This window comes from Carcharhinus amblyrhynchos, chromosome 20, assembly GCF_965287045.1.
Source record: "Carcharhinus amblyrhynchos chromosome 20, sCarAmb.v2.hapA, whole genome shotgun sequence".
In the NCBI taxonomy this organism is placed as follows: Eukaryota; Metazoa; Chordata; class Chondrichthyes; order Carcharhiniformes; family Carcharhinidae; genus Carcharhinus; species Carcharhinus amblyrhynchos.
Window position 1 is genome coordinate 29,587,259 of NC_137343.1, and position 1,153,433 is coordinate 30,740,691.

A 1,153,433-nucleotide genomic window follows, 5' to 3' on the forward strand; every position below is an offset into this window, starting at 1 on the left:
CCCTTGAGCCTGTTCTGCCATTCGATTAGAACATGTCTGTTCTGCGTCTCTTTGGTACCTTTGATCCATATCCCTGATACCCTTAATTTACAAATATCCCTCAATCCCAGGCTTGCAGATTTCAACCCAATTTCCATGTGGGGGGCGGGTGGCCGAGAGGGAGGGGTGGGGGGAGTAGTTCCACCGTCTTTGTGTGAACAAATGTCTCCTAATTTTTCCCCCTAAATAGTTCAATATTGGTTTTACCATAATGCTCCTTAACTCTGGTTTCCTTCAGAGGAAATAGTGATTCATACCTACTAAATATCCCTTTGTCATTTGAAACATCTCAATCTCCTCTCAGACATCTGAACTCAAGGGACCACAAGCCAGGTTTAGTGAATGTGTCCTGATAATTTAACTCTTTAGTCCCTGATTTAATTCCGACATCACTGCTCTGTACTTCCTTGCATGTTTCTTTATTCTTTCAAGGGAGGTAGGTGTCACTGGCAAGGCCAGTGTCTGTTGCCATCCCTGGCCGCCCATGGACTTGTTAGGCCATTTCAGAGGGCAGTTAAGAATCAACCACATTGCTGTGGGTCTGGAGTCACGTGTAGGCCAGACCAGGTAAGGATGGCAGATTCCCTTTCCTAAAGAGCATTGAGGTGGCATGGTGGCACAGCGGTTAGCACTGCTGCCTCACAGCGCCAAGGAACCAGGTTCAATTTGGTCTCGGGTCACTGTTTGTATGGAGGCTGCACATTCTCCCTATGTCTGCATGGGTTTCCTCCAAGTGATGCAGTTTTCTTCCACGGTCCAAAGATATGCACATTAGGTTGATTGGCCATGATAAATTCCCCTTAACGTCAAGGAGATTAGGAGGGTAAATGCATGAGATTACAGTAATAGGGCCTGGGTGGGATTGTTGATGGTGCAGGCTTGATGTGCTGAATTACCTCCTTCTGCACTGTAGAATCCATGATTCCAGTGAACCAGATGGGTTTTAATGACAATTAACAATACACTAGCACCATTAGCCTATTTAATTCCAGACGTTTTTCAATTTGATTCACATTTTGCCATCTGCTGTGGAGTAGGATTCAAACCCAGATGCATAGAACATTACCCTGGGTCTCTAGATTACTGAACTAGTGACAATATCACTTCATCACCATCTCCCCTTATCTAAAGCATAAGTCTAAAGCAAACCAGAATGGTTTGCTCCAAGGCTTTGATTTACTGAAGTGCCACTCTGTCACTTTGTATTGCAAACCCTTGGATACAAAGGCCAACATTTCTTTCAACTTTTAGATCACGTTGTGTACCTCCTGCATGAGCTTGAAATCAGTGACCATGAAGATATATGTTTATTTATTTATTAGTGTCCCAAATAGGCTTACATTAATACTGCAATGAAGTTACTATGAAAATCCCCTAGTCACCACACTCCGGCGCCTGTTCAGGTACAGAGGGACAACTTAGCATGGCCAATGCACCTAACCAGCTCTTTCAGGAGGAAACCCATGCAGACACGGGGAGAACATGTAGTCTCCACATGGACAGTGACCCAAGCCAGAAACTGAACCCGGGTCCCTGGTGCTGTGAAGCAGCAGTGCTAACCATTGTATCGCCATGCCAAATGTCACTATTAACAAAATAATTTGTCTTTCGCATATCCAAATTGGTTGACCTCATATTTTCCTATATTGAGCTCTATGTCCCATAGTTTTGCCTTATTCACTTAGCCTGTCTATGGGTGGGATCTTGTGGCCTCGCTCGAGCCGTAAAATCTTGCCCGAGGTCAACGGTGATTTCCATTCTGGGAACATCGCCCACTCTGGAATCAAGATGGCAGGTTTTTGGCCTACGTGTCCATTGTAACCTCTTGTTCCCAACTTTACAATTTACTGTGCTTCCTAACTCCTTACCACCTGCTAACCTGGAAATACAACCCTCTATTCATATCAGACTACTGCATTTGTTTTTTCTCTTTCACTGTATGTGGGCATCATTGGCTCAATCAGCATTCATTGCCCATCCCTACTTACCTTTGAGAAGGTGATGGGGAGCTGTCTTCTTGAACTGCCACAGTCAATATGGTGCAGGTACACCCACATGCGGTTAGAGAGCGAGTTTCAGAACTTTGATCCAGAGTCAGCGAGGGAAGTGCGATATAGTTCCAAGGCAGGACAATGAGTGGGTTATCGGGGAACTTGCAGGTGGTAGTGTTCCTATGTATTTGCTGCCCATGTCCTTTTAGTAGGTAAAAGCTGCAGGTTTAGAAAGTGCTGTCGAAAAAGTCTTGGTGAGTTGCTGCAGTGCATCTTGTAGGTGGTACACGCTGCTGCCATTGTGCATCAGTGGTGCAGGGAGTGAATGTTGAAGGTGGTGGATGGGGTGGCAATCAAACAGGCTGCTTTGTTCTGGATGGTGTCGAGTTTCTTGAGTGTGTTGTTAAAGCTGTGCTCATCCAGGCAAGTGCAGAGTATTCCATCACACTGCTGACAAGTGCCGTGTGGGTGGTGGACAGGCTTTGCGGAGTCTGGAGATGAGTTACTTGCTACAGAATTCCCAGCCTCTGACTTGCTCTTATAGTCAGAGTATTTATATGGCTCGTCCAGTTCAGTTTCTGATTAATAATAAGTAACTCCCCCAGAGAAGGGATTCAGCGATGATAATGTTATTGAATGTCATGGAGAGATGGCTAGTTGTCCGTAATGGCCATTGCCTGGCACTTGGGTGGCAATGTATGTTACTTGCTACTTTCCAGCCCAAGTCTGAATGATGCCCAGACCTTGTCGGGGATGTGGACCACTTCAGTATCTGAGGAGGCAAGGGTAAATATCCCAATGCCTCCGGATTTTAATTATTCCCTCCTTGGGTACTGTGCCGTCACTTGCATTAACCTGAAGCTCTGGAAGTTTCTCCCAAAATCTCCCCTTCTTCCTTTCAGACACTTGACAAAGCTTTTGGTCACCTGCCCTAAATTCCCCTTGAGTGGTTCGAGATCAAACATTGTTTCAAAAAAATACCCATGGAAGCACCTTGGGGTTGTTTCATTACATCAAAGATGTGTATAAATGCAAGGTGTGGTTTTTAAAGTCAGATGTACTTTATCTTTCATGATGTACCTGGGGAGTTGTTGTAGTGCATCTTGCAGATAGTACATACTGCCCATCAGTGCTCCATCAGAGTGGGTCTATATCCATTCAATATGCAACTCATGCATAGAAATAAATTTCTATAACAGGATAAATTTAAAGAGATTAAAGCAAAATACTGCGGATGCTGGAATTTAAAACTAAAACAGAAAATGCTGGAAAATCTGAGCAGGTCTGATAGCATCTGTGGAGAGATAATAGAGCCAACGTTTCGACTCAGGATGACCCTTTGTCAGAGCTGACGAAGAGTTATCCAGACCTGAAACGTCAGCTTTATTTAAAGAGAAATGTTTTCCTTTGGTTTGTTGCCTCCTGAGACAGAAATTCAAGGTATCCACAGTGATAGGTGAGGCAGGACAATAGGAGACATAAAGAAAGGGAAAGGTTGGGAATCTGTATCAAAATCAAGTCATGAAAGAGCGAGTTTAGATGAAGCGATGACACTGTGGTACCTATCAGCGGGGTCTCTGATTCTCAAATCTCTGGTCTGGAAATTAAAGGAGAAAACAAGAGCAATAGCAGTTGTATTTTTTTGAGGTATTGCTGTAGTTTTCTCAAGCTGCCCTCAGGACTCCAGTTAAAGTTAGTGTCAGATGCAATCCCCTTTACAGTTGCGAATCACAGCTCATCAGGTTTCAGTAGCAGTTATGACAGTTGTTTTATACTGGCCATCCATGTTGAGTCTGGCATTGCCACTGGCTGTGTGAGATCCACACACAAGGGAGAAGAATTTGATGCCACCCCTCATGGTGAGTTTGATCTGAAGACAGCCTTCATGCCAATTGAGACCCTTACATGAGCAATTAATGCCCACTTATCCCACAGCCAATGGTATTAACACAGTGCCAGTGGCGTGGGGAGGGAAGGGGCATCTGGAGCCTCACCATGCATGACAAGCAGACTCGTGTTGAGTTGCTAGTGAGCTCCCAGAGGAGTCCCTCAGTCAAAGCCACTCAGCATCTAATCGAGGGACCTGGAATCATTCAGGATGGTGGGAGGCCTCCTGGGAGTATTGCTGTGTTCAGTTAAGTACCTGAGTGATTCTTAATTTGGCAGATCTTCCCTAAAAGAGGCAACTCTGTCCAGCTGGCAAGACCCCGGTCACTGCCATTAAATTCAGCCCAGTGGTCAGCAGCACTATAGCTCCATAAACCCAAATAAAAGCTTTAAAAGAGGCAGGAACTCAAGAAAATCACAGGGATCCATTTTAGTTTTGAACAACTGGTTCAGTCTGGAGCACAGGGCAGGATAATTTGACTTTAGCACGCAGGCAGAAAAGCTACAACATAAATAGTCAGAGCATAATCAGTGCAGTGGAACAAGCAGTATATACCTAGTTACACCAGATTTGTAACTACGTTATCAGGTATTACCTGCATGTTGTGTATCTTGCTGTACTACGTGTAATTGGCTGGATACGTTAGTGAATACACGCGCGAGTGAATGCATGTATTAGTGTTTGGCTCGAGGTCTCAGTGGCTGACTAGTCCAATCCTGGAGCTGCAGACCCTGTCACAAGTTTTGCAGATGATGTTTGATGAGTTCTGAATTCTGCGCTCTCTTTCCGCTGTTTACATTTGGCCTCCGTGTGATCCGTCCAGTGACGCTTGAGGTGATTGGCACCTTCCTAATGCTTCTTCTCCAGTTTGTGTGTTCTAAGGCAAGTGATTCCCACGTGTCACTGGGGGGTCTTGCATTAATTTAGGGAAACTTTCAGAGTATCCATGTAGAATTTCCTCTGTCCATTGCAGAGCTCAGAATAGAGCACTTGCTTCGGGAGTCTTGTGTCAGGCAAGTGGACAATGTGACCCAAGCATCACAACTGGTCAAGCATGACCAGAATCCCAGTACTGGGAATACTGGCCTGGGAGAAGGTGCTCATGTTGGCATGCCTATCCTGACAATGGATTTGGCAGATTTTGCGGAGGCAATGTTGGTGATATCTCTCCAGAGATTTGAGGTGTCGGTTATACATTGTCTGTGTTTCTGATGCAGATAGGAGGGTAGGGCCAAGGCTACTCTGTAGACCATGAGCTTGGTGCTGGAATTAAGGTCTCGGGTTCCTCAGGCATCTGAAGACTGCACTGGCATATTGGAATTGATGTGAACTCTTGCCAAGAGGAGGCTCCTGAGGTATGGAATACGATCTCCACTGAGTGAGAGTGGATGGTTACAGATGGGCTAAAATCACAAAAAAACCTATGAAAAACTAAAAAAGTCATTTTATGTTAACACAAGATTGGCAATCAGATCTGAGGAAATAGATAGTTGCTTCAGGTGCATTAGATCTTTAGAACAACACCTTCAAGAAAGACCAATTTTATTTGGTTTTATTTTGTTGTTGTTTCTCTTCTTGCACCTTTCGGTACACAAAGCAGACTTTCATCTGTTTCTGTGGCAAGGTTGTTCCTGGAACAGCTCGCTAACCTGTCACCAGAGGCTTATACTTGAGAGGATGCCATCCTGCATCAAGCATGGCTGACCAAGAGTCTCTCTCACTGTTACCACATGCCATTGGTGTGTGTGCTGGAAGGATCTTGCAGGCTGATACCCAACCTGTTGGCCGTGATCTGAATGCACCTTGCTTGGCCATCAAGTCCTGGGATGGGACTCAAGCCCAGTGCTTTTAGCTTAGAGGCAGGAATGCTACCCACTGCACCACAAGACCTTCATTTTGTTTGGTGGGAATTCCTATTTATTGCCCAGCTGATAATGCCATATAGAACCGTTCACAATCTATCAGCAAAAGAGGGTAACGGTAAACAGAAAGCGGCTAGGACTGAAATTGATATGATTATTTTTCCTTTTGATAAAAAATTCTTGATTTTTTTTCCATTTCATGATTTACTTGAATCAATATGTGAGCCATGTAACAAGCAGCGAGAAATGGACCTGCGAGAAATGGTGCCATGGAGAGAGATGACAATAACTGCGCTTGTCATTCTGTGAAAGTGGCTCTGGAGAGGAGCACTGGAATCAGCACTTCCAGATTGACCTTGAAATGCCTATTTTTAAACCTATGAGTAATGCTCTTATTTCTTTGCAATCCAAGATCGAATGTCGAGGAATAACATCATTAAGGCTGGACATTATATACAGCACCTGAACTGTGGCTAATAAATTCTACTTCCAATGCCCTGGCTGAAGTATTCATCTGAAACCGGTTGCCTAAATGGAACATCGTCAGCAAATGTCCTTTAAGTTACATTTTCAAACTAACATAAAACATGGGCGCTCACTGAAGCAATATACCAGTGTCACTGTATCAGTCTAACTTGCCTCCTTCAAGATTAATTTGCATTTATTTGTAACCATATAGTGAGCTGAGAGCGACTGTCCTTGACATCAAGGCAGCACTTGACTGAATACAGCATTAAGGAGCTCCAGTAGAATTGAAATCAAAGGGAATCAGGGTTAAAACTCCATTTTTTTTTAAAAGTTAATTTATTAATGTTAGAAGTAGGCTTACGTTAACACTGCAATGAAGTTAACACACTCCGGCACCTGTTTGGGTACACTGAGGATGAGTTTAACAAGACCAATATACCCAACCAGCAGGTCTTTTGGACGGATGGAAAATTTAGCATGCACCGAACCAGCATGTCTTTCAGACAGTGGGAGGAAAGCGGAGCACCCGACGGAAATGCACACAGACTTAGAAAGAACGTGCAGGCTCCACACAGAGAGTGACCTGAGGCCGGAATTGAACCCGGGTCCCGAGCAGTGCTGACCACTGTGCCATCCTGGTTGGAGTAACACCTAGCTCAAAGGGAGATTGTTGCAGTCTTTGGAAACCAGTCATTTTAGTCAAGACATTACTGCAGCAGTTCCTCAGGATAATGCCCTAGCCGCAACCATCTTCAGCTGCTTCATCAGTCACCTTCCTTCTATTAGATGGTCAGAAATGGGGATTGTCACGGATGATTGCACTGTTCGGTTCCATTTGCACCCCCTATGTTGAATGTAGTCTGTGTTCACATGCAACAAGATCTGGATACATTTCAGGTCTGGCTGATAAGTAGCAAGTAACACTCATGCCACACAAATCCCACATAATGACCACCTCCACAAAGAGAGAGTCTATCCAGCTTCCCATGACATTCAAGGCATTACCATCATTGAATTCCACCCCCATCACGATCGTAGGGCTTAACAATGACCAGAAACTTAATTGGATCAACCAGGTAAATATGTGGTTGTAAGAGCAGTTCAGAGGCTGGGAATTCTGCAGCAGGTAACTCACTTCCTGACTGCAAGGCCTTTCTAAGATCTACAAAGTACAAGTCAGGAGTGTGACCTATCTATTTAAAAACTTGAACTATTTATCATGTTTCTACAGTCCCCAATTTGACTAAAATGGGTTTGATTCATGGCATACTGCGACTCTGGCATACAACAGATAGGCCACATTCAATTTGGACAGGTAATCGGTACATGAATAGTTGTTATTCTAGAGAGTTTGCCCTACTATGTATTTGGCAGGAAGTTTAACATTTGGCAATGTAGCAACTCTTAAAGGGCCAACGCTTACCATGTGAAAAGTAGTAGTGGTGCTGGCAAACGAAAGAGATCTTGATGCAAAATGACAAAATAGAGACACGTTATCCTTATCTTCAATAAGGATAATTCAGCTGACTTGCTTTGGGGGCTGCACTAAGGGAGGACAAAGTGTTTTATTCATTCGTGGGGCATGAGCAAGGCTGGTTGGCCAGTATTTACCGCCCATCTTTAGGTGGCAGTTAAGAGACAACAACATTGCTGTGGCTCTGGATTCACTGGTCAGCCAGACCAGGCAAGGACAGCAGATTTTGTCCCCTAAAGGGACATTGGTGAACTAGATGGGTTTTCTCGACAATCGACAATGGTTTCATGGTCATCAGTAGATCCTTAGTTCCAGATTTTTTTTTATTGACTACAAATTCCACCATCTGCTGTGGTGTGACTCAAATCCGGGTCCCCAGAACATTAGCTGAGCGTCTGGATTAATAATCTAGCAATAATACCACTAGGCCATTGCCTCCCCAAAGTGAAGGCCATCCTTCAGTAACAGCTAATTGGAGGGGAGATGATACTATCCCGTGCCAATCCTGAGACAGGTCCCCTCTAACATGTCCGGATATATGTGGATGTCTCTGTAAAGACGAGGCCTGAGTAATGACAAGTGCAACTAAAACATATCAGATGTCATGGCATCAGCATTTGTCAATCCTTTACAAATGGGGGTGGCAGGTGGCACAGTGGATAGCACTGTTGCCTCACAGCACCAGGGTACCAGATTCCACTCTGGCCTAGGGTCACTGTGTGGAATTTGAATGTTCTCCCCATGTGTGCGTGGGTTTCCTCTGGGTGCCCCAATTTCCTCCCACAGTCCAAAGATGTCTGGGTTAGGTTGATTGGCCATGCTAAATTGTCCCTTAGTGTCAACGTCAGGGTAAATGCATGGGGTTACAGGAATAGGGCCTGGGTGGGATTGTGGTCAGAGCTGTCTTGATGGGCCAAATGGCCTCTTTTTGTACAGTAGGGATTCTATTAAAATAAAATTCCCCTTCCTCATCTAAAATATGCAGGATGGAGTACACCAGCAAGCAATTGCCAATCTCACCATTTAGCATGGCATGATCTAAGCGCTGGCAACATTTAAAAATAATGAAGGCAAAAGCTGTAATGTACACACCAAAACCAAATAATTATAGTTTTCAACCATTCCTTTATAAATGGATGGTCAGTTTTTCTCTGCCACCACTTGCACCTGTTACATGGCACCTATTTCAATCGTCATTTCTGGTGGTTGACTTTTAATGCTACAAGATATCACATCACATATGTATAGAAGAGATGGAGTCATAGAGTCATAGAGATTTACAGAATGGAAACAGGCCTTTTGGCCCAACTTGTCCATGCTGCCTTTTTTTTTAAATGCCTAAGCTAGTCCCAATTGCCCATGTTTGGCCCATATCCCTCTGTACCCATCTTACCCATGTAACTATCTAAACGCTTTTTAAAAGACAAAATTGTACCTTCCTCGACTACTACTTCTGGCAACTTTTTCCAGACACTCACCACCCTCCAGTGCCAGATTTAGACTTGGTGAGGCCCTAAGCTATATAAAGCTTGGAGGCCCCTTGTTAAAAAGATACACTAAAAAGTCTCACAAATGTGCGTACCTTAAGGATGCAATATGAGAGTTCGTCCTCGGACACCCCATTGAGCCACATCATTGGGTTTTGTGAATTTTGTTGTTTCAACTGTGGATGTCGGCTCTGCAACGCTCACATTTGCATCACTTCCAGTGTTTTCCTCAGCTGAGATTCCAGACTCTGTTGTCTAACTAGCAGGGCTTGTTTTGGATTTTGCTGATCACCTTGCGTTTGTGGATCCTTATCTGTTTCTGGAGTAAACTAACTGTCAAATTTTGGTAACTTTCTGAGTTGCTCTTCAAGCTAGTGCTTTCTTTTTCTTTCCTGGTATTCGCTCTTAAATGCTCTCTTCATTGTAAACCTTCTGAAATGTTGTGAGGCCACTGCAGATTGTGAGGCCCTATGCTGTAGCTTGTTTAGCTTATGCCTAAATCCGGCACTGCCACCTTCTGTGAAAAAATTGCCCCTCTGGACCCTTTTGTATCTCTCCCCTCTCACCTTAAACCTATGCCGTCTAGTTTTAGACTTCCCTACCTTTGAGAAAAGCTATTGAGTATCTAGCTGATCTATGCCCTTCATTATTTTACAGATCTCTGTAAGATCACCCACTCAGCCTCCTACGCTCCAGAGAAAAGAGTCCAGACTAGACAGCCTCTCCTCATAACTCAAAACATCAAGTCCCATTAGCTTCCTCGTAAATCTCTTCTGCACTCTTTCTAGTTCAATAACATCCTTTCTATAATAGGGCGTCCAGAACTGTACACAGTATTCCAAGTGTGGCCTTACCAATAGCTTGTACAACTTCAACGAGATGTCCAATGTTCTGAGCAATGAAACCAAGCATGCTGAATGCCTTCTTCACCACTCTGTCCACCTGTGACTCCACTTTCAAGGAGCTGTGAACGTGTACCCCTAGATCCTAAACTCCATTGCCATTTGTCACCCATTGGCCCAATTGATTAAGATCCCGTTTCAATCTGAGACACCCTTATTCACTGTCCACTATGCCACCAATCTTAGTGTCATCTGCAAACTTATTTACCATGCCTCCTATATTCTCATCCAAATCATTAATATAATAACAAACAACAATGGACCCAGCACTAATCCCTGGAGACACACCGCTGGTCACAGTCTCCAGTTTGAAAAACACCCTCTGGCTTCTGTCATCAAGCCAATTTTATATCCATTTAGTTACCTCACCCTGGATACTGAGCTCTATAGAGCAATAGACAGCCAGAGTGTCTGTATATGTACAGAGGAGGCAACTTTCTATTCTTAATAGTCAGCCAGAGGCAGATAAAGCAGTTTTAGTGGAAAGTGCATTGTGGTTGCCAGGTATAAGTGTGAGCTGGAACTGGGAGCTATGGTCCACCTACACTTTGACTGACTAACTTGAAACATGCTGGTAATAGGAAGCAAAGAGTCCTCCTGAGAGGCAATGAGAATCTATGTCAAGGGATGGATGATTGTTTAGAGTGAAAACACTATTTGCTCCCCCCGCAACCACTTGACAGAATCTATGGATGCATAACAAGTCTGTAAGTGTCAAAAATACAATCAATCTCCTTCATCTATTTGCTGATGTTTCTAGCATCGTCTCTCTTTGAGCTGCTCCTCAGAGGGAATTAACACTGAATGAGAAATAACCAATTGAAAAGTCCTTGATTCTTGGCAATCCAGAAAGAAGGTGATGAAGCCTCCTCTCAGGTTACAGCAGAGCCAACATGGGCTGTCTGTAGCCCATCGATAACTGTTTCTCCACCAAGAGGGCACATTGATTATGTAAGTGGAACTGAACCACTATCAGATCAGCCATGACCTTACTGAATGGCGGGACAGGCACGAGGGGCTAGATGGCTTACTCCTGCTCCTATTTCTTATGTTCTTATTACATTTGCAATTTATCATCCGGAATTTCCCCATATCACCAAAATTCTGCATATATTGGAATGTCCACCACCAATCACATTGATAAAACTAATGCTACATTGCAACCCACTACAGCAGCCACAATGTCAGAAATAAAATTCTCTGGGTAGGGTGAACAGATATATCTTGCCTCAGGTTCTGCTAAAATTTACACCATCAAAATCTGACTCTGGCTTCAAAAAATTCTAATTCCACAATCCTTTTGGAAATGAGTCTGAATGTAATGACCGGTTCAGTGTAATTAGCCACTTTGCAAACCAGTAACCTCCACCACTTAGAAGGACAAGGGCTGCCACCTGCAAGATCCCCTCCAAATCACATGCTATCCTGGGATGGAAATATATTCCTGTGGCTGGGTCAAAATCTAGGAACACCCTCCTTACAGCACTGAGGGTACATATGAAGTGCAGCAGTTTAAGAGTATGGTTTAAGTAGAGAAAGATTCTTTCGGCTGTGTTACATTTTAGCATATGCCAGTGCCAGACCCCATACCTGGGAAGCATTGGACCAAATGTGTGTGGGATATAGGGGTTTTCTGGATTTTGGATCCGACAGATGGGGGGATAGGATGAAAATAGGCTGGATTAGGGGATCAGTGGGCCAAGTCCCAATATGCGGCATGCCAGAAATACCCCTCACCACCAATGCTAAAAGAACGAACAATGGTAAAAGGGAGGTACGGTATTTGCAATGATTGATGACCACTAGATTAACAACAACTCATAGAATCCTACAGTGAAGAAGGAGGCCATTCAGCCTGAGTCTGTACTGACAACAATCCCACCCAGGCTTTAGCCCCACATATTTACCCTAGTAATCCCCCTGACACAAAGGAGCAATTTAACATGGCCAATCCACCTAACCCGCAAAGATTTGGAGTGTGGGAGGAAACCGGAGCACCCAGAGGAAACCCACGCAGACAGGGGGAGAACCTGCAGACTCCACACAGAGTGACCCACACCAGGAGTTGAAGCCAGGTCCTTGGTGCTTGTGAAGCAGCAGTGCTAACCACTGTGCTGCCCCTAATTATTAACTAACTCAAACATATGTACAGAGTGCTTCTCCATGCAATCTAGGGTTGAATCTGATGGTAAAAGCCTGTCTCAGTCCTGGAAATCACATGGTCCTACCCCATTGGGCCAGTGGGTCACATGACCTTCCAGACATTGCCCCCCTAAAGGGGGTTGCTACGAAAGGGGAAAAATAATCATGTGTGGGGTCATCAATGGAATCCTGTTAATCTACTCATTGATAACAAAATATGATGGACACCAATGCCTGATCGGTTTCCGGGTGCTCCCCGGATTTGGGATAAATCCAGTTAAGGTTCTAGTACCTGCACCATAATCCGAATAAGTATTATTCTCCTGACTAGTAACTTCAATTACCATACAATGACTTTTGGATCTACGTGCTGTTTTTCCCTGTTCTCAAGACATCCCAATGTGCTTTACAACTAATTGATTCGCATTGATGGAGTTACTATAGTGAGATAGGTAAACAGGAAGCTTCCACAAACAGCACACCAATGATAGGCAAGGTCATCTCTTGCTGTTTTAATTGAAGGATGATTTTCGCCAAAACATCTCCCTACTTTGGATAGTGTGATGGAATCCCATATTTCCACCTTGGTCAAGAGATGTGTGCCGGAATTTTATTGGGGCGGGCAAGGCTTACAGAACGGCATTCTCCTTTAGCGTCGGGTGGAACCTTACGAGCCTCAGGCAGGCAAGGTGACAAAATTCCAGGAGTAGTTTCCATTTAATGCTACATTTGCCAAATGACACCTCTGACAAAGAGCACTTGCTCCCAGGCCAGATGATGCTCTCTAATCCTGAAGGTGCACAAAACGCATTAATTGAAATAAAGCCAAAATTGAAAGAAACTCAGGATTGGAACAGTGTCAGGGACCGGATCAGAAACTGCAAGGTGTATTCTGAAGTCAGCCTAGACCCCAACTTTTTTTGATTTTGGCATTATGATGGGCACAAGATGTTTCATTCCAGGTATAAAATCCCTACAGTGCAGAAGGAGGCTATTAGACCCAAGGTGTCTGCGTCAACCACAATCCCACCCAGGCCCTGTAACCCCATATATTTACCCTGCCATTCCTCCTGATGCTAAAATCAACCTAGCATTGCTAATCAACCTAACCCGCGCATCTTTAGACTGTGAGAGGAAACCAGAGCACCTGGAGGAAACCCACACAGACACAGGGAGAATGTGCAAACTCCACATAGACAGTGATCCAAGGCCAGAATTGAACCCAGATCCCTGGTGCTGTGAAGCAGCAGTGCTAACCACTGTGCTGCCCCGTAGGATTCGATTGACCCACTAGGAAGATTTTATTAAAACAAATTTTAATTAAGAACACTGTTAGAATGTAACAAAAAGAATTAGCATAACTTTTACCAATTAGAATGCTTAAGCATAGCAAGGTATAATTATTAACAGCTAGCTATTTTATAGTTCCAATTTAAACAATATCCCATAAACATACATCCTTTTTCAGAACCAATTAGCGTTAAAAACAGATATGCCTACATGGATGCAAGATTTCCAGCCTTTTAATCCCTCTGGGCAGATATGGAAAGACACCTGCCTTCTGACTCCCACATAACAGCCTTCGGAAAAGACCTCCTCTCAAGCAGCAGAACTTCAGACAAGTAGACCTTGTTTCTGGCACATCCCAGTCTCCAGACTTCAGAGAGAGTGAGCTTCTTCTCTGTGCAGCTCCCAAACAGCAACTGAACTGAGTTTCTCTCTGTAAGCCAAGCCTCGCCTAGTCACACGGCTTTTCCTGTCAAAACCTAATCAAGCCCCACTCTGAAAACCCCCCAAAGGAAAACACTAAAAAACAACCTTGCGGTAGTCCAGATTAAAACAAACATTTTAGCAATTAAGATCAATTATGCTGCTGCAGTAACAGCAGGTGCTTCCAGATGCAAACAAAATGGCATTGATAATAAAATAAACTCCTGAAACAAACCCAGCACAAGAAGCATGACCCAAATATATTTCTTAATGGTATAATATTGGCACAAGAGTTACACACTATGCAAGAAACATGTTGAAAACAGGATACCTAGTTTAGATGCCAGGCATTCTGACAGTAAAGAAGAATGCGATTTTTCTGATAAATTTGATTCTGATGAAATAAAGAATGAAGCAATTTGAAGCTTATCCTCTTGTAATTCTTATAAATATCTCAAAATGGCTACTTTTGACTTTCTACTTGTTAAGCAGGATATGATGAGAACAATAGGACATTTTAGTCAGATTGTGTGCAAACTAGAACTGGTTTATGGACATCAAGTCCAAATGTTCTCTTTTCATTCTCTGCCTTCTGGAAACAGCTTTCAGAGTTTCCTTTTTCAGACTCTCCTTGATAACACCGAATTGAAAAAAGAAGTGAAAATATCAAACATGGATGTTCTCCTGTTCAGAAGGTTGAGGGAGGAGACGGGTGGGATATTCTGGCCTATTTTCTTTAGGATCACTCAAACATGGCTCGGTCTGAAATCTATAAAAACCACATTAATAGTGACTAATTTTTTCAGCTGCCTCAAGTAACCAGCACTTTTAAAAAGAAGAATTGCTACACCTTCTCATCATAAAACTGTGGCCGTGTCACTTGTTATCAGAAGAATCCAACAGTGCTAAAGTGAAAAGAGAGTCAGTAAATTTCCTATCTGTGGAAGCATTGTGCATTCACACGGGGTGATCACTAGAGTAGATTCTTAACCTTCTCTCCAAAATCTCCACTGTTAATTAGATCTTTGGCTAGAAATGATTCATTTCTGTTCATCAAACAGCAGCTTATAATGTCTGCGCTTGCCTAATTCACAAAGCTATTCCGGCTCCTGAAAGGGCTATGTGCATTTCTTTGATTCAGGAAAGGGAGAACGAGGCGGCTTCTGACAGAAGGTTAATTGATGCTCAGTCTGAAGAAGCACATTTTCAAACATGGAAGTGCGATACATCAACAGCTGACAAAGCCCTGACATGAAGCTAACTGTGCTGCTATGCTCAATGAGGTCTCTCTTCAAGCAGATCGATACCCACTAAAAAAAAATGCACAAAACTTCCAACCAGGTTAAAGTAAATGCTAAAAGTTTGAGCTGCAGTGATGCTTATTAAATCTACATATACATTCAAAAACGACCATTCTCCTTTGTCAGGCCTCACTATCACACTCTCTTTAAGTTGTCAATTTGAAAGTGACAAGGGGGGAGGGGGATGGTGGCAGCACAATGGCACAGCGGTTAGCACTGCTGATTCACAGTGCCAAGGACCTGGGTTCAATTCCAGCCTTGGGTGACAGTCTGTGTAGAGTTTGCACTTTCCGCCCCCACCATGTGTCTCTGTGGGCTTCCTCTGGGTGCTCTGGTTTCCTCCCACACTCCAAAGTTGTGTGGGTTAGGTTGATTGGCCATGATAAATTGCCCCATATTGCACCAGGGGGGATTAGTGAGATAAATATGTTGGCTTATGGGGATAGGGCCTGGGTAGGATTGTGATCGGTGTAGACTCAATGGGCCAAATGGCCTCCTTCTACACTGCTGGGATTGTATGATTCTATGAAACTGAAATGAAGGGCATCGCACCAATCAGTGTGAAAAACAGCAGTCACTGGGGGAGATTTTAATTATTGGGCATTTGGCAGAGAGAGGATAAACACTTGATAGCCTGGCGGGGTGCCAGGTCCCAACTTCAGGGCTGGGCTTCATTAGGCTGCCTCAGCTTACCCGCTTTGAGCTGGTATTAACTATATTGAGTGGCTAGTAAACAGGCCTGGTTGGCAGCAAGGCTGATTAGGGCAGTGTTGGGGGTCGGATAGGGTGACATCAGCTATTCTTGAGGAAGCCGGGAGAGCGCACTTGTTCCCCCGGCATCACGACAAACTGTTCTGAACTTACCAGTTTACCTTTGGTGCTCATCTGGCTGGAACTCGCAAGGCACATGTTCCACAGAGTTGTCTCTCAAAACGACAACCAGGATGCTGTATATGTTGCAGGGAGAGGGTCTGCAGCAGGCAGGTGCCTTTCCCTCTTTCACGCTGGACCAGGAGCTGGAATGGGGTAGCTTTTTTTAACACACTGTGATTTTCAGGTTGCTACCATCTTATCTCCACCTGGTACAGCCCATAAGGATATCCCCTGTGAAATCTTAAAAAAAAATCAATGATTGTAAAGGGGAAACCTGCAACAATTAAAAGATTGAAAGGAAACCAATCAAATTGCTTGAACAATATAGGGTAGCACGATGGTACAGTGGTTAACACTGCTGCTCACTGCGCCAGGGACCCAAGTTCAATTCCGGCCTTGAGTGACTGTATGTAATTTGTACATTCTCCCCGTGTCTGTGTGGGTTTTCTCTGTGTGCTCCAGCTTTCTCCCACAGTCCAAAGATGTGCAAGTTCGAGGGATTGGCCATGTTAAATTGCCCCTTAATGTCCCAAGATGTGTAAGTTAGAGGGATTAGTTATGGTAAATGTGTGGGGTTATGGGGACAGGGCAGGGAAGAGGTCCTGGGTACGATGCTCTGTCACAGAGTCAGTGCAGACTGAATGGCCACCTTCTGTACTGTAGGACATCTTTGATTCTATGAATATTGCAAATATACTGGTGGGCATTTCCTGAGAGCAAACATGACTCAACAACACAAAGTATGTGCCATTGTAATGGATGTGTCTCATTATGGTCATCCAAGATCACCTCCTCCAGCGTAAATGATATGGAGGCCAATGGATAGAAATGGGAAATCTCAAACTAGCACGTAGTCACCAGGTACCCAAGGAGAAGGTTCCTATCATAACGGTAAAGACATGAGATCCCAGCCGAGCCTGGGAAGAGATGCCACCAGCCCGGACCTGCTCGGGGCCCCCTTAAATCTTTTACAGGTTTTTCATGGTCTATGGTGCTTGCTCTAATTTGCTGGTTGCCAACCAGCTTTTGCTTACCTCCACAATCCACTTTCATCGAATCTGGCAACTGAAACAGAGTTAACGGGCAGAGTTTTTCCCATCCAGCTCGCCGTGGGAATTGTAGCAGGCAGGACACAGACCATGCAAAGGTCCATTGACCTCGGGCAGGATTTTCCGGACTTGGGGCAAGCGTGGCCGGAAAATCCCAGCCAAAGTTTCAGATTGATGACCTTTAATCAGAAACTGAAGGAGTTACCTTTAGATTTCAGTGTTGGGAATTAGCAGGGTAAATACACGGGACTACAGAAATAGGGCCTGGGTGGGATTGTTGTCGGTGCAGGCTTAATGGGCCAAATGACCTCCTTTTGCATTGTAGGGATTCTATGATTCTATGATTTTAGATTTCAAGCATTGTTAGTTTTTGTCTGTATTTCTATTTTTATACTATGAGCCCTTACACTGTGTGAACTAAATAGAAAAAATATCAAACCTACTGAATACAATACAGAGCACAGAAAACTTCCCCACCAGTATTACTGCCGTGTAAATGGTCCTCTGGATTTCTGGGGCCTCCCCACCCTTGCTGACATAATATACAATTTGTGCATTTGGCTCAACTTCACATTGTTAGCATAAATTCAGAGAAAGGAAGAATTTTCCTTCATTGACAGCTTTATGATGTTACAAGAAACTATTTTTCTCTTATCTCTTTTGTCTATGGTTCAATCTTTACTTGCACAGGTGTCAAGTGCTTACACCTCCTGTTATTGATACTTTAAAGGTGATTGACACTTGGGTTTTAACAGTTTTTAAGAAGAAAATTATGAGTGGGTTTTTTTTAAGCAGTTCCACACATGCCATTGTTGCTTTAGACTTCATTGGCTCTGTACAGAATGGACTCTGGACAAATGGCCATGAAAATGCTGTGAATTCTCATGGAGCACATGGGAGTCAAGGGAGGATAGGCAGGGACATTGAGTTAGTACGGACAGTATAAGGGTTAAAGAAGTGGATTGAGGCATGCATTGGCATGGAGCATACGAAGGGCTAGGAGATGAAGGAGGAAGCACGAGTTGGCATGGAAAGAGGCATATGTAAGCCTTTTTGTCCCTACCTTCCAAAAGAATTCTAAATCCAGACTATGGTCCCGATGCCTCTGAATGGTAGTGAGACCAGAGTCATAGAGAAGCTGTCCCGATTCCATAAAAATTGCAGGGGTGGCTCGCAGATGCCTACCTCCACAATCACAGAACCCTTACAATGCAGAAGGAGGCCATTCGGCCCATTGAGTCTGCATTGACAACAACCCCACGCAGCCCCTATCCCCATAGCCTTACATATTTACCTTGCTAGTCCCCCTAACACTAAGAAGCAATTTAGCATGGCCAGTCAATCTAACCCACACATGTTTCAAGCAGGTCAAATTGGGAGTGCAAGGTGTTGTGTACCGTCCCCTTTCCTTCTCCCGTATGTACTCTATGAACAATAGTTTTCACTTCATACAATACATGTGACAATAATAAATCAAATCAAATCAAATAGGGCAGCACAGTAGCACAGTCGACAATTTATGGAAAGGAATTTGTATTTGAAAAATCTTTGAGTTTTTGAGGTTGTGACTGGTAGGGTGGGTGAGGGGCGAACCAGTCGATGTAGTATATTTGGATTTTCAAAAAGCATTTTGACAAGGATTAGGAACAGTTTGCTCAACAGAAAATTGTGAGTATAATTCTTCACTTCTTCCTGAAATTTGTGATTAGCATGGTACATAATTCAGCCAGTATGAAATATTATTTGTGTATCTGTAGCAGCATGAAGTAACATTAAAAAATAGGAATGGGAATCTGTACATGTTCTGGTGAAAACAAATTTTATCTGGTGAGTACTGAATTCCATAAATGCCAACGGTTTTTCTGAGCACCATAGTGGCATTTTAAGACAAATATGTATGTCATCCTTTGGGAAAGAGCATTATGTGAGAACATTTCCAGAAAGTGGCAAGAATTAGTTTTATGTTGAACAAATTTTTTGACAGGTGCAGACAAGAGAGAAAGGTGACTTTTTCAAATACATCAGTGTGCCTTGTAAATACCTTGAAATATTAAACATTCCATAAATAGCTCATCTTCACTGGAATCCATAAATTTAGCACAGCTGGTTCGAAACATCTGCTGCAGAGTATAGGGTTGAACTGTGGTAGAATGTAAAAGAACAGATTTGATTTAATGAGAGGTGTCTAAAAATTCCTTTTGTTCCATCTGGTTTGCAAGTTTGTTTCTTAATAATTCCTTGGCACCTTACTGCTCTTGGCGTGATTGGTACTCCAGACACAAAGAGCGGCTCTAATATGAGTGATAGTTCTGGTATTTGCATTAATAGCTTCCTCAGGGGACATGAGGTCTGAGGAAAGATAGCAGAAGCAGTCAACATATGTATACGTACAGCTACAGCTGCCTTCAATGCCCCTGGAGGAAGCTCACAAAGCAAAGACTTTCGTAGACTACTTATTCAGGTACTCAACATTCAAAATAGACTTTGACGATTGGAAAGCTTGAGTAATAAGGCACTCATCAGACTTCTACCCAATGGAGGGCTTGCGTTTTATTGGTTTGAACTTACTGAATGTAGTTTGCCTTTCATTTATCTTTGTGATTTGAACAGCACTGAGCAGTGAACATTGGTTTTGAGTGTAAGTATGCAAATAATCCTGGATATAATGCTCTGACTATTGTATATAATCCTGGAAACCAATAAACAAAAATTAAACATAAAAGTTGCTTCATAATAATAACTTATGCAAAAGAGTATTGCCAAACACTTACCATTTGAATTGTTAGCAATTATTACATGCACAAGCCTCAGAGACTTTCCACACACTGATCATGTAGGCTAGAAAGACAAGAGCAGCTGATGCCCGGGGCACTACCAACTGGAGGTTCCCCTCCAAGTCACTCACCATCTGGACTTGGAAATATTGCTGCTTCTTTACTTTCACTGGGTCAAAGTCCTGGACTTGCCTCACTAACAGCACTGTGGATGTACCTATACCTCAGAGACTTCAGTAGTTCAAGGAGGCACTTTACCACCTTCTGAAAGGCAATTATGGATGGGCAATAAATACTGGAGTAGCCAATGACGCCCACATCCTGGAAACCAATAAACAAAAATTAAACATAGAAGTTGCTTCACAATAATAACCTATGCAAAAGAGTTTTGCCAAACACTTACTATTTGAATTGATAGCAATTATCACATGCACAGGCCTCAGAGACTTTCCACACACCGATCAAGTAGGCTAGAGCTGTCCTTGAAGTCTATTTTGTTTTCAATCACACCACTTGACAAAGCAGACAATAAATCAGTCACTTAAACAAACATTTCCTTTACGTCGAACATACAGCTCCCGTATGGCGACAGGATACAAGGCAGCTCATAAAAAGATGGATTTATTGGGTTTAATTTCTGCTCTCTGTTCCAGCGCAGACTGCTGATGCTGCAGGTTGTAATTTGGCTAGCACACACAGCTGTCTGAAATTACACCAGAGATTTTCTTGTACGTTAACACATCGAGTGATTGAGGTGAATCTTTTTTAATAAGTTAATGAAATTTTGAGGAGTAATACATGCTTGTTAATTCAGTAATACTGAGACTATTGCCTTCAATTCTGGTTGCTACATTACAGGAAGGATGTGGAGGCTTTGGCGAGGCTGCGGGAGAGGTTTACCAAGATGCTGCCTTGATTAGATGGTATGAGCTATAAAGAGACATTGGACAAACTAGGGTTGCTTTCTCTGGAGCGGTGGACACTGAGGGGAGACCTGATAGAAATTTATAAAATTATGAGAGTCATAGAAAGTCAGAATCTTTTTTCCCAGAGTTGAAATGTCTAATAACAGGGGGCATGCACTTAAGGTGAGAGGGGGAAAGTTCAAAGGCAATGTGAGGGGCAAGATTTTTTTTACAGAGAGTGAAGATGCTGCCAAGGGTGGTGGTGCAGGCAGATACAGTAGGGGCATTTAAGGGACTTTTAGATAAGCACGTGAATATGCAAGCAATAGAGGGATATGGACTAAGGGCAGGCAGAAGGGATGAGTTTAATTTGGTGTCACGTTCAGCACAATATCGTGGGCTGAAGGGCCTGTTCCTGTGCTGCACTGTTCTATTTCTAAGCAATGCATGGTTGATAGCCTAAAACATGCTGAGACTTGAAGGAGAACATATTTTTTTCCCTTGCACTGACCTTTAGGCAAAGAACGCTGGCACTAGTGGAGACTAATTGGCTGCGTCAGCTAGAGGTTTGAGCTCTGACTCTCTTGCAAAAGGCAAAGTTCAGGAAATATTCTTCTAGAAGGTTGAGAGGAAGATACAAGCTTGTCATATGTTTATGGGTGAATGATAAAATAATTGCAATCCAATCAAGTGGACTGAGTTTCACCTAATGTGGTGAGGGTATAAAGGGAGAGTTTGTTAGGTTCCACAACACACACCCCAAGAGAGGGCAAGAAGACAATAGTCAGAGCAAGAGACACTGCTGCAGTCCGTCAGAATGCTGCAGATTGACATTTGACTGCCTTTCTTAATTATTACCCATTGTACTTGTCATGAAATATCTTATTCAGTTTGTTGAGCTTGTTTCATTTCATCTGTGCCCAGAGTTTTTGACTTGATTTGATTTATTATTGTCACATGTATTAGTATACTGTGAAAAGTATTATTTCTTGTGCACTACACAAAGCTTCCACACATAGAGAAGGACAGAGTGCAGAATGTAGTGTTACTGTCATAGCTAGGGTGCAGATCAACTTAACGTGAGGTAGGTACATTCAAATGTCTGATGGCAGCAAGGAAGGAGCTGTTCTTGAGTCAGCTGGTACGTATCCTCAGACTTTTGCATCTTTTTCCCGACGGGAGAGATGGAAGAGAGAACGTCCAGGGTGTGTGGAGTCCTTGAATATGCTGGCTGCTTTATTGAGGCAGCGGGAAGTGTAGACAGAGTCAATGAATGGATGGGAGACGGGTTTGCGTGAAGGACAGTGATTAGTTACAAACAACTCTCTAATTCAGATTTAGCCAGAAACATAGACATCATGGTTTGTAATTTTTTTGTTCAGCGAATGTGAGCCTTATTAAAAAAAGACACAACAGTTCAAGTAGAATTATACAGAATTATTCCATCAATAGGAAGTGTAATGGGATTTCTTGGCTGAGATCCGACGTGCTTCTTACCCCGAGCACATTTTTCACTGTCTCAGAATCTCCCTCAACAAGAGAGTTGACCTTATGAAAAGTCATGAATCTGACAGTAGATGTCTCTCGTAACACTCCTGCGAGTGCACAATTGCTGTATCAACTTCAGTCACGCTTTGGCCCTCACACACAGCAACAAATCCTAACTGAAGCACCAAGGCAAGAATGGTGGCTTGGAAACTGCCAAGGAGAACTTTTATTTTAATCTTGAATGAGCAGTCAGGAGAATATAACCATTAAAGCTTAAAATAAAAATAGATCTATACTTTTCCTCAATAGCTGAAAATTCTTACATTTGTACGTTCTCCCTGTGTCTGCGTGGGTTTCCTCTGGGTGCTCCAGTTTCCTTCCACAGTCCAAAGATGTGCAGAATAGGTGGATTGGCTAAATAAACCCTAGCGTCAGGGGATTAGCAGGGTAAATGTGTGGGGTTACGGGAACAGGGCCTGGGTGGGATTGGGTCAGTGCAGACTTGATGGGCCGAATGGCCTCCTACTGCACTGTGGGGATTCTGAGATACTCCTTTCTCCTCAAGTTTTAATGAACCTCCTAAAACCTTGCTCATATAATTGATATGCACATCCAGAGCTATGACCCTATTTGTTGGAGGCCGATCCTTAGAGTACTGTCAGATTTATGGCTTTTTCCTTTCCTAAACTGTTGACCAACCTGGGAATCCAGCAGTGAGACAAAACCCGCATTCCCTCTTCCTGCCACCATGATTCTGCAGGACAAATGTGCCCCATCCCAAACCGCCAAACTCTTAGCACTTGCAAGACGCAGGATCATTCGCTCGTTCCTCCTCACCGCATCCCCAGGTCCAAGTCCGGCAAACCCTATGACCAGCAGCTCAGTCTTATCAAATCCAAAGACCATCCTCGCACTACCAAAGGGGCCTCTTCTCAAACGCGGTCGAATCCCCACCCCTCCATCATATTGTCAAATAACAGGCGCCTACTCCAACTGGTACATTTCACATACCATCTTCAGCTTTAATATTAGTGAGGAATAAAAATTATATACAGTAGGTAAAGGGATATATGTATATAAAATTAAGGGCATACAATTGTGGATCTCGAACAGTCACACTTGTGTAAAAAACATTATTCAAATACCACATGATGTAAATGGATTTTGACCCAATCCATTATTATAAATATCAAGGGTCCTGCTGTGAAGATTCACGTGACACCCTTATTGTTATAAAACATTGACAGCGGAGGAAAACTGTTCGTTGAAAATTATAACAGGGTAATCACAGTAACACCTCATTTGATGGTAACAATGAACACGAAAATGACCTTTAACCTGGCTTTGTGACACAAGGGTCAATGTTAGAATGTGGCTCCACTAAAGCAGTGACAGTGATTGAGATTCATAATAAACACCACCACTCACCACCTCCAACCACTCCCCTCCCCCCTGCCCCCCCAACCAACCTTGTTTCCTTCCATTATCAAAAATAAAGTGTGTCTCATCAGAACTTGCCGATAGTTAAATCTTAACTTAGCCACTAATAGCTCACATGTAAATGCACCAAATCTCTGATGCTGTTTAACATTCTAGCTCATACCATTTTGTGCAGAATGATATGAGTTGATTCGCGTTAGCTTTGCAGAAAGTGCTTTGATTTGGGCACGTTATTGACATACATTCTGGTGTGTTCCCTCTGCCAGTATCATGAATATCGTCTCCAGTTTTTCTTTCCCCCAATGAATAGAACCCCAACAGTGCAGAAGGAGGCCATTTGGCCCATCGAGACTGCACTGATTCTCCTCCCCATTCCCTTAACCCCATACGTTTACCCCACTAATCCCCCTAACTTGCACACCTTGGGATACCAAGGGGCAACTTAGCACGGCCAATCCACCTAACCTTTGGAGTGTGGGCGGAAGCTGGAGCACCCGGAGGAACCCCACGCAGACACGGGGAGAATGTGCAAATTCTGTACAGACAATGACCTGAGGCCAGAATTGAACCCGGGGTCCCTGGCGCTGTGGGGCAGCAGTGCTAACCACTGTGTCACCGTGCCGCCCAATGATGTCTGTCCATCTGATTAATACATAAAACTAATACTTGCTGCACTCGCCATCAAAAAAGTTGGGGTGAAAAGTGATGTAAAGTGAGTGGAAATCTGGCTTTGAAAACCAGTTGGTTAAGGAAAGCCGTACGTCACAACTTACGTATGTTCTAAACTTAACTTAAAACCAATATAAGTTGTGACTTATGGCTTTCAGTAACCAACTGTTAGGATACTTTCTTTACAAAATGTGATAAAATATAATATCTGCCTGCTTTGTCTGAGGCACCAGGCCGTTATCTCTTATTATGCTCAGCTAACAACAATCTCTTCTCGGTCCCTCCCTGGACCACAAGTGTACGTAACTCTTCAGAAAACAGACAGAAGCACTGCATGTGACAAAAACTCGAGAGTGGTCGGAAAAGGGCTAGATTTTTCAAGCTATCTTAAGCAACTTTTATTTACAATGTGTATAATATTTATAAATAAATTTTACATTCTAGTAATCTACAATGCATTCTAGGTATACTTTGTTAAAATATTTCACCAAAGTTATAAAGGTGGGTACGGCTCGTTACTACAGCATAAATAATAAAATGAAAAAAAAGAACCGAGAGCCTAAATATAAACAAGACCTTATAAAATAAACTTTACACAGAACATAGGGTCCCAAGAACTCAGAATACAACTGAAGTCCAAGATTAACAAATCATATAAAATGACTACATTTGGAGTTGGCCCTTAAGACACAGGTGATAAGGGCCATCTCCCATGGTCTACTGCCATAGTGTCATCCAATCAGAAGTGCTTCTTCCACAGCCCCACCTATTCGGGAAGGTGTCTCCGATCAGGAGTGCTCGTTCCTAATGTTTATTCAGTTTAGAGTGCACTTTCCCTCTGTTCACTCCCAGTGTGGTTTCCCCTTTCCAAATTAATCTGGCATTTATTCTTTCCATCAGTGCTTGTTGCACCTCTGTACTTGCATTGTCTTTCCATTCGCTGATAACGCAGTCTCGTTTTTCTGTATCATATAAATGTCGGCTCGCATCCTCTCTTTCCCCATTGTCCATCCAGAGGACACCTCCAGTCAACCGAATAGTGCATTCCAATGGCTAGTACTCTTTTACAGGTCGTCATGTGCTGATTTATCCAAGACCTGTGTAGTTCTGTGCTTTGTTGCCAGTACTTAATTCCCGCACACCGGTCCCATTGCTGACTGGATTTCCCTCACAATCACCCAAAACTGAAGGCATAAAGGTGAGCAAAGAATGAAAACAGATAGGATAACATAGTTACACATTGTCATGTATTCTCTCCATGTAGTTTCTCAGTTCGTGCGACTCCCCCAAGCCCATGTCCTGGCAAACCCATTTGATATCTTCCTCGTTACCCAGAAGGATTGAATTTGTGGCGGGGCATCCATCATCCGGCGGGATGGTGGTAAACGTTGTAAACTTTACCCGTTTCCGTTTTGTGGTGGGGGAGTTCAAAGGTTCGTCTTTGCGCTCCTTCCCCTCGCCGCAGTGGGCAGATCTGTGCACCTGCCCTTGGACGTTCTTCTGGCTTCCCCCGTTCAGCAGATGGTTGCTCTCCTCGAACCCTGCTGCCCGGTCTATTACTGTCGTGTGCTCGCAGAGCTGCTGGGGGGAGATGTCAGCAGCATTCTCCAGCAGCTCAGTCTCGTTGCCTAACCAAACCCAGTCGTGGGAATGATTCATGTTCCCTTGTGCTTCCGTGGGAATTCGCTTGTGCCGGTACTTCAAAGCAAACATGACACAATTAATTAAGAAGACAAGAATAGCCAGGCAAAAGACACCCAATAAAGCGTACATTCCAATCTCCAAGTCGGTCAGACCTCTAGGAGCCTGGACCAAGTCATTTTCATCCATACTTTCATCACCCGCAGAGTTCCTGGTTAAGTCATTTGAGGGGAAGTTGGCAGCATCCAATGGGATGTTTTGGAGCTGGCTGCCACCTTCTGAAAATTGATCGATTCCATTCACTTTCCTGTTCAGTGAAGCTTTGGCTGTTGTGCTTTCCTTCCTCATGGAGCTTTCTTCGCGATCCGCAGTGGCGCCGCTGACGTAGCGGCCATTCTGCCCCAGCCGGTCTTGATCCGCATTCTTCTGCCTGCGGTCACTGGCGCGGTTCTCCAGTCCTCCCTCGCCATCACCGCCAGCTTTGGAGCCGGCATCGCTCTGACCAAATTTTACCTGGACCTTGCTACTCCCAACTGCCAGGATACTTTTCCGTTTGGATTTCTGGCAAACCTCGCTGATTACCAATTCGACCTTCAGCAGATTCCCTTGCCCCTCACCCTCAGCAGTGATGACCGGCCAGCGCAACTGCAAGTCCTGAGAAGTCGAGACGATGGCCTCTTCCCGTGAAGTAACAGTAAGTGTAAAATCCTTGGGATCATAAATATCCAGTGGAGTCAGACTGTTGTCACTGAACTGGATCCAACCGCTGATTATTGCTTCCTAGAGAGAAATAAATAAAAGTATGGTTCAGTTTTATGAATATTGCATTAAGATTCTGGCTCCTGCAATACATCTGCTCATGGCCCTGGTGGCTATACTGGGATTACACCAAGTGTTGACGTCCACCATTGGCAGGTTGACTCAGCACCATCTTCTCAATGGCAGTTCAGAAGAGGCCTAGGGGATTTTCACAGTAACTTCATTGCAGTGTTAATGTAAGCTCACTTGTGACTCATAAATAAACTTCAACTTTACAATGCTGGTTCTATTAGTTATGTTACGCCATGAACAAATAACAAAAATACTTCCTGCATCATTATGTGTAGAGTCAAAGAATCCTACATTGCAGAAGAAGGCCATTCATCCCATCGAGTCTGCACTGACCACAATCCCACCAAGGCTCTATCCCCATACATAAGAACGTAAGAACGTAAGAAATAGGAGCAGGAGTAGGCCATCTAGCCCTTAGAGCCTGCCCCGCCATTCAATAAGATTTACCCTAACGTTTACCCTAACTGATCCTTCTGGCACTAAGGAACGATTTAGCATGGCCAATCCACCTAACCCACACATCTTTGGACTGTGGGAGGAAACCGGAACATTTGGAGGAAAGCCATGCAAACATGGGGAGAATGCGCAAACTCCACATAGACAGTGACCCAAGCTAAGAATTGAACCTAGGTCTCTGGGACTGTAAGGCAGCAGTGCTAACCGCTGTGCCACCATCTTGTCTGTATCTCTATACATAAAGTTCAACATTCAATGCAGCAAGAGCTGGCAAGGCAGAATTAATTGATTGAAATGTATGACATCCCCAGTGCTTCCAACATCGCAGACTTGCACTCAGATCAATTCTAGTAGGTTGATCATTCTGAAAGAATCTCACACCATTGGCCCCTGAGGGTGGGCTCCCCGTATCTCAGCGTAAGTGTTGAGGGTTAGAGCAAAATACTGCGGATGCTGGAATCTGAAACAAAAACAGAAAATGCTGGAAAATCTCAGCAGCTCTGACAGCATCTGTGGGGAGAGAATAGAGCCAAGGAAGATACCGAGAGAGCTCAAAACATTGGCTTTATTCTCTCGCCACAGGTGCTGCATTTTCTGTAATTCTTATGCATATCGTAGAATCCCTACAGTGCAGAAGGAGGCCATTCAGCCCACCGAGCCTGCACCAATGATAATCCCAGCCAGGCTCTATCCCCATAACCCCACATATTTACCCTGCAAATCCCCCTGACACTAAGGGTCAGTTTAACATGGCCAATTCGCCAGTAGATCTGCACTAACCCCAGGATTGGTGGCCAGTGCCAGTATTGCAGGAGGCCCAGGAGGAAGAGGAGCCACGGACACCCCAAAGCCCAGGCAAATCTTGATCGAGCTGTTTGGGCTAGACAAGTGAGAGCTTTGGGAAGCCATGTTGGGCAGGATAATGAGAGAAGTAGTGAAAAAACACAAAGTGAGTGACGGAGGGGGGAGGGAGGGCAAGGGATGGTATGGAGGTTGTGCGAAGGAGTAAAGAGAGGTTGCCCACTTTGCATAAATTAACATATGAACAGCTGGCACGTTGTCCACTTCTGCAGCTCCCAAACACACGACTTTCTCCTCAGTGACGGATGCTTTGACTGCCATGGTTTTTAGCAGCTGTTTTGTATGTTGGGGCATTGTCCCTAAGGGCGACACAGTGGCACAATAGTTAGTGCTGCTTCCACTCAGCATCAGGGACCCAGGTTCGATTCCCAGCTTGGGTGACCGTCTGTGCGGAGTCTGCACGTTGTCTGCATGGGTTTCCTCCGAGCGCTCTGCTTTCTTCCCACAGTCTGAAAAATGTGCTGGTTAGACGGATTGGCCATGCTAAATTCTCCCTCCCTCCCGCGACCAGGGGATTTCCACAGTAACTTCATTGCAGTGTTAATGTAAACCTACACTGATAAAATAAAACGTTAGGGGAACGGGTCAGATGACCTCGGATGTGGGGTGAGCCGTTGGGATCCACTCAGAGTGGGCAGTCTATGTTTGGGGTGTGGAGTGAATAAACCGAATAAAGAAGTGTTCCCTGACGCCTGGCTGTGGAGTAGTTAGAAGCCTCAGCACAATGGGATTTAACAGTAGCAAGCCTCACATTTACTTCTGGCAGGAGGGAGGCCATTAGCTGCTGTGATATTGGGGTGATTTCAGTCTGCACTCATGCAATGAGCAGCTGCCACCATAACGCTGCCTATCCTGCTGGATACTTCCAGCATTTTCCCCAGTCTGTAATCTCTTTTTGGTTTGATTCTTGTAGTCGTGGAAAAGTTGCCTGCTGTACTTAAATCTTCTGCAGTGAAACGAAAATGTATATGCGTTGAATAATTAAATAACACTGAGAAACTGCACTGGATTTCTCCAAGTCAGTAAAGTATTCCCGAGGGTGTCACATTTTAGTTCTATTACAGATTTATTCTATTACACTCAAGAAATTAAAGATATGTTTATGGGAAGCTATTGCCTTAAAATTAAAATATTAAATTGCTTTGAACCTGTGCAAACATCTGAATCTGGTGACACTGTGCCTGATACAGGTCTGGCCTATAGCTGTTTGCACTGGATGTGACCTGTGAACTGATAGTCTATTAATGGCTTACGGCGCAATCGTTAACCACATTAAACCACTTTAAAAGCCATTCACTTATCACACACTAAAATATTAGTGCAGTCACATTTATCTTTTATCTCTGGTTTGTCTGGCCTGTCTCGTTGTTGTCTGCATCGGGGACATTGTTACTGTAAATAATTACCTGCTTCGTTAAAAGCATTGTTGAAAAACCCTTTGCATACAGCACTTCGGTATTATAATTTAAATAACGGGTCTGTGATCGCTTTGGAAAGGGGTCCTTCAATCAAAACATCTGATAACCATTGATTGACAGCAGTAGAATTACATACACTCACAGTCTGTAGCCTTAGGCCACACTATGGACCAAGGTAATGTGGCCTAGCCAGCAATGCTCACATCCAGTGAATGATTATAATAATAATAATTCCTCTCTTAATAAAAAGCGGTGAATTCCTAGCTCAATCACTTGTGCAGAATAGTGTGCTGGGATTGCTTTATTTAAGTAGCCAGGCACTGAAGGACAGAACTGCACTCTACCCTTTACACATTTGTAAGTGTTTCTTTACAGAGGCACACATTTGAAACATGCACCTCCAAACTCAATAGCCACAGTTTCAGTCCGCTCCTATTTTGATTGCATTTTGTAAATGCATTATCCGTTCAGAGCCCAATTTGAAAAAGACACCACTGATCCACTGTTCTTGTATTTATGGGAGCATAGGTGAATCCCCAGTTAGTTCCCACTGCCTGAATACAATTAAACACTCAATTAATATACGTCTCGCTAGGAACAGCAAGCGGTGTATCTGAAGTTGAGGTGACAACCTGGTAAAGCGGTGAGCAATGTTGCCTCCCGAGGTTATCTTTGGACCATTTAGTTACTGAACAAGGAACAGCCCCACATTGTTTTACACTCTGTGATGGTTGACACACTAAGGTCAGAAAGGGGCTGTTTTTGTCCAAGAACTAAGAACCTACAGTTTGTGCCCTTGGGGTACTTACTCACAGCTAGCAGTGTGCATGATTTTCCTGCTAAACTGAGTCTTTTAACCCTTTCAGTGAGGATGATCATTAGTGTGACTGTTAGCCCGCTTCAAGGTTGCAAAACTTTGACCTAATCCATCACTTGTAGGATCAATTAGTTTTGTATACAGCTTGCTGCTGCAAGTATTTAATCTGATGTAGTCCTGTATTGTAGCTACATGTAGAATCCCTAAAGCGCAGGAAGAGGTCATTTGGTCCATCCAGTCTGCACCGACCATAATCCCACCCAGGCCCTATCCCCATAACTCCATGCATTTACCCTAGCTAGTCCCCCTGACACTAAGGGGCAACTTAGCATGGCCAATCCACCTAACTCACATATCTTTGGACTGTGAGAGGAAACTGGAGTACCCGGAGGAAACCCATGCAGACATGGGAGAACATGCAAACTCCACACAGAGAGTGACCCAAGCCGGGAATCGAACCCGGGTCCCTGACACTGTGAGGCAGCAGCGCTAACCACTCTGCTACCATGTGGCCATACACCAGGTTAGTTCCTCAATTTCAGACAGATCGCTTGCTTTAAGTTGATCTTTCACTACACCCTTGCTATGACTGTAACACTATATTCTTCACCCTCTCCTTTCCTTTTTCCCCATGTACTCAATGAATGGTCTGCTTTGTCTGTGTAGCGTGCATGTTATTATCACTGTATGATAATGCATGCAACAGCAATAAGTCAAATGTGAAGCAAATATGGGCTGATAACAAAATCATTGTCAAGTTCAACCTAGTACAGGTGTGGTGCAGTGAGCAAGGAGGAGCACTACCTATCATCACTTACTGGCTGAACACAATGGAGCTTTTGTGGATTTGTTCTCCATTTTGTAAATTAAGGAAGGTTCTGGTTGGGGCACTGCCCAGCCATGACCCTCACCACCTGGGGGGCGATACTCAACTCCGCATCGCTGGTGTGATCTTTAGAATAGAATAAAATTCCTACAGGGCAGAAGGCCGCCACTTGGTTCATCGGATTTGCACCAACTCCCTGACAGACTATCTTCGCCGCCCTATCCATGTAACCCCACACATTTACCATGGCTAATCCAACCAAGCTGTACATCGTTGGACTGTGGGAGGAAACCAGAGCACCCGGAGGAAACCCACACAGACACGGGGAGAATGGGCAAACTCCACACAGTCACCAAAGGCCAGAATTGAACCCGGGTCCCTGGCGCTGTGGGGCAGCTGTGCTAACGTGTTGCTAAAAACTAGTAGTGATTCACTCTGGCATGACGTTATGCCCAGTGGGTGGGAGGATAATGAGTGGACATTAAAGCATCATGGCCGTTAAGTATGTGATAATGTATTAAACATTATGCAAATCAGGTTAAAGTTTATTTATTAGTCACAAATAGGCTTATATTAACACTGCAATAAAGTGTTAACATAAATCCTCCAATTGCCATACTCAGGTGCCTCTTCGGGTACACTGAGGGAGAATTTCGCATGGCCAATGTACCTAACCGGCATATCTTTCGGACGTTGGAGGGAACCAGAGCACCGGAGGAAACCTACCCAGACACGGGGAGAATGTGCAGACTCCGCACAGACAGTGACCCAAGCCGGGAATCACACCCGGGTTCCTGACGCTGAGAGGCAGCAATGCTAACCAATGTGCCACCCCATGTTCACACTCCCTCTGGGCATGAATCTGATCACGTCATAGGTGGAGGGCAGGGAAGGTCTCAAACTGAGATCTTGCAGGGGCAAATCCCATTTTGGCTCCCTCATGAAAATCAGTGACCATAGTGGGGTTTGTGCCTGTGGCAAACTGGCCCACTAAATTCTGCATTAGATGAATCATTAAGTGAATGCATCTCATAGCATGGTGCAAGGATATTCAGGAATAATTATTATCAGAGTCCCTTATTTCAACCAGTACAATTTAAACTGGCAAAATGCAACATAAAAGGGTATTCCCTGCTTATCCATATAGATAGGCCATTTTACTTGACTTTAAAAGACTTCTCTGCACCCTGTTCTACAGGCTGATGAGTGATTTCCTTCCTGTTCTCATATCTGGAACACTTTCCTGCCTAATGGTGCCTATGTCTGTCTTTCTTCAGAAGTTCATTCTGTCAAACAGCTTGTCCTTTTCCATTTCCATCTCCACTAGATTGACCAGAATCGAAGAATTTCCCAACAGAACACTGGCAGGAAGCGTTGTGAATGTCCGGGCAAGCTAATGAACCACAGTTATCAGCTCACAAGATGCTGGCAATGAAAATAATGGTCTGAAGGACAGTTTTAGAAGCCTGATTGAAATTTGTGGACTGATGGGCAGAGCTTGCATCATGCAAGTTGTAGACTTCAAATGGCCAGAAACCTTTGTGGAAGTGCTCCTCCTGGCTCCACAGTTTAGGCTGGCATTCCCTCTCAGATTTGCTTTTCCCTACATCATAGAATACCTACAGTGCAGAAGGAGGCCATTTGGCCCATCAAGTCTACACTGACCACAGTTCCACCCTGCCCCTATTCCCAAAACTCCTCATATTTACCCTGGTAATCCTCTGCTACCCATGCTAATTTAGCACGGCCAATCAACCTAACCCGCACATCTTTGGACTCTGGGAGGAAACTGGAGCACCCGGAGGAAACCCACACAGACATGGGGAGAATGTGCAAACTCCACACAGACAGTGACCCGAGGCTGGAACTGAATCCGGGTCCCTGGTGCTGTGAGGCAGCAGTGCTAATCACTGTGCTGCCATCAAAGGGTATGTACCAGCACAGGCCAATCCAGGGGAGTTCCTCTGATGTGTACAGAACAGGTGACAAAGCAAATTATTAAAGGTGTTGAAGAAATAGCATGATAGAACTGTTGGGAGACTAAAGTGGGGCCATGGAACAGAAAACCATGGGAAGTTTTCAAAAAGGAAGAATTAATTGGAGATCAGAGATAGGACACTGATCAAAGTTGGGAAGAGTAAGCTTGATGACCTTTGCTTAAAGCATTACTATTTCATTCCGTATTGCAGAGTTTCTTAGAAGGATAGGTGCTTGGGAAAGAAGTGATTCATTTAGTCAAATCACGTCTGTCAAAATATGTTTGCAGCTGTGGGTATTGAAAGTCAAAGTCAAAATTTAGACAGGTCTGAAATTATTCTGAACTGATGCAGATTGACAACTAAAGATAAATGATTCAATTTTACCAGCTTAAAACTCTGGAGATCACTGGGGTGGGAGCTGGAAATGAGGAGGGCAGGAGCTGCTAGGATGCTGATATTAAGATCTGTTGAGTCAACAGTCCAAGGAATTTATTTTTCATTAACTATTCCACAATAAAATATGACCCAAATTAAACTCAATATTCCCCCAGTGCCGTGCTGGACAGCTATTTGTAGGCATGTGAAAAAATTAGCATTTTTCTGCATCCATTGACAACTTACTGAGTGGTTTCTAAACTTTCTTGTGAATTGATTAGCATTTCTATAGAGTTAATAGAAAACTTTCCATGGAGCTAGGAGGCAGTCAAAAATCTGAGTTTCTATGCCTTGAAGAAGTGTCTCCTTCCCAATATTTTCTTTTGTTAACTTGTATTATTTCTTTCAAAATAAATTGGAGAATTATAATTCTGTACTAATTTTTAAAGTGGAAAATCCACATTCCTTATCCAGTGAAACAAACTTAGTTACAAGACCGATCACAGGACAATTCTAGATCAACAAGAACAGTCGGCAGATTCTAATGGGCCCCATTCTTCCTTTAAAATTCCACATTTATTCCTTTAATCTATTTGGTAAAAGCTTTAATCTATCTTTGTGTGAAAATAGATTTCCCAATATCCATCTTAAAACTTTTTTGAATCTGTTCCTCTTGTTCAACGCATGTAGTTAAATTTCAAGTTAACCTTTTTGATGCTGTTAACTATCTTTATAAAATGACGGGGGTGTGTGCCCAAAAGGTGGATCATGTCCAAAGTGACACCATTGCTGGAATTTTACTCTCTCACCCACCTGAGGCTCATAAGATCCTGCCTGAGGCCAACAGTGAATGCCGTTCTGTGAGCCTTGCCAGCCCCGATTCTGGGGCAGGTGAGGTGGTACTATTTTGGCCTCTGTAAAAATCTCTGGATAAGGGAGGGGAAACAGACCCAATCTTGCCCTCATCCTGATGGCCACCTTTTTACGCAGCTGCATCAAGCTGCGAGTAGATCTTTGGTACAGAAACACCAAGGGCGGCATTTTCCCGTCCCGCCCACCACCATGGAAATCGAATCGGGCGGGACACGGACCGTGCAAAGGTCTGGTGACCTCTGGCGGGCTTTCCCAGTCTTGGCGTTAGCATAGCCAGAAAATTCTGCCTCAAGTGTCACTGCGTACTGAGATTCTACCTGTTCCTGGTGTTACTAAAGTTCGGTCTGGCCATGTTGCTGTGGAAAGTTCCAAGTAGCTGGACCGTATCATATCACCTCTTCCAATGGAAAAGTGGTGGCACAGTGGTTAGGACTGCTGCCTCATAGGGACCCAGGTTCAATTCCTAGCTTGTGTCTCTGTCTGTGTGATGTTTGCACGTTCTCCCTGTGTCTGCGTGGGTTTCCTCCGAGTGCTCCTGTTTCCTCGGGAGTGGGATGGGGGGAAGAGATGGTCACAAATAGACCAATGGAGTAAATATGGAATTATTAAAGAAAAAAATGGGGGCCCATTAAGGTCTCTCTGATCAACTGTTCTTACTGATCTAGAATTGCTCTGTGATCAGTCCTGGAACTAAGCTCTTGTGGAATGTGTTGTTGCAAAGAATGTCTGGAGAGAGATGCAGTGGTGTTTGAGGTTCATCCTAAGCTGGGCTCTTTGCTCTACGGGCTGTTCGCAGGGACACAGACCGAGACAAACATCAACCTCTGCTGGAGGATCATCAACTCGGTGAAAGACATTCTTTGCTCTGCCCGGAACTTGTTTATCTATCAGTGCAAAGAACTGTCCTCACCCGAGTGCTGCAGGCTTGCACAATACAAGGTCCAGGACTGGGTGCTGAGAGGTGCTCTCAAGATGGGAGAGCCACCACCAAGGCGCAATGGGGAAAGGTCATCGAGTAAGAGCTTTCAACCGATGCACAGAGGAGCTAGTAACTGAGTGACACTGTCGGACTCTGTGTTTAATTCTAACTGCATAAAACTTTACTGAGGCACCGCAGAGTGCAGCATGACAAATGTACATAATTTGAACAGAATTACACCCTCTGTTACAAAAATATTGAAATGTTTGCAAAGTTCTCATTTTTGAACTGAAGCATCTCTGAGTGCATTTTGGTCTCTGAAGAAAATCATTGCACTTTCCTGCTTTGATAATTTGAAATGCCTTGTAATGTTCCTTTCAGATATTTTGTGAATAAAGTACACTTTTGCAAGAAGAAATCTATCTTCATACAATCAATTCTCGGGTCTCCCAATATTTTTTGGACGAAGACCCAAGTCTGTCAAGTCTGTCTCCTAATTGTGATCTCTTCACCCTGGGGATGAGCTTTGTGGCTATTTTTTCAGCACTCTCTACAGAAATTTATCACAATCCATTGTCTACTCCACCATGACATGTAAGCCATGATCCTCAACAAGGGAGTTAACACAAACCCTGTCTCAGTTAAAAATGGGGTCAAACCAGGCTGTGTCATTGCACCAACCCTCTTCTTTTTCCTCACTGTATCTCCAGCAAATGACAAAGAGTCATCTAGACTCGAAATGTTGGCTCTATTCTCTTCTGGTTCAGGAAAGCCATACTGTCTCTGAATGATAGAACAGACTCGAGGGGCTGAATGGTCTACACCCATTCTTGTGGATGTCTATCTATTCATAAAGAACCCCTTCCATCTTCTCAGCCTTTTGAAACCAATAATGTTGCATAAAATTAATTGAACTTTGGTCTCAGATGGCTGCCTGCACTAAATATGTTCCAATCCATCAATAACTCTGCTACGCATGTTAGATTTACTAAGAACGGGTGTTAAGAAGATTGTTCTTTAACTTTCAGACAAATGATACTGGAAAGCTAAAAGTTCAAACTTTATAATTTTCGCATTATTGTCAAAGTGTGGTGTAAGTCAAACGTTCTATTCAGATTACTTGAAATACCAGCATCAGTATAATTATTTTACTCAGAATTAAATTTAATTAGCAGTTTTAGTGTGAACACAGTTTGTCTGATTTCACACTGTCTAAGAGTATGTGATTCACACCTTGCGTACTCCTTGGTCCACAGCATTTCAGAAAAGGATAATTGTTCTTTCTGTGGTACGGTGGCACAGTGGTTAGCTTGGCTGCCTCACTGCACCAGAGACTCAGGTTCAATTCCAGCCTCAGGTGATTGTGCAAATTCCACACATTCTCCCCCTGTCTGCATGGGTTTCCTCCAGGTGTTCCAGTTTCCTTCCACAGTTGAAAGACGTGCAGGTTAGATGGATTGGCCATGCTAAGTTGTCGTTTAGTGTCCCAACATGTGTAGGTTGGTGGATTAGCCATGGGGAATGTGTGGGGTTTGGGGGATAGGACATGGGTAAGATTCTCTTTCAGAGTTGGTGCATACTCGATGGGCTGAATGGCCTCCTTCTCCACTGCAGGGGTTCTATGATTCTATGATACTTCTTCCCTCTGCTGTTTCAATAGAGAAGCTAACCTGTTTAAAATAAGCCGCTCCATGTTTCTATTAAAACAAGCAGAGAGAGGAGTTTATTTACAGCATGTAACTTGAGTGCACATGACACCTAACAGCAGTTTTGAGGCTCAAACATTTCAGCTGAGTTCCCAAAAAGCCTGCAGGGTTTCACATCTGGGTTGGATACAAGGGAATCGAATCGATCCTGTTTAATACCATGACAAAAATAATTTCTAAGGAATAATGTATATTCTGAACATTTCTATTCTTTATGATGGTCACAAAATAAAGTTGAGGTAAAGACAGGCCCTCGTCAGCTGTCATCGACAAGTGGGCCTTGGAGTCACCAATAACAACAGTAGCTTGTATTTATACAGCACCTTCAACGTATTAAAATGCTCCAAAGCACACGTCACAGGAACTTTATAGAGAAAGATTGAAGGCTGAGTCACATAGGAAGGTATTGGGGCACATGGCCAAAAACCTGGTTAAGTAAGTAGGGAATTCCAGGGTTCAAGGCCTTGTGAGATGAAGGGACAGGCCAAAATTGGATAAGCACAATGGGAAAAGACTAAAGAGATAGGGAGGGGAGAGGCCACAAAAACAGGATAAGAATTTTAAAATCAAGACTTTTCTTGACTAAGAGTTAATGTGAATCAGCAAGCACAGGGTTGATGGGTGAATTGGACCTGGCATGAGTCAAGATGTGTTCAGCAGATTCAATGGGGCAGATGACCTCCTTCTGTTGATGGTAGAGAAATTTCATTACTCTCAAGGGTATGTACTACTGAGAAAGCAAGCTGTTACAAGAAGGAGGCATCATCTGTGGCTAACAAAGGAAGTTACAAATTCAAAAAAAGATGCACAATGCTGCAAAGATTAGGAGCAGTCCAGAAGATTGGAAACATTTTAGAAACCAGCAGAAGATGACTAAGAAAAAGGGAGAGAAATTGGAGCACGAGAGAAAATTGGGAAAAAAAATTAGACAGTAGAATTATAGAAAACCCAAAAGTGCATAAAGAGGCCATTTGGCCCATCGAGCCGTCAATGATCCCACCCAGGCCTATCTCTATAACCCCATATATTTATCCTACTAATCCCCCTGACACTAATGGACAATTTATCACAGCCAATCCACCCAACTTACACATATTTGGGCTGTAAAAGCTTCTAGAAATGTATGAAAAGGAAGAGAGTAGCCAAAGTACGCACTAGTGACTTAGAGGGTGAGACTGGGGAATTAATACTGAGAAATATGGAAACAACAAAGACGTTGAGTAGATATTTTACATCTATCTTCACAGTGGAAGGCACAGACAGCACCCCAAGAAAAGTTTTTAAAAAATCAAGATAGAGGGTGAGAGAGACTTTAAACAATCACTAGAGAAATAGTATGAGGAAAACTAATAGAACTAAGAGCTGACAATCATCTGTACCTTATGGCCTGCATCCTAGGCTCTTAAAGGATATTGATAAGATAGAGGAGTCATTGGTTGTAACCTTCCAAAATTCCCTGTATTCCGGAAAGGTTCTCGGGGACTAGAAAACCTCAAATGTACAAATCAAGAAAGAAGTGAGAGAGAAAGCAGGAAACTATAGGCCAGTTAGCTTAATATTTGTAATTGGGAAAATGCTAGAATCAATTATTAGGCAGATTGGAGCAAGCCATGGAGAAGGATGATAATATGATCAAGGAGAGACAGGGTTCTGGGAAAGGGAAACTGTGTTTGACAAATGTACTAGAGTTCTTTAGGGGTGTAGCAATATGAGTGGATAAAGGAGAACCAATAGATGTAGTGCATTTGGATTTACAAAATATCCCAACAATGGCTCTTATTCCCACTGTGGCTGCATACTTCCGACTGTGCCATTTATCCATTCAATACATCAGCTAATCTCTGACCTCTTAGCGAGATCGTCAATTTTACACCAATTAGTGACAAACTAGATGCTTTTGTGATCTAAGTGAAAGGTGGCAAATCTGCTCGGGATAAAATCAAATGACACCTGTCAAGAGTCAAGAGCATTGGCTTTTAGCGTGCAGTGGATAGCTGGTAAATAAGCCGGCCAATACACATTCAATGACAATTGAGTTTGAAGATGGTAACAAAATTGCTTCTCCTAGAAACAAAATGCTGCATTTGCAGTGACAGATTTCCCTGCATTAGTTGGTGCAATGAAAAAGCTTTACACTCACATTGAGTTATAGCAAACAGCAACCTAATATTACTCCATTCTTCAGCCTCTCAATGAATCGCCAACAAAATCAATTTTCTGTGTTTTTAAGATTGTGGATTTGACTGAAAAGTAATAGCAAATGGCAGGATTTGTCTCTTTGGGGCAGGTTACTTCGGGACATGACTTCCTCAGTGACCACCCAAGGCCCAGTTTTCTGGGTCGAGGTTCATTCCTTGTGCACGACTGTTAGTGCTTTACCTGGTCACTACACCAGCAGGGAAAATCTGGTGGCGCTAACTGGAGCCTCTGTTGTTCCGTCCTTCAGCCTGGCAGAAAGGAACAAGCTCTTCTGGGATCTGGAGCTGCCATGCTCCACCCTCCCTCCTGCCATTTTAGAAAGTCATGTTGTATTCCAGATCCTGTGCCCATGTCTGGGAGGAACTGGTTCGTACAGAAGCATTGAAGTCAGGAAAACATGCTCCAGCACCAGCCACATCACTTTCTGTAAACCTTCGCAACTTGGCATAACTATGGAAAGCACGAAACACTTGTAAAATTGGAGCAGCAGTCAGAATAAATCAGTTTGAAGGTAACTTATAATGGTTGGTGATTCCCTCAAATAGTGGCAGTGGGAAGGGTGGTATTTATTTATTTGTTTGTTAGTGTCACAAGTAGGCTTATATTAACACTGCAATGAAGTTAAAAACCCATAGTCTCCACGCTCTGGCACCTTGTTCGGGTACACTGAGGCAGTATTCAGCACGGCCAATGCACCTAACCAGCACGTCTTTTGGACTGTGGGAGAAAACTGGAGCACCCGGAGGAAACCAACGCAGACACGGGGAGAACATGCAAACTCCACACAAAAGTGACCCAAGCTGGAAGTTGAACTTGGGTCCCTGGTGCTGTGAGGCATCAGTGCTAACTACTGTGCCACCGTGCCACATTCTGTGTTTCACACATGTTGAATTATGTCAGGTTGTAAAGGTGCGTCGGCGCAAATGCTGAGCTCCAAACTGGCAGCAAATTGTGACCTGCCTGCTCTGCAATACTCAGTGGGCATTAATTCACATGTACTAATGTCTTCAACAGGTTAGTGTCCAGTCTGATTTATAATGGGAGCATTCCGGTGTGGTTTGGGCCTTCATTGGGCAAATGTATTCTTTCACTGCAGTGGTCTGTTCTCACACTCGGCTAGGTTACTGCTGATGCCCTTTGTCCATTTACCCCTTTTAAACCTTTCAGAGCAATAAAACATCAGGCCAGTGAATAATCTCCCACCCTGTCACACCGGTCAACCATCCTTACCTGCAGCATAATCACAACAGGAATAAAAACATGATAAGCGTAACAATCAAATTAAAATTCCAAAAATGAATCCACAGCCGGTCTTAGTGTTTAATTTAGTGCTTACTAATTCGCAAAAATCCAAGGGGTCTCCCAGGATTCTTACACAGAGGGAACCATCTTGGTGCCAGAAGCATACCTGTCGTGTCTGAGCAGTGAGAATCCTGAAGCCCAATTTCTCATCACTTGTCTTTTTTCTTCTTACTCACCATGTCGCTGGGGGCAATTTTCAGAGAAAGCGGTGACATGGGATGAAAATCCAGACAAAATCGGGAAATTCAATTCAAAGATTCACAGAATGCCTACAATGCAGAAGGCCATTCGGTTCATTCAGCCTGCACCAAAAACATTCCCATCCAGACCCTATCCCTGTGAACCTCTATATTTACCCTGCTAATCTCCCCTACACTAAGGGGCAATTTAGCAAGGCCAATCCATCTGACATGCACATCTTTGCACTGTGGGAGGAGACTGCAGCACCCGAAGGAAACTCACACAGACGGAAGGAGAATGTGCAAACTTTACACAGGCAGTGACTGTTAAGGTGGTGGAGAGAGAGAGAGAGACAGAGACAGAGAGAAAGAGAGAGATAGCAATGCCAGCATTGATTGGTGGGGGTGGGGGGAGCCCCGGGACCTCTGTGGTGGGTGGGTGGGGGAGGGAGGAGGAGGTTATTTTTTTTCCTCTGATTGGGGCATCATTTTTCCTGATCTCAGCAGAGTAGCCTTGCTGTGTTTGGGCCCCGTTCCTCAACACGATGGTGTGAAACATAACCCCCGCCCCACACCCCCCACCCCCATTTATTTTGACAAAGTGCCATAAAATCTGGAGGAAAAACAGGCCTGGAGAAAAGCACACTGGTTTTCAGTCAGACCCTAACACTTTGCCATTTTTTGGTAAGACGCTGATTTTGAAATTCTATTTATTATTTATATTTTGTTTATTTTCACTATGGTGACAAATCATTTCTCACTGACCAGCCTGCCTTTTGTCCTCTGTAAATAATTATAGAACTTTAAATCTACACTGAGCATACTGCTCCATGTAATAACAACCATTGATACAATTCAAGTGTTTTCATACAATTGCAATATTGATTTTGCATTATTGTTGAGAAAATCTGCTTTAGTACATAGGGCAGTACAGCGGCACAGGGCTAGCACTGCTGTCTCACAGCGCCAGGGACCTGGGTTCAATGCCCAGCTTGGGTCACTGTCTGTGTGGAGTTTGCACATTCTCCCCGTGTCTGTGTGGGTTTCCACCAGGTGCTCCGGTTTCCTCCCACAGTCTGAAAAACATGCTGGTTAGGTGCGTTGGCCATGCTAAGTTCTCTCTCAATGTACCTGAACAGGCACCGGAGTGTGGCAACTAGGGCATTTTCACAGTAACTTCATTACGGCGTTACTGTAAGCCTACTTGCGACAAACAAATAAATAAATATATTCACAGTATCATAATTCGCGGTGTGGAAATTGAGCTGGCATAAAGGACAACTCAATTTTTCTGGCCACCAAAAATCATATCGTTTGCATATAGTCAGCATACAAGTTGATCCTTCTTTTCAGGCATGACATACGATACTTGCATCGGTTGTTAGAATAAAGAACAACTCAGCATAGGGCCAGGCCCTTTGGCACCACCACCAACCCGCCCAGCCTGCGCAATACACAGTTTCTATTCTCCGATCACCTCCCATTCACATATCTATCAAGATACACCTTGAACATTGCTAATGTGCCTGCTTCCACTGGCAGTGAGTCCCAAGCACCCATCGCCCTCTGTGTGAAAAACTTTCCCCGCAGTCTCCCCTAAAATTAACAGCTCTCACCTTAAACCTGTGCTCTCTTGTAGTTGACCCTTCCATCCTGGGAAAAAGCCTCTGATTATCCACACTATCTGTGCCTCTCATAATTTTGTAGACTTATGTCAGGTTGCCCTCCTAAGACCCTCCAGACCATGTAAGATCCTGGTAAACCTCTGCACCCTCTCCAAAGCATCCACGCCCTTCTGATATTTTTCCCACCATAACTGAATGCAATATTCCAAATTCGAACTCAGATACCCAGAACATTACCAAGGATCTGGGATTATTACGCCACAGCAAAAATACTATGCCATCACCATCTTGCCTGGGTTATATTTGATTTGAATTTGATTTGATTTATTATTGTCACATACAGTATTGTTTCTTGCACTTTACAGACAAGGCATTCTGTCCATTGGGAAGGAAATGAGAGAGTGCAGAACGTAGTGCTACAGTCATAGCTAGGGTGTAGAGAAAGATCAACTTAATGTGAGCTAGGTCTACTCAAAAGTCTGACGGCAGCAGGGAAGAGTTGGTTGGTACGCGACACTGGTTGGAAATTCTGCCTGATCTATACTGCTGTTTCCTCGGTTTATCCCAGAATTTGTCAGTAGCTTTGAAGTGGCTGCGAAGATTCTCTGGATAACGTGGGATCAGAAAGCAATGCTCATTGGACTGACTGCTCTCTCCAAGAACTAGCCCCCCACCCAGCATACATTTTAATCCCAGAGATGTTCAGATGCAGGAAGGGAATAGTTGGGCAAGTCAATAATCTAATAAAAATAACATGGACCCATCCATCAATGAAGAGTGTCATTTGATGAGTAGTGATTCATTGTAAACCTCGAGATAATCAACTTGCTACAGTGGACTTACAAACTGATCCAGGCAGTTTTATAACTTAATTATATTTATTTCATCAAGCTATGGCTCCAAACTCAATTATTATTCCATGCCTCATCCACCAGTGAATTGCTCTCCTCAACTGCTTTAATTTTGAGTCAGTATGGAAATAGAAAGTGGAATACGTTTTCCCCTAAAGCCTGCTTGAATTAAATATTATTCTAATTACATCGTACAAGACCCAGTCATTACTGTGACATTAACCATTTCTCCAAGTCTCACATTGCAGAGGCAGGTTATAGAACAGGCACCTTCTCCATTACAGGGTGAAGCAATTCAGTTTTTTCAAGTTTATTTATTTGTGTCACAAGAAGGCTTACATTAACAGTGCAATGAAGTTACTGTGAAAATCCCCCAGCCGCCACACTCCGGCAACTGTTTGGGGTACACTGAGGGAGAATTTAGCATGGCCAATGCACCTAACCAGCACGTTTTTCAGACCATGGGAGGAAACCGGAGGAAACCCACGCAAACACAGGTAGAACATGCAGAATCTACACAGACAGTGGCCCAAGCCAGGAATCGAACCCGGGTCCCTGGCGCTGTGAGACAGCAGTGCTAACCACTGTGCCACCGTGCTGCCCCAGTTCAAAACCTACTGAGAGAAAAGAATGTGGGCCAAGAAATCTCTAGATGGTTATGGTGGCTGGTGGGGACAGGGGAATGGGGGCAACAGGGCTGTGGCAGTAGCAGATACCATTTGGAGACTGGAAAGATTGGGATGAGGTGGGAATTCCCCCCAGTGTTTTTTTTTAAATCCTCCTATTCCCCAAAGCCTCAGGGTGGATCAGTTGTGTGCACCCACTTGGTAAGCCCCTTACTCACCCAGACCCTGTTTCCAATGGCTCTCTCAGGTATAATATCTCTTCTAAATACTTGTTTAAATATTGCAGCAAAGCTTGGGATGGATGTTAGGGCGAGTACGGTGAACGTAGTGAAGAATTATTCAACCAAAGGGGTATACTCCTGAAGGTTTGCACTCACAGTTCCTTGCACTTATATGTTGCATCAATGAAGGTGTTTAAACCAGTCCTTTTAAACAGAATAGAAGGATGAAGAAAATTGATGTTAATTAGAGGTGAAAAGGGGGTATTGATTATAATATCCCCCTGGATTTAAATATCTGAGTTCACATTTCTTGCTGCATTTTCCCCAATTAAGCAGATACAGGAAAACCACAGGAAAGGATACAAGAGAATTTTTTTTTAAACTTGTGATGTAGCAGCAAAGTGACTCATTGCTTTATTTACAGTGATAGCTTTAAATTAAACTTTAAAAATTAGTACTGGCAGCCGTGATTACCCAGCACAACAATATCAATACATCAGCTAACGCATCACTGCACACTCATGTGTTTACAAAGCTGGTGAAGTGTTTGTTATACCCTTTACAAGGTGACAAGCCTCTTTAACATACTCCTTACAACATCAATTTGGAGACAGCTGCCTGAGAATGTTAAACTAGAATCGTGCATTTGCCTTGTGAGAGGGGATCCCAGTCCAAAACAGGAGTTGGAAATAATCCTGCAGTTTGAAAGTCTTGGCTCCAGCTATAACCGTGTGCTTATTATGGGTTTTCTTAATTGAGACACTCCAGCGCAAGGTACCGAAATTACACCATGTGTCAGTAACAGATGAATACAAAAAACACTGGGGGTGAAATTCCCTCTGCTGTTATTTTAACGCAGGCACTTACTGGATTACTTTAACAAGAGAACAAAGTTGTTGCAGACGTATACAAAATCCATTCAGGGTTATCTGGTCAGGTTATTTCCATGTTGTAATTGTTTTCGTATTTGTTTTATGGGAGGCACGGTGGCACAGTGGTTAGCACTGCTGCCTCACAGCATCACGAACCCATGTTCAATTCCGGCCTCGGGTGGACAGTCTGTGTGGAGTTTGCATGTTGTCCCCATGTTTGTACATTCACCCCATGTCTGCATGGTTTTCTTCTGGGTGCTCCAGTTTCCCCTCACAGTCCAAAGTTGTGCAAGTTAGGTTGATTGGCCGTGCTAAAATTGCCCCTTGGTGTCAGGGGGAATAGCTGGGATAAATACATGCGATTATGGGGATAGGGTCTGAGTGGGATTGTGGTCAGTGCAAACTCGATGGGCTGAATGACCTCTTCTGTACTGTAGGAATTCTATGGTCCTATGGCAACATGAGTTTACCAGAGACTTAAGAGGGGCCTGGAGCCTGCACACACACCCTTTAATATAGTACAACATAATAAGATATTTCACAGGCATCTGAAACTGAGCCACGTAAGGAGTTATTAGGACAGATCAAAGAGGAAGCTTTTAAAGAGCATCTTAAAAAGCTGAGACTGAGATAGCAAGGCTTGGGGAGGGTTTAGGGCTTAGGGCCCAGGCAACTGAAAAAAATGGCTGCGGTTGGTGGAGTGATTAAAATCAAGTATAATCATGAGGAAACTGGAGACGTGCAAAGATCTCAGACGTGAGGAGCTGGAGCAGATTAGAGGTACGGAGAGGTGAGGCCACTGGAAACAAGGATGAGAAGCTTAAAAGTGAGGCATTGACAGAGGAAGAGCCCATTAATTTCTGTGAATGCACTCAGTTAATAAGCTAGAATTTAAACTTCAGAAAGTTGAGCACAGTTTTCTGTCCAGTTCCCTGCCTTCCTCCCCAGTAGGCAGTGCGTTCCGCTGACAGACTTTCACTGCTGTCACCAAGATGATCATTCTTCAGGGGGGGCAATGCAGCATGGGAAGCATATCTGGCTGAGGCAGGGGGGGGGGGTCATCATCACAGCCGTGTCTAATATTGTCCTCACTTGATAGGAATAGTTCTAACTATGATGATACTGTTAAATGGACATTATCAACAATAACGTCATAGAAAACTTACAATGCAGAAGGAGACCATTTGGCTCATCGAGTCTGCACTCAACACAATCCCGGCAGGTCCTAACACCATTTACCCTGCTGTAGTCCCCCTGACACAAAGGGGCAATTTAGCATGGCCAATCCATTTAAACCACACATCCTTGGACTGTGGGATGAAATGTGAGCACCTGGAGCAGACATGGGGAGAATGTGCAAACTCCACACAGACAGTGATCCAAGCCAGGAATTGAACCGTGGTCCCTGGCGCTGTGAGGCAGTAGTGCTAACCACTGTGCCATCCATACTGCCCTTGCTCCAGTAGAGCATCTTTAAAGTTGTAAGATGGGTAATGTCAGATCAGACTCGCCTTATACACCCAGCCCAACTGCCCCTTCTACTGGGCTCAAGGGACACATTTCAAAGCAGTTTAAATGTCAGTTGTATATAAACTCCCAAAGATACAGCAGCTTTATAGTATGTGCTACTGTGTACATGCTTGCTTTGTTTCTGCAAACTTTGGTTGTACTTTAGTGCTGCTGGCTTTAAATGAGCTTCTCCTCTAAATCGCAACCACTGCATCAATAAATCCCCTCCTACAAGCCCTGACAGGCTCTTCCAATTAACATTAACAAATGAAGATGAATTAATGCCTTCTTATCTGCAAAGCTGCTGCTTTTTGGCACTGGGAGCAGGCGATTGGGAGGATGAGTCAACACCTCCTCGTGTTCATTAATTGTTTGCCACTGATGCTTTTCATTGACTTATTTTATCTTGCCTCTGATACGTTAACCACCGCCCCACACCCCCCCAACCCACCCAACTACCCATCTCAGAAAAATAACCGTCTTGCAGCTTTTTCTTTTCTCTCAAGGGGGCACTCCATTCAAAAGGAAGGCTTTTTCAATCTTACTGCGAAATTTCTACCTGAGCCTCGCCTATGAAAGTGTGTCAACTCCTTGCTGGAGTTAGCTGTGCCAGTGCCAGAGAGACTGGTGCAATAAATAGGCAGCACGCATTGTTTATTTCTGGTGAAAGTTTTTTTTTAATGTTTCAGTCACCTTAGTTCCTTGGAATTTATACATTTTTTCCCCCCGCAGTTTCTGCTTCTTGAAGCTTAACTGAGAAGGTCAAGGATACACCGTACCAGATAACTCAACACCAGTAAACTGCCATAAGTAACAACCCAAGATACTGATCTGTCATTACACGCTCCATTAAAATTGCAAACATCACCTTACTGTCAGGGCTGTGTTCACTATAATGTACTTCAGTGGTTCTAAAATGACTGAACAAGATTATCAGAGCCCTCACTTTCTTCACTGGAACGAACACAAGTTATTTGCCGATGATTTCTGTCACAGCTTGAGAAGTTGTATATGATTCAAAACCTTCCCGTTCTCCTCAGTTCTTCTTAGTCCAACAAGGGAGTTCCTATCTAGAGTCGCTAAAACAGGTTGGATGTTGAAATAACTCCTCAGAAGCTGATGTCCCTTCATCAGATTCCTTTTATTTACAAACTCTATTCCACTCCTAAGGGGTGGCACGATGGCACAGTGGTTAGCACTGATGCCTCATGGCGCCAGGGTCCTAGGTTCGATTCCCGGCTTGAGTCACTATTCATATGGACCCTGCACGTTCTCCCCGTGTCTGCGTGGGTTTCTTCTGGGTGCACCGGTTTCCTCCCACACTCCAAAGATGTGCGGGTCAGGTGGTTTGGCCATGCTAAATTGCCCGTCAGGGGGACCAGCTAGAGTAAATGCATGGGATCACGGGGATAGGGCCTGGGTGGGATTGTGGTCGGTGCAGACTCGATGGGCTGAATGGCCTCCTTCTGTACTGTAGGGTTCGATGATTCTGTGAAGTGCTGCAGATACAAAGTCAGAATCTGGCGTGTCAGTAACCCTGACACTCCTCAATATATAACACAGGTCAGACTCCCTGATTGGGCAGGCAAATATTACCTCAATCAGGGACATCTTTTGGTACCCAACCAAATAAACAAAATCAATTTCACTCAGGGACAACTGAAAAAGGGCAGATCCCTAAAAGGAGGGGAACCGCTCAAATCAAAAGACTTAAAATGTCAAATTAAAATGTGATGAAGGGGGTCAATAATAACCCTATTTCCTGCAGTGTCCAACAGGCACAGAAACCATTGACAGTGCCCTTGGACACCACATGCTCCCTCTCCAGGGACACCTGGCCGCAAATATAGCTGCGGTAGAGGGGCAGACAATCCGGTTGGACAACCCCCGTGACCACCCACTGCCTAGACCTGTAGCTGGCACACCTTGCCAGGCCCAGCAGCAGGGAGCTCATACTCCATGGGGCCAATCTCTTGGGTCTCGTTGAGGTCATTACAGATATCTTCCTACAGGCTTGATCACAATGATGTCCAAATACTTGACTCTTGCCTGCACTTTGCTAATGTTAATTTGTTTACCAAATGTAGTTGAGGGAGTGTTTATGGCGCCCACAAGCCTATAACAATAATGGCAGAGATCTGATAGCCCCCACACTTGGTTTCTGATTCCACGCTTGCCACAGAACTATGAGGCTGAACGAGCAAGTGACATAAAAATGGACAGCAACAGCTTCTTTAAAAGTAAAAAGAAAGAGAGAAGCCAAAACAAACATTGGTCCCTTAGAGAACGAGACTCGGAAAATAATAATGAGGAGATGGCAGAGAAGTTAAACAAATACTTTGCATCGGTCTTCACTGTGGAAGACACTAACAATATTCGAAAAATGTTAAATAATGAAGAAGCAAAGAAGGGAGGGGAAGGAAATAAATACAATAACTACCACTACAGAAAAAGCACTCGGGAAACTAATGGGGATAAAGGCCACTAAGTCCTCTGGGCCTGATGGGTTGCAGCTCAGGATATTAAAGGAAGTAGCTCTGGCATTAATCTTCCAAAATATTCCTAAGTTCTGGAAAAGTCTCAGAGGTTTGGAAAACTGCCAATGTAACACCCTAATTCAAAAAGTGGGGAAGACAAAACAAAACAGGTCAGTTAGTTTAACATCTGTCATTGGGAAAATGCTGGAGTCTATCACAAAGGATCGAAGAGCAGAGAATTGAGAAATACATTATTTAATCAAACAGAATCAGCATGGCTTCAGGAAGGGGAAATCATGCCTAAAACAATTATTAAATTCTTTGTAGTAATGAGCAGGATAGGTAAAGGGGAACCAGTAGATGTAATATACTAACTGATAGAAGACAGGGGGTTGGGATGAGGGGCATTTTCAGGGTGGCAACATTTAAATAATGGAGTGCCACAGGGATCAGTTTATGGTGCTGCAATTACTTACATTACATATTAATGACTTGGACAAAGGAAATGCAGACATTATTGGCAAGTTTGCAGATGACACAAAAATAGGTGGGAAGGCAAGTGTTGTAGATTTTATGACCTCGCTTGAGTGAGACCAGAAATTCCTGCCCGAGGTCAACAGAGATTTCTGTTGTTGGACCCTCACCCGCTCCGATTCCATGGCGAGCGAGGTAGAAGAGTTCCGGCCATAGAGTCTACAGAGGGATATAGACAGGTTAGGTGATCAGACAAAAAAATTGGTGGACGGAATATAATGCAGAAAAATGTGAAGTTATGCACTTTGGTAGAAAGAATAAAACAGCTGAATATTATTTAAATGGAGAAAGACTGCAGGAAGTTGTAGCATGGAGGGATTTGGGGATCCTCGTGCATAAATCATAAAAAGCTAGCATGTATGTTTAGCAGGTAATTGAGAAGGCAAATGAAACGTTGGCCTTTATTTTAAAGAACAGAAGGATCGAGTCATTTTTCATAAGGACTCATAAGTTCCTGTCTCTGACATTGAAAGGAATGCTAATGTCCACAAGAGGGTTCTTCACAGCAATTGGCACATGCATATGTATAGCAAACAAATCATTGTGTTTTTTCTTGCGGGTGGGTGACAGGTGAATCAGATTGAGCTTGGAACAAAATCAGTTCATAGATCTGCTGCACGGAAGGAAGGACTCCAAGTCTTAATAGCTGTGGACATGAGTTAAAGCAGCAGCCGCTACTTCAATATGTTTACAAAGCGCACTATGCTTCAGGTTAAATTACAATTTGAACTGTCAACACTGGAAAATTCCAATCTGTGAGATTTCAGTCATGTCTCTCCTCAATGCCAAAATCTGAACATGGCCAGAACACTAAAACTGGAAACATAACGCTGTGCTTGCTGTGCGTGGCAATTGCTTAGAGAACACTCAAATAGATGACATTCCTTTTAATAAATAGGTACAAAAACAGACTTGTGTAAAACCTTGCCACATCTGCGTGATATATCCCATCCTCGATTAAGAAGTGGCCCTAACTACAACAGTACGGGAATGAGATAGAAGAGGGACAGACAAAAATTTCAACACAACCCAGTGTTGTAGGTCTAAATCCTACACTTAATGTGTCAAAATTCTTGTTTGTGAAGGGAAGCAGAGTAGACAGGAAGGGACAAAAATTGTACATTAAGGTTATTGTAGGAAATAGAAATAACAAAACTAAATTAAAGGTTCTTCATCTGATTTCATAAAGCGTCTACAATAGGCAATGGACAAGGCGCCACACAAAAGATCAACAGGCAAGATAAGGTCTCATAGTTTTGGAGGTATAAATCAGAATGGATAGAGGATTGATTAACAGATAGATAACAGACTGGGCAGCACAGTGGCTAGTGCTGCCTCACAGCTCCAGGGGGCCAGGTTCGATCCCCGGCTTGGGTCACTGACTGTGTGGAGTTTTCATATTCTCCTTGTGTCTGCGTGGGTTTCCTCTGGATTCTCTGGTTTCCTCTCACAATTGAAAGATGTGCAGGTTAGGTGGTTTGGCTATGGTAAATTCTCCCTCAGTGTATCCAAACAGGCGCTGGAGTGTGGTGACGAGGGGATTTGAGTTTGCACGTTATCCCCATGTCTGCATGGGTTTCCTCCAGGTGCTCCCACAGTCCAAAGATGTGTGGATTAGGTGGATTGCCCTTGCTAAATTGCCTGTTAGTGTCCCAGGGTGGATTAGCCATGGTAAACATTGAGGGATAGAACGGGATCCTGTCAGCGAGTCAGTACAGACTTGATGGGCCAAATGGCCTCCTTCTGCACAGTAGGGATTCTGTAAGCTGAAAAATACCTCACATTTTACAGTATCACCCAAAGTTTCAAGTACCCTCTTGAATTAGACATTTCTCTCTTTCACTGATTGATCACAATAGCTGGGTAATTTAGATTTTGGGCTATAGTGTAGCAACGATCTATTGTGTATCTCTCTAGATTTTCATATGCTCCTAAAGCAAAAAAATCTATCATAGCACACTCACTCTGCAGTTTGATCTTTAATTGTCAATACACAACATCAGTGAAGACATCACTGCTTTCCCACTCAGGCGGCACGGTAGCACAGTGGTTAGCACTGCTGCTTCACAGTCCAGGGACCTGGGTTTGATTCCCGGCTTGGGTCACTATCTGTATGGAGTTTGCACATTCTCCTCGTGTCTGCATGGGTTGCTCCGGTTTCCTCCCACAGTCCAAAGATATGCGGATTAGGTTGATAGGCCATGCTAAAAAATTGCCCCTCAGTGTCCTAGCTGCATAGGTTAGAGGGATTAGTGGGTAAATGTGTAGGGATATGGGGGTAGGGCGTGGGTGGGATTGTGGTCGGTGCAGACTCAATGGGCCAGATGGCCTCTTTCCACCCTGTAGGGTTTCTATGATCTGAAATCCTTCTTACTTGTGTTGAAAAATATTCTTAATTACTCACAGAAATCCAAAATGCTACTTTAAAGCAACAGTCAAAATTGTACCTGATCATTTTTGTTTATTTCCCTCCCCTATATTTCTCTCTTCCTGAGCTTTTACCAAAAACAAAAGAATTTGGTTCCAACTTTCCTATTTACAGGGCAGTGATATCTCCACTGACAGACAGGTCACAAACTAAAAGCAATTATTTTAAATTCAATTCCGCAAAAATTGTAATCTCTCCCAAACTAAAAGGATCACAATCATGATTTTTTACTTCAAGTTAATTCAATGAGTACTATTGATTTCAGTTTTCTGAGCCTCGCACTCCGCTTTCATAATCTAATTTAATTCGTCCCTTTTCCCCCACGGACCTTTCTCTTGTTTGCATCATCACAAACTGGGAAAACAGTCTGCTGAAAAACTACAAAGGATGGTGCATGTAACCCAGGGCAACCATGTACTCATTTCCCCTGCACACCTCTCCAAACACTGGCCCCTTTGTTGTGAGAATACTCATATTTATTGCTGGTAACTCTGCACAGCAGAGGAGGGAAAGAACAAAGCCATACAGTTTTTCTAAAGTAGTTGATTTGATCAGGAATTGTCCTTATCGGCTGCAATGAATGTACAAAGCAAGAAGCTGAAATTCAGAACAAGTACCTGTTTGGAGGTGCGAAGCTGCTCTTTTGCTGTTGTCGTAGCAATGATGACCCGGTTGCTGGCTGCACTCAGCTGGAAGGACAAGGAAAGTCCAGCCACGATTTGAACTCCAAGGTCCGTAACGGACACCTTCTCCTCAATCACCGTTATTGTTTTTTCAGCCAGGATTGAATCAGAAAGTGGTGACAGCACCTTGGAAACGAAAAAGTTTCAAACTCAAGCACTTATTACTTCCATTTACTGTATTATATCAAAGCTAATTAGCATTGCCCTTTCATTGCCTAATTAATAGTCTAATAACCATTACCTTAAATGTAGAGAATAATATTCACAACAATACCTTTGAAAAGGAGGAGTTTCAAACTCAAACACATTACTTTAATTTACTGTTATATCAAAGCCAATTAGCATTGCCCTTTAATTGTCTAACTAATTGTCTAATAACCATTATCTTAAATGTAGAGAATAATATTCATAACAATATATTTGAAAAGAGGGAGTTTCAAGCTCAAACACTTATTACTTCCATTTACTGTGTTATGTCAAAGTTAATTAGCATTGCCCTTTAATTGTCTCATAACAATTACTTTAAAAGTGGAGAGTAATATTCATAACCACCACTCAGCCATTTAAAGTCTTAAACATTGTTATCCTATGGCTATTTTTATAATGAATGTTTTAACAACTGTAATTCCAAAAACGCTAACACAAAGAAGCCTCTGATCTTCTGTTACATGTTGAAGCCAGACTATGAGAGGCTGAAGGTTATTAACTTGAAAGAACATACAATCTATCGACAAACAGTAATAATTATGGACAGGTATTCCGCAGACCTATAGGTGACATGCCTGACCACAGCTCTCAACCTGATCCAGATAATTAGACAATCTCATATGGCATTGCATATGGGCAATAAGAACATATACTAAAGATATGTCAGTGTGAAAGGAGTGATGCAAGCAAGCAGGAAAGGCTTGCAAGGTTTGCCAATTTATGCACACACTGCGTTGAATTCTTACTCACTCCTAATCAACCAGCCAAACCAACGGAACCAATATGAGTCCAGTATTGCAATCAGTAACTATGCTACATTGCTGTTCATTGTCAGTTGTGAAATGAATTAAATCTACATGGCCTGTTAATTTACTCTCATTTTTGCCTTCCATTGCTTAGGTGCTGAAATCCTATCTGCAGTGAACCTTTGTTGCTGATCTACTGATGGGGACATTCAGTCCTGATTGTCCTGTGACAGATTCGTAAGCACTCGGGATACGTTGAAAATGAAAGAGATACAGCATTACGTAACATAAGGAGTGGGATAGCTTGATCTTGGGTTCGGACATAGCTCGGCACAACATTGAGGGCCGAAGGGCCTGTACTGTTCTATGTTCTATGACTGCAACCCTCAGATGGGACAACGGTCCCTCAAAAAGTGTTACACCTTCAAGAAACAAACACATGTTTTAAAAGCTATCCTAATTAACATTCCAGCCCAGCAGAGTTGGTTGTATTGATACACATTACCAACAGCATTGAAGCTGATAGCGCACTATTTAAAGTTTATTTATTAGTCACAAGTAAGGCTTAAATTAACACTGCAATGAAGTTGTCGTGAAATTTCCGTGGTCGCCACACTCTAGCACCTGTTCGGGTCAATGCACCTAACCAGCACACCTTTCAGAATGTGGGAGGAAACCGGAGCACCCGGAGGAAACCCACGCAGACAACAGGAAGAAATGTGCAAACTCCACACAGACAGTGACCCAAGCTGGGAATTGAACCTGGGTCCCTGGTGCTGTGAAGCAACAGTGCTAACTACTGTGCCACCATGTCATGAACACAAACAACTGTGCACTCACTGAGGAGAACAGGAAACTGATGGGACACATGCAACACTTAAAATATATAAGGCCCACATTTTGTCAAACACGCATATTCACACATATAAGGCAACCATGCTGGGTTTCCCTGTTGCAACTCATGATACTTACCCAGGTGCTCTCCCCAAACTACATCTCTTTTTCCATGGTCCCATTCCTAAAACTGAGCAACAGTCAAAGATGCTGCAGAGCCCAACACTGCTAAATCCCTTCACCATCAACATCATGGGGTCAACATTGATAAGAAAATGAACTGGACTGGTCATATAAATACTGTGGCTGTAAGAGGCTGAGGAATTCTGTGGTGAGTAACTCACCTGACTCCCCAAAAGCTGTCTGTTGTCTATAAGGTACATGTAGGGGTGTGATGGAAGACTCTCCCTTTGCCTGGATGAGTGCAGCTTCAACAACACTCAAACAGCTTGACACCATCCAGGATGAAACGGCATGCATGACTGGCACCCTATCTCTGACATCAATATTCACTCCCTTCACCACTGACAAACACTGGCAGCCATATGTGTACCATCTACAAGGCATACTGCAGGAACTCATCAAAGCTCCTTGACAGCACCTTCCAAACCCACAAACTCCACCATCTATAAGGATAAGAACAACAGATACATGGGAACACCACCACCTGCAAGTTCCTTTCCAAGCCAAACACCATCCTGACTTGGAACTATATCACTGTTCCTTCACTCTCATGGGATAAAGGCCTGGAACTCCCTTCCTGAAAGTGTACCTACATCAAATGGACTGCAGCGGTTCAAGAAGGCAGCTCACCACCACCTTCCCAAGGACATTTAGGGATGGGCAATAAATGTTGACCTAGTCAATGATGTCCACATTCCATGAAAGAATAAAAATAAATCAAGGAATCAGGGATAAGGGGAGTGGGCAGGAAATTGGAGTTGTGGCAGGTGATCATAAAGAATAACGTGAGGGGCAAACTCGTATTTCTTATGTTTTATGGCCTTAAGTTGTGGGAAGCTCTGCACCTGCCTCAGTCTAAATACACATGGACCCCTCTCCAAACAGTTAAAAATGCTTAAACGTTTACAGGACGGAGAAGGAAAAGTTTCATTTTCTGAACACTTAAATCAAGGCAGACTAAAATTTACATCCAACATACAAGTTCTGATAAAGCACGGGGTGCAGATGCCGGGATTAGACTCGGGTGGGCACAGTAAGAAGTCTCACAACATCAGGTTAAAGTCCAATAGGTTTATTTGGAATCATGAGTTTTTGGAGCGCTGTCCCTTTATCAGGTGAAGAAGCAGCACTCTGAAAGCTTGTGATTCCAAATAAACCTGTTGGACTTTAAGCTGGTGTTGTGAGACTTCTTACTGATAAACCAGAGTTGTTATTACACTGGCCCGACAGCCCACAAGTATTTTCCTCACTTCTGTGGGTTTTTAGTTTAGTTTTAGTGTTTAGTGGAAAATAAATGGATAGAGTTCTTTATTATTGACTTTGTAATGGACTGCAAATCTGGACTGCAAATCAGGGCTGCACATACAAAATTTTAGAACATGTGCCCTTTGGAGGTAGATGCGGAGAATTTACCCCTCTATGAGATGTCGGACCCAAGTGGTGTGAGATCCCGCCCTGTCTCTGGGAGTGTTACTCTCCTTCACTGCAGCCCATGTTAATAGATTGATGCTGTTAGTTTGGCATTGGCTGTGCAGCACAATTGCTTTACATTGATGCTAATCTTGCCCCTTCAAAAAATGATTATTCAGGAATCAGGCAATAAATTGCACTGGTGCAGCAGGCATTCTTTGGAGGATTGTGGTTAGGGCATGTTGCTAGTTTAGGAAGTGAGCATTTACTCCACCTCTGTGCCTTTCCTCGTGGTGACAGAGACTGAAACTGCAGACAAAGCATTGGGAAAAGTTACATTAACTTTTGGCTCCGTTCATCATTCACGGATTCCCGGAGCTGGCATGGCGGCACAGTGCTAAGCACTGCTGCCTCACATTCGCCAGAGACCCTGGTTCGATTCCCAGCCTTGTGTCACTGTCTGTGTGGTGTTTGCACATTCTCCCTGTTTCTGCGTGGGTTTCCTCCAGATGCTCCAGTTTCCTCCCACAGTCCAAAGATGTGTGGGTTAGTGGATTGGCCATGCTAAATTGCCCCTTAGTGCAGGGAGACCAGGTAAGGTATATGCATGGGGTTCTGGAGATAGGGCCTGGGTGGGACTGCAGTCAGTGCAGACTCGATGGGTTGAATGGCCTCCTTCTGCACTGTAGGATTCTATGATTCATGTCAGTGGGCACGCAAAACACATACAAAATAAAACATGGCATGTTGAACAATTCTCAGAATACGGGTGGCACTTTCCAGCTGTTCATGCTGGCAGGATACCCTGCTCCCACTGCAGTGAACAGAGATTTAGCTGAGCCCAAGTTGTCTGTCCTCACTCGCTTACGCCAGTGGGGTGTAAGCAGCAGGAAAATTCTGGCCAACATATGTGGCTAACAGCATAATAAGATGTGACAGACGACATTCTCCAACCTCCCAGCCTCGTGTATTCCGCCAGCGAGAGGTGGCGCGTTGCTTGCTAGCGGCAGGATTCTCTGGTCCCGCTGCTGTTAATGGGAATTCCCAATGACGTCGCCCCACATGGGCAGGAAAACCAGGGTGTATCACCGGTAGGACCGGAGAATCCCATCAGCGTGAATGGCCCGAGAAGTCTGGCCGATATTCTTCAGTTCTTCAACAGGGGGCGCATTGGGCAGACATCAATTAATTAATCCTGCATTGCTCTCAATACCTTCCCTTTCCTACGGATGTCCAATCTTTCCCACGAAAATGAAAATTTACAGTTCTATCATAAATGTACGGTGGACAAACTAGTAACAGGGAATCAGGCAACACTGTGGCACAATGGTTAGCACTATTGCCTCATAGTGCCAGGGACCCGGGTTTGATTTCCAGCACTGTCTGTGAGGAGTCTGCACGTTCTGCCAGTGTCTGCGTGGGTTTCCTCTGGGTGCTCCGGGTTCCTCCCACAGTCCGAAAGACGTGTTGGTTCGGTGCATTGGCCGTGCTAAATTTTCCCTCAGTGTACCCGAACAGGCGCTGGAGTGTGGCAAATAGGGCATTTTCACAGCAACTTCATTGCAGTGTTAATATAAGCCTACTTGTGACTAATAAATAAACGTTAATTAATGAATGGAAGATACATGCGATGCACGCATTATTTATCATGAGCTTTTGTTCTCCAACTTTATAAGTTTCAAGCTTCAGCTTGGTGTGACCCCGCCCTATAAATGTTGTATTGGATGCACAGTGGTTGCACTTTGCAACTGTTATTAACAGTTTGTGTGTGATTCCTTAAGGAGTTTAGTTGAGACATTCAATAGGAGATATGCCAATGGCCTCTGTCATTTATACTCAGTCTCTCAGGAGTGCACATGATGCATTTTATGCAATATAGGGACTGATATAAACCCAATTTCCCTGCAGAATGCAGCCATTAATACCAAATAAGTAATTAAAAATTGTACTTTGAAACGCCAGTATTCTCTCTCACGGACTCAGTGATGTGTTGAAGAATCATTGTGTGGTTTTGGCTGACTTGCCTGGCAGATACATGACTATGTAAGCGTGACCCCAAATTCTCTGTTGGCCCAGAGGCAGAGAGAGTAATATTGAGTAGAAATGTCATTCAGTGTTCTTTGTTTTAATCTTTCAGGACAGAAGCGCTCCTGTGACCAGTGATTTCAATGCCGTCAGATACGTGTCATAAATCATCTCTAACACGGCACCACAGGGTAGCTTTCAGATAAATGTACAGGCTTGAAGATTCAGCTCGACATCAATTGGCCCAAATCTTCCGATCAAAGTCAGAACCCCTGAGTCCGACCCCGATCGGACAGAAATAAAATACACACCTACCTTTCTCCTAGTTCTCTGGGCAATCTTCTGATGGAGAATCCTTCCAAACTAACTCAGCAAAGCAAACCTCTGAGACATCAATGAAAGGGATTCATGCAGAAGTCACACCTTTTTTACAGCACTGGCTGCCTTATTCTGGTAAGTAACATGTTCAAATGTCCCAAACCTGCTTCGAAAAGCTATGAAGAGACGGTAAGTGGCTAAGGGGGTGGAGCTAGTGAAGGGGTGGAGCTAGTGAAGGGGCGGAGTGGGTGAGGGGACAGAGTGGGTGAGGGGACAGAGTGGGTGAGGGGGGACGGAGGGGGTGAGGGGACGGAGGGGGTGAGGGGACGGAGGGGGTGAGGGGACGGAGGGGGTGAGGGGACGGAGGGGGTGAGGGGACGGAGGGGGTGAGGGGGCGGAGTGGGTGAGCGGATGGAGGGGGTGAGGGGGCGGAGTGGGTGAGGACGGAGTGGGTGGGGGGGGCGGAGTGGGTGAGGACGGAGTGGGTGGGGGGGCGGAGTGGGTGAGGGGACGGAGGGGGTGAGGGGACGGAGGGGGTGAGGGGACGGAGGGGGTGAGGGGACAGAGGGGGTGAGGGGACAGAGGGGGTGAGGACGGAGTGGGTGGGGGGGGCAGAGTGGGTGAGGACGGAGTGGGTGGGGGGGGCAGAGTGGGTGAGGGGACAGAGGGGGTGAGGGGACAGAGGGGGTGAGGGGACAGAGGGGGTGAGGGGACAGAGGGGGTGAGGGGACAGAGGGGGTGGAGTTGGTCGGGAAGTTCAGAAGAGGTTCATCAGATTGATGCCGGGGATGAAAGGTTTGACATGTGAGGAGAGATTGAACAGTTTGGGCTTGTACCCACTGGAGTTTAGAAGGATGAGAGGGGATCCGATTGAGGGATATAAAATTTTAAAGGGGATTGAGAAAATAAATGCAGGTCAAATATTTCCCACTGTGGGGCTATTTAAAACCAGAGGTCACAGGTACAGGTTGCGAGGTAGTAGATTTAAACCTGAGATGAGGAGGAACTATTCCTCACAGAGGATGGAGGATTTGTGGAACTTGCGGCCCCACAGTGTGGTGGAACCTGAATTGCTGAATATAGCAGATAGATATATTTCTAATAAAAAAGGGAAAGAAGAATATAGGGAACAGGTGGGGAGGTGGATTTGAGACCAGGGAGAGATCAGCCATGATCTTATTGAATGGCGGGGCAGGCTCAAAGGACTGAATTTGCCGACTGCTGCTTCTAATTCCTGTGTTCCTGGGAGATATGTCTGGTTTGCATATAAACTTTACAATTCTACTGAACGGATGCAATGGAAAACATAAAGAGAAGAAAAGGCCTCTGATATTATTAGTCTTTACTCCATTACCAAATAGGAAACAGACCCACCTGCTGTCAAGCTTCTTTGGATTTTGATTTGATTTGATTTATTATTGCCTGCCAATGTTAATCTGCAATTGGCTGCTAGTAGGTGAAAAGGAGCTACCTCTGGTGGTTTGTCATTCAATATTCTCTCCACTGTGTGAAAGTGCCTTCCAGTTAAACTTTTCTGACAAAGACACAAACTGCCCAACAGGGGAAATAAGCCCAGTACAACTGGAAGAGATGAACACTGGTCTGAACCTTAACATGGAAAAAAGCAAATTACAGCAGATGCTGGAATCTGAAACTAAAAGAGAGAACGCTGGAAAATCTCAGCAGGTCTGGCAGCATCTGTAAGGAGAGAAAAGAGCTGATGTTTCGACTCGACATGACCATTTGACACAGCTCTTTTCTCTCCTTCCAGATGTCGCCAGACCTGCTGAGATTTTCCAGCATTTTTTCTTTTGGGACCTTAAATTGGAATGTTAGTTCAGACTACAATTCTTATTTCCCAGTTCTTACCATTTATTTCTTGTTCTCGGTGGTCACTTTGTACAGCCACATGTAAATGTGCAAATATGTTTTTGGATTTTTTTTTAGCAAAACCATAAAGACTGTGTTCGTATTTTAGAAATAATGAACTGAGCAAACCTTACAATAAAAATCGAGGTATGTTAGAAGGAAATCTTATCTCCCAGTGTGGAATTTCAATTGTAAACCAATACTTGTCACTTTGTGAATTGGAAATGGCACAGATCTCCCATTATGTTAGAGATCATATAGTGCATAATCAGGCCATTCGGCCCATTGAGTCTGCACTGACTCTCTGATAGAGCTTATCCCTGTAACTCCATGTATTTACTCCACTCGTTCCCCCATACTACACATTTTTGGGACGCTAAAAGTCAATTTAGAATGACCAATCCACCTAATCTGTACATGTTTGGCCTGTGAGAAGAAACCGGAGCACCCGGAGGAGGCCCACGCAGACATGGGGGGAATGTGCAAGCTTCGCACAGTCACCCAAGGTCGGAATTGAACCCGGGTCCCTGGCTCTGTGAGACAGCAGTGCTAACCACTGTGCCAAGAGGCAAAAGTAAAAGTGTTTAAAATCTAAACTAAATATTTCCAATTGACTGTTTTGAATTCCTTTTTTGACTCTCAGATAACAGTCAGGATGAATGCTCCTGAATGGAGGTGAGGGATATTAAGTTTAACATTTGGCTATGAATGAAAATCTGGAAGGATAAAACCTTGACCAGTCAAGAAGAATATTGGATGATCAATTGGAATCTCAATCCTCGGAATTCCGCCCATTGGAGAAGGTCTCTTGGGATGTGATTACAGATCGGGCTACCAGACACAATACTGTGAGGTAAGGAAATACTCCATTTCAGATACATAGGGTGACAATCTGTCAGGACCCTCTTTCTACCCAATGTACCCACTCAGTGGACAGCACTCTTTCTTGCACACCATTAGAAATTGGGTCCAGCTCCAGCTGCTGAAGACAGAGTCTGGCTACAGCACAGGGACGCGATAAAGAAAAAAAATGTTAAAATGATCAAAAGAAAAATAGCACCTGTTGGATTAATTTGCTGCTAATTCCCCTGTGCCGCTGGATGTTATACAACCTTTTAGTCATTCAGACAACTTGATAATTAATACAAATGAAAAAGAAATTGTACCTTTTTTGAAACGAAACAACACATTTACACAGCGACACTAATCAAACTGACCTTTTTGCTGTTGCTGCTGTATCACTCAGTGTCTAATTATTATTCTCTGGGAGTTGTCAGTATATAAAAAAAACGCTCTCAGGAACCACAAACCCATGCAACAATACAAAGGGCAATGTTTCGAATACATTAATGGCTTGTACAGCAGCAGATTCTGCAGATTACCTTGATCTTTCTGAGAGAGGTTTCTCGCTTGCAAGTGAAGGCTGGGTTAGAAGAAACGAATGGCAGAGGGCAAACAGGAGCATTGTAAGACTAACGCACGCTTTGCAGTAATTACATCCCAGGACTGAGCATACCTGGATGGTGGCCATTCCCAGTTCTTGCCCGCTCAGTATCCTCCCCTTCTCCAACTTTGCGATCTGTGGGTTGTCCATTTTGAGAAAGTCGGTCACCAGGTCTGTGATGTCAGCTTGCCAATCATTGCCTAACATGTAGACGAGCTGCCCACCTGGGTCCAAGGTTTCTGCTACAAACTGTGTGAGGACCCTCACCATAGCACGTTGGTACTGAAGAGTGCACCCTTTCCCTTTCTTTTCATCATCATCCTCATCATCACTCTCCCGTGTTGGCCTACCAAAAAACATTGACAGTTTGTTTTACAATTCACAGCCATGTACATATTGAAAGAGGCAGTACTGAAATCTGTACATATTGAAATAGGGGGAGGCGATGGCCTAGTGGTATTATCGCTAGACTATTTAATGTTCTGGGGACCCAGGTTCAAATTCCACCACGGCAGATGGTGGAATTTGAATTCGATTTTAAAAAATCTGGAATTAGGAATCTGCTGATGACCATGAAACCATTGCCGATTGTCGGAAAAACCCAACTGGATCACTAAGTCTTTCAGGGAAGGAAATCTGCCATCCTTACCTGGTCTGGCCTACATGTGACTCCAGAGCCATGTGGTTAACTCTCAACTGCCCTCGGACAACTAGGGATGGGTAATACATGCTTGCCAGCCAGCAGCGCCCATGTCCCACAAATGAATTGAAAAAAAACATAAAGAATGTGAACTTCACCTTCACTGCTAGCTGAAATGATTCAGCTCACAACCATTGCACACTTTTTTTATTAATGGGTACTTTTAGAATTCTTGGTTAAATATCATTTCATTGACATCTGATGCATTATTATTTTTGTTGTTACTCTTTCCCCGGGACAGGTCATCCAAAGACGTGTGGGTTAGGTGGATTCGCCATCCTAAATTGCCCCTTAGTGTCCCAAGATATGTAGGTTAGATGGATTAGCCATGGGGAATGGGTGGGTTTACAGGAAAAGGGCTGGCGAGGAGGCCTCGGTAAGATGTTCGGTCAGCGAGTCGTTGCAGACTTAATGGGTCGAATGGTCTCTGCTGCACTATAGGGATTCAGTGACAAAGGCCAGAGGCTTACAGCTTGAGGGGTGCCACTGCATATCAAGTTTCCCGCTCTCACAGCCTGCCACTGGCGTGCGTTGGAAGGATTTTGTAGGTTGATACTCAACCTGTTTGGCACCGTTATGAATGCACCTTCCTTGGCTATCAGGTCCTGGGGTGGTACTCGAACCTGGAGCTTCTGCTTTGGAGGCAGGAGAAAATTACCACAAGACCTCCTTTAAGTCAATGTAACAGCTGATAAGTTCCAGGTAAAATATGAGATGCAGCAGTTATGCAGTTAATCCACTGACTCTGATTACACTTCCCTTCACCTCGGAAAAGCAGCCAGCATAATGAAGGACCCCACGCATCGAGACATACACTCTTCCACCTTCTTCCGCCTGAGAAACAGATACAAAAGTCTGCGGACACGTACCAATTGACTCAGCTTCTTTCCTGCTACCATCAGACATTTGAATGGACCTACCATATATTCAGCTGATCTTTCATTAGACCTTAGCTATGACTGTAACACTATATTCTGCACTCTCTCCTTTCCTTCACTATGAACGGTATGCTTTGTCTGTATGACATGTAAGAAATAATACTTTTTACTGTATACTAACATGTGACAATAATAAATCAAATCAAATTAAAAAATAATCAATTACTGACCATCTGACAGCTTTCAAAATTTAAAAAAAATTATTAGTCACATATCCAGATTACATTAACTCTGCAATGAAGTTACTGTGAAAATCCCCTAATCGCCACACTCTGGCTGTTTGGATACACTGAGGGAGAATTTCTTATGATCAATGCACCTAACCAGCACGTCTTTCAGACTGTGGGAGGAAACCGGAGCACCCAGAAGAAACCTATGCAGACACAGGGAGAATGTGCAAACTTCACATCAACAGTGACCCAAGCCAGGAACTGAATCCAGGTCCCTGACGCTGTGAGATAGCAGTGCTAACCACTGTGCCACGTGTGCATTGCACATAAATGCCATGGCATATTTTGAAACAGAACAGAACAAAACTCCTCTTAAGTTGGCTCCAGCTCTATCATCAGTGAAATCCCATTGGAACTGATTTACATTCAGGCTGGGGAAAATAGAAACAATTTATTTTGTAGTTTTAGTGTAAGAGTATTTGGTGTGCTAGAGGGAGACTAGAGGAGAGGTTGTAATAGTAGTGCTGGAAATATAAACGTTATTTCACTACAGTTTCCTCCAGCTAAATTATTGCTTGGTTAAGCAACTGGTAACAGCGTTCCAGAATTAGCCCCCAGACAGGTCGTTGGTCTAATACCTGTTGAGAAAACTGTTTTAGCCATGTACTTTACAGTGGAAAACAGCCCTTTTATTGGATTCTTCTCAGGCTTGTCAAGTTGAGGAGTGTTATTAATGAAAACTGATCCCAAACATTCCCAGTTGGGATGGAGCTGCCTGAAAGATAAGCCTACCCTATATTACAGAATGAGTGAGAGTGTCCTGTTCCCATTCCCAATTGTCCATAGACAGTAAGCTTTTGAGAGGAAGATGTTTGTGTCTTTCTTTAGGCCCTGGAGTGTGTGGTTAATTTAAATAACCAGCAGCAAACTTTTCTGTAGGTCTAAAGTAAGGAAAGATGATTTGTTTATGTACCCCCTCGCCCCGAAATATACTGTTACAACATTCACTCGCAAAGTCTCACACACACAAACGCACTCAAAGAAAATGCAGTTCAGGAGAATAGTGCACTTTTACAGATTACAAGCAAAAAGAATAGTTCATCATTCACGTAATTCTCTTCTTCTGGAAGACACATGTTGCAGGCATGATGAAGAACATATCTTCACTCCTCGGGTAATTTAAATGAATTGACCAGCCCGAGTCTGATGCCACCGTGTGTTTTCAGGATTCTCTTAGAGAGAGTGGTCATCTGCAGCTGCTTGTATCCTTATTGCCAGATGTGCGGTTTGCCATATCGGTGCACTGAATTAAAACAGGCTTGGGAGCCTTACGATGCAACAAACTCTGGTTCGTAAGACATAGGTGTTATTGCCCTTTTCTCTACCACGTTTTCTACAGACAGCACTTCCAATATTACAAAGGCATAAAGATGGCTGCCTCATCATGCAACTCCTCACAATTGTAATTCCTTTGCAATATATGATTCATTGTGTTGGGTTAATTAGCCATATCCTGGTTTATTCTTTAAAGACATTTATCCTGAGGGAGTTAAGACAATTGCCATTTTGATTTAAAATTGAGCCAATCAATTCAGGAATGTCCTTTGATGGACTCAGCATATGTGTAGCTAACACATTTTCACTTGTGCTGCCCTCTTTTATATGTTGGACAGTGAAGCAGCTCGTGAATACATGAGCCAGATCACCTGACCTTTAGCCTTTACAGCGCATTGTCCACTTCTAAAGGAAAGCTCCACTTTAAAGGAGTCCGTATTGAATGAAGATTGTGTCTTAAAACTGGGGAACTTGATGTGCCTTTACTGCTTGTGACACCTACTCTACCTCAGCAACTGGCATTAGCTACAGCTCTATAAAATTACACCCTATTGCATTAGCGTAGATCCATTTCTTACACCAGTCACCATTCTGGTTTTATCATCTGCACAAGTTCGCTATTGTGTCAAGTTAGGAGGGACTTCAGAACCACCCAAGGTCAATGGACCTTTGTGTGATTACCCCACCCCCACCTTCTCCCCCCGCACTACGATTCCCATGGTGGGCGGGACAGGAAAATTCCAGCGTCAATGTCAGTAGAATTTGATGCAAATGACAATAAAGGTTTACCCACTGAATCATCCAGGCTATGCCTCCTGTAAGAGGGAGAATCCTGATAGGTTAGTAAGATTTTTAAACCATTAGACATTAATTTGATTTGATTTATTATTGTCACCTGTATTAACATACAGTGAAAAGTATTGGTTTCTTGCACCCTGTACAGACAAAAACATACTGTTCATAGAGAAGGAAACAAGAGAGTGCAGAATGTAGTGTTACAGTCATAGCTAGGGTGCAGGAAAAGATCAACTTAATGCAAGGTAAATCCATTCAAAAGTCTGACAGCAGCAGGGAAGAAGCTGCTTGAGTTGCTTGGTGCGTAACCTCTTTTTCCCAAATGAAAAAGGTGGAAGAGAGAATGTCTGGGATGCACGGGACCCTTAATTATGCTGGCTGCTTTGCCAAGGCAGCGGGAACTGTAGACAGATTCAATGGATGGGAGGTTGCTTTGCGTGATGGATTGGGTTACATTCATGACCTTTTGTAAATCCTTCCAGTCTTGGGCAGAGCAGGAGGCAGACCAAGCTGTGATACAACCAGAAAGAATGCTTTCTATGCTGTATCTTTAAAAGTTGGTGAGAACCAAAGCTGACATGCCAAATTTCGTTAGTCTTTTGAGAAAGTAGAGGTGTTGGTGAGCTTTCTTAACTATAGTGTAGGCATGGGGGGACCAGGACAGGTTGTTAGTGATCTGGATACCTAAAAACTTGAAGCTCTCGACCCTTTCTACTTCATCTCCATTGATGCAGGCAGGGGTATGTTCTCCTTTATGCTTCCTGAAGTCGATAACAATCTCCTTTGTTTTGCTGATATTGAGGGAGAGATTATTGTTGATGCACCAGTTCACCAGATTCTCTATCCTATTCCTGCACTCTGTCTTGCCATTGTTTGAGATCCGACCCACTACATGGGTGTTGTCAGCAAACTTGAAAATCAAATTGGAGGGGAATTTGGCCACATAGTCATAGGTGTAAAAGTAGTATAGTAAGGGGCTGAGAACACAGCCTCGTGGGGCTGATAATCATGGGAGCACTGATAGAACTACCAGCATTGAGTTTAATGACTTTCAAAACAAGCTTACACATAGGAAATGGAATAAGAGATTTAAACAAATGATTATGATTTAAAACATATATGCTGATATTTTAAATGTATTAATATACTTTTTAAAGTATATTGTTCATCTTAGCCAAGAGCAATATGCTGTGAAGCATCATGGCAAAAGGCATTAGGTTGAAGCCAATTTCAAGAGGATGCTTAGACCTTGAGAATATGAAAGATTTATCAGTAGACTTTCAGACAGAGGGAACATTTAAAACACTAAATCATATTTCATGTACTGGGTTTATTCACTGTCCAGATAAAATGGATATATGGCCAGACATGCAGTCATGTATTAATCTGGTTTGGCAGTGACCTTTAAGGGAACTCATGGGAATGTTCATCTGAACTTTGGGCTAGCTTCTGAGGTTACTGGACAACACGGGAAGAGGAGTCAGCCAAGACAGGAGTTAGTTTCCAAATAATACTGACTAATAAAATGCCATTATACCAGAGGGTAAGATGTGATTGGCTAAGATATATGATAGATATTATTGTTGATTTATGTATATTGAAAATTATTGATTTAAAGCTAATGAAAGGCAGGGGTAATTGATTTGAAAAACCTATAATTGATCTGTTTTGAATTGTATTCATTAGATTTCATTGGAGAAGTCTAGCTGCTCTATCTCAGAGCTACCCTGATCCTTTGATGGTCTCCTAAAGGCCACTGGTCCAAAGAAAGTTATGTCTTTAAACTGAGACACTGGCTTCTTGAGTCTTGTATTGTCTGAAGTTCAGGCAGCACTGGCCACCTTGGAAACCCCAACAACACCTCCTATTTTCAAATCTGACTGTGTTTTCTCACCCTGGGTCTGAGTCATGCATTGTGTTCAAGTCTTCGATGCCATCTGTATTTCTTGCCCCTTCATGTCGATGGGTAGAAAATCCATCACTCGTCATTAACAAAGAAATCACCATTGTGCTGGAAACTTCAGAGATACGGCAATATAAAACTTACTTTCTTTTCTGACGACAATGTTTCGTTATTCTGTCAGGCCCACTTTGTGGAATTTATTTTTAGCACTGCACTATAAGACAGGTCTTCTTCTTGTGTCATTAATTGTGCCTGGCTCCCATATCCCAGTTCATCTGCTGTCAGTTTCCCAATCCGAATATATATTTCTTGGTGTTTCTGATGCTCTGTGGAGATGAGACCACTTCTTCTTTTCCTACTGTCAATTGGAATTTGGAAAGCTGGCTGTTTATCTCAATCCCCAACTCTGGTTTCCCCTTGTGTCTGATTAGAAGTCAAAGACCCAACGTGAGCAACAAGACCAGTTTATTGCTTTAACTGTTTCAAAAACATCTTTCATATATATGCTGGCATCACAGAAAATACTCGGAGCCAATGTCTACTGATATCAACAGGACATGAATGTTTCCCTGTCCCTACGTTTCATGATTCCTGCTGGATTTCTTAAAATTCACAGATTCATTATCTGATAATATCATCAAGTCCCTACAGCGCAGAAGGAGATTATCTAGCCCATCGAGTCTGCACTGACCACAATCCCACCCAGTACCTAAATTAAAAGCAAAATACTGCAGATGCTGGAATCTGAAACAAAAACAGAAAATGCTGGAAAGTTTCAACAGGTCTGACAACATCCGTGGGGAGAGAAAAGATCCAATGTTTTGAGTATAGATGACTTTTCAACAAAGGATCATCCAAACTTGAAACGTTGGCTCTATTCTCTCTCCACAGATGCTGTCAGACCCATCCAGCACCTATTCCCCTGACACTAAGAGACAATTTACCATGACCAATCAACCCAACCTGCACATCTTTGGAGTGTGGGAGAAAACCAGAACACCTGGAGGAAACTCATGCAGACATGAGGAGAATGTGCAAGTTCCACACAGACAGTAACCCAAGGCTGGAATTGAACCCGAGACCCTGCCGCTGTGAGGCAGCAATGCTAACCGTTGTGCCACCGTGCTGCCCCAAGATGTTTAGTATTTGATTGAGTTTTAATTTGCTTTCATAAATGTCATATTGAAATCTCAATTATATCATTGTAGTGTCTTACAACATGGATCAATTTTGCATTCAGACTATTTTGAGAATATTGCTATCAATGAATTCTGTAACAAACCAACTGGGGAAAGCAGAATGTCCTACATGGAATATCTAAGCATGAATATTTTTAAGTATTTGTGCTTCTAACCAGTTAAGTCTTTTAAGCATTAGTCAAACACACCAGTGACTTTTATATGTAAGGATACAGTAACCTTTTTATTAATAGCCCTTTTCCAATATTAGCAACATATGTGCAGACAGCCTGGGCATTGTGTTGTAAAGTTAGCTCTTGCACTGGTGTTACATACACTGCAATGGGTGAGAGGTTCAGGCAGTGTGAGACTTAGTTCTTCCAGGTAGCCTCATCCAGTGTAAGACACATGGGGTGGCACTTGCTTTATTGCAGTTATGCTGTGATCCCTGTGTTGGGGTGAGGCATGAACCATTTCACAATTCTTTAAAGTTACAACTTTAGGGGGAGAGTCAGGATTTAACCTGGCAGAAACTGGTGGCTTAAATAACAAAAGATTGGGCACTGGGAAGGTAAACCCAGGAGTTTCCAAAGCAGCTTCATGCATGAAAAAGAATTTCCACAGGGTTAAAATGACCCTGCCAAATTTTCTAGGACTACAGGACATGACACATTTGATTGTATCTCACCAATTAGCAAGTTTGCACCTCTTGCTGCTCTGTTCAATTCCATTTCTATTGGCACGGTCCCACATTTCTCCCTCACAGAAGTTCTGATTCACAGGATACATTTCTAGCTATCAAATCTGAAAATTTCTAAGTTGGCTGAGATCTACCATTACTGAAATCACACATTCTAATGAGGAAATATAGATGGATTCTGTCAAAACTAATCTTTTCACTTTATTGGTTCACGTCCTGGACCCATCACTTGATAATAATAAGCAGCATGCGCATTGAAGCCAGGAGGTTCACATTCGATGAACTATCGACCTGTTACTTCTGTGGCCTTTGCAAAGCAGCTTGTACACTGCACAGCCAGGGACCCAAGCCAATATTATTGCCTATTGTGTGTTACAACGTGACACAAGTTGACCTCCCAAATGTTACAGTGCTATCTTCTAAAATACTTAAAGCACAAGAAACCGCTCCATATCTTATCAGTTTGACATACGGTACTGTCTGATTATACAGTATAACAAGGATGTACTTGTGCTTTTCTTGGGTGGAAGCACCTGCCTTTTAAATTCTGTTGCTAGCCATTTGCTGAACAATGGCGAAATAGACAAAGACAGTGCTCGATGCTAATGGCCCTCAAACAATCAGTATTGCCATTTCTTGTACGCCACAGAATTGGTCCTGATAAAGCCCTCAGTGGAAAAAATATCATTCCATTGTTAGCAATTCAATTACTAAGGAAATGTAGGAAGAACATTAATGATGGAAGTGATTCTCACTTTCATCGCTAATGTTCTTCTTACATCTCCTTAGTATTTGAATTCAAAGGACGTTTTGGATTTCTTTACTTCAAAATGACAGTTTCATAAGTCATAAAAGGAGATCATTCTGTCCATTGTATCCATACTAGCTCTCTGAAAAAGCTATTCAATTTGCTCCATTTCTTCATTCTCTCATCTTAGCCCAGATATTATATACAATAGAACTAGAGATACATGGGGAGTTCCTTCTGTTTTCAATTCTTTTTATCTTCCCATACAAACTCTTAATGTGAGAGGAGATGATTCACCTACGATTGAAACCACAATGCCTTACCTAGATGGGCTACAATGCATTGGACACCAGCTCCCCTGACCACAGGTAGGCCTTGTCTGTGCTGATGTGATTCAACTAACTTGGGCAATAAAATCATATTTCTCCAATCTGTGATGCGGCTTCGTGGCACTGCTCACCACAATGCCGGAGATGTTGGGAGTTAAATGGGATAATTAAGGGTCTGCTGAACCTTACAAACCACTCACATTAAACTGTAACAGAATATGACAGTGTGAAATCCCTGAGATGAATCAGAGCCTGACAATTTCTCCCATTTTTCTGTATGAAAGCTGAGAACTGGAACATAATTGAACTGTACATTAGCAGATAGACTGAACCAAACAAGCCATCTCACTGGCTGAGTGAGCAGAAAATGTGTTTGGTCAAAGTCTTTATTAATAACCTTCATATATTTAAGGCAATATTAAACGCTCCTTTGTGTTTTATGCCAAAATAGGAACTCAAGCCGATTAAATTGTTGGCTTTGTCCCATCTCTTACTCAACTTCATCCTTTACTGAATGTTCATTACTATCCTTTTTAATGAAGGCTTGGTAAAATCTAACTTTCTGATTGGCTATATTGGCTACATTCCAAGAGCAAGAACAAAAGAATAGGACAATTAAATGATGCAGAAGGAAACTACATTTTAAATAGCCAATTACTGCGGGGAGGCACAAATGTTTATCCCACACCAGTTTACAAGAATCTCCTGACATTTTTCAAATACAAGATGCCAAGTGTTTGAGCCTTTCAGTTGCAGTCCAGTAAAGGAAAAACAAGTTCTGTTTCTTCATCAACTCACTTTATTTTCTGATTTAACTCCACATATACTTCAAACTACAGGGATTCACATATCCCAGTGAATTTCATTAAATGATTAACATCCAATTTAGGACTGAAGTGGAAGGTAACTGTTAACCCATTCCTAATATCAACAGCTTCAATGTTCCTTTACCCAGGAATGCCAATAGTTATGAAAAAGGTCTAAGGTTTCAGGGAGAACTGATGTAGTGCTCAGCACCTTGGTTTGGAGCCAGCCTTATGACCAGCACACCTCATGTTCGGTGTTCTTGATTAAGCAGCAATCGGTAAGCAAGTCTCGTGCATTGAATTGTTTCTGGATGTTCAGAATATGAAGGCAACTGGCGAGCCAGAAATCATCTTTTACACTCTGGGCCTTTTGCTATGTTGAATGCAGATGCCTGTCAATGAACTAACAGGAACACTCAGACACGCAATGACATTTCTTGGAGTGTACTTACATGTCTGTTTATTCGTCTATTCTGGACCCTGTTTAGGTGAGCTTGTTGGTTATAAAATCCCCACGTCTCCAGCAGGTGGAGGAGTTTGTACTCAACAGTGTGCGTGTGTGTGTGTCGGAGCAGTATTTTGGAGGATGATGTATTGTGCTCACAGACATTAAGGTGAGCTTTATTGTAGATTATGGGCTGCCAGTTAATTTCTGGTATCTGCACAAATCCATTCCTGACATTTGTCTCTCAACTAACTGTTGTCTGTTCTTCTTGGTCGGGGAAAGAGGTGCTAGACAATGCGCCTAGAGAGCGACACTTGGCAATGAGAGGTTAGAATCAAATCAATGCTTTGTGGTCGATTTGTGGACCTGCTAATTGGAGGTGCAGCCACTTCACCGCAGCGTGGGGCTTTCCAATCTTCAAATGGCAACACTGCTATAAAGTGCCCTAAGGGATGGGGTATTACTTGCAGACAAACAGCAAGAGCTAATCAGTACTGTGTCGGCAAGTCTTGTGATTTTTGCTTGTTAAACTCCAGCATTATCAGTACACACACTTGGAGCTTTCCAAGGAACACTACCGACATCATCTAAAATTGGCTGGGATTGTAGCAAGCAATGTGCGCCCTTAAAAGCAACCAGCATGCAGTTTATTTCAGGCAACTGGGAACTCGACTGTTGTGGGTTTGTCCGTTACTGAGTTTTTGAAGATTTTTAAGCCTCGAGTCAGAAATGTGACTATGCACAAACTAACATTATCATTGCACCGCCAGCCAAAAGAGCATTTCTGTTTCTCTTTGAATGATTTTTCTCTAGTGACACCCGACACACTTGCCAGCCAGGAAATCCCTGTTTTTTTTCCACTTCAAGGTTTAAACATAAACACGTGTGTCACGGTGGGGAAATGCATCTCACGCTGTGTACTGGGGACACGATAAATAGAAAATGGGTCTGTTTTAACTGCTCCAAGACTGCTGGTACTCTTCAGCACATCAAAGGCACTCCCCTGCAAGAATGAGCAGGAGCGCTCAGATTAAAATGTGACTCTATTTGGAATGGAACTTATGCAGCCAAAGCTGATAATAAATTTGGACACAGCACAACCCAAAGAAGCAGCAACCAGGTGAATGGCCAGTGCTTTTCCTTAAGTGTAGACAGAGGAGCAAATGTTAGATGGAGCAATGGTTGGGGGGGTGGGGGAAGGGAGGGAGGGAGGGAGGGAGCAACTTGCACTTTTTCAGCTCACATCGTGGAATCTTTCATATTCGCCGTGGCACACACTGAGGTCACCGGAAACTAACTGCTAATCAAGATATTCATAGTTTGACAGTTTGTCAATCACTGGCTCCTGACACTGGAGAACCAAGACAGCAATGTTCAAGAAAGAAAAAAACAGCAGGAAAGAACCGGCTTTTTGGCCTCTCTTTTTGTACTTTCATTTGTGATTAAGTAATTCCATTTAATAAAGGAAGTCACAATTATGCAGAGGGTTTGAGGCTAGGGGATAATTACAGAGGGTGCAGGCATGCAAAGGTGAACACAAAGGGCAACATTCTCCGGCCTCCCACCCGTGTCTTTCCCACCGACAGGGGGGTGGCGCGTTGCTTGCTGGCGGTGGAATTCTCTGGTCCTGCCGCTGTCAATGGGAATTCTCATCCCAGGAAACCTACGGGCGAGGGTGCAGCAGAACCGGAGAATCCCACCGGCGTGAACGGCCAGAGAATTCCAGCCATAATTTATAATGCTGAATCGTTGAGAAAAAATGAATGATGACTAGAGATTTAGGGTGGATTTCTCTACTCCCCACCCTGAGGTGTGTTTTCCGGCAAGGGGGGATGGTGGGGGTGGCAGATCGCCACTGCCCTGTAGCGGGATCTTCCAGTCCCACCGATGTCTATGACATTCCTGGTATCTGTGTGGCTCATGATGCGGAGGTGCTGGCGTTGGATTGGGGTAAGCACAGTGATAAGTCTGTCAACACCAGGTTAAAGGACTTTAACTTGGTGTTGTCAGACTTCTATCTGTGTGGCTCACCAATCCTATCACGGGCATCACCTTCAGTGGGACTGGATCATCCTGCTGGAAGGGCTGGAAAAACCAAGACCTGGTTTTGCAAAATTCACACACAGATAAAGGGGGGAGGGGATTTCTCCCATACCGTCCACCATGGGAATCGTAGCAGACGGGGTTGGTGGGGTGGGGGGGGGGGGGTGGGTGTTGGTAGAGGGGGAGATGACAGAAAGGTCCATTGACCTCGGGTACAATTTTCCAGTTTTGGGGTGAGCACGGCTGGAGAATTGTCTCCCAAGATCTTTAAGAACATTCAGAGTGATTGACTGTGCAGCTGAAGTGCTGACACCTGAAGAATCACATCTACAAGCTGAGTGCAAGCCCTGACCAAAGAGAAAACGTAAGTTTGGTAATATCAGAGGGATACAATGTGTTCTCTACCATTGCCCTAAGATATTAGTTACTTGTCTGATTAATAAATCTTGTGGCAACATTACTTTCTGTTCAAAATCCATGCAAAGGATTCAGGAGTTTCCACAAAAACAGACTCTTCAGAAATAATGCCAGCCCCCTGTTTTCTTAGGGAACACTTAGAGTGCAATTTCCTGGCTGTCCAGTTTAAGTTTATTTATTAGTGTCACAAGTAGACTTACTTTAACACGGCAATAAAGTTACTGTGAAAATCCCCTAGGCGCCACACTCCAGCACCTGTTTGGATACACTGAGGGAGAATTCATCATGGCCAATGCACCTAACCAGCACGTTTTTCAGACTGTGGAAGAAACCGGAGCACCCAGAGGAAACCCACACAGACACGGGGAGAAAGGGCAGACTCCATACAGACAGTGACCCAAGCCAGGAATTGAACAACGGTTCCCTGGAGCTGTGTGGCAGCAGTGCGAACCTTTGTTCCACTGTGCCGTCCCTACAGTGAATGTCTAATCAATATATTTTAACCACTTACATTCTACACTGTAACTACTCCAGTCCAGACATCTATTGGCCGGAAATACCAATCAGCCTGAATAATTTTGACCAAACCTAATCGTCATGTTAGCACAGTATTTTGGGAGCAGCAACATGGAAGATTTGGATAAACAAAATGATTTTTTAAAATTATTACATTGTAATGTTTTAACAATGTTTTATGTTTCAGGGAAAAATTTACATGTATGGTATTTTCTGGTTCAGACAAGGCATTCTAATGACGTGTATAATCCAGCAAATTCCAAAATCCAAAAATGACTTTAACCCAAGCAGTCCAGGCAGGGGAGGTTACAATGCATGAACAATTGTAATTTAAATTAACACCTCAACGATTTGATTCTGGGTATTCATTCCCCCCCACCATTGTTGCTGTTTTTTGGGTATTGTTGATGTAAGGAAATACTGAAAAATTATATATGCATATAGTTGTGATAGCTGCGAGGCATCAGAGGACAATGCTGCTTTCATTCCTCCGCCCTCAAATCTTCACTACTATAATCACTGGAGCTTAATTAACAAGCAATAGAAAAATTATAATACTACACTACTGCGTAGTCACCTATTCACTTTGAGGTCTCTAGCCCATGGGTCTAATAAAGCAGAAGATGATTAACTGTACTTAACTCAAGCACGCTTCATAACTCTCATTCCTCCACTCTTATTAAAATGCATTAGTCCCTTCCTTCAAGCCAAGAGTTTTTTTTTAAGTTTTACTTAATGCCAAGAAAAAAATTCCGACAACAGGAATCTAAAAAAAGTACATAAATTAGACGTTCACAAAAACACAGGAATGGATTGCTGAATGGACATCGCTCGACACCAGGCAGGAGTGTTCTCTTCCTGCTGGGGAACACTTCAGCAGTCATGGGCATTCGGCCTCTGATCTTCGGGTAAGTGTTCTCCAAGGCGGCCTTCATGAAACTCGCTAAGCAGAGACTGATAGCCAAGTTCTGCACACATGAGGACGGCCTCAACCAGGATCTTGGGTTCATGTCACACTATCTGTAACCCCCATGACTTGTCTGGACTTACAAAATCTCACTAACTGTCCTGCCTTGAGACAATTCACACCTCTTTAACCTGTGCTTAACCTTCTCTTTTCCTACACCTGTAAAGACTTGATTATCTGTTAAGACTCACATTCCAACCATTATCTTGTAATTGAGTTTGTGTCCATATATGCCCTATTTGTGAACCCAATTCTCCACTCACTTGATGAAGGAGCAGTGCTCTGAAAGCTCGTGCTACCAAATAAATCTGTTGGACTTTAACCTGGTGTTACGAGACTTCTTACTGTGTCTACCCCAGCCAGCCTCTCCACATCATGGGAACAGGTTGGGGGAGGGGATTTCTCCCAATTTCAAAGTATGACTGCTTCACCTTGGCTGTATTAACCAGCTGGCTCAATAGTATTTTAGACAGTATTGCTCAGGGTTTTGCTTCTGTTGTTTTTTTTAAAGAATACATAATGAACTGCCTTAATCATGTGACCAATTCCTTCTTCCAAACAAGATAGTGGAATTTTTTTTATCACATTTGTGACCTAGCCTTTCACACACTTAGAGCTGTTGCGATATGCATGTTTGTAGTAATTGAATGACCCCACTTAATTTAAATTGCCCTTCAGAATGCCATTTAGAAAATACATGGATTTGTGATGACTTTCTGGCCCAGAGTGAAGCAGTAGAGCGAGCCAGTTGACATATGATAGTTTTGTTCTGTTGAGAGTTCATTTTTAACAAAGAGACTTGTGAACTTCCCATGTGACTGTGATTGTCCACATTCTATTTGGGGATTTGCTTGAGGCTCTGGTCTGGTTTTAGCCAAAATTGCCAAAATCACAAGATGTGTTGCCAACCTATCTATCTCCATTTTAAAGAGATGGACTGGGATTCTTCCAGGAAAACTCTAAGTGCCAAATTTGTGCAAAAGCTGGAGTAAATCCCGCTGGTTTCTTTAGCGGGATTTTCAAAATGAATGTCCCACACTCTCTGCATCACAGAGGGCCCTAGCGTGAATCACAATGAAAGTCAGGGAGTGAGGCCTATTCCTACCGAAGAGGCTGGCAGCATAGATCGGTTGGACTAAAACCTGGTGTTGTCAGACTTTTTACTGAGCATAGCACATGTGCAGAGTGGATATCGGCGCATGTGCAGTAGCCCAGCACTGCCGGTCTCCCAATTACTGGCCAGCCTTGAAACCCCCTCATCAGTGGGCTTTCGAACCGTCCCAACCCCCGGATTCTTGGCCTTCCGAACCTCTCGAACCACCGGCAGTCTCGATCTCCTGATCTTACATCCCCCCGCTACCCAACAATTCTGACCTCCTTACCGCAGTCCCAGCCCCCAGCATACATAGACCATGTCACTAGATTATAGCTAGTTTTGTGTTTTAATTTCTGGCAATGCTGTCTTGTCCAACACTGTTGGAAAGTTCATCCAGACAAAAACCATGGACATTCCTCTAATAACTATAATAGTATCCCATAAAAATTTCAACCTTATTAATCAGATATGGCTGATCTTTCACAAATCTACACTAACTTGCTTTGATTTGCTGTTGGTAATACTTTACATAGTCTTACATTCAGCTTATGAGTCAGAAGTGAGCCCATCTCTGCTTGGCTGGGTGGCCATGATATGGAGATGCCAGCGTTGGACTGGGGTAAACACCAGGTTTAAGTCCAACCGATTTATTTGATAGTAAACTCATAAGCTTTCGAGGTTAACTTCTTCATCAGGTGAATGGAGAGTTCTGGCCTCAGACAGAGCATATAAAGCACAGACAGTTTACAGATTACTGATTAGAATGTGAATCTTTACACCTAACCTACCGTTCAAGTCTTAAAGTGGTCGACAACGTGAGTGGAAGGAGCACTGATCACAGGTTAAAGAGATGTGTATTGTCTCCAGACAGTGCAGTGAGGTTTTGCAAACCCAGGCAAGTCACGGGGGTTACAGAATGGGGGTTCATGTCACACTATCTGTAACCCCCGTGACTTGCCTGGGTTTGCAAAACCTCACTCACTGTGCTGTCTGAGACAATACACATCTCTTTAACCTGTGATCAGTGCTCCTTCCACTCACATTGTCGGCCACTTTAAGACTTGAACGGCAGGTTAGGTGTAAAGATTCACATTCTAATCAGTAATCTGTAAACTGTCTGTGCTTTATATGCTCTGTCTGAGGCCAGAACTCTCCATTCACCTGACGAAGAAGTTAACCTCGAAAGCTTGTGAGTTTACTATCAAATAAATCGGTCGGACTTAAACCTGGTGCTGTCAGACTTCTTACTGTGGCTGGGTGGCCACAACTCAATTTTACTGCCTTTGGCTTGTTAATTGGCTCAGGGAAATATTTCTGCCCCCACCAGGGAGAAAATCACGCCTCATTAGCCAACCAAATGACCGGTGTTTCCCAAGTCCCAGCAGCATTACTGGGAGCGGGAGCCAATGCAGAGACAGCAGATACTCTCTGCTGTCCAAGGGGCCATGGATTAGAAGGTGATTTTGGGGTGGGGGGGGTGCTTTGCTGGGGTCAGAGCTTAGGAGAGAGTGAGAGGCTAGATTTGAGAGGTAGAATACAAAGAGGGGTGGTGAGAAATACTTGAGCGTCCCTTTGTTGCATGCAGGGTGCCCAAACAGGAGGCACCCCAGCCGACAAGAAGGTTTTACCTGATGGCATCGCCACATGACCAGGGCTTTCCCTGCCGCTAGCAAAATACCAGGCACAGTATTGGCTGTCTCTGATTTTACACTTCTTGCATTATGGGTGCTGGAGTTCAGCTATAAAAATCCATTCTTTATTTGTTCAAATATCCAGTAAAAGTTTTTTTAAAAATTAAATTGTTTTATCTTTTAAAATCTCTAACAATAACGAAGACCAGAAGAAATGAGACTCCGCACTTGTAAAGGTTATTTTTCCAAAATAAGAGCAGTTCAATGTTGTTTATCACAATGTTAAATACGTACTTAGGTGGGAATGGATAAGGCCTATACTTTTCAGGTATGTTTTGTGAGGAACCATTAGATAAGTGTGGAAATTGCATGTTCTCCCCATGTCTGCGTGGGTTTGCTCCAGGTTCTCCAGTTTCCTCTCATAATCCAAAAATGTGCTGCTTAGGTGGATTGGCTGTGCTAAATTGCCCCTTAGTGTCTGAAGATGTGAATGTAAGGTGAGTTATTAATGATAAATGAGTGGGGGTTACAAAGATAGGGAGGAGGGGAGGGCTCAGGATGATCTTTTGGAGAGTTGGTGCAGACTCAGTGAGCTGAATGGCTTCTTTCTGCACCGTAGGGGTTCTATGGTTAATTACAACAACATCATGCTGTTTCATGTATTTTAACGTCGTGATACAATTCATGGGTGGCACAGTGGTCAGCACTACTGCTTCACAGCGCCAGGGACCTGGGTTCTATTCCCGGCTTGGGTCAGTGTCTGTGTGGAGTTTGTACGTTCTCCCCGCGTCTGCGTAGGTTTGCTCCAGTTTCCTCCCACAATCTGAACGATGTACTGGTTAGGTGCATTGACCCGAACAGGAGTCAATGTACAGAATGTGGCGACGGGGGGATTTTCACAGTAACTTCATTGCAGTATTAATGCAAGCCTTACTTGTGACCAATAAATAAACTTTAACTTTTAATTCAGCTTCTGATGGAGAAAAATATTTCAAACAGGGCTTTCCTAGACTTCGCTTTTGAATGTGCATTTGTCAGAGGTTGCTGTTCCATTTACAGATTAATAATGGTGAGCACTGTACAATTTTTAAAAATTCAGTTTTGGGATGTGGACCTAGCACTGGCAAGGCCAACATTTACTGGCTAAGCCTAACTGCGCTACAGAAAACCACCTTCTTGCTATATAACTGAGTAACTTGCGCAGTCATTCCAGAGGTCAGTTAAGGGTCAATCAAGAACATTAGTGAACCAGATGGGTTTCACAGCAATCTGGCAGTTTGATGGTTACTGGTACTGACACAAACTTTAAAATGAAATCCAGTTGATTTAATTAATGGGATTTAAATTCCCCAGCTGCTGTGGTGAGATATGACCTCCGATCTGTGGATCATTAGTCTAAGCCTCTAAATTATCCATCCAGTTACACAATGATTATGCTATCACCTCACCATGATGGGAACATCATATTTTCCCCGATCCCTTTTCTGCTGGATGTTGGGTTAAAGAGAAGCATTTTCAATCAAGGGTCATTTACGAATAAGGCAAAGCCGAACTGATTTTCCCTCTGCTTAGCGCAACTGCCCCAACTTCCCTCACACCCAACCTCTCCAGCCACACCTCATTGCTAATCTAACTGATTTGAGCTAACATGGACTGCAGCGGTTATAGAATCACTGCACTGCAGAAGGGGGGGCCATTCGGCCCATCGAGTCTGCACCAACAACAATCCCACCCAGGCCCCATGTATTTACCCTACAAATCAAGAATGCAGCAAACCACCATCTTCTCAGCGGCAATTAGGGATGGGCAAAAAATGCCATCCTAGTTACCAAAGCCCTTGTCTCTTGAATGAATAATAAAACACCCAGCATCGTCCCACAATTCTCAAGCGTGTACGATGCAGGACCACAGTAAATTGCAGATTACCTAAGGGAGCGATGGAGGGAGCCAAAGTAGTTTAGTTTAATTAGGCAGAAACTAAACAAACACAACAAGGCAGCTAAGCAGCACATAAGGGCTTGTATTAAATTGAGCACTGCTCCAAAACAGCAGTTTAGAAGGAATACTCAGCAGTGTTAGTCAATTTATACGACAAAGACTGGGGACATTTATAACCAAAATAAAAGCTGATTATAAAGCCAATTGTTTTTTATTGTGCATGGAATTTTTACCACCGTAATTCAGTCCATGAATCTTTGTAAAGGAATGGAAAGTCTCTGGTGTCTCCTGTCGGGTGGGCAGTCTGAACAACTCGTAACAATGGCTGCAATTTTCATTCCAGTGCTAATTCTTTCATTTGTGTGTTGCTGTTTTAACGATGTGTTGTTTTTGTGCTACAGAACACAGTTCTCACCGGAAGTGCTTTTCCCATGAAAACAGAGGAGGAGAAAGTTAAATCATAAATCCCTACAGCGTAGGAGGAGGCCATTTGGCCCATCAAGTCTGCACCGACTCTCTGACAGAGCATCTTACCCAGACACTATCCTTCTAACCCCATGTATTTATCCTGCCCAGCCCCTAAACCTACACATCTTGGGACACTAAGGGGCAATTTACCATGGCCAATCCACTTAACCTGTACATCTTTGGACTGTGGGAGGAAACTGGTACACCCAGAGGAAACCCACACAGACACGGGGAGAATGTGCAGACTCTGCACAGACAGTGACCCAAGATTGGAATTGAACCCGCATCCCTGGTGCTGTGAGGCAGCAGCTCTAACCACTGTGTCTATGCTATTCTATTAATGTGACGACTAAATTTGGATACATCTCCTCTAAGTCGGCGGTACACAGGCAGAGCTCTGCCCCTGTGTGACTGCCATCAGCAAGCCTTCCTCCTCCCATCTTCTTTCCCCCTCCTTAATAATTGCCGCTCCTGTCTCGAGAGGGGAGGAACATTAAATTGAAGAAAAATGGAAACTAAGCAGCAGTTCTCTTGTTCTCTCTTTGCAATGCTTGTGAAAGGTAACAGATGAGGGGGCTGATAGAGGCAGCATTCTGTCCGTTGTGAGCAACAGCCTGCTTCCTCTTTGCTAGCTTGGAGCCAAACCAAGAAGATCGCAGCCAAATAGACTTCCGGACAGATTTCTCTTTTCTCACTTTTGTGTTCTTTCAATATGAATTCATCTCCAGGTGTTGTGGTACTTTCATCTCTCCTTGTGTTGGAAAGACAGGCTACAACGCAACAGCGTTGTAAAACAGTTAGAAGCTCACACCTCTTCATCTTTCATAGAATTCCATCCCACAGTGCAGTAACAACTAATTAACGCCTTATTCGAACTTGGAATGTATAGCAATGTAAGAGCTAATGAGTGTTTAGTCATCTTTGTAATTGCTAATTAGGGGCCTATATAAATAATGTACTTTCAAAAAAATGCTAGCTTCTTTAATTCTTCAGAGATATAAATGTTATGGGTAAACTGTCTAAACTAATGAAACATAAAAAATGCAACTTGATTTACCAGCAGATTGCAACTATTTTTTTGGAATATTGTTAATGGATCGGCAGGAGTAAGTCACAAGGCAGATGAAGCGTTCTGGTAATATTGTATAACCATGAGCAAAGCTCAGAGGAAGAGGTAATTATTTACCTTTATCTGTTACAAACTCTGCATCCTCAACGCTGACTCGATACCTCCCCTCAACCAGTGCTCAGTTTGAATTATTTTTTATTCATTCATGGAACATGGGCGTTGCTGGCTGGCCAGAAGTTATTGCCCATTCCTAGTTGCCCTTGTACTGAATGGCTTGCTTGGCCATCCAAGGGGCAGTTGAGGGTCAACCTCATTGCTGTGGCTCTTATGTAATCCACAGCAGGTAAAGACAGCAGGATGACAGATTTCTTTTCCTAAAGACATTAGCGAGCCATTCTTAATTCCAGATTTTTTTGTTGAATTCAAACTCCAAATGCCATGATAGGATTCGAACCTGGGTCCTCAGAACATTAGCTGAGTTTCTGGATTAATAATCTGGCGATAATACCACCAGGCCATTGCCTCCCTCAGTAGGAGGTAACCCTGGCATTTTGTTCAATTCGAAGCTGAGCCACTGGACAGAGATGTCCCCACAGGCTTCAGGATGCCAACATTAGGGTCAGATCCCTTCACTGTGTGGGTAACAGACACCACACTTGGTGATCAGAGGGTGGGTTCACCGTACAGTTAAGGGCAGCATGTTGACTCTCAAAGCCAAAGGGCTTGGGAAGTACTCCAACACTGAAGAAGGGGAGGCGATGGCCTCATGGTATTATCACTAGACTTAAACTAGAAACTCAGCTAATGTTCTGGAGACCCAGATTCGAATCCTACCGTGGCAGATGGTGGAATTTGAATTCAATAATAAATACCTGGAATTAAGAATATACTCATGGGGATGAAACCATTATGTGGATATGCTGGCGTTGGACTGGGGTAAACAAAGTAAAAAGTCCGACAACACCAGGTTTAAATCCAACCGATTTATTTGATTGTAAACTCACAAGCTTTCGGGGTTTGTCCCTTCATCAGGTGAATGGAGAGTTCTGGCCTCAGACAGAGCATATAAAGCACAGACAGTTTACAGATTACTGATTAGAATGCGAATCTACACCTAACCTGCTGTTCAAGTCCTAAAGTGGCCAACAGTGTGAGTGGAAGGAGCACTGATCACAGATTAAAGAGATGTGTATTGTCTCCAGACAGTACAGTAAGTGAGGTTTTGCAAACCCAGGCAAGTCATGGGGGTAAGTCACAGGTTAGGTGTAAAGATTCGCATTAAGTGCTTAATCCCTTATAAAGCGAACATTTATGTTCAGTCTACATCAAAGACAGCAAATCTACTTATAAACATTTGGAGCTGTATCAAACTATGAACGTACAGACTGACCACAGTGATGGATAATAGGTGACGGAAGCAGTTAAGCAGCACTAATCCCATAACGACATCTTTAAGTCAACAAACATCCTTGAAATCGAAAGCTCCTACTTTTTTCAACTGACAGTCACAGCAGACTTTTTTTCAAAATTTAAAGGGCAGAAGATTTAAATGATGTGACAGCCCGACTGTTCCATAGAGCTTCTCCACTCTGCGCACATTGCTGTCTACTGACAACAATCCAAAAGGTGTATCTCACTTCTCCCAGAGGGATATCTGACATCTCTTGAAGGGATACTTGAACCTCTTCAAAGAAATACGGTTGGTTCAAATCTGTTCTTTAAATGTTTAAGTCATGCTGCTGAAATTTTAACGACCGAGATTGTTTTACTTTGAAGACAGCTGCACTTTCAAACGCGCAGCTGCCTCTGGTAACCGTAGATGTGCAAAGGGTGTCCTGTTCCTACGCCCCTTCCCTCCACCCGGTGAAAATGGGTGCCAGGTTTGGAGATGGAACTTACAATTCTGGGTTCTGGCATCATTTTGGCTAAGGCACAGAGTGCTTCTGACTGGGCAAAGATTCAGGCCCTTCTGTTTGGGCTTGTTTTCTTTCATTGACAGTAGAGTAGAAAGACACATGCCTGGAGTCAAGCACAAAGCTCGCATCCAGTCACAATGCAGTATGCCAAGGGTGGGGTTTTCTTGACCTGTCACCACCCACTGTTGGGATCTTCCAATCCTGCCAAAAGTCAAGGGAGTTTTGGCTGGCTCACCACACCCCCCGCAGAGGGCCAACAAAAAAGATACGTAATATTCATATGCTTCCTTTAGTGGGAATAACGTGCGTTTCCACTTGTGTGTGAGTGCAAAATGAGGGGAGCACAAATATAAGATTGCTAATGAAACTAACAACTAATTCGGCAGAAATTGCTCCACTCCGAGAGTGGACCCAATGTGGGACTTGTTCCCTTATGGAGTAGCCGAGGTGAAGAGCAGAGATAGCTGTAAGGAGATGGAGGGTAAAAGGAACAGAAGGATGGGCTGACAGGCTAAGATAAAGGAAGGAGGGCGAAGGAACAGAAATACCAGTTTGAACCTATTAGGCAGAATGTTTCTGCGATGTACATTCCATGTAATTGTATGTCGGGAATACAATGGCTCAATTTCAGAACTGAACACAGTAAATGGCCCAGGAGAGGCTTTTGGTGGTAGCTAAGTACTCGTTGGTCATTTATGGCTTGAAGTCTCTCAAAACCTGCATTTTGTATCTAAAATGAAAAGAAAAGTAATACAAATATACACAATATATTAAACATTTTCTAATCACTTCTACCTTTTGTCTGAGACGATAGGGACACGCCATCCTTTGATCTGACTGAGTTCAGTGTCAGACACCTCAATCTGAAGGGGAAGACGAGGCACCCAGACAGTGATTTCCAGCGGTGCACTCAGATGCTCATAAGTAAAATTGACAATGGCATTCACTTTGCCCCTCATCTCCTTGCCGTTCACTAAGACATAGTCACATCTGTCAGAAACCTGTGACAAAGGGGAAAAAAACCTAATCAGTACAACAGCATGGAGATGAAAATGTCACTTTACACAAGACAGCGACAGGCACTGAACATAGATATCCTACACCCCAAACTGACCACATTAACCATCTATTAAAACCTTAAAGTTCCTTAACAAATTACTTCAATCATTACACTTAGGACAAAGGTAGTGTGAAATGGCTGCACTAATCTGCTTAAGTAAAAACAAACAGTTTTGAGAAATTCAAGACTTAGTCAAGTTATAACTGCATTTGTGTCATAATGTTAACTGTCCAAGAGGTAATTATAAATAGGAACATGAGAAAATACTGCCATCTTTTGACATACTGCGTCACCAGATACAACTGGAATCTTGACCTCAGCATTTGTTTTATTTGTTCACAGGATATGGGCATTATTGGCAAGACCAGCGTTAATTGCCCATCTCTAGTTGCCCTCAAGAAGGTGGTGGTGAACTGCTTGCAGCCCCTGTTGTGTTGGTTACCTCCAAGTGCGATTAGGGAGGGAATTCCAAGATTTTGACTCGGCAATGGTGAAGGAACAGTGATATATTTCCAAGTCAGGAAGGTGTATAACTTGGAGTTGAACTTGGTATTCCCACAAATCTTCCACCCCTGTCCGTCTTGATGGTTGAGGTTGCAGGGTTTGGAAGATGCTGTTGTAGGATCCTTGGTGAGTTGCTGCAGTGCATCTTGTAGGTGCTACACACTGCTGTTACTGTGTGTGGGCGGTGGGGGGAGTGAAGCTTTAATGTGGTGAATAGGATATAAATCAGGCAGGCTGCTTTGTACTGGATATTGTCAAGGCTCTTCTGTAGTTTTTGAAGCTGCACTCATCCAGACAATTGGAGAGTATTCCATCACACTCCTGACCTGTGCCTTAATGATGGTGGGCAGGCTTTGGGGAGACAGGAGGTGAGTTGTAAGAACTTAAGAAATAGGAGCAGGAGTAGGCCATCTAGCCCTTCGAGCCTGCCCCACCATTCAATAAGACCATGGCTGATCTGAAGTGGATCAGTTCCACTCTCCCACATGTTCCCCATAACCCTTAATTCCCTTATCGATCAGAAATCTATATTCGCCACAGAAATCTCAGTCTCTGACCTGCTCTGGGAAGTCTACAGCAAATAACTAATCCCCTGAATCCCGAAAGTCTGTCCATCAAAATATTTTCATCTCAATCTTTTTCTCAGTAAATTTGAGAACATAAATGCTGTTATCTCAAAAATGATGGCAACGCATTAGGAATGAAGAGTTGAGAGGGCCTGGATGGGATTATGATCGGTGCAGACTCGATGGGCCGAATGGCCTTCTTCTGCACTGTAGGGTTTCTTTGACAACTACTTACACTATTCCTAAATGCTGTTCCACTTCATAAACAAAATTAGAATCAGTTTATTCAATGATATTTGTTGGAATGATATCTGGATCGAAGTAACCACGTTCAGCCATATAAACATGTCATCCGTGTGCACTAAAAGAAACTGCTCCACACGACATCGCATTAAACTTCCTGCCTCAGCTGAAACTGTCATTGCTCCACACGACACAGCATTCTAATAACCACATGCTTGCAACAATTGAAAACTCAACACACAAACCTGGCAAGAAACAAAATAAAAGATTATCAACTCCTGAAAATACCAAAAACATTCAGAGTGGTACAGTGGTTAGCACTGCTGTCTCACAGCACCAGGGACCCGGGTTCAATTCCTGACTTGGGGTCACTGTCTGTGCAGGTGTCTGCATATTCTCCCTGTGTCTGCGTGGGTTTCCTCCAGCGCTCCGGTTTCCTCCCACACTCCAAAGATGTGTGGGTTAGGTGGATTGGCCATGTTAAATTACCCCTTAATGTCAGGGGAGGGCAAGCAGGGTTAATAAATAGGATTATGGGGATGGGGCCTGGGTGGAATTGTGATCGGTGTGGACTCGATGGGCCAAATGGATAGAATCCCAAGGACAGAATACCATTCGGTCCATCGAGTCCGCACCGATCACAATCCCGCTGTAGGGATTCTATCAGTTACAAAACGTAGTCAGAAATTGCAAAAATATTACAGAAATCTGTTAATCTGTGGGCAGCACAGCGGCACGGTGCCAGGGACCCGGGTTCGATTCCCAGCTTGGGTCACTGTCCGTATGAAGTTTGCATGTTCTCCCCGTGTCTATGTGGGTTTCCTCTGGGTGCTCTGGTTTCCCCCCACAGTCTGAAAGACATGTTGGATAGGTGCATTGACCCGAACAGACGCCGGAAGGTTGCAACTAGGGGAATTTCACAGTAACTTCATTGCTGTGTTAATTTAAGCCTACTTGTGGCTCATAAATAAACTTTAAAACTTTAATTTTTGAAATCATCCCTGAAAATCAATTGCACAAAAATACCTTTTCTCTGTTATCATGATATGACTGATGAGCAAAGTTTCAAGAAAGATTTCATCCTTAAGTAACATGCCACAAGCTAGAGAAAAATCAAAAAGCTGCAATGAAGGTGAGACACAAATGGAACAAAATTGTCTGAATGTTAATAACTCATTCACACATTTGTATGAACTTCCTTCATCCTTATTTTAAAGATGATCTTAGCCTAATCTAATAATGTACAATGCAGTTTCAAAAGAGGCAAAGTACAAGAAACAAAGAATGAAGTATAGGGTCAAGACATTATTGTTACCCACTCACAGCATGGAGGAGGTGGAATTCTTTAATTCCCCATTTAGTAAATGCCCGGTATTAACTGCGCCATTGGGATGAGGTGATGAGCCAGGAGGATGCACTTTCAAACCAGTAATCACAGAGCAGCCCACTCACTCACCTTCCAGCACAGAACTTAATGGAACAAGCCACCAAAGTGGATATTTCAGAATACTTAAACTGAACAACACTTATGTTCCTGTTCTAGTGCGCAGGTTACTCAGGAGCACTCTGTAGCTACAGAGCCGACTGGCAGTATAGGTTATTGCAGATATACATTTAGATATGAATCATAGAGTTCCTACACTGCAGAAATTGGCCATTCGGCCCATCAAGTCTGCACCAACTCTTCTCAAGACCCTATCCCGTAACCACACGTATGTTACTCTATTAATCTCCTTAACCTATATACATTATATACATATACTGTATACATCTTGGCACACTAAGGGGAAATTTAGCATGACAATCCACCTAACCTGCATATTTTTGGAGTGTGGGAGAAACTGGAGGAAATCCACGCAGAGGATGTGCAAATTCCACACAAGACCCAAGGCCGGAATTGAACCTGGACCTCTGGCGCTGCGAGGCAGCAGTGCTAACCCAGTTTTGACATCCTTACTGGTCAAATTTTGTCATCCTCACTAATGCATTTCCTCTTTGGTCATGGATGATGTTCCTAAAACATGCCGGAGATACAATGTGAATGGATTTTTGAGAATAGTGGTTGCTCCCGTGTTTGTGCCTGAAGTCAGGAATAAATCTATTTTTAAGGTGCAATACGGTGATTTCATACTTATCCCATAACGATTAAATCTCTTCTCTAAAGGCACTCCAGGTCTGTTCTGTATTAAATCCTTGTTTTCTAAAGTGATGGCTAGCCAGTATTGAATTATAATTTGAAGAACACGAGCAATTATAGACATGAAGAATTCTGTAAGCGGTTTAGCCATTGTTGTTACACAATATTGTGCTTTAGTCAATACTTCATTGTTGTTCTTAGTCAGCCATTTAAAATGTCTGACTGCTATCTCCCCTGAGAATTAGGAAGAGAGACGATACGGATACACACTGACAGATCAGAATCCGGGGCTGTCAATAACATTTTGAGTTTCAGCTTCATACCTGAATAATCACAAGTAAGGAACCCAGTTAAAGACTTTAACAGATGTCGGACTATGTAAAGATTTAGATCAAACACACTTCAGCTGACAGTGCATGGACTGAACGGTATGTTTTTTTTTGACCTCAGCAGCATCAGAACTTGCTCTGTACAAACATGTGTTCTTACTTTTTACTAGCAGCTGATATCTTATGTACAGTCTAGTATGTGAAAGATAGACTGGAGGAAGAATTACTTTGACAATGACAGGACTCAAATATTTTCCTGGAGAAGACAAACCGTCATGCATCATCATTTTGATAATATGTGACTAAGAACAAATTTAGACCGACATGTTTGTGTATGATGTATTTTACAGCTGTGATACACATGTCTTTGAGCTTCTAGTTTTATTTGCCACTCCTTATACCCCTGGGCTTCGACTCAAGTGCGCCTGGTTTTGGGACATTGGATTAAGTACTGTTATCTCTAATTAGCTTGGTTGCCACAAAATGGCTTGTGAATGTATCAGAGTAAGGATCAGTATCAGTAAGGATAGGCAACAGCAGCTCCTGGATGATTATCCAGAACTGTGTCCTCAGCCCCTTACTATACTTCTTACGCACCCATCATTATCTGGCCAAATTCCCCTCCAACTCGATTTTCAAGGTTGCTGATGACACCACTGTTTTGAGATCCAACCCACTACGATGACGAGACGGACTTCAGGAATGAGATAAAGAATTTGGCAAATTGGTGCAGCGACAATAATTTCACCCTCAATGTCAACAAAACGAAGGAGATAATCAACTTATGGAAGCATAGTGGACAACGTGCCTCCGTCTACATCAATGGGGATGAAGAGAAAATGGTTGAGGGCTTCAGATCACCAACAACCTGACCTGGTCCCTCCCTGCCAATATAGTAGTGAAGAAAGTCCACCAATGCCCCTATTTTCTCATGAGGCTAAAGAAATTCAGCATGTCCGGTATCACTTTCACTAACTTTGACAGATGCACCATAGAAAGCATTCTTTCTGGATGTATCGCAGCTTGGTATAGCTCCTGCTCTACCTAAGACTGCAAGAAACTACAAAGGGTCACAAACAAAGCACAGCCCATCATGCAAACTAGTCTCCCATCCATTGACTCTGTCTACATTTCCCGCTGCCTCGGCAAAGCAGCCATCATAACTAAGGACCCCAAATACCCTGGGCGTACTCTCATCCACCTCCTTCTGCAGGAAAAAGATACAAAAGTCTGAGATCATGTATCAACTGACTCAAGAACAGATTCTTTCCAGCTACCATCGGATTTTTGAATGTGTTTACCTCATATTAAGTTGATCTTTCTTTACACCCTAGATATGACTGTAACACTACATTCTGCACTCTCTCCTTTCCTTTTCTAGGTATGGTATTCTTTGTCCATATAGCAAGAAATGATAAGAACATAAGAACCAGGAGCAGGAGTAGGCCATCCGGCCCCTCAAGCCTGCTCCACCATTCAATAAGATCATGGCTGATCTTTTCGTGGACTCAGCTCCACACGCGCCTGCTCACCATAACCCTTAATTCCTTTATTATTCAAAAATGTACCTATCCTTGCCTTAAAAGCATTTGATGAGGTAGCCTCAACTGCTTCACTGGGCAGGGAATTCCACAGATCCACAACCCTATACGTGAAGCTGTTCCTCCTTAGCTCAACCTTAAATCTGCTCCCCTTTATTTTGAGGCCATGCCCCCTAGATCTAGTTTCACCTGCCAATGGAAACAACTCCCCTGCTTCTATCTTATCTATTCCCTTCATAATCTTATATGTTTCTATAAGATCTCCCCTCATCCTTCTGAATTCCACTGAGTATAGTCCCAGTCTACTCAGTCTCTCCTCATAAGCCAACCCTCTCAACTCCAGAATCAACGTGGTGAATCTCCCCTGCACCCCCTCCAGTATCTGTCACTGTATCCGAATACATGTGACAATAATAAATCAAATCAAAATCAGAACAACAGAACAAGTGAAAGTGCGCTCTTAAATGACTGGCACCATTGCCTTGTTGCTCTTTTTACTACTTTTTTCAATAGCCCACAATGTGGAGAATCTTAAAGCCAAAGAGATTTTTACAGTCACAAAGCTTCTTTATTAGTTATCGCTGCTTTTATATTTGTTAAGGTTAACTCTCATAGAGTTGTAGAGGTTTACAGTGAACAGAACAGAAACCATCACGTCTGTGTGTCTCACTGTGGGAGCAATCCAAAACTCATCTTGCAATCCTACTATCTCCCACAGCCTGTTATTTTTCGCTGTTAGAAATACTTTTCCAATTTACCCTTAAAAGATTCAGCAGTCTCTCAGCCACCATATGTGCCAAAGCACTGTGTGCTCCAACAACCATCTGTGTGAAGAAATATCTCCTAACTGTTCCGTTTTTGCAGCTGTAGTCACATTGCAAAGTGAAAAATTTTACTCCGAGTCAGTTCCTGTATTAGCAGGCTCAGCAGATAAGAACATTTCAAAGTATCATCAATGCGGTGACATAAGCACAAGCAACACAGTGGCGCAGTGGTTAGGCATTGCTACCTCACACACCAGGGACCCGGGTTTGATTCCCAGCTTGGGTGACTGTGTGGAGTCTGCATGTCCCCCCGTGTCTGTGTGGGTTTCCTCTGAGTACTCCGGTTTCCTCCCACAGTCCAAAAGACATGCTGGCTAGGTGTATTGGCCATGCTAAATTCTCCCTCAGTGTACCCGAACAGGCACCAGAATGTGGCACTAGGAGATTTTCATATGAGACATATAAGATGCTGTATGGGATGGATAGGATAGAGGTGGAGAGGCTCTTCCCGCTCAGAAAGGACAGTAGGACTAGGGGGCACAGCCTCAAGATAAAGGGGGGGCGGTTTAGAACGGAGTTGAGGAGGAACTTCTTCACTCAAAGGGTGGTGAATCTCTGGAATTCTCTGCCCGTTGAGGTGGGGGAGGCTGCCTCGCTAAATATATTTAATATATATTTGATAGGTTTTTGATAGGCAAGGGGATTAAGGGTTATGGGGAGAAAGCAGGAATGTGGAACTGAGCCACGACAGATCAGCCATGATCTTATTGAATGGCGGGGCAGGCTCGAGGGGCTAGATGGCCTACTCCTGCTCCTATTTCTTATGTTCTTATGTTCATAGTAACTTCATTGCAGTGTTAATGTAAGCCTACTTGTGACACGAATAAATAAACTTTAAAATTCCGTGTCTGCAGTGAAACGATACCATGGCTGAAGACAAGAAAACAGCTGGAGCGCCCAAGAAAGGGTCCAAGAAAATTGTGAAGCAAACAGCCCCAAAGGGCAGCAAGAAGAGGAAGAGGTCCAGGAAAGAGAGTTACTCCATCTACATCTACAAAGTGATGAAGCAGGTTCACCCCGACACCAGCATCTCCTCCAAGGCCATGAGCATCATGAACTCGTTCGTTAATGACATCTTTGAGCGCAATGCGGGTGAGGCTTCCCGCCTGGCTCATTACAACCGGCGACAGCCCAGCAGCTCCTGGGAGATCCAGACTGCCGTGCGCCTGCTGCTGCCTGGGAGACTGGCCAAGCACGCTGTGTCAGAGGGAACAAAGGCGGTGACCAAGTACACCAGCTCCAAGTAAAACTGGACAATGCATTGAAAACATACCCCTACAGTGAAGAAGGTGGCCGTTTGGCCCATCAAGCCTGCACCTACAACAACCCCACCCAGGCCCTAACCCCACATATTTACCCTGTCGTTCCTCTGGCACAAAAGGGCAATTCTCCACACAGTTACCCAAGGCTGGAACTGAACCCAGGTCCCCTTGCTGTGAGGCAGCAGTGCCAACTATTGTGTTACCATCCTGCGCCTAGCTACAATCCTCAGCTACAATGCTGCCCTTTTTGGTTAGCTCTGAAATACTTCAGTTTTTAACAATGGTTTACTGTTCCTTACACTTTTTTTTCAGCCAAGGGTGAAACCTTGGGCCCAAGTTAATTCTCCATTGCCAGAGGTTGACTCACACAACATTTGGATAATTTTTTTTTAGAAAGTTTGGTGAACTGTTAGCAGCGTTAATAAGACATTGACGTAGATGTGCCATCATCGAATGGTGTTCATACACTCATAGTGCACCGTCAGTATTTCCAGCGCCATTATATCCCAATTTTATTGAAATTGGAGTTTAAACCTGTATCTCTGCAAAAGGGAAACGTGTCTCAGACGATCAGATCGACACATCACCTTTCGTATCAGAGGAATGGAATTAACATTGCCGATACAAAATGTTCCAATCATTTCCCATCTGCAGAAAATCTCAAATTCAAATGAAGTGCCTCGAGGCACAAGGCTTATGGTATTTTTTGATTACGTTCCAGATGTTTTGCTTGTATAATCCAGCCGTACAAAACACAGACCAAAAAAAAACTTAATACAGGAATTCTCTAACAATCGGAAGTGCAGATCCACAAAAATGTGACAAAGTGCAGTTCTTTACCTTGAATAGAAATTTCAGTTTAAAAACAACTTCTCTGAATAACATTCGCGAAAAACATCTGTAAGCTCTACACACATCTAGTAAAAACTAAGCCCCTCTGTACTATAAAACAAGCACAACCGATATAATCTGTATCAGTTAAAATAATTCAAGCAGCAAAATGTGAACCTGAGGCAAAGCGATCAACATTGGGAGCCATGTTACTTGCCCCGTTCTCCCCGCTTCCCCCTATTTAAATTGTTAAGTAGGGGGAGCTCACCCAAGACTCTGATGGCTGCCCCACAGTAATTTAATGCTGGGAGCGGTTTTAATTACTTTAAAGTGAGCTTTAGCCCCCAGAAGTCCCACCTGGGATAGCTGCCAGCCAGCCGGATGGCCCACATCACTGTAGTCCCAGCAGTGTGAGCCAGGGGCTGTGGCAGTCCCATCATACAGAGTAACCTAGAGAAGTTTGGAGTCATGGGGCATCGGTGGGGAAACGGATGGTTCGAGAAGTTGCAGGACAGTTAAAGTGGGAGATGACCTTACAGGGTTGGCGGGGGGGGAGCCTTTGGGGACTGGTTGCCTCCGATGGGCATAGGGGACCCATAAAGGTTGCCCCCTCTCTTTCGCGATGTGGGAGCCTGTGCAACTAAAGCTGCCAGATTTCCCACAAGGCATGGGCATCCCCCACTTCACTGTAGGCAAGATACAGGTGGGGGTGGGAGGAGATCCTTAAGTGGCCATTTATTATTTAAAGGCATCAATAATCCCATGGCCCATTAGTCGTTTCCTGTAATATGTTATCTAACTCAGGGAGGGACAGGTGGGCGCTGGAGACCACCTGCTGGGCAGGATTTTCCAGCCGCGCTTGTCCCAAAAGCTGAAAACCCTGCCCGAGGTCAACAGACCTTTGTCATGGTTTGCCCACCGCCCGCTACGATTCCCGTGGTGGGGGTGGGGAGAGGAAAATTCCCTCTTCTGTATTTTACGAGCCCGCTGCCTTCAAGCACATCAGCGAGGAGCGTAACATCCAGCTGGTTACATTTTACATCAGAGGAATAATGTGGGCAGCATGGTGGCACAGTGGTTAGCACTGCTGCCTCATAGGGCTACATAGGACTTGGGTTCGATTCCCAGCTTGGGGTCACTGTCTGCGTGGGTTTCCTCCGGAGGCTCCGGTTTCCTCTTACAGTCCAAAAATGTGTGATTAGATGGATGGGTTAGATTGGTCGTGCTAAACTGCCCCTTAGTGTCAGGGAGATCAGCAGGGTAAATATACAGGGTTACAGGAATAGGGCCTGGGTGAGATTGTGGTCAGTGAAAACTCGATGGCCCAAATGGCCTCCTGTCGGGATTCTATGAAACTTGATCAAACTAATTAAAACAAAAACCACTAAGATATCTTTACATTACAAATTGTTTGCTCTGAGGGTCAGTATAGCAGAAGACTTCAATTTATTATCCTCACAGAGAGCCCCGTTAATCCTAAAATGTCTCATCAAGAGATTATCTTAAGCATGAATTGGAGGTGAAAGTGTCATCTTAGCAACATTAAAATATCACAGGGGAAAGGCAAGATAATTGTACAGCTTGATTTCCCTGAACCTTGTTTCAATCCTCCCTGCAGATTCCCGCATGGATTTATCATAACATCCTGAGGGACTCATGTCCGGCTATGTTAAGTGGTGTATGTTCTGTACCTGTTTTGAGGGAAAGTGGATGAGACCACGTGATTGCTGAACTTCAGGTTTCATTCATTAGGTGGCAGTGCTACTAAACTTTCATCCAGATTGATGACCAAGCTTCAGTAACAGCTTTAGTGAATTGTGCATTTCAGGTGTAATCCAAATGCTTTATCCTTTATATAAGGTCTGTGTGCGTGTGTGTGTGTGTGTGTGTGTGTGTGTCTGTCTGTCTGTGTGGGTGTGGGTGTGTGTCTGTGTGGGTGTGTGTGTGTGTATGTGTGTCTATCTGTGTCTGTGTGTATGGCACACAGTGGTTAGCACTGCTGCCTCACAGTGCCAGGGATCCAGTTTCAATTCCTGGCTTGTGTCATTCTCTGTGCGGAATCTCTGTCTTCTTGTGTCTGCATGGGTTTCCTCCGGGTGCTCCATTTTCCTCCCACAGTCTGAAAGATGTGCTGGTGAGGTGCATTGGCCATGCTAAATTCTCCCTCAGTGTACCCAAACAGGCGCCAGAGTGTGGCGACTAGGGGATTTTCAGAGTAACTTTATTGTAATGTTAATGTAAGCCTAATTGTGACACTGATAAACTTATGGAAAAGGAATGTTTTGTCCAAAATATTAAATGTTCTGGAAATTTCATGTTCCATGGCAGCTGAAGAGATTTTGAATTTCTAAGGACATTGCCACAAATCTTTCACAGAAGTTACTCAGGGAGAACCTCTGCATTGCAAATCAATGGCACATCTTATGTGGTAAAGGGCATTGCTTTTGCAAGCACGTAATGGAGAGACTGAAATAATTGGCATTTTAAAAATTGATCTTCTCAATCTGTTCTTGCATTCCAGTAGCTAATTAACAGAATATATTCCAGAGAAGTGCAGTGGATAATGTGAAGTGATGCATTTTGGTAGATCGAACCAGGACAGGACTTACTCAGTTAACGTAGGGTGTGGGGGAGAGTTTGATTTGATTTGATTTATTATTGTCACATGCATTAGCATACAGTGCACAGTGTTGTTTCTTGTACGCTACACAGACAGAGCATACTATTCATACAGAAGGACAGAGTGCAGAATGTAGTGTTACAGTCATAGCTAGGGCATAGAGAAAGATCAACTTAATGCAAGGTAGGTCTATGCAAAAGTCTGACAGCGGCAGGGAAGAAACTGTTCTTGAGTCATTTGGTACATGACTTCAGACTTTTGTATCTTTTTCTTGATGGAAGAATGTGGAAGAGAGAATGTCAGGGGTGCGTGGGGTCCTTAATTATGCTGGTTGCTTTGTCGAGGCAGCGGGAAGTGTAGACAGAGGGCCTGATTTTACCATTTTCATTCTAAGTACTGAATCTGGGCATAATTCAGATCCAACTTAGAAATCTGCTTTCAGGCGCCTCCATACGCACCCAGCCTGAAAAAAAAATCGCCAGTCCCATTCACACTGTGGGCGGGGTTTAGCACAGCCAAAACGATCGGAGCTCTGTACTGCATACGCGCAGTTGGAACAAAAATTGAAAAAGCGCGCCCATGTCAGATCGCTCCCAGGCCACAGAAAGCAGAGATAGCGGCCTGGGGGCGAAAAGCAAGAGCAATGGTGCACACACATCACTGCCCCTCTTATCAACCCCCTGTCCCTGTTACCCAGACTGATCGCGACCCTTCCCCCTTCCTCCCCCACCGAATGCCCGCAGAATGGCAGCAGACCCCACTGCCCCCCTCCCCCCACCAGAGATCCATCTGCCCCTCCCACCAGAGATACATCTCATCTGCCTCCCTCCTCCTCCCTCTCAGAGAACGATCTGTCCTCACTCCCTCCCCCCTCTTCCCCAGAGAACAATCTGGCCTCACTCCCCTCCCCAACATCCAGAGAATGGTCTGGCCTCACTCACCCTCCCCCTACCCCAGAGGGACGCCTGACCAGCCTCCTCCTCCTTCCCCGCCAGACAGCCATCTGTCGTCCCGTCCCCCACCACCAGACAACAATCAGCCCTCCCCCCTACCACCAGACAATGATTGGCCCTTTCCTGCCGCCCCACCACTAGACAACAATCGCACCCCCCACCACCGCCTTCCCCGTCCATCACCAGACAACAATCGGGCCTCCCTCCCCCTCCTCTCCACTAGAGATACATCTGACCCACCACCTCCTCCCCTCCACCCCAACCAGACAACAATCGGGCCTCCCTCCCCCTCCTCTCCACTAGAGATACATCTGACCCACCTCCTCCTCCACCCCCTCCCCTCCACCCCAACCAGATAACGATCGGGCCTCCCTCCCTTCCCCTGCCACCAGAGAATGATCTGACCGCCTCCTCTCTCCCCCCACCACTGATCTGAGTCAGAGAGCTGTTGGAAAGCTCTAAACTCGCCTCTTCAGCAGCTGGAGCGCCCGATTTAGACTTTTTATTCAACAGGTTCATTCTGGCGCGATTCCCGATCAGCGAACGTGGCAGTAAAGAGGGAAATGCTGATAAAGTTGGGCAGGCAGTTCATTAATTGAATTGAAATACATGCAAATGCATTTAAATCACCCTTGTGCCCATTTCAGGCACGAATCCAATCGCGGCCATTCCCGGGTTTTGGTAAAGTGGCCATCTGCGTGGACGTGGGCATGGATTACGTTAATGGGGGACACAGTGGTAAAATAGAGCCCAGAGTCAATGGATGGAAGACTGGTTTGCGTAATGGATTGGGCTACATTGACAACCTTTTGTAGTTTCTTGTGGTTTTGGGCAGAGCAAGAACCATACCAAGCTGTTAAAGAACCAGAAAGAATGCTTTCGATGGTTCATCTTTACAAGTTATAGAACAAAGAGATCTGGGGTTACAGGTTCATAGCTCCTTGAAAGTGGAGTCCCACGTGGATAGAGTGGTGAAGAAGGCAATCAGCATGCTTGGTTTCATTTGTCAGAACATTGAATGCAGGAGTTGGGATGTCTTGTTGAAGTTGTACAAGTCATTGGTAAGGCCACCCTTGGAATATTGTGCACCGTTTTGGTCACCCTATTATAGAAAGGATAAACTAGAAAGAGTGCAGAAAAGGTTTACTAGGATGCTACCAGGACTTGATGTTTTCAGTTATAATGAGGGGCACAGATCAGCTAGATAGTCAAATCTTTTCCCAGAGGTAGGGGAGTCTAAAACTAGAAGGCATAGGTTTAAGGTGAGAGGGGAGAGATACAAAAGGATCCAGAGGGGCAATTTTTTCATACAGAGTGGTGAGTGTCTGGAACAAGCTGCCCGAGTTAGTCGTAGAGGCAGGTATAATTTTATCTTTTAAAAAGCATTTAGACAGTTACATGGGTAGGATGGGTATAGAGGGATATGGGCCAAATGTGGGCAATTGGAACTAGCTTAATGGTTAATAAAAAGGGCGGCATGGACAAGTTGGATCGAAGGGCCTGTTTTCATGTTGTAAACCTCTATGATTCTATGAGTAATGGAAGAAATTCAATCCTTCTGAAATATGTATTTGCATTGTCTAAAATTTAATTTGCCTGAGTAAAGTGGATTCAGCCAGGAGAACATGACATTAATGTGGAGAGTAACATAGCTGATAATCCCTTATCAGCTACCAAGGAACAGAATGCAGCTGGGTAACACATTAAAAATGACGTTAAATTGTCTTCATTCAAAGAATGGTCATAACATGGAATGCTTTACCACAAATGCAAATGGACAGCCATTATCAAACTGCCCATTATATCTGCTGACTGAGAGAAAGACAGCCATTTGCAACTACAGGCCGAGTGTCCTTTATTTGAAGCCCTTGCGGCCCATTATGTTTGGGTATTCAGGTATTTTTGGATCCACTCTATATATGGTAAACATAGACCTTCTCCCATTACAATAGCCTCAGCTTAGGCTATCCGTAGTTACAACTACTAAGCTGTTTCTCCATTTGCCAACCCTCACATACCCTAATTCTTACCGGTTAACACTTATTGCACCTGCGATATAATATCACATTGCTTTACTAACATAAAATTTAACCACGTAGCCGTTCAAAGAAACATTTGGTTATCAGATGTATGGATAAAGAATATTTGACCTGCATTAGGAGAAAGCATGAGGCAGTCTTCATCTTCCCTCGTCTCCTTCCCTCTGTTGTCTCATATCATTGAGAGGAGAGAAGGAAGGAGATACTCGCCGAAATTCTCCAATCTCGTTTGCGTCACTACCTCTGCCACCAAGAAAGGAGAATTTGGCGCCCAGCCAAAATGCCATTCAGTGCAGCAAGATTGGAGAATCCAAGGTGCGGGTAAGGTTTAGTCACATATACTGCGGTGGGTAGCATTAATGCAGTCTTGGCTGTATCAGACAGTATGTTGGGTTGGAATTGTTTAAACACACTACTTCCATTTCAGCTCTAATCTTTGTCAATATTAATGGGGAACAGAAGATGGTGAACTGCTGACAAATTCTTTCCTTCCTTGCTTCTTTTAAATGCAGTTTAAACTGAGAGCAAGTCAATGCCCTAATTTTATTTCATAAATATTAACATGAACTCACCTTTAAGAACTGGAATTGCAGTCAGAAGGTTATTGATAATATTTACATGAAGACCTTGGTATAAATAAATAACAGTATGAGTGATTTTTCTTCAATGAACCATTAGTTTCATGACCTTGTTATGTGGTTATGTCACATCAATTTTAGACTATAATTCTCCTCACCCAGTCAATCATTTTGAATGCTCTTCAGATCAGTGAACAGACCTTTCCTGAATACATACAATATTACACATATCAAACAGAAATTATTGATTCACACAGTTGCTAATGCAAAATCATAATGTAAAAAAATCTCAGCCATATGCGTGCACTTGCAGCTGGTATTATTGGATGCTAACCAGGCCTAAAAATTGCAAACTATTGTTCTTCACTCACTGGGCTGACAACATCACCAAGGCCAGACTGGCACCGTCCATTACCTCCAGAATGGATTCAAACTGGCTAATTTAATCCTGTCACAAATGGAAGCTGGCACTTCAAATCAGAGAGGTGGGGGTGGGGGGGGGGGGGGAATGCAGAAACGGAGACAGAGACGGGGCCGGGGACAGAGGCAGTGAGAGGGTGTGATTCTTCCACCCCACTGAGTTAATTTTTTTAACGCAGCGAGCCGGGAGAATGGGGGATGCGCAGTATTTGCACATGCGTTCCTGCTGCAATAGCGTCTCCCAGCACCGGATTTCCGGCAGCGTCTGCTCCATTGCTGGAAATTGGCATGGGGGGGGTGGGCGGGGAGTATTTAAATCATAATTTTAATGTAATTTAAATGCTATGAGTGGGCCCGGGACTGACGTGTCCGGGTCTGCTAGAATCTTACCCCAACCCCCCACCAGAGTGTTTTATTCTAGACAGGTTTAGAAAGTACCCCCCACCCGCCTAACCCCACACACTTTCTGGGAACTAGTGACCTGATCCTGCTCGAGTGAAAGCGGGGTAATCAGGACCTTCCAGGAGTTTGGGTGGCAGAGAGGGTGGTGCCCTTGGGCATTGACACCTGGACAGTGTCCCTTGGCATTGCAAAAGGGGAAAATTGTCAATGCCTAGGGGGCAACTAGGCACTGCCAATCAGGTATCAAGCAGTGCCAAGGGGGCATGGCATATGGGGGAGGGCCCAGGGGCCTGATGGGGCAGGGCTCGGTTGCCCCATCCCTGGGCATGGGCGGGGTCCCGCTGCCATTCTGCATTTGGATCAATGGGAGGAGGAGGGAAGCCAGCAATTGGGGTGGGTTGGGAGGGCGGGTAGCCTGCTGTGGGGTTTGACATTGCCACGGGGAGGGGCGGTTGGGGCTGGGGGCATTACTGTTGGAGCAGAAGTGGGGTTAGAATTCGCAGTGGGTCAGGGGTTCGAGGCTGATCCAGAAATGGTTGGGGGGCCAGCAATCGGGTTGGGGCGGGGGGGGGGAGAGCTGGTATGGCAAGGGTTGCGGGATTGGGCAGAGATTGAGCTGGCCCGTGCACTGATCTTGGCACTGACAGATTGGCACATGCGCAATAGCCCGCTTAGCACACTGATTTCAGCCTCTCCAACGGGAATAGGTCTCGCCTCGTGAAATATAATGATATTCATACTGGTGGCCTCTGTAGTGCACAGAGTGTGGGAGAGATTCTTCTCTAAACTCCCACTTAAAAAAACAGCACGAATTACTCCAGTTCTCAAGCAAATTCAACACAGAAATATTTTGGGAGAATTTTGGCCAGGATGGCCATTCATCCACAAGAAGACAAATTCTAAATTAGAAAAATAGAAGAACTCGATGTTTAGCACAGACTGTGACAATCAGAGCAATAAAGACAATGGACATAAAATTATCTCCTGGGTGGGTGGGGACGAGGTGAGTCAAAAACCTTTCGTTGAAATCAGTGCAAAGAACAATGAGATAATATTCTTTATAAAATAAAAACCAGCCATTTTGTACTTAAGTTAAAACTGAAGTTTTCTCACTATGTCCCTGTGAATGGAATTGTTCTATTGTATCCTAATGAATACAGGGATCCTCCAGCATAGATTGGAATAAAGGCAATCCCAATACATCTAGTGCAGGGAAATATAAAGGAGTACGAGGATGCAAATACATTTGAAATAGGATCAGGAGTTGTCCATATGGTCACTCTACCCTGCTCCAATGTTCAATACAACCACGGCTGATCTTCAACATCAATTTCACTTCCTTCCATGATCCTGATATCCTCCAATTTCTTTCAAGACCAAAAATCTATAGATCTCACCAACTCAGCATCTACTGCTTTCAGGCATAAAGAATTCCAAAGATTCACCACCCACTGAGTGAAGAAGTTTCAGTTCTAAATGCCGACCCATTATCCTGTTTCACTGATAGCATCTAATTCTTCAGCTTCCTAAGAGTACAGGGCAATTTTACTTAACCTTTCCTCAGAAGGGATGCTTTCTCATCCTAGGAATCAATCTGGTGAACCATTACTGTGTCCCTTCTAAGGTAATTATATCATCCTTAGGTCCAGAGATCAAAGTTCCACACAGGCCTCCAGCTGTGGTCTCAAAGCATTGTATAATTGCAGCAAGACCTCCTTAATCTTGTACACCGACCTTCTTTCAATAATGGCTAGCATAATGTTTGTCTTCTTAATTGTTTGCTATGTCTGCATGATAACTTTCTGTGTTTCAGGTCAAAGAACACCAAAAACCCTTTGAACACCAACATTTCATAGAATCGTTACAACGCAGAAAGAGGCCATTCAGTCCGTCAAGCTTGCACCCAGGCCCTACATACCCCGGTAACCCCACGTATTTATGCTGATAGTCCCCCCTGGCACTATGGGACAATTTAGCATGGCCAATCAACTTAACCTGCACATCTTTGGAGTGTGGGAGGAAACCAGAGACAGTCACCCGAGGCCAGAATTGAACTCAGATCCCTGGCGTTATGAGGCGGCAGCGCTACCTACTGTGCCACCCATTTCAAACATTCTGTTTTTCTATTCTTACCAGCAAGTGAATAACCTAACATTGCTCGCATCGGCCACTTTCTTGAACACCCACATTACCTATCAATTTTCCTTTGAAGTCCTGCTCCAGCTTATTTCCCCACCTGACTTTGTACTGGAAGCAAACTATTGGGAGCATTGCACTAATCCTTGCCGCACTTCACTGGTAACACCTCCTAACTTAAAAATCATCCATTTATTCCTATTCTTTGTTTTGTGTCCTTTAACCAATTCCATTGCCATGCCATTATATTAACCCACTCAACCCATATACCCCCTGATCTTGAGCAACAACATTTCACGTGGTACCTTATAGGATGCGTTTGAGAATCCAAATACACCACATCCACTTGTTCCCCAAATTGGCTGCCTGCTTCCATGGAGGGAGCAGCCAATCCGCACCCAGCCCACCTCTTGTGCCATCTGGGACACTTCCCCAGCAATGGGACTAGTGGGCGACTATCAGGGAGTCATTCCAGTGTCATTCCCTGCTAATTTACTGCCACTCTTTTTTGTGTCCCTGAGCACTGGAAAATTCAAACTTGACTCTATCTATTTATACCATTAATTTCTCACAATGCTTTGTGAATCCAGATAAAGGGCGGCACAGAGGTTAGCACTGATGCCAGGCACCCAGGTTCAGTTCCATCCTCTCTCTGTGAGGAGTTTGCATGATCTTCCCATGTCTGCGTGGGTTTCCTTCAGATACTCCAATTTCTTCCCACAGTCCAAAGATGTGTGGGTTAGATTGATTGGCCATGCTAAAAATTGCCCCTCAGTGTCAGAGGTAGAAGGAACATTGGGCAGCATGGTGGCACAGTGGTTAGCACTACAGCCTCACAGCGCCAAAGGCCCGGGTTCAATTCCTGGCTCGAGTCACTGTCTGTATGGAGTTTGCATGTGCTCCCTGTGTCTGCGTGGGTTTCCTCTCACACTCCAAAGATGTGCAGTTAGGCGCATTGGTCCATGCTAATTAGATGATCATTGTATTATGTGGCCACCAAAATGGTAGAAAGTGAATCAGATGAAGCCATCCAGCAATTTCGATGCTCCTACAATAACAACAGGATTATGGGTGAGATTCTATGGCCTTCCCGCAACACTTCTCTCAACAGCAGGAGGGGACACACCACTCGCTGGTGGCAGGATGTGTCGGTGTGAACAGTTGGAGAATTTTGGCCCGTGTCTTCAACTTTTCCAGTGCAAACTGTTTTGGCGGCATGGCAGCACAGTGGTTAGCACTGCCTCACAGTGCCAGCATCTGGGTTCAATTCCAGCCTCAGGTCACTGTCGTCTGGAGTTTGCACATTTTCCCCGTGTCTGGGTGGGTTTCCTCTGGGTGCTCCGGTGTCCTCTCATACTCCAAAGATGTGCGGGTTAGGTTGACTGGCCATGTTAAATTTTTCCCTAGTGTCGGGGGATTAGCAAGGTAAATATGAGGGGTTATGGGAATACAGCCTGGGTGGGACCGTGCTCAGTGCAGGCTTGATGGGCCGAATGTCCTCCTTCTACACTGTAGGGATTCTATGAAAAATGGGAGCTTCAAATCAATATCAAAATTAACGTTGGCTGATGATCTAGTTGGCTTTTAGAAAATGAATTTATCAGGATGTGGGTGTCGCTGAGTGGGCCAACATTTATTGCCCATCCCCAATTGTACTTAAGAAGGTGGTGGTGAGCTGCCTTCTTGAAACACTGCAGGCCCACGCTAGGGTTTACACCAGTTTTGATGTCAATCCTGATAATGAACATTTCAATTTAATCTTTGTCGACTCGTGCTGCAGGGGATACTCATGCTTTCGTCAACGCTCTAGCTGCAGACATCATTTCCTCCCGCGAGCATGGTTCCTTGGGCAACAGCAGGCAGGCAGCAAAGTCAAGGCTGAATTCTTTCCAACTAAATGCCCACATGTGCAGACTTTCCAGCAGTGAACATCTGGCCAGTGACCAGGGACGGGAACCATGGCTCATACCTCCACTTTCCTCAAAATATGGGCAACCTCCTCAGCAGAATCCCATTCCTCCCTCTATTTGTGTTATTGTTTCCAACAGGGGTCCCAAAAACTGGATTCTTCCTGACAGAATCTAAGTTCTGTTCCAGCTGTGAGGATATGTCCTCGATCCTTGCGCCAGGCAGCAGCTGCAGAAGTCAGTGTTTATCTTCAGTTTGGAGATATTTCATAAAGGGTAACATACAGGAGTGTGGGGACATCGCAGTACCTACAGGAATATCAGCATATCTCAATGCATATTGGGGTACAGTTGTCACTTTATTGGATGCCTAATCTAGAAGACTTGAGCGTAATAATTTAATTAAAGAAATGCCACATCTTATTTTAATTATGAGCGCTTAACATGCATTCCATGTGTTTGTTCCAATACTGGCACACAGTGGTTAGCACTTCTGGCTCACAGTGCCAGAGCCCCAGGTTCAATTCCGGCCTTGGGTGACTGTGCGAAGTTTGCATATTCTCCCCGTATCCGCGTGGGTTTCTTCCAAGTGCTCCGGTCTCCTCCCACAGTCTGAAAGATGTGCTGGTTCATTACACTGGGTCATACTAAATTCTCCCTCGGTGTACCTTAACAGGCACCAAGTGTGGCGACTGGGGGATTTTCACAGCGACTTCATTACAGTTTTACTGTGAGGCTACTTGCGACACTGACAATAAATACACTTTGAACTTTTCTCTGGGTGCTCCAGTTTCCTCCCGAAGGCCAAAGATGTGCAGGTTAGATGGACTGGCTGTGATCAAATTGCCCTTTATTGTCCCAGGATTTGTGGTTAGGCAGATTAGTGGGGTAAATACATGGGATGACGGGGATTGGGCCTGGGTGGGATGCTCTGTTGAAGAGACGGTGCAGACTCGATGGGCCAAATGGCCCTTCTGCACTGTAGGGGTTCGATGATTCTATATTTTAAATTTCTCTCTCGTGTTGTAATATTGCCTGCATCCTTTTAAAAATGGTGGATTTTCCATTAAACATTAGACTTAAGGAGTGTGCAGCCATGATGAAGTCACACAAGTTATATTAATGGTCCTTGCTTCAGCCAATATGATCATTCACACACTACTGACTTTCTGTCTCACAGTCCTGAATGCTTTTTAAGAGTAGGCAGGAACACACTCAGATTTTTGTAGCTTTCAGAAACAAATGCATTTGCTGTCAGTTATACACTGTAAATACTTTGTCATTTCTGGCCCAAAGAGGTGCCATAACTGTCCCGAGGAATCTTTAGTCACATTAATCAGCCATAGTTACCGCCAACAGAAAATGCAATTATATTGCTACATCACACAGACTGATGTATCTCTAGAACTGCCCTTGAAATTAGCACTATACTCAAGCAGTTATAATTAACAAGTGATGGGAGGAAAGAAATAATAAAGCATGATGACAGGCCTTATTGAATATTATGCACATTTTCAGATTGATTGAGGACTATGTCCCTCACAGCATTTTCTTATTTGAAGCCAAATATGTGTGAATAAATGTCAGTGGTTCAGCCTCAGTGGATTAGCAATCATTGACAGAAGATCTCCCAGGCAACTTATAGTTTGTGGCACTGACCAACACCTCATTCATCAAAGCCCAAACTCAATGTTTTCATTCTTATTTTTAAAGACTTTGTGGACGGAAAATCCAATGCGAAGGTGTTTACCCTCAGGGCCACATTTTCTGTCATTTTCTGCCCATTTCTAATACTGGTCCCACATTGCAACCGGTACAACAAAGCTGTTTGTTTAGTCGTTAGGTTTCGATGGAGGCCCTGTTTCTCGCAGTCAAAACAACTCCGAAGCCATCTAAAAATGGTGGGCGCCACATGTTTCCAGGATTCTTCCCCACCCCCCCATTCCTAGCACCCCCAATTTTCGATGGAACAGGCTAAGGGTATGTGTGGTGAGCCCACACCCTGGCTTCATTGCAGGAGGGGTAGGGCAGGATGGTATCTCCTGGATTCCTTCAATTTCTGTTGAGTTGGACCATCTACTGGTGACTCATCGATCGCTGTTCCTCCAGAGTAATCATGAACCGTTGTGTAGATTTGGGAACCTTTCAAAAGGTAAATGAGAATAAGAAAGGTCTTATTCATTCCAACTCCAAGCCAACTCATGCCCCACACCCGGCCCCAAGTCCCTCATACCCTCCACGCCAACTCATGTCAACACTCAGTTGGGTATTTTGTTGGCAAGCTCCTGGCCAGCCTTTCAGTCGGTTGGGGGGGAGAAGCGGGGGTTGTTATGTCAGTGAGGGGGCATAAGAAACACAAAATACTGAAAAATCTACTTTCTAAATACTGGGTTGCCATCTGGCCTCAGACGCATCTGCTGGGGTGGCCATTAGCTCAGTGATACCGGGTTTGCACAGAGTCGGAGAGAGTGGGAGTTGTGTATGGACTACCAAACAGTAGTAGTGAGGTTGGGGATGGCATCAAGCAGAAAATTAGAGATGCGTGCAGTAAGGATACAGCAGTTATTCTGGGTGACTTCAATTTGCACATCAATTGGGCTCACCAAACCGGTAGCAATGCGAGGGAGGAGAAATTCTTGGAGTGTAGAAGGAATGATTTTCTCAGCCAATATGTCGAGAACCAACTGGAGAGAAGGCCATCCTAGACTGGATATTGTGTATTGAGAGAGGATTAATTAGCAACCTTGCGGTGTGCAATTCTTCGGGGAAGAGTGACCATAGTATGGTAGAATATTTCATTAAGATGGAGAGTGACACAGTTAAGTCTGCGACTTGGGTCCTGAACTTGAGGAAAGCTTACTTTGATGGTATGAGACATGCATTGGCTAGGATAAACTGGCAAAGAATAATTGATAGTGGATAGGCAATGGCAGACATTTAAAGAACTCATGGATGAACTTCAACAACTATATATCCCTGTCAGACATAAGAGTAAAATAGGGAAGGTGGTTCAACCAAGGTTAACAAGGGAAATCAGGGATAGTGTTAAAGCCAAAGAGGAGGCATATAAATTGGCCAGAAAAAGCAGCAAACCTGAGGACTGGGACAAATTTAAAATCCAGCAGAGGAAGACAAAGGGTTTAATTCAGAAGTGGAAAATAGAATGCGAGAATAAGCTTGCAGAAAACAGAAAAACTGACCGCAAAAGCTTCTACAGATATGTGAAGAGAAAAAGACTGGTGAAGACAAATATAGGTCCCTAATAGTTAGAATCAGGTGAATTCATAATGGGCAACAAAGAGATGGCAGACCAGTTGAACAAATAATTTGAATCTATCTTCACTAAGGAAGACACAAATAACTTCCCAGAAATACTAGGGGTTAGAAGGCCTAGCATGAAGGAGGAACTAAAAGAAATCCTTACTAGTCAGGAAATTGTATTGGGGAAATTGCTGGGATTAAAGCCCGATAAGTCCCCAGGGCCTGATGCCTTGCATGCCAGAGTGCTCAAGGAAGTGGCCCTAGAAATAATGGATGCATTGATGATCATTTTCCAGCATTCTGTAGACTCTGGAAGAGTTCCAGTGGATTGGAAGCTGGCTAATATAAACACAACTTTTAAAAAAGGAGGGAGAGAGAAAATTGGGAATTATAGACTAGTTAGCCTGGTGGGGAAAATGCTAGAGTTAATTATTAAGGATGCAATAACCGAGCGTTTGGAAAGCGCTGACAGGATCAGTCCAAGTCAACATGGATTCAATAAAGGAAAATCATGTTTGACAAATCTTCTGGAATTTTTTGAGGATGTGACCAGGCGCGTAGACAAGGATGAACCAGTGGATGTTGTGTATCTGGACTTTTAAAAGGTTTTTGACAAGGTCCCACGCTAGAGATTAGTGAGCAAAATGAAAGCTCATGGTATTGGGGATAATATATTGACGTGGTAGAGAACTGATTGGAAAACAGGAAGCACAGAGTGGGAATAAACGGGTCCTTTTCATAGTGGCAGGCAGTGACTTGTGGGGTACCACAGGGTTCAGTGCTGGGAGGCCAGCTATTCATAATATACATTAATGATTTGAACAAAGGAATTGAATGCAATATCTCCAAATTTGTGGATGACACTAAGCTGGGTGGCAGTGTGTGCTGTGAGGAGGATGCTAAGAGGCTGCAGGGTGACTTGGACAGGCTGGCTGAGTGGGCAAATACTTGGCAAATGCAATGTAATGTGGATAAATGTGAAGCTATCCACTTTGGTGGCAAAAACAGGAAGGAAGATTATTATCTAAATGGTGGCGGTTTAGGAAAAGGGGAAATGTAACAGGACCTGGGTGTTACAGTGGGACAGCTGCTGATGGTTGGCATGCGGGTACAGCAGCTGGTGAAAAAAGCTAATGGCATGCTGGCCTTCATAGCAAGAGGATTTGAGTATAGGAGTAAAGATGTTTTGATGCAGTTATACAGGGCTTTGGTGAGACCACACCTTGAGTACTGTGTGCAATTTTGGTCTCCTAGTCTGAGGAAGGACATTCTTGCTATTGAGGGAGTCCAGTGAAGGTTCACCAGACTGATTCCTGGAATGGCCGGACTGACATATGAAGAGAGACTGGATTGATTGGGCTTGTACTCACTGGAATTTAGAAGAATGAGAGAGGATCTCATAGAAACATCTCAAACCCTGATGGGACTGGACAGGCTAGGTGCAGGACGAATATTCCCAATGTTAGAGAAGTCCAAAACTAGGGATCACAGTCTAAGAATAAGGGGTAAGCCATTCAGGACTGAGATGGGGAAGAGCTTCTTCACTCAGAGTTGTGAACCTGTGGAATTCTCAGCCACAGAAAGCTGTTGGGCAAGTTTGTTAAATATGTTCAAGAGGAAGCTGGACATGGCCCTTTCGGCTAAAGGGATAAAGGGATATGGAGACTGAAAGTGCATGATCAACCAAGATCATATTGAATGGTGATGCAGACTTGAAGGGCTGAATGGCCTACTCCTGCACCAATTCTCCATGATTCTATGAAAAGATCAGAGGGATATGGGCCAAATGCTGGCAACTGGGACTAACTGGGAGAGCACCATGGTTGACACGGAATGGTTGGCTGAAAGGCCTGTTTTCGTGCTGTATTACTCCATGACTCTAAGAAGGCTTTAAACCCAAAGTTCGGAATTTTACTGCCTTGCCCACCCCAGAATTAGGGCAAGTGAGGCTCGCAGAATGGAAATCTCCATTAGCTTTGGGCGGGATTTTACAATCTCGCCCAAGCAAGGTCGTAAAATCCAACCCAAAATGTCATTTTGCTCTGTAGTTTGTTCCGGCATTATTATCTGAGCTCTCCTAAAAGAGTCAAAGATTTATCACCAGTTATCAATCTACAGCACTGGGAGATTATTCCCTTCTATTCCATTTGAGGGAGCGTACTGGGATTGTACTGCACTGTTTTTGAGTATCAGACATCCCTGATCAATGGCAATTAGCCTCGAATTGATCGCACACTGTCCCTATTTATAGCACGTGTGCGCAGGGAAGAGGTCGGTCATATTTTTTGTCTAGGAAGACAAGTGCCAGGCTAAACACAGGCCCGACTTCCAGTAGACAACTTTCTTCAAAGCAATAATGGACTAGCAAAACAACTTCCCTCCTTGCATAACGTGGCATTGCATTGTGTATGGCACAGCACAAACATCCCTGTCATTATAAAACAACAAATCCCTCGTGTACTATGGGCTCTGCCACACGAGAGATCCGCTAGTGGATAAAAGCCCCCACACACAGCTACCATGTAATAAAGGTGAAAATTTTCATTGAGCCCTTGATTCTTTTAAAAACATTGCTGATAACTCGATTGAGGTTTATAGTCACAATACAAAGCCAATTTAAAGTCATGCTGGCCCGCAGAGATTCCTCACAGCACAACAATTACTTCAAGAACAATGGTGTCTGTGTCCCCAGTGACAGCTTCTTCAAATTAATTTCTCAAAGACAAAAACCACTATTTAAGTAAAATCTGAAAGATAATCCAGCTTTTTTTCCCTCCTGAGAAAGAAGGTGGAAATGAACCAAGTCCAGCTCCCCAATGGTGAATACATCTTTTAATATATATATATATTTCATCAGGATAATAACACGAAGTTGCAGGCAACCTTCCAAAGTGATACAGGAATTTGTGCCAGACAAATGTATCTGAAGCCAGAATAAATCACTTTAATATTCAGAGAACCTTGAGGGATATGACATTCACTAGTGCTTTTAATTCAAATGACTCCAGAGTCAAGTGCAGGCAAAAGTTGATGAATTACTAAACGCTAATTTACTAATTTATTCATTACAATGATATATAGTACAAAGAAATGCCAAGAACAATTTTAAATGGTAATATTGAATTTATGCATATTAAAAAGCAATTTTTTTGTTACATTTTGTAACAACTATGAAAATAGCTCAATGTAAAAGTTGCCATTTTTCCAGCTGTTTCCAAATTATTTGGTCACTTATAATTCACAACAACACCAAGGGGTTTCTCTTACATTAAATTATTCTCAGACTCAATCTCCCTGCACTTTGTTCTTCAACTCACTTAAGAACTTCTCTTCAAATGACTTGCTCCTTCTGGAAGGCAAGCGACCTAACCATTTCCAACAGTGTTGTGTAAGTGTCTACTCAGAGACCACGCACAGTCTCCTGGTCAAAGAGTGTCTTGATTGAATGCCTGTGTCACTGTAATGTCAACAGCCTTGGCACCATTTTAGAGTCAACCTCATACTTTCTGCCAGAGTTGAAACAACAGGAGGAAGAAAAAGCATAGATTAATAAGGGAGAACTTGCTTTTCTGTCACAACAAGCCGTCATTCTCTTTAGAAATTGGAGGAAAAAGATGCCTTCCCCATATCATTGGATTTTGTTTTGAACCGTTGGCAAATTAACCAAACTATCACCATTTTCTCACAGCAGCCATAGTCTTTATTTTGTCTTCAGATTTCTTCTGTAAGTTCTGTACGCTTGGGAAATGCAGCACTTTGCCACTTCCGTAAGAATTTAATTGTTTCTAACAGTGTCTGCTCAACTCCTGCCCACAATAACTTGGCTAAGGAGTGACTGAAAGGAACGCTTCAGAGCTGCAAAGAGATGGTGTGACGGTGTGAAATGGGCGGCACGGTAGCGCAGTGGTTAGCACTGCTGTCTCACAATCAAGAATGGCAGCTCATACTAAAGGATTTTACCTCAAGTAACTTAGCAGAATCCTTGGTCCAGTACAAAATCATGTTATTCTCAAGCCAACTTATCACCACTTATTACAACATTATAGAATTATCTCCATCTCCTGACTAATATTTATCCCTTGGTCAACATCACAATGCAGATTATATGAACATTTTCCATTGCTGTCTGGGGTGCTGTGCTGCGTGTAATTTGGCCGCCATATTATCTGCACTACATCAGTGGTTACAATTCAGGAAGAAGTCTCACAACACCAGGTTCAAGTCCAACAGATTTATTCGGTATCACAAGTTTCCAGAGCGCTGCCCCTTCGTCAGGTGAGTAACCTGATAAAAGGCAGCACTATGAAAGCTTGTGATACCAAATAAACCTGTTAGACTTTAACCTGGTGTTTTGAGACTTGTTACTGTGTCCACTCCAGTCCAACGCCGGCGTCTCCACATCATGGCTACAATTCAGGAAGTGCACCAGTGGCTGCAAAGTGCTCCTGATGCGGTGCAAGGTTCCATGTAAATTCAGGGACGGGATTCTCTGTCCTCTTCTCAGCATTTTCTCAGCAGCAGGAAGCGATGAATGGTGGCGTGATCTTCTGGGTCCCGCCACTGTTAATGGGAAGCCCCATTTTGAAAGCCACCTCACGCTTTGGGAAACGCATGGCAAGGGATGGTAAGGATGCCATTGGGCTGGAGAATCCCGCCAACGTGAACGACCAGACAATTCCAGCCCAGGTCTTTTCTCTCTGCGTTAAATTCCCATGCTCCTAAATTCTCAACTTCCCACTCTATTCACGAACCCCTCAGCTCACCCTGTGATCTGCAATGGCATTCTTTCCAGCCCCCCAAACTGAGATGAAATTGCCAATTTTAGTGAGCCGAGTGCTTGGTGTATGAACAGCAATTCTTCCTTGGTTGCAATTGAGCCATATTGTTGAAGTGGACAAGGGGGGATCTTTGCTTCCAACCTAGGCTGGCCAGCCAATGTTTGATGCTGACATTTGAGCTGCTGAGCATTGCTTTAAGATTTGTTTTGTTACACTTTTAAAATCGGCATTGGGCTGGCAGAGATTTTTTACTAAGCATTTTGACTGATAATGTAATGGGTCTTTGTGAAGATCCTTTATAGTAAGCTGCTGTGCGTGATTTTTAAAGTTTATTTACTGTTTATTAGTGTCACAAGTAGGCTTAGATTAACACTGCAATGAAGTTACTGTGAAAATCCCCTATATGCCACACTCCGGCGCCGGTTCAGGTACACTGAGGGAGAATTTAACACGGCCAATGCACCTAACCAGCGCACCTTTTGGACTGTGGGAGGAAACCGGAGCACCCGGAGGGAACCGAAGAATCTGGCGGAAACCCACGTCGACACGGGGAGAATGTGCAGACTCCGCACAGACAGTGATCCAAGCCGGGAATCGAACCTGGGTCCCTGGCACTGTGAGACAGCAGTGCTAACCACTGCGCTACCGTGCCGCCCATCTCACACCGTCACACCATCTCTTTGCAGCTCTGAAGCGTTCCTTTCAGTCACTCCTTAGCCAAGTTATTGTGGGCAGGAGTTGAGCAGACACTGTTAGAAACAATTAAATTCTTACGGAAGTGACAAAGTGCTGCATTTCCCAAACGTACAGAATTTACAGAAGAAATCTGAAGACAAAATAAAGATTATGGCTGCTGTGAGAAAATGGTGATAGTTTGGTTGGCTTGGTTAATTTGCCAACGGTTCAAAGCAAAATCCAACGATATGGGGAAGACATCTTTTTCCTCCAATTTCTAACGAGAGTGACGGCTTGTTGTGACAGAAAAGCAAGTTCTCCCTTTTTAATCTACGCTGTCTTAATATTTAAGAGGAAATCAGTCTTTTCACTCATTATTCTGATAATTTACCGACAGCCCAGGCATACATGATGACTGATATCAGTAACGAGCACCCTGCTGGCCTCCGGGCTGTCATCTGAAAGTGCCTTCAATAAGGGTGACATAGGACTGTTTTGAACATAAAAGTCTGTCACTGTAATGTCAACAGCCTTGGCACCATTTTAGAGTCAACCTCATACTTTCTGCCAGAGTTGAAACAACAGTGGGAAGAAAAGGCAGCAATCCTTAGTCAATGAATGAGACCCTGAGACGGCGCAATTAATGATGCCAGTCAAGGAGACAGGGTTTCATTTTCCGTTCATTGTTACACAAGCCAGGCTACCCACTGGGATTTGCCATTTCTTTACTCAACGGATTCACTTCAACTCAAAACAACCCGCTCCCATTCAAATTTAAAAGGTCCAATTCTTCTCTGCTAAAAGTAGCGGCAACAATAATCGCTCCCTTAAAAGGAGGTAGTCATTGACTTCAGGAAGTGTAGCGGAAGACATGTCCCTGTTCACATCAGTGGTGATGAAAGGGATATTGCCGAGAGCTTCAAGTTTCTAAGTATCCAGGTCATCAACAACCTGTCTTGGTCCTTCCACGCCAACGCCATAGTTAGGAAAGCCCTCCCAATGCCCCTAATTTCTCAGGAGACTAAGGAAATTTGGCATGTCCGCTACAACTTTCACCAACTTTTACAGATGCACCACAGAAAGCATCCTTTCTGATCGTATCACAGTTTGGTATGGCTTCCGGTCTGACCAAGACCGCAAGAAACTACACAAGGTTGTGAACATAACAGTCCATCAAGCAACCACCCTCCCATCTATTGACTCCATCTACACTTCCCACTGCCTCAGAAAAGCAGCCAGCATAATTAAGGACTGCACGCAGCCCGGACATTCTCTCTTCCACCTTCTTCCATTGGGACAAAGGTACAAAAGTCAGAGGTCACGTACCAACCGACTCAAGAACAGCTTCTTCCCTGCTGCCATCAGATATTTGAATGATGCTACCATATATTAAGCTGATCTTTCTTACACCCTAGCTATGAATGTAACATTATATTCTGCACTCTCTTTTTGCCTTCTCCCCTATGTACTCTATGTACGGTATGCTTTGTCTGTAGAGCGCGCAAAAACCAATACTTTTCACTGTATATTAATACCTGTGACAATAATAAATTAAAGCAAAAGGAAGATGAGGGTGTTGATGTGTGATAGGTATGCCCTTATGGATTAATGGTGCATAAAGAATTATGATATAAGCTTACAATCACAGAATCCCCACAGCACAGAAGGAGGCCATTCAGCCCATCGAGCCTGCACTGACAACAATCCAACCTAGCCCCTATCCGCATAATTCTACATATTTACGCTGCTAATCCTCCTAACCTACTCACCTTGCAATATTAAGGGGAAATTTAGCATGGCCAATCAACCAAACCCGCACATCTTTGGACTGGGGGAGGAAACCAGAACACCTGGAGGAAACCCACGCAGACACATGGAGAATGCGCAAACTCCACACAGACGATCACCTCAGGCTGGAATTGGACCCAGATCCCTGGCGTTGTCAGGCAGCAGTGCAAACCACTATGCCACCATGCCACCCCTTGACAAGCTGAACATGGGGAGTGTGCACTGTTTCACAGTCAGATCTTAGACTGCCCAGCTGAGTTCCACGCTGGGCAGAGCTACTTGCTCAGGGGTCACCTGACCTGCACTCTTAAAGGGGCAGTCCACACCCCAAACTCCAACATATGGTATATGCATATATCACAGTGTGGGGTGAGAAGAAGTTAAATACTGTCTAGATTAATTGTTAGAGGTCACACAAAACCAAGTTACGGTCCAACAGATTTATTTGAAATCACAAGCTTTCGGAGCACTGCTCCTTTGTTAGGTGAAGTCTATCATCGATCAATTGTGGCATTTCTTCCAAAAGAGTATATTTGAGGAGAAGTCACACTGTCGCACTTCCTGGGAAATTCTATAACATTTATGTAAAAGCATGTGGTTTGGTAAAAGCAAGAATCCAAGTTTCTCAGACTGCCTGCTTGAAGTTGCTATCTCACCATTGTTTTACAAGTAGAAGTTGTACTCACAAACTACAAACATACTTAATCTATCTATTATTATTTGGCATGAAAAGATTCAGCATCTTTTCAAAAAAAAATTTCTGCAGATGAGTGGTGCTCCCTCATCTTTGAACCAAGTGTCCTGGCCTAAGCCTGGCAATTGGAAAGCATCTTCAACCGGGCAAGGATTGCTGTAAGTCAGAGAGAGGCCTCTAGCACTGTCCGGATGACATTCCCGTGCACGAGACAGTTTCTTCATGGCCTCAGGGTCTCATACCCAGGCTGAATAGAGAATAAGCCTGAAGCTCTGCATTAACTTGGCAAGGTGCTTCATTTAATCTGGAACTGCTTTTCAAAGCAAGCTGCTTTTATTTGTTTTAAGCAGCGTACTTCCACCAGAAGGAAATTATTTTTGGAGTGATTTGCCGGTGGCAGATGATAGACAAGGAGAAGTAAACACAAAAGGGAAGGCTATAAATGGAAGGATATTACTCGAGATTCTGCCAATCCTTGCACAATGATGGAAATTCCTTGAAGCTGCACTTGCTCCATGAGCAGTACTTTGCTCGATGTGCAATGGAATTACATGTATGGGATCCATGAAACAGGCCATGCAGTCACTTGGCTGGTGCTAGCATCTGATTCTGGTGCTAACCTCTGGTGCTGCCTCTAGTGCTGCTAACTGTGTCAATCAGTAATACATCATTAGAAGCAACAACTACTTTTAAAGCTTTAAAGTTTATTTATTAGTGTCACAAGTAGGCTTATTTTAACACTGCAATGAAGTTGCTGTGGAAATCCCCTAGTCGCCACACTCTGGCACCTGTCCGGGTACACTGAGAGAGAATTTAGCATGGCCGATGCACCTAACCAGCACGTCTTTTGGACTCTGGAAGGAAAGTGGAGCATCCGGACGAAACCCATACAGACACAAGGAAAATATGCAGACTCCACTGGGAGTCGAACTCGGGTCCCTGGCGCTGTGAGGCAGCATTGTGCTAACTAACTACTCCATTGTCCTGTCTAATGAACAAGGTGGAAGTGCATTATTTGCAAAGTGTAGGCAAAAAACAAAAATCGGTATCAAAATTGACGAAAGGCAGCTTCCGCCACTCTCATTTCCCCATCTTTTCTTCTGAAGGCACCAACACACAATGGTATACGGTTCTTAACAAACATTTTTGTTCCCACACACGAGGGGGCCATTCCTCGTGTGAGAGTCAAAGTGAGAGTGGGATTCAAAGCCTAAATGCCTTTGGCTTCCAAAGAGAAATGGGATTAATACAAGCATGTGCAGAACAGAACAAGTCAGGCACAATTCCTTCATAATTGCTCAGAGAATGCAGCACTGGCCTTATGATAATCTGTTTACTGAATAAATGGTATCGCAGGCTGTAAGGATAGTCTTGGGACACATTCTGCAGCTACATTATTAGCAACCTTGTCACTTAAGGTTCCAGATACAAAGCACAAAAATGATTATTTGACGGGGTAGCTACACATTTGAATTAAGAAATCCGATAACGTCATTATCAAAAGTCCATTTCCCCAATTCCGGGTGCTTCAGCATTTTCAGCTTCTAGGATTAATATTGTATTCCCAGGAAGAATCTTTTATGCCACAGACTTCATTCTGCCAGGCTACCTCTTAATCATCATATTATTGATGCCTCCAGCTGTATGTACAAGCTTTAAGAAAAATCTGGTGATCATCATGGCTGTTCATTATTAAGAAATTAAAATGAACTCAAAATGTCAACCTGCAGTAATCAGGAAAACCGAAATGAGCAATTCCCACAATAAGCATCATCGGCTTAAAACCACCAGTCACGTGGAAACTCAAAGCTCTGCTCCCCTTTGACAAGACAATAAACTACAAGCAGAATAAATATTTACATCTCGTGCCCCAAGGTCCAAATAAATGAAACAATAAAAATGCTAAACTTGAATGATATATATATATAAAGACGCAACAGGAAGAAACACCATTCGATCTGAAGTGTTCCATAGATTGCTTTTGATTCCTACAGCTTATGAACTCAGGGAACACGTTCAGCTTTTTGGCAGAATTTCTTTCCTCCAGTCGAACAATCAGCTTAAATCAATTTAATTCCAGTTACAGATGCTGGTGGGAGATACCTTCCTGGGAACAAAATGTTGCAATGCGTTTGCTTATGCAGCTCACTAAAATAATAGGCATTTTGAATCATACCCCTCCAGGCTAACAATGAATTTGGAACCGTAACATAGAGCCATAGATTTCCTACATTGCTGAAGGAGGCCATTTGGTCCAGCAAGTGTGCATCCACTCTCCAAATGAGCATCTTACCCACCTCCCCCCCACAACACCCCCTTCCAGCTCTCCCTATCCCCATAACCCAGTGCATTTATCATGACCAATCCACCTAACCTACACATCTTTGGACAGTAGGAGTACCCATAGGAAACCCAAGCAGACACGGGGAGAACGTGCATACTCCACACAGTCACTCAAAGCTGAAATCAAACCCGGGTTCCTAGTGCAGTGAGGCAGCAGTGCTAACCACTGTGCACATAAATGGTGAAACTGGCACAGAACTAAAGCGCATGCTCCACTGGTCTGACTGTGAACCCTGGCACTCCCCAAATCGTCCATTTGTGAGCAACGCTGCTTTACAGACAGGAAAGCCATCTACCTCCTCCATTTGACTGACAAAGAACCAGACATATTTTCTGAGATGAGTGGGGAAGTTGGGCCCATGTCCATCAATGCATTCATGGAATAGCCAGAAAAGCAGCTCACACCTTAATAAACTTAGGAAGGAATGAAGCACCTAACCCACCAAAGCCTAGGCACCATGTACACTAAGGTGAAAGAGAACTTGGGTACAGACTCCCACGAGGGATACACAGAACTCAAGCACTAACCTTACAAATGCCCAAAGAACGCAGGCACAGTTTCCATTGGGCAACTCAAAAATCTATTTGATTTGATTTATTTTGTCACATATATCAGTATACAGTGAAAAGTTTTGTTTCTTGCATGCTTTGCAGACAAAGCATACCATTCATAGAGAAGGAACGGAGAGCATACAGAATGTAGTGTCACACAAGTTAGTGCCATTGAACTAACAATTCAGACTGGGGATGACTCAGCTGACAGCTGAACCCCAATTTCGTGTGACACTAGGCTGACAGCGAGCTCAGGCATGTATAGAGTGGATAGAAAGGACCAATTTCTCCTAGCAGAAAGGACAATAATCAGGCAGCATGGACTTAAAGTAATGGGGAGGAGAATTGGAAGGGAGTGGAGAAAAATTTATTTTCACCCAGAGGATGCTGGGGATCTGGAACTGTTTTTAAAGTTTTTTAAAGTTTCATTTATTAGCGTCACAAGTAGGATTACATTAACACTGCAATGAAGTTACTGTGAAAATCCCATATCGCCACACTCCGGCACCTGTTCGAGTACACTGAGGGAGAATTTAGCATGGCCAATGCACTTAACCAGCACGTCTTTTGGAATGTGGGAGGAAACCAGAGCACCCAGAGGAAACACACGCAGACGTAGGGAGAACCTGCAGGCTCCACATAGACAGTGACCCAAGCCGGGAATCAAACACTGTGAGGCAGCAGTGCTAACCACTGTGTCATCCCTGGAACTGGCTGCTCGAATGGGTGGTAGAGGCAGAAACCTTCATCGTGTTTAAAAATGACTCAGATAGCCACCTGAATTGCAGAAAGCAAGTGGGCTGAAGACTAAGAATGGGAATTGAAATGATGCTGGATTGTTTTATTTCAATCCACAGAGAAATGCAGAAGTAAATGGTGTTTTCCTCTTTCTTTTTACCTCTATATACTGGCCAGCTCCGTTAGGTCCTGCCATGCACTGCCCTATTCGATAGCTGTATCTTAGATTAAAGAGATCAATCATCTGAAAACTACTGGGTGCTTATCCCTACTACCTTTACCAGTATAGTACTTGGGAACAGATTTAACAATATTTTGTGCCAGTTATTTAATAATATATTTTGTTTAGTCAATGTGTGCTTCAACTTTAATCAACTTATCAATTAAAAACTGTGAAATATCATCGATATTACTTTTCAGATTGAGCTTAAGTTATCTTAAAACAGTGCAAGTTGCATGAAATATGTGGTGGCAAAGCAATTCCATGAATATCATCACTTTCACTATTACTAAAGTTGTAAACAGGGATCTTCCAATAGTTCAGTATAATTAGTTTCACAGCTTAGGGTATCCTAGAGTTAATCCTTAGGCAATTATTCAGGCACTACAATTGAGCTTAATGACTCACGGTTGGAGAAGAGAAAATAATAAGGTCTTACTTAATAATCCCCTTCAAAATACATTAGTATGAATGTTACGTAAGGCCATAAGAAAATGAGGAAAAATAAATAAGTGCTTTCCTTTATAAGCCATGTACGATTTGCCCAAACACAGACTCTCTCCCCCATCCACTGACTGTGCAGATACTCATTTCCCAAAAGTAAATCAGGACAACTTCAGCTCCCAGTTGATAGAACATAGAACACCGCAGCACAAACAGGCCCTTCAGCCCACAAGTTGCACCGATTACATCTATAACTACTAAGCCATAGACCTATCTATAACCCCCAATCCCATATAGTCAGCCAGAAGTCTTTTAAAAGACCCCAGCGAGTTTGCCTCCACCACCACCGACGGCAGCCAATTCCATTCACTCACCACCCTCTGAGTGAACAGGAGGAGCCTGAGACCTGCCAGGGTCTTGGCCCTCCAGAAGATGCCCACCAAGTTCATCACAGTCAACAGGATGTGATGGACAGCAGACTGCCTCCACCTCTGCTGTGGATATTGGGGATGCATCAAGACGTAATGGCTAGGTTAGAAATGTTAGGAGTCGTGATTCGCGCCATTCTGTCATCACTCCCATCATGAATGGACCTTTTGACTGGGCTGGGGGCAGTGGGGGTGGGGATGCTGGAACGTGGTATAATTCCAGCGGATGGGCCTAATACTGAGATAGAAATAAAGCACAATAATGTTCTTAGTTCTGTTCAAAAGAATTTACTGCAAAATATTTCCCAGTTCTGCATTGTACATTGAAACTCAAAGCAAAGGCCATTACATTTCTGAAACGTTTTCTTAAGGGTGTTTGTGATCAAGCTACAATGACACTATGTATTATGCCATTGGCAATTTTACCAAGTGAGTTGATATGGGAACAGGAATGTATATTAATTATGGAAAAATGCAACATTTAAACCTAATCATAGTTTAATCCCTTTTGCTTAGCATAAAATGAACCTATCGAAATGACTCAAGGTTTGGGAGAGAAATATTGGTGAAAAAAAGCACAACTTTTTTTCTAAAATGACTGTTCCATGTCATGTTGAGGTTCCTTTACTTTCAATTTGAATGCTTAAACAAAATTAAAATGTGGCTTAAGCAGTGGTGTCAGAGAAATGGATTCTGGTTCTTGATCTCCACTATTTCTGAAGTGTTGGAAAACACAAGTGCTTTAAAAGATGACCAGACAGAAAATGCTGGGATATCCCTATCCTAGAGCCAGACAGTAAATGAGTTTATTTATTAGTCACAAGTAGGCTTACATTCACACTACAATGAAGTTACTGTGAAAATTCCCTAGTTGCCAAACTCCGGCACCTATCTGGGTACACGGAGGATGAATTTATCATGGCCAATTCACCTAACCCACACATCTTTGGAGTGTGGGAGGAAACCGGAGCACCCGGAGGAAACCCATGCAGACATGTGGAGAACGTGCAAACTCCACACAGACAGTGACCCAAGCCAGGAATCGAACCCGGGTCCCCGGCACTGTGAGGCAGCAGTGCCAACCACTGTGCCACCATCCCGCCCCAGGTCAGGAGTACAGAATTTGAGTTACGAGCCCGCACCAGGCTGCACCCTTAACCTGCATTGGTGAAAATTGAGGACGCCAATAGGGTCAGGTTAATTCCTGACCACCATTCTTACACCACCATGGAGTCTCCCCGACTCCATGAAAATCCAGCCCATTCTCTTTCACTCCTGCTTCTCGTGGGAAGAGAGATTGGTGTCGTGGTCAAGTTTGGATACTTCAGATACCCACTCTCCTCAGCCTGTGGAGCAGAAGCTGAAGCAGTCACAGGAAGAGTGGATTCAGATGGTCACTCCGGGAGCCACCTGAGTGGATGACCCTGGGTCACGCAGCAGCTGATTTTTCTCCCTATGAGGACCTGAAGGCCCCTGGCTTCCTCCTTGGGATAGAGAGGCAGCTGGAGAGAGCTCGAAAAACCCCATTGTCCTCTGGCACTGATGGATACTAGTGAGCGCCGGCACCATGGCTCGAGTGCCATGTAGGGCAGAAGTCTTGCACCGAAGTGTCCACAGTGGCTGCCATCCTGGCTGTGTTGGCCTCGTTACATTGGAGTGTCACACAATCACCTCAGTCATAAGGTGGATGGACTCCTCCATGCAGCCTTTCAATCCAAGGAGACATCTCTTCCTGATTTTCCCTTGTGAGATCCAGCAACTGAGGCATGACCGAGTCCAGAGGTACGTCAGCTGACTGGGCCTCAGCAGATTCCCGGCCTCCAGTGTCCCTCCAAGTGTCGACAACCTGGGACATTCTTACCTCCATCCGCTGTGCATCTCACAGTGTGACGCTCTCACCAGATTGCGACCCTGAGGTTGCTCGAAAACGAGATCTCACTGGGTTGTGTGAGAGAGCTGGTGGAGGGTGTGGGTGAGTGCTGTGACCGTTTTTCCTGAATTGGGGACTGTGAATCCATCCTTTGTGCAGCTGCTGAGGCTGGAGTTGAGGACCTGGCTGGTCGACTCCCTGGGCTGCTTTTCAGACGTGCCTACAAAAGGAGAGGTCATTAGTGCATTGCAGGGGTCATTATTTACAGGAGACTCGACTCACAGCATTGCTGTCTGATAGATGATGCAGTGCTGGATCCTCACTTGGTTTATTGCTGCTGACCTCACCATGAGCACCCGAGCATTTAACACCTTCCCCAGTCCAATGGGTGACTTCATTCTCGAGGTCCGTGAGGTCCTCAAGTCCCTCCGCCCATCAGGGGTCACTCCCTCATGTTGTGTGCTAGCTTGTCCTACATGAAGACAGATGGAGAGAGTGTAGGCAGGACGTGTACCAGGGCAGATGATAAGGATGCCTGGTGTGTGTGGATGGTGAGTGGGAGCAGCGAGGTGATAAGGACACGCCCCGCCAGAGGAGATAAAGATGTGTGTGGGAGAGTGAGCGATGGTGTCCCTTGAGCTGGTAGTGAGTGAGCTCCCTGTAGGCATGTGATGGGGTGTGAGAGTTGAGGTTGATGAGAAGAGTGACCTACCCTGGCAGAACGGAGGGGAGCATTCATCCTCTTACAGCACTGGATGCCTGTCCTCTTCTGCAAAACTTTGGCATGATGGCTGCCACCAACTCTCATGCTGTGTTTGTGACCTTGCCTTGAATTCTTTATTCTTCCAGTGTACGTGGACATTGCTGGCCAGGCCAGTGTTTATTGCTCATTCTAACATCCCTCAGAAAGAATTGTGAGTAAATAGAAGATACGAAGGGACATTCAACTGAATATTTCTATCTGTAGTGGAAAATCAGGGCTGGGGAGTGATCAGCAACATTGGACAGAAAGCTGGCTTAGTGGATCATCATACGCGATATGCTGGTATGCAAAGATGTGCAGGTTAGGTTGATTGGCCATGCTAAATTGGCCCTTAGTGTCAGGAGGTGAGTAATGTTAATAGGTAGGGTTATGGGGATAGGGGCTGGGTGATTGTAGGCTGAATGGCTCCTTCTGCACTGTAGGTATTCTATGATTCTATGGTAGCAACTACCCAATTTGCTTTTTTAATTAGTAGATTTTGAGCTCTGTAGTAAAGGCAATTCTGCCTTTACCTGTTTACTGTCTGAATGATGAAGGTGAACTGTGTCCCCTTACCCCATTATGTTTATTCCCAAAAGACATGTGCCAAATATTGGATTAAGATCAAGCATCAGATCAGCTCAATGCCTCACATTGTTAGCTTGGAACTTGTTTGTCTCTCTCTTATGGGGGCCATGAATTGGATTGAATCAGATTTTGAGTTTGGGTTTTGGAGCAAGCACAGAATAGATTTGGGTCCATTCTGAGCATCGGTTTTGTAAATTTACGAATGGAGTAACAAGAATCTATTGGGTTTCGAAAACCCTGAACTTCACCAGATGGGATGCAGTAAAACTGTGATTTCAAAGCACTTAAATTTTCCACACGCTGAAAATGGGAGGATAACACATAAATCAGCTCGAAGCTAAAGTCGTAGCTTTGTTGACGAAACAGTACTATTTATCCTCATTCCATTCCTTCAGTGAATGAATAGCATGTCTACTGTAGCTACAAACAGATGATGAAAAGAAGCTAAGGCTTCTGTGAATGAAAGTGCCTATCAGACGCTTTCTGAATAAACATTTATTTATCAGCCATTGCCTTTATTAGATCTCAGGAGGACTATCTCGAGATAGCAAAGTAAAGTCAATAATCTGAACAGTACAAATATGGAATGCCCCAATACTGGCTTTGTGAATACACCATTTTCCATCAAAGCTGACAATTTGCAAATACATTTCCACCATGTGATAAAGTGGGATTTACTTCAAGGAGTTATTGAAAAGTGAGTAGAATAAGTATGTTTGGTAGATATATTTAAGATGGTATGAAGAGATTTCTGACGGGGGTATAAGATACAATGGCCCCAATTTTCCACAATTTGAACTAAGTACTTTCACCTGGAATTACATTCTTTCTTTGAAGTCTGCTTAAAACAGGTTTATGAGGACTATGGGGTACCTGGAGTATCGTGTACTATTTTGGTCTCCTTACTTGAGAAAGGATATGCTGGCGTTGGAGGGGGGTGCAGAGGAGATTCACTAGGTTGATTCTGGAGTTGAGAGGGTTGGCTTATGAGGAGAGACTGAGTAGACTGGGGCTATACTCATTGGAATTCAGAAGAATGAGGGGAGATCTCATGGAAATGTATAAAATTATGAACGGAATAGATAAAATAGAAGTAGAGAGGTTGTTTCCAATGGCGGGTGAAACCAGAACTAAGGGGCAAAGCCTCAAAATAAGAGGGAGCAGATTTAGGACTGAGTTGAGGAGGAACTTCTTCACCCGAAGAGTTGTGAATCTGTGGAGCAGTTGAGGCTACCTCACTGTATGTTTTTAAGGCAAGGATAGATTTTTGAACAGTAAAGGAATTAAGGGTTACAGTAAGTGGAGTTGAGTCCACAAAAAGATCAGCCATGATCTAATTGAATGGCGGAGCAAACTCGAGGGGCCAAATGGCCTACTTCTGCTCCTAGTTCTTATGGTCTTCTGATTCAACTGCCCTGTTCACCACTGGTGGGAATCCTGATCGCCTGCTGAATGTGATGTCAGGCCTAAAACAAAATTATCGCCAGCTATGAATGCATTTTGGATTCATCCATCCCATAAACTGCTGATTGTAATATAATTAGTTGGCTGGATGGCCTATTCAGTGGCCTCCCGCTATTTAACTGCAACATCCCCCACCCTCCACCCAAGCAGGAACTGCACCAGAGTGTCAGATAGGTAGGTAACGTGCCCATGAGTTCTCTGCTACAGACAGTCCTTAAGAGTCCTGGGGGTTGGGTGGGCTGAGGCTGGGGGGCGGGGGCAAGAGGGTGATCTCACCACTCTCCCTTGGGAAGGCGGTCTTGTGTCTGGACTGCCCTTTCCAGCTCTGGAAAAGGTGTTTTTCAGTTTAAGGATGGTAAATTCAGACACTAGAGTATAAAACCTAAAGTGTGCAGGCCTGCTAAGAGCAGATCTGAATTTTGTGGGTTAGTTTGGATAGCCCTTTTGAGAGGTAAAGCACCCCTTTACTTCTGGTCCTCTGACACTTTTGGAGGAGGTAAGAACTGTTTGGAATCTCTAAAAGTAGGCATGAATGTGCATTATAAAGTCCAGGAACTCAATACTGGCAAACATATTGCAACTGTCAACAGGCCTGTCAAATATATTGTCAAAATTGTCAGAATCAAAGGGACCTGTTAAAAGGACCTGTCAAGAGGAGTGCTTAAAAATGTCAAGTTGCATTGTCAATCGCACTTGTCAAAGGGCACTATCGAGACACTTAAAAGCCCTGCCCTTTAAATTTTTGAATAAATATCAGATTGTTTGCCATTTTACACTGTCTGTTGTTATAAGCCGAGGGCTTTCATCACTTAATTAGTGCCGCATGACTTATTTTACAAACAGCCATTACCAAGGCAGGGTGCCTGCCATTTCAGTTTCATTGATAGCGACGAGTGGTTATGGACTTTTTTTAAGTGAGGCTATAAATTTCAATACTTGTTATAAGGGATTGTACATTTGAATGAGATGTTTGTTGTAATGATGCTTTATGTAGTTGAAGGACTGTAAATGTAATACGTAGATTTTTATGAAAAAGTGTTTTTCAATCTGCAATAGGTACTTAGAATGCTATTCTACACATCATTCCACCTCAGCATGGGTCTGTCCATGGCTGCTCCTGGTTGAGTTGGCATTGTAGGTTTAAGGGCAAAGGGTGATGGCTGGAGTGCATTGGTTGGCATGAATTGGCATAAGGCTATAAAGGGCAATGGGATTGGGTGGAGGGGCATAAGTTGCCAAGGTGGGTATGAGGGACGATGGGTGATAGGCATAGGGATTTGAGTTGGCACAGAGTTATGGGGGCATGAGGGGGTGGGTGAAGGCACAACGATTAGTACGGAGGGCACGGGTTGCCATGGATGCGGGATGGGGTTTGTGTGGACTGGAGCAAAGTTTCATGTTTTAATCATTATTCTCAAACTTTGCGCTGAATCTCCAAGGCAGGCCTTCTGCCCTGCACCCCTACCCCCACCCCCCCGACCCCCTCTCACCCTCAGCCGCCTTAGGACTACTGGGGTCACCCGTCCTGAATTCTAATCTAGACAGCTCTGCCAGACCCAAAATAGATTCTCTCGGTAGCCATTTCGAAAGGTTAGGTTCATGGAGCTGGGAGTTCACCCGACTCTGTGCAGCTGACCCAGGGGCCAAAATACTTGATGTGTTATTTTAGAAAATGCAGTGCTATCAACTTGGACACATCCACTGAGATTCTGACTGTCTAAACACGGAGCCCATTATTATCTTGGATGAACGGCCAATAAAATCTTCAGTGGTTTAACTTGAGTTTGCGCCAAATACGGCCACTGCAAAGATAGCATTGCCACCGATTAGGGCAAACTACATTACAGAATTCAGATAAAACGTCTATTTTTCCCTTGATATATATTCTTAGCATTAAGCACAGCTTGTGTGAGGTGCATACAGACCCTTTGTTTCCTGATAGCCAAGTGCTGGTTTAATCAGAGACTGATTACTGAATATTTCTTTAACAAAGAAGGTTGGGAAGAGATAACAGTAAAGAGGGTCTTAATCTTATCACTCATTATTCTGGTTATTTTTTAAAACAATCTTGAAGGACTGAGGTTCCAAGATAATTTTTCAAATTTTACATGATGCATTGTGCAACCCACGATTAGTTTTTTTGCAAGTATAATACTTGGATAGGGTCATAGAATGAGCAAAAAAATTAATGAATTTATCACATTTTTCTTCCCACAGCTTTGTTAGCAATCGAGTCCGAGACGGGTAAAACATCCACAGAACAGGTATATGTTTTAGTCCTGGATCATTAAAAATACTAATGTTGTATTGTGCTGATTGATCACACCGTGAGTCTCCGCACCTCTCCTGTCAGAATGCTGCATCCAATAAGAAGACTAATCAGTGTAACTATATTGCAGAATAACCTCCAGCCCTCAGCCTCTGTGCTGTGGTAACCACCTTGTTTATAGGTACAAGCAAGAGGATAGAATTGCTGACTAAACAGGAAATTTGGAAAATTGAATCCAGTGTTTTCTGAACGTTTTGTACTGCCCAGGATTGCTGTAACAATGGCCAACCGACCCAATGCTCTTTGAAGGAACATCCAAAGAGTTAAACGTGTAACTACACAAGCTGACTGCATTTAAGATGAAGCATTTGCTGACTTACTAACACGTGGACTGTTATGGGAGTTTTCAGGTGGATTATTTGTTACTGCCACAGCAACTTAGCCCAATGAGTAAGAAACCCCATTGTCAGCAAACATTGCTCTGGAAAGTATTGTAGAATCCCAACTGTACAGAAGGAGGCCATTCAGCCCATCGAGCCTGCACTGGCAACGACTGCATCAGCTAACCCCATGTATTTACCCTGCTCATCACTCTGGCACTAAGGGACAATTCAGCATGGCCAATCCACCTATCCTGCACATCATTGTGACAGGAAACTGGAGCACCTGGAGGAAACTCATGCAGACACTGGGAGAATGTGCAAACTCCACACAGACAGTGACCCAAAGCCAGAATTGAACCTGGGTCCCTGGCGCTGTGAGACAGCAATGCTAACCATTATGTGGTTGGTGGCTTTTTCAGTGTTTCCATAACCAATAGAATTGGTGCAGCTATGCTTTGCAATATTGCAGGGACAATAATGAACTTTTTAAATAATTATTTATCTGTAACAACCTGCGTCGTAACACCTTGCACTGTAACACCCTGTACTTTAACACCCTGCACTGTAACACCCTGTTCCATAACATCTTGCACCGTATTAAACGGAAGAAGTATATGCAAATAGTTGCTCTATCTGGAAGGAGTACTTGGGATCTTGGAACAAAGAGGAGAGAGGAGTTAAAAGGGCAGATATTACAGATACCAGAAGAGGTACGGAGAGGGGTAGTGACTTAAGGGGTGATGTTTGACATGACCTAAATCCAAAACAGGGAGCATGGTAGCTACCTGTTATTTATACCAATGGATAGGTGGTTCCAAGTGCTTCAATGGGTGTGATTCTTGGCCAGGTGTGTAACAGACAGCAGGTGCAATACCACTTGTTTTGTGTCTTCATGTAAGTCTAGTTTCACTCCCAACATGTTCAAGGACAGGATTTGTTTAAAATAATGCGTAAATATATGACTCAATCCATTCATATCACCATATTATCTAATTCAGCATACTCCCCTTCCTCAAAGATTTCACTCACCCAAGCTCAACGCGTCACTGGCATCGGTCCCACATTTCACTGCAATGGCATTGTCAAGCCAATTGCTGAGATGTTGTGTGCTGAAGATTCATATTCACTGGGGAATTCATTAGTCTTTGCTGAACATATCACAGAACTATAAAAGGCCATTAGCCACCACAGTTGGCTGGCTGGCTGGATATGACTAACCTTCTCCCAAACCCTCACCTGCCAGGCCCTCAAATAGTGCTCTACCTTCCTCCAACTTCAAGACATTTTACCCGTTTCCCTGCTATTGTGCAAAAGATCAAAATCCAAAATTAAATAAAGTTGACATATTTATTTAGCGGGCATTTCCACTTAAAATTGAAATGACTTGAAAGTCTAATATTATTCCACTGTCGATGGTATATTTTCCTTAAATCATTGGTTATAATGAGGGGAAGAAGAACACACAGATGTCAGGTGATTCCAACACTTTGTTTCCCATTTATGTCTAAAAAATGTGGACACCTGGCAAATATACAGACACTCTGAAGATGTTTTCTTCTTCTGCAAGTCTGGAAAGCCAATGATGCACATTGTGTTGGCTCTAATTATCCCTCTCCAGCAACAGCAACCTGACAGCTGGTGATTGCAAGAGTTGCATTGATATTAAAATTTTCCAGCAACCTTGCAGCAGGTAGCGCAGAGCCCAGATACTGCTTGTTAAAAGACAACCGATTGTCAGAACCCCTGGAATAAAAGGCTGATCCAACAGAGTTCTGTTTGTCAGCCGTGCGGGGGTGGGGGGAGGGAGGGAGGAGAGAAGAGAAACCATATGTACTGAATGTTGTTGCCAGAGGGTGACGGGCTGTGGCAATCAATACATCAGTGATTTTCTAAGATGATTATCTATCCATTGCTGATGCGCTGATTAATCAAAGCAGCAACACAAGTGTGGGCTTCACAGAATATGTAATGAGTTGTTTTCTGCTTCCAAATACCCATCAGAGGCATTTTTCTATATTATTATGAAATTACAGTTTGCAATTGGAGAGGCGCATCTATGAAATGGCAGACTAACCCGTAAAACCCGCACTTACATAATGGCTTTATGCATTGACTGCTGTAGATCAGCTGTCAGCTTACCAAAAAAAAAGGACATAATCGGAACTCTACCACCTCACCCGCCATGGAATCGGAGTGGGCGAGGGTTCGACAGCAGAAATCTCTGTTGGCCTTGGGCAGAATTTCCAGTCGCGCTCGAGCGAGGCTGTAAAATCCCACCCATAGTTCAGCTAAGGGACACACCAAAAGAGAAAATCAAGGAGCCTCACTATTAAATGTATGTTTCCCCTCACTTGACCACTTGCTTTGTTCTAACCATCCCTGCCAGATTTAAAATTCCTTCAATTTCACACCAAAGAATGTAGATATAATAACTTCCAGAGTCGGCTGTAAAGGTACAATGCTTTATTGCACAAAATGAAGTCAAGCGAAAGCCTGTGGGGAACACAAACAGGTCCCAAACAGGACAAAGGAATAATGGACCCACTCAAGGGCCTGCTTTATACAGGACTCGGCATACGAGCTTCAACTGGTTAGTTAATTACCAATCCCCATGGAGCTCACATTCAATGAGTCCTAGAGGAAGATCAATTAATGATTCCCCATGCAGGTCCTGGGGGTTATCACAATCGAGGGAATTATTTAGCAAGTTGATGTAGATCCCTTCAATTACTAATCCAGGCTGGCTAATGATGGTGAAAGCATCATACTGTGGATGTCAGAAATCTGAAGCAGAAACACAAAAATGCAGGCAAAAGCTCAGCAGGTCTGGCAGCAACCACAGAGAGAGAAGCACAGACAATGGCTGGAATCTCTGGCCCTTCACACCCCGCCACTGTTGCCAACGAGAACAGAGAATTTGGCGCTCAGCCGAGCCTTTATTCACTGCAGCGGCACCGGAGAATCAGCCCCAATTTTTCAAGTGTGTTTTACTCTTCCTCAGAGCTCTGAAGATGAGCCATACCGATTTAAAACATTAAGTCTATTTTCTCTCTCCACAAGTGTTGCCAGACCTGCTGAGTTTTTTCAGTATTTTTCTGATTTTTATTCTAGGCAATGACAGTGCGCATTAAATTAGTCATTCTGAGGAAAATTAAAATAAATGTTACTGATTACTTAAATCGAACTAAATTGTTGTCTTTCCAGCTTGTCATTTGTTTCAGACTTGAAGTTCAGTTTTGGTGTCTTTTTTACAGTTCAATCAGCAGCTCTTGGCTGCCAGATGCCAAAGGGCAAAGGTGCAAGTTCTGAGCTCCTTCGATACCCATTTCTGGGGTTCTTAATCTCAGAGAGGGGATCAGGTCCACAGCTGAAGCTCTGTTCGCAGAGATGGTGAGCCTTGTCAGATTGCCAGGTAATAATCGTGCTGTCCTCCCCACTGTCTCCCTCACAGCATGTTGATCGTGCACTGTGAGAAGCAGGATCGCACCCACTGCAGCACCACTGGGAATTGAAATTAGCTTAAGCTGGTTACTGCTGCAAATATAATCACAGACAGCAGTCTGCATGGGACTGCTATTTTTTTTCTTGTGTATAGGTTTTCTTCTATTGTTTTTCCCTTTGGAAGCATCATTGAATCACAGAATTTTACAGTGCAGAAGGAGGCCATTTAGCCCATTGAATCTGCACTGACCACAGTCCCACCTAGGCCCTATCCCCATAACCTCACGCATTTACCTAGCTAGTCCCCCTAACACTAGGGGCAATTTAGCATGGCTAATGTATCTAACCCACACATCTTTGAAGTGCGGGAGGAAACTGGAACAAACCTCCACAGACACGAGGAGAACGTGTAGACTCTACACAGACAGTGATCTGAGGCAGGAATTGAACCCGGGTCCCCCAGGGGCTGTGAGGCAGCAGTGCTAACCCCAGTGTCACCGTGTTGCCCTCAGACATGTGATATGCAACTAGCCAGACCTCCTCTGGGAAGATTGGCTTCCACCCCTCTTGTAATAAGGCACAAAGCATCAGCACAGGGGGGGTGATTCACTAATTTGCCCTTGCCTGTGGGCCAGTACACGACTTCTTTCTACAGTGACAATGACTCATTGTGTGATTAGAATCTGGAACACTTCACACAGGGGGTCATGGCTCAGAACTCACTCCTTTGGGTCACTGCCGTGCTATCATCTCTAAATGAATCAGGCCAATCTAAAACGGCCTGTAATGTAAATGCGGGCAAGGACTGATTGTTTTAAAAATTACCTCTTCAGATCATTTCAAGTCTGCAGAGAGGGTGGTACTCATCCTGAGTAAGTAACAAACACAGCTGACACCTTAAAATTTGTCAGAGAGTAAAACCCCAGAAATAGTTGTAAGATGGAAGTGCCACGGTGGCACAGTAGTTAGCACTGCTGCCCCACAGCTCCAAGGACTGGGTTAATTCTGGTCTCAGGTCTGTTTGGAATGTGCATGTTCTCCCCATGTCTGCATGGGTTTCCTCTGGGTACTCCAGTTTCCTCCCACAGTCCAATGACGTGTGGGTTAGGTTGATTGGCCTTGCTAAATTGTCCCTAAACGTTAGGGGAACCAACACGGTAAATAGATGAGGGTTATGGGGATAAAACCTGGCTGGGATTGTTTTCGGTGCAGACTCGACAAGCCAAACGCGTTCCTTCTGCACTGCTGGGATTCTATGATTCTACGGACTTTAAAACTATGACTTCTCACTTGTGCGCAGTTAAATAAGTCTGGCAAACTGGGGTCACTTCACATGACTTGTTAGGTCGGTGCATACAGTGGTTAGCACTACTGCCTCACAGTGCCAGGGACCCGGGTTCGATTCCTGGTTTAGGTCACTGTCTGTGAGGAGTTTGCACATTCCCCCCCGTCTGTCTGTCTGTCTGCATGGGTTGCCTCTGTTTGCTCTGATTTCCTCCCATAGTCCGAAAGACATGCTGATTAGGCGTTTTGGCCATGCTAAACTGGCCCTCAGTGTACCTGAGCAGGCGCTGGAGTGTGGAGACTAGGGATTTTCACAGTAACTTCATTGCAGTGTTAATGTAAGCCTATTTGTGACACTAATAAATAAAATAGATGCGAGGGTAAAACCCTCATTACCCCTCTGACAGCAGAATCAGAAGCACAACGTAACTACAGCTCTACATTGGTATCAATGAGAACCTGTTCTATTATCCAAAATTAGTTTTGAAAAAAACACTTTAAAACCCTAAGGAATTTCCCCATTCAAATGAGACTGAGCTCCTTAAATAGATAGCAAATAACAAAAGTTGATCTTTTTGATGTTACATTTTGCAGAATCCACAGAGAATTTCTTTCCTCCCGTTCAGATTTGATTTGATTCACTGAGGACCAGCTTAATAACCTTTCCATGAATACATTTTCCTTCGGAATTTCTGATTTGAACACTGATATGCGATTTGTTTGAATTGCTTTCTTTATAAATGCAACTATTGTTCTTGACCTTTTCTCTTTAATGCAATCACTCTGATGCCGCAGTGTAAATGCTGAAGGCGTCCTCATTTAGAGGCAGAGGACGATTTCGTCTGGCACAATCTTGATAGATTAAAGAAGCCTCACGATAGATTGGAAGATAAAAATAGGTTACAACAGGTTACAATACTGTTAAAGATATTTGACAGATGTGGCTTGTCCTGCAATTATTCCAAAGTCTCAGTTCTGGTGATACACATATATATTTTCGTAAGTGCAGCTCCATTCAGAAAGCACTCACAAGTCAGGAACTTAAGGTTTAAGTACAGGTTGCGCAGTGCCAGCGGCGGAGGGGTAGATATTATCAATCTGACTCTGCGACTTTAAAGCTGTACAGAAGGATATGGAACATTTGCATCAGGGTGCCAGTAGGTAAGCTATAAAATTCCCATCGTTTGACGTGTGCAGCTCTGGCCCCCATCTCAATGGGGTGCAAATTCTAAAGCAGGCAATGCACCTGGAAACAACATCGAGGCATCGAAACCTGATCGCTTTCAACAATCAAATATCATTTTCCTAAATTTCACTGGATTCTTGCCTGAATCTGGTCACATCTGCTGCCGGCTAGCAAGAGGGGCAACAGGAATTTGTACAGCAGGAGTAACTTACTTTCTTTCTTTCTTTCACTCTCTTTCACAATGTTGTAATACATGTTAAAATGGCCACCATGCTTTCATTAAAGTTTATTGATTAGTGTCACAAGTCAGCTTACATTAAAACTGCACAAAGACTCCGCATTGACAGTGACCCAAGCCGGGAATCGAACCTGGGTCCTTGGCGCTGTGAGGCAGCAGTACTAACCACTGTGCCACCTTGCCAGCCATTTCCCTTCAGTCTGCCATGACAGGTTTTGGGGTGACAGGAAATGAGTCATTTACTGCAGAATTCCCAACATGCCAACTGGTCCAGTTGGGTTTCGAATCAAAGGTGATCTCCCTCCCGGATGTTGATAATGGAGGCATTTCAGTGATGGCAATGTCTGTTGCATGTCAAAGGGAAATGGCTAGATTCACCCCATTGGACACAGTCAATGCATGGTGTGAATATTATTTGCCATGCATCATCTCAAGCCGAAATGTCGCCCAGGGATCTTGCTTCACAGCACAGTACATGACAGCACACTGTCATATGCTGCGCTGTTGGAGAACTGCAATAAATACTGGACTTTTCTACCTTAATGTATGCTATTACACTGAAGATTTACTGGGATGCTACCGGGACTTGATGGATTGAATTATAAAAGGAGAGACTGGATAGACTGGGACTTTTGTCTCTGGAGTGTAGGAGGCTGAGGGATGATCTTATAGAGGTATATAAAATAATGAGGGGCACAGATTAGCTAAATAGTCAATATCTTTTCCCAAAGATTGGTGGGGGGGGTGGTGCGGTGATGGTGGTGGTGGTCTCAAACTAGAGGGCATAGGTTTAAGGTGAGAGTGGAGAGATACAGCATTGTCCAGAGGGGCAATTTTTTCACACAGAGTGTGGTGAGTGCCTGAAACAAGCTGCCAGAGGTAGTAGTAGATGCGGGTACAATTTTGTCTTTTAAAAGCATTTAGATAGTTACCTGGGTACGATGGGTCTACAGGGATATGGGGCCAAATGTGGGCAATTGGGATTAGCTTAGGGGTTTGAAAAAAAGGGTGGCATGGACAAGTTGGGCTGAAGGGCCTGTTTCCATGCTGTAAACCTCTATAACTCTATAACACAGGCTGTTCAATCTGCCTAAGTAAGAAGTCTCACAACACCAGGTTAAAGTCCAACCAATTTATTTGATAGTAAACTCACAAGCTTTCGGGGTTTGCCCCTTCGTCAGGTGAATGGAGAGTTCTGGCCTCAGGCAGAGTGTATAACAGCACACACAGTTTACAGATTACGGATTAGAGTGCGAGTCTTTACAACTAACCTGCTATTCAAGTCTTGAAGACTTTTAAAGTCTTCAATCTGCCTAAGTTCAGCACTGCAAGAAAGACGTGGTGGGATTTTGACTGAGCAGTAACAGTAGAGCAGCAAGTGCTCAGGTGATGGAGAATGCTTCCTATTTCCCCCGGCTCTATCAGAAACTGTAAGAAAAAGAGCATAACATGGCCTCAGGAGCAAGATCGTATTAAGTTAACAACCTGTACTTCAACCTGTTCACCAGCTAACATGGGAAATCAGCCTCTACAAAAGAAAAACCTTATTCCCCATGATGTTTAGAATTACCTTCAAGGAAATAACTTTAATATTATGGAAATAAATGTTATATGGTATATAACAATAGACATATTTATTTGTATGTTGAGAGAATATATATTTTTCTTTTCTCAAGAGTCATTGCATACTGTCGTATACTGTGCTCTTGGAGAACTGCAATAAATACTGGACTTTTCTACCTTAATGTACGCTGTTAAATTGAAGGTTACCATTTATTTATATCCCCTACACCTCTTTATACCTGCTAAAAGCCACACACGCATTACTTAAATTTTAGTGGGAATAATTCACACTGAGTAAATAAAATGCCGTGAGTAAATAGTCATTTGTATTCACCTTACGAACATTGCATTATGTGTACACAATGTTAGCCAGATAATTATGCATCGTTCAACATGCTGGACTTGTACTGTTGGCGATGGGTCCTGAGCGTTATCATGTGACATTGTCGGAAGCAAGTGTCAAAGTAGTCATCAGAGGGAAGAGCTCAATGTGCTTGTTGTACAAATTTATTTATTCTGCATGACTAGATTTTTGCAGGATATAATGGTACTTGAGAAAAAATAAGCCAAGCATGTAATGTGCTCTTTCTGTGCTGTGTGCTTTGCTATGTTAACAAGTAGTTCGGTTACTGCTGCAGGTCAGAATCTCTAGAGACACAAAACCAGACGTTCTGCGAGAAAGCAGTCGAAGGGAGCATGTTAGGCAGTGTGCTGAAGTTATGAAACTGCCAAGTTACAATGTGGCACTGCGCCAGCTAAGATTCTTAAAGGGGACAAAGTTTGCCAGTCTAGGCACTGGCTGGTTTAACTAGACAACAACAAAACATCCCATGGCACAGATGTGCAGCAGAGTGAATTTCCAGCCAACACCTCCAAACCTGTCATCATCCTGTCTCAAATCCCAGGAATGGGAACAAATTGGGACCAGATACCCATTAGGACAGCAACAGTAAGACCTACCAGAGCCTGCCCAACAGAAGCTCTGAGTGGCTGCTTGCCATTGGAAGAGGAGCAGCCAGAAGCCTGGACAGACTGAAGACAACGTGTGAATTTTCCTCTTCTCCAATGATCCAATGCTCACAGAGGCCTGAGCCTCATCTATAGGCCCTGAATATGGAATCAGATGGGTGTAGAATTTTGCACTGCTGGCTGGCGTTCCAGTTCCGTTGCATCATCCCACCCTGGCACCATTTTCCAAAAAGTGGGATTGGGATGGGGTGGGGCAGTGGAGCAGTGGCTGGGCTACCCACCCTACAAGCGGCAGGTAGCCAGTTAAGCCTGTTTAAAGAGTTTTTCTCAGCAACAACTGGAATTCCCCAGTCTGCCCCCAGCACCTGGAAGCATTGGGAAACAGAATACCTGTCCGAAGGCAGCGTTCTCGTGACAAGCCAGGATGAGGCCAAAACTCCAGGTAGGCTTTGAGGCCTACTACCTGCCAGGTTTCAGCTGCAGCTCCAGGCCATAAATGATGGTTCCATTACTGGTACTATTTTTATTTAAAACTTTAACATAAAGAAGTGGAGCAGGTGTGGACAACATGAACAGTGGCTAGGGTTTTCTGGCCCCATCCCAACAACAGGATCTTCTGGTCCTACTGAAGGCAACTCCTCTGACGTGAGTTCTCCAACAGCCTGACCAGCGAGCGATGCAAACAGCCACTGACTTCGGCGGAACTGGAAGATCCTACCAGTGACCAACAGCAAGTCACTGCCGGAAAATCTGGCCAATGTGTCCACACCATTGTTCGGCCTGGTCATAGCTGAGGTGCAGAGAATGCACCTCCCCCTCTCTTACATACCCGAAAAGGCAGCCTGCAGTTTCTGGAAAGGTGGATGGCACGATGGCACAGTAGTTAGCACTGCTGTCTCACAGTGCCAGGGACCCGGGTTCAATTCCGACTTTGGATCACTGTGTGTGTGGAGTTTGCACATTCTCCCCGTGACTGGGTGAGTTTCCTCTGGATGCTCCGGTTTCCTTCCACAGTCCAAAGATGTGCAGATTAAGTGGATTGGTCATGCTAAATTGCCCTTTAGCGTCAAAAGATGCATCGATTAGGAGCATTGGCAGGGTGCGGTGTTATGGGGATGGTTCTGAAAAAGATATTCTGTCAGAGAGTTAGTGCAGACTCGATGGGCCAAACGGCCCCCTTCTGCACTGAAGGGATTCTATGATGATTCGATGATGAACCTTCAGCCCATCTAGATAGTGAGTCTATCCTTGGCCATTCATTGACCAATTCTGGGAAACTCACAGCCAGGTGACTGTTTCCTAAGGGAGCGAGCTTCTGACCCCCGTCAGACGGTGACCTTGAGGTCCTGAAGCCCGAAGAGAAAATCCTGCCCCTAGAATTGACCACCATTCATCACCTGAGTGATGAGGCCCACATTCAGCCCAGAATAATCTGAGCAGCTGTTAACGACTGATCAAATCCAAAGAATACCTGGTGGATTTCTTGTGGTGGCCTGGAACACTTCCCGGACACATTCCGAAATTACTTTTAGGCTGAGGTCGGGGCAGCGGAGGTGTCACATTCTTCATCTGAATTTGTTGTCTGTGACCAGAGTTTGAAGTCCTGAAAATTCACAGTTCTTCTCAATTTCGAAAGACTCCACCTTTTCTGCATCAGAACTTCTCCCCACTTTTCAAAAAAGAAAGCAGAATTTCTGGTTTGCAATATTTCTACACGATATTTGAAATCTTGGTAAAAACATATGCTTCTTGTAAGGGCAGCATTCCTATTCCCATAGAAACTAGAATCAAACAGAAGAAAGCCATTTGATCTACTGGGCTTATTCCAACTCTCTAAAGAGGACTTATTACTTAGTCCTATTCCCCTGCCCTTTCCCCAAGGCCTGTTCAATTATTCTTCCTCAAATACCTCTGAATTTTCCCTTTTAAAAGCTATTATGGATTCAGCTTCTGTCAAAAATAAATTCTCCTACCTCTATCTTCATCTTTCTGCGGTGAACCTCAATACAAATCCCTTGATTACCAACTCAGCCATGTTTTCCTTCGTCTTATGAAAAAAAATCTCGTAATTCTGAACAAATTTATTAAACTTACTCCGAACTTTGTGTCCTTACAGTCGCCTCATTCCTTCTCATTTCTCTTCAGAACTACCCCCTCATCCTGGGGATCAATTTTTAATCGTCTTACTCACATAAAGCTGCCAAAAGCGGGCACAATATTGCAGCAATCTAATGATTCTTAAGAACATAACATCACTCAATAAGATCACGGCCGATCAGCACACCAACTGTACATTCCCACCCGATCCCCATGTCACTTGATTACCTTAGTCTACAAACATCCATCAATCTCACTCTTGAATATACTCAGAGTGGGAGCGTCCACAGCTCTCTGAGGATAGAGTGTTCCGAGATTCACAATCCTTTGAAAAAGGAAGATATTTCTTCCCATGTCAGTCCAAAATGGCTGACTGCTTATCCCAATACCATGGCATGAATTTTCACAAGTACAGTGACCATTTTTGCATGGGGAAGAATGAGTTTGGGTTGGATTCACGCCTGTGTTTTTAGCAGAGGTGGCTGCCTACATAAGTCAGTAGCTGCCTCCAGTCAAGTCTGATCTTGGTGAATTAGGATTGTGAAACATGATGTGTGTGGATTTGACCTGGTAGAAGCTGCTCTGAACTTTGTGGATTTGTTTAGATTGCTGGGGTATCCTTTTGGAGAGGTGCCAGGACCCCTTTGGCAATTGCTCAAAACTTGCATTAAGAGCCACATACGTGGCAAATGGGTTCCCAGGTGACTGGCAGAACACTACGCTCAAGAAGGGGGCACTGCATTTTGTGCCAAGGAAAAGACATGATGGCACCCTTGCACATAAGCATGGTGGAAGCAAGTCTATGTGAGGAGATGGAGACCAGAGGGAAGGCATTAGATCAAGAGCTGGAGGCAGAACCATGTGTCCTAGGAATGAGGAGGAGGAGAGGGAGGGCAACCAGGTACTACTGTGTAGAAATGGCGTACTGACCTCAGGTGGTCATGCCTCAATATGATGGAGAGAAGACTGAGGTTAACCTGTGAAGTGCTCATGTACATATGGCACATGGTCCAGCAACATCTCGAGCCACATATATTGACCTATATGCCCCACCAGTGGCTTTAAATGTATCTGCGGAGCTCAATTTTCACATTTCAGGAATTTTTCAAGGCTCAGCAGGAGATCTGTCTGTTATATCCTAGTCAGCAGCACTCAGTAGTATTAAGGCAGTAACAGTTGTCCTGCTTGATGCATGGGGGAGCACGTACATTTCCCTGTGGATTTTGGCATTTAAGACGCAGAAAGCCGTGATGTTTGCTCAATTAGCAGGCCTCTCTCAACTGCAGGATATAATTGGTTGCATCTATGTTGCCATAAAGGCTCCAGTTCAATATTCTGACACCTTCGTCAACCAGAGGACCTGTCACTCACTCAATGTCCAGGCTGCTCCTTCCAGGACCTCACCGTGGACTTCCTAACTCACAAATGGGCCGTTTGGAAGACTTGTTCTATACGCTCAAGTTGCCCAATCTATGCATTTGACACAACTTACAGCATCACTTGTTTCTGACTACAGCCCACCACGCCCCAGGCAAAAACCCAACATTCAGGGCCACTTTTCTGTATGGAGCAGGGAATGTTCCCAACTCTGTGAACCCAACACAAGAATGAGGATTCAGGCTTCAGACTCTTCAGCTGGGGGAGCCATTTCTCATCATCTGTGTCAAGTCCACTAAGAATTTTCTACATTGCTAAGAGATTACCTCTTAGTCTTCTAAACATGAGGACACACATCCATTTATTTTTGTACTTCACGCCTGCATTGGAAATCCATGTCTTGTCTATTTTTGCAGCTTCATCAGCTTGGTTGCTCACTCCCATATATTTGTGCCTTTGAATTCTTTAGATTTCACAATGCCTGGCCTACTGGTGTGACCAGTCCCTTGTTGAGTTCCAGGCTGTGAGATCCTGAAAGAACTCAGTGTTGGTGGTTGTGGGCAGGAAGTTGTGAGTGTGCAATATGTGCTCATGGTGTGGAGGTATTTTTATATCTACAAGCTTAAAACAGCTTCGAATGCAACAAAGACATGACCTTATGATGACATTATTAAACTTACGCATAAAATAGCTTTTCAACCTCTGCAAACATATCACAGAATTGAATCCCTACAGTGCAAAAGGCAGCCATTTGGCTTATCAAGCCTGCACCGGCAACAATCCCACCCAGGCCATAACCTCATGGATTTATCCTGCAAACTCCCCTGATGCGAAAGGGTAATTTAGCATGGCCAATCAACCTAACCCACACATTGGTCAGACTGTGGGAGGAAACCTGAGCACCCGGAGGAAACCCACACAGACACAGGACGAATGTGCAAACTCCAACATAGTCACCCAAGGCTACAACTGAAGCCAGGTCCCCGGTGCTGTGAAGCAGCAGCGCTAACAACTGTGTCACCATTCCACCCGTGTCAGTACCGTGTTAACTTTCGTGATCATTTAACTTGAACTTGCCCTTGGGTCCCATTGGTCCTTACTCTGACCACGTGGGACCATGTCAAAGGCCTTGATAAAAAGCCACATCAACTACATCAAACAGGCTACCCTCATTGACCTTCCAAGTAATCTCCTCAAAAAATTCAATTCGATTGACCGGGCACAACCTTCCCTTAACAAATCTTTGCCAACTGCCCTCGATTAATCTGAGGTTAGATTCAGTAGTTTATAATTACTCGGTCTGTCCCTTCCTCCCTCTCTGGACGACACTGCAGGCTGGGGATCCCAGCTGAAGAATTTAAGTGCGATCGAAAGGTTAGAGGGCTGAGCTTCCTCCACTTTGCCCCTGGGAGCACGAGCAATAATTAAAACATCAACACTTCGATTGCCTGCTTGGCTGTTTAAGAAACCTGGGATACAAGTTTCCTGGCCAGGCGTATCTGAACCGTGTCGGTGATTCGAGGACATTTTCCACAAAGTGGCTGCCTCTGATGTTTCAGGTTCGAAGCCTGCGGGAAAGCAAAATGGTTCGGCATTTGTCAGCGAGCATCTCAGAGCCACTGTTGCTATTGTTTGCCTGTCAGCCTGACACAGCACCCTCTTTTACAGAGTGAGTGCTCACCCACGGAGCACAGTCAGATCTGCAGATGGTCTCATATATTAGGAAGAGTACTATCCACTGCAGCGGCCTTCCCACTGATAAGCATCTGCTTGCTTTGTGGGAGCCTGCCAGCTGTTTCTGCATCAAGTGAGTAGCCACTTCAAATAAAAGTGTTAATAAACAGAGTTTTATTTCATACTCATTTGTGGGATATAGGCATCACTGGATGGCCAGCATTTATTGCGCATCCCCAGTTGCCCCTGGAGGGCAGTTGAGAGTCAACCACATTGCTGTTGATCTGGACTCACACATTGGCCGGATCAGGTAAGGACACAAGTCATTTGAGATTCCGATTTTACTGTCGACAACCGCTTAAAAAAAATCACCAAACATGAACTTGTTCCAGAAGAATTCAAGGTAGCTGCAACATTACACTTACAGAAAAATGCAAGACCACTCATTGATCCACCATGTGACTCCAACATACATTTGCAAGACAAATTGAAAATCACAGCAGACATGATGGAGAAAGACATAGTCACGGTGGCACAGTGCTTATGTTTGCACTGCTTCCCCATAGTGCCAAGGAGCATTGTTCAATTCTGGCCCTGGGTGACTGTCTGTGTGGATTTGCATGTTCCCCCCGTTTCTGTATGGGTTTCCTCTGGGTGCTCCGGTTTCCAAACAGTTCAAAGATATGCAGTTTAGGTGGAATGGTCATGTTAAGTGTGCAGGGTTATGGAGATGGGGTGGGTGGCAGGGGGTAGGGGGTTGGAGAGGTTGGCTAAAGTAACATGCTCTTTTGGAGAGTCAGTGCAGACTCAATAGGCCGAATGGCCTCCTTCTGCACTGTAGGGATTCGATTAGAAAAGTATAAGAACACACAGGCTGGTGCAGCTTTATTGCGTGTCATAAAAGAGACAGGATGATTGAGAGTACACCTCGATCCAAATATTTAAACGCAACTTTGAAACATTGTCCTGACAAAATACCCACAATGGAAGAATTAAATACAAGTTTTGCAGGCGCACAATTCTTCTCAAAGCTTGATGCCAAGCATGGTTATTATTCATACATCTCATAGAGAAGTCCCAAGAGCTTACTACATCTTGTACCCCATTCAGACAATACTGTTTTATTACTTCCTATCGGGCTATCTGCTGGCTGGGATCTCTCTCAAGTTCACATGGGCCTCGCTATGTGCACTGTGTTCGGGTATATCTGCATCACTGATGACACTGCTGTTATTGGTAGAAAAAAGCAGAAAGCCGACCGTAGCTTTAGCAAGGCCTTTGACAAGGTACCACATGGTAGGTTGTTGCATAAGATTAAATCTCATGGGGATCCAGGGAGAGGTAGCCAAATGGATACAAAACTGGCTTGATGACAGAAGACGGAGGGTGGTTGTAGAGGGTTGTTTTTCAAACTGGAGGCCTGTGACCAGCAGTGTGCCTCAGAGATCAGTGCTGGGTCCACTGTTATTAGTCATTTATATTAATGATTTGGATGAGAATATAGGGGGCATGGTTAGTAAGTTAGCAGATGACATCATGATTGGTAGCAGAGTGGACAGTGAAGAAGGTTATCTAGGATTGCAACAGGATCTTGATCAATTGGGGCAATGGGCTGATGAATGGCAGATGGAGCTTAATTTAGACAAATGCGAGGTAATGCATTTTAGTCGATCAAACCAGGGCAGGACTTACTCAGTTAACTGTTGGGAGCTGGGGAGAATTATAGGACAAAGAGATCTAGGGGTACAGGTTCAGAGTCCCTTGAAAGTGGAGTCTTGGGTGGACAGAGTCATGAAGGAGGCATTCAGCATGCTTGGTTTCATTGGTTAGAATATTGAACACAGGAGTTGGGACATCTTGTTGAAGTTTTAAGGTCACACTTGGAATACTTTGTACAGTTCTGGTCACCCTACATAAGAAAGGATATTAATAAACTAGAAAGAGTGCAGAAAAGATTTACTAGAATGCTACCGTGACTTGATGGTTTGACTTATAAGGAGAGGTTGGATAGGCTAGGCCTTTTTCCTCTGGAGCATAGAAGGCTGAGGGTTGATCTTATGGAAGTCTATAAAATAATGAGGGGTACAGATCGGCTAGATAATCAGTATCTTTTCCTAAAGGTAAGGGAGTCTAAAACTAGAGGACATAGGATTAAGGGCAGAGGGGAGAGATACAAAAGGTCCAGATGGGCAATTTTTTTCACAGAGAGGGTGTGTCTGGAACAAGCTGCCAGAGGTAGAGTTAGAGGCACGTATAATTTCGTCTTTTAAAAAGCATTTAGACAATTACATGGGTAAGATGGGTATAGAGGGATTTGGGCCACACGCGGGCAATTGGGACTAGCTTAAGAGTTGAAAAAAGGGACAACATAAACAAGTTGGGCCAAAGGGCCTGTTTCCATGCTGTAGATCTCTATGACTATGGCTCTAATTTGCCACACGTGAGGCAAATGGTATGCAATGAAAAACTGGTGTTTAACAGTTCGAAGTGGGCCATCAACATGTAGCAGCTCAATTTCTTCAGTTCTATTTATTCCACTCATAGTATATGCCCCCATCCAAGTAAAACAGAAGCTATTAAAGCCCTGTCAACATCTCAAGATAAAGACTATTTCAAAGATGACTCACTCTCTTTAATTTCCTGTCTCCATACATTCCCAATTTCATTCAAAAGTCCTCCCCACTGAGGAAATTGTTGAGAAAGGGTTTGCCCTACATGTGGCACGAAGACCAGCAGTACCTCTGTGGAGCACTGAAATAGTCATTATGGGAAATTAGCATTGCAATTTGATCATCCTTGGGAGATGACTATCCTGGAGACAAATCCCTCACAGATAGGTCTGGGAGCACGCATGCTATAACAAGATGAACTGATTGCAATAGTTTCAGACCTTTGCTTGTAATGCAATCTAACAACGTGAACACAAAACGTTAACTTTAATGTTTGGAATTACACATTTTCATCTCTTTGATAAAGGATTTGTGGTAGAGATCAACCACAAACCACTTGACCAGTGCACTACCATGATTCCAACATCACTTGATAAAGATTCAAGCGAATATGTCATTAGGTACAAGCCAGGTAACTTGATAGTCTCATTGGACACAATTAGTAGATTGTCTAACCCAGCAAAAACAGAGGATATATCCTGGCATCTACAAGTTGACCTCATTGACATCAAACTTGAAGATGTTCTCCAAATTGCTCTGGTACATTTTGTGCAATGCGAATTTCAGCAGCGACAAGAAGAAATGGCAAAGGATTCCACACTCCAGAAATTGTGGAAAACCATGATTGAATAATGGCCTGATTCAATTTAATGTGTCCACGAACACATGAGATAGTTTTGATCTTACACAGACGAGCTAGGCCATCATTTTTAAAGGCAGGCAGGTCATCATATAATGGCTTGATATTCTTCAACAACTTCATCATTCACACCTGGGCGCTGATCGAATGAGCAGACTCGCATGAGAGACAGTAATCCTCGACTAGAGAGTCTCCAATGATGCAGTGTCAAATTTGAAGTCTCTGAGGGAGGCTTGCAAAGGATCCTTGGAGAATTTCTTTTGGCTGCTGCAGTAGTGTGCTCCCTTCTGCAGTTCGCTGGAGAAAGCAATGTTTAGGGAGTCAGTTGTCAGGCATCCTGATGACGTGTCCAGGCCATCGGCACACTTTTTGTTGCAACATTGTGAGGATGCTGACCATGCCAGGTCTCCGAGGACGTCTGTGTCTGGGACTCTGTCTTCCCACTTGATGTTGAGGAGCTTGCAGAGACAGCAAAGATGGAAGCGATTGATTTTTTTTCGCACATCGCTGGCAGGCAGTCCAGGTCTCACTTGCGTAGAGTGGAGAGGACAAATGTGCAGTAAACCTTGAGCTTGGTTTTTCGACTCACCCCTCTATGCTCCCATATTGAGTCACAAGGTCTTCTGAACATAGCCCTGCTTCACTCTATTGGTGACAGGGAAGGGGTCATTGTCAGCAAGGACAGGGCCTGTATGCCATCATGAAATTGTCAAACTAACTAATCAAGATCATGAGCAACCCAAACTTGCTCATAACCTTCCAAAGCTCTTCACAGCTGACTGTGTCAAAGGCTTTGGTTAGGTTGATAAAGATGGTATACTGGTCAACATTTTGTTCTTGGCAATTCTCCTGCAGTTGGCAAGCAGCAAGCACCATGTGCATAGTTCCCTACTTTTCTGAAACCACGCTGGATCTCCGGACATAAACTTTGACAAGATGTAATGTGAGTCAGTTTAGAAGGATTCTGACAAGGATCTTCCCAGTAATAGACAGGAGAGATATTTCTCTGTGATTGTAACAGGACTGGTGATTGCCTTTGTATTTAGAGAGGTGAACAATGAAGGCGTCATTAAAATCTTGTGAAAGGACCCCTTGCTCCCAGGTGGATTGGAAAAGCTGAGTGAGCTTTGAGCAGCTGTGATCTACTATATTTATAGACCTCCACTGGAATTCGATTCATAATACTTCATAATAGCTCTACAGTTTTCACTGTCTCCAGGAGGGTGAGTGGAGTGCCTAGAGCAGGGTTGGTGTTGACCTGGGGCAGCCCATTTCCAGCTCCATCACTGATGTGGGATGTCTGTTGAGATATTATTGAGATGTTCAGCCTATCTCCTCAGGATCTGAGATTTCTCAGTGGGTAGTGTGGTCCCAGCAGCACTGAATAGCTGAGAGGAGTTGGCTGGCTGAGGTCCACAGACCACCTTGATAGATTCGTAGAAACGCTTCATGTCATTTTTGTCAGCATCGGCTTGTAGTGGAATATTGAGCACAGTACTTCTCATTATCCTAGACCTAATTGCTGAGCTGAATGAATGATTCATTTCCTGAAACCCTGATTCTCAAAGGTAGACAGACCAAGGAAAGTCAACATATTGCAACTCTATATCTGAAAGCGACACTATCACTGGCACAGCTCATACTTGACTGACCAGCAGATACCGATCTATCCACTCTTCCTCATTCTACTCTCTCAGAAACTGGAGAGTGATTTTTAAAACTAAAAGAGATTACCAACGTGTTCAATTAAGATGCAGGTACAGAATTGCCAAGTTGGGTCAATAAGTTTGTATTCAGGGTCCCACAGAAGATGTGTGGCAATCAGCCCAAGTTGACAAGGATTTATACAGAACCAAGGTCCTACGAAGTTATTGCACACAAATGTACAATGATAGGATGTAACCAAGGACCAATCTGATCTTTAATCACAATGCAGTCCTGTTACATATAGGACGAGATCTCAGTGCAACCAGGAACAACATCCAAGATGACAATCCCACAGATCTCTGTGAGCAATTAAAGAAACCTCCAGACCATATTAACCATTCCAAGATCTGGGCGTAGCATCAGATTACTTCTATGTATTAGAGACTCAGAGATTCACCACTCCTATACACTTCTGTAATGGTAACTAAATATATTGTGAATAGTTATACTTCATTGGAAAGGGGGAAACTTCAGTGAAACCCTGATTTTACACGCCCCAATTCAGGTCAAATTCGAATACAACACGATGAATCATTGGACCCTTTTTTTTGCTCTTGAACTGAAAAGTTTTTGGTTACTACAATCTATTTCTAAAGTGAAAATAATCTGCCTTAGAAAGAAATTGTGGACAGAAAACACTTGCTTCCCCCCCTTGCTGAGTTCAGATAAAAGGGGCTCTCACTTAGAGAAAAAACTACATTAGATTGTTGTTTAGAAGAGGAAGTACTTCACACTTAATGGACCATGGAAGCGTTTGTGTAAATAAACATCGCCACTGCATGTTTTAAACGAGCCTAGACGTGCCAATCAACAGGTCTGTAAAAGTTAATGAAGCGCGTAGTGATTGTATAAACAAACAGAGCTCTGACGGACGCCAAGATCGTCCATAACGTAACTATAGCACCCCGATATAGCGCAAACCTGCTTTTCTCGCAATAACATTTTATACACCCCAACCATCGCGTTCTAACAGGTCTGCACTGTATCTTTAAAAATAGAGGGGGAATATTGTACTGTGCCTTTAAGGGATAGCAGCATGGCATCACTTTAAGGGAGGTGTGTCATGTGATCCAGCCTCTGCTACATTGCAGCAGATGACAGACACATAGCACTGCAGCTCTAACATCCTTAAGCTTTCTATCCATGTGTATTTCTTCACATGTCACCTAGGAGTAATGAATGAACCCATTGAGTATTAGCACAATCCCTTCTGAGCAATTGGAATCTTTATATCATTATAAAAACACAACATTTCTTTGTTATCAAGAGAAAATGATGAACAGGAAAAGAGCCTGTAACCTATCCCATATAGCCATGATTACATAAAGCCGTAATGTGCTGTCAAAATAACAGTGAGGCTAATAGCACTCATCACAAATGGTGCAGCAACCTTCCAGACAGATGGACAGTTAAACTTGGATATCCACAAGCTGCTGTTACTTGTAAAAACAATAAAGATATTCAGAAGACCTTTTAACTCATGGATGCAAAGGACAAATTTCTGCCATGCCTCTATACAGGGACAACCAAGCAGAGAGTATCAGAAACATTGAATGTATTCAAGAGATGGCTTGATATAGCACTTGGGGTGAATGGGAACAAAGCTTCTGGGGAGAAAGCAGAACTATTGAGTTGGATGATCAGCCATGACCATGATGAATGGTGGAGCAGGCTCAAAGGGCCAAATGGCCTCCTTCTGCTCCTATCTTCTATGTTTTTACGTGTTTCTAACCTGAACTGATGCACATTTTCAACTTCAGGTCATTGCCTCTTCTCAATGTTTTTGAGGTCCTGACAACGGGCAGGAAAACGCAGCCTCTGCTTTCGGCAGTATCCGAAAACAACTGCTCACAAGTGCCGAGGATCTGATAAAGGACCTAAAGATGGGCGGCATGGTGGCACACTAAGTAGCAGTGCTGCCTCACAGTACCAGGTGCCTGGATTTGATTCCAACCTTGGGTGACTGTCTGTGGGGAATTACATGTTTTCCCCATGAGTTTCCTCTGGATGCTCCCGTTTCCTCCCACAGTCCAAAGATGTGCAGGTTAGTTGGATTGAACATGCTAAAATTGCCCCTTAGTGTCCCAAGATGTTTAGGCTCAATGAATTAACCATGGGAAATGTGTGGGATTAGAGGATAAGGTGAGGAAGAGGGCCTCTCTGTCGAAGAGTCGGTGCAGATTTGATGGGCCGAACGGTCTCTTCTGCGCTATAGGGATTCTATGATCCTATAGATACCGATACTTTTCCAGTTCCCCCTATGGCCTTGATGTTTGCCCCTCTCAGCTCTCCCAATCTGAGGGAATCATTTGCAAGGCCCTCCACAAACCTAGAGCAATCCTCTGCGGCTCCCGGCTCGAATCCTATCATGGTAGATGGTAAACCGTCCTGTGGCAGGCGTGGGTGAACTAATTATCGTATGACCGCGAAGGGTAAATAAAGAGAAACTGTTTCCCATGGTTGAAGGGTTGGTAAATATGTAGCGTTAAAATCCTTGACAAAAGAACCAGAGGTGACATAGAGAATTTGATAATAATAAAGCAGGTGGTTAGGATTTGGAAATGCGCTGTCTGATAGAATGGTAGAATCATAGAAAAACTACAGCACAAACAGGCCCTTTGGCCCACAAGTTGCGCTGATCTTGTCTCTACCTACTAGTCTTACCTCTTACCCTCAATCCCATTAAGTCCCATGTACTCATCCAGAAGTCTTTTAAAAGACCCTAACAAATTTGCCTCCACCACCACCGATGGCAGCCAATTCCACTCACCCACCACCCTCGGAGTGAAAAACTTACCCCTGACATCTCCTCAGTACCTACTCCCCAGCACCTTAAACCTGTGTCCTCTTGTGGCAGCCATTTCAGCCCTAGGAACAAGGCTCTAGGAGACCGCCTACCTGATCAATACCTCTCATCATCTTACACACCTCTATCAGGTCCCCTCTCATCCTTCGTCTCTCTAAGGAGAAAAGATCGAACTCTCTCAACCTAATAAAGTGGTGGATAGAAATTCTATAGGAATCTTTAAAAGGGAATTGGATGGATAATTGAAGAGGAAAAAAAATCAGGGTTATTATAGAACTGCAGGAATGGGACTAATTGGATTGCTTTTGAAACAGCCAGCACAGACTCAATGGACCAAATGGCCTCCTTCTCTGCTATACTATCCTTTGGTCCTATTATTCCATGAAGATTGGAAAGGAATGTAAATGAACCAGGGTTTTCAGGCTTTAGATTGCTGAGCTGTGAAGGTAGAATGAAAAAGTTGCAGTTATAATCTCAGAGATTATCAAGAGATGGGATTCACATTTTAAAAGCAACGAGGCAAGTCAGTCAGCAGGATAAAGAATGGATTTTGTGCAAAAAGAAATGCAAGGTTATGACTATGAGCTGCAAGAAACCACAATGCTGATGAGGTAGTGTGTGAGGTAATATGACAGGACAATAGTTTGTGAAATTTCTGGTTTGAGACTGCTCTTTCCAGTTGTGGGTTCATAATGCTGCGTTAGAAAAGCTCAAAGCTACCTTCCTGACAACTGAAATGCTTCTTGGTCTCACTCTGATCTGAGAATTTATTTACTACATTTCCAGCTTGCACTTCTTCCCCACCTTTTCACTTCTCTCTTGCATTATCCAGTCAATTACAGAGCAGCACGGTGGCACAGTGGTTAGCACAGCTGCTTGACAGTGCCAGGGACCTGGGTTTGATTCCCAGCTTGTGTCACTGTCTGTGTGGAGTTTGCACATTCTCCCTGTGTCTGTGTGGGTTTCCTCCGGGTGCTCTGGTTTCCTCTCACTTCTGGAAGATGTGTTGGTTAGGTGCATTGACCCAAACAGGTGCTGGAGTGTGGCAATTCAGGGAATTTCACAGTAACTTCATTGCAGTATTAATGTAAGTCTTACTTGTGACTAATAAATAAACTTTAAAAATGTTATTGGCAATGGGAGTTACAATGATATCGATTACAAGCCTTGATGTGTTGCACTGGTTCAGCAGATTTTGGGGTGAATTTCAAAGAAAAGCCAGCACTACCTGTGTGAAGCCCTTTCCAGGATGTTCATTTATCTTCTCCCATACAAGTATTCAGAGTGCAAACATTTGTGTGTGAGACATCAATTTTGGTGCCTTATGTAGTATAATACATTGGCTGCTCAAAGTGTGATCTCCTCTACAATGGACACAGATCAGGTGTACACTCAAAAAACCCCATTCTGTCCGCCCATGCGGCTTTTCACCATCTGGGCTTTTTGCCACCTGACCTCTGTCGTTCTCACCTTCTCAACATGGAATTCAGGGATTGTTCTAAAAAGAAGTTGAAAGCCACCATTCCGGTTAACAAATCTTCCCTGGACCAGTGCACATTTGAGCCACTCCACTCTCCACAACTCCAACGGCCCTGTTTTGATAATGTCACTGAGGGACAACCTTCTACAAATTGCCTTTCATGAATCTCCATGAGTTGTTAATCTACACAGCAATCTTCTTTGCTGCTGAATTTCATATCTTGTGTTATACCAATCTTCACTGATGATTTATATTTATGTCAATGCACAATTCTATTACACACCTACTCCTGTATTCTCAATTTCCTGTATTATTCTTTTTGTGGTTAAGTAATAAAATTTCTTTATAAATCCCAATACCTAATCTGTGGCCTGTCACCTCGCATTTATGATCGCCAACAAAAATGTGCATTAATGCGTATTCTTGTGACAGTTCGAAAAGCTCGCACATTGATTGCATCCAAAACTGCTGTGTCTGTAATCCCCAACCCATCCATACTCAACTTGATTCACTGAGCAGGAACCTAGTTAGGAGATTACAGTCTAAAACCTTCCACCCTAATATTCTTTCTTTGGAGGTGGAGGGGAAGGGATGGGTGCACCAGGCCAATTAGGTCATATCTGGATTGTGCCCACGGAAACAGCTGCCACAGAATGATTCCATACCTGGGGAATATCAGCCCTTTTTGCTTCTGTGAAAACATGATTCTACTTGTTTCAAATGTGTAGACAAGTGAAAAGGGAACAGTTGAACTTAGTGCCTCTCACACTTCTTAAAATTCAATCACAGGATGTGGGGACGCTGGTTCGAATGCCACCATGACAGCTGGTGGAATTTGAATTCAATAAAATATCTGGAATTAAGAATCTATGATGACCGTTGTCAATTGTCGGAGAAACCCATCTGGTTCACTCATATCCTCTAGGGAAGGAAATCTATCGTCCTTACCAGGTCTGGCCTATATGCGACTCCAGAGCCACAGCAATGTGGTTGACTCTCAACTACCCGTGGGCAACTAAGGATGGGCAATAAATGTTGGCCAGTCAGCGACGCCCATGTCCCACATACGAATAATAAAAAAGAATTTAAGAAATGGCATTGTTGACAAGCCTTGCATTTACAGCCCACCCTGGTACAACTGAACTATTTGCAAGACCATTTCAGAGGATAGTTATGAGTGCGTGGGTCTGGAGTCACACCTGGGACTACTGGGCAAGTGTAACACATTTCCTCCCCTGAAGGATAGGAGTACGCTCAATGGATTTTTATGATAATTTGATAGTTTCCTGGTTATTGTTACTAAACCTTGTTGTGTTAACTAGCTAAATTTGAATTTCACAGCCATCATGGTGGGATTGAGCTCATATTTCTCGATCATTAGTCAGGCCTCTGGATTGCTAGCCTAGTAACATAGCTACTGTACTATAGCACTGCCAAGTCGCAAAGGTTCCCATCTCCACAACCTAGCTTGGGTAAAAATGTCTCAGATGTTATTCATCTAAATTCTGAATTTGGGGGTGTTAATGGTGCCACCTCACTCCCACCCCTCCATCAGAAATAGTGCAAAGTTGCTTCATCCGGATTCATAGTAAATCTTTTCAGAGATAAGCTTCTCTGCAGTCTCGAGAGAGATTTGGGTAGAGTGTACCATTAAACACGTCAGCCACCACCTTGGTTGTGGAAGGTCACAAGTGTTCATTGAATACACAGCCCTCAGACCTGTATCGGCTCCTTCAAAATCTACTTGTTCAGCAGCCCAATTATAGATGCAGTTTCATTTATCTCCACTGCACACTCCATCATAATCCCATAACGTCATACATGTCTGTATGTTGTATGTTGGGGTTTGGGGTGCAGATTGCCTCTTTAAGAGTGCGGATCATGGGACCCCTGGGCAATTAGCTCCTCCCAGTATGGATCCTGTTGGGCAGTCTTAGACCTGACTGTGAATGAGTGCACACCTCCAATAAACAGCTCCCAGTGTTGGAGTACTCAAGCCTATCTTGCGATTCTTTATATCCGTAGGGGCATTCATAACACATAACAAGTAGTGACTTGAAACCTTGGAAAAGACAAGCCATGTGACAAAACGTTTTGAGAACCACACTTCACAAACAGTAACTTTGGTGCAGAGAAGTTAGAATCTTGGCAAAGACCCGCCCTATTCCAGTTTTAGCTGATCAGATGTATTTTGTTATGCTTCTGCACGACTGAAGAATTTGAAATGCATAAATGGCATTATTGCTAACTCTAACCAGCCATCCCTATAAATTCCTTCTGTCTCAAACAATCCGTGCGCCAAGGGTAAGGATTGAAAGAACAAAACACAACAGATTTCTGTTTATTCAATCCACTCAGGGTGCTGATGTGTTTAATGGTACACTCTATCCAAATGTTAAAATCTCCCTCGAGACTGCAGAGGGGTTCATCTCTAAAAAGATTCACTATGAATCCAGATGAAGCAACAAATGAATTAACTTTTTATGCTGCACATTACTTCTGCCCTTACTTATTAGTGAGATCCAAACCTGCATCTTCTTTAACTCAGAATTCACTTAATCAAATCACTTACAACTGACTCCTAGTTATTCACCTAATTTTGAAATCATGTTTTAAGCAGACATTTAAAATATACCCTATCAGTTCGGTGATGTTGCTTTAGATTGTGAAGGATAATGGAGAAATGTTTAACTTGTTTCAGCTGGAAAGCCACTCAGTGCTCTGTGAGTGGTTTAATGTGGGGAATTAAATGGGCAGAGATGGCAACATTGCAGAGTCTTCAGAAAGGAGTATAAAACAAATTGCTTGCAAGGAACGTAGAGCATCTTGGCTGGAATTTCCTGCCCCCTTTTTGGGCGGTGAAGGGAGGATGTCAGAGCAAGTGCAGAACCTAGTGGGCATCTCAAAATGGCTTCTACGCCAGTAGGGTTTTCCCACTCGATTGATCCCACTCCCTGCCAATGACGAAATGGGAAGTCTGACTTTATTCAGGATCCCCACTTCCATCAACTTGAATATCCTTAGCAGGTCTTTACGTCTGCTTTTGATCTGATTATTGTCACATGTATTGGGATACACCGAAAAGTATTGTTTCTTGCGCGCTACACAGGCAAAGCATACTGTACGTAGAGAAAGAGACAGTGCAGGATGCAGTGTTACAATCATTACTCGGGTATAGAGAAAGGTCAACTCAATATATGGTAGGTCCATTCAAAAGTCTGATGACAGAGGGAAGAAGCTGTTCTTGAATTAATTGGTATGCGGTCTCAGACTTTTGTATCTTTTTCCCAAAGGAAGAAGGTGGAAGAGAGAATGTCTCTGGTGCGTGAGGTCCTTGATTATGCTAGCTGCTTTTCTGAGATAAAGCAGAGTAGACAGAGACATTGGATGGAAGGCTGGTTTGCATGACGGACTGGAATTTGATCACAACCTTTTGTAGTTTCTTGGACAGAACAGGGGTCAAACAAAGCTGCGATGCACAGTTCCCTTTAATAATGCCTGAGCACTCAAGGCATGCAAAGGCCAGCTCATCAAACCAATAGAAGCCCTGCTGGGATCACACCAGGATTAAGTCAATGTTGTTACTGTAACAGTCCATGTTCAAATGCAACACGATCTGGACAATATCCAAGCTTAGGCTAACAAGTGGCAAATAACAATCGTGCCACACAAATGCCAAACAATGAGCATCACCAATAAGAGACAATCTAACACTGCCCCTTGACATTCAATGGGGTTACCATCACTGAATCTCCCACTGTCAATATGCTTGGGGTTACCATTGACCAGAAACTCAACTGGACTCACCACATAAACACAGTGGCTACAAGAGCAGGTCTGAGGCTGGGAATACTGCAACGAGTAACTTACCTCTTGACTCCCCACGTCTGCCCAACATCTACAAGGCACATGTCAGGATTGTGATGGAATGTACCCCACTTGTTTGGATGAGTGCAGCTCCAAAAATACTCAAGAAACTTGACACCATTCAGGATAAAGCACCTGCTTGATTGGCACCCATCCACATACATCCAGTCCCTCCATCACTGGCCCTCAGTAGCAGCAGTGTGTACTATCTACAAGATGCACTGCAGCAATTCACTAAAGATCCTGAGATAGCACCTTCCAAACCCATGACCACTTCCATGTAGAAGGACAAGGGCAGAAGATACATGGGAACGCCACCACCTATAAGTTCCCCTGAAAGTCACTCAGCAGCCTGACTTGGAAAGTATCACCATTCCTTCACAATTGCTGTGTCAAAATCCTGGAATTCCTTCCCTAACGGCATTGTGGGTCAATCCACAGAACCTGGACTGCAAGAAGGCAGCTCACCACCACCTTCTCAAGGGCAACTAGGGATGAGCAATAAATGTTGGCCAGCTAGCAATGCCCATGTCCCACGAATGTATAAAAAAGACTGTTAGGCTGCATGTTAGGATCAGAATGACCCAAGATTGCATTGGGGGCCTTCAAACAAGTGTTAAGCCTCGATTTGGAAAATTAAAATGGCCTAAAATTTATTTCAACTGTGGGGCATGGGCATCTACTTTTTTTGCCTCCAGTAATATGGAGTGTGGGACATTACCAGCTCACAATGAGCACTGCCCTTCTACCCTTTTGGAGGCTTAGGAGGCCACTCAATGCCTGAGATATGTGTGCAATGAGGTCGAATTTCTAATCCTAAAGCTCCTCCATTTTTATTTTTCTGCTGATCCCATTGGAAAATGGGAGGTGGTGGCGCAGTGGTCTTGTCTCTGGACTGGTAATGCTCTGGAGACCCGAATTCGAATCCCACCATGGCAGATGGTAAAATTTGAATTCAATAAAAAAAAGCTGGAATTAAAAGTCGAATGATGACCATGAAACCATTGTCAATTAAAATCTCAATGTCCTTCAGGGAAGGAAATTCCACATCCTTACCTGGTCTGGCCTACATGTGACTCCAGACTCACTTAATGTTTTTTGATTTGATTTATTATCATCACATGTATTAGTATACAGTGAAAAATATTGGTTCTTGCATGCTATACAGACAAAGCATACCGTTCATAGGGAAAGAAAGGAAAGAGTGAAGAACATAGTGTTACAGTCATAGTTAAGTGTACAGAAAGATCAAATTTGTGCGAGGAAAGTTAATTCAAAAGTCTGACTGCAGCAGGGAAGAAGCTGTTCTTAAGTCAGTTGTGTGCGACCTCAGACATTTGTATCTTTCTCCCGATAGAAGAAGGTGGAAGAGAGAATGTCCAACATGTGGGGGGGTCTACTTTTCTGAGGCAGCAGGAAATGTAGACAGTGTCAATGGATGGGAGGCTGGTTGGTGCGATGAACTGGGCTTCATTCACGACCCTTTGTCATTTTTTGCTGTCTTGGGCAGAGCAGGAGCCCATACCAAGCTGTGATACAACCAGAAAGAATGCTTTCTAATGGTACAGATATGGTTGGTTTTTAAATGCCTTCTGAAAAGCTAAAGATAATTAGGGATGGGCACTAAATGTTGGCTCAGCTAGCGATGCTCACATCCCATAATTAATTTTCAAAATGGTAACTATGTTTGTTTGCAACCATGGAGGGATAATTCCTGGCTGTTATCATTAAAGCTGAAGGAGTGATACATTTAATTAAAAGAATATGGCACGATGCTTCCACTTGCAAATAAACTACAGTAAGCTTTGGAATAGATATCAACTGGTAGTGCAAAGGTACCTGAATGGTCCTTGTCAAGACATACTTACCACCAGAGCATGGGTGTCAGGGCGATGTTAGAAAGGAATCAATCCAGTTATGAAATGTTTACTCTCGTACACAGAAACCTGGGCCTTGTCATTATTTGTGCACCACCATGAGGCAGAGACATTCAGTTTGAAACACCATTTTTCATCATCTCTGTCGTAGCAACTTGCTCTCATTCTGCCCAAGGTTGACTGAACAGCAGATAGGATTTTTCAGTTACAATCGTTCCCGGGGCCATATTAATTATTCAATGCGAATGCAACAACATTTTCAAACACCACGCAATGGATCAAGTAACAGTGCCTGTGAGTCCTCGTGATACAGATAGAAATTATGTGTTAAAAGTTGATTTTCTCCCAATATCCAGCTCCAAGGTGCTGTTCAGAGCTGTAAACAATGGATTCTTACTTGTAACCGAGCCATGAAAATCAATGTAACATTTAAAAGCTGAATTTTCGTTCAATGTCTTTCCCACAAAAAAATTGTGTCAACTGAAGTTTCGAAACGTGAATGCCTTTCAGGAGTCAGAATCCAAGTACCTGAGGTTCCAATCCAATAGAAAGACATAAATTCTTAGGACAAAAGCACCCTGACAAACAGAAAATGGCTGAACTGAAGTTTAGAGTTAGTTATTTAACCCTTTGCTGCACACACAAGTGTGCAGAATACACTGGGATATCAGTGTCACTGGCAAGGCCAGTGTTTATTACCTTATGGCACTTGAGAATGTAGTGGTGAGCCACCTTGTGGAGCAATCCATTTGGTATTAATGTTCTCCTGGTGCTGCTGGGAGCATGTTCCAGGATTTTGACCATTTGTGGCACAGTGGTTAGCACTGCTTCCTCACAGCACCTGGGACCCAGGTTCGATTCCCAGATTGGGTCACTGTCTTTGGGGAGTTCGCACATTTTCCCCATGTCTGTGTGGGTTTCCTCCGGGGTGCTCCGGTTTCCTCCCACTGTCCAAAGATATGCGGGCAAGGTTGATAGGCCATGCTAAATCGCCTCTTAGTATCAGGTGGATTAGCATGGTAAATACATGGGGTATTGGGGATAGGGCATTTGTTGTCAATGCAGACTTGATGGGCCGAATGGCTTCCTTCTGCACTATCGGGATTCTATGGTGAAGGGAGCAAATATTAAAGCTGTGAAAGGGAGAGGAGAGGAAGCCAATCATGTGTATGTTGCTTTATCCTGGATGGCGCTGAGCTGCTCAAGTGACTGCAGTTATCCAGCTAAGCTCCAGACTTTGTTACAGCCTCAATCCAAATATTGGCAAAAGAGCTGAACTCCAGAGGTGAGGTAAAGGCAGTGGAGGGAAATAAACCTCCTAGGATTATGGAAATAGATCAGGGCAGTGGGACTGACTGGATTGCTCTATAGAGAGCTGGCATAGATTCGATAGGCCGAATGTCCTCCTCCTATGCTTTTTGACTATGACCATACAAACATACAGTACAGTACACTACAATACACTGCACACAAACATAGGGCAGCACGATGACACAATGGTTAGCACTGCTGCCTCACACTGCCAGGGACCTGGGTTCGATTCCCAGCTTGGGTCACTGTCTGTGTGGAGTTTGCACATTCTCCTCGTGTCTGCGTGGATTTCCTCCGGGTGCTCCGGTTTCCTCCCACAGTCTGAAAGACTGTTAGGTGTATTGGCCATGCTAAATTCTCCCTCCGTGCCCCCAAATAGAGTGAGACGATTATAGGATTTCCACAGTAACTTCATTGCAGTGTTAATGTAAACCTACTTGTGACACTAATAAATAATCCTTAAACCTTATATAAACCAGGCACAGAGGAATTTCCCAGAATGTCTTTTTTAACTAAGTTGGCCTGAGTTTTTAATCCATTTCATTAGCTTTTCCTGGGAGATCACGTGGTTTTGGATTAAGTAGAGAGTTTATATATGACTGTAACACTACATTTTGCACTCAATCCTTTCCTTCTTTATGAACAGTATGCTTGGTCTGTACAGCGTGAAAGAAGCAATACTTTTCACTGTATACTAATACGTGTGGCAATGATAAATCAAATTAAAAAAAAAGAAAATATTTTGTGACACTAGTATATTTTGAATGTCCTAATTGTGTGGGAAAAGTTTGAGCTGTCCGCATACAAACTATAAGCCATTTTACCTGACTGTCAATGTTCATATATGTACACACACATTCAACATACTTGAGGTATAACTGTGAATCCGGTATGTTGTTAGACATACAACCACTATTAAAAATTCACTTAACGTTTTATCAATATTTTTCTTAATTTTACAAAGTGCTGAGACATGAGATGCAAAAGAAACACAAAAAAATCAGAAACAAAAGAAGTAACTGTTAAAATGTGTTCATGTAAATTTGACTTGCGAGAAACATTTAAAATACACTGCACTGTTGCAACAAATCTGTGCTGACACCAAGCCAAATACATGGAAGGAAGGTGCCTCAAAATACCGTATAGAGTAACTAACACACACAAACCATGTAATACATTTGACATACTTCAACTGCATTGGTGGATGGAATTGTAGCCAGGATATATTGCTCTTAGAAAAGGAACTAAGTTAGCTTGGAGTCAGCCAGAATGATACAAGCATCAAATTCCAATATCCTCTGAATCTAATGCCACCCCAGGCCTGAGTTATTGATGTAACAGCGGCAGAGATACAGGGGAAGGGTTAAGTGTCCACTCTTACACCAGAAATAGTATTTGCTTTAAGGATGCCTTTTGGGAACCCAGTGTCCACTGTGGATGATGGAAATAATTCTGTGATAGGTAATTTTCTAAGTTAAAGGAGAATTGGGGGATGAGACAACCAACACATGGAAAGAAACAATTGCAGAAATAAAGCTTGTACTCGTCGTGAAATAGAACATAGAACATTACAGCGCAGAACAGGCCCTTCGGCCCACGATGTTGCGCCGACATCATTTAGTTATTCTGGTGGTGGAAGCACTTCTCCGCCACAGATCCCTGTATTTGAATCCCAGCCAGAACTGATATTCAAGGTCACTTCTCACATTGGGTGAGTTTGAGCAATTCTCCATAAACGATTAAAGGGACAACTTTGTATAGCACTGGTCCTTGGGGATGGTAACAGGTTGAAGTTGTCAGCAGGGAGTAAGAGATAGGGGAGTTGCTCAAGGGGGGGCTCACTTCCACAGGCTGCTGTCAGTTCAACCTGGGTTTATCTAAATCACAAGCCAGTTAATTCACTCTTTATTATCAGCAGTCTGTGCCAAACAGGAAGTGCTCTAGGTAATGAGATTATTCTTCAGATACTATCGAACTACACAGTCTGCTATCGATCATTTCAAATTACTGTCCTCTTCTTGCATCTATTAAATTGTTGTCAGATTGTTTGCATTAACCTATGCCATTTTCTGGTTGCAGTTATACTCTGGGCATTAAAGCCTCAGGTGTCTCATAGCTTCGGAGTCCCTGACTCGGCAATTGTCCCAGTAATTAGCTTTGCTACAGGAACCAGACAACTGACAGTAACATAACAAGCTAGTAAAAGCGAGCTAATGCCAGAGATAGCCGCTCAGCACTTCTTTCATCCCACAGGGCCGGATACCGTGGTAGGCTAAATACTGACATTTCTTTAAACAGATCAAGGAAGATGAATTCAGGCACCAAATAAAATTAGCCTGAACATAAGGGGGAGAGGCACCTAGGGACATTTTTAAAGAAAGTGGTGTTGACAAGAGCAGTAAAATTGAGAGCTACTCCAACAGTGACTTTATGAAGAAATAAAACTATCAAGCTTCATTTAGGCTTGTAAACATCTATATTTATAGCAAGGCCATTGATGGACCATCTCAGAAGGAGCCATTTTACTGCTTTCAATTTCCTAAGCCCTGTGGACTATTGTACATATTATTTCACAGCCTGTGTGAAGTTGCATCACTAACTTGCTTGCAAATGTGCAGAGTATACAGCTAAGGTTATATTTACTTGTTGAACGATCCATGACTCTAAAAACAGAATTCAGCAATTTTAATCACTGTTCCGACAGATCATCTCAACAGCCTATTCAGCTGAGGTGAATTACTTTAATTACTAAATATGCATTTATCATGCTTTGATTGAAGTTGACTTCTTTTTGATTAGTTCAGATTGTATTGACTATGACAGATTATTCTCCAAACGTTAGTCCCAGGGATGTCAATATATCTTGGCGGCTTGAAGGGCGTGAGGTTGGAGGTGGGGAGATGGAGGGAGTGAGGGCAGAGGCTTGGGAGATGGAGGGAGTGAGGGCGGAGGCTTGGGAGATGGAGGGAGTGAGAGTGGAGGTTTGGGAAATGGAGAGAGTGAGGGTGGAGGTTTGGAGATGGAGGGAGTGAGGGTGGAGTCTTGGGAGATGGAAGAAGTGAGGGTGGAAGCTTGGAAGTTGGAGGGAATGAGGGTGGAGGTTGGGGAGATGGAGGGAGTGAGTGTGGGGGTTTGGAGTTGGAACAGTGAGGGTGGAGGTTGGGGAGATGGAGGGAGTGAGTGAGTGTGGGGGTTTGGAGTTGGAACAGTGAGGGTGGAGGTTGGGGAGATGGAGGGAGTGAGTGAGTGTGGGGGTTTGGAGTTGGAACAGTGAGGGTGGAGGTTGGGAAGATGGAGGGAGTGAGTGTGGGGGTTTGGAGTTGGAACAGTGAGGGTGGAGGTTGGGAAGATGGAGGGAGTGAGTGGGGTGGTCTGGATGATGAATGGAGAAACCACGTGGATTGGTGCATTGTCCACATGGATTGTGAGTGGTCTGGTTTCTGGGTGTGCTTGTCGGGGGGGCAGGAAAAGTTGAGAATGATGGATAGAGAAAACATGCTAGGCAACCTCACTGTTGGGGAGGTGCATGATGAGTGGAGCAACCATGTGATTAATAAGGGGGTCAGGGATTATGGGGAAAAGACAGGAGAATAGGGATGAGAAAAATATCAGCCATGATTGAATGGCAGAGCAAACTTGATGGGCCAAATGGCCTAATTAGAGTAATCGAATCCTACAGTGCACAAGGAGCCATTCAGCTCATCGAGTCTGCACCAACCACAATCCCACCTAGGCTCTATCCCCATAACCCCGAGCATTACCCTAGCTAGCTCCCGTGATAATAGCTTAGCCAAGCCACCTAACCCACACACCTTTGGACTGTGGGAGGAAACCAGAGCACCCAGAGGAAACCCATGCAGACATGGGGAGAATGTGCAAACTCCACACAGTTACCCAAAACGGGAATGGAACCCAGGTCCCTGGTGCTATACTAACCACTGTGCTGCCCATTCTGCTCCTATATCTTATATGAGATTTGAAGAAAGCCACTGGATAAGAAAAGTACCAGTGTCGGTGAGGGGGGGGGGGACAAATTTAGTTCAGAAAAATATTGAGATTGACAATAAACAAGATTAGCATTTGAAGCAACAAGCCATTTGCCTTTTTAGTACTAAATCACTCTTAAATGTTATGTCAAATTCTCAGATTGTCAGAGTGCATTTGATGGACAATTATAGCAAAGTGTGAAATATGACAAGCAAGGGAGAGATTAATTATGACTGGCAACTGTCAAACTTTGCTAGAAGGATTTTGTAAAGTGTTAGCAAATGAGCAGTGAGTTGATTTGGCACTTAATCTCCAATTGCCTACTCAATGATGTTTAGTTTGGGTTTGACCAGGATTACTTGGCCTTGGTCCAAACATAGACAAAAGAGCTGAACGCAAGAGGTGAGCTGAGAGTACATGGGCAGCATTTAGCATGAGGCATTAGTAAAACTAAAGTGAATAGGAGTTGGGGAAGAAGTCTCACTGTTTAGAATGGGGAAAAAGCAGGACTTGGCTATTGAGTTGGATGATCAGCCATGATCGTAATGAATGGTGGTGGAGCAGGCTCGAAGGGCCACATGGCTTCCTCCTGCTCCTATCTTCAATGTTTCTATGATTCGATGAATCATATCTTGTACCCAGGAAGGGGATTGTCTCCACCCCAGGACATCTCTGCAGAAACTTCTCAGCATTGTGTCTTAGGCCCAACCATTTTTATCTGCTTTATCTTTATCTTTCTCCATTAAATGCTAAAAGGTGGGAATGTTCACTGATAATCGCACAGCGTTCGCTTCCATTCATAACTCCTCAAATAATGAAGCACTTTGAATTCAGGCGCAACAAGACCTGACTATTCAGCCTCAGGACAATTGACAGTTGCTTATAAATTGTGTTTAATTACATGTAGGTAGAGACTATTAATTGGGGTTTCACTTCAGCACTTATAAAGAAATGCTTGCTGAAACTGTAGAGAAATTAGGAGGTGCATACTTGTAATGTTTCACTCTGCAAATAAATATAAGATTGAGTAAAGTTCATCCTTCACCAATTGACTTCTCAGAATTGAACAATAATAAGTGGCAAGTAACATTCGTGCCATACAAGTGCTGGGCCACAACCAACTCCAACAAGAGAGAATCTAACCACCTTCCCTTGACATTCACTGAATCCCTCAGCATCAACATCCTGGTGGTCACCAGGAACTTAACTGGAGCAGTTCATAAATATTATGGCTATCAGGGTAGGGCAGAAATTGAGAATTCTGCACTGAGCAACTCAGCTCCTGGATCCATAAAGCCTATCCACCATCTACACGTCAAGATTGTGATGGAATGCTCTCCACTTGCCTTAATGAGTACAGCTCCAACAACACCCAAAAAGCTTGACATCATTTGGGACAAAGCAGCCTGCTTGACTGGCACTGTGCCTTTCAGAAACGTGCCTTAATCATGTTTCTCTGCAGAATGTTTCAAGCAGGCCGGAGCATTTTACTGGCGCTGTGTTGTCTGTAATCAGTGTCCTTTATTGCTGCTGAGGCAATATAATTAATATCATGTTGATTTTAATCTGGTCTAATGCAGTGTCCTGGGGTTTTAATGGTCCTTTGGAGATTGCTGAGTGGAGCTTGGTTGAGGGTGATTGACAGGTCAGGTGACATGCCTAGGGACAGCTTTTTTTTATATAGAACATTCCAAGTTTTTAGTTGCGTTTTCTCAGTTGTTGCCAAAAGCTGTTCAAAGAACTAAGTGTCTCTGCCTCTTTCCAGAGGCTTTTTAGAAAGTTCCAGGACTGGGAAGCCTCAAAGGTTTGATCCAACATTCACAGGACCAATTCACAGCAGTAGTTAAAAAGCTGCAAATCCAGCATCATGTGAGCATATTTGCTTTTTGTGCCAAGACTAGAGAAGGGCGAATGTCTGTGGGATGGAGTTTAACTTGGAACAACAGAGATAGCTAGCTGTTAGGAGTTATACTCTTATGTGTTTAAATCTTGTAATTTGTAAAAATTATGCCAATTTTTTTTGGTAAATTTTAACTGTGTTCTTCAATAAACTTTGTTTGATAAAAGCTTAGTAATGGGTCACTTGAATCATATCTGGTGTGAAACACCTTATGCTCACCCGAATACCAAAAGCAAATGTAAAACTTAGGGTCTAGGCTAACTGCATAAAACACTTTAGAGCTTCTGGCCTGGATCTTAACAGCATTCTGTTCTTTACCTAAACACTTACCCCTCCTCTACTGCTGCACCATGATTACCAGTGTTCACTTCTATACGAATTTGCTAAACACACCACAGACCTTGTAAATTGAATCAATTCAACTGCAGTGAGCCCAGCAAAGTGCTTAGCGACAGCACAAATAATGTTGCCTGTGGTATTCACATTATTAAGGAAAGTGTATGATCTAATTAACATATGCAAATGCAATCAAATTAGTGTACTTCAGCAATATGCTGTCTTTTCACAAAGCAAATGCATCACTCAAATTTCATAGAAAATTTAGATTTAGGTAACAAGGGGAACTGTTAACTAATTAACCTAATTTCCAAATGCAAATTAAGTGTCATTGACATAATTGACTTAATAGGTTGCTTAATTAGAATAAAGATAAGAATTATGAGTCTCGAGTCATTGGAACAAATGCACAACTTCATACTATTTCCACTTTTGTGCTACCTTTATATTTTGTATTGTAAAGCAACAAAATAACTTTGCTAAACAGAACGAAGAACAATACGGCACAGGAACAGGCCCTTCAAGCCAGCACCGATCATGTGTTCCTAACTAGACCATCCATTTGTATCCCTCTATTCCCAGTCTGTTCATGTGGCTATCTAAATAAGTCTTAAATGATCCTAGCGTGTCTACCTCAACCACCTTGTTTGGTAATGCATTCCAGGCCTCCACCACCCTCTGTGTAAAAAAAATCCCCTGCATATTTGTATTGAACATTGTCCCCATAGAAGCAATAGTGAGGTTGAATAGCAACCAGCAAATGCAATTGAATCAGTGACAAGCTTTCTTTATTCAATGGCATAACATTTTGCAAAAGAAGTCACAATTGTACAAAAATTGGAAACTTTATCCAAAAGACATCTTCATTTTGATTATTGTCTCTTGTTGCTTACAGATAACCAGGGAGAAACATGCAGATGATCTGGGCCGGAAGAACTGCAACTGGAAAGTGAGCAGGAGTCAATGAATCAGGTTACGAGGTTTTGTTATAGAATGAGAGTAGACAATTCAGCCCTTTGAGTCATGACTGACTTGCATCTCAACTTCATCTACTCAGAACCATAGAATTGATACATAAAAACATTGAAAGTAGGAGCAGAAGTGGGCCATTCAGCCCTTTGAGCCTGCTCCACCATTCATTATGATCATAGGCAACTCAATAGCCTGATCCTGCCTTCCCCCCATATCCTTTGATGCCCTTTACCTATTCGAAGAAGGAGGCCAAACGGTCTAATGTATCTGTGCTAGTTCTCCAAATGAGCCTTCTTCCCGTGGCCCTACACATTTTTCCTCTTCAGATAACAGCCTAATTCCCTCCTGAATTCTTCAACTGAACCATCCTCACTCAGACTCCCAGGCAATGCATTCCAAACTTAACCACTCGCTGCCTGAAATTTTTTTCCCCATGTGCTCTTTGTTTCTTTACCAATGACTTTATATCTGAGCTCTCTCAATCCCCATCCAATCATGAGCAGGATCAACTTCTCCTGATCTACTCTGTTCTGATGCATCACGATTTTGAATCAGATCTCCTCTCAACCTTCTAGTCTCCAAGAAAAACAGTCTCAACATCTCCAATCTACCTTTATAACTGAGGTTCCTCATCCCTGGAACTGTACTTGTGAATCTTTCCTGCACTGTCTCCAATATAGTCACATTCTTCCTAGTGCCTTTGATGAGTTTGCCAGAACCTTCTTGCTCTTGTACTCTGTGCCTCTATTAATGAAGACTAGGATGCTGTACACTTTATTAACTGCATTCTCAAGCTGTCCTGCCACCCTCAATGATTTATGCACAGATACACATAGATCTTTCCATTCCTGCGCTCTATTTGAAATTGTGCCTTTTTTTATATCGTTTCTCCATGTTCTTCCTACCAAAAGAATCATTTCACATTTCTCCACATTGAACTTCACCGGCCTCCTGTCCACCCATTCCAACAACTTGTCTATGTCCTGTTGAAATTCTACACAGTTCACGTTGCCTCCAAGTTTCTTACTTGGAAATTGTGCTCAGTACATCAAGGTCTTGATAATTAATATATAGCAGGAAAAGCAAAGGTCTCTGGCCTCTGGGGAACTCCACTACGAATCATCCAGTTCAAAAAACATAATTAACCTCTACTCTTTTTTCTGTCACTCAGCCAATTTTGTACGCATGTTGCTAGTGTCTCTTTGATTCCATGAGCTATATAACCTAGCTCACAAGTCTGTTGCAAGACACTGTGTCAAAATATCATTTGGAAGTCCACGTACGCCACATCCAACTACATTGCTCTCATGAACCGAATTCTGTTGACTTTTCAAAAATTCCAGCATGTTGGTAAAACATGAATTTCCTTTAACAAATTAATGCTTGCTTTCTTTAATTAACTTTCATTTGTTCATGTGATTATTAATTTTGTCCCAAATGGCTGTTTCTTGAAGTTTCCCCACCACCAAAGTTATCATAGAGTCATAGAGGTTTTTAGCATGGAAACAGGTCCTTTGGCCTAACTTGTCCACACTGCCCTTTTTTTAAAACTCCTAAGCTAATCCCAATTGTCCGCATTTGGCCCATATCCCTCTATATCCATCATACCCATGTAACTAGCTCAATGCTTTTTAAAAGACAAAATTGTACCAGCCTCTACTACTACCTCTGGCAGCTTGTTCCAGATACTCACCACCCTCTGTGTGAAAAAATTGCCCCTCTGGACACTTCAATATCTCTCCCCTCTCACCTTAAACCTACACCCTCTAGTTTTAGACTCCCCTACATTTGATAAAACATATTGACTATCTAGCTGATCTGTACCCTCATTATTTTATAGACCTCTATAAGATCACCCCTCAGCCTCCAATGCTCCAGAGAAAAAAGTCCCAGTATATCCAGCCTTTCCTTATAACTCAATCCATCAAGTCCCAGTAGTATCCTAGTAAATCTTTTTTGCACTCTTTCTAGTTTAATAATATCCTTTCTGTAATAGGGTGACCAGAATTGCACACAGTATTTTAAGTATGGCCTTATCGATGTCTTGTATAACTTCAACAAGACATTCCAACTCCTGTGTTCAAAGTTCTGACCGAACAGTAAAACGACTGACTTATCTTAACGCCAATTTTTGAATAAGGGAATAACGTCTGAAACTCTCCAATCCTCCAGGACCACTCCAAGTCTAAGAAAGATAGGAAAATTATAGACAGTAACTCTGTGATTTCCACTTTGACTTCCTTCAGCATCCTTTGGTGTATCTCATCTGGTCCTCATCCGTTACCCACTTCAAGTGCAGACATCGATCTAATACTTCCTTTATATCAATTTTAAGCTTTGAGTGTCAGAATTACTTCCGCTTTCACCATGGCCTGGGTGCCATCTTCTTTCTCAGTAAAGGCAAATGAAGAGTATTCATTTAATACCTTAGTAATGCTATCTGCCTCCACAGGTAAATCCCCTTTTTGTCCCTAGGCCTTTTGTCCTTTGGGCTTCTCTCTTTTGTAATTCATTCTTGGGATATGGACATCATTGGCTAGGTTAGCATTTTTTGCCCATCCCCATTTGCCCTTGAAAAGGTGGAAGTGAGCTGCCTTCCTGAACCACTGCAGTCCATTTGGTGTAGGTTCATCCACAGTGCTGTTAGGGAGGGAGATCCAAGATTTTGACCCAACGACAGTGAAGGAAAAGTGATGGATTTCTCAGCCAAACTGGTGGGCTGCTTAGAAGTGAACCTCCAAGTGTTGGTGTTCCCATGTCTCTGAATGTCCTTGAGCTTCTAGATGGTAGTGGTCGTGGGTCTGAAGTGTGTTGCCTAAGGAGCCTTGGTAAGTTCCTGTGGTGCATCTTGCAGATGATACACATTGCTGCCACTGTGCACTGGTGGTGGAGGGAGTGAATATTTGTGGATCGGGTGCCAATCAAGTGGCCTGCTTTGTTCTGGATGGTGTCAAGCTTCTTGAGCGCTGTTGAAATTGCACTCATTCAAACAGGAGAGTATTCCATCATCTGTGCCTTGTTAGTGGTGACAGACTTTGGGTAATCAGGAGCTGAGTTACTCATCTCAGGATTTCTAGCCTCCAACCTGCTCTTGTAGTCATGGTATTTTTATAGCTAGTCCAGTTCAGTTTCAGTTCAATGGTATCGATCAGGATAGCACGATTGATGGCTTTTTCCATTGCTTTGATGATGATCGAGAATGGACTGATGGGGTGGTAATTAGCCAGGTTGGATTTGTCCTGCTTTTTGTGAACATCTCGGGCAATTTTCCATATTGCCAGGTAGATACCAGTGTTGTAGTTGTATTGGAACTACTTGGCTAGGGTTTGACAAAGTGCACAAACTCTTCTGTATAATTGCTGGAATAATATCAATTACCATTCTCTTTCGAGTATTTTGTGTCTTTAGCAGTTTCTTGACATCATGTGTAGTGAATCAAATTGGCTGAAGGCTGTTATCTGTGATGCTGTGGATCTCCAGAGGTGATGGAGATGGATCATCCACTTGGCACTTCTGGCATAAGATGGTTGCAAATATTTCAGCCTGGTCTTTTGCACTGATGTGCTGGGCTCCCCCTTCAATGAGTTGTTTAATTGTCTACCAATATGTGTGAGCTGCCAATCTCTTTCCACACTCTCTCCATGCTCCTCTTCTTACATCTGCTCCTTTTTACATCTGCTCTCTGAACCTTCTAATTTCAGTCTGGTTTGCAATTGTATTTTCAACTTGACATCTGTCATAAGCAGACTTTTTCTTCTTTATCTTAACTTCTGTCTTTTCTCTCATCCAGTGAGCTCTGGCTTTATTTTCCCTACTTATCCCTTTTAAGGGAATATATCTAGAGTGTCCCCAAAATATCTCATTGAGTGTAGCCCGTTGTTCAGCTCCCTTTTTCCCTTCAACCCCAATATAATTTGTCTAGATCCATTCTTACCTATGAACGTTGGTTTTCCCCATGTTAATTATTCTTACTCCAGTCTGTAGTTGGTAATTTTCCACAGCATAACCTAAACCTCATGATATAGTGATCACTGTCCAGTAAATGTTTTTCTGCTGACATTTAGACTCAAAGAATCATAGAATCCTACAGTACAGAAGGAGGCCATTTGGCCCATCAAGTCTGCACCGACTGCAATCCCACCACACCCTATCCCGATAATCCCATGTATTTACCCTAGCTGGGCTCCCTGACACTAAAGGGCAACTTAGCCTGGCCCATCCACCTAACCCGCACATCTTTGGACTGTGGAAAAAAACCGTAGCACCAGGACGAAACCCATGCAGACACACAGATAGTGACTCAAGCTGGGAATTGAACCCGAGTCCCTGCAGCTGTGTTGATAGCCTACAGACAACAACATGCAATGTAATAGCAACTTCATTATTCCTTCGCCGAAATCCTGCTGCCGTTCACACCGACAGGATCTTACAGTCCTGCCAAAGGTGCACCTTCTGGCAGCGAGGGGTACGTTCAATGGGAAGCCCCATTGACAATGGTGGGACTATAAGATTCCCCCATCAACAAGCTGCATGCCACCTCCCGTGACCGTGAACACACTGCAGAGAGGGAGAAAAATCTTACTCATTCTTGTGATGGGAAGGCTACTGGCAAGGCCATTATTTATTGCTCCAGCTCCAATTGCTTTTGAGAATGTTTCTGTTCTGTTTTCATCACTGGTTAAAACAGAAGCCATATGAATATTTATCCATGGCTCCAAAGAAATATATCCGAATATATTAGCAAATGTATTTGGCTGCCGCACAGAAGATGCTCTGAAATTAAATGATCCAATTCTGCACAGAAGACCATGGGACATGTGTAGTCCAACATCTGAACATGTGCGCTTTAGGCAGAGGTAAAGAAATAGGACCAGTTGTGATCATATTCAGATCACACGTTAGCGGATAAAATCAATTTATCTCAACTAGCTCATCTCAACACCCATTATATAAATGAGGATTTGACTATCTTTCATTTCTATTAATAGTCTGGGATTCTGACCTCCTCATTTATTACTGGGAAATAAAAAGATTGGCACTGATTTGTGCAGTAGGCATTTAAAAATTTCACAGTTACAGATAAATAGGATATCTAATTTAAACATGGCTTCATCCCGTTAATGGTTTCATACTATTGTCACAGTGTGACATTATTACTTTTGTTTTATTTTGGCTCAGTGCTGAATCCCATGAGTGAAGTCAGGATTAAATTACTTGCAGGAAAGCAATCTGAGAATTGCACTGGATAGCTGAGAGAAAAGCCTGTGTTTGAGAGGAAAAAAAAAGTCTGGATACCTTTCAAAGTTTATTTAAGTCTTTGAGATTGGCTTGAACAGAGAACACAAGGATTGGCGTTAATTAAAATGTTCCCCGGCAATCAGACTGAACTATTTAAAGAGAGCTTTCGCACAAGGAGCCAGGTAACAGTGAGAGAGCAGAGACACTTTGCAATAGGGTTATTCTATCAGCCCTTTAGAACAATTTCATCATCCATAATGATAAGTGATATGGTACATTGATCTGAAACAAATTTTATCTCTCAATGATGGTCAGTGCATCCATTAACCAGAGACTGTGAGGCGCGGTGAGATAAACCATTATTCTTTCATCACTGACCATGCGGGCAGCATGGTGACACAATAGTTAGCATTGCTGCCTCAGAGCGCCAGGGAACTGGGTTCGATTCCCAGCTCGGGTCACTGTCTGTGCTGAGTCTGCATGTTGTCCCTGTATTGGTTTCCTCCGGGTGCTCTGGTTTCTTCCCACAGTCCGAAAGATGTACTGGTTAGATGCATGGGTCATGCTAAATTCTCCCTCAGTGTACCCGAACAGGAGCCAGAGTGTGGCAACTCGAGGATTTTCAAAGTAACTTCATTGCAGTGTTAATGTAAGCCTACTTGTGGCACTAATACATAAACTTATGAACGCAACATTTATATTGATGCTAGGATGCAAAGGAAGTGATGTTAAAACAGAAACTGAGGTCTGAAAGTTCTGCTCTTTTCCCCATTTTAAGAATTCTCAGGAAGCAGGTGTATGGGTTTCCCTGCCTTTTATGACTGCTTGGGACCCATGGCAAGGCTGGCTCAGATCCTATTTAAAGCTCTTAATGCTTCTCCTCTCTACGATGCAGAACGAGATAAAGTCCTGATCCAACTGGCACAGACTTGCCTAAGTAATAAAGGTCAACATTTTAAGTTGATAGTTTCCGTGATGAGATAAATTAACATTGCACGAGAAATCCCAGGCCTGGATCGGAATGTCTGTTCATTCAGAGACCTCAGGAAGTAAATACACCCCTTTCTTCACTGCCTCTGGATCTTCTCAGTATCAACCGATCTGATTATTTGGAGTCATCAACAGTGCTGTCCCACTCGGCAATAACCAGCTCACTAACACTCAGTTTGGGTCTCGCCAGGGCCACTCAGCTTCTGACCTTATTACAGCCTTGGTTCAAACTTGGACAAAAGAGCTGAATTTCAGAGGTGAGGTGAGGGTGACAGCCCTTGACATCAAGGCAGCATTTGGCAAGCATCAAGGAGACTAACGAAACTGGAATCAGGAGAAAATTCTCCACTGGCTGGAGTCATACCTAGTACAAGGAAAGATGATTGTGATTTTTGGAGGTCAATCATCTCAGCTCCAGGACACCGCTGTAGGAATTCCTTAACATGGTGTCCTAGGCCCAGTCACCTTCAGCTGCTTCATCAATTACCTTCCTTCCTTCATAAGGTCAGGGTTGGGGATGTTCTTGATGACTGTACAATGTTCAGAACCATTTATGACTCCTTAAATGCTGAAGCAGTCCATGTCTAAATGCAACAAGACGAGACCATATCCATGCTTCAGCTGACAAGTGGCAGGTAACATTCATGCCACACAAGTGCTAGGCATCACCAACAAGACAGAATGTAACCATCACCCCTTGACATTCAATGGTATTACCATCGCTGAATTCCCCAGTATTAACATCCTGGGGCAGGGTTACCATTGACCTGAAACTGAACTGGACTTGCCATGTAAATACTATGGCTACAAGAACAGGTCAGAGGCTAGGAACGAGTAACTCATCTCCTGACTCCCCAGCTGGTCTGTTCACCATCTATAAGGCACAAGTCAGGAGCGTGATGGCATACATTCTACTTGCCTGGATGAGTGCAGCTCTAGCAATACTCAAGACTCTTGACACTGTCCAGGACAAAGCAACCCCCTTGATTGGCACACCATCCACCAATATTCAACCCCCAACACCGATATACAGTGGCAGCCAAGTGTACCCATCTACAAGGTGGTTGACCATCTAGCTGTCTACTTGCACTGTCTATAATCTGTAAAGACTTGATTAGCTGTAAAGACTTGCATTCCAACCGTTCTTCACATTTCAATCTGTAATTATCTTGCAATTGTGTCTTTGCCTATATATGCCATGTTTGTGAAATTACCTCCACTCACCTGATGAAGGAACAGTGCTCCAAAAGCTTGTGATTTCAAATAAACCTGTTGGACTTTAACTTGGTGTTGTGAGACTTCTTACTGTGTCCACACCAGTCCAACGCCAGCATCTCCAGATCCACATGATGCACTGCAGGAACTCACCAAGGTTCCTTAGGCAGCATCTTTCAAACCCATAGCCACTACCATCGAGAAGAACAAGGGCAGCAGATACATGCGAACACTTGGAAGTTCACCTCCAAGCCACTCACCATCCTGAATTTATACTACTGTTACTCCAGTGTCACTGTGTCAAAATCCAGGAATGCCCTCCCTGACAACAGTGTAGGTGTACCGACACTACACGGGCCACAGTGGTTGTAGAGTCACAGAGGCTTATAGCATGGAAACAGGCCGTTTGGCCCAACTTGTCCATGCTGCCCTCTTTTTTAAACCCCTAACCTAATCCCAAATGCCCGCATTTGAATTGAATTTAGGAGTCGCAGTGTAATGTTGCAACTGTACACTACTCTGGTGCGGCCGCACTTGGAGTACTGTGTGCAGTTCTGGTCCCCGCATTACAAGAAGGATGTGGAGGCGTTGGAGAGGGTGCAGAGGAGGTTTACTAGGATGTTGCCTGGTATGGTGGGGAGGTCCTATGAGGAGAGACTGAGGGATCTAGGGTTGTTTTCGTTGGAAAGAAGGCGGCTAAGAGGGGATCTTATTGAAACATATAAGATGATTAGAGGTTTAGATAGGGTGGATAGTGATAGCCTTTTTCCTCGGATGGAGAAAGCTAGCACGAGGGGGCATGGCTTTAAATTAAGGGGGGGTAGCTACAGGACGGATGTCAGGGGTAGGTTCTTTACCCAGCGGGTGGTGAGGGATTGGAATGCCCTGCCTGCTGCAGTTGTAAATGCGTCTAGTTTGGGGGCGTTTAAGAGATCTCTGGATAGGTTTATGGACGAAAAGGGATTGGTATAGGCTAGTGGGTCATTGTTTTTGTAACTGGTCGGCGCAACATCGTGGGCCGAAGGGCCTGTTCTGCGCTGTAATGTTCTATGTTCTATGTTCTATGTTCTATCCCTCTATACTCACCTTACCCATGTAACTATCTAAATGCTTTTTAAAAGACAAAATTGTACCTGCCTCTACTACTACCTCTGGCAGCTTGTTCCACACAATCACCACCCTCTGTGTGAGGAAATTGCCCCTCTGGACACTTTTGTATCCCTCCCCTCTCACCTTAAACCTATACCATCTAGTTTTGGACTCTCCTACCTTTGGGGAAATATGTTGACTATCTAGCTGATCCGTGCCCCTCATTATTTTATATATGTCTATAAATCACCCCTCAGCCTCCTACGCTCCAGAGAAAAAAGTCCCAGTCTATCCAGCTTTCCTTTATAACTCAATCCATCAAGTCCCGTTAGCATCCTAGCAAATCTTTTCTGTACTCTTTATAGTTTAATAGTATGCTTTCTATAATAGAGTGACCAGAACATATTATGCTAAGTGTGGCTTTACCAATGTCTTGTACAACTTCAACAAGATGTCCCAACTCCTGTATTCAATGTTCTGACCAGTGAAACCAAGCATGCTGATGCCTTCTTCACCACTCTGTCCACCTGTGACGCCACTTTCAAGGAGCTATGAACATGTATCTCTAGATCTCTTTGTTCTGTAACTCTCCCCAACGTCCTACCATTAAGTAAGTCCAAAATGCATCACCTTGCATTTAAATTAAACTCCATCTGCCATTCGTCAGCCCACTGGCCCAATTGATTAAGATCCCGTTGCAGTTGGAGATAACTTTCTTCACTGACCACTATGCCACCAATCTTGGTGTCATCTGTAAACTTACTAACCATGCCTCCTATATTCTCATCCAAATCATTAATATAAATGACAAATAACAGTGGGCCCAGCACTGATCCCTGAAGCGTACAAGGTCACAAGGCAACTCACGACCACCTTTTTGAGGGCAATTTGGAACGGGCAATAAATGCTGGCCTAGTCATGAATAAATGACCTCACATGAATAAATAAAAAAGACTGTTGCCATGTACTGCTCCAGATGTTTAAACTGGGCACAATGTTAATTAATTTTGCAGAATGATGATGCACGCCTGATTTACACGTGTATTCCAATCACTGCTAAATCTGCCAGGGCCTTTCTTTCTCAGGCGACCTTGCAGCCTGCCTGAGGTAAAAGCAGACCTCATTTTAATATTGAAATGAGGTTACCATGCCCATTTTACAATTAATTAATTTTAATATAAATTAGAATTCGCATTATGCAAGTATGATCAGTTGTAAAAGGTCCACAACAATCCAAATAACAGTCCTCAAAGAAGCTACTGCAAGTCTCCGTCAATATAGGCAGATATGTTCTGTTAACTGCCCTCCCCCACTAATTTTAGCTGCTTTTTCCAAACCATTGAATAAATGACTGGGCAAACCTACTTGAGGACCTGTGCCTAATTCTGGTCAATGAGACATAGGGGGACATTTAAACATTGGAGAGAGTGCCATGTGGAGCCCTGGGAGTGCCAGAGATCTAAGCTGAGAAGAAAAACTTGGGGCTTTACATCTTTGAGAGGTGGTGGCTAAGATGTGATTTTATGCAGTCATACAAGATAGTAAACAGTATGAAAAAAGTAACTCTGCACTTTAGTGCCTTCCTGGATGTTTGAACTGCAGTGGACCATATGGCCTTCCACATCTGCGATCATCATGGTCTGATTGTTATTTTGGATTAGGAGCTGCATAATTTACTGAACTTAATTAGAGGCAAGTATGCTTCAGGAATTAGTCAGAGCTCCGCGCACTCCACACTCTCCCCAAAATGAAATTCAAAAAACAAATCCAGAAGACGCCAGAAATCCACAGAATTGTACGATTTTGAATTTGAGAGCTTAGTTAACATTTCAGGTTCGGGCATTAAACTTCTGATGAAATGTCAGAATGGATGTTTTTCTTTCAATACCTTAGTGTGTGTGTGTCTCTCGGCATCTAAAGGATTTATTTAAGCTGGGTAAAAGGTCAATAGAAACAGGTCGACTGGGAGGTTTAAGGCATGAAAGGATAGAGGTGTTAAGTTTGTGCATTTGTAATAATTTATTATGGTGGATTTGGGGATCTAACATTCGCATTTTTAGACAAGTTGAGAGTTTGTTTGATTAATCTAAGGGAAGCTGGAGCTGAAAAGAAACATTTTGCATCTTACAGGAGTTACATGGGTAAACAGAAGAGGTTATACAACTGAATGGCCTGGATAGAGTGGACATGGAGAAACCGTTTCCATTGGTAGTAGAGAGTAGGATCCGAGGGCAGAGCCTCAGAGTATGGGGATGACCCTTTAGAACCGAGATGAGGAGGAATTTCTTCAGCTAGAGGGTGGTGAATCTGTGGATTCATTGCCACTGAAGGCTGTGGAGATCAGTTTATCGAGTGTATTTAAGACAGAGATAGATAGGTTCTTGATTGATAAAGAGATCAAAGGTTAAATGTTATTGACCTGGAAGCAGAAACAAAATAGGAACATGAAAGAATTTATATTTGGGAGAATTTGAGTTTCGAGAGGAGTGAAAACAAGAACCAGAGACGAAAGTGGAAGAAAAGACATTTGAGGAGTTACTGTACAGAGCTTAGTGGTTGGCTCGGTAAGGAAGACCTGCTGGAAACAGCTCTAGGCTGGGAGGTGTGAAGTTTGAACGTCAAGCCAGAAAAGTCTTCAGCTGCGAAAAGAAGTCTTGTATGAAGGTTTCTTGGATTTCCACAGCAAAGTGGAAGAGAGTTTGATAGGTCATGTGGTACACCTTGTTAAAGTGACAGCAGCTCTGCCTTGGATAACATTACTAGATTTTTATCATTAAACATCTATAAGGGAATGTTACCTGGATGATGTTTCCTTCTGCGTCAAACCAAACAGGGAATCTTTTGGGGAGAAGTTTTGCAAGACTAATTGTAACTGTGTAACTGTAATCTTGTGTGGTTACATTCTACTTTTCCCTTGTTAATAAACCTTTTGCTTTTAAGTGTTCCCAAAAGTGTTACTGAACATATTGCTGGCCAGGTCAGTATGTCTCCTTCTCATTTTTGGACTTTGCCTGTAAGCTAAGTTTCCCTCAAGGATTGGGTCTGCTCAGCAATTAACATCTGCAATGGTCACAATATAAGAGACTCATATGAAATATTAACCTACGTTGTTCATTTTGAATTCATTCTGGACTTTTGTGTATCCCCTCTATTTCCTGCTTTAATTTTAGGCTTGTACGCAGGATCACAAATGGGCCATTCCATTTTTAAATTTGTTCCAACATTCATTTAGACTTATGGTCAATCCACTTCACAACTCCATTTACCTACTTTGTAGCATTCTTGGCTTTCCTTTTCAAATCTCCTGAGAATATTCAGGACGCTGAGAAAGCTGCTGAGAAACCCCAACTTTCAAAAATACAATCCAATTCCTGCTCACTTTCAAATATACGGTTACACAAGAGGAAATTGATGCCTGCACAGCCAGATGCTTTTGCACAAGATGGTCGTTCTTAACAAATGGTATGCACCCACACAGCAATGTAACAGCCCAGCAGATTAACTAGAACAGGTTGGAGAAAAGGCTGCAACAGTATACCTTCAAAAAGCCAGGTTGAGTGCGTTAATGACTACCGCCCGGTGGCTCTGACATCCATCATTATAAAGTTCTTTGAAAGGTTAGTCATGATATACATCAACTCCCGTCTCCCAGATTGCCTGGATCCACTGCAGTTCACTATCGCCACAATAGATACAACAGCAGATACAATCTCTCTGGCCCTACACTCAATCCTGGAACACCTGGATAACAAGGACGCTTACATCAGACTCCTATTTATTGACTGCCGCTCAGTCTGCAACATCATTATGCCAACAAAACTCATTGCCAAACTCCATGGCCTAGGGCTCAGCTCCTCCCTCTGTGACTGGATCCTAGACTTCCTAACCCACAGGCCACAATCAGTAAAGACAGGCAACAACACCTTCTCCACAATTATCCTCAACACCGATGCCTCACAAGTCTGCATCCTCAGCCCCTTACTATACTCCTTTTACATTGATGACTGGGTGGCCAAATTCTGCTCCAACTCTATTTTCAAGCTTGTTGATGACACCGCTGTGGTGGGTCGGATCTCAAACAATGATGAGATAGAGTACAAGAAAAAGAGAATCTGGTGAAATGGTGCGATGACAATAATTTCTCCTTCAATCTCAGTAAAACGAAGACTATTGTCTTAGACTTCAGGAAAGGTATCTACATCAGCAGGGATGAAATGGAAATAGTTGATAGATTCAAGTTTCTAGCTGTTCAAATCACCAACTATCTGTCCTGGTCCCTCCACGCTGATGCTATCATTAAGAAAGCCCATCAACACCTCTGCTTTCTCAGACTAAGAAAATTCAGCACGTCTGCTATGACTCTCACCAATTTCTACAGTTTCACCATTGAAAGCGTCCTTTCCAGTTGTATCACAGCTTGGTATGGCTCCTATTATGACCAAGACAAAAAGAAACTACAAAGAATTGTGAACATAGTCCAGTCCATCACGCAAACTGGTCTCCCATCCATTGACTCCATCTACACTTCCCACTGCCTCGGATAAGCAGCCAGCATAATTAAGGACCCCACGCACACCGGACAGACTCTCTTCCACCTTCTTCCATCGGGAGAAAGATACAAAAGTCTGAAAACACGTACCAACCAACTCAAGAACAGCTCCTTCCCTGCTGCCATCAGACTTTTGATTGGACCTACCATACATTAAGCTGATCTTTCTCCTTCCTCTATCAGTAACAGCAAAACTATATTCTGCACCCTATCCTTTCCTTCTCCGCTATGTACTTTATGAATGGTATGTTTTGATGGTATCGCATGCAAGAAACAATACTTTTCAGCGTATCCCAATACGTGTGACAATAATAAATCAAATCAAACCAATTTAAGAACATAAGAACATAAGAAATAGGAGCAGGAGTAGGCCATCTGGCCCTTCGAGCCTGCCCCGCCATTCAATAAGATCATGGCTGATCTGTCGTGGCTCAGTTCCACTTTCCCGCCCTCTCCCCATAACCCTTAATCCCCTCTCTTATCTATTTGGCTGGTCTGTGCTCTCTTTGAGGTGACTCTCCATGAGGAGTGTGGAATTACGGAATTATCCCGTAGAACCCAATCAGCAGCTTCAGGAAAACATGCTCAAGAAACTTTCTTCTGTCCCGGTCCCTTTCAAGCACAATTAGAGCACTGGATTTTCCACATGACGGAAGGTGTCGGAGCAGATCCTCCAGTCGTAACATGTAGCTGTGATCTCCGAGAAGCTACCTTCCCTAATTGCAAAGGGACAGCCACATTTTCCAGAAATACCATTTGCACAATTTGGGTCATTTTTAATTAATTAAACTGTGCTAACACATGATAATAAGCAGAACAGCATATTAATCATCTGATACCAGCAACTGCAGCTGTTTAATTTATTCATACATACAAATGAAAGTATCGAGTGATTAAATTAATGCTTTTGAACACTGATTGTGCCACAGCCTGCACAGTTGCGGATTAAGGATTGACTCCCATTCTGCAAACCCCCCCACAAAGGAAATGCAGATCATTGGCTCATGCTTTATTAATTCCATGTTGGAACCATGTTCCCATGCTAGCCGTCATGCCAAGAGGCCTATTAGTGATGCAAGCCCAGCCTAACCCCGTGCCACAAAGTGGAGCACTTCTGTAATCACAATTTATCATAACAGGCCATCTACTGGGCATGGTGCTTCTCAAAACCAACAGGGCCCACCATTGATAAGTCTGGAGATGAATGGGTTCCAGTGGCACAGCATTACAAATTAAACTGGGAAAGTGCACACACGACAAGAGGCCAGTGCATGATAGCGTTTACAGCCTTCAATGAATGTGAGAAGCCCCTTTTATCTTTCCAGCTTGTCAGAAGCACTACTTTTAATCCTTCAGTGTAATAGAACGAGCGCCGCAATGAATTTCTCATTTTCTAAAAAGCAAATGAACGATCATTTGCAATTTGGATCATTATCCTCACTCTCACAGCGGGAGAGTATTGGACATACGTACTGCTTCATCTAATTGCATTTAGTGATCTGACAGATCTTCAGCTGTTCTGACAGTCCTAACACCTCTTGGAATATCCTCTGAACGTGGAGGGAGCGGAGCTTTGGGTTTGTGCACGGACCAGGCAGAATGGGGACAGGACTGGCACTGCCAGTGCTCCGAGACTGTCTTAGAGTCTCCCCCTTCCCCCAAATGAAAATTTAATTTCCAGTACAGTGCTGGAAAAAGCCAATGAGGAAAAATGAGTGGCATCAAAAGGATTGTGTGAATTATCACATTGTTTTTCAACTCTTTTTATGAGTTACGAAAACATGGGCAATGGGAAAGAAGGCTGTTTGACTGAACATAGAACATTACAGCGCAGAACAGGCCCTTCGGCCCACGATGTTGCGCCAACCAGTTAAAAAACAATGACCCTCTAACCTAAACCAATCCCTTTTCGTCCATAAACCTATCCACGGATCTCTTAAACGCCCCCAAACTAGGCGCATTTACAACCGCAGCAGGCAGGGCATTCCAATCCCTCACCACCCTCTGGGTAAAGAACCTACCCCTGACATCCGTCCTATAACTACCCCCCCTTAATTTAAAGCCATGCTCCCTCGTGCTAGCTTTCTCCATCCGAGGAAAAAGGCTATCACTGTCCACCCTATCTAAACCTCTAATCATCTTATATGTTTCAATAAGACCCCCTCTTAGCCGCCTTCTTTCCAGCGAAAACAACCCCAAATCCCTCAGTCTCTCCTCATAGGACCTCCCCTCCATACCAGGCAACATCCTGGTAAACCTCCTCTGCACCCTCTCCAAAGCCTCCACATCCTTCCTGTAATGTGGGGACCAGAACTGCACACAATACTCCAAGTGCGGCCGCACCGACTGGGTGAGGGTTAGGCTGGCGGGGGGTGGGGGTGGTTCGTGTGAAAAAAACCTTCAGAGATACATCTAACCAGAGTTTCATACACATGAATTCAGGGTGAACTGATCTTCCGCAGTTTCTGTGGTCAACCTATCAGTTAACTCTGAACAACAATTTTTGGCTTTGGAGAGGGTGCAGAGGAGGTTTACCAGGATGTTGCCTGGTATGGAGGGGAGGTCCTATGAGGAGAGACTGAGGGATTTGGGGTTGTTTTCGCTAGAAAGAAGGCGGCTAAGAGGGGATCTTATTGAAACATATAAGATGATTAGAGGTTTAGATAGGGTGGATAGTGATAGCCTTTTTCCTCGGATGGAGAAAGCTAGCACGAGGGGGCATGGCTTTAAATTAAGGGGTGGTAGTTATAGGACGGATGTCAGGGGTAGGTTCTTTACCCAGAGGGTGGTGAGGGATTGGAATGCCCTGCCTGCTGCAGTTGTAAATGCGCCTAGTTTGGGGGCGTTTAAGAGATCCGTGGATAGGTTTATGGATGAAAAGGGATTGGTTTAGGTTAGAGGGTCATTGTTTTTTTAACTGGTCGGCGCAACATCGTGGGCCGAAGGGCCTGTTCTGCGCTGTAATGTTCTATGTTCTATGTTCTAACAATAGTTCTATCCAACAGGAGTCTGCCGCTGGGAGCCAAGATCTTCATGCTTCTGAAGGGTTTAGTTGAATTGAATTGACTTATTATTGTCATGTATCGGGATACAGTTAAAAGTATTGTTTCTGGCATCCTATAAGAGACAAAGCATATTGATAATAGAGTATATAGGGGAAAGGAAATGGAGAGGGTGCAGAATATAGCGTTACAGTTACCAATAGGGTGAAGAGAAAGATCATCTTAATATGACTCTATAAATGCAAGCAATTGGGATTAGCTTAGGGGTTTAAAAAAAGGATGGCATGGATAAGTTGGGCCGAAGGGCCTGTTTCCATGCTGTAAACCTCTATCACTCTATGTGATAGGACCATTAAAAAATCTGATGGCAGCAGGGAAGAAGCTGCTCTTGAGTTGATTGGTACGTGTTTTCAGACTTCTGTATTTTTTTCCTGAAAGAAGGTGGAAGAGAGAATGCCCAGGGAGTGATTATGCTCGCTGCTTTTCTGAGGCAGCAGGAAGTGTGGATGGAGACAGTGGATGGGAGGCTAGTTTGCATGATGGACTGGGTTACATGTACAACTTTTTGTAGTTTCTTGCAATCTTGGTCAAAGCAGAAGCCATGCCAAGCTGTGACACATCTGGAAAGGATGCTTTCTGTGCTGCATTTGTAGAAATTGGAGAGATTCGTAGTGGACATGTCAAATTTCCTTAGCCTTCTGAGAAAGCAGAGGCGTTGGTAGGCTTTCTTAACTATAGTGTCAGCGTTGTGGGACCAAGACATTGCTGTTTAGAGATCTGCAGTGGTGGCATAAGGAACACCGTGTTATAGATGGCAACGTTTCAGAGAATGATAGCAGCTGGAGGTGTTGCACCATCCCAAGTCCTAAGCTTTTCTGGAACAGTTATGGTATAGGAGGATGGGACAAAATGAGCCATCCCACAGCAGGGAATGTCGCTACACGGTTTTGTACAGTACAGAACCGGCAGCCAGCAAACTAGGGGTTTGTTGACTGTGAGCATCCATCGGCATCTTACAAATATAACAGAAGTCTCATTACACAGTATAAGCTTTTTCTGGATACAGGGAAAAGCTAGGCTTACAATTATTATAATAATTATTTATAATGCTAACATAGGCTTCCTTCTGCAAATGAGTTAACAAAAGCTGATTGGTTATAGGCCAAGCAATAATAGGTTAAAGATCAGACAGCAATTGTATTTTTTCTCCAAGGGTGATAACCAATATTGTGTACTAGTGTTTGCTCAAAACTCAAAGTAAGATCAAAAGGTAATGTCTTAATGTAATGCAAATGATGATTGTTGATTGTTCAGAATATCAGTGAATAGGTAACAATTCTGCAGTTTGTTATTGCATTAAAACATACCAAAGTTAAATTTTGTGCAGAGAAGGTCCCTAGTATGGTCTTAAATAATGGATTACCAGTGCCTGCAATGGCACACTTGGTGGTTTATATACAGACAACACAGGCAATAGTGTCTTGCATGATGGAATGGTGGAGGTGGGCACAGGTCCTTAAAGATAATGGATAAATGGAGGACTGTGGAGAAAACCATGTACATAAGAGTCTGGTGCACAGTTCTATCTGCTTGAACAGCAACCAATGGCGAACTCTCTTTATCTCCTAGCTGCAATTGGTTGTCCTTCTTGAAGAGTTATAAGTGCTTATTGGTTAACAGAGTTGTGCAGCGGACCACATGGGTCCTTGGTATTATGAATCAAGTGACATGTGGATCTTGCTTCACTAGCATCTGTTGGGTTCACTAACAATCCTGGAAGCTTCATGCATCTTGCTGTACCTGTCGTTTACGGATGTCCCTGGCCTTCCTGCAATAGGGCAAGGCAGGTTTTGTCGGAGGCAAGACAGCCATTTTCTTCATGGATCAGATAAGGGAGTGCTTTGAAATAGATGTGTCGTGACTGGGAGGTGAGCATTGTATGTAGCAGAGTCAATTGGCACAGATGAATTGAATGTTGATGGAGTAATAGCTCTGTGTCTCCTGAATGAGTTGTATTCAGGATCCAATAGGACCCACATGCGCTTTCAACGATGCTTTGCACTTCTTGGATTTTTGATTTGGAAAAATTGAAGTCTAATCTATCTTGCTATTGTCGGTCGTCCAAAGGGAAAGTGATGTAATTGCTTTTTCTAGCAAACAAGACACCAGTCACTTTCTCATTACATCTGTATCTGCTTGATTGACTGATGTCCCTGTGGCACTTCCAAATGAGCTCTAGGCATAAATATTGAGTATTGTAGTAACCTTGGCAGTCAATGTTGGAGTTTGGCTGAAGATCAGCACTTAGGGAGATCCATTGTATTTCAAATTATCAGAATGTCTCTGTATTTAAGAAAGAAAATATCCCTTCATGAGACATAGCTGGTCATTTAAACTGGAAGTGAGAGTTGTGCTGAAATGTGAGTGCAATCACTAAGTGATCCGCATGGCTCTTCATGTTCATCCCTGACATAAACAGCAGAAAATAAACAGCACAAACTAGAAACACAGGATTATCGGAACCGGAGGCCGCCATTTAGCCCCTCAAATCTGTTCTGCTACACAAAACTTCATAGCTGATCTTCGCTCCTAGACCCATGATGGGTGAGAATCAGATTTCACTTCATTAAAATGAAAACAAACTTATAGACCATCACTGGATTCCCCCCCTCATAAGACTGTCGTACCTCACCCCACAGCAGCAGGGATCCAGGTTCGATTCCAGCCTTGGGATGACTGCTTGTGTGGAGTTTACACATTCTCCCTGTGTCTGTGTGGGTTTCCTCCAGGTGCTCCGGTTTCCCCCCACCACTCCAAACATGTGCAGGTTAGGTGAGATTGGTCATGCTAAGTTGATGCTTAGTGCCCCAAGATGCGTAGGTTGGATGGATTAGCCATGGTAAATGTGTGGCTTTACGGGAATAACTGGGGAGAGGGTCTGGGTAAGATATTCTGTCAGAGAGTTGGTGTAAACTCAATGGGCCAAATAGAACATAGAACATTACAGCGCAGAACAGGCCCTTCGGCCCACAATGTTGCGCCGACCAGTTAAAAAGCAATGACCCACTAACCTAAACCAATCCCTTTTCGTCCATAAACCTATCCACGGATCTCTTAAACGCCCCCAAACTAGGCGCATTTACAACTGCAGCAGGCAGGGCATTCCAATCCCTCACCACCCTCTGGGTAAAGAACCTACCCCTGACATCCGTCCTATAACTACCACCCCTTAATTTAAAGCCATGCCCCCTCGTGCTAGCTTTCTCCATCCGAGGAAAAAGGCTATCACTATCCACCCTATCTAAACCTCTAATCATCTTATATGTTTCAATAAGATCCCCTCTTAGCCGCCTTCTTTCTAGCGAAAACAACCTCAAATCCCTCAGTCTCTCCTCATAGGACCTCCCCTCCATACCAGGCAACATCCTGGTAAACCTCCTCTGCACCCTCTCCAAAGCCTCCACGTCCTTCCTGTAATGTGGGGACCAGAACTGCACACAGTACTCCAAGTGCGGCCGCACCAGAGTTGTGTACAGTTGCAACATGACGCTGCGACTCCTAAATTCAATCCCCCACCAATAAACGCCAAGACACCGTATGCCTTCTTAACAACCTTATCTACTTGATTCCCAACTTTCAGGGATCTATGTACACATACACCTAGATCCCTCTGTTCATCCACACTATTCAAAGTCCTTCCGTTAGCCCTATACTCGACACATCTGTTATTCCTACCAAAGTGAATTACCTCACACTTCTCCGCATTAAACTCCATCCGCCACCTCTCGGCCCAGCTCTGCAACCTGTCCAAGTCTTCCTGCAAACTATGACACCCTTCCTCACAATCTACCACACCTCCGACTTTGGTGTCATCAGCAAATTTACTAATCCACCCAACTATACCCTCATCCAGATCATTAATAAAAATTACAAACAGCAGTGGCCCCAAAACAGATCCCTGAGGCACACCACTCCTGGTGGCCTCCTTCTGCACAGTAGGAATTCTATGATTCTATACCCTCCTTTTCCTCAGGCTGTACCTAACCTGGCATTCTGGTTAGGTGCATTGACCATGCTAGATTCTCCCTCAGTGTACCCAAACAGGTGCTGGAATATGGCAACTAGGGGATTTTCACAGAAACTTTATTGCAGTGTTAATGTAAGCCTACATGTGACACTAATGAATAAAGTTTTAAAGTTTAAAAAAATCCCTTCATTTCAGTTTTAAAATTAAAACAATCGACTTAGTACCAAAAGCTGTTTGCAGACGAGGATTCCATTTATGTATGGAATTGTTTCCTCATTTCTATCCTTGAAGATGTACACTATGCCTCCTATTCCTAGATATAAATCATTTCTCCCATTTTCTAACATACCGGTTCCCTTTAATATCTTGAAAATACTCAGCTTGGGCATAACATCTGCAGCTGTTGCAATGTGTGTATCGATTTCTGCATCAAGTGACAGATTGCTGGTGATTGTGGGGCTTAGATATGTGGAATCACTGTTACAGTCAGGTGAGGCAGGGGAAATAACTCTCTCCAGTTACCATTCCTTCTTTGGCCACAACAGGTTTTTTCTTTAATTGGTTATACTTTCGAATTCGGTGAGTGTTTAAGTGTTTTTGTGCTGTTACTATAAAAGGCACAGACATAACGGTTTCCTTGTATGTGTTTAAAATATAAAGTGTACTTAATCTGATGCAAGTAAAATTAATAAGAAATCTCTTGGATGAGAATATCATAGGTGCTCTAACTACAATCTTCCAAAATTCTCTCCAACCGGGAATTCTCCCTTTAGATTGGAAAATTGTGCATGTCATTGTCATTTATGTAAATAGTAGTTTCCACAACACTTAAAATCTATTTATATATTGCTACTGAACACTGACCTGTTTATGCTAACATCTGGACCATATTTGCCCGCTGCAGGCTCCAGTGCGATTTCACTGCCTGTTTCCATCCACCAAATCTATGTGCAAACCATCAGAAAATCAAACCGTGCATGCTATTAAAGTAACCCCCTAACCTGACTTCTCTTTTAAGTTTCAGGATGGAAAACAGAAATTATTTTACTGATAGTTGGAGGAGGGGAGTCAGGGGTGGGAGCTTGGTGAGTGCAGCTGATTTGAAGAATTGAGATTGGTTGAGGAGAAGATTTTCCTGTTCCACTTCTAATGCCAATGCCAGGGATCTCAAATCCCAAGGAGCGTACAATAATCCCCGCCACAGGCAAAGAAGACACTTGCAAGCCTGACTGTAACAGTGACTTCACATATCTAAGCTCCACAATCACCAGCAATCTGTCATATGATGCAGAAATCGATACACACATTGCAACAACTGTTATGCCCAAGCTGAGTATTTTCAAGATGTTAAAGGGAACCAGTATGACAGAAAATGGGAGAAATGATTTATACCTAAGGATTGGAGGCATGGTGTACATCTTCAAGGTGATTTTTCTACTCCTTCGGCATCAGCCTTCATTGCCTCCGAGTGAGACTGTCAAATGACAGGTTGTTCTGATACTATCCAAGTTTGTCTCACACCTGAACCTCGCAACCAGTGGACACAATCATCCTGTCACTTTGCATCAGGTTCAAGCCCAAGAACTTGAGATAAAAAGACAGATGCCTGGTCTCTCAGCATAGACAATTACACTGGGCTTTATTCCAGAGGAGTTTCAGAATCAACTACTTCCCTTTAATAATGAGAACAATCCCCTCAGAACCAGCTGCAAAAAAAAAGTTTCATGTGGAGAATAAAAATGAGTTTCAAAGCGAATGTTTTTCCACTTAAGAACACCGTGAGATCGTTAGCAGGCTTTTGGTCACCAGATCACAGTGCCGCATTGTGATTCCTGCCTAATATTGCAGGAAAATCTATTTCTATGTGTTTCTAGACTTTTCTTTCAACAAGGGAAAGGGAGTTTAGCACTGCTGCCTCACAGCGCCAGGGACCCGTGTTCGATTCCCAGCTTGGACCACTCTCTGTGTGGACTTTGCACGTTCTCCCCATGTCTGCATGGGTTTCCTCTGGATGCTCCAGTTTCCTCCCACAGTCTGAAAGACGTGCTGGTTAGGAGCGTTGGCCATGCTAAAAAATGCTCTCTCAGTGTACCCGAACAGGCGCCAGAGGGTGGCAACTTGGGGATTTTCACAATAACTTCATTGCAATGCTAATGTAAGCCTACTTGTGACTAATAAATAAATTTTACTTTTAAAAAGAGTTAATCATTAACATACAAACTTCCTTTTTCTGTTACATCACTGGCAAAAGCTCATTTTCTGAAATTTCCCAACCAAAGGAAATTGATGTTAATTTTCCCATTTTCCTGTACATTGCCAACAAAGGGTTAAAAACTAAATTTCACCAACCCCCCCCCCCCCCAGTGCGAAAGACATTCACTTTGGCTGATTTTTACCAGTCCTTTTGGTAATCTGCTAGGAGATGGCAAGACTTCTAAAATGGTGCAGCAAGGCACCGGGATAAAGAGTGTCCAATATCTTTCAGCCATCGCGCTAATTTGTCAGTCTGGGAATAGCAGATCAGTTGATCACCCACTGAGAGGCCACTCAAACCAATGGCCAATCCCATCCACAAAGCATTTTGTCCACTTTGGGAGAGTTAAAGTTGGGAGATGCCCACTGAAACCTGGCTGCCTCCCAGAGAACTCTGACCTTTAGCAACACCCCATGATCTTTAAAGAGGGAACCTTGAAGCAATGGCTGTCCCTGCAAGAAATGGGTTGCCTGCACTGTGTCCCCCACCTGCCAGGTTCCAGCTGCCCCCAACCCCAGTTACCTCTCTTGTATATTTCAAGATACAATCCTCCTACCATTTGCCTCTGGGATTGGTGGACCCAACTTCACTCTCCAGCTGCCTCCTGGAATGGGATTGCATGTTTCAGGGTAATTTTCATGGAGGCAGGTCTGGGAAGTCAGGAATCCTATAATCCAGACAGTGCAGAAGGAGGCCATGAGCCCATTGAGTCTGCACTGACCACTATCCCACCCAGGCCCTATTCCCATAACCCCAATATTTACCCTGCTAATTCCCCTGACACTATGAGTCAACTTAACATGGCCAATCAACCTAACCCACACATCTTTGGACTGAGGGGTAACTGGGACACCCGGAGGAAACCCACGCAGACATGGGGAGAACATGCAAACTCCACATACAGTTGGGAATCGAATCCGGGACCCTCGTGCTGTGAGGCAACAATGCTACCTACTGTGCCACCATGCTGCCCAAAATCATTCTGACTCTGGCTATCCATCTCAGGAGTCAAAATCTGATCCTTTGTGTTTGGAACCAGAGTTTGGACGGTTACTTTATGCATTAAGGATTAATAGTTTGGGGGAATTAAGTGTGTGTTTAAATATGAATTTTCCAGAAAACCATTTTCAGCCAGTAGCACAAAGCTCATGTTGGTAAGTCATACCGCACTGTAAATAAGTAGTTATGCTGTATGCTAAAGGGCTTTTTATATGGTCTACGATGTATTATTTGATGGTGCGGGGTAAATGGGGAGAGGGGCGGCTTGGTGATCAATTGTCATTTGCAAAACTTTGCACTGAGATACAAACAGTGGTTAAATTAGATACAAGCAAAATACTGTGGATGATGGAATTTGAAACAGAAAATGCTGGAAAAATCACAACAGGTCAGACAGCACCTGGAGACAGAGAACAGAGCCAACGTTTTGAGTCTGGATAACGCTTTATCAGAGCTGATTATGTTAAGTTAGCTGAAGTCCTCTGTTCTTAGAGGAAGCCCTGTGAAATTTCAATCCTTCATGTTTTTACTAAGTTCAGAGGTGGGCCAATAAAGATGAGTTTACTGCTGAATTTAACTGAGTTGTCATTCTATGAACCAAAACCAGTGACCAGCCCTCATGCAGTTAATTTTTCTTAAAGTTGCACTTTCATCCTTCTGGTTTCCAAGTGCCTCTGTGCCAGGGACGTTCCAGGACCGGAGTTATGGGTGAGTGACCAGCTGCCAGGTTTCCTCTAGCTGTCAGAGATGCAGGAGAACAGTTTCGTGGATGCTTCATCCCCTCCTGATAAGCTAGTGTCCTGCCTTTACACAATGCTGACATACGATACCAAGGGTCAGATAAAGGGCTTTCTGCAAAAGGATCTTTTGCAAATCCGTGATCTCCAAATTGTTACAGAGTCATTGAGATTTACAGCATGGAAACAGGCCCTTCGGCCCAATGTCCATGCACCCTTTGTTTTTGAACCACTAAGCTAGTCCCAATTGCCCGCATTTAGCCCATATCTCTCTATACCCATTTTACCCATGTAACTGTCTAAACATTTTAAATTGTACCTGCCTCTACTAAAGTAAAGTAAAAGTAAAATTTATTTATTAGTCACAGGTAGGCTTACATTAACACTGCAATGAAGTTACTGTGAAATTCCCCGAGTCGCCACACTCTAGTGTCTGTTCGGCACCTAACCAGCACGTCTTTCAGACTGTGGGAGGAAAACAGAGCACCTGGAGGAAACCCACGCGGATACGGGGAGAATATGCAAACTCCATACAAACAGTGATCCAAGCCGGAATCGAACCTGTGTCCCTGACACTGTGAGGCAGCAGTGCTAACCACTATGACCTCTGGTAGCTTGTTCCAGACACTCACCGCCCTGTGTGTGGAAAAAATTGCCCCTCTGGACCTGTCTGTATCTCTCCCTCTCACCTTAAACCTACGCCCTCTAGTTTCAGACTCCCCGACCTCTGTCCTAATTCTAATGGGCACCACTTGGCCATCTTCAAACCAGCAGATCTCAGGATGTTCATTAAATAGCTACATGCCAGACTACATAACATGCTGAACAGGAAACCTCGAACACACTGCCAGTAATGGTATTGAGTTTAAAACATGTCAAAATGATTTGCGATATTCAAAAAGAAAAGATTGAAAATGCCTTCAAAGCTATGTAATGCACGCCTGACTGCTGAAATACACACCAAAGATTTCCTGTCACTTGAAATTAGGACACAAGGAAAGACATCTCATTCTGATTCTTCCCCAACTCAATGATTAATTGTATTTACATCAAGAGCACACAGAAGGGGACAGAGGTGCAGACTGCATTCTGCACAGTTATATTATCAGGGCTGAACAGGAGAATCATGGGAGTTCCTTCACCCTACCTTCAATACGTTTTGATCTGATGATTTACATGCCACAAACTCAGACACATCCGTCACCGTGCTGTCCTCTTCCACCACAACGACTTTCACAGGAACTGCCACCGTTTTGCCAGTCAGAATTGCAGTGTTGAGGATTTCAGTGTTCTGCAAATAAGAGTTAATACCGTTAGGGACACGTGGAGCCTTGTGTTATCATTTCAATAACAACTGTTGATATACTGAACTGAGAAGTCAAATATTGACTTATTAGGCAGCATTAGTGTGTGTTTGGAGAACCCTTTTCTACTCTCAACACAGAAAGGGGGATGCTAACAGCACACTCCACACTGCTGTTATTGTAATGGCGTGCACTGCATAAATGGGTCACCCAATTCCACATGTAAGCAGTGCTATAAGGATACACTTCTATAAAGTGGCTGCTGCTCTGAGCACATGCTAAATGTATCTTCTCAAATGTATCTTATCAAGCATGCTGTACTTCCTTTTCTGTTTTCAGGAGAAGGCTGCATGCAACCTTTACCAACACAAAAAGAGAATATTAGGTCCTGGAAGACAATGAGCAAGCTTGCAGGATAGGAAGCTTGGGAAGTAGAGACATGCTCTAAGGTTAAGGTTAGTATCATCCTATGCTTTTCATTCTGTGCCTTCTCTCCACTCAACTGAGGACCCTGTCTACATATTCATCAAAGATCTCACCCAATATTGCTAGATAGATTATCCAGGGGGACGGGGGGATTCTCTGGTCTCCCAGACACGTGTTTCTCAGTGGCAGGAAGTGGCGCACTGTTTGCTGCCAGTGGGATTCTCCGGTCCTCGCTGCTCTCAGTGGGATTGCTCATTATTGTTACTCTATGGCTGGGAACCTGCAGGAGGAGGTGCACTGCCAAGCGAGACCAAAGAATCCCACTGATGTGAATGGCATGAGAGTCTGCCCCCTCTTTGTCTTAATCACTTTGCTGTTTATAGGAGCTTGTTATGCACAAACTGAGCTGTGTTTCCGAGACTACAGCAACGACTGCACCTCAAAAGCACTTGAGTGACTGCAAAGTACTTTGCGACATCTTGAGGCCGTAAAAGGTGGCATGTAAATACAACTCTTTTGATTCCTCTCTTGAACAGCCCTGGCTCGGCGTAAGACACTGCAATATCTTGCCAAGTGAGACTCTATTCCAAGCATGTTATTGCTGACATGTTAAAGAGTGCACCTCCATTCCCTCCAGAAATCCAAGTGCTGAGCTAAGTGACCACTCGCATTCAATCAGTTCACACCTTCAAGCATCGCCCTGTCTCACTGTAAAGAGCAGTAGCAAAAACTTCCTCGACTCTGGGGAAGGGCCACAGTTGCAGCAAGGAACATGGAGCAGCCAACAGCATGCAGAGAAGGAGTGGGTACGGATGGACTCAGAGGTATCCTGCCGATTGACAACTAATTCATGGAGCTGCTGGAATCTCGCATCTTCTAACCCTCTCCAGCAATTAGCAGTTTGCAAGCTGAGTATCAGCAAGTGTGTGCAAACAGCTGCACAGTTTGAGGGGCGGCACGATGGTTACCAGTGCTGCTTCACAGTGCCAGGGACCTGGGTTCGATTCACGGCTTGGGTCACTGTGGGGAGTCTGCGTGTTCTCCCCGTGTCTGCATGGGTTTCCTTCGGGTGCTCCGGTTTCCTCTCAGTTGAAAGATGTGCAGGCTAGATGGACTGACCATGTTAAATTGCCCCTTAGTATCAGGGGAACTAGCAAGGGTAAATGTATGGGGATAGAGCATGGGTGGGATTGTGGTCAGTGCAGATTCGATGGGCATCCTTCTGCCCTGTAGGATTCGATGATTCTATAACTTGTCCAGGAATTTGGAATCCACACCAGTGCAATACTGCTTGTGCAAGGTGCGCATCACCACAGAAAATATGTCAGTGCCAGGTCGCTTTGCAATAGAAGCTTCTTGAACAACGTCCTCAGCCCAGCCATTGCTGCATCAATGAGTGGCGTGACCAGCTTTCAATACGAGGCAAAGGCAAAATACTGTGGGTGCTGGAACCTGAAACACAAACAGAAAATGCTGAAGAACTCAGCAGGTCTGACAGCATCTGTGCAGCGAGTATAGAGCCAGTGTTTCGAGTCAGGACAGCTCTGACAAAGGATCATCCTGACTCAGAACATTGCCTCTATTCTCTCCCCACAGATGCCGTTAGACCTGCTGAGTTTCTCCAACATTTTCTGCTTTAGTTCAATATGAAGCAGACTGCCTAGTCTGGATTCACCACCTTGGGAAATAAGGTTATGCAAGGGTTCAACAACCTTATTATGGCCACCAGTCAACTTCCGGATAGACTGTTCTCCATGGGAATACATTGCAGACACATCTGGGAGGAGCTGTGCCAGATGAAAGGAAGCATCTCTATCACATCTGTATCATCCACATTTTTGCTCAAATAACTATTAAGGTTCCAAACAGCACAGGCAGCTTTGGAAAAGGAAGCGGTGGAATGTGATTGAAAGTGATCCCAGATTCCACAGATTATGTAAAATGGTTATATTCACTTTCTTTCAAAACTGTTCACTGAGTGCGATGAAAATACAGTTACTCACTAAATCACTTGCATCATCCTATAATGAAATGAAAGATCTATTTAAAACAAGGTTAGCTAGTAAGGCAACCCAATAAGTCGCTATCCAAAAGTACATAGCTTTCAAGTTATATTAAGATCCCTTTTCTCTACACACACAGATCATGCTGTGGTTATGGTAACAGGCTGGCAAGGCAGCGGTTAGGGACGAAATGGAGCAGCAGGTGTAGTGCAACTGTGCAAAGCTGGTGGTATGATCATGGCAATACAGCAAAATGGTGAAGTGCAGTAAAATAGGTGAGAAAATGCACAGAAGGCTCAGGCCTCCGGATGATAGAAAAGCAATAGACTATTTCAATAGAAAGAGATTGCTGAACTCAATGATAGAGGGATCTGGGTGCCCTGGTGCATGGATCACATGAAGTTAGTATGCAGGTGTTAGGAATTAAAATCTGGTGAAACTAATATGAGCTTATTGTGTTTATGAAAGGGATTAATGAAACCAATGTGAATTTATCAAAAGGGATTTACACCATTTTACCTTCACTACACAACAAGCTCACATCATTAACTTCTTGAATACCTCCAGTGCAGAAGTGGCCATTCAGCCCATCGAGTCTGCACTGATATTCTGACAGAGTATCTTACTCAGACTCTTTTCCCTGTCCTATCCCTGTAACCCTACACACGTTTAATCCCTCTAACCTACACCCCCAGCCCCCACACCCTCAAGCGCCCCCCCCCCCAAACCCCTTCATCCCCCACCCCCCTGCACCCTCCTCACCCACCAACCCTCAAGCTCCCCCCAAACCTACCCCGCCATTGAGAGACACATTGGGATCCACTTCCATTAGGTACCAGCAACCCTCTGACCCACCTCATCCTATTGTCTGTTTTCCTATGACCTTGGACTAAGGGAGTTCACAGGCTGTTCAAACACAAGTCAGCTGCTCCTATTCTCATCCTGACTTACGGATCGTCATTGGGAGTGGAAAGCCTGCTCTTTCATAGGTAGGCTAAGGTCAACAGTATGCCCTCGGCATTGTTAATTAGAACAGCTGAGACACAAGACTTCCTCAATCTGCACAGTGTATGTTAAATCCATTTAGCATCAAATCATTAAGCTCCTGTGTATAATATACAGGCAGTATCTTATTGTGCTTTCCTCCCTCCGTGGAAATCTCTAGAAGGGAGGTTACGGCAATCCACATTGAAGTGCCTCTACGAATCATTACAACATAATAGTGTGCAATAATACTGCCTGTGTTGGTTTTCAGTGTGAATCAGGAAGGGAGGTCCCACTAAGTGCTTATACGTTGTATGCAAGTGTATTCAAAAGTTAGGGCACATAATAATCATTTTCTTATTCAACGTTACGGTGAATTGTCGCACTGTGCTTTGACCTTTCAGAGCTCATTTGCTCAGCTGCAACCTGCAGCCTCTGCTGTTGTAACCACATCTCGCTAATGAAGGGGAAAAAAATGAGATTCTTTCATTTTCTCACTAATTTGTTTTATTTGGTAGCTCATTAACAGCTCCAGCACTTCACCCTGGAGAGTCAACAACAATATTGTTGCTAGAAATACAATTAAATTAAAAGTGAACATGAAGGCAAGTGTAATCAATGACATTAATGCAAAAAAGCACTCAGAGTCTTGTAAAGATAAGAGCAGTGCTTCCAAAGCTGACACCCTTCCAGGTGGAAATACACATTGGATCATCAGGGTTACAGCACTCTCGCAAGATGTTCAACTTGAACTCCTGTGTAACAAGACATTGGATCATTGAATAAATCCATTCAAGCTATTGATGTTTTTTTTTCCAATCTATTACTATAATTACACCAAAAGAAAGAGCTCGCATTTATATTGTGCCTTTCACGGTGTCGAGACATACCAAAGCCAATAAAATGCCCTTGAAGCACTCTCTCATACAGAGAAATGCAGCAACTAATCTAAGCACAGCAGGATCCCATAAACAAAAATGAGATAAATGACGAATTAATAGATTTCTGGAATGTTGGCTGAGGGATGGATGTTGGCCACACACTGAGTGCTCTACTGCTCTCCTTCAGAGGGATCTTTTACACACACAGGGTGGCTGGGGCTTCAATTTAAACTCTCATTCACAAGAGCACACAGTGCTGCACCTAAGGGTCAGCCGAGATTATTTGGCCTTGAACCCAAAACCTTCTGACTCAGCAGCACGAGTGCTTAAATCAAAGCTGACAGCTTACATCTACGTTGTGCCACAACTTTGTCAGCGCTGAGAAAGGGCCACCCTGACTCAAAAAAGGATAAAAGCTTTGACAAAACGTCAGCTCTTTTCTCTCCTTACAGATGCTGTCAGACCTGCTGAGATTTTCCAGCATTTCCTCTTTTGGATCCTGACTCGAAACATTGGCTCCATTCTCTCTCCACGGATGCTGTCAGGCCTGCTGAGATTTTCCAGCATTTTCTGTTCCTGTTTCTAACTGTTTGGTTATAATAATAGCTTGAAGACTTAGCTGATTAGAATATGCCGTATGTATAAATTTGAATAATGCTCAATAAAGGCACTCAAGGATTAGGGGGAAAAGGCAGGAGAATGGGTATGAGAATCATATCAGTAATGATTGAATGACTCGATGGGCCAAATGGCCTAATTTTTTGCTTGTATATCTTATGGTCTTATGCCACAGAGGGCTGTGGAAGCCACGTCATTGAGTGCTTTAAAACACTCACAACACACGTGGTTCATGTTTTTCAGTGCAAGTTTTGTCCTATTGCTCATTCACCTGGTTCTTCCAGGCCTATGCATTGATGTGGGCAATTTCAAGCCACCATGAAATATAAGAGGAGGGTTAAATAACTCAGTGTGTGAAACCCAACCCAACGTCATTGTGCCTTTCCATTTTAACCATGGCGGGTTTGGTTGCATCTATGTACCACCACTGAAACAGGGAGGACCCGTGATTATCATCGTTCAACGAGGCTCATTCCTCAGATTTCAACAGCCATTTAAATTTAACACTGGTTAGCGGGATTACCCAGGGATTGGGAAACCTAACATTCATGGGAGGAAGGATCTGGCAGTGCAGAGGTATTTGCTGTGGTTTCGGTGGGTTAGGGAGAGCAGAGGTGTTTCTCTCTGCCTCCTCACACCCAGGAGTAGTAAGAATTAAGCAACATAAAAATGAAACTGATGAAAGTTTCGGTGTTAATTGTTGTGAAGCAGTCTCCAAATGGATTTTGGAAGTCGATTGTTCCCAACACAAATGAGGATGAGCAGCAGCAACTGCAGTTCAGCAATTCCATCCTGGCCCTTAGATTAGAAGATTGTGGTGTTCAACACTACTCCAGAAACTTAGATACACAACCCAAACTGACACTTCAGTGAAATACTGAGGGAATTTTGCATCTTTTGGATAGAGCATGAACCAAAGCGCTCAGGTGAGTAGGGGGCATAACTATAAGGTTCATGGTGGGAGATATAGGAGGGATGTCCGAGGTAGGTTCTTTACTCAGAAAGTGGTTGGGGGTGTGGAATGCACTGCCTGCTGTGATAGTGGGGTCGGACACTTTAGGAACTTTCAAGTGGTTATTGGATAGGCACATGGAGCGCTCCAGAAGGATAGGGAGTGGGGTAGCTTGATCTTGGGTTCGGACATAGTTGGGCACAATATCGAAGACTGAAGGGCCCGTACTGAGCTGTACTGTTCTATGTGATTGTCAGTGTGACTTGTCCCAGTATCCTGGCCAATACCTTTAACTAACATCACTACAAATGTTCAGGTCATTTATTTCATCGTTGTCTGCAAATTAGCTGCTGCCTTTCTCTACTTTACATCAGCTTATAAAATGCCTCAATGTGGTAAAGCACGCTGGGATATCTTCAAGTTGTGGAAGTCAATGTAAACGCAAGTCCGTGTTTTGAAAGATCTATTATTGACAAACAAGATTCACATTGCAACTCGAAGTTGTTTTATTTCTGGGCAATGCAGCAGAATTTTTGCTCTACATTTCATCAATGGTGTGTTCCTTATAGAGGACTATGCCATGTAATGAAATCTCCAATTGACACTCCAGTCTCTTCACTACTCCCTATCTGGACCTTGAAGATTGTAGGACAGTGGTTTCAAACTTTTCTTCCAGTGACCCACTTTTACAAAATGGCTGCCCCTCATGGCCCACTGACCAGGCAAGCTGCAGAACTGCTGCTACAGTCACAATCTAGACAGGGTTTACTGTACATTTAAAAATGCACCTTCTCCTCTTTTACTTTCATAAAGTGCATGTAACTACAAGTGTATCAGGCAATAATACTAAGCTTTTCCTCTTCCTGCTGGCTAGGTCATCCTCTGACTCGAGAGATCCTCATCATCATACCACCTTCTACAAAATGCACACTATAAACAGAACATCCTGTGATGTTTTGAACAGGATCACAAAACATCCTGCCACGTAGAATCATAGAATCCCTATAGTACAGAAGGAGGCCATTTGGCCCATCAAGTCTGTACTGACCACAATCCGACCCAGGCCCAACTCTCGTTACACCACACATTTACCCTGCTAATCCCCTTGACACTGAGGGAGAATTTAGCATGGCCAATCAACTTAACCTGCACCCGGAGCACCCCGAGGAAACCCACACAGACACAGGGAGAATGTGCAAATGCCACACAGACAGTGACCCAAGGCTGGAATTGAACCCGGGTCCCTGGCACTGTGAGGTAGCAGTGCTAACCATGCTGCCTATGTAATGAACAGGATCATAGAACATCCCACATTTCTTTTTAAACAGAGTACCCGGTGACCCATTTTCAACATCCCACAACCCACGCACAGTTTGAGACTCTTGCTTTGAAAAGCCTGGTGTCAATATTCTCCCACCTCAATCTTTGGCTGGGATTTTCTGGCCCTCCCCCTGGCAGGTTCTTTCGTGGCAGTGATGGTCCGCCATTGGCTGGCAGCAGGATCTTCCAGTCCAACCACTGTCAATGGTGTCACCTGCTGTTTATACCGCCAACTGCCGGGGGACGCGTAACAGGAAGTCACCGACAGCGGGACCGGAGGACCACCCTCCCATCACCCCCCCACCCCCATCCCCGGGTGGAAATGGCCGGAAAATCCCTCCCTTTCTCACATATGAAATACATACACAGACTGAAGCGTCACAGTGTTGTGTGGCAAAGCAGTGTGTTGTGTTAGAATGTAATCGATGACAACTTTGCATTGAATGTAATGTGACCAATGGGAACAAGGTGTAAGGGTCAGCTGACCAGTAAAACATGGAACCAGTTACAGAGTGATGTAATAGTCAGCTGACTCACTATAAATAAGGAACTATGTAGAATTGTGGAAAGCCTGGAGTGGCCCAAGGCAAAGCCCCAAGTTTGGAGTAATAATGTTTCTTTATTAAACCCTTTCTTTGATTTATAAGTTGGAGTAAGTTTTGTTGTATTTTTACTAGCTGCATTTTGAAGAGTTCTTTCTGAAGAAACATGTAGAAATGCCAAACACGAACGTGCTGATCCTGAGGGCAGAGGCTAAATCTCTAAAGGTGGCAACCTTCAAAGGCACTTAATGCCTTTGTAATAAATTACATGTCTGTTATTTTAACAAAGGCATTAGCCTATATGAAATAAATGGGTTAATGCCTTTATTAAATAGCAGAAAAAGGTATTGTCATGCCAACATAATATGCTTTTGAACATGGATATCACACTGCAATTTCTAGGCTGATAAAGTTTAACAACCCTCCTGGCTTTCATTTAACAGGAATGTTCAAACCACCATTTAAAAATACCAGCTTTTAAAAAAGAAAGTAGTCAAAGGTGTCAAGACAATTTTGCAATGAAAAGCCTGAACCCCTATTGGCTTTTTAATTATTCAAGAAAGAATTACTACAGGTATCGCATTAGGTGCAGTGGATGAGCTAAGATGACTTATTCAGTTACATGCTATTAACATCTTGACTGAATCCCACATTAATTATTTTGCGGCAGAGGTGCTTGAGGTTCTGTAGCAGTGGTTATACCTCAATGATTTTTTTGCAAATCCTTCACTTCAAACATGCGATTAATCGAATCCACAAGATAAAACCAGACAAGTCCATCCTGAGGAGCTAACTTCCTCATGTTAATGTTGATGTACAACAATGAATCAAGTGGAGTTCAGGATTCTTATGATCAATATTCCTAAAAATGTTGATCAGCTCTGAATCATTGATGGCTCTCTTCTGCACGTTAGGGTTCTCAGATTTTACCCTGAGGAATGTGATTGACACATGCAGAAAAGATTTACTCGAATGCTAAAGGGAGTTATAAGGAGATGCTGGACAGACTGGGACATTTCTCCCTAGGTGATGTGGTGATCTTATGGAGGTCTATAAAATCATGAGGGGCATAGATCAGCTAAATAATCAAGATCTTTTCCCAAAGGTAGGGGAGTCTAAAACTAGAGGGCATAGGTTTAAGATGAGAAGGGAGAGGTACAAAAGGGTCCGGGGCAAATTTTTCACCCAAAGGATGTGAGTGTCTGGGACAAGCTGCTGGCGGTAGTAGTAGAGGTGGGTACAATTTTGTCTTTTAGAAAGTGTTTAGACAGTTAAATGTGTAAGATGGGTATAGAGGGATTTGGGCCAAACACGAGCAATTGGGATGAGTTAAGTGGTTTAAAAAAAAGCAACAGCATGGACACCTGTATCCATGCTGTAAACCTCTATGTCTCTATGACATTGCATAAGTATGGCAGAAAATTACATAAATTCTCAATTTCCACAGAACTTCTTTGTTGAATAGGATTTTGGTAAAATGGTGACCAAACTCAGATGTGGACATGACAGTTGTATTAATCTGCCCTTATTTTACAGAAAAGGTTCATTTTAATTATTTCTATTGTTGTTTTATATTAAAAATGAGAGGCTGACATGTCCTCCAAGTCACACTCAGGGGTGCAATTCTCACATGCCCCTCCTGGCTGATGGTAAATGGTGGGCAGGGGGACCAAAAACTGGTTTTACACCGGCATGAATTTACAGCAGGATCTACTGCTGGTGCCCACTATGGCAGATTGAAAACTCATTTGCATCCCACTAATGGCATACAGATGAAGACTGAACCACCCATTCCAGATTGTTGGGCACTAGCGGGCAAACATGCCAGCGCCAAGCCCACTGGGAACAACATGGTGTGCCGAATCTGGGATTCACCTGAGCAATGCCGGGGGCTGCCTCTGGAGTGCAGAATGGAGGCAGACTGCGGCCCCAGGCCCCGGAGCACCTCAGCCATGGGTGAAGGGAGCATCTACAGGTGGACCTTCCAGATTCAGTGACCTGAGGGATTGGTCTACCTTCCAACCTTGGAAAGTTTCTGGAGATCCATCTTCTTTCTACAATTGTGGATTGTGGAAACGTGGGGCGCCTTTTCAGTAATAGCACTTGGATTGGACAGCGGGCTACATGCCATCCGGTCTGCCATGCCATGGAATATACTGGAAAACATCTGGTTGCATAATTCGGGCGGTCAGGGCTAGAAGATTGGGTACGTTTTCCTGTAAGCCTCCACAGCGGAAAACACTCCATGTTGCCTCCCTAATCACAATGTGGAGATGCCGGCGTTGGACAGGGGTAAACATAGTAAGAAGTCTGACAACACGAGTTCAAGTCCAACCGATTTATTTGATAGTAAACTCGCAAGCTTTCGGGGTTTGCCCCTTCGTCAGGCAAATGGAGAGTTCTGGCCTGAGGCCATATGCTCTGTCTGAGGCCAGAACTCTCCATTCGCCTGACGAAGGGGCAAACCCTGAAAGCTTGCGAGTTTACTATCAAATATATCAGTTGGACTTAAACCTGGAGTTGTCAGACTTCTTACTGTGTGTGCCCTCCCTAATCACCAGACGGTCAGGTACCACTTACTACATCAACACTGTCAGGTTGGGGAATACCAAACAACAATGTATTGGAACGGGTAAAAATACCAATGAAGAATAAGGATAAATATGGACTTAAGAACCCAGCCAAATCTGAATGATGAATCAGGAGAAGAAAGCACTGAAAGAAAGGACAAGGCAAATTATTCAATTCACTTATTGAAAATTGTCTCTCCACAGTTTCCTCCAGCAGGCTACAGGCTTAAAATAAGTCTTCCAGCATAATGAAAGCATTTTAAATGATATGATAATGTCTTTGAGTACCTTTCCTGATGTTTCAACATAGAGAGCTCAGTCCCTCTCCAAATGCTCAATATTAATTCAATACGTTTCCCCAAAGACTCATTCTTCCAGCACTGCCTATAACATCCAGAATGAAACAGACCGACGATACACAACTTGCTGGCTTTCTCCAGATGCATCAATGTTATTTTTCCCAGGGACTCTGGAATATTTTCTATTAAAAAGCAGTGTTACCATTTATTGATTTTCACTGTTTTGCAAATTACTTCAAAAGAAGCTGAATCCTGGTCTATAGAAGCGTGGGTGGCACCACAGTGTTTAGCACTGCTGCCTCACAGCGCTATGGATTTGGGTTCAATTCCCGGCTTGGGTGACTGTCTGTGTGGAGTGTGCACGTCTGTACGTTCTCCCTGTGTCTAGGTGCTCCAGTTTCTTCCCACAATTGAACATGCTGGTTATGAGCATCGACCATGCTGAATTCTCCCTCGGTGTAGCCAAATAGGCGCCGGAATGTGGCAACTAGGGGGTTTTCACAGTAACTTCATTGCAGTGTTAACGAAAGCCTACTTGTGACACTACTAAATAAATAAACTAAGCTTTTTGCAAGTGAAGCTTGACTTTAACATCAAAAAGAAAGCCAAGAACTGAGAATAAAAAGAGTAATTACAATCAATCACAATCCCGTGCATTTACATGTAGCATTCCTCAACTGTATGTTATCTCAGAGCACTTTGTAGCAAGGAGGAAACTAATACAACACAGAAGGGAAAAAGGAAACATTAGATAGGGATATCAGTGGTATGGTTGAAGACTGGAGTTTTGAGAAACAGGGAGGGCACAGGGAAGAGTGGAGAATTCCAGAGAGCAGGAGCCAAGTAGCTAAGCAACACCAACAGTAGAGCAGGGGGAATGAGGGGTGAAGAGAAATTTTGGCACAGTTTTGGAAAAGTCAGAGCATATAGCTCGGGATGAAAGGCAAAAGGAGTTAGGCTTGTCTGAGACAACAGGGAGATCATAAAACAACAATTTCAATGACACAAGCATTTGTTCATGTTTGCAACATAACTTTATGGATTCGAGCACCGGAGATGTCAAGATCACACTGATTCCACTAATAAATCCTCTACATTTGTTTCAGGATTTGCAGGGCAAAGGAAATAAAAGGCTGAACAGCCATTTCAGTCCTGCATTCTGAACACGTTAGGATCATGTAACTCAATATTCTTGTGCCCGAGGCAGCCTGAGTTAACTGCAGAAAACGTTGGCTTTTTAAATCAAAGGCATGCCACAAATATAACCGAGTAAAGTTTTCAATGTGCTGCCAGCACTGTTATCACTGAGAAATGGGGTTTCTCTGATGACTTAGTCAGTTCAGGCAGAGTGACACATAGACACACATGCCAGAAGGCCCCAGCTTCAGTTGCTGCTCTGCACTTCATTCAGCTGGAGTAGCAGCTGCACTGATAGAAATGACCACAAAGTTTTGATTTGATTCGATTTATTACCGTCACGTGTATTGGGATACAGTGAAAAGTGTTGTTTCTTGTGCACTTTACAGACAAAGCATACCATTCACAGCGAAGGGAAGGAGAGAGTGCAGAATGTAGTGTTACAGTCATAGCTTGGGTGTAGAGAAAGATCAACTTAATGCAAGGTAAGTCCGTTGAAAAGTCTAACAGCAGCAGGGAAGAAGCTGTTCTTGAGTCAGTTGGTACACGAACTCAGACTTTTGTATCTTCTTCCCGACGGAAGAAGGTGAAAGAGAGAATATGCATGGGATCCTTAATTATGCTGGCTGCTTTGCCAATGTAGTGGGAAGTGTAGACAGAGTCAATGGATGGGAGCTAGTTTGCATGATGGATTGGGTTACATTCACGACTTTCTGTAGTTCCTTGCGGTCAGAGCAGGAGCCATACCAAGCTGTGATACAATCAGAAAAACTGTTTTCCATGGTGCATCTGTAAAAGTTGGTGAGGATCGTAACGGACATGCCAAGGGCTTTCTTAACTATGGGAAATTGAAGAAATCAGTAATGCCTATTCCAGATGATATGTCAGCGTACAGCAAACTGCTAATTTGTGACATTTTTCCCCAATTACAGCTTACCCACAGGCACATGCAGATTTTTATCGACACAAAGAATGGCCACTAACCTCAACACTTCTCTCAATCACTCCACTTGCACTAAAATCATATTGACAATACTTTGCACAGAAATTTCCTCTGACTATATTTTTTATTTATTCATGGGATGTGGGCATTGCTGGGCCAGCATTTGGTGCCCATCCCTGAGGGCATTTAGGAGTCAACCACATTGCTGCGGGTCTGGAGTCACACCAGGTAAAGATGGCAGATTTCCTTCCCTAAAGCACATGAGTGCACCAGATGGGTTTTTCCAACAATGGTTTCATGGTCATCATAAGACTTTGAATTCCATTTTTTTTACTGAATTCAAAATTTCACCATCTACCATGGTGGGACTCGAACCTGCGTCCCTAGAGCATTACCCTGGGTCTCGGGATTACTAACCCAGCAGCAATACCACTACGCCACTGCCTCCCTTTAAAACACTGGGAATACAAAAGGCATTTTCTTCAGTCTCGATCGACCCTATCAATTGAAAGGCTGAACCAACCATGATGTCAGGTTTGACTTCAAGGTAAGCTTCTGACTGCATCGCTGATTCATCACTAAACCTCAACAATATTGCCGAATTCCATTCATCTTCATCAAAGAATCGGAAAATCATAAAATCCCTACAGTGCAGAAGACAACCATTTGATCCTTCGAGTGTGCACCAACTCTCCAAAACAGGATCTTATCCAGGTCCAACCCCTGTCCTATCACCAACATACTTATCCCACTAATCCCCCCTAACCTACACCTTTTGGGACACTCAGGGACAATTTGCCATGGCCCATCCACCTAACCTACACATATTTGGGAAGTGATCGGAGCACGTTGAGGAAATCTACACAGACATGGGGAGAATGTGCAAACTCCACACAGACAGTCAACCAAAGCTCAAATCAAGCCTGGGCCATGGTGCTGTGAGGCATCAGTGCTAATCACTGTGCCACCTTGTCTTCTGTTGAAATCCTTATCCACCGCCTTTGCTACCTCTATACACATGACCCAATTCCAGTCCACTCCTGGCTGACCTCCAATCTTCCAATGCTCCATAAATTTATCATCCAAAACCTTGCTGCCTGTAACCCGGCACACATCAAAACCCATTCACCCATCACCCCTATGCTCCCTGACCTACACTGGCCACTGGTTAAGCAACATTTTGACTTTAAAACTCTCATCCTTCCTAAATACCTCTATGGACTCAGCCCTCTCTATCTTTGTAAACATCTCCAGACACACATTGCTCCCTGATATTTGCACTCCTCCAATTCTGGCCTCTTGAGTATTTGCAATTTTAACTGCTCCACTGCTGGTGGTTGTGCCTTCAGCAGTCAAAGCTCTAAGCTCTCTAACTCTCTGCTTTTCTTCTTTAAGGCACTCCTCGACATCTAATTCGAGGTCATCTTCCCTAATACCAGTGCCAGATCTTATTGTATAACATTACAGTGCAGCACATTTGAGATGGAAGCACCAAGATAAAAACCAAATACTGTGGATACTGGAATTTGAAACAGAAGCAGAAAATGCTGGAAAATCTCCGCAGGTTCGACAGCATCTGTGGAGAGAGAATAGTGCCAACGTTTTGAGTCTGGATGACCCTTCGTTAGTTGGCTCTAACGAAAGTTGGCTATATTCTGTCTTCACAGATGCTGTCAGACCTACTGAGATTTTCCAGCATTTTCTGATTCTGTCATTTTTGAGATGGCTTCTCTACATTAGAGACACTGTGTAAATAAGTTATTTTTGCCATTTAAGGATATTAACAGCCAGCTGTAATTTCTATTCCAACAATCATTATTGCCACAGTCTAATTAATGAATGTTCTCTAACTATTTGTCAGTGAGAGAGACAGCGCATTCTATCCACATGTAATGTGTCGAAGGCTTCTAGCTAATAACAGTGGGTAACTTCAGGCCTCGCTGGATCAATCTTCCTGTGTAATGTAGATTCTTTAATATTATTCTCATTTAATTAGTGACACTTAAAAGGATTTACATTTGATACAAGCATTCAATCATATCATTAACGGAATAATCCTTTCAAATGAGCGTGTCAGCCCTTGTACTTGTATTTTTAATTAAATGTAATTTAAATACACCTCAGCCTGTTTTAGGAATATTAACCACTGAATTTGGGACTTATTAACTTATGGATGAATGCTGGACTGTAATTTTTAGTTACATTACCTTGCCCCCTCCTCATCTCTAATCTCCTTCAGTTCCACAAATCTCTGAGATATCTGTGCTCCTCTAACTCTGGCCTTTTGCACTCCCAGTTTGATTTCCTCCTCCTTGGGAGACTGCGCCATCATTTGCCTGGGCCCCAAGCTCTGTGGCAGCACGGTGGAACAGTGGTTAGCAGTGCTGCCTCACAGCACCAGAGACCCAGGTTCAATTCCGGCCTCGGGTCACTGTCTGTGTGGAGTTTACACATTCTCCCTGTCTATTTCCTCAGGTTACTCTGGTTTCCTCCCACAGTCCAAAGATGTGCAAGTTAGGTTGATTGCCCATGCTCAATTGACACTTAGTGTCAGGGGGATTGGCAGGGTGAATATGTAAGGTTACAGGGATAGAGCTGGGTGGGATTGTGGTTGGTGCAGGCTCGATGGGCCAAATGGCCTCCTTCTGCACTGTAGGGATTCTATGAAACTTGCTCCCCACGCTTCCCTATCTGTGGACCTCACTTTCCTCCTTTAAGACACTCCTCAAAACTTACCATTTTGCCCAAGATTTTTGATCATCTGACCTAATGGTCCGAACCCTATTGCCTCACCTGCTCTGGAATTGGCACAGGCGAAGGTCCCACAATGGAAATCTCTGCTGGCTTCGAGCAGGATCTTACTGTTTTGATTGAGCAAAGCTGTAAAATCCTCCCCTATATGTCTTCTGTGGCTCAGTGCCTTACTTGGTTTGAGGAAGTTCTTGTGAAGCATCTTATTAGGTTAAGGGTGCTATATAAATGTAAGTTCTTGTTGTTGTAGTTAATTTGATCCGGGGCTGCTGTGGCATGCGTTAGGTTGAACAATATCTGCTTTGCCTGTAGATGCTCCATTGCAATTGCTTCAATCAGAAGCCACCCACTGACACTGTGTGGAGGAGTGAAAAGCTTGAGGGAATGTGGCTGCCACAGAATGAATGAATTACTGCAACTCCCTGCGTACCTAGCACCGACATTCCTGATTGCTTTCCGGTGAATATTGAGGGAATGGAAATTCTTGTGATTGGTGAAGAGTCCTTGTTGACCTGAGTGTACCGAGCATGCAGTCAATGACTCCCTGTATGTGCGCAAACCCAGCCACTGCCACAGAAACAACAGTCCCATGCATCTGACTGCCCTCATCCGTGCCAATGTGAACCCTGACAGTGGTCTTGGCCAACCAGGATTCGGTGACCTGGTATGTACACCTGTGGGCAGTGAGTTACCTAGGAGAAAGTGAAGAAACCAGGGGCTGTGGTGACCTTGATGACAATTGGCAATGTGTGCTCACCCGGACTGCCTGGAAAGAGATCTCGTTCCTGGAGCCCGTAGGTGTCAGTAAGACCTGCTGTGAAAGCCAGAGCCTCCTGAGGCATGGCTTCTCCATTATGCCCAGGAAGCTGATCCTCTGCCGAATGCTCTTCACTGGTGCTCCATTTGTGACATAAGCTGCACAGCGGCGAGCACTGCTGCCTCACATCACCGGTTCAATTCCAGCCCTGGGTCACTGTCTGTGCAGAGTCTGCAGGTTCTCCCCATGTCTGCGTGGGTTTCCTCCGGGTGCTCTGGTTTCCTCTCGCAGTACAATGTAAAGTTTACAATTTCTTTGTTAGTCACAAGTAGGCTTACATTAGCACTGCAATGAAGTTACTGTGAAAATCACCTAGTTTCCATACTCTGGTGCCTGCTCAGGTACCCTGAGGGAGAATTTAGCATGGCCAATGCACCTAATCAGCATGTCTTTCAGACTGTGGGAGGAAAGTGGAGCACCCAAAGAAAATCCACGCAGACATGGGCAGAATGTGTAAACACCATACGGACAGTGAACGAAGCCAAGATTCGAACCTGAATCCCTGGCGCTGTGAGGCAGCAGTGCTAACCACTCTGCGCTCTTGTGCAGGTTAGGTTGATTAGCTATGATAAATTGTCCCTTAATATCGATGAATTAGCAGGGTTAATACGTGGGGTTACATGGATAAGGCCTGGGTGGTCGGTGCAGGACAAATGGCCCAATGGCCTCCTTCTGCACTGTAGGGATTCTATGATGCTAAACTGCTCCCATGCTGCAGTGAAATGCAGATCAGGGTGAGTAATGTCAGCAGTAGGCGGGGTTACTTCCAAAATCTTGGAAATCACCTTTAGTGAAATCAGACGTAAGAGAGAAAGTGCCGTGAGCAGTGAAGTAACTTCACCCTTTTAAAGGCTTCCCAGTCCGTCATTTTCAACCAATGATGAGTTCCCCATGCGTTCGCACCTTGTTGACCCTGGCGAGTGTCACACAGTTCAGAAAATCTCTCTGCAGCCTGTTAAAGCCAGAGTGCTGTTTAAGATCAGAGTTAATTGAGAATTTAAATGTTTTAGTTATTTACCCAAGGGCTCCATCAGATTCCCAGTTTGCCTGCAAATCCACCAGGGTTAAACACATAAATGGTTGTGATCGTGTCAGATTCTCGACACACTGTCACCTTTTGAGATTTTTAACTGCACCATCCCACCCTTTGCCCCGCCATTCTCATCCAATCCCCCTTGACTATTAAACTGATACCTCAGCTGATTCTTCAGTGTAATACAGCTGGGATGATGGATTGTTGAAGACACGAACCAGAAATGTGTCAACGAATGGTTAGCACCGCTGCCTCACAGCTCCAGGGATCTGGATTTGAATCCCTGCTTGGGTCACTGTCTGTGTGGAGCTTGCACATTCTCCCCGTGTCTGCATGAGTTTCCTCTGGTACTCCAGTTTCCTCCTACAGTCCAAAGATGTGAGGGTTAGGTGCATTGGCCATGCTAAATTGTCCCATAGTGTCTTGGGATGCACAGGTTAGAGGGATTAGCGGGGTAAACGTGTGGGGTTCCAGGGATAGAGCCTGTGTGGGATTGTTGTCGGTGCAGACTCGATGGGTCGAATGGCCTTCCTTTGCGCTGTTAAGAATTCTATGATTTCTATGATGATCCCATTACACTGGATGAAAAAGCAGCGAAGTTCTGTTGGCCTAGCCAACTATAACTGCTCATCCAAAACATCAAACACAGCTGGTTATTTATTCCACTTGCTGTCCATTGCATTTTGACATGAGGAAACAGAGTGCCTCTAACGATGACAGAGAATGCCCTGAAAAGAATAATTTATCAGACTTAATTTATTGGATGATCTTGGGATGTAATAAGGCACTGCAATGTTTTTCGGTGTGCAATACCATCTTGACACTGCATTTCATTTTTGACGCTGAAACGTGCAATGGCTTTCTCTTACCCTGTTGGAGAAAGAAGAATTGTAGGAAAGGTACGGCAAAGCTGGAGTGAGTAACTGGGAAAACTACACATTGTGAGCCTTGCCTACTCCCGATGTGGTATTTAATATTATGCAGCAAAGGTTCTCAATCTCAACTTGTCATGGGATGATACTTGGCAGGACGCCAGCTTTTTGTTGCTCTGTTTCAGTTCCTTATGGACGACTGTAGTTCGTTATAATGCATGAGTGGGTATGACATAAATTACTTGAAACAAAAGGTTACAAGAACACAAGCTTTGCCAATGACCTTCAGCGGCATAAATATTGCAATTAAAATGCTTGGAGCTTTCTTCCCTCTCTCCTTGCCAAAATTGTCAGATGTCCTACTTTAATGAATCCATTAATGGAATCTGCATTTGATCTTAAGCATGGAAATTAATCTGATTAATTACTGACTAATGCGCTATTTTCAGACCTGGCCTGCGTGTAAACGGCCAGCGCACCTATCTTTCAAACTAAGCAAGTTTGTAACAATCAGAAGCAAAGTTCGTTCTAACCATGCAAACTTAGTAAATGTAACGGGGAGAAAAAATAGATTCTAAAGCCACCCTGTACTATTGGCTGGGGAAGAGTCAGAATCATAGTCGCAACAACACTCAAATAATAGAAATGTGAATGAAAGTATGCATTTTACTGCATGCAAAGATCTATTTACAGTCTAGAAACTTCACTGCAGACACGACAGTGCCCTTGTATAACTGTAATTAGCTGTTCCCCATTGAACAAATGTACTAACTAGTCTACTTTAATGCATCCACTTCAAAGAAGACAAACTTATTTCACACCATACACTAACATCTGCACTACAATCATACAAAACAGTGGACATCCTGGGTTTAGTGTTTAAAAATTTCATCATTTAATTAAGACTTCAATAAAATATTTAATGTGCCACCAAATCCAACCCTCAGCAGATAAGTACTACAGTCTATAATTTTACTTCAACTATAATGTTAAATAAATACATATATATTTTCACGCACACATGAATTTGAACAGCATCAATGCAGGAAAGTGTAACGTGTTTATGTATCACTTGATGTCAGCAGCAAGTACTTTCAGGTCAAAAAACCTTTGCATTGTTGTAAAACAAAGCTCTGACAGTTCAGTCAAACAAACTTTAATGAAACCTCAGAAGAGTATTCCCCCCAGCGCAAGGGTTACAATTTTAATTTCCGCTCTGAGCATCCTCAAGGCAATTGACTTTTGTTTATGAGACACCGGGTAAGAGATGACTCAAACTCATTTGAAGTAGGATCTTGTCTTCCATCAGTCTGGCCTAGATCTATATCCAGGCTCCAGAGAGTTCTCTTCATAAGGTTTGCAATAAATACACTTTAAAACCTGTAAAGTACAACTTTTGTTTTCCTACAAATAGTCCACATTATGTAAAATCAATTGGGACAGCCTCTATCTCCTGTTGTTACTTTTCGGGTAGATGGAGGGAATTTTTGGAGTACTGAATTAAACAGGATCTCGAGATGACAGTGTACCTTGGCAGTGATTAAACAAAACAGTTTAAAGCTACACAAAACATTTTGGGTTCAGCATCATCTCAAATTACAGGTGGCTTCACACCACCTCTGCAGTAAGAAGTACATTATATACCTGAACTAGTGTTCCAATTTTTTTTTACATGATTAACCTCTGAGAAAGAACAGGCTCATATGCCGGAATTTTACTGCCTCACCCACCCGAGGCTCAAAAGATCCCGTCTGAGGCCAATGGAGAATGCCGTTCTGTGAGACTCACCTGCCCCGATTCTTGGGGGGGGGGGTGCCATTAAAATTCCACCCATAGGCTGTGAAACTCTGCTCCTGTGTTTTATAACACAGAGGATACCACTTTGTCAACAAATAGTGCGTATGACATGTATAGTTCTCATGCCTGCCCTGTTGGGTGCCGTTCTGGTGAGGGAGTTGGCACACGGGGAGGGAGCATCTGGCGACACTACACAGAATCAGCAGACTATGAGGTCAATGAACGCAGTCATTTTGGGGCACAGCATATCAGCTAATACTATTTCTTTAAACATGTGAAGCTGGCTAAGTGGTCAACAGTAGGAAACAAATGAACAAAATCATCAACTAATTTTGCACATGCTGTGGGACTTCCTTTTGACTTCAAGGATTTTGCACATGGCATTTGTTCCCAGACGTGGGTGCAGAAGTAGAACGAGTAAAGGTGACACAGAGCAGGACAAGCTCTGTGTCACCTTTACTGCGCTATAATGTTCTATTTGAGACCATTCCAGAGCATTCAAAATATGGCAGCGCGACAACATATTTTGCGGAAAAGATTTGAAGGTGCTTAGTAAGTTCCTTCACACCGAAAGGACTATAAGAGGAATAAATCCATGCAGGATCTTGGCAACAAACGCAAACAATTATTCTGGGTGACGGAGTTTCCCATTGTTCCCATCACAGCTTCCAACATATTTATGGAAAGGCACTCAGCAGCCACCCATGACTAATTTAAAGCCAAATCCAACACTGAACCACAGCTGAATGAGGAAGTGCAGCGACAGCTTGTTTAATTAAACCCTAAATCCGATTAGATTACATTACAAAGGAAAATCCAGTCAAGTTGAAGTTTAACAGCTGGCCTGAGCCAGAAACTGGGATAATCTTCACACTGAATTTCAATAATGATCCTCTCCACCCTAAAAGATAATAGTCTGCTGTCTTGAAACTACGGATAAACTTCAAGAAAGTTTCCTTCTTATAATGGAACTAGAAATGGGAGATTCTGAGCAGTACTGCTCCCCCCCCGTATCAGAAACGTATACTAAGTGTATGTGTATAAATAGTCTGACAGATTAAAGAGCAGCAGTTGGCTCTTTAATGTACTGTGCCAGGGAGGGGTAGGGAGTCAAGGTTGAAACTTTTACCGTAGAAAGTATCCTTTCTGGTTGTATCACAGCTTGGTATGGCTCCTGCCCTGTCCAAGGCCGCAAGAAACCACTAAAGGTCATGAACAAAGCCCAGTCCATCAAGCAAACCAGCCTCCCACCCATTGACTCTGTCTACACTTTCCGCTACCTCAGAAAAGTAGCCAGCATAATCAAGGACTCCACGCACCCCAGACATACCCTCTTCCACCTTCTTTCATCGGGAAAAAGATACAGAAGTCTGAGGTCACGTACCGACTCAAGAACAACTTCTTCTCTGCTACCAACAGAATTTTGACTGTATCTACCTTATATTAAGCTGATCTTTCTCTCCACCCTAGCTATCACTGTAACACTACATTCTGCACCCTCTCCATTCCTTCTCCCTGATGAATGGTATGTTTTCTTTGTATAGCGCACAAGAAACAACACTTTTCACTGTATTCCAGTACATGTGACAGTAATAAATCAAGTCAAAACCTGAAGTTGTTAATATGTCACCTCCCTGAGCTTGGCTGTTCTCTGAGAGGTAAGAGCAGAGCATCAACCTCGGGTGACTCAGAGAAAAAAAAATCACAAAAATAGGTTAAGTTACAAAAAAGAGAGTAAGATAAATTTCCAGGTCATTCTTACTTGTCCTTGAATCATGGAATCATACACTACAGAAGAGGCCCTTTGGCCCATCGAGTCTGTGCCGACACGTGAAACACCCACCTCCCTCTGGAGCAGGTGCAATGCCTTTTCTTGTCAGTTTGAATCTTGAATGTCTCTCTGGTGGGGACCATGAATTGGATTCAGCTTGCATTTGAATTGGTTTTTGGAGCAAGCAAGGAAATGGATTAAGGTAAAGGCACGGTGGCACAGTGGTTAGCACTGCTGCTTAACAGCGCCTCGGGTCACTGTGTGTGTGGAGTTCGGATGTTCTCCCCATGTCTGCTGTTACTAGGGGACATAACTTTAAGGTTCATGGTGGGAGATATAGGAGGGATGTCCGAGGCAGGTTCTTTACTCAGAGAGTGGTTGGGGTGTGGAATAGACTGCCTGCTGTAATAGTGGAGTTGGACACTTGAAGAACTTTCAAGCGGTTATTGGATAGGCACATGGAGCACACCAGAATGACAGTGGATGGGATAGCTTGATCTTGGGTTTGGGCATAGCTCGGCACAACATTGCGGGCCGAAGGGCCTGTACTGTGCTGCGTTCTATGTTCCGTGTCTGCGTGGGTTTCCTCCGGGCGCTCCACTTTCCTCCCACACTTCAAAGACGTGTGGGTTCAGTGGGTTGGTCATGATAAATTGCCCCTTATTGTCAGGGGGACCAGGAGGGTAAATATGTGGGGTAACGGGAATAGGACCTGGACAGGCTTGTTATTGGTGCTGGCTCAGTGGGCCAAATGGCCTCCTTCTGCACTGTAGATTCTATGATCTTCTATAAAAATACTGTGGATGCCAGAACCTGAAACAAAAACAGAAAACGCTGGAGAAACTCAGCAGGTCTGACAGCATCTGTGGAGAGAGAATAGAGCCAACGTTTCGAGTTAGGATGACCCTTCAACAAACAGGTGGATTAAGGGCTTGCCCTTTTCACTCTGCACACTGACTTTGTAACATTCAGAAAGAAATTTAAAGAAAAGTCTGCACATATCATATAATTTCTAAGAAGGGTGTATTCTGGTGTTCTTTAGTCGAGTCATTTTTTTTTAAGCAATAATGCTGGATCCAAAAACATGTTTATGCAAAGATGAATGAAAATCGGAGTCAATTTGAATATTAACGGCAAGCATTTCTTTTAAGATAGCTATCATTGTGAGATTAAAGCTCAAGAACCTTCTCAGATGCCAAACCTTGTTGATACTGCAATTGTGGGGAAATTATCTCACAAAACCGCTCCAAGGGAAAAGCATGTGCACTAAATTACAATGTCTCCATTTGTTCAATTACGTGTTGCTTGACCTGTGCTTTGTATTAACATTCTGCCCTGTAGAAGTGTACAGAAAATCATTTTTACAAATGTCATGTGGCAGGAAACATTTTCAATAAAAATTACAATTGGTGTTCAGTTAATAGAATCTTAATAGAATTATCAGGCACATTGATCATTGTAGAAAAGGAAAAGTTAATGATACAAATCCGTTTTACTAATATCTGAACTATGGGTGAAGTTCTCCCATTTTGTGACAAAGTGCATAATGGCAGGCAGCTCCCACCATACCTGCTTCTCCAACCCGAATACTGGGACCCCACATCAGATTTTGGGTTCTGAACCTCATTAATTACGCACAAGCTTGTTCCCCTCTGAGTCACCCAGCGGGCCAGCAGCTGATTCATCCACCCACCCTTGTTAGGTGGTGGGTTCAAAGGTCCTGGCATCATATTTAAGCACCAGTCCAATACACTCGTATTACTCTCTCCAGCACCAGACTGTGCAGGATGTCAGCAGCCCAGAGGGAGAACACTAGTAACCTCAAAGAGATGTCTGTTCCTTGATTAAACCAGTCCACCCCCATATCCACCAGTCCCCCCTCCCCACACTCCTCGCCCTCCACTCCTCTCTCCCTATCCTCCCCCAGGTCCATCACTTACAATTCGTCCATGTCCCATTTGGATCTCTCCTCACCACATCTGGAGTCTTTGCGTGGAATTCTACTGGCACGTCCGCCCAAGGTTCATACGATCCCGCCCGAGGCCAACAGAGAATGCCATTCTCCAAGCCTCACCCACTCCCGGAATCAGGGCGGGCGTGCCGGTAAAATTCCGGCCTTTACATATCCCTTTCCAGCAAACAATGTGGCATCTCTTCGACTCCCTTGTTTGTGAGCTTACCTTGTTGGCGTACACATTTCCTCCCCTCGATCTTCCCTCTGCCCTCCATCCTCATTCATCCCCTTGCCCATCTACCTGCCATCATGAACCATGGCCCTTTCCCCTCCCCCGACCATAGCCCTCCTTCCATGGTGCCCCCTATGTCTTCATTAGGTCACATCCCCTTTACCCCCTCCCTGCCTCACCTCGCACTCCGACCCCAGCCGCACTTCGGACATTTACTCCGGGGGCTACATGAGTCCCGCGGCTGTCCAGATAAACACCAAGGGACACCAGGGACAATGAGAAGCCCATTACTCCCCAACCCTAGGTGCAGTACTGATCCAAGATGGTGACACAGGAGGGGCAATAGATCCATCATCTGACTACGCCAATCCCATTTTTCAGCGCGTGACCCATAATCCTGGAGGTTATGGCAATGCAAGTCTAAACTTAATTCTTCTAAAATTAATGTTCGGAGCCAGAGACAATTCAGCCGTAATTATAACTTACTACACTACTAAAGGCCCAGTTACTCCTGATTGAACGAGCCTTTAGTAGGTAACTAGCCTGAGTTCATGACAGTGATCTCTGCGCAGTTTCATTGGTAAAGGCTACACAGGGCAGTTTATGGAGGAACAATACATCAGTGACAGTGACTGTCAGATCTCTGAGTTTAATTGCACTTGTGCGAATGTTGGAATTGCTGTCAATGTAACCCAGCAACAACAGCCAGCACTGACAACCTGTGTTATTACAACCAGAAAATATAGGCCATTCATTTTTGCCACTACGAAATATAAATCGAGGATACTTCTTAGTGCTTTTCTCCCTCAGCCTCTGCATTGATCAGCTTCTCATCTTCGCTCATTTCAACCTGAAACTCACCACATCTCTTCTCCGAAACAAAGGACTTCAGGGAGTGTAAAGGAGAACGTGCCCCTGTCAACATCAACTGGGACGAAGTAAAAAGGGTCGAGTGCTTCAGGTTTTTAGGTGTTCCAGATCACCAACAACTTGTCCTGGTCCCCCTATGCCGACATTATAGTTAAAAAAGCCCACCAATGCCTCTACCTGCTCAGAAGACTAAGGAAATTTGGTATGCCAGCTACTACTCTCATCAACTTTTACAGATGCACCATAGAAAACATTCTTTCTGATTGTATCACAGCTTGGTATGGCTCCTGCTCTGCCCAAGATGGCAAGAAACTACAAAAGGTTGTGAATATACCCCAATCCATCACGCAAACCAGCCTCCCATTTACTGACTCTGTCTACACTTCCTGCTGCCTTGGCAAAGCAGCCAGCATAAGTAAGGACCCCACGCATCCTGGACATTCTCTCTTCCGCCTTCTTCCCTCGGGAAGAAGATCCAAAAGTCTGAGGTCACGTACCAACCGACTCAAGAACAACTTCTTCCCTGCTGCTGTCAGACTTTTGAATGGACTTACCTCGCATTAAGTTGATCTTTCTCTACACCCTAGCTATGACTGTAACACAGCACTCTGCACTCTCTGGTTTCCTTCCCTATGAACGGCATGCTTTGTCCATATAGCGCGCAAGAAACAATACTTTTCACTGTATGTTAACACGTGACAATAATAAATCAAATCTTCCGTGTTTATCACACACTTATCCTCCTCCTTTAATCTCTCCCTCTAAATCCACACCACCTCCTTGATCTTGCCATTTTGCACAGCCTTACCACTCCCATTATATTAATTACTAATAAGGACATCTCTGATCAATCTCACTGCATCCTGTTGTTGGTGTTTACACACATTAAATCGACCAATTGATGCCTTGCGTGCAGGGTCATGAACAGAAAAATAAAATGTACCCAAAAGTTCCCGGTTACACTCAGGAATTATAGTCCCAAGCTTAAAGACACAGAATATAGCAATGAGTATCAAATGGGCGGTACAGTGGCACAGTGGTTAGCGCTGCTGTCTCACATTACCAGGGACCCGGGTTCAATTCCAACCTCAGGTCTGTGTGGAGTCTGTACATTCTCCTAGTGTCTGCATGGGTTTCTTCCAGGTGCTCCGGTTTCCTCCCACAATCCAAAGATGTCGGGTTAGGTTGATTGGCTGTGCTAAATTGACCCATAGTGTCAAGGGGACTAGCAGAGTAAGTGTGGGGGGTTACGGGAATAGGGCCTGGGTGAGACTATGTCCGGTGCAGACTTGATGGGCCATATGACCTCAGGTGGGGTTCCCTGTGATCTTGTGTAAAGCCACAACTTTTCTTTCGTACTTTGTACAAGGATAGAATGTAGTCGGTTCCTTTCTGATTGTCCTTTATCGTATCTGTTTTACATAAGCAACCTGAAGAACCAACTTGTGGGTGATTTCAATGAGATTATATTGATTCATCGACAACTCTGAAGTAAGATTGATGGTTGGCATGTGTGATATTACTGTGATTTACAACTTTCGACAGGAGATGTGTCACAGTGATTTACAGTTAACTTTCTGCACTAAAGTCACACGATATACACTGTGATTTATTTTAAGAAAGTGTCACAGTTCATATATATTGGACCTGAATTTGTTTGGAATATAACAGAGTTCATGGCACAGGCTGTTACCAGTGTATAAAAGATGTAGCAATCAGTGGCGAGGACATTACAATGCTGAGGGTTGCACATTGCCATAGATTGCCATCAGTCTCGCAAAAACCACTCTCAAGAAATTGTAGGGTTTGCACGTAAATATGAATTGAAATCAGCGCAGAAAGTTTTGAATGGTGCTTAGATGGCAAAAGACGGTGAAATTATGAGATTTATGTTCCTGTTATACGACACAATCTCTTGAAGAGAACCATTCCTGTAGATAGTAAATTGTTACCAGAGGTTTTATGATGTTCAATTTTAAATGTATTTTGTTCTAATCAGTTTTCTAAAATTTCCTTCCTTTTAGACACATGAGCAGGAGGCAAACGGAGGGATAGAAACCGTGTATCGGCGTAGGCTTGGTGGGCCAAAGCGCCCTGTTCCTGTGCTCTATTGCTCTTTGTTCTTTTATCTCCTTACATCCAATCTTCCTTTCCCTCCGTTCTTCTTTCTGTGGGCGGCATGGTGGCACTGCTGCCTCACCGCACTAGGGACCCAGTCTCGATTCCTGGCTTGGGTCACTGTGCGGAGTCTGCACATTCTCCACATGTCACTGTGGGTTTCCTCTGGGTGCTCTGGTTTCCTCCCACAGTCCAAAAGACATGCTGGTTAGGTGCATTGGCCAATACTCCCTCAGTGTACCCAAACAGGCGCCAGAGTGTGGCGACTAGGAGATTTTCACAGTAACTTCATTGCAGTGTTAATGTGAGCCTACTTGTGACACTAATAAATAAACTTCAAACCGATTTGACTCCTTTTCACCGCTTTCCTCTTCTGTCATTCTCTTCTCAAGAGCAATGAGAGCAATAAATGCTTCTTTAGCTAGCAACACCCACATTCTGTAAATGAATTTTTTTTTAAATTCCCTGCTGTTGTTAAATCTCATTGGCTGGCTGTGAGTCCCATCGTTCATTAATGTCCAAGGTGTCCAACTGCCCAATCACAGCTCAAGCTTCCAGCAATGTGCAGTGCAAAAATTGTTGAACAGACTAGTTGAGAGAAAAAAAGTCTCAATGAACAGCTGTAGCCATAAGGTACCCAGCTCCACCAAGAGCTGGCACAATGTCCTGTCCCATGCTCGGGCAAATTGATAACAGCACAGATTCTAAAGGTTCTCCCTGACAAAACTGAGGAAACATTGATGGCCAGACCAGAACATGGGGTGTGAGCTGACATTGAGAACCTGAGATGGAACAGTCATACATTGTGGTGTTGGACAAAAATGTAATATAGCTTCAGAATGGTCTGTGAGATGACACAAACCTTTGAAAGCAATTTGAGTCTATCTTTTGTAGTGTTCTTTGCCAGGAATTAGGGAATCACAGAGGGCATTGACTTTAAAGTTTTTTGTGTCTGCGTGGGTTTCCTCCACGTGCTTCGGTTTCCTCCCACTGTCCAAAGACGTGCAGGTTAGGTTGAATGGCCGTGCTAAATTGAGTCTAGAGTCAGGGAGATTAGCAGGATGAATACGTGTGGTTGTGGGAATGGGGCTGGGTGTGGTTGTGGCCGGTGCAGACTCAATGGGCCAAATGGCCTCCTGCACCATAGGGATTCTATGAGTCTATGAAAGTGACAGCTGACAAGGCCACCATGAACTCCAATGATCATCCATCACCCCATGTATGTGGGGAACAGAATAAAGAACATGTGCATCACAGAGCAACTATCTTGTGCACCATTTCACAAATTCTATTTTTGCACCAAACTAATCCTGCTCTAGCCAGTTTTACTTTTATGCTTTGAAGGAATTTTGCTGCAGAGATTTCAGTGATGCTGAACATAGGAACGAAAATAGGCCATTCAGCTCCTCAAGCCTGTCCCGCCACTCAGTGACAATATGGCTGATCTGGGGCTTAATATGGACTGTTGCCTATTGCCCTTCGTGCCTCTGGCTCACAAAAACTACCAACCTCAATTTTGAAATTAACGATTGATATAATGTGATCTACCATTTGTAGAAGAGAGTTCCAAACTTCACAGGATTGTAGAATTGCTACAAGAGAAAGAGGCCATTTGGCCCATTGTGCCTGCACCGACACTCCAATTATGACTTAGTTCCATTCCACTGCCTGTTCGCTGTACCCCTGCATGTTGTTTCTACTCGAGTCAGCTTCTATCGCCTTGTTGAATGCCTCCATTGAACTTGCCTCCACCACACTTGCAGCAGTGCCTTCATTTATCGCTCACTGTATGAAAAAGATTATTTGGGTGAGGAATCCTTCATTTCACTTCAGTGAGATCTGGCTCTAACACCTGATTATTGCTTTTGTAGTGGAGTTTCCAATGAAATGTTAACTCTGTTCTTACTTCACGGGTGCTGCCTGATACCACTGAGCATTTCCAGCATTTTCAGCTTTCATGTCAAATTCTTGCATTCGGGCTAACAGTGTTATTTATACGTCAACAATTTGTCTTTATGCAGCACTTTTAATAATAGTAAAGCTGTCCCAAAGCACTTCAGAGCGGCATCATAAAACAAAATGTAACACCGGGCTACATCAGCAGATATGGGCGGCATGGTGATTAGCACTGCTGCCTCACAGTGCCAGGTACCTGGGTTCAATTGCAGCAACCACAGTCCCACCCAGGCCCTATTCCTGTAACCCTACACATTTCCTCTGCTAATCCCCTAACATAAGGGTCAATTTAGCGTGGCCAATGAACCTAACCTGCACATCTTTGGACTGTGGGAGGCAACTGGAACACCCAGAGGAAACCCACATAGACACAGGGAGAAGGTGCAAACTCCACACAGACAGTGGCCCGAGGCTGGAATTGAACCCGGGTCTCTGGTGCTGTGAGGCAGCAGTGCTAACCACTGTGCCACCCAGCTATTCCAACCAATTGATCCAAAATTTATGCTTCACCCAATCCTCCATCCACCTACCTCATTAATTCATATCAGCAAACCCCTCTATTCCTTCCCCTCTCTCATGTGATCATCTTGGGTCACCGTCCGTGTGGTGTTTGCAGGTTCTCCCTGCGTCTGCATGGATTCCCTCTGGGTGCTCCAGCTTTCTTCCACAGTCCAAAGATTGGTAGATTGACCATGATAAATCAGATGGGCTAAATTGGCTGCAAAATAATCCTGATTAAAAAGATCATTGGGCTGTTAATTTGCTCAAGTGTAAAGGGGGAAATACGGGAGAAGGGCGGGAGGATGGGCATGGTGGCACGGGGGTATTTGGGGCCACCTTCAGTTGGCTGCTGATAACAAAGAAACATTCAACTGAAAACAATACTAAGTGGGACAATTATTTTGGAATATTTTGCCACAATTTAAGCAAGCATTTCCAGAAAAGGCCAATAAATGCAGACTTGCGATCTGCATCAAATCCCTGCATCGATAAATGCTTTCCATTCCACATACACAACTCTGGAAAAATTCTTTCACCACATTATTGCAAATATCTGACTTTGGTGAAAGAGTTTTTCTTCAACTTTATACACAAAGCACCTGGCGGAAACCCACGCAGACACGGGGAGATCGTGCAGATTCCACACAGACAGGGACCCAAGCTGGGAATCAAAGCCGGGTCCCACGAGGTGGGGTGCATATTTGCTGCTACCACACCATTTTCCCCTCCCCCTTAATGCTCCTACCAAATTGAATTTTGCCTCCATAGCGTCGCTGCACCACTTGATGTTCTAGCAAGAGGTTTAATCTCGAGTGATTTTGTTTATCTTCTAAAGAAGCTTAATGCTCTAAACAGAACAATTTATCAACAAAAAATGCATTCATCTTGAGAACAGCCAGAGCCAATCATTTTAACTACCAGAAAGTAAATATAGAAACTCAGCTCATTGTTCAATTTAATTCTGCCAAGGTAATCTTTTCCAGCCCAGTATTCAATTTGTTCTATCAGTGGCTGGGTGCTTTGCCTGGTTCTGTCTGTTTTTAGCTGCATCAAATGCATCCAACCCTATTTTTCTGCTCTCCTAGTCATTGAGTGCAACAATTGTAACGTATACAAATTACTGAAAAATCGGCAGAGCACCTCATCGCAAAAATAAACACGCAACCTATTAATTCTAAGTCAATGCCTCCTTCAGCTTTATATCGCTGACACATCACACTTTTTGTTTTATGTTACTAAGATGCTAAAATCAACACCTTCTGCTGAAGGGCTCTATTCGCCCCTAATTCTTGCAGCACTATTAAGTTTTTCCTTTCCTGTCCACCATTTGTTGTGAGGTCTCTCATTCATTCTTCCTTTCCGATAGCCTGGAACTTTCCATCCGCTGCAATGCTACTGGTCGGGATTCTCGGACTTGCCCGCAGCCGGGATTCTCCGGTCTCGCTGCAGTGAGTGGAGCTTTGACAGGGGAACTAAATTCTCCCTTCCCACCACAGCGCTGGCAGGGCGTACGAGATCGGTGAATCCCGTCCATTATCTTGCATTACTTAGATCACACAGCAGGGAATATTGTGATCTAATCATAGAATCCCCACACTGCAGAAGGAGGCCATTCTGCCCATCAAGCCTGCACCAACCACAGTCCCACCCAGGCCCTATTCCTGTAACCCTACACATTTCCTTTGCTAATCCCCTAACACAAGGGTCAATTTAGCGTGGCCAATGAACCTAACCTGCATATCTTTGGACTGTGGGAGGCAACTGGAACACCCAGAGGAAACCCACATAGACACGGGGAGAAGGTGCAAACTCCACACAGACAGTGGCCCGAAGCTTGAATTGAACCTGGGTCTCTGGTGCTGTGAGGCAGCAGTGCTAACCACTGTGCCACCCAGCTATTCCAACCAATTGATCCAAAATTTATGCTTCACCCAATCCTCCATCCACCTACCTCATTAATTCATATCAGCAAACCCCTCTATTCCTTCCCCTCTCTCATGTGATCATCTAGCTATCCCTTAAATGCATCCATGCCATTTACTTTATTTCCTCTGCTAATCCCCTAACACAAGGAGAAATTTAGCATGGCCGATCCACCCAACCTGCACATCTTTGGACTGTGGGAGGAAACCAGAGCACCTGAAGGAAACCCATGTAGACACTGGGAGAACATGCAAACTCCACACAGACATTGACCTGAGGCCAGAATTGAACCCGGGTCCCTGGCGCTGTGAGGCAGCGGTGCTAATCTCTGTGTCATTGGGACACCCCCGCCACCCCCCCTGCACTCCATCCCTGTCTCTCTTTTGGCTCTGCTGTCACTTGATTCATATTTAACTCTGTCTACACCACACCACTCCCACTTACTCCCTAAAAGATCCGGTGATAAGAAGCTTGATGCCTGCTCACCACCAGCCGCCATTCCTCGGGATTCCTCCCCTTTCATGGAATCCTTACCATGCAGAAGAGGCCATTCGGTCCATCAAGTCTGCACCGACCCTCTGACAGAACATCTTACCCAGGCCCTTTTCATCCTGATTTCTTCTTAGAGCCACGGTCTGCTTTCAGATCCCAAACGGCTTGGTTGAAGAATAAATGCAAGACGACCTCTGGCTGTCTTTGCCATTGTCTCTGTCTTTGCCGATGTCTCTCAACCACGCGTGAAAAGGAAATCCCGTTCCCATGTCTGCCTTTTGTATCCGCCCGTTTCCCTTTCCCGCAGGTATTACCAAACACTGTCAACAGTGAGTGCCAGAAATAATCTGTGTCCATACACTTGATGATTCATACTGATTTCAGATCAATACCACAAGCTTATCTGTTTGCACTTACTGCAGAACAATAATATTTGGATAACTCTTCTAAATGTGTTGCAAACTTTTATTCATCACGACAGACATGCAATGCAAACGGCTGTGAAGTGAGCACGTCTTGGGGATAAGTGTGGCGCGCTGTTTTTGCAATTTCTTTTTTATCTTGCCGCTAAAGAAAATCACAAAAGCTTTATCTAAATTCCGAGCGGTAAAGTGGTAAATATTCATAAAGGCAAAAATAATTCACCCACTGAAAAACCGTGCGTTGCCACTTCCCACTCCCCCTCCCTTTCTGGAGTTTCTGAATGATTTTGTCGTTTTGGAAAGCGCGAGGCCTTTCGTGTATCCCTCGCTGATAAACCAGAAGTTTTGCATTTCCATGCTACCCTGACCAGCTGTGCATCGCTCCTGAAGAGATTTTACTTTGAACTTTTAGAAGCAATGTACTGCTACTCTTTGGTGAACTCAATTAACTGTCTTCAGCAGTTAATGTTCCTTCGAGGAGAGCGGAAATTCAAAATAAAACTAGTAAACGACAGCAGACCCCCATTAGGGGGTCAGACCACTTTATTTCCTCGTAGCATCCTCCCCTTTTCCCCTCACAGCACAAGCTTATATCTTGCATCCTCCTTGCAGTGCAAGTTTAAGTGTCTGGGTCCTTCTTTGCCTGAATTTGGAAGGCCGCACTAACCACTCCATAAATGTCTGCAGTGTAGTAAGGACAGTGAAAAGTCTGACAACACCAGGTTTTAGTCCAACCTATTTATTTGATAATATACTTGCAAGCTTGGTGTTGTCAGACAACATGGTGTTCTCAGACTTTTCACTGTGTTTACGCCAGTCCAACGCCGGCATACCCACATCATGTGTAGTAAGGAACCAAGGATCCTGTAGGGATTATATAATGAATTTGGAATACTGCACAATTGGGCGGCATGGTGGCAAAGTGGTTAGTGCTGCTGCCTCACAGCATCAGGGACCCCGGTTCGATTCCTGTCTGTGTGGAGTTTGCATGTTCTCCCCGTGTCTGCGTGGGTTTCCTCCGGGTGCTCCGGTTTCCTCCCACAGTCCAAAGATGTGCAGGTTAGGTCGATTGGCCACGCTAAATTGCCCTTTAGTGTCCTGAGATGTGTCAGTTTGGTGGATTAGCCAGGGTAATGAGCCAAGGCTTATGGGAATAGGGTGGAGGAGAGGGCCTGGATGCGATACTCTTTGGGAGAGGTGGTGCAGGCCTGATGGACCAAATTGCCTCTTTCTGTACTAATTCTATATACTGATTGAGAAAGAGATTCAGAGTGGAGGAGGTGCCACATTGGAAGCAAAAGAACTGTGGGAGGCATGAGTAATTGAGGGGGGAATGGCAAATTAGCAGCTTAAACCACATTTACCTCTTGACCCCACCCTGATCCAGCCTGCATCTATTGCTAGCCCATATCGCCATTGCACACACCACACATACACCTGAAATGAAAGGACAGAACAGCAGTGTAGGAAAATGATAAGTTACACAAGCGCAAGCAGGGACAGAAGGAGAGAGAGTTAACAGACAGTAGAGACAGCTAAGGGGGTGGGGGCAACCCTCCGTCCACAGGAGATGGAATGGTTTCTGAATAAATACCCCACAGTGATTTGGAGACTGTGCTCTAATCTCAGGAATTAATGAATGTTATAATCCACTCAAAATCTTGTATTTTACCCTGTCGTCATCTGACCTTCTGATTACACTGTGAGCCTCTGATGATTCCCATACATTCAATATTATTTTTAACATGGGATTTGGAATGTTCTTTAAAATGCAAATCACCGCCATCTCATCTCAGGACGGTTCACCCCCCCACCCCGAGCACTCTGAATGAATTCATTTACATGAATTAAGTAACTTAACAATGCAGCAAAAACAGACACAGATAGAAATTGAAGGCAAAGCTATTGGCTTAAATATGCATTAAATGACATTATGTTGAATCCATTGCAGTCTGTATATAGCAGCAATTTTGATTATATTGACTGTGCAATGCATTACTGGAAGGAGGTCTTTGATTCCCCATTTAGGAAAATGAATATAAGATGCAAATTACTGAGAGTGCTCAGAGAACAAAATGGTGGCTATTGGTACAAATACCAATAAGGTGCAATTATATAAAAGATAACGACACAAAGCGCTAACTCTGAGTGCATCCAAAATGATGAGACCGAGTCCCCACTGGCTATTGTTAACATGAATGCTGGCAGAGAAAAGAGAAATTGTGCCCTGCACAAAAGAATGCACCAGCCCAGTAAAATGGTAATTTATTTAAAAATACTGAATACGAGAGTTCCAACATGTAATTACCCATCATTTATTCCAGGCAAAACTGTCAGCTGCGGGATGGAAAAGTTTAAACATTTTACACTGGCAAAAACACTTCATCGTGATTGTGGCAGCTTGTGGATCCCACTCTCAACGTCTCATCAACAATCTTCCTCTGATCACGGGAGGCTTGTTCTCATGGAATAGAATCCCTACAGAGTAGAAGAAAGCCACTCAGCGCATCGATCCACAACAATCCCACCTAGGCCCTATCCCCGTAACTCCACTTCTTTACCCTTGCTAATCACCCTGACACAAAGGGGGAATTTAGCATGGCCAATCCACCTAACCTGCACATCTTTGGACCCTGGGAGGAAACCGGAGTGCCCAGAGGAAACCCACGCAGACACAGGGAGAACGTGCAAACCCCACACAGGCAGTGACCGAAAGCTGGAATTGAACCCTGACACTGAGAGGCAGCAGTGTGAACCACTGTGCTGGCATGCCAGCCTCTCTTCTCATTACTGAGGCCATTTCGCTTCTAAAATCATCTTGCTTGCACTGCATAAGCAACATAAGGAAGGTGGATAGGTTGCTTCCGTGCTGTAAATGCCATGTAAATCTGCTCTGTATGCACTCATCCCTGCAACCTCGCTGTGTTGACATCAAAGCGTAGAAATGCTGGTCCGAGGAGTACATGTACTTAAAAGTGCTTGTACTGTATTCCCATGTGTGCTATTTTTACACAGGTTGTTAAACTGTTTTTTCTGCAAAGGTCACGCTGAAAGGAATCAGAGAGCTCTACAAAAAATGAGTATTTAAATGCACCCCTCCCCGGTATCACCCCCTCCACAATATAAACTAGCGCACTGTCTCATACGGGAGAGAGCTTAATAGTGAATCCATACATTTTAATCAGTGAGGACAGCTCAGTGCAGTTTTTCACGATACCAGCAGAAATGCGGTATTATTTGTATTTACTCCAAGGAAGCGGAAGCAATTTTAGATAAGCCACTGAATTAAGTTGCTTCACCTTCTTCTTGACTTCTCCAAACAAATCGGGCCTGACTTTAGCTCTGAAATTTTTGAGTGCGTTAAAATCTCATCCATTACATCGGAGTTAACAGTCACCGCAGGCGTCCAAATTGACAGGTCACCAACTTCAGAATTAATTCACTTGTTTTATCCATATTTATTTCAGCATTTAAAAACATTTTCAATAAACATCTTAACGGAAAGATAATCAAATAATCATTCGGTTTGATTTTGAATTAAAGCTGGGTGGAATTTTCCCGCAAAGGTTCTATGTATTGAACAGGCGAGAAAATGGTAGAGTTTTCTCATCATTTCTTTCAGCAGGGTAAGTAAACCGAGTTTATGACAGAAGCTGTTGTGCGATTCTCACCAGTAGGGGGAGGTGGACCCTTAGCTCGTCTGTGAAGCCGGCTGTTGAGCTCCAGGAGCACAATTGCGCAGGCGTCCTGATTTCCCAGGGTACATAGTATACTGGGAGATCTCCTGTCACCATCACTGCCCTTCCTACCTGACCTTCTCCCAACAGACATGATATTATTGGCATGATGAGCCAGTAGGATCATGCCTGGTGTATCAATTGATCACACTCTTGCCTCTGGAAGGTCATAGGCTTGAATGTCACAAAGACTGGGGACACAACCCAGACAGTAATAACAGTATAGTAATAAAAGGATAAGGCATTAACTGTAGATGCCATCCTTTACATTAGACATTAAAATGGAGACCTTGTCCATATGTTCACATAAACACTAAAGCAAGGTTGTAATGGCAAGAGGCAGAGCTGATATTAATGTATAAATATTAAATTGATAAGAGCATAATGCAAGTTTCTATCGATACGTCTATCAGAGGTTCCTTTGATCAGCCACTGCAAGTCGGGTGAGAAATCGGCACAATTCTCATTTACAGATCCATCCATTATTTCTGGTCATGGTTAAAAATAGAAAATGCTGGAAAAGCTCAGCAGGTTTGGCAGTGTTTGTGAAGACAGAAAGAAGAGTTGATGTCTCAAGTCCCTGTGACTTGTTCTTCAGAGCCATACAGACACAAAATGTTGGTCAGCATTCTCTGACCTCGCCCGCGGCTGGGTTCTCCAGCCCCGCTGTTGCGAATGCGGATTTTGTTGAGTGCTAAATTCTCCATTCTTGTTGGTTGCAGAGGGGGTAGGAAGAGGGTGGGGAAGAGGGTGGGGAGGGGCACCACGGATGCTGCCAGACCCGCTGTGCTTTTCCAGCATTTTTGTTTTTATTTCTAATTTCCAGCAAATACAGTATTTTGTTTCTGATCAAGTTATTCAGCTGATAATAAGAGCTGGAAGAAAGGTAAATGTCTGATAAACTTGCCTGACTTTCCAAAGCCATTACACATTATTGCAATCAAACATAAAAAAGAGAGATTTGGGACTTGGGCTCATCAGCTGCTGCCGTGTGTGCTGATTTAGGACTTCACAATACCAAGATTGGAAATATGGCCAGAACAGTATTTAGACATGATGTAGATTAGAATCGTGGAATCCCTACAGTGCAGAAGGCGGCCATTCGGTCCATCGAATCCACACTGACCACAATCCCACCCAGGCCTCACACCCGCAACCCTACATGTTTACCCTGTCAATCCCCGACATTAAGATCAATTTAGAATGGCCAATCAACCTAACCCACACATCTTTGGACTGTGGGAGGAAACTGGAGCACCTGGAGAAAACCCACGCAGACACGGGAAGAATGTGCAAACTTCACACACATAGTGACCCAAGGCCAGAATTGAACCCGGGTCCCTGGCGCCGTGAGGCAGCAGTGCTAACTACTGTGCCACCGTGCCATCCCAGTTCTCAGTCATGGGGCAGAAATTGCTTTATGTCCAAAGTTAGGTGGCAGCAAACACTGTCACATTGAAACTGATGGGCAAAGGGGCCATGCAAAATTATTCCTTTTCCATGACCAGTCTGTTGAGAACCTAGGAAAATATTTCAGCCAATTGTCTGCATTCTTTATAAGTACTTAGCCACGCAGCCTCTACTGCCTAAAGATCAAAGCAAAAACATTTCAGATGTTATTGATGAAATTAGCAGCAACCTCTTAGCTGCAAAAGTGGGTGCAAACCCAAGGAATTTTTGCGGGGTTATGGAAAACTAATAACTAGTTTGGGTGGGAGAAATCAGACAACCCTAATGTTACTATTGGATTATAATGCTATTGCCACTGGGCTGTAAGAAACAATATAGGATTCCCAGTAACTACTGCAAAAGAAATGTCCTGAATTTCCCATGGCTGTGCTTTCTTTGAAGCCTGCTGGTTATCTATCACTATCCGTCCCACTTGATAGATTCAGGCTGATCCCATCAGCAGAAGGAATGCTGGATAGATCCCATATCCAGAAGAATCTTTCCAGGGTCTAAAATTAGGGCTAAAGATGACAGGAACTAATTCCGTTACAGAACCTTATACTCAGCAGTATGAATAACGCGATCAGCAATTATTAAATTACTTGTAACTAATTTGATCATTTGCAACATTATAAAATATTATGTGTAATGTGGGCTATTTGCATGCAATTTTAACACAATCCCTGCGTTTCATTTTCCTGTGATAAGTGGCAGGTTGCATTTAGTACCCTTCTGAGGACATTTTTTGTTCCCCAATGAGCACCACCTTAAACTGAGCCTCCTGCCTCCAGACACGGTTCGGGAACTTAGCACAATCCTTTTGATGCTGCAAGGTTTCTCAGTGTGTGATCGGTTACTACATTTTAAATAAATATAAATGTATGTTGGATAAATGATTTATACAATTTTGGTAACCCAAATGAGCGTGTCGACCTGTGTGGCAGAACTGAGGGTAAGTTGTTCAACTTGGCAAGGCTGCATACCAAGAGCGGAATGGGTAATGCCTGGGTTTGTTTGCTGATTATGCCTCTCGGGCAGCCCATATCGAAGTTCACTCGCAACAGCCTGTTGATCATTTTGATACTCCGACAGAGCACCCCACCCAAGATCTATCCCTGTAACCCCACATATTTTCCGTGCTAATTCTTCTAACCTACACATTTTGGGACACTGAGGGGCATTTTAGCATTGCCTAACCTGCACATCCTTGGACTATGGGAGGAAACCAGAGCATGTGGGGAAAACCTACGCAGACATGGGGAGAACGTGCAAACTCTGTACGGACAGTGACCCAAGCTGAGAATCAAATACCAGTCCTTGACACTATGAATCAGCAGTGCTAACCACTGTACCACCATGTCGCGCTAGTCTTGTTTGGATCGGGCTTCACACCACCAATTGAGAGTAAATGACCCACCGTGGGGAAGCTGGTTGACTCTGATTGCATTTCACAAGGTTAAGCTTCAACTATATGGTCCTCATTCAGTCAAGCACGAGACGAAGATCTGCATCTCGTTCTTGCATGGTACAACCCCAAACCAGGATGCCATTGACAATGAGTTCGCAGGGTTGGCAATGATCATGCTCCAGGAAGAACGTCTGTGTTCCCGTCACGTGACTCTTTCGGCAGCCGTGTCATCACGTGACCACTCAGTGTGCACATGGGGAATCCGTGCTAGTGAGCTGAATTTGCCTGGAGACATACAGTCAGGAAGAGCATGGAAAAGGATAGGCCAAACAAAATGACCAGATGGAGTGAAAGAGAGCTTGCCAGAAGGAACGTAAGTTTACATCGACCCAGTGGTATTCATCGAGAGTTGTGGAAGAGTCAGCCACTCAGAAATCAGCAGACCATGTTCAATACAGAACTGACACATAGGGATTGAGGCAGCACAGTGGCACAGTGGTTAGCACTGCTGCCTCACAACACCAGGGGCCTCAGTTCAAGTCCTGCTTGGGTCACTGTCTGTGTGAAGTCTGCACATTCTTCATACGAGTTTCCTCCCACACTCTAAAAGATGTGCTGATTAGGTGCATTGGCCATGCTGAATTCTCTCTCAGTATACCCGAATGTGGCATCTAGGGAATTTTCACAGTAACTTCATTGCAGTGTTAATGTAAATTGACTTGTGACACTAATAAATAAACTAAAGCTTAAATTTTCCTGTCCCACCCGCCATGGGAATTGTAACAGGTGAGACACGGACCATGTGAAAGTCTACTGACCTCAGGTGGGATTTTCCGACTACGGGACGAACGTGACTGGGAAAATCTACCCATATTCTGGGCTCAGTCCATCATCTCCCCAGATGGTAAGATATCTATAATGATAAAAATCGATCTTCCTTCATTCCCCAGTTACTGCAATCATCACTGTCTGCCAGGTATTTAGATTGGATTCAAATCAATGGCCACGCTCGATTCCGGATTTTGATCATTTCAGCACCATCAATGATCCTGTTTCAGGTTTTCTCTGATGCATCTTTTTTCCCCGCTGGGTTTCCCTTCAGTTTTATGCGATTTGAAGTGAATTGCTTGCACAAGCACTTGACTGACGGGGGAATACTTAAGAGCTTTTAAGTAATTGTGAAGTGTGTAACGGCAAGACTGTGGTAACAGTGACTGGAGCCAATTGGTTTCTGTGCGTTATTTCAATTGTAACCTGATGCATCAAAATTGCCCTCGGGCAAACCTGACAGTTGCGGATCTCTAATGCTCCTGTAGAGATTACGGCTGAACATATGCAAAACTCATTTGTGGAAATGAATTCAGGAAACTGTTCGGCTGCTGACATTGGGGTTGTTGTGTACGTGGTAATCCGGAGCTCCTGTACCTTTCTGTCATACGATTATTGTACAGCTTTCTGAAGTAACTCTGCAGGTGGTACTTTAACATTCCTCCCAGGCTGGTTCACTGCTGATAAAATGTGAAAAATCTCTCTGCGCTAACATCAGTCAGTGCTGAGAGCTGTTGCTTTCACCCCTGATCCCTGTATAAAGCTACCCCCTTTTCAGCAAATGAGAAGTCAGCAGCTCCCGAGGCAGTTACAAGATCACAGCTTGGCATCGTGTTGGAAACAGAATTTCACACAATAATCAAACCTCTCGCTCACACTGCTTCACTTAAAAAGATACAATAACAGTATTTCCTTTTTACCCGCGTAGACTTCAAATTCTCCTAACTGAAAATGTAACTACATATCACAAAGCCTTTGTACAAATTCCCTCTTCACTTCCTGCACTTTCGTCCAGGCACGTGGGCTATTAGAAAGCCAATAATATACATTTTAAAAGTTTATTTATTAGAGTCATAAGCAGGCTTTTTTAACACAGCAATGACGTTACTATGAAAATCCCCAGTTGCCACACTCCAGTGCCTGTTCGGGTACACTGAGGGAGAATTTAGCATGGTCATTGCACCTAACCAGCACGTCTTTTCGACTGTGGGAGGAAACCGGAGCACCGAGAGGAAATCCACACAGACACGGGGGGAATGTGCAAACTCCACATAGACAGTGACTCAAGCTGGGAATTGAACCCAGGGCCCTGGAGCTGTGAAGCAGCAGTGCTAACCACTGTGCAAGCCTGTAATTCAGCAAAAAGCATATAAATCAAGGTGTTCACTGATTTAAATAGCAACCTGAACATGAAATTTCTACAGGTGGTTTTCTGAGTTATTATAGCTGGGGTGGGGGGGCGGGGGTGATCTGCTGTGCTGGGATTGTAAGATCCTGGCCCTTGTGTTTTTTGGTTAATTGGGAAAGGAAACAACACAAATGAGTGGCTGACCTGCTACCACAGAAAAGCAGTCAGCATAATCAAGGACCCCACGCACCCCGGACATTCTCTCTTCCACTTTCTTCCGTCAGGAAAAAGATATAAAAGTCTAATATCACCTACCAATCATAGAATAGAATCATAGAATCCCCACAGTGCAGAAGGAGGCCATTCGGCCCATCGAGCCTACACCAACGACAATCCCTCCCAACCCCTATCTAACCGACTCAAGAACAGCTTCTTCCCTGCTGCCCAGAGAATGCTGAATGGACCTACCTTGCACTAAGTTGATCTTTCTCTACACCCTAGCTACGACTGTAACACTACATTCTGCACCCTCTCCTTTCCTTCTTCCCTATATACTCTACGAGTGGTATGTTTTGTCTGTACAACACGCAAGAAACAATAATTTTCATAGTATCCCAATGCATGTGACAGTAATAAATCAAATCAAATCGCCTCACCGAAATTTACATGTTTTCCCTCACACCATGTAATTTCAGGCCAAAAGCATTAGTAAGGTCACTACAAGTGTATTAGTGTGTTAGAAACAATGGCAAGAGGAGCGGGAAACATTTCTGGGTCAGTGAGCAACAGTGGAAATAAGTACTCAAGGTATATCATCAATCGAAGCAATGTTGTGACTACACTGACAAAACTGCAGGCAGACTCATGCCCCTGAACAACGCACTCTCTCAGATCTCCGCTCCGAGTGGCATGTGACGTGCCTGAGTATGATTGCCCTTTTTTCAAATGTCATACCTTTGGGAGCCAGTGTTTGAAAACATTTCTATTTGCCTTTTCGGAATACCTCTCAGATTTATGAGAGAACTGATTCCATCAGACAGCAATCAAATCATTTCCCACTTGACTGTTTACAAATCAGCTTAAGTATTGTGAGATTCTGTACCAGCAAACAAGACTTAATCAACAGAAATGTATTTATGAGTTTTTTTTAAAAGGAACAGCAAATTATGTTTCTCCCTCATAAAAAGATGAACATACAACAAGACAGGACATGCACAGAAGCAGCTGTCACTGGATTCTGATGTTGTTCGTTCCTCCTCCAATTCAGCTCTTAAAATATCTGGCACTTTGATTTAATTTTTATTTAATTACAACAGCGACTGAATTTACTAATACATTGCCAAGTGCTGTACTTCATCACAATATCACAACAATTGTGTGCCTTTTTGAAAATGTTGCTCACTTGTAATGTTTCTAGTCTCGAGGAAGGTCTACGGGCTCAAAACATTGATTGTTTTTTATTCAGCTGACACAATTTGCAGTGTAGAACGATTGTTTTTATTTTCAAACTCACTAGAGGATGGTTAATGAGACTTCTCTCTACCTGCTGTTTACCAGATTGTAGCATCTGAACTTGTAGTGCAAATTTGGAATATTGCTGTCTCTGTACCCTTTAGCACGAGTCTCTGCAACATACTAGAACAATGTAGAGTAGATTGAAGGCTCAAGGAAAGGACGAGAATTAGATGGATAAGATTTTCACGATTTGCAATGCTTCTGCCTAAAGGTTAATGAATATCTGAATTTCTTAGAACCCCTTAGAATCCGTACAGTGCAGAAGGAGGCTATTAGGCCCATCGAGCTTGCACCAACAATAATCCCACCAGGTCCTATCCTCGTAACCCCACTTACTAAGTGTTTACATCTGACTAGCCCTCATTCTAGCAAACTTCGCCAGCTTCCAGAAAACTGAAGGAAACATAATAAATGCTATTACTATAACTATGTTATAACCTATAACCTATGCCAATGCTACTACTATGCTCCGCCATTCATTATGGTCATGGCTTAGGTACAAAACTGCCAGAGTTACTTATTTGAAAACGAGTTAATAAGTGAATGGGAACAATGTTCCACTGTGAGTTCACTGTGAATACAAGAGAGTCCAGACTGCCTCTCGAGATGGGAGATTAGAAACAGTTTTATTGGCTGCACAACATTACAATATGAAAACAAACCAGACGCAAGGTCCTCAAAGTGGTTTGTTTTACTGATCCCCCTTGAAGCCACTCTCATATGACTTCGAATCAAATACACCAGTTTAACAATGCAGACTGGAATATACTTTTCAGCAAGTGACCGGGACAAAATCCATCTCTTCAACAAAAAAATTGTTACTAACCAAACATATGTTTCAAACAACATCCTAAAATAAAAGCAAAGTACAGAGGATATGGAGATCATAGAATCCCTACAGCGTGGAAAGAGGCCATTTGGCCCATCGTGTCTGCACTGACACCATTCCCACCCAAGCCCTAGCCCCGTAACCCCATTTATTTAACCTGCTAACCCCCTGATACTAAGGCTCAATTTAGCATAGCCAATCAGCCTAACCCGCACATCTTTGGACTGTGGGAGGAAACCCACGCAGACACGGGGAGAACGTGCAAACTCCACACAGACAGCGACCCAAGCCAGGAATCGAACCCGGGCCCCTGTCATTGTGAGGCAGCAGTGCTAACCAGTGTGCCACTGTGCCACCCTAGAAGTTAAAAAGAGAAAATGCTGGTCCAACTCCAAAATGCAAAGGAAGTACACACACAGCCTAACATCTCAGAGTATATAAAAGCTTCATGCCAAAAACAGCAAAATGTTTAAAAAAATAGTCTCACAATCAAGCTGAACATGCAAAATACCAGCACCGTTCAAGCTTTAATAGATAATTAAAAAGTCATGTTATCGAACAACCAGATACATACTGGGCTAAGGTCTGTATTAATTGGCGTAAATCACATATTTAACTAAAGGTTGGGCCAGTATGAACTCCAGCGATTTCTCCTGTAACACTATTTTCACACAGCCACCAGATACACAAAGCTGAACATTTATCAGGTTAATTGTCAACGTGGGACCACTATTTCCCCGTCCCACCGCCCACCCCCCCTTCCTTTTCTGCTGTTATCTAACGTGGGAAAATGTTTTCACATGGAGCAGCTCTTCAAAGCTAATCATGCAACACAGAACATTTGCCACGGCTTTATTAAGCACACAGTGCTGCAGGCCTACCTTCCAGTTCACCGGCGAATTAAAGCAGAATTTACGACAAGGGTCTGCAGTGAACCGTAATATATGAACTCAGTCTGATACACACAGGAATAGTCTGGTGAAAGGGAAGATGAGGTGTGCCTTACCAAATTTTTGATTGAATGTTTAATGCGATGTTAAGTTAAATGCGAGCTGATGGCTGCCTGGCTCATTATCAGATTTTATTATCCATTAGGCTATCGATAAAGATAAAGTTAATGTGGGCATTAATTCATGCTCATGCCATTTCCACACAATGCTGCTGTCTAACTGAAACCAGAGACACTTATTAGCACTTGATTAAGAGCAGTGGGAACTATTAATGACCCAAGCAATGATTTATAACCTCGGAGTTTGAGAACTGCAAAACGGGAGGCTGTCAGCCAAATAAATTCAAAAATAATCTTGATCTAATGTTGTGAAATATTTTGATTGGATTGATGGCAGAACAAAAAATTGATGAAAATTCTAGTTCAAGATGCCAAGCTTGGTGCCATTTTGTGCAGCGCCTGTTATTATAAATGGACATATACATTCAGCAGCACACACGGTTTGGTTTTGAATTCTGCCTTCTCAAATCTTGATCCCTCTTTACAAATAAAGGAGCCATTTTCATGAACTATCAATGAGCCAGCAGAAAGGTCACTGACGCAGAGAAGTTCTAGCTTGTGAGCACAATACAGGTGGCTAGCTAGGGTAAATGCATGGGGTTATGGGGATAGGGCCTGGGTGGGATTGTGTGACTGCAGGCTCGATGGGCCAAATGGCCTTCTGCACTGTGGGATTCTATGATCTATGATCTAAGACTCTTTAATGCTAAACGGGGACCAGCAATCTTTGCCCACTAATTTTATAATACAGATTGGCTACAGAAGGTTTAATACTTCTTGACACACACATATGGCCAAGATGGCTCAGTATCATCAATGTGTGTTTATTTAAAGACACAGAGCTCAGTTACCAAGTACCAGGTGAAAATTATCAATGTTTACCTCATTAATATCAACTTTTTACTGTACAATTTATTTTTACAACAGGGATCAATTTCAAGAGCTTGTATTTTGTGTCCATGAGGATGACCTCCACTTTGTGAACTCCAGTTACTACCTCACAGAAACCACATACTGTCTGGGGAAGATACTCTCTGATGTAGCATTGGACTGGGGTAAACACAGTAAGAAATCTCACAACACCAGGTTAGAGTCCAACCAGTTTATTTGCTAGTAATCACACAAGCTTTCAGAAACGGTGTTCCTTCGTCGGGTGTGTGCAAGGTTCTGATCAGAAAAAGGCATATAATATCCCCTTTTATATATCTTTCTCTGATCAGAACCTTCCACACACCTGACGAGAGAACACCGTTTCCGAAAGCTTGTGGGATTACTAGCAAATAAACTGGTTGGACTTAACATGGTGTTGTGAGACTTCTTACTAAGGTACTCTCTGTCAGAGAGTCAGCGCAGATTTGATGGGCAGCCACACTGCACTCTTCTCCCTCCCAAGATTACTGCACGATGCTATTGAATACTTTGCCGGACAGAGAGCTCAGGGTGCACACATGGGTGACAAGACTAGCACCTGGATGAATGGGCTACATCAGGGGTCTGTCCTAACCTCGACCCTCTTCAAATTGTACACCAACAACCTATCCCCAACTGGGTCTCAGAGGATTACCAATGCAGATTACATTAGATGTGGCACGCAGACTCAGACTTACCCTGAGCTTGACACACTAAATGAGGATATTGCAATGCTGGCCGACAACCGCAAGACCATGGGGGCGATTCTCCCCAAAACAATTCTAAGCGTCGAATTTGTGTAAAAAGGGAATAAATCATGTTTTTTTTTCCCAGCTGGAGTTTCAAAATGAATCTCCTACACTCTGTACACTGCAAAGCGCCTCAGAGTGAATCACGCTGAAATTCAGAGGACGTGGCCTATTCCTGCTGGAGAGGTTAGCAGCACAGTGGAGGTCTGTCAGCGTCAAGATCAACGCATGCACAGTGGCCCCTATCTGCCTGCCTCCTGATCACTGGCCAGCTCTCCCCCTACATCGCTGGCAGTGTGACTCCTCCATAGCCCAACTGCTGGACCTCCAAACATAGCTGGGCCAGCTTCGAGGTCCCCCCCCTTGCCTCAATGTCCCCTCCCTCCTCCCCCCCAGCCCACCTCATTGTCCCCTCCCGTCTCTCCTCCCCCACAGCCCCAACCTCCTGATCCCGCTCCCCCACAGATCTCCCTCTTCCGGCAGCCCTAGCACCTGTCGTCGCCGTCGCCACCACCCCCCCCCCCCCAACCCCTGCAGACTGGCCCCTTCCCTTCACTCCAACCCTGAAGGCCAGGCCTAATCGCTGGCCTCCATCCCTCTGTGCCACTCAGCCCAAATGCAGAGTGGCAATGGGACCCTCCCACCCCCCACCAATGGCCTGCGCCCCCTTCCACCCCCCACAGTGGGCCACATCCACATTAGGCCCCATCCCCTTCGCACTGCCCTGTGCCCAGTGGGCAGTGCCAGGGTGCCCCCAGGGCAATGGCACATTGCCCCTTGGGCAGTGCCAGGGCCCAGGCTGGCACTGCCAAGATTGCAATGCCCAGGGGCAACTGCCCAGCATCTAAACCTGTGGGGGACCTCTACGGTTCCTCTTCACTTCAGTAGGGTCGGGCTGCCAGCTACCTGCAAGTGGGGAGATACTGTAGACCCCACTGGAGTGAACCATGCCTGCCCCCACCAAACTCGTCAAAGTGCAATTAAACAACGTGCATCATCATGGGAAGGAACAACATTCCCTCCTGTCCCCCACAGGTCTGCCAGATCTGTGGACAAAGTTAACAAAGGAACAGTGCCTTATCTTTCAACAAGGCACTTCATAGCCTTCTGGATTTAATAAGGGGTTCAACTATTTCAGATCGTATCCTTTGTCCCATTTTTCTCTTACAGGTTTGGTTTTTGGTTTTCAGATGTTGGTGATGATTCTGCTTTCCACCATTGATATCCCCACCAGGCACATCATTTGCTTCCACTACCACCAAATCCTTCTGCCTTGCGCAATCGTTCCTTCCCTTATTTACTCTCTCCTGCTTTTCCCCCCTCCCAGAGATCTGTATTTCGCTCTTTCCTCCCCTCCCCCTCTCCCTGCCTTGCTTAAAGAACTGTTCCATCTGTTACTGAACTCCCAGTTCTGACAAAGGGCCATCAACCTAAAACGTTAACTGCTTCTCGCTCTGCAGACCTGCTGAGTATCTCAAGCATTTCTGCTTTTATTTCAAATTCCAGCATCTGTACCAGTTTGTTTTACTGAGGATCTTGCCCTGTTGCCCATGGCAACCGCAAAACAGCACGTTAGGCTCCGGGGTTCACACAGATTGAATGCTTTTCCTAATTGATCACTTTGATTGAACCAATGTCAATCTGCAGGCTTATTCAGCCCAGAGCCTGCAATGACATGAGGAATTCGGGTCCGGTGCCGCAGAGAGGATGGCACGGTGGCACAGTGGTTAATACTGCTGCCTCACAATGCCAGGAACCCGTCAATTCTGGCCTCAGGTCACTGTCTGTGTGGAGTTTGCACATTCTCCTCACGTCTGCATGGGTTTTCTCTAGGTGTTCCTGTTTCCTCCCACAATTGCTACCAACAACCTAACCAATTCAGCACCGTGGAAGATTTCAGCGATTCTCATGTGATTACTAATTTAAATATTTTCTTGACAGTCTCGAACACGTGTGTAACGATGCACTTTCAGGGACTTCTTTAGTGAACAAAAAGATTTATTTTGTGATCTCCAACAGCAACACTATGTTTGCAGCCAATTCTCCTCCGCCTTGGGCAACTCCTCCCATTGGGGTAATCCCCCACTCCCGACTGGTCACTCCAGACCAAGTGACCCTTACTTTGCTGTAATCCCCTTGAAGAGACAATCACCACAGTGTGACGTTTACATCAGGATTTGAGGGATAAAGAAGGTTGCAGTTTGAACAGAGGTCAATGTACTTTAATTCCTGCAAGATATCAGGGATAACAAACATGTATTTATTCATTAATATCACAAGTAGGCTTACATTAACACCGCAATGAGGTTACTGTGAAAATCCCCTCATCGTCACAGTCGAACTAATCAATGTAATCAAGGGAAGGGAAATTTTGAAACATTTTTGATCCATAAGGATGATATCTGCTACTGCATCATGAGGTCTGTCTGAAGCCAAGCTCCATTTATCTTAAAGTTTATAGTTCATTTATTGGTATCACAAATAGACTTACATTGACAGTACAATGAAGTTACTGTGAAAATCCCCTAGTCACCACACTCTGGCACCTGTTCGGGTGCACCGAGAGAGAATTTAGCATGACTAATGCAACTAATTCTGCATGGTCAATGCACTAACCAGCATGCCTTTGGGACTGTGGGAGGAAACCAGAGCACCGGACTAAACCCACACACACACGGGAAAAATGTGCTGACTCCGCACAGACAGTGATCCAAGCCGGGAATCGAACCTGGGTCCCTGGCATTGTGAGACAGCACTGCTAACCACTGCACCACCGTGCTGTCAAGGGAACCAGGTTCAATTCCATCAGGGACCCGGTTCAACTCTGATCCATGAGTTTCCTCCAGGTGGTCCGATTTCCTCCCACAGTCCCAGTACGGGTTAGGTTGATTGGCCATGATATATTGATCCTTAGTGTCAGGGGACCAGTAGGGTAAATATGTGGGGTTACAGGATAGAGCCTGGGTGGGATTGTTGTCACTGTAGACCTATTGAGCGAATACTCTCCTTCTGCACTGAATGGGATTCTAACAGTTGCACAACTCAAATATGACCTCCTCAGATTTTACAGTAAAGAGTTTCTGCAACTTTCTAACATGTTATTAATTTTATAAACATATCAGCAATTATTTAATTGTCAATTCCAATGCCTCCTTTCCTTTCTCATTGCCCACTCGGTAAATGTAATTCAAATTAAGTTAGTTTTAATTCTATGTAAGGTATTTTCTTCCCTTGAGGACATTGACCCTGTTGTACTAATTACACTGATTTATTGATGGTACTAAGTTAATGTGCTGTCAGCCCATTAATAAGTACCCTTCACATTTCAAATTATTGCTCTTTAAGTCACTTGCTGATGTGGGAGGGAATGTAAGCTTTTTTTTCCTCATCGCTCTAACATTTCGCAGTGTAATGTAACATGATTCCACACGGTACTCCAGTGTTGAAAATTATGTCAGTGTGGGAAGTATGCTTGTTAATATCTCTCCGAGGTTAATGTGTGGTAAGTTTAAAGTAATTCCACTCCTCCACATCACTTCATTAGCTATTCATACAGTTCTACAGTATTTGCAGAGATTTAAAATGTCAGTGAAATCTAAGATTTCTTAATCCATCAGTTTAGCTCCTTCTGTGCAGCAGAGTTAGAGCTGCGCACAATCTCTTTGAGCATGCCAGCTCTCTTGCTCAATTACGTGTCAGCAAATAAGGCAGGAAACATTGTTTGATCCAGAGATTTAACTGTTCCTTTTGGTGTCCAAATAACTGCACAGATTGGATCGTTGAGAAGCCCTTCCACGTAATTGCAGCCAACAGACTTAAGTACAAAAGCAGACTGACTGCACACATTGATATCTGAATAAGCAATATACTAAGATTGTCTACAGTGTCCTTCATGTATAAAAAGTGTGGGAGGGAGTGCACTGGTGGGAATACATTAGGAACTTCTCACCTACTCAGGAAATCATGGGAACAAATTGGGCAGGAATCTTAAGTCTCTGCGCCAGTCTATTCTTTTCTCGATGAATTTGTGATGGGCTGTTTCTTGTTATGACCTGATAATTTCTTGTGTTGTCATCAGCTACTATCCAAGGTACCACACATTGGAAGGAGTGAGCCTGTTCCTTGGAGATGCTAAGAACTAATTACAGTCAAGAGGTAGTTCTCCAGCAAGAAACAACTTGTTATTTGTGTCAATATGAATATCCCGTGTGTAAAAAGTCATAACAATATCGTCGAGCCTGTATGAAAAATGCTTGTGTTTTTTAATCAGTGGAATTATACAAAAATAATCTCTCATTTGGCTTTCTAATTGTGTTGTACGGAATATTTGTTTAACTAGAATCACCTCGAAGGTAAGACACAAGCAAGAAGCGACATTGCAGGCAAGGGTATGAGCTAAACACACAGATCAAAATCTTTTGAATCTGAAATACATCTAACTTCTAGTGGAAACAAAAAAGGTATCCTCTTATTACTTAGTTGCATCTCAAAAAGACTGCTTAATACTTATTACAGTAGCAACAAATAAGCTAAAATCCAATTCTCGGTCAATAGAATTTATATTAGTATTGTGTTATTAAGAACACTACTCTGAATTGAAGTTGCATTCTTGAAACACATGCAAATGCATTAGATATATTAAGAACCACTGCTCCTAATAAATATAATCACAATGGATAAACAGCCAGAAGATGATTAAAGGATTACTTTGTTAAATAATACAGAATCAATTGATCCTATTTCTTCGGAACATTCAAACATGTTATGCAACCTCACTTGACAAACACAGGTAAATTAATGAAAACCAGTTTGACACAGTTATTTAAATGCTAATAGAATGCAGAGACAGATGATGTGACAGCAGTCAGCAGTGGTCTAAAACGTGTTATTACAAACCAATTATTGCAGTTTAAGGGGAGATGGAGGAATGTGCGACTCTCTTTATTGAAACCAGACAGGTAAGCAGAGATTACTGTTTTTTTCCCTGAAGTGTAATGAAAATAAAAGCACCCAGCTTCTTATTTAAAGTAATATATTGTTTTATTTAATCAGACTTTCCAGGACCCCAACTTCTAAAACATGTGGCCACAAAAAGACGCATTTAAACACTTCCTTCTAATCTGCTTGGAATCAGTTGCAAGTTATTTCAATGCAACTCAGAATCCCTACAGTGCAGGAAGAGGACATTCAGCCCATCGAGTCTGCACTGACTCTCCAGCGCATCTTATCCACATATTTACCTCACTAATCCCCCTAACTACACACCTTTTGGACACTAAGGAGCAATTTGGCCTATTAACCTGGCCTGCTCATCTTTGAAGTGTGGGAGGAAACCCACACAGACATGGGGAGAACGTGAAAACTCCACACAGTGACCTGAAGCTGGAATTGAACCTGGGTCCCTGGTGTTGTGAGGCAGTAGTGCTAACCACTGGACCACCGTGCCACCCTGGAACAAATTAACTAGTAGCAATGATAGAAAAAGCAGTTTCAGCTTTCCTCCATTTTATCAAGTTCTCAGGCAGCCACACAGAAAGGAAGCAGTTTTTATGTTGGTAACTATGAGCTTTCTAGTCCATAGCCACATGTCTTCTAGCTAATAGGGCAGCAAATTGTACCTATGCTGCAGGAGTTCCATTAATTTCTTCAAGCGGAGGCATTTTGTGAGATATCTCTTTAGAGGAAATTTGTGTTTGGAAGGTGCTGTTGAAGAAGTCTTGGTGGTGGATCCTCTTACTGACCAAAACTCTATCTCAGCCTTAAAAATACACAAGGACTCTGCCCCTATAGTTCTCCACAGCAAGGACTCAAAACCCCTTGAGAGAAGAAATTCCTCCTCTTGGTGCCTCTTTATCCTGAGACTATGCTCTCTGCTCCTAGACTCTCCCATGAGGGGAAACATCCCCACAGCATTTACTCTGTCAGGCTCCTTAAGAATCTTGTATGTTTCAATGAGATCGCCTCCCATTCTTCTAATTTCCAAAGAACAGAGTTCCAACCTGTTTAACCTTTCCTCATAAGACAATCCCTCCATACTGGGAATCATCTGAGTGAAGCTTTTCTGAACAGCTTCCAATTAAATAATATCTTTCCTTAAATAAGGAGACCATAACTGCTCACAGTACTCCAGATGTGGTCTCACTAGTACCTGGTACAGATGTAGCAAGATTTTCCTACTCTTATACTCCAAACCCCTTGAAATAAGGGCCAACATTCCATTAGCCTTCCTGATTACCTGCTGCACTTGTATGTTAGCTTTCTGTGTTTCATGCACAAGTTCCCTCAAGTCCCTTTTGTATTGCAGCTTTCTGCAGTTTTTCTCCATTTAAATAATACTCAGTTCTTTTGTTCTCCCTTCCAAAATGCAAAACTTCACATTTTCCCACATTTTACTCCATTTGCCTATTTTTTGTCCACTTATTGACCTTATCAATATCTCTTTGTAAACTATTTGTGTCCCTCTTGCAACTTGTTATTTCAACTATTTTTGTGTTGCCTCCAAATTTGGCTACAGTACATTTGCTTCCTTCCTCCAAGCCATTCATATATATTGTAAACAGTTGCAGTGCCAGCACTGATCCCTGTGGAACCCCACTGGTTACAGGTTGCCAACCTGAAAAAGAATCCCTTATCCCCATTTGCTCATTAGCCAATTTCTTATCCATGCCAATATAATGCCTTCAACATCATGGGTGCTTATTTTATAACTTAACATTTTGTGAGGAACTTTGTCAAACGCCTTCTGGAAGTCCAATACAACACATCTATTGGTTCCCCTCTATCCACTCTGGTTGGGACTTCCTCTAAAAGCTCTACTCAATAAATTGGCCTGATTCTGCTCCCATGTCTTATGGTCTAATAAGTCAGTCTCAATTTCCCTCTCATGAAGCCATGCTGACTCTGCTTGATTAGATGATTGGTTTTCCAAATGTACTGTTATTACTTCCTTAATAATTGACTCCAACATTTTTCCAACAAGGATGTTATGCTAATTGGCCTATAGTTACCTGTTTTTCGCCTCCCTCCCTTTTTGAATAGGGGTGTCACATTGGCAGTTTTCCAAATCTGCGGTACTTCTCCAGAAGCCACGGGGTTTTGGAAAATTACAACCAATGAGCCACTATCTCTGTAGCAGCTTCTTTTAGGATCCTAGGATGCAAGTCATCAGGGCCAGAGAACTTATCTGCCTTTAGCCCTTTAAAGTTATTTTATAATATTTCCATATTCATGGCAATTCTTCAGTATTAATGAGACGTTCAAAGTATTTCCAATGTAAAAATTGATGCAAAATATCTGGTTAACTCCTCGACCATTTCCTTGTTCCCCATAATTGTTTCCCTAGATTAATTTTCTGAAAGGCCTATGTTCACTTGAAGCTCTTATTTTAATTTTTTGTATTTCTCCTTCATTTGCTCTCTTAGTTTATTTTCTGTCTCTTTATTATCTTTTTAATCCTCCTTTTATCCCTGTCCTCGGGGCTATCAATGACTTTTGCCACCTCATATGCTTTTTTCTTCCAACCTAATTCTCTCCTTAACTTCCTTGGTTCACCATAGTTGGTTTATCCCTCTCCGAGAATCTTTCCTCCATACTGGGATATATTTTTGCTGAGAGTTATGAATTACCTCCTTAAATGTCTGATACTGCTTGCTTACCATCTTTCCCACTAATCTATCCACCCAGTTCACTTTAACCAACTTTATTCAAGTTAAACACAATTTTTTCTGACCCAAGTTTCTCACTCGCAAATTCTATCCTGTTATGATCACTACTTCCTAGAGGATCATTTACTCTGAGGTCATTTATTGAACCTGCCTCATTACCCATTACCAGATCCAAAATGGCCTGTTTCCTGGTTGGCTGCATGACATATTGCTCTAGGAAACATTCTCTAATGCACTCTATGAATTTGTTGTGGTAGCTACCCCTTCCAACTTGATTAACCCTGTCAACATGAAGATTAAAGTCACCCATAATTTTTACTCAATTATTTTACACGCTCCCATTATTTATTGATTTATATCCCTTCCTACAGTGTGGCTACTGTTTGAGGGTTCTATATACTACTCTCATTGTTTTCTTTGCTTTGTTTTTTTACCTCCCCCCAATGGACTCTTCATCATCCAAGTTTAAATCATCTCTCACAACTGACCTTGTTTCTTATTAACAGTGCTACCCCAGCACCTTTTCCTTCTATCCTGTCTTTCAGAAAGGTCAAACATTCCTGAATATTAAGTTCCCAGTTTTGCTCTCCTCTTAACTATGTATCCATATGACTGTGAGATGATATCTACTTACCTCCATTTGCACCATCAGTTCATCTACCTCATTCTGAATGTTTTGTGGGTTAAGATACAAGGCCTTCAGACTTACCTTTTAGCCATTTTCAATCATCCTAACTTTTCTTAGTACTGTGGCCCTATTTGCCTCCCGCCCAATTTAGTATTTTTGAATTTTACTGTTCTTACTTTTATTACTGTCCTTGTTTCTTTTTCCCGTTACCCTGCTTACATTCCCGTTTAAACCCTCCCCAACCACACTAGCAAATACTTGCCCTCAGATATCAGAACTGCCCAAATGCAACCTGTTCAGTTTGCTGTGATCCCGCCTCCACTTCATCATTAGTAAAATGATAAACAAAGCACAAAGAAAAGTACAACAGAAGAACAGGCCCTTCGGCCCACCAAGCCTGTGCTTATCATCATGCCCTAACTAAAGTAAAAAAAACCTTCTGCACTTTCTCGGTCCTTCGACTCCCGCCCTATTCATGTTCACATTCAGAGTGCTCTTAAATGTTGCTAATGTGCCTATTTCCTCTATCTCCTCTGAAATCTATTATTAAAGGTGCTCTCACACAGCCATATCCATGGCTCCTCGGTCTGAGAACTGTCAAGGACACTCAGCTCAGATGATAAAGAGAGAAAGAGTTCTAGCAAAATTGAAGTTGACTTCAATTAGGAGGAAGACTCCCTAATCTTTGGAACCATATCTAACACAAAGGAAGATGATTACACTTGAAGAAGGCCAATCATCTCAACCCAGGACATCACTTTAGGAGCTACTGTCGGAGTCTTAGGACCAACTATCTTTCAGCTGCTTCATCAATGACCTTCTCTCTAACATAAGGTCAAGAAGTGAGATGTTTGCTGATGATTGCACCAAGTTCAATATGCTTTGCAATTCCCCACATATGGAAACACCTGTGCCCACACACAGCAAGGCATAGGCAATGTTCAGGCTTGGGCTGCAATGTGGCAAGTCATATTTGCACTAAATAAGTCCCAGGCAATGACCTCTATCAAGAGATAGCTAACCATCTCCCCCTTTCCTTCAACAGAATCCCCATCATCAACATCCTGAGAGTTACCATTGACTAAGAACTTAACTGAAGCACCGATTAGTCAAAGTTCTGCAGCAAGTCACCTTCTGACTTCCCCAATCCATCAACAAGGTATGAAGGAATACTCTCCACCTGCCTGGATGAGTGCAGCTCCAATCACACTCAAGAAACCTGACACTGTCCAGGACTAAAAAGCCCACTCGATTAGAACCCCATTCACCAGTTTAGACATTCACTCCCCCACCATTTGCATTCAGTGGTAGCTGTACATCATGTAGATGATGCACTGCAGCAATCTGTCAACCCTCCTTCAACAGCACCTTCCAAACCCATGATCTCTACCATCTAGGAGGGTAACAGGCAAGAAGGGTGTGTGAGGAGCTGTAAGTTACCTTCCAAGTCACATGCTGTTTCAGCATGGAACTACGCCGCAACTCCTTCATTGTCACTGGATAAAAATCCTGAAATTTTCCCTCTAACAGTGCAATGGACGTACCTACACTATATGAACTGCACCAATGCAAGAAAATGGCTCACTGTCATTTACTCAACGGCAATTCAGGACGGGCAATACATTCTCTGTATGGGGATCAAGTGGAGGATTGTCACTGACTGCACTACTCCACATGGAGATGACATGGACTCAATGGCCTTCTGTGCTGTCTACAATAAAAATATTTGGCTTTGCCGCTCACATGCTCATCCCATGAATAAAATTTTAGAAAAGGGGAAAAATTAAAGGTACATTACGTCATCGCCTCATCTTCACATCCACTCTAATTTGTCACTGAGAACAAACCATCAACGATGTTATGGGCACTTCATAAATCACTGATTGAGATATATCCAAAAGTCCACTGTTAGGATGACCTGTGAGAGTTCACGTGTGGAAGGAAACATTGAACTATATCTAGCAGTTTGACCCTGGCCTCAAGTTAAATTGAATGTGACGTGCTTTGTTTGAGAGAGAATAATCAATGCACCAATATGCATTACACTTCTCACTGCATGACAATTAACTTCTTTAATGTACATTCACAGCTCAGCAGAAAAAGCTTTTTGAAGTAGATTATTTAGGAATGAAATTTATACGTATAGAATTACAATTTAGCTTAACCACACAATGATCCAGCAAAAAAAATGCAGAAAATCTTCCATTAGACTGTGCTTCCAGGAAATCATGAGGACTGATTATGTCAAAGACCATCATATTCAACCACAACGAAAACAGTGTATCTTTGGAAAATGAAACAAAAATGCTACACAAGCATTTAGGCAATTTGTATTTGACCTCTGCAGAAAGGCAGACCATATAGAACGTTGTCCATGTATTACCTTATTGTTCTGAGCATGACTATCCTTTCCTCTGTTACTTGTGCTCCTTCTTCTTCCATTAAATGAGTATCTTTGCTTTTGTCTGTAGATTGTGCTTTGAGGAGTGTTTCTTTCATGCCCGTCATTCTGCTCTTCAGCAAGTTGCTCTTTGTTATTTCCAACGGCCTTGACTTCTGAGAGCACTATCGTGTAATTCGAATATTATTGTTGTTGGTATATCTTCCCTCCCATATTGGGCAAATTTCCGGTCTCGTAAGCCCCGTCACCGCTGCCAGTGAGAGCATAGAACTTGGCGCTCAGCCCAGTCTCCTGCAGCAAGACCAGAGAATCCTAGCCACAGGAGAGTTCGGAGAATTCTGGCCATTATTTTCCTTACTCTTTGTGGAAGAGTGGAGGAAGTGGTGGAAGAATTTCCGAGCTGATCATCAGCCCACTGAACCACTTTGAACATTTCTTCCATGACCAACAAATCCTGGCATTGGCCTCCATTAGAATGATATAATACCTTCCATTTACTTACTGTACAAGACACAAAACACCAATAGCTCAAAAAGGATTAGGTCAACCCTTTGTGGGTTCATTTATTAAGACTAAGCACATGAGAACACTTATATAAAGCTTGGACACAGCACCGTCTGTCTGCGCTCTGCTCAAAGCAAAAGTGATACTAAGACTGCATCCCTTCTAATTATCCTGAAGGGCATATTGTAACAGGTATGGTGCCCATTTCAAGTTACAGTCTTCCTAGTGCTCAAGTGATATCCGAACAGCCTTCCTAACTGCTCTGATGCCCACAAGATGCCAGGAGGGTGACAACCCCTGAATTAGCAAAATTCCCAAATGCTGACCTATGGTGGCTGGCTGCAAGTTTAATTCCATGGAGGTAAGCCCTTTAAACATTGAAAAGCATTTAAACTTTTTTCACCTTTATGACATGGTTCTCCAATTTACACCTGGTCTGATTCGGAAAGTGGCTGAACAATCTCCAGTTCCCCCTTAATAGCTTTAAGTGACCTGTTTAGGAGCATGGGTGAGTTTGGAGGCCGTTGCTATCCCAAAGCCCCTGGGGTAGTCCGGGATGCAGGAAAATGAGAGCGGGGTATCTGGCCATGAGATGTCACTCTGTTCAGGCCAGGCCCCTCTATTCAGGCTTGAATCAGGCCATGGAAATCTGCCCCCAAGACTGCACGGTACTCACTCTGCGTTGGTGGGCATTCGCAACTCCTAGTTCACACTTCCAACTAGAAATGCAATTGTTCGTTTACACTTGCATAAGGATTTGCCTAAGCATCCCCAAGGATTTAGGAATCACTGAATCCCTATAGTGCAGGAGGAGGCCATTCAGTACACTGAACACAATCCCACCCAGGCCCTCTCCCCATAACCCCACATATTTATCCTGCTAATCCCCTGATACTAATGGGCAATTTAGCATGATTAATCAACCTAACCTGCACATGTGTGGACTGTGGGAAGAAACTGGAGCACCTGGAAGAAACCCACAAAGTCATGGGGAGAATGTACAAACTCCACACAGGCAGTGACCCAAGGCTGGAATTGAACCTGGGTCCCTGGTGCTGTGAAGCAGTAGTGATAGCCACTACGCCACCCACATACTCAGCAGGTCAGCTGGAGCTGCTATACCCGGCCTGTAGAGTAGTTCCAGAGTTGTGTTTTCAGATGTCCATCTGCAGGATTTTGGCTTTTTGGCTCAATGAGTTAGGGGCTGCTGAACTGTGCAAAATCACCACACAGAAACTTACTCACTGGCATAATTGGTGATAAATTTTTTTGATGCTTGTCTGGCACAAAATGGGAACAGTCACCTGTGAAACCAGTGAGGGAAATGGTAGGGGAGAAAACTGTGGATGAAAAATGCCTACAAATCATAAAGGAAATCTTTCATGAAATTATGTTGTTTAGGAGGCTCAACGCTCCCATTTTCAAAAATAAATATGCATTATCATTTTCAGTCTAAGCAAAGTGGACCAGTGGGCCAATGAATGGCAGATGGAATTTAACTTAGATAAATGTGAGGTGAGGCATTTTGGTAGCTCGAATCAGGCAGGACTTACTCAATTAATGAGATGGCACTGGGGACAATTATAGACCAAAGAGATCTCGGAGTACAGCTTCATAGTTCCTTGAAAGTGGAGTCACGCATGGACAGGGTGGTGAAGAAGGCATGCTTGGTTTCATTGGTCAAAACATTGAATGCAGGACGTCTTGTTGAAGTTGTAAAAGTCATTAGTAAGGCCACACTTGAAATGCTGTGTACAGTTCTGGTCACCCTATTATAGAAAGGATATTATTAAACTAGAAAGAGTGCAGAAAAGATTTACTAGGATGATACCAGGACTTGATGGTTTGAGCCATAAGGAGAGGCTGGATCGACTGGGACGTTTGTCCTTGGAGCGTAGGAGGCTTAGGAGTGAACTTAGAGGTTTATAAAATAATGAGGGGCAAAGTTAAGATAGATAGGCAACATCTTTTCCAAAAGATAGGAGAGTCTAAAATTAGGTTTAAGGTGGGAGGGGAGAGATACAAAAGGTCTAGAGGGGCAATTTTTCACTCAGAGGGTGGTGAGTGTCTGGAATAAGCTGCCAGAGGTAATAGTAGAAGCAGATACAATTTTGTCTTGTAAAAAGCATTTAGACATCATATGGGTAAGATGGTGTACAGGGATATGGGCCAACTGTGGGCAATTGGAACTAGCTCAGTTGTGAAAACTGGGCAGCATGGACAAGTTGGGCAGAAGGGCTTGTTTCCATGCTGTAAACCTCTATGACTCTAAAGACATTTTGAAGCTTGGTGTATAAATTGTGCAATTTACTGAAAAATACCTTACAGATCTTGAAAGAGCTCAGATCCTAAACAAAGGCATTTTACTGATGTGAATGGAAAATGTGTATGTTGTTCTAACCTATTAATGATTAGATGGTATCCCCTTGTGGGAGAGATTGGAACTAAGGGACACAGTTTAAAAATAAGGGGTCTTCTATTGAAGACAGAGATGAGGAGAAATGTTTTCTCTCAGAGAGCTAACAGGCTGATGTGATGGTTCTCTAGTAGGTGACATGGTGGCACAGTGGTGGCACTGCTGCCTTGTAATGCCAGAGGCCTGGGTTCAATTCCCAGCTTGGGTCACTGTCTGTGAGGAGTCTGCACGTTCTCCCCATGTCTGTGTGGGTTTCCTCCGGGTACTCCTACTTCCTCCCACAGTCTGAAAGGTGCACTGGTTAGGTGCATTGACCATGCGAAATAGTTTCCCCTCGGTGTGTCTGAACAGGTGCCAGAGTGTGACAATTAGAAGATTTTCACAGTAACTTCATTGCAGTGTTAATTTAAGTCTACTTGTGACACTAATAAACAAACTATAAAACTGTAACATCAAGAGAACCCAAAGAAGCCTTGAAATGAACCAGCTGCTTTTACTGGCCAACTCTTAGGAAACCCAATGGGATAAGGACACAACCAAAGGTTGAAGAGGTTAGAGATGTGGGTTAAAATGTTGGAATTGAATAACATCCATCCCCGTCCACCCTCCCCCCCGCCCAACCAACCATGCCTACACACTTACTTAAATGTTTACAAACACAACTCACCAAATGTGAACTTGTCTACTTGGCAGGAAGAAAGACAACAGATTATTTAAATTGAGACTGGTCGCTGAACTCTGAGTACAGAGGGATCTGGATGTCCTGATACATAACATGAATCACAAGAAGTATTATGCAGGTACAGCAAATTATCAGGAAGGCAAATGGAATGTTTTTGTCTATTACAAGGGGAATGGAAAATTGAAGTATAGAAGTTTTGCCGCAGTTACACAAGGTGTTGGTGAGACCACACTTGGAGGACTGTAAACAATTTTGGTCACCTTGTTTAGGGAAAAAAGATGTCTTTACAATAGAAGCAGTACGGAGAATGATCATGGGTCAATTCCTGAGATGAAACATGGGTGTCACGGTGACACAGTGGCTACCATTGCTGCCTCACAATGCCAGTGATCCGGGTTCAATTCCAGCTTTGGGTGACTGACTGCGTGGAGTTTGCAAATTCTCCCCGCGTCTGCGTGGATTTCCTCCGGGTGCTCCGGTTTCCTCCCATACTCTGAAAATGTGCGGGTTAGGTTGATTGGCCACGCTAAATTAATCCGAGTTTCAGGAGGGTTAGCAGGGTAAAAAGAGAGGTTACACAAATAGGGCCTGAGTCAGGTTGTGGTCGGTACAGACTCGATGGTCGAATGGCCTCTGTCTGCACTGTAGGGGCTCTATGATTCTATGAAAAAATTGTCTCATGAGGAAAGGTTGGATCTGTATCAAATGATGTTTATAACATGGAGAGATGAAACACGTAAGATTATGAGTGGACTTGGCAGGGTGGACGCTGAGATGATGTTTCCACTTGTGGGAGAAGCTAAGGGATACAGTTTAAAAATAAGGGAGTCTCCCATTTAAGACAGAGATGAGGAGAAATGTTTTCTCTTAGAGGGTTGTTACTCTGTGGAATTTTCTTACCCAGAGAGCAGTGGAAGCTGGATTATTGAACATTTTTAATAGATAGATTTGTGATTTTCAAGGAGTCAAAGGGTTGAAAGGAAAGTAGAAGCCATGTGCAGTCAAATCAACCAGGATCTCATCAAATGGTGAAAGAGACTCCAGGGGCCAAATGGCATCCTAATGCTTTTAATTTGTATGTTCGCAGGTCATTGACTAGGCTCCCGCATAAGGGGTATAATTAACATTCAAAAGTCATTGCCCAATAACATTGTCAGTGCCTTTCGGGGTGGCTGGCACTGTGGGTTTCTGGACAACATGTCTGAGACAGTTGGTACCAATGAGCCAAAGCGAGTTCTTGTGTGGACAAGGTGGAGCAGGAAAGTTTCCTTCAATCTTACAATGAGGGCTTTGGCCTCCGCCTGCCCCAGTCTGGAGTCCACAGCGCTCCCATCCTCCACCAAGGCTGGAGCCCATCCTCTACTCACTGTAGGCTATCTTTCCTGTAACTGCGGCCTTTGGCTGATTGTCTGCGCTCCGCCAATGCCCCCCCCCCTCCCAACGCCCCCCCCAACACCCCCCATGGTCAAGCTGTCAAATTCACTTGCTGGGAAGACCACCACCTGCAAATTCCCCTCCAAGCCGCTCAACTATTCTGACTTGGAAATATATCACCATTCCTTCGGAGTCACTGGGTCAAAATCCCAGAATTGTGGCATTGTGGATCAACCCACAGAACATGGACTGCAGTGATTCAAGAAGGCAGCTCATCACCACCTTCTCAAGGACAACTAGGGAGGGGCAATAAATGCTGGCCCATGTCCCACAAGTGAATAAAAAGTAGTTGTTTTCGAAAGCTTCTTTAAATTCATCCCTGCCTTTCTGATCAGTAGAGTCTCCATATCCCTTCCTAAATGACCGGCTACCGTCCCTCTCTCCCCAGCCTCAATGCCCCCCACCTCACCCGTTACTAATGGGGCCAATGTCTCAGTCCCATTACTCTGTGTTATGTACGTACACTTGGCACTATGCTCTGTAATACTGTCAGCCAGCAATAAATTAACCCTTTTCCAAAAATAAAGTGCCATCATTAAAAACAAAACAGCCATCAAAATGTGTTCAGATCATCTCGCTGCCAACATGTATTGTTCTGTGGAGGTCATTTGGGTAATGTTTTTCAGTACTTATCTGAAAAATACAGCTGATATACGTGATATATTTTTAAAAATTATATAATTTTAAAGCCCGTCAACTCTCAGGTGCGATTATCACCGTCTCTGTTACTGAGACAGTTTACTGGAACATGTTGTTTTGCCGGCTAACTTTCTCTCCCAGGCCCTCACGCTAAACCGATAATATAGCTAGGTCTGAACTTCTCAAGGTGCCATCATTATGACCAAGAATAATAGCCTGAGAACACTCTTAGCAGATACAAAAATCCCAATATTCTCTCTTGCTGACCAGGAAAATGCTGAGCCTGAAAGAATCATGTTCGGTGTTTTAGTTAATAGTTAGTTCACAATGTTAGTCAGATGTAATCGATGTACAAAGACGTTTTGTAAAAATATGTTAGCCTACCAGCTTTTCAGAGTGAATTGAAGATGTAGAATGTATAATTCAACAACAATCAATTTTTAATTTTCAGGTTAATATAAAATGAGGAAGGAGAGACAGAGATGGAGTGAACATGTCTGCAATCAGGAGACATTGCCAGACACTAGAAAAATGTAAGCATCAATTAATTAGTTTGATAATATGACAAGCGAAGAGTATTACCGACAGCCTTGAACAAGACTTCAGATATATTACTTGCCATACATCTGGCTGGAAGCAGAAATTAAAGTAGGACATCAGGATTCTGATGTTTCCGCTCCCAGTCCCCACCGCAAAGTGAATTCCTCAAAAGATTAACATTTATTCACCTTTAACATTTCAGTGACAGACGTTCTGAGTTGGATTTGCAAACTTTACACACACACACACACACACACACACACACACAGAGTTCTCAGCTGAAATCAGGATGAAATGCAGCACTGGCTGTGAAGACAAGTGTGTTTAAGAGAAGCCCTAGCTCAAGTCCCATTGATTCCCTGTTCAAGTGCATTCTACAACACAATGGGACTCTCGATGCAACTTGGGTTCCACTGAGGAATTGGAAGAACAGTCTTCGGCTTCACATAAAATCTACCATCCAAGTAAATGCTTCACTTATAACAATACAGCAGCTCCTGATTCACCCTGCCAGGTAAAGTGTGCTCATTTGTTCAGTTTATATCCACATTTTTCCTGTTTTTGGGCCAGATCCTGAGGCGTTTTGGGCCGTGGACCGTTAAGTTACACTTTCCTTGTCACAGCTCAGTTTAAATATACTTACACCATAATCTGCCAGAAATGAGAACTGATAGTAACGTGGCAAGGGCAATGAGCCTGGATGGATGGCAAATCCATCCTAACGAATGTGATTTAATGATTGAAGAAAAAACTGGGAGCTGTTCGTAAAGATGAGTGAATCAGGGTCAGATGATGCAAGAGAAATAAAGACAGTGAAAGAAAGATTGCACTCAGAGAGAGAAAAAGAAAAACAGGGAAAGGAAATAAAAACTTCAACAATTAAAAATTTGGAATACATAAAATCTCCAAGAGGATTTATTGCAAGCAGGACTAAGGCTGAATGGTTTACCTTTCTGGTCTGTGAGATGTATTGACATTACACTACCAATTATTCCAACACTAAGAGGGTACTTACATTGCTAATTATGAACTTTAACTTTCTCCTTAATGTTCTATGGGAAATTAATGTGCACAGCCAGTAAATTCTTAAAAATAATTTGGAGGCTAAGGTCGAGATGACGTTGGTACAGAGCTGCATAAATCAAATAGCAAGTTCTGGAGATTCTCAATTCATGGTGTATCTCTTCTACATTGGTGCACATTATCAACAGGATGAACTTGCTGTTGTCTTGATGTGAGGTGGAGATGCCGGCATTGGACTGGGGTGGGCACATTAAGAAATCTCACAGTGCCAGGTTAAGTCCAACTGGTTTATTTGGAATCATGAACTTTCAGAGTGTTGTTCCTTCACCAGGACTCACCTGATGAAGGGGCAGTGCTCCAAAAGGTTGTGCTACCAAATAAACTTGTTGGACTTTAACTCGTGTTGTGAAACTTCTTATCACAAGATGAGAAAGATTTGATTGATGGGATGATGTACGTAATTTTGGACATTCACTGGCATTAGGCCAGGGAACTGGCTTCACTTTGGTAACTGGTATAACTTTGAAGCAGTGAGGCTGTTATCTGACAGCTCATGCCATTAAGCTGTCTCCAGAAGACAGATTCATTCAGGTGAAATTTCGTACATGCTCTGACATAATACTGAATGAAGGTCTGTTAACAGAAAACCCATCCTGAAAAGCTTTTCATTAAAAATAGTCTAACCTTATGGAATTGGTGTTGGAACATGCACTGGCGGACTGCCGCAATTGGGAAACGTGCAATATAACAGCCAGGTCTGTTGCCTCAAGTATAACTAAATCAGAAAACCAAATAAAAGAAGTGGACATCACCACCTTGTGTCATGAGATTGCTAGTTTATTGCTTTGTTCTTCTGGGTGTGGTCTACGGGAAGTGGAGCAATGATTAAGTAACCCAATTCTTATTCCCTCAAACCTACATACAGATCTTCAAAAGGAAATGTGTCTTTACTTTTATTCATTCGTGGGACATGGGCATCACTGGGTGGCCAGCATCTATTGCCCATCCCTAGTTGCCCTTGTACAACTGAGTGGCTTGCTAGACCATTTCAGAGGGCAGTTGAAAGTCAACCGCATTGCTGTGGCTCTGGAGTCACGTGTAGGCCAGACCAGGTAAGGATGGCAGATTTCCTTCCCTTAAGGATATTAGTGAACTAGATACGTTTTTTTGACAACTGACAATATTTTCATCAGTATATTTTTAATTGCAGATATATTTTATTGAATTCAAATTCCACTATTTGCCATGGTGGGATTCGAACCCGGGTCCCACAGAGCATTAGCCGAGTTTCTGAAATAATAGTTAATGACAATACCCGTGGGCCTTTCCCTCCTAAAACAGTACTGATAGCTTATAGGAAAGTTTATAAAACCTAAAATTCTGCAAACCAGAAAACAAGTGTAGGAATGAAAATGTCATCCTTTCGAAATAATATATAAATTAAAATATGGTATGTGGTGTTGGTCACCTCTCTTACAGCTTAAGTGGGTTACGCAGAAGAAGCATGTGGTGTCCATCAGTGGTTTTGGGCCTTCTGTGCCCAGTGGGCACTAAGTGGCATTGTAGCTTGTATAGGTTATCATTCATGTTCATGACTTGCCTTTGGTTTTGGTTACATTGGCGATTACATGAGTGCCTCTGAAAAGGAGGCACAATTGTTCGTCTCATGTTCCGGTATGCTATGCACATTCAATCAACACTTTATGGATGAGATTTTCGACACAACCTGCTGCAAGTTTTGTGGTGGCAGAGGCAGCCCGCCATTGGCCATTGACAAGATCTTCCGGGCCCGCCATTGTCAACAGGGTTTCCCGCTGAATGCACCTCTCATTGCTCTGAAAGCCACAGCAAGAGAGTGTGCAGTCGGCAGAACTGGGAGATCCACTGGCGTGAATGGTCAGGAAGCTCTGGCCTGTATTTTTAAAAAGTGAACAACAGGTGGCAGTCCAAGGGACACTTGACTTCTTGGGTGAATTGGAAGCATTCCTCTGTCTCACAAAGGAGCTAAAGGTATCTTCCAGAATGATGCTGTCTCAATGCCTTGCCTCGAAACTTATGCAAAAGGATAACTGAATAGGTCATTCAAACACAAATATGGTGGCCGTTTCTTGTACTCAGACAAAACAGGGTGATTGGAATGAAAAATAAGTCACCCTTTCCTTGGAAAAAAGACTTTGAACCTGTTGAAGTCACATGATGAGGAAGCCATATTGGTTACCTGCTTTTTAAAAAGTTGTAGATTCTGAGGCAATGTGAGAGAGAATTCCACCCAGAGCCATTGATCATCCAGACAGCTGAAGGAATAAACAATAATACCTTCAAAGTAGGAGAAGGCTACTCACCTATTCCAACTTTGGGCACGCCGAAGAATAAGCCTTCTGAGAATTTAATCTTGAGAAACTTGGTAGCTTAATGAGAATACTTCACGAACATCAACTTCATCCAAGAAACTACAAACCTACCACAATAATTTTAAGCTTCAATAGTATTGTTTTACCTTCACCTGATCACGATCTTTGTGCTTGTATATGTACATATGTGAGAGAAGCTAGCGAGGCAATGTTTCTTTTAAAAACTGGTGGCTAGTGTGTGATAATAAATAATGTTACTTATATCAAAACTCACACACGCTTACTGCTGGAATTTATTAATTAGGATTCTGACTCTGAAGGAAGGAAAACAAAGATCTTTTACTTAGCATCATACTGATCATGGGCAGAAATAATGAAGCACACACATTCTGTCTGTGACATTAGATGTGTTGTTTGATGCTGGAGCAACAGTGTGCATGGGGAAGTGGAGCTTCTTTTGGGATGAATGAGCTAGGATTAACTGAGTTGACTTCCACATCTCAAGCATAGAAATAGTAGAAGGAGGCCATTCAGCCCATCGACCTTGCACCAACAACCAATGCACCCATGTATTTATCTTGCTAACCCCCCTGATACGAAGGGGCAATTTAGCATGGCTAACACACCTAACTCGCACATCTTTGGAGTGTGGGGTGAAATGGGAGCACCTGGAGAAAACCCACATAGACGTGGGAAGAACATGCAAACTCCACACAGTCACCTGAAGCTGGAATTGAACCCGGGTCCCTAGCGCTGTCAGCCAGCAGTGCTAACCACTGTGCCATCTTGCCACCCACCTTTTGTATACCATCTTGTGATCACTAACCACAAATCCAGAAAACACAATACTGTGGCCCATTTGTGACCTCAGTGACTGTAATAATTACAGATGATATACTTAACACTGCTGCTATTTATCGGTAACTACCAGATTTAAATGCTGTCTCCCCACAACTCCTCCCTCTCTCTCTCTAGCAATAGACCATGCTTCAGACTAGGATTCAGTCATGTCAGCGCGATACAGCCTGTTTAGAAATAAGGATGCCAGCATCACCCATCTGGCCTTATTTTCTCTGACATTTAAAAACTGGTAATCCCTGTAACAGCTTTGATTAAGTAATTCCATCACATTTGAAGAGGTGAGGGGGATAAATGGACCAATAGTAAATGGATTTCAAATTGGCAGTTACATTAATGCCCTACAAAAAAAATGCAATCAATAATCTACTAATTAACAACAGGAATATCCAGACCAAAGTACAGGTAGATAATACCTTCTTTTGATGTTGCCACATTGGAACATTGGGTTATTCCTTGAACGTGTGTAAATTGAGAGAGGTGGATACTCAATGAGATCTTGCATTCCTCATGCATCAGTCACTGAAAGTAAATACATAGATACAGCAGGCAGTAAAGAAGGCAAATGGTATGTTGGCCTACATAGCGAGAGGATTTGAGAATGGGAATAGGGATGTTTTGCTGCAATTGAATAGGGTGTTGGCGAGGCCACCATCTCACCAGTATTGTGTGCAGTTTTGGTGTCCTTATCTGAGGAAGGATGTCCTTGATATAGAGGGAGAACAGCGGAGGTTTACCAGGCTGATTCCTGGGATGGCAGGTCTGTCATATGAGGAATTCTATTCACTGGAGTTTAGAAAAGTAAGAGAGGGGATCTTATAAAAACTTATGAAATTCTAAAAGGGTCAGACAGAATGTTCCCAATGGTGGGGGAGTCCAGAACTAGCGGTCATAGTTTGAGGATAAAGGGTAAACTTTTTAGAACAGAGGTGAGGAGAATGTAGTTGAGGCTAAAACGTTGTCTGATTTCAAGAAGAAATTAGATACAACTCTTGGGGCTAAAGGCGTCAAGGAATATGGGAGGAAGGAGGGATCAGGATATTGAATTCGATGATCAGCCATGATCGAGATGAACGGTGGAGCAGGTTCGAATGGCTTTCTCCTGCTTGGAGTTTCTATGGAACAGAGAGGAGAATTTACCTCTGTGTCACAGGGACCCAGGTTCAATTCTGACCTTGGCAACTGTCTGTGTGGCTGATTGCACATTCTCACTGCGTCAGCGTGGGTTTCCTCCGGGTGCTCCAGTTTCCTTCCACAGTCCAAAGACATCCCCCCCCTTCATCCCATATTCCTTTTCCCCTTTAGCCCCAAGAGCTGTTGGCCATGCTAAATTTCCCCTTAGTATCGGTGAGATTAGCAGGGTAAATACATGGGGGTTATCCCTTAGTGCCCCAAGATGTGTAGGTTAGGGGGATTAGTGGGGTAAATGCATGGGGTTATGGGGATAGGGTGGGTGGGGAAGAGGGCTTGGGTAAAATACTCTGTCAGAGAGACAGTGCAGACCTGATGGGCCGAATGGCCTCTTTCTACACAATTTGTAAAGTGAAAAATTCTCAGCGGACAGTGAGGTTTCGTGAGGACAACTTTGGCTGATTTAGGAAGTTGGTTCTCGGGTGAATTTGAAATTGGAGCAGGATGGGGGGGTCCAGCTCATTGTTGGAATCTCCTGCCTTCTAGGTTTTGCTACTGATTTTTTTTTTAACTGATTACTTTAACTGCTTGCTGACTTGCAACTAGATCAATGATTTTTGGTGGAACCCTGACTGCAAAACATCTTTGAGCTGATTTAAAAAACAATCAACAACTTGGCTATCTCATCGTCTGACTTTCTATCAGTCCAAGTCCTTTTCCAAATGAGAGTGGTGTTCATATTGATTCCAACGTCCTGCATTGTTGTTTAACAGCTTGAGGGTTTGAGACAATTGGTTTTGAATGACACATTCAATTTGATAATACCTTTTGGATTCGTTTCAGGAAAGAACACAGATCTATATCAGTTTGGAATATTTGTTTTCTTCCCCCTGGAGACAGGGGAGCGGTTTCAATCCACAGAAGAAGACAGGTGACACACAGGCAGCCATCTTTTCTTGTCTCTTATGTCCAGTTTTAAAATATAAAGGTTGACCGAAAGTGCATAATATACTGGGAACATGGCATCTGTTTTAGCATGAACTGCATGACTACCATACATATGACACCCCCATATCCCCCATCTGTACCACACATCCCAGATTTGTCACAGAGACGTAAATAAGTGATATTTCTGCTCCTGGCTCTGTTGTTGTTTGAAGACTATTAAGTTTGCTTCACTAAGAGTTTAGCTACGGTATTGAATATTTCACACTAACAGCCAGCCACATGCGCGCAGTGAGGCCTACTCCTGTGTTGAGCCTTATTGTTGCGCAAACTGTCTTCCATCACCTTGGTTACAGGTTTGTCACCTCTTAGTGCCGCAGCTCCACTGCAGCAGCTGGCCTGAAGTTGCAACATTAATTTATTGGGTGGAATGGATCAGCCATTTCTGGAGAAATTGCGTTGCTGCTTTGTTTGGACCTGCATGCTACTCTGTGTTTGGGTTTCTTTAATAAATTACAGTCTGACGATATCCACTTGTACATCAGTTGAGCAGTGCATATATCTGGGACTCTGGTCTACGCCCATATAGGTTTAAGGTGAGAGGGGAAAGATTTAAAAAGGGACCCGAGGGGCAACTTTTTCACACAGAGGGTGGTGTGTGTATGGAATGAGCTGCCAAAGGGGCTGGTAGAGGCGGATACAATTACAATTAAAAGACATTTGGACTGGTACATGGATGGGAAAGGTTTACAGGGATATGGGCCAACGTAGGCAAATGGGACTAGTTCAGTTTAGGAAACCTGGTTGGCATGGACGAGTTGCGCCGAAGGGTCTGTTTCCGCGCTATATATCTTAGTAACTCTATGACGTCTCAAGCCTGCACTGCATGCTGGTTCCAGTTACCATTTTAGCAGAAATATTATGGATCACTAGTTCCAGCTACATGAACATTACGACTAATTGGTTCAGCTTCAGTGAATGTCCTATTATAGCGAAAAGGTGGAGTCACTAATCTAATCAGGTCCATCCAGATGTCACTGTTAGTGTCTGGACAGTCCTGTAGCTGCGGGAAACATTTCGATAAGTGGGTCAGGATTCATTGCAATATTCCCATTCTGGGGACCTTGATATTTCTGGGTCAGAATGGTGGGGGGTGGAATTTCCCTTCCTGCCTGCCATGGGAATTGTAGCCTGGGTGGGGGGAGGGGGGGAACTACGCAAAGGTCTGTTTACCTCGGGTGGGATTTTCCAGTTTGAGGGTGAGTGTGGCCAGAAAATCGGCAGAGTTTGCCTTGCTTATATTGAAGCATGCTATGGCCAGGCTTGACTGCACACTATTATCACAAGGGTGCCTTACAAGGTTAAAGTTAAAGTTTATTTATTCATGTCATATGTAGGCTTACATTAACACTGCAATGCAGTTACTGTGAAAATCCCCTAGTCGCCACACTGCAGCGCCTGTTCGGTAACACTGAGGGAGAGTTTAGCACGGCCAACACACCTAACCAGTACGTCTTTCACACTGTGGGAGGAAACCAGAGCACCCGGAGGAAACCCACGCAGACACGGGGAGAATGTGCAGACTCTGCACAGACAGTCACGCAAGCCAGGAATTGAACCCAAGTCCCTGGCACTGAGGCTGCAGTGCTGCCCAATACTCAGGGCGTAAAATCATTGATGTGTTGCAACAGATCCAGTTCCCCAGGCTAATCTTTACGAAGAGTAAATTATTCTTTAACTCCAGTGTTTTCTTTTGGTGAGAATGGTTGGCAGGATGCTAGCATCTGTAGGTTTGTCGAGCTTCACTGCTTAAGATTCCCAACCACAGAGTCAGCCAGGAGCAACTTCAGCTCAACATTTAGCTTTAGATCAAGGTTTAGCTTACATGATAAGAGGCATTGATCCATTGGCAGATTTATAGGCCCCCAGTTTTGCTATCAGGTCATTTACACTTGAGTGTAACCAATGTTGGGATAGCCACACATTTAGTCTTGGAATTGTACTGCAGCGTTTATTAAATCACTCTCCGGTTATACTCATGGAAAGGCTGCTCAGTTCTGCACAAAACTGCCGCTGTTCAAGAGCTATTTACATGCTGCAGGGGCTTTCAACCAAAGACTGAATTCCCTCAGAGATATCTTCTATTGCTGAGCGCACAATCTGACTCATTTTGTGCTTCAGAAGAGTTCTTCAAAAAGCTCTTTATTTGTTGCTAGAAGGTGGGAGAATTAATTGCAGCAACATTATAAATGTATTCAAAAAGAACAAGTTTAGGTTTTACACTACCTAAGCTGACCGTAAGCAATTGTTACCTCCCGGTTTACAAGTCAATAACATATTCGCAACATATGAATTAGGAGCAGGAGAAGGTCACACAGTCCTTCCAACCCAATCTGTCACTCAGCAAGATCATTACCGATCCGACTGTAACCTCAACTCCACATTCCTTCCTTGAATCTCTGGAATTCTCTGCCTGTTGAAGTGGTGGAGGCTGCCTCGCTAAATATATTCAAGACACGGGTAGATAGGTTTTTGATAGGTAAGGGGATTAGGGGTTATGGGGAGAAGGCGGGAAAGTGGAACTGAGCCACTTCAGATCAGCCATGATCTTACTGAATGGCAGGGCAGGCTCGAAGGGCTAGATGGCCTACTCCTACTCTTATTTCTTATATTCTTATGTTCTTCTGATCTCTGGTAACCTTTGATTCTTGACTAACAAGCAAGGCAATATAACTCAACTTTAAAAATACTCAATGACTGACCTCCATCACTCTCTGGGGAAGAGAGCATCAAAGACTTATGATTCTCTGGGAGAAAAATACCTCCTCATCTTTGCCTTAAGTGGGAAACTCATTTTTAAACTGTGCCCCCCCCCCGTTCGAGTCTCTCCCACAGGAGGACATCCTTTCAGCATCCACCCTCTCGCGTCTCCTCAGCATCTTACATGTTTCAATAAAGTCGCCTCTCATTCTTCTAAACTCCAATGGACGTAGGCCCAGCCTGCCCAATCTTTTCTCATGAGAGAAGCCCCCCCATCCCAGGTATCAGTTGAGTAAAATGAAGATAAACTCTTCAGACCATGATTTCTTCAAAATATGAATTTGCTCCAATTGCTGAGCCTAGGTACTTGATTATGGTGATAATAAGCATGTTATTCTAGATCAAATATAATGTACGTAGGACTGACCTCAACTCTAAAGTGATTACGTGTGGAGTCAGTTAGCTTAGTTGGCTGGTTCATGATGCAGAGTGACACCAACACTATAGGTTCGACTCCCCTTCGACTGAGGTATGGGTGATCCTCAGGTTAAATCGACACCTGACAGCCTATGGTCATCTGGGACTATGTTGACTTTACCAAATGACATGTCACCTACTTATGAAGATCTTCCTTGATGGAAATAACTAAAATTCTACTCCCAGTTCTGAAGAAGAATCTGAAACATTGGCCCCACAATATTGGCAGGAGTGGACTTCAAGTAGGGAGGAGTTTAAGTTGGGCACACAGGCTGTGAGGTTTTGACTCCATGGTTGTGTGTCTTTTGTTTTCAAACAGGATCCCCACCCAGATTGTAACCAGTTTGACAGATTTGTTTTCCAGCTGAGCGGGACGCATAGAGACTGTGCCTGCTAGTCACAATATGAGTGGGTATGGGGGAAAGGGTTAAATTTCAGAGCCCAGGATGAATTGGTGGAAGTGGGAAGGCCGGGAAGCAGGTAGCTTAGTCGGGTCATAGCGGTTCTTCTTCTCCTGGCCTACTGCGTCTTGTGCCTACACCTACCAGGGGATGTACTGCCATGGTATGTCACACTGGTCTGTACGCCATCCTCACACACCCACTCTAGCTCATCTGTAACTACTCTGTGACATCATTATCTAACCACACTCAAGTTAATCCCTGTTTCTGTTGCCCTCCACTTGGCCCTCCAGAAGAGATCCCAGTAGCTTTTTAGCTCTGATCAAATGACCGCAGTACTGACATTTGTTTTCTGGATGTCATTTGTTCAGAGTTCCTTCTCCTCTTACAATTTTAAGTTGTCTTCATTTCTCTCATGGTCTATCCGTGGAATTTGGAGCGTGCGGCCTCCACATCCCATAGGTTACCATTTCCTTCCACAGATATCTAATTACTGCAGCTACACAGCATGAAGTTGTCTTCACCTCCCTTCGGTATGGGCGGCACAGTGGTTAGCACTGCTGCCTCACAGCGCCAGGGACCCGGGTTCGATTCCCGGCTTGAGTCACTGTTTGCCTGCATGTTCTCCCCGTGTCTGTGTGGGTTTCGTCCGGGTGCTCCAGTTTACTCCCACAGTCTGAAAGATGTGCTGGTTAGGTGTGTTGGCCATGCTAAAATCTCCCTCAGTGTACCCGAACTAGCACTGGACTGTGGCAACTAAGGGATTTTCACAGTAACTTCATTGCAGTGTTAATGTAAGCCTGTTTGTCATTAATAAATAAACTTTAAACTTTCCCATTTTTCCTTAAGCACGGGACTGGGTAGGAAGTTAGTGGGATGGGCACACAACATTTTACATGCCTACCTCTCCCCCCCCGCCAGGGAAAAGACGCCCACTGAGAGCACATGAAATTCAGCCCCTCCATGTGAGGGGCTATTTGATTTTAAATAATGTTTCTTCTCAACTTGACACTGATAGGGAAACAGTTTGATCATGTAAACTTACTTGTGAGCTTTCTTCCCAAAAGCTGCCTGTCCCACTCAGAGCTTCCAGCATTTCCTGTTCTTATTTCAGAATGAGCGTGTTGCCGTCTGGAATACGTTGCCAGAGTGTGCAGTGAGCATTCAAAAGGGATGCAAGTGCATCCCTTCCACCAGTCAGGGGTTGTGAACGAAACCCAGACCATCACTCAAACCAGCCTCCCACCCATTGACTCGGTCTACACTTCCTACTGCCTCAGAAAAGCAGCCAGCATAATTAAGGACCCCCACACACCCCAGACATTCTCTCTTCACCTTCTTCCATTGGGAAAAAAGATACAAAAGTCTGAGGGCACGTACCAACCGACTCAAGAACAGCTTCTTCCCTGCTCCCGTCAGACTTTCGAATGGATCTACCTTGCACTAAGCAAGTGGGCGAACGGCTTAGGTCGTTTCATTTTAGGTTGTGTCACCCAGCAGCTGTCATCTTCTCAAACACTTAATTATTCTAACAGGTTGAAGAGAAAATTCTCAGATTTTTTTCGGCAATGGGACCATGTTTGTAATCACATCTCACAGGAGGTTGCATTGCTGATGGAGGTAATCCTATATATACCTTAACAGTAACCGTGCAGGATAGGCCCAACCAGTAGGTCTTCATCTATTCATCCTTTACATACAGGATGTGGACAAATAGCCTTAAGTAATTTAACTGGGACACCCCCCGATTTGATTTATTACTGTCATGTGTATTAGTATACATTGAAAAGTATTGTTTCTTGCGCGCTACACAGACAAAGCACATCATTCATAGAGAAGGAAAGGAGCGAGTGCAGAATGTAATGTTATAGTCACCGCTAGAGTGTAGATCAACTTAATGTCCATTCAAAAGTCTGATGGGAGCAGGGGTGAAACTGTTCTTGAGTCAGTTGGTATGTGGCCTCAGACTTTTGTATCTTTTTCCCAATGGAAGAAGGCAGAAGAGAGAATGTCTGGGGTGTGTGGGGTCCTTAATTTGCTGGCTGCTTTTCTGAGGCAGTGGGAAGTGTAGACAGAGTCAATGGGTGGGAGGCTGGTTTGAGTGATGGTCTGGGCTTCATTCACAACCCCTGGCTGGTGGAGGGGATGCACAGATTAGATGGGAGTATGTTCCTCACTCTTACTCCTCAGTGTCTCTATCACTCTCAATCACAGGATCCCTATAATGCAGAAGAGGCCATTCAGCCTATTGAGCCTGCGTCAATTTTCTGACTATCTCACGCAGGCCCACACCCACCACCCACCCTACACTATTGCATAATCCCATGCATTTACTCCACTAGTTCACCGAACCTACACATCTTTGGACTCTAAGGGGCAATTTAGCTTGGTTAGTCCACCTAAGATACACATCTTTGGACACTAAGGGGAAATTTAGCATGGCCAATCCTCCTAATGTGCACATCTTTGGACTTTGGGTGGAAACTGGAGCATCCAGACATGGGGAGAACATGCAAACTGCACACTGACAGTAACCCATTTCTGACAATATAGATTCTGATGGAAGGATCTCCTTTGAGACATATCAAACATCTCCTCAGTGTCTCCTCCACAACTGAAAGACAAACCTTGCAATGTGGGGGATCCTGGGCATGAAGCCATTCCTTGCCATACAACGTTACAAAGATTTTAAAACGAAACATTCCGCATTCTTGATTTGATCTGATTTAGTCTTGTCACATGTATTAGTATACAGTGAAAAGCATTGTTTCTTGTGTGCTATGCAGAGAAAGCATACAGTAAATAAAGGAGGAAAGCAGAGAGTGGAGGATGTGGCGTTACAGTCGTAAAAGAGTTAGAATCAAGTTTTAGAAGCATAGAATGAGAGTAAAAGATAGAATTTGAAGGCATGCTGTGCACAGCTTGCAATAAGGCGCCACAGTCCAGCACCATCTTGGCTCCATTCCATTCTACATCCTCCGCGTTTTCATTAGTTTTCCTCGAATAATTGTTTTCCTTTCTCCCTAAAACTCTAACTGTTTAGCTTTGCCGCTATTTACAAGCTTTAGAAACAGGAAAATAAAACATTTTGTTCCGATCTCTATTGATTGTGCCGTCCTTCCAAAAGGCAAAAAAAAGCTTAACTTTCCGTAAGCACTCATGGATCATGCAACCTGAAGAGATGAAATGTTTGTGTTGACAGATCACTGTTCACCACACAACACTCACCCTCGTCAATCAAAGCTCTTATCCGCATAACTAATGTAAAGCTGCTTCTTCTTGTGTGTTGCCGGGACAGGCGCAATCAATCAAACCCAGAGCAAAATGCAATTGCATCTCTTATATCTTTGAAGCTAAACTGATTTATCCTCAGAGGGACGAGGCTTCTGTTTTGTCTCGCTGAAATAAAAAAAATACTCGGGGGTCACAAAGCTTAAATATTTAAAGATCGCTTTTGCTCCTGATTGTAACTAATTTCATTTTGGACAAACAAACTCCCCGATAAGCTATTCACATCACAAATCCAGCGGAGAAAAAAAACTGGCAAAAATTCCACCAGTAAAACGCATATGTTCATGACTCAGGATAAATAAACATGATGAAAAATGAGAAATTATTTTTCCAATTTACAGGTCACGCCCTGAAGGGTTCTCCCGTCCTGCTGGCAGCGCATCCCCGCCCGAGGGTTTCCCACCGGCGCGGGGTGACATCTGTGGGAATTCCCATTGACAGCAGCGGGGCCAGAGAATCCCGCCGCTGGCAAACAACGCACCATGTCCCACCGGCGGGAAACACGCGGACAGGAGGCCAAAGAATCTCGCCCAATATCATTTATTCCTGGTCCTGCCATATTATATAATTGCCCAGGTTAAGAAAACACATTTGTTATTTTACTCGCTGCATGATGGAGAAAGGAAAATTAGACTCTCAAACTCTACAGGGTGGGGGGAGATAATTAAAATATACTTCATGCTGGAATGTCTGGAAACTACACCACAAACCATGCCACGTGGGTGGTGAGGGGAGGTGGAAATCCCACCCAATGTCACTCCCATCCTCACTCTGAAAGCAAAACACAGACCTAAGAGTGTCATCACATGGGCAAATATTTCAGGGTTGATGCCCGTGTGGGCATTCCATTCCCTGTGTTGTTCAAGGCAAGCGAAAGTCTAGTCTGTTAGAAGGCAATTGTTTTCCTTCTTAGAATCAGTTCCATTTATCAAAACTAACCTCCATCCAAAAACAACAGCATTTGCTTGCAAGTTGGAAGTGGCATCCTAATTATAATTTTATCATGGACAAACCATGAGGGGATTCAATGCCTTTTATAAATCTAGAGCAAGTTGAAAGTGCAGTGGTTGTGTTTCCACGACTATGCATGGAGGTGTCTATATGATTACTGATTACATAGCTAATATTTAACAGTGCATTGACACAACTGGGCTCCAGTGGCATCATGCAATCTGGACAAAATGTGGTACACTCTGTTTTCTAATAAGTAGTTAAGGTTAAAGTTTATTTATTCGTGTCACAGGTAGGCTTGCATTAACATTGCAGTGAAGTTGCTGTGAAAATCCCGTAGTCACCACACTCCGGCATCTGTTTGGGTACACTGAGGAAGTATTTAGCACGGCCAATCCACCTAACCAGCATGTCTTTCAGATTGTGGGTGAAAACCGGAGCACCCGGACGAAACCCACACAGGCACGAGGAGAATGTCCAAACTCCATACCAGAGGCTGGAATTGAACCCGGGTCCCTGGTGCTGTGAGGCTGCAGTGCTAATCACTGCGCCACCCAAACTAGAAATCTTTCACGCCTTGTTATCATTTTAGGCAAGCTAATACAAGGATTTTGGCAACAACATGGAGATTGTTGTGTGTTGAGTGCAACATAGCCAAAGGCTGATTACTGTCAGGATAACGCTGATGATCAGGATTTGCTCATCCCATCCAACAGAACGGTGCACCAAAGTGCAGCATTATAAGTTGAACCTTTTTTAAAAAGGTCATAAAACCGTATGGTTCACAGAATCTTGGAGCAGTTGAATTCCATTCAATATTAAATAAGATTGAATTTTGCATGAAATTGACAGAAGAGAAATTAAACACCACAGTTCGACAATTTTGCTCTCAATTAAGTTCCTGAGGGGTTCTGTGGTCATCAGTATATCCATCTGATTAATCAGTTAAAACTTCATCACTTTGTTTTGAGTGCAAGGAAAGAACGACAGCACTCGAGGACAGTGGACACTTGGGCAACTAGAGAGGGCAGGACTGAGAGTGATCGATTTTTGTGAGCTAAACCTATCAAACCATATGGAGATAAGTGAGACACTGGGGTCTTGATGTGGCTATGATCTAACTGAGTAGTAAAGTAGGCCCCAAGGGCTGAACTGCTGACTTGTTGCACCTCTGTGTGACAAGTCCTGGGAACAGAGAAATATGCAAAGATATGGGGCTGTGATATAAGGTCAGAAGTAGACCATTCGGCCCCTCGAGCTCGTTCTGCCTTTCAAGAAAATCATGGCTGATCTGTTTGCATTTCAGGTTCCACAGTCCTGTGTCCATCCCTCCGTCCATCACAAATATTGAGTGGCCTGGCTTCCACTGCCTTCTGAGGCCAGGAGAATTCTCCATTTTTGAAGCTAAGTGCTGTGGTGGATGGCTTCACACCCATCTCTCCCAGGCCAAGTTCTGTAATTAGAAGCCCATTAATTACGCACTGCCGTATTTCACTCCAAGTCACCCATGGTTGGGTGCACCATCGACGGAACCAGGAGATCTCACCAGTGTGAACAGTCAGGAAGTTCCGGTTGATATTTGAGATGTGGGCCAGAATTCTCATGCTGTTCACGTTGGTGGGATTCTCCAGTCCCGCTGGCAGCCCACTCTCCACCTGTGGGTTTCATCGTAATATGGGGTGACACCAATGGGAATTCCCATTGATAGCAGCAGGACCAGAGAATCCTGCCACCAGTGAATCTCATATTGCCTTCCGCCGCCCAGGAAACAAGTGACTGGCAGGCCCAAGAATCTCACCTGTGGTCTCCCCAGTGCATCCTTAAACATCCTTACTTTTATGTTCAATTCCTCATGATAAAGGACATCATTCCATTATCCTTCTTTACTACATCCATACATTGTAATAAACACAGCTTTTTGCCCTAAACCCAGTCATATCCAAAGGCCCAGATAGGTGAAAATGACCAGACTTCAACTTCAGTGGCTTCCTTAAGTAAGCCCCAATATTGTGGAAAAATGTCAATTTAAATGCCCCTCAACCCCAATCATGGTACAATGGAATGTAGAAAATATGCACTTATGGAGCAGTTGCCTGGTGGCACATTGGTTAGCACTGCTGCCTCACAGTGCCAGGGATCTGGGTTCAATTCCTGACTTGAGTCACTGTCTGTGAGGAGTCTGCAGCTTTTCCTCCTCTCTCCATAGGTTTCCTCCCACCGTCTGAAAGATGTGCTGGTTAGACGCATTGACCATGCTAAATTCTCCCTCCGTGTACCCAAACAGGAGCCGGAGTGTGGCGACTAGGGGATTTCCACAGTAACTTCACTGCAGTGTTAATGTAAGGCTACTTGTGACACTGATAAATAAACATTAAGTTGGATAAGTACATGAGAGAAAAAGAAACAGTTGGCTATCTCTATACGGTGAGGTAAAATAAGATTCAGGTGAAACACAAATGTTAAATAATAAAAGCAGAACATGCCCGAAGCTCAGGCAGTATCTGTGGAGCAGAACAGTGTTGCTTGACCTGCTGAGTATTTCCAGTGTTTCCTGCTTTTGTTTTGGATTTACAGCACTCGCAGTGTTTTGATTTTGTGTCATGTGGAGCATAAATAGCTGTCGGGCAAAATGGTGTAAAACTGGATGTAATCCTATGTAAAATTAATTTTTATTATGAGGCTTTATTTATGAGGCTGTATTATTAAATACAAAGTATATGTGTGGGATGTAAAATCCGATAGTACTTTGCTTCTAAGATTCACTGGCAAATTCATTTCAATTATACTTTGTAATCAATACTGAGATTGGTGGATATCTGTTTAAGTTAGGATACACACAGTAAGAAGTCTCACAATACCAGGTTAAAGTCCAACAGATTTATTAACCTGGTGTTGTAAGACTTCTTACTGTGTTTACCCCATCCAACGTGGCATCTCCACATCATAAGTCAGGATACGGATAGAGTTGAAGAATTAGGATTCCGATACAAGTTCATTCTTTCTGTTTTCTGATCTGGATGTACCTGTTATTCCAGAGAGACTAAGTGGGTTAGGATTATATTCATTGAAGTTTAGAAGAGCGAGAGGGAATCTCATAGAAACTTATAAAATTCTTAACAGGGTTAGACAGGGTAGATTCAGCAAGAATGTTCCCAATGACAGAATCATAGTTTGAGGATAAAGTGTAAATCTTTTACAACTGAGATGAAGAGAAGTTTCTTCACCCAGAGGGCGGTGAGTATGTGGAATGCATGACCACAGAATGTAGTTGAGGCCAAAATTTTTTTGTCTGATTTCAAGAAGAAATTAGATATAGTGCTTGGGGATAAAGGGACATGGGGGAGGAAGGGGGGAGCAATCAGGATATTGAATTTGATGATCAGCAGTGATCGTAATGAATGGCGGAGCAGGCTCAAAAGGGCTGAATGGCCTACTCCTGCTTCTATTTTCTATGCTTCTCTTTAGTAATATGCTCATGGTGAGAGTATATTAACAAGTGTTCCAAGTCCATAATTACCCAGATGTTTTTGAGAAGTGATGTGCGGTGGGATACTAAAGAAGAAAGAGGATGACAAGTTGTTTCATGAATTTTACTTGATGATAAATCATAGATCACTCTGTGATTGTACAAGTAATAACTAGTTTCAGTTTCCAGGAACATTTGCAGAACTGGCAACCAAATTAATTATTTTTTTTAAAGAAAAGGAATTTCATGTCTTTCAACTTTTTAAAATGATGTCCTTAATTTTGGCTAATTTGATATTTCGTGTTTTTGTAATAATTGATACAGTCAGTTTGATCTGGTGTTAATTGTAATGTGTTACAGTAGAAATAATACAATTCTCTGTAATTAAGATCAATCAATTCATTGCGGCATGGTTCTAATTACATAATAAGCATTTATTTAAAGATGCGATTAACTTGCACTTTGCCTCATTGTTCTCTGCAGGACGCCAGAACATCGCACGAAACTCAAATTCCTCCAGCGATGATTAAACATTTGGGAACGACATCAGATATGAAATCTCTTTCCTCAAGAGTGGAGAATTTGTAGTTTTGTTGTTCACACAACCCACATCTCAAATACCTTCCCACCATCAAACAAAAACCACTGCGGGCCAGATTGTCTGACCTTGCCCCGCAGCTCGGATTCTCCAGCCCCGCTACAGTGAATGGAGATTTGGCTGAGTGTCAAATTCTCCGTTTGTCACTAGTGTTAGCGACAAGGCACCAATGACCGGAGAATTCTGGTCTACAATCATTTTGTTGAAAGATCAGAGGGCCATGAAAGTTGGTTACTTTGCCCAATGCCACTGCAATCTGTCACACAAAGCACTTTTGGGCCCATCTCAACATCACTGAATATCACAGCACACAATCAGGCCTTCTAGGCCACCAGGTCTGCATTAGCATTTATCATAATTAACTACTGCAGGGTACCACATGAACCAAGTCCAATCCAAATCTCCTGCTTGTTCCATCCCCATTAATCCTTTAACTTACTACAATTATCCTTAAAAAGAATTGATGGACTCAGTTTCAAGCTGAAATGTCTCCATTCTCTCCAACCTGAGTGTAAGGGTTTTATTTTTAACCCATCGCTTAACTATTTCTGAGACTCTACAATACATGTACTGCCTCGGGAACCAGTGGTAACAGTCCATCACTCTTAAACTTAAAGCAATTCAGAATCTTGATGGTCTCTATCAGGGTAGTGATGAACATTCTGATCTCTTGTGAAAATGGTCCAAACTTCTCGGCAGGAGGTTTGAGGCCGTTCACACTGGCAGGATCTTCTGGTCCCACTGGCGGCACAACCCCACCAGGGGTTTCACCAACAGGAAACCTCGCCAACAACAATAGGTCCTGCCGACGGCGAATGGCGGCCCACCTCTGCCACCGTTACCATAAAATGCACGGCCATTGGCATGGAAAATTCTGCCCCCTGACACTTCCCGTCACAACCACCACTCTTCCACCCTAGTAGCATTCCAATTAATCCAGTTGCACTTTTTATCCAATTGCATTTTTACCCTTCTCCTCTTTCAAGGTCAAACCAAATAGACAAACTTAAATTAAATTAGGACAAAGTAAAAGGGGCAGCTCCCCAAAAGGAAGGGGAACAGCCCGAACAAAAACAAAAGTACATCGAGAGGGATGCAGGAAACTGCGCACAATGCTCCAGCCTCTGTCTAAGATAGTATACAAGTTTATTGGAGTGCGGGAGCCAAATTCTGTTTTCTTATCCAAATGCTGTGGAAATTTCAAATATTACAGGAGAACCATGATCCCAAATGGCTTTGTTAAATATTGAAAACCACATTACATCTGGAGCTGGCTGAGGAGCTTTTAAAGATTTAAATGCTTCAACAACAATATGCATTTATATAGCGCCTGTAACAGAGTAGAATACAGCAGGTGATACATAGGAACCTTATAAAGGAAACGTTTGATCCCAAGCCCCATAAAGAGGTATCATGGCAGATGACCAAAAGCTTGGTCAAAGGGGCAGGTTTTAAGGAGCATCTTAAATGAAAGATAAGCAGAGTGGTGGAGAGGCTTCGGGTGGGAGTTCCAATGCTCTGAGCTTCGGCAACTGGAGGCCTGGCCCCCTCATGGTGGAACAATTCAAATCATGAATGCTCGAGAGGGCCGAGTTGGGGGATGGCGGCTATCACAAAGTCTTGTGGAGCTGGGGGAGATTACAGAAACAGTGAGGGGCTATCAATGTAGATCAGACAGCACTGGTGTGCTGAGTGAATGGGGCTTATGGTGTGAGTTAAGACACAGGCAGCAGAGTTTTGGATGAGTTCCATATTACAGTGTGCAACATGGGAGGCCAGGAGTATATTGCAATCAAGTCGAGAGCTACTCAAGGCAGATAAGGATTCCAGGAGTAGATGGGCTAAGGCCATAAGCACAAAGTAACATTGGTAGCCGTTGAGTAGGGTCCCATTCGTAGACATGCAGGGTAGAATAGGTGTAGGGTGATGCGGCGGCGCGGGCTCGTTGGGCCGAAGGGCCTGTTTCCCGTGCTGGGTTGTTCTTTGTTCTTTGTTGGACATTGCCATGCTGTGCTCCAGATTTCACCTTTTCCTCCATGCCAAGACAGAATCGTAGAATCCCTACAATGCAGGAGGCCATTCGGCCCATCGTGACTGCACCAATCACAATCCCACCCAGGCCCTATCCACACAACCCCATGTATTCACCCTAGCTAGTCCACCTGACACTAACAGGCAACTTAGCATGGCCAATCCACCTAACCCGCACGTCTTCGGACTGTGGGAGGAAACTGGAGCATCTGGAGGAAACCCACACAGGTGCGGGCAGAACATACAGACTCTGCACAGATAATGACCCAAGCCGGGACTTGAACCTGGTTCCCTGAGCTGTGAGGCAGCAGTGCTAACTACTGTGCCGCCCCAGGATTGTGTACTTTATAAAAATGGGCATAGGATACAATAATGAGGAGGATATGGTAAACCTTTATACATCAATGGTTGGGTCTCAACTGGAGTATTTTGTCCAATTCTTTAGGAAGGATGTGAAGTCATTAGAGAGGGTGTAGAAAAGATTCACAGAATGGTTCCAGGGATAAGCGATTGACAGCTAGGTTGGAGAACCTGGGTGTTGTTCTCCTTGGAGAAGAGAAGATTAAAAGAAGTATTTAACGTCATGAGGGATCTTGACAGAGTACAATTTATTCTTCCACAGGATGTGGGCATCATTGGCAAGACCAACATTCATTGTTCATCCATGAGGTGGTGGTGGTGAGTTGCCTTCTTGAACCACTGCAGTCCATGTGGTGTAGATGCATGTACAGTGCTGTGGGGGGGAGAGTTCATCCAACAGTGCAGAAGGAGACCATTCAGCCCATTGAGTCTGCACCAACCACAATCCCACCTAGGTCCTATCCCCATAATCCCATGCATTTACCCTAGCTAGTCCCCCTGATACTGAAGGGCAATTTAGCATGGCCAATTGACCTAACCTGCACATCTTTGGACTGTGGGAGGAAACCAAAGCACCCGGAGGAAACCCACTCAGACACGGGGAGAATGTGCAAATTCCACACAGTCACCCAAGCCAGGAATTGAACATGAGTCCCTGGTGCTGAGAGGCAGCAGTGCTAACCACTGTGCTACCGTGCTGCCCATTTCAACCCAGCAAAGAAACAGCGATATATTTCTCAGTCAGGGTGGTTGTGGTTTGGAGGGAAACTGCCAGGTGGTGGTGACCCCATGCATTAGCTGTCTTTGACCTCGTAGGTGGTAGAGGTCGTGGATATGGAAGGTGCTGTCAGAGGAGGTTGGACAAATTGCTGCAGATAGGGAAAAACTATTCCCACTGGCAGAAAGACCAAGAACCAGAAGACATCAATGTAAGGTGACTGGCAAAAGAAGCAATGGCAAAAAGATGAGAAACTCTTCTGCGCCCCAAGTAGCTAGGATCTGGAGCGCACTGCCTGGGAATGTGGCGGAAGTCGATTCAATTGTGGCTTCAATCTCTAGTCAAGTAACATGAGGCACACTTGCAACTAAATGAGTTTGCCTTTAAAGGATTACTGCCTAACCATTATGTCACTCCGCTGTTATTGTATAAAGATTATGAAGTTCCATTATGGCAATGGTCAGCATGTAAGATTTTTAACTTTAATTTAGCAAACACCATCTGCTTGTTGAAGGAAGTCGACAGAACAATTGGAATGGCTAATCTGCCAGGTCAGAAATTCTCCTTATTGGAATTAAATTATTGAAGTTGTTAATTAGAGTGAAGAACTGGAAAGTGCTCTCCACTGACGTTAAGCACACTCAAAACAGTGTTATGATCCAGTTAGGGACCAGTGATGTTTTGCTTAAAGTAGACAAAGTTTGAAATTCCATCTACTTGCTCAGAGAATTAAGCGACAAGATGGTTTTAAGCAAACAAAATAAATGCCGCTGTGCAAAGTTAAACAATTTGCAAAGCATATCTTAGAGTCTAACATTCAGAATTAACATGAAATAAATATGAATTAACAGGCAAACTGTGGTCAAACACACCACACTGCACATTAAATGACAAACACAACCCAGACAGATCCCATGGATTTTCCAGCAACCCACCCAGATGTCAGTAACAACTGTCAGTTACAAAATTTTGTTAAAACGCTATCTCTCCCATGAGGGAGTTCAACTCTTTACTTTAAAAGATCTAGCCAGCAGGGTCAAGATGTCAGGAGTCTCTCTCTCTCCAGTTAGCTCCTGCTGCCTCCTCTATACATTATCTTGTCCTGCAAGAGAGGGGGAAGCGTGCTACTGAGTGTCATGCAATGTGTTTGGGTGATGTAACGGTCATGGTTGAATAGCTGGCAGTGTAAGATTTGAAGCTGTGCTGAAAGTGTCTAAGATCTGAAGCTGTGCTGTGTGCGCACTGGAGCACATCAATGTTAGATCTGAATCCGGACTGACGGGGATTGTTAGTATGAGCGCGATGGGAGGGGGGCAGTGAATTGAGGAGGGTCTCAGGCTAGTGGAGCAAGTGGCAGAACTTACCAATTGACTACGAATTGCTTGATCTTGACCACTTGCATGAGATCATTGAGCTTCTTGCGGCACTGCATCCAAATCCTTTGGCCTGGACTCCGATGACTGCGCGTCATAGCTATCGGCTCCCACTGCCTTCTGAGCATGTGTTGGGAAGGTCCCCTGGCCTCCTGTGGATACAGAGCAACTCTCTTACCTCCCACCTCCTTCATCAGGGCTCCAGTTCAGCATTTGAATATATCGTAGCTTGCTCTGGGTTCAACATTCCACAGATGCAATGTTTTTCCTGTATTGTGTCTGCTTCAATCACAAGGTGTTCCCCTTTAAGCAGTGCAGGCTAACTTGAATAGAGCGTGAGCCAAGTTCAGAGTTGGCTTGGTGCCAGCGTTGTAGTTCATGGGCACGGATTACTTGTATATCATGATCTTCAAGGCCAGTTTTGGGGGGGCTGCCAATATTGAACCCTCCATTTCTACTAACTGCTGCGTACAAGAGCTAAATTTGACAAAACAAAATTACTAAACAGTGCTGCTAATTAAATATTGACTTCCAATGGTTAGCTGAAAGAAAAATCCATTCCAGATACTAAAAGACATTGAACCTCTCAACCTGAGATAGTTGCGTCCTCTAAGTTTCATAAGGATGTTCAAAAATACACTAAACCATTCACTGAATCCTTGCTGTGATCCACAGGTGTGGGGGCGAAGATTATTGATGCTTAGACTGAAATAGAATCACTTAGTTTCAGGCTCTGCTATTGGCTCTGCAAGTTGATCCAGTGAGTTGTCATGCCGAAGACAGCAATAAGTTTGTGGATTGTGGTCAGTTAGCTGGTCTCGGCTGGGCCTGCCAACAGGGAATTAGAAATATATGCAAAGAATGAGACAAGACACTTAGCAAGTGAAATTCAATGCCCATGGGGGTAAGGATGGGGGCCAATCAAATGGGGATACAATAGGAGACCAATTAGCCAACACCCGTTTTGCACCACTCTGAAGCTGAATTTGCTGCTCTCAGCATAGGATTGATTGATTCTATACAGAGTATAGTGGGTCAATGGGCACAGGCAGCGCTTGACATAGTGGCATGAGGGGCCATCGGAGTGGGTGGAAGGGCAGGGGGGGCATAATGGGCTTGAAGAGCCATCGGAGTGAGTGTGGGGGCAGAGTTAGGCATGGAGGGTTTGAGGAGGTATGGGGGGGTGGGTGTGGGAGCAAAGATTGGTATTGAGGGGCCACAGAAGTGGGTGGAAGGGCATATCTAGGCATGGAAAGCATGAGGAGTTATGGGGGTGGGTGTGAGGGCAAAGATTGGCATGGGGGAATTGAGAAAACATGGGGGTGGTTGTGGGAGCAAAGCATGGCAAGGGTGGCATGAAGAACCATGGGATGAGTGTGGAGGCAAAGCTTGACTTAAGGAGCTTGAGGAGCCCTGGGGATGTGCATTGGGTGGGGGGGCATGAGCAGCATCTTATCTTTTATAAGGTCTCCTCTTGTAGATTAAGGTTCACGATTCTTTTGAGGGGCAATGAAGCATGACTCCTTCAAATTACAGAGGTGTCAGAACTGCCTGTCTCCGCAATGGAATTGGAGAGCGGATGTGCCACTGTGGGCTTTTGTCAGGAACCAGCCCTCATCCTTTCAAGGCATTTCCAAAAATCAGAATGCCCTGGAATGGGGTCGGGAATCCTGGATTGAGGACTTGCCCATCATTCTTAAAGGGCTCCCACATCATCCCAAAGCATAGAAAATCCAGGCCTACCTCATTGCTTTAGCTGTGTGTTTCTCTCTCAAAATCATACAATACATTCTTTTAAACATGATATTCAATCCGCAAACTAAAAAAGAAAATCACTTGATTGTGGAGGATTTAATTTCTCTAGTTTAAGTTGTATTGGGAGGGTGGCACAGTGGTTAGCAATGCTGTCTCACAGCGCCAGGGACCCGCGTTTGATTCTCGGCTCGGGTGACTGTGTGGAGTTTACATGCTTTCCCCGTTTCTGTGTGGGTTTCCTTCAGGTGCTCCGGTTTCCTCCCAGTCTAAAGATGTGCGGGTTAGGTTGATTGGCTACGGTAAATTGCTCCTTAATGTCAGCGGGGACTAGCAGGGTAAATAAATGGAATGACGGGGAAAGGGCCTGGATAAGATTGTGGTCGTTGCAGACTCAATGGGCCAAATGGCCTCCTCCTCCATGATGCGGCAATGCCAGCGTTGGATTGGGATGGGCACAGTACAAAGTCTCACAACATCAGGTGATGAAGGGGCAGCGCTCCGAAAGCTTGTGATTCCAAATAAACCTGTAGGACTTTAACCTGGTGTTGCGAGACTTCTTACTGTGTTCCTTCTCCACTGTAGGGATTCTGATTTCTTTCCAAATCTGCTCTGCCTGCTGTAACGTAAATTAAGTGTTAAAAATGAGTTTTGCCGTCAGTGATCCACTTCCCAGAAGCTGTGTGCAGGCTATCCATCAAATGCACGGCTGTCCCTTGTTAATGTGAAACTGAGAAGGAAAGGCTAAGAATATCATGCTGGAAATGAGTAAGGGTGAAAAGATAAAGCCAGATAAATGGAGATTCAGTGAACAGTAGATTTGGATTTCAAAAATGGTGAACTTGTGCGGGATGGGAAAGATGGAAGGACAAAATTTTCGAATGCCAGTTTGTCTCAGTTGGTCACACTCTTGCTGGGTAGGCCATCCTCCTAGATGGTGTGAGGGGCCATGGGGGATCCTGCAAAAAACATCCATTCTGAGCACAACCTATTCTGTCGAGAAAGAAACAGCAAAGTGGAGGAGTTGGGTACATATCAATAACTATACAGAATCAGAAGTAGATTTAGCGGCACATTCCCCTAGGTTTTGCTATTTATACCCAGGCCCTCGGGCGCAGCAGAAGTCAGCACAGCTGGAAGCAAATGTGAAGCCTGCTCCCATCTGGGATTGGGTAGTTAACATGATATTACGGGGTGGTGGTGTGCAATGGCAGCCCAGTGTGTAACACGTCTATCAGTCACGCTGCTTGGGAGTGGGGACCGTGTCAGATGCCGGGTTCAATGATGACCTGGTGAGGGGTGGGGGTGTTGGGAGTGGGGGGATGGTTTAATCATGAGAAGGCAACTCCCTGAAGGCTGCCAGGAGATGTAGGGGAGGTCGAGGGCAGCACCGTCAGGCTTAAGACTATTAATTGCTTGTCTGTGTTGGTCGAGGAAGCCAGTGCCTGGCTCAGGGATGCCAAGATAAGGCCACCCACTTGACTAAGATCTCATGGACGTAAATAACTGCCCAGGGCAATGGCTTCACCTCCACAGAAGATTGAACAATATTCTGAAGCCAAGATGGCATGCAGTGGCGTGGAGAGGTGAAGTTGGGTATCCATTCCCCTAGGCACTCAGGGGTCTGAGTGTATGCCAACTGGCTCTGAAGCTTGCCCTGCCAAGGTTGGACAGTCAGCACAATAGACCTCAGTGCTTGGAGTGGGAGGTATGCAACAGTGAAATGGAATGTTAAATGCCAATGTGAGGGGAAGGGAGCACCTGGAATGGACCTCAAGGAAGATGGAACATTAATGAACCTGTGTTGTCTGGTGCCAGGAGAAGACAAGTCACAATGCCACAGACTGCTGCTGAACTAATGGGGGAAATCCCAATATACAGGTCCTGACTAGGAGCGAGAGAGATGCTGCGGAACTGGATTGCCACTGGAGAGCTCGCTCCTCCAGTCTGGGTGAGGTGGGACTCCGGGATGAAGATAAGTGTGTAGATCCTAGGTGCATGTGCTATGGATACGGTAAAGATCACGTGCCTCTCTGATCAGGGACATGTCATGGGTGACATTATTCATGTTTGTTACTTTGACGTTTCTGTTAGGTTTGGATATTTTATGTTCCTTTTATGTTAATATGAAGTCACAAACTTTTTTCTTCAATTTTACTGGGCTGAGTTGGCTGCACGCTTTGTACATTAGCCAGATGATGCACAGGCTTGGAAACCTGGTGCAGGATTTCTGGGTTAGTCTCTGAAGGAAAGTCTTATTGCGACGCAGACATTGTTATTGGATTGACCTCCATGCCTTGGAAGCCTAGCTGAAGATTTGCTGGATCAATGCATCCCCCGTGACCCTGCCGCTCAGAATGTTCATATCGTCCACCTCAGAATCCTCTCCCTGTGTGATCCCAGAATCACCGAGTCTCTACAGAGCAGAAGGGAGCCATTCGGTCCATCCAGCCTGCACTGACAACAATCCCATCCAAGCCTTATCCCTGTATCATCGAATTCCTACCATGCAGAAGGAGGCCATTCAGCCAATCAGGCCTCCACAGACAACAGTCCCACTCAGGCCTTATCCTTGTAACCCCACGTATTTACCCTGCTCATCCCACTGACTGCTAAGGGGCAATTTGGCACAGCCAGTCAACCTAACCTGCACATCTGGAGCACTTGAAGGAAACCCATGCAGACACCTGAGCAATGACATCATGAAGCGCTCCCATCATCATTTAACACGTATCCTGGTCAGGCGTGTGCTTGCCTAGCCAATCGTTCATGGGAGCTGGGCGTCGCTGGCTGGGATAACATTTATTGCCCATCGCTGTGGGCATTTAAAATTCAGGCCCATGTCCCACTGACAGAACAGGCCCTGTTAGCAGCTGAACAACTCCACCATGCTCCCCTATCTATATCAGCTTAGTTAGGATCATTAACACTATGCAGAAGTATACATAGGAAACATCCCCTAGGTTATGTTGCCTTCCTTCACAGCATTTTCAAAAGAGGATATTATTAATGAGCTAAATTACAACTTCCAAAGGTACATACAGTTGTCCACGGAAACATCCACCTCTTCGTTTTGATTTAGTAGCATGTAAAGTTAGACAGGTGCACTGTAATTTTGTTTGAACACCTTTGGGGCAGGGAGGAATCTAGGAGATTAGTTACACTTCACCTTCTCTTAGCCACTAATGATTCATCAACAAAAGTTCAGCCTGTAAATCAGAAACTTCCTCGAAAAGACACTCGAGATCCAACACACAGCTCCAGTCGCACATTTCCGCACAAAACACCGGGTAAACATGTTCCCTCTGCTGGGTCTTCGCACATCAGCACATGGAGTTCATATCCCATGAAAGGAGCCAATCTTAATACGCCATGTTTCTCACTCCTCGTTTTGTCATTGTCCTTTATGATTGTTCTGAACAATTAGCCTGATGAGTGCGGATTTTAATTTCAAATGAAGCTCCGTGGGCTTGTTTGGAAATGTTACTTTAATGAAGATGTCATTTTGTAAATGGGGACGCGGGGAGTGGAGGGAATTGAGTCGATTTCCTGATCCAATTCCTCTGCAGTTAAGTACACCAGGTAAAAAAGATTGTAATTGATGAGAAGTTCGAATTCAATTGGGTAATTATTAAGCCATTAAAGTTTGTGCAATTTTGTTTTGTCTTTGGTGGAAATGGTGTAAAACAAGGGAGCATACTTAATGTTGCATCTCATTTATGTAGGAGGCCCTTACAACCAGACTTAGTGCCGAATGGTTTCCTGGGGGTAAGTTAAACAGAGCACTGGAGTTACACTTGCAATTTAGTAACTGGTGCTGTGGAATTTTCTTTATCGTCCAGCTGATAGAAAAGTGCATCTCATTCTGAACAGATTAGCGGCCGTTAAGACCACACTGCCTTTTCCATGAGTTATCAGGGTTACATTTCAACTTCATCCCTCAACGGGGATCAATTGCCCAACCTCTTAGCCAAGAGGTGAACCATTAACATTGACGCATTTGGAAAGGACTAAAGTGTTTCATGTATACAATGAAAGAGAGTTTTATTAATAGCCTTTGGATATTGTAAGAACCACATTTCACAGAAGAAAGCAGCAGAAAGACTTTTCTGGAAGCAACTGATAACTGCATTTCTGAATGTTTCGTTTGATAGGATCATCATTTTGTACCTTCCTTGATTTTCAATGAAGCACTTGGATACAACCTTCCCAGGATGTCCCGATTCAATTTTGGTTGCTGGCAGCAGCTTTATTTGCTACTATCTGGGGCTGATTATTCAATATCCAGTTTTTTTTTTAACTGGGAGCCTGTGGCTTTACATTGTTATTGGTGATTACAATATCAGTCAACCAGTAACAAGTGCCTGAAGGCATAAAGTACGATTTCCCCTATGACCGTATCCATTAAAGACTGGCATTAAGTAGAGAAAGAGCTCTCCAGGCCATGAATAAACCTTGCTTGGCAATAAACTATCGAGGGAAATTTAACAGCCCTGTTTTTTCTGTAGTCATTCATGGGATCTGGGCATCGCTGGGATAACATTTATTGCCCATTGCTGTGGGTCTGGAGTCACTGTAGGCCAGACCGGGTAAGAGTGGTAGATTTCCTTCCCTAAAGGACACGAGTGAACCAGATGGGTTTTTACGATGGATTCATGGTCATCGTTAGACTTTCAATTCCAGATTTTTATTGAATTCAAATTCCACCATCTGACATGGTGGGATTTGAACCTGCGTCTCCAGAGGATTACCTTGGGTCTCTGGATGATTAGTCCAGCAACAATACCTCCATACCACTGTCTCCCCTTTGCAGTGGGCATAAATCCCATTGTGACCGGAATCTCACACAAAAGGATCCTCCCTCCCCCATTCCGCTACCTGATTATCATTCATTTAAATATTCAGAACCAGCTTAATGTCATACATCCAGGAACGTCACATGTTCCCACTCACCGCTGTGACATAACATCAGCGGGAATCACTACCAGGCTTCAAAAATGGGCACCAAACGTGATGACCGTGCTGGAAGCTTGGAGGCCAGTGTAGCTCCCTAGGTGGTCAGAAATATGGCAGGGCAGTGACCTGGCACTGCCCACTGGAACACTGATGGTTCCATCCTGGAAGTGCCATTGGCCTACAGGGGAGGGATCTACACGGGGCAGGTACTGTAGGTGACTCCATTGCAAGAGTTGGCTTCATGTTGGGGGAGAGGGCCGAGCGCTGATGCCCTGAAAACTCATTGCCAGTGATTGGGTGCAGGGGCAATTCCAGTGATGCAGGGGGAGGTTGGTGTGGGGGGGAGGTTGGTATGGGGGGGGAGGCAATTCCAGTGACGCGGGGGGTTGGAGTAGGGGGAGGGGGGTGCAGCTAACGGAGGTTTGAGATCAGGGTACCGTTCCCTGGTTTAGCTGGTGTCTTTAGGCCCTGCTCCTCACAATAATGCTGCAAAACACATACCCCCCCTTCCCCCACTTTAAAATGGCAAAGTGTGGAAGAATCTGGATGGAAACCTGCTGTATTTCGGGGAGTGGGGTGAGAGGGCGGGGGACTTCGCAGTTTTCAGTCTGAACCTGACACTTTTTTGGGGAAAATTCCACCATTGATTTTGCCTCCAGAGAATTCTATCGGGAAAGTACTGACTTGGAAATAGTGTTGTAAGGATTCGTAGCTCGGGAATAAAGAATGTGGGAAGCAGATTTGATAACAAGTAATTACTGAACGCCCCCCTGCATGGATTGAGTCTGGCAGGATAACACTGAAAGAGGCTGTCTCCTGTAGGGCTCCGATGTTCTCGATTCACCTCAATTATTAGCAACAGCATGAGAGGAAATTAGCCCACAAAGTCAGTCAAAGTCACATTTGCAGCACTACGCCTGTGAGTATAAGATCCTTATCCTTTGGCGGGGGAAAGACGTGTAGAACCTTGCAGCATGAAAAGTGACCTGTACAAGGGAGCTTAGATTGACCAGGAACCAAGTGTTCAGTGCCGGTTTACACCGGCAAAGATAGACACTTAATGCTGGTTGTCAAAAATGTTTTGTCACTGGGGCTACATACGAAAGCACCTTCATACATGACAGGAGGGTTTCTGATGACAAACATGTCACCGTGACAACACGAGGTAAATGCCTGAGAATCAAATAGCTGCTCCTGCTGCCCACCTTCCAGATACATTAGCGGTGCTGCCAGGCAAGTGGAAACTGGATTGCGTGAATAGCGTCAAAACAATGTCAACTGAAGTGCCTCCGTCATGGCGATCTGCATACGTTGCCCACGCATTTCAATTATAGCTGGCAGTAAGGATCTTACTATCTGTAAAAGGGAATGACAATTTAAACAAGCCATGGATAAATGTGATGGACATCATGTACCGAAGCAGAGCAATTACCCCCCAAACCTGCTCAGTTTCTGAGTAAAATGTACTTCTGTGCTTAACAGTGTAATACACCATTTCCATTAACACTGCCAGGCTCCCATGGTTCTGTGTGTATATACACACACACACACACATATCAAAATCAATAAAACTGGTCAGGACAGGAAGAAATTACCGTTTTAAATCCAATCTTTCTCAAGGTGTAACAGCATTTCAAATAGACTGCAATGTGTTTTGTTCAGAGGAAGCAGCACCCTCTGATTCTCTGCATTCTACAAGCTCCCGCTTTGAGAATTCGCAGCAATGAATCATTTTTAATAACACTGGAAGGAAGGAGCTGTACATTTGAAAGAATTCTAAATGTCCTCAAGCGCTCCCTGGGTAAGGAAGAGTCCAGCCCTCTCTCCCATCCCACTGTGTCAGGCATGGCTCGATAGGCAGCACACTCAGATCCGAGTCAGACGTGCATAGAATCAGAGGCAGCGCAGGGGAAGGCCACTGTATCACCTGCTGTCGAAGAGCAATCAGGTTACTCCCACTCAGACATTCTTTCCTCGTATCTCTGCAAACTTTGCTCCTTCAGCTATTTAACCATCAGCCTAGCATACAGTGCATTCCAAACCCTAACCACTTGTTTCACTGCAGTATTCCCTCCTATCCCCTCTACATTTATTTTGCCGATTGCCTTAAATCCGTATCCTCTGGTTATAGACCACTCGCTCATTGGGAACACTTCTTTCCTTTATCTTTGCTTTCTAAACCCTTCATGGGTTTAAACACCTCTCTCAAATCTCCTCTTGGCCTTCTCTGCTCTCAAGAGGACGACTTGCGTTTCTCCATTCCATCCACGTAACATGTAATCTCTCATTCCCGGAGCTATTCAAGTGCATCTGTTACGTCACTCCTCCAAAGTCTTCACATCCTTTCTAAAGTGCGGTGCCCAGATTTGGACAGTCAGAGCTAAAAGTAATGGTTATTATAAATTTAGCGTCGTTTCCTGGTTTTTGTACTCCAGGGCTGTAGTTATAAAGTCCAGAATCCCACACACTTTATTCACTGCTTTGTTAACATGTCCTGCCACTTCTAGGGATTTGTGCACAAGTACTCACAGGCCTCTCTCTTCCTGCAGTCCCTTTAAAACTCATAAAATCCCTACCATCCAGGAGGGCAGATGGCCCCTTGCGTCTGCACAATCCCATCCTGTAACCCCACTTATTTACCCTGCTAGTCCCCCTGACACTAAGGGGCAATTTAGCATGGCCATTCCGCCTAACCTTCACATGTTCTCTGCGGGAGGAAACTCACACAGAGAATGTGCAAGCTCCACGCGGACAGTCACCTAAGGCCAGAACTGAACATGGGTCTCTGTGAGGCAGCGGTGTTAACCACTGTGCCACCGTGCTGCCCTTAATTGCTGCCAGTAATTGTACCAAGTAATATATATAGTTTCCCTTCATTCTTCCTATCAAAAACGCATCACCTTATACTTGTCTATCATCAGCTGTGTGTCCACCCATTCCACAGCCAGGTTAAGTCCTCCTGAAATTTATTACTATCTTCCACTTCAAAAGTGTGCCCTTACCACCAAGAACAAGCCACTGGCATGAATCAAAGACAAGCAGTGGTTCCAGTGCTGGATCTTGAGAAATTCAACTGTCTGCCTCCATCTAGTTTAACAACCAATCATTCACTGTCTACCCTGCACCAGAAATCAGCAGGGAAAGTTAAATCCTCACTTTGATCTAATTTATAAGCTACAAGTGGGCCTGGGATTGAAGTCTCCAGGTCCGTGTGCATCTCCACCCTCTGCCACCATGGTCCACTCCAGCTGAGCTTAGCAAGCTCCCCTCTTTTGGGGAAATAGCAGCCCGACCCCGCTGGAGTTGGGGCGGGGGGGGGCAATCAAGGCCCCCCCAGAGGGTCAGGTACGAGCTGGTGTCCCCAGTGCATTGGTACCTTGGCAGTGCCAGCCTGGGCCACTGGGCACTGCCCAAAGGGCAAGGTGCCAATACCCAGGCACCACCTTGACACTGCCCACCGGGCATGGGGCAGTGCCAAAGGGGTGAGGCCTAATGGGGGTGGGCTGAGCTGGGCCTGATGGGGATGTTGCCTTTGGGGGTGATCAGTGGAGGTGGGGTGTCCTGCTACCACTCTGTTGTCGGGAACAGTGGAGGAAGGAGGGAGGGCAGCGATCAGGGCTGGTCATCTGGGTAAGGGGTGGGGGGTTGAGGGGAGCAGCCTGTTGGGGGATTGGGACTGCAGGGAGAGTGGTTTTGGGATCGCCAGTGGGAGGGGCGAGGGGTTGAAGATCAGGGTAAGCCAGGAGGGGTTTTGAGGGGCGGGGGGGGGGCGGTTGTCTATGCTGGCCTGGAAATGTCCAGGGGTTCTGAGAATGGGAGGCTGGCAGACAGGTGCCACTGCACACGTGCCGATCTTGGCAGTGGCCCATTCAGCACTATGCTGCCCACCCCTCCAGCAGGAATGGGCCCGGCCCCACTGGTTTCTGGATTGAATCATGCTCGGGCACTCTGCAGTGTACAGGGTGTGGGAAATTCTTTTTTAAACTCTCAAAAAAACAGCTCCAGTTTTTACTTGAATTCGATACTTAGAATTGTTTTTGAAGAATTGTCCCCGAAGTTCCTGCTTCTGTTAAAAAAAAAAGCAGCAATGCTAGTAAGGACTCTTAGCTACTGTTCATAGAACCCCTACAGTGTAAGAGGAGGCCATTCAGCCCATCAAGTCTGCACCGACTCTCTGACAGAGAATCTTACCCAAGTCCTATCCCCAGAAGTCTTTTAAAAGACGTCTGGATGAGTACATGGGATTTAATGGGATTGGGAGTTACAGATAGTTCAATGACCTGGTAGGTATGGATATGATCGGCGCAACTTGTGGGCTGAAGGGCCTGTTTGTGCTGTAGTGTTCTATGTTCTACAACCGCACACATTTACCATGGCTAATCCATCAAACTTGCACATCATTGGACGCAAAGGGGTATTTTAGCATGGCCAATCCACCTGATTTGCAGATCTTTCAGACTGTGGGAGGAAACCAGAGCAGCCGGAGGAAACCCACAGACACGGCGAGAACATGCAAACTCCACAGTCACCCACGACTGGAATCGAACCCGAATCTCTGGAGCTGGGAGGTAGCAGTGCTAATCAACATGCCGCCCTTTTAAGAGGCCTCACTATAAATAGTATATGAAGAACAACTTTCCAAAGCACTTCACCCCTTTGTATCATAATACATCACATGCACATGCTCCAAGTGCACATTTATGTATCTATTTGCCATTTAGTTTAGTTGAACATTTCATCCTGGGTTGTGCTGAAGTAACAATTCCAACTGGACAGCCAGGTCATTTGTTTTTGAACAAATGGAATAAATTTGTTCCATTTCAGCGGCTGATCAAATGGAACAAACATTCCTTCCACAGCAGACAATAACCATTCAAATAGTTCCCCCGGCAAGTTTAGAAATGAAAGTCTGTTCCTGACTTGAAATTGGCACACGGACAGGGTGCTTGCTGCATGATCCACGTCCAGAAAATACACCATAATGAAACAGCTGCAATGTTATTTATGACTTCAACTCTGTGAAGTTGACCGGTTGTGGAAAACTCACTAGATTTTTCTCGTCACCTCTTTACAAGTGCTTGAGCAACTTCTTCATGGGTGGCCCCTTTAAATGTCCTTGTGTGGCCTGGCAGCTTAGAGGGAGCATTGCGAGTCACCTGTTGCATCTCTCTCTGTATCTCAGCCCCTCTTAAGCATCTTTGATTTTGAACAGATGGCCAGCTAAAATAACTGCAGGTAGACACACAGAAATTATCTCACAGACAGTGTCGGCACTGACTCTCTCTCAAATCCTCAATTCAGTATAAATTCACTAAACTTTATTACAAAGGAAATGTATTGGAAGAACTCTTTTGAACCAGCCACAGATTTTGAGCCACGGTGGCACAGTGCTGCTGCCTCACAGCGTCAGGGACCCAGGTTCGATTTCTGGCTTGGGTGACTGTCAGTGTGGAGTTTGCACATTCTCCCCGTGCCTGTGTGGTTTTCCTCCAGGTGTTCCAGTTTCCTCCCACGGTCCAAAAGGCATGTTGGTTAGCTGCATTGACCATGCTAACTTCTCCCTCAGTGTTAGTGCCAAACAAGTGCCGGAGTGTGGCAAATAGGTGATTTCACAGTAGGTAAATTGCAGTGTTAATGTAAGTCTACTTGTGACGCTAATAAATAAATTTAAATAAACAAATTTAAATTAGACGTCGTAACAAAATGATAGGCAAATGAGCACTATAGCTTTACAAATGTACCCCCGCTGTAAATGAATGCCATTGCTTGCACCTAATGTAACATTCCTTCAATTAAAATACAGTTGACAGCCTGAGGCTAAGATCACAGTAAGATGAGCAGCGACCTCTGTGCTCTTTTGGAGACCTGCTCATCCTACAGAAGGTACCTCAAAGCACTGGAGAAACACCAACAGCAAGACTGTCGCAAGATCCTCCAAACCTAGTTGCAGAAAAAGGCAAACCAACAGCAGGGTCCATGCAGCCAATCTTTCACATTAGTCAGTACTCCCTAATAACCACATACCTCTTCATTAAATATTTAACGATATTGATAATTACAAACGTTTTATAACATCTTCATTCGGACAGATAAATAGTCCGGGTTGTAATTACACTACCTGGAAATGTTTACCATCCTCATCAACACAGAGTTACTTATTCAATTCTTAATATTTCTTGCCACTTGAGTGTGTGAACTATTAATTGACTGGCACAAGTGAAACCGATACATGCTGAGGAATCTCACCAACAGTGGAACTAATAGAATTAATAGAAAAACAAAATTGTTCTGTAACTAATTTTAAACATCAATGAATGTATTATTTTTCTCTCTCTTTCTGACACTGGCCAGCAGTAAAAAAACATTGAAAACAAATATATATCAAGTGTCTTTATTTTGAACTACGTGATTATATTACATACCCACATGAGAAGTATCTGTAGTGCTCACACACAAACATGAACAGGGTGCATGGCATATGATCAGAGACCAGAAAATACACTATAATGAAACATCAGCAATATATTTAGGATGTCAAATCTATCAAGTTGAGCGATTGTGGAAAACTCATTAGATTTTTGCCACCACCTTCTCATTTTTTTTTAACAAGTGCTTGAGCAACTTTGTGGCCCTTTTAAATGTCCTTGTGTGGCCTCACAACTTAAAAGGGAACAACACGAGTTACCTGTTGCATCTCTCTATTTCTGTCCCTTTTAAGCACGTTTTGATTATAATCCACCTATTCCATACAAAGACATACAGAACATCGCTAACATTCTCATGGGGCACTCCAACGGTAAAAAAAAGCAGCATATCAAAAGGTACTGGCCATGTCCCAAATGCTGGAGGTTGGCTCACTGGACCACAGGTAAACCAGGCCCTTTTTGTCAGTGAGGGCCAGGAGATAGTGCCAGGATGACAGGTGGGGACGGTGAGGGGAATGTGGTTCCAGACCAGTGCTGGGGGAAGTGCCAGGATAATACCCAGGCACCTTCCTCTATCCATGGCAGCTATACTGACCTGTGCATTCCTGGTGGATTGCCTTCACCGGGTTCCCATTTTGAAAGCAGTTGTAGACTCGCTGACATGACATCGCGCTGAAGGGGGGGGTTCCAATCTCATTGCCAAGTTTCCTTCTTCAAGCTCTTATTCTCCTGTTTCAATTCTTCACTGGGCCTGCCCTTATTTTCTGGTTGCTTTTTCATGGAATCCAGCTTATTCTCTGTCACATTAACTTCTCCTCCTCAACTTCATTTTGTGATTTTTTTTGCAACCCTTTCTCCAAGTTTGTCAGTCATTTCATCTTGTTGTTTTAATGTCTTCTCTAGGGCTTTAATCTTGTCACTGATTCTTCTTCTTCATGTCTGATAGTTCCTGGTTTTTTCTGAAATCTTTAATTTCCGTGTTTCTTCCAAGGGGAACCCATCCTGTTCTTACTGGACGTGTTCATTTCACAAATAGACTCTTCATTTCTACTTGTCTTCACTTCAGCTAAACCCTTTTGACTCCACTGTTAGTCAGGTCTGTTTCTGATGAAGTGTTGGCTTGTTTTCATTCTGCAATTCTCTTGTTGTCCTTCATTTGGTCACTTATTGTATTCCAGTGCCTCCCTTCAGGAGTCTTTTGGTGCTCTCATTCTGGGTTCTTTTACGGCCCTCCTTCTGGGATCTTCCAGTACTTACCTTCCAGGGTCTTTCAGTATCCTCCTTCCAAGGTTCTCCAGTACTTACCTTCCAGGGTCTTTCAGTATCCTCCTTCCAAGGTTTTCCAGTGCTCATCTTCCAGGGTCTTTCAGTGTCTTCCTTCCAAAGTTTTCCAGTGCTCATCTTCCAGGGTCTTTCAGTGTCCTCCTCCCAAGGTTTCCCAGTGCCCATCTTCCAGGGTCTTTCAGTGTCCTCCTCCCAAGGTTTTCCAGTGCTCATCTTCCAGGGTCTTTCAGTGTCCTCCTCCCAAGGTTTTCCAGTGCTCATCTTCCAGGGTCTTTCAGTGTCCTCCTCCCAAGGTTTTCCAGTGCTCATCATCCAGGGTCTTTCAGTGTCCTCCTCCCAAGGTTTTCCAGTGCTCATCTTCCAGGGTCTTTCAGTGTCCTCCTCCCAAGGTTTTCCAGTGCTCATCATCCAGCGTCTTTCAGTGTCCTCCTTCCAAGGTTTCCCAAGTGCCCATCTTCCAGGGTCTTTCAGTGTCCTCCTCCCAAGGTTTTCCAGTGCTCATCTTCCAGGGTCTTTCAGTGTCCTCCTCCCAAGGTTTTCCAGTGCTCATCTTCCATGGTCTTTCAGTGTCCTCCTTCCAAGGTTTCCCAGTGCCCATCTTCCAGGGTCTTTCTATGGCCTCATCTTTGAGATCTTTTGTTGCCTCTTCCTTGAGGTCTTCATTGTCTTCCCCGAGGTCTTGGAGGAATATGAAGAAGAGTTCAACAAACTTGAATTGTTTTCAATAGAGTGTCAGAATATGAGGGGGAACCTGATAGAGTTTACTAGATTATGACGGGCTTGGATAGAGTGGATAGTCAGAGTCTTTTCCCCAGGGTTGAAGGGTCAATTATTTGGGGGCATAGGTTGAAAGTGAGAGGGGGAAAGTTTAAAAGAGGTGTAAGGGGCGATTTTTTCACAGAGAAGGTGGTGAATGCCTGGAATGTGTTGCCGGAAGAGGTGGTGGAAGCAGATTCCATAGTAACGTTCAAGAGGCATCTGGACAGATACATGAATAGGCAGGGAATAGGAGGATATGGACACGTAGAGGCAGGAAAAAGCTGGATTATAGAAGCATCTGTGTCAGCACAGACTTGGTGGCCGAAGAGCCTGTCCCTGTGCTGTACAGTTCTTTGTTCTTCCATTGCCTCTTCCTTCATTACCTACAGACCTTTGAGAATTGCCATCTTTCTGGGGTCTACTCCAATTTTCCTGTCCATTGTCCATTCTTTCTTTTTGTGGTTGTGGCTTTAAATGCATTGCCACATTAAATGTATTACTAGCCTCGCTAAATATATTTAAGTCACGGGTAGATAGGTTTTTGATAGACAGGGGAATTATGGGGAGAAAGCTGGAAAGTGGAACTGATCCACTTCAGATCAGCCATGATCTTATTGAATGGCGGGGCAGGCTCGAATGGCTAGATGGCCTACTCCTGCTCCTATTTCTAATGTTATGTTCTTATGCTTCAAATGTATTACTGCTTTAAGGTTGTATAGTAATTTTTTTTCACCCACGCAGGCTGTCATTGCTGGGAGACAGTTGGCTTCCCTTTGTAGGTGTATTTTGCAACAAAAGTGTCAATACAAATATGGAGTGTCTCGCTCGGGCTGTTTCTTTTCGAATCTTTTTAAAACTTCTCTTTCACTGGTAGAAAGCCCTTCTAATAATCTCTGCAGCTTCCTGTACCTTTGGCTGCGTGGAGTGTCCATTCTCCCTCCTCTCCATGTTGTGCCGGTTTCTCTTGTTAATTTCAGTGGGAGATCCAGCATGGTCTGTTTGGGGCCATTTTTAAAAAAAACTTTTTAACTTCTTTTTTCAAATAGGTTGGGTACTTCTCCCCAAAACTTTGGAACCTCACTCCCTCAGTGCAGGGATCGCCACCAGCTCCCCCACCTGGTCAGATCAGGAGCCTAAATACTCAACCTCTTTACTGTGCTGTGCTCCTGCGACAGAAGCTCCTTGGGTCATTTTTCTCTACTCACCCAAAACACAGCTCTGTGCTCTCTTTTCTTTTTTAAAAGAACTTTGCAGCTCCTCTTAATTCTTTTCTTAAAAACTGAAATTCCACTTTTCCTTTAACACAAAATTAGGGTCTTGCTTCTGAGGGTTATTTGCTTTTCATATTGTTTTCATTCTGAACTCTTGACCGAATCAGCCAATTCAGTCCCTCAGGATCTGGCAATATCTCAACATCTCACTGGGTCTGTTCACCCAAAGAAAGACATTCAGGTGAATATCTTTTGCCTTCAGACTTCGATTAAAACAGGATACTGACCTGTATCAGGCCACAGGTAGTATTTTCATAATCCATCCCTTTCTTAAGAACAGCTTCTTCCCAGCTGCCATCAGACTTTTGAGTGGTCCTACCTTACATTAAGTTGATCTTTCTCTACACTCTAGCTATGACTGTAACATTATGTTCTGCACCTTCTCCTTTTCTTTTCCATTATGTGCAAAACAACATAAGAACTAGGAGCAGGGGTAGGTCATCTGGCCTCTTGGCCTTGCTCTGCCATTCAATAAGGTCATGGCTGAACTTTTCGTGGACTCAGCTCCACTTACCCCCCTGCTTACCCTAACCCTTAATTCCTTTACTGTTCAAAAATCTATCCTTGCCTTAAAAGCACTCAACTGCTTCACCGGGCAGGGAATTCCACAGAATCACAACCCTTTGGGTGAAGAAGTTCCTCCTCAACTCAGCACTAAATCTGCCCCCCTTATTTTGAGACCACGCCATCTAGTTCTAGTTTCATCTGCCACTAGAACTGGGTTGGCATGGCCTCAAAATAAAGGGGAGCAGATGTATCTATGAATGGTATGGTTTGTCTTTATAGCGTGCAAGAGACAATGCTTTCCACTGTATACTATTACATGTGACAATAATTAATCAAATCAAATCCTTGTCGCCAATATAATAACGTTCACAGACTTTGTCAGGAACACAAAGAGTATTTATTAATAAGGAAAAACAAGCAGAAGCCAGCAGTCCCTCTAGCTGCCCTGGAGCAGCCCTCCAGCTGCCCTGGTCCCTACATGCCTTTAGACTGTCCTCTGCCTGAACAGAGAGCTCCACCCTTTGGAGGTGATTGCCCACTCAGTCCCAAGTGGTCCCCCTAGCCAGGTGACTCTCTTCTGCTGTGCTGTCTTAAATGGACAAACACCACAGATATTGTATAATGGATAAGTGCTGTGGGACTTCCGGCATTAGCTAGTAAAATAATCTCTAAATCACTTCTAGCTAAATAATGTGCTGCTACATGAGCAGAAGTCAACTGGTCACACCCACTGGCAAACATCAAAGTGAAAACAGGAAACCAGATTGAAAAAAGAAGAAATCATTTGATTTCTACTAATGGAACAATCCAAGCTATGTTCCAAAACAGTGAACATCAAAGGCCCTGATTAAGAAGAATAAATTACTAAAGCTTCTTTGATCTTCTAACACCTCCAACACGTTCGCCTATTATCCCTATGCATTTTTGAGAGGGGGGATTTAGCGCGTTGATGCTTCAAGCAGTCTTTGGCTGCGGGAAGGGTTTCGGACCCCAGGCATTTCTTTTCTTCAGGCAGAGTCTCAAACCACTTTGTTGCTTTCATTTCCATTTACTGCGCTCGTGTCTTGTTCCTCATTAAACCTGTGACTCCAGCGAGGGCAGTCTCAACAGAAAGCGGAGCGACATTTGATTTCAGCTGGCCCACTGTGACTGCAGCTAATACTCTTCCTGCAGGTTAGATCAGCCAGGGAAGCTGGAGGCTGATGCCACTACACTTGTGCAACTGACTTCAAACACCAGGAAGAACATAACCAGGAGGGACCTCGGTTCACAAAGCTGATCTGTCAAGCCGGGAATTTCGGTCCATCACCGGAATGGACACTATGGCCAAAAACCTTCTGCCCTCGTTCACGGCTGGGACTTTCCAGAGCTTTGGCTGGAATGTCAAAATTTCCATTCTCGCTCACTAGTCCCATTACAGGCGTGACCAGAAAATCCCATTTTTGTCTTCACTTCCTCGCAGTGCTGTATGGGGCCTTCTTTCCTTCTCCCAGTTTTCAATCCCCTTGTTTCTGGCAAAACTTAGCGACATAAATGGATTCCCTGCTGTAACAACATTTCACTTTTGGATTGTTTTCTTTCACCATCTCCAACTGGGGTGGGTGTCTGAAGCTTGGAGATGTTGGACCCTGTTGCAGGCAACTGGCAGCTGCCACTATCCCAAGAACTATTTTGTGAGCTCTCACAATCCTCTGGATTGACATTTCCTTCCGAGCACAGCTCCTCCCTTACTGCCTCATCTGGAAACCCACCATAGTCACGTGATCAGTATTACAACCAGATCCTTTAGGACTGGATTGTTGTAGGGTCAGTATGACTGTTGGTCATTTCCCAGGACATAAACATCAATTGCTAAGGGACATAGGTTTAAAGTAAAAGGGGGAAGGTTTAAAGGAGATGTGAGAGGCAAGTTTTTCGCACAGAGGGTGGTAAGTGCCTGGAACCCACTGCCAGAGGAGGTGACAGAAGCAGATACAATGGCAATATTTAAGAAAAACCTTAACAGATACATGAATAGGCATGAATAAAGGGTTATGGACTGTGTGGAGACAAAAGGTCTTTAGTTTAGAAAGGTGTTATATATCAGCGCAGGCTTGGTGGGCCGAAGGGCCTGTACCTGTGCTATATGGAAAGGTGGTAGGACTGGAGGGTCTTAATGACATTACTGTTACTAGAGAGGAGGTGCTCGACAGACTGGAGGGACTGATTGTGGACAAATCGCCAGGACCGGATGGAATGCATCCGAGGGTTCTGAAAGAAATGGCGGAGGTGATAGTGGATGCCTTGGTGGTTATTTTCCAGACGTCGCTGGATTCCGGGGAAGGGCCGGAAGATTGGAAAACGGCTAATGTTACGCCATTGTTTAAGAAAGGTGCCAGGCAAAAGGCAGGGAATTATAGGCCTGTTAGTTTAACATCTGTTGTAGGTAAAATGTTAGAATCTGTCATCAAGGAGGAAATAGCGAGGCATCTTGAGAGGAATAGCTTGATAGAGCAGACGCAGCACGGTTTCGTTAAAGGGAAGTCGTGTCTGACAAATTTACTGGAGTTCTATGAGGATGTGTCTAGGGCGGTGGATAGAGGAGAGCCGGTGGATGTGGTCTTTCTGGATTTTCAGAAGGCGTTTGACAAAGTACCTCACAAGAGGTTATTGCAGAAGGTCAGGGGACAGGGAGTTGGGGGTAGGGCGTTAGCGTTCGTAGAGGATTGGTTGTCAAATAGGAGGCAGAGAGTGGGGGTCAATGGGTGCTATTCGGATTGGCGGATGGTGACTAGTGGAGTGCCTCAGGGGTCGGTGCTGGGGCCTCAGCTATTTACCATTTATATAGATGATCTGGAGGAGGGAACCATAATCTGGATTCAGGAACCTTCCAGAAGGTAAGGTCTAAAGGTCTTACCCATGCCTCCCAGACACATCTCTGTCCTCATTATGCAGGCTTGAGATCCCAGACCTATAAATGCATTAGCTCAACAGGGTTTTGATAAGTGAATTGTTGACTTTGTTTCTTTAAGTGGCTATTAATCATTGTTCTTTCTTTTGCCAATGTTTCGATATCTATATGCAAAAGCTAAGAGGTGTGAACTGCTTGAAGCCTCTGTTACTTGACACTTTTATGTGGTTGTAGAAAGAGCAGGTGGTTTTCCAAAGAACATTCCTGAATGGGTGTAATTTTTCTTTCAGCTAATCACATTCCCATTACTATATGGCTCACTGCTTATGCACATCATACATTGTGGGTGAATGGACATGGAAGGGGCATGAGTTGACATCGAGTTGGCAAGAAGAACTTGAGGGCCATGAGGAATGGCTGGGGAGGGGGGGGTGGTGCTTGAGTTGCATGGAGTGTATGATGGGCTGTGTAGAGTGGGAAAGCGATGAGGTGCTGTGAGGGGTGACGGCAGGACAGGGTGAACTACTTTCCTGAGAACTGGGAGCAGAATCCCAGAAAAGCAAGGCGGGCCTGCTAACCAGCCCATCTCGGTGCCCTGTCCATTCCCGTGGCCAACTATCAACAACGTCTGGAGTCAGCAGACTGGCTCTAACCTGTAACTGCCCACCCCAGAGTGAAAACTGTGTGAGAGCTGACGCTTTAAGCTGAAGAGGTTCACCTTAGTAGGCAAATTTCTGGAGTTGAACCATCCACTTTCACTCTGAAGATCTGGACCTTCACCTATTTGTTGTGCGCCCGCAGATGGCAAACTAAACTGTTCTCTTTTTGACCTCAATTGCAAGAATCAAAGCCTCAAAATAGAAACCATGGGGGGAATTTTACAACCCCTCATCTGGGTGAGATTTTCCAATCCCACTAAAGTCAATGAACTTCTGAACAGCTCACCACATTTTCCATCCCCTGCCATGACTGGGCAGTAAAATCCCACCCCAAGTATTCCTCTATATTCATTCCAGGACAACCCCATAAAATGCTCTGCGCACTTTCCAATCAACATTGACATTATAAAGAAAACTCCAATATTTATTAATTTCAACAATACACTGGTCATTATCCACACGATTACTTCATACTAGCAGGTAACACACACATGACTAAGGATCTTCACATCGACTGGGCATAGATTAATCTCCATCCTCTTGGTCTTCATAAAACAAGTGTCGACATGCCCATGCTCAATCACTTCGATTGGTGGCAACCTTCTTCCTCCATAGAATCCCTACAGTGCAGAACGAGGCCATTCGACCCATCAAGTCTGTATCAGCTGACAAATCATCCCACTAGGCCCTATCCCTGTAACCCCACGTATTTATCCTGCTAATCCCCTCAACCTGCACATCTTGGGGGACTAAGGGACAGTTTACCGCGGCCAATCCACCTTAGCTGTACAACTTTGGACTGTGGGAGGAAACCAGAGCATCCGGAGGAAACCCACGCAGACACGGGGAGAACGTGCAAACACCACACAGATAGTCACCCTCGGCTGGAGTCAAACCTGGGTCTCTGGTGCTGTGAGGCAGTGGGTGCTAACCGCTGTGCCACCCTGCTGCCTATATCGGCAACTAATTTCACACTCCACCCAGGGATCTTGGAACCTTGTGACACCATGTCGAAACAGCTTCCTGTGCATCCTTTGTATAAAATACCAACAGGTCTGTCAGTAACCCAGTGAGCTTCCTGAAAGAAATCTAGTCAGGATGGGCCTAATAGCTCAGGTGGGATTTTTCATCAGATGCTGACAGCTGTGCACTTTCTACTCTTCTTTAGGGTAAATGGGATTCCACGTTAAGCAAATAAATGAAATTATACTTCCCGAATTATCCCAGGGTTGGAAATACCCTTGCATCAATCAAAGCACCAGCTGAAGTTCTAGCCAGGAGCATAGCCCTCGGAATGTGGCAGGACAGACAAATCACACGGTATTTAGGGGAAGTAAATTGGTCAATAAATACTGCCGGTGAAGACATCTGCACCCAGTGTGACAGTGTAAACAAACATCGGCATCTCGTCAGCAATTTTAAACACTTGCTCAGCCTCGCCGAGCTCTGCGAGGGAGCTACTACCGCCAGGTAACAAGCAACTGCTTCATAAAAAATAATTGAATGCTAAATACAACACACAGCAAGCTTCAGCGCCAGGCATGTAAACATCTGTGCAAAACCTGTAATTGCTTGATTTATTCAGCTCCACTTGTATACATATCTGAAGTTGCCTAAAATAATTACACCATTAATTACACAAACTATCTCAATGGGTAAATATTAGCTCTTTGAAACAAGGAGCTATGAATTATGATGACATAAGTCCCTCGAAGTCCCACCTCAGCACTCGCAGAGAGTTGGGACCATAAATTCTCGCACGTGAGACACAGCGAGTTCTCGATATCAGGAATTGCAATCAGTGCCAAGGAACACCTTTTGTTTTACTCATTTGTGCGACATGGGTGCCACTGGCCAGCCAGCATTTATTGCCCATCTCTAGTTCCCAAGGACAGCTGAGAGTCAACCACATTGCTGTGGTTCTGGAGTCACATGTAGGCCAGACCAGGTAAAGACAGCAGATTTCCTTCCTTAAAAAACATTAGTGAACCAGATGGGTTTTCTGACAATCAACAATGGTTTCATGGTGATCAATAGATTCTTAATTCCAGATATCTTTTATTGAATTCAAATTCCACCATCTGCCATGGCAGGATTCGAACCTGGGTCCCCAGAACATTAGCTGAGTTTCTGGGTTAATAGTCTGGTGATAATATCACTACGCCACCATCTACCCCTATGACGACTTTCATGTGGAAATTATGATAAGATTAGTGTGGCGATTGTCCCTTTTAGGGTAACACAGCAGAGTAAAGGTCACGTGATCTGTGTGACCAATCGGGATGGAATCGTATCCATGGTAAGAGGGGCTTTGAGGCAGGAGACATTTTGGCAGCGAACGAGAGCCACGAGGCTGCCGGACAATTCTTCTTCATAAATAACCACCTTTTGCATTCACTAATGAACTCTGTGAGACTGCATCTTTACAATTGGGAATGAAGATTCTTCAGCTTGCACAGGAGCAATCATTCAGCCTACTCTCGCTGACGTAGAATTGTGAAAGGTAAGGTTATAGGAATTCAAATCCTGACCTGAAAGTCCTAAAAAGAAAACTGTTGCATAAAGGCACGCAGTGATGTACAAAACTGAGAAACGCCACTGGAGAGTTTTTCCTCCTGATTCACACTGTAACAATCAAGGAGCCCTGATAAAATTGAAGTCAATCAATCAAGTTTCGCCTGGATGTCTCACCTCACGTCTGAACTCAGCTCCTTTGATGATGAAGACTGCAATGAGGTCTGGAGTCGAGGGCTCCGGACAGAACCCAGACCAAGCACTAGTAAGCAGATTACTGGTGAATAGTTGTCCTTTCATAACACTGTCAACGATACTTTCCAATGCTTTGCCGAATGATTGCGAGTAGACAAAATGGCATGGCCATTTGTTCAATAGCATTTGTCCTGCTTTTTGTGGTAACTTTCCATTTGCCAGAAGTAGTTGCTCTGGAACACCCATTCCACAGGTGTAGCTAGTACGAGAGCACCAATCTTCAGCATCACAGCAGCAACGTTGTCTGGGCTCACAACATTGGGTCCAGTTGTACTTGGCCATATCTTGAATTAAAGTGGATTGAATTGAATTGGCTGAAGACTGACAATAACAGTGGGGATCTCAGGAAGAGGCCGAGATGTATCATTCGCACGGCACTTCCGGCTGAAGATGGTTGCAAACATTTCAGCCTTGCTCCGTGCATTCACCTGTTGACCTCCGTCATCACTTAGGATAGAGATATTTGTGGAACTTTTTCCTCCTGTTAGATGTTTAAGTGTCCACCATCACTCATCACTTGGTGAGGTAGGACTGTAGAGTTTTGATCTGATCCTTTGCTTGCAGGATCACTTAGCTCTGTGGCTGTATTCCTGGGTTGTAGCTTCACAAGGCTGGCACATCACTGATGCCCAGCCTTGAGCTATTAAATCCGTTCTGTTTCTATCTCATTTAGTCCAGTACTCTGTATTCCAGTTATTCCTTCCAAAGTGAATCGCTTCACACTTACCCACATTAAACTCCATTTGCCACCTCTCAGCCCAGCTCTGCAGCTGATCTATGCCCCTCTGCAACCTGCAACATCCTTCTGCACTATCCATAACTTCGCCAACTTTCGTGTATCTGCAAACTTACGAACCCATCCTTCTACATCCTCGTCCAGGTCATTTATAAAAATGACAAAATGCAGTGGCCCCAAAACAGATCCTTGCGGTACACCACTAGTAACTGAACTCCAGGACGAACATTTCCCATCAACCACCACCCTCTGTCCTCTTACAGCGAGCCAATTTCTGATGCAAACCACTAAATCATCCTCAATTCTATGCCTCAGTATCTTCTGCAATGGCTTTCCATGGGGAGCCTTATCAAACACTTTACTGAAATAAGTTTACTGAATACCTCTCGGCATTGAAACATTGAAGAGTGCCATCAATCTCAACAGCAGCCGAACATCTGCCCACATCAGAAAGGCTCTGATTTAATAACCTGGAAATGTTTTTTTTTCTGTAGTGAAGCCACTAATTAAAGGTTACATTTTAAGGACCTGGTGGAATGCAAAACTTCCAACCTTAAAAAAATTCATAAAACCCGCTTTGTACATACAACGATTAACAAGTTATATTAATGAAGAACGACTGCTAAAGGGCAATTTTTTTCATCATAATATTTGGGAGGACTCAGAGAGGAGAGGGGGCCTGGAGACTTACTCATTAGGTCTCGGTCCGGATCACTTTGTCCTGGGATTTCTAAGGCTGTTCTCAATGGGCTGGATGTTGCTGAGAATATCAGGCAGGAATGGTGATTGCCAGGCTGCCCATGCCAATTTCCTCCGTTTGCCCAAAGACAGAGCACCCAGAAGGCTGGCAGTTGACTTCAAGCCTTGACACTACTCGGGAGAGTGGAGGACGAAGTATAAAAGGAGTGCCAGAGATGGTGCGTTATTTTAATCTCTCTCCAAGGAAAATCATCAAGCTTTGCTTGCTTCTGACTGCAAGTGTCTGTCAGAGGAAAGACCTATGCTGTGCGTGCCAAATTCAGGGATCCCACAACTGTCTAGGCAGGAGAAAGGGGAACCACAGAATTGTTACAGCACAGACGGAGGCCATTCAACCTATCACAGATGGGATGCTCCAATCTTGTTTGCCTTCCCCTCCCCCCAGCTGCCACTGAGAATGAACAATTTGGCATTCAGACAAAACTCTACTCACTGTAGTGATGGTGGAAAATCCCAGATATGGGCAAGCTTGGAGGTTTCTGACGCATGTCTACATTGGTCCTGAGTGAGCAACGCACTGAGTGCCACTCCCTTAACTTCTCCCTGTAAATCTGCACCTTCCTCCTTTTCAGATAATATTCCAGTCTCTTTTTGAATGTCTCGATTGACCATGCCTTCACCACACTTCTTAAATGGTGCATTCCAGGATCCTAACCACTCGATGTGTGAAAAGATTTATCCAATGGAAACAGTTTTTCTTCATCTAGTCTGTCCAGGAACCTCATGAATTTGAACACTTCCATCAAATCTCCTCCCAACCTCTTTTCCTAGGGGAACACCCCCAACTTCTCCAAACTATTTACCTAACAGAATTGGTGGCACGGTGGTTAGCACTACTGGCTCACAGCGCCAGGGACCCAGGTTCAATTTTGGCTCATTGTCTGTGTGGAGTTTGCACATTCTACTTGTGTCTGCATGGGTTTCCTCCGGTTGCCTCCCACACTCCAAGGATGTGCAGGTTAGGTTAATCGGTCATGCTAAATTGTCCCTTAGTGCCAAGGGGACTAACAGGGTAAATATTTGGCCTTACAGGGATAGAGCCTGGGGTGGAGTTGTTATCGGTGCAGGCTCGATGGGCTGAATGGCATCAAAGAACAAAGAAAATTATAGCACAGGACCAAGTCCTTCAGCCCTCCAAGCCTGCGCCGACCATGTTCCCCTACCCTTCTGAGGAACATTTCCCTCTATTTCCATCCTATTCATGTGTTTGTCAAGACACCATTTAAAAGTCATTATCGTGTCTGATTCTACCTCCTTCTGCACTGTAAGGATTCTATAATTCCATTAAAAAAAACAGCCCTCTAATTCTTCAATTGTGAAACGGACTGTAGCTGAAAACTAAGCATATCTGTTTTGAGACTCTGATATTTGTCCCAGAAAAGGAATTATTTTGTTTTCCAAGTACAGACATGGTCAGGTTTTAGCATCATTTTGGTGGTTGCTGCCCACTGGTATAACCAAACGCACCTAAGTTAAAATTTCACTTGCTGATTCTTTCAAAGTCATATCCATCACCATTCCATTACATATTTTCTCAGGTTGTTTGTTAAACTTGACTTTTCCTAAAGGATCAGCGTGGGACTGACAGCAGTGACATTTACAACTTTGTTGCTTCCCTCCTATCACACGCTTGGATACAAACAACTTCACACGTTTCAAAAGGTCAGTGGTAAAACTCTATAGATTAGATTTCTGCCACTAATCAGCGCTTGTTCCCAGCAAAGACTCCTCCCAACATCCTCAAAGCTGCTACTTGGTGGCCAGGTTGTGATGTTAAAAAGTATACATGAAGTTTTTTTGTTTGTTTTGAAATATTTTCCCTTAAGGTTTCAACCTCCAAAACCGTAGAGGGTTAGTCCTTGGTGTTTCAGGGTGTACACAACATTCGTGGCAGTAACAGTCTTGCGTTCGGTGTAGGTGACCGAGTCCTGAGTGATGTTCTCCAAGAAAACCTTTCAGGGATAATTTCTCTGATCACTCTGGGTGTCCCTCCATTACCTTTTTGTGTGTTTGTGGCTCATTTATTGTGAAGTGTAACCATTTTAATTTACTCAGCAAAAGTCCAAAAATCTGAAAAACTAAATCTTTACCGTAACTTTCTTTGTTCTTCCACCTTTTTTCAATCGGGAAAAAGATACAAAAGTCTGAGGTCACGTACTAAGCGACTCAAGAACAGCTTCTTCCCTGCTGCTGTCAGACTTTTGAATGGATTTACCTTGCATTAAGTTGATCTTTCTCTGCACCCTAGCTACGACTGTAACACTACATTCTGCACCCTGTCCTTTCCTTCTCTATGAACCTTCATGTCTGCATAGTGCGCAAGAAACAACACTTTTCACTGTATACTAATACATGTGACAATAATAAATCAAATCAAATCAAAATGACTGTTAGTCGTACCAAATTCAGCAAGGACTATTCAGAAAGGAAAATTCAGACAGCCCTTGTTTACCACAACAATGTCTATCTTTTATAAAGTTTTTCTAGCTACAATTATATTAAAGGGGTCTCAAAACCTGTCAGGTGTGCCTAGAATAAGGATGGCAATCAAAGCTACATCAGGAAAGTCACACCATTGCCCCTGCCTCTGAACCATTTTCCCATGAAACCCATCTTGTAAACAACCCCCACCTCCCCACCACCATCTCACCCTCACTCCCCTTTGGCCTGGACCTTCATTAGGTGCAGTACCAGCAGCTGCCATTACTCCTATTGGTGGCGATAATAAGCTGCTGGTGGTGATAATAAGCTGTTGGCCTCCGATTGTCCTACTCTGGGCAGGCAGGACCTCTGCTCCTACAAACCTCAATCATGACGGAGACCTGGCAATGGCCACGTGAGAGCTCCAACGACCCTCAATTCTGTTGGGCTCCCATCCCCATGGAATCTACATGGCTTTCCTGCCATTCTCTAACCAGTAGGTGAGACCCCCATTGGCCTGACAAAATCCAGAACATTGTATCGAGTTATCAGTAAAAGCGTATTTTCACAGACTTCATCAGTAAACACAAAAGGTATTCATTAATAAGAATTGTACAACAGTCTCATGGTTGCAGCCAGCTCCTAAAGTGTCTCTGCCTAGGAGCCTCACTCATTATGGGGTGATTTCACATGTCCTGACTGGTCACCTAGGCAACTCTAACTCTGCTGTGTTTCCCTTGAAGGGTCAATCAACACACAGAGACAGTCTTCAACATAACAGAGCTCCGAATTCTGGTGCACCTCAGAGTTGTAGCAATTGGCAACTGTCAGCTAGGGAAGAATGAACTAAGTAGAGATTAGTCAATTACAAAATCAATGTGCATTTATATACTGCGTTTCGTAAACCCCTCCAAGGTGCGTCACAGAAACATTATCAAATGAACCATGACACCAAATCACAAGAACAAATGGCCAAAAGCTTCATCTTCAAGGAGGAGCGAGAGGGAGAGAGATGAAGAGTCTTAGAAAGGAAATTCCAGAACTTAGGGCCTAGACAGTTGGAAGATTGGCCTTCAAGGATGCAGCAATAGAAATAGTGAATGTGCAGCAGGCCAGGATTGGAGGAATGCAGCGACCTTGAATGATTTAAGAATGAGAGGAGATGATAGAGATAGAGAGGGGCAAGGACATGGAGTGATTTGGAAACAAAGAACACATAAAATGGTGTTAATCATCCAGCTACATCTGAAGCATTTTCTCCCTTCACAGTGTGCAGAGACCTTGCATCACTTGGTGGCACAGTGGTTAGCACAGCTGCCTCACTGAGCCAGGGACCCCGGTTCGATTCCCGGCTTGAGTCACTGTCCGTGTGGAGTCTGCACGTTCTCCCCGTGTCTGTATGGGTTTCCTCCAGGGGCTCGGGTCTCGTACCACAGACTAAAAGATGTGTTGGTTAGGTGAATTGTCCAAACTAGTTTCTCCCTCAGTGTACCTGAACCAGGTGTCAGAGTGTGGCGACGAGGGGATTTTCACAGTGTGATGACTCCAGTCAGGCTAATGGCATTGGCTTACTAGAGTATGAACTACCTGATGAGTTTTGGCACTGGCTTTAACTCAGTGGTTACTTCGCTTATTCGGCCTCTTGACAACCAGTGGTTGCAAGTTTGCCTCCACCTAACACAGGTGCTGTCTGGCTTTTTTTTTTACACAAAAAGAAGTACCTGATGAGTCCTAATTGATGGTTAAATCAGGGAGCCTCATGTTCCCGATTTAAAGCAGGTGTGTCAGACTCCCAGCCTGCATTCAGCAGGGGGCAACTAGAGAGCTGGCTGTGTACAGATGTATGGTGTAAATAAAGTAACTTGGTGATGGGACTTTTGCCTCTGTGGAGTTATTACACAAAGTAACTTCACTGCAGTGTCAATGTGAGCCTACTTTTGACAAATAAATAAGTTTTCAAACTTAGATTTCCCACACAAAGTACCATAGACTTACTGATTAGCACCTCTTGCATGTCAGCATTCAAAATCAGCCTTCCTTTAGCTCTATGTGCCTCTCAATTTCACTGCCCAACACTGAGAAACATGTTGGCTCAAAAGCCCCAGTGAGGTCTCAGATCCCCTTCTCAGTAAAGTAATATCTCTGGGCCTCCATATCCAGTCCCAAGAGTAACAATTTAATCAACATTTACATTCTCATCGTGGCCTAGTTATCCCACCCAACTCCATCTGAGTAACGTCCTTGCTTCTGACTTTCAATGTGCAAAGCAACAGATCCACAACTACATTTTTAATTACACTCCCGGGTGAAATTAATGTCAAATAGGAAAAAAGCCAACCTTTTCAAAAGTGGCCTTTTTTATTACTCACTTCAATATAGTCTTCAGTTTTTATGGGAGGGTGACTCAGAAGAGAGGGAACAACTAACACTGAATAGCTAACACTGAAATAACACACAGACTAAACTCTCAGAGCAGGGGACCAACATATACCTGCACTTGGTCCACACATACCCAGACACTGACTCGCACACAAGCCCAGAAGCTGACCCAAACAGACCCTGTCAGTGACACGCACACAGATCTTGTCACTGACATGCACACAGACCCTGACACTGACACACACACAGACCCTGACACTGACACACACACAGACCCTGACACTGACACAGACCCTGTCACTGACACAGACACACACAAACCCTGACCCTGACAGACACGGAGCCTGTCACTGACACACACACAGACCCTGCCACTAATACACACAAGGACCCTGCCACTAATACACACAGAACTTGACACTGACTCACACACTGATGCGCGCGCACACACACACACAGACACAGACACAGGCACACAGGCACGTCCTTGAAACAGTCAGTCAGAAATTGTAGTTTGCCTTTTTGTTCTCATTAGAGCTTCACCTGATCATGACCAATCATGAAAAGTAAGGGTCATTTTCTCTGCATCCCTATTGATTACAAACAGAATCTGTCTATTTAGTTAATTCAAAAGAATGAGAAGATGGATGAGTCCTTGACCAAACATTCAATTGTTTTTCAAGGACCTGCGGTGGAATTCTGTGCTTGCTTAAAGCCAATTGTTCAACTTCCCCATTGACACCAATAAACCCGAATGAAATGATATTCATAACACCAATGCTTGCTGAGCAAACCCGCAGGAACACACCGCACCCCTCCCCCACAAAATACCCCAATGGCCCCACCATCCCCCCATAAATATACCCCAATGGCCCCCCCACCCCCCTCACCATCCCTACTCCATCTCTGCCCACCGATACAATTTGTTACATTCCTCAGCACATGTACGTTTTTACAGTTGCACACATTGTTTGCATATACTGTCCTTGCTCCAGTTCTCAATGTATTAACTGCCAGAACCTTTAATCTTTTCAGTGAAAACACAGAATCATAGAATCCCTACTGTGCAGAAGGCGGCTATTTGGCCCATCGAGGTGGCACCGTAAGACACAGGAACAGAATTAGGCCACTCAGCCCATCGAATCTGCTCCACCATTCAATCCTGGCTGATATATTTCTCATCCCCATTCCCCTATCACTCCTGATCCCCTTATTGATCAATAATCTATCTCTGTCTTAAAGACACTCAATGGCCTGGCCTCCACAGCTTTCTGCAGCAAAGAGTTCCACAGGTTCACCACTCTCTAGCTGAAGAAATTCCTCCTCATCTCTGTTTTAAAGGATCATCCCTTTAGCCTGAAGGTGTGCCCTCTGGTTTGAGTTTTTCTTACTGGTGGAAACATCCTCACCATGTCCACTCTATCCAGGTCTCACAGAATCTGTAAGTTTCAGTAAGATCCCACCTAATCCTTCTAAACTCCAACGAGTGCAGACACAGAGTCCTCAACCATTCCTCATACGACAAGCTCTTCATTCTAGGGATCTTTTTTTGAACCTCCTCTGGACCCTTCCAAGGCCAGCACATTCTTCCTTAGATGTGAAGCCCAAAACTGCTCACAATACTCCAAATACAGTCTGACCTGAGCCTTTTACAGCCTCAGAAGTACATCCCTGCTCTTGTATTCTAGCCCTCTCGACATGAACACTAACATTGCATTTGCCTTCCCAACTGCGGACTGAACCGGCACATTAACCTTAAAAGAATCTTGGACAATGACTCCCAAGTCTCTTTGTGTTTCTGATTTCCCAAGCATTTTCCCACAACTGACAACAATCCCACCCAAAATCTACCCCTGTACCCCTAAATATTTACCCCGTTAATCTCCCTGACACTAAGGATCAATTTTAGCATGTTCAATCGCCTAACCCGCACATCCTTGGAGTGTGGGAGGAAACCAGAGCACCCGGAGGAAACCCACACAGACATGGGGAGAATGTGCAAACTCCACACAGTCACCCAAGGTCGGAATTGAACCAAAGTCCACGGTGCTGTGGGGCAGCAGTGCTAACCACTGTGCCACCAGTGAAAAGCAGCATTATTCAAGAATTTTCGCTTTCATTAAAAACAATCAAATGCTCCAGCTCCGCACAACAAAATATAATTCAGGAGGCAGGGACAACATTTAGACAAACACTCTTTGCAAAAGTAATTAATTGGTTTGTGATCCCCATGAATCCAATAGTCCACAGAAATGGTACAATTGCCTAATTGACCTTATGGATGTTTATAAAGTCATGAGGGGCATAGATAAGGTGAATAGCCAATACCTTTTCCTCAGGGTAGAGGAATCCAAAACTAGAAGGCATAGGTTTAAGATGAGGGAGGAAGATTTAAGAGAGACTTGAGGGTCAACTTTTTCACACAGAGGGTGGTGTGTATATGGAATGAGCTGCCAGAGGTGGTGATAGAGGTGGGTACAATTACAACACTTAGAAAACATTTGGTCAGGTACATGGATGGGAAAAGTTTAGAGAGATAGGGGCCAAACACAGACAAGTGGGGTTAGTTCAGTTTAGGAAACTTGGTTGGCCTAACTGAAGGGTCTGTCTCTGTGCTGTGTATCTCAATGATTCTATGGTGTATATTTCCAGATATAGGACAGGACTTTACAGTCTTACTTGTCCTGAGACTGTAAGATCCTTCCCGAGATCCACGGACCTTCCCATTATCTGCCCCTCGCCCGCTCCGATTCCAGTGGCTGGGCAGGTGGTAAAATTCCGGCCATAATTTTGTTTTGCCACAAGTAAATCAGAGGCAATAAATCTACCAGCGCAGCACGTACAACTTCCTCATTCAGACGTGAACTCACAGAGATTTACCCAGCTTCTCATTAAAAGGCATCTTCGCCGCTGAAGCTGTGTGCAGTGAGGTGGCACACAAGGTTCAATTGGTATCTGACATTCAGTGAACCTGGAAGCTGGATTCGGATAATCTGCAAGATGAGGCAATGTCATCTTTCCACAAGACTGATGGGCAAAGTCAGCGTGCCGCAATGAGTTTCCTTTCAATCTGTCACACCTTGACTAAGGTCGCACGCTCATCCAATATGACAGCTCTTTCTTAACTTCGCAGGCCAGTGTAGAGTCAACACCTCAATCCCATCTTCCTAGAACGCTGCCACGCTCACAGCGAGCAAGGAATGGAGAATTAGGTCAATTGTGCTGTTGGCCTGCTTTAAACCCATGCTCCCCAATCAGTATGAAATCAATGGATTCACAAGTTACACGTGCACTCCAAATTTCCAGCATTTTGAAGCAGAAGATGCTACATAACGGAGGAGGAAATCTGCATGAGAGAGGATACAGAAAACTTTCTGGCTTTACAAAGGCCATTGTAACAAAAAACTGATGATTGAGAGTGAAAGGTGAGCATGAATGGCTAAATGCCTTTTCCATGAGACCATAAGAGGAGAATTAGGCGACTTGGCCCATCAAGTCTGCTTCGCTATTCAATCATGGCTGGCTGTTTTCTCATCCCCATTCTCCTGCCTTTCCCCCATAACCCTTGATCCCCTTATTAATCAAGAACCTATCTATCTCTGTCTTAAAGACACTCAATGACCTGGCCTCCACAGTCTTCTGCGGCAAAGAGTTCCACAGATTCACCACTCTCTGGCTGAAGAAATTCCTCCTCATCTCGCTTTTAAAAGATCGTTCCTTTAGCCTGAGGTTGTGCCAATCAACTGGTGAAGGAGCCACGCTCCGAAAGCTCGTGATTCCATATAAACCTGCTGGACTTTAACCTGGTGTTGTGAGACTTCCTACTGTGCCCACCCCAGTCCAACACCAGCATCGCCACTTCATGCCTTTTCCAAATGCAGAGCTAGAAACATCTTGTTTCTTCTATACTTTTTCTAATGAGTCACTCACTGACACAGACTCCAGCCTCAATTTTACAGATGCCAGGGTCTTCCTTCCTGCCATCCGAGAGTTCCTCACCAACTCTGAGTGCCCACAGCCGTTTCACGTTCGAGCATTAAGAGGCTGCAGAAGGGAGTTCCATCCCTCGCTTCGGAGAGAATTCTGCCTTCGAGAGCCAATCAGATTGACTGGATTGGCTCACAGCTCTCCCCCTGCACTGGACTGAAGAAGAACTTCCTGAACCCAAGCATTTGGACCAGAAGGCAAGATAAGTTCAAGGGTAGTGAAGGAGAACATCGGGGTATGAGGGGGAAGGATAGGGTGGGGTGGAGAGTCCACTAGTCACTGCAAGTGGGCTTCTGATGGCGACGTCAGTGACATGATTCTCGGTCCCAGTGAAAAAAAAAGCCATCTAGCCCCCACTCTTCATATCAAAGAATCCTACAATGCAGGTGGCCATTTGGCCCACTGAGTCCGCATCAACTTTCCCCCTTCACCCTCCAAACATTTCCCATGTTTCGCATCCATGTCACCCCACTTCCCATCAACCTCACATCCCCTAACGCCTCTATGCCAGGCTTTGCCATTTCACTCACCCCTTCGGGCCCCTTATGTGCCCTGTGGCACTTCCATACCCATCGGTTCCAGGAAGTATAGAGAGGATCAAGATACAATATAATGTATTGTGTTATCTGTGGAAAAAACACTTTGAAAACATGATACATTGATAAATTTCTGCTATGAGAATAAAGTCTGGACTGCAAGCTAATACAAATGCCATCCAGGCCCTTCGAAGTTTCAAAAACTACAAATTACAGATCCTTGGAACCACCTACGTCAATAAACATTGTGAAATTGATTGTAGAGATCAAAGAGTTTGAGTTAATGAAACATGTTTCCTCTGAGGAGTAGACGTTCTCTTAGTTTAATAGCTTGGCATTGGGGGCACGAGGGGATGTTTTGAGCTTACCTTCATGGGCAGCATGGTAGCACAGTGATGAGCACTGCTGTCTCATAGCTCCAGGGACCTGGGTTCGATTCCAGCCTTGGGTGACTGTCTATGTCGAGGTTAGGTGAATTGGGTGTCTGCATGGGTTTTCTCCAGGTGCTTTGGTTTCCTCCCATTGTCCAAAGATGTGGAGGTCAAGTGGATTGGCCATGGTAAATTGCCCCTTAGTGTCTCAAGATATCTAAGTTAGATGAATTAGCCAGGGTAAATGTGTGGGTTACAGGAATAGGGCAGGGGAGAGGGCCTGAGTAAGATCTCTATCGGAGAGTCGGTGGAGACTCAGTCGAATGGCCGCTTCTGCACTGTAGGGATTCGATGAAAAAGTCCGCTAGTGCACACTGGAGTTCACAACTTCTCTAAGGGGCTGTGAACCACAGCTCTTTAAAAGCCTGGCCTGACTCCATGAAAATTAAGTAGGAGTAGGAAAAGCCTACTCCTACAATGGTGCTGGCCAGGTCAAGAGTGCTGGATGCAGGCTTCTGACAGGCAACCACCCACACCCTTCAAAATCACTCACAAAAATCACACAGTCCAGGAATGGGGTCAGGAATCTTGGAGTTGGGACCTGCCCTTTTTAAAGGGCTCCCGAGTCAACACAGGCCTTAAACCGACCAAAATGCTTCATATTGTTGGCATGTTTAGAATATCACAATCGTCCATCAGCGTGGGAATCAGATACCTGTTGGACAAAATTTCTTCAACTGCCTCTGCGCTTTACAGCCAAGTCAGGTTTCAGTCTGGTTAGCTTATTGTTAATCCTGTGAACATTCATACTTATTCATGAGCCTTACATGGAATGATAATAAATGCTTTCTGCAAATCATTTTATTTGAGCTGTACTGACCACAAAGATGTGCATCAAACAAGAAAAGGCATTTTCCTTTGAAGACTTCCATTTTGGAGCAGGTCTCTAAATAGCTGGAGGAAGAAAGCAATTTTCCAGAGAAACATGTTGCAGAGATAATTCACAGCTGCGTACGATATTGTATATTGAGTCAGACTTACTGAAACAGAATCCTTGATTCTTGATGCAAGTGTCTCGTTACTGTTTCCTTGACTAGTTTAATCACAAGTTAAACAATGAGACCCCCTTAACTGGGACCTCCATATTGGCAGAATCTGGACACAAGTTCAAGTCCAGTAAGACATCACCGTCTCATCTCAGGATTTGGAAATGTATGAAACAAATATAAATAGGATGTAATGCTGAAGAATGTCCCAACATAGAATTCTTTGCATCACAAGGTTTAAATGCAAGAAAATAAACTATCAGCATGTATGGATGAACGTGCTGTGTTTCAAGTCACTCACCAATTGTAACATGTAATAATTTCTAGCAAAGGCAAGCAGTTCCAGTGCGAAGTCTCTTACCATGGCGAGGGGTACGATCTTTGTTATATCTCTCTGACTGACGTGCAGCTCCGACACAGCTTTCTCCTGGTCGACCTGCGAGGTCCTCCCAGGATATTCCACCTGCCACATGATTCGACGAGTCACCGACAGACTGCTGAAGTTATCCATCTCAAAGTCCATTTGCAGGATCTCGTAAGTAGCACCGTCAACTCTGTAAAGGAAATCAAACTGTTAACGCATTCTCCGCAGCCACTTTCTGATGAAATGCCCTTGCGTTAACAATTACTAATTGGCTTAGTACCTCAAAGAATTAACTCCCTTTAGTGTTTCCAGGGACATTAGTAAAAGCAAAGAAACGTCACTTTGTCTTTTTAAGATTTATTTTATTCAACTGCGTGGCAATGTATTCAATTAGTGTTTTTCTCTCCCCCTTTTACTATGATGCACACCCAGGAAGCCACAAATACACACATCTGTGTCAAAGATACAATTCTTCACGCTGGAACAAAGCAATTTATTTTTATAGCAAAGGAGCAACACTGCTAACTATATCAAATAAACAATTTACTCTCCCTGTCCCATTAGCCTAATGTAAGAAAATCTATGGTATATTTGAAGAACAAGGGAGTTTTCCCAAGTGCCCTGGTGATATTTACCTCTCAACCAACAGATAATCCAAAACTTTGCTTGGCACAAATTGCCTGTTGTCTTGTCTGCATTGTAACAATCACTGCTTATAGAGGTCTATGAAATAATGAGAGCCATAGATAAGTCAACATCTTTTCCCAAAGGTAGGGGAGTCTAAAACTAGAGGGCATAGGTTTAAGGTGAGAGGGGAGAGATACAAAAGGTTGGGGCGATTTTTTCACTCAGCAGCTGGTGAGTGTCTGGAACAAGCTGCCAGAGGCAGTAATAGAGGCAGGTATAATTTTGTCTTTTACAAAACATTTAGACAGTTATATACGTAAGACAGGTATGGAGGGATATGGGCCAAATGCGGACAATTGGGACTAGTTTCGTGGTAAAAACTGGGCAGCATGGACAAGTTGGGCTCAAGGGCCTGTTTCCATGCTGTAAACCTTTATGACTCTACTTCAGAAGTGCTTTATTAGCTGCTTTAAGGTGTTCTGAGGTAGCAAAAGGCACTATATAAACGCCAGTCTGTAAATGAACAACCTGTATGCTCAAGAACAAAAACACATTCTTTTCTTTTGAATTAAATAGGCAATTCAAACATTACTACAGAAAAGTGAACTTCTTCTGTCCAGGAGGCTCACTGATAATGTCTTTAGTCTTCACTGAAACATAATGGGGCAGATTTTAATCTCTGTCTCTTGGGCCTTCTGTATTGTCTGGGCAGAGTGCAGAACGAACAGCGAGTGAGGAGGATTACTGCTTACAAAACCCACTTCCATTAAATAGGAAGAAAATAAGGCAGGTTTACTTACAGATCTGCGCTGATCCTTTTAAATTATTTTTTAAATGAAAAAAACTTTGCGATTAATGATCTGCAGGGCTTCACCATTTTGATAAATGCTGTGATTTCTCAGTAAGTCATTTTTCATGACAAAAATATTTTCCATTAAAAGAATTGTGGCTTCAAAATATTATTACAGACCTCAATTCAGCCACCACTCCCGGATTGTGGTCATCAAATCATTTGGGACAGGATGCTCAAATCGCCTTTTCTGTGCTGTTGTTTTCTAGTCAACTCTGAGTAAAGTTTCTAAAGTTTATTTATTAATGTCACAAGTAGGTTCTCATTAACAGTGTAATGAAGTTGCTGTAAAAATTCCCTAGTTGCCACATTTCGGCGCCTGTTTGGGTACACTGACGGAGAATTTAGCACATAACTGGCACGTCTTTATGACTGTGGGAGGAAACCAGAGAAAACCCATGCAGACATGGGGAGAACATGCAAACTCCACACAGACAGTGACTCAAGCCAGGAATCAAACCCGGATCCCAGGCACTGTGAGGCAGTGGTTCTAACCACTGTGCCACCACGCCGCCCAAAGAGTATGACTGCTCACAGGGGTTTCTCCCTGTAAAACTCCTAGCTGTATAAAAAAGGTACAGTAATAAAGCACATGGCTGCACTGGTCTCTCGTTGTAACCATCTTAGCTGCTTCTTCAATGTCCTGATTCATCAGGTGTGGCCAACAGTGAAGATATGATACCACTTGGCCACAACAGGATGGGGCAAAGCTCGCAGAATGGACAGACACATTGCAGGTGGAATTAAAGACAGAGAACTGTGAGGTGAAGCATGTTGGCAGAAGGAATAGGAAGAAGCAATCGAGATTAAATGGCAGAGTGCTAAAAAAATGTGCAGGAACCAAAGGAACCTGAGGGTTAATGTATATCGATCTTTAAAGGCGGCAGGAGATATTTAGCGTCATTAGCAAAGCACGTGGGATCGTGGGCTTCACAATAATAGAGATTTCATTTGTAGAGATATTAAATACAAAATTATGCTGAACCTCTATACAGATAGGTCACAACTAGAGCAGCGCAGCCACATTTTAGGAAGGGTGTGAGAGTCCAGTGCAGAATGGTTCCAGAGATGAGGGATTTTAGCCACAAGATTAAGAACATAAGAACATAAGAAATAGGAGCAGGAGTAGGCCATCTAGCCCTTCGAGCCTGCCCCGCCATTCAATAAGATCATGGCTGATCTGTCGCTGCTCAGTTCCACTTTCCCGCCCTCTCCCCATAACCCTTAATCCCCTCTCTTATCAAAAACCCATCAACCCGCGTCTTAAAAATATTTAGCGAGGCAGCCTCCACCACTTCAACGGGCAGAGAATTCCAGAGATTCACCACCCTTTGAGTGAAGAAGTTCCTCCTCAACTCCGTTCTAAACCGCCCCCCTTTTATCTTGAGGCTGTGCCCCCTAGTCCTACTGTCTTTCTTGAGCGGGAAGAGTCTTTCCACCTCTATCCTATCCATCCCATTCATCATCTTATACGTCTCAATGAGATCTCCCCTCATTCTTCTAAACTCTAACAAGTACAAGCCCAGTTTATTCAGCCTCTCCTCATAGCTCAACCCCCTCAACTCCGGTATCAGCCTAGTAAACCTCCTCTGCACTCCCTCCAAAGCCAAAATATCTTTGCGCAGGTGCGGCGCCCAAAACTGCACACAGTACTCCAGCTGCGGCCTCACCAATGCCCTATACAGCTGCAGCAAGACCTCCCTACTTTTATATTCAATCCCCCTCGCTATGAAGGCCAGCATCCCATTCGCCTTCCTGACCACCTGCTGCACCTGCAAGCTGGGTTTTTGCGACTCATGCACAAGGACCCCGAGGTCCCTCTGCACCGTCGCCTGCTGCAGTTTTTCGCCACGTAAGTAATAGTCCTTCCTACCATTCTTCCTACCAAAGTGGACCACCTCACACTTGCCAACATTAAATTCCATTTGCCATTTCCTGGCCCATTCGCCCAGCCTATCTAGATCCTTCTGCAGACTCTCCACACCCTCCGCACAATTTGCCGTTCCCCCAATCTTGGTGTCATCAGCAAATTTCGACACCCTACACTCGGTTCCCTCCTCCAGATCTTGGATTAGGCTGGGATTATTCTCCTTAGAGCAAAGAAGGTTACAGGAGGTCTGATAAGTGTGTACAAGATTATGACACGAATAGATAAGGTAGGCAAAGAAAATGGTTACCATTTGCTGATGGTACAAGGTCTAGGAAATGCAGATTTAAACAGCAAATCTGGAAGGAAGGTGTTCAGATTTATTGACAAGTATTATTAATGCTCAGTCAGGTACTTCCCAATACAGAGTTTATACCCTGGGTGCCAGTACCTCAGTAAAAAGTCTGACAACACCAGGTTTTAGTCCAACCTATTTATTTGATAATATACTCACAAGCTTTCGGGGTTAGTCCCTTCATCAGGTGAATGGAGAGTTCTGGCCTCAGACAGAGCATATAAAGCACAGACAGTTTAGAGATTACTGATTAGAATGCGAATCCTTACACCTAACCTGCTGTTCAAGACCTGAAGTGGCTGATAATGTGAGTGGAAGGAGCACTGATCACAGGTTAAAGAGATGTGTATTGTCTCCAGACAGTACAGTAAGTGAGGTTTTGCAAACCCAGGCAAGTCACGGGGGTTACAGATAGTGCGACATGAACCCAAGATCCCTGTTGAGACCGTCCTCATGTGTGCGGAACTTGGCTATCAGTCTCTGTTCAGCGACTCTGCGCTGTCGTGTGTCGTGAAGGCCGCCTTGGAGAATGCTTACCCGAAGGTCGGAGGCTGAATGCCCGTGACCACTGAAGTGTTCGCCAACAGGAAGGGAACAGTCTTGCCTGGTGACTGTCGAGCGATGTTCGTTCATCCGTTGTCGTAGCGTCTGCATGGTCTCCCCAATGTATCATGCTTCGGGACATCCTTTCTTGCAACGTATCAGGTAGACAATGTTGGCCGAGTTGCAAGAGTATTTACCATGTACCTGGTGGATGGTATTCTCACGTGTGATGATGGCATCCATGTCGATGATCCGGCATGTCTTGCAGAGGTTGCTGTGGCAGGGTTGTGTGGTATTGTGGTCACTGTTCTCCTGAAGGCTGGGTAGTTTGCTGCGAACAATGGTCTGTTTGAGGTTGTGTGGTTGTCTGAAAGCAAGAAGTGGGGGTGTGGGGATAGCCCTGGCGAGATGTTCGTCTTCATCAATGATATGTTGAAGACTCCGGAGAAGATGTCGTAGCTTCTCCGCTCCGGGGAAGTACTGGACGACGAAGGGTACTCTGTCCACTGTGTCCTGTGTTTGCCTTCTGAGGAGATCGGTGCGGTTTTTCGCTGTGGCGCATCGGAACTGCCGATCTATGAGTCGAGCACCATATCCTGTTCTTATGAGGGCATCTTTCAGGGTCTGGAGGTGTCTGTCACGATCCTCCTCATCTGAGCAAATCCTGTGTATACAGAGGGCTTGTCCATAGGGAATGGCTTCTTTAACATGTTTAGGGTGGAAACTGGAGAAGTGGAGCATTGTGAGATTGTCTGTGGGCTTGCGGTACAGTGAGGTGTAACCGCACCGATCTCCTCAGAAAGCAAACACAGGACACAGTGGACAGAGTACCCTTCGTCGTCCAGTACTTCCCCGGAGCGGAGAAGCTACGACATCTTCTCCGGAGTCTTCAACATATCATAGATGAAGACGAACATCTCGCCAGGGCCATCCCCACACCCCCACTTCTTGCCTTCAGACAACCACACAACCTCAAACAGACCATTGTTCGCAGCAAACTACCCAGCCTTCAGGAGAACAGTGACCACACTACCACACAACCCTGCCACAGCAACCTCTGCAAGACATGCCGGATCATCGACATGGATACCATCATCACACGTGAGAATACCATCCACCAGGTACATGGTAAATACTCTTGCAACTCGGCCAACATTGTCTACCTGATACGTTGCAAGAAAGGATGCCCCGAAGCATGGTACATTGGGGAGACCATGCAGACGCTACGACAACGGATGAACGAACATCGCTCGACAGTCACCAGGCAAGACTGTTCCCTTCCTGTTGGCGAACACTTCAGTGGTCACAGGCATTCAGCCTCTGACCTTCGGGTAAGCATTCTCCAAGGCGGCCTTCACGACACACGACAGCGCAGAGTCGCTGAACAGAGACTGATAGCCAAGTTCCGCACACATGAGGACGGTCTCAACAGGGATCTTGGGTTCATGTCGCACTATCTGTAACCCCCGTGACTTGCCTGGGTTTGCAAAACCTCACTTACTGTACTGTCTGGAGACAATACACATCTCTTTAACCTGTGATCAGTGCTCCTTCCACTCACATTATCAGCCACTTCAGGTCTTGAACAGCAGGTTAGGTGTAAGGATTCGCATTCTAATCAGTAATCTCTAAACTGTCTGTGCTTTATATGCTCTGTCTGAGGCCAGAACTCTCCATTCACCTGACGAAGGGACTAACCCCGAAAGCTTGTGAGTATATTATCAAATAAATAGGTTGGACTAAAACCTGGTGTTGTCAGACTTTTTACTGTGTTTACGCCAGTCCAACGCCGGCATACCCACATCATGCCAGTACCTCTGCAGGGCTCCCGGATTGGAAACCTTTAACTGTCTCAATCAGGGAGCTCACATTCTAACAGGTCCATCTCGTACATCTCGTTAACAGAAGGCTTCATTAATAACAATTTTCAAACGTAAGGAACCATTCAAAGCCAATTTGGGATTGGAGAAGAAATCACCTCTCATAATTGCAGTCATTTGCTTTTCAAATCAGGATTTAATATTGGAGTTAACTTTGCATTCTCTACTAATTAACGGGACATCCTCAAACATGGCCTCAAAATTTGATCAGAAAATGTAAGAATTTATACCTTTGTCGCTTTAAATAAGATTCTAAGCAGAACTCCGCAAAGGATTGCTGAAAGGAAAATAATCTTATTTACACCTTTGTTAGTATTTCTTAGAACTATGAAAACACATTGCACAAAAATAAGCTCCGCAGATAAAGATGTCTGGATTGGATTGAATAGCTACACTAAATTGCCCCTTAGTGTTAGGGGGATTAGCAGGGTAAATACGTGAGGTTACAGGGATAGGGCTTGGGTGGGATTGTTGTCGGTGTAGACTCGATGGGCTGAATGGCCTCCTTCTACATTGTAGGGATTCGATGATCTATGAATATTCAGATAATCCTGAAATATTCCAATAACATATGTTGAGACAGTGTGAAGCAGATATCTCAAATTATATCAGAGGATGATTGTTCTGGTCACCATGCCATGGTGCCATGACAGTAGAAGTGTATTAATAAACAAAATGGGCCTACGTTTACATGATGATTTCATCAGTCTCTCACCACTACTCTAAGTAGGACCCACCTGAACAAGGCAGTTGCCTAGTTGTGTAAGGCTCCCACTGACTGTAGGAATCTCCCGTCAATAATTAGAATTTCTGCCCATCCCACAAAAGGCAATGCAGTGGTGATAGGGATCTCTGAAAGGCAGTTCCCAATTCCCCCAGATCCATCCAAAATGGCCTGGAAAGCAGTTGCATGTTGGTATAGTAATCCAGAGATCCAGGTTAATACTTTGGGTTCCCGGGCTTGAATCCCACCACAGCAGATGGTGAAATTTGAATTCAATAACAAATCTGGAATTAAAAATCTAATGGTGACCGTGAAACCATTGTTGATTGACATAAAAACTCATTTGGTTCACTAATCTCTTTTAGGGAAGGAAATCTGTCATCTTTACTTGGTCTGGCCTCCAGGTTACTCCAGACCCACAGTACTGTGGTTGACTCTTAATTGCCCTCTGAAATGGCCAAGCAAGCCACTCAGCTCAAGGGGCAATAAGGATGGGCAACAAAGCCAGGCCCAGGCACTGATGCCTACTTCCCATGAAAGAATCATAGAATCAATGGCATGGAGACAGGTCGTTCGGCCCAAACTGGCATGCTGACCAAGGTGCCTATCTAAGCTAATCCCATTTGCTTGCATTTTGCCCATATCCCTCGAAACCTTTCCTATCCATGTATCTGTCCAAATGCTTTTTAAATGTTGTCAATGTCCCTGCCTCAATCACTTCCTCTGGAAGCTCATTCCAATATGTTCCACCCTCTGTGTAAAAACGTTCCCATTAATTCTTTCCCCTCTTAGAAAGAATAAAGAAAAAAGTACACCAAGGAAGATGAGCTTTAATGGCATCCAGATATGGGTAATGGGATTAAATGAAGGATGCAAATAATAGGAGCAACCTCGCTCTTGCTCTCTTCCCCAGTGCCTGCCCCCAACCCTGCTACGTCCTAAAAAAAAGAGGAAACATTCTTTTATACTGGTGCCCTTGTTGTCTACAGTGTTGTCTGGATTAGGGTTGGGGCAGGGGATGTTCAGGCAAGTGCCAAATTTCCTGACTATAAAGGGCCAACTAACATCGCTGATATGATCATAATGACGTGGGCAAATGCCAGCCTGTACATGTCAGGTGCAAACTCCAGCGGGGTCACAGCTGGAAGGCAGCAAGTAGGCATAGTCCTGATATGCCCACTGGCCTCACAGACTGCATATTTACAAGATCCAGGTTCATGATGTTGCTGCATTAAACTAACATCAAAACATCCCCCAAGAATGCCGTGCAGATATTCAGGGAATGGATTGACTCGGACGTTTCAGTGATGCATTGGGAGGAATTTTGCTGTCCCGCCCACCATGGGAATCGTAGTCGCAAGGGGCCACGCAAAAATCCGTTGACCTCAGATGGGAGTTTCCGGTCTTGGGACGAGCGTGGCTGGAAAATTCTGCCTGAGGTCAACGAACCTACATCAAATTAGAACATCCTGAATAAAATAATTTCAAGATCACTAAATCACATGGTAGAGTGAACATTTCCTCCATATCTACGTAACCCAACAATTGCAAAAAATTCTTCAAAAGCAAACGTTAAGATGAACCTGTTGTCGAACACTTTGATATTCTAATTTTCTAATGGGTATTTTCTATTCCCCATGCAAAACACTTGGATCTGTTATTCTTAGAGTTGGTCTCAGAAGGTAGCAAAGCAACATGCACTTAATAGCTTGATAAAGCTTTCAATACACTATAATCGTCAAATCAGATGTGACAAGCAATCAAAGACACTGCTGTGACTAACTGCCTCTCTGCATGCTCAGGTTAGTATCAGTCTTTTGAATCCCTGTCTTTCTTATCCACTGAATTATTTAGGATTGTGCCAAGAATCAAACTACAATATAGACCAAATACATAATGACGTGAGGATCATAGTAAAGAAACGCATGATTAAGCCCTCCTGTATGGACATGACAAGCTGCTATTAGAACCATTCATAAGAGCCTCTGGTGTACCTACCCTAACTCTCTTTCCCATTCTTCACAGAATAACAAAGAACTCTCAACTGGTTCAGAGTATCAGGCTGACATTGTTCACAGGTCCAAAAGGAAAAGTCATCAGATTGGATGGACATGATTGTATCTTCATAACCTGGTGTCCTTTCCCACTCAAAGTCAGTTTCCCACCATATTTCCATGCCAACGCCAAGACTGTCTATTTCCACCCCCACAATATTGTCCGACTTCATCCCTGCCTCAGATCATGTGAAACCCTCATCCGTGCTTCAATTATATCAGAGCTTGATTATTTCAATCTATACCTGGCTGTGCTCCCATCTTCCAATCTGCATAAACTGGAGATGATCCGAAACTCTCACAGCAAGTCATTTTCACCCATCAACTCTTTACTCACTAACCTTCATTGGCTCCTGGTCCAATATTACATCAATTTTAAAATTCCTATTCTCGTGTTCAAGGATAGCCTCATCCGTCCCCATCACTGTAACCAGTGGTGGGGACTAGAGGGCACAGCCTCAAGATAAAAGGGGGGGGCAGTTTAGAACGGAGTTGAGGAGGAACTTCTTCACTCAAAGGGTGGTGAATCTCTGGAATTCTCTGCCCGTTGAGGTGGTGGAGGCTGCCTCGCTAAATATTTTTAAGACGCAGGTTGATAGGTTTTTGATAGGCAAGGGGATTAAGGGTTATGGGGAGAGGGCGGGAATGTGGAAGTGAGACACGACAGATCAGCCATGATCTTATTGAATGGTGGGGCAGGCTCGAGGGGCTAGATGGCCTACTCCTGCTCCTATTTCTTTTGTTCTTATGTAACCACTTCCAGTTTAAATTTAAAATTTACAACTTGTAAAATTACACTTAGCACATCAGCTGTACAAGGTTCAAGTATCATTTCAAACATTATACAAGTTCAAAGGTATCCCAATACTTTTTTTGTACAGTGTATTTACAAGCACTCGTCACAGTGGATGACTTACTCCACTGTTTCCATTCCCTCTGAGATCTCTGTGCTCCCCCATTACAAGCCTCTTGTGCATCTATTTCAACTGCTTCTATTGTGGTGGTCATAATTTTAGCTAAGTCCTAAACTCTGGGATTCCCTCCCTCGCCATCTCTGCTCCAGTCTCCTTCAAGGCATTCCTTAAAGCCTCTTTGACCAAGGTTTCAGTCATCATCCTTAACATCTTACGTGGTTCATCATCAAATGTTGTCTAACAGCGCTGGTGTGGATAGTTATAAGACATTTTACTCCAATAAGTTGACTACAAAAGCACTCTTTAAGCTTTTGTTATGGTTATTATACTGTATATTTTTTCTCCCTATTATTAATGTTGAGCTGTCATTCTATAGTTTAGCATTAACACAGAGTTGATGACCACAATGCAAACCATCACCGCACGAGACAGAAGGTTGCTGCACTGTTGTATATGATAATCTCGCAGTGATATGCGCATCCATTATGCTTCACTCTGGAGCATGATATAAATCACACTGTTGCACAATACATGTTACTTTAATCCTGATATTTGAAACTCATCCTATTTGTAGATATCCAAATTCCCACTGTTCGAAATAAGGGATGTGCCTCCAGAATTAAGATGATTTTATTCTTGGATCTAACTGACAGCAGAGGGGAACCATTATACCTGGACATGGATAAATCTTAGTAAAAGTAATAGAATTATCACTATCTCCCGTTAACCGGTCTGCACACGCACAGAGTGTCAACGGCGACATTCGCTGCACTCAGTTTGCCAGTACACTTCTGTGCCTGCATGAAAAGCTTGGATTTCTGTATGGGTACACTGGATGGGATTTTCCAGCCCCTCCTGTCCAAAGAACTTCCAGTCCCACTGTCGATTAGCACCCCGCCTCCCCCCCACCCCTACCATTAGTGGCAAGTTCCCCAGCGGTGTGGCCGCTGAACAACATTAATGGCCAATGGCATCAGCAGGTCTGGAAGATCTCATTGACAGCCAACGGTGAACTGCTTCCATCACCAGAAACCTTCCCCCCACCTGCCCCCCAGGTTGGGGGAAAAATATCCTTGCCATGTCTGCAATGAAACCAAAAGAAGAAAATCTCAGCAAGTCTGGCAGCATCTGTAAGGAAAGAAAAGAACTGATGAGGCTTTGACAAAGGATCATCTTTTCTCTCCTTACAGATGCTGTCAGACTCGCTGAGATTTTTCAGCATTTTCTCTTTTGGTTTCAGATTCCAGCATCCACAGTAATTTGCTTTTATCTACCGTCTTCAATGAACCTGTTTGGACATTTAGGCTTAACGTGAAGGACAATAGAGCTGTCAATAATTAATCAGGGTTGAAGGCAGGTATCCTTCCAAATACTGATGCTGAGCCAGCCAAACCTAATAACAATAGAGTACTCTGGTAAAGTGTGCACATCTCTGGCTCACGTGTCAGATTGTTGAGTCTGCTGGCGAGGATCGGCTAAATCCCAATCTCCCATGGTACAACTCATCCTCAAGGGGGCCCGGCTTACACACAAGTTGCATGAGATCACAAGATTCCAAATCAAAACATAATGACACATAAGAGAACTTTGGAGATTTTTTTCAACTGATCAAGAGCCATGAAAATACTTTGTGCGATTTCAAGACCAGACTTAAAGCCCGCTTTTAGATTTTGCGCTTCAATTACACTTCTGTGCAATTATGTGCCCAGTCTAAAAAGAAAATGGTAAAAAACAGAAGCAGCCTGGTTTTCTTTTCTGATTACTTTACTGGTCTGCTGCCAACTCAAACGTGGACATCTGCAAATACTAGGAATCTGAAATAAAGCCAAAATATTGAAAACACAAAGCAAGTCTGTTGGTATCTGAAGACAGAAGACTAAGGACGGAAATTTCCGGCCGAACTTGTCCCAAAACCAAAAAATCCCACCCGTTGTCAACAGGCCTTTGTAATGATCTGTCCCCACCTGCCCCTCAACTGCTATGATCCCCGTGGTGGGTGGGACAGGAAGGCGTCACTTGCACTCACCCATCTTGCACACGCTATCACTCACTCAATGTTTAGATACAGATGAAGAAAAGATTACAATTCCAACCTATAATTGTCTCAGTCGCTCTTTCGTGGAAGGCCTGCACTTTCTTAGATAAACCGGTGCTTTGAGTTGAAGTAAAGGGCTTGCAAATAAAGGTCTCTCAGAAAGCTGTGAGGCTTCAGCTGAATTTCCAGAAGGTTGGTTCTCAGGTAAATTTAAAGTTGGAACAAAATGAGGAGAGTTCTTCGCGCACTTTCAAGGTATTGTTGTTTATTACATTGCCTGTAGCTGGTTCAATGCCTTCCTGAAAGTCTGTTTCTACAGAGCGGACTCTTGCAGTTTTAAAAACAAGCAACAAACATCACTGTCTCACCCTTGAGACTTTTGTTACCAAGTCTAAAGTCCTTTTCCAAGTAAGATGGATGGTTAACATCCTGCGTTGTCAATTAATACTTTGCAATTTACTGGGTTCTGAAGTTGGACTGTCATAACTCAATGGAAGGTTGAAAGCCACACCTTTCAGGGGTCTTTGCACTTGTCAGAAAATAGTACTCATTTCAGGACGTGCAAAGGGGGCTCTTGCTGGGAGAGAAAGTTAAGAGTTAGTGTTAGGAGGCTCGTAATTGCGTCGGACATTGCCAGTCGACAGTAATTGTTGTAGGTTGAGGATTGCTATAAGAATTCCAAAGGGACTAATGTAATTGTCACAGATTGAAGATTGCCACAAGATTCCAGAACAATATTAGAATCCAGTATTAAAGTGATTGCCTGAAGCAGAAGTGAACAATCTTTGTCAGGAAGCTGCTTTCAACTTTACAGAAAAGCAAGTGGAATGTGAGAGAGACAGCGAGGAGATAGACAGAGAGCAGATAGAAAAGGAGAGAGGAAATAGAAGGGGAGAGAAAGAGGGAAGGGAGAGGAGAGGGGGCATAGAGAAGGAATGACAGAAATGAAAGAGAGAGCAAGAGCGAGAGATGGTGAAAGTGAGAGAAACAGAGAGAAGTACTCAGCAAGCAGCTATGAAACATGCAGTTATAATAGGCTGGGAAATTAAAGTTGAAATCTTAAAGCTACAAAGGAGTTTATATGTATGCTAGAGTTAAGCTGACTAAGTTAAAACTTCAACGAACATCATGATTCAAGAGATTAGGTTCAAGGAGCCAAGAAGACCAAAAGTCTCGAGATTCATGGGAAAGACAATGTCTGCTTCGATTACTGGAATGTTAAGTATTAATCTTTGTCGTCCAATAAACCTTGTTAGTTTGCACTCTAGATAAAGTGATTGTCCTTTTTGTCAACTAGTCTATTAACCAATAAGATGTTTCTGACTCTAGCATTTGATATAGATTGTGTGGGATTTGGACTCTAAGGGAGACACTACACCAGAGGTTAAGGGTATTGAGCCAATATGCTGGGGAATGGATGACAGTTGTGTTTAACAATGCAGAGCACACTGCAGGAAGTACACAGAGTTATCGTGAGAGGAGACCAGCATCCTTGTCCAGATACTAGCTTGTCTGCTGTGCAGTTGCAGCATTTTCTGTTTTAATTAGATTATTTTGATATTTAACATAGCATCAACACTAATTTCACTTCTATTTATTTGTCCTCTCTTTGTGAACTGAGCTGAATTATTGTCACAAACAGCTCGCTGATCATCCTAATTGTTAGAGTTGTATATATTACTATGCTCCACTGCAGGTGCTGTGCTTGTTGACTGCATTTAAAATCTATTACATATTTAATAGGCATTATTCATGGCTGGCAGCCCACTAGTTCAGTGCCTGAACCTGGTTTCTTAAATCAAGGGAAGCTGAAGTATTAAATTCATTCATCAACAAATAGAATTGAATAAATCAACACACAGTTGCTCATTGCCTATTTCACTTGACTCAAAAAGCTGCATTAAAACAGGAGATATTTCTACTCATCATTTTGCTATTCCCAGTTAATTATGCAAATACTCTCACACACCTACTCTCACATACGCAGCATGGTGGCACAGTGGTTAGCATTGCTGCCTCGAGCACCAGGAACCAGTTCGATTCCGAGCTTGAGCCAGTGTCTGTGTGGAGTTGGCACGTTCTCCCTGTGTCTGCGTGGGTTTCCTCCCACAGTCTGAAAGACGTGCTGGTTAGGTGCATTAACCATGCTAAATTCTCCCTCAGTGTACCCAAACAGGCACCAGAGTGTGGTGACTAGGGGATTTTCACAGTAAGTTCATTGCAGCATTAATGTAAGCCTACTTCTGACAACAAACATAAATAAATAAAAATAAGCCTTCAAAAGAAATACTGAAAGAAACATAATCGAGTGCATTCAAGGTTTCAGGTACACTTCGAGCAGCATCTGATCCAACCCAAATGGTAACATGACTTCTCATAGCACAATAATCTCCCAATGTTAAAAAAATTCCAATAGATTGGTATTACAAAATGTCAGTTTTCCTGTATCTTCAAATCCACTACTGGTTTTTTTTTCTCTAAATTCATCTTCTGCTATTGCGCCACACTATCATTATAGAGTGACGATGAATAGTCGTGCTAAATTATTCAATATTCTTTTTGAATTCTTTTCCACGCATCTAAGTTTTTCATAGTATTCATTTTTCTCCAAAAGGGGACAGCACTGAGGGAGGCCATTCGGTCCTTCTGCCCCCTGCAAAAGCAATTAAGCCAGCCCTTACACAATGGCCGTGCTTTTCAGATGCTTACACAATTCTCTTTGAAAACCACAATAGAATCTGTTCCCACTAGCCTCTCATGTCCCATATCCTAACCATCTGCAGTGTTCAAAGCATTTCCATAGAATCCTTACAGTGCAGAAGGTGGCCATTCAGCCCAATAACAATCCCACCCAGGCCCTATCCCTGCAACCCCAGATATTTACCCTGTTAATTCCTCTGATACATGTCGCCTTTGGCTCTTTTGCCAACCACCCCAAATCGTTATGCTCAGGTTCCCGATCCTTTGGCAGGAAATTTGCAGTTTGAAAGTAGGTTCATCAACTGTCAGGTTTTTGACTGAGATAGTGTGGAAATTTCTGAAGTGAAAACACAACGCTGAAGGGTTAAATTCTCCTGGAATCCCAGCCCAAGTTTCATCATTAAGTTTCATTACTTCTGATACGTGTGTGTGCATGTGTCGCAGCACATTTTATTGTTTTATCCTTCAGTTTAGTGGCGAATAAACTTGCCCTTTCTTTGGCTCATATTCATATTTACAATGGACCTTGCATGGATGCATCACAATGAAAATAAATGCACATTATAAGTATGAGGCAAAACACTTACCTTTGAGGTGGTCCTGACCGTGACCACTGAAGCCACAGCAATGGCCCATTGCCTCTTACGCTGCTACATAAGGTTCTGTAGTAAATCCAAAGTACAGAAACGAGAATCTGACAAGGGGAAGTACTTGACCCCATCAGACTGGGGCTGCTGAACCGAATTCCAATCGAGGGTACATTCTTTCTGGTTTGTTAAAAACAGGGCTGGCCATTGTTGAGTTAAAGCGAAAATTCTATTTTCTGCTTAAGTTAATTTTGCACATAACAATTAAGAGTAATTTGGACAAAATGGCATCATTGTGAAAGATTATAGCATACTTATTTTCTCCAGGATTTTTTAAAAAATTCTGAGCTATTTTGCTTAATAACCTAACAATTTTATTCAAGTGTTTTGTGCAGCTGGAGTTATTGCCACCAAAATAGGTAAAAACAAATTAAAGCAACTGTTAAAGCAACAAGTTAAAGCTGCCACGCTTTTAATTTGCAGTTATGCTGAAAGGTTTTGGCTTTGTTTAATTTTAAACTTCTTGCATTTTTATTCTTTCCTCTTGCCTCCTGAAGACATTGATTTTTATTCTGGGGATATAGTTCCACGGGCATCAGTTCTCCCACAGTACCTCATTAAAGCAGTCCTGATACAAAGGTGAACTTCAACATTGAGTATCAACGAGGCAACGGGCATCATCTGAACCTCCTCCTGTCTTTATTAAGAGAAGCATATTTCCAGCAGGGTTTGCCGGTCAATGTCTGGGTGCCCTGTATGATTTCCGCCTTCTGTTTTGGGAGCACTCAGGACCAGCTGTATCACCTCTGTTAACACCCCATTGAGGCCAGTTAACTCAACACAATGAACCTGAGACCTTCCAGGTCTGCGCAGTTCAGCGAACCAACTGGATAAACTCACTGAGGGACTGACGGAGCCTACTGTCAATAAACGTGTTGAGGTCAGGCCATGCAAGCCGAAGACCAGACTGACACCAGAAAGAATAGAAATACATTGGGTAGAATTCTCCCATGCCCCCGTTGTCAGGAGCAATGGAAGGCGTGGGTGGAAGAAATCGACAAGAGGCCCAAAAAATCAGTTTCATGCCAGTGTGGACTTACACTGGGATCTTCCGCCGGCACCCATCATGGCAGATAGGGAAACCCGCTGGAGGCCAGCGTGACAGCGACGTGCATTCCACTGATGGGATGCAGATGAAGGCCCAGCCGAAATCTTGTCCCCACGCCCGATTCTCTGTGACACCAGCGAACATGTCGAGAAAATGTCTGGGCTAATATGGGATGCAGAAGTCGGGACTCACCTGAATGTAACCTGGGGCTGCCTTCAGAGTTCAGGATGGAGACTGCCAGCGACTCTGGAACACCACAGCAGTGGGTTGGAGTGGTGGGATGGGGGGGGGTGCATTTATCAGGTGGATATTCCAGCTTCAGTGTTTTCCAGAAGTCCATCTCCCAGCCTCAGTACGTTCGTGAAGATCCATCTTCTTCCTTCTGGTTGCTCATCTTCTTTCTTCTACGGGTCAGTGACCTTTTAAGTACGCCACCCAGACATAGAAAGAGAGACCCTGCAGTGCAGAAAGAGGCCATTCGGCCCATCGAGCCTACACCAACAACATTCCCACCCAGGCCCTATACCTGTAACCCCACGTATTTACCTTGCTAATCTCTCTGACAGTAAGGGGCAATTTAGCACGGCCAATCCACCTAACCCACACATCTCTGGACTGTGGGAGGAAACCCATGCAGTCACAAGGAGAACGTGCAAACTCCACACAGGCAGTAACCCAAGACAGGAATCAAATACGAGTCCCCGACGCTGTGAGTGGTGGGGCAACACCATCAAGAGCACCCAACCATGCAACATGGCGTAAAACCCCTGGGTGCATAATTAATTACACCGGGGGGGGCGGGGGGAGTGCAGGTGAAGGCGCGGCATAGATTCCCATCATCCACTGCAACAGGAAACACTCCCTGTCCCCACGTCCTGCCATGGGACGTAGTCCCAGATGGGAGAATTATGCCTAGTGCATAGGTAAAGTACCTCCACTCCCTCAGAATGTCCTGAATGCTTGACAGAAAGGCTGATTTTTGCGATGTCGATTGATGGATAACTGTTGGCCGGGATGCGCCAGAGATAACTCCCCTGCTCTTTTTTTGAAATAGCATTACAGGAAGCTTTTGCATCCATCTGACAGAACAGGAGGGATCTCGTTTCAAAGTCTTGTCTGAAAGACGGCCGCTCTGACAGTGCAATCATTGGAGTCTCCTCTCCCGATGCAGCCATTTCCAGAGTGTGTGCTGAAGCTGATGAATCATCGGCTAATGGCAGCACAGCAGTTTGCACTGCCACCTTAAACAGATAAAATATCCTTTTCTTCAGCACTGCCAACCATTAATCTACAGAGCAGCGGGAAAAAAATGACATACATAATTGAAAATATCTGGTGCAATTAGACTTCAATCACAGCGCCACAGGATCAATACAAGGGCAGCTGTTTTTTATTCTGGCTGAGTAGAATTGCTTTTCCTCCTACCTCAATTAGTCCACTTTTTATTTATTTATGTTAATTATTTTCCAAAAATAAAGACCATGCAAGGCAAAGACAGCAGCCCTTAATGTCAAAGCGAATGTTACCAACCTCAGAAGAAATCAGGTGGCAATGACTGTATCTCAATGCCCACCAGGCAGCACGGTGGCACAGTGGTTAGCACCGCTGCCTCAGTGCCACAGACCCCACGTTCGATTCCCAGCTTGGGTCTCTGTCCGTGCACGTTCTCCCCATGTCTGCATGGGTTTCCTCTGGGAGCGCCAGTTTCCCCTCTCAGTCCTAAGCGACGTGCTGGTTAGGTGCATTGGCCATGCTAAATTCTCCCTCTCCGAACAGGTGCCCCAGTGTGGCGACCAGGGGATTTTCACAGTAACTTCATTGCAGCGTTAGTGTAAGCCGGAGTGTGACACTAATAAATAAATTTTGCCCCTTTTTCCTACTGGGGACCCCATTTCAGCCTGAAGGCTTTTTTTTTGAATGTGGTCGACTAACCACAGATTAGTGGCAGCTCACTAATGAACTAATTATATGTTCAAATGACAATGCAGGCCAATGATAATTAGCCCAGACTTGTTCTAAAAGAGATAATCTATTTAATAAGGAGTTCTTTTATTACTTAATGAAAATGTCAGCGCAGAACTCCCTCTCTCATTTGTTGGTAAATATGCTGAAAACGTCCAGCACGATTCAAATGTCACTTCAAATGTCACAATCAAGTAATATTGAAATAATTTGGTTGAGTTAGGATACGATTCTATTCCCAACACACCTCCCCCTGACCCATAACAGTTCAATGAATCGGTTCAGTAGGACAACACCTGCCAATAATAATTCACAAGGGAAGAGAGTTTTGGAGACAGAACAGATTGTTTAAAGTTAAAGTTTATTTTTTATTAATGTCACAGGTTTACATTCACACTGCAATGTGAAAATCCCCCAGTTGCCACACTCCAGTGCCTGTTCAGGTACACTGAGGGAGAAATTAGCATGGCCATTGCACATCTTTCAGACTGAGAGGAAACCAGAGCTTCCAGAGGAAACCCACACAGACATGGGGAGAATGTGCAAACAGTGCACAGACAGTGACCCAAGCCGGGAATTGAACTTGGCTCTCTGGTCTGTGAAGCAGTAGTGCTAACCACTGTGCCGCCCAACATTGGAACATTACAAACTGATGGAGAGGAAATGGGTGCATTAATATGGATTTAGGCTTTTCATTACAGCCTCATGGCTCACCACCAAATTACTGTAATCAGGGTCCCAAATCAATGACAGTCAACTTGCTGCCCTTGACAACGATGCTAGACTGACCCTACAGCACAAACTGCCAAGGCCCAACTTCCTGGGCAAAATTAAGATAGAAATGCTGGGATTATTTTGTTATTCCAGTGCTATTGTTTTCGCCTCAACTTCAGATTCGTCTTCTGATCTCAATCAAAAGACCAAAATCACCACGCGAGGAAGTTTTTGCACGGGATTCATTTCCACAATGACCAATAGACTGCTCTTAAAACTCCACCGCACTCATCATCGAGATGGGTTGTTTTGCTAATACTCTTTCTTTCACTGTTGGCAGAAGTTTACTAGGATGCTACTAGAACTTGATGGTTTGTATTATAAGGAGAGGCCGGATAGACTGGGGCTAAGGAGACTTAGAGTCATAGTCACAGAGGTTTACAGCATGGAAACAGGCCCTTCGGTCCAACTTGTCCATGCCGCCCTTTCTTCTTTAAAACCTCTAAGCTAATCCCAATTGCCCACATTTGACCCATATCCCCCTATACCCATCGTACCCATGTAACTATCTAAATGCTTTTCAATAGAGAAAATTAGGGATGATCTTACAGAAATCATAGAAAGTTAGGAATGAAGTATTAAAATTGCATACTCTCCCCTCACCCCTATACTGCCCTTTCACTTCTGTGTTGGAAAATGCTCTTAGCAGACACAATCAATTAAATTTATGAGTCTATCACAGACCAAATCCATGTCCAGTGCAGCACTGAGTTCTAAAATTAGGATTTGTTAATTAAGTCTAGCAAATGTTCCATATAAAATAGTCATGCAGCTCTTGTTTTAAGCTATAATGTTAAATGAAAGCAGCCCAGCAGAGCTTATTTTTAACTCTGACAGCTTCAGCCTGTTTTTCAAGTTTAAAGGACTGGGGATTTAAAAACTTTCAAGACATGACACTTACAAAGAACAAAGAAAATTACAGCACTGGAACAGGCCCTTCGGCCCTCCAAGCCTGCACTAACCATGCTGCCCGACTTAAAGCCCCCTACCCTTCCGGGGACCATATCCCTCTATTCCCATCCTATTCATGTATTTGTCCAGATGTTCCTTCAAACTCACCATTAAATCTGCTTCCACTACCTCCCCCAGCAGCGAGTTGCAGGCACCCACCACCCTCTGTATAAAAAAATCTGCCTCGTACATCTCCGTTAAACCTGTGCACCCTAGTAATTGACTCTTCCACCATGGGAAAAAGCTTCTGACTATCCACTCTGTCCATGCCGCTCAATCTTATCTTTTTTTTTAGGAGACCATTCGGCCCATCAAGTCTGCACTGACCACAATCCCACCCAGGCCCTACCCCCATATCCCTACATATTTACCCACTAATCCCTCTAACCTAAGCATCTCAGGACACTAAGGGCAATTTTTACCATGGCCAATCAACCTAAGCCGCACATCTTTGGACTGTGGAAGGAAACCAGAGCAGCCGGAGGAAACCCATGCAGACACGGGGAGAACGTGCAAACTCCACACAGACAGTGACCCAAGCCGGGAACTGAACCCAGGTCCCTGGAGCTGTGAAACAGCAGTGCTAAGCACTGTGCTACCGTGCCGCTCCATCTTGCAGACTTCTATCAGGTCGCCCCTCAATCTCCATCGCTCCAGTGAGAACAAAGCAACTTTCTCCTCATAGCTAATGCCCTCCATACCAGGCAACATCCTGATGATTCTTTTCTGTACCCTCTCCAAAGCCTCCACATCCTTCTGGTAGTATGGCGACCAGAATTGAACACTATATCCCAAGTGCGGCCTAACTAAGGTTCTATAAAGCTGCGACATGACATGCCAATTTTTAAACTCAGTGCCCTGGCCGATGAAGGCAAGCATGCCGTATGCCTTCTTGATTACCTTTTCCACCTGCATTGCCACTTTCAATGAACTGTGTAACTGTACACCCAGATCCCTTTGCCTATCAATACTCTTAAGGGTTCTGCCATTTACTGCATGTTTCCTATTTGTATTTGTGCATTACCTCACATTTGTCAGGATTAAACTCCATCTGCCATCTCTCTAACTGATCTATATCCTGCTGTATCCTCTGATGGTCCTCACTGCTATCCGCAAATCCACCAACCTTTTTGTGTCATCTGCAAACCTGCTAATCAAACCAGTTACATTTTCCTCCAAATCATTTATATATATCACAAACAGCAAAGATCCCAGCACTGATCCCTGAGGAACGCCACTTGTCACAGCCCTCCATTCAGAAATGCATCCTTCCACTGCTACCCTCTGTCTACTTGTATCCAGCTCACCTCTGATCCTATACGACTTCACCTTCTGCACCAGTCTGCCATGAGGGACCCTGTCAAAGGTCTTACTGAAGTCATGTAGGCAACATCCATTGCCCTACCCTCATCAATCATCTTCATCACTTCCTCGAAAAACTCGATCAAGTTTGTGAGACATGATCTGTCTTTCACAAAACCATGTTGCCTCTCACTAATACATCCATTTATTTCCAAGTGGGAATAAATCCTGTCTCGAAGAATCCTCTCCAAGAATTTCCCTACCACTGACGTAAGGCTCACCAGCCTGTAATTACCTGGATTATTCTTGCTACCCTTCTTAAACAAAGGAACAATGTTGGCTGTTCTCCAATCCTCTGGAACCTCCTCTGCAGCCAACGAGGGTACAAAGATTTCTCTCAAGGCCCCAGCAATTTCCTCTCTTGCCTCGGTCAGTATTCTGGGGTATATCCCATCAAGCCCTGGGGACTTGTTTACCTTGATGCTTCTCAAGAACGCCAATACCTCTTTTTTTGCTCTCAACATGACTCAAACTATCTACACATCCTTTCCCAGACTCATCAACCACCAAGTACATCTCTTTGCTGAATACTGACGCAAAGTATTCATTTAATATTTTGCCTATTTCCTCTGGCTCCATGCATAGATTCCCTCCCTTGTGCTTGAGTGGGCCAACCCTCTCCCTGGCTACCCGCTTGCTCTTTATATATGTATAAAAAGCCTTGGAATTTTCCTTAATCCTGCTGGCCTTTTAGCCCTCCTTACTCCTCACTTCACTTTCTTTTCACTTCCCTTGTATTCCACACTTGCTTCGTGTTTACAGCCTCCCAGCTTTGACAAGCACCCCCTTTTTCTCTTTGACTAGGCTTACAATATCTCTCATTATCCAAGGTTCCCAAAACTTGTCATACTTATCCTTCTTCTTCCAGGAATGTGCCGGTACTGAATCCCTATTAACTTATACTTGAAAGCCTCCCACATGCCAGATGTTGATTTGCCCTCAAACATCTACCCCAATCTACATTCTTCAGTTCCTGCCTAATATTGTTGTAATTAACCTTCCCCCAATTTAGCACTTTCACTTTATCTTTATCCATCAGTACCTTAAAGCTTACTGAATTGTGTTCCCTGTTCCTGAACTGCTCCCCTACTGAAACGTTAACCATCTGGCCGAGTTCATTTTCAATACCAGGTCCAGTATGGTCCCTTCCCTCGTTGGATTATCTACATACTGTTTCAAGAAGCCCTCCTGGATGCTCTGCCCCATTCACGCACCTAGCACTAAGTGAGTCCCAGTCAATAGAAGGGAAGTTAAAATCTCCCACCACAACAACCATATTCCTTTCACACCTTGCCAAAATCTGCCTATATATCTGTTCCTCTATCTCCCGCTGGCAGTTGGGTGGCCTATAGTAAACCCCCAACATTGTGACTACACTCTTCCTATTCCTGAGCTCTACCCATACTGCCTCACTGTACGAGCCCTCTGAGGTTTCCTCCTGCAGGTCAGCTATGATATTCTCCTTAACCAGTAGTGCAACTTCCTCACCCCTTTTACATCCCCCTCTATTCCACCTGAAATATCTGTATCCTAGAATGTTAAGCTGCCAATCCTATCCTTCCCTTAACCAAGTTTCTGTAATGGCAACAACATCATAGTTCCAAGTACTAATCCAAGCTCTAAGTTCAGCTGCCTTACCCGTTACACTTCCTGCACTGAAACAAATGCACTTCAATCCATCAGACCCTCTGTTTAGCAACCTCACCCTGCCTGCTGTTTCTGAGTCTGACTGGCCCTACTCTCTGGTTCCCCTTCAGCTAATTCACCTTTGCTTTGGTTTCCACCCTCCCGCCAACTAGTTTAAATCCCACGTGACACTAGCAACCCTCCTGGTCAGAATATTTGTGCCCCTCCAGATTAGATGCAACCTGTCCTTCTTGTACAGATCCCACCTGCTCTGGAAGAGATCCCAGTGGTCCAGATATCTGAAACACTCCCTCCTACACCAGCTGTTTAGCCACATGTTGAGCTGCATTATCTTCCTATTCCTAGCCTCACTGGCACAGGGAGTAATCCTGAGACTGCAACCCTAGAGGTCCTGCTTTTTAACTTTCTACCTAATTCCCTAAACTGTTGCTGCAGGACCTCATCATTCTCCTTACCTATATCGTTAGGTACCACAACCTCCGGCTGTTCACCCTCTCCCTTCAGAATGCTTTCTGTCCATTCAGAGACATCCTGGACACTGGCACCAGGGAGGCAACATATCATCCTGGAGTCTCTTACATGTCCACAGAAGCGCTTATCTGCGCTCCTAACTATAGAGTCCCCTGTAACCATTGCCCTCGTCGTCTTTGTCCCTCCCTGCTTAACAACAGAGAGCACTGTGGTGCCACTGCTTTGGCTGCTACTGCTGTTATCCCCTACCCAAAACGGTATACTTGTTACAGAGGGGGATGACCACAAGGGGTTCCTGCACTGACTGTCTCCCCCTTCTAGCAGTCACCCATTTATCTGCCTGCACTTTGGGTGTGACCACGTCTCTTAAGCTTTTATCTATGACGCTTTCTGCCATTTTCATGCTCCTAAGTGCATCCAACTGCTGCTCCAACCTATCCACGCGGTCTGGAAAGGTCACAGATCGCCCACATGCAGCACTTAACCCCACAGACTGACATTTCCAGCACCAATTAGATTATTTGAGAACATTTATACAACTCTCAACTTCACTTTTAGCTTTTCACAGTGGCCTTTTTTTTTGGTTAGAGGAGGGAGGGAGGGAGGGAGGGAAACACTAATGTAGTGTTTCAGGGTTACTGCTCCTTGACACCAGATCTTCCATTTCCCCTCCTCTTAGAAGATGTTGCTGGTCCGACTTCTCCCAGAATGTACCAGTGAAGTGCCTCAGCCACTTTTACTGGAAACAGACCTCATCTGCCCTTCACAAGTATTTACACATATTCAATAAATTCATAACACCCACACTGCCCTTCAAACAGTGAAAATGGGGTTGGCTTGAATTCAGCATTAATTTAAAATGGCTCTACTGCGTTTAGGTGTTGATTCATGCCCACTCCTTTCCCTGCTGTTAAAAATGGGATTGATCTTGAACAGGGATGGAGCTTCCATCTCTGGGTCACGCCTGCTGTTTTTGAAGGTCTCCAGAGTGGGTTCAACTCAGCAAAACTCCGGCTCTGTTTATGATGATTCAATGCAAGATCACAGAATGCAGGCGGCACGGTGGCATAGTGGTTAGCACTGCTGCCTCACAGTGCCAGGCTCCCAGGTTCAATTCCAGCCTCAGGTGATTGTGCGAACTCCACACATACGTTCTCCCTGCGTCTGTACGGGTACCCTGCGGGTGCTCTGCTTTCTTAGGTTGACTGTGCTAAATTTCACAGTAACTCCATTGCAGTGTTAATGTAAGTATTATTTGTGACTAATAAATAAACTTTAAATTGCTCCTGAGTGTCAGAGAGACCAGCAGTGTAAATGGGGTTATTGGAGTAGGGCCTGGATGAAATTGTGGTCGGTACAGACCCAATGGGACGAATGGCCTTTTTCTGTACTGTAGGGATTCTATGATTTTAGTAATGTAGACAGTGTGACTTCTTGGGGCAGCTGTAATCTGAACTGAATCTATTGTTTGATAAGACGATGACAAACTTGGCGCCCAGATTAATCCACGGGGCTATCAGGCTCCTTATACTAATAACCAATGAGGTGGTGATTGATATAGCATTCAGTCTATTTGATTCAGTGGTCCCAAAGAGACATTTCTCTGCCAGTCTGAAAGAGACAAGAAATGACAGCATGGCATTTTGAAATCCACGCACTGTGACCTCCATCTGTAAACCCATCACTTCATTGAGCTTTGCACTGCAGCGAGACAGCCAAGAGTCGGGGAGTAAGGTCACTGTCTTAAATAACCAGGTTTGTGTCTTTCAAAAGGTTGCTAAATAGACCAGCTGTATTTCAGCTTCTTGCAGTGCATTGGAAAAGAAATATTTGAGAAATGTCATGTTTTTCACTGCAGGGGGACGCTTGCTGTGGAATGTCCTTGAACTGGATGTTTCAAACACTTTTTAAACAATACATTATGAAAAGGAGACACTCTCAATACTACTTGCAAAACAGACCCAAGTGTACAGTGTAGAACTTCTCAAATATAAAATGTTCTAATCTTTGAATAAACAACACTAATTTGGGATTTTGCATTATAAAGGACCGCCGTTAGTAAGTTAGTCTAATCAGTTGACATGCTTCTTCCAAAACAGGCAATACATAAGTTGGGAGTTACTGTGACCATTTCTACATTTACATGGAATTCAAAAGATACTTAGCACAGAAATAGGCCATTTGTTCCCAGCAATCTCTGTTGGTGTTTATCCTACACTCAAGCCTCCCTGTACCTTTCCTTATCTAATCCTCACCTGATGAAGGAGCTCCAAATAAACCTGCTGGACTTTAACCTGGTGTTGAGACTTCTTACTGTGCCCACCCCAGCCCAACACCGGCATCTCCACATCTTACATGATTCTATCAGTAGAACCTCGCTTCCCTTCTTGGTTAGCTCAATTGGCTGGACAGCTGGTTAGTGACGCAGAGCGACGTCAACTGCCCAGGTTCAATTCCCGTACCGGGTTATTCATGAAGGCCCAGCCTTCTCAAACTTGCCCCTTGCCTGAAGTGTGGTGGATCCTCAGGTTAAAACATCACCAGTCAAGCTCTTCTGCTCAAAAGGGGAACAGCAGCCTGTGGTCATCTGGGATTATGCTGACCTTATTTTTACTATTTCTTTCTCCCTCTTATGCTTATCCAATCTCTACACTACTTGCCTCAAGCCACTTTCTCACCACTCGCTAGGTACTGAAGTTACTTCTGAATTGGATTTCTTGCTGACCATTTTATATTAGTGGCCTCTAGTTTTGCTCTTCCACACAAGTGGTAACAATATCATCATTTAAAGAAAATCAAATGCAAAACAAGATCAACTCCACTTGAAATTTTTCCAAACACTAACTTTTAATAATATTTCCAATATCAATTCAACTAATTTGTTGTTTAATAAATTATTGGTTAAAAACAGAAAATGCTGGGAATGCACAGCAAGTCTGAAAGCATCTGTGGCGAGAGAAAAACAGAGCTAACATCCGTTCATACCCTGCCGCTACTGCCAGCAAGGATGGAGAACTTGGCGCTCAGCCAATCCCCTGTTCACAGCAGCGGGACAGGAAAATCCTGCCAGTGTGAACGGCTGAAGAATTCTGGCCAACACTGCAGTTCAGTGACCTTTCATCAGCTTTGAAGCATTTTCTATTCCTGGGCAGAATTGTGTGTTCTGGAGTAGCAGGAGTGAAGGTTGGTGAGGGGGATGGGGGGGTGATATTGTGGAGAGCAGGAGGTGGTGAGTGGGGATGGACAAGCAACTTGCATATTAAAGGCTCCATTTAGGGGCCATTTATAGTGCTCCCCGTCACTTTGCCAGTGCCAGCGCAGTCCTCCTCCTTCTGCCAGCCTGCTCAGCATCTCTATAAAGTCCCCTTATCTTCACCATCCTGAGGGGACCTGGCATTCTCCTCCTTGCCTCAGCACACTCCTGGTGGGGCTATTGAGGTTCTGGATCTACCAGCCTTGTGGTTGCGTTGGCAATATCAGAGGCTCACCCACCATTCCCCACTTGTTGGGAAGTTTGATGGGGAAATGCTGGCGTTGGACTGGGGTGGGCACAGTAAGAACACCATGTTAAAGTCCAACAGGTTTATTTGGTATCACGAGCTTTCGGAGCGTTGCTCCTTCATCAGGTTAGTGGAGAAATGGATTGACAAACGGGGCTGTTTGTGAACCCAGCTCTTCACTCAACTGATAAAGGAGCAACGCTCTGAAGGTTGGAAAGTTTGGAAGTGGTCAATTAGTCACCTGCCTCCAGGAAAATATCTCTGCCACCTCCGTTCTCAGTAAGTACAGCTCATGACCCCTATTGATCCTGACACTGGGGCCCTGAAGCCTGCGGGGTAAATCCTGACCTTTATTTGAGGTTTCTAGCATCCATGTATTAGTCATTTAGCATTCAGTTCCTTCTGCATTGCATCAATCTGCTGCTTATTGTAAGAAGTCTCACAACACAGATTAAAGTCCAACTTGTTGGGCTTTAACCTGGTGTCGTGAGTCTTCTTACTGTGCCCACCCGAGTCCATCGCCGGCATCTCCACCTCACGCTAAATAGACATTTGATTTCATCAACTGCAGCTGGCCCCTCGAGGCCAAGTTGAGATGGGGACAGAAAAATAATGAAACTGACCAAATGCCAAATGGAGGTGAGTAGGCAAAAGTGGTTCCTTTCTTGCAACCATGCTGGTGCCCTGTATCCATCTGCAAATGGAGGAAGACAGTCTGATCACAATCAGGAGGAAGGTGAAGTTAAAGCATGCTCCTTACAGCTGCACACGTTGCCTGTGGGGTACACCAAGCAAGGCACAAATTTAAGATAGAAATTCCCATAATATTTGCAAGATACCTGCCGGAATTTTACCACCTCGCCTGCTATGGGAATCGGAGCAGGCGAGGGACGGAACATTGGAAGGTCCATTGGCCTCAGGTGGGAATTTACGGTTTTGGGACAAGTGAGGCCGTAAAATCCCACTCACCATATCAAGCACCTTTTGCTGTTTGAATGCACACTTCCATTGTGCTAAATCTAGTGACGTATTTCACTTGCAGTTGGCGCTGCAGGTGTTGGATAACGTTGGAAGATTTTAATAACGTTTTTGTGGCCTTAGTAAGTTAACTGTAGGCATATATTAACTACAAGAACTATTGACAAATATATAGCAAAGGGTTCAAGATAGGAGCTGTCACCATATTTGCTAGTAAGGGCAACACAGTGGTACAGTGGTTAGCACTGCTGCCTCACGGCGCCAGGGACCTGCGTTTGATTCCCAGCTTGGGTCACCGTCTGTGCTGAGTTTTCACATTCTTTGTGTCTGCGTAGGTTTCCCCCCCATAGTCCTAAGATGTGCGGGGGGTTGGGGGGGGTGGAATTTTCTAGTTTTGGGGTGAGCATAGCCAGGAAGTCTCTGCCACTGAGTTGGATAAACAGGTAAGAACTTCTTGCGCTGCAAATCATCATTATTGAGCTCACATCAATGGTGTGAACTTTTTAACCACCGAATCCCACTTAAAAGCTCATGTAAACAAACAGGCCAGATGCAAGCATCTGAAATAAATCAACATGGGTGACATTTCCGTGTGCAGCAAAATTGAATGTTAATGTTCTGCATGTGACAAGGAATATTCATGGGACGTGACTTTTCTGTCTAATTAATTCAGGGCAACTGCACCTCTCACACAGGAAATACTTGTGAACTTTCAGAATTTACTCAACAATGATTAAAGGAAGCTGCTCAGGCAATGCTCTCATCTCCAAATCGTTATTAGAGTCATAGAGGTGACCAACAAGAAACAGGCCCTTCAGCCCAACTTGCCCATGCCAACCTTTTTTGTTCAACCACTAAGCTAGTCTCACAACAGCAGGTTAAAGTCCAACAGGTTTATTCAGTATCACAAGCTTTCAAAGCGCTGTTTCTTCATCATGTGATTTTTTTTATATATATAGATCTCTCTAAGTCACAAGTCTCCTAGGCTCCATGGAAAAAAGTGCAAGTCAATCCAGGCTCTCCTTGTAATTCAAACCACCAAGTCCTGGTAGCATCCTAGTAAGTATTTTCTGCCCTCTTTTTAACTTAATAATAAGCTTTCTATAATAGGGTGACTAGAACTGTACACAGTATTCCAAGCCTTACAAATATCTTGTACAAGGGTACATATTGCTTGATGCTGTGAAGAGCTTTGTATTCTTTGCTGTGACAGAACTGGGTCAAATGATCATAACCAGCAATGGAGGAAATTTGATAAACATTTTTTTGCATGGCCAATGCACCTAACCTGCACATCACAGCCTAGTATTTCATGAAGCACTGCAGAAAATCACCAAGGCCTCTTCAACCCCATCCACCTGCTACCTAGAGGGACAAACATGGTAGGCTCATGGGAACATCACTGTCACTGTCTTATAATGATCTAAGTCCTTGAACACGTTTGCTGTACAGGACACAAGACATCAGACATCCACGAGGGCTTGGGTAAACACATTAAAAAAAACATAAATAAACAAACCCATAAAGTTTATTTATTTGTGTTGCAAGCAGATTTACATTAACACTGCAATGAAGTTACTGTGAAAATCCCCTAGTCGCCACACTCCGGCCCCTGTTCAGGTAAACTGAGGGAGAATTTAGCATGGCCAATGCACCTAGCCAGCACATCTTTGGACTGGAGGACGAAACCCATGCAGACACAGGGAAAACATGCAGACTCCACACAGGCAATGACACAAGCCAGGAATCAAACCCAGATCCATGGTGCTATAAGACAGCAGTGCTAACCACTATGCTGCCCTAAACTTAGGTTAATAAGATCAGGGCACCCTGATGATATATTGTATACAACCTACTAAGATCAGGTACATGAGAACAACTTGCACTGTTGTAAAACGTGCAGCATTAGGAACTGCGTAGTCTGCCCTGCTGCTTAAAACAAAGGCGAAACTAAAATTGAACAAAACATCTTTCCCTTCTAGTGACGTGTAGGCGCGTGTTTGTCCTCTTAAAGAGATACCTCAGCAACCATCGCCTGTAAGATCCTCTCCAAGTCATCTGACTCGGTAATATATTGCCATTCCTTTACCGCTAAGGTCAAAATCCTGGAACTCTGTCCCTAAATGCACTGTTGGAGGACATACACTACATGGGCTTTTTTTATTATTTCTTCGTAGGACATGAATGTCACTGGCTGGCCACCATTTATTGCCATCCCTAGTTACCCTTGGCCAGGCCATTTCAGAGGGCAGTTGAGAGTCAACCATATTGCTGTGGCTCTGGAGTCACATGTAGGCCAGAGCAGGTAAGGATAGCAGATTTCCTTCCCTGAAGGAGATTAATGAACCAGACGGATTTCATGCTCATCAATACATTCTTAATTGCAGATATTTTTATTGAAACCAAATTCCATCAATTGCCATGGCGGGACTTGAACCCCGGTCCCCGGAACATTAGCTGAATTTCTGGATTGATAATCTAGTGATAATACCACCAGGCCATGGCCTTCCCTGTACCATCACCTTCTCAAGGGCATTTAGGAATGAACCATAAATGCCAGCCTTGCCAGTAACATCCGCATCCCATGAACAAATCGATGTTCACCGTTCAGAAACAGGTCACTTACTCCATTGGGTCAATGTTGATGTTCACGTTCCACACAAGCCTTCTTCCATTTTACTTCAACTCACCTTATCAGCATATCCTAATTAGCCGCTGAATTCAAAAAGGTTCTACAGATTAAAATGCTCCTGAGAAAATGCACAACTTTTTTATCACTGCTTTAACTGTAAATTCAATATTACGCCGTACAAATTAGCTATTTGTATGCAACATATTAGATATACTCCATTGCACTGCTATATAACAGTGTAAAAAGCTTAGCGGGCTTAGAGGTTGGGTTTTTGTAGCATTGTATTGAAAGGGTAATGCATTTTTAATCAAAATCTCATTTTGAGTTGATCGTATCCTGCACAATATTTCAACAGATACCTGAGTATAGGTGGCACTATAATTTGTGATAAGAAATTTGATGCAGAGCCAAATGCTCTTTTACAATTTCATATCAAAATCAGGCAGTAAAACTCAAATATTAGTTGAGAAAAAGTTATGCCCCCATTGGAGTTCAAGAATAGAAATTGTACAAGGCGCAGAGCTCTGTGCTAACCAGGGGATGAGCGATGATAGATTGACGTCTGCAGGCCTAGAAAAAACTGAGGCTCATCCTGGGTTTCAATTAGTTCAAAGGCACTATTTGCTCAGCTCTGCTGAGACCTGTCAGAGGCTTCACAGTGGCTTCCTTGCCTGTCCAATGATTCATGTTCCGCTTCCAACTGTCCGACCAGTTTGATAGCCGTAGTTGCACGTTAGCTCCAGGAGGAAACCCAGTTCATGGTTCCCTCTGACAGGCTGGTTCAGAGAAGGCAGGCCTCCAATGTAAGATGAAATAGGCAAGAGCAGTGCGAAACAAGAATAGGTTCAAAATCACACACCCCCCCCTCCCCCTTCAAGCAGACCGCGAAGCGCCAAAATGTGCAAGAGCTTACCACAGAGTTACCTGAAAATAACTGAACAATCAAATTCAACCCCAAGTCCTGTGCCTCAGTCAGGCATCTTACAAACTCAAGCAATTAGATTATATTAACTTGTATTTCACCATGAAGTCATCAGGGCAAAAACTGGCCATTTAGCCCATTGACCACTTTGAGTTTGTTGGCTGGTGTTTCCTGAGGTCATTCACAGACAGGAATGAAACTAATTGACCATAACTTCCTCAAAAGTAGTAATCAGTACAGATTGCCACTCTGTGCCCAATTACTTGAACTTTTTATGAGACCTGGTCTCGCTCAACTTTCTGACAGAGGTTTGGCAGGGTGGTCCGGCGGGGGTGACAGGTGTCAGGTCAGGTTACGTTTGCTGGTGGGGGAAGGTGGGGTCAGGGACAGGTCGGATTCAGCCTGGTCAGGGTGGGGTTGGGTTGGGTCATAGGGCATTGCGGGCTGGTGGGAAGGAATATCTTGCAGTGAGTGGTTCGTCGGGGAGAATCATTCTGGGAATGACATCGGAGGGCTCAGGGGGTCACATGACTATGGCAACCAATCTGCTATTGAGACTAGAAGAATTTCCAATTCATTCTCAAACGTGCCCTCATTTTTTGTTTAAGAGTCAGGACTGGAATAGTCAAAGCTGTACCGACTCACCCAGCAACCACTGTTCGGTACAAAATTGCAGGCTGAAGTTCTAATTATTTTCTGCTGTTACTCACAGCAGCTATGGCTCTCTTCCAGGGATCAAAATCCACTCAGTTTCAGCTGCTCAGCTCTGACACTATGTGGTGGGTGAAGTGGCTTCTGCCTCAAACCTTCATTCACAAAGGAATGCTACCTGATGTCACATGACTCAACATCACACGACTATGGCAAGTCACAGTACACAACAGACAACTACGACCACAGGCATTGCTCCAAACGCTTCAAAATTCATGATAAACACAACATACTGCAGATGCTGGAAAATCTCAGCAGGTCTGACAGCATCTTTGGAGAGAGAATAGAGCCAGCACTGAGTCTGAAAGATCCTTTGTCAGAGCTGAAAACAATGGAAAATGGAATGAGGTTTATATTGTTGTGGTGAGGAGGTGGGGAAGCTGTTAGAATTGGATAGACAGCCAGCGATAGGTGGCGATGGGAGAGATTTGACAAAGATGTTATAGACAAAAAGACAAAGGGAATGTAAATGGTGGTGATTAGGGCTAAGAAGGGTGCTGATAGTGGCCATTAGGAGATCAGAATGTATAAATGGCAGAAAAAGATAAACAGAGTGTCAAAGGACAACCTGAGACAGGTAATAGATGGGCCTATGGGATAGGAAGAGAGGGGGGTGACCTTAGGGGGAGTGGGAACAAGATGGAAAGCAAGATTTTAAAAAAAGGAAGAAATGAAAATAACAAACAATAAATATATAAGATTAAATGAATTAAAACAAGATAAATGGAAATGGGGTGCAGTTCTGGCTCTGAAGTTGTTGAACTAAATGTTAAGTGCGGAAGGCCGTAAAGTGCTGTTTACAGGAGATCAGGTGCTGTTCCTCCAGTTCACATTGGGCTTCAATGGACCATTTCAGCAGGTCAAGGACGGACATGTGGACAGGAGAGCAATGTGGTGTATTGAAATGGCAAGAACAGGAATGTCTGGGTCCTGCTTGTGGTGGGATTGAAGGTGTTCTGCAAAATGGTCACCTTAGTCTGCAGTTGGTCTCTCCAATGTAGAGTAGATCACATTGGGAGCAGTGAAAACAGTAGACTAGACTGAAGGAGGTGCACGTGAAGCACTGCTTCACCTGAAAGGAGTGTTTAGGACCTGAGATGGTGAGCAGGGAAGAGATAAAGGGGCAGGTGTTGCACCTTCGTGATTGAATGGGAAGGTACCATGGGAAAGGAATGAGGTGTTGAATGTGATGGAGGAGTGGACCAGGATATTCTGGATGGGACAGTCCATACAGAATGCTGACGGGGGTGCAGGTGAGAGAAAGATGTGTTTTTGGTGGCTGTACCATTCTGGAATTGGCTGAAATGGTGGAGGATGATCCTCTGCATGCGGAGGCTGGTGGGGTGAAAAGTGAGGACAAGGGGGACCCTGTCCTGGCTTTGGGAGGGAGGGGAAGGGGTGAGAGCAGTGATGCGAGAGATGGGTTGGACATGGTTGGGAGCCCTGTCAACCACAGTGGATGGAAAACTACAATTGAGGAAGAAGGAAGATACGCAGGTGGCACTATTTTGTAAAGTGGTATCATTGGAACAGATGCAATGAATCAGAAAATCAGACTGTTTGTATGAACTGTTGGATCACCAATTCAATGATTCATATCCATCTCCTGGTTAGCGTGTGCATTCCATTCAAAGTATAGTTGGTGATTTGGGGTTGTGAATGTAGAAATTCCAGGAAGTTTTTCTTAGTGTATTCTGCTTCTGAAATCATTCTCTCTCATGACATTTCCTGAAAGGATCTGTGCTGAAGTATTGTAGATACAGATCACGCTGTAATTGAAATCTCTATTTTATTGTGGAACTAAATTTTAAAATTCACTAATTCAATGGAAGATTCGACTGAATTGTACTGATGCTTCATTCAATAAAAATTGAAGTATTCCTGGCTGCACAAAAATAAATGGTATTTGAGCCTAAACAGATCTTAATGGCATTTTGACATTTTGACAAAATCCATACAGATTCCGCTATTTCAAATCAAGTCACTTATGAGCAATTTGTCTTGTGTACTACTGTTTCGATCAACTAATGATGGGATTGAGTGGGTTGTGTTTGATAATGGAATCAGGCAAGGGATAAATGCAGGCAATTGGAGCCAAGGAAACAAATGTTTATGATTTGAAGGGAAAATGAGGGGTATTTACTGTTCAATCTCCAACTTTATAGAGGTCCTTAAATAATGAGGGTGTAGATCAGCTAGATAGTCAACATCTTTTCCCAAAGGTAGGGGAGTCTAAAACCATAGGGCCTAGGTTTAAGGTGAAAAGGCAGAGATACAAATGTGTCCAGAAGAATAATTTTTTTACTCAGAGGGTGGCGAATGTCTGGAACAAGCTGCCAGAGGTATTAGTAGAGGCAGGTATAATTTTGTCTTTTAAAAAGCATTTAGACGGGCAGCACAGTGGTTAGCACTGCTGCTTCACAGCTCCTGGGTTCAAATCCTGGCTCGGGTCATTGTGTGAAGTTTATACATTCTCCATGTCTGCACAGATTTCCTCCGGGTACTCCGGTTTCCTCCCACAGTCCAACGATGTGCGGGCTAGGTTGATTGGCCATTCTAAACTACCCTTAGTGTTAGGATGCATAGGTTAGCGGGATTAGTGGGGATATGGGGATTGGGCCTGGGTGGGATTGTGGTTGGTGCAGACTCGATGGGCTGAATGGCCTCTTTCTGCACTGTAGCATGCTATGATTTCTATGATAGACAGTTACATGGGTAAGATGGGTATAGAGGGATACGGGCCAAACACAGGCAATTGGGACAAAGTTTATGATAAAAACTAGGTGGCACAGACAAGTTGGGCCGAAGGGCCTGCTTCCATGCTGTAAACCTCTATGAATCTACCTACCAGTGCCGACAAAAGATCAATGACCTTTTGACTTTTTCAGTTGGTAACGGAACATGGAGACAGTAGTAGAGCAATCCTCCACACTATTCAACAGGATCACGGTTGATCCGTGATCTAACTCCATGGGTGACATTTTCCACTACTCATGGCATTTCGCACCATTGACCAGCAGCAGAATCTTCTGGTCCCACTGTTGTCAACAGGGTTTCCCATTGTATGGACCCCCACCACTGGCGGGACTGGAAGATCCCTTCAGTGGAAATGGCTGGAAAATTCCGACTCATATCTACTTATGCCCTGTTGGATAACAATAATCCATCAATCTCAAATTTATACATGATTTCTAAAAATTCTTTGTGTGTGGGTGTCACTTTCAAGGCCTACATTTGTTGCCCATATCTAATTGTCTTTGAAGCAAGTGGTTTACCACACTATTTCAGAGAGCCATTAAGAGTCAACCACTTTGCTGTGGCTCTGGAATCACATGTAGGGGAGACCAGGTAAGGCCTGCAGATCTCCTTCTCTAAAAAAAATTAGGAAAATTGTCTTGACAATGATTTCACGGCCAGCATCACTGTGACTAGCTTTTCAATGCCAGATTATTAACTGAATGTAAATTCAACCAGCTAACACAGTGGGACTTGAACCCTTCTCCCCGAAGAATTAGCCTGGACCTCTGGGTTAATAGTCCAATAACATTACCTCTGCACTACTGTCTCCCCCTCTTGATAGCAACTAGCACATTATAGGTAGGCCCCAGCTGGTGTATTATGGACAGTTCTGGGTGCTACACCTCAGGAAAGTGAAAAAGGGATTGGAAAGGGGGCAGAGGAGATTTACAAGGCTGCTGTTACCAGTGGTAGCAAGAAGTTACACAACACCAGATTAAAGTCCAACAGGTTTATTTGAATACACAAGCTTTTGGAGCGCTGTTCCTTTACCAGGTGAGTGAACGTTGATGAACCTGATGAAGAAGCAGCGCTCTGAAAGCTCATGATTCCAAATAAACCCATTGGACTTTAATCTGGTGTTGTTAGACTTCTTACTGTGCCCACCCTAGTCCAACGCCAGCATCTCCACATCATAGTTACTAGGGATGTACAACTTCAGTTTTAAGGAGAGGTGGAAAAAGTTCACTTGGAAAAGCGAGAGTTAAGAGGAGACCCAGTAGAGGTTTCCAAGATGATGAGAGGTTTTGATGGAGAGAATAGAACTATATCTTCTGGTGAGTGAATCAATAACCAGAGATAGATTTAAAAGCATTGGCAAAAGATCCAGGATGAAATGTTCACGCTGTTTTTCACTCAGAGTTGTTGGGATTTGGAACTCTATACCTGAAAAGGTGATGAATGCTAATTGCAGAAAACATTTCCGGAAAGAGATGGACAAGTACTTGAAGATGAGAAACTTCCATTGGTGCAGACATAACACGGCTTGTGGGGCTAGACATGACTGCTCTTTCAAAGAGTGAACACAGGTACAATGGGCCAAATGGCCTCCCTGCAGAGGTGCAGTAAATTTGGCTGATTTTCTGTGATTGGAAATGTTAACTTTGTGTCTCTCATCACAAGTGCAGTCTAACTGGCTGAATATTTCCAGCGTTTTCTGCTTTTACTGCAAGGGGTCCATTCTTCAAATCTTACTTAAGCTTTATGACTCCTAAGAAGAATACAATCAGCGTAAAACTAGACGGAGGAATAACAAGATAGGGATACAGACTATCAGGATCTGTTCCAGTGTCAGAGAATTAGAGATGGGACCTAGAAACTCACATGTTTTGCAAGTGTGGGAAAAGCAGAACTGAGTCTGGGAGCCACCTCGCACACATTGAACATCCAATTGGTAAGGGATTGCTAGGGAATTTTCACAGTAACTTCATTACAGTGTGAATGTAAGATACTTGTAACTAATGAATAAATTTTAATTTCAAGGGTTCAAGCAAGGCAAGTATGACTCATGTCTGAAACAGGACATGAAGAGCTTTACATACGCACACAAAGGAACAGCTTCCCATTTGAGGAACCCTTTATCCCTAAACACTGCATCAGTCAAACATGCAGCTTAACCAGATCGTAAAGAAACTGATAGAGACTACTCTCCAACAGATGAGTTTTGTAAACCGTACTGGCTTAATAATGAGGCTTATTAGCCAGCGGATCTGTTCTGCACATATGTCTATTTCCTGAACTTACTAAATGGGGAGGGCAGTTTCCCTATAAGAGGGAATGGGCTGCACAGTCCCCCTGCTTTATTGCAAGCCCACCCTGGAACACTCCCATTCTGGCAAGCTCCGTTCAATCCCACTCACGGACTTTTTCCTCCATTGCCTCTGGATCAAAGAGAGCTTGCAAGGAATTAAGGGTTCTGGTGAGTGGGCGGGTAAGTGGAGCTGAGTCCACGAGAAGATCAGTCATGATCTTATTGAATGGCAGAGCAGGCTCGAGGGGCCAGATGGCCTACTCCTGCTCCTAGTTCTTATATTCTTATGAATGTGGAGTTAGGAGGAACACTGCTCAGGCTTGCCCTCCTTCTGATCACTGCCTCCCCCTTTTCACTTATGTCTGCTCATAGCCCGTTCCTGACTAATCCCCTCCCCTCCCGATTGCTCCCCATCTCCCAGGGTTGCCACCTATAGACTGAGACTGAAATCCTCTGCCTGGTGATGGGTAGGAGGTATCGGCAGTATCAGTCTCATGTAAATAAGGTCCAAGGATGTGCACAGGGAATGCTCCGTGTCCAGTTTCTTAGCCAAGTGCCACGAAAATCTGGAGAGTGAATCTCTGCAGCAAGATTGAGTTTACACCAGGCTGCTGCTCCTTTTTTTTGATCACTAACAATTCCACCTCAAATGCTGGTGGGCAATCCTTGCAAGCTCTCTTTGATCCAAAGGCCATGGAGGAAAAAACCATGAGTGGGATTGAACGGAGCTTGCCAGAATGGGCTTGTTCCAGGGTGGGCTTGCAATAAAGCAGGGGGACTGTGCAGCCCATTCCCTCTTGTAGGAAAACTGCTCTCTCCATTTATTAAGAGTAGGAAATGGACCTATGAGCAGAACATATCCGCTGCTTAAAACTATGCTTATCTCACCTTAAACCTATGCTCTCTAGTTTTAGACTCCTTTACCTTTGGGAAAAAATATTGACTATCTACCTTGTCTATGCCCCTCATTATTTTATAGACCTCTATAAAGGTCACCCATCTATGCTCCAGAGAAAAAAGTCCCAATCTATTCAGCCTTTCCTTATAACTCAATCCATCAAGTCCCAATAGCATCCTAGTAAATCTTTTCTGCACTCTTTCTTGTTTAATAATATCCTTTCTATAATAGGGTGACCAGAATTGCACATAGTATACCAAGTGTGGCCTTACCAATGACTTGTACAACTTCAATAAGATGTCCCAACTCCTGTATTCAATGTTCTGACCGATGAAACCAAGCATGCCGAATGCCTTCTTCACCACTCTGTCGACCTGTGATTCCACTTTCAAGGAGCTATAAACATGTACCTCTCCATCTCTTTGCTCTGTAACTCTCCCCAGTGCCCTACCATTAACTGAGTAAGTCCTGCCCTGGTTCAATCTACCAAAATGCATCATTTCGCATTTGTCTAAATTAAACTCCATTTGCTATTCGTCAGTCCACTGGCCCAATTGATCAAGATCCTATTGCAATTGGAGATAACTTTTATTCACTGTCCACGATGTTACCAATCTTGGCGTCATCTGCAAACTTACTAACCATGCCTCCTATATTCTCATCCAAATCATTCATATAAATGACAAATAACAGTGACCCAGTACTGATCCCTGAGGCGCATCGCTGGTCACAGGCCTCCACTTTGAAAAACAATTCTTTACAACAACCCTCTGGCTTTTGGAAAGAAATCATGATGTGGAGATGCATGGTACATTGGGGAGACCATGCAGACGCTATGACAATGGATGAATGAACATCGCTCGACAATCACCAGGCAAGACTGTTCCCTTCCTGTTGGTGAACACTTCAGTGGTCACGGGCATTCGGTCTCTGACCTTCGGGTAAGCGTTCTCCAAGGCAGCCTTCATGACACATGACAGCGCAGAGTCGCTGAGCAGAGACTGATAGCCAAGTTCCACACACGAGGATGGTCTCAACCGGGAACTCAACTTGGGTTCATGTCACACTATCTGTAACCCCCGTGACTTGCCTGGGTTTGCAAAACCTCACTTACTGTACTGTATGGAGACAATACACATCTCTTTAACCTATGCCTAATGCTATTTCCAGTCACATTGTCTGCATCTTTAAGAATTGAATAGCAGGTTAGTTGTAAAAGACTCGCATTCTAATCAGTAATCTGGAAACTTTCGGTGCTGTTATATGCTCTGTCTGAGGCCAGAACTCTCCATTCACCTGACGAAGGGGCAAATCCCGAAAGCTTGTGAGTTTACTATCAAATAAATTGGTTGGACTTTAACCTGGTGTTGTGAGACTTCTTATTCTGGAAAGCAGCCAATTTTTTATCCACCCTGGATGCCGTGAGATTTAACTTTATGCAACAACCTACCATGTGGTACCTTGTCAAAGGCCTTGCTAAAGTCCATGTAGCCAACATCAACTGCACTGCCCTCATCTACCTTCTTGGTTACCCCTTCAAAAAACTCAATTAAATTTGAGAGACATGATTTTCCACTCACAAAGCTATGCTGACTGTCCCTAATCAGTCCTTGTATCTCTAAATGCCTGTAGATCCTGTCTCTCAAAATACTTTCCAACAGTTTACCCACCACAGATGTGAGGCTCACTGGCCTGTAGTTCCCAGGCTTTTTCCCTGCAGCCATTTTTAAACAAAGGCACAACATTTGCCACACCACAACCTTCAGGCACCTCACCTGTGACTATTGATGATTCAAATATCTTGGCTAGGGGACCTGCAATTTCTTCCCTAGCCTCCCACAACGTCCTGGGATATACTTAATCAGATCCTGAGGGTTTTATCTACCTTGATGCGTTTTGTGACTTTCAGCACCTCTTTCTCTAAAATATGTACACTCCTCAAGGCATCACTATTTATTTCTCCAAGTTCCCTAACATCCAATGCTTTTCTCAACAGTAAATACTGATGAGAAATATTCATTTAGGATCTCACCCATCTCTTCTGAATCCGCACATAGATGACCTTGTTGATCCTTAAGAGGCCCTACCCTCTCCCTTGTTACTCTTTTGCCCTTTATGTATTTGTAGAAGCTCTTTGGATTCTCCTTTGCCTTATCTGCCAAAACAATTTCGTGTCCCCTTTTTGCCTCCTGATTTTTCTCTTAACTCTACTCCTGCACTCCTCATACTCTTCAAGAGATTCACTTGATTCCAGCTGCCTATGCATGTCATGTGCCTCTTTCTTCTTCCTGACCAGGGCCTCAATATTCCGAATCATCCAGAGTTCCCGACTTCTGCCAGCCTTGCCCTTCACTCTAGGAGGAATGTGTGATTAACACACTTTTGAAAATGTGCCGCTTACCAGACGACCCTTTGCCTTCCCACTGACTCCCCCAATTAACTTTTGAAAGTCCCATGGCAATCTTTGATAATGACCTAAATCTCAGAGAGGGCCCAATGATGGCCGGTAAAGTCTCTGATGGGCACTTAATTATATTGGGGGTGAAGCAACGTGGGTTTCCCACCAGTCCTCCAACCAGGGAGCAATAACTGGGTTGAGAGCATTAAATCTGTCCCCGTTAACTGTAAAACTGATAGCATCAGATGATAAAAAAAGAGAGTGAAAGAGAAAGGCAAGGAACAAGTAGCACTCACCCAGGAACTGAACAATTGCATTGAATCTGACATCCACACAATGATGGAATACATTCATTCAGTTCAGTTCCTGGAGCTGCGGACAGATATTTATAGCATGTCAGCTATCCTCAAATTCAGCACTTACTCAAGAACTTTACTCAGGTGCCAGTGTAGACTGGTGTAAGTCCACTAATGCAGAAGGAAAACGCAGCCCTTATTGTGCAACCGTTTAAGGAGCATGTGACCTCTCTTGTATCAAACTTGAAAGTACTTAACAGATCCCCTGCTTTGTCAATCAGCTCCTTTCGCTAAAAGAACGCGACGACGTTCAATACAAGTTTTAAATCCAGTTGTAGTTTGCTGCCTGTCTCACCATTGCCCTGGTTTTCTGATCTATCTGGGGCAAAAGTTTCTGATGAAAAAGAGGAAAATGCTTCTATTTTAACTAATTAATGGCTCACTAATGAGCCTTCAGAGCGCTGAAATTCTGAAAATGCAATTTCATTAGTGGATCATTAATATCTGTAAAGGGCGGACATTCTCCACATTCATTAACAGAACCGTTGTCCTCCTCGCTTTCCCGCTGCCGTTACCTGACATCACTGGAAAAGACAAATGGGTCATGTGTGACGGCTGATGTACTATCTTCCACTTTGTGCCATTGCCTGAGATAAATTTACCCCAATGTGTCGATCAGCTTAAATTGTTTCAGTATTGGAGAATTCAGGCTCCTATGCACCCTCACAGAATTGTTACGGTGCAGGAGGTGGCTATTCGGTCCATTGTGTCTGCACCAGCTCTCCAAAGGTGCATTATGGCTTAGGGCTATTCCCCTGTCTTTTCCCTGTATCTCTGCACATTATTTTTATTCAAATAATCATCCAATACCATCTTGAATGTTGTGATTGAAGCTGCCTCCAGCACACTACCAGGCAATGTGTTCCAGACCCAAACCTCTCACTGTGTTAAAAAAGATTTTCCACAGCGCGTTTGCTTTCTTTGCAAATCACCTTAGATTTTGCTCTTGATCCTCTAGCTAGTGGGAACAGTTTAGTTGTACCTATTCAGTCATGATTTTGGACATCCAATCCCTTCTTAGCCGTCTTCTCTCCAAGGGGAACAGTCCCAAATGTTCCCGTCTATCGTCATAAACAAAGTTTCTCATTCCTGGAACCATTCTTGTAAATCTCTTCTACACACTCTCCAATTGTATTCACATTCTTCCTCGAATGTGCTGCCAGAATTGTACACACATTACACTCTCAGGGAAATACAGCCGTCTTCTTGTTGTTCATCAGTAAAATTATTGCTCCCCTCTTTCCCCAGTGCCCACTCCCTGATGCCAATGGAGTAACGTGCAGCCAGGTTCTAAAGTTAGGGAAAGCGAGCACATAAAGATGCCATGACGCATACCAAATAATTTTAAATTCATTATACATTTTTATTTTGTATTTAAAATTAAAAGTATAATAAAAACACGTGTGTTATTTAATTTACATTTTAAACATAAAATGAAAACAAAACAAAGCAATATGTAAAAGGTATAAAGCAAATACAACAGCCTCTTTTGTCTAGGCTTCATTCTAGCAAAGTCACCTATTACTTTATTATAAGTTCTTATAACACTTCGTTCTGTTTTTTTTCCATGGCACTCCTTATCAGAAAAAAAAGTCTATGATAGTTTCTCTAGGCAACCTTGACAATAAACATATAACAACCCTCATAATAAAACGAAAAAGTAACTTAAACTTGCCTTTGCAATTTATATGCTGTATATTAAATTGAACAACCCCGTAATCCATATCGCCTTTCTCACTTTGCTCCCGCTGAGCATGCGTGGCAGGGCCTGTGCACTTGTACCCTCCAGAAACTGGCAATCATGGCGCTTCCATAAACTCATTAATTCATTGCTATGCTCGAGACACAGCTAGCTGAAAATAACCAGTGCTTAAAATGGACAAAACAACCAAGTGTTCATGCAAATGGAGAGATACAAGGTGCTAGATTCTAGTTCAGCTTTGGAGTAGTTAATTTTAATGATACACAGTATTGAATGAATGGCGACTAAAACTATAAATTATGCGCTGAATATTTTCACTAACCCATTCCTGCGATGTCATTTTCTTGTTCTTGATCTTTGCTATGTACTTAAATGATTTATGTAATGGTTTATTTGGTTTAAATGGTTTATTTAAATTAAAGCTGCCAATATAGGACTCTGTAGTGGTTTAAATTCTTCAAGTGATAATCGCCAAATCTCTTTACTCGCCCAAACTTGGCTGGTGATGTCCATCAGCGAGGGATGCTTGGTCTCGATTGTCCATTCGTCGTGGTAGCTGCATATTTATATCCTTTGCAGCCTCTGCCATTATCCTTGTGATTGCATCCCCTCTCGGGAGATTGCATGCCTTCTTTGCTCCCTGAAGTCTCCGCATCCGTAGCGCATCCCGCGATTGCAGGACATGGATCGAGGACTTCAGATCTCGGAAGAGATCCGAGGGACGTGTGAGGAACACCCCGTTGAAAAGGTGCCACTTTTGAAGAATGTGCTCGGGGGGAGCAGTCGCTCCCCCTGTTTTCCTTTAGCTACGTCACTGGTAACGTGCCTTTCTCAGCGTTCAGATACCTCAGACTAAATATTACACAGCAACACACTTAAAGTTCTTTTAATCATTACGCTTGCTAATAATATTTTAAAGTCCTCAGAATTTAACAGGTAAGGTTTTGAACGCAATGCTTTATGAACATGAGGTGCTGCACTTCTTATGACTTGTCTCAGTACACAATGATGGCACTCCTATGGGACATTATGCACAAATTAACAGGAAAAAAAAGGTTTGTTTCAATGGGAAGATAAACATATTTCTCATTGATGGTAACCAGTGATACAATGTACAAAGTCCATATAATTCATGCTGTTCTGGAAGATTCTCCATTCTGGGGAAAAAGATTGAAAATAAAAATCAACAGTAGCTGTCTGATTTAAGTGTGAGGTGCAAATTCTTTGGCACATGAAGGATAACAAACATGGAGATCCTATTTGGTCCAAAATTAGGCTTCAGCAGAGTAATCTGAGTGAGCTGTTGGTGTCTGTTGCACCTCTGCGGGAGGTTCTCCCTCTTCAGCAATGGATTTCAGGTGGCTTGCCTTCCCAATGGTAGCCTGGCTGGTGAGGGGGTGCCCATTACTGTGGTTAGCACTGCTGCCTCACGGCGCCAGGGACCCAGGTTCGATTCCCAGCTTGGGTCAGTGTCTGTATGGAGTTTGCACGTTCCCCTTGTGTCTGCGTGGGTTTCTTCCAGGTGCTCTGGTTTCCTCCCACTGTCCAAAAGAAGTGCTGGCTGGGTGCATCAGCCATGCTAAATTCTCCCTCAGTGTACCCAAACGGGCATCAGAGTGCGGCGACTGGGAGATTTTCACAGTAACTTCAGCGCAGTGTTAATGTAAGCCTGGGACTTAATAACATGCCAAATAAATAAACTTTACTTGTTGACTGGCAGCACCTGGGCAGCCTTGCTGTGGCACAAGGAAGAGATCTTTTTATCCGGTCATTGCTTAGGAATGTCACAGTGTTTGGTGAAATTAAACTGGTTTGTTTGTTCGGGCCACTGCCACTTCCTACAGTGACAGAATGGTGCCAACAAAAGGCATAACATAAGTCCTCTCTTTCAGCAAAGCAATAGCAACCAAAAAATTAGGAAGATAGTAAAAGAAGTGGAAAAAAATTATAGAGCAGCATTTTGCTCCTGGGAGTCATGACCCTGATGAAAAGGGGTCAAGTTCTCAGGCTGTCTGGGGAAGTCACCTGGCAATGATATCCCCCAACACTGGACAATTGGTGACACGAGGGCGAGTTCACTGCCCAATTAGGGAGGAAGAAGCTTGGAAGGAGATGGAGCCTGCAGTAGGCCTCCATTTTGAGATGTCAACATTTTCAATTGTTAAATTTAAAAAAAATGGAACGAGCAGTGGGGACACCAAGGACATCTTGCAGCCACAGCCATGACCTCGCAAGGTGCAGGGGGCCTCACATTAAGCCTGCTTAAGAGTTCTCGCCCTACTAGGCCAGCCAGCAAGAGGCTGCCTCTAGGAGGCTGGCTGAGTCCTCAACGCCTCTTGGGGTGATGTGGGGGGCAGGGTGTCGGTGGATTTCGGATGCCTGCAGGCTGACTGGAAAATTCTAGTCAGTCAGCCCCTGTTACTTTGCCTCAGGTGGCCATTTACTCACCTTAACTGGCTCCCCACGTGGTCTGGGGATGGGATGGTGCCAAAAACTGTGCACCAGCCGGCAAAGTGGCTTTTCACACCCACCTGCCTTGGTGCTCATTCCCCTCACATGGACTAAAACTCCTGCCCACTGATGCCACCTGGTTATGACATTGCAACCGTGCCCCACATTTAAAAAAAAATTAACATAAATACAGGTGGCATGGTGGCACAGTGGCTAGCACCAGGGACCCAGGTTCAATTCCTGGTTTGGGTGGCTGTCTGTGTGGAGTTTGCACGTTCTCCCCGTGTCTGCGTGGGTTTCCTTTGGGTGCTCCGGTTTCTTCCCACACTCCAAAGATGTGCAGGTTAGGTTGATTAGCCATGTTAAATTGCGTCTTGGTGTCAGGGGAACTAGCTAGGGTAAATACGTGGTGTTACAGGGAAAGGGTAGGCTCAATGGGCCAAGTGGCCTCTTGCATTGTAGGGATTCTATTCTATTCTATTCTATGAGAAATATAATAAAGTGTAAATTATTGGGGAAATAGAATAACTGTGTAAATTATAAGGAAAGTAAGCCCAGCCCATTGGAGTAAAGGACTTTGATCACAATTCCACAGAAATCTGTTGCAGTTATATAAAAAGGATGAAACAAACTTTTGAAAACGTATGATTTCTTTTCTGTGGCTGGTTCTAGTCAGATGTAACTACTTGAATTCGATTGGCTTCATCTATCAAATCTAAGGCAGGCAGAGGGTGGGATCCCCTAAGGATTGACACAAGCTCCCTTGCTCTTTAAGCTGCGAATTAATGACATCCCCCAGGTTTTACAAAGATGGAGAGTCCTCCTGTACAAAACGTGGATGACATGATTACATTAAGCATCAAAACCTATTTTGGAAATTTCAGTAGTTTCAGCTTCAGAAACAGGGACACTTTCTGACAGTCTTTTTGGGAGCCATCTGTTTCTTCACTCCAAGTACAAAGTTGTGTCCGCTTCATTATGAGAAACAATTATGTACCTTTCACTATTTAAAACTGGCCTCGCTGATTTTACGCGTGGCACAATTTATTTCAATTAATCGTTGGGTAGCATTTTTTAATTCAATAAATAGGAAATGGGAAAGCGAGGGCTCCCTACCCAAGTGAATTAGGCTTCATCTAAACTGCGCCTCACTTGAAACCCTGGAATCAACTCTCAAGAGTCGGACCGGAAACTTTCAGCGGTCAGATGGAATCCTTTGGGAGTCAGTTATGTTTATATTCTTCTGAAATGATTCGCACAGTTCGCCAAAGGATTTACTCTTTAAGAATGTAAGCTCCAAATTTAAGATTGTGGGACATGAGTTCAAATTCGAAATCTCTGCCTGCCTTTAGCTTTCTCGCCTCCTGTTCCTATTCCTGGGAAATTTAAACAGTTCTTATCAAAGTATAACAACAAGATACCGTCACAATAACCTCCATGTTTCAATGACCATGATACCACGAAACTGTTTTAAGCCTGAAAATGACACTGTGGCTGTGTGAATAATGAACATGTTTTTAACAATGGATAGCAGAACTGGATGCTGAAGTTAATCAGAGAATCCCTACATTGCAGAAGGAGGCCATTTGGCCCATCGAGTTTGCACCGGCCACAATCCCACCCAGGCCATATCCCCATAACACCATGCATTTACCCTAGCTAGCCCCCTGACACCAAGGGGCAATTTAGCATGGCCAATCCACCTAACCCACACATCCTTGGGATTGTAGAAGGAAACCGGAGCACCTGGAGGAAATCCATGCAGACACAGGGAGAACATGCAGACTCCATATAGGCAGTCACCCAAGGCTGGAATTGAACCTGGGTCCCTGGCACTGTGAGGCTGCAGTGCTAACCACTGAGCCATCGTTCTGCTGTTTTCTGCAGCAGCTATTGAGTTGTCTACTTCATCCAAAACAATGAAGAGCAGGCTATGGGCCCAGCTTCTGTTAAACAAGGGTGGGTAGGTGGGATGTAGCAGGGGGTTTGGTGTGATTATCCACTGTCCACAGTGTTCACTGGAGTTTGCGGTAACTGGATAACACCCACCTCCATCCACATTGCCACCCTTAAATTTTAACTTCGGCTTCAGGTGATCTGATTTGTAGTCTCTTCTAATCCATTTGTATCTACATGTAGAGTATTCAGGTCCTTAAAACATTCACAGCAAACGCGGGGTGACCTACATAGCTGTTGAAGCTGGGAGAGTCTGCCCATGAAAATTAAATAGCAGCTGTTATTAACAAATGCATTTACAAACAAGAGCGTCTGATGTACTACAAGGTGAGCGTCAGGACTCTCTTTTAAAGATGATTAATATAGAGTAGGTTGAGTAGTTTCTGTTCCAAATGGGGTTTTGTGGTTTTAGTATTGATTGTAATTTAACAGCTTATTGGATGTGAAAGTCAGGCTTCACTAACATCTTATAGAACAGTCATGTGTTCATTTGTACTGTCTATGGTCACCATCCCTGAGCTTTATAACATAGCCTCCTGTGCCTACCCACCCTGTCTCCACATTTCTGCTTTTGCTCATCCACCCTCCTCAGGAGATGTCACTTTCATAGAATCCCCACAGTGCAGAAGGAGACCATTCAGCCCATCGATCCTGCACTGGCAACAATCCCACCCATGCCCTATAACTGTAATACCATATATTTACTCTGCTAGTCTCCCTGACATGAAGGGGCAATTTAACATGGCTAATCAACCTAACCTGCATATCTTTGGACTGTGGAGGAAACCAGAGCATCCGGAGAAAACCTGCGCAGACATGTGCAAACTCCACACAGGCAATCATCCAAGGCCAGAACTGAAATGGGTCCCTGGCACTGTGCAGCAACAGTGGTAAGCACTGTGTCACCGTGTCTCCCTGCATCGATTGGCAAACAAAAAGACACTTCGGTACTTGATTGGTCAAACAGCATTTTGCTCCCATGTGTTCAAAAATTTTTAACAAAGACGGGAGGGTTCTGAAAACAATATCCATTTTGATTCCTGAAAGCTCTAGGGCAATCCTGGAGGGTTGGCAATGCCGATTACGGGGAATAGAACATAACAGCGCAGAACAGGCCCTTCGGCCCACGATGTTGCGCCGACCAGTTAAAAAGCAATGACCCTCTAACCTAAACCAAACTCTTTCCATCCATAAACCTATCCACGGATCTCTTAAACGCCCCCAAACTAGTCGCATTTACAACTGCAGCAGGCAGGGCATTCCAATCCCTCACCACCCTCTGGGTAAAGAACCTACCCCTGACATCCGTCCTAAAACTACCACCCCTTAACTGTGATTCAATTTATTGTCTGCATGGACTGTGGCGTTTCTAGGTTCAGTTAGAAATGTCAAAATAATTGATGGTGATTAAACTATCAAAACTTTATTCCATTCTGGCCATTTCCAAAAACAGCATTAGTAAGGAAGCATGACATAGTCAATCCCTATACTGTGCTGATCTTGCTCATGGCGCAATGAGTGTGGGTGGTGACTGGGGTTGCTGCAGCGGGGTGGAACCAGGGATGGAGGGGCGAGGGGGATACTCTATTTTCCAATCCTTCTCATCTCCTCTTTCTCCCTGCTCCATCATCCTGATCGCCACTCCCGCCACCTGTTCCTATCCTCCACTTTTCTCCCTCTCCTCTCCAGCATCCAATATCCTCTACTCATCCTCTCTCCCTTACTAGCAATCACTATTTCTTTCATGGTCAGCGGGTGTCATGGTGGCACACTGGTTAGCACTGCTCCCTCACAGCGCCAGGGACCCAGGTTCAATTCCAAACTTGTGTCAACATGCAGAGTCTGCATGTTCCCCGTGTCTGCACGGGTTCCCTCCAGGTGCTCCAGTTTCCTCCCACAGTCCAAATGACGTGGTTATGAGTATTGGCCATGTTAAATTCTCCTTCAGTGTACCCGAACAGGTGCAGAAGTGTGGCAACTAGGGGATTTTCACAGTAACTTCATTGCAGTGTTAATGTAAGCCCACTTGTGACAGTAATCAATAAACAAAGTTAATCTCATCCTTCCGTTTTATCCTACTCTCTTCCCTTCGTCCTCTCCCCATGACCTCCGACTCGTCTCCCTCCCCTTTGCTCTATTTTCTTTCCTTTTCAACATCATTGTCTCTGGCACCTTCATCTTCCTCTCCTCTGCTACCCTTTTCTGACTTTTTCCTTCACTTTCTTTCTTCTCCCTCGCCAACTTGGAGGAGTTTCTTGCTCAGTAACGTTTGACTAAGAACTAAAATGAGACATATTAAACTAAAAGGTTAAATAATTCTGGGCCAGATTAGTCTTTATTTTAGCCAAAACATCAGGTTGGCTGAGAAGGAGAGTGTAATGGCAAAACGTTATCAGTGCTGAGGGTGAGCACAAAATGTAAGATATTTAATAAATTATGGATAAATTATATAATTTAAGAAATCAACTTAATCAATCTCAGATCTTTATTATTGTGAATGACAGTTTGCACGGTGCAACTGGTGCACAATATAACTATTTAAGTAAAACCTTATAATTTCTTGATTTGATTTATTATTGTCACATGTATTGGGATACAGTGAAAAGTATTGTTTCTTGCATGTTCTACAGACAAAGCATACCGTTCATAGAGCACATAGGGGAGAAGGAAGGGAGGGGATGCAGAATATAATGTTTAAAAGGAGTTAGAGTTACCTTTTAAGATCATAGAACGAGAGTAAAAGATAAAATTAGAGGGTTTGTCGGGGACAGCTTGCAAGAAGTCACCTCGCTCCGGCACTATCTTTTTCTTGTCTCAAAGTGTGTTGCACAGAATTAAATACTTTTAAAGTACAGAACCTTGTGTTTTATATATAGCATTAAGTCTAGCAGTAATGGTGCATCACAGAATAGCAATTTAGTCAGTACCAGTAGTCCTCACGTAACACCAATTGTAGATTGCAGAGTGAAAATTACAACCCGTGGTGTTATAGGTCTCGGCATGTATTACATCTTCCAAGGTTAACACATTGCACATGTGATGCACTGCCTACCCTAGTACTGAATTGCTGTTGCTGCAGACAATGTAGTGTTCTCTTAAAGGTGCACTGCTGTGTCTTTGCAGAGTTTTGTGCACACTGTGGGAACTACCCTAATATTGGATTGAGCAGACCAAGACCAGCCAGTTTAGGGAAAGGACCGTGTCTGGAATCCAGTGGAATTTTCTGAGGACCTGCCCCTGTGTAACCAAGCAGATCAGCCATGCAGCTAACTAGGTACTGCGGGAAAAGACTGAAATTCAACAAGGAAGCTGTGACAGCCAGGCTATCTCCTTCAGGAATACTTCCAGATCACAGAGAAGAAATTGAATTTATATAGAACCTTTCAAGACCTTAAGGCATCCCGATGTGCTTTAGAACCAATTAAGTACTTTCGAAGCACGGCGCCAGCTGTAATGTAGGACAATGTGGCAGACAATTTGCATGCAGCAAGCAGAGTGATAGTGACAGAAGCAGAGCACAGATACAATAAACTTCAGGCTACAAACCAGCCTTCCTGTCCAACAAACTATTTGGATCTTAAGGTAACAGCTTGGATACTTCAACAACTTGTGGACATCTCACATACACAGCTCAGGAAGTTCACAAATAGCTCTTTCATTCTACATGTTTCATAGCTTCACCCTGCAAAGAAGTCTCACCACGAGCAGGTTAACCTGCCTTCTGGCAGAGCTAAGACATCAGAAAAGCATTGAGGAATTATTTTCAGCAATGCAACAGGGAGTGTGTGTGAGGGGCCAACTAACAGTATCCCTCTCAAGAGCATCACAACTAGACCTTTGCTTAAAGCTTCCAACCACCAAACTATCCAGCATGGCAGCACAGTGGTTAGCACTGCTGCCTCACAGCACCAGGGATCTGGGTTCAATTCCTAGCTTGGGCCACTGACTGTGCGGAGTCTGCACATTCTCCCTCTGTCTGTGTGGGTTTCCTCCCAGAGTCCAAAAGATGTGCTGGTTAGGTGCACTGGCCATGATACGTTCTTCCCCAGTGTACCCAAACAGGTGCCAGAATGTGGTAACAAGGGGATTTTTACAGTAATTTCATTGCAGTGATAATGTAAGCCTACTTATGACACTAATAAATAAACTTTATAATCTAGTTTCCCGGACACAATCATGCTCTACCTTACCAAACTCTCTATTAATGCTTTACTAGATGATGTGTTTTATTTTAAATAGGCAGCACTGCACTCAAATCAATGTTGGTGCATTTACTTATTCCTAGAATTGCTTTTCAGTGATTCTATTGTGCAAGGACTAAATATTGCTTTTAGTGACCACTTTCATTGCTTGCTGCATAAGTGGACTGCAGGTGGGTCCCTTAAAATGTATTCCTTTTCTAATTGCATGGCCTGGACTATGAACCTACCTTTCATAGCAGTCCATTCATTTTCTTTAGCTAACATCTGAATGTGCCTCTTCGATACAACATGCTTCCCAACAACTCACAACTGATCACCATTAGTATTGTTCCTCCCACAACATTGTAGTGGAAAACATGCCCCTGTCTACATCACTGGGGACAAAGTAGAAATGGTCGAGAGTTTAAAGTTTTTAGGTGTCCAGATTACCAACAACAACCTGTCCTCGTCCCCCCCATGTCGACACTATAGTTAAGAAAGCCCACCAATACCTCTACTTTCTCAGAAGACTGAGGAAATTTGGTATGTCCACTATGACTCTCACCAACATTTACAGATGCACCATAGAAAGCATTCTTTCTGATCGTATCATTACTTGGTATGGCTCCTGCTCTGCCCAAGACCGCAAGAAACTACAAAGGGCTATGAATGAAGCCAGTCCATTACTTAAACCAGCCTCCCACCCACTGACTCTGTCTACATTTCTCACTGCCTCAGAAAAGCAGCCAGCATAATTAAGGACACCAGCCACCCTGGACGTACTCTTTTCCACCTTCTTCCATTTGGAAAGAGATACAAAGGTCTGAGGACAGATACAAACCTACCCAAAAACTGCTTCTTCCCTGCTGCCATTAGACTTTTGAATGGGCTTACCTTGCATTAAGTTGATCTTTCTCTACACCCTAGCTATGACTGTAACACTACATTCCGCACTCTCTCATTTCCTTCTCTATAAACGGTACGATTTGTCTGTATAGCACGCAAGAAACAATACTTTTCACTGCATGCTAATATACATGACAATAATAAATTAAGTCAAATAATTGGTTAACCCTCTTTGAGTGCATTTTAATGTGTGCTTTAACCCGTGTACTGAAAACAAAGAGAATCATACATTTCACAGCTTCCTTTGTGAGCAGCAAGTAAACCTCAGAAATATAAAGAACAATCATTTGAGTTAAAAGAATTATTGTTGCAAATTCATCACGACACAATCTACTATTATCAGAGTATAATAATGGTGACATTGTGCTACATGTTATTCTCACTATTGTGAAGTGTTAAATGTTCAGTTAGAATATTTTCATTATCACTTTGCTTTCACCTGCCTTTGGCTGCTATTTGACTAATTTATCATCTTCTCCAACATTCCTGACTCATCCAACAACATCTTCTGCAGCAAAGCAAGTTGGGCTTTCAAACAATAAACCCCAACATCCTTCTTTTTTGGACTAATTTTTCTCCCCTTCCTTTTTGCAACAATTAGTGGAACAGGTTTAGTTTCACACATAGCACCAGTGTGCTGGTAACATCTGAGTGCCATACTTCAACTGCCAGCTTAAGAGTGTGTGGATAATCACGTGACATTGGCAACAGCAACTGAACAAGAAAATTAAACGTTACACTATCCTCATTCAGTATGCAAAAAATCATTGCCCTCAATGGTTACATAAATATAAACTAACCGCATGGTGGTGTAGTGGTTAGCGCTGCTGCCTCACAGCGCCAGGCACTTGGGGTTTTATTCCAGCCTTGGATGACTGTCTGTATGAAGTCTGAACGTTCTCCCCTGTCTGCGTGGATTTCCTTCGGGTGCTCCGGTTTCCTCCCACAGTCCAAAGATGTGCAGGTTAGGTGGATTAACCATGGTAAAATGCATAGGATTATGAGGTTGGTGGGATGGATAAGATGTTCTTTCAGAGAGTTGGGGGAGACTCAATGGGCTGAATGGCTTCCGCACTGCGGGGATTCTAGGGTCCAAGCTACCTTTACCTCTCATCTGTGTGCTCCATAATGTTGCTTCAGCTGAAGCCATCGACCAGGCAGTTAACAAAGCAGCACCTTCATATAACTGTGCTTTTAACCGCTGAGATAGGGGGCATGAGAGGACCACTTAAATTTTTAATCCACCATTAAAGGCTAGTCACAAAGGTTGATCTGTTGAACTCAATGCCATGGAAACAGTTAACACTCAGACAAACGATATGTCCTTATTAAGTTTTCTCTCAAGGTGCTGCTACCCTGAGCTTGATAATTATTAGTCATGAATTAATGATAAAGTTCCAGAGACTTGCATAAAATTTCAGATGCATGACCTCTCTTGTTGCTCCTAATAATCTCAGTCTCAGGACACTAAAGAACGGTTGAGACGCTGGCTACCGGCCTTAATTAATGGAAAGTTTATGTCTCAATTTAAAACAGAACGGGGCTCCTTTTCTCAAAACAGTGAATACACAATGTGACCAATTTTTTTAAAAAAAAGATCCCTTTGGAATTTCAGGCTCTGAGCTATATTGATATGCTCAGCACAGACCAAAGCGCCCACTGAAATTTACTGAGAGACAGAAAGAGGACTGAAAACTGACAGCCTTTTGTCATTTACCATGAATCAATGTCAAGGGATACATTAATGACTGCACATGCGGTATCAATCCTGGCAGTCACGCCACTCAGTGCTACTTAATCTGTGAAATCTGAGACTCGTTTGACAGGAAAGATACATAGAAATTGAAATACCCAAATAAGCAAATGTAAAGCTCATTTGATTGAAAAATATCAGCAATTTCCCGTAATCTTAACACGGACGGTAGTTTATTTTCATTGAAATATCATTAAGGAAAATTGGAGGCTGGAACCTTTTTAAACAGTAATTCACAGGGAAAAAGCAGGTGCAGAAAAAGAAATGAATGCCATCTTAAATTGTCTTTTTCATAAAAGTGTCCCTGTTAAAGAAAAGGCTCAGAAACAATATCAGGATTTATGGTGTATCCAATTGCATTACAGTATGTGCTTACTTTATTCCTAGTCATTTAAAGAGCTCTGAGGAAGTCTGAGAAACCTATGAGAAATCTAATGTTATTGGACAGTTAATATCAGAGTGCATGTATTGGTTATAGTATAAAGAAAATGAACAGTTGGGGTTCTCCCACAATCACCTGAACCATGCCATCTTGGTGGCACAGAGGTTAGCATAGCTGCCTCACAGTGCCTGGGACCTGGGTTCAATTACGACCTTGGGTCACCGTCTGTGTGGAGTTTGCATGTTCTCCCTGTGTCAGTGTGGGTTTCCTATGGGTGCTCTGGTTTCCTCCCATAGTCCAAAGATGTGCAGGTTAGGTGGATTGGCTATGCTAACTGTCAGGAGGACTAGCAGGGTAAATATGTGGGGCTATGGGGATAGGGGCTGCGTGGGATTGTTGTTGGTGTAGGCTCGATGGGCTGAATGGCCTCCTTCTGCATTGTAGGGATTCTATGATTCTATTATTCTAGCAGACCATCCAGAAAAAAATATCAAACATAAAATTGCAACCTACACTGCCAACCCCATTAGAAAGTATCTCATAACCAAACATTTTGGGCTCGATTTTCTCATCCTGATGCAGGGCCAACTTGTCATGGGTGGGCTTTAAAATTTTAGGGTGACACCTCCTCCCACTCACCACAGCTGTCACCCCACCCCCCCCCACCCAACCCCATCCCATCCCTGGTAATTTTGAGCAGCACAGAATAAGGGATTAAGACAGTCCACACTCAGCTGTCCCAATGTTGGCTCCTCCATTGCAGACATGGGCATTTGCTGCAATTTTCATGGCGCTGTACTGGCTTTTTCGTGCTGAGATCCACACCAGCTGGGTGGTGTCTTGAATCAATGGGAAAACCCCTTGTTTGGAGTTGAGAATCATATATGAAAGATCAGCATAAAAGGTGTTGCCAACTTCACATCATAACAAAATGCAGAATGATAGTTATGTATGTTTTGATTAAAGGGCTTTGCTTGAAGTGGTAAAATGACTATTAAAATGAATAGTATTGTGTACATGCGCTAGTCTTCAGATGCATTAGAATGCATTATCCACTGGATAAAGTGCTGTTCTGCATTATACAATGTTGAAATTCAGATTTGACTCTGTATCTTTTCCATCATATTTTTCTTGAAATCTAGCTCAGCCATCAGTTTGGCTGTTTCTGTGTTTTGACAGATGCCTTTGCTGTAACTCTCATAGTAAGAACTATAGAAATACATATTCTCTGTTTGGCTATTTGTGGTTTTATCCCTACCATAGCAACAAAAGCGTGCTAAACAGATTTCTAAGCAATATCATCTGTGATTGCAGTCAGACTGCGTTATCCCTCCTCCCCTCTTTGATCTTTCTGGAGTCTTTGACATGGCTGTCCAAATTGTCTTCCATGGGATTTCTCTTGCTTGGTTTCATTCTGACTCTCTGGTCAGAACCAGAGAACCTAGCAGAAAACTACATTTCTATTGCTGTAATTTTGGCATATTTTCTGGTGCAGAGAAAAATGAAAAATAATAAAGGGCCACAACAGAGGTGAGGGGGAGAGAGAAATGAAGCAAGAAATGACAAAAAAAATTGCACTTTCATAGTACACAACATGCAGAACATTCCTGAGCATTTACGAGAGGTGAAAGATAAATCAGCAATCAGACAAGGGGTAAATTCCTGTGAACGAAAGGCAAATGACTACAGCTGGTGAAAAAGAAAACAGAAATCACGGGAGACAGTCAGAAGGTCAAGCAGCATATGTCGAGGAAATGTGAATCCATTGATGTTTCTGGTATAATATATCCTTCCTAAGATGAAGGCCGTTTAAGAAGGAACTGAACCAGAGGCTGTAAAGTATATCTAATAGTTATGGGAATGTCCATAAAATGAGTTGCTAATACAGCATCAGAAGCAGATGCAGGGGAACACCACCACCTGCAAATTCCCCCCCAAGACATACGCCATCCTGGTTTGGAAATATAAGTCTGTTCCTTCATTCTCACCGAGTCAAAATCCTTCCCTCCCAGCATTGTGGCCGTACTTACACCACACTTACTGCAGCAGGTCAAGATGGTGGCACACCACCACCTTCTACAGTGCAAGTATGAGGATGGCCAATAGATGCTGGCCTAGCCAGTGATGCCTACATCCTGCAACAATCGCTTAAAAATTGTGTTGCTGACTCATACCATCATTTAGCCAGGGAGTAAGCTGGGAAAATTACACTCAGAATCTGTGGACGTCAAGAGGGGGAAAAAGGAGAGTGCAATGGGACTGTTGAAAATTAGCGAACTGGAGCAGCTTCCAGCAGCCCAGGAATCTGGTGAAAGGAAAATGTAGGTTGGTATTAGCTCCATTAGTACTTAACTCATTTCTTTCTGTCATTCCTGGAAAAGTAATACACTCATTGCAAACAAACATCAACTGCCGGAGAGATTTGATGTAATCACGGGACTCTAAGCAATAGGCCATACACCATTCTTCAGCTCTCCATAACTGTAGCAGTACTTTCAATCCCCTCCCTGTAGTCACACTGCTCTTCCCTCTCTCCTCCATTTGGTTACATTACCACTGCCCCATTCTTCCCTGGGCAACTTTGGGCTGGGTTTATAGCCCCTCATCAATTTCTGGTTGAGGGACATATAGACAGATGGCTAAATCATCATTGTTCCACACACCCCTGAACAAACCCTCATAACTGGTGGGGACAGGGATCCACTGCTCCCATTACAATGCACTTGGTGTGGGTAAACGGGCAAGAGTTGGGAGCCTGCTTTACCCAGTGGGGGGAAAGTGGGAAGAGTGGGTGCATTCTTTGGGGGTGCCCTGTATACTTTGTTGGGGAGGAGGGGAGGGGGGCTTCACATCAAAATGATAACCTGCCTCTCCCTCCCCAACCCACCTTGTGTGCCTCCCTGCTTGCCCTCCAAAACCCATCCCACCACCCTCTCACCACCTCAGTGCCAGATCCATTCCCACTATAAAAGCCCAGGGAAAATGGGAGTGGCACAGTAGTTAGCATTGCTGCCTCACAGCGCCAGGTGCAATTCCAGCCTCAGGTCACTGTGTGGAGTTCTCTCTGCGTCTGCGTGGGTTTCCTCCAGGTGCTCCGGTTTCCTCACACAATCCAAAGATGTGCAGATTAGGTTGACTGGCTGTGCTAAATTGACCCTTGTGTCGGGAGATTAGCAGGGTACACGTGTGGGGTTATGGGGATGGGGCCTGGGTGGGATTGTGGTCGGTGCAGACTCAATGGGCCAAGTGGCCTCCATCTGCACTGTAGGGATTCTGTGATAGTACCACGTATATTTGCAAAACGAGGCACTTGTCATTCAACTTCAAATTCCATCTCACAATCCGACTAACAGAAGTATCCTTGATTAGAATATGATTTCCCTTTGGGCGAAACAACTGTAGCTAAGAATCAGATGGCCTGTGCAAACTGACAGAAGCGTACACAAAAAGTAACTTATTTCCTTTTGTTCCAATCGGAAACCTAAATTTCAAACAGACTCGGGTGTGTTTTTATGAAGGGCATTGTTTCTCTTTGACAGTCTCACTCAATCATCCCAATATATCTGATATGATTTAAACTGTTCCAGCTTTCTGCTCTGTTTTCTCAGAGATAACAAATGGGATTGCTCAATCCGGCTACTGATGTAACAGCTATCTAACTTTGTATATTTTGAGACCCTTTTTAATGAATCTTGGCTTTTCCAACATGCCTAAGAAAGGCATCAGACTAAAAATCTGTTTCATTACAACCACTTCAGTCATACTAGTGGATACCCGTTATATGAACAAAGAACTCTAATTTACTTTTATGATGAAAATATGCAAAATCATGGAATCCCTACAGTGCAAAAAGAGGCCATTCGGCCCATTGAACCCGCTTCGACAATCCCACGCTGGCCCTATTCCAATAACCCTAGGTAATGCTGCTAATCCTTTTGACACTAAGGTACAATTGGGACGGCATGGTGGCACAGTGGTTAGCACTGCTGCCTCATCGGACCAGGGACCCAGGTTCGATTCCCAGCTTAGGTCACTGTCTGTGTGGAGTTCGCATGTGCTCCCTGTGTCTGCATGGGTTTCCTCCAGGTATTCCGAGTTTGAAAGACATGCAGGTTAGGTGCATTGACCCGGACAGGTGCGGGAATGTGGCGACTAGGGGAATTTCACAGTAACTTGGAGTCATGGAAGTTTACAGCATGGAAACAGGCCCTTCGGTCCAACTTGTCCATGCCGTTCTTTTTTTTTTAAAACCCCTAAGCTCATCCAAATTGCATGCATTTGGCCTATATCCCTCTACACCCATCTTTATCAATATGCTTTTTTAAAAGATAAGATTATACCTGCCTCTACTACTACCTCTGGCAACTTGCTCCAAACACTCACCACCCTCTGTGTGAAAAAACTGCCTCTCTGGACACTTTTGTATCTCTCCCCTCTCACCTTAAACTTACGCGCTTGAGTTTTAGGTTCCCTACCTTTGGGAAAAGGTATTGACTATCTAGTTGATCTGTGCCCCTCATTTTAAAGGCCTCTATAAGATCACCCCTCAGCCTCCTATGCTCCAGAGAAAAAAGTCCCATCTATTCAGCCTCTCTTTATAACTCAATCCATCAAATCCCGGTAGCATCCTAGTAAATCTTTTTTGCAGTCTTTCTAGTTTAATAATATCCTTTCTATAATAGGCTGACCAGAACAGCAAACAGTATTCCAAGTTCCCAATTCCTGTATTCAATTGCAGTTTCAATGTAAGCCTTACTTGTGACTAATAAATAAACTAAACTAATTGAGAATGGCCAATCCACCTAACCCACACATCTTTGCACAGTGGCATAGAAAATAAAATCTTGAGACACTTTGGTTGCATATTAGTGTTTTGATAATCCACTGCCAGCTGTTTGCGTAAAATTCCTCCAAGCGTTATTGAAATCTGAAGCTGTTTATTTCAAGTGAGCTCACAAGTGCCCTAAATTCAAGACACATGGAATCATTACCCAGACATGAACCGATGCCGGGCCAGACAAGATCAAATTGCTTTGGAGTTCAGTGCAAATCATTTCAACATTTCATGTTGCATGAAGCTACCTGACCAGACTGTACTCTTTGTTCTTATCATCAATATGATGATTAATCAGAACTGAATGAGCACTTACAATGGAAACCCAGCACTCTTAAGCACAATACTTAATGCTTTTGGACTATGTGATTTCAGTTCAGTTGTCAGCTCCTGTGATTTAATTGCAGGAATGTATGGCCATCAGGGTACACATTCTTAATGGGATAGAAAGATCATTGGGAAAAGAAACAGGCCTCACCAATCAAAGTGTCTTTAAACTAAGGATACACGATAATAACCTGCTCTCACGGGTTAACCTATCATTTACCGATTGCAAATGTTATCTTTGTGCAGTCATTTCCCTTTCTTTGTTTGCTACTTAAATGCAGTTAATATCCCATTTACTTTTCAAGAAGTGACACCTCATTCAATTAGCAGAAAATGGATTGCATTGCTGTCTCTTCCCACTCCCGTGTCGTTACTTCAGGTGCCCCTGAAGATTTATCCTTGGACGCCTCTTATTTCACATTGCAGCATTAGATTTCACACATCTTCTGGTAACATCCAGCTCAACCTCATTACCATCTCTCTTGACCCCAGCTCTGATGAAGGGTCATCCAGACTCTAAACATTGGCCAGAAGTTCATTAACCTACCCTCCAGGGGAATCGGATTGGGCGATGGGCAGGCAATGGAAAAGTCTGTAACCTCAGGCGTGATTTCAGAGTTTTGGGACGAGCAAGGCTGTAAAAAGCTGGCTCTGTCCTCTCTCCACAGATGCTGTCAGACCTGCTGAGTTTCTCCAGCATTTTCTGTTTTTGTTTCAGATTCAAGTATCCACACACAGTATTTTGCCTTTATTTCTTCACCCTTTGATTGTTTCCAAGTTGTCAGACTGCTTGTCCAGCATTTATATCAATAGACAGAAATTACCAGCAACCAAACACTAGAAAGATCAAGCCACTGTTTCCATTTCCCTCCACAAAATCCATTCCTTGGTCAGCACCTCTCCACTGGTTTCGGAGTCATACCCTATTACAAAGGAAGAATGCAAAGGAAGAATTACAAAGGTAGAATGCCCTAAATGTGACAGACTTGGAACACTTTGCTGCATTAAAAGTTTGAATTGAAGGTTTACACTGCTACTGAACTAAGCACTGACAACAATCCCTGATTCCAACTCATTCATTCCCAACTCAAAGTTGCATCCTGTGTTTTGAAATCCAAGCTGGGGAGGGAGAGGCACAGGCAGGCGGAGGGCAGGACACAGAATCCAGTCCTTGTTGTGATGGTGGGGTGATAGGATTGCAATTTGGGGCAAGACTTCTGGGTTTCTACATCCACCATTCTAATCCTACAAATTCTAACATTTGGCTGTGGGATAGGCACACTTTCTGCCAGCAGCACTTGGGCAGCATCTCTGGGCTGTTTAAAAGAATCTCCTGCTACCTTTCCACACACTTCTATACCTCAGACCATGTGCTGCTGTTACATGTCTACAGGTGTGGCCTGTCTGATTTTGCTAAGGTCCCCATTAGCTGGATTGAAGTCAGGCTCATGATGGGGCCTAAATGACAATTTTGTTTTTATTCATTTGTGAGACATGGTCGTCACTGGCTGGCAACATTTATTGCCCATCCCTTGTTCAGAGGACAGTTGAGAGTCAACCACATTGCTGTGGCTCTGGAATCACAGGTAGGCCAAACCAGGTAAGGACAGCAGATTTCCTTCCCTAAAGAACATTAGTAAACCAGATGGGTTTTTATGACAATCGACATTGGTTTCATGGTCACCAACAGATTCTTAATTCCAGAATTTTTTTATTGAATTCAAATTCCACCATCTGCTATTGCGGGATTTGAACCCTGGTCCCCAGGACATTAGCTGAGTTTCTGGATTAATAATCCAGCAATAACAACCACGAGGCCATTGCTTCCCCTTGAAAAATTGTAAAACCTGTTCCTTCACATTCCTTTCATTCACATTCCTGTGAAGCACCTTGGGATGTTTTGCTACATTAATGATGATAATGTAAAGCCTTTGCTGTGGAATGCATTTTTATGGTATGAAGGTAATTTGCATTCGGAAATTGAAATGCTTCCCCCTCCCTCCTCAATGCTTCTTCAACATTCCTTGCCTGATGTGCATGAACGGCAGCTGAATGAGTGTAAACTGGTAGGCCTGGTAGGTATGGATATGATTGGTGCAACTTGTGGGCCGAAGGGCCTGTTTCTGCTGTAGTGTTCTATGTTCTAAACTTACATTTCAAAACCGAAAGGAGGACTGTGGTTGGGACTTTACCCCCTTTCCGCAGAGTGTTTGACAGCAGCAGGAGATGACATGCCACTTGCTGGCAGTGGGACCTTATAGTCCTGTAGTTGTCAGTGGGGTTTCCCACTGAACATACCCCCTTGTTGCTGGGAAATCCACAGCAGGGGTGCACTGTTTATACAATTGTACAATCCTGCCGGCACGAATGGCAGCAAGATTTCAGTGAATGCGGTATAGATTGCAATTAAATTGAGCTGGCTTCCACCCATTTTAAACTTGTGTGTATTCTAATTGCAATGTCCTGGCTACGTTAGGGGTTGTGGGTTTTAAACAAGTAGAAAAGTTGCGGTTTGCACACACAGATTCAAACTGACAGTTTTATTGAAAGTGGTGTTCTCTGTACAGAGTACAAGCTGAAATTAAAACAGCAACCTGTGCAACAACCTAATGACATCACTGTCAATCATGTGACCAGCTCTTAAAGCAATCATACTACCATTTAAATATATAACACTAATGGTTTGGGATTATATTTGGATATTTCCCACCATGGATCTATTTTTGGATGTGGCCTAGGGAAGAAATACCCTGATGAACTAGATTTTAAGGGCTGCCTGAAAATAATGACAAGCCAAGATAATTAGTAAGCATATTACATATGTGTTATAACACACAAAAAGTCAATCATTACATAAGAATAATACCTCTGACATTTGTGTTGTCATTGGCTAAGAACTTGACTTCCTTGGGTTTTTAATGGCACAGTGGTTAGCGTTGCTGCCTCACAGCGTCAGGGACCTGGGTTCGATTCCTAGCTTGGGTCACTGTCTATGTGGCGTTTGTACGTTCTCCCCGTGTCTGCCTGGGTTTCCTCCCACAGTCTGAAACATGCGCTGATTAGGTGCATTGACCTGAACAGGCTTCCAGAATCTGTAGCATTTTCTAGTTGCACAATAACAGTTCGCAAACTAACTCTTCACACGTAATAGCTGGTGTAATCATGATAGATAAGAGAGGGTCCCAAGTGATTTTGGTAAACAAATACCTCCAATATGCTGGGCAAACTTCAGGGGCTCTGATCCAGCTCTCATTTAACTGCAGAAACAGTTTGCTGCCTAGCCCATCTGATAAGCCAAGGCAGGATAGGGCTTAAATCTTACAAGAACAGCTTGACTCATTAAAGTTCACAGGAAATTTCATCAATAAAGTTTACTCAAACAAAGTCAGCATTTTCAAACACTGGAAAAGTGACCTTCATCATCCCATTCCAGTCCAGGGAAAGTGAGGGACTTCATTGATTTCATGCAACCAAGTGTCAGTTATGGGAAATGACAACAGGCGTAGGCCAGTCTCAAACTGGAACATAGGGATTATTGAGGCTTTGTTTTGTATTCAGGAGATGAGGAGAGCAACAGGATTGTTTTCAGTTGGATTGATGACTTCTGTATGCAGTATCTGTAATTCTATGTTATTGAACATGATGTATATTATCGAGTGTAATAATGGGACACTTGCAATGCATGTTTTAATATCTAAAAAACCCCAAATCCTCAATCATTTGTACAAGCAGAATTCACAGTCTGAGCTTCAGAATCCCTTTGCAAAGTCTGTGCTTCCATCTTTGCTCATGACTGCTGTATCTGGGCAGTCACTGGCACAATAATGCAGTTACACTAATGCGTGATAGCTAGTAGAATGAATAGGAAGGTCAAAATACAAGTTCATGTTTAAAATCATGTTGTGATCAGGTAATGGGAACAAACTACAAAATGAGTGAAATGAAAATTAACATTCCTTTTGCAGTGCTTTTGAATAATAATTGCAGCTTAAGAGGTCTTTCAGTTCATATCATTAGGGTAAATTATTTTGGTTGATTTTCCAGTTCCTGTGCCTGGGCATATTGCTTTGCTTGAGCGCAGGGAATAAGGGAACATTGTCGCCAGGAAAATCTTCCCACGGGAAACTAATCCACAGCATGGCGGCACAGTGGTTAGCACTGTTGCCTCACAGTGTCAGAGACATGGGTTCAATTCTGGGTTACTGTCTGTGGAGTTGCACATTCTCCCCGTGTCCACATGGGTTTCCTCCGGGTGCTCCTCCCACGCTCCAAAGACGTGCAGGTTAGGTTGATTGGTCATTCTAAATTGACCCTAATCTCAGGGGGATTAGCAGGGCAAATGAGGGTTACACGAATAGGGCCTGGGTGGGATTGAGATCAGTGCCGACATGATGGGCCAAATGGCCTCCTTCTGTACTGTAGAGATTCTATGAACCCAATTTCCTGCAAATTTATGTACAGGAAAATTAAGTGGTCTCCTGCCTCTGGTTCTGTTTTCAATTTTTCCCTCTATTTGTCCTATTTGGGAGCAACATGTGATGCTCCAGAAAGAAAGAATAGAAATGAAGCCCATCTGTCAACACTCCAAGAAACGTTTATTTATAGAGTTACACATTACAAGTGTACAACTCCTGACCCAAGAACCACAGTTCCAGTCTGTTTCAATTGCAGGGACACAAGTGGATCCCTAGATGACGTCCACCCATGCAGACAATTAACAGATACTCTTCTCCCTCTTTTAAAAGAAATTAGTTGGTCCCTACAACCCAAAATTTCAAAACAAATTGAATCCATATCCCCTATATTTTTACAAAGCATTACATATTGTGAGACACTCCTCCACTAGGGTCCCTAACAATTTGTTTGTATATGTTCTTGTAAGAACACTTGATAACTTGCATCCGCCCATTTAACTTTAAAGATTTTCTTGCTCTCCAGCAATTGCTTCAAGCCAGTAAGGTCAACCCATAACCTTTTCTTGTTCACATTTTTCATTGTACTTTACACCACAATGGATGATTATCTATTCCGTGAGTATCCTACCTTCAGGACAACATTTCTCATTGTCACTTGAAAGGGTTAATAATCACACAAGTTTAAAAAAAAATCACGGAAGCCACTATGAGAAAAACCAGAGGGCTTTATAAAAATCTACACAGATAAGCATCAAGGCCTTTAGTCTGAGAGAATTCATTAAATCTGAACATCTGGACATGCGATGAGGAGTGATATACACAAACAACTGGGACATCAATCATAACTTGTAACAATAATGAATCAGGTCGGCTAACATGATTAAGTCTTTGCACTGATTGGATATAATTAAGCAGGCACATAGTGATTGGTTTTAATATCTGTATCTTATGAATGATGTAACCTTAATAACTATGAGTGGAAAGCGATAACTCTTTTACCTTGCTAATTACTTGTAATCAAACTTGAAACTATAACTGCTTGTGTATTCCTGAATTCTGGAATATAGCTAGTTACAGACTGTGACCTGGGACTTTTCAGTGTTCTCGCTATGTAGCTCAAATTAAAAACAACTATTTAACAGAACTCCGTGACTTGGTGGTTACTTAAAGGATACAAACTTGTGATCAATTAAAACGCTGAATAACAAAGCCTACAACATCACGCATAAGAAATATTATGAACCAACTGCACTAGAATTTCTGACAAGATGTGGGACTAAACGAACAGCTTTTTTCCATGAGCCAGCACAGTCACAATGGACTGAGTCACCTCCTTCATTCAATAATTCCATTTGTGTTTCTTAAAAACTTAATTAAGTATTTTTAACAAATCACATAAACCCTACATTTCAACACCCTATTCATTCAGCTTTTGCCAAACAAAACCAAGCAACAGTCTCACTGCCCATGACATAACCAAAAATTACATAATACCCCCCACAAAAATTTTCCCAAAAGCAATTCAAGAAACATTCATCAATAAACCTGATTACCAAGATAGTCACGATGTACCACACTCTGTAATCCCTTGCGGGCAAGTAAACCTTTTTGCTTCCCACCTAGCCAGCTTTCCCTCCATTTTAGGAGATTTGATACTGTTGGGCTAATTTTAACCTCACCCTCTGCACAGCAAGCCCACCAGAAACACCAGCTTTAGACACCCATCCAACATTGACTTCAATGGAGAATGGGGCTGTGAAAATTAGCTATATACCCAATCCAGTTAGTTTCCCGATGATAAAGACATAATACTGCGGGATGCTGGAATTGGAAGCGAAAACAGAAAATCTCAGCAGGTCTGACAGCAATTCTGGAGAGAGAATAGATCCAACGTTTCGACGACCCTTCGTCAGGGTAACCCTGACTCTGAGATTTTTGTTTCAGTTTCCTGACGACTCAGGTTAGGTTAAAATTTCCCCTGCTAGCTCTGATATAAACAGAATTTACAAATGCTCAGTAAATCTAAGAGTGCAGAAAAATACCCAGGAGCTGCCATGACTTCAATGGAAATAAAAATCAAAGGGAGATTTAAAACGGGCTGCTAACTCACTGAGATCTAAATTCCAATGTCTGTTCCCTCCTTGTATGCTAACCCATGCTGTTTCTGGCAATATAGATTAGAAATTGAAAAAATCCAGTGCAGCCAAAAATCCACTTGGCTCCACTCCTATCAAAGCATAATAGATTTTTGAAGTGTCTAATCTTCGTTATAGTCCTAACAAAGAAACAATTCACATTCTCCTTGCACCCTTTTCTCATTCATTACCCCATGCTAACATTACATGATTCATTGTGAATTCAACTACTGATCAAAGTTGAATGAGAGAAACAGCTCACCTTAGGCTATCATTACACAACATGCTTGTTGTACCTTACAAAGCACCATTATGTGTAGACAGAGAAGCACATCTTCTGCCTGCCCTTGCTTCCACCTTCATAACATTACAATAACTCTTTGGTCTGCCTAAAACCTGTTGCTCTTCCAGTACAGAGAGTTGTCCACAGCCGAGTGTTGCAGGCTGGCACATTCCAAAGTTTAGGAATATTTCAGAGGGTCTGGAAACTGAGTAAATCCTGCTGGGTTGTACGTTTGAGGTTAAATGAGCACTGTAAATACCAATAATAGCTGTAAACATTGTGAATATCATACAGTATTGGGAGAAACTGATCTATTTTACACTTTATGTAATGTCAATTTTGACCAGGTAATCTAATGTTATAAATTTTATGAGTAAAGTATACTTTAAAAGTAAACATTTACCCAACCCACAACCCATTGCTATAGTTTTGTCATCTCTGGACTAAGGGCCGGAATTCTCCAGCCGTTCACGCTCTGCTGCCACTGCCAGTGAGAATGGAGAATACGGCACTCAACCAAATCTCCATTCACTGCAGCGGGACTGGAGAATCCCAGCAGGATCTGGTCCAACGACTCCAGTGATATTCTTCTGTCGTTCAGCCATCAAGAAAATCCAAATTGTCCCAAAACACTGTTATTCTGCGCAGTCAACATGGCCACTCTTGCATCGTTTACATTTTAACTATCTGCCTCATAAGACCATAAGGCATAGGAGCAGAATTAGGCCACTTGGCCCATTGAGTCTGTTCCACCATTCAATCATGGCTGATATTTTTCTCATCCCCATTCTCCTGCCTTTTCCCCACAACCCCTGATTCCCTTGCCTCATCTTCAAACTCCTCCGTGACCACTTCTGAAAATTTCTCAAGCCATACGCTCTTTCACATTCTTTGATACCATTGCCTCCTGTGCATCATATCCTCCATTCACAGTGCCATCAATGGAACAACTTTCAATTCACCTCAACCTTACTGTCTCAAACGTCTTGCCGAGCCCCCCGAGCCCCCCAATCCCCACTCCCCCACCTCTTGAATTCTCTTTCAGTCTTTCAAAATGTTCTCTAAACCCATAATATCAACCTAACCGTCGGTTGCCTCTCCCCACTTCACTTGTCTGCCTCAGCAAGGGTTGCTCTTGTTAATATACATCAGGTGGACAGAAAATTGCCAGTGTTTCAATTTGCCACCTGTCCTCCTGGCGGATGAGGGTCTTTTCTGAGAGCGTGAAGTGTTGGAAAATCACTCCCGGGAATATCAGATGATTTTCCTAAACCGCCCGATCTTGAAGCGAAAGTTGCCTATTCTCTTGTGACCACCAGCTGAGAACTGTGCACGCTGTCAGGTTGTGCGACTGGATAATTAATCAGGTCCACACTGTAATCTACACTTTGGTTACCACCGTTATAAATGTCACTGCTCATTAACACAGAACGTCTGCATTCCCTAACACTGTATCATTGTTCCCTCATGTAAGGTTTGCTCTGCAACTGAGAGCTAGCTGGCGGGTCCATTTGAGCGGCAGGGTATGGTTTTGGGCATTGCAAAGAGTTCTATAATTTGGTCTCAGAGTGCAGTTTAAAGTACCACTGAGGAATACGAACCATACTTAATTCTATGAACACTGCTTATTATTAATGGACACAGATTGAACCAGGCAACCTAGGACACATGGTTTGTCAGTATGTTGCTTTTCCACCTACTCTTGGGAATGGAAGGGTACAATAGGAAGCCTGTTCCAATTCCGGTGAGCGTCCCAGTGTTATTAATGCTGGATGTTATTTCATTCACTTTGTTAGTCACATTTTTGTTAATGGGAAAAAATTTCAGCTTGTAATTGAGAGCTCACTTTCAAGTGTTGTGAGAGTGTTTCACACATCACAGCAACTCTGGCGGTGTGTATAGGTATCACAAGCCAACGTAACCGGATGTGTGTTCATCTTCGTGATCCTCCTGCACCATCAGAAACAAAAATGATTGTAATATTGATCATGTACAGTAGGGTAACCCAAACTGATATTTCTTTATGATTTATGATTCTTTATGATTTATGATTCTTTTTCTTTCTCTCTCAACTTTTCTCCACCTCAATGTTTGTTATCTCCATATTAAGCTTTATTTATTACTTTCCCAAGTTGGCTTACATTAACACTGCAAGAAGTTACTATGAAAATCCCCTAGTCGTCACACTCTGGTGCCTGTTTGGGCACACTGAGGGAAAATTTAGCATGGCCAACGCACCTAACTTTTGGGCTGTGGGAGGAAACTGGAGAATCCGGAGAAAAGCCATGCAGACACAGGGAGAGCGTGCAGACTCCGCACAGACAGTGACCCAAGCTGGGAATCGAACCTGGTTCCCTGGTGCTGTGAAGCAGCAGGACTAACCACTGTGCCACCATGCCGAATGTCACCAGATCAGTCTGTGACCAAGGGTAGCAGCATGTGACTACTACTTATTTTCTGTAAGAGATTCATCTCTCTTGTACCAGTAGGAGATGATGCTAAACAAAACCAAGGTGCTTAGACATTGCAAAAGTGGGACCATATGCACTCTAGCATATACGTCCTAGTGAATTACAGAAGTGATGTAGATTGATACAGAACACACATAGAAAAATAGAAAGAGAGGAAGAGAGTAAGATGCAGAAATAAAAGGAATCACAGTGATAGTTATCCCCCTGTACTTAATCAACATTGCAATCATTTCTTTCTGATCATAACTGACTCAAAGTGTTTTGATTTGATTTATTATTGTCACATGTATTAACATACAGTGAAAAGTATTGTTTCTTGCGTGCTATACAGACAAAACATACCGTCCATAGAGCAGGAAAGGGGAGAGAGCAAAATGTAGTGCTACAGTCATAACTAGGGTGTAAAGAAAGATTAACTTAGTGTGAGGTAGGTCCATTCAAAAGTCTGATGGCAGCAGGGAAGAAGCTGTTCTTGAGTCAGTTGATACGTGACCTCAGACTTTTGTATCTTTTTCCTGACAGAGAGAATATCCAGGGTGTGTGGGTCCTTAATTATGCTGGCTGCTTTTCCGAAGCAGTGGGAAGTGTAGACAAAGTCAATGGATAGGAGGCTGATCTGCCTGATGGACTGGGCTATACTTACGACCCTTCGTAGTTCCTTGCGATCTTGGGCAGTGCAGGAGCTATACCAAGCTGTGATACAACCAGAAAGAATGCTTTCTACCTGTGTCTATAGGAGACATCAATATGCCAATAACTGACAAGGTTTCTCTTGCAGAGTTGGTCATCACTGGATGAGGAAGATTTCCAATCTTGGAAAATCATAATGGAAACTGGTTCACCAAACAAGACAATATTGAAACGTTGTCAAGCTGATGGTCAAAGAGCTTGCTTTCTTGTTGTCTAGGCTATCATCACAAATGATTACATAATTGTATTATTATAGGTCTTACTGACAGCTATAATACAAATGTTAGATTCAGGATTGAGTCTGTATTGATGGAATACAACTGTAGTTCAATAATAGACTGCAGTTTTGAAAATCAGACTGAAATAGCCTCTGTCTAGCTGTCAGAACATGAACTCCCATTATATCCACAATACCTCAACAAGACAAATGGAAGAAACATGATTCTTATGTTAAGCGGCCAAAGAGAAATGCAAGGCTTTACTGGACTGACAGGACAGTTAGCAGATAAATCCCAGTTAGACAAGCAAAGTCACCGTGGAGAGGTCTGGGGTAGCCTAAAGCCTCAGAGAGTTGTCTACTCAGTTGCTGTGCTTAACATTTATTGCCGTTGTCTTAAGATGGAATTGACTCTAAAGTTAAAGGCTGTGTGGGAACATGCCATCATTCCCATCATATACATCAAAGGCGTTGAGGGAGGGCATGACAAGACACTAAGGACTGTAGAACTGACAGTCCAGAATCACATCAGTTTATCCATTTACAATTGAAATAATCCTTGAAGTCACATCAATGTCATATCAACTCAGCCACAGTTATCCCAGAAGCGCTATGTTTTGTTTTGTGTGGATAAGGATACAGACGGGGAGAAATAAATATTTTTTGCCCAGAAGCCAAAGATTATTCTCAAAGGCAACATAACAATTTATTATGGGCAACCTTATTTCATTGTTTTATTTCTCATTTTAACTGCACAATCTCCCAAGCACCAAAACAACTTCTGTACGTGAACGACATGCATCTTGTTCTTCCAACTGATTGATAACTTGTTGGGCATGGAAGCCTCCATGGAGGCCAAATATTAAGACCAAGCCATTGAATCATAAAATCATATAGTGCAGAAGAGGCCCTTTAGCCCATCAAGCCTGCATCAATGCACGAGAAACACCTATCCTCCCATGGTGGCACAGTGATTAACACTGCTGCTTCACAGCACCAGGGACCTGGGTTCAATTCCCAGCTTGAGTCACTGTCTGTGCAGAGTTGACATGTTCTCTCTGTCTCTGCATGTGTTTCCTCTGGGTGCCTCTCACAGTCCAAAGATATGCATGTTAGGTGGATTGGCCATGCTAAATTCTCCCTCACTGTGCCCGAACAGGTGCCGGCGTGTGATGACTAGGGGATTTTCATAGTAACTTCATTGCATTGTTAATATAAGCCTATTTGTGACACTAATAAATAAACTTGCATCCCATTTTCTAGCACTTGGTCCATAGCCTTGGATATTATGACATGCCAAGTGCTCGTACAGATATTTTCTAAAGGATGTGAGGCAACTGGCCTCTACCATTTTCCCAGGTAGTCAAAGGGTCAAACTTTGTCTAAGGTGGGCAGTCCCTCACCACCTACACTGAATATGAGGGATAGAGGAACCCTTCCCCAGGGAAGGGCATGTCTTTGAGTTGCTCCAGCAGCTGTGGGCATCTCCAATGTTGCTGTAATGCCAAAGTGAGGTTACATTTATTTGGGATACAGTACAGAGGGGCCAATGGATGTGAAATGTTAACTATGTTTCTCACTCTACAGGTGCTGCCAGACTGAGTTTAGAGTTTTAATTACATTTATTTGCATGTGTGTCCATTCAGTTCTCGTCAGAAATATTCCTGAAGAATTTGGATTTGAAATTGGTCCCAGTTTAAAAAAAAGCAGGATTGCATCTCCCCATTCCACCTGCCAATGGGATGAACATGGAAATGAGGGGCAGGATTTTCCAGTCCCACCATGGTGGGATCTCCAGCGACAAGACACTCAAAGGTCCATTGGCTTTGGCGGGACTGGAAGATCCTGCAGGTGAACGGGACTGGAAAATTCCAGCAGGAATCTAAAGATCTAGCAATACATGTGTTTTAGGCTGGAATTCTCTGGCTGTTTGTGCTGGTGGGTTTCCCAGCAGCACGTAATGGCTTCAATGGGAATTCCCATTGACAGTGGCAGGACCAAAAGATCCTGCCACCGGCACGCCACCTTCTGCCAGCAAGAAAAAAGCGAGGGGAGGCCAGAGAATCTCGCCCTCAGAATCTGATGTTCAAATGCACAATAATAGGCCAAATACTGCATTGCCTGAATAACACTGTCGTTAAGGTGCATAGCAACTGTAAAACCTTATTAAAGTCAATTTGGAAATTTCATATAAATCCAGCTGAAGTCAGCAGTACCTGAGATCTCATCCAATGATTTAACCAACGTCAGGAATTGATATACAAAGTGTACATATATTCCCACAGTGATTAACAAGGTCTTTAAAAGTAGGATACCTCCACCTGGGAAAAGTACTAAATAACATGAAGGTGTCCAGAAGTGCTATATGCAAACAAAATATAGTTATCTTTAAAAATATGGTGCAAGGAGTTAAAGCAATGGACAATGGTAGACTGAAAAAGATGGCCACTGAGGGTCATCTGCAGATTCAAAACTGCCATGCTGTCTCAAAGGGGCAAAACAACACATTCCAGAGTAAGGAGGGGTCACTTCTGACACCATCCAAAAGTTATTTCTTGAAATGAATACCATTAACACTTCACAGGGTCTGAAGATACCATTGTGTTATCACCTCTGGAAAATCTGTCCTGCTTACAATACAGGAGATCCCCAAAGATGGTGATGCAGGTGCCTGAGACAAGTGGTGGCATTTTCCAGCCCATTCGCCTCCAAAACCAGAAAATCCCACTCGAGGTCAACGGACCTGTCCACAAACCGCCCCTCAATCGCTACAATTCCTGTAGCAGGTGGAACAGGAAAATTTGCCCCAGTGTCTGTAAGGTAGGATTCACTGAGTATTCATTAAGGCTGTTGCTTAACTAGTCTGTGAGACAGCTTTCCTAATTTTGGCACAAACATTTTAAGTTTAAAGTTTTAAAGTTTATTTATAGGTGCCACAAGTAGGCTTATATAAACTGCAATGAAGTTACTGTGAAAATCCCCTGTGTTGCCACACTCCGGTGCCTGTTCGGGTACACTGAGGCAGAATCTAGCATGGCCAATGCACTTAACCAGAACATCTTTCAGACTGTGGGAGGAAACCAGAGTGCCCAGAGGAAACCCACGCAGACATGGGAAGAATGTGCAGAGTCCACACAGACAGTGACTCAAGCCGGGAATTAAACCCACTTCCCTGGTACTGTGAGGCAGCAGTATTAACCACTGTGCCGCCCAATGTTGGCAAGGAAAACATTTCTGGGTCGTCCTTTGGATGTGCCTTTGCTGAGAACTAGATGGTCCTTTCTGCAGCAGCTTATGATCATTGAGTGACTTTCTGGGCCTCAGTCCATCCATGTCCCCGGGGGGCATTCTGTGAGTCTGGAGTTTGGTGTAACCTAGACAGAGTAAAGCCAGCCAATTACTAACAGGATATTGGTGAATCAAACGAGTTTCTAATGACACGCCATAGGATTCATGGTCACCATTGCTGAGACACGCTTTTTACTCTAGACTTAATTAAATGATTGAATTTAAATTCGGCAGGGATTTGAACTCATATCTCTGGATCATCAGCCCTGGCCTATGGGTCACAGTAAAATAACCAATTATGAACTTATAAGATGGTTATGGAAACCATTCGCATAAGATATAGGAACAAAATGAGGCCGTTCAGCCCATTGAGTCCACTCCCCCATTCAATCATGGCTGATATGCTCCTCATCCCCATTTCCTGCCTTCTCCCCATAACCTTTTAACCCATTGACAATTAGAAATCTGTCTCCTTAAATTTCATCCTTAAATTTACTCACTATTCCAGCATCCACTGCACTTTGGGGTAGAGAATTCCACAGTTTCACAACCCTTTGGGAGAAGTAGTTCCTCCTCAACTCTGCTTTAAATTTACTACCTCTTATCTTAGGACTATGACCTCTTGTCCTGGAGTGCCCCAGAAGAGGAAGCATCCACTCCATGTCTACTTTATCCATACCTTTTATCATCTTGTATACCTCAATTTGATCTTGTTTCTTCAGAAGGAACTCTTCGAAATGGAGCTAATGAAAATACAACAAAACTTACTCCAACTTATAAATCAAAGAAAGGGTTTAATAAAGAAACATCACTAGTCCAAACTTGGGGCCTTGCCCTGGGCCACTCCAAGCTTCCCACAATTCGACATAGTGAGTCAGCTGACTACTACATTGCTCTGTAATTGGTTCCATGTTTTACTGGGTCAGCTGACCCTTCCATTTTGTTCCCATTGGTCACATTACATCCAATACAAAGTTGTCATCCGTTACATTCTAACAGATCTTCTCTGATTATTCTACATTCTGGAGAGTATAGGCCTAAACTGTTCAATCTCTTTTCATACAACAAACCCCTCATCTCTGAAGTGTTAAGAGGAGAGGAAGCCTTTGGAAATGTTGCTGAGTAACACTGCCCTAGTGTTTGTGACACACTGGAACTGGCACTGACCCTGTACCAAGTTTTTCAGTTGCCCTCAGGTCAAAGATTGATCGCGCCAGAGGAGGATGAAAACAAAATACCACATGCTGCATATGAATAAACGTATTTGAATAAATTCTCACTCCCCTCTCTTATCTAGATTCATAAACCAGCCTGACTGATATGCTTAGCCTTGTGTTCTGAAGCTGGACAATATTCAGAGGAGAAGTTGAATTACGTGTCTATCCTACAAATGTTCGGAGAAATCAATATCTTGATCTACCGCCTGAAACATTTTCATGGATGCGTGTTCACCTTGCTTCCTCCTCTCCCTCGAGGGAGCTCCTTGCTATTTTCTCATCTAACTGTTAGTAAATGTAAACGGTATATAAAGCTGGAGGACGGGCAGGTGAAGGATAATTCGGGCACCAGTCCATGATGACATGATGTACATATTTTTATTGCACTGCCTGGCAATGAAGCAGTTACAACTAAAATGTTGAAGTAAATTGTGTTTAGCATAGCCACCGCAAACCAAGATAATGGCTGGAATTTCACCGCCTCACCTCCCCCAAAAGAGGTTCGCAGAACAGAATTCTCCGTTGGCCTCCGGTGGGATTTTATGAGCCTCGCTCGAACAGGGTCGTAAAATCCCGCTTAATGATTTTAAAAGAATTAAGAAAGACTATCCATGTTGAGCTAAAATACTCATAGTTGGCCAGCATTGAATTTAACAATACAACCCTTACAATGCAGAAGGAGGCTAATTGGCCCATTGAGTCTGCACTGACTCTCTAACAGAGTGTCTTATCCAGGCCCTATTACCATAACCCCACATATTCACCATGGCTAATCCATCTCACCTACACATCTTTGGACACTAAGGGGCAAGTTAGCATGGCCAATCCACCTAACTTGCATGTCTTTGGACTGAGAAGGGGAATCAGACACAGGGAGAATGTGCAAACTCCACACAGACAGTCACACAAGGCTGGAATCAAAGCCGAGTCCCTGGAGCTGTGAGGCAGCAGTGCTAGCCACTGTGCCACCCAGTGTAGCACTGGACAATTAAAAAAATTAGCCAGTTGACAATTAGCTTATGGTGGATTGATCTTGTCCATCTCCAATCTAAACGCACTTAACTGACAACAACAAATCAACTTATTCTTCCCTGACCTTGTTCTATTAGAAACACAGTGACATATTTTGAGGCTCCTAAGGCAAAGGTCTAGTTGCTAAGACTAGTTTAAGTGCAGGCAATTGTAAGAGGTCAGTAGGGGAAGAAGTAGTTACAAAGGAGGAAGAAACACCTGGGCAACTCAAGCATCTCGACACAAACAGTATGGGGTCATTTTGTTCCCTACTTACGGCCTCAGCGTTGTAATTGCTTTGATTTGTGTTTGGTTCAATCACCTCAGTAAAGAAATTCTCACAACCCACAAGGTGTCAGATTTGTTACGTGGTTATCTCAGTCTTCATGCTCGCTGTAGTGGTGATGCTGATAACACAGCGATGCAGGACAAGTACTCTAATGCAAGATAACTCAATCTGTTGACACTGTCCACTGTGCCAAATCACATCGTACCTAGAAGTAACTTGTAAATTTAAATAGTTAAAAAAACTGATGCTCCCTCCAAGGTGTAAGTTACAATAAGTGTAACAGAATCTTTATGCTGTTAAAAAAAAAGTTATTATAGTTACACATAATCTTCAGATAGAAACCACGGGAAGGATCATAACTGATAAGTGAGTTTAGTTGGTTATTTGCTAGTCTCCTTCAGCTGCCTTTTATATCCATTTCCAGCTGATTTTTATACTCATTTCTTTTATCATTCCAGCATCCTGCACCAAATCTCATTAACTTCCAATATAAAGCTTAAAAAAATCATTTTATTGGATTGAAAATCATCTGTTGAGTCCACTGTGTGTGTGTATATAAACACACACGCAGCTGACTGTCTCCTGCATGTGCAGAATAATGTTTTACTATTACAACAGGGCTAAACTGCATTAAGGGTGTAAAAGGTGACATTGCCACACTGCTTGAACTTATCAAACACGGGAAAGCAGCACTCTTACAGCATCTACTTGATTTTCTCTGTTTCTGCTAGACAGTGGGGTGAGGGTGAGGGTTGGGGGAGAAGAAAGGGGCACATGCTCCATGAAGTACATGATGCACACGCATGATCCCTGTGCAAGAATCAAGGCCACCTCCTCAGTGATGGCATCAATTGTCAAGGCACCTCCCTGCTGGGCATTTTCTCATGTTGTCCTGGTAAAACTGCAGATTCTGGCTGAGCGCATCTACCCTGAATCCCAATGTTTAGCCATGGAATGTTTTTCTTCCTTTGATAATTTCTCTTCTCAGGAATATGTTTTAATTGAGAGGTATGTAATATCTCCCTGAATGTCTTCCATGGTTCCTCCACTGTTTTACTCTCAATTATTTATGTCCAGTCTACTTGGACCAACTTTTTGCACAGCCTGTATAATTACTTCTGCCCAACACTAAGACTCTGGTATGGCACTCTATTCCATCTGAATCTGAAATTCTGGGATGCTGTGATCACTCTTTCCAAGAGGATCTTTAACGACAAGACTATTCATCAACCCTTCTTTGTTACACAATATTAAATCTAAAATAGCCTGCTCCCTGATTGGTTCCATAATATATTACTCTAAGAAACAATCCTTCATAACTCTGTGAAATGGTCTATTTAAACTGCTGGAGAAAATGGCTGCCCACTGAAGCAGCTCAATGTGATCTCCTCTTTCCATGGCGACGTGACAGCTAAGGTCAGCTGTGACGTGGTAACATTGGAAAACTTTGAGATTTGCAGTGGGTTGAACAGGATCATCTCCTGACACTAACGCTCTATGGCATATCCTTCTCTCTGCTGCTGTCATATGTCTTCAGGTTATCTACAGGGTATGTCTACTTACATACCAGAACTAACGGAAAGTTGTTCAACTTGACTCGCCTGACCTCCAAGACAAAGTGCACCAAGCATTCATCAGAAATGTGCATTATGCCTACAATGCCACACAAGTATTTTATGTTGTGAAATACCTTCAGCAGCAAATGGACAGACTCTCCCCAAGTTTAGTTTGACCATCAGCATCAGGAAGACAGATGTCATGGTCCAGGATGTTGCCATATTGCCATTTATCAACATTGACAATGTGACACTGGAGGCTGTTGAGAGCTTCACATGTCTAAGCTCTAAAATCAACTGCAATCTATCACTTGATGCTGAAATCTACTCATCCATCACAAAGGTTGCATCCATCATTTTCCAGCTGAGTAAGAGAGTGTGGAGCAATGGTAACCTGACTGAGAACAGAAATCTACCAAGCCTGTGCCCTCAGTGCATCCTCAGCAATGCTGAGACCTGGGCAACATTTGCCACTGAAGGCGTTCCTCTGAATGGAATACTAGTGCGGCCTTGTCAGTGTGCATCAACTCTCAGATGTAAACTGTGTTAGCCCTAAAATCTGTGAAAATTTGTGCAGATAAGGGGGGAAAAAGGGGTTGGCAGTTATAAAAGCAATGGCCTTCTCTTGTTGAAGATGTATGCTGAATACAAGTTCTTAAACACCAACACAGTTTACCATCTGTCTGATCACATCATATACTGGATGTATTTCTGTCCAATACATTGGCATCTGATTGACTGTTCATCACCAGACAGAGGGACAGACATGATGTGTGTGCAACGAAAGCCCTATGTAGCACTGACTGTTGGGCAGAGAACCATTTTATTGTTTTAAAGCTAAACATCAAGATCGATCCCCTAGGCAACCCCAGGATAACAAGGTCCAGAAGCATACCAATGTCTTGAGGCACAAATTGGCAGCCATGAAGGAATTTCTCTCAAACCCAAGGGTTATTTGTCCACAGTGAAAATGGACACACTGCATTGAGGATGACTGGGCAGCTTTCGAGGGTACGGTGTATTTCATTGCTCCAGTAGCCAATGGCCCTCCTTCAGGAAAATATCAAGATTGATTTGATGGAAAGAATAAGGCGATCCAGAAACAATACATCTAGAGGCTATACCTCAATGACAAGTCATCGTTATTGAAGCTCAATCCCTACAGAAATATCCACAGGACTGTCCGAAGCAAGCTCGAGAGATGCAGGCCATTTAGTTGAACCAGAAAACGCATGAACTTGTATCACATGCAGACCACAAAGACTAGAAGGGATTCTGTCATGCACTGAAATCTGTCTACTGGGATTGGTATGCTGGTTAGTATACTGGCTAGTATATTAGTATCCTGGTTTATCACTAATCCACATCACACAAAAGGGGCAAATTCTAGAAAGATGGACAGAGCACTTTAATCACATCCTCGATCAGCCTTCGATGAAGAAGCAACCAACAGGCTGCCATAAGTCAACATCAATGGCTCTCTTGATGACCTTCCCACCCTGTTGGATGACAAACACAATCAAAATCCAGCCCAGAGCAAAGCTTCAGAAGCTGGTGTTATCACAGCTGAGGTCTCTAATGTTTGTCCAGACATTCACTGAAATCTTTCTGTGTATAAGAGAAAGGAACCATCCTTCAAGAATATGAAGATACTTCTATTATCCACCTGGAAAAGTGGAAAGGAACTTTCCAATCTTGGAACAATCAGAGAATTTTGGAAAGTAATGGAGTAATTCAGCTGTCCTGAGAAATTAATCACGATGGTTTGACAGTTCCATGACAGCATGACAAACACATGACACTCCAAAGCAAATCTTCTATGGTGAGATTGAATCACAGGTGCAATCTCATGGTAGTCAAAGTACTGCCAGGGCACTCTGAAACTTCAACTGGAAACTCTGATGTCAACTTCAAGTTCAGGAGAAAGCTTGCTTGGTATCACCGTCTCTGGGATTTAATTTAAAAAATTTTCCAAAACTGAAAAATCCCACCCGAGATCAATGGATCTTTCCATGGTCTGCCTCTCGCCTGCTACGATTCCCATGGTGGACAAAACGGGAACATTCACCCCAAGGAGAGGAAAGCCTGAGGCAGCAATTTGTCCAAACTCAACAGTCTGTGATAACCAGCAAGATCCAACAAATGGCAATGAAATAAATAACCAGTTCATCTATTGTGCTAATTGAGAGATGAATATTGGCCACTACTAATGCCACATGGGCAGACAGATAGAGCTTTAGAACCCAGTGGTGAGATGATTTAGTATCCCAGTACTTACAAAGTCTGGAATAGTCAGAGGGAAGCTTTTGATGCTGCAAAGCCAATCTAATAAAAACTAACGTATATGATTAGAGCAATACTTCAATGATTTTAGCAGCTGTGTTTCAAGACGAAATGCAGAATCTGTGTTGTATCACCATCATGTTGCTTTACATCTCACACAACCATCTCTGAATCATTAGCCCACTGACAGGCACCTTTGGATATTAGAATAGACAGGTGCACCCCACCTATTTCTCCCAAGAACAATGATACAGCAAAAATACAGCAAACTCAAATGGGCTGGAACTATATTACCTCACCCACCCAGGATAGGAGCAGGTGAGGGTCCAACAAGGGAAATTCTGTTGACTTCAGGCGGGAATTTCTGGTCTCACCTGAGCAAGGCCGTAAAATCCCGCCCAAAATGTCTGATCTGGCTATCATTTGCCATCTGCTCCGGAGTCTTCAACATATCATTGATGAAGACGAACATCTCGCCAGGGCCATCCCCACACCCCCACTTCTTGCCTTCAGACAACCACGCAACCTCAAACAGACCATTGTTCGCAGCAAACTACCCAGCCTTCAGGAGAACAGTGACCACAATACCACACAACCCTGCCGCAGCAACCTCTGCAAGACACACCGGATCATCGACATGGATACCATCATCACACATGAGAATACCATCCACCAGGTACATGGTAAATACTCTTGCAACTCGGCCAACATTGTCTACCTGATACGTTGCAAGAAAGGATGTCCCGAAGCATGGTACATTGGGGAGACCATGCAGATGCTACGACAACGGATAAATGAACATCGCTCGGCAATCACCAGGCAAGACTGTTCCCTTCCTGTTGGTGAACACTTCAGTGGTCACAGGCATTCAGCCTCTGACCTTTGGGTAAGCATTCTCCAAGGCGGCCTTCACGACATACGACAGCGCAGAGTCGCTGAGCAGAGACTGATAGCCAAGTTCCGCACACATGAGGATGGTCTCAACAGGGATCCTGGGTTCATGTCGCACTATCTGTAACCCCCGTGACTTGCCTGGGTTTGCAAAACCTCACTTACTGTACTGTATGGAGACAATACACATCTCTTTAACCTGTGAGCAGTGCTCCTTCCACACACATTGTTAGCCACTTTAAGACTTGAACAGCAGGTTAGGTGTAAAGATTCGCATTCTAATCAGTAATCTGTAAACTGTCTGTGCTTTATATGCTCTGTCTGAGGCCAGAACTCTCCATTCACCTGAAGAAGGGGCTAACCCGAAAGCTAGTGAGTTTACTATCAAATAAATCAGTTGGACTGAAACCTGGTGTTGTCAGACTTTTTACCATCATTCACCATGACAGTGGGCTTCGCAATCAAGAATTTGTAACCAAACAGAACAAACTACGTATGCCACCTATCAACTATCACATGTTGTGTCACTTCAACAACAGCAATACAATGGCCAATGGCCAGGATTTCCCAATCCCGCTGTGGGGGACGCAATGATCCAACTAAACTCCAGCATCAAACATTTTAAAAAAAATTCAAAATGTTCAACAAAAATAAATTCCATTAGGAAACAGAAATTTGGCAAGAGTAACGTATTCCTAGCTTACTAGGCCTTCCGAAGCGATGGCCTAGTGCATTATCACTACACTATTAATCCAGGAACTCAGCTAATGCTCTGGGGACCCAGGTTCAAATCCCTGCATGGCAGATACTGGAATTTGAATTCAATAAAACTGATCTGGAATTCAGAATCTACTGATGACCATGAAAATCATTGTCGATTGTCGGAAAAATCCATCGGGTTCACTAATGCCCTTTAGGGAAGGAAATTTGCCAAGCTTACCCGGTCTGGCCTACATGTCATTCCACAGCCACAACAATGTGATTGACTCTCTAACTGAAACAGACGATATTTCAAAGGGGCTTGATCGGGTAGACACAGAGATTGAATATAGAACATGGGGGCTCAGTCTCGGGATAAGGTGTCAATCAGTAGGAATGAAATGAGGAGAAATGTCTTCACTTCTAATTTTTACAATTCACTGCTGCAGAGGGTTGTGCATGCTACACTGTTAAATGAATTTAAGGCTGATTTGGACAGATTTTTGGGGCAGATTTTACAGTCTCACTCAACCTGAAACTGTGAAATGCTGCCTGAGTTCAATGGACCTTCCCATTGTCCGCCCCTCACTCGCTCTGGTTCCTGTGGTGGGCAGGGCAGTAAAATTTCAGCTGTGGTGTCTCAGGGATCAAGGAATGCGGAAAGCAGTCTGGAAAACGGAGTTGAGGACGAAGATCAGCAACAATCATACTGAATGGTGGAACAAGCTCAAGAGGCAAGGTGGCCTACTCTTAGTCCTTGTTCTTAAGTTCTTCTGAGGGGAATGTAGTTCTTTGAAACTACCTTGTCTGTTCTCACCTCTCCTTTTTTCAGTTCCATGCAAGTTGGTTCGTAGTAGTGGAAACAGTAACTTCTTGTGGGTTTTCTTTTGGCCTGTTGAAAAGCTACAGTCTTTCTTTGCTTGAATAAAATTTTATTCACACCACACTGTACCATCTATGACTTATTTAAATTTGGCCTGAACAGCTGTCACTGATCCTCCATCAAGGAAGAAGTCCATTTAGGATGAAGTACTGAATCAAATTATAATCTGAAAATCCATTCCTGTCAAGCTAAAGGCCACATGAAAAGAAGTATTAAGTATTCAGATTCAACTGCCCCAGGCTAAAGTACAAAGTAATCAAACCCAATAAGGGAATACTGAAGCTTCTTTGTACAAAGCTTCAGCTGATCAACTACATAACTTCTTTACATGCAAATTGCCCATGAATGGACTCATCAGTATATCTTTGTCAAGATGTCCGTGTGTGGGGAACACTGTAATTTTGCAAGGGGGGACAAAACAGAGGGAAAAGGAGAGATAAATGACAAGGAGAAAGGAGAGGGGGACTGAGGAAATTGATGAAAGGAGATTGAGGAGGCAGTGGGGGAGTAGGAATGTTTTTGTTCTGGTGAGGTGAATGTCGAAGTTCCCACGGGACTATTCGAAAAACAGTGGGGAGTTCTCCTGGTGTCTTGGCCAACATTCCTCCCTGAATCAATATCACAAAGACAAGTTAACTGGCCATTCATCTCACAGAGTGTGGGGTCTTGTACACATTTGTCCACATGGCAAATTGCAATAATTGCACTTCATGTCAAACATTTTGAGGTTTTTCTCAGCAATATAACTTGGCATTACATCAACATAAGCTTTCTTTTTTTCTTGACCTCATATTATTTCAAAAGATTTATTCAAGCAATGACTTGCATTTCTAAGGGAGTCTGCTGAAGTAAGGTTAATTAACTGGACGCGTGTCCGGAGAGTGCAATGGTAGGTTGAGAAAGCGGTTTTGGTACATTGAATTCTGTCAGGAAGGTTAGATCTTGACAAGCCTAATGATCTCCTTTGGTGCCTGAAAGTCCTTGAGTTCCCAATGAACTGATTGATTCACATCTCAGTGTTCTAAAGCACAGGACACCACATCAGTCAGGCTCTCTCAAACTGAAGATCAAGTTGAGAATAGAAAAAGAATAGCAGCAAAATCATTTTGATCTAATATTCAGACACTGTTCATTTAAATTGATCCTGTGAGACTAATTTGAAGACAATATTGCCTTATGACACAATAGTTAAAGTTATTAATCAATTGACAAGCCCAGTTTGCGGAGTATGCCAATTAGTTATCTGTTGAGTATGATAGTTGAAACAATTCCATTAGTTTTCAAAGCAACAGTGATTTGATTTAATTTGCGTAGATGGGGAAGATTGAGTAGAGTCTTTAGAAGTTATAGTTTGTGAGAATTGTCAAAGGCAGTTCAAATGAAGAGAATAGCAACATGCTAAGTATTTCCAATTAGAATACTGATGTCTTGTGCTATGCTGCAGAACAGGTGGAATTACGTTGACTGCCTCTTACACATAGCGCCTGATATTTCGGTTCCATGGCAGACGAGGGAATTAAATATCAGGGATCGGATTCTCCGGCCGCGCTCGCCCCAAAAACAGAGAATCCCACCCGAGTCAATGAATCTTTGTGTGGCTCCCCTCCCATCCCCCGCCACCCCGCTACGATTCCCATGGCAGACGGGACAGGATAATTCCCCTCCAGGTGCTTCATGTAGATGTGACAAAACACAAGAACACTTCAGTAAACTTGCAGAATGGGTGATTAATTTGCAGATTAATTTCAGACATAAATGCGAGGTGTTATATTTTGTTCATGAGTATGGGAGCTCCACATTGCTTGATCAATAAACGTCTAATGGGGATAGAGAACCGAATGAACCTGAGGTACAAAACAAATAGGAAGATTAATATTTATCTTCTTCAAGGTCTCCTTGTGTACGCTTGGTCAAAAATCTAACTGAGTTTTTGATCTTGGTTATCATGCAAAGGAAATCTTCCCAACAGGGCTCCATTGAAGATTTAACTCTCTAAGGCAAACTTTAAAGCCTATGAAATTCATTGCAAGTTTTAATTTTGCGGATGGCTTGTTGGAATGAGTAAATATGAAAGAATAAACACTTTTCTAATATTCATTTTTGAGGGAATGAATTAAAAAGAGAAGATGTACACAAAATCTGGCATGGTGACACAGTGGTTAGCACTGCTGCCTCACAGCTCCAGGGACCCTGAGTGCGATTCCAGCCTTGGGCGGCTGTCTGTGTGGAATTTGCATGTTCTCTCCATGTCTGCATGGGTTTTTGCCAGGTGCTCTGGTTTCCTCCCACAGTCCAAAGACATGCAAAGACCATGGTAAATTGCCCCTCAGTTTGTGTGCACGCAAGTGTGAGTGCCCTGTGATGGACTGGCGTTTAGTCCTGGGTGTACCCACCCACTGTCCAGTGCTGTTGGGATAGGCATCAACTCCCGCAACCTGGAATTGGAGTAAGTGGTCAAGTGAATGTGGTGAAGAGGTATATACAAGTTAACTTACTTCCAACATTGATGAGACCAAGTTTAGAATACCATGCATTGTTCTGGTTTCCACTTTATAAAAAGGAAAAGAACAGCACTAGAGAAGGTGCAAAAAGGCTTACAAAGAGGACAGCAAAACTGTGAAGTGATATTTATCAACATAGACTGAATAAACTGAGGTTATTTTCTACAGAGTAGCAAATGGATATAGTCTCTGCCTCTGAGCGAGGATATTCAGGTTCATGTCTCACTGCTGGACTTGATGACCAAAGAAGGTGTGTTCATAATGAGGACTGACAGGTTGAGTATCAACTTGTAAATCCTGCCCAGATGTGTCAATGGCAGGCAGTAATAGAAGAGATGCCAGTGAGCCCTGTGATGGGAAGAAAGTTGGAGCTCCTACATTCATTGCTCTAGTCTCCAATATGTTGGACATGTAGGTAAAGTGCACACTCCCTGAGTGAAATATAATGCAGAAGAAACTTCTTTACCCAGACAGTGGTTAAAATGTGCAATTGGTTGCCACATGGGATCAGTTAAGAAAACTAGCATTGAGGCATGTAAGGGAAAGCTAAATAAATGTATTGGGGAGAATAAATAGGCGATAGATTTACGCATACTTTTGTGAGCGCCAGCTGCTGCCTGTTGGGTTGTCTGATCAGTTTCTGTGCTGTACATTCAATGCAACTCTAAAGACATTGGGCAGAATCTTTCCAGAAAGGGGGAGAAGTCCCAAGGTTGGAGAATTTTTAGGTGGTCAGTATGCTAATTTGGGTGGGGGTTGTGTACGGAGGAAGGGCATATGGGTCTTCCATGTTTCTGGTCCAATCAGAGAACTTGTGGCTATGCAGCCTCAGCAGCAACACTGAAAAAGGTGGCAAAAAGGACCTGAAGAGGCACCTTCACAGGACTGACAATGATTTGCTTTTTTCTGCTGGGTCCAAGCAGGTAGATCCTGGTAATTGTGTGCGAGACCCCTTCAGCGGCTGTAGGACCCCTTGCTTCTGGCAGTCCGTTCACATACCGCATCCTCCCCACCCTTCAGTCATAGAGCCTTTTTCAGCCCCTAATAGCCTCCACCATGAAGCCACAAGGAGGTCACTTCCTCAAAGCTCATGATCTTATGCTGGTGGCCTGGGAAATGGCCCTGAATTGGGTCTTCAACTGTCTAAATTTGCCAGCAGCTTCCAGTCATCAGTCAGCCATTCCACTGCCAGGAATCTGGGAGCTGACCCAATGCATTTTGCCAGAATCTTACACATAGAACCATAGAATCTCTACAGGGCAGAAGGAAGCCATTCAGCCCATCGAGTCTGCACCGACTCTCCAACAGAGAATCCCACCCAGGCCCTATCAGTGTAGCCTCACGTATTTACCCCGCTAATCCCCCTAACCTACACATCTTGGGACACCAAGGGGCAGTTCTGCATGGCCAATCCACCTAACCCTCACATCTTTGGACTGTGGGAGGAAACCTGAGCACCCGGAAGAAACCCACGCAGACACGGGGAGAACATGCAAACTCCTCACAGACAGCGACCCGAGGCCGGAATTGAACCCGGGATCCTGGTGCAGTGAGGCAGCAGGACTAACCACCGTGCCGCTACATGACCCCTGTCACCCCAAACACTCACCGCTGGAAAAATCCCGATCAGCGTCTCAATCTTAATCTCCAAATCAATCTCAACTTTTTTTTTAATTAAAGAAATACAATTGAAATATTTTATAAAACCACCCTTTTCGACCAGCGAAATGTATTAGCAGAGAAAGTGAGTGACATTTAATCTTTCTCCATCTGTCTCATTTTCTAGTCAGGATGCAGAAATATGGCAACGGGGTATTGAATATTGTAGGCTCCTTACTCATGGAAACTTACACCCTGAGCAAGTAAAGGATTACTCCAGGGTGCTATTAAGACAGATAGCAGGTAGGATCAGGTAGAAACCTGGGCCTCAAGCACACCTTTATTGGCAGGCAAATCGGTAAGTAGATAAATTAGTCATCAGCCTGGACAAGAGCGCAGCAAAAAAAAACAGCTCCTAGATATATGGCTCACATTAGTAATGCAAGATAAGGGCTAATCAGTTTGAATTCTAATGTAGGTGTTAACATCAATCATGGGACTGCTGCCATTTTAAAGGGATAAAGTGTTACAGAGTGTTTCCATACGGCGACAGAAATCATTAATTTATCGACACATCTCAACTAAGTTCCATAAAATATTTATACTGCAGTCATGCAATAATGACTGCTCAACTTCATAAACAATCGATTCGCAATGTGGCTAATCACAAGTAATAATTCATACATGTTGCTTTGGAAGCAGGTCTAGATTTTTCTACATGGTAACTCTTCAACACACTTCCAGCAAGTAAAATCGGGCAGGATTTTTACAGTTTCACTCCAGCGAGGGGTGAATGTTTAGGGAGGCAGGGACTGAGTAGCAGTGGCACGGTCGTTAGCACTGCTGCCTCATAGCGCCAGAGCCCCAGGTTCAATTCCAGCCTTGGGTCACTGTCTGTGTGAAGTTTGCATGTTCTCCCTGTGTCTGCGTGGGTTTCCTCTGGGTGCTCTGGTTTCCTCCCACTGTCAGAAGATGTGTGGGTTATGTGGATTAGCCGTGATCAATGTATGGGGTTATAGGGTGGAGGGTGGACCTGGATAGGGTGCTCTTTTGGAGAGTTGAGAGGCCTCCTTCAGTACTGTAAGTATTCTTTGGATTCCTTTCATTGAGAATGCATCATTTTGTTTTCTACCACCATCATGAAGCAGACTGGTCTATGGTTCTATCACCCTTCTTAAATATGGGCTATCTACCAATTCACTGGCATTTTGTCTCTGTCTAACAACTTATTAAATACGTCCTCTGCTACTTCTTTCCTTCATTGTTTTAAAATGCTCAGAGGACCAGTTTAGTCCTGTTTGAGTTTGATGAGCTTATTTAATACTTCTCCTTTTATTATAAATCCAGTTGTATCATCTCAAATCTCATCTTCCAATATCTTGCTCGCCTGGTCTGTCTCGCTGGCAAATAGGGAAGCAGAGTAATGATTTAATGACTGCCATCTCACTCTCTCAGCCTGTGGTTTTAAGCTGCCTATACCTCAGTGGCCCTATTTCCACCCCGACCTTCCTTTCCTTTTCATTATTTATGCACCATGTTTGTATATTGTTTGCTTCTATGTCTAGATAACCTAATTTCATGGTTCCTTTTTGCCTTCTTTCCACTTTTCTCCTAATCTGTTCATATTCTCCCCTGCCACCCATGTACCGAGTGCATGCCTTACCCTCAATTTTTTCTTCATTCATCTGAGGTGTCTTATTTGTATTCAGTTTGTTCTTGTTTTCTGGCAGAACATTGGAATCTGTCGAACGCCTATTTTCAACGTTCTCCATTATTTTCCAACCTCATTGTTAGACGATAACATTGCTCATTTATTTTCCCAAGTTCTCCTCTGAGCTGCTCAAACTCAGCTTTACTCCAATCTATTACCTTGGTCTTGATCATACTCACGTCCTTCCCTATTTCTATCTTAAAGCATATGTATCATTGTCAAGGGTGGCACAGTGCTTAGCATTACTGCCTCACAGCGCAAGGGACCTAGGTTCGATTCCCAGCTTGAGTCACTGTCTGTGTGGAGTTTGCACATTCTCCGTGTGTCTGCGTGGGGTTCTTTTGGGTACTCCGGTTTCCTCCCACAGTCCAAAGATGTGCAAAAAGTGAACTGACCATGCTGAATTGCCCCTTAGTGTCAGGGGGACTAACTCGGGTCAATGCATGGGGTTATAGAGATAAGGCTTGGGTGGGATTGTGGTCAGTGCCGACTTGATGGGCCGAACGGGCTCACAGAAATCATAGAAACCATACAGTGTAGAGTGAAGCCATTCAGCCCATCGCATCTGCACTGACAACAATCCCACCCTAGGCGCTATCCCCACAACCCCATATATTTACCCCGCTAATCCCTCCAATCTACATTCGGGACACTAAGGGGCAACGTAGCATGGCCAATGCCGTTAACCAGCATTTGGACTGTGGGAGGAAAGTGAAGCACCCAGAAGAAACCCATGCAGACACGAGGAGAATGTGCAAACTCCACATAGACAGTGACCCAAGCCAGGAATTGAACCTGGGTCCCTGGAGCTGTGAGGCAGCAATGCTAACCACTGTGCCACTGTAGGATTCTATGAATTCTCCCGCCTCCCAGCCATGTGTTTCTCGGTGGCAGCAGGTGGCGCACTGTTCATTGGTAGGGGGATTCCCCGGTCCTGCCGCTGTTGATGGGATTTCCCAATGATGTCACCCCATGCTGCAGGGAATTCCATGGTGGGAGGTGCACTGCCAGCCGGACCTATGAATCCCGCCGACACAAACAGGTGGACAGTTCTCTCTCGACGTGCGCCTATATTTGCCTTCTACCCTGGACTATTCTCTTTTACTAGACCGAGCTGCAAATGCTGCCTTGTTGGGCTTTGTCAGCTAACTATTAGAAATCTCATTTCTGAGACAGAAGAGTGTGGGTTCAAGTCACACCACAGAATTAGAGTACAAAGGTTCGGCACCGCTGGAATGCCATCTTTATACTGGGACAATTAATCTGACTACCCTCTCATATAGACATAAAGGATCCCATGACACTACAGGTATTTTAAAGAAAAGCGGAGTTATCCCTGATGACTTGGCCAATATTCATCCCTCAATCAACACCAGGAAAACAGATCATTACATTGCTGTTTATGTAAAGTTTATTTATTAGTGTCATAAATAGACTCACAGTAACACTGCAATGAAGTTACTGTGAAAATCCCCTAGTTGCCACACTCCGATGCCTGTTCAGGAAACTGAGGAAGAATTTAGCGTGGCCAATTAACCTAAACAGCACACCTTTTGCAGTGTGGGAGGAAACCGGAGCACCTGGAGGAAACCCACTCAGACACAGGGAGAACGTGCAGACTCCGCACAGACAGTGACCTGAGCTGGGAATCGAACCCTGGTCCCTGGAGCTGTGAGGCAGCAGTGCTAACCACTGTGCCACCCATGGGAGCTTGTTGTGTGCGAATTGGCTGCCACATTTACTTACATTATAACTGTAAGTGCATGATTGACTCAAAAGTGCTCTGGGTCATCCTTAGGTTAGGTAACATTTAAATGCAAGTCTTTCTTATATAGTGGGTTAGAAAGAAATTCTCCACATGTCAGGATTTCCATTACCTCAACCTTTTACCTAACTTTCTGGTTAATCATTTCCAATTATTTTTGGGTAGTTGAAATCCCTACTTTTTTTCACTAATTTCTTTAACCTGTCTGCATATTTGTTTAGGCACCTCACCTCCACATTTGAGTAGTGCGTAGACTTAGGTTCTGTCACATTTTTCTACTGACATTGTTGTCTCTAGTAAGTACAGCTGCTCCAGCTCTATTTCCCCCTCTCTAATCTTTTTATAAATATGAAATATCCTGCAATGTTTCATTTCCTATCCTAATTTTACTATAGCCATGTTTCAGTAATGCTCCAATATCTGCCGCCAGTTCTCTATTTTATTACAGAAAGATACTGTAAAATAATAGAATCCTTACAGTGCAACAATAGGCCCTTTGGCCCATCAAGCCTGCACTGATAATGATCCCATCCAGGCCCCTATCTCTGTAACCACATGTATTTACCCTGACACTAAGGAGCAATTTAGCATGGCCAATCCACCTTACCCCCACATCTTTGGACTGTGGGAGGAAACCCACGCAGACACAGGAAGAATGCACAAGCTCTACACAGTCACCCAAAGCCAGAGTGAAACCCTGGTGCTGTGAGGCAGCAGTGCTAACCACTGTACCACCATGCTGCTCATAAAATCACAGAATCCCGACAGAGCAGAGAGGCCATTCAGCCCATTGAATCTTTTACCAACACTTACCCAGGTTTATCCTGTTATCCCACATATTTACGCCGCTAATCCCCCTAATCTATATACCTTGGGACTCTAAGGGGCAATTTAGCATGGCCAATCCACCTAACCTGTACATCTTTGGGGTGTGGGAGGAAACCAGAGCACCCAAAGTGCTAACCACTGTGCCATCCTGCCATCCAGTGTAACTCATTTTCAATCGCACTTTATTTTTAACTATCTTTTTCTCTAACTCCAATTGTTCCCTCACCTTTTAGGCCATTTCTTAGTTTAGTCCATCCTATGTTCTCTTTATACTTAAGCTAATTCCTTTCCTCGTAGATTGCTCCCATTGACTCTCACCAGTTTCATATACGTTTGATGTGGTTGCTGGCTTCTGGCATGCATAACTGTCTTAGGGCAGCACGGTGGCACAGTGGTTAGCACTGCTGCTCTACAGTGCCAGGGACCCGGGTTCAATTCCTGGCTTACATCACTGTCTACATGGAGTCTGTGAGGCCATGCTAAATTCTCCCTCAGTGTCCCCGAACTGGCACTGGAGTGTAGTGACTAGGGGATTTTCACAGGAACTTCATTGCAATGTTAATGTAAGCTTACTTGTGACAATAAAAAAAACTTAAACCCTATCTAACCTGGTACTTGTGTTAAACAGGTTTATTAACATATATCATAGACATGTCTCTCTGACTGCAGGTGTTATTTATACATTACAATCTTTACTGCTCATTTGAATATCTATTTGGTAACGTATTATACTACACCACCTGTCATATTTTGCATTTATGGGTTATTTATGTTGCAGTGGCAGTATCTTACTAATGAGATTTTGAGGCTTTTGTGTTTAAACATTACCCCCTTTATTGGTAGGCTTTAACTATGTGCGGTTCCAAATATGGTCTTGCATTGTGTAGCTTCCAACATGATGTGGAGATGCCGGCATTGGACTGGGCTAAACACATTAAGAAGTCTCACAACACCAGGTTAAAGTCCAACAGATTTATTTGGTCTACCATCGACAGCGCAAACTGCCAGCTCCAAGTGGAGAGGATCTCCAAGAAGATCACGCATATCGACACAGAGATCAAGATTCTACAAAGACGCAAGAAAGCAGACTTTTGTAAATTGAGTTTATGTCTTTATATGCCCTGCTTGTGAATAGAACTCCCACTCACCTGATGAAGGGGCAGCGCTCTGAAAGCTAGTGGCTTTTGCTATCAAATAAACCTGTTGGACTTTAACCTGGTGTTGTGTAGCTTCCAACATCCAGGCTAGCTCCTTACCAAGGGATTCTCAATTGTCCACGTGACTACCTACATCACAGCGTGGATGGTCCAATCTCCAGTCCCATGTTAATCCTTGCCGTGCATCATACATGATGCCGTCTGCAGGTACATATCATCACACCATCCACCTTCTGCTTAAAACAAATGACATCAACTGACAGCTAAAAGGGAAAGTATCACTCACCAACCCATACCTGACTCATTCAGATCTGGATGGGGAAAACACCAAATTGGTTTACAGGCTGATTTCATTGCTGTCATCTGCGCCTTGAGTAATGGTCTCTTCTCAACACCCACTACACAGTCTACACGCAACAAGAGTTGCGCCAACAGTGCTTGCTGACCACAGGATGCCTGGCCTTTTAAATGATGCTTCTATAAGACCTAGTGAACAATGCAATCACTCCCAGAACCTGTATCGTCCATGCTTGATATCCTGATTTGTTACATTAACTGATTGAGCTCTGTGATGCCAGGAGAGCCATCATTCCACATGTTGGAGCACATACTAGGAACACAGCTCCATGTACCACTGACAATGATGAAGGCCCTGTGAGGTTGTGACTGGTGGCTTCTGGACCACTCTCCCCCACACCATCCACTCTGTCCTGCAGGGAACCAGCGCAAGCCAGCATCAGCACTAAACAAATGAATGTCGCAGGCAGAGACTTGAAACAGGTCACTTAACAGCCTTCCTGGTCAGAGAACATCAAACCCATGACCACTTCCATCTGGAAGAACCAGGGCAGCAGATATATGGAAACACCACCAGTTGCAAGTTCCCCTTCAAGCCTCTCACCATCCTGGACTTGGAAATATATCGCTGTTCCTTTGCAGTTGCTGGGTCAAAATCCTGGAATTCCCTTCCTAATGGCACTGTGGGTCAACCCACAACATGTGGACTGCAGCAATTCAAGAAGACCGCTCACCACCAATTTCCCAAGGGTAACTAGGGATGGGCAATGAATGCTGGCCAGGCAGCGACACCCATGTCCCATAAATAAATGAAAATAAGAACACACAATGAGAGGTCAGGAGACCTCAAGAAAAAGCAAATAGGCTAGAGGTTGGATAAAGACCAAAAAAAGTGCCACGGAAAATACTTTGTATATTTAATAGAATCCAGAGTTAACTTAAGTAAATTAATTTACTGCGCCAATAAATATTATCAAACTGCTACTATAAATAATGCTGTTGATCATCCAAATCTACATAATTAATGCAGCATTTGTACCCTGATTATATAGTCCATGTTTGGTTCAGAGATTCCTTCACTGTTTAAACAGCAGCTGCTTCCATATTTGAATCTGAAATCAGCCACATTAGCACACTGAAATGGTACTTGCTGCAACAGATTAGGCCAATTTTAACGGGTAGTGTCGAGATTAATGGTGCAATTATTCCTTTCTGATTTTATTACAGACCCATTTTGATCATCCAGCTTCTCTTAGAAAGAAAAAAACGGCTTAACTCCTCATTTCAATTTCAGCTGCTATCTCACCACGTGCTTTGCATAAGCCTTTTCAATCTTGCCACTCCACTTGACGGAGGCTGCTTTAAAAACGCCTGAGTCTGCGTTTGGTGGCAGCAATGACCACAACCCTGTTAACTTTCACTGCCATTATCCGACTGACACAGCATCTTCAGAAGTCTCAACGTAAAAATGCAATCCAGAAGTTACCGCCAGGAATCCCACGGTCCTCTAGGGCAATGTAGTGCTGGGGCAAATCAACGAGTGATGACAATTTCCGCTTTGACACTGTAAAGTCTTGCTGTGGAAACCCTTGGAAAATTACACCTTGCTGAATGAGATGTAACTTGATTTTTTAATGGTGTAACAATATCATCATTACTTACTCCTGCACCCAATTTTACATTTATTGGGTATCAGGATCAGTGTTGGGGAGTTGTTGGTGTGGGGTGGGGGGGGGGGGGGGTGGTTAGTGGGGGAGGGGATGAGTGGTGATTGGGGGAGAAGTGGGGGGGGATTCCATGGAGGGGAGTGGGAGGAGGGAGGAATTCTGAGGGGGGGGGTGCAGAAGAGGGGAGTCCTGTGGGGGTGGGTGAAGGGTCAGTACTATAAATGCCCAGGAGTAAGAAGCGGTTTTAATTCTACCTCTTCCTGTCCAGCTAGTACTACAAGAGAGTTCAATGTACATTAGAATTTGGATGGTTTCAATTGAAGGGCAACATTGTCTGATGGACAATCAAAGAACAAAGAAAATTACAGCACACAAACAGGCCCTTCGGCCCTCTGAGCCTGCACCAACCATAATCCTGGGCAAATGCTGGGTAATCCTTACCTAGGAACATCTAAGGGGGCAGGGGTATCCCCAGGGCACCTTTGGGGTAACAGCCCCAGGCATGACTTCCAGAAGCTCAGAAGTTACAGGCCAATAGTTGTGTCTGCATGGTGTTGCACCTTTCAGTTTGATCACACTTTCATTGATAAGTCCATGCTGCTATGTCATTGAGTGTACACTGGTCAATGGTTATTTGACAGAGCAGAAGGGAATGGACAACCAACCGCCCGGCAGCCACTGGAAGATGAGAAGCCTTAATTTTGGCTTGAGGAATCAGTGCTAATGCTGTTTTGCCTGGAATTTGCCTGCCCTCCAAGTTACAGCAATGAGAAAAATCCCAATGGAAAATCAGGGGTTAAAGTTTCAGCCAATTCAAGCTCTGAACGATTCTGTCAAGTCCTGTTGTACCCAAGAGCTAAATTTCAGAACGTCCAGGCCTCAATTTCCTGTTGTAAGTCGTCGACGTCTCATGGACTGACAAACTCTTGCACATTACATTTTAATTTACTTGCTGGCTATAAGATCCCCATGTTATGTTGTACGGTGCTGGCACTTGAAGGGCAATTACTGGCCAGTGACAGACAACTGATGTGGTTTATATATTGAAGTATGGCTTTACAACATCTTAAAGAACAAACCTCTTTTTTTTAAGCATCTATTTCAAGTGCAGCGAAACAACATCCATCACAGACTGTCCTAATTTTTCCATTACTGTACGTCAGACAGTGTTGTTGTGGAGGGCAATTGTGGTGGGAGAATTGCCCTGGGGATTTTGTGCTGACTGATAGCAAGCCTGAAGGCGGTTGCACATCTGAGGTCACCTGTTAAACTCAGGGGAAATTCCTCCACTGCTGGCGAAAAAGCAATCATTATTTGTTTGATTAAACTTGTTGTTTAGAATTAGCAATGGTGTTTTTGGCCGTGTATACTCAATTCCACCTGATCAACAGGACTCGCTGCGATGGCAGTCCCTCCTGCATCCATTATTTGCATGTTATTATCCAAACTCCTCCCTTTTTCTGCAGGAGGATGTGAGAATAGCAACAACAACGTGCATTTCTATAGTGCCTTCAGTGCCTAGAAACAGCTGAGCCGCTTTATTGAGGATCAGGGAAATGATCCTCAATAAAGGATATAATCCTCCTAGCCAAGGAGGAAAAGATTAGGAGTGATGAAGGCTTAGTGAGAAAGGAGAGTGTTAAATCATATTACAAAAGAGGAATGGAAGATGGAAAGGGGAAAATGATTAGGATGAGAATTTTTTTATTATTCAATTGTGGGACATGGGCATTGCTGGCTGGCCACTATTTATTGCCCATCCCCAGTTGCCCTTGTCTTCAGAGTGCAGTTGAGAGTCAACCACATTGCTATGGCTCTGGAGTCACATGTAAGCCAGACCAGGTAGGGATAGCAGATTTCCTTCCCTAAAGGACATTAGTGAACCAAATGGGTTTTCCCGATAATCGACAATGGTTTCATAGATTCTTAATTGCAGGTTTTTTTTACTGAATTCAAATTCCACCATTTGCTGTGGCGGGATTTGAACCTAGGTCCCCAGAACATTAGCTGAGTTTCTGGATTAATAGTCTAGCAATAATACCACTAGGCCATTGCCTCCCTGTCAAATGACAGAGAGTAGAGTTTGGTGGGTTGAAGATAGAGTCCCCAGTGGTGGGGCAGATGATCCATAAGGTGGGGGAGTTGGAGGAACAGAGAATATAGGGTCATAACTTGTAGAGCTTGAGGTGAATCATGGGCATGGATGAGGCGATGGAGAAACACAAAGATGAGAAATTTAAATTATGTGTGACAGCAGGACAGATATAATGACGTGAGATTATCTACAGGCAGGAGATTCTAGCATCAGTAATTGGAGTGATTGTGTGTGGAGGTGATGACGGTATGAATGAGGATTTCATTAGCATATAGGATGACTAATGAGATACAATTCCAAAGATTTATGTAAAATTCTTAGTATTGCCTAATCGCTACTTGAATTACCTCATCGTTTATCCCGTCTCGGTGATGTCCTGCACTATGAAGCTTGAACCTTCACCCAAACGTTTCAATTAGAAAAAGGGAAACAGAGAATCGCAAAGCCACTGAAAAATTTATGGTATGAAGGGAGATCTTTTGGTCCATTGTGCATGTGCTGGATGAAAGTGTCTGGCCTTGTGGTAGCATGACCCCTTTAAGGGGATATTCCCCGAGAGCCACATAATTGGTGCGGACCCTACAGAGATCCAGTTTGGGAAACTGAGCCAATCGGGAGCAGGGGCACGTCTGGAGCGGAACCTTAGTTGGGGTCGGGGAGCAGAGAGTGTAGTCGTGCCTGGCCAAAGTTTTAAAGTTTATTTATTAGTCACAAGTAGGCTTCATTCACACGGCAATGAAGTTACCATGAAAATCCCCTATTCACCACCCTCTGGTGCCTGTTCAAGTACACTGAGGAGGAATTTAGCATAGCCAATTCACCTAACCAGCATGTCATAGGGCTGTGGGAGGAAACTGGAGCACCTGGAGGAAATCCACACAGACAGTGACCCAAGCTGGGAATTGAACTCAGGCCCCTGGCACTGTGAGATAGCAGTGCTAACCACCATGCCACCAAGTCACCCATTGCACGTAGGGCCATATTCAGACTGTTGATAATAAACCCTTCTTAACTTAAAGTCACAACGAGTTGCCCCCAAGTTATTGCAAACCTAATGCCACTTTCCAGCTCTTGGTCCATAGTCTTGTAGATTATGGTGTTTAAAGTACATATCCAAGTATTTTCCAGATGTAATAAGGATTTCTGTTGCTATCAACCTTTGAGGTTGTGGGTTCCACACCTCCATTACCCTCTGGGTAAAAATATATCTCCTTAACTCCTGTGCAATTTGTCAGTGCCCCCGCCCCCCCACCCAGATATTACCCATACCCACCCGCTGGCCTCCCCGGTCGATCGTCCCCCCTCCACCCGACCCCACCGGATATCTGACTGTAGCACTACATTCTGCACTCTCGCACTTCCTTCCCTATGTACAGTATGCTCTGTCTGTATTGCACGCAAGAAACAATATTTTTCACTGTATACTACTACATGTGACAATAATAAATCAAATCAAATATCACCCCGATACTCCATCCAACCCCCAGCTGATTGCTGCCCTGATACTGATCCCAGCCCATCACCCTCACCACACCCGCCCTGATCGATCGCTGTCCCACCGAATCTTCAGCTGCAGAGTGTGCATCTCCCCACCCTCCTCCCCTAAGGTCTCGTCCCATCAATCCAGGGTCAGTAAGATTGCGAGAGGTGAGAAACCAGGCACAAACCTAGTGTTTTGCCTCTCTCACAATCTCATCGCCTCACCACGCTGATCAACTGGTGCGATGAGCGGTAATCACAGAAATCCTACAGTGCAAAAGGCAGCCATTTGGCCCATTGAGCCTGCACCAATCACAATCCCACCCAGGCCCTACCCCCTTAACTCCACCTATTTACCCTCCTAATCCCCTGACACAAAGGAGCAATTGAGCATGACCAATCAACTTAACCCTCACATCAAGTGTGGGAGGAAACCGCAGCACCCAGAGGAAACCCACACAGACACGGGCAGAATGTGCAGACTCCGCACAGACAGTAACCCAAGTCCAGAATCGAACTCAGGTCCCTGGTGCTGTGAGGCAGTAATGCTAACCAGTGTGCCACCGTGCTTCCAACAGCTTTCATTCTCATTCTAAACCACACGGGCAATTTCTGTCCAATTTGCAAACACCTTAATTGTGTCCTCTAGATTTAAGACTAAACCATTGATAGTAAATACTGATAACTGAGCCATGCGGAACCCCACTGGAAGCAGCCTTGCAGCCACAAAAACACCTGTCAATCATTATCCTTTGCTTCCTGTCACAGACAATTTGGGATCCAACTTGTCACTTGTTCTTGGTTCCTCTCCATTTCTTTCTAGTTTGCTGACCAACCTGACGTGTGTAACTTTGTCAAAGGCCTCACTAAAATCCAAATAGACAACATAAAAACCGTCATCGATAGCCCTTGTTACTTCCTCAAAAAATTCACCATGGTTAGGCTCAACTAACAGAAAATGCTGGAAAATCTCGCAGATTGGACAGCATCTGTAGACAGAGAACAGAGCCAGCGTCTCAAATCTGGATGATCCTTCGTCAGAGCACTGTGGTTAAGCTGCTGGCCCAGAATTACTCAGTTATCCCCTCCCCCCTTTATAAACAAAGATACATTGCCAGCAGTCCTCCAGCTCTCCAACACTCCACTTGTGGCCAGGCAGCACTGGAAAATGTTGGTCAGAGCCTCCAATATTTCTTCCCCTGCTTCTCTTAGCACTTTGAGATTTTTCTTTTACTAATTTACAGGATGTGGGCATCGCCTGCTAGACTAGCATTTATTGCCCGTCCCTAATTGCCCATGAAAAGGCAGTGGTGAACTGCTTTTCTGGAACCACGGCAGTCCCTGGGTGTAGGTGCTGTTAGGTACAGGGTTCGAGGTTTATGATCCAGCACCAATAAAGGAACAATTATATATTTCCAATTCCGGATGATGAGTGACTTGAAGGGGATCTTCCAGATGGTGGTGTTTCCATGTGTCTGCTGCTCTTCTGTTTCTAGTTTTTTTTAGGTTTATTAGTGTCACAAGCAGGCTTACATTAACATTGCAATGAAGTTACTATGAAAATCCCCTAGTTGTCACACGCTGGCGCCTGTTCGGGGACACTGATGGAGAATTTAGTATGGCCAGTTAACCTAACCAGCACACCATTCGGACTGTGGGAGGAAATTGCAGCACTCAGAGGAAACCCACGCAGACATGGGGAGGCAGCAGTGCTAATCATTGTGCCACCATGCCTCCCATTGTTGGTAGTGATTGTGGCTTTGATGCTGCCTAAGGAGACTTGGCGGCTACCTGCAGCGCATCTTGTAGATAGTACACATTGCTGCCACTGTCCATCAATAGTGGGGAGAGTGTCTCGCTATGGAAGGGGTGCCAGACAATATTTCATCAAGGTTTGACTGTTTATCCAGTTTCAAGGATGCTAATATTTTCTACCTATGATTTTAGCATGCAATACTTACTAGTCGTCTCTTTACTATCACACCGAATATGCATAATTGCATCCAGTACTCCACAGCTGACCACTGCAAAGTTTTATTTTCTTGTATTGAGTAGTATAGAAATATTACATTGGTAATACTGAAGCTTTGCAGTCAATCATCTTTAAATTTAATAGGTGATTGATGGACTGTTCCATGTTATATAGAACATTACAGCATGGTTCAGGCCCTTCGGCCCTCAATATTATGCCGAGCTACGTCCAATCCAAGATCAAGCTATCCCACTCCCTATCATTCTGGAGCGCTCCATGTGCCTATCCAATAACCGCTTGAAAGTTCCTAAAGTGTCCGACTCCACTATCACAGCAGGCAGTGCATTCCACACCCCCAACCACTCTCTGAGTAAAGAATCTACTTTGGACATCCCTCCTATATCTCCCACCATGAACCTTATAGTTACGTTTTTCAAATATAAATGCACTTCAATGGAAATTGATGTGTACGTTTTCAAAGAAAATTACCACCCAGGAACAGGCTTTTCGGCCCTCCAAACCTGAATCGATCATGCTGCCCTTGTCATTTAAAACCTCCTACCCTTCCGGAGACCATCATCCTCTATTCCCATCTTATTCGTGTATTTGTCAAGACACCCCTTAAAAGTCACTGTCGTATCTGCTTCCACTACCTCCCCCGGCAGTGAGTTCCAGGCACCCACCACCCTCTGTTTTAATCATGTTTGGTGATGAAACAGTTCAGGGCCATCCAAGGACTCCAAATTTAGATCTTTTGCTGGCCCAATCACCCTTGAGGTGGTGGTGATGAGCTGCTTTTCTTGAACTGTTGCAATCCCTGTGGTGTAGGTACACCCCCAGTGCTGTTAGTGAGGGAGTTCCTGGATTTTGACCCAGTGACAGTGCAGGGACGATGATATATCTCCAGGTCAGGATGGTGGGTGACTTGGACTTGGAACTTCCACGTGGTGGTATTCCCATGTATCTACTGTCCTCGTTCCAATTATAAAAACGCCAAGTGATATCACTGAGAAATTCCCAGCAGCCTCCAGTGCTGTCAGCTTCCCGAGAACCCAATAGACCGCAAGGGAGCATAATCGAAGACGTCTTTCTCCATATTTTTCCACTCTCAAAGAGTTAATTATTATTGTCACATGTATTAATACGTAGGGAAAAGTATTGTTTCTTGCTAGCAATAGAGACAAAACATACCATTCATATAGTGCAAAGGGGAGAATGAAGGGGTACCATGCAGAATATATGCTTTGACAAAGGGTCATCTGGACTCAAAACATCAGCTCTTTTATCTCCTTACAGATGCTGCCAGACCCGCTGAAATTTTCCAGCATTTTCTCTTTTGGTTGCAGAATATAGTGTTGCAGTTACTGATAGGGTGTAGAAGAAGATCAGCTTAATATATGGTAGGTCCATTCAAAAGTCTGACGGCAGCAGGGAAGAAGCTGTTCTTGAGTCAGTTGGTGAACATTTTCAGACTTTTGTAACTTTTTCCCGAAGGAAGAAGGTGCAAAGTGTTTTTTTATTTATTAGTGTCACAAGTAGGCTTACATTAGCACTGCAATGAAGTTACTGTGAAAATCCCCTAGAAAGAGAGTATGTCCGGGTGCATAGGGTCCTTGATGATGCTGTTATTTTCCTGAGGCAGCAGGAAGGGGAGATGGAATCAGTGATGGGAGGCTGGTTTGTGTGATGGATTGTACTACGTTCACACTCTTTTGTAGTTTGGTGCAGTCTTGCTCACAGCAGGAACCATACCAAGCTGAGATACATCTGGAAAGGATGTTTTCTATGATGGTACAGAAACATAGAAACTATAAGTAGGAGTAGGCTATTCAGCCCTTCTAACCTGCTTCGTCATTCATTTTAATCATGACTGCTCATCAAGTTCAATATTTTGATCCCCCTTCCCTCTATATCTCTTCATCCCTTTAGTCCCAAGAGCTATATCTAATTTCCTCTTGATGCATCAGCAAAAATTGATGAGAGCCATAGTAGATGTGCTAAAATTGAACAAAACAGAGTGGAAGATGATGCTTTCATAAACTGTTCTAAAGCATCCAGAAGTGGACAAATGAAAGAAAAAAACCGTGACATCAAATAGAAACCTATCTGGACTGGAATGCTCCACCCTGCTCAATCTAAAAGCTTAACTCTTTACAGAGTGCAACTCGAAAGCAGGGGGCTGGGACAATAACAATAACGTTAATTGTCATTGATTATAGAACTGTAAATAGCATTTTTTAAAGCTTATTAATCACAGGGAGGCTTACATTAACACTGCAATGAAGTTACTGTGAAAATCCCTGAGTAGCCACACTCCGGTGCCTGTTCAGTTACACTGAGGGAGAGTTTAGCATGGCCAATGCACCTAACCAGCAGGTCTTTGGACTCTGGGAGGGAACCGCAGCACCCGGAGGAAACCCACGCAGACACGGGAAGAACGTGCAAAATCCACCCAGACAGTGACCCAAGCTGGGAATCAAACCTGGATCCCTGGAGCAGTGAGGCAGCAGTGTTAACCACTGTGCAACAGTGATCCAGGAAATTATTACTCAATATTAGCTTTGACATGTGCTTGAATCAGTTCACTGGTTTCTTTTCAATGTACAAACTGGCAATTAGTCTGCATAAAACTAATCAGCTGCAGTGAAATGAATGACTAATGGTTTATTGAAATGTCCCTATTTGCACCTTGAACCTTTTATCAGTTTGTTTTAATTACACTCTTTCAGTGTGACTCTATGTTCTATTTTGGGTCAATTCACCTCTGAATTTCTTTATTTTACAAATTAGTGATATTCTTTTATAAATTTTTCTTGAAAATTCCAACATTTTTATAATTAAGTCCCTATATTATCGAGAAGTGAGTGGCTAGAATTCAAACAGCAGGAAAGAGAAAGAAAAATGAGTGCAAACCAAAATCAAGATTAACGTGTCTGGGATGCAATTTGTTCAGTTCTAAACTCAAGGCCATATTTGATTTTTTTTCCAAGTGCGCTGAAGTCCACCTTCAGATATTAGCTATTTCAGTACATTGTAGCTCAGCTAAACCTATTTATTTAGAGGCAGGAGGTGCCATTTCATGTCACTGCGTAAATAATTATGAATTTTTTTTATTGGAGTGCTAATGCATCATTGCACCAAAGTTCTGTCAAGAGTGGAAATGGGGTCAATTTCTTTGTGCGCTGCACTTTGCAGGAAAATTAAATCCCAGACTGACAGCATCTTATGTGCTTTATATACACAGCATTACTGAAAATTTGAATCCCTGAGGCTTACGGGATGTAGGTCACCACCAAAGCATACATTGCGGCAGGCAAGGTAGGATATCAAGTAAAGTTAGACCAGTCAATCTAACAACACTAACAAGCAAACTTCTGATCCCCGATTTTAACTCAAACCTGCCCAACAGAAATGAAACAGGTTTGCTCAAATATTCTTCTCACACCTAGCCCTGATTTTACTCTCTGCTGAACTCAAATGCAACACAAAGCTGGTTCACAGTAGCTAATCTAGGCAGAGGGTTAGCTAACTTTATTTTTCATTCATGCCAAACAGGATATTCAATTTCTCTGCATAAGAGGCAAGCACCGTGGGTGGCACGGTGGCACAGTGGTTAGCACTGTTGCCTCACAGCATCAGGGACCCAGGTTCAATTCTGGCCTCGGGTGACTGTCAGTGTGGAGTTTGCATATTCTCCCCATGTCTGCGTGGGTTTCCTCCGGGTGCTCCAATTTCCTCCCACACTCCAAAGATGTGCAAGTGAGGCCATGCTAAATTGACCCTTCGGGTAGTATTGTATGGACTCACTTATCCCAAAACCGTAAAATTCCACCCGAAGTCAACAGACCATTACATGGTCCACCCCTCGCCCGCTCCGATTCCTGTGGCAGGCAAGGCAGTAAAATTCCAGCCTTAGTATGAGGGGATCTGACAGGGTAAATAAGTGGGGTTACGGAGATAGGGCGTGGCTGGGATTGTTGTTGGTGCAGGCTCAATGGGCTAAATGGCCTCCGTCTGTGCTGCAGGAATTCTGTGATCTATATTTCTAAGTTCCGCGATCAATCAGTGGGAAATCTGGGCTAAAATATTTTTATATTGTGTATGTAAATCAGCTTGGATTGAGTTGCGAGAAACAAAATTCTCCGAGGTATATACTTTGTTAATGGTAGCTCGATATTCATAAATGCCAAGGGCTGTTATAGTTTTCTGAAAGTCAAGGGCCACTTTAGATTATTAAGGAAACACTCACCATTCATATCTACCATGAATTAAGGAGTAAAGATTTATTTTTAGCATATCTTCGCATCCACCATATTATTTTCTAACCTTTTAGGGAAGAATGAGAGCAAGTGATAGAAGAACTTCTGAGCTGATTATAAGCCGACTGATCCCCGAGTGTTGAACACTCCTTCCATGGCTAACAAGTCCTGGTATGGGACTCAAAGAACAAAGAAATGTACAGCACAGGAACAGTCCCTTTGGCCCTCCAAGCCTGTGCTGATCATGATGCCCTAACTAAATTTTTAAAAATCCTTCTGTCCTTACTCGGTCCACATCCCTCTATTCCCTCCCTATCCATGTACCCATCCAGATGACTCTTAAATGTTGCTGATGTGCTTGATCCCACTGGCAGCACGTTCCAGGCATCCACTACTCTCTGCATAAAAAACTTCCCCTGCACATCTCCCTTAAACTTTCCCCCTCTCACCTTGAACCTGTGCCCTCTCGCACTTGAGATTATCACCTGAGGAAAAAGCCTCTGACTATCTGCCCTGTCTGTGCCTCTCATAATTTTGTATACCTCTATCAGGTCTCTTCCTCAGCCTCCATCTTTCCAGTGAAAACAATCCTAGTTTATTCAACTTCTCCTCATAGTCAACATCCTCGAGACCAGGCAACATCCTGGTAAACCTTCCTTGCACTCTTTCCAAAGCTTCCACGTCCTTCTGATGGTGTGGTGACCAAAACTGCACACAATACTCCAAATGCGGCCTAACCAAGGTTTTACATAGCTGCAACGTGATTTGCCAGCTCTTGCACTCAATGCCCCGGCTGAAGGCAAGCATGTCATTTGCCTTCTTAATCACTTTGGCCACCTCTGTTGCCACTTTTAGGGAACTGCAGACCCGCACGCCCAGATTCCTATGTATGTTAGTATTCCCAAGGGTTCTGCCATTTACAGTATAATTCACACCTAAATTTGATCCTGCAAAACTCATCACCTTGCATTTATCTGGATTAAATTCCATCTGCCATTTCTGTGCCCAAGTCTCCAGTCTATCTATTTCCTGTTGTTTCTCTGACAATCCTCCGCACTATCAGCAACTCTACCAATCTTTGTGTCATCCACAAATTTATGAATCCACAAATTAATTAATTTTCCTCCAGATTATCGATCTATATTACACAGGTCCCAGCACTGATCCCTCGGAATACCACAAGCCACAGATCTCCATTCTAAAAAACACCCTTCCACCGCTACTCTTTATCTTCTATGACCAAACCAGTTCTGTATCCATCCAGCCAGCCCATGCCAAATCACATGTGATTTTAGTTTTTATACAGTCTGCCATGTGGAACCTTGTCAAATGTCTTACTAAAGTCCATATAAACTTCATCCACTACCCTTCCCTTACCAATTATCTTTGTCATCTCTTCAAAAGACTCAATCAAGTTGAACCCAGAAATAGGGATGCTACTACTGCACCACAAGGCCTCCTAGGAATAAAGATAAGTGGACATTTACTAAATCTGATCAAATAAAGAAAAATACGTATAATTAAAACTCTTTTTGACACCTAAAGTAATCAATCAACAGAATTTTATACTTGATGATGAATTTACTGTCTCATGTTGGATGCTCCATCTACAATTTACCTTGACCTGTTCCTTCATTGGGATTCTCTGGCTGGTGGCAGGATCTCTGGTCTCATTTCACACACTAATACACAACATACATACTCATACACTTCACACACTAACACACTTCACACACTAACACACAACATATATACCAATACACTTCACAAACTAGCACACAACATACATACTAATACACTTAACACACTAACTACACACACTAACACACTGCATGCACTACACATACTAATGTACTACACACAGTAACACATTTTACATACTAACACACTATACACACCAACACACTAACGCACTACACACAGTAACACACTTTACACACTAACACACAATATGCATACTGATACACTTCACACACACTAATATACTACATACACACTAACACACTTCACACACTAATATATCACATACACAGTAATGCACTTCACACACTAATACATCACATATACACTACCACATGAATGCACTTCACACACTAATACACCAGATACACACTAATATACTCACACACTAATACACCAGATACACACTAATATACTCACACACTAATACACCACATACACACTAACATACATTTCACACACTAACATACCAACATACTAACACACTTCACATATTCATACACCACAGACACCCTAATACACCATATACACACTATAAACATAAATACACTTCACACATTAATGCACTACACAGATAGTGGAGTCCAGAAAGCCATGCGTAACAGTCCATGTGGGAACAGCTATTGCATCTGCCAGAGTCTGACCTTTCTCAGAAGCCAATATAGTTTTTATCATAAGCTGCACCAACCATTCCATTTCAATACAGAATTAACAACATCTGTCACTAATAAATATAACACTGGCCACAAAAATCATGTGAATCTCACATACACACAAACACACATGTAGACACACACAAAACTTTAAAACAACTTCAGTAAAATAATGCTGAAATATTGAGTGGCAATCCACAGGTGGGCTTGCTGTCTCCTTTTGATTAGACTTTGTGGCCTTTGGACCCTGGTGCTTTTATTTTGCACTTCTTACAGATGAGTTAAGTTGTGTTTTATCCTTTTCCCACTCAATTCAAACCATTTCCGGTTTTGGTGAGGAGCCAAGTTCGGCCTCAGGAGAAGGGGCTATGCTGCCTGCCAGGATCAGCATTATCACAGCAGTGCTTTCATTCTCTCTGGGTCGCACACAAGGAGTACTTGTACAGGAATAAAATCTGTCAAATAGAGATGACATTCTCTTTCAGATTGTGCAGAGTATAGCACGGATCCAATCAAATGAAAGCAGCATCATAGTAACGTCATTGTTGTTTGTACAACTTCTTCTGCAGACATTTCGGATACACTATTCCTATCATATTGAAGGGAGAACGTTTCGGATAAGGTGTATCTTTTCCTGAAAAATATTGGCTCCGGATCGTCAGGGAGCAGACCTGACCCGAAGGATGCTCTACAGAATCCCTCAGAACTCCCAACATACTGACTCCATGGGAATTGTCTTGAGAAGTTTGAATTTCCGATGGACAGTTCTGCTGCTGTGCTCTGAGTTAGAGTCAGAAGGCAAGACTTTACAGCCTCTCTGGGGTGAGATCGTAAAATCCCATCCAAGGCCAATGGAAGTTTCTGTTCTGGGAACCTTGCCCACCCCGGAATTGGGACAGGCGAGGTTGTAGGCTTTCGGCCAGAAGTTAAAGTAAAGTTAAAGTTTACTTATTAGTCACAAGTAGGCTTACATTAACACTGCAATGAAGTTACTGTGAAAATCCCCTAGTCGCCACATTCCAGTGCCTGTTCGGGTACACTGAGGGAGAATTTAGCATGGCCAATGCACTTAACCAGCACCTGGAGGAAACCCACGTAGACACAGGGAGAACGTGCAAACTCTGCACAGTGACCCCCAAGCCGGGAATCAAACCCAGGTCCCTGACGTGAGACAGCAGTGATAACCACTGAGCCGCCAACCTGCCTCGGGTTTGGATGGTTCTGATTGTTTTACCCAAGTGGTTACCCAGGGAATGTTAGACGGGAAACACTGAAGTGGGATTTTCAGGCCGTGCTCGCCCCAAAACCAGCAAATCCGTGGTCAACGGACCTTTGCATGGCCCATCCTCACCGATACAATTCCCGTGGTGAGAGGGAAGGGAAAATTTCCCCCTAACCTAACTCCTGGGTAACTATACAACTAACCCCTACCAGTCACCACACTGAACTGACACTCTACTTCACCTCTGACCCCTGACCTGACCCCAACACCCACTCTCCATCCACCCAACCTGACAACACCTCCGACCCACCTACCATCTCATCCACCTTACACATCAGCCACTTACCACATCACCCATTTGACAACCTCGCATTCTACCCAGCTGTCACCTACCACATCACCCATCTGCTATGTTAGCACCCCATCCAGGTCTCACCCTGCCAGCCTACCCACCTACCAACTCTACAGGGCATCAGTTTGCCATCCTACCCATAAAAAGAGGTGTGGGTGATCTTCTCCTGACAATCCAGCCATAACCATTTCAGGTAGACTCTGCATTTCTGGAGAAGGCAGGGCCAGAGGTTCTGACCAGAAATGTAGGAGCAGGGTGGCAGTCAGACAGCGATCACCAATCCTTGGAAGATTCAGGCTACGAACATACAAATCAGCCTGCAACTTGAGAAAAGATATCTCAAAAACTCTGAATTTGCAGTTCAATTTGCACTGCTCACCATTAACTTTGAGAAAACAGCATTTCACACTCAATCTTCCTGCGATTTTCATTAAATTTGCCTAGAAATTGCCAGTTTAACTTGCTAAATACGTAATGTCTGATAAGTAACAGCTTAAGTACCCCTTTAACAACGTAACTGAGGATTGTTTTTGTCCAGGGGCAGCATGGTGGCACAGTGGTTAGCAGCGCTGCCTCACAGCGCCAGCGACCTGGGTTCACTTCCAGCCTTGGGTGACTGTGTGCGAAGTCTGCACCTTCTCCTTGGGTCTGTGTGCATTTTCTCTGGGTGCTCTGGTTTCCTCCCACAGTCCGATGATTAAGGCGTGTGCTTCATGCCTGGCCCAGAAAATAGGCCTAAAAATACTTCCACCTTCTGGCAAAAAAAAAACCACGCGGGCTGCTCTGGGTTGAATAGACAGCTGCAAGCGGGTCAAGTGGCAAATGATCAAGTGCCATCCTTAACGCCCTCAACACATTTCCTCTGATATTACTTGTTCGTGAAAGCAAATTTAATGATAATCTGTAGCAGTGTAAATTTAAGAAGTAGGGCAGAGCTGTGTGGAAATCAGTGCCTTGCTGCCTGCCATCACTGCCTCAGCAGGTTTACTGGTTTAATTGATGAGTATTTGTTTTATACCCACCAACTGTTCAAACACTGGGGTCTGGCAAGCAATACAGACGAACGCGGCAGGCGGCTGGCTCATGTAGAACTCTGTGCAATTATCAGCTTTTTGTGAGTCATTTTCAGGCTATCCCACAGCAGGCCTGGTACACCGTGTAAGCCTCGCTCGGAAAGTCAAGCGGTCAGACCCACTCTACAAAGCAGTCGCTCTGGAAATAGCACGTGCTCGCAAGAGCTGAGGTCACCCCACCAGGCACACTTTCTATGACATAATTGGCATTCCAGTGTGTACCAATGCCTTATTGATCACACCGCACAATGATCTGAATACATTTCAGACGGAGCCAAATTCCCATGAAAATAAATTGAGTGTTGGGGGCAGCTACAATAAATTAGTTTTAAAGACGTTTTGGCGAATAGAAGCAGCTCATTTTTGAAGAAGGATTCGCAGCACAGTCAATGACCTTTTCCCCGTGCTACCGACATGGTCAGAATTTATAATTAGGAAGCCCTCTTCCACCCCACCACCCACACCCCACTGCCCCGCCCCCAGCAACTCAGCGACCAGTTCAAACCGCAGTTTATCATGCACTGCTTTCAACTTGACTTTGAACTTTTTCGCCCCATTCCTAAAATTATTGCATTCCGGTGAAAAGCTGGAACTGGGCTGTGATAAAGAGAATGCGATCCTTCTGACTGTAGAGTCTTCACACAGTGCAAAATCATCCAAGACTTTCCTGACTGACTTTTATTTTTGTCAGGCAGGCTAAAGTTCCTATAATCCGAAGTAAATTAAAACACCCAGAAGATAAGACAGTTCAGTCCAATATCCTCATTCCCCCGTTTTACTGGTGCTCCATTTTAAAGTAGACAAGACCAATTTGGACCAGTATTCTTATTTCCCCGTTTTACTTTTCTTTTCTGGGCAGTGCCCACATGCAATGGTGTAACTTTTAGCAACTGTTCTTTTTCACTACGGCCCGATAGGAAGCCCTGATGAATTGAATGTCAGGATCACTTCATCATTTTCTTTGCTGCGTTTCCTGCCTGGACTGGAGGCCAGTCAGATTGATAGCTCAACTCATTATTTCAGCTCAAAATACATCTCCTCCCACCCCTCTTCATTTATCCCTATCAGAATATCCCCATGTTTAACTATCTACTTTCCTCCGCTCTGAATCAATGCTATTCACCTCAACAGCACTTTTTCATAGAATCGTAGAATCCTGCAGTGCAGAAGGAGGCCATTCAGCCCATCGAGTTTGCATCAACCACAACCCCACCCTTGCCCTATTCCCGTAATCCCACATATTTACCCCAATCCCCTGACACTGGGAACAATTTAGTGTGGCAAATCAACCTAACCTGCACATTAAAGTTAATTTATTTGTCATAAATAAGGCTTACATTAACAGTGCAATGAAGTTACTGTGAAATTCCTCTAGTCACCAATTCCGGCACCTGTTTGGGTCAATGCACCTAACCAGCACATCTTTCCGACCGTGCGAGGAAACCGGGAGCACCCAGAGGAAACCCATGCAGACACAGGGAGAACATGCAAACTCCACACAGACAGTGACCCAAGACGGGAATCGAACCCGGGTTTCTGGTGCTGTGAGGCAGCAGTGCTAACCACTGTGCCATCGCGTGTTCTACATTCAAACCCCTCTCTTAGTAAAGATATTTCTCCTGTTTTCATTATTGGATTTATGAGTGACTATCTTACATTTAGTGCCTCTGATTTTGAACTGGTCATAAATGGAAACACTTTCCCAGAGAAAGGAGCTTCAGTTTCTACACCCTATTCTGCTACGTTTTTCTTCTCAGTTGCAGCAACATCGTTGTGAATCCTTTCGTTTTGTACTTCTTGTGGTGTCTTTACATCTTTTCTGTAATATAGTGACCAGAACTGTGCACAGTACGCCAATGTGTTTGAACAAAGATTTGGAACACATCGAAAATGACCTTCCTGTTTATCAACTTTATCCCTCTAGAAATGCTTGTTCTTTTCTCAAATGGGCTTATTAAACTGTGTAACGACGGAAAGCGATTTGCGAATGTGCACCCTCTGTTCCCCTACCTCATTTTGACTTTTTATCCAAGAATGGCGTCTTTTTCTCTCCTTACCAAAATACATCACTTTACACTTCTCTATATTGAAACTATATTTTCAATTCCATACCCGTGCTGCAAGTTTTTAATGTATGTATTAATGTAATGATACTCGTTTAGTAAACACCACCTGAACTTTCCCGTCCCTTAACGCTCCTCGCTATGATTCTGTGAAGCACTTTGGAATATTTTTCAGTTCCTCAAATGTTGTATTTGTTTTTCTTTATGATCAATATTTTCTGTTCTTCTTCTATCAAATTTTTCCTTTTTGCTTTTCTCCTGAAGGTGTTGTCTTCTTGTTGGGACAGCTTCATAGGCACAAGAGAGAATCCATAGAATCCCTACAGTGCAGAAGGAGGTCTGTTGGCCCATCAATTCTGCACCTACGCTCCAAAAGAGCATCGTCTGTAGGCCCTCCTCTCCACTCTATCCCCATAACCCCATGCATTTACCATGGCTAATCAATCCACCTAACCTACACAAACCTGTACACTAAGGGACATGTTAGCATGGTCAATTCACCTAACCTACAAATCTCTGGAGTGTGGGAGGAAATCAGAATACCCAGAGAAAACCCACGCAGACACAGGGAGAACGTGCAAACCCCACACAGACAGTCACCCAAGGCCGGCATTGAATCCGGGTCGCTGAAGCTGAGAGACAGCAGTGCTAACCACTATGCCCTCTTAAACTCAAACAGTGAATACAAGTGAATTGCTCAACGCTCCTCCCCTAACTCATGGACACTGAGTCGAACTATACTACCCACATCTTTATCTCAACTCTATCTTCCTATTGCCAACAGAGATCAGTGAACCCAACCCAGCCAGAGGATTAAGCCACCAAACTCCTGCGTCTTTATAAATCGGCCACTCTCTATACAAAGCTGTTCAGCCATCAGAGAATCAGTAGTTCCATATTTTCCAAATACACAGACATTTTCCTGTTCAGGGTTCATAGCTTCCATTACCAAGACTATTCAAATAATCACAACACACTGACACCAGACAGGAAGATAATATTAATGCAATATTAGCCAGCAGTTACATTGGTATTGGCTGCTATTCTGAAGATTAGAGAATGTCACTGCTAGCTCAGTCCTTACAGTGTGCTTTAATAGTCAACATGGATTGTTTGACAATCTGCGGTTAATTCCAGATAATCGGAAATTGCTTTGAACTGGCACATTAATCTGCCCCTGATGGTTTAAATGATAGGGATTTAGCTGTTTAACTAATTTTCTTACCATGTTGTTGGGGGTCAGGTCCTATGGAGAACAGTAGGAATATTCAGCGATGGTGCACTCCTCCACATGCTTCCTCATTTCCACGGGGACACTAAATTGCAGACGTGATGGATGAGATGTCCTCAGCATTAATCTGGCCCAGTTTTACCGTACAGCTTTGAGGAGATATTGAATTTCTGTTCCAAAACAGACACTGCCTAATAGTCACAGTCTTGAAAGGAAAATGGCCCTGATAGACGCTGGAGAGAAAAGGCACTATAATCATGCAGGCAATTTAAAATATGAGCCTAGATCTATAAATTACCCAAATGATTAATGTGCACTGGTGGACCTGATACATTTGTCACTCAGCACGGAGGTCATACCCTTTCAAAAGATCGACAATGCATTTCCCAATTTTACTTTCTCTCAAACATTAAAATAGAAGCACGAATTTCATGGTGAACTCAACCTGGAACTGGCAATTATGTTTGCAGTAATAAAGAACAAAGAACAAAATGCACCACGGGAACAAGCTCTTCGATCTTCCAAGCCTGTGCCGAACATGCTGTCCTAACTAAACTAAACAAATAATCTTCTGCCCTTACTTGGTCCATATCACTGTTTTCCCTCCCAATTCATGTACCCATCCAGATGCCTCTTAAATGTTGCTAATGTGCCTGATTCCACCATCTCCTCTGGCAGCACGTTCCAGGCACCCAAAACTCTCTGCGTGAGAAGCTTCCCCTGCACATCTCCTTTCAACTTCCCCCCTCTCACCCTGGGAGAAAGCTCCTAGCTATCTAAACGTTTCAGTATCTTTAAACTGCAGCAGAGACAACACCCTTGTATGTCTACCTCCACTTTATTATTGGGAATAGTTCTTTCTTGGTTATTACATATTTAGAACACTTTTATGCTGGTATTTTTCCAGTTGAATTCCAGGTAGTTCATATAATCAAGAATCTCAACCTCTGGAAGACACAACTAACTAGTTCAGCCTCAGTCAGTCCTTCAATAAGAATGATGGTAGAGCATTTATACAAATGCTCTTTATACAAATACTCTGTTGCAAAATCATTTGCTGAAAGTTTAAGTTTGTTTATTTGTACTGTAAGTAGGCTGACATTAAAACTGCAATGAAGTTACTGTGAAAAATCCCCTAGTCACCACACTCCGGCTTCTGTCTGGGTATACTGAGGGAGAATTTAACATGGCCTGTGCACCTAACCAGCACGTCTTTTGGGGTGTGGGAGGAAACCGGAGCACCCAGAGGAAGCCCACGCAGATACCGGCAGAACTGGAGACTCCGCGCAGGCAGTGACACAAACCAGGAATAGATGCTGGGAATCGAACACGGGTCACTGGCACTGTGAACGCCAGCGGTACCAACCCCAGTGTAAATGTGCCATCCATCTTCCAATGACCAAGTTAGTAAATTAGAAGATGCAGAATAATTTGACCAAAGCCTTGTTTTGGAAGAGATCTTACAGATCTCTGGAAGATATTTAACAGAGTAAGTGAAGTTATTGTGAAAATCCCCTAGTTGCCACACTCTTGGCGCCTGTTCAGGTACACTGAAGGAGAATCTAGCCTGGCCAATGCGTCCAACCAGCATGTCTTTGGACTGTGGGAGGAAACCCATGTAGACACAGGGAGAACGTGCAAGCTCCATGCAGACAGTGACCCAAGCTGGGAAGCGAACCTGCATCCCTGATGCTGTGAGGTAGCAGTGCTAACCACTGTACCACCATGAAGAGACACAAAGAACCTAAAACAGTAACCTCAAACAGGTGAAACCTGCAGGATGAAAGGTTTAGGGTCAAGCAGAACAAATTTAGGACAGATACCAGGAAGTATTCCTTAATTCAGAGTGACCAAAAACAGAAAGGACTGGCCAGACAGAATACTAGGCTCCTTTATGGAGCCACTAAATGATTCAATGTTAGGATTGACCATCCTGGAGGAAAGAGATCAAATGGGCCAAAGGGACATCTTTTCGCAAACTTAACACTCCTTTGTTTTAATACAGCATAGAATTACATGGATCAGAAAAATCTTTCATTTAAATCAATTGTAGACTCAGACCTATTTAATAAAACTTTGATAAACTGACACCTATTTAAAAATCCAATTGTGTTGAGCATTGCAGAATTCCCAACACATTTTAGTGGATCAAGGCAAACTTTTGACAATGCAATCTTTTGGTTACAAGTTAAGAATAAAGTGTATTCCCTAATAAGTCCAAACTACAATATCTTGCTTTATTGATGATCTCTTCCCATTCCTTTTGTTGCTTCAAGCTTTCATTGTCACGTTTTCTCCCTGAGCTCCTTTTCTATGTTTATTTATTAGTGTCACAAGTAGGCTTACATTAACACTACAACGAAGTTACTGTGAAATTCCCTAGTCGCCACACTCCGGCGCCTGTTCGGGTACACTGAGGGAGAATTTCGCACAGCTAACGCACATAACCAGCACGTCTTTCGGACTGTGGAAGGAAACCAGAGCACTTGGAGGAAACCTATGCAGATACAGGGAGTTCATCAGACACCGCACAGACAATGACCCAAGCTGGGAATCGAACCCAGGTCGCTGGCACTGTGAGGCAGCAGTGCTAATCATTGCGCCACACGTCACCTATAACTGTACGATTGAAGGCACACCTTCCATCTTTCCTTTCGTACTGCCCTGAAAGTAAGACGCAGTAAAGTAGGTGCACCATGGGATATTAGGCTATGAAGAGCAGCAGTTTATTTTTCACTGGGACAAATCCAGGCAAAACAGGATGTGCCAGGTGGCAAGTCAAATCTGAGTACCCAGCATCATAATAAATAGCAGCAATTAGAAAATTCAAAATTATTGAACGTAACAGTGCGGTGCAAAATAATTACTTTTGCCGCAAAAGTGGCGATGTGGATAACAAAATGTTTAAAAATAAAGCCACTGAACCTTTGCACCTCTCACAGTGACAGCCAAGGCGTGAACAGAGGCAAAAATAAATTAATTGCACTGCAGGTGTAAAGTGGAAATGCAGTTCCTTATGTAAATTCATATGGAAAACATGTGCTTGTTAATTAAGGATGTGAAAGTAATGACAGTACTTCGTTGGTACACTGCACATGCTATTAGTCACGGAACATCTTCATCTTAGTTCCAATGTTTGATGCATATATTGTTGCAACTCGAGGGAACAGTTCACAAAGCAACATATATTCTGTCAGTGAAGGGATGCAACTGTTACAAACTCCTGTAATTAACTGATTGCTATAATTAAGTAGTGATTAATGAGTAGGTTGCAACTGTTGCACTACTTTAGCTGGTCTCTGTTGTAAACTTACATGCTTGCTATCGTTGCAAGTCACTGGGTAAGAAAATCCCACAAAGCAGTGTTACACTGGGTATATTGATTCCTTGGGCTGGGCAGCACAGTGGAGCTGCTATCTTCACAAGCTGCGGAGCCTTCTTCAAAGGTACCAGTGACGAACGCTGCACGGACCACACTTGAAATGGCATGTGGCACTGTCTGTCCTCCAAGTCGAGAGACATCTGCATCATTTCCCTCCCACCCTCCACCCATTTACAAGGTTTTGAACATAATGTACAGAAAAGGCTAGGAGCTCACCAAATATCACTGTATAGCAAGTCTAAACTGCAAGACCAATAATCTAGTAATAAGTGCTCTGCCACCAATCAAATACAGAATCATAAAATCCCTACAGTGCAGAAGGAGGCTATTCGGCCCATCAAGTTTGCACTGCAACAATCCCACCCAGACCCTATCCGCACAATCCCACTCAACTACTCAACTAATCCCCCTAACCTACACATTTCGGGACACTAAGGGGCAATTTAACATGGCAAAGCACCTAACCTGCACATCTTTGGACTGTGGGAGGAAACCAGAGCACTCGGAGGAAGCCCACACAGTCACGGGGAGAATGTGCAGACTCCACACAGACAGTGACCCAAGCCGGGAATCGACCTAAGTCCCTGGAACTGTGAGGCAACAGTGCTAACCACTGCTGCCCCGTGTGTATTGTGCCCATGCTTACATGACAAATGCAATTACTTCCAAACTCTCAACTTTACAGTTCAGGCAGAATCTTTTGGAGGTGACGAGGCTGTTTGAGAAAACAACAAACAAGGTGGGTAAGATGTGGTGGACTTGGATTTCCAAAAGGCATTTGATTAGGTGCCAGTTGATTAGGTGCCACATCAAAGGTTAATTCATAATTATGAGCCCATGGCGTAAGAGGTAACATATTAGCATGGGCAGGGTATTGGATCACTAACAGGAAGTAGAAATTAGGGATAAGTGGGTCATACTCATGCTGGCAAGCTGCAATCAGTGGAGTGCCACAAGGATCACAAGGATCAATGCTGCAGCCTCAATCCATATCAATTAGCTGGATGATGGTTGCTAAGTTTGCTGGTGACACAAAGGTAAGTGGGAAAGAGAGTTATCAAGAGGACAAATAGTCTATGAAGGGATTTAGGTAAATGGGAAAACATTTGGCAGGTGGAGTATTACGCAGGAAAATGTGAACGTGTCCACGTTGGCAGGAAGAATAGAAAAGCAATCTATTATTTAAATAGAGAGAGACTGCAGAATCCTACAGTACGGAGGGGTCCGGGTGTCCTGGTACACGAATCACAAAGAGTTAGTATGCAAGTGCAGCACATGATTCGGAAGGCAAATAGTTACTTATTGCAAGAGGACTCGATTATAAAAGTAGGAATGTTTTACTGCAGTTGCACAGCAGTTTTTGACAGTCACATCTAGGGTACTTGTGTACAGTTTTGGTCTCCTTAGTTAACGAAGGATATAACTGCATTAAAAGCAGCTCCGAGAATGTTCACTTGACTGATTCCCAGGGTGAAGGAGTTATTTTATGAGGAAAGATTAATAAATAAATAAGATTAATAAATTGTGCCAGTACCCACTGGAGTTTAGAAAAATGAGATAGGATAGTATTGAAACAAGACCCTGAGGAGACTTGACAGGGTGGATGCTGAGGGGTTGTTTCCCTATGTGGGGGGGAGATGAAAAGCAGGGGACGCACTGGGGAAGTACTGGACAACAAAGGGTACTCTGTCCACCGTGTCCTGTGTTTGTTTACTGAGGAAGTCAGTGTGGTTTTACACTGTGGCACGTCGGAACTCTCGATCAATGAGTCGAGCGCCATATCCTATTCTTACGCGGGTGTCTTTCAGCGCCTATAGGTATCTGTTGCAATCCTCCTCATCTGAGCCAATCCTGTGTATACGGAAGGTTTGTCTATAGGGGATGGCTTCTTTAACGTGTTTGGGGTGGAAGCTAGATAAGTGGAACATTGTGAGATTGTCTGTGGGCTTGCGGTACAGCGAGGTGCTGAGGTGACTGTCCTTGATGGAGGTGCGTGTGTCCAAGAATGCAACCGATTCTGGAGAGTAGTCCATGGTGAGTCTGACAGTGGGATGGAACTTGTTGATGTCATCATATAGTTGTTTCAGTGAAGGAAGAAAATGTCATTGATGTCTCAGTTGAAGGTCCTGTGTGGTGAAGAAATCTTGTTGTGCACGAAGATGTTGGCATATTGAGGTGCAAATTTGGTCCCCATGACTGTTCCATGTGTCTGGATGAAGAACTGGTTGTTGAAGGTGAAGACATTGTGGTCCAGGGTGAAGTGGATGAGTTGTAGAATTGCGGCTGGAGATTGGCAGTTGTCAGCATTGAGTACTGAGGCAGTTGCCGTGATGCCGTCGTCATGGGGGATGCTGGTGTAGAGTGTCCAGACATCCATTGTGACAAGGAGTGTTCCTGGTTCAACTGCTCCATGGGTACTGTTTCTGTAGGAAGTCCGTAGTGTCACAACGGACGCTGGGGGTTCTTTGTACAATAGGTTTCAGGATGCCCTCAATGTAGCCAGGGAGGTTCTCACACAGGGTCCCATTGCTTGATACGATGGGACGGCTGGGTATGTTGGCCTTGTGTATCTTTGGGAGGCAGTAGAGATCTCTAACGCAGGGAATACATGGGATGAGAGTACAGAAGGTGTTCTGAAGATCCAGATCAAAGGTCCTGATCAGTTTTTGAGTTGATGGGTGTATTCTTTGGTTGGATCTGCAGATAATTGTCTGTAGTGTTCCTCATTATTCAGTTGTTGGTACACTTCTTTGCAGTAGTCTATTCTGTTCAGTATAACAGTGGCTCCTCCTTTGTCTGCTGGTTTGATGACAATGCTACGGTTGGTCTTGAGAGCGCGGTGACATTGTGTTGTGCTTGACTGAAGTTCGGGATTGTCTTCTGAGTGCAGCTGATGAATCTGACATTCATGCACCTCCTGACGACTTGGGCATTGGCCTTCCGGAGGAGTCAAATTCAACCCTTTCCTCTTCGGTTGCTGCACCGTGGATCTCTCTGTTGGCTGTTCCGGTTCACTGTCTCATTGTGTTCACTGTTTGCCTCTTGGGGTTTGTGGAAGAACTCCTGCAGCTTCATTCACCTGATGAATTCCTTTGTGTCTGCTGCGAGACTGATGGGGTCCACTTTGGTGACGGGGCAGAAATTGAGCCCTCGGCTGAGAATTCAATTTTGCCTGGTCCAAGTGTGTAGTCCGACAAGTTGACAACGGACTTCCCTTTAGTTTTCTACTATGGTACTGGGGGAGGCTTGGTTGCTGCTGATGGTGATGCCGAGTTTCTCAAGTTTCCTGCTCTTGGTGTGCATGGAGATGGCTTGGTTCCATTGTCTCGTCTGCTTGGCAGTGTTTCACAGCTGGATTAAGATGAAGAGAAACTTCTTCACTCAAAGGGTTTTGAATCTTTGAAATTCTCTAGCCCAGAATTACTTAATGGGTTATGGATGCTCCATCATTGAACACATTTAAGGCTGGGGTAGAGAATTTTGGTATCTCAGGGAATTAAAGGATATGGGGATGGGTGGGAAAGTGGAGTTCAGCTACATTCATATTGAATGATGTTACAAAGTCTTTGGGTGGAATGGATTACTCCTACTCCAATTTCTTGAGACTTTATTCTGCCCATCATGGGATAAGATTTGAATCATGAACAGCCACATCCAAAAACATAAACATGGTTAAAAGTGACACACAGGTCATAAAGGACAGCTGAATGGGACGAATCCACTCCTATACCCTTTCCTTATGCTTCTCTGACTCCTTTACCTCTTCTTCTCTTTGCAGAACCGGCCTGATGTCAGACTTGGCAAAATTGAGAGATATGACTGTTTCAAAGACTTTATTCATAGTCTTAAGGAATTTGGGTTTAAGAACCTACAATGAAATACTTCATGACACAAAGCTTCTTCACTCAATGGAAGAAAACAGATTGTACTTTACTGATCTGCTGGGTACCCAAAGTCGTAAACTGAGCCTATCCGTCAGCTACTATCTTCCTGGGGACAAGCTCACTGAACTCCTCGGAATTTTGCTATGTAAACTCTATACACATAAAACGTATGTGATGACTGATTTCCAAATAATGGTCAATGCAAGACTATGTCAAAAAGCGTAAAACAACTCCACTAATGGCAAATTAAAGAGATAAAGCTAGCAACAGATATTACAATGCCTGTTATAGTTACTTTGGATTCATGGTTAGCTTGTCATAGAATCCCAACAGGAGGAAGCCATGTGGCCCAATGAGCCTGCACTGACAACATTCCTACCCAGGACCTATCACTGTAACCCCAAGTATTTTACCCACTAATCTCCTGACACTGAAGGGCAATTTAGCATGACTAATCCACCTAATCCTCACATCTTTAGAGTGTGGGAGGACACCCACTCAGACAAAAGGAGTGCATGCAAACTCCACACAGTGACCCAAGCCAAGAATTGAACCTGAGTCCCTGGTGCTGTGAGGCAGCAATGCTAACCACTGTGCCACCAAGCCACCCCCTTGGCGTGGTCCTTGGCCTAAACAAGGTCAAGAAGTTATATTCACAACCAGACATTGTGCGCTGACCCGACTGGCTTGTTGCTGCTAAGCTGACGGTGAATTTGCAAAGAATTTTTAACACTCAACCTTCTGCTGTGCGTTGTTGTGGAATTTTGAGAAAGCTTCCAGCTTTCGGGTGAGAGACAGAACACTGTGGAATTATAGAATCATAGTTATAAAGCTTTACAACACAGAAAGAGGCCCTTCAGCCTGTCTGCACCAGCCACCAACTTAGACTGATTTTATGAAGCTCATGCTGGACAGCAAGAAAGATGCCAGAAATGACATTGCATACAGGAATGAGTTGTTGGGCAGGATGTTTCTCCTCTGCGGCATGTTTGGCGATGGGGGAAGGCAGCACAGAAACATGGGATTATAACTGGAGTACTTTTCTCAATGACCAGAGTTCATACATATTTCGGGCTCATTGAGACTTGAACAGTCAGCAAGTTGATTAATGTGAATAGCTATATAAATTCACATGGGGACTACATATTCCTACTTCTTATACAGGTCACAGGTTTGCAGATGATCCAGAAGAACTTTAAAATGCATCAGCCAGAGTGAAACCATTTTGCTAAGGCATGATAAGTTTATCAAAATGATCCTGTGGTCAATTCATAGCGCACAACGCAGAAAGAACTGATCCCCAATCTGTCGCAAGGAAACACATAGACTTAGCCCAGTAGAGCTAAGTTACTGCTCTTGACAACATACTTCATCCTGAGTCACCCTGGCTCATCAGCAATTATTGCCCCATCTGAAATAAAGAATTCTGGAATTTTTATCATTTGGTAGACTATCTGGAGAACTGAGACCACCTGAAATACTGGGAGAGAATTTTCTGCTCTAGATTTTTGGGGGCAGGAGTGGGGTATCCCATGGGAGCCCAAAAATATGGCTTTCATTGGCAGGTTTTCCCGTTCCAAATGTCCCTGACACCACCACGCCCCCCCCCCCCCCCAACTCCCCCACCCAAACTAATGAAGTAGCAGGAATCCTGACATCAAATGGTGAGATCCCCATTTGACTGGGACGTGGGGATGGCTCCTTGGAGTGGAGGGGCTCCATTTGGCTGAGGGTCGGGGGGGGGAGGTGGCAGGGATGCAGATGGTGTGGAAATGAAATGGTAATTCCAGCTGTGGCCAAATATTTAAGTCACTTTGCTCTGCAAGATTAAGAATGCTCACTTTAAATAAAGCATCGTGGGCTCGCTGGAACTTGTGAAATTATAGTTAAAAGCAGTTAAAAACTGCAGATGCTTGTGTGGAAAATTAAGTTACAACCATTGTGGAAATTAAGTTGTGGCAAACAACTCTGTCAAGTAATGTTTATTAGCAAACAAGGTCTTCAGTGAGGCCAGTGCTTGCGTACTCAGGATAAGCGACTAATCTAAACCTTGTGTTAGTTTCATAAACACTGTGTTCCCAGCCTTCACTCCTTGGGGTAGAGGGGCTCTGTTTGGCTGGGGGGAGGTGTTGTTCCATGGTGGGGAGGGGTTCCCTGGGTTGTGTTCTAAATGTGTTCTGTTTTTCCCATCTGTGGCGCCAATCTGTCTAGAAATAAGAAAATTCTGCCCATCATCTTTCCTTTTCATTATTTATTATCAAAGTCCAATACATTAATAATTTCTTTTCATAAGAAATGTTTTTGTTTTGAGTTGATTACAGACAAAAACATTGATACATTGTGCTCCTTGGAAGAGATTAGGATAATTTTCTGAATTCACACACATCGAATATTTTGTATTCATTTACGGGCTGTTGGCATTGCTGGCTGGTCCAGCATTTATTGCCCATCCCTAACTGCCCTCCATTTCACAGGGCATCTGAGATCGGACCTGCAATCACATGTAGACCAGACCAGGTAATGCCGGTGGATTTCCTACCCTAAAGGAAATTAGTGAACCAGAAGGGGTTTTACAACAATCAACAATGGTTTTGTGATCATCGGTAGACTTTTATTTCTAGGTTTACATTGAAGTCAAATTTTACTATCTGCCCTAATGGGATTTCAACCAAGATTCCCAGATTTGCTCCAGGTCTCTGGATTACTGGTCCAGTGACAATATCAGCACACCACTGCCTCCCTCTCTTACTGGAAATGTAAGCACTATAACCAAGACTTTCCTGGCTAGAGGATAGCAGGTTAATACATCCAAATGGGCGGCACGGTAGCACAGTGGTTAGCACTGCTGCTTCACAGCTCAAGGGACCTGGGTTCGATTGCCAGCTCAGGTCATTGTGCAAACTCCACACAGACATTCTCCTCGTGTCTGTGTGGGTTTCCTCCGGGTGCCCTGGTTTCCTCCCACAGTCCAAAGATGTGCGGGTTAGGTTGATTGGCCATGCTAAAATTGCCCCTTAGTGTCCTGAAATGCATAGGTTAGAGGGATTAGTAGGTAAAATATGTAGGGATATGGGGATAGGGCCTGGGTGGGATTGTGGTCGGTGCAGACTCGATGGGCCGAACGGCTTTTTTCTGGACTGTAGGGTTTCTATGAAATATCTCCCTATGTGTTACCACCATAAAGGCAGGAGGATCATTTTATTGAACTATTCCTAATGGGCTGAATCACTGAAAGGTTCGGGCTGTGGATTGGTGTGGGATGGACACTAATTTGGCTTTGCTGGCCTCCATGCCAGTTCTCTGCCAGAATCCCAACTCTGAGCTATTTTGAAAGAGGCTGGCTCGGGCTTGGACTGGCTACCCACAGGAAAGCGGCAGAAAGCCAACAGAGGCCAAGGTTTTTCAGTCAAGGGCCCCATTCGCACGCAGACTGGAACTTTTAGTCAACAATGTGGGCAACAGGCATTGGCCTGGATCGCAGGCTCAGGGTGGAGGGGTGGGATGGGGCTGATGGACCAACGAATCATGCAAGGGGACAATCCCAACCTCAGATCCATAATGACTGCTGTGACCACCGGCTGGAAGGATTGCTCCTCCAGAATTCAGGAAGCTGTGGCTTTTTGAAATGTAAAAATAAACTTCCCTTTATTTGCTCCTTGCTGTCTCCACGGTGACATTGGCAGGTCCCACTTCAGATGCCGCAGCTGCCAATAGCTGACTGTTGGAGGGCCTCCCAGTGGCCCCCCAGGGTCACGACCCTGCCCACCATCTCCGTTTGGACTGTGAGCTCACACCTCGGCCTTTAACTGGCCGAGGATTTGAAAATTCCCGGTGGGCATTCCTAAAGTGTGGTAGGCTGGAAGTAGTTGCTAATTCTGGTTCCTGACCCTCGACTGAACCCATAGCCCTTAAAGGGTGTATCTAAAAGCTTCTAGGGTGTAGTATTTTCACCAGATGAGAAGTAATGGGGTGGTTAGTAGACATGTTGAAGCAACTTGTAAGTGTGATATATTAAAGCTGAAATAGACATCATTTGCGTCTGTTTGGCACTCAGCCTCTATTGATTATAGGAACTGTATTTATAAGTATGATGAGACAACATTTGGGCCGGAATTTTCCAACCTCACCCACGGCTAGGATTCTCCTATCTCTCTGCAGCGAATGGAGATTTGGCTGAGAGCCAAATTCTCCGTTTTGGCTGGCAGCAATAGTGGGGTGTGCAAGACCAGAGAATTCTGGCCTTGACTTCTGTGACACTGAGTGAAGATGATGCCAGAGCAAGTTAGATAGGGGAGCACAGATATACATCGCACAGTGGTTTCCAACTGAGCATCAGGACAATGAGGCTCAGGGTTCAACAGGACTGACACTGAACAGTTTTGTCTGAGATTATAAAGCTTTATGATGTTCAGACAAGATTGAGTTTGTAGAACAGAGATGGAGTAAAATTGATAGGGCAGGATTTTCCAGTTCCATCATGGCAGGAGATTTAGTGGCCCAGCCAAAAGTCAGTTGAATGGATAATCCTGGTGGCAGTTGGGGGGCTGTAAAATCCCACCCATAATCCAGATAGGGCAACTGTTAATGATAATGTTTTTCTAAAATGTATTAGTGTCACAAGTAGGCTTACATTAACACTGCAAGGAAGTTACTGTGAAAATCCCCGAGTCTCCACACATCGGCGCCTGTTTGAGTACACTGAGGGAGAATTTAGCTTGGCCAATGCACCTACCAGCACACCTTTTAGACAGTAGGAGGAAAGCGGAGCACCGGAGGAAACCCACACAGATATGGGAAAAATGTGTGGACTCCCATAGACAGTGACCCAAGCCGGAATTGAACCTAGGTCCCTGGCGCTGCGAGGCAACATTGCTAACCACTGTGTTTCCCCCATTTGGCACAGTTACAATCCATTTGGTAAAACTCAAGAGGCAGATTATCAATAAGGAAATGTTAATAGATTCTTATCCTGAATTAAAAAAGTCTACAAGCTCAACCACATGAGTTAAAGTTGCTAAGAGCATTAGGGTTGCAACAAAGGATGATTTCAATTATACAGTAATTAAGTGGGTAGAACGAAGAGTAACTCAAGGGAAGGAAACATGGAAGCAAATTTATACCTAATCAGGGACTGTTTCTTGTCACAGTATATAAAGCCAAGCACTAGACCTGGCAGATTGGATGGAGAGTTCAGTGATAAATGGGCAATAATAAGTAATCTAAGAGCAGTGGGGACTTTCAGAATTACCAAGTGCTTCAGGTTGGCATTGTTATTAGAGCATAAAGTAAGAACGCTCAGCTTTCGTGCAGCAGGTCTGGTGCCCTGAGGGAAGTTTCTCTGGATATTACACCGAATGCAAAAAACAGCAGAGGAGAGACTTTTTTTTAATGAAAAGCAAACATATATCGCAAAGAGAAATAAAAGATGAGAAACATGATTGAACTGTCAGCTCCAGTAGACAAAGAAGACAGGAATTTTACACGGAACTGAACAGGCACAAGAACAAAGCGTGAATATATACGGGTTATAAAAATGAAAAGTGGGGAGGCTGATTGCAGTGCAGAGAGAAAGAAACAGGATGAAAACCATCGGGGAAATAAAAACAAATTGTTCAGTTACATTGGCAGAAAGGAGAAAATTAAAATGAAAATCAGTCCTCTAAAGGATAAAGGAGGATTTAGAGCCAGGAAATTAATGAATTATTAAATTAATTTTCACATTGCTTTTCACAAAGGAGGAACCTGTGGGAGAATTGTATTTATTCCAGCAATGCAAAGACGGTGTGGGAGTTAGTTAAGTATGAATGGAGGTGTTTTGCCCCTTTCTTTTTGCTGAAGAAGATAATGTTTTCAGCCCTGTCAAAACCTGAAAGAGAAGAGATGCCAACTCCCAGCAACGATCACAAGGAAGAACTAATCCACAGCCAAGGCAATCAGGGAGTTCACTCATCGTCAGAGAGCTCAAAACTTGCTACATTTCAAGTGATAAAACTTTGCAAGTATTCCCAACTCTACAACTCCCTGATTGGAATTTTCCAGCTGCTCTCACTGGGCGGGATCTTCCAGTCCCGCCAACGGTGAACACCAGATGTGGGTTTCTTGGCAATGGTGGTGGGGGGGGGGTCGGGGGGGGGCGGGGAGGGAGGGGGTATCCCGTTGACAGTGCCGGGATACAAGGTCCAGCCGACGGGCAAGGGTGGATAACTTCCATCACCACAATCATACCATGGAGGTACCTGGAATCTCTGACTTCTTTCCCGCAACTCTCCTTAAGCCACTTTCAATCTCTGTCACTCCGAACCAACAATTAGAATTTGTGGAAGAATTACTTTGAGACAAATCTGTTGATTTCCTCCCACCTCCTCCACCCCTGCCCAGCCCCACTGCTCGGATTAGGAGAGTCTAACAGGAATTAGTGCAAGTGAAATCGCAAATGATGGGGGTGGAGAAGGATGGAGAGGGAGAGGGAAGAGTAGGCATGGGTAACGGCTGGCCTAGCTGATGCAGGTCAGAGGTTAGGCAGCCACAGGACAGCCAGGGATGGGCTGCTTAAAAGATCATAGAATCCATAAAACCCCTACAGTGCAGAAGGAGGCCATTCAGCCCATCGAGTCGATACTGGCAACAATCCCACCTAGGATCTATCCCCGTAACCCCAGGTATTTATCCTGCCAATTCCACTGATACTCAGGGGCAATTTAGCATGGCCAATCAACTTATAAGAACATAAGAAATAGGAGCAGGAGTAGGCCATCTAGCCCTTCGAACCTGCCCCGCCATTCAATAAGATCATGGCTGATCTGAAGTGGATCAGATCCACTTTCCCGCTTTCTCCCCATAACCCTTAATTCCCCTGTCTATCAGAAACCTATCTACCCATGACTTAAATATATTTAGCGAGGTAGCCTCCACCACTCAACGGGCAGAGATTCACCACTCTTTGGGCGAAGAAGTTCCTCCTCAACTCTGATCTAAACTGCACCCCCACCACCGCTCCCCCCCCCCCCCCCCCCCCAGCTTATCTTGAGGCTGTGCCCTCTAGTCCTGCTATCTTTTCTAAGCAGGAAGAATTTCTCTACCTCTACCCTATCCATCCCCTTCATTATCTTATACGTCTCTATAAGATCCCCCCTCATCCTTCTAAACCCCAACGAGTTCAAGCCCAGTCTATTTAGTCTCTCTTCATAGGCCACTTAACCCACATATCTTTGGAGCGTGGGAGGAAATCAGAGATCTGAAATCTGAAGGAAACCCACGCAGACATGGACAGAATGTGCAAACTTCACACAGTCACCTGAGGCCGGAATTGAACCCGGGTCCCTAGCACTGTTTAGCAGCAGTACTAACCACTGTGCCACCAGGCCGCCACAAAGGCCCACATCAATGATTTCCAGTCCTCCCCCTTCATACCCTACCACCTCCCACACCCAGCCCCCACCCATCACACAAGCCCCCAGTCTCAAACCATACCACTTCTTTCCCCTACGGTAGACTATGCTAATCATCCATCCCCTCCCTACAAATCTCCACATTACCCCATGCCAAGCTATGGGCACCCGCACCCCCATGACCCTTTATGCTTGCTTTGCTAAGCTCTGGCATTTCACCCATCCCCATTGACCCCTCATGTCCCCTGTGCCAAGCCATGGCATTTCTATACTCAGTGACCCACTAAACACTGTATGGAACCAATTAACCCTATGGTGATAGTAGGATGTGGGGGGAAAAAAAGCTTAAATATTCTTGGCAAAGAGACCAGTGATACATTACACTTTTTGGAACAACTGCCCAGAAAAAGCATTGACAGTTCTGCCTCTCTGATCTCTACGGTCACTTTCACAATGTTTATTTGTACAGGGTTATGTGATATCAAAGGTTTGTTATTTATACTTCTAAAGGGTTTAGATGATTGACACTTCTATTGCTTGTAGTGAAATGACTTTCTTTTACCATATTGTAAAGTAATTAATTAATTACTTTTAAAAATAAGCTATTTCCCCAATGCCTTGACCAATCGAGGCCAAGCTACCTAGTTACAATTTCAAACAATGCTCAAAAGTGATCTATCAGTCACCATCAACTGGTGCATTCTCCATGGCCATGCCTCTAACCAATCTGAATCCACTTGTCAACCAATCCACATTCTCTTATACAATATAAACTGTTGCTTTCCCCTTATACAGGTGTTCTTGTTTAAGTTTATTTATTTGTTTAAGTGGGCTTGTATTAAGACGGCAATGAAGTTACTGCAAAAATCCCCTACTCGCCACACTCCAGTGCCTGTTTGAGGGAGAATTTACTATGGCCAATGCACCTAACCAGCCCAGCTTTTGGAAATGTACTGATGAGTATACGACAAAAAGCTTCAATGTGTCTCTTCCTTTCAGCTACTATAAAATCAGTCGTTTTGAGCCTATGAATTTAAATACACATCTACTTCATTATTTTTCACTAAGGTGTTTTCAGTGAGGTAGCAGAGATAAATAGGGACAGGCAGTGGCGTAAAGGTATTACTGCTGGATTAATAATCCAGAGACCCAGGGTAATGCTCTGGGGATCTACGTTCGAATCCCACCACGGCAGATGGTGAAATTTGAATTCAATAACAATCCGGAATTAGAAATCTAACAATGGCCATGAAACCATTGTCGATTGTTGTAAAAACCTCATCTGGTTCACGCATGTCCTTTAGGGAGGGAAATTTGCCGTCCTAACCTGGTCTGGCCTACATGTGACTCAGAACTAAAGCAATTTGATTGACTCTTAAATGCGCTCTGAAATAGAGGGTAGTTAGGGATGGGCAATAAATTCTGGCCCAGCCAGCAACGCTCACATCCCACACATGAATAAAATATATATATATATATATATATACAGGGAATTTACAAACACCATTAATTTAACTGGAGGGGATGGAGATGTTAGAATCAATCTGGCATGTTTAAAGTTTATTTATTAGTTGCAAATAGGCTTACGTTAACACTGCAATGAAGTTACTGTGAAAATCCCTGCATCGCCACACTCTGGCACCTGTTCAGGTACACTGAGAGAGAATTCAGCATGGCCAATGCAGCTAACCAGCTTATCTTTTGGACTATGGGGGGAAACCGGAACACCCAGAGGAAACCCAGGCATAGACAGTGACCTAAGACAGGAATCAAACCCTGGTCCCTGATGCTGTGAGACAGCTGAGCTAACCACCGTGCCACCGAAGGGCATTGGCGGAGCAGCAAAAAGGTCCCAGGGGTTTATATTGTGATGTGGATAGCACGATGCTCCCTGGGGCTTCTCACAATGTGAAACAAACTCAAGCCTTTGGACACATCATCCCAGTGGTGTGCAAACCCTGGGCCAATAGCTCCACCTCCGTGCCTCTACTTCAAAATGCAAATAGCTGAAAGATTAAACTTCATCAATTCTATTCATTCTGCCACTGTGCCAGGAGACTCACTGAGACTTCTCCCCATGAATATTCAGCTTCAGTGATGGATTAGTCCCATTCAATTCAAATATCGGAAAGAAAACTAAGCCGTTTTTACAAGGATGTATTGTCCTTTGTGTTAAACCACCAGAAATGGCAATCAGGTTCATCAAAGCTCCACAGTCACCACATTTCATTACAAATCCATTAGAGTTTCATAACCCTTTATAAAATTAAATACATTCCATTTTCCAACTAATGAAACAATCACATTTGCCGCCTGTTTAAAATTCATTGTGTTAGCTACCCATTGGCTGAAATTAAATTTAAAATTGAATAAGACATTCTTTTTTTATGGAAATGGTTACGTGTGTTTATTTTGAAAGTGGAGATGCGAACTGTGTATTGAAGCGACTGCCAAATGAACTAGCCCGCAATCTACTGACAAAATTACAGCGCCTGACTTGTTGAGCTCTCGGCATTAAGAGAAGGATATGTCCTGGGAGGTAGCTACGCAGCTGCCTTGCTGCAGTTTGTCAGACTTCAACAAAGAAAACCCCCACTCTGAATTCCAGTCTCGGCTGACATTTTCCCTCTGGTTTTGCGTGGCAAGGTCACCTGTCCCAAGAGTGTTTTACTACTGTGGCAGAAACAAAGGAGAGGGTCCGCCTTTCTTTCTGTGGCAGGAAAGGAAGTTAGTTGGCACGGGATTTCCCTAAAAGGCAGTCAAGTGTGCCTCCCGATGACCACACAAGCAACGGGAAAGATACAACCTGGACTGGACTCACTGCACAGCGTGGACTGGCTGGGTGATGTGAGGGGCAAGTAGAATCACAGAACCCCTACAGCACAGAAGAAAGCCATTCGGCCCATCGAGCCTGCACAAACAACAATTCCACCCAGGTCCTATCCCCTTAACTCCACGTATTTACAGTGCTAATCTCCCTGAGACATAGGGGCAATTTAGCATGGTCAAACAACCTAACCAGCACATTTTTCGGACTGTGGGAGGAAACCGGAGCACCCCGAGGAAACCCACCCAGACACAGGGAGAACGTGCAAACTCCACACAGGCGGTCACCCGATGCTGGAATTGAACCCAGGTCCCTGTGAGGCAGGGGGGAGGGTCATCTGGACTCAAAACATTGGCTCTATTCTCTCCCCACAGGTGCTGTCAGACCCGCTGAGATTTTCCAGCATTTTCTGTCCTTGCAACTGAATGCTTTGTCACGGCGAATTTGGCTAAGAGGCTGAAGTGCTGTGTTGAAAAGACAACAAAATAGCAAATAAAAATAGAATCAACCACGTGTCGGCACTAAAGAGATAGAGTGTGCACAGAACAAAGCTTCGACTTGTTAGCAATGTAGCCGGATTTACAGGTGTATGGCAATTTGTCTGTGCACACATAGTAAAATGAGGGTTGTGGCATAATTGATTTGTCTCTAGGACTCAGGTGGTACTTCAATATTTTACACCATCACCCTGAGATGCAGGCTTTGAAATCACACAGGTTTGGCTCAAGCTTTCCAACGATCCTTAACCCCTGATCTCAGTTACACAGCGAAGGGGAAAGGACAGCTGATCGCTCAAGTTTTACGGCAGACGAGGCAGAGACTGTGACTGCCTGAAGGGCAGGAAAAATGAACTTAGCTTTGAAATCTACCCCCCCCCCCACCCCCCCGCCCCGACTTGCTTCCCACTTCTGCTCCCGTCAGTGAAAAGCCTTTTCAAGTTGCTGCTTTTGGAAGCTGGCAGGCTGTGAGGAAGGGGCAGCTCCCACACGGTGAGCTTAACCTGGCAGCGCTCACCATGGAGTGCTGAGTTATGTGATGTTTACTCCACAATCAATGGCTCATAAACTCCCGTTTCCATGGCTACTTTTCAGCCTCAAATCCGAGTCTCTGCTGCTACCCTCTCCGGCTACGTTATTGGTGTGCCGGTCCAGACATGAATGCACAATGGAATCCATCCTTCATTATCAATGGAGAGTGTGTGCTGCTCTTATTCGTTTTGCTGCTCTTCTCTGCGGAGTGTCAAACAGATTCATTTTAGGGGGGAAAAAAAAACACAACAGTGTATTTGCAAGGTGGGAATCCCTGAGTGAGGGCCAGGGGGAGGCCTCGCATGCACTGATAGCTCGTATCATGCGAGCACAGAGCACAGCATGAGAAAACAAGGCATGTGGTGCAGCCAGTCAACCCTGCACACAGGGCTAAGAACTGAACACGTTAGGATGGGAGGATCCTGAAAAAGGCAAAACTATGTTGTTAAGCATAGGGGCAGGGATTTTACCGGCTCTCCCCACCCTGTGATGAGCAGAGCGAGCCAGTAAAATCGCACAAAAGCCAAGAAAGCAGAATCACCCCTGGTATCTCAGCTCTCGTAACCTTACGAAAGCTGGATTTCCGACGCGGTCAACCTCTCGTCAAAATAATTTATTCAAATTTATTTAAATACTGATTTACCTTTGTTCTTAGTGATCTTAGGGCTTCGTGATCTCGTCGGGAGATGGTCTCTCCGGTGAGGAAAACACCTGATCCCCATAGATGGTGGGTAAACAGTCGTGTTAGCCTCGCCGGTGGAACCAGAGGCCTTTGAACCACACCCCCCCGCCCCCCCCCCCCCCCCCCGGGAGGCTGAGGCAAGGGCGTGCCATCTGGCACCTTGGCACTGTCAGCCTGGAAGCTGGGTAATGCCCACTGGGAACACTGGCAGTAGCTACCAGACAGTGCTGGGTGTGGTGCCTATGGGGGCAGCGCCTATGGGGCCGAGGCCTGAAGGGCTGCCCCCTACCACTCCCCAATGTGATTAGATTGGGTGGGGGGGGGGGGGGCGCTGCCACACTGTAATGTAATCGGATCTTGGGGGGGAGCGGAATCAGCCTGGGTGGCAGGGGAGATGGCAGGGGCTGCATCTCAGGCAGTGTGGGGCTCACGATTGTCCACGGATCCCTGTGGTTGCAGTGGGGAGAGGAAAGAGTTTGTGAGGCTGCCTGCAACAGCAGGGGACTGATAGCTCTCTCTCCATCTGTCAACCCCCTATTGATATTGCACGTGTGGCATCAGAGAGCAGCACATGCGCAAAAGCTCCCTCTACAGTTGCTATTGTGCATGTGCAGATACAGAGGTCTGCGCATGCGCAATAGGTCCCTTTGCGGGCTGTATGGCGAATTAAGCCCAGACCACTGCCAGCAGCAGCTCGGAACAGTTGAGCCCATACTTTCAATGACTAAGCACATAAGATTGGGTGTGAAAACTTGCTCAAAAAACGAATCAGGAACTTTCCAATTTTCATGCTAGTTGGACACTTAGAATCATTTGTGGGACACAGGTGCCAGCATTTATTGCCCATCCTTTATTTCCCAACGGCATTTGAGAGGTGTGGGGCTCTTTGCAACTTCTTTGCAACAGATGTGGAGTCACATGTAGGTCAATCCAGGTAAGGATGGCAGATTTCCTTCCCTCGCAGACATCAGTGAACCAGATGTGTTTTTCCCACAATCGACAATGGTTTCACGGTCAGTAGATTCTTAATTCCAGATTAAGAACATAAGAACATAAGAACATAAGAAATAGGAGCAGGAGTAGGCCATCTGGCCCTTCGAGCCTGCCCCGCCATTCAATAAGATCATGGCTGATCTGTCGTGGCTCAGTTCCACTTTCCCGCCCTCTCCCCATAACCCTTAATCCCCTCTCTTATCAAAAATTCTTTTTTATTAATTTCAAATTCCAACATCTTCCATGGCAGGATTCGAACCCGGGTTTCCAGAACATTACTTGGGTTTCTGGGTTAATAAACTAGTGACAGTACCACTAGGCCGTACATTGAGGTAATGGAGCTTTTGTTCAATTGGTTCAAATTGCTCCATGAGGGAGCCATTCAAGACTCGTCACACCACGAGAGCTTCCCCCATGTCCAATAAATCCTCATGCATTGAAACCGACTCATTTAGCAACCCAAATGTGGAAAGTGATTCAAATACAAAACTGTAATGACTAAAAAAAAAGCATCCACTTCTGAGAATGTGCCACTTGCAGCTTTGGAATTGTAGTTGATGAAGCCATTATTTGAGTGCAAAAATGGAGGAATCAACACAAGTGTGCAAGATTTCGAATAGTTGTTGCTTTGGCTATTGCCTACCACTTAGCTGCCTCACAGCTTTTCACTAGCAATGCATGTGTTAAAATGCCATACTCCATGATTAATGGTGGGAACCATTCTGAACTGTTCATTATTTCCTGTTACCATACATCCAGAAACCTTGGAAGAGATTCCGTTTGATAGCTTTACTAAATCAAACTCCATAAATAAAATATGGAATGATTTCTGCCACTCCACACAGCATTCTGTGCCAGAAACGTCTCCTCATTTTAACTGGAAGAAGGATTACCGGAGCGTTGAAGGTTTTTCCACATAGAATCTGTTACTGTCGGTTATATTTTCCAGGGGCACTTACTGAATAAATGACTCATTGTTTTTTCAAACATAAAACATAACCAAAAAATCACAGCAAGTGAGGCAGCTTTGTACATATCGTTCTTTGAAATGGAAAATACCAATATTAATAAAACTTGGGGGTTATGTTTCAGTTAGTGTGGGAGCTTCAGGCATCTCTGTCAATCTAATCTACTCCAAAGAGCAAATAACGGATAAAGCACCGTACAGTGTGTCCAAACAGCTGTAACATCAGCCAAAAGAAAAGATTTCTAATTATATAGCACCTCTCACAACCTCAGGACATCCCAAAGCACTTTATAGCCAATTAGGCACTTTAGAAGTGTAATCACCATTGCAATGTCAGAAATGTCGAGACTAATTTATGCATTGCAAGCACCCACTAACAGCAATGAAATGAATAGCATTCAACAAGAAAGTTTCACCCACATGAGAGGTGACTCTGTAGAAAGGGTTGAGAATATAGTGATCAGAATGCCAAAAAAATCGCCTGAATCCACATAAGCTTCTTTAACTGCAAGTGTTTTTGACAGAGAAATGTTAACACGAGAGGCATGATTTCCTCCCGTGTGGATTTATAAAGTAACATAGCTGCAGGCAGTTTTTAATATCACAGAGGATACAAAAGTTGGATACACAATTTATTTTGCTTTTGCAATAAGATTATGGAGATTACTATATCCTGCCTCTCCCAATATAAAGGACCGTTATATTCAGGTGCTTTGCAATGATGGTGCCATGATTGCAGAGTGCTGGGAGCAAAATGAAGCACGAACAATAAAGTATTTCTGTTGCGCAGACACAGATGACTGCAACAGCATAAATTCATAGAGGGTGATGACGGTCTGGAATGTGCTACCTGGGAGAATGGCAGAGGCAGGTTACCTCAACATCCTTTAAAAAGTATCTGGATGAACTCTTGGCACTTCGTAACATTCAGGGCAAAGGGCCAAGTGCTGGCAGGTGAGGTTAGATGGGAGTTCAGGTGTTTCTAATATGTCAGTGTGGACTTGATGGGCCAAAAGGCCTCATCTTTGCTGTACAGTTCTATGATTCATACCAACTCCACAATTCACCAGTGCAATGAGAATTAAAGCTCTTGGGATGCGTGCACTTCTGTAAATTTAGTTCTACATTTTTATTAAGTTCAAATATGCACAAAATAAATGTTAAACACAAAAATGTATGAAAAGCCAGAGAGCAGAACATGCAGATTGTAACATCATCTGCTTGCTGTGCCAGTTGCTAATTTCTTCTTCTACCAAGCAAATGGAAGTATCCACAAGTTCAAGTCCATGAGATGAGGACCAGCAGGAGTGTGGGGGAAGAGTTGGAGGCTTGAGACTGAACTCGTGGCTGGAGACTGCCAGAAAGACAGACATGCTTTGAGAGACAAGAGATAAAAGCCTAAATGTTACAGATCACACTCACCAGTCTCTGTCCCCCATTCACTACTTGTATCATTTGGCCACTAAGAGTAATGAGCCACGGTGGCACAGTGGTTAGCATTGCTGCCTCACATTGCCAAAGACTCAGGTTCGATTCCGGCCTTGGGTGACTGTCTTTATGGAGTTTGCATGTTCTCCCCATGCTTGCATGGGTTTCCTCCAGGTGCTCCAGTTTCCTTCCATAGTTCAAAGATGTGCAGGTTAGATGGATTGGCCGTACTAACTTGCCCCTTAGTGTCCTAGGATGTGTAGGTTAGAGGGATTAGCCAAGGTAAATGTGTGGGGTTATGGAGATAGGATGGAGGAAATGGTCTGGATAGTCACTGGGAGAGTCAGTGCAGACTGGCTGGGCCAAATAACCTCCTTCTGCACCATAGGAATTCTATTTTATGAATTCCCAACTGCTGACATCCAGATTTTGAATGCTGATTTAATCAAGAAAGCCCAGCATGAATAGAAACAGAAGAAATATAAAATTAGCAGTCCTGGAGAAAGACCATTTACTTATCACAGTACCAGAAGTCCAAAGTATATATAACTTTGCGGGGGGGTGGGGTAAAGGCTTAATTCTGTTGATTGCAAAACCTTTGAAAGGGTGTGTCACAGGGGTCAGCACTACTGCCTCACAGCACCAAGGATGCGAGTTCAATTCTGGCTCCCAGTCACTGTCTGTGGGGTGTTTGCACGTTCTCCCTATGTCGGTGTGGGTTTCCTCTGGGTGCTCTAGTTTCCTCCCCAGTCCAAAGATGTGAGGTTGACTGCCCCTGCTAAATTGACCCGGGTGTCAGGGGATTAGCAGGGTGAACATGTAGGGTTGCGGGAATAGGGCCTGGGTGGGATTGTGGTCGGTGCAGACTCAATGGGCTGAATGGCTTCCTTTTGCTCTGTAGGGATTCTATGATTATATGATTTTGGACTGAGTTAATTCCAAGATAAGTATAGTACAATTTACTCAGTATAATATTCACATTACGGTCTGAGTTAAGGCCTGGTTTCACACAAGTAGACATATTTGTCCTACTCATGTACGTATATCTGGTACAATGATGTATCTCATTTATGTCACCGTACCTTATTTCATACCCACAGCCAAATGTCACTTAAATATATTTCATTCCTGTGTAAAATCACAATATCTTGACAACACCATTACACTGTTCAGAAATATTCTCCTCACCACTTGATGCCTTTCAGACAATGTTACTGTAGCCTCTGAACAGACCAACAAGATAATTTAAACCACTAAATTACTTATACTGGAAAAAAGATGATGACAATATGATGGAAAATCTCATTTAAAAATTGATTAAAAGTTGTTGAGAAGATTTTTGTGTTAAATAATTTGGCAGCATGCTTTCAAATCCTACCCCCAAAAAAAAGGAATTTAACCAGTGATAGCTGAAAGGATTAATGTGAGCCTGTCACTATCAGGCGCAAGATGAAGTGCTGGGAAAATTCTTCATGCTGAAGGGATTTATTTCCACTGTAGATTGTAATTACCCCCTCAGACTACGCATTGACTGCACAAATGACACCATTTTTCTTCACCCGGGGAGGTTCACTTTGACCTGGTCAACATTATCCCATAAAAAGGGACATTTTACTGACAAAAATGATCTTGGTTTTTTGAATGAGGTCTAATTGGATCACGATCTAATAAAAATCAGATGGGTTTACATCGTACTGTAATTGTGCTTGGTATGGTCTATCTCCTGGACTCAAAAGGGGAGGAGATGGCCTGGTGGGCTATTAATCCACAAATTCAGTAATGTTCTGGGGACTTAAGTTCAAATCTCACCATGGCAGATGGTAGAATTTGAATTCAATAAAAAAATGTGTGGGACATAGAACACCACAGCACAAACAGGCCCTTCAGCCTACAAGTTGTGCTGATCATATCCCTACCTACTAGGCCCATCTATAACCTTCAATCCCATTAAATCCCACGTACTCATCCAAAAGTTTCTTAAAAGACCCCAACGAGTTTGCCTCCACCACCACCGACGGCAGCCGATTTCCCTCACCCACCACCCTCTGAGTGAAAAACGTATCCCTGACATCTCTTCTGTACCTACTCCCCAGCACCTTAAACCCGTGTCCTCTCATAACGACCATTTCAGCCCTGGGAAATAGCCTCTGAGAATCCACCCAATCTATACCTCTCAATATCTTATAAACCCCTATCAGGTCACGTCTCATCCTTCATCTCTCCAAGGAGAAAAGACCTAGCTCCCTCAACCTATCCTCATAAGGCATGCCTCCCAATCCAGGCAACATCTTTGTAAATCTCCTCTGCATCCTTTCAATAGTTTCCACATCTTCCTTGTAGTGAGGCGACCAGAACTGCGCACAGTACCCCAAATGGGGTCTGACTAGGGTCTTATAAAGTTGCAGCATTATCTCCCAACTCCTAAACTCAATCCCTTGATTAATGAAGGCTAGTACACCATACGCCTTCTTGACCAGTGTGCTTGTGTTGTGCTTGGCTGAGGAGCCAATGGTGCGAAGCTACCATCAGTGGGATTACGACTGAATGCCTCTAAGTCAGAATCCCGCCTAGACGTAACGATACCCTAAAGCCGCAATCACTGTATGGAAATAGGAATCTACTGATTGAAACCATTGTCAATTGTCGGAAAAACCCATCTGGTTCACTAATGCCCTTTAGGGAAGGAAATCTGCTGTCCTTACCTGGTCTGGCCCACATGTGACTCCAGAGCCATAGCGATGTGGTTGACTTTCAACTACCCTCCAAGGGCAACTAGGGATGTGCAATAAAGCTGGCCAGCCAGCGATGCCCGTGTCCATAAAAAAAAGCTTCAAAAATTATGTCCGGGTCCATTAAAAAACACCTCAAAGTGGACTGATGCATCACAGAAGAGTCATTTAGTGTTAGTCTTGGTTAAGGAAGGGGAAAGCCACAGAAGAGAAAAAGCACAAGATCACCCAATTGGGAGACCCAATGATAGCTTTAATTTGAGTCACAGCCCGAGACAGATCTGTGATATTAGCATGAGAGCACTTGGCACATTCAGATCATATCTCTTGCACAATCTCTGTTAAACTCAATTTCACAGCTGCAATTCCAGTCTCAGAAAACAAACAATATTACATGTAAATACTCCAAACTAGGGTCATTTGTAGAGGAGTTTGGTTCCACGGTGACAGAACATTCCAGGCTAGGAATACAAGCATACATCAAGATGAAACAACGTATTGCTTGGATACTGCTTATGAGCTAAGAGGAGGGCCGTGGAGGAAAATTGGGCACTCAGTAGTTTTGGGGAAATTGGAACAAGGAAGCAGGAGGTGCTTTCCATAGGCAAGATGAGCTTGAGAGATTGTAATATTTACAGTGCTTGAATCCAGAAGGGGTAATGCTTGGTATCACTGCATACATACAAAAAAAATGCCATTCTTACAGAAAAGGCAATAAAAGGAGAGGATACCAATAAGGAACCGGAGAACATGGATGAAATCTTGGTCCTGAGGTGGCATATTGAAAGAAAAGCCCATGCAGACTTAGGTTGGTGCAATCATAGAATCTCTGAAGGGCAGAAGGAGACCATTCGGCCCATCGAACCTGCACCAACAACAATCCTGCCCGTGACCTATCCCCATGATCCCATGTATTTACCCTGCTGGTCCCCCAGCATTAAGAGACAATTTAGCACGGCCGATCAACCGAATCTGCACATCTTTGGACTGTGGGAGGAAACTGGATCACCCGGAGGAAACCCACGCAGACATGGGTAGAATGTGCAGACTCCACACAGACAGTGACCCGAGGCCGGAATTGATCCCAGGTTCCTGGCTCTGTGAGGCAGCAGCACTAAACACTGTGCACCATGATTGGCATATTAAGGGCTTCATTTAATGGACCATGCGGTGGGCCTGTCCACCAGTTGGAGAGCCAGTGGCAACCCTGCCCTGGTCTGGTCATTTCTGGGAGGCTTGATGCAATTTAATGCCAATCAGCACCTACATGCCTGCCAATTGGTCAGTTTGCATACCCATGATGATAACATCTATCTCCATTTACTGATACTTCTGTGATGTTGAATGACTTGTTGATCTCAGATGTTGATTTGCCCTCATGTTGCAGAATCCTAGTTAGGCCACACTTGGAATATAGTGTTCAATTCTGGTCGCCACACTACCAGAAGGATGTGGAGGCTTTGGAGAGGGTACAGAAAAGATTTACCAGGACGTTGCCTGGAACGGAGGGCATTAGCTATGAGGAGAGGCTAGAGAAACTTGCTTTGTTCTCACTGGAGTGACAGAGGTTGAGGGGAGACCCAATAGAAGTCTATAAGATTATGAGAGGCATGGACAGAGTGGATAGTCAGAAGCTTTTTCCCAGGGTGGAAGAGTCAATTACTAGGGGACACAGGTTTAGGGTGCGAGGGGCAAGGTTTAAAGGAGGTGTACGAGGCAGATGTTTTACACAGAAAGTAGCGTGTCCTGGATCTTGTTGCCAAGGGAGGTAGTGGAAGCGGATATGATAGTGACTTTTAAGGGGTATCTTGACAAATACATGAATAGGATGGGAACAGAGGGATATGGTCCCTGGAAGGGTAGGAGGTTTTAGTTCAGTCAGACAGCATATTCGGTGCAGGCTTGGAGGGCCTGTTCCTGTGCTGTAATTTTCTTTATTCTTTGTTTTTGACTTGTTCAATCTCAGTGCAGATGAGATAGAATTACCTCCAAGTCAACATCGGGAAGACTAAAACAATCATTATGATGCCTTCAAGCAAAAACTTCATGGACGGGAACTCCTGGCCAAAGTCAACAGACCTTTGCATGGTCCGCCCCTACTCGCTATGACTCCCGTGGCGGATGGGATGGGAAAAATCCACCCTTACCTTTGCCATTGTCCAAATCTGCCTCCCTGTCGTCCCAGAACTTCAATATCCTGCTCACTCAGGGTGAACTACCACATCCTGGTATCAACAAGACTGCTTAATCCACTTCCAAATGTTGTTCCATCTTGATCCCTACCATAACTCTTAACATCGCTAAAAGCCCTAACCATTTTTTTGCAGCCTGCGGTCTTGGTTTCAGTGACTCCCAGCTTGCTGATGTTACAAGCTCGAACCTTCACAACTTCCAACACATGTTGAATTCCAACACAGTATATAACATTTCTTGGCCTATATTGGTTCCCCGTTTCCCAGTGCATCAAACTAAAAAGATGCGTGTCCTCATCTACAAATCTCTCCAAAACCTTGGTCCACCCAACCCAATGACGCCTTCCATTTTTGTGTCCTCCATCAAGTTCCTCCATTCTAGTGTGACACAGCTCTCCCTCCATTTCACCACTGGTTTTAGCTAACTCTGCCACACTCACTGCTGGAACTCCCTTCCCCTGCCCCTCGTTGATGCTTCCTTTCTCACTGACTTTAAATACTTTCTCAGAGTTGGCTCATCCGCCTCTTCTGCCTCCAAAACCCATAATCTGTCTACTTTTATTCTTGTGTGACACACTTTAGAATGTTTTCCTATATTAATACTGCTCTACTTATTGTCACCATAAAAATTGCGGAGTTACTTCTGATTGTGATCTCTGGAACTGGATGTTTATCTTCCGCAGTGAAATAAGATTAGCTCTCAGGACATCCAACAATAATTCACAGTGGCATTTCTTTCTCTCACTGCTATTAGATTGCTTTGTCTGGTGCTTGGGGGCGACTGCTTCTCGTGGAGAACCAGCACCAACCAAGAAAAAGAATTGCTGCACTTTAAAATATTAATGAGATGACGCACAAAGGCAAGAAAGGAGGGTGAAAATAGGTGATGAAATGGGTCTTGGACAGTTGCCCAAAGAGGTATAAGACTTGCTGCCCATTTCCTGCTGCTGTCTCAAGATCACTTCCATCCCCATTATTTCTAGCTTTGTGATCCTCTCCGGGAGGGAATCACAGAATCACAAAAGTCTGCACTGATGCATGAAATGCCCTGACCTGTCCATTTAATCCCACTTGCCAGCAGGGAGGCACGATGTGTAGGTTAGGTGGATTTAGCCATGGTAAATGTGTGGGGTTACAGGAATAGAACGGGAAGATGGCCTGAGTGGGGTGCTCTGTTGGATGGTTGGTGCAGATTTGATGGGCTGAATGGCCTCTTCTACACTGTAGGGATTCTATGATAATCACTATCTTGGTCCCACTTTAGAAAATTGGAGCTGTTGCGTGGATGAAACATGCGATCTGATACATTTGGAGAGAGTTTTACACAAGTTCACAGGCATGTACTATACTGACAAAGAGAAAGCACTTAGTCACGGGGGTTATCCCAGAAACCTTCACCAGAAAACAGTTCTGCTCAATTATAAGCAAAGCATTAACCTCTTCTGTATCTGATGACCTGTGGCTTATTTCTATAATTGTCTTTTTATGTTTAATGATCTTTAATTTCTGTCCTTTAAATGCAAAATCTTTAATTCATCGAAACTCATTTATTCACGCTAACACAGGGATGCGAGAACCTTTTGCTCTTCAATCGTATCAACATTTTGATCCAGAAAGCTGCAGCGTTCAACCAGAAAAACTGATAACATTTTCACTGTGTAGTTTATGTACAATACGCTTCTGGCGAACAAAATTTAAAAGCCAAGTTCTTAAGCTGCAAGGTATCAAGTGCTTGTTCACCGAACTTCTCAGCTATTCTAACTGGATCATAGTCTGCCTGGAGGCAGTGAAAAACTGAAAGGAACAGGAGAGTAATTGGGGCGAGAACAAAGACAAAAACATTCCTCTCGACAGCAGACTCTTCAAGGAATCCAACCAAGAGTAATTCCAGCTTGTCTGATATTGTCACTGAGAGCTTTAATCTGTCAACACCTACCGCCAACGATGATAAAACATTTAATAAGGCCCGTTCCTCACAGCATCTTGTCACCAGCAAGTAACTCTTAATGACATTTATTCTCAACTCAAATCCATCTCGATCAGGTCTGCAGCATCATTCTTTTTGTACTGTGACACTAAAAATTGACAAAGATAACTTTTTAAAACTTCAACTGGAAAATATTAAGAGCTGGAAAAGAGCGGTTGATCCCTGTCAGGTCAGATGAGGACCTAACCCACCTGGGAGATACGGCCTAATATGTTAGGCCCCGGTGCATTTTCCGATTGGGCTGAGCTCGAGAATGATGCTTTGTATCTTCCATACTGGCTCATCATAGATCTCTTCCCAATAATGAATTATCTCAGCCTCTGTTCTAATTTTTATTTGTTCATCGGATGTAGGCATTGCTGGCTGGGCCAGCATTTATCGCCCTTCCTTAATTGCCCTTGAGGGGATAGTTTAGAGTCAACCACACTGCTGTGGGTTTGGAGTCACATGTAGGCCAGACTGGGTAAGGACAACAGATTTCCATCCCTAAAGGACATTCGGGAACCAGGTGGGTTTTTACGACAATTGACAACTCCAGGCTTTTACTGAATTCAAATTCCACCATCTGCTGCAGTGGGATTTGAACCCAGTTCCCCAAAGTATTACCCTGGATCTCTGGATTACTAGTCCAGTGACAATACCACTACGCCACTGCCTTCCATCAGGGCAGGATTGGGGATGAGCTGGGCAGCAAACCATTCTGACCTGAGCAGCACGAGGTAGAGATTTTTTGATTTTTACTGTGACATTTTCCAGACGTCGCTGGATTCCGGGGAAGTGCCGGAAGATTGGAAAGCGGCTAATGTTACGCCGTTGTTTAAGAAGGGTGCCAGGCAAAAGGCAGGGAATTATAGGCCGGTTAGTTTAACGTCTGTTGTAGGTAAAATGTTAGAATCCGTCATCAAGGAGGAAATAGCGAGGCATCTTGAGAGGAATTGCTTGATAGAGCAGACGCAGCACGGTTTCGTTAAAGGGAAGTCGTGTCTGACAAATTTACTGGAGTTCTATGAGGATGTGTCTAGGGCGGTGGATAGAGGAGAGCCGGTGGATGTGGTCTTTCTGGATTTTCAGAAGGCGTTTGACAAGGTACCTCACAAGAGGTTATTGCAGAAGGTAAGGGGACAGGGAGTTGGGGGTAGGGTGTTAGCGTGGATAGAGGATTGGTTGTCAAATAGGAGGCAGAGAGTGGGGGTCAGTGGGTGCTATTCGGATTGGCGGATGGTGACTAGTGGAGTGCCTCAGGGGTCGGTGCTGGGGCCTCAGCTTTTTACCATTTATATAGATGATCTGGAGGAGGGAACCGAGTGTAGGGTGTCGAAATTTGCTGATGACACCAAGATTGGAGGAAAGGCAAATTGTGCGGAGGGTGTGGAGAGTCTGCAGAAGGATCTAGATAGGCTGGGCGAATGGGCCAGGAAATGGCAAATGGAATTTAATGTTGGCAAGTGCGAGGTGGCCCACTTTGGTAGGAATAATGGTAGGAAGGATTATTACTTACGCGGCGAAAAACTGCAGCAGGCGACGGTGCAGAGGGACCTTGGGGTCCTTGTGCATGAGTCGCAAAAACCCAGCTTGCAGGTGCAGCAGGTGGTCAGGAAGGCAAATGGGATGCTGGCCTTCATAGTGAGGGGGATTGAATATAAAAGTAGGGAGGTCTTGCTGCGGGTGTATAGGGCACTGGTGAGGCCGCAGCTGGAGTACTGTGTGCAGTTTTGGGCACCGTACTTATGCAAGGATATTTTGGCCTTGGAGGGAGTGCAGAGGAGGTTTACTGGGCTGATGCCGGAGTTGAGGGGGTTGAGCTATGAGGAGAGGCTGAATAAACTAGGCTTGTACTCATTAGAGTTTAGAAGAATGAGGGGAGATCTCATTGAGACGTATAAGATGATGAATGGGATGGATAGGATAGAGGTGGAGAGACTCTTCCCGCTCAGAAAGGATAATAGGACTAGGGGGCACAGCCTCAAGATAAAGGGGGGGCGGTTTAGAACGGAGTTGAGGAGGAACTTCTTCACTCAAAGGGTGGTGAATCTCTGGAATTCTCTGCCCGTTGAAGTGGTGGAGGCTACCTCGCTAAATATTTTTAAGACGCTGGTTGATGGGTTTTTGATAAGAGAGGGGATTAAGGGTTATGGGGAGAGGGCGGGAATGTGGAACTGAGCCACGACAGATCAGCCATGATCTTATTGAATGGCGGGGCAGGCTCGAAGGGCCAGATGGCCTACCCCTGCTCCTATTTCTTATGTTCTTATGACATTCTCATTCTAACTGGTCCCGTAAGAGATGTCCAAAGAATATTTCTTTTAAGCCTCTTCTGGCACCGATCCTTCTTTCAGTGAGCGGGCTTGTTGGAAAGGACACAACCACTTCCCATCTCAGACCCACAGTTAAAGTAACAGTAATGCCCTGATAATGTCATGAGCTTGATTTGCATATTTAAAGGACCCCATTGGCTTCCTATTGTGCTCCCCTTGCTTGCTCAGAAGACCACACCTCCAACGGTTAAATTATGATAAACAACAGTGTCATATTTGACACACGGCATCGTGGCACAGTAGTAAGCGCTGCTGCCTCACAGCGCCAGGGACCCAGGTTTGACTCTCAGCTTGGGTCATTGCCGGTGCTGAGTCTGCACATTCTCCAGTGTCTGCACGTGTTTCCTCTGGGTGTTCCAGTTTCGTCCCACAGTCCGAATGACGTGCTGGTTAGGTGCGTTGGCCGTGCTAAATTCTCCTTCAGTGTGCCCAAACAGGTGCTGAAGTGTGGCGACTAGGGGATTTTCACAGGAATTTCATTGCAGTGTTAATGTAAGCCTACTTGTGACACTAATAAATAAACTAAAAATTAAAACTTACTTCCCTCAGGGTAAGATGCACTTTCAGAGAGTTGGTGCAGACTCAAAGGGCTGAATGGTCTTCTTCTGCTTTGTATGGGCATTTGATGGTTCTAGTTAATGATGAGGTGTGGATCAGGTTTTTAGCTGTACATCTCTAGTTTTCTTCATTCCTTATTGCTTTTGAATATCTGACTTCATTTTCACTGCCTGCTGTGATCTTGTCATACCTTGGTTGCAAGTAAGATAGAAAAGTGATTGAAAAAGGAACAACCGCTCCTATTAGGATCGGATGAAACAACCTCCCATTGAATCACAACGTTCCACCCTCTGCCACTGGATTACACTCAAACTCTAATTGACAGCCCAAATTCTTCTGCCAACTTTCTGTATTTTCCAGCCAGACTCAGAAATTCATAGAACATAGAACAGTACAGCACAATACAGGTCCTCCGGCCCTCAATGTTGTGCCGAGCTATGTCCAAACCCAAATTCAAGCTATCTCACTCCCTATAATTCCGGAGTGCTCCATGAGCCTATCCAATAACTACTTGAGAGTTCCCAAAGTGTCCAACTCCACTATCACAGCAGGCAGTGTATTCCACATCCCAACCACTCCCTGAGTGAAGAATCTACCTCGGACATCCCTCCTATATCTCCCACCATGAACCTTATAGTTATGCCCCTAGTAACAGCTACATCCACCCAAGGAAATAGTCTCTGCACATCCACTCTATCGAGCCCCCTCATCATCTTATAAACCTCTAACAAGTTGCCTCTCATCCTCCTCCGCTCTAAAGAGAAAAGCCCCAGATCCCTCAACCTTTCCTCATAAGACCTACCCTTCAAACCAGGAAGCATCCTGGTAAATTTCCTCTGCACTCTCTCCACTGCTTCCAAATCTTTCTTATAGTGAGGTGACCAGAACTGAACACAATATTCCAAATGTGGTCTCACCAACATCCGATATAGTTGCAGCATAACCTCACGGCTCTTAAACTGAAGCCCCCTGTTAATAAACACTAACACACTATAAGCCTTCTTCATGGCTCTATCCACTTAAGTGGCAACCTTCAGAGATCTGTGAATATGAACCCCAAGATCTCTCTGTTCCTCCACATTCTTCAGGACCCTGCTGTTGACCCTGTAATCCGCATTCAAGTTTGTCCTACCAAATTGAATCACCTCGCATTTATCAGGGTTAAACTCCATCTGCCACTTTTCAGCCCAGCTCTGCATCCTATCAATGTCTCTTTGCAGCCTGCAAGAGCCCTACACCTCATCCACTACTCCACCAATCTTGGTGTCATCAGCAAATTTACTAACCCACTCCTCAGACCCCTCTTCCAAGTCATTGATAAAAATCACAAATAGCAGAGGACTCAGCACTGACCCCTGTGGTACTCTGCTGGTAACTGGCTTCCAATCTAAAAATTTTCCTTCCATCACCACCCTCTGTCTTCTATGAGACAGCCAGTTACTTATCCATCAGCCGGATGGATTGGGAGCAAAATTAGCATGGAATTAGCAAGGGAAGGTTGAGAATGAAGTGAGTGTCAAACCTCGCACTCAGAGCATATATTTACAAAGACAGTAATCTGAGCCCCTCAGTGATGAACACAGCTCAGAACAATACGTACTGCAACTGGAACTAAAGGCTGGCTTGCAATCACAAGATTTCCTCTGTATGAATTTATGAAACATTGTGTAGTACAAGAAAAGTAATTACAATCATGCCAGACTGGGCAGGCTCTAATGAACTGTAGAACACAAACAATTACATACTTCACAGGTTCTCTCTCGACTATAAACACAATCCACATGCACTGCACTGGAAGCAATGGCACAAGTCACTCAGGCTAATTTCTTGCTGCCCAATTGTCTCCTTTGCATTTCACTGCTTTTGACCCAGGGAATGATGTGGGAAAGGTGACACGATGCTGCTGCTGTACATCCCCTCTGTGCAACATTGACTTATTTACCAATTTTCCTCTTCCGCTGGATGTGCAACAGGAGAGTCCAGGTTGAGAATTTGGGCCCTCAAGACACTCCCAGACATGTGGCTTAGCTCAGTGGGCACAGTAAGAAGTCTCACAGCACCAGGTTAAAGTCTAACAGGTTTATCTGGAATCAAGAGCTTTCGGAGCACTGCTCCTTCATCAGGTGAGTGGACAGTAGGTTTCACAAACACAGCATATACAGCCAAAGACGCAATTGCAAGATAATAGTTTGATTATTCTGACGGTGAGCAAGCGCTGTATCATTGGAGGTCCTGTCTGTTGAATGAGATATGAAACCAAGGTTCCAGTCAGGTTTCTCAGGTGCAGGAGCGAATGATAGTTGAAGATGAACAGCAGAGTTCGCCCAGTGCCCTGACCAATATTTATTCCACAAACAACATCACAAAGAAATAGATTATTACCTCACTGCCATTTATGGCAGCTTGCTGTGTACAATTTAGCTGCCACCTTTTCTCCATAAAAATAGCAGTTAGATACCAAAAGCACTTCATGAAGTATGGAGCATTTGGGGGTATCTGCTGAATACAAAAGGCACCAAATAAATGTAAATTACCTCTTAATTCAAATGAAAATCTTTAAACATCTCCGGAAGCAATGGTATTGAGCCGTTTAGTAATGTTAAAATGTATTAAAATATTACTAAGCTACCTTAACAGGATTGGTGTCCGTGATGAACAGATGCTGAGAACTGCAGCTGTAATTTTTAAGAGTGAAAGGTTGGTAAATGCAGCATGAACTTTGGCCCACAGCTGATGGACAGAATTCAAAATTTGTGTCTAGACCTTACTCATTTTCAAATGTTGCCCAAGGGGTAACTGTTCCAATCTCCAATCAAGTAAAGTAGCCTGAAACAGATTCCATATTCCATAGCCATTGCTTAATGTATTACCTTGGGAGCAGAACAAGAAACACTCACCAGTTGAAATAGTTGCCCTGCTTACTATAAACATGGACAGGTACAGGCAACAAACGTAACCAAGCTGGGAAATGATTTTAATCGCAACTGCTACAGTTTGTCGGTTGTGATATCTTCTAAGAAGCAAAAGTTCAACAATTCTCAAGAATTGTGACCAACGGGAGTTCAGACATCTTTACAGCAAATCTCATGGATTTTCTTCAAAAATCCATCAAATCTCCTCTCCACTGTTTATTTTCATTCTTATTTCTTGTCACAAGTCATAGACTTGTGCGAAAGCCTGAAAACTGCCATGTCTTATCAAGGTCAAAAGGCCAGACATTGAAAAATCCATAAGGTATTCCCGCTATTCAATACTCAAGTGTCACATAACAAAATATACATCAAACCTTGAAATGTGCTCAATCTGGGGAAAATAAATGAAAAATATCCAACATATCAAAGCTGTTCATACAAAGATAATTACAGAACGGGAACAGGCCCTTCGGCCCTCCAAGACTGCACCGATCATTGTGCCTGATCTGCAATCAAGTTACTGTGAAAATCCCCTAGTCGCCACACTCCGGTGCCTGTTTGGGCACACTGAGGGAGAATTTAGCATGGTTAATGCACCTAACCGGTCTTTCAGACTGTTGGAGGAAACCGGAGCACCCAGAGGGAACTCAGGGAGAACGTGCAGTCTCTGCACAGACAGTGATCCAAGCCAGGAATTGAATCCAGGTCTCTGGCACTGTGAGGCAGCAGTGCTAACCACTGTGCTACCGTGCCACCTCTAAGTTAGGTTACATTCGAATGTTCTTTCGTACGTGACTTCCAAGGTGTTCAAATTTGATCCCAGGTCTCTACAGCAAGATTTCACTGGTTTAATATACATTCAGTTTTCTAATTTTCTACATTCAATATACTAGATTAGGTTTACTCAGCCATCTCTTCAACTTGTGGCAGATCAGGTCATGTCCACTTTCATTGACCCATTCAATAGGAACCAAATCAAATGGCTTTCTACACTTGTGAGATCAATTCAAATGTGTACATGATGCTGATTCAGAAAAGGGCAACACACCAACCACAGAACATATACCATTACTTACCTTTTATTGCATTTCCCCATCTAATTACGACTTCTTCAAATGAGCAATGTCAGTCAAGGATCGCGTCACAACCAGTACTAATGACCTAATCTTGTTGTTCATCAATTATCTCAAGATTGAAAGATGTACGAGGCAAGTTTTTTTACACAGAGGGTGCTGGGTGCCTGGAACCCACTGCCTGGAGGGGTAATGGAAGCAGATACAATAGTGACTTTCAAGTGGCACCTTGACAAATACATGAATGGGATGGAAATAGAGGGATATGGTCCCTGGAAAGGTAGGGGCTTTTAGTTAAGTTGGGCAGCATGGTCAGTGAAGACTTGGAAGGACAAAGGGCCTGTTCCTGTACTGTAATTTTCTTTCTTCAACAGAAATCCTATTTCTATGTGTTGCGCCATTTCTTATATTTAATCTGTTGTGGATTGACATGCTTCTAAAAGCACAGCATTCACCTATATTATCTGAATATAGATCTGTGTTGAATTATATTATTATGATATATTATATCACCTATATTATCTGAATATCTGAACTGTGTTGAAATAGGACCTTCCACATAAGGACTATCAGTTGGATACAAGCAGCGGTGACCCAGCTATTTAATGCATTGGGAATTCACCACTGGGGAGGGAAGTCTGGAATTCTCCAACAGCAAGGAATTTTAATGGGTTTCTTGACCCACTGGGGCTGCCTGATTGAGACCTTGGCCAGGGTTTGCCACTTTTACACGCCCCACCACTATTGTCAGTGAGAATGGAGAATTTGGCATTCAGCCAAATCACCATTCACCGCAAGAATCCCAGCCGCAGGAAAGGTCAAAGAATTCCGGACACTGGGCCCAGTTCTCCCAAAAGATTTCTGGCCAGAATTCTCCTCAGAGATTGGAGGATCACTTTTAAAGGTGAAGGTAAAACAAAACGGTTGCAACTTCCATGGCGGGCCTGGATTTTCTCAGATGGAAATGATGTTTTGAAAGTTGAACTGAAAGTCTGGCAAAGTGAAGCATTCAAAAACAGACAATCAATGCAGGCAGAATATTCCCTCCTAAAAATTACAGCACAGGAACTAGTCCCTTCAGTTCTCCAAGCCTGCACCGACCATGCTGCCCAACTGAACTAGAGATTCTCCGGCTGCATACACTCCCAGACCGGAAATTCCCACACGAGCTTAACAGACCTTTATATAGTCCGCTGAATTTTCTGTCCAGCCTGCGGCGAGAAGGGAGATTTTCAGCCTAAGTGTCAGAACAGTGTGCAAATGGGAATGGTCCACACCAGCCCTTTGGGCGAGCTTACCACTGCAATCATCCGGCTCTCTCTGTCAGTTTTTCTGACAGCTGAGAGCTTTGTGCCAATGGGGGGAAGGGTGGGGCGGTGCCAAATTACACCAGGGTACCAGCTTCAGAGCACCCCAGTGCCACTGAGCAGGATGTGCTGATCTTCTACTGAACCGACAGACCACCTCCTATCCCTCACCCTCCACAGACATTGGATCATCAGCAGCAACGTCAATCAACCCACGCCAACTCAGTTCGCTGGCATCAGGACCACCCTGAAAAGTCCTCTGGCAGAACCCGACATGCCCCCAACCAGCCCCCCCCTCGCATCATGTCCCCCTCCGCAGCTCACCCTTGCACATGCTCCTCTGCATGCCACCATCCCCCTACCCATACCTACACGGGGGGGGGGGGGGGGCAGTCTTGTGGGGCTATGCCAGGGAGCTCATCAGGAGGGTTCTGATGCCCTGTTGTCAGTGACCTTTATAGGTGTTGGTGGGGAGGGTGACAGTGCCACTGACGATGAGCAGAGGGTTGAGAAGAGGTCTCCTGGTTCAGCAGGAGATTGGGGTACCCTGTGCAATGGTCCCAGAGCGCTCTGAGCCAGCTACCCCTGCGTACTTAGGCTGCGCTCCTCCACCCCAGCAGCGCTAAGCTCCCAGCTGTTTCAGGAATGGGTGCTAACACATCAGTCTGCAAGGCTCATTGTTCCCTCTGAAGATGGGGGAGTGATTTCAATCCACAAAAGAAGTCAGGTTTCCCTTGAACACACCTCCACAACAAGAAGAGGGAATAAAGATGATTGACAGACAGTCACAGGGCAAGTACATGCTGCAATCTGACCAACGGGGACAAAGTAGAAACAGACAAGAGCTTCAAGTTTTTAGGTGTCCAGATCAAACAACCTGTCCTGATACCTCCATGCCGACACTATAGTTAAGAAAGCCCACCAACGCCTCTACTTTCTCAGAAGACTAAGGAAATTGGGCATGACAGCTCCAACTCTCACCAACTTTTACAGATGCACCATAGAAAGCATTCTTTCTGGTTGTATCGCAGCTTGGTATGGCTCCTACTCGGCCCAAGACCACAAGAAACCACAAAAGGTCATGAATGCTGCCCAATCCATTACGCAAACCAGTCTCCCATCCATTGACTCTGTCCACACTTCCCACTGCCTCGGCAAAGCAGCCAGCATAACTAAGGACCCCACACAGCTCGGGCATACCTTCTTCCACCTTCTTCCGTTGGGAAAAAGAGACAAAAGTCTGAGGTCACGTACCAACCAACTCAAGAACAGCTTCTTCCTTGCTGCCATCAGACATTTGAACGGACCTACCTCGCATTATGTTGATCTTTCTCTACATCCTAACTATGACTGTAACACGACATCCTGCACTCTCTCGTTTCCTTCTCTATGAACGGTATGCTTTGTCTGTATAGTGCGCAGGAAACAATACTTTTCATTGTATGTTAATACAGGTGACAATAATAAATTAAATCAAATCAAATATGATCCATATAGAATATGGAGCTTGTTTCAAAAAAAACGGCAACACTTCTGAGACCTCATGAAAACCATGGTGCTTGAAATGGTATAAATATAAAGAAAGTACAGAAAGTGAAGAATATTCAGTAGGATTGAGGAGTTCTTTCAGGTGGACTGCGGCGTTTCGCTGACTTGATCCCCAAAGTCAACAATGAATTTGTAACTTGTTTTGATCCCTTCCAACGATCAAATTAAAATGTCAGAATCTCTCAAGATTACTCCACAGGTGTATAATTTGGAAGACATGCTAATGAAAGGCTTTCAAAAACTCTAATTAAAAAAAAAATCACGATCAACATTTTTTAGACAGGACATACAACTTATGACGAGCGGTATAAGATTTCAGGGACCTGTCACAGTCGCTTTGTTATCTTTATGCACATCAGCAGCAGTCAATGATTGACTAAATAAGAGCCACTGGGCTATACGTTCTTTGTAAAGTTAAAGAAACAGCTGATTGTGACTAGTGTACACTGACCAATTATAACAGGTTTTTTTTAACTATGCACAGAGGGAAATGTATCTAATATTGTCAAAGCTTCATTAATGTTCTTTACTACTTCACTTAGGTCCTTTAGGGAAGGAAATCTGCCATCCTTACCTGGTCTGGCCTACATGTAACTCCAGGCCCACAGTAATGTGGTCGACTCTCAACTGCCCTCGGGCAACTCAGGATGGGCAATAAATGCTGGCCAGGTAGCGACGCCCATATTCCACAAACTAATTTAAAAAAAGTTCTGAAGCTCACTGCACTGGAAAATTATCAAACAAATGTCAGGTACATCCAAATAAGGAACACATCCAACAGGGACAAGATTAGTAATGGAGAACCATTTTACTCCCTGGCCTTAACTGGAGAGTTTGTGTGAATATCTGAGGCACCACTTGTAGCTGATTACATCGGGAAAAACAATCAGACTTTCAAGTGAATTACACAACTCCCTTGCACACTTCATCTAAAGTCCAGGAATAGGAATGGGTGTTCACTGACCAGACTTGCACGTAAGGTACTTACCAAACATGGAGACCATCCAAAGTGTGTCACCACAAACAGCTTCAGGTTGTGGCATGGGGAGAACAAACTAGGTTTGCTGCTCCCTCAGGTCCAAGGGAAGTCCGAGCAAGTCCCAAGATTCTCACACAATATCCAGATCTGACGCTATTGCTGAGGTGTAAAATTCAATGCAAATCAACCCTTATAATGCCAGGCTCGTTATGACACAAAGCTCCACACCCCTTCACCAACTTCACACCCCAACTCACCCCCCACTCCCCCCACCACCAGCCCCGCCTTCAGCACATTTTGTTCTTTCACTCAATCATGTCCTCATTATTAGATAACATTATAGGTTATATGTTATTGGGCGGCACGGTAGCAAAGTGGTTAGCACTGCTGCTTCACAAATCCAGGGACCTGGGTTCGATTCCCGGCTCGGGTCACTGTCTGTGCGGAGTTTGCACATTCTCCTCGTGTCTGTGTGGGTTTCCTCCGGGTGCTCCGGTTTCCTCCCACTGTCCAAAGATGTGCGGGTTAGGTTGATTGGCCATGCTAAATTGCCCCTTGAGATGCATAGGTTAGAGGGATTAGCGGGTAAAATATGTAGGGATATGGAGGTACAGCCTGGGTGGGATTGTGCTCGGTGCAGATTCAATGGGCCGAATGGCCTCCTTCTGCACTGTAGGGTTCCATGATTCTATATGGGCGGCACGGTGGCAGTGGTTCACACTACTGCCTCTCAGCACCAGGGACCCGGGTTCAATTCCAGACTCAGGTGACTGTGTGGAGTTTCCACGTCCTTCCCTCGTCTGCATGGGTTTTCTCCGGGTGCTCCGGTTTCCTCCTACAGTCCAAACATGTGTGGGTTAGGCGGATAAGCCAGGCTAAATTCTAACATTTCATCCTCACTTATCAAAAATCAATCCAGCTCTGCCTTCAAAACATTCAAAGACCCTGGATGGAGTTTTCCCATCCCTCTCGCCATGGGAATCAGAGCAAGTGTGGGCGGACCATTGACCGTGGGTGGGAATTTGCAGCCTGGGGGATGAGCATGGCTGAAAAATCCCGCCCTCTGCTTCCACCGCCTTTTGAGGAAGAGAGTTCCAAAGAGTCACGACTCTAAGAGAAAAAAAAACATTCTCCTCATCTCTGTCCTAAATTGGCGACCCCTTATTTGAAAATAGTTAATATGCCGCAGGAGTATGCAGCATTGTCAACTGATGGCAGCTCTGACCAAGGGAAAGCAGCCCCACTGCTAAATTACAATGTACAATAACCTCCTGGAGAAAGACAAAGGGAGAAAGTGAAGGTGGCACACAGTCCAAGATGCGATGCCAGGAATGGCAAAATCCTGGCCAAATGCTCCCTCCCTTTGCCACACCAATGACAGCTGCATTTTTGGCTGCTGGCCTCATGCATTTCCTGCAGGTCTCAAACCTACTCACCTCCTTTGAAAACCTTTACAAAACCCATCTCTTTGACCAAGCTTTTTGACACTCATCCCAATATTTCCTTCAGCTTGGCATCTTCTTTTTATACTGGAGCAGGGGGCAGCATTTCAAGACCATTTTACCCATGCTAAAGGCATTCTACAAATCCTGTCATGTTTCATGGTGTGTTTTACGAAATGGCATTGTGTCGTTACTGAAGAAGCTGGGTACTTTTGCACAATTAACTGGAGAAAGACTATTTCCTGGGCTGGGAAAGTACAGAGGAATGGATATAATCTTACAGGTTAGAGTTAGGTGTTCCTAGGTGATGTCAGGAAGCACTTCTTCACATGAAGGGGTTGTGGAAATCCAACTCTTGTCACACCCCCTTCCCTCACTCCCTCTCCTACCCCCAACACAACAAATGGTGTTGAGATGCATGGTGGCACAGTGGTTAGCACTGCTGCCTCATAGAGCCAGGGTCCCAGGTTCAATTCCCGGCTTGGGTCACTGTCTGTGTGGAGTCTGCACGTTCTCCCTCTGTCTATGTGGGTTTCCTCCCCCACCCCCAATGCACTAAATGGTGTTGAGATGCATGATGGCGCGGTGGTTAGTACTGCTGCCTCACAGCACAAGGGGCACCAGTTCGATTCCTAGCTCAGGTCACTGTCTGTATGGAGTCTGCACGTTCTCCCTGTGTCTGTGTAGGTTCCCCCCTACAATCCAAAGATGTGCTGGTTAGGTGCATTGGCCATGCTAAATTCTCCCTCAGTGAACCCGAACAGGTGCCAGAGTGCGGCGACTGGGGGATTTTCACTGTAACTTCATTGCAGTGTTAATGTAAGCCTCCTTGTGACATTAATAGATGGACAAACTTCAACTAGATCAGCCATGATTGAATTGATTGGAGGAACAAGGTCAAAGGGCTACATTCAATCTAAAAAAACGTCATTTGAAAATAAATGGAAATCTTAAGATGATCAAAATCTCAATCACCGCACGCTCATTCACAACTAAAAACTGTGATCCTGAATGATATTTTGCAGTGAAGGGGGCTGAATTCTCAAAGAGATTTCCCTTCCTATTTGCAGCAGTCAGTTATGCGTCTGGAAGAAAAGTAAGTCCATTCATTGGTTTTAGTGGAATGCAGGTTTGCACCACATGCTGTTATCTCACTACACGGAAAGCACGCTGACAGCAAGACCCTAAATACAATTCACATTCCTCCTGTACCAGCGGCAAAACTATTAACCTTTTCAGGCCTGTGGTCCAATTGGAAAGGTCAGCAGCTCCCAACTCAACTACTGTTCCACAGCAGCCTGACCTCCCAGGCCACTTTCAATGATGCATTTCCTGAACTAGCTTAACTAGAAGTGTAAAAGAGCATTCCTCAATGTAAGCTGCTTTTGCGGTTCCAGCAGCGCACCATTCACCATTCTGCTCTGCTTAAGGGTATTTTCATAGAATCACCACAGTGCAGAAAGAAGCCATTTGGCCCATTGTACTGTAGCGACAACAATCCCACCCAGGCCGTAACCCCCAGGTATTTACCCTCCTAATTTCCCTGACACTAAGGGGCAATTTAGCATGGCCAATCAGCCTAATCCGCACATCTTTGGACTGAGAGAGGAAACTGGAGCACCTGGAGGAAACCCAGTCAAACATGGGGAGAATGTGTAAGCTGTGCACAGACAGTGACCCAAGGCCGGAATTGAACCCGGGTCCTCGCCACCATGAGACAGCAGTGCTCACCACTGTGCCACCATGCCGACCCAAGTGTGACGCTCCTCTCCTCCTTTACATGAGTAAACACAGGTTGCAGTGAGAGGGGTGACACGTACGTGTAGTGTGATGAGTATAACATTTAGGCTGACACTGCACTACAGAAGAGGGAGTGCTGCACTGTTGACAGCACCATCTGGCAAAAGGCCTCTGTCTGCCCTCTTAGGTGGGCACAAAAGCTATGGCACAATTTTGAACAAGGGGAGCATTCTTCTGAGTAACCTGGCCAACATTTACCCCTCAACCAACATTACTTAAACAGGTTTTCCTGCTCATTGTCACCTTGCTGTTTATTTGAGTTTGCTTTGCTGGAGTGTTCAGCCTTGTGAAATACGCAGCTGCATCAAGAGATAAACTACAAAAAAAATTAGAGAAGTTCAAATGTTAAAGATGATCAAGGCAGGAACCAGACAAAGGTGAAAATATTAACCCATGACTGATAAGCTGAACATGAGAGAGAACCAGCCAGAAAATATAAGTTGAAGTGAACAGGCTTTTTAACACAGGAATGAGGAAGAATGTTGTGACTGAAAGACTGAGAAATGTTTGGACTAGTCATTCATTTGGATGGCAAGGTGGCAGAGTGGTTAGCACTGCTGCCTCACAGCCCTAGGGATCTGGGTTCAATCCTGGCCTGTGTGGAGTTTGCATGTTCTCCACATGTCTGCATGGGTTTCCTCCCACAGTCCAAAGATGCACAGGTTAGGTGGATTGGCCATGCTAAATTGTCCCTTAGGGAGATTAGCAGGATAAATACATGTGGTTACGATGATAAGACCTGGGTAGGATTGTTGTCGATGCAGGTTCAATGGGTCAAAGGCTTCCTTCTGCACTATAGGGATTCTATGATCTTCTATGAAAAGATTGCTAGGAGTAAGAGGACTGAATGGGCATTTCCTTACATGTCTTATAAACATACTTCTAGAAGGCGAAATTGGCGATTCAGTCACTTGGGCCTGTTTCACCATTCAATAACACATGGCTGATTTGATTGTGGCCTCAACTCCACTTTCCTTCCCACTGCCCATACCCTTTGACGCAATCAAGAATCAATCTAGCTCGAGCCTTAAAAACATTCATTGCTCCTGTCCCTGCCTCTCTCTGGGGAAGAAAGTTCCACAGTCACACAGGCCCCAGACAAAGAATTTCTCCCCACTTCCCTCTTAAATGGGAGACCCTTCATTTTTAAATAGTGCCCTCTATAGGGACCTCTCACATCTGCCACAAGGGAAAACATCGTCACAACATCCACCTCATCAAGTCCCCTCAGAATCTTACATGTTTCAGGAAAGTTGCCTCACATTCCCCGAAACTGTAATGGGCACAGGCCCAACCTAGACTCATAGAATCAAAAACAGTGCAGAAGAAGCCATTTGGCCCATCGAGACTGCAGTGACTCTTTGACAGAGCACCTTATCTAGGCCCTCTCCCCTGCCCTATCTCTGTAACCCACGGCTAATCCATCTTGGGATGCTGAGGGGCCAATTCAGCATGGCCAATCCGCCTAGCCTGCACATCTTTGGATGTACAACTTTTCCAACGCTTCCTCATAGGATGTGTTGCATTGAATTGAAATTGCAATTGAAAGGCTTGCTTTAGAACTGCATGAAAAACATAAGAAGTTAAAGATTAATGGCCGTTGTCTCTTATTGAATGAAGGTACGGCAACTCCAGCCCGGATGAGTTATGATTTTCTTGATTATGAGTGAAAGATGAGCCCAGAGGCTTGGGTTTATTTCCGGGTGCACAGCACCTGGGAGAAACTGCCAACACATCCTTTAATTAATGTCATGACAAAGCCCCTTGCCGCTCCTACCTACGCTATTTTATTCATCTGATTGATTGCTTTTGATTTCTGTCCATATGAAATATCAATTTAGTCAGCAATTGATATTGCCCCTATGGATTAAGAGTGCATAAAGAATCACACAGTAGGCTTGATAACTTGAACAGCGGGAGCTCTTTATTTAAGGTGTGCACAGGGCAACATGATGGTGTAATGGTTAGCACTGCAGCCTCACAGTGCCAGGGACCCAGGTTCAATTTCCAGTTTGGGTCACTGTCTGTGCAGAGTCTGCACAGGTGTCTCCTTGTGTCTGTGTGAGTTTCCTCCGGGTGCTCTGGGTTCCTCCCACAGTCCAAAAGACGTGCTGGTTAGGTGCATTGTCCAAGCTAAATTCTCCCTCAATGTACCTGAACAGGCGCCAGAGTGTGGTGACTAGAGGATTTTCGCAGTATCTTAATTGCAGTGTTAACGTAAGCCTACTTGTGACACTAATAAATAAACTTTTAAACTTTCGTTCACAATCTGATCCAAGATTGCCCAACACTGGGAGAAGCTAATTACCCAGGGGTCACCTGACCCACATTCTTAAAGGAGCAGTCCATACCCTAAACCCCAACATACTATACATATATCACAGCTATAAAACTACTCACTCTCTCTAAATAAAGAGAGCATTCAGTCAGAAATGGTGTGTCAGGATGCAGTTCCTATGTTGTCAGTGGACAGACATCACATCACGCTACTTAGCACTCCTGAGGATTGGGAAATCTTCCAGCCTGCAACAGACCAATAATACTTAACAGCCCGTAACCAATCCAGCATAAATATAATAGCTTCAGTGCCTATTACGGATGTGAAGGTGGGCAGAAAAAAATAAATGCTGCAACAAAGCCTGTGAGATATCAAATTCATGTAGACTATTATTTTAATAGAGTATTAAAGTTAACTGGTGACCAGAATTCCTCTGTTGAAAATAAAAGGAGCAGCATATGTTGCTCAGGCAGTTTAATGAAATGCTAATGAAGTTATGGGATCCCATGAGACTCCTCAGCACTGACTGAAAGAAAAGTAAATCCGCAGGCAGGTTGTGAAGAAGTTGCAGTAAGTTGGACTGAACCTCCATTTTAAAAGGGGGTTAATCCATCAATGGACAAATGAATGTCATCCGAACGTGTTGGGTATTATAGCCTGCTAAATTGTTCAATGACACAAGATGCTTCCAAATACCAAAAAAAGTAACCACTTGGGATTTACCTTGTGGGCAACAGATGCTGGCCTAGCCAGGGATGCCCACCTCCTGTAAATTAATTAGAAAGAAAGCTTAGCGAAGTGTTCAAAATTGCTTCATGAGAGAGCTCGTCAAACAATATTTGACACCGAGCCACGTTAAAAAGGTCATCAGGCAGATGACCAAAAGTTTGATGAAAGAGTTGGGCTTTAAGGGGTGCCTCTGAAGAGCAGAGAAAGAGAGACAGGTGGAGGGGCAAAGCCATGGGTGGAGTGAGTTTCAGAGCTTGGGGCCTCAGCAGGTTCAAGCTCACAGCTTAGTGATGCTCAGCAGTTTTGAAGGTAGTCGGATGAGGGGGGTACCTTGAAAAAAGGAAACGGTGGGGGGGCCTAAAAGATGTATATGGGAGGGGGTGGGAGGGTGGAACGGGGACCCTGAAGGAAGTATAGGGTGGGGAACCCCCAAAACTGAAGGAAGTATAGGGTGAGGGGGGAGACATTGAAGAAAGTATAGGGTGAGGGGGAGACACTGAAGGAAGTATAGGGTGAGGGGGGAGACATTGAAGGAAGTATAGGGTGAGGGGGAGACATTGAAGGAAGTATAGGGTGAGGGGGAGACATTGAAGGAAGTATAGGGTGAGGGGGAGACACTGAAGGAAGTATAGGGTGAGGGGGAGACATTGAAGGAAGTATAGGGTGAGGGGGAGACATTGAAGGAAGTATAGGGTGAGGGGGGAGACATTGAAGGAAGTATAGGGTGAGGGGGAGACACTGAAGGAAGTATAGGGTGAGGGGGAGACACTGAAGGAAGTATAGGGTGAGGGGGGAGACATTGAAGGAAGTATAGGGTGAGGGGGGAGACATTGAAGGAAGTATAGGGTGAGGGGGGAGACATTGAAGGAAGTATAGGGTGAGGGGGGAGACATTGAAGGAAGTATAGGGTGAGGGGGAGACACTGAAGGAAGTATAGGGTGAGGGGGGAGACATTGAAGGAAGTATAGGATGAAGGGGGAGACATTGAAGGAAGTATAGGGTGAGGGGGGAGACACTGAATGAAGTATAGGGTGAGGGGGGGAGACACTGAAGGAAGTATAGGGTGAGGGGGGAGACACTGAAGGAAGTATAGGGTGAGGGGGGAGACACTGAAGGAAGTATAGGGTGAGGGGGGAGACATTGAAGGAAGTATAGGGTGAGGGGGGAGACATTGAAGGAAGTATAGGGTGAGGGGGGAGACATTGAAGGAAGTATAGGGTGAGGGGGAGACACTGAAGGAAGTATAGGGTGAGGGGGGAGACATTGAAGGAAGTATAGGGTGAGGGGGGAGACACTGAAGGAAGTATAGGGTGAGGGGGGAGACATTGAAGGAAGTATAGGGTGAGGGGGGAGACATTGAAGGAAGTATAGGGTGAGGGGGAGACATTGAAGGAAGTATAGGGTGAGGGGGGAGACATTGAAGGAAGTATAGGGTGAGGGGGGAGACATTGAAGGAAGTATAGGGTGAGGGGGGAGACACTGAAGGAAGTATAGGGTGAGGGGGGGAGACACTGAAGGAAGTATAGGGTGAGGGGGGAGACATTGAAGGAAGTATAGGGTGAGGGGGAGACACTGAAGGAAGTATAGGGTGAGGGGGAGACATTGAAGGAAGTATAGGGTGAGGGGGGAGACATTGAAGGAAGTATAGGGTGAGGGGGAGACACTGAAGGAAGTATAGGGTGAGGGGGGAGACATTGAAGGAAGTATAGGGTGAGGGGGAGACATTGAAGGAAGTATAGGGTGAGGGGGAGACATTGAAGGAAGTATAGGGTGAGGGGGGAGACACTGAAGGAAGTATAGGGTGAGGGGGGAGACATTGAAGGAAGTATAGGGTGAGGGGGAGACATTGAAGGAAGTATAGGGTGAGGGGGGAGACATTGAAGGAAGTATAGGGTGAGGGGGGAGACATTGAAGGAAGTATAGGGTGAGGGGGGAGACATTGAAGGAAGTATAGGGTGAGGGGGGAGACATTGAAGGAAGTATAGGGTGAGGGGGGAGACATTGAAGGAAGTATAGGGTGAGGGGGAGACACTGAAGGAAGTATAGGGTGAGGGGGGAGACATTGAAGGAAGTATAGGGTGAGGGGGAGACATTGAAGGAAGTATAGGGTGAGGGGGGAGACATTGAAGGAAGTATAGGGTGAGGGGGAGACATTGAAGGAAGTATAGGGTGAGGGGGGAGACATTGAAGGAAGTATAGGGTGAGGGGGGAGACACTGAAGGAAGTATAAGGTAATGTTCATTCTTATCCCAATGACAATTTATAACCGAAGTTCTTGAGAACTTTCAGCAGAATTAGTGGAGTTCATTTCACTAATGACTCTCCTGAGAAGCCGGTCTCCTTGCAAACCATTAATGAAGAAAATACGGGTCCATTTCACAGGTGGCAGTAAAGATATCACCAGTCATTAGTCAGGCCCATTAGCTTCAACAGCAAAGTTACTGAGTTGCAGTGAACTTGAAGATTAAAGCAGCAGTTATTCCCAATGAACTGGCTGATCTCTGCTATATTTTGCATTTACGAGGTGACGGTCAAACAGAAAATTATATTTAAAAGCATTTTTCAAAACAAAAATTTGTCTGCATTTTTCTTCACAAAGAACGTATGTGCCAGCAGGTTCCATTTACTAGCCCAGTAAGACATTATTTGACTCTCGGCTGGCATGTGTATCCCTCATCCCTTTTTGAAATGTTTGACAATGTTATACTATGTGGAACGGGGTCACACGCATCAGTTTTCACAATCAAAGATTCTGGGGATGGGATCATTCCTGATTGTTTTTGAACAAAATGCAACCCCCGGGAACCACGACTTGACTGGGCCTGACAGTTTGTGGATGTTACTTAGAGTTTTCAAACGCACTAGGCTCCATCTCACAATCACAATGGTACCGAAAATTGAGTGTGCTTCTCGGTCACCAATGGTTGATTTGGCGGGCGACTGTTGGAGCAGCATCCCCACTCCTCAACGAGAAGGAAGTTTTCCGCTACAGATGTAACTTTTTCATGGGAGCCGCAGGACTCCAGCTGCACCAGGGAACCAGGAGAATCCGTACGTCCCTGCAATGTCAGCAAGGCGATTGGATTTTGAATTAGAATGTATTTTTCCCCTTTGCCCGCCATTGATCTGGCCCCCAGAAGCAATAAGGCACTAATTTGTGCAGGGGACGGACATCAGAGGCACTGAACACACTTTGATTCCTTAGTGGAACGACTAATGGGTAAGCAGGAGGCAGATTTGCGGTTATTATCAGATCTGATACCATTGTGGCACAATAGCACAGTGGTTAGCACTGCAGCCTCACAGCGTCAGGGACCTGGGTTCAATTCCAGTCTCGGGTGTCTGTCTGTGTAGAGTTTGCACACTCTCCCTGTATCTGTGTGGGTTTCCTTCGGCTGCTCTGGTTTCCTCCCACACTCCAAAGATGCCCGGGTTAGGTTGATTGGCCATGAAAAATTGCCCCTCAGTGTCAGGGGATTAGCAGGGTAAATATGTGGGGTCACAGGGATGGGGCCTGGGTGGGATTGCTGTTGGTGCAAGCTCGATGGGCCAAATAGTCTCCTTCTGCATTTTAGTGATTCTATTCTTATTAAATAGCAGAGCAAGCTCGAGAGGCTGAATGCCTCCTCCTGCTTCTTGTTTGTATTCTTTATACTTGAGCAATGTAGAGGAGAGTTGGCAAACTCATTAACCATAGACAGCAGAGACCAATTTCATCTTCACCCTCTTTCATTCACATTTTTGTCAATGTCTTATTCATCACAATGCAAAGGTCCAACAGCGATCACAATGCTGAACGACAACTACATTGGAAAGTTTGAATGGCAACTTCACTGTTAAGGCAATTGCATCATGAAACAGGTATTCGTCCACCAATGAATTGCAATACAATTTGCTCCTTTGTTTTAGTTGATTTCCTCAAAAGTGTATAAATGGGGACAGCTGGACACTGAGATGAGGGAGAACTAGGAGAGCGTGTTACTTTGGTTTCTTGGAAATAAACTTGTTTTAAGGTACAGGTTCAGTCTTCCTCAACCTACAGTTATTGAAATTAATAATTAGGGTGGCACAGTGTTTCACACTGCTGCCTCTCAGCGCCAGGGACCTGCATTTGATTCCTGGCTTGGGTCACTGTCTATGTGGAATCTGCACGCTCTCCCTGTGTCTGCGTGGATTTACTCCAGGTACTCCAGTTTCCTCGCACGTGCTGGTTAGGTTCATTGGCCATCTTAAATGCTTCATCGGTGTACCTGAACAGGTGCCGGAGTGTGGCGACTAGGGGATTTTTACAGTGACCACTGCAGTGTTGATTTAAGCATACTTGTGACACTAATCAATAAACTTCAAACTACGCTTTCCGACAAGGGACACAGTAGCTCAAACCTGAGCTGATTTCTCAGAGACCTTGAGGCCAATCTTACCAAGACTGTGGCAAGTGACCAGGCAGCTTAGCGCAGAGTAGGGGACAGAATTTAAGTACCTTCGTCTTGTGAAGCAAAATAAATGCCGTCCCTTCCTTTCCAAAGAGGCCCTTACACGCTCTGAGTAGAGTTCAAGAGCTCCTGAGATCACTGAACAGCACAGCACGAGCAGTTTGATCCCATTTACTATTCAAATAATTTCACCAACAAACTAAATCCCATTCCAGGAAACAGCGACTCCCACATTCCTCACCGGACAACATCTACAATTCAAAAATCTGCAACAGTGGAACTAATTAAATGGCCCACAGATGTGACCCAAGCATTTCTATAACAGAAGATCTGCACCACTGACCCCCAAGTACATCAACACTGTAACCAGATGTCATGCATGGAAATTACTTTTCTGCCCAGAATGACAATGTTAGAGTATGACTTGGACTCAGTGCTGTTAAGCGTTACCTCCATGTTAATTAAGGGGACTGTAACTCGCTTTATAATCAGTTTAGAGGTCAATTCTAGTCATCTGGTGTGCTATTTCACGGCTTCATTATAGTTTTTCATTATTAGGTTCCCATAATAGGCAAGCTTAATGCGCAGTCTTTTACAGTTCATTGGCTACCAGTGATACTTCACAGTAAAGTGCAGAATTCGACGCTAAGTAGGCCACCTGTAATTAGATTTCTTTTATTATATTTCCTATTTTGTCCCCTCCTCTCCTGAAGACGCCGATTCATATTATGAGTTGTTTCTATTGGAATTGCCAGCTCTCACTCAACTGCCCATTCTCGATATGTGAAGTGATTAGACCAGAAGACCATAAGACACAGGAGCAGAATTAGGCCACTCAGCCCAATGTGTCTGCTCCGCCAGTCAATCATGGCGGATACTTTTCTCATCCCCATTCTCCTGCCTTTTCCCCATAACCCCTGGTCCCCTTAGTCAAGGACATATCTGATTAAAGACTCCAAAGGACCTGGCCTGGATTCAGCAAGCTATCAGAACATGGGAAAGGGTAGAATTTTATGAATGACCCCAAGACTCACCGCACATTCCCTTCACATCAAGGCCACACTTGGAATACTGCGTGCAGTTCTGGTCACCCTATTATAGAAAGGATATTATTAAACTAGAAAGAGTGCAGAAAAGATTTACTAGGCTGCTACTGGGACTTGATGGTTTGAGTTATAAGGAGAGGCTGGATAGACTGGGACTTTTTTCTCTGGAGCCTAAGAGGCTGAGGGGTGACATTATAGAGGTCTATAAAATAATGAGGGGCATAGATAAGGTAGATAGTCAATATCTTTTCCCAGAGGTAGGGGAGTCTAAAACTAGAGGGCATAGGTTTAAGGTGGGAGGGGACAGATGTAAAATATTCAGAGAGGCAATTTTTTCACACAGACAGTGGTGAGTGTCTGGAACAAGTTGCCAGAGGTAGCAGTAGAGGCTGGTACAATTTTGTCTTTTAAAAAGCATTTAAACAGTTACATGGGTAAAATGGATATAGAGGGATAAGGGCCAAACCTGGGCAATTGGAATTATTTTAGGGGGTTAAAAAAAAGGGTAGCATGGACAAATTGGACCAAAGGGCCTGTTTCCATGCTGTAAACCTCTATGACTCTCTGTTCACTCTAACCTATCCCTGACCTTCCATTCTCTCTCCTCCCCACCATCCACCCAAACTATATAATTCATTGCATTTCTATCCCTCTTTAGTTCTGTAGAAGAGTCATATTGGATTTGGAACATTAACTCTGTTTCCCTCTCCACAGATGCTGCCAGACCTACTGTGTATTTCCAGTGCTTTTATTTCATACTTGCAGTCTCAGCGGTATTTTGCTTTTATACGATGGCGTTAAGTACCGAGGAGTGCATATTTAAAGGTGAACGGGATAATATAACTGAAGAGAAAGAAAACTGAAGAGTAGCAGCCAATATGGGGATAAGAAGGTGGGGGCAGGGCAGGGGATGGAATTTTGTGGTCAACGGTTTAGTGGGAATAGGATCGAGAGAGCATGAGAAAGGTCTCATGGACAAGATGAGCTTGGGGAGGGCACATGGGGAGGAACTATAAAGGTTGAAATTTAAAGGTGAGACAGAAAATTAAGGTGGACCATTTAACGGGCTGCTGAGCGAGGACAGGAACTTGCGGTCTTGCGGCCAGAGAATCACGGGAGATGTTCTAAACTATAGCAAAATTGTCTCTTACAACCTCATTCAGACCTCGAGAAAACTCTTTTCTAATGACGCCTGGGCTCCCTCTGTTGAAATCCAATCCACTGGACACTGTGAAACTCCCCAACACGTACAAACATGCTCATTTCAAAACTTCAAAGTCTTTCTCCGTGATAAAGCACTTTCTTTTTTTCAAATAGCGACACATTATTAGCACATTCGGTCAGTGTTTTGATCATAAGTCAGCTGAAACAGCAGCAAAAATAAAGCCCACTTTACCAAGAGCATCAGTTTCAAATTATTTTGTGACTCGAAATGAAATGACTTCTCCCATCCTTCTTTTAATCATACCACATTGTCCTAAGGCAGGCTGCTTTTTAGCATAAGACTAAAGAGAAATGGAGATGATCTTTAAACTCCATTATTTATCTCTTTGTTTGAAATCTCGGGCCTTCTGTTGGCCGCTGTTAACATTTTTGAGCGTGAAATATATGTCAGAATTTAACCGCCTTGCCTGTCCGCTACTCATACGATTCTGCCCAAGGCTAAAGGAGAACGCTGTTCTGTGAGCCTCGCCTGGCCCTATTCTGGGATGGGCAAGGTGGTAAAATTCCAGCCATAAATCCTGGTTTTCGGAGAAGTCTTTTGCACCACTGGATGCTTGTGGTTAAATTAGTAGTTGGAGAAGATTTCCTCCCCGTGTTATCTACAACTGAATCAGGAGCAGTCAAAAGACGACTAGGGTTTCAATCATAGTCTGAGTAGACACACCATCTGAGGGAAAGAAAGCTACTAAGACTTTGCTTTAATTCTACCCGTAATCCAGCGTGAAGACATTTTCTTTGTGGCCCTCTGATTGCCGCTTGAGAGGAGGCACATAACTTGATGTAAAACAGAAAATACGCTGGAAAATCTTGGCAGGTCTGACAGCATCCGCAGAGAGAGAATAGAGCCAATGTTTTGAGTCAGGGTGACCCTTCGTCTGAGCTGAAGACAAGGAGAATAATGCAAGGCTTAGACTGTGAGGGAGGGGGAACGGGGACTGTAATTGATAGGGATGAGGTAGACAAAAAGACAAATAGAATGTAAATAGTGATGACGAAGGCTCGGAATGATGCTAATAGCGTCCATTAAGAGCTCGTGTTATGCCAGCTGAAGCATTGCCACAGCCTGAGAATGTGTCTAAGTGTCCACGGAGAAGTGCTCAGAAAGAAAGAAAACTCATCCTTTCTGTTTAAATCTTTCACCTGCTGGGAAAAAATACCTTTAAAATGTTGTTTTACAAACCACACAGAAAAATCTGTTCCTATTTCGGGTGCCATTTTCTTGCTTTCCAATACCTTTTTAGTGGGCACTCAGACAAGTCCTGAGTGCTGTTGCCACTCAGGACAGTGTGCCATCCAAGAGAAATGCTCCAGTTCAATATCACATCAAAGTTTGCGTTCCGCTTGCATCGTAATCAGAGGGGACATGAAGTGAGCAGCTTACCGCTACATTACTGGCAGCATTGTGAGTGAACTTCAACATTCAAAAGCATTCTCCCCCCCCACCCCCCCCGAGACAGTTTTGATCCTCGGGTCATGATTGAAGCCTCGCTTTTCTTCCATTGGCCCTGATCACACTTTTTTATTCTCCCGCCGAACCAATTTCTCAATCCATCCGTCTTGGAAACATCAAAGCCTTCCGCGCCAAACTTCAAAACCTCTGAGCAAATTTGCTGCAGACCTAATTACCGACCTGTGACACACTTCCTTCCCGACAAAGGAACCGCCTCTCTCTTGTATTCGGCTGAACAGAAAGTAGATTTCACCCACTGGGTCAGGCTTCAGAACTCACTGTGTTTACAGTTTAGCTCGCGTAGAAAGCAGCAGGCACAAGCACTGTACTCTTCCATCCTTACAATACAAGTCTGTAACACAATGGGCTGAAACAGCAACAGCAGAGAACAGTCCTCAGGAGTGCCATTAGAACCCGAGATCTTTTAACTAAACAGGCCTACTTCAGTCAGCAACATCCATTTTCAGTATTGTTCCACACATTCCTGGCTGTTAGTAATGCCACATTAAGTGAAACCAGGAATGCTGAGGAAGTTTAGTACTTGCTTAACCAAATGGAACTTAAAAATAATCACACTTGCGTATTGTCAACCTTTCTCATTATTATGTCCATATTTATAACAGTAAACTTGGATTGCTGCAATTACACTGCTGTTCCACTAGAGGTGCTGAAGTTCCATTATTCGTACCAGTAGCAAGTTCTAATGAAAATGCATATTTTCATAAAGCACTTAAGACATTAAGATGAGAACCAAATTTTATCAGTACGGTGTGGTCCATGTATTACCAGGGCTTTCGCTCCATTTCAGGTGGCTAGGGTAGATGAGGTAAGTGTGCGGTTGCAGAGGGTGGCAGGTTAGTGTTTGGGACGGGGGGAGGGGGAAGGCGGGGGAGTGTGGTTGGTGGTGGTGGGTGGTGTGAGGCGGTATGTGAACAGGATGTCAGGTGGCTGAGGTAGAAGCTGGGTAGGACGGAAGGGGATGTGACGGTGGATGGGTGAAGTGGCTGATAGATGAGGAGGTGGGTGAGTTGGGTAGTCGGGTCAGGAGGGGGTAGTCAGGTCAAGGGCTAGTCAGATCCGGCCAGGGAGGGGTAGTTGGGCTGGGGTGTTGGTCACGTGGTAGTCAGGGGTCAGGGGAGATACTGGGTGGCAAGGGGGTGGTTGATGCCTGGTGGGTGAGGGGTAGGTGGGTGACGGGGAGGTAGGTGAGTGAGGGGGGAGGTGGGTGAGGGCATTAGTCGGGGAGCTAGGTTGTTGGGCGTTAGTGTAGTCAGGAGAAGTAGTTGGGCTGGTCGGTGGGGTGTCAGTTAGGTAGTTATATGAGGTTTGGTAAGCTCAGTTGTCTAAATGACTATAGTGTGATGCAGAACGATGGCGTAGAATCCCGACAGTGCAAGAGGCGGCCATTTGGCCCATCAAGTCTGTACTGACCACAGTCCCACCCAGGCTTTATCGCCGTAACCCCTGTATTTATCCTCTTAATCCCCTGACACTAAGGGTCAATTTAGCATGGCCAATCAATCTAACCCACACATCTTTGGACTGTGGGAGGAAACCCACACAGACACGGGGAGAATCTGTAAACTCCACACAGACAATGGCCCGAGGCCAGAATTGAACCCAGATCCCTGGGACTGTGAGGCAGCAGTGTTAACCATTATGCCACAGTGCCGCCCAAGTGAATGACTAGTCCAAATAAGCTGCCAAAACTGTCCCTCTCTAATGGAGAGAGATTCCCATCGTCATTTGGGACTATGATTAGATGAATGAAAGTGTTGTTAGCTAGGAGTTAGATTCAGATTTTTTCTGCCTGACGTTTTCTGGACTGCTTTTCCGTTAAGTACATCAGAACTGTCCCAAATTTCTGACTCTGGATCAGAATTGGAGACATTCAGGTATAGCCCTGAGGAGCGGAGAATTAACCATCACAAGTTCAAACATTCCAGCAATTCCCACGTGGGCCCTTGCATCGAGACTACCACAGAATCCCAATGCACATGTTGGGTCATCACTCCCATCTGTGACGATCCAGATACTGGGAGATCTGGGCCATTATATCTCTGCATTCTTCCCGGAAAAATATGCAGACCAATGAATTCAATAGGCTCCTAATTCAAGTCCGAATTTAAACAAATCGCTTTGTGTATTTACCAGGCAGCAGCTCACACCCCATTTTCATTGGCTTCTTGTGTGTATTTGATTTCAGAAATATATTAAATCACCTAAGCATCAGGGAAAAGTAATAATTAGTCTGATATCAAAATGATCAGGAGAGGAGGCCTGTCATCAAGACACAAACACATCAAGAGAGCCTAATAAAAAACAGAAAAAACAAGTGAATATCAGTGCAGCAAATGAGACAATGGCCAATATTTGGTACTCATTTACTTTCGTGGGACATGGATGTTGTGGCTAGTCAGTATTTATTACCCATCCCTAATTGCCCGAGGGCAGTTAGGAGTCATCCATGTTTCTTGTGGCTCTGGAGTAACATGTAGGCCAGACCAGGTAAGGATGGCAGATTTCTTTCCCTAAAGGAGATTAGTGAAGCAGATGGGCTTTTCCGACAATTGACAATGGACGTCAGATTTCCTCCTCTAAAGGGAACCAGACGGGTTTTTATGACAATCGCCAATGGTTTCATGGTCACCAGCAGATCCTTAATTCTAGATACTTTTTACTGAATTCAAATTCCACCATCTGTTCTGGCGGGATTCAAGTGCAGGTTCCCAGTGCATTAGCTGAGTTTCTGAATTAACAGTCTAGCGATAATACCACGAGGCCATCACCTCTCCCATAAATTCAGACTGGAGGAAGGCTTGTACTAGAGTTCCCCAGTGATTGCAGTTGGGACTTGATAGACATTAATCACCTTGGCTTGGTGTACAGGACACAGTTTCAAAGTTTGCAGATGATACAAAACTCAGAAGCATTGTGAACTGTGAGGAAGGGGTGTAGAATTTCAAAAGGACGTGGGATGGGCAGACAAGTGGCAGATGAAATCTAATGTCGAGGAGCGTGAAGTGATTCATTCTGGTACGGGGATGCAGATTGGTAATATGCAGAAGTGTTTCTATGAATAAATCACTGAAGGGGGCAGAACAGGTTGAGGGGGTTAATAAAGCATACAGCACCTGAGGTTTTATTAATAGATGAACAAAGTACAAAAGCGAGAAAGTTGCGTTAAACTTATATGTAACACTGGTTCAGCCTCAACTGGAGCATTGTGGATGTGGAAAAAAATGAGACAACCTTCGAATGCAGGGAAGATTCATGAGAATGGTCCCAATGATGAGGAACTGCAGTTACCCAGATTGATTGGAGAAATTGGGACCGTTACCCTTGGAGAAGCGAAGATTATGAGATTTGATGGCAGTGTCGAAAACTTTGAGGCGTCTGGACAGTGTCGATAGGGAAAAACTGTTCCCCTTGGCAGAAGGATCAAGAGTAAGATGAATAGAAAAGAACATACCCCTGTCTATATCAACGGGAACAAAGTAAAAAGTGTCAAGGGCTTCATGTTTTTAGGTGTCCAGATCACCAACAAACTGTCCTGGCCCTCCCATGCCAACACTATAGTTAAGAAAGCCCACCAATGCCTCTATTTTCTCAGAAGACATGGGAAATTAGATATGTCAACTATGACTCTCACCAACTTTTACAAGTGCACCATAGAAAGCATTCTTTCTGGTTGTATCACAGCTTGGTATGGTTCCACAAGAAACTACAAAAGATCATGAATGTAGCCCAATCCATCATGCAAGCTAACCTCCCATCCACTGACTCTGTCTACACTTCCCGCTGCCTTGGCAAAGCAGCCAGCATAATCAAGGACTCCATACACACTGCACTCTCTCTATTCCATGTTCTTCTGTCAGGAAAAAGGTACAAAAGTCTGAGGTCACATATCAACTGACTCCAGAACAGCTTCTTCCCTGCTGCTGTCAAGACTCTTGAATGGACTTCTTCACATCAAGTTGATCTTTGACTACAGCCTAACAACGTCTGTAATACTACATTCTGCACTCTTTCGTTTCCTTCTCTATGAACAGTATGTTCTGTCTGTATAACACACAAGAAAGAATACTTTTCACTGTACACTAATACATGTAACAATAAAAAAACAAATCAAAATCAAAAACAGTTTCAAGGTTACTCGAAAAAAAGTAATTACAACATAAGGAAAACTTTCTAACTCAGTGCAAGATCAGGATCTGGAATGTACAGGCTGAGAGGGGAGTTTTTCCGTCCTGCCCACCATGGGAACCTGCAAAGTTCCTTTGGCCTTGGGTGGGATTTTCTGGTTTTGTGGTGAGCGTGGCTGGAAAATCCCACCCTGCGAGCTGAGACAAGTTCAATCAAAACATTCAAGAGGGAATTGGGTTGTTATCTGAAAAGGAAGAATGTGCAGTGCCATGGGGAGGAGGCGGGGGGACTGGCACTAGATAAATTGCTCCCTTAGAGGGCCAGCACCGACACGATGGACCAAACGGGCTGTGGTGTCTGCAAGGAAGTTGCAAACTCAGCAAACCTGTGATGAGATGCAGAAACTTTCCAACTTAATGGGAAAAGTTTCAACATGTGCACGTTATTCTTTCTGTTACAGGAATCTGCAGCCAATAAACACAATGCAACTTCAGCTGCTACCAAGAACCAAAGGTATGTTTCTTCTCTCCAAATGAACTTGCCATTTTGTACATTTAATACCTCCAATGTAATTGAGTCCCTTCACATGTACAGCTTAAATAATTTGTCTCCATGTCTAAAACAGGTTCACCTCCACATCATGTCACAAACATCTGCCACCTAAATAAAACCAGTAGTAGTCATGGCAGTAATTGGATGCAATGTGAATCATCCAGAGGGATTTTAGGACAAAAGTAGAACATAAAATACATTGTGAGGACAAGGGAATTGAGAACATAAAAAAGATTGCTGTCTGAACTCAGGAATCACACTCAGTATTTGTGAGGTTCCACCACACAATATATTGCTGCATGAAGCACTATTATCTTTCAGACTATTTTAGATTACTTGCAATATCCTTCATGTACGGACACACTGAAGAACATCTGGGTGGCTTGTCGATGGATCATTGTACAGATAAAAATAAGCAGGAATGAGATGACCTCTTTTGTACAGAAAAGCCATCAATACACTTATAGGCTGAATGCTTTTCAAATATGAATTTGCCTGTTGTATACTGGCAGGATTTTCTTCAGGATTTCTGATAACACAGACATTTTAACAACAAAGGCTGGGATTGTCCCAGCCCGCTGTACTGCTTGAATAGGCGCACCGGCACTGCCCATTGGGCACCTCATCATTGACCACTGGGCACCGCCAAGAGTGTGGGGCCAGAGGGGGTAGGGCATTCTGGAGGGGGGCCTATTGGATGGAGGGATTCACTGCCACCCTGCAATAGGATTGATGGGGAGTGAGTGAGGGGGCAATGAGAGCTGGCCATGGGGGGGGTTGATGTCAGGGCTGAGGGAAGATCAGTACTAGCCAAGGGGGTGGGAGCGAACAGTAGGCCAGTAATCGGAGCAGGGGTGGGTAGGTCAGAAGGCCAGCCACGAGGAGCAGGAATCCAGCAATCAGGGAGAAGGGAGCCTGGGAAAACATTGGAAGGGCAGTGACTGGGAGGCATGCGATGGGGGTGGGGTACATGGACAGATCGGTGCATGCACAGTGGCCTCTCAGCGCACTTATTTGGGCCTCTCCAGCAGGATGAGGTCCCACCTCACCCCCGATTTACAGGTGTGAATCCCTCAGAGACACTCTGTGATGCACAGTGTGTTAGAGATTTGTTCAGGTAAGTTTGCCCAAAAAACGGGTGGGTATTTTTCCCATTTTCCCTTCCATTGTGCACTTAGCGTTTTTTATTTGGAGAATCCCAGCCAAAATTTTGGAGGGAGGCAATAATATTATCTCGCCTTTCCTTCACTGTCACTCAGTCAAAATCTTGAAACTCCCTTCCTAACAGCACCATGGATGGGCCTACGCCTCATGGGCCGCAGCAGTTCAAGGTAGCGGCTCACCACCAATTTGTCAAGGGCAATTAAGGATGGGCAATAAAATGCTGGCCTAGCCAGTGACATGCACATCCCATGGAAGAATAAGGAAAGGCACTGGCCAGAATTCTCCGGTCTTGTGTGCCCCTGCTACCACTGCCAGTGAGACTGCAGAATTTGGCGCAGAGACAGATCTCCATTCACAGCAGCGGGACTGGGGAATCCCAGCCGTGGGTGAGGTCGGAGAATTCCAGTCATTTTTTATTCTCCTATCTGATTTCACTGTGAACAGTTTTTAAAAAAAAATTCTTTCATGGGATTTTGTCACTGGAAAGGGCAGCATTCAGTGCTCCTTCCTGAGGAGCTCGGTGGGCCATTTTCAGAGAAGAGTTCAGAATGAACAGCATTGCTGAGAGTTTGGAATCATGTGCAAGTCAGACAGGGTAAGGATCATACATTAGTAAGCCATGGTCTGGAATTTCCAGCCCTTCCCACTGGTGGGATCTTCCAGTCCCGCCAAAGGCGATCCCCACCCCTCCCGTCCCTATGGTGAGTTCCTCGGAGACACGGCCCATGCAAATGTCAAGCCGCCCCTATCACTTTTAAACTCGCTGTGGGGAGGGCCTAAAAATACTGGCCCTTGGGTCTTTACAACAATTGATGATCTTTTCAGTAAATGAGACTGAGAAACTATCTTCCAAACTACCTTTCAGGTCAACTGAATTTAAATTCTATCAGCTGCTTTGGTGGGATTTGAACCTGCAGCCCCAGAATAATAGCCTGGATCTCTGGATCACTATTAGTTAAGTGATCTTATCATGATTCCACCCTCTCCCCCAAACAGTGAGCTGTTCAAATGGATGTGTCACATTTTGTCTCCAGGCACTCGTGCGACGTGCCTCGGGGGATGTGTTATTTTGTTAACAACAATATGTGAATGCAAGTACTTCATACACGCTGCTAAACAATGAGGCAATGAATCAGAAACGATTCCTGTTCCTGAATACAAAGCAAAACTGCTGGGCTACACTCATCACAGTGTGTATATGGGATCTGTATAGTCACCTAGCTTCCAGAACCCCATTTCGTGGGCACACATCATACAACATTGCCTAGGTATGTCCGTTGCATAAAAAGCAGGATAAATCTATCCCATCAGTCTACTCTTGAGCATCAGTAAAGTGATGAAAGGAGTCACCAACAGCGCTATCAAGCAGCACTTGCTCAGCAATAACCTGCTCAGTGATGCCCAGCTTGGATTTCACCAGCTCCTGACCTCATTACAGCTTTGGTTCAAACATGGACAAAAGAGCTGAATTCTAGAGATGAGATGAGAGTGACAGCCGTTGACATCAAGACCACATTCTACCGAATGTGGCATCAAGGAACCCTAGCCAACCTGAAATCAATGGGTATCAGGGGGCAAACACTCTGCTGGTTGGAGTCGTACCTGGTACATAGGATGATGGTTGTGGCTGTGGGGGAATCAGTCATCTCAGCTCCAGAACGTTTCTGCAGGAGTCCCTCAGGGTGTCCTCAGCCCACTATATTCAGCTGCTTCATCAATGACCTTCCCTCCATCATAAGGTGGAGGATGTGTGGATGTTCACAATGGTGATTTCACAACGATCAGCACATTCGTGACTCCTCAGATACTGAAGCAGCCCATGTTCAAATGCAACAAGATTGGGACCATATCCAGGCTTGGGCTGACAAGTGTCAAGTAACATTCACACCACACAAATGTCAAGCAATGTGCATTACCAATAACAGACACTCTAGCTCATGGCATTCAGTGGTGCTATCATCACTGAAACCCCCACTGTCAACATCCTTGGGGTTACCACTAACCAGAAATTCAACTGGACTTGTCACATAAACACAATGGTTACAACAGCAGGTCAGAGGCTAGGAATACTGTGGTGAGTAACTCACCCTCTGACTACAAGGCCCAAGTCAGGGGTGTGATGGAATACTCCTCACTTGCCTGGGCCCTCTGGGAAGTTTGCCACATGGGAGGTGACACAATAACTGAGAGAGGCCCCAGCAAAATAGCCAGCATTTGCAGGAACTCTCTGACTATGACAGCAAATCAGGTAGAATGTGGGTCCGAGCTGGAAAAAAGATCTGAAATCGCTCTGTCAAATCACAGAACACCTGAACCGAAGAATCAGCTATTCGCCAGCTGAAGTCAACCAATGGAATTAACCTGTATCGACCACAATGTTCATCATCTACTCCTCATAACTCCAGGACTGATCTACAGAACTTACTCACATTTATTAATGACTGGACAGAATTCTGATTTCAAATCGGTATAAATGTAGATGAAGGTGCCTTACCATTTCTCTCCTTACCATTTTAATAGTTAATAATCTTACTCTATCTTAACTCAAGGAAGTCTGGTTAAATTGGCTCATTTTCAAATATAACGATTGGGTCTGGAAAAAGTATCCACGGGAAAGGGAACCTTGTTAGATTGAACCTTGCTGCGAGCAACAGAAGGTGGATTGAATAAAGCCGGGAAGCCAGTCACCCCTCCCCACCTGGATTTGTAACAAGTTGGGGGGTATCTCAGCTGGCAAATCGAGGGATCAACAAATTCTGCGGAATCTCACCTGGGACTGATCGTAACAAATGAAAGCCAATGAAAAATGAAAGTAAAGGGCTGCGGTTGCGTTTGTTTGTGAATAAATCAGTCAAACTCCAGGAAAGCATGTTTCTCATCACTTTCTGTCTCCCAGATCAATAGGCCCTGGTGATGCAAGGTGTAGAAAACTAACATTAGCAAAACATTGATTAAATTCCTTACTGAAGCTCTCTATAACAGAAAGCAGCACTCCATGCTGTCCTTAATTCAATGGATTTTTGCCCAGGCCCTTTACAGTTGTTGAATAGGCACTGCTAGTACATGGGGACAATCACTACTGTAATCTAATCAAAATATGGTAAGCCACTGCATAATTACTGTGTTAATATCCATGTAAACCACATGTTCTCATTGTCCTAAGGCAGCTTCCATTCATTATCATTGAGTATGCCCTTCAGATTGACATACAGAATAATGGATGTATGTCAGAGGGATAAGGTCCCATTTATTAATGAACACAAACCCCTCGGAATAATGGAGAACATTATCTACATACCTATTCATCCCTGTGCAGAATATAACTGCTTTTGTTTCTTTCCAGCAGTTGTGACTTCAAACATTCCTAACAGGAACTGCTCACCCGAAATGTTCACTTTTTTATTAAAAGATTTTCTGAACAGTGGTCAACAATTACTCATGAGGAAGATCTGGCTGAAGCTGGTATGGACTTTGCCAATAGCTCACTTCTAGCCTTCTTTTATTTGGGTGGGATCTCTGGGAGTTGGAGCACTGCAGGTGAGGAATTCTTCCACATCACTTGGGATGGCATAGTGGTTAGCACTGCTGCCTCACAGTGCCAGGGACCCGGGTTCAAATCTCGGCTTGGGTCAATGTATGTGGAGTCTGCATGTTCTCCCCGTGTCTGCATGGGTTTCCTCCGGGTGCTCCAGTTTCCTCCCACATTCTGAAAAATGTGCTGGTTAGATGCATTGATCCAAACAGGTGCCAGAGTGTGGCGACCAGGGGATTTTCACAGGAACTTCATTGCAGTGTTAATGCAAGACTTACTTGTGATGAGTAAATAAACTTTACCCGCTCAAAGAAAAGATGACATAGTTAGGACTGGAGATGGGTAAGCCCACAATTTCCCATCACTGGCTGGTTTGCCAGCACATTCACGCCCATTAGGTGAAGCGATGGTGTCATGGTATTAACGCTAGATTATTAATCCAGAAACTTAGATAATGTTTGAATCCAGCTGCTGCAGATCATGGAATCCTAATTTAGTAAACAATATCTGGAATTAAGGATCTATTAGTGACCATGAAACCATTGCCAATTGGCGAAAAATCCCATCTGGTTCACTAATGTCCTTTAGGGAAGGAAATCTGCTGCCCTTACTTGGTCTGGCCTACGTGACTCCAGATCCACAGCAATATGGTTGACTCTCAACTGCCCTGCGGGAATGAGGGATGGGCAATAGATGCTGGCCAGCCAGCGACACCCATGTCCCAAGAATGAAAAGCACATTTTTGAAAATGCCTTTTTGGAGGTGAAGGGATGGTGGGGGGGTGGTGGTGGTGGTGGGTGGGGGGGCGGTACTGACCACCCATCAACAAACGACAAGCAGCCCATTAGACCACAGGACCATAAGATATAGGAGCAGAATTAGGCCACTCGGCCCGAGTCTGCTCTGTCATTCAATCATGGCTAATTTTGATTCACATCTTCATTCTCCCGCCTTCTCCCCGTAACCCTCGATCCCCTTATTGATGAGGAACCTGTCTATCTCTGTTAATGACCTGGCCTCCATAGCCCTCTGTGGCAATGAGTTCCACAGATTCACCACTCTCTGACTGAAGAAATCCCTCCTCATCTCAATTTTAAAGGAGTGCCCCTTCACTCTGAGGTTGTGTCCTTGAGTTGTCGTCTCTTCCACTCGTGGAAACATCCTCTCCATGTCCACTCTATCTAGGCCTCTCAACATTCTGTAAGCTTCAATTAGATCCCTCCTCTTCCTTCTAAACTCCACTGAGTACACACGCAGACTCCCCAACCACTCCTCATATGACAAACACTTCATTCCTGGGATCATTCTTGTGAACCTCTTCCGGACTCCCTCCTAGGACAGCACATCCTTCCTTAGGTATGGGGCCCAAACTGCTCACAATATTCCAAATGAAACAATTCTTAATGCCATGTTGGGGCCACCCTTCCAATGCGACCAGCCACAGATCTTTCTGCTGACCCTTATTGGCCTTCCGGCTTCGAGACTCTGTCCACGTCCTTTTTTTATTCATTCTTGGGATACAGGCCTCACTGGCTGGTCAGTATTTATTGCTCATCTCAGGGGCAACTAGGGATCGACAATAAGTGCTGGGCAGCCAGCAAAGCCCCACATCCCATGAACGAATAAGAGAAAAACTAAATGTCCATAATTGTCCATTTAATTGGCTTCCTTCTCAAAAATTATTTCCAGGGTCCTGCAGCCAGCAGTTCTGGCTTCCTAACCTGGGATTGAGCTGGTCAGCAGGGTCAGGACCCTGGGATGAAAAGCCACTATGTCGTGCTGCATGCTTTGATGATACAAGAGTATGATTTTTTTGGAGTCTTTATAATCTCAGCAAGCAGGAGTACAAGAACAAAACACAACTGCAGGAATTTAAAGCTTAACAAAACAAATACATTTACTGCTCATGAGTTATCTTCCATAGTTAGTAATTCCAGCAGAATAAGAATCATCTGTCAATGTTGGAAACAGTCAATTAGCCTAAGAAAACATTTGAAGCAAATAAACACATTCATCAACTCCTTTGATACGTTAATCTATCATCAGAAGGTTCAACAATTAGCCACCTACACTGCTCAAATTGAAAATCCTGAAGTATTAACCATGACAAAACCAAGCTTTCCGAGGCTGAAGTTCACTAAATTACTCTTACACATTCTCATGTCAATTAAAAAGAGAACATCTTTGCATCTTGTATTTCAATTTTCGGTATTTCGATTGGAAGGGAAGAGGAAGATAATAGATATACACAGCTCTGATTTTCCACGTTTATTCAATTCTCTTTGTCTAAGATGTAGCTCAATGAACTTCACAGAATCCCTACAGCGCAGAAGGAGGCCATTTAGCCCATCAAGCCTGCACTGTCAACTATCCCATCCAGGCCCAATCCCCCTAATCCCATGTATATAACCTACTAATCTCTCTGGCACTAAGGGGCAATCCCATCCAAGCCCTAACTCCATAACCCCAGATATTTATCCTACTAATCCCCCTAACCTACACATCTTGAGACTCTCAGGGACAATTTAGCATGGTCAATCCACCAAACCCACACACCTTTTACTGTGGGAGAAAACCACAGCACCCAGAGGAAACCCATGCAGACATGGGGAGAATGTGCAAACTTCACACAGACAGTCACCGGAGTTATTATGCAGAGTTGGGGTTGAACTGCCCCAGGTCAGTGCAGTGGCTCCACATCAGCTGAATGCCCCTGTAACTGACTGAGTCGACAGATTAGCAGTTTTTAGTAGATAAGGTTGTCAGTAAGAAAGCCCCACTCGAATGTTACATCTGTAGCACTATACCATGGAGTATAAACGTACGTACATCCAGTGTGAGGCTAGGGTCTCTACTGACTCTCCAGAATGGCATGTGAAGCTGAGGGGCCTTCCCAGAGGGACAAAAGATAAAAAGGAAATCAATTTGTTCCAGTCTCATGAGTTCAGAGGAGCTATGTCGAGAGCAACACGGCTACAGGCAAACAAAATCAATGAGTAACTGCAAAAGGGAAATAAACCTCTAGCAAGAGAGAAACATAACACACAGGTGCAGTCAAAGTGGACCAGTGGTACATCTTTGCAAGTTGTATTTCAATTTTCAGTATTTCGATGGGAAGGGAAGAGGAAGATAATAGGTACACACAGCGCTGACTTCCCACGAGTTTACTCAATTCTCTCTAAGTAGCTATTGTCCTCACAAGCTTTCGAGGGGACAGCCTCTTCGTCAGGTGAATGGAGAGTTCTGGCCTCAGACAGAGCATATAAAGCACAGACAGTTTAGAGATTACTGATTAAAATGCGAATCCTTACACCTAACCTGCTGTTCAAGACCTGAAGTGGCTGACAATGTGAGTGGTAGGAGCACTGATCACAGTTTAAAGAGATGTGTATTGTCTCCAGACAGTACAGTAAGTGAGGTTTTGCAAACCCAGGCAAGTCACGGGGGTTACAGATAGTGCGACATGAACCCAAGATCCCTGTTGAGACCGTCCTCGTGTGTGCGGAACTTGGCTATCAGTCTCTGCTCAGCGACTCTGCGCTGTCGTGTGTTGTGAAGGCCGCCTTGGAGAATGCTTACCCGAAGGTCAGAGGCTGAATGCCCGTGACCACTGAAGTGTTCGCCAACAGGAAGGGAACAGTCTTGCCTGGTGACTGTCGAGCGATGTTCATTCATCCGTTTTCGTAGCATCTGCATGGTCTCCCCAATGTACCATGCTTCGGGACATCCTTTCTTGCAACGTATCAGGTAGACAATGTTGGCCGAGTTGCAAGAGTATTTACCATGTACCTGGTGGATGGTATTCTCACGTGTGATGATGGTATCCATGTCGATGATCCGGCATGTCTTGCAGAGGTTGCTGTGGCAGGGTTGTGTGGTATTGTGGTCACTGTTCTCCTGAAGGCTGGGTAGTTTGCTGCGAACAATGGTCTGTTTGAGGTTGTGTGGTTGTCTGAAAGCAAGAAGTGGGGGTGTGGGGATGGCCCTGGCGAGATGTTCGTCTTCAACATATCATTGATGAAGACGAACATCTCGCCAGGGCCATCCCCACACCCCCACTTCTTGCTTTCAGACAACCACACAACCTCAAACAGACCATTGTTCGCAGCAAACTACCCAGCCTTCAGGAGAACAGTGACCACAATACCACACAACCCTGCCACAGCAACCTCTGCAAGACATGCCGGATCATCGACATGGATACCATCATCACACGTGAGAATACCATCCACCAGGTACATGGTAAATACTCTTGCAACTCGGCCAACATTGTCTACCTGATACGTTGCAAGAAAGGATGTCCCGAAGCATGGTACATTGGGGAGACCATGCAGACGCTACGACAACGGATGAATGAACATCGCTCGACAGTCACCAGGCAAGACTGTTCCCTTCCTGTTGGCGAACACTTCAGTGGTCACGGGCATTCAGCCTCTGACCTTCGGGTAAGCATTCTCCAAGGCGGCCTTCACAACACACGACAGCGCAGAGTCGCTGAGCAGAGACTGATAGCCAAGTTCCGCACACATGAGGACGGTCTCAACAGGGATCTTGGGTTCATGTCGCACTATCTGTAACCCCCGTGACTTGCCTGGGTTTGCAAAACCTCACTTACTGTACTGTCTGGAGACAATACACATCTCTTTAAACTGTGATCAGTGCTCCTACCACTCACATTGTCAGCCACTTCAGGTCTTGAACAGCAGGTTAGGTGTAAGGATTCGCATTTTAATCAGTAATCTCTAAACTGTCTGTGCTTTATATGCTCTGTCTGAGGCCAGAACTCTCCATTCACCTGACGAAGAGGCTGTCCCCTCGAAAGCTTGTGAGTATATTATCAAATAAATAGGTTGGACTAAAACCTGGTGTTGTCAGACTTTTTACTGTGTTTACGCCAGTCCAACGCCGGCATACCCACATCATAAGTAGCTATTAACAGATTATGAGCAAAAATGCTGACCCAAATGCACAAACCTTTTCACACACAAGGACAAGATATCCATACACAGCTATAGTAGAGTGATTATCAGCCCCTGTACACCAACGACAGTCCCTGGTTCACAAATTTCACTCTTCAATACCCTAACTAACTGTCCTTTGAATAATCTCTATTCGTTTGAATTACAGCTTGTATAAAGCTGCCTGCATACTCACGCACTCAAAAGGCCAACCAGGTAACAGGGCCCACTGTTAATTGACAGAATTCCTGTCCACTAACTGACCAATGGAAGGGCAGATCATGGTTTGGTCTTGACTGAATTGATTTGGGCCAATGAAAGGGCAGAGCGTGGATTAATTGGAAGGGAAGCGTGCTGGCCAACAGGGTGGTTGTGTTTGCATGACAGGTGTGATGCAGTGTCAGTGTGTGGACCAGAGCTCAGGATAACACTGAGGGTTCATTTACGTGCCCAAGTGGAAGGTCTTGGTGCCTGTCTCTGTAGCTTGGCAGACAGGGCTCAGCACCTCAGTTTCACTCAATCCTATGGGAATACAGCCAGTCTAACATTAAACATGGCTTTGTTGGTGCATGTGTAGAAAAGCTACACTCCTATGCTGTGTCTCTATGGACTTGATTTGATTTAATATTGCCACTTGTATTGGCATACAGTGAAAAGTATTGTTTCTTGCGCACTATACAATTTATAGAAAAGGAAATGAAGGAGTGCTGAATGCAGTGTCACAGTCACAGCTAGAGTGCAGAAAAACATCAACTTAATGCAAGGTAGGTCCATTCAAAAGTCTGATGGCAGCAGGGAAGAAGCCGTTCTTGAGTTGGTTGGTATATGATCTCAGACTTTTGCATCTTTTTCCCAACAGAAGAAGGTGGAAGAGAGTATGTCCTGGGTGCGCTGGATCTTTAATTATGCTGGTTGCTTTTCCAAGGCAGCAGGAAGGATAGACAGAGTCAATGGATGGGAGGCTGGTTTGAGTGATGGAATGGGGTTCGTTCACGACCCTTTGTAGCTTCTTGCGCTCTTGGGCAAAGCAGGAGCCATACCAAACTGTGATAAAATCAGAAAGAATGCTTTCTATGGTGCATCTGTAAAAGTTGGTGAGAGTCATAGTGGACACGTCAAATTTGGTTGATTTGATTTGATTTATTATTGTCATTTGTATTAACATACAGTGAAAAGTATTGTTTCTTGTGCTCTATACAAACAAAGCATACTGTTCATTGAGAAGGAAAGGAGAGAGTGCAGAATGTACTGTTATAGAATATAGGTTGAGAAAATATGGTCCCCCTTAGCAGTAAATAACATCCATTCACAGGAAAATCTGATTTCCATAAAGTCTCACTTTGCTTGCATCAGCTCTGAATGCCCATACAAACTGGATTCAAAATTCAGGCCCAGGTACACAGCTATTGATGGAATGAGAATTAATAGCGAGAAACTAATCTTTTATTCATTTCAGCAGGTTTGTCTTGACATTTGCTGATTAACTTGCTGAATATTAAGGTTTTGTGTATTATTTGTGTGTATAAATGCTCTGACTAAACACAGCCATAAACAGAGGACAAAAAAACAAAATCATGTGGGTGCTGGAAATCTGGAATAAGTTCTGAGACTCCCCACTCACCTGATGAAGGGGCAGAACCCCGAAAGCTAGTGGCGTTTGCTACCAAATAAACCTGTCGGATTTTAACCTGGTGTCGTGAGACTTCCTTGCTGTGTTTACCCCCAGTCCAACGCCAGCAGCTCCACATCACATGCCGCAACAGCCAGATCCCATGTTTGAATTTGTAGCTTGTCATCTGGAATCACGAGCTGTAACAAAGATTCAACCTACAATCTCTACAAGCGTATAGATCCTCACACCGGTCTGGTGTACAGGCTAACCTTTTGCCACTTGTTTCAGTTTCAAAAATGCAAGAAACTGCGTCCTTGTTTCTACCTGAATGAGAAACAGGTCAAACAAAGATGTTGAAGAGGCACAAGCAAGGCTAAGTGAACAATCGAACGTAGCAACGAGAGCAAATGGTTTCCCTGCTTTTTCCCAAAGGCAGGGTTGAAGACTTTGCATCACTCATTGGTGGTGGGTTGTGCAGAACATTCCCAGTTAGGACTGGATCATTATTTTATTGTGTGGATAAATCAAGACGATATGAGCTTGAATGCTCTTCAACTCTTCTTGGTTACGTTGGACCTCCGTCTCATAAATTACCTGGAATTGTCTTTACAAAATGTCTAATAACATCAACACTAACGAAAGCATCAGCACTCACCTAACAGAGTAAGCACAAGTTGAAACATGGCCCAGCTTTTGATGGTGGATAGATAACTGATATAGCTAATGGAGGGTGATTTTGTGTCTTTGATACAAATTGAGAGATCTAGGGGAATAAGACACAAGGTACCAAGATCTGGCATAATTGTCTAGCAATGCATGGGGATTGACCTTTACTATAGAGTCTCTACAGTGCGGAAGGAGGTCATTCAGCCCATCAAGTCTGCATCGACTCTAGGCCCTATCCCTGTAGCCCTGCGCATTTACCGTGGCTAATCCTCCTGATCTACACATCTTTGGACACTAAGGGAGAATTTCGCATGGCCAACTCACCCAATCTGCACATCTTTGGACTGTGAGAGGAAACCAGAGGAAGCCCATGCAGACACGGGAGAACATGTAAACTCCACACAGTCAGTCACCCAAGGCTGGAATCAAACTCGGGATCCCTGGTGCCATGAGACAGCAGTGCTGACCACTGTGCCACTCTGCCATCTTGCCCTTAAAGCGACAATCACCACACAGTACCTCACAATTTTGGAAAGATAGATAAGGGTGATAATAATATGTCACAGCCCAATCAACAAGAACAGATAATATAATGATTTAAAGGCCTGTGTTAATGCGGTGGCTTCATTCTGTACCGTGGAAAAACTCGTCCACTCACATCATCATAACTGGCAAGTTCTTTTTGTTTTGCAGAGTATCATTGAGTGCCAGGGTTAAATTGTCAACATGTTTTCCTCCTCTTCCAGGAGATCATTGACAGGGAAGCGATGGCAGTCATCAACCGCATCATACCCGCAAGAGACCAGTGGATGAATTAACCGAGCTTTCTTTTTCTGTCCTTTGTTTCATATGGTTAACACCACTAAGTAAGTGACTGCTTTACTTAAATCTTTCATCAAATGCCACAATGTTTCCCTTGAACAGCATCAAGGGTTTAGAACTTTGCACTCTGAGTGAGACTTGATCTCTGTCAATTGCCTCGATTCAAGACATGATCCATCCATTTCTGTGTGGGTACAATGAAAGTGAAAATCGCTGTTGTTGCCCCAGGGGGAGTTTCCTTTATTCTCTGTGGTTTTTTTGTTGCTGCCTGTTTTATATCTTCAGTTTTTCACATAACTGGATACGACGAGAATGACCAGCGTTAACTCTGCCGACAACTGCACGGGGAGCTTTTGGAATTTTAAACCTTGGCCTTGCCCGTATGACAAGCCCATTTATAAGTCCTCCTTTGTGTTATTGGAAGTAAATGGGGTAGTGCATCTCAGAGATAGCAGAGAGGTGTTTGTGTGCCATCATCCTCGAGCGTTACTGTGAAGCACTTGTTTTCATCAGCAGATGGGATTGTCAAGAGGGACAGATGAGAATGAACACAGTGGCATTAGGATAATGAGAACAACATATCCAGGCAGATAACAGATATTGTGTGTTGGCTGGGAGGTGTCTGTGGAAAATTTGTACTACACCAGATATTGGCAGGTTCCCCACTGACACATCTATTCTGGTGTAAGTTTTCTTCCAAAGCCACAGGTGCTTGTTTGGAAGCATGAACATTGTCATTTGCCACTGATCTGTGCGAAAGTCCTGATACTCCATCCAATTCTGCACATGTGCTGGATTATGAATGAGCCAATTTAAATATGCAAATTTTTTTCAACACACTCCTGTCCTCGGTCACAGAATTAATGGGCTCCACATTGCAGAAGTGGGCATTTGGCAGAGTGCCATTATAAGAACATAAGAACATAAGAACATAAGAAATAGGAGCAGGAGTAGGCCATCTGGCCCTTCGAGCCTGCCCCGCCATTCAATAAGATCATGGCTGATCTGTCGTGGCTCAGTTCCACTTTCCCGCCCTCTCCCCATAACCCTTAATCCCCTCTCTTATCAAAAACCCATCAACCCGCTTCTTAAAAATATTTAGCGAGGCAGCCTCCACCACTTCAACGGGCAGAGAATTCCAGAGATTCACCACCCTTTGAGTGAAGAAGTTCCTCCTCAACTCCGTTCTGAACCGCCCCCCCTTTATCTTGAGGCTGTGCCCCCTAGTCCTACTGTCTTTTTTGAGCGGGAAGAGTCTTTCCACCTCTATCCTATCCATCCCATTCATCATCTTATACGTCTCAATGAGATCTCCCCTCATTCTTCTAAACTCTAACGAGTACAAGCCTAGTTTATTCAGCCTCTCCTCATAGCTCAACCCCCTCAACTCCGGTATCAGCCTAGTAAACCTCCTCTGCACTCCCTCCTTATATTTTAACCCTAAGCCTAAACTCAGTGAGACTTTGCAACATAACGGCAGTGTGGGCTGATGGTGGCACAAAAACATTGAGGTTTTTGATACCATAATGAATGGCAGGGCCGACAGGTTCTCTCTTGACTAAGGGTTAAGATTACAGGTTAAGGCATTGAGAAACAAATAGAGGAGAAGAAAAGCGGAGTTAATTAAGTCAAATCAGATAAAGGAAGAAAGAAACAAGAGATGGAAAGAAAGATTGTATCGAGAAAAACGTAAAAGGCAGAGAAAGTAATTGGCTTTTTTCTAAAATCCCTAATAACATGCAGGACTGAGATTAAATGGTTGCCTTTCGAGGCTAGACAGGTTGATTGGTAGTACATTAACAATCATCACATTAAAGGAAGAGGTTTGCTCTTAATTACCAGGCTTAACTTTCCACAAGTTTAATGGGCAATTAATGCGCAAATTCAGCATTTATAATGGGGAGGCAAAGGGCGAGATACCATTAGTGAGAAGCAGACAACAGAGTGGTGTAAATTGATTGACAGGTTCTAGAGGTTCTCAACTCAGAGCTCGTCTCTCAACTTTCTGAACTTGCTGGCCAATTTGGACATCAATGATAGTTTGCACCATGCTGTGGTAACGCGACCCCTTCAAAAGGACAATCCTTTGCGGGCCATGTGATTGGGACAGTACCTATGGAGAGGCCGCACATGAAGCCAAGCCAATCGGGAGCAAGGGAGCGCGTGTCTTGGGATATGGGGAACCTCAGCTGGAGCCAGGGAGGAAAACAGAATGGCCTTGTGTATTAGTTCCGTCAGACCCTTATCTTACATATATATTGTTTTAATTAATAAATCCCTTCTTGTTGCAACCACAATGAGTCTTGTCAAATTTACTACATGTGCCATTATTCCACTAACAAGAACTGTTTTTTTCTTCATTGCAGAAACTTTACAGCTTTACCCTGTGCCATAGTCAACCTCATGGGAATGTCATTTGAAGTTTTCTGTTGCATTTGTCTATTACTTCTATAATAAATTTCTTCAATTCATTTTTAATTAAATGTTAAAATATGATCTTTCCCAAGGGAGATGTGGTATATTTTTCGTGTACAGTTCATGTTGTAAAATTTGTTACTTCATAATACAGTGCAGCCCCATTATAACGTGATGGCTGGGGTCCATAAAATGTTATCACAAAAAAAGCGGGGTCACACTAAATTGTGGTTCAAGAAAATCAGGGTTCAAACCGACTTTCCAACACATATGAAAGGGCAATTAATCCTTTGTGAAAACTAAATGTTCCCTATTACAGTTGACATACAAAAAGACATGCATAACATCTGCCTAGAACCCTACCTCCTGTATAAAATTAGTCAATTAAAGATAATCCATTGATACTAGTTGAAAAGGCCATTAGTTTGCCTCATTACGTGGTGTCCGAAGCAGCCAAACTGGGGAGGAAAGGAGGAAGCATTGTGTAATAATCTTGTATCCTTCTTGATTTTCCATGTTCACCCAAATATTATAACTGCCACACTTTCCTACCGCATCCACTCCAGGTGTGTGTTTATCACAAGCAGTAATGCTAGCCGTGAGGACTGAAGCCTCATTGTATGTTCAGATTTTCAGCATCATTTAGGTGGTTGCTAGGTTAGGTATGACACACAACCATGTGTCGAGTAAAGAAATTCTCCTCTTGGCTCCGACTATATGTCTCCGTAACAGCCTCAGAAGAGCACCCATCATTGTGTACTTCCACTTCCCACGTTAGCACTTCTGTGGTGGTAAGTGATGTTGCCAGTTTGTGTCTTTTGAGGAGCAGTTATTGCTTTGAGACAGTCAAGCACGAGGAACTCTGATCTGGCTGACAAGATTCAGGCTTGACTTTAGCCCAGATCCAAGAGATGATGGAATCACAAATGATCACATTGCAATTTTAGCAAATATAGTTTTATCTTTCTTTGTAATTTTAATGCTGCAAACTGATGAAAATCAATTTGTTTGGCTTCATTTTGCTTTATTTAGAGATCTTAGAACAGACTGCATGCATCTGATACGCTTGTATTATAAATGTCTGCATAAACTGCATAAAGAAGGGTCCAATGATTCATCACATTATATCTGAATTCGCACTAAATCGGGGTTTCACTGTATTGATTAGTATTTAGATAATAAGCATGTAAATCACAGGTTAAATTCTTGCAATTAGAGAATGTCAGACCTGCATAAAATTGTGACTGGATGTTTCCGATTACTACAGCATGTGCAATCGCCAACCTGCCATACAGTGATATCCCCTCGCAGGCCTGTGTATCACGTACCCTTACTAAACACCTCTACTCATCTGATTGTTGTCCTCAACCCTTACTGGAAACTGAGATATAAGTCAATGTTGCAATGAGTTCCTGCAGCCTCCTATAGCCTTGGCCCATTACTGAGAAAACCACTGTAGCATTTATCTGTGATACATCATGATTACACTTAATCGTTATTCTGTTATCTGCAGTGCCATTGACTGACCCCTAAATGTAGCTTAAAAGATGCTGGTGTAAATGCTTAAATGAGTGAGAGCGGCTATCACCAAATAACATCTGTCCATCGTAGTAAACATCCTTGGTGCTGATCTTCAGAGAGATCCCAATGCAAGTCCAACTCAATCATTAATTTATTGTTGGAACTGAATAGTGGTGATTACTAAACTGAATAGCCCCTGATTCAATAGAAATGCAATTGTATTGCAGTCAAACCTCAGTGTAGATCCCAATCCACTGAGCAACACTCTCTATCCACCATATTATCACGTTCTTATCATGAGTTTATTGGAATTGGTTGAGGATCGTTTTCATGCAAACCTATTTAGCTCTGATTATGAAAGTACAAATAATGGAGGCATAGTTTCATATTGTGACATTAGTAACAGTGATTCACAATGTCTCCCAAGTGTCTGCAATCTGTTATCCATTATTACTTACTCTCTCAATAAATAATCACAGGTGTGCGACTAGTTTGAACATTTTGTGGCTTTGTCCAACAACGCAGTTTGTGATTGATTTGGGCTGACACATTTAGGTTGGCAATATGTCAACGATCAAAGTGCTGAATGAAGGTTCCTTGTTCTGACAGAAGTTAAACTGTAGAAGCAAAGTGAAGACTTTTGCAGTCGAGGTTTCCCACTACTTTCCCCCACCACTAGAACTGTACAGCCAGCCGTTAGCACTGCTGCCTCACAGCACCAGGGACCCCGGTTCAATTCTGGCCTCGGGTCACTATCTGCGTGGAGTTTGCACATTCTTGCCATGTCTGCGTGGGTTTCCTCTGGGTGCTCCGATTTTCTCCCACAGTCCAAAGATGTGCGGGTTTGGTTGAATGGCCATGCTAAATTGACCCTAATGTCAGGAGACTAGCAGGAAATATGTGGGGGTTACAGGAATAGAGTCTGGGTGGGATTGTGGTCAGCGCAGATGTTATGGGCCAAATGGCCTCCTTCTGCACAGTAGGGATTCTATAGATGGAAACAAGGAAAATAAAAGGGGAATGCCATTCAGCCCATCAAATCTATTCTTCCATTCATGGCTGATCATCAAATTCAATATCCTGATTCCTTTAGCTCCAAGAGCTATGTCTGGTTTCTGGCGAGTTGGGTATGGAGCTGTCTGATGCCAGGAGAACCTCTGTGGCGTCTGCAGCTTATCCCCAAGTGGATTCTTAATTGACCCGAATTGACTACTGCCAGATGGGTAACTACTGCTGCTTAGAGCCCACCGCCAGCAAGATCGCTCAGAGGCAGGAACACATTGGAGAGGCAACCCAAAGTGCAACTTGCAAACTTTATTCCTGGCTCCGATTCACAAGCCTGCCATCACGGGGTTGAGAATAGTCTGCTTTTGGGTGGTCCTCAGCTTACCTGCCCAGCAAGCTTTGCATCAGCTCCTTCACCTGTCACTAATATAGATTGCAATAGCTGAGGCCCCAGCACTGACCAGCAGTGCCCCAAAGTAACAGCCTGTCAACCTGAAAATAACCTATTCCTGCTTTGTTTCCTATCCTTTAACCAACCCTGTATTCATGCTAATATATTTCCCCTCATCATACGAATCCTTATCTTGTACAAATGTTCATGTGGCGCCTTGTCAAATGCCTTCTGAAAATCCAAATATATCATATCAGCACTTTATATCCTATAAAAACTCCAATAGATTTATCAAACACAAATTTCCTTTCAGGAAACAACATTAAATGTCTTATGTTTTCTAAACGCCATTATGATTAATTATTAATATATTATACTCATAAATGTCAGTTTAGCTTGGTGATAGCACTCTCATCTCTGCGTTATTGGATTTGCAGTGTTTTGGAATGGCTAGAGGATGTGTAAAGGGTGAGATGAAGGGAAGATATTTCTTTATGTTTCAATCCTACAAAAGATGTGCGCTCTTTCAAAATCAGTGCACAAATGATGCTCGTATTCATCATTCAAAGCCAATAAAAATGCCCTTCTACCTAGTTGAGCAATATATTTTACAAGCTTAAGCGTGTCTACATGGATTTAAAATGTGCTGCACCCTAGCTATGACTGTAACACTGCATTCTCTCCTTTCCTTCTCTATGAAGGGTGTGCTTTGCCTGTATAGCGCAAAAGAAACAATACTTTTCACTGTATACATGTAATACAATAATAAATCAAATCAAATTAAATCTCACAAGTGAAAGATGCAGGTTATTTTGTTCCTCAATAAAATATTTTGACACATGTTGTAAAATGGATGGTTTGTCCATCAGTGTCCATGATGACAGCCTATGATCTCTCTCCAATGAATATGGGCACTTGTATGACAGTAGATATCAATTTTAACAAGAAATGTTTGTCACACTCAGGACAACAGATTTACCCGAGAGCCGACCTACCTGAGATTTCCTTCAGGCTCTCCTTTCCATAGCTGACTGAATGCAACTTGCTTCAGGTTTAGTCCTCTCATTGTGAATCACCTTCGGACACTTTTTCCTATCACAAGTTTCACAAGCTCCAATTACAATGGCATGCTTTCTTTCTCCCAATTGACCTTTGGGAACTTTGAAGTGAAATAATGCGGTACAAAATTAACGCATAGGAATTAGATTGTCCTAAGTTATAAAGAACTTTCAATTATCTTTTCTAATTGTTCACTGACATACAAGTATGATCAGGAGTGACTTACGTCCACTTTTAAAAGCCACAGATGGGGTAGCGTGGTGGCACAGTGGTTAGCACTGCTGCCTCACAGCGCCAGGGACCCGGGTTCAATTCCAGCCATGGGCTACTGTGTGGAGTTTGCACATTCTCCCCATACCTGCCTGGGTTTCCTCTGAGTGCTCCGGTTTCCTCCTACAGTCTAAAGATGTGCTGGTTAAATTGATTGGCCATGCTAAATTGCTCCGAGTATAACGAGGTTAGGACTGTAAATATGAGGGGTTACGGAGATGGAACCTGGGTGGGATTGTTGTCAGTACAGGCTCAATGGGCCAAATGGCCTGATTCTGCATGATTCTATGACTTGAAATTACTACGAGCAGTGGCTATGTTTCTTGCTTTAAGTGGCAGAGTGGCCTTTGCTGATATCTGGGATAATCTTGCCCGTGGAATGTCCACCCCACAACAGAAACAAGTTTCATTACTTTATGCTCCACAAGGACAAAACCTCAGGGGGCACCTCATGCAACAACACAACAGTATATTACGGCCAGGCACACTCCTAGAGGTGGTGCATGTGAGATGGTCAGAGATAATCCATTATATTGTCAAAAGCTTAGCAATACACGTCAGCTCATGAAGCAGTCCTTTTACGCCCAGCAACCCCGAAAGACTCCATTTCGCTCCACCCCACACCAATTTCGATCTTGTGGAATACAGAACCATGGCGAGTTTTATTATGCCTTAGCAAGCATACAACTTACTGGAAATCACTACTGATCTATAGGCACAGTTATGTGTGGGTCCCTGCTGCCTCTGGTACAGTGTTTGAATCGATCCTTTCTGGGACACCCTCCACTGCTACAAGGGGGAGAAAAGAACATTTGGGAACAAATCAACATGACCAAAGTCTTTCCAATGAAGTGGCGTATCCCTCATGCCCTGCCAGTACCCTCAATTCCCTAGCACTAGCCCAAGTTGTTCCATTTCACTACTTACTCTACGCAGCATTCCATCGTAGCAGTTCTGAATTTCCTCCACTATTTACACTAATCAGCCTTCCTTGAATTAAAGAAAGAGTGAGCTTATTAGCTACTAAATGTGAGAAAAATGGTAAAATACTTGCATATCCATTCACAAATGTTAGAAATGAGATTTGAATCCACAAGTTAAAAAGATATACCGAATTGGTCTTTGACTTGTCTGTGAAGAGTAGATGTTCGTGATTCCGCTAGCACTGACTTCAGCAGGTGGGTGGCGCAGTGGCATAGTGGTTAGCACTGCTGCCTCATAGTGCCAGGGACCTGGGTTTGATTCCTGGCTTGGGTCACTATCTGTGTGGAGTTTGCGCATTCTCCCCGTGTCTGTGCGGGTTTTCTCCTGGTGCTCTGGTATCCTCCCACAGTCTGAAAGATGTGCTGGTTAGGTGCATTGACCTGAACAGGCGCCGGAATGTGGTGACTAGGGGAATTTCACAGTAACTTCATTGTAATGTTAATGTAAGCCTTACTTGTGACTAACGAATAAAAACTTCAAACTTTGTTCAGTTACAAAGAACGAAGAAAATTACAGCACAGGAACATGCAGACACGAGGAGAACATGCAGACGCCACACAGACGGTGACCCAAGCTGGGAATCAAACCCGGGTCCCTGGTGCTGTGAGGCAACAGTGCTAACCACTGTGCCACCATTTAATGTTATTGTTAATCAGCAATCTATCAATCTTTGCTTCAAACATTCACAATGGTTGAGCTTCTACAGTGTCTGAAAATGTGCCCTCCCTAGTTTCCCTGCCTTTTCCCAATTACGCTCAACTAATGTCTTCGTTCATTCACTCTACACAGCCCTTCACTATTAGTTATTTTTTTCTGACCAGCAGATCCTCCTCCACATCCATATTGTAAGACTATTTAGCAAGTTAAATGTCCTCCTTCCATTCAAACACGTGCTTCATATCCATACAAAATAATGCAATAAATTAAGCTATTTACAAGTCACTTTTTGAGTTGTACATTCAGCTTTCCGCTCGGCAACCATCTCGTCCTCCTGAATGCGGCCTTTATCATTGCTATCCTTGTTCTTATATCTATGCTGCATCTTCCACCTGAAGATCTTATGCTTCCTGAATAATTGAATTTTTGCGCTTGTTCCAGATCCCTTTCTTTTATGAATATTTCTTGGTAATTTTTAGATATGCATCATTTTGGTTTTGTCAATGTTCACATTCCAAAATTGGTGCCAGTTGAGACAAGTCTATCTACTAGTTCTTGTAATCCTTCTTCGGTGCTTACTATGCGTGGTTTGTCATCTGCAAATCTAATTGATGTTGTCATTTGCTGCCCCATCCAACCTTAACACCATATTTTGTGTCTTCAAATCCTTCTTTCTTCTTGCGTAGACATCGAAGGAGACCAATGATAAACAGCACCCAGCTCCCCTTCGAATTACACATGGCCCTGATTCCCCATTGGTTACTCTCAAGACTACTGTTTGTCCTAGATACAGATTTCCGATGAGTTATCTATATCTATCTCTCCAGTCTACTATAATGTTCTTCAGCACTGTCAAGAACTTAATCCAGTCACCCCAATCAAATGTTTTTTCCAAGTCTACAAAACAAGTTTAAAATTCCCACCCAATCTCCAAACCGATGCGCAGTATGTTGAACACTGCTGTCTCACAGATCTGGGGACCCAGGTTCGATTCCTGGTTTGGGTCACTATCTGTGTGGACTGTGCACATTCTCCCGATGTCTGCGTGGGTTTCTTCTTGGTACTCCGGTTTCCTCCCACAGTCCAAAGATATGCAAGCTCCTTTGTGGCTTGAGATGTGTATGTTACAAGGATTAGCAGGGTAAATACATGGGATTAAAGGGGGTATGATCTCGGTAAATTGTTCTTTCAGAGTGGGCCAAGTGGCCTCCCTCTACACAGCAGGGATTCTATGATAAACTACATTGACTCATTTATCTTATAATGCTGATTGCTTGTCTTGTCCCTGTTCCTCCCTTGGATCCACACAACTCATCTCCAATTTGAGTCAATGCTTTCCCAACCACACAATTGGCGGAATTTTCCATTCCTTCCGCAGAGTGTTTTGCAGTGGAGGCAGCCCACCATTGGCGGGCGGCGGGATCTTACGGTCCCGCCGGAGTCGACGGGGGTTCCCACTGTTTATAGCCCCTGCTGCTGGGAAACCCAGGGTTGGGGATGGGGAGGGAGTGGGTCACAATCAGAAGGACCAGGAGATCTGGTCTGTTATAACCTGCAACAAAATCTTCGCTGCACGGGCATTCAGACTAATTATTCATAAGTGATCTGCATGAAGTGCTCCAGCCATGGGAACAGAATTAACATTAAATCTAAAATGGGAACAGAAAATGCTGGAAATACTCAGCAGGTCAGATAGCAGCAGTTGAGAATTACCATTTCAGGTCGATGACCTTCCATCAAAATAAATATTAGCTTACTTCCACAGCGCTCATATTAGAACAAATTCCCAATCCCTGCGAAGAAATAAGTGAAACATTGTTTTCAATGAGAGGACTTGAATTAGGAATGCCATCATATTGTAGCAAGGACTGAACAATCAGCTTTTGTGTTAAGTAGGGACATACTAAATACCCCTGTCTATCAGTGCATCACACTGTCTGTAACAATGATTAACACCAACTGTAATATCTCACCTACGCAAATAAAATTCAATGAAGTGTTAGATTAATAGAAACAAAAGAGTCGATTTGAAATTCAGATCATTGTAATTTCAGAAACTGACAGATTTAAAATGTTATATTGCCGCTGCCATCCACTTTCACTGTTTTATGTTCAATTATATTGTCATCAAAGCAAATGCATAGATCTGGCGACTGTGTCAGTAGTTGCTCAATAAAATGGGATATTCAATGATTTGCTTCTGTAGCGCTGGTTAGGCGCACAGGCCATGCTAAATTCTCCCTCAGTGTACCCAAACAGGTGCCAGAGTATGGCAACTAGGGGATCTTCACAGTAACTTCATTGCACTGTTAATGTAAGCCTATTTGTGACACTAATAAATAAACTTAACTTAAACAGCAGAATTACCTTCCGAGAAATAGGAAGAATTAATTTTGTATACTATGACATTGGTGGCTCATAATATTTAAGGTCTGCTAAAAAATTGGCACCGGATCAGATGATTTCATCTACTGAAAGAACCGATTGAAAGTATTTACGTAGTATCTTGCCACATCCCAAAATGACTTAAAATCAATGTTGTACCTTTTTATTGTATGGCAGAGTACTTAGTAAGCCCCTACTTAACACAAAAGCTGATTGTTCAGTCCTTTATTGTTGTTCTGGAGTCATCACAGAAGTCTATCTGTACACAGTCAAGCGCCACAAACTGCAAATGACCACTGAATACATTGCTTACTCATTCATAGAATGGTAGAATCCTACAGTGCAGAAGGAGACCATTTGGCCCATCAAATCTGCACCAATCACAATCTCACCCAGGCCTTACCCCCATAACCCCAGTGTGAGCTCCTCCCTCTGTGGCAATAAGATGGGTAAGATCAGCACCAACAGGGCAATACTGAAGTCCTTTAAAATCCACAGTGGCATCAAAAAGATGGCATTGACACTTTCTGATATATTCTTCTCTTTGCGGTTGTCTCATGCCTTCAAGTCATGTAAAAAAGTAATGGCCTAGGGATATTTTTGCTAGACTATTAGTCCAGAAACCAACTAATCCTGCAGCTGGTGCAATTTGAATTCAATAAAAATATCTGGAATTAAGAATCCGTTGGTGTGCATGAAACCATTGTCGATTGTCGGAAAAACCATCTGGTTTTACTAATGTCTTTTAGGGAAGGCCTACATGTGACTACAGCGCCACAGCAATGTTACTGACCCTCAACTGCCCTCTGACAAGGGCAACTAGGGATGGGCAATAAATGCTGGCCAGCCAGTGACGCCCATATCCCATGAATGAATAAACTAAAAGAGGGTGCCTACTTACACAGTGAACCTGATGAAAAGCTGTTCTGCCTTGCCTACCTGAGATCTAAGACAAAAGTGTGCCAAGTCTTCATCAAAGAGTTGGTTTCCACTGACAGTGTCAATGAACATTCCATACTGAGGAACACCTTCAGCAATAATTGTACACACACTCTCATACCTGTGGTTTGACCATCAGCATCTGGGCATCAACAATCATGGTCCAGGATGTTGCCACACTGTCTTCTGTCAGCACTGACAATGTACCACTGGAGATCGCTGATAGCTTCACATATCTAAGCTCCACAATCACCAGCAATCAATGCTAAAGTCAACATGTGCCTCACAAAAGCTGTTAACTGTTATGTCTGAGTTGAATAAAAGAGTGTGCTAAACAGCAGCCTGACTGAAAACAGCAAAGTCACCCAAGTCCTGCTGAATGTCCAACAGGTCATGATCCAGGTGCAAGTTCCTTAACTATACAGCCATTAACAACCCAATGAGTATAGCTGAGCCAGAACACACACTACTGGTTTAGTAATGAGTATGCATTGTTAGACAGACACCTAGAAGAGAGATATGAAGATGGTGGCCTCTGACAGAGACAACTGGGTGACCTCTGGAGGCTGACTTTCTCGAGGAGCATTGCAGGCGGGGAGGTGAAACGGAAAGTTCAGTTGGCTGAGGAGCGACATCGAGAAAAATAAAGAGGACAGCACACCCCTCACATTATTAACACTAATTTTGAATGTACATCTAGTGAATGAACAACACTTAGTGAAATTTCCTTCTAAAAGTGTTGTTGATCATGAACAGACAAACATCATGTCAGGTACATCAGAAACACTGGAGATCTTGGGTTTTATTGGAGGTTTTTGTGCATGTGCATGAGTCGCAAAAACCCAGCCTGCAGGTGCAGCAGGTGGTCAGGAAGGCGAATGGGATGCTGGCCTTCATCGCGAGGGGGATTGAATATAAAAGTAGGGAGGTCTTGCTGCAGCTGTATAGGGCATTGGTGAGGCTGCAGCTGGAGTACTGTGTGCAGTTTTGGGCGCCGCACCTGCGCAAAGATATTTTGGCCTTGGAGGGAGTGCAGAGGAGGTTTACTAGGCTGATACCGGAGTTGAGGGGGTTGAGCTATGAGGAGAGGCTGAATAAACTAGGCTTGTACTCGTTGGAGTTTAAAAGAATGAGGGGAGATCTCATTGAGACATATAAGATGATGAATGGGATGGATAGGATAGAGGTGGAGAGACTCTTCCCGCTCAAAAAAGACAGTAGGACTAGGGGGCACAGCCTCAAGATAAAGGGGGGGCGGTTTAGAACGGAGTTGAAGAGGAACTTCTTCACTCAAAGGGTGGTGAATCTCTGGAATTCTCTACCCGTTGAAGTGGTGGAGGCTGCCTTGCTAAATATTTTCAAGAAGCGGGTTGATGGGTTTTTGATAAGAGAGGGGATTAAGGGTTATGGGGAGAGGGCCGGAAAGTGGAACTGAGCCACGACAGATCAGCCATGATCTTATTGAATGGCGGGGCAGGCTCGAAGGGCCAGATGGCCTACTCCTGCTCCTATTTCTTATGTTCTTATGTTCTTATGTTTATTTTATTCTGACATGTGATGTTGGCTTCTCTGGCTGGGCCAGCATTTGTTGCCTATCCCTATTTGTCATTGAGGGGGTATTTAAGTGTCAACCACTTTGCTGTGACTCTGGAGTCATATGTAGGCCAGATCAGGTAAGGATGGCAGATTTCCTTCCCTAAAGGACATAAATGAACTAGATGAGTTTTTATTACAATTGACAAAGGTTTCATGGTTATTATTAGACTTTTAATTCCAGATTTTTATTGAATTTAAATTTCAGTACCTGTCTTGTGGGGATTCGAACCCGGGTCCCCAGAGCATTACCCTGGGTCTCTGGGTTGCTAGTCCAGCGACAATAGTACTATGTCACCACCTCCCCACTATTATTATTATTCCGATAACTAGCATTCTGGGTGGACAAAGAGCTGTTTCAGTTAGCTCAATTGGCTAAGCAGCTCGAATATGGTTGGGAATACCAGAAACAGTGCAGGGTTCAATCCCCAATCTGGCCTGCTTCCTCATCCTGCCCAGTAATCAAATCATGACAGAAGACATAGTTCAGTGACTCTTAAATAATCCAGCAGGATTCTGGTGAATATACAATTAAAGGTACCATACTTCGAGATTAAAACTGATGCGTTGATTCAATTCCTCAGTGTCGAATGAGAAAGAAAAAACAATTCACAAAGAATCATTGAACAGAATCCCTACAGTGCAGGAAGAAGCCATTTGCCCATCATGCCTGCACTAACAACAATCCCACCCAGACTTTATCCCCGCAACCTCCCTGCTAATCACTCTGATACTAAGGGGAAATTGAGCAGAGCCAATTAACCTGACCTGCACATCTTAGAAGTGTGGGAGGAAACTGGAGCACCTGGAGAAGGTGTAAACTCCACACAGAAAGTCACCGGAGACCAGAATGGAACTGTATCCCTGGCGCTGCGAGGCAGCAGTGCTAACCACTGTGCCACCATGCTGCATCAGTTTAAAAAAGAAGAAAACCTCCAGACAACTGCAACCTTAAATGTATAAAACGCAAAAAAATCTGCAAAGCTTGGGCTGCATTCACCTGGAGTTCTTTCATCAAGCACTCTTCGAGTCATTTACCAAACAAATTAAAATCAGTCTCAACATTGATGCAAACATGTTTATTACATTATTTTAGGTTTCTAAACTATGCTCAACCTTTAGGAAATTATACGACAATTGCTTTTAATATTGGGATTTAATACACAGTCACGTCATGCAGAGTAGGCATTTAATGTATCAACAGTGACAGAATGCTGAATTTAATTACCTTCTGGAACCAATCAACCTTTAATCTAAAACAGTCTTTGGTGAATTTAAAGCTAAAGCAAGCTTAACAATATTTTAGTTGCAATTATTAGCAGCGAAACACAGCATTAAAAGAGATGCTATGTAAGAAAGGGACTGTATTGAAATTTACTGTAATGCATTTAACAAAATACAATATTGTAGGAGAGAAGGTAAAGACTGGATACCAGCTGCATGATCTATATTAGACAGAGCAGTCTAAATCTCTCATCTTTAGTTCTTCTCGAGGGTCAGTATAGAAAAAGGAAAGTATGCTTGAAGGGTAATCTAATTTCATTCCTTTGATAATATAAGTGGAAGAACATTTGGGGAATTTCAGATCCCCATATTAAAAGGAAAGCTTCCTTCACAGAAATCAAGATCAAAGACATCTTAAGCGTCTGTACTTCAGCAGCTGAACCCTGAACTGGTTAAGGAGGGCAAGCTGTCATTATGCATCATGTAGTACCCTTCGTTTTTGCTTTCTATAAAATTAGCAAAATTCAGTACAAGGACATGAACGTTCAAAGCAACACGGTTGAAGGGAAATGTCTGCTGTGCAGGGCAGATTGAAGATGCAATAAGATCCTCTGTGGCTCAGCTACAGATGCCCTCCATCTGATGTGGCTCTTTTAATTCCACAAAACAAAAATACTACAAGTTGCTGGAAATCAAGAAAAAAACTGAAAATGTTGAAAGCACACAACAGGTCAGGCATCTCCTGTGGAGGTAGGAACAGTAAGAGTGATTTTAAAGTCATTCATGGGACATGGCTGGCTGGCCAACATTTATTGCCCATCCTTAGTTGCCCTTGACTGATGTAACTGAGTAGCTTACGAGGCCACTTCAAAGGGAAGTTGAGAGTCAACCACATTGCTGTGGCTGTGGAGTCACATGTAGGCCAGACCAGCTAAGGACGGCAGATTTCCTTCCCTAAAGGAAATTAGTGAAACAGATGAGTTTTTCTGACAATCAACAATTAAGTGCAGATATTTTTTATCGAATTCAAATTCTGCCATCTGCTGTGGTGGGATTTAAACCCAGGCCCCCAGAACATTAGCTGGGATTTTGGATCAATGCTCGAGCAATAATACCACTAGGCCATTGCCTCCCCTGCAGACCTTTCAGAAGAATGTGTGGCCTTTTCCAGGTTTGCAGTAGAGTTTGGCAAGCTGCCTCAAACTAAGTACAAGTGATTTGAAAAGAATTTAGGACAGTGATGGGCAACTTAGGCAAGTGATTGGGCTGCTTGAGTGGCCCTCCTTCATCTCAATGGGCCACAGATCAGTCTTGTTCACCAACCATGACCCCATGAATAAGATTAAATACATTAAACACATGCTGAATATTTCATAACAAGTAATAGATAAATCTTAATTGATGCATTTAGCATTTAATCATTTGTCTATAATAGAACTATCAACTTCAAATGGTAACAACAATAGACATATTGATATTTTGGATGCATAGGGGCACGTGGCTCTCTCAGTCAATGTTGTGAGCAATCTGTATACACCTCACTTCACATGCCCTTGCTTCTTAACACTTCAGCCATACTGGTAGGAAAATAACTACACGGATGGAGTGATGTGGAGATGCCAGCGTTGGACTGGGGTAAGCACAGTAAGAAGTCTCACAACACCAGATTAAAGTCCAACAGGTTTATTTGGTAGCACAAGTTTTCAGAGCACTGCCCCTTCATCGGTAACTACACAGATGGAAGTCAGTGGAATGTGGCAACCCCGTGCGTGCGCAACAATCAACAAAATGTCTCTTGGGTCGCACTCAGAAGCCAGATGGTCCCTGGTCTGCCCACCATGGATTTAGACCTTTGGATCTCCCTCCCCTCCTAATACCACGAGCATTTTCTGGCAATTAAGCTGCTCCGCCTGCATTAATCTGAAAAGTAAAATATACGCCATCCCTCCATCATCAGATGTCTGTTATATTTAGAGTTCTCCACACTCGTTAGCTGAGCATTATAACTGGACCCCCCCCCCATCACATGACAAAGATGGACGAGACTCACCCCACTCCCAACTTCACAGCCTTAGAAAATACTGAACATCACCGAACCAACCCACATTCGATGTGTAGTATAATATTATATTATTCATAAAGAGTGAGGAGCTCAGAATGGGCAATGAATGCTGGCCTAGCTGGCGACACCTACATCCCATGAACAAATTAAAAGCTAATTGTAATGTGAATATGTCATAGAATCCACCCAGACCCTATCCCTATAACCCCATGCTATTTTACCCGAGCTGGTCTCCCTGACACTAAGGGGCGATTGAACAAGGCCAATCCACCTAACCCCCACACATCTTTGGGTCCAGAGTTCCACATTCACAACTGCACTTTAATCATGTGCTGGCTGACTGTGTATCAGTCTACCAAGCACATGGAGAGCAGCATGTCTGTGTGGAATTTGCATGTTCTCTCCCTGTCTGAGTGGGTTTCCTCCAGTTCCTTCCCACAATCCAAAGATGTGCAGGTTAGGCGGGTTCCTCATGTTAAATTTCCCCTTAGTGTCCCAAGATGGTAAATGTATGGGATTATGGGGATAGGGCAAAGGAGAGGGCCTAGGCATGGTGCTCTATCAGAGGGTCAGTGCAGACTTGATGGGCCAAGTGGCCTCTTCTGCACTGTAGGAATTTTATGATTCTATGAAATGTACTCAATGAAGCTTCAGCATTTTGAGTACAAAGAGTGATTATTTTTGACTTATGGGAAGCAGAAGACATAACAATTATGTATCACACCTCAACTGAGTACCTCCACTATATACAATTGTCCTCAACACTGAACAGCCCTTTCTAACTGATGACTTTCCTGTATCTTTTGAACTCAACATAGCTGCATTCATATGGGTGAGAGCTTCGACTTAGGTGATTTGTGGATCCCTCCCCCTGCCATCTTTCCAAACACAGCTTTCCCCTAAAACTCCAATACCGGCTCCCCCACAGAACAGTATTATATCTACCATGACAACATCTTACACAGTCTCACCTCTGCCAGCTAAGCAGGATGACCGTCCATCCTCCCTCATTTCACTTTGCATTTCTGTCCCTCTCCTCATCCACACTCTCTTCTTTCTCCCGTCTACATTTCCCTCATTCTTCCCTCAACATTCCTCCCTCTCCCTTTTATTCATTGCTTGTCTCTTTCCCAGTCATCCGAGGCCTGTTTTTCACCTCCCACACCCCTGGCACTTCTCTCTTTCTTCCCATCTGCATCTACCGCTCTCCAGTCCCATCCCATCTGCTTCCTTCCACCTTTTGCCTTCTTGCTTCAATTAAATTATCCTCAGTTGACCTGATGACAGATTTGGTGATGACCTCCTTTGTGAAACGTGATATGAAACTAACCAACTAACTAACTAATAATGGGCTCTCATTCCACTCTATCAGAAATAGCCATGTGATAAATTGGCCTGTATCGAACCTCTTAAGTCATGTTCAAACAATTTCAAACAAATTACTGAAGTTTATGAGTTTAAAAAAACAATGAACATCCACTGATTTCAAATTACTGGCCCAAAAATTCCTTCTTGGGCTTATCTCTGTCTCTTGCTGCAACTCCTCCAGGAGTCCACTGGTTACAGCAGGGAGGGTGAAAATATTCCCACCCAATGCTAAGGCCAGTAATGTAGTCTGTTAAGCTGGGCTGTGTAAGATCATCAGATTTCCCATAGGGGCGGCATGGTGGCACAGTGGTCAGCACTGCTGCCTCATAGCACCAGGGGCCCGGGTTCATTTCCAGCCTTGGCTGACTGTCTGTGCGGAATTTACACGTTCTCTCTGTGTCTAATGGTTTGATAGAGCAGACGCAGCACAGATTCGTTAAGGGGAAGTCATGTTTGACGAATTTATTGGATGTCTATGAGGATGTGACTAGTGCGGTAGACTGAGGGGAACCAGTGGATGTGGTGTTTCTTGATGTTCAAAAGGCGTTTGATGAGGTGCCACACAAAAGGTTGCTTCAGAAGGTTATGGGGCATGGAGTTGGGGGTAAGGTGTTAGCGTGGATAGAGAATTAATTGTCTAATAGGAGGCAGAGAGTTGGTATCAATGGGTGCTATTCTGATTGGCGGTTGGTGACTAGTGGAGTGCTGCAGGGGCCTCAGCTATTTACCATTTACGTAGATGATCTGGAGGAGGGGGCTGAGTGTAGGGTGATGAAATTTGCTGATAACACGAAGATGACTGGAAAAGCAAATCGTGCGGAGGGTGTGGAAAGTCTGCAGAGGGATCTGGATAGGCCGAGCGAGTGGGCGAGGACCTGGCAGATGGAGAACAATGTTAGCAAGTGTGAGGTTATCCACTTTGGCAGAAATAATAGTAGGAGGGATTACTATTTAAAGGGGGAAAAGCTGCAGCATGCTACGGTGCAGAGGGACCTGGGGGTCCTTGTGCATGAGTCACAAAAACCCAGTCTGCAGGTGCAGCAGGTGATCAAGAAGGCGAATGGTATGCTGGCCTTTATAGTGAGGGGGATTGAATATAAAAGCAGGGAGGTCTTGCTGCAACTGTACAGGGCACTGGTGAGGCCGCAGCTGGAATACTGTGTGCAGTTTTGGTGGCCGCACTTGCGCAAGGATATTTTGGTCTTGGAGGGAGTGCAGAGGAGGTTCACTAGGCTGATACTGGAGATGAGGGGGTTAGACTATGAAGAAAGACTAAACAGACTGGGTCTGTACTCGTTGGAGTTTAGAAGGATGAGGGGGGATCTTATAGAGACGTATAAGATAATGAAAGGGATGGATAGGGTAGAGGTAGAGAGATTCTTCCTGCTCAGAAAGGACAGCAGGACTAGAGGGCACAGCCTCAAGATAAGGGGGGGGGGGGGCGGTTTAGAACGGAGTTGAGGAGGAACTTCTTCACTCAAAGGGTGGTGAATCTCTGGAATTCTCTGCCCGTTGAAGTGGTGGAGGCTACCTCGCTAAGTATATTTAAGACACGGGTAGATAGGTTTTTGACAGACAAGGGAATTAAGGGTTATGGGGAAAAAGCAGGTAAGTGGAACTGATCCATTTCAGATCAGCCATGATCTTACTGAATGGCAGGGCAGGCTCGAAGGGCTAGATGGCCTACTCCTGCTCCTATTTCTTATGTTCTTATGTTCTTATGTCTGCGTGGGTTTCCTCCGGGTGCTCTGGTTTCCTCCCACACTCCAAAGATGTGCGCGTTTGGTGGAGCAGCCATGCTAAATTGCCCTTTAGTGTCAGGGGGACTAGCTAGGGTAAATATGTGGGGTTATGGGGATAGAGCCTGGTTGGGATTAAGGTCAGTGCAGACTCGATGGACCAATGGCCTCCTTTTGTACTGTAGGAATTCTATGATTATCATAGGGTCCCTACAGTTCATAAGGACGCTATTCAGCTCATTAAGCCTGCACCAATAACAATCCCACCCAGGTCTGCAACCCCATGTATTTACTCTGCTAATCCCCCTGACACTAAGCAAATTTTTTTTTAAGTGTGGCCAATCAACCTAATCTGCACATCTTTGAACTGTGGGAGGAAACCAGAGCACCCCCCAGATGAAACCCAAGCAGACAAGGGGAGAACGTGCAAACTCTGCACAGTCACCCGAGGCCAGAATCGAACCCTGGTCCCTTGCACTGTGAAGCAGCAGTGCTGACCACCCTGCCACCAAGCCGCCCTTATCTACACTTTGTGTCCTGGTAAGTCCATGAGGGTTCTCCCAGCCTGCCACTGAAACCTCAGCAATGTAGAAGATCCCACAGTATTAGCCACAAATAATACAAGGGCTTTCTCCTTGTTACGGACTTAGCTCATTCTTCAAACAACACCATCAAAACAGAGATGAACTGGTTTGTCTTCTTATTTGATCTGAGAATATTGACTGCTCGATTTACCCACATAATAAGTGACTAAAAATACCTTTCTGCAACTGCTTAGCTTACTACAAGGTTAACTGATGTTACGCAGAGCCTGGAAATGATGTGAATGATGTACTTGTCCAAATATTTATCAGTTTTATATCAAATATCACTCCGTGTTACTTGAATTGGAAGATTAATCAATTTGCAATAAAGCGGGTAATTGGTAATGGCCTCTCAGCTGACTACAGTTGAATCCATTTTCACAGAAGAAGAGGAATATGCTGCTTGTATTCTGGTTCCTACAATCAGTACCGGAAACACGAACTGGAGTAGAGGGATGAGGTTTATGGAAGATATCGCCAGGTTCAGACCTGTTACATTGAGTAGTTCATACACATAGCTCCCTAAATGTTCCATGAAATGGTGTTTTGATTACCTCTTTCACCACACTGCTGTCACCAGACTGAATACTGGTCTTCAAGCAGCTGAATAGAAATCAGCCCCTGTGCCTTTCGCATTTCCATTCTTTCACCGACACGGACTGTGCCCCGCTCTGATTATCAAAAGACGGTGCAGGTTTAAAAGATCACATGACAGTTTTGTAAAGGAAGCCATTGAGGCTCCAAAGTGATTTATGTCCACGCGCTAAATGTGTAAATTGAAAATTTGAAGCTTAAATCGCAGCTGGAATCTCCTTCATTTCGCTTCACGAAGGTTTAAATTGTAACTATTCAAACCTGACAGTTAATCCATGGAGGCACAAATCACTTTTCTGACTATGTTAGGTTTCTCAAGATGATGCTCCGTTTCTAGAAATTTCCACCGCTGTTTAATGGCATGAATTTCACTTTATCGAATTGCATTACATGTCACTTCAATGTTAAAGGGACGCGCAAAGCCATGAACTTAAAAGAATAGAGGAGAGCATCTCCATTTTGCCATCTTCATCTAAATGCCACAGGTAGGAAGCAAACTACTTCTGTTGAGAACTTCGATCATCATTCGGGGCACTGTCAAATGTGACTGGGTGGACTCTTGCAGACTATTCAAAGGCTTTAACTAAGCACTGCCAAGGCACCAGAAAAGACTTCCAATTAATCGAGGGTGCCCATTTCTTTCAATCCTAGGCCGATGTACCTGTTAATATTATGGAACGACACAGTGGTTAGCACTGCTGCCTCACAGCGCCAGGAACCTGGGTTCGATTCCCAGCTTCGCTGGCTGTGCGGAGTCTGCACGTTCTCCCCGTGTCTGTGTGGGTTTCCTCCCACAGTCCCAAAGATGTGCTGGTTAGGTGCATTGGCTGTGCTAAATACCCCATCAGTGTACACAAACTGACACCGGAGTGTGGCAACTCGGGGATTTTCACAGTAACTTCATTGCAGTGTTAATGTCAGCCGACTTGTGACACCGGTAAATAAACTTGAACTTAAAAACTTAAACATTATGTTCTTAAAAGTCAGAGAGATCTCATTCTTTGATGACATCCGTTTGCTATTTTTTAACACAACAATAGGACATTATTTCTAGCTCTGACTAAGTAGAAAATTATCATTTATTAATCTTTGCCCTAAATTTGAATTATAAAGCCCAAGAGAAAAAAAAGGATGTGTGGGAGAATTTAGCTCAAATCAAATCAATCGCTTGATTCAGAAATTGTTATGTGAAAATAAAAGTTAAAAGATAACATGGGCAAAGTAGTTTATATATTTGGATGCTTTCAGTGGCTCTCGCTATGGCTGTAACACTATATTCTGCGCTCTCTTGTTTCCTTCTCTATGAACGGTATGCTTTGTCTGTATAGCGCATAAGAAACAATACTTTTCACTGTATGTTAAATCAAATCAAATCAAATCAAAATCAAATGGCTCAGTTGATGGATTATCTGTCAAAGGTGAAGAAGGTCTCCGGTGTATTTCTAGGTCTATGCTGGATCAATTGCTCTCAGTCAAGATAGCAGGTGGGGCATTTATCATTCCCTCAGTTCCCCTGGCCGAGGGAGAAGGGGAGACAAACAGAAAGGAAACAGCCGTGGCTCACATTCCGGATTGGCATCCAGCTATACTCGCTGGAAGGTGCCACGTGTGGGTGAGATGAGGGTCGCTGTGTTGCTTGCTGCGCTCAAACAGCCTGCCAGTGCTCACCCGAGGAGAGCAGTTTGGGCAAGGATCCAGGTCTGAGCATGAGCAGGCATCTTCAGAGAAGTTGGGCAAAAAAGAACTGCGGAGAGAGAAACAGCCAGGAAGCAACCTTGTGAGACTGGCGCTGAATCTGATGGATTTGCCCAGATTAGAAAAGCAGGACTTCTTATCCCGAACAAGTTTTCCCCTCGTAATATTCAGTCCAACAAAGCACAAGTATAACATTTACAAACCTTCAAACAAGCCTCCTGAGAGAGGAAATCGCAGTGGTACCGAGACTGTGTTGTCAGCTAGTAATTTACAGAGATTGGTGAAAAGCTGCACTTCCCCTGCAGACAAGTGAGCTGAATCTCGATGTACTTTGCTCTCAAGGAATGATGAGAGGACCAGTAATAGTTTGGAGCAGATACAACAGCAATAAAATACCACTTACAGGACTAATTGTGGCATGTTCAGAAGGATTTGCATGTTAGTCCGCTCCGCAGCAGAAAGGTTTGCAAATACTGCACTGCAAGATTGTGAAATGCCCTTTTGTTTGCATGCTATTACATTTCATTCACTCCGCGCATCTTGCCATTAACACTACTTCATGCCAGTGTGAATAATGTTGCGCTCGTTATTCCAGGAGGTCAAAATATAAAGCACATGCCACAATTGTATTTGAATTCGATATATTTGAGGAATCGTTAGCGACAAAAAATCTACGGAGCGAGGTACACAGCCAATGGAATGATTCACTCCAGGGCTGCCTCGGGAGAATTTCCTTCAGCACAAACTAACACAAACATGCGCAATAATTGCTTGGCTCAGAAAATGGTCAACCTAAGCCAGTACACAAGTAATTCTCCCTCCTGGGACATTCATTCTGTTGGTATTGGCCAGGGGCCACGTCCAAGCGATTGGTACAAAGAGCAACAATTTATGATTGGAGTGCAAGGGTTTGAATGGACGAGTGCATTACTTAACGCTTTTTATCAGGATTGTTATGCTGGCGTGTAATTAACTTGAATAGGCGCTCCAGCGTAGCCCAGACGAACAATTTCATTCAAATCATTCAATGCTTTAAGAGTAATTCTGCTTTGTAACCTTTCTTGTTTAAATATGTAGACCAGTCAATAGTCAGAAGTGCGGATTATTACTGACATTTGATCATTTACAGAGTTGAAGTAGATTGTAGCTATTTCTGAAACTTTTTACAAAGACATTTTTGCAAAATCTATGCACAGGTCATCCAATTGAAGAAATGGAAACACTGGGAGAGAAACTGTGGAGAGGTTATGGAGCGTGCGGTGTCTGAACCCATTATAATGTTTGTATGTAATTAATCTTAAATATTACAGGCAACAAGTACCATTTAATTCCCACGGTTCCTCACTTCAGCAATAGCCCCAGATCATATTTTAACTGCTACAGGGATTAGTTAGCATGAATGTGTTTTGAGTTATATTTTATGGTAATTGTTTTTCTAATTACAGTACATTCTTTCAAAGGTCTGCTCTGTTTTGCTTAGCAGCCAAGGGCTTTCTTTTATTCAAAATTCCTGGAAGAATTTTCGTGCAACCTTAATCTGAGCTATCCTTGCCCTAGTTCAGCTATTCCCCCAACTCAGCTCTCACTGCGACTGATATTGTTCTGCAATATCGTAATGTAAAAATGATTAAACACAGGTTCAACTAAAATCCAGATGGTAAATACCAATATCATACACTCTTTATTCCTGGATATATACAATTTTTAAGGGTTATTTTGACTGATGCTCATGCTCCCCAGAAAGCCACAATCTTCTGTCCCCTCCCGTGGTGAGTTTGGTGGTATTTGAACAGGCAGGGGGCACAGTGGGTAAGGATCCCGCTGCATTCCTATCTCAGCCAGTGGATGGACTTCCCAGCTCTACTTGTGGAGGAAGCGGTGATATATTGTCACTGGATGAGTAATCCAGACAAGTAAGATGATGATCTGGGGACCCGTGTTCAAATCCCATCAAGGCAGATGGTGAAATTTGAATTCAAAAATAATCTGGAATTAAGAATCTACTGATGACCATGAAACCATGGTTGATTGTCAGAAAACCCATCTGACTCACTAATGATCTTTAGGGAGGGAAATCTGCCATCCTTACCTGGTCTAGCCTACATGTCACTCCAGACCCCACAGCAATGTGGCTGTCTCTTAAATGCCCTCAGGAATGGGAAACAAGTGCTGGCCCAGCCAGCGACACCCACATTCCATGAACAAATATAAAAAAAACAAGTAAGCCTTGGTAACCCTCTTGAAGTGTGTGTTAGTATTTCAAGTAAAGTATTAGAGTTCAATGCTTATAAATGCAACAAACAGTTAAAGACCAGCACTGACTGAGGAGGAAGAGCAGCACAAGTTACAAAACGGTGTATACGTATATAAATGGCATATATAGGGCGGCATGGTAGCACAATGGTCAGCACTGCTACCTCACAGCACAAGGGACCCAGCTTTGATTCCATCCTTGGGTGTCTGTCTGTCTGTGTGGCCTTTGCGTGTTCTCCCTGTGTCTACGTGGGTTTCCTCTGGGTGTTCAGGTTTCCTCCCACACTCCAAAGATAGAGTCATGGAGTCATAGAGGTTTACAGCATGGAAACAGGCCCTTCAGCCCAACTTGTCCATGCCATCCTTTTTTTAAACCCCTAAGCTGGTCCCAACTGCCCGCATTTGGCCCATATCCCTCTGTACCCATCTTACCCATATAACTGTCTAAATGCTTTTTAAAAGACTAAATTGTACCCACCTCTACCACTACCTCTGGCAGCTTGTTCCAGCCACCACCCTCTGTGTGAAATAATTGCCCCTCTGGACCCTTTTGTATCTCTCCCCTCTCACCTATGCCCTCTAGTTTTAGACTCCCATACCTTTGGGAAAAGATATTGACTATCTAGCTGATCTATGCCCCTCATTATTTTATTAACCTCTATAAGATCACCTTCTACCCTCCAGAGAAAAAAGTCCCTTTCTATCCAACCTCTTCTTATAACTCAAACCATCAAATCCGGTTAGCATTCTAGTAAATCTTTTTTGCACTCTTTCTAGTTTAATAATATCCTTTTTATAGTAGGGTGACCAGAACTGGACACAGTATTCCAAGTACGGCTTTAGCAATGTCTTGTACAATTTCAACAAGATGTCCCAACTCCTGCATTCAATGTTTTGACCAATGAAACCAAGCATGCTGAATGCTTTCTTCACCATTCTATCTGCCAGTGACTACCCTTTCAAGGAGCTATGAACATGTACCCCTCGAACTCCTTATTCTGTAACTCTCCCCAACACCCTATCAACACCCTACCAGTGCAGAGGGACCTTGGGGTCCTTATGCATGAGTCGCAAAAACCCAGCTTGAAGGTACAGCAGGTGGTCAGGAAGGCAAATGGGATGCTGGCCTTCATAGCGAGGGGGATTGAATATAAAAGTAGGGAGGTCTTGCTGCGGCTGTATAGGGCATTGGTGAGACCGCAGCTGGAGTACTGTGTGCAGTTTTGGGCACCGTACTTACGCAAGGATATTTTGGCCTCGGAGGGAGTGCAGAGGAGGTTTACTAGGCTGATGCCAGAGTTGAGGGGGTTGAGCTATGAGGAGAGGCTGAATAAACTAGGCTTGTACTCGTTAGAGTTTAGAAGAATGAGGGGAGATCTCATTGAGACATATAAGATGATGAATGGGATGGATAGGATAGAGGTGGAGAGGTCTTCCCACTCAGAAAGGACAGTAGGACTAGGGGGCACAGCCTCAAGATAAAGGGGGGGCGGTTTAGAATGGAGTTGAGGAGGAACTTCTTCACTCAAAGGATGGTGAATCTCTGGAATTCTCTGCCCGTTGAGGTGGTGGAGGCTGCCTCGCTAAATATTTTTAAGACGCGGGTTGATGGGTTTTTGATAAGAGAGGGGATTAAGGGTTATGGGGAGAGAGCGGGAATGTGGAACTGAGCCACGACAGATCAGCCATGATCTTATTGAATGGCGGGGCAGGCTCGAAGGGCCAGATGGCCTACTCCTGCTCCTATTTCTTATGTGCTTATGTTCTTATTAACTAAGTTGTTCAATCTACCAAAATGCTTCACCTCACATTTATCTAAATTAAAGTCCATCTACCATTCATCAGCCCACTGGCCCACTTGATCAAGATGCCGTTGCAATCTGAGATAACCTTCTTCACTGTCCACTATGCCACCAATCTTGGTGTCATCTGCAAACTTACTAACCATATTCTATATGGTTCCATATTCCTCCTATATTCTATACTGCCTCCCATATTCTCATCCAAATCATTAATATAAGTGACAAATAACAGTGGACCCAGCACTGATCCCTGAGGCATACTGCTAGTCACAGGCCTCCAGTTTGAAAAACAACCCTCTACAACCAGCCTCTGGCTTCTGTGCAGGTTAGGTGGATTGGCCATGCTAAATTGCCCCTTAGTGTCCCAAGATGTGGAGGTTAGGTGGGATTAGTCATGGTAAATGTGTAGGGTTACAGGGATAGGGTCTGGGGTAAGATGTTCTCTCAGACAGCTGGTGCAGGCCCAATGGGCCGAATGGCCTCTTCTGCACTGTAGGGATTCTATGAAGACTAACTACAGTTTCGCTTCAGGAAGTAGTGATATCTGAAAGCTGCAGCTCAATGATCTGCAGTCGATGTTGTTAGAAATTACAAGCATACTAACCCAGTAGCAGCAGGGGGGTGAGGGAATCTGTATGAGAGTCAGGCTTGTATATTGCGTTGACAGTCTTAACTGAGTATCCTTGAGCTGTATCCATCCAGTATCATTTCTGCCTGATCTTTATTAGCAGTGAATTACATCTGGGCACACTTCACATTCTAAAGAAAAGAGATACCTTCTTCCCCCTCCCCCCCAAACCCCCTCTCAGTACCGGGCTCTAATAAAGGTTACTATTTCTTTCTGACTGGATTGCAAAGCAGTTTTATTAAATTACAAGCAATGAGCAGATAACTACTGCTATTGCCATTATATTCTCATTTCTGTCTGGGACATTATAATTGTCTTTCATTTATGCACCGTTTTTATCTCCCAAGTGCTGAATTAGTTTGCACAGCGAATGCAAACTGAATGAAGTCAAACACTGAATCTTATCAGGGAAACACATCCATTTATCAGCATATGTACTGTACTCAATATCAACTTAAAAAGCCTCTTATAAATTTCCAAATGAAAAAGCCTGTCATTTGTAACATGATAAATTATCTAATCCCACTGTAAACGTTGCCAGAGGAAACCTTGTCATTCCCCATTTCTTCAGTTCCTGCAGATGTTTTTTATACATGCAGTAGCAGGCAGAAATCCACAATTGCAAAGTCCTGTACAGATACACCAATTTTGTTTTCAGAACGAGGAGTATTTGTGTCTGTATAAAGAACTCCATTCCACAAGCAAGATCCACTACTTCTTCAAAATGTTACTTTTCTTTTGTTTCCCCCCAATGCTGAATGAGTCCTTTTTCGCAAAATAATCTGCCCCTGTTCAGTTTTGAACACAATCTGAGTTCATCTGCCTCAGGAATTCCAAAGTCAAGCTCCTTCAATAAAAAGAGGCAGAGAGGAGGCAGTGAGTCAACCCCAGTGTGACATTAACAAAAGCGAGCCTTGAAGTTTATTTATTGGCATCACAAGTAGGCTTACATTAACATTGCAATATAGTTACTGTGAGAGTCCCCTAGCCGCCACACCCTGGCGCCTGTTTGGGTACAGAGGGACCTCGGGGTCCTTGTGCATGAGCCGCAAAAACCCAGCTTGCAGGTGCAGCAGGTGGTCAGGAAGGCGAATGGGATGCTGGCCTTCATCGCGAGGGGGATTGAATATAAAAGTAGGGAGGTCTTGCTGCGGCTGTATAGGGCATTGGTGAGGCCGCAGCTGGAGTACTGTGTGCAGTTTTGGGCGCCGTACTTACGCAAGGATATTTTGGCCTTGGAGGGAGTGCAGAGGAGGTTTACTAGGCTGATGCCGGAGCTGAGGGGGTTGAGCTATGAGGAGAGGCTGAATATATTAGGCTTGTACTCGTTAGAGTTTAGAAGAATGAGGGGAGATCTCATTGAGACGTATAAGATGATGAATGGGATGGATAGGATAGAGGTGGAGAGACTCTTCCCGCTCAGAAAGGATAGCAGGACTAGGGGGCACAGCCTCAAGATAAAGGGGGGGCGGTTTAGAACAGAGCTGAGGAGGAACTTCTTCACTCAAAGGGTGGTGAATCTCTGGAATTCTCTGCCCATTGAAGTGGTGGAGGCTACCTCGCTAAATATTTTTAAGACGCGGGTTGATGGGTTTTTGATAAGAGAGGGGATTAAGGGTTATGGGGAGAGGGCGGGAATGTGGAACTGAGCCACGACAGATCAGCCATGATCTTATTGAATGGCGGGGCAGGCTCGAAGGGCTAGTTGGCCTACTCCTGCTCCTATTTCTTATGTTCTTATGTACACTGAGGGAGAATTTAGCATGGACAATGGTCTTGACCAGCACATTTTTCAGACTGAGAGAGGAAACTGGAGCACCTGGAGGGAATCCAAGAGACACAGGGAGAACGTGCAAATGCCACACAGTGACTCAAGCCAGGAATCAAACTCAGGTCCCTGGAGCTGTGAGGCAGCAGTGCTAGCCACTGTGCCACCATGCAGAGATCCACGTGTGAGAGCTGGGATATTGACTATACACCTCAGTTTCACTGATATCGTTTAGTTTTCGATGACTGGGTTTTAACTGCAAAGCCCATCTCCTGTGCACTATATTCACACTGCTGGACTCTAACAGGCAATTGGAATCACACCCTAGTGAGGGAACAAATCAAGAGCACTTTCTAAGCCAAAACTGAAGGCTGAGTTCCAAGTAGCCATGGGTTCTTGCCAATGGTTGGAAAACTGCAGCATTCTTGTGGATACAGATATTCATTCTGGCTAAGAGCAGCACAAGTGGCACAGTGGTTAGCACTGCTGCCTCACAGTGCCAGGGTCCCGGGTTCAATTCCAGCCTTGAGTCACTGTCTGTGTGGAGTTTGCATGTTCTCCCCATATCTGCGTGGGTGGTGCTCTGATTTCCTCCCACAGTCCAAAGATGTGCATTTTAGGTTGACTGACCATGGTAAATTGTCCTTTAGTGCCAGGGATTTAGCAGGATAAATATGTGGGCTTACGGGGATAGGGCGTGGGTGGGATTGTTGTCAGTGCGGGCTAGATTGGCTGAATGGCCTCCTTCTGCACTGCATGGATTCTGTGATTTAGAAAGAGTTGATAGTTACATAGCATCTCACTATCCGGTATAGTATATAGCTATATCTATATAATTATATCAACATAATGCACGGGCCCAATTTTTTAGTTCATAAAATGAAAGCACATTGTGATGTTTTACTAAATCAAAGGTGCTATAAAAATAGAAGTTGTTACTGAAACAGTGAATGAAGTTCAAGACCAGATTACAAGCGATTCAATGCAAACCGGTTATACTGTCCTTTTATACACTAGAGAATCCAAGCCTACATTCAGCCCCATACCAGAGACACATACCGACAAGCTAATGTATTGCTGGGTCAGGTTGGGAGACGTGCACATATGCTGATTCATGGGACTCGCACATGCATTCCTGACAACTGCGCATCTTCTACCACCAGAGAACAGGCGCAATTGGGACCACACTGGAAACCAGCAGGAAGACCAGGTAAGTACTTTAAATCTATTTTTAATGTAATTTAAATGTGATTATCGGGCCCAGGACTGAATTCTCCGGGCCCGATAGCATCTCCCACCCCGCCAGGAGTATTTCACCTCCGTGGGGTTTAGAGTAGTTCCCCACTTTTGGGGAACGAATGGGAGACCCCACTGGAGTGAAGGGAGGGACAATCAGAGCCCCCCAGGGTGGCAGGGGGTGGTGTCCCCTGTGCATGGGCACCTTGACAGAGTCAGCCCTCTGGCATTGCCCAAGGGACAAAGTGGCCATGCCCAGAAGGCACCTTGGCACTGCCCACCAGGCATGGGGGCAGGGCCTATTGTGGGCAGGGCTTAGGGGCAAGTGGTGGGTGTAGGGGGTCCCGCTGCCATTCTGCATGGAGATCGGTTGGGGCAGGAGGGAGGTCAGCGATCAGAGTGGGTAGGGGAGTGTCTGCCCCCCTGGCTATAGTGTGGGGGGGGAATCTATCTCCCATGGCAGTGGGGGGGGGGGGGGGGGGAGGTGGTTCTGTCTCCCGTGGGAGATCTGCTTTCCGTGGGGGGGGGAGAGATCTGCCGGAGTTGGGGGGTGCTAGAGATCAGAGCACTCTGGGATGGGACAGAGTTCAGGGCTGGTCTGGTAATGGGATGGGGGGTTGGGTGCCATAATCGGGCCCTTGGTGGGGTTGAGGGCAGCGGTGCAAGGGTCCCAGCCTGGCCAGCAAACTGCAGGGTAACAGTGCGGGGCCACTGTGCATGCACAGAATTCTGGAACTGTCAGACTCTAGCGTGAATAGACCCCACCCTCCCCCGCCACCCCCCACACCTCCCAACTTTTAATGATATTCGCGACTGGGACCAGTGCATTGCACAGAATGTGGGAGATTTGAGTCTGACCTCCCACTGCAAAAAACAATCATGAAATACACCATTTTTCTCACCAATTCAGCACTTAAGATTTTTTTGGGAGTATCACCTCCATGTTTTCTCTTACACACTGGTATGACAAACTGACTTGAATCAATTTTGTAATGCCTAATCTCATTCAAGAATCAAGTTTCTTAGCACCTGGTACCATGAAGGAGGACATAGTGAAAGCAGGTAGAGACAGGGAATAGCTCATTTCCCAGTAGCACAATTTTGGCCGAGAGCTTGCATTTGAAAACACAGTCAGTGGTCGTAGAATCTTAGAATCCTGACAATGCGAAGGAGGCCATTCAGCCCATTAAGCCTGCATCAACAACAATCTAGCCCTAGCCATGTAACCCCACTGTGTTTACCTTTCTAATCTTCCTGATGCTCAGAGGCAATTTAGCATGGCCAATCAACCAAACACGCACTTCTTTGGATTGTGGGAGGAAACTGGAGTCACATGGTTAAAAAATTCCCATCAAAATATAAGTCTGTTTAATTTTGAAATCCTCATGAGCTGAGATTATGATTTGTAAGACAATAAATGTCCACAACAGAAAAAAGAAGCTCAGCTAAAGAAGGAGATGCATGATGATAGCAGGCTGGCAAACATATCCAGCTTGTTCACCGTCATGCCAACCATTTTGATCAGCAGTATACATTTTTCACAGACATTCAAAGAGATTGGAGTCCAAACCGTTTCCAGACAGCTTTATTTTCCATCAGAATTTACCAATATGAAAAGAAGTTAGGGAGAACTGTAGGTCAACACCAGTCCCATCTCACATCAAATTATCCAGTCCTCACAGAATTGGATGCTATTTTCTTTTCGATTGATGAAATCTCTAATTTTCTGATCGAAGCAGTAAGTTATTATTTCAAGATTGGTCTTGCCTTAGATTTCTTTTCCCGTGTGCACCAGTGCTAGTCAGCTCCATGTAGAGACCGCATGTTGAATTTAGGAATATGCCCTACACGTAAATATTAAATAGCAAAAACATGTAGTGTTACGATAGCACTCCCTCAGGATCGGAGCTGGAATTTCACATCTTTCATATATAACTTATGGTTACCTTCCAATTTTATAAAGATGGATCGTAGGAAGTTTAATGTTTATTTATCAGTGTCACGAGTAGGCTTACATTAACACTGCAATGAAGTTACTGTGAAAATCCCCTAGTTGCCGCATTCCGATGCCTATTCGGGTAACTTGAGGGAGAACTTAGCACTGCCAATGCACCTAACCAGCGCATCTTTGGGCTGTGGGAGGAAACCGGAGCACCCAGAGTAAATTCACACTGACACAGGGAGAACTTGCAGACTCCGCACAGACAATGATCCAAGCCAGGAATCGAACCTGGGTTGCTGGTGCTGTGAGGCAACAATGCTAACCACAATAAGCTGCTTTACTTGAACACAGGGAGCTGTTCAGGCTCCAATTCTTCAATCAGCACAATCCATACTCACAGAAGACAACAAAACAATATTGGCCCAGAACAGCCGGCCTCTGGGGATCCATCCTCTGGCGGTACCCCAGAAGATACGCTGGAAGATCCTATAACCAATGGCATCAGGCAAGAACTGCACGGGAGTTACCCAGGAAGTTTAAACTTCTGATGGGCAATTATTCTACACAGGGAACCATCCAAAACTCCGATTTAAATCAGACACTTGGTTTTGGCTCTCTCAGCAGAATCATTACCAGGAAAAGTTAGAACAATTAAAACCACTTTTAGTGCCTGGGCTCTTGGCTAACTATATTACTGACCCCAACAACCCTCCCACATTGATTCACCCACCCCCAGCTACAATCTTTTCCCTTCTCCTCCCTCTGACCACCTCTCTCAACTACACTCTGCCACCGTCCCCCATCTTGATTACCACCCTCTCTCTCACAACCCTACTTCCCCATTCGCTGACCATCCTCCCTACCCCCCAGACTATAGCCCACCATTCGACTGCCAGCCTCAGCTTCCCCCATCACATTGCACCTTGAATTTGGAAGGACTCAGGAACCAGGTACACTGTATATTTCTCACCAAGCCCAAGTAGGAAATCCAGGCAAGAAATGTGCAGCCCCAGACAAAGAACATAGCACATAGAACATTACAGCACAGTACAGGCCCTTCAGCTCTCAATGTTTAAAAAGGGTAAACTGGCAATCTGACTGCAACTATCACTTTATGCAAGTCCTGGTCCATACTAGTTCCCCACATCAGTATTTAAAATAATTTAACTTGGGCGGTACAGTGGCACAGTGGTTAGCACTGCTGCCTCACAGTGCCAGGAACCTGGGTTCGATTCCCCGCTTTGGTCACTGTCTGTGCAAAGTCTGCACATTCTCTCCGTGTTTGCATGGGTTTCCTCCGGGTGCTCTGGTTTCCTTCCACAATCCAAAAGACGTGTTGGTTAGGTAAATTGGCCACGCTAAATTCTCCCTCAGTCTACCCGAACAAGCGCTGCAGTGTGGAGATTAGGGGATTTTCACAATAAGTTCATTGCAGTATTGACGTAAGCCTGCTTGTGACCCTAATAAATAAACTTCAAATTGGTCTTAATCATAGAAGAATCATAGAACCCCTATAGTGCAGAAGGGAGCCATTCGGCCCATTGAGCCTGCACTGACAACAATCCCACTTAGGCTCTATCCTGCGTGACCCCACAAATTTACCCTATTAGACCCCCTGACGCTAAGGGCATGGACAATCCACCTAACCTGCACATCTTTGGACATGAACCTTCTAAATGAGGCAAAAACAAATGCCATCTTACAAAAGCTCTGATCTCATAAGAACATAAGAAATAGGAGCAGGAGTAGGCCATCCAGCCCTTCGAGCCTGCCCCACCATTCAATAAGATCATGGCTGATCTGTCGCTGCTCCGTTCCACTTTCCCGCCCTCTCCCCATAACCCTTAATCCCCTCTCCTATCAAAAACCCATCAACCCGTGTCCCGAGTGAACAGTTTGGTACATTTCCATAACCTGGGGAAGTATCAATGCAAGACTATACCTGATTACTGGCCAGGACCAGGCAGCTTCAGACACAACAGGGATGAAATGCTTAGCGATTGCAGAGACCAGTTAATGAATTGCTTTCTTGGAGGCAACAATTTCAATGTCAAAGCAATTAACATTTTCATCATCTCTCGTCTCAGTGGTTTCCTTAAAAAAATATTTTCTGAAAACAATTTACTAAAATGAAACTACCATTTAAATGCACTGACTTTCCCAATCCTTCGGTGGAAAAAATGGCTAAAAAGTTCCCCAGATGTGAAACTACATGACATAGAATGACAGAGAACCCAGCTGAGTTTCCTTCCAGTTTTCTTCAGCTAATTCTTACATCATATTCCTACCACACAAACCCTCTATTGCCCCCTCTCTCATCTGCTTATCTAGGCTCCCCTTAAATGTATCTTCACTACTAAACACAAACGCCTTACCACTTGGGTAGATATTTCTTCTGAATTCCTCACTTAATTTCTTGGTGACTATCTTATATTGGTGCCCTCTAGTTCATGTTGCCCTCCACAAGTGGAAACATTTTACCTGGGCCAATGCTATCCAAACATTTCCCAATTTTAAAGGCCTCTATTAGGTTGTATCTCAACCTTCTCTTTTTAAGAGAAAAAGTAACCCAAGCCGTGTGCTCTTTCATGATAGGTATAACCTTATATTGCTGGTATCATCCTTGTATTCCTGTGCCTCTGCATCCTTTTTATAACATGCTAACCAGAAATGAATGTGGCACCCCCAGTATTGTCTAACCAAGGTTCAATACAAGCTTAGCATAACTTCTCAACTTTAAATTTAGAAGTAGTAACGTGATATCGCCAAGAGCTCATTCGTCCACATCTTGTCTTATACTTTCCTCCTTAGTTGCGTGTCGGAATTTCCCATTTACAATTTCAATGAGCAATATTTCTCAGAAAGATATTGCAGGAAGTTGTTTCCCTTTCCTTCGTTGTGCGTTTAAAGAAAACACAAATTCTTTTCCCAATAGAATCCGCCCGCCACCTGCAAATAGCTCTCACCCCTTGAGTTCTAGCTTCTCCACCATCATCACAGCTAGAATACTGCATGCAGTTCTAGTTGCCATACAACAGGAAGGGTGTGACCGCACTGGAAAGGGTGCATAGGAGGAGACTCTATAGGATATTGCCTGGGTTGGAGCGTTTCAGCTATGAAGAGAGGGACTGGCTATGCTGGGGTTGTTCTCCTTAGAGCAGAGAAGGCTGAGGAGGGAAATGATCGAGGTGTGCAAAATGATGAGGGACATAGGAAGGGTAGGGATGCAAAAAAGAGTATGAACAAGCATCTCCTGAGGGTCCCAAGTCATTCTCCTACCCCGCATTAGAAAGTGTCTCAGAAAGAACCTCCGTGCATTGTTTGTTTTTCAAAAGAGCCTGATTAAACTGCATCCCCTTTTTCGTGATGTGTTGATCCCAGTGCTCCTCCACCTCATTACGCTTCAAACAGTGCGTGACCTCTTTATTTCTTGTACCAAATTATAACCTCATAGCTATCTATGTTGAAATTAATTCACTAATTAGATGTCCCTTCTGCAAGTGTATTAATGCCTTCTCGATAAATATGGAATTACACTGCCTCAGAATTCTGATATCACATGAGGAGGGCTGTTACAAACATCACATGGCAACAAAAAATTGAAAATTACTGGAGGCTATTAAAATGCAATTATTTTACTTTGAAATGTAAACCCCTTTCTCAAGCTAAAAAAGCTTATTTATCAGAGCTTGCTTTTTGTTGATATATCACAGTGAGCCTCAATTATAGAATCCCTGCAGTGCTGAAGGCAGCCATTCGGCCCCATTTGGTTTGCACTGACAACAGTCACATCCAGGCTCTAACCCCCTAACTCCATGTATTTACCCTGCCAATCCCCTTAACACTAAGGGGCAATTTAGCATGGCCAACAACCTAACCCGCACATCTTTGGACTGTGGGAGGAAAGCTGAGCACCCGGAGTAAACCCACCCAGACACGGGGAGAATGTACAAATTCCACACAGACAGCGACCCGAGGCTGGAAATTGAACCCGGGTCCTTGGCGTTGTGAGGCAGTAGTGCTAACCACTGTGCCACCATGCCACCTCACTTGTCAGTTGTCAAAGAGGAAAAATAGGAAATTATCATAGTGTTTACAAGTCACAATATAGAATAAATCCTCTTCATGTATCTCTGATGTTGAGTGCACACAATCAGCCAAGTCTCTGGACAACAAAGAGCTTTACCCAGGAGGGGGTTATTGCAGTGACATCTTTGCTGGAAGGAGCGAGATCCACAAAGCGTGGAGATCAATTCATGATTTCACTCGCCATCAATGTGACACTTCAGCAGCATGTATGTGGTTGCAGCCAGCTAGCAATCAATACAACTCTAAATGCTTTCACTTTGTGTTATTTTTCCAAACTGTTGCCAGTGGCTTTTCAGCCGGAATAAGTCCTAATTTTAACCTAACCTGCCCGACTTCAATGGAGTGTAAAAACAGTTTGCAAAATGGTCATCTGGTCAGGAATATAATTCTGTCTGGAGCTTCTATTTCTTTCCAATATAAATAGTTTATACAATAACCAGGTGCCAGAATTTTCGAAAAGAAAGAAACAGAAAATGCTGGATAAACTCAGCAGGTTTGGAGATTCCGACCTTTCTGTTTTTATTTCAGATTTCCAGCATCTGCGGTATTTTGCTATTATCTCAGTTTTTTTTAATGTTCACTAACTGTGTGCACAAGGGACATAATGTTCTTTACATTTTACATCATTTGCACTCAAAAGCGCTCATTCAGCCATCATTTGACATCCCAAGTCCTGATCAACTGACATCATTAGTTCTTAACTGCTATCAAAAACACTCAAGCAACATCATCATTTAACTGCCTTCAAAATGCTCTGAAGCATTTAACTGACATCAAAGTCAATCAGAATTTGTTGGGGAAGAAATATTTGGAGTTCTAGCAATCCTATTGGTTCTATTCAGACTAACATACATGTCTAACATATACGTAAGCTTTATAGGCAGAATGTGGTGTTGAGCAAAAAAATCCCCATTCACTTCAGAGAGGTGGGCAAATCCTGCTGGTAACATTTTGGCCCCCACGTTTTTACACGGTGATTCCAAGTTAACACCATCTTCAGGTTCTGCTCACTGCATTTAAAAACTAATAACTTCCCAGTCACATTCCTTAAGCACAAGCCCAAGCATTTATAGCGAGAACCATGTAAAATTACTGATAATACCACAAGATAGAATTGAAATATATTCCCTATGCAGTGCATCAACAGAATCTCTGTCACTAAAAGCTTCCCACAGCTGCAGCGTGTTCTATTCACAATACAGAAATTTTGCAATTTTCATGATTTAACATAATGCGATGAGATATAAAGACAGTGCGCAAAGTGGTGAAAGTCAGGGAAATGTGGCACTGGATTACATATAAGCTACCCAGAAATTTTGAAAAAAAATAATTAAAAACGTTCCCTGCTGGCTTGACATAATACTCAGAAGGAAATCTTGTTTGCTACTTAAAACTACCACACAAATCTCCTTTGATAACAGGACTGGCATTTTTAAAAGCTGCCTGCAAAATGCTTTGGGTAATATGATTAAAGCCTTCACTTCTGCACATGTCTTGCAAATCAAGGAAATTACACCTGTCACAGTAGCTTAGCGTTATTAACACTATTTTTTTTTGATCTAGGTGGGTTATTAAGACACACAAAGACACTACAAATGAAGCTAATTAACACTGTGGCCTGGAACTCGAGTGACAACAATTTTAAGTTAAAATTTAAGACGGCAAAATTAAAGAGGGAAGGATTTAAATACAAATTATGGGCAGATTTGCACTAGACTGGAAGCACATACCGACACATCAATAAATTACGCTAGACTTCAAAAGAATTTGGTGTAAGTCTGTTAACCAGGTCTAATATCTGAAGTACTTCAGCTGCAGACCATGCATTACCGAGGTGCCACGTCACACAGTCCAGTCACCGAGCCAATACCACTGCAAACTCACAGAAAGTAGGAAATAAAGTCTGTGTCTATTGACGTATGGGCTGTGGAACAGAACTCTGCTTTTGCACTATGCTATAATATCAAGCACTACCTAGTCAGATACATCATAGGTTGGAAACACTGCAACTCTTCATACTCAAACCCTACCACATCCCCCAAACAATACCTTAAAGGGACAACCATTTCTGTTTCAGTCTCCTGCCAAGGAAATTCAGTTATTATCACCAATATCCGTCCTGATTTCTTTCCTGAGTGAGGTCTGACGGGTTGCGTTGTATTTTAGGCAGCTTTGTGCTCTGGATTTATTGCTATTAAGTTCACCCCATTAAGAACGCTGGTTCTGTTTAGAATTATTACAGCAGAGACTGCCAATTGGTCTGTGGTGGACTTAAAGCCCACTGAATGAACAGTGCTCAGACTCATTGGGTCAACCAACTCCTTTAACTCAGGGCACTGAATGAATTGTCAAAACAGAAGTAGAATTATTTAGAAAATGTTAAAGGGCATCAGCCAACAAGATTACCTCCTTTATTTCAGATTTTGAGCTGTCATTTTAATTCTTCACTCCACCACCACTTTGCCGACCTCTCGATCCTTGGTCTGCTATTATTCCAGTGAAGCTCAGCTCAGCGAACAGCACCTCATCTTCCAATTACCAGGAGGTACTTTACAGTTCAACAATTTCAGATCCTAACCTCTGCTTCCATTTGTTTTGTTTCTGCGTAGCAACTATTGGCGATAATTCTGTACTATCCGTTTACACCTCTAGACACAAAGAGTCATAGAACAATACAACACAGAAACAGACCTTTAACCCAACAGGTCCATGTCGACCATGGAGCCCTCCCAGCTAGTCCCAATTGTCTGCATTTGGCTGATATCCCTCTCATCCTTTCTCATCCATGTACTTATCCAAATGCTTTTTAAATGTTGCTATTGAACCTGCCACAACTTGCCTCTGGCAGCTCATTCCATATACACACCACCCTCTGCGTAAAATAGTTCCCTTTTGAATCTTTCCCCTCTCACCTTAAACCTATGCCCTCCAGTTTTCAATTCCCCTTTCCTGGGAAAAAGACTATATCTGTTCGTCCTTATCTATGCGTCCATGATTTTATAGACCTCAGTAAGGTCACTCCTCATTCTCCTATGTCTAAGGAATAAAGTCCTAGCCTGGTCAACCTCTGCCTTTAACTCAGGCCCATTAGTCCTGGCAGCATCCTTGGAAATCTTCTTTGCACCCTTTCCAGTTTATCAATGTCTTTCCTATAACAGGCTAACCAAAACTGTCCACAATACTCCAAATGCGGCCTCACCAACGACTTATACAACTGCAACACATTGTCCCGAATCCTGTACTCAATGCCCTGACGGATGAAGGCCAGTGTGCTAAACACCTTCTTCACCATTCTGTCAAACTGTGATACCACTTTCAGCAAATCATGTACTTATACTCCTCAGTCCCTCTGATCCTCAACACTCCCCAGGGTCCTACCATTCACTCTATAAGTCCTACCCGACATCTTCGTCTCAGTATCTCTGCATTTTTGCCTTGCATTATCGTCCCTCGTCATTCAGTCACTGCCTTCACCTTCTGCCCTTCTCTCCTTCCCCTCCCCATTTTCTTTGCCTCTGTAAATCCATCACATCTCCAACTTTTCCTTGATCAAATAAAAGACCTAAAATCTCTCTCCACACAAAGACCGGCTGCTTTTTCCCAGCATTTTCTGTTCCTATCACTTAAAAATGCAGGCTTATGTCAAAATATTAAGTAATCTATTGAGAATATCCCAAATAAAGTTCTGGTACATAACATTCAGTAGAATAGAATGACCCTGATTCACACAACCGTCACTTGATGCCATGCAGTTATGTGATACGATTCAAGTTACTCGTGGTCTCCTACCTGCCAGTTGAAGCACCAGGTCTTTTCCGACAAACAACCGTAGCGATGGAATGTTTCCCACCATTTCCCATCTCCTGTTTAACTTCCCACAAGCTTGGAATGCTGGGTTTTACAGTGACAATATTCACACCTTTTTTTGCTTTCGCCCTGTTGGTGAAAAACACAAACAAAACCAAGAATTAATAAGCTGGATCCATTATGTAACGAGAATCTGAAACTCTAAAACAGTACATTGGGATGAAATGTTACATATTTCAATATTTTCCCAGTATCACTGTAGTGTACTGTGAAACAGGCTTGTGTGTCACGGAATCACAGAATTGCAATGGCGTAGAAGGTGGTAATTTGGCTCGCTGCATCTGCACCCGGTCTTCGAATGAGCATCATGTAATTCTAGAATCCCTACAGAGTGGAATGAGGCCATTCAGCCCATCGAGTCTGCATCAACCCCAATCCCACCCAGGCCCTATCTCCATAACCCCATGCATGTACCCTAGCTAGTCCCCCTGACTAAGAATCAAATTGCCAATGGCCAATCCACCTAATCCGCACATCCTTGGACAGTGAGAGGAAACCAGAGCACCTGGAGGAAACCCAAGCAGACACAGGGAGAATGTGCAAACTCCACACAGAAAGTGACCCGAGGCTGGAATTGAACCCGAGTCCCTGGCGCTGTGAGGCAGCAGTGCTAACCACTGTGCCACCGTACTGCCCCATGTGTCATGAGTTAGTGCCTTTTCCTTGCCTTTTCCCTTACCTCTGTGTGATTAGAACCATAGAAAATTACAGCTCAGAAACAGGCCTTTTGGCCCTTCTTGTCTGTGCCGAACCATTTTTTGCCTAAACCCACTGACCTGCACTTGGACCATATCCCTCCACACCCCTCTCATCCATGAACCTGTCCAAGTTTTTCCTAAATGTTAAAAGTGATCCCGCATTTATCACTTTATCCGGCAGCTCATTCCACACTCCCTAATATTCCCTTTAAACTTTTCTCCTTTCACCCTTAACCCACGCCCTCTGTTTCTTTTCTCCTCTAGCCTCAGTGGAAAAAACCGGCTTGCATTCACTCTATCTATACCCATCAAAATCTTGTATACCTCTATCAAGTCTCCCCTCATTCTTCTGCGCTCCAATTACTGTGAATAATATTAATAAATTGAAGACACTCGATTGCGGAGTTCAGAACATCAAGGGGAGGGTTAGCCATGAAGGCAAGTTGTTTAAAATGGAAATGAGCAAAGACAAGATGTAGTACGAGTGGACAGCACGAATGGAAATTTACATTAGGAAGGTAAGGGAAGTGACTTGAAGCTTACAATTGTATTTTAAGAGGAGCATAAGCCATTGACGTTGACCGTAAATGGACAGAGCAAAGTGGTAAGTTTACTCTTACAGAAAAAGTATTGGCCATATATAACATGAAAGATCTGTAAATTCTGAGAAAGGTAATGTCTAAGAAAACACAGAACAATTGAGTAAAAGATGAAAGAGAGAAAAAAAATCGTTAAAGAGAGGTTGGTAAACTGTATCAGTAAATGTAGTTATCAGATCCAAAAACAGTGTGTGTTGGAAGCGGACCAGTGAGAAACCAGCTGCTACCACTCTCCAAGAAATATGCTTTTGTCTGCAAAGTTTTTGAGACAAGCTATGGCTTCTTGGTATTGGATAAGAGAAGAAGGAAAGTCTGCGTAAGATTTTCCTTATAGCAATAATGGATTTGTGGGTAACATTACTGGAATTGTTTACATTAAAATCTATGTCGACTGCTGCCTGAAATGGATGGGCAGCTTTATTTAAATTAATTTAGGGTGGCACGGTGGCAGAGTGGTTAGCACAGCTGCCTCACAGTGTTAGGGACCTAGGTTCAATTCTGGCCTTGGGTGACCGTTTGTGCACATTCTCTCCATGTCTGCGTGGGTTTCTTCCGGTGCTCCGATTTCCTGCCACACTCCAAAGATGTGCAGGTTAGGTTTATTAATCATGCTAAATTGACCCTTAGTGTTATGGGAAATTAGCAGGGTAAATACGTGGGGTTACAGGGATAGGGCCTGGGTGGGATTGTTGTTGGTGCAGGCTTGATGGGCTGAATAGCCTCCTTCTGCACTGTAGAGATTCGAAATAGAAATCGTTTTGGGAAATGTTTGTAAAAATAAGCCTAAATGGCTCAGTTAGGAGAGCGTTAGATTAAAGATCGAAAGACCCTGGGTTTCAGCATGAGGCTACATGCTGGATTTCTTCACTATCTGCTAATTTGCACTGCATTTCTAGTCTTGTGTCTGTGTGGAGTTTGAACATTTTCCCCAATGTTTGCCTGCATTTCTTTTGGGTTCACTGGTTTCCTCCCACAGTCCAAACTTGTGCAGGCTAGCTGGATTGGCCATGCTAAATTGTCCCTTAGAGTGCAAAAGTGTGTAAGTTAGGGGGATTAGTGGGATAAATGTATGGGATTGCAGAGAGATAGGGCAGGGAGTGGGCCTGGGTAAGATACTCTGTCGGAGAGTCAGTGCAAACTCAAAAGGCCAAATGGCCTCCCTCTGCATGGTAGAGATTTTCTGTGAACTCTGTAAATGTAATTGTGTGAATTTATTTTCTTTTAATAAAAGTTTAAATGTAGTTTTTAAAATCTTCACAAGTGGTTTGAACTTCTTTCTCCTGACTTCACATACCTTCTCATAAAGTGCAAATCACAAAATGGTTGTGACAGCTTGTTCAAGTTTCCCTTTGGGATTTGGGTAGCCTGGCACTTACCATTCGGGTTTATCATAACAACAAGCAGCATCTCTCCATACATTCTCTGGAGGCTCTTTCCCAAGTGTGGAACAGGGCAAATGATGAAATGGGTAACGCACTATATCAATGAGTGACGAATGTGAGGCAGGGTACCGGTAGGTCTAAACAGATCAGCAAACTGTAGGTGAAATCTGCCAAACTAGCACTGGAGATTGGGAAATTTTCAATGCATGTTATGCCAAATGTAAATCATATTTCTGTGATATTTGATGCTTAAAAAATAGTTTTGCCAGAAGCTGGCCATCCACCCCTGAGGGATCCAACTATGGTTTGCTTCAGTTAAAAGGCGTTGTTTTGAGGTATTTCTGCCTAATGTAAGTAATCGTGCTATGCTTTAAAGCTAACTTAAGCTAACCTGGCCACATTTTAAAATTTAGCTTGGAATTCTGGATTTTTATCTTAGAAATTGGCAACGTTCTTCGCAAGTACAAGGCAAGCAAAGTTTTGCCTAAACAAGCTGTCTCATAAGGTAAACAAGCTTTCATGGTCATGCAGCTGCCAATTGTTAATGCCACTAAGATACCATCTGTACCAGTAATTTCATAACACAAGGTGAGTATTTAGTCATATTGTGGTAACATTTATATGTTTTCAGTTCAGTTGTGTTTGAATCAAGTCCATATTCTCTCTCTCTCTTACCAGTAAATTAATCTCTTTCACTTTCTGTAAATGCTAAATTCGAACGGATGCTTAATAAGGAAGTTCCTGCTTCGAACCAGTTGTGTCTAAGTCTATTCTGAAGCAATGAATAGATCCTACACCCACCGTCCGCCCACTAGCCCCCCCCGCCACCCCCAATGAACATGATGAGTTTCTATCAATTGTACCCATTCATGGACAGCCTTCAAATTAAGCAAGGTTTTGCTTTTAAGAGAGGCGTGCAAAACTTTTTATGAAATAAAAGTAATTGAGAAACTGACACATGCATGCCAATGAAACTTGTAAATAGCTCAGTATAATTTTGTTTTCAAGTTAAGCTCAGTGATCTAAAATTGGGTTGATCACGAGTGCAGTATTGGATATCCTTATTCAAAATGCTTATTTATTGTGATAAACCCATTTTCACTGCACCAGGTTACCTTTTGTAAACACAAGGAGGAATGCAAAGAAAAAATACAGCTACAATCTACTATGTTGCACAATTACACTGGTTTTGCATTTGTTATTAGGTTAATGAATTTGGAAACTGAGCAATAACTTCTCTTTGCAAGAACAATCTAATTTTGAGTGTTTTTTTAAATCATTTATAGGATTTATTGCCCATCCCTAGTGGCCCAAGGGCAGTTGAGAATGAACCACATTGTTGTGGCTCTGGAGACACATGTAGCCAGGCAGATTTCCTTCCCTAAAGGACACTTGACAACCAGGTGGGTTTTCCTGACAATTGACAATGGTTTCATGGTCATCGGTAGATTCTTAATTCCAGATTTTTTAAAATCAAATTCAAATTCGAGCGTCTGCCATGGCGGGATTCGAATCCGGATCCTCAGAACATTAGCTGAGTTTCTGGATTAATAGTCCAGTGATAATACCATTAGGCCACTGCCTCTCCCCCCATAGGTGGAAGATAACGGGAAATCCTAACATCAGCAGTTGGTAAAAGCTGCTCGTACTAATGAACATAGCGGACTTCTTTTACAGCTCAGCTATGGAAAGCTGGCAAGTGAACATATGGGACAGAATGAGCCCTTTTGCTCTTGCTGGGTTGGGAATTCAGCTGAAAGATGAGACATGCAGTAGAAGATGATAACTGTAGGTGGGGCTGTGCAATGGTTCTTCTTGTCACAATAGGCGGTAAAGCTGGCTGGAGATCGATAACAAGACTGGATGTAGCTCTCACACCCATAAATCAGGGCAGATGTGGAAATTTTTCTGGCACAAAGCCATGAAATGACTTCCCAGTGTTTAACACTTGAGATTAATTCAATGCCCATAGTGTCAAAAGCACCATAGAACATAGAACACTACCGCGCAAACAGGCCGTTCAGCCCACAAGTTGCGCCGATCATATCCCTACCCACCAGGCCTATCTATAACCCTCAATCCCAATAAATCCCATGTACTCATCCAGAAGTATAGAAAATTGGAATTTTCCAATGTACTGAACAAGGTGGAATATAAGTCAAGCTTGAAAACACATACCAACAGGTTCAAGACCTGCTTCTTTCCCGCTTTTGCCAGACTTTTGAACAGAAGAGTCTTATACTGAGCTGATCCTCTCTGCACCTTCTCTGTAGCTGCGACACTACATTCTGCACTCTATTCCGCTACCCTGATGAACGTATGTATAGTATGATTACTGCACTCAAAACAATACCTTTCACTGCATTTTGGTACATGTAACAATAATAAATCAAATCAAATCAATAAAGGAAAACTGGCATAAACCTTTTGCAGTCTTAAGCCACCCTAATGTTGAACCTGAGCTCTCACAGATCTATGGGCAGCAGGTTTGACTTTTGGGCAATGGTTTAACACTGATGATATTGAATCCATTGTCTGTAATAAATCTCTCCAGATTTTTGCATTGAGGACAATGCAATTCAGATCAAGAGGGATGGATAATGGCTGATTAATTCCAAATGCTTGCTTCCTATTATTGCCCAAAACAGACCAGTCTTGTCCATCATGCCTCCGACCAAATTTTACAGTTGGCGCTTAAAAATGCTTCTGATGTGATGGATACCTGTTGTATCACTATCAAGACACCAACTACCACACAGCAGACGTAGGTCATTACTGACAACCTGAGAAGATGCCTCAGTGGTTCGATTACATGTCCTGTTCTGTCCCAGCATGCTCCCCTTTTTGTTGTTTCAAAATGGTGTTATGTGGGGCGGACATCTTGTTTTCTTAGCAACCAGTCTTTAAATAATAGCAGTCTGAAACAAACTCTGTGGCTGCTGCCAGTGTGTCATGTGGCTCTTTGGGTGCTTTTCCTCGGCAGAACACGGACAATCTGCTCTGAATCATGCTCATTACAGCGCCAGTGTGATACTTCCACTTCCTGCGTGAGCCACACGGGTGACGGTGTCAAATTGGAGGTAGTTTGATGCTCAGCATGGAACTGGCTTCTAATTTTTTCAAGTTGTTCGTTTTGGCTTCCGTCCAACAATAAACATTGTCAGCCGAGATTTCTGCAGGGATCCTACTAATCTTCCACCATAACTTTGGCAGAAACCCAGAGAAATAGCATCGGCAGACTTCAATGTCATCTCATCAAGCCTTCCGTTAATATAACGGAAATACTAACTGCACTGCACCCCCCCCACCACCCCACTCTCATCCTATAAATTTAGTTGAATCAGAACAAACAAAATGTAGCATTTCAATGTGATTCATTGCACCAAATGAATATAATGTGATGGCCCAGTGGTGTTATCGCTAGATTATTAATCTGGAAACTCAGCTAATGTTCTGGGGACCCATGTTCGAATCCCACCATGGTAGATGGTGGAATTTGGATTCAATAAAACATAGCTAGAATCAAGAATCTATTGAAGACCATAAAACTATTGCTGATTGTCGGAAAAACCCATCTGGTTCACTAATGTCCTTTAGGGAAGGAAATCTGCCGTCCTTACCTCATCTGGCTACATATAATGCTGGCCAGCCAGGGGTGTCCATGCCCCACGAATGGATGAAAGAAAAATTTGGATTCTGGAGAGTGTAACTAATGAGTACTTTCACTGGCCTTGGCTCTCGAGGAAGGTAGGTCCTGACTGGTATACACAAGTTCTTATGGGGGTGATTTTGAGCTCACACTGTCCGTCTGCGGGAAGGATGGCACGTGCTCCAAATCCAGAGAGCGTGATTTGTGCCAGTGGGTTTCTGCGTTCCGATTTTACCAGCCCTTGCCGGGGGAGTGGTTCAAAACATGCCATGGGAGTGCAGAAAGCTCAGTTTTATATCAGCCTATCATTGGCGAACACTTTCCCCAGGACTTTCCCCCTCATCAGATTTTCTGAGGAAACTTTGTTCTAGTTTGGGGGTGGAGCAAGGAGCAGGAGGTTCTGGCGATGGCCATTGGGCCGTGGTGCTGGCTGCAACTCGGGGGGATGGTAGGAAGAGGCCGATGACTGAGAAACATTGGGGGGAGAAGATGTTGATGATTGTGGGGGTGGGGGAAGAGGTAAAGAAATGCCCACTCCTATCAGGGGATGGGGAGGGGCGCCCCGAGACTTCTGTGGTGGGATGGGCAGGAGGGAGGGTTATTCAGGTTCAGATCGGGTACAGCTGGGTTTTGCCAATGTGTTTCAGGCACCACCACCATCACCGTCCCCCCTACCCCTCCCCACCCCCCTACCGTATGCCCACGTGAAATACATCCCTTGATTTTTTGGGGGCAGTATGTCCTAATATCTGGAAAGTAAACTAGCTGATTGGAGAGAAAGACACAGATTTCCTCACTGGAAACAACGCACAACCATTTTTTGATTTGATTCCTCCCCCCACAATTTTAATAGAGGACATTCACTTTTACTCTGCTCACTGGAATAGCCTGCATCCATTACATGTTCTTGCTTTCTCTCAGAGGAAGTATCCTTATCCCTATTTCACTTCAATGGCCAGAGCTCATCCAATTTTACTGCTCTGTGAGGGCTTCTGCCCTTGTGCCAAGATACCACTACTTAAAATTAAGCATTTCAAAACATTTGATAATGAAATGAATGATGAATGGCTGGCACAGTGGTTAGCACTGCTGCCTCACAGTGCCAGGGACCTGGGTTCGATTCCTGGCTTGGGTCATTGTCTGTGTGGAGTTTGCACATTCTCACCATGTCTGCGTGGGCTTCCTCTGGGTGCTCCAGTTTCCTCTCACAGTCCAAAGATGCGTGGGTTGGGTTGACTGGCCATGCTATATTGACCTTTGTGTCAGAAGAATTAACAGGATAAATGCTTGGGGTTGTGGGAATATGGGTGGGTTTATGGTTGGTACAGACTCGATTGAGGTTCCACTCATGGGAACTGTCGCTCCATCAGTCCCAGTAGCTCCAACAGCATATTCGAGGACACTGTCATGATCGCAACCAGGGACAAGTCAAAGGCCCATGGCTTCTAGAGCTGGGTAAGGCCAGGGTATAGGGTGGGCAATTTGTGGGCAGATTAGGGAGGGGGGGGGGCAGGTGAATGGGGCTAGTTTGTTTTCAGAAGCCAGCGCTTGGGAAAAAAGGGAGTGCTCTATCTTGGTGGGGGTTGGGGTGGGTGGGTGCTGCCTCCCGATCCACAAAGTGCAACCCACCCCGAAGATGGTAGCTCTTTCTTTCCCAACTTCTGAGAAAGTTTTTGAAGCAGACAGGCCTACTACCACCTGGTTACCCATGCCAACCATGTTGATGTGTGGGCAGCATGTTATTGGGGTCAGTTAGCTTGTTAACAAGCCCTGTTGACCCTTGATTATTCACTTAAGTACGGTGAGCAGACATTTTTGCACCCACCCGTCCCTTTATGCTATGGGGATAAGTTCAGTGGTGCGAGAAGGTGGTGGGGTGGGCATTCACCTTATTTTATGTGCTCCTCTTAAAAAAAAAACACAGCCAGCGTGGGACACATTCACCAACAACCTGCCCTGGTTCCTCCATGCCGACGCTACAGTCAGGAAAGCCCACCGATCCTCTACTTTCTCAGAAGGTTAAGAAGATTTGGCATGTCCACTAAAACTCTCATCAATTTTTACAGATGCAACGTAGAAAGCCTCCTTTCTGGTTGTATCACAGCTTGGCAAGGCTCCTACTCTGCCCAAGACCGCAAGGAACTACAAAGGGTTGCGAACGTAGTCCAATCCATCACACAAACCAGCCTCCCATCCATTGACTCTGTCTACACTTCCTGCTGGCTCAGAAAAGCAGCCAGCATAGTCAAGGACCCCACGCACTCCGGACATTCTCTCTTGCAGCTTCTTTCATCCGGAAAAAGATACAAAAGTCTGAGGTCACGTACCTATCGACTCAAGAACACCTTCTTCGCTGTTGCCATCAGATTTTTGAATGGACCTATCTTATATGAAGTTGATCTTTCTCTACACCCTAGTTATGACCGTAACATTACATTCTGCACCCTCCTTTATTTCTTCCCTAGGTACCCGATGAACGTTATGCTTTGAATAGCGCACAAGAGACAATACTTTTCACTAACTCAATACATATGACAATAGTAAATCAAATCAAAGTCAAATCAAATCAAACACATAAAATGAAGACCATCCATTTAGTAAATCACGGTGGAAGGCTGTTTTACGAAGTGGAATAGCTATCTGACCGTACAGGGTGGAGCAAGAGCTATTACAGAGCCACTCTTCACAAGCATCCCACATTCACAAACCACGTTCACATACACCATTCGTTTTTTTTAATGGGATTATAATAATACTGAGTCTCTATATTTCAGTATGTGCCCTTATTTTACAGAATGTCAATGTCATCAACACAAGCTCAGGCAGTCCCCTGGAAGGAAGACACGAGTAATAATTAACAGATGGCTAGCTGATTGTGCGTGTCAGTAAATTGAAATAATAATTTGTAAACTCTAGTCTATAAACTGTTCGGCAGTTCCCAATGGTCATATCAACTTGCTAGCACACTGAAGGGTCACTGTGTGATCGGTTTCTAGGTTAGTTGGGCGTGTGTACCTCTGGTCTCCTCACCGGGTGGCCAATGGTAAACATTGTTGTTGGAAAACGTAACCAGATACAAAGGAGCAGCCGCCTCAGACAGTTGAACGTGGGGTGCAACTTCTGTCATTGCACATCCAGTGTGAATTATAGTTTCAGCATGTTGCAGAATGGACACTTGGCCAGGACATTTATCAAGTCACTGAAATACACGTGACATTCTGCAAATCCATTCCGGGGGCCCCATCGGTGGCGGAATGAATCCTGGAAATTGGGTAAACTTCTCCTCATTTTCAGAGTACAATTTACAGGCAACCCGTCAACAATATGTATCTGACAGCAAGTCTGAGGCAGGCTGCTGCAGGTATTGCAAAGGTTTTAAACACCAAAGTAAACTTATTCCTTTCCTACATTCCAATTCTGACTAGACACCCAAAGTACTTAATTGGTTGTAAGCACTTTGGGATGTCCCGAGATCATGAAAAGCACTATACAAATGCAGGCCAGTCATTCAACTTTGGATGATGAAGTACCCTGCAAAACTCAAAGTGGAATTTATTTTTCCAAACTGTGCCTTGTACCCAATAACTGATCTAATAAATGTCACCATGTTTTGACGAAGTTCCCAAAAGTCACAGAATCATAGCATCCATACAGTGCAGAAGGAGGCCATTCGGCCCACCGAGCCTGCACTGACAGCAATCCCACCCTGGCCCTATCCCCATATAGCCCCTCATGCTTATCCTTCTTGCCACGACATTAAGGGAAAATTTAGCATGACTAATCAACCTAACCTGCACATCCTTGGAGTGTGGGAAGAAACCATAACACCTGGAGAAACCCACAAGGAGAATATACAAACTCCACATAGGGACCCAAGGCCGGAATTGAACCCAGGTCTCTGGCATTGTGAATCAGCAGTGCTAACCACTGTGCCACTGTGTTGGCACGATGACACTCTATCCAATACAAATCTCTCTTCCACCTTCTTCCGTCAGGAAGAAGACACCAAAGTCTGAGGTCACACACTAACCGACTCAAGAACAGCTTCTTCCCTGCTGCCATCAGACTTTTGAATGGACCTACCTTGCATTAAGCTGATCTTTCTCCACAGTCTAGCTGTGACTGTAACACTACATTCTGTACTCCCTCATTTCCTTCCCTATGAATGGTATGCTTTGTCTGTATAACGTGCAAGAAACAATACCTTTCACTGTATACTAATACATGTGACATAAATAAATCAAACCAAATTTTAAAAAATCATGTTCAACACTCCCTACTTCCAGTGCTCAGCGAATTGTGCTGAATAAATTGACAAACAGGAACCAAACTGGAGAGTAAATTGTTCTCATTTCAAGCTAACTCGTTGTGGGTGACAAGTCAATGCTCCATTTCTTACTCCATCTTCTTTGCTCCAAAACAAGCCCACTTGTATAATAAGATCACAGTTTGAGGTGAACTGCTATCTGAGCAACCTGGACCTGTACTGCTTAAACTTTCACCACTAAATATTAAGCAACCATTGTCTTTCGAACTTGTAAAATGCCATACACAAAGGATCCAATACATTACTGCAGGAATTTCAGGACCCTCAACTTGTGATAGCCAGGAAGCCCTGAATGACAAACATTTAATAAATATTATGTTATTTATCACATTAACTCCAGGAAATGGTAAATCATTGGAAGTAGCAACATACAGATTTCTCTTGGAATTTTGCCCATTTGTTTCAACTGAAGGATAAGGTTACCTTTATGCTTGTAAGTCAACATGCTTGGCCTTCGGATACTGTGGAGTTCGTGGTGAAAATGAACAATAGATTGATACACTTGATTTAGTTTAGGAGGGACAAATAATCATGTTCATATTTCTACCCTTAATCATTATCATCAGGGCAACTGCTAACTAATAAAAGCATTATTGCTTGTGACTTCTAAGGAAAAATTGAGGAAATGTGGATTGAGGAACACATACATTTTAAAGAAACTTTTTTGGTGAATATTTGCCATATTACCTACAATTCTGTGACTTTTTCCCTTTCTTGTGTGAGTGCCTTATTCATTCTATGGGAAGACTGTAAACCTGCTGGTCCAATCACCCTCTAGATTAGCTGTAATTACATTCATGGCAAAGAACCCATTTGCTCGCAGTTTGCTGTAACCAGCCGATGCACTGCATCCAAGATTTATTAGACTTGCCTTTGCTGTTTAATTTCTGAGCTTTTGTGTGGCATGTTGCAATGAGTGGGAAATTGAAACAACATTGCACCCTCTACAAGACATCTGGGGTCTGCGTGAACTGGGCTAACAACTATGGACCTCCTTAAATAGTCAGATTAAAAAATTGTTATTGAGCCACATGGAGTCTGAACTAATGACAGCAGTGATACAATGTCAATTAAAGTACAGAAAACAAAATAAAAGGCATGATTCTTTGGCTCCACCACACTGTGTTTTGCAACAGCCGGAGGCAGCCCACTGTTAGTCGGCAGTGGGATTTTCCAGTCCCGCTGCTGTCAATGGGATTTCTCACTGAATTCACCACACGCCATTGGGAAACCCGTAACAGAGATGGACCCCCACTGTCAGGAAACCCATGGCAGGGGTGCGCTGCCAGCAGGACTGAAAGATCCTGCCGGTGTGAACAGCTTGAAGGTCTCGCTCAAAGTAAAGATGAAAGAAGTTGAATGAAGAGGGGGAGGAGATAAAGGATCAGAGAGAAAAAGTTAAAATGAATGTAATTGAAAAACATTTTTTAAAAATCTCCAACAACAATTAGCAAGCAAAGAAATGAGATTTGACACTTGTATCAGTTAATTTTTCAGTGCCGGAGAGGTTGTTTGCAAGTAATTACAACTGATCGCACCGTTCAGATGAACACTGGGACTAAAATGGAAAAAGCTAACTTTTAGTGGTGAGTTTAGTCTTTCACTACAGTGTCAGTACAGGATGCTCACATTGTTCAATACACTTAAATGGGGAGCCAGATAGTGAGATGCAGTTTGCGGAGGACAATGACGTGCAGATTTAATTGTGCATCTGTGTTTGGCTGTAGTTGCTGACTGATTTGCTCATAAATAACACCTCACCATTATTTTTACAGTAAATTCTGTCCAAAGCGTTCTGAGACATCAAGAAACAAGGGTCAGACTGTACACAGAAAATCATAACAATTGCCAATCTCCAGAAGAACTGTATGATCCCAGTGATCTCCTTCCAATACTTGGGTTTTGGACTCCTCTAAAGCACTCGCTTCGTCCTCCTCTTCCTCCTCTCAGTCCTCCTCAGAGGAAGAATTCCAAGTCCTCCTCTTCATCCAGCTCCAGTCCTCTTTGTAACACCATGTTTTTTTTTCATTTATGGGATGTGGGTATCACTGGCTGTCACTTGCCACTTGCCAGTCTAAGCCTGGATATTGTCCATGTCTCACTACATATGGACTGCTTCAGTATCTGAGGGGTCATAAATGATACTGAACATCATCCCCCCCTCCAGTGAATTGTTTAATTGTTAACCAAAATTCACAGCAGGATGTGGCAGGACTGTGGAACTTAGATCTGATCCACTGATTGTGAAATGCTTAGCACTTCATATCATTTGCTGCTTATGCCATTTGCTATGCAAATAGTCCTGTTTTGTAGCTTCACCAGGTTGTCATCTCATTTTTAGATATGTCTGGTGCTGCCCTTGGCACTGTTTCCTGCATTCTTCATTGAACCAGGGTTGATCCACTGGCTTGATGGTAATGGTAGAGTGGGGGATATGCCAGATTGTGGTCAAGTACAATTCTGTCATGAACAGATGCATCTATGGCAGGCTGGCTTGTCAGAATGTGGCACACAACAGATCACAATATAAGACCCCCCCATCTGACTGATACTAAAGGGCATCACGTAAGCAATCAAGATAACACTCATGCATCTTCAAGATTTTAATGGTCTGTTTAGTACAGGTAAATGTTAGTAGATGCCTTTGGTTGTTCTGTCCCTCTGCTTCCATGGCTGGATGCCGGATGGGTGCAGGACTGGCCTTTTCAAGGAATAAACCCTTATCCCTCAGAATTTGGATGTTATCCTAAAAAGATTTGACACCTGAATCACTTGCAGGATGAAGAAATCACAAGGGCTTCCCAAGAGCATGGCAGCAACCTGGAAGATGGACTTTCTATGCTCACAGCCAGTGGTAGCCTTTTTTGTTCAGGAATCTGTCAGGTCCGTTAGTGCCTTGATAGCTACATGATGATCCCGAGGATCTAAGGCAAGTATTCAATGACAGCAAAGCCCAATGCTCTCTGTGTCTGCACTGGCCCAACCAATCTCAAAATGGATATATATTCCTGTCACCTGGAAGAGGGCAGCAGTGACCTGCCTGATGTTACGATGAGTCGCTCACTGCGAGATGCCAGCCAGGTCTGCCCTTGGAGGCATGAAAACTGTTGGGCGGCACACCCAATGGCTGGAATTTTACCAACCCGCCCACCACAGGAATCGGAGCGGGCGAGGGTTGGAGAACGGGAAGGTCCATTAACCTCGGGCGGGGCTTTACAGTTTTGGGATGAGTGAGGCTGTGTAATTCCACGCAATGTCTCAGAGAGTACCTGCTTCCCCACGTTACCTCCTTTGATTCCTCCTGACAAGGAGGAAATACGTGCTGAAGCTCCTTCTTACCACTCTGTCCAATGTAGGAGGGTAGCCTGCTCCCATCTCACCCACCTCAGCAGCCACTTTGTTTGCTCACCAGGGCTCACCCTGCCAACCTCTGCTGTCTAAATGATGCTGACAGCCTCGTAGAATCTCTACAGTGGAGAAGGAGACCATTCCGCTCATTAGGTCTGCACCGAATCTCTGGCACAGCATCCCACCCAGGCCCTATCCCTGTAACCCCACATATTTACGCCACCAATCCCCTTAACCTATGCATCTTGGGACACTAAGGGGCAAACTTGCACATCTTTGGAGCGTGTGAGGAAACCGGAGCACCCAGAGGAAACCCACCCAGACACGGGGAGAACGTGCAAACTCCACACAGACACTCACCCGAGGCTGCAATTGAACCCAGGTCTCTGGTGCTGTGAGGCAGCAGTGCTAACCACCGTTCCACCCTAACAGCCTTGTGCTGCTTTCAGGGGGTGTTGGGATCCAGTGAGCTCTCTGTCTCCCAAGTGAAAGTCAGCAGTTGGAGAACAGGCAATCTTCTGACCTGGAGGCCCAGTTCTAACTAATTTACAGCTGGAAACACTAAACAGCAGGGTTTACTCTGCACTGTGAAGTGGTAATGGAGCGAGCTTTAATTCAAAATGTCTTCCTGTAAAAAAAATCAATGGTCTACACATGGAAAACATTTCTGCCTGAAGCAAAACCCATTGCTGCTGTGTTATTGCATTCTCACCGCTCACCCATTGGATGGGCATGTTATAAAATAAGTTAAATGTAAAATGATACACACGCCTCACAGTGAAGGAGTTAATGGCAGCAAGCCCTCGTCTTGGCCAACAGAACCAATATTAGTCCAAATTGTTCAGTACCACATCTTTTTACCATTAATACTTGGAGACAATGCGTGTATTTTCAACTTCTGTTCCCTGGGAAAGATAATGACTGTAGCTGCCACTGAGTGCTTAATGGATCGAACAGAATAGGCCCGAGCAGTTCCTAATTGGTCAAAATGCTTCAAGCTTCAGAAAGTGCTACATTTACTCTGATTTTTAATAGGCTTTCTGCTAGATTATTAGCTTCATGGAGCTATTTGGAGTCCCTATTATTATTATTTTTTGATGTTGTGAATTTCTCTGCTCATCAAGAGGAGGTCTACAGAGGAACAGATAGTGCTTTCAATGCCTCCAGCCAGTGCCAGCTTCAAACATTCACTGGCCAGGAGGTACAACAGAGTCAGATAAAGAATGAACCTCCTTATACTCTTGACAACTTATCCTGAGCCACTCTCAGTAAAGATCTCCTCCTGCGCTAAAGTAACATTTCCATTTCCCTTGAATGCCAGCCCTTTTCATGGATATTCCAAGGCTCAAACTTTTCTGCTGCACACTTTAACTCAGCTAAGAAACTAGCTCAGACTATTCATAAAATTACTTTATACTGGGTTCAAAATGACTCATCAAACAATCTCGATGCAATCAGCTCCTGTCAATTTATTTGAGACATATTTGACTGTCTAGTGTGCGAGCGAAAGAGAGGGCAGTAGAGTGAGCAAGAGACAGAGTGAGCAAGAGACAAAGCGATGGACGGAGTGAATGAAAGAGTGAGGAATAGAGTGAGCGAGAGAGAGAGAGACAGAGTGAGGGACAGAGCGAATGAAAGACAGAGCGAGTGAGAACAAGTGAGAGACAGAGCAAATAAAAGGGAGTGAGAGTGAGTGAGAGATTGAATGACAGACAGAGCGAGTGAGAGTGAGCAAGCATGATCCAAAATGGCACAGGAGTGTGGCGACTTGTTACAAGCTGTGCCCAGCATACCATTTACTTCTATGTTTTATTCTAATTCTATGCTTCTAAAATCTATCCTAACTTTTTAACTCTCTCACAAAGCTTAAATTGATCTTTCTCAACCTAGCTACGACTGTAACACTACATTCTGCACCATCTCCTTTCCTTCTCGATGAAGAGTATGCTTTGTCTGTATAGCACACAAGAAACAATACTTTTCATTGTATACTACTGCATGTAACAATAATAAATCAAATCAGACTGTGAGGGACAGAATGAGTGACAGCAAGTGAGGGGCAGAGCAAGCGAGGGAGGGACATACCGAGCGAGGGGCAGAGCAAGGGAGGGACAGAGTGAGCTAGGGTCAGGACCTGGGAGGGACAGAGCGAGCGAGGGGCAGAGTGAGGTCAGAGCGAGCAAGCGGCAGAGCAAGGGCAGAGCAGGGGCAGCGCAAGGGCGAGTGAGGGGCAGGGCGAGTGAGGGGCAGGGCGAGTGAGGGGCACATTTACTTTCAAGTTCATGACTCATATAGAAGTGAAGCAGGTCCAAAATCAGGTCATCATTGAATCATCCCTTTGTTTTCTGTAAAAGAGGATACCAGTCTACATCTGGCAAAAAGAAAATCCAACTAAGAACCTACTCAGTGCTTTAGCAATATAAACACTGATTCCATCAAAAATCCAAAACTGAACCAAAACATTTTCATGGACAAATGCCAAAGAATGCATTTTCAAGAATGTCATAGTGAATCCTTGAGGTGAAATAGTCACAGTTTTAACTGGCTGTGTTCAGAATATCTCTCATCATCAGCAATAAATTGCCACATCTCAGAAGCTGGTCAGAAGCCCATCAAATAAAAATGCATTGGCTACAAAACAGAGCCTGACATCCCAGATATCACGCAGGTCTGGAAAATACAGCTGAATCCAGCATTGCCATGAAGCCGTCTCGTGTATTCCTGGTTGCCTTGCTCTGATACACAGGATTTTCTGATCTTCTTCACATTACCTAGACAAAGGAGAGTATTTTGGACAATCGCAGGATTTTGCTCCTTTACAGCCTGAGAGCAGCACCACAGAACACCAGTTGCGAGTTGGCATTGATCTTGCTGAGACTTTATGAAAGGGTCTGAAGGATCCAAGACTACAAGAACCAATTTCAGTAAAATGACTGCCCAGATCTTGAAGTCAATGGTTAATTTTTTTCACACTATATTTGTCTGGAAATTCATGAGGTGATGGCAAACTGATTGAGCCCATTCACAGATGTATATTTTAAATAAAGATTCCTTTTTGATACAAAGCGACTTGTTCACGACTCCAACACTTTTCAAAGGTTATAGCCTATCGAGAACCTTTGAAGTGTGGTCACTGTTATAATGAAGGAGTATTGTGTACAGTTTTGGGTGCCACAGTGAAGGAAGGATTTGAATGCATTGGAGAGAATCAAGAGGTTTACAGGAATGGTTCCAGGGATGAGAAAGTTCAGCTATGAGAGTAGATTGGAGATGTTGGGACTGTTCTCCTTGGAGAGAAGAAGGTTAAGAGGAGATTTGATAGAGTTGTTCAAAATCATGAGGGGGCTGGACAGAGTAGACAGGGGGAAACTGTTCCTGCTCATAAAAGGACCAAGAATGAGACGGCACAGGTTTAAAGTGATTTGCAAAATAAGCAAATGTGAGGTGAGACAAAAACTTTATCACACAACGGATGGTTGGGGTCTGGAATGCGCTGCCTGGAAGTGTGGTGGAAGCAGGTTCAATCAAAGCACTGGGTGATTATTTGAATAGAAACAATGGGTAGAGGTATGGGCAAAAGGCAGGGGAACGGCACTAAGTCATGTTGCTCACTTGCTGAGCCGATGCAGATACAATTGGCTGAATGACGAGTTTCCACACTAACAATTCTGCCATTCTGTGAAATGCAGCAGTTAGTTTACTCACAGCAAAGCCCCACAAATGTAACTGTGGGTTATCTATTTTAATGATGTTGCTCAGGGGTAATATTGGCCACGAAATTGGCAATGACTCTACTTTCCTTCAGAATAGTGGCACTGGATTTCTTACACCCTCTGGGGGAGCAGTCGAGGCTTCATTTTAATGTGACATCTGACAGGTGCACCTCTGGCACTGCAACACTCCCTCAGTACATTACTCAACGTCAGCCTAGATTTTGAACTCAAGTCTCTGGAGTGGGACTTGAACTCATGCCCTCTGACCCAGAGGTGAAACAGATGTTGCAAGACAGGCTGCCATTGGGTTTTGCTCAATCAGGGTTCAGCAGAAATCAGAGTATTTGACCCCGGTGCTGTAGATCAAATATGTTATCCAAAGCAGATAACCCAGAACTGTTAATTGAAGTCATTATTGGAGAAAATTGGAAACACGATACAGAGGAGAAGGTAAACAACAAAAAACTAGTTTTAATTGTGTCTGTAAAATGGTACAGTGCAGCAGCAGAGAAGGAGGTCATTCGGCCCAACAAGTTAATGCCAGTTATCTCGAGAACAATCAGTCACATTCCCCCTCTCTGTTCACGTAGCCATTCATGTTGATTTTCCTCAAATGCCAGTCCAATTTTTTTTTTAGCTATATCCAATCCAATCAAAGTCCAATTCAAAAGTCTCAACTAGTGAGACATTTCAGATCCAAGCTGACAAGGCAGGCAAGCCTCTTCCTGGGCTTAATCTAAATGATCCAGGCTATAGGAGCAGGCGTCGCACCTCCTCCAGTGCTCGAGGAATTTCACAGTAACTTCATTGCAGTGTTAATGTAAACATTACTTGTAACTAATAAATAAACTTTATTTTACTCCTACTTTATCTCATTTGCATCCCAGTCAAAAGGCCCAGATGCCTTTTTAAAAATTGCTACAAATAAAGCCTCAGAGTAACCTCACTGACTTCTATCAAGTACAGGACTGCCGAACTATATTTGATCTCGGCCAAAAGGCCGCCCCACTGATATTTCAACCACTTGCTCATTTCCAGACTGTTTCACTGCAACACAGACTGTGAGGACACTGTCCCTGGACCACTTCACCGTGACACAGACTGTGAGGACACTGTCCCTGGACCACTTCACCGTGACACAGACTGTGAGGCCACTGTCCCTGGACCACTTCACCGTGATACAGACTGCGAGGACACTGTCCCTGGACCACTTCACCGTGACACAGACTGTGAGGACACTGTCCCTGGACCACTTCACAGTGACACAGACTGTGAGGACACTGTCCCTGGACCACTTCACCGTGACACAGACTGTGAGGACACTGTCCCTGGACCACTTCACCGTGACACAGACTGTGAGGACACTGTCCGTGGACCACTTCACCGTGACGCAGACTGTGAGGACACTGTCCCTGGACCACTTCACCACGACACAGACTGTGAGGACACTCTCCCTGGACCACTTCACCACGACACAGACTGTGAGGACACTGTCCCTGGACCACTTCACCACGACGCAGACTGTGAGGACACTGTCCCTGGACCACTTCACCACGACGCAGACTGTGAGGACACTGTCCCTGGACCACTTCACCACGACACAGACTGTGAGGACACTGTCCCTGGACCACTTCACCACGACACAGACTGTGAGGACACTGTCCCTGGACCACTTCACCACGACACAGACTGTGAGGACACTGTCCCTGGACCACTTCACCGTGACACAGACTGTGAGGACACTGTCCGTGGACCACTTCACCGTGACGCAGACTGTGAGGACACTGTCCCTGGACCACTTCACCACGACACAGACTGTGAGGACACTGTCCCTGGACCACTTCACCACGACACAGACTGTGAGGACACTGTCCCTGGACCACTTCACCACGACGCAGACTGTGAGGACACTGTCCCTGGACCACTTCACCACGACGCAGACTGTGAGGACACTGTCCCTGGACCACTTCACCACGACACAGACTGTGAGGACACTGTCCCTGGACCACTTCACCACGACACAGACTGTGAGGACACTGTCCCTGGACCACTTCACCGTGATACAGACTGTGAGGACACTGTCCCTGGACCACTTCACCGTGACACAGACTGTGAGGACACTGTCCCTGGACCACTTCACCGTGATACAGACTGTGAGGACACTGTCCCTGGACCACTTCACCGTGACGCAGACTGTGAGGACACTGTCCCTGGACCACTTCACCGTGACACAGACTGTGAGGACACTGTCCCTGGACCACTTCACCGTGACGCAGACTGTGAGGACACTGTCCCTGGACCACTTCACCGTGACACAGACTGTGAGGACACTGTCCCTGGACCACTTCACCGTGACGCAGACTGTGAGGACACTGTCCCTGGACCACTTCACCGTGACACAGACTGTGAGGACACTGTCCCTGGACCATTTCACCGTGACGCAGACTGTGAGGACACTGTCCTTGGACCACTTCACCGTGACACAGACTGTGAGGACACTGTCCCTGGACCATTTCACCGTGACGCAGACTGTGAGGACACTGTCCTTGGACCACTTCACGACACAGACTGTGAGGACACTGTCCCTGGACCACTTCACCGTGACGCAGACTGTGAGGACACTGTCCCTGGACCACTTCACCGTGACACAGACTGTGAGGACACTGTCCCTGGACCATTTCACCGTGACGCAGACTGTGAGGACACTGTCCCTGGACCACTTCACCGTGACGCAGACTGCGAGGACACTGTCCCTGGACCACTTCACCGTGACGCAGACTGTGAGGACACTGTCCCTGGACCATTTCACCGTGACGCAGACTGTGAGGACACTGTCCCTGGACCACTTCACCGTGACACAGACTGTGAGGACACTGTCCCTGGACCATTTCACCGTGACACAGACTGTGAGGACACTGTCCCTGGACCACTTCACCGTGACACAGACTGTGAGGACACTGTCCGTGGACCACTTCACCGTGACACAGACTGTGAGGACACTGTCCCTGGACCACTTCACCGTGACACAGACTGTGAGGACACTGTCCCTGGACCACTTCACCGTGACACAGACTGTGAGGACACTGTCCCTGGACCATTTCACCGTGACGCAGACTGTGAGGACACTGTCCCTGGACCACTTCACCGTGACGCAGACTGTGAGGACACTGTCCCTGGACCACTTCACCGTGATACAGACTGTGAGGACACTGTCCCTGGACCATTTCACCGTGACGCAGACTGTGAGGACACTGTCCCTGGACCACTTCACCACGACACAGACTGTGAGGACACTGTCCCTGGACCACTTCACCGTGACGCAGACTGTGAGGACACTGTCCCTGGACCACTTCACCACGACACAGACTGTGAGGACACTGTCCCTGGACCACTTCACCGTGACGCAGACTGTGAGGACACTGTCCGTGGACCATTTCACCGTGATACAGACTGTGAGGACACTGTCCCTGGACCACTTCACCGTGATACAGACTGTGAGGACACTGTCCCAGGACCACTTCACCGTGACGCAGACTGTGAGGACACTGTCCCTGGACCATTTCACCGTGACGCAGACTGTGAGGACACTGTCCCTGGACCACTTCACCGTGACGCAGACTGTGAGGACACTGTCCCTGGACCACTTCACCACGACACAGACTGTGAGGACACTGTCCGTGGACCACTTCACCACGACACAGACTGTGAGGACACTGTCCGTGGACCACTTCACCGTGACACAGACTGTGAGGACACTGTCCCTGGACCACTTCACCGTGATACAGACTGTGAGGACACTGTCCCTGGACCACTTCACCACGACACAGACTGTGAGGACACTGTCCGTGGACCACTTCACCACGACACAGACTGTGAGGACACTGTCCCTGGACCATTTCACCGTGACGCAGACTGTGAGGACACTGTCCGTGGACCACTTCACCGTGACGCAGACTGTGAGGACACTGTCCGTGGACCACTTCACCGTGACACAGACTGTGAGGACACTGTCCCTGGACCACTTCACCGTGATACAGACTGTGAGGACACTGTCCCTGGACCACTTCACCGTGACGCAGACTGTGAGGACACTGTCCCTGGACCACTTCACCGTGACGCAGACTGTGAGGACACTGTGCCCAGACTGTTTCACTGCAACTCTGACTGCAAAGACACCATGTGGGTGGCATGGTGGCACAGTGGTTTGCCCTGCTGCTTTACAGCTCCAGGGATCCAGGTACAATTCCGGCCTCGGGGCACTGTCTGCATGGAGTTTGCACATTCTCCCTGTGTCTGCGTGGATTTCCTCCAGGTGCTCTGGTTTCCTCCCATAATCCAGAGATAGGTTGATGGGCCAAGATAAATTGCCCCTTATTGTCGGGGGATTTGGAGTGTAAATATGTCGGGTTACGGGGATGGGATCTGGTTGGGATTGTTGTCAGTGCAGGCTTGATGGGCCAAATGGCCTCCTTCTGCATTGTAGATTCTATGATTCCCAGACTGCTTCACTGCATCTCTGACTGTGAAGACACCATTTCCAGATCTTTATGGTTTTGCTCTCGCCCTCTCTGAATTTCACACTGCTTTAGGGGCTCTCTCTCGCTCTCCTTGCAGAACAACACAGTAAGGTAGCACAGTGGTTAGCACTGCTGCTTCACAGCTTCAGGGACCTGGGTTCGATTCCCGGCTTGGGTCACTGTCTGTGTGGAGTTTGCACATTCTCCTCGTGTCTGCGTGGGTTTCCTCCAGGTGCTCCAGTTCCTCCCACAGTCCAAAGATGTGCAGGTTAGCTTGATTGGCCATGCTAAAATTGCCCCTTAGTGTCCTGAGATGCGTAGGTTAGAGGGAATAATGGGTAAGATATGCAAGGATATGGGGTAGGACCTAAGTGGGATTGTGGTCGGTGCAGACTCAATGAGCCAAATAGTCTCCTTCTGCACTGTAGGGTTTCTATGATTTCTATTTCTGTGAACAATCGACAGCAACACGTGGGTCATCTTGCAGCTAATGCTCATTAAACAGTACACCCAGATAGAAGCCACTCATTCAAACAGGCTGGATCCAGCAAATAAAAACCAATTTAAAGTCAAATCAGTCAACCAGCTAAAAAAGACACAGTAACAACAATCAAAAAAACGGAGTTCCTGAAATTCTGTGGTGTTTTACCAATCTCCTGCTACAACTTCAACAGGAGATTTGGCAAGACTCTGCCGAAAAATATCACGAGAGTCATTTGCACTTTTTTTTCTGGGAACTCAGTCAACTTGACACCAGAGTTATGATGGGAGATTGAGTCAAATCTCACAGAAGTTTATAAGAACATAAGAAATAGGAGGAGGAGTAGGCCATCTAGCTCTTCGAGCCTGCCCCGCCATTCAATAAGATCATGGCTGATCTGAAGTGGATCAGTTCCACTTTCCCGCTTTCTCTCCATAACCCTTAATTCCCCTGTCTATCAAAAACCTATCGACCCGTGACTTAAATATATTTAGCGAGGCAGCCTCCACCACTTCAACGGGCAGAGAATTCCAGAGATTCACCACCCTTTGAGTGAAGAAGTTCCTCCTCAACTCTGATCTAAACTGCACCCCCATTATCTTGAGGCTGTGTCCTCTAGTCCGGCTATCCTTTCTAAGCGGGAAGAATCTCTCTACCTCTACCCTATCAATCCCCTTCATTATCTTATACGTCTCTAAAAGATCCCCCCTCATCCTTCTAAACTCCAACGAGTACAGACCCAGTCTATTTAGTCTCTCTTCATAGTCCAACCCCGTCATCTCCGGTATCAGCCTAGGGTACCTCCTCTGCACTCCCTCCAAGGCCAATATATCCTTCCGCAAGTGCGGCGACCAAAACTGCACACAGTACTCCAGCTGCAGCCTCACCAGTACCCTGTACAGTTGCAGCAAGACCTCCCTGCTTTTATATTCTATCCCCCTCGCTATAAAGGCCAACATTCCATTCGCTTTCTTGATCACCTGCTGCACCTGCAGACTGGGTTTTTGTAACTCATGCACAAGGACCCCCAGGTCCCTCTGCACCGTAGCATGCTGCAGCTTTTCGCCTTTTAAATAACAATCCCAGTATGGCCAGTATCTTTTTATCACTTAGCTCATTGGACCAAGCAGAAGGCACTGTACTCTCTAAACAACCAAGAGAAACATGGGGCACTAATTTGATGCTTTAGGAACATAAAACAGGAGACCATTCAGCCCCTCAACATGCTCCATTAGTCAATTAGGTCATGACTGACCTACACCTCTATTTACCTGTCTGAGCTCCATATCCCTCAATACTCTTAATTATCTCAGCATTCACTTGAGGCTGTGTGTACTTCTAGAGTTTCCTGATTTTGCTTCTGAATGACCCAGCTCTCAAAGAACAAAAAATAGTACAGCACAGGAAGAGGCCCTTCGGCCCTCCAAGCTTGTGCCAATCATGAGATGCCCTAACTATGCTAAAAAAAAAACCTTCTGCCCTTACTTGCACCATATCCCTCTATTCCCTCCCTATGCATGCATTGATCCAGATGTCCTTCCATCACCTCCTCTGGCAACACATTCCAGGCACCCACCACTCTGCGTGAAAAATTTCCCTTGCACAACTCCCTTAAACTTTCCCCTCTCAGCTTGAACCTGTGCCCCCTTGTAATTGGCACTTCCACCTTGGGAAAACGCCTTTGATTTTCCACCCTGCCTCTGCCTCTCTTAATTTTGTAGACCCATATAAGATCTCCCCTCAGTCTCTGACTTTTCAGTGAAAGCAATCCCAGTCTTTTCAACCTCTCCTCATAGCCAACACCCTTGAGACCAGGCAACATCCTGGTGAAATTATTTCGTACTCCCTCCAAAGTTTCCACATCCTTCTGGTCGTGTGTTAACCAGAACTGCATGCAGTATTCCAAATACAGCCTAACCAAGGGTTTATGCTTTATCGTTTTAAGATAATGCCCCTTTTTTCTGAAGCTTCCCACAGGAGGAAATATCGTTTCCGTATCTACACTATCAAATCCTTCTGACATGTTAAACACATTGATTATCACTCCTCAGCCTTCTGCATGCAAGGGAAGACAAGCTAAGATTATGGGGTCTGATCTCATCACTTAATCCCTTCACACTTGAACAAAGTCAGGCCGAGACGGGTCAAAGACATGGATGAGAATTTCAGCATTAGATTAGCTGAGTCAAGGTCAGAGACAATGTTACAGAGATGCATCACATGTGGGAAAAGATATGAGGAAACTTAGTTGGAGGTCCATTTGGCCTCCCAAGCATGTGTTGGCTCAAAGGAAGAATGGCCCAGTTAGATAATCCCTGCCCATTATCCATAGCCTTGTTTAATAAGGTGTTGCACATGTAAATAGTCTGGTTTAACCCTGATTCAGCAACCACAAACAGGTTTGAATCTGTGATAAGGGGTCACAGATTGGGGACATGGGCCGAATATAATCGCTTCAGGCTTCAGGGTGGAATGGTGGCACAGTGGTTAGCACCATTGCCTCACAGCATCAGGTTCAATTTTGGCCTTGGATGGAATTTGCACATTCTCCCCGTGTCTGTATGGGTTTTCTCCGGTTGTTCCAGATTCCGCCCACTGTCCAAAGATGTGCAGGTTCGGTGGGTTGGCCATGGTAAATGCATGGGGCTACAGGAATGGGGCAGGGAGGATGCGCCTGGATAAAATGCTCTTCAGAGAGTTAGTGCAGGCTCAATTGACCAAATGTCCTCCTTCTGCATTATAGGGGTTCCATGATTCTATGGTTCTTGTCAATATTTATCTGAAGAAAACTACAGCTTATTCAAGACTAGATTTTAGATGTGCAGTGTGGCAACACAAGGCAATGGAGAAATGGAAACAATTTGGGACGGAGAGATGCATCTGTGTTGCCAATGTGCAACAAATAAACCTGAACAAGGTGGCAAGCTCCAGACCAGATTAATACAGGGATATTCTGCAGGCATCAACCACCTCCATTACCTTAGCATATGCAGGAAGTAAAATAGCTCAAATCCACATATTCTGCATTTAAGTGAGACTTGTAAAAAGTGAGACTTGTAAAAAGAGTTCATTTTGAATACCTTAACTGAGGCTTCTAAAACCTGTCCAAGTTGTGCCAAACACTGTTTACAAAGAAAACCTTTCTCCAGAGCACTCCTACTGAAGCATACTGACTGGTTACCACCAAACAGAAAGGAACGAAGAGACAAAAATCAAATCAAATGGGGTTGTTCACAATGCCAGTAAAAAGCACCTAAACTTTCTGCTTTAGGCAGAATCAATGATTGTGCTCAGGATTGTGTTAATTTCGAGAAATGTTTTTATCCCCCCCTCACATTTGCAGATATATCACTAAATGCAAAATCTTCCATAAACCAGCATTATTAGACAGTGTTTTAGGACATAATTTTGCCAAAACCTTTTCCAATAAAAAATATTTCTTTTCACACATTTCAGAGTGGTAAACCTCCTGCACTTTCATTCTTATAGCTCAAAATGAGGTTTTACCAAAAATAGCATTTAAAATCAGCACCAAATCCAATCAGTAAGACCATAAGACTATAAGATGTAGCAGCAGAATTAGGCCCATCGTGTCTGCCCCACCATTCAATCATGGCTGATATGAATCTCATCCCCATTCTCCTGCCTTCTCCCCATAACCCCTGATCCCCTGATTGATCAAGAACTTAGCTACCTCTGTCTTAAAGACACTCAGTGACCTGGCCTCCACAGCCTTCTGCAGTCTGCAGTAAAGAGTTGCATAGATTCACCACTCTCTGGTTGAAGAAATTCCTCCTCATCTCTGTTTTAAAGGAGCATCCCTTCACTCTGAGATTCTGCTCTCGAGTTCTAGTCTCTCCTACTAGTGGAAACATCCTCTCCATGTCCATTCTATCTAGGCTTTTCAGTATCCTAGAAGTTTCAATTAGATCTCCCCTCATCTTTCTAAACTCCACTGAGTATAGACTCAGACTCCCCAACCGTTCCTCACATGACAAACACTTCATTCCTGGGATCATTCTTGTGAACCTCCTCTAGACCCCCTCCAAGGCCAGCACATCCTTCCTTAGGTATGGGGCCCAAAACTGCTCACAATATTCCAAATGTGTTTCCACCAGTGCCTTATACAGCCTCAGAGGTACATCCCTGCTCTTGTATTCTAGCCCTCTAGAAATGAATGCTAACATTGAATTTGCCTTCCTAGCTGCCAACTGAACTTGCACGTTAACCTTAAGTAACTTGAAATCCAAAAAAAAACTGAAAATGGATTTTAAAAATCTGTACAGAGCAATTTGCCACTTACATTGCTGTTAATTGTCAGTTTCTGAGCAGAAAATAGTAAAGCTTTTAAAATGTGCCTGTTTGTCTTTGCAGCTGGAATAAATAAGAGGCTCCTCCAGGCAAATGAAAAGTTGCAACTGACAGACACTCTCCATGGCGATTACTATTCCCTGGGGGCACGGCCATTGTTGTGCGCCAGGCCCTCTTGGAGTTCAATGTTTTTAATGTGTGCAACAATATGCACTGAGCTTAGTTTGTGCTTGACTGTTTTCAACCATTTGTGCTGGTTTGACTGAACTGACTGGGTGAATTGCAATGGGAACACAACACCAGAATCCAGTGACAAACCCCAGCTCAGGAAATAGATGCAATATTTAAAAAAATTTTTACTCCATTCTTAAAGTTACAAAAGCCAATCTGCATAGTGGGCCCGGCAGACTCTAATCCATTTCCTTGCTTGCTCCCAAAACAAATTCAAATTGGGGTGGTACGGTGGCAGAGTGGTTAGCACTGCTGCCTCTCAGTGTCAGGGACTCGGGTTCAAATCCTGCCTTGGGTGACTGTCTGTGTGGAGTTTGCCATTCTCCCAGTGTCTGCATAGGTTTCCTTTTGGGTGCTCCAGTTTCCTCCCACAGTCCAAAGACGTGCAGGTTAGGTAGATTGGCCATGCTAAATTGCCCCTTAGTGTCTGAGGCACGAGCTAGGGTAATTACATAGGGTTATGGCCGGTGCAGACTCCATGGGCCAAATGGCCCCCTTCTGCACTCTATGATTCTATGAATTCAATTCATGGTCCCCACAAGAGAAACATACAAGCTGACAAGAAAAGGCACTGCACTTGATCTTGGGTTTGATCTGATGCTCGGATGGCATCGTGGCACAGCGGTTAGCACTGCTGCCTCGCAGCGCAGGGATGCGGAATCAGTTCCAGCCTTAGGTCACTGTGTGGAGTTTGCGTATCCTCCCCGTGTTTGCAGGGGTTTCTTCTGGGTGCTCTGGTTTCTTTCCACAGTCCCTAACCCAAAATTAGCATGGATTGGCCAGGCTAAATTGCCCCTTAGTGTCAGGGGGACGAGCTAGAGTAAATGTATGGGATTAGAGGGACAAGGTGGAATTATTGTCAGAGTAGGTTCAATGGACCAAATGGCCTCCTTCTGCACAGTAGGGATTCTATGATTCTTGACTTAGCCAAAAGGCTGAGAAGTGCACCCCTGCCAGATGATCGGGGTTTCACCCCTGCCAGGTAATGTCTGGATAACTGCCCGCTCCAAAATTCTGGAGTCTGAAGTGCGTCTGTGAAAAAACATGAGTTCTTTGGGTCAAATACCAGCCACTTCCCTGTCCCAATCCATTGATCAGAAGATGTGGCCTTTGCTTTGGAGATGAAATGATAGTACAAGTGCTCAGCTATCCTCTGCAGTGCTCTGACCCAGCTGTATTGGCGTTCCCACCTAGCCTTATGACTGGAATGGTGCAGCATGTACAATGATGTAAATGATCAATTAACGAACCCATTCTGAGATCAAGGGGATTCTTCACACAGAGTCCTAATGAGGGAGCTAATCACACTGGATTAACTGCTTTAGGTGGGAGCCCGTTGCACATATTCATTATACTCAGAAAGGCAATGGGGGGGGGGGGGGGGAGTGGGTTTAAAACAAAATTCTATTAATCTCTAGCTTTGCGTTTGTTAATTTTATGCTCATGCCCTCCAGTTCTGCTAATAATTTCTTTATCCCGACAATACTGATGCCCTTCGGCAGACCACGCAGATCATGTTCCATCACCTTTGTTTGTATTATAGAATGAATTTACCAATAGCAAGCCTAAAGCAACAGGTAAAAAGACTCACATTGGTTGCCAGTCTGACTGTCCACAGCTTTTCCATTCTCCTTCCCCTTGGGGTAGCTCAGTTGGCTGGATGGCTTGATAGTGATGCAGAGGAATGCTAATAGCGTGGGTTCAATTCCACATGCTGGCTAAGGTTATTCATGAAGGCTTGCCTTCTCAACCTTGCCCCTCCACCCTGAGCTGTGGTGATCCTCAGGTTTGTAGAATCCTTACAGTGCAAAGGGAAACCATTCGGCTCACTGAGCCTGCACTGACTACAACCCCAGCCAAGCCCTATCCCTGCATTTACCCTACTAATCTCCCTGACAGTAAGGAACAATTTAGCATGGCCGATAAACCTAATTCGCCCATCTCTGGGAGGAAACTGGAACACCCGGACGAAATCCACGCGGACACGGGGAGAACGTGAAAACTCCACGCAGTCAACAGATGGAATTGAACCCAGGTCCCTGATGCTGTGAGATGGCAGTGCTGAAAACTGTGCTGCCCTTAAATCATCATCGGTCAGTACTCTCCTTCAAAGGGGAGAGCTGCCTATGGTCATCTGAGCCTATGGCGACTTGATGTGGAGATGCCAGCTTTGGACTGGGGTAAACACAGTAAGAAGTCTCACAACACCAGGTTAAAGTCCAACAGGTTTATTTGGTAATAGACACCACTAGCTTTCGGAGCACTGCTCCTTTGTCAGGTGATTAGGGAGTTCTGATCACAAACTGGGCATATAAAGGCACACACAGTTTACAGAATACTGATTAGAACGAGAGTCTTTATACCTAATCAGCTGATCAAGTCTTAAAGGTGCAGACAATGTGAGTGGAAATCGCATTAAGCACAGGTTAAAAAGATGTGTATTGTCTCCAAACAGGACATTAAGTGAGGTGTTGCAAGCCCAGGCAAGTCATGGGGGTTACAGATAGTGTGATATGAACCCATGAACCTATGGCGACTTCACATTTACCCCAATTACAGTAAAGAGTTTGTTAAGTTAAACTACACTTATATAAAAGCGATGCCCTCCAGGTGGTCTGTTCTGCTTAGGACGGTGGGGGGGGGGGGGGGGGAGGAAGGCTGCAAGTTTACTTCATTTGGACCAATTGTTCTTGGATTTAATATATCCAAACGTCTAATTAGATACAAACATGATCTAACTATGGAAACACTTTTAGTATGTGGGTGGGGAGGCAGACATAACCTTACTTTGAATTCAGTGCATTAAACAGGAAAAAAAGGAATCCCTTTAAGGCAACCTGAAGGTTCTGCTAAAATTCAGCTCACAGCCTATCTAGGAAATATCACCGACATGCAATGGCCATGAACGCTGTCACTGGGGTGCTATTTACACTGGAACAGCTGGGTAGATCAAAGGAGTCTACTAGAAGCACAATGTCAGCACTGTTGAGAGGTGCTGTACTTTATCACTTGCTTGTTTTGTCTGAAGAAGTGCAGGAATTTAACACTCTAAACCGGCTCGGTGAAAATCAAAGGGGCCATCTCTCTGCCAAGCATCAGAGAAATGTTCAACTCCATCGTGAAGTTAGGCTGGAAGCAACTGTTGACCTCTGTTTGAGCGAGTACTTTCTACACCAGGCTAATGAGCAGGCTCAAGCACACATATGATTATCTCTGGCTCTCTCTCAGCCGGTTGGTTTCAGGTGCGGTTCCCTTTGATACTGCATCAGATTGAAGTTCATGAACCGACTGTGTAATCGCCCCAGCGTAGGTGGCTGAATAAGACGCAGCGACAGAACACTGGCTGCAGAAATTTGAAATCATCGGTCTTTGTTTGCGAGGGCACTTCTCCAAATTGTTGGACATAAATCCTCAAAGTCTGAATGGCTATCTCCGCTGTGTTCTTTGTGGAAAGTACTGGCCGTGGAAACAAAGTCGCCACTGTACCTAATTAGCCTAACATAAAGATGCAATGATCCGCTAACTAGACAGGATCTTCGAAAGATACCTGCTATAAATCTAACCCCGACTGAGGCTGCAGATTGTGAATTCAAAGGGCTGCATGTGAATTAGCTTTTCACTAAAAAGCAACCTCGATCTGCGCCACACATTCAACCCAATGGGGCAGAAATTATTACAATGGTTCAACATCCCAGTATCAATTGGAAATGGCCAGCTAGGTTTGTGCTTTCATAACGCTGAGTTTAATAACAAATCAAACATTTGTAATTATTCGTCACACTGTGGTGCCTTTCCTACATAGTTAGTGCTGCTGCCTCACAGCGCCAGGGACTCGGGTCCAATTCTAGCCTCGGGTCACTATCTGTGTGGAGTTTACACATTCTCCCCGTGTCTGCATGGGTTTCCTCCAGATGTTCTGGTTTCCTGCCACAGTCCAAAATGTGCAGGTTAGGTTGATTGGCCATGCTAAATAACCCTAGTAGCAGGGGATTAGCAGGGTAAATATGTGGGGTTATGGGGATAGGGCCTGGGTGCAATTGGTGTTGGTGCAGACTTGATGGACTGAATGGCCTCCTTCTGCACTGTAAAGATTTATTCTATGATACTTTTGTTAATATCAGATTTTGCACATTTGTGCTATCTGGCCACTGAGCAAATAGAGAGAATTGTATTGCTGCAACTCTGCTAGGTAAACTCATCGGTGTTATTGAATACTTCATTGACGTCCCACAAACTGCAGAGGCTCTGAATCCTGGACTGTCACTTACAAACAGCTACCTGATGCCTGCTGTGCCAGGTGCCTTGTTCACACAAATCATTCTAGACAGACTCGATAAACTCGTGAACTTTTCATTACACCCAGGTGAAGTGCTTATTGTGTTGGTAACACATAACTACAATCCTGGGCAGTTAAATTAGAATCTTTCCCACACACGGTCCAAACATGTGTGGCTAATTCCCCACGGCACCAGTTAATATCGCCATTTATCTCTTCACTACAGCCTTGCCCATGCACGTTGAGACTGCATGGCACCTAACCACCAGCAAAAGCCAAGTCTGTCACCATCACTTCCACCAGCACAAGATGACCAGTCGAGTATGGGTTAGAAGTCTCATGGGTCGAGGATTTCTCGGCTATCAGCAAAGGTCGATTGTGCACAGGAAAAGCAGCATTGAGCCTACTAATGACAATGGCAGCTTTTCCTGCTATCTCGTGCAGTATTTAGTGTCAAAGTGCTTCATTCATGGCTTCCACTCTTCATCAAGGTCTCAGATTCACCCAATGACAGGTTTTTCCATTAGCCTCGCCCTTGTCAACAGCCCACTTGCAGAAGCCCCCACCTCAGATTTGAATGGAACCATCAGTCCAAGATGAGACCCCCCACTTCCATCCTCAGTGCACAGCCTCGGGCTTCCCTCCCCATTATGAAACTCTTCTAAGAAGCACATGGTCTGGCAGCAGAAGACATCCTCAGGAATGGTGCTTTCCACATTTGGCAGTCAAAAACCCAGTACCCACTGAAGTCTTCCAGCCAGGTATCCCCGAATAGGTCCCTGGAGTCTTCTCCCTGATACCCTTCCAGTCTTACCCCCGGCCTTCATCGATTATTATCCTGGTCTTCCTGAGTCAAGCCTGGTGTCCCCTGAGTCAGAGCCGATAGCCCCCAAGACAACCCCCTAAATAGCAGAGCAGCTCCATGACTGCTGCATTCACCTCCAAGCTCTCCTCGAAGATGTGCTTGCCCTGGTGCACACCTTTTGAAGCCAGTCATCACAGCATGCCGCTGTGAATGGGTATTCTGATGCGGGGTGAAGGGGGCGGGTGGGCATGGTATGATTACAGCCATACATCCCGTAGCACCCTGGACATTCTCTCTTCCACCTTCTTCCGTTGGGAAAAAGATACAAAGGGTCTGAAGTCACGTACCAACCGACTCAAGAACAGCTTCTTCCCTGCTACTGTCTGACTTTTGAATGGACTTACCTTGCATTAAGTTGATCTTTCTCTACACCCTAGCTATGACTGTAACACTACATTCTGCACTCTCTCCTTTCCTTCTCTATGAATGGTACGCTTTGCTTTTATAATTCACGAGAAACAATACTTTTCATTGTATACTAACACGTGACAATAATAAATCAAATCAAAATCAAAATGTGGGCCCAATAATGAGATTCAAATATATTATAATAACGTCCCCAATATTGAATGATGGGAACCTTAGACTTATCGCAATATTTTCCACTCCCATCACTGCCAGGCTTGAGCGTGAGCAGAAATTCTCGGCCTAGGTGTTATAACATACTCGGAGTTCCTCACATGCCATAGCAAGCAGCACCAGTGGTCATTAACTGTTGAGGGCTTTGCTAATCACAGCCTGGACGCAAAACATCAACATATCCCACAGAAGCAGAGTTTCAGCAGGAGCTTCTTGCCCCTCTGCAATCCAAGCATGATAGATCTCAAATCAATGATTATATCTTCCCAGAGTCAACGTGCTAGTTATAATTATCATCTGATGAAAACACTCATTGCAAATCAATGAACCACAAAGTATAGAAGGTGAACATTTCTGGAAAGGGAGACATGTTGCTAAAGCTTTGCATCTTGCACTCTCCCCTCACAGCAATAAAATCTTTACCATGAGTTAAACAAAACTCTGACTAGTCGAAATAGAAAACAATTCCTGCATTCACCGAGCACACAAGAACAGTGTAACCAGAGTTTCAGATGTCAACTTGTGTGTGTGAAAGTGCATTGCAAGCGTTCACTCAGAATGCACCTGGATAATTCGAGACCTTCACTGCCACGTTAAACCGTCAGAACAAAATCTGAGGCAGGACCCACCCAGAGCTATCCTGTTTGATTCCTCCGATTAAGCCAGTTCTTCAGAGCTACAGCAGGTGGCAGGCAAGGCCAAGAGTGCAGGAGCTGGATAGTGTTTGGGTGGGGGAGTGGAGACTGTGGGGGTGGGGAAAGAGGGACTCATTGATGAGGCAATTTTAGTTCAGTCTGCCTCTAAGACACTGCAACGTTTTGTTTATTCATTCATGGGATTTGTGGGTGTTGCTAGCTGGGCTAGCATTTATTGCCCTTGAACTAAGCCATTTCAGAGAACATTTAAGAGTCAGCCACATTGCTGTGGCTCTGGGGTCACATGTAGGCCAGGCCAGGTAAGGACGGCAGATTTCCTTCCCTGAAGGGCATTAGTGAACCAGATGGGATTTTACAACAATCGACAATGGTTTCATGGTCATCATCAGATTGTTAATTCCAGATTTTTTAACTGAATTCAAATTTCACCAGCTGCCGTGGTGGGATTCAAACCCAGGTCCCCAGAGCGCTACTCTGGATCTCTGAATTACTAGCCCAGTGTCAATACCACTATGCCACCATCACCCTTAATGTAAAGCACATGCTTGATTCTTATGGAAACATGACATGGACCATACACACAAAGATGGCATATCCTTTATTCACACAGCAGTAAAGGGTCACAGGCTTTCTTTGTATGGGGGTTGGATTTGATCAGTTAGAGCTGTTTGGAGATCTGTATTAAATCAACAGCGATCTAGAATTTTGACAAGGCACATCTGAAAATTCAGGTCACAGAATATCTCAAAACACAGTGCACGCAATGCTTACGAAGCCAGCAGCATGAACGCAGAGACCTATTGTGCTGGAGACCGAAAGGATAGATACACTATAGAGTCATTTCTCAGAACAGCAAATTAGACCATTTTATTAAACCAAGCTGGCGACAGAAAAGAAATTACGTTCTTGCAAAAATTAGATTTTGTGTTGCAATTGAGTTTGTGCATGAGATTTTGTATACATTTTGCAGGATTATAGGTCAGTTCATCAGAAAGTACGCTGGGTGATTTACAATTCAATAACTGTGGCTTTAAAGATAGCAGAAAATCAGTAAGGCATATCAGTTAAAATTTCTTTTCTGCGACAGTTGGTTTTAGCAACAGCTCAAAGGACAGAAATCTGCCAATCCAGCTTTCTTCCTGTTCATTCTCTGATCTTTGCACTGGTACTATTCCGCTATAAAGTGTACTCATTATATCTCATGTCAGCTTTTTGACACCAGAGGCTCAATGGTACAATGACCCAGTTTCCTCCACCCCCGGATCAGACAACACACTGAAGTGGCGAGAAAGGAAACAGTGAAAACAGATCTGACCTGCATTCAGAAGCACTTTTCTCATTTATAGTTAGTACATTAGAAAGGTCATGGTGATGTACAGCATGGTTTCATCACGGATCACGGAGAGTGCACGTATTAAAAATATGTAATCACTTAAACATTTACGTGGGGTGACACAATGGCACACTAGTTAGCACTGCTGCCTCACAACGTCACGGACTCGGGTTCAATTCCTGGCTTGGGTCACTGTCTGTGTGGAGTTTACATGTTTTCCCCATGTTTGCATGGGTTTTCTCCAAGTGCTCCAGTTTCTTCCCACATTCTGAGAGACATGCTGGTTAGGCGCATTGACCCGAACAGGCGCTAAATTCTCCCCTAGTGTGCCTGGACAGGTGCCAGAGTGTGGCGACTAGAAGAGTGCCACAGTAACTTCATTGCAGTGTTAAGTAAGCCTATTTGTGATGAATAAATAAACTTTAAACTCTGGGTGCTCCAGTTTCCTCCCACAGTCCAAAGATGTACTGGTTAGGTGCATTGGCCATGCTAAATTCTCCCTCAGAGTATGCGAACAGGGGCTGGAGTGTGACAACTAGGGGATTTTCACAGCAACTTCACTGCAGTGTTACTGCAAGCCTATTTGTAATTAATAAATATATAAACTTTAAACTTTTAAGATGTGTAGGTTAGGGGGATTAGCAGAGTAAATACATGGGGTTACAGGGATAGGGCGGGGTGATGCTCTGTCCAAGAGTCAGTGCAGACTTGATGGGCCAAATGGCCACCTTTTGCACTATACGGATTCTATTCTGTGATATTGCAATCGCTTTACCAGTCCTGAATTACTTGTTTTTCTTTTGTGTGAGCAGGGAGGATTTGGAAAACTCACGTGGAAACACTATTCCCTGTGCAATGGCCTTCACTCTGATCGCCTTCCAGTCAATAAGGTGAGAGAGAGAGCAACAAGCTTGTCTGATTCTAAGCATCTTTGACCTCAGATAACAATTATTGTCAATAGCTGAGGGTCTAGCATAGGAATTCCAACAAGACTTCAAGCACAGCTTAACATGCATGGCAGGCGGACACACTTCCACACAGGGCGATGCATGAATCTGGATTTTGGTCAATTTTACATTGGTTCAAACTCCCACAATTCAGGGGTGGTTTTGAAGTCTGTTACCTGAGGACAGAATGGTTTGTTTACAAACTGATATTGAATTGGCAGATCTGAATCTGAAACTGTTCCAACTAAATGCCGCATTCCCTGGAGTTTTTGAGTGTTTGAGAGCAGCCAGCTACAAATCGCTTGGTGAATGCAAATCACTGTGGATGCTGGAATCTGAAACCAAAACAGAAAATGCTGGAAGATCTCAGCAGGTCTGACAGCATCTGAGGGGAGAGCAGAGAGCCAACCTTTTGAGTCGAGATGAAGTCATCCAGACTTAAAACGTTAGCTCTATTCTCTCCCCCCACAGATGCTGTCAGGCCTCATAGAATGTGTGGCACAGAGACAGGCCCTCCAGCCCAAACCACTCCACGCTGACCAAAATGCCCATTTAACTCACCCTATTTGCCTGCATTTGGCCCATATCTCTCTAAACATTCTCTATCCATGTATTTGTCCAACTGCCTTTTAAATGGTGTCAATGTCCCTACCTCAAACACTTCCTCCAGCACCTCTTTCCACAAATGTACCATCTTCTGTGTAAAAAAAGCTGCTCCTCAGGTTCCCGCTAATTCTTTCCCCTCTTAACTTAAACCTATGGTCTCTCGTTCTTGATTGCCCACCCTGGGGAAAAGTCTGAATGCATCCACCCTATCCACGCCTCTTCACCCCATCCACACCTCTTCCCCCTATCCACGCCTCTTCGCCCCATCCACGCCTCTTCGCCCCATCCACGCCTCTTCGCCCCATCCACGCCTCTTCGCCCCATCCACGCCTCTTCGCCCCATCCACGCCTCTTCACGTTATTCATGTCTGTTGAGATTTTCCAGAGGTTTTGGTTTCTGTTACAAACCATTTGGTTCTGCTTATGGTTATTTAGTGGACATGGCCCAAACACGTCTTTTCATCCATTGCATTCAAATAAAATTGGTCAATTTGAAACGTTGCGAAAGTCTGGTTCACAATTCATAAGTTTTAGAATACAGCTTTTCAGTTCAGGATTCCAACTTTTAAGGTTCAAGTGTTTCATGTGAAATAAGTGGATTTCTGACTGAGAAATTGGTAAGCATAGAATCATAAAATCCCAACAACAATCCCACCCTATCCCAGTAATCCCACATATTTAGTCTGCTAATCCCCCAACACCAAGTGCAATTTAGCATGGCCAATCAACCTAACCTGCACATCTTTGGACTGTGGGAGGAAACTGGAGCATCCAGAGGAAATGCATGCAGACAGAGGGAGAACTCTATTAATCTCAGTAAGGGGCATGTGAGGAGACAGGAGATTATACCTGAGTTAGACAGGGACAGAGTGAGTGGCGAATTAGGTTAAGCTCTGTTCAGTCTTTTTCAGGTTTAAATATACCTCTGACAACCTTCAAGTAAGTTAGATTAGTTTGTTAAGCAGGGAACTGCCCGATAGCTATCTGCCAGTCAGCTGAAAGTATTTAGTTTGATTGGTGTTAAGTACTGTAGGAGAAAGCTAAACTGGCTAGTGACCCTGTCTGCAGTCTGCAGACCTGTTGGACTTCAACCTGGTGTTGTGAGACTTCTTACTGTGTTTACCCCAATCCTAACGCCGGCATCTCCACATGCAGTCTGCAATGCACCATGCCTGAAGAAAAGGAAGTACAAGCTTCCAAGAAGGGTGCCAAGAAAGCCCAGAAGAAACTATCAAAGAAGAGTGGCAAGAGGAGGAGGTGGTCCAGGAAGGAGAGTTATTCCATTTACATCTATACAGCGATGAAGCAAGTCCACCTCAACTCTCTTCCAAGGTCGTGAGCATCATGAACTCGTTCAACAACGACAGCTTCAAGCACACCGCGGGTGAGGGTTCCCGACTGGCCCATTATAACAGGTGGCAGACCATCAGCACCCGGGAAATCCAGACCGCCATGCACCTGCTGTTGCCCAGGAAACTGACTAAGCACACCATATAAGAGGACAAAGGCGATGATCAGTACACCAGCTCCAAGTAAAACTGTTCAATGCACTGAAAAACACACTCCAAAAACCCATGAGGGTCTTTATAAGAAGCAGTTTTTTCAAACCACATGCTGGTAAGAGTTAGGTTCATGTGGGAATTCGGTGCACACAGGATAGAGGTGCTTGAAGTAAGATTTATTGCAACTGATAAAGTGTGTTAAATATTAATCAGATTTATCCATACGAGTAAAATTTATCAATAGTTGTAAGGTTTATTAATTTAAGGCCAAGTATAATTAATATAAGCAAAAGTGAACATAATTGAAGTAAATTTTAGACATGGTAGGAGCTCAGTTGTGTGGAATGCGTGTCTTGTGGTATGTGGGAAGTCACAGATGCTGCTGACATCCTATGCAACCACATATGCAGGAAGTATTGCCTGCTACAGAAACCTGGCCTCTGGGTTTTGGAGCTCAAGCGCCAGCTGGAATCACTTTTTACACATCAGCGAGGTTGGAAACTATATGGATAGCAGTTTCAGAAATCACACCACAAGCTTGGAGGGAGAAATGGAATGGATCACTGCCAGACAGTCCAGGGGAACCAGGCAGGTATGCAGTGGTCCCCCAGAGGTTCCTGCTCAGTGGTGTAGCTAGATGGGAGCAGGGGGAACGATTGCTCCCCCTGAGCACATTCTTCAAAAGTGGCACCTTTTCAATAGGGTGTTCCTCACGGGCCCCTCAGAAATCTTCCTGAGATCTTAAGTCCTCGATCCATATACTGCAATGGCAGGATGCGATATGGATGCGGAGACTTCAGGCAGCGAGGAAGGCATGCAATCTCCCAAGAGGGGAGGCAATCACAAGGATAATTGCAGAGGCCATGAAGAACATAAATATGCAGCCACCGCGGTGAATGGGCTGTCGAGACCAAGCATCCCTCGCCGATGGACATCACCAGCCGAGACTGGGTGAGTAAATAGATTTGGTGATTATCATTTGAAGAATTTAAACCACTGCAGAGTCCTATATTGGCAGCTTTAATTTTAAGAAACCAGCTCATTTAAGTACATAGCAAAGATCAAGAACAAGAATGTGACATCGCAAGAATGGTTTAGTGAAACTATTCGGTGCATAATTTATAGTTTTAGTCACCATTCATTCAATAGCGTTAGAATCGTGGAACCTTTTTTATGTGGTCACTCCCCCGCTAACTGTAGAACCTGGCTACGCCCCTGTTACCACTCACTAACTCTGTTTTGAATGCTGATGAGGTCATTGGTTCCTCAGAGGAATGCAGTAAAAGAGAAGTTTGTGGCTCAACTGTACACGAGGGGAGAAAGAAAAAGAGAACAGCAGTGATGGAGGATTAATTAGTTACAGGCATATTGGAGCATTTCTGTAGCCATGGCCATGACTCCAGGATGTCTCCCTGGTGCCAGGGTCAAAGGTAAAATGGAACATTATTCTGGGATGGGTGATCAGCCAGAGGTTGTGGTCCATGTGGGTGCCAATGTCTTAAGTAGAAAAGAGGATGAGGGCCTGAAAGCAGCTTTTAGAGAGGAAGGAAGGAGATTGAAAGGCAAAATCTCTAAAGCAGAAATCTCAGGATTACTCCCAGTCCCAAGTGCTGGTGAGCATAGAAACAGGAGAATTGAATGATCGAACACATGACTGGAAAGTTGGTATGAGAGGAGAGGGCATCAGATTTCTGAGGCAATGGGTTCAGTTCTGGGGAAGATGGGACCGGTACAGGCAGAACGATCTACATCTGAGCAGGACTGGGATGAATCATAGCGAGGAGATTTACCAGTACTGTTACGGGGCTTTAAACTAAGTTAGCAGAGGGATGGGAACCTGAGGGCACATTTGGAGCAGGAGATGGAAAATTAGCAAATCGCTCCGAAAAACAGGAAAAAGACGGGTTATATTAGGAGGATATAGTTAATAAAACCAGTGAGCTGAAGGTGCATGAAGACACATGGCAGCATGATATCAGTGATATAATAGAAACTATTTTTTCTTGTATATTTTGCCTTACATTGTGACAGTCACAAAATGCTTCATATTATAGAAAGTTTAGAGGAGTACAGAAAATACAAGGGAGAAGTGAAAAAGGAAATTAGAAAAGCAAAGAAAGGATACAAAAAATATTGGCAAGTAAAAAAAAAATCAAAGAAAATCCTAAAATCTATTACCAGAAAATAACTAAGGAAAGTGTTGGGCCCATCAGAGATGTTTATGGTAACTTATGCATTGTCGCAGAAGATGCAGTATTATCATTATCTTGTAAATTGAGCTCGTGTCTGTATATGACCTGTTTGTGAACACAAGTCCTCACCCACCTGATGAGGGAGCCTGAGTCTCCGAAAACTAGTGCCAAATAAACCTGTTGGACTTTAACCTGGTGTTGTGAGACTTCTTACTGTGCTGTGTTCATCAAGGTGAGTGATGATTCAAACATTCTAGTTAAAATGCAGGAGTGTGAAATATTAGACACAATAAATATTGTGAGAGAGGAAATACTGGAGGCACTGCCATCCTTGAAGGCAGATAAATTACCAGGGCCAGATGAATTGTATCTCGGGGACATCTTTAAAAAGCCACGGAGGAAACAGCGGATGCTCTGAGGATCATTTCTAATCCTCACTCAATCTCGGTGAGGTTCCAGAGGATTGGAGGTCTGGGAATGTTTGTACAATTATTTAAAAAGGGTGTGAGGTATAGGCCAGAAAATTATAGGTTGGTTAGTCTGATTTCAGTGGTGGGCAAATTATTCAATTCCAAGAGACAGGATAAACTGTCACTGACAAAGGCGAGTGTTGATCAGAGATAGTCAGCATGGTTTTGTTAGGAAAAGATTATGTCTACCGACATCATGGAATTTTTTGAGGAAGTAATAGAGAGGATTGATGAGGATAGTGCAGTGAATATTATTTACGTGAATTTTAGTAAGGCGCTTCAACAAAACCCCGTCCGGCAGACTGTCAGAAAAACGAGACCATGTGGGATACAGGTGGTAAGTTGAGAGTAATGGTCAATAGATGTAGTGGTCAATAGATGTTTTTGCAAATGGAAAGCCATTTATAATAATGGTCCACAGGGCCACTGTTGGGGCCCTTGCTGTTTGTTGTATGTATTAATCATTTGGACATAAATATGGAAGGCATCATCAGGAAATTTGCAGATGACACAAAAATTGGCCGTGTAATTGATAATGAAGATGATATGTTTTGACTCAGTGGTTTGGTGGAGTGGGTGGAGAAGTGGCAAATGGAATTCAATCCAGAGAAGTATGCAGGTAATGCATTTTTGGAAGGCAACAAATAGAGGGAATACTCAACAAATGGGAGAATGTTGAGAGAGTTTGAGGATGTGTGAGAGCTTGAAGTATACGTTTAGTCCTTGAAGATGACAGAACAAGTGGACAATTTGGTGAATAAAGCATATAGAATGCTTTCCCTTCATTTAACAAGGTCTTGAAAACAAAAATAGAGATGTAGTGCTGGAACTGTACAAATTGTAGGTTAGGCCACAGCTGGAGTTTGTGTACAGTTCTGGTCATCACATTTTAACATTTAAAAAAGTTTATTATTAGTGTTACAAGTAAACTTACATTAACACTGCAATGAAAGTATTGTGAAAATCCCTGAGTTGCCATACTATGGCACCTGTTCAGGTACACTGAGGGAGGATTTAGCAGGGCCGATGCACCTAACAAGCACATCTTTTGGATTGTGGGAGGAAACCGGAGCACCCGGAGGAAACACACACAGACAGGGGGAGAACATGCAGACTCCACACAGATGGTGACCCAATCCGGCAATCAAGCCCAGGTCCCTGGCGGTGTGAGGCAGCAGTGCTAACCACTGTGCCACCATGCTGCCCATTGCAGGAAGGACATGATTGCGCTGGAAAGGGTACAGAGAAGATTAACACCAGGGCTTGAAAACTGCAGCTATGAGGAGAGATTGGATTGAGGAGAGTTTTCCTTAGAAGAGGAAGCCGAGGGGTGACCTTATTGAGGCATTGCAAAATTATAAATGACCTGAATAGGGTAGACAGGAAAGATCTATTTCCCCTTGGTGATGGGGTTCAATTATGAGGGAGCATATATGTAAGGTGACTAGTAAAAGGATTCAGGGGGATATGCGGAAAAACATTTTAACTGTGATGGTGATGGGCATCTGGAATTCAGTGCCTGACTTAATGGTTGAGGGTGAAACTCTCAACTCAGTGAAAAGATACCTGGACCAGCATCAGAAGTTCGGTAACTTGCAAGGCTATGAACTTGGTACTGAAAAATAGGATTAAAATGAGCAGCAGTTTCAATTTTTTTCTTTTTTTTGGCCAGCATGGACATGAATGGCCGAATGGTCTCTTTCTTAACTGCAATTTTTATGTGGTTCTACATTAAATTATTCATATGGGAATCAAAAAGTGCATTGAAGGTGAAATAATCCATTTGTGTTTGTGAACATCCCACTGTATGCTACTTCTTCATACATCTGGATTATGCAGGTAGAAGATTCTTTAATTTAAGTTATCTGTCTGCACTTGCTAATGGAAGAAAGTTAGTTTTGGGAATAGGCAGAGACAACTGTAGCTTTACTTTGATGTAGACTGCATCTCACTGGCTTGAGAGAGAGAACAAGAGGTGATCACCCATTGGGATTGCACTTCAAGCAGAGAAAATACTCACCTTGCTGTTCACCACATGGAATGTGGGAGGAGCTCTATCTCACATTTGATTTCATGAAGGAAAGGTAGCTGGAAGCTTTGCTGTAGCTTGCAGCTGGTTGGAAAAGTAAACTGCAGTGGTCCTCACAGAGCTTTGTGGCAAAAAAGCAGTCAGCAGAGTTTATTTGGAAAACTGTAGAAAGGTAGTTGGGTATCTGCCAGCAATCTGAACAAGGTGCTGAGTCACCTTCACAGTTGTAAGGCTTTTTGGAATGAAAAGGTGGAGAATCACGTAGCCAAAAAATCAAATGGTAGGATCTCCACAATATCTTAACTTGGAGGATAGCTGAACGCTGAAGAGAAAGGGAGTGAATTTTGAAGGGCCATCGCACAACTTTTGGGTTGGTCCCTAAAAAATCAAATGGACCTTCAAGATTGTTGTAACACATTAGGGGATTCTTGGGGGTAGTAAAAAATAGAACTGAGTTCATCTTATACGTAATTAAAAACTATATTGTTCATTTAATAGTGCTTGTTTAATTATTTTATACAGTTTGTTGCTTATTTTAAAGTATGAAATCTTGTGGTGCAGTTCTGTCGTTTGATCACTAGGTGTTCTTCACATATTAGCCATTCCCAGCAGGGTAGTACACAAGTTACAGTAATATCACAATTAAGATATAATCTGACAAGTAGTTTCTCACTGTTTTATTTTTAGAAATTTGGAATGTGTGACTAAATGCAGCGCTGGGCATCTTGGCCCCTTTACCTCCGTGGAGAATTGGCTTGGCAGGTGCTCATGTTCTGATTTGGAAACAAAATCTCCCATCAGAGAATGGAATCAAAAGGATATTTTTTCTTTCAGAAGTCAAGTCACAGGAGAATTCTCTTGGCTAACACCGCAGTGATGGTGCAAGCAAGGCATCTGACAGGAATAGATGTCTTTTCGCCTCAACACTGATAATCTTCAAGACAGGATGTCTCCACTGGAAATTCATTGTGCCTACAGGCACTTTGAAAATAAGCAAATGAAAACAGTCCAAATTATAGAATCCCTACAGTGCAGAATAAAGAAAATTACAGCACAGGAACAGGCCCTTCGGCCCTCCAAGTCTGCATTGACCATGCTGCCCGACCAAACTAAAACCCCCTACCCTTCTGCAGACCCTATCCCTCCAATCACAACCTATTCATGTATTTGTCCAGACACCCCTTAAAACTCACTATCGTATCCGCTTCCACTCCCTCCCCCGGCAACAAGTTCCAAGCACCCGCCATGCTCTGTGTAAACAAACTTGCCCTGCACATCTCCTTTAAACCTTGTCCCTCGCACCTTAAACCTGTGCCCCCTAGTAATTGACTCTTCCACCCTGGGAAAAAGCTTCTGACTATCCACTCTGTCCATGCCTCTCATAATCTTGTCGACTTCTATCAGGTCACCCCTTAACCTCTGTCATTCTAATGACAACTAACCAAGTTTCTCCAACCTCTCCTCATAGCTAATGCCCTCCATATCAGGCAACATCCTGGCAAATCTTTTCTGTACCCTCTCCAAAGCCTCTACATGGTAGTGTTGCGACCAGAATTGAACACTATATTCCAAGTGCGGCCTAACTAAGGTTCTATAAAGCTGCAACATAAATTGACAATTTTTAAACTCAATGCCCCAGCCAATGAAGGCAAGCATGCCTTGTGCCTTGACTATCTTCTCCACTTGTGTGTCCACTTTCAGTGACTTGTGTACTTGTACACCCAGATCCCTCTGCCTCTCAATCCTGTTAAGGGTTCTGCTATTTACCATATATTTCCTATCTTTATTAGACCTTCCAAAATGCATTACCTCACATTTGTCGGGATTAAACTCCATCTGCCATCTTTCCATCCAAGTCTCCAACCAATCTATATCCTGCTGTATCCTCTGGCAGTCCTCATCATTATCTGCAAATCCATCAACCTTCATATTGTCTGCAAACTTACTAATCACACCAGTTACACGTTTCTCCAAATCGTAAGTGCCATTCAGCCTATCAAGTCGACATTTTCTCTGTGACAGAATATCTTACCCAGGTCCTCTTCCCCACCCTATTCCTGTAACACCTCACTTCTATCATGGATAATCCATTTAACTTACACATCTTGGAACACTAAGGGACAATTTAGCGTGGCCAATCCGCCTAACCTGTACATATTGGGACTAATCTTGGATGAATGAACAGTAAAAAAGCAGTTGAAAATGGGTCTACACCCACTATAATGCCCAACTAGTTATTTATTCTCTATTGTAGATCCAGCCAATGAACGGTCAGTATGCTATTCCAGCATGGTAGAAATCACAATTGAGGCAGAATACTGTCCAGCAGGGGTTACTGCAAGATCCTGACTGATGCTTACCCTTCCCAATCAACCATTAAAGTTAATTGCTGTGCAAAGCTTAGACCATCTAACAGTACAGGCTGGGGTCAAACCTCGGACATTAACACACAACGCAGTCCCCTCTTCTTCTCAAGTTCCCTGCCCAAAGACAGGCCCAATCTACTGCACCACAACTTCCATTTCAAGTAGGGCAAGGAGGCAGGTCTAGAATCACATGCTGCCGTAACGGAGATCGAATGCCATGTTGTTGGCACCGAACTGATCCAAACTGAACCATCCAGCCAAGACTCTTCGCAAAGAGTCCAAATTGCTGTGACTACATGCATTTTTACACGCATGTTGGAATCTGAAGTGAGGATAGAGGCTCCAATTTCTTAACATCGTGTGGCTGACCAGGAAATGTCTCCTGCTCTTATGGTCTGCTTGTTGGAAGGATTTACAAGCTGGTACTCAACCACCAGGATTTTACGACCTCACTCGGGTGAGGCTTGTAAAATCCTGCCCGAGGCAAACGGAGAATACCATTAATGTGAGCCTCGCCCGCCCCAATTCTAGGGTAGGCGAGGCAGTAAAATCCTGGCTAACCTGTCCGGCCGCATTATGAGTGCGCCTTCCTTGGTCACTAAGTCTGGGATGGGACTGGAACCCGGGATTTCTTGCTCAGAGGCAGGGATGCTACCCACTGTGCCACCAGAACTCCTCCTGCAGTGCCTATACCAAGGAAAATGAAAAGTGATGGGCAGGACTAATGTTACAAACCATTATTAGTGCAGTGATAGAGGCAAAAAGAATCATTGGTAGTTGGCAGTTATTTGAAACCTGCCCTGCATTTAAAAATAATGCAAAAATGCTGCTATTACCCCTCAAAGGATTGAGAAGAGGATGATAACACTGCAGATTATAAAAATTCAAAGATTCAAACTTTAATCATCTTCCTACATGGATATAAAGGAGTACTGACTCATGAACTGAAGAAGATTGGCAGTCGGAACAGTAAGATTTAATATTATATCATCTCTAAATCCCCAAGCAACGACTGGTAAGTTAAAAAAAAATCACTTTTAAAATATGACTTTGTTCGCTATATTCAATGACAGAGCAACAATTCTTGAAAAATGGTGAATATTGTGACTGATATCTGAAACTTTGTTGATATCTAGGCATCACGTCTGATGCACAGATCAGATACCAGCACCATCTGGTGTTATTTGGAATACTTGCTCTTTGGCTCCTCATCTGCTTAAGTCATTAATTGCTTCACTAGATTTTGCTTAACAAGTGCACAGCTGAAGCTTTTAGCCCATTGAATGCATTGGTTAGAATGGCGTTTCCAAAATCAATCCCCAAACCAATCGTGGACATTCCAAAGATGTGCGGGTTAGGTTGATTGGACCTGCTAAATTGATCGTTAGTATCAGAGGGGTTAGCAGGGTAAATATGTGGGGTTACGGGGATAGGGTCTGGAATGGGATTGTTGTCGGTGCAGGCTCAATGGGCCAAATGGCCTCCTTCTGCATCACAGTGATTCAATGATTCTGCGATTCTATAAAGGGAACACAAGGTCCACTGATGGGAGTGGTCATTAATGCTGAATCACAAGGGAAATTATCTAACTCTCAAAGTGGAATATGTAACGAAAAGCAGCAGATTCCCCTGGGCCTGAATTTTCTGCTTGTTGGGCTCGTGGACCCAGCGGGTTGGGAAATGGGCGCAAAATGCATTCCTCGCCGCAGTGGGCCCCAGAACACAATTCCACTCTGGCTGGCCAAGTAACAGCCATCCACTCCGTGAAAGGCTGAGCACTGCTACGAGGGCGGGAAGAAGGTAACTGCCAAGAGGAGGAAGGATGCGGGTTGGCGCTTCCAATGTGCTCAAGGGGAACAGCTGCTGTGGAGCTTTCTCAGGGAGCCACCAAACCATGAAATATAAATATCGATGTTACGGCTACGCCACAGGCATCCAGACAGCACAATCAAGCAAAGACCTCAGTCCCCAGACACATTTGTTAATTTTTATTACAGCCCAGGCAGTTCATCCCTCTCTGAATCGAGGTTGCAGCTTAAACATAAAGGCCACCTTGCCAATTGTCCATCTGCCAACTGTAGAGATAGTCGGGCAGTGTAAAATCCCAGTCAACCGATGTTTCATTAACTTATATTGGATTGTGACTGTCGGCAGACAGGCTTCCAACTTGCACACAAGCACACCGACCAAAATATTGCACGTGACGTCGGGACATGCACCTGAAGTGTTCATCCGCAATTTTAAAAGTTAAAGTTTATTTATTGGTTACGAGTAGGCTTACATTAACACTGCAATGAAGCTATTGTGAAAATTCCTTAGTTGCCACACTCCAGTGCCTGTTCAGGTTCAGGTACACTAAGGGGCAATTTAGCATGGCCAATTCACCTAACCAGCACATCCTTAGACTGTGGGAAGAAACCAGAGCACCCGGAGGAAACCCACACAGACACAGGAAGAACATGCAAACTCCACACAGACTGTGACCCAAGTCGGAAATCGAACCCATATCCTTGGTGCTGTGAGGCAACAGTGCTAACCATCGTGCCACCCATCTGTGTGTTACGTGTGTTGTGTGTGTCCGGATTGAGCGTGCACCTGAACTTTATATAAAAAATTCCAGCCCTAGTGTCCTGGCCAACATTCATCCATCAAACAATAACCACCCCAAACAAAAGGCTAATCCATCATTTATCACATTTACATCTTGACGTACTAATGAAAGTGGCCATACTTTAAAAGCAATTGATTGATTATCAAGCGCTTGAAAGAATTTGGGCATGATAAATGAAAATGTTACTTTAATGATTAATAATGCTATTCGAAGATGATTAGGTGAATTGGCCATGCTGAATTGGCCCTTGGTGTCCCACAATGTGTAGGTTGGGGGATTAGCGAAGTAAACATGTGGGGTTATGGGGATAGAGCCTGGATAAGATGCTCTGTTGGAGAGTCGATGTGCCGAATGACCTCCTTCTGTGCTGTAGCGATTCTATGAAGACATCTAAAAAGCGACACGGTGGCACAATGGTTAGCACTGCTGCCTCTCAGCGCTAGGGATGAAGGCTGAATTCTGACCTCGGGTGACTGTCTGTGTGGAATCTGCACATTCTCCCCATGTCGGTGTGGGTTTCCTCCTGGTGCTCTGGTTTCCTCCCACATTCCAAAGATGTGCAGGTTGATTGGCCTTGGTAAAATTGCCCCTTCATGTCCCAAGATGTGTAAGTTAGATGGATTAGCCATGATAATTGTGTGGGGTTATGAGGATAAGTCATGGGAGAAGTAAGACACTCTGTCAGAAAGTCAGTGCAGACTCAATGGGCCGAATGTCTCCTTCTGTACTGTAGGGATTCTATGATAAAGCATCATTATAAGGTGGAAATGGGAAATAGCACTGATTGTGGGTGATAACTCTTACACTGGCCATATTCCCATGGTGCTGCTCTCAGTGTGTCAGACGTTATGATGAGAGTTTGAGGTGGCAGAAGGTAGGGGTGATACTTAGCACAAATGCGTGCATCTCACATGACTTTTAAAATATCTTATTAATACATATTTTTAAATTTATGGAAGATGTTATAAAAGATTAGTTCCGCTAAGTCGATTTGTACCTTTTTTTTCCTGAGATGTGACAATTAAAACAATCCAAAGAGGAATTAAGATTAAATGATTAACATGAAATGAGATCCTCTTATTGCTGCTCATGGAGTCTGTGGAACCATCCATGACTGAACAGATTAGTCATCAAATATTAATGTTAAATCTACATTCCGTAGTGCAACACAGATGCTGCAAATGGTTAGATTACTCTCTGCAATGGGCCCCAGCTGAGATGTATTTAATACGGTTAAAGAGAGAAAAGCGGACACAAAATGGAGTTGGCAATGGTATTAACAGTAGCTCCAGGGAGTTAAAAGCAACATAAGTGTAGAACACTTCAAGTGTAATGTTGAATACATTGGCTAAACAAAAGGCTAGGATTATCATGACTTCATGTTATTGCTACATTAGTGCACACTGGGAGGCAATGGCCTAGTGATAATATTATCGCTAGACTATTAATCCAGAAATTCAGCTAATGGTCTGGGGACCCAGGTTCAAATCCCACCATGGCAGATGGTGGATCTTGAATTCAATTAAAAATATCTGGAATTAAGGATCTACTGATGACCATGAAACCATTGTCGGAAAAACCCATCTGGTTCACTAATGTCCTTTAGGGAAGGAAATCTGCCGTCCTCACCCTGGTCTGGCCTACATGTGACTCCAGAGCTACAGCAATGTGGTGAACTCTCAGGTGCCCTCTCAAATGGCCTAACAAGCCACTCAGTTTGAATGCAATTAGGGATGGGCAATAAGTACCAGCCAGTCAGCAACACCCATGTCCCACAAATGAATAAAGAAAAACAAACACTAAGGTGAACTGCAATGTGAAAGTGAAACAAGAACAGAAAAGTGCTGGAAAATAGAGTCACAGAAGTTTATAGCATGGAAACAGGCCCTTCAGCCCAACTTGTCTATGCTACCCTTTTTTTAAAAAACCGCTAAGCTAGTCCCAATTTGGCCCATATCCCTCTATACCCATCATACCCACGTAACTATCTAAATGCTTTTTAAAAGATAAAATTGTACCCACCTCCACCACTACCCCTGGTAGCTTGTTCCAGACACTCACCACGTTCTGTGTGAAAAAATTGTCCCTCTCATCTTAAACCTATGCCCTCTAGTTTTAGACTCCCCTGCCTTTGGGAAAAGATATTGACTACCAAGCTGATCTGTGCCCCTCATTATTTTATTGACCTCTATAAGGTCACCCCTCAACCTCCCGCACTCCAGAGAAAGAAGTCCCCGTCTATTCAGCCTCTCCTTATAACTCAATCCATCAAGTCCCCTTGGCACCCTAGTATTCAGGTCTGACAGCAAACTTGAAACGTTGGCTCTATTCTCTCTCCACAGATGCTGACAGACATGCTGAGATTTTTCAACGTTTTTATGTTTTTGTTTCAGATTCCAGCATCCGCAGTATTTTTGCATTTATATCAATGTGAAAGTGAACTTTGCCCATGGATAGTAAATGAAATTTTGTTTCTGCATGGTTAATAAAGTAAAAAGTCTGACAACACCAGGTTTAAGTCCAACCGATTTATTTGATAGTAAACTTCATGTTTGCTATCAAATAAATCGGTTGGACTTAAACCTGGTGTTGTCAGACTTTTTACTGTGTTTACCCCAGTCCAATGCCAGCATCTCCACATCATGGTTAATAAAGTCTCTTTATATTGCCACACGGGTATCAGAAGTCTGTTATGTTGATCAATAATTGTTGAGATGAAATATTGGATTGCTCAGAGTACGTTGCAATTATCAGGATTGCGTTGTTCTTTCTGTACCACTTATTTTCACAGGGTTCGTATCAGCAGCTGCTTTATCTTGCTCCACGCAGAGTGGAAAGTACTGTTCAGTCGCCGTTAATTTGATGTTAGATGATACTAAGAAAACAGACTGTTACTGCATTAACAGTTACCCAACATTTCAAGATGAAGTTCCATTACATTGTCTGTCAGGCTGCTTTCTATTAATTAACAAATACTCCTTGAGCACTGGACCACAAGTTATGTTGCTTGTTTCACACTAGCTGGAGCATTTCCCTGTCAAGAGATTTAGAATCTAAAGTGCTTTCAATCCTTAAATAAATGAAAACAATTTTATGGGACGTGTTTTCCCAAATGCAAGAACTCACAGTAATATACTTTCGCTGCTGGAAAACATTGCTCATTATGTTTAGCGGAGGCTGTGGCAGAGTGAGTTGTCGCTGCGCTAATAATGTAGAGACCCAGGTTAATGCTCTGGGGACCCAGATTCAAATCCCACCATGGCAGATGGTGAAATTTGAATTCAATAAAAACTCTGCCTGTAAAAGTCAAATGATGATCATCAAACCATTGTTAATTGGGGCAGCATGATGGCACAGTGGTTAGCACTACGCCTCACAGCACCAGGGACCAGGGTTTCGATTCCCGGCTTGAGTCACTGTCAATGTGGAGTCAGCACGTTCTCCCTGTGTCTGCGTGGGTTTCCTCCGGGTGCTCTGGTTTCGTCCCACAGTCTGAAAGATGGGCTGGTTAGGTGCACTGACCCAAACAGTTGCCGGAATGTGGGGACCAGGGGAATTTCACAGTAACTTCATTACAGTGTTAATGTAAGCCTTACTTGTGACTAATAAATAAACTTTATTAAGTTTCGTTAAAAAACCCATCTGGTTCACTCATGTCCTTTAGGGAAGGAAATCTGTCATCCTTACGTGGTTTGTGACTCCAAATCTATAGCCAAGTGGTTGACTCCAAAATACCCTCAGGGATGGCAATAAATGCTGGCCCAACCAGCGACAAGCACATCCCACGAGCTAATAAAAAAATGACTTTGCAAATGCTATATCTAGAAATAAATATATTTTAAAGGATGAGTATTTTTTAAAAATACAGCAATTATAGACAGATGGAGCATGCATGATGTTTGCATGTCTTTTTGACCATGTGGGACCACTATAGTCTTACCTTCAATGATAAATGAAGTAGTGTATTTTCCTGAGTTTTCAAATCTTTGCAAAACCCTGGATAAATAACTTTGCACGCTACAAATGACCAGGCAACCTGCTGTACTGAATGTTTCTGAAGATATAAATACTGGCAAGACATGATTTAAATCTCACTTGGTAGTTTTGTGAATATGTCACCCTATTTTGTACTTAACAGTTGGTAAGTTAATTTGCTTGCATATATTTATATTGTGCATAGCTTTTTTCCCGGCGTGGAAGAGTCAATTACGAGAGGGCATACGTTTAAGGGGCAACTTTAAAGGCGATGTACATGTTGGCAAGTGTGAGGTGGTCCACTTTGGTAGGAAGAATGGTAGGAAGGACTATTACTTACGTGGCGAAAAACTGCAGCAGGCGATGGTGCAGAGGGACCTCGGGGTCCTTGTGCATGAGTCGCAAAAACCCAGCTTGCAGGTGCAGCAGGTGGTCAGGAAGGCAAATGGGATGCTGGCCTTCATAGCGAGGGGGATTGAATATAAAAGTAGGGAGGTCTTGCTGCAGCTGTATAGGGCATTGGTGAGGCCGCAGCTGGAGTACTGTGTGCAGTTTTGGGCGCCGCACCTGCGCAAGGATATTTTGGCCCTGGAGGGAGTGCAGAGGAGGTTTACTAGGCTGATACCGGAGTTGAGGGGATTGAGCTATGAGGAGAGGCTGAATAAACTAGGCTTGTACTCGTTAGAGTTTAGAAGAATGAGGGGAGATCTCATTGAGACGTATAAGATGATGAATGGGATGGATAGGATAGAGGTGGAGAGACTCTTCCCGCTCAAAAAAGACAGTAGGACTAGGGGGCACAGCCTCAAGATAAAGGGGAGGCGGTTTAGAACGGAGTTAAGGAGGAACTTCTTCACTCAAAGGGTGGTGAATCTCTGGAATTCTCTGCCCGTTGAAGTGGTGGAGGCTGCCTCGCTAAATATTTTTAAGAAGCGGGTTGATGGGTTCTTGATAAGAGAGGGGATTAAGGGTTATGGGGAGAGGGCGGGAAAGTGGAACTGAGCCACAACAGATCAGCCATGATCTTATTGAATGGCGGGGCAGGCTCGAAGGGCTAGATGGCCTACTCCTGCTCCTATTTCTTATGTCCTTATGTTCTTATGTACAAGGCAAGTTTTTTTTTACACAGAGGGCGGTGGGTGCCTGGAACTTGTTGCATGGGAAGATAATGGAAGCAGACGCGATAGTGATTTTAAAGGGGCGTCTTGACAAATACATGAACAGGATGGGAATAGAGGGATTTGTCCCTGGAAGCTTAGTAGATTTTAGTTCAGTCGGGCGGCATGGTCAGAGCAGGCTTGGAGGGCTGAAGGGCCTGTTCCTGTGCTGTAAGTTTCTTTGCTCTTTAACAAAGCATGATTGAGCTTTAAAGTCTTTTACTTGCCCTTTTTTTGAAGAAAGCAGGCTACACTCTTCAAGAATCTTCACCCTCGGGGTTATTCCTTTTGGTTTTCTCTGGCCGTTTTATACCAATCAACGTTATTTTGAAGGTGCTATGCCGTAAGTGAATGGACATGCTATACCTCACCTTACCAAGGAATCATATCAAGTTAAATTAACCAATTTTCACCTGAGATTCTCTGTTTGATTGGCCTGCCTCAGAACAGCTTCACAAGGACTGGACAATTTCAGACTGCTGCACAGGTATCACCAGCAAGATTTTCAATGTTAACTCACCAATATTGTAGCGCTCATTAGAACTACTGACAAGAAACTGGTGGCAGTTTGATAAATCTAGTTTAACTAGTGAAAAGTAAACTCAGCTGCAATCCCACGCCTGCGATATTTGATAACTCATTACACCTCAGTCAAACAACTCCCCATTTCCGCCAATGCTTTCCAAATGTTGGGTCACTTTGAATTCAACTAGCTAAAGTGCTATTGATTCCATAAATCCTGATCAATACGAAAAAGCCCCATTCTTCTCCTTCAGTTCACTGTCTGACCGGCAGCAGGTCGGGCCCGTAGCACTATGATCTTCAACATTGGCAGGGCAAGAAGGCCAGTCTCCAGTCAAAGCCATCGCTGTTGGCACCAATCCAATCCATATTAATCATCTAACTAACTGTCCCTCTTCCCCCAAGGAGTCCCAAACTGGATCTGACAACACACACGTTCACATTCATGTTCTAGCCTGGAACGACAGATAGTAATGGTAGAGGTTGCTGGAGGAGAGAGTGAATAAAGAACTTAAAAATGATCGCAAATTGAAAGAAAGAATGTATAATTTTGCAAAGATGAGAAGGTTTGACAGAATATAAAGAACAGTAGAGAGTGACTAAAGATTAATAAGGAGCAAAAAAACTAGAGAATAAGAGAAAGCTAGTTAGAAATATAAAAAGAGATCAGGAGAGTTTGTACAGGTATTTAATGAGAAAAAGAGTAAGTAAAATGAACCTTGGTCCTGCAGGGAGTGAAACGGGGGCATTGATAATGGAAAATAAGGAAATAATGGATAAATTCAATAGACATGTTGCATTTGTCTTCACTGTAGAGGGTATAAATTACATCCCAGAAATAATTGTGAATCAGGAGGTAAAAGGGATGGAGGAACTTAAAACAACTGCAATCACCAGGGAACGGGCACTGAGAAAATGATGAAAACTGAAAGTTGACAAGTTCCTAGGTCTTGACGGACTTCATCCCAGGTTCTACAAAGAAGTGATTGCTGAGATATTAAGTGCATTGGTTTGAATTTTCCAATACTCCTTAGATTCTGGAAAGGTCCCATTAGATTGGAAAACAACTTATTCAAGAAAGGAGTGAAGGAGACAGAAAGCAGGAAACTACAGTTGAGTTAACTTAACATCAGTCACAGGGAAATTGCTGGAATCTATCGTTGAGGGGGTTATAGCAGGCAGTCAAGCGGACCCAACATAGTTTTGTGGAATGGAAATCATGTTTGACTTATTTTAGGAGTTATTTCAGGAGGTAACACCCAGTGTCGGTAAAGCTGTGAATGTGGTGTACTTAGATTTCCAGGAGGCATTTGACAAGATGCCACATCAAAGATTACTATGCAAAATAAGTGCTCATGGGGCGAGGAGTAACATATTTGTTTGCATAAAGGATTGTCTAGCTAACAGGAAACAGCGAGTATGTGTAAATGGGTCATTTTTGGGTTGGCAAGATGCGACAGGTGAAATGTCACCAGGATCACAATTTCCATCTAAGATTCAAGAACCAAATGTATGCTTGCCAAATTTTATATAGAAACAGAATATAGAAGATAGGAGCGGGGGAGGCCATTTGGTCCTTCGAGCCTGCTCTGCCATTCATCACGATTACGGCTCATCAAAGAACAAAGAAAATAACAACATAGGAATGGGCCCTTTGGTCCTCCAAAACTGCATCGATCATGCTGCCCAACTTAACTAAAACATCCTATCCTTCCGGGAACCAGATCCCTCTATTCCCATCCTATTCATGTATTTGTCAAGACGTCCCTTAAAAGTCACTACTGTATCCACTTCCACTACCCGCCCCCCCCAACGAGTTCCAGGCACCCACTATTCTCTGTGTAAAAAATCTGCCTCGTGTATCTCCTTTAAACCTTGCCCCTCGCACGTTAAGCCTATGCCCCCTAGTAATTGACTCTTCCACCCTGGGAAAAGGTTTTGACTATCCACTCTGTCCATGACTCTCATAATCTTGTAGACTTATATCAGGTCGCCCCTCAACCTCTGTCGCTCCAGTGAGAACAAACCAAGTTTCTCCAACCTCTCCTCATAGCTGATGCCTCCATACCAGGCAACATCCTGGTAAACCTTTTACGTACCCTCTACAAAACCTCCACAGCCTTCTGGTAGTGTGGCGACCAGAATTGAACACTATATTCCTAGTGCAGTCTAACTAAGGTTCTATAAAGCTGCATCATGACTTGCCAACTTTTAAACTCAATGCCCCAGCCAAAGAAGGCAAGCATGCCATATGCCTTTTCGACTACCTTCTCCATCTGCATTGCCACTTTCAGTGACCTGTGTACCTTACAGCCAGATCTCTCTGCCTATCAATACTCTTAAAGGTTCTGCCATTTACTGTATATTTCCTATCTGTATTAGACCTTCCAAAGTGCATTACCTCATATTTGTCCAGATTATATTCCATCTGCCATCTCTCCACCCAAGTCTTCAACTGATCTGTATCCTCTGATGATCCTCATTGCTATTCACAAATCCATCAACCTTTATGCCATCCGCAAACTTACTAATCAAACCAGTTACATTTTCCTCCAAACGACTTATATATTTAACAAACAGCAAAGGTCTCAGCACTGATCCCTGAGGAACACCACTTGTCACTGCCCTCCATTCAGAAATGCATCCTTCCACTGCTACTGTCTGTTTTCTTTGATCGAGCCAATTTTATATCTGCCTTGCCAGCTCACCTCTGATCCCATGCAACTTCATCTTCTGCACCAGTCTGCCATGAGGGACCTTGTCAAAGGCCTTACTGAAGCCCATGTAGACAACATCTACTGCTCTATTCTCATCAATCATCTTTGTCACTTCCTCAAAAAACTCATCCAACTCAATAGCCTAATCCTGCCTTCTCCCCATAACCTTTGATCCCTTTCACTACATCTAGCCACCTCTTGAATACATTCAATGTTTTGGCATCAACTATTTCCTGTGATAATGAATTCCACAGGCTCACCACACTTTCGGTGAAGAAACGTCTCCTCATCTCTGTCCTAAATGATCTACGTTGAATCCTCAGGCTGTGACCTCTGTTCCTGGATTGCCCCACCATCGGGAACATTTGCTGATGACACAATATTCGGCAGCAAAGTAAGCTGCGAAGAGGACAGAAGGGGTCTTCAAAGGGAGGTTAAGTGAATGTGTAAATATTTGGGAGATGGAGTATAATGTGGAAAAATGTGAACTTGTCTGCTCTGGCAGGAAGCATAGAATAGAAGCATAGTATTCTAATGGAGCAAGTTTGCAGAACTCGGAAGCATAGAGGGATCTGGGTACCCTTGTACATCAATCAGCATACAGTTAGAGCAAGTGATTAGGAAAGCCTATGGAATGCTGTTCTCTATTGAAAGGTGAATCGAATATATAAGGCGGGATGTTTTGTTACAATTGTGCAGGGCATTAGTGAGATCACATTTGGAGTGCTGTGAAGTTTTGGTCTCCTAAATTAAGAAAGGGTATAAAGATATTAAAAGCAGTTGAGAAAGTTCATTCAGCTGATACCAGGGATGAGAGGGTTATCTTGTAAAGAAAGGTTTTGTCAGGCTGAATCCATTGGAGTTTGGAAGATTGAGAGGTGGTCTCATTGAAACATATGATCCTTAGGGGACTTGACAGGGTGAATGCTGAGAGAAGGTTTCCCTTTGTGGGAGAGATCAAAACCAGGGGACACAATTTTAAAATAAGAGATCTCCCATTTAAGATGGTGAAGAGAAGAAATGTTTTCTCTCAAAGGGATGTGAGCCTTTCGAACTCTCTTCCCCAGAGGTTGGTGGAGCGTCATTTAATATTTTTAAGGCAGTGGTAGATGGATTGTTGGCTGAGAAGACAGTCAAGGTCATCAGGATAGGCAGAATGTGGAGTTGAGGCCACAGTCAGATTGACCATGATCATACCGAATGACAGAGCAGGCACAAGGGGCTGAATATTCTGTTCCTACTCTGAATCCAATTCGTACACATTTGTACACTCCGATTTCTTTCCACGGTCAACAAGAAATCTCTCCCACTCCTATAACCTGCCATTAGTAAGAAGTCTCACAACACCAGGTTAAAGTTCAACCAGGTTTATTTGGAATCATGATCTTTCAGAGTGCTGCTCCTAAATCAGATGAGTGATGGCAAACCTGCCATTAGTACACATTGGAAGGATTTACAAGTTGATATTCAATCAGTTTTGGCCACACTATGTATTCACCTTCCTTGGCAACAGGTCCTGGAATGGGACTTAAACCCAGAGCCTCTTGTTCAAAGGCAGGGATTTACCAATGTACCACAGGATCCCCAAAAAGCCTCATTAGTGGAACGATATTAAATGCTTTCTGAAAATCTAACCATTTACACAAGCATAACTTGTATTTTAATTACTTACTTAAGACATACATGTGCAGTAGGGAATGAGTTAATGAACTTTGTAACACTTGAGAGAATGAGAAAAATATCCAGTAGCCTAGATGCAGCCTGTTTTCATATATTTCAGATAAATGTAACTTTGTTTTCGTGTGCCCAGACTGCTCAGTGCCTTTGCTGTTGTACACAAGTTTCAGGTGACCCAGACCGGGAGACGGCAGCTGCTCTTGCTATCGTACGCAAGTTTATGATAAGCCGCTCAGAAATGTAGCTGACCCAGCTTGTAGTTATGTTGTGTCTTTAATTTTGTGGACTTTCGCCTAATATAGTGAAGCCTGCATGTCCTAAATATATTTTATATATATATTCATTATGTACTGCTTATGTGTCATGTACTAACATATTATACATATACATATGTTATACAACTTATGAGCATAGATTGTTATTCCGGCCCATTAATTTTAACTTGTCTTGTCAGCCTGTACATTAGCTAAGGGCTAATCACACACGTCATTCACGGCCTTGAGATAACCATGAAGAGATGCCGAGGCAGCCATGTTCCTGTGATGGAGGACGACCCACAGCCTGGGAACCTGCTGAGAATGAGGAGATGCGTACGTGACCGGGGGGGGGATATAAATATATGCTCTTAACTTGTATTCGGAGAGATGCCTGGGGAACCACTGTTAGGTGCCAGGTGTATCTCCCAAAAGCTTTTGAATAAACTGCTGTACTTTGACTCACAATTAGTCTCAGAGGTATCTTTACCTACAACACATGTTACTTTCAAAACCCCATGCTGCATTTCTCCTTCTTATCTCTATCCACTCTGAAGGAACAGTGATGGTGTCCTAAAAATGCTCTCCTGCCTTTTTTATGTTCCCATTGTTAGTTGAACTAGCTCACTGACAATGTTAGTTACTGTATATGTGATGATTCCTAATATATTATTCAGATATGCCTAATTTCCCTTGCAATTCTTCATTGAATCAACATTATCAAAAGAGGCAGGCAAAATCATTAAGATCATAAACCATAAGAAATAGAAGCAGGAGTAGGCCATTCAACCTCTCGAGCCTGCTCTGCCACTCAATGGATCATGGCTGATTTGACATTCGTCATGTCCACTTTCCTGCGCTTTGCCTGTAAGCCTTGATTCCCTTACTGATCAAAAATCTATCTCAGCCTTAAATATACCACAAGGACTCGACCCCCACAGCTCTCCCCATAGCAAGGAGTTGCAAAAACTCTCAACCCTCAGAGAAGAAATTTTTCCTCATCTCAGTCTTAATTTGGCACCCCTTTATTCTGGGACTATGTCCTCTGGTTCTAGACTCTCCCATGAGGTAAACATGCTCTCAGCATTTACCCTGTCAAGCCCCTTAAGAATCCTGTATGTTTCAATGAGATCAACTCTCATTTTTCTTAGATCCAAAGAGTCCCAGGCTGTCAATCCTTTGCCTCATAAGACAATCCCTCCATACCAGGGGTCATCCTATTGAACCTTCTCTGAACTGCCTCCAATGAAGTAGTATTTTTCCTTAAATAAGGGGACCAAAACTGCTCACAGTGTTTCAGATGTGGTCTCACCAGTACCTTGTACAGTCGCAGCAAGGCTTCCCTATTCTAAAACTCCAACAACTTTTAAGTAAGAGCCAACATTCCATTAATCTTCCTGATTACTTGAGATAAAAGCCCACAGAAAATGACATCTGATGTTTTAAGGTCTTAACTATTCAGGCATTCAACCTCCAGGCAAAACAATGAGATATTGACTCTCCGCATTGCCTGGCATTTGGCATTGTTGGTTCCGTATTAGGTTTTATCAGGTTGCAATTGGATGGCTGGATGCTATGCAACTCATAATCATAGTGGCACAGAACTGCCAGCACCATTCATGGCATAGTCCATGACCTAGATCATGTGCTCCATTGACTAATCATGGAGCCATTGATATGAAGAGAGATCGAACAGCTTTGGCCTATACTTTCTGGAATTTAGAAGAATGAGGAGAGATGAAATTGAGATGTATAAGATGATAAAAGGTACGAATAAAGTCGACGTGGAAAAGATGCTTCCTCTTCCAGGACACTCTAGGACGAGAGGTCATGGTCGCACGATAGGTTGTAGCAAATTTAAAATAGAGTTGAGGAGAAACTGCTTCTCCCAAAGGGTTGTGAATTTGCGGAATTTGCTACCCCAAAGAGCAGTGGACGCTGGGACAGTGAGTGAATTTAAGGAGGAGTTAGACAGATTTTTAATTGGTAATGGGTTGAAGGGTTATGGGAAGAAGGCAGGAAAATGGCGAAAAGGAGCATATCAGCCCTGATCGAATGGGGGAACAGACTCAATGGGCCAAATGGCCTAATTCTGCTCCTATATTTATGAACTGCGCCAAGGGATCCTATGATCATATCATTCCTTTCTTCCTGCTGGATTCAGAGAAGATAATAACAGAAACATAAAATGAGCAGAACGTAGGAAGGATTTAAAATCACTCAGTGAATGTTTGGTGCGGAGCCAATAGACGGTGAAAGAGCACAGAAGGCAACATCTGAACACCAGCCAGAATAAATAAATAAAACTGGCTCACTACTCCATTACCTCCACCTCTATCTCTGTGCTCATGGAATAATTAGAAAATAGAGAAAGCAAAACAAAACTTGGGCACACTTAATTGTTGAAAGTTGTCAGGATGACTAGACTGTTGATTTATGGATGACTATTTTTCAATTAAGGATAAGTATGTGTGAAATATCCATTGGCAGAGAAATGTGCTCCACCTAATGGTTGAGGCACTGACAGCAACCCTCTTTATTCTAGTGCTGAGGGTTTCTCCTGATAGCTTAACGTCATTTTTTGAACCAGACAAAAATAGGTCATACAAACTAATAATTCTGTTAAAATGGCAATACTAAACTGTTTGAAGTATTCACATTTTCTTATAATTTGAATTAACAAAATTTGCAATGAAAATCATCAACAACTTTAAGTAGTATTGGTTTTGCCTTTAAGGCAGTAAAAGGCAAGGGAGAATCGTAGGAACAAAAGTCGGCCATTCAGCCTGTTGAACCTGTTCTGCCATTTAACTTGATCATGGCCGATAACGCTGCCAAAAATGGCACTCTCCCACATTCTCTTTATGGCCAGAATTTTACCGCCCTGCCCGCCATGGGAATTGGAGTGGGCGATGGGCAGACCATGAGAGGTCCATTGACCTCAGGTGGGATTTTACAGTTTTGAGACAAGCAAGGCCATTAAATCCCATCCCATGTTTCTTGACATCATTAGTCTTTGCAAATCTGTCTTGGACATGCTCAATGATTAAGCTTCCACAGCCCCCTGAGATAGGGAATTCCAGCCCTGAGTGAAAAAGTTTATTTTCATCTCGGTGTTAAATGGCCCCTTCCTCAAATTAAGACTATTTCCCCTGGTTTTTGACTCAGCAACCAGGCGAAATATTTTATCTAGATCCATCCTGTCATGCCCCGTAGGAATTTTATAAGCTTTAGTAAGGGCACCATGCATTCCTCAATTCTAGAGAATACAGACCCAGTCTTCTCAATCTCTCCTCATAAAGTCCATCAACCCAGGGATTAATCTGGAATCTCCATTGTGCCTGCTTAATGGCAAATATATCCCCTGGTAGACAAGGAGACCAAAATGGAGCACAATACTCCAGGTGAAGTCTCACCAAGGCTCTATACAACTGCGGAAAGACAGCTTAAATCCTGCACTCAAATTCCCTTCTGTTAAAGGCCAGCACATCATTCGTTTTCCTAATTGCTTGTTGCACCTGTATTTTAGTGTCTCATGAACATTGGCTCCCTTTGGACATCAACACATCCCAACCTCTCACCATTTGAGAAATATTCTGTTATTTCTGCCAAATTGAATAGCTTCAGACTTATTTACATTATATTGCATTTGCCATATTCTGGCTCATTCGCTTAACCAGTCAAAATCATCTTGAAGCCTCCTTGCATCCTCTTCACGGCTTACACTCCCACCCAGTTTGATGTTGTCACTTTTTGGAAATATTACAATTGGTCTCCACATCCAAATCATTTTTATAGATTGTGAACAGCTGTGACCTAACACTAATCCTTACAGTACCCCACTGGTAACAGCTTGCCATCTTGAGAACGATCCGTTTATTCCTACTCTCTGCTTCCTGTCGAGTCACTAATCCTAAATCCATGCTACCATATTTTCCCCAGTCCCACATGCTCTGATTTTATCAACTTTGTGTTTTTCTAAAATCCAAATACACCACATCTGCTCATTTACCTTTACCAATAATATCCTCAAAAATTGCAACAAGCTCGTCAAATATGATTTCCCTTTCACAAATCTGTGTTGACTCTGCTCAATTTTTCCATTCTTTTCTAAATGTCCACTTAACACATCCTTTATAATAGATTCTAATATTTTCCTACTGATATTAGACTAACAAGTCCTTGGTTCTCCATTCTCCCTCTGCTTCCCTTCTTAAATAGTGGGGATACATTTACTACTTTGTAGGAACCTTTTCAGAATCTATAGAAATTTGAAAGAAAACCACCAAATGCACCTTAGCCACCTTTTCCAACACTCTGGGAGCTCTGACAAAAACAGTTTGACACTGAACTACGTAAGCTCAAGTGGCTATAAGCGTGATGAAACGATAGAATTTTAAAAAGCATCATAAGGGGGAACAGAAATGGTGAAGCAATGAGGTTTACTCCCAAAATAGAGAGAAAAAACCGTTGATTTGACAGCAGTTACAAAGGCTTTTATTGATGTTTTCAAATGTTGTATGCAACATCTGGTCCAACACAATCTTTTGCTGCTTATTATGTGTGCATGTCATCTAAATTTTGTAATGAAAGTCAATTGAGCATTTTCACCACACTCTTGTAGAGAGCAACTCCTTTGCATATTGCAAGACCTTTGGGTTTCAAAACATGTTATCATCAGCCAAGCTTTACAATGAGGGAAAGAAGAAAATTATAAAATTGAAGAAAGTAGCTGAGAAGAATTTTGAATGCAAGATTGACTAGTACACTGCTGTTCTGAAACAATATGGTGTTCTTGTTTAATATATTCACTCAGGGACATGTAGTTAAAAAAAAAGTTTATTTTAAGGTGTTTGATGGATAATTAACATTTTTCTGTATGTAATAAAACAATGTTAAATGATGCGGACTATTTGTACTCAGGACCCCGGAGAATGCAATTTATAATACTGATCTAGAAATTCAAAAGAGTCACACACCCTTTGTTCTGATGAATTTGCCCAAAGGCAGCAAGTTGCAAAGACTCAAGAGATATTGTAAGATGTAACCTTCAACTCCTGACAGGTAATTCTACTCTTTAGATAAAGGGTGCAAAGCAGATTTCAAGATTATCTCTAATTTAAATATATTCAGTGAGACCTGGACACCATTGGCCAGGATGTAGATCGGGGGTTGGGGGAGCGGGATGGCAATCAGGGTGGTGATCGGGGAGGAGGGTGATCAGCGAGAGTGTGATTGATCAGGGAGCAGTGGGGGTTGATCAATTGAGGGGGGTGTTGATCAGCCAGGGCAACAAATCTGGAGGGGTGACAATGTTTGGGGCAGCGATCGGTGGGAGAGGTGGGGTGGCAATTTCCAGGGCAGCGATGTCCAGGAGAGGGGGGTTGGAGTGAAAAGAGATCTCCCAGTATACTGTGTATACAATATACTGGGAGATTGGAGCACTTGTGCAATGGCGTCCCTCAAGCTCAGCAGCCGGTTTCCCAGTGCGAATAGGCTTCACCCCCTCCTCCTGCCAAGAATCACATCCTGATCATTTTTTAAAATTTTTTAAGTGCCGTACAATTATGACTAAAAGCTTCCCCAAAACAATCACTGTGATTCTCTCCTGTTTCCAAGCTCATTCAGCATTTAGAATTTTTTTGGTCAGATCATCCCCAAACCTTCCTTTCCATATACATTTTACAACCATAGGCCACTTTAATTACTGACTCTTTACAAATCTTTGCTTGGAAAGTTAAAGACAGAGTTGGCCCGATAAAGCATATAAACTAAAGCTGTAGCTTAGATTGTCAAAAGGAGGCAAAAGCTGACATTGACCATCAACATCAGTTTATGTGACTCCCTCACAGCTTTAAGAACATGTAAGTTAGCTAAACAGATACTCTGGCTGGGATTTTCCAGCCCTGCTTTCTGCTGGGATCTTCCATTCCCACCGAAAGACGATGGACTTTTGGCTGGTCTGCCACATCCCCCATAGTGCATCCTGCCACAGCGGTAACAGAAATTCTTGGCCTTTGTCTCCATGTTGAGAGGCATCTGGGTAGATAAATAGGGAGGATATAGCGGGATACAGACCGAGTCAGGGCAGAAGTTTTTTTTAGTTAGGGCATCATGATTGGCAGCCGCTTGGCAGGCTGAAGGGTCTGTGCTTGTGCTGTACCTTTCTTTGTTCCTTGTTTGTTCTTTGCATGTTATCATCTTCATGAAATTTTTCAGAAGTTCCAACTTACATCAAAGCAAAATGTAGCTTTGAAGCATGTTTGCTAGTTGGTTTCCAACAATTTTACGACCTTGTGCTTCTTTTGCTAAACATTCCATTGACTGAAGACATTACAAACAAGCATCTGTTTGTCTGCAATGAACGAAACAGAGCCTGCACTGCTGTATCAGCACACCCCCCCGCTCCGGGTTGAATCAATTCCATGAATCTCGACCAGAAATTTCAATTCCAAGTAGATTTATATCAATTAAAAATAATACAGCTTCTCATAGGGCCCCCACTCAGCAAGTCAACAAAGAGGGATTGAGGATTTGATCGCTGCAACATGAAAATTAGCAACAGCCAAGTGTTTAAAGGGAATCAGGGTGGGAAGGTTGCTACCAATGACAACTGGAGAGACCTGAGGCCAGGATTATTGTGGTTGGTGGGGTAACAGTCAATGTGCTTTGAATATGGACTCCTTTCACCTTGACATTTAGAATCCCTACGGTGCAGGAGGCCGCCATGTGGCCCATCGAGCCTGCACCGACAACACAATCTCATCCAGGCCCTATCCCCGTAACCCCATGTATTTACCCTGCTAATCCCCCTTATACTGATGAAAAGAATATATTAAAACCATACTTTTTAGTCTCTTAATGGACTACTTTGAGGCCAGGCTTAATTTTGACTTTCCTAGATGAGCCAGCACCTTGAATCTCAGCGCAGACCAAGAGTGCAGAAGGGGCTTTAAATAGGCACGAGGCCCCTGATTTGCATTTGCCAAATGTTACAAACAAATACCCGTTTGTCTGCAATGAACAATGCCAAATGGCAATGGATAGTAGTTAATCAATTTCTATGATGAATTCATCTGTCCTGCCAGCAACTTTGGAAGTTTAGGGGGCCAGGAAACAGGAAAGACATGATTGAATTTTTAGGCTGATGTCTCTGAACACTTGGTTACCACCCACTGGGAACCTTACATTTGGACATCATGGCCACTGGGTCAGTGGGAGCCAGTGAGACAAAAGGCATGGTTTCGGCTCCATGACAGACAGCCCCAGTATGTTGATGCCAGAGCACCGGTTATGAACTGGGTCAACATCCATCTGTGTGATTTGCTTCCAATAGGTGCAAGGGGGTTCCCATTCCCCCCATCGTACAGGGAAGGTGGGTCCTTTAGCCTTAGTTATGGCCAGTGTAGGGGAACATATCCATTCTGAAGATGCACACTGTGTGGAAGGCAATAGGAAACCTCATCAGCTACGCATCTCTAACAAGAATCCCACATATCAGACTTGTGTAATGCCCTGCGCAGGTCCTAATGATGGACAAATTTATATTTACAAAAATAATAATCTTGAAAGTTTGAAACATGCAGGTTAGTGAGTTTAAAAACTTAATTCCTCCAGTGCAGTACTGGAGTTGTCTTTTTTTTGGATGAAACTTTCAGTTGGTGCCCCAACTGCCCTCTCTGGTAGACATAAAAGATCCTATGTTATTATTTTGTAGATGAGCAGGGAATTGGCCAATATTTATCCCCAAACCATCAGTAAAACAATTGAACTGGGTGAAACGATGTTGCTGTTTTTGGGATCTTTCTATGTGCATATTAGCTGCCACATTTCTTATGTTACAAAGTGTCAGCACTTCAAAAGTACTTCATTGGCTGTAAACTGCTTTGGGATTTCCTGAGAATGTGCAAGGTGCTAAACAAGCACAGCGGGCATGATCTCACTGGTCGTTCACACCACAGTCCCGCTGCAGCGAGGTCAGAGAATTCTGCACCCATTCAATTCTCCGTTCACTGCAGCAGGACCAGGAAATCCCACCAGCGTGAAGGACTGGCACGTCTATCCTTTCCATGCTTTTTCAAAAAATTTACAAACCTCTTTATAGCATCAACCAACCTTACCTCTGCAATCTTTTCCAGCCTAACACGACAGCCCAATCCTCTGAGTTCCCTGGCTCTGGCCTCCGGCGTATCATCCTTTACCCTCAGATACACCCTTGTTGGCAGAGCCTTCAAGTATGTAGAGCCGTCCTTTAACTTTGCTTCTTTCCTTTGAATCTTCAAAAGCTTTCTCAAAACCCATTTGGTTAACTATGCTGAGTCAAACTCCACCATTGTTTGGCTTTGGTTCAGTTTTGTGCACCTTTCCTACATGCAGGTTGCTACATAAACGCAACTGCTGTTAGATACATTTCCTCATACAAAAGTTATACTTTGTATTATACGAGCAACAGACTGATACCCACACTGTGGTAAATGTTAAATAAAACCAATCAGTCCAGACATTCGTCCAAGTAACAGATGGGCATCCAGGTAAATCTACTCCAACTATAAACCCATTTTAACTACCCCTTCTAAGAATCAGTCCCTTGATGAACAGGGAAGAAGAAAATGATTCTTGTTCACAAAGATTTAATCCAATTCTTTGACTAGAAGCAGTGGCATTCAGCAAGAGTTATAAATTCTGACGGAACAGATTAATGTGCAAACAGAACACACACGTATGAGTAGCTGGGAAAATTAAGTCTTGCTTCATGATTAGTGAGGTGTGCATCTTTTAAAATGTTGGCTGTTTGATGTTTGACTCTGAATGGGCTTTCTACAAATGCATTTGCTCGAATTCATTAATCATATTGAAAACAATATGTTAATCCGAGTAACAGTTACCTCGGTGTGATCAGCTAGTTTTAGAGTGCTACACTGTGGAGGCAGTCCGCTGTGTAACGGCTCGCATTTATTCAAAACTCAGCTTGAAAGTGACCTTGTTAGAATTATCCTTGCATCAAGAGCATGCAAGCAAGAGATTTCAATAAAGAATCAATGTACTGTACAGAGAGATGGAGATTAGACAGAGAAACCAAGATTAGATCCAATTATTGTAGGAAGAAAATATCCTAAGTAACAGTTGCCTTTTTCAGTGAAACAAATGCTCCGAGACACCTTCTGGATGCAGATGTTTTCAGCCACGTTTGCAACCATGTAACTTTTTGAACGGGGGTTGCAGAGCAGAACGCAAAAAAGCGCTACCACAAAGAATCGCATTCCAACTCTGGAGACCGCCTCTCTTTCTCAAAAAGCCTTCCTTTCTATTTTAAAAACACAACATTCAAATTGCTGTAATTTTTATGGCAGCTCTCAGATTTTGTTTTATAACTACTGTCAGCGAGTAGAGAACGCAATCTCCCGCCTGGGGAAGATGTTCTGATATTTCTCCACTTTGCACTAATAGTTTCGCTGATTGAAAATTCATTCTAAACCTAACCAGAAAGAGAATTGGGAGTCCCTCAGATGCTATTGGGTTAGAATAATTTATGATATGAAGTCTAGCGAAGCACAAAGCCATTTAGGGTTGCGTAAATCAGGGGAAATTGTTGTTCTGAATGTGTAGTCTCCACCAGTGTAAACCCATTCTCTGTGGATATCGAGGGTTACAATTATTTTCTCTGCGCTTGTTCTCTTTTGATAGTGAAAGGGCCCTTTCAGAATTTCAAATATATGATATTCCTTGAATCAGAGTGAATGCCGGTGTACTTAGTATGCTGCTACATTCCTGGCTCTGTTATTCTTGCCAGAAGAGGCTGTTTATTTGTGCTAACCATTTCCTAAACCTATTGGCCTTGAATGTGTAAAAGATAAGCATTGTTGAATAGGGCTGAATTGTCACACTGTTCTGATGCTGCCAGTAGTTCACAATAGAATAATAATCAGATGATATGCAGGGCTTTGAAGTTCCATTTGCTGTGATGAGAGCAGTATGAAAACAGATAACTGCACAATATGTTTTGTTAAAAGTATCAGTCTGCCAGTCTGTCCTTTTACCATCAGTCTCCCATCCATTGACTCTGTCTACACTTTCCGCTGCCTTGCAAAGCAGCCAAAATAATTAAGGACCCCACGCACCCCAGCCATTCTCTCTTCCAACTTTCTCCCCTCGAGAAAAAGATACCAAAGTCTGAGAACGCATACCATCCGTCTCAAGAACAGCTTCTTCCCTGCTGCCATCAGACTTTTGAATGGACCTATCTTGCATTAAGCAAATCTTTCTCTACACCCTAACTATGACTGTAACACTACATTCTGCACTCTCTTGTTTCCTTCTCTATGAATGGTATGCTTTGTCTGTATATCACGCAGAAACGTTTACCTTATCCCAATACATGTGATAATAATGAATCAAATTATCTGGAATCAAAACCAGAGCTATACCTAATTACGGGCTAGATTCTAGTTCAAGGGGATTGGTAGCGTGAAGGAAAGTCAGCTTTTGAACCCAGCCACTGTATTGCCAAATTGTTTCTGTGTTCCCTGACCAATTGGCGTTAAGTGGATAACAGCAACCTACATGAATGGCTTCAACTCCAGTATTTAAAAGGTCATCCCAAGCATGAAATTTAATGGTAAAAGCAAAATACTGTGGAATCTGAAACAAACAGAAAATGCTGGAAAATCTCAGCAGGTCTGACAGCATCTGTGGAGAGAGAATAGACCCAAAGTTTCAAGTCTGGATGACCCATCATCAGAGCTCTAGATGTTCCAGGGTTGAGTGCAGGGCCAAGGAGATCGCGTTTGCAGTGGACTTGTTGCAGCGGTAGGTGAACTGCAGTGAATCCAGGCAGTCTGGGTGGCCAGAATTGATTCGTGCCATGACTAGCCTTTCAAAGCTCTTCATAATGGTGGATGTCAGAGCCACGGACAATAGTCATTATGGCACGTTGCCTGACTTTTCTTAGGTACTGGGATGATGGTCGTCTCCTTGAAGCAGACAGGGACCTCAGATTGTTGTAAAGAGAGGCTGGAGATGTCTGTGAATACCCCCGCCAGCTGATCCGCACAGGATCTGAGTGCTTGTCCGGGTACCCCATCTGGGCCAGTCGCTTTCCATGGGTTGACCTTTGAGAAGGCTGCTCTGACATCTGCAATGGTGACCTCAGCTCCATGTTCATCCAAGGCTTCCAGAGAGGAGGGTGTACTCTTGCTGACGTCCTGCTCAAAATGAGCACAGAATGCACTGAGCTCATCAGGGAGGGGTATGTTGGAGCCAGCGATTTTACATATCTTCATCTTGTAGCCTGTTTTGTCTTCAATACCTTGCCGTAGGTGGTTAGAGTCCGTGTGGCTGGCCTGGAACTCTAGCTTGGCCCCAGTATTGTCTTTTGGCGTCTTTGATGGATCTCCTTAGATTATAGCTGGCTTTCTTGTATACATCAGGATCACCTGACTTGAACATCTCAGACCTACGCTACAGCAAGAAGCGGGTATCCCTGTTCATCCATGGTTCCCGAATGGGAATTGGGAGTAGAAGACAGTGGATTGACAGAATGGAATGCACACATTCGCAAAGATTGCAGCTCATTTTATTGACTCACAGGTTACTTCTTACCCTCCTGACAGGCAAAAAGTGAATATGAGAGGTTGGCAGAGACCAGGAGGTGGCCCTCTGATAATTTTGGAATTGACAGCTACAGAGCAGAAAGCACTCAATCAACATCAATGGATTCTCCAGAGGCATAACCATGGGAAAGGGGGTTCTCCCATGTACGTGGCGTCAGAATGAAGTTTCAGACAGTCACATAGCATTCAACACTCACTCATATTGATTTTTCTGTTAGCAATGAAGGAAATATGATCATGTGAATAGTGATTGCTCCAAACTTTGACAGTTCTAACACATGACTTGAATCCCACAGGAGGTGGTACAAAAGGATGATGACGACACACTCATTCAGAGGACACAAGGTTCAGATGCATAAGTCAGATAGTTGGGTTCTCTCCAGTTATTCGCGCAATACAAGTTAGCAAGAGCAGGTGGTGGAAGGTGGTAAAAGGGGACATGGAAATGCTTCCACTTTCATTACTTCCCCCTCCCTGTCCCCAAGCATGTGATGATCCACATGCTGCCTTGTGTCCCACTGGCTGTGTCTATCCGAGTGTACATACAGGAGCAGCGACCACATCTTTCCATTAGCGGCACTTACAGCCTTTCAGACTCAACTTTGAGTTCAACAATTTCAGATCATAACCCCTGCCTCCATTTTGTTTCTTGTTGATTGGCAGCTGTTGGTAATGAGTCTTAAATACTTCCTCCCAATCCATTTTTCTACACTTTTACTCGGCCATTTCCCATCTCCTTCTGTCTTGCCACATTATCCCATTCATCAATTATTTTCTTCAGCTTTCCAGCCCAGCAGAGACCTTTAATTTTCTTCTCCCCTCCATTCTCCTAACCCTGTACTTGATTAAAATCCATTCCAGTTCCAACCTTTTACAGTTCTGAAGAAAAGAAAAATCATCAACCTTACTCTCTCTGCAGAGTCAACCTAAGAAGTGGAGTATTTCTGGCATTTTCTGTGTTTATTCTCAGTCAGTCTACTTAATCTGAAACAAGATCTTCAGGGCCTGGAGACTGAAACGCATTATTACATCTCATAAAACTATCTTCAAAACCATAATGAACGTCCTGCATTTTTCTTACAAGATCTCATTATTCAAATCAGTATAAGGTCATTGTTTCAGCTGCAACTATCCATGTGCAGCTGAACCTATGATCTTATAATGTTTTGGGGGGCGCGGTGGGTGGAGGAGTTGGGTGGTGGGGAAGCCTGGTGGCACTGCTGCTTCACAGCACATGAACCTGGGTTTGATTACCAGCTTGGGTCACTGTCTGTGTGGAGTTTGCATGGTCTCCCCATGTCTGCGTGGGTTTCCTCCGGTTCTCCAGTTTCCTCCTACAGTCTGAAAGACGTGCTGGTTTGATGCATTGGCTGTGCTAAATTTTCCCTCAGTGTCCCCGAACAGGCACCAGAGTGTGGCGGCTACGAGATTTTCATAGTAACTTCATAAGAACATAAGAAATAGGAGCAGGAGTAGGCCAACTAGCCCTTTGAGCCTGCCCCGCCATTCAATAAGATCATGGCTGATCTGTCGTGGCTCAGTTCCACATTCCCGCCCTCTCCCCATAACCCTTAATCCCCTCGCTTATCAAAAACCCATCAACCCGCGTCTTAAAAATATTTAGCGAGGCAGCCTCCACCACTTCAACGGGCAGAGAATTCCAGAGATTCACCACCCTTTGAGTGAAGAAGTTCCTCCTCAACTCCGTTCTAAACCGCCCCCCCTTTATCTTGAGGCTGTGCCCCCTAGTCCTACTATCCTTTCTGAGCGGGAAGAGTCTCTCCACCTCTATCCTATCCATCCCATTCATCATCTAATATGTCTCAATGAGATCTCCCCTCATTCTTCTAAACTCTAACGAGTACAAGCCTAATTTATTCAGCCTCTCCTCATAGCTCAACCCCCTCAACTCCGGCATCAGCCTAGTAAACCTCCTCTGCACTCCCTCCAGGGCCAAAATATCCTTGCGTAAGTACGGCGCCCAAAACTGCACACAGTACTCCAGCTGCGGCCTCACCAATGCCCTATACAGCTGCAGCAAGACCTCCCTACTTTTATATTCAATCCCCCTCGCGATGAAGGCCAGCATCCCATTCGCCTTCCTGACCACCTGCTGCACCTGCAAGCTGGGTTTTTGAGACTCATGCACAAGGACCCCGAGGTCCCTCTGCACCGTCGCCTGCTGCAGTTTTTCTCCACGTAAGTAATAATCCTTCCTACCATTATTCCTACCAAAGTGGACCACCTCGCACTTGCCAACATTAAATTCCATTTGCCATTTCCGGGCCCATTCGCCCAGCCTATCTAGATCCTTCTGCAGACTCTCCACACCCTCCGCACAATTTGCCTTTCCACCAATTTTGGTGTCATCAGCAAATTTCGACACCCTACACTCGGTTCCCTCCTCCAGATCATCTATATAAATGGTAAATAGCTGAGGCCCCAGCACCGACCCCTGGGGCACTCCACTAGTCACCATCCGCCAATCCGAATAGCACCCATTGACCCCCACTCTCTGCCTCCTATTTGATAACCAGTCCTCTATCCACGCTAACACCCTACCCCCAACTCCATGCCCCCTGACCTTCTGCAATAACCTCGTGAGGTACCTTGTCAAACGCCTTCTGAAAATCAAGAAAGACCACATCCACCGGCTCTCCTCTATCCACCGTCCTAGACACATCCTCAGAACTCCAGTAAATTTGTCAGACACGACTTCCCTTTAACGAAACCATGCTGCGTCTGCTCTATCAAGCAGTTCCTCTCAAGATGCCTCGCTATTTCCTCCTTGATGACGGATTCTAACATTTTACCTACAACAGACGTTAAACTAACAGGCCTATAATTCCCCGCCTTTTGCCTGGCACCCTTCTTAAACAACGGCGTAACATTAGCCGTTTTCCAATCTTCCCGCACTTAGCCGGAATCCAGCGACGTCTGGAAAATAACCACCAAGGCATCCACTATCACCTCTGCCATTTCTTTCAGGACCCTCGGATGCATTCCATCCGGTCCTGGGGACTTGTCCACAATCAGCCCCTCCAGTGTTAACGTAAGCCTACTTCTGACACTAAGAAATAAACTTTACTTTTTACTTGATTTTACATGTTTGTTTGCCAGTGTATTTTTCTCAGCAACACAACATAAGTACAGCAATTTATTTTTAATTTGAAGGGAATTACATTCTTGTTCTCATTTATTTTGTTCTAGCATAGGATTCTATGAGAGTTTGAGAGGTTAAAGCAGTGATGGTACTCCCACTTACTGCCCAGCAAGTCACGTTTGTCAGTCTATGCCTTATTTCCCTAGCTATGTGGCCAAATACTTACCCCATAAATGAACCTTCTATGAACTCCTACAGTGCAGCTAGCTATCACTATGGGGGCAATTATTTAACAAAAGAGAGGACACAGTTCAGTTCTTCATACAGAATGGACGGATGAAATTTATCTCAGAAAATAACGCTCGCAGCTGAGGTTCATGTAATAAAAGATGCAAGCATTTGTATATTACTCTCCCTTTGAAGTCTTCTGTATAAAAAGCAAGAGAAAGGAAAAACTGTCATTTGATGTAGCTGATAAGATCAGTATGAAGCTTATTATTGCAGGTAATTCCAGTCCATATTCAACACATTGCACGATTTGCCTCTCATCTTCTATGCAGGAGGGGTGCTATTCCCACACAATGCACTGTGCAGCACAACCAATGTTATTTCAGTTGAACCCACAAGATGCAATGAGATGTCAATTCAGGTCTTCTGATTCAGTCATGAATAAAATTTGAAAGATATGGAAATCTAATCCTTGGAGGCTTCTTGAAGAAACGGATCACCCAAATAGTTACATCTGCCACTCAGATTGGCCTGCTGAGCTTCATTCTAAAACATCACATCACATTTTTGAAATTTCTAATTGAATTCCAGAGATGTAACACTGAAGGTGTTGGGAAAATGACTCATTTTGCGAGCTTTGCTCCTAACAATGAGGACAGGGGCCAGGATTTTCTGGCCCTGTTAGTTGGGGGATGTGGCAGCCCAGCCACAAGTCCATCAACTTCTGACGGGACCGGAGAACCCTGGCAGTGGTTCTGGCTGGAAAATCCCAGCCAGGATCTCTATGTCCCTTGACTCACCTTGTAGTTCCTTGCCGTTCAATGGCATTACCATCGTAGAATTCTCCAGTATCATCATCTTTGGGTTACCACTGAGCAGAAATGGAACTGGACTAGCCATATGGATACAATAGCAGGTCAAAGATTGGGAATCCTGTGGCAAGGAACTCACCTCCTAACTCCCCAAAGCCTGTTCACCAACAATTAGGCATAAGTCAGGAGGGTGATGGAATTCTCTCCACTTGCCTGGATGAGTGCAGCTCCAGCAAAGCTCAACAAGTTTGACAATATCCAGGACAAAGCAACCCACTTAATTGGCACCACAACTCCCTTAACCAAAGACACACAGGGAAGCAGTGTTTACCATCTACAAAATGCACTGCAACAACTCACCACAGCTCCTCTCTTTTTCCTTTGGTTTTTCAGTCTCTGTTCCCCTTTACACTGTCCTCAACCACAAAAACCATACAGGGTCTGCCCCTGGCGCTTTAGCACGTACACCACATCCATGGCAGTCATTGTTTTGCGCTTAGCATGTTCAGTGTAGGTCACCAAGCCCCTGATCACATTCTCCAAAAACACCTTCAACACCCTGCGGACCTCCTCATAGATCAAGCCGGAGATACGCTTGACGTTTCAGCGGCGAGCCAGACACCTGATGGCAGGTTTGGTAATGCCTTGAATATTGTCGCGGAGCACCTTGCGGTGCCGCTCGCCTCCGCCTTTACCACCTTTCCCTCTACCCGACATGATCAATACTAAACGATCAACAAATAGCTTTAGGTACCATCTTCCAAAACCATGGCCACTACCATGTAGAAGAATAAAGGCAGCAGATACATGGGAATACCACCACCTGTAAGTTCCTCTCCAAGCCATTCACCATCCTGACTTGGAAATTTGTCACAATTCCTTCACTGTTGCTGGATCAAAATCCTGGAACTCCCTCCCTAACAGCACTCTGGGTGTACCTACACCTCAGGGTCTGCAGTGGTTCAAGAAGGCAGCCCACCACCACCTTCTCAGGGGCATTTAGGGATGGACAATATATGCTAGCCTAGCCAGTGACACCCACATCTCATTAATACTTTTTTTTAATTAAAATTTTAAAAATGCCTAAGAATCTTATTCAACCTCCCCTTGAGTTTCAATGGCATTACCAAAACTGAATCTCTCATTACCAACATCTCGCTGCAGTTACCAACATTACCCATCCCGCTGCAGTGAACAGAGATTTGGCTGAGCACCAAATTTTCCAACCTAGCTGCAGTGGGAGCGTGGCAGGAATGGCAGGTAGGATTGTGCCTTGTCTTTCTTCCATCTACAAGGGAACAATTCAGGATTGAGTATTCTCTACTTGCCTGAACGAGCACAACTCTAACAACAATAAGGAAGCTTAACAACATTGAGCCCAATGCTGCCCACTAGGTTGGCATCCCATCCATCAGCTTAAACAGTCACTCTTTCCACTACTGATGCACAGTGACAGTGGCGTGTACCATCTGTAAGATGCACTACAGCAACTCACCAAAGCTCCTTCCACAGCACCTTCCTCCGCCATTAGAGGGAGAAGAGTAAGAGGCAAATGGGAATATTACCATCTGCCAGTTCTACATTAAACCTGGAACTGTCGCTGGGTCAAAATCCTGGAATTCCTTCCCTAACAGCACTGTGGGTGTACCTACACCACATGGACTATGGCAAGTTCAAGGCGGCAGCACACCACCACCTTCTCAAGGACAAGTAAGGGAGGGTAAATGCTGGGCTTACCAGTGATGCCCACATCCCATAAGTGATTCTTAAACATAAATACTACAATATGTAATGAATAAGCTTCAGGTTTCAGTAGAGGGTCTCCAGACTTGGTTCTCTCCATCTGAATGGGGCCTCAGTGTGAGTTCTGCCGCTATGCTCAGGTGAATTGCTATCCCTTTTGTAAGATTTTCAGTAGTTCAGTGGCAAAAGGCAGGAAGTTTCCACTGCTTGCTCAGTGACACAGGGCAAGGTAAACTTGAGTGCATCCAACCAGTTTCCCTGCTTGGGTGAGAAAGGGAAATGCAAAGCAGCAGTGGTAAAGAAGCAAATGCGATGATACAAAGCTCCAAGTCCCTGCCTGACTTCAGAATGAGTGGCAGAAGAAAATCAAGTTTCATAATTATCACAAGGAGGAGAATTCCAATTTAAGTTTTTTTAATTAGTGTCACAAGTAGACTTACAATGACACTGCAATGAAGTTACTGTGAAAATTCCCCAGTCGCCACACTCCAGCGCCCGTTCAGGCACACTGAGGGAAAATTTAGCATGGGCAATGCACCCAACCAGCGCATCTTTCAGACAGGGAGGAAACTGGAGCACCGGAGGAAACCCATGCAGACATGGGGAGAATGTGCAGACTCCAAAAAGGGAGTGACCCAAGTCGGGAATCAAACCCAGGTCCCCGGCTCTGGGGCAGCAGTGCTGCCACCGTAACGCACAATTTAAATAGCACTTTCACAATATGTATGTGACTTTTCCCCACTTCACATTTTAAATAAATTGCTTATTGCAATGACGTCTTGGATCAGAAGAAACTCATATCGTGCAATCCCAGTGATCTGATCAGAAGGAAGTTATGACTTTGTTTTTGAATTACATTCTTGAACTATGTAGGATGCCTTTTATCTTTAGTACTGGAGGAGTTCCAGAAAACTTTTAAAATTCCACATAACCAGATTTATAAAAACACATTGTAGCCTTATTAACACGTTGTGCTGTCCAGCTGAAGAGGTGCACAAAAGGAACTTTTCACTATTTGTATCTTAGTCTGGGTCACAAGTAGACCGGGTCACAAGTAGACCAGGTCACCCCTACCCACTCCCTACCCATTGCCTCCCCAATTCTCTTCCCACCAACCTCCAAAGCCTGAGATTAAACATCCACTCCATCACCCCACTCCCCACCAACTGCACCTCCCTCACCCCCATACTAGACCATTCAGATTTACCTTCTTCTTTCTCTACACCCTAGCTATGACTATAACACTACACTCTGCCATTTCCTTCTCAATGAATGGTATGCTTTGTATGTATAGCGTGCAAGAAACAGTGCTTTTCACTATATGTTTATGCATGTGACAATAATAAATCAAATCAAACCTTCCAGCCCCAAATCTAGCAGACCACTGAATTAGAGCCATGCCTTGATTTAACAGGCACTACATATTCTGTAAATCTTTAGAAACAACTGCCTATAATATTGCACAATAGGACTAAACTCCTTAAAGTTATGGAATTACTTCTGAGAAGAAGCATCCTTTCCTCACGCTTCTGCCAAAATAGAAAAATTCTTGGAGTTTAGTTTGGCTTCACAATATACCTTGGGGTTCTGGTCCAGGATCTTATCACCACCTGATCTGTGTTATAATTTTAAAAATTGTTGGGCCTGTTCTAACTAAAAATTGTCAGTCTGGCTTCATAATAAAACTAGGGGCCCTGGCCCAGGATCCTAATGTCACTTTATTTGTTTTAGATACTGGTTGAGTGCTAAGTGTTGGCTAAGGTATTAGAGTCTCCTCTTCTTCGGATAATGCCATGCTAGATAGGATATCAGCTAAACATTGAACCTGAATGACGGCATTGATAACAGTGCAGCACTCCCTCAGCTTGGTCTACTTGAAGCTTGAACTCATAACTTTCTGACTCAATAGGGGAGAACCACAAATGACACCTTTTACAATCCTTGAATTTTTTTAACTGGAAGTGCTAATGTTATCAGATGTAGCACTGTATTAGGGAATATATCTGTACACAATTTATAGAAAAGTCCATGTGAAATGAAGGACGGCACGGTGGCACAGTGGTTACCACTGCTGCCTCACAGCACCAGGGACTCGGGTTCGATTCTCAGCTTGGGTCACTGTCTGTGTGCAGTTTGCATCTTCTCTCCATGTCTGCGTGGGTTTCCTCCCACAGTCCAAAGATGCACAGATTAGATGGATTGGCCATGCCATATTGCCCCCTAGTGTCAGGGAGATTAGTTAGGGTATATGCACGGGGTTATGCGGATAGGACTTGGGTGGGATTATGGTCGGTGCAGGCTCGATGGGCCGAATGGCCTCCTTCTGCACTGCAGGATTCTATGATTCTATGATCTATGATTTTCAATCTCCAGATTTGGGAGTTATTTTTTGGCACTATTATTTGCAGAAGATGACTATAGTCAAGGTTCATGTCAACAACACAAGTTTTAAGGTTCATTTGCACTCCTACTTTCAAGCTGTCCATTTTATTCCCAATGTTGTTAAGTTCAGAGAACCAGACATGTTACACTATGTTTGTAATACCACTGAACAGCACACATTTCCCGCTGTCTCGGAGTAATGATAGATGTACAGTGTCCCTAAATGCTTTTGACTATGCATTGCCAAGAATGAGTACTGAGAGATGCTTTCAACCTGACTTGAATCTAGTATTGGAAATCAATGTACATTTATGTATTATTGCTCCCCTTTGTATTCTCCTTCTGTAACCCTTGGTCTTTCGGAGCGATTCAGTTTGAAACCCTTACAGGTGGAATAGGCTCCAGGCTTCACAGTGTAATATGTCATCTTACTCCGGCTTCAATAAATTTGCCGTGTAAATAATTATTTTTGAGCCATCAATCAAGAGACAATGAGAAGTCCAGGGTTCATTTCTGCTGAACGTTTCAAGAGATCCTGGGAATGAAATTGGCCAATGCCAGTAGTGCCATGCAGGCAGTAGGAAATTGTCAGCCTTTTTTCCAGTGTGCCAATTTTCAATAAAATTCAGTGGAAAACAAAATCAAGCACTTTGTAAAACAGGTTGCCAAACCATGATTGCTCATTCGCACCACTGTCCAACAGCAAACCTATTTTCCAATTTAAAGTCACCACCTTATAAGGAATGTTTACGTTTTAAGCACAAGTTTTTTAAGTTTATTTATTAATGTCACAAGTAGGCTTACATTAACACTGCAATGAAGATATTGTGAAAATCCCCTGTGGCCACACTCCAGCGCCTGTTCCGTTACACTGAGGGGGACTATTGCATGGCCAATGCACTTAACCAGCATGTTTTTTGGATTGTGGGAGAAACCGGAGCACCCAAAAAAAGCCCCAGGCAGACAAGGGGAAAACGTGCACACTCCAGACAGACAGAGACCCAGGCTGGGAGTTAAACCTGGGTCCCTGGTGCTGAGAGGCAGCAGTGCTAACCACTGTGCTGCCCACGTACATACACAAAGGCTCAATCTGCCACACATTTCTTGCTCTAAATAATAACAGTAGGATTAGCAACATCCTGACAATGTAACCCCTAACTTGACCACCAAGAGGTGGTCAGAACCTGAATCCACATATTCGGAATTTAAATGTTCTTTTTGTCACCAGCTTTCCCACGTTGGAATGTTATTTAGCTTCACGCTGACCTAATGTAGCTAGCTGAGCAAGCAAGTAGATTGCAGACTTTACAGTTTGCAACCCAGTGTTTTAATCATGCCTTAATATTCGTCCTTGAGATGAGGCATGCAGAATCTTTAGCTGCTAGACTTTGACCCAGTGGACAGGGATGATTGGTGAGTTAGGCTATTGTCCTTGAGAGAAATGTGAACAATCATCCTGAATGTGTTTAAAAACACAATCTGTAACAATATAACTCAGCAATGAAGAACTTCCCTTTCACATTCAATCTAGAGTCTGAATAATTTGAAAATCCAGTCAATTGAGGAGACATGCAGCCACTTACTGTCAGGTTAAACAGACTTATTGCACACTTACTGCTTTAGTGAAAAGTAGCAAGATACAAATATTATTAAATTTTCCACGAAGCAGTCTAATCAATTGATTTATTTATTTAAAATCTTACATTAAAGAAAAGATTTCTGAGCTGGATAGTTGTGAATTCAAGTCTAGGGACTTGAGTACATAATCCAAGCCAATGCCCCGTGCAGAACTGAGGGAGCGCTCCACTGTTCGAAGGACTATCTTTCAAATGGCGTGCTAAGTTGAAGATCTGTCTCTATGCTTAGGTGGACATGAAAGCTACTGTGGCACTATTTGAAGGGACCAATTTTCTAGCCAACATTTATCGCCCAGATAACACCACTAAGGCACATTTGGGAATGTCTACCTGATAGAAAAGAGTGGCGATATCCAAAAATGGTGGGAGAATGACATATTTACTTCTGTTCTTTCCCCAGGACAAATAACTGCTACAGGTCAAGTGATTGTCCCTTCTTCAATGCAAATCAGGATGGTGGAGTCCTATTTGCTGTTTTAAGTCAGTACAGGTGAGAGAACTCACAGTCTTTGGGTGTGCTATTGTGGGGGTAGAGGCAAGGGAAATGGAGCAACCAGGCAGAGGGGAGCTGGAAAGAAAGTCGGAGGAGGAGCCATGGCCTCAGAGTTGGAGATTGGGAATAGCAGAACTGGAAGCAGCAATGATTCTGTTAAGTTCTCCTTTTTGTGTATGGTGCTTCAAATTGACTTTCCCAGAGACAGCCAGTGTGGGAAAACCAAAGTTGCAGCAGTCACTTGCAACAGACATTACGCATTGTATTTTCATATGTAATTTGGTCAACACCTGTCTCAGGTATGGTGACAGCTTGTGGTGGTGTTTTTCAAAAATGGCAAACGTCATGTGCACATCTCCTGCCCAAAATGTTAATGTTTTAGCAGTGCCTAAAAACATGAGTGCTTCTTGGATCAGTTTAATCCCCTTTGATGGCCTATGGGCAAAATCATGGGAGACAAACAAGTGTTTCAAATGACATGATCAGTCAGCAAACATCATATAGCTGATGCCTACGTTTGCCCAGTGCAAGTTGAACTCAAAGAACAAGGCGCTTCAGCTTCTCGAACTGAATGCAAGTAGGTGAACAATGGAATGTTCAAATCACTGCAAACAAAATTAGATTTGCTGCAAAGTTTACTGATTTGATTCGATTTATTATTGCCACATGTATTAGTATACAGTGAAAGGTATTGCTCTTGCACACTATACAGACAAAGCATATCATTCATAGAGAAGGAAAGGAGAGGGTGCAGAATGCAGTGTTACAGTCATAGCTAGGGTGTAGAGAAAGATTAACTTATTGCGAGGTAGGTCCATTCCAAAGTCAGACAGCAGCAGGGAAGAAGCTGATCTTGAGTCGGTTGGTACGTGACTTTAGACTTTTGTATCTTTTTCCCTATGGAAGAAAGTGGGAGAGAGAATGTGTAGGGCGCATGAAGTCCTTAATTATGCTGGCTGCTTTGCTGAGACAGCAGGAAGTGTAGACAGAGTCAATGGATGGGAGGCTGGTTTGCATGATGGATTGGGCTACATTCACGACGTTCTGTAGCTCCTTGCAATCTTGGGCAGAGCAGGAGCCATGCCACGGTCATGGTTGTGAATATTTTCCCGCAGAAGCTACTAGTAAATAGACAAGTCTGTTCATCCAAGTTGGACATGAAAACCTACCTACAATAATGATTGTTAACCCACTGGAAAAAATTTTAAAAGGCAATGCTGGGGACATGTATTATGCACATCACTTCTGTACTTACAAATTAGTATTTGAGAATGCAATACATCATTTTCCTTGCTTCAAAGCTACTGTGAATGAGGAACACAGGCCACACTTCTGTTTCAAACACCTCAAGAGTGTTGTTCTTTCTGTTTCAGCCATGCGTTCACAGCTCACACCCTCTTTGTGTTCCCTGCATTAATTCACTACTTGAATCCATCTGTCATGAAAGATAGATTGGATGGATATAACGGCACCACAGTTGGTATGCCACTGTTCTAGTCTATATACACACCTGGGAGTTAACATTGACAGTAACGTATGCTGTAGCTCTTAAGCGCATCATTCTTTTCCCCTAGGCATCCCCAAGTCTTTGTCTTTCTGGGCCACATAGGTTTGTGTCATGCAGCTTTGGAGGCCACAGATAACACTGAAATCAATGGTTCCATAAAGCAACACATCTCGGCATTTGATTCAGAATGTATTCAGTACTGAGTCAACAGCATTAAAGGCAGAGAAGTCCAAACTTCGAGTCTGACAAAACTGGAGCATGTCAAATCAGCATATATTGTAAAGATAAACTCAGCAGATCTGGCCATGTCTGTGGGGAGAAAAACAGAGCTAGCGTTTTAAGTCTGTATGACTCTTCTACAGAACTAAAGAGGGACAGAAATCTAATGAATGATATTCTTGGCGAAGGGGTGGGCAGCATGGAAAGTCAGATAGGTCAGAGCTAAGGAGAAATTGGAAAATATGTCATGGACATAAGACAAATGGGCTGTTAACTGTGCCATTCGGGACTGAAGTATGTTAATAATGGCAAAAGGTAAGAGAACAGAGTAGGGAAATGTGGTAATAAGAGAAAAAAGATCTGTGCTCGGTGGGAGCAAAACTGAATAACAAGGGACAGTGGCCAACAGAAAGGAAAAGGGAGGAGTCTAAAGCTATTGAACGCTATGTTGAGTCCAAAAGGCTGTATAGTGTGCCTTATCAGAAGTGGGGTGTTGTTCTTTCAATTTGTGTTGGGCGTCGCTGGAGCATTGTAGCATGCCAAGGTCCGACAAATGGATGTATATATAAATTGGGCTTCCAGAGCCAGATTGGCCAAACACATGTGCATTTAGCTTTATGAATCATTATTCTGACACCCACTGTTTTACATTGGGTGTACTGAAGAAGTCAGATCAGTTGCGATAGCAATACCAGTGAGCTAATTTTCTACCTAACAATAAAGCTTTGTCCTTTCATTTTTTCCTAATGATTAGCTAAGCAAGGGTAGTTGTGACTCGGTGCTTTATGCAGACAATCAGTATGTAGAATCAGCAGCTGTTAAAGCACAGAAGGAGGCCAGCTTCATTGACTCCATGCCAGCTCTCTGCCAAAGCAATTTAGCGAGTCCCTCACCCAGCTCTTTTCCCATAGTGTTCTGTAAACTGTTTCTCTTCAGATGCTTATACTTTCTAAAGGCACAATCTGCCAGTCTCTCTGGGCAGTACGTTTCAGATCCTAACCACGTGCTGTGCCAAGATGATGTTCCTCATGTGACCTTTGGTCCTTTAGCCAATATCTTTAGTCTGTGTCCTTTGGTTCTCAACCCTCCCACCAAAGGCAACAATTTCTCTCTATCCACTCTCGACTCTCTCTCTTTTTGCCAAAACATTGAATGTATTCAAGAGGTGGCTACTTGGGGTGAATGGGATCAAAGGTCATGGGGAAAAAGCAGGATTAGGCTACTGAGTTGGACGATCAGCCATGATCGCAATGAATGGCGAAACAGGCTTGAAGGGCCTATCTTCTATGTTTCTAGACCATGGCTAAGGTCTTCCAAGAAGTGGCAATCATCATCAGAATGCTGCTCCATTCAACTTTCCCACCTCTTGATGCTGTTTAACATTTCTTGCCAGGTTTTCTGAGCCTGTCTTCTTCAGAAATGAGGAGCATAGTGTCCATCGATGAATTCCGTCTGTGGTGTCAGGGTGAAGACAAGACACACCTTCTCTCTACAGCAAGGAATACAGAGCCAGTGTCAACGTTAGTGAATGATCATCAATGGGTAGGTTGGCAGAGAAGGTGGGTGGGTTTGGTAAATAGGTAGAGTGGCAGGTGGATAGAGTGCCAGATGGATCAGGTCAGGAGGGTAGTCAGGTTGGTTTGGGGGAGGTTTTCAGGTGGTGAGGGATGGTCTGGCCAGTTCTGGGTGGTTGTTGAAAAGTCATGGAGGTAGACAGGGTGAGGGGGCAGGGATTAGAGGTGAATGTGAGTGATTGCTGTACAGTGCCAGAGGTTCCCACGAGTTAGAGTAGGATTTTTCTGTCTAATGTTTCCTGGGTAATTATTCAGGTATGTACTGTGGAACTGCCTGAGTTCACTGACTCTAACTCAGTAATCCAGGGACCAAGGGAATTCCTACTGAAAGCTGAATCTTTCTGGGTAATTTTCACAAAGGTAAGTACATCAGGACTTCTGCTGAGTCCCAATACACATCTTGGGTCATAAGTCTGCTCTCTAACAACTCAGAGACCAGAAGATCTGGGTCATTATTTATAATGTAACAAATAGTTACTAGTTTTAGAATCATAGATAACCTGCAATATCGAAGGAGGCCATTTGGCCTATCGAGTCTGCACCGACTCTCTTACCCAGGTTCTCTCCCCCACCCTATCCCCAAAAAGTTGCACATTTTACAATGGATAATCACAACTTGAGACACTAAGGGGCAATTTAGCATGGCTAATTTATCTAACCTGCACATCTTTGGACTGTGGGAGGAAATCGGAGCACCCGGAGGAAACTCACGCAGACACGGGAGAATGTGCAAACTCCACACAGTCACAGTGACCCAAGGCCGGAATTGAATCCAGGTCCCTGGCACTGTGAGGCAGCAGTGCAAAACTACTGTGCCACCGTGCTGCCCATACGTTGTCCTGTGCCACTCAAAAACCAATGCATTTGATAGAGAGAGAACCAATTGTTGGACCAATTCACTTTTCAAATTGTATATTGGGCGCCTTAGCACAGAACGAATGGGAAACACTTTGGCTGGAATTTTCCGGGTGTTCTTGCTGGCAGGATCTTCCAGCCCCACTGACAGCAAACCCCTGCTGCAGGTTTCCCAGGAAAACCCTTTCAACAGTGGCCAGAAAACCCTGCCCTAATGCTATTTTCTTCATCAAAATGTTTATTTCATGATGGATTAATATGTCAATATTAATACTGTAATGCTCAACTAACGTTTTTTTTTAATTTGGAAAAAATGATGTGGTGGCTTCTGCGTAGCCATAACCTGACTGGAATGAAGTCTGCACTCCTTGAGGCACCCCCATTGAACGGACGGCTAGGGTTAATGAGTTAATTGCTGCTACTTTCCTGGACTGAGATACAAAAGCGGGATGTAACCCATGAACCTTGCAAAGCCTCTTACTTCAATGATTCTCATTCTAGCGAATGTTAAAGAGTCACTGTGATGGCTTGTGTTTAGTAAATGAAAATCCAACATATTAAAAGGTGATGGCACCCTCACCTCACAGCGTCATCTGACGAAGGGAACTACAGTTCTATTAAAATCTAAGTGCAATCAAAAGTCCCTCAGATTCAAAAGCAATCTTCAAGAGCATCGCAGTCTAGGTTTCTGAATATCTGACTGCATCAGTTCCATCAGTGTTGTGTTTCTCCAGTGATGCTAAAGTTTATTTATTAGTGTCACAAGTAGGCTGGCATTAACACTGCAATGCAGTTACTGTGAAAATCTCCCAGTCGCCATACTCCGGCACCTGTTCAGGTACACTGAGGGAGAATTTAGCATGACCAATGTACCTAACCAGCACATCTTTCGGACTGTGGGAAGAAACCGGAGCACCCGGAGGAAACCCACGCAGACACAGGGAGAATGTGCAGGTTCCACGCAGACAGTGACCCGAGCCAGGAATTGAACCCCAGATCTCTGGCGCTGAGAGGCCAGGTTAGATTAATTAGGTTACCAAATAAACCTGTTGGACTTAAACCTGGTGTTGAGACTTCTTGCTGTGAGGCAGCAGTGCTAACTGATGGTGGCCGCAGCACATTTCTAACAGGCTGTGCCATTCTATTAAGCACCACCCAACTTTTACCGGACACCATCTCTGGTTTTCCCCGCTACCACAATCTGTTCTCACACGATAATCTCAACTCGCTATCCAAAACAGTTGTTCAAAAAGTTCAATTTTAAAATTACTTCATTAAAATCGGGGGGGGGGGAGGGGGTGTGCGTAGGCAAGGTGAATAGCCAAGGTCTTTTCCCCAGGGTAGGGGCGTCCAAAATTAGTTTTAAGGTGTGAGGGAAAAAATTTAAAAGGAATCTGAGGGTCAACTTTTTCACACAGAGGGTGACGTGTATATGGAATGAGCTGCCAGAGGGGGTGATCGAGGCAGATACAATTACAACATTTAAAAGACCTCTGGACAGGGACATGGATAGGAAAGGTTTAGAGGGATAGGGGCCAAACAAAGGCAAACGGGACAAATTCAGTCTAGGGGACTTGGTCAGTATGGACGAGTTGGGCCGAAAGGCCTGTTTTCATGCTGTATATCTCTATGACTCTACTAATGCCACTGTACTTAATTTTGAATCAAAATATTTCATTATATATGCAGATTAGAAGAGATAGGACTGGAATAATCAAGTTTAAATTAATAACCTGAGTCACCTTGGTGTGAGAGAGTGATGGGTAAGCTTGTGTCTGTAAGGTGGAGGGTTGTTGGTGAGGGTTGCACAGGCGTTGTCAAGGGAGCAACTGAATGCTGCAAGCAGGCTTCAGGTGTAACGCACCTGGATAAGGGCATCGTGGGTTCCTCAGGTAGGCAGGTTTGTGGCTGTAGGCACCAACTTAGAATCAGGATGCTCTGCATCTTCCTCTGAGGGTACCAGCCTCTCTCCACCCTCTCATACCACAAATAAACATGTGAATTAGGAGGACGTGGCCATTCGGTCCCTCGGGCCTGCTGCATTATTTGATAAGATCATGCTGATTGTTGCCTCAGCACTACTTTCCAGCCCATTCCCAATATTCTTTGACTCCCGTTTCCATCAAGAATCTATCTGCCTCTGCCTTAAAAACATTCAACCACCCACCTCCACTCTTCTGAAGTACAGAGTTCCTCAGACTCAAGACCTCTGAAAGAAAAATATTCTCCTCCTTTCCATCTTAAATAGGAGATCCTTTATTTTTAAACTGTGCCTTCTAGCTCTCACCTTTCCCACTAGGGGAAACAGTCTCCCAGCCTCACTCTGTCGCGTCTCCTCAGGAATTTATACGTTTCAGTAAGATCACCTCTCAGTCTTCTAAACTCCAATGGATACAGGCCGAGCCTGAATAACCTGTCCTCATAGGATAACCCCCTCACCCCATCTGTCTGAGAACTTTTCACCTTCATTTACAGCTATGCTAAAGATGCTATACTAATGCAATGTGCTGCTGTTGTTAGAAGAAGGATTCGGGTTAAGATGTGTCATGATGTCTGATCACTGGTGACTCTGTCACACCAGGGTGTCACAATCAGTTCAGTGAAGGTGTGATTGAAAAAGGTAAGTTAGGGAACAGACTAACTAACCCTGCTATGGCAAGTTTAGCTTTACCGGCTCCAATACTAACCACAGAGATCCCCCTTTATATCAATGGCAAACTCTTACATAAGGGCAAATGTTTGTCGCCTAACAGCACCCCTTCCTTCCAATTGATTGCAAAATTCTCCTGCAAGAGTGGAAGTGGGTAATACATGGCCTGGGCTGGGACTTTGTACTCTCAGCAAGCATTAGCCCATGTGAAACAGGCTGTACAATGAAGAAAAGGGACAGCAAATGTGTTGGGAAGGATCAGCAGCTATCAGGGCAACAGCAGCTTACTGAGGGTGAGGAAAAGACAAGAAGGAGCAGTGAAGACTTTGTTACTGACGTGTGGACAACCACAGCTGAAGCAGAGGCGAGCTGAGCTGTGCAGAGAGAAGGAAGGGTGTGAAGAGATCATGCTCTTGGTGAGGTGATTCAGTTGCTTTGGGGCCAATTTCTGGAGAAAATGCCAGTGTGAAGCAAGGTTAATGCTGGTAGTTCGCCTGCCACATATAAATGAAGGATGACCAGCCTCTGGAACAGTTTCCACCCTCTGACTCCTTCAGGGTGGATGTTGCTTTCAGCCTACCCGCTCGCTTCATGCTGAGACACCAAAGTTCACCATAAAACATTTTGGTTTCCAATCTCATGTCATCGATCATAAAAAAGGCTCGTTGCTAATACAAATGGCCAGTCAATTAAACGTGCATTTCTTTGGAGTATGGGAGGAAACTGGAGCACCCGGAGGAAACCCACATAGACACGGGGAGAACGTGACAGTGACCCGAGGCTGGAATTGAACCCGTGTCCCTGGTGCTGTGACACAGCAGTGCTAACCACTGTGCCAGCCTTCTTGTTTTTTTTTCCTCTCAATCTGTAAATCTCACTGCTTAAGGAGATAGAATGTTGGTCCTGCCCCTCACCAAGTGCCCGGATTCCTCACTACCCTCACCCTGCCACAGGCTCACACTTCCAGCAAAAAAACAAGGCAAGGGAATGAGCTGAGTAAGATACCAGACTCCAGCAAAATTTGCACCTCTGCAGGTTGTGCATTTGATTCTTCTGTGTTCAGCATTGCAGCAAAAATAACAAAGCAGTTACATTCAAGAAAAATGATTGTGTGACACCTAATAATGTTGTGCACAAATGTGGCAAGTGAAGGAAAGCATATATCTGTACCTTTGCTTCCATCTGATATATTTTTGTTTAAATGGTGACTACTTACAGAGGAAAGAGCAGGGAGTGGGCAGCGATTCTGTCAATTAATGAATGGAGTTCACATCAATAAAGATGCACTCATTGACCTGTGTGCCTCAAATCCAGCTATGCATTTCAATTCAGCTCCCTCACATGGTTGGACTCAGTAATCATGCCACTTCCCTAATGAGTTGATAAGCTGTAAGCGCTCATTCAAACAAAATGACTAAACTCAGTGAAATGACAGATGCAAGCAGAAGGACTTATTCCTTTATGGCAAAGATTTCTGTTTGAAAGGACACCAACTGGTCATTAATATTATTTTCCCCCACATTAACAGGCGTGCAGCTGTTTTCATGTCCATAAATGCCGCTACATGGCACAGTAATCATATTTCAGCAGGAGAAAGTACTGTCATTAAAGTAATGGATGAGTTCCACGCAATAGATTTTCTTTGAATTTTAATCCTGAGGCCACTTGATCTACAGCGTGTCAGGTTAACATGGATTTCTAAATCCCATCACCAGAAAGTAGACTGAATAATCAATAATTTTGTAAACCGCACAAAGTTATCGTGAAACGCGGGGACGAGAAATTGACAATGGTTGCTTAAAGGAGTGCTCTCTTTGTGAGAATGTTTATCTCCTCAGGACTTCCTGCTGTCTGCAGGGAAAACATCCTCCTCAAAGGACACCATCAACTGACAGTCGACAAAGCATTCACACTGACCTCAAATAAAGACACACACAACCATCTGAAATCCTGTAGATGCCTTTCATCGAAGGGTTAAGGTTTTGCTTACTGATGCTTGTATTTGCTAAGCTGTCAGTTCTCCTTCACTGCTAATTTTCATTTAAAGTTTTATTAGTGTCATAAGGAGGCTTAGGGGAGGCGATGGCCTAGTGCTATTATCGCTAGATGATTAATCCAGAAACTCAGCTAAGTTCTGGGGACTCGGGTTCGAATCCCACTACGGCAGCTGGTGGAATCTGAATTCAATAAAAAAAAAATCTGGAATTAAGCATCTGCAGATGGCCTTGAAATCATTGCCGATTGTCGGAAAAACCCATCTGCTTCACTAATGTCCTTTAGGAAAGAAAATCTACTGTCCTTACCTAGTCTGGCACCAGAGCCACAGCAATGTGGTTGACTTTCAACTGCACTTGGACAACCAGAGATGGACAGTAAGTGTTGGCCAGCCAGTGACCCCCATGTCTCATGAATGAATAAAAAAAAATTAACACTGCAATGAATTTACAATGAAAATCCCCAAGTCGCCACACCCCGGCGCCTGTTCGGGTACACTGAGGGGGAATTTAACATGGCCAATGCATCGAACCAGCATGTCTTTTGGACTGTGGGAGGAAACCTACGCAGACACAGGGAGAGTTTGCACACTCCACACTGACAGTGACCCAAGCCGGGATTCAAACCCAGGTCCCTGGCATTGTGAGGCAGCAGTGCTAACCACTGTGCCACCACGGTGTTTGAACGAACTGTATTGCATGATTTGGTCGGGTTGTTACCGTCAACGAGAATTGGTTCTAAATTCACTCATCTGGCTAAATAAAGATTAAATAAATAAAACAAAACAAACCAGCAACAACCCTTGTTGGTGTAGCTCCTGGCTGACAGAAAACATCGCTGACTGCAATCTGGTAACTGACCCAGATGGTGAAATCCCACTTTTCAACCTTCCCCATTCAATTTGAACTACTGCAGGACGAGCTGGGGAAGGTGTGGCCACCTGCTCCACAAGTGGGCCATGAGGGACAGCTCAGATTATGACTGTGACCATCGAGTTGCCCATGTACTGAACCCCTGCCCTGTGAGATCCATTCCTAGTGGCATCACAACCATTCACACTGCATGAACTGGAGCTGCTGAATGGATTGTTAACTTTGACATTGAACTATAACTGCTTCCCAAGCCATACTGAATGATAACGACTGGGGTTATCCAACCCGCCGCTATTGGCAACATGGGCACAAATCCCACGAGAGTCAGAAAATGAGAGTCTCACCAGCAAGATCTTGGTTTGTGAGTTATCCTTCGCCAAGTTCCCACACAGGAACCCCATACACGGGCGTACAGGTAAGCCAAGCTCCTGAGGGCAGAGGGACATGCCTGGCAAGTACCCTGGCACTGCCCTGTCACCATGGTACTGCCCTCTGGCAATGTCCCTGAGGAGGGGCTGCCTGGGAAACTCCTTTGATGGGGGTTCCCCTTATCTGTATGGGTGAGAGTTTCCATGTACATTGGGAGAGGGGGGGGCGGAGTTATTTGTTTTTCTTAATCAGAGTTCGGCGCACCACGATCTCGGGATTTGCAGTGTTGCCGGCTTTTTCCCACCCCACCCTGCTCACCTGACAGTGTGGGACGTGCCTGCAGATTATTTTTGCACAGAGTACTGCACAGTATGGTGGGAAAAGCCGGCTGTGCAGTTGGCAAGCTGCAATGTTGGCTTTCCTGCCTCAGCCTCTGTGCAAAAGAGGGAGAATTCCAATCTATGATTATTATTCTCAGGAACTGGTCCGCAGTGGAATCTTGAATAGATGCACTTTGAGAACAGAGCTGGTTTTTAAATTGTAGAGACTTGACCCTATTCGTAGAGGAGAAGCTTTTCACTCATCACTTCCAATGTTAAATGGAATGCAACGGTGCAAGATCTTAGCCTGCAAATTGGAAAAGGGGGAACTGCACAAATCACAGATGCCCAAATATCAGAAGATGGGTTTTTTTCCATTCCCCACAGGATGCCCAGTACAATAAAGACTGGCTGCTCCTTTTTTTTTGGTATAACCAAGTGGAGCTTGTACAGAACATACAGTAAAACCCCTGGAAATTGCAGGATTCCTGCCTCTTTTGCACAGCAGGAGATGTCCGAGGCCTATGGTGCCTGCACACAAAAAGGCGCAAGAGCTTTACTTAAATCAATGGCAATGGAGATATAAAAAGAGTCAGTCTTGCTTCAGTGTTGTCCAACCCTTACCGCTCCCATTCCATGGCGAGTGAGGTGGTAGAGCTCCAGCCAATGTATGATTCTTTGAGCTTCTTGTGAAGGAAAGCATCAGCTTTCCTTTGCAAAGCAGCCAGTAACTGCTTAATGGAAGCCACACTGGACTTTTGTCCAGCAGTCACTTGTAAAAGTAAATTTCCAAACGTTCAGTTTTTCACTGTTCTTTTATCAGTATCAGGCACAAGTCTAATTTCTTGTCTTTTCATTTGCCTGGAATTTTGTCAGCAATATTTGTAATTTCTGACTTTATCAGGATGCAGATTTGATCAGTATCCCACTGCAGGATCAGTGTTACGATCCAGGTAGGTAACTCTTCCAAGGTATTTTATGAAGTCAGCTTAGACCACTTTGAATTTGATTAGAGAAAGCATAAGATGTTTCACTTTCTTAAAGATGAAGGAGCACCACATCAGCTAAGCACAGGATGTTACTGGTGACACCCACATGTTTATCTGCATGTTCATAACACAATTCTGTACCCTTCATTGACCACAAGAGGTTCCATTGTGCAAATGCTCAGTGAACATGTGTGTGAAAGAGACTCAGAAGAAGCTGCAAAGTTTTCCAAGGACTGAGAGAATGCATGTTGCAAATTGAGTCAGAACTCCTTGTGGCACACAAACATTGTTTACCTAGTTGATATAGGGAAGGAATGGGCTTCATGATCTACATCCTAGCTGTGTCTGTAATACTATGGCCTGCACTCTCTCCTTACCTTCTACCCTATGCATGCTATGAAAGGTATGCTTTGTCTAAATAGTGAGCGAGAAACAATACTTTTCACTGTATCCCAACATATTTGACAATAATAAATCAAAATCTTTGCACATTAGGGTCCTTGTCCTTTGCCTGCCGGTTGCAACATTAACACTTGGGACCAGCTACCTCCAATTGCATACCCCTCTTGTGCAGAAACATCCAAGAGACCAAAACAGGACAACCCTTCTTTGCTTGAAATGTGAAGGCAAGTATCTCCAATGCAGCATCAGGAAAGAGACATGCTCTGTGACGGTCTCCAGTTTTAGGCAAACAAAATCTCTGGCCAAGAATTTAAATAGAAGCCCTTTATACATTTACCCATCATTCCTTAATTCCCTTGTTGATACTGAGCTCATACATAATGGCTCAATCTGGCTTGGGAGCTTGTTAAGTAACTGGACTAGCACTGGAAAAGCAGGTCAAGTTCCAATGTGTGTTTTTACCTGCTCTCATAAAGGACAGTCACCAAGATTCTGCAGTGAATCACGCTGGCTTGATACATTATCTCGACTTACTATCTACTCTTTTTATTAATTTAAGCTTCTACTCACTATGTTTTATATGCTTAGCATTCAAATCGCTGTAGCCTTGTTCAGGTCCCAAGGTCTTGCCACTTCACTAAACTAATTAATTCCGCACTGCTTCACGCTGTAGAATTGCACTCTTAGCTATGACCTCTCCCTTTTCTACACAAAGCCAGTTTCCAAAAAAAACTCCTGTGATGGTATTTCTGTCTGATTTCGAGTTTATCCCCAAATCCCATTTGAATTTGCTGTCCGTCAATGATTAGCGGTCTGGGCTGGAGCTTGCAGTGTTGCGCCTGGCAGTCAGCCAATTTTTTAATTTCTACCATCAACTAACAACTTACTTTTCAGAGATTAAACGGTGACATCCACAAGGGTGCTTGAAAAAAAAACACCGCCTCAGTCCACACAGGACTTTATCTGTGGATAAGAATCTGAATTGCAGGCAAGTCAGCTCCAACTTCGCTGTTGCAAATCATTGGAAGGATGCTGATAACCTAACCACGCTGTCTCTGTAATAAGTCTGCGGAGGCAGGAGTCTCAAACCAAAATCCCTTTCTTTCTAACAGCAGTACACAAAGTGCTATATAAATGTATGTGTGTGTATGTATATATACGTATAATGTACACAGAGTGCTATGTATATGCATGTGTGCATGTTATATATATATATACACATAAAATGTACACAGAGTGCAATGTATATGCATATGTGTGTGTGTGTGTGTGTGTGTGTGTGTATGTATATAATGTACACAGAGTGCTATGTTTTTGTATGTGTGTATATATAATGTGTATATATTGTTAATAAATGGAAATTTAGCTTAGCTTGGGCAGATGCCGAAGACTCCATTTCCTGGTCAGCTGAGAGTTCTGTGCGTGTGCAGCGTGTGGCAATGTCACAAGCCACACACGTTCCATTCTACGATCTCTCTTGTTAAAGGGCTCAGCCATCAGGGGCATGGAGTATGCGCTTGTGTGGTGCAAAAACAAGAATTCAAAACCCAGGACTTGGTGCCGCAACACGAGAAGTCCGAGGACCAAGAGGAAGGAGTCCAGAGAAAGGGAACCTGGGAAGAGGTACAAGAGAGACAGTGAGAGAGAGTGACAGGATCCAAGGGGGGAGAGGTCACTGGGGAAAGAGCCACCAGAAGAAGAGAGCACTGACAGGAGGAGACTACCAGTAGCAGTCACTGAGGAAAAGAGCAAGGGAAGAGATTTTCCAGCAGCAAAAGTACTACCATTGGCAGGCTTTAAGTAGCAAGAGCTCAGGTAAAGCCCTGGCAGCTGAAAATATAGTGGATGGTCAGTGGCTGTGTTCTGGGGACTGATGGGGCAAAGATAACCCTATACAGCAGTGTTGTTGTGCTTAGTGTGGCTCAAGAGCTGGAGTTATGCCCGTGTGTCAGTGCTGGAGTGCAGACTTGGCAAGCCAGAGGAATGCAGTCTCAAGAGAAGAGATTAAACCATCAGGAGGTGACTATTGTTGAATCAAGTCAGAGAAACATTTGGAGGGAATTCAAAGGCTAGATCTTAAGGAGTAAAGACTTGAAATCCCCCTTGAGGGAGGCAGAGTTTTAACAAAACTGTGCAACTTACAGTGAACTATGGCATCTGGGTTGGTTGCTGAGAAATCCATTGGATATGTTTTGGTCCTGTCTGCCATTTATTGTGCGGTGTGGTATATGACCATACTTCATCTGTTAATTTGCATAGTATCCCACATTGATTCCACATAATATAGATAGTGTTAATTTTACTTTTCTGACTTTGTATAGTAAAATTTATTCATTCAAAAACACTTGGAATCTTGTGGATATGTTCTCTTAGTAAGTATTCTGGATTCCAAACTTGGCCTATTTTAAACAAAACATTATTAGTCCTTAACCGGATCATGGTTAAAGCCCTATATATATAAATTAGGTCAAAGTCCTATATATATATATAAAAAATCTTTCCACAGGTGATATAAAAATCAGTGAAGCTGATAAGGAACATTTAAAAAATAAATCACTATAAAACACCAGAAATGGTGACTTCAGGTGTATTTACAAATTTGGATGTTCGTTCGCTTGTCTGACAAATGTTGGGGAAATGAGGCTTCAGCTCTCTTACTGGAACAAGAGGCTACAAAGAGTTGCCTGTGGAAACTGCGAAAGAAAGACTTACCGTCCTGCAGTCTCCAAACTAATCATTTAAACAGTGGCAGAAGTGGCAACTTTCAAGGAGTATATATCTGGACATTACTTGGTGCAGACATTATTTGAAGGAGGGTATTTCATTAATTTTCAAGTCAGTAGTTAGCATGCCAGTGATGCCAAAGCAGTGCACCAGCTGCACAATTATAAAAAGTCATACGACATCTGCATTTAAATTTGAATTTCTTTTCGAAAGCAGGGAAATCATGACACACTTACAATTTCGACAAACTATTTTGTTCCCCACTGACATAATTTATCTGAACACAGAGGCATACTGATGCCAGTGAGTTTAAAACATTTATTGCCTTTCTAGGTGTCCCCACAGCTTGAACATAATTTGTGCTCTTGAAACGGGGTGGGCGAAGATTATGGCTTTATGGTTTGGGTTAACACTTTCCCTACCCATTACAGGAGCGCTCTCATCCCAATTTGGTGGTGGCTTTGTTGAAACTTATTCGTGCTGGAGATTCAGGAGCAAGTAGGTGTTGTAACAATCGATGGCAAAATAAAAGAGGCACATCTATATTTGAAACTGATTTAATGGTCCCAGGGATGCAGGTCTAAACTTGCAAGACTAGAGTGGAAAAGCTATAGTCGTTTCTCTTGGAGAAGTGGTTAGCATTGTTGCCAGAGATCTGGGTTCGCTTCCAGCCTCAGGTGACTACCTGTGTGGCATCTGCACATTCTTCCCACATCTGCATGGGTTTCCTTTGGGTGCTCTGGTTTCCTCCCACAGTGCAAAGATGTGCACATTAGATATATTCGCCTTGCTAAATTGCCCCTTAGTTTTTTCTCATTCATTCAAAAGACATGAGTGTCGCTGGCTGGCCAGAATTTACTGTCCATTCTCTTGGAGAGCAGTTGAGAGTCAACCACATTGCTGTGGCTCTGAAGTCACATGTAGGCCTGACCAGGTAAGGATGACAGATTTCCTTCATTAAAGGACATTAGTGAACCAGATTTCTTTTCTGACAATCGGTTTCATGGTCATCAGTAGATTCCCCAATGCCAAATTTCTAAAATTGAATTCAATTTCTATGAACTGCCCGTGGCAGGATTCAAACCCGGGCTCCCACAACATTAGCTGAGTTTCTGGATTTATAGTCTAACAATAATAACACTAGGCCATCACCTCCCCATTGTGTTCAAAGATGTGTAGGTTAGGGGGATTAGCAAGGTAAATGTGTGTGATTACGGGGATATGCTTGAGGTGCTCTGTCAGAGAGTCAGTGCAGTATTGATGGATCAAATGGCATCCTTTTGCACTGTAGGGATTCTAAGGAAAGGTTGAAAAGGGATTTGATAAACCTGTTCAAAATCATGGGAGTTCTGGATGGGGCATTTGGAAAGAAACTGTTCCTATTGGCAGAAGGGTCAAGAACCAGAGGATACCAATGTACGGTGATTGGTAAAAGAATAAAGATGGGCTGAGTTTTGCACCTGGGTAAAGGTGGTGGAGGCAGATTCAATCGAGGGGAAAAGACTGGGGGAGGTGGATCCAGCAAAATTTCTCTTGTAGGGAGTCAACATGGATTTGATGGATAGAATTGCCTCCTTCTGTATTGGAACCATCCTATGATTCTCTTAAAAGTTTGAACATGTGGAAAGTGATAATGCTGCTCAGTCATTAAAGTCTGACGGGGTCTGCACAACTCAAAAAATACCTTAGTCCATTTGGCGAAGACAAGGGGAGGGACTAGCAAATAAATTCTCTGCTGCATTGCCTGTTCAAGAAATTGAGTAAGAAGTCTCACAACACCAGGCTAAAGTCCAATAGGTTTCTTTGGAATCACAAGCTTTCAGAGTGCTGCACCCATGATGAAGAAGCAGTGCTCCAAAAGCTTGTGATTCCAAATGAACCTCTTGGACTTTAACTTGGTGCTGTGAGACTTCTTGCTGTGCCCACCCCGGTTCAATGCCAGCATCTCCACATCAAGAAACTGAGGACATCCATGGAAGTGTGCCACACAAACTTTCCAAATTGGAACAATGCAGCTCCCTGTGTCTTCAATTTCCCATCTGATGCTGAGAATGTCTCCGAGACTTGGCTACTGATTCCTAAGAGGCAAACCATGGTGAATATCAATTAACCTATTTAATAATAAAGGATATTATTAAACTAGAAAGAGTGCAGAGAAGATTTACTAGGCTGCTACTGGGACTTGATGGTTTGAGTTATAAGGAGAGGCTGGATAGACTGGGACTTTTTTCTCTGGAGTGTAGAAGGCTGAAGGGCAATCTTAAAGATGTCTATAAAATAACAAGGGGCATAGTTCAACTGATAGTCAATGTCTTTTCTCAAAGGTGGGGGAGTCTAAAACTAGAGGGCATAGGTTTAAGGTGAGAGGGGAGAGATACAAAAGTGCCCAGAGGAGCAATTTTTTCATACACAGAGGGTGGTGAGTGTCTGAAACAAGCTGCCAGAGGTAGTAGTAGAGGCGGATACAATTCAGTCTTTTAAAAAGCATTTGGACAGTTGCATGAGTAAGATGGGTAAAGAGGGATATGGGCCAAATGCGGGCAATTGGGATTAACTGAGGGGTTTACAAAAAAGATTGGCATGGGCAAGTTGGGCCAAAGGGCCTGTTTCCATGCTGTAAACCTCTATGACTCCATAATTTAACTGCTGCAAGGATATGCTTGCCAAGATCTTTGGAGCTATATTAATTTATATATTTATTTACTAGTCAAAAGTAGGCTTACATCAACACTTCAATGAAGTTACTGTGGAAATCCCCTAGTCGCCACACTCCGGCGCCTGAGGGAAAATTTAGCATGACCAATTCACCTAAACCACACATCTTTCAGACTATGGAAGGAAACCGGAGCACCCGGAGGAAACCCACACAGACAGTGACCCAAGCCGAGAATCGAACCCGGGTCCCTGGTGCTGTGAGGCAGCAGTGCTAACCACCGTGCCACAGTTATGGGTTGTTATCTAGTTTACCTGTGAATGGTGTGCCCCCTGTTGGCTCTCTGTGGTCTGGAAATGTTAAAAACTAATTTTATTTGTTCCTTCTTGGTTTCCTGGCTCCCAGTTTCTCACTGATGCTCCCCTGGTTTATGATGCAAGAAAGAAAAGCGGATAAACACAGTTCTACCAAATCTGTGATTAAATAATGAGTTTCCAGAGAGATAGAAAGGGAGGGTGACGGGCAGGTGACAGAAAGCACAGATGGGAGTGAATGCTGGTAACTTGTATTCGGCAATGAGACAGCAGTGCGTGTGCGTATGAGTCTTCATTTCATCGGACAGCTTTAGATTCAAATCCTGCAGGTACAGATCTCCAAGGACAGTCTTTAACCCAATGAGTCATCCGGTCGTCTAGAGATCACCTTACTCCGAGTGTTCTGGGAAGGACCTTGCACACACTGGAAACATATCTTTCGTCTGTCAGCCAAAATAAAAAGCACAAACCTAGACTTGATGCCGCAAGAGCATCTCTGAGTTCAGCGGTGTGTGGAAAAGGGGGAAAGCAAAAATAATCCCACTCAGAGCAGTATCAGTCAAGCAAACCATTAAGGGTTGATTTTGATGTATTTATTCTAAGAGCCTTATTGTTAGGCGTGCTGTGGAATGCTAAAAAGCAGTTCCAGCACCTGTCTTAATCAGTTTACTGATCAACCACACATACTGGCATTGCTCATTACTTGGGTGGTTCAATCCCAGACTTGTTGCCTGGACGACATTGTAAGACCGGACTCCTAATAACAGTTTTCAGTCTGAAAACAAAATGAGGAACAGCTCAAGTTTAATTCAATACATATTTTCTGCCGATCTGTCTCAGAATGTTAACATCTTGTCATCAGCATTGTGACTATTTGGAGTTGTGGTGTATTAGAGGCGGTTCTGAATTGAAGTTGGAGTAGGGGGTGTCTGTAGCCCCCTGCAGGTTTCTTAAAGATTTTAAGTGGTTCACTAGTAGCTCCCTGCCTCTAATAAGCAACAGTGTAAGCTAAATCTAATGCCAACAAAGTACAAGTATTTAGAGAATAATGCTACTGGCGCAAACCAGGGTGTCAGTGCCAGGGTGCATAGCTGGCACTGCCAAGGCACCTAAACGAAGGCTGAATGGGGAGGTCTGAGGGAGTCTGGGGGAAAGGGGGCCTGAGTGGGGCATTGGGTCAGATACACCTCATGTCTGTGTGTCGGGCGGGGAGGGTGCCTCTCATTGCTGAGGGGTTTGTGGTAGCTTCCTCAACACTTGGGGTTCAACGTGCCATGAGGACCTGACCAAACCCGCTTGCTGTAGATCCCTCTGGGGAGGTGGTTGGCTATTTGACTTGGGCTGTGAGCCCGCTAATTATATTTGAGGTAGTTAATTTGAATAGTTATTGGGTTCTCGTCTGCTATGGGACAGGAACCCGACTGGGGCTGGTAGGATGGACCAGGAGCATCGCAACACATTTGGCTCCCAGCACAAAACCCACTTTCTACCCAATATCCAATTCTCCAGACCATCACAGTACTCACAGGGACCGAGCGGACCTGGAGAATCTACCCCAAAGTCATTGTTTGGGAAAATTCTATTCATTATTTTTTATTCCAGAGTTGAAAGGGTTGACTTAAGAGGAGAGATTGACTGGACTGGGGCTATAGTCATTGGAATTCAGAAGAATGAGGGGAGAAGCATATAAGATTATGAAGGGAATAGATAAGATAGAAGCAGGGAAGTTGCTTCCACTGACGGGTGAAACTAGAACTAGGGGGCATGGCCTCAAAATAAGGAGGTGCAGACTTAGGACAGAGTTGAGGAGGAACTTCTTCACACAAAGGCTTGTGAATCTGTGGAATTCCCTGCCCAGTGAAGCAGTTGAGGCTACCTCATTGAATATTTTTAAGGCAAAGACAGATACATTTTTGAACACTAAGGGAATTAAAGATTATGGTGACTAGGCGAGTAAGTGGAGCTGAGTCCACAAAAAGATCAGCCATGATCTTACTGAACGGTGGATCAGGCTCGAGGGGCCAGATGACCTACTCCAGCTCCTAGTTCTTATGTTCTTATTCTGACATCTATACTGAATTGCACCATATTTCCCAAAGGCACCAGAACAAAGGAAACACTGAGGAAATATGTGAGCACAACACCTACGCAGGACAACATCACGTGACTAGTTTTTAAGAAAAAAAATGTATCTCTTTTTTCTAGTAAATACAATTTTCCCTCATGTCTGCTGGGAATATGTAGAATTAGCATGTACTTCTGTGGTTGCTTTCCAGGTCCTTGCAACAGGCATCATGTTAATGGGCTCATTAAAACTGTACAGCAACATCACTAAGTGCAGTAGGAACATTTGAACCTTTTGTCAAAAGTTCTATTACCTTCCCATCTCCTTAAATAAAGCTGAAGAAATAATTGTTCAGAGTCCAAGTTATAATGGAATGATTACTCATTATCAGTAACCATTAACTACACCAAATAGGCAACTTCTCACAAAAGAAAAAAACGTTGAGTATTATCTATTGATTAAATGCAAGAACCACTAACTAGCCTGACTAAAAAGGAGAATATCTCATTTTTCCCAATGGTCTAGATATCGACTGCACTGGCTGAACTAATTATTGGAAGAAAGCATTCTTAGCAACAAATTCAAGTGTCCAACAGGTTCTTAAATAATAGCCTGGCCGACTGAGAAATCATAAGAGGAAGACTTGAACCATATGTGGATCTCTAAAGCCTCAGATTAGATGATTCTTCTTTTCTTCACACCCGGGACATTCTCTCTTTCACCTTCTTCCATCAGGAAAAAGATACAAAAGTCTGAGATGATGTACCAACCAACTCAAGAACAGCTTCTTTCCTGCTGCTGTTACACTTTTGAATGGACCTACCTCGATCTTTCTCTACATCCTAGCTATGACTGTAACACTAAACTCTGCACTCTCTCCTTTCCTTCGAGATGAACGGTATGTTTTGTCTGTATAGTGTGCAAGAAACAATACCATGTATACTAATACATGTACAATAATAACTCAAATCAAATCAATGAGTTTTCAACTTGATCAAGAGTAATGATCGATCAGAGCAGCTGATCATGGTCTAGAATATCTGTAATTAATTGATTGCTTCGAAAGGAGTCAGGTTAATAAATAGTATTAATTGGGGCAGCACGGTAGCTCAGTGCTTAGCACTGCTGCCTCACAGAGCCAGGGACCCGCATTCCGGGTCTGCACATGTGGAGTTTACACATTTTCCCCATGTCTGTAAAGTAAAGTAAAACATATTTATTAGTCATAAGTAAAGCTTGCGTTAACACAACAATGAAGTTAGTGTGAAATTACCCTAGTCGCCACAGTCCAGCACCTATTCGGGTCAATACATCTAACCAGAACATTGTGGGAGGAAGTCCACGCAGATATGGGGAGAACATGCAAACTCCACACAGACAATGACCCAGGCTGGGAATCAAACCCGGGTCCCTGGCGCTGTGAGGCAACCACTGTGCCACTCCCTGTGTCTGCATGGGACACCTCTGAGTGCTCCATTTTCACCCATACTTCAAAGACGTGTGGGTTAGGTGGATTGGCCAGGCTAAGTTGCTGCTTAGTGTCGGGGGTTTAGCAGGGTAAATGCATGGGTTTGTGGGGATAGGGCCTGGATGGGATTGTTCTTGATGTGCATTCGATGGCCTACTCTGCAATGTAGGGATTCTATGAATTAGACTGGGAACTTGACAATTCAGACTCAACAACAATAAAGGAATGGTGATGCATGTCCAAATCAGAATGGTGTGCAACTTGTCGGGAGGGGCAATGCTGCTCCCATAACATGGCTGTGTTTATTCTTCATGATACTGGTGGTCACGGGGAGGAAGATGGTGTTGACATGCCTTCGCTAACGAGTGATATCTGATAGATTTGTATTGTGTTGCCGTGAGGTAACAAGCTGACCAGAATTACCTTTCAATGAGTCAGCAGCAATTAAAAAATTGAGTTGAAGGCTGCAAGTCACTCCACATTAACCAAGCACAGTTGTAACCAAGACAACACCTTCACCACAGCTGCTTTAAACCTTCATCACAAAACAAATTACTCTTGTGCTGGCTACACTACGGATCCATTATAAGAAACACAGAATCAACAATGTCTGAACAACTAATTGAAAGACAATCAACATCTTCACCTTAACCACATTCAAGTAAGCAACATGCCCATACTCCTCCTATCATTGATAGGAAAACACCAAGTAAGCACATCAGAACCACTGCCTCTGCTTTGAAACTGCTTTGCAGACTATTCTACACATTTAAAGAAAAGCAAAGCAGAGCGAATGCTCACTTAGAACACACGGGTATGTTTAAAAAAATTCAACCATACCAAGCAAAGGTTGTAGGTGCTGCTTCTGTAAATAAAACAGTGCAAAGCTGTCAAAAATTAAGGTTTTACTGTTCATTTAGGTGATCTGTTTAATCTGTTTATGATCTTGTTTCTGAATTGCAATGCTTTCCTTCGCTTATGGAATTAACATTGTTTGGGCAGGATTTTCCGCTTGTGCTCCCCCTTAACTGGAAAACCCCACCCAAGATCAACGGACCTTTCCATGATCTGCTCCTCAGCCGCCATGACTTCTGTGGCAGTGGGTTGGGAAAATTCACCTCTGTATGTTAAGTTTTGTTACATGTTTTAGGGCTACAAACATTCCGCATGTGAGTAACAAACATGCTCAGGTATCTGCGGACATCAGTTAGCTCAGTTGGCTAGATGGATAAAGTGGGATGCAGAATGATGCCAATGCCACGGGTTCAATCTTCATACCAGTTGTAATGCATGGAGGCCCAACTCCTTGCTTTGCCCCACACTTGTGGGTTGGGTGCAGTGGGTGCCACGAGTAGCCAGAATTGTCTCAGTTTAATACAGTGAGATGCCTTTGGTTCTTTGCACTATTTCTTGATGATAAAATTCCTGTGTCTGCTATTTTAACCAAGGCATTAAGTAATTTAATAAATAGGTCAACAACCTTTGTTAGACCAACGGACAGAAAAATTTCTTCTGAACCTATTGCCATGTTTGGTACTAGGGCACCCACACGATTATAAGCCTTTTTGTTTATTGTACTTTCATAGGTTTTATGTCAGAAGGCAGGTTAAAGCTAGTTCAGAATATTTGCAAGGGTCTATTACAAATATTAGTGCACCTCCAACCGCAACCACTGTGCTCTCAACACATAACTTTCTCACGATGTTATGCTATAACTTAATTATGTTACTACAAAGTGATTCTGACTTCGCAAACAAAACAATTCTGAGAAATCGCCTTCGAGTTGTTAAGTGATACGTGCTTCAAGGTCACCGAAAATATGGAGCTGCTTAAAATGAGTCAAACGCACCGTGAGGAACAAAGTCTTGATTCATCTGTAATTCTATTCCATTGTACGTAAGTCTAAGTGTTCTCGCCAGAGACATGTTAGCTCAGAGACTTCAGTGAATCATCTTGCCCTCTTGCTTCATCAGAGATGTCAACTATTCTCAAATTATGATTAAAGTGGTGACATTGATGGTTAGTCACTGATGGGAATATGGTTTAACAAGGTAATTTAAAACTTCGAATGCACCACATCTGTTTTCCATTTAGTATTTGCTGGGGACTGATTTTCCTTTCTCTCTCCAGTTACTATATTTTCATTTCAGAATCCAGTTCAGTGCAAGGCGGGGAGAAATATCGTGCACAGAATCCACATGTTGACCCTAGGGGTGTTTACATAAATCAAATAAATTAGTTCTTGAAGCGCTTAGTCTTTAATGCCAGGGTACTATTTATACCTTTTTTTTGCTGGCACATTGAAAAAGAACACATAACATGTCCCTGTACGTCTCATTGCTGAGAATTAAGGGCAAACAGGAGAATGCATCAACATAAGGATGTCGGGACAGGAAGTAGGCCATTAAGCAACTTTGAGCCGGTTCTCAAATTCATTTGCTCACTTTTGTTCCCTGACCCTTTGATCGCTTTGCAGAAATCCATCAATTTCAGTGCCGGAGATTTTAATTGACATTTCACAGCTTTTCAGGAGCAATGAAAACCATATTTCCAGCATCTTTTCAATGAAAAAAACACTGCTTCCAGTCTTTTCACGTCTAAAAGCCCGGCTTCTGTATTTTAAATTGATTAATTCTTGTTCTAGAATCTCATGCAATCACCAACACCGCACCAACCCCCACCCCCCAACAACTACAAGAGCAGTCTCTCTGCATCTAACTTTATCATTTCAATAAATAGCTTGGATCACCCCGCAGCCTTCAAAACTCAAGAGAAACCCAAACCAATTTTACCCAGACTGGCCTCATAATTTAACCCTCAAGGCCCTGGTGTCATTCCACTGAATTTACGTTGGTGATGGCTGATCATGGGGTTACTCGGACAATTCAGTGGGAGAGTTGGCAGGGTGGGGGGGGCCTGTCAGGTGGGCGAATTGGGGGCAGGCCAGAACTAAGCTTGAGGTGCACAGGAGCTGCGCTGCTCCTCCATTCCCATAGGAAAGCCAAGAAAACAAAGACAGCTTTGCTTTTTTGGACCTCCTCTGAGCTGGACTGCTCCTCCCACTAGGCAGACTTGGTGGGAAAGCCACAACTCATACTATTGATCATGCCTAGTTAAAATAGCATCCAGCCCTGATGACAACATTGCAACCCGTGATGACTTCAGCCAGGCTAATGAGATTGGCTTGCTGGAATATAAACTGCCGGCTGAGTCCTGGGCCTGGCGAGACACGCCATCAATAGGTCCAGACGGCAGGCGATCAACAAGGTCGTCCATCCCGACTGTCTGCCCCTCTACCGCGGCTACATTCGCAGCCAGGTGTCCCTGGAGAGGGAGCATGCGGTGTCCACGGGCGCTGTTGACGCCTTCCGCGCCCGCTGGGCACCGCAGGGGCTGGGGTGTATTATAGACCCCGACAATCACATTTTGATTGAATGTTTTAAGTTTCCTTTTGATTTTGTTTTTTGTTCGGGCCGTCCCCTTCCTTTTGGGGAGCTGCCCTTTTAATTTGTCCCTAAGTTAATTTGAGTTTGTTTATTTGGTTGGTGTCAAAAGAGATGCTGGATAATCCTAATTGATGGTTAAATAAGGGAGCCTCATGCTCCCTATTTAAAGCAGGTGTGTCAGACTCCCAGCCTGCATTCAGCAGGGAGCAACTGGAGAGCTGGCTGTGTACAGATGTATGGTGTAAATAAAGTAACTTGGTGACGGGACTTTTGTTTCCGCGCAGTTATTACATATATTTAAAAAACAAAGGCCTTGCCAAATTCTGGCTGATATCTCTCTTCCCCAGCTAGAAGAGCATTTAAAATCATACCCTGTGGGATTGCAATGGCACATCAGTGGCCAAGTTTCATGGGTGATATAAATTGCCCATCTGGTCTCACCAAGGGGCAACATTGCCCCTCAAATGCCCTGCACACATTTTAGGCCCATCCCTTTTCTATTGTCTGCACCTCAAACTTTTTAGACTCATTTCAACTGTTAAACCTACATTTTTATAGACGTAGCATTCTCGAAACAAAATGCAATTTAGATTTCTATATACAAAGCATAGGGAATCTATAAACCAACTGGACACATTAGTCATCTTCTGGCTAAGTTAACATGATTCATCTCTGCATGCAGGAAAATCCCAGGCAGGGACGAAGGATTCATATATCTTAGCATCGCCAATGCTTCGATTAAAAATTGGTGCCATATTGAAGAATAATGTGGACAGATAAGGTAAACAACTCCAAAAGAGCTGTGAAAAACTGCTGAGGTTGACAATCTCTTATCCATGTTTTCCTTTAACCACCAAATTCATCAAAATACAACTGTAGTCTCCAGTATATAGCTGGTTGAATTCCATTGTGGTTTGTGGTTTATTAATTAAATTGATCACCTTCATCAGCAATTTGTTTGTTTTTATTCATTATGGGCTGTGGGCATCACTGGCTGAGTCAGCATTTATTGCCCATTCCAAATTGCCCCGAAACTGAGTGGCATTTCAGAGGGCATTGCTGGAATCACACATAGACCAGACAGGGTAAAAATGGCAGATTCCCCTTCCCGGAAACCAGATGAATTTTTACAAAAAATAAAACCAAAAGTAGTTTCATGGTCACCATTAGACTTTTATAATTGCATTCAAATTTCACCAATTTCATGGTGGGATTTGAATCCAGGGCCAGAATTTTACCAGCACGTCTGCCCGAGGCTGGTAAGATCATGCCCGAGGCCAATGGAGAATGCCGTTCTGCAAGCCTTCTCTGCCTCAGTTTTGGGGTGGGCGTGCCGGTAAGATTAGGGCCCAGGTCTCCAGAGCATTATTCTCTGGATTGCTAGCACAGTGACAGTACAACTATGCTACTATCACCCCATATTTAAGAGCAGTTTTATAAAAAGCCTCTTTAAAAGTTAGGAGGCTAAAGGAAGTTATAATAGAGATTTTTAAGTAAGGCTTCAAAAATTGAAAGAGTGCTGTGATCAGAAGCTACAAGCTGGGAAAAGTTGAACACAACTAAAAGCTAGACAGCACATTGGGAAAAGTATATTCACTGCACAGAGATATCTCACAGGAGAAGATTAGCTATGGCAAAACAAGACGATGACAATCAGAGAAAGGCGTGTCCCTTCCCCTTCCCTCCTGCCCCGCCAACCCCCCTCCCGCCCACCCCCCGTCACCCCTTCTTATTTTTTGGTATTTAATAACATTGCTGAGGTAACGCAGTCAGTGAAAGGAAATATATTATGATATATTGCTAACTGCAGCCACTCCGTATCGAACACAGGTACTGAGAAAGTGAAAACTGGTGAGTAGGAGAGAACAAGAACAAGAAGAAGATAGACTTTGAAGCAGTCTTTGACGCCAATCATGATCTTGCCATTTTCACCAAACTGCCAGAGTTTGTGTGGACATTGTTGGGGCTATATGTTTGCACAGGATAAATGGACGTACCTCCCAAGCAGTATGGAATCCTGCCAAGTCCTATCTCCCCCACGGTCCCCCATTAGTGAACTCGATGGGTTCACTAATTTTAAGACCTCTTGTAAAAAAGACTTGGGCGTGATATTTTTTAAGTGTACCATGGATGTAACAAAGGCCCACCCTGAGACCCCTTCTCTACCCTCTTCAGCCTCCTTCAATAAAGCCAAGAGACAATCTTTTCTTTAGAAATGCCACCTCCAGGGGCTCACACCACCTTCCTTGGTCCGGACTCCTTTACTGTAGCCCAATTTCACCCTCCTGATGGCCAATGCACTGCCCTAACTTTGCTTGCAGCCGGGACCAGTGTGAATATGCAAGTTCCGTGTAAGAGTCCCCACCCATCGACCTATTCCTTCCTATGTGATTGGTCTTGTAAAAGGCAAGGAGGAAATTCTCAAATCAAGTTGAAACACAATATGTATGGGCTCTGGCCTTGTTCCTAGCCTTCCTGCCAGACTCAATATAAATTTGGCAAAACCGTCACAGGATTTCAAATCCCTATGTTATTTTTTTCTTCAAAATGGTGACACCAGATGCACCCCTTTCTCTATGTTTTATTTTCAAACAACAGATTTCACATAAACATTTGCAAGTTCTAGAAGTGCAATATCATTATTCCAGCAAGGAGCAAGATTCTGAATACTAGTCCTGATGAAAGTATGTTCATGTTTTCTTTCTTCACACATCCACCAAACACCTTGGGAATTTTTTTCTCAACATCAAAGGCACTATATCAAATTCAAGTTCTTGTTGCAGTGACACAAAGTAAAGAAACCGATATGTAAATTAGTTGAACCTTCTATTCATTGTTCTCTTTTCCTTACAGTGTTTACACACTCAGCATGAATAGAGAAATGTTAAATGTTTGAAGGCAAAAGGCAGAGCAATGCATTCGAAAGGTTGAACTTCATCTGAAGGGCTGTCCTGGGTGGTGGTGGGACCTCAAAAGTAATGATTAAAAAACCTACTGTCTCTCCGCATTTATTGTGATAAAGCGGAAAAGGGAAATGCAAGTGCGTTCCAGGAACCAAACCCAATTATAAACACTGCATTGCGACCAGCGAGATTACTAACAGAATTATTTCCCTGTTCTTGCATACAGTCATGTGATCATACAACCATATGAAATAAGAGCACAAGTAGGGGTGACACGGTGGTTGCATTGCTGTCTCATAACACCAGGGACCCAGGTTCGATTCCAGGTCATTGTCTGTGTGGAGTTTGCACATCCCCCCCGTGTCTGCAAGTGTTTCCTCCAGGTGCTCCAGTTTCCTCCCACAGTCCAAAGATGTGCAGGTTACGTAGATTGGCTATGCTGAATTGCCCTTTAATGTCAAGAGGACTAGTAGGGTAAATGCATGGAGTTATGGGAATAGGGCCAGGGTGGAATTGTGGTCAGTGCAGAGTTGATGGGCCAAATGGCCTCCTTCTGCACTATCGGGATTCTAGGATAAGCCATTTGGTCCCCTGAGCCTGCTCCGCTATTCTATAAGATCATAGCTGGTCTGTTTATGTTTCAAATTCTACACTCTCATCAATTCCCAGTAACTTTTGACTTCCTTTCCTAACAACAATCTAACTACCTCCACCTTAAAACATTCAGTGATTTCTGCCTCCAACACCTTCTGAGGCAGAGTTTCAAAGTCACAAAACCCTCAGAGAAAAAAAACTTCTCATCCTTGTCCTAAAAGGGTGACCCCTAATTTGAAAACAGTGTCCCCCCAAGTTCTGGACTTATCCACAAGTGGAAATATCCTTTCCATAGCTACCTTGTCAAGACCATTCAGGATCTTTTACACTTCAATCAAGCGATCTCTCACTCTTCTAATCGACAATGAAAGCAAGCCCTGTCTGTCTAACCTTCCCTCATAAGACAACCCCCTCATTCCAGCTAACAATCCAGTAAACCTCCTTGAACTGGCTCCAACACATTCATTCCTTCCCTTAACTGTGGGGACCAAAACTGCACACAGTATTCAAGATGTTGTCTTACCAATTTCAATGGTACAGTGGTTAACACTGCTACCTCACAGTGCCACAGACCCAAGTTTGATTCCAGCCTTAGGTGACTGTGTGGAGTTGGCACATTCTCATCCTGAATGTCTGTGTTTCCTCCTACAGTCCAAAGATGTGCAGGTTAGATAGATTAGCCATGGTATTTGCGTGGGGTTACAAAATAGGGCAAGGAGGGGGGTCTGGGCGAGTCGTTCTTTCGGAAAGTTGGTGCAGACTCGATGGGCCAAATGGCCTTCTTCTGCACTGTAGAGATTCTATAGTTCTGTGTCCAGTGTAACTGAAACATAGCATTCTCACTTTTATGTTCAATTCCTCTCATAATAAAGAATAGCATTCCATTAGCCTTCTTTATTACTTATTGTACCTGCATGCTGACTTTTTAAGATTCATGCACTAGCATATCTAGATCCCTCTGTGCCTCTGAATTATGCAATTGTTTTCCATCTAAGTAGTATTCTGCCTTTTGTTCTTCTTGTCAAAGTGAAATAATTCACATTTTCCCCCACACTATACACCTTCTGCCAGATTTTTGCCCACTCGTTCAAACTATCTACGCTCGTCTGCAACTTTTTATGCCTTCTTCACAATGTATTTTCCTGCCCATCTCTGTGTGCTTCAGAAATTTGCTCCATTCATCTAAATCATTGATATAAATATTAAAAGGTTGAGGCCCCAGCACAGACTCTTGGGACACAATTTGTCACAGCCTGCCATCAGAGAGAAACCCATTTATGCATACTCTCTACTTTCTGCCAGCCAGTTAATCTTCTATCCATGCTAATATGTTAAACCTAGACCATGAGTTTTTATTTATCTGCAATAACCTTTGATGTGGCACCTTATCAAATGCCTTCTGGAAATTCTATCACGGTACGTTTATAGTTCTCTTTTATCGACAACACATGTTACTCTATCAAATAACTTGAATAAATTGGTTAAATATGGTTTCACTTATTTTGCTTTGATTGTGGGTCATTCTGCCAGGTGCAGTAGGTTTTTGGCCTGAGATTAATAAATTTGCTGATATCCTGATTATTTTCAACAAGCAAATCCAGATGTTTCCTGACAGAAAATCCAAGTGTCTCTTTGTGGGCATTGATGATATTGGCCTTGAGGACATCCCAGACATTATGGACACTCTTCTCCCATTTTTAATTGGATTTTGGAAGTTTTTCCCTCTGACGTTACTGGAATTGGTCTCTTTTGATTTGATCTGGTTTGATTTATTATTGTCACATGTATTAGCAAACAAAGGTATTGTTTTTTGCACACTATACAAACAAAGCACGCCATACCTAGAGAAAGAGAGAGTGCAGAATGTAGTGTTACAGTCATAGCTAGGGTGCAGAGAAAGATCAACTTAATGTGAAGTTGGTCCGTTCAAAAGTCCGATGGCAGAAGGGAAGCAGCTGTTCTTGAGTCGATTGATACGTATCCTCAGAATTTTGTATCTTTTCCTGGTGGAACAAGGTGGAAGGGAGTGTATCTGGGGTGTGTGAGATCCTTAATTATGCTGGCTGCTGCAGCAGGAAGTGGGGATGGAATCAATTGGGATTGGATTGGATTGGATCCTTCATGATGGTCTTTTGTGGACATCTGTTCTGTTGTTACCAGTAATTTGGGGGCCATTTTGATGGACACAACTGAATAAGTTGGTGATTGGGATCCAACAATTAGTCCCTGACATGGCCTGGAGGTACAAACATCTTTGTGATTCTGGGCATGGACGATGATGTAATTGATCAGGTGCCAATGCTCGAACCCTAGCTGATGTCATGATGTTTTGTACGCGCTGTTCTGGCGTACCAGGGTATAGGCGACACATGATAATGTTGGGTGCATTTGATCGGGGGAAGAATGCCATTGGAGTTGACTTTTCCAATTATTTCCCTGTCAAAGGTTCCATTGCGGAGATTGGGATCTCTTCCCACTCTGCTCTCAAAGTCTTTAAGAAGAATAAACCTATTCTCCTTCGAAACCTCACAGAGAGCTTGGTCAAGTTTGGCAGTGCCCAGAGCTGGGGCATATACGCCGACTATAGTATCAAATTGGCTCCTTGCCAATTTGAGATGAGGAGTAATGAGATGCTCATTTCTTCCAACAGGAACTCATGGAGCCGGTTCACAAGTTCATTCCTGGTGGGAAATCCAACTCCGTGAACTTAGCTGCCTTCTCTTTCTGATTTTCCCTTCCAGAAAGAAGGATAGCCACCCAGGAGCTCCTTGAGCTGTCTCGCTGGGGCTCATTCAGAGTGGCAATGTCAGTCGCTGGTATTCTCAGGCAACAAGCGCAGTGCAATGCTCTGGGCGTTCATCGCAGGTGTGTCCATGAGGGTGCTGATATTCCAGGTCCCAAACTTTACTGCCTGCATCTTTTGTGTTTTTGTACTGCGGTTATCCAGTCAGAAGAATTGAGGCAGACTATTTTTTTGAGACACCTTTTCTAATCCCCTTTCCAATAAGGGGCGAGCAGAGTGGATCCTAAAGAGAACTGACTGCTCAGTCAGATTTCCGGCTGCCAAAAGGCACCCCTACCTCATCTGAGTGTGAGACCACCGACTTGTAATTGCTGCTTCCATGCCAGATCATGACTAGAAGCTTCCAGATAATGATGTCTCGTTTCGCCATTTGCCAAAGGGTTGGGCAGATGTACACGCAAAGAAAGAGGCTTGTGCGTGACAGCTTTTAGAGTGGGGAAACTGCTGCCCACCAACCTCTGCATGTGTCTTGGACAGAACAAAACCTTGATCCAATGGCAAGGAAACCAAGAGATTCTGTTCATCGGCAGCTTTCGCCTGCCAAAACAGCCATTCAGATATTCCAGATGGCACACGTTCCTCCTCCACCTGTTCCACTGATTTTTTTATTCATTTCTGGGACATTGGCGTCACTGGCTGGCTGGCATTTATTGAGTCAACCATTTAAGAGTTTATCACATTGTTGCGGCTCTGGAGTCACAGGTAGGCCAGACCAGGTAAGGACAGCAGATTTCCTTCCCTAAAGGATATGAGTGAACCAGATGTGTTTTTTTGACAAGCGACAATGGTTTTGTGGCCATCAGTAAATTCTTAATTCCAGATATCTTTTTTTCATCGAATTTAAATTCCACCAACTGCCATAGCAGGATTCGAACCCGGATCCCCAGAGCATTAGCTAAATTTCTGGATTTATAGTCTAGCAATAATACCTCTAGCCAGAACCCCTTCTGCTGCGTATTTCTAGAGTGCCTAACATGCCTTCATGGTAACCAAAGCGGCCCTGGTCACTAGGAGTCCCACAATACTTCATCCTGTTTACAGTATCTACCCACCCCGTGCCCCCTGTGCCTCCCCCACCCCAGACACCACCACCCCTCCCCCCCACCCCCCCATCCAATTCCAGGAACATTTCTACCAGAAAGCAGTGTAATCTCTAATACAACACCAGCACAGGAGATCTGCGGAAGTTATTAAAATGCTGCTATTAATGTGGGAAAACATGTGTGCTAACCTTGCACTATGATCTCTCAGCTATTATACAGCGTGCCATTTATTTCAGATTTTGAAAGCGACACTCCACTTTTTCATTCTGCTTGCATAATCTTCCTGGCTGACACAATCTTTATATTTGCTGTCAATTCATTATAGACAACATAACGCCTGACTGTGACTGGGTTACCAAGTACTGCAAAATTGACTCGCTCAGGCAGTATCATACACACACTATAGCTCCAACAGGTGCCTTTTCCTTTCAGAAAATCTGATAGTCACATTATACATGAAGGTGCACAAGTGGACTGCACTGAAGAAAAAATCCATGCAAAACTCGGAGGTCACACTCCGCATTTAATGACGGAGCATTGTAACACATTGTCTAAATGTTTTACCAGAGTCAGGGAACAGTAATCTATGGTAGAATACCCTGCAATGTTCACCTCTGGCATGCAAATCAGGTGCTTTACACCTTTTATATTACTCCATGCTGCTTTAAAATGCTTGTGTTCTCCCTCGCTCAATCTTCTTGAAGGGAGTGAAGAGTTCCTTACAGCAGCCGCCACACCGTCTGCACATGTTCAGCTATCTGCCAACTGAACCCAAAATAATTCAATACATTGCTGATCAGCTGAGTGATTGGCAATGATACTTCCAGCCGCAATCTTCTGGGAGCTTCCTCCAAAGCAGGGCAGGCGGAGAGGGGGAGAACTAGGAGGCACACTTTTAAAGTTAGGGGTCGCCCTTATCTAGAAACACAGAATCCCTACAGTGCAGAAGGAGGCCATTCGGCCTATCGAGCCTGCACCATGTTCATCCAGCAGAAGGTACTCTTCAGTTATTGACGATGAGATGAAACAAAACTTACTCCAACAGAGAAATCAAAGAAAAAGGTTTAATAAAGAAACTTCATTTCTCCAATACTTGAGGCCTCATCCTAGGCCATTCCAAGCTCTGTAACAATTCCCAACAGGTTCTAACTTATACTGAGTCAGCTGGCCATATGACCACCACATCATTTTGTCATTGGTTACATGGTTTACTGGGTCAGCTGACCCTTACAGCTTATTACCATTAGTCACACTACAACACATCCAATGTTATCATTAGTTATATTTTAACACACCAGCAACAATCCCACTCAGGCTCTATCCCCTTAACCCCACATATTTACCAATCTAGTCTCCTAATACAAAGGGACAATGTAGCATGGCCAATCCACTTAACTTGCACATCTTTGGAGTGTGGGAACACCCGGAGGAAACCCACACAGACATGGGGAGAACGTGCAGACTCCGCACAGGCAGTCATTCAACCTGGACCTCGGCACTGTGAGGCAACAATGTGAACCACTGTGCCGCCCTTATAGGACAAAGATGAGGAGAAATCTTTTCCCTGAGGGCTGTGCAACTTTGGATATTTGTCTCAGAATGCAGTGGAGGTGCAATCATTGAATATTTTTATGACAGAGGTGGAAAGATTCTTCTTAGGCAAGAGAATCAAAAGTTATTGACAGTAGATGGGAATGTGGGACACAATGCAGAAAGATCTTATTGAATGGCAGAGGAGGATGAAGGGGCCAAATAACCTCCTTCTGCTCGAATTCTGTAGGCACATATGTGACAATTTAAACGGTGCTACCAATACAAATTCACGTGTTGTTGACAGAAATAGCCGGAGACAGCAAGAACATTTATCTTAAAGTGTCTGAGCAGGAGAAGGATCCTGGGATTTTGGTGAGCAGATACTAAAATCATCAGGACAATTTGCTTCTTGTTTTGTTAAATAAAAGGAGATGACAAGGTTTTAGGGCACCTTGCAAAGGATATAGTGTAAAAACAGTACGTGGGCCCGCTGTGACCAGCTCTGGAGTATTGTGCCCAGTTTTGGGCACCATTTTAAAAAAAAGATATTCTGTTATTGGAGAGAACTGCACAGTTTATCTCTGAACTTGAGGGAATAATTAATGAGGTAAGAATCCCTAGCAGGGATGAACTAAGAGTCACAAGCAGGAATTTATCTTCTGTCTTGTCCCGAGGGAAGGTATGGGGGAAGTATTCAAAATTAGGAAAAGCTCAGACAATTTTGATCCAAGTAAATACCGCAACGTTCAGGACCATCGAAGAAATGAGGAACCAAACTGAAAGTGATAAGTTTGTGGAACAGATTACTGACATGGTTGGTGAAACAAGAAACCTCAACGTCTTTCAAGATGGAAGGAGTGGGAATGAAGGTGGTGTGATGTTGTTACACAATTCTCAGCTTCTCCTCTTGTGAAAGTCGATCAGGAATAATCTGATTATATATTATAATATTTAAATAGCCAACCCATCTCATCGTAGTGTGGTGGCTGGATCACTGCCCTTCCCTCCACCATTCCCCAAGCCCCCACTTCACCCCCAACTCCCTTAAAACTGGAAGTGGACAGGTTGTGTTCAGGTCCAGGGTTCTTTTAAATTCCCATATCTCACCCAAACTAAACTCAATGTGTGTTTTGTTTTTAGGGGCGAGGGAGGGGTCCAGACCTCCCACCGGCCCCCTCCCTATTAATTCTATTTCGCCATTGATGCTATTTGACTTGCTCAGTGTCTCCGGCATTCTCCACTTATATTCCAAGTTTCCAGCATTGGCAGTTTTTTTGCTTTACTGAGCCACCTTCCTCCATTCACAGTTTGTTAAAAAAAAAATCAGGTTAGTTAATGTGGGCCTTGACCACCTCGCACACCTTGTGTGTGAAAGGAAACTCCTGGAAAAGAGAAAGCTATTTCAAATTGCAGCTTATCTGTACCATTCTGTGAACTTGGATCGTTTTACAGCCAAGATTGACTTTTAGAAAATGAAGCCTTGAAGCTGGAATGTTAATGTGCACGTCTCAATCTCCAAACAGTTAGGAGCTCAGTTTTGATCATGATACCATGATTTAGAGTGGAATAGTTACTATGTATCTCCCACTACACGCTTACAAAAAAATTTACACTGAAATTCCTAACTTTGATATTATAAAGTAAATGTGATAAACCCCCCCCCCCCCCACCCCCGCCGATCTGCATGGGAATTCATTAATTGATCTCCCAGCTGGGCTCAGTGAATACGAGCTCTCTGGGGATTGGGAATTAGCCCAACAGTTGGAGTTGGGACCTGTTGTGTCCGCCACAGTCTTGTGGTTATTATTTATTTTCATTTTGTGCAATAAAAGCACAGTTCCTCCACAGCCGACTCCTGGAGTTATTAGAGTAAGGTTAGATAGCTGTGTGGAACTGAAAAATATTTCAGTGGGTTTACTTATAAAAAATGTTCTACTTGTAACTTTAGTCTACAAACATAAAGAAGCTTCCCAGGCCACTACACTATTGTGTTACATAATGACCTACAAGTTTGAAAAAAAAAAATTACCCTACTTTCTGAGATATTTTTCCTCACTTTTTTTTCTTCTTCACATTAAGGCTTTGACGATACAGTAGCTGAGAAGGGGCAATTCCATGATTCCCCCTCTTTCCCAGCAAAGAGAATTGGATCTACAATGTTGTACTGGTATCTCTGAACTGCATTTCCCACAGGGATCCTTAAGGGATAACAGCAGGGGTTAGTTCACTCGAGCAGGCTGGGGCATGGTGCAGCATAATGCCACTGCAGGGTTCAATCACTGCACTGGCTGAAGTAGTTCTTGGGACCTATCTGCTCACCTTGTCCTGGAGTGATAGCATGACACGAGCTGTGATTTGTGACCCTTGGACAATGAGGATGCGACACGGAGAGAGAGAGAGACAGAGAGAGAGAGACAGAGAGAGTAAAACCAGTAGGACGTCACATTGCTGGAGGGGGGAGTATTCAGCGGGGCCTGATACTGTGGCATAAAGCTGTTTACTTACATTTAAATTAATTTAACTCCATGAAAATTAGGGTCACCTTTTTGGACATGAATCTGACCATGTCACTGGTAGGAAGGATCTCAAACTGAGACCTCGTTGGCGCATGTCTTTTTATGGCCCTCTCGCAAGATTTAGAGGCCATAATAGGATTTGCACCCATGGTGGAGAGACCCATCAAATCCCATCCATTGTCGCTTTCTGTTTGTCTACTGTCTCTCTCCTCTCTATTTAAGACACCTCTCCTCTGTCTAATTGTCTGCATTGGCTCTCTCCAGCAAAGTTTGGGCCAATGTGCTTCTTGTACTTTTAGAGTTTTGCCATACTAACTGCAGTCCACAATTTAGTGTTATCTGCAGGATTTCCAAGTCCAACTTTTTTACATAAATGGTGAACAATAACGATCCTTGTGCAAAACTATTTCCTACCTGTTTCCAGTTGAAGTAACAGTCTACTTTGATTTTTGGGAGGTGTCTGATAAGTGATAAATAACTTGCAAAGCTCATAAAGATGCTTTTTTGAAAAGGTGAAAACGTCAATGGCAGAGAATGGTTTCCATCTATCGACCTCTGGGCCCAGCATGCTTCTGCTGGGCCTTATAAAGGTAATATAGAGTCATGGAATTAATGACAAATTAGCTAATTGGATTTTAAACCAGCTTTGCAACAGATAACAGGTGGTGACGATAAATGACAAAAGCTCTGGTCAGGAAACAGTGATGAGTGGAGTGCTACAGGGATCTGTTCTGAGTCAGTTGCTATTTAAACTGTTCCTAAATGGTATGCATAGGGGATTTCCTGTAATGATATAAAATTGCTGATGGCGGACAGAGAAGATTCAATATTTTGCAGAGTATTCTGACGTCTGTGATGAAAATGATCTTGGTTGACAGTGATAGACTGAAACATAAACATAAGAACATAAGGAATAGGAGCAGGGGTAGGTCATCTAGCCCCTCGAGCCTGCCCCTCCATTCAATAAGATCATGGCTGATCTGATAGTGGTTCAGTTCCACTTACCCGCTTTCTCCCCATAACCCTTAATTCCCTTTTTGGTCAAAAATCTATCTGTGACTTAAACACATTTAACGAGGTAGTCTCCACTGCTTCAATGGGCAGAGAATTCCAAAGATTCACTACCTTCTGGGAGAAGAAATTCCTCCTCAACTCTGTTCTAAATTGACTCCCCATTATTTTGAGGCTGTGCCCTCTAGTTCTTGTTTCCATTCTAAGTGGAAATAATCTCTCTGCTTCCACCTTGCCCAGCCCCTTCATCATCGTATATGTCTCTGTAAGATCTCCAAACATATCTTTTTATCAGGAGGCTCAATGTGTTGGATTGAGTTCAGATTGGAGTTTATTGTGCAGGATCTGTGGGTGGAATTGGCTCAATTAGCCAATGGTCTTTCCACATTATTGCCTTCCTTTGATTTCATGACTTGGAAAAGACTGGAAATCACTTGACTGTGAGTAATAGCTGAGGTAAGCCAGTCAACTCAAGTCTCCCAGTTGAGCATGGAATACGATAGCATTGGATCCAACTAATATGATCTTGTGAAAATGTGTGTGTCAACATTACTGGGAAGTAGAGCCAGTTTATTCCCTTTTGGCATTCAGCAACCTGTGTTTTCATAGAATAGGCACAGTAAGGAGTCTCACAACACCAGCTCAAAGTCCAACAGGTTTATCTGGTAACACAAGCTTTCAGAGCGCTGCTCCTTCGTTAGATGAGTGATTGTTGACAAACCTGTGCCTACCCCAGTCCAATGCTGGCAACTCCACTCCATAGAATAGATCCATAGAGTGTTCAGAACAGTGTAGAAGGCGGCCATTTGACCCACTGAGTACGCATCAACTCTCCAACAGTGCATCTTATCCAGGCCCACCCCCATTCGCCCTTTACCCCCTAAACCCACGCATTTACCCCACTAATCCCCCTAACCTACACATCTTGAGAGACTAAGGGGTGATTTAGCATGGCCAATCCATCTAACCTGCACATCTTTGGAGTGAAGAAGGAAATTAGAACACCCAGAGGAAACCCATGCAGACATGGGGAGGACATGCAGACTCTGCACATCCAAAGTTCCTGGCGCTGTGAGACAGCGGGTCCCTGGCGGTGTGATGCAGCAGTGCTAATCACTGTGCCATTGTGCCGCCCTAGTTATAATTTGATTTATTATAAAGTTCTCTCTGCACTAATTAAATAATAAGCCCATGATCCAAGAGCAGAAGAGCTCGTCTTACGATACTACTGCGTTTTTCTATTTTTTGTCCCATCGATCACAGTTACGACCATCAAGAGGAATACCAAATGACTTTCAAGTGACACTGTATTACAGTCAGTCATATACAGTAAATCAACGTTCACTGGGGCTTTTATTCAGATTTTCCTCATTTCAATTTGAACTCTCAACAGCTGTGACACAATGGAGACTTTGAAATATTTGCACAAGTTGCATTTGAATCAAAAGTGAAAGGACTCTAATCCCAACTGGTCCCACTCAGCCTTCTTTCTACATTGTGTGTGGACATGGTAAAAAGACCATTCAATCTATTGATGCTCATGTGGTTTGCTTCATAACTACTCCAGCCAAGCATCTCTCTCTATTCTGAGTGTTGCAAGTGTTTTGCCTCTTTATTAATAAAGACAATAACAATGAACTACAGATTTAAATACATTATTTATCCATCGCAGAAGACCCGCTGTCAACGTTCTGGGGGTTATTGGACAGGAAGTGGACCAGCCATATAAATACTGTGCAAGAGCAGCTAAGTGGATGGAAATTTAGTGGTGAGTAACTCACCTCTTGACTCCCCAAAGCCTATTTACCATCTGCAAGGCACAAGTCAGGAGTGTGGTGGAATACTCCCCACTTGCCTAGATGGGTGCAGCTCCAACAACACTCAAAAAGCTCAACGCCATCCCGCTTGATGGGCACCTCTTTCATTACATTAAATATTCACTCCCTCCACCACTGGCACACAATTGCAGTAGTGTGTACCATCCACAATGTGCACTATGGAAACTCACCAACCTTCCTTTGATTGCATCCCCCAAACTTACAGGACAGGATTTTCTAGCTGTTCCCACTGCATGATCTTCCAGTCCTGCCGACGGCGACCCTCTTCCTCAGGTTCCCCACTGGCAGATGCTGTGAACAAACAAGAAACCCTGCTGATAGCAGTGAGACCAGAAGATCCTGTCACTGACCTGCGGTGGGCCACCCCTACTGCCACAAAACACACTGCGGGCGGGAGAGTAGGGTGTTTAAAATCCCACTCCAATCTCTACAGCCTAAAAGGACAGAGGCAGCAGATGGATGGGAACACGATCACCTGCAAATTCCCATCCATGTCACAAATCATCCTGACCTATTGCAAATATATAACCATTTCTTCACTGTTGCTGGATCAAAAGCCTGGAGCTCTCTTCTGAACAGCTCTGTAGTTGGAACAGCACCTGATAAATACAGTGGCTCACCACTAATATCTCAAAGGTATTTACATATGGGCTACAAATACTTGCCTTGCCAGTGACACATCCCATTGAAGAATTAAAAAAATCTTGGTTGATTCCATATATGGAGGAATTTATTTCTGAGGAAAGCTTGAGTAGGTTGGGCTTGTAGTTACTGGAGTTTAGAAGAATGGGGGGGGGGTGACCTTATTGAGACATACAGGATTCTCAGAGGCCTTGACAGGGTAAAAGCATTGAGGACGTTCTCCCTTGTGGGGGAATCCAGGACCAGAGGGCATTATCTCAGAGTAAGGGGTCACCTATTCAAATCAGAGATGAGAAGGAGTTTCTTCTCTCAGAGGGTAGTGAACCTCTGGAATTTATTATTGCAGAGGGCTGTAGGGGCAAGGTCATTCAGTACAATCAAGGACGAGATGGACAGATTTTTAATCAGTCAAGGAATTAGGATTAGTGGGGATGAGGCGGGAAAGTGGAAGTGAAGATTATCAGATCAGATCAGTTAAGATCATTGAAGGACAGAGCAGACTCGGTGGGCTAAATGGCCTACTTCTACTCCTACGTCTTGTGGCTTCATGGTCCTATAAGTTATATCATCAACTATTTTAGAATGACTGTCCTTGAATTCTTTTTTCATTCCTATTCTTGTTCACCCATCTAATTAAACACTCATCCAAATCATTGAAAAAAACAGAGCCATATGTTTTACCACTGAAGCAAATAGTATCTGTAATTGAATGACAGAAGAAGCACTTCGAGAGTAAGCCTGGTGACTTTGTTCTTCTCTGATCCCTCGGTGAAAACCCTCTGCACACTGACTCAGGGTCATAAATAAATTCTGCTACACTGACTATGAATATTGAGACAAAGAGTCAAGATCAAAGATTGAATCCTTGGGAGTGAAATCTTGGAAGCTCGCAGCTTCTGACTATACTGAAACTTTTAACTGTGTAGCCCATAACATGATAATCTCTCTTATAGGGACGTGTATGCGAACGACTGACTATGTGGTTAACTGCAGAACTCATTAGACATTGGGCGAAGTGGCACTGTGGTTAGCGCTGCTACCTCACAGCGCTAGGGAGCTGGGTTCAATTCCTGGCTTGGGTCACTGTGTGTGGAGTTTGCATGTTCTCCCTGGGTCTGCTTGAGTTTCCTCTGGGTGCTCTAGTTTCCTCCCACAGTCCAAAAGACGTGCTGGGTTAGGTGCATTGGTCATGCTAAATTCTCCCTCAGGATACCTGAACAGGAGCCGGAGGGTGGCAACAAGGGGATTTTCACAGTAACTTCATTTCAGTGTTAATGTGAGCCTACTTCTGACACTAATAAATAAACTTCACTTTTAGACAGTACCTTTGGAAGAGGAGGATGGTTAGGTAGGTGGGAGGGGATAAAAAGAAAATCAGGGGAATATAAGAGATCTGCAAAAGGAGAAAAAAATGCCAATTGCAAAGATTAGGTGTGAAACATTTAGATAGATCTATGCATTTTATAAATTTGCCATTTTGTGAAGTAGCTATCAAAAAACACTGAAAAGCAATTTCACAGCATCAATTTTAAAGTTTATTCCTGGGACATGGGCATCACTGGCTAGGCCGGCATTTACTGCCCACCCCTAATTGCCGAGGAGAAAGTGGTAGTGAGCTACCTTCTTAAACTACTACAGTCGCACGGTGCAGGTACAACCATGCTGTTAGGGAGGGAGTTCCAGAATATTGACCCAGCAACATTATGAAAGCGGTGATTATATTTCCAAGTCCGGATGGTGAGTGGTTTGGAACGTAACCTCCAGGTGGTGTTCCCATGCATCTGCTTCCCTTGTCCTAGCTGGTAGCAGCTGTGGAGCTGGAGATGCCGTCTAAGGAGCCTCGGTGATATCTTACAATGTATCTTATGGATGGGACACACTGCTACTACTGTGCATTGTTAAAGGAGGGCATAAATGTTTGTGGATGAGATACCAATCAAAAGGGCTACTTTGTCCTGGATGGTGTTGAGCTTCTTCAATATTATTGGAGATGTACTCATGTGGGCAAGTGGAGAGTATTCCCTCTCACTCCTTACTTGTGCCTTGTAGATGGTGGACAGGCTTAGGGAGTCAGGAGGTGAGTTACTCACTGTAGAATTGCCAACCTCTGACCTGCACTTGCAGTTACAGTTTTTGTATGGCTGGTCCAGGGTTCAGTTTATGGTCAATGGCAACACACATGATGTTGATAAAGGAGGATTCAGCGATGGTAATGCCACTGACTGTCAGGACACAATGGGTAGCTTCTCTTTTGTTGGAGATGGTCATTGCCTGGCAATTGTGTGGCGCGAATGTTGCTTGCCTCTTATCAGCTCAAGTCTGAATGTTGTCCAGGTCTAGCTGCATTTGAACATGGACCAGTTCAGTATCTCAGGAGTCATAAATGGTGCTGAATATTGTGTAGTCAACTGCGAACATCCTCACTTCTGACTATATGATGAAGGAAGGTCATTGATGAAGCAGCTGAAGATGCTTGGGACCAGTGCACTATCCTGAGGAATTCCTGCCAGCATGTCCTGGAGCTGAGATGATTGACCTCCAAAAGCCACAAGCATCTTCCTTTGAGCCAGGTGTGACTCCAACCAACGGAGCGTTTCCCCATTGATTCCAGTTTTACTGAGACTCCTTAATGCCACACTCATCAACTGTTACCTTGATGATATTTCAAACATATGAGGTTAAGTATCAATTTTAACTCACAGCAAGCGACTGAAACAAACAGGTGATAACCACTAGGTTTGGCAGCATCAGAGAAACATGAGCTTCCAGTGAGCTGGAGCACAGAATGAGGCAAAAGAATCAGCAATCATTACAAGAATGAAGGACTTCAAAAGAAGGGAGAACAGGCTGTAACCTCGAAAAATCAACTGTTCCCCTACATTTTCTGTAAGATTTGGGCCCTGCACCTTCAAGGCTGATAGGATTTATCTCTGACATCGATTGTATGCTCTCCCGCTAGCAGGGTTGAAGGTGGGAAGGAGTGTGTAAGATCCAGTGAGTGGCTTTCCTGCCTCCTACCTCTGAAATTTGAGGGCGATTTTGGGCTTATGAAAGCCTAAAGTGGCAAATGAATGCTCACATAAGGGCCTCATGCCACACCCCACCAGCAATTTATTTACAACAGGGGAAATTCCACACCACAAAAGCAGCCCAAGTGCTTTAATTGCACAGGCTGGTGTTGGACAAGTAGGGGGGGAACACCCCCTTTGTGAGCCTCTTGGGTCTATTGGAGGAAACCCGCCCGATCATGGCCCTGACCTCTTGAACTGACCCTCACCAGACTACTCACCGAGAGTCCTGACCCTGGACTCAACTGGGCTTTTCTGGCACAGTGGGACTACCTATGGTGCAGTGCTGTGGGCCAACTGGTTGACAGTCCTGGAAGATGGTCTCCTTCTGAGACAGGGGCAAAAGACACGCCTTTGAGCAATTTACGCTTTGCCCATAATTAAATTCCTGCAGGGCAGCCAAGGGGATCGTGGGCCAGTTCACAGAATCACAGAATTATCATAGCGCAGAAAGTCCATTGTGTCGATATTGGGTCTCCTGCTCCCTTCCCCTCCTTTTGGCCACTGGGGCTGGGACCATGACACCCCATAAAATCCAACCCTTTGCATCAGGATCTAAAATACTTTTATTAAACCAAACAGTACTCTTGATCAGGCGTCGCTTGATCATTTTGTTTACTGTAATCTGTGCCAACTTGCACACTTGGGATTGATAACAAAAATATTTCTTTCCCTCTCTGACAAAGTTGACGGTTCTAAAGATTGTTTGCCAAGTAGAAATAACTGATTACTTGGCCCTCCAGCAAACAAACACTCCCCCCACCCTCAACTCTCGCACATTAGATCAAAGAGCATTCCCTGAAAGATCACATTTCATCAGATGCCTGGTTTTCAGAAAATGTGAATATAAGTCAGCTTTTAAATGGACTATCTCAGATTTCAAAGGAAGAAACACATGCCACATTAAGTGGGAGACGCAAGCTCCATTACCTTGAAATGACTGGACAAAGATGCCTCACCTATCACAATTCACTGTCGCAATCCAACCTTCCTACTCTGACCACCCTCCCCGACCTTTACCCCTCCACCACCCACACCTCACTCACGTCCTGCTTTCTGTTTGATCCAGTTTAACGAATGGCATAAAGATCCAGGGAGAGATTTGACATTTCCAGCCATTAGCTGAAAGCGTGATGGATGACGTGAGCAGCACCTGCAAACAAGGCTCTTCAGAACTTGTCAGGCGCACTCTAACCCGCCATCTGTCTTCCCTTTTCATTGCGCAGACTGGCAGCACCTCTTCAAATTGTTTCATTCACTGCTGGTGGAGGTGGGCTGCGGGGAGAGCTCAGAGTATTCGATAAACGAGTCACCAAGGTGGAATGTAAACAACAACAACAAAAAAAAAAGAATGATTGGATGGATGGCCCTTCTTGTCATGTACATTCCAAAATACTTCCTGGCGATCACCAGCCAACTAACTAGAACGCCACAAATAAACCCACAAAAGAAAATTGGATTTTCTGCGGCAAACCATCAAAACTGGCAGATGTTCTCCGCAGGTGGCACTGACTGACTAAAGCTCAGCACTTAAGATACAAGATAGACAGATGTTGTTAAGTGTAAGCACAGCTTAGGCGATTATAACTGTGTGTGAAAGAGAGAGAGAGCATTCCAGAAAGGACAAGGAATTGAATGTTGCAGTTTTAACATCTGGAAAGCCACTGGGGTGTAAAATCAGTGGACAGTAGCATTTTTCACAATCGGTAAGGGCCTTAATGCTGCAATACGCAATCTTCTTTTCAATTTGCTTGTCCACTACCTGCAAGAAAATCCTGCTGGAGAGATAAGTCAGCATTCAGCTCCCATCTATTATTAAGGGTATGGTGAATGAAAGTTCATAAAAGATCGGTTAAGCTGCCTGCAGAAAAGAGCTGGGACCTTAAGCCTGATGTTGAACTAGAGCTGCGTAGCTGACCCGAGGTCTCCACATTATGGCTGCAAGGTACATGCATAAAGGCGGCACGGTGGTTATCCCTGCTGCCTCACAGCGCCAGGGATCCTTGGCTTGGGTGAGTGACTGTGTGGAGTTTGCACATTCCCCCCATGTCTGTGTGGGTTACCTCCGGGTGCTCCGGTTTCCTCCCACATTCTGAAAGACGTGCTGGTTAGGTGCATTGACCCGAACAGGCGCCAGAGTGTGGCGACTAGGGGAAATTTCACAGTAACTTCATTGCAGTGTAAGCCTTACTTGTGAAACGTTTAAGAAGCTGCAGGGACAAAAACACTCAATAGAGATTCACTCTTACAAACTGCAGACACTGTAAATACTTAAGGATTGTGACTTCCTCCTGATGTAAATCATTTCGACCCACTTGTTCTTTGAAGTGAAGCCTAGATTCACAAAGCGATGCACTGAGTGATCCAGCATGAAGTGGAATTTCAACCCAAGCCTGCCCGTGTTCACGTTAGCAATGGAGGGCACTCCAGGACTGCAGTTCTGAAGTACAGCTCGCTGGCAACAACGTAAGACTGGTGTCAGGGATTGTTTCCACCTTAGTGCTCACTGCTAATTATTCCCAATTAAATCCTGAATTAGCAAATTACTTAATTTCTACAGTCGTGGTACATAAATGTTAATTGCCTTCAGGAGATAATTGAGAGGTTCAGCACTTTCCTTGAAAGCTGATACTGGAGCCTGACTTGTTTACTGCACAGGCAAGTCTTTCCCGAAGACGAATAATGCTTGCATTCATAATAGCATCTCATCGCACAGAAATGGTTCAAAGAAGCTCACACCATTTATTATTCCTGGAGTGAGCTGTCTGTTTTTGCAGCAGCTGTTCAGCCAGCAACACCCCACAAATAGTCATGACAAGTTCATCTGTTTTCTTTGTCGCGGAAGAAGAATTGGCCAAGAACTTGCTGGTCTCTTGACTAACTGGCGGGGTATGTTTCTCTAACCGGACAGGTGGGATAGCGTAACATGTTATCTCAATCATCTTGAACACCGCATCATTTAAAACAGAGGACCAGGATACCCATGCACTCGAGTCCTCAGGCAGGATTTTCCATTCCTTCCTGGCCAAAGTTGACCCCCTCTGCTGTGAGTTCTCCCACAATGGGGTGGGGGAGCCATCTAACGCGCCGTTGACTTTTGGGGGAGGCAATGGCTTAGTGGTATTATGGTTGGATTATTAATCCAGAAACTCAGCAAATATTCTGGGCACCTGGATTCAAATCCCATCATGGCAAATGGTGGAATTTGAATTCAATAAAAAATATCTGGAATTAAGAATCTACTGATGACCAGGAAATCACTGTCGATTGTTGGAAAAAGCCATCTGGTTCACTAATGTGACTTTAGGGAAGGAAATCTGCCATCCTTACCCAGTCTGGCCCACATGTGACACCAGAGCCACAGCAATGTGGTTGACTCTGAACAAGGGCAACAAATGCCGGCCAGCTAGCGACACTCATATCCCACAAATTAATTAAAAAAAAGACTCACCAATGGTGAGCTGCCTCTATTGTGGGAAACCCACTGCGGGATGGCGGGGTGGGAGGGGGCCTGAAATATTCTGGGCCCAGTGTGAACTCTTACTCATAATGCTTATCAGTATTATGAAACAACACAGATTACCACAATGCAAAGTCTAATGTCTATCCTAAGCATGAGCTATACAGGATGAGTGAGTGCGCATATCAGAAAAAGATGAACGAGCTGGGTCTCCTTTCTCTTGGAAGAGAAAAGGGCCAAGGGGTGACCAGCTGTGTTTTTATTAAAGCAATGGAGTTTTGATAGGGTGGATATGGACAGAATATTTCCACGTATACCTGAACAAGTACTTGGCACGCCTTAAAATTCAAGGCTATGGGCCAAATGCTGGCAAGTGGGATTAGGTACACAGGTCAGGGCCTTTCATTGGTCGGTACAGACTCAATGGGCCAAAGGGCCTGTTCTGCACTGTAGCATTCTGTGACATGTAGGGAAGGGAATAAGTAGAGACTATTGACAAGAAATCCAGTAGAATTTCAGCAGAAACCTCTTTACCCAAAGAGTGCTGAGGATGTGGAAGTTGCTACCACAGGGAGTGGATGAAGGGAGTAGTCTCAATGCATTTCATGAGAAGCTAGACAAGTTTATTGGGGGTGAAGGGAATTGAGGATTATGGTGGTATTTTGAGATGAGGACAGATAAGAGGAGGCTCAAGTGATGCATCAACACTTAAATGACTAGTTGAGCTGTAAAGCTTGTTTCTATGCTGTTTATTCTATGTAGCCCTACATACATACCTATCAGTCAGCAATCTTAGGAGAAATTTGTCAATTTAGTCTAATTAAAGGAAAACAATGACAAATATTGAATCACAGTTGATGCCAATTCCAATTCTCTTCCTGTACCCTGTGATGCACTGAGGCAGACGTTCATCTGTTTCCAAAGCTAATAATTCTAGGAACAGGTCGCCAGGCTTATTGCTTGAGTGGTGCCACTCCACATCAAGCGTGGGTGACCAGGAGTCTCTCTTACATTTACCACCAGCCATTGGCATGTTTGGAAAGATTTGTAGATTAACACTCAACCTAGTTGGTCGCATTATGACTGCATCTTCCTTGTCCATCAAGTCCTGGGGTGGGACTTGAACCCAGAGCTCGTGGCCCAGAGGCAGGGACACTATCCACTGCACCACAAGACCAAGTTGATGTCAATAGAGCATTTTGGTTCTGTAAATGCTTGCAATATTCCTCTACGCTCCCTATTACGCGTACATGTAAAAAGTGCCAATGGGCAGCATGGTGGCATAATGGCTACGGGCGGCACAGTAGCTAGCACTGCTGCCTCACAGCATCAGGGACCGGGTTTGATTCAGCTTGGGTGTCTGCATGGAATTTACACATCCTCCCCATGCCTGCGTGGGTTTTCTCTGGGTGCTCTGGTTTCCTCCCACAGTCCAAAGATGGACAGGTTAGGTGGACTGGTCATGGTAAATGTGCATGGTTATGGGGATAGGGTGGAGGAGAAGGCCTCTTTCAGAGGGTCAGTGCAGAGTCAGTGAGCCAGATGGCCTCTTTCTGCACTGTAGGGATTCTAATGATTCTAGAAACACAGAAATCACACAGACATCTCACCAAATAATAAAGTAAGAACATTCCAAATCTGATTTAATCATTGATCTTTTGAACTTTTCCCAGACCTTTGCCTTGAGACTGTTTTGGGTCCTGATCAGTCTTGAGATTGCTGATATATGTTGCATTGGATGAACGTTCATCAACACTACATGCCTGCTTCCCCTGATCTGAGTGAGGGAGCAAGATCAAAGCATTGTGAAGTGCCGTTTATCCTATAGCTACCCATAAACAGCATTATCAAAGTTTATTTTGCTTGCTGGCATCATCCACTTTCATTTCCAGGTTTTTATTTTCCGACTCGCTCCTTGACTTTGCTTCTCCCAATTCTTTGTCTGCGTATCCAGTTTCTTTTCCAGCTCCTAGTTCTTGTTCTCTCTTTCTCTATCATGCTTGCCAGAATATTCAGTCCAAAGAGTCACATGAATATACACAGAGCAGAGGACAGCAACAAGACATAGGACAGCAGGGAGTTCAAACTGTTCTCTCTACCTCTCCCAACAGAAATGACAGTAATCAATGCATGGACAAGCTGTTTTAAAACCAAAGTTATGGGGGCGATTTGAAAGAGGCAGATTTCAAAATCTCTTACATTGCAATGTAGCTGTTTATTGTCCAAATTTGGGGCGATGATGGCCCCTTCCATCACTTGTGGGAATCATCTTAGCTCTGGGACTATTATAAAGACTGCTGAATCATCAGTGATCAGATACATACCTATAAACAGCCCTATCGCTGTACAGTCTCCTCTCCCCATACTTCAATAATTGGTGCTCTCGATGTGAAACTCTATATACCAATTACTTTATTAGGCAGTCAGCAGCACACATTCAGATTGTCAGTAATTTTATTGTCCAATTACTGCCAAACAGAAAAATGCACCTCCAAGCACAAAAGGTCCGTTCAGCATTTATGTCACATCTTGCCTTTTTACACTCTGGTTTTAATACAGTATTAAATGTTTACCAGTGAACTCAATACACAACTTTAGCTCATTATGAGGTGCGGATCTAGTTAGTTACCATTGTCAAATATTTGAAAGCCTTTATGACAATGGCATTATACCACAGCTAAAACATGCTGGTATGCCTAATTGCTTATTTTAAGTATGTGGCAACATTCTGAATATAAAAACCGTCTTCCTCCAGCACCATAATGCACCACTAAGCACTCCAATATTGGAACAAACCTATTAGAATTACAGTGTATTTTTACAGGGTTTTGTGGGACTTTTGTGGGGAGGCAGTGGCGTAATGGTTTATCAGTGTCACAAGTAGACTTACATTAACATCGCAATGAAGTTCCAGTGAAAATCCCCAAGCAGTCACACTCCGGCACCTATTTGGGTACACTGAGGGAGAATTTAGCATGGCCAATGCACCTAACCAGCACGTCTTTTGGACTGTGGGTGGAAACCGGAACACACGGAGAAAACCCACGCAGACATGGGGGCAACATGCAGACTCAGCACAGACAGTGACCCAAGCCAGGGAGCGAACCCGGGTCCCTGGCGCTGTGAGGCTGCAGTGCTAACCACCGTGCCATCCTATTGTCACTGGACTTGTAATCCAGAGACCCGGGTAATTCTCCGTGTACCCGGGTTCAAATCTTACCATCACAAATAGTGAAATTTGAATTCAATAAAGTCTGGAATTAAAAGTCAAATGATGATCATGAAACTATTGTTGATTATTGTAAAAACTCATCTAATTCACTAATATCCTTTAGGGAAGGCAATCTGACACCCTTACCTGATCTGGCCCAGCAAACTGCTCAGTTCAAAGGCAGTTAGCAATGAGCAATAAATGCCAGCCTTGCCCACATCCCTGGATGAAAAATAATTCTATTCTGAAGGTGGTGCTCGGTCATCTGGGCAAGAATTCCACAGCTTCAGTGGTCTGCAGGTAACTCAACTAAATTGTCATAGTTCCTGAAAAAGCCTGGATCAAGAGATTAAGCCAAGCCAAATCCCATCCTCTTGCGTCATCCATAGCAACAATCTTCCAGCAACAGATTCTTGGCTGAAATTACTGCTGTAATAGAGGGATGCTCCAGCTGTTTAAAACTAAGGTTGAGAATTTCCTTGGAAACTTGGATGGGATTTTAAGGCCCCATTGCAGTGGGGGAGGGGCCATAAAATGCAGCAAGCCATTCAAACACACATTGGATTCGGTGGGACTGGAAAATCCCAGCGGCGGGTGGGGGGCGGTAAAATTCAGAGCTGTGTGAGTAACTGGTGTGTCTGCTGCACTAATGGACAACTTACAGAAGAGGGGTAGGTGCAGTTCTATCACAGCGCAATGCAAGGATTGACAGGGGCTTTTCTTTAGGGGGAATGCAACAATTTGGACAAGTCCAGTTATCGACTTTATGAAGTTGCAAAGCTTTGTCATGCTTAAATTGATTAATCTATCCTTCCACAGATTGTAAAAACATTTTGTCTTGCAACAGTTACCTGCATAGTACAAACAACAAAGCTGGCTTCAGCCACTTACAGAGCAGAGACCTTTCAGTGAAAGTGGGTCCAACTTATCGATCGGATACTGCTTTGAATTGTTCAGCTTACAGACCAAGAATTCTGAATGCAAAATGCTACGAAGAAAGGGTACAGGTCATCTTATAAATGTACATCACCTTAAAAGCAAGCACTCTCTGTAACTGACAGTTTGCATCATGATCCCCTTTTTAGAGAAACTTGACTGGTAAACCTTTAACTTGTTGGAAAATCCCACCCAGTGCATTTAATATCCCAGGTTTTTGCTGAACCTGATGGGGAGAAACCAACAATGTCAGAGGCAAGGAAATACCAGCTACTGGCATCCGGACATCTCTTTTCTTCAAATATATCGTCACGAGTTAGAAATATTTTGTACCTTTAAGAAATGTATTCCAGTCATGTTTCTGTGCAGAATGCTTCTAGCAATCCCTTCCATTTCATCAGCGCTGTTCTGTCTACAACTGGTATCCTATATTGTTGCTGTTGCAGTATAACTGCTTAATCTGAACTAATGCTGTTCTGCTGGTCTTGGTTTTCCCTTGGGGCAGAGTAGGGTTTGATTGGTATGATTGACAGGTATCATCATTTAACTAGGTACAGCTAGGCTTACATGGAGAGCCCAAGCTCATTCATATCTTTGGAATAAGAAGTACCTCATTTTTCTGTCTCTGCAGTCTGGAGACTGGGAGCTGCCTGAGACTACTTCTCTGAGGTTTTGTGGTTTTAAGGATATATCCTTCTGTGAAAACTGCTGTTTGGATCTCTGTCCAGAAGTGATAAAAAGCTGAAAATCTAATACTCCTGTAAGCATTGTTAGTTTTTATGTTAAGTGGTTCTACAGAAGGAATTTATGGCTATGAGGGATACTGCTGAATTGAAACAATAGAGATAGCTAGCTGATAATAATTATACTTTATCATGTTTAATTCTAATGCTGGCACAATTGTTAGCATTGCTGTCTCACAGCACCATGGTCTCAGGTTCAATTCTGACCTCGGGTCACTGTCTATGTGAAGTTTGCACTTACTCCCTGTGTGTTTCCTCCGGATGCTCTGGTTTCCACCCACAGTGCAAAGATGTGCGGGTTAGGTTGATTGGCCATGCTAAATTGACCCTAGCGTTGGGGGATTAGCAGGGTAAACGTATGGGGATTATGGTCAGTACAGACTCAATGGGCTAAATGACCTCCTTCTGTACTGTGTGGATTCTATGTTTCTATTCCATGTACTGTGTTCTTAAATAAACTTTGTTTGATAAAAGCCTCCTAGTGGGTCACTTGAATCACATCTGGAGTGAAACAGTTTATGCTCAAATACATATGTCTATACTGGTGCCAATTCTGTAAACATTGCTGAAAAAGAAACTTCCTGAACAAGATGCTCAATTTGAAAAGTTTCTTGAGTGAAAGCAAGATATCAAATATCGGATCGAATAAAAAAAAATTAATTAGTCACAAGTAAGGCTTACATTAACACTGCAATGAAGTCACTGTGAAAATCCCAGAGTCGCCATATTCCAGCGCCTGCTTAGCTACACCGAGGGAGAATTTAGCATGGCCAATGCACCTAATCAGCACGTCGTCCCGACTGTGGGAGGAAACCAGAGCACCTGGAGGAAACCCACGCGGACACAGGGAAAACTTGCAAAACAGACAGTGGCCCAAGGTGGGAATCAAACCCAGGTCCCTGTCAGATCACCCAAAAATTAAAACTTGGCTGCAGCAAATGCTTAACTTCCAGAACACAGTGATTTCCATCCAATCATCCCCAATTTTGAATGCTGACATACAACTTGTATAAATACACCAGAATTGTTAAAATGGCAAACAACCTGAATGTTGAAAATGAGCAAGATACACATGAAATCTTTAATTCTTGATAGAGCCACGTCTGCTGTATTCACAATAAAAGGGAATGATGGATTATGTATACAATATAATTGCAAGAAAAGATGCAACAAATGCCTATTGTCATGCCCAAGTAGCTATGCGTGAGAAATTATGAAAACGTGGGCACTTTACTTTTAAAAAATAGAATGAAAAATGGCCAATTTACCTTGAAATAAGATGGTGTCAACAGGGTCAGTTGATCTCCCTCCTTGTCTGCAAATATACATGAAAATATGGAAGACTGGAAGTGACCTGTGTGGCTGGTCAGGACATTAAAACTGCAAACCACCTTTTTTGAGAGATTCCTTTGAAGGAACATTAAAATTGCAAAAAATGCTTCTCATGGTATTAATAACTGCAATTGTCTACATTTCTCCTGAGACTGATGTACAATAGCCACACACATTTAATGGCTGCAGAATGAAATTTCACAGATGAGTGTGAAGGGAAGCTACTCCATCACAAGAAAGTGCAAATGACTGAGATCCACGTGTGTCAAGGCTAATGTCATCAGGAACCATTTGTGTGGACTTTATGAATACTGATACAATGGTCAGAAACCAGCTTATGATAAGGAACATTTATTAATACCCATCTGGGGCAGCAGCGTCAGGTCAGTTGCCCAGCAAAAGAGGAACCCTGCCTGGAAATTCACAAACAGACAGAAAAATGTGGCTATCCTTCTATGTACTGATTTGCAAAACCATGCCAAATCTTCGCCACAGGGACTAATTGGCAATTATGGCTGCTGTGAGGAAACCTACTATTGTAAGGAGTGAGCAAATGTGAATTCAGTACCAGAAACATCTATCCATAGAACCCCGACAGTGCAGAAAGAGTACATTCCACCCATTGAGTCTGCACCAACTCTGACTGATACACTGACAAGACTATCTTACCCAGGCTCTCTCCCTGCCCCATTCCCATAACCCCAAACATTTACTACATCTAATTCATCTAACCTCAACATCCTGGGACACTGAAGGGCAATTCAGCATGGTCAATCCACCAAACCTGCAAGTCTTTTGAGCTGAGAAAACTGTAGCACCTGGAGGAAACCCACACAGACATGGGGAGAACGTGCAGACTCTGCACACACGAGGCCAGAGTTGAATCTGGTCTCTGGTGCTGTGAAACAGTGATGCTACACATTTACACATTTTTTTTTAAAGAAAACTTGTCTTGTGGTTGCTTTTGGGCATCATAGCACTGAAAGTTATTAAAAGACTTCTTATTGTCATTGGTTAATGGGACAAAAAAAGGGAGGAACCATCTTACCATCTCACCTCTGTCAGTAACTAATTGAAAACACGGGATAAAGAATAAATTGAAAGTGGGTGATGAAATTAATCCTTGAAATTGTTTTAAAAAGATAATCAGTAGATTTTCCCATAGTTTCACTGTGAAGTACTTAAGGTGACCTCATTCGTTGCTCAAGCCTTTGCAGACCAGGATGGGGTAACCTGTGCTGCATTAAAAACATCAACTGTTGGAGGTAAGAGCTGAGGTCCAGCAGGTAAAAGTAAATAGAAGACCAAAAGCAAGAAAGCCCCAGACTTCGATATTGAATCAATACCATGAGTGTGCAGCGTGGCACCAAAAACTGACAGAGTAGTGTTAGCTGGAATTCAGATAGGGATAATGTCACATGGAAAATGGAATTAGAATACCAAGCAAAAGAAGCAGAGAGAAGAGAGAGAAAGCAAAACATAAATGCATAAGGAAAGAGAGAGACAGGAGAAATGCAGCAGGAGAGAGATTAGCACTTAGAGTTAGTGGGCAATAGGCTGCAATCAAGACATGCAAGTGTCAACAGCAGTTCAGATATTGATTCAGATTCAGGGCAAAACTTCGACTTTTTGACGGCTAGTGTAAACATTTCATGAGGTGGTGGTCAAATCCTACTTTGTTTAATTGTAAAAAAACTGCTAAGACATTATAAAGGCCAGACAAATCTCAGACCCTTCTTCTGTAGGGCCAGTCAGTTGGGAGAGCTCATGAAGGTTACTCCAAAATGTCAGAGAAAAACTCTGTGGATTATGAACTGACCTGAACAATCATTTTCAATGCATACAAGTTAGTTCCCAAGGCATAGCAAATTCAGGAAAAGTCCTGCTTAGAATTACACCAAGTTTGAGAGAGAGAAACACACTTTTGATTGCAGGTTTACATCTCTAAAAACAGAACCTTCTAATGGGAGCTTATATGAGAGTTTAGGAGGGATAACTTTGTTGGAGTTATTCAAGCATATAATGTCCCCTCAACATCAGGATCCACTTGGAGGAACAAAAGAATTTTGAAAGGAAAGGATGCTGCTGGAATGCCCCATGGTTAGGAATTCATTCATAAGCCTTTGAACCAAAGTCATTTTTTTCTCATTCATTCATTCATTCATGAATGTGGGTGTCACTGACATGGTCAGCATTTATTGCCCATCCCTAATGGCCCTTGAAAAAGTAATGGTGCCCTGCCTTCTTGAACCACTGCAACTCATATACCTACCTGCTCATGCTGACTATGTACAGCCTCTTTTCTAATTCTGCCATTGTTTTTGGCACCTACATGGACCCTGATGATTGGACTCTTCCTCTCCCAATGCAAGCACCTCTCCAGATCTGAGCAGGAATCCTGGCACAAGGCAGGCATCCCAAACCCTGGCATAGGGCAGGCAATGTAACCTTCTGGACTCGTGCTCTTGGCTTTTTGCTCCCTGCACTTTAATGACTTCTTGTACCATGGTGGCATGGTCAATGTGCTCAGGAACCTGCAGATCTCATTTTCGTCCATACAGATCACAAGCACCTCAAACCTGTTTGACAACTACAAAGTCTATGGGTCCTTCACTGCTGTCTGCTTGGGCCCTTTACCCGTCTCATCACGGTCACACCCTTCTGTCCATCGTCGCTGACCATATTCTAAGAGGTGGGACTACCATCTGGTACAAAGAATCGGGATATTCCTCCCCCTTCCTGATGTGGCGCAGTATATGCAGTGTGGTTTCTAGATCAATAACTCTGATCTAGAATTCCTCTACCTGTTTACATGTTCTGCAGATGTGTTTGTTCTGGGTCACATTGGTGTTTAGGAATGCCCACATTCCACAGCCGCAACGCAACACCTCTCTTGCCATTGTTACTTATATGCTTTAGTTAATTTAATTACTTTCTAAGTTCACTTAGAATAATTCCTATGTCAACAACAGTTTCTTGTACTTATTAAATGCTAGTACTGCATTCAACTAAGAGGTTTACATTTCTTAATTCTTAATTGGCTTATCAGTTATCACCCATCAGCTCCTTCTGTTGTACCAAAGTAAGAAAAAAGTGAAAAAAAACAGCAAATCCTCCAAGGATTATCACCTCTGATGTTCTGTTTTTTTTAAATTTAGTGCCCAGCTCCTCATCCTCTCTTTGCAAGACCTCTTTCCTGAATCAAAAACAGAAAATGCTGAAAACTCTCAGCAGATCTGACAGCATCTGCAGAGAGAGAATACAGCCAACATTTCGAGTCTGTGTGACCCTAAATAGTGAGTATCGGTCCGATAGAGAGCACGTCAGGGAAGTGAATAATAGAAAAGAAGGAGAGGGCAGTGAACTGAATCACTTGCTGGAATTTTACCACCTCATTTGCCCGAGACGCTAAGATCCTCCCCCAGACCAACGGAGAACGCTGCTCTGCGAGCCTCGCCCGCCCCAATTCCAATGCGGGTGTGCCATTAAAATTTCGGCAAGTATTTTGCATTGGTCATCATTCTAGGGGATACAAATAACATCCCAGAAAAGGCTGTAAATCAGGGATTGGAACGGAGGGTGGAACTCAAGAAAGTTACAAACACCAGGGAAGTGGCATTGTATGGTATTTGTATTGAAACGTAAGATACTGAGGGATCTTGACAGGGTGGCTGTAGGAAGGATGTTTTCTCTTAGGGAAGAATTTAGAACTAGGGCTCACTGTTTAAAAAATAAATAGCCACCCATTTATGACAGAGTTGAAAAACCATGCCAATTTTCAACACAGGGGCTGGGGCGGTACAGCGGCACAGTGTTTAGCAATGGTTGCCTCACAGCACCAGGGACCCAGGTTTAATTCCAGCCTTGGATCACTCTCCGTCTGGAGTTCGCACATTCTCCGTGCCTGCATGGGTCTTCTCCGGGTGCTCTGGTTTCCTCCCACAATCCAAAGATGTGCAGGTTAGGTTGACTGGCCATGCTAAATTGACCCTAGTGTCAGAAGGATTAGCAGAGTAAATACTGGGGCTACAAGAACAGGGCCTGGGTGAGGTTGAGGTCGGTGCAGACTCGATGGGCCGAATGCCCTCCTTCTGCACTGTAGGGATGCTATGATTCTATAACTCCGACTGAAGGAGAGCCAGAAGCCTACTGTTGCTCAGAGTAAGCTACTGTGAATTAACACAACCTTACAACCTCCATTTTCTTTAGTGAACTAAAATGAAATCATCAAGGCTGCAACATTTCCAGCTTCCGTGTTAAAGGACTATAGTCCAGTGAGTTTTTGGACTCTTTAAAAAAGTCTTAGTGCATGCTATCGCTTTTGAAACTACGTTTTCTTGTGGATGTGTGATTGTTGTGATTGCATTTCAGGTGTTGAGAAATAAACATTCACTCTTTCCTTTAAACTTACACGAAAATCTTTCTGGTATTTGTTCTCGAGAATCACTTCGCTGAAAGGGAGGGGGGGGGTGGGGTGGTGTTACACACTTCTTCTGGAAAACACATTTTGCTGTGGTTATTCAAGAGGCGGAAAAAAGGGAGAATCCATCCTCACCTTCTCTCTCCTGTCTAAAACACCACGTACAGTGCTTGATCATGGGAGCAAACAGCAACATCTTGCAGTATTGTACAAACACCTGGAGCATCGCTAATTAGAGTCCTAAAGGCAGGAACCTCTTGATTTGTTTTCCTGTGATTGAAGGATAGTTTTTCATGTATTTGGAAGCCTCGGGCTTTAGTGAGACCAGTGCACGATAACACACCCATATTGTTTCAGAGGCAGGTTGTTCACCCTTCACTAGGGAGCTGGAATGTTACACGGTGAAGTAAGCACCGAGCAAAGTTTATTGTAAAATTTCAACCTGATTGACAAATAAAATTCAAAATAGCACACTGTCAGTTCCAATGGGCAAGTTGTAAACCGAACATCTTTCCTATTTTTATCAAATAAACGTTATTTTCTAATTGGAGAAGTTAAAAGCTGGTTATGTCGCATCTCCATAGCTGTGTGTACGATGATTTCAGTTCAGTTGGGCAGCATGGACGCTACAGGCTTGGAGGTCCGAAAGGCCTGTTCCTGTGCAGGAATTTTCTTTGCTCTTTGACTGGCTCCCCTTCCAACTATTAATCCACAAGCCCTAGTTCTAGATTCTTCCCCAAGAGAAAACATCCTTCCTACAGCCACCATGTCAAGGTCCCTCAGTGTCTTATATGTTTCAATACAAGTACCGTACAGTGCCATTTCCCTGGTGATTGTAACTTTCTTGAGTTCCACCCTCCCTTCCAATCCCTGATTTACAGCCATTTGACCATTTCCCTGGGGAAACCTTGATGTGTGATTGCTAAGGTGGCCTGTTTTCACGTCGACTTGTTGCTTACACATTTCTATTTATATGTCAAACGTTTAAATCTGCCACAAGAATCTGCATCCAAAGAAACGAGAAGTGAAAAAGAAACTACAGTAACTTCAAGCTTGCCCCCTGAATTGCAAAGGAGGATTTATTATCTCCCAGTTTGCAGAGTTCCCTCACTAACAACAATTAGTCTGCAATGGATCCTCGGACGGCCCCTCTACAGCAATTTGGCATATGTGTCCTAATTAAACACAGCTGCACCTTCCAAACACAATCATAAACTACATGGTAAGTGGTATAATGTTCCTGCTGCTACAAAACAGCGTGTCGTTTAACTCACTATGAAAAACTCCAAGGAATCTGTTGGGGATAAAAGTGAGGTTGGGAGGATATTGCTGCCACTGCTTGTAGCTACTGCTGTCAGGAGATCTGCTGTCATGGTATGCCATTGCTCGTCTGCCTTGTGCCATCGCTTGTCTGCCTTGTGCCATCCTCATTCATCCACTGTGGCTCATCTGTGACTTCTGTCTTCCAACTATACCTCGCTCTTTCTGCTGCCGTCCACTTTGCCCTCTAGAAGGGATCTCGGGAGCTTTTGGATATCATTTTTTTTAAGAGTTCTTTTTAGTTCTTGCAATTTCAAGTACTCCTCCATTTGTCTTATAGTCTGTACATGGAATTTCTAACATACATGTATAGGTAGCTGGGATCAAGTGGATCTCTTAAAGACTACGGAGGGTGCAGGAGTAGAGTTAAGAGACATAGCAAAAAGGGGACACGAGATTGCTTTGGCAGATAAGGCAAAGGGGAATCCAAAGAGATCCTACAAAGACAAAGGGCAGAAGAGTAATTAGGGAGAGAGTAGGGCCTCTTAAGGATCAACAAGGTCAACTATGTGCGGATCCATAAGAGATGGGTGAGATCCTAAATTAATATTACTCATTAGTATTTACTGTTGAGAATGACATGGATGTTAGGGAACTTGGGGAAATAAATAGTGATGTCTTGAGGAATGTACATATAACAGAGGAGGAGGTGCTGGAAGTCTTAAAGCGCATTAAGATAGACAAATCCCCAGGACCTGATGAAGCGTAATCCAAGACATTGTGGGAGGCTAGGGAGGAAATTGCGGATTTCCTAGCAGAGATATTTGAATCATCAATAGTCACAGGTGCCTGAAGATTGGAGGGTGGCAAATATCGTGCCTTTGTTTAAAAAGGGCTGCAGGGAAAAGCCTGGGAACTGCAGGCCAGTGAGCCTCACATCTGTAGTGGGGAAGGTGTTAGAAGGTATTCTGAGAGACAGGATCTGCAGGCATTTAGAGAGGCAAGGACAGATTAAGGACCATCAGCATGGCTTTGTGAATGGAAAATCATGTCTCTCAAATTTGATCGAGTTTTTTTTGAAGGGGTAACCAAGCAGGTAGATGAGGGCAGTGCAGTTGATGTTGTCTACGTGGACTTTAGCAAGGCCTTTGACAAGGTATCGCGTGGTAGGTTGTTGCATAAGGTTAAACCTCAAGGGGCCCATGATGAGGTAGCCAAATGGATAGAAAATTGGCTTGATGACAGATGACAGGTGGTTGTAGAGGGTTGTTTTTCAAACTGAAGGCCTGTGACCAGAGGTGTATCTCAGGGATTGGTGATCAGTCTGCTTTATTTATCATATTCATTAATGATTTGGATGAGAATTTAGGAGAAACGGTTAGTAAATTTGCAGATGACACCAAAATTGGTGGCATAGTGGACAGTGAAGAAGGTTATCTCGGATTGCAACGGGATCTTGATCAATTGGGCCAGTGGGCTGATGAATGGCAGATGGCATTTAATTTAGGTAAATGCGTGGTGATGCATTTTGGTAGATCGAACCAGGGCAGGACTTACTCAATTAATAGTAGGGCATTGGGAAGTGTTATAGAACAAAGAGATCTAGAGGTACAGGTTCATAGCTCCTTGAAAGTGGAGTCACAGGTGGACAGAGTAGTGAAGAAGGCATTCAGCATGCTTGGTTTCATTGGTCAGAACATTGAGTACAGGAGTTGTGACGTCTTGTTGAAGTTGTACAAGACATTGGTAAGGCCACACTTGAAATACTGTGCACAGTTCTAGTCACCTTATTCTGGAAGGATATTATTAAACTAGAAATAGTGCAGAAAAAATTTACTAAGATGCTACTGGGACTTTGAGTTATAAAGAGAGGCTGGATAGATGGGACATTTTTCTTTAGAGCATAGAAGGCTGAGGGGTGATCTTATATCAGTCTGTAAAATAATGAGCGGCACAAATCAGCTAGTCAATACCTTTTCCCAACAGTAGAGGAGTCTAAACCTCGAGGCCATAGGTTTAAGGTGAGAGGGGAGAGATACAAAAGGGTCCAGAGGGGCAATTTTTTCACACAGAGAGTGGTGAGTGTCTGGAACAAGCTGCCAGAGGTAGTAGTAGAGGTGGGGACAATTTTGTCTTTTAAAAAGCGTTTAGATGGGTATGGGTATTTGGCGTTCATACTTACATGGGTAAGATGAGTATATAGGGATATGGGCCAAATTGGGACTAGCTTAGTGGTTAAAAACAAAGGGGCAGCATGGACACGTTGGGCCAAAGGGCCTGTTTCCATGCTGTAAACCTCGATGACTCTATGATTCTATGACATATTAGCATCTACATTTCGAAGCCTGCTATTTTCGTCCACAGATCTTTGCTATTTGTCCAACTTCCTAAGGCATGCAGGAAATTGGATAGGATGTAGCCTCTTATGAGTTTTTTCCTTGCTGCGGTCATGAGTCTTTTATTAACATATCCTTTATCTGCAGAAAATTATTTTTGACTATCTTTATCCTTCTACGACCTTCTCCATTACATTTGCCATCTTCTGTTATAATTCGTCCTAAATAGATAGTTATCTGCCTGTTACAATGTGGCACCATCCACTTCAAGCTTCACTCTAGTTTCTTCATATACATTCCTTTTGGTGTTCATACTAAATCCATATTCTTAGCTTATAGAGTTTACCTGATCTCTGATATTTTGTAGGGCCTCTTCTGATTCTGCCGGTAACGCTGTGTGATCAACATACCATAAATTTGTTGTGTTCTTGTCTCCAATTTTTAACCCTAAAGTACATCTAATTCTCTGAATATTTGTTCTGTGTACAGATTCATAATTTTGGCAATAGGACACAGCCTTGTTGTCCTCCTCTCATCATTTGAAACAAATATTTACTCCTCTTCTAGTCTGGTACTTGCTATTTGGTCCCAATATAGACTGAATAAATCTCACATCCTTACTGTCAATGTCACATTACACATCTATTATATATTGATAATAAACAGAACTAAACACTTTATCATAGTTTCTAAGGCATATGTAAAATTCTTGTTTACTTCTGGATATTCATCAAAAATTGTTCTTTGATTAAACATTTCCTCTTTTCTTCCTGCTCTAGGTCTGAATCCAGACTGCATGTCACTATTTCCTGCTTCAGAAGCGTTATTATTTGTTATGATTTTCAAGGTCATATTAACGATTTGACTCATTAAGCATACATTGTAATATGTCTTTAAGGTGTAGCAGCATGCTATCACTTTAAGGAAAATATATCACGTGACCCATACCTCAATTTCAGTTCGGTCTGGAGCAGAACACAGCAGTTGCACAGCTCTATGGCTGTGATGTCTTCAAACTATCTATCCATGCATATATGTTCTCTTGTCTTTGTTTAGATAACTGGACCTGACACATGTTTACACCATCTCTCATGAGTGATGTGCGTCTTTAGATAACACACAAAACAGCTTACAGTTCTCAAATGATTTTTTTGATTTATGACTGCAACAATGCACGCTACAGACTTCGCCAGAAACACAAAGGGTTCTTGTTAACAAGGAAAAACTGTACAGAGGCCAACAGCCCCCTTGCCCTCCCCCCACCCCCCATCCCTGGCTACCTTCGAGTAGCCCCCCCACCACCTCTCCCCTCCCACCCCCTCCATTTGCCCCAATGCCTCCAGGTCTTCTACATGCCATCAGACTGCCTTTGCTTAAGATGATTACCCACTCTCAGTCCCAATTGGTCCCTCATCCAAGTGACCCTCTTCTGCTGTGTTGCCCTTACAGGGACGGTCACCACAGCAACAAAATTCTCTTACGCTCGCGAGAAAGGTAAACCTCTGAGCCCGTTATGCTAATGGAAGGGGTAGCTTCTTGAAAATAGGAGCACAGAATGTAAAAGACATTATATCATATAGGAAAGCTTGGTCAGTGCATACAGACAATGGACAGACAGTGCATTCACTCTGTAGAATTGCAGAGAAGATTGGTGCGCTTCACATCTTGGCAGTGAGAAACATAGGAAGGGAACAGGGATCTCAGTAAACATAAGATGGCTTCAAGGTTACTGGCCAATCTCAAAAAGAGGGATCATGATTAAGATCAAAGGAAAAGCCTGTAGATCTGGCTGCCATGTAAGATTATGCTCTGATTACAAGATGACAGTGAACGGGAAATAGTGGCATTTTATGGTGACATTTTAAAGTCTGATGATCAAATGATGTGGTAATTATCATGGGCGACTTTCGTCAGTGCAGGAACATCAAGGGCACAAGTCAGTCAATATGGCCTTGGGCTGAGAAATGAAAGAGGAGAGACATTGGCGCAATTTTGTCAGGAAAATTACTTGATGTTGGCAAATAACTTCTTCAAGCAACCCAAAGGATTGCACACTCGGAGAACATGATGTGGAGATGTCGGTGTTATACTGGGGTAAACACAGTAAGAAGTCTCACAACACCAGGTTGAAGTCCAACAGGTTTATTTGGGAGCAAAAGCCACTTCTGCTACTAAATAAACCTGCTGGACTTTAACCTGGTGTTGTGAGACTTCTTACTACACTTGGAGAACTCCAGGTGAAGTATGGAAATCAAGTATATTATGTGATGGTGAAACAACAGAAATGACGTGGAAGAACTTTTCATATTTATCCCAGCGCAAATTTAGATCTTTGTATCCTTGTGACAAAAGTTAAGTCAAAATTGAAAATACCAAAATAAGAAAAAGATGTGCGATCTTTCAGAGCTTGTCAAGAGCTAAGAAACCATTAAATTAGGATTCTGCAGCAGAAAGTCAGATGTTTGACAGGTGGAAAAAGGGGGTTTACAACGTCAAAGACAAAGCTGGTAAAATATTGTTCAAAAAAGATGCAATCATAAAGAGATGGGCAGAATGTGTAAGTGAATTGAATGAAGATCCAAATGGAGGGAGTCCTCAAGATCTATAGAGGTAAATAGGCCAAACATTATTTCAGAGATAAAGACTGCTTTGAAATTATCAAGTAAGAAAAAGCTCCAGGCACTGATGAAGTAACAACAGAACATATAAAAAGCTCTAGGAAGACAGGATTAAAAGTGGTCACAGAAATTTGTGATCGCATACATACCAAAAGACATTCCAAGTGAATTCATAGAAACCCTACAGTGCAAAAAGAGGCCATTTGGCCCTTCAAGCTTGCACCAAATGTCCCATCCAGGCCCTATCCCCATGTAATCCCATGTATTTAACCTGCAAATGCCCCCTTACACTAAAGGACAATTTATCATGGCCAGTCCACCTAACCTGCACATCTTTGGATTGTGGGAGGAAACTGGAGCACTGGGAGGAAACTCACGCAGACATGAGGAGAACGCGCAAACTCCACACAGGCAGTGACCTGAGGCTGGAATCAAACACAGGTCTCTGGCGCTGAGAGGCAGCAGTGCTAACCACTGTGCCACCATGTCATCCTACATTCACCTCTAGTCTTGCCAACTGGCCTTGTACTGACAATTTTTAAAAAAGGGAATGGGAGGTGAGTGATAGTTCCTTGTGCAGTGGTCGCTCTCTTTCCTGAGTTCCCCCCACATCAGTGATCCCCAATTTCTGGGAGCATTCCTGTGAGTGATATTTCGATGATAGCTAAATTACCACATGAACAGAAAACAGCAACTTAGTACCACACATCTCTGTATCACAATTTATTATCAGCCATGGTGTTATGTTGAGATTTGCAGAGAAATACTATGGAAATAAACCCCAATAATTGTTCAAATGTAGCATAAAAGCTCCCCCAGGGTGAGTACGGTGCTTGACTTTTCAACTTATCATAAAACTGTCCGTCAATAAGAATAAAGTGATGAAACCACAGGAGTATTACCGTGGCTGTTTCATAGAATCCCTACAGTGCAGAAAGGGTTATGCAGATAACCACAGCAATGATTTCTGAATCCCAAGCACTGTATTGTTTTGAGGAGATGTCAAGGAAACAATCACCACCATCCAAAGATGTGTGGGTTATTTTGATTGGCCATGCTAAATTGTCCCTATTGTCAAGGGACACTAGGAAGGTAAATGTGTGGGATGGGCCTGGATAGGATTGTTGTCAGTACAGGCTCGATGGGCCAAATGGCCCCCTTCTGCACTGTAGGGCTTCTATAATCCTACAAAACAGCCACAGTAACACCCGTGGTTTTACCACTTCAACCTTATTGACGGACAGTTTTACGATAAGTTGAAAAGGCGAGCGCAGTACTCACCCCGGGGGAGCTTTTATGCTACATCTGAACAATTATTGGGGTTTACTTCCTCAGTGTTTCTCTGCGGATCTCAACACAACGCACAACAGGAAAGATGGAATTCCATTCCATCTGAATTCATTAAGATCAAAGAGGTCAGACTCCGACCTTGATTTCTTGTGAAATGATTGAATACTACATGAAACAGAAATTAGAGTTGACAAAAAAACCTCATAACACAGCCATGTTTCCACATGGATCGGTTCAATTTTGGTTGAATTTAAGTAGGTATCCAATTCAGACTAGCATGTTCACCTTGCTGTGCGCTTCCAATATGAATTTTCTTTATGACATATAGTAATAACTTGTTGCTGGATAAGGTTATTTCAGACACTAGTGAATGAAGGCATCACCTTGCTGTATTCAGCAGTTCCAAAGGAAAAACCAACACTTTCACGCAGGGAGGGCAAGCTTTTCACTGTTCAAACATAAATATAAGTTTTGCTGTTACCTTTCTTTTCTATCACCACTATGACGGTCGCACCGAGCTAATTGAGAAATGGATACTACTTTTTGTTTTAAACAGAAGAGGACAGCAATATTAATAATTGACCCTATGGGGGCGATTCTCCCAGCCCGCTGCATTGCTCTAGTCGTGCAGTGGGCTGGGACACGTCAGCGGCGGCCATTTTGCAGAATTCAAGCTGGGCGTCACAACTTGCATGCGTCTCCCAAGGTAAGCTGTTGGTGCCATAACCCAGTGCAGAGCTGATTATTATATGGAAATGTCATGGAAATTAACATTTCCATATGATTAGCGGGCCTGGGATGGTAGTCTCCCTCCACATCACCCCCACCAAACCCCCCCAACATCCACCCCCCACTGCACCCATGAGGAGTCGTTCCCTCCAGCGGCGCTCAAGACTGACATTAATGGGGTGGCTGATCCCACTTGAGAGAACAGAGGCCATTGAGGCCTTCCCAGGGGATTGGGGGATGTCCCCTGAGCAGTGCCAAAGGGGCATGGCCAGGGTCTACTGCAGGGGTCAGGGTCAATGGGGTAGAGCAAGGAACCCACTGCCACTCCGCAATCGGGATCCATGGGGAGGGAGTGAGGACTATCGGGGTTGTCGGGGGGTGGGTGGGTGGGGAGGATCATAAGGGCTCACCTGGTGAGGCTCGGGAGGCCAGCGATCAGGGGTTGTTGGGGGGGGCGATGGGGGTCAGAAGACCAGCAATCAGGAGTTACCAGGCTGGCCAGTGATGTAAAGGCCAGCAATGGGGAGGTTCACTGCTCTGATCTCTGCATTGACAGATCGACGCGTGTGCAGTGGTCCGCTCAGCACTACGCTGTCGCACCTCAGTGGAAATAAACCCCAGTCCCTGTGTTCCAGAGTGAATTTTGCTGAGGTACTTTGTGATGCACAGAGTGTCAGACATTCACTCTGGTAAATATGTTAAAGAATACAGCAGGAATCACTCTCGCTTTCCAATACATTGGGAACTTGGAATTTTTTGGGAGAATCCTGGCCTATATCTCCACAAAATAGATTTTGGACAGTCAGGTGATTTCTATTGTGATTTTTGGACAGATGGTGACAAAGGTCCATAATCTCCATTGTCCCCAGTGTTGGATTGGGGAGTAACCCAAAGATGCACTGGGGGAAACCCTCTTGGAACATCACAGGTAAGGTTTGCACGGAAATTGCCCAGGACTGCAAATTTCCTCTAGGCAGTTGTCCTGCATTGGGAACTATCCAAAAATGTAACTTAAATGACTTTGGGTGTTACACAAATAGTTAATAAGAAAATGTCAAACCTCTGAGTAACTAGTGTAAACAACACCCAGACTGAGCCCCACAACCCACTTCACACCCCCGCCATGGGAATCCTCCAACACCCCCAACTCCAAAGGATTCCCACCACCCCCTTCCCCCAGTGAGTAAATCAATATTCCATGATATTGCACATAGTCCCTCCATTACTCCCCACATCCCATAGGATTGCCTCCATCAGCACTGGACGTCCTGCGGCCTCACTGATCTGACCTGACCCTTCCTCCTCACCCGTGCCTAACTCAAGTCACCCCACTTGACCACTGCCCACAGGCCTGATTGGATCCGACCCAACCCGAACTCCCTATCAGTCCACAGGCCCAACCCATCCCCACCCTGCAGCCCGACACAGCCCCCGCTCAATCCAACCTGAACCCCAAATCCCACGTCAAGGCCCCACCCCTATCCCAAAGATCTAAGCCCCCCCACCCTTCCCGCGGTCCCACCACCCAAACCCCCTTGCTGAGGTTCAAGCCCGCCACCCCAAGGTCCAATTGCCCCAGGTCCAAATCCCACCCCTCTCAAGGTCCAACTTTCCCTGACCGCCTCAAAGTCTGAATCCACCCCCCCCATAAGCTCTGACTCCTCTCTCAGGTGCTAATGAACTACGCCTCACCATTTCAGTGCAAGAGTTTTAAAATAAGATGTAATGACCCCATGAAGACAGGATTTCAAATGAAGTTAAATGCTGGATAATCCATCCCACGTTAGGGCAGATTTTCAATCATTTCTCCATCATGTGTATAATATGTCCATTCCGTTATGTGGACAACGGAATTCACCAATATCATCATCACCTCACTGAAACTGGTTTGAGATGGAGCCAATCCTATATTCCGTCAGAAGATTGTGTACAGTTTTGGTGCTCTCACTTGAGGAAGGATGTAATTTCCTTGGAGGTGGTTTAGAGGAGGTTCACTAGATTGATTCCAGGGATGAAGGGTTTATCATATGAAGAAGAATTGGGCAGTTTGGGCCGATACTCCCTGGAGTTTAAAAGAACGAGAGGAGATTTAGTTAAGGCATATAAGATGAGAAGGGGCATTGATGAAGTAGAAGTGGAGAGGGTGATTCCTCTTGTAGGGCAATCTATCACAGGTTTTGGATAAGGGGTAGCAGATTTAAAACAGGGAGGAGGAGAATTTACTCTTCCCAAAGGATCGTAAGTCTGTGGAAATCACTATCCCAGAGCACGTGGACACTGGGACATTGAGTAAATTTAAAGAGGTGGGCAAAATTTTTAATTAGTAAGGGTTTGAATGGCTGTGAACAGCAGGAAAGTGGAGTTGTGGCTGAGGTGAGATCAGCCATGATTGTACTGAATAGCAGAGCAGTCTCAAGAGGCTACATTGCCCATTCCTGCTCCTGTTCTTATATTCTATCAAAGGATATGTGGGGAAAGTAGGGACAGGATACTGAGTTCAATGATCAGCCATGATCATAATGAATGGTGGAGCAGGCCTGAAGGTCCAAGTAGGTTACTCCTGCTCTTATTTTCAATGTTTTTTTTAATACCTTATCACTCAAGGAAGCCCACCAGTGCAGTCTGGGACCAACACCTCGGAGGTAGAGGTCATATGCAGGGAAGCCCTATCTGGAAAAGTCAACTCAGGCAGTGGAAAGAGGCTAATCTATCTTATTGCAAGATTATATTTCTTCACTACGGGAGCTCAGCCATAATTTGGTCTGAAACAAACAAACAAACTTCCAACAGCGACTTGTTTTCAAGGAGCCTGAACAGAACCCTTCATGCCTGCAATCATTTCAACAACCATCTTAAGCACTGCAAGCAGGTAACTTGTTTCTTGTTACTCTGCTAGAAATCTAAGTGCATGTTACATCTACTGAAATTGTGTGTGTGTGTGTGTGTGTGTGTGTGTGTGTGTAAAACACTTGTCTCTTAAACCTTGAAGAAACCAGCACTCAGCCACCTTCTCAACAGCCAGCCTATTCATCCTTCCCTGATAGGTATAACCTTGTACTTCTGTTTTCATCCCTGTAAATCTTTTTTTTTGTATTTTCCTCAGCGCCTCTAGTTCATTTCTTCCCCCATATCCTCCAATCCCTTTCCAACCGGGTAATAAATCAGCTACTCTGAAAAGAGTGACAAGATGGAACAAGGTTAATTTGCGAGATGAATCAATGGAAAGGCATTTTTTTTTATCACTTTAAAGGAGAGGAAGAACTTGTACTGCCTTTCGTGCCGTCACAGCCAGTGAAGTGCTTTAGCTGCGTAGACAGACAGCTGAAACAGCTGTCCCTCACTCTGTTTCTAACGTGTTACTCTCTAAGATTAATAGAGTTCAAAAGAATCAGTGCTGAACCAATTCAGTTGCTGCAGTGCAGAACAGAAGAGCTATTTCAATATGGAAAATGGAAGATGGTGCAACAAGGAACCTGAGTGGCTGTCAATTGGCTAAGACGGAAAAGAAGTGTTATTATTGACAACTTGCTCAAAGCATCTAGTCAAACAACAGCTCTTACAAGGAAGAAGAATGAAGTGCAAAGATGAATTTGGATAACAGTTAGCTGCAAGTCATCCAATCACAGAATCTCTACAGTGCAGAAGGCGGCCATTCAGCCCATCAAACCTGTACTGACAACAATCCCACTCAGGCCCCATTCCTGTAACCCCATGTAATTACCCTGCTAGTCCCCCTGACACTAAGCGATAGTATATCACAGCCAATAACCTAACCTGCACATCTTTGGACTGTGGGAGGAAACCAGAGCAGATACAGGGAGAATGTACAAACTCCACACAGAGGCCCGAGGCCAGAATCAAACTTGGTTCCCTGGCACTGTGAGGCAGCAGCGCTAATCACTGTGCCACTCTCTGAGCTCTAACGAAGGGTCATTTGCAAGGGTCAACCTTGGGCTTCCTCCATGTGCTCCGGTTTCACAGAAATCATAGAAACCCTACAGTATAGAAAGAGGACATTCAGCCCATCGAGTCTGCACCAACCATAATCCCACCCAGACCCTACCCCCATATCCCTACATATATTACCCACTAACCCCTCTAACCTATGCATCCCAGGACACTAAGGGGCACAGTTTAGCATGGCCAATCAACCTAACCCACACATCTTTGGACTGTGGGAGGGAACTGGAGCACCTGGAGGAAACCCACGCAGATACGAGGAGAATGTGCAAACTCTACACAGACACAGTGAACCAAGTCAGGAATTGAACCCAGGTCCCTGGAGCTGTGAAGCAGCAGTGCTAATCACTGTGCTACCGTGCCGCCCACAGTCCAAAGATGTGCGAGTGAGGTTGATTGGCAATGTTAAAAAATTGACCCTTAGTGTGTCAGGGGGATTAGCAGGTTAAAAACTCGAAACGTTGGCTTTATTCTCTCTCTACAGATGCTGTCAGACCCACTGAGGTTTTCCAGCATCTTCTGTTTTTGTTGTATAGAAATTGGGGTCCTTGTGAATCTATCAAGTGTTAAAGATAATCATCATCAACCTCTCCACCAGCTTTTCCCTCCAGTCCTTTGGCACAGTATTTGGTAGCACAAGCCACTAGCTTTCAGAGCGCTGCTCCTTCATCAGGTGAGTGGAATTTGTGTTCACAAACAGGGCATATAAAGACACAAACTCAATTTACAAGATAATAGTTGGAATGTGAGTCTTTACAGGTAATCAGGTCTTAAAGTACAGACAATGTGAGTGGAGAGAGGGCCAAGCACAGGTTAAAGAAGTGTATTTTGTCTCCAGCCAGGACAGTTAGTGAGATCTTGCAAGGCCAGGCAAGTTGTAGGGGTTACAGATAGTGTGACATGAACCCAAGATCCCGGTTGAGGCTGTCCTCACGTGTGTGGAACTTGGCCATCAGTTTCTGCTCAGCGATTCTGTGCTTTTGTGTGTCATGAAGGCCACCTTGGAGAACGCTTACCCAAAGATAGAGGCCAAATACCTGTGACCGCTGAAGTGTTCCCCGACAGGGAGAGAACAGTCTTGCCTGGTGATTGTCGAGCGGTGTTCATTCATCCGTTGTCGTAGTGTCTGCATGGTCTCGCCAATGTACCATGCCTCGGGGCATCCTTTCCTGCAGCGTATCAGGTAGACAACGTTGGTCTAGTTGCAAGAGTATGTATCGTGTACCTGGTGGATGGTGTTCTCATGTGAGATGATGGCATCCATGTCTATGATCCGGCATGTCTTGCAGAGGTTGCTGTGGCAGGGTTGTGCCACTCTCTGAAACTCTACTCAAGTATTTGTGTGGATCATCAGCCATTACTTTAGAACATCTCCACGCCTTTGACAGGAACTGGTTTGCTGCACAGTTGAAAAAGTTACCACTCCATGGCTTTTCAACAAAGTTATTGCCACCAATATCCAGTTTCCTCGTCAATCTCCTTTTGTTGATAGAATTGACAGCTTGCCCTCTGACTCATTTCCACTAACATAGGGGTTACCCGGGGCTCTGGTCTCAGTTTCGCTCCTAAACTCAGACTTTTTGTTAAGTCGGTGGACTGGATTTTATGGGCACTATGGTCTCTGCTCTCACTGCTATAAAAACGTGGAGGGTGCCAGCTGCCCCCCAGCTATTTAATACTGGGAGCACCAGTAATTGGTTTAACATGACGTTTCTGCTCCAATCCTGTGAGGAGATCCAGCCTTCGAGAGCTGCCAACCAATCTGACTGGCTGGCAGCTGTGTATTTCCAGCAGTGCTACACTTGTGCAACTGGCATTGATGGGACTACAGGCAGTCCCCAAAGAAGTGAAGCCTATGGACCCCGTGCTAAAGGTAAATCAGGGGTATTGCTGGATACATGGCAGGGAAGGTTAACAAGACAATGTGACCTCGGGTGGGGGATATTGCCTCAACTGGACACAGGGACCTCCCAGTGAAGGTTCCATTCTCCCCTTGCCTGAAACCAACCCATCCATTAAAAACTGCTCGGTTACCTATTTGGAATGGGCCTCTCCCTTCATTAGGTTAGTTAGCGAGGGGAATGCAATAAGAGCTTTATGTAGTCATTAATTGGCTACTTCAGGACCTCAGTATGCCCGAATGTGCCATTCCACGGGGACTGCCCAACATCACATTCTCCCTTAAAATATGAAACAGGTCAGGTGGCTGGAAATGGCATTACAATTTACAAGCTCCCCCCTTCACCTTCAAAATCAGCGGAAGTATAAAATCTCCCCCATTTATCATTTAACTACGTACAAATGGGAAAAAAAACAAGATTGAACATGAAAGGGTGGAGAAAATCAAGGAGCAGTGATTCAGTCACTGCCGTGTGCAAAGACTACAGTTGTGGCACAGAAATGTGGGCACTGAAGCATGCAATTTAAAGAAAGTTGATGAGAATACTGAGTGGGATCAACAAGAGTGAATACAGTTGGATTATGAGTGAGTTAGTCAGGAAGAAAAACATGTGTTTCTCAAGTTTTTAGGGGAAGGAGAGATATTAGGCCTATTAACCCAAAAGAGAAGACAGTTTCAAAACAAGCATCGAATATTCTTTGGACTGATTTCCATTACAATCAGTACAAAAAACCCCAAACTACCAGTTGGGATTGGACCTCCATGGCTATTTCAGAAACCGTTATGACTATTAACCTGCCAAGGAAGGACAATTGGCTACTGGTACACTAGTCTCCTGATCCACTAGCCAGGTCACCTACAACATTGCATCGAGTGCCAATCCAGTTAAACCTCCAGATGTCTGTCCCTCAGCGGATGCACAAGTTCTAAAACCTGCTCCCTTCTTTCAAACAACTGAACCACTATCAATTCATCATTATCTCTCTGCACCTGTGAAGCAGCAAGAGACACGGTCATCGGTTCCAAGCTTGCTTTCTCATCCAGAACAGTTAATAGTTAATATGCGCTGCATGCCATCAATCCACCCCAGCATAAGACAATTGCAGTGACAGACAAGGATAGGCACAAATGAGCAGCTAATAAACTGTGGTAGAAATATCCAATGAAGTGCCGTACAGTAACTACCCTTGCCCAGCTGAGGAAAAAGAGCTCCGTGACATTGATAATTTAATCAAGATTCCCAACTAACTCAAAAGGCTAGATTGCACCAAGCTTGTTTCAAAATTATTGGCAACCAAGTAACAAGAATGTTTTAACATCTATAACACTAACCGTCAGGACACAGAGCTCGAAACAAATAATAAAATTGCTCAAAATGTTCAGCAGGTCAATTAGAATCCACCGAGAGAATAGAGGAGTTTACTTTTAGGGTGTAACCCTAATCCAGGATGAACAGTAAAAAGATACAAATGTCCGAGAACACGTACCAACCAATTCAGCAACAGCTTCTTCCCTGCTGCCATCAAATTTTTTGAATGGTCCTGTCACACATTAAGCTGATCTTTCTTCTCACCATAGAAAGCATCCTTTCTGGATGTATCACAGCTTGGTCTGGCTCTGACCAAGACTGCAAGAAATTACAGAGGGTTGTGAACATGCCTCAGTCTGTCAAACAAACTAGCCTCCTATTCATCAACTTTGCGCTGCCTTGGAAAAGCAGCCAGTATAATCAAGGACCCCACACACCGCAGACTTACTCTCTTCTACCTCCTTCCGTTGGGAAAAAGGATACAAAAGTCTGAAGTCACATACCAACTGACTCAAGAACGCTTTCTTCCCTGCTGCTGTCAAACTTTTGAATGGACCTACCATATCATAAAAGCGTAGAATCTATGGCATGGAGACAGGCCATTCAGCCCAAACTGGATCATGCCAACCAAAAAGCTCATCTCAGCTAACCCCATTTGTCTGTCTTTGGGCTATATCCCTCTAAATCTTTCCTATGCATGTATCTGTCCAAATGCCTTTTAAATGTTGTCAATGTCCCTGCCTCAACCACTTCCTCCGCAGCTCATTCCACACACCTATCAGCCTCTGTGTAAAAAAGTTACTCCTCAGGTTCCCATTAATTCTTTATTAAATTGATCTTTCTCTGTACCCTTGCTATGAATACAACTCTAATTCCGCACTCTCTCCTTTCCTTCTTCCCCATGTATTCTATGAACAATATGCTCTATCTGTATGAGACACAAGAAACAATGCTTTCACTGTACCCAATACATGTGACAATAATAAACCAAATCAAATCAATTCATTTAAACAGAATACCAGATTAAATGAAAGGGATAGACAAAATACAATCACATCCAGGAAGAGGCATGAGTCAAATGAGGAGATGTACTCCAAAGGCATAGTCCGAAAGATGGTTAGGTGCATTGATTTGATTTGATGTATTATTGTCACATGTATTAATATACAGTGAAAAGTATTATTTCTTGCATGCTATACAGGCAAAGCATATTGTTCATAGACAGAGTGCAGAACATAGTGTTACAGTCATAGCTAGGGTGCAGAGAACGATCAACTTAATGCAAGTTAAATCCATTCAAAAATCTGACAGCAGCGGGGAAGAAGCTGTTCTTGAATCGCTTGGTATGTGACCTCTGACTTGGCCATGCTAAGTTCTCCCTCAGTGCACCCAAACAGGCACCAGAACGTGGCAACCAGGGGATTTTCACAGTAACTTCATTGCGGTGTTAATATAAACTGACTAACAAACTTCATTTGAAATGACAGAATGATTTTAATGCAAGACAGGACGAAGCATAATAAAAATAAATAAGATGTGAGAGGCAACAAATGTGTGACTGGTTGAAGTGGTGAGAGTGTGATGGCTGCTTTATTTGTTCTCTCTAAGTCAATGTTATTCCTTGCTGGTTTCTCCTGTCTACCTCACTTACCCTCTCCGTCATCTCTGCTAATCGTGTGTTCTTTGTTATTTTATTGCATTTCTCCCTATGATACCATTTCAAACTGGTAACATCCCTTCTGTTTCTTTAGAGTGTCACTACTCATAATATCTCTCCAACCTGTGTATTTTTAAAAATTCCTTTGATTTAAATGCTGCTGATGTATCTCTTCTCCACTTCAGCGCAAGGATTATAGTTTAAACGTTAACGTTATCCACTCCTTCCACGGGTGTTAGCTCACTTTACGTGCCGTTTCCATCATTTCAGCCTCAGATTCTCAAAATTGCTTTTAATTTTTCATGTGAAGCACCTTGGGATGGTTTATTACATCAGTGGCACTATGTGAATACAAGACTGCTGTTGCTGAAGGGCAACAAAGACTAGATGAACCATCAGGCCGGCTAACATAGTTAACACGAGTACTGGAAAACCAACCACATCAGTACTTTCTGAATTTGCACATTGTTTTGAAATGCTAATTCCACATGTTAGCTATGTTATGCCAAAATGAGGTGGTGAAGAATGCCAACAAGGCCAGTTGCAACAACTGAGGTAGGTTCCCTGCCTCATCACCTTGATCCTACAGTGATATCATGCACGAACCATGAGCAGAAATCCTTGGACAATGAGAATTCTACGTGGAACCACAGAATCATTGAATCCCTACAGTATAGAAAGAGGCCATTCGGTCCATCAATTCTGCACCGACTCGCCAAAGGAACACTGTCCCAAAGGCCTATCCCCATAACCCCACATACTTTCCCAGTAATCCCTTTAACCTACACATTTTGGGATACCAAGGTGCAATTTAGCATGGCCAATCCACCTAACCTGCACATCTTTGGAGTGTGGGAAGAAACCAGAGCACCCGGAGGAAACTCACGTAGACGTGGGGGTAATGTGCAAATTCCACACAGACAGTCATCCAAGGCTGGAATTGAACCCGAGTCCCTGGCGCTGTGAGGCAGTAGTGCTAACCACTGTGCCACCATGCTGCGCTGGAATGTACGAATTCCTAACTATGAAAGGGTTACATCTTTCATAACTAGTATAAGGCACACAGGATAGGAAGAGCTGTTTAGCAGAAATGTTCCTCATTTGGAGATTTGCAAATTGTTTCCAAAACTACAATTCTTATTGATTTTGTTCTGTCACATTGGACTGAGCCTAAACCCAGTGCAAATTATGCATTTTCATATTTTTAATGAATGAACTTCTTGCAAATATTGCACCTCAAAATGCAGATTAATTCTGCTTCCCATTAAACCAATTCCAAGTAAAAGAAAAATCACTGAAACTCTTAAATAGAACAAGATCAGAATATTCGTTTTTAAGAACAGTATTTATGATGCTTTATTATGTGGCTAACATACTGATGAGATAATGTATTTAAAAGGGATGGTAAAATGACAATAACATACAAACCTCATGATGAAAAGACTATTACCTGAAAATGGTTATGATGCTCTAAAGGATCAGGCAGTAGCCAAGTAGTCAATGTCCTTCTGTTCTATTTTGGAACTGGATGAATCAAGTGACTGGGTCTTGTTTGGAAAGGAAATTCCTCGGCTGCTTATATGGCCAGCTTTAGCTGCATCCAGCCTTTGTGACTGAGCTGAGCAGATTAGCCCACCACTGAACCAAACCTAAGAAGGTTTCAAAGCCTCTACAAAACCTTAATACTGCCGCATGAAAGCTCCCAGTTACTTACAGGAGTTTTCTCATGCACTATTCTGGGTGTCTTTTCTTTCGTTTCTGCGGGCTCATTTGCCCACTTTTCAAGGTTAAGCTGTCTGCGAACATGCTCGAGAAATCTTCGAAATACAAGATTAGAGCAGTTATCTGATCAACAGTCCAAATCCTGTGACACTGTCACTTTGTGAATCAGCCACACATTTTTTTTCTCAAAGAGCAGTGTTGTAATTATGAAGGCGCACAGATCGGAATCCTTTACAAAAACCTGTATAAGATTTAGAATTTAACACTTGAGATTAAAAAAATCAAGTGGAAATATTAAATACTTTAACATCACCGCTACTGGAACCTGTAATAAATCAAGGACGACATGATGAGGCTTTAGAGCACAAAGGCTTTATTTATAAAGCAATGAATAATAATAGATTCAAGTAGGGTCTGACTGAATAACTATGCGATTGTACTCTACCGCTCCTTGGCTCCAAATGCTGACCCTTCCCAACACGGGAAACACAGTCCTTGCATGCCGTTGGCTCAACTTCCTGCCGTGACACTCCATAGGGTTCAGCCTGGTCACGTGGGCCCTCAGGGAACACCCCCTTAAAAGGTCCACACTATGACAGAGCCCTCAGCATACAGTAAGAAATAAACATAGGGATTCTCATCAGGGATCCCCTGGTGTCTCAGGAGGTTCGGTGTAACAATTCATAGGTTTTGGCACAATAATATTCACAGCTGTAAATCAGAATTTGTTCCAAATCAAGAGTAATAGCAATAAAACGGAAATCCCACACTATGAGAGGAATGTTAATTTGAATGCAGATTGACTCAGGACAAGTCAATACAAGGCAGTAGTGCTAACCATTGTGCCACCATGCTGCATTGGAATGTAACAAATGTACCGTGCTGGAATGTAATTAAGGAAAATCCAAAGGCGTTTTACTCCTATGTCAGGAACAAAAGGGTGGTCAGAGGAAAAATCAGTCCTCTCAGGTACAGAGGAGGGGAACTGTGCTTAGAGTCCAAGGGAATGGGGGAGATCCTGAATGAATACTTTGCGTCGGTATTCACAAAGGAGACGGGCTTGATGTCTGCTATTGTCATGGAGGGAGCTGTAGACCAACTGAAGGAACTATCCATTACGAGGGAGGAAGTGTGAGGGCTTTTAGGTAGCATTAAAACTGATAAATCTCCGGGGCCTGATGGCATTTATCCTAGGCTGCTTAGGGAGGTGAGAGATGAAATTGCTGGGCCTCTGACGCAAATCTTTGTCTCTTCCTTGGACACAGGTGAGGTCCCAGAGGACTGGAGGATTGCGAACATGGTACCATTGTTTAAAAAGGGTAGGAGGGATAACCCTGGTAACTACAGGCCGGTGAGTTTGACGTCAGTGGTGGGCAAGTTGATGGAGACGATTCTTAGGGATAGGATGTATGAGCATTTAGAGCGTTGTGATCTGATTAGGGATTCGCAGCATGGCTTTGTACAGGGGAAGTCTTGCCTTACGAATCTGGTAGAATTTTTTGAGGAGGTGACAAAAACGGTCGACGAAGGGCGAGCCGTTGATGTCATCTACGTGGATTTCAGTAAGGCGATTGACAAAGTCTCTCATGGTGGGTTGGTTGAAAAGGTTAAGGCTCATGGGATACAAGGACAGGTATCTAGATGGTTTGAGAACTGGCTTGGGAAAAGGAAACAGAGAGTAGTAGTGAAAGGGTCCTTTTCTAGCTGGAGGTCTGTCACTAGCAGGGCTCAGTACTGGGACCTCTTCTATTTGTAATATACATAAATGACTTGGAAGAGGGAGTAAATGGTGTGATCAGCAAATTTGCAGATGACACTTAGATAGCTGGATTGGCGGGCAGTGAGGAGCAGTGTCAGGCAACACAACGGGATATAGATAGGCTGGTATATTGGGCAGATAAATGGCAAATGGAGTTTAATCCTGATAAATGTGAGGTGATGCATTTTGGCAGAAATAATGTAGGGGGGAGTTATATGATAAAGCGTAGACCTATAAAGATTATAGAAACGCAGCAGGACCTGGGGGTGCAAGTGCACAAGTCTTTGAAGGTGGCAGTACAAGTGGAGAAGGCTGTAAAGAAAGCTTATGGTATGTTAGCTTTTATAGGAAGGGGTATAGAGTATAAGAGCTAGAGTCTAATGTTGCAGTTGTATAGAACGTTAGTTAGGCCGCATTTGGAGTACTGCGTCCAGTTCTGGTCGCCTTACTACCGGAAAGACGTGGAGATCCTGGAGAGAGTGCAGAAGAGGTTTACCAGGATGCTGCCTGGTATGGAAGGACTGGGTTATGAGGAAAGATTGAGCAAATTGGGGCTGTTTTCCCTTGAAAGACGGCGACTGAGGGGGGATCTAATAGAGGTATATAAGATTATGAAGGGTATAGATAGGAAAAAGCTTACCACTGTTTACTCTATGTTGGAAATGCACATTACGAGGGGCCATGGGCTTAAGGTGAGGGGGGAGAGGTATAACACAGGTATCTGTGGTTTTTCACACAGAGGGTAGTGGGGGTATGAAATGCTCTGCCAAGCAAGGTGGTGGAGGCAAACACGCTGGAGTTGTTTAAGAGTTACTTAGACAGGCACGAGTGGGTTGGAGATGGGAGGATATAGGAGATTGTTTTAAAGAAGGTTCATTCGCATTGGGACGTCCCTGGGAATGTATAAGGATGTGGACGATACTGATGTTTTTCCTCTTTTAATTCACAGGTGCTTCAGTCCGCCTTGTTGCCCAACGAGGGGCATACACGCGATGGGTCGTACTTGGGCTGCTCTTGGTTGTTTCGAGAATAGCCTAGTGCTTCATGTCGTTAGTGTGTGCTTAAACTGGACCAGATGCTGGGCAAGACGACAGCTCAGTGACTATCACTGTTTGCTGTGCAGACACATGGATTTGGGCCGGTGTCTGTGGGAGTTTGTGCATTCTCCCCGTGCTTGTGTGGGTTTTCTCCGGGTGCTCCGGTTTCCTCCCACACCCCAAAGATGTGCTATTAGGCTGATTGGAAGTAATAAGTTATCCCTAAATTAGTTTCCCTCAATATGGAATGCCATAAGCATAGATAAGGGTCATGGGTGGAGGGAGGACTCGAAATCTTAAAATGGCGGCACGGGTTCGTTGGGCTGAAGGGCCTGTTTCCCGGGCTGTTTTGTTCTTTGAGTTGGCAGTTCCAAATTCAATTCAGTGAGCCAAGTGCACCAAGGCACCTTACAGTGCACACAGCAGACCTCAGCTCTGACTGGAGCTTCACCATGTGATGCGCATCATCCCTGGAGGATCTTCTTAACCTGATACCATCACCTAGAAGCAGGTCTCTCTGTGCTGTAACTATACTCCAGCTCTGACGCCCAAACCCTCCACCACAACACAACAGGCGGCACGGTGGTACAGTGGTCAGCATTGCTGCTTCATAGTGCCAGGGAGCCGGGTTCAATTCCGACCTCGGGTCGCTCTCTGTGTGGAGTCTGCATGTTTTACCCATGTCAGTGTGGGTTTCCTCCAGGTACTCCGGTTTCCTCCTGCAGTCAAATGATGGGCAGGTTAGGTGGATTGGCCGTGCTCAAGTTGTGTTGGTTAGGGGGAAATCAACAGGGCAAATACATGGGGATTGGGCCTGGGTAAGATGCTCTGTCGGAAAGTTATGCAGACATGATGGACCAAGTGGCTTTTTTCTGCACTGTAGGGATTCTACGATTCCCCCTTCCATCCCCATTTCCCAGCAATAGGTCTGATCAGGAGAAACACTTGTACTTTGTGGTCTTCCAGAAGAAGTTCAGAATGGTTAAATTAATTGACTCACATGGGTTGATATCTATGAACTACTAAACAACACTTCAGAAGCATGCTCCAAACATATGCAAACTCAGGTTTTAACAGAACAGACTTTCACTGAATAAACTATCTAAATTCTGCATCGTTCCTATTTTAAACTAAATCACTTTTTGAATCTCTCGTGGGATTTGGGCGTCACTGGCTGGGCCACCATTTGTTGCCCATCCCAGATTGTGATTGAGCTAAGTGGCTTGCTTCACCATTTCAGAGGGCAGTTAAATCACTGTTGGTCTGGAGTCACACGTAGGCCGAGCCAGATAGCAGATTTCCTTCTCTGTAGGACATTAGTGAACCAGATGGATTTTTACAACAATCGACAATATCCCATAGTCACCAGCCGACTTTTAATTCAAGGATTGGATTAAACCCGCATTCCCCAAGCATTACCCTGGACCTTTGACTTCTAGTCCAGTAACAATACCACGATGCCAATGTCCCACCTTCATGAACCTATACCCATTCTCAACTTTCCCATTTTAATTTTTCAGGATCCTAACTATATAAGGCAAACATTTCAAGTTGAAAACAGGCTGGCAATGTCGCAAAATTCACAGTTTAACACAAAATCAGGGAGAACAATCCTGATGACAGAAACATAAACACTTTCAGCTTTATAAGCATATATGATATGAGCTGTTGAGTGACATGAAACTAATAGGAGTAATATCACCCCAACACCCCAAGAGTTTCTCCAATGTGAATGTATCAACTGATAAGATTTGAACTAAGTGGCTTAGTGCACACTTAGTGGTTTTAGTTTGGGCAGGCATCATGATTGGCGTAGGCTTGGAAGGACGAAGGGCCTGTTCCTGTGCTGTACTGTTCTTTGTTTGGTCTTTGCTTGACACGAGCAGTACAATCGTTACACTTGTAATATAGTCGGGGCCAAGAAATGAAATGGAGAGTAGGATTTGACTGTTGACGAGATTTATTTTATTCATGATAGGGATTTGCACAGGGCTGCATTCGAACCAGTCATGAGTTTTGCTAAATTACATAGCGCGGCTATATTAACTTGAAGCCATCTTAGCTTCAAAACCAATATAAACTTGTACAGCAATTGCTTTTGAAGGGAACAAAAAATAAAGCACTGATTTATTTATATATTGTGAGCGACAACTCCTCTAAATTATTTTTGTTTCACCTGTTTACCCCAACATGTCATACTTTGAAATGTTGCTCAACAGGTTGTGAGCAGACTGTGTGGTACTTTACCAGCACAGTATCTTCGGAGGAAACTGGTTGTGTCGTGATCCAGATTTTATTCCACATGGGATGTGGGCATCACTGGCTGGGCCAGCATTTATTGCCCATCCTGTAATGACTTCAAACAGGCCACTGAGTTTCGTGTATTAGAATATGAACTCATTGATTAAGGAGTCAATTGATGGGCCAATCAGGAAGTCTTCTCCTTGTATTTAATCAGGAGTGTCAGTTCCTCTGGGACTCCCGAAGGTAGACCGCTGACTGATAGCACTCTGTACTGCTGTTGGAATTATAAATAAAGGGGTTTTGATGAAGGGACTTCTGCCTCTGAAGACTTATTACACATCCATAACTGCTCCTTGAGCTAATTCACTTAATATTCAGAGGGGACATTTAAGAGTCAACCACATTACCGGGGATCTGGAGTCACATGTAGGCCAGAACAGGTAAGGATGGCAGATTTCCTTCCCTGAAGGACATTAGTGGGTTTTTAAAAATTACAATCGATAATGATTCCATGGTCATCATTACTGAACTCAAATTTCACCATTTTCTGTGGTGGGATTCGAACCCGAGTCCCCAGAGCATTACCCTGGCTCTTCGGGTTACTAGTCCAGCGACAGCACCATTACTCCACTGCCTCCCCTTATGATATGCTCAGTCATTACCCACAGGGCCTGTCTCTGCTCGAGGCACTGCGCTGATGACATTTCCTTTAAACTTGTGTTCTTGCTTTTTAAAATAAAACTGTTCTTTCCACTTGGTTCAGGGCAAGTTATTAACTTTAAACATGTTCAAAATGACAAAGTGTGCTTTCTTTTATACGCTGCAAAATCAACCCATAAAAGCTTTCTTATTGCCCACCAGAGCTGTGTTTCAACAACTACAAGTTCACCTTGGAACATTCCTCCGTCAATCAACACAACAAAAACTAAATCGGTAGTCATTGTGGAACCTTGTATGCAACATAATGGCCGCATAAGTCAAGAATACTGCAAAGTGCTTCACTGCGTCCTCACACCCTAAACACATTCAATCATTTGACTAAAACATCAACTTGATCTTAGATATTCATAGATTCTCCATTGAATATTTCCCATGACCAGAAAGGTAATTTTCCAGTCATTGGAAATAATGTTATTTTTCAAAAATGTCATGACTGCTGCCGTTTTCTCCCACAAATGCAACTGAAATGTTAATTTGAAACACACGATCTTACCGGTGGTTCACACCAGGCCACGCTCCCACTGCAGCGAAGTCGGAGAATTTGGCGCCCAGCCAAATCTACATTCACCACAGTGGGGTGGGAAAATCCCCACCGGTGTGAACGATGACAACATTCCGGCCTTAGGCTGAATATATCCATTTCTTAAATATATCCTTCTCTGTAGGTCAGCATTTATTGTTCATCTCTAATTGCCCTTGTTCAGAGGGCATTTAAGAGTCAACCACATTGCTATGCATCTGGAGTCACATGTAGGCCAGACCAGGCAAGGACAGCAGATTTCCTTCCCTAAAGGATATTGGTGAGTCAGGTGGAGTTTTTACAACAATTGGCAATGATTTCATGGTCATCACTTTAATTTATTTTTAATTCCAGAATGTTATTGAATTCAAATTTCATCATTTGCCGTGATGGGATTCCAACCCAGGTCCCCAGGGCAAGAATTCCTACAGTGCAGAAGGAGGCCATTACAGATGCTCTCTGGAATACTGGTCCAGTGACAATACCATTAGGCCACCACCTTCCCTCAATGTGTCGTCTTTAAGTTAGTGGTTCTCAAATCTCATTGTCTGCAGACCGCTCTGGTAGGGCAAAAGACCCATCCAACCCGTGTCCATTTCCACCAAATTATAGGGAAGAATGATACTGTTTTTGTTGAGGCACCAAATGAGGTACAGTCTGCTTCCAAACCGGAGATCTTCAGCCTTACGGCGGACTCTACGTTCAGCCGGTTCCTCCCTCTTTGTTTCCAGCCCCACAGGATTTGAAAATCTGATCTCACTGTTGTATGTTGCAGCAATAACCTAAGTTTTGCTCATAAAATTCCAACTGTCATTTCTCTCACACCTGACAGCTTGTGTCGCACATATGGGAGTTGGTCTGGCTGCGTGACACCACACATGTGGTGGGAATGAGTGTTTGCCTTGTTCTCTTGTAAGGACTGGGCCATGGCATTGAGCGTCAGTCTTACATTTTGAACCAGCCCATGCACCACATTTTGAGAGCCACCGCTTTAAATGACTGTACAATCTGTGGGCTTGAATTCAAATTTGGGAACCAACTGGCTAGCAATAAAACGTACACTAGCTTCTCCCCCCTCTCAAAAGCGACTGCCCCAGTTTCGAGTGGAAGGCTAGACGAATTTGAGCTGTGGGCCAGCAATGACTCGTGAACAGAAGAAGCAATATTGCACAGTTTGTTGACCCCAGCAATTCTCTTTCCCCCCCCGTGCAAAGATGAAGGCCAGGATTTTCCAGACCCAGCCAAAGTCAATGGATTTTTGGTTAGTCCGTCTCATTTTCCACTGCTGTCATGGGCAGGACTGGAAAATTCCAGGCAAAGTGTTTTGATCTAGCAAGACTAAAAAAGAAAGTTCAAAATTTCCCCAATTAGAATAACTGTATTTCAGAACGAGATGTGGAATTGAATGTGCAAATCTGTGACTCAGATTTCAGTAGTTTCACGCTTAGCACAATAACAGGGCTACATTTACCATTTACGTTCCCACTTTAACACAATTAATGCAACAATTGCTAAGCGATGACTATCCTGCAAACATTAACCAAAGTATGACCTACCGTAATGTGAACTGGTCCACTGTTGAGCTGCTAGCCAGAGACACATAAAAAGTGACAACTTCACCTTGCTTGACAGGCCTTCGTAAAACCGAGATGACAATGTTGCTGTCCAGCCTCATTTCTGTTCGCTGCGGGTCCCCAGATCCTTGGCGAAGCCAGACGCTGCCGATGCGTTGCAGAGACTGGAGCGTTTCGTCAACGTCGTTGCGGCCTGGTCGGATGGCATTGCCCTTCCGTGACTCCTCTACGTCACAGTCGCCATCTTCATCCGTACCCTGCACCATGTAATAGAGTTCCACTGGCGTTCCCTCAGACTGATCGGCTATCTTCTTACGGCCGGGCACCACGGTGGGAGGGTTAAACCAAGATGGCAGGAGTTCCAGCTCCACGATGCACAACCCGAGATCTCCTTTCAGGCGGCAAGTGTTTCTGACTTCCCTCGTCTCCCGGAATGCATACACCCGGATACACGGCAGGTTATCATTAACACTGTAATCATCCCAGTCTCGGCCAGCGATATAAAACAAAATCTGCACAAGTGGCCGATTGGAGTACACTTTATCATCAATAATATTTGCTTTGATTTTCCAATTGAAAGTGAACCTATCGACCATGCTGAAAGCATTAGAAGGCTGCAAGAGAGCCCTGGGGACAACTTGTTCCACCACATAAGGTCCATAACTTGCATTAACTACAGGGGCTGTCTTGGTTTCGTGGATGAAGAAAGGCTCCACACGGAACTGTAAACTGGAATTACGCATGATGTCCTGGTTGGCTTCTTTTAGCAAAAACGAGCTTCCAGCTTTATGTATTCGGTAGTTCACTGGCAGATAGACTGGAAGAGAAGAAAACTTTTGTGCACCCTCCACATTTCCCATGATGGCACGACTTTCGACAGCTGGGAATAAACGAGAAACATAAATAAACGTGAACAATGTTCCTCCATTTCCTTAAAATAGTACACTTCAGATATTTACTTCAATGATTAAGTTATTGTCGTTGCTTTGAATGATTGTTTTTTCCGCGAATAAATGACAGTGCAGATGTCAATCATTTAGCACACAACTCTTTCAATTGACAGCTCTTCTGTCAGATGTTGCTATAGGTGTGAAAATCAGCTTTATTCAGTAAGTATCTTGGAGTAAATAAAACATTATTCCATTAGAGAAGCTTTCAATGTAGCTCTCTCACAGAGAGGGAGGCAGCGACCTGCAATAGTGAGTAAGATCAAACATGCAACTGTGATGGAAAGGATGATTCAATATTAAGCATTTCTAATCGATTGTCTCATCAGACATCTATCCAAAAGTGATTCCACCTTTCTGAGCACAACTTCATTTGGACAATGTGGCAGAGACCCATTTTACATCCCAAATTCTACACATTAAGGTCAGAATTCTCCAGTTTCGCAAGTCCCAACACCACCGCCAGTGAGAACAGAGAATTTGGCGCTCAGCCAAATCTCCATTCACAGCAGCGGGACTGGAGAATCCCAGCTGCAGTCGGTGATCAGGAGCCTCAACCGTGATAGTGTTTGCAGAGAGGCGAACGTAAGGGAGGATTGCCACGTGGTAAAAGTCTTAAAAGGAGGCCCAAAGCCACACCAGTGCCATGCAAGCACCAATTCTGAATAGCTCCCATACCAAATCTATGAAGTAAGGTCCCTCAGTCTGTGAGAAATTACTTAAGAGCCAATGAGAGATTCTAGTTGCCTTGGAGAATTGGTCAATTTGAACAAAACAACCTTTTTAAATGAAAGAGGCTCTGACAAACATTAAAGAATGTGCTATTTGTTTCATATTTGTTCATAAGGTGCGGGTCTCACTGGCTAGACTGGCAGTTAGTTCCCAATACTAGGCCTGAATTCTCCAATCATTCACGCCCTGCTAACACTGCTGAGAGTGCAGACAGAGAATTAGACAGTTAGCCAAATCTTTGTTCACCACAGCGGGACCAGAGAATCCTTCCGGTGTGAACGGCCAGAGAATCCCACTCCTAATTGCCCTTGAGACTGACAAGCTGAGCTGCCTTCTTGAACTGCCTGTTGTAGGAACACCCACAGTGCTGTTAAGGAGGAAGTTCCAGGATTTTGACCCAACGACAGTGGGAACAATATGCGCTAACATAATTTCTTATGATCATCTGTTGACTTTTAAACATGTCGAATTTCCTTAGCCTCCTGAGAAAGTAGAGTCATTGATAGGCTTTCTTAACTATAGCAAGGACAGATCTGGACCAGGTTCCTTCCTGTCTGGCAGCCCTGCCCATTTGTTCTGTTTCTCACTCCACAGATTATGTCTGTGGGAGACCTCCCCCCGACACCTGCCAAGGAGTTATTGCTGCTCCCACTTGTTTCCTCTTACTGCTCACTAGGGCCTGCCTGACTGGCTCCTGTGAAACCATCCCATTTTCCTTGGTGTCTGGCCTCCAGTGATGGTCTTCACGAGGCACCGACTACAACCTCAGGTGGTGGCCAGGAGACCTGCTGGGACTGGAAAGCTGCCAAACCATTGGATTGGCCAACAAATATCAGAGGCGGGGCTTCCAGATGATGACTGAAGCCAAGACCGGAGGCAATTAACCCCCAGCCGGCATTTAAATGAGGTTGGACATTCCTGGCCCTGCACAGGCAGGCATACCGCTGACTGCGAGCTCATTGACTCTGTGAACAATTCCAGCCCAAACACTGAAAATTACACCACTAGATTGTCTTCATTGGTGCACTTCCTGCCATGACTGATTCCAAATGACTATCCCATTCATTAATGCAGCATTATCAAGAACTAAAATACAAACAGAAAGTGCTGGAAAAACTCAGTTGGCCTGACATAATCTGTGGAGAGAGAATCAGAGCTACTGGGCAGCGCTTTCCAGCAATTCCTGCTAGCGGGATCATCCAGTCCTGCCTATGGTGACTCTCTACCATAGGTTCCTTGATGGTAGAGGCTGTGAACAATGAAAGACCTCAATGATAGCAGCAGAGCCAGAGGCTGCCTCCGCCATGGCCAAGCACACCATAGGGGAAGGAAGGTGTGGGGGTGGGGGGGATGGAAAATACTGTCCAATGTTTGAAGTCCAATATGATTTCTTCAGGGATAACTCTTTGCTGAGGTTTCCTGCCTGTAGTCTGCCAGTAAAGAAACTAACCAATCCTGTAGTGACTTCAACGAGGCCCAGAGGTTAGCCTCCTGGCATATGAGCTCCATGATTCAGGTCATAGTTGCCTGCCCAATCAGGGAGTCTCACTTGTATATAAATATGGAAGTGTCAGCTCTACTGGCACTCCAGATTCTGACTTTGTTGTCTGTCTTTTAGTGTGGAGTTAACTTTGTAAATAAAAAGATTCTGGTGAAGGGACACTGGCCTTTGAGGAATTATTTCACATTCGATTCTCAGAAAGAGTGACAATAGGCTTCCACGCCCATGAAAGCAGCTGGTTTAGGCATATTAATTGTCTCCTTCCTCCATTAAGGACTACCATCCGAAACCTTGGTTCCATTACGCATGAAAACAGACAGAACACCTTTGCACCATCTAATTTCTTCTTAAGTGGCAAAATATTGTCAAACAAAGACAAATACATCACAGTCATCCAAGGTGTCTGATTCATATTATCTGTCATCTCAGAATCCCCCGGCACTCCCGGGGATCATTGAGCGTAGATCGAGCAGGGATACCAATGTTGGTAATTCCGTGTGGGTGGGGAGTGGAAGGTCCTGCCTGATAGCTTAATAAAATGGGGCTCTGAGGTCACCCCAATGACCCAGTTAATGTTTATGTCTGACAAGGGGAGAACATAGTAAGAAGTCTCACAACACCAGGTTAAAGTCCAACCAGCTTATTTGATAGTAATCCCACAAGCTTTCTGAAACGCTGTTCCTTCATTAGAAACAGTGTTTCCAAAAGTTTGTGGGATTACTATCAAATAAACTGGTTGGACTTAAACCTGGTGTTGTGAGACTTCTTACTGTGTTTATCCCAGTCCAATGCCGGCATCTCTACAACATGGCAGCTATTGCTGGCCACCTCCATCAAAAGAGAAAAATTACATGGGTCGGTTTTTGGGGCAGAGATTTGGGCTTTGGACCTTATCACCAATTGTTAACCACCCTGGGCAGGTCCAAAAATAGCACCAAAACAGATAGAAATGTCATCCCAAGCTTCCATTCAGTGGTAGCCTGATTGCAATGTAAAAGGAACCAGAATCTGGTTTCTGATCGCTGACAGTATTATACCTCTGGACAAGCTAAAACTGACCATGACAAGTCTGGTCTTTTATCGCACCGAGTGCTGTATTGAGCTGCCTATTAAAAATGCCTGTCACATAAGGTTTAGCGTTCCCATGTGAGCTGATAAATGAAAAGCAATTGGGTTTTTTTATGCTTTACACAGTTTGTTCCTATTACATTCCCATAAAGATCTCTTGGCTGTCACAGCTCAGGGTAGTTTTGCAGCTATTTCACAAATATAAATCCTCAGAGAGTATAAAGCGATATCAGAGAAAAGATCCTGGAGTCTCTATCAAAGATCAGCATCACTCCCAGTGGATTCCTAATCCAAACAACAGACCTCAGGGCAAAGGCAATATTCTGGTCACCTATGATTTTGTCAATCAAGTTAAACAGTAGAAATAGTTGATTTAATCTATTTTGTGGGAAAAAAACTCAGGAGGGTTTTATAGCGATACATCTGTCAAACAAGCACTCAGAAGGACCAATATAATGTGATCATTCCATGATCTAATTAGGCGCAGACATTATGAACTGGTAGGAATTAAGAAATGTAGTTGAAAGCATTATCTCCATTTTCCAACACAGTAATCTGAATCAATCATTACTGGCACAGTGGTTAGCATTACTGCCTCACAGTGCCAGGGACCTGGATTCGATTCCCGGCTTGGGTGACTGTGTGGAGTTTGCACATTCTCCTCGTGTCTGCGTGGGTTTCCTCCGGCTGCTCCAGTTTCCTCCCACAATCCAAAGATTTTTAACGTGAATCTCACTAGGGCATTCTGCAGTGCTCAGAGTATGGGAGACTCATTTTGAAAAACACACTGAAAAAAAAGTGAGATTTGCTCCCAATTTTGTGCAAATCTGGCATTTTTTTGAGAATCCAGGTTGAGTTGTCTGAAGGTTTGTGTTCCTTTTGTGTTGTCTCAATTTTGCCTCTGCTTGTTACCAATAAAGTTGATCAAAGTATTCAGTGCCTTCCCGAAAGAATGCACTTCTTACTACATTATACAGTCTACTTTAGACTTCTCTATTTTATACAGTCACAAACCAAAGACTCCCAAGTCAAAGAGGGTGTCTGACCTCTCCAGCAATGCTTTGAGGAAATCTCTAAAGCGTTTCTGCTGCCCTTTCAGGAGTCTCCTGTTGCAAATAAGTTCTGAGTAGATCAGTTGCTTTGGGAGTCTGGTATCAGGCATGTCCTGCCCAGTGGGACTGGTGTTGAGTGATTATCACCTCAATTAGTGGCTGGACATGTTGACTTGGAAGAGGGCACTGCTGTTGGGCCAGCTTGTGGTGGTCACACACAGACATGTAGGATTAGGAACAGAAACAGGAAATGCTGGTAGATCTCAGCAGAGTCTGACAGCATCTGTGGAGAGAGACTAACCTTTGCTTAACCCTCTCTCCCTTCACATTGTCTGTAATTTTAAGATTTGATTACCTGTAAAGACTCGCATTCCAACTACTATTTTGTAAACTGAGTTTGTGTCTTTATATGCCCTGTTTGTGAACAGAACTCCCACTCACCTGATGAAGGAGCAGCGTTTTGGAAGCTAGTGGCTTTTGCTATCAAATAAACCTGTTGGAGTTTAACCTGGTGTTGTGAGACTTCTTACTGAGCGAGAGTAGAGCCAACATTGAGTCTGGATGACCCTCTATTGGCTCTATTCCCTCTCCACGGATGCTGTCAAACCTGCTGAGATTTCTTGTTTTTATTTCAGATTCCCACATCCGCAGTATCTCTGCTTTCATATTTATGTAGAATTAGGATTCGATTTGGTCTCATCTGGTTAATGCTGTTTTTATTTCTTTCTGTTACATGAAATAATTTAAAAGTTGTTTCTTCCAAGGTTGCTTCAGAATGTAACACATCAGGTTACAATTTAGCTGATGTGGTTTAGCGTTTGCTGAAACAGCAGGATGTATGAGATACTTGTATCCTACTTACATGGCCACGTTGCGAAACAATTAGTCAAAGTAGTTTGCAGATGCGTAGTGGAACAATGGGAGACAAAATGGGAATGAATTTGCATCTGGTGTTTTGAAGGAGATGCATTCTTTTTGATGGTCTTATTCACACGAACATTTGTGATACCAAAACTAATTAGCGCTGACAGTATTCATGAGAAGCACACCATAAAGATCCAAAGCTTTTCTTAAGTTGTAGTTGCTGCTTCAAATGAAAATCAATGAAAGGGAAATGTGGAGGGAAAGCGTATTAGAGTGATTTATTTTTCTGTATATCTACTGCTGTGTGTGTGTCTGGACTTGGTCAATACAATAGGCAAAGATAGATTTGATTTATTATTGTCACACGTATTGGTATACAGTGAAGAGTATTGTTTCTTGCGCGCTATGCAAAGCATACAGCTCATAGAGAAGGAAATGAGAGTGTGCAAGGTAGATCCATTCAAAAGTCTGATAGCAGCAGGGAAGAAGCTGTTCTTGAGTCGGTTGGTACATGACCTCAGACTTTTGTATCTTTTTCCCAGTGGAAGAAGGTGGAAGGGAGAACGTCCAGGGTGCGTGGGGTCCTTAATTATGCTGGCTGTTTTGTTGAGGCAGCGGGAAGTGAAGACAGAGTCAATGGATGGGAGTGTGATGGATTGGGCTACATTCACGACCTTCTGTAGTTTTTTGTAAATGCAAACCACATTCTGCTGTCATGTTATTTGAGCAAAACTAAATATATTGATCCTGATCTCTGAACTAACACTTGTCTGTGAATGCCAATGGTACTTTCAGGTAATGGATTCACATTGCATTCAAAACTGATATTCATTTCAGGTAAATGAGGAGCTACTCATGATGATAAATGTCTGAACCATTATCACCACGCCCACCCCCAAAGAAAATTCCCCCCTTCAGCAGGATGTGTTATCAAAGCTGTCATTCAGGCTTGTTGATCTTTGGCATTTGCTCTAATGTGTTATCCTTGTGCTAAATGATGTGACAAATACACAATTATACCTGATGATAAAATATACTGTACACATACTAATTAAAACAATTCTTTTTGCAAGGCAAGCCCTGACATTTGCACCTGACAGAAGTGTCTGACTTTTAAGCAGAAGTTCGTAAGAGCAAAGCAGATGCTGGATCTGAAATTAAAATGTAGAAAACACTGGAAAATTGCAGCAGGTCTGACAGCATCTGCGGAGAGAGAATAAAGATGTGGAGATGCCGGCGTTGGACTGGGGTAAGCACAGTTAGAAGTTTCACAACACCAGGTTAAAGTCCAACAGGTTTATTTGGAGCAAACACCACTAGCTTTCGGAAGTGGCTGTTCCTTTGTCAGGTGGGTGGGTAGGAGGGTAGGGGTGGGGGTGGGGAGGGGGGCAGTGTGGATAAGGAGGACAGTGACACTTGTGAGGGCCATCGCTCCCGAGCTGCCTTCTCCGGCCTGGGAGCGATCTGACATGGGCGCGCTTTTTCAAATTTTTTTCCAACTGTACGTGCGCAGTTCAGAGCTTCGATTGTTTTGGGTGCGCTAAGCCCCGCCCACAGCACAATTCCGATCTGTGATTTTTTTTTCCCCAAGGTAAGTGTTAATGGGGGCGCCTGAAAGCAAATTTCCAAGTTGGATCTGAATTGTGCCCAGATTCAGCACTTAGAATGAAAATGGTAAAATTGGGCCCCAAGAGGCAATTTAGCATGGCCAATGCACCTAACCAGCAAATCTCTGGATGGTGGGAGGAAACTGGAATGCCCAGAGGAAACCCAGGCAGACACAGGGAGAATGTGCAAACTCCACACAGACAGTCACCAAAGCCGGGAATCGAACCCTGGAGCTGCGAAGCAGCAGTGCTAAGCTTTTTGCTACTATGCCGCCCCTAGAGCACTAGGGATGTGACACACCAGCTTATTCAGCATGGTCAATCGAAACTCAGAAATATCCATGTGGAGAAGAAGTAAGGACCAGGTAGACAATCACCTGAGCAGCAGACAAGTGGTTTGGGAGAGGCAGATCTATCTCCTCCCAACACTGGTGTGCTGCAAAGGGATGGCCAAGTACTGAAAAGGGAGAAAATACTATCAACACAGAAATCTTCATCAATATCTTTGATGTGATTTATTATTGTCACATGTATTAGTATACAGTGAAAAGTATTGTTTCTGGGCGCTGTATAGACAAAACATACCATTCACAGAGAGAGTGCAGAATGTAGTGTTACAGTCAGAGTGTAGAGAAAGATCAACTGAATATAAGGTAGGTTCGTTCAAAAGTCTGATGGCAGCAGTGAAGAAGCTGTCGTTGAGTTGGTTGGTACACGATCTCAAACTTTTGTACCTTTTTACCGACGGAAGAAGGTGGAAGAGAGAACGTCCAGGGTGCGTGGGGTCCTTAATTATGCTGGAGGCACTGAACCATCAAACTATTCAGAATTGTTATGTTGAACTGGGTGTAAATGGAGGTGCTGAATTGAGCCCTGGAATAAATGATGTTGGACCCCAAAGGGTGGTTCCGATGCAAACTGACCTGGTCAAATGAAGCTGGCTGTTAACTGGTCAGATTTATCATGGCACAAAAATCAGGCAAATATTAAGTTTGGAGTATACAATGATAGAATAATAATAAGTGCCACAAAATGGGAGGATGTCATGAAAATGATTTTTTTTACAAGTAAAATTAAACCATGTATTTTGTAAACCATATCTGGGCAACAACTAAGGAAAAGGAAGGAAAAGGAAACAAGAGGAAACAGGTTGTTCCTTTGCAATTAGTGCTCAGAGTGCTGTGAGCCTGAAAGCAGCGTAGACACAGATGAGGTGTTGAAGCAGCAGCAGCAGCAAGAGAGAGGGAGGCATCCATCCCCAGCAACCAGTTCAGCCAGTGATTAGTAGCTGAAGGCAGCAGAGGAGCAGGGGAGAGGGGCAGCCATCCTCAGAAAACTGCTCAGCTCAAGATGAAGTGCTGCAGGCAAAAGTCAGTTTGTGCTAAAGATCGTTTTCTTCGCTGAACACCCAAAAGTATCTGTTTCTCTAAAACAGTAGTCCTGAACTCAGGTGAAACCCCCAAGACCTGATCACTTAAGCTGTGCAGTGCGGTAATCACTGGCTAAATTTGACCAGTAGGTTTAATATTTGGGAAATGGGGGTCTCAACTGAGTTTAGGACTACTGTTTTAGGGAAGCAGATACTTTTCGGTTTTCATTATGTGAAGGACAAAGTGCTCACTATTAATTTGCCGATGAACAAGATTATTCTTTGTAGTGTTTCATTATCTCTCTTCTACTTTAATAAATATTCTTATTTTCATGTTTAACAGAAGAGAGGTCTGAGTTTTCACAGTTACCCAAACATTTCTTACTAATATCCAAAATATATCAGGGGAAACTAGTGTTTCAGGTTGGAACACTCTCACACACAACATCAGCGGGGCTTCATAACAGAAAGCACACGGTAGATTCAACTGAACGTTGTTAAATGTCAATTATTGAACGTAGCTCAAAAAATGTGCCACTTAGTAAAAAAATGAATTGGCACTGGGGGAATACAGAAAGGATCTCAATTTGATTATAGACCAGTCACTTCAATCATCTTCGAATCATAGAAACCCTACTGTGTAGAAGGAGCCATTCAGCCCATCAAATCTGTACCAACAACAATCCTATCCATGCCCTATCCCTGTAACCCCACATATTTACCCCACTAATCCCTCTAACCTATGCATCCCAGTATACTAAGGGGCAATTTAGCATGGCCAATGAGCCTAACCTGCACACCTTTGGACTATGGGAGGAAGCCAGAGGACCCGGAGGAAATCCTTGCAGACATGGGGAGAACGTGCAAAGCCAGGAATCAAAACCAGGTTCCTGGAGCTGTGAGGCAGCAGTGCTAACCACTGTGTCACCCATTCTAACTAAATTTGGTGAAATCAGTTTCAAATAAGGATGAGAGCGGCTTCACAATGACCCAGTAAATTTATGCAGGAGGCAGTGGAGCCAGACAGGAAAGCCCCATGTTCAATCACTGGGATGGGCTGAGGTATTTGATCATGAGCGGACCAACAGCAGGGATGTTAACCTCACCCTTCAATCTCTTGGACTGAAGAGGAAAAGATTGCCAAGGGTTCCTAAAGCTGATCACCATCCAACAATCTATGCTGGAAGTATAGTGTTTGTGGGGGTGTTGGGACTCAATTGTGATAGAATCCAGGTTTCAACAACCCGCTGACACACTATCAAGGCAATTGTGTGAATAAGAACCACTTCAGCCGCAGCACTGCAGTGCTGTTGGCATCTGTGGAATTGTAGCATTGCAGGCAATCAACACCTTCAACAAAGGCTAAGAGGTGAGGAAATTGTTGCTGGAGAGAAAGATACTGTTTTGAACCTCATGCCTCAAACATATACATTGTGATTAGATAGGGTCCAGAAGAGAACACATGATACTGAGTGGATGAGCTATGAATGTAAGTGAGCGTATCTCAACCCTTACAAACTCTAGAATGAAGCTGGTTAAGCAAATGTCGTACTTAAGTGTGTATATGTATGTCAAATGTTAAGTGGTACAGAAATTGGGGATAAAAGGCAAAGAGAAATTGGTGAAAACCAAACTAAAAATCAGGCCAGAGGGTGATGAGAGTCTGGCCCTCTTTGAAGCCAAACTAGAAGAGAAAAAATGCTGGAAAATCTCAGCAGGTCTGGCAGCATCCATAAGGAGAGAAAAGAGCTGACATTTCGAGCCCAGATGACCGTTGGTCAAAGCTAAAAGGCATTGAAAGTGGGAGATATTTATACTGCAGGGTGAGGGAATGAAAGATTAATCATAGCCACAGAAATCAGGGGAAAGGCTGCTAATGGCAGTCCATAGACAGCACAGAGGATGTGAAAGGCCAAATGGCAGAGAAGCTAAAATCAGAGGGTAAACTGTGACAGATGAAGGTGTGTGTGTGGGGAAGGAGGGAGAGGGGTAAAATTGTGAAAAATGGGGAAAGCGGAAGCAAAGGGGGAGAAAGCATAAGGAAAGGGGGATAAAGTAGGGGGAAAGAGTTGGGGAAGAAAAATTTAAAAAGACAATAAATAAATATTTTTTATTGTAAAAAACTAAATAAAATGAAAACAAAGGGGTTGAGGTGGGGTAGAGCGAATCATCTGAAGTTGTTGAATTCGATGTTGAGACGGGAAGGCTGTAAAGTGCTGAGTCGGAAGATGAGATGCTGTTCCTTCAGTTTGCGTTAAGCTTCACTGGAACATTGCAGCAAGCCAAGGACAGACATGTGGGCATGGGAGCAGGATCATGTGTTAAAATGGCAAGCAACCAGAAGGTCAGGGTCCTGACTGCACACAGACTGAAGGTGCTCAGCAAAGCAGTCACCCAGTCTATGTTTGGTTCCACCGATATAGAGGAGTCCACATTGGCAGCAAGGATGCAATACACCAAATTGAAAGAGGTGCAAGTGAGACGCTGCCTAACCTGGAATGAGTGTTTTGGACATTGGACAGTAAGCACAGAAGATGTAAAGAACCAAACGTTGGGGTGATCCAAAGTGGATGTCAGGGTGGGAAATCAAAGCTGGAATTTTACCATCCCACCTGCTGTGGGAATCGGAGTGGGTGAGGGGTGGGCCATGAAAGGTCCATTACCTCGGGTGGTTTTGGGACAAGCGAGGCCATAAAATCCCAGTCCTATGTACAAGAGGGATGAGCCTCAAATGTTTGAAAGTTGGCTCATATCCATAAGACTTTTTTAAAACTATAGTTACTTTCTCTATTATTGGAGCAGAGATCACTTCATACAAGAGGTAAGTCCCCTCCCCTTCCAAGGGAAACATCATCCCTGCATCCATTATAATGTTAATCAGAGCTGGGGTGATCAAAATTAGATCACTTAAAGGGATTGCAGAAGAATATTCCAGACATTTTTCTCCACAGTTTTTAAAAATTTTACAGGATGCAAACGTTGCTGGCTGGGTCAGCATTTATCGCTTGTCCCCAACTGTCCTCCATTTCAGAGGACCTTTGACTGTCAACCACATTGCTGTGGCTCTGGAGTCACATGTAGGCCAGACCAGGTAAGGACATTAGTGAACCAGATGGGTTTTTGCAACAATGGTTACATGATCATCATTATAGACTTTTAATTCCAGATTTTTATTGAGTTCAAATTTCACCATCTGGTGCAGCAGGATTTGAACCCAGGTCCCCAGATCTGGGTCTTTGGATTACTAGTCCAGTGACATCGCCACTACGCCATCACCTCCTCATTGGTCTGGGTTTTTCACCTCTGCCAGGAGGTTACATGGCTCCAAGTGAACTGGGAGGATATTATGATGCATAAGCCATCACATCTGTATAGGGCGAGCTGGATGGATCAGTAATCTTTACCTCTCTGGCATTTTTCATATATTTGTAACTATGCATTATAATCGTGTAATGCAGATATTTCTGTTTCAAGACCAAAATAAACTCAAATAATTTATCTGTCTTAAATAATTTTGTTACTGCGCCACTTTCTTTTTAATAAAAAGAAAGATTTGAAAATATATTTGGCACTTTTCAGGATGTTTCATAGTATTTCACAGCCAATGAAGTGCATCTGAAGTCTAGTCGCTGCTGTAATGTAGTGAACACACCAGTAATTTGGACTCAGCAAGGTTCCACAAACAGCAGTGAGATAAGGAACAGATCATTTTCACTGCTACGGGAGCAGTAACTGTTCCAGAATGACATCTGTACTTTACATAAACACTTCTGGTGTGGACCATGCTGGACATCATTTTGGGTAATTTACCAGTATGGGTCCTGGATGTGCGCACCGGCCATGTGTAGAGTAGGTACATCATGGCACCAATCAGCATGCAGCACGTGTTCAGACCAGCAGTGCCACTTTTAACCCAAAAGCTTCAGCTAATGCCTTCTATAAACCTTACACAATTGAACAAGTATTTATTAAAAGGAAGAACTTCACCCCAATCGCTAATTAATTTCTACTGGCTGACTTAGCAGGCATTTTTGAACGTTTGCATTGCTTCTCAAAGTTAGTGACGTCTACAAGCAACTGTAAGACATGCGGTGAAGACTTTGATTTTCAATTCAAGGCTTCTGCTCAGACCACATGCTTTGCTCCCAGTCATTGGCACTCTGGTTTCTAATGCCCCTGGGCCTTCAGCATGACAGGGAGAATGAACGAGAGATGACACAGAACAGGACAAGCAGCTGGAAGTGGGAGGAGGAAGGGTGGAGGAGAAGGGCGTGGCGGGAGGCTGTATCCAGAGAACCTTGCAGCATACTGTCTACTCTGTGGCACCGTTGGATGGCGTTCTTCCTGCTCAGGCACTTTTTCCCATCCAGTTCAAGCACCTGTCCCAGTCAAAATGCCCTTTCCCTTTTTTTCAGATGTACAAGGCAGATTCTTCTACACAGAAGATGGTGGGTGCCTGGAACTCGCTGTCGGGCGAGGTAGTGGAAGCAGATACAATAGTGACTTTTAAGGGGCGTCTTGACAAATACTGGATGGGAATGGAAAGGTGTGTTCTCCGGAAGGGTAAGGGGTTTTAGTTCAGTCTGGCATGGAGGGTCGAAGGGCCTGTTCCTGTGCTGTAATTTTCTTTGCTCTTTAAGAGGTGCAGGTTAGTTTTAAGTGGTGCTAGCTTTTTATAATTTTGCAACTCCATGCATACAAATTCCTCCACTCTGCCACACTTAGCTCTGCATTACAAACATTGTAATGAGAAGGCACGACAGTGTTTGCATGTTGCCTGTACCAGAGTGAATGGGCGGGTGTTGCACAGAAACTAGAAGCAGGAGTAGGACATTCGGCCCTCCGAGCCTGCTGCACCATACATTTTGATCATGGCTGATCGCCATGGCTGTTAGTTGTGCTTTATGATCCTCACGCCCATTTCATCGAATTTTGCAGCCAGCCTGTTCATAGAATCATTTGAATCCCTACAGTGCAGGAGGCGGCCATTCAGCCCATCAAGTCTGCACTGACAACAATCCCATCCAGGCCCTATCCTCCTAACTCCAAACACATTTGTTTTTTGTTTCTAACACTGATGTTGTTTGGCGATGAATATTATCCAATTCACTGGGGAGGATGCACCTCCTCCTCTTTACATAATGTCATGGGATCTCCACCTCAGATCAGACTTTGGTTTAATGTCTCAGTTGAAAGGCGGGCAGCACCTCTGACAGTGCAGCACTCCATTTGTACTGAACTGGAATGTCCGGACTGATATGCCTGAGTTTCCAGAGTGGGGCTTGAACCCATGAAACCTTTTGACTCAAGAGGATATATAAATATATACCTCACAATTGACTTGTCAGCATAGAATGCTGACACAGCAGACAACAGTTTTCAATTTTCTAATTCAATAGTTAGCCTTTCAATTGGCTTTGAGTTTACAAAACTTAAATCCTCTGTTCATTTCCAAACACACATTGCATCAATTTCCTTTTATGTGGTTTTCATAGAAAAACAGAACATAGAACTAGAAGCAAGAGTAGGCTATTTGGCCCTTCATGTCTGCTCCAGCATTCATTATGATCATAACGGATCATCAAATTCAGTATCTCCCCTTCCCTCATATCCCTTGATCCCTTTAGCCCCAAGAGCTATATATACTTCTTTCTTGAAATCAGACAACGTTTTGGCCTCAACTACTTTCTGTGATTATGAATTCCACACATTCACCACCCTCTGGCTGAAGAAATTTCTCCTTGCCTCTGTTCCAAAAGGTTTACCCCTTATCCTCAAACTATGACTCCTAGTTCTGGATTCCCCCACCATTAGGAACATTTTTTCTGAACCTACGCTGTCTACGCCTCTTAGGATTTTATATGTTTCGATGAGATCCCTTCTCACTCTTCTAAACTCCAATTAGTACAATCCTAAATCATGTTCTTGGCAGTGAGATTACATAGAAACAATGGATTCAGACAGATTGTATCACAGACATGATAAGCCAGACCTTGCATAACACAACAGCACATCCCACACATCACCGGAAAGAAATAGGAGAATTCTTCAGTATGGTTAACTTGTAGCATGAACAAAACTTCAAAACCACTTAAGTCATTAGGCATTGATCATATTCCATCAATTCCATCAAATTTTGGATTTAACATTTTTGCTACAATTTTAGGTGCTTCTTGCCAGAATTGTCTGGCCGTTCACACCGGGGGGATTCTCTGGTCCTGTTCAGTGAACGGATACTTGGCTGAGTGCCAAATTCTCCGTCCCCTCCGGCAGGGCATGAGTGGCTGGAGAATTCCAGCCGTATATGTTTAAAAGGTTAAAGCATCACGCCCATAACACTGCTCAATTTGCTGCAAGTCCCAACAGCAATTCGAATCTTAATGATGGATTCACTTTCAATCCTGATTGTCCATCCTTGTACAAGGATGGACAATGAAATCTCTATTTAAAAAAAACTTGTATCAAATTTAATATAACCATGCATGTTGTTAACCAAGCACAAACTATCCACAAAGGGGATTGGGACTTCAACATTTGCTGATATCTTTCTGAAGCTGGGAGTAGGAAATGCCACAGCACCAGGCCACCTTGATGCCAGGGTGGTCCTCTGCAGATGATTTTATTCTCTCAGACCTAACGATGAGAAATAGGAAAAGCAGATTGCAGCCCATGGCACAAGACAATTGAGTTAAGAGAAAGTAATGGCCTGAATTTCCACAACATTTCAATTCTTAGACATCTATCGAGAGGCAAGTCCCCTACCCTCACTGATAAAGGTGCAACATCTCCAGTTTTCTCAAGGGGCACTCCCACCAGGCGGGTTCTGAGTTGGGGGTGGGGGTATAAGGGAATGTAAAATTGAATGGGATGGGTTTCCCCCTGGGATCTTGCCCACCCCAACCCGGACACAATTTCACACAGGAAATAGCATATGTAGGCCATTCGGCCCTTCGAGCCTGCTCCATCACTCATTTTGATGGTGGATGATCATCAAATTCAATGTCCTGATCCTGCCTTTCCCCGATATCTCTTTATGTTGCAGAGGAGGAGTAGGTAAAGAAGGGGGATCTAAAATGGATCCTTGGAGGTATCGGGACAGGGCAGGAGAGAAACTTTGACTAGATGCTGCCCTTTCACATTATTAATCACCATAATCAAAACAAAAGAAAAATCATCCCAAGAATATAAGGAACGTTCTCTTTGAGCACACAGCTCCCCAGAAGTTCCCATGCGAGCCAGGCATAAGTTAAAAACATAGAAACACAGAAGATTGGAGCAAGAGGGGGCCATTTGGCCCTTCGAGTCTCATCTGCCATTCATTGGCTGATCATCCAACTCAATCCCTAATCCTGCTTCCTCCCCATAACCTTTGATCCCATTCACCTCAAGTGCTATATCCATTTTGCCTTTTGAATGCATTCAATGTTTTGGCATCAACTACTTCCTGTGGTGCTGAATTCCACAGGCTCACCACTCATTGGGTGAAGAAATGTCTCCTCCACCCTGTCCCAAATAGTCTGCCCTGAATCCTCAGACTGTGACCCCTGGTTCTGGGCTCCCCCACCATCGGGAACATCCTCCCTGTATCCATCTATCTAGACCTGTTAGATTTTATAAGTTTCTATGAGATCCCCCCTCATTCGTCTGAACCCCAGCGAAAACAATCCTAACCTAGTCAATCTCTCCTCATACATCAGTCCCGTCATCCCTGGAATCAGTTTGGTAGCCCCTTTAATTTACAGTGTGTGCACATCCAGGCAAACAAATTAAAGGACCCACGCTCTTCAAAAAAATTAAAGGGCTGTTGACTCAAAACAATTTTATTTGTTTATTTCAGTTAATTACTTCAATCACAATTGATCTCGAAGCTCCGCTGTGTCCACTGTTTGTCACTGTATTTAAACTGTACTCCTTTAAATCAAATTACACAGAGACTAATTACCAGGCTGCCCTTCCAGTAATGATGCTTTGTACCCTTCCAGTATCCCCATGCGAATGCTCCATGCCCTTACACATAACACCATGTGTGCTCACACTAACAATTATTCAGGTTTTCAACTTTAACGTACGCCCTTGAACTTAGTGGATGTTTTTACACCAATTATGATATGTGCCTTCATATTAATGTGTACCCTGACATCAATCCTACACGTGTCTGCACCAATGACATATGCTCTCACAATAATGGTGAATGATCTCACATAGAGTAAGCGTGCACCATCAATTATGTATTTAGTCATTTATACTAACAATGATTTGTGCCTTTGCACAGATTGGAAAGATGTTCAGGAACATTCAATGATATTGAGGTGCTAGGTATCAAAGAAGATCCCAATCTTCAAATACACAGCAACTTCCAAACACCAAAGCAATAATTGTAGAACCGTAGAAACCTTACAGTGCAGAAGGAGGCAATTCAGTCCATTGAGTCTGCACCAACAGCAATCCCACCCAGACCCTATTCCCAAAACCCCATTTATTTACCCCTCTAATCCCTCTAACATACACGGGATGCGAAGGGGCAAATTAACATGGCCATTCATACTAACCTACACATCTCTGGAGCGTGGGAGGAAACCAGAGTACCCGGATGAAACGCACGCAGACACGGGGAGAATGTGCAAACTCCATAGAGACAGCCAGGAATCAAACCCAGGTCCCTGGAGCTTTCTATTCCACAACTAAAATATGGCATATGGAAGTTGCAAACAAAATCTTATGGCTGTAATATAGCTAATGAGCAAATGGTGATTTTATTAATTGTTATACTAAACAAACCGGAAGAAATGGAAATGGTGATTGCAGGGAAGACAATACTGTCCCATATTAACGCAATCTAACTAAATAAGGCCAGAGCACAATTCAAATCTGAAAGCATTGCTTTCACTAATGAACTGACCTAAGGGTTACTGCACTGATCCAACATTTGATTCTAACCAAGCTTAGTAGGACTGGTTTAAAAGCAAAATGTTATAGACGTTGGTGATCTGAGACAAAAACTATCCGAAGAGTCATGTTGCACTTAGAAAGTCAACTCTGTTTCTCTCTCCACGGATGCTATCAGGACTGCTGAGTTTTTCCAGCACTTTTGTTTTTATATTAGTTTTACAGATGTTTGCTGAATGGATTCTAATACAACGAGCTGCTGTGGCTCCGTTACAATTCAATGTGCACCAGGAAACCAATAAGTCGATCTTCTTAAAACATGCATGGAAATGTGGGGCAGATTTGTTGGGGACAGAAAAAAAAAAGTACCCTGGGATGGTTTATTACTTTAAAGGTGCCACATAAATCCAAGTTGTTGTTGTGGGTCAGTTACCCATTAACACGGACATAAAAAGAAAATAATATCAGACGCTTTCTACAACAGGTGCAGGAACTGCAATGAGTTTCATGCCAGGGCAGCAGAAATCTTAAATATCAATACCTCAGTGAATAAAATATCTTGAATGCAAGAATAAATCTGTCTTCTATACGTGTACAGTGCCGCATCTGTCATCCACACTTGTTTCACAACATTCACTGTATATCACAAGTAGTTTATTATCTCCATTATAAATGACCTTTCAGAAACTCAGACAAAAATACTAAAAACTCCAAGGAGAAATAACTCAAATCTATTTCCTATCCTCAAACAAAAATGGTATGAAAACCGAGGATGAAATACGAAGGTATTCTCTTATGCACTGGACTTCCATTTTAGTAGGTTGGTTATTAGATCCAGCATAGGGTCAGCACTCATTCTCTACAGTTACAAATCGTGCCTTTATCAGTACTGAGGCAAATTCACAAACCCGCATTCTCCCCGCAGCCCCCCCCACCCCACCCATGGAAATTTCGTATGAGAAAAGTATTGACAGGACATCAGTGCGTAAGATGTGCTGCTATGTCTTCTGGTCATCCTCTTCCATCCCAATATCAGTCAAAAGAATCCAGCCCAGGAGTTACTATCAGTTTCAGACAAATAATAACAGCAAATGCTGACAATTCCATCATTACGGCAAAATACAGAATTTTCAGCGGGCTGATGTGATCAATGCATATTTTTCGGGCTGGAGGAAGATTTGTATATGGAGTTCTCTAGGGGTCAGTATTGGGACCCTTGCTTTACCTCACATATAATAATGTTCTACATCTTAGTTTGCAGGAGATAGTTTCCAAGTTTATGGATTACACAAATCTTGGAAATATTGCAAACTGTGAGGAGGACACTTCAAAAGGATGTAGAAAAATTGGTGGAGTGGGCAGATAGGTGGCAGGTGAAGTTCAATGCAGAGAAGTGAGAGGTGATGTGTTTTGGTAGGAAGAACATGGACAGACAATTCTTAAGGAGGTGCAGAGCAAAGGGACCTGTGTGTCCATGCACATAGATCATTGGAGGCAGCAGGATATAGTATTCTGGGCTTTATTAACAGGGGCATAGCTTACAAGAGCAAGGAATTATGCTGTAGTTATACAAGAAACTAGTTATACTGCAGCTGGATTATTGCATACAGTTCTGGGTGTCATTCTATAGGAAGTATATGAACACAATGGAGAATACGCAAAAGAGGTTTAACAAGAATGGTTCCAGGGATGAGAAACTTCAGTTATGAGAACAGATTGGCAATGTTGAGACTGTTCTAGGAGATAAGAAGGCTAAGGGGAGATTCGATAGAGATGTTCAAAATCATGAGGGGGCTGGACAGAGAAAAAGTTGTTCCCACTAGGATCAAGAACAAGAGAACAGATTTAAAGTAATTTGCAAAAGAAGCAAATATGATTTGAGAAAAGTCTGTTTTCATACAGCAAGTGGTTAGGGTCTAGAATTCATGATGGAGGCAAGTTCAATCGAGGCATTCAAGAGAGCATTTGATGTTTATTCGAATAGAAACAATGCACAGGGGTACAGGGAAAAGGCAAGGGGATGGCACTAGGTCATGAAGCTCATTTGGAGAGCAAGTGCAGACAGGATCGGCTGAATGGCCTCCTTCTGCACCATAATAATTCTGTGAGCCCATGAAATGTTAGCCCTGTTTCTCTCTCCACTAGTACTTCCTGGCCTGTTCAATACTTAATAGCCGAGGTTTTCCATGTCCGCCACAACGTGTTTTCCAGCACCAGCTCGCCACAAGCCACCAGTGGGATTTTCCAGTTCCGTCGAAGTCTATGGTGTTTTACACGACTCTTTGATCACCCCACCATTGGGGTTGGGGGGCGGGTGGGCGCGGGATTACATTCGATAGGACTGGAAGATCCCACTGTTGGGAAGAGCTGGAAAATCCCATACAAAATGTTTTCCAATTTCATTCTCTCAAAAGGCCAACTGGGATTTGGAAATTGCTTCGTGACCAATTAAAAGCGAAGCTGACATTTTCGATCAATAATGCAATGGTTTCAATAACATTTTTCTTTGAAAAATATTGTAGATCAATTTGTGGAAGAGGCCAATGCTGACAAAATGAATATCTGATTTTTAGCACACAATGTCTGGCAAACCAGCAACATTTAAAACAAAATAAAATACTAACTCTGATACCTGGAATGCAAACAAGTTCTGCATGTTCCATAATTGCCCCCATGTCCAATCCCTGTAACCCCTTGCATTTACCATGGATAATCCACCTAACCTGCACATCAGCTGGAATTTTCCAGCCATACTCATCCTAAGGCCGGAAATTCCTGCCAGAGGTCAAGGGTCTTTGCATGGTCCGCCCGTTCCTGCTACGATTCCCGTGGCGGGCGAGGCAGAGGGGAAAATTCATCGTTTGTAAACTAAGGGGCAATTGAGCATGGCCAATGCGTCTAAACTGTGCATCTTTGGACTGTGGGAAGAAACCAGAGCGCCCGGAGGAAACCCACGCAGACACAGAGAGAACATGCAAACTCCACACAGACAGACAGTCACCCAAGGTCGGAATTGAACCCAGGTCCTTGGCATTGTGAGGCAGCAGTGCTAACCGCTGTGCCCCCGTGCCACATCAAGGCTTAAATTGGCAGCACGGTGTCACAGTAGTTAGCACTGCTGCCTCACAGCTCCAGGGACCTCGGTTCGATTCCCAGCTTGGGTCATCGTCTGTGTAGAATTTGCACATTGTCCTTGGGTTTCCTCCAGGTGCTCCGGTTTCCTCCCACAGTCCAAAGATATGCGGGTTAGGTGCGTTGGCTATGCTAAATTGCCCCTTAGTGGCCTGGGAGGTGTAGGTTAGAGAGATTAACGGGGTAAACATGTGGGGTTATGGGATTAGGGCCTGGATGGGATTGTTGTCGGTGCGGACTTGATGGGCCAAATGGCTTCCTTGTCGAGATACTTCTATATTCTAGGATCATGCAAACTACATCAGGAATTGGCAGTTTTGAGAACTTGCAACAAAATAGCTTCATTCCGTAAGTCTGAATGGTAGAGATTTGACAACCGGGGCTTTTTCACCATCTCTGAACACTAACAGTTAATAGAACAGCAAGAAGTCATTTGATTGGAAGCACAGCTGCGTCAGCTAACAAGACCTGACCTGATTGCAGCTAATTTCCCTCCGGGCAGCGTGAAGTGAAAATTAAAAGCAACTGAACTAAAACCAATTTAACATCAAGCTACATGCTAAATGGACTCCAGGAAGAAACTGAAACAAAATGATATGGCCAAATTTATTTGATTAGTTACAGAGAGAGAAAAAAAATCCAAAGTAGGAAAACTGTGGTGCACTTCAAACACTTGGCGTGAGATTTAAGACACTGGAGTCTTTTCAGCATCTTGAGGCATGTATACAGGATCCTATTGTCACTGGAATGGCATGGTGGCACAGTGATTCCCACTGTTACCTCAGGGCAGGGACTCAGGTTCAATTCCTGGCTCGGGTCACTGTCTATGTGGATCTGCATGTTATCTCCGTGTCTGCGTGGGTTTCCTCTAGGTGCTTCGGTTTCCTCCCACAGACCGAAAGACGTGTTGGTTAGATTTATTTATTAATGTCACAAGTAGATTTACATTAACACTGCAATGAAGTTACTGTGAAAATCCCCCCCGTTGCCATATTCTGTTGCCTGTTTGGGTACACTGAGGGAGAATTTAGCATGGGCCATGCAGCTAACCGGTACATCTTTCAGACTGTGGGAGGAAACTGGAGCACCCAGAGGAAACCCACACAGACTCAGGGAGAACATGCAGACTCCACATAGACAGTGACCCAAGCTGGGAATTGAACCAGGTTCCTGGCACTGCGAGGTGCATTGACCATGCTAAATTCTCCCTCAGTGTACCTGAATGGGTGCTGGGTGTGTGGCGACTAGGACATTTTCACAGTAACTTTATTGCAGTGTTAATGGAAATCCACTTGTGACACTAATAAATAAACGTTAAAAACAAAAAGAGACGTTGATGCATGAACAAAAACATTTATCTAATGAGAGTCTGTCCAGAATTTACTTCCACAGGAAGATTTTGTAAGCTGGACTGATAAGTAAGTGCATCTTCCTCTATTCCAGTCCTCATTGTACGAAGAGGACAACTGGTTTATTCACCTCCGTAACTGATTGGATATATGTGCTTCTAAATATCAACCAGAATTGGACAATGTGATATGATGGAACACAGCTACAGTGATATTTATGAAACAATGATAACCTTTGAACTGTCGTCCTGTCTTGGAATAAAATACAGCGATGTGCCTTCCTTGGTATTGTGATGTTGAAGACTGTAGTTCAGGTACTGCAAGATATGAATCTAAGTCAATTATCTCCATCAGCTTCACGCTCATGCCTGCCTATTCATTCCTAACAGTATTAACTGCACTGTAGCCTGCAGGTGCAGCAGGTGGTCAGGAAGGCGAATAGGATGCTGGCCTTCATAGCAAGGGGGATTGAATATAAAAGTAGGGAGGTCTTGCTGCGGCTGTATAGGGCATTGGTGAGGCCACAGCTGGAGTACTGTGCAGTTTTGGTCGCCGCACTTACGCAAGGATATTTTGGCCTTGGAGGGAGTGCAGAGGAGGTTTACTTGGCTGATACCAGAGTTGAGGGGGTTGAGCTATGAGGAGAGGCTGAATAAACTAGGCTTGTACTCGTTAGAGTTTAGAAGAATGAGGGGAGATCTCATTGAGACGTATAAGATGATGAATGGGATGGATAGGATAGAGGTGGAGAGGCTCTTCCCGCTCAGAAAGGACAGTAGGACTAGGGGGCACAGCCTCAAGATAAAGGGGGGGGGCGGTTTAGAGCGGAGTTGAGGAGGAACTTCTTCACTCAAAGGGTGGTGAATCTCTGGAATTCTCTGTCCGTTGAAGTGGTGGAGGCTGCCTCACTAAATATTTTTAAGACGCGGGTTGATAGGTTTTTGATAGGCAAGGGGATTAAGGGTTATGGGGAGAGGGTGGGAACGTGGAACTGAGCCACTTCAGATCAGCCATGATCTTATTGAATGGCGGGGCAGGCTCGAAGGGCCAGATGGCCTACTCCTGCTCCTATTTCTTATGTTCTTATGTAAGAGGCACAAGAGGATTGTTGCTCGATTCTGGTGGCAAAGCACCAGCTGCGAGTATATCTCAGTGCCCTCTGATTTCAGCTGAGTTCTGCTTTATAGGTTCCAGAATCTGCACAATGGCAGAGAGGTAAAACAACACTCAGAACTTCACTTCTTATTCCAATGAATTGTGAGTGGAGCCTTTTATTTGCTGATGAGATCACATTAGCAGGCGAGGATTGTGTTCCTTATTGTTGACGAGTGAGTTAATGTTTTATCAGCACAGACCAGGCGTTAGATGTTACATACAGTTGCACAAGAAGTTTATTGTATTAAAAAGAACTGAATTCTTATCTGCATTCTACTCTGTGCTAAAAAGCTGAAAACACTGCAGCTGCTTACTTCTTATGTGTTGCACTTCATTTAGTGTGTACCATTTTCAGCAAAGTTTACAGGTAGAAACTTGGGCCCAACCCCGTGGCAAATTTGGTTGTGGGCAGGGAACGTTTAATCAGGTGGGAGGGAGGCAGATGGGGAATTCGCCACCTTCCCATCTCCACCCCGGTCAAGTCCAATACAGGAAGTCACATGAACAACATTCCCATTCAACTAATGACCACTTAAGGACCTCATCCTGGCAACACTGGTATCCAGCACAAGCAAAGGATGGGGAGCTTATGTCATGCAAACTCACTGGGATTGCTCACAGGCTCTGGGACTCGGCGCTCAGCATTAAAAAGGTGAGGAGTGGTGGGGGGGTGGGGGGGGGTTGGTATGAGAGTCACCCACCTGCCCTTGCTGCCAACACCCTTCCTGCCCACAACTCCACCTTGTGGTATCCACCCTCCCTACGACCTGTGGCCTGGGGCCCAGTGGCGATCAATCCAAGGCCTTGGGCAGGTGTCATTCCAGCAGCAGCCATTACCTCCCTGGTGGCGCTGCTGTTCTATAGAGTTACTTGCCTCTGATTGGCTGGAACCTGTCAGTGGGCAAGATTTCTGCTCCCAGGATATCTAATGCTGAGGAAGTCCAATCACTGTTGTTAAGTGTCTGAAACAACACTTAATGCATGGAACTTTCCAGAAAGAGTTGATGTAAGGCTCTCCCAGTTCTTCAGATGACAGGCAAGGGGCCAGCACCTCCATTAAACACTGTCCTCAGGGCTCCAACAATAAGCTGATGGCAGCGCTGAAGAGCCATCCACCTGAATCACCTCCACCTTATCCAAACTATTCCAGCAAAATTGGTATTAATGCCGGACTGGAAAATTTCAAACATGCAGTTGAAACTGAGGGTGGAATTTTCCTGCACTGCCCACCATGAGAATCATGGTGTGCAGTGTGGGGTGGGGGAAGTCCACACAGAGGTTCATTGATCTCAGGCAGGATATTCCGGTCTTGGGGTGAGCGTGGCCGGAAAATCCAGCCCAGGATGTTAATTTCATAAATGTCGTAAGTGACGGCACGGTGGCAGAATGGTTAGCACTGCTTCCCCACAGCGCCAGGGACCCAGGTTCGATTCTGGACTCCGGTCACTGTCCGTGCGCAGTCTGCACGTTCTCCCCGTGTCTGCATGGGCTTTCTCCGGTTTCCTCCCACAGTCCGAAAAACATGCTGGTTAGGCGCATTGACCACGCTAAATTCTCCCTTAGTGTACCCGAACAGGCGCCGGAGTATGGCAACTAGAGCATTTTCACGATAACTTCATTGCAGTGTTAATATAAGCCTATCTGTAACTAATAAATAAGCTTGAAGGGCATTCACTGTAACTTGAAAGTTGCAAAGTTAGAGACTGCTTGTATATAGAAAAAGCATTCCTGGGGATCTTGAGGATTTTGTTCAATGAGTTGCCAAATAAGGAAGTGTTGTCATATTTAGAATCAATGAATGGCCTGCCTCTGCCAGAACGATTGAGAGGGACACAAGTGAAATGGCAGAAAAGGATTAAAGAAAAGCAGATAACCGTACTAAAAGACACAGCGGTGGTTAGTGCTGCACTCAATGGCATGAATGACATTGCACATTTGGCAGTTGTTGCACAATATTGTGCTTCTGAGGAAATCCAAAAAGAACTTTGTTGCCTAAAGCCCCTGCAGGGCACAACAAAGGGGGGGAAGGTATCATTCTGTAAACCATCCTGAAGAACAAAGAGTCAATATCAGAAAAATAGTTTGTGTGACGACAAGATGATGCTCCTGCCCTGGTCGAAAAACAAATGGGATTTGTGAAGTTACACGAACAGATCAGTCACCCGACAGCCAAATTCCACTTATCATCCATCAAGACAGCCTCTGTGCAAAATTTCTGATCCAGAGCTTAATAGTGTAATCAATCCAGTCATGCGAATTGTGAGTTTTCTTGTTGCTCAATCTGCTTCGACTCGCAGTTTCGAACACAACCAGGAGAGTTGGACAGTGAATAAATGAAGACTTAGCATGGCATTTGAGAGGTTGCTGACCACCGGTCTACAGGAATATCTTGACATCCCTCCCTCCTCTGTGACCTCCGTCACCTAGAAGAACAATATTGCAGCACCAACACTTCGTCCAGGTTGCACATCGGCCTGTCTTGGATTTATATTGTTGGTCCATCACTGTCACTGGTCACTATCCTGAAAATCCCTAACATTATTGTGAATCATCATGGCACAGTGATTAGCACTGCTGCCTCACAGCACCCAGGGTCACTATCTGAATGGAGTCTATGCATTCTCCCCGTGTCTGCATGGGTTTCCTCCGGGTGCTCTGGTTTCCTCACACAGCCCGGTGCTGGTTAGATTCATCAGCCATGCTAGATTCTTCCTCAGCGTATCCGGACAGGTGCTGGAGTGTGGCGACCAGGGGATTTTCACAGTAACTTCATTGCAGTGTTAATATAAGCCTACTTGTGACTAATAAATTAACTTTGAACTTATATTGATTCAAGGACAAAGCCTAGCATCACCTTTAAAAGGGGAAGGCTGACTATCATCTCCAGGAAACAGGAGAAGACAATAAAAATGGCCTCATTCACATTGCCTACTCGAGGATGATTCCAAAAAAAGACTAGCACAGAGGAAAATTAGTAGCAACTGAGGAAAATCCTGTGATACAGGCTGTTGTAGCCTTCCTGCCTAGATACAACTCTAAGTTATTGGAAGCTTAATGAAAAGGTGAAAATAGAAACAGTATAAAATATTAATTAAAAATACAATATTAATTAAAAATCTTGAGGATTCCTTTAGCTCCAGATTAGTTCAGATCTCAAAGGTCTCACTGAGATATTGCACCTGCAATGTAACATTGAGAATGTGTTTGATACTGAGGTACTTGACAGAAGCTGTCAACATTGCCCTGACACAGTTACACAGTTGTTAACCATTCCTGTATTAAACACCGTGGCCTTTTGTACCCATGTACAAGTCAGACCTCCAATTTCATGGAAGTAATTTTAGTACAGTTGGGATCTGAAAGTTTAATTTACTCCCTGTAATTAGAAGAGTTAAGAATATACGTGAAGATGCGAGTTTGCTCACTGGAGTTTATGGCTGGTGATTTAAATGAAGCATTTCAAGATAAGTTAAGCAAAATCTCTCATCTTTGTCCTATTTTCAGCTAGGTAGAGAATCATTTAAAGTTTTAAAAGTGTATTTATTAATGTCACAACTAACTGTACATGAATACTGCAGTGAAGTTATTGTGAAACTCCCCTAGTTGTCACATGGCGGCGCCTGTTCGGATACTCTAAGGGAGAATTTACATTTAGATATTGAACCCCTGCGTTTCAGAAGGAGGCCATTCGGCCCATTGAGGCTCCACCGACATCAATCCCACTCAGGCCCTATCCCCATAACCCCCTGCCACTAAGGGGCAATTTACCCAATAGAGCCAATGCACCTAACCCACACGTCTTTGGACTATGGGAGGAAACCCACACAGACATGGGGGGAACGTGCAAAAATTTAACATGGCCAATGCACCTAGCCAGCATGTCTTTCCGACTGTGGGAGGAAACCCGGAGAACCCAGAGGAAACCCACACAGACACGGGGAGAACATGCAGACTCGCACAGTTATTGCTCAAACTTAAGGCTTACAAAACAGTTCCCATCAGATATTGAAGTTTCTTTTTATTAAATCTTATTGATAAAGCAAAAATATAGTCCCGAAAGTATGGTATAGAATGGTACTATGTTCTTTTTGTGATGTTTTAGGGTAGATTAGTTTCCTGGGTTGATCAGGTTTTAAATCTCTGCAAATGCCATCACCAGACTCAAAATGATAGCGTATGAACCGCTATAGATCATTGTCCATAAAAACCAATCTTACATTTCCTTTTAAAATGATATTCTTTTTAGCACAAATCATTACAATTAATGATTCAAATACATCACAATCATTTCAGGTCACTTTTTATGGAATCTGCAAAGAAGAATTTCATTTGAGAGAAACAGCAACATCCCTTTGCTGGAGGATAGATAACAAGAAGTGTTTAAGTTATTGGTGTCCATGCTTTGAAACAAGCAACTGTCTTCGAATTCCAACAGTCTGCACCGAATCTGCATCCCACCCAGGCTTGGCCCCATAACTCCACACATTTACCCTGGCTAATCTCCCACACTTACATGTCTTGGGGCAATTTAGCATGGCCAAATCACCTAACCTGCATATATCTGGACAGTGGGAGGAAACCGGAGCACCCAGAGGAAACACAGTCACACACAGGGAGAGTGTGCACACTCCACCCACATAGTCACCCAAGGTAGGAATTGAACCTGGGTCCCCGGTGCTACAGTGCTAAGTGCCTTTGTGAATAACAAAAACAACTCAAATGATCGTTTGAGTTGAGTCAAAGGATCAATTGCACCATCAGATTTATGCACACATTCAGCAATGGAAAATACTCTTATCTAACTCTTAAACACACTCTTTTACAATCCCTTAATGTGTTTAGGTTATTGGAACAAATCCAGTAAGATTGTGGAGTCAAGTGAAAAACTTGCTTGGAGCAGGCTGATGAGGTAATGTGAAGAAGAGTGATGGCCCTGAAGGAAACCTTGATCCAGCAAACATATTTCCTTTCATTCTGGCTTTCGGCACGGTTGAAGTTAAGTGCCGGTATTGTTATTACCCAATTTGGGCAGACAGAAAGTAGATGTACTATTATGATATTATAGTCGAGTTACCGGTCCCTCTGATCACCTTCTAGGTAGTGTTGAAATAAAGGGAGCAATTCAAGGTTATTGGACATTTAGAAAAGCATAAGTGAAGGGCTCATGAAACACATCGGGTGCATTGTTCAATCGTCAGGAAGGTGGAACAAACAGAATTCAGGGACAGTGGAGACGCATCTTGATTTTCACCCAGAGTTTCATGAGGTTAACAAGAGAAAAGCAATGGTTGAAACTGAAGATGTAGCCCACTCCCCTGCACCCGGCCCGACCCTCCACACCAAATGAAGCTGTAAATTTGATTGTTATTTTGTTATTCCTGAGGAATTGTCGTCAACACCAAGGGTTCCCGATGGGAACTGCCTCAGAAGCCAACCCTGTTGTTCAAAACTTAATCTTTCAAAAAAAATATTCTGAGAAGAAAGTGCACGTTAATTTGTCAATGGGGCACACTGGAAGAGAAATCAGAATATTCCAGGGAAATAGGTATTTTCAAAACAAGTCATTTGAGAATCAGTCAACCAGCACTTAACATTCATTAATAGTGATTACTCCATGAAGAATGCTCATTAAATTAATCTCAGTAGGAGACACAATAAGGTCCACAATGGTTCAAACATAAGGTGACAATCCTGCTACACTAACAAGCAACTTATGGTAATCAGTCGAGTTTGTAACGTGGCTCACTTATGTTTGTGGCAAGCAACGTACACTCCTGTATAGGGAGTCATTCTCTGAAAACAAAGGGGAACATGCTCAAGCCTTGTACAGTATTTTTTGAGGAACATGGGGAGCCTCTTTCCCCTGTAGGATGAATTGTTGCAATCGTTCGAAATTTGGCCTGCCTTCAGTAGGTTTCCCTATCCGCCATGGCGAGTACCAACAGAAGGTCTTACGGGAAATTCTCACCAGCATAAACCTGAGTTTTAAAATCTGATTTATTATTGTCACGTATTAGTATACAGTGAAAAGTTTTGTGCGCGCTGTACAGACAAAGCATACCATTCATGGAAAGGACAGAGTGCAGAATGTAGTGTTACAGTCATAGCTAGGTGTAGAGAAAGATCAACTTAGTGCGAGGTAGGTCCATTCAAAAGTCTGATGGAAGAAGCTGTTCTTGTGCCGATTAGTGTGTGACCTCAGACTTTTGTATCTTTTTCCCCCGATGGGAGAAGGTGGAAGAGAGTATGTCCAGGGTGCGTGGGGTCTTTAATTATCGTGGCTGTAGCTGGATTCCTGCACCCACCCCATCCCCTCCAGCTCACCACTGAACCTGTTGGCAGGAGCTTGGTTGGATTCTGTCTGTCTGTCCTTGGAAGACTAACAGTCTACCTCTCCTATCTTCCACCCTATCACTGACCTTCACAAGGGAATCGTTTCAAGATGACACCCTCCAATTCCATCTTTTACTTTCATTCTGTGCTTTTAACACCCCAGCTATGTTTGTAACATGACATTCTGCACCCTTTCCTTTCCTTCTCTATGAACGGTATGCTTTGTCTGTGTGGCAAGCAAGAAACAATACTTTTCACTGTAAAGTTTATTTATTAGTGTCACAAGTAAGGCTTACATTAACACTGCAATGAAGTTACTGTGAAATTCCTCTAGTCGCCACAGTCTGGCACCTGTTCAGGGTCACTGCACCTAACCAGCACGTCTTTCAGAATGTGGGAGGAAACCGAAGCACCTGGAGGAAACCCACGCAGACACAGAGAGAATGTGCAAACTCCACACAGACAGTGACCCAAGCCGGGAATTGAACCCAGGTCTCTGGCGCTGTGAAGCAGCAGTGCTAACCACTGTGCTACTGTGCCACCCAAAGTATACCATTATGTGTGACAATAGTAAATCAAATCAAACTTTCCTTTTGTCTTTTTTCCATCCAGCCTTTGCTAAAAGCCTAACTTTTTCTGATGAAAGGCCATTGATCTGAAGATGAATTTTGTGTCTCTCTCCACAGATGCCATCAGACCTGCTGAGTATTTCCAGCATTTTCTGTTCTCATCACTGCTTTTGGTTAAATGTGACTATTTCTCACTATTTCCCAATCAAGTTCAAAGCAGCCCGCTCAATTGGCGCCATATCTATAAACATTCACTCCCTCCACCACTGACGCTCAGTAGCAGCAGTGTGCACTATCTACAAGATGCGCTACAGCAATTCACCAAAGATCCTTGGACAGAACCTTCCAAATCCATGACCACTTCCATCTAGAAGGACAAGGGCAGCAGGTACACGGTAACACCACCACCTGCAAGTGCCCCTCCAAGTCACTCACTATCCTGGCTTGGAAATATATCACCATTCCTTCACAGTTGCTGGATCAAAATCTTGGAATTCCCTCCCTCATAGCATTGTGGGTCAACCCACAGCACATGGACTGCAGTGATTCAAGAAGGCAGCTCTCAAGGGCAACTAGAGGGATGGACAATAAATGCTGGCCAGCTAATGATGCCTATGTCTCACGACTGAATAAAAAAATTTCTGGTCAAGCTGGAGACTGAAGATTGGGAAGTTAAAATAGCCCAGCGTCGACTGGGAAAATAGTGTTGACCCATCCCCGATTTTTCTCATTTTAATCAAAACACAAGTGAAATTCACTTTGTGCTAAAATTGTCTGAAGACAGCCACAGTTGCGAATTCTGCTTCTTCTTATTCTGGCAACAGGCCTGATGGTAAAAATGCTTTTTCCCTCAAGCCTCAGATTAGCATGTCTGGCTCTGTACTCTATCTAAAGCTAAATTAATTTCCACAATCTTAATGACTGCATTAAATGGAGAGATAATAACTTGAGGGCCTGAGACTGATCACAATTAAGTAAATTAGTTCTAAAAGTGCATACAAGGCCACCCAACTTCGATTACAATTTCTGGTTTCAAAACCAAAAACTTATACAGCAAGGGCAGTAGATGTCTCATTCTAATAACACTGTCTTCCCACCGGACAAGACTTCCCCAGGGACTTCCGGAAGAACTCAGAGTCCAATAATTAATGCGTGTTTCTCACTGGTATTTGGTGCACATTGCATTTGGAATGCAATCCCATTTAAATGTAATAATGCAGTCTACCCATTTAAATAACATTGGGTTAACAACAATTCCTCTGTCAGGAACTCACTGGATGAGACTCTCCAGCCTCCCAGCTGCATGTTTCTTGCTGGTGGGAGGTGGTGCATTGTTTGCTAGTGGCGGGATTCTCTGGTTTCATGGGAATTCCCACTGATGTCACTCCACATCAGCAGGAAGCCCGTGGGCGGGGGTTGCATTGCCGGTGGGACCAGAGAATCCCGCCAGTGTAAATGGCTGGAGAATCCTGGCCACTGTTTCTGAAAGAAACTTTGGAGTTTCAGCTTTGTAGTCGAGACAAAGGATTATTTATTGACAGACTACATGCCCCGCAGTCATGGAAGCACCATGGGGCAGGTTAATGATGGTCGTGTGGGACCTCTGCTCCCTATTGGTCAAGAGGTCACATCCTCGGGTCAATCCGATTGGCCAGCACTGCCAAGAGGGTGTCAGTGGCTGCTCCCGGAACTGGATGAGGAGGGGGATAGAAAAGAGAGGACCAAGCCCCACGCCTGATACAATTTTTCAAAGCCATCTGGGCTAAAATCAAACCCAAGATGGGGTGCAATGCCTCATCTTACCAGCTTGGATCTTGTTTGTCTCTCTCGTGGAGACCATGAATTGGATTCAATTGGAATTTGGTTCTTTGGATGGAATAAAAATTGGAATCCCTGTAACGGGTAAGTCTGGGTTTTTAGGCTGACAGAGCTTGGGTAGTGGAGGGAGAGAGGTGGAAGGGGCTGGATTTAAAAGGAGGCAGTGGGTGGAAGGGTAGTTTGGGGGGGGGGGGGGGGGGCGGTAATTCTATAATCAGGAAAAGGCAGTCCCCAAACAGTGACTCCCTCCTCCCCTTCCTTCATGCCCTCTAAGCTTTGTCAGTGAAAAACTTGAGCTACCCACTCCTGTCCAGTTGCCCTCGTGAAATGTTTTATGGTATGGGCAGCCTCTTATTAGGTTAGCTTCACTGACTCTTGGTTAATTAAACATAGCAACACCCTTCCCCCACCTCCACAAATTATGGAGGGGAGTTTGGGAATGGGCAACCCCTCTATTTTATATGCATTCCCCACCCCGGCATGAGAAACACCCCTACATGACATAAAATTCAGCCCTTCGCGTTTAGACAGCATTTCTAATACAGAAAGCAATTCTTTATCAGTACAGGGTTAGGTTAAAGATCATGCCTGGGCTTCCATTGCTCCACAAGTCATCAATTAATTTATGGAGGGAAGCATTTAACTGGGAAAGATTAAGGAATGGAGGGAGAAGAAAACCTATCTTCATTTGTAGGGGCTGATAGAAGCTTGCTCACAATCCTCAATGCAAATTTGACATTTTGCAAATGTTAACAGCGGAAGATTTGGAATAATGATTCCACATGTGTTCATTCATTAGAAGAGCTTTGAGATGTTTGATATATCATTAAACTTCAAACTGTTCATTGCATCACAGGACTGTAGAATTGCAGAACACACAGTAAGGCCATTTGGCCCATCGGCAGTACTATCCAATCAACTCCATTCCTCGGTTCTTACTTCACAGCCCTGCACATTTTTCCTTCTCAAGTTAAGATTTTAAGTTTATTTGTTAGTGTCAGAAGTAGCCTTACATTAACGCTGCAATGAAGTTACTGTGAAAAATTCCCACACTCCATGGCCACATTCCGGTGCCTGTTTGGGTACACTGAGGGAGAATTTAGCATGGCCAATCCAACTGACCAGCACGTCTTTCGGACTGTGGGAGGAGACTGGAGTGGCTGGAGGAAATACTGCACCTGCACTCCCACCCCCACCACCACATGATCCCCATTGCAATATTTTCATACGCTGTCGCTGTTTATTACAGGTTAACCCAGACATGAACCTGTTATGGGGATCCCTCCCTGTCCCCAGGATGTAGCAGCGAGGACTGTGGCCTGGCAGTGCCTTGACAATGTTCCTGGTGCAATTTGCAGTGACAGGTTGGCAACATGCCAACCTGGAAGTGCCAACAGGTGCCAGGGTGCAGTGCGTGTAATGGGGAGGAGAGAGAGGGATACCGGCAATGACTGTTGGGTGGAGAGGATTTGGGGGAAGGTGGGGTGAAAGCATGAGGGGGAGGTGCCAGCAGTGACTGTTGGTGGCGGGGAGAGGGGAGGGGGAGGGTGTTGCCATCGTTGAACCCAATAGGAAAGAATGCCAGCTTTGATCATGTCTGGAGAAGTGGGGTGTTGTGGGGGGGGGTGGGGGAGGGGTGAGGGAGGCCCTGAGACCTCCACAATGGGCAGGGAGGGGGTATTAATCTGATCAGGGTATCCTTTAAAAACAGTGCCCTGATCTCAATGCAGCTGGCTTCACTGGTGTGTTTCGACTCCATCCCTCAACAGGAAGGCACGACATATGCCTTCCCCCCACCAATTTTCTTTTGATGAGGTTCCATAAGATCTGGAGGGAAAACCTGTCCGTTTCTCTGGAGAGGAACACTCCAGTTTTCAGTACTGACACTTTGCCATTTTTGATAAGATTCCACTTCTCATCGATCCCTCTGGTTCTTTTGTCATTTGTCTTAAATCCATGCCCTCTTGTTTCAACTGTCCAGCCAGTGTAAACAGTTTCTCCCTATAAACTCCATCAAATCAGTTCAGGTTTTTGAAGGCCTTTATTAAATCTTCCCCTCTGCCCTAAGGAGAACAATCTTAGCTTCTCTAGTCTTTCTACATAACCCTCATCCCTGGTACCATTCTAATAAATCTCTGCACCTCCTCCAAAGCCTTGACATCCTCCCTGAAGTGATGTCGAACCAATCAATTATACAAGCTGGCCCTAACTTTCCTGCTTTTGAACTGTATGTTCCTAATTATAAAGCCCAGAATCTGGTGTGCTTATTTTAACCGTCTTACCATCTTTTCATGCCACCTTTAATAATCTGTGTCTGTGACCCCCGAGGTCTCTTTTCCTGCACTCTCTTTAGAGTTGTTTGATTGTTCTTGGGTGAGAGTGGGGCCCCTCCAATACTGAACAGTCTTCTATATATAAATACTGCCATGTTTCTTCAAGTGAGCAAGTCATTTGTTCAATAGCCTCCAAACTAAAAAGATCGAATGGTTAATTACAGCAACCATTTCTATTGTCCTGGCTCCTGTTGGAGCGTAGCTCAACAAGTATAGTCATCTTCTCGGGAAAGGGAATATTCTGCCACTTATTTAAGCATTCAATCGAAATAGCACAGGGACCGTATCTCACTTAAATGTGCCTTTGACATCTGTTAGACAATCATGTTGGCATTGCTCGCAAATGAGTCCCAATTTATTTGGATTATACTTTGCAGCCAACACACATCTCCACTGGTTAGTTCATAAATGTAGCTGTTTCCTTGCATTCTGGAAGCTAGCCCTATTGTGCAAACTCTAAATAGTTGGATCAAACATATTCTAATCTAACTTCACAGTGTTTCAGTGACGAGAAGATTTATTATTTACATCAATTACAACGATCCAATGTTTACCGACCGTGTCTTCCCGTGAATTATGCAAAAATAATGCAATTACAGTGCAGCCAGTTGTCGAACAGTTTACCATGACAATGTCATTGCTCCACCTATGCACATGGAGCGACTTCACTCTGGTGTGCCGAGCCTATTGCTGGCAAACTGCCTTCAGAATCCAACACAAACAGATGGTGGGGACGTTTGTTTACAAGCACTGAAACTTCAATTCAACTCTGAGATCAAAATACTTGGCATTTGAATTCAATTTTGTTACCCAGGCAATGCTAAATGTGGCTATATACAGTTGCGTTTCAGTCATGCAAAGGTTGCTGATTTCAATGCAGGTGGGCCCACGTGTACTCGGAGAGATTTCAGTGTCACAACTAGGGAAAGATTGGCTCCCGAGGACTACCTAATGAGCCCTGTTAAAGGTACAATTTAGTGGATATAAAGGGAGCAATTCAAGATCATGCAGTCTCAATAAAAGCACAAAGTGAAGGTTCATGAATATACTTTGCAAATGTCTCAGTTCAGTTTTAGTTCATTGGGGGCTAGTGGAAGAAGGAGGTTGGGCTTTACTGGCCATGCTCACCCCAGAATTGGAGAATCCCACCAGAGGGCAGTGGACCATCGTTTGGTCTGTCCCTCCCCCCCTTTCGCTATGACTCCCGTGGTGGGCGGGATGGGAGAATTCTCCCCGACATAGCTTGACTTTCAGGGGGAATTTCGTGAGATCCTTAAACGAAGATTTGAGACAGAAATGAAAGACAAAGGGCGCAATCTTACCACCTTTGACACCATGCGCCCACTGCAGTGCAGGCAGAGAATCTGGCGCCCAGACAAATCCCCTGTTCGGTGGCTGGGAAAATCCCGCCAGTGCAAACGGCTGTAACATTCCAGCCAAAGGGGTATAAGAGGAGGTTATAAATTGGTTCATCATTTTTATTGCCCTAAAGAAGAGGCATACAGACTCAAAATGTTTACTGTTTCTCACTCCATTGATGCTGCCAGGCCTGCTAAATTGTTCCAGCATTTTCTTTTTTTTATTTCAGATTTTCAGCATCTGCATTATTTTGCTTTCATTATTTTGTTTGTGCTTAGGAAACGAGGCCAGCGTTCCCGATGGGAGCTGCAGTGCATGAAGACCCTAAGGGACTGAACGAGTCAGGGAGGTGGTGGCACAGTGGTATTGTCACCGGACTAGCATTCCAGACACCCAGGGTAATGCTCAGGGAACGCAGGTTCAAATCCCACCATGGCAGATGGTGAAGTTTGAACCCAGTACAAATCTGGTGGTGGCCACGAAACTGATTGTTCTAAAAATGTACATGGTTCCCAATGTCCTTTCGGGGAGGGAACATGCTGTCCTTGTCCAGTCTGACCAACATGTGATTCCAGACCCATACAACACAGTAGACTCTGAAATGCTCCCTGAAAAAGCCTAGCAATCCACTCAATTCAAGGGCAATTAGGGATAGGTAACAAATGCTGGCCCAGCCAGTAATGCCCACATCTCACAAATGAATTTTAAAAGTGTAATCACTTATTAAAAATCATCATGAAAAGAATGTGTAAATTCACGAACCACGTTGGGACAAACTTGGCTGGGATTTTACATTTCTGTTTTTCTCGCACAGATTTGACAATGGAAGTGGAAAATCTCACGAGATATTAATCATGTTTTATCCCATCACATGATGCACTTGTCCCCTGCCTGTCAGTAACAAAGCACATTTCCTGATATTAAATACCAGGGACATCATTTGAATTCATTAGCATCTAATTATCAGGCCTCTACACCCAGAAGCTCCATTCACATCAGGGATGAAACTGGAGCACAGGGAGGAAACCCACGCAGACACGGGGAGAATGTACAAACTCCACATACTCAGTGACCCAAGCCGGGAATCGAACCCAGGTCCCTGGTGCTGTGAGGCAGCTGTGCCAACCACTGTGCCACCTGAAGATGTGTGGGTTAGGTGAATTGGCCATGCTAAATTGTCCCTTGGTGTCAGAGGGACTAGCTAGGGTAAATGCATGGGGTTGTGGGCATAAGGCCTAAGTGGGATTGCGGTCGGTGTGGACTCAAGTAGGCTCCTTCTGTACTGTAGGACTCTATGATTCATGCCCAGACAATACCTGGGTACTGCCTCCTGGCACTGCTGCCAGCTGGCCTGCAGGGACAGGGGGGTGGGAAGGTGCAAGGAGGGAGGCACAGCAAGCTCCCACAGAGGGCAATGTGACAAAGACCAGATCGTCTGCATTCTCCGCTGGTGACTGAGAGATATATATTGACCAGGAACCACAAGTAACCCACCTTTTGAAAGTGCCACGGGTTCAAATACCGCACTACAATTCCAGTCTGGATTTTGTGCTCATGCCCTGGAGCGGGTCACAAACTTGGAACTTTGTGTCCTAGAGGCAAGATTGCGAAGGCTGACACTCCAAATAAATATGATTTTTAAAAAGTGGGTAATTTAGGAGTTGGATGGCAGATAAACAGTTCTTAACATTAATAAATAGTGAGAACTCAGTGAAAAGCATCTACTAAAATGAGCTCAATTGGAAAAATAATGAATATGAGGGTTGGTTAGCCATTCATAAGTAACAGAATAGTTTAAAAAGGGATGCAAGTTTTTAACCATTGAAGCATCAGCTTAGTTCAGCCTTGCCTTAGAGTCAGAAATGCATTCTAACAGTGCGAGCATCTGTACATTGCATGAGGCTTAGCTCAAAGATGAACAGGCGACCATCAAGTTACAGCCTAACCTTATATGCAAATAACCAGTTACCCCTGGTCAATCTGCACCTCAGGAGGCATCAAATCCTTGGAGATTAGAATGAACAAATGCGCAAGGAACAGTGACCAGAATTCTCCCACCTCATACACAGCTGGGATTCTCTGGCCCTGCTGCTGTGAAAGAAGATTTGGCTAAAGGCCAATTTCTCCAAATCCAGTTGCAAGTTGTATCTCAGTCATAGGGAAAGCTATGTGAAAACCACAGATCTTGATTAAAGCAGACCCAGATAAGAGTCAAGGACCATTCAATTGAATGATATGCAGCTACAGCTCATGTTTGCCCATTAGAACAAGAAACAACGGAAAGAGAGGTTGGTATACCATTGACCAGAGATGTAGCTGTCATTGCTTGATGATGTAAGATACACAAGTTACACGTGGACACAATACCCTTATATATGCATGATGTAACTTCAATCAGTAGCTATGAATGGATAGAGATAACTCCCAAACTTTGATTGGAATAAGCTAATTATTGCAATTGAATTTGAAACTATAATTACTTGTGCATTTTTGAATTCGGCACTCTGGTTGGTCTTAAGAAGATGGTCAGTGTCCTGCAGTAATAAGTCGTCTTAAACCACTGCATGACTTGGTCTGACAACTTGAGGGGAACGATAGTTTTAAATACAACAATAACAACACCCTGCAACAACCAGGCAGACTTAAAACTGCTGTTATGGCTTGACTATCCATTGCAGAAAAGGCCCAACGCCCACTTCCACTTAAATCAATAGAAAACATACTTTCTATCATTGCCACAGCTCTGTATACAGGCAGCAGGCTGAAAATCGACCCACCCCGCCCCCAATTTTGAAGAATGTATTTTTCCCCTCAGTACTTTGCTGAATTCTTTTGGCTTCTTTAATTCTGTGCATAACAGTAAAAAGAAAACAATTTCATTCACAGGAATCACATCCCAACTTAATTTGCCTCGTTGTCACACTGCTCGCTGGAAGATTACTTGAGGATCCAAGCCCCTCAATTCACATACAAGCGCGCCGTGTGATGAATAAGATTATTTATCAGTGCGGCCGACCTTCAATTCTATGACCTCAGTACTAATGGGACGGCAGAATGGGTGTGCAGGATGCTGCAGATGACCTCTGATGTTTTACAAGGAGGAACTGGAAATCCAACATCCAAGACACAGCCATGAACTGCTAAATCCCTGTTCACCACCTCAGCAATTCTAAAGAACAAAGAAAAGTACAGCACAAGAACAGGCCCTTCGGCCCTCCAAGCTTGTACTGATCACGATGCCCTAACCAAGCTAAGATAAACTTCTGATGGGGTGATCCTTTTTGTCCTTTATTCTTACATGAGATGTGGGCGTTGCTGGCTGGGCCAGCATTTGTCGCCCATCCCTAACTGCTCCTTGAACTGAGTGGCTTGCTCGGCCACCTGAGAGGGGTAGTTGAGAATCAACCACGTTGTTGTGGATCCGGAGTCACAGGTAGGCCAGACCAGGTAAGGACGGTGGATTTCCTTCCCTAAAGGACATGAGTGAACCCCAGATGGGTTCACTAAAGGCAACAGCTGTGCACGCCACACAACTGCACGCGAAGACCAGTTTTACTAGCAGTTGGTTCTGACCAGTCGCCTGTCTCTCTCACGTGACTCTAAGCACCACACCGAGGAACTTGCCTGGTGCGGTTTGCTAAACCTAATGAGAATAACCAGGCAGCAAATGGTCAAAAACATGGAAAGTTCCAGATTGGTGGAGGGGGGGGGGGGTGCTTTCTTTCTCTGATCCAGTTGTCAGTGCTTTCTTGCACGTTTCCTGCCTCCTCCAGTGCTGCCGTTTCCCTTTACCCTGCGGCTCCCCCCTCATTACCAACCCCCCCACACCTCCCACCTAGTCTATCTCAGCCTCACCCAAGGGTCAGCAGCACTAAATAAAAGTTTTTAAGCTGTTTTCGCCCAGCAGTGAGGAAGAGGTTAAGTGCTTCGCCCTGTAGGCCAGTGGCCTGCATTCTGTTGCCAAAACCAGTGGGCGTTTAAGCGACAGAAAAAGTGCAGGGAATGGAGGAGGAAAAAGGGACGATTCCATTTTAATTGTTTCCACTCCCTCATTCCTTCCCTACATGTGAAAACAGCACGCTCAATATCAACACAGCACTGTTTACATTGAACAATCATTTGAAGGCAAGCGCCTTTAAAGCTTTTTGCGTGTCACTGACCAGAAATTCTTCCCGGCAGGTTAAGAAGCGTTCCCACAAGTGCGCGCACTCATCCAAAACAGACCCTTCATCTGCCGACACTCTGGCCATCAGCTGTAAGAAATGACTGTTCCTTGACGCTTGGTGACAGACTGCTGAAGATTGTCCATTCCGCTGTCAGTCACACCTCATAGCAGAGTGCCAGGTTAAGTGACTGCTTTGAAATCTGTTCCCTGGTGTCTCTGCTGGAATACCAAAGGTCAGCTGCAAAGACAGGGCCCCCTTTTCTTTTCAAAGTCGGATCCGGCAGGATTTGCAGTCATTTGATTGCGTCTTACGGTGCAATGTTTGCAGGGGGATTTGTTGGGGTGAAAGGGTTGCTGTTCGAGAAGAGTTTTGGGGCTTATACTCCCTGGAGTTCAGAAGGGTGAGTGGGAATCTGATCGAGTTACTTAGAATACTAAAAGGGATTGATAAAGTAAAGTAAAATGATAAAGTAAAAGATATAAAAGTCTGAGGTCATGCACCAACTGACTCAAGAATAGCTTCTTCTTCCCTGCTGCCTTCCGACTTTTGAATGGACCTCTGGCTTTGACAAAGGGTCATCGGACTCGAAATGTCAGCTCTTTTCTCTCCTTACAGATGCTGCCAAACCTGCTGAGATTTTCCAGCATTTTCTCTTTTGGTTTCAGATTCCAACATTTGCAGTAATTTGCTTTTATTTTGAATGGAACTATCTTGCATTAAATTGATCTTTACACCCTAGCTAGAACACTGCATTCTGCACTCTCCCGTTTCCTTCTCTACGGATGGTATGCTTTTTCTGTATAGCGCGCAAGAAACAATACTTTTCACTGTACGTTAATACATGTGACAATAATAAATCAAATCAAATCATTGACCAAGGCTGGAGTTCTCCACATCGGCGGGATTCTCCGGTCCTGCCGGCAGCACATCCCTGCCCGCAGGTTTTCCATCAGCGCAGGGTGACATCAATAGGAATTCCCATTGACAGCAGCAGGACTGGAGAATCCCGCCACTAGCAAACAAAGCGCCATCCCCCACCAGTGGGAAGCACACGGCTGGGAGGCTGGAGAATGTCATCCTGAATGTTTCCCCTTGTGGGGCAATCTGGAACCAGAGGTCACATGTTCAGGTTGAGAGGCGGTAGATTTAAAACTGAAATGAGGAGCAACTACTTTTCACAGAAGACAAATTTGTGGAACTCGATACCCCGTAGCGCAGTGGAGTCTGAATCATTAAATGGTTTCTAGAAGGGAATCAATATATTTCTGATTTAAGAAAATGGGTTAAATGGATATAGGGCACGGGTAAGGAGATGGATTTGAGACTAGCAGGAGTTTAAAGTTTTTTTATTTATTAGTCACAAGTTGGCTTACATTAACACTGCAATGAAGTCACTGTGAAAATCTCCTAGTCACTGCAATCCGGATACATCGAGTAAGAATTTAACACGACCAATGCATGTAACCAGCGCTTCTTTCAGACTGGGAGAAAACTGCAGCATCCGGAGGAAACCACACAAACATGGGGAGAACGTCCAGGCTCCACACAGTTACCCAAGCCAGGAATTGAACTGGCGCGGTGAGGCAGGAGCGTTAACCACTGTGCACCATCCATGATCTGATATAATGGCGGAGCAGGTTCGAGGGGCTGAATTGCCTACTTCTGCTCCTAATTCCTCTGTTTCTATGTTCAATAGATCATTTGGGATTGGATGTCATGTCTGTGCTTTACCCACCATCACACGGACTAACATTGTAAAGAACAGGACACTTGCCATCAGTGGGATCAGTGTGTTAATTGGGCTACGGCTTTCAAAGTTGTTTGGCTGGCAGCCCTCCAACCACAGTCAATGAATGCAAAGCTCCTTTCCCAGATGCCTTTTCTTTTTAAATTGAACAATATTCTGTTCTAACCCGATATGCTCCAACTGTGCAGTTAATGGTCTCAGAAGGTATCGGTGCATCTGAGGGGCAGGACTGAAATCTCCTTGTTCACCACAATCCTGCAAACCGAGATAATTGTGCTGCTATAACATTGTGAGATTCCCCCGCTGCTCTATCTTTGTGTAAGTATATCTTTTTTTTGCGCTGATGACCGACAATATAATTTAGTGAGAGTGTTTCTTCAGAAGTAACAATGAAATGACCTTGGCTAGGTTAAAATGTTCCCTGGCAATTTCAGCTGAAATGTCGATATTCCTGATTTGTGCCAGTGCGTCAGTATTCCTAACCAACTAACTTTAGCTCAAACTTGCGACTTTTCTTTTGCAGAAGCCCTTTGAAAAATTGACAGAAATTCATCTGTTATGAAATCCTGGGAAACTTATAGAACAAGTGATTTTATTGTCCTACCTCCATGATGTGTTGGCACAGTGGTTAGTCCTGCTGGTTCTCAATGCTAGGGGCCCGGGTTCAATTCCCAGCTTGGGTCACTGTCTGTGTGGAGTTTGCATGTTCTCCCCAGGTCTGCGTGGGTTTCCTCCAGCTGCTCTGGTTTCCCCCCACAGCCCAAAGATGTGCAGGCTAGGTAGGTTGGCTACGCTAAATTACTCCTTAGTGTCCCAAGACGTGCAGGCTAGGTAGATTGGCCATGCTAAATTACCCCTTAGTGACCCAAGATATACAGGTGAAGTGGATTGACCATGGTAAATGTATGAGATTACGGTGATACAGCAGGGGGGACAGCTTGGGAGATGCTTTTTTTGGAGATTTGGGCAGGATTGAAATCTCCTCATTCACCACAATCCTGCAAACCTAGATAATTGCGCTGCTATAACATTGTGAGATTCCCCAACCGATCTATCTTTGTGCAAATATATCTTCTGTTTTTGCACTGATGCCAACAATATAATTTAGTGAGAGTGTTTCTTCAGAAGTAACAATGAAATGACCTTGGCTAGGTTAAAATGTTCCCTGGCTATTTCAGAAGAATGTCGATATTCCTGATTTGTGCCAGTGCATCTGTATTCCTAACCAAGTAACTTTAGCTCAAACTTACAACTTTTCTTTTGCAGAAGCCCTTTGAAAAATTGATTGAAATTCATCTGTTATGAAATGCTGGGAAACTTATAGAACAACTAGTGATGTTATAGTCCTACCTCCGTGACGTGTTGGCACACGGTGGTTAGCCCTGCTGGTTCTCAGTGCTAGGGACCCTGGTTCAATTCCCAGCTTGGGTCACTGTCTGTGTGGAGTTTGCACGTTCTCCCCAGGTCTGCGTGGGTTTCCTCCAGGTTCTCCGGTTTCCCCCCACAGCCCAAAGATGCACTGGCAGGGTAGAATGGCCATGCTAAATTACCCCTTAGTGTCCCAAGATGTGCAGGCTAGCTAGATTGGTCATGCTAAATTACCCCTTACTATCCCAAGATGTGCAGGCTAGCTAGATTGGCTATGCTAAATTATCTCTTGGTGTCCCAAGATATGCAGGCTAGATGAATTGGCTACACTAAATTACCCTTTAGTGTCCCAAGATATACAGGTGAGGTGGATTGACCATGGTAAATGTGTGGGATTACGGTGATAGAGCAGGGGGGATAGCCTGGGAGATGCTTTTTTTGGAGAATCGGGCAGGCTTGATAGGCCAGCTGGCCTCTTTCTGCACTGTAGGGACTCTATACATTCATTGACAAATGGTTCCGTGGAGCAGTTGAACAAAATACTGATGCCTCTGTGCCCTTTATGTCCCCATCATTCTACCCAATTCATTCAATGAGAAGGAAGTTTCTTCCAGCAGATCCTGTGATGTTGAACTCTCACTAAAGCTTGGACCAAACCATCAGAACCAGTGGATGCACACAAGGGTAGAACAAATCCAAGTGACACTGCTAGGAGCAGCAATTTAAACAGTTTTGTAAATGGCTTGCTCCACACGTGTGTTCTGCTTTTAAAAATCTGCCTGAAGCTAATTTTCTCAGAAGCTGAGTTGATTGTGCTTCCCCCATTGTTGGCATGTTTCTAATTTCAGGCTGCATGGCAGGAACTTGGCATCACTGGCTGTCTACTGGTGGATTGACAAGGATACGTTCTGCGGAAACCCCGTTGAAAGTTAAACAGCAAAATAAATCATTTTAGCTTGTCTGGGGAACTTTCCCTTTGGAATCACAGAATCCCTACAGTGCAGAAGGAGGCTTTTCAGCCCATCGATTCTGCACTGACCACATTCCCACCCAGACCCTTTCCTCGTAACTCCATGTATTTACCCTGCCAGTCCCCCTGACATTAAAGGGGCAATTAAGCATGGCCAATCAACCCAACCCTGCACATCTTTGGTCTATGGGAGGAAACCAGAGCACCCGGAGGAAACCCACACAGGCACGAGGAGAATGTGCAAACTCCACACAGACAGTGACCCAAGCTGGGAATCGAACCCAGGTCCCTGACACTGTGAGGCACAATGCCACCCTTTGTAAGAACAGCACATGATCAGGGGCCAGGGCAGACTGGAAGTAAATCCTTTAGCCCTGATTTTAACTGCCCCATCTACTGTAAACCAGTCGTATGGGGAGCACAGTTAAATTAGGGTTGGTCACTGACCATCCCACATCCCCCAACCACCAACTTCTCGTCCCATTGCATCCCAATCTTAACCGCACTTTTGAGCAGCTAATTCCAACACTCACAGCAAGGAAGCAGGGTCCTATTTTAACAATGCGAATCAGGGTCAGTTGTGTCAGTAGACCCTGTCAAAAGCCACGGATTGTGAGGTCAGAAGGCAAGCTTTGAGCTCTTATTTCAGATTAATTTACAGCTCAGGACAGCTTCATTGGACCTGACACAGAAAACCTTGCATAACCTCAGCAGGTCGAGCAGCATCTATGGAGAGTGTGATATTAGCGTATCTTCATGAGTTTTTTTTAAATTCATGCTCACAACCTCAGGTGATTTCATTGTTGGGAGGAAGAAAAAGAAACTGGGGGCACATCAGGTGTTCATTTTCAGTTTCAGTTTCAGTTTGAGGGTCAGAGGTTAGAAGCATCAAGCTGAGACAGAAGTCTCTCTCTCTCTGTTTCTTTGAGAAATTCTGTTGCTTTTCTGCAGGGTGAAAATCTACTGTTGTGGGGGGCTGGACCAGAGTGTCTCTGGTATTTTGGGAAGCTGTCTTGTCTTCAAATTGTTCGGAGTGAATTAAGTCTGAGAATTTTCAATTCTCGAACCAAAGGATTTAATTTCCAGTGTCACAAGGGCATTAGTTTATGCTGTGTTAAAACTGTGAAAAAGGTGCGTATGGGATTGGACTGATTAGAACATTGTAAATATCTTTATTAAGGGTTATACATTATCATGCTTGTTTATAATTGATAAAAGTTCTTGCTAATTTCCTTACCATACATGTTAATTGTGTTCTTAAATAAACTTTGTTTGATAAAAGCTCCCTAGCGGATCACTAGAATCACACCCCAAGTGAAACATCTCATGCTTATCCTAGCCAAATTCAAGTTGCAAAGCTTATAATTCAGGCGGGCTTCATCAAACGCTTTGAAGTTTCCAGCCTGAACTATAACAAGACAGAAACAGAGTTAACCGCCAGAAACCTCTGACCTCACCCACGGCTGGGATTCTCCAGTGCTGCTGGAGCGAATAGAGTTTTGGCCAAGTGCCAAATTCTCCATTCTCGCTGGCAGCAGGGCGGGTACAGATGAGATCAGAGAATGCTGCCCAACGTTTTGAATCTAATACAGTTCTTCTTCAGATCTGAGAAGTCGAGAAACCAAAGTCGCCATACAGACTCTGTCTTTCTTTCTGTCGGGAGTCGACAGATCTGCTGCATTTTTCCAGTAATTTCTATTCTTGTTTTAGATTTCCAGCATCTGCAGTACTTCTGATTTTACTATTACAGAATGCTTGGACCTTGTGACACAGGTCACCCACCCCAACAGTTGTAGGCCAAAGACTTACCCCGCTCCATTAGCCTTTCCCCTTCCCGGATCACAGCCTGAGTACCTGCATCTCTGCTCCCCACTCCACATGCTACTCCGATTGTGGTCAGAACCATCACCTCACACCACCACCATCTCCAGGGTCCCTGAGGGTGCCGCCAGGTTCCCACTCACTGGCCCGGTAATCAGTTTTGACAGGACTCTGGAAAGATTTATTTAAATGAGCCCTGTCATTATGCTTAGCCTCCTCATTGCTGACAATGCCTGCTGCATCATCCTCCATCTCAATCCCTTACCTCCTTCCTATTCCCAGCACACCCCCTGCTCCCCCCATAAATACTGAAGCTTTTACCAACCTGACATAAATTTCTTGGATGGTAATAGCTCCAAATCATGGTATCAGTAAAATCAGAGAATCCCTACAGTGCAGAAGAGGCTATTCAGCCCACTGAGTTTGCACCAACTCTCTTCCCCCCGTCCCAGTAACCCCATATATTTTATCATGGTTAATCCATCTAATCTACCAATCTTGAGATATTAAGGGACAACTTCAGCATGCCAAACCATCTAACCTGCATATCTTTTAAATGTTAATTAAAAAGAAGTATTGTCACTTAATTTATTAAACACATATTTCTGCACTTACATTTATATCTCATTGGCCTATACAACAAGTCGCTGTCCTTCAAGACAGTCCAAACAGAGAAAGTTATGCATAATTTCCCTTTCCTTTATTCTCCATAATTCACGTCTCCTTATATTTACCTCCTGAAAATTAAAATAAAAGTGATCTCTCACAAATCTCTCCCCATTTAGTCAGAAATCAAATTTGTGTCAAAACTCTGATCTCTCTGCTTATATCAGCCTGATGGATGCCAAGTAATCACATTCATTCTGATGACATATGGACGTGTCTGTACATTTTAAAATCAATTTAATTCTCTCAATGCAATTGGGACAATCTGTGCTCTTTTTAAGCCCTGGTTGGTATTGCTAGAGAAAATAAATCACTTTTTTTTCTCATTTTAGAAGTGGAAGAAAGGCTCCCAATCAGACTGAATGGCCACTTACAGAAAGCTCCAACGTTCATTGCAATTCTGATTTACGACAAATGGAGAGAAAATGGCTCGAATATTGGCCGTGAACTGATAACGTGCAGAAATACAAAATACACGGGGTGAATTCAAAGGTCACAACACAACTGAATGCTGCAGATGACATTCTAAGCCAAGAGGTGGGCAATTTCACTGCCTCATTGTTGGATCTTGCAGTGCGTAAATTGGTTCTGTCTTTTGGACATGACAACAGTGACTGCATCTTAATAAACTGTTCACGGGAAAGTACTTACAGCTAGCCTGTGAGAGAAGATACGGCATAAATGGAAGTCTTTTCTCCTTACTTACTGTACAAAAGGTTACTTGGACTATAAAATCAAATAAATACTTTCTGGAGGTATTCACTAGATAAATTAAAACTTACTTGCTATTCAATCAGTCTGAGGACATGTACTAACCGTATCAAGAACACCTTCTTCCCTGCTGCAATCAACCTTTTGAATGGACCTGCCTCACATTAAATTGATCTTTCTATACACCTCCTAGCTACGATTACATTCTGCATCCACTCTTTTCCTTCTCTATGAACAGTATGCTTTGTCTATTGTGCGCAAGAAACAATGCTTTTCACTGTATACTAATACAAGTGACAATAATAAATCAAATCAAAATCAATATCTGTTATAGGATCATTTCGGCACATTTTAAAAAGTCACCTTGACAATGTTTCTTGATAGCTTAATATACAAGACTGGGAGATTCCTGAAGTTGGTTAATGCATATTCCTCAATACTGATAGAGACCAGGAAAGAAATTTTTGGGGTTGTAACATATAAACACTACCTGGGTTCCTTAGGGCTAGAAATGGAAAACACGATATAGAAAAAGGATAACAAAGACTAACCACTGCAATTACAAACCTTTCACTCCAACATGAATTTCAGGAAGAACAACAATTTATTCTAAGTGTAGTCGGAAGATTATCCGAACAGCAGGAACTACACAAGAAGCAGCAGTGGATTGTGTCAGGAAAATGAGAGTTTTAATAATTTTTTGCCTGTAATATCGCTGTCAGGTTCTCATATTTCTTCACCCAAAGAATGACGAGATTGTGGAATTTGTTACCACAGGAAGTAGTTGATGCCAAAACATTGAGTGTATTCAAGAGGTGGCTGGATATAGCCCTTGGGTCAAATGGGATCAAAGGTTCTGGGGAGAAAGCAGGATTGGGCTATTGAGTTGGACGATCAGCCATGATTGTGATGAATGGCGGAGCAGGCTTGAAGGGCCAAGTGGCCTCCTCCTATCTTCTATTTTCTATATTTCTATATCGTGGAAAACAAGCTTATTGGGGGTGTAACTGGTTTCATCGGATTCGAGTTGGAAAAACTGCAACAATCTAAGATCACTAAGAAAGGTGTGAAGGTTTGATATGATGAAGAGGAGGTAACTCAGAGAACTTGAATATATGTTCAAGATAAAAAAGAGAGATGTGGTTTGTAGTTGGCTGTTGAACTTCAAAGGAGAAATGTACAAATTGAAAGACTGTAAATAGATGAGGAAAAATAGGGTAAGTGTACTTTAAATATAGTAGTCATTGTCAAATGGAGAGAAAATGGCCTGAATATTTGCTATCCACTGATGACATACAAAATAACCCAGTGATTTTTTTTATTCATTCGAGGGACATAAATGTTGGCCAGCATTTATTTGCCCATCCTTTGTTGCCCACAGGCAGTTAAGAGTCAACCACATTGCTGTGGCTCTGGACTCACATGTAGGCCAGACCAGGCAAGGATGGCAGATTTCCTTCCCTAATAGATATTCGTGAACCAAGTGGGTTTTTTCAACAATCTACAATGGTTTCTTGGTCATCAGTACATTCTTAATTAAAGATTTATTTTTTCATTGAATTCAAATTTCACCATCTGCCTTAGCGGGATTTGAACCCGGGTCCTCAGAACATTCAGCAAGTTTTTGGATTATCAATCCAGCAATAAAACCACCAGGTCATTGCCACCCCTTAATTCAAAGGTCACAACACAACTGCAGATGACATTCTGAGCTCAGAGGACAACTTAACTGGTATCTTGTGGATCTTGCAGTGCGTAAATTGGTTCTGCCTTTTGACATGACAGCAGTGACTGTACTTAAAAAATAAGCTGAAAGTACTCAAAGCTATCCTGTGTGATAATATGCTGCATAAGTGGAAGTCTCTTCTTCCTATACAAAGGTTACTTCGACTGTAAAAATCAAATAAATATATTCTAGAGACTTTCTAGAACAAAATAAATACCTTTTATAACAAAAATAAAATGATCAGTGAGTTCCCTCATGGCAGAATGGGTAATTAAATTCCCTATACCATACTTCATATAGACTTTCACAACAAAGACCTCTAATTAAACTGAAATTTCTGGTAGAAAATGTGGCTAAATAAAAAAATTATTAAAATACGTGGGGTAGAGAATATTCATGAACAAAGCAATGGGATAAACCTTTGGACTTCACACACAGACGCAAACGCTGGTTATTTCTGTTGGCTAAAGCAACCACAGTATTAGAGGTGGTCTTAAGATAAGGGATTGACCATATCAACATCCTGGTAGCTACCACTAACCAGAAACTGAACTGGATTAGCCATATAAAAATTGTGGTTACTAGTTCAGGTCAAGGAACAGGAGCCCTGCAGTGAGTAACTCACCTCCTAACTCTCCAAAGCCTATCTACCATCTATAACGCACAAGTCGGGGTGTAATGGAATACTCTCCACTTGCCTTGGTAAATGCAGCTCCAACAACAATCAAGAAGCTTATCATCCAGGATAAAGCAACCCATTTATTACCCCTTCCACAAACATTCAATCTTTCCACCCGCATGAACAGTGGCACCTGTGCATACCATCTACAAGATGCACTACAGAAACTCAAAACTCCTTAGACAGTGCCTTCCAAACCCACGACAACTACCATCGAGAAGGACAAGAGCAGCAGATGCCTGGGAACACTACAAACAGGAGGTTCCCCTCCAAGTCACTCACCATTCTGACTTGGAAATATAATCACCATTCCTTCACTATTGCCAGTCAACATCCTGGAACTCCCTCCCTAACAGCACTGTGGGTGCACTTAGAGAATATGGACTGCAGCGTTTCAAGAAGGCAACTCACCACCACCTTCTGAACAACCACTAGAGAGGGGCAATAAATGCTGGCCTAGCCAGCGACACCCATATCGCATTTATGAATTTTAAAAATATGGGACTTACGGTTAGGAGAAATATCTCGACTTGGAGGGATGTGAATCTTTAGAATTCTTTATCCCAGAGAGCTGTGGAAGCTCAGTCATTGAGTACACACAAAGCTGAGATCAATAGAATTTTGGGCACCAAATGAGTCAAAGGATAAGGGGATAGGGTAGGAAAATGAAATAGATGTACAAGTATGGATTTTGGGGAGGATCTTCTGGCCGTTTTCACTGGTGGGATTGCTCACTGCCAATCATGGCGAATCCCCTATCATACGGCCCCCAGCAATGGACGGTGTGGACACTGAGAAACCTGTTGACAGTGGCCTGACCAGGAGATCCCACTGCTGGCCAATAGTGGGCTATCTCCACTGCTGCAAAACACTCCATGCAGGAGGGGTGGGGGTGGAAAATCCCTCCCGTTATCTTACAGAATGGCAGGGGAGATTGGAAGGGTGTCGCGGCCTAGGCCGGCTCCTGGTTCTTATACAGAAATTTACGTGGTCAAAAACAAATCCACACAAAGTTATCCAAATTTCTGAGCGAAGGTTTTCAGTGGAAATTGCAATTTTTGATGATCACTGCTGTCTTGTCAGATGCAGAGGATGTTTCGAGTGATGTACTGCATTTCTAATTGAGGTAAAAGTTACCTTGATCTCTTGGTGCAGCCAAGCGTGAACTGGTTAAAACTTGCTGACAACAATAGGAAAAACAATAGAGGTGGAAAATGTGGCCATCGATTTGCAAAAATGTGCATTTGGGAAGACAGAAGGGAAATGGAATTTAACGCTGATAAATGTAAAGTGTAATGCATTGATCAAAAATGTGAGATATAGCCTTATTAAAAGAATGGAATTAGGAGAGATTTAGAAATGGACATGAGAATGAGAGCAGTACATCATCCTCAGCAACCAGACAATTTGGTGAAGCCATTAAAAGACGTAATAACAGAGTGCGAATACAAATTGCCAGAACAGGAACACGGCCAGGGCGATTATACTGAGGCTTTACAATGCGATCATATTTATCATATTCCATTATGACTTTCAATGTATAAATATATACACCCACATTAGGGTGCATACAGAAGGGAGCACAGGAACACATCTTTAATGGGGGGGGGGGGGGGGGGGGCGTAAAAATTGCAAAGAAGGATTACAAAAACCTTCAGCGTCACAGTTTCGAAAAGAAGGGGTTTAAGCAGGTAACTATCAACCTTAGCAAACAAAATGGCAAAGGGTACACTCCATGTTAAAGCAAGCCAATGATTTAAAGGATACGAAACTGAAGATCACCAAAGTTATTTAAAATGTGAGTCAAGAATCACTGCAGTGCAGAAAGAGTCCATTCAGCCCATTGAGCCTGCACCAACACTTTCGGTGAGTGGAAGCTGGCGAGTTAGGTTTTGACTTGAGGGTGGTGACTGGTTGGACTTGCTGACCAGCACCTGTTCCAGTCACAACAAGACAGTGGTAATTTTCAGGCCCAGGTCCTGTTTGAATTTGGTGGGCACTCTGCGGCTGGCTAACTGGAGCCCTGACGAAGCTCACCACTCTTTTGCTTTTGACTTGCTTATTTTACCAGTGGATTGAAGACTGATTAATGTTGCAAACTGCATCAGCTTGGAATGATTCAATTGCATAAAAAACATTCACTGCACGGGCAGCACGCTGGCACTCTGGTTAGCGCTGTTCCCTCACCGCATCAGGGACCCGGATTCAATAAGAACATAACATAAGAAATAGGAGCAGGAGTAGGCCATCTAGCCCTTCGAGCCTGCCCCGCCATTCAATAAGATCATGGCTGATCTGTCGTAGCTCAGTTCCACTTTCCCACCCTCTCCCCATAACCCTTAATCTCCTTGCTTATCAAAAACCCATCAACCCGCGTCTTAAAAATATTTAGCGAGGCAGCCTCCACCACCTCAACAGGCAGAGAATTCCAGAGATTCACCACCCTTTGAGTGAAGAAGTTCCTCCTCAACTCCTTTCTAAACCGCCCCCCCTTTATCTTGAGGCTGTGCCCCCTAGTCCTACTGTTCTTTCTGAGCGGGAAGAGTCTCTCCACCTCTATCCTATCCATCCCATTCATCATCATATATGTCTCAATGAGATCTCCCCTCATTCTTCTAAACTCTAACGAGTACAAGCCTAGTTTATTCAGCCTCTCCTCATAGCTCAATCCCCTCAACTCCGGTATCAGCCTAGTAAACCTCCTCTGCACTCCCTCCAAGGCCAAAATATCCTTGTGTAAGTACGGCAGCCAAAACTGCACACAGTACTCCAGCTGCGGCCTCACCAATGCCCTATACAGCCGCAGCAAGACCTCCCTACTTTTATATTCAATCCCCCTCGCTATGAAGGCCAGCATCCCATTCGCCTTCCTGACCACCTGCTGCACCTGCAGGCTGGGTTTTTGTGACTCATGCACAAGGACCCCGAGGTCCCTCTGCACCGTTGCCTGCTGCAGTTTTTCGCCTCGTAAGTAATAGTCCTTCCTACCATTATTCCTACCAAAGTGGACCACCTCGCACTTGCCAACATTAAATTCCATTTGCCATTTCCTGGCCCATTCGCCCAGCCTATCTAGATCCTTCTGCAGACTCTCCACACCCTCTGCGCAATTTGCCGTTCCACCAATCTTGGTGTCATCAGCAAATTTCGACACCCTACACTCGGTTCCCTCCTCCAGATCATCTATATAAATGGTAAATAGCTGAGGCCCCAGCACCGACCCCTGGGGCACTCCACTAGTCACCATCCGCCAATCCGAATAGCACCCATTGACCCCACTCTCTGCCTCCTATTTGACAACCAGTCCTCTATCCACGCTAACACCCTACTCCCAACTCCATGCCCCCTGACCTTCTGCAATAACCTCTTGTGAGGTACCTTGTCAAACGCCTTCTGAAAATCAAGACCACATCCACCAGCTCTCCTCTATCCACCGCCCTAGACACATCCTCATAGAACTCCACTAAATTTGTCAGACACGACTTCCCCTTAACGAAACCGTGCTGCGTCTGCTCTATCAAGCAATTCCCCTCAAGATGCCTCGCTATTTCCTCCTTGATGACGGATTCTAACATTTTACCTACAACACACGTTAAACTAACCGGCCTATAATTCCCTGCCTTTTGCCTGTCCTGGCCTTGGGGGGGACAGTCTGTGTGAAGTTTGCGTGTTCTCCTTGTGTCTGGGTGAGTTTCCTCCAGGTGCTCCGGTTTCTGCCCACAGTCCAAAGATGTGTGGGTTAGGTGGATTAGCCATGCTTAATTAGAGTCATTAGAGGTTTACAGCATGGAAACAGGCCCTTCCACCCAACGTATCCATGCCATCCCTTTTTTGTTAAGCAACTAAGCTAGTCCCAATTGTGCGCATTTGACTCATATCCCTCTACACCCATCTTACCACGTAATTGTCTAAATTGTACCAGCCTCTACCATTACCTCTGGCAGCTTGTTCCAGACACCCACCAGCTTGTGTGTGAAAAAATTGCCCCTCTACTCACTTCTGTAACTCTCACCTTAAAACTATGCCCTCTAGGCCATTTGGCCCATTCAGCCTGCACAGACAACAATTCCACCCAGGCCATATACCCTTAATCCCATGTATTTACCCTGATAATCCCACTGACACTAAGGGACAATTTAGAACAGAGAGATCTCGGGGTACAGGTTCATTGCTCCTTGAAATGGACTCACAAGTGGACAGTGATGAAGATGGCATTTGGCATACCTTTGGGAAAAGATATTGATTATCTAGCTAACCTATGCCCCTCGTTATTTTATAAACTTCCATAAAGGCCACCCCTCAGCCTCCTAGACTCCAGAGAAAAAAAGTCCCAGTCCATCCAGCCTCTCCTTATAACTCAAACCATCAATCCCGGTAGCATCCTAGTAAATCTTTTCTGCACTCTTTCTAATTTAATAACGTCCCTTCGATAATTGGGTGACCAGAACTGTACGGAGTATTCCAAGTGTGGCCTCACCAATGTCTTGTACAACTTCAACAAGACATGCCAACTCTTGTATTCAATGTTCTGACCTTTGAAACCAAGCGTGCCAAATGCCTTCTTCACCACTCTATCCACTTGTGACTCCATTTCAAGGAGCAATGAACCTGTACCCCTAGATCTCTCTGTTCTAAATTGTCCCTCAGTGTCAGTGGGATTGCCAGGGTAAATACATAGGATTAAAGGTATTTGGCCTGGGAGGAATTGTTGTTGGTGCAGGCTCAATGGGCCGAATGGCCTCTTCTGCAGTGTAGGGATTCTATTGTTCTAATCTGCAGGCCATGCCTGTTGGAAATCTTGTTTGGCAACAGGGTCCAAGAATACTGCAAGGGGGTGGGGAGTGATATTTGCTTGAGTTTCAGGACTGTCTGGAGCTGAATATTGCAAAGTCATATTATATACTACTGCCATCTTCAACAGTTTTTGGTGTTCACTTTTTGTTAAATATAGCTTTAAACCTTGTAACATCTCCATGCTTGTGAGGGCATGACAATATATGTAATAGAGATAGAATATACGCTTTGAAAGTTGGTACTTTGATAAAGCAACTTAGACATAACCGTTCTATGTTTTTAAAGGGCTTCGCAGTTATGGTTCAATTGCTTTCTCAATACAGAAAAATACAGATTTTGCGACTGCCTAAAAATTCAGATGGAGGTACTTTTGCAAATATCTTCAATCTGAATGTCATAATTTGCTTCTTAATGTATTGCATTTTCTGAATTAGTTTATGTTTCTGGTGGGAATTACATGTATATCACTCCATTCGTAATTACCTCCCCAAATATGAAATTCATCATTAATAATTAATCATTTTTCTTACAAAATCAAAAATAAATCCCAATAAAGCGTTTGAAACAGCTACTGAATATGGATGCAGAATAATGGATTACCAAAATATGGATATTTCCAATGCGCTAAATGCTCTCGTATTCATAGCCAAGTCTGACTTTTCTACATTTAAAAAAGATGCAATATCCTATCCATCAATGTTAATCAAATTAAACTACCTTAAACTTGGATTAAAATGGATTGTTAATTGTTACTTCCATTTCAGTTTTACAAAGGGGAAAACGTATACTTTCTACCAAAACCAATGAGCCAAGGTTTAAAACAACATGTTGTACAATGATTAATCCTTCAGTCAGAGTGGCACTTAGTAGTTGCAGGGTTTCATTTGACGTTCAAACATGTGCATTTTAGCAGGAATAGGGCAATACCGATTGTTTTTTTCCCTTCCTAACCCCAGAATACTACAATTAATTGGCACCACATTAACAACACCCTGGCTGTGATAAGTCAACTCAACACAGATTCAGGATCGCAGCTCCCCAACCACACAACAGCAGGTTTACCAATGCTGCTCTGAAATCTTCTCAAATAGAAAGAAGTGCTGCTTCTTTGGCGCTGAAATAACTGGTGCTGTGAGCCTAGCAGGAGGTGGCTGACAACTAGCTTGTAGTCAGCATCACCCAACGGACCTCGATCCAAAACGTGCAAGATGAGAAAAGAAGCTGCCAAGGTAAGGTTTCCATAACAGCATTCAATGCCTGTGCCAGGTAGTGGTCCCACGTATGTACGCCCCAAAGTGCTTCTTCTTAAACCTGCAACTGTTCCACTCCTGTCCCAGCCAAAGTATTCATGTAGTCGAACAGCTCTTTGAATGGCTGCCATTGCAAAGCAATCCTGAACCATAGCAGAGATACAATCTGCAACTGTAATTCACATTTCAAATATTTCTAACAATACCCACCGACTTTGTTATTCTTCATTTCGGAACGTACAGAATGGGCTGAAAATTGATTGAGCATCAAATAGAATCCCTACACTGCAGAAGGAGTCCATTCAGCCCATCAAACCTGCAACGACCACAATCCCACCCAGGCCCTATTCCTGTAACCCCGCATATTTACCCTGCTAATCCTCTGACACTAGGGTCAATTTAGCATTGCTAATCAACCTAACTTGCACATCTTTGGACTGTGGGAGGAAACCAGAGCACCTGGAGGAAACCCATGCAGGCACATGAAGAATGTGTAAACTCCACACAGACAGTGACCCGAGGCCAGAATTGAACCCAGGTCTCTGGCACTGTGAGGCAGCAGTGCTAACTGTCTAATTGATGAATATGCTCTTTTAACCTGCAGCAACTCAAGACTAAATCTCCACTTGCAGGACAAGATGGAACATTCAGAGGGAGAACAAATCCACAATGAAGAGGCATCCAGAGATTACAAGCATTACTTCAATTGAGGAGACCATGCCAGGCAACACTGGCTACAAAACCAATCTAAGGAGCATAGGGAGGAGTGGTTGAGAGGGTTCTTCTAAGCCCTGGTCTTGTCTTGCTCATCCCATCCATAAAGAAGCTAAAAGGATTAAATGATGAGGTCAGGTTAAAGAGTAAGGTTGTATCCCCTTGAGTATTGAAGATTAAGGGGCAACCTAATTGAGGTGTTTAATTGACAAGGTAGATAGGAACAATGATTTCTGGTGGGCAATCAAGAACAAGGAGCAGAAAGTTGAAATAGAGCTAGACCATTCAGAGGTGATGTCAGGGAGCATGTTTACACATTAACAACACTGGAAATCTGGGCTCTCCCCTCCAGTTAAGGATGAGGATAGGTCAATAGCAAATTTCTAAACTGATAGGTTTTGGTTGGGTAAACGTAGAGGGTAGATGGTGTTAAGGTGTAGATCATAGTGTAACCGAATGGCAGAACAGGTTCGATGGGCTGAATGGTCCACTACGTCCTTATATTTCTTTATTCCATGCAAGCAATATTTGAAGCTGTCACGTGGAGTTATCCTTATCCTTGGTAAGCCTGAAAGCACAGCCTGTCAAGCAAGTCTTGTCACTCTCATCAACTTTCACAAGCTTCAACACCGGTCGACAGGCTGCAGAGTTTCCGATAGTGAGCTTAAGAAGCTGTCAGTGAGTTCATGGATGTGAAGGGGGTAAGCAGAGGAGAAATAGGAACCTCCTACCTCGAGAGTTTCTGCCACAGCTGCTGCCTCAGTGGACTTAAACATCGCAGACTGCATACACAAGGAGAGTATTCTGACTGAGCGTGAATCACACGGATCTGTCTAAAGGTCTGGTTAGTACTGCAGAGGAGTCCACTAGCAACAAACAAACATTCAAATTATGAACAGCAGTAGGCCACTTGGCCCCTTCAAGACTGCTCTGCTACTCAATAAAATCATGGCTGATGTGATTGTAACCTCAACTCCACATTGCCACCTTTCACTCTCTTGCTTATAAAGAATCTATCGAGCTCTATCTTAAAAAAATATTCAAAGACTCTGCTCTCATTGCCTTTTGAGGAAGATTTCCAAAAACTCACAGCCCTCCGGGGGCAAGAAATAGCCTCATCTCTTAAACGGACAATTCTTATTTTTAAACAATGACCCTGAGATTTAGATTCTTCCACAAGAGGAAGCATCCTGATTAGATCCTCCCCGTCAAGACCACTTAGGATCTTATATATATTTCAAACAAATCAATTGATATCTTTTAAACTCGAGTGGATATAAGCTTAGCCTGTCCAACCTTTCCTCATTACACAACCCGTCCAATCCTGGAATTTGTCCAGTAAACCTTCTCTGGAATGCCTACAATGCATTTCTACCTTTCCTCAAAAAAGGCCAATATTGTACCCCAGATATAGACTCTCAAATTCCCATTATAACTGAACCATAACCTCTACACTTGTGTTCGATTCCCCTTTCAATAAATTATAACAATCTGTAGCTTTCCTCGTAGCTTGCTGTACCTGCATTATAACTTTTTGCAGTAGCGTACTAAGACACCCAGATCCCTCTGCCTCCTCAGAGCTCTGTAATCTCTCACCTTTATGCTTATTTTTTAATTCTTCCTGCCAAAATGGACAATTTCACATTTTCCCACGTTTTATTCCATTTGGCCACCTTTGTCTATTTACATAGCCTATCCCTTTATAGCCTCCTCATGTCCTCTTTGCAACTTACTTTCCTATCTATCTTTGTACCATCAAGAAAATTTAGCAACCAATTTTTTTGTCCCTTCATTCAAGTCATCTATATAAACCGTAAAATGCTGAAACCTCAAACACTTATCCCTGTGACGCACACACTTGCCAACCATAAAATAACCCATTTATGCCTACTCTGGGTTTCCTGTTAGACAGTGAATCTTCTCTACATGCCAAATACATTATCCCCTGCACCAGAGTTTTTACTTTCTGCAATCATCTTTGATGTGGCATTTTATCAAGTTTCCTTTGGAAATTTAAATACAGTACATCTGCCAATTATCTTTTATTCAGAGCACAGAAGACTTCTTCAAAGAACTCCAATAAATTGGTTTAACATGATTTCCCTTTGACAAAACTATGTTGCCTCTGCTTAATTATCTTGAATTTATCTAAGTGCCCTGCTGTAACACCTTCAATAAAATATTCTAACATTTTCCCTGTGACAGATGTTAAGCTAACTGGTCTATAGTTTCTTGCTTTCTGTCTCCCTCCCTTTTTAAATAAAAGAGCTACACATTATTATCTAATCTAATGAAACCTTCTCTGAGATAGGCTGGGCGAATGGGCCAGGAAATGGCAAATGGAATTTAATGTTGGCAAGTGTGAGGTGGTCCACTTTGGTAGGAAGAATGGTAGGAAGGACTATTACTTACGTGGCGAAAAACTGCAGCAGGCGACGGTGCAGAGGGACCTCGGGGTCCTTGTGCATGAGTCGCAAAAACCCAGCCTGCAGGTGCAGCAGGTGGTCAGGAAGGCGAATGGGATGCTGGCCTTCATAGCGAGGGGGATTGAATATAAAAGTAGGGAGGTCTTGCTGCAGCTGTATAGGGCATTGGTGAGGCCGCAGCTGGAGTACTGTGTGCAGTTTTGGGCGCCGCACCTGCGCAAGGATATTTTGGCCTTGGAGGGAGTGCAGAGGAGGTTTACTAGGCTGATACCGGAGTTGAGGGGGTTGAGCTATGAGGAGAGGCTGAATAAACTAGGCTTGTACTCGTTAGAGTTTAGAAGAATGAGGGGAGATCTCATTGAGACGTATAAGATGATGAATGGGATGGATAGGATAGAGGTGGAAAGACTCTTCCCGCTCAAAAAAGACAGTAGGACTAGGGGGCACAGCCTCAAGATAAAGGGGGGGCGGTTCAGAACGGAGTTGAGGAGGAACTTCTTCACTCAAAGGGTGGTGAATCTCTGGAATTCTCTGCCCGTTGAAGTGGTGGAGGCTGCCTCGCTAAATATTTTTAAGAAGCGGGTTGATGGGTTTTTGATAAGAGAGGGGATTAAGGGTTATGGGGAGAGGGCGGGAAAGTGGAACTGAGCCACGACAGATCAGCCATGATCTTATTGAATGGCGGGGCAGGCTCGAAGGGCCAGATGGCCTACTCCTGCTCCTATTTCTTATGTTCTTATGAATCCAGGGAATTTTGGAAAATTAAAACCAATGCATCAACTATCTCACTAACCACCTCTTTTAAGACCCTAGGATGAAGAACATCATGACGTGGGGATTTGACAACTTGTAGCTCTAATAATTTGCTGTATATCACTTCCCTGGTGATTATAATTTTCTTGAGTTTACCCATTCCTTCCATTTCCTGATTTACAGCTAGTTCTGGGACGTTTCTTGTGTCCTCTGCAGTGTATGCAAAATACCTGTTCAATTTATCTGCCATCACCTTATTTTCCATTATTTATTTCCTAGACTCACTCTTTGTGGGACCAACACTCACTTTGCTAACTCTTTTCTTTTAAAACAAATTCATTAGAAACTCTTACTGACTTTATATTTCTAGCTTGTTTTTTCTCATGATTTTTTTTCCCCCCTTATCAATTTTTTTAGTCATTATTTGCCATTTTTATGTACTGTCCAATTTTCCTACCTACCATTGAACTTTGCACAATTCTATGCTTTTAGATACTTTTTTTTAAGTTAACCGCGGATGACGGGTATCACCCCCACCCTGGAATGTTTATTTCTCATTGGAATATACCTATTCTGTGCATTCTGAAATATCCCTTTAACCTAATTTGCCAGTTCACATCTGTGCAGTCAGTCAGGGGATTTCAGTATAGAAGCTCTGGCTTCAACATGGCTTGAGGCAAATTAATGAACATGTTGAAGGAATACCCCAGAGTACGGTCATGGCTGGATCAAATGTTTGGGCTGCTTTTCCCAAGTGCAACGGCACATTCTGGGCATCCAGCATCCCTATGCAAGTGTCAATTGATATAACTTAAAATGCGCCAGACCATCCAGTCACAGCAGCCGCAGGCGTGGCTGACTCAGATGTAAAGCCATCTTAAGAATCAGCACTAGAAGTCATGAATTCCAGCCATCTGACAGTGAAATACAACATTACTGGAAAGCATAGGCTCAAAGTTAAAAGTCACACACAATACATCAACAGGCTCCATCAAGGACAAAACATCCTGACTGATTGGCACCACATCCACAAACATTCACTCCCTCCTCCGCCAGCGCTTAGCAGCAGCAGTGTGTACTAGCTACAAGATGCACTGCAGCAATTCAACCGAGATCCTTATACAGCACCTGCCAAACCCACGACCACTTCCAGCTTCCCCAGAGAATGAGCCTGTGCCTCTGGATTATTAACCCAGTGACACTGCCACTACACCACCTCCTTCTAAAACGGGTTCCACTGAAGAGTCTTCACTGTATCACGAGGATTAGTGTTGTTGCAATGTCACAAATTAATTTTCACTTGCGTACAGATCCATCTGCCAACCTGTCCCTGCAAGCACCTGTCTCTTGGCAGAAAGAGACTGAACACATTATCCCGAGCTTTCTGTTGTACAGAAGAGAGCTCTTGCTGGTGAGGTAACTTCCAAGATTTGGTCTGCTAAAGGAATTTTCCACTTTGAAGATAAAGGAGTTACTGGTAAATCATTTGAAGGTTTGAAACTTGAACTTAATCATAATAATGCAGACTTCTATTGCTATCTTATTATCTTTTAGTCCATAACAAGAGCATTAGATTTCCAAATCATATATCTCTGAAGATATTTCCACTTTTTTGTAAGATATTTCAACAAAAGTTCTGGTAATCCTCAAATGCTAAGTGTGACAAGGTAAGATCAGAAAGAATAGGATTGGACAATAACAAAAATATAGTTACATAGAACCCCAACAGTACAGAGAAAGAGGCCATTCAGCCCATCGGTCCGCATCGACTCTCTAACAGAGCATCCCATTCAGGTCCTATCCCTGTAGCCCCAGGTTTTTACTCCATTAATCCACTTAATTTGCACATTTTTGGAGTGTGGAAGGAAACCTGAGCACCTGAGGAAACCCACGCAGACACAGGGAGAACGTGCAAACAGACAGTGACCCAAATTGGGAATTGAACTCTGGTTCCTGGCGCTTAGAGGCAGCCATGCTAATCATTGTTTTAGCATACATAAAAGTGACACCCCTCTTAAAATCAAATAAATGCAAACACAAATAACTCAGTTAGTTGTGCCCTGATTGCCAGAGGCGTGTCCTCTCAGAGGCTAGGGTCTATTGATCTAGCTTTGCATTCAGCAATGAATGTACAAGCAACTGTTACAAAGGGCCAGGCCAGCACAGATCTCACTGGAGCCTCCATCACTGTCACTATAAAGTCAGCACATTTATTTGTCAACATGTCACACAGTCTGACTATTTAAGACTGAGGCGAGGAGGAATTTTTTCACTCAGTTGATGGTGAAGCCTTTAAATTCTCTACTCCTGTGGATTGTGGAAGCTTAATCATTGAGCATGCTCGAGACAGAAATCAATAGATTACTGGACACTAATTTCACCAAGGGACAGGGGGAGAGTGGTGTTTAGCATACATTAGCATCCTCTTAGCCGACCCCCTGCTGTATCATTTCCCCCCACATAGGGATTTCTGCCCCCTTCCCCACCAGAGTGACATCACGTCGGCAGGGTTAACAACAGGTCTTGACAAATGAGGACCTGGCAATCAGAATCCACTGGGTCTCAGGTAAATACAGTCATGAGGGGAGAGGGGGTCATGCCTGGGCACTGCCAGGGGTGGGTTCCTGTTAGAGTGGTTTGAGGTTGGGAGGGTTGTCTCCAGAGGGGTTGGTTCCCTAAGTGGGACCTTGCGTCCATTTGGGGGGTGCAGTCCCATATCCAGTGGCAGAGTGACCCCCTCTCGCCTCGGGACTGTATTTACCCGTGCCCCAGTGGATTCTATTTACCAGGTCCTCATTTATCAAGGTCCATTGTTAATCTTACAGGATGGGAGTGGGGGGGGGGGGGGGGGGGGCGGTGGTCTGTGGGATGTCTTACATCATTTTCATTTCAGGGTACTCTTTAAAACACCATCCCAATCTGTCTCTTCATTGTACTGCCTGAGAATGGGATTGTGTAGCACGTATTCTGGCCATTCTTTGATGCAGTACTCTCTGACCCGAGCACCTCCTTCATCAGATTCCTGTTCATCTCTAATTTTATTCAGTTGCTGAATTGTTGCTGGTGGAGTTGTGGTTGTTGTTGGTGCAAAGGTTTCTGCCGCTTTAACAAGAGCTACAAATTTGTTCAGGTTTTGTCACTGGGATATGGGAAAAAGCAATTGCTGCTTTCCTGGAACCTATTCCACCTCTGTGTCAAGTCATTCATTTCAGTGTGAATCGTACTCATGAAGGTATTTTTGCTAACAGCTTTGAAGTTAAAGATTTGTGGAGACCAAGAACATGACATGCAAACTAATCACACGCCCATCCACCAGCCAATATTCTCTCTCTATCATTGCATACCTCCGTTCAGTGTCTGAGAGTGAATGTGATGCATATTAAACTGGTCTACGCTTTTTATCCTTCGACAACTGAAGGAGCATGGCTCCCAATCCTGGAGAATGATAGTTGGTAGCTCTGGGTCACAGTGAGCTAAAATACCAGATGATATCAGCATTGCTTTGATTTTCTCAAAAGATCTTTGTTGTGCTTCCTCCTGGCATCATGTATTGTCCTGTTGTAATAGTAAATGTAATGGCTCATTGACAACACTTAAGTTAGCAGGAACTTTTCAACTTGGACAACCATACCTGTGAATCTATGGAGTTCAGTTATTTTGGGAGAAACTGGAAACTTCTTGATTGCTCTTATCTTCTGTGGATCTACTCTGGTACCAGATACACCCATAATCTGCCCAAGGAAGTTGACAAACAAACAAAGAATAACCCAGCACGGGAAACAGGCCCTTCGGCCCAACAAGCCCGCGCCACCATTTCAACAAAGCATTTTCCTACACCTACCCTGCCCCGTGTGTATGTGAATGGTACCCCTAATGTAGCCAGATTCAGGGGAGAATAGTGTAGGGTCAATTTGGTACACCAATCAGCCTAAGAACACATCTTTGGGGAAACAGTCGGCTGCATGAACTACATTTGTCATTGAGTGTAAGCCTTGTTTCCTGGAGACAATGTCTGCACAGTTCATACTCTAGTTTCATGCTCTGAGTGAATCCATGGATCAGGACATCAGCCATGTGATACATGAGTCTATCCAGTCCTGGGACGCTTCCCAGTGTCCTCTGGAAGATTTCTGGCACTGATGTGTTGTCAAAGGGTAGTCTGTTGAAGCAAAGCCTCCCAAATGATGTAATGAAGTTTGTGAGCAACTTAAGACTCTTCATCAGTATCCATATCTATCTTCGTGAAGGTCAAACTCATTCCCAATTTAGCCAAAAGCTTTCATCCACAGGTGTACTAGGGTGAATTTTCTGTTCAACTGCTTTGTTCAGCTGGGTAAGATCGATCAAATTCTAATCGATCTGTTGAGTTTTGGTACTGCGACCATCATTGAGCACCAGTGGTTCTGTTATAGGTGAACTAACTGCTTGCCACAGCATATTCTGTCTTGCAAAAAGCCTAGCAGTGGTCCTTCTTTTGGAATAATTTGGTCTTTTTGGTAGGACAGTTTTCTCACCTGTGTTTTCCCTGCCTCTCCAATTACAATTAGCTGGAGCAGTTGATGGATGTTCTTCCTGTCTCTCTGCTTTTTTTAATGACAGCTGCTCTGTTTTTAAATTTGACATATTCTACAGGGGTTCCCCTTGTCACCTCAAATCATGTGTCGCTTTTGCTTCCTGACGTCAGCTTTTCTGTTCAGTTGGATTGCCTTTGCTACGGTTAAATCATCTCTCAACTGCAAATAGTCAGACAAGGCATCAGTCAGCACTCTCAGGACAGTTTTGGTTCTGATTAGTTCACCGTTCACATTACTCACCAGTCCTCTGCAAGTCTGTGGAGGTCATTTATGAATGCATCAACGTTTTAAGTTTAAGTTTATTTATTTATTCGTGTCTCAAGTAGATTTACATTAACACCACAATGAGGTTTCTGTGAAAACCCCCGAGTCACCACACTCTGGCGCCTGTTCAGGTACACTGAGGGAGATTTTGGCATGGCCAATGCACCTAATCTGCATGTCTTTCAGACTGTGTGGAGGAAACCCATGCAGACACAGGAAGAATGTCTGCAGAGTCTGCAGACAGTGACCCAAGCCGAGAATCGAACACGGGTCCCTAGAGTTGTGGGGCAACAGTGCTAACCACTGTGCCACCATGCTGCTCATTCCCCTTCCAATTCAGTGCATTTGTTAAATTTATCCTGTTAAACAACGTCATTCTTTTGCAGCATGAAGTATGCTTTGATTATTTAATCAGATGTGGCTTTTTCCTCTGTTGTCCGCATAGCCAGCAATCACATATAACAGCGTACTGACCTGCTCACTTTTGCAGCGAGGTCTAACGCAGTTGATATGAAGCCGGGAACATAGTGTGGAGCTGGCCCAGTGGGAATTCCTTACATTTTTGTCACCACCATCTTGTCTTCACAATATTGAAAATTCAACCCTTTAGTTTTTAAAAAAAAAGGACTCATTTTCCAAATAATTTGATTCAATTGCTAAGAAACAGCTACCTTCGTTTTTTTAGGGCTTCATACTGTACAGGCAGCAAGAAAAAGCAAATGTAAATGCAATTACAGTGGGCTCATTTTGTTCTCCTTGAATCAATTTTTTAAAAATGTCTTGCAAAATAATTATTTTGATACGATCGAATTGTTCTCTTCTGAGGGTTCTTTTCTCTTATCATGGAATAATGAAACCATTCTGTTAAATTCAGTTATGGAATCCATCAGTACATACTGCATGAACATTTATTAATTATAATAGCCAAAGGGATAAATCACAATTTTTACAATCAGAACTTATTTGAAAATATCAGACGTTCAACGAAAGCTAACTTTTCTTATTCATCCGTGGGACGTGGGCTTCGCTGGTTAACCACCATTTATTGCCCATCACTAATCATCCTTGGAGGGCAGTTGAGAGTCAACCACATTGCTGTGGTTCCAGAGTCATATGTAGGCCAGACCAGTTAAGGATGGCAGTTTTCCTTCCCAAAAGGACATTAATGAAGCAGATGGGTTTTTATGACAATCGACCATGGTTTCATTTTTTTTTATTCATTCATGGGATATGGGTGTCGCTGGCTGACCAGCATTTATTGCCCATCCCTAATAAACCCTTGAACTGAGTGGCTTGCTGGGCCATTTAGGAGTACTCCTATTTATTAACTCTTATTTTAATCGACTAGAGCTCCGCCTCCAACATCATTTTTCCCACAAAACTCATCTCCAAACTCCGTGGCCTGGGCCTCGGCACCTCCCTGTGCGACAGGATCCTGGACTTCCTAACCCACAGAATACAATCAGTAAGGATAGGCAACAACACCTCCTCAACGATCATCCTCAACACTTGTGCCCCACAAGACTGTGTTATCAGCCCCCCCCCCCCACTATTATACACCTATGACTCTGGCCAAATTCCCCTCCAATTTGATTTTCAAGTTTGCTAACAACACCACCGTAGTGGGTCAGATCTCCAACAATGAAGAAACAGAGTACAGGAATGCGATAGAGAATCTGGTGAACTGGCACAGCGACAATAATCTCTCTCTCAATGTGAGCAAAACAAAGGAAATTGTCATTGACATCAGGAAGCATAAAGGAGAACATGCCCCTGTCTACATAAATGGGGACGAAGTAGAAATGATCAAGAGCTTCAGGTTTTTAGGTGTCCCCATCACCAACAACCTGTCCTGGTCCCCCCCATGCCAACACTAAAGTTAAGAAAGCCCACCGACATCTCTACTTTCCAAAGACTAAGGAAATTTGGTATGTCAACTACAATTCTCACTAACTTTTACAGATACATCATAGAAAGCATTCTTTATGATTATATCACAGCTTGGTATGGCTCCTGCTCTACCCACGAAACTACAAAAAGTCATGAATGTTGCCCAATCTGTCACACAAACTAGCCTCCCATCCATAGACTCTGTCTACACTTCCCACTGCCTCGGCAAAGCAGCCAGCATAATTAAAGACCCCACACACCCCGGACATTCTCTCTTCCACCTTCTTCCTTTGGGAGAAAGATACAAAAGTCTGACGTCATATACCAACCGACTCAAGAATAGTTTCTTCCCTGCTGCTATCAGACTTTTGAATGAACCGACTTTGCAATAAGCTGATCTTTCTCTACACTCTGGCTATGACTGTAGCTCTACATTCTGCACTCTCTCGTTTCCTTCTCTATGAATAGTATGCTTTGTCTGTATGGCGCGCAAGAAACTATACTTTTCACAGTAAACTAATACATGTGACAGCAATAAATCAAACCAAATCACATCAAAGGCAGTCAACCACATTGCTATGCCTCTGGAGTCACGTGTAGGCCAGATCAGGTAAGGATAGCAGATTTCCAGCCCTGAAGGACATTAGTGAACCAATGGTGTGCCAAATGGACACCAACGAACCCACCAATGATGTGGGTTTTTCCAACAATTGACAATGGTTTCATGGTCATCAGTAGATTCTTAATTCCAGACTTTTAATGAATTCAAATTCCACAATCTGCTGCGGTGAGATCCGAACCCAGGTCCCCAGAACATTAGCTGAGTTTGTGGATTAATAGACTAATGATAATACCATCGCCTCCCCAACAGTGCCTATACATTACTAGAAATCCAGTCTCGTTGCACCTACAAGTGCTTATTGGTTACTGGAAAACAGCTTAAACTTCAATCAACAAGGCCAAAACTGATTAAATGCCATTTGATATTGCACACAACTGACAAGGAGAACAGTCATTTATAAAACATAATAAAAATAAAAACAGAAAACGCATCTGAAAAACTGTCATGCAGATTCAAAATGTTAACTTTATCTCCCTCTGTCTCTCTCTCTCTCCACAGACGTTGCCTGACCTGTTGAGTTTTTCCAGCATTTTTTTATTTTAAATTAAGTAAGTACCATCTGCAGCCTGAGCGAGTTTAAATGACCGATGTGGGAGCCAGCCATCATCCTGAATCTCAAGGCTTGTGTAATCAGCTAGGGTCCAAGAAATTTAAAAACAATTTTAACGAAGCTGACATTGAAACAGAGAAGTCTGACCAGCAAAGTAAGCTTCATTCCAAACCTGTCCAGATGAGACACCACAACTGAGTTTTGTAGCTGAAGAATCTTTCAAACACTTTTGGGTTTTTTTTGGGAATCTGGCCCTTCCGCACATTGTGAACATTTCCACCTTACGCCCACCTGTGAGCTTGGGGTGCTATTCAAATTCAAGTTGTCTTGATACTGTTAATCTTAAAGCATCGACATTAGCAAATGGCACCAAGGTTTTTAAAAAAACGATCCAGCAACGAGTGCCATTTTTCCCAATGCCTGTGTGTAGCTATGGCAATGTGGGTCAAGGGAAGATAACTGAGCTTGTTCCCTTTTTGTTAAAATGACAAAAAAAAGACACATTTATCCTGCAGAGCACTTTTCATGACAACTCAATGTGGCAAAGTGCTTTACAATCAATGAAGTACTTTCAAAAGTGTATTCAGAATTGAAATGTTGAAAACATAACAGCTAATTGGCAAAGTCCCACAAACAGCAATGTAATAATGATCTGATAATCTATTTCCTGATATTGAGGAGTTAAAATTGGTCAGGACACCAGGATCAACTCCCCTGGTCTTTTTTTGAAATAGTGGGACCTTTAACATCCATCCAGACAGGTGGATGGGGCCCTGGTTCAAAGGGCAGCACCTCTGACAGCACACTGCTCCCTTAGTACTGCACTGGAGTGCTGGCTTTTGACTCTTACCCTGGAATGGTGCTGGAACCCGGAACGACACGGTGAAGAAGGAAGTATGCTGTCAATCACAGCTGACACTACAACAAGAGTTTTAGCATGGCGCCAGGAAAGGGAACTAAAATAACTCCCGAGAGGTCAGTGTCCCTTGACCAGCTTCCCTTTATTTACAAACATATTTCCACTGCTAGAGCGCTTCAGGTACAAAGTCAGAATCTGGAGTACCAGTAGACCCGATACTCCCATATTTGTTAGGCTCTCTGGGCAATTATAACCTCAATCAGGGAGCTCGTACTCCAAGTGCCCCACCTCATGGGTCTCGTGAAGTCGTTCCAGGAGCCACTTTAATATGGCACCTACTCAACTTCTTGGCATCTTCGTAACTGAGCAAATAAAATGGCTGCAACGCACCGTCCTTCCCTTTCAATAAAACTCATAAGCAATTTGCAAAATGAGGGCCATTCTCCTGGAGTGCGCTGAGCTGTAGGAGCCGCTACATGTACGGCCCAGGGTAGGTGACATTGTTCTGTTTCATTCACTACTTTGTGGGTGAGCACATTTTACTTACAAGAAATAATCAGGCAGAGCAATGACGTGCCGGGATTTAAAAATTCCCGGTTCACACTCTGACACGCCACACATCCACTTTTCCCAAGTTGTCACGTAAAGGCTTTCCTCAACATTACCACGACAATTTACTTTCATCAGAATTTCAAAAGCAAACCATCTTGTGTGTCAGCGTGACATCATTCTCTCTCTCTATGTGGTTTCCTCAAACTTAAATATGGAGAGCACCAACCATGCAGATAAAAGGAGTCACAAATAAAATTATTTTGTTTGGACGTTTTGCTCATTACTGTCTTGGAGGAGCTCATTATCAGCGCAGGCAAGAGATGATAATGATTGCCCCGGGCCCAGTAATGACCATAACAACCTAACAAAATGTTACTGCTATTATGATGAAACTCGGCGCTGTATTTTAGCTTTTATTCAAAGCTGCAGCTGCTTTGTTGGATGGAGCAGATGTGTGTGACTGTGCCTGCACTGATAAGAAGGCTGGACAATCTGCTTTGTCACACGATTTGATGTACACTTTAGTTTTAGTGAGTGCCCGGGCCTTCTTTATGGCATCAGAATACCAGATAACGACAACTTGTCCAATTAGTTGCCAGATGAATCATCAACGCTGTTGTTCAAAACCTGAGTCAATTCACATCTTGCTCTTCTCTTTCAAAAGATTAATTTTTTTTTTGGTCAGGTACCGAGGGCAATGGTTCCCAACACACTGGTGTGCCACGAAGACCCGTCCCCCCTTCCTCTGCCATCCCAAAGTGTGCCATGAGAAAAGATTCAAAATAATGGGTACATGAATAGGAGGGAATAGAGGGATACGGAACGAGTAAGGGCAAAAGGTTCTTTTCTTTTAGTTTAGTTAGGGCATCGTGACTGAGTAAGAAGTCTCACAACACCAGGTTAAAGTCCAACAAGTTTATTTGTTGTTCAACAAGTTCATCAAATAACCTTGTTGGACTTTAACCTGGTGTTGTGAGACTTCTTACTGTGTTTACCCCAGTCCCAATGCCAGCATCTCCACATCATCACGATTGGCACAGGCCTGGAGTGTCGAAGGGTCTGTTCCTGTGCTGTACTGTTGTTGTTCTGTGATTCAAAATTCATGCAATTAAACTAAAAACTAACCTTCACCTTCAGCACTGCGGTCAGCATCTCCGACAAAGCTTCAGCCTCTTACGCACACGTCAGCTGGGAGAGAGCCGCACATGCCTGGTTTCAAGTTTCTACGTTGGTCAGGCCCATACTCACGGCCAACAGGGACTTAGCGTGGAATACAAAGGTCCCACGTGTCTACACAAAAAGCAAAAATTCAAATAAGGGTACAAAACCCTTGGAGAAGCAAGAGAGACAGGGAGAGGTTAATAAAAAGTAGGTGAGAGGACAAGGAGCATTTTGGAGTGGGAGTTGAACGAAAGCTGAGAAGTGCTAGTTGGATGTCGTTGTTCTTCTTCTTAAAAACAAAGTTAAAAGTTTATTTATTTATTAGTGTCACAAGTAGGCTGACATTCACACTGCAATGAAGTTACTGAGAAAATCCCCGAATCGCCACACTCCAGCGCCTGTTCGGGTACACTGAGGGAGAACTAAGTGAGGCCGATACACTTAACCAGCATGTCTTTTGGAATGTGGGAGAGAACCAGAGCACCCAGGGGAAGCCCATGCAGACACGGGGAGAATGTGCAGACTCCATACAGATGATCACCCAAGCTGGGAATCGAACCCAGGTTTCTATTGCTGTGAGGCAGCAGTGCTAACCACTGTGCCAGGGTGCCACCCCAAAGTTCCCAGTAAGAGAAAAAGATAGGGAAAATAGGACACGTGCCTCAAACTTTTTTTTATATATAGTATAGAGGTTTGCCGTCAGATTGGGAACCACTGACTTAGGGGCTATACTGTAGCCTACGGGGATAGAACAGATTTGAACTTTAAGTACTTTCAATAAAATCTATTCTGGAGGTTAATTCAATCCATTTGGGTTGAATGGATTTCTGACAACAGGTTTTAGAGTTAAAAAAAAGTGTATTAAGTCTGTTTAAAAACTGCTGACCAACCTTTCTCAAATATTGCAATCGTACAGACTGACAGCCACTTGTCTTGTTTCAGTCACTGTCTCTGTGAGTGTGTTTTATGTCCTCGGTGGCCTCCAAGCTCTGGCTTCTCAGCAATGCTGTCGTCATATATTTTCAGCATTCACATTCAGTGTTGTTCACTGGGACAAAGCCGCTCGCTGCTCAAGCGCAACTTGTCACCAGTCACAGAGCTGAAGGCAATTACCTGTCACCCGTGATTCGGAAGGCCCTGGGCTTTTGATGGGCAGGAACAACACAATTCGTTTCCCCCCCACCACACCCCACCCCAGGCAGTGTTCATTTCCAGGACTGTTCTGGTTATCAATCCAAATCTCAGACTCGATTGCCCTTCGAAGAGCTTACAGCCCCAACTGGGCAACGGGAGATTACGTCAAGAGATAAATGTCAAAATATTTGTGTTTTCCGGGAAAGGCATTTCATTAGGAACTCAGAGTGCTTTTATTCTCAAGCCTTTTAAGTGGCTGCTTGTTATGGCGTGCCAAATTGAATGGAACTAACGGGCAAAGTTACAAATGAGTTGGAGGCACCTGATTGCTATTAACATTAAGACAAAAACACAGCCACTTAGACGAAATCTCTAGTTACAACAAATGTCACTTGCGGCTGCTTCTCAGTTGATCCTGATTCAAACACTTTTTTTAAAAAACACTGGTGCGGCCCTCCTGTCGCCTCATTGCTTGGCCAGGGTTCATCTCCACTTCCACCCCCAGCACTGCCACTGTCCACATTCACCTCCGCCCAATGCCTGGTTTTCTAAAACCTGCCAATACTAACCGCTCCTGCCTAGCAAATTGGCTGGAATCCAGAACTATTCATGTCAGCCCTTGACTACAGAGCTGTAAATGAATTCAATACACGCCACCAGATGAAGAGTCATCCAGACTCGAAACATTGGCTCTACTCTCTCTTTCCACAGATGCTGTCAGACAGCTCTGACCAAGGGTCAGGCCTGTTGAGATTTTCCAGAATTTTCCATGTGTGTTTCAGATTCCAGCATCCGCAATATTTTGCATATATACACACCACTTCCACTATAAAGATAATAGTGGACTTTAGGGGACAATTTAGATATTTGGTTTTGGTATACGTATTCTATTCTTTCACCATTTACACTCCTGGTCTTTCTCCTTCATGGCCAGAATTTTACACTCCCCCACCGGCAAGTTTCCAGGTGGGGTAGAGGGGGTGAGGAGTATAACAGATATGGAATTCCCTTTAGATTTTCACCCTTCTCAATGACACAGTGATTTACACTAGGGTGCACAATGCCGCAGATGGGAAGAACTACCTTGTCCCGATTGAGGCCTTTAAGTTTCCAATTATTGGTTGTGTAAAGGCCATTGCCCTCCCAGCCGCAATTTCTAGGCTGGTAGGAGGATTGAACCTCTGTGGGGGAAACTCAAAATCAACAGAGTTACATCTCAGGCAGGAACAAAGGGGTGAGATGGGGGAGGCCTCCGTCAGAGGCCCACCTTTTGGAGGCCCCCAGACCTCCTGCCTGCCACCTCCACCATCCCCCCTTCCTCCCCTCAGCTTCTCCCCTTGAAACCTTGATCACCAACTTTGCAACTCCAGAAGGCCTCCCCACCCTGGGACCTCTTGAACTTACTTGGGCCTCCAGTGCCCAGTAGTAGGCTCTGACACGCTCTTCTATCCATCACAGTGTTTTCACTGCAGGGATGGAGAGCTGCTAGTCAGTCAGGCTGATAGGACGAGTCAGTTTTCTTTTCATTCATTCATGGGACATGGGCGCCGCTGGCTGGGACAGCATTTATTGCCCATCCCTAGTTGCCTGAGGGCAGTTGAGAATCAAATTGCTGTGGCTCTGGAGTTACATGTAGAACAGACCAGGTAAGGAAGGCAGATTTCCTTCCCTAAAGGACATTGGTGAAACGGATGGGTTTTTCCAACCACCGACAGTGGTTTCACGATCATCAGTAGATTCTTAATGCCAGATTTTTTTTATTGAATTCAAATTCCACCATCTGCTGTGGCGGGATTCGAACTCAGGTCCCCAGAACATTAGCTGAGTTTCTGGATTAACAGTCTGGAGATAATACCACAAGGCCATTGCTGCTGAGTTTCTCCAGCATTTTCTGATTTTGTTTCAGTTCCAGCATCTGTTCTGAGCAAGGTGTGGAAGTCCCATTTGCAGCTACTTAATGCTTGTTTCAGCATGAAATGGGTGCCGGGCAGTCGGAGACGGTGAGGGTGTGTGAATCTTTCAGGCGGTGGGGCCTCGCACCCTACCATCTGAAAATATTCATACCTTGGTTCAGAGAACAAAATGGTAATCTCCTCTCAGTTTACTGCCATTAGCAGCCATGGAGAGGGCAGCTCAGTTTAATGACCTCTCTGATCCTCCCCGCTGGAAGGGACCTCATTGAATTTGGCTCCCTTTTCACAGTTGAGTGGCTGAGATCCAAAACCACTCAGGTGAATGCTAATGGATAGCTGTTGCATTCCACCACTCAAAGCAGAGTGGCACTGTGCCAGGACTGAAACTGTACAGCTGTGCCCATTAAATACATGGAATGAAATAGGAATTTGCACACTAGCTCATCATCATAATGTTCCCATTCAAAGTCTGTGTAATATTTTTATAATTATAAAATTGCACACAATTATAGAAATTACACCACGGAATGAGGCCATTTCAGCCCATCGTTGCTATGCTGTTGCTGTCTCTGTCTCATCAAGTGGAATTGATCCATTCAAACACATTTCTCTGTCCTTTCTCTACATCTTTTCAAGTACCTATAATTCCAATGCAAATGTTATTTTTACTGCTTCAATCGTCGTGTGCGATAAGGCGTTTCTTTTCTAAATAACCCTCTGAGCGACAGCAATTCTTCTGACGTTCCACTTTACGTTTTGACTCACAATCCTGATTTTATGTTCTCTCATCAGCTCACCAGCCAACAGAAACCACCTTTCACCTTATACCCTCTTAAAACTCATGAAGTTCAAATTATTCGATTCTTGATTCGTAATCATAATCCCCCCTTTTTGGCAAAGTTCATGTCAACTTTCTTTTTCCAATGGCTCCTATTTTCTACTGCGCCTGACAGGATCTGTGGAGAGAGAATGGAGTCAACGTTTCAAGTTTGGATGACCCTTCCTCTGACGAAAGATCACCCTGACTTGAAGTGTTGGCACTATTCTCTCTCCACAGATGCCATCAGACCTGCTGAGTTTCTCCGGCAATTTCTGATTTTGTTTCAGATTCCAGCACCTGCAGTATTTTGCCTTTATCTCCCATTTACTACCTCAGATAAAAGGTACATAGCGCTACACAGCACACCAGCTGTCACCAAACCAATACCCAATACAAATTCAGCATGGTTCCCTTGCTCGTGTTGTCAATTCCTCTCAATGTAAAATCCAGGAGCAAGTTAACCGTTTTCTCTCAACCTGCATTCTCACCATTAACGATGGACATGCAAAAATAGATCTCTCCACTCGCCCCACTCAACCAGGATCTGACTTTTCGCTCCTGGGGTCAGGAATACAGACTGTATAGAATTCCTAGTTCTGCAAACCCCACTCAGGAGCTACCAGGTGCAGAGGTGGGCTATCCGAAAGGCCTGCCTCTGTGATCCTGGATTTTGTTCCAGCCATAAAATAACAATGAAATAGCCATGAGCCACCTCACTGATCAAAAAGGCCCCACTTTCCATCCATACCAAACAATGACACCTAATGCCCCTCACTCTCCATGGTTCCTCATACACTCCATGCCATTCTCTATCCACCCCCATTTCTCTTTATAGTCCCTATGCTAACTTGTCAACCCATGTCTTCCGCTAACTATCCTTTGCCCTTAGACCCTCCATGTCATCTCACCCAGTATCTATTGTAGGCAGACCTCAGGACTCATGTTGAGATGAAATTTAAAAAACTCTGATGTTCTGTTGCAGACTTCATATTTTATATAAAAAATTCTAATACACAAAAAACCCATTCACTACATTTACACTTCTTCAACTACATCCATCATGAAAACAAAGTTTTTATTTAAGTACTTAATCCCTTATAAAAACAAATATGCCAAAGAATTTATAACCACTTGGAGCTACAGATCAAACTGTGAACTGATGGGTGCCCCACTGGGATATTGTGAAATCAGTCATGCAGCACTAATCCTATAATGGTAACCTCTAGGCTTATGTCAACAGAGTGAAATACCAATCCCTGTTTTTGTTTAACTCCACAATTTTTAAAAAACATGTAATGACAAGCAAATTTAAATGGATTGACAGCTTGACAATTCCAATGTGTTTATCCACTTATTTCACATGTTCATGTCTGCTTCTAACAATTCTCAAGGGTACCTGATCTTTCCCTGGACCTCTCCAATAGGATACCCTACTTCTCCAAAGATCATTGGCAGCTTTAGACCTTCTCCTGAAAGGTCAAAAATCAACAAGTCACGTTTTTGGACATCCAAGTTATGAAAACCAGATCTGTTTGAAGGCAGCTATTCTTCCGCCATGTAGCTGCCTCCGTGAACCATGGATGTGTAAACCACAACCCATACCCATTCTCCAACACTACAAAATTGGCGGTTGTAATATACACCAGTTGTGACATAACCAAAACCTAAGACAAATTCAGCATGGTTCCCTTCATTATGTCTTCAATTCCTCTGGATGTAAAATCCAGGAGCCCGTTAACCATTTTCCCTCGACCTGCATTGTCACCATTAATGATGAACATGCTAAAATAGATCTCTTCATTTCCCCCCACTCAAATAGGGCCTGACGTTTTGCTCCTGGGGTCGGGAGTACAGAGCAGGTAGAATTGCGAGCTCTGCAAACGTCACTCCACAGAATGAAAGGCCTGCCTCCTTGATCGGGGCTATGAATTGTGGAATGGAGTCTCCAACATGGTCTCTGGCTTAGCCAAAATTTTCTCCAGCTTTATGAAAATTCAGGCTGAAGAATCTTTCCAGTTAGGGAATATTTCCATTCATTGTCACTTTTCTCCCAAATATACTTCTCCACATCTCTCTGAATCAAGCCTCTTATCTACCCATTCTAGTTAGCTTCCCATACCCACCTACGAAGTGAAATATTCGGGGGAGTGGGAGGGGTGCGAGTTAGTGATCACGCCAGCAGGCCCGTAGCCTGGCTGGAGCCATTTCCAGTCGCTCCATTGAGATTAAATCCCAATCAGACAGACAGTCTGCTGGTTGCCACTCATGTTCCTGGGTCCAACTAGAGGCCAACGCCTTGCTGGGACTAGTAGTGCCACTGAGAGTGGTGGCCGCTGCGGGTACTGCAGTACACCCCAGGAGAAGGATCATCACTGGAGCCTTGGGACACAGGGGAGGCGATGGCCTTGTGATATTATCGTTAGACTATTAATCCAGAAACTCAGTTAATGTTCTGGGACCTGGGTTCAGATGCCGCCACGCAGGTAGTGCAATTTGAATTCAATTTAAAAAAATCTGGAATTAAGAATGCGCCGAAGATCACAAAACCATTGTCGATTGTCGGAAAAACCCATCCGGTTCACTAACCTCCTTTCGGGAAAGAAATCAGCCGTCCTTACCTGGTCTGGTTATATACGACTCCAGAGCCACAGCAATGTGGCTGACTCTCAACTGCCCTCCAAGGGCAACTAGGGATGGCCAGCCAGTGACACCCATGTCCCACAGATAAATAAAAAAAAGTGGGGCAGGATCATTGGGGCTAGTTATGCAGGTGCTGGCAAGTGAAATTGATATAAGGGGATAGGAGCGGGGGGAATGCCTTCCCCTGGGAGCAAACCTTCTTGCCAAGTGGGCCCCTCCATTACATGTCCGAGAAGGGGGCATCCTCCCATAAGACTGTAGCCTTGCCCAGCAGGTTACACCTAGTGGTTTGCCCACATAGTATGCCTCTTACCTGTTGTTGCTTGCATACCAGCAGCACAAGGAAGAGGCCCCTATGTGGTCCCTAAATGGCCACATATGGCCTCAACAGACCCACTGGGAAGGCTGTTCTTAACCATTCCACACTAGATTTAATTTGGGGTGGGGGGACGGTCAGGGAAGTGACAAAACTCTTCAGCCCAAACCTTGCCCTGCATTATTTAAACCCCACTCCAGTATCCCAGTGGGGCAAATCATTACATTCCAATGTGTGGAAATACACACACTCTATTATCAGGTAAACTGTAAATCCAGTAACCTGAGCCATGAATTCACACTGAAACAGTTTGATTTACTTCCCCAATGAAGAAAGTATCTCTGTGAGGAAGGTATGATTTGACGTAACCACACAAACTGATGGTGCAGTTGCTCTGCTGAATATGAACGAACCCAAGTGTCGTTTACAATTTTTCCATCTGTGTTCCACAAATATGGCCAGCTATTTGGAGACCCATCTGAAAATCGCATCGGGCAGTCAATTTGTTTCCCCAATTTTCGAACTGCTTGCTGCCTTGTTTGCCTGCAGCACTTGACAACTGCCCCCATCATCTTCCATAGTAACAGAGCCCTCACCTTCAATTGTCCCACTGAGGCAAAATCAAACCCGTCAGGAATAAGAGACCTCAAAATACATTGATGTAAATTGACAGAGCATTTTCAGGCGAGGGATTCCTGAATCAGAAACAAAACTTTGATCTCATGGGGACGGGAGATATTCTCTGTTACAGTTTCACTCTTCGGACAAAAGACCACAGCAGCGGCCACCACAGCAATGATATCCCAATCTCACCTGAATGTTTAATTCATGATCAGAGAATTACAATTCAGAACAGACCCTTAACTCTCTCTAAGTGCTATGTAAATCTCAGCATGTAGATATGGCACACTTGAATGTTACTTTATCGGATTCTCAGACAAATGCTTTTGCAACGGGCAGCACAGTGGTTAGCACTGCTGCCTCACAGCACCAGGGACCTGGGTTCAATTCCAGGCTTGCATGACTGTGTGGAGTTTGCACGTTCTCCCCATGTCTGCAAGGGTTTCCTCCAGTTGCTCCAGTTTCCTCGCACAGTCCAAGGTTAGGCGGATTGGCCATGCTAAATTACCCCTTAGTGTCAGAGGGATGAGTGGGGAAAATACGTGAGGTTACAGAGATAGAGGCTGGACAGGATTGTTGTTGGTGCAGGCTCGATGGACCAAATGCCCTTTTTCTGCTTCGTAGGAATTCTGTTCTATTCTATCAGACACCTTAATTGGCACAAGGGAGTTTTACTGTCATGTTCTTCGAATCTCAGTGTTACTGAGTAATGAATCAGAGGCCCTGAACTGGCTGAAACCCATGCATCAAATGTTTTAATTCACACATTGAAAAATGCACTCTTTGTTTGAAGGTGAGAATTGTGTAGACTTTTTCCTGAACTTTTTGTTGATGGAAGCTGGGAAGTGCTGATTTTAATATGCAGTAAGCACAGGCAATATTTCCACATCGTTTAGGCTGACACGGAGGGGATTAGAGAGCTCATGCTGGAGATGAGTAGTGGAAAGGGGAAGCTAATTGAAAGGACAGGGACTGAGCGTCTGGTATTTATTGTCATCGTGATGACATATATCTACCGCACAGAGCTCGAAGTGTCAAGGACAGTCCTTGCAAACCAGCAAGACAGAACATTTCTACACTTGTTGATGCTTCTTAATGACAAATAACACTGTCATCTGTGTGGCTGGTGATTGTACACATGGTACCGGCTGAAGGGGCACAAGTCGAACCAGCACTAGATCACAGTGATAGGCTGAATTGCAAGGCACACAGAAATGTTCCCAATGCACCTTAAATCTGGAATGCTAGCAATTTGCCTTCAGCAATGGCACAAACAAAAGGGTTAGGAAAAATCTACACAATTCTCACATTTAAACAAACAGTGTGTTTTTAAATGTAAAAATCTAAACATTTTGTGCATGGTTTTCACTCAAGCTAGGTCCTCTAATTCTTTCCTCAGTAAAGAATAGGGGCGGCATGGTGGCACAGTGGTTAGCACTACTGCCTCACAGCTCCACAGACCCGAGTTTGATTCCTGGCTTGGGTCACTGTCTGTGAGGAGTTTGCACATTCTCCCCATATCTGCGTGGCTCCCCTCTGGGTGCTTGGGTTTCCTCCCACACTCCAAAGATGGGTGGGTTAGGTTGATTAGCCATGCTAAATTGCCCTTAGTGTCCCACGTCTGTATGTTAAAAGGATTAGCAGGGTAAAAATGTGGATTTCAGGGATAGGGCCTGGATAGGATTGTTGTCAGTGCAGATTTGATGGGTCGAATGGCCTTCTTCTGCACTGTAGGGATTCTATGAAAACTAAGATTTTAAGAACATAACCTATAAAATTCTAACGTGACTAGGCAGGGTAGATGCTAGGAGGATGTTGCTGATGGTGGGGGTGTCTAGAACCAGAGGTCACAGTCTGAGGATACAGGATAAACTGTTTAGGACAGAAATGTTTTCACCTAGAGAGTGGTCAGCCTGTGAAATCTGCTACTACAGAGGGTATTTGAAGCCAAGACATTGAGTGTTTTCAAGAAGCAGTTAGATGTAGCACTTGAGGCAAACAGAACAAAGGATATGGGGGGGCGGGGGCAGGATTAGATTATTGAATTGGATGATCAGCCATGATCATAATGAATGGTGGAGCAGACTCGAAGGGCCAAATGGCTTCCTCCTGCTTCTACTATGTTTAAACACCAGTGTACTAAATAATGCACCTGATATATAAACGTTTGCCTGAGAATCCAATAAAATAACTGTTAAATATTAAAGTCTGCCACATCCACTTGCTGAGATTTACATCACACTTAGAGAGAGTTAAGGGTCTGTTCTGAATTGTAATTCTCCGATCATGAATTAACCATTCAGGTGAAATTGGGATATCATTGTTGTGGTGGCCACTGCTGTGGTCTTTCGTCCGAAGAGTGAAACTGTCTGTGACAGAGAATATCTCCGGTCCCCACGAGATCAAAGTTTTGTTTCTGATTCAGGAATCCCTCGCCTGAAAATGCTCCGTCAATTTGCATCAATGTCTTTTGAGGTCTCTTATTCCTGACGGGTTTGATTTTGCCTCAGTGGGACAATTGAAGGTGAGGGCTCTGTCACTATGGAAGATGATGGGGGCAGTTGTCAAGTGCTGCAGGCAAACAAGGCAGCAAGCAGTTCGAAAATTGGGAAAACAAATTGACTGCCCGATGCGATTTTCAGATGGGTCTCCAAATAGCTGGCCAAATTTGTGGAACACAGATGGAAAAATTGTAAACGACACTTGGGTTCGTTCATATTCAGCAGAGCAACTGCACCATCGGTTTGTGTGGTTACGTCAAATCATACCTTCCTCACAGAAATACTTTCTTCATTGGGGAAGTAAATCAAACTGTTTCAGTGTGAATTCATGGCTCAGGTTACTGGATTTACAGTTTACCTGATGATAAGAAGTGTGTGTATTTCCACACATTGGGTGGAACGTAATGACCTGCTGGTTTCAGGACGAATGTAGTGCTTCATCAGACCAACCACTCATCCTATCTTGATATTTAATTCTAGTTAGCGCAGAGTGACACTGAATATCAGACCTGTATTAAAATGTAGTCAATCTAATGCCTCCCCATCTCTCAATCCACCATCTTGCACGAGCATCCAACACAGAATTACTACCTTGGTGTGCTTTGCCTATCACTATATCTCGCAGTGGTTAGCTCTGCTGCCCCTCAGCGCTAGGGACCCGGGTTCGATTTCTGGCTCGGGTCATTGTCTGTACAGAGGAAGCGTGGGCTTCCTCTCGGTGCTCCGGTTTCCTCTCACAGTTTGAAAGACATGCTGGTTAGGTGTTAAATTCTCCCTTAGTGTGCCTGGACAGGGGCCAGAGAGTGGCGACTAGGGGATTTTCACAGTAACTTCATTGCAGTGTTAATGGAAGCCTACTTGTGACACTCAAATAAAACTTGAAAAAAGCTCTGCTCTATGAAGCTACACAAAAGTGCTGGCTAATGTTTGTTTTATTTGAATGTTTGGTCCAAATATCAAGAGCAATTTCAAATCTGCCATGGTTTAATAATGTCATTTTTGTTTTACCAAGTAGGCAATAATATGACAGCCATTAAAGATTCCAACTACATTCACCTACACATGTTCATCCATAAATACACTTCAAAAACAATAGTGTTACTCTAGGACCTACTGTGTGCCTAGTGAAAATGAGGCAGCACAGTGGCACAATGGTTAGCACTGCTGCCTTACAGCACCAAGGACCCGCATTCAATTCCAGCCTCGGGTTACTGTCTGTCTGGAGTTTGTGCGTTCTCCCTGTATCTGCGTGGGTTTCCTCCGGGTGCTCTGGTTTCCTTCCACACTCCAAAGATGTGCGGGTTAGGCTGATTGCCCCTTAACGTCAGGGCGATTAGCAGGATAAATAGGATTACAGTGATAGGGCCTGGGTGGGATTGTTGTCGATGCAGGCTCAATGGGCTGAATAGCCTCTTTCTGCACTGCAGAGATTCTATGATTCATAACACATATCCTGACTGTGGAGTAGAGAATACAAGCATAAACATCAGTGCTGTTTTATTGTTGTTACTTTTCATAATCCACTACAGCTGTATGCCCTAATAGAAGTCAACTGAATGCTACAGTAATGCTTAAAAGATAAAATGCCTTTCAGCTTAGCTTTGGTCCATTGACTGGTAAAGAATTAACAATCCATGAAGCTCCAGAAACACAAAGCTTTGCTTAATGATGGGCCTTTCTAGTCCATTAACTTTAAAGGCAACTTCCCATGTGGCTTAGGGTCACATCTCCTTAACAAAATACCATAAAGATTAGCTGGAGAAATCAAGAAATTGTGCACTCGCATACTTATCTCACTGAGAATGTCCAGAACCCATGTAGTTCTTAACATCGTTTATCTGTGCACACGTGAGCTAACCCGAGGCCTAAAAGGCATAAACTTGCATCTGTGGCATGAATCTACAAAGTAGATTATGGCATGGGGCATGCATGAGTATCGAGTTATGGAAATAAACTATGTATATCACAGCTAAAAAGGATCAGTCCAAAGGTCAGCTTTAAGTCCCACTTACAAAGTATTCTAATGAGCCACCACATGACTCAAATTGATCACGTGCAAGGAAATTCTAACGGTAAACTCAGTAGGGGTCAACAGACTTCACAGTGAAAGACTTAATGGCATTCTAATCAGCAAAAAAAAGGAACAATTTGCTTAACCCCTGCTTTTCCCCTTCCTGACTCACAGATGCTTTATGTATAATTTTGAATTTGAAAGGCATAGTGGGGTCAGTGCAGACTCAATGGGCCAACTGGCCTCTTCTGCACTATAGGGACTGGGATGAATCTATGAAGATAAGGGGCAAGAACCAATGAATCAACCAGCCTTTTCTCATCCACCATATCCAGGCCTCTAGTCAAGCAATCTGAGACATGGCTGCTTGCAATTGTACAGTGTCCTTCAAGGAAGAGAACATTTCAGGGTGAAGATACACACACACCCCAAGGAGGAGTAATCGGTCATCCCCCTGCCAGCCTAAGCAGAGGATGGCTGAGAATGGGCCATTAAGTAGCCACTTTAGGGCCTTAATTGGGGCAAGGGCAGGCTTCCCATCAGAAGCCCTGTTCACCCCTGCAAACAAAAATATCAACATACTCCCTTCTAATTTCTTCCATTGGGAAAAAGATACAAAAGTCTGAGTTTACATACTAACCGACTCAAGAATGGCTTCTTCGCTGCTGCCATCAGACTTTTGAATAGACCTACCTTACACTATGTTGATCTTTCTCTCCACCCTAGCGATGATTATGACACTACATTCTGCACTCCCTTCTTTCTTTCTCCTCTATGTACTCTATGAAAGGTACGTTTTGTCTGTATAAAGTACAAGAAACAATGCTTTTCACTGTATCCCAATATATGTGACAATAATAAATCAAAATCACATCCGAGTTACAGCGAGCAGGATTCTGGAGAGAATCCCATCGATGCAACTTCACGTTCCCCAACCCCACACACTCCACCCCAACCCCGCCTCAGAACCTACCACAGGAGTGTGAAAGAATGTACATTTTTTACAGCATCATGACTTCAGGACATCCCAAATTGCTTTGCAGCCAATGAATTATTTTTGGAAACGCAGTCACTGTTAAAATTTAGGAGATGCAGCACAGTCAATTTGTGCACAACCTAATCCTCCAGGTGCTCTGGTTTCCTTCCACAGTCCAAAGATGATGCAAAATTGATCCTAGTGTCAGGGGAGATTAGCAAGGTAAATATGTGGGGTTATAGGATAGAGCCTGATTGGGATTGTTTTTGGTGTGGGCTCGATGGGTTGAATGGCCTCCTCTGCACTGTAGGGGTTCTATGATTCTGATGACCAGATAATCGAATTAGTGATGGTTCTCAAGGAGTAAATATTGGCACAAATGCCAGGGAAATCTACCCTATCTTTCTTCAAGATCGTGCGATGGGATCTTATATATCCAGCTGCAGAGGCAGAGGGGGCATCAATTTAATGTTTTAACCAAAAGATGTCAGTTACTTGCTACTTTCGGCAGAATGTTCAAGTGATAGTACCTGCTCAAACAGCAGGACCTGTAGGGGGACAAGAATCCTTTGATAGCTACAGTGGGTTTTGTGAAGTTAACTGAGCCACAGCATTAGCATTCTGCTGCTCAGTGCCCAGGTAAATCAAAGGAGGTCAGGGAATGAAACATCAGGTCTGTCAAAAAGAAGAGTTCAATTCCCCCGTGCCCCTGCTGGCAGGTTCAATGGCAAGCCCGGGGGAACAATGGAATTCAGCAGGAGACCCAAGATTCATTTTTACGCCAGCATGAATTTCCCAGAGGATCACACGGAGATAGAAATGGTCAAGTACTTCAGGTTTCTAGATGTCCGGACCACCGATTTGTACTGGTCCCTCCGTGCCAATGCTACAGTTAAGAAAGCCCACTGATGCCTCTACTTTCTCAGAAGGCTAAGGAAATTTGGCATGTCAGCTATGACTCTCACCAGCCTCCTGGATGTATCACAGCTTGGTATAGCTCTTGCTCTGACCAAGACCAGAAGAAACTACAAAGGGTTGTGAACAAAGACCAGTTCATCACGCAAACCAGCCTCCCATCAACTGACTCTGTCTACACTTCCCACTGACTTGGAAAAGCAGCCAGCATAATTAAGGACCCACACATCCCAGACATTCTCTCTTCCACTTTCTTCTGTCAGGAAAAAGATGCAAAAGTCCGAGATCACATACCTGCCTTATCAAGAACAGCTTCTTCCCTGCTGTCATCAGGCTTTCGAACGGACCTAACGTCTATTAAGCTGATCTCTCTCAACATCCTAGCTATTATTGTAATATTACATGTTGTACCCCATCTTTGCCTTCTGTATGAATGGTAGGCTTTGTCTGCATGGTGTGCAAGAAACAATACTTTTCATTGTATAACCAAAACATGTGACAATTATAAATCAAATCAAAACACTGGTGCCCATCATGGCAAATCGGGAAACCTGCTGCAGGCAACTCAACTGGCATCCTGCTAACTGAAGGCCCTGCCCCCGGAAGCAGGCTCTCTATGGAATCAGTGTGAGCAGCAGCCTCTAACCTGCCATGTCTGTGCTTTCACTCTTTAAATGCTTCCCAGCCAATCAGTTGCATGAGGAAGATTTCCTTGGCCTCGGAGATCCTGGGAATTGCGGGAGTTGATAGCACATGAAGCAGTCGAGGCAAAGAGAGTAGGGGCATTTAAGGGGAAGTTTAAAAAGCATACAAGGGGGGAGGAAATAAAACGATGCCTGGAATTTTATGGCCGTTCATACCCTGCCGCTGCTGCAAGCAAGGATGGAGAATTTGGCACACAGCCAAATCCCCATTCAGTGCAGCGGGACTGGAGAATCCTGCTGGCGCGAACGGCTGGAAAATTCTGGCTGATGTGTCAACGAGGCAGCACATGAAGCATAAAAGCCGGCAGAGCAGTTGGGCCGAAGGGCCAATTTCTATCCATCCTTTCTAAGTCTCTGGCTTGTCTAACAATAATGCAGCACGAAACTCAGGAGTTATGAATCACACAGAGAGTTGTAATGAATATAAGACGAAAATGTCCTTGGATTTACATTAGTTCTATTTCACTGTTGTACAGCGATAACTCAAATGGTTTTCTTTGGTGTAGTCAGCTACTGTGTGAGTACATTTTACAGGATGACAATCATCTAAATTTTTCAGTTTATTTGTTAGTCATAAGTAGCCTTACATTGACATTGTAATGAGGTTGCTGTGAAAATCCCCTAGTTGCCACACTCTGGCACCTGTTCGGGTACACTGAGGGAGAATTTAGCATGGTCAATGCACCCAATCAGCACATCTTTTGGACTGTGAGAGGAAACCAGAGCAGCTGGAGAAAACCCATGTAGATATGGGGAGAATATGCAGTCGCTGCATAGAGCATGACCCAAGCCAGGAATTGAGCACGGGTCCCTGGCACTGTGAGGCAGCAGTGCTAACCACTAACCACCATTCACAAAGTGAAAATCTTGATACAACAAAGACATATTGGGGTAGGACTTGCAAAATGGTGGCCCCCACTCCCGCAATATTAATTGAGTAATCATTAATTTCTACACAGCACAGTTCTGCATAGCACTGCTGTCTCACAGCACTAGGGACCCAGGTTCGAGTCGTGGCTTGGGTGGCTGTCTTTGATTTATTATTGTCACATGTATTAACATACAGTGAAAAATATTGTTCCTTACACAAAGCATACCGTTCATAGAGAAGGAAAGGAGAGAGTGCAGAATGCAGTGTTACAGTCATAGCTAGGGTGGGCGGAAAGATCAACCTAACGCAAGGTAGGTCCATTCAAAAATGTCTGACAGCAGCACGGAAGAAGCTGTTCTTGAGTCGGTTGGTACGTGACCTCAGACTTTTGTATCTTTTTCCCGATGGAACAAGGTGGAAGAGAGAATATCCAGGGTGTTGGGGGTCCTTAATTATGCTGGCTGCTTTTCCAAGGCAGCGGGATGTGTAGCCAGCGTCAATGGGTGGGAAGCTGGTTTGCGTGATGGACTGAGTTCCATTCATGACCTTTTTTGTACATTCTCCCCAAGTCTGCATGGGTTTCCTCCAGATGCTCTGGTTTCCTACCACAGTCTGAAAGATGTGCTGGTTAATTGCACTGGCTGTGCTAAATTCTCCCTCATTACACGCAAACAGGCACTGATGTGGCGACTAGGGGATTTTCACAGTAACTTCACTGCAGTGTTAATGTAAGCCTATTTGTGACACTAATAAATAAATTTTTGAAACTGATCTAGCACTGGAGAATGTTACAAATAAAAGAAACAATACTGTCATCCAACAACTTCTGGAAAATATCAGAGGCTAGAGAATATCATTAGCAACAGATGTTACACTACCACCAATAAAAAGATATTTTTGGTTAATATGAGCTTACTTGACATTCTGTCATGTTGAACCTTGATGTAGAGTTCAATGTGACGAGCAGGGCATCAATCGCTGCAATCTAGATAAGGGCTTCTTTGTAAAATGATCCAAAGCAAGTTGATCACATGTTACAATAATACCAGGCAAAGCAGGCTGAAATTAGGTGGTCACAAGCAATGTTTTAAAAGCAGTTGAGATCATTCCTGTACTTGTATTGCTCCAAAGTACATTATTTCAATTGAACCAAATCAGTTTGTTTTTTTCAGTTATTGCAATTTGTAAAACAAAAAGCAATTTAATTTTGGCTGAATGAATTAATCCCATCAAATTAATTGCTGGAAACTCAAAACAAGTATATTCCTTGTGCAATGGATGGTGCACTTTGGATGTCATCAAGAGACTTCAGACTTTGTTAAGAACAAAAAGTATTGATTGCTAACAAAAAAAATACACAAGCAGTTGCAGCCCATGGCTACCTGGAGCAGAGTTCCAGCCTTCACATAGATGGCTGCCCAAAGTATTCTACCTGAGAGAGAACTCTACCCTCTGGGCTAATCATTCACTCTCAGTTCCCATTGGTCCCTCAAGTCAGGTGATCCTCTTCTGCTGTGCTGTCTTAAAGAGACAGGCACCACAATCACTGCACACTATTAGTTCTAATGAGGAAACAACTGGACTGACAATTTATATGATTGTCTGGTGGTCAGCACTGCTGTCTCACAGCGCCAGAGACCTGCGTTCGATTCCTGGCTTGGGTCATTGTCTGTGCACATTCTCCCCATGTCTGTGTGGATTTCCTCCGGGTGCTCCGTTTTCTTCCCACAGTCCGAAAGATGTGCTGGTTAAGTTCATTGGCTATGCTAAAATTCTCCCTCGGTGTATCCGAACAAGCACCAGGGTGTAGTGACTAGGGGATTTTCACAGTAACTTCATTGCAGTGTTTATGTGGGCCTACTTGTGACATTAATAAATTTTAAATGAGCCCTTGTCATAGGTAGATCTCAGGGTATGGCAACTGAGCATTGGACAAGCCTTACACGAGGGTCAGCATCAATATTCCTTTTGCTCATGCTTTTACTTCAATCAATTTTACAATCTGAGTCACTCAATCTATATATAATAAAAGTGTAAGATACTTGGCTTCAGTGGGTAAGTGTATTTTTATACATCCTGTTGAGGAGTCACAAATAAAGAGTGCCATTGTATTCTCAGATTTAATCAACAGACTAAAAAGTTAATCCTTTTCACTTCTGCAAGTACGGTGACTAAAAGCATCTCCTATTGCACTGGCCAGGTTTGATGGTCACCAACGTAACACTGTCAGTGCATTCAAGTGACACGGTTAACAGGTTTGTGCCTTGTTTCTTTAGTCTATAATTGAAGCGCTAAAAAGGAGCCAGAACCTCAGCAGTTTCATCTGTTACACAATACATCTGTGAATTAGCTGGTTAGCTCTCAGATGGGTTATTGGATTGGCGACATGCCACAAAGGGAAACTGGCGCTTCATCTGTCTTGCCAGTCAGTTCATTGGTAAGCATTACAGCGACATAAATGGTGTTGGCAATAAAAGCATTTTAAAAGCCTGCAACCCACCAATCTCTTCCAGCTGGAGAGACATAACAATGATGAATGCAGATGGTGGGAAAGCATAAAAGAATAAAATTTGGTAAAGACTTTTAAAATAAATTATTTTAAACCATGATAAAATGTATTCTACAGATATAAAAAAGGGAATTCTTTAAATACCGGACATTAAAAATCCAATTGCTCATTTCTTGGGTCTGAAAAGCTGCTTAATCAAGCCCACACAGTACAATTGTCTCATATCTAGAATTGCAATAATTCTCCAATTCCATTTCTATTTTAGAAAGCATTTAACTATTAGTCTGAGGGCACCACTTAGCTACATGTTTTAAAAAGTTGACCTTTTGCCATTTCAGTTTTGGCTTTGCCCTCAAAATCATTCCAGCTTCAACCTCTCTATGTTGCGTTTCACGAGTGCTGCCACCCAAGACAAATTTCTGCCCCCATGATTTTTAGTGAGAAATTTGGTCCCGATTTTCACCTTTCTTCTTGGGGCCAGCCAAGGCTCAGTTGATGGCACTTTTGCCTCTGAGTCATGGGCCAAAATTCTCCCGTCTCACCCCCTCCGGGAATCCTTGTGGGTGGAACAGAAGCTTCAGCAGACCACTCAAAGGACCACTGTGACCATGCAGGAATTTCTGATCTTGGGGCATGTGCGCAGCCGGAGAATCCAGCCAATAAAGTTCCAGGCTCGATCGCTGGGCCTGCACAAAAATCAATGCTGACACTCCAGTGTTGCGCCAAGGGCGTGCTGAATTGCTGGAGGTACCATTTATTAGAGGAGGCTTTAAACCAAGGTCCTCTGAGGTGGATGTAGAAGATTGTATGGCAGGTTTTCAAAGAAGGACAGGGGAATTATCCCTGGTGTTCCGGCCAATATTTATCTCTCAAAAATCACAAGAACAGTTTATCTGGTCACTATTACATTTCTGTTTGTGGGATCTTACTGTGCATGTCACATGGGTTTCCTCCAGATGCTCTGCTTTCCTCCCACAGTCCAAAGATGTGCAGGTGAGGTGGATTAGTCATGCTAAATTGCCCCTTAGTTTCCAGGAATATGCAGATTGGGTGGATTAGTCACGGCAAATGCACGGGGTTACTAGGCCTGGGTAAGATGCTCTATCAGAGAATCGGTGCAGACTCAATGGTCCTCTTTCTGCACTGTGGGGATTCTATATATGGAAATAACTTCAGAATCAGCATCTCAAATGATATTCCTTGGCTGCTGTGTTTCCTCCATTACCACACAGTGACTACACTTCTGAAAAGTGCCTAACTGGTTGTAAAGCACTTTCAGAGATCCAGTTGCTGTGAAAAATGATGTCAGAGCCTTGTTTCTTTACTTTAAAACTTAGAATGGCAACCAGTTGGGGGACAGATCTCATAGAAACCTATAAGATTATGAAGGGAATAGATAAGATAGAAGCAGGGAAATTATTTCCACTGGCGGTTGAAACACAAACTGGGGGCATGGCCTCAAAATAAAGGGGGGGGCTGGTTTAGGACTGAGTTGAGGAGGGGAAGTTTTTATCCAAAGGCTTGTGAATCTGTGGAATTCCCTGCCCAGTGAAGCAATTGAGGCTACCTCATTGAATGTTTTTAAGGCAAGGACAGGTATGTTATTAAATAGTAAAGAAATTAAGGGTTATGGTGAGGGGGTAGTGGAGCTGAGTCCACAAAAAGATCAGCCATGATCTTATTGAATGGTAGAGCAGGCTCAAAGGGCTACTCCTGCTCCTAGTTCTTATGTTCTTATCTCCCAAGGTTGATTAGCCATGCTAAATTGCCCCTGAGTGTCCAGGGCTCTCAGGGTGGATGGATTAGTCATGGTAATACAAGGGGTTACAGAGATATGGCAGAGGGGAGGGCCTGTGTGGGATGATCTTTCAGAGGGTCGGTGCAGACTCAATGGGCTAAATGGTCTCTTTCTACACTGTGGGAATTCTATGGTTCTATATGTGGAAATAATTTCAGAATTGGCATCCTCAAGTGATATTCCTTAGCGGGCAGCAAGACAAGACAATATGCACACAGGGACCCCAACTGATGACTGCATCTGATCCCTTGGTTTAGTTTTTCCCCTGTGACTTCATTATTCTGTCAAGGAGGCATGAGTAAATGTCCAGCAGAAAGCAGTAATGCGCTTCAAGCCTGATGGTGCTGCTTGCTTTTGCCCTCAAATGTAAGCGATGAAACTTGGGGGAAAGTGGCTTATTCAGTACCACAATGTCCAGTGGACGGTACAAGTTCCTGTTACTCTCCACAGCCTTTTTCAGAGCTCAGAGTGACAATTTCAACCTCCAGAGAAAACCAAAACCACCAAAGTTTCACAATGATTCTAAATGCTATAATTCTTCAAAGTGACAGGCCAGCTCCTATAAGCTACAGAACTCCCCTTTTGTACCTAAGACATGAACGTACCATCAGTCAGACAGACTTTTGTCTCTATGCTCATCCCATTGTTTTTTTTGATAGGTTCATCCCCACGTTTACCCTTTCTCCCCATCTTCGTGGGAGAGTCAAAAGGGAGACAGCAGCTAAATAGTCAGAAAATCTTTCTCTAAAGAGGATTTCTTGCTTCTGATAGATTTCTGCTTTATTCTAATTATTGTATTGTTGTAATGAGTGACTATGGCTTGCTGCACTTCAGTCTACCTCTTATGTATTTGTCGGATAGCTCAAAGGCTGGATGGCTGGTTAGTGATGCAGAGCCATGCCGACAGCATAGGTTCGATTCCCAAACCACCTGAGGTTATCCATGAAGGCCCCACCATCTCAACCTTGCCCCTTGCTGGAGGTGTGGTGATCCTCAGGTTAAATCACCACCTGTTAATTCTCCCTCTCAGAGAGAAGAGAGCAGCCTGTGCTCATCTGGGACTGCAGCAACTTTCATTTCATTTAATCATTCGAAACAGATCATGAAAGGGGAACTGTATGTTCAACAGGATTAAAAATGTGACCTTTAATGTTTAGAGAGAGAGAGAACTTTTTTGTGGATTCATTCATGCGACATGATGGCACAGTGGTTAGCACTGCTACCCCACAGCGTCAGGGGTTTGATTCCCAGCTTGGGTGACTGTCTGTGTGGAGTTTGCACATTCTCCCCATATCTACATGGGTTTCCTCCAGATGCTCCCATGGTCCAAAAATGTGTGGGTTAGGTTGATTGGCCATGCTAGTTTCCTTAGTGTCAGGGGGATTTGTAGGGTAAATATGTGGGGTAACGGCGATAGGGCCTGGGTGGGATTGCTGTCGGTGCAGGCTTGATGGGCCAAATGGCCTCCTTCTGCACTGTAGGGATTCCATTCTATGAAAATAACATAATAAGGATTCTGTGCTCTATGAGTGAATTACTCAACATTTCATCATTTCTGCCGCTGAGATTGGTATACTTGAGAAGTATTATATAAACATTATTAGGCACCTGTGGCATCTTCAAAGTTTTATTAAAATTGTCCACAACCAATTCATTTTCACTTGTCATTTTGATTGGTAAGCTACATTTTAAATTTCTTTTCTATTTCATTGAGGGCTGGTGGGGGGGTGAGGGGTGGTATGGCGATCATTACACAATTTGGCAAGGTATCAGGATTAGGCTGAGAAAGGTGCCTTTCTCAACAGGCCGGTTTTCTCTCCAGAGCTTCTGACACTTCTGTCAAAAAAGACCAGAAGGGTGTGTTTCATGGCGTCACGTAGAGGGATGGAGCTTAAACACGCCAGTATAGTCGTCTGCACTGAGGTTAGGGCACCACTTTTAAAGGGTGTCCCAATCAGAGGAAAAAGTAATCTCTACCCCACCATGGAGGTGTCAGGGGCTCAAACCTCCAACACCTCCCCCCCAGCTATCAGAGCTGGCACACCCCTCCCTTGCCACTGAACATCGGATCTTTCCCCCCAAACCCACCACACTGCCGCATCCCCAGCTCCCACATCCCCCTGCAGTCCGCTATGAAGCTCACTACATCCGTCCCTGCCTCAGGTGGACATGAGAGATTAATATCCTGGGGAGTGGTGGGGAGGGCAGTGTTTAATTGCACATGTACTGTGCCCAATCCATCTAACCCGCACATCTTTGGACTGTGGGAGGAAACTGGAGCACCCGGAGGATCCCCACGCAGACACAGGGAGTATGTGCAAACTCCATACAGTCGACCAAGGCCGGAATTGAACCTGGGGTCCCCGGCACTATGAAGCAGCAGTGCTAACCACCGTGGCACCATTCCACCCTTCTAGTCATGTTGGCGTGGGCCAATACAGTGATGAACACTTTTGTTCTAAAAAAGGTTTCTTCGGGTACCGGTTCTAACTTTGCTTGCTCATCTGAAAAATAGCGTGCTGCGCTTGACATCATTTTGGGTCTGTACTGTTCAATAAATGGTTTGACAGCAATTAGCCAGACGGTCAAAATAATAAATGGTTTTCAATTAGTGGAGTAAATAAGGAGAAACAGTTTCTCTAACGGCAGAAGAGTCAGTCACCAGAAAATACAGATTTGAGAGGTGATCGGTAAAAGTAGCTGAGGGGACAGGAGAAAGGGGCTTTTGAAAACTCAGCAAACGATTGTGATCTGCAATTCAGGGCCTGAAAAGCCAGTAGAAGCAGATTGAGTGGCAGCACCCGAAGTAAAACCGGGCAAAGAGCTCAAGGGGAAACATTTACAGGGTTGTGATGGAAGAGCGGGAAATGGAGACACCTGGAAAGCTCCACCAAAGAGCCAGCAAGACACACTGGGCTGAACAGCCTCCTTCTGGGCATCCTACGATAACTCAACTTCCATGGCAATGAAGTAGATTTTTAACTTTCCTCAACGTGCAATCCTGACTTTGTCGTTGACTGGTTATCCCATGTAGAAACTGCCCAGTTTTTGTTTCCACTGAGATGGGGGAAGCACTGCGTAGTGGCATTATCGCTAGACTATGAATCCAGAAACTCGTCTAACGCTCTGGGGATCCAGGTTCAAATCCCGCCACGGCAACTGGTGGAATTCAATTTTAAAAATCTGGAATTAAGAGTCTGCCGATGACCATGAAACCATTGTCAATTGTTGGAAAAACCCATCTGGTTCACTAATGTTCTTTGGGGAAGGAAATCTGCTGTCCTTACCTGGTCTGGCCTACTTGTGACTCCAGAGCCACAGTAATGTGGTTGACTCTCAACTGCCCTCCAAAGGCAACTAGGGATGGGCAATAAATGCTGACCATCCAATGATGTCCTTGTCCCACGAGTGAATAAAAAAGAATTTAAAAGTGAGAAAAGGAAATTGGGACAGCTCTTAGAATAGGTGCCCAATCCATAATGTCAGTTTTACACCCATGTAGCAAGTTGAAAATCTACCTGAATAACCATGATTACTTCTTCTTAAGAACATACATATATATAACTATAGTCGACGTTTACAGAGCTTCCTCCAGTGAAACCATTTTCACCTGTCATCATGATTGGCAGGCTAGGTTTTGGTCCTCTTTTATCCTTACTAATTCCAGATTACTATTCTCCTCAGAGGCTCCAGACAGACAACTTATCTCTGAAGGCTGAATATTTAATTCAGTTGCTTGAATAAGGGAAGTTGGAGTGGTTTCTCTCCAGTCAAAAACCAGGAGGCCAGCCAAGCAGAGTGAATAACTGCTAAATTCAAAAATGCTGCAATCAAATGCTCAATTGGAACAAGTCAGAAAACATGCTTGTATCTAAATTGATTCTCAAGCAGCCTTTCTAGTCACCAACCAAACAATATTCATAACGTTTTATCGGGTTTAGCTGAAATATGATTTTTTTGTGACGGGGCTGTTTTTTTAACTCCTTATGGACCAAGACAGAAGTGAGGGATACCAAGTTAAACCACAGGTAAATTTGACAAAGAAGAAATGGTCGAGAGCTTTAAGGTATCCAGATCACCAATAATCTGTCCTGGTCCCCCCATGCTGACACGATAGTTAAGAAAGCCTGCCAATGCCGCTATTTTCTCAGGAGACAACGGAAATTTGGTATGTCTGCTACAACTCTCACCAACTTCTACAGATGCACCATAGAAAGCATTCTTCTTGGTTGTATTATAGCTTGGCATGGCTCCTGCTCTGTCCAAGACCGCAATAAACTATGATGGGTCGTGAATGAAGTCCAGTCTATCGCTCAAACCAGCCTCCCATCCATTGACCCTGTCTACACTACCCACTGCCTCAGAAAAGCAGCCAGCATAATCAAGGACCCCACGCACCCCAGCCATTCTCTCTTCCATCTTCTTCCGTTGGGAAAAAATACAAAAGTCTGATGTCGCGTAACCAACTAACTCAAGAACAGCTTCTTCCCTGCTACCATCAGGCTTTTGAATGGACCTACCTTGCGTTAAGTTGATTTTTCTCCACATCCTAGCTATGATGGTAACTCTATATTCTGCACTCTCTCCTTTCCTTCTCTATGTACAGTATGTATTGTCTGTATAGCGCTCAAGAAACTATACTTTTCATTGTATACTAACAGTGTGACAATAATAAATCAAATCAAATTTTTAAAAAATGGCAACTCACTAAAACATGTTAAAAGTTGGCTACATATATTTTCATTTCGAAATGGAGGGGGACAATGACATTAGATAAGAGTGCAAGTTTATAAAGCAAATATTACCAGTAGGTTCAGATAATGCACGTTCTTAAACACTGTTGTTTGCTTAGAAGCTCAGTTATGAATTGATGTAAAAAGTCAAGTGTATCCAGTTGAAGATGATAGCCAAGCAATGGAGACTGCATTAACTGAATTCCATTAAGACACCCAAGGGTTTTAATTGTAACTTGTATCTATCAGGAAGAGTTCTGCATATATTTGAATGCTCATGAACATGGCTATTGTCTTACTGCTGTCCTCAGATAAGTTCCATACCTCATATACTAGCTTGAGACATGGTGGAAAGAACAACGGTCCTTTGATAGACAAGCAGCTCTCCCTGCAAACTAATACTTTGCAGGCTCTATAGACTCCTACAGATTGGAGGGTGGCTAATGTAACCCCACTATTTAAAAAGGGAGGTAGAGAGAAAACAGAGAATTATAAACCAGTCAGCCTGACCTCGAGAGTGGGGAAAATTATCCAAGGATTTTATAGCAGAGCACTAGGAAAACAATGGCAGGATCGGACAGAGTCAGAAAGGATTTACAAATCAGAAACCATACTTGACAAGTCCATTGGAATTCTTCAAGGATGTAACGAGTAGAGTTGATGAGGGGAAGCCAAAGGATGTGGCTTATTTGGACTTCCAAAAAACTTTCGATGAAATTCCACAATGACCATTGGGGTGCTGATGTCTCAAGCTAGTATATAAAGGTATGGAACTTATCTGAGGACAGCAGTAAGACAATAGCCATGTTCATGAACATTCAAATATATGCAGAACTCTTCCTGATAGATACAAGTTACAATTAAAACCCTTGGGTGTCTTAATGGAATTCAGTTAATGCAATCTCCATTGCTTGGCTATCATCTTCAACTGGATACACTTGACTTTTTACATCAATTCATAACTGAGCTTCTAAGTAAACAACAATGTTTAAGAACTTGCATTATCTGAACCTACTGGTAATATTTGCTTTATAAACTTGCACTCTTATCTAATGTCATTGTCCCCCTCCATTTCGAAATGAAAATATATGTAGCCAACTTTTAACATTTTTAGTGCAATGAATCCAGCTATGTATATATAGATATATGATTTAAATGAGGGAACAAAACGTGATATCTCCAAATCTACAAATTACCCAAAGTTGGCTGGAGGGTGAGCTGTGAGGAGGATGCAGAGATGCTTCAGTGTGGTTTGGACATGCTGAGTGAGTCAGCGAATGCGCGGCAGACGCAGTATAATGGATAAATGTGAGGTTATCCACTTTGGTAGCAAAAACAGGAAAGCAGATTATTATCTGAATGACTAGAAATTGAGAGACAGGGATAAGCAACAAGACCTGGGTGTTCTCATACACCAGTCACTGAGGGTAGGCATGCAGGTACAGCAGGCAGTAAAAAAGGCAAATGGTATGTTGGTCTTCATAACAAGAGGATTCGAGTACAAGAGCACGGATGCCTTACACCAATTATACAGGATCTTGGTGAGACCACACCTGGAATATTTTGTGCAATTTTCGTCTCCTTATCTAAGGAAGGAGGTTCTCGCTATAAAGTGAGTGCAGAGAATGTTTGCTAGACTGATTCTTGGGATGGCGGGACTGAAGTGTGAGAAGAAATTGAGTCAGTTTGGATTATATTCACTGGAATTCAGAAGAATGAGGTGAGGTCTCTTAGAAATCTATAAAATTATAACAGGAGTAGACAGGATAGGTGCAGGAAGGATGTTCCCCATGGCAAGGGAGTCCAGAATCAGGGCTTACAGGCTGAGGATACAGGGTAGACCATTTAGGACTGAGATGAGAAACATTTCTTCACTCAGGGAGTGGTAGGCCTGTGGAATTCACTACCACAGAAAGTAGTTAAGACCAAAATATTATATGTTTTCACGAATGAGATAGATATAGCTCTAAAGGGGCCAAATGATACAGGGCAGAAGCAGGAGTGAGAGAGGCAAGATCAGGCGACTGAGTTGGATGATCAGCAGGCTCAAAGGTCTAAATGGCCTCCTCTTGCTCTTATTTTCTATGTTTCTGGAATTTTATTTTGTTCTTTTGGGAAATCTCTCTGCAGTCCCCTCTCCTGTGTCCAGCTGCTCCTGGCACAAGCTTGCAATAAACTCAGAAGCTCTTGTTATCTCAGTGTGGCCCCTGGTTGCTAAGCAGTAGCCTAGTTTTTCTTTAAACCCTATTTGCTTTAACATTGTAAACGCTTCTTTGCAATGCAGGCATCTGAACCAAACTGAAATTATTAACCCTTTCTCAACACACAAATAGAGAAGAAATTAAGCTTTCTTAAATCTATACCTTATGTCTAATATCCACAAAACAAATACAAATTCCTTAAAACTACCTCTATTTCCTGACAAGCTGATACTTATTTCTGTTGAAGTTGGGCTGTTTCTATTAGAACTCCAGTTTTATGCATAACCAATCAGGGGAAAAGAAAAGGAAAAATAGGTTTTTTTTTACTTCGCAAACACATTTTAAAGACACATTTTAAGATTCAAAGATTTCAATTTCATTGACTGGAAATTTAACATCAGATTAAATTATCTCAAGGGTTGGGGAACTACAGAGACAGTAATGTATCAATATTCTTCCTCTCTGTCCCTCTTCACTAAATTCATTTCTTCACTTTTCAGAAAACAGCGGTCCTGCAAAAATTGAGGCAATTAACAAAAGAACGACGTGGAAAAATTCTGACGACTTGCGGACCATCATTCTTTGGTCTGTGATGTTCATCTGCTATGAAGGGCAATTAGTGTTGGTACAATGAGTCATCCCAAAGAACTCATCAGAAAGAAACAAAATGCAGATTTCTTTCTCTGATCTGCTTAACAAACACCCGGGATACTTCACAACCAAGAGTTCACTTCATTCACTTCTTTGTAATCTGGGACAGTTGATCACACAATGCAATAACACTGTTTAATTTTTAATTTAACACATCTCCAATTCTTAAACTGAAATAGCTGTTGTGTACTTTCCCACTGGGATTCATTTCACACGAGTATCTCTATGGGGTGTGCGTGTTTGATAGTTTTGCAAGGATGAAATAAGGCAGACATATTTTTCTGCTGAACTTGGGCATAAATATTCACTTGGGAAAACCTTATAGAGAAAAAAATCAGGCAAGGAGAATAATTTTACCTGATAGGAGTCTACAAGATTGAGGGGCATGGACAGAATGGATAGTCAGAAGCTTTTTCCCAGGGTGAAAGGGTCAATTACTAGGGGGCATAGTTTAAGGTGTGAGGGGCAAGGTATGAGGCAAGTTTTCTATAGAGATAGGTGCCTGGAACTCACTGCTGAGGGATGTAGTAGCAGTATATACAGTAGTGACTTTTAAGTGGTATCTTGGCAAGTACATGAATAGGATGGGAATACAGGGATATGGTCCCCAGAAGGGTACGGAGTTTTAGTTCAGATAAGCAGCATGGCCGATGTAGGCTAAGAGGGCTGAAGGGCCTGTTCCTATGTTATAATTTTCTTTGTTCTTTGTTCTTCTGTGTTCTTTATTCATTCATAATGAAGGACCCCCATTTTTCAGCTCTTCCACGTAAATGCAAAGATATTTGGGAGGACTCCATTACTTATATGCTGGGTTCGATTTTCAAAGTGGGGCCCGGAACCCAACAGCAGGATGAATTCCAGGACCCAAGCCCTGTGTCAAAACTGTGTTACCAAACCAACCCTGTTTTTGAATTGCAAATACCCTAATCAGGCAGGAGATGAGGACCGTCTCCAAAACGTTGGAGCTGTCTGCCTGGTGCCAGCCGCAAAGGCAGGCAGTAGCCATTTTGGTACTTGCCACTGTCTTGCCGAAGCAAGTAAGCAGCGTATCAGAAGGCCAGGGGAATGATGGTGACTGGTCCAAACAAAGGTTTTCTTTTTAATTCATTCGTGGGACAAGGGTATTGCTGGCTGGCCAACATTTATTACCCATCCCTAGTTTCCCTTGAGAAGGTGGTGGTGAACTGCCTTTATTAATCGCAACAGTCCATGCGCTGTGGGTTGACCCACAATGTCGTTAGGGAAGGACTTCCAGGATCTCGACCCTGCGACTGCGAAGGAATTGCGATATATTTCCAAATCAAGATGGTGAGTGGCTTTGAGAGGAACTTGCAGGTGGTGGTGTTCTCATTTATCTACTACCCTTGTCCTTCCAGATGGAAATGGTCGTGGGTTTGGAAGGTGCTGTCTCATGATTTTTGGTGAATTGCTGCAATGCTTCTTGTGGTTAGTAAACACTGCTGCTACTGAGCATCGGTGGTGGAGGGAGTGGATGTTTGTGGATTTGGTGATAATCAAGCGGGCTGCTTTGTCCTCTCAAGCTTCTTGAGTGTAGTTGGAGCTACACCATCCAAGCAAGTGGGAAGTATTCCAACACACTCCTGACTTGTGCTTTGCAGATGGTGGATAGGATTTAGGGAGTCAGGAGGTCAGTTCCTCGCAGTATTCCTAGCCTCTGACCTGTCCTTGTAGCCACTGAGTTTATGTGGCAAATCCAGCAGTGTTTCTGGTCAATAGTAACCACAAGTATGTTGACAGTGGGGGTTTCAGTGATGGTTACACCATTGAATGTTAAGGGGTGGTGGTTAGACTGTCTCTTATTGGTGATGGTCATTGCCTGACATTTGTGTGGCATGAATGTTACTTGCCACTTGTCAGCCCAAGCCTAGATATTGTCCAAATCTTTTGCATTTGAACATGGACTGCTTCAGTATCTGAGGAGTTGTGAATGGTGCTGAACATTGTGCAGTCATCAGTGAGCGTCCCACTTCTGACCTTATGACGGACGAGAGGTCATTGATGAAGCAGTTGAAGATTGTTGGGCCGAGGACACTACCCTGAGGGACTCCTGCTGAGATGTCCTGGAACTGAGATGACTGACTCTCCACAACCACAACCCATCTTCCTATGTGCCAGGTATGACTCCAACCAGCGCAGCTCTGACAAAGGATCATCCAGACTCAAAACATTGGTCTATTCTCTCCCCACAAATATTATCAGACCTGCTGAGATTTTCCAGCATTTACTGTTACAGCAGAAATACATTTGCTCCCTGCACTGTTTGTTGTTTCTCTTCCTGCACCTGTTGGTGCACAAGGCAGAATTTCATCTGTTCCCACACTGAGACTCGATCCTACAACAGTTCTCTAGCCTATCACCCAGAGGCTGACAGCTTGAGGGGTGCCACTCCACCTCAAACATGGCTGAAGAGGAGTCTCTCCCACCCTTACTCCTGCCATCGGCATGTTGGAAACATTTTTCAGGTTGATAGTCACCCATTTGCCCACGTTACGAACATATCTTCCTTGGCCATCAAGTTCTGGGTTGGGACTTGAACTTTGAGCTTCTGGCTTGGAGGCAAGGATGCTACCCATTGCGCCACCTATTGTTCCCTCCATATAACAATATATTAATAATGCCAACCTAGCATCACCCTATTTCACTCTATACAGCAGTAAATCACTGTGAACTAGGAGTCTACTGATGACCCAGAAACCATTGGCAGAAAAACTCATCTGGTTCACTAATGTCCTTTAGGGAAGGAAATCTGCCATCCTTACCTGGTCTGGCCTACGTGTGACTCCACAGCAATGTGGTTGACTCCCAACTGCCCTCAGTTAACTAGGGATGGGCAATAAATGCTGGCCAGCCAGCAATGCCTGTGTCCCACAAAAGAATTTTTAAAAAATCGCTCTCACCTATGAAAAATGTGATTGTCAAACCACTGTAATGTAATGCCGGCAGATTGATTTGCCTAGAAGCAACAAAAATTATTTGCATTTACATAGGGCGCGATCTGCCGTCCATCCACACCTTGCTGCCGCTGCAGCAAAGACAGAGAATTTGTCATCAAGCCAAATCACCATTCACTGCAGTGGGATGGGAAAACCACCCTGGCAGGAATGGCCAGAAAATTCCAGCCCTGGTGTTTAATGCAGTGAAACATCACAAGGCGCATTGTCAAACCAACTTTGATACAGAGCCACACGGAGACAGTCAGGAAGGTGGCAAAATGCGTGGTCAAACAAGTAGGTTTTAAGGAATGCCTTAAGTGGGTCAGGAAAGCTCAGAGCCAGAAATTCCAGAGTTTAAGGCCTCGGGAGTTGAAGGCATGGCTGCAATGTGAGCTGGCAGAAAACGGGAACATGCATGAGGCTAGACTTCCAGGGACACTGTGATCTTACAGGATTATAGGGCTGGAAGAGATTACAGAGATAGGGGGAGGTTCGACCATGGAGGAATTGCTAAAGCAGACAAAACATTCCCTCAGAACTAATGGAAAGTCTGCCAAAAGCTATCTTCAGCTCACAGATAAAATGTGCTACTTTTATGAAGCATCACGAATGTATCAAATGCTAAGCTTCACAAACACGTTTTATTGTTGGGTCTGTGGAATATCAAGGTCATGTTATTGTGAAAAAGAGCAGGGCTTAAAAAGCACCAAATGTGGGTGGCAGTAACATTAGACCATCAGTTTCAAAAGCAGATCAAATACTGAACTTCACCTTGACTGAAGTTCATTGTGAAGTGTCGCCTCTCTCAAATGGGGGGAGCACAAGGGAACAAACACTATCCAGGGAGGGAACTATACCAAGACCACACAATTATGGTGGCACAGTGCTTAGCACTGCTGCCTCGGGTCACTGACTGGGTGGAGTTTGCACATTCTCCCCACGACTGCGTGGCTTTCCTCTGGGTACTTGGAGTGTGGGAGGGAAACCCAAAGGTGTGTGAGTTAGATTGATTGGGGCCATGCTAAATTGCCCCTTAATGTCAGGGTGATTAGCAGGGTAAACATGTGGGGTTATGGGAATAGGGCCTGTGGGGCATTGTTGTCAGTGCAGACTCAATGGGCCGAATGGTCTCCTGCACCGTAGGGATTCTATGATTCTATGAAGTACGCTTCATGGCAGATTGACAATTCACTGTCGCTGAAATTATCCAGGAAGGTGCTGTGAACTGAATCATTCGACCTTCCAAGGATTAAGCTTGAAAGTATGTGAATGTCAGGGACTTGGGGGAAAAAAAAACGCAGAAGTTAAAAAATTACAAACCAGGTGCAACGCCGCGCAACCTGCTGCTTTACAGAAACATTTTTTTTAAAAACTATAATAGTGGAAGTGGCAAGAGTTCAATGTGTTGGGGTGGCCCTGCTACAGAAATCCCAGCAAGGTTTAACACTCCCACTCACTTATTAATATGCATGAAAACTTTTCAGTTGAGTCACCAGGCAACATGCCCATTTTGCGCTACATTCAATTCATCCGTCACATCTACTCCAACCCGGGGTGATGGGTGTGAGTCAGCCGTTTGATCATTAAGCTGCCAGAGACGATGCAGTTTGACAATGCCATTTGCTACACTGCATGCCTAACCATTAACCAGACCACAACACAGCCTCAGCAACAGACATTGGTCAGACACAAGTGTCCCAGACAGGCATTCTTGCAGGTTTCCAAAAGCATTTGGGGGAAAAAAAAATCCCACGAAATGTCATATCGATGACTAATTTGGCAGTCAGTTTAAGAAAATGATGTCAGTTTTTTTTGTTTTTATTCCAATTCAATCCAATCAAAACAAATCCAATTCAGAGTCTCAACAAGTTGAAACATTCCTGATCCAAGCTGACAAGACAGGGCTCTCACCTCCTGTGTTGGGCTTGATCTACATGATCCAAGCTGATTGGAGTAGGCATAGCTCCTCCTCCAAGGCTTGATCTCATTTGCACTGTAGCCAAAATGCCGAGGTGCCGCTTTAAAAAATCGGATCAAATGAAGCTAAGATGTAACCAAATGAATTCAACCAAGTACAGCATGTCGATGCTACACTTGATCTTAGCCAAAAGGCCGAGAAGCGAAAATGATGTCAGATATTTCAGCTAGAGACAAACCCGGCTGCCATAATACTATAATGCATTCTGAACCTTCAGTCACCTTAAACGTTAGCTAATAACTAATATTGCCAAAGATTTCAGAAGTTACACCAATAACATATGTGAAGAGTCATTTCCAGCCAGTGTCACTTTAAGAAATGTAAATTGGGATAAAGGGTGCTATTGGACGATATCAAAAATTTAACGATAGATAGTAGGCGTTTTAATTACTCTGCTAGTTTTTAAATCAGCCCCACTATTCACAATGCTGAGGTAAAGTACAGAGACTCTATCAGGTTCGGTTAAGACAATGATGGGATGGATGTGTGAGCAAGGTTGAGTTTATTTACTCATGTCACAATTACACTTACATTAACACTGCAATGCAGTTACTGTGAATACTGGCACAGTGGTTAGCACTGCTGCCTCATGGTGTCAGGGACCCGGGTTCAATTCCAGCCTCAGGTCACTGTCTGTGTGGAGTTTACACATTCTCCCCATGTCTGTGTGGGTTTCTGCCAGGTGTTCCGGTTTCCTCCCATAGTCCAAACACGTGCGGGTTAAGTTGATTGGCCATGCTAAATTGACCCCAGTATCAGGGGATTAGCAGGGTAAATATCTGGGGCATAGGGCCTGAGTGGGATTGTGCTTGGTGCAGACTCGATGGGCCGAATGGCCTCCTTCTGCACTGTAGGGAATTCTATGATTCTATGAAAATTCGCCAGCTGCCACATTTTTGTGCCTGTTTAGGTACACTGAGGGACAATTTAGCACGGCCAATGCACCTAACCAGCATGTCTTTCGGTACTGTGGGAGGAAACAGGAGCACCTGGAAGAAACCCACCCAGACGTGGGGAGAATGTACAAACTCCACACAGACAGTGATGCAAACCAGGAATCAAAACCGGGTCCCTGACATTGTGAGGCAGCAGTGTTAATCACTGTGTCACCATGCCGCCCATTGATGGAGCTTTATTCATAATCCAGTGAAAAATGAACATTTTGACAACCTGTAAACTCACTAGTTTGTTAAAGAGCGCTATTTGTCTCCATTTGTTTTGTTAAAAATGCCGTGCTGCCATTTTGGGAAGAAAAAGAGCCTCGAGAAGCCATGTATCATAACAAAATCAGAGGGATGCGACACGATGATGTCTCATCATGATGCCTTCATGCTGTGAATACAAATGACACAATCACAATTCTTTTTCATCTCAGTGAAGGTAAAATGCTTTCCCAATAATTTTTCTGGAGTGATATGTCCTTTTAAAAATAAACAAGACCTTTTCATGTGTGTGTGTGTGTGTGTGTGTGTGTGTGTGTGTGTGTGTGTGTGTGTGTGTGTGTGTGTGTGTGTGTGTGTGTGTGGAGCAGTGGGCAGTAACCCCAGTGATGATCCAAACAGCTTTCTCCAGGGAAATGTGTTCACATCTCCAGACTTGAAAGTGCTAAGTTGCCCACATCATGACAAACAAATTAGTCGTTTAACAAAACCAAACCCATTAGACATGAGGAGGAAAAGCAACTTTATTTTTAAATTCCCAAACAGATTGCAATATAAACTTCAGTTAGTCAAATAACAGGGGAATGATGGCGTAAGGTGACAATGAGTAATTGTAATAGCTGCAAATTTTGATCTGACTGGAATGAAGCATTGCAAAATGAGTATGCTAATTGCGGACACAAGGGGACTTGGTTGGCTCTCAGCTTTGCCTTTCCAGCGCACAAGAATAATCTGAAGTGATTGATCTGGACAAGATCAGAAGCAGAGGTCAGGAACAATGTTTGCGCAACAGGCTAAAGCGACCATCACTCTTCCTTGTGGCATTCTCCTCTGCCCCAGCCCAGTGCCAAATGTCCATTACTACGTGAATGAAGCTTGCCAATATGTCACCAGTATGCTGCCACAGGCAGGTTGTGGCAATATTTTCCTGAATGTTAAAAATTAGCATTCTGGCAGATACAGCCAACATGTTTCCTATGCCATCTGCACATACGCCTGTGAAGAAAACACCTTCCCTTATTCACTGGTGCCCATTAGCTAACCATTAGCAAGCTGGGTGGCACTGTGGCACAGTGGTTAGCACTGCTGCCTCACAGTGCTAGGGACCTAGGTTCAACTTCCGGCTTGGGTGCCTGTGCGGAGTCCGCACATTCTCCCCATGTCTGCGTAGGTTTCCTCCCACAGTCCGAAAGATGTGCTGGTTAGGTGCATTGGCCTTGCTAAATTCTCCCCTAGTGTACCCAAATAGGTGCCGGAGTGTGGCGACTAGAGGATTTTCACAGTAACTTCATTACAATGTTAATGTAAGCCCACTTGTGACACTAATAAATAAACTTAAAAACCCGAGTGCATGAGCTTCATTTTCTAAACGCTATCAATTTATACTTGGTCCACTTTTGGGGTGGTGACCAGAAACAAGACCAAAGTGGAAAATAAGTGAGGTGTCGATTTGAAGGCACTAATTTCAATCATATTAACAAAAAAATGTCAGGAGTTTGAGCCATTCTGATCCTTGTATGTAATCCATTAGGTAATACTTGCCAACAAAGGAAGGAGGGAACCAATTATCACATCTTTCAAGAGCTCTAACAATGTAAGTTCTCTTGTAAAGAAATATAGACTTGGATAGAATAAAATAAACTAATCTCAATCTAATTATAATCATGAGAGAAAAAAAAACACAAATTGGGTATGACATGTCATGCTTGCTTTCACTGTAATTTTTGATGCTTGATAACACTTCAGTACATTGCAAACCTTCCTATGCAGTTCACTGATTGTGAATGACTTATGCCTTTACCGCCAACCCCTGTGCAGAGAATGCAATGAAAGAATATTTGCTACTTGGCTACTTTTGAACACTTAAATCTTCCACAACTGATCCTAGAAAACTCACGACTTTCATCTTGTTTCAGTAATGTACTTCTCTAGTTTATAAGGCCTTGGGTGATTGCGGTGTGGACTTTGCACATTTTCCCCGTGTCTGTGTGGGGTTCCTCAGAGTGCTCCGGTTTCCTCCCACACTCCAAAGATGTGCAGGTTAGGGGGATTGGCCTTGCCAAATTGCCCCTTGGTGTTCAAAAAGGTGTAGGTTAGGTGGATTGGCCACGTTAAATTATCCTTTAGTATACAAAGATGTGTAGGTTAGGTGGATTGGCCATGCCAAATTGCCCCTTAGTGTCCAAAATGATGTAGGTTAGGCGGTTTGGCATTACAAAATATCCCTTAGTATACAAAGATATTTAGCTTAGGTGGATTGTGTGCGCTAAATTGTCCCTTAATGTCCAAAGATGTGTGGATTAGGCAGATTAACCATAGTAAATGTGTGGGGTTATGGGGGTAGGGGCCTGGGTAAGATGCACTTTCAGAGCATGGGTGCAGGTTCGATAGGCCAAATGGCCTCCTTCTGCACTGTAGGATTCTATGGTTCTATAAAGCACTGGCTTAACATGCACAGGAACTGCACAGATAAATGTTGGTTTCTCGTGTGGACCCACAAGATGACGATGCAAACAATATACAACTTCAATAAAATTTGACCACTCAACAACACCTCAATCATCTCTCAAAATATATCTGCTTCATAGATTAAATAAAAAATTGCGGCTTTCTGTTGTTTTTTATGAAAGGTTCTGACGAATAATTTGAAAGTGGCCTCTCACCTCGACAAACACGCCAATGAAATTTCATATCTGGATGCCCTCTGGCAAGGACGCTTCAATTTTCCTTAGGCTAAATTAAAATCCCACGCCAAAATACTCACACATACATAAACACTGATAAATAGCTCTGCTTCTGTGACTGCTGAACAAAATTGCACTAATTAAATATACTTTATTGACCAAAATCAGTAATTTAGGGGAAAAAAATGACCTGCTAATTATTCCATCATCCAGCCAGCTGTCCATGCTGCCGTGAAGGATACGCGCACTGGATCATGCTGTACTCGGGAGCTTTGTTGATTACGGAATGACAATAACAAACTGACATTGTTTCAGACAAATGGGAATGGAGTTTTAGACTTTCATTTAGAAGCTGACCAGTTGATGCATGTAATCAGTGATATGCATAATGGGAATATTCAAAGGAACATTCAGGATCATGCTGACAATTTCTCTAGAAGACAGTTCTGGTCGCCCTACTATAGGAAGGATGTTATTAAACTGAAAAGGATGCAAAAAAAAGTCTTACAAGGACGTTACCAGGACTGGAAGGTTTGAATTATAAGGAAAGGCTGGGACTTCTTTCTCTGGGGAGTAAAGGGATGAGGGGTGACCTTATGGAGGTTTATCAGGGGCATAAATAAAGTGAATAACAAAGATCTTTTCTCCACAGTAGGAGAGTCCAAAACTAGAGGGCATTGGTTTAAGGTGAGAGGGTAAAGATTTAAAAGGGACCCGAGGGGCAACTTTTTCACACAGAGGGTGGTGCGTATAGGGAATGAGCTGCCAGAGGGGGTGGTAGAGGCCGGTATAATTACAACGTTTAAAAGACATTTGGACAGGTACATGGATGGGAAAGGTTTAGCTGGATACGGGCCAAATGCAGGCAAATGGGACTAGTTTAGTTTAGGAAACTAGTCGGCGTGGACAAGTTGGGCCAAAGGGTCTGGTTCCATGCTGTATACATCTATAACTCTACGACAGTGAGCAAACACTTCAGCAGGACCAAGGGCATCTTTGCTTTGCCTGTCAAGCAGTTGAATGTTTCCAAGCAAAAGGGCGAAGGCAGGGTTGCAATAAATCTTGGAATTTTTCTTCTTGAAACAATAAAGTTGTAAACCCTATTCATATATAACATCCATAATATTAGGCAGGAACAGAGCATAAGAGAGAGCTTAATAGTGAATTATGCCGTGAAGATCCCAAGTTGCATAGGCAGCTTAAACTAATTGGAAAGTAGACTCTCCTCAAGGATTCAAGCACTGTTGTGTGGCAATGCCAAAAAAAAAACTGGAATGCCATACAATTTAAAATTTAATGCGTATAAACAGCAAGTGGCCCAATAATATGTATAAAATATTTAGTGATTTATAGAGTCTATTATATTGAAAAAGGTAAAAATATAATTAATGTTGTTGCCAGAGATTTTCCACATGTAGGAAGAAATTAATTGACTTTCTAAAACTTTTTCGTAGGATGTAGGCATTAACATAACATAAGAACATAAGAAATAGGACCAGGAGTAGGCCATCTGGCCCCTCGAGCCTGACCCGCCATTCAATAAGATCATGGCTGATCTGTCGTGGCTCAGCTCCACATTCCCGCCCTCTCCCCATAACCCTTAATCCCCTCTCTTATCAAAAAACCCATCAACCCGCGTCTTAAAAATATTTAGCGAGGCAGCCTCCACCACTTCAACGGGCAGAGAATTCCAGAGATTCACCACCCTTTGAGTGAAGAAGTTCCTCCTCAACTCTGTTCTAAACCGCCCCCCCTTTATCTTGAGGCTGTGCCCCCTAGTCCTACTGTCCTTTCTGAGCGGGAAGAGTCTCTCCACCTCTATCCTATCCATCCTATTCATCATCTTATACGTCTCAATGAGATCTCCCCTCATTTTTCTAAACTCTAACGAGTACAGGCCTAGTTTATTCAGCCTCTCCTCATAGCTCAACCCCCTCAACTCCGGCATCAGCCTAGTAAACCTCCTCTGCACTCCCTCCAAGGCCAAAATATCCTTGCGTAAGTACGGCGCCCAAAACTGCACACAGTACTCCAGCTGCGGCCTTACCAATGCCCTATACAGCCGCAGCAAGCCCTCCCTACTTTTATATTCAATCCCCCTTGCTATGAAGGCCAGCATCCCATTCGCCTTCCTGACCACCTGCTGCACCTGCAGGCTGGGTTTTTGCGACTCATGCACAAGGACCCCGAGGTCCCTCTGCACCGTCGCCTGCTGCAGTTTTTACGTAAGTAATAGTCCTTCCTACCATTATTCCTACCAAAGTGGACCACCTCACACTTGCCAACATTAAATTCCATTTGCCAGTTCCTGGCCCATTCGCCCAGCCTATCTAGATCCTTCTGCAGACTCTCCACAGCCTCCGCACAATTTGCCATTCCCCCAATCTTGGTGTCATCAGCAAATATTGACACCCTACACTCAGTTCCCTCCTCCAGATCATCTATATAAATGGTAAATAGCTGAGTCCCCAGCACTGACCCCTGAGGCACTCCACTAGTCACCAACCGCCAATCCGAATAGCACCCGTTGACCCCCACTCTCTGCCTCCTATTTGACAACCAATCCTCTATCCACGCTAACACCCTACCCCCAACTCCATGTCCCTCGACCTTCTGCAATAACCTCTTGTGAGGTACTTTGTCAAACGCCTTCTGAAAATCAAGAAAGACCACATCCACCGGCTCTCCTCTATCCACTGCCCTAGACACATCCTCATAGAACTCAAGTAAATTTGTCAGACACGACTTCCCCTTAACGAAACCGTGCTGCGTCTGCTCTATCAAGCAATTCCCCTCAAGATGCATTGCTTTTTTATTGCCCATCCTTAATTGCCCTTGAGAAGATGGTGGTGAGCTGCCTTCTTGAAATGCTGTAGTCTCTGTGGTGTAGGCACACCTACAGTGCCGTTAGGGCGGGAGTTCCAGGATTTTGACCCAGCAACAGTGAAAGAACAGTGAAATATTTCCAAGTCAGAATGGTGTGTAGCTTATAGGGGAATTTAGAAACGGTGTGTTCCAATGCATCTGGCCTTGCCCCTCTAGGTGGTAGAGGTTTAAAAGATGCTGTCTCCAGGAGCCTTGGTGAGTTGCTACAGTGAATCTTGTAGATGGTACACATGGCTGCCACTCTGCTTCAATGGTGGAGAGAAGAATGTGGATTGTTGCTTTGTCCTGGATGGTATCATGCTTCTTGAGTGTTGTTAGAGCTGCACTCAACCAAGCAAGTGGAGAGTATTCCATCACACTCCTGACTCGCGTCTTGCAGCTGGTGGACAGGTTTTGGGCGTCAGGGGATGAGTTACTCATCGCACATTTCCCAGCCTCTGACCTGGTCTTGTAGCCACAGAGTCCAGTTAAGTTTCTGGTTAATTGTAACCCATCAGGATGTTGATATTGGAGGATTCAGCAATGATAATGTCATTGAATGTCAAAAGGGAAATGGTTAGATTCTGTTTTGTTGGAGGTAAACATTGGAGGTAGTCATTGCCTTGTGTGGCGCACTTATTACTTGCCACTGATCAGTCTACCCCTGAATATTGTCCAGGTCTTGCTGCATATGAACATGGACTGTTCACAGGAACAAGTGAGTGAGTTGTTTTGGGAAGGAGCTGTTGGCAATTGGATGATGTAGTAATTTTCACATCAATTTAGTGACACTGCACAATTCCATTTATTCCACCATTTCTGTGGAAAATATTAGTGAGTAGAAACTACTATCACCAAAGTTCCTTAGGAAACTTCTGCCAAGTTCCTCTTCCCAATATTTGAACAAATGCACAAATCCTCTTAAATGAATTAAACCCTCTGTTATAAGAGCAGAAAGGGGGATTTGCAAACAGTGTGCTTGACAAGAAAATCATACCTCAGCATTGACAACACTAGTATCTGTCCTCCCATCTCTTTGTTCCATTTGAATTAAGTAGGGCAAGTCTTGGCTGTTTGTTTATTATAGACCGATTCCTTGCTACTTAAGGGGTCATGTGTTGGGAGCATGTGAGTTCTCCCTGGAGCACAGGCAGAGGGGAGACATGTGAAAGCCGCTCAGAGTACTGACTCAGCTATTGTTGTTATTAGTCCTTGATCACCAATAATTGGAATCCAGTCCTGCATCAATCCAATTCCTACTGGCAACAAAACTGTTGCCAACTGACACTTTCACGAAGAGGCGACAAGATGGCTGACGTGTTAAAAGAAACTCAGGCCCAGATTTCTGCTCCTGGGTCACGTGTGCAGAGGCAGGAGAAACCCTGCAGGCAGTTGCAATTTTCATTGTAGGACAGCAGGCTGGGTTGGAAGTCAAACCTGCCACCACTCCCCCCGAACCCAATGCAAGGCTGCCAGATGTGGGGACAGGTTGGGTGGTAATCGTACCCGCCTCTACCACCTCCTCTGGCAGCTCATTCCATATACGCACCACACGCTACATGAAAAAGTTGCCCCTCGGGACCCTTTTAAATCTTTCCCCTCTTACCTTGAACCAATGCCCTCTAGTTTTGGACTCTCCTACCCTGGAGAAAAAACCTTGGTTATTCACTTTTATCTATGCCCCTCATAAACCTCCATAAGGTCACAATGTCTCTGTACTCTGGCACTTTGTGTACAGAATTTTTAAAAAAGGTTAAAACAAAAAGCAGCCTGCCAGCCCTCAACCCTCACCCTCCCACACATACACTTCCTACGTGCCATCCAATCTAACCTATGCCATCTCATGCTCCTTATCCACCCCCCCATGCCCCTCATACCACATGCTAACCCATGCCCTTTTATCCACCCCCATGGCCCCTCAGATCCAAATACTCCATATGTTCATGACCCTTTGTAGCCCCATGCCAATTTAGTGCCAGCACATGCAAACCTATGCCACCCACCCGTTGCCCTTGCCCCTCCATACTAACTCACTTAGTAGCCTTTAACTGTTCCTTGACAACTTTGAAAGCTTTGACACTTCCAATGACAGCTTGACATTTCCTTGACAGCTTGATAGTTCCAGTCAGTGTATATACGTTTTCTGTACATAAGAACATAAGAGCAGGAGTAGGCCATCTAGCCCTTCGAGCCTGCCCCGCCATTCAATAAGATCATGGCTGATCTGAAGTGGCTCAGTTCCACTTTCCCGCTTTCTCCCCATAACCCTTAATCCCCTTGCCTACCAAAAACCTATCTACCCGCGTCTTAAATATATTTAGCGAGGTAGCCTCCACCATTTCAACGGGCAGAGAATTCCAGAGATTCACCACCCTTTGAGTGAAGAAGTTCCTCCTCAACTCCGTTCTAAACTGCCCCCCCCCTTATCTTGAGGCTGTGCCCTCTAGTCCTGCTGTCCTTTCTGAGCAGGAAGAACTTCTCCACCTCTACCCTATCCATCCCTTTCATCATCTTATACATCTCAATGAGATCCCCCCTCATCCTTCTAAACTCTAACGAGTACAAGCCCAGTCTATTCAGTCTCTCCTCATAGCTCAACCCCCTCAACAATCATGTTTACTTTTGGCAATCCCAAAGGGTGCCTTACCTCTCCCAAAGAGGGCCTAATTTCTCCCAGTTATGTCCCAGGACCACATCCAAATGAATATGTTTCCACTCCAAAGGGATACTTCAGCTATCCAAACAATTCCACCAAGTTCAGGCCTCCTCTTACCTGTTTCAACTGTATAATTCAGGTTTCACACTGTTGATCTACCAAAATCTCAATACACTGAAGGCAGCTGGTGATTTAAATGGCCAGTCGCCTTCATGAACTGTGCATGCTCAAACTCCAGCCTGGCTCCAGCATCACCCCCGTGGAAATAGGGAATACTATGTTCAGAGGTGGGACTTGCCATTCTCAGGATTTGTGCCCTACTCTGTCATTGCAAAAATCTGGATCTATGTGTCACATATGCAGAGGCTGGAGGTGCAGGGAAGGGGGTTGCCTCTGCCTCAGAGTAAAATATTACCTGTCCACTTAAAGTGAAGACAATTCCCTCCTTAACACTAACACTCTTCACTCTGAAGAGTAGAAGACAATGGAAGACCCTGATTGAGTTGTTTCCACTGCTTTAATGGTCATCCTTCTGTGAATAATCCTGTTAGAATTGAGACACAAGCAAAAAGCCTTTCCTGTTCTCAGTGACCACATATTAAAACTTTGGAACATCATGACTTATATAGGGGAAGGTTTAAACAGGGATGGTACAGTGGCACAGTGGTTAACATAGCTGCCTCACAGGGACCCAGGTTCAATTCCAACCTTGGGTAACTGTCTGTATGGAGCTTGCACATTCTCCCTGTGTCTGTGTGGGTTTCCTCCAGGTGCTCCGGTTTGCTCCCACACTCCAAAGTTGTGCAGGTTAGGTGGACTGGTCATTGCCCCTTAGTGTCCAAAAGATTAGGTGGATTGGCAATGGTGAATTGTCAAGAGGATAAGCAGGGTAAATACATGGGATTACAGGGAATAAGGTCTGGATGGAATTATGGGCAATTCAGACCCAATGGGCCGAATGGCCTCCTTCTGCACTATAGGGATTCTATAATTCTAAGACATATTAGATGTAACTATACAGATGGACCAGAAAGGAGCATGAATACCTTATTTCAGTGTGCCATTAAGGGCAAGCTTCTTCCTACCCCGCCTGTTTCATCAAAATTCCCTGCTTACTGATACTTCCTGACTCAACAAAAACTGATGAATTATCATTATCTTCATCGTGTCTCCCTCTTCTGAGCATGTGCAGAATGTAACAATTACATTACCACACCAAAATGTGCCAGAGTACCAACAGACAGCAGTGTCTTAACACATGCATATACTTTCAGTGTAAAGGAAAATTTTTAATCAATGCATATGGTTTGGGGATCATTTTTAAGAAATATTCTTATCAAATTTAGGTTTATTTCACTCCTTTAAAACCATCTATTCTTTGGTTATATTTGTTAATAGGACCAACAGCAACAGGATTCCGAACATTTAATTCCTCCCACTTTTGTAAACTGAACATTTCCTACATTACAGTTGGGAAAGGTTCCAAGAATACCAGCCCTAATTATCATATAAAGTCAGGACAATGTATTGTTAATTGCCAGTAATGGATGAGATTTAAGATCTGGCTAGTATTCATTCTATGTGCCTGACTTTGAGTTTATTTCAAGATGGCCTTGGTCTGCACAGCTCCATTTGTGTTTGGATAGGTATTAGATAACAGCGCTTTCTGTTCATCTGATAAAATGGCCAAGGTACTCAGTTCAAATCAGATCTATTAACCAAAGAAAGATCCACTCTCTACCCACAGTTATGGTGCAAGCTTAAAAATCAAAAAGCAAATAATCTAGTTATAAGCACGCAAAACTCGGATACGCAGCACACTCTTTTTGGTCTAAAATGGTGTCCACAGTGCGCGTACACATTTCTGGTGCCATATTGGTGAGGCCATTAATGTATACACAGTTAGCTTCTGCCAGAAATATACAGAGGAGGCAGCTCTTGACATCATGGCAGTGCTGCCATTTTGGAACTCAGCCCTACTATCTCTTCATCAAAGATGGCTGAAAACATTAAGAAAATGGGAAAATACTGCAGGTGTTGGAATTTGAAACAAAATACAGACAATCCTGTAAAATCTCAGCAGGTCTGACAACATCTGTGGGAAGTGAATAGAACCAATGTTTTGACCTCTGATGAAGGGTCGTTCTGGCTTGAAACATTGGTTCTATTCTCTCTCTCTCTTTCTCCAGATGTTGTCAGGCTTGCTGAGTTTCTCCAGCATTTTCAGTTTTATTACGGCAGAAAACATGTTGATCAACAAGAAGATCACACCCAACTGGGGCCATTTAAACAGATTATCACCTCCTTTAAGGTTAGCTACACCAATTGTTACAGATGCATCATAGAAAGCGTTCTTTCTCGATGTATCAGAGCTTGGTATTGCTCCTGTTCTGATCAAGACCACAAGAAACCACAAAGAATTATGAACATAGCCCAATCCGTCAAACAAACCAGCCTCCCATCCATTGACTCCATCTACCCTTCCCACTACCTTGGCAAAATAGCCAGCATAATCAAGGATCCCACATACCTCAACATACTCTCTTCCACCTTCTTCCAGCAGCAAAAGGATGCAAAAGTCTGAGATAGCACACCAGCTGACTCAAGAACAGCTTCTTCCTTGCTGCCATCACACTTTTGAATGGTCCTATCACACATTAAGCTGATCTTTTTCTACACCCTAGCTATGACATTAACACTACATTCTGCACCCTATCCTTTCCTTCTCCCCTATGTACTCTTATTAATAGCACGCTTTGTATAGCATGCAAGAAACAACACACGTGATAATGTAAATTAAATGAAATCGAAGCTGGATTGGTTTTATGTCCTATATTCTTGACATTTCTTCTCTATTTGCAATTATCAAACCAAACTACAACCACAAATTGTTTGATAAGACATTGTTCTCCTACTTTAAAAGAGAGCATCCAAAAATAAAATGAGGTAAGAATGTTAGTTGCTCACAGACCTATTGCCAATCTAATTTTCCTCAACCTTGGCCCACCAGAAGAACACAAAACTCCAGTAGGTAATGCTTCTGAACAATGCCTTTGAGCATGGATTAACCTACACGGAAGAGCATGGTTAGGGACTAACATTTCGATTTGTGCACTATGTGCTCCTTAGCTGAGAAAGATGGATAATTAACATGGAGCCTGAAGCCTTAAATTAAGGAAACAAAAACAATTAGGCTGCACAGAGAATTACAGCCTTCAGCCAGTGAGATATAATTTCCATTTATGCAGATATGAAGCCTGCAGGATCTCCAACATTGGAGAGGATCCAATGCTTCAGGCAAAGCTCCACTGGATCACAGGTCGCACGCAACAGATTATAGCTCATTAGTCATAATAAGAGGTGCAGGGGAATTTCACATTTCTCCTCTTTACCCATTTTACCACTGTAATCGATTGAGGCCAAATCAATATGGCTCAAATTAACATGAGGCTTTATTGACAAATAAAGGATACTGTACAAACAGCAAGGTCAGACTAAATCACAATGCAACTGATCTACTCGATTCCCTGACTCCAACCACGTGGCCCCTCCTCGACCTATGGTACTTGTCCTTCTGTTGACTGGCTAAGCTTCCCACTGGGACAAGCCAGAGGCTCTTCACCAATTGTGTCCCCCCCCACCCCAACTCCGGCTCTCCTTAAAGCACCACACTACTACAGTCCATCCCCCTAAAATCCAAGAAGAAATAAAGAGCAGGATCAGAAATCATAGAAATTCTACTCTGCAGGAGGGGGCCATTTGGCCCATCAAGTCGGCCTGACAACAATCCCATCCCAGGCCCAAACCACACAACCCCACACATTTACCCCGCTAATCCCTCTAACCCACACATCCCAGCACACTAGGTCAATTTAGCGTGGCCAATCAAGCTGTACATCTTTTGGACTGTGGGAGGAAACTGGAGTGCTCAGAGGAAGCCCTTGCAGACACGGGGGGAACGTGTAGACTCCACGCAGAGTTATTCAAGCCAGCAGCTTGGTTAATAAGACCCAAATTAAGCTCTTATGTAAAAAGGGTATCAGGAAGAATTACTGGAAAACTCATCAAAGGTTTAATCAGTCTGGAGAGTTCTGGGCTGTGGTAGAACACCTCACTTTGGTGCTAGACTCTTCGAAATTTAAGGAGTCAGAGGGGACAGATGAAAAAGGCAGACTCATTAATCCAGTATCTAATGGTCCTTTGGCAGCTTCTGGATCCTCGGATTCCTCAAACATCCGTTGCTCCGGTCCCACATTCTCCACCGAAATCCCAGTAGCCAGCCCTAACTAACAGCAGAGGCCACCTGTGCATCCCTAGTGTCCTTTGCTGCTCTTCTCCTTAGATGGTCTACATGTCTCCTGAGCTGACAGCCTTGTATCGCCACAATGTAGGAGACCGGTCCTCTTCTCTCCACAATTTTACCAGCCACCCATGCTGCAAAATTTCTAACCATCTCAGCATCCTCCACTTCAAACACTCTGTTTTTGCCCTTCCTGAATCATGACTTTCCATCTAAGAGGCTTGCCTAGCCTTCATCTCCCCGCCAAATATTTGATTTGTTTTGATTTGATTTATTATTGTCACCTATATTAACGTACAGTGAAAAACATTGTTTCTTGCGTGCTATACAGATAAAACATACCATTCATAGAGAAGGAAATGAGAGAGTGCAGAATCCAGTGTTACAATCATAGCTAGGGTGCAGAGAAAGATCAACTTAATGCGAGGTAGGTCCATTCAAAAGTCTGACAGCAGCAGGGAAGAAGCTGTTCTTGAGTCAGTTGGTATGTGATCTGAGACTTTTGTATCCTTTTCCTGACGGAAGATGGTGAAAGAGCGAATGTCTGGAGTCTGTGGGGCCTTAATTAATGCTGGCTGCTTTGACGAGACAGCAGAAGTGTAGACAGAGTCAATGGATGGGAGACTGGTTTGCAGGATGGGTTGGGCCTCATTCACGACCTTTTGTAGTTCCTTGCAGTTTTGGCAAAGCAAGAGCCATACTAAACTGTGACACAACCAGAAAGAATGCTTTCTGTGGTGTATCTTTAAAAGTTGGTGAGAGTTGTAGTTGACATGCCAAGTTTTCTTAGTCTTCTGAGAAAGTAAAGGCATTGGTGGGCTTTCTTAACCATAGTGTCAGCATGGGGGTCCAGGACAGGTTGTTGGTGATCTGGACACCTAAAAACTTGAAGCTCGAGACCCTTTCTACTTTGTCCCTGTTGATGTAGACAGGGGCATGTCCTCTTTTATGCTTCCTTAAGTCGATGACAATCTCCTTCGTTTTGTTGACATTGAGGGAGAGATTATTGTTGTTGCACCAGTTCACCAGATTCCCTATCTCCTTCCTGTACCATAAATATGGGACTATCATGTCTAATTGTGTTCTTAAATGACATCCTATCTGTAAATAGGGCGGCATGATCCCTGTGGTCAGTTTGGGTTGGTGTTGAATGTTAAAAGAAAACTGGCAGTGTGGAAAGGAAGACCCAGTTCACCTTTTCTTTTGTTGATGATTTAAATGTGTGTACCGCATGCTCTACCAGCCCACTTGATGCCGGGTGGTAAGGTGCCAGCCTCACATGGTGAATGCCATTGGACTTGACCATTTTCTTGTGGAATTCTTCCACTGTGAATGTTGTGCCATTGTCCAAACCCACCACTTCTGGAATGCTAGGAATGGCAAATACCTTCCTTAAGTTGTCAATGGTGGCCGTGGCGGTGATAGACTTCATCAACTGCACATTCAACCACTTGGAGTGCGCATCTACTAGTTCAATCGTAGAATCATGCACTCAGAAGAGATCCTTCAGCCCTCTGAGTCTGTACAGACACATCAGAAACACCCAAATTCCCATCTAATCCCATTTACTAGCACTCGGCCCATTGTCTTGAATGTTATGACTTGCCAAATAGTCATCCAAATACTTTTTAAACGTGCCTCTACCACCCTCTCAGGCTGCGCATTCCAGACTGTCACCACCTTCTGGATAAAAAGGTTTCTCCTTACATCCCCCCAAATCCTCTTGCCCCTCACCTTGAAGCTCTGTCCCCTTGGTCTGATCCTTCATCTAGGCTGTTCCTTATCCACTCTGTCCATGTCCCTCATAATCTCGTACGCCTCGGTCCTCCAGTCTTCTCCGCTCCAATGAAAACAACCCAAGCCTACTCGCCCTAATAGTGTGTATTTTTGCACATGACAAGGCTTCACGTCACGTAAAAAAAATTGTTGACAGACCTGCCTTCCAATAGTAACCTTGCTGCAATTTCATCTGCAAATGTGATGTGGGCCTGGATTTTCCTCTTTGCCTAGATTAAATGATTGTCCAATGGTGGTACTTTCTGAGGGTAAGCTTCTTTTTTTTAGTGTAACAGGCCGACATAGATATCTGCATCTGACTGGACCCTTGCCACTGAGTGGAGAAAAAGAAAGAAAATGGCTTAAAACAAAAACAGGAAATTTAGGAAGACATAGAATTGGTAGAAGGACTGAGGGCCAAACACAGCCAGATTTCCACAGGCATAAATAACAGAGAGAGACCAACTGATTGGCTGAAGATTAAGGAAAACCCAGAAGAGGGATGTGCAGACCGCAGTGGGGGAGATGGCTCAGATTACCAATGGAACTTCCCGGAAACCTCACATAACCAATGATATTTACCAAGTAAACCAAGGTATCATAGAATCATAGAATTCCTACCGTAAAGAAGGCCATTTGGCCCATTGAGTCTGTACCAACCACAGTCCCACCCAGGCTCTATTCCCGCAACCCCACACATTTACCCTGCTAATCCCCCTGACACTAGGGTCAATTTAACATGACCTATCACTCACATCTTTGGACTATGGGAAGAAACCGGAGCACCCAGAGGAAACACACACAGACACGGGGAGAATATGCAAACTCTGCACGGACAGTGGCCAGAATTGAACCTGGGGCTGTGGCACTATGAGGCAGCAGTGCTGCCCAGTAGACAGAAACACAACTACACATATAGAAAAATGTGCCTCATCCCCACATCTAAGTTCCTTCTCAGAGTAGATAACACTGAAAATGTAGCAAGTGGGCTGGGAAATTTCACAATAGGGGAGGTGGTGTTGTAGTAGTACTGTCACTGAACTAGTAATTCAGAGATTGAGGCTAATGCTCTGGGTTCTAAGTTCAAATCCCACCCTGGCAGATGTTGAAATGTGAATTCAGAAATCTGGAATTGAATGTCTAATGATGGCCATGAAACCATTGTCAATTATCGTAAAAACCCATCTGGTTCACAACGTCCTTTAGGGAAGGAAATCTGCCATCCTTGCTTGGTCTGGCCTACACGTGACGTCAGAGCACAGCAATGTGGTTGACTCTTAACTGGCCCCTATCAAGCCAACAGCAACTAGGGATAGGAATTAAATGCTGACCTTGGCAGCGACACCCACATCCCATGAATGAATAAATAAAAGAAGATGTAAGTCTGGAGACTGTGGCTGGAATTTTACCCGCATGCCAATTCTGGGGGTGGGTGAGAATTGCAGAATGGCATTTTCCGTTGGCCTTGGACGGGATTGTACAAACCTCAGGCGTGCCAGTAAAATTCCGCCATGCAGATGAATGCACTGTGCACAGGTCCTACCATTACGACCTATTCATGGTAGCCTGCCTCCTACTTCCTTGCTCCAACTATGTACCTCCCAAAAAATATTTGAATCATAGAATCCTACAGTGCAGAAAGAGGCCATTCAGCCCATCAGGCCTGCACCAACAACAATCCCACCCAGGCCCTATTCCCCTAACACCATCTATTTACTCTGCTAATCTTCCTGACACTAAGGGCCAATCAACCTAACCCAAACATCTTTGGACTGTGGGGGGAAACCAGAGCACCCGAAGGAAACCCACACAGACACGGGGAGAACATGCAATCTCCACACAGATCCAAGTGGGGAATTGAACCTGGGTCCCTGGTGCCATGAAGCAGCAGTGCTAACTACTGTGGCACCGTGCCTCCCTGAGACTTGCATTTTCCTGGTGCACACTTAAAATCCTCCCACTGCAGTTTGTTTCCTCTGCTTGTGGCTGTACAGGGATTTCTCTCCGAACGCAACAAAGTTTAGAAGGCTGTGGAAATATTGTCCAGAGCACTGGGGAGAACTGCCTTCCAAACATTGCCATGGAAATCTTTAGATTCGCCTGACGAACTAAAGGGGCTTTGGTTTAACATGTCACCGAAAAGGCCGCACCTCTGACCGTGCAGCATCCTCTCAGCGCAGCAGGAGAGCATCAGGGTTGTGCAAGCGTACAGCAGGCCACACTTACTCAAGATCCAAGCTAAACTACATGACAGGGTTGCTCCGGATCTGTCAACACAGGTCAAACAAGATTTCTACACTGCCTGCTCCGAAATAATCCAAATTCTTCTGTGGGCCTCACTCCACCTGCTCTCCCATGTCGGGTGAGTGTGGATATTTCAGAAGTGTCGTTAACCCGGAATGTGAAGGGCAGCGTAGGTCTCCAATCAACATTTTAGTCCAGCAATGCAGGAATGGCTGATGGATGAAGTGTGAACAAATCGTGGCAGCTTCCTGGGTAACAGACATCGGCATGCAGCATATGTGAAGGCCATGATGAGGAGACGCCGGTGTTGGACTGGGATAGACAAGGTGAGAGACCACACAACCTCCTTCGAAGGAGCAGCGCTTCAAAAGCTTGTGGTTTCAAATAAACCTGTTGGACTATAACCTGGTGCCGTGTTACCTCTCAGCTTGTTTACCCCAGTCCAAAACCGGCATCTCCACCTGACAAAAGGAGCAGTGCTCCAAAAGAATCACAGAATCTATACAGTGCCGAAAGAGGCCATTCAGTCCATCAAGCTTGCGCCAACCATAATCCCACCCAGACCCAATCCCCGTAACCCCACATATTTATCCTACCTGACATTTAAGGGGCAATTTAACATGGCCAATCTACCTAACCCACACATCTTCGGAAAGCTTGTGACTGTTGGATTACACCCTGGTGTCGTGTGATCCTGGAGTCAGGCATCACACATCTGCTGTATAGCACAGAATCATAGAATCCCTACAGTGCAGAAAGAGGCCATTTGGCCCATCGAGTTTGCACCAACAACAGTCCCATCGTCCCCATAATCCTGCGTATTAACCCTGCTAATTCCCCTGACACTAAGAGCAATTAAGCATAGCCAGTCCACCTAACCTACACACCTTTGGAGTGTGGGAAGAAACTGGAGCATCGGGAGGAAACCCAGAAAGACGCGGGGAGAACATGCAAACTCCTCAATTGAACACGCAGCCTATGAGATTGAAGGAATTTCAAACTGGTCCCTTGATATCATTAGTACAAATCAATAAAATGGCTGATTCTGGTTCTCCAGTACTTGGAGAATACTGAAAATCTATTCACTAATTCAGTATACACACACTTCACTTTACAAGGGGAGCTCAGCATGATGAACTGGGACACACACCGATCTGGGATTGGATTAGAATACAAATCCCAGGAGCAAAAGGGAAGTGAGCCAAGCCAGAGCATCAAGTTCCCTTCAGCGAGATACAGGCTAATCTCACTTTGACAGGCAAAAAAATCCCTCTTCTCCATCTGATCCCCATGTGGAATAATTGCTACTGATTTAACACAAAATAGCACTGAGCCAAGTGGTGGTGAGGTCGCAGGTTAGGGCTTCCCCGTCATTCGGACGAATAATTGATTATTTTCACATAGAGAAGAAGGAATTGAAAAAATGTAAGGAAACAATTAAACCTGCTGTTGAATAGAAACATCTCACATAAGCCACTGAAGGGAAATAAGCTGCTGCAGAAGCAAAGAAAATGGCAAATATTACATTCATTAAGAGATGATTTTTTAGCCTGGAGTGCAACACCTGCTATCCAAGTATTCTCGTTGGTCTTCTTCCACATCTGTTGTTCTGGTGCTCCCCAGTGCATCTGGAGTCCCCTAGCCATACCAGTTATTTTTGTGAGGGATACGCCACATTAGTCAAACACCAGTACTTGGTGCAATTAAAGGTGAGTGAATCTCGTAACTGATTCAATTGATGGTTAGAGTGTCACCTCTGAAAATTAAGCATGGATTAGCTCAGTAACAAGCCGCTTCCGGGACATGCGGAGTGACTTAATGGGACTCTCTCTCTCCATCTCTCAGAAATCTGCATTGTTACAGGAGCCTAACCTGTTCGCTGCTACAGACCACTGCTTTGGCTTAAATATCCCAATTAGAAATAATTTGTATCCAGGGAGGATGGCATTTTGTTTAGTTTTATAAATGTGGCTGTGAAGAAAAGATAATGGACGGAATTCTCTGGCCATTCACGCTCTGCCGCTGCTGACAGTGAGGATGGCGACTTTGACGCTTAGCCAAGTCTCCGTTCGCTGCAGTGGGCCGGGAGGATCCTGGCTGTGAGCGAGATCGGAGAATCCAGCTCAATGTTTTCTGCGCCTGTCACTGCAGTGCACATGGAATCGTGGATAAAGCAGACCTTCCTCTGACCTGAATTAAATTGATGCACTGGATATTTAAAGCATTTTTTAAAAAAAATAAAGATTAAAAATGCAACAAGGAAAACAAAGCAAAGGAACTAAAACATTTGCATAGTTACATATGGTTATTATTCTGCAGTGACTGGCATAGTTACACAGTGAGATTGAACAGTGTGCAATACAATGCACTACTCCCCGTATAGAAGCACTTTCTCACAATTTTCAAAAATTTGTCAAGAGGCCACACTTTATTTGGGAGTCATTGCTGTGTGCTGTATGTTGGAACACCAGTTTGTAGTTCCATTGGATTGAGAATGCAGATGTCTTTTCCCCCACTCTAAGGGCACAATTTCAAGCTCCCCCCCCCCCTCCCTCCCCACTATCCATCAGGTGGGTTCTGAGGCTAGGGTGGGGAGATACAAAATTGAATGGATGGGATTCACCCCGGGAACCAGTCCAACCAAATCCAGACATAATTTCATGCTTGGGCAGGCAGATACTCAGGCGGGAAACCCACCCATTCATCAATTGAGACTCTTAATGGTCATTTAAGGGCCTTATCCTGCCCAGCCTCAATTTTTAGGCTGGGGGAAAAAGTGCAGGTAGGTGGGAAAGTGACTTTTAAATTATTGCCCATCTCTGGCAGGGAGGGGAGAGAGGGCTGCTTCACTCTGAAGATCCCCGCAGAGTTAGGGAACCCCCATTGGACTTTGGACCTCTAAGGCCCTTCCCTCGTGGCCTAACCTGTAATCACCCCCCACTACCCCTCCATGAACGTCCCCTACCCTCCTACCCCTAGGATCTACCTTTTCAAAGGTCCTGGCTCCAAAGGAACTTAGCTCCAGGCAGAGCACTGCACTTTCTCTGTAGCCCAATAAATATAGGGACCAAATCCCGCATATGTGCTCTAACCTGGCTTCCGGCATAACTTTTCCAGGATCTGTCATCCCAAGCATTCATTTCCTTATGATCTGTGCAGTGGAAGTGCGCCTTCAGCACAGTGCAATGAGCTTTGCAGAACAGTTTGCAACAAGATTTTATTCATCAACATTCATTTAATCCAGGTCTTCATTCAGAGTTTTGTCCATGAGACGCAAAAGCTAATGAAGGGCCATTAACCCAAAATGCTCACCCCCTTTCTCTCTCCACAGATGATGCCAAATGCTCTGAGTACTTCTAACGCTTTCTGTTTCTCTTTCAGATCCACAAGCTGCCCTAGGCAAGAGGAAGGGTAGTCATGGAAATAAATATTAGGAGCTACTAAATTGCCCTTTGCACTATCTTTCTGAGTTTGAGGAGCTGGATTATATTTGAAGCATGGAGTCTCAATGTTCTAATTGTGATTTCATTGTCCAGGAATGGGGATCTCCATGATGCCCTATAACTCCCAGGGAGCCTGATTGATACTGGAGTTGTTTGTGTAGCTCATTCCAACATGCAGGTCTAATTTTTTTGGAGAATCCAGTAATTGGAAAGAAATAACTTGGATTCTGCTTTCTGTTTGCAGAATATGTGGATACTGTGACTTCATAGAGGATTGCAGAATATCGAGGGTTCGGGAAAAAAAATACCCATTGCTATGTCAAGTTTTATGAGGTCTTTGACCCAGTTCTCAGGCGACGCTCACAAAGGAGTTGGAAACTATGGAAATGCACGCCTAAATCGTAAATTTTGTTGATGGGTAGATAGGAAAAAAAACAGCCAACTGCTCTCTAAAAAGAACTGAAGCAAGACTTTTCACTGTCATTCATCCTATTTAATGTTTTCACCAATGGCAAATCAGGAGGCACAATAAAGGACGCTTTCGATGTGCATCATCGACTATTTAGAAAGAGTTATAGTGCTTCTTTTGCAGATTTTGTGTTGCCAGTGGCCTCGCCTCGAGATTTAGTGCCATCTATTCACCTTCTTTAATAGAGTTGGCAACTAACCAGTGGAGATAAAGTTGGAAAGAGACCTTGAAGATATTGATTGAAAGGTACAAGGGGTATCTATTGAAATTGTTGATGTGGAAGAATATCTTGGGATTCTGGTAGATGTTAAGTCTAACTTGCACACAATTCTTATGAGCTGCACTGGGATGGGCCACAGAGTATTTGATCTGTTGTCAGTCTTATATCTGTGGTTTCAAAAAGAAATTAAATATAGCTCTTGGGATTAAAGGGATCAAGGGATGGGGTGGGGGCAGGAGAAGGATATTAAATTTGATGATCAGCCTTGATCAAAATCAATGTGAGAGCAGGCTCGAAGGGCCGAATGGCCCACTCCTGCTTCTATTTTCTGTGTTTCTATGTGGTACTACTTCCTCTTCAATCAGGAGGTCAATAACACAAGCCCCCTTCCAAATCAAGAGTATACAATCTAGCCTGACACTCAAGAGGATACAAAGATATTCAGAGAGCAGTTTTAAAATAATCAATTGGAAAGCAAAGAGATAAAAATGAAATTGAATTATCAAGGTGCATAAAACAAAATAATAAAATATTTTACAGAACAGCAATATAAAAAAGGGAGGCTGTGATATGAATAGGATCATTAAGGAATAGATAGGATACTATCACAGTTAATGATAAAAGATGGTAGAAATATTAAATAATTATTTTGCTACAGTATTTACAAGGGAGATTTTGTGGGAGACATGACAATGAACAACTGAGATCAACGGTGAGAAAAATGCATTTAAAGTAAAAAGGTGGGGTACTGAACAAACTAAGCAGGGCAACACAGTGGCACCGTGCTTAGCACTGCTGTCTCACAGGGCCAGGGATCCGGGTTCGATTCCCGGCTTGTGTCACTGTCTGTGTGGAGTTTGCACATTCTCCCCATGTCTGTGTGGGTTGCCTCTGCATGTTCTGGTTTCCTCCCACAATCCAAAGATGTGCTGGTTAGGTTGACTGGCCATGTTAAATTGTCCCATAATGTCAGAGGGAATAGGAGGGTAAATACGTGAGGTTATGAGGATAAGGCCTGAGTGGGATTGTGGCTGGTGTATACTCGATGGGCCAAATGGCCTCCTTCTGCTCTCTAGGGATTCTATGATAAACAAACTCAAAGAAAATAATTGCCCAGGTTCAGGTAGATTGCATTCATGTATTCTAAAATAGTCTAGGGAAGAGGTAGCAGAGGTATTACCACTCACATTTAATTATTTGTTATAACATTGAATAAGGCAGAGAGTGAGAATAAAGGTTAATTCCTCAGTGTGGCAGAAGGTGGGATGTGGTCTCCCACAAGGACTGATGCTGTTCACAACTTACATTTACGATTTGGGCATTGGGATTTGTGAGTGACACCGAATGGGGGGATAGTCAGCACTGAGAAGGGCAGCAACAAATAACAGAAGGAGCTTAATAAACTTGCAGAGTGCACAACTAATTGGCAAATTGAATTCAACATAAATAAACATAAGGTACACTTTGGTAGAGGGAGATTGCAGATTACTTGGAAGGTGGCAGTCTAGCTCGTGTGGGGATTGTGGAAAACAGGTACGTTAATCACTAAAAGCTGCACCATAGGTTGGTGAGGATGTGCAAAAACAAAACAAGTACTCGGATTTATTTCAAAGAGATTGGAATGAAACGTAGTAAAGCTTTGCTAAACCTGTCCCTTGGTTAGATCATCCTTAAGGGTACTGCATGCAATTCTGCTTGCCATATTATTAAAAGGGCATAGATGTACTAGAGAGAATGCACACAAAGTTTACAAGGGTGGGACCATTAATGGATGTGTGTATATATCAGGACAGAATTGACAGGCTGAGTTACTATTTTCCTGCAAAAAGGCTGAGGTTTAACATAGAAACAAGAAGCAGGAATAGGTCATTCAGCCCTTTAAGCCTGTTCCATCATTCATCTTGATCATGACTGATCATCAAATTCAATATCCTGATCACCCCTTCCCCCATATCCCTTGATCCCTTTAACAACCAGGAGCTACATCTAATTTCTTCTTGAAATCAGACACTTTTTGGCCTCAACTACATTCTGTGGCTGTGAATTTCGTGCTTTCACCATCCTCTGGGTGAATAAATTTCTCTTCATGTTGGTTCGAGAAGGCTTATTCCTTATCCTCAAACTCTGACCCCTAGTTCTGCACTTCCCCCATCACTGGAAACATTCATTCTTATTCTACCCTATCTAACCCTGTTAGAATTTTAAAAGTTCCTAGGAGATCCTCTCTCATGCTTCTAAACTCCAGTGAATATAATCCTAACCGATTTAGTCTCTCCTCATTTAACAGACCTGCCATCCCAGGAAACAGCCTGGTAAACCTTTGCTGTGCCCCCCCCGAGAGTAAGGACATCCTTCCTCAGATACAAAAAAAGCAAAACTGTGCACAATACTCCAGGTGTGGCCTCACCAATGTCCTTTACAATTGCAGCAAAACATCCATATCCCTGTACTCTTCTTGCTATGAAAGCCAACATACCATTTGCATTCTTTACTGCCTTCTGTACTGTGCGCTTACTTCCAGTGACTGAATCCCCAAGTATGGGTATCCACCTCTCTCAATTTACGTCCATTCAAATAATAATCTGTCTTCCGATTATTGCTACCAAAGTGGATAACCTCACATTTATTCACACTATACTGCATCTGCCATGCAGATGCCCATGCACTCCGCTTGTCCAAGTCATGCTAAAGCATCTCTGCATCCTCCTCACAGCTTTGTATCATTTGCAAATTTGGAGATACTACATTCAATTCCCTCTTCCAAAGCAGTAATATGTAACATGAACAGCTGGGGTCCTAGCAAGATCCCTGCGGAACCCCACTTGTCAGTGACTGACAATCAGAAAAAGACCCATTTATGCCAACTCTTTGCTTCCTATCTGCTAACCAGCTTTCCATCCATCTCGAGACATTACCTGCAATGCCATGTGCTTTAACTTTACATCCTAGTTTGTTATGTGAGACCTTGTCAAAAGCCTTCTGAAAGTCTAAATAAACCAGATCCACTCATTCTCCTCAGCCGAATCTACTACATCCTCAAAAATTCCAACAGATTTGTCAAGCATGATTTCCCTTTTGTAAATCCATGCTGACTTTGACTGATTATACCATTGTCTTCCAAATGCCGGGTTATGAAATCCTTGATAGTAGACTCTTAATCAACCTCGTTAAAGTTACATACAGAGAGAATGGGTGGGATTTTCCAGCCCTTCCCACCCCCAGCATCATCAGTTCCCATCAAAAGACTTTATGCTGGGCAGCCAAATCCACTATGGGATGTGAGTCCTGATTTTCCGGTCTCCCCGGGGTGGGTTTTCCCATGGCAGATGCAGTGAGCCGTCGGCTGCCAACGGGATCTTCCAGTCCTGCCAAAATCTATAGGCTTTTGAGTGGCTCACTTGTCCTGTCTCCCTGCAGGGACAGTAAAAAGTCTGACAACACCAGGTTTTAGTCCAACCTATTTATTTGATAATATACTCGCAAGCTTTCGAGGGGTTACCCTCTTCGTCAGGTGAATGGAGAGTTCTGGCCTCAGACAGAGCATATAAAGCACAGACAGTTTAGAGATTACTGATTAAAATGCGAATCCTTACACCTAACCTGCTGTTCAAGACCTGAAGTGGCTGATAATGTGAGTGGTAGGAGCACTGATCACAGTTTAAAGAGATGTGTATTGTCTCCAGACAGTACAGTAAGTGAGGTTTTGCAAACCCAGGCAAGTCACGGGGGTTACAGATAGTGCGACATGAACCCAAGATCCCTGTTGAGACCGTCCTCATGTGTGCGGAACTTGGCTATCAGTCTCTGCTCAGCGACTCTGCGCTGTCGTGTGTTGTGAAGGCCGCCTTGGAGAATGCTTACCCGAAGGTCAGAGGCTGAATGCCCGTGACCACTGAAGTGTTCGCCAACAGGAAGGGAACAGTCTTGCCTGGTGACTGTCGAGCGATGTTCATTCATCCGTTGTCGTAGCGTCTGCATGGTCTCCCCAATGTACCATGCTTCGGGACATCCTTTCTTGCAACGTATCAGGTAGACAATGTTGGCCGAGTTGCAAGAGTATTTACCATGTACCTGGTGGATGGTATTCTCACGTGTGATGATGGTATCCATGTCGATGATACATGTCCTGTATACACAGGATTTGCTCAGATGAGGAGGATCGTGACAGACACCTCCAGACCCTGAAAGATGCCCTCGTAAGAACAGGATATGGTGCTCGACTCATAGATCGGCAGTTTCGATGCGCCACAGCGAAAAACCGCACCGATCTCCTCAGGAGACAAACACGGGACACAGTGGACAGAGTTCCCTTCGTCGTCCAGTACTTCCCCGGAGCGGAGAAGCTACGACATCTTCTCCGGAGTCTTCAACATATCATTGATGAAGACGAACATCTCGCCAGGGCCATCCCCACACCCCCACTTCTTGCTTTCAGACAACCACACAACCTCAAACAGACCATTGTTCGCAGCAAACTACCCAGCCTTCAGGAGAACAGTGACCACAATACCACACAACCCTGTCACAGCAACCTCTGCAAGACATGCCGGATCATCGACATGGATACCATCATCACACGTGAGAATACCATCCACCAGGTACATGGTAAATACTCTTGCAACTCGGCCAACATTGTCTACCTGATACGTTGCAAGAAAGGATGTCCCGAAGCATGGTACATTGGGGAGACCATGCAGACGCTACGACAACGGATGAATGAACATCGCTCGACAGTCACCAGGCAAGACTGTTCCCTTCCTGTTGGCGAACACTTCAGTGGTCACGGGCATTCAGCCTCTGACCTTCGGGTAAGCATTCTCCAAGGCGGCCTTCACAACACACGACAGCGCAGAGTCGCTGAGCAGAGACTGATAGCCAAGTTCCGCACACATGAGGACGGTCTCAACAGGGATCTTGGGTTCATGTCGCACTATCTGTAACCCCCGTGACTTGCCTGGGTTTGCAAAACCTCACTTACTGTACTGTCTGGAGACAATACACATCTCTTTAAACTGTGATCAGTGCTCCTACCACTCACATTATCAGCCACTTCAGGTCTTGAACAGCAGGTTAGGTGTAAGGATTCGCATTTTAATCAGTAATCTCTAAACTGTCTGTGCTTTATATGCTCTGTCTGAGGCCAGAACTCTCCATTCACCTGACGAAGAGGGTAACCCCTCGAAAGCTTGCGAGTATATTATCAAATAAATAGGTTGGACTAAAACCTGGTGTTGTCAGACTTTTTACTGTGTTTACGCCAGTCCAACGCCGGCATACCCACATCATCCCTGCAGGGAACCAGCCACAAGGGGTCAACTAGAAGATTCCACTGGCAAGAGAGGCTGGAAAACCCTGCCCAATGTTCCTGTTGTGAGAAACAGCATAATGAGAGGCCATCATTATAATGGAGTCACAACAAATCCAATATGGAATTCAGAAAAAAACTTTTTTACCCAAAGAGTGGTGTACACGTGAAACCTGTTATTAAAGCAGTTGTTTGAACTCAATAGTATAGATGAATTTAAGGGGAATCTGGGCAAACATTTGAGGGAAAGGGAGCATATGGTAATGATGGTGGATTTTAAGATGGTTCAGGACTCTAAGGTTAACATGCAGGTTCAGTTGGAAGGCAAATTCAATGATAGCATTCATTTCTAGGGGGCGAGATGTGCTGCTGAGGCTGCAGAAGGCTCTGTCAGTCAGACAAGAAGGGTTTTTTTTGCCCTGGTGATCAGGAAAGAAAACAATGCGCAAAACTGTTGTCACGGGATGTCCAAGTTGTGGATAGGCCCATCAAGAATGCACTTCCCACTATAATGCAATGATCTTTATTCATAAGTAAGATGCGTTGAAATGATCTCCTCGTTAGAAATGTTCATATACACGCAGCCTTGAAAAACACGAAAGAAAACAACTTATGAAGGGAAGTTCAACTTTGGCAGAGGCAAAAAATGCGTGATGGCGAATCAGCTGCTTTTTACATATCTGCTGCTTCTTTGTCACCAGTGATAGTTTGAACAACAGGCAGCAAGTGGGTCAGCTACAACATTCCCAAGACTGAATGTGAGCATTGGTGAGACTGAATCTGGAATATTGTGTACAGTACTGGTCTCCTAATTTAAAGAAAGATGCATTGGGAGCAGTTCAGAGAAGGCTTATCAGATTAAGAGCTGGATTGGGCAAGATGTCTAATGACGGACAGGTTAGACTTGTATCATTTGAGGAGACTTGATTGAAGCAGGTAACATCCTGAGGCGACTTGATATGGTGGCTATGGAAAGGATGATTCCTCTTGTAGAAGAATCTAGAACTCCGGGTCACCATTTCCAAAAGGGTCGCCCATTTAGGACAGAGATGAGGGAAAAATAACTCTCTCAGAGGATTGTAAGACTTCAGAATTCTCTTCCTCAAAAGGTGATTGCGACAGAGTCCTTGTATGTCTTTAAAGCAAAGCTAGATAGATTCTTGATAAGCAAGGGGATGGGAGGTTATCAGGAGTAGGCAGGAATGTGAAAATTGAGGTTAAAACAAGATCAGCCCTGATCTTATTGACTAGCGCTGCAAGCTCGAGGGGCCGAGTGGCCTACTGCTGCTTCTAATTCACATGTTCACATGAGCAATGCCATTGGGAATCAGCAAGTCTTGTCAATAAGTCAATGATACCTATTCAAGGTGTTCTAACCTCAAAGTAAAAGTATATATTATTATAAGCATGCTGTTTTTCCCTAGAATATACTTCATTTATAATATTTATCAAAGTGCATTACAGTATCGTTGAAAGAGGCATTACAAAAAATGCAAAAGTAATTCATTTTATCCAATGCTGTAATATTCTTCCTTTTATTATTACGGTCAATAATCTTATTTTTATTCATTTGTGGGACATGGGCATCACTGGCTGGCCAGCATCCCTAGCTGCCCGAGGGCAGTTGAGAATCAACCGCATTGCTGTGGCTCTGGAGTCACAAGTAGGCCAGACCTGGTAAGGATGCAGGTTTCCCTAAAAGACATTTTTTTTGACAATCGACAATGGTTTCATGGTCATCAGTAGATTCTTAAATCCAGATTTTTTTATTGAACTCAAATTCCACCAAATGCCCGGTGGCAGGATTCGAACTCAGTTCCCCAAAACATTAGCTGAGTTTTTGGATTAATAGTTTAGCGATAATACCATTCGGCCCATCACTTCTCCAAATTACAACGTTCATTACATGTCAGACATATAGGCTGGAATTTTATCGCCATGTCTGACCTGGAATCGGGGTGGGTGAGGCTCACAGGACAGAATTCTCCGTTGGCCTCGGGCGGGATTTTACGAGCCCCGCCCAAACAAGGTCATAAAATTTCGGCCATACCCTGAGGGGTTTCACCCAGTTTCAGCTGCTGAAGGACCTTGGGCAGTGGTCTTTCCCCCACTGCATTTTTACAAGAGCTGCCCCAAGCCTTAATGCATCTCTTAGCGCACAGTCCTGGACCATTCACCAAATGTAAACTGCTCTCCTCTTAATTACTGTGCACACCAAAATGTTACCAAGCTGGATGACTGTATGTTAACCAACCTTCTTCATAATAACAGAAGCTGTGAGTGTGGGAGCATATTCTACACAGTGTTTCCAAGCTAATTCTGAGCAGCACTTTAAAATGAATAGTTAACAGGAAAACAAAAAGTTAAAGTTTATTTATTTGTCACAAGTAGATGTTCATTCACACTGAAGTGAAGTTACTGTGAAAATCCCCTCGTCGCCACACTCTAGCACTTGTTTGGGTACACTGAGAGAATTTAGCATGGCCAATGTGCCTGGCCAGCACATGATTTGGACTGTGGGAGGAAACCAGAGCACCCAGAGCAAACCCAATGAGGAAAATGTGCAAACTCCACACAGGCAGTGATGCCAAGCTAGGAATCGAACCCAGGTCCCAGGCAGCAGTGCTAACCACTGTGCCACCTACCAGAAGAGTTAGATAGTAGAGTTCTAAAGGCTCACTGAGAAACAGGAAGAAATATTTTGATAATGTTTCAAATTCTGTGTCGAGTTAATAGTCCAATTTCACTTTCCTTCAACTACTTTATGGAAGCAGGGCCCCTGGGAATGTTGATGTGAATGAAAGATAGCATTTTAAAAAATTATAATCCAAGATCGTATACTGCTCTGTTTTCCACACAATCATCCCATGTGAATCAAAACGTACTACTTCTGTGTGGAGTTTGAGGCATGGGCCAGAATGTTACACACACCCCCCTCTTCTCCACCTCTGACAGCTTCTGAGGTGGGGTGGCGGAGTATGAAGTTACGGGACAGGCTTCCAACCGGCTTCCACCCGCCTCAACCTCACAGCGATTTTGTGCTGTTATGGACAAGGTCTTGGATGGGAATCCCTGCCTTCAGCCCAATTAAGGCCCTTAAATGGCCACTTAAGCGCCATTTCCCTTATAGCCCAATGTTTAGACTGGTGGGCAGATGGGGAGGGGGTTTACTGATGCTTCTTCAGACACTTCATTGAATGACAAAAGGTATTTATTAATAAAACCATACCGGGGAATAGCAACCACACGGCTGCCCTTAGTGCCCTATATGTCTAAGAAGGACTCCATTGCTTAAGGTGATTACCCACTCAGAGTACCAATTAGTCCCCCAAGTCAGGTGACACTTACTCTGCTGTGTTGCTGTTAAATTATCAGAAGGCGGGAGCCTGGATATAAAGAACATTAAATCTCCGATGAGAAGGAGGGGAGGAGAGGGTAGAGGTGAAGAGAGTTCCTCTGAAGGCTGACTGATGTCAAGAACTTCCCCGCAGTCTGGGCCTATCTCCCGAGACGCTGATCAGACCAAGGGTAAACCCCCAGACCTTCCCTACCCTCCCCACCCTTGGATCCCTTTCTCATAGCAAGGTTTCCAGTTCCTGAAACCTCAGCTCAGGCAGCTCCATGCAGTGCCTTTTCCGGCCACTGCAGCGCTGTTGCTGGAGGGACTGAGAGCTGTCAGCCAATCTGACTGGACCTCCGAGACAGGACTTTGTCCTGACTGAGGGACATGAGTCCTACCTTATATATAAATCAATGCTCGTTTGAGTGTAAAATGTCCTCAGAGTCGGTGGAGAATGCCTCCTCCATTATCCTAAAATGTCAGGACCTGTAGTTATGACGACACTAAGGTTTATTCATTGTATCCTGGATTCGAGCACAATGGAGGCACCAGAGATGTCTCCATCGCTGCGCCATTTGCAGCTACTCTCAGCTCCAATTAAATTATTACAGCTGTTACTAATAGCTTGCCACATAAAACCCACACAACTTCAAAGCATTATCTTAATGGCACACTTCAGTCAGTGACCTTCCTCATCACATTAACAATGGGACATTTTCATAAATGCTTGATTTACGTCTCACACTGTAAATCTTCACTTTTTTGGCCACGATGCCTCTGTAGTTGTGGCTTTTATCTTCCATCTTTCAGATCCACAGCCTATATTAAAAAAAAATCTCTTCAAGCTTCCAGTTCTCGTTCTTCAATCCTGTCTCCCTCAATGGGTTTTTGCCAGTATCATTCAGTATAAATCAGAGTTCGCAGCAGCGTACAGTGGAATACTGATTTCACGATATTTGTGAAGAAAATCTTTATAAACCACTTGTGCCACTTTGAGTAATGCAGTAAAGTTCACCTGTTATATATTCCTCGCATAGCCGTATTCATAATGCTTTCATAATCAATGGAATGTCAAATTTGAAACTCCAACTAAAATGGTCCTTTCTTCACAAAGATATGAGGCAATCACTGAAGTACTGCATCTTCAGCAATAATGTCAAATAACCACGTTTATAATGTTCATACTGTGGCATTGATGTAGTAATGCGCTGCTGCAAAGATTAAGAAATGAAGGAGATCTAGTTTAGTAAAATTAACCCATCCACTGATGTTAGCCCTCATCTCTCACAAGAGCAACATCTCTCTCAACAGATTTATAGACAACGTGTGTGGTAGCTTTTGCAGAATGGTGTCTTTTTAACAATAGGACTAAAGCATTGGCTTATCTACTTTATAAATTGAGTTTTTAAAAATATTCATTCGTGGGATGTGGGCATGGAGGTTAGGCCAGTATTTATTGCCCATCCCTAACTGCCCTTGAGAACTGCCTCTTGAACTGCAGCACTCCATTTTATGTAGGTACGCCCACAATACTTCTAGGAAGGGAAGTTTAGGATTTTGACCAGCGACATTGAAGGACTAGCAAAATATTTCCAAGTCAGGGTGGTCAGTGGCTTGGAGGGCACCCTCCAGATGGTGGTGTCCCCAGGTATCTTCTACTCTTTGTCCTCTAGATGGTAAGTGATCATGTGTTTGGTGTGTTCCTGAAGTGCATTGTGTAGAGAGTACACATGGCTGCAAGTGTTTGTCTGTGGTGCAGAGATTGAATGTTTGTGGATGTGGTGTCAATCAAAAGAGTTGCTTTATCCTGGATGGTGTCAAGCTTCTTAAGTGTTTCTGAAGCTGCACTAATCCAGGCAACTGGAGAATATTCCATCACACTCCTGACCTGTGCCCTGTTCATGATCGACAGGCTCTGGGGAGTCAGGAGGTGAGATATATCGATTTTGCGAAAGAAGGAGCGCGGAAGTGAGATTAATTGGATAGTTCTTTCAAGGAGCTGACAGAGGCATGTGGGGCTGAATGGCCTCTGTCTGTACTAAATGATTTTATGAAAGGTATTTTCATGCTGTGAGCTTGACAGCTAATTGACCCACCATTAGTGGGTTTTCCTGCATTTGTAATGGAGTGTGGGAATGTGCCAACGACTAGCTCCGTCTCCCAACTCTTTCATTCTGCTGCACCTGCCCTGTACCCAGAGTCTCGCTCAGCTGTGCAGCACAACACCGCATCGATGCCCAGAACCTGTCAGAAGTATTTTCAACTGGACAGCGGCCAGGCAACAGCATTTAGCAGCAATGAAAGCTTCCTCCAATACAGTGCCTTCCATGTTGCCAATGCCCTTTTGGCCATCACACGATGAGCCAAAGCTTGAGGAAAGAGAAGTAATGTAGAAATTGTCTTTGAACTTTGATCTCTTTTCCATTGATGAGGCTATTAGAAAAAAAAGCAAGATGCAGTTGCTGCCGGTCGCATTACCCTTGAAAAGTACTCTGCTTTTTGAAGCTACGGAATTTATTTTGCAGCCTTCCCCACGGGAATCTGACTGGACTCTAATGAGACTATTTGTACCCTTCTTCCTCTTCTGTTCAAGTTAAAAGCAAAAGAACGCAGATGCTGGAGATGTGAAATATAAACAGAAAGTGATTGAAAAACTCTGAGCCTGGCAATACTCGCAGGGAGAGAAACAGCAGAGTTCCGAAGATGACTCATGTTGAACTCGAACCATTGACTCTGTTTCTCTTCCCACAGATGCTGCCAGGCTTGCTAAATACTTCCATTCTTATACCTCAAATGCCTTTCTAGTTTCCCTTTAATTGTTTTGATTTGATTTATTATTGTCACGTGTAGTGTAGGGGCAGCATGGTGGCACAGTAGTTAGCACTGCTGCTTCACAGCGCCAACGGACCCAGGTTCGATTCCTGGCTTGGGTCACTGTCTGTGCAGAGTCTGCACGTTCTCCCGTATCTATGTGGGTTTCCTCCAGGTGCTCCGGTTTCCTCCCACAGTCTGAAAGACATGCTGGTTAGGTGCATTGACCTGAGCCGGAGTGTGGAGATTTTCACGGTAACTTCATTGTAGTTAATTTAAGCCTTTAATAAATGAACTTTTCTTTAAATTTATTGGGATACAGTGAAAAGTATTGTTTCTTGCGCGCTATACAGACAAAAACATACAGTTCAATGAGTGTATAGGGGAGAAGGAAAGGAGAGAGTGCAGAATGTAGTGTTACAGTCATAGCTACGGTGCAGAGAAAGATGAACTTAATATAAGGTATGTCCTTTCAAAAGTCTGATGGTAGCAGGGAAGAAGTTGTTCTCGAGTCGGTTAGCTCAAAAAAGATCACAGTTGATGCTCCACTACTGCTACTTCCTAACCCAGAATTGAGACTGATCATAGAACCATAGAATCCCAATAATGCAGAAAGAGGCCATTTGGCCCATTGAGCCTACATCAACAACAATCCTATCCAGGCCCAATTCCCTTAACACCTTGCATTTACCGTGCTAATCTGGATGACACTAAGGGCCAGTTTAGTATGGCCAATCAACCTAATCCGCACATCCTTGGACTGTAGAAGGAAGCTGACGCATCTGGAAGAAACCCACACAGAGATGGGGAGAATGTGCAAACTCCACACAGACAGTGAGCCAAGGTCAAAATCAAATCCAAGTCCCTGGCACTGAGAGGCAGTAGTGCTATCGTGTCGCCTTCAATCCCTACAATCACAAAATGAGTAGGATCCAGAAATTTAGAAGTTATAAGTTGCACATCGAAACTCAGTGTTTTTTTTTACATATCTCCTCCCCTTCAAACCCCCATCCCACCACTGCAAAAAGTTACTGCGAAAATCCCCTACTTGCCACATTCTGGCACCTTTTCGGGTACACTGAGGGAGAATTTAGCATGGCCGATTCACCTAACCAGCATATCTTTCAGACTGTGGGAGGAAACTGAGCACCCCGAGGAAACCCACGCAGACACAGGGAAAATGTGCAGACTCCACACTGACAGTGACCCAAGCTGGGAATTAAACCCAGGTTCCTGGCACTGTGAGGCAGTAGTGCTAACCACTGTGCTACCAAAGCACCATTCACGCAATGCAGGAAGGATTGCCACACTCTTGTCAAGATTACTAATGGAGGAGAGCTGCAATCGGGGTCTGAATTCCCCACCTCATTTGCTGGTGAAAATTCACTGAAACATTTAATAACCTGTATAATTAATTTTCTTCCATCCAACTAATAAACAAACTTTAAAAAAGTGTGATGATCTGGTCATTGCCGTGTGACTGGTAACTTCAGGCCCGCCGCAACAGAGAGAGGACAAAACCTCCAACCCAGGGAGGCAAAGTCACGTGAAACCATTCTTAAGCTTCTGACTTGCATTCAAAACACAACCTGGGGGCCAGTCATCCGAACTACAACTACCTCATTAATAATATCCATGTCGTGCTAAATACTTGGGGGGATGAAACCACCTTAGTAGCCATGTGTTACATAGCGCCGTTAAACAGTTTTGTGTTTGTGCGCAAGCTGTGAAATAACAAAGGTTCTGACCTTTTCCCCTGTGCTGTGTAAGGAAGAAAGCATTGCTAATAGCTACTTTGTCACGAAGTACGATGTAGCATTTGTATAGGTAAAATGTCATGGCATTTCAGTCCATAATGAGCTCCCTTGTCTACCACAGCTCAGCTTCTCTGCTTGCCAGTGACTTTTGCCTGCCGCGATTTATTTCCAGACAATGACTAGGTAAGGGGTTGCAGGAAATGCTCCACTTCCCATTGTCTATAATTGATTATCTATTATTTTTAAGAGACTTTTTTACCTGGGGAATAAATTTTACAAAGACACTGTATCTGTCGTGAGGTGGTAGCGAGTCCGCAGTACTTTCTTGCAAGTACAGAATTGGGACTCGAAACAAAGTGGGATTTTAGGACAGCAGAAACTTTGAAGAATGACATTTACACTCGCCTGGCTCCCCGTGGCTGGTGACTAATGAGGTGTTAAACAGACTTGTTCCAAAGAACAATTAACAAATTAGCATACATATTGTGTGTACAGACTGCTAAATTATACACTGAAAATGAAAATTACCCTTATTGTATTTACTTCAAGAGAAAAAGTTGCTATGGAAACGAGGAAGTAGAAAAGAAGAGTTTTTTGGCCTTTCAAAAGATGGATTTAAATAGGTATTTATTTTTGCATTTAAAAGATAGCCACTTAAGTAGCCCTGATTACTTAAAATAAATGAGAATGTAATTAACATTTATACTTTCATAGTAACTTCATTGCAGTTTTCATTGAATCCCTACAGTGCAGGAGGAGGTCATTTGGCTCATTAAATCTGCACCGACCACAATCCCACCCAGACCCTATTCTCATAACCCCAATATTTACGCTGCTAATCCCCCAGACACTAAGGGGCAACTTAGCATGACTATTCCGTCTAATCTGCACATCATTTTACTGTGGGAGGAAACGGGAACAAACCCACAAAGACGCAGGGAGAATGTGCAAACTCTACCCAAGTTCCACACAGAAAGTGACCCACGCCAGGAATCGGATCTGGGTCTCTGGCACTGTGAGGCAGTGGTGCTAATCACCATGCCACCGTGCCGCCCAATGATAATATAAACCTACTTGTAATACTAATAAATAAACTTGAAACTTTAATATGTTCTTGCAGGTGAGTAAAATAGTAATCGAGGTGTTGTCAGTGCATCTCAAACATTCACACTGACACAGTGCATCAAGATGTATTGCTGTTGGGGAGTATGGCTGATTCGTTCTGACATTCATAAGTGTTTGTACCAGCTGAAATAGAATACAAACAGCAGTCAGTGAGTCAATATCTCAAAATGTCGACTCCTTTATTCCCAATCAGCTCCCCCTGAGTGAATTGCAGGGCTACCCATCACTTGACGTTGCTTCAGTTTGTCTTGAGTTTTGTCAGTTCTCAGTATTTCCACTAGATGGAGGGCCATGTTGAAGTAAGGGCTCCCATCGGAGAAAAGGAGGGGATGAGGGAAACTGTTGAAATGTTATGTCTTCCTGGACATCACAAACACACCTTCCAGTGTTCCAGTTCCAGTTCCAAAGAAGATTCATAGATTCCCTAGATCTATAGAGAACCTCTCCGTCTTTACAAAAATTCAGTGCAGAAGGAGGCCATTCAACCCATCGAGTTTGCACCAACTCTCTGACATAGCATCCCACCCACTGCCTTATCCCTGTAGCCTCATGTATTCACCCTGCCAATTCCCCCCAACCTACACACCTTTAGACACAGAGGAAATTTAGCACGGCCAATCCACTTAACCCGCACATCTTTGGACTGAGGGAGGAAACCGGAGCACACGGAGGAAACTCACGCAAACACAGGGAAAACATGCAGACTCCACACACTGTCACCCAAGGCCGGAACTGAACCCGGCTCCCTGGTGCTGAGAGGCAGCAGTGCTAACCACTGTGCCACGGTGCTAGCCATAAAAAAAAATTGCACTTCTCCCCTTCGGAGAATCAAAACCAAGTCTCCCACATGACAGGCAGGGAGACTAACCACTCTATTAATGAGGACTGAGCAAGTCTAACTGTGCTTGACTTGGAATTCTGTCCACAGATGCTGCCAGATCTGCTGAGCATTTCCAGCACTTTCTGTTTTTAATCCAGGCTTGCAAAGTCCACTGTACAGATCGTCCAATAAACACTGGCTGCTGGAGGGTATAAGATAGCTCTCAGCTGGACAAAGTGACTTGCTTTCTGCCTGAAGGTGAAATAATTTCAAGGCTCCAGCAGCTTCAGACCTTCTCCAGGAAAGCGTGAGGTCCAATGGTCATGTTTTGGAAACTGGATCTGTTTGGAAGCAACTGCACTTTAACATTTGCAAACTACAACCTGTCCCCATTTTTCCCTGCAAAAAAATACGAGTGGAACCTCCGGATACGGGATTCGGTGCCATGTCAGAGGCCCTCTCCAGCTTTACGAAAACTCAGGCCCACGAGTTGCTCTAGCAATTAGCTGGTGTGGACACAACTGGCCAAAACAGCTTCTGTGCTGAAATCATTCAATGATTCCATGGCAGTGGATTTCTCTCCTGTCAAATAAACAAAAAGGACAAAACACTTCAAAGCAATTATCCTACACTGCAGACAGCAAGGTATTGATTATCCAATATTCTGTACCACATGGGCTCTACAATTCCTACTTGTTCTGTGTAGAGATCCCAGTGGGTGCAGTGCTATCATTTTCTTATAGGGAAGATTGAAAGGAACTACTCACCAAGACAGCTCCATTCCAGGCACAGTGACAACACAGAATCCCAATAGTGCAGAAAGAGGCCATTCGACCCATCGAGTCTGTACTGACTCTCCCAAACAGCATCCCACCCCTACTAATTCCCTACATCTTGGGACACCAAGGGGCAATTTAACATGACCAGTTCACCTAACCTGCACATCTTTGGACTATGGGAGGAAACCACAGCACCCGGAGGAAACTCACACAGACATGGGGAGAACATGCAAACTCCACACAGTCACTGAAGCCGGGTCTGTGGAGCTGTGAGGCAGCAATGCTAACCACAGCATAAGCAGGAGACTATCGCTTCTTCCTTGTATCATTACATTCCCAGCTGTACACTGGTACTTGGGAATCTCCTGATAAACTTTATTCACAGGTGCATCTTTGAAAGCATTCTTTCCAGTTGTATCACAGCTTGGTATGACTCCTGCTCTGTCCAAGACTGCAAGAAACTACAAAAGATCATGAATGAACCCCAGTCCATCACTCAAATCAGCTTTCGACCCACTGACACTGTCTACACTTCCCACTACCTCGGAAAAGTAGCCAGCATTATCAAGAACCCCATGCACCTCGGATATATTCTCTTCCACCTTTTTCCATTGGGAAAAAGATGCAAAAATCTGAGGGCACGTACCAACTGACTCATGAACAGCTTCCTCCCTGCTGCCCTCACTTCTGAATGGACCTACCTCGCATTAAATTGACCTTTCTCTACACCCTAGCCATGACTGTAACACTACATTCTGCACTCTTTTATTTCCTTCCCTATGAACGGTGCGCTTTGTCTGTATAGCATACAAAAAAAATACTTTTTACTGTATAGCAATGCATGTGAAAATAATAAATCAAACCAAAATCAAATCAAATTCATCACCGGTTAGTGAAGTGTGAGTGACCAGTGTTCCAAAATGACTTCCATTATTCTGCTCACTGCAACACGTTTCTCAGACTTCCTGTTACCTAACAGAATTCAACTGCTACTGCGAGAGCTTGGTGAGCAACTGGTTGTTTTATTCATCCATGGAACTTGGGCATTGCTGACAAGGCCAGCATTTATTGTCCTCTTCTCATTGCTCTCTTGAAGATGGTGGTGAACCGCTGTCATGAATATAACGGAATAGGCCAGTGGACAGGCCAATCGAGAGTACCACAGTGGGACTGGAGCCACATACAGGTCAACTCAGGTCAGGATAGCTAAAGGATAGAAGTGAACCAGTTTAGGCTTTTAGGGCAAGCAGCAGTTTCACAGTCATTTCCAATACGTGGCTTTTAACTGCAGATTTTATTTCAAGTAACTCAGCCACGGGATTTTTTTTTGCCACCATGGAAGGCCTTTCTGTTATGGAGCAAAAACCCAGAAATAGTTTGAGTCGAAACCGGCAATTCCCATCTTCGCAGGGGCAGGACTGGAGTTGTCGAGTCAGGGTTCGCGCATGCACAGTTCATGGAGACAGCCAAACATTTAAATCAGCAGCTCCCTCCACTCAGATGAAACTTTGAAAGAAAGGGAGTGTGGAATCCGGAAAGTGCGGATTAGAACGGGGAGAGGAGGTCTGAACTTAGTGGATTCTAATAGGTAGCCAGGAGAGGTTAAGATATTTCTTCGGATAGGGTTCCAGGGCACTTTTGCAGAGGGAAGGTACCCTTTGGGAGAAGTAAATGGCTCAACATTTGGGAGAGTTATGGAATATTTTGGGAGAGTTAAGGCGCTATTTGTGATGGTTAAAAGTGAACATAATTGTGCACTTTCTATGCACAAACTCACTGGAATTGTCCAGCTACCCAGGAGCTGTCCAGCAGTCCGGTAGATGTCCAGCTCTCCAGGAGATGTCCAGCTTTCAAGGATACCCAGGACAATTGAGCTGTCAAGTAAGTCAAAGCTACCCAGGAAGTGTCAAATCTGTCAAAGATTTCCGGGATGTGTCAGAGCTATCAAGGAACTGTCCAATGATATTAGTTGGCATACAGGAGGGAACGGACAAAGGGTTAGTGGGGGTGTGTGTTGGCATGAATTGGCACTAAGTTAGCATGGGGTATGGGGAAATGGCAGTGGGTAGAGGAGCATTAAGTTGGCATTGGGGTGAGAGAGCAATGGAAATGAGTAGAGGCAAACTAAGTTGGCAAGAAGCAGTGAGAGTGAGTAGTGTGTAACTAAGTTGGTATATTAGTGGGGGAGGGGCATGAGGGGTGGGGGAACAAGTTGGCATCCGTGGGAAAGATGGGACACAAGGAATCTGTGAGAGAGAGTGGGGTGTGCAAGGATTGGAGGGATGCTTTTAGTTTTTCAAGAAGTATTTTGCTCATTTAAAAACAGCGTCAGGGCATAGAGACATCCAGCAGATTCATTCCGAGAGCATTCGCCCCAACTCTTGTTTCAGTCATTCCTCTCCCTGACCGAAATTCCTACCCGAGGGGAGCCATTGCTTAAGGTCGGGTTTGCCAAGCTGGTAAAAGTCTGGACTCGGCAAGCCCGACCCAGGGACCTGAAGAAATTTGGGTCTGAAATCAAATTCGCCAGCCATTGGGTAGGAAGTGAACTCATATTCCTGGAGATGTAGTCCAACTCTCTAGATTAGTAAACCAACAGAATCACCACAATGCTACTGCACCCTTTGGCTTGCCCGAGCTCTGGGAAGAAGTCATTCAATGTGATCGTCTGTCCCTGTTGCTTCCGACTGTCACCTATAAGCAGCAGCAATGGTTGAAACTTCATTCTGTCAGTGTTCACCTTGGGGAAACACATCAGCATTCAATAATGTGGAACTGTGTAAAGGCCATAAAACACACACACACCGCTGATAATAGTTAAAATCAAAAAAATGGCCAGGCTATTTTGTAAACCAATAAATGAATAGCATGCATCACTGTCACACTTTTGAAATACAAGATGAATAACAGTTCAGTACCTATTTGAGTGTTTACCAATCAGGGAAATCAGGCACCTTGGGGAGTCCAGTATACATATATTTATAATGCACTGTGCAAACTACTAAGCCACATAAACTGAAAAGCTTCCAGCTTCAACCCCTGTTTTGTGCTGTATTAACAGATCTCAGCCAGGGCATCAATGACTTTGGCTCTCCCAGATTTTGGGAGGAAAATCTCCCACCCCAATTGTCCTCAATGACATTGGGAAGTACTTCCTTAGCTATATTGTGCTCCGGAATGTCCTGAAGTCATGAAAGGTGCTATGTAAATACAAGCCATTTTTTTTCCCTTTTTAGTGTACATGTGTGGAATAGTCAAAGGCTAGTTTTGATCTACTGTGAGGAATGGCTACTTGGGTGAGTTACTGGATGACTGTCAGCACGCATGTAACTGAGCAAAAAGGTGGAGAGGGAAGCATATCCTCCAGTCCTCACCACCCCCCACATACGCACACCTCCAGTGCCCCATCCTTTCAACTAATGCCAACCCATGCCCTCCACCTCTCATGGCCCCACATCATTATGCCAAATTAATTACACTTTATCCACCCCAATTTTTCCATGCCAACTTAATTGCACTCTGTGCTCCATGCCAACTTTGTTAAACTCTAACCATGTCTATTGCTCTCGAACTGTAATACTAACCCAACTTCACCTGAGCCACATCCCCATTGCCCCACTGGGGAAAGTTCACTTTGTGCCTTTTAAAATGCTAATCAGTTAGTTGTTTATCTTTGTAAATATGTAAGTTCTTCCAAGCAATTTAAACTGTAATTATGAAAGGGATATTTTTGAAGGGAGTAGGTTTGTTTTGGTGCTGCAGCTTCTATTTGTCTTGTGTACAGGGAGTGGGCAACGAGTTGTGAAAATCTTAGACGTGCATCCTGCATTGAAAATACCAATTATTCCTATCTGGACTCTCAGACAGGCTACCGAAAACTGTGTTTACATGGCAAAAGAGACAGCAGCACAATGTTGTGGAATCCAGAAGAAATGAAACTGGACCTTTTTATTATAAAATCTATGCAACTTGGGTCAAACTGCGAGCTTTTTTTATGCACGTAGCCTTTCAACTGATTGCATTCTTTGATTCCATTTCATTCTTTTATTCTTTTTTTCTATATCAATGAGGAGAGAATTTGACCGAGCTTAGGTTTATTGTTGTGTGGTAATAAAACGTATTCATGTCACTGAATTGCTCAACAGGCAGTTATCACCCAAGTTTGCATTACAGACCAAATCTCCCTTCACTACACTGCAGTGCCATCCAGCTTCATTCTTCTGCTAATCCGCAGCATTGTCGGTGGCCATGAAATCCTCTCAACAAGCTTGTGAGTTAATACTCGCATTATTCTCTCTCCCACAGGCCTCCTGAGAACAAGGAAACCACCCCCCTAAATGCTGCAATAAAGGTAGCTTTTATCTCAGGCTATAATTCTGGCTGCAGTGTTGGTCAACTCCAGCTTTTGGATATAGACAAGAGGATTACCTTGTAGCTTTCACAGGCTCTGATTTCTAAGTGGAGGGCTAGGCCCCCTGACCACCACCCCTCCGCCCCAGCTCCCAGCACTGTTACAGCCGTAACCTTTATTATATGGGATCTCCCCAAGTAATGCAGCTGTCTGGACAAGCCACCTGTGGGCTTTTGGTGTATTCTTCACCCACCAAGTATTGAGAGTATCCAGGTTAAAACAATTTCCCCAATGCATGTCTTTTAAATATATATTGTTTGTATCATCCCATCTATGTTAGAATCATAGAATAGAATCTATACATTGCAGAAGGAGGCCATTCAGCCCATCGAGTCTACACTGACAACAACCCCACTCAGGCCCTAACTCCATGCATTTACCATGCTAATCCCCCTGACACTAAGGGGCAATATAGCATGGCCAATCAACCTAATCTGCACAGGTTTGGCTTGTGGGACAAAATTGGAGCACCCGGAGGAGACCCATGCAGACACAGGGAGAACGTGCAGATTCCGCGCATACAGTCACCCAAGGTTGGAATTGAACTAGGGCCCTGATGCTATGAGGCAGCAGTGCTAACCACTGTGCCACAGTGCCATGTCCTCCCCCCATAAGCAATGGTTCCTTGAGAGGGTATGCTTGCAAACACAACTCTCCCTCCAGCACCTCACTCAAGTTACCCTAAGCAGTGAAAATGAGTGTCAGCAAGTTGTTCTAATCGGTGGGCATCACAACCAAGCCGTAACTTCACTCCCATTTCACCTCCACTTCCAGCCGAGATCAGGATTCATTTTCCTTTCCCTAACCTGGGTACATTAAAAGCAATCATACAACCTACAAATCTAATCTCAGCACCGCTGATCTGTATGACTCAACTAATCACTGGATGAACACATCGAGCCATCACAGCAGCGAATATTTATGTATGTTCACTGATCAAGAAATATTTGCAGTAAGACAGAAGATTTTGACCTCTAAGAATATTGTAGAGAGAGAAAGCAGAAATAAAAGGAGTGACAGCACTGATAAGATTCTAGTTTACTCTTATAATACAGTGATGATGAAATCCTTTCACCATTATGACAGACCTCTACACTGTTAATCAGCGTTAAAAAATAAAATTACAGGCCATTGGACAACCAGACCATTAGTTAATCAAAGTCACCAGCCTGTAGTTGTTTAACCAACATAAAAGAACATAAATTCTGAACGAGACGAAAAAGACAGATAAGCAAGCATTTGAAAAATGTTACATCTGAGATAATATCATGAATAATGCTCCCTATCAGAATCATGCAAACCTACAGTGCAGAAGGAGACAGTTCAGCCCACTGAGTTTTCACCGACTCTCCAACAAAGCATCTCACTCAGGCTCTATCCCTGTAAACCCATGTACTTACCCCGCTAATCTTAGGACACTGAGGGGCAATTTAGCATGGCCAATCCACCTAGTCTGCACATCTTTGGAGTGTGGGAGGAAACCAGAGCACCCGGAGGAAGCCCATGCAGCCACGGGGAATCTGTGTAAACTCCAACAGACAGTGACCCAAGGTCAGAATCAAACCTGCATCTCTGGTGCTGTGAGGCAGTAGTGCTAATCACTGTGCTGTCCTGACAGTCATGAAACTGTTTGCATTTGTCCAGCTCTCCAACACAATTAAAATTCATTCCCCACTAGTTCCACGTTTGATCAGTAAATACATGGATATTTTTCTGAACAAGCGGTATTCTCCTTTAAAGCTCAGGAATAGGTTGATGGAGTTGTCTCTCTCGCTCGCAGGAAATCTGCTGTTCAGTGTTTTCGCTACCCCCTCTCCTCCTTGCAGCCTCCTGCTATGATACACTCTTTATAAGGAATTCCACAACTTAGTATTGAACCCAAGGTTGTAAAGTCAGTTTTCCCCTCAACTGTGAGAAGCACAGACCCTTTCTCCATGTGAAAAAAAAACTCATTATAAAGATTTATGTTGTGCTACTTTGGAGCGAAAAAAATAATCGCTGCTTACTAATTGTGGATTGCAATTATAAAAATTTTCAATTTATGACAACAGGTGTGAATAAGATGTGGGATTTCTAACTAGCAGAATGATAATGGACATCAGCCGTGATTACGTTACAATAGTCAGTGAGAAACTGGCAATTGAAGTACATCACTTATGTACAGAAGGGGAAGTCAAATTTTGAATTAATGATCCCATGTTTTCAATAAATGTTTAAGGGCTGTAAAAATCCCCTGAAAAATCTCTACATATTTGAAAGGACTACTGAGTGAATGGCTCTTAGCAACAAATCCAAATGCATTTAACACAAATTGCCCATTTTAATCAAAAGTGTTCCCATGGCGCATTGAGTGGGCTCCCATGAGGTACTACAATCCACTGCACACAAATAGCAAAGATTAGCCATAGTTACCGACAACTCAGCTGGTGGTGCAATATGTTTGGTCCACAGCCCCAAATCCCTTCAACTATGAACCATACTAAAAAGGATGAGGTAAAGCGGAATATCTATACAGGGCTCTGTGTCCAAATAACTCTGAAGTACAAACCTGGGTAGATAAAGGAGCTTTCAGCCAAAAGTCCATCGGTGGGATTTTATGGCCTCACTCAAACGAGACCAGAAAATCCTGCTAGAGCACAATGGACATTCCCACTGTCCGTCTTTAGTTCGCTCCGAATCTGTGTGGTAGATGGAGCGGTAGAATTTTGGCGCATATACTTTGGAGTGGAAAACCTTAATTTGAGATATGTGAGTACTTTTGAAAATTTGCATGTTCTTCCTATAGCTGTATCCATCGTCAATGTAGTATAAGGATCTGGCACATAAAGGGTTAATGTGGGACTCAGCACAGGACCACCCACATTTGTGTAAAAGAACAAACGACCCGCACTTAGGGGTCAATGTCGTGTTGGACAGAGCCATGTGCAGGACCTAGCATGGAGACAGCTTTTAGCTTGGATCTTTATTATGCCGACATATATAGTTTCTAGTGATTAATAAATTTGCATGTTGACTAAGGCTATGACTGGAATTTTATCACCCTCCCACCACAGGAATTGGAAGGTCCATTGACCTCGGGTTGGATTTTATGGTTTCAGGACGAGTGAGGCCATAAAATCCCACCCATTGAGTACCTTAATAAGACTGAACTGCGCCCAACACCTTACAGCAGTCTGGCTGTGTTTATGAAACAGGAAGACCTATGGAAGGGACTGATGTTCAGTTTTGCAGGTCTTAAGAAAATTAAGAACTTAAAATCAAAATTTCATTTCTTATTTGGCTTGTTTGGTCCCAATGCAGATGCATGAATTGCCGTTTATGTGCTCTATGAAGTTACTGCAAAATCCCCTAGTTGCCACACTCTGGCGCCTGTTCGGATACGCTGTCCCCTAGTCGCCCCACTCCGGCGCCTGTTCGGATACGCTGTCCCCTAGTCGCCCCACTCCAGCGCCTGTTCGGATACGCTGTCCCCTAGTCGCCACACTCCGGGGACTGTTCGGATACACTGTCCCCTAGTCGCCACACTCCGGGGACTGTTCGGATACACTGTCCCCTAGTCGCCACACTCTGGTGACTGTTCGGATACACTGTCCCCTAGTCGCCACACTCCAGGGACTGTTCGGATATGCTGTCCCCTAGTCGCCACACTCTGGTGACTGTTCGGATACACTGTCCCCTAGTCGCCACACTCCAGGGACTGTTCGGATATGCTGTCCCCTAGTCGCCACACTCCAGGGACTGTTCGGATACACTGTCCCCTAGTCGCCACACTCCAGTACCTATTCGGGTACACTATCCCTAGTTGCCACACTCCACTGCCTGTTTGGGTACACTGTCCCCTAGTCACCACACTCCGGTGCCTGTTTGGATACACTGTCCCCTAGTCGCCACAGTCCAGTGCTTGTTCAGGTACACTGAAGGAGAATTTAACATAGCCAATGCACCTAACCAGCACATCTTTGATTGTGTACATTGTAATGTAAAGGCATAAACCTTATCTGTATACTTTGGCAAACTCTACGTAAATACACATGTAGTTATGTACAGCGTCCACTTAGGAAGGTTTGGTGCAGGCTTTACCAGGCTTTGTACTTTAATGGCAGTATATAAGATGGCAAATGTAATGATTCTATGATTGATAACGACTTATGTTGACACAAGTATGGATGTTACATCTGTTTTAAAAAATGGAATATGTTGTGTTTAAACCTGTGCCCTGGCAGATTAGCAAGATCAGTCATGACAATTGCAGCTGATTGCTATCCAGTGATGCCTGCTGGGAATGTGGCCATCAGGAAAAGCAAGGATCCAACTCTGCTATGAACCATCCATGGATGAGTAGCTTGCCAATCTCCCCCCCTTTCCTTGAAGTGTCAGTCATGGGTATCACCTTCCTCTCTGAGTCATAAGGCTATGGGATCAAGCCCCACTCTGAAAGTTTGAGAACAGAACGTTGGATGGTATTTCAGTATATGAAGGACTCTTGGAGCTGCTGTCTTTCTGATAAGACACTAAGCAGGGGATTTATCTGCCCTTTTAGGCGCGTGCAAAAGATCCTATGACACTATTCGACAAAGGGTGGAATTCTCCCACATATGAGGATGAGCTCAACCAGGATCTTGAGTTCATGTCACACTACGTCATCTTCAATATTTGGCCTGGACTTGCAAAATCCTACTAACTGTCCTGGCTTGAGACAATTCACACCTCTTTAACCTGTGATAATCCCTCTGTCCACTCACATTGTCTGTACCTATAAAGGCTTGATTACCTGAAAAGACTCACATTCCAACCATTACCTTGCAGTTGTGTCCATGTCTAAATATGCCATGTTTGTGAAACCTACCTCTCCACTCACTTGATAAAGCAGCAGCGCTCCAAAAGCTCGTGATTCTAAATAATCCTGTTAGCCTTTAATCTGGTGTTGAGAGACTTCTTACGGTGCCCGTATCCAGGTGAACATTTATCTGTCAACCAAGAGGTGATCTGCTCATTATTACATTGCTGTTTGTAGCTGACCTTTGTGAGCATACATTGGATGCTGCAATTTTTGATTGCAGTAGTGACTACATGCCAAATGTATTCATTGGCTGTCACGCTCTTGAGGTGACCCATTGTATATAGAATCATAGAATCCTATAGGGCAAAAGGAGGCCATTCGGCCCACCAAGTCTGCACTGACCACAATCTCACCTAGGCCCTATCCCCACAACCCCATACATTTACCCTAGATAGTCCCCCTGACACCAAAAGGCAATTTAGCAAGGCCAATCCACCTAACCACTCTTTGGACTGTGGGAGGAAACTGGAGCAACTGGAGGAAACCCACGCAGACACGGGAAGAAAATGCAAGCTCCACACAAACAATGACCCAAGCCAGAAATCGAAACAAGGTCCCTAGCGCTATGAGGCAGCAGTGCTAACCACTGTGCCACCGTGCTGCCCCCTTTCATTGTTATGAAGGGCACTGTGTGAATACAAGTCTGTCTTTCTCACACGTAGCAGACACTTGACCAAGGTACTGGAAGGCATGCAGAACTCTACTCGACATCTCAAGAGATCTGGGATGAAACTGGCAAAAGGAACAGTACAGAAAATTTAGATTTGAACAGACTCCTTCAGCACAGCTATGTGACTTTTTTGACAACTATGCTTAAAATGTGAAATTGAAATCCAATTTTTAAAATTGAATAATTCAAGTAGTAAATTGTTCCCAAAATGACCCTTGGCTGACTTCACTGACCACTCAAAGACTAAAGGAGCAGCCACTCTGGCAATGCATGCTGCAGTAGACTGCTGCAATAGTAAAGTGACTTGGCAACATGACAGCATCGCCATATCCCTTTTCCCATCTATCACAGCAAAGTTGTTTTGTTAATCAGCCATTACTTTCAATTCAATCAAAGGTAAAGACAATCTTTAGAGAAACAATCAAGTTGCGTCAGGTAGAGGCTTTGTGGCCAGAAGGTTAAAAAGTCCAAGCATTTTCAGCAACTAAGTTCACGTGGAAATCCCTACAGAAAAATATATCTACACAGTACTGGTGCATTTTCACCAGAGGGTCACGTGCGCTGTTGTACTAACAAAAAACATAGCAACTTATCCTGGACACATTGTCAAGACAAAGGTGCAGGCACATTTTATTTAGTCCCTTGCTGAAAGCTTTCTTCCAGTTTTAAGCACATGTGAAGTACCTGTCATCTAGTCAGCTGTAGCACAAAGTGGGCTCATCCAATTAAATTAGCATACGCAGAATCTTTTTTTGAAAAAAACCTCAATTTAAAATTCTATGAAGGAATGAGCTACGCTATAAGTACCATTCCTTTTAACCCAGAGCTGGTAAAATTGATGATTGCTTCCAGTACTTTGCAGTTGTCCAATAAATTAGCCTCTCTTGCAGTGTTTTGGCTGGAGGTTAAATAGTTATTTGTGAAACATCTTTCCTCCCATCCTCGTTCATTCTGGAGATTGCCACACTTTAAGTCTGTCTCCATGATGGGCAGAAATCAAAAATGCTAAAAGCTGACCTCTGATTTAAAAACCTGGATATAGAATCATAGAACCCTTACAGTGCAGAACAAGGCCATTTGGCCCATTAAGCCTACACCGAAAACAATCCCATCCAGGCTCTATCCCTGTAATCTCACATATTTACCTCTCTAATCCCCCTAACCTATAAACCTTGGGACACTAAGGGGCAATTTAGCATGGCCAATCAACCTAATGCCCTCATTTCTGGAGTGTGGGAGGGAATTGGAGAACCCAGAGGAAACTCAGGCAGACATGGGGAGAATGTGCAAACTCCACACAGACCCAAGGCCAGAATCGAACCCCGGTCCCTGGAGTTGTGAGGCAGCAGTGCTAACCACTGTGCCGCTCTGTATATATGTATATATTCAAAGAACAAAGAAAAGTACTGCATGGGGACAGGCCCTTCAGCCCACCAAGCCTGCACCAATCACACTGTCCTATCTAGACTGCTGAGGGCAATGGAGGCCATCGCCCATCCTTCAGAACAGAACGGCATTCAGCGTTCACTATTCCTTTCACTTTTTAAAATTTTCTCTTTCTAATTTTCTCTGTTCAATTACTCTAAAGGAGGAATTGAAATTCTCTTTGAGCTCTGGTCTCATCCAGATTGTTGCAGTAAAACACAACAGAGGCATGGGAACAGGAAGCAACGTCTTAAAGAGTACTCCAGGCCTCTGCAATAGGATATTCACAGAAAAGAATTGGAGAATCTCAAACTCTTCCCTCTAGCCAATCTAGTTGAAATCTTCAAAAATGCCGTCTCTTCAATTTGGGTGTAAGCTTCCACCCTCCTTTTGCCTGGTGACCAACATTTCCTCGACTTAAAGTGCAGGAATAACTGCCTTCACCTTCTTGTCCTCTCTCCAATAGCTGACACCCCAAAAAAGATAATCCAGAACAACAAAGAAGCTACTTTTAGTCAATTGTTTACAAGATTTGCTGGATTGAATCACACAGTTCCATAATAACGCTACAATTAATTGCAGGAACTGTAACCTTGCTGGATATTCTAGCCGTTACAACCTCCTGCAGCTGTTAGTCATTCATGAAGATTCACATGAAACAATGCAGGCAATGCAATAAGCTACGTCAGAACTGAAAAATGAAAGTATGGAAACACACTGCAGAACTATCAGCATTGAAAAGACTACCTTAGATTTGTTTCTAGACAGCATTTTTTCATGGGAGAGCTGTAAGCAGTGGGTGTGATACAACTATTTAGGTATCACAGCAGTCAGATCTCATTCTCATGTGACAGCCAATTTATGCCACTACAATAACTCGAGGGAGGAACCGTGCTTTTATTGCACAAATGAAAATAAACGATAACTACAAGTTTGTGATGAACACAAAAGGTCCCAACTGAAACGAAAAGGACCCTCTCAGGGTCTTGTTTTATATAGGGCTCAGTGTTCGAGCTCCACATGGTGGGCTAATTACAAGTCCTCAGGGAGCTCGTATTGAATGAGCTCAACTGGGAGATCAGTTGGTGATTCCCCATGCAGAGCATGGGGGGAGGGGAGTTATCACAGCCACTTTCTGTAAGCTTCACTGGTCAGCGATCAGGAAGAGATACCCCAGCCTACGTTTTCTCCTCCATAACTCAGGGGAATGAAATCCAGCACAGTCTCTTCCAACAATGGCCTAGGCTGAGGTCAGCATAATTTTGCATGGGGCACATGGTAGCACAGTGGTTAGTACTGCTGCCTCACAGTGACAGGGACCCGGGTTCAATTCCACCCTTGAGACACTGTCTGTGTGGAGTTTGCACTTTTCTCCCCGTGTCTGTGAGGGTTTCCTCTGGGTGCTCCAGTTTCCTCCCACAGTTCAAAGATGTGCGGGTTAGGTTGATTGACCATGCTAAACTGCACCTTAGTGTCAGTGGGAATGGCAGCGTAACTGTGTAGGGTTACGTTGATAGGGTCTGGGTGGAATTGTTGTTGGTGCAGGTTCAATGGGGCAAATGGCCTCCTTCTGCACTGTAGGGATTCTATGAAAATGGGTGTTGTGCGTCTGAGAGCTTTCTGGGGCCAGTGGGGGTCAATATTCATTGAGTAAAGGCAGAGTTACGGGTATCTATATCTACCAGGGATATGAAGAGGAAACATGAGAGTTAATCCACTGTTTGAAGGTCGGTCTCAGAAGCAGTTTTATTTGTATAATAAATGTGTTATTGGAATCACAATTTCTGCCCTTTCCTCAGGCGCAATGAAACAATAAAAGATCAAGAACAAACAAGTCTCAAATCTGCCCGATGGAAATGCAAATTGCTGCCAATACCAAGTGCAATGAATGATTTTTTCACACACCTAAAACAACTGTTACACACAGAAAGGTGTGAAAACACATTGGAAACAAAAAAAATAACACTTGTCTCAAATTAGCCAGCTCAAACAGCAATTGGTATGGGCAGAAATGATCAGTGTATCGAGACCTGGAACAAGCCTGGAATGAAGGAATGGGGGGGGGAATGAAAGAATTTTCTCAGCTCTTGTCATACTCAATTATTGTAATTTCAGTGATTCCAATTCCAGGTCTTTGCTATTTATATAATGAAAGCCTTTCCTCCCTGGGAATGATCATTTCATGAGAAAAGAGATCTGCGGCGGAATTCTATTGCCTCACCCGCCATGAAATTGGAGCGTAAAAAAAAATAAAATCCCGCCTCTGGAGTCTGATGGGAACCATTCCACCCGCCCCCCCCCCCCCCACCCCACACGCTGAACTCCTCCAATGCACCCCCTCCCCCACAACCCCAACCACCTTAACTTACAACATTAAGAGATAAAACTGGCAATGAGGACGGTTTTCCAGTAAAAATAGCCAGAAGAAGCAATTCATTAACAATTGAGTCAATGAGTGATTTTCAGGTGTCCGCTCCACCATCGATTGAAGTTTGTTAAATCAGGCAATTGGAAATGGGTTTACAGCCTTTGCTAAGGATGTACGTTAATTTGAAAATTGATAAAAAGCACCTTGGGCTGTTCTTTAATTTTGTTTATTCGACCGCAACCTTGAGAATGCTCGGAGAGTTGGAGGAAGGAAAAGAAAAGGCAATTTTCAGCCTGCACACCATCGGCAATACTATTTGATTAAACACAATTAGTGGGCTCAATATCTCCTAGAAAATGATCAAAGTGTACAGTAGCACAGTAGTTTCCACTGCTGCTTCACAGTGCCAGGGATCCAGATTTAATTCCTGGTTTGAGTCAATGTCTGTGTGAGTTTGCACATTCTACCCGTGTCTGGGTTTCCTCCCATAATCTGAAAGATGTACTGGTTAGGTGCATTGGCCATGCTAAATTCTCCGTCAGTGTACCCGAACAGGCGCTGGAGTCTGCCGACTAGGGGATTTTCAATATTACCATGTTGCAAACAGAATACCAGATTAAATTATAGTGGCAACTTTCCTGAGGGTAATAGGATGGAAAACCGTCACTCTATTACAAAATCTTGTCCATCCTGCCAAACCTGGTACAAAAACATACGAGGAATTGACTAAGACCCCTGAAGAACACTTCTCATCCAAAACTTTGATCATTGTAGAAAGATTCAGATTTCATCAATGGAGGCAAGAAGAGGATGAAAATATTCCACAATTTATAGCCGCACTACAGAAATTAGTAAAAAGTTGTGAGTTTGGACCAGCCGTTGAGGACACACTGCAAGACAGATTTGTGTGCAGCTTGAGAAATAAGCCAATTCAAAGATGATTGCCAACAGAAAGCTCTTTAACATTAAAACTTGCAGTGTCAATTGAATTGGCCATAAAAGAAGCTTCCCAAATTGAAGCTGATGCCAAAATGTACAAGATGAATACTGAGAAAAGATCTCCCAACATGCAAGCATGCCCAGTTGCGGTATTCTCCACAGGAATGTTGGTATCAAAAAAACAGATGCTATAATTGTGACAAGAAAGGTCACATAGACCAGACAAAATCCTTGGAAATGGTAAGTGCAAGAACGCGCCCAAACCCACAAAAAAGTCTATAGAATGACCGAAGACGTGTTTAGGAAGATCAAAGAACTCAAACTCGGTGCTTATCGATGCAAGGCAATACACAGAGATCCAAACTTGAATGGGAATAAAATTGAAATGAAAGTGGACGTGGGAGTCTCAGTATCTCTCTTATCTCTGAAAATTTATATCAACAGAGGGTCAAGAATATACCATTAAAGTTGTCTAATATATGCCTGAAAAGCTACATAGATGTGGTGATTCCAGTGAAGGGTTACATCATGGTGCAAGTTGAAGCAAGTGGTCAATCGGCAAAATTGCCATTATTCCTTGTTAAAGGAAATTTTCCTGCACTTTTCAGAAGAGCGTGGTTGAACAAAATCAAATTGAATTGGCAAGCTGTTAACCAAATTGGTCGATGGGACGAATACATTACAGAAACTCATAGAAAAGTACATGGGGTGGATTTCTCTAACCACGCTTACCCCAAAACTGGAGAATCCCGTCTGAGGGCAAGGGACCTTTGCATGGTCTGCCCCCCACTGCCCCACCCCACCTGCTACAATTCCCGTGGTGGGTGGGATGGGAGGATCCCCCCATGAAGTATTTAAAAATACTATTTGGGAAATGACTGGTATTGAGACACGGCTTGAGATAAAACCTGATAGCATCCTAAAACACTTAAACGCAAGGACTGTGCCACATGCTATTAAACCAAAGGTTGAGGCGGAACTTCAAAAATTAATTAGAGGGAGTGATCAAATCAGTGATCACGAGCAATTGGGCAACTCCAATCGTCCCTGTCATGAAATCAGATGGTTCTATAAGAATTTGAATTCACTTCAAGATAACGGTAAATCCAGTGCTATCAGTCAACCAGTATCCCTTACCATTAATTGAGGACCCATTCACTGAATGTCTGGGGGTCAACAGCTCAGTAAGTTAGACTTGTCCCAAGCAAATCTCAAAATGAAGGTGGCAACTGCTAACAATTGTTACTCACAAAGGGCTGTTCCAGTATAAATGCCTAACATTTGGAATAACATTGGCAATTGACCTTATCCCAAAAATTAGTCGATCTAATCTTACAGGGCGACGAGGCGGCACAGTGACTAGCACTGCTGCCTTACAGCTCTGTGTTCAATTCCAGCCTTGGATGCCTGTCTGTGTGAGGTTTGCACATTCCTTGCATGTGTTTCCTCTAGGTGCTCCGCTTTCCTCACATAGTCCAAAGATATACAGGTTAGGTAGATTGGCCATGCTGAGTTGCTCCGGTGTCCCAAAACATGTAGGTTAAATGGATTAGCCATGGTAAAAGTGTAGGGTTACAGGGATAGGGCAGAGGAGAAAGCTTGGGTAAGATACTCTGTCAAGAGAGTCAGAGCAGGCGCGATGGGTCAAATGACCCCTTCTGCACTGCAGGGATTCTAGGATTCTATTAGTATATGTGGCTTCAACACTGTCCCGTGTTTTCTAGGTGACATTCTAAATCATGGGCAAAAATGTACAAGGACATTTGCAAACCTTAGAAGTAGCACAATCTTCATGTGAAGAAAGAATAGTGTGATTTTTTTTTCAATTATCAATAAGATACCCAGGCCATGCAACTGGCAAGGATGGGTTCCACAAGAAACCTAAGAAAATGACTATGATTTTAGATGCACCTAGACCACAGAATTTATTGCAACTGAGACCTTTTTAGGATTCGTCAATTACTATGGAAACTTTATTCCAAATCTTGCCAACATATGAAAACCACTCCATACATTATTATGAGCAAATCAACAATGGACTTGGACATATAATGAAGTAAAAAATATGCTAAAGAAATCAGAAGTCTTGGTTCATTTCAACCCCAATTCAAAAATACAACTCATATGTGATGCATCACCCTATGCAGTTATCTCTCATAATGCCAAAAGGAGATGAAAGGCCATCAGTTTTTGCTTCAAGTACATTGACAAGTGCTGGACAAAATTAATCTCAATTGGAAAAGGACACCCTGAGTATAATTCTTGGAATCAAGAAATTTTATTACTACCTGTACAGAAGATATTTTACCTTGTTCACAGACCACAGGCCTTTAACAATGATCTTTAGTCTGTACAAAGGAATACTGTCTCAAGCTGTGAGTTATTTCAGAGATGATCCCTCATCTTACCAGCATAATTACAAAATTAATACAGAAGATCTAAGCAGCATGTGAACGCCAGTGCTCTATCCAATATGGTACAAAGCCGAATCACAGGAGAAGTATATGAACTTCTTGTACTTTCCCCAGTTGATCGTGAACAGCCTCTCAGGTGCAAAGATGCACAAGGTCAGATCCAGTGATGGAAAAGGTCATAGACATGATCTTGAAAGGAACACGATAAACAGAGGAGGAATCTGGAATTCAAGTTATACCAAACAAAGGAACTTGAATTAATGGTACAAAACAGAGTACTTCTATGGAGAATTATAGTAATCATTCCTCCATGCTTGCAGAATTGGATACTGGATCAACTCCACAAAGAACATCCAAGAGTCATTCATCTGAAAGAACTCGCAAGGAGCTACTCCTGGTGGCTAAGGCTAGACTCACAGATTGAAGGAAGAGTAAGACAATCTCAGTCTTGTGAGAGGTTATGAAATACTCCACCTCCTCAACCACCTCACCCATGGGATTGGCCAAGATGGCCTTGGAAAATAGTACATTTGGTTTTGTGGAACCAGATAAAGGGTATATGTTTCTCCCCCTCGTGGACACACATTCCAAATGGCCCAAAATAATGCTGACAAAGTTGATGACTGCTAGAAAGACAATCGAACAACTAGACAAAGTATTTGCATAGTTTGACAAACCAGAATAATTGGTTAGCGATAACGGAACTCAGTACACGTCAAGGGAATTTCTGGATGACCTCAGAAACCATGGCCTACAGCAAATCAGAATTGCCCCTTAAAATCCTTTCACCAATGGATTGACGAGAGGTTGGTACAATCATTGAAACATGCCATTCAAGCATCAAAGGTTAGAGGACCATTAGCCCAAAGAGTACAGAACTTTCTCATATCCTTTCCAAGCAATAATCCAAAACATGCCGGCAAAATTGTTTTCAAAGAGGAAGTTGAGAACCATATTTGATTTGCTCTTACCACCTGACACTTCTACCAACGTTCAGCAACAACAGCAAAGCCAAGTTACTCGCCATGAACAGACATCGAAGCCAAGAGGTTTTGATCGAGGAGAAAGGTTTTAGCGAGAACCTGCTCTTCCAAGTGAGAAGTGGGTACCTGCCACAACACTTGCAAAGATGGGAACTATTTCTTAGACTGATGGCGAGAGAGTTTGGAGGGGGACACACAGATCAAATCCTCACTTCGTAAAGAGAATTTGCAGAGTCGGTATCCAAAATGCCAATATCTGACACTCAAGGTTTGGGAATCCCTGAACCTACGATCACAATCGAGCCAAATTCAGGTCCTACACCACTGAACCAACGGCATCTGTAGGAGTTGAAAAAGAACAATTTCAGCAGATGATGCCCCTGAGCCAAGTGATGAACAGACTAGAGAGCTTGAAAGCAAAGATTCTTGACTGATGGAATCTGCCTAAACAGAACTGACATCCATCTAAAAGATTCTGGTACTGATTTTCTATAAAACGGTCTGTAACAATACTTGCTTGATAAAATAATTATTGCTCATGGTGAGTAAAAGTTAAAGCTAATATTAGTTGTCATACTGCTGGAGTAAAGGGGGAGGGATGTTATGGGTTGTAAACCAATGCATCTCTGTGTAGTGTGTCACATTATAAGGTGGTGATATCACAGACGCGTTTAGGATACTTTCCTTCTCTTCCATCCTGGGCTGAAAGTAAGCAACACCTATTTAATAAAGCTCCATCAACCAGTGAAGAACCCATCATATGGCAACCTTTTCATCCTTGTGTTTTTTCTGTTCAAGTGAACTATCCACATGAATATATAACAGTGAGTCTACAGGCCCTGTTCCTCAAATCTTACACCAAATCCCAGAGAGAGCCAGGGGTGAGGTTTGGAAAACAGGCACCTGCTACTGATGTCAGTGAGAAGGAAAACTGGGCAGGTGAATATAACTGGAGGTTGATTCACTCCCAAAGGTGAATTTCAGGCCCACTATCTCAAACTGGGTCATTATTTCTCCTTCTAAATATTGGGTAATTGGGTATGGTTCATTTAAATTAGAATCATAGAATCCCTCCAGGGGCAGACGGAGAACATTTGGCTGATCAAGCCCATACTGACAACAATCCCAACCAGGCCTTATCCCCGTAACCCCATGTATTTACTCTGCTAATCCCCCGGCACTAAGCGCCAATTTATCATGGCCAATCAACCTAACCCGCACCATCTTTGGACAGTGGTAGAAAACCAGAGCACCCAGAGAAAACCAACGCAGACATGAGGAGAACGTGCATGCAGTCACCCACAGCTGGAATTGAATTTGGATCCCTGGCGCTGTGAAGCAGCAGTGCTAACCACCGTGTGACTGTGCCACCCCCAAATGTCTCAGATCTCACCTCCCCCCAGCTCTCGACCACCCCCCCTCCACTCCCCATATCTCCTCCATCCACAGTTGACACAAGTATTTCAAATTCACCTCAACATGTCCAGGCATGCAATGCGAACATACCCTATCTGTCCATTTGATACAGCTGACAGCTTGGAGTTATAACTCTGGCAGTACATAGAGCCCACAGTGCAGCACAGTGAGAATCAAGATTGACACAGCGCCACTTATTTTTAGCAGTCTGGTAGCTTTTAGCGAGAACATTTTCCTGTCACTCATGATGTTAATTCAAAATCAGCTCAGTGATCGATACTGATGCTATCCCCACACCTTTCAACGCTACATTCAGCTCAGATCAGTAATTCACTGAGCAGAATCTCAGCTACGACAAAGCTGCAGTATAAACAAACGCAGATACACCCGCACAGATTCACACTTAGTCAGATATGAGAAGTGGATTCAACCGGGTGACACACATGTCCTGTTTAGATGACAAGAGTTAAAATATTTCTAAATGAGCTTAAATAGTGTAATTGCACAGAGGTCAGGATGGAAAACCTCTTCACCACTCTAGACAGCACATTTTGAAATAAACAGTGTCCTAAGTTGAAACGTTGCCCTACATAAAGAGCCAGAAAGGGTAAATTCAAAGCACCGCGGGGTTAATAGACTGAATTCTTCATTGCACTTTTACTTGCAGCCATCATACATTAATCACCCAGCTGTCACTTACATGCATACAGCACGCTTTGTTAATTTGCTACTATGCAAGTTCAGATTCCATTAATAACTTGCAAGAGAAAAAAAAGTCTGGTTTCATCGCAGGAGCCATTGCATAATGAAGGGAATGCAATCCCATTTAAGAAAGAGCAGCTCACTCAGCAAGGGCCGAGCTTCAATCGGGGCGGCTTCATTTCATGAAATTCATCATCGCAGCTATTAAGGAAATTAGTAATGATAACTGAAGTACCATGTGGTGTCAATTAGGCTCTGTATGTGGAAAATATACGACTTGGAATGATAAGGGGAGCAAGGAGAAAGACCTTGGACATTATGCAGACACTGGCTCAGAGTCTAGCAGCAGCATTAGAATGTTTTGTATTCAATAGTTCAAAGGCTTGTCACTTACAGATTACATCAACATGGCCCAGCATTCATAGCACAGGAAGCAGTCTCTGCCACTGCTGTCTGGACAGCTGAGCTATTTTCAACTGCTGGTTGCCCATTTCATGCCTGAAGGACAGAGTGACTGGCAGCTTCAAATTGGGGTTAAAGGGCACCTTGGCCACTTCACTAACTTGGTGCAATCAGCCGGGCCTGTAAGTGGGTGAGCAGCACTGTTTCCAATAGACACTGCTTAAACATACAAACCAGTGCCTTACACAGGCTGTAGGATACCAAATGCAACGTGTGACCTGCAGACTCTGACACTCTGTTTCACGGAGACATGGCTCAATCCTGCTTCACCGGACAGTCCCCTACAACCAAAGGGCTTCTCAATCCATCGAACAGACCACATAGTAACCTCAGGCAAGGCTAGGAGAGACACTTCATGGAGCCTAGACATTTCTAGAAATGCTGGCAACTTTCTGCTCCCCAGGCCGAGAATACCTGACGCTAAAATGCCGCCCCTACTATCTTCCATGGGGGTTCACCTCTGTGATCCTGATGGCAATTTACATCCCACCCCATGCGGATGTGAAGATCACGTTGGACAAAAGATACACCACTACGGATAGCCTTGAGACAAAACATTCCAAGGCCTTGTTCACCATGGTCAGGGACTTCAATCAGGCCAAGCTCAAGAGCTTTTACCAAGTACCATCAACACGTCTCCTGTTCCACCAGAGGCCCAAACATCCTAGACCACTGTTACACAAATATCAAACATGCCTACCGCTCTGTCGCCCACCTACACTTTGGCAAATCAGATCACAAGGCTGTGCTCCTGCTCCCAGTTTACAATCAAAAACCGAAGCAGGAGAATCTATCAAAGAGAGTCATGCAATGTTGGTCTGAGAATCAATGATCTCCTACCAGGCTGCTTGGAGTCAGTGGATTGGTCAGTATTTAAAAACTCTGCGACCAGCCTGAATGAGTACACCACTACAGTAACTGACGTCATTAGTAAGTGCGCAGAAGACTGTGTGGACACATTCCCCTCCAACTTGATCTTCAGGTTTGCTGACGACACCATTGCAATGGGTTGGATTTCCAACAATGGCGAGGCAGAGTACAGGAATGGGATAGAGAATCTAGTGAACTGGTGCGATGACAATAATCTCCCTGAATGGAGATAGCCATCGACTTCAGGATACATAGTGGAGAGCAAGCACCTGTCTGCATCAATAGGAATGAAGTAGAAATGGCCGAAAGCTTCAAGTTTTTAGGTGTCCAGATCACCAACAACTGTCCTGTTCCCGCCCCCACCCCACCTCAATACTGACACTATAGTTAAGAAAGCTCATCAATGCCTCCACTTTCTCAGAAGACTTAGGAAATTTGGCATGTCAGCTGCAACTCTCACTAACTTTTACGGATGCACCATAGAAAGCATTCTTTCTGGTTGTATAACAGCTCGGTATGGCTCCTGGTCTGAGGAAGACCACAAGAAACTACAAAAGTTGTGAATGTAACCCAATCCAACACGCAAACCAACTTCCCATCTATTGACTCCATTTACACTTCTCGCAGCCTCAGAAAAGCAGCCAGCATAATCAAACACCCCAGACATACTTTCTTCCATCATCTTCCTTCAGGAAAAAGTCTGAGATCATATACCAACACACTCAAGAACATATTCTTTCCTTCTGCTATTAGACTTTTGAATAGACCTACTATATGTTCAGCTGATCCCATTCTACACCCTAGCTATGACTATAATGCTATATTCTGCATCCTGTCCTTTCCTGCTCCCCATGTACTCTAAGAACGGTTATGTTCTGGCTGTATAGCGCACAAGAAACAATGCTTTTCACTGTATCCAATACATGTGACAATATAAATCAAATCAAATCATGAGGTTCCAACTTCTAGTATCTGATATAGTTTGATGGATGGCATTCATGGCACAGGGCTCTGCACTGGATCACGTGGCAACTTGAGCAATGACTGCAGGATGCTCCAATAACACCTTTCGACTGCATTCTCAGGTGCGATGGTACTAACCTGTGGAGGATAGGTATCTCTGGAGGCATTCACCAGCTTGACCTCCCTCTGTTCCTCTCCTAACGTTGGTGAAGGAAGGTTGGAAAAGAGACAGGCAGCTCCACGTGAAATGGCAGAGGACATGTGGTAATATAGTTGGTGGCAACAAAAATCCAACAACGGTGTGGAGAAACGAGGACTTTGTAATTTAAAATGATCTGTGCTTTGTTCTTTAAGATTTGCCCCTCCAAGGGAGTGGGTGGACAGCAGTCTTCCAGCAACGCTGAGCTTACTTTGAAAATTCAAATCTTTTTTTGTTGTGCTTTCGGGAACAGTTTTGAAAAACGGACCGTATAAATTGGGCAAGTTTTCAGTTCAGCAAATTCACAGTCTGAGGAATAGGAAGTGTATCACTGGTAATTGTTGCTGCCTTAGCACACACCATGTGGAGTAGCTCAGTGATACTTCAATTGTTGGCAGCAGTTTAATATCAACAAATCATTACAAACAAATGAAATTTAATATTTTTTCACCGGGATTTATAAAAGAAAACAAAAGCTGAAGGAATATCAGAAATGGTTTCCCCACCCACGCCTTGCTTTCATTTTTCCTTGATAACCTCAGTTTTATTGCGCACAATAATCTAGTTATCCTTTGTCTTTCTTCCTTATCTTCTGACCTTTGTTGGTCACCATCTGTGTTTGTTTTATTTGATGTTTAGCTAAATTGTTAAGATTTTCTGATACTCGACTGGCAGGGAAGTTATATTTTGCACCAAAGCAAAATACTGTGGACGCTGAGAACACACAGTAAAAATAATTGCCCTTTATTTCGAAGGGAATAGAGTACAAAAACAGAGAAGTCTTGCTATAGATAGGCAAGGCATTAGTTAGATCACACCTGGAATAACATGAACAGTTTTGGTCCCCTTACCTAAGGAAAGATGTACTGGCATTGGAGGCAGTCCAGAAAAGATTCACTAGGTTGACCCCAGGTATGGAGAGATTGAGTAGATTGGGCCTGTATTTATTGGAGTTTAGAAGAATTAGAGATGACCTTATTGAGACATATAGGATTCCCAGGGGGCTTGACAGGGTGGATGCAAGGAGGTTGTTTTCCCTTGGGGGAGATTCTAGGACCAGAAGGCATAACCTCAGAGTAAGGAGTCACCCAGTTAAGACAGAGATGAGGAGGAATTTCTTCTCACAGAGGATAGTGAATCTGTGGAATTCTTTACTGCAGAAGGTTGTAGAGGTTATTATGTTCAAGATTGAGATGGACAGACTTTTGATCAGTAAGGCATTTGTGGGCTATGGGGATAAGGTAGGAAAGTGAAGTTGAGGATTATCACATCAGATCAGTCATGATTTCATTGAATGATGGCACAGACCCGATGGGCCAAATGGCCTACTTCTACTCCTACATCTTATGGTCTTACAACTATAATGTTATGACTGGTTCCCAGGTGAGGTCCCTCAATTTGTCATGATTCTGGATGAGATGCTCCAAAATTGTTACTCTCCCAGCTCCCAGTGATGAGCTGGCTCCCCATCTTCATTCAACCCACTCGCCTGGTTGCAACAAGGCTAATTTAAAAAGAATCCATTTCCTTGTGCACACCTTTTCCCAGTCCAAATGCACTATGTTTTAAAATGAGCCACTTTTACCAGGCTTTGAGTTAAAGACAGAGTGAGTTTATTAGTTACTAAAACACAGGAAGAAAATAATAAAATGCCACATACATACTCACAGGTTGGAAATGAGAGCTGAGTCCAAAAATAGAAGTTTAAAAAAAAATGAATCAGTCTCTGGCTTGACTGTGAGGGGGAGAAGATGGTGAAAAGGATTAAGATGGGTGATTCCGGTAGTGCTGACTTTGGCAGTTGAGCAGTTGATGGAGATTCTTGGTTCTGCAGGTTAGCTGAGAGGAGATGTCCTGCTCACTCTTTTTGGTTGTGGCTTTGCTGACTTAACTTACTTTCAGCAATCAGAGAGAGGGCGAGCGACTTTTCATCTGCAAGCGGCAGGGATGTCTAATCGAAGTTCATCAGCTGTGACCGACATAGCACACACACCCCTCGTGTCTGCCTGGGTTTTCTCTGGGTGCTCCAGTTTCCTCCCAGTCAGCTGGTTAGGTGCACTGGCCATGCCAAATTCTCCCTCAGTGTACCTGAACAGGTGCTCGAGTGTGGTGACCAGTGGATCTTCATAGTAACTTCATTGCAGTGTTAATGTAAACCTACTTATGGCACCAATAAGTAAACTTAAACTGAAGTGGCTGTGTGCCAAAGACTGATAGGAATGCTGATGGCAATGGTCACCTCTTTTCTCTAATGTAGTGAATGCTAATTCACATATATCACATACAGTAATTCTTCTTTCATCTGAGCCTGACCTCTAGTAGTAGTACTTCAAGGACAATAATAAAAGCAATATTTCCTGAGTCCTACAACCATGGTATTGAACATATTCAAATAAATATACTTCCTGGCAGCATACAAAATGAATAAGTTATGTGGTTGAAGTTTCTGCAGAACACTAATTTAACACCAAATTAAGAGCAGTTACTGACAGTGGGGCACATCCACTCAGAACCAGTTTCAGCTGCCCAAGCTCATTCCAGCCATGAATCTTACCATCAGCAAATTTCATTCCATCAAAGTCCTCCCAGAAACGATGGGTCAGTGCATCACAAACTGGTCTGACTGATGTAACTGTTATTTTTTTAATTAAAAGTTTTACATTTATTAATTCGTAACTTCTGCTGCCAGTTCCCAGATGATTTGTCTGTAACCAGGAATAATTTATTTTAAATGTTAAATTAGCCCACAGATTTACGATTTTCATGGAATGATGCAAATTATAACTTCCTCGTGACTTTATCAAATTGCACTGTGTCAAATAATTCCGCAACATTGTGAGGGAATAAAGAAGAATACAGATTTCAATTTAACACATGGTTAAATGTCCACTGGATTGCAAATTGTGACAGTAAGCGAACAAATCTCTTTAAATTTTTGAAACAGCAATTTTATCACGGGCTGCGGGCATCACATCAACGGAAGGTGCTGTTTTGTGATTAATCTGCTCACAAAGTTTTACTTTCCCTGTTACTGTGCTGAATGTAAATCATTTTATAAATTCCATTCCAGTCAGGGATCCCTAAACATGTTCAGTTTGTTTCAGAGCATTTCCGCAATTACCAAGCTGACTGCTTTCATGCCCCTCAGTTGTGTATGGAATCGGAGACAAGTGTTTAAGAAACAAGGTCAATTTTGGTGAACTGCAACGGTAAACACAACTAAATACCTGAATTCTTAGACTTGCTCTCTCTTCCGTTATGTGGCTCAGGTGGAGTTGTATTATGTTCCTGGAAGCTGCCCTCTAGCTGTTTGATTGGGGAATAATGAGTCTTATAATCTTAGCCAAGTTGGTTTCTTTGCCCTAAGAGTGCTGGTTAGCATTCCTTTCAGCATTTTATTACTGCTCCCTTCTGAATTAAGGTAAACTCTCTCAATTCCATGTGCTAAAACTAAGCGTAGTTTATATTGAAGGTCAGTTGTCATGGTCGGATGTCCCTCAGTTTGGGGATGATGTATTCTCAGGGTCATGGGTTTTCATGTGACCGAGCAGCTAATTCTCCACCCTCAGATCCTTGGGCACATGGCAGAGTGCCCTAGAGATAATAGAATTCAGACTGTAGGATTTGCCTCCTTTTCTTTGCTCTTCTTCCACCACTATATCTCATCATTCAGGCACTGGGTTCAAAGCGAGGTGCAACTTGATGGGCAAGTTGTCACCATTCTGAATGATTGGTAGCATCGCCCGCCAGTCATTAAGATCAATGCCGCCATGCTTCAAGGAGAGCTTCAAAGTCTCTTTGAGGTGTTTTCTCTGTCCTCTCCTAGAACATTGGCCATTTGAGAATTGAGAGAACAATCCTGGCATGGGAGGAGGGTTATGGCCTTTCTGACAAAAAGTCCAATCATCAAAATTGAAGAAATGTAGCCTGTCCTTGAATGTTGCGAAGAGAAAACTCAAATCAACCCACATCTGGTCAGCCAAATATTCCACCACCAATTATGCAGAAGGAGAAACTCCAGAATACGTTGGCCATTTCCCATACCTCTAGCTCTCTCAAAAGGCCACCATTGACAAGGAGATCCAACACAATATCAGCTGAGCCAGTTCAACCTTCTACAAACTTTAGCAGTGAGCTTTAGACAATAAAGGCCTCCACAAGTCAACAGAAGTCCTAGTGTACAGAGCGGTTGTCATCACCATGCTCCTAGATTTCAGTGAGTTCTTCACTGTGCATCAGAGACTGGTTAGAGCACTAGAGAAATATTATCAGCAACCCCTTTGCTGCATCCTCCAGGTTCACTGGGAAGACGACTGAACAAATATAAGTGTCCTTCTTGAATCCGGCTCCTCAAACATTACATGCAAACATAAGAATTGGGAGCAGAAGCGGCTGCTCGGCCCCTCGACCCTGCTACACCATTCAGTAAGATCATGGATGATCTGATAGTAACCTCAAATCTGCATCCTGCCTACCCACAATAACCTATCACCCTCTGCTTACCAAGAATTGATCCATTTCTGTCTTAAATATATTCACAGACTCTGCTTCCACTGCCTTTGGAGAAACACCATTCCAGGAATTCACGGGTCTCTGAGAGAAGAAAACCCTCCTAATCGCCATCTTAAAGGAGAGACCCTTTACTTTGAAACAGTGACACCTCGTTCTAGATTATATGACAAGAGGAAACATCCTTTCCACATCCATAAGCATTTTGATCTAATCACTTCTTACTCTTCTAAACTCTAGTGACTACTAGCCTAACCACAACAATCTTTCCAAATAAGACAACACATTGATTCCTGGTACTAGTTCAGTAAGCCTTCTCTGAACAGCTTGTAATGTAATTACAGCCTTCCTTGAATAAAGAGACCAGTACTGTACATGGTACTTCAGATGTGGGCTGGGTTTTCTGACTGTTTACGCAGGCAAGGGGTGCAGTCAATCGGAAATCCCATTGATAACAATGGGTCCTGAAGATCCCACCATCAGTGAACAGCATGCCCACCTCCCACCACAAGGAACATGCCACGGGGAGGCCACGTCCTGCCAACCAGAAAAAGACAACTCTGTTTCCTGTTAGCTAGCCAATCTTCAATCCATGCCAATGTGTTACCCTCATTACCAGGATGTGATGAGGGGTGTACCACAAGATCAATGCTGAGACCTTAACATTTTATACTTTATATAAATTCTTGGATGAAGGGATGGCAGGTATTGTTGCTAAATTTGTTAACAACACAAAGATGGGTAGGAAATAAGTTGTGAAGGGGTCCTAAGGAGACTGCAATAGGATTTGGATAGGTTGAATGAGTAAGAGGCATAACAGGGGATTTAAAAGTAGGTCCAGAAATACTGAATCATGTGGGAGAGAGATATAGAGAGGGAGCACTGAGGGCAATTTACTTCATCATTTAATTGCACTCAATTTCCTTTAAAATAGAGATTGTCCAAAGATGTGTGGGTTAGGTGGACTGGCATGCTAAATTGCATCTTAATGTCAGGGGGACTAGCCAGGGTAAATGCATGGGGTTACGAGAATAGGGCCTGGGTGGGACTGTGGTCAGTGCAGACATGATGGGATGAATGGCTTCCTTCAGCACTGTAGGGATTCTATGTTCTTTAACAGGAGCTCTAACTGAGATTAATTGTCTCTTCCACCTCCTCCTTGGCTTTAGGCATATAGGAAAAGATGCCGCCTCATTAACTTCTGGACGGATTGCTCAAAGCACATCAAAGATTCTCATGTTGCTGTCACATAACAAACATCCAACACCATAAATACTATGAACCCTATCCGACGAACATGCATAGTGGTGCTTAAAAAAAAATTCAAGCGTTAACACTAGAAATTCAACCCAGCTTTGCTGTGCTTATCAAAATCTGGTGGGATCGCCTTTAGCCTGCCAGGCAATGCCAGATACCCAGAGCTGTCTTCAAACTAACTCTCTCTGTTTGCTAACCAGCCCATTGGGAGTCTCTCTTTCTGTTTGCTAACCAGCCCACTGGGAGTTTATCGACTGGCACTGCCCTTGCACGGGAAGAGCTACCAAAGATTGCACAGCTCTAAACAGGAATGTTGGTTTAAATTGGGAGAAGTTTCAGGATCTGATTGTGAAGGATTGCAGAAAATTTATTTGCATGGCAATATCTCTTGTTCAATTGATTTTCAAAGCCTAGGAATTGTAAACAGTAAAGGGCAACTAAACCCCAAATAGGTAACGTGTGAGTAGATCTTTGACGAAATCAGTTTGCTAAAAATGCTTTGCCAGGCAAAATTGCTATGTAGCTTCCCAAGCATAAAATGAATTACAAAAATAGAACAATAAAGGGAGGCATTCATTGCCACATCACAAATAGTCAAAAACATCAAATTCTGCAAAAACATGGGCAATTTATGAATCAACACCTGCAGCAGCTCTGGCAGCGTAGCAATTGCACTGAATAATAAAGGATACAACCCATCTCAACTGCAAAACAAAAAGCTCAAAGCTCTCAATTTCTGATTCACCATGGGTTGCCCCAGCAAATGCAGCGCTGTGTGGGAACACACAGCAGGTCGGTCAGCAGCTGCAGAGGAGTAAACAGACAGCCTAACCTCCTGGTAATGGAGCCTTCTTTAAAGCAGAAACTTGGCCCGGTCCACTCACCTGATCTGCTGAGCATTCTCAGCATTTGCTGTTTTCCATGGGATTTTACGACCTCCCTCATCGCGAAAGCGTAAAATTTCACCCAAGGTCAACAGACCTCTCCACTGTCCGCCCCTCTGATTCCTATGACTGGTGGGGCAGTAGGATTCCGTCCCACGTTTCCATGGACTGCAGTCGCCCCTCCCGGTCATTTTGTTTCAAAAACCCATTTGACTTTATACACCCCAACACACAGAACATTCGATTAAATTGCTGGAATGTTACCACCTCGCCCGTCCGAGGCTGGTCAGATCCTGCCCGAGGTCAGAGAATGCTGTTCTGGGAGCCTCATGTCGGTAAAATTCCAGCATGAAGTCTTATTAAATTTGGCCAAACAATACAACCCCAGTGAATAAATATGAGATATTTAAAAGTGATTGAATCCATGCTTGCCTTTACAATGACCCCCTTTAGAAAGCCCCACGAGAGGATTAACTGGTCCAGCGTGTAACTTCTTGTGCTCCAGTTTCAGATGTTTGTCAGTAAATTTACATTATCTACCACGTTTGCTGCTTAAATATAGGCTGTGTTTTCTCAAGGTCGTTCATCCCCTACATATCCCGTGACAGTGTTTTGCAATAAATTCTATTCTTGCGATTACTTAACTGGCCAAACATTTCCTGCTCATGTGAAATGCATTGGTACAGGTTAGCTGATTTTCACCTCTCCTCTCCTGAAGGCGGATTTACCACGGGACTGGTAATAGGAAACATTGTTTTACAAATCGCTTAGCATTCCTGCTGTAGCAACCATATGTTCTGTGTCAGGCAACGCTGACAAGAGGCAGAGTTGGCTTAAAACACATCAAAAGAGAGCGAGTGTTTGCAAGCTTTGATCCCTGAAAGAAAGTGGTGCAGGAGAATTCCATTTTACATTCAATAGTGACGCCTCGGTCACAAATGCTTTGGCTGCGAGGGCTCTCCCTTGAAGAGAAACTATATTATGAAAGCAAATCTAACATCAAATTATTTGAGCTCCTTCGTGTCTCAGCTGACACGGTTAGATTTTATTGCCTACAACAATCACTAATATTGTTTCAATCGAAAACATATAAAACTATGGTTTGCCTCGCAAAGTTGTTTTTGTGGAACCAACATTTCATATATGTGGAATAACTGGGGGAATAAAGTGAAGGAAAAAATAGATGCAGGTCAAATACTTACATAGACTCTTTCAACTGAAGTATCAGCTTAGAAATTAATGCAGCCCAGACTTGATAACATCAGGCAGTGACTTTCCAACAGTATAACAATTTAGTAGCTCCCAGATTGTCGCAAGTTGCAAAATTTGATATCGAATAAGACTTCAGCTTTTCTTTTTTGCTTCAGTAATTTTCAATTATTGCATGTGTGAAATTTTAACGATATAGGATGGATTACAGGTACAGTCTTGTAAATTCTAATACACTTGCAACACTCGTGCATAATTAATACATTTTACTAGCGTCTATGAAAAGCTAATTATATTCCCACAAGCATCAGAATGAGATAGAAAGAGAGGTGGCAAGTACTAAGAAGTGGTGCATTATTCAATGGTTCAATGTACACACTGGGAACCAGATTATAGAATCATAGAATCCTATAGTGCAGAAGGAGACCATTCAGCCTGTTGAGTCACCACCAACCACAATCCCACTCAGGCCCTATCCCCGTAACCCTACCAGTCTCCCTGACACTAAGGGGCAATTTAGCATGGCCAGTCAACCTAAGCCACACATCTTTTTGGACTGTGGGAGGAAACAGGAGCACCCGGAGGAAACCCATGCAGGTATGGGGAGAATGGGCAAACTCCTCAAAAACAGTGACCCATGACTGGAATTGAACTCAGATCCCTGGTGCTGTGAGGCTCTTGAACCACGTTGGCTCTTGGTTAAAGTAAACAAACACCTCACTTTTCAGATTCATCCTTGTTTGCAAATCCCTCCAAAGCCCAACCCAGCCTTTCTGAAACCCTATAATTCTATGAGTACTCCATATTTCTCCAATGTTGGCTCTTTGAACATTCCCAATTTTAACAGCTCCATTATTACAGACCAGATGCCAATCCCCAAAGTTCTGAAATTCCCACGCTAAACCTCGACGCATGTCTTCCTCTCTTTATTCCTTTTAGATGCTCTTGACATCTATCTCTTTCATAGAATCAGAGAATCCTACAGAGCAGAAGGAAGCCATTCAATCCATCATGTCTGCACCGACCACAATCCCACCCAGACCCTATCCCCAAAACCCCATGCATTTTACTCTAGCTAGTCCGTCCCTAACACTAAGGGGCAATTTAGCATGGCCAATCCACCTAACCCCCACATTCTTGGGCTGTGGGAGCAAATCGGAGCACCCGGAGGAAACCCACACAGACTCAGAGAATGCGCAGACGTCACAGAGACAGTAACCCAAGACCGGGAATCGAACCCGGGTCCCTGCCGCTGTGAGGCAGCAGTGCTAACCATTGTGCCATCAAGCCACCTGACTTTGACCAAGTCAATGCTGAAATGTAATTATGTGCCTCATTCCATGTCATCTTTGGATGTTTGACTATATTCAAGGTGCTACAACAAATACAAGTTGTTACAACTGTGTACAAGTATACCAGAGTTTTTAAAGTTATACTGCATATTAATATTTTGCCTAACATTTTCTATTTTGTTTCAATAAATTTACTAATGGCTGCCCTTAAAATTAGAATCCATACAAATTATCTTTTTTTTATTGTTGGACTAGTAATCCTAAATAAATTAGCTCCAATCCCACCAGGACAGATGAGAATGTAAACTGAATTCTAAAAAAATCTGCATTTGAGAATATGGCATTAGTCTTCAAAAGAAAATGTTTGTGATCACTTGTGATTGCAAATAACTCAAAATACAATAGTAATAAACCAACAAACAGTACTAAAAGACTAATAATTCAATAACAAACAGTTCCTTCACAACAATAGAATCCATTCTAAGTTATCTTGCAACATTCCAGGGGCTTCAACTTCCAGGGCTTTCGCCTTCAGGGTTACACCTTCTGGGGTTGCAAGTAGTTCATCCAAATACTTCCAAAGTTCCAACCTGCAGGCCGATTTTCTGGGGTTACGCATTCTGGGGTTAATCATAATGAATTGTCAGGTGGTCGTCTCATGTCCTTGTAAGGAAGGAAACCGGCCATCCTTGTCTGTAGTTTGGCCTTTAAGGGACACCAGTCCCATACCAATTCAGTTGCACTATTCTATAGTTTCCGGTCAAGCATCTCCCCCTTACGGCAACTAGGAATGAGCAATAGTTGCCAGCAACAATTCAAAGAAATGAATGTTCACCTCTCAATATGCAGAATATGAGAAATCACACAGCAACTTTCCATAAACAGGACTGAACTGTGCAAGCAGCATCTCTGACATGGCAAAACCCCCAGAGTGCTCCCAGAAATTAAACATTCAATAATAGTGGAGGTCAACCAGCAATACAATACGATGGGTGGATTTTTATGGCCTCACTTCAAGCGAGACCGGAAAATCCCGTCCCAGGTCAATGGACATTTCCATTGTCTGCCCCTTACCCACTCTGATTCCGTACGAGTGGGGTGACCGAATTCCAGAGCTACTCTCCACTCCAACGCATATCGTAGAAATCATAACTTAATTATGAAATCAAATACTGTAGTTGAAATAACTCCTCAGAGGCCGGTATCCCGTCACCAGATTCCCTTTTACTTACAAACTCAATTCCACTCCTAAGAGTGCTATAGGTACAAGTCAGAATCCAGAGTGTCAGTAGCCCTGACACCCCATATTTGTACACAGGTGAGGCTCCCTGATTGCGCAGGCAATTCTGACCTCAATCAGGGAGCTCACATTCCAAGAGGCCAACCTTAGGGACCTCATTGAAGTCACTACACATCTCCTCCACCAAGTCCGAGGAACCTCAGTGGCTCATGCATCACATGGGTCTCTTGCAACCTTTCAGTGCTGGGCCTCGTTGAAGTCATTACAATAATATGCATACAATACGACAAATATAAAGTTGAAGGAGCAGTACATTAACAGAGATCAGTTGCTCATTGCCAATATATTGTAATGGTGTCAGTCTCTCACTCCCCCACCTCCACCTTGTGCATGCTCAACCACAAAGATGCAGTCACAAACAAAACACTTGCCCATATAACAAGCCTCGGTTTGGAGTGACTGCGACAACTAGGTGAATAGCTGGTAGCGGCGCGTGAAGTTTGAGAGTCTGTTTGAATGCTGCTCTCCAGGGATGTCAATTGGAATGTAAAAGTACCTTTAGAGACTGCTCAATTACTTTAATTCTCAGCCACTTACACAACACTCTATAACTAATTGAAATCAATACATCTATAGTTAGCAGCCTGTGTCAGACAAAAACATTGAATTAAATAGAACGTTTCCAAATATCCTTAACGTGAAATCCTGATGTTTTCGAACCAAAAAGAACCAAGCTTTATTTTTGCACAAAGCATCTAGAATGAAAGATTTAGACCTCTGACCAAATATCCTGTTTTATCTTTCTTTTTAAATACACTATACAGGGACCATAATGTAGAATTGAGACAATGGGAGGAAATGGGATGTCACTCAAAAGATAATGACCGCGATTCTCCTGAATGAAATCGAAATGTTGCCACCAGCCACGAAAATCGATGCGTTTTCCACCGGCAGCGATACTGGTGTGGGATTCAACAACTATAAAACTGAAAAAAAATGCCCCCAACGCCGGGCCAAAAGGTAGAGGATGTGAGAGGCTCCCAAACTGGCAATTAGATATTCAGCTGACATTCAAGAACATTTCCTGCTTTTCCTTCTCTCAAATTAACTGAAGGAAGAATACCCAGTCTCACATTAATGTAGGATGCATTTCACATTAGATTGCCAATATATTGTAATGGTATAACTTAAAGTTTATTGATGATATTTGACAGGGATTGCTGCCTTAGTGGAACATCTTTTAACATGGTGGCTGACTTTTGGATGTGAGAACTGACTCATTCTTTTGGATACCCTTCCACCTTCTTTCTCATGAGTTCAGTGCATGGTTTTAAGCAAACCTTTAATCCCTCATGCAAAGCATTCTTTTAAGGCACTTTTCTCTTGAGAGTAGCTGCTGTTACAAATAAGCAAGTAGTTGTCCTGCCAACTGCACCAATCACAAAAATACAAAGTAGCAAGGGTTGAGATCTTCAAGTGTTTAGGTGCCCAGATCACCAACAACCTGTCCTGGTCCCTCTGTGTCGACACTATAGTTAAGAAAGCTCACCAATGCCTCTACTTCCTCAGAAGACTAAGGAAATTTGGCATGTTAGCTTTGACTCTCACCAACTTTTACAGGTGCACCATAGAAAGCATTCTTTCTGGTTGTATCACAGCTTGGTATGGCTCCTGCTCTACCCAAGACTGCAAAAAAACTACAAAAGGTCGTGAATGGAGCCCAATCCATCACACAAACCAGCCTCCCAACCATTGACTCTGTCTACACTTCCCGCTGCCTCGGCAAAGCAACCAGCATAATTAAGGACCCCACATACCCTGGACATTCTCTTTTCCACCTTCTTCTGTCAGAAAAAAAGATACAAAAGTCTGAGGTCACCAATCGACAAAATAACAGCTTCTTCCCTGCTGCTGTCAGACTTTTGAATGAACCTACCTTGCATTAAATTGATCTTTCTTTACACCCTAACTATAACAGTAACACTACATTCTGCACTCTCTTGTTTCCTTCCCTAGGGACAGTATGCTTTGTCTGTATAGCATGCAAGAAACAATACTTTTCACTTCATGCTAATACATGTGACAATATATGTGCAGAGCATTAAATAACCTCATGTTTAAGAAGGTTAGAACATGGGATTCCAAATAGCAGTGTGTTGGAAGTGTTGATTCTGGAGGCATCATGAGGTATTCAGCAAATCAAATTAAAAAAATCTAAATTAAATCTACCCATTGGAACCCAATTTCCAGAACCCAGAGAATATTGCAAATGACAGATTTCAATGGATTTTGTGACCTACCACAGGTTTCACAGTGGGAGAAGGTACGTCATTGGCTGGTGGAGGGACCTTCTGGATCCTGCATTTGTCAGTGGGATTTCATGTTGAATACACGCCTTGTCACCATGAAACCCATGGCAAGGGTACACCATCAACAGGACCAGATGATCCCACTGATGTGAATGGTCAGAAAGCTCTCGCCCATTAATCAACTTCTAATTAATGTTTGGGATGATGTACTCATCATCCACCAGTAGGCAACACAAACACAGTGCTCCAATATCAAGTGGTAAGCATTAAATTTCGTCTTTGGAATGATGTGTTTTCATAACTACCAACTGGACAAAGGAATTGTGGTACAGACCAACCATAAGCCATTGGAGGTTGTTTGACCAGTTCACTGCCAGGATTACAAATCTCTGGATTAAGATGCAAGGTTACACCTAGAGATTCAGTCCAAGCCAGGTAACCTGATAATCACATTGGATACACTTTGAAAACACTTTGTAGATAAATTAACCCAGGATAAACAGAAAATTCATGTGATGCATTATGACACCACTTTGTATCATGGCTGAAGCACCCAGGTAGACAACTGCCTTTCTCCCCATTCAAATATCACATGCTGTACTGTTTGATGAAGCTAAAGGCAGCTGCAAGCCTGAGATGATTGTATGGTTCAGGTAGACGCTTTGACTTACTTTTGATTACTGAAATTTCTGTTCCTGCAGGGTCGGCTTTATCAAGGGTCCAATTAATCAACAGGAGGCACAATTACATTTCTTACTTTGAGGGATGCATTTCACATTAGATCTTTTGTGAAACCAATCTTTTGGAGTCATAACTGTAGATTTACCTCTACCAGTCTCTACTACAGCAAGAATGAACACACTGAAATCCAAAACTAAACTGCTCCCCCCCAAAATTTAGTTCATCACAAGGCCAGTTTGATATTCCATGTAATGTCATTTTAAAATGAATATAATATAATGTCCATTTAAAATATGTGATATAAGCGATTGAAATCTGCAGTTTTTCCCATGGTTCTATCTTACACACATATCCATGATAATAGAACAGGGTGTCATTCTGAAATTGTACCTAGTGCAGGAGTATCGGAGTAGCACAGTGCACTGGGGTTTTGAGTTTGTATACAGTAATGCGGAGAGATATGGTTTAGCACATATAAAGCCTCATGAAATTTCAGCTAATCATTGGAAGGCAATCATTCCCCACACAGGGAAGGAGAGTTACCCCAATACCAGCCCTGGCATACCTCCTAGTGACTAGCTGCCCACCATCTTACTCAAATGCTGAATGTAAGAGAAAACCATCATAAAAAGGCTTGTGTTCTCGCATAGCACCTTATTATGTCCTGATAATGTCCCAGAGTGCCAATGATTTACATTCAAATATCATTAAGCTCTTAAGAACATTAATAAGGAAAAAGTTAAATCATGCAGAAAGAGTCTGGGTACTTTAATTAACCGTCTTCACACATTGGATCTGGCATGCTTGTTAAGTGTGGTATCTGAAGGTCAATTTCAAACCCAAGGAAGCCACAACAAATTCAGACTTGTGAAACCTGTGAGACCCAATGGAACACAGTGAGAAGTCTCATAACACCAGGTTAAAATCCAGCAGGTTTATTTGGTAGTACAAGCCACTAGCTTTCGGAGCGCTTCTCCTTCACGAGGTAAGTGGGAATTCTGTTCACAAGCATGGCATATAAAGACACAAACTCAATTTACAAAATAATGGTTGGAATGCGAGTCTTTACAGGTAATCAAGTCTTAAAGGTACAGACAATGTGAGTGGAGAGAGGGTTAAGCACAGGTTAAAGAGATGTGTATTGTGTCCAGCCAGAACAGTTAGTGAGATTTTGCAAGCCCAGGCAAGTCGTGGGGGTTACAGATAGCGTGACATGAACCCAAGATCCCGGTTGAGGCCGTTCTCATGTGTGCAGAACTTAGCTATCAGTCTCTGCTCAGCAAGTCTGCGCTGTCATGGGTTGTGAAGGCCGCCTTGGAGAACCCAATAGAACACCAATGAACTAAATGGACAAGATTCTGCATCTTCACCTCAAATATCAATAGCAGAATTATTTGGATATCTTATGTAACTAATATGAATGGTCCTTCTGAGGTGATCATTGGATGAATTGAGGAGGTCGGCTATAGATTTATAGTAATTAATATCAGAGGAGATGGCCATTCAGCCCATCAGGTGTGTGCTGAAATAGATCTATTTTTCAGCCCTTGGCAGTAGCCCCACAGATCATGATCCCCTGATGGTGACTGTCAGTGCAACCTCCTTTGGCTGGGAAGAAACCAGTCCAAAAGCTGCTGCAAGTGAACTTCAACACCTGCCAGTGCAGCACCATCAGCAAACAGCAACTCACAAACTACAACGCTAAGCACTTTGGTCTTGGCGTTACAAGCTTGCCAAGTTGAACAAGTTGCCATCGGCTCTGGCATGCATCCTCATTTGAGTTCCTGAAAAGTATACAGGGCAGCCTGGAGAAAAATTTGCCAAAGAGAAGTGATGCCAGGACACAGTCCTGTTTTACCCCACTGCTGATCTTGAAAGCCTCTGAAGATTCTCCTTTGTAACTGATGAACTGTGGAAAGAAGTAATGGTTCTCAGATATCCAGCCAGACAGCCTATTTCCTGCAGCAGGTTAATGAATCTGCCTCTGGTGACAATTGAGAAGGCCTTGTTGAGGTTGATGAGAGCAATGTAGAGTGGTCTGCGCTGTTCACAGAACTTCACGGCATCTACAACCACAATAGACAATGTTCAACACAGAAGTGACATTCCCTGGGTGGGATTTTCCGGCCGCACTCGCCCCAAGACCGGAAATTCCTGCCCGAGGTCAAACAGACATCTGCATGGTCCTGTCCCGCCTGCTATAATTCCCATGGTGGGCGGAATGGGGAACATTCCACCCAAGTGCAGTCCATCGTCTCCCCAGACAGACATCAATAAAAACAGACAATGACAAAGAAAAAGACAAATCCTTAGGTCACTAACAGTCCAATGAGAACTGACCCTCCGAGATAAAACAACCTATCTGACCTTAGCAATTTTTTTTTATTTCACTCCTGAATGTAATGATTTAAATAAAGCATGTTTTCCAATTCAGTAAACTAATATTAACTTCACTCGCATTAAACTATTTCACTGAATGGGTGACTAACAAGAGACTGAAATTGTGAAGCTCTAAAGTTTGGTCTTATCTCACACCAGCAATGAGCAAGAATACACAAAGGGAAGGATCTGCACATACAAGTTATGCAATCTGACTTCCCCTCCCGTGTCGCTGGACTTAATTGAAGGATGCCGAGAACGAATTTGTATCTCTGGTGGAAGTAGGCACTCCATTGCCCATGCAAAGTGACCAATTCCAGTAGGATTAAAAGAGATGACATAGAAAGATATGCTTCCAATTGCTCAGGAACACGCAGGAACAGATAGCCCAAAGCCAGCAATTCCTGAAGCCTCACAGTCACAACAGACGGATTATCCAACAATATTTAATGCTTCTGACAACGTCTGCAGTGAGCCAGGCTGGCCTCAGTAAATGCCGAGATGATATCTCTATCCTGTCAAGCAGAGATATATAGCTCAAGTGCTAACTCTCGGCACTTTGAGTTTCTCCGTTGAAGTGACCCTGACAACCAGCTTTAGTGACAAAACCTCAAGGTATTCACTATGGTGAGTTTCCCAGGCCAAGTAACATTGAAATCCCCACTGAATATCATTCTTCATCAGGTATCTCTAAGCAAATTAGTTGTCTGGCTATCAAGACATCCCTAAAGCTGCAGCATATATTCTAAAAATGTGCAGTGGCCCTCACTGAAGTAAAATTTAAAAACACAATCCTCCTACAAGCTACTGAACTGAATACAAAATGATTGCAATAAAATGAATGCTATGACATCTGCTTATAAATACATACAGATCACCAATTAGCAATCTGTGAAATCAGGAATCGGCCAACTCGCATCAAAACAAAATCATCAAGGAAGATAGGCGGAGCCCACAAGATACAAAACATTCTTTAAAGGAAATATTCCTATTTGCAGAAATGGGGTAATGATTTTGAATTTTAAACTAGTATCGCAGATTGCTGCCCAATATAGAAAACTGTTGATATTAGGCACACTTGTCACACTGCTGCCTCACAGCACAAGGGACCTGAGTTCGGTTCCTGGCTTGGATCACTGCCTGTGTGGAGTTTGCACATTCTCCCTATGTCTGCGTGGGTTGTCTCCAGGTGCTCTGGTTTCCTCCCACAGTCCAAAGACGTGCTGGTTAGGTGCATTGGCCACGCTGAATTCTCCCTCAGTGTACCCGAACAGGCACCGGCATGTGGCAACTAGGGGATTTTCACAGTGACTTCATTACATGTAACTAATAGTAATAAACTAATTGACAGTCAGGCTGTTTTCATAATGAGCAGCTGATCTGCAACACCAAAATCAACTTACTTATTGTTTTCAGTGTAACAAAACACCCCATTTTAATTGCATTGAAAAAATCCGAGCAAACTCAAACTCCTGCTCGACATCCTAATACACAACAGCAATTGTGGGAAGCTATCACAACAGGAACCTGATTCAAACTACGACTAATTTCTCTTCTGTTTCTTTAAACCATCCATGCCATCACCCACACTGGGCTGTTTCCCATGTTTGGAAACAATGATTTCATAAGAACATAAGAAATAGGAGCAGGAGTAGGCCATCTAGCCCTTCGAGCCTGCCCCGCTATTCAATAAGATCATGGCTGATCTGTCGTGGCTCAGTTCCACTTTCCTGCCCTCTCTCCATAACCCTTAATCCCCTCTCTTATCAAAAACCCATCAACCCGCGTCTTAAAAATATTTAGTGAGGCAGCCTCCACCACTTCAACGGGCAGAGAATTCCAGAGATTCACCACCCTTTGAGTGAAGAAGTTCCTCCTCAACTCCGTTCTAAACCGCCCCCCCTTTATCTTGAGGCTGTGCCCCCTAGTCCAACTGTCTTTTTTGAGCAGGAAGAGTCTCTCCACCTCTATCCTATCCATCCTATTCATCATCTTATATGTCTCAATGAGATCTCCCCTCATTCTTCTAAACTCTAACAAGTACAAGCCTAGTTTATTCAGCCTCTCCTCATAGCTCAACCCCCTCAACTCCGGTATCAGCCTAGTAAACCTCCTCTGCACTCCCTCCAAGGCCAAAATATCTTTGCGCAGGTGCGGCGCCCAAAACTGCACACAGTACTCCAGCTGCGGCCTCACCAATGCCCTATACAGCTGCAGCAAGACCTCCCTACTTTTATATTCAATCCCCCTCGCTATGAAGGCCAGCATCCCATTTGCCTTCCTGACCACCTGCTGCACCTGCAAGCTGGGTTTTTGCGACTCATGCACAAGGACCCCGAGGTCCCTCTGCACCGTCGCCTGCTGCAGTTTTTCGCCACGTAAGTAATAGTCCTTCCTACCATTATTCCTACCAAAGTGGACCACCTCACACTTGCCAACATTAAATTCCATTTGCCATTTCCTGGCCCATTCGCCCAGCCTGTCTAGATCCTTCTGCAGACTCTCCACACCCTCCGCACAATTTGCCATTCCCCCAATCTTGGTGTCATCAGCAAATTTCGACACCCTACACTCAGTTCCCTCCTCCAGATCATCTATATAAATGGTAAAAAGCTGAGGCCCCAGCACCGACCCCTGGGGCACTCCACTAGTCACCATCCGCCAATCCGAATAGCACCCGTTGACCCCCACTCTCTGCCTCCTATTTGACAACCAATCCTCTATCCACGCTAACACCCTACCCCCAACTCCATGTCCCTCGACCTTCTGCAATAACCTCTTGTGAGGTACTTTGTCAAATGCCTTCTGAAAATCCAGAAAGACCACATCCACCGGCTCTCCTCTATCCACCGCCCTAGGCACATCCTCAGAACTCCAGTAAATTTGTCAGACACGACTTCCCTTTAATGAAACCGTGCAGCATCTGCTCTATCAAGCAATTCCCTTCAAGATGCCTCGCAATTTCTTCCTTAATGATGGATTCTAACATTTTACCTACCACAGACGTTAAACTAACCGGCCTATAATTCCCCGCCTTTTGCCTGGCACCCTTCTTAAACAACAGCGTAACATTAGCCGTTTTCCAATCTTCCAGCACTTCCCCAGAATCCAGCGACGTCTGGAAAATAACCACCAAGGCATCCACTTCACCTCCGCCATTTCTTTCAGAACCCTCGGATGCAATCCATCTGGTCCTGGGGACTTGTCCACAATCAGCCCCTCCAGTCTGTCGAGCACCGCCTCTCTCGTAACAGTAATGTCATTAAGACCCTCCAGTCCTACCACCTTTCCATCGCTAACACCCGGCAAATTATTCACGTCCTCCTCCGTGAAGACAGACACAAAAAAGTTATTCAAGACCTTAGCCATATCCCCATCCCCTACCACTAGGTCCCCTTTCTCATCCTCTAAAGGACCAACGTTCACCCTAGCCAGCCTCTTCCTTTTTATATATTTATAAAAACTCTTGCTATCCTTTTTTATATTAAGCGCTAGCCCAGCTTCATAGTTTCTCCTACCCTTCTTTATCAACTTTCTGAAGTTTTGGTTTGGATTGTTTTGGCAGATGGAGTTTAACATGGATAATTATGAGGTTATCCATTTTGGTCAGTGTGATAACCCCCATGATCTGCATGGAGAATCATTAATTGATGTCCCAGTTGTGCTTGTTGAATGTGAATTCCCTGAGGACTGGTGGTTAGCCCAATAGATGAAGTTTGTACATCAAGACCTATGTAAGCAGCACCCTGAGAGGGCCAATTAACCTTTTCGTCCTAGCTGGGACCTGTTGCATTCACCATAGACTTGTCGTTATTGTTTATTTTCACTTATGCAATAAAAGCACAGTTCCTCACAGCCAACTCCTGGAGTTATTATAGTTAGAAAAATAGAAAGGCAACTTATCGAAAGGGAGAGAAGCTTCAGAGTGCTTCGCTGCTGAGGGATCTAGGTGTACTCATGCATGAATCACAGAAAACTAGTATGAGGTGCAGCAGGTTATAAGAAAGGCAAATGGAATTTTGGCATTTATTCCAAAAGGAATAGAAGATAAAAGTAGGAATGTGTTGTTGCAATGGTACAAAGCATTAGTGAGACTGCACCTGGAGTATTGTGTACAGTTTTGGTCCCATTACTTGGAGGGTTGCAGTTGCATTGGAGGCAGTTCACGGGAGGTTCACTAGATTGATTCCTGAGACGTGGAGTTGATCTAATGAAGAGAGATTGGGCAGTTTCGGCCGATACTCTCTAGAGTTCAGGAGAATGAGTGGAGATCTAATTGAGGTATAAGATGATAAAAGGGTTGACAGGGTAGACTTAGGGAAGATGTTTCCTTCCTCTGAAGGGTAATCTAGAATGAGAAGTCATAGTTTTAGGACAAAGGATTGTATAGCAGGGGATACAGAAATCCCTGATTTTGAGACTATTAAAACCAAATCAATTAGTTTAAAACAGGAACCACAATGTGCCTTATATATGTATATATATTAAAGGTATCGCAATCAGCCTCACTTATATATCATACAAAGATATTGTTTGTTTAAGCACATAATATAATAATTTTTGGACTCGTATTTAGAGAGTTAAACTACATTTTTGTATTTTCTTGTGAGCTTTGGCTGACTGGCAATTTGCCCCTTAGCATAATGGGAAACAAGTTTAATTAGACAGGCCACTTACTTTCGGAACAATGAAGCATAGGGCATATACCCTATTATTAGGGGCAGGCTAGGCAGCTACAGGCAACCAAGGTTATTGAAATGAAGCAAAGGATTTAGCTTCTAGCTGTAAAGAATACCTTCAATGCATCCTTCATTTTCAAAGGGATAGAAAAGATGCCAGAGAAGATGGCTGTCTTGTAGTTCTCAGGGCTACAGGTGCTTGGGGTGACCCTTGAATCTACCAGGTTTATGTAGGTAAGGTTACTAAGACAACGAGGGGCAAGAATTTCTGGATTCAATTGACCAATGAATTTTTAATTCTGCTGGAAGGTAAAATGCTATTGGCCAAAGTAAATAAAGCGTATTAATGTAATTGGGCCTTCCAACTTGGATGACACGGAGTATGAAATCTTCAGAAATGTATATCTGTTGTACCCATGTGATGTAAGGCAGACAGAATTTGGAATCCTCTGACTATCTCTCTCCCAACACGTTGTTCAAATAAAGAACGTCTTTAACTGCATAGTGTCTTTCTTAAGTCTTTGTGTTTGCTGAAATTGGCTGAATACAAGACTCCCCCCCCCCCCACCCCTCCCAGTGGGCCACCCCCAGGAACCTCCCCTTACAGATAGCAAATTTAAAACAAGGAGAAGGAGAAACTACTTCTCTCAAAGGGTCACGAATCAAGATTTACAGTGATTCGGTTTGATTACTTTTAGGAATTCGGACCAGGATCTGTGACAGTCAAGTTCACCGTCCATCAGATATTTGTAATCATCATTCAAAGGTGGGATTGGGTCCTTTTAGAGGCTCGGAGTCTGGTGTACAGCAGTTAACTTTGATTACTTTCAAGCACTCATACCACGATTTACAGCAGCAAGGGTTGATTCCTTCTGGATGATTAAGCTCTGATTTATACAGTCATTGGATGTAATTGCATTCCAGCACGTAGCCTGTGATTGATAGTGGACGGATTTGGTTTCTTTAGGTATTCATGCCACAATTTACCAGCAATGGCAAATATATTACTGTTAGAGCAGAACAGTCTGCAGTAACTCATTAAGATTAAAATATTGAAAGGAAGGAGCTGAGAGTCAGCTTAATGCCTCTGTAGCCAAACCAGTGCTATGTACTCGAGCTTACGAGAACGACTTTTTCAAATACACACAGCCCAAAGATGCAAAGGTTGGACTGCCATAATACCTGCATGAAACGTAAGTTACTTCTCCCCAAAGGAAACCCATAATATTATACAATGCTGAGTGCCTGGATTGCCTTGCCCATGGTGGAATGGTGGTTAGCTCTGCTGCCTCGCAGCAACAGAACCCGGGTTCGATTCCCAGCTTGGGTAACTACGGAGTCTGCATGTTCACCCTGTGTGGGTTTCCTCTGGGTGTTCCAGTTTCCTCCCACAGTCCAAAAGACATGCTGGTTAGCTGTATTGCTACATTCTCCCTCAATGTACTCGAACAGGTGCTGGGCATTTTCACAGTAACTTCATTGCAGCATTAATGTAAACCTACTTGTGACACCAATAAATAAACTTTAAACCAAGCAGGCAGCAGTGTGACATTTCCAACTTCTGAATAGTCTGTAGAGTGTACTGTGCTAAGCTCTTTTGAAAGTCTTGCATTAATATTGTACAAATGACAAAAAATTGACAAACTGTGTGCAGTTCTGGTCGCCTCTCTACAGGAAGGATGTGGAAGCTATTGAAAGGGTGCAGAGGAGATTTACAAGGATGTTGCCTGGATTGGGAGGCATGCCTTATGAAGGTAGGTTGAGGGAGCTAGGTCTCTTCTCCCTGGAGAGATGAAGGCTGAGAGGCGACCTGATAGAGGTTTATAAAACGTTGAGAGGGTGGATTCTCGGAGGCTATTTCCCAGGGCTGAAATGGTCGCTACGAGACGACGTAGGTTTAAGGTGCTGGGAAGCAGGTACAGAGGAGATGTCAGGGGTAAGTTTTTCACTCAGAGGATGGTGAGTGAATGGAATCGGCTGCCGTCAGTGGTGGTAGAAGCGAACTCGCTGGGGTCTTTTACAGGACTTCTGGATGAGTACATGGGATTTAATAGGATTGGGAGTTATAGATTGTTCTATGGCCTGGTGGGTATGGACATGATCGACACAACTTGTGGGCCGAAGGGCCTGTTTGTGCTGCAGTGTTTACGTTCTATGTTAAAATAACTTCTAATTTTCAAAGTAGGATGTAAAATGTTTAAGTTACCCATTGGGTAACTTTTTTCCCCATGTGTGACACAATCCACTGAGTTCAGAAACAGTTAAAGCTTTTAACTTTATGGGCAACTGATTAAAAGTAAAGTTGAATGAAAGACATTTTCCCAAGATAAATTTACAAGGAACATCAGAAGAAGGAATAAATTAGTCTACATGCAAACTGCTCCCTATGGGCATAATGATTGGAAACACAATCCGTTTGTCTTTGGAGTTGAAGCCAACATCAACTGATAATAGGGAAGTCACTATAAATAAAGGACCTCAATTCACAGGAATTTCAGTACTTTAAATCCAGCTTCTAAAAGGTACTAATGCACTGCTCCCAATAACTTCTGTGGGCAGCACAGTGGCATAGTGGTTAGTACTGCTGCATCACAGTTCAGGGTCCCGGGTTCGGATCACTGTGTGGAGTTTGTACTTTCTCCCTGTGTCTGCATGGGTTTCCTCCAGGTGCTCCGGTTTCCTCCCACAGTCCAAAGATGTGCAGGTTAGGTTGACTGGCCATGATAAATTGCCCGTTAATGTCAGGGGGATCCACATGGTAAATTTGTGGGATTATGGGAATAGGGCCTGGGTGGGATTGTGGTCGATGCAGACTCGGTGGGCTGAATGGCCTCCTTCTGCACTGAAGGGATTCTACGATTTATCATCAATCTCCCCAGATACTTATCACATAATGAGCCAACTGGTCTCACTGAACTCTGACTCCCATATGAGTATTTCTCATGCTTATGCATTACTTCTCCCAAGCAACGTTTCCTCTAAAATGGAATCATCAAGGATCCACTTTGAGGATTTAAATGTCTCCTTTCAGTTTTCCTGTCTTGGATTGTCATGTGCATCCAAGATTTACGCAAAATCTCAGGTCGCCAGCCATGCCAATAGAACAATACTGCTTCACAGGCTAAATTAAGGTGGCACCAACCTTGGAATTACTTCTGATGTCTGGCTTCTCATCAGCCAACTTCACCAGGTCTGCTCCCTTCAGCTCTATCGTAAACTGGGAACCTCGCTCTGCCCTTTTCTTTAACTTCAGTGAACAGTACTTCATTCAGATTCTAGTTCATTGTCCCCTTGACTTCAATCCTCCTGGAAATTCTGCTTCATTCCCTGATATCTAGAACTATTTATTCATACAATCATAGGATCCCCACATGGCAGAAGGAGGCCATTCAGCCTCTCGAGTCAGTGCCGACTCTTCGACAGAGCATCTTACCCAGGCCCTTCATGTATTTACCCCACTAACCCCCTAACCTACACACCTTGGAACACTAAGTTGCAATTAACCTAACCTGCACATCTGTAGAGTGAGGGTGGAAACAGGAGCACCCGGAGGAAACCTACACAGACACGGGGTGAACATGCAAACTTTACACAGTCATTTAAAGCTAGAATTGAACCCGGGTCCCTGATGTTTTCAGGCAGCAGTGCTAACCACTGTGTTACCGCGCCTCCTTTTTTCCTACGATCAAAGAGTTCAAGTCCAAGAAAAAAGATGCAAAGGAAAAAACTGTTCTTTAATTAATGGGCCTTGCATTCTGCCCCTTATTCCATAATCCTGTCTCTGTTGACAGTTTTTGTGAGAACTGCTTCCTTCTCAGGTAGTTGGTTCCAATTGATCACAAGTGCTTATGCATTTCAGTGTGGGCCTCTGGTTGCTAAGCAACAACCTAGTCTTTCTTTGAACTCTGTTTGTTTTCACATCATGAATCCTTCAATTACAATGAAAGCACAGTTTCAAAGGGAAACAAAAGCCACAGACATGTAGGTACCTTGCTTAACAGAAGCTAACTGAAGTTTTAACCCTTTCCACTCACTAACACAAAATTAAATCACTTAAAGTTATACCCTATTTCTAATATCCAAAAGTAAAAATGTACATTATTTAACACTGCCTCTGTTTTCTGGCAACCAACTTCACTAAAACCAACAGTATCTGGTCCATTACCTCATTGCAGTTAGTGGGACCTTGTTTCATGGTAACTGGCTGCTGCATTTCTAACTCAACAAAACGGTTATTATTCAAAAGTACGTCATTGTTTGTAAAAAATACTTTGGTGCTCTTTCATTTCTTTCCATAGTAGGTATAAACAGTCTGATCAAAGTGATCTGCTTCCAGTCCTGACATTCTTTACCATGAGCACAGATCTCTATGAATACAAGAAATTGATGCAGGACTAGCCCATACAATTTGTCCAGCCATCTCACCCATTCAATCTGATCATGGCTGCTTTGTTGCCTCAACTTCACTTTCTTACCTTTTTTGTATTCTTTCACAGGGCGTGGGCACCACCAGCATTTATAGCCCACACCTAATTTCCCCTTAGAAGATGGTGGTGAACTGCCTTCTTGTATCACTTGCCACTTGTCAGCCCAAATCTGAAGATTGTCCAGGTCTTGCTGCATATGGATCTGGACTGCTCCAGTATCGGAGAAGTCGTGAACAGTATTGAAAGTCATCACCGAACATCCTCACTCCTATCCTACTGCCTACATTCCTTGACTCTCTGAGAGACCAAAAATCTATCTATTTCAGCCTTAAATATATGCAACAATACACTTTCCACAAATCTCTGGTATAGAGAATTGCAAAGATTCACAACCTGTGATGAAAGTTCTCCTCAGAGCTAAATGGTGTACTCTTTATCCTGAGATCATGGTCCATTTTAGATTCCCCAGCCTGAGAAACAATTTCTCTGGCTGACTTTACCAACACATCTGCTCTAGGCTTGTAAGATCCGCTCCCCCCCCCCTCCCCCCCGACCAAGGCCAACGGAAAATGCTGTTCCCGCCTTAATTCCAGGGCAGGTGTGCCAGTAAAATTCCAGTCTCTATATCTACCCTGTCAAGATCTCTATGTTGTTTGAATTTAATGGAACAGTTGCAATGGCAGTAATTGTTTCATATTGCCCAGAATCACCCCATGCTTTATTCTAACATAAAACATTGGCCTATTGAAGGAGTATTGCATTATAGTCAATCATAGAAAATATGCACAAGGAACAATCTTAAGTAGGAACAGATATGCTAGAAACCCTTCTGATACTGAATTTTGGACATAATGTGGACACCTATGACTGTGTGGCCAAATTCCCCTTCAACTCGATTTTCAGGTTTGCTGACGACACCACCGTTGTGGGTTGGATCTCAAACAATGACGAGACAGAGTACAGGAATGAGATAGAAAATCTGTTGAACTGGCACAACAACAATAATCTCTCTCTCAATGTCAACAAAACAAAGGAGATTGCCATCGACTTCATGAAGCATAAAGGAGAACATGCCCCTATCTGCATCAAAGAGCACAAAGTAGAAATGGTCGGGAGCTTCAAGTTTTTAGGTATCCAGATCATTGATAACCTGAACTGGTACCCCCATGCCAACACTGTACTTAAGAAAGCCCACCAATGCCTCTACTACCTCAGAAGACTAAGGAAATTTGGCATGTCAGTTACGATTCTCACCAACATCTACAGATGCACCATAGAAAGCATTCTTTCTGGTTGTATCACAGCTTGATATGGCTCCTGCTCTGCCCAACACTGCAAGAAACTAAAAGGGGTGTGAATGAAGCCCAATTCATTACGCAAACCAGCCTCCCGTCCATTGACTCTGTCTACACTTCCCGTTACCTCGGCAAAGCAGGCAGCGTAATTAAGGACCGCATGCACCCCGGACATTCTCTCTTCCATCTTCTTCCATCAATAAAAAGATATAAAATTCTGAGGTCACGTACCAATCGACTCAAGAACAGCTTCTTCCCTGCTGCTGTCATGCCTTTGAATGGACTTACCTTGCAATAAGTTGATCTTTCTTTACACCCTACCTATGACTGTAACACTACATTCCGCACTCTCTCGTTTCCTTCTCTATGAATGGTATGCGATCCCATATAGTGCTCAAGAAACAATACTTTTCACTGCACACTAATGCATGTGACAATAATAAATCAAATCAAATCATTTATATAAATTTGAGGAGCTAAATGTAGGCAACTGTGGGGCACCTCCAGGCACTTGCTGGTGAAAAGCATTTCAGCTTCAGGCTGTTGCAACAGCTCTTAGGCTGCTTTTCCTATCTTGAAAGGCACCGAATCGACCACCACTAGTCGCAGACACCAGTCTAGGTGCTTAGGTTCCCCTTCTGAGATTGAAAAATGGGAGTTGTGTCATCGAATCACTTGGCCCTCATTTTAAGGCCTCCCACATGGAGTACTGGAGATTATTTCATTTTGCAAATAGACTCTGTCAGTAAGATGGATGTCAGGCGATGTGAGCCAAGGAGATCCCGTTATTAAATGTGGATAAGTCTGAAGTGATGTATTACTGATACTTGGAACGACATGGAAAGGGAGTATAATCTGAATGGTACTATTTTAAAAAAGGTTCAAGAGCAGAGGGACCTGCGGGGGTTGTAGATTCACTAATCCTTGAAGATGTCAGGGCAAGTTGATAAAGATGTTAAAGTGTATAGAATGCCTGGATTTTTAAATAGGCATGCTGAGTATAAAGACAGGAAAGTCATGTTAAACATTTACAAAACCACGACTTAGGCCTTAGCCAGAATATTGTTCACAATTCCGAGCAGCTCACTTTGGAAAGGATGTCTGGGCCTTGGAGGGGGTAAAGTGGCAATTTACAGGGATGATGCCAAGGATGAGGGACTTCAGTGGAGATGTGGGAAAAGCTGGGATTGTTTTATTTAGACCAGAGGAGGATGCCTGACACAAGAAGCGGAATCTTGCCATAATTTGTCAGTGTCAGTTTCTGCAAGAAAACCAAAGTGTAGCTAACCAGACTCAAAGAACAAAGAACAGCGCAGGAACAGGCCCACTAAGCACGCACTGATCACGTTATCCTAACTAGACCAACCGCCTGTATCCCTCTATTCCCCGCCTGTTCATGTGTCTACCCAGATAAGTTTAAATGTTGCTAACGTGTCTGCCTCAACCACCTCACCTGGCAGTGCATTCCAGGCCCCCACCAACCTCTGGGTAAAAAACTTCCCCCACACATCTCTACTGAACTTTCCTGTCTTTACACTCAGCATGCCTATTTAAAAATCCAAGCATTCTATACACTTTAACAGCCTTATCAACTTGTGTCCCCTTATAACTGTCATTTTGCCATGGCAAAAAGCTTCCAACTGTTCATTCTATCTAAGCCTTTCATAATTTTATAAACTTCTATCACGTCGCCCCCTCAACCTCCGTCTTTCCAGGGAGAACAATCCCAGTTTATTCAATTTTTCCTCATAGCTAATACTCTCCATTCCAGGCAACATCCTGGTAATCCTTTTCCGTCCTCCCTCCAAAGCCTCGACATCCTTCTGGTAGTGTGACAACCAGAATTGGACACACTATTTCAAATGTGCCCTAATTAATGTTTTATATAACTGTAACATAATTTGCCCACTTTTCTACTCAATGAACCGTCCGATGAAGGCAAATATGCCATGTGCTTTCTTCACCACCTTTTCCACCTGTGCTGCCACTTTTAAGGATCTGTGGACTTTATGCCTGGCACTCAGTTCACAGAGAATCTGGGGGCCTGGTTTTCACCATCACTCCAGTGGGCAGGGCCTAATAGAGCCTGCAATGCTGCCTCCATAGATATCTGGATGCCATCTTTAAAGGGTTCCCTGATCTGTGCTATAGAGAAACTCCCCCTCTCCCCTGACCACCCCTACCATGGACGCAGAGGACCCCTCACACAAAAATCAGGATGCCCCCCCAGCAACCACACAGCTATTGTCTCCCTCCTCCACCCCTCACTGTCCCACCATGCATAGGGGGAACCCCTTCAATGGGGCTCCCCAGGGGCTCCGCTCCTGGCACTACCCAGACATGTGTCTATGTGCGCCCCCCCCCCCCCACCACCCACACTTTGCTCACCAGGGCTATACTGATTTTTGCACTACCTCCCACCCCCACGGGTTCCCCTTGACAGCCACGGGTTTTGCAGCATCAAATCGTGAGGTACGAATATCCAGTGGGCAGGGAACACATCACGGGGAAATCCTATAACAAGATTTAAATTGATGAAAATTTACTGAAATAAATTGCGGGAACCTCGTTACATCACAGGCAAGGGGCATGGAAAATCGGGCAATGGGATCTCGCTTTCACTATCCGACTCCCATGGAATTTTCGGCACGGGTCAGTGTGTATGCTGATGGTAGACATGGGTTCAAAATCACCCCCAAGAATTTCAAAGTTGATGAACACAGCATAGAGAAACTGTTTGCTTCCATGTGGATTAGTATCCAGGGATCACAGATTTAAAATAATGGACCAAAGAACTAGAGGGGAAAGTGAGGAGAAATATTTTCATACAGATGATTTGATTTATTATTGTTACATGCATTGGTATACAGTGAAAAATATTGTTTCTTGTGCACTATATAGACAAAGCACGCCATTCCTAGACAAGGAAAGGAGAGAGTGCAGAATGTAATGTCACAGTCATAGCTAGGGTGTAGAGAAAGATCAATTTAGGGTGAGATAGGTCCATTCAAAAGTATGATGATAGCAGGGAAGGAGCTGTTCTTGAGTTGATTAGCATGTGATCTCAGACTTTTATATCTTTATCATAATCTAAAAATGTAGCAAAATCAGGTTTCATGGAAACTTCCAAAAGGGAAGTTTGAAGGGAACTAATTTTGGGGAGGTGCAGGTTAGGAAACAAGAAGGGGTATTGGACTAAGTTGGACGACTCTTCCAAAGAGACAGCACAGGTGTGAGAGGCCAAGTGGCCTACTTCTGTGTGGTATGATTCTAGAATAAGAGTGCATCCATTTCTCACAACAAGTGTAAGCGATAAAAAATTGCTATTTTTTTTCCACCAAGATATATTTCAAAACTGAACAGCAGCTCCTGAATGGCCCTGATACAAATCAATTCCAATTCTGAATTAGTAAAAGTGTTCAGAAAGTGAGTCGGCAGAATCTTGCTTCAACAGTTTGGTACCAATATTGGAGGGAGAGGAAGACAGGGTTTGCACAAGTCACAGGGGTTGTAAATTATAAGGTAATTGGAATTTTTAAATTCTTTTGCGGGATGTGATCGTCGCTGGCTAGGCCAACATTGATTACCCATCCCTAATTGCCCTTGAGAAGGCAGTAGCAAGCTGCCTCTTGAACCACTGCAGTCCATGTTGTGTAGGTACACCCACAGTGCTGTTAGGGAGGGAGTTCCAGGATTTTGACCCAGCGACAATGAAGGAATGGTGACATAGTTCCGAGTATTGGGTATTAAATAATACTTTGCACCTGTCTTTACCAGGCCATGGTGACAGAGCAGGAAACTCTAAGAAGGATTCAAAATTGATATACCGTTGGCACTTAAAGTTGACATGGCATGGGGACCGGGCGAGGATGCATCCAAGGGTACAGAAGGAACTGAAAATGGAGTTTGCAGGGGTGCTGGCCCTAATCTTCCAGTCTTCTCTAGACTGAGGGGAGGTGCCAGAGGACTGGGGAATTGCAAATACGCCACCCTTATTCAAAAAAGGCCATAAGGATAAAGCTAGCAATTACAGACCAATCAGTTTAACTGCAGTGGTGGGGAAGCTTCTAGAAACAATTAATCCGGGCAGAATTATTAGTCACGTGAAAAAATATGGGTTTATTTGGAAGAGCCAGCATGGATTTCTAAAGGGAAAGTTGTGCTGGAGTTTTTGAGGAGGTAGCAGAGAGGGTTGATGACGGTAATGTCATTGACATGAAGTATATGGACTTTCAAATGGCATTCGGTACAGTGCCGCACAAAAGATTTGTGAGAAAAGTTATATCTCATGGAGCAAAAGGGACAGTAGCAATGTGGATACAATATTAGCTGAGTAATAGGAAGCAGAGAGGCTTGACAGACTGGCTGGCCTTTACCTGCCTTTTTCATTCTTTTGCAATATAGGCTTTAATGATGATTCCTATTTTTGGCTTAGCCATCTGAACAAGCTCCATTCATAGACATCCACCAGTTTAAACACAAACTTTATACAATTTACTTTTAAATGCCTGTCACTCCTTGGATTGAGAGTGTGACAGAACAGGGATAAATGACTATTTTACTATTTTCACTTTAAAGATCAACTTTTTGTTCACACAGTGAGATGGGAACAGCAGAATCTTTAAACAAACTCCAGGTGGAATTCCACTTCTGGATACTAGAAAATGAATGTTTGCTAATCTTATCTGTCACTGTCAAAAGCTCGCGAGTTTGGCACAGCAATCACACTACTCAAAAATGTCTTCAAAGTAGCATACCAGAGAATTCAGAATTCAGGGAGGTCGGGCTGCGAGTATAACAATTATTCTCCGTGGAGTGGAGGGTTTGTGTGGGAATTGTTCTACATGGAGTTGGGGGGGGTGGGTGTAAGAATTATTCTTCATGGAGTGGGGGGTGTAAGAATTATTTTACATGGAGTGATGGGGGGGTGTGTAAGAATTATTTTACATGGAGTGATGGGGGGGTGTAAGAATTATTTTACATGGAGTGATGGGGGGGTGCGTAAGAATTATTTTACATGGAGTGATGGGGGGGTGTGTAAGAATTATTTTACATGGAGTGATGGGGGGGTGTGTAAGAATTATTTTACATGGAGTGATGGGGGGGTGTGTAAGAATTATTTTACATGGAGTGGGGGGGTGCGTAAGAATTATTTTACATGGAGTGGGGGGGGTGTGTAAGAATTATTTTACATGGAGTGGGGGGGGTGTGTAAGAATTATTTTACATGGAGTGGGGGGGTGCGTAAGAATTATTTTACATGGAGTGATGGGGGGGTGCGTAAGAATTATTTTACATGGAGTGATGGGGGGGTGTGTAAGAATTATTTTACATGGAGTGATGGGGGGGTGTAAGAATTATTTTACATGGAGTGGGGGGGTGCGTAAGAATTATTTTACATGGAGTGGGGGGGGTGTGTAAGAATTATTTTACATGGAGTGGGGGGGTGTAAGAATTATTTTACATGGAGTGGGGGGGGGGGTGTAAGAATTATTTTACATGGAGTGATGGGGGGGTGCGTAAGAATTATTTTACATGGAGTGGGGGGGGTGTGTAAGAATTATTTTACATGGAGTGGGGGGGTGTGTAAGAATTATTTTACATGGAGTGGGGGGGTGTGTAAGAATTATTTTACATGGAGTGGGGGGGTGTAAGAATTATTTTACATGGAGTGGGGGGGGGGTGTGTAAGAATTATTTTACATGGAGTGGGGGGGTGTGTAAGAATTATTTTACATGGAGTGGGGGGGGTGTGTAAGAATTATTTTACATGGAGTGGGGGGGGGTGTAAGAATTATTTTACATGGAGTGGGGGGGGTGTGTAAGAATTATTTTACATGGAGTGGGGGGGTGTGTAAGAATTATTTTACATGGAGTGGGGGGGGTGTGTAAGAATTATTTTACATGGAGTGGGGGGTGTAAGAATTATTTTACATGGAGTGATGGGGGGGTGTGTAAGAATTATTTTACATGGAGTGATGGGGGGGTGTGTAAGAATTATTTTACATGGAGTGGGGGGGGTGCGTAAGAATTATTTTACATGGAGTGGGGGGGGTGTGTAAGAATTATTTTACATGGAGTGGGGGGGGGTGTAAGAATTATTTTACATGGAGTGGGGGGGTGTGTAAGAATTATTTTACATGGAGTGGGGGGGTGCGTAAGAATTATTTTACATCAAATCAGAGGGAGCAAAGGAGTTATTCTACATGGAATGGGGGAGTATAAGAGTTGTTCTACATGGAGTGGGGGGGTGTAAGAATTATTCTACATGAAGTTGGGGGGAGAGTGTAAGAATTATTCTACATGGAACAGTGGGGGGGTGGTGTGTGAGAATTATTCTCCATGGAGTGGGGGGGTGTAAGAATTATTCTACATGGAGTCAGGGGGAGTATAAGAATTATTCTACATGGAGTCAGGGGGAGTATAAGAATTATTCTACATGGAATGGGGGACTGTAAGAATTGTTCTACAAGGAGTTGGGGGGGGGTGCAAAAATTATTCTCCATGGAGTGAGGGGTGTATAAGAATTATTCTCCATGGAGTGGGGGGGTGTGCAAAAATTATTCTACAAGGAGTGGGGGGCGTGTAAGAATTATTCTACGTGGAGTCAGGGGGAGTATAAGAGTTATTCTACATGGAATGGGGGAGGATAAGAATTGTTTTACATGGAGTGGGGAGAGTATAAGAGTTTTTCTACATGGATTATGGGGGAGTGTTTAAAAGTTGTTCTACATGGAGTAGGGTGAGTATGAGTTATTCTACATGGAGTTGCATAGAGTAAAAGACTTGTTTTACGTGGAGTTACATGGAATCTATGAGTTATTTTACATGGAGTATAGGAGTTGTACATGAAGTAGGGTGGGAGGAGTATTAGTGTCCATCTACATGGAATGTAAAAGTACAAAGGTGCTCATCCCACTATAAAAGAGCATGTTATTTTCCTGAGACTTTAGGTGTGCTACCCTTCCTTCTAGGTGGTTACGGCTCTCTGAAATTTCTCTTCTACAGGCGTATAAAGTGCTCACTGATTACAGATAATTCACTGAAAATGCTGTAATTTGGAAACTACAGCTAGTTCTAGTGTAACACATACGGTGTTTCAGTTTGCTGGGCAGTTAATGTGGATTGCACTAGCATCCTCTAGTGTCAACTTCCTGATCTAGGCCAAGACTTTTCTACAGCACATCAGAGAAAAACTGTGCTGAATTTGAAAACACTTGTTTGTTACTGATAGCACACACAGTGATAGCACACACCTGTGTGATCTTGCATGCAAACGGGAGCAGTCTTCGTCATATTTTAAACTGAGCTTTCAGAATTTGGTTACTTTTTCCAAAATGTACATCGATCACATGATCTACTCCTCAAGCCGTACCTTACTATCAGGTAACCTTTGATTCGAGTTGGGAGTTTTCTACTGTTATCCAGAAACCAGTACTTAAACTACTATCATAGAATGAATATAATCACTTGGGCTTCAACACTGGGCTTACATGCTCTCAGATTTTATTTCTGAGGTGAGAATTATGATTCCTCAAATTGGGGAACCCATGCTAATGGCACGGAAGTCTCAACTTCAGGATGGCTCTAGAGGTTTTCAAGGGAGCTATACCTGGGCAATTTAAACACAGTTTCAAACAAGCATGAACCTACATTCAAAAAATTTCCTCACTTCAAGCTATTTAGGCAATCTCAAACAGACCTTCAGAATAGTTAAAGAGCAAACTCCTGCGGATGCTGGGATCTGAAACCAAAAGAGAAAATCCTGGAAAATCTCAGCAGGTCTGGCAGCATCTGTAAGAAGAGAAAAGAGCTGATGTTTCAAATCCAGATGACCCCTTGTCAAAGCTCTTTTTATTTTCTTTTCCCTGGAGGTACCAGGAGCTTTGACAAAGGGTCGTCTGGACTCAAAACGTCAGCTATTTTCTCTCCTCACAGATGCAGCCAGATCTACTGAGATTTTCCAGCATTTTCTCTTTTGCCTTCAGAATGGTGTGGTGAACATAAATCAATGAGCAGTCAGCATATTCTGCCAATGCGGCACGATAGCACAGTGGTCAGCGCTGCTGTCTCACAGCAGCCAGGAACCTGGGTTCGATTCCCAGCTTGGGTCACTGTCTGTGTGGAATCTGCACATTCTCCCTGTGTCTAAGTGGGTTTCCTCCAGGTGCTTTGGTTCCTCTCAGTCCGAAAGATGTGCTGGTTAGGTGCAGTGGCTATGCTAAATTCTCCCTCAGTGTACTTGAAAAGGCATTGGAGTGTGGCGACTGGGGGATTTTCACAGTAACTTCATTGCAGTGAGAATGTAAGCCTACTTGTGATAATAATAAATAACTTAAAAACTTTACAGGATACTAAGGGAGGTTCAGCCTTGATTACGTGCATTCTCTGATCAGCCTTGGGAGAGCTGATTTCGGAATAAACATAAATAGTCTCCTCTCAACGGCAAGCAGATTCATCAGCCTTGTGAAATGTGACAGAGCTAGCTTATCCACCAACAATAAATACGATTCGTTTAGCTGAGGTTCATTGCCAGCATTCTCTAAGGAAACCTTCTGGTGCCTTTGAGAACCAACCAGTGAATTCAAAGAGAAACAGGTTGTAGGTTCTGCCAATGATTTGTTATTTCTGTCTTCTTTAGCTCTCCCCATGTCACATTCTATTCCCAAGCAACAGGCCAGACAGATGACCTGTTCTGGGGATTCTGCCAATGCGGCTCCTGCCAATTACTAGGAAGTTTGAGCCAGTTGATGCTCTTTGATTATTCCTCCACCCCTTTTCGAAATGTCTTGCCTCTGGTGGGAATTTCTTCAAATCGTCCAAACCTCACAGCTGGAAGTCTCTCCAGGGGAAATAAAAGGTAGAATGTGTGACATGATGATCATTAACAGTGCTGTTAACAGCACGCAAGACCCGCTTCAGTGCTGCCTACTCACAGTTTGAAGATCTGAGGACACAACCCAAAATAAATGTGACAGATTTACCCTGACCAGACCTGGAAGGTAACACACTCGGCACCCTTTCCATTCTTTGCCCTTACACACCATTGTTACAAATACACACTTCACCCAATTAAGTCAACACTTCCATAACGATCCCTTCACACTCCGCTCTAGTTAACATATAAACATATGCATTAGGAGTAGGAGTAGGCCATTCAGCCCCTCAAGCCTGCTCCACTATTCAATAAAATCATGCCTGATCTAATTGTAACCTCCATTCCACATTCCTGCCTACCCCCAATAACCTTTTGCCCTTTGTTAATCAAGCATCTATCCAGCTCTGCCTTAAAAATATTCAAAGATTCTGCTTCCACTGCCTTTTGAGGAAGAAAATTCCAAAGACTCACAACTCTCTGGGAGAAGGTGACCCATTATTTTTAAACCATGATCCCTAGTTCTCGATTCTCCCACAAGAGGAAGCACCTTCTCCACCTCCACACTGTCAATACCCCTCAGGATCCTAAAGGTTTCAAATGAGTTACCTCTTATTCTTCTAAACTGCAGTGGGTACAAATCTAACCTCTCCAACCTTTCCTCATAAGACAACCTACCCATTCCTGGGATCAGTTTAGCAAATCTTCTCTGAACTAAAGATATGCAGGTTAGGTTGATTGGCCATGCTAAAATTGCCCCTTAGTGCCCTGGGATGTGTATTTTAGAGGGATTAGCGGGTAAATGTGTAGGGATGTGGGGATAGAGCCTGGGTGGGATTGTGGTCGGTGCAGACTCGATGGGCCAAAGGGCCTGTTTCTGCACTGTAGGGTTCTATGTTAACTGTTTCTAATGCATTTACATCTGTCTTTGAATAAAGAGACCAATAATATACACAATACTCCAGATGCGGTCTCACCAGTGGCCTTTTGAAGCATAACCTCCCTACTTTTGTCATCAATTCTTTAACCCAACCGCCTGAACTATGCACCACGCAGCTGTCCTGACAGCAATTGCTTCATAATTCCACCTCCTATCTAACCTCCCCCATGTTATTTGGCGCACACTCAGTTGCTAATATGGTCTTCATTCACTTTAACATCCTACAAGACAAATTTTAAAGGGCATCCCCACCTTTAAATCCCTCACCTTCTTCAGGACATGATCATGAATCTCATGGCGCTCACTATCTGAGATGGCAAGCTCAGCAGCATCTTGCTATGTTACTAAGTTGGCACTGGCATCAGCATTGTCACCTAGGCGCCTGTCTAAAGATGGAACTTTTCATCTGTTTTTTCCTGTCTCCTTGTCCCTGGCTGACCAATGCTCAACTCATCTACCCTGGAGATCCACAACAGGATAATGAGAGTGAAGATGGGGAGTTTATTCTCTCTCCTTATGTACAATGCCAATGATGAGAAAGAGAACAATGTGAGCTTAGGTCATTTACCTGCATCATTGCAACTACTGCACTCTTTCTGCCCCATCACCCTCCAACTACAGCACATTTCTTTCCATCCAGCTGTCAGTTCAAAGACTTCCATCCAAGGAAATTAGATGAGTCATAATGAATATATGGCATTGGGTGACTCGCAATGATGGAGGGAACTGGAGGAGTGGGACTAGATGAGGATTGTTAAAGGGGAAGATGAGGAGAAGAGTGCCGATGGCTTTGGAATTATGAGACATAAAACTTGGAAGAAGGGAAATCTGAGGAATATTGCAGCTAGGTGCAGACTCTGAGGACAATCTCCAAGGATGTGCAGCAACTGCGAGGTGTGACTCTTGCCTATTTCACTCTCAATTTCAGCAACAATCAAGGAACCTTTGACTTCCTTGTAGGTACCAATAGAACATGATGTAGCTTTATTATTATCTGCAGTTAAAACTCAACTAAGGAGCAGCCAGTGCCTCCACCTCCCTGAAAACACAGAGGCTGTGATTCATTCTGTGCTTTATTCTGTCTCCACAGGGATTCAGAGGTGGAGGTGCATTAGTTCTGGAGACAGAATAGAGCACAGAATGAATCACAGCCTCTCGGCTGTTGGAAATGTCATATCTCAGGACTTTCAGGAATTATTGCCATTAGACCAGTTCCTGACCAATGGGATCTCAGATGCTTCCAGTGGAATGATGATGGGATAGAGTCCACCTGGCCGATACTGCCAGCTTTCAGGACAGGAATACATGTCTGCCCTCCAGCTATACTCAGAGCATCACCTCATTGAAATGTGAATGGCAGCAGTAACGCTGAGGAACACATTCCAGGGGTGCAGCCAGCAATATTCATTGGACAGAAGGAAGTTGCCGCAAGACAAGGGCCAACTCCATCCCCGACATCTGTGAGCAGCCAATCACTTCCCACGACCTTAGTTCTCAGATTGCAATTAGATGATGTTAAAGAATAAGTTTTTTAAGAAGGTACCTCTCAAGACAAGACAGGATTACTTGCATGCCAAACAGTAGAAGCAGCATGTGATTGAGTTAAGTGATCCCTCAGCCAACTGCTCAAGAACCTGTGCGAGCACAGACATATGAAAGCGAGCTGATTGTCTGCACTCTGGAATTTACAGGACTCAAATACGCATGGACAGAGCAATTAGCTATTGATGGAACTTAGTCATACAGAAAAGGGTGCACTGATGATGGCAGGCACAGTCATTAAACAGGAAAAGAGGCCTAATCTGTTGGCATGCTGTTGATTAGGCTGTGGTAAGTCTCTAGTTCACTATCTTTCTTGTGTGAATGTGACAGGACTGAAAAGTTTAGATTAAGCAGTTAGCTGAGGGATCACTTAACTCAATCATACGCTGCTTCTACATTTGGCATGCAAATAGTCCTGTCTTGTAGATTCACCAGGTTGACACCTCATTTTCAGGTATGCCTGGGTGCTGTTAATGGCATCCCTCCCGCACTTTCCATTGACTGAGGGTTAATCCCCCGGCTTGACGGTAATGGTAGAGTGGGGGATATGACAGCCCATGAAGTTAAAGATTGTGGTTGCATACAATTTGTCTCTGCTGATGGCTCACAGTGCCTCATGGATGCCTAGTTTTGAGTTTCTAAATCTGTTCCAAATCTATCTCTTTGAGCACAACGTCTTTGACGTGAAGGTGAGACTTGGTCTCCACAAGGACTGTGTGGTGGTCACTCCTACAAATGCTCTCATGGATAGATGCATCAATGATAGGAAGATTGGTGAGGATAAGGTCAGGTTGTTCTTTCCATCTTGTTGGTTCCCTTGCCACCTGCCGCATACCCAGTCTAGCAGTTATGTCCTCCAGGACTTGGCCAGAAGTGGTGTTGCTGAGCCATTCTTGGTGATGGACATTGAAGTCCCTCCGCCCAGAATACATTCTGTGTCCTTGCCACCCTCACTCGGTGCCTCATCCAAGTCATGTTCAACATGGAGGAGTTCTGAGTCATCAGCTGAGGGGGCAGGGAGTAGTTTGTGGTAATCAGCAGGAGGTTTCTTTGACCAAGTTTGTCCTGACATCATGAGAATTCATGGGGTCCAGAATCAATGTTGAGGAATCCCAAGGAAACTTCCTCCTGACTGTATACTCCTTGCTGGTCGATCCTGCTGGTAGGACAGGACATATCTAAGGAAAGTAATAGTGGTATCCGGGGGTATGACTATGTCAGGTTGTCGCTTGACTAGTCTGTGAGACATCTCTCCCAGTTTTGGCACAAGCCCTCTCAGATGTTAGTAAGAAGGACTTTGCAGGATCAACATGGCTGGGTTTGCCATTGTCATTAAAGGTGCACAGGATGATACTGGGTGGTCTGTCCAGTTTCATTCCTTTAAGACTGCATAGTGATTTGATACAACTGAGTAGCTTGCTAGTCCATTTCACAAGGCAGTTGAGAATGAACCACATCACTGTGGGTCTGGAGTCACATGTAGGCCAGTCTGGAGAATCAGTGGATCCCTATAGTGCAGAAGGAGGCCATTCGGCCCATCGAGTCTGCACCGACCACAATCTCAGCCAGGCCCTATCCCCATAACCCCACATATTTACCCTGCTAATCTCCCTGACACTAAGGGGCAATTTAGCATGGTCAATCAACCTAACCCGCATTTCTTTGATTATGGGAAAAAAACAGAACTCCTGGAGGAAACCCACACAGACACAGGGAGAATGTGCAAACTCCACAAAGACAGTGACTGAAGGCAGCATCGAACCCCGGTCCCTGGAGCTGTGACGCAGCAGTGCTAAAGCACAGTGCCGACCATCAAGAGGATTTCCTTCCCAAAGGACATAACTGAAACTGGTGGTTTTTTATAACAAACTTCAATAGATTCATGATCACCATTACTGAGATGAGCTTTTATTTTCAGATTTATCAACTTAATTCAATTTCCACCAGCTGTCATGGTGGGATTTGATGCTGTCTCCTCAGAATATTAGCCTGGGCCTCTGGATTACTCATCCATGCCATCACCTCCCTATAATTTGTGTGCGCATTGGTGTAGTCACAAAATAAAATGCTTGAAATGCACTTTCCAGTTACAGAAATATCCATTCCAAGTTGCCAGACTCTTGTGTAGGAATTGCTCACTTGGATCCACTTGTATCAGCTGACCAAGGTTGCTACTGCCCCTCAAATTTCAGTCCAAGTTATCCTGGGTGCACGAGCAGTGTAAATCTACTGTGACTATGCTGCTGATTCTCAATGATGTGTAAATCAGTGCAATGAGGGCTTGGCAGGCGTGATGTCGAGATGCCAGTGTTGGACTGGGATAGGCCCAGTAAGTTGTCTCACAACACCAGACTAAAGGCCAACAGGTTTATTCAGTAGCACGAGCTTTCGGAGCGCTGCCCCTTCATCAGGTGAGTGCAGGATTTGTTTCACAAACAGGACATATATAGACAAACTCAATTACAAGATAATGGTTGGTATGCGAGTCTTAACTAGCAGGCAAAAAGCAGGATGGCTTCAAAAAGCAGCACTTTATGAAGGACAAAAGTGACTCCCTCCTGAATTCCCTAAACTATTTAAGTGCCAAAATGCTGTGGAAATTCAACCTCAATTTGTACAAACAAGCCAATTATCCACAGGTTTAAATAACATGACGGTCGTCGAGGTGAGAGAGAAAATAAAGATAATGACACCACGAGAAGCGCTCACTAACTTTTCCATCCATGATATCGACTTGTACATTCAGATAAAACAACAAATTTCAGCATCTAAGGATAAAACTGAGTTAAACGCATAATAATAGATCAAAAGATTGAGGATTCTATTATATCCAAAATGAAAAGCAGCCCTTGAAAGCTTACTAATGAGATCCCATATCCTCTTATGTGTACAGCCCATCCTCAAATTGAAATTTACCAGCATTAAATAAATGTAAGTTTAAAAGGTGAACACAGAAACAGCAGCTTTGTACTGCGAAGAGAAATAGTGATATGCAGGTCTGAATGCAAGCAGAACACTAAGTGCTCCGATCCTTCAGCACTGTAACAATTCCGTGATTCAGATACTTGTGGATTGAAACATACTTGAAGAAGGACAACCCTGAAGATCTTTTGCTTTTAATTTGCTACCTTCAGTTTAGCCAAAAGTAATCCAGTAGGTAGTTCAATAAGGATAGGATTTTGGCTGCACGAGTGGTTCAAATGGATGTTGTGTCTGTGTGAAAACACAGCACTCCCTGCAATGGTTTTCAAACAGCTTCTGTCTGATGAATGTAAATTGGTACTGGTGCTGTGTAAGTACATATCTGGGTGGACACGAGAGTCAGATTTCAATCTCCTTGGCTTGTCTCCAGGCAACAAGGTTAGCAGCATGACAGTTTAAACCTTTCGCTTTTCTCTATTCGGGCCCAGAACCATGTCCTAAGCTTAACAATTATATCCACGAAAGGTGGCTTAGTGAAGCATCTCCACTTGCGCCAATAGACCATTCTGCTACAAGAACTACTCAAACTTATATGGTCTTTGAGGTGGTAAAACATCCTCAGGCATTTCATGGCAATTTTAAACAAAAAATTGTCATTGGGCCAGGGGAGAATAGGTGACCAAAAACCTGGAGTAGGAAGGTTTAGGTCAGAAATTGCAGAGTTTAGGGCCTAGACAGCTGAATACACAGCCACCAATGGTAGAGCAATGAAAATCAAGAATGCTCACAAATCTAACTGAAGTAGGCCATTTAGCACCTCAAGCCTGTTTGAGCCTCCCAGTTGCAGTTTGGTAAAGAAAACACAAGTTCAGCTTCTTCCTAAACCACCTTTATTTCTTTGATCCACCACCACATACAATTCTCCCCAACACTCAGTGCAACCTGTAGCCCCCTTTATATATCTGTGGCTTCTGTTCAACAATTGACATCAAATTAGAACTTAATTGGTAGGTCTATTAACCAATTCCAATCAAAGCCTGTTCCCCATTCAGTGAAATCTTGAGATATGGCACTGTGACACAGTGACACAGTGGTTAGCATAGTTGCCTCACAGCTAGGGACCCGAGTTCAATTCTGGCCTTGGGGTGACTGTGTGAAGTTTGCACATTCTCCCCATGTCTGTGTGGGTTTCCTCCATCCCACAGTCCAAAGATATGGAAGTTAGGTGGAATGGCCATGATTAATTGCCCCTCAGTGTCCCCAGTTGTGTTAGTTAGATGGGTTAGCCATGGTAAATGTGCAGGGTTATGGGGATTGGGCGGGGGAGAGGGCCAGGGTAAGATACTCTGTCAGAGAACCAGTGCAGACTCTATGGGCCAAATGGCCTCTTCAGCACTGTAGGGATTCTAAGAGAAATGACTGATTTGTGACCCAACTCCATTTATCCACCTTTGCCCCATATCCCTTATACCTGTGGATAACATGTCTCAGATTTAAGATTTAGCATCAGTTTGCAGAAGAACTGATCAAACCCTTTACATGTCGACATGTTTCCTAACTTCACTCCTGAATGGTCTGTGTTTAATATTTTGATTATGCCCCCTAGTCCTATAGGTTTCCTTAGCTAGCAATTGCCCATATAAGCATTTTTCCTTCAAAGTACCTTATTTTTTTCCCCTGAATCAAGTTGTCTCTCTCCCTTTTTCCTTTAACTCAGAGACAGAAAATTGTGGGCTTCCACCCGGCTCCAGGACTTGGACACGTGTGTACATCTGTAACAGCTGTTCCAATTTTGGATGAGCTGTTAAATCATGGTCCATTTGCTAGCTCAAGTAGATGACAATAATCCCACAGTATTGCTTAAAGAAGATCAGTATCTTGGCTAAACATTCTTCCTTAACTGGCACTACCAAATACACAACTGAGTCATTCTGTCTAAGATGTAGCAGTTTGCAAACTGACCATTGCATTTGTCTTCAGAAGATGAGCAAGTCTACTTCTCAAGCCAATAACTGAAGCATTTTGAGATGGCATGGGAATACAAGTCCCTCTCTCCTCCTGAAAGCCTTGACCATTTGCTGGTCACCTATCCACTTGCGTGCATGTCGATTATTCAGGTGTGACTGGGTGTGTTTGCTATGCTATTCAACTACTGGGGGACATCATAATCACAGTGTGGGTGGCATGATTGCACAGTGATTAGCACTGCTGCTTCACAGCACCAGAGACCCGGGTTTGATTGGGTCACGCTCTGCGTGGAGTTTTGCACGCCCACCACGTGCCTACGTGGGTTTCCTCCAGGTGCTCCAGTTTCCTCCCACACTCCAAACATATGCAGGTGAGGTGCACAGGCCAGGCTAAATTCTCCCTCAGTGTAGCCGAACAGGCGCCAGAGTGTGGCGACTAGGAGGTTTTCACAGTAACTTCATTGCAGTGTGAATGTAAGCCTACTTTTAACTAATAAATAAGCTTTACTTCATTTTTACAATCCAATCTGGTCTATGCCCACATCTCTGTCCCATCCAGCTCATCATTCAACCAAGAGCAGGAGCAAATACTCAGGATGAATTTTCCATTCATTGTGGCTGGGGCTCCAAGCCTCTTTGAAGTACTCACCTGAAGCAAGGCTGAGGATCAGACTTGGCACCTTTCTTGTCCAAAAGGTTCAGTTGCTCAGTAAACACGCTGATCCAGCAGGGAAGCCAAGTGCTCAGAATCTTTTACTGTTACCTCCCCATTTCAACAGACCAACTTGTTAAATTTCAGGATTTCTTCAGTCACTGTATAACGACTGAGGCAGTGAGGGATACACCACTGGACAGGATTTTAGACTGCCGGCTTGTTATCACTGCTCTATCGCCAAAGACCAGCTTCATCCCCAAGCTGTTAACGCCTGATGTTAAGACCAGATCCCCAGGATTTGAGAGTAAAGTCCATCCTCTCGTTCAGCTGTCTCTGTGCTCTCACACCCTCTCAAATCCTCCAGTAATTAGATCAATAGCTGATGTGAGTCTCAGCTCAAGTCACAACGATTTAGTTTAGTTTGATTCATTATTTTGAAAGGATATTTGATTTGCCAAATCAGTATTGAATCAAAAATGCCTTTTGAGCATTAAGTGGGCAGGTACTGAAAGTCACTGTGCTGATTGGAAAGGGATCCACTCTAAGACTGATATTGGTGCGGAGCCTTGGCATTGATACATGCGCCCAGGTTTTTGCTCTTGGTGTGGGCACGCAGAGACGGGACAATGTCCTACTCCATTTGTCTAGACCTCTGATTTTTCAGTCTGAGGTTGGGGTTTTGGGTTTTGGGGCGGGTGGTGGAATTCTTGCGGGGGGGGGGGCAGTGTGAACTATAATAGGAGTTGGGATGGGCAATCCCAGAAGAGTGTGGCGGCTAGGGGATTTTCACAGTAACTTCATTGCAGTGTTAATGTCAGCCTACTTGTGACACCAATAAATAAACTTTAAACTTAATCAGCCAGGGGTTTGGAGAGGAAAAAAAAAGATGGAATTTCAGAATGCAATTCCCAAACATTGATAAAAATTCTGGGAAAATTCATGTAATGAAAACCAAAAGATATTTATTCAGTCAGTGTAAACCACAGGTAAATGAAGGGGAATCTTTCACCCTCCCAGTCTCATCTACTCTATTTTCACAATTTTACATGTCACCAAGAAAAGAACGTTGTTTTCTCCATTCAATTCTATTCATAATTTTGAATCCATATACAGGTTCTCCTCTCTTCATACTCACTTGGCGTAATAATAATAGATTGTTTTTCCAGCTTTTCCCTGAGATTACTAGACATTGTTTCGATTCAATAAAGCACACACGACTTGACAGAAATTTATCCACACAAAAGAGAAGGAAAACAGCCTTTAAAGTATACCTTTGTCTGTATTCAGCTATTCACATCACAGATAAAAGATCTTTCTTCGAAAGTCGTACAGCTAGTTCTGTTGGATTGTAACAAACTGTCTTGTTGAAGTGAGATTAATTGTGATTTGATTTGCTTTGTTTCCATTTACTCGGCCCCATTCCACCAAGTCAAGTGAGACTATTGTATCTAATACAGTTATAATGTCAAGTACATATGGATTACAAGCAATAAGCACCCTCTTACTGGTACTTGGTTTCTCCCATCGTTAAATCTTGACCTGCTTAAAACTAATACCACATTCTGTTAACACAGCAGCTGGTAAATTAAATTTTGTACCAAATATGGAATTGCAACTAATTAAAACCTACCTTGTAAAGACAGCCCTGAGGCACACGTGCAATGCCCTACAAGGACAGGATTTGAGTTTGTTTTTCATTCGTTCATGGGATGTGGGCATCGCTTGCTGGGCCAGTGTTTATTGCCCGTCTCTGTGGGTATTTAAGAGCCAACCACATTGCTATGGCTCTGGAGTCACACGTAGGCCAGACCAGGTAAGGAACCAAGTGCGTTTTTATGACAATCCGCAGTGGTTTTGTGTAGACTTTTAAAAGTAGACTTTTAATTCCAGATTTTTACTGAATTCAGAATTCATCATCTACCATGGTGGGATTGGAAACCAAGGCCCCAAAACATTACCCTGAATCCTGTGATTTCTAGGCCAGCAACAATGCCATGATGCCACTGCCTCCCCGTGTAAAATTTGCACTGCGATTGATGTTCTCCTACATTTGGCAAAACAACTTTGACGCTGAGTGGATAGGAGCAGGTTTGCCTCAGGTATCTCTTCAGAACCCTTTGGCATGAACTGTTTTAGGATCCACCAGTCCCCCTCAGTCAGAATCTGAGGAGCCTGACCTGGGAGAACAGGGCAATTGACAACAAAGCAAGTGAAAACTTGCAGGCTTGTGGATCAAAAGCTGGAAGGTGGGATGAGGGCTGGATATCACTGCATCGACTGGCAGAGATTTAATGGGCTGAATGGCCTCATTCTGCGTCGTAAATCTTTCTACGTTTTCCAGACTCATAAAGTGACACATAGATTTTGGCAATGAATTTCAATCATTTGTTAAAATAGAGGGTAATATACCAAATAGAATCCCTTCAGTGCAGAAGGAGGCCATTTGGCCCTTCAAGCCTGCATCAACAACAATCCTAGCCAGGCCTATCCCCATAACGCCACGTATCTACTCTGCTAATCCCCTGACTCGTAGGGGCAATTGAGAATGGCTAATCAACCTAACAGCACACCTTTGGACTGTGGGAGGAAACCAGAACACCCAGAGGGAGCTCACACAGACACGGGGAAAATCCACACAGGCAGCGATCCGAGGCTGGGAACCTGGCGCTGTAAGGCAGCAGTGCTAACCACTGTGCCACCATGCCACCCTACATTGTTGTCCAGTTATTTGGAACAGGCTGTCGTGTAAACTGTCTGTTTCGAAGCACGTGTAAATTTGATTCTGCCCCCCTCCCCCCCCCACCCCCAGCCCCCACCCCACCCACCCAATCCCCTGCCCTGCAGAATGACGTCAGATTAAATTTCATACTGCCTAATGCTCAACCTGTTTCTGCTACAGGAAGGTAACAAGCAAGCGCAGGGATGATCTAATTTAGTTGAAACCAATAGATCAATACATCCAAACTGAATCTGATTTTGTTTTTAACTGGAGCAAGACGGCACGGGTTAGGGAAGGGGAATATAATGGGAATCGTGGAATGTCTCAAAGAAAAACATTTTGAGTCAGAACAAGTCGTGATAGAAACACCTAACAGGAAATCCTGTGATACCCACCTCAAACACTCAGGATTGCAATGAGAATCATTGACCTGTGGATTTGGACAGAATATTCCAACAAGCATCAGCACGGGATCAGCAGGAGAACATTCCATTAACAGCGAAAGTTGCGGAACACTTTAGAGGAGCTCCTTACCATTGCTCAGTGTAATTAATTCTTTGACTGCCACAGTGGGACATTGTGAATGAAACACACTCCTACGAGTAACGATTATGCTAATAGCATGAAGCTGTGCAGTAAATGAATACAACTGTCCCATTAAAAAGACCCTCTTCTAGAATTTTCTATTAATCACGTTCCCCCCCTGCCACCACCGCCACACCCCTCCAGATTCCTGCACCCAATCACTGGCTGAACTATTGAGAGAACACAATTACGTTACAAACTTTATTTAATTGCGGATAGATTGGCTCTGGTTAAAGCCGGGAATAAAGTCCTTCAGTGTAAACTCCTGTATTGGCAGCGTTCCTCAGCTTCGAATATTAATACAAAAATAACCCTCGTTGGCTTAACCACGGGATGCATCCCCAGTTTTTACTCTGGAACCCAGCCAATATAAACAGTCGGCCAGTGTAACAAATATCCTGCCAGCCTTCGCTGTCGCCTAGCAACGTAGTGGCTAGTGGAATAATACCCATACATTGAGACATGATGCACTTGCGCATCAGGCTGCAAAAATTCACCCTCAAGCTAAATGATGATGGTTAGAGCATTCTTGTGTGATTGAGGCAAATGGCAAGAAACAGTCCTCATACTGATTTCACTTGTGCCTTACGTAAAGCATATTTGTGACTCCAGGTATAGCATGAAATGCATTTTTTAAAATTCTTTCCCCTAATCTGGCAATGCCAGCATTTATTTTCCATCGCAAATTGCCCGTGAGGAGGTGGCTATGAGATTTCTTGAACCATTGCAGTCCACGTGGTGTGAGTATATCCACAGTGCTGTTAGGAAGGGAGTCCCAGGATTTTGACCCAGTGAAGGAACAGCAACATAGTTCCAAGTTAGGATGGTGAATGACTTGGAGGGGAACTTTCAGGTGATGGTGTTCCCATGCATCTTCTGCCCTTGTTCTTCTACGGGGTAGAAGTTGCACACTTGGAAGCTTGTATAAGAAGCCTTAGTGAGTTGCAGTAGTGCATCTATGGCTTGGTACATAGTGCTAGCAATGTGTGTCAGTGGTGGAGGGAATGAATGTTAAAAGTGGTGCCAATAAAGCAGGCTGCCTTATCCTGGATAGAGTCGACCTCTTTGAGTTTTGTTGGAGCTGCACTCAAAGAAGTGGAGAGTATTCCATTGCACTCCCAACTTGGACAGACTTTGTAGCATCAGGAAGTGAGATATTCGCTGCAGAATTCCTAGCCACTGATCTACTCTTGTAGCCACAGGATTTATATGGCTGGACCAGTTCAGTTTCAGGTCAAGGGCAATGCCCAGGATGTCGATAGTGGGGGAGATAGCAATGGTCGATAACAGTGAATGTCAAGGAAAGATGATTAGATTTTCTCTTGTTAGAGATAACTATTGCCTGGCACTTGTGAGATGTGAATGTTACTTGCCCCAATCAGCCCAACCCTGAATGCATGTGGACCAGGATTGCTTCATTGTCTAAGAAATTGTGAATGGTACTAATTACTGTACAGTCACCAGTAAAAGTCCCCACTTCCAACCTTGTGATGGAGGGAAGGTTATTGATGAAGACAGTTGGGCCTTCGACACTATCCTGAGGAACTCCTGAAGTGATGACCTGGGGCAGAGATGATTGACCTTTAAAAGTCACAATCATCGTCCTTTGTGCCAGGTATGATTCTAACCAGGGAATAGTTTTCCCATTGACTCCAGTTTTGCCTTGGGTTTCTTGATGCCACACTTGCTTAAATGCTGCCTTATTGTCAAAGGCAGTCAATCTCATTTCACCCTTTAGCTTCAGCTCTTTTGTCTACCATTAGGGTACAGATCAGAAATCCCAAGGTATATTATGAAGTTAGACTAGACACAACTATTTGCTATTTCTGGCATTAATGTGAGGATATGATGCTTTACTCCAGGTGTGATTCTATTGACACACTAGGAAGCTTTTATCAAAACCAACTTTACTTAACAATACACTTTAACTAAAACAAATCAGTCAGCTGAACATTTAACATTTCAACAACTCTTAAACGTAACAAGATATCATTCTTAACTGCGAATCTATCTCTATTCATTCCAATTCAAGCAATATTCCTCTTGTAGACTTAAACTCCTTTTCAAAATCAGTTAGCAAAAACACAGGCTTGTGAGCTTATACCTGGTAACAGTGCCAGAGCTTTATGAACACCTCTGGAGGGACAGGCAGAGACACTTGACTCGTGACAACCCCACATAGTAACCTCCAGAGAGAGAGAGAGAGAGAGACTGAAAGACACCTCTAGATTACTTGAACCAGACAGTAACTGACTGTTTTAAATTAAAAAAGAAACTGTGCATCTTCCCTGTAAGCTTAGCTCCTCCCATTAGCACATGACTCTGCTTCTATCAATCAACTGAATCAAAACTTTACTCTGACCCCAAGGGAAATCTAAGTAACCATAAATGCATTAACTGTGTTCAGATAAACACAGCATTAGCTAAAATCAGTCATTAGCCTGTATTTCAACATTTGACCTGTCTGCTGCCCAGCAAATCAGCACCTTGTAAAACAGAGCTGAATTTTAAACAAATTCCTTACAAGAAACAGGATATAAATATATTTCTTAAAGACACAGCACCATCACATTATGTTTGGACAAAGGCTGCAATGAAGTCAGGAGCTGAATGGCCCTGGTAGAACTCAAACTGAGCATCTGTGAACTTGTTATCATTGTGTAAGTGCTGTTGGATGGCACTGTCAATGACACCTTCCATCATTTTGCTGTTGGTCGAGTGATAATTGGCAGGATTGGATTTGTCCTGCTTTTCGTGGACAGGACACACCTGGGCAATTTTCCACATTGCTGGTTAGATGTTAATGCTGTGGCTGTACTGGAACAGCTTGACTGCTGGGGGTGTAGCCAGTTCTGGAACACAAGTCTACAGTATTGTTGTCAGGGCTGGTAGCCTTTGCAGTATTCTCTGCCTTTAGCTATTTCATGCTATCATGCGGAGTGAATTGAATTGACTGAAGATTGGCTGAGGGAACTCAGGAGGAGACTGAGATGGATCATCCAATACTTTAGTTAGTTTGCTCAGATAACTACTGAACCTGTAAATGAGCAGAGGTTAAATAAAACAGTGGAAAAGATAGCAATTATTCACCAAGTCTCCAGTATATTAGAAACTATGTGCTGTGTTGCCAGAGGTACCAAAGCCTGTCTGTCTGAACTATTGATATCTCATGGAAACAATTTGAAGAGCAAGTTGTTGGTGTCTTGCTCAACACCACTCTTAGCAACCAAAGCAAAAATAAATTAATTAGGTGAGTCAGTCTCTTGCTGTTAGTGGGGACAGGAGAGGTAGGATTGTTGCATTTGCTTATATGTCAACAATAGTTACATTCCAGAATATTTCACTGCCTACGAAGCATTTGAGGTATTTCTGAGACCCATAGCAAATGGCAAAGTAAATTACCATCCTTGGGGAATATTCTCTGGCTGTTCATGCCAGCAGGATTCTCTGGTCCTGCTGCAGTTGTGCAGGGCGCAGGGTGGCACAGTGGTTATCACTGCTGCCTCACAGCACCAGGGACCCGGGTTCGATTGGGTCACTGTCTGTATTTGCACGTTCTCCCCGTGTCTGCATGGGTTTCCTCTAGATGCTCCGGTTTCCTCTCACAGTCCAAAGATGTGGGGGTGAGGTGGATTGGCCATGCTAAAATTTCCCCTGAGTGTCAGGGGGACTAGCTAGGGTCAATGCATGGAGTTGTGCGAATAGGGCCTGGGTGGGATTATGGTCGGTGCAGACTCAATGGGCCGAATAGCCTCCTTCTGCACTGTAGGATTCTATGATTCTATGCAGTTAAATCCTGCTGGCATGAAAGAAGACTTGGTGCCAAATTCTCCATCCTCACTGGCAGCAGGGCGTAGACGGCTGGAGAAATCCGGCCCTTCAGTTTACATAATACTTTTAATGTGGTGACACATCCCAAAGTGCTGAAATACCCAATTATTTTGCATTTTCAGGCACAAGGAAAGTCAATTGTCAGATGTCTGTAGGAGTTAAGAAGTTCCACCATACATATTGTTTATGGTTCTCTGTAACACTATCGGGCTGTCAACCAGTTCACATAAAGCCAGGATGTTCCAGGTTATTCACAACCTGAAAATCAGTGGCTAGCACTGTTGCCTCACAGCGCCAGGGACCCGGGTTCAATTCTAGCCTTGGGTGGCTGTCTATGTGGAGTTCTTCCTGTGTCTGCGTGGGTTTCCTCCAGGAACTCGGGTTTCCTCCCACAGTCCAAAGATGTGCGGGTTAGGTGGATTCACCATGCTAAATTGTCCTTCAGTGTTCCAAGATGTGTAGGTTAGGGGGATTAGTGGGGTTACAGGGTAACCCTGGATAAGAATTGGTGTGGGCGCGTTGGGCCGAATGATCTCTTTCTGCACTGTAGGGATTCTGTTCTACGATTGTGTTCTTCTTGTACAAAATCGCTCCAGGGTACTGGCTTTCAACATTCATTTGGCGTCTCAAGCAATTTCTCATGCAGCCTGAAAGCAAACCAGGGTTCCTGAGGCTGGTGGCCAATAAACATGTCAGCCTGGTCACCAGCTGCAGTGAATCTTGGCAAGTTAACCTTTAGGTTGCAGCCAACTGCTTGAGACGCTTGTGTCAAACTGTGGCTCCACTAGTACGAGTCCTCACTGTACAAGCAACTAAAAATTTCATGAACATGAGGAAACATTGAATCCACTAGCCACTTACAACGTACTTGTAAATGCTTTTTTTACACACTCAGCAGCTTCCTCAGCATTGTAACAATCTTTCCCAATGCCTCCCAACTTCCCTGAGCTTCTAACTGTATTGATTAAAACTACTTAGGAACTATACTTCATACCATAAAGGTATTACTAACCTTCATGCTGATAGTGAGTTCAGTCTGCCATTCATTATCAGTCTATCCACCTCACTAGCGTAGATAATGAGGAATCATCTTTGTCTTTCTTCTACTTGTCACATAGTAACGTATCGGTAAATTTGGTAACAAAGAGAAGTATTCTCCATCTTGCCCTGTTACTGCCTGGTTTCTTTACCATTTCGTCTTGAAGAAGCAGTATGATGAACCCTTTCTAAATGGCGCAAATAATTCATCAACCTCAGGGTTAAAAATGCTGGTTACAAGCTGTTCTCGAAATCTAATGGCCTGGATTTTGTAATGATGTGGAGATGCCGGCGTTGAACTGGGATAAACACAGTACGAAGTCTCACAACACCAGGTTAAAGTCCAATCAATTTATTTGATCGTAAACTCACAAGCTTTCGGGATTTGCCCTGTCGTCAGGTGAGAGTTCTGGCCTCAGACAGAGCATATAACCTCCGTTAGGTCAGAACTCTCCATCCACCTGACGAAGGGGCAAAACCCGAAAGCTTGTGAGTTTACTATCAAATAAATTGGTTGGACTTTAACCTGGTGTTGTGAGACTTCGTACTGGATTTTGTAGTCAGTGGCAAAGTGATGACACCTGACTGTTGACCTCCAAGAAGGGTGACTACAAAGATCTAGCGATCACTGAGGCCTGGATTTCCAATATCTTGACAATCATTTGAATCATTTGTAGGGGTATTGAAGTGCAAGAGGAAAAGTTCTTGTCAATTCAATGGTAGTTAAAAGTCTGCCACCTGTGGCAACTTCAACAGCATGTTCTGTGGAAGGAGCAGAGTATCATTGACAAATTCTGGATTCCCACGTTTCTGCGCATGTGCCAATTCTGGAGGTTGATGTCAGTTTCACAGTTGTTTTCTTTTATTTTTCATGGGAAATGGATGTTGCTGGCCGGGCCTGCATTTATTGCCCATCCCTAATTGCCCTTGAACTACATGGTCTGTTCGGCCATCTCAGGGGGTATTTAAGTGTCAACCATGTTGCTGTGGGCCTGCAATCACATGTAGACCAGACCAGTTAAGGATGGCAGATTTCCTTCTCTAAAGGACATTAGTGAACCAGATGGGGTTTTTTTTTCCGACAATCAATAATGGTTTCATGATCGTCATTAAGCTTTTAATTCCAGATTTTTATTGAGTTCAAATTTCATCATTTGTCCCCAGAGCATTACCCTGGGTCTCTGGATTACTAATCTAGTTACATTTCCACTGCACCATTGAAAACGGGGCTAAGGTTTCATCAGAACCTTTGGGCTCAGTTACAACCTGGAGCACTCTAGTTCTCAAAAACCAGAACAATACAACTCCAAAACAAAGAGCAGAAATGTTGAAATGCACAGTGGGTCAGTCAGTGTAGAGGAGGTCGAACACTGCTGGATCCTGAAGGATTTTGATCACTACTGACTGTATTTTAGATTTTCCAGAAATCATTTCTTTTTATCTCTACTGTTTGAAAGACATAATTTTCAGTGAAATAAAATGTTGTTACTGTTCTTCTCTGTATATTATTTTTCTCCAAAGCAGCCTTTTAGCACCAACTTTGCAAAGACACTATAACATTCCTTTACGAACACGAAAAGCTAGTCATGCAGAATTTTACAGCACAGAAAGAGGCCCTTTGTCTCACAGTGTCCACGCCGGCCATCAAACACCTGTCTAATCTAATCCTATTATCCAGCACTTAGTCCATTGTCTTGTATGCTATGGCATTTCAAGTGCTCATCTAAGTGCTTCTTAAATGTTGTAGAGTTCTTGTCTCTCCAAACCTTTCAGTGAGTTCCAAATTGCCACCAACTGCTGGTGGTAATTTTCTCCAATCCCCTCTAAATCTCCTCCTTGCCTTAAATCGATGGCCCCTGATTATTGATCCCTTCACTAAGTTTCTTCCAATCTACCTCATCTATATCCCTCATAACTCTGCACACCTCGATGAGATCTCCCTCCTCAACCTTCCCTGCTCTCAGGAGAACAATCCCAGCCTATCCAGCCTCTCTTGATAACTGAAATGCTCCATCTCAGGCAATTGTCCTGGTGAATTTCCTCTGAACCCTGTCTAGTGCAACCACATCTTTCCTATAGTGTGGCGACCAGAATTGCAGTACTCCACCAATGGCCTAATGAACATTTGATACAGCCCTATCATAATCTCCTAGCTCGTATAATCAATGCCTTGGCTAATAAAGGCAAGTATCCCAAATGCTTACTTAACCGCCTTATTTACCTACCCTGCTGCCTTCAGGGATTTTTGGACATGCACCCCAGGGGCAGTCTTGTCCTCTGTACTTTCTAGCACAGTATAGTCCCTTGTCTTGTTAGTCCTCCCAAAAGGCATCACCTCAATTTTTCAGGGTTAAATCCTATTTGCCACTGTTTTGCCTATCTAACCAACACATCCATATCATCTTGTAATCTAAGGCTTTCTTATTTGCTACTTATCACACCACCAATTTTCACGTCATCTGCGAACTTGCTGATCATACCCCACATTCACGTCTAGATCATTACTGTTGATCACTCAAGTTCAGTAGGTCACGGAAAATTCATTAGCATCAATTTGCTTTTTGGAATAAAACATTTACTTCGTCAACCCCCCCACCCCCAAGATGCAGTTGATGGAATCCAGTTAAAAGAGGAATAGCTGTGTAAAATAAAAACAAATGCAGTTAATTAGGAGACTTGGCAAAGACATGACACATTAGCAAAGCGAGGGATGGCCGGCAGCACCATAGAGTGTTCACTGGGTCCAAACAAACCAACTCAAGCTGCTCTTATTCATGCAAGGACCCATGACAGATTTCATGCTGCCCAGGAAATGTTAAAGAGAACTGTTTTAAAAAAAGGTCCATATAAGATAGTTGGGCCTGTAATCAGTTTGGCAAGGACGGTGGGGTGGGGGGCAGTTTGGTCAAGCCAGATGTGTTGTGTGCTGTTAGCTTCATCTACAATCACAAGGCAGTGACTGCACAGCATTGATATGAAATCGCTTAATCTGCTTGGACGGGAGGTTTCCTTGTTCTCCAACACAACACACCATTCGGTGACAGAGCCACAATAATAAACTACTGCGCATTGTCAGTCAGGCATTGTATTTCCAAACTCCAAATTCTCTCATCCAACAAAAAAATACTGCAGTAAAAATTACTCCAGGATTTCACGGCTTAATCGTAAAACCAATACCACAGATTAAAGAAATAGCCTTAACTGGAGGAGTGACGGTAATTCAATACATCTCACAGATAAAATTACATATTGCAATGCAAACTATGAAGCCTCTTCTTCTTGCAGCGGAAGACAGAAACAAACCCTGAACACAAGTTCACTTAGAACAGGTGTCACGGACAACACAGTTATTAACCCTTGACATTTTTAGTCATCTATAAAGTGAATATATTACGCGGTAACAGTTGTATTTTCCATTATAGAAATTGCCGCCACCACTGATCATCATGAATAAACTACTTCAAGAGATCAACTTTTATGGCCAGCCAAAAGGCTACTGTTACTCAAGAGCCTCAAAGCCTTTGATAATAAGCCAGAACTGAAAACAGTACTACAAAGAATGCCAGAGGACCGCAAAGGGAGAAAGTATCCAGTGAACAGGCCTGGTTTGAAGATTATTGTCCATTTTTCTTCCTGTCACTTCTGCCCTTTATGTATATAAATCTGAAGAGGCTGACACACTCTGAGCACGCTGTTTACATCCACATCCATTAGTTCTGAGTAAATATTATTCAAGCTTGGGAGGAGCACAGTTGCAAATTTTGCATCAAAGCAGTCATTTGCACAAATAACTTGCACTTTTCTTTATTGTAAAGAGAAGAGCTCGAGGCCTTTTATTGTTAGGGAAGGTCAATAGAGATAACCTACCTCCTGGTTAATTACATACACGTCTATAGTCACTGATAGCCATCATTTCCTGCGTAATAGTAACTCAGTTCAATGGAACAAGTTCCTGAGCATAAACTTTTGACCGCAAGATTAGGCTTTCAGCTTATTTGCATTTTGCACTCTGGGTTTAATTGAAGCTGCTGAAAAGCCCACAAAACCTGGTAAGCTGCATATGGCAGTCTAAACTGTGATGGAAACAGCGCAGAAAAGAATGAATCTGGAGCATATAACTATTAAAGAGACATACAAAGGTAAAGAGCACAGGCTAAAATTGGTAGAAGGCAAATTTAAGGCTGATGTCAGGATGTTTTTTGTCACACAAATAATGATCAACATTTCTAGTTTAAAGTAATGGAGCCCTAAATGTGAAGCATTTATAAGCGACAATTGAAAATTGTCATGATGGTGGGGAATTCTTGGACCTTTGGATGGGCCAGGAGGATCTGAGTGGTCTTTCTCATCTTGAGCTAGCTTGTGGTCTTGCACAGCGAAATCAGTTGAAACCCCAAGACCCCTCTGCCATTTTTTTCCTCATATGATTTTAGAAATAATAGCCCAAAAGGTAGATATGAACTGTGTCTTCTCATGGATTGTCACATGGGAATAAATTCCAATGCAAGTGATGGCTTAGTTATGTAAAAGTTTCCAAGGAAACTAAGAAAACTGTACAGAATATCAAGCATATGTTTCCTTTCCAGCCTTGGGTCACTATTTGTGCGGAGTCTGCACATTTTCCCCGTGTCTGTGTGGGTTTCCTCTGGGTGCTCCGGTTTCCTCCCAAAAGACATGCTGGTTAGATGCATTGGCCGTGCTAAATTCTCCCTCAGTGTAAACTAAACAGGAGTCGGAATGTGGCGCCTGGGGCATTTTCACAGTAACAGTGTTAATGTAAGCCTACAAATAAATAAATAAACTTAAAATTTAAACGATTTGACCAAGTGGAATTGTTCTTTTATCTGAGGTTATAAGGAACTATAGCCAGAGTCAAGAAAAAAGTTTTAAAAAAACAGGGACGGGATTCTCCCGTAAGAATTCTAAATGCTGAATTTGCATGAAAAATGGAGTAAATCACACTGTTTTTCTCAGTGGGAGTTTCAAAATAAATCTCCCACACACTGTGCAGTGCTGAGAGCATTAATGGCATTGGGGCCTATTCCCGCTGGAAAGGCCGGCAGCTTAGTGCTGAGCAGGCCACTGCACGTGCACCAATCTGTCAGCGCCAATATTGGCGCGTGCGCAGTGGCAGCCTCCCAGTTGCTGGCCAACTCGATCTCTCGACCCTCCCACACCCCCCTCCACCCCACAGCTCAGACCAGGCCCCCCCCCCCGACAGTGGCAAGGTGCTTTCTGGGCATTGGCACCTTGCCCCTTGTGAGAAGTTGGGGGGGGGGGGGTGCAAGACTTCAGTCCTGGGCCCACTAATTATATTTAGGTTGAGATTTACATGCTTGTTTGTATGTATGATGCGGCTGGGTGCCTATTTCTAACACAGAGCTGACGCCACTGGAAATCTGGTGCTGGGAGCCACTATCGGGGTAGGACACCCAGCCACGAATCGGGCACCACTTAAACTTCCTGGTCTGCTGCACTGAAAAAAGCCCAGTGCACCGGGATGGGAAAATTGCCCCACTCCCATCCACCCAAGATTACCAAAAAAGGCATATTGGGCAGGATTTTCCAGTCCTTTCCACCGACGTGATCCCTCATGTTTCCCCCCAACCCACCCCCTCCCCCTCCCTCATGGCAGGTTGCCAGGTGAGGGTGGGAGGGTGAGCCATACAACATGCTGTAGGGGCACTAACGGTCAATGGCAAGGTGCCCCCACTGCTGGAATACATACCGGGGAGTAGGGGGGAGGGGAGGAAATCCTGACCGTCGTCTTTGTAACGTGTGAAGTAATAGCTTGTGGATGTAGTTTCTCTTTAGACTTTTCATTAAACGTGAACACTTGCTGATCAGCGCCGACTGGAATCCTACTTCAGCCAAGCTTAAAATCAAACCAGCCCTTAAACAAGCTTTCCCTTCAACTCTGCAGGTGGTGGATCCCAGCCAAGATTCAATTAATTTTCCCTCGAGTGCAGCTTTCCAATCACCTCTGCTGCTTGTTCCTAATCCGATGGTTTAATCGCAGACTATTGCTCAGGAAGCCAGCTCTTTCTGAGTTCACTGTGTACTCGCGCATCTGTTAATATTCTTGTGTAAATTATTTAGGCCTCGCACGGAGTCATGCTTCGAGATTTGGATGGATTTAAGCCCAAGTATTATCCGACCGCCCTCAGCAGTTACTCCTGGGACTGTCTGCCAACTCCCAGGCAACGGATCAATGGAGCACAAACCATTTAAAAATGCTGCACATTTCCCACCATTACGACAGGGGGATAGGGAGAGGGGGGGTTACATTCCACACAGAGCTCTCTGGTGGATCCTGCATTTCAGTTTGATGCTCCAATTCAAAGCAACCAAATTGTACCAACATAAAAGCAAAATACTGCGGATGCTGGAATCTGAAATAAAAAAATGCTGGAAAATCTCTGCAGCTCTCACAGCATCAGCGGGCAGAGAATACAGCCAATGTTTCAAGTCTGGATGACTAGTCAGAGCTGACAAAGGGTCATCTAGGATCATTTAAAGTATATTGTTATTAGTGTCACAAGTAGGCTTATGTTAACACTGCAATAAAGTTACTGTGAAAATCCCCCAGTCGCCACACTCCGGTGCCTGTTTGGGTACACTGAGGAAGAATTTAGCATGGCCAATGCACCTAACCAGCACATCTTTTGGACTGTGGGCAGAGACCAGAGCACCCGGAGGAAACCCACACAGACACGGGGAGAACGTGCAGACAGTGATTCAAGCCGGAATCAAACCTGGTCCCTGACGCTGTGAAACAGCAGTGCTCACCATTGTGCCACCCTGTTCATCTAGACTCAAAACATTGGCTCTGTTCTATACCCAGAAATGCTGTCAGACCTGTTGAGATTTCCCAGCATTTTCTGCAAATTGTACCAATGTTTCACAAGTGCAATCTTTGCCTCCTCTCTCCGGATTTAGTGATAACTGTTCTCAGAAGGCTGGAAAATTCCCCTTCTGCAAGCATTTAGAGGTGCTTTTAAAGCCAGTATCTTTGCTCGCTTGTTCTTCTCATCGAAGCAGTCGGGGCTGTGGACAGAATTGCATCAAGATTTGTCAGAGTGTCAGGCTCTGACTGAACATAAGAACATAAGAAATAGGAGCAGGAGTAGGCCATCTAGCCCTTTGAGCCTGCCCCGCCATTCAATAAGATCATGGCTGATCTGTCGTGGCTCAGTTCCACATTCCCGCCCTCTCCCCATAACCCTTAATCCCCTCTCTTATCAAAAACCCATCAACCCGCGTCTTAAAAATATTTAGTGAGGCAGCCTCCACCACTTCAACGGGCAGAGAATTCCAGAGATTCACCACCCTTTGAGTGAAGAAGTTCCTCCTCAACTCCGTTCTAAACCGCCCCCCTTTATCTTGAGGCTGTGCCCTCTAGTCCAACTGTCTTTTTTGAGCGGGAAGAGTCTCTCCACCTCTATCCTATCCATCCCATTCATCATCTTATACGTCTCAATGAGATCTCCCCTCATTCTTCTAAACTCTAACGAGTACAAGCCTAGTTTATTCAGCCTCTCCACATAGCTCAATCCCCTCAACTCCGGTATCAGCCTAGTAAACCTCCTCTGCACTCCCTGCAAGGCCAAAATATCTTTGCGCAGGTGCGGCACCCAAAACTGCACACAGTACTCCAGCTGCGGCCTCACCAGCATGTATCACCCCAGCTGCACTGCTGCATTTTCAGACCAAATTTTCCGACACTGAGTGCAAGCCTGGGGGGCATAGATTCTGCTGTCACTCTGGCAGGATGGACTAGATAGAACCAGCAAGGCCAGATCCACGGAGATTGGGGCACCATCTATAAGAAGCACCCCAATCTCCACTAAAAATAAACTCCTACCCACTACCCCACAAGTATTGGGGGCTCTTCCTCCCATCCCAATAGCCACACACATAGCAGGACACTCCCCCCTCCCCACAAAGCAGCAGCCTTCCCCCCCATCACACATATCAGAGGAAACCTCTGTTCCCCATTCCCCCCCCCCCCCCCCCCCCCGCCACCGCTCCCACGAGCTCCCCAGAAGACCCACCTCAGCATTGCCAAGCTGGCACAGCTCCGGCACAAGGCGGCAATGCCAGGATGGCATTGCCCTCTGTGCTGGGACAGTATCTGGGCACTGCTTGGGCATATCCCTCTCCCCTCTGGAGCTGGGCTTACATTGGTGCCCCCAGCACATCTGTCTCGACTGATTCCCGTTCTTATGTACCCGGTGTCTGAATGTTCACTGGGGGAATCATGCGACTGGGAAGTCCTTTAATAAGATGTAAATTTATTAAAATATATGGAAATGAAGGGCGGGAACCTCGCTACGTTGCCAACAAGGAGCGGGGAAAATCAGGAAACGAGAATGTGCTTGTGAGAATCTGGTTTCCCCATTCTCGTGGCATTTTGCACTCGTGTCACCATTTGTTCTTGTAGTGAAAGTGGGTGCAATCCCACCATCTCCCCCACCATTCTTCACCAACCAACCCCACCGCCTCCTCCAGTGACTACAAACTCATGGCTGCAAGTCAAATTGTAAATCCCAAAACATCTATCTCTCATTGGCATAATCTTCTTTTGCAAATGAGTCCCTATTATTTTGTTTGGACAGATGCCCTGTATAATGAGACTTTTACTTCACAGCCTCCAAAAATACTTGCAATCCGTCTCAGCAATGATCGCTTTTATTCCAAAGCACACTTGTTCCTACTCCTCATCTATCCGTGCCATTGTCAAGGCAGCCACAAGGAGGTGCAGGAGAGCAGCACTCTCCATTTTGTTTTGTTTTGCTCTGCACAGCACCTCCTGGTGAATCAGCCAAGAACTTCAGCCTGGAAGACAGGACAGTCGGGCTGTGGACCTGAATCCTTCCAAACTATAGAAGTTGTGTCAGGCAGACAACACATTGTCATGTCACTGTAGCAATATATCCTGTGGGAAATGATTTAACTTTCGTTGCTGGTAAGAACAATGAGGGAATAACCCCCTTCAGCCATCAACAACGGAACAAATATACGCATGAATATCTCTATGGTTGAGATTCCTACTAACAACTTAAATTTGTTGAAAAAGAAATAGAATTGGTGTGTCCATTTGAGTGGCCAACTCTTGTCAGATATATTCCTGGAGGTTTTATCACATCACCTCCCATTCAACCAGCCCCCGTCCAGTGAAGCAACCTTTTTCACCCATCTCTAACGTTCAAGTAATTAACAATGGAAGGAAATGGTGTGAAACAAAAACACGTTTAAGAATGACATTTTGGGAATTTTTCTCCTCGGTTGCTTGTAGCAATGTCCAGGAGATTAACCTGTAATTCCAGAAGCCGCCGGGATAATCCCGGATTATTGGCAAGATTCAGGTTCATGGATTGAATGTGTGAGCACTGCTACACAAATGTGAAGCTTGTGAAAGTAATCAGGTAATATAGATGTTCTCATTATAAAAGCAAGTCAGACAATACCACCTTTACTTAATGTCTGATTTACATCCCTACGTTGGGTGGCACGGTAGCACAGTGGTCAGCACTGCTGCTTCACAGCTCCAGGGTCACTGTCTGCACATTCTCCTCGTGTCTGTGCGGGTCCCCTCCGAGTACTCCGATTTCCTCCCACAGTCCAAAGATGTGTGGGTTAGGTTGATTGACCATGCTTAAATTGCCCCTTAGTGTCCTGAGATGTGTGGATTAGTGGGTAAAATATGGAGGGAGGGCCTGGGTGGGATTGTGGTCGGTGCAGATGCGATGGGCCGAATGGCCTCTTTCTGTACTGTGGGTTTTGATTTCTATGATACATTCCTCAAGCCCTATTACATGCCAGACTCTTGAATATAGAATATCGGACTGATCAGAGATTCTGCACCTTCCATAAAGAGCAGGAGTAGACCATTCTGCCCTTGAGATTCTTTTGTCATTTATTAGCCATGATGTGTAAATGTCGGCGTTGGATTGGGGTGGGCACAGTAAGAAGTCTCACAGGTTAAAGTCCAACAAGTTTATTTGGAATCACAAACTTTAGGAGTGCTGCTCCTTCCTCAGGTGAGTGGAGACAACTCTCCATTCACTGAGGAAGGGACAGCACTCTGAAAGCTCCAAATAAACCTGTTGGAGTTTAACCTGGTGTTGTGAGACTTCGTACTGTGCCGTTTATTAGATTGGGAGAGGCAATGGCCTGGTGCTATTATCGCTAGATTATTAATCCAGAAATTCAGCTAATATTCTGTGTAGATAATAGATATATTTATTCATTCATGGAACATGGGCATCACTAGCTAGCCAGCATTTAATGCCCATCTCTAGCTGCCAAGGGTAGATGAGTATCAACCACATTGCTGGGCTCTGGAGTCACTTGCAGTCATGATGTAGAGATGCCGGTGTTGTACTGGGGTAAACACAGTAAGAAGTCTCACAACACCAGGTTAGAGTCCAACCAGTTTATTTGATAGTAATCTCACAAGTTTCAGAAACGGTGTTCCTTCATCAGGTGTGTAGAAGGTGTAGAACGTGTGTAGAACCTTCTACGCATCTGACAAAGGTACACCATTTCCGAAAGCTTGTGAGATTACTACCAAATAAACTGGTTGGACTCTAACCTGATGTTGTGAGACTTCTTACTGTGTCACTTGTAGGCCAGACCTAGTAAGGACTGCAGATTTCCTTCCCTCGAGAACATTAATGAATCCAATGGGTTTTTCCAATAATCGACAATGGTTCCGTGGCCATCAGTAGATTCTTAATTCCAGATATTTTTAGAATTTAGTTCAAATTCCACCATCTGCCATGGCAGAATTTGAACCTGGGTCCCCAGAACATTAGTTGAGTTTCTGGATTAATGGTCTAGCGATAATACCTTGAGGACATCTCCTCCTCTCTAACATCCTGGGGACCTGGGTTCAAATCCTGCCATGACCAATGGTGGAATTTGAAATAAATTTCTAAAAATCTGGAATTAAGAAACTACTGATGGCCATGAAACCATTGTCAAATGTCGGAAAACTCATCTGGTTCATTTAGGTCCTTGAAGGGAAGAAATCTGCTGTCCCTACCTGGTCTGGCCTACATGTGACTCTAGAGTCACAGCAATGTGGCTGACTCTCAACCGCCCTCTGAAATGGCCTAGCCAAGGGCAACTAGGGATGGGCAATAAATGCTGGCCAGCCAATGATGCCCTTGCCCCATGAATGAATAATAAAAAAGATTATAGCTGATGTGTAACTTAACTGCATTTACCCCCGTTGCTTCCATCTCAGTTTTTGAAAATCTTCTATTGAAATCCTGCAGCCAAACTGTTTTTTTATTCATTCATGGGACATGGGTATCGCTGGCTGGGCCAGCATTTATTGTCCATTCCTAGTTGTCCTTGAGAAAGTGGTGGTGAGCTACCTTCTTGAATCGCTGCAGTCCAGGTTCTGTGAGTTGACCCACAATGCCATTAGGGAGAGATTCCAAGATTTTGACCCAGCGACTGTGAAGGAATGTCGGTATATTTCCAAGTCAGAATGGTGAGTGGCTTGGTAGGGAACTTGCAGGTGGTGGTGGTGTTCCCATTTTTCTGCTGCCCTTGTCCTTCTAGATGGAAACGGTTGTGGATTTGGAAAGTGATCCATAAAAGGAAATTGTGAGTCATCTGTTACAGTACTTCAATGTTCATCTGGTTTCCCTGACTTGTTCCTTTATGCATTGTTCTGACAGCAAACAAAATGTGCCAGCTATTTTGTCTTGAGGATATGAAGCCATAATTTACCTGGACATCAACTGAAGGTTTCAAATCCTTCTGAGTTACACTTTGTTATCCGTTGTAAATAATTGTAATCCTGTGTAAATTATGGGTTGACCAGATTGTACAATAAAGGGATTTGGAAAATCAATAGTTAAAGCCCCAGGACTATTTTCTTTTATCTGTGAACAGGTTTTATTTACAATGCTTGGCTGAAAGTTGAAAGAAAGTTTTGCACTGAATATTTAGTGAGGGACTGAATATTAGCAATGCCTTCACACGGAGGAGCTCGCATTCATCAAAAAAAAACACAGGATAGGTCATCGTACAGAAAGATACTTCGAAAATGGAGAGGAAACAAACGTCAACATTTCCAGTCACGTTTTTCGGTTAAAATCAAATCAGAAATTTTTTCACATGGTAAGCTGAAATATCCAATTTGCAGTCAATCACATTAATTCTACTTAATGGCATTAGCTATAAATAATAGCTGGAATTAAACAGGTTTCTGTCGATTTTCCAAAGGTATGGCAGCTGATCAGGAGAAGCCCAAGGAAAGTCAAGGTACTGATGTTGTTGCCTCTATTCTGTGCAGGACAATCTTGGGCAACCTAGGCTAGTGAGCGGCCATCCTTCATCTCAATGGGGCTGCAAGTTTGAAAGCATGACTTTTGAATAAGACTGAATATGTTTAATATGTGCTGAATATTTCACAACGATTTATAGAAAATGTTTAATCATTCGTATATTAATAGAACTGTCACGAACTTCAAGTGACAAAAACAAAGCAATACGTGATTGGACGCAGAGGGAGCAAATGGATCTCACAGTCAATATTGTGCACATTCAGCACTCACCACACTTCATATGCTTTTGCCATGTATCACTTCAGTCATTACGATAGGAAGAAAACTACGCAGGTGGAAACCAGCAGAACGTAGCAGCTTTGTGCATGGCCATTGGTCAACAAAACATCCCATGGGCTGCACTCAAAACCCTGATGGACTGCATGTGGCCCCCGGCAGGATGTAAAGAGAGGAAACAGATACCGATTTAAGGCACATCAGAAAACAGAAGTTTTTATCACTTGCTGTCCTCTTCACAGGCCTCCCTACAGATAGCACAGTTCCTTAAACGAGACCAAAAGATGCATCTCTGACAGCGTTGCACTGAAGACCCTGGGGTGAGGCTCGAATGCTGATCTTTCGACTCAAAGGTCAGAGTACTGGCACGGAGGCAAACAAACACCTGGAAATTCAGGCGAGGTCCTGTGGGGTGGCCTGAAGAAGTGGATCATTTCTGTTACGAGGATATGTTGCAACCCGATTTATATAATGTATTTGTGAACAAACATTTCTGGGAGGAATCTCAGTCTTTAAATAGGGATGTGATACTTTATTTTGACCAAACACTGTCGCACTGCAGATTAAGAGCTCTCCACAACAATCACACCGAAAATTCATTGCTTGGAAAACCTATCAAGGATCAAAGCACATTCCTGGAGAGATTATGTTTTAATAATTTATAAGCTTGTCTTTAAAATTGCTATGAAATGCTTTCAGGGCCACACGCAGACACACGATGATGGGGGATCTACTAACTTTGAACACTTGAGACTGTACAGTGTCCAGTGTATATTCAACGTGGGGGTTGTGTGTGTGTGTGTGTGGGGGGGCGGGGAGGGGTGCAAGGTAAATCAATGTCTTTCTTGAAAATTGGGTTATGAACTATCCATTTATATCCCCAAATGTACACAAGCATATATATTAATTGTGGCGTTATAATTGACTATAAACATCCTGGGATGAATGGCAAGCACAGAGAACGGGAATTATGTCACACAAAACACAAAAAGTGATGCCACTAATTATTAGGGAGCCATTTTAACAATGTAATACTATTAAGAATGGCAACCTGTTGAAATAGACTGATTCAAAGGTCACACTTTATTGAATTGGATTAATCTCTCCACTTTTAAAGGTGCTAGTCACTATTTAAATTAGATTTTTGGTCACATTGTTAACTGGAACATTGCTGCATATGCTGGGATAAAATGGGCATTTTGTGCAATGCGGTCTGTAACAAGGTTAATGTTCTTTGTGAGAGCAGGTAGATTATAGACACAAAAGGCTGAAACTTCTGACTAGCAGAGTTGCTACTGCGACAGAATGTTAGAAAATTAGGCCTCAAGTGCTCGCACCCATTCACGACTCGAGCTGCTCCTTGACAATGGCCTCGATATCATTCTTTTCCTGTACTGACGGCCGTTAAATCATAGGATCATTACAGTGCAGAAAGAGGTCATTGGGCTCATCGAGCCTGCACCGACAATGTCTTACATTTACCTCAGAACCCACTCGGATTTGTAGGTTTAAGTCATCAGCATGTTCATCTTATTCCCTCAATGGACTCTAGCTTTCTGGATATGGTCTGTGCCCAGAATCAAGAGCAGAAGGTTAGCTGTTGCTATGAAGTTGGATGATCCAACTGGTTCCCTTTGGAGAGAGGGAAAGGACTATTTTTCAGGCCTGAACTGTGTAACCTGCTTCTCTTACAATCGATGATCAGTTGGAGCAAAGGCAAACCAGTGATAGCTTCATCAGAAAGTATTCAAAAAAAGGGGGCTCGACAGTATTTGTTTATTCATTCGTGAGGCCTGGGTGCCACTGGCTGGCCAGCATTTATTGCCCATCCCGAGTTGCCTTTGGAGAGCAGTTCAGAGTCAATCGCGTTGCTGTGGTTCTGGAGTCACAGATAGGCCAGACCAGGTGAGGGTGGCAGATTTCCTTTCCTCAAAGACATTAGTGAACCAGATGGGTTTTTCTAACAATTGTTTCACGGTCATGGATAGTTACTTAATTCCAGATTTTTTTATTGAATTCAAATTTCACCATCTGCCGTGGCGAGATTCAAACATTATCTGAGTTTCTGGATTAATTCGTAAAAGGAAATGAAGCAGGAAGCACGGTTACATTGCTTCCCATTTCTATTTAATTGCAATGTATTACACTGTGCCAAGGAGCTGACCAATCCACAGGATTACAGGAAAGGTCTATTAGGACCAATCTTTCCAATTAGCTTTTACATGCATTATATTCAATACAACTCCTTTTGAGAGGAGAGGATCCCTCACTGAGTCTAGTCTGTTAATGAGGCCTTTCCATAATGTTCTCGACATTTTGGCAGCGCTTTGGGTCAGATAGGAATGTTTATCAGCCAAATGGTTGGAACAGTGGTTAGCACTGCTGCCTCACAACGCCAGGGACCCCAGGTTCAATTCCCGGTCTTGGGTGACTGTCTGCGTGGAGCTTGAACGTTCTCTCTGTATTTGTGTGGGTTTCCTCTGGGTGCTCCGGTTCCCTCCTACGGTCAAAAAATGTGCGAGTTAGGTGGATTGGCCATGATAAATTGCCCTTTAGTGTCTAAAGATGTGCAGGTTAGATGGATTAACCATGGCAAATGTGGATAGGGAGGGGATGTGGGTCTAGGTAAGATGCTCTTTCAGAGAGTCATTGCAGACTCGATGGGCTGAATGGCCTCCTTCTGCACTGTTGGGATTCTATGATTCTAAGTGAAGGAGAAACAGTCTGGGTTACAGACACAGAACCTCTTTTAATGAATCCTAACACAGGAGGGATCTAGGAAGAAGATGGAATGGGGTCTGAATCCATCACAGTCAATCATGATTTCTGTGTTCATTCCACTTCAGGTTACACCACATGCAGTGAGCTGCCAGAGAGGCTTGGAAAGAATCACAATCACAGGACTTCATGCTTCAAGTTAGTACGAGGTACTGGAGGAAGATTAGGAAGTGTTACAGACAGATTGGCCACACCTGCATTATACCACTGACTGTATTTGCAGGTCCTACACCCGATAATAGGTATGTGGGGAATTAGCACCACAGGGGGCAGGGTAGTTGTGCCAGCCATTATAAGAATGCCAGCTGCAGCCTTATTAGCTGGCTTAGGAAAAGGCAAAGTTTTGCTTTCTCAGCTGGACGATGACATGAAGTGGATGTGCTGACATTGTCACAGAGGCAATGTTCCGCACATGCAGTATTTTTGGATCTGCCTCCTTCACAGACTATAGCATCTGCATTGCCTGCACTGTCAGCTATCACACTGCCCACAGGGAAACTGAACAACTGAGTGATTCATCAGGCAGCACAGCAGCTATTTCACCTCTCTGATTAGCAACAGGCATATGACATAGCTGCCGAGAGTCACTGCATTTGCCAAAGTACAAAGTGTTGCTGATGGACACCTCTTGACGGTAAGTGTTTTTGTTTGGCTGTGGGTTAGCGAGACTCTGGAACAACCAGCCACGTGAGTTCTAACAGGGCCCTGAGGTTCTCCTGATGGGAGTTTCGTTGGAGCAAATCACCATCAGGAAAAAGATCCTCCCCCACAACCCCCAAACAAATGATCAATGGGCACCAAGATGGTACAAAAGATCAATGTCATTAGCCCAAGACCTGGCCACAGTGCACAAAGAAATTTAATGATCAAATGACAAAGAGAGGAATGGACATTGAATAAAGGATCAAACGAGATAGAAAAGCCTGACATTTCAGGCTGCTTCCAAACAGTCACAACAAACAGATTCTCATTAAAAGAAAAATCAATTTTGCGACATCAAAACGAAAAGTGTTTAAAAACCTTTGACTCCCAAATGAAAATGTCAGTGGATCCAACCTTGTAAAGATATGACCAGCTGCATATTTATGTTCACTAACATAAGAAGCTCCTTTGGTGCTACCCGTGCAATTAGATTAGGGTTGGAATTCTCCAACCTCGCCCGCAGCCGGGATTCTCCAGTCCCGCTGCAGTCAACAGAGATTTGACTAAGCGCCCAAATGTTGTGTTCTCACTGATGGCGGCGGCGGGGTGTGAGTGGCTGGAGGATATGTCAAAAAAAAATCTTTTATCGACAAATTTCTAACATGAGATTTTTGATAACTTCGTACTTAAGCACCAAATTCAACTTTGATGAGCTTGCATATGGATATGCATTTTGGGAAGTTCTTGAACATTCTTGACTTGAGGGATTACATTGCTGAAAGGCTGCACATTGGTATGGAATTATACAGGTTTAAAGGAAAAGGTCAAGAATTGTTTTAAAGAGAATTCCTGCTTTAAAAACCATTAAGTGTGATAGATTGTTCTGTTTCAACGGGCCAGGTGATCACAAAGGTGAGGATTGTTAGGCACCATTAGAGCAGGCAGACTAATGGGGAAAACATTCAACCTCGTTTTACAGAATATGATCAACAATCACTGACACAATATGGAAGGCTTAGAGGCAAAAACAGGCAGCTATTGCCTCTGAGTATAAAGGAATTCTTTGTGAAGATAACTAAATTGGCTGACAAGTGTAATCCGGTGGATATAATCTGCTTGGATTTCTCTGATCACTTGATAAAGTTTCAGGTTCTTAAAGATTAACGTTTGTTCATTTAATGAGAAAGTTGCCATCTGGGCTAACGCTAGAAAGCAGATGATGAACGGAAAGAGCAGAGTCCTGCAGCATTGTGTAACCTGCTCTGAGCTGCCTGATATTCACACCAGCAGTAAGTGCCGTATGTGGGAAGGTACACCTCGTGCAGAATGATAAAAACTTGCTGATGACATGAGGCTGGCTACATGCAGCTATCTGATGAGGCTAATACTACTCAAAGAGAGCTGAATCAGTTAAGTAAAACAAATAAAAGTTTTTAATATAATTACATGGTGGCACAGTGGTTAGCACTGCCCAGTATCCCCAGGTTCGATTCCCAGCTCGGGTCACTGTCTGCACAGAGTCTGTGCATTCTCCCTGTGTCTGCGTGAGTTTCTTTCAAGGGCTCCGGTTTCCTCCCACAGTCCAAAAGACATGCTGGTTAGGCACACTGGCCATGCTAAATTCTACCTCTGTGTACCCGAACAGGCGTTGGAGTGTACCAACTAGAGGATTTTCACAGTAACTTTGTTGCAGTGTTAATGTAACCCTATTTGTGACATGAATAAATAAACTTTAAACTTTACAAAAGATCAAGTTCGACACAGTTGAACAAGAAACATGAAGGGTGGGAATTCTCCGGCCACTCTCTTTGCAAGATCGGAGAATCCATCTTTGCATGGCCCGGCCCCCAGCTGCTACAATTCCCGTGGCGGGCAGGACGGGAGAATCCCCCCCGGAAATTGATGTGCACAATGAAAGGCCCTTATTTCTGATCAGTCTGTTATTGTGAATTGCTTCTCCTGAAAAGATGTGTAAGAGTGCATTTGTTAAGTTTTGGGTTATTTTTTGGACATGCTGCCTACACATTATTAGCTAAGTCCTTGCCAGCCTGAATGCTATGCTCATTTGTCATATGCTCATGCTGTCAACACCCACCCTACAACTGAAGCAATGCTTTAAATGACATTGGAAAGACCGCAGTGTCCTTGTTGAATCATGCTGCCATGCTCCAGCCAAGCTAACTTTCTGCCCACACTTGCCAACACGTCCTGTTGTACACTGGTACAAGATTGCACATATACTGAAGCTTTACTCCCTCTGGCCACCCTCATTAGGTCATTGAGCCTTTACTGGCATTTCCTGCTAACCAGATCAACTCTCTAGACCTCCTCTGTCACCTCCTCGCAGGCTACACTTGCCTGACTTGGCTTCCTCCTCTTACCAGGGCTACTCATCAGCTGCTCATGTTGGTCAGAGACTACACATAGGAGGCCTCTGGTGAATGCATGGGCCCTTCTCCCCTGCCTCTTTCCCCCTGCTCCAATGATGTAGACATCTCTGGAGAGAAACGTGCAACAACTAAACTACTCTTTCATACAATTAAGTGGGTTCACTTGTTCACATTAAAAAAGAATGCCGCCTCTGACCTGCGCTGAGGTTTGGAGACAGCAGAACACATGCACCTTAGAAGCCTACAAGCTGCTCAATGACAAATTACTTTGCAGAGGTTGAAGCCATCCTGGGTCCCCGAACACTGTTGCTCACCAAGGAGGCCCTTTAAGCTACAGTGCATAGGAATGCATCCACTGGGCCAATGGTTACTCATGGCGTAGTTCCCAGCCTCTGTATTTCACAGGCCGCTTGACCTCCAAACCCTTTGTGTTGTTAACACAGTGTACCCATTTATCAAACGACCCTTCAGTGTTGCAAACACAAAGCATTCAGTCGCACAGGACGAGAAGTTAACATCCGTGACTAGGGTCTGCACTGAGGAAGCGATGGAATAATTTCCCTCTCTCCATTTCTCAACTCGGTGAAAGCGATCAAGTGATCCCGTTAGCTTTTCTTTCCATTATCTGTGATGCAAAAAGCACTTGCCAAAATATAAGATGCAAGAAAACAAATATTTATCCCTCAAAGCCAAAATGGACAAAGCCATCAGACCTTCAAAGGTATCAGTAACAATCCCCAGCATTGTATTCCCATTGCCATTTGTTTCTTGTTAACACATCCATTTTTTACTTCAAGGTTTCACTGAAGAGTGAAATAATGTAGCCTGAGGTTGGCTTTACCTCACAACACGCCAGGGATTTTTCGAACAGTCTAGATTGATCTTAATCAGTTCACTACGGAAGGCACCAGTCTGAGTTGCGCTACAATAAAGCCACTCTGGGAGGTGCTTATTCAACAAACAGACTAAATGGATCAAGCACTTCCTGGGGTAATCCCTCCAGAAGGAGGCTTTGAAAAGTGGTTTATTGCCGGCTACATTCCCACGAAAAAGAAACACAGCTCAGGAAAATGGATTTGTATCATATCAGAAGGTACTTGAAGTAAACAGAGGGAAGTCTATCATTGAGACTGCACTTGTCAACATATCACCTCTAAAGGTACACATTAAATAGCCCCTGAAAATCCCTGGAGAATCACAGGATGTAATACTAGGAAAATAGACTGATGCTTAGCAAAACACAGAAACATAGGTGTGAGCAGGAGGCCATTTGGCCTTTCGAGCCTGCTCCACCGTTCATCACGGTCATGGCTGATTGTCCAATTCAATAGCTTAATCCCGCTTTCTCCCCATAATCTTTGATCCCATTCGCCCCAGGTGCTATATCCAGCCACCTCTTGAATACATTCAATGTTTTAAGTCAACTACTTCCTGTGGTAATGACTTTCACAGGCTCACCACTCTTTGGGTGAAGAAATATCTCATCTCCTAAATGGTCTACCCCAAATCCTCAGACTGTGACCCCTGGTTCTGGACACCCCCACCATCGGGAACATTCTTCTGCCGTCTACCTTGTCTAGTCCTGTTGGAAACACAGGGCAGAATTTAAAAGCAGACAGATGAAACATGTACAAATTGCAAGGTGGGTGAGGATTTCCACTGGAAGACCCTGCTGTTAGGGGACAGTTCAGCAGGTTGGGGGGAGTTGGGAGGGTGGGGGGGGGGGCTTTAAAAGAGCTGCCTGCACAAGCAGGGAGGCTCTGCGACAGGGCATCAAATTTCCTGCCCACCTTTCTGTCAAGTGTCTGAACTATTTGTTCAGTGCACTCCTCCAACCGCATTCCACCCCTCCTCAGGCTCAGGACATATCTCTCCCAATCTCTTTCCAGCCTTTATTAATCTTTACTGTCCTGTGACCACCCCTCCCCACCCCCCCAGCTCACCCCCACATCAAATCCAATAGTCAAGCCCCTTCTACATCTCTTTGGAGACACCAGACCAGCCCCATGATTGAGTGAAGCCTCCCTATACATTCTCAGACTGTCAGGGATTGATGGGAGGTGCTCTTCCTGAATGATGACCACAGGAGACTCTCCATGGCCTGGATGGAGATTGTAGAGGAGGTTAGTTATCCAGCAGAGATCCTGGGTCCTGTGCAGGAAAAGGGTCAAAGACCTCATTCGACCCACCCAGCACACTGGCAGGCTGGCATAATGGAATGTCCTAACTGTGTTAGGGTTTTCACCAAAAAGAAAAACAGATTTTTTCACATACAAATTCAAAATAACAACAACAGTTTATTATAGGAGACATTACCAGTACAGAGGAGAAAATGAAACTAAAACACGTGCTTGTGAAACACCCAATGACATCACCAACAAATCATGTGACCTACGCTTAAAGCAATCATGCAACCATTTATAATCATACAATCCCTATAGTGCAGAAGGAGGACATTTGGCCCATCGAGCCTGCACCGACAACAATCCCACCCAGCCCCTATTGATGTAACCCCATGTAGCTACCCTGCTAATCCGTCTAACCTAAACATCTTGGGACATTAACAGGTGATTTAGTATGGCCAATGAATCTAACCCTCACATATTTGGACTGTGGGAGGAAACCGGAGCACCCGGAGGAAACCCATGCAGACACAGGGGGAATGTGCAAACTTCACACAGTCACCCAAGGCCAGAATTGAACCCAGGTCCCTGGCACTGCCAACCATTGTGCCACTGTGCTGCCCACTTAAATCTATAACTCATAGGATTGTCTCTCATGTGGGGATCAGGCTATAGATTAGTGTGAATCTGCAGGTAGGTTTGGCAGGTGAATACATGGTGAGTCTTAGGATCTCATGAAGTCAAAGGGTGTGACCAGTTTGACTCGAGTGAGCGATTGGATTGCAACCTAATATCAAAAGATCAGCGAGTATGATGCGCATGCATGCAGATAAAGGGGTCAGTTGGCATTTGTCAAGTCATTTACTCTGCAAGTTCTCCTGCAGAACAAGCAGATCCATGACCTGAAATGAAGGGCAAAGGTTGGTGGAGAGGTGCCCTATCTCAAGATCCTCACCCCTGCTGAGGAAGAAGCCCTCCAGATTGCAGGAGAATCGAATGCCTGAGCTGTAGTGGATTGGGAGGCTGGAGTGACAAAACATCAGAGTGAGAATGCATCAAACTTGGTGCCGCCATGTTGGGTGCTAAGGAGCAGGTGTGGAATTGTGCCAGGCTCATAGGCTCTGTGGAATGTCAATGTGTTTGTTTTTGTTCTCCTTTACAGATCCCTGCAATCCAGATCCCTGGCCTCAGGCACTGGAGACCAAGGATTCCACCACTGGTCACAATGACACCCCTGACCCAGAGGATGTACCATCGCTCACCTCTCTCTCACCCTCCGCCAACCCAGGTACCCCCATCTAGGTTGCATTTAAAATTGACTCCACATTCATGCAAACACAACAGCTGGAGGAAAAGTTGGCAGCTGAAGACATAGGAATGTTGGAAATAGGAGCAGGAGTGGGCCATTTGGCCCCTTCAGCCTGCTACCGAAACACTTTTTAGTGAAATTGTTTCAGATTGGTAAATTTAACAACCGCGGTGGTTCAGAAGGATTTCTCAAAGGTTTTTTTTTGGTGCTACAAAACTAAACTCAACATCTGAGTAGAATTAAGAACGCAATTCTTTGGGAGTAAATCTACCGGCTCTCTGCTCTTTCCTGCCACTTCCAGGACTTCTGCCAGAGCTGGATAAAGATATACAATATAGGCAGCTATTTTACAGTGTGGGTGTGAAAAACCAGAATATTTGATGTCTATCCCATGATTTATTTCACAGGAACCCTGGAGCACTCTGTTCTCTGACCCCTCTGGTGTTTTTATGAGCAACAAAGGATCAGAAACCTCGTAGCACAGGTTTTAGCTCTTGAAATAAAACTTCCAAAACTATTTCTTCGACCTGCAAAGTTGCTGCTGGTTACTCCTCAGCACTGCAAGAAATTGAGGCCTGCCAAGTCATTATCAAGCCCGCTATCCATCCGGATAGATTCCTGGGAGAAGATTGGAAACTAACTAAGGTTGCAAGAGTCCCATCGGTGATGCAACAGAATTTGGCAATAGTGGTAAACCCAGTATATCCATTGTCATCCACTGAGACCAGATCTGATTCTAAAATGTGGTGACTTGATCGGTGCCAAATAAACTGAGGAGGCAGACGTACCAACTCCATGATTTTATTGCAAGAGAGGTGATTTTGAAGTTAAATTGCAGCCACTCAAGGGGCACAATCCTACCGCCTGTCCAAGCCACACTCCCATTGCAGTGAGAATTGACAAGCCAAATCTCCATTCACTGCAGCGGGATGGGAAAATCCCACAGGCGTGAATGTTTGGAAAATTCCAACCATGGTCTCACATTAGGGCTCAGAAGGATTTTCAACAAGGGTTACTTGCAGGTTGTATTAGTCCTCCTATGTGTATTGGCAGCTGCCCATGGACGAAGTGAGGCCTACCAAAGCAGGTTGCCCCAACCACCCCCTCAACGCACCTCACTGTATTTGCACCCCCTCCTCCAAGCCCACCTCCCCCCACCCCCACCCCCACACACCCAGCAGATGTCTGGACTGTAGCATTGGCTCCATGCTGATGTTTCACATTCTGCCTCCAACTCAACTTGTCCTCCAGCACCTCCCCAACACTGCAATCTGCTGCCTAGAAACCCAGTGCAATGCTCCCATTGAGCGCTGCCCATGCTTAAAGAGGTTTTTTTCTCGTTTCAGCTGGTGGGAAGCACATGGGAATTTGAATCAAGAAAACAGAATTCAAAAAAAAAACAGACATACAGCTGAGCACATTGATAGAGAACAAAACTGCATGGACTGATCAATCACACACAACTACAATCACAAAAAAATGAATCAAATACTTACAAATTAACAGCCAAATATACACAATGCATTCACAGATAATACACTGATAAGTACATTGAAAACTAACAGACAAGTGGTAACAAATGGCATTAAATATTAATAGTTACAGCCCAATTCATTTTATCATAAATAAGACATATTGATCTAACAGGCATGTAAGTACATTAATATGATGACACATCCCCTCGTCTCCTTAGATAAAAGCAAAATACTGTGGGTGCTGGAATCTGAAACAAAAAACAGAAAATGCTGGAAAATCTCAGCAGGTCGGACAACATCCGTGGAGAGAAAATGGAGCCAGTGGCCAGAATTTTACTGCCCCGCCTGCTACGGGAATCAGAGCAGGTGAGGGGTGGAGCATGGAAAGGCCCGTTGGCCTCGAGCAGGATTTTACAGCTCTGGGACGAGCGAGATTGTAAAATCCCACCCAATGTTTCGAGTCTGGTGGGACTGTGATCATAATCAGTGAAGGCGTGCATGTTCTAAAAATTATAAAGCGTTTTCAGATGTATTGTGGTTTATTTGTGGCTCTGACCTGTGGGAGATTAAACAAAACATGCTGGAAAAATAACTTTAATGTCCATTATCTTTATTTTTAAAGAGTTTGCCTCATGGTTTATGAGATGGTGCAATTAGAATTGTTAAAGAAAGAGGAGGTGGTAAATGGATATTTTTATTATATTCATTGACTCATGTGGGGGTGCCCATTTTAAAATTCCTCCTTGAATCTGGAAACATTGGCAAAGCCACGTCTTTTATTGCCAATCCATAGCTGACCCAAGAAGGGTTGGTGGGTCTTCCCCTTGACCTGATCCAGTCTATGCGGTGATAGTACTGCCAAAGTGCATCAGGTAAGCATTTCCGCAGTTGTAAGCCATCAGCACTGAAGGAATGGCATCCTTCCATGTCCGGATGTTGTGTGCTTTGAAGAGAAACTTGATAGCTGTGTTCCCTTGATCTGGGAGCTCTTCTCTTTCTTGGTAGTTGGTAGATGTCATGGGAATAGGAAATGTTGTCAAACTGAGTTTAGTGAGTTGCAGCAGTACACCAACCAAGTAATGCATACTACAGCCACAGTGCACCAGTGGCAAGGGATGAATATTACATCCAGTGGCAGGTGCACTGATAAGGCAGACTGTTTTGTCCTGGATGCTGTTGAACCTGATTCATGTAGTTGCACCCATTCAGTTCAGTATACAAGCATATGAACATGGATACATAGTAAAATGTTATGGCATTGAAAAAGACCATGTAGGTCATAGCACTTGAAGTGTTTATCCAATTATTTTTAAAATATAGTGAAGATTCTGCCTCTGCCAACTTTTCAAACTGGGAGTTCCAGATCCCCAACCACCCGATGGCCATAAGAATTACACCTCAACTCCCCTTTCATCCTACTGCCATCCTAATATCATGTTAGCACAGTGGTTAGCACTGCTGCCTCCTAGTGCCAAGGAGCTGGGTTCGATTCCTGGCTTGGGACATTAACTGTGCGGAGCCTGCATGCTCTCCCCGTGTCTGTGTGGGTTTCCTCCGGGTGCTCCGGTTTCGTCCCACAGTCCGAAAGGTGTGCTGGTTAGGTGCATTGGCCATGCTAAGTTCTCCCAAAACGGGCACCAGAGTGCAGCAGCTAGAGGATTTTCACAGTAACTTCTTTGCAGTGATAATGTAAGCCTACTTGAGATACTAATAAATGAACTGTAAAACTTTCACTCAAGATATTGAACTCATGCAGTTCAGCAAGGATCATATTATTTCAGGCAACAGGATCACATTTACTGCAACGACAAGTAACTTCCAGTTACTGGTTTTGAGGTCTGTCCTTGCTTGCCAAGATATTCTAGTATGGATAGATGCTACATCTCATTTACAATGCAACCAGAACAAAATAAATTGAGACTGTACTGATGGCCAGAAACTAAAGAGGTAGATATACCTAATACAATATTGAAAGCACGACCCTAAAGGCTATTTGCATCACTCCTACTCTCTGCTCAGTGGCGGACAGTCAATTTATTCAGCTAGTCTCACTGACCTTTGATCATTAGCAAGTGTGTCCAACAATGGCTTTTCCTTAAAGAGGCCCCACCATGGTGAAAGAGAGTTCAAGATTTCCCTGACCTTGGTGTGACAAAGAACGTTCTGATCTCGCCCCTAAATGACCTATCTCTAATTTATGCCCTCATGTTCTTCACTTCCCCACTAGAGAAAACAGCGGCAGCGATTCTCCCAAAAAAATTCTAAGTGTTGAATTTGTGTGAAAACTGAAATAAATCATGCTGTGTTTTTCAGTGGGAGTTCAGAGAAGAATCTCCCACTCTTGGTGCATTGCAGAGTGCACCAGCATGAACCCGTTAAAAATCAGTGGGGGAATCTATCCCCACGGAAGAACATAGCACTGTGCGGCCACTGTACATGCGCCAATCTGTCAATGCCGAGATGGCACATGTGCAGTGACCCCCCGTCTGCCAGCTTCCCGATAGCTGGCCAGCCCCACGACCCCCGTATTGCCAGCCTTACGATCCCCCTATGGCCCGATCACTAGTCCCCCAAGCATGCCCAGACTCGACCTCACCCCTCCAACTCTCCCACCCTGTTCTCAGCCCCAATCCCCAATCGCTGGCCTTCGTACTCCCCCACCGATCCAGACTGCAGAGTGGCAGTAGGACCCCCCACTGATCGCCCTGCATAGGTCCTACCCCCTTGGCATTGTCTTATGACTGACTGGCAGTGCCAAGGTACATCTGGCATTGTCATTTTGCTCCTTGGGCAGTGCCAGGGGCCCAAGCTGGCACTGCAAGGTGCCAATGTCCAGAGAGCACCACTCCTGCACCCCCACCCCCCAACCACCCCCTCCCCCCGCCCAACCCTCTTGGGGCACTGTTTGACCCCCACCCCATTCACACCAGTGGGGTCGGACTGCTAGCTCCCTGCAAATGGGGACTTATAATAGTCCCCATTGGAGTGAAATACTTCTGGCAGGGTTGGGGGAGAGGGTAGCCACCCCAGAGGTTCCAGTCCTGGGCCCACTAATACCATCGAAACGATGGACTGCATTTCCCATTTCCGACACGGAGCTGATAGTGCCGGAAATCTGGCACTGGTAGATGTGCTTGGGGTCCGACGCCCAGCGCAGATCACGCTAATCCGCGACCACCTAAATCTTCCGGCCCACTGCGTTAAAAAAATCAGCGTAGCGGGATGAGAGAATCTCCCTCTGCATCGCTATATACAGCCACTCCCATCAACTCCTCTGATCATCACCTCTGTTAGATAACCCTTAATCTCGCAAAACTCTTTGCTACATCGTTATTGATTCCAGCATAATCTCTTCACCCATGATCCTGGACTGTTCCTTTGATATCAGGATTTAAATGCTAAGTACATTTATTATTGATCCATGATCAAATTACAGCAAGAGACCGGCCCAATCAATTGGTGTGAAGAAGTGTTGTAATTAAAGAGGGTTGCCACAAAGAAAGGAGGTGTTTTGAATTACAAGTAATTTCATCATCCTTTTGTTGATTTCCAAGGAGTAAGAAAAATGTCCTCCTCTTTGTTTCCTTTGTGAAGATGTTACTTCCCCTTTAAGGTGCAGGTATCCTCTGGTCACTAGTCCAGGTGGCTATTTGATCCCATTGTCAAGTTGATTGAAGAGATGAGCATCTCAGTGATCCCAGTCCCGTCCTCACTCAGACTCCGCACTTGCACTTGCAACAGGGGTCACTGGTTAATTTCCCTGACACTTGGGCATTGACCCCATTTATAGCAGTCCTACTGCCAGTCCTGCTGAACCCAGCACACTTCAGCACTGCACCAAGCGTTTTGCAATCTGTAAGGTTCAGCTACCCAACCACAGGAATATTCCTTAAAAAAAACCTTAAATGTATAGTTCTCTGGATATCTTTCAGAGAAAGCAAAAGCACGAAAGCACTAAATTTACTTCAGTATATGTATATGGGCACCAACCCAGGGCCTTTTATTGATCAACCAAAGCAAAACACTGCAGATGCTGGAAATCAAAACAGAAAATGCTGGATAAACTCAGTAGGCCAGGCAGCATCGAGGTAAAGTTTATTTATCACTGTCACAAATAGATTTACATTAACACTGCAATGAAGTATACAATGAAAACCCCCTAGTCACCACGCTCCTGTGCTTGTTCGGGCACACTAAGAAAGAATTTAGCTTGGCCAATGCACCTAATCCAGCACGTCTTTCAGAGTGTGGCAGGAAACCGGAGCACCCGGAGGAAACCCATGCAGACACAGGGAGAACATGCAGACTCCACACAGACAGTGACCCGATTCAGGAATCAAACCCAGATCTGTAACGCTGTGAGGAACAGTGCTAACCACTGTGCCACCTTGCTGCCTATCAGAAACAGTCAGAAACATTCCAATTGACAAGGGTCATTTGGATTCAAAACTTAAACTCTGTCTCTCCCCAGACCTGCTGAGTTTATCCAGCATTTTCTGTCTTTTAGTGATCGGTCCATTAATTTAACTCCTTCCCAGTATCAGGATCAGCAGTTGAACCTAATCACTTCCTGATGCTGTTGAAATAAAAATATTCCACAGAATTCTTCTTAATGCTTAAGATAAGAAGACCTCTTTGTAACGTTTTTTGATACAAGTGACAGAGAAATTAGCTTTCAGGGTTTTCTGTTCCCACTCAACACCTGGAAGAAAGACTAGAAAGGCTGGCAACGCAATACGAAAAAGATTTTGTTGCAGTTTAATCGGGCTCATAATCCAAGTGGAACATTCCCTGGAATGAATCTTCAACCATGGCGCTGTAGTCTGTATAGATTACTGACTCAGGTACTATGAAATGAGTTTGCCATCATAGTTAAATTATATTATTTTCTATTCCACAGCCATTAAATACAAGGCCGCATCCAATGACGTGGGAATTAATTACAAGACCAGTAAAAGCAGCAATTAGCTAAATTCAATTACAGAATTCTAGCACAGAACGAAAACGGAGGACAAGAAGATCATTTGGCCCATCAAGCTCATTCCTTCCACAGATTGTGTACTAATCTGCTATAGGCACCAATTTTATCTGACCCAGTGAAAGCTTCAGAGGTGCTTTCCCTCTTGTCTCAACATCCAATTAAGCACTACTCCAGACCACGCGTTTAACTTTCTGTCATACATTATTTATCTTTCTGGAATTGATTTAAATGTAACCCACAGAATAAGTAGAACCTCACACGTTAAGACAACTCCAGACTTTTTTACATGTGAAACTCCCTTGTGATGTCCATACAAACACGTGTTTGCAATTTATGGGTTTGTTGACTAAAATAGAATTCTTGGAATTTTGTTCAGGCAGTAGAATATTGTAGGCAATTTCTTAAAGACCAATTTGATGCGGATGATCCATAACATGCCCTTTACAAATATGATCTTTTTTTTGGCATTCATGTCTTTAAAGATAAAATGAATACCCACACACTGTGCGATGGTATCACCAGTCTGACAGGCACACAGAATAAATCAGATTATATCAGCACGGTATCTATATAAATCTTGGAGTGAATACTTTGGCTCAGTTATTGTATGGCTATGATCATATCCCTTTTTATTACCCTTTACATCCAGCACACTCCACTGCATGTTTGTGTTAATCTTGTAATGTTTGCTCAGATAACCTCATTTACAGCTGAGTTCTGAGACACAGTGAGATCCTTTGTTCTATTCTGTGTGGTTCATTCATTGTGCATTGAGCACTGAAAATTAGAGAAAAATCTAACCACTTTGACCACTGCAGTTTACGAGTTAAGCTTGATACATAGGATGCCATCCTTCTTCTGTCGAAAAGAGTGAAATGAAACAGATGACAGTTTAAATAGAAACACTTCTTACCAAGTACATGATGTTTGCAATACTCACAAGAATAAAATAAATCAAGTACAGATGTATACTTTGGGAGATGCCTCAAGTGCATTTCCAAACAGATTTTATGCTTGAGTCCAGATGACTGAACAGCACATTTGCCATGATAACTATTCACTTGAAAATAATTCACTTTGAAGGACAGGTTACCCCTTTCAGAGGTACTCTTGCATTTTATCCCATGTATCAATTTTGGATGCGGTAACACTGGAGGGGAAATACTTCAGGAGACTAGTTGTTCTTTATTATGAGCCCAAGGATAAGAGGTTTACTTCTTATTCCCAGCAAGAGTTAACTGAAGGCAGCAATATTAAAATATTAGCAATTTGTTGATCAATAAGTGAATACGCAAAACAATCATACAGAACTCTGATAAAAAAAATTAAATGCTGGATAAACTCAGCAGGTCTGGCAGCACCTGTGGGCAGAGAAACAGAGAATGATTTAGATCTAAATGGTCCTTTTGGAGAAGGGTCATTTAGATCCAAAACATTAACTCTGTTTCTCTCCATGGATGCTGTCAGGCTTGCTGATTTCATCCAGCATTTCATAGAATCATAGAATCCATTGCAGAAGGAGGGCATTCGGACCATTGAGCCTGCATCGACAACAATCCCACCCAAACCCTATCCCTGCAATTCTACGTACTTATCCAGTTAGTCCCCCTAATGCTAAGGGATAATTTAACATGGACAATCCACCTGATCCGCATATCTTTGAACTGTGGGAGGAAATTGGAGCACCTGGAGAAAACCCACTCAGACACAGGGAGAATGTGCAAACTCCACACAGACAGACACCCGAGGCCAGAATTGAATCTGGGTCTCTGGCACCGTGAGGCAGCAGTGCTAAACATTGTGCCACCCAATTTAGCTTTTTTTATTTCAGATTTCCAACAGCTGCCATATTTAGCTTTCATACGGAACTCTTCTGTCTGCTATATTAATATTGGTATTAACTGGCTTATTACGAATGGACTAACCCCTTCTCTAAAACTAGCAAATGGAGGAATGTTTTGTAGATGAGTTGTGTTTCCCTGCTGCTACAGTCAATAGCCATTTCCAAACTATGGAACATTGCCTGCATTTAGGGGACATAAAATGGCAAGACTGTCTATTTTAATGATTCACTAATGAAACTGTAGGAACACGTGGACTTGAGATGAATGACTTCTGTGACAGCAACTGAATTAGCAAGAATGAAGAACAGCAGCCAATTATGACACTGCTGTAATTTGGAGTTTTTACCACGTCATGAGCAGCTAACAAGCCTCTTAACAAGTACAGAGTCAAATGTCATTTATTCATTTTTGCAGCACACACAATCTATGGAGAATTGCTCCAGAAGATGCAGGGGAAGCTTAATTTTCAGCTCATACTCTGGGAATGTGGATAAATACAGGTGAAGACTGCAGGGTAACATACATTAGATTATCCACTCCAGAATGGAGCAAAGAATGGACTATTTGAAGGAATTTTAATAATGGACTTGCTTCAACACTCATTGCCGTCTCTCAGTAATATAGATAGGAACTGGGTGGCACAGTGGTTAGCACTGCTGCCTCACAGGGCCAGGGGCCCAGGTTCGATTCCCAGCTTGGGTCACTGTCTGTCTAGAGTTTGCCCATTCTCCCCGTGGGTTTCCTCTGGGTGCTCCAGTTTCCTCCCACAGTCCAAAGATGTGTGGGTTAGGTGGATTGGCCATGCTAAATTGCCCCTTAGTGTCAGGGGGACTAGCTAGGGTAAACGCACAGGGTTACGGGGATAGGATCTGGGTGGAATTGTGGTCAGTGCAGATTTGATGGACCGAATGGCAATTCTTTCTGCACTGTATGATTCTATGACAACTTCGCTCTTTCAATTTCCATGTTTTATGTTGTATACTAGATAAAGGTGATGTACAATTGAAGAATGCAGTGTGGAACAGATGGTGCACCTTCAGATGTGAAACAATTTATTTATTAGCAGGCTACATAGATTCATCTAGGAGGGAGAACTTAAATGGTATTAAAAACAAGGGAGAATGAAGAAGATACTCCATGACGACATATTGCATCAAGTCCATGTACAGTAATGGTGTATAAGACTTCATGACTGTGTGGTAGCCAAATGGATAAGTATGTCTATTTATTCATTTTGTACCATCTGCTCTCTTCACACCGCAATGAGAAACCAGTCACACCGCAATCTGAAGGGCACCACTCACCAGAGCTCTAAATGTCACTATTCCGGTTTGAAACAAGACACTGGCATAGATGCATACACAGCATGAGAAGTAGTTAGTGATGCTGATAAGGAAGTAGAGGGTGAGTCAGGGAACACTCACTGATGAGAAACGAAACCAGTCACACCAATCACCGGTGTTTCATGTTGACATCGGTGTTTTGGGGGAAGAAGTTAATACAACGAGACTTCTTCTGTCATGCTTTCCCAGAGTTTGGTGGCGAGAGTTTGCACTTCTTCTCTCTCCTTGCTTCAGCTCGAATGATCCTCATTGCCATCCCTCGGTGATAATAAGTAGGAAATGTTGCAACAATGGGAATTTCATCTTATAATGTGCTGGGATGGCAACTCAACTAGTTTGAAAATGCACTAGGATATGGATCAGGGCATATCTGGTGCATTTGCCACTGGGTTGGGATGGAAGAGAAAACACTGCATAGTATGGGGATGATAAAGGCATAGAAGATGGGGAATTTTGGGGGATGACAGGAGGAAACTGAATGGCAGTGAAAGATAACGGAGTGGGAAATTGAAGCAATGGAGGGGAAAGTAAATGGTTGGCAATAGAAACATAGAAGATAGGAGCAGAAGAGGTCATTCGGCCCCTCAAGCCTACACAGCTATTCATCGTGATCATGGCTGATCGTCAACTCAATAGCCTAATCCTGCTTTCTCCCCAGGACTTTGATCCCATTCGCCCTAAGTGCCACATCTTGCTGCCTCTTGAATACATTCAATGTTTTGGTATCAACTACTTCCTGTGGTAATGAATTCCACAGGCTCACCACTCTTTGGGTGAGGAAATGTTTCCTCTTCTCCAACCTAAATGGTCTACCCTGGATCCTGAGTCTGTGACCCCTGGTTCTGGACATCCCCACCTTCAGGAACATCCTTTCTGCATCTATCCTGTCTAGTCCTGTTAGAATTTTATAAGTGTCTATGAGATCCCTCCCTTATTTGTTTGAACTCCAGCGAAAACTGTCCTAACCTAGTCAATCTCTCCTCATACATCAGTCCCACCATTCCTGGGTAAACCTTTGCTGAACTCCCTCGGGAATAAGAAGGTCCTTCCTCAGATAAGGAGACCAAAACAACAGAAGGGAAGGGGGAGAAGATGTTAGCATTTTTTTGAAGGGGGTGCAGGAGAGAAGGTGGAACAATCCCATGGCATGGCAAGGAAAGAGAAACCCAGCAATATTTGTGAGTGGGAGGAAAATTGTTAAAATGAACATGTTAAGGGAGACGGGAAAGGATATAAACTCAGAGGATTGGAAAAGTAAGTGCCTCTGTGAGGGAGTAAGGAATGTCTTTACTAACTGGGTCTGGAGCAGATTGAATATCTTTTATGGACTGTTGTTCTGGAAGGGAGCATGGATTTTGGAGGTGGGGTAATCGTTGAGATACCTTTTAGTAACTGACAGTTTGGTATAAAGTTGAAGTCTGGATCATCAAGTGCCCCTTCTGACATGTATGGGGACTTGAGGGTAGAATTTCAGGCAGTGGCACAAAACATAGTAACTCCATTGCAGTGTTAATGTAAGCTTACTTGTGACACTAATACATAAACTTTAGATTTGATTGGCCCTTTGTTAACTTGACTGATATTCAGTTCCATTGCAGGTAATTGAGTTAAATGTCAGGTGCTGCATAATGGGCGTCAGAACCCAAACTGCCCGTATTACACCAGCACTCAAGATAAGTTGCTACACCACAGGCCTTAATGGCACTGCTTCCCTACAGAGAATTGTATAAGACCATTGATATGGTTTCTTGAGTACTACGTCTGAAAGTGGTCTGGCTCCATCTATGTATGTATCGTCAGCTGCTATGTCAAGCAGCGGAACAATGGTTATATTGAATCCGGACTGCTATCAAGTATGTGAAGATCCCAGTGGAGGTCTGTAACACAGATCAGAGGTACAGCAGGAGTATCCCTCACGTATGAACATCTGATGAATGCTTTCAGTGCTGTTATGAAGATTCCAGTGTCCAAGCACAAAGAGATGGTCTATCAGTGCAAAGTACAGAGTAATACATGAATATGTGGATGAGAAGATAGGAGGCATGGTTAGTAAGTTTGCAAATGATACCAAGATTGGTGGCATAGTGAACGGTGAAGAACGTTATCTCTGATTGCAACAGGATCTTGATCAATTGGGCCAATGGGCTGACGAATGGCAGATGGAGTTTAATTTAGATAAATGCGAGGTGATGCATTTTGGTAGATTGAACCAGGGCAGAACTTACTCGATTAATGGTAGGGTGTTGGGGAGAGTTACAGAACAAAGAGATCTAGGGGTACTTGTTCATAGTTCCTAGAAAGTGGAGTCACAGGTGCACAGAATGGTGAAGGAGGCATCCAGCATGCTTGGTTTCATCAGTCAGAACATTAAATACAGGAGTTGGGAATGTCTTGTTGAAGTTGTACAAGACATTGTTAAGGCCTCACTTTGAATATTGTGTACAGTTCTGGTAACCCTATTATAGAAAGAATATTATTAAACTAGAAAGAGTGCAGAAGAGATTCACTAGGATGCTACCCGGACTTGATGGTTTGAGTTATAAAGAAAGGCTGGATTGACTGGGACTTCTTTCTCTGGAGATTAGAAGGCTGAGGGGGTGATCTTATAGAAGTCTATAAAAGAATGAGGGGCAAAGATCAGCCAAATAGTCAATATGTTTTCCCAAAGGTAGGGGAGTCTAAAACTAGAGGACGGAGGTTTAAAGTGAGAGGGGAGAGATACAAAAGTGCCCAGAGGGGCAATTTTTTCACACAGAGGGTGATGAGTGTCTGGAACAAGCTACCAGAGGTAGTAGTAGAGGCGGCTACAATTTTGTCTTTTAAAAGCGTTTAGACAGTTACGTGGGTATGATGGATATAGAGGGATATGGGACAAATGCGGGCAATTGGGATTAGCTTAGGGGTTTAAAAAAAAGGGCGGCATGGACAAATTGGGCCAAAGGGCCTGTTTCCATGCTGTAAACCTCTATGACTAGACGATTTACACTTGGCAATTTGTCACAGAGGAAGCAAGCACATCAGCAAAGCACACTGAAATGTACAGTACATAGGGCATAAAATTGATTCTATGTTTCAATATATTTTATTGTGGTTCTTTCATTGCACAGAAAATGAAGTAGCTGTTGTAGAAGAGGGAAACAGACCTCTGAGATATCCCAGCGGCATTACTTTATTATTCTTCTACGAATGTGAGCATCGTTGACAAGGTCAGCATTTGCTTCCTGTCTCTAATTGGCATTGAATTGAATGACTTGCTAGACCATTTCAAAGGGCAGTTAAGAAGCAACCACATTAATATCAATCTGAACTATAGAAACATAGAATCCAAACACTGCAGCAGAAGCCATTCGGCCCATCCAGTCTGCACTGACTCTCTGACAGAGCATTCCATCCAGGCCCTATCCCCACATATTTATCCTGATAATCCCCCTAACCTACACATCTTGAGACAATAAGGGACAATTTACCATGGCCAATCCATCCAACCTGCACATCTTTGGACTGTGAGAGGAAACTGGAGCACCCGGAGGAAACCCACACAGATGCGGAGAGCATGCAAACATAGACAGTCACCCAAGACCGGAGATGAACCCAGGTCCCTGGCACTGTGAGAAGCAGTGCTAACCACTGTGCTGCTCTATATCTGGAGTCACATGTAGGCCAGTCCAGTGAAAGATGGCAGCTTTCTTTCCCTAAAGGAGTTGGCAACACGGTGGGTTTATCAGACAACCATTGATTATCATTGCTGAGATTAGCTTTCAGTTCCAATTTTTATTACTTGTTGAATTTAAATTCCATCAGCTGCTTTGGTGGGACTTGAACCCTCATCCCCAAGAGATTCGTATGAATGACCAATCTAATGATATTACCACTATATCATCTTTCCCCTAAAATTATAGTTCAGGGCAACTGCATTCAACACTGCCATTGCTAACACAATGTAATTCACTGACAGCCTTCACAAGTCAAACCTCGATCATTGCCTCCCTTGTTAATGTGCATCACCTTGTGCACATTTGTTTAGGTAGAGAATCTATTGGAGCAGACACATTGACCAGGATAGCAACTACTGCGAGTTCTGAACCTCCTTTGCACTTTTGGCCTGCATTTACCTCCTTGCCTACTGATGGGTAGCTTCCAATATAGCAAAAGGAACAAGTGAAATGCACTTAACTGTTATCCATTAAACTGTAATATATGCAGTAGCTTTCAATAATTTAGCAGTTTTCTACACACTAAACAGCATGATTCAACTCTAAAGTTTGTAACAATTTAAGTAAATCCTATCCTAGTGCCTACTGTCCAAATTTTTTTCATATTTAAGTTGGATTAATTCTTCAATGGAGAATCAGAAAGGAATGTCATTTTAAGGTCTTTTTGTATCAGTGAAATCATCACATTGTTATCCATTAAAGCAGTTTTTTCACAAGCTAGGTGATCTGCAGTCCACTCCATATCAATTTATTCCACCACGAGGTCCTTCTAATTCCTACAATTTGTATTACATAAAGAACCATACAGCTGGAAAGTAGTTTCAAAGATCAATTTATCTTTGGCTGCATAAAACTGGCTTTCTGTTTTGCATTTGCAGCCTTCAGCAGAAGAAATGAAGGAGAAATAGGCCACAGGGTGCACAGTCTACAGTATTTCTAGTTATGGAAAGACACTGAAGCTGGGCAGTGAAGTGCATTACAATATAGTACTGTGATGCTTTCATCAGAGCACTTTCATTTATTTCAGGCTGATACAATTTCCCCCACCTCAATACAATTGATATGGACAAACCCAGCCACCCACCTAGTGGAAACTAGCCCACAAAGCAAAAGCCCCAATAATTTGGTACAAATTGACCATCTTATTCAAAGCGAACACAATGATTCAATATGTCACATTAGCGCTGCTCTTTTGAAGTAAGAGTTAGGCTGCATTGCCAAGGTGATTTAGAGGGCTTCTGCGTGCAACCTGTGCTATAACTGCCAAAACGGGAAATTGCTCTGCCCCACAGTACTGGCATCTTTCACTGGATTTAACAGAAAAAGAAGGACCATTATCTTTTAAAAAAACATAAAGTGGCAAAGGTATCAGAACTACTGTTTCTTGTCAACACAAAGCCTACGAAACACGCTACTGGGCAAAATGTATTTGATCCTATTGACCCACAAACAGGACAGCGGAGGGAGAATAAACAGAGGCGCCAAGTGCTGAAGCTCACTTTCTGAAATATACAGATCATATAAACTCAGCAATCAAACCCACCAACACCAAAATTAGTCAATACCATTTCAAATTTTGGTAATAGCATGCATTCTTTTTTTTAGTAATACCAGTCAGTAACAGATTCCGACAATACACATATGATCACACTCGCATGAGGGGTGGAAGAGGGCAGCTGTCTCCTCCCCCCCCCCGCCCCAATACCCAAACAACAACGCTGACCATCTAATATTGTTGAAAGCAAAGTAGGGACACATCGTGGACTTGCTTATTTGTAATGGGGGGGGGGGTACTTCTAGGATCAATGTGTATTTTCAATATTTCGCTGTTCCCAACGTTGTTACCGCTTTTGTATTCATCTTCTTCCATACCAACATTTCAAAGTTAATTTCCCGTCCATTTAATCATAAAATTATGTCATGGGATCATTAGAAATAATCCGGGAAGTCGTTGTGTGTTTGTGAGGGGCGGATAGTGTTAATGCTTGTGCTGGATTTTAAGTTAAAAGCACAAGGACATCCTCTCTCTTATCTGGGAAACGATCAAAAGAAAAAAAATCCACTTTTGAGACATGTTTAAAAATCAAAACATTGTGGAAATCGAAGCATTGTAATGAGGATGTGCTGTGTGATCTCAGCCGGATCCCAGAGCCGGGCACTGATGCATTGCTCCCCACACAAAAGTTGACCCCATTGCTTCCCTTCTAGCACTGACTCGCTGCCCCTCCCAGTACTGAAGCTGCCTTCCCAGCACCGGCCGAGGGTGGACTGGATTGAACTGGGGGGTACATTATCCCGACTGCACCTGTCACCAATCCTGAGAGCAGTAAATACTGCCCACAATAAAACAGCATTTCAGTGAGTGGGATTCACTTTGTTTGTAAACTTGTTAGAAGCTGCGTCAGAAAATGCAGTGTATCTGTTAAATATATATATATTAAAATTGATATTTAATATATAGTTAAGGCTCCAATCTAGCGGCCAGTAGGTTAATGGAGGATGGGATCTCTCTGTCACTTGGTTGTGGCTGTCAGTGGGCTGGAGAGAACGAGCTGTTAAGGCGCAACTGGATGGGGAAGTCGGCGACACTGCTAGGGCATTGCAAACCTCAATAAAACGTTTCCTATTCTTAGCGCGCTGACAGTGGTCCAAACCCCCATCCACGTTCGAAAAAAGATGAACGGGTAATGGCTGATAATTAACCTTGAAATAGGGTGGAAAGTTCAGGTTCTCCAGGCAGGGAGTTGCAGTAAGGTGTGTGTACTCAGAAGCCTGTCTTAGTCTCACTCTGCGGTCACCCTGTGGATTTGTAGCTCCACTGTTCTGATTAGATCCATCCATTGCTGAGTGGACACGCGTTGACTTAAACTGCAGGGATCCCCGATAGATTTGAACCGAAGGATGTAAAGTTAAAGCGGGCGTGCCATGTTGCTAAACTTCTTGAAAAAATTTTTGGAACAGGATGTTCCAAGTCCATTTAACATGCTGGCTTCCCTGTCCCTGACAACATTGTGTACTAGGGGGTAATACCTTTTCCAGTTATTTGAGAACTCATTGAAGTGATGAACTGCCCAGGTGATAAGTACAGTACAATTTCGCTGTAGATCGCCAGTTTCCCCCATAAACAGCAGATGATTTCGGGAAGCGACCGAAGGCACCAGACCAGCATGCTGCCGCTCTCCCAGGCAGGGCACAGAGAGGCAGCCTGCTCATTCGGATGGGAGATACTCTCCCCTGCTCCCTCGACTCGGCAGCCTGCTTCAACTCCAAGGGAACCTGACACAGCAGCCCATCCGCGACTGGAGTCCCCCAGCCTCTGGTGGACAAGGGATTACAATGTGGAGTTCAGCTAACAGGGGGGAACCAGAAATAATGGACTGTCCAACAGAAGAAAATCAAACCTTCCTGACCTGGATAAACTGGGCTCGCATTCTTCACGGGGAAAGATATCATTCAGGTGAATGTTATGGAGCAGAAAAGCTTGTGAAACTGGAGTGGTGCGCTGTATTACATGTCTGTGAAAGTTGGGATATTTCATTCGTGGATTTCCTTCTTCCTGATCAACAGTTTGTTGAATTTCCTCAATTTTTTTTTCACAGACTGGAGATTCACTCCCCATTGCATGAGGACAGAGATTAATGAATTGTACAAGAAAATGCACATTCTCCAGTCGAAAGGGTTTACTTAAAAATAAAGGATAAGCCAAGAATGTAGGTGCTCAGAGCTGGGCATTTCCCAATTCTCAGCAGAGTGAGGGCAGTCGCTCCTAAGCTTGTCCCTGTTGGGGACGAGGATGCAGTGCGTCGCCGGCATCAGGAAGGGGATGGATCTGAGTCTGACTGATACCCCAACCGATAGCGATCAGAGAGAGTGTGGAAACCGCCAGCAAAGTGCTTTTCCATCCCATTGTACACACCGTTACTCCCTAGCAGACGGGACAGTGCTCCAGTTATTAAATCTCCGAATTGGACGGCAGTCAAGATACAATTGCTTTAAAAGTGCGAAAGAGGAAAAAAAAAGCCAAGTTGCTTGTTTTGGTTAAACTTCAAACTTACCATTGCAGAATAATGCGGCAAAAATCACAACCTCAGCCATGCAAGGGCGCAGGGTAGTCAGCTTTGCAAATCCCAGAGTCCGCATGTTGCCTCGGGAATGATTTGTAATCTTTCCCGATGGGACAGCTTGAACTATCTGTGCTCACTTGCTAAAGCTTTGCTTTCTCTGTGCAACTCCAGCAGGCACTGGTTAATCCTGCCCTCTGCCCGGGGCACTGTTGTCAGGCAGCCAGGAGCGAGAGGGAATGAGCCCAGAAGAGAAGAGGCCAGTCTGCCCCCCCTCTCCTCCTCCTCCTCCCCTCCTCCTCCTCCTCCGCCTCCTCCCCTCCGCGCTCCCTCTCTCTGCCTTATCTCTCTGATCATGCTCCACTCACTCACTCAGCCTGCACCCCGCCCCCTCCCCGCCTGACTGGCAGACCGCCCGGCCAATCGGAGGCCGGGACTCGGACTGGCCCCGCCCCGCAGCAGGGCGGGACTCACTGCTGATTGGTCGGAAATAGGGGAGTGGGCGGGGCCGGCCGCTGTCCAAGTCGAAGTTGTCCTGGAGTCTGGCAGAGGGATGGGCAGAGGCAAGAATGCCCCCTGCACTGTGTGGCAGAGGGAGAGGGTGTCTTCTGCACTGTGGGCACAGAGGAGAATGTCCCCACGCATTGTCGACAGAGAGGAGGGTGCCCCTTGCACTGTGGGCAGAGGAGGGTGTCACCTGCACTGTGGGCAGAGAGGGGAGACTGACCCCTGCACTATGGGCAGCGTGGAGGATGCCCCCTGTATGGGCAGAGGGGAGGGTTCCCCCTTGCACTGTGGGTAGAGAGGAGGGTTTCCCCTGAGGACACCCCCACGTTTTATCGGCAGAGGGGAGGGTGCCCCTTTGCATGGACAGAGATGCAGGTCCCTCCCATCTCTACTGTGGACAGAGGGGAGTGTTTGGAGCCCCTCTCACTCCCCAATCTTGCATGGGCAGGGAGGGCTCCCCACAGCATGAGCATCGGGGCAGAGGGGATGGGTGGGTGCCCCTTGCATGGCAGTAGGAAGGGTGTCCCTTGCGCTGTGAAGCTGACCTGTAACTGCTCTTTTCCACTCCTCTCACATCCCCATCAAACTAAAATCACTCTTCATCAGAGCTTTAAGAAACCCTTCAATCCTGCCCCTCCCTCAATCCAGCCCTTCATCCACACTCTATCGCTCACACACACACACACACACCACAAACACAAGTCGCTTAACCTAATTACCCTGACTGACTGATTCCAGCCCCTCTTCCCTCCTGCTTTTTTTTAACCTTTGCTCTTTCAAGTTCAGCATTGTGGTTGTGTTTTTCTTAATTGGGGGGGGGGGGGGGGTGGAAAGAGAGTCTTTTTGAAAAATATTTAAACACTCAAAAAGTCGACTCCCAAACTCCTTTCACTAAAACAGAAAAACAAACGCCGGCACAATTATAGAAAAGTCCCGCGTCTTAAGTTTATTTTTTTTGGAACGCGCCTTAATTTCGTCTTCAATTCGAAATTAACATTTGATGAACTTAATTTTATAACCAATGGGGAAATTAATTATTACATTGAATTTCCATTCATTAATATATTTCTGTTGCTGTGTAGCGCCTAACATCATCCAGACTTACCATCTATTAAAACACCTCTACTTATTAAAAATAACCAGTAAATTGCAACTATTTATTCGCTTGCCCTTCCCCTATTGGAAATTATTTTATGAATTCGGTTCCGAGAGGTTATTCCTGATCATAATGTCGCTAACAGTAATTTTCCCGAAGATCAAGGTGGTTGGAAGGGCGTAGGTTTCTTAGAATCTGAGTACAACACGCACAAAATAAAATCTACTTTTCCATCAAACCTCTTCTTTCTCCTTTCCAGGCAGGCGACACATTAAGACAGAACATGTACTTAATATTACAGAATCTCTTTGATGAACATGCGCTAAATTACACCTCTGTAAAGCATTCTGAAGGACCGCACAATTAGGAGTGAAGTTTGCTGATTGATGTCTCATTTTCAGTGTGATGCAGTTAGTACTGATGTTAAAATATTTAAGGCTCAGCGTTAGATTGGCTCAAATCCCCTCTCGCCGTCCCTGCGCTGCCTCTTTGTCCGCAACTGTGAAGTAATCGCGACATCTAGTGGGGACGTCTCACTGCACTCATCTCTCAGAAATCTTAACACATTCACTCGCTCTCTCTCTCTCTCTCTCATCCCTAATGAACCCTGGGCTGGGCATCATCATCCCATGCCGATAACTGATCACCCCTTCACACCGATCAGCGTCCACCTCTGTCTCTCTCGGCGCAGATACTGTCAGACTTGCTGAGATTCTCCAGCATTTTCTGTTTCAGATTCCAGCATCCGCAGTAACTTGCTTTTTATATTAGCTGATCACCCCTTAGCTGGATTTGGTGTTGGTGCGGGGAGATGGGGCGTGGGGGTGTTTTAAGAATTCACCAATTGCGAATTCAGATAAAGTATCGATAACATCTTTAATCACAGGCAGAGGGCAGAACACTTGCGATTGTTGTTAACTTTTCTTCAAAAAAAGTCATGTAAAACCTTTTAAAGTAATCGTATCATAAAATGTGGACATCATTACAATTGCTGTGTGGACTCAAATGCACTATTGAAGCTCAGAGAAGTCCGCGACTCACAACGGAGGGACAATAATGTCCACAAAACCCAGAGCGCAAGCTCTCGAATTCTACCGCCCACAATAGTTGGAAGTACCACGGATTCCACGCCACCACCCCCGCCCCCCCGCCAACCTGGAAAGGATGGAGATTCAATACCTGGAGCGTTTCTTCTGAAAAAGTGTCTCTCAGCTCCAAACTCTGCCGTTGAACGCATTTTTACCCGTTGATTATCCCCGCAATTATCAAAATGATCAAAGCATCAGTGGGGCACAAACTAGAATGTGGAATTTCTTGCTTCAATTTCCTTTTAAACATAAAGCACATGATAAGTATACATGTTCACACTTCAGTACAAACTTGCGCCAAATCCATGAATGCAGAGACACCAATTTCGTGGAAGGTCAGTGTCTGGATAATTGGGGGGTTGGCGGAGTGGAGGCGGGGGGAGGGGTGCTAGGCAGGGTGTAGTACTAACAGTGCATCATGGCTTGGTAGAATATGGCCTCACATCTGCAGCTACCTGGGCAGTGAGCTTGCATTCACTATCTCAAGCCTTTCAAACTCTTTCCCAGCCAACAAAGTCCCTTTGAAATATATTCACCATGCAACATATTATGGTGCTTCTGGGTGAAAACTGCAACAGTAAGATCCCCAGAATTCCTTTAAAAGATGGTTGTTGTGTGCAAAGTAGCTTCCTTTTGGGATACGTATTCTTTTTCTAGCCCTTCTTGGTCCCTCTGCACCTTACCATCTGTGATTACAAGGATAGTTTAGTGTTCTGTTGTCCATCTTTCACCAGAATGACTCAAACTACATAGAAACATAGAACAGTACAGCACAGTAAGGGCCCTTCGACCCTCAATGTTGTGCCAAGCTATGCCAAACCCAAGATCAAGCTATCCCACTCCCTAGTCACTTTAAAGTGTGCACGTACATTAAACTGATAAGAACAGATACAATACTTGCTCTTAGCAAAAAAGCCAAGAAGTGAACACCAGGCAGATTGCACATTCATTGTGGGAAGCATCATGCTTAGGTAGCTGCAGATGTGAGGCACATTCTGCCAAGCCATGATGCATTGTTAGTACTCCCACCACTATTATGCTGCCACTATTTTATTTGCAGAATAAAGAACAAAGAACATTGCAGCACAGGCCTTTTGGCCCTCCAAAGCCTGTGCCAATCATATTGTCCTATCTAAACCAATCACCTGTATCCCTATATTCCCCATCTGTTCATGTGTCTATCCAGAGAAGTCTTAAATGTCATTAAGATGTGCAGAAGGCAGTAAACTTACATTAGGACGTGTCTGCACCACTGGCAAATTCAAATACATGAAGAGGCAACTTAATTTAAAGAAATGTCTTTTAATGCTCTGTTTGGATCTTCCCATCATGCGATTCCATTGGCCCAGATCTTCTGGTCTGTGGATGGTTGTGCCCAGGGGCCCCTCAGAAGATGCACCGGGGGACCACTCAGACATCCCCCACATGCTAACTGCGTGGTAATTACCTGGAAAACTTCCGTTGAGCAACTGCCCTGCACCCCTCCAAAACTCTGATTTAAAGTCGGAGACTTCAGATAGTTCTGGCTCACTTAGCAGAGTAGCTACTCAGGAAAAGTTAGAAGGATTAAAACAAGTTCTAACTCCTGGGTAACTATATACTGACCACCCCCCCTCCCCCATTTCCTCCCCACTGGACTCCACCCTACCACTTGACTACCCTAACCCTTCTAACTACTATCCCAAACCCTGGATCAAACACCAGCTCCCAACTACCCTCCGGAACACCCAATTACCCCAACTCCTGCACTCAAGAAGAATCATGTTGGGCTTGAAACAGAAACCTGTTTCTTTTTCCAGAGATGCTGCCAGATCTGCTGAGTATTTCCATTCTGTCATTTAATACTGTACACCTTAAATACTATGTGAAATGCTGCTTACCTATTGTCTCACAACAATTCAAATATATAAATGTCATGACGATGTTAATTCAGATAGGAAAGCTTTCCTTTGTTCCCTCTGCTGGTTCTTCCCTTTTGCCACCCAAAATACACACATCAACACCTTCCATTCATTCTCAACAGCCAAATTTACCTACATCAAATTGCAAAATTCCATCTGTTCAGAGTGGGTGGATTCTGTGCCTGTTTGGCCTGTATTCTTAACTTGGGTTAGCTTCCTACTGTTATATATACGAACCTCAGGTGGGGAAATGACTTGCTGCAACCTCTTCCTGGACAGGGAACATCAAAGTCAATTCTTGAAAAAGCCATTGGAATATGTGCTTGTTCTTTGCGGCAAAGGATTAGTTTCCCTGCATTGGCAAAACATGACTTCTAGGGAAAGTCCTGTGTAAAAAAAATGCCAGTGAAAACTGAGAACTGAACATTGAATTGATATAAACCACATTTAGTAGCTTGTTTTTCTTAGTGAGTTGATGGGGGAGGAAGATGTTGATGTGTGTTTTGTAGCAGGATTGAATTGAGGTCCATTGACACCATAAGAGTTGATCTTGGGGAGTTGGTAAGGTTGCTAATTCTCTCTCTGGGCTCCAACATGCAGCATACTGGAAACACAGCTCTCAAATATATATTTTCTATATCTGATAATTTGCCACCATATGCAGTCATCAGCAAAAGTGCACCATTTGAAAACTCCTCCTCCCAACAAATTTGATTTTCTGTAGGTTTATCATCTTACATAGATGGAAAGACATCAATGGTTTGCATTGCAAAAACCCCTTCTGCAAGATTAGTATGGGCTTGGCTACCTTATAGTAATTTTCAGTTATTTAAATGGAGAGGGGTTCCCAATGGATATCAAAATTATTGAAGAATATTTAAGAGCTCCCTCACCCAGAAAAGTTGAGAAACCAACGCTAAATCAATATCTTTGTCCTACTTAATAAGTAATAAATCAACATAGTTGGCACTGCTACTGATGAAGAGACTCTGTGCGTATGAACAAAGGGTCATAAAGTCTGAAATATGAACCAGAACTTCCTCTCTTCACAGATGCTGCCTCACCTGCTGACTGTCTCAAGCATTCTCTGTTTTCATTCCTGATTTTAACCATTCTGCTATGATGCCAGATGGAAACCACACCCTCCCCAATCAGAAAGGAAGTCATAGAGAGAGAGAATGACCTCTGATTGCTTTCCTGCATCTCTTGCTGAAGCTTCAGATTATAATTGGCAGAAGTCTGAGTGGGTCTCCTGGCCATTCATGGTACAAATAAACCACTAGAAAGAGGAAAGGGAGAAGATGTACATGCCTTAAATAGCAAGTTACCCTTCAAATAAAAAGCAGATACTGTGACACAAATTTTACCTTCTGCTTTCCAAGTTTGAAGCTCACTGCACAATCAATATTGGTTACTTTATCCCGGGTCAGAGATCTTTACAGTTTAGGTATTGTACACTGATCTGGACTGATTTTTTCGAAAATTGATCTATTAAAGTACAAGGTGGTCAGTGCCCATCTTTCCCTGAACAGACTTCCGACATGGATGAAGCTACAAATATCAAAAACAAATCAATTGAAGGTCAAGCAAGACCCTGTGAAAATGACTTAGAAGATCTGAGACAGTGTTAAAATCCTCGTCTGTAAACAGAGATGCAATATGTCTAACTGAAGACAGCCTCATTAATGTATTGCTTTGTCTCCAACTTTAATCTGTAAGATTATCTCACAAGAATGAAGGAGATTTTTGTTGTAGCTAAGAAATGGCATTTGCTGCGTTTGGAATGGAAGAATATTTTTACAGTGCGGAGGACGTCTTTATTTGAGCCATGATAAAACATTGATGCCTTTTTCTGGGCTACTAGCCTTTTGTGCTGACTCCTCATTTCAGCCAGACTTTGGTGGCATGGTGACAGATATTATGTATTTTATAACCCTGCAACAGCACCTTCAATACAATAAAAATCATAGAAATCACAAAATGGTAAGGAAAGGGTCTCAAACCTACTTTGTGATAAAATACCAGGATAAACTTTCATCCATGGAGTCACTATTAAATAGAGATAGCACATCACTGTTAACTAGCCGTATAGTTGGCTGGTGGTTTGATTTCCGATTCCAGAATTTCCAAATTGTGCATGCATGAAGATAGCTGTCACAGGAAATATTTCTACTCATGTCTGGCAATGCACTAGCAATAATCTTTGACAGCATTTGTGCCTTAGACCATTGCTGCTTATTACACCTCTCCAGGCCAGCAAATATGCAACAATCTGCCACCAACTTCATGGGAAATATATAAACCTACTTTACCAACCTCTGACCTGTTAAGCTTCATTTGAACTGCAAAGCTGCTTCTCCTCTGAACTCCTGAGGTAGTCAGAATAAATTGAAAGCGCAAGAGAAATGCAGGGCTCTATGAATTCCTTATAATTCAAAAATAACACCTGCTTTGAATAGACAAAACTGAATTTTAGTGTTGCAGCTTTAGCACATGCTTTAACTTACATTGCTGCAGTATGACACTGATTGTCATCCTAATACATGCAAAAGAAAATAAAACTTAGAACATTATTGTGCCTTTGTTGATCTCAGAATGGCCTTTGATTCAATCAGCAGAGAAGGGGCTTCTGGAAACTACTGACCTACATTGACTACTCTGAAAAATTTATCTAGATTATCCATTAGTTTAACAATGGCAAGAGTCATGGAAGCTGGTAAAGTTTATAACCCATTCCCAGTCTCCAAAGGAGCCTGACAGAGTTATGGTCTAAGCTTGCACCTTGTTTAGTATCTTCTTTCTACAAGATTATTTATGATTAGAAGACAAAATATGCCAGGCTTAGAGAGAGAGTAACGATGCAGCTAAATTAAGAACAAATGCCTAATCCTAGAATACTCAAGAAAGTAAGGAAGCTTGATCCCCTCAAAAATATATAAATAATAATTTGCAATCTCATATGGAACCAGGGAGTTTTTTTAAATTCATTTGTGGAACATGGCATCACTGGCTGGCCAGCATTTATTGCCCATCCCTGATTGTCCTTGTTCAGAGTCAACCACATTGCTGTGGCTTTGGAGTCTCCATGTGGGTCAGACTAGGTAAGGATGGCAGATTTCCTTCCCTAAAGGACATTAGTGAACAGATGGGTTTTTCCAACAGTCGACAATTGTTTCATGGTCATCGGTATGTTCTTAATTTCAGATACTTTTTATTAAATTCAACTTCCCCATCTCCCATGCTGGGATTAGAACTCAGGTCCCCAGACAACTAGCTGAGTTTCTAGATTAGTAGTTTAGCGGTAATACCACTCGACCATCGTCTCCCCTCGGTGTAATGGTAGGGAAACATGTGGAAAGTCGATTAGTTAGCACTGCTGCCTCACTGCGCCAGGCACCCAGGTTCAATCCCAGCCTTAGGCAATTGTCTGTGTGGAGTTTACATGTTCTCCCCATGTCTGAGTGGGTTTCCTCCAGGTGCTCTGGTTTCCTCCCACAGTCCAGAGATGAGTGGGGTAAGGTTGATTAGCCATGCTCAATTGCTCCTTAATGTCAGGGGATTAGCAGGGCAAATATGTAAGTTTAGGGCCTGGGTGGGGTTGTTGTCAGTGCAGACTCGATAGGCTGAATGGCCCAGGGATTCTGTGATTCTCTGATTCTCTGATTCCAGATGGCACAACTGGAGGTTATCCAGTTAACCTCAGCAACAAGTGTTCCAAGGAAATCAAGGAAAGGTCAGCCCTGAGGTCAACCTGACATCTGAATTGTGTGGAATTCCCTACCACAGAAAGCTGTTGGGGCCAGTTTGTTGGATATGTTCAAGAGGTAGCTGGATGTGGTCCTTGCAGCTAAAGGGATCAAGGGGCATGGAGAGAGAGCGCAAGAGTAGGATACTGAAGGTGCATGATCAACCATGATCATATTGAATGGTGTACAGGCTCGAAGGGCCAAATGGCCTACCGGTGCACTTATTTCTATGTTTCTATTTGATGTTCTGCATTTATGAAAGCTTTCCTTGCCAACATCGGACTTTGCAGTCATATAAGAGTTTACAGCCTGTATCAAATGGAGATGGATCATAATCTGTCATCACAGGCATCGATGGACACACTATCAACATTAATATAAACAAATATTAAGACAAGTTCACAGAGGGGAATAATCACAACTTACATTGTATGGAGATGTGTTCCCTTCAGATCAGCTTTATTGCAAAAGGCATACTGAAGAAGTTAAAAAAAAATAAACTTACCAAAGTCCCGGATGATCATGGGCTGCTCTCCCCTCTGAGGGGTGAGAGCTGACTAGTGGCGATTTACCTGAGGATCACCATACCTCAGGTGAGAGGCAAGGTTGAGAAGGTGGGAGCTTTATGAATAACAGTACTGAAGGCCGAATGGCTCATTTAGATTGTAATTTTGAATTACCTAAGTTAAAAGAAAAAGACTACATAAATTCCTTTTGGAAATCATTCACTATTTTCACCCTTCTAAGCTGTAATAATTCTGAAATAAATAATTCTGATATATTAACCCAGCTGAGACTTACTAGGTACATGTGTCATACATGATTGGTCCCACTCCTTACCTCGAATTGGCTTTTATCCAACTATTTTATATTGTTTATGAAGAACTGTACAGCTCCTAGAATTTACAAACACAATGGTGTTTTCTAGTGCTTTCATAGAATCTCTACAGTGCAGAAGGCGGCCATTGGGCCTATCGAGTCTGCATCGATAACAATCCCAGCCAGGCCCTATTCGCCAACCCCACATTTTTATCCTGCCAATCCTCTGACACTACGGTCAATTTAGCATGGCCAACCTAACCCACACATTTTTGGACTGTGGGAGGAAACTGGAACACCCAGGGGAAACCCACGCAGACACGGGGAGAATGTGCAAACTCCACTACTGTTTCACAGTGCCAGGGCTCAATTCTGTCTGTGTGGAGATGGCACGTTCTCCCTCTGTCTGTATGGGTTTCCTCCGGGTGCTCCAGTTTCCTCCCAAAGCCCAAAGATGTGCGGGTTAGGTTGATTGGCCATGCTAAGTTGCCCCTTCGTGTCAGGGGGATTTGTAGGGTTGATAAGTGCGGTTACGGGGATAGGGCATGGGAGGGATTGTGGTCAGTGCAGATTTGATGGGCTGAATGGCCTCCTTCTGCACTTTTGGATTCTTTGACTCCACATAGGCAGTCACCCAAGGCCAGCGTTGAACCCAGGTCCCTGATGCTGTGGGGCAGCAGTGCTGCCCAAATGACTGGCAAGTGAACAAGGCAGGCAATCTGTTCCCAGTGACCCAGCAATGCTATTCTGTACTTGGTATTGTTAAAGTAAAATTCAGAATAAAATGAGCTTCTCCAAGCTGAGAGAAAGTACTGCGCCCCATGTTGCTAAGGCTTTCTCTACATTATGTCCGAAGTTTAGAAAAGCACCTTTCCTGTCAAAATCAGAAAATAAATGTGCACTGATATTTCTATTCTGATCGAAAGTACAGTTTTACTGCACTAATAAAAAGGACCAACAAGCTTTCTGCTGCATGCTATGATTCTCCAAAGTTATATTGTTCCTGAGAGGGATAGCATCTGCCAGGGCCTTTAACAAAAATAAAAACAAAATGGATTAGAAAACATCAGTGCTGAGAAGGGTGAACATATTGCTGTGTGCATTCACTTCACATTCACCCCGAAGCAATCTTGCACTGACCTGTATGTATCAAACCTACAGAACAGTCTCTTATGATTCCAGCCAGCAAAGATCCATTCTTGGGCAAAAAAAAAGTCAACATCCTCATCGCCAAAATAATAAAACCTCTTTTGTTAATTTATTTCAATTATTTTCTTTTCCCCCTCCACAGGCTCCCTTCTCTCCTCCCGTGTCACAGACTGGCAAGTGAACAGGCAGGCAATCTGTTCCCAGTGACCTAGCAATGCTATTCTGTACTGTGACGATGACTGCTATGAGTAGGCCCATTCCTGCCCAGTATCAAGGGCAGAAATCCAGCTATTGTTGGTAATGACTGTTGGCGACAGTGTGCAATCCAAATATTCCACCGGATATATTTGGGAATAGACAGTCCTTGGGAATTTTCCCAATGTGCCTGCCACAGGAATCGTAGCAGGCAGTGAGTGGGGGAACCCAAGGTCCGTCGACCTTGCGTGGGATTTTCCAGTTTTAGGGTGAGCTTGGCCAGAAAATCCCGCCCTGCTATTGCCTTGCCGCTGGGTTTAGAGGATAAATAAATATTTGATTTGAGTTATTTTTGCCACATGTATTAACATACAGTGAAAAGTATTGTTTCTTGCGTGTTATACAGACAAAACATACCATTCATAGAGAAGGAAACAATAGTGCGCAGAATGTAGGATTACAGTCATAGCTAGAGTGTAGAGAAAGATTAACTTAATGCAAGGTAAGTCCATTCAGAAGTCTGACAGCAGCAGGGAGGAAGCTGTTCTTGAGTCGGTCAGAATGTGACCTCAGACTTTTGTATCTTTTTCCCGAAGAAAGAAGGTGGAAGAGAGAATGTCCCGGGTGTGCGGGGTCCTTAATTATGCTGACTGCTTTGCCAAGGAAGTGAGAAGTGTAGACAGAGTCAATGGATGGGAGGCTGGTTGGTGTGATGGACTGGGTTATATTCACGACCATTTGTAGTTCCTTGGAGTCTTGGGCAGAGCAGGAGCTACACTAAGCTGTGATACATCCAGAGAGAATGTTTTCTGTGGTGCATCGGTAAAAGTTGGTGAGAGTTGAAGCTGACATCAAATGTTCTTGGTCTTCTGAGAAAGCACAGGCATAGATGTGCTTTCTTATCGTGTTGGCATGGGGATACCAGGTTAGGTTGGTGGCGACCCGCATACCTAAAAACCTGATGCTCTCGACCCTTTTCTAATTTGTCCCTGTTGACGTAGACAGGGGCATGTTCTCCTTTATGCTTCCTGAAGTCGATGACAATCTCCTTCATTTTGTTGACATTGAGAGAGAGATTATTGTTGCCATACCAGTTCACCAGATTCTCTGTCTCATTCCTGTACTCTGTCTCATCATTGTTTGAGATGTGACCCACAATGGTGGTGTCATCAGCAAACTTGAAAATCGGATTGGAGAGGGAACGTTGAGCCAAGGGGTGTGATGTTACTGCCTTGTTCGTCCAAAAACTGTAAAATCCCATCAGAGGTCAATGAATCTTTCCATTGTCTGCCCCTTGCCCGCTCAGAATTCTGTGGTGGGCAGAACAGTAAAAATCCAGCCAATAACTTTGTTTTCTCTAGTTTGTTTTAGCCTCTGCATTCATGAAGATACATTCTAAGTCGGATTCCCCTGTTTGGACAAATTTTCCTTTTTATTTCCCTTCTCTCCTGTCCTGACTTCTTTAACTTGTCTTGCTTAATCCTTTTCAATCTTTCTACTTCTGTATTACTCATTCACCTAAAATTGATTTTCATCCATCCCCTCTCCAAGCTCTAAACTCAAATTACTTTTTGTCTCCTCTTCTGTGGGAGTTAACGTCCTGTGCCATGGCCGCAGTTAATCTCTTCATAGGAACGCTGATCCCATTGCTGTTCGGTTGCAGTCTGGCACTATCAGTACACTCCAGCGAGAGCAGTGACCATACGATGCAATCCCATACCTTTTAGCCAGGATCACCAATTATTCATCATATTACATGAGTAGCAAAAAGGTAATTATCCTCGCACATCATCTAATTCAACTAATCAACTACCTACAAATTCAAAGCATCTCTGGCTGTTTTTGATAGATGGAAACTCAGTTAGCAATGCCATCCCTCTCACTGATTGTCTTCAGAAAAACCAGAAAGATGAAAACCGTTTGTTTTCTTGGGTCCTGCTGTGCTAAGCAGATGGCTATAATGAGGATTCCTTCTAATTTTTCTATTGGCAGATAAATCTACAATACAAAAAGGTTCAGCTGGTGCAAGTCCTGTGAATTATTTATCACTTTTCATTCCAACTTCTCACAGCTAAGTCTACTGTTGGTATCAGTCAAAAAGTTGCCACAGCTCATTTCAGTGCAGCAAACCCGCAGCAAGGTCGTGCAACTGAATCCCAGAGTTGCCCATCTATCAGTTCCCTCCACTTAGTGTGGGTGAGCTTCTCCGTCTTTTTTAGCTGGGCTGCTAAATAGGGAATGGTACAAGGGTCAAGGCGTTCCATTCTGCAAGGGAGAGAAGGTCTATATGACTCAATGATCCCACCTGAAGCATACTTCTCATTGGCTTTGAATGGAGCGACATTCATAAAGGTTAGAAGTAGTTGTAATTTTCAGATGCTCAAACATTCCCAAACATTCATAGAGAAACTAGAAGCAAAAGTAGGCCATTCAGTCCTTCGAGCCTGCTCCACCATTCATTTCGATCATGGAGTTCAATACCATGATCCCTCCCTCCCCCCATGATCCCTAGAGCTACATCTAATTTCTTCTTGATATCACCAATTGTGAGTTCAGTCGAATTTTTGGGTTGAACACATGATTCATCAAGAAAATTGAATCACACAAGATGCATGTTTTCAAAACACTAACACAAGCTCAGTACTCACCCATGTGGAGATCACTTCCTCCAACTGTGGCAGCTTGTATGCGCCTGAATCATCATTCTTTTCTCCCAAGTTTGTATTTTGTAACCAAGACTTTTTAATCTTTGTAACATCTTTACTCAGACTCCGACATAGTTGATTTTGCAGAAATCACTTCCATCCACACTTAGAGGGAAGCGATGGCTTAGTAGTATTACTGTTAGATTATTAATCAAGAAACTTAACTAATATTCTGGGGATCTGGGTTCAAATCCTGCCACAGCAGATGGTGGAATTTGAAGTCAATAAAAAATCTGAAATTAAGAATCTAATGATGACTATAAAACTATTATCGATTGTCAGAAAAATCCATCTGGTTCACTAATGTTCTTTAGGGAAGGAAATCTGCCGTCCTTGCCTGGTCTGGCCTACATGTGACTCCAGAGCCACAGTAATGTGGTTGACTCTCAACGCCCTGGGACAACTAGAGATGGGTAATAAATGCTGGCCCAGCCAGTGATGCCCATGTCCCATGAATAAATAAAAAGAAAACTCCATTTAAATAACAAAAGGAAAAGGTCACCGAGGATCAACAATGTTGATCATTTTCTCCGGTGAAGTTAACATTGTCCGGTGCTCGAGCTAAAAGGAACAAATGTTTGGACGCTTCCCTAACTATATGGAATCTGATGACCTGGGCAGTCTTAAGAACATAGAATCATAGAAAAACTACAGCACAAACAGGCCCTTCGGCCCACAAGTTGAGCCGATCTTATCTTTACCTACTAGGCTTGCATATAACCCTCAGTCCCATTAAGTCCCATGTACTCATCCAGAAGTCTCCTAAAAGACCCTAACGAATTTGCCTCCACCACCACCAACGGCAGCCGATTCCACTCACCCACCACCCTCTGAGTGAAAAACTTGCCTCTGACATCTCCATATAACAAACAGAAATACAGGTAGGCCATTCAGTCCTTGCGCCTGCTCTGCCATTCAGTAAGGTTCAGTCTGATGTCCTACATTAACTCCATTTTCCCGTCTTATTCCACATTGAACAAAGAACAAAGAAAATGACAGCACAGGAACAGGCCCTTTGGCCCACCAAGCCTGCACCAACAACGCTGCCCGACTTAACTAAAACCCCCAACCCTTCCAGGGTCCATATCCCTCTGTTCCCATCCTATTCATGCACTTGTCAAGACGCCCCTAAAAAGTCACTACTGTATCCGCTTCCACTACCTCCCCTGGCAACGAGTTCCAGGCACCCACTAATCTGTAAAAAAATCTGCCTCCTACATTGCCTTTAAAACTTCGCCCTTCACACCTTAAACCTATGCTCCCTAGTAATTGACTCTTCCACCCTGGTGCTGGAATTGCTTAATTCCAGCACCAAAAATCTATCAATTTCAGCTACTGACTGAGCATCCACAGTTCCCCAGACTAAGCACTCTAAAAGTTTCACCATGCTCTGAGACATTTCTTCTCAGGCCAGATTTCAGTGGTTCCGCCCTCAAGTCAGATCCGGTTGAGTTCGCATTGGCGGACTCACCCCACAGCCCTTTAATAGCTGCCTGATTGGAGGTGGGACTTCACCCTTTAACAAAAGGAAGGTCCATCTCGGTGAGCTGCCAGCTAATCAGAGGCCAGCAGCTCTTCACTATTGGCAGCACCACCAGAAGTTGTGGCCACTGCTAGTACTGCAGCAAGGGAAGGTGTGCTACACTGGAGACAGGGCCTGAATTCCACCTCTCAGTGGGCCCCCGACGAGAGTAGGCAACTGGGGGTCAGGACTGGATTAGACAGGTTGGGTCAGGGGAGGGAAACCTGGGAGGGGAGACCTGGGGAAGGGCTCTCCAATAGGTTCAGGAGCCCATTAAAAGGAGACAACCTATTTTGCCTGCCAATAGCTTACAGAGTGAAAGCCACCAGGATGGTTGGAACAGGCTTCTCCCACTGCTGATTAAATCCCAGAGGCGGTGCAATGAGGCCCTTAAGTGACTGGCCTCAACTGGTCCATGGACGGGCAGGCCGCCTTATTGGTGCCCTGCTGCTGGTAAAACTGTGAAAGGCTAGGGGTGGATGGTTAGCCAGCAGACACAGGCCTATGATATTTTAGCCATGCTCCCTCCATCCGTCCACCCCCTACATAAATCATGTCCACTAGTTCTCTTTTATCTAACTTCCTCATTACCTCCTCAAAGAACTCTAATAGATTTGTCAGACATGACCTCCCCTTAACAAAGCCATGCTGACTCAGTCCTATTTTATCATGCACTTCTAAGTACTCTGCGATCTCATCTTTAATAATGGGCTCTAAAATCTTGCCAGTGACTTAAGTCAGACTAACCAACCCATAATTTCCCACCTGCTGCCTCCCTCCTCTCTTAAACAGCAGCGTTACCTTAGTTACTTACCAGTCCTCTGGGACCCTCCCTGCCTCCAGTGATTGCTGAAAGATCACCACCAATCCCTCCACAATTTCCTCAGCTAAGTCTTAGAACTCTGGGGTGTATCTCATCCACCTTCAGACTTTTCAGTTTTCCCAGATCCTTTTCCTTAGTGACGGTCACTACACTCACCTATGCCCCCTGATTCTCCTGAAGCTCTGGCATCCCACTGGTGTCTTCCACTGTGAAAACAGATGCAAAATAACTATTCAGTTCCTCTGCCATTTCTTTGTTTCCTATTATCACTTCTCCAGCCTTATTTTCCTGTGGCACGGGGAGAACGTGCAGACTCCACACGGACAGTGACCCAAGCCAGGAATCAAATCCGGTCCCTGGTGCTGTGAGGCAGCAGTGCTAACCACCATGCCACTCTTTTAACTCATTTGGTGGGATTTTCTGGTGGCATTCTACCCAAAAATGGAAAATCCTGCCCGAGGTCAACAGACCATTGCACGGTCTGCCCGCACCCACTCCATGCAGATGTCACAGGAAAATTTCCCCCATTGTGTGGTTTATCTCCTTCAGGTCTTGTCTCTCTTTAACCTACTGTAAAATCCCCGGCCTCTCCATGTTCCTTCCACAGTAGGAATTTGAGAGCTACGTCCCGCACCGTGTCACCAAGCCCGTTACTGCAACAGATGTTTGTGTGGGTATTAAATGGATGCCAATAATGGTCTCCATCAAAATTCTCATCATTTAAAGGAAAGGTGGATAAAATGGCAAAGTTTGAACTTTATTCAAACAAAGCTCACAAAAAAAAAAGTGCTTGCCTTCCGCTTGACACTTTCCTTTCTGCTTATCTACATATGTCATTATGACGATAGTCAGAAACTTGGCAGGCGTCTGGTACTCAGGGACTTCAGTGGATAATTTGATGAATGTTACTTGTCAGCAAAGCGTAATTTTGACATCTGTTGCTCGCCATTTGATGTTGCACATACCTTTGTGACAACGTGTCCGCAGGTATGATTATTCTGTTCAGATAATGGAGAATGTTTTGGGTGGTGAATTGTGTTTTGTAAGGTGGTCAGAAACAATACCACTCTGACGACATGTACAGCTTTATTTATTGTAAATACATCGGCGCTGTGAAAGAACTCAAACAGAGATGCATTGTACGTAGAAATAAAGAGAATCAAGGTTTACAAATGGAACATTACTGCGGTGTTACAGTTATACCAGTAACATAAAGACTTTGCACGTTGATGCATGCAAGCCTAATTTCTTTGTTACATCATAACTCATGCACTGCGAATTACTGTTATTTTCTCTTTCACTTTGCTAGCTGCAAAATAACAATGACAATGTTTCACACCAGCACAATGCCACTTACCTCAGGAAAACATTTACAATGAATCAGTCACAGCAAAAAATCGTTTTGAAACAAGTCAGTCACTATCTTCAGTGGTTACTGTTGCTGCAATCTTGTAGAGAATTTCATCACAGTGTCCATTTAGTGAGAGCTACCTGTCCTTCCATTGTGACTGCTATGTCAGGGTAATAACAACATTAAAGAGTACATGTGCCTGAAACATTGATGTAAAAAGTAAAGCTAAGAGTTGCCAGTAAATGACAAAGCGTGACATTACCATGGGAGGATAAAGGAGAAAGAAATCTATTGGAAAGAAACTGTACTTTTAGAAAATGAAACATGAGTTGCCTCTCCCTTCCATTGAGAATAGCACAGAGATTGCAGAAAATAAATGAGTATAAATCCTGCTGGTGTACATTTACCTATACAGCATAATCCTGGATTTATAAAACAAAGAACAAAAAAAGTACAGCACAGATACAGGCCCTTCAGCCCTCCAAGTCCATGCTGATTATGATGCCCTAACTAAACTACAAAAAATATCTTCTGCCCTTACTCAGTCAATATCCCTCTATTCCCTTCCTATTCATGTACCCATCTGAGTCTCTCGGTTGCAGTTCAGTAAAGGAGACACAAATTCTGCTTCTTCATAAACTACCTTTATTTCTTTGATTCAACTTCATGTACAATTCTCCATCAACACCCAGTGCCACTTGTAGCCCCTTTATATACACCAGTGACTTCAACTGAACAATTGACATCAAATTAGGACTTAATTGGAAGGTCTGTTAACCCATTCTGAACACCCATGTAGCCATTAAGATAAAACCAGAAGCACATTTTTTTTTATTATTCACGAGACATAGGCGTTGCTGGCTGACCAGCATTTATTGCCCATCCCTAGCTACTCTTGGAGCGCAGTTGAGAGTCAACCACATTGCTGTGCCATTGGAGTCACATTTAGGCCTGACAGGGTAAAGATGGCAAATTTCCTTCCCTAAAGAACATTAGTGAACCAGCTGGGTTTTTCCCAACAATCAACAATGGTTTCACGGTCAATAGATTCTTAATTCCAGATATTTTTTATTGAATTCAATCCCACCATGGGCCATTGTGGGATTCGAACCCAGGTCCCTAGAACATTATCTGATTTTCTGGATTAATAATCTAGCGATAATACCACGAGGTCATCACCTGATTTGCTAGCTGTTTGTTGGATGATCTGCTGTGCTATGTCAGAAAGATTACAATTTATGCTAAGTTGCTTATTACAAATTCTGAAGTAATAAGCAAGGAAATTTTGCAGAATACCAAGAAGGGCAGTTAAGCCAGATGAGGGAATAATGCTAGTAGTTATTTCCTTTCCTGTGCTACTCTCTACCACACCTTCCCCCTTCCCCACAACGAGGAAATAAATTAATAACAATATTTTGTTGATTGTTAGATTCCTATTAAAGGACTGATGTAGGAAGCAGAAGTCAGCATTTCAGGCAGTCAAAAGGAGATGCAGCATTTGGGGTAACATTACCAGCATTTCCATACCTTACTATCGGAAAATAGTTTCTCAGTTTGCTTTGGATTCGGAGAATGCTACGAAGACTCAGCAAGTCAGGCAGCATCTGTGGAGAGGACAACAGAGATAACATAGCATGTTAATGCTGTATAATGGGAGGAATGGCAAACAGCGAGGCAATACAAATCATCCGCAACATAGAAAGGCTAGCAGAATGGGGAGACAAGTGGCAGATGGAATTTGACACAGAGGTTCGAGGTAATGCATTTTGCGGGAGGAGAGGAGTAAATCTTACTTAGTCATACAATGTCAGAATGCGTGCAGGAACAGAAGAACCTGTGGGTTCATGTGCATCACTCTTTGAAGATGGCAGGACATACTGAGAGAGTGGTTAGCAATGCATATGTGATTCATAAATAGAGGCATTAAGCACAAAAACGGGGAAATTATGCTGAGCCTATATACAAGCATACGAATTAGGAACAGGAGCAGCCACTCAGCCCGTCGACCCTCCTCCACCATTCAATAAGATTGCGCATAATCTGCTTGTAACTTCAACCCCACATCCTTGCCTATAACTTTTCATCGACCATTGTTAATCAAGAATCTACCTAGCTCTGCCTAAAAATATAAGTTCATAAGATATAGGAGCAGAATTAGGCCATTCAGCCTACCAGTGGTGGGGCCTGGAATGCACTGCCAAATAGGGTGGTGGAGGCTGACACGCTGGCATCTTTTAAGAATTACCTGGATAGTCACATGAACAGACTGGGAATGGAGGGATACAAACGAATGGTCTAGGTGGACCAATGAACGGCACAGGCTTAGAGGGCCGAAGGGCCTTTTTCCTGTGCTGTACTGTTCTTTGTTAGGATGAGACAGGGTAGATGCAGGTATGTTCCTGATGGTGGAGGCATCCAGAATCAGGGGTCACAGTCTAAGGATATGGAGTAACCCTTCTAGATTTTAAATAAGGAAAAATTTCTTCACCCAGGGAGAGGTAAGCCTGTGGAATTCTCTACTACAAAAGGTAATTGAGACCAAAACACTTTGTTTTTAAGATGGAATTAGATATAAATGGATCAAAGGATATGGCGGGGGGCGAAGTGAGATCAGGCTATTGAGCTGGATAACCAACCACAATCGTAATGAATGGCTCGAAGGGCCTAATGGCTTACTCCCATTCCTACTTTCTATGTTTCAATATTTCACTGGTTGCAGAGGAAATTTAGCAGAATGGTTTCAGGGATGGTAGAGTTTAGCTACAAGGTTAATTTGAGAAGCTGCTCCTCTTGGAGCAAAGGAGGCTGAGGGGAGATCTGATAGAAGTATGCAAGATTGTGACAGGACTGGATAAGGTAGACAAAGGAAAATGCCCATTGGCTGACTGGACAAGGCTGGATAAACACAGATTGAAGAGCTTGGGCAAGAGTTGCCAGGGGGATTATGAAGAAAATTCCTTCTATGCAGTAATGGCAATGAATGGAAAATATCTGTTACCGAGCAGTGAGGAAGCAAAGGCGATCAATGATTTCAAAAGAAAATTAGTAGAAATGTGAAGGGAATAAACTTGCAGTGTTATGGGAATTGAGTGGGACCGACTGGATCATTCCACAGGGAGTCAGCATTGACTCGATAGGCTGAATGTCCTCCTTCTGTGTTGTAAATGACTCTAAGGACGGGATTTTGCGGCCATGCTCGTCCCAAAACTGGAAAATCCTGCCCGAGTTCAATGGATCTTTGCATTTTCCGACCTCGATGGGAAAATTCCAGTCTAAGACTTTACAACCCGCTGAACATTTCCAGCATTTTCTGTTTTATTTCGGGGACCCAGTACAATATTTTGCTTCCGACCTTCTGGGAATTAAATAGAATTTATAGCACAGAAGCTAACTATTCTGCCCAATCGATCTGTGATGGTTTATGCTGCACACAAAGCTCCTCACACCTTAATTCACCTAACTCTGTCAACATATCTTTCTAATGCTTTCTACATCCCATAACTATTCAGCTTAAGGATATACAATCTCATGGCTGTATTCAAATCGATGCCAATGGCTTTGTTTGTGGAGGGAAAGGATTCCATGTTACATAATATCTCATGGAAATTTTCAAGGAAGTCTGGGACCAGTGGCCTTAACTCCGGCATTCTCTATTCCAGTCTGTTAGCTCTCCTCCTTGTTGTGGGTGATCCTTTTCTGCATAAAGACAGATGGATAGACTATGAGCTGCGCGGATGCAAGATCAGATTCTTAGTATGCATGCCTGCTGAGCTTCCCAGTAAGGGCTGAAGACTTGTGTGACGTCACAGGAGATGATGGTGTTACAGTGTGTGTGAGAGAATTGGTGGTGATGTCTCCTCTATGAGAGATCCCTGTGTGTTGTAACCCTGCCGATGCCTGATGGCCTGACGAGCAGCATTAACTTGCGATCATGCTTATGACTAAATATTAAATAATTCCCACTTTCCCCTGCATCAGAGCAATTGGGCTAGTTAGCACTGGGTGAGTCTTCAAATGTCTGCTCTATGGCCACGACAGTGCAAAGTATTGGCCTAGCTTCATGGGGCTGGCGTATTACCCATGAGGATACAGTTTTGCATCTGAAGGTCTGTCTAGCAGTTTGACAGCTCTCAGGAGGGCAATCAGCATGGTTATCTGATACCAACAGTGTCCTTGACTTCCTCGTATATATCTCAAGCTGCTAGAATGAAAATGTGGAGGCCTGTAATGGGATGAGAGTGAAGCTCCTGTATATCTGCTGTGCGCTGTGTATTATCAGTGAGGTTACTAAGAAATGCAGCGTCGCGGTTGCCTGGGGGTCATGTCACTCTCAGATGCCATGACAATGCTGTACATGGGCTTGGGAAGCTCCAGATGAAGGCTGGGTCATTGGGTGCTTCTCAATGATCAGACAATGGTGCAACTGGTGCTCTCTCTGAGCGCACAATAGTGACCTGACTCGCGCGCTCGCATCCATGACTGAGTGTGACAGAGTCCTAAAGCACAATCTCTTCCTGGGGATTCAATATCAGGAATATTATTCATAGAGTACATAGGGGAGAAGGAAAGGAGAGAGTGCAGTATGTAGTGTTACAGTCATATCTAGGGGATAGAGAAAGATCAACTTAAGATGAGGAAAAAAAGAGCATCATTATTAGGGAGTTTATAAGAGTCAGAGTAAGTTTTAAAATCATAGGACGAGAATAAAAGGTAGAATTAGAGGGCATGCTGGGGACAGCTTGTATGAAATTGCCACGCTCCAACACAATGCAGGCACCAATCCCAGTCCCCAATATATATTGTGGAGATGCCACCATTGGATTAAGGTGGGCACAGTAAGAGGTCTCACAACACCAGATTAAAGCCCAACAGGTCTATTTGGAATCGTAAGCTTTCAGACTCACCTGATGAAGGAGCAGCGCTCTGAAAGTTCGTGATTCCAAACAAACCTGTTGGACTCTAACCTGGTGTTGTGAGACTTCGTACTGTGTCTAATATATACTGCCTCAGTAATTACCCATGGACCACATATTAGTGTAGCTCCTATTCCTCAGTAGCACATTGGGAGATGCGTTTACCCAGTGAGATATCAGGAGAGAATCCCAACTCAGTTTCATAAAGGTTCTGCATTACAAATGCTGGGATTGAATTCTGGAAACTCAGCTTAATCAGGCAGTGACGCAGCCTTTGTTTTTAATGAATTTCCTCTCAGCCTAGCAATGTTATCTAATGCAACAGCACTTGATTTCGCAATAATGAAAAGTTTTATAGTTCAATTTTGCACATTATAGGTGACATTAAATTTCAATGCAGTGCACAAAATTATCTCGACTGCTGTTATGACTGGGACAAATGCAATTGAATGATTTGATTACATACAATTGCTCATAATACACACAATCATGAACTTTATGGAGAAATATTTAGCTTGGAAACATTTGTGAAGCACTGGCTCATACAAATGTAATAATCTTGTCTGTTTTGCTACTTAAATCTATTTAAAACAGCCTATATTGCTTTGCAACATAACCCACGCATTGTCATCCCCCAGTGATTAATTAAACTCACTGTGTACTTTGATCAATATATTTTGTGTCTCTTGGCTCATGTAACCTTTCTGTTGACTTGCTATAACACCCGAACTAATATTCTGTTGTACGCTTAATTGACGAAGTGAACTGGGAACGGAAAAAAAAAAATCAAATTCACCTTGACCCTTCTGCGCTGGAAGAGAAAGAAAATCATCAGCACTATACTCGAGAAACGTATTGAAATAGAAACAGATACTTGAGAGCACAGAAGGAAAGGAAGGTGATATATTATCATCTGCTTTCAATTTATCTGCTACAAGGCTGACTCACTTCCAACATTTTAAACTCTCACGGTCAAAGGCACTGTCCAAAAGGAGACTTTGCATCTCCTGTGAAAGAAAAGAAGAAATAAAAGTGAAAAGAAAGATTCCCTTGCTTTTTTAACAATGCCATAATGCCTTTCACACTTACCAGAAAAGACAGTAGATGTAATGAATTTAGATGCCCATGATGTGGACCTCTTAGTGGACGAGCTCCTAGCTTAAGGCTTGTCCAATTAGGGAGCCCTGCAAGTGAATGTAATGGGGAGCGTCAGGCTTACTGGTGCTCCGGGTTTATGCTCTGTATGAGGAAGTATCTATCTGAATGTTGCTTACTGTGTAAATAAATGTAAATTTGGTGAAGGGACACCAGTTTCAGGGGAGCTATTCCAGTGGGAATGTTGGTTTCTGAATGGCGGAACCTGTGACAATGCGGAACTTCCTCAGCTTTGATTAGAAGTGCTAGTCTTTCGGGTGGGACATGAACCTTCTGACTCAGACTATCAGTGAGCATCAACTGTCAACGTGAAGTAAAACTTGATCACTGATCTGAGTGGGACTAGTAAAGCCTTAGAGCTAACAATTACCCATTTTCATCAGTACCCCACTACAGATTGTGCAGGTTGTTAATCATGCTTTTCCACTCACTCAGAAGGATGACATTCAGGTTAAGAGTTATGAGTCGCATTTATTTAAAAGTGATATAATTATACAGAGGTGAAATAATACAGGCCAAGATCTTCCATCTTCGTTTGTGGCTGGGATTTTCCAGGGCCACTGAAAGTGAATGGAATTTTGGCTGGAACAGCAAAATCCATTCTTGCTCACAATGGGTCCCGCCACGGATGGAGAATCTCACCCACAGAAGTAATCAGCAGTATGGTAACATACTTACAGAACTCTAACTGGTCCAAACTAAAAATAATAACAAAGCTGAATTCCAGTCATTTAAAATAAAACAGCTTAATTTTAAACATATGGGGATGAGAACAGAAGCAGGTGGATGTGGACATTAGCACCACCAGTTTGGCAGCCCCATCCTGGACCATTTTTCTAGAGCAAGGATAGAAATGGGGCAGAGGACCCTTAAAGACCAAGTGTTGGATGGTGACTGGGATTCCCCAGTCAGTTCCCAGACCTCCCCGAGACACTGGGCACCAGACCATCTATCCGAAGCTGCCTGGAGATGGCAGATGGTAAGGGCTGCACTCCAAGGAGGCTTTGAGGCCCACTCCACCTCCCTGGTCTCAGCTGCAGCCTGAGGAGAAACACTTGCTCCACAATAGTGGACTGGCACTGAGGGCATTTTTATTCTAAAGTTGAGGAAGTTGGAGGGAGGGTTCCTCCATCTGGGGGCATCATGTCTCTGATGGAATGAGTAGAAGTGTGTTGCTTCATCATTACTTGGTGGCCTCCTATTGTCCCTTAGCCTTTAAGAGCTCGCCCGCCAATCTTAATTGGATGGCAAGTCTGCTCTCTGGCGACTAAATGATAATTTACACCAATTTCCTAGGGAAAATCAGTGACTGTTATCACCACAGTGTTGGTTTTTTTTAACTCCCTTTGGGTTATGATGTTGAGGATCTTGATGCCCAAGAGGGAAATCCTGCTCAGAATCTCTGAAGAATTAATATTAGTTCATTGTTTCCATGATACGGTTATGGCTCAAAAAATACAAAACAGGCAGACATGATACTAGATACACAACATAGAAAAATAACATAGAAAATAAGAACAGGACTAGGCCATTCTGCCCTTTGATCCTGCTCTCCAGCCACTATGATCATGGTCAATCATCCAACTCAATATCTTGTTCCCACTCCCCCCCCCCCCCCCATTTCCTTTGAACCCTTTAGCCGCAAGAACTATATCTAACTCTTACTTGAAAACAGGCAATGTTTTGGCATCAATTGCTTTTTGTGGTAGCAAATTCCATAGGCTCACCATTTTCTGGGTGAAGGAATTTCTCCTCACCCCTGTCTCAAATAATTTACCTTGCACCTTCAGACTGGGACCCACGGTTCTGGAATCTCCCACTATCAGGAACATCTTTCCTACATCTACCTTGTCTAGTGCTGTTAGAATTTTATAAGTTTGTGAGATCACCCATCAATCTTCAGGGACTCTAGCGAATGTGATCCTAACCGACTCAACCTCTCCTCTTGCATCAGTCCCGCCATCCAAGGAATCAGTCTGATAAACCATTGTTGGACTCCCTCTACCGCAAGAACATCCTTCCTCAGATAAGGAGACCAAAATTGCACACAATATTCCAGGTGTGGCCTCACCAAGACCCTGTATAATACATTTCTTCAATTTTAGAAGCTGCTTTTAACACACTACATCAAAGATTTCTTATCTCAACAGGCAGGCTATCAGATTAATAATCAATAGAGGGGGTGTGAATAGTAGATGACTATCCATTTGACAGGATTTGTGTCTTTTTGATCATCTAACTTGCCCATCTAAAAATAAGCAACTGTCAAATAAGTAAGTTGACTCCAGGAACAGTTGCAGTGAGTGTCCAAATGGACTCTACCACATTATCATGCATTTAACATTTCCAAATCATGGAGGTTGATAGGTGACTCCATTATACCTGAGGATGTAATAAAATGCAAGATGGACAAGATTTCAGTCTATTTTGGTCGCAATTCTGATTTTCAGTTGGGCTGACGGAGGCAGCAGGATTTCCTTTCTGAATTAGTTGAAACTTTAGTAGTAGGGAGTCTCTTGCTCAGGTTTGTGCCGATGGAGCCTATTGTCAGGCTCATAAGGTGCAGGTGGGAAGTCACTTGAAAGGTAGAAAGGCTCGAGTGCTTCTCATCCTGGGATCAGCAACCTTTTTCACCCAAAGAGCCTATTGTTAAAAAGAAATGCCCAGGATAAAAGCTATTGGGCAGCAGATACATGGGAGCATCGCCACCTGCAAATTCCCCTCCAAGCCACTCACCATCCTGACTTGGAAATATAATCGCCATTCCTTTGCAGTCGCTGGGTCAAAATCCTGGGATTTCCTCCTTAACAGCATTACAGGTCAACCCACAGAACGTGGACTGCAGCGATTCAAGATGGCGGTTCACCACCACCTTCTCAAGGGTAACTAGGGACGGACAGTAAGTGCCGGCCAGCTAGCAACGCCCACGTCCCACAAATGAATAAAAAAATTCAGCATCTCTAAACCAAATATTTGGCAAATTGCCGTGTGTCTTTTATAGAATAATTAAGTTGTGGATATAGTTAGTAGAATACATGTATTGAATTTATGTATATGTAGAAAAAAAAATCAAGGGGCGGAATTCTCCGGCTGTTCACGTCAGCACGATTCTCCTGTCCTGCTGCGGTGAAGAGAGATTTGGCTGAGTGCCAAATTCTCAGACCTCTCTAGTAGCACCGAAGGGGTTTGAACAGTCAAGAGAATTCTGGCCAAGGTAAAGATAGACTTGACTCTGGATTATCCCATTTTTACATTTTCTTTGTTATAATTTTGTCAGTAAAATTATCTTTAAAGCAAGTTTTAACTTAAGATCCAAAGAATTAAGACCCTTTCCTCAGCTATTGATTCTCAAGATTAAAACAAAGCTTCTAATTGTACATTTGGAATAATGTGTCATCCCAGTTATATTGGGAAGAATAACGGCCACAACCATACAACCTGTTCCTCAAACTAAAGGCATCATCCGTAACCATGGTGCTGTCCCACTCAGGTTTACTTAGAGCACAGTGACGTTCTTTGTTAAAATAATAATTTAGAACTGTAAAGTGCAGTGTGTTCATTAGCAGTGTATGCCCACAGTTAAAATATGGCTTGTAATTTTCTTGATCCATTCTTTGTTTAGACTCTCCTCATGTTAATGCCACGCGACTGGAAAAGATTGGGAGCTGCAAATGAGATATTAGAGCTGCATGCGATTCCAAGGGCCGTAAGTTAAAGACCCCAGTTCTAGGCCATTTCTGAGATATTTGTTTTCTGTTTTGTCCCTGTTTCTCGTGTAAGTCACAGGGGAAAATTTTATCAGGCCTTTTGTGGCAGGTTGGGAGCAGCTGCCATGTGGGGAGAGCACCCAGTGAAACATGGTCACCTCCGAACGGGAAGGTGGAACTTCCTTTAAAGGACAGTCCATGGCCAATCCCACCCCGCCACACTCCTCCAACCCGATTCAAGGGAAATGATCGCCCCCGCAGCAATGATGTGACCTGTGCAACATAACTCCACCCCTGCCTGGAGGCCCCAATCCCAATTAGCCTTTTTCCTTGGACACTTTGCCCATTGAGACACTCTTGTAAAGCAGCCTCAGTAATGGCCACTGCTAGCTCAGCGCCAGCACTTATAGAATCCCCACAATGCAGAAGAAGGCCATTTGGCTCTTTGAGCCTGCATCAAAAACAATCTCACCCAGGCCCTATCCTCCTAACCCCACATATTTACACTGCTACTCCCCGACACTAATGGGCAATTTACTGTGACCAATCAACCTAATCCGCACAACTTTTGGAGGAAACACGAGCACTCGGAGGAAACCCATGGAGATACAGGGGGAATGTGCAAACTTAAGGCCAGGATTGAACCCAGGTTCCTGGCGCTGTGAGGCAGCAGTGCGAACCACTGTGCCACCGTGGCACCCTCAAACGACTTGCACTGTTATAGGAAAATTCCTACTATAATCTTTGCATGATATCCTTGCATGTGGAGATATCAATAACTTAGCCCAGCAGGACAACCTATTGTCCTATACACTGAAACGTACCCTCTCCCTGCTCCAGATCCAGCAGACAGAAATGGATGCTCAAAGGAAGAGTCAAGTGCACTCTGTGCAATGCCAGTGCCTTTTACAAAAACCTGCAGATTAGGAGAGATGGGACAACTTTAAGAAATAAAGACGTGTATTTAAATACCAAATCACATGACCTCAAGATGTTCCAAAGCAGCCAGTGAGGTATTTCTTACAGTGTAGTCAATGTTGAAATATGGGAAATGTTCCAGCCAAGATGCACACAAAACCCCACAAATAATGAGACAATGACCAGATAATCTGGGTTAGAAATATCTAAACATTGGATCATTAGAAGAAGTGCAAAGTTTTATTAATTAAAGGAGAAAACAAAAAATGCAGAGAAACGACGGGCTAAAATGCAGTTGCTTGACACGAACAGGCAGGCTGCCTTTAAGGAGCTGACTTTAGGATCTGCCTGTTGTCCAGTCAAGTGGATGCTGAACAACTACGGCACTACTCATTGTATTTAGAGTACATTATTGGCCAAGGTGTCATTACCAATTTTCAGGATCTTAATGGACTTAGCACAGAATGGATATCCACTGTTAATTAGTAAGAAAAAGCTTTTGGAAAACACAAGGGCTCAAACAGAGCAAAGAAAATTACAGCACAGGAACATGGTCCTTCGTCCCTCCAAGCCTGTACTGACCTCGCTGCCCAACAAAACTAAAACCCCCTACTCTTCCGCGGATTGTATCCCTCTATTCCCATCCTATTCATGTATTTGTCCAGATGCCTCTTAAAAGTCACTATCGTATCCGCTTCCACTACCTTCTCTGGCAAGTTCCAGGCACCCACTACCCTCCGTGTCAAAAACTCGTCTCTTACATCTCCTTTAAACCTTGCCTCTCGCACCTTAAACTTATGCCCCCGAGTAATTGACTCTTCCACCCTGGGAAAAAGCTTTGACTATGCACTCTGTCCATGCTTTAGACTTCTATCAGGTCGCCCCTTAACCTCCATCATTCCAATGAGAACAAACCAAGTTTCTCCAAATTCTCCTCATAGCTAATGCCCTCCATACCAGGCAACATCCTGGTAAATCTTTTCTGTATCCTCTCCAAAGCCTCCGCATCGTTCTGGTAATGTGGCAACCAGAATTGAACACTATTATTCCAAGTGCGACCTAACCAAGGTTCTATAAAGCTGCAACATGACATGCCAATTTTTACACTCAATGCCCAGCCGAAGAAGGCAAGCATGTCGTATGCCTTCTTGACTATCTTCTCCACCTGCATTGCCATTTTCAGTGACCTGTGTACCTGTTCAATTATATCTTGGTTGACTCGTAATCTGTTACTAATCAGTAATCTCTCATTAACTACTGATTGATAACTTCCCTATGTGTTTGTATCCTTCACACTCAAGACAGTTTTTTGATGGACTTCAGAAGTTTTATAGCTAAAGAGAGCTAGACTGGGAAGAGCAGAGTTACCACCAATTTACTGTGGATGTTTATAATGCTGTTGGTATGGATGGGAGAAAGTTGGTTAAATTGTGAACGATATCCATGAGATTTCTCCCAATCTCTGACTATGGTCACGGGCAGGACGGAAAATTTGGCAAACCAGCAAAAAAGTTCATTGACTTGCGATGGGACCAGAAAATTCCAGCCAATATGCCAGACAAGCTGCCATTCCAGCTGTTTCTCTACAGCTTCCATCAATCTACTGTTGAAGTTACTGCAGGGAAGTCAAGAGAAATGCTACAGAAATCACTGGCACAGATTTTGTAGGATGTAGGAACATAGAACAGCTGTATACCATTCAATTATATCATGATTGACCTGTAACTCAACTCCATTTATTCACCTTTGGTCCATATCCTCATACCCTTACTTTCTCAAATTACTGAACTGCTACACCACTGAAAATCACAAAAGATTTAAGCACTTTGCTTAAATGATGAACAAAGAGGTTAAACTGGGGTAATGTCAGCCTTCACTCAATAGTAGCTCTACTGCATTGTTTTAGATCAAACGTACAGCTCAAAAAGGTCTGTGCCACTGTTTTCATGATTTACACAAGCCTCCACTCCTACTTCACGTAATCCTATTAGCTTAGCTTTCTATTATTTCCTCCATCGTATAATTATCTAACATTTTCCAAAATGCACTGATGAAATTCAACTCAGTTAACTCCAAGAGTTAGCAAAATTTCATTCGGACTGTGGGAGGAAAGAGATGGTTAGGCACACAGGCCATACTAAATTCTCCCTCAGTGTACCCAAACAGGTGCTGGAGTTTGGCGGCTCAAGGACTTTCATGGTAACTTCATTGCAGTATTAATGTAAGCCTACTTGTGGTGCTAATAAATAAACTTTAAACTAGCCACTCTATGGCTAAAAAGAATTCTCTTGAATTCTTCAATAACTTATCAGTGACTAGCCTGTTTTTATCAGTCCTGGTTTTGTACAACCTCACAATTAGAGACATTTTCTGTATATCTATCCAATTTATTTCATAATTTTGAAGACCACTATTAGATCATCCCTCACTTTTCTGGAGAAAACAGCCTAGGACACTGCCCTGAGGCTTTCCTCCTCGCTATTTAACACCGCCAATTTTTGTGTCATCTTTAAACTTACTGATAATAACCCCGCACATTCACATCTAGCTCATTTATGTACACATTACAAGCAGCAAGGGTCCCAGTACCGATCCCTGCAGTACACTGCTGGACACAGGCTTTCAGTCACAAAAACAGCCTTTGACTATTACCCTCTGATTCCTGCCACTAGGCCAATTCTGGATCCAATTTGCCAAATCACTCTGGCTTCCATTGGCTCTTAACTTTTTAATCAGTCTCCCATGCGAGACCGTGTCGAAAGCCTCCTTAAAGCTCAGGTAGACTACATTGGCTGTGTAGATGAAGGCAGTGCAGTCAGTCACACCCCCCAAAAAATTCAAGCAAATTTGTCAGACACGATTCTCTGCCTTTCCAGCCACGTGCTCTCAGCGGTGAAAGGTGGTGTGCCATTCACTGGTGGCGGAGTTCTCTAGTCCTGCCGCTGTCAACGCGATTTCCCATTGAAGGCACTCCACCAGGAAATCCACACAAACAGAGGTGTGCTGCCGTTCAGACCAGAGAATCTTGCTGGAGTGAACGGCCAGAGAATTCCAGCCCTGATTTCCCCTTGACAAAGCCATGCTGACTGGATTGCATGAAGCAATTCCACATTAGTAGCTCCTTTAATAATACAACTACTGGCCAAAGACTTTGTTCTAACTTTGACTCAGATCAATAAATACTAATTTTTAAAGCCAAGAGTTTACCTGTTCATGATCATGGCAATGGGATAGTCATAGAAAACTACAGTGGAGAAGGAGGCCATTCGGCCCATTGAGTCTGCACCAACCACAATCCCACACAGGCACATAACCCCATGCATTTATCCTTGGCTAGTCCTTCTGACACTAAGCGGCAATTTATCACGGCCAATCCACCTAACCTTTGGACTGTGGGAGGAAATTGGCATATCCAGAGGAAACCCATGCAGACACAGCAAGAATGTGCAAACTTCACATAGACAACAATCCAAGCTGGGAATCGAACCTGGGTTCCCAGTGATGCCCACTAGTGATGTAGTTAAGGTACATACTTTTATAACAAGATGTTGAAGGGTTACATCCTTTGCTTCCGGATGACCTACATCTGCTCTTGGCACAAGAACGACATGTAAAATCGTACAATGAATTTCTCCACCTCAGGTAAAGAAAATGTCTCCCACTGGTCTCATTCACAGTCAATAGACTCGTAAGCTAATCATAGACAAACATTGGCAGTAGGCCACGTAAGGATGTGTCAGACGAACAGCATGAGGGAATGGAGAAAGAGAAACAAATCTTCCATAGTTAAAGAATATTTCAAGCCCAATGACAATATAGATAGGATTCCAAATAAGAGTATGACAGGGCAAGGCCCAACTCCGTGGGAAGATGGTGGCTGACTCAGTGTCCCTGGAATAGTAATCCAGAGGCAGAAGCTAATTCTCTGGCAGACACAGGTCTGAATCCTACCATGACAGCTGCTGAAATTCAAATTCAATAAATAAATCTGGAATTGGAAGCATGTTCACAATAATTTGCTTGCCATAAAATCATCACCAGTTGCCATAAAAACCCATCTGGTTCACTAATGTCCTTTTGGGGAGGAAATCTGCCCTCCTTACCTGGTCTGGCCTACACGTAACTCCAAAGACACAGCAATGTGGTTGACTCTCAACTGCCCTCTGAAAAGGCCTTGCAAGCCACTCAGTTCAAGGGCAATTAGGGATGGGCAGCAAATGCCCATGAAAGAATAAAGAAAAACTCTGCCTCAGCATGGCAGCCTGGGGCTCAGACAGTTTATTTTTCAGTCTCATCTGCATGCCGCTGGTCAGTGGTCTGGATGGAATGGCAAGTGGCCAGCAGGCAGGAATCATGGAATCCTACAGTGCGGAAGGAAGCCATTCATAAGAAGCAGGAGTAGGCCATCTGGCCCCGTGAGCCTGCTCCACCGTTCAATAAGATCATGACTGATCTTTCTGTGGACTCAGCTCCACTAACCCACTTGCTCACCATAATCCTTAATTCCTTCACTGTTCAAAAATGTATCTATCCTTGCCTTAAAAACATTCAATGAGGTAGCCTCAACTGCTTCACTGGGCAGGGAATTCCACAGATTCACAACCCTTTGTGTGAAGAAGTTCCTCCTCAACTCAGTCCTAAATCAGTTCCCCCTTACTTTGAGGCTATGCTCCCGAGTTCTAGTTTCACGCGCCAGATGAAACTTCTCTGCTTCTATCTATCTGAATTCCAATGAGTATAGCCCGAGTCTACTCAGTCTTTCCTCATTAGCCAACCCTCTCAACTCCGGAATCAACCTAGTGAATTTCCTCTGCACCCCCTCCAGAGCCAATATATCAAGTAAGGAGACCTAAACTGAACACAGTACTCCAGGTGTGGCCTTACCAGCACCTTATATAGTTGCAACATAAACTCGCTATTTTTAAACTCCATCCTTCTTTCAATAAACAACAAAATTTCATTTGTCTTCTTAATTATCTGCTGAACCTGCACACCAACTCCTTGAGATTCCTGCACAAGGACACCCAGGTCCCTCTGCACAGCAGCATGCTGCAATTTTTAATCATTTAAATAATAGTCCATTTTGCTGTTATTCCTACCAAAATAGATGACCTCACAGTCACCAACATTGTACTTCATCTGCCAGACCCTCTCCCACTCACTTAGATTATCTATATCCCTTTGCGGACTTTCAGCACCCTCTGCACACTTTGCTCTTCCACCCATCTTAGTGTCATCTGGTAATTTTGACACACTACATTTGGTCCCCAAATCATCTATATAAATCATAAACAATTGCGGTCCCTGCAATTGATCCCTGAGGCACACCACTAGTTACTGATTGTCAACCAGAAAAACATCCACTTACCCCCACTCTTTGCTTTCTGTTAGTTAACCAATCCTCTATCCATGCTAATACATCACCTGCAACACTGTGCATCTTTATCTTACGTAGCAGTCGTCGCTTGTTAAATGCCGTCTGGAAAACCAAATACACCACATCCACAGGTTCCCCATTGTCCACTGCACATGTAATGTTCTCAAAGAATTCCACCAAATTAGTCAAACATGACCTGCCCTTCATGAACCCATGCTGTGTCTTGCCAATGAGACAATTTATAACCGGATGTCTTGCTATTTCTACATTGATGATAGATTTAAGCATTTCCCAACTACAAAAGTTAAGCTAACCAGCCTATAGTTACCTGCCTTTTGTCTTCTTCTTTTTACCTTCTTTTTTAAACAGTGTCGTCACATTTGCTGTTTTCTAATCTGTGGGAACTACCCCAGAGTCCAGTGAATTTTGGTAAATTATCACGAGTGCATTTGCTATTTCTCCCGCCATCTCTTTTAGTATCCTGGGAAGCATTCCATCAGGACCAGGAGACTTGTCTACCTTTAGCCCCATTAACTTGCCGAACACTATCTCTTTAGTGATAATGATAGTTTCTACATTCTCATCTGCGTTAGCCTTCCTGTCATCAGTTTTTGGCATGTTATTTGTGTCTTCCACTGTGAAGACAGACACAAAATAACTGTTCAACGCCTCAGCCATTTTCTCATTTCTAGTTATTACATCCCCTTTCTCATCCTCCAAAGGATCAATGTTTACTTTCGCCACTCTTTTTCGTTTTATATATTTGTAGGAACTTTTGCTATCTGTTTTTATATTCTGAGCTAGTTTACTCTCATAATCCATCTTACCTTTCTTTATAGCTATTTTCGTGGCTTTCTGCTGACCTTTAAAGATTTCCCAATCTCTAGGTTCCCACTACTCTTTGCCACTTTGTATGCACTTTCTTTCAATTTGATACCCTCCAGCATGGGTTCATGAAGGGCAGGTCACGTTTGACTAATTTAGTGGAATTCTTTGAGAACATTATGTGTGCAGTGGACAATGGGGAACCTGTGGATGTGGTATATCTGGATTTCCAGAAGGCATTTGACAAGGTGCCACACCAAAAACTGCTATATGAGATAAAGGTGCACAGTATTACAGGTAATGTATTAGCATGGATAGCGGATTGGTTAATTAACAAAGTCCATTCAGCCCATCATGTCTGCACTGACCACAATCCCACACAGGCCTGATCCTGATAACCCTATGCATTTACCCTAGCTAGACCCCTGACACTAAGGGGCAGTTTAGCATGGCGAATCCATCTAACTTGCATATCTTTGGACTGTGGGAGGGAAATGGAGTACCCGAAGGAAACCCACACAGAAACAGGGAGAATGAGCAAACTCCACACAGACAGTGACCCAAGCTGGGAACTGAACGTGGGTCAGTGCTAACCACTGTGCCACCGCAGGCAGTCAAGAAGCAGAAGGGTGCTAGCCAATGGTACAAGATGCCTTGCTGTCAAGAAGGTTAGCTACGTGAAGAGGTTTTCTGATGGGACATGTGTGTGTGACAGAGAGGGGGAGAGGGGCAAGGGAGAGAAAGAGAAGCCTGAAATTTCCTTCTGAGTCTCAGTGAGTACACCAGCTCCTCCTCAACCCACAAGGGAAGTCAAAAAAGAGTGGCCTTTTTCTACTTAGTCCATGGCATGTAGTCATTGCCCAAAAGGCCAGCATTATTGTTCATCCCCTTGAGAAGGTGATGGTGAGACACCCATCTTGAACTGCTGCAGCCCACGTGGTGCACTGCATCTTGTAGATGGCATGCATTGTTGCCTCTACGCAATGATGGTAGAAGGGGTGTCTATCAAGTGGGCTGCTTTGTCCTCGTGCTGCCTGGGGTGGCACAGTGGTTAGCGTTGCTGCCTCACAGCACTAGGGACCTAGGTTCGATTTCAGGTCACTGACTGTGCAGAATTTTCACACTCTCCCTGTGCCTGCGTGGGTTTGCTCCGAGTGTTCCTGTTTCCTCCCACAGTCTGAAAGATGTGCTGGTTAGGTGCCCGAACAGGCGCCGGAATGTGATGACAAGGGAATTTTCACAATAACTTAATTGTAGTGTTAATGTAAGCCTACTAATAAATAAACAAACATTTTTGTACGACAAAAAGATGGTGGTAAACCTCGAGTGTTGTTGGAGCTGCATCCGTCCAGCGAAGTACAGATTATTGAATCACACTCCTGACCTGCGCCTTGTAGATGGTGGACGGAGTCTTTGGGGAACCAGGAGGTGAGTAACTCACCACAGGATTCCCAGCCTCTGGCCTGTTCTTATAGCCATGACATTTATATGGCTGGCCCAGCTAACTTCCTGGATGTTGATGTTGGGGGATTCAGCAATGGTATTCCATAGTATGTCAAAGGGAGATGGTTAGCTTCTCTCTGATGGAGATAAGTCATTGCCTGGCAACCATATAGTGCACTTTCCACTTACCAGCCCAAGCTGAACGTTGTACAAATCTTGCTGCAAATGGGCGCGGATAACTTCCGTTTCTGGGGAGTTGCGAATGGTACTAAACAGTGTGCAGTCATCAGTGGCCTCTTCTGGTTCTGGATCCATTCCACATTATTTTCATCCAGCAGGAAAACAGCAGCAGATTTCCTGTTCAAACCAGAGTTAAAATTGCATTGTTAAAGAAGAATCTTTATCAGGTTTGTCACCTCCTCAGGAAGCTGGTAAAACAGAAGATGGCAGAATGCCAGCTGGATATTGGCAAGCTTAAGTCACCTGATCGATTTTAATTGCTTGGTTAAATAACCTTCCAATGTTTCCACTTGAAAACTGAGAATGTGCTTTGCTTACAAAAATATACTTAAGGTAAAACTGCACGTCTAGCTGACCTTTAAAGGATCAAAGTTTAACACACTAGGATCCTTCCACATTGAAAGCAACATAAAGCACAAACCCATTACAAAATGAAACTCATTTGATAAGAGCTGCTGTTTGTACCAGAACTACAAAGGGAATTCTACAGTTCTGAGGTGCAGTGAGGATCAGAATATCTTCAGCTGCTGTTTGAATCATGAGAAAATTGGAAGGCACAAAATACCCTGGAGGTTCCATTCCGGTGTACATGCCAGGTAAGTGCCCAATTGGAACTGGGATTAGCAATTAATTACCATTCAATGATTAGCAGAGCAAGGGGCCTCTTTTCATGGTTGGCATGGTGGCACAGTGGTTAGCATTGCTGCCTCACAGCTCCAGGGTTCCGGGTTCAATTCCAGTCTTCGGTGACTGTCTGTGTGGAGTTTGCTCGTTCTCCACATGTCTGCATGGCTTTCCTCTGGATACTCCAGTTTCCTCCCACAGTCCAAAGATGTGCAGATTAGTTGGATTGGCCATGCTGAATTGCCACTTAGTGTCCCAAGAAGTGTAGGTGGATTAATCATGGTAAGTGTGTGGGGTTACAGGGATAGGACGAGGGAGAGGGCATGGATAAGATAGTCTGTCAGAGGGTGGGTGTAGACTCAATGGGCCAGATACCCTCTTCTGCACTGAAGGGATTCTATGATTCTGTATGCTTGATGTTAGTGGGTACTTTCGCCACTGGAGCAGCATCACAGGCAGCTGTCCACCATCAGAGGCTTCAACTGAGATGCAGACTATCAAACTTCCTCCACCACCAAGAAAGAAAGGAGTAAACATTCCCTCTTGGCCCTTGTTCCAGGGATTGCAGATGATACTCCACAAGTTTTTGCACAGGCCAAGGATGGAGGAATGGATGGATTAGATGTCCTCACTAACCCACACGCCAATCTGCAACCCATAAACCAATCTGGCTTAGAGCAGGTGAGGCTCTGCCCTCGACTGGGTCCCACAGAAGTCAACTGAAAAGGTTACAGGTTTTCAATCCCAGCATCTTGCGTTGCTAGCATCATGAAGATGGATCAAAACACCGAATTATGTATGGACAAACTGAACTTTTAAATGAGACAAGGGGTGAGGTTTTCTCCGTAGCAACAAAGGCCAATTTGGGCAGGGAAAGGGGTGTTGAGGATGCTGATGGCAATGGTGGCTGTTATCACTACGTTGTCCAGAAAAGAAACTTGCAGTCATGGGTTCCTCAATGTATCCCTGACTGGCGTCCTTTGAGCCGTCAAGTCCGTCATCAAATCAGACACTCAATGATTTGGGTGCAATTTTTAAAGGCCTCCCCAGCACACAGCTAGCAAACCAAGAAACAATCTGCACCCACGTTCATCCCACTGGGAATGGCTTGCATCAAACTAGCGCTATTCTGGCATTACACAGCTACAAGCCCTTGCCTGCTCCAAATGTTGCACTCACCTCCGAGCTCCTTTGAAAATACTGCTCGCCAGGTGCATGCCTTCTGAGGCCAGCACGCCATCGTGGATGGATTTTTTGATGTGGGGGAGATGATTCCAGTGTGTGATCCTGATTATCATGAGTTTCTCAATGTTGAATGTCAGGAAATGCAGTCTGCCCTGCCGGGAGGAAGGGGACAATGGCTTCCTGCTTTGACATCATTGTGAAACACAGCTTTGGATTTTGTGATATTTTCCGCTCCCATGGCTGAACCTGCCCAATGTGAACAGAAACAGAAAATCCTGGTCATGGGTTTTTAAAAATTAATATACCATCCAAAGACAGCTGAGAATCTGAGTTGCTCTTCCTTGGATTTACCAAGTCCTGAGAGACAATGGTATGTCACACCATTTTTCAGACAGGGACACATGGAAGGAAGAAGCAAATCAGAAACTGATTGTAATAGCCTATGGAGATAATGGCAGCCGATTATCATCCCAGTGGGGGATCATACATTGTAAATTATAGCCCAGGCCTGTTTATGGGTTTTCTCCTTCCAGGGATACACAGGGGACAGGGATAAAATGCCAACTGCAAACAAAGTGTGTAGGGTGGACGCTGGTGGTGTCAGAGTGTGTGACACAATCAAGGAAAGACAGGGACACTCTTGCTGCCCTGGCAGGTTAAAAAAAGCCTCATCTTTTCTCTGATTGCTGGAAGCGGGTCATGTCAGCAAAGCCACAGTGGAAAAGGAACCAGGACAACGCCTTTCAGCTGAACTATAGAAACAAGGATCTCAGAACCAATCACTCAAGTGCTGAAGACAGACGACTGGAATTACAAACGGCCACAACATTTCACCACCTACTTCTCATGGACATGTCAAAGATTGATTTGTAGCTTCTCTTTTTCACCTTATTTTTGAACTCAATGCTAATCTGTTTCTATTTTCTCGTGTTTTAGTAGCTAAGAAACTCAATGTTCCATTAACCCAAGAGAAGGCTGGTTAAATTGGTTCCTCTAGAACACAAATACATTGGGATTGGGAAAAGGCAGGGGAAGGGATCCGTTTTAAATTTATTTTGTTTCAATTAACCAAGAGGAGGTTGAATAAAGAGAGCTAGTGCATCCCTGCTTCCCGAGGGGACATAATGACTTGGTGGTACTTCTAAACGTACTTTCAACAGGCTCAAAAACATTGTAATTTAGATTGTAACTAATAATTTAAGAATGGGATGTAACATTACAAAATTACAATGGGAACATGGTACTTGCTCTTGCTGAAGTGGAAATGATACACATTACATTCAGATTTATTCAGATCTACATTTTGATCATCAGCATTGATTAAAACCAGGAATTGACCTAATTGGGACACATGCCAAGATAGTTCCCACAGAGAGGACAGAGGGTAACAAATCTGGGGACCTCACCCAGGGACCAGACGTAACACCAGAAGACTTGCTACCGCAAACAGGGCTGTTCAGGTGATCGGCAAACAGGTGCTGAATTATTTATGCGCTTGTAAAAATGTTAATATGATAAAAAACATGCAATCTATCTCGGCGAGAAAGAAGGCTGAGCTTTTTAATCAGATTGTGGTGTTCAGTTAGTGTGTAGTAATGTGAATAATATCTCTACTGGTGGCTATGACAGGTAGTGGTAATTGACAATTTGAAATGTGTTCCAAACTGATCTAAAGGAACTGACATGTGGAAGAAGAAAAGCATTAAAAAGGTAGCTTTACATTATTTATACTCAAATGCCTTCATTTTTTTAATGATCACGTTCTGTGAATTCCTATCTGAAAGTTCTATGACACGCTTGAGAAAGAGGAGATCAGAATCCGAGATTAATTTGAAAGTTTTAGCAGTTGTTATTTTACCAAGCTGGGTAAACCTCAGCTATAATTTGCTGTCAAAACAACGGTCAGGCTAAACGTGTTCACCGTTATTGAAGTGCAAAAGCTACAATCAATTTCAGACAAGGGCACATTCAAAGGTCTAAAAGTCCAAATTGCATTGCTCTGCCATAAACTTCACCAAAACACAAATACACTGGGACTGGGAAGAGGTATCCGCAGGGGGGAGGGGATCTGTTTTAAATTCATTCTGTTTGTGACAATCCAAGAGGGTTGAATAAAGGAAGGGAGCCAGTTTATCCCTCCTCCCCCAGGAGGCATAACACTTTAGTGGCATCCTGTCTGGAATGGGCAACATGGTGGCACAGTGGTTAGCACTGCTGCCTCAGCGGTTAGCACTGCTGCCTCAGCACCAGGGACCCAGGTTCAATTCCTGCCTTGGGTCACTGTCTGTGTGGAGTCTGCACGTTCTCCCCGCGTCTACATTGGTTACCTCCAGGAGCTCTGGTTTCCTCCCACAGTCCAAAAAAGGTGCAGGTTATGTGGATTGATCATGTTAAGTTGCTTCCTAGTGTCCAGAAATGTGAAGTGAGGTGGGTTGGCTGTGGGAAATGCATGGGGTGATTTGATGGGGAGGGGGGGGGGAATCTGGATGGGATGCTCTTCAGAGAGCCGATGCAGACCCGATGGGCTGAACGGCCTCCTTCTGCACTAGGGACTTGATGTAAAACAGCATCATGCTGTCTGCTTCATCATCAAATGGTGTGAAATTGCTGTACATTTATGCTTAATGCAGGATGGGGAACCCAGTCCATTTCAGCCTACGTATCCGTTTAATAATGTGGTAAGCAGTACATACTGTGTGTCAGCCTCTCTGGCACTGTCAATAACTATTACAAGTATGCAAGTCCCAATCCTTCGGGTTTTAGTGAGACTTAAAAAATGCAAACTTTGCTAGGAACTAGAGCAGTTTATTTAGCTCTGTAAGAGATGAGCCTGTTTCGCCATTGAATGAGATTCTCACTGGTCTATGACCTGACTTTATGTGCCATATCCCTTTTCCCCCTACATCTCTCAACACCTTTGACAAAGAGAAACCTAATAATCCCATAGTTAAAATTAACAATTGACCTAGCATCAACTGCCATTTTCAGAAGAGAGCTCCTAATCTCTACCCACTTCTGCACATAGAAATCTTTCCTTATGTCACCCCTGAAAGGCATGGTTCTATGTTTTAGGCTACATCCCCTATGTCATAGTCATTGAGTCATGGAGGTTTACAGCATGGAAACAAGTCCCAACTTGTCCATGTTGCCCATTTTTTTTTTAAACCCCTAAACCCCATTTGCTCACATTTGGCTCATATCCCTCTTTACCCATTTTAACCATGTAACAGTCTAAACACTTTTTAAAAGTCAAAATTGTACCAGCCTCTACTACCACCTCTGGCAGCTTGTTCCAGACACTCACCAACCTGTGTGAAAAAATTGCCCCTCTGGACACTTTTGCATCTATCCCCTCTCATCTTAAACCTATGTCCTCTAGTTTTAGGCTCCCCTACCAGTGGGAAAAGATATTGACTATCAAGCTGATCTGTGCCTCTCACTACTTTATAGACCTCTATAAGATCACCCCTCAGCCTTCTACGTTCCAGAGAAAAAAGTCCCAGTCTATCCAGCATTGCCTTATAACTCAAACCATCAAGTTTGGCTGACATCCTAGTAAATCTTTCCTGCATTCTTTCTAGTTTAATAATATCCTTTCTATTATAGAGTGACAGAGCTGTATGCAGTATTCCAAGAGTGGCCTTACTAATGTCTTGTACAACTACAAGACATTCCAACTCCTGTATTCAATGTTCTGACCGATGAAACCAAGCACGTTGAAAGCCTTCTTCTCCACTCCGACAACGTCTGACTCCACTTTCAAGGATCTATGAATATGTACCCCTAGATCTCTTTGCTCTGCAACTCTCTCCAATGTCCTACCATTAACTAAGTCCGTCCTGCTCTGGTTCAATCTACCAAAATGCATCACCTCGCATTTATCTAAATTAAACGCCATCTGCCATTCGTCAGCCCACTAGCCCAATTGATCAAGACCCCAGTACAATTCGAGATAACATTCTTCACTGTCCATTATGCCACCAATCTTGGTGTCATCTGCAAACTTACTAACCATGCCTCCTATATTCTCACCCAAATCATTAATATAAATGAAAATAACAGTGGGCCCAGCACTGATCCCTGAGGCACACCACTGGTCACAGGCCTCCAGTTTGAAAAACAACCCTCTACAACCACCCTCTGGCTTCTGGCAAGAAGCTAATTTTGTATCCATTTAGATACCTCATCCTGATCCCCTGAGGTTTAACCTGATGCAACAACCTACCATGTGGTACCTTGTCAAAGGCCTTGCTAAAGTCCATGTAGACAACATCAACTGCACTGCCCTCACCTACCTTCTTGGTTACCCCTTCAAAAAACACAATCAAATTTGAGAGACATGATTTACCACTCACAAACCAAGCTGACTGTTCCTAATCAGTCCTTGTGACTCTAAATGCCAGTAGATACTGTCTCTCAAAATACCTTTCAACAACTTACCCACCACAGATGAGAGGCTCACTGGCCTGTAGTTCCCAGGCTTTTCCGTAGACACAACATTTGCCACTCTCCAATCTTCAGGCACTATCAATGATTCAAATATCTCAGCTACGGGACCTGCATTTCCTCCCTAGCCTCCTACAACAGCAGAGGAATTAAGGGTTACGGTAAGCATGGGTAGACGAGCTAAGTCCACAAAAAGATCAGCCACAATCTTATTGATTGGTGGAGCAGGCTTGATGGGCCAGATGGCCTACTCCTGGATCTTATGTTCAATGTATATGCAATGACACATTCTCAGCGAACAAAAGGAATATGTTCGAGTCGTGTGTCTTTTTTTTGAATTACCTGGGAGCTTGAAGTCCCTTTAGTTCCCCATTGCCTTCTCCATGGTAACACTTCAGCCAATGAGACTTGACTTGCCAAATATTCGGCACCCTTATCTCCTGTGGCACAAGTTGTTTCAAATTTGGCATTCCTGTGCTCTGCAAAACCTCAGCAATATGTATCTCTTTTCAACAATATTCAAGTCCAGGTATCATCCTGTCTCTTTCTCTCTCTCAATTCAATCTTTTTTCATCTTGTTACGTATCTTTCTGTGCCACATCTGACATTGTATACAACATCTCTAATTTACACTTCCTTCTCAGTCCTTGCACTATCTCCTGATTAATCTGACCAGTTTGGATGATATGCTATTACTTGCCTTGGTCTCCGTGTGTCGCCAAGCCCTGTTTCCCTTGCTGTGATGTTATCAATTCACACGTTCAGGAACTTTGTCGCACAAAAATTTAAAAACCTAAACATGCAAAGGCATGTCTAACTCACAGTAGATACCATTAAATTCACTCCTAGAGCAAATTATGACCCATTGATCTGTTAGTGTGTGGTCTAAAGGAAAATGGGTTTTGTTTTGATATTTAGGAATAAATGACTTGCTCCAGGCAGTTTCAAATCAAATGAAAACGTGATGCCCATATATTAAATGCAAAGTTTAGTTGGCAAACTAAAATTGTTTCATAATCAGCACCTAAGTGGACTCTTATCCAAATGCACCCAAAGGACATTATTTTTCTACTTTAGCAAGGGTCACATTCCCAGGAATAGACCTTAAGGGAACGCAAGAGCTTAACATTAGTAAAAATGTGTTAAAATGATCATGATGGGCAATTATGATGGCATTGTGGTTAGCACTGCTACCTCACAGTGCCAGGGGCTCAGATTCAATTCTAGCCTCGGATCACTGTCTGCCTGGAGTTGGCACATTCTCCCCATGTTTGTGTGGGTTTCCTTTGGGTGCTCCGGTTTCCTCCCACAATCCAAAGATGTGCCGAGTAAGTGGATTGACCATGGTAAATTGCCCCTTGGTGTCAGGGGGCTAACAGGGTAAATATTTGGGATTATGGGGATAGGATCTGAGTGGAATTATTGTTGGTGCAGGCGTGATATGCCAAATGGCCACCTTCTGCACTGTAGTGATTCCATGAATTAAATAACTTTGCTAGATTTGTCAGTCAACAGAAGAAAAACGTTCTTGTAAAAAAAAAATTAGATTGCACAACTGTTTTATATCAAAAAGCAAATTTCAGCTCTCTGGAAATGCCACTCTAAACCTTTTCCCATCACCATCCAGCCCTCCTTTAAGACACTCACATCTTGTCCGACTGTGTCCTAATATCCTCTGGTGTGGCTTGGTGTCAGTTTTTTCTATAATTCTCCTCCAGTGGCTTGGGACCTTAAAAATACTTTAGAAGTGCAAGTTGTTCATCAATATCTTCAACGTGAAGGGCTCAATTTCATCTCCCGATTGGAGCACTGCAAAGTCACACTGCTGTGAGATCACCCGGCTGTGCCAGCCTCTGGGTTTGACTGATGTTGTAAGCTGGGCCTCATTAGCATGCCACTTGCCAGCTTCCCCAGCCGTGTTCACCGCCAGTCCGGCTGAACTGATTGCTGCCTAATTTTATGGTTTGCTACCAGAAGCAGGCATAGTGAAAGATAGCTAAATCAGCCGCGCTAGCTTTCTAAGTACCTCATTTCTTTTTTTTGCCTGGAAAGTGAGCGAAAGGATGAAGAAGAAAGCAGAATAAATTACAAAGAGATCAAATTAAAGAGAATAAAAGATAATGACGGTGACTGGGGTTTCACAGCGTGTGCTAAAATCAATGTGTGGCCTCCTCCAGTGCAGAAAATTTCCCAGTCATTCTGATTTGTAATAATAATAAACGAGGTGAATTATCTGACTGTCTCCAGCTTTTCAAATCTGTTAAATGGGTAAGGAAGAAATTATACAGCACAAGTCAGGTTGCCCTGAATTAAATCTAAACATGAGGCATCAGTTTGGTCTTGACCTGTACTTTAAACAGCACTGGCTGTGTGCTACATTATGGAATGATCCCAGCCAGGGGCTTGAGACAGGGGAGGGAGTTTACAGCTTGCTGCTGATAAAGCTTCAATTGACACACTTCACAATGCACACTGCTCCTGCGTTGTGGTTCAACCTTGGCTGTGGTTACATGTTTTCAGCAGGACATGTAGCTGTTCGATGTACTGATCTGCCCCCTATTACTTCAGCCAGTTCACATCACTTACACTGAAAGAATGGTCACACAGCTACAGGAATCTTCAGAGCCAGGATGCTGCCTGGATTAGAGGGTATGAAGCAGCTGGACAAACTCCAGTCGTTTTTCTCTAGAGTGGCAAAGATTGAGGGTGTTCAACTGGAACTGGTGATAACTTTGTATTGGATGTCTGTGACCAGGATCACATTAGGATCAGCTGACCCAGTAACCCATGGAACCAATTACAGAATGATGTGATGGTCAGCTGACTGGCTGACTCAGCTGGGACTCGTGGGGGGTATTTTCCAGACAAACCAAGTAAACAAACTCAAATTACATTCGGACAAGAAAAAAAGGGGGTGGCCTGAGCAGAAACAAAAAGTATAAACGAAACTTAAGACACGTCAAATCAAAATGTGATTGTCAGGGTCTATAAGGCACCTCAGCCCCTGTGGTGCCCAACAGGCTGGGACTTGTGGGGAGCTTGGGTTGGCTCTTAATTGAGTTTGAGTTTGTCTACTTGGTTTGACCTAAAAGACACCTAATTTAGTTTGAGTTTATCTACTTGGTTTGACCTAAAAGACACTTGGGTTGGCTCAGGATGAGGCCCTAAGTCTGGAGTTATGAAGTTTCTTTATTAAACACTTTCTTTGAGTTATAAGTTACAGTAAGTTTAGTTATATATTTATTGTCTGCATTTGAAGAGTGCCTTCTGAAGGAAACAGTGGGAGACCTGGTAGAAGTCTATAAAATTATGAGAGGATTAGATAGGATTGACATTCAGAATCTTTTTCCCAGAGTTGAAATGCCTAATACTAAGGGGCATATACATAAGGTGAGAGGTGGAAAGTTCAAAGGAGATGAGATGTTTTTAAGTCTCCCAAACACTGATGCAGTTAATTAACATTGCTGCACTGGGCTGACCTCCTCTAGAAATTGTTTAACAAAAGCTATTTGTAAATGACTAATTTATCTCCCTCCTCTTCCACTTCCAATAAAGGAGCACATGGACTTCTTTATCATAAAGACTGAGACCATCAGTTCAAATGCCCCTGCTATTTTCCTCTTTCTCCCTAGCTCATTGAGCCAAACATCCTTTAAGACATCTCGATGTGTTAGCCCTGAATTTGTATCTTGGAATTAAGAGGTGGGATTTTACGGCCTCTCTTGTCCTGAAACTGTAAAATCCCACCCGAAGCCAATGGACCTTCCTGTGCTGCGCCCCTTGCCTGTTCCGATTTAAGTGGCGAGTGGGACAGTAAAATTCCGGCTGTAGAATCCTCCGGTGCAGAAGAGGCCATTCAGCTCATCAAGCCTTAAGTGACAACAATTCCACCAAGTCCTGTTAATCCACATATTTTCCCTGCTAGTCCCCTTGACACTAAGAAGCAATTTAGCGTGGCCAATCAACGTAACCCGCACATCTTTGGAGTGTGGGAGGAAACTGGAGCACCCAGAGGAAACCCACTCAGACATGGGGAGAATGTGCAAACTCCACACAGATACACTGACCTGAGGTCGGGATTGAATCTGGGTCCCTTCATCTGGTTTCTGCAGTCAAATCAAAATTCTGCTGCCTGAACTTTAACTCACACCAGTTCCTGATTACACACAACCCTATGCTCACTGACCTACACGCTCCACGGGTCTGGCAATGCCCACATTTTAAAATTCTCATCCATGTTTTCCAATCCCTGCATGGCCTCACTCACCCCAAATCTCTAACCTCCTTCAGACCTGAAAACTAGTAAGATATCTGTGCTTCACCAGTTCTGGCCTCTGTTTCTTCTGCATCCCCATTTTAATCACTCCATCACTTGCAGCCTTTCCTTTAGTTGACTCAATCGTAAGCTCTGGAATTCTCACCCTCCACCATAACACTGCTCTGTCTTAAGTGACGAATAAAAAGTGTGGTCTGCCTTAAACCCCTCCACTTTGACCACACTTTGCCTATTTATCTTCACAGCTCCCAAGCTAGCCTTCAAGCGCCTATCTATTCTGATCCCATTTTCCAGCACTTAATCATTGGACCTTTGCATGTCCGTCATAATTACCGTCCCACCGGCAACAATTCCCATGGTCAGCAGGACCAGAAAGTTTAGGCCTATATTTGCAGAGTTATATTAAACAAGCAGCAGTGTTGTTCCATCCAGTGTCCCCCATTTGTTCTATCTGAGATTGTATGACTTCTGCATAATAAGACTTGATGACTTAATTGTAATTTTCAAAAGTGCTTGATCATTTTTAATTTAAAAAATTGCCTCCCCTCCCCAGACTAACAACAGCACAAGCATTTATGGTCATGTAGTATTTTCACATTCTTCAGACTATTCCCGTCTCTTTGAAATGCAGCTGAATAGGAATAATTTCACAATTAAGGATCATTAACAAATACATTCTGACTCAGGATTACAAAGGGCATTCTTTCATGTCTTTGGTGTCGACATTTCATGTTCCTGGGTTTATCAAGAATGATGATAAAAAGAATAGAAATTAGCTGAGTAATTGCACAACGCTCCTAGGGTAGGTATTGCACAGTTGGATGCAATATAGACCTCTCCTACATCAAAGACACTCCTTACTTACCTCTGTAAAGGAACATCCATATTCTGGGAAGCGTCTGACTGGAATAGGCTTGGAGGGCTGAAGGGCCTGTTTCCTGTGCTGTACTTCTCATTGTTCTTTGTAATATCGGACATGGAGACAGTTACCCTCTGCTCCAAATCCCTGCCAGCCATCAAATGAAAATCGGGGTGAGCTTAGCTCAGCTTGGCCAGGTTGCTATGCAGCAGTGTACAGAACATTAAATGGCCTGGTGAGAGCTACCTGGGAGGATGCCCCCCCCCCCACCCCATCAGAGAGCTGCCACACAATCAAATGGACCCACAGTGCTTGTGTGTGTGTGTGTGTGTGTGTGTGTGTATGGGGGAGGGTGGTGGTGGTGGCGGCGTGGGGTGGGCAGAGTTCAGAATGGCAAATGGTGGAATATTCAATTGAAGGAGAGTACTACAAGGTGCGTGGCTTCCACCGAATGCAAACTCGGGGACCACCCTCTGTTTCTAAAGTAATATTTTCCTGCAATATCTCTGGGTGACTGATTTGCATTGACTCTCTGTCAAGTGAAAGAAAGAAGCCTTCTCTTGAGTTAAGGCCGTTAACTCCTGAGTCAAACTGGAGTGCATGATATTGATCTGTATCTTCAATGTATTAGACACACACACACACACACACACACACACACACACACACACACACACACACACACACACACACACACACACACACACACACACACACACACACTATCCTCCCAAAAGCATACCGGAGGAAAACTAATACATATTTAACAACCTAAAGCAATGTCATGTTTTTAAATCATAGACGGGGTAAATGGAGGTGGCCAGTACTGTCTTTTACTACAGACAATACAAAACTCATGAGGCAGATATCTCTGTATAAAGACATAACATTTATTAAAAACAAAAACACAACAAGCAGCTGTTTGGAGATCACAAAAATGGTTAAGTAACTCTAGAATAGAGCGGCAGAATCTCTCTGATGAATCTGATGTGTACAATCAAAAACAAATCAATTATAGATTTTCTTATTGATTATTCCTGCCTTATATTAGTTTAAAATCCATTACATTCAGTAAACATACATTGATAACAATCTCTGACATTCACCTCAGCCAATTGCATTCCATCATCCCAAATGGTACCTCATTCATTCGTTTAATACGGACACTAATTCCCATCTTGGGTGAATTCATTTCCCTGTTACTATGTAACTATTGACACTCATGAGAGAGGTCAAAGTGAATATTCCCACTGGCTCATAGCCAAACTGAATAGACAGGTGATCCTGCATCCAAGTACATATCTATTCTATGTCTAAACAATGACTATCCATATTCATAATGTTGCAAGATGTGTTCCTTCACCAGAAACTTTCTGATATGAATTCTGCTAACTACCTTTGGGTTTGAATTCTTCACCTTTACCATCATACCTTGCAGTAACCTACTTTTGACTGAAATGGACAAGGATTCATTCAATACTTAAAATACATTTAAAATATCAGCATAAATGTTTTAGAATCATAATTATTGATTTAATTCTCTTACTGCATCCAAATACGTGTGAACTATTTGTTTTGTTAGCTTATTAAATTTGTTTTAAAAACCATTTGACTCTGCTGATAGTGCTTTCAGTACCTTATTATATTCTGTCTAAAATCTTATTAACTGGTTGATAATTTCAGTCTTCAAATCCCTACAGAAGAGACCAATTAGCCCATTGAGTCTGCACTGACCGTCCAATAGATTATCTTACTCAGGCCCAAACATTTCCCATGGCTAATCCAGATAACCTACACATCTTTGGACTGTAGGCGGAAATGGGAGTACTCAGAGGAAATCCAGGCAGACACCGGGAGAATGTGCAAACTCAACACAGTCACCCAAGGCCAGAATTGAACCTGGTCCTGACATTGTGAGGCAGCTCCTTCACCTAACATGTTTTTTCTGGGGTGATCTCTCATATCTGAGCAAGTGTGTATCATTGTTCATAACACTTTGAGCTCACAACTATGAAAGCAGCAAGATAGTTCAATGTTAATGTGAACATAGAACATAGAACATTACAGCGCAGTACAGGCCCTTTGGCCCTCGATGTTGCTCCGACCTTGAAGCCAATCTAAAGCCCATCTAACCTACACTATTCCAATATCATCCATATGTTTATCCAACGACCATTTAAATGCCCTTAATGTTGACATTCACTGCTGTTGCTGGCACAAAATGTGGGTTTCCTCCGGATGTTCTGGTTACCTCCCACAGTCCAAAGATGTGCAGGTTAGGTTGATTGGTCATGGTGAATTGACCCTAGCGTCAGGGGGAATAGCAGGGTAAATATGTGGGGTTAGGGGAATAGGGCTTGGGTGGGATTGTGGTCGGTGTAGACTCGATGGCCAACTGGTCTCCTCCTGCACTGTGGGGATTCTATTAATGGTGAGCCTTGCGTACTTGTTCATGAAAACCCCTGGAAAATACAGTTGGCATCACAGCTAGAAGATTGTGATTTCCCTAGGATCTGAGCATAGCAACCTATGGCAATATACTCTAGTGCAATAATGAGAGATTGTGTCATTATCGGACATATCGTCATTATTGTGTCATCAGATGAGGCATTTATTGAAGTTCCCACCTGCTTGGCTCAGGGCAGTGCTAAAGATCCTGCAGCAGGTGGTAAATATAAAGGTTTCAAAGTTATTAGTATCTACAGGGACAACTAAAATAACCAAGCGTTATTCTCAATATTAGAAGCATTTGTTGCTGAATGTTTAATATCTATCTTCTACTGCCCTACTTTTACATGATACCAATACAGCCTGGTAAACTTTAGTTTCCATTAGATTGTGTTGCTTCCTTCAAATACAATTCGCCTGTACTTGTTTGAACCACTGCAGAATATTGAGGAATTTCAAGTGCAAATTTCTCCAGTGTGAGTTTCCACATTTTTTTTGCACTACTTTAAAAATGTTGCACTAGAATTTGGTTTCCCCCAGTAACCTGCCACACCCTCAGTTGAATTAATCACACTGCAAGTTTCCACTCATTAAGAGCCTTTCGGAAATCTCTTGAGTTCTTCCTTTTGAATGCAAAGCCCTTATAGGCTGAGTTTAAAAGGATTTGAATATAATTCCTTCTGATTTATGAAGAAACTACCATGTACGCCAATATAAGAAAATAGTTCGGTATGGATTTTTCAGGTTGTTTTCAGTTAAATTTGGGTCACTCATGAGACACTGAATAAAATGTTTTTTTCATGATAAACCTATTAATCAAGCAACACCAGACTGCCACTCTTAAATATACCAAGGATCTTTTTTAAAAAAGCCTACAATTTAAAACTCTTCCCATCATACGAGGTGAGGGCAGATTTTACATTCTGTGTAAATAAAATTGAGCAGAAACTTTGATTTGATTTATTATTGTCACATGTATTGGGGTACACTGAAAATATTGTTTCCTGCACGCTATGCAGAAAAAACATACCTTTCATAGAGTTTTTGAGAAACAAACCACTTCTCAAACTAGTGCAATTTTGACGGGTCACCAATTGCGGACTAGGTGGAAGGTCCAGGCTGTATTTACACTGTTGCAACAGTTCAAACTCACGTCAGCTGAGTTGCTGACTTCAGTCAACCAAAATGAGGGTATCCATCAGGTCTATCCCACAATGAAGGATCAAGGGATAGATTTGCCCTTTTGGCAACAATGCAAAACAGCTGACCACAAATCACAAAACCCACACAGGTTTTCTCTTACACTGAAGTTAACAGTAAACATACTTGGATACGGTGAAAATTATAGGCTGCTGATTTCTTATTGGCCAAATTATGCAACAACCCAAGTTGAATACCTAAAATCCTCTCACACACTTTCAGGTAGCTGTGACCTGGATGGTGCAGCACTGAACGAACAAGATACCTAATCAGGTTGGAGGTAATATGAACTTCTGGTATTAGTGTAAATTGGGCAATGTTGGATTAGACACTTGCTGTTCACCACTCCAAAGCTTCCTTTCTATTGTCTTAAATAGGAAAAAATTGGAGAGGTGTCTAATAGGCAGTCGATCTGATTTAACGCTCTCGATATAAACTGTTGGCCCCATGGAATCATTACATTTATATCCAGCTTTGTATCGTGTACTTGCATCAACTCAGGGCTTGACTGATTCAGTTAAACCTGTTTCTTGAGTGTATCACAGTGATGAGAAAGAGAAGACTTTTTTCATTTGTCTGGTTTGGATTTGAAACCAGGTTACAGGGTGAAGTAATAATGTTTCAGTCAAGTTCCACGTGACTCAGTCTCCCTGAATTGCTTTTGTCCAATAATGAAAAAGAGAGCAGCCTAACTATAGTACTTTCACCTTGCTGACCTCCTTCACAATGCACAACCAATTACAGATTCTTTTTGTTTTGTATTCTTGCATTAGAAAGTAAGGAAACTATTATTTCATGATCAAAGTTTCTTGGGGCTGATGCAGTCTAAATAATTGATAATCTTTGATAATTGGAGTACAATTACATCGGAAAGTAGCTTAAAACCTGACTCCAGTGAATAAAGCATACTGCTCATTGTGTACTAATTCACCCTAATTCAGTTAATTTTAATCACATGTATTCTATACAATATTAGTCAGGATTCAGGAAATGGCTCAGGCTCTGTGCTGGACAATTTCAAGCAGGGTACATTTACAGCTGAAAGTCCTACTGTGGGGTGAGTTCTATCAGCAAGGCAATGCAAAAATCAACATCTTGATAATACATGGCCAAAGGCTCACTCCCTACTGGGTGTTGGGTCTTAACCCCTCACTCCCTCTAAAATTGGAACACCGTGTAAGATAGGCAATGGGCTTATGGTATGATCGCTAGACGAGAAACTCAGCTAATGTTCTGGGGACCTGGATTTAAATTCCGCCAAGGCAGCTGGTGGAATTTGGATTCAATAAAAAAAATCTGGAATTAAGAATCTACTGATGACTGATTGTTGGAAAAATCCATCTGGTTCACTAAGATGCTTTCAGGGAAGGAAATCTGCCGTCCTGGTCTGGCCTACACATAACTCCAGAACCATAGCAATGTGGTTGACTCTCAACTGCCCTCCAAGGGAAATTAGGGATGGGCAATAAGTGCTGGTCAGCCAGCGAGGCCCAATGACCCCTGAATGAATAAAGATAAAGAAAAATTGTCCTAACATTGCAAACACAAAACTTCTTTTTGGTTTATTATTGTCACATGTATGAGTGTACAGTGAAAAATATTGTTTCTTACGCACAGATTGTTTCTATCTGTGAGTCAGCGCACAGAGAAAGAGATACGATCGCCTCCAGATAGATCTTGGTTTCCAGGAATCATCGTTTAACATCCAACGCTTTGATCCCATTGACAACAAACCCGTGATGTTTACGTGCACCAAACAGGAAATAATCAGCCTCCTGGACCAGCTTCATTAAGCACTTCACACTATCAATACCTCAGAATATTTTAAGCAATGGTTGTATTCATCACTATTCCAAGGCACTTTATTTTCATTTACCTTTTGCGTCAAAATGACCATTGTATTGATTGAAGACCAATGCACTGCGATTGTTGGAAATCTGAAATAAAAACAGAAGACGTTGGAAATATTCAGCAGTTCAGACAAAAGCTCATTGACCTGAAATGTTAACTCTATTGCTCCCTGCAAAGACACTGCCAGATCTGCTGATTCCTGCAGATTTCCTGGTCTTATTCAACTAGGCTAAGCTCTTCTCTATTAATGGGCACTTGAGCCGAGACAGTATAAGTATTTCTTCCTCTCTTCCCATTTCACCAGACAGGTAATGATCAAACCTTTCCTTGAAAATGGGCAGACCATAATATATCTGAACAGAATGAGGCCATTTGGCCCATCCACCATTTAATTCTGGCTGGTAAGTTTCTCAACCTCATTCTCCCGCCGTTTCCCCACAACCTTTGATCCCCTTACCAATCAAGAATCCATCTATCTCTGTCTTAAATATACTCAATGACCAGGTCTCCACAGCCTTCTGTGGCAACGAATTCTACAGATTGAGCATACTCTGGCTGAAGGAATTCCTCCTCATCTCGATTCTAAAGGGTTGTCCCTTTATTCTGAGGCTGAGCCTTTGGATCCTGGTCTCTCCTATTAATGGAAACATCTTTCTCATGTCCCCTCTACCCGGGGCCTTTCAATATTGTGTAAGTTTCAATAAGATCCCCCTCATCCTTCTAAACTCCATCGAGTACAGACCAGAGTCCTCAAATGCTTTTCATATGTTAAGCTTTTCATTCCTGGGACCACTCTCATGAACCTCATCATATCAGATGCCAATTTGCTATCGCCCATTAAGTGCTGTGATCAAAATCAATTTCACCCCCCTGTGGGCATCACTTAGGAACATGACTTTCTTCGCATTTCAAAAATAATAAAATAAGTTTGGAAAACCAAAGCAGCAATAGACTCCTCGAGCCTGCTCTGCCATTCAATGTGGCCATGACTGGTCCTCTATCTCAATGCCATACTCCTGCTCTGTCCCAGTAGACTAGAAGTCTTTAGTGTCGAGAAAATGTTGCGTTTTTCCTCATTGGGGTATTGAACCCTGGTTTCCCACCTGAGAGGCAGGAACGTTAACCACTATATTATTAAGGACTGAGCACAATAGCATTATTACACTATTACACCGTTACAAGCTTGGAATAAACACTGTGATGACCCCCACATGCGGAATCATTAATTGACCTCCCAGTTGCGCTTGTTGAATATGAGCTCTCTGAGGACTGGTGATTAGTCCATCACATGGAGCTCAAATACTGAGCCCTGTATCAAGCAAGACTCTGAGAGGGTCCATTAGTCTTTTAGTCCCTGTTGGGACCAGTTGCATTCACCGCAGGCGTGTGGCTATTGTTTATTTTCATTTGTGCAAGAAAAGCACAGTTCCTTCACAGCCAATTCCTGGAGTTATTATAAACACAAAACCTGGCACTTTTACAACATATTTGATGTTGACATAGCAATTACACTATAGTTTTTGAATTAAGTTTTCAGTCATTGTTAAAGGAACAGAAGTCTCACTGGGATTGTTTGCAATGACTGTACATAGCCTGATTCAGAAGGTTCATTTTTTAAACCACTCGGACATCAATAAACTGTAGTGAGATAAATGTAGTTCTTTTATCAACAAATCATGAGCAAACATCAGATGATCAGATCTGGAAATGACATTGTAATCATCCCTCCTGCAGCAACATTTCAAATCTTATCTGAAAAGTGACAGTACAAAAGAAAACATGTTGACATTGTATAACATAAATGTGGTTACGGATTTATCTTTTAAACTTCTAACGTATAATAAGTCCATAAATAAAAGATTTGATAGCATTTGATGTGGTCAGCTGGCATATCACCTAGGCTTCATTTTCAAACATACATTTCATGCCATCTTGTACTAAAAGTAAATGTATTGACCCAAGTCAGGCCTGTCACATCATATCAACACCTCTTTTTAAGTAACGTTGAAAAAGTACCTTGTCATAATCAATTCATTTCATTTTATTGGCACTGGGAAGAAAAGGCATACAACTAACTGGGGAGGATGGTTTTAAACTGTCACTGAATGAAGGTTACCTGGATTTTTAATGACATGTAGAAATAAATTGGCTAGTTTTGTCTAAAATTATAAACAGGCAAGTCTTTTTCCACATAAGGAACTTGATTCTCTTCCTGATTCAGGTCAAATTTTACTCCTGACCAGCGGCAAGTATTTATATCCATCCTAACACAGCCATCTTTTCAGAAACAAGTCGATAGGTGTAGAGAGGCATTTTAGATTTATGGCTAAGTAGCCCTACAGCCTGGATTTTCCTAACAATGGTGTTTCAGTGATTGCGATTCATAGAGAATCATAGAATCCTACAATGCAGAAGGAGGCCATTCGGCCCATTGAGTCTGCACCAACACAATCCCACCCAAGGCCCTATCCCTATAACACCGTGCATTTACCCTAGCTAGTCCCCTGACACTAAGGGGAAATTTAGCATGGCCAATCCACCTAACCCCTACGTTTTTGGACTGTGGGACAAAACCAGAGCACACAGAGGAAACACACATAGACATGGGGAGAACATGCAAACTCCACACAGGCAATGACCCAAGCCAGGAATCGAATCCAGGACCCTGGTGCTGTGAGACAATAGTGCTAACCACTGTGCCACCGTACACCCGTGAAAATGACAGAAGGTGCCCAAATCCAAGGCCCATCCCCAAACATGGTACCTCTCATTTTCACAGGGCCGGGACTATGCTGAATTGAAATTTAGGTATGCCCATTTGGCAGAAGCAGCTACCCTTAGAGACCAGCAGCTGCATCCACCCATCTATGATTTTGGTGTGAAAAGTGTCTGAAACTTAATGTGTGCAGATGAGACCTGGTAGAAGCAGATCTAAAGTTTGTAGATTTGTTTGGGCAGCCAGGGTACCTTCTTGGAGAGGTAAGGTGCTCCTTTTCATCATGGTCCCAGAACACTTTTGAGGGAGTTTCTTTGGGGATTGCTAAAAGTAGGCATGAAAGGCCAAAAAAAGTATATTACTTCATTGGAACTATGTAGCTCATTGGAACTGTCACAAACAACTGTTAAAAAGGTCAAGGTGAACTCTCAGGAGGAGCTGTAAAGTTGTTAAGGATTTAAAACTCTTGCCCTATAACTCTTATAGTTGTAGTTATAAACTGTCTGGATTGTTAAGAAAAATGATTGCTTGCCATTTCACTGTCTTGACATAAACCTTAGGGCTACCATTACCAGATAAGTGTTACAAGACTGATTCCACTGTATTTGATTTGATTTGATTTATTATTGCTACATGCATTAGTGTACAATGAAAAACATTGTTTTTTTTTGCAGACAAAGCATACCATATATAGAGAAGGAAAGGAAGGAGTGCAGAATCTAGTGTTACAGTCATTGCTAGGGTGTAGAGAAAGATCAATTTAATGCGAGTTAGTTCCATTCATAAGTCTGAAGGCAGCAGGGAAGAAGCTGTTCTTGAGTTGCTTGGTGTGACCTCAGACTTTTGTATCTTTTCCCTGATGGAAGAAGGTGGAAGAGAGTATGACCGGGATGCATGGAGTCCTTAATTATGCTGGCTGCTTTCCCAAGACAGCAGGAAGTGTAGACAGAGTCAACGTGTGGGAAGTTGGTTTGAGTGATGGATTGGGCTTCATTCACGACTGTTTGTAGTTTCTTGTGGCCTGGGACAGAACAGGGGCCATATAATGATACAACTAGAAAGAACGTTTTCCAATGGTGCATGTGTGAAAGTTGCTGAGATAATGTGGAGATGCTGGCGTCGGACTGGGGTAAGCACAGTAAGAAGCCTCACAAGACCAGGTTAAAGTCCAACAGGTTTATTTGGTAGGTAACGCCACTAGCTTTCGGGCTCTGCCCCTTCATCAGGTGAGTGGGGAGTTCTTCCCCATTCTTGTGGGTTAGGAATACCTGACAAAGGAGCAGAACCCGAAAGCTAGAGGTGTTTACTACCAAATAAATCTGTTGGATTTTAACCTGGTGTTGTGAGACTTCTTACAAAGTTGCTGAGAGCCACAGCAGACATGCCAAATTTCCTTAGTCTTCTGAGAAAGCAGAGGCATTTGTGAGCTTTTTTAACTATAGTGTCAGCATGGTGGGATCAGGAGAGGTTGTTGGTGATCTGGACATCTGAAGACTTGAAACTCTCGACCATTTCTGCTTCATCCCACTTGATATAGACAGGGGCATGTCCTCCACTACACTTCCTGAAGTTGATGCCTATCTTCTTCATTTTGTTGACATTGAGAGAGAGATTATTGTTGTCTCACCAGTTCACCTGATTCTCTATCTCATTCCTGTACTCCATCTTGTGTTTGTTAGGGTTTGGACCCACTACGTGGAGTCATCAGCAAACTTGAAAATCGAGTTGGAGGGGAATTTGGTCACACGGTCATAGGTGTATATGGAGAATAGTAAGGGGCTGAGGACACAGCCTTGTGTGGCATCAGTGTTGAGGATGATTGTGGAGGAGTGTTGTTCCTATCTTTACTGATTGCGGTCTATGAGGTAGGAAGTTCAGGATCCAGCTACACAGGGGGGAGCTGAGCCCCAGGCCATAGAGTTTAGAAATTAGTTTCATAGAAATAATGATGGTGAAGGTTGAGCTGTAGTCAATAAACAGGAGTTTGTCATAGGTGTCTTTGTTTTCTAGGTGTTCCAGGGTTGAGTGCAGGGCCATGGAGATGGCGTCAGCCATGGACCTGTTGTGGCATTATGCAAACTGTAGCGGACCCAGGCAGTCTGGGAGGCCAGAATTGATTCATGCCATGACTAACCTTTCAAAACACTTCATAATGATGGATGTCAGAGCTAGTGGATGATCATCATTAAGTTGCACTACCTGACTTTCTTTGGTACTAGGTGGCAGTCATCTTCTTGAAGTCGATAGGGATCTCAGAAAAGAAAAGTTGAAGATGTTTACAAATATTCCCATCAGCTGGTCCAAGCAGGATCTGACTGCTTGTCCAGGTACACCACTGGACCAGTCACTTTCCATGGGCTGACCTTAGAGAAAACTGCTCTGACGTCTGCAATGGTGACCCCGGATACAAGTTTGCCTAATATCCATTACCACAACTGGGTGTCTGCCATTTCACAGTTTGATTGACAGCGTCAGGTGGCTATGGACTCTTTAAAGTGGGACTGTGAATTCCAAAGCTTGTTTTTATAAGGGATTGTGCAACTATATGATAGGTTTGTTGTTATAAGGGATAACATAGTTGAAGAAATTAAGAAATAGGGCTTTAATTAATAAGTGTTTGTTTTAAAAATAAAGTCTGCAATGGACACTTCAAATTAAAAAATATATCCCTGCATGTGTTCTGAGATCTGCCCATGGTGGATACAAGGTGACCTACCCCAGTTGTGGCTCGGTTGGTTACACGCTCACCTTTGGATCACGAGTTTTTAGTTTCAAGTTCCACTCCAGGTTTGAGCACAAAAAACACGGTTAACACTACACAGAGGGAGTGCTATGCTATGGGAAGTTCCAACTTTCAGATGAGATGTTAAACAGAAATCCCCATCTTCCTGCAGAGGTGAATATAAAAGATCCCACTGCACCATTTCAAAAGAATGGCAATGGAACTAACCCCCAGCATCCTGGCTAATATCTAATTTAACCCTCAGTCAACATTCCGTTATCACATTGCTGTTTGTGTGAGTTAGCTGCCATGTTGCATTACAGCAGAGGCTACACCTCAAAAGTGTTTCAGTGGTTGCAAGTATGCTTTGAGATGTCCATTGGTCATGAAAAGTGCCCTAGAAATGCAAAGGACAAAGAAGATTACAGTACAGGAACAGGCCTTTCAGCCCTCCATGCCTGCACTGATTATGCTGCCCGACTGAACTAAACCCCCTTACTATTCCGGGGACCAGATCCCTCTGTTCCCAACCTATTCATCTATTTGTCAAGAAGCCCCTTAAAAGTCACTATTGTATCTGCTTCCATTACCTCCCCCAGCATTGAGTTTGAAGGACCCACCATGTTCTGTGTAAAAAACTTGCCTCTTACATCTTTAAACACTGCCCCACACACTTTAAATCTATGCCTTCTGGCAATTGATTCTTTCACCCTAGTAAAAACCCTCTGACTACCCACTCTGTCCATGCTCCTCAGACTTCTAGTAGGTCGTTCCCTCAATCTCTATTTGCTTTAACTATTTTGAAGGCTATTAATGCATGAGTGGGAGAAGTGATTTTGAAATGTGTAATAAAAAGTACTTTTAAAAGACTAATTAATTCACTAGTTTGCTAATAAAGGATACCAGGTTAGCTGAGGAGGTATCTGTGACCTCCTTACCTTATCCCCTAACTGAATCAAACTTCCAGAAGTAGAAGGAATCTCAAACAGGTTGCCAATGGTTAATAACTTGAGAAAACACTAGATTCTTTGAATGATATTGCATGTTCAAAGCTATATGTTATCAAATAATCACTTTATAGCAAATTAAACAACTTGCGGCAAATGAAATGTTCTCACTTGACATCATTGCTCTTTAAGAGAAATCTCATTATTTGAGCTTCAGCACAATAAAGCTATCATACTGTTTTCAAAATTATTTTCAGTGGAAAGTGAAAATGAATACAGAAAGGAAATCGTCACAGAATGTATTTGCAAAATTGTTCCACGAAATGACCAGGGATTTTTTTTTTCCCCCTATATTAGACTAGATTTCTCTAAAAGTCAACAAAAAGAATCTCTGTATACTGAGTGGCAAACGTATCTTGTACATTGTACTTTTAAATAAACCTTCCAGTAAGGCAAGAAGGATGTTGAGGTTGGGTTTTACTAATAAGCCTTCAGGCCTGGTTCTGAATCAAATCAGGAGGAAGAAGCAAAATTTAACACAAGATGAATCCGGTGCTGGTTCCAATTTGCAAACAGGACATGTCGGAGCATGGTTCGAATGTCAGCGTGTTTACAGCACCATGCTTTCACATATTAGGAAAATATCTGAAATCAGCCTGGTTTATCGAACTGTTCTAGACACATTTTAACTGGAAAAGGCCATGGCAGGCTGAATAGCAATGACTTTCAGCTCCACTTCACTAATACGCTCACAGTAACCCAGCAGACTGTCGGTGAATTGGAATCGAGGTGAAGGCACATCAGAAGACATCAGTATTGATGAAAACATTCGGATAAATGAGTCGGTAAAGCAGATATTTCAGTAGTTTGGCAACTTTTCCCTATCCTGTTTATGTGGGCCTTTGCATAAACAAAGCCAATCTTTAACCTCCGCGAGGTGAGAAGAATTTTTATGTCAAAAAGCAAAAAAAAATCCCACAAAGTTAAGAAACTGTGATTCTCCAGCATAAAAACTAAGCGCTGCCTCTGGTGGGAAGGCAGTTCACTACCGTCTTCTCAAACTCAATTTGGATTACACAATAACTGCTGGCACAGCCAGTGAAGCTGACATCCAATGAACCAATCAGTAAAAAAGGTATTAGGTGCAAAGTTAGGAACCCAGCACCAGGAAGGACACAGAGTTACCTCTCTGCTCTTGGATCTGACTTCCTCTACAATCCAGCGATGGTCGCCAGCCCCTGCTCCCTCCCTCACCCCCACCAAACACATAACATCGTTCTCATCTTTCCTCAGCTCCCTCATCACTCCAACATCTCCAATGTGTACATTAACAACAACAGCTACTGATCCCAGTAGCACAAATAGGCAATGCAGCATTGCCAATCCCTGGCATATATCTCTCCCAGGAAGACAGGATTTCTTCCTGTCCAATATTTCTTCCTGTCTGACTTCCCCAGGTCCTGAATCCTGGGGAAGTCAGAGCACTGTGCATAGCAGATACTTAATCCAGTTAGTTCTTCCCATTAAAGCAACCTGGCAAAGGGGAAAAGCCCCGAAAGCTAGTGGCGTGTGCTACCAAATAAACCTATTGGACATTAACCTGGTGTTGTGAGACTTCTTACTCAATTTGAATGCCCAATGAGTAGCCGTCATATGGGATTTTCCAATCGTTCCCACCAGCGGAAACTTCTGATCCCACCAACAGTGACCTCTCCCCCCTGCAGCGGATGCCCTGGTGGCCAAGGATACAAACAATGGGAAATGCTGTTGATTGCAGCGGGACTGGAAGATCCCACCACTGGCCAATATCGGGACACCTCTGCCACCACAGGTGGTTAAAGAAAGCCAATGGGGAAATAACACTAAACACGTGATTAAAGTTGTAGATCTGTGACCCTTGGCTGATGAAAGAGCAGAGGTCTGCAATATGAGCCTTGTTTCTTTCTCTGCAAATGTTGCCTTCCAGCATTTCTTGATCTGCAACATCCAGGATGGAATTTTCCCATCCTGCCCACAACAGGAATCATAGCGGGCAGGACACGGATATGCAAAGGTCTGCTGACCTCGGGCGAGATTTTCCAACCTTGGTGGTGGGGGGGGTGAGTGCCTCTGGAAAATCCTGCCCCCAGAGTATTTTGTTTTTGAAATATTTAATATTATCAGCCTAAAAGTTCATGATGTTAACATGCTATAAAGACACCAATCACTTATAGGGGATTCATTGTGGGTTCATTTATTTAGAAGAATATATTGGTCAAAAGCTTGAAGGTATCAGTAGCAGAGCTGTGTGCACTCTGCTCAAAAACAAAATGAAACTAAGACTGGACTGCATGACACACTTCTTGCCTAGTGATGTCATGCTACTATCCCTTAATGGTATATTCTAGCAATATTTAGGTAATACAAGTTAAAATAAGCATGCTTATTTTGTGTGGATTTAAATTTGGTTTAAAGGAGCAGTGTTGTCATTATGAGGAATTTTCAATGAGTCTCTCTTCTCAAAACGCCAGGACATTAGCGAAAATGTACTTAAACAACTTCTAATTTTCTTGTAGCGTCAAGTTTTCATGCTCTATTTTTTTCTCAGAACCATGATGAACAAAGTTGACTGTTTTATGTGATTACAACACAATGGTGTTTCCTCATTGAGCCCTCTTGTGTTAAATATTTGAGAGACACTTTGCCATAGCGTTGACAATCCTTTAAAAAGACAATCAAGAATTTTGCTACAGCTCAACGAAATAAATCATCTAAATGGTTACTTTAACTACACATCATTGTCAGTAAGTATATGGGCATAATTTATGTTGTAATAAAACTCAAGGGCTATTCTTAACATGCTTTGCATGAATGTTTGAAGCAAATTTGCATAATTGTGATTATTTTGCATAGACCTCACATTTACATAAATGAGTTTTGATGTTCTGTAGCAGCAAGAAACTGGATTATGTGTTCATTTTCTTTAATGATTATTACTGCAAAGCAATTATCCTGTATATGACCAAAAAGTAATTTTGTTACATTTGCTTTCTTTCTGTGTCAATAATGTGCATTGGTTGCATTTGGAAATATTTACATACAATAACTTTATCGCATTAAGCATCTTAGTGTTTATTGCAATTTAAAATAGTTGGACTATCAGTCTTAATTATTGTTCATTGGATGATGATTTTTTTTCTGAAAAGTGACCAAAAAGTATAACTTACTCATATATTATAAGTTTAGGAATAAAATAGTGTACAGTATACCACACTTCCTTTATACGGCACAGTGGCACAGTGGTTAGCACTGCTGTCTCACAGCTCCAGGGAGCTGGATTCAGTTCCCAGCTTGGGTCACTGACTGTGCAGAGTCTGCACATTTGTCCCAGGTCTGCATGGGTTTCCTCCCGCAGTCTGAAAGATGTGCTAGTCAAGTGCATTGGCCATGCTAAAATTCTCCCTCAGTGCACCTGAACATGCCCCAGAGTGTGGCAACTAGGGGATTTTCACAGTAACTTCATTGAAGTGTTAATGTAAGCCTACTTGTGAACTAATAAATAAACTTTAAACTTTATTTGTGTCGTGGGAGAATAGCAGATATCATCAGAATTGAATTTTTCAGTAAAGGATACATAGGTGGACGATATGTTGATTTGACGCCTTGGAAAACAGAACTCTGGCTGTTCAGATAATTTGGAGAGATTAGTGTGATTCTGATGGCGAAGTTATTATTGAATAATGATATATTCCATTACATAAATATCAATTTTTATGTCTGAATCAATTATAGCACAAAATGACATGGACCATAAAACTTAATTTTTTTTATTATTTGATAGGAAAAGAGCCCGCTTCCTCACTCCATAGCAGGTTTTTGGGCTGATTCTTAACTTGGCGGCACATATGAATTTGGGAGTTGATGGGGGGGATGGGCAGTTGGGGAACTATAAGAAGGGAAATGGACAGCCATGGGGAACTTGGTCAGAGTCCAACTTTCACTTTCAACTGCAGCAAGTTTGGCTGCATGCGAGCAACCCCCTCAGGAGAGGCAGATTGTCAATTTCAATAAGTTATTTCATTCAATTCCTGTGATATCACCAAGCCTTTTAGGTTCCTGGACTTGTTGGAACATGCCAGTGGTTGCAGGGCAAAGAGCACAGCAGGAATTGAGGGGACTGATAGCCTGACAAGAGGAGTTTTGTTTTTGAATTTTGCTCCATTCTAAAAGTTACAAAGCCAATGCACAGCATGGGCAGGGGAAGCCCCTAATTCAACTCCTAGCTTGCTCCAAAAACCAAGCCAACTTCAAACTAAATCCGATTCATGGTCCCCAAAAGAGAAACATGCAAGGCAGGATTTTCCAGCCGCATTTACCCCAAAACTGAGAAATCCCGCCCAAGGTCAACGGGTCTTTGTGTGGTCTGCTCCCTGTCCTCTACGATTCCGGTGGCGGGCAGAAGGGGAATATTCCACCTACAAGATCCAAACTGACAAGTGAAGACATTGCACCTGATCTTGGGCTTGGTCTGATGCCTGATCTTAGTCAAAAGTTGTGTCTTTTTTGCAAAAAATATACTTTATTCATAAAATATCTGAAAGAACATTACAAGCATTTCAAAATGGCCATCACACAAAGTGTAATAATATTCAGGTTCTTTAAATACATTATGTTGCACTCTGAGCCGTTTCAACACAGTCAGAGATGTTACAGACATTTCAAAATGGTCATTACAAATGATGCAAAGGTATTTAAATGTCAGGGAGTTATTTTTTATTTTCTACTCCATTCTTAAAGATACAAAGTCAATGGTCAGAGTGGGCCAGGCAAACCCAAATCCATCTCCTTGCTTGCTCCAAAAACCAAATTCAGATTGAATCCAATTCATGGTCCCCACAAGAGAGACAAATAAAATCCAAGCTGACAAAATAAGGCATTTTGAAGTTTGATCTTAGCCAAAAGGCCAGTAAATACTGAAACTTTTATTTTCAAAAATATATTTTATTCATAAATCTGGGAACATTACAAGCATTCCAAAATAACAATCACACACAAAGCAACACAATTCAGGTTCTTTACATACACTAAATAACACTCTGAGATGCTTCAATACAGTGAAAGAAATGTTTCAGACGTTTTACAATGGTCTTACAAATGTTGCCATTACTTTAAAGATTGTCCACATATAAAAGGTTGCAATCCGAGATGCTTCAGCACAATTGAAATTTCTCAACTGCTTCCTTGTCTGATTGCATGAAAGGCTGTGTTCACTCTGTCTGCGCTGAGAGGTCCTCAAACAACATCAGGTCCAAGAAAGTATCATCAAAGCGAGGCACAGACATTGTGCACGTATGATCCATCTGTCACTTCCTTGTGTTCTGTGAACTCCAGAATCGATTAAAATTTAATTCCTGCAATGTCCCTTTAAGCGATGGGAAGTGGCTGAAGTTGACCCATGCAAATTGTCATCATGCCCACTTCATCTATTTGGTTAATGCTGGGGGAGAGTTTAAAACCTGATCCATGGCATTTACTTCTGGATTTCACCTGCACCGGTGAATCATCTCCCCCTCCCTCCCCGCCGTCTCACAACCCCAGCACATTGACATCTTTATGTAACATACTTTGTTGGTATCAAGAGCCATGGATAATTCAACTTGCTCAATCATTCAAAATTAGAATTGGCATCCAAACACTTCAATGATATGAAACCATTCTGTATAATTAATTAGGATTATCATTTTAAAATAATTTTCAAATGCTAGCAATGCATTTCATCAAGAAGGAAAGGTGTAGTTAATAATTGCCTGTCAACTGCAACCACCCACTTATCTTCAGCGCTGTCAAGAAATGCTACTCTTTTATATGGGCATCAAACCAGTATAAAGCACCCGTCTGTCCGAAACAATCATAAAACATTCCTTTCTTCAAGCCTCTATAGTATTGTCTCCATTTACTTTAATTAGAAATCACATCCTATCTCATGATGAAGTTAAGCTGTGGGGAGCATTAAGTTGGAAATCACACTGTGTGTGCATTTAAACTGGAGCGATTTTTAAAAAATATTATTTTCTCAGAGTTGCAAAGGTCGTGTACAGAGTGGACAGGGCAAGCCCTTAACTCAACTCCCGGTTTGCTCTGAAAACCAATTCAAATACAAACTCAATTCATGGTACGCACAAGAGAAACATATAAAATCCAAGCTGACAAGAACAGGCATTCACCTGATCTCACACTTGATCCTCCACTTGATTGTAGCCAAAAGGCTGAGAGGCAACCGTAGCTGAGACCAATAATAACCCATTTGGATTTTGGCTTGGTTCCTGCCTCGCCGGATCATTTATTGTCCTGTTCAGGAGAAAACTTTGGTGGGTGCTGGGATGTATGCAAATGCAAAGCTGTCTCCTGGGAATTAGCACTGTGAATGATTATAGAATAGAGAGGGAACCCTTCCTGTTCTCAATATATTCAAATGATGATATATTCCTCAGCACTTTCTAAACCAACTTTTACAATACCCTGGATTTTCACCATGCAATGTCATACTAACCCTGTCTCAGTAGTCTCATTTTCATTCACTGCAAAGTCAGTTTTGGCCCTGACTCCAGATTTTCACTGTCAGTGTAGCGGCCACGCAAAGCTGAAACTGCTTTGTGCCAAAGCTAAACCTATCGTGTAAAAATACTCTTGCACATAAATAAATAGTGGTCCACTCTATTGAAACTGGGATCACTTTATATAATTTTGCCTTCTCCAAAGGACTGGGTGGCTACAAATATAGTGTAAATTGTGGCATATAAGATGATCCAATTTTTCAGGCTACAAAATCACAGGCTACAAAGTCAGCCTTAATTTCTCACCCCGCAAATGCTTGTTTTATTTATCTTGTAACAAGGCGCAAAGGCAATACGGATTGTGTTGCAAACATGCATGACACACACAAACAAGGTGAACTATGAGGGAAATGAACCTTCCAACGAAACAAATTAAACACAAAGCTGGTTCAAGTTTCAAGTCGTAACATGTGACAACTTATGAAATATTTTGTGCTATAGCAAGAAAATTTGGAGTTTGTGTGAAACTGGTGCGAGAATGGAAGGAGAAAGGAGCCACCCGGAAGAAGATGCCCAAGGCCAGTTGCTCAACCATGCAAAGGTCTGTTGACCTCAGTTGGGATTTTCTGGTCTTGGAGTGAACGTGGCTGTAAAATCCCACCCGGCATAGCACCCGGCATCACCCCAAGACTGGCAAATCCAGCCCAGTCAACGGACCTTTGCATGGTCCGCCCCCACCCGCTACAATTCCTGTGATGGGCAGGATGGGGAAATTCTGCCCTAAAACTGCGGATCGATTGCCGCAATTTTCCCATCGCGACCCACAACTTTTCCAGCAGATCAGGGTGGGAGATGCGCACTGCTGGCCTTGTTCCGGGATTTGCGCATGCGCCGGTAATGCATACGCATTTCCCAGAGCCGGCAGTCACCGGTCAGACCACTCTGGAAAGCAATGGGAAGACAGGTAAGTAATTTGAATCTTTTTTAAATGTGTTTTAAATGTAATTATCAGGACCTTTCGGGTCCCAGTTGAATCTCCCACCCCACCAGTACTTCATTTCAGCGGGGTTTACACCAGCTGCCCATGTTTGGAGAACTAGCGGGCAATTGGGGCTTCCCAGGGGGTTGGGTGGTGGGGAGGTGGTGCCCTCTCAACATGAGCACCCTGACAGTGCCTAAGGGGCAAAGTGCCCATGCCCAAGGGTACCTTGCCACTACCCATCAGGCAGTGCCATGGGGGCAGGGCCTATTGTGGGCAGAGCCTAGGGGCGATCAGTGGGGGTGGCAGGGTCCCGTTGCCACTCTGCAGACAGGATCGGTCTGCGATGAAGGGCAGCAATTGGGGCGGGCTGGGGGTGGGGTGGTCTGCCGGGGGGCCTGTCTCCTGGGATGGGTTTGACCTCAGAGAGGGGGGGTCAGCAGAGGGGGTCTGCTGGGGTGAGGGGGGTGGGGGGATCGCTACTGCTGGGAGGGGGCGGGCTGTGCATCTGGATGCTCAGGGATGGGGGAGGAGGGGTCAGGGCTGGCCTGGGAATTATTTGTGCGCTAGAGGAGCAGAACTGAGGGGGTCCAGGGTTGGCCAGCGATCGGGCTGGCTAGCAAACATGCAGTCTGAGAGATTGGGACCACTGCTCATGCGCAGAGCTCCAGAACTGTCAGACTCTGGCGCGAATAGGCTCTGCCCCCCGGGTTTTTAATGATATTCACAACTGGGGCCTCTGCAACGCACAGAGTGGGGAGATTCGGGTGAGAAGCTGAACTGACAAAACAGTCGGAATCTAGAACAGTTTTCCTACCAATTTAGCGCTTTTGGGAGAATCGCAGCTGATATTTCTCAAAGACCAAGTTACATACATTTCTGGTCATTTGGTTATTTCCTTGTGACGAAAATGGAATACTGTGATGAAGAGATACTCCCCTCAGACTCTGCTCTCATTTTAGTAAAAATTGCAATAATTGCACTTTGTCTTTTGGAGGAAAGTTGTTTGCTTTTATACCAAAACATTTTCAAAAGGACAATTTTAAAACTGTAAAATCCTAGAGAATTGCCCCCTGTTTACACAACATGTAATTCATGCTTCACCATGTGATGATGCTTTATTGTTGGTGTTGATTTGGTCATGTATTTTGCAATGTGAATTAGCTGCTTCGTGCATTTAGCAGCCCAGGTGTAGCACTTAGCAGCAACTACAGAAGTTATTTTCACACATGAGCAAGATGTCTATTTTTGCTGGTGTGAAACAACACTAGTAAAGATGGCGAAAACAACAGCAACTGATGTGTAACAAATGGCTGCATATGTACTGTTACTAGTCAACATTATCAGGTATCACATTTTAAATTACAGTGTGTATATAAAAAAAAGGAGAATGCGTTCCTCCCACAATGATGCAATCGAGGCCATTGTGTTGGAATTCAATTTGGAAAGTTGGGCAGAATCCTGACAGGCGAAGGAAAGTGGGCTTAGTGCGTGTGAATAGCTAAATACTCTATCAGTGATGTTGCCTTGGGATTCCAGCATCATCCCACCCAGCTAGCTTTGAACAGCGTAAGCCACAGCAATTTTTTTTATGATTCAATTATGGGATGTGGGCATCACTGGTTAGGCCAGCATTTATTCTGCATCTCTAAGTGTCCTGAGAAAGTGGTGGTGAGTGGCCTTCTTAAACTGCTGCAGTCCCTGTGCTTTAGGTACACCCACAGTGCTTTCAGGGAAAGAGTTCCAGGATTTTGACTCAGCGATAGCGAAGGAACGGCAATATATTTCCAAGGCAGGATGGTGAGTGGCTTGGAGGGGAACTTCCAAGTGGTGGTGTTCCCTCGCGTCTGCTGCCCTTGTCCTTCTAGATGGTAGTGGTGACGGGTTTGAAAGGTGCTGTCTAAGGAACCTTGTTGGGGGTTCCCACAGTGCATCTTGTAGCTGCTACTCAGCAGTGTTACCACTGTACATTGGTGAAGGGAGGAACTAAAAGTTTGTGGATGAATTGTTTTCTCCAGGATGGTGTCGAGCTTCTTGCGTGCTGTTGGAGCTGCACTCATCCAGGAAGTGGAGAGTATTCCATCACACTCCTGACCTGAGTATTATAGATTGTGTTTTTGGGGAGGCAGAGAGTGAGTTACCCGATTGTAATAGGTAAGTAAGTATTGCGTGTAAACGACTCTGGCTTTAACAACCAGTGGACCTGTTTCCCAAACTCTCAGAACCCAGATCATGGTTGGTTGAAAAAGCTTCTAGATTGGCTCGATGGTGGCACACTTACATTGCAGAACCACTTTAGCAAGTGCTTTAAATAACTCAGCAGGGTCAACTGGAGGAATGGACAGTGCAGAGTTCTACAGTGAACCTGACAAGCTAGACAGTCTGTGATTGGTGAATTTGAAGAGCTGCCACCATGGCAACAGTGAAAAGCTCCTGGACACAGCATTTCCTCTTAGAGAGTGCTTTCAGTGCCTTACGGGTGATTGTCAACTTCTCGAAATGTTTTGCATTTCACCCTCCTTCACTTCCCTGCTGCCAGTCTTCAGGGTAGAATGGAAAAGGTTTCTGCAGAGCCACATGGCATCTCTGATGAGAAACAAGAGGAACAGCAACACCCACACCAGCAATAGATCCTCTGTCTGCTCTGCAGCTCCACAGGGCAGAGGGATAGAGAGGCAGCTCCAAGGAAGTGAGGCTGATAGGCAGACAATTAGCTCCCTCAATACCTGTGACCGCCAGTGCCTCAGACAGATTGTTGTTCACATCTGAAGCCTCCTGAATCAGTTCTCCTTCTCAGTGCTGCAGGCGGACATAGAAATTCTTCCTTTAAGACATCTGCTGTATCATCTAGTATGGCCTCTCCGCTACAGGAAGGATGCTAACTCTTTTTTCTTTTATTCATTCATGGGACATGGGCGTCACTGCCTGGTCAGCATTTATTGCCCATCCCTAATATCTTCGAACAGAGTGGCTTATTAGACCATTTCAAACTGCAGTTGGGAGTGAATCACACTGCTATGGCTCTGGAGTCACATGTAGGCCAGACCAGGTAAGGAGGGGAGATTTCCTTCCCTAAAGGACATTAGTGAACGAGATGGGTTTTTCTGACAATCGACAATGATTTCAGGGTCATCAGTAGATTCTTAATTCCTGATATTTTTAATTGAATTCAAATTCCACCATCTGCCGTGGCGGGATTCGAACCCAGGTTCCCAGAACATTAGCTGAGTTTCTGGATTAATAGTGATGATACCACTAGGCCATCACCTCCCCATTTCAGCTGAATTGGCAGTGGCTCCCGGACAAGGATGCACCAATGTTTTGGATTTGATGTCAAGTCAACAGAAGCGAAGAGGGAGGTTGATTTGTCCGTAAATTCAGGGGTGTTCATTTCTGGGTAGCTCAGGGAATGCAGGGGGGTAGTCCTGCGCCAGAATTCAGAGATCTGAGGGACTCCTTGTATCAGGGCTCACTGCCACAGAGCTAGTGAGGCAATTACTTCACTTTCAGCTGCATGAACCTTCTCTTAATCTCATTTCCAGCTCATGTTTTAGTGCTTACAGCAGTCCACAGAGGAATGAGCCCTGCATTAATTTTGCTTTAACAATATTTATTTTTCAAACACCACTCACTTCATTGACGAGAAGATGGTCTTTGTGTACTTTTAAAACAAAGTAATTACAAGAGCTGAAGGGATCGATCTATTTCTAACACATAAGTCATTGGGTTATTTGCAGTACCCTGTGCGTTATTGTTATTACACCAAATTGCAGTTTGAAAGTACTTTTTAACATAATTATAATTACCAGTAATTAACCGGAAATCTGACGGCAGTGCGTGGGTAAAGAGTTGTAATCACACACCAAATTCAGCATGTTTTAATCCCATCCTTTTCATGTGTTAGAATGAACGAAGGCTGCATTGTGCCAGAACAGCAATGTTTTCTTATCAGCATTTAAAGCTGTGGATGGTTATTAATTCTAATATCAAAGCAGCTGTGGCTGTGTCAGAGGATTGTTACATATTGCACGCTGTCGCTGAGACTCTTAACAAGCAACCTCAATTTGCCTGGGCCATGCATCCAGATGTTCCACTGATAAGGTGCCACAATTAGCAGCAACCAGCTTTATATTCATTAGTGCACCATGCAATCAGCTGGAACACTCAATACCAGCTGGGGCTTTGCTTACTTCACGTTGTGACACACAGATGGCAGCTCCTTGAGAACCCAGTTCACGGTTGGTTGAAAAAGTCTCTGGGTTGGCTCGCTGGTGGCACATTTATGTTGCGGAACCACTTTAGCGAGTGCTTTAAGAAACATCGGATCAGATTGCGAAAGCTACAGGAACAGCCTCATTTATATCACAGGGCAGATTCCACAGCAATCTGTGTAATGTGAAAGGGTTGACCTTACCGAGGCCACTGAATCGAAAACCGAACCCTACTGCAACTAGGGCGGCACAGTGGTTAGCACTGCTGCCTCACAGCGCCAGGGGCCCCGGGTTCGATTCCCACCTCAGGTCACTGTCTGTGTGGAGTCTGTACATTCTCCCCAAGTCTGCGTGGGTTTCCTCCGGGTTCTCCAGTTTCCTCCCACAGTCTGAAAGATTGGCCATGATAAATTACCCCTTTGTATCAGGGGGATTAGCAGGGTAAATGTGTGAGGTTATGGGGCTAGGGCCTGGGAGGGATGGTGATCGGTGCAAGCTCGATGGGCCACATAGAAACCCTATTGTGCAGAAAGAGGCTATGATTTTGTGACCTATGAATCTGAACTTTTCATAAAGCATTGAGCATAAAACTGAACCTTACTTCAGTGCTTGAGATTAAAATCACTTCGCCAGACTATAAGGTTGGACTGAGCCTTATAATCAACCAGAGATCTGAGTGGAGACCTTGCTCACCTTACTATGTAAAAATGGTAGATAGTGGAGGTGGGACTTACTATGACAGCCACAAAGGACACAGAGGATCCTCGATGGGTTTCCATATGGGCTCGATGGGTACAAACTCTCTTCAATGGGAAGTGAGCAGTGGGAAGTTAAAACCTGTCGCTTTAACCTGGACCGTTGCTGTAGGTCCCCAAGTGCAAGGATAGAAAGAACATTTCAAACAGGTGATCTGGGTCATGTAAGGAATTTCAGAGATGGTCCCAGTTGGGTCCCTAGGATCATTATGGAGAAAATGGGATCACTATCTTATAAAGTTAAAGTCCAGGGTAAAACCTTCTAGAAGCATCTGGACCATCCCAGAGGCAGGGAATCCACACCCTCGCTACCAGCCATGAAAATGGCTGCTTCCAGTGTTAGGCTTCTGCTTGAAGCCGACTCCACGTTGGCCCCTCTTAATAGTGAAGGCACGGACTTGAAGATAGGAAGCTGAAGAAGCAAGCTAAAACAGAATGTGAGGAGGAACCCACTTCAGTGATCCTGCAACGCTCCCTCTGACCCAATCCTGCCTTTGTTGGACCTCAGGACAACTGCCAAGCAGTGGAAGGGAGCTTCTCACAATGGTGTGCGAGGTGGGGGTAGAAATAGACCTAAGGAGGGGAGGGGTGATGTTGTGACGTCCAGGGGGAATCATTGACAGATCTCCCCGTGGGCTTTGTGGAGTACGAGCTCCCTTACTGAGTGAGCAGAGGCTCACCCTATGGTTTTCAATGAAGAGTTTCTGTTGACAGAAAACTGACCTGGGTTGAGTACTCAATTGAGAACAACGTTTAACGTATGATGTACAAAAGGTCAGAATCAGAGGACAAGATATCGAGCTGAGTTAATTCCATTTTTTCTCTTCCAGAATCAGTTACAGGGTGAAGAAGGTTACAAAATCTGTTGATTCCTCTGATTTATACATTCTCCCAATAATTCTGCTTACATGGCAAAGTAACATTAGACTTTAATGTTCTACTTACCTATTATGTTGATGATGCTCCTACAGTCTATTCGAGATTGAGTTGAAACTCACCTGGTTCCATTTTTTGATTATGAATATATTGTATTCTTCCCAGACAATTATTTCATCACCTTGCGCACAATCGCATGATTCTCATGGAGATTTTTTCTTGCACTGCTTTCAGCAGTACTGTGTAACTGGTTGCTAGGAGATACATAAAAGAAAGTTTGAAACCAGGACACTGATATTATTTCCTTTTGCTTCATATCTTCTGTAACGACTTCAGTGAGGTCCATGAGTTGGACCTGCTGGAATATGAGCTCCCTAATTAAAGGCCTGTTAAGGCTGCCCAATCAGGGGGCATTGCAGAGACATAGAGGCCGGGATTTTACCTGCTCACCCACCCAGCGATGGGCAGAGTGAGCTGGTAAAATCATGCGAAAGCTGAGAAAATCAGGATTACGTCCCTGCTTCTGCAGGCAGCCTCAAGCAGCTCCGTGCCCTGCGGGGGCCCACAGCCTGAGATACAGCCGCTGCTGACCCCCCTGCCACCCAGACCGATTGTGGGCCCCCTCCCCCACTGATCACGGACCCAACACTCTTCCCCCATCGATCACTGCAGAGTGGCAGAGAGCCACCTCTCCCTCCCTCCCCATTGCAGGGTGGCAGCGGACCCCCCCATTAGCACCCCCATTAATCCCTCCTCCATTGGTCCCATCACCACTGGCCCCACCCCTACTGGCACCTCCCCCCACTGACCCCGCCCCTGGCATTGCCCAGCAGGCATTGCCCAGGTGCCAGGGTGGCACTGCCAGGGTGACACTGCCCAAGGGCCACACCCTCCTTTACCCTCTGCCTCCCGGGAGGCCTCAATGGCCTCTGGTTCCATCGTCGAGGGCAAGTTGACTGCTTTCCGTTCAAGGGGAGCTTGTCTATTCCTCGCCGGCGAGAACCTTTCGCGGTGAGGTTATAAAGGGGGGGGGCTGAGCCCAGACGATTTAGTACTGCCAGCTTGGTAAGCAGATGCAAATATCTATTTCGATAAATTTAAATATGTTAACCTGCCTTTCACCCATTTTTGGCAAAAGGCTGACCGTGCTTGTAAAATGGCGCCGGCCACAAAAACTGGTGCCGATCATATTTAACGCTTTAAGGCCCACTTTAACACCACATCATGCCTGGAAACAGGCAACGCGATGGTAAATTCACCCCCACTGTTGCCACTTTGCCTATGGCCATGTTTCTGAGGCTGCCACTGCAGCTTCCATTCACATTGCTCTCCACTCAACAACGGAAAGTTGCCAGCAACCCACCTCACACTGTTATGTGTACAAGGCACGTGACTGCTCAATGCTGTCCACGCGTTCTAACATCCTGCACTGGCAAGAAGATCCAGGAAATTTGGGGGAATGGGAAGCAAGCAATCAGACACACAGATCTTCACAGTACACCTGTGATGGACAATCTAAGCTTAGCGAGTGGGCTGCAGAATGGCCCTCCTTCTACACAGTGGGCCACAAAATTGATATCAGGCTTGTTCACTAAACATGACACCATGAATAAGATTAAATACATTTAATACACGCCGAATATTTCATAGCGAGTTATAAAAAATCTTCATCATTTATATATTCATAAAACTCTCAACTTCAAATGGTAAACACAAAATAAATGTTTACACTTTGGATGTGGAGGAAGCACAGGGCTCTCAGAGTCAATGAAGTGAGCAGCTGGTGAGCCCTTGTTTTACATTGTGTTGTTTCAGTCGTACCAGGAGGAAATGAGCAGAATGTGGCAACCCTGGGCATGGGTAACAGTCAACAAAATGTCTTGTGGGTGGCACCTAGAACTCAGATGGGCCCCCCTGCTTACTAAATGTGGGCAATGTTCAGTAGCATTCTTCTACTTGAGGTGTGAGTTAAAGCTTATTCATTCCTGCTCACTCTCTCCTTGAGATAGATGGAATATTAAAGACCTCATTTTAACTGAAACCGAGGTCTGAAGGGGATGGCAAAATGTTTAAACCACTTCACAGTCTAGAAAAGTCTTTTCCTAGCAGGGGTGCACCATTGGTTCCACTTTGTGCCCTCCATGTTCCAAACATTAAAACGCCATGTTGATTAGAACATAGAAAATAGAACACTACAGCACAGTACAGCATAGTACAGGCCCTTCAGCCCTCGATGTTGCGCTATGTCCAAACCCAAGATCAAACTATCCCACTCCCTATCATTCTGGTGTGTTCCATGTGCCTATCCAATAACAGCTTGAAAGTTCCTAAAGTGTCCGACTCCACTATCACAGCAGGCAGTGCATTCTACACCCCAACCACTCTCTGAGTGAAGATTGAACTGGGTGATTTTCTTCATGGAAATTCTTCCCCAGCAAGATATGTACAATATAGGACAATACAATCTGCTTTCTTTAAACCATCTCCCTAGTTAGTATCTCCTGTAGCCACTACTGCTACTTTGCAGAAACCTTCTTCACACACATACGTTTTTCATGTCTTCCAAGTGGGGCTACAGGGCGTACGTGCATTGTTACTTACTTCTACACAGTTTTATTTCCATACAGTCTCGTCACAAAGGAGCAATTTCTATTTTGATTACTCAGTCCATCAGTCAAGACCTAGTCTGCGTAAAGGATTTTCAAAGCATTACACAGGCAAGAGTCAGATTCACAAACTGGGATTTTTGCTCCCTGTTGACCCTCTACCCTGTGGCAGCCAGCAAGCAATGCAAATGCACATTGACATCAGCAAAACTGGAAGATCTTGCCGGCAATCAATGGCGAGCGTAGCAGCACAGTAGTTAGCACAGCTGCCACACAGCGCTAAGAATCCAGATTCAATTCCGGCTTCGGGTGACCGTGTGGAGTTTGCACGTTCTCCCTGTGTCTGTGTGGATGTCTGCGTGGGTTTCCTCCTACAGTCCAAAGATGTGCAGGTTAGGTGGATTGACCATGCTAAATTGTTGCCTTAGTGTCCCAAGATGTGTAGAGTAGGGGGAATGGCCATGGAAAATGCATTGGGTTATGGGGATATGTGGGGCGGGCGGGTTGGTGAGGTGGTGGCTGGATAAGATGCACTTTTAGAGAGTTGGTGCAGACGCGATGGGCTGAATGGCCTCCTCCTTCACTGTAGGGCTTCTGTAGTTCAAGCACGCACCTCTGTCACTGGAAAAACCACCATGGGGTGTGGGGGGAGGGGGTGCAGGAAATCCTGGCTACAAACTTTTTTTCTGATTTGGTATTAATTAACTGGACACAGTGGCCAAATTCTCTACTTGTCCCAGGTGGAATTGCATCGCTACTTTTATCAGCGGATCGTAAATAATGATGGAAACGGGTTATTAACTTTTTTTTGAAACAAGGAGGTAAAATATTGTCACTAGCGCTTACTTCCCTCTCAACAGTTCTACTTTGGTTAATTAGTAGCCTATTTCAAACCAGATTGCTCAAAATACCTCATTAGTATAGTGGTCGTGCCCACTTACAATCGATAATTACTACGAAAGCTTCACTTTGCTGGTCCACTTAGTTAATTAAATCTTCCTGTAATTGATATGTAAGGAACCATTTTGCACTCACGCTGAGATTTCGCAAAAACAATCCCAGGGAGAGAACAGATTTAAACCAGAGTCGGCTCCTCAAATTCCACAACCTTGATGACTATTTGCGTATCATTGAAGCAAGTATTTCCAGTTCCGCCCTGTGGCAAATATGTTATGCCGCGGAACCCGTGACATTATCCGTCCCTTTCACCTGTCACGTTAGTGACTGATCCGCAGTGTGTAGCCCTGCAGACCGAGTGAAATAATGAGGTGTTTTTGTGTACAGAAAAAAAAACCAAGAGCACGTTCGCCATCCTGAGATCAAACTTGCATTTGGAAAAAAAAGAAACACTTTTAATTAAAACTATCTTTATTGATTCCCTGCGCAGTACCAAATTTAGAAAAATCCAATAATTCATTCCGCGCAACTTACGTTTTTATCCACGATGCTTGTATAATTCTCCCAAGCGGTCTGGTGAACTTCAATAAGTGCCTAAGGCTAAAATGTTGCTACACTGAAGCTCCATCATAGTGTGGTCTCAGTAATCCTGATTTCTCAGCACTCTGTAAACCTTTAAGCCCATAAACAAAGCTTGTAATTCTTTACAGTTTAAAAGCAGAACAAGCAATCATTCATGCATACTTCAATGTCACCATTTGTCATTGTTCAAGAGTCAAAGCATTTGGTTCACCAATTTAATCCAATCCATATCTTGTCTCCACAGACTCTTCACTTCAGCTTGTCATATCGGATGAATGACAATAAACCAACAATGCTGAATTAAGGTTTGTCAGTTTTACGAACATGAGCGCAACAATGCATGGGAAGTCTAAAAGGTTCAGATTATTCACCAGAGTATCATGTAGAGCTATCAATATGCCAGTGCCCCTTTTTAATTTTATATTCATATTTAACATCCCAGGGAATTTGATTCATAGTAAAATACAATTCCCTTTTGTAATTTATGATTGGCGCGATCTTCTGCTTGCCTCATGCCAGTTTTCCCATAGAATAGGATCACTTGAAAGCTGCCACAGGTTCCCCCTGTGGTCCTGATACTTCTGACATTTACCAGCAGAAATCATGTCAGGGACATTAGATGCCCATCCAAAATAAGAGTGTGTATTATAATGAGTTGTAAATTAAGGAAATATGTCACGACATATTTCTCATTATTTGCACCTTAGAATAAATCAGTTAGGATTCTATTCATTGGAGTTTAGAAGAGCGAGAGGGGATTTCATCGAAACTGATAAAATTCTAACCATGTTAGACAGGGTAGATTCAGAAAGAATTTTCCCGATGGTGGGGGAGTCCAGAACTAGGGGTCTTAGTTTGAGGATAAGGGGTAAACCTTTTAGGATTGAGTTTAAGGAGAAATTTCTTCAGCCAGAGGGTAGTGAATCTGGAATTCAGTACCACAGAAAGTAGTTGAGGCAAAAATGTAGGCCGGGAATCTCTCCACCCACTCTGCTCCTCGAGTAGTGCAGCAAGCCAGGAAACAGTGGTTGCACAGGATTTGCACTGGGCGCCCAGGCCTCCGGGCATTTTCAGCATCATTGGCTCTACGCTGGAAATCGGCACAGGGCCGATTATCATACTGAAATTACACAACCCAGCTGGGGGAAAAGGGGGCCACTGAGGCTCCCCAGTGAGGTTGGGGATAAAGAGAAGTGGCCATTGGGGAGTGCTAGTCTGGCGGTGCCAGTCTGGCACCCTGGCACTGCCGAAGGAGCAAACTGGCACTGTCCACCAGGCACTCATCAGTGCCAAGAGGGTGGGGCCAGAGGGAGGCAGGGCCTACTGGGGGAACAGCCTATTGGGGGGTGATTGGTGGAGGGGAGCACTGCCCTCTGCAAGAACTTGGTGGGGGAATGAGAGAATTGGGTTTGACCATCGGGGGTGGGGGGGTGGGACTGTTGGGGGGATCAGGGCTGACTGGGGGGGGACCAGGGAGATCAGAGCTGACTGGGTGCGGGCATGGGGGGGGGGCATTGGAGCTGGCCTGGAGAAGCAGAAGGCCAACAATCGGGAGCTGGGGAGAGTTGGATGGCCAGGGGAGGTTGCGGGGCTGGCCAGCGGTCAGGAGGCTGGCATTGGGCGGGCCACTGTGCATGCACCAATCTCCACTTTGACAGATCGGCACATGCACAGTGGCTCATTCAGCACTATGCTGCTGGCTTCTTGGGTGGGAATAGCCCCGCCCACCAATTTCCAGAGTAAATCCTGCTGAGGCACTCCACGGTGCTGAGTGTCAGATGTTCGCTCTGGTAAGTATCCCAAAAAACCAGCGGGAATTACTCTTATTTTCCTCCATATTGGGAACTTAGACTTTTTGAAGAGAATCCTAGCCATTGTATGATTTCAAGAAGGAATTAGATATAGCTCTGGCGGTGGAGGGGGGGGGGCTCAAGGGATATAGGGGAAGGCAGGGTCACGACATTGGATTTAATGATCAAAATGAATGGTGCAGCAGGTTCAAAGAGCTGAATGGTCTACTTCTTCTCCTTTTTATGTTTCTAGAATGCTGAGCACAATAAAGCCTGGAGAGACTGAGGAGGCTATTTAACTAACCTTAGATGTAGGACATTGGCCACTGGTAAATCATTACAGTGAGTGAATAGCCATCCTATTGCACTTCCACCAACATAACAACCAAACTAAGAATCTAGGCCAGTACATTTAGCATTTGTAAGAAAAGGTTGTCATCCCATCCAAAGTCTTAGAAATCCAATTTGTAAAGTCTGAAGTATGTCACAAAGCTCATATGTTTCTACAGCAAGTAATTAAGAAGTCTAATGGATTGCTACCCTTTATTATGACAGGAATTGAATGTAATAGTACTAATGTTATCCTTCATTTATAGAGGGCATTGGTGAGGCCACATCTCAAATTTCTCTAGTTTCTTTAACTAGCTGCTCATTAGAAAATCATTATTCCATTGTATGGTTTTTCCTACAACAACGCTGAGAGAACTGATCCCTCTCTAGCTTTCTAAAAGACCTGCTTTTAGCAGAATTGTGGGATAAGTTCCCATTCCACTTTTCTGTCTGCAACTGCCTATCTTCCAACGAAAATCTTAAGAACAAGAAAAGCTTTTTTTCTTACTTGCTAAACATCTATATTTATTTTTCACATGGTAGATGTCTCTATCACAATTGAGTCCCAGTTGGAATTGAAACCAGCCTCCATACATCCGAGCACCTTTGTCTAGCCTGAATCTAGCTATAGGGTTTTACCCTTCTAGGCATAGAAACATTAAGTTGAAGCAATCTAAAACTAGACCTCATTTCTAATGTTCCCCGTACAAATATAAATCCCTCAAAACTATCTTTCCTAACATATTATATGCATGAGTTGGACAATTATAAATTGAGTCTTTGACGGGTTTCCTGACACTCGATGAGTGGTGCAGTTCTGTTGTCTGCAATGTTTCCCCAGGACTGTCATCAACTGCAATAACTGGTACCTCTTCTGTGATAACGAAAATTGTCAGCAGCTTTAAACGAACATGATTCAGAAGTGTGGCTACCACCATATTGGTAACATTCCCCTTTTAGCATCACTATTGTATTGCCTCCTTTTTGTTCTGTTGGTGGCTGAATTTGTTTTCCACTTTGTGGCAGCTTTGGTGGTTTTGATGCCATGGCAGGCTGTAGATTCCTGCCCAAAGAGGGGAATGGCACCATTTTGTGCACCCTGCAGCTCTTGTGCACCTTTTTAATGCTTTCCATGGCCAGCACCACCTCCATTGCGCATTAAAAATTTATGTTGACCTCTGCAAAGTATTCTGTGCTGAATAGTGCCATTGTTCATGCCGCAGACTAACCTATCCCGTAACATGTTGTTAAGGGTCACTCCAAAATCACAGTATTTGGATAATTGCTTCAGTTTAGCAGGGAAAGGTGTGATGGATTCACCTGGGGCTCTCATTCTCAAAGTAAATTTGAATTTCTGGACTGATGGTTGAAATTGGAAATTGAGCCTTCACTAAATCCACAAGCTCACTAAATGATTTGAAGTTGGATGTTGTACCTATTAATTCTCAGATACTTTCGACCAGTTTGCTTACTCCAAGGTTTTTACCCCAGTGCTCTTATTTGCAAGATGGACAAAGGACAAACACAAGTAAAGGTTCAACAAGTGTATTAATAATAACACTATTAACCCTTAAATTACCCACATAAAACAAGCGGATACCTCATATTCAAGCATACTACCCGCAAAGATGGTTTGGTTAAAACTGCAGGCTCGATTCTCTGAGTCCGTCTGATCTGTCGTCATGAAGGTGAGTCTCGATGGCAGCTTCTTCCTTCTCTGGTCAGTCTTCTAAATGGTCAAGGCCACTCTCCTCATCGAGTCTTCGCTGCTGGTGTCTGAAAATGTGTCCCTTTATTCCCCGCCTGCTTGCCTTTCCAGAAACTTCTCTGGCTTCCGGCCAATGAGGTCCCAGGAGAGGGTTCCAATACCCAGTGGGTTTCTTGATGTCTGTCCAACAGGACACTGGGGTCCACCCCCAGGTGTCCATCTCCATGCTGTTGCTTTCGTGTAAGCTGTTATCAGATTAAGCCAACTGCAGGGACTCTTGGTGACAGAACATCTGGCCCGATCTGGGCTTCTAACAATAGGCCGGTGCATTTCAATGGGGTGCAATGGTCTCCTGTTAAGTATCAGTAGGGTGCAACGACCTTTGGTGGGTGATTGATGGGTTTATTATTTGTACAATTGGCCTGCCCGAGGTTTGACTGTGTTTGATTTTAATATGCCCAACTCTTTAATTTAGGATATCCAATTTTATCAGCCTTAAAACTAGGCGCTGTTTATATTATCACAGTGCACTTGGGTTGTAAGACTGCAAATAGACCCGACTGCCATGAACACTTGGGAGAATTGCTTTGCATTTCATCTCCTTCCCTGTTTTGTTTTCTTGGAAATAATACCTGAGGTGTTTGATGTATTGTGTTCAATCCTCTGCGAAAAAGTCAAATGGTCGATTCACCCAAAGACAGGCATTCTGCTGAATAGATATTTTTCTTTTTCTTTGATTAAAAGAGGGTACTCACAGATATCAGGCCAGAGACAGTGTCTGGATATTTTATCCTTATCGCCAGATGTAATGATACACTTTCAGAGATTTCACTAATGAACAAAAAGGGATTTATTTAGTGATCTTGAAGAGCAGGAGCATGTTTGCAGCTCATTCTAAAGTACTCCTGCCTAAGTGAGCTCCTCCCCCTGGAGTGATTCCCCACTCTGAGTCCCAATTGGTCATGTAGCCCAGGTGACCCTTACTCAGCTGTATTGCCCTTCAAGGGACAATCACCACAACAACACATCGTGCTTTCACTCAGTGAGCTACTTGGGAACCTCAATCAAATGTTTGTCTTCTTCTTAAAATTCTCTTCTGCGTTTAGTTTAATCCCAAGCCACACTTGGTGCCAAAAGAAAGCTGGCTTTTTAAACAGCCTTGTCAGTTCTGCTCAGAACTAACTGTTAGGAGATATTTGGACTGACAATATTTCTTTGTCCTGATAATATCTCCAGATGAATCAGTTGAGGTCCGAAGCTTACCATCTGGGAAACAACAGATGTGTTCAAACACTTCTTCAACTGCAGCCTTTTATAAGTTATTGATGGAATTGTGTGTGCTCATATCTCTTCAGAAGAACATCTCAATTATGAGTAAGATTGCTTTCTTAAAGCACCATGACCTATTTCACACACATTTTAGGTTAAGGACACATTGCTCAGTCTCTGGTTTTCTCGTGCTAAAACATTTCTAGTCATGACTATAGATACAGCCACTGTTGGATATACAAAGATGAGTATAGTAATACGGGAGAGCAGTGGATAGAGAGATTTCTTTAATCACTTTGTGGTCTCCAAGCAAACAAAGAACAGTACAGCACAGGAACAAGCTCTTTGGCTCACCAAGCCTGCGCCGATCATGTTGTCCGATCTAAACCAACCACCCACATCCATCTATAACCCACCTGTTTATGTGCCTAACCCAAATAAGTCTTAAATGTTGCTAATCTATCTGACTCAACCACCTCACCTTGCAGTGCATTCCAGGCCCCCACAACCCTCTGTGTAAAAAACTTCCCCTGCACATCTCCACTGAACCTTCCCCCCACTTACCTTGAGCTTGTATCCCCTTGTATCATTTCTGAACTGGGAAAAAAACTTCTAACTGTTCACCTTATCTAAGCCCATCATAATTTTATAAACTTCTATCAGGTCGCCCCTCAGCCCCTGTCTTTCCAGAGAGAACAATCCCAGCTTATTCAAGCACGGCACAGTGGAGCAGTGACCAGATGGAATTAAAGAAACAGAAATCTGAAACAGTGAATAGATAAAAATAAACCTGTGGCTCTTGCGCAGACAACAGGCAGGAAACAAGATGGGCTAAATTTCCATTCTGTACGCTTTCTCCTAGTGCGACAGTGTGCTAAGTGGCTGACGTTACAGTTATGTGTCATGAAGCAAAGTATGTCTTTATGCTGAGTAAATCTGTGTGGTGCCAGCCTTTCCCCGATTGAGGAGGGAGGCAAAGCCAGTAGAGCCAAGTATTTCTTTCTGGTGTCATCGTCATGAATGGCCTCTTTCAGCTTCATGTGCTTGCGAACCAACTCAGGAAGATTAGTGGCTCTTTTTGCAACAAAGGGCAGAGGTTAATGCTAATCCCTGTGGCAGATTTGTTGATGAGCTGGGGAAACAAGGAATACATTTATTCTGGGAGATTCCTGCCTGTGCCCTAGTTTAGTCTTTGGTGAGAAGTCTCATTGATGGTCTTACTGCACTACATCCCACCACCACTGGTATTAATTTAGTGGCAGGCAAACTCATAAGGGGTTGCCTGTTGGACAGAGTCACCAGTTCGAAGGGACTAGGTGCCTGATCGAGGGACACAGCAATGGAAACGAGGGCCTACTGAGAATAAACTCTACCCTTTCTGCTGACTTTCCCTCCCCTGCTCTCCCCATGACTCCATGGCCACATTCACTCATCTGAGACTGTGATTGACCAACAATACAGGATTCGGGTGGATGTCATACCAGCAGCAGCCACTTATTCCTGGATGGTGCTGTTATTCTAGAAATTAGGATATGTACACCTTCACTGCTCTCTTAGTCAACTAGGTAAGCTGTTTCTTACAAATAGGGCGATTACACCTGGTTCTAACTAGATGCCAGCTAATGTCATTACTGGGAAAATCACATCTTTTGAATACCGGCTACTGCTATTGCTAGGTAGATTTCTACCTGTTGCTGGGCAGATCACTTCCGATCACACCTTGTTAAATTCTTGTCATTGCCATTACTAGGCAGATCCATGATACCACTGCTGTTAGAAACCTGATTCGGTGAACTTGCTGCAAGGATAATAGACAGATCACATACTGAAGAACATATTACTGTGAGCTTCAATCTTCTTGAACCCCTTCTTCCTGCTCAAAACAATCCTAGCATTTTATTTATGTACATCCTTCTCACGAGGCCAACTTTCAAGCATTTTATGATTATATGATGGAGTGGCAGGTTGCTAAATTGCACATCGTCCTCTATTAGATTTATGCTGGCACATGGTTCTTCCTTCATGCACTAATGGCCATTCTGATTGTCAAGCAGATTAATAGAAACAAGTTCACTGGGTTATATTTTGGGTTACAAAGAATTCACAAATCTACTTGTTTGAATAGTATTGACTTAAAGGAATCAATCGTATTAACAATGCGCATGAACATGGACCGTGCCAACTAGATCAACGTCCAGACAGATTCACAACTGGTCATTTCACCTTGTCAAGAAAGCTGATCCACATCACACAGAATGCAATTTTTAAAGCCTTCTCAAAAGGAATTATCTTCAAGAGATGTATCAAGAAAAGCTGTGTATAGCGCTAGTTGCAGGATTGTTTGATAATGGAAAAGTGAGGACAAAGAAAAATCAAACACTTAAACCAAAGTAAAAAATGTTTCACCACTCTTACAAACATGTTCAAAGTAATAGAAAAAAACCTGAGGCCCGTTTAAATAACAAGACTATAATCAAAGGTCTAAAGCATTGCCTAAGGAACTTATGGAGACACGGTGGCAGAGTGGTTAGCACAGCTGTCTCACAGTGCCAGAGACCCAGGTTTGATTTCCACTTTGGGTCACTGTCTGTTCTCCCTGTATCTGCATGGATTTCCTCTGGGTGCTCCAGTTTCCTCCCACAGTCTGAAAAGTGGGCTGGCTAGGTGCATTGGCTGTGTTAAATTCTCCCTCAGTGTACCCAACAGGCGCAGGAGAGTAGGATTTTCACAGTAACTTCATTGCTGTGTTAATGTAAGCCTACTTATGACAATAATACATAAACTTCTAAAAACAATGTGGTTGAAAAAGGTCACAACTAATTTGGTTGCTGTTATTTTTCTAATTGGTGTTTTCATTTCGTAATTTGTCCAATAGGGTATAGTAAAGACACTTAAGACTGTTCTTCAGAAATACTAATTTTGGAGTTAAATTTGAAAATGCAAGCAATAATGAACATGCTTGTTCGCAGCTTAAGATTTAAACCATCAATCATTTTTGCTATGATGATATGATAAGACTAATTAATGCTATAACTATCTAATGACACCATCAAATATTTGGGGATGGTACCACAACATTTTTTGTACTTTATGGGTGGGATTTTGCAGCCTCGCTCGGGTGAGACCAGAAATTCCTGCCCGAGGCCAACTGAGATTTTGGTTGTCGGACCCTCACCCACTTCGATTCTGTGGCAGGGAAGGTGGCAGAGTTCCAGCCACGATCACCTAAGTTGTTGATAAGTGCTTGCTACATTATTATTGGGCCCAAGTTGACTTAATCAATGAGATTTTCCAATGGTTCCAACTCTCCTTGATGTCGTCATTGGCCAATTAGCCTTCAGTATTCAAATAGTGTGCGTCAACTCCAAATTATTTCTGTAGTCTTCTCCTGTCATTGGATTAAAGCATTGATATTCTTGCTGCAGACTCTGTTGCTGCCTTTGTTGGCTTGATGAATATTATGCTCGAAATCAGATTTCAAAATTCCAATTAATTAATTAAAACTTACCTACAAAAAGAATATGTTTGATAATAAAGATGGAAATGAGATAAGCCCCATGAGAAATAAGCTGCAGCTGCTTGGATAGGGTGGGACCAGTATTGGAAATGATCTAATTGATGTAATCTCAAAAATACTTTACAGACTTCCTTTTGTATATTTTATTTATAGGACACAGTTCTACTGTTTGCTTCTGGACAGAAATAGATAGGTTCTCGATTGGGAAGGGGATCAAAGGTTCCAGGGAAAAGGTGGGAGAATGGGGTTGAGAAGTCTATCAGCCATGATTAAACTGTGGAGCAGACTCAATGGGCCGAATGGTCTAAATCTGCTCCTACATCTTATGGTCCTTTGGTCTTAACTTCTGAGTCAGAAGTGTGAGTTCAAGTTCCATTCCAGACACTTGAGCACATAACCCAGGCCTGCATTTCACTGCTTTACTAGGCGAGTGCTGCACTATCTCAGGTGCTGACTTTCTGATTAAGCATTAAATCAAACCCCTCAGCCAGCATAAAAAACCAATATACCAAAGAGAAGCAAGGCTATAGTCCAGGGTTCAAAATATACATGGGGTAATTGGTCCAATTCACCTTCAAAATCCCCAAAGAGCCCATGAAAAATCAATCACTGGGGCAACGAAAGAGAGAAAAGCCACCCCAGTCCAGCCTTGCTCATCCCAAGACTAGAAATTCCCATGTGAGGTCAACGGGTCTGCCCCCGCCTGCTACAATTCCCATAGCAGACAGGACAAGAAAATTTTACCCAGTTGTCTCTCCCGTTCAAATTCTGATTTGAATTTACCAGGAAGCCTGTTTTGTGTGTTAGGGGAAGGTGGGGTTTACTTTAAAACAGCCCTGGTTTCATAGAATAGCATCGTAGAATCCCTACAATGCAGAAGGAGGCCATTCAGCCTGTCAACTCTGCACTGCCTATAATCCCACCCAGACCTTATTCCCATAACCCCACATATTTACCCTGCTAATCCCCCTGACACTAGGGTCAATTTAGCACAGCCAATCAACCTAACCCACACATCTTTGGACTGTAGGAGGGAACCAGAGCACCCGGAGGAAACCCACGCAAATGCAGGGGGAATGTCCACACAGATAAGTGACCTGAGTCAGGAATTGAACCCGGGTCGCTGACGCTGTGAAGCAGCAATGCTAACTACTGTGCCACTATGCCGCCCATTCACCAGCTATGGTAAACAGAGAGATGTTTTTGGTTTTTGATTTCCCCCTTTATAAGTGGTCCGAAATTCCATAGCTGCCAATGGAAATAGCTCTACACAGTGCAAACCAATGACAGCTCCCACCTCTTGATAGTGCACAACTCACCAATTGCAACCTGGGAACTGACCCAAGTGGTGAAGTCTCAGGATTCAATCTTCCATGGAAAATCTGGACAACCCTCAACAACTTAAGGGTGGGTCAGGGAACATGTGACCACTTGCTGTGTAACTGAAACTTGAGAAAGAGTTGAAGTAATGACTGTGGCCATCGAATCAGATCATCACCCACAGACTGAACTCTACCCTGAGAGATCCATTCCTAATGGCATCTTAACCATTCATGCTGCATTAGTCATTGAATGGATTGTCAAGCTGACATTGAATAATGGGGATCAGATAAGAGAGCCCTTCTCTTACCTGATGGGTGGCAAGGTGGCACAGTGGTTAGCACTGCTGCTTCATAGCGCCAGGGACCCAGCTCCAATTCTAGTCTCAGGTGACTGTCCGCGTGGAGTCTGCACATTCTCCCTGTGTCTGTGTGGGTTTCTTTGGATGCTCTGGCTTCCTCCCACAGTCCAAAGATGTGCAGGTTAGGTTGATTGGCCATGCTAAATTGCCCCTTAGTTTCAGGGGGACTAGCTTGAGTAAATGGGGATTGGGCCTGGGTGGGATTGTGGTCATTGCAGGCTCGATGGGCCGAATGGCCTCCTTCTTCACTGTAGGACTCTATGATCTATGATCTAGGTTAGGAGCAGAGGGAGATGCTCCTGGTGACTTATGCACAGTGTGTGCCAATTGCCACATCACCCTGAGTGCACTGGAAGCATGCAGACTGGGCAGGTCCTGAGGTCAGTCAACATCCAACACTGACGTGACATCTCATGTGCCATGTTGGACTTCCCCAGACCTGTTAATGCACTGTCTTAAACATGCACTGTGAACTCGCATTGAGAGGCATGAGGGACCTGCTTACCAATACTACTTAGAGGTACCATGCAACTTTCTAGAGAGCTGCTTTTGACTATCTACTTGCTGCTGCAAAGTTAATAGAGGTAGAAGTTGTTAGAGGAGTTTACTGAAGTTGCTTGAATCAGAACAGAGTGGTAGTGGTTTTATGGAAGGAGCTGTGTGCTTTGGAAAGGAGTACCCTCGTTTCTCACAGTAATGAAAGCTGTAGATACTCTTAAGCTGCATCACCACATGGAATTGAAGCAGAGCCAGTAAAGAAGATGAGACGGTCACAGAGGAAGGGAAGGGCACTCAATACCTGACCGTTCTTAGGTTCTTCAGGGAACACCAGCTACATGCACCTCAGCCTGGATCAATAGGTTCAGCCAGTATTTGAGCTGGTAGCCGTGGGGTGTCAGATCAAAGCTTCTTACTCAGACATCTGCTCTCCCTCTGGGTCTTCAGCTTCAACCACCGCTGGCTGGCCAAGATGCAATTCTTGAATGTCTGAAAACAGAAATGCAGAATGTGAATGAGGGCTGGTGGAAAGCAAGAGATGAATGGTTGCTCCATCTGCAGCTTTTAGCAGATTGCGGGATGAGTGTGAAGTGCGATTTGAGGAGGCAGGAACATTTCTTCCTCGATATCTTCATTGATATGAGTTGCCGTGCCCTCAGCAGTGGCCACACTAATAATATCAGTGTCTGAAACTGTCTCCTCCAAGAAGGTGAGGAGATGTAACCATGCCTGTCTCCAGCCAGTTTACTGCTGCTGCCTCCGTGTTGTGTAAGAGAAAGGGAAGAGTATCAGTGATGCACAGAAATGCATTTGAGGACTGCCTGTCATTACTGAATAGCTGGAAGTGTGTGGAAAGCTTGAAGCAGTCGGAGGATGTGGCTAATACACAGGCTTGCTGATGAGTGAGTCCAGGGGATGTGGTGCATTGAACAGTGTGAGACATTGGTGGTATGATTGGTAGGATCTGTCACTTGAAGATGCATTCAATGACCTTGACCATTCAAGTCAAGCTGTTGAACTTCTTCCGACATTGTATGCAGGTCATTATGGCAATGACCCCCTTGGTCATCTGCTCCCAATGCCTTTGCAGTGTCTTCCTGGAGGGCCTCCTTGCTCTCTGTGCAAAGATCTCTCCTCACCTTCACCAGGACATTCAGTGCTATCTCTGAGAGCCTCGGCACTCTATCTGAGCTAGGGTAAATGCATGGGGTTATGGGGATAGGGCCTGGGTGGGTTTGTGGTTGGTGCAGACTCAATGGGCTGAATGGCCTCTGTAAGATTCTATGATACTATGATAATTGCACACCAAGATCCCAGCGCCCACTAACTGGTACTGAGCCTTTCACCAGCACCTTGGATAATACCTCACATCCGCAGCACTGCACTGAGTTGCTGAAGTCAATGGGGCTTAAGATGAAAACCTTCTGACTTAAGAGGCAAGAGTTCAACAGCTGATAATTTAAATTCCCACAGATATGCAGAATCATATTGATCTTTCCCTTTATTCTTTTCGAAGCAATGAACCAACTCAAGTGAACATGGTTCCTCTTTATAAAGTCAGCCTTCCACGTTAAAGCTAAAATATTGACGCCCAGAATGATTGATTTGTGTTAAACGTTATTTGTTATAGCAGTGGACAGCCTGCAATTTATGACATTCTGCTGACAGAATGAAACCCTGGTGCTATCTGCCAAACAGTGTCAACTATTATTTACAATAAGAGGTCTCACATCACCAGAATAAAGTCCAACAGGTTTATTTGGAAGCATGTGCTCTCAGGGTGCTGCTCCTTCCTCAAGTGAAGGAGCAGTGCTCCGAAAGCTCATGATTCCAAATAAACCTGTTAGACTTTAACCTGGTGTTGTGAGATTTTGTACTGTGCCCACCCCAGCCCAATGCCGGCACCGCCACATCATAACTATGATTTAGTCAAACAGTGACAGCAATTCTGTCTCGCACTTTGGGTTTTTTTTGCTAGAAGGCATGACAGGGACTTCAATGGCCTCATGAAGAAAGAACAAATCATTGACATCGATCGGTGTATCTCACTTATTTCTGCACCATTTCTGAGTTATGTGTTGTGACAGAACTCCAAAGATGTGTGGGTTAAGGTTGATTGGCCATGCTAAATTGCCCCTTAAAGTCAGGGGGATTAACAGGATAAATATGTAGGGTTACGGGGATAGAGCCTGGATGGGATTGTTGTTGGCATAGGCTTGATGGGCCAAATGGCCTCCTTTGCACTGTAAGGATTCTATAATTCTATGCTGATTCTATGATTTATCAATATTCATAGCACATCAATTCTTTTTTATCACACTTAGGAGGAGTTTAAAGTACAGAATTTATTTTTTTATTCGCACCTCAAGGATTTTTCTTGCCTCCAAATTGGAGTTGGTAAAGAGATTTAATCTGAGGATGGTATCTTCTGTATCATTACCAACACCCCCCACCACCCCCCAACACCACCCCCCCACCATTACCCACTCCCCTTCCCCACCCCCCCAATCCCCCCCACTACCACCACCACGTGTCCTCCATTGGCAGAGACGGCTCACCATTGATGGGATAATACCACTGACCCTGTTGGCGGGATCGCCTGGTCGCGCTGATGTCTACAGCGTTTTGTGTGGCTTACCCATCCTGTCACCAGGCTGCCCGCTGTGGGATAATAGTGGAGGGCGATCGTCTTTGGTAGGACCAGAAGATCCAGCCAATGGGATGGGCAGGAAAACCCCACCCTTAATTTGGTGTTGTAGAATTTCAGCACAGCTTTAAGGGATTCTCACAGGAGAGTGAGTCTGCGCGGACAGATCACAAAGTTCTGGGTTTCTGACGCAATTGTCCCTGATCGACATTCAACCATTCTTGAGGCACATTTGAGGACAGCAGAAACAGGCTTCGCTGTGATCCTTCCCTGGTTGAACAGCTGCTGAAATCATTCAGGCTTATAAATGAGAAACTGCCATGTATGAGAGACATACGTAGAGATAACAGGTGAGAGAACGATGAGGAAGATCCATTACAGATCCCAATCCATTCAATGGAAATACTCCGGGAATAGAATGCCTTGCCATGAGATTGGAGCCACATTGGAAATACTCCAGGAATGGAATGCCTTGCCATGATGGAAATAGCTCTAATCCCTTAAGAAGCATGAGTAGTTTTGAAAGTTGCAGAAATCTTGAATGTGTGAGTCCTGTTAATCTCCAAACTTGGGGAAATAATCTTGCAATGCAAAACAGTGTCAAGTACCAGCAGGAAATAATACAGATGTAGCACAGTGGTTAGCACTGTTGCTTCACAGCTCCATGGACCTGGGTTTGATTCCTGGCTCAGGTCACTGTCTGTGTGGAGTTTGCATGCTCTCCTTGTGTCTGCGTGGGTTTCCTCCGGGTACTCTGGTTTTCTCCCACAGTCCAAAGATGTGCGGGTTAGGTTGATTGGCCATGTAAAGAAATTGCCCCTTAGTGTCCTGGGATGCATAGGTTAGAGGGATTAGTGGGGATGTGGGGGTAGGGCCTGTGTGGGATTGTGTTCGGTGCAGACTCGATGGGCCGAAGGGCCTCTTTCTGCACTGTAGTGTTCTATGATTCTATGATTCTACAGACGGAATCTTCCTTTAATTTGTCAGAGTATCAGTTTCAGCAACAAAACCAGCATGTAGCTCTCCAGATGCACAGCCAAGTTTTCTCTCCGAGTTCTCTGGAATTCACTGCACGGAAAATCTGGGGGCTTAGTTCACTCTGATAGAGTGGGGTGCAGCCTGATACAGCTGGCTTCACAGAGATCAAGGTGCTTTCTTTAAAGCCCTGATCTCTATTTGAGATTAACTCCTTATGAACACAAGGGATTCCCCCACAATCACTGGGGCAATTCAGCCCCTTCCACCCAAGGCAACCCCCCACTAGCATCAGGTCAATCCCTCTTCCCCCTCCCCATAAGCATCAGGGCCAACCCCCCACAAGCATCAGGATAATTCCTCCCACACATAATGGAAACCCCCTCAATGAGGCTTCTCAGGGGACAGCGCCAGGGTATTGTCCCTCCCAACTCAGGGGCTACACTGACATTTATGTCTCTGGCAGATTCCCTTCGACTCATTAAAATTTTTAAGCACCTTAGAATAGAATCACTACAGTGCAGAAGGAGGCCATTTGGCCCATTGAGTCTGCACCGACCACTTTCCCACCCAGACCCTATTTCCGTAACCCCACTCTGCTAATCCGCTGACACTAAGGGGCAATTTATCATGGCCAATCAACCTAACCGGCACATCTTTGGACTGTGGGAGGAAACCGGAGCAACCGGAGGAAACCAACACAGACACAAGGGAAATATGCAGACTCCACACAGACAGTGATCCAAGGCTGGAATTGAACCCAGTTCCCTGGCGTTGTGAGGCAGCAGTGCTAACCATTGTGCTACTGTACTGCCTGTTACAAACCGTGCCTATGTAACATCACTGAACGTTCAGTGGGGAGGAAACATATATTGGAATGCTGTTTAATATACTTGAATTTATTATTATTTATTGAAATGAAGTTTCCATCATTTCTGGGTGGGAACCTCTAAATGTCCTCACCAAGGGTTGGGGAAAATTAGAAAATGAGATCTTTCTGGTAAGGCTCTTATTTCCTGGCTCTTGCAAGGTTTTGGGCTGTGTTGCCAGTTACATTGATGGTGAACGCGGACTCAGAGATTCCCCTTACATCCAGCATGTCAACTTGTCCACAGTATTACATTTTAGGAAAAGAAAAGCCTGAACACATACTTAGACTGCACAAATTTCCAACAAGTACTTGGCCCTTTCTTTCTACTTTGAACTCTTCATTAAATCGCTGCAAAATTTCATTTAGAAATGCTAAGTTTGAAAAGCCAAATTCAAACCTCATACTTGATATCATGTTGAGTTGCAGGCTACAGCATAGATGAACATCAAGCTACCTACTCTACTCGGTCAGAAGTGATCAACAGGAAGCGTTGTGTGTTCTTCACCCTAATAAACTACCAGCCAACACGAAAACATTTGCCCAATTTGAAGTGAAACCAATGCTGTTGCACTGGCTCCTGTCCACAATTACATCTTTGTGACCCACTATTATGAGAAGGAAGCCAACACTGGGTTTAACAAAATGGAGATATGCAAATGACTGACGTGATTACCTTCCATCCATTCCTGTACACTTCTAGTCTGACAGGATCAGGAGAGTGTTTGAACTGTCACAGAATCATAGAATCCCTACAGTGCAGACGAGGCCATTTGGTCTGCACCGACTGTGACAGACCATGCAAAAATCAGGTGGGATTTTCCAGTTTCAGGGCGAGTTCAACAAAATTGAATTCAACAAAAAAAATCTGGAAGTAAGAGTCCACTGATGACCAAGAAACCACTGCCAATTGTTGGAAAAACCCATCTGGTTCATTAATGCCCGTTAGGGAAGGAAATCAGTGTCCTTACCTGGTCTGGCCTACTTGTGACTCCAAATCCACAGCAACTTGGTTGACTCTCAACTGCCCTCTAAAACGGTCTAGCAAGCCACTCAATTCAACGACAACTAGGAATGGGCAATAGATGCTGGCCAGCCAGTGATGTCCATGTCCTATGAATGAATAAACAAAAACAAAAGCACAAAACAGCATACAATGATAGAGGGCATTGAGCACTGGGTCAGAAGTTAATTGCAGAGATAGTGGCGAGAGCCACAATTAATACAGGGGAAAGGGAGGGAGCAAAACTAGTGACAGCTGAAAGAATAAAAGAAGCACCTTAAACAAAAGGAAATAGAAGCAAGGTTGGTGATCCAGAAGCCACTGTCAGCAGGGCAAAGAACTTTATAATCTGTTCAGGATGAATGGGAAAGCTACTAGCAGGAAAACCTTGACAAAACAAGCACCAATGAATGCCGGGATGGATATACCGAATGGGAAAAATATCAGAGGCAGTAAAAACTACCAAGCATATAATGAATAAGATGAGCTCAGCAAGACATTAATATACACGTGAAAACAGTGAAGAAAAAGAATGGGGATAAAGAAAGGGCCAACACAAAGGTGACAAGAACCGTTGAGAAAAACGCATCAATTTTGTTAATTTAGCATTTCTGTTATAGTTTCAAGTAATGATCTTACATTTTGAGAATTGCGATTGTATCAGGAATTTTCCGTCATAAAGCAGAGTTCAATTAGTTCTTGAATGTGAGGCTTGATAGCTTGCATTTGCTAAGTTTATTGGATATCAATAAACGGGCCACTCTCATGCCACAATGCAGTAAACTATGTTCTTTTGAGGACGCGGAATGAAAATTGCAGGAGTTCAGTGGAAAATGCTGGGCTGGGGCACATCACACCGCATCTGTACACTGATCTTCCAGCCATGTCCCGCATCCCCATCCAAAGGAGCCCATTTATATATTCCGGGAGATTGGCAGAGATGTCAGCTGGAAGTAGAATATTCCACCTTCCACACGCGTGTCAGTGTGAAAAGGGAGTATTTGTTAGGAGATCACAATTACTGCCTGAGTCTGCTGTCGACATGCTACATTTTTCATCTTTATACAGCCGTACAGTTTTCACCATGATCATTTCCACAACACCAGCCCCCATTTCCCCCACCTCCTCTCCAGATTACATCCTCTTGTCACAGATTTATAACTGGATCATATTAATTGAAAGCTTCAGCAAGTTTCAGTTCTTCCCCCCCTCCAGATACAGCTCTCTGTGCTGAGTTCACTGGATTTCTACTTGGTAACTCGCTGCTCAATGTCCAACCATCCCAGCCCCCTCCTCCCCTGGTTACAAATGAACTTTCGCCGCTTTATGCATGTGCGACGCCGTCCAGTTCATTGATTTTCAATGTGGCTGATTTATAAAATTCAAGATTCTCCCTTTCACAGATGACAGAAAGTGCTCGAGATGCTCATCACAGAAAGGAGCCGAGTTGCAAATAATCCGCGAAGTTCATTCGTTACAAACGGCTCAGTAATATCGGGCTGTCAGCTTTCAGGGACTGCATATTAATTCTCACCTTGATGTAGCAACTTTCATATTTATATTGACAGATTTCACTTCACGCATCTGACTCTTCATTTTCAGGTGGAACGCATGAAACAATTACTGGGCGGCCTACACCAGGAGAATTTCTGATAAGGCGCCTCCAGCTCAACCTCTGATCTGAGTGCCATTCGTTTTAAGGCATTATCATTCACTGGTTAGCACTGCTGCCTCACCATGCCAGGGATCCGATTTCTGACTTGGGTCACTGACCTGTGCGGAGTCTGCACGTTCTCCCCGTGCCTGTGTGGGTTTCCTCTCACAGTCCAAAAGACGCGCTGATTGGGTGCATTGGCCATGCTAAATTCTCCCTCAGTGTACCCAAACAGGCACCAGACTGTGGCGACTAGGGGATTTTCACAGTAACTTTATTGCAGTGTTAATGTAAGCCTAGCTTTGACACTAACAAATAAACTACAAACTTTGTCTGTGCAGAGTCTGCACGTTCTCCCCATGTCTACATGGGTTTCCTCCGGGAGATCTGGTTGCCTCCCACAATCCAAAGGATGTACAAGTTAGGTGCATTGGTCTTGTTGAATTCTCCCTCAGTGTGACCAAGAGCTGGAGTGTGGCAACTAGGGGATTTTCACAGTAACTTCATTGCAGTGTTAACGTAAGCCTACTTGTGACATTAATAAATAAACTTTAAACTTTATTCTGTGTTTTTCTGAATGACTCAAAGTTACTTGGTGTGATTATTTAATCCTCCTCCTTTCGAGACACTTGTCGCCTTTGAGCCTCCACCTCTCTCTTCCTCCCAACTTTGAATTTTATTTTAGATTCCTGTCATGCAGAGTCATAATAAAAATACATCACACTTCACTTCACAACAACAGAACTCTGTCTCGGCGTGAACAAAATGTCTTTTGCACCACATTCTAATTTGGTGCGCTCACTGTTATTTTGCATCAAATTGACTAACTGCAAAGTGACATTAACTACCCCAATTGATCATATGAAGACATAATTAATACACAACAAACTTTATTGACTAGTAAATTACATGTTTTGGCAATAGTGGAAGCTGATGTGCTCTTGCAAAAAGAGCGAGAGATTATTACAACTATTAGCAGAACTTGCACAGTGGTCCACACTGAAGAGCCATGAATGTCACTCGGGTGAAACACAATTCCGTCGAGCTAATTATTGGTGGTATTCTAGAGGACAAGTACTGAACGTGACCATGTTTTGAACCTGTCGATCACTGGCATTAGCCTGCTGCCTAAAGGCTGTGAATGTCAATGGTTCAGGCTAACGAAAGGTCAGGGACTCACATACCTGAATAGTCAAGCTAATTGAGGAAATAATGTCACGTTGGGTTTGCTGAAAGCAAGTTCCTTTTTTTAAGAGTAAGCTTATGGTATGCCCCAACTAGCCCTACTCTGAATATGGAAAAGATTGAGGAAAATGGCATTTAGGTAAATAGCAAAATGCTCCTTCCCATAAAGTGTGTCTAATTTTAGCCAACCGTTGAGCACCATGAATAGTAACAACACAGATGATTTTGTCTTGCCGGGCTCATGTTCTTTCATGTAAAAGGTACAGTGCCTGGCCCTCAAATGTGACTGATCCCTTCTACCCCAGTGTATTTGTTTTATAATCCAAACTCTCTATTGCCTCATTATATTGCTGGCCAGCATTTATTACCCATCCCTAGTTGCCCTTGAGAAATTGGTGGTGAGCTGCCTTTTTGAAACGGGTTGACCCACAATGCCATTAGGGAGGGAATTCCAGGATTTTGACCCAGCAACTGAGAAGGGACAATGATATATTTCCAAGTCAGAATGGTGAGTGGCTTTACATATGAGCTATTAAATCAGGCATCACAGCCAGCTGATTGAAGAAGTGAATATGTATTACATGAATAGTATTCCTATTGACTCATGCAACCAGTTTATTCTGTGGGGGTGGGTGGATTGGGGGAGGGGGAGGATGGTTTCATGAATGAGCAGGTTTAAATAAATCATTCCTGCCCTTTCTACCATCATCTATTCTGAAAGCTATCTGTATTTGGACAAGGTAAGCAAAAATGAAATAGCTCACTGGAACACTGGAGAACCAGGGGATACAGAAAGCAGTTTTATAAGCATTGCCAGATATTGCAGTGAAGGACACAGAAGACCTTTATGTTGGCCTGGCTCACAGGAGAGTTTGTTATATGGACCGATTCGAAGGATTTGACTTCAAAACGTTTTACAGACAAATCAAAGCTTTGGATTTGTTTACAAACTAACAGGAGTATGGAGCATAGAGTTTTCACTTTGGGCACAGTGCCGCCAAAATTGCATCCATAACAGATGACACGGTTGGGTGGCACTGCTACCTCACAGCGCCAGCGACCTGGGTTCAATGGCGGCCTCAGGTGACTGTCTGGAGTTCATATGTTCTCCCTGTGTCTGTGTGGGTTTCTTCTGGGAGATCCAGTTTCCTCCCACAGTCCAAAAATGTACAGGTTAGGTGGATTGGCCATGCTAAATTGCCCTTTCATGTCAGGGAGATTAGCTAGGATCAATACATGGAGATATGGGAATAGAATATGGGTGGGATTGTTTTAGGCGCAGGCTTGATGGGCCAAATGGCCTCCTTCTGCATGTGGAGACTCGATGATTCTATTCAATGATAACAGTGTCTACTTTTCAAAATCCTCAAAATAAATTTCCACTCAAACTCGTTTCAATAATTTCACAAATGGTGACAAAAGAGTGCAAACGTAATTGTCCTTTCAAAATTTGCTCTGTAAAACATCCCCGAAAAGTGGCAACATGTGATTAATGCAGTTGAAAATAGATTTGCAACAAAAAGAATAAGTGGTTTAAATTACCAGTGAGTAAACTGATTCAAAACTATTGAAAATGACATCTGAAAAATATACAAAATTATTTTCTAGTTGGGTTCTGGCAGAGCAGTCAATCGATTAATATATTGCAAATAGAATCAAAATGGTATTCATTTTAGAAGACTATTCGAAGATCTGAAAACAAATATACTTACTGTGAACTCCCAGTGGTGATTAATTCATCCTGGGAGTGGGAAAGATCATAGAAACTTAAGCTGCATTGAAAGCAACCTGCGCTTAAAATTCCACAGCCATTGGCTGTAGTTATATCAATTTTAGACAAATTGTGCTGAAAAAGACAATGGAATCCAGCAGAAACTCCAGAGCCTGAAGATTTGTTTTGTATTAATTAAGCTGTATATTGAATTTTCTATGAACCTGCTTCACCACAGGATAAATGCAACTTCTGCATTGGTCGACACCGTCTCTGACAGCTTGCAATAAGTGTTTGCTTTCACCTGCTTTTGACAGCAGACGGGCAAAAAGGCCGAATCAGACAAAGAAAGGTGTCTATTTGACAGTCACAGATAACAACTGAAAGGTCTCAAGTGAAGGAACAGAGGCAGACTTGTCAAAGTGCTTGCTTCTCAGTCCCATTAGCTAAAATGGAGCTTCTTTCATTACTCAATAATGTTTTAAAAAATAACTTCTTCCATTTAGGTGTTGTTTACTTCCACCTTCTCCTTGCCAGGTTCCCCATTGCCTCCACTCTCCAACCTGCATTGCTGTGCTGGAAAACTGCTCCCAGGTCGCTGTGTGACCTCCAGTAGCTCACCCCAGGGAACACTATTTGTTTCTTTTAACCTTGACAGTGACCACTGGCAAACTGATTGACATATGTGCAGATTATCCATAAAAAAACACCCAAGCTGCAGATTTTGTTTCTCCACCTTTGGCTCTAGGGCACTCAGGTCAGTTGTAAGGCCCCCAGCATACGGATGTTCCTGTCCAGTTCATTATGAGCTTGCTTTACCTTAACATAGGACAACCTTGGGCAGCACCTTGGCTCAGTGGTTAGCACTGCTGCCTCACAGCACAGGGACCCAGGTTCAATTCCAGCCTAAGGTGACTGTTTGGAGTTTGTGCGTTCTCCCACTGTCTGTGTGGGTTTCCTCTGGGTGCTCCAGTTTCCTCCCACAGTACAAAGATGTGCAGGTTAGATTGTTCAGCCATGCTAAATTACCCCTTAGTGTCGGGGGACTAGTTAGCGTAAATGCATGGGGTTATGGGGATAGGACTAGGTTGGATTGTGGTCTCAACGGGCCGATTGGCCTCCCTCTGCACTATAGGATTTTATGGCTCTATAACCTAGTTCAGAGATTCAAAAGAGCACAACGTAAAGGCACAAACCATTTATTGGCCATAAGAGGATCCTTCCTGCACCCACTCTTTGCTAAAGCAATCTAAAGCTCTTCGCTCTGGTCGTTTCTCTTTCCATGGCTCTTATTTCAATATTTATTTGTTCTCCCCTTAGAAGAGGCATTGTGTCCAGCAAAGAAACAGTTACTAGCAACAAAATGGAAAAGAATCGCTATGGTATTACTATAAGAACATTAAATGTACTTCCCTGAAATTCTTTGTTCTGCTTTTTTAAATAAGGCACTATGCCATTTATTTTAAAGCAAGGAAAAGAAATGAAGTATGTGTACAGTAATGTCACCACGTCAACTCCATGAAACAACCATATACATAATCTCAATAAGCACAATGTTGCATTAAGGAAAGAACAAGAGAGAGTGAAAAGATACAAGTAAAAATGAATTAATATTTCGAGGGAGATGGTGGAGTCATCATAAAGTTACAGGACCAGTAATCCAGAGGCCCAGACTCTGTGGACACAGATTCAAATCCTACCATTGCAGCTGGTGGAATTTAAATTTAATAACTAAATCTGCAATTAAAAGTTAGTCTAAAAATGACCACGTACCCTTGTCAATTGTCACAAAAAGCCATCTGGTTCATTAATGCCCTTTAGTAAAGGAAATCTGCCATCCTTACCTGGTCTGGTCTACATGTGACTCCAGAGCCACAGCAATGCATTTGATGTTGCCCTTTGAAGTGGCCTAGCAAGCTATACATTTGGATTAAGCTGCTACAAAACCTAAAAGGAATTAAACTGGGAGACCATCCGGCATTGAGTTGACCTAGGCATCAGAAACCGCAACGGCAAATCTAGCTCTGTTGACTCTGTGAAGTCCTCTTTACTAATACAGAGGGGATTGTGTCAAAATTGAGGGAGCTTTCGTACAGACTAGTCAAGCAGCTGCCTCACATTGTTGTCCTCACATAACCATCCCTTATAATGTCCCAGCCAACATCATCATCATCTCTGAGTATGTCCTGCCCCATTGGCAGAGGTGGTGGCAGCACAGCAGTGTACAGTTGGGAAGGAGTTGTCCTGGAAGTCCTCAAAGTTGACTCCAGGCCCACATCAATTCGAACATGTACAAAGAAATATCCTGCTGATTTCAAAGTAACTTTATTGCAGTGTTAATGTAAGCCTTACTTGTGACTAATATATAAACTTTATCTTTACTTTTTACCTACTGTAACCCCCTCTCAGATGATGAATAAGTACTTCTCCATGTTGAATACTAACTTTGAAGAAGCACTGATGAAGGTGAGGGAACGGAATGTACTCTGGATATCGGACTTCACTGAGAGACGTGGTTTGGTAGCACCACTACTGACCAAGCTGGTGGATCTGTAAAGGACATAGCTGCTAGATTGGTTTTGCAGCATGTATTGAGGGAACTAACAAAAAGGAAAATCCTACTGGACTTCATCCTCACCAATCTATCTGCCACAGATGAATCTATGCATGACAGCATCGGTATGAGTGATCATCACACAGTCCTTCTGCAGAAGAAACCCTGCCTTCACATTGAGGATAATCTCCATTGTGTTGAGTGGCACTACCACCCTACTAAATGGAACAAATTCAGAACAGATCCCACAGCTCAAAGCTGGGCATCCATGAGCCACAGCAGAATTGGGTTCAACCATAATATATAATGCCATGGTCCGGCATATCCTGCACTGTACCATTATCAGCAAGTCACAGGATCAACCTTGGTTCAATGAAGAGTGCAGGAGGCCATGCCAGGAGCAGTACCAGTCAGACCTAAAAATGAAGTGTTAACCTGGTGAACCTACAACAGGTTTGACACTTACGTGTCAAACAACAGAAGCAGCAAGTCACGGACAAAACTAAGTAAATCCATAACCAACGGATCAGATCTATGCTGTGCAGTCCTTCCACATCCAGTCACAAATGCTGGTGGACAATTAAACAACTCACTGGATGAGAAGGCTCCACAAGTATCCCCATTCTCAATGATGGGGAGCCCAGCACGAAAGACAAGGCTGAAGCATTTGCATCAATTTTCCACCAAGTGGATCCATCTCATCATCCTTCTGAGGTTCCCAGTCAGTCTTCGGCCAATTCAATTCATTCCACAGGATATCAAGAAATGTCAGAAGGCACCGGATAGTGGCACAACTACAGGCACTGTCAACATTCCAGCAATAGTACTGAAGACTTGTGCTCCAAAAATAGCCATGCCTCCAAGCTAAGCTCTTTCAACATAACTGCAACAGTGGCATCTATGTGACAATGTGAAAGTTTGCCCAGATATGTCCTGTACACCTAAAGCAGGACAAATCCAACCCAGCTAATTACCTCTCCCATCAGTCTACTCTGACTGACTGAAGGTCAGCTCCTCATCTTTTTACTGCCTTGGTTCATATGTGGATAAAGGAGTGTGAGGTGAGGTGAGGTGAGGGTGATTACTTTGAACAGCAAGGCAGCATTTAACTGAGTGTGGCATCAAGCAGCCCTAGCAACACTGCAATCAATGGGAATCAGGGGAAAACCTCTCCACTGGTTAGAGTCATAACTAGCCCAAAGGAAGGTGGCTTTGCTTGTTGGAGTCATCCGAGTGTCAGGACATCACTGCAGCACTTCCTCAGAATAACAGGGTGGTCTCCTTGGAAAACTATCTTCAGCCAATTCATCAATGACCTTCTCACCAACTTAAGTCATTAGCAGGGATCCTTATGGAAAATAGCCCAGTGTTCAGTACGATTCGTGACTTTTCAGATGCTGAATCAATCCATGTCCAAATGCAGCAAGACCTGGACACCATTCAGTCTTGGGCTGATAAATGGCAAGTAACACTTGCATCACACTAATGCCAGACAATGCCTATCTCCAAGAAGAGAGAGAATTTCATCATTTCCCTTGACATTCAATGGCAATACAATCCCTGAAACTCCACTGTCAACATCCTGAGGGTTACCATTGACAAGGAACTGAACTGGACTAGCCATCTAAATACTGTGACTACAAGGGCAGGTCAGAGACCGTGCCCCTCTAACACCATAAACATTCATTCCCTCCATCATCCTTGAGAAAGTGGTGGTGAGTCACCTTCCTGAATAGCTGCAATCTATATGATATAGGTACACACACAGTTCTGTTAGGTGGGAGTTCTAGGGGTTCGACACAGTGACTGTTAAGGAATGGTGATATATCCAAGTCACGATAGTGTATAGCTTGGAGCAGAACTTGCAGGTGGTGATGTTCCCATGCATCACCACAACAGACAGTGACAACAGTGTATAATCTACAGTGTGCAATCAACATCGGTGCCCTACAGGGTTGTATCCTCAGCCCCTTATACACCCATCACTGTGTGGCCAAATTGCTCTCCAACTTGATTTTCAAGGTTGCTGATGACACCATCATAATGGATCAGATTTCAAACAATGGTGAAACAGAGTACAGGAATGAGATAGAGAGTCTGGTGAACTGGTGCGGCAACAATAATCTCTCCCTCAATGTCAGTAAAATGAAGAAGACAGTCATCGACTTCAAGAAACATGATGGAGGGCATGCCCGTGTCTACCTCAATGGGTATGAAGTGGAAATTGTCAAGAACTTCAAGTTTCTCGGTATCCAAATCACCAGCAATCTGTCCTGGTCCCTGCACACCAATGCTATAGTTAAAAAAGTTCACCAGCACTTATACTTTCTCAGGAGGCTAAGGAAATTTGGCATGTCAGCTACGACTCTTACCAACTTTTACAGAGGCACCATAGAAAACATTCTTTCTGGTTGTATCACAGCTTGGTATGGTTCCTGCTCTGTCCAAGACTACAAGAAACTACAACGGGTCATGAATGAAGCCCACTCTATCACGCTAACCAGTCTCCCATCCACTGTCTACACTTCCCGCTGCCTCGGTAAACCTGCCAGCATAATCAAGGACCCCATGCACCCCGGACATTCTCTCTTCCACCTTTTTCTGTCGGGAAAAAGATACAAAAGTCTGAGGTAATGTACCAACTGACCCAAAAACAGCTTCTTCCCTGCTGCCATCAGACTTTTGAATGGACCTACATCATATTAAATTGAACTTTCTCTACACCCTGGCTATGACTGTAACATTACATTCTGCACCCTCTCCTTTCCTTATCCATGGAAAGTATACTTTGTCTATCTAGCGCGCAAGAAACGATATTTTCACTAATACATGTGACAATAATAAATCAAATCAAATCAAAAAAGGCGCACAGCAACAATTCACCAATGGTCCCTCAACAACACCTTCCTAAATGGCAACCTCTATTATCTAGAAAGACAAGGGCAGCAGATGCATGGGAATACCCCCACCTGCAAGTTCGCTCCAAGTCACTCACCATCCTGACTTGGAAGTATGTCGCCATTCCTTCACTGTCGTTGGGTCAAAATCATAGAACTCCCAATAGCACTGTGGGTGTAACTACACCACGTGGATTCAAGAAGATGCCTCATCACCACCTTCTCAAGGGCAATGAGAGGTGGGCAGTCAATGCTGATGCTCACAGCTCATGAACAAATAAATGAAGAAAAGAAATCTACACTATTCTACTGAGGCAGAGGCAAAATGAAGACATGAATTTGGAGTGCACTGCAATTTAATGTGTGTTAACAGCCTAGTTGAAAAGGTTATCACCTCTTCTGTAAACCTTTGCTTAAGCTATAGACTCTCTATAAATACGAATGCTGTAGTAGCGGCAGATTTACTGTAGCACCACGAATCTGGGAACACGTTTGGTTTAGTACATTAATTGCATTTCATCAAATATTGTTGTAAGTGGCACTGCAGTAACATTAGATTCCACACCTCAGTAATGAGAGATTTTACATTATGTAATTAAGCAATAATTGGCCGGCATGAGTATTAAACTTCAGAAGTTCATTTCTTCTGGGGTTTGCCTATAAATTAAAAATACTCACTAAGCCAAAACTTGACGTTCACAAATCAGTTTATGGTTCTCTTTCAACTGCCAAGTGGTACTTTCTTCCCCATTATATATCCAGAAAATATTGGCGCATACTTACCTCTCTAGTGATAGAAACAGAGACAATCCCTCCCCAAGGAACAATCATTCCAACATTGCCAAAAAAGATTGCTGCAGACTTATTACAAGGTGATCACGAAATTCCATTTCTTACTCAATAGATCACCAAGACCAAATGAGTCACTTGAGAGAATTGAATACATTTTTTCAGCCAGTAACTATGTAATTGTATATTGATATTATACAATTTTATATATATATAGCCATTGCAGCTTCAGCCAGTCTCACATTAACCACATTCAGCAAGAAGTTCATGTGTGCACTCCTATCAAACCACCCCTGCACTCAACTTATTTCCAGTTTTAAATGAAGTATATATGCTTACACGTTACTGGGGTTCAGTTTGAAACATTTGTATTGCTGTGTCTGAGGCAATAACTTTCTTCCTGGAAAATGGCTGCTGGTCTGATCCATCACACTCCCGCCACCCCCCACACCTAAAGCCAGTGGGATCTTAGAAAAACATTAAGGAATTCAAGGGGTGGAATTTTCCCAAAATGTGTCTGAGTGTCAGGTTCAGGTTGGAAACCGGTGTGTATCCCTCCAGAAACACAGTTTTCACTACACATTTTCTGGTGCTCAGTGCACAGAGAATCTGGGGGTGTAGCCTGCACTGACACTGTGCTGGAGTGAAGCCTGAGAGAGCCAGCAAGGCCACAGAGGTCAGAGTGCCATCTTTAAACAGTGCCCCAAACTGTGCTGACGTTAAACTCCCCCTCTCCACGGACACAGAGGACCCCTGCCTATAAGCGTTGGGGCAACACCACACCCTCTCCCGCTCCTCACCCCCCACCACCAGACTAGCAATAGGGTTAGCCCTTCCCTCCCCAGCATGCAAGTATCGAGGTGATCCCCCCATCCCATTCCCACAGACATGCCCTCACACACCACTCTTAAGGGGAGTGGGTGGGGCTTGAATCATCAGAAAACCGGCTGACAGCAGCGGAGGGTGCAATTGCTCAGAGTTGAGAGACCTGTCACATAGCGTCTGCTGCTGTCAGGTGGCTCAGTGGCCTAAACCTAGCACAAATGTGCTCCTCCCCCGCCCCATGCTAGTGTCGGGCCCCGCAGCTGACTATGAGCCTCCCCCCAGCCAGACAAATTGATCTCTGCCCTTCCCCCTCAACAGACCAATTGACCCTCGCCAACCACCCCTAAATGGACCAATCAACCTCCGCACCACACCCCCACCAAACACTGTGCAGAGTGGCCAGTGGGGTGCAATGGTAAGATTGCCCCCAGTGATAATTTCATGGCACCATTTACTGAGGCTAGCTTTCAATTCCCCATTTTTTAAAAGAAATAATTTGTTTGAATCTTTGATGAAGTAGTGGAAAAGGTTAATGGGGGTAGTGATGCTGACTACATAGCTATTGTATTATATTTGATGAAGTACAGCACTGTAGACTTGTCAGGAAAATTGAAGCCCAGGGTTTGAACCGAGGGTAGTGGCCTGAGAATGAAACTGGTGAAGAAACAGAAGCAGAGCACTCATGAGTGTTTATTTTTCCGACTGTAGATTTATGTTGGAACCACAGCTCTTTCTTTGACTTGAGCACTTAGCACGTCATAACATTCAAGGCTATGATTCAAATGCTGGTAAATGGGTGTGAGATGAGGGGGGGTGGTGGCTGGGGCATGGTCAGGTGTTTCTCACTTGACGGTGCAGACTCGATGGGCCGAAGGGCCTCTTCCATATTCTCTAATTCCATGGTTCTTTGATTCTATGATTTTATACAGGGCACAATCTGCAAGTGACATGAAATTTGAAAATGATGCAAACAGTTAGGAGGATAGTAACAGATCTTCAGGAGGACAGAAATAGGTTGGTAAGATGAACAGACATGGCAGATGAAATGTAACATAAAAAAGTGTTAAGTAAATAATTTTGGTAATCAAGCAATATATATTAAGTGGTACAATTTTAAAGAGCGTGCAAGAATAGACAGACAAGTTCAGAAGTCTGGTTCAAAGGTGTTTTGGATCCTGCGATTTATAGATAAAGATCTCACCTGGGCGGCATGGTGGCACAGTAGTTACACTGCTGCCTCACAGCAGCAGGGACCTGGGTTCAATTCGGCCTTTGGCCACTATCTGTGTGTGTTCTCCCCATGTCTGCGTGGGTTTCCTCCAGGTGCTCCAGTTTCCTCCCATGTTCCAAAGATGTGCAGGTTAAGTTGATTGGCCATGCTAAATTGCCCCTTACTGGAAGGGGGTTAGCAGGGTAAATAGGTGAGGCTATGGGGATAGGGCCTGGATGGGATTGTGGTCGGTGTATACTCAATGGGCCAAATGGCCTCCTTTTGCACTGTAGGGATTCTATAATTCTAAATAGAGACGTAGGGCCTAATTTTAACTTTATGCCAATGGATTTTGAATCAGTTAAAAGCACGCTCATAGATTATAAAAGCTGTAGTGCATCTTGTGTACAGTACACACTGCTGACACTGCGCAGTGGTTGGGGGAGTGAATGTTTAAGTTGGGTACAGTTTCAGGATAAGGGGCTGATCATATAGGTTTGGGATGAGGAGAAATTTCTTCACTCAAAGGGCTGTGAATCTTTGGAATTTACTACTCCAGAGGTTTGGGGAATGCCAAATTATTCCAAAGCTTTAGTCTTGTACTCAAGCATCACAGCAAATCCTGGACATCACAGTTTAGGAAGGATGTGGAGGCCTTAGATAGGAGATTTACTAGAATGGAACGAGGGATGAGGACTTTAGCTACATGGAGAAGCTAAACAAACTGTTCTCTTAATCCCTTAGTGAAGACATAAGGGGCCAAATGATGTCTTTCTGCAATGGGTCATTCTACAATAATGTGAAACTTCTTTGCAAACTTACTTCCGTGCCTCTAAAGGTGGCTAAATACGGCTTTGATCAATACTTACTTTGAGTGAAGAGGGTTTTTCCAAAGATGCTGTGATGTGGCATGTCTGGATCTAATGGCGTATGCAGCCAGTCAAAAACCAAACAGAAAACTGCATCAGCGCTCATTTGCTGCAACAATGCAAGGTTGTTTTAACTGGGTGTCCTTTCAACCATCCGCTTCTTTAGGCTTATTAATAGGCTTTTCCCCGGCAGCTAACTTTGTACTAACTGGGTGAAAAGTTGTGCAACTGTAGAAGAAACTATGTTGTCAGTTCAAAAGGAACCATTGCTCTAATAAGAATAGCATAGTCAACAAATTACAGATGATCCGCTGTTAGAAATCTGCCACCAACCTCGCTCCTAATGATTTGTTTACTGAATTTATTATGAATGTGCCACCTTTCGCAAACATAAGAAACGTCTTCCTATACGTGTTGTCGCTAACAACTTGACAGGAAACATCAGTGATGCAGTTTCAACTTTTATGCAAGATGTATTTTCGGCAATCCTTCCAACTTTTCCCCCAAATAAAAATGTATCTAACAGTGTCTGAGATGTGGATATAGATGCACATAAAAGAGATGTGGCGTGCTGTTGTTTTTCTTCTTTGGATATGAATATGTATCATTTTGTTATTTACATTTGAGAGATGCAAAGACGCCTCTTTGAAGACAGCAGCAGTAATCTAACACGAGACGCTGATTTTATGGTCCGTGCTCAAGTCAGGTTGTCATATCCGGATCCAATCCTCAAATACAGGTCAAATACGTGATAGCGTGGCCACGGTAACCTTAAAATGATCGATCAGCCCTCATCAAATGTTTCTGCTTTTGAGCTACCAAGTTGAACTTTGTCAAAGTCAAACCTCAGAGTCCTCTTTACAGATCACCGCTAAAACAGAACACTGAAATTTTATTCGGTATTTTTGTACGAAGTTTTATTATATATTAATCAGTCAGACACAGGATTAAATCAAACTTTCTTCAGCAAAATATTCTGTTCCTGTTATTTATCTGAGCTGAACAGTGTCTCCATCCACACACTGACTGAACTCCCATGAATCCCATGAAATGACCAACATTGGGTGGCACAGTGGTTAGCACTGCTGCCTCACAGTGCCAGGGACCCGGGTTTGATTCCTGGCTTGGGTCACTGTCTATGTGGAGTCTGCACGTTCTCCCCATGTCCACGTGGGTTTCCTCCGGGTGTTCCAGTTTCCTCCTACAGTCCAAAGATGTTGTGGGTTAGGTGGATTGGCCATGTTCAATGAACCCTAGGTATCAGGGGGACTAGCTGGGGTAAATGTGTGGGGTTATGGGGATAGGGCCTGGGTGGGATTAGGGTCGGTGCAGACTCGATGCACCAAATGGCCTCCTTCTGCATTGTAGGGATTCTAAGATTCTATGAACATGAGGCTTTGCTCACTTTCCGTTTTCAAGACAATAGTTAGCGTCCATTTTTCGTCAGTTGCCCCCATACACCCGCCGCCCACCATTTCCCCTTGCCCAGTCACACGTGTTATTTTCTTCTTCAGTGTGGCCCTGCCTGGTAACGTTTCCCACCTCCCCACATTACCCTATGTGCAAACCCTTCTCCTTCAGAAATACCCGGCTGAGTGCACACATCTCCAACCAACACCCCATCCCTATCCACATTGACCTCCCATCTCAATCTCCCCCTTCCCATCTACCCACACCCATGGTAACCCATGGTAGCCTCCTTCTACCAAAGACCAATGCATCCTCACTCTCCCAATCTACTGTCTCCCTCTGCCCCTCAGGCTGACTATTCCATCCTACCACTCTCACCCTCAGTTACCTCTCGACGAGGCAGTTATTGGCTTTACAAACCCCTCCCTTGCATATTCCCCTGAAAATTCTGCCCCCTCTTTCCTCGCTCCTCCCCGTTATTCCTTCCTGCCCCACTTCTCCCCTCCTGCCCCCTTCTTTCTCCCCCCTTATTCCCTCCTCCCCCTTACTCCCTCCTCTCCCTTACTCCCTCCTCCCCCTTATTCCCTCCTCTCCCTTACTCCCACCTCCTCCTTCCTCCCTTTTCCCTCCTTACTCCCTCCTGCCCCATTGCTTCTTTCTCCCATCTTACTCCCTCCTGCCCCTTACTCCTTCCTGCCCCTTACTGTTTCTCCCTTTGAACCCCTTCTCTTACTCTTCCTCCTCTTACACCTTCCTCTGCATTTACTCCTTCCACTTCCGAATTCCCTCCTCCCTCGTAGCTTCACCACCCCCTTGACACTTTTGCCCCCTCTCCCAGCTTCAGAAGCCCCCTCAAGACCTTCCACTCGCACTCACACCTCTACCTTCTTCCCTCTCCTCTCCTTTGTCATATCCTTATTAGCCAACAGTGAAGACCCTGAAGTTGGTCTGAGATCAGCGAAGCCAAAGATGCTGCCTGGAGACTACCCCTCTGCCCCCCCTCTTCCCCACCCAGAGGTGTTTCACGGCAGTGCCATACGCATGAAGATCCACGCCCCATGTGCACTGCATGTGTTCCTCCAGGATCCACTAGCTGCAGCCTCCAGCATCATCTTCTCCATGGATGAATTCACTTACAGGGGGTCGATTGTGAATGAAGAGAACATTCCACACCTTCAGTGTAATTAGAATTGTAACCAACGTGAATCTGACCTAAACAGAGACAAAATTAAGTCGAAGCACACACTTTCCTTCTTGTAAAATGTTTATCACAAGATTTATTTTCTGAATACAAGGGTTTGTATTGTACCCTGTGAGTATGTTGCCAAAATGGTGCATGGACAATGATGCTTCCAGCCTTCTGTAACCATCTTTAGATGATTCTCAGTTCAGTTTCCTTCTGAGCATTTAATTTCCATTGCCTCTATCGTGTGAAAAGGGTGTATTCATTTTCACTCATTGAATCATAGAATCCTTACAGTGCAAAAGGAGGCCATTCGGCCCACTGAGCCTGCGCCGACAACAGTCCTATCCTGGCCCTATTCCCATAATCCAACCTATTTATCCTGCTAATCCCCCTGACAGTGAGGGTGGAATTCTCCCAACCCGCTTGCCACAGGAATCATAACAGGCGGAACAGGAAATTTGGTGCACCATACAAAGATCTGTTGAATTTGGGCAGGAATATCCAGTCTTGGGGCAAACGTGGCTGAAAAGTCCTACCCTAAGGGGCAATTTAGCATGGCCAATCAACATAACTTGCACACCTTTGGAGTGTGGGAGGAAACCAGAACACCTGGAGGAAACCTACACAGAAACAAGAAGAATGTGCAAACTCCACACTGACAGTCACCCGAGACTGGAATTGAACCTGGGTCTCTGGTGCTGTGAGGCAGCAGTGCTGACCACAGTGCCACCATAATACTCTGAGCGAAAAATTAAATAAATGCCAGATAAAGGCAAGATTTCAATCACCAGTAATCTTTGCATCACCTTTTCCTGATTATTTGCACAACTGATGTTGCAGATTACTCACTTTTTTCTAATTTAAAGCTGTAAGTAAACTGCTGACTTTTTTTTTGCTCATCCTTTGATTGCCTGTATTATCTAAAGGCTGAAAAGCACAGCCGTATGCATTTTCTTACCTTATGCTTTGCACTTGATCTACACTAATCACAGTTTTGCTCCAGTGATGCTCTCTTATGACCCCAATTTTAGAGTTATGATGGAATTACTTGGCTGCACACCCATCTGTTATTTCTCAAGGTATCCTGGAGGTTGTTACATAAACATCAAATACTCGTTAACCTTCTGCATATCGCATGGAGCATCACAACACTGTGCTGCAAAACTGCAGTGCCTTGCAGTAGATGAAATCAAACATGTGTGGCCTGCAATACAAATCCGGTTTTGCTGACGCAGCACATTTTGTGTTGGCCGATCAGTTTTCAAACTAGGGTCTCAGTCCATCTAAGATGATTGCAAGGGCATCCCTGAGGGTCCCTGAAAGCGTAAAATTGCTGCTTGTTTTATATTTTGCTTCCCATCAGGTTACTTCTGTTGCTGTGTGAAAATCAAAGTTTCGGAAATAGCAGCATGGTTTTCCTCACAGTGTGGCGATGTCAGCGTTGGACTGGGGTAAACACAGTAAGAAGTCTCACAACATCAGGTTAAAGTCCAACAGGGTTTATTTGGTAGCAAAAGCCATAACTTTCGAAGCGCTGCCCCTTGGTCAGGTGACGAACCTCAACTGCAAAGGGGAAGTGCTCCAAAAGCTAGTGGCTTTTGCTGCTAAATAAACCCCTGTTAGACTTTATTCTGGTGTCGTGAGACTGCTTACTGTGTTTCCCTCAGGGTAGCAGACTGATTGTATATGTCAATGTTTACCAGAGTGTCTCCAAGCATGTCAATTGTCCCCAAGTGTGTGTGCTGGTTCCTTCACATACAACAATTTGAAAATCACTGGGTTACATGATATTTGTCACATTGTTGTTATCAGTTTGAATTATAAGGAGAGGCTGGATAGACTAGGACATTTTTCTCTGGAGCGTAGGAGGCTGAGGGGTGATCTTATAGCAGAGTCTATAAAATAATGAGGGGCACAGATCAGCTAGATAGTCAATATTTTTCCCAAAGGTAGGGGAGTCTAAAATTAAAGGGCATAGGTTTAAGGTGAGAAGGCAGAGATACAAAAGTGTCAGAGGGGCAATTTTTTCACACAGAGGGTAGTGAGTGTCTGGAACAAGCTGCCAGAGGTAGTAGTGGAGGCAGGTACAATTTTGTCTTTTAAAAAGAGTTTAGACAGTTGCATGGGTGAGATGGGTATAGAGGGATATGGGCCAAATGCAGGCAACTGGGACTAGCTTAGGGGTTTTAAAAAAGGGGGGTGGCATGGACAAGTTTTGCCACAGGGCCTGTTTCCAGGCTGTATTGTTGTCGCCCGGTTCCTCGATTCAAGGATGACATCAGCACAGGATATGTTACACCAGTCCCCAATTTTCCTGCTCCAGGTTGGTGATACGTTCTGAATGAATGGTGTGGATAACCATCAGCTCCTTCCAATAGCTTTTGACTTTGTGGGTGAATTAGCAAAAACCCCTCCACCCCTCAACCCCATCCCAATGTGACAGTGGAAAAATCCTCTCAGGTCTTATCAGAAATGTAGACAGGGAATTCAGCATTCCAGTTTCCTGGATTTGCACAACAAGCAGTGTTTTGACAGCTTTTGGCAAAGTGTCAACTCAGGTGGGAAAAGCAGAGTGTAGCCCGCTGGCTGCGCTGCCAGCTTTTCCTGCCATGTTCTTCGACACCTTGTCAGAAAAAAGTAAGGGTTGGATCCCACAATGTTATGGTGGGTGGGGTGGTCTCTGATTGAGCCCGCCCCAACAGCAACTAAGATTTTTGAAAGATTTTCTAAAGGTCATCCCAATGGTAAAAAATAATAGAAAGCTGTCCCTCCCCCGCACACCCGGACACGTAACTGTCCCTCGTCCTTTCATGGAGACAAACCTCCGCCCCCAACAAACATGGAATCCCCCCCAACAGTTTCGGATCAAATCCCCCATGGACATGGAACCAGCCCCCCACCTCCACACCCACACAGATAGGGAGCCACCTCCTAAAGACACAGAATATCGCCACTACAGACATGGAACTAACATCCCCCCCAACATGGACAAGGAACACCCACTATGGAAACAGATTCCCTCCCTTTCCCACATGGACATGGAAACCCTCCCCCCACCTCCTTAACCAATGGACACAGAACCTCTTCAGAATGCCTCTGGCACCCCACCACTGGGCTCTCTTCTCCTCCTGACCCCCCTGCCCCAAGCCAGGGTGTTGCCCAGGCATAACCCTCTCCCCAAGGAGCTGCCCTTACCTCTGTACCTCCAGCAAGTTCTGCTTGCCAGGTGTACGTCATGGGCAACCTGTCGTGGCTCACGCCAATGTGACAATGTACCGTCTAATATGGGGGAAGGGGTTGGCGGGCATTGGGTGGAGAGGGGACAGTGGGGTGGGGTGGGGGACAATCAGGTACAAACACCTGATATGCAATCAGGTGTAAATGGGGATCCCAATTTTAAAGTACGAAGGGGACAATCGAGCAGAGAAATCCCACCTGTGTAAAGGTGGTTTTGGGTCTCCTGCTCAGTTCTCAGCCATTTCTTCCCTCCCCCAACCCCACCAGAAATGGGGGACCCAACGTGTTTATGATGTTCAGCGGCACTCTGACATCCAATGGCCACGAAAGGCACTATATAAATGCAATTTTTTGATTCCTAATGAAAATACATCCTCTGTATTTTTGCATCTTTCAGCTAAATTTTTTTTGTCTTCCATTACAAATCATACATTGGATAATCCAGAAATTCCCACCCAAAGTCAACAGGCTGGCCTATCAGATGTTATGTCCCATCTGCAACGATTCCCACGGTGGGTGAAATTTTACCATTAATTATTGTTGGAAAACGCCACCAACTTTTTCTCATAATAGCCCAGCAAGTTAAAACAGTGAATATCTGAGCATGTATTGTAATTCCTGGCCTGTGTTGATAGAACTGGAGTGACAGTACCGGTGCCCAGCGCTCCATGTCTTTGCAAATGTCAGTGTTCCTATAATGTACCTCTGACACCTAAGTGTTGCCTTTATGCTGTGTGTGCTGGGCTTCCGGTGTCTGGTAGCAGAAGACTGCTTCACAACGGTAAGTAACCCATCAATTCCATTGGTAATGTCACACTGGCGATGGTGTGCGAATGATCCATAATTCAGCCAGTTCTAATGATCTTTTTGTGCAGACGAGGGAACATTGGAAATGCAAAATTCTGTTGATGAATTCGCTCGGCTCACTTTGCAATGAATTCTACAACATATCTCATAGCTAATACCATTACAAGGCAATTCACTACAATGAAAGAGTGATTATTAGTTTGATGAGGAAGAAGATGCATTTTCAATACAGATGCACTTGACTTTTAAAAGTCTTCTAAATTTCTTCTTTTTGAATCATTTCACTGAAACTGCTGCAACATCTGCAGGGGCGACACTGTGGTGGGGGCGACAGAGTGGCAAGGGCAGCACGGTGGCAGGGGTGGCACAGTGACACAGTGGTTAACTCTGTTGCCTCGCAGCATCAGGGACATAGGTTCAATTCCAGCCTTGGGTCACTGTCAGTGTGGAGTTTGCACATTCTCTCCGAGTCTCTGTGGGTTTCTTCTGGCTGTTCCCATTTCCTCCCACAGTCTAAAGATGTGTGGGTTAGGTTGACTGGCCATGCTGAATTGCCCCTTAATGTTAGTACTAACAGGGTAAATAAGTGGGGTTGTGGGAATAGGGCATGGGCCGGATTGTGGTCGGTGCAGACTCAATGGGCCAAATGGCTTCCTTCTTCAAAGATTCTATCTATACTTAAAGTTCGACCATTTGCATATAGGTCAACAAAATATTAGGATTGCAAAGCGTGATTGTCAACTCATGATCACAGGACAATGTGAAATAACAGAGGAATGGGATCAGCTGGAGAGTTCTATCACAGAATCATCGAATCATATATTTGTCAGAGTGTAGAAGGAGGCCATTCAGTCCACTTATCAAGTCCGTTCTGGCCCTCTGAATGAGCAATTCGATTCACCTAATGCCATTCCCCCTCCCTGTATCCCTGAACGTTCTTCCTTTTCAGAAAACATCTAATCCTCTTTCCAAAGTCTCGATTGAACCAACCTCTATCACACACACAGCCCGCGGTTAAGGCCTGGAATGCACTGCCTATGTGAAAACTTGTATTCTCATATTGCTTTTGCTACATTTCCAAACTACTTTAAATCTGTACCTTCTCATTATTGATTTGTTCACAAGTGGGAACTGTTTCTCTTTATCTATACTGTCCAGTTGTCTGATGATTTTGAGAGCCTCCATTAAATCTCCTCAGCCTTCTTTTCTCCAAGGAAAACAGTCCTAACTTTACTAATCTATCTTCATAGCTAAAGTTCCTCAATCCTGGAGCCAATCTCGTGAATCTTTTCTAGACTCTCTCCATTGCCTTCATGTCCGTCCTAAAGCGTGATTCGCACAACTGCATGCAATATTCCAGCTGAGACCAAACAAGTGTCTTATACAAGTTGAACATAATCTCCTTTCTCTTGTACGCTAAGCCTCTAATAATAAAACCCAGGATACAGCATGCTTTAATAACTACGCTTTCAACTTTTCCTGCTACCTTTAATAATTAATGCACATATATATCCAGGTCCCTCTGCTCCTGCACCCATTTCAGAGTTGTATCCTTCATTTTATATTGTCTCTTCATATATTTCCTTCACATTTTTCTATATTGAACTTCATCTGCCACTTGCCTGTCCATTCTGCCACTCTGTCAATGCCATTATGAAGTTTTACACTAGTTAAAAAAACCTAGATGCAATTCCCACCAGTTTGGCTGGGGGGGCCTTAACTCACTGGTGAAACTGGTTGCTGAGCTCTAGGGGCACCATTCATCTGCCCATCTGACTATTTGGAGGCCTGTAACTCATGCCCAGCAATGTGGTTGCCACCTTTATATTTCTAAACTCTATTCACAAAGTCTCATTTGAAAACCCTTCCAAGATATCTTCCCTCCTTATTGTAGTAACTGATTTCTTAATAACGCGACACCACCTCCTCTTTTACACACACCCCCCACTCATCTCAAGATCCTATGCCCCAGAATGTTGAGTTGTCAGTCCTGCCCCTCCCTCAACCACATCAAAGTCATAGAACTGATAGAATCCCTACAGTGCAGAAGGAGGCCAGTCAGCCCATCAAGTCTGCACCAACCATCCGAAAGAGCATTTTAACTAGATAAGCGATGGCCTAGTGGTACTATCACTAGACTATTAATCTAGAGACTCAGGTAATGTTCCAGGGACCTGGGTTCAAATGCTGCCACAGCAGATGGTGGAATTTGAATTCAATTAAAAATATCTGGAATTAAGAATCTATCGGTGGCTATGAAACTATTGTTGATTGTCAGGAAAATCTATTTGGTTCACTAATGTTCTTTAGGGAAGGAAATCTACCGTCCTTACCTGGTCTGGCCTACATGTGACTCCAGAGCCACAGCAATGTGGTTGACTCTTAACTGCCTCAGGCAACCAGGGATAGGCAATAATGCTGGCCAGCCAGCGACACCCATGTCCCACAAATGAATAAAAAGGTCCATCCCCTTGCCCTATCCCTGTAACTTCATGCATTTACCATGGCTCACCTACACACCTTTGGACACTAAGGGGCAATTTAGCACAGCCAGTCAACCTACTCTGCACATCTTTGGACTGTGGGAAAAACTGGGGAACCTAGAGGAAACCCACACAGACACAGGGAGAATGTGCAAACTTCATAGAACCATAGAACATTACAGCACAGAAACAGGCCTTTTAGCCCTTCTTGGCTGTGCCAAACCATTTTTCTGCCTAGTCCCACTGACCTGCACCTGGACCATATCCCTCCATATCCCTCTCATCCATGTACCAGTCCAAGTTTTTCTTAAATGTTAAAAGTGAGCTCGCTTTCACCACTTCATCTGGCAGCTCATTCCACACTCCCACCAACTTTTCCCCCTTCACCCCTAATCCATGTCCTCTAGATTTTTTCTTCCCTAGCCTCAGTGGAAAAAACCTGTTGCATTCATTCTATCTATACCCATCATAATTTTATGCACCTCTATCAAATCTCCCCTCATTCTTCTACGCACCAGGGAATAAAGTCGTAACCTATTCAATCTTTCTCTGTAACTCGGTTTCTCAAGTCCCAGCAACATCCTTGTAAACCTTCTCTGCACTCTTTCAACATTACTAATATTCTTCCTGTAATTTGGTGACTAAAACTGCACACAATAGTCTAAATTCGGCCTCACCAATGTCTTATACAACCTCACCATAACATTCCAACTCTTATACTCAATACTTAGATTTATAAAGGCCAATGTACCAAAAGCACTCTTTACGAGCCTATCTACCTGTGACGCCACTTTTAGGGAATTATGTATCTGTATTCCCAGATCCCTCTGTTCACTACACTCTTCAGTGTCCTACCATTTACCTTGTATGTTCTACCTTGGTTTGTCCTTCCAAAGTGCAATACCTCACACTTGACTGCATTAAACTCCATCTGCCATTTTTTAGCCCAATTTTCTAGCTGGTCCAAATCCCTCTGCAAGCTTTGAAAGCCTTCCTCATTGTCCACTATACCTCCAATCTTTGTATCATCAGCAAGTTTGCCACATTGTCATCTATATCAATGATCTGGAGGCCTGTGACTAGTGGTGTGCCACAGGGATCAGTGCTGGGTCTATTGTTGTTTGTCATCTATATCAATGATCTGGATGATAAACAACAATGGACCCAGCACTGATCCCTGTGGCACACCACTAGTCACAGGCCTCCACTCAGAGAAACTACCACACTCTGGCTTCTTCCATTGAGCCAATGTCTAATCCAATTTACTAACTCTCTATGTGTACCTAGTGACTGAACCTCCACATAGACAGTGACCCAAAGCCAGAATTGAACCTGGGTTCCTGGCGTTTTCTGGCAGCAGTGCTAACCACTGTGCCACCATGCCACCCTCTGTCACATCTCTGTGATGGCACCAATATCACAATTCCATGTGTCGACCCACACCTTCATCAGTCCAATCTATGATACTCCGAGCATTAGCACCCGCCCAGCCTTGCCTTACACTCTTGGAACACAACATGGCTGAACTCCCTCTGTTTTTGTTCCTTTATTATAGAATGCTGTGTCCCTATTGCACTAATGCTCTGTGTCCCTTCTCCCTGCTAAACTAGTTTAAACACCTCCCAATAGCACTAGTAAACTCACCTGCAAGGATGTTGGTCCCATTCTGGTTCAGGTGCAGACCGTCCCACTTGTACATGTCCCATCTTCCCGAGAAATGGTCCCTGTGATTGAGGAATCTAAAACACTCCCTCCTGTGCCAGTTTTTGAGCCACAAGTTCAACTGCCCTATTCTCCTACTTCTGTACTCAGCAGCATGTGGCACAAGGAGTAATCCAGAGATTACAACATTTGACGTCCTTTTTTTTACCTGCAGCTGAGCTCCATGAATTATTGATGCAACACTTCATCCTTCATTCTACCTATATCAGTACCAATTAGTATCATGATTTCTGAGTCATCCTCCTCCTTTAGGATGCCCTGCAGTGTTCAGTGACAATCCAGACTCTGGCCCCAGGGAGGCAACATACCATCCTGGAGGTGTTCATTTAATTCCTCATCTAAGCCATCTGATTCCATGCATAAATCCCATTTTTGGTCCCTAATTGACCATGCTCCTCCCATTACCACTCTTCTTTTTATATGGGATTCCTTCCCACGTTCAGTCTCTTTTCATACTCCTTCTTTGCTTCTCTAATTTGCTTTTTCACTTCCCTTAGTGGGGCACCGTGGGGTGGCACGGCAGCACAGTGGGTTCACTGCGGGTTCGCCTCACAGCGCCAGGGACCCAGGTTCAATTCCAGCCTCGGGTCACTGTCTGTGTGGAGTTTGCACGTTCTCCCCATGTCTGCATGGGTTTCCTCTGAGTGCTCCAGTTTCCTCCCACAGTCCAAAAATGTGTGGGTTAGGTGGATTGGCCATGCTAAATTGTCCATTCATGAAAGGGGTATTAGCAGGCTAAATACAGCAGGTAATGGGGATGGGGCCTTGGTAGGATTGTTGTCAGTGCAGGCTCAATGGGCTGAATAGCCTCATTCCGCATTTCAGGGATTCTATGATGGCCTGGTCAGCCATCTTCGGACACACCGCAACCAGCCTCAAAATAACAAATGGTGTTGAGGTCCTCATCGATGACGATGGACGAACAACAACGGCAGTGTAAGCAGAGAAGATGCAGTGAGCTGTGGCATTCTTACTGAAAGAAAGGCATGAGAAGAGGGACAGGAAAGCTTGCTTATGCCTTAGTCAAAGTAGGATGTTGCACGCCATTACAAAGAGTAATGGAGAATGTAAACTGGAGTCTTAACTTGGCAGCTCTTGGGAAGTTATCAAATTGCTTCTTGTCTGTTGCTAGGAGCTGGGTAGAATGCCGCTGCCACTGTAGCTCACTGCCACTTCTCCCAGTGTCCATAGGATCATAGAATCCTACAGTGTAGAAGGAGGCCATTCAGCCCATCGAGTCTGCACTGACCACAATCCCACCCAGGTTGTATCCCCATAACTCCATAAATTTACCCTAGCTAGTCCCACTAACACTAAGGGGCAATTTAGCAAGGCCAATCCACCTAACCCGCACATCTTTGGATTGTGGGAGGAAACCAGAGCACCCAGAGGAAATCCACGCAGACATGGGGAGAATATGCCAATTCCACACACTCAGTGACCCAAGGCAGGAAACGAACCTGGTCCCTGGTGCTGTGAGACAGGAGTGCTGACCACTGTGCCACCACATCGAAAATATACAAGAATGAAAAGAGAATTCAGGGATTACAACTTTCAGAAGGAACTGAGCAGAACGGGGTTCTCTTCTGGGCTATAAAGAAGGCTAAGGAGTGACCTAAAAGAAGCCTTTAAAAAACATGAAGAGATTTGAAGGAATAGAAGATGTTTCCACTTGTGGGAAATCCAAAACTAGTGGTCGTAATATTATGATCCTTGACCAGATTCCCAGACTTTTGGTATGATCTAGCTCGGGACTGTTATTCAGTTACTAACTGAAACCTTTCCCAAACACTCAGGAGTCTGACAGGAGTCAACTCAAATTCACTTAAACTTCCATTTATTTAGCACTTTAGGTATCAAACTCAAACTTACAAGAGTTGCAACACCTTAACTCTTTTACTGAACATTAACTCTCAACTGAACATTAACTCTTTCACTGGACATTAACTGTAATTTTGTAACTGAAAACAGATACAATCCAGCTTTGAATGAAGTGTCCAGGGCATTCCTAATGTAGATTTTCCATGTGGTTCACAGTCTTTTCAGGGCACTTCTTCAAGGGCATGTTCTTCAAGGGCACTTCTGCGATGGTTGATCTCTGAGTTATCACTGAAGACAAAGGACTGAAATACCTCTTTCATCCTCAAACTGTCTCAACCTTCCAGAAAGTTCTTTGGCACTCAGTCAATGATGTAACCGAAACCAATCACATTGTCCAACCAGACCAATGGAGTCGCTCACAGAAAAGTCCATAAAGCTTTGTTTAAATGGCATGTAAGTCACATTGCCTTTACCCACGTATGGGGTGTGGTTCCATCGTGCCTAGTTCAAATTAAACAACATTCCATATTTGGTCAACACCGAAGTGTCAGGTCACAGCTCACAGACCAGATCACAGCTCACAGCAGCGTTACAACTTGCATCTACGCTTGATTACAGCTTGACTAAAATCCCAGCATACTTAACTCTTGGTCATAATTACCCTTTAAAGCAAATATTGCCATTATTGTTGTTAAAATCATTGTTGTAGTTTGCTCTCCGACCACAGGACCAACAACATTTTGTTTAAAGTAGACAAGGTTTGCAGTTCAAGACACTTGCTAAGAGAATAAAGCCACAAGGTTTCACAGTGAACAAACCATGTCTTCAAACATTCCCTCCACCATCATTGTGGCAGCTGGGAGTCACATCCACAAGATGCACCGCAGCAACTCACCAAGGCTCCTTCAGCAGCACCTTCCAAACCCATGACTACCACCATCGAGAAGGACAAGGACGCAGACACATGGGAACACCAGTCCCTGGAAAACAAAACTTGGAGAACTGTGAGGTGATTTAGGGGTGCAACGCTTAAAAGTTATGCGCAAAGGGACATTCCTCACTGCACCAGCAACTCAACATCTACAAGTGACTTCTTGATAGTGAGGAGGGGGCGGTGGTGTCTGGAATCGCTATTCAAGGCATCATTCATAAAAAATAAAGAAAGACTTGCATTTTTAGGAACATCAGATGTGTCAAAGAATTTAAAGCCTGTGAAATATTTTTTGAAGTGTACTCACTATTGTACTGAAGATTGGTCACTGTTATAATGTAGAAACATGATAAGACAATTTACTAACTGCAAGCTCCCACAAACAACAATGTGAAAATGATCAGATAATCTGTTCTTGAGGGATGAATGTTGGCCAAGACATCAGGGTTCACATGAGCAGAGTGTTGGAAAGTTAAAGAGAAAGGACCAGTCAATAGCGCTGGATAGCAATACAGGTAATGCTAACCAAAATGTGATGGGGAAGGAGACAATGTATAAACCTAGCAAATAAGATCAGAATAGGGAAAATGGTATAAAAACAGAACTAAAGGCTCTTTATCTGAATGCTTGCAGCATTCACAACAATATGGATGAATTGATACCAGTCAATCTGGAAAAGGCAAGATCCAATCTGAGATAGACAAGCCCTGTGAGTAGAAGAAGTGCCAACAGGTCTGGGTCATTGACTAAACCATGGGCAAGTCCAATATACTAGTTGATTCCTTAGAGAGTAATGCTGCCTTCCAGATGGGCAGAGTGCATGACGTTATCTTTGGGGATGGAGACAGCACAGGTAGACATGAAACCAACAATAAGCTACATACTGACAGGTATGGCATCTTAGTGATTTGTATCTGTCTGAAATGTCTTTGAACTCTTCACCCACAGCATGAGGATGTCCAGCCAGGCCACTCCACAACATGTTGACCTTCAGTCATGCCATTCCCATCCCAAGGACGAGTTTTGGTCTCCTCACAAGAGTTTCTGGCCAGAAGGGGATCTGCGCCTGTGGTGAATTGGCCCAGAAAATCCTGGCCAGTTTAATTCAGTCAGATACAAATATCTCTGAGGGATAATGAAGAGCCCTGTAAATAAATCAGAAAAGCGCTCAAGGACATTGAACTGACTGGAGAGAGGTAAAGACATGATTTTATAAGCTATATTGGACCATAAAAGTTAATTTTACATTCAAAGTTTAACTCAAATAAGTCACACTGCCAACAAATAAAAATGTAAAATTTACCATAAACATCTCTTGCCTATTACCTGAGATAGATGTGGGTGCGTGATTACTTTGAGAACATAGGGCTTTAAGCAGTGAAAGTCCAGGGAATTATTGCTGTGATTCTAAATCTCAATATTCTCCTAATTCATTGACATTCTTCAACAAACATCAAAATAAGGAAGATCTTACTGGCTTTACATGATGGGAGTGCCTCACAGCAGCTCCAAAGGGGCCAACTCCAATGCAATATGGGGGGAGTGCCACATTGTTGAAGGCACTAGCTACTGTATTTCAGTTGAGATTGTAAGTCAAAGAGAAGTTCATCTCCTCAAGTGGAAGTAAAAGATCCCATGATACTATTTCAAAGAAGAGGAGTGACGTTGCCCTTGATGTTCTGGTCAATATTTCTCCCTCAAATTACATGACTTAAGAACATCTTTTCTGACAATTGTCACATTACTGTTTGTAGGTGTTGAAGAGTGTACATTTACTGCCAGGCCGCAACAGTGACTAAACAACAAAAGTACTGTAGAGTTTTGGGACTGTATGCTAAAAACGCAACTCTTCCTTTTCCACTCTTTCCTCTTCTGATCCATCATTTCATGTTTACCCCCAATTTCCACCTTTAAGTTGAAGCCATTCATTTCCCCACATATTCCTTCAGTTTCTTTAACATTTCCTTTCCTTTGTTCTGTCCCTTCGATCCCAGTCATTCTCTTGACTATCCATATCAACTGGTGACATCTACATTGCAGGGCTAATCATGGGAGGGAGGGAGCTGGAGATGCAGGCTTTGGGAGTCAAGGGCGGGGCAAAGAAAAGAGGAACCAATCAGGACACGGGAATGGGGAAGAGAGAGCCCACGATCCGCAGAGGACAGCCAAAGGTATCCTTAAGGGGAGCTGGCTCACAAAGAGTGTTGCATAAGACACATCTCAGCCTCACACAGCAGCTCCAACCTGCTTCTGGCTGTCCCAATTCCCCTGAGCCTGAGAAATCCCCATGGCTTTGTGGTGAGTGGGACAGCCACCGGGAATAAGATCGGTTTGCATTTATTTTGTGCTTGCTATGACCATCAGATGTTTCAAATTGCCCCTTTGTGTACACAGATGTATAAGTTAGGTTGATCAGCCATGCTAAATTGCTCCTTAGTGTTCCTACAGTGCAGAACAAGGCCATTCGGTCCATCAAGTCTGCAACAACTCTCCAACACAGCATCCCACCCAGGCCTTATCCCTGTAACCCCACATAATTACCCCACTAATCTACACATCTTGGGACACTAAGGGGCAACTTAGCACAGCCAATCCACCTAACCTACACATCCTTGGACTGCGGAAGGGAACTGGAGCACCCGGAGGAAACCTATACAGACACAGTGAGAAAGTGCAAACTCCACACGGACAGTTACCCAAGGCCAGAATCAAACCTGGGTCCCTGACGCTGTGAGGGAGCAGTGCTAACCGTGTCACCATTAAATTTAAATCCTTCCTATTTGCAACGTGGGAGCCTGATACAAATATTTTAATCAGATTGGCTGCTTTGTGGTGAGTGAGACAGCCGCCTAGCATAAGATCGCCTTGCATTTATTTTGTGCTTCTTATAACCACCAGATGTTTCAAAGAATTTTGCAGTCAATGAAGTATTCTTGAAGTGTCGGTGCTGTTGCAATATAATCTGCTAGAATATTGCAAACTCCCACGAACAGCAATGTTAGGATGGCCAGATAATTTTTTTTGTATGATGTTGCCTGAGGGATAAATGCTGGCCAGGATACCAGGGATAATACCTCTTCTTCTTCAAAAGAGTGTCATGAATTTATTGTCCACCTGAAAGGGAGGAAGGGTTTAATGGCTCCTGCAAAAAAAAAGCAGTAACCCTTCAAGTAAGGCACAGGGGTGCCAGCCTTGAATTCTGCACTCAAGCCCTGGAATGGGGCTTGGACCTTGTGACTGAAAGGTGAGAGTGCCACCAACTGAGACATGGCAGACCCTAAAAATGACAGCAGCCACATCCCCATCAAGTTAGAGATGCGTTCTAGGCTTTAAAATACCCTCCGACCCAAGATGGGGAGGGAAGCAGTCAACCAAGCCCACTTTTATGCCCCTTGTAATAGTCTATTCAGAATTGAATTGGTAAAAAAAATTCTACCTGCACACAAAACAGAGATCATGCACAAAATATGCGGGTTAGGTTGATGGCCATGGTGAATGCGCAGGTTACAGGAATAATGTGGAGAGAAGGGCCTGGGTAGGATGCTCTTTTGGAGAGTTGGTGCAGACTATATGGCCTCTTTCTGCACTGCAAGGATTCTTCGGTTTATGTTAGTTACACAGCTGAAGACAACAGCAGAGTTCACTACAGTCTGTTAATCTGCCTAACTGTGTACAATTACTTCAGTCAACAGTGATTCCCTGTAACGCTCTAAGCAACATATTTAGCAAGTCAGCATAAAAACAGAAGCATCTATTTTATGGATGGTGGGTTGGTCACTGTGCCCCACTTTTGAGAGAATTGAGATGTTTCAATCTGTATAGAATAAGAGAGCAGAGAAATTGGACTGTGGATGTCTCTACACTGCAATTAAACTGAGTGATTTGACAGGGTTAGAACTGCACCTGAAGAACTAGCTGAATTGGCCAAAATGAGAGTACAAAAAGGTCCTATATTTGTCTTCTACGTATCTTCAGGAGTATTGGATTTTTAAATCCTGAGGTGATCTATGGTTGAATTTAAACCCTGTAGAGGTATAAAAATAATATCTTGCAGGTAAAAGGCTTGCTACAGTGAAATCCTCAGAGTATTATTTTATTTTTAAACGATCTCAAATAAATGGCAATATATAATTTGAGAAAAAGGATCACGAGAGTGCAGGACAACATAAAGCTATCACTTGGTAATATTATATTAGCAATAAATTCTCTTCTGATAAAGTGCATGAGGCAATAAAAAAATAATTGATGCAAGGGCCATAGGTTGAGGTTTTCAAACAATAGTGGGAGGTTTTACGTGGAGTACTCTGCCTTGTAAAATAGCAATAAATTCTACTTCAGTAGCTTTATAAAATACACACGCACACACACCCAAAACATTGGAGTTCGTTATGACAATTAATGCTTCGGACCTTCACCTCTGTGTTCACAATATTCAGTGCAGCAGGTTTTGTGAGCATGTCTTCAGTTTGTGTTTAGAAACATAGAATCATGGAACCATAAAATCCCTACAGTGCAAAAGCGCAGTGAACCCAGTACACTGAATCCCCTAAAGAACATCCCTCCCAGGCCCTTCCCTCCACCCTATTCCCATAATCCCATGTATTTACCATGACTAATCAACCCTAACCAAAACATCTTTGGACACTAAGAGACAGCTTAGTATGGCCCAATTCACCTAACCTGCACTTCTTTAGTGGGAGGAAACCAGGGCACCTGGAGGGAACACACGCTGACACAGGGAGAACATGCAAAGTCCACACAGTCACCCATGGCTGGAATCGAACCCTGGTGCTGTGAGGCAGCAGTGCTATACACTGGGCCCATCAAATCTGTACTGACTCACCAAAAGAGCATCCCACCCAGGTCCTCAGCCCTATCCCCATTATCCCAGACATTGATCCTTGCTAATCTACCTTAGCTACGTATCTTTGGACACTGAGGAGCAATTTAGGATGGCCAATCCACCTAACCTGCACACCTTTGGACCGGAGCACCCAGAACAAACCCATGCAATCGTGGGAATCGAACCCGGGTCCCCAGTGCTGTGAGGCAGCTGTGCTAACCACTCTGCCACTGTGCTGACCCTGGGGGTTGATTTCTCCTCCTCCCCCTCAGCCTTCTCCCACCCCAAACAAAGAGTTGCTTAAAAATGTATATTGGACATTGTTTTGCGACACTCGTTTTTCGTTAGTTATTTAAAGTCTATGCGCTGCATACAAATTGGTGGATATAGTAATGGGGAAGGATGTGAAAGGACTGGCCTATATTCTTTCATCTGTTTTACACAATCGCATAAAGTCAACATCCTACCCCAATGGACCTGAATCATCAGCTCATTAAACCAATTGGTGTGAAGGTAATTGTGATTGCCAGGGAAATTACCCGTTCAAATTGAGAAGACGTAATCGACAGCCAATTCAATCAGACAGGCTATTCATATTCAATTTAGAATGTGGGCTGTAATCTCTATTTTCTAGTTATAATACATTCATTTATATTCACATTTGATTTTATTTAATGTGTTATTAAGCTGATTTTCTAATTGGGATTTTAGAATTCTATGCTAATGACAACAAACTGGAGTGTGATGTAACACTGCGTTTCAATATTGGTGACATTGAACTCGCAATAAATGCATTTACAGTACAGTGTCCTACTTGTCCTGAAGAAGCTCTGTCACATTCACACTATAGACATTATTTATTCAGCAACTAGACTTTATTTACAGAAAATAGTTCTATTGATTGTAATGGTTAGACACATTATCCAGTCATTAAATAATCTTTCATGGTTTATTGCATGGTTGGGCACCTGATTTCACAGTATCTCTTCTAAACTTGCTTGGTTAATTCTGAAAAGGGAAATAGACATTTGAAAGATGGCACCAATTAGCATGAAAAACATTAAGAATATCCTATCATAGACAAATAGACTTGGGTCAATCCATAAGGAGTCCAGTGTCTGCGCAACACCCATTAGTAATCTGTTGTCTAAATCATAGGCTTAACTGTAACACTTCAAACTCAACACCTCACAATGCTCTGCTGACCAAATGGATTATGAATCTTTTATATAATACACAGCTGAGATCAGCAAAGGACTTAGAAAGCTCAACATGGACAGAAAGTAGTCTCACTCAAAGTGGATCCCGTAAGGAACAATCCAGTCAGGGGAAAACCCAAGAGGTACCACACTTAAGCATAAAGTGGGTTTCACAGTAAAAAAAAACACTCATGATGATTGAACCTCCACAGAAGGATCGGAGGCTTCTCATAGAATCCCTACAGTACAGAAGGAGATCATTCGGCCCTTCGATTACCACCATCCCACCCACACCCTATCCCCATAATCCTTATATTTACCCTACTAACCCCCCTGACATGAGGGTCAATTTAGCATGGTCAATCAATCTTAGTCGTACATCTTTGGGAGGAAACCAGAGCAACCAGAGGAAACTCACACACACACACGGGGAGAATCTGCAAACACCACACAGACAGTGACCCCAAGCCAGGAATCAAACCCAGGTTCTTGGCACTGTGAGGCAGCAGTGCTAACCACTGTGCCACTATGCTGCCTGTGACTTCTAACTCTTTGCTTATCAACAAGCCCAGACCCAGTTAACCTCATGTGCATCAAGTCTCTGACACTGATCTCCACCCCAGATGTCAAGGATGAATTCTACAAGGCGCTTGAAAATGCCTTCAGAACACCCAGCACCAAGAATTGCACCTTCTAGGAGACTTTACAGCAAGATGGGTACTGACTATACAGCTTGACAAATTTGCATGGGGTACCATGGAATTGGTAAGGTGAATGAAAATGGACAGAGGGTGCTGGAGTTATGCTGTTACCATGGACTCCCTGGCCATGATTTTACCAAAATTGGGGCAGGCAAGGCTTGCTGAACAGTATTCTCTGTTGGCCTCGGGCGTGATTTTACGAGCCTCAAGCAGGCGTGCTGTTAAAATTCCGGCCTCTGTGGCAAACAGCTACTTCCAAAGTAAGCTGTGCCACAAGGTGCTGTGGAGACATCTGAGATCAGGCCATAAGCATAACTATATCCCATCATTAGAACATGTACCACCCTAAACAGTATCCTTGTCACTCGGAGCTATTACTGTGCTGACTGTTACACAGATCACTCCCTGATGTGTAGCAAGATCAGGTTTCAGCCAAGGAAACAATACCCCTTCAAGAAGAGAGTTCATCCTTGGATCAGCACTTACTGCATCACTGACCAAGAAAGGACCCCAAGATTCCTTAACATCCTTGATTAGGCTCTTTCTGATAACAGTTCCCAAAGCAAGAATGCGTTGTTGAACTTGGATCATCTGGTAACACATCTGTAACCCAGCACTCACAGGTTAGGGGAAAGGAGATCGGAAATATGCGGACTGGTTTGAGGTTTACTGGACAGAAAAGGAGTCAGTTACTGAAATCAGGAGGAAAGCCTTCAAACTACAAGGAAGTCCTCAGCAAACACGCTAGATAGTCTCAGGGCTGTTAGAATCAAGTCTTAGACTGCTTGGCATTGCAGTAATTAATACTGGTTGAAACTTACAACAGCACACAATCTGCTGCTGAATCCAAGGATGTTAGAGGCATGTGTGAAGGAATCAAGAATGCAACAGGTCCTGAAGCAACCAAATAAATTCCCTTGAAGACAAAGACTGGGATGATCATCACTGAATCTAGCATGTAGATGGAAAGGTGGAGAACCACCTCAGGTTCTATGCAATGGAGAACATTGTTGCTGATGCAGCTCAAGCCCAGACATTCCTGTCGTGAAGCAGCAGACAGCAAGTCCACCATAGCAGAGCTCACCAAGGGCATTGACCATCTTGCCAATGGTACTAGGGAATAACGGCATTCACCATCAAAAGTGGAAGGCTGGCACTGATGAAGCACTTCCATGAACTTGTCTCTCTGCTGGAAGGAAAGACTTGTTCTTCGAGACAGGCACGCCTTTTACTCCTGGTATAAAACCAAAGGGGATTGCAACAATTACTGAGGCGTCTCCTTGTTAATAATAGCAGAGAAGGTAACCTGCTCTGACTGGATTGCATATTCTGACGTGGTATACCTATCCTGGGTCTCAGCGTGGCTTCAGAGCTGGCAGACTGAGAGTTTATTATTATTAATAATAAGTTTTTAATATTATCAAATAAATAGGTTGGACTAAAACCTGGTGTTGTCAGACTTTTTACTGTGTTTACGCCAGTCCAACGCCGGCATACCCACATCAAGACTGAGAGTTGACATTATTTTCTCACTGCGGCAAGAGAAGTGCCATGGATACTCTACATCGCTTTCATGGACCTCACTAAGGCCTTTGATCTCATCAGTATTCATTAGAGGGCTGCAGTAAATGGACTGTCCACCTCCACCCTTGGGTGTCTTTCCATGGGAACATGCACGTTTACATCAGCTACGATGGAGCACCATTGGAGGATTTCAGATTAGCAGCAGGGTAAAGCAGAGCTGTGTCCTAGTGCCAATTCTCCTTGGCATCTACTTTTCACAGTGCTGCTGTACACTTTTGGCAACTAAAATGAGGGTGTCTATCTGCTGGCTGGTGCTGACAGCAAGCTGCTTAACTTGGCAAAACTGCATGCCAAGACCAGAATGCATGATGTCCCAGTCGGTGAGTTGCTGTTTGCTGATGCCCGCGTGACTCCCGTACCGCAGCTCATGCAACAGGTTGTGGCTCAGTTCTCCTGTAAGGAGTTTGGACTGACAATCAGAGTCAGGAAGATCAAACTTATGAGGTCAGGACATCCGGACTCTACCTTGCACCAACATGGACAACCTCAACCTTCACATACCGTGGATCAAAAGTTACCAGCGACCTCCCACTTGATGCCAAAAGCAGCAGCAGGATTGGCAAGGCTGCAGCCGCCATGTCAAAGTTCAGAGATCAAGTGTGGACCAATAGCAAACTAACCCAAAAATACCAAGCTCCGTGTGTAGCGAGTTTGTGTTTCCAGCAGCCTCCTTTACAGCCGCAAATCATGGACAACTTTTACCAGCCCAGGAAAGTACAGACCAGCTTCCACCTCCACTGCCTCAGAATGATACTGGGCATCTCCTGGGAGGATAGAGTGCCGAATGTACTCACGTGTTGTAGAATCCCAGCACAAGGAAGGAATTCAGCCCATCAGATGGTTGTCAGTCGGATGGTTGCGTGGTTCCAGAGAGGCTGAGTAATCTTTTCCTTTTTTCCAGCTCAGAGGCCATGTGTTGAGGCTCAGAGTCAGAGATCAAGCTTAGTGACAGGTTTAGTTCAAACGGTGCTTCTGACTGAATAAAGTTAAAGGGGCTTCTCAGGACAGACTGCAGCCTTGAATATAAAAGAGTGCTGTTCATCCTTGCAGGCTATGAACTCTGCATGCCGGAACTGGACTTCCAAGGCAGATTCATTGGAACCCCCTGCTGCTGTCAAAATTCTGCCCTTAGCTTCCAGCCTCTTGACTCTGGAGTTTTCTGTGGCAAGTTTTCTCAGCACCTGTATCTTTTAGTTCAGAATCTAGTGAAGATGTTTTTAATCTTTCAGCGTCTCTGAGAGGATGACGGTTTTTGATCTGGAGCTGCCACCATGATAATGTTTGTTGCAGAACGTGTCTGTTAAGGAAGTCTTCATAGTCTTCTGTACATTGACAGCAATTCTTTATTGCAGCACGGTGGCACAGTGGTTGGCACTTCTGCCTCACAGTGCCAGGGACTCGGGTTCGATTCCCAGCTTGGGTCACTGTCTGTGTGGAATTTGCATGTTCTCCCTAAGTCTGCGTGGGTTTCCTCAGGATGCTCCGGTTTCCTCCCACGCTCCACAGATGAGTGGGTTAGATGATTGACCAAGGTAAATTGCCCCTTAGTGTCAAGGGGACAAGCTAGGGTAAACACATGGGGTTAAGTGGATAATGTGGGATAGTTGATGGTGCAGGCTTGATGAGCTGAATGGCCTCATTCTGCACTACAGGGGTTCCATGAACTACTTGTAACTATATACACGTATACAATAAAGGGTAGAGGTATAAACTATCTCCTAGGTCTTAACATGTCTCTGGCCAACACCCACACTGACCCTAGGTCTACAGGTCATGTGCTTTCTTTCATCACCATGTGGGTGATACTGTACACAGACCCACATTAATCTGATCGGTACCAGGTCCTTATATTACACATCCCATCCTGGGCCAATTTCGTCGAAGTGAGATTTGGGATGTGTGGAGGGCAGGAGCGTTCCTTGCCTGCAAATAACAAATAACCAATTCACTTACCTAATGGTCATGTAAAACCAAGTGGGATTTTTCAGTTGGCCTCCCAGTGTCTGCAGACAGCAAGGGACAGTTTAGCTGCCTGGAGGCAAGTACTCGGCGACAGGCCAGTGCTCCAGGTAGGTAGAGAGGCCCTCCCTGCTAACCTGGTTTCAGCTACAGCTGCAGGCTGCCTTTGGGAGCGTTCCCCCACCCTTCTCACAATGGTAGCTATGTTGCTGAATTTTTTTTTACATTACAGTAAAAAATTGGAGAGAGAAAGGTCATCTACGTTTTGTGGCATCTTCCCCCTCACTTACCTGTCATGTTCACTGCTGCTTTAGAAGGGCCTCCAATTGGCCTTCCATCTTCCAGAGCCTGCCCACCATCCATGGCGAGCTTGCCAATTGGCCACTGATTGGCCAACTTAAGTCATGTGAGTGAATGTTTTCTGCACAGTGTATGCTTCTGATGGCAGGATTCTGAAGCCAACAGGAAAATCCTATTCTTGGTTCTCCTTCCTGGTTAGTGTACAGGCACCACCATAACTACCGTTTAAAGTTTAAGTACTGCTGTTACAAGTAGGCTTATATTTACGCTGCAATGAAGGTACTGTGAAAATCCCCGAGTCGCCACATTCAGGCACCTGTACAGGTACACTGAGGGAAAATTTAGCATAGCCAATGCACCTAACCAGCACATCTTTCGGATCTTGGGAGGAAACCCACGCAGCCACGGGGAGAACATGCAAACTCCACACAGACAGTGACCCAAGCCGGGAATCGAATCCGGGTCCCTGGCACTGTGAGGCAGCAGGGCTGACCATTGTGCACATTGTGTTGTTCTTTAATGTCATGTAACTTTTTATTCATTTCTACACAGCCTGTTCAAGTGGCTGAAGTTTTCCAGCCAGTGGGATTTTCCAGCCCCCCCCCCCTCACCGGTGACCTCTTGCTTTGGTTTCCCCCGTGGCAGAGGGTGCGAACCATGGGAAAACCTGTTGACAGCGGCGGGATTGGAAGACCCTGCTACAAGCTAATGGCAGGCTGCCTCCACAAAGCACACCGCAGTGAGCAGTGGGGAGATGGAAAATCGCGTCTACCTTTGACACTGACTTGACGTCTGGTATATTTGTGTATTTGTTTCATCCTTTCCCACTGACAAGGTACCATTACAGGATTTACCAAGACTGGTCACCGAGACAAGTTTTCTCTGTTTCGCACTGAATCATTCCCCGACACAATTATGCTTTCTTCACAAACGTTTTGACATTGTACAAGTTAAACAGCTCAGCAGCTGCTCAGAAAGCTGTGGAACTGCTTAAAGAATAATTAGTAGATGTGCGTCATAACTGGCTGTTTGTTGTCAGCGCTGAAATTGTATTTCCTGTCAGCTCATTTCCAATTCTTCAGTTTTAACCAAGAAAAATCCGGCTTTCCCATTAATCCTCAAGAGTATAACTTGTGCTGTGTCCACTATTGGCACACAGTGGGCTGGATTTTACAGAGCCACTAAGGACAGACTTGGAGAGGGCAGTAACATAAGGAGGGAAGGCAAGGGAGACTGTTGGCATTTTACGGGTGACAGGGGAGATGGCCCTCTCGCCCTGAGGCCAAGGGTGCCACTTAAAGCGCCGGAGTGTGGCAACTAGGGGATTTTCACAGTAACTTCTTTGCAGTGTTAATGTAAACCAACTTGTGACCTTAATCAATGAACTTTAATTATGGGTCTCTTCTGTCCAGCACTAGCATTTTGCCAGTGGCAGGAGATTTTGGGTTGCCAATCCTCCCAGAATGGCTGGGAACCTGCTGAGATCGCCGTCAATCTTCCAGTAGTCACAGAAGGCATTCTGGGTGATTTTAAAGCAATGTTTTAAACATTGGTAACCACCAAGAAGGCAAAAACTACAATTCCCATCATCCATAGGCACCATCATGCAGTCACACCCAGTGTCACACTGCCCAACCAGAAGCATGGTCCTGAAGGAGCCAGGATCCTGTAGAGTTGGGGACAAACGGTGTACTTTGCTTTCTGGGGAAGAGCTAGCCTGAAGGTCGGGGATTGAGATCAGCAGTTATCAGCACCCACCCACCAACAACAAGCCCACCTCCACCGTTCCCTACTCCCCACCGCTACAAAATCCAAAGGTTTATCTCCAGCCTGGAGTCTCGCACCATCAGGAAACTATCGTCAGCCAACGTGTTGTCTGATTTTTCCAGGTTAGGTGGATTGCCCATGCTAAATTGCCCCTTAGTGTCCGGGAGATTAACAGGGTAAATAGACAGGATTAAGGGGATAGGGCCTGGGTGGGATTATTGCCGGTGCAGGCTCAATGGGCTGAATGGCCTCCTTCTGCACTGTAGAGATTCTATTCTATGATTCTGTGAAAGGCCAGGTAAGTGTGAGTGATGGGGGGGCCTTCCCCTCCTGGCAGGTACAGTGCTTCAGGTGACCCTGCAGGCTATACTCACATGCAATGAATTAAAAATAATTGAGGAAGAAAATGGTTTATTGCTTGCATAAAACCTTAAATTCACCATTAAACAATTACTCTTACAAATTGCCCAGAAATGTCACCAATAGAATGCACTCATACCGCATCACCAGCTTTCCACAATGACATTTTTGTCGTGTCTCCTGGATTATGTCCACCCAGACATAACTTCCTTACAAGCAGGTTCTCCGTCAAGTAGGAAGACATCTAGCTGAATCCTAGCGGCCTCCCTGTGAGCTTTGGAGAGGGACCTTCCTAATTGGGCACTCTTCAGTCCATTCTGGGGCCCGTCAGTGGCAAAGGCCACCCCCATGGCAACAACTCTCCACCCATGCACCCCCCCAATGAGGGGCATAGATCAGCTAGTCAATATATTTTTCCCAAAGATAACGGAATCTAAAACTGCAGGGCATAGTTTTAAGGTGAGAGGGGAGAGATACAAAAAGATCCAGAGGGGCAATTTTTTTCACACAGAGGGTGGTGAGTGTCTGGAACAAGCTGCCAGAGGTAGTAAATCTTTTCTGCACTCTTTCTAATTTAATAATATCCTTTCTATAATAGGGTGACCAGAAATGTACACAGTATTCCAAGTATGCTACTGAAAATCAATGCTTGCAGACATAAAATTGTGAACCAGGCACCAACAACATTTCCTTGATGCAAGCGTTCTCTGTCCCTCTGTGATAAGCACAGTAAGAAGTCTCACAACACCAGGTTAAAGTCCAACAGGTTTATTTGATAGTTAACCCACAAGCTTTTGGAGTTTGCCCCTTCTCTCCACTTGGATGCGGCAGTTTGCGGTGTCGATGGTAGTCATGATGTGGAGATGTCAGCGTTGGACTGGGGTAAACACAGTAAGAAGTCTCACAACACCAGGTTAAAGTCCAATAGGTTTATTTGATAGTAAACCCACAAGGACTTTGTGATAAGGTCAACAATGATAGGTTCTCTCTTGGTGTTTTTTTAATTACTGGAGCATAAACAAAGCTGAAAGGAATCACATGACACAAATGGGACAATCCTCAATGAAGTACATGGTCTAAGTAGTAATACTGATTAAGATTTTTATTATCCAATTATATTTGTTTACAATACCTACAGTATTAATTTTTTTTAAATAGGTTTGGCTTTCGCCCTTTTAGTTTAAGAGGCCACAGCTAGAAGTAACAATGATAGTTTGCTGTCTGGAAGTTAAATGTCTTTCATAAAAATTATAATCTTTTAGCTATCGTGCCAGCTTCAGTGCTGACAGAACATTTGACACATTCAATTTACCTCAAATAATTACATTTATTTATTCACATTTATACATTTTTCAAGCAAAACAGATTCTCTTTTTCTAAAGTGAACATATGAACATAGGAAATAGGAGTGGGTGGTGTTTTTCAATCTGCTTTGCCAGTCAATTGGCCTCTGCCTTGAATATACTCTCCATAATCCCCAGCCCCCTTAATACTCAAGACTCTTACCTACCTCTATCTTGAATATATTCACCAACTGACTAACCATAGCACTTTGAGGTAGATAATTCCTAAGAGTCTCCTCCTCTTAATCCCAAATGGCTGATCCTTTATTCTGAGACTATGACCAAATGTTCTATATTCCCCAGCCAGTGTAAACATTTTCTCAGCATTTACTCTGGCAAGCCTCTTAATGATTTTATGGCCAGAATTCCCCCATCCTGCCCGCCACTGGAATTTTAGATGCGGTTGCAGAGAATGTGAAATGCCATTGGTGGTCAGGCAGGAATTTCCGGCTTTTAGACCAGCGCAGCTGAAGAATTTCGCCCTATATCTTTCAGTCAGATCATTGACCATTCTTCTAAGTTCCAGATCTTATTGACTCAATCCCACTTCACAGGGCAATCCCCTTTTTCCAGGAACTAGTTTAGTGAGCTTTTGCTGCACTCCCTTTAGGATAAATATGTTTTCCTTAGGTAGAATTATAGAATCATCAAATCATACAGTGCAGAAGAGGCCTTTTGGCCCATCAAGTCCGCACCAACACATTAGAAACACATGAACTCCCACCTATCCCATCTGCCAGCACTTGGCCCACAGCCCTGAATATTATGACGTGCCTAGTACACATGCAGATACTTTTTATAAAAGATGTGAGGCAACCCACCTCTATCACTTTCCCAGACAGCGCATTCCAGACAGTCACCAACCTCTGGGTAAAAAATATTTTCCTCATATCCCCCCCAAACCTCCTGCCCTTAGGTGAAGAAACCAAAACTGAACACAGTACTCCAAATGTGATCTCAGCAATGCCCTGTGTCTCTGTTGTAAGACATTTTTACTGTTACACTCTAATCCCTTCATAAGAAAGCGCTCATACTAATTGCCTTGCTAACTGATTGCTGAACCTGCATGTTAATTCTCTGTGATTCATGTGTAAGGCCAGCCATTTCCCAGCCCATCAACATTCAAATCAACTATGTTATTAGTTATCCCAAAGAAATAACGTTACACTCCAACCTGCTATGTTCTTGCCACATCAGCCAGCCTATCTAGATTGCCCTGCAATTTCTGTGGTCTCCTCACCATTTACCTATCCACTTAACCTTGTATTGTCAGAAAACTTGAATAACTTACACTCAACCCCTCATCCATATCATTAATATGCATCTTAAATAGCCAGAAGCCCAAATGCTGATCCTTGAGGTAGCTTAAACATGTCTCATTTATTCCTATTCTCTGTTTTCTGTCCATGAACCAATTCTCAATCCACGCTAATATTTTAAACACAATTAGTAACTTTATATTGCATCTTACCAAATACTTCGACCTCGGGTCAATACTGGAAATGTAATAGTACATGTTAATGTTTTGTCTCTTTTAATCCACAGGTGTCGGTCCACCTTGTTGTCAAACGAGGGGCATGCACACGGTGGGTCGTGCGTGGGCTGCTCTTGGATGTTTCGAGAGTAGCCTAGTAGTTCGTGTCGATGTGTGTGCTTAAACCTGGACCAGCAGACGGGCACCACAACAGCTCAGTGACTATCACTGCTAGCTGTGCAGATACATGGATTTGGGCCAGAGCTGTGGGAGTTTGCGCATTCTCCCTGTGGTTGCGTGGGTTTCCTCCGGGTGCTCCGGTTTCCTCCCACACCCCAAAGATGTCCTCTTAGGCTGATTGGTGTACCAAATTGACCCTACACTATTCTCCCCTGAATCTGGCTACAATAGGGGTACCATTCGCATACACACGGGGCAAGGTAGGTGTAGGAAAATGCTTTAAAATGGTGGCGTGGGCTCATTGGGCCGAAGGGCCTGTTTCCCGTGCCACATTGTTCTTTGTTCTTTGTACTTTTTGAAAATCCAAATACATTGCATACAATGATTCTTCCTTATCCATCTTACCATTTACATAGAAAGCATTCTTCCTGCGCGTGTCAGAGCTTAATATGGCTCCTGCTCTGTCCAACACCACAGGAAACTACAAAAGGTCATGAATGAAGCCCAATCCATCATGCAAACCAGCCTCTCATCCACTGACTCTGTCTACACTTTCCACTGCCTCCACAAAGCAGCGAGCATAATTCAGGACCCCACGCACCCCAGACATGACATAATCTTTTTCATCTTCTTCCGCCAGGAAAAAGATACGAAAGTCTGAGATCACGTACCAACTGACTCAAGAACAGTTTCTTCCCCGCTGCCATCAGACTTTTGAATGGACCTATCTTGCATTAAGCTGATCTTTCTCTACAGCCTAGCTATGACTGTAACACTACATTCTGTACTCTCTTATTTCCTTTTCTATGAACAGTATGTTTTGGCTCTCCAGCACGCAAGGAATAATACTTTTCACTGTATGTTAATACATGCGACAATAATAAATCAAATCAAATCTTCAAAACCTTTCTAACAGATTTATCAAACAGGAGAACATCCCTTTCGTAAGTCCATGTTGAACACTTTATTTTTTTCAGTGCCCTGTTACCATGTCCCTAAAGTTTGCCCGCTGTTGAAGTTTAGCTAACTGGCCTAAGGTTCCCCATGTTCCCTCTTCCTTCTGTCCAAAATAGCAGTGTTGTGTTTGTCAAATTCCAATCCTTTGGAACTATTCTGGAATCTAAGGAATTCAGGATGATCAAACCAATGCATCCACCATCTACAATTACCTCGTGGTCATCAGGTAGGTCCAGAGCATTTATTGCAACTCAGTCCCATTAACTTCTCCAGTACTATTTCTGGACTTAACACTGCTTTCTGTACAGTCCTCATTCTCACTAAACCATTATTTCTGTAATTGTTTTTGTGTTTTCTACTATGAAGGCAGATACAAAGCAAGTCTTCATCATTTCCTTACTCTCCACTATAATTTCTCATGACTCTTTATGTAATGGGCCTTCATTTACTTTCATTAATCTTTTCCTATTTACATATCTGTAGAAACATTTGTAAACCCTTCCAATGCCTCTCGCTAGTACATTCTTATATTCTATTTCCTCTTTCCTCATCAAATTTTTGGTCTTCCTTTGCAGAATTCTAAATCTTTCCAATCTTTAGACTTCTTGATAACATTATAAGCATCTTTCTTTGATCTAATGTTATCATTAACACCGTGGCCATGTTGGATGTAGGGTTTCTGTGTCACAGAAGGAGGGTGTATGTTTGACTCAAATTACATACTAATTCAGAAACAAAGATCTGACAGCCTTGTCCTGGCAACAGTTGAATGAAATATTAAGGGTAAAAACAGAAGAGGAAGAAGTCAAATCAAATGGGTGGATAACAATGAGAGGTGGACTGAGAGAGGCAGGAAAAAGCCAGAGAAAAAGCAAAACAATTCAACCGACACCACCAAAGCTATGGTGACAATAAACTAATGTCTTCATTTTTTAATTTGTAGCCACTGATGGCCCACCATCAAATCTTTTAATGCAGTTTCTCAATCTTCCTAGCCACCTCACACGTAATTGCTTTGTTTAGATTTAAAACCCTAATTTCAGACTGAACTAATTCATTTTCAAACTCAATATGAAATGCTGTTAATTTTACGGTCGCTCTTCAGTAGAGGCCCCGCTACTATAAGGTTATTAGTCAACTCTTTCTCATTGCTCAATTCTAAACCCAAAATAGCCCATTCTTTGGTTCCTCAACATACTGATCTAGAAAAACTATCTTGTATGCATTCCATGAACTTGTAATCCACACTATTACTGCAAATATGATTTGCCCAGTCTATAAGAAGATTAAAAATCGCAGTGATTACAATATTACACTTCCTACATGCTCCTTTAAATTAAAAGTGTGTGTAATAGTTAAATTTGACAAGAAGGATGTATGAATCTGTTCCCATACAATCACAATTCCTGTCTGGTAATAACTCAGTGCAGTGCTAAGTGATCCGTTTAGCTTGCAGAAGGGTCTTCAAGCATTGCAAAAGGTTGACACATCAAAGTAGCTTGACTGTCCATGAGAGTGACAAGCTTTTCATATCAGTGACAATAAGAAATGCCCAGAATCTTACATGATCGGAGAACAAATTTTCTGCAAAAAAACTGCACAACACGACAGGATAGATGATCACGCACAAAAGAAAAACTACAAGATGACAAGAAAAAGCACACAAAAGAGAAATAATAAAGTGGCTGCAGCAAAGCCCATTTGCAGTCCAATAGGTTGTATGAGTCCGACGCAGCAATCCGTTATTAGCAACACGTATTTGGAAGAAAAACAGATCAGTTATTTAGAATGACGATAAAAAAGGTTAGGTTTGTGCATGGATGTATTTCATATTGACTGAGATATATAGAATACAGAAAGGTCGCTGAGCTTCCCTCGGTGTTCCATGAAGGAAGTTTCATTTGTTTAGAAGGCTCTGTTTTGCAATTGATTTATAAAAATCATCAATTTTTCCCATAAATTTCTCTGAGCTATCTAAGTCTTACTTTGTGTTATTGTATCGTTTTATTGTAATCGCAAGATCCATAACATAAAACGTGCAATGCAATTATTCAACACCATAAAGTCTTCATCTATTAAATCCTAATATTTTAATGTAAAAAATAATACAGTCAGGTCATTTATGTTGTCTGCGAATTCATTTACATGATCTCAATTTAAACTGGAGTCATTACTCACAAAAGCTAAGGCAAGAGTGAATTTAATCGTATCTGTCTATTACGTTCTCACATATTTGTCATCAATTATGACATTTTTGATCTGAAAAGCAATATTTTAGATCAATTATCATATCTGTTTACAAAGTTATCTGAACATGGCGTAGGATGGGTGGGATGGTTGATAAGTGAGAAATTTTTAGTTTATTCAAGTTCTGGTAAATTTTGGGTCTGTCAATGGCAAATCCGAAATAACTGTTGCCTAGTTACATGAAGAAGTCTCACACAGCAGGTTAAAGTCCAACAGGTTTATTTGGAATCATGAGCTTTTCATCACCTGATGATGGAGCAGCGCTCTGAAAGCTCGTGATTCCAAATAAACCTGTTGGACTTTAACCTGGTATCATGAGATTTCTAACTATGCCCATTTTAGTACAATGGCAGCATCTCCACTCCATATTTACATTAAAATAGACACTATTTTAGAAACCAACTTAAGTGACCTAACTGATCATTTTGATTTTTAATTTACTAATTTTGGGGTGGCACAGTGTCACAGTGGTTAGCACTGCTGCCTCAGAGTGCCAGGGACCCGGGTTCGATTCCCAGCTTGGGTCACGTCTGACTGGATTCTGCATGTTCTTCCCATGTCTACATGGGTTTCCTCTGAGTGCTCCGGTTTTCTCAAATGATCCAAAGATACATTGATTAGGTGCATAGGCCGTGCTAAATTCTCCCTCAGTGTACCCGATCAGAGTGTGGCGACTAGGAGATTTTCACAGTAACTTCATTGCAGGGTTAGTGTGGCACTAATAAAAATAAACTATAAACTTTTCAAACTTGTCCAGCAAAAAACAAGTTCATCTAGCATCAGCTGCAATTTTTCACTGCATCCAATCTTCTTTGTGTGATATAGGATGTTGGGGTTTGGGGTGTAGATTGAATCTTTAAGAGTGCGGGTCAGTGTGGGTAGTTAGCTCCTCACAGTGTGGGACTCTGTTGAGCAATCTTAAGCTTGTCTGGAATCAGAGCACACCTTAATAAAGAGCTCCGGTGTTGAATGATTCAAGCCTACCTCATGCTTATTTATGTATCCCTTCGTCCGTAAAGGCACACAAAGAACTTTTCCACCGACGATCACAGAATGATAGTTCAAACGCTTTCTGGGGGTTTGTTTCCACACCTTACTGTTGCTGTCGGTTTGAAATTAAAAATCTTGGCACTATTTTCCAAATCAATAGAAAATAAAAAAACTGATCTGGTAAGAAATAATCAGCTGCCTATTTGCTGTGAGCTTATTTCACATTGCTGTCATAGAGCAACTTCACTCCCATTAGGCATTGGGATGAGCCAGTGGGGAGGCTCATTTAATATTGCGCCATTGGCAAACCCACTCGGAGGAGAGGGCTCTGCTGTGACAGGAAGGAGAATGTGAGAGTGTTTCAAGGTGGAGGGGTCCTGTGAGAAAATGCAAATCATTTAAAACTAGCAGAGATCACCAAAACACCGATGGTCAAATTTCCCATCTAATGTAACAGTACTTCATTAAACATAAGATTGCTAGACTTCAACATCAATTTAGATGAATCAACTATCTCAAAGAACAAAGATCAAAGAAAACTATAGCACAGGAACAGGCCTTTTGGCCCTCCAAGCCTGCACTAACCACACTACCCGACTTAACTAAAACCGTCTACCCTTCCGGGGACCATATCACTCTGTTTCCATCCTATTTGTGTATTTATCAAGATGACCCTTAAAAGTCACTACCGTATCTGCTTCCACTACCTCCCCCAGCAACGAATTCCAGGCACCCACCACCCTCTGTAAAAAATCTGCCTCGTACATCTCCTTTAAAACTTGTCCCTCGCACCTTAAACCTTTGCCCCCTAGTAATTGACTCTTCCACCCTTCTGACTAACCATGCCTCTCATATGTTCATGCATCTCACTGTGGGAAAAGCTATGCAGAGCTGTCCATGTGTAAAACAGGCCTAGGGATACAATGTTAGATGCTAGACATGAACCCCAAGTATATTATGAAGTCAGGTTAGACCCCAACAATTTGATTTTTCTGGAATAAATGTGAGGTAGGATGCTTCACCCCAGGTGTGATTCTACTGATAAATTAGGGATCTTTTATCAAAACAAGCTCTACTCATAACACAGTTTATATATAGCTCAAATAAAATGAAGTAGATAAACTTTTAACCATTGAACAATATGTAAAATGAAAGGAAATAATTCCTAACTTATCACTATTTCAGTTTCAATTAAGTAATTTTTCTTATAAATTTAAAACACACATTAAATATAGTTAGCAATCACAGATATACTTGCTTGCTCTGACTTGGGTAACAGCTGTGAAGCTTCCAGGGAGGCTTTGCAAAATGTTTGCAGAGAAAGACATTTCAGAGAGAGAACATTTGGTAGGCTTCTATCTTTAAGAACATAAGAAATAGGAGCAGGAGTAGGCCATCCGGTCCTTCGAGCCTGCCCCGCCATTCAATAAGATCATGGCTGATCTGAAATGGCTCAGTTCCACATTCCCGCCCTCTCCCCATAACCCTTAATCCCCTCGCTTATCAAAAACCCATCAACCCGCGTCTTAAAAATATTTAGCGAGGCAGCCTCCACCACTTCAACGGGCAGAGAATTCCAGAGATTCACCACACTTTGAGTGAAGAAGTTCCTCCTCAACTCTATTCTAAACCGCCCCCCCTTTATCTTGAGGCTATGCCCCGTAGTCCTACTGTCCTTTCTGAGTGGGAAGAGTCTCTCCACCTCTATCCTATCCATCCCATTAAACATTCCTCTCCTGCATCTGGACAGAAAACTGTTCTTCTCTCCTCTCATTAAGGTACTATATGACCCTCACCTCCCATCACTTTAATTTTAAAAAATCTCCAAAGGATCCTTTCTCATTTATAAACAAACATAGTTAACTATATTCTAAATATACACTACTGGATTAAAATTAGCAATTATCCTGCTTTCCAGCATCTGGTGCATTCCCACCAGACATACTGACTGCTTTGTGAAAAAAGCACAACTTTAAACACTCTACAGAAACATAAAGTATATCAATAGCACAGAATCACCACATTTTATCAAGACTCTGGTCTTGTGACTTCTTTACAATCATGGAATATGAAAGTCTAATTGGAATTTGTTTTCCATCAAGTTCAAATGGCAGATTTACATCTGCTGGGTTCAATATTATAGAAGGAGTAAACACTATTTCCTTGACATCTACCCATTTTACTTTTAGTATCTATCAAATAAAACAGGTTCCTAACTATCAATCTTGTTCCATGACAAAGTTCTTGTTTAGGATTTAAGATTCGTAGCAACAGCATAACTGCTCCAAGCACTAATCACTTGCCATTTTTGAAATCCTACCTTATGTTCATATTGCTTTTGCTTCTTTTGCCAATGACTGTATATTTGTGCCCTCTCATTATTGACCATTTCATGAGTCATACTGCCATACAGCAGGGGAGCAGGACCTTCGGCCCAACCAGTCCATGCCGGCCATGTGCGCTTCCAGCTAGACCCAATTGCCCATGTTTGGCCCAATGGAGGGGCCATAGTGGGCAGAATTTCTCCTTATCAACTCTGCAACCAGCCCTCCTACAATTAAGTAATTACATTTTTAATGGAAAGACAGAATTTGTATTTACATAACATCTTAACATGAGGTTTCGATGTTCTAAAGTGTTTTATAATGAGTGAATTGTGTTACAAACTGCACTTAGGCTCATTGCTGGGGCAAATGGGGCAGCACAGCAAGATTCCACAGAATTCAAACAAAACAAATTGAAGTCCAGGTCAACACTTTGTATCATTGTCATTTATTTTTAATGAACTTCACAGCTCAAAATGCAAGAGACAAACAGGCAAATACCTGTTCAGTACTGCTGCCACCAACCAATCTTACCTGCAGGCCACACGAAGGAAATGTAACCAAGCATCTATTCTGATTTCTGCTATTGATTTTTTAAAAAGTATAAAAGCTTTAATTTTCTTTCTGAATCGGGTGATTTGCAAAGATCTGCAGAGTTCATGGTGAAGCACAGAAAAATTGATATTTCGATGGTTCCTGGCGGAGCCTCTACCTCTATAAAACTGAACACTGGCCACTGTTGACTGATTCAGTGGGAAGTGAGAGATTGGATCAGAAGTTACTTGTCTCCAATAAACTTTCTGAGAACATAAATATTTTTCACCGAATGCATGAAGTGTCTGCAGATTAATTACGTTATTCAAACTCTGCCTTCCAAATGGCAAGTTGCTACATGAAATTTCAAAAGAGAAAAACTCTCAGCAGATCTTTGCCAGGAATGGAGAAACATTCTCTGCTTTCAAATACCATTTCTGCTTCAGCAGAACTTGTAATCCAATTCACACTGGCAGGCCGGGGTAATGTACTTCCTCGACACATTTAGAACAGAAACTGGAGAGCAATCAGAAACATTGATTACCTTCCACTCTGTTCTCTCAAGCTCTCTGCAGACTTAATTGGCAGCCTTCACGCACACGCGGCGAATTGCACCTCTCGGGAGATTTTGGGCCACCTTCCCGTCAAATGCTGCAGCGAAGAAAGTTCCTCGGGCAATCTGTTCATTGCAGTGACGAGAATGCTAAGGCAATCGCGGTTCAGAATGTGCCCAAAATTAAGCCGAGGCCCCGAATACGGCATTTGAAAATCTTTTCGCAAACACCTGAGGAGAGATATTGATGCAAATCGCGCGCAGAAAGAGTTGCATCATTTTATCCAGATTGCACGCTGTGGATGTGCGATAAAAAATTCCCGGCAAATTCTGCATCGTAAACAAAACTTATTAGCGAGCGCCAAAATCCTGTGAAAAACTTTTTGAGAGAGGAGGGTGGTTTCGGAGCACAAGCTGGCTTTATCAATACGCTCTTTCCCGAACACACTGTACAAAGATGCAGCAATCGAATCCCTCTGAAGGTAATCTATGCACTGGAGGATGCTGGATTTCTCCACAACAGATGGTTCAGCACACTCGGAAGAAGTAATTGATACAGAATAAATTACTGAAAGTTTTAAACAGGTGCAAAATCGTCCTTCAAATGCAGATTTTCTGTAGAATAAAGGCACCCAAAAAAATTGAAGTAATGTTTTCCTCTGCCTTTGTTCGATGATCTTGTGAATGTGGATGCTGCCATTAAATTGCCCAAGCGTATGATTATGCTGACATGTGTCTTCTTTTTGCCTCATGAGGGTATTGAACTACCTACAGTAATATGCAAGGAACAGAAGTCATTTGTACATTTAAGTTCATTTATTAATGTCACAAGTAAGCTGACATTAACACTGCAATGAAGTTGCTGTGAAAATTCCCCAGTCACCACACTCCAGCGCCTGTTTGGGTACACTGAGGGAGAATTTAGCATGGCCAACGCCCCTAACCAGCATGTCTTTCAGATGTGGGAGGAAATCGAAGCACCTGGAGGAAACCCACGGGGGCAAGGTGGGGAAAAGCAAATTACTGCAGATGCTGGAAAATCTCAGGAGGTCTGGCAGCTCTTTTCTCTTCTTACAGACACTGCCAGATCTGCTGAGATTTTCTCTTTTGGAGACATGGGGAGAATGTGCAGACTCCCCACAGACAGTGACCAAGTCAGGAATCAAACCCAGGTCCCTAGCGCAGTGAGGCAGTAGGTCTGACCATTGTGCCAGCCATATATTTTCATACATATATTATGTATACAACATCCATATGCATTTATACGGAGCCATTCATAATGTGATGATCCTGTGCCTTTTAGAAATGCATTTTGATCATGTTTCTCTTTGCTTTTCAAACAGGCCCTTACATTTTATTGGTGCCATGATGTCTGTAACCAGTGCCTTTTATTGTTGTTGAAGCAGTATAATTGATGTCATGCTAATTTTAGTGTGGACTATTGCAGTGTTCTAAGGTTTTATGGTCCCTTGGGGATTGCTGAATGGGGCTTGATTTGGGAATGATTGACAGGTCAGACAATATGCCTGGAGACAGTTTTTTTCCACAGAAGTGTCCAATTTTTAGTTTCATTTCCGTGTTGCTGCAAGGAGCTGCTGGAAGAAGGCAGTGTCTCAGCCTCTCTCCAGAGGCTTGCTGAAAGTTCCAAGACTGGAAAGCCTCAGAAATTTAATTTAACATTCAAATGACTATTTCACAGCAGGTGTCAAAAAGCTGCAAATGCAGCATCATGTGAGCATACTTGTTTTTGGGCCAAGTCTAAAGAAGCTGACTCTCAACTGTTCTTTGAATAAAGGCAATTAAAATTGGGCAATAAATGCTGGCCGGCCAGCAACACCCAGGCCCCATGATTGAATAAAAAAATTCTCATCACAACATCAATAGATGTGGGATGGTTTTTTGACTTGGAACAACATAGATAGCTAGTGGTTAATGTTTATTTTGTTTCATGTTTGGATCTTGTAATTGATAAAAGTTATGCTAATTTTTTTATGTTTTAACTGTGTTCTTAAATAAACATTGTTTATTTGTGGGTCAGTTGATTCATACCTGGAGTGAAAACACCTTATACTTAGCTGTGCTGAAATCAAATGCAAAATTTAAGATCTAGGCTATCATCACAAAACACCATGGAATTTTTGGCCTGGATCTTAACAACAAGCTCAGGACATGCTGGACCCTATCAGGTTTCACCTTCCTTTCCCAAATTTCTCCTGCAGAGCCACCATAAGGCATGACTTCTTGGTTCTACTTGCTTACCTATATATACTTTTTATCGCAGCTCAAGTCCCATTCTGTGCTCCTGCCAGATATATCCTCACTATTTCCTCCGTCTCCACACTGGGTGATTCCTCATACTTGGTGATTTCAAATTTGCTTAAATCATTTCTCCTTCCCTCCTTTGAGTTCTTTCAAGCGTCTTGCTCCCTATAAGCATTCTTACCCATATTCCTGGCCATCCTCTTGATTTTTCCATCTCACATAGCTTCTCCACTTCTGTGGTCCCAACCAGAGACAAGATCATATCCAACTACTTCCTCGGATGCAGCACTGCTCACGTACGTCGTCTGTGTCTGTTGGTGATTTTGAAAAACTATCGCAAATTGCTTACAATTACACCCCTGTACTTGATTTTATCCAAACTTCTGCTGCCCAAATCCTATCCCACATGGAGACACAATCATCCACAAACTCTTGGCCTTATTGATCCGTACTGCTTCCTGGTTTCCCAACATTCCCATTCTCATCAATGAATCTCTTGTACTTCTTCATATTGTTTAATCTCTGCATTTGCACTACAACTTCTCACAAGTGATTTGTGGTCTAATTCTGACCTCTTGTGCTCTCCCCTTGTTTTACCTGATATTTTCTAATTGCTCCTTGAGCCCCTTTACCACACCAGCTCCTGCTTTACAACCCCTTCATTACCCCTCCTAATAGCTCCTTATTTTACTCAGAGTTCATTTTGCCCGATTACATGTTGTAATGCACAGTGGATGGCTTCCTAAATCATAAGCGTTATGTAATTCATAGTTGCTGTTGCAACACAAACGTGAAAGCATCAGCTTCCCAGTATTACCAATGCTGGGGAGCAGAACATACAATCAACAGAGATACTGGGACCACACCAGCACCCTGTGCAAACCGGCTCAGGCTTCACCTTATGCTACAGCATGTGCATTCTTCCACCACACACTGGAAGGCGATGGCCTAGTGGTATTATCGCTGGAATATTAATCCAGAAACTCAGCTAACATTCCAGGGACCTGGGTTCGAATCTCGCCACGGCAGTTGGCAGAACTTGAATTCAGTAAAATAAAACTCTGGAATTAAGAATTTACTGATGACCATTGTTCAACCGGTTCACTAATGTCCTTTAGGGAAGGAAATCTGCCATCCTTACCCTGGTCTGGCCTAAATGTGACTCCAGGGCCATAGCAATGTGGCTGACTCTCAACTATTCTTTGAATAAAGGCAATTAGAGATGGGCAATAAATGCTGGCCGGCCAGCAACACCTAGGCCCCATGACTGAATAAAAAAATTCTCATTACAATGAGCTCGTATTTACATAGAGCCTTTAACATGTTTCACAGGAAATTATCAAACCAAAGTTGACACCGACCAACATAAGGAATATTATGACAGGATCTAAGCAATTTAAGGTACAGCTGCCAGGGATGAAGTGATAAAAAACAGGGATGAGAAAGAGGGCAGAATTGGAGGAATGCAGAGATCGCAGAAGGTACACGGATTGGAGGAGGTTTGAGAGATAGGAAACATAATGGTCAGACATTGTTAAAAATCACTCAAAGACATAAAACATCAGATAATGTTTGTGTGCAGTATTTATGTTTAAACTATTTAATGAAAAGATCATTAAGTACCAAACTGTACTGCTATCATTTTTACTTGTACTTTGTGTAAGTTTTGATGGAATCCTAACTGCTCTGGGTTAATATACAATCCATCTATGAGGATTATAGGTTCTGTGGTGATTTGTCAAATAGCACTCTTTAAGGTCGCTTTGTCACATCAACAAGGGAATTATATTTCAGTGACATTTTGTGATTGTCTTATCCCTGTAGCATATTTACAGAATAGCATGATACATGCGATAATGCAGAAATGAGTCTGGCACCTTATTATTTATGGGTCATATGTAGAGATAGAATTATGTGAATGTTTCACGCATCAGAATAGGTAGGACAAAAAAGATTACGAAGAGGTATTCCATTAAGAACATTTTACATTCCCATTTGCATGAAGTTTAGTATTGAATCATTTCTTATATCCTCGTAACTACTTTGAACCTTTCTAGTTTACAACAAGGTTTCTTTGTCTGTAACAGGTGTCAGAAAATTGCACATTCATAACAGTTAAGTACCTACAATTTCTACCTTAGCATCAGAACCATTGCAATCTCTGTTCTTCATCGACAGAAGTTATTTTCCAGGCCACTTAAAGATCCGTTCTGCACAGGCCCACTCATGCAGACCTCCTTAAATGGTTGAAAAAAGATTGCCTTTCCATTTCCATCTTTACAGTGTCCAATCAAATAGTCCAACATGCTTGCTTCAAAGCTAGGATCTTATAGTGCACACTAGGGATGCTTCAGAAATTGAATGCTGAGATTCCAAGGTGGTGTTAATCTCACTTCCAGTGGCTTGAAATTAAACAATGCTAAGTCCACTTAAGTGAATGTTTAGTCATCACATAATTCTCTGAAGTGAGTCAAAACTGAAAAACAAGTCCATTTTCTACCCACTCCCATTGTATTCGCTCCTGTCATTTGGATATTTTTAGCCCCAGATCTACAAATTACGCAGTTAACTATGATTACAGAAAAATTACACACCATTACAATTTGCATCCTGTCCTATGGTTTTGGAGTGTCTCAAAAGATAGCAAATTCAAATTTGAAATACAGCCAGTAAGGTATTGTGCACAGAGGCTGTTTCTCATGGATATAAAGAACATGCAACAGATAGAATCTAAATGCATCAAGTATTCAGTGAATGTTCTCCCTCCACAACCCTTGAGAGATGATTGTTCTCCGGGTTGTAACGGGGATAAAATTTGAATTTTTTTTTGCAACCTTTCCTCTTGTCCCTCTCATCATTATGTCAGTGAGGAATGTGGATTAAAAATAACTGGGGAAGATTTATAATTGACCCAGCATCATGACGCAGTCATGTCCCTCCTCATCGGTTGCTCTCTATGAGTGAGCTTTTTAGTTCCCCCCATCGATATTGTCATTATGTAAGCAATGATCTATGCCTGAGTTCAGAAAGTAACAAATGGAATTCTTCCTCCTCAGACTGCCTCATGTCAGCCGAGATTCAGCCACCTTGACAACAATCAGAAATGTGTGCAACACCAACCAACCCCCTCCCCACTTTTGCCATTCTCCACTGTTTGTGTGAATGGGACATGGGAATCCTGATTGTTGTCTACTTTCAACGAGTGTTGTCAATGCCAAAATCTCACGAGAATGACACAAAAGCTCACAGATGATATGCATTTTCTTTGAGACAGAAGTCATTGTTAATTCTAAATCTTCAATAGCTGCCAACTGTCAACCATTATTCCTCCATTCACCACAATAGTCTTGTAGTCGTTGATTTCTTCTCCGCCTCGTCCCCAGTTACTCGCAACATTCTTAGCTATTCTCTCTTGTATGTCTTCTCATAACATTGCCCCTCAATTCCAAGGAGTGGAAATGGAAGTGCATCTGGCACAGAATTCCTTTAGCTAAAACTACTCACGATGTATACAGGACTTGTACTCTTAAGAGTTTAGAAGAATGACAGACGACCTTGTGGAGACAGATTGAATTCTCAGGATCATTACTGAGAGGTTGTTTCCCCTTACGGGAGAGTTTAGGACCAGAGGGCCTAATCTCAGAGTAAGAAGTCACCCAGTTAGGACAGAGATGAAGAGGAACTTCTTTCCTCAGAGGATAGTGAATCTGTGGAACTCTTCACCGCAGAGTGTTGCCAACCGAAAAAATACCTGTTTATGCCTCCTTTCTGTTTTCAGTTAGCTAAACAATCTTAAATCCATGCCAATATGTTAACCTTATGAGTTTTCATTTTCTGAAACAGTCTTTGTTGTGGCACCTTATCAACGCCTTCTGGAAATCTAATTACAGTGCATCCACTGGCTCTCCTTTATCCACAGCACATGTGACTCCTTCAATGAACTCTTATAAATTGGTTAAACATGACTTCTCTTGCAAAAAAAACTATGTTGAATCTGCCTGATTGCCTTAATTTTTTTCTAAGTGCCCTACCATGACATATTTAATAATTGTTTCCAACATTTTTCTATTGACAGGTATTAAGCTAACTGGCCTGTAATTTCCTGCTTTCTGTCTCCCTCCCGTTTTGAAAAATTGAGTTATAGTTACTATTTTTCTGGAACCCAGGGAATCCATTAACAATCTTACTGGCCATTTCTTTTAAGAGACGAGGATGAAGTCTGTCAGGACAAGTGAGTTTGTCAGCCCCACAGCTCCATCAACTTGATACCTACTGCTTCACTTCCAAGTGATTACAATGTGTTCCTCCTTCTCTTCCAATTCCTGATATTCAACTATTTTTGGGATGTTACTTGTAATCTCTATAGATTGACCAATGTAAAATATCTGTTCAATTCATCTGCCATCTCCTTATTTTCCTTATGAGACCAACGTTCACTTTATAAACACATTTCTTATTTAAATATCTATAGAATTCCTTATGATTTGTCATATTTCATAGAATCCTGTCAGCACAGCCATTCGGCCCATCAGGTCTGCAACAACTCTCTGACAGAATATCTTTCTCAGCCCTCTCCTCCGCCCTATCCCTATGATCCACATATTTCCCATGACTAATCCATCCAACCTATACATTTTGGGACACTAAAGAGCAATTTAGCATGGCCATTTCACCTAACCCACACATCTTTGGAGTGTGTGAGGAAACCGGAGGACTCGGAAGAAACCCACATAGACATGGGGAGAAAGTCTAAACACCACACAGACAGTTACCCAAGGCTGGAATTGAACCTGGGGCCCTGGCACTGTGAGGCAGCATAGCTAATAACTGTGCCACCATGCTACCCCTCTAAGAAATTATGTGGAGAACATTTTATAAACTCCTCATCAAGGCTACCTTTACCCATTGCTCAGAAATGCTGCCTGGTTTAAATTTTTAAATAACGCTTGGCAGTTAAAAGACACTAACAAATACATTCTCTATATCAATGTCTCTACCAGTCATGGTCCACTTGCCAACCAATCAGCAGCACTTTCTTCCCATACTGTATAAAGCTATTGTTTCTCCTGACATTGTAGTCTTGCAATTGTCCTGATGAGTGCAAGATGAAAAGCTTCAGCAAAATATATTCTATCAGCAATACTCAAGATTATACTTATTCTAATTACACCATCAGTTGGTCTGTTTTGTTTTGAATGCTATTTGCATTTAGACACAGAGCCTTCAGCTTTGTCCTTTTATTATTTTTGTAACATCTAAGTCTTGGCTGCTGTTTTACTCTTAGATATGTACTTTCTATCACTTCTTGTCATGTTTCTGTTTTTGATTTCACACCTTGCCTTTTCTCTTTGTTTTACCGTGTCTTCCCAATTTTGATCCCATGCCCCCATTAGTTAGTTTAGAACCGTCTCTACTTCCTTTGAGGTTCTGGTTTTTAAGGTGCCTAACTTTTCATACTGACTATGCAGAACCTCCTTCCTTGTCTTTCCTTGTTGGCACCTACATGGACCAAGACAAATGCATCCTCCTTTCCCATGGAAAGTTCCTCTCCAGCCCTGAGCAAATATTCCCAAACCATTGCACCAGGCAGGCAACGTAGCCTTTTGGACTCTCATTATTTGCTGCAAAAACAGTGTCAGTCCCCCGCAATGCACTGTCCCCTACGTTCCTTTTTGATCCACCCCACTGGAATGGTTTCCTGTACCTCAGTACCATCGTCAGTCACCCACCCTGCAGCCCACACTCTCATCCAAACAGGCTGAAAGAACCTCAAGTCTTTTGGACAACTGTAGGAGCTGACATTCCTGTATTCCTACTCTCCGGGTCCCCTTACTTGCCTCAGATGAAGTCGCACCCTCTTGTCTCTGACCACCTTCCAAATTAGAGGATCTTATTCCTCGGGTGTGACCACCTCCTGGTACAAAGCATCCAGTAACTTTTCCGCTCGCTGATGTGTGACAGCGTCTGCAGCTCGGCCTCCAGCTCAATGACTCTGAGCCGAAGCTTCCCTAGGCACAGGCATATTTGCCCTAGCTGCATGGTGGCACAGTGGTTAGCACAGCTGCCTCACAAGGCCAGGGGACCCAGGTTCAATTCCAGCCTCGGGCACTGTCTGTGTGGTGTTTGCACATTCTTCCTGGGTCTGCATGGGTTTCCTCTGAGTGCTCTGGTTTCCTCCCACAGCCTGAGGATATGCAGGTTAGGTTGATTGAACATGCTAAATTGACCCTTAAGGCCCAATTTTACCAAAGCATCACGCCTGTTTTTGGACAAGGAAACTTGGTGAAGTCGGACGTGAGGTGATTAGTGCAATCCGTGCCCGCGTCCAAATTTACCAAGGCCTGAAAATGGCCGTAATCCGAACCAGGCCCGAATCACATTTAAATTGACTTAATGAAATGGACGCCCAATCTTGCCAGCATTTCCTCCTTTCCCATCACATTCGCCTGTCCAGATTCGGCACAAAACAGACATACTCAACAAAGTTCTTGGTTTTGGGCATTCCAGCTTCTGAAAAGGTAAGTTCAGAGCTTCCAAAGGCTCTCTAACTCAGATCGGTGGTGGGGGGGCTGTGAGCGGATGGAGGGAGGCGGGTCAGATCATTCTGTGGTGGGGGGGGGGGGGGTGGGGGGGAGAGAAGAAGGCAGGTCAGATGTATCTCTGGTGGTGGGGAGGGAGGGAGGCCAGATGGCTTTCTGATGGGGGGGGTGAGAGGGGGAAGGAGATGGGCCAGATTGATCTCTGATTGGGGGGGGGGGGGGGTGCAGGGGAGCAGGGGCAGCGGGGGTCCGCTGCCACTCCGCAGATGATCAGTGGGGGGGGAAAGGGGAAAGAGGGTTGTGATCAGTCTGGGAAGCAGGGGGTGAGTGGATATGGGGGACAGTTATGTTTCGGGGTTGTGGCAATATCTGTGACGGCCATCACTCCTGGGCCGCTTTATCCAGTTTATGCGGCCCAGGAGCAATGTGACGGGGGGCGCTTTTCAATTTTTTTCACTGCGCGTGCGCAGTTGAAGACTCCAATCAGAGCAGCAACATTTCGGGCTCAAGTCAGATTTGAATTGTGCCTAGATTCAGCACTTAGAATCAAAATGGTAAAATCGACCCCTGATAGTGTCAGAGGGACTAGCAGGATAAATATGTAGGGTTATGGGAATAGGACCTGGGTGGGATTATGGTCAGTGCAGACTTGATGGGCCAAATGGCCTCCTTGTGCACTGTAGGGATTCTATGGGACCAAACTGTTATCCAGGAATTCCCACATGTTGCAACCATGATACCTCCTCATGTGTCTTAATGAACTACTTAATTATTTTATTCAATTATTTATTTTCTTTCATGCATTTTGTGCATCTTACCACAAACTCCTGTACTGTTGTAAGAATGGAATAGACCTTAACCACTTCCCAGATACTCACAAAACAATTAGCCCCTTCCTCTGCAGTTGAGCAAGAACTATTTCCTACAGGTTAAAAACACTAGAAAAAGCACAGGAGCACCTCCTCCCTTCATCACCTAACTCACTAAACTTTCAGCACTCCATTGAGGTGAAGCTCCAATGTTAGGTCGCACTGAGATGGCGGAATTTATCTAGTCTGAAACTAAGCGGACTAGTGGAGCCAGGGAACAGCAAAAACAATTTAAGCTAATTTCCTTAATTAAGGTGGGATATGTATTAACAATATAATGCCACTTTTACAGGGGAATTGTCAAATTGGTTTCTTTTGGTGTTCGATATATTTCAAAACCTAGTTGCAGTTAAGAAACTATGAGCTTATCGTTAACGGATTCTGCATAGATTGATTCTATCCGAACCTAAGGCGAAATTTTCCTGCCCGCCACAGGAATCGCAACAGGTGGGGCATGGACCATGCAAAGGACTATTGATCTCGGGCAGGATTTTCCAGCCTTAGGATAAGTGTGGCCAGAAAATCCCACCTTAAGAGTCAAGACCACAGCACGAACCATGAACCTTCATTAGAATCCAAGTTTCCTTCAGGTGCAATTACTTTTTCCAGAACCGCTGTCATACAAAGGGCTGTTACAACAAATTGAAAATGACTTTGCTACTCTGGCTGTGATCTCTGCCAGAATTGGGAAAATACAACTGCATAGTTGATCTATGTGGCTGAATGAGAGATCAGATCCAAAATGGCAGCTACGCGTCACATGCTGCAGGTGACACCCAGCGATCAGAGACGCCTGGGAAAGTTTCCCATTGGAAGGTGTTTTGGTTTATCCCACAGTTGTGACATCACCTTGCTTATGTTCAGCGGTGTCTGTGGCAGGGTGCCTCACAGCGCCAGGAACCTAGGTTCAACTCAGGTCTTAGGTGTCTGCCTGTGTGGAGTTTGCACATTCGCCGTTTCCTTCAGGTTTCATCCCACACTCAAAGGTGTACAAGTAATGTTGATTGGCCGTGCTAAATCGACCCTTAGTGTCAGAGGGATTAGCAGGGTTATGGGCAAAGGGCCTGGGTGGGATTGTTGTCAGTGCAGTCTCAATTGGCCAAATGACCTCCTTATGCGCTACAAGGATTCAAGGATTCTATGACTATTGCTACAAAAAGCAACCCTATGAAATAAATGGACTATCTGGAGGGCTGACAGGGTCAGGCTACAGAGGGAGCCACATATATCCACAGTTAAACTTACATGGCAACATGGAAGTGAGCGTCTGTGTGCTTGAGAGAGTGTGTGGGTGAGAAAAAAAGCATGTCTATTAAATTTAAACCTTGTCTGTATATTTAAATTTGTACCTTTCTACACTTGTGCAACTTACCTTCTACATTTCCTTTGCTTTTTGACTGGAGTTCTGTGTATGTTGCTCAGTTTCTTTAGACATTTTTCAGATCACTTGTTGTGGGCACAATAGGAGATATATCCCCAGCTCCTTTTTTTAAAAGATGTTTTTTGATCAAATAATAATTGTTTTATTCCTTGCGTTCAGCACTTTGAAGAGTCAGGCACGTAACTATGAACTTAATTCTGTGCCCAAATTAAGCAACATTTGTGACATCTTTGCTTTACTGGAAGATACACATTTCTCATAAGTTCATAAGATATAGGAGCAAAATTAGGCCATTCAGCCCATTGAATCTGCTCCACCGTTCGATCATAGCTGATATGCTCCTCATCCCCATTTTCCTGTCTTCTCCCCATAACCCTTCCACCTCATTACCAATTAAAAATTTGTCTAACTCCTTCTTAAATTTACTCACTGTCCCAGCATCCACTGCACTTTGGGGTAGCGAATTCCACAGATTTACAATCTTTTGGGGAAGTAGTTTTTCCTCAACTCTGTTTTAAATTTGCTACCCCTTATCCTAAGATTATGACCTCTCCTCCTAGAATGCCCCTCAGGAGGAAGCATCTGCTTCACGTCTACTTTATCTACACCTTTTATCATCTTGTCATCTTGTTTATCATTTATCATCTTCAATTTGATCTCCTCTCATTCTTCTAAATTCCAGAGAGTATAGGCCTGAACTGCTCAATCTCACTTCATATGACAAACCCCTCATCTCTGGAATCGATCTAGTGAACCTCTTCTCCAATGCCACTATACATCTTTCCTCAAATAAGGGCACCAAAACTGTGCACAATATTCCAGGTGCAGTCTCACCAATGCCTTGTATAATTGCAATAATACTTCCTTACCTTTATATTCTATTCCTTTAGCTATAAATGCCAAAGATTTCTCAATCTCCTTTTATCGAATTGTTATTTGTAAGATAAAAGGTTCCGAAAAAGTCCGTACTCATAAACTACAGAAGCCATGGGATCATCCATCCCATAAAACAGAACTTATTAGTCACAGCATTCTATGAGTTGTTTGTACAGATGAGGACAGTAATAACTCCACACCTTGAAACAGCTTCCCTTTGCTCCCCATTTACTTCAGGTCTGTCTCATTAGTGGATCTGAAGTTAAACAGTCTTAATGCTGAGAACAGCCATTCTCACAGGTTCTCTGGTGTTCAGTTAATGTCCGTGACTGAACTAAGATTATGAGGAAGTCAGGGGCAAAGTAGTTCCTGAACTCAGCAACTTTGAGCCGATTATTGTGGATGAAGTGATTTTCAATGCCTCCAAGAATGTTTCCTTCATTATTGTTTGGGAAGGGGGCAGTTGTAGAAATGAGTGACTGGATCTGAATTGTCCTTTCTTTTTTGGCATACCTGGGCAATGTTACGCATTGTCAGGTAGATGTTATTATCACAGGCCACTGGAATTGGGTGACACACTGCAAAATTACAAAAAAAAACACATTTTTGAAGTAAAAGTGACAGTATAAACAGCTGCATTACATTTACACATTAGTGCTTCCATAGCTTCATTCCCTCGCAATTGGATTCAAAGCAATGAGAGGCACAATGATTAGCACTGCTGCCTCACAGCGCCAGGGACCCAAGTTCAATTCCCAGTTCGGGTCACGTCTGTGCGGAGTCTGCATGTTCTCCCAGGACCCGATTTTACCATTGCGTCACTCCCGTTTTTGGGTGCAAGGACTTGGTAAAGTCGGACGTGAGGCAATTAACACGATCCGCACCTGCATCAGTGCAGATGCCTACTTTACCAAGACCCGAAAATGCAGTGATCTGAGCTGTGCCCGCAATGAGCCTAATGGCAATTTAAATGCATTTGCATACATTTAAATTGAATCAATAGGCTATCTGCCAACTTTATCAGCATGTCCCCCACAAATATGAAGTAATGCATTTTGGAAGGTCTAATACAAATAGGAAATGTACAGTAAATAGCAGAGCACTTAAGAGTATTGGTAGGCAGAGGGATCTGGGTGTACAGGTACACAGGTCACTGAAAGTGGCAATGCAGGTGGAGAAGGTAGTCAAGAAGGCATACAGCATGCTTGCCTTCATTGGCCGGAGTATTGAAATTTAAAAATTGGCAAGTCACGTTGCAGATTTATAGAACACTAGTGAGGCCGCATTTGGAGTATAGTGTTCAATTCTGGTCGCCACACTACCAGAAGGACGTGGAGGCTTTGGAGAGGGTACTGAAAAGATTTACCAGGACGTTGCCTGGTACGGAGGGCATTAGCTATAAGGAGAGGTTGGAGAAACTTGGTTTGTTCTCACTGGAGCGTCGGAGGTTGAGGGGAGACCCAATAGAAGTCTATAAGATTATGAGAGACATGGACAGAATGGATAGTCAGAAGCTTTTCCCCAGGGTGGAAGAGTCAATTAGTAGAGGGATAAGCTTAAGGTGCGAGGGGCAAGGCTTAAAGAAGATGTACGAGGCAGATGTTTCACACAGAGAATAGTGGGTGCCTGGAACTCGTTGCCGGGGGAGGTAGTGGAAGTGGATACAGTAGTGACTTCTAAGGGGCGCCTTGACAAGTACATGAATTGAAGAGGCATGGAGACATACGGTCCACGGAAGGGGAGGTGGTTTTAGTTAAGTCGGGCACCATGGTCAGTATAGGCTTGGAGGGCTGAAGGGCCTGATCCTGTGCTGTAATTTTTTTTGTTCTTTGTTACCATCGCGTTCGCATGCCCAGATTTGGCATGTAACAGACATGCTCGGCAAAGGTCTGTTCCAGGTGCTCCAGCTCCTAAAGAGGTAAGTACAGAGCTTCCTGCGGCTGTCAGATCGGTGGTGGGTGGGGGGAGTAGGAGGCGGGCCACATCATCCTCCGGTGAGAGTGGGGGGAGGGGGAGGAGGGAGGTGGGGCAGATGTATCTGTTGTTGGGCGGAGGGAGGAGAGAGGCCCAATCATTCTCAGATGGGGGAGGCAGGGAGGGAGGAGGCCCGATCATTCTCTGGTGGCGGGAGGGAGGCCACATGTTTTTCTGGAGGGGGGGAGCGAGAACGGAGGCCACGTCCTTCTCTGGTGGAGGAGGAAGGTGGGTCAGATGTATCTCTGATGGTGGGGGGAGGGCCGATCACTCTCTGGTGGGGGTGGAGGGGAGGAGGGAGGCCCAATCATTATCTAGTGGGGAGGGAAGGGAGGCCAAACGGATCTCTAGTGGGGAGGGAGGGCACAGTAAAAAGTCTGACAACACCAGGTTTAAGGCCAACCGATTTATTTGATAGTACACTCACTAGCTTCCGGGTTAGTCCCTTCGTCAGGTGAAGAGCCTGATTAGGGAGGGTCCATTGCTACTCTATGGGCAATCGGAGGGGGAGGGAAGGGGGGGCAGGGGGTCGCAATCGGTCTGGGTAGTGGGGGGGGGGTGGGTGGATAAGGGGGACAGTTATGTTGAGGGGGCCATTGCTCCCGCTTTTCGCTCCTGGGCCACTTTATCTGCTTTTTGCGGCCGGGGACCAACGTGATAGGGGAGTGTTTTTCAAATTTATTTCATTGCGCATGCGCGGTTCAAAGCTCCGATCGGAGCTGCAGCATTTCGGGCGCGATAAGCCCCGCAATTCAGACTCGCGTTTTTTTTTCAGGCTAAGTGCATATGGGGACGCCTGAGAGCAGGTTTCCAAGTCAGATCTGAATTGCAGCCAGATTCAGCACTCAGAATCAAAATGGTAAAATTTTGTATCTGTGTGGGTTTCCTCCCACAGTCCAGAAGCTGGTTAGGTGTACCGGCCCTGCTAAATTCTCCCTCAGTGTCCCCAAACAGGTGACAGAGTGCGGCAACTAGGGGATTTTCACAGTAACTTCATTGCAGTGTTAATGTAAGCCTACTTGTGACAGTAGTAAATTAACTAAATAAACCAAAACTAAAAGAAAGCAAAGTGCCTTTGTTTTAAACACAACAAAATCTGCAAAGGGCATTCATCTCAGTATGTTCATCTCTTAGGACCAGGCTGACTGCAGACAGAACAATTCATTTCTTGAAAGCAACATCTGCTGGCATCTTGTTCAGTAATGCAGGATGAGACGGTGCAGTTTATTGGAAAATTATCCATTTTTCCACGAATTCGCCGTTGTGGAGGTTGGTATTCACTTGCAGTGGTAAAATGCATGCAAGTCAAATTTTGCACATTATATGCACACAAAGCAATTAAAATGAAACAGTCCAATGCAGGATTGAAAGAAATAGAGTAGTTATGACAGGAACACTAGATATTCTCGAGCTGATTAGCGATTGATTAGTGACGTTCCAACATTCAAATGTGGCTGGCAGGAGGTTTTGGCAGATGTCGGGGACGGAGAGCTGAGGGATAGGCTTTGAAATGATTCTTTTGAATTGGGTTTAAAGTGCACATTTTAATATTTTCTACATAGCTATACTCAGAGTAGTAAGACATGTGATAAAGCATAAAGAAATGAATACTGACTGAATCCAGAGTCCCACTTGACTGGCCGCAAATTAATTGCTAATGACATTTGTCAGTTCAAGAAGTACATTTTAATACGGGGGAGGTGGCGGGGGGGAGCGGTGGTGGAGACATGGCATGAAAACGGAAGCAGGCAAGAGCTGTGCAAACTCACGCGGTGCCTGACACCAGTGCTCTGTCTCCACTCTCGTGATAGTGTGAGTTATAAAATGAGAAAAGACCATCTTGGCTTATTGAATTTGCTCCATCTAACTGAGCATGTACCATCTGCAATGTCGTGGTCACTGTCCTCATTACCAAACCCACAATGGATAGCATTTTATCACAAGCTAAACGTCCAAAAGCAACAGTCTCTGAAATGTATTTCTGACCCCTGGAGGTAATTGAATGAAAACTCCAGGATGTCAGTCTGATGCTACAATCTCCACTACTGAATCTGACTGGCTGCATTCCAAATTTCCCATTTATATGATAACAGCACCACGGGGATCATCGCGTTCCCATGCAGCATACATTCATTTATGTCCACTTGTAGCCCTACCAGCTTTAATCGTACCCTTAACCATATTCAACTTGCTAATCCTGCTCCGCCACTGGTTCACCAGCGCACCAATTCTACAAATTCTCACCCTCATTTTCAAATTTCTCTGCGGCCTCACTGCTCCTGCTCTGTGCAACTTTCTTCAATTCTTAAAGAACGCTGAAGTCACCAGATCTTTCACTCTTGTACAGCCCCCACGCTCTTTGTTCCACAGCTGACCGTTGTGCCTTCAGCCATCTAGACCCACAATTGTCAATGTTCCCTCCATACCTCTCTCTTCATCCTCCAAGATCTTCGTTAACATTGACCTCTTTGATCAATCTTTTCTCCACCCGTCCTAACCTCTCCTACTTTCACTCATATTACAGCAATGTGGAGCACCTTGAGATATTTCGCTACGTTCAAAAATAATACCTGAATGCAAGTAGTTGTTACTGCCTCTGATCAAATTTGTTCTACTTCTAACCTATTGGCAAATTTTGTATTTTCTTCTCTTAAGGCTGTTTTCTTTTATTTTTTCATGGGATATGGGTATTGCTGGCTGAGCAACACTTATTGCCCATCCCTAAGGGCATTTAAGAGTCAACCACAGTTGCTACGGGTCTGGAATCACATGTAGGCCAGATCAGGTAAAGACGACAGATTTCCTTCTCTAAAGGACATCAGTGAATCAGATGGGTTTTTACAACAATTGCTAATGGTTTCATAATCATCATTAGACTTTTAATTCTGATTTTTTTATTATTGAATTCAAATTCCACCATCTGCCGTGGTTCCTAGAGCATTACTAGGAGTCTCTGGATTGCTAGTCCTGCCACTATACCATTACGCCACTGCCTCCCCTCATTTTGCACTTATTCCTCCAGTTGTGTGATTGCGGTTCAATTCATAGAAACATAGAAGATAGGAGCAGGAGGAGGCCATTTGGCCCTTCGAGCCTGCTCCGCCATTCATTACGATCGAGGCTGATCATCCAACTCAGTAGCCTAATCTTGTTTCTTCCCCATAACCTTTGATCCCTTTCGCCCCAAGTGCTATGTCCAGCCGCCTCTTGAATACATTCAATGTTTTGGCATCAACTACTTCCTGTAATGAATTCCACAGACTCACCACTCTTTGGGTGAAGAAATGTCTCCTCAGCTCTGTCCTAAATGGTTTATCCTGTAACCCCTCGTTCTGGACTCCTCCCGCCATCGGGAACATCCTCCCTGCATCTACCATATTATCATTTCATATACGGATAATACATATTATCCTTACTTTAATTTATTCATGCCCTCCATCAATGTTTCTTATGCAGGATTGTGCCAAAAACAAAAAATGGTGACCAGCTGTATCATGGTAAATAATTTGTCAATCTATCAGAAGACCAAAGCAAGAGTGCTATTCAATGCATGCTTGTCCTCTCTTTATTTCTCATTCTCATCCGTGCTGAGGTAATTGTCCTGATGACACCATACTCTGCAGAACAGCTCATGTGAAAGACAAAAGGTGAACGACACAGGCAGAATATAGACAGAATTAGACAGTGGGTAGATAAAGCATGTGTTACCTTCAACACGGAGAAGTCCAAATCAATAATTACGTCAATAAAGATTAACCAGAGTCATGTCCATCCACCACTATGCTATTCATCACTGTAAATCCTTTTTAATAACGAAAATTCACTCGCTTGGGATCCGGCTAACAGATGGATGGTAAACCTCAGGACAGTGTAACTAATTTGTCACCATTAATCAATTCAGTATTCTAAAAAATCTCATCTCCATCTTGTGATGCAACATCATAGCGTTGCATAGCATCTGCGGCGCAGAACAGGATGTTCCACCCAACTGGTTTTAGACTGGTGTTTATACTCCACAGGAGACCCTGCCCACTCTAATCATTTTTTGCTACACTTCCCTGTAGCCTCATATTCCTTTCTCCTTCATGAATGAATCAAACATTTCCTTAATTAATCAATGTTATCTGCTTCGGCCATTCACGTGACAAGTTAAAACCATCTATCAGATTGCCTCTTGGCCATTTTCCTCAGGTAAAGAGCCCCAGTATACTCAATCTCTCCTGTTATTCACATCCTCTCAATTCGAGTAGCAACTTTTCAAACCTTTTCTGCACTTTGTAAATTATTCAAGGTCTGTGTTGTATTATGAAACTGCAGAACTGGATGCAGTGCTCCAAGACAGGAAGAAAAATAACAACATCATTTCCCACACTCAACTGGGAAAGAGCATTCTGAAGAGCAGTGGCCTAGATAAAGCCATTAGCACTGGTGAAGGGAAGATCACCATCATTAGGTGTCTGAATATTACTTGGATCCCATCATTCACCTCAGCAAACATGCGGCAAGTTTCACAACTTCAAACTCTCTTTTCACAGTTATCACTTGCAAACACCAGGGTGACACAGTGGTTAGCACTGCTGCCTCACAGTGCCAGGAACCCGGGCTCAATTCTGGCCTTGGGTCACTGTCTGCGTGGGTTTCCTCCGGGTGCTCCAGTTTTCTTCCACGTTCTGAAAGACGTGCTGGTTAGGTGCATTGCGGCGGAGCATGGTGACTTGGGGAATTTCACAGTAACTTCATTGCAGTGTTAATGTAAGCCTTACTTGTGACTAATAAAGAAAAATTAAACTTTAAAAACTTTAGGTTGATTGGCCACGCTAAATTGTCCCTTAGTGTCAGGGGGATTACATAAGAACATAAGAAATAGGAGCAGGAGTAGGCCTTCTAGCCCTTCGAGCCTGTCCCGCCATTCAATAAGATCATGGCTGGTCTGAAGTGGATCAGTTTCACTTTCCCGTTTTCTCCCCATAACCCTTAATTCCCCTGTCTATCAGAAGCCTAACAACCCGTGACTTAAACATCTTTAGCGAGGTAGCCTCCACCACTTCAACGGGCAGAGAATTCCAGAGATTCACCAGAAATTAGCAGGATAAATACTTGTGGTTACAGAGATAGGGCCTGAGTGGGATTGTTGTCAGTGCATGTTCGATGGGCTGAATGGCCTCCTTCTGCACTGTATGGACTCTATAAACACGGGCTTTCTATCACCCTAACTTTTGCCTCTGTCATGTTTTACTATCAAAGGAAGTTGTTGTTGTATGGCAAGGCACCTCAGGAAGCAGACCACCCTCCTGCAAAGTGCACCATGTTAATGGGTTTTCTGTAGGGCTACAATACAGAGCCAGAAAGATCTTCACAAGGTGGACCATCCAGCACCAATAAGCAATAGCAGTTAATGGTACTGAGGTTAGCTGAGAAATAGCCTGCTAGAGAGTGAAGTCCTCTCCAAGTTCTACCGATAAAGATGGATGTAACTATGAAAAGAAAACCGCTGGCCTCATACAAAGTTCTCCAGGTTTTGGAAGGCCTAAGTACTACAGCTGAGTGTGTGCAAGCAGTGTCTAGTTACTTTATTGTTAGCGAGCTTTCTGCTGTCTTACCCGAAAATTGTGTCATTTAAGAGGACATTGCAAATGAGCCCCTCAGAACAGGAGTCCAAGTTTTCCCACTTTGCTCAGATAATTGCCATGCAGGTTCTAGGAATAACACGGAAGAGACAGGTAAACATCTTGGACAGATTAGTGGATCTAATAGGTAATGGTTGTGAAGAAGGAACTAGCCTCTGCAGCTACTTTCTCACAGATGAGTGAAAGCGAGGAGTTCCAGCCCCATAAGTGGCTCAATTGGAGGGGCCTATGTTTAACCTCCCAGGGTGTCAGTATCTCTGTTCTTTCATATATATACTTGCATATGAACTAGAAGCAGGAGTAAGTGATTCAATGCCTCAAGCCTGCTCCACCATTCAATAAAATCATGGCTTCTCTGATTTGTGTCAACTCTACTTTCCCGACTACCTCCTATAAAGTTTAATTCCCTTGTCATTAAAGAGTCAGTCAAACTCAACCTTACAAGTATTCAATGATCCTGCCTCCAGTGCCCACTGGAGAACAGAGTTGACATAATCAGAGCAGCCATGATCTTATTGAATGGCAGAGCAGGCTTGAGGTGTTAAATCATTTAGTCCTGCTTCTAGTTCGAGTGGAGAACAGAATTTCACAGACTAACGACACTCTGAGGGAAAACAATTCTCCTTATCACCATTTTAAATGGGAGATTCACTTATTTCTAAACTGTTCTCCGTAGTTCTGATCTCTTTTGCAAAAGAAAACATGCTTTCAGCATTCACCTGGTCGAGTCCCCTTGGGATTTTGCATGGTTCAATAAACTCACCTCTCGATTTTCTAAACTCCACTCTCAATTTTCTAAACTCCAATGGGTACATACTACAACCTGGCAAACCTTTCCTTATAAGATAAACCTTTCACTCCAGCAATCAGTTGAGTGAATTTTCTCTGAACAATATCCAATGCATTCTTTCCTTTCTTAAATAAGGAGGTCAAAATCTTACACAGTACTCCGGATATGGTCTCATCAACGCCCTGTATAACTTCCCTAACATTTATATTCCATTCCCCTTGCAATAAATGACAACATTCTATTTGCCTTCCTAATCACATGATTTGCCTGTGCTATGGGCAGGAGGCAGTTAATTTAAACCACCCTGATTTCTCTCCCCAACACCAATCGGTAAACAGAAAGGGATTTTGACTCTCCCCTTTATAGATGGTGGCATATTTCACAACACATTTTGGTTTGGCATGGTCAAATTTCTATTAATAACTCCACAGAAAACTCAAGATAGGATGAACACAAAGGGTGTGGTCTTATCAGCTGTTCATGGCACACTCCTGCTACAGAGAAGTCGGAGAATTTGGCACCTAGCCAAATCTGTGCTGTTACCCACTTCACCATGAGTTTTTAATGTTGGGTTGTAAGATTTGATGTAGCACCTTATCAAATGCCTTTTGGAAATCCAAATATACCTCATCCATAGTTTCCTCTCTAACCATGTCGCTTGTTAGTTTTTCAAAAAGCTCTAATAAACCAATCAAATATCTTTCCCTTTCACAAAAGCACGTTGACTCTGCCTCATCTCATGAAGATTTTCTAAGTGCTCTACTGTAACTTCCTTAACAATAGATTCTATCATTTTCCCCATGATAGATGTTAGATTACATGGCCTATAGATTCCTGTTTTTTTCCCTTCCTCCTTCATTAAACGAAGGAATCACATTCACTATTTTTCACTCAGATGGGACCTTTCCAGAATTTAGGAAAATTACAATCAGTGCATCTACTATTTCTCCAGCCATGTCTTTTAAGACCCTAAGGTGCAGGCGACCTGTCCCACCTCAACCAGTCACCACCACTGTGTTCACACTGCGACAGCAGAAATAACAACCTTTCACCAGCTTCACTTAAGCCACTCTGAGATAACCTCATAGGAGTAATCGAATTAGGAGGCCTTCCTGGATGATAAATGAATGGAAGGTCATTGTGTTTGGCCTTGGAGTAATTCTTCCTAGTTCTGTTGACACGTTGTTTCACAGTTTGGTTTAATAGAAACTTCCGAGTCTGTAATTGTCTGAAAATCATTGATAGAGTTGTTGTCTGAATGATTTGAATGTTCAGGACAAAGGGAGCGGTGAAGACTGCTCAGCTGAAAGACTCAGTTAACGGTATCAGGATAGGGATATCAGGTCAGCAAAACTGCTGAACAGCAAGTTCATCTCTTATAACTTAGAATAAGATGTGTCTCCTTTTTCTATTGCATTCTTTCCTTTCTTTCAGTCTTCCTTATCTAGTGAGGGTTGCTGTTGCCCTGTGGACGGACCCACAAGTGGGTGTTCCAGTCAATGCCCATTGGCTGGACGTGGATGAGATCCCACAGCCTCTTGCCTTATTATCTTGATTGCAGTGTACATATAGCCAATGATGCATGTGGGGTGGCAACATATCTGTGAGATCTGTCTTGTTGACTGCTGAGGTCAATATATAAGGAAATATACTGCTCCATCCTGGGGTACCTTTTAACATAACTGTGAACAGACTATGGCATGTGACTGGTATCCATTGCAACTGATCTGAAAGAAGTCTGCAGTGTGCATGTTAAAGATATGGGGATCTTCAAGATCCACTGGCAAGGATTCATCCTAATGCAGCAGCTCGCTAACTTTTCATACAGTTAACTTGGAAATTTTCCATTCCATTTTCTCTTGCAACCACCATACATCTATGATTAACCACTTGATGAAAGGTCAACACAACTTTGAGTTCCAAATCACTGACCTGTCACTGTCAGCGTGCACAGAGGAAAAGCCAAGAATTCCCTCTCGAGAAAGAGAAAATGGAAAAGTGCTTGTCACTAGATAGCTCTGTGGATGACATGCAAATTTTGGAAAGGTATTTACAAATATCTGGGAGAATGTTCCTCGTCTGCTAGGTGGTGTTTGGATAGAAATTTTTGAATAAAAATTAGATGATATTTATAGTCATTTGGTAGTACAGAACTTGAATATTTTTGAAAAAAGACACATAATATCAAAGTTTTTATCTTGCACTCATCAGATCTGATTCACAAGAATAGCAAATCTCAAAGAGATCAACAATTCTTGTGCATGAGGAGAAAGTGCTGATTGATTTTCAAGTGAAATCTGGCTAATGGAAGCATTGCCATGAAGAATGCTCCAAGGAACAGTTAACTACCAGTTTTTGACAAGGACTTTATGGTCCTTCCTGCCCTACAGGCCAAAGTAAACATCAGTTTAATTTGTCTAGGAGGAGACATATTTAAATTCAAACCAGACTAGTCAACTCATCATGATCAAAGCATTATCATGAGGAATGAACCATTGAATGACTGTCTCCCAAGTTTTGTTTAGCTGAAAAGGGTACAGTTCATAGACATGTTCAGTGGAATTCGCCCTAAAAAATTCTAAGCGTCGAATTCACATAAAAACTGGAGTAACTCCCATTGTTTTTTACAGCGAGATTTTCAAAATGATTCTCCCATAGTCCATGCACTGCAGAGTGCCCTAATGTGAATCACGCTAAAAATCTCTAGGTTGGGCCTATTCCAGCTGGAGAGGCGAGCAACGTATTGCTGAGCAGGACACTGCACGTCTATCGATCTGTCAGCACTGAAATTGGCAGATGTGCAATAGCCCCGCACTGCCAGTCTCCCGATCGCTGACCAGTACGGCAACCCTGCATCGCCAGCCCTTCTCCCCACCACGACTGGCCTGTCTCGATTCCACCCACACCACACACCCCCCCACCCCACTCCACACAACCCCCCCCCCCCCACCCCCCCACCCCCCATGCCCCTGGCAGTCCTGATTTCACTCCCCACTGCAGCTCTGACCCTCCCAGTCCCGAACCCTCCCCTCTGCAGCCCCGGCCCCCATGCCACCCGGCAGGCCAACCCAAACCCCCACTCCCACCCTGATGGCCAGTCCCATTCGTTGGTCTCCCTCCCTCTGTCAACAGACCTGAATGCAGAATGGCAGCAGTACATCCCCACCAACCTTGCTCCACCAGAGTCCCCATCCCCATTAGGCCTCACTCTCACTCTGGCCCTGTCCCCCTTGCTCGATGCCTGGTGGCAGTGCTAGGGTGCCACCTAGCCATTGTCACTTTGTCCCTTGAGCAATGCAGGGGTGCCAGTCTGGCACTGCCAAGCTGGCAATGCCCAGGAGGCACCCTGACTTCCTGGGGGGCCTTAGTGGCCTCCCTTCACTACAGTGGACTTAACATAGTCACCAAAGGCTCAGATAACCATGGGCTGTCACTGGTGGTAATTTAACCTGAGGATCACCACACCACAGGCAAGGGGCAAGGTTGAGAATGTGGGGCCTTCAGCAATTATCTCTGCTGATACAGGAATTGAACCTATGCTACTGGCATCACTCTGCATCATTGACTAGCTGAGAAGCCAACTGAGTTAGGCCGAGTATGTAGCATCCAGTACACTTAAGTAGCCCACGGTAAGCCCAACTTAGAATCTTAAATTGGTTTTCAGTGTAATTTTTAGCACAATCAGCATTGTTTGGTAAGTATTGTCCAATGGTGGAGTCATACTTAATGTCAGACACTATATTCTGAGTTTGGAAGTATGAGTTGATTGAGAATGGTCAATATTTTGCTTGTTATAAACTGCCAAATGGATGTGGCATTTGATATGATCAACCAGTTTTTGAGATTTACAACCTACAAACCTAACATCATAATACACTGAAATTCATACCCCACTTAATTCATTTGTGTGATAGGCAGAATGCCTTTTTGGCTAGACATGGCAACACTTCTACTAATCAAAGTCCACTTGCCAAACAATCAGCACTCTCTTCTCGTGTGGTATAAATTGTTATTCCTTTGGGACTTGGCCATCTTGCGAATCTGTTCTGATGAGTGCAAGACAAAAAGCTTCAGCAGCATGTCTCTGTTGTTCACCAATAGATTATGGTTGGAATTCTCCAGCCATTCACGTCCCACCACTGCTGCCAATGAGAACAGAGAATGTGGCACAGAGATTTACAAATATCTGTTCATTGCAGCAGGACTAGAGAATGCCAGCTGCAGGTGAGGTCGAAGAATCCAGCCCCATATTTGCTAGTTGTAAAATTGGTATTGAATGGCATAACATGATTGATGCGTCAAATTTTAATTTATCGATGAGTTGTCCAATTCAGGTACATTTGAACATTTCCTTGTCAATTTTTCACTGGACATTTAGATGGATGTTCAGATCTTGTGTTGTTCACCTTTATGCTATTAACCCCTCTTAGCAGCTTAACCTATGAGTCATTTTTCATATTGTCAATGCACTATAATTAATCTTTATATTTATGTACTTGCCCCCAGCATGTGTAGGAGCTTAGGCCATTTGTGTGGGTGTATAGAGTATTAATTGAAGTTTTATTGCTCACAGTTTCCTAGCTACATGGTTTATTTAAATGTGGGAGTTAGGATTAATTTTCTACAGCTCATTACAGAACAGTAAATATTTTAAAATATAGATTAATAAGTTATCAAGAGGAAAGTTCTATCACATCATTGCATTAACACTGCAAAGAGTGCTTGGTCAAAGGGCTGAGTAAAGGTCTTAAAGCAGAAGAAGGAAATGTAAAGTGTGACGGGCTTATGAAGGGAATTCCAGAAATCGGAGTTCAGGTGGCCTTTGGCACAATCTCTAAAGCTGGAGTGTAGGGAAGACAGATGCATAGAAGGCCAGAAACAGATGAATGTAGATTCAAGGGCATGAAGACATTTAGGCAAAAAATGACAATTTAATATTTGAAATGGTGAAGAATCAGGAGCCAGTGCAAGGCAACAGGTTCAGGGTTGAGCTGGACTTGGTGCAGGATGGGATACAGACAATAGAGTTTTGAATGAGCTAATGTTTTTGGAATGGAGGCTGATCGGGATAATCTGTCTATTGAGTATGTAAATTGTAAATGTTAAAAATTGGGGACAATTAAGACTTTAAAAAAGTATAAACAGGGAGTAGATGAGAGGCAGGCAGCGGGAGAAATGTGAATCAGCCTTTCAGTGGAAAACAAGCATTTTATATGTGTGACTAGAGAAAACAATGAGGCTATATAAGTGGAGAGATAAGGAAGCTGCCAATTCCACAAATCAAAGTAAAATCAAAGAAAAAATATGATATTATTGTAGACCCCTAAGCCATGGAAAAACAGGGAGACAAGGGAGAGAGACAGCTAAACATTAGAGCTGCAGCAAGTTATAGTCTCCCGAAAGGAGCAGCTATTTTTCGCCTTTGCTGAACCGGAAGACTATTTCCCAGATGTGTCCACCTTAAACTGGTTGTGGTAATCATTTGCTGGATTTAGCTCAAAGAATTACTTAATATTGAATGTTGTTGGGAAAAGGGGTGTCTCTGAGTTCAGGTAAAATGCAAGTAGTTTTGGGGAGCAAGGGATAGTTTCATGCAAAATTATGCATGTATAATCATCAGTATTCTTAAGTGTAGTAGAGTATTATTGTCCTTCTCGTCATGTATGTTCTTGTTTGTCTGTTAAGTTAATAAATAATCTTTATTAATTGTTCAACCAACAACTGGACTGTTTCCTCGCTGGGGTTGTACACCGTTCCTTATATGATACCAGAAACAGCAATGGTTAGCACTGCTGCCTCACAGCACCAGGAACCCAGGTTCGATTCCTGGCTGGGGTCACTGTCTATGTGGAGTCTGCACATTTTCCTGAAATCTGCATGGGTTTCCTCTGGATGTTTCCATAGTCCGAAAGATGTGCAGGTTAGGTGCATTGGGCGTGCTAAATCCTCCTTCAGTGTACCCGAACAGGAGCCGGAGTGTGGCGACTAGGAGATTTTCACAGTAACTTCATTGCAGTGTTAACATAAGCCTCCTTGTGACACCAATAAATAAAAAATATATATTCTTCAATTAACCACTGTTCCCAGTTACCTTTCTGGGTGTTGGGGTACCCTTGAATTTAACATCAGAATGGTTCCTGACACGGAGGATTTCACCAGCAGACGGGCTGAGGCAGCAGCCAAGATGCACAATGTTACAAAAGTCAAAGTCTACAATCTTAATGAGAAGATGATTTAGGGAAATTAGTGCAATGATGTGCTGATCAAACCAATCTCACCTTCATTACTGAAATCACCTGTTCATGAAATTTCATCAGAATGTTGCATCTACTGAACTAAATCTATAACAGGGGTTTGAGAAATCTACTGAGAATGTAGCCTCTTCGTTCTGTAATCACATTGCAGCCCCAAAATCAGAACAGAAAATGTTAAAAAATAGTTTAAGAATATTCCAGGCCATTAAGCCCAGGACAGGGAGCCTTCCCACCCTAATGCCCACTAAGTCCCTTTAGTGGCTTATCTGCCCACCACTGGCATTCAACCAATGGCAGGTAGGACAGTCACTCATGGAAAGCTCAGGAAACAATCCCTATTGAGGGAGCCAGTAGTGGGAAGCTGCTGAAAGCCACCTCCCCCTCCTTTCTTCCAAACCCCCCTCACTCCCAGCCAGCAATTCCCACTCCATGATACCCTCCTGACTCACTCACCTGTGGTCTGGATCCCTCACTGACCCTGGGCCTCTGGTGGGTACATGGCTGGCAGTGGTCACGACTCACCTACTGACACTGACAGAAATTAGGAGCTGCTGGCCTCTGGTTGGCCAGCAACTCTTAGCGGGGAAGGGGTGTGGTGGTGGAATCTCGACCCCTGGGTTCCTTGATCCCAGGGAATTCCTGCTGCTGGCCTTTTAAATGCCTGATTATCATGGTGAACATTCCTCAGAGGCGAGGACGTGGGGCTCTTCAGCCAAGGGGTACGACCCCCATTATTTGGATTTGAATTCTGTCTGGGGCTGGGAGAGGCTGGGAATGTTTCAGGAGTATGGTGGGAATCAGAGAATGTAATTTTTTTATTGTAAAATGGACAGGGGAGCTGGTTGGTAAGTAAAGAGTGACTGAACTAATTTTTCCATCTGTTATGGTTCAGGGCAGAAACTACAAAGTGTTTTATGGAGCCTGTCTGGGTCATATATTTTGCATTTGGCTAGGATAAGCATGATATGTTTCACCTCAAGTATGATTCAAATGACCCACTAGGGAGCTTTTATCAAACAAAGTTTATTTAAGAATACGGTTAACATGTATAGTAAGAATATCAGCAATAACTGTCACCGATTACAAACAAAATAAAACAACCACAATAACGTATAACCCTTAACAAATATATCTGAGATGTTCCAATCAAACCAATCCCATAATCAAGCCCCTCCCACAGGTTAAACACAGCAAAGACTAATGCTCACATGATACTGGAACTGAGTCGTTTGGTTGAATGCTACAGTTCTCTTGATATACTCAGAACAATTTGAAGTCAGAACAGCTTCCCAGGACATCAGGGAGAGACTCTGGTCAAGCCACCAACAGCAGATTTTCTACTACAGGAAGGAAAGAAGCCTAGCTTTCAGCTAGCTAACAGAAATTCCAAAACCTAAGGACAGAGAAAGAGAGAGAGAGATACTGCTTTCGGTCTGATGTCCACTCCCTTCTAAACTAAACACTGCTGCCAGCCAAAAACAGAAAGTGAAACCTTGAATTCCCCAGGAAAAAAAACTGGCCAGAACTCATGACCTTCCTCCTAATAATGCAGGGCCAAAAAACAACCCAGAGTAAAAATAAACAAACACCATTTAAACCACTGAAGGAGCAATAAAAGGAAAAGGATTCCTAAAGACAGCCCGGCAACAATGAGAAAGCCAAACTGAAAAAGGTCTGCTTACAACTGCAAAGGGCATAATTTTGAAAAACTCAAAGATACACTAACATCACACATCTTGCCAATTTTGAATTTTAGCTCCCCAACCTCTTTCCATTCAAGACAATCAAAAGCCCAGTCGATAGGCATGGGTCTCAGAGGGCTAAGCCCACACTTCCAGGCAGGGACGGTGCTTGCAGAGAACACCTCATAAGAAATATTGGGTGCACAGCAAATTATCATCCACCAATTATACTCACTGGGCAGCAAATTAGGAAGGCACCCAAAATGCACTCCTCCATACTGCGAGTGCAGCAGTGTGTAGTCAGATATCACACAGACCCCTGAGTGATTGTAAGTACTTCTTTCATTTCTTGCACAAGCTGTGGATTGTGAACCATCAGGATCCACTCCCTGGTGACCAAGGAGCACATCAATAACACCTGAACATTCTGCTGTGGAACAGTAGATCTCAATGTGAGATTTGCTTATGTTCATTGATGGGGAGACGGGTGGTGGGAGTGGCAGCCAAGGCCAGTATTATTGGGCTTATCTACCCTCGAGAAGATGATGGCGAGCCACCTTCTGCAGTCCTGTCCATGTGTCGGAGGTACACACATACCACTGTTAGGTAGGGAGTTCCAGGATTTTGCCCCAGCGATGGTGAGGAAACAGCAATAGTGTTCTATAGAGTCAGGATGATGCGCGACCTGGAGGAGAACTCACAAGTGTTGGTGTTCCCATTGCACCTGCTGCTTTTCTTCTTTTGGATGGATGGGTTTGCAGGATTGGAAAGTTCATTCGAAGGCACCTTGGCAAGTTGCTGCAGTGCATTTTGTAGATAGTCCACACTGCTGCCACAATGCACTAGAGATGGGGGGATTAAACATTTAAGTGATGTATTGGATGCCGATGAAGCCGGCTGTTTCTTCTTGGATGGTGTCGATCTTCCAGAGTGTTGGCAAAAGGTCAGCCAGGCAAGTGGGTTTTGGACAAGCTTTGGGAAGTCAGAAGTGACTTACTCAGTGCAGAATTCCAACCACTGACCTGCTTTTATAGCCACAGTATTCATATGGCAGGTACGGATAGGTTTCTGATCAATAGTGACTCCCAGATGTTAATGGTGGGAGATTCAATTACAGTATTGCCATTGAATATCTTGGGGAGCTAGTTAGATTCTTTCTTATTAGAGATGAATGCCACTGATCAGACCAGGCCTGAATGTTGTACAAGACTTTCTTCATGCAGACATGCAATGCTTCAGAATCTGGAAAGTTTCAAGTGGTACTGAACAATGTGCAATGCCCAGTGAAAATCCCTATTTGTGACCTTAAGATATGGGGGAAGTAGCCGAAGATGGTTAGAACTTGGACATTAATCTGAGGAACTCCTGTAGTAATATCCTGGGGCTGAGGTGATTGGCCTTCAATAAAATCCATTTGGCTGAAGATGGGAACCCATGATGATGAGGACTCAGGAGAGCATGCAACATAGGAGCAGAAGCAGGTCATTCAGCCCATCATGTCTGCACAGCCATTCAATGAGATCATGACTAACCTGATGTGATAATCCTTAATTCCACTTTCCCACTGAGCTGGGTGTGCCTGAATCTGATGGCTAGGTTAATTTTGGTTGTCCGTCTGCTTTTACTCTGAGTATAGTTTCTTGTAGCAGCTTTGATAGAAATGATTATGCTCTGCAGCAGCCTAGCAAGCCAGTTACAGCCAACTATATTTTCGTGGGTCTGAAGTCATGCATAGGCCAGACTGAGTAAGGATGGCAGATTTCCTTCCCTAAAGGGCATTAGTGGGTTTTTAAACAACAATCCAGTGGTCATTGTTTCCCAATACTAGCTTTTGATTTCCAGACTTATTTAATTGAGTTTGATTTCTCCAGCTGTCATGGTGGGATTCGAACTAACTTCTGGACCATTAGTCCAGGCAGCAGGATTAATAATCCAACAATGTTGCCATATTGAACCCCAGATACGTCCCCTATTCCAGTCTGAATCCACTAGTTTTTCAGATAGCAAAGTGAGCCACAAAAAAAGCCCTGTGAGTAGATCTGACAAATTGGGTGGGAGTTTCCAGCCCCATTCATCCCAAGATTGGAAGATACTCCCCGAAGTCGACAGACCTTTGCATGAAATTTTCCTGTCCTGCCCGCCATGGGAATCATAACGGGCAGGACAGGAAAATTTTGCCCAGAGTTCCCAAGAGACCAGGTAAGAAATTATCAGGGCAAATTTAAATATAAAAACATTATAAAATCCGAGACAAGAAAGAATCATTTGTATCATGACGTGCACCTCATCCAACATTCTGTGAAATCATTTCATCATTAATTTCCATTCCAATCACCATCAGCTGATGACTTATTTCAAAGAACATTAAAGGGTAAATGTTCCGGTTAGAAACTGACAGAGCAAAGCTTCAGAAATGCAGAGTGGATATGAGGAAATTACACCAAGCAACTCGTGATCGTCCATCCATTTAATGTCTGGTTCAGATGAGGAAACAAACTACGCTGCGGTAAGAGAAACGCTTGAAAGAACCAATTGGAAATGGTTTGAAAATAACAAACGTGTAAACTAATTTTAACAGTTAAGACACTGACTGATAATTACATTAAGCATGAAACCTTTCTCATACTTTTGCCTGTGAAAGTATTTTGGCAGAGCAAATACAGGAAAGCTGAATGACGCCTCACTGCTCCAGACAGAAACGGCCAGTTGAGTTGATAAAGATCAGCATTGTTTGAAAGCTCTGATAAAACACCTCAGATCAGAACATAAAGCCCACAGTGATGTATAAAATTAGCTGCACAGAACAGGATACCTACACTCATCCAATATTCTATGCATTTACCCAATTAATATCAGTCCAAAGATGTGCAGGTTAGGTTGATTGGCTATGCTAAATGATATTAGTGTCAGGGAGATTAGCAGTTAAATGCTTGGGGCTGCAGGAATAGGGTCTGGGTGGGATTGTGGTCGATGGGCCGAATGGCCTCTTTTTGTACGGTGGGGATTCTATGATTCTAAATTATTAGTAACTTGTAGAAGCTCACTTTTGTAACTGCTACATAGATAAAAAGATACATACCTTTTGAATGTCAAAGTGACCCACCAACTGAACAACACAAGTTCTGAAAATTAAGTTAAATGGTCTGATCAAAAATCAAACAGTTAACTCTAAATCGCAATCAGGAATTCAGAGCCCAAATCTGTATCCATGTAACCAGGGAATAAAAAGCCCTGAAGCTTAGCTTTATAAAATAAATACACACAAAAATGGGGGTTGGGTTAGTTCAGTTGGTTTGTGATGCAGAGCAACGCCAACAGCGTGGGTTCAATGTCCAGCTGAGGTTGTTCATGAAGGCCCCTCCTTCTCAACCTTGCCCCTCACATAAGGTGTGATGATCCTCAGGTTAAATCAGCACCAGTCAGCTCTCCCCCTCAAACGGAAGAGCAGCCTGTGGTCATCTGGGACTATGGTAACCTGATACACTTATTTGCCATCCACATAACCACCACTTTTTGAGCACTATCTGAATTTGTTCTGATGCATTAGAAATTTAATGTGCTTAGCTATTGTGAGTAAATATAAACAATCCAAAAGCAAAAGAGGAAAAAAGAAAGATTTATATAGCAAAATATTATTAAAGTATAGCCACATTTTTTAAGCTAGGAAATACAGTAGCCAATTTGGACACAGCAATTTGCTACAGATACCAATGTGATAATGACCAGATAATACATTTTATTTTGTCACGTTGATTGATAGATAGGTATTAGCCAGGCCACTGGAGCTAACACCCCTACTCTTATTCAAAACTGTACTATGGGCTGCACGATGGCACAGTGGTTAACACCACTGCCTCACAGTGATGGGAACCCAAGTCACTGTTTATGTGGACTTTTCATATTTTCCCCAAGTCTGCGTGGGTTTCCTCCGGATGCTCCTGTTTCCTCCCAAGTCCAAAGGTGTGCAAGTTAGGTTGATTGGCCATGCTAAATTGATCCTTAAGGTCAGGGGGATTAGCAGGGTAAATACATGGGGTTACAGGGATAGTACCTGGGAGGGATTGTCGTTGGTGCAGGCTCAATGAGCAAATGGCCTCCTTCTGCATGTAGTGATTCTGTGATTCAATTACGATCAATTATGGGGAAAGATGGTGCCTTGCCTTAATGTCAGTCTAAAGGGAGCATCTCCAACGGTGCAGCACTCACTATTGCTCTTGGGAGTGTCACTCTACACTGTTACTTATTGTACTGCAATTTCTGAAATAAGACTTGAACACAACCTTCCGACTTAGAGGCAGGAGGGCTGCCAACTGAGCCATAGACAATACAGTAAAAAATAACTTGTCTCCAAACTGGTGCTCAAGTACATAATTCCAATTGTTATCTGTCTTAGAAGTAAATAATGTTGTGTCCTTAAACACTGTTATTTTCTCTATTTTTCTTTATGATCCTAAACCATGCTTCTTCTAAACTCATCAGATTCCAAAATGGCATGTTTCAAAGAATGAAGCCACGCAATGAACACTTCTAGCTCAGCACTGTTATGCATCAGAAAGTACATCAGAGAAGAATAAATAACTCTCGACACTTTACATTCATGCTGACGTGATTTAAAAATGACATGCAGTGATTGGCTTCCAAATGTAAAAGTGGGCAAGTCATAAAATCCCTACACTGCAGAAGGAGGCCATCTGGCCCATCAAGCCTGCACTGATAACAATCCTACCCAGGCCCAATCCATGTAACCCCAGAGTAAATACATGGGGTTACAGCAATAGGGCCTGAGTGGGATTGTTGCCGGTGCAAGCTCGATGGGCCAAATGGCCTCCTTCTGCACTGTAGGGGTTCTATGATTCTATGAACCCAGAATAATAACAGTAGTCCCAATCACTCCTTGTGTGAGGAATCCAGAACTTACCTGTTACTGACTAGTAAGACTGCAGGTTATGTTTAACTGGGAATAATGTTCCAGATTAACCTTTTCTAATCTATTTAATTTCTCACACATCTCTATAAATTGCTTCATTTGTCTCTCTCCAAACCTTGCTAGTTCAAGTGGGGTTATTTTGGTCCCCTCCCCTCCCTCCATGCCCCTGGAATTCCTCCCACCAGCCAGAAAATTGAGATTGGGTGGGTAACAGCCCTTAAATTATCTGGGTCAGTAACACTGGTGACACTGCTGCTTCACAGGGACCAGGGTTCAATTCCCAGCTTGGATCACTGTCCGTGCTGACTCTGCACATTCTCCCCGTGTCTGAGTGGGTTTCCTCCAGGTGCTCCGGTTTCCTCCCACAATCTAAAAGACATGCTGGTTAGATGCATTGGCCATGCTAAATTCTCCCTCAGTGTACCCCAACAGGTACTGGAATATAATGACTATGGGATTTTCACAGTAACTTCATTGCAGTGTTAATGTAAGCCTACTTGTGACAGCAATAAAATAAACTTGAACTTTAGATTTTAAAATGGTCAACTGTTGAGGTCTGTGTGTCTGGTACTGGCTTTTAAAAGCCTCACATCCATGAGTTTGTCAGGATTTAAATAGGAATTAGTTTCCTGGTCTTTTTAACAATCATATTTGTGACGCTGCCATCGGAGAAGGTTTGGATGTAGGAAGGCGATAATTGGGTTGAATGAAAAGCAGAGGGAGAGACAGTGTTTGGGTACCACTTGTCATGAAAGCACTTCCTCACCCTTTAAATATTTTGTTTCACCACACGGAGTGCACTTTTCCACATTCGCTTCAACCAGCGACAGAAAACAAGATTCAGTGTGAACTCGGCAAGCAAGCAAAGCTATGTGTACACAAATCACAAATAGCCAGATCATCAGTCCCAAAATCATTTTCCCATGAGTTAAACAGTGGAGCAATGAAATGGATACGTTTTGAACAACTGACAATATCAAACGGCAATCACACTTTTTATCAGAAACAAACGAGGTGGGTGGAGATCTGCCGATCTCTTATAACAGCTTATCCTAGGAATTGTTTTATAGGGATGGGAAAAGCAATGATTGTGAGACTCATAAAATCTAAATTTCTATCTACAGTTTAAGTAATTCAATTGTAAACGAATATGAAAACTGTTTAACTGATGATTGCATTAGTTCAATATAACTGGACGAAAAATGCTACGATTAAATAAAATGCTGCCATGTGTCAATTCTTATCTTGGATCCAGGCAAATCTTGGCTTTTTTTTACATTTCTCAGCAGCCAAATTTTGCCGACGCTCTCATGGAAACGTGTGTTATTTTGAAGCCCTTGCCCAAATTGTTAACAAAAACAAAAAATGTTGCAAAATCTCAGCCGGTCCAACAGCATCTGTGGAGAGACAATAGAGGAGGGAAAGGCCTAGTGGTATTGACGCTAGACCATTAATCCAGAAACTCAGCTAATATTCTGGGGACCCAGGTTTGAATCCGCCACAGCAGATGTTAGAATTTGAATTCAATAAATTAAATTGAATTTGAATTCTATCTACTGATGACGATGAAACCATTGTCGATAGTCAGAAAAACCCAGCTGGTTCATGAATTTCCTTCAGGGAAGGAAATCTGCCATCCTTACCTGGTCTGGCCTACATGTGATTCCAGAGCCACAGAAATGCAGTTGACTCTCAACTGCCTTCGGGCAATTAGGGATGGGCAATAAATGCTAGCCAGCCAGCGCCCATGTCCCACAAATTAACTTCTAAGCAGAACCAAAGTTTTGAGTGTGGCTCGAGTCCAACATTTGTTGCAAGCTGTGAGGAGGTTGACCAAGTTACCCTTCTCCTCCTCCCTTCTTCAAGGAATAGTGACCAATCCCCATTCCCAATCACTAGCCTCCTGAAGAATCGTCACCCTTCCTTGCCCCAGGACTCTGAAGCCCAGTACCAGCAGCAAGCTCCCTGCCTGCTTCCAAGCTGTGCTTTCCTCCAAAGCTTTCCCCGACAATCAAGGAGCTATGCCTGTCAATCTGGCAGGGTGGTGGGGGGAAGGTGGCTATGGAGATAAAAGTGCACAGTCTGTAGGAAAACCCGACCACAATCTGCCCCACGTTCTCCACTTCTCGCTGCACAAAGCCACCCAAGGTCAGAACCAATGTAGCTTCTCTTCACAACATGTAACCTGGAAGAAATTCTGGTTTATCCATGACTGGGTGTCAGTCAAGCAGTCTGACAGAACAGAGACAATGTTGGGCAGTATTTTCCAGATTTCTCGCCCCAAGATTGGAAAATCCCACCTAAGGTCAATGGACATTGGCATGGTCCTTTCCCGCATGTTACGATTCCCATGGTGGGCGGGATGGGAACATATCACCCATCAAGTTGAGGGTCATTCATGTACCAGTGGAAGCCAATCGCTGCAAAAGTGATTATACAATAGCTGATATCGCAGTGGTAGTGAGACAGTGTGTGGAAGTATAATTGTTCAAATTAAAGTTTCATGCTTTCTCTGTACAATAATGGAAAATGTTTATCAGCTTACAGACATTCAAATGGGGTCAAATTCAGCATGAACAGGCTAATCTTCATCTGCATAAGCCCCACAATATTCTGCCCTTTGGCCTTCACCAGAGGATGAGCAAGGTCAGAATTTTCCATAACAAATACCAAAGGCAAGATATGGGGACATGTTGTGCAAATGAAGGATTAGCAGAAAACAGTTTTTCGTCAAATAAGAAAGGGTGAAAAGCTAGGATATAATTGGCGGATATGTATGCAAATGAAAGATTAGAAAAATTGTTTGTTTCTGATTTGCTGTAATGGACTATAATTGCCAAGTTGTTTGTTTGTAACATCAGAAACACCTATAGAGGGACTGTGAGTCTGGTTTCCTTGTGCACAAATAATTAATGCCTATAATATCGATTATGCACAGTGTCGAGCGCTGTCTGCACTCAACTTGACTAGTAGTGCCTAAAGTTGCTGGTACCCAGGATCTCCAACAATTGCATAAATTAACAACCAAGCATGCAGATGATCTCATTAACCAGTAATATTACCATGTGTTGTGGCAAGTGTCCTGGTTTCAGGTAACAAAGCTCTGTCCTGCCTACCTGCAGCAAGCGATTGTCAGTTTGATTAACTTGCAATTGTATAAAAGGGTTTCAGAATGACAGTGGGAAGTCTCACAACACCAGGTTAAAGTCCAACAGGCTTATTTGGCAGCACTAGCTTTCAGACCCTCAAGCTCCTTCATCAGGTGAGTGGGAGTCACGGCTCCCACTCCCACTCACCTGATGAAGGAGCTTGAGACTCTGAAAACTAGTGCTGCCAAATAAACCTGTTGGACTTTAACCTGGTGTTGTGAGACTTCTTACTGTGCTTACCCCAGTCCAACGCCGGCATCTCCACATCATTTCAGAATGACCCCAGAGCTGGCAATCTCCCTGGTAGCAAATAAGCTCAAAAATTTTGTTTGGCAATAGAATTAATAATGTAGTATTTATTTAAATCTGGGGATTGCCAATTCGGCTGTTACAGTTTTCTCTGATCCTGTATGCTCGTGTATTCCACACTAATCCCAGGAAGCAGGAAAGGTTCAAAATGATGAATGAATGGATAACAGTAATGCTATAAAAGCTACTATTACCCCAGTAAACAGATCTACAAACACATACGCTTACAGAAATCATTCACTGTGAATACTGTAAAATGCCATACATAAATCTCATACATCACTTGTGGGGACATAAACAGTTCAGTTTTATCATTCAGCATATCTGCGAGTCATCACTCAATATGTGTCCTATCTTTTCAAAGTGTCTTTCAAATTCAAATCCAGCTCCTTAAAAGTAATCCAATTAGATGTGTAAGAACAAACATGAGCAAATGCTTGTATATTCTACAGCTGTTTACTCAAAATAAGGGACAGCACAGTGGTACAGCAGTTAGCAATGCTGTCCCACAGTGCCAGGGAGCTGGGTTCGATCCCCAGCTTGGGTCACTGCCTGTGTAGAGCCTGCACTTTCTCTCTGTGTCTGCGTGGATTTCCTCCAGGTGCTCCGGTTTCCTTCCACAGTCCAAAAGATGTGCTGGTTAGTGCATTGGCCATTTTAAATTCTTTCTCAGTGTACCTAAACAGTGTGGTAACTAGGGGATTTTCACAGTAACTTCACTGCAGTGTTAATGTAAGCCTACTTGCGACTAATAAACTTTGAAAAGAAACTTTTAAAACTTCAAAAGGATGGAAATTGCTAAAAGGATTTTAAAGTCCTCACTTTCATTTATCACACATGCCTGGCCGAGATTGCTCAGTGCTTGTTCATAATGACATTTTCAAAGGAACATAATGGTCTGCTGTTGCAAAGATTCTCTTGTCTCATTCACGGTCAATATTAGAAGTTGAAACAGGGTATGTGGGGATGCATCGATGTAGCTTTGTAAAAATACAAATATGAACCACTGAACAATATGTTACATCCTAATTGAATGGCGTCATAAATAGCAGTTCCACGTTGCACATTTATCAAACAAGCTTCCAGTCTTTGATGCATTTGAAACGCTCACAAAACATGTTCCGAGACTGTTCAGTTCCATTTGATTGGATCTAATTATGCTGGCAGGTGTGGGAGGGCCACTCCTACAGATGGTGAGGTGGAAGCAGGCAGTCGCAGATCCCATTGTTCTCCAAACATCTTAAGGTTGGGTAAACAATGGAAGTGTCCATTGGGGAGGGGAGGAACCGGGGGAAGGTGCAGTCAACAAGTAAAAAGGGGATGACGGAGCCAGTGGGACTTATAATCCACTCATGCAATACCAGCTCCATAAGTGCAGTAGAAACACAAAGGACTATAATGTATTCCAGGCTTTAATTTTTAAACAATGAAACAGGTGGGAGCCCTAACCCACTCATAGCACACTGCTGCACTAATAAATGAATGGTGACTTATTAAAATATATATATATATTTTAGATTTTCTACTGACATTACTTTCTAAATTCAGGATTTCACAAGTAATTCTTCGACAAATTTCTGCAAAAAGTTACTGAACCATGTTAAGTCCGATATAAAGTGTTGTGCAACAGAATTAACTTTTGCAATACTGGCCAGAATTCTCTGATGTCGGTGCCACTGAGAACAGAGAATTTGGCACTCAGCAAAATCTCCATTCACTGCAGCGGGACCGGAAAATCCTGGTGGTCGGAGAATTCTGGCCTGTGTGTTTTTGCAGCTCCATAGCATTAAGATTCAGATTTTGGGAATAATGGGTTTTGTGTACATTTAGTCCCCAGTTGCAGATATAAGATTATTATAAGTTGATGATAAGATTACAATATATACTAATAACCTGCGCAGCACAATAAGATACTCATGTGCCCTCAAATCAATCCCCTATAAGATGTCAAATTCAAGTAACACTGGGAGTGACAGGGCAAAGTGACACGTCTCATTTCAATGTCTCGAGTCACTACAATGCAGAAAAATGGGAGAAACAGAACTCTTTAGAATTTCAAACGCAAAGTGAGAGGCTGATATCTAATGTAACTTCAAAGTCTCCCTGATACTGCCACCCAACCGAGTGCAGACAAAGTGCGCAAAGATGACAAAGACATCTCTCTAGACATGAAGGAAACAGAGAGGCTAAAGCAAGCTGGCTGGCAGTGGAGTGAAATGTATTGTTACCCTTCACTTTAATCTGGAGGAGTGACCAGTTGTCTGCTGCTTGCATAATTGTATGACCAAGTCACTAAAACACAGCTGCAACAGATCAACATGTGGAACCTCTGATCCTGAAATACTAATTAATTATACTTGCATTTATAGGAAGCCTTTCAAACTGAAGCATTTCAACGTTCCACACAATTAATTAAAAACATGATACAGTTCATTTTTGGAATAAGGACCTTGCTGATACAGTTAATACCTGTGGCCCATACCCAGTTGCCACAGAGTTGCTTATGAGCCACTTTCATAAAGGGTTGTGATAAATGTAGCAGGTCATGGAATCATAGAATCCCTACAATGCAGAAGGAGGCCATTCAGCCCATCAAGCCTGCACTGACAACAATCCCATACAGGTGCTTTCCACATATTTACCCTGTTAATCCCCCGACACTAACAGGCAAAGTAGCATGGCCAGTTAACCTAACCCACACATCTTTGGACTGTGGGGAGGAAACCGGAGCACTCAGAAGAAACTCACACCAGCACATTGGAATGTACAAACTCCACACAGATATTCACCCAAGGCCAGAATTGAACCTGGGTCCCCGGTGCTGTGAGGCAACAGTGCTAACCACTGTGTCACCCTTAAGGTAACCTTTCTGGGATGCTTAATTACCAAGATTTGATATCTCTGCCTCCGTTACATTACCCTACTTTGGCTCAACTGATGCTGAATGCCTGGATTCCCTCTGGACTTGACTATTCCAATAGATCCTTGGCCAGTCTCCCATTTTCCTCCCTCCAAAAGTGTGAGTTCATTTGAAATTCTACCATTTGCCCTACCGAACTCAAACCAAGTTACATTCTTGCATCGCCCCTCTGTTTACTGACTCACACTGGCTCTCAGTCCAGGAACAACTCAATTTTAATGTTCTTGTTTTCAAATAGCTCCATGGCCCTGTCCCTCACTATCTCAGCAACTCCTCCAGCCCAACACCCACTCAGTTTTTTAGTAGTGTTTAGCTGAGTTAACTTTACCTTTCCATAGCTACACATGTAAAGTTCTGCATGGGGAACTTTTGGGTAGCTGCACGGCATATTCCCTTGTTTAAGAAAAGAAGTAGGGTTAATCTAGGAAATTATAGGCCGGTGAGCCTGATGTCAGTGGTGGGGAAGCTTTTGAAGGAGATACTGAGGGACAGGATATATGCACATTTGCAGGAAAATGGACTAGTTAGTGACAGGCAGCATGATTTTGTACGGGGAATGTCATGTCTCACCAACTTGATTAAGTTTTTTGAATAGGTGACAAAGGTAATTGATGAGGGAACGGCTGCGGATGTAGTTTATACGAACTTTAGTAAAGCATTTGACCAGGTCTCACATATCAGACTGGTACAAAAACTAAAATCACATGGGATTGGTGGTGGCCTAGCTAGATGGATACAGAAATGGATTGGTTATAGGAGACAGAAAGTAGAAGTGGAAAGGTATTTTTCAGATTGGAGATCTGTAGCGACTGGTGTTCCCCAGAGATCAGTGCTGGAGCTTCTGTTGTTTGTAGTATACAAAAATGATCAGGAAGAAAATGCATAACATTGAAAAAGTAAAAGTGTAGGCATCCTATCCAGTGGGAATGTGTAAATTACTGAGGCAATTCTAACTGGGGTTTTGAAGCAAAGCAAGCAGTATACAACAGATACACAATATTGCAAATAGTGTCTCACAGTGAGAAGCTGAATAAACTCAGACTGTTTTCACTACAAGGACAGAGGCTGAGGGGAGACCTGATAGAGGTCTTCAAAATTATGAGAAGCATAGACAGGGTGGATATTCAGAGGCTTTTCCCAAGGATAGAAGTGCCAATTACAAAGCGGCACAGGTTTAAGGTGAGAGGGAGGAAGTTTAAGGGAGATGTGCAGGGAAGCTTTTCATGCAGAGAGTGGTGGGTGCCTGGAACGTGCTGCCAGAAGAGCTGGTGGAAGCAGGCACTTTAGTAACATTTAAGAGGCACCTGGATGGGTACATGAATAGGGAGGAAATAGAGGGATACAGACCAAATAAGGGCAGAAGATTTTTTTTTTATTTAGGGCGCAATGATCGGCATAGGCTTAGGGGAGGCCGAAGGGCCTGTTCTTCTGTTGTACCTTTCTTTATTCTAACCTTCTGAGACCTCTACACTTCTCCAATTCTGACCTCTACGTGTCCATTGCTATTGATTTTTAAATAATGTTATGAGGTGGGTGCATTTCCCTGCTGCTTTTGAGCCAAAGAAAATGGGATTTCTCTTGGTCCCTCAAGCCGAACCCGTGAACCCCACCATGCTAGGCCTCAAACAGGCTCACTACAAGCAACAGTGATTTCTCTCTCTATCATGACAGTGTCAGCCTGTCTCTCACTCTTTTTCTCTCCCACAACAGTGCTCTCTCATTCTTTCCCCATTACAGCAATCTTTCCCTCCCTCTGTATCTCTCTCTCCTGAAAAGCAGAGTCCTGGAATAATTTTAAGGCAGAGGTGGATCGATTCTTGGTAAGCAAGGGTGGGGTGGTGACAGACTGTCGCAGGTAAGCAGGATTTTGATTTGAGGTTACTTTCAGATCAGCCACGATCTTATTAAATGAGGGACCGAGTGGTCTATTCCTGCCCCTTGTTCATATGTACGCTCTAATCTCATTGGAGCGCACCAATGTAAGTGTTCCAAACCCTGCAACCTTTCCCTCCAAAGCTCCAAAAATTCTCGAGCCCTGCAACCGAGACTGATCAAATCTGTTAGCTGGGACCGTCCTAAAAGTCTGTCAGAGCAGCATTCACAACAAGGTACGCCCAGAAGGAGAAAAACGTTTTAGAAAGCACCTCCTCAATGACAGTAAAATGGACTTTCTTACTGAATGTTAATTTTTTGCCACTTCGATATATTACTCTGCGATAAAGATTACAAAGTTATAACTGGAGAAGCATTGTTTCAAACGTATGAATCCACAATTCTGAAACGAGAGGGAACCTAAACCTTTCTCCTCTGAATATTTCATTTTGTTGCCTCCACTTTCTCATTACTATGGGACTATCCAATTCCGCAGAAAAGTAATGGAGTTTGTAGAATGAGCAACCAGGTGACAAAGTAGGTCCTCAGCGGTGTGCAGTACTGAGCTCGCAGCTAATGTATAATCATGACATCATAGATGACTAAAGAACGCTCGCTCATAAATCAATTTTGCTCACATTTACACAGAAGCTATTTCTGTGAGGGCAAAGTGTTAGAATATTCAATTTCCGAGAATTCTAGTCAAGGTTTCCGAAGTGTAGTATTTCAGTGCCGGTTCCTGCTGTCACGAGGGTTTACTGTAGACCTGCCATCCATTCTCTCTGGAGATTTTCACTTTGCCCCATTCCTTTTAAGCAGAAATAATGACTTACAAATGCCAATTAAGCGTGTTGTGTATGTCGGGGCAGTTGTAGTTTGGAGTGTGGAGTAAAACCTGCAATATGTTCCTGTGTTCCCTGATGCCTGGAGTGAGCTCTTGAGGATATCCCTCAGTGGTAAAGAAGTTAACAAAACATAAGCTAGGTTTTATGTCGAAATACCTTTAGAATTTACTGTTCATCAGAGGCTGTCAGGCAGTATCCATACTCAGTATCCCCCACGACAAAGATTTCAGAGATAAATGTTTCCTGTTAACAAATTTATTTTGATGCCAGGAATAGTTCTAAAAATCAATATGTAGTCATAAGGATATTGCGCTGTCTGCAGTTCCAAGGTCTTTGAATATAAATGATCGCCACTCCACAGGGTGGCCCATATTTGTTCACCCTTAGCGAAGGGAAATGGTCATTGGCACCTTTGTTACATGAAACAGATGGCTTGATTCTTTCCCTCCATGGTGTTTAACTTATCGTTACTCTTTTTCAGAGCACCAATTAATGACTCTTGCACCCAATGATAATATTGTGGACATCTGTGCCTGTCTGGTGTTTTTAAGCACAAAGCATAATTTTGATTTGATTTATTATTGTCACATGTATTAATGTACAGTGAAAAATATTCTTTCTTGCACTTTACAGACAAAACATACTGCACATAGAGAAGGAAGGAGAGTGTGCAGTCACTGGGTCAAAATCCTGGAATTCCCTTCCTATCTGCATTGTGGGTCAACCCACAGCACACGGACCGCAGTGGTTCAAGAAGGCAGCTCACCAATCACCTTCTCAAGGGCAACTAGGGATGGACAATAAATGCTGACCAGTTAGCAACTTCCATGTCCCACGAATGGATACAGAATAAAACATCCACAGCCTTCTGAGGCAAAGGGATCTGCTGTTCCTGCCACACCCCACTGTAGTCAAAGAATCTGGTGGCCAGCCAAATCTCCATTCCGTGTAGCAGGATTGGAAAATCCCCCCTGAGTGAATTGTGATGAGATTCCAGCCAAAGAGTTCCAAAGTCGCACAACCATCTGAGAGGAAATAGAAGTCTCCTCATCTCTGCCCTATAAGGGTGACCCCTAATTTTAAAAACAATGTCCTTTTTTTTGCGGGGTGGTGTTGGTGGGGAGGCCTACTTCAAAGGCTGCTCAGAAATCAAGTCAGGTAGGCCTTAGGTCAAGTCAGGTGGCAAGGGAGCTGGTAGTTTTTATTTTTAAAATGGACTTTTGTCTGCCTGCTGTTCAGTTCACATTGAAATGTGCGGAGGTAGGGAGACAAAAAAAAAAAATCGCCCCCACTGTTCTTCCTGAGACAAGATCAAAGTTGCACAATAGCGCTCACACTAGGGTTCAAACTGCAGAACTTCAGTCACACAGGAGCTATTTGTTCGTATAAGCTGCCATCTAATCAGGAATGGCCTCATTCAGAGATGAGCTTTTATGAGTCAAAAGCCTCAAATTGTAGCTTTCGGTAGTTGCCATAGTGATCAAAATGATGAGGGAACAAACTTCGAAATGCCCTAACATGCATAAATATAGATTAGATGAGTGTAGAGCCAAGTAAGATGACAAATAGATTTCTGGGAGGAAAGGGGGAATTGTTTTTTTTTTAAGTAGTTGCAGATAGATGCAGTCCTCTGCGGCCGCATTAGCAAAGAAGCTTTGGGATATTAATTTTAAAATATCTTTTCGTGTTCGTCTGACTACAAACGGGTCTCAATTTTAGGCTTGCAATTTTTCTGGCACAAAACCATAATCGCAAAGAAAAACACATCTTTAAAAAGTACTCTGGAGGGAATATTGGCTGAGAGGGAAAGAAAAATAAAGGAGAGAATTAAGGGCAATATTAAATACAGCAACAGTGAAATTAAATTTGCCGTTGCAGAGCGTGACAAACCTTCAAGAGGCTGAGTTCAATCAGTGAGGAATGTACACAGAAGTATCTTGGGAAGGGAACAACACCTGGGACTGAAATTTTGTGGGGGAGCGGAGGCAGGCAAGCCTACAATATTTCGCTCCCGCCCAGACTAAACATTTCCATTGAGGGCACTTGTCAGGGGTCATCTGGAACTTTCCTGTCAGCAGGCGGGACCCCACTAAGGCAAGAGTCTTAACTGGACAGGACTCCCAAAGCCAACACCTTCAATCCCGAGATGAGTAGGAATTTCTTCAGCCAGAGGTTGGGTTAATCTATGGAATTCATTGCCACATAAGGCTGAAGAGGCCAGGTTATTGAGTGTATTTAAGATGGAGGTAGATAAGTTCTTGATTGGAAAAGGCATCAAAGATTATGAGGAAAAGGCAAGAGAATGGGGTTGAGAAACTTATCAGCCATGATTGAATGATGGTGCTGACCCGATGGGCTGAATGGCCTAATTCTGCACCCATAATGTTATGGTCTTATTAAAATCTTCCCCTGGGTTCCACTGCCAGCATTGTAGGTTCCTAAACAACATTTCAGCCTGATTTTTAAAAATGTGTTCATGAAATGTGGGTGTTGTTGGCTGGGCCTGCATTTATGGACTTCGAAGAGTCAACCACATTGCAATGAATCTGGAGTCTCACAAGTAGGCCAGACCAGGCAAAGATGACAGATTTCCTTCCCTGAAGGACATTAGTGAACCAGATGAATTCTTACAATAATCAGTAATGGTTTCATGGTCACCATTAGACTTTTAATTCCACATTGTTTTTATTGAATTCAAATTTCACTATCTGAATGGTGGGATTCAAATCCAGGCCCCGAGAATTACTAGTCCAATGACAATACCCCTACATCACAACCTCCCTAGCAGGACTGACTTTAGAATGAAAATTCAGCCCCGGGTGCAGGAATGTTACTGATGTTACGATTCTGCTATCTTTGCCACTCTCCTCAACTCCCCAACCGAACCTCCCCTTACTCCCACACCGCCCCCACACCTCTCCCTCCCCCTCCGCCACCCCAGGCAGGCAGATATATTCAGCCAAACCTACTGTCAGTTCGAAATTTCAACCAAGAGAAATTTTAAATCATCATAAGAGCTCCAATCAGCTATGTTAGTAATTGATAAAAGTCAATTACTGTGGATGCTGCAATGTGAAACAAAAACAAGAAGTGCTGGAAAACCTCAGCAGGTCTGACAGCATCTGGGGGGAGAGAACAGAGCCAACATTTGACTCTGGATGACTCATCATCAGAGTTGACAAAGGGGTGAATTTTCCCACAGCACTCGCCACAGAAATCGTAGCAGGCTAGGGGCAGACTGTGGAAAGGTCTGTTGACCTTGGGTGGGATATTCCGGTTTAGGGGTGAGAGTGGCCAGAAAACTCCACCCAAAAGTCATCCAGACTCGAAATGTTCGCTCATTTCCTCTCTCCACACGTGCTATGATGTAGAAATGCCACGTTGGATGGGGTGCATTCCACATAAACCTGTTGGACTTTAACCTAGTGTTGTCTGACTTCCTACTATGCCCACCCCAGTCCAACACCAACATTGTCACATCATGGCTACCATCGACACCGCAAACTGTAGGCTCAAAGTAAAGAGGATCTCCAAGAAGATTGCACATATCGACTCGCCTGATGAAGGAGCAGCACTCCGAAAGCCCATGATTCCAAATAAACCCACTGGACTTTAACCTGGTGTTGTGAGACTTCTTACTGTGTCCACACATGTTGTCAGTCCTGCTGAGATTTTCTAGCATTTTCTGTTCTTATTGTTGATGCTGGCAATTGATTTGATCTTCAGATAAAGTATTCTCTGGTTATATTTAGACTAAACAAATTATCTCAGAATAAAACATACATGGGTACATTATAGCAGAAATTAATCACTGAAGATTTTCAGAATCTTATAATTCACTGTCAGAGAATCCTGGAAGAATAAGGGTTCCTGAGGTTTATAGAGTGAGTGTACAATTGTTTATAATGGTTAATTAAAATACTTTTATTACAAACTTATATCTTGGACTATATTCTAATAATATTTTTGAGTATACATTCAAGATAAACTAATCAATCTATGCAGTACAAAATTACTTAAAAATAAATGAAACATTCAAATTCACTTAGAAAATAAAGGTAGAATATTTAAGTAAATAACAGCTACTTTCGTATATTCACAATCAAAGGTATAAAGTGTAGTTGCTGCTGCCTTGGCTTCAGCTCAAGAGGAAACTGTATTAGGATTCGGCACTCTGACAGCGTCGAAAAACTGAGTGATTTGTTTACCTACGTCTCGAATTTAAAGAAGATCTGTTACCTTTAGAATAGGCTATCCCAGGGCTCCCAAACTGGGGTTCCCGGTTAGAAAGGAGCAACCAATCAATTTCAAAAATACCTATGTCAATCAAATAGGCCCCCAGGAGCACTGGATGCTGATAGACTGACTAGTCCTGAGGGACAGCCTGGATCTCAGTTTAGCAACCAATAGACAACTACATGCCCCCCATCCTTTCCCGACATTATGCATTCGAATGTCAACCTAAGTTCAGTGTTCAGGTCCTGAACCAGAGTTACAGACTAACTTGTTACCACTGAGCCATGGTTCCTTCAATAATACTGATATTGTGATATTCTCGCTGGTAGGGGAGTCCAGAACCAGAGGTCACATTCGGAGGATACAGGGTAGACCATTTAGGACAAAGATGAGGAGACATTTCTTCACCCAAAGAATGGTGAGCCTGTGGAATTCATTACCACAGGTAGTAGTTGATGCCAAAGCATTGAATGCATTCAAGCAGCGGCTGGATATAGAACTTGGGGCAAATGGGAGCAAAGGTTCTGGGGAGAAAGCAGGATTAGGCTATTGAGTTGGATGATCAGTCGTGATCATGATGAATGGCAGAGCAGGCTCAAAGGGTCAAATGGCCTCCTCCTACTTCTATCTTCTATGTTTCTATAAAAGATGAAATGCTTATGGACCCTGGCGCAGGCATCCCTATCAACTGCGTTAGTACTAACATCTGACCCTATTATGCATCTATCCCTCACACACTCTTTTCTCCCTTTCATGTGATGTGGGCATTGCTGGTAAAGCCAGTATTTGTTGCTCAGCCCTAACCAAGAGGCTTGCTAGGCCTTTCCAGAGTCAACCACGTTCCTGTAGGCCTGGATGTAGGGAAGGATGGCAGATTTCCAGCCCTTAAAGAAACCAGATGGGTTTTTACACCAATGAATGATAGTTTTGTGGCCACCATCACACACACTAGCTTTATCTTCCAGATTTTATTAATTGAATTCCACCAGCTGTCATGGTGGGATTCAAAGCCATGTCCCCAGGGTATTAGCCTGGGCCTCTAGATTACTAGACCAGTGACATTAACACCATACCACCACCTCCCCATTTCATTTATTTCATTGCATTGCTCAACCAGGTCAAATTCTGGGCACAAACATCCTACACAATATTATAATGCCTTGCTCTTGCTATGGCTCAGAGAATTTCAATGTGGAAATATCACATGCAAAAACATATGGGGAAGTATTATGTTCTATTCAAGCTGGACTACATCACTTTGATTTTGGGCGGATTTCAAACAGGGGAACCCTGACAACATTCAATTTAAGAAAACGCATCTGACTGTGGCCAAAAGCATTTAAATACACGTTCCATGAGTTGTATAAATGGGTTATCAATATACATTTTATCCAGTCTGCCAAGGCCTGGCCAAATAATATAGTGGTGTCAGAGAAACTGGTGTTCCAGGTTTGGCAGCTTAATCAGCCTAATTTCTTCTCTTCAGATTAGAAATTATTCTCTGGTGACAGGGCCAGGGAGAGAAATCATGTCTCTCAACTTTGCGGGCCCCCTTATTACCAATTACCCCAGCCATCCCTTTAACCCTTCCTTTCAATTATGCAGGACATCTTTCGCTTGTCCAGATTCATCAATAAATTTGTTAAACAATCACAGAAATATCATAGAAACCCTACAGTACAGAAAGAGGCCATTTGGCCCATCGAGTCTGCACTAAACACAATCCCACCCAGGCCTTACCCCCATATCCCTACATATCTTACCCATTAGTCCCTCTAAGCTACGCATCTCAGGACACTCAGGGGCAATTTTAGCATGGCCAATCAACCTGACCTGCACATCTTTGGACTGTGGGAGGAAACCGGAGCACCCGGAGGAAACCCACGCAGACATGAGGAAAATGTGCGAGCTCCACACAGACAGTCACCCAAGCCGGGAATCGAACACAGGTCCCTGGAGCTGTGAAGCAGCAGCGCTAACCACTGTGCTAACGTGCCGCCCAAGAAAGAACCCAGTTAATCAATAACATCCATTGCTACCATCTGGTTACAAATATCATAGAATTATTGAATCCCTACAGTGCAGAAGGCAGCCATTCGGGCCATGAGGTCTGTACCAACTCCCTAACACACTATCTTACCCACGCCCTCTCCCCTCCTCTATCCCTGTAATTCCATGTATTTACCCCACTAATCCATCTAACCTACCTTGGAAAATCTTGGGACACGAAGGGGCAATTTTACCACGGCCAATCCACCTAACCCGCACATCTTTGGACGTGGGAAGAAACCAGAACACCCAGAGGAAACCCACGCAGGCACAGGGAGAACGTCCAAATACCACACAGTCACCCACAGCCAGAATTGAACCCGGATTGTTGGTGTTGTGAGGCAGCAGTGTATGAACCATTGTACCGTCCATATATATCGTCCGATACATATGCACTATGTGTCATTACTCTTAATAGCAACAATGATATAAAACAATGTTCATTTGTGTGTGCCCTATAGGTGATTCCACCACAATCATTATACAAACCAAAGGGTACACATTTTACCTTAACAGAATCATGCAATATGATTAATTTAACTGGGAAGTAACACTACGCAGATGATATCACTGATTTTGGTGACTGTCTCAGCCCTCATCAACAGGTTCTCCACATTGCACCATGTGGGTTCGGTGACAGTAAGTTCATATTTGGGAGGACGATAAATATTTGCGACCCACCTGAGCTGCACAAGTTCATTTCCATTCTGAGGAAGAAGTAGAACACTCCTACCTGAGTGTATGGTACTATTTACTACAATTATTTCATCTGCAGGATGTAATCGGATTCTATTTTATCATAATCTCAAATGATTCATAAGCAACAAAGCAGAATAATTGAACAATAAGGATCTTCACTATCAGTGAGAAGAGTTGGAGCCCTCAGGTATCTGTGTGTGCCACAACCTTTATTTAAGAAACTGAGGACATGATTCACATTTTTTAATAAACAAATCTGAAGACTCTGCTGATTGCTGTTTCTCACTAAAATATAGTTCCAATATAGAACATAGTGCAGAAGGAGGCCATTCAGCCCATACAGCCAACAACAATCCCATCCAGGTCCTATCCCCGTAACCCCACCTATTTAATTTGTTAATCCCTCTGACACTAAGGGTCAATTTAGCATGGCCAATTAATCTAACCCACACATCTTTAGACTGCGGGAGGAAACCAGAGCACCCATTCCTCACCTCAATCCTACAGTCACCAACCGCTCACCTCAACGTCCCACCCTCACTTCAACTCCCGCCCTCACCAACCCCTCATCTTCTTACCCCAGAACCTCACTCCCTCACCTCACCTTCAATCCTAAACATCTCACCCCCACCCTCACGCATCCTCACCTTCCTGTATACACACATCACCCTTCCAACATCCACTTATTACAGCTCTAAAATGACGAAGGAGCCTATCTGCGTTTGTACAGATCTTCATTGAAGAACACTCTACCTCACAACTCCAGGAACCCGGATTCAATTCCGGCCTCAGGTCACTGCCTGTGTGAGTTTACATGTTCTCCCCATGTCTGAGTGGGGTGGATTGGCCATGATAAATTGACCCTTTGTGACAGAGGGAATAGCAGGGTAAATATGTGGGGTTACAGGAATAGGGCCTGATTGAGATTGTTTTTGGTACAGGGCCAAATGGCAGCTTACTGCAGTGTAGGGATTCTATGACTCATTCTATTCTATGACTCTCAGTTTCTGCTTCCGACCTTTGGGCAGTTTGTGGGGTTTTTTTTGTGGGCTTTTCAAAATCATAACCACAAAACTGCCTGGCATTCAGAAGCAGCAGCGCAGCAACTCACTCAAGCTGAGCTGTAAAACTGGCTTTAAAAAAATCAGAACTCTTAGGTTGAAAGTCCTGGTGTTAAAAAATAAAACAATCTTTCCAGTTTGGCCTCTCATTTTGGACTCTTTTGCAACACTGAGCCCAGCAGGCAGCCATTGTCCCTCCCCATCCGCAATCATATCATAAAACCCATAAGATATAGCAGCAGCATTGAGCAATTCGGCCCATCAAGTCTGCTCTGCCATTCAATCATGGCTGATAAGTTTCTCAACCCCATTCTCCCACCTTTTCCCTGCAAACTTTCATCCCCTTACCAAACAAGAATCCATCTATCTCTGTCTTAAATATCCTCAATGACCTGGCCTCCGCAGCCTTTTGTGACAATGAATTTCACAGGTTCACCACCCTCTGGCTGAAGAAGTTCCTCCTCATCTCAGTTCTAAGGGGCTGTCCCTTTATTTCCCACAAAACAGGGGGTGGTGATTCAGATCATCCGTGATCGCAGTTGTGAGAGAGCATGTGAGTGTGTGCACCAAAGAGTGATTGAAAACTGACTTTTGTAGCGAGAAGTTTTGTGATGCTTCTGGAAGATGTACTTTCATGACCTCAGCAAGTTGGTATACAGCAAATTGGTATACAAGTTGGTCATGTATACTTGGTCAAGTATACACGACCAACCACATGTATACTTACTGTAACGCTTAAGCAAAGCCCACAATGTGGACCTCCTAAAACACGAGCTCCCAGTTTAAGGCAATAATGACTTGTCAAACCAAAAAGCCCAGCATGTGTATATCTTGCGTCCTATCTGCAAGATACACTGCAGCAATTCACCAAAGATCCTGAGCCAACACCTTCCAAACACACAACCACTTACATCTAGAAATGCAAGGATAACAGATTCAGGGAACACTACTTTCTGCAAGTTCCCCTCCAAGCCACTCACCATCTTGACTTGGAAAGGTACCGTCATTCCTTCACAGTCACTGAATCAAAATCCTGGAATTTCCTCTCTATTGGCATTGTGGGTCAACCCACAGCACGTGGACTGCAGAGATTCAAGAAGGCAGCTCACCACCACCTCCTCAAGGGCAACCAGAGATGGGCAATAAATGCTGGCCAACCAGCAATGCCCATATCCCATGAATGAATATTAAAAAATATAAGTGGAGTGTCAGGGTTATTGGCAATCTGGGTTTATACAGTAAAAAGTCTCACAACACCAGGTTAATGTCCAACCAGTTTATTTGATAGTAATCCCACAAATAAACTATTAAATCAACGGGTTGGACTTTAACCTGGTGTTGTGAGACTTCTTACTGTTTACCCACCGGTATCTCCACATCAGTCTAGGTTTACACCAGGTTTACATCAAGAGGAGGTGATAACCTAGTGATATCAACACTAGACTATTAATCCAGAAACTCAGCTAATGTTCTGGGGACCTGGGTTTGAATCTCACCTCAGCGAATGATGGAATTTGAATTCCATTAAAAAAATCTGGAATTAAAATCCACTGATGATTGTGAAACCATTGTAGGTTGTCAGAAAAACCCATCTGGTTCACTAATGTCCTTTAGGGAAGGAAATCTGCCATCCTTACCTGGTCTGGCCTTCATGTCACCCCGGAGCCACAGCAATGTGGTTGACTCTCTGCTGCCCTCCAAGGGCAACTAGGGATGGGCAATAAATGCTGGTCAGCCAGCGATGCCCATGTCCCACGAATGAAAAAAATAATAATCTGTACAAGGAAGTACCTGTCTGAGTGTTGCTAACTGTGTAAATAAATCCAAATTTGGTGAAAGAACACTGGCCTCAGAGGAGTTATTTCACTTATTTTTATAACATTCAATCCTAGTCTTATTGAAGTATTTGGCTTTTTTTAAAAAAAACAAAAAAAAGCTACAAGATGTTTATGAATGTACCAATGATCTGCTACTCCAAGGATGAAGAAAACTCTTTCAATCTTTAGTTTTGGTTGTGGCCTGTTAATTTTGTACCACAGGCAGCTAGATTTAGAGGAATGAAATATACATCATTTCGAACATTTTAATCTTTAGACTGAACATTTCAGCGAGACTAGAAGGCCCATTGGTATATCCTTTCCATTCACAAGGGTATCTTGCTGTGCAGCAGACACTAAATAAATGCATTAATATGAACATCAAAGTGCTTACCAAACATTGACAGTAACTTGATAAGTCAGCTCAACTGATGACTCCATTCTTAAATGGGTAAGACAATAATGCAGAAACAAACTCATTTAAGTAAATCTGCTAATAACCTGCTTCACAGTGGTCAAATCACAGGAAAGGAGAGTTAAAAATAAAGTTGGCAGGGCGATTTTTAAGATCAACTGAAACAAAAAGTAACTATGCTGCAGTGTATTCTCTGCTTAAGTGGCAAACAAAAATCTGCTTAGCAATGAAATACGGCAACCTAATATGATTCCTGCTCAAAAGGGCTGACACAAAGACAATGAGCCAAATGGCTTCTTTCTGTCTCTTAAAATTCTTTGATTCTACGATTTAAATTCCATTTGGATCAGGTTTAATTTTGGGACAATGCAGTTTGGGTTTACACAATTGATGCCAGGTTCATATTAATGCCTCTTTGCAAACTCAGCAGGGCATTCAAGTTCAGTTGTGCCTGCTTTGGACCAGAAATAAATGTCGCTATTTGGAAAACAAAGACACCAGGTAGCCAAAAACTTGACCAAGGATCTTGCTGGAACTGCGACTAAGACTGGACATCTCCTCCCTACTGGTCTTATGCACGCAAGTGTCTACTTGCTGCACTTCAACAATTTGATCGCAAGCGCAATGCATCACAAAGATGTAAAGAGTTATTATTATCTTGGTGATCAAGAATCAGAATGATCTCAAGCCCTTCAGACTGAGGGAGTTGCAAGTAGATGACATGATACTGAAAATAAAAGATTGATTTCAAATGACTTAGCAGGTTTGCCAAAGTAAATTAGCTTATTAATTATGCAGAAAGGCTCATGACTGGAGAGCTACACATTTGTTCTGTAAAATATCCATAAGACATGCAAATCTTTTCACACTTCCTGTGCAAAATGAAGCTGATGGAGGTAAGGAAATTTTCCAACATTCACTCCATCTCCTATCCAACAGTTCATACTCCAAATGGCAACGTCAACATGGGGTTGTGCAATTTTAGTCTAAAGTTTTGCAACAAGTGTAGCAATGCCCTGCCATTGAATTGTCTTTAAGATCTGTCCCAATGGGAATGTTTTTATTCTTCAGATAATTTATGCAATGACAAGTAAGCTGAAAGGGTTACTATCAAAGTACTTAATTACCACATTAGATAATATACTCTGTACTTTTGCTTTCACTGTTAATGGTAAGATTTGCTGGCTGAAGGTTTCCAGTTTTCTTTGACAGTTGCTCAGCATTGAAGGTGACTTGTTTTCACTCTAGTTTGATGGGTTCTGGGATGGCTGATAAGTCCAATGTGCAATCTGCAGATGCTGCCACGAGACAGGTGGTGCTTGAAGAGTTGGATAGATGGGCTGTTTGGAGGTTTGTTCATTCCCTCCAATACCTTCACTTCTGCATATTCCTGATGAAATCTTTCGATGCAGTCAGTGCACTCCGAAACATGCCATTTTCCTTCTTCAAATTAGATTTTTAATTAAGTTTCTGCCCCAGCTCTGTAGTGTTAAAGATCCTATAGCGCTATTCAAAGAAGATGTGATGATTTCTTTCTCATGTTCCTGGCTGACATTCCATTGTGAAACAACACTACCCAAAAGAGAAGATTCCTGCAGTTCACTGGGGCAGTACTGCTACAAAATGATTACTGTTTGCACCGATGTATCAGCAGTGACTGTACTTCCAATAAAGTCCAGCTCATTCTGTGAAGTCATGGAGCCATATACCATTGTGAACTGCAGCTTAAATACAAGCAATGCTACTTATCAAGTTGTTTAACTTTCAAGTTTTGCAATTTCAGATTGATGATTTAAAAAGGCAAAGTAATTTAGGGCATAAGCGATACGTTTGTGTCTTGTTAATACAAAAGGAAACATACAAACAAATGGGAAGATGCTTTTCTGATAAGCAGGTTTGAATGACAGTCACTTAATAACTCTACTCTTCAACTCAATGTGATCTTACATCATTTATTATTGAAAGATTTTTGTCAGATAAGAGAGTTCTGGATCAATCATGTAAACTATTTCAATATCTTTTGACAAATGTGAAGACAGTTGTTCCACTACTGATTTGCTTTAGTATTAGTTGCATAGATTAATAGTTACATAGGACAAATAGCAACGGTATTGAGCAGAACTGAACTCACCATTTAATTTGCTTCCAAAGACTTACCAGAGGTATTATTGAAAGAATAGACTAGGAGGTTGGAGGGCCGAAGGGCCTGTGCTGCAATTTTCTTTGTTCTTCAGAGGGATATGGTGCCAGGAAGGGTAAGGGTTTTAGTTTAGTCGGGCAGCATAGCCGATGCAGACTTGGAGGGCCAAAGAGCCTGTTCCTGTCCTGTAATTGTCTTTCTTCTTTATTCTTTGACACAGGAATATTGTATCCTTTATTTAAAAACAAAAAATTCCTGACATTGAAATAATTATATCTATTATTAACATTCAAACATAGAAATTGGGCGCAGGAGTGGGTTGCTCGACCATTCAATAAGCTCATGGCTGATCTGAGTGTAACTTCAACCCCACGTTCCTGCCTACCCCGGATGACCTTTTATCCCTGTGTTCCTCGCCCCTCCCCCATCTTGTTAATCAAGAATCTACCTTGCTCTGCCTTTAAAATATTCAAAGATTCTGCTCCCCCTACCTTTAGAGGAAGAGTTGCAAAGACTCACAACCCCTGGGGAAGAAAAAAATTGTCATCCACTGCATCTTAAATGAGTGGCCCCTTATTCTTAAGTCTTGCGTGTAATGGAGAATTCCAGACAGCAATGTTGGTAACCGGCCAGCTCATTCTCTCAGCAGACATAGGATCCAAACTTATGTGCCTGTCTCCCATAGTGCTGCCGACAGTAGACACACTTGCCACACATGTGTACCTGACAGGTCCTGTTTGCTGTTACCATGGCACTGCTCACCTGTAAAGCCTCTGTGTTTCTTACAATCTCAATCACAGCACCTTCCTTAATTAGGAACGTTAGAAAATGAAATAAATAATGAAAAATGCCATCTATAATACATAATAAACTGAGATCATTATTTACGTAACCCAGTGAAATACTAATATTTAATTGAGTTATATGTGACAATGATAATTAATGAAATTTCACACATTATAATATTTAAATCAACATTTGTGTGATGGAAGTTAAGTAAGTAAGCATTTTTGAAGTGAAAGGTAAACATTGATGAAGGTTTGCAGTTCCTTTAAAAGAAACTTCCGCTTATAAACCTGTGAAAGAGATCACGTCGGCAGCAACAGTGGGAAATGACAATAGGAGCTGGGAATATGAGGTGAACAATAGCAGGAGACAAGGGATGAATGGAGCCACGGAGGAGAAAGAGTGTCAGAAAATGAGGAATATTAGGTTCAAACAGTCAAAAATAAACACTGAGGTAATGGCAAACAAGGAGAAAGGCTTTGCATCCATCTTAGAAAATGTTGCTGGTGCGTATTTTAACAAGAAAAAGACAAACAAAATATTATTCAAGAATTTTAAAATAAAAGGTGTAGAGAAAACAGAAGAGAGGAAAGAATAACACTTTCAGCATGTTCTGGCCAGGCAGTTTGGCTGAAATATTTGTTTTGGCCTGAGGCTGTGGAAGTATTGACATTGTAGAATACTAGTTTACCTGTGCGCATCCAAACCTCCTGAATCTTCGACTGTATTAGATCTGGACCTAATGGCATGCCTGGAACTTCAATTCCTGCCCATTTAACAATGGGAAATCCAATTAATGAGCTAACTGGAGGCATCATAGGGTTGATGATTATCAATGTCTAATATCTTAACACTAGGAAAACCATAGGCGATAGCTCCTACCTTTAAAATGGAGAGCACAACACATACGCTGCGTCTCATAGAATCATACAATCCCTACAGTGCAGAGGAGGCCATTCAACCCATTGAATCTGCACCAACAACAATCCCACTCAGGCCCTATCCCTGTAACCTTGCATATTTACCTTACTAATCCCCCTGACACTGAGGGGCAATTTAGCATGGACAATCAATCTAGCTCGCAAATCTTTGGACTGTGGGAGGAGCACCCGGAGGAAACCCATGCAGACACAGGGAGAATATTGACAGACGAGGATGTCATTGACTTCAAGTGGCTAAATACATCACATGATGCGCCAATGAAGCACGTTAGGAAAATCCCAGATTCAACTCCAGGGGTGGGATTTTCCGGCTGCGTTAACCCCAAGGTCGGAAAATCCTGCCTGAGGTCAACAGACCTTTGCATGGTCCATGTCCCACCCACTATGATTCCTGTGGTGGGTGGGACGGGTAAATCCTGCAGTGAATGATTTATTTTTCACTTCATTTGAAGTCTCTGAATCACCTGGGTTTGAACTGTGCTTTATTTACAGTTGTTAGTTCTGCAGCTCATACTTGTAAAAATCGGGCAATTTAAAATCCACTTGAGTCAAGATATTCTCAAACTAGCTTCATCCTACAAGATTATTACAAAGTCCCTGTGGAAACATAACTATTGATCAATTGGCAATAAAATTTCTATTAATTATGAAAAGATAAATATACATAATCCACAAGTCAAAGAATACAATTTTCCTCACAGTTCAACACTCCCTAAAGAAATATTAATGTTTGTTCTAAATGATGTATCCAAATAAAATTGCATTATAAAAGTTAAGTTTATTAGTCACAAATAAGGCTTACATTAACACTGCAATGAAGTTACTGTGAAATTCCCCTAGTTGCCACACTCCGGTGCCTGTTCAGGTCAATGCACCTAACCAGCACATCTTTCAGAATGTGGGAGGGACCCGGAGGAAACCCATGCAGACACGGTGAGAATGTGCAAACTCCACACAAAGTGATCCACGATGGGAATCGAACCTGGGTCCCTGGTTTATATCTCTTTCACGGACTTCAATGGTTTCTTAACAGCTATTCTTTTGATTGTGCATTCAGTCACCTCTCAACTCCGCCAAAAGGCTGTGTGCATTCCCTTCTTCCTACGCGAAGGGCCTTTTATCTGTCAAAAGTGCAGTATAAATGCAACAAAGAACAACGAAGTAAACCCACAACATATAAGATGTTTTGTTATGCAATGCACTGATATTGGACTGTGCGCTGAGACATGCTCTGGAGGCTTTGCAGCTTTTTAGATATAGTTTAGTTTAGATTTCTCTAACAACAAATGAAATCATTTTCTTTGACAGTGTATTTTCATTGTCTGAACAACTTCCATCAAAGTAAGCTGCTTGGTTACTTTGGTTAGTCTTTGATTTCTTCAGTCTTACTCCTTCCCTTGCTAGGCCATATCAGTGAGGATCTCAACTTTTTTGAGCACAATTCTTCCATACATCGAACTACAGACCAGAAGGTTTGAAACAAGAGATTGTGCATTGTGGATAAAATCAAATTATTGCTTACAGAAAGGTAGAGGTCAGATCAGAATAATTGTACTTCTTTTGTTTTATCAATTAAGTTCCAAAGAGTTTAAAGTTTATTAATGTCACAAATAGGCTTACATTACCGCAATGAAGTTACTGTCAAAATTCGCAAGTCACCACACTCGTGCGCCTATTCGGGGACACTGAGGGAGAATTTAGCATAGCCGATGCACTTAACCAGCACATTTTTCGGGCTGTGGGAGGAAACCGGAGCACCAGAGGAAACCCATACAGACACAGGGAGAATGTACAGACTCCGCACAGGCAGTGACCCAAGCAGGGAATCGAACCTGGCACTGTGAGGCAACAGTTTTTTTTTGTCTTCATTTCCACTAAACATACTGAATTTGATCACACAGACTCAAACAATGCATTTTAACTGTTATTTAAAATCTCCATCACACACATTAACTTGTACATGCTATGAGTGATGTTCAAAGTGAACCAAGCAAGCATCTTCCTCTAAACTCATTGCACTCAATTCACTTTTAACTTCTCAACGGGTAACTTCCAAATCAGCAATTTCTTCTGATTTAAGATCTGTGGTTTTGGAAGCGAAAAAAAAGGATTGTGCAATGTTATTGCATAATTTCTCAGACTGTTAAAGTAGCATTCGCTTTACACATTCAATATCTATGTGAATGGCAACTGTGAAATACATTTCAGTAAATTGGCTATCTGAATGTAAATAAGTCTAG

General features: G+C 43.7%; 1 protein-coding gene across 1 annotated transcript; it reads right to left on the reverse strand.

The window, feature by feature from the left end:
- Positions 1-23,862: 23,862 nt before the first annotated feature.
- Positions 23,863-951,897, reverse strand: LOC145355894 (transmembrane protein 132C-like). The gene is made up of 9 exons (XM_080208358.1): positions 951,683-951,897; positions 698,196-699,093; positions 535,029-535,175; positions 311,664-311,856; positions 190,032-190,175; positions 84,610-84,815; positions 61,779-62,052; positions 52,605-52,796; positions 23,863-26,883 (listed from the first exon to the last, which is right to left on the reverse strand). Exons 1-9 carry the CDS (start codon positions 951,765-951,767, stop codon positions 25,696-25,698), a joined length of 3,327 nt encoding a protein of 1,108 aa, XP_080064484.1. The 5' UTR covers positions 951,768-951,897; the 3' UTR covers positions 23,863-25,695.
- Between the last annotated feature and the right edge of the window lie 201,536 nt (positions 951,898-1,153,433).

Coding starts and splice junctions, on each gene's coding strand:
- LOC145355894 (XM_080208358.1), bottom strand. CDS start 951,767: ATGCGGACTCTGGGATTTGCAAAGCTGACTACCCTGCGCCCTTGCATG. Junction 535,176..698,195: donor GTGGACCAGTTCACATTACG/GTAGGTCATACT, acceptor TTTCACCAACAG/GGCGAAAGCAAAAAAAGGTG. Junction 62,053..84,609: donor CCTATCGTCTCAGACAAAAG/GTAGAAGTGATT, acceptor GTTTTTTGGTAG/GCCAACACGGGAGAGTGATG.